Genomic DNA, 1,153,433 nt, shown 5'->3' with positions numbered 1-1,153,433 from the left:
TTCATGGTCAATCCTTAAAAATTAAACAAAATCTTTCCTGAACCAGGTGTTATACTAGATACCTATATGCATCGTCTCGTTTGATCCTCAGAACAACTCAGTGAGGTAGGTACTGCTGTTTCCCCTATTTTACAGATGAGGAAATTAAGGCTCAGGAAAATGAAGTAATGTACTCAAGATCCCATAGCTGGTAAGTGGTGAATCTGGATTTGAACTCAGATCATTCATCGCTCACAGTCCACAGTCCCCGTGGAAGAAGGTCCAGCTCTTCTCTTCTCTCTGTAAGTCCTCAGCTGCTCATCCTTTACTTCTAGAGCAGGCATTGGCAAACTATAGCCCCCTGGGTCAAATCGAGGGCGGGGCTTGTTATTTTAAGTGAGGTGAAGTTCATAAAATGAGCCATTTTAACCATTGCCTGTTTTTAAATTCTTTTTCATGTTTATTTACTTATTTTGAGAGAGAGAGAGTGTGAGCGTGTGCACAGGAGAGGCAGAGAGAGAATCCCAAGGGGACTCAATCTCAGGAACCACCCAGGCACCCCTCGAAATAAGGTTTTATTGCAGTTCTACCCATTCAGTCACATATTGTCTGTGACTGCTTATGCACTACTGTAGCAGAGGTGAGCAGTTGTGACAGAGAACATATGGCCCACACGCCTAAAATATTGACTGTCTGGCCCTTTATGGAAACAGTTTCCTGGCCTTTGCTTTAGAGAGTATTGACCTGGATCCAGGCCCTTGGGAATGAGTTTTCTCAGACATCTGTGTCCCCATGAAGAAACACCCATCCTTCCTAAAGGTAAATTCCCCTCTTTTGTTGTATGCCATGCTTTTGTACCTCATGGACCTAGCTCCTCAGCAACCCCTGTTTCCTCCTAATTCCTCCTGTTTCCACCACCCACGGGTCAGTCCTGGCAAATATACACCTTTGCCTGATCTGCTGTGTCCCATCCCATTTTTCTTTCTTTTGTGTCCAAATGACTGGTATAGAGAGGGTTTACACCTGGATATTTCACCTTCTCTCCTTACTTTCCCTCCTTACCTTCTACAATCCAGCTTCCAGCTTCTGCCCTTCAGTTAACCTTTTGAACGCATCTCCATGTGGATGTCTTGGAGTTCGGTGAAATTCATATAATCTACCTGGTGTCCCATCTTTGCAAAGGCCATGGTATCGTGTTGTCCTGCTGTCCAAAATTAGTTTGTCTTTGTCTCTCTCTTTCTCCTTACATCTGTTCTGCTACCAAATTCTGCTGCCCCCCCCCCTTTTTTTTTAAATTTTTTAATATTTATTTATTTATTTATTTATTTTATTTTTTGTAATTATTTTTTTTTTCAACGTTTATTTATTTTCGGGACAGAGAGAGACAGAGCATGAACGGGGGAGGGTCAGAGAGAGAGGGAAGCACAGAATCGGAAACAGGCTCCAGGCTCTGAGCCATCAGCCCAGAGCCCGACGCGGGGCTCGAACTCACAGACCGCGAGATCGTGACCTGGCTGAAGTTGGACGCTTAACCGACTGCGCCACCCAGGCGCCCCTAATATTTATTTATTTTTGAGAGAGAGAAAGACAGAGTGCGAGTAGGGGAGGAGGAGGAGAGAGAGAGGGAGACACAGAATCTGAAACAGGCTCCAGGCTCTGAGCTGTCAGCACAGAGCCCAATGTGGGGCTAGAACTCAGGACCAGCGAGATCATGAGTTAGGCCAAAGTCGGATGCCCAACCAACTGAGCCGCCCTGGTGTCCCTCTGCTGCCCCTTTTGGAAATGTCTCTTGGGTTGCACTCTTCTTCATTCCTGCCATCAATTCTTTGGTCCAGGCCTCCATCACTTCCTGTCTGAATCACTGCTGAGGCTCCTCACTGGTGTCCCTACCTCCCCCTTCCTGAGCTCATCTCTCAGATACTGAGAGCTCAAGTAGAATCAGGGCCTTGGTGTTTGCTTTCACCATTCTTTCCAGAGTCTTGTCCCTGCTGTAGTCCTCAGCACCCATGTCATATACTCTCTCTTGCACTGAAAATGTTCTCTTTTGTTTTCTTTGCTCGACAAACTCCTTCAGGAAAAAATTCTGATATTACCTCTCTAAGAAAGCTTTCTCCAGAAAATCCTCAATGTTCTTAGAGGACTTGCTTCATACTTTTGTAAAATAACTTCTTCTACTTACTTGTAGGTCTGTACTTTCTCCTAATCTGCTGGCCAGTCGAGGGCAGAGACTATATCTATCTTCCTCATCTCTGTGTACCCAGAGCCTAGCATGGTGCCTGTTGGTAGGGAGTAGGTGCTCACTAGATGCTTCTTGAGCAACCACTTTGATGACATCCCTCTACTGCTGTAAGCTTACACTGAGTCTCTCCTGCCCACTGCACTAAGTTTAAGGCAGTGGTTTTCAACCTTGGATGCACATTAGAATCACCTGGGAGCTTTTGAAGACTACTGATGCCCCAGCCCCATAGCCAGAGATTTGGATTACGTAGGTGGGTTCTAAGCACTGGCATTGTGTAAAAACTCACTTGGCAATTGTAATACCCAGCCAGGATTGAGAATCACTGGTCTGTCTGATGCCTAGTTTTCATACTCTCATTCATTTCTCCATCTCCGCAGGAGATCCTGCTCAGAACCCTTCTCACACATGTGGCCTCTTCCCAAATTGCTCTCTCTCATTCAGACCACCCTTCTCTCCCCACTCAGACAAGGGCAGGGACCCTGTAGGTTTGCCTCCCCAGAGCACCAAGCACAGGGCTGCAAGTGTTGGGAGAGGTCCCTGCAGAGTGTGAGCCTGAGAGCACAGGTTTTGTTTTTTTCTTTTTTTAAATCTTTCTTTATTTTTGAGAGAGAGAGAGAGACAGAGTGCGAGCAGGGGAGGAACAGAGAGACAGGGAGACACAGAATCCGAAGCAGGCTCTAGGCTCTGAGCTGTCAGCACTGAGCCTGACGTGGGGCTCCAACTCATGAACCACGAGTTCATGACCTGAGCGGAAATCAGATGTTTAACTGACTGAGCCACCCAGGCAGGCGCCCCTGAGAGCACAGGATCTATTTGGGTTGGGTGGGGAGGAAGAACTGGGTGTGTTCCTAGCCTGCCTCCACACCAGCGTGTGGACAGCACCCGTTTCCCTACACGAGTAAATGACCCCCTGTTGGCAGAGAGCACAGAGCACCCAGCCTTAGATTTGCTCCGCCAGCAGGCATGCAGCCCTGTTTCCTGTCCCACACTCTTTGCCAATCCTCTCCTTACAAAGTGGCGATGGTTCAAGGTAGAGGAGAGGGCACTGGGCTGGTGTCCGAAGATGAGTTCGGGTTTGGCCTTCTGTGTGTCTTCTGCAGGCACATCCCTCCTCTTGCAGGTCCTGGGCCTATCGCTCAGGTCCCTGCAGCTCAGTCGGTGGAGTTTTTACTGCTGTCTTGACGAGGAGCCCCCAACCCCCGAGGCCACTCGGAAGGAGCAAAGGATGTCACAGGCCCGATGTTTCCGCTCGCTCATGTGAAACAAAGACTTTTGGAAACAGGACATTTTGAGACATTTATTATCTTTTTTTTTATTATTTATTATCTTTGAGAGATTTACTTATCTTTTCTTGTCCACAGTGGGTCAGAGATTAGAGGGATCTTTTGTGTAATGAAAGCCACAGCTTCAAATATTCCTCTTTTCCAAATTTTAAAAACAGATAAATCATGAGACTCATAATGTAACTGTTATTTAGTTTAACCCATGCTGAAAGAACTCGGGATGGCAGTGACCCGTGGGGGTGGAGAGTGGAAGGGAACATGGGTATCTCTCCCTTTGAGCGCTAACCACACAAACGCTCTGTTCATTGAGCTCCGCATGGCATATTTATGGCACAGGTGTACTTTTCTCTCTGCTTATTTTTTTGCAGTTTAATTTATTTTGAGGGGGAGAGGGGCAGAGGGAGAGGGAGAATCCCAAGCAGGCTCTGTACTGTCAGCGCAGAGCCCGACACGGGGCTCGAACTCACAAACTGTGAGATCATGACCTGAGCCAAAATCAAGAGTCGGATGCTCAACCAACTGAGTCACACAGGCACCCCTCTATGTATATAATATTTTATTAAAAACATTTTTTTAATGTTTATTTATTTTTGAGAGAGAGAGAGACAGATTGTGAGCTGGGGAGGGGCAGAGAGAGAGGGAGACACAGAATCCGAAGCAGGCTCCAGGCTCCGAGCTGTCAGCACAGAGCCCAACACGGGGCTGGAGCTCATGAACTGTGAGATCATGACCTAAGCCGAAGTCAGATGCTTAACTGACAGCCACCCAGGTGCCCCTGTAGATCATATTTTAATAAAAAGTTTCAAATAGTTGCTCACGCCCTTGTGAGAAATTCAGACAACACAGAGAAGTACACCTGGTCTTCCAATGACTTTAAAAATAAAACCCAGCGAATGTAAAAGTTGATAACACAAATATTTTTTTTAAACACCTTTAGTTCTAAGTAACGGTGTGTTAAAGAGAAGAAACAGAAAAGAGAAGGACAGAAAGATCAGGCATGAGGTAGGTGATTGGCAGAAAACCATACAAAGAGAGAGAGAGAGAGAAAAAAAAGAGCCTGATGGAGAAGTAGGGATACGGATGACCAAGGAGGCACTCACTGATGCAGAGTGAGATGTGAAGAAAAGTAGAGATGGAAGTAAGCAGAAACAGCCCCATGGAGGAGACACCTTTGAACAGAAAGCAAAAGAGAAAGGCCAAAAGAATGGCAGGGGGCAAGGGGGGAGCCCAAGGAGCCACAGAGGAAGGTGAAACCCCCCAGACTCACAGCACAAGGCAAAGAGGAGCGGCAAGGGGACAGGGGGAATCCAGCTGAGAGATAAAGGTGTGGGTCTTGCACCTGATCCCCACTGGATTGCCGCTGCTTGTTGAAAGGCAGGGGAGCTTTGCAATCACATGAAGACATTGGCTCCCCAGTGACTCTGGATCAGGGCCCGGCACTTGGGAGGCACTCATCAAATAGGTATCGACTTATTGACTGAATGAAATGATGCCTGAAACCCCAGGCCCCTCTGCCCGCAGTGGGAAGTTCACCTCTGAGTGTTCTGCTCTTTCCCTAGGGCCCTGGCCACTTTGCCCAGTGTCCTGGCATCCTAGGAATTTCCCTGCCTGCTCCGGGGAGGATTTTTCATGCTGGAAGATTTTGCAAAATAAGACCACTTTATCAAAATCCTGTTGCGTCGGAGAATGTTCCTGGCTCATTGACGTTTCCAGTGTGTAACCGATTTTATCGGAGGAATGTTATTTGGAATGCAATGGTCCTTTCAGATGGGCAGACAAGAAACGGAAGGTCATTCGAGGACCCACCCCAAGCTGTCTAAGTTAGAACTCAGGGTTGCCGTACATGATGCTTGGGAGCCTGGCCAAGCCATGAGCAAGCCTTCCTCCCTGGAGGAGGTCCCAGCGGTTTGCGGTGGAATTGTGGTGTTTATATCTCACCTTGGCCCTCAAGGCAAATACACCAGCTGGTGGAGATGCAGCGAGGGCTCCCGAGGCCTGGGGTCCAGCAAGCAGCTCAGCTGGACCTGGGCAAAATGAAACCATTCCTGACATTTCAGAAAGGGGACAGTAGGCTTCTTCTGTTTCTGGGTCTCTGAACAAAATTGTGCTGGGGTAGTAAGTGTGCCAGGGGGGCTTAAATCCTCCCTCCTCTGTTGTAAGCCACGTGCTTCCAGGGTCGGTTGCTTCTGTTTGCAGAGGTTCTTATACTGAGTGGGATGGAGAGACTGAGACAGGAGGGGAGGGGATGTCAAGGGGGGTCAGAAGTCTTTGTTCCTGGTGGGAGGGAATCTACCCCGAAGTGGGACAGGCTAAGGTGCTCCAGCTCAGGCCAGGGATGCTGGACACTGGTCAGTAACGAGGGGCAAGTTGGGAACAGCTAGTGCTGCTAGACGCTCTCCACTAACATCCGTGAACCCTTGACAGAGCTGGGTATTCTAGCACGTTTCTCTCACTCTACAACTATTTCTAAACGTCTTCATCGTCCTGGGTAGACTGGGGTCCCCAAAAAGATATATTCAAGTCCTAACCCCTGGTACCTGTGAATGTGACTTTACTTGAAAAGGTCTTTGCAGATGTAATCAAGTGAAAAGGAGACAATCCCGGATTAGGCTGGGCCCTAAATCCAATGACTGTTGTCCTTCTAAGAAGGCTATGTGAAGACACAGACACGAAGGGAGAAGGCCATGTGACTACAGTGATGTGTGCACAAGCCAAGGAATACCAAGGATCACTGGCAACCACCAGAAATTAGGATGAAGCGAGTGCCTAGGTGGCTAAGTCGGTTAAACATCTGACTCTTGATTTCGGCTCAGGCTGTGACCTCACAGCTGGTGACCTCGGGCCCCACACCAGGCTCTGCACTATGAGCACACAGACTGCTTGGGATTCTCTCTCTCCCTCTCTCTCTCTATCCCTTTACCATTCTCTGTCTCAAAATCAATAAACTTAAAAAAAAAAAAAAGAAAGAAATTAGGACGAAGCAAGGAAGAATTCTCCCCTAGAGCCTTCAGGGGGAGCCTGGCCCTGCTGACTCCTTGATTTTGAACGTCCAGCCTCCAGGTCTGTGAGAGAATAAACTTCTGTTGTTTTAAGCCACCAGGTTTGTGGTACTTTGTGATAGCAACCGCAGGAAGTGAATGAATATATTTGTGTTCCTCAGAATTTCAAATCTCTCAGCTCCCTGCTCCTGCTTCAGTCCCTTCACACTTAGCAGATATCTTATATTTGCTATTTAATAAAGAAAATGGAAGTCCTCAGCCAGAAATCCAGACCCCTTCGCTGTGCCCCCTCTCCTCTTTTCCTCCTTCCAAGGCCAGTCCCTCTGCCTGTGCTAGGACTTCTATCTCCTCCTGCTTCTCAGAAACATTATCCTGACCACCATCTTTTCTCTTCCGTAGAGCTCTGATTTTCTCTCTCCCACATAGACCCTTTCCATGTTCAAATTCTTCCCCTAAAAGTAAGGAAAACTTCCCTACTCCTTCATTCTTCCCCTTCAAAGCCAGGCTCTCTTGATACATCATCTTACCAGTGTGGTTTCTTCATTTCCCGCCCCTCCCTACTCTGTTGCTGCCTCTGCTCCAATTGCTACATTCATACCTTCCTTATTATGGTCAGAGGGGACTTCCATGCTGCTAAAGCCAATGGGTATTTTTGGTCTTCACCTTACTTGACCCTTCATCAGGGTCACATACTGTTAATCAACATCTCCTTCCCTTTGCTCCAGTGACGTGACTTTCTCCTGGGTCTCCTCCCACATCTGTGTGGCTCCTTCCCCATCTCCTCCTGGCTCAGTCTCCTCTCCCCAGCCATTTCATCTTGTGGCCCCAGGGCTCATTTTTAGGTTCTCTTCACTTACCATAGTGCTCTCTTTGCTAGGTGATCTCATTCCCTTGTGTGCAGACCTGGACCTCAGACTTGGACCTCTCCTTTCAGCTCCACATCTGCACATCTAAATGCACACTTGACATTGCTACTCAGATATCTCAGAGTCACCCAGACCCAAGTCCAAAACAAAGTTCATGATCTTAACCTCAAAGATCTAGTTGTCCCACGCTGTTTCCTCTCCTTGTGAATGGTACTACCATCCAGCCAGTCGTGAAGGCTAAAAACTCAGGAAATCTTTGACCTCTTCCCCCTCATCCTCCACATCCATCAACATATCTTATGGATTTTGCCTCGTACAATCTCAGATCTCTTCTATGGACTGATTTCTATCATCCTTATCCAAGAATTATAATTTCTCACTTGGACTCCAAGAGTTCAGACATCAGCTCTTGTTTCTAAGTCATTCATTCCCCTTATCATAGCCAGAATAATGATTTATTATTCTGTTGCAAATCATGTCACTCCTCACCCCCTTTCTCTTTTCCACTCCCACCTCACCCTACCTCCCCAACTTAAAGCCTTAAAATGACTTCCCTAAATTCTTAATGTAAAGCGAAAACCTTTGAAATTAGCTGTTAGGGTCTGTCTGATCTGGTTGCTATCAAGATCTCAAACCTCACTTCCCTCCCTCTTCCTCACTCTGTGCTCCAGCCACATTAGTTTTCTTTTGGTGTTTTACATTTATCCCAGTTCTTCCTGCCTCAGGACCTTTGCACATAGTATCCCTGCTCTCCTTTGCCTGATGAACAGCCTATTAATTGCCTATTCAGCTTTCAGAGGGTGGCTCAATCTCAGGTTTACAGGAAAACTGAAGACCCCTCCCAAGTGTTCTCCTTCCGGGCACTTTCCACAATGACAAATTTACATTTATGTTCTTTTGATTACTGTCTGTCTTCTCCAAACCTTTAAGGCCTATGAAGTCTGAGACTCACCCAGCACCCAGCACAATGCTAGGCACAAAGTAGCCACTTAGTAAATATTTGTTGAATGACTAAATAAAAGAAAGAAGGTACTGTGTTGGAGTCTGGGGATACAGAGATGAGTGAGGCATGGAGCTTCTCAGAAAGCAGCTCATAAATTGGGGGATGGGGGCAGGGGACAACCCAATGAGAGGATGACTAAACAGACTCAGGGTATAATGGGGTGATGAGGACATAGAAGAGGAGCACGCCAGAGGAGACGGTGCTGTCTGGGCCCCGCTCACCACCCCCGGATGAAGCTCAATCCAGGTGTCTGCTGGCTGATCTCAGCCCTCAGGGATCCTGGTCCTGTGATGTGACGGTCATGCAGCCACCACTGTATCCCATCCATGGCAATGCCACCCCACACTGCCACGAATCCTACAGGCGCCGTCCTAAGGATCTGGGCACACGTCAGGCCTGAGCAGAGTACAGTTTATTAAAGGCTCTGGTTACAATTAGAGCATCTTGTGGAGTGCTTCAGTTGGAAGAGCTCTGTGCCTTCTGGACAGTGATCTCATCACATCCTCAGACCAACCCGGGGATGCAGCAAAGGGTAATGATTTCTCTCCCCACTCTACAGGTGGGGAGACTGAGGCCAATGGAGACCACTGGACTTGGCCAAGGAGTGAGAACAGTTTGGGAACGGAACTTGGAGAGAACCCAAAGCCCTCTCTACGGGGTAGCACCAGCCACACCAGTTGGAAGAGGACAGCTCCTTAGGCCAAGGATAAGCCGCAGCAGGAGTCTGTAGGCTTGTTTACTTTGGTGCAGAAGGACATTTCATCAGCTCTTGGAACCACAGAATGCTAAAGCAGATGGGCCCTCAGAGATCATCTGACTCAGCACCCTTGTTTTGAGGGAGGAAACTGAGGCCAGAGCAATGAAAATCCTTTACCCTTCCGTTCCTTCCCCTGCCCTTCTGATAGGAAGTGGTAGGTCACAGACTGCTAGCTGTCTACCCACATCCCTTCTCCCCTTCTTTGCCCATATGGCTAGACTGTATTTCCCAGACCCCTTTGCAGTTTGGTGAGCCATGTGACCATGTTCTCTCCAGTCGGGTGTAAGAGGAAGTGAAGGATGCCACTTCCAGGCCTGGCCCTTTAAAACCTCCCATGCTCACACCTCCATGTTCTTTTCACCTCTGGCTGATTGGGATGTCACTTCCAAGGGTGACCTTGGAAGCCATACATTGAGAATGGTAGAGCTGCCATGGTGTGGATCCTTGGAAGGCTGTGTGGAAAAGAGCAAGCCGCTGACCTGAACGTCAGTGCCTAAGGATGTTAGGAGAACCAGAAGAAAACATCTGTGATGTGAGGCTGTAGCACTTGGGGGCCTGTAGTCCTGCAGTCTGGCCTAAACCTCATCTAACCAACGCAGGCAGAGACAGAAAGCCCCTGCAGAAACTCTGACCACATGCAGTATTGGGTGGTAGAGACACCTGGCTTACTGCTGAGTTCACTGTCAACCACTTCGGACTGTCCCCATTCCCACCCATGGAGAGGTTAGGAATGCCTGACTCCTAACTCACTCCATCTGGGAACCAGGTCCAAGCTGGCTTCCCGACTGTTTCATTTTAGATCAGTAGATTCCTAGGGCTGGGAGACATCTGAAAGGTCATCTGATTTGTCCCCTGGCTCCAGATAGGGCCTCTTCGAAGCCATCTAGGGTGACCAAAAATCTTATTTGGATTTTTATATCCCTGGGAAGGAAGCACCACAAATGTCTGTTTCATACCTCCTTGCTAACTGTGTCAGAGGTCTTTACTGAACCCTAAAACACCAGAGCTGGAGCACTCCTTAGCAATCATCTCAGACAGTCTTTGTTTCACAGATGAGGAAACAGAGGCTGAGATCACACGGTTAAACAATGGTAAAGTCAGGACAAGAAGCCAGGGCTCCAAGACCAAGCTGACTACTCTTTCTAAGGTTCTATCTGCCTCCAAGTCTCTCCTGCTGTTTTCTCTTATTCTGTTCTAGAAGGAGACGAAAAAGTGCCAGGGTCCATGTCACCGTGTTCAGTCTTTCCAGGTTCTCCTGCATTTTCCCCTCCTCCTCCACAGGTTAAGCCCTTCCCAGCTGACATGACGCGTGCTTGGTTATTTCTCTTAGAAGGCAGAGAGGAGATTAGAGAGAGAGAGAGAGAGAGAGATCTGTGGTGCCCAAAAGGGAGGGACATGTCCCACGTGCATGTTTGCTCCTTGGGCTTTGGTAATGAATTGCAGACTCTCTAGTGGGATCTCTGAATCCACATGAGAAGCCATTAAACCCTTAAATGTTGTTACTGGTTGCCTGGGAGGGCGCCCATCCTATGTGAAATGTACTCCGAGGAAGGGAGGGGGTGGTGGTGACCAGAACCTCTGAGTGCAGTGTCTTGGCTTGTTGGGGCTTGTCTGGCTGCGTCTGGACAGCTGGGTAGTTCTGCCTGTTAATATGAGAACAGGATCCTGAGAAGTTGAGCTGGGGCCACGAGAGCAAATCAATTTACTTACAGGGGATCATTGTATGGTACTTTCTTGGAAAGACCTGGAAACTCCATGTGAGAGCCCTGGCAAGTTGGGTTTGTCTTGTGGTTGTTCAAAACAAAATAAAACAAAACCAAATCGTTACTCCCCACTCCCCCTTTTAAGGTGAGGTTGTTTATACACAGTATCCTTTATGTTTTCTGCCAAGTGACTCACTTGGACTGAATCACTAGAAAGTGGGCCTAGATCCATCTGCAGCTGTCCTGGACACCATGATCTGCTCATGGCCCTGGAGGTGGGGGTCATGGAGCTCTGGAGACAGCAGAGAGGAGCGGAGAAATGGGGTGGAGAGCCAGGCCTCAAAGGGAAGTCCATACTCATAGTTTTCTGAGCATCTGGTGGTCAGATAGGAGCCCCCAGTGGGACTGAAGAGATTCCCCAAGGAACTCCAGTGTTCATTTCAGTTGAGACATCGTCTAGATTATTGCAAATTCTGTATTATGGGACCAGAATTAATAATGCCACACAGTCCTTTACAGGTAAACCTCTTAATCTTTGGGTCTAGCTTCAGAATTTTGAGTCAATTATTTTCCCATTTTGAGCCCCTCTTTCTTCACCTAGAAGTAAAGACTCTTTCAGTCCCTAAAATTTAGGCATTTATTTACTGGGAAGGGAAGGGATATGGACACAAATGGAACTTCATTTGCCAGGAAATGTTGTTTTCATTAAATCTTTGAATTTCTCCCCTGAAAGTTTTCATTTAAAATTCATTGATCCCTGTGTGTCCTTCTGTTTCATTTTTTGATCTGCGGCCCTTTTTCTGATTACGAGTTTGCCTAGCCGTGCCTGAATTCACAGTTTTCTTTTCCCTGCGGCCTGTTTGGGTGTCAGGGAGGTGACATTTCTGCCGAACTCTCGGTGCGAGCCAAAGTTCACATCGGAGCAGTGGTCCGATGGGGTTGGAGTCCGGGCTTGAGAAGGCGCTGGGGGATAGGATGACTCTCGGGTTGGCCACAGGGCGAGGCGTTAGGCTTGGCAACAGCGAACCCAGCACCAGCCCAGAGGAGTAGTGGTGGTGGCGGGAACGGGGGTGGGGGTGGGGAGGGCAGTTCAAATGACCAAGGGGCAATGACCGCGCGCTGTGAGGAGCAGGGGAACAGGTTCCACTTCTCTCACATATCAAAGCACTTTGTACAATCCAGTTAGTGCAAATCACATCACCCAGTACCTGCTTTTTACCCATTTACTGTGCATTTAAGGAGTTGGGAAATTCGGAGGACTCGGTTTTTCTGATTTTTTCTCCCAGTGGCAAAGTAGCAGTGATGGGGGTGGGGAGGGCGTGTGTGAGTGTGACCGAAGTTGGCCGGCAGCGTGGCCCTCACCCCGCGGTCCCCGGCCGGCCCCCGCCCCCTTCCTGCCCTCTCCCCGCCCCCGGGCCCGGCCGCGCTCGGCCGGTGATGTCAACCCGAGGAGGAGCCGCCCGCCCGCCCGCCCGCGGCCCGCCCGGGCTAATTAGCATGTAGCGGCGCCGGGGCCGCCTCCGCCTCCGCCGCGCCCGCCCGGCCCCGGCCGCCCTCCCGCGGCTCCCCACAACTTTTGAGGCGGGGACTGCGCTCGCAGCCTCACTTCGCTCACTTCCCCGGCCCCGCGCGGCGCCCGCCGCCCGCTTCCCTCGCACCCGCGGCCGCCCCGCGCCCGCCCCGCGCGCCGGGCATGTGAGCGCGGGCGGGCGCCGCCACCATGGCCTCGCCGCCGCTCCCGCTCCCGCTCCCACTGCTGCTGCTGCCGCTGCTGCTGCTGCTGCCGCCGCCGGCCGCCCCCGGGACGTGGGGGCAGCCGCCCTCCCCGGCCCGCCGCGCGCCGAGCCGGGTGCCCCTCGCAGGAGCGGGGCTGGCGCGGCCGCCCGAGCCCGGCCCCGAGCGCGAGCCGACGCCGCCCACGCCGCCCCGGGAGCGCCGCGGGCCCGCGCCCCCCGGCCCCAGCCGCACGGCCCTCGGGCCGGCCGCCGCCACACGCCGGGGACGCTCGCGCCGGGCCCCCCAAGGCGGGAGCGCGGGTGAGTGAGAGCCGCGGCCGGGCGCCGGGAAGCCTGGGGCGGGGGGCGTGGGCGCGCTTCGGGGCCGCATCCCCAGCCCTAGGCCCCTCCGCGCGCTCGGTCCCGGCCGCGCCCCCCCCCCCCCCCGCCCCGCTTACCTGGGCCGCTGGGGACCCCGGGGGTGGGCCGCGAGGGAGGGTGGCGAGCGGGGAGAGTGCTGTCCTGGACTCCATCGCTGGTGGCGGGACTGGGGGGTGTGACCGTCCTGTTCTCCCCCCACCCATGGAAGAAAACTTGTCTTCCGTGGCGTACCCTGGACCTCTTCCCCGACACCTCCCTTTAACAAAAAGAAAAGAACCTCCGCCCCACAAACCTTCCAAAGGCGCTTCTCCCACCTCGGAGGTGGTAACATCTTCCCGTCAATTCCCCAATCCCAGTCTTTTCCTATAGATACAGAAATGGCCTCTCCAGATACAGAGCGTAACTTTCGAAGATAAATAACTGATATTTAAGGGTTCTAGCCTTGAGAATATTGTAAAGGACAAAGGATGTAGTTGGAAACACAACACTCTACTGGTTCTCTCTAAAAGCAGAGGAGGGACGGGGGCGGGGGGGGGGGGGACAGTGTGGAGGTGGGGAGTTACAAGGGCAAACCCTTGCGAGGCAAACGGTGACACAGGACTGCCCCTGAGCCTCCCCTTACTTTCCCAATGGGCTGCTGCTCCATACATAGCCCCTGCCTATCCTGCTCAGAAAGGGACCTGCCCCCTCTGCTCTGGACTTTTATCCAGTTCCTTCTTTAGATCTGGAAGAAATGCCAACGACCTAGAAATTCTGACTGTGACACCATTGTGACCTTGAGAATGTCACCTCTTTTGATCTCAGTTTCTCCATCTGTGAAATGGAAGTAATGATCCCTGTTTCTCCTAGCCTTCTAGTGATGGTGTGACAAAATGAAAGTAAAAATAAATGAAAGTGCTTTGACTAGTCAGCAATGTGGTGGTGTTAGCCACTGCCTTCCTGTGAGTGACACCAGGCACATGCTCTCTCTCAGGGTTACCTGGAAAAGCAAGGTTGCTTGCAACACTAGGCATTGATTTGAAGTTCACGTGAAGGTTGAGAAGATTTCATCTAACTAATTGGCACTTTAAGTTTCTCATATCACACACACTATCTCGCGTGGGAATTAGCTTGCTTCATTGAACCTAGGGATGCTTCCTGTAAATAAGAAAAATGTTTTTAAAAAAAATACACCTCCCAGGAAAAAGTCAACTCCCATCATTGCAGAATGCCTTGTCCTTGTGAATGTCTAAGGCACTGGCACAAGACTGAGAAACTAACAGTGAGGGAAGAGAGGGGAGAGAGAAGCTATAAAAGACCTATCAGAGACCTACCCACTGTGTAACTTCAGATAAGTTACAGCATATATTGTTCTAAGTTCCACGAGAAAGAATCAAGAACATAAAAGAGAACATTCCCTGACTTTCTCACACTAGAAAAGTAACTAAGGAACACCGCATAGTATTTTGTAAATTTTCTAAACGGAGAGCGGGTGTAGGGGATTGAGGCCATTTTGGAGGAGACACCCAGGAGCTGAAGGCAGGTGTCTCTGGCTGGGGGTCAGGCATTCTTAGCTGTGGGGCCCCAGCCTTGTTAGGGGTGGGTGGAAGGGATGCTAACTTGCAGGGACATGACTGGATAAGGCTGGCACTTGAGTCTCGTTCCTTCTCATGGCTGGGACTCCTCACACATCACAGAGAGCTGGGTGTTACACAGGGAGAGGAACAGTGGAGGGAATTAGCCTAGGGGACTCAGCAGGTAAGAATTGGGGCTGATCTCCTTTGCTAGTTGGGACATCCTCCCCTCCCGCCCTAAGTGACCCACACTTCTTCATAGATGTGGCAGGTAACACTGCTAGTCCTGGCTTTGCAACCTTCCCGTTGGATGCATTTTGGGAGCAGAGAGCAGTGGAGGCTTCGGGTGCATGAGGCTCTGGAAGAATGCATGTGGGAGTCCCAAGAGCAGGTAGCAGGAGCCAGAGTAGTCCAAAATTTCTCTTACCTGAGCAGGTCTCTCCTGGCACCCGACAAAGCCCACCCAAGATGCACCTGCTCTTCAGCCGATCTAAGGCTGGGCCTCAGGTGGGATGTTAGAACGGTGAGAGTAAGAAAGGAAATCGATTGCCTGTTAAAAACTGCTAGACACTAGTAACATGGCTGAGGATGCGAGCATGTCCTGTGCTTGTTTTCTGGTGGTGGCTCAAACAATGTCACTTAGAGGGAAAAGGAAACAACGAACAAGAAATCCAGCAATAAGTGATTTCAGTGAGTCCGAGTTTCCTAATAACCTCTCAGGATTTTCTTTGGACCCTTTTTGATTGGCCACCATGTATCACAAAGTGCAATCAGTCACTTCCCAAGGCAGCATAGTCTCAACACTGAGAGAACCTCCAGAGGCCCTCTGGTCTGCACTGAGTCCCATGTGGGTATCTGCCCTCTCAGCACCCCTGACAGATGGCCATCCAGGCTCTGCAGTAACATTTTTGTGTTTGGGGAGGTGCTCGCTCCTGCTGGTAGTAAGCCCCAAGTCTTACAAATGATGTGCTTCCTTTGATTGTCAGGGAAATTGCTGCAGCCCCTTCTGCTGTGGGGATACAGGTGGTCGGTGCCTGGCATTCATGGCTTGGGCTTCTGGATACACAGGCATCAATGGCAGGGGCCAGAGATGTCCTTTTTTCCCTTGGGGGCCATTTCTAGCCCTTTTCCTCTTGGCAGAGTCCGGGGGTCTCATTGCTGAGTAACCTTGCTTGTGTTCCGTCGGTGGGTTGTTTGCCAGCATTAGGCCGCACGTCCTCCATTTGCATACCCACCTATCATCCTGCTGGCTGTTCAGATCCATCGCTGGTGTTTGAGCTGGTAGAGATGGAGACGATGCCATGCCAAGTCCTAGAGATTTTCTTTTTCTTGGTGTGTGTATTAACAGCTTAGGGCTTCTGAGCCACAGTTCTGAGCGCTTAAGTTTATATGCCTTGATTTTTGTGCTCCATAGGCCATGCTTTAATTGTGAGACCTGCAGATGAAAGGGGAAGCGAAAGGCTTAAGTCCTAATGAAAATCAATGCAGATGGGAAGAACTTTCCCACCCAAAGGGGAAATGACGCTGAGTAGCTGAGCAGCTGGCCCAAGGAATAATAATCTTAGAAAAATGCAGCTCCCTGGAGTAAAGGAAGCGCTGTGAACCCAGCCCCTCCTGGACTGCTCCATCGCTGTCCCCTGAAGTGCTGTAACTTTTCAGGCCAACTAGCTTTAGCTGCTGGGAGAACCACCACACAGTGCAGCGAAGACGAAGGCCGGGCAGGAGGCAGCCCCGTAGGGAAGGGAGTGTGTGTGTGTGGCTGTGTCTCCCCTGGCTGAGGCTGGGAGTGGTGCTGGTAGGGATTTCTGAGGAGCCCGCTTGCTTTGATGGAGACTGCTCCAAATAGAAGGAAGGGTGTGGGGAAAGCGATTCTCTGTGGCGTGCGTGTGTTTAAAAGCCACATCCTTTTAACCTGGCAAGAACCCTCTTATTGCTTCCCTCGATGGGCTTGCAAATGCTGAACTGGTATTTTCTGCCCAAGACCTGACTGGTGCAGATAGAGGCAGAACAAAAGATATTTGGTGCCCAGCTGGGCAGTGACTGCATACCTAGTCCTGGGAGGCTGGGGAAGGAGTCTGTGCCCTCCCGGTGGTCCTGGTGTCTCCCAGCAGCCCTGCCCAGCTGGCTGGAAGCAGTGCTCTTGGAGTTGACTTGTTGCTCTCTCAGAGACTCTCACAAAGCGAGCGAAGAACAGGTGGCGGTTGTGGTTTCGTTAGCCACTTACTGCCGTCTTCCGTGGCTTCCCTCTGCCCGCCCTGCTTTTGTGGGAGTGGGAAATACCAGGGACGGAGATCAGTTTGGGTCTGTCTTTGGACTTGAAGCCTTTGAGCACCTATGCGGTCTGGTTGGCGCTTTCGCATTTAACCCTCAAAACAGTCCCGTGAGGGATATAGCACTGCTCTTTTACAGCTGTGGGAACTGAATCCTGGTGAGCTTGGATCACACAGTAAATGGAGGAGCCAACATTCAGACTGATTTGACCAGATTCACCTGTTGTTTCCATGGTATCGTGCAGCCCCGGTTTTCTCAGCGGCCCGATGGTTCTGGATCTCTAAGACCAGTGCAGTGTTCTGCTTCTTCTCTTCTCCGTCCCTTGCTCTTGCCCCTTGTTTTCGTTTTCGTTTTCGTTTTTGTTTTTTTGAGATCAGGGATGAGAGGCAGGATGTGGATATGACAGCAGTGATGGGAACAACCTGCTGAGTAGAGATCCAAACAAAAATTTTCTTTTGGAAATTGCTCAACACAAGAGCATAAGTCTGTATATATGTATAAAAATGGCATTTTATATAGACATTGTGAATTACACTTCATCTATATGCCAATCCGTATGTTACTGATACCAGAGGTAGCTCTGTTAATTATCACCCAAACTGAAATGAGTTGATGACATTCTTAATGGACTCTGCTGGGAACGTGGCCGGTGTTATGGGGCAGTTGGTATGAACACCCCCTCAACAGGAGGAGAGGTTGGATGGTACCCCATTCTGATGCTCTAGACTTGTTTTGTTTCTAACGTCTGTGCATGCCCTCTTCCACCCGTTCCCTGTTCATCTGGTACAGACAGAACAAAGATGTTTCTATCCTGGCTTCTCCCTCTTCCTTTGTGGGAGTGTGGCAGATGTGTCAGTCTGTGTCAGTTTAGCTAATCTGTAGACCCGAAAACACGGCCAAGAGCCCTTTCTACACATGAGGGGCTCTGCAGCTCTCCACCTTGGAGAGCTGCAGAGCAAGTCGGTGGTGCCCCTCAACCCCGTCACCAGGGAGACTGTGGTGTGTTAGTGAACCAGAAGTGAAGAAATGTCACAAGCAGATCATGCCGACCCAAGGAATGGTGTGCAGAGGTGAAGAGGCTGCTGGGCGCCGGTAGTCCAGGCAGGAGGAAGGTGTGGGCTGGGATATGGATAGCACAGAGGGGGTAGGGTTTTGGCATCAGCAAAACCCCAAATACTGAAAAGCTTAAGACTTTTCAAATGGAGGTGATCAGTAGCCGGGAAGTCCGGGGAAGAGGACTTGGGAGACCTGCTAGGGTCCAGAGTCACTGGAGTGAAGACCACACCGGAAAGGAGGATTCGTACCGATGGTGAAGGGCTCGAGAGACCTGCCTGAGGCATTTGTGTTTGTCACATCTGCACTGAGGAGCCCTGAGAGCCCTTGAGGAAGGAGCAGTATTGTGTGCTTGGTCGGTGTTCCTTTGTGCTTGACGCTGGGACTCGGGGATGAACCACGTGTGGGTCTCTGCCCTTCCTACAGTCCAGGACTTAGTTCAGAAGTCTGGGAATGCTGGCAGGCGTTGTACGGGTATGTTGGGAGGAAAACACTGAAAGCAAGGCATGGGCTAGAATGGGAGCGGTGGAAATTGAGAGGGAGCGTTGCAAGGGCCATTTAAAAGAGGAAGGTGGGAGGGCCTGGGGACTGCCTGGCTGTGGGGATGACGAGGACAATGGCAAAGAGCTGGCTGGCCCTGCAAGAGGCTGCCTCCGCTGGAGGTGCTTTCACTGTAAAGCCTGCAGCCTGTCCCAGCGGAAGTATTGTGCAGTCACGGACGTGGAACTGAACTAGGGGGAAGCCAGGGCCAGAGTCAGCCTGGAAGGGCGAACCTCAACAGCAGCTGAAGCCAGTGGAGAAGAAGAGGCAGACTCAGACTCAGTGGGTCAAGAGCATCCAGTGTAGATGGTGAGCCAGGAAGTGGCCTGAAGGTGCAGCTGAGAGGGGGGCAGTCTGGAAGCTGGCCATGCATGGGCAGAGGAAGTTACAGATAGGTTGACATGAACCTGCCTGAACTTGCTTTCTCATCCAGGTATATCCAGGTTAAAGGGGAGAGGGAGCCAGGAAGAATGAGGCCTGAGGAAAGACCACTGGATTAATTCTGAGAAGTGCAGGGGAGACTTTAAGAACACAGGAAGAGTTTGTTTACCTTAAGGGAGACAGCAAACGCCCACCACCCCTGATGAAGTTTAACAGGGACAAGAACTCTGAATTCTCACCCCACTCTGCCATCAGGAATTGGCAACAGGACCCTCTTGTTACTTGAATGAGAAACTTAGAAGCACTCGATATCCAGCTCCTTCCCTCACCCTCTGCATCTTTGTTTTGGTGGGGAAGGGGGACTCTTGATTCTGTTTTTCGATAGATATATCAGGGATCTGCCCTCACCATCTCCACTGTTCTGTTTTGCTCTCCCTGCTTCCACGCACGCTCTCCCGCTGATCTGTGTTCACAGAGCCCAGAGCGATCTTCTTAAATGTAATTCAGGTCACCTTACTCTCAGGCTGAAAACCCTCCAAGGGCTTTGCATTGTACTTAGAATAAAATAAAGTAAAATAAAAATCCAGCCTCCCTGCTGGAATACCAGGACCTGACCCGCTGACTCTCTGGCCTCTTCTTTCTCTGACCCCCTTCTAACTACACCAGATAGTTGTGTACACATGCCAGACTCCTTCCTGTCCTGGAGACTAGGCACACGGTGCCCCATGCCTATAGCGGAACAGCTCTCCAGGCAGAGGGAGGGAACAACCAGTGCAAAGGCCCGAAGGCCAGAACAAGGTTGTGTTTTCGGGATTGGAAAGAAGGAAGGCCATGGTGGCCAGATCGTGTGGGGCCATGAGAACCACAGTAGAAAGGTCAGAGTTTCTGCTAAGCGCCATGAGGGGTTTTAGCAGAGGAGTGATGCGGAGAGTAGACTAGGAAGGCAAGACAGGAAGTGAAGGTGGGAAGCCACGGCTAGTTTGTGCCTGACACACAGTAAGCATGCATAGTACTTGTTGAATAAATGATTCCTAAAATAGAAGCTAGGCCCAAACACAAAAGTTGGAGGTAGAAAGAACCACGCTTGTGGTAATATTTCTCTGACTGAGCAGCCCTCATGTTCTTGGATCATCAAACATGGGACGGGCAATACCTTCCTCACACTTTACCTCCCAAAGTGTTAGGACAGTGCACTGGACAGTCTTCCCCAGGTGAGGGAGGGGGCACAGGGACTATCATCAGAGCAGAGTGGCCCGTGTCACTGCTGTGGTGCAGTGCAGGGTGCCTGGGCTGGGGTGCTGCTGTGGTAGGGGGATCTCTGGAGTTAGGGGTTTTGATGTATGTCTCTGCTGTGTTTGTCTTTTGCTTGCCTCCCTGCCTCTCTTGTTGCATTCCTGCCTGGGAGTTGTCAGAGGACAAGGACGCATCTCCCTGACATTTGCTTCCTTTGGAAGCCTGCCTTGCTGTCAGTCAACAGTGAGGCCATGAGGTGACATTTCTGACTTAGGATCAGGATGAAGTACAAGCATTATGGTATTTCCAAGGTGCATGATCATCTTTGCCTTTTAAAAATCAGAACTTTTTTTTTTTCTGATTATGTTCATTTTGTGTATTTATCATATACAATTTGGAAGGTGTAGAAAAGTGAAAGCGCCAAATAAAATACCACCTATATGCCAACTACCAGAAATATATTAAAACATTAGCAGTTGTTATATTTCTCATTTACAAGGAATACAAAATTGTGTATGTACTTAAAAAAATTTTTTTAATGTTTATTTTTTGAGAAAGAGACAGAATGTGAGCAGAGAGGAGCAGAGAGAGAGGGAGACACAGAATCCAAAGCAGGCTCCAGGCTCTGAGCTGTCAGCACAGACCCCAATGTGGAGCTCAAACTCATGAACTCTGAGATCATGACCTGAGCTGAAATCGGGGATTAACTCACTGAGTTACCCAGGTGCCCCTAAAACTATATATTTTTAAAATAGGATACACAGGGGTGCCTGGCTGGCTCAGTCGGTAGAGCATGCGACTCCTGATCTTGGGGTTGTGAGTTTGAGCCCCACATCGGGGCTGACTTTTAAAAAATAGGGCGCACACACACACACACACACACACACACATACACACATATAATACATGTGTATTTCCATATGGTATCCAGATGGATACTGTTCTAGTATATTGTAACTTTTTTAAAGCTATGTCTTTATTGGATATATAACTGTTTCCAGTTTTTCACTATCATAAATAATGTGATGAACGTCTTTGTGAATCAGCTTTTGTATTTGTCTCTGATTATTTGCTTAGTGTTAATTCCTGGATGTGGAAAATTTTAAGATCCCTGACAATACTACCAAATGGTACCAAATTATTTCAACAGCATTGTGTGATCTCACAATGCAGATCTCACCACACTCTGTGTATCACCAGGGATTTTGATTAAAACACGGTACCCTTCTCCTGTCTTTCTTTTTCACCCAGATGTCTTCAGATAGTGGTGTGTCTGTGTGTGTGTATGTTGGGTGTGGTCAATCACAGCATCTCTCTACTAACCCTATATCCGGAAGCTGCTGGGGCTCCACCTTATCCTCTGGTCTGAAGCAAGTTGAAGAGAGGATGTTTCAGTGGGTGACTGATTCTGCAGGGTATCTGACCGGCAGGAAGTGTGGTGGATGCTGCCGGTGGAGGTGGGTTCCTCCAGAGCAGGCAGCAAGCTCTCCACCGTGTTGTGTCAGCGTGGCTACATCTGGGCAGGGAGGCATCCGAGCCAAGTGCTTTGGGCAAAGTGGCCAGGCAGAAGGGCAACACGAGTATTTTAGAAGGAACTGTCATGCAAAATTTGGGATGGAGCAAGAGAACACCACAGGGACCTTGTAAATGAGAGCCATTGCATTGGCAATATTGATCCTTTAAATTTTGGCATACTGGGCAAAATTAGATTTCAGTTTGGGGTCTATAAGAACATCTTGAGAATTCTCTTTATGTTCAGAGAATCCTAGACTCTCCAGGTTTGAAGGGAACTTTAAAAAGCTGTCTTCATTCATTAAATGGCAGGCTTGTTTCCAAAATAAGTAGGGAAAGGGGCTGTCACTCTTTTGCCTCATTTACCCTGGTTGATTTCCAGTCAGAGTCAGTAAATTTCACTTTGCTCTCAGAAACTTTTGGTCTCTTTGTTCAGGACATGATGCAAGATCCGAGGTCACCTTAGATTAGGAGATATGTGACAAATCCAGACACTTCCAATTGAGTGATATGACTGGCTGCATTTCACAGACGTGGTTTTTCCCGGAAAGGTTCTGGAAACCAGTGAAACAATTAGACAACCATGATAGTGACAGAGCTCTAGTTAGGGCTGAAAATGGTGCTCTAGCAATGTGGAGTGGCCAGAGGTGGGGGCTGGTCCAGAACGTTCAGGATCAAGTTTTGGCTGTGCCACTTAGACACGGGGTAACTTTGGGCATATTACTTCCTTCTCTGGGCCTCCATTTCTTTATCTGTGAAATGACAGATTGGCCATCTGATGCCAAAAGCTTCATTCCTGAGGGTCCCAGCTTTATCCTGTGAATACCTCCTGACTTCCCTGATGTTGAGCTGAAGTGTGAGGAGACTCTACATCTGGCTTCTTAGCTCAGGGTCGGGAGCTGTGGAGCCTATGTGAGGGACGAGGAAGGGTACCTCACAGTGGGTCTTCATGTGCACCTGTGGGCCTGTTAGACCTCTAGCTCCTTGAGAGGAGGCACAGGTCATATTCATCTTTGGCCTTGGCCCAGGGAGCATCTATCCAACTTGTGGCTGCCACCCACTGCCTAGGTGGTGTTACAGCAGCACCTGCACCACCATGTGACCTAGGGCTCCTGTCATAAGATCTCTTAAGGAGCTAGAAAGGCCATCTCTGAAGTCTACAGAGACTGTTAAAAATGGACACATTCCTTTTCCTTTATACCTTGGTTCTGGGATACTTGAGCTTTGCAGTATTATGCAGGCTTTCCTGTCACGTAGGAATGTTTGAGGAAAGCTAACAGGTCTGGTGGTATGGCAGGCAGGCTCTGTGCTCCCAGTTCCTGTGGTTGTGGGGGCCTCAGGGGAGGCTCTGATCTCACTGGAGACCCTGAATAACAGCAGCCTCCGTGTCTCTTCTGGGAAGGAGCTCAGCTACTGGAAGTGAGGAGATGGATGTGATACCTTTGACAGACTTCTGCTCAATGTCTTTGATAAGTTGGGATAAGAAGTCCAGGGAGGAAGACAGGTGACAAGAAGAAGGTGGAGGCCAAGGTCAAGCTCTCTAGCTGACCCTGTGCCATGCTGGGCCATGTGCATTGAAGCAGTCATATTGGAGGAGGGAAGAGTGAACATATAGGAGAGAGACGCCCGGTTGGAATCTGGTAGGATGTTGTTCTTTGTGCAAGGTCATGATTGGTGATTATCACGAATCAGGCTAGTAATGAAAACTACTCTATTTTCCTTCCCTGGGTGGTAGGGGGAGATGGAAACAACTTCAACGTGGGGATGAATTTCACTCCTGAGCCTCTGGGGCCACCAGGACTTTCGTTGTGCCATGCAGTGAGACTTTTTCTGGGGTCATCTGTTGCAGGATATGTATAAGAGCCCTCTGGCTTTGCAGTCACAGACCTGGGGAGGTCCTGGCTTGGGTGTCAGACAGCCTCAGTTTAAACTCCCGACAGTACCACTTGCAAGCTGTGGGACCTTGGTAGGTTACTCAGTCTCTCTGTGCCTTCAGTTTCCCATCTGTCAGATGGGCTATTAATGGGCCCTACTCAGGAATGTAAGGGTCATATAGCCTCTGTAAAACAGACTGCTTGTTGCTGGCCAGGAGAGCTCTGTAAATACTGGCCACGATGATGCTCCTGAAACCATTGCCTGTTTATACTGACCTTTGGACTGATGACAACACCCTCTTCACCTCCAGGTTCAGTGGATGGGGGACAAGTTCTGAATGCAAAGGGGTCAGGTCTACCTTCCAAGGATATTTGCTACTTGGTCCCCCTCCCCTTCCCCGGGCCCCCCGAACCTCACTTCTTGGTATTCCTAGAACTTTCTCTCCATCCTTAGCTTCCAATGCAGGGAGGAAAGAGCACAATTTGAAGATTTTAAGTCAGAACAACTAAGTGCCACCTATCCAGCCCTCACCTGCAGTTATCTGCGGAGACCAGATTAATGCACGTGAAGCAGTAAGGATTCAGTAAAAATGGTATGTGAGGTGTGACTCCAAAGTAATAAACCTTTAAAATCAGTCATGCTAGGACTTCTGTTGTCAAAGGGTACTCTCCTTCAGGTCAGAATTTTTGGAGGTTATTGACACATACCTCAAACAGCATTCGAAGGAGCTGGGAGCCCCCTTTAGAGCCAGTGCCTGGGCCACAAGCAACTCATTGGTGTTTCTTTGTACTTCTCCATCATCCTGGATCCAAAATGGGGTCACCTATCTTGATCCCCTGCATCAGTCACTAAATTGGGCTTGGAATTTTTGTGTGTTTCCAGAATAATCCAAATCTATTATCAAGGGATGAAAATGTGTCCTTATTCAGTAAACTCAAAAATACTCCTCAGGCGCTGTTGAAGATTGTAGAGAATTTTAGGAAACAGTCTGAGGAGTAACAGTGTTGTTGGATTAAATAAGATCTTAATGGGGTTTCTTTGAAGAAGACCATATTCATTGGTAGGTGAATTCCTGTGGTTGGTTAGGAATTATTTATAGTATAGCTGTGCCTTCTGGTAACGGAGTGCTGCTGTCTGTAGCCACAGGCGGAGGTCGGGCAGAGAGATGCCAGTGGTGGCTCAAGAACTCTGACAGGGTCTTAACCCCTTTGCTTTCTAGCTGTGTGGCAGGGGGCAGCTGCCTAATGTCCCTGGGTCTTATTTTCCCTATGTTAGAAATGGGGCTAATGCTATCTATCCTGCTTCCTAGACAAGGCTTCCGAAGAGGAGCAAATATAATTATGACCACAAAGGCATGTTTAAATGTAGACACAGCGAGTAATTTGAGTCAGAATACAATGAACTTACTGTGCCCTGGGCCAGGCATCCCATCTCTGGGCCTGTTTGCATATCTGTAAAATGGCAAGGATACTCCCAGCTCCATCCACCTCACAGTGCTATCATAGGGGTGAGATGGAAACTCATCCTCGTGGACAGGCTTTGTGAACACGCATGTGCTGTGTATTTGGGAATGCCTCCGGCATTATTATTACTCTAAGTGAGGTGGCCTTTGTGGAGCAGGTAGGTGCAGGGGGATGTGTAGAAAGTAGGAGAGGAAGGGGAGAGAGGGACAGCATTCTGGGATGTCTCACTGGCCTGTTGTCAGTCCTCCATCTCTGTCCTCTCAGCTGCCTCTGGTCTTGGTGGCTAGCTCTTTCTCATCCTCTGTCCCACCCAACCAGTAGGATGTTCTTCACAGGCCTGCCCTTGGCCTTCTACCTGCAGCTCGGTTCAGTGAGTGTTTACTGAGTCCTCCCAGGAGCCACGGTCTCTCCTAAGGGACATAGAAATATGATCGAATATGTTATAATTGTACAACAAGTTAAAACAGTAGTCAAGAGGGAGCGAGTTCTCTCTGGAAAAAGCTTCTTGGGAGTGGTGTTCCCTGAGCCAGTTGTGAGAAAGCAGTCAGATTTTGCCAAGGCCCAAGGGAAAGGGAGCAGGGCACTTAGGTAGGGAGGTCCACAAAACAGAGGCACAGAGGGAAGACATAGCATGGCTTCACCTGTTTTCTCTGAGGAGGTGATTCCCACAACTCTCTTTCTTCTCTTCAGATACCCAGTCCGATTTCTTCAGCCACCTGCCAAACATTTGCACAGTTGTGCTTCACTTTCAACACAACAGATAATGGTTATAAATGCAGACATGTCATCTCCCCGCTCCTCCCACCCCCGAGAACCTGTCCTTCCTTTGCTTGTTTATGGTCCCGTTAATTTCTCAGTCACACATTCAGAACCTCAGCCGTCTTTGTCTTGCGGCTTTTTCTTACGCACATGGGATCACCACTGACTCTTCCCTTTGTCACTTTCTTTCTTCTTCTGAATCCTGTCCCTACTCTTAATTCCTTTCGGACAGTGGGCAGCGTGGGCTGCCGGGATGTAACGTCCCCATTCGGGTCCTGAAACTGCAGTTTGGATCCAGGGGTCCTGGGAGACACCCTGGAAGCCTGCCTGAGGAGCCCTGCCTGTGTCTTTCTGGCTCTCCCTCTCAGAGTATGTTGCCATGCCTCTGTAGCTCTGTCTTCATCTTGTGCTTGCCATTCTTATCCTTCATTCTTTTTCTATTTCTGTATTATTATTATTATTATTTTAGATATTTTATATTGAAGGCCTTTGGAGTCAGACAGACCTGGGCTGGGATCCCAGTGTATTATTTGTGGGATCCTTGAGCATCTGTTTGATCTCTCGACACCTCAGTTTCCTTATCAAAAAAATGGGGACAATAATGGTGCCCACCTGCCAGGGTTGTGGTGAGGATTAACTGGGACAGTCCATGTGCAATGCCTGGCATGGTGCCTGCAGCGTGTATCTGGGCTGCTGTCATTATCCTCATCCTCGTCTTCGTCGTAAGGAGCCTACTCTGGCATTCTCCCTAGCTTTACTCTCTCCTCCTCTCTCTGTAAGTTTCTCCCTTTCTTTCTACTCCCTCTATTTTATATCTTTTTCTTAACTGGCTATAGCATACAACTGACTTTAAAAATATTGGTTATATTTGAGGGGCGCCTGGGTGGCACAGTTAAGCGTGGTTTCGGCCCAGGTCATGACCTCACATGTGTGTGTGTGTGTTGGAACCCCACATCAGGCCTTGCGCTGACAGCCATCGGCAGAGCCTGCTTGGGATTCTCAATCTCTCTCTCTCTCTCTCTCTCTCCTTTTCTCTCTGTGTCTCCCCCACTCACACTTGTCTCTGTCTCTCTCAAAATAAATAAATAAACTTAAAAAATCTAAAATCTAAAAAATGTATATATTACATATATATATATATATACATACATATTGCTTGTATTTGAATCGAGTGTCAAGTTTCCCAACTTAGTTGTAAAGGCCTATTGATAAACCTTTCATTTATGTCTCTAAATAGGTTTTATGTATGCACCCCCACAGGCTCCCAGTGGCCCATGGTGAGAGCACCCCTTTCTGGGGCTGGTGGTGACAGCCGCGGCCTCCTCCCTTCCCTTCCCCCACCTGGCCCCGCGGGCCCTTTGTGCTGCAGCATCGTTCCACTGTGTACATTTTCTAACACTGTAAGCCTTCCAGACAAATGATGTTTCTATGATTTCCTTAGAGTCCTGGGCCCCTTCACACAGGTCTACGGAACAAATTATGGCAGAACTTAACAAAAGTCAGGTGGCCGCATTTCATGTCATTCGACCTTCCCGCCTCCCTCCCACCTCCCCTCTTCCTCCTCGGAACCAGGATGTTTTTCCTTGCCTTTTTATTGTTTCATCAAGCTGGCAGGCCTCCTTTGGTGGGGCTCTGCCACCGGGCTTCCTCTCTGGGTGTGAGTGAATGTTAGGGTGACAATACAGGAGACAGGCCCGCTTCCCTGCCCACCCCCCCAACTTCGTCTTCAGGTGCCACAGGGAGCTGCCCCTTAGACCCCCTTCTCAAAACCACCTCTGCTGAGCCACCTCTCAGCCCCTCCACGGGCTGTTTATCTTTCAAAGAATGAGAGGGCCAAAGAAAACTGAGGCACCAGATAGATAAATGCCCACAGGGACAAGATAGCCTTCCCACCCCCCTCAAACAGCCTTTTTGTTTACCAATTTAATTGACTGGGAATCTTCTGACATGACCCTTGGGCTATTTTTCAAAGCCTCCTTTTTTTTTTTTTTAATCCTATGGAATTATTTTTAAAGCAAGGAACTTGAGGTCACATCAGAGTCCTTCACCTTCTTCTCCTGCCTGGGGTTAGGCTGCTTCCCTCCTTAGCACCCTCAGGCCACCTCAGAGGTGATTCTGTTTCTGGAAGCCTGTGGGACTCCGGACTTTGGGGAGGGGGCGAGGGGGAGGGTCCTGGCCAGCCCCACCCTGGGTCATGGGTCACGGCTCAGTCCCACAAGCCTGCCTTTCTCCCCAGAGGATACTCAGCTAGACAAAAGCAGACTCTCACAAGGAGGAGAGGATAATATGCCTTGTAAATTTTATACTTTTCATTACTAGACGCTGTTCCTGGGGGACCTGTTTTTAAAAATCAGATCATTGGAGGGGCGCCTGGGTGGCTCAGTGGGTTAAGGGTCCCACTTCGGCCCAGGTCATGATTTCACAGTTCGTGGGTTCGAGCCCCGCATTGGGCTCTGTGCTGATGGCTCAGAGCCTGGAGCCTGCTTCGGATTCTGTGTCTCCCTCTCTCTCTGCCCCTACCCCGCTCACGTTCTTTCTCTCTCTCCTTCAAAAATAAACGTTAAAAAAAATCAGACCACTGGGTCTCAGGTCCAAACACTTCTTAATGTCTATGGTTTTTCTTAGGGCTGCTCCTTTCAGGGCAAGAACAAGGAAGGAAATGAAACTCCCCGAGAGCCCTGGACAGTCCAGATCGAGGGCTGCCTTTTGTTCACACAAACTCATTTGGCTCCTAAACGTCCTCCACCCAGAATCATTACATCCGCTGTAGTGTTTCAAAACACAGCCCTGAGCAGCCGCACTGAGTAGGCGGCTGCCCTCTGGTGAGGTCGCAGCCACCTTCCCTCCATGTCCCCAAGGTTCCTGCCTACCCCCAGATATCCCACCTGCTGGCCATCCGGCAGGAAATCCCCCTGGTTTGTTGGATTCCTGGGGTGGAGGCCGTGATCTGGAGAGAGAGTGCAACCCTGAAAGCGAGGATGGGATTCTTGTCCCAAACCTGCACCCAGGATACCTTCTCTGCCCAGCTCCCTAGCTTCTCTGCCTAGCTTCTCTGCCTACCAAACTTCCAGGATACCTTCTCTGCCTAGCTGGGCCTCTTCTCACACACCCATGGCACTGGCATCCGCATCACAGGAATTTATTAACCCCATTCAGCTCTCTTGGAAGCGATAGGCCCCTTGAGGCAGAATCCACAGTGTCTTGTGTGTGGTTGATGCCCAGTAAATATATTTTTTATCTATTTTTAAGGGTACAAGTTATTGGCATTGAGCACATTCACAGCGTTGTACTACCATCACCACCATGAATTTCCAGAACTGTTTCATTATCCCAAATGGGAACTCATTAGGTAATGACTCCTCATTCCTCCCTCTCCCCAGCCTCTGCTAATCTCTATTCTCCTTTTTGTCTCTATGACTTTACCTATTACAGGTACCTCATGTAAGTGGAATCATATAATATTTGTTCTTTTGTGACTGGCTTTTTTCACCTAGCATGACGTCTTCAAGGTTCATTCATGTAGTGTATGTCAGATTTCCTTCCTTTTTAAGGCCAAGTGACATTCTCTTGCATGTATGTAGCACATTTTGCTCATCTAGTCATCCATCAATGGGCATTTGGGTTGCTTCAACCTTTTGGCTATTGTGAATAATACTGCTGTCAACACGGGTGTACAAATATCTCTTTGATTCTCTGCCTTTAGTTCTTTTGTGTATGTCCCTAGCAGTGGAATTGCTGGATCATATGGCAATTCTATGTTTAAGTTTCTGAGGAATGACCAAACTGTTTCCTACAGTGGCTGTGCCAGTTTATATTCCTACCAGCAATGCACGGAAGTTCCGATTTCTCTTAAGTTCTCGTCAACACCTACTTTCCTTTCTTTTTCTTTTCCTTTTTTTTTTTCCTTGATAATAGCTGGCCAAATGAGTATGAAAGTAAACAGTCTTTTGAATTTATAAATGCCACCCACTGGACGTATTATGGACCTGGAGCGATTATTGTCCCTCTTGGACCCCGGTCCTGTCTGAGGGTCAGATTAGTTCGTTGCTATGGTCCCTAAGGGCAGGGGTCACTTTCAGAGAGGGATGGGGGCACCAAGGACAACCCAGGCAATTTCCCAACTTTGACCAGAATGCATGATGCAAAGCACTGGATGTTAGCTAGCGAAGCAGGCTACATGCCATAAATTAGTTTGGGAAGAGTTGGCTGAGCTCCTGTCTTCTCAGTCCTCACTGGCTTCATTTGGGTGTGGTTAACTAGGAAAGACACCAGAAAGAAAGGGCTGGGCTCTGGTCTCCATCCTGCCACTTAGTTCTGGGTTATTCTAGGCATGTGACCTTAGTACTGAGTCTTAGCCTTCTGTTCCTAAAATGGGGTAAGAATTCCTATCTTGCTTGCCATGCAGAATGTCAGGACCCAACAGGATAATTTAGCCCCCTGAAATTATCAAGTAAAGAAGCGCTTTGCAGATTGTAAACATGTGGGATTTCTTCATTTGATCTCTGAGAATAGGGGCAAAATTCCATCCTCCTATAAAGTTCCAGTGGACAATGTCCTGCTCCTCTTGTGGTTTACAGCCATCTACCATACCAAAAGGGGGATTAAAAAGGGAGTTTTTTCATTTCAGTTCTAGTCCTGTGTGAGCAATTGAATCTGAGGAAAATCTCTAAAAATTATAAAGAAATTCACTATCATTGGTATGAGAACCCATGCTAGCACATGCAGTCATGTGGCTAGAAAGCACCCAGCTCTCCCATGTGTTCCCCAAGTTGAGGGATCCCAGGAAAGCTCTGAGGGGGAGCCAGAAACAGGGAATTCACAGCTGGGGGAGGGGGGGAGTCAGTGTCTTACTTTTCCAGAACGTTCTCTCATGAGCCTTAACCCCTAACAATCTGAGTTTCATCTTCTCTTTGCCACGTGACACTCTGGAAAGTCCCGGGGACTCTGGTTGACTATTCTCTGGCCTTTCCACAGGCCTGGCCCCTCCCTCTCTGTGGTGTCTCGGCACTCATTGCCTTGTTGGCTCCTACTTCGATTCATCCTATCCTTCCCTGGTCCTCTGTGTCTCCTTCACTGACTCTTCCTCTCCCTCTGATTCAAGGCTCCTCTTAATTCAGTCCTCGACCATCACTTTTCTCTTCATACTCCATCTCCTCATCCCTCTTCCTAATTGACAGTCCCAAATTTTTAACGGCCTGTCAGACATTTCCAGTGGGAAGTTATAATGTCACCCCCTCACTTCATATTTTGAAAACAGGCTTTTCTTGTCTCTCAAACTCATTCTCCATTCTGCCTCCACTTTTTATTATTATTCTTTTCATTACTCATTAAAATTATCTCTGAGAAGCTGCTTTAGAGGTCTTCTTGCTCAGTGTTCCTGCTAATAAGTGCAGCTATCATCAAACCAAATCCGTCTGATTCCAAAGCCCCTGTGCCACAGGCTAGGTCGCTCCTCTTAGGGAGGAGCAGGACATTGCTAATGGATTTGAGACCGGGGTTTGAAGACCAGGGGGACGTTGTTCCCTGACCAATGCCTTAAAGCTCCATGTCACAGAATAAGCTGGGATGTGAGGGAACAAGAGCTGGGTTCAGATTGTGAATCTGCCGTTTAGTGCATGACCTTGAACAACCACTTAATCTTTCTGCCCTTCTTCCCGGGTGCCATGATACCCACTTGACCAGCTGTCATTCTCATTAAATGAGATAAATGCCCTTGAAAACACTTAGCACGTGGTAAGCACTGAGTAGCTATTTGTGAAATCTGATTCTAAATGGAGGGAAATGAAAATAAAGGGATCCTGCTTTAACTCTGTGACATAGGGCCCACAGGAGTGGTTGACAGTGCAATGTGGGGGCGGGCTGGGCCCTCTGGGAGGAAATTGCCTCTTTGGATGACACAGCATACTCCCTGTACACGCCCACTCCACTGCTCAGAAACAATGCATGTTGAAAAACCCCAAATCATGGGGTGGGTGGTGAGGAGTTGACTCTATAGCAGCTGCTAATTAGGAAATCCTACTCCCAGGCTGGGCTAGCATCCCTGATGTTGGTTCACAAACAGATGTTTTAGAACATGAAGACACTACAGAAGTGGAAGTTGTCAACTTGGGGGAAAAACAGGCAAAGCAATGAAACTGTCTTGACACAGGGGGCTGAGTGCAGAGGGAAGGACGGTATTTCCAGCTCAAATATACCTGGGAGGTTGGGACATCTCAACTCCAGTATGAGGCTGGTTGGTGCGGCTCAGTTGCCGTGGGATGTGAGTGAGGTTGAGCAAGTACCTCTGACTATCTGGGGAGAGGGATGGGTGAGTGAGGAGAGCCAGCCTCAGAGGCTGCCCCTGAGTGTCCAGTAGGGCACAGTGTCTTCATCCTCCTTCTCCGGCCCAGACTCCGAAGCCTGAGGTGTACCTTCTTTCCATTTCTCCAAGGCCATTTCTCTTCTCTGCCAAGAGTCAGAGCAGGTTCTGGATTCTCCCCCTGCAAGTGTTAGGTCCCTGCTGACTCCTAGCCGCTTTACTCTAAATTTCTCTCCCACTCGGGGTTTACCCCTGTGCTGAACAGGGAGCTACACCAAAACCAAAATTCAACCACAGTACTCCTAAACAACTCAGGGCTTCTGAAGGGATTCATCCTTGGACCTCAATAAATATTTTAGCACTGGACTCATTGTTCCTCCCCCCCCCCCCACCAAGATACAGCATGGAATCATGTCAAGCACTTGCATGTTCACAATCAAAAGATTGCGAATGGGTGGCAAAGTGGGTGGGCTGGGGTGCTGCATGGTTAGTTAATCCCCTTCTGAAGAGTAGTTCATAGGCAATAAGGAAGTAGAGGGACATCCAGAGTTCAACAGCAGGCAGTGGAATACTATTCTTTTGGAACCCTGGGCCAGTGACATCAGGGGCTTATGCCAGAGGTGGGCCTCGCTCTCACCCTGTGCCCTCCTAGTTCTCCCTGCATCTGCTGGCAGAGTGTCCTGGAGCAAAGCCAGAGCGAGGCCCCAGCTCACAGAGCCCACCTCAGTCCTTTCAGGGGGTGCACCCCTAGCGTCCAGCAGAGCTTGTACCTCTGCAACTAGCTCTGCTCTGCTGCCTGGAGAGGGGTTGGTTAGCAGTGCCTGCCAAAGTCATGTCCAAATCTGTCCGTTCACATTGAGAGACCTAGACCCCTTGAACAGCTGAATGGGTGTAGCACTCACTACGGACCAGATAGTCTTTGACACTCTCACATGTGTGTGTACTGTGTCACAGCCCAGTGAGGTCGGTGCTGTCATTATCCCCCTGTTACAGACGAAGAAGCCAAGGCAGAGAAATTACGTATGTCATCCAAGGTCATACGGCATGTACATGGTAGAACCAGAAGTCTAACACAGACAGCCTGACTTTAGCCAGTTTGTATGTTACCCACTGCTTCTCTTGTTAAGTAAGTACTGAATTTCTATATCCAGACAGGGAGCTGGAGGCAGGCTCTTTTCCTTTTAGATGAGAGAGTCTCCACATAGAGAACACAGATTCTCAAGGTGGGGTAAGCAGGTGACTTTCCCCGTCGTGTGTTCCGGGGGGAAGAAAGGGAAACATCCCCAGAAGAAGAGAGATGGTAAAGGTAAGAATTTCTGATCAATCCAGGTGTCTATGGCACCTGCAATTGAGGGAAAGAGGGTAGAGGTGGCATCATAAGCCCACAGGTCCCTAACGCCCACAGGGCCCAGCAGTGGCAGTACTGACCAGGGGTGTGTTCAGTCTCTAGTTGCTGTGGACAGATGGTCATCCCCTTGATCAGGACACCAGCTATGGCCACAGCTGGTGCTGAGTGGTTAGGTACCCAGAGGCTGGTTGTCCAGACACAGATAAACTCATCAGTCCTTCAGCTGGGTGCTCAAGGCCACTCACAATGTTTATGTTTCAGAAATAGCTGTATTATGAGCAAGTTGCATGAGCCACCTTTATATCGAAAGTCTACAGGCTTTACCTACCTTAGGGAGCAGTCTAGGGACCAAAGAAGGCCCCTTATAAGAAGGCTTCCAGACCTAGAGTCCTTTTACCAAGATACCAACTTTTTTGTTCTTTTTCTTAGGAGATGCTTTTTTTTTTTTTTTTAAAGTTTATTTTTAGGAATCTCTACACCCAATATGGGGCTTGAACTCACAGCCCTGAGATCAAGAGTCGCATGCTCTTCCAAGTGAGCCAAGCCAGGCACCCCAGGAGATGCAGGTTTTTAAACAGATATATATGTATATATATGTTTATGTTTATATATATATATGCACATATATGCATATTTATTTATGTTTATATATATATATATATATATATATATTTAATGTTTATTTTCTTTTTGAGTGAGAGAGCATGAGTAGGAGAGGCAGAGAGAGGGAGAGAGAATCCCAAGCAGGCTTCATGCTGTCAGTGCAGAGCCAAATGCAGGGCTCAGACTCACAAACTGTAAGATCATGACCTGAGCCGAAATCAAGAGTTGCATGCTTAACCACCTGAGCCACCCAGGTGCCCCTAAACACATCTATTTTTAATAACATAAGGTCATATGGTACATGCCATTTTTTAACTTATATTTTTAATTAACTGTACATGGTGAACATAGTACATATCTAAAACTGTATCAATAATATATTTTGGTCAGCCCTTTAAAATCTTGTTGTCTTATAATTACTTACAAGTTCCTATTGCAGAGATTTAGGTTGTTTCCAATTTTCATTATTACAAACGATGCTGTGGTAAACTTCCCTGTGCCTGAATCTGTGCACATCCTTAAGAATTTCCTTGACATTAATTTCCAGAAATGGAATTCCTGGGTCGAAATATATGCCTATTTTTAAGACTTTTGCAATGGATTGCGGAATTTCTCACCAGAATGTGCCAGTTACATTGTTACTGGTGTTGTGTGGAGGTGCCAGTCTGCTATGCCCGCAGTGACACTGCATCTTATCATTTTTTGAGTCTTTGCCAATTGATAGGCAAACATAAATTTATATAAAAAGTTGAAAAAAAGGCTTTTCTAGTTTACATTTGTGTTTTATTTCTTTCCAACAATACTGTCATGTATTTATTCTCAAATTATACATTTTCTTCTGTGAATCACATATTCATGTTCTTTGTGAGATGTACATCTTAGGAATTTTTTTAAGCTTATTTACTTTGAGAGAAAGAGGGGGGAGAGGGGTCAGAGAGAGAGGGAGAGAGAGAACCGCAAGCGGGCTTCGTGCTGTCAGGGCAGAGCCCAGTGTGGGGCTCAAACTCATAACCGTGAGATCATGACCTGAGCCAAAATCTAGTCGGACCCTTAACCTTAGACTGAGCCACCCAGGTGCCCCGTACATCTTAGGACTTTGAAAAACTTCACGTGTTAGGAATGCTAAACTTTTATCGTCTGCTGTAGGCATTTACCCTGGCTCGTTATCTAACTTCTTTGAATTTAAATTCTTATTTTTTATCAAACTCATACATAGTTTAAAGATCAAATATGTTTTATAAGGCTATTATAAAAAACCCTGACCACTCCTACCACCAATCATTTTCCACTTCCCAGAATCAACCACTTTCGACCCTTTTAACAAGCTCTTTTAGTAATCCTGTCCATACCTCTCAGTAACATGCTTAAATTGCTATTTGTTGATTCATTGTTTTGGTTTTAGGCAATATTAATTAGTTTCTCTCAATGGAAATTTCATATTACTGCAAGCTCTACCAGTTGGAAGTGATACACTCTCTATTCTTCAGGGTCAGCTTGAGGAACTTGAAAATGCATTTTTTACACAGCTTAAAGTCACCCTTCAACACAACATGATTCTGGTTATGCCCTCCTGACTTCTGCGCTACTGTTATCCATGGTTTGCTCTATCTTGTTTTATTAATCCCACAAATGAGAAATTATTTTATAAATTCAACGTTGCTTTAGATTTATGCACATATTTACCATTTTCTTTGCTCATTATATCTTCTTGCCTCTTCTAGCTTTTATCTAGCATTGTTTTTCTTGCTTGACATAAAATTCTCCCTAATTTCCTTTTGTGGAGGTGGTTGATAAACTGAAATTTGACTGAAAATGTTTCTTTTTTGAAAGAGAGTCTCAGGATATTTTTCAAAGATAGTTTTACTGAATGTACAATATTTACCCACTGGTTTTGGACTTCCATTGTTGCTGTTGAGAAATCAGCTGTTAGTCTAATTGTCATCTTCTATACATGATTTGTCATTTTCCCTGTTCTGGTTGTCTGTTTTTTGTTTTTTTTTTGTTTTTTTTTTCCAACGTTTATTTATTTTTGGGACAGAGAGAGACAGAGCATGAAAGGGGGAGGGGCAGAGAGAGAGGGAGACACAGAATCGGAAACAGGCTCCAGGCTCTGAGCCATCAGCCCAGAGCCCGACGCGGGGCTCGAACTCACGGACTGCGAGATCGTGACCTGGCTGAAGTCGGACGCTCAACCGACTGCGCCACCCAGGCGCCCCTGTTCTGGTTGTTTTTAAGATGTACCTTGTCTGTGGTTTTCTGCAGTTTGACTATGATGTGAGTTTATATTTCTGTACTATTTTGTTTTCTAAGGATTTGTTGGGCTTCCTTAGTTTGAGGGAAATTCTCAGCCATTACCTTTTTGAATATCGCCATTTCTCCCTTTTCTCTCTTCTCCGCCCAGAACTCCAGTTATATATATATTGGACTTTCTCACTCCTATCTTCCTTGTCTCTTCCTCTCTTTTTCATATTTTCTATCTTTTTATATCATCTGGGTGTTCTCTCATCATCTGTCTTGTAATTATTAGTTCTTTTTTCAGTCGTATCTAAATCTGTCAAGTTTCCTAGTTTCAATCATTATATTTTATTCATTTTTAGAATTTCCATTTAGAGTTCTTTCACTTCTTTTGGCCATTATTTATAGTCTCTCTTTCTCTCATTTTTAGTTTCTTATTTCTTTTTATCTATTTTATATACTTACATTCTTTGACTGATATTTCCAGCATTTGAAGGCTTTGCCTATCTAGGTTGCTGATTTTTACCCACTGATGCCTTTTTTCCTTTTATATTTTGTGCTTTTTGACAGTGATCTCTTATTCCTTAGAATTTTATCAATGAATGATAAAATCGGATTGAAGGTATGTTCATTTAGAGAGCATTCACATTTATTTCTGCAAAGCAAGAGGCACTGTGTATCCGAACCACTTTTCCTTCACACTAATGGGGTATATGTGGGTGCACATATGTGCATGTGTATTTGAGATATGATTTACATACCATAAAATGCACCTTCTTAAAGTATATAATTTAGTGGTTTTCGTATATTCACAAAGTTCAAGACCACTTTTAAAATATATCCTTGGCTTGAGGTTTAGACCATACAAGTATTGTGAGTTTGTGCTGCATACCCACATGAGGACTACCTTTCTGGTTACAAATTCTTGAGTGAGATTTATTTTCCTTCATCTAAAACCAAGATCAAAGGCCACTTTTCCCTGCTGGCCCCCTTCTGCAGGGCAGATTTTTTTTCCCCTATGTGTCTGACACCCATAGTATAGCCCTAGTCCCAGCTTTCTACAGTCTGAGTTTCCTCTCAGACTCTCTCCTTAAGAGTTTTGTCTCCTATCTCCTACATCCTCCTAATAATCAGACCAGAAGTTCAAGCTCACAAAAGTTGAGCAGGTGCCCCAGGGCAGCTTCTAACTGCCGAGAATTAGCTCACTTCTCTGTATTCCAGCTCTTGGTTCATGTTTGGCCTTAGAAGATGTGATTCTTTACTTACTTGCCAACTCAGCAATGCATTTAGAAATATTTTGTAAAACATATTTTATTTAGTATATTTCGTTTATAGTGGTAGGATGATTTGGGACAATGCAAGACTACGGTCTGCCTTTTTTGTTTTGTTTATAGGGTACATTTTCTTTTTCCTTCTTCCATCTTTTGTCACCCCTCCAGGGAGAGAGCATGGTTCAGTGCGACTCATGTCTTGTCTTTATGTGGCCATTCCGTACCTTCTAAAGACTGCAGTGGAACTCCTAGGGACATTCCCAGTTCTGTGAAGAAGGGCATGTTGCTGCTTCCTCAGCCATGGGCTTCCTCAGAGGCTCAACAATAGCCAAGTGTCACACTCATCTTAAGGCTATAATAGAGCAAAATTCATTTTCTTCCTTTGCTCATGGCTTACCAGCTTCCAGGCATTGGTTTTGGGTCGCCTCTACCTCCCCACAATCACTTTTTTTCTGGCTTCTTTTAAGAACAGTTCTCTTCATTGTGCCCAAATGACCAGGAGGATAGAGAGAGCATCCTCAGACCCTTTCACCTTATGTGGAGAGGCCAATTTGCCTTGCAGCTCAAATAGAAAGAACAAAGGGAACATGTTGTGTGGGTCTCTGGTCTCAAGTTGAAATTGTGGACTTGGTGGCTGCCCCTGGAAACACCCCTCCAAATCCCATTTTCAGGTGAATGTGGTCCTTGCCTGTCTGGGGCTGGACCCCAGAGGAACCCAGATGCTTGGCAACGTCCCTCTCCTCTCCAGGAAGTTTCTGTTAATTATCAATTACGGGAAACAGAATAGGAAGCACGAAAGCAGCGATTTTCAAGGGATTTGGGGAGGAAAGGGTTCCTTTAGGAAAGTTTGTCAGAATCTCTTATGGAAGATTTAAAAATCACTACCCCTCCAACCCCAATAAATGAGCCATACTTCTGGTGGGAGTGGACCAGAGTGGAGGAAATGTGGAGAACCATTGACCTAGAACTGCATTGTCCAGTGTTGTAGCCACTAGCCACATGTGGCTGTTGTGCTCTTGAAGTACAGCTAGTATCATACTCTGGAATTTACAGGTGTAATACCAAAAGAAGAATGCAAAGTATCTCAATTTTTATATCAATTACATATTGAAATGCTACTATTTTGAATGTGTCAGAGTATGTAAAGTATTTATTAAAATTAATTTCCTCTGTTACTTTTAAGTCTATTTATTTATTTTGAGAGAGAGAGAGAGAGAGAGAGAGAGAGAGAATGAGTAGGGGGAGGGGAGAGAGACAGGGAGAGAGAGAATCAGAATCCCAAGCAGGCTCCAAGCTGTCAATGCAGAGCCCAGCGTGGGGCTTGAAGTCATGAACTGTAAGATCACATGACCTGAGCCGAAATGAAGTCAGTCGCCCAACTGACTGAGCCACCCAGGCGCCCCTCATCTGTTAATTTTTAAAGTAAACTTACATATGTGGTTTGCATTTGTGTCTTACTTTATACATCTCTTAGTGCTGATCTAGAAGATAACTCGTTCCTTTTGGGAAAGTGTGATATTTTGAGCTGAACCATAGGTTCTGCCTGCAGCCGCTACTAGTCAGATGGCTGGCCATGTTTTGCCTGACTCATACAGATAGAAGTGACTTCATTCATTCCCACCGAGGTCTCTCAGCAGTGCTCACAGCCCCTGGTCCTAAGCAGAACGAAAAATATCCTTCCCAAATGAGGAAAATAAAAACAGGTTTTTAAGGGACCCATGTAATCAGCAATAACTTTAAATGGTCCTTGTCCTCATTGCTTTCTCTAGAAACTCATTAAACTCTGTGCCCTCCAATTAGCACATGTATTTCATATTCACTTCCACATTAGCTTGGATATCCAGGGAAGTGGCTCTTAAAATGTGGTCTGTGTTTTAGTCTTGGTTTCAGGAGCTGACACCCCAGCAGTGGTGGGGCTCCCTCTTCCAAGCCGTGGCTGCGTCGTGTGCACACATCTTCAGAGTAACAAGGCACCCTCCTTGGGTTGGACTTGGGCGTCCCACCAACCTGCCCTGACTCTGAACCCCCTGCCTTGATAAATGATACCTAATTCCACAGATGGTTGCTTCTGCACCCGGTTTCCCCTCAACTTTCACCTGATCGTGATGCTTGTAACTCATGCCCTCTCTGCCATCATGTTGGGCAATATGGCAGAAAATGATCACTTCAGTATATTTCCCAACTAATCTAAATCCATCCCCTAATTTATAAATGTCAAATAACAGTCCGTACTAATAAGCAATCTTTCCTCAACACCCCTGCGCCGGAAGCGAGGGGGAACAGGAGGATTTGTTACCACGCGCTTTGTCCTGAGCACTGGGCACAGCTGAATGCTCAGGGGCTTGGGCGGGGAGCAGGCTGTCTGGTGACTTGGGCAAGGAATATGAGCCTCCGCCCCACACCTCCTCTGCCTCCCGGGCAGAGTTGGAGAAGAGCACCTACCTCGACATTGCACAAGGATTGAACAAATGAGGACATGTCGAGAACATATATCCGTGGTTGGCATGCACACACATACATGATTGCTGTTACTTTTTTTTTTTTAACAAAATGAGACTATAGTCTCAATTCTATTTTGAAACTTTAAAAAAATTTTTTTAATGTTTTATTTTTGAGAGAGAGTGACAGCAGGGAAGGGGCAGAGAAAGGGAGACAGAGGCTCCAAAGTGGGCTCCACACTGACAGTAGAGAGCCCAATGTGGGGCTTGAATCCACAAATTGCGAGATCATGACCTGAGCTGAAGTCGGGCAGTTAACCAACCCAGCCACCCAGGGGCCCCTGAAACCTGTTGTTTTAACTCAATAATACCTGTAAAACGTCTTTATTTTTATAACATTTTAATACCTCATCATGTCCTTTCATATGGACATAATGCAACTGGTTTAATTGATCTGCGGCTGTAGGGTTTTCAGTTTTGTTTGTTCCTTCCTTCCTTCTATTCTTCCTTCCTTTCTTTTTTGCTATTATAAACAATGACATCATGACTATCAGTGCAGCTAAATTTTTGTCCACATTCTTGAGTATTTCCTTAGGATAAATTCAAAGAAAACAAAAGCACTGCATCAAACCTATTTACATTACGAAGGTTTTGGTAATATTGCCAAATCCTTCACATGTTTTTCCAGAATTAGGCATGTCCCACCTCCCACCCCCTGCCTGCAAGAGTAGGTGTCAGGATCGAGAGCTGCCAGCTTTTACCCTCCTACCATGCAGAAGACACAATTCACAACCTTGATGCATGCGAGTGCTTCCTTCCCCCTGCTCACACCTGACCTGCGTCCCCTGCGCCCCTCCAGGAGCCTGCCTGGATCCCAGAGCTTCAGGTCCTCTCCCCTGAGCCCTGTCTTGGTCTCTTTCTGTCCGTTTTCATCATTTATTCCACTTACTGTAAAATTCAATACTACATAGTATTGTTGCTACATAATTTCTCCCACTGCATTGTGAGAATAATTACTGTGCGGAAAAAAGAAAGGTGAAATTATTCTACCTGAATCCACTTCTTTACTGAGTATCTGCTCATGGCAGACAGAGAACCAGCAGGCTCTTACTGATCCATTTTCTTATTGTTTCAGCTGTGGTAAGGAACCACTGGCCAGAAAGTAGCACCAAACCCCACATAGAAAACATCACCATTGATCAGAACCAAATGGACTTTTCAACGGTGGTCTCCAAGGAGGACGTGATGACTCAGACCCCCAGAAAGAGCCACACTTCTTCAGATGCTCCAGAAAACTTCATTCCACAAACTGAAGCAGCAGATGCTAGAGGAAGAAATGACTCTTCCAGGAAAACAAATTTCACCATTTCCCCTGTTGGGTCTGACACAGCAACAGCTCTGACTTCCCAGAGCCTCACCAGAGGTGAGTTTGTGCCAACGATGCTCATTTCATTCATGTATGTCCGGTCCTGGAAGATGAAGTTTCTGCCAGTCTCCCTCTTCCCCATCCTGAGTGCCCATCCAAGGGTCCTGGGCTGGGGTAGCTCACCCCTGTGGCTCAGGCTCCATCTGTGGCATGCTGTGATTAAGTGAGTTATCAGCATAGACCAGCTGAGGCTACAGATTTGCCTACAGCCCCGAGCAGTCCTGGGAATTGACATTCCATGGCCAGATTGAGTCCAAAGGACTGATCACGCCCCACACCACAGCCTCAGAGATACCAGATCTGGTCTGGTAGGCTGCGTGGCTGCCCAAATGGCGGTTCCTGCTTGAATCTGCACAGCTCGGTGGCTTGCCACTTCTAGCAAAAAGTTTCAAGAAATGGCTAGGGCTGGATGTGTAAGATTTGACTGAGGAAGGGAAGACACAGAAAACTGGCACCGCTTAGGTACCTACTGTATACCAACATATCTATTCTCTCAATTCTCACCGCAAGCCAATGAGGTCACGTTATTCTCATTTTAGGAATTTGGAAACTGAAGGTAGAGATGGTAATTAATCAGAGGTGTATAGGTCAAACAGCTAATAGGTTTTAAAGCTGGGATTTGAGCCTAAGTCTGTATGTCTGAGCACGGTGGGAGGGATAGCTTAGGAGTGGGATGCACAGACCATGTGAGGAAAAGGACAGAAGTGTGGTCTTTTTGTGGAGTGGGAAGGCTGGCAGCTTCCCATGGGGGAGGATGTAAGTCACACATGGAGGAGAGGATAGTTGTGTGCATGGGGTGAGGAGGAGTCACAGAGGACTTAGAAAACCAGGCAGTTTAGATTTGGTGTTGTAGGAAGAGTCACCGAAGGTTTTTGAACAAGACAGTGACATGATTAAAGCGAATTTGGGGAGGATTCACCTGGCAGGCAGGTATAAGATGTCTGGGGTGGGAGATAGGGCAGAGTGAACCTGGCGTCAGGGGGACCACCCAGGCGGACATTGAAGTCCAGATGCCTGGTGCTGAGATCCATGGCCTGGTGGCCTCAGGGGTAGAGAGGAAGCAATTGGTAAAGACTCTTCACAAAGGAAAATTGATACGAACTTGATAACAGCCTAAAAGTAGAAGATGACGCCATCAAAGATGGCCCCCTGCTTTCATGAGCTTGTTGCAGGGGGTCGGGTTGAGGGACTCAATTCTATAAAGAGTACGAATGACAGTATTTTATGTTCCCTTCATGACATGATGGACACAGAGCTTAGACCTGCGCCTGATGCTGCCTGAGTTCGTTGGTCATCCAGGTTTTGGAAATTTTGTTTATGTTGAACTCAAGTAAATAATTCTGGGGCCAGCGTTATGGAATGTGAGTGATGAATCATGGTGATCAGAGTCCTATCTTTGATCCCATATCATCTGATACTTAGCTTCATTGTGCCCCTTTTACAGTAACTTCACCACAAAATGCAGCCTTTGTTTGTGAGATCTGAAAACAGTCTTTGTCTTGGTTTGTGATCTCTCACTCAGGAGTTAATTTTTCATAGAATGAATAATTGCTCTTAATTTGTTTTCATGGAGGTCAGAGGTGAGCCCACTCAAACATTATTCAGACATTTTGAAGTCTGCTGGTGGAATTTTAATTGTTGGTGTCTGCTTTCAGCATTGGGGACACTTCGCTTGCCATCCAGTTCAGGGTCAGAAGGAAGAACTGCCCCTTCTCACACTGAGAGCGGAACATCCCAAGGGTCCCTGGCAAGAGGAAAGCGGCTCCCCGAAGACGTGACCGTGCACACCCAACTGGCTGCCACTTGGGTTTTCAGCCAGGACCCTCTTCCTGCTTTAGAGATGGAAGAGGAGACCACGCTCTCTAGGAAGAGAAATTTTTCAGGACCAGCGCTCTCCAGGACACCGGCTCATTCCCCTCCCTCAGACCACCCCGGATGTGAGTGCTCCTATCCCAGTCTCACCTGCTGAAATCATTCAAAATAGAAGTAATAGATGCGTACAGCTTGCTAGTAACATACCTGTCACAGGGGCCGAGGCAAGGAGACATTAAAGACAAACGCAAAGTATTTGGGGGAAAAGTACCATCTGCACAATTTACCTTCATACTGAAGTTTGTCTTTAAATTTTTGTTAACGTTTATTCATATTTGAGAGGGAGAGAGCGAGGAAGGGGCAGAGAGAGAGGGAGACACAGAATCCGAAGCAGGCTCCAGGCTTTGAGCTGTCAGCACAGAGCCCGATGCAGGGCTTAAACTTATAAACTGTGAGATCATGACCCGATCCAAAGTCGGACACTTAACTGACTGGGTGGACTGAGCTACCCAGGTGCCCCTGAAGTTCGTCTTTAAAATATGTTCTCTTTAACTGCATAGGAAGGAAAATAGGAGTTGGTCAGGTGGCTGCTCTGGGCCTTTGTGTCCACCAACCCCTGCTTGTCCCCTCACCCCCTGCACACACGCACGTACACGCATCCAACAGGGACTAAGTGTTGTTGGTGTGTATCCTTTGCACCAGAGGCCACGCTCTGGGGTGAGTGGACTGGTGAGCACTGAGTCATTTGATTAGGAGTTAGATTTGTGTTGCTTCGTTACGGCCAACTTGTTTCTTGCAATGGCAAAGATAACACAGATAAACATTTTGCTAGGCGTCATAGGAAAGAAACCCAGACAGTGCAGGTGTTTGCAAAGCTGCAGCGGTGGAGAACACGCCTCCTTGCCTTTTCAGCTCCTAGTCATCGTAAGGCCCCTCTCTGGCAGTTCCGTGTCTAGCCTGGAACTGTTTTCAACCTTCTCATCCTCCACGCTATCCACCTTGTCGCATTAGTTCTCCAATACCTATCTGGTACTCAGTGTGTAACCCTCTTGAGGACACAGGCTATGTTGGTTACTTCTCTTGGGTTCCCTGCCATCCCAGGACAAGGTACAGTTGGTGAGTAATGGCGATTAGCATGTGCCCCAGTATCACAGGGCTCATCCAGCTACCGACCAAAGAGAATGCTGGAAACTCTGCCTGCCTTTTCTCTTCTCTTCTCTGAGGTTTTATTCAGAGTCTGTGCATGCCTTAGGAAGCAGCACAGAGAGGGCTGGAAATATTCTTGGAAATAGAGGTTAGACTGCCTTCAAAGTTGCCATTTCAAAATTGTTGTAGGTCACAGGTTTTTTAGAGGTACTAGGGGGTTTGGGTTTATGTCACCAGAGCAAAAACGGAACCTGGAGGTCCTTTCTGTAATGCCTATTTAAAGCAGCCAATTCCTCCTCTATATACTCTGTATACAGTTTCTGCTGACTAGGTATGTATATAATTTATGATTCATGTTTTTGGGAGATTCCTTTTAAGATTATTCTTAAACATTGGTCAGATTGGATAAAAGCTACAAGCCTTTCCAGCTGCAAAGGTCTGTGGTTCAGTGATTTACAACCAACTTTACTAAATGGTGGAAAGGAAGCATTTTCTAGGAAGCTACACTTTGATTCTGGTCAAGGTCATTTAATATTTATAATTTAAATTCAACCCACTATTGTGGTTTATTTGAAAATCAGCCTGTTTCCAATTTTACCGGACTTGACCCTGTAGTCACCTGGATTTTTCAACATTAAAAAATAGTTGGCCTTCAAATTCCTTGAGCATTCATCCTTTTAGAACCTTATGCTTTTAGGGGCGCCTGGCTGGTTCAGTCAGTAAAGCATGTGACTCTTGATCTCAGCATATAAATTTGAGCCCCACGTTGAGTGTACAGATTACCTAAAAATAAAATCTTAAAAAAAAAAAGAACGTCTTACTTTTAATTGTTGAAGAGTTCCACCGTATCTTTCCTACTCCTTGAGTCTCTCACTGAGCATTTCTCTTCCTTTTTACTGAACTGGGTGTTCTGTGCTAGGTAGAAGCCCACCTCCCTCTGAGATGCTAGACGCTAGGGCCCTAAGTGCTGTTAAATGAGGGAATAGCCAGGCACCCAGGACTGTCTAGATCTAGCCTGCCAGCCTCCCCTCCTCCCTGCGGGGAAGCCGAGTGGGGGACGTGCACAGAGACCTGAAGCCATATGGGAAGCAAAATTCTGCTTTTACTTTCCAATCTGGGCTACTAGCTGCTAACCCCCTAACCAGCACTCCGGTATACCTCCTCCCTCCACCCCTTAAATCTGAATTCTGACACTTTACTATCCCTGCCTAACTACAGGATTGAGGGGCTCTAGGCACACATGTAGGAGCACTGAGGGAGCGGGTAGGACTTGCCAGAGGCAGGCTCAGAGGGGACCCAGCTGGCACTCTGTAGAAGGGAAGTGAAGAGAGAGGGAGGTGGGGGCGTGTGTCTGTTGACACTTGGCTGCTCCATCCACCAGTAAACGTGACCCAGTGAAAGTCCTGGCACTTAGGCCGGTCAGATGAGCCGTGCTCCTCTGGAGGTGAACATTAGCGCGGCCACCAGGAGCCTGGCCTGGGGAGATGGGGCTCCCTATTAGAAACATGACGGGATTCGACCAGATGATCCTAAACATCCTTTCTAGCTCCAGCATCTGTTATTCCAAACACATTCAGGCTTTGTGTTCTGTGCCTCCTTTCTCTCCTCGCTCTGCTACACAGAAACGTGCGTGTAGCACCGCCTCGTCTGAGGCCTGGCTAGCCAGGAGTTCCCTGCCTCCGAAAATAAATTGTATGCCAGGGATGGATGCATGAAAGCAGGAATAGGCCCAGACAGCTACATCAGATTTTTAAAAAGCGATCAGAAGCCATTTGAAATTATTTTTCTTGCTGCTTTATATCTTCCTGTACTTTCCATATGTTCTGTAATGAACATATACTATTTGATCATTGGGGGAGAAGTACAGCAGCTCACAGGGGGAAAAGTTCTCTTTTGAAGGCAGAAAGATATCTGTGTATATTGAATTGTGTGAGAATGGCTATAGTTGAGCACTAAATTTAGTACTGAGCTTCCTGGAAACGAGGGCACAAAGGGAAACCGGGTGGGGCATGTGATCATTGCCAGATAAAGTAAGCATACAATTTCATCCACAGGCATGAGTGTTTTGAGGGCAGTGAATTCTTTTTTTTTTTTTTTTTTTTTTTTAATTTTTTAAACTTTACATCCAAATTAGTTAGCATATAGTGCAACAATGATTTCAGGAGTAGGTTCATTAATGCCCCTTCCCCATTTAGCCCATCCCCCCTCCCACAACCCCTCCAGCAACCCTCAGTTTGTTCTCCATATTTATGAGTCTCTTCTGTTTTGTCCTCCTCCCTGTTTTTATATTATTTTTGTTTCCCTTGCCTTATGTGCATCTGTTTTTTCTCTTAAAGTCCTCATATAAGTGAAGCCATATGATTTTTGTCTTTCTCTGACTGACTAATTTCACTTAGCATAATACCCTCCAGTTCCATCCACGTCATTGCAAATGGCAAGATTTCATTCCTTTTGATTGCCGAGTAATATTCCATTGTGTGTGTGTGTGTATATATATATATATATTCCATTGTGTGTGTGTGTATATATATATATATATATATATATATACACACACACACACACACACACACCACATCTTCTTTATCCATTCATCCATCGATGGACATTTGGGCTCTTTCCATACTTTGGCTATTGTTGATAGTGCTGCTGTAAACATGGGGTGCATGTGCCCCTTCAAAACAGCACACCTATATCCCGTGGATAAATGCCTAGTAGTGCAATTGCTAGGTTGTAGGGTAGTTCTATTTTTAGTTTTAGTTTTTAGTTTGAGGAACCTCCATACTGTTTTCCAGAGTGGCTGCACCAGCTTGCATTCCGATGGGGGCAGTGAATTCTAAGAGGACTATTTATATAAGGAATGTTGAGACTCGTAATAGAAAAATGCCATCAGTTGCTGTTCTGAGGAAATTGTGCTAATGTTCTTTAAAAGGTGATATTTTATATAGATTCTCAGTACGAGCTGAGGGTGTAATAATGGATCTCAACTCATGAAAGTACTTCTGTGGGTAGCTGAGCTAATGTGGTCCAGGTAAATTGCTTTGTGGTGATTTCACTTTGTAAAGGAAGAGAGCATAAATAACTCAGAAGATTGTAGACTTAGTGTATCTTTCTCAACTATCAGCCGCTTCAGCTGGATTTTTGGCAGGTTCTGGACAGCAGTCAAGCCAAGGTTGAGCACTTGCTACGTGCCTGAGGTTCCAGCATTTTCTGTTGTGGTTGGAGAGTGATGTACATACTTTTACCAGATGAGCGGGCATTCTTTCCACCTCCTGTTATAAAGATTAGGGAACTTGGCTTGTTTCTGCTCCCAAATGGACGGTCTTCCCATTTTTGAATGGGTGCTTCAAGAGTAGAAATGAGCAAGGAAGGACAGTTATTAAATAGCCAATATTGCTGGCCTGTCGATTGGAAACATGGCAGATTTCCCCCAGATGTGTTCAGCAGGTGCTCATTGAATAGTAAAAGTGGTGGTTATAGATGAACTTTTAACTTTTTCTCCTTTTCACCACTTGTATAGAAGCATTCGTACTGCTCCATAGCTTTACCATGAGGATTAAATGAGATTATGTAAATCAAGTACTTAGCACAACGTACAAAGGTATATATAAAATACGGGCGCATTGTACTTGGTGGGTAAATGGCAGCTTTTAATAATGCTGATGAGATGGTGAAGCAGCATTCCACGGGACCCCAGTCAGGGAGAGAGAACGCAGCCATTTTCCTTTTGTGGTTTTCAGCATTTGTGACTTCTGTAATTGCGTCTCTGTGGCCATCGATTTGCTATACAGGTCTGGAGGCTGAGTCCAATATAGCTGCCACTGTACCGTGAATCAATGAAATAATGCAATTGACTGGGGATGAGAGTGATTTGAAAGAGCACCCAGCAACCGAGGAGGGTGAAAACGGGCAGATTTAGACGATGATTCTAATGATGTTAGGTCCTAAGAGGCTAAGTGGCTAGTGAGGATTTGGGGCATACATATATGATGGGTTCCTTTTTTTTTTATACTAATGCGTTTTTATTTGGTTGTTTATGTTTTTCAGCGAGGGGGATGGTTAGGTCATCCGCTTTGGGGTCCCGTCTATTTGTGTGGCTTGCTTACCTCTTCATTTCGCTTTCATTGTGGCCCAGTGTCCAGAACTGCCTGCTGTGTTCTAGGTATATATAGTACAGGTTCCATGGTTTGTACAAGAGTAAGAGGAGCCTTTATTTCCTGGCTCTCTTGCTCTCTCTCTAATTATATTTAATATTTATCTGTGCTTTTGGTCACAACTACACACAGGACTGGTCTTCAAGGGACCATTTATAATGACAAGTTAATTCTGCCCTTTCGGGGTCAAAAATAACAGCTTGAAACCTTTCATTATAAAGGTATAGAGTTATTTTTTATTATTTTTGGCTTGAAAAGAAAAATGTTTTTTCTTGCCTTTGGATCTTGCCTGCCATGTTTCTTCCCACTCACCAAGCTTTCCTGCAGTTTATTCCTGTTTGGAATGAGCACGTCAGTGTGCCCTTCCGGAGGCCAGTTCTCAGGGTATCCTTTGGAAAGTTCTTTGTGGAAGGGAGACATGAGCAAGCCACCTGTACTCCTGTGGAACAGGCTGCGCATTTTGACCAAAATGGCCTATCAATCCATTTTTGAGGTTCTTGGCAAATTAATCCAGTGTCTGCCATCCTGCCATCCTTTTCATCAGAAAAACTGTTCCCAGCCTGGAGTCTTCGACTTGCTAGTGGTCCACTGGGGTAGTATGTAAGCTTGAGAGTCGGTGTCCAAAGCCTAATGAGGCTAACTATAATAATGAAGCTTGTTTGCTTTTGGATGGAATTAAATCAAATCAGTGGGGTAACACTGAGTATCTCCTGCTGATCAGAAGCTCTGTTACTTCTTAAATGCAGTTCAGTTTATAGTCTTTCAGAACATAAGGGTTACGGTGGCCATGAGGTAGGAAATAATAAAGAACCCTTAATGGTGACAAGGCCAGATATTATTGCTCTAGGCTAGTATTGTTCCCACTCTGGTCTGTGGAGCCCTGGCCTCCCCAATGGTGACCTGGGGGCTGGGCTCCTACCACCGCCTTACTTTTATTCATTTTTTACGTACGGGTTTTAATCTATAATAGCATTTGAACAAAAGGGTTACATTGCTAAAATAAAACAAAACAAAAACCTGTACCTTATCACAATGGCCTGTCCCTACATGATCTATAAGGTGGAATTCAAGAGTACAAGTTTTTACCTTCCTCTATAAAAGCCAAGGCAAAGAATGTCTAGAGGCTTTGTTCCATTTTCCTTTCAGCCAGAGCCGAAGCTTTTCATTGTGCTTGAAGGACCTCACTGCTTCTTCACTGAACTCTGAGAATCAGAGCCTGTGAAGAGAGAGTGTCAAATGTGTTTATCTATATTAGGTCTACATTATCTAGATTTATCCAACAAAATGTAATAAACATTATTTGTATCTAGATACATCCCTGATTTTCTTAAACCCTTGAGTAATATTTTTTTAAGTGTTTTTTTTATGTTTGTTTACTTTTTTTTTTTTAATTTTTTTTTTCAATGTTTATTTATTTTTGGGACAGAGAGAGACAGAGCATGAACGGGGGAGGGGCAGAGAGAGGGAGACACAGAATCGGAAACAGGCTCCAGGCTCTGAGCCATCAGCCCAGAGCCTGACGCGGGGCTCGAACCCCCGGACCGCGAGATCGTGACCTGGCTGAAGTCGGACGCTTAACCGACTGCGCCACCCAGGCACCCCATATGTTTGTTTACTTTTGAGAGAGAGAGAGAGAGACAGCATGAGTGAGGGAGGGGCAGAGAGAAAGAGGGAGACACAGAATCCAAAGCAGGCTCCAGGCTCTGAGCTCTCCGCACAGAGCCCAACGCAGGGCTCAAACTCACAGACCACAAAATCATGACCTGAGCCAAAGTCGGAAGCTTAACTGATTGAGCCACCCAGGCGCCCCCAACTCTTGAGTAGTCTTAAAGCATATTTTCTTCTGTTTTAGCTTCTGGAAGCACTGAGATGCTTAACAACTCCATTACTCTCCGAAGCACCTTGCTGAATGGGACACAGAGTGTGCGTGTTACCACCACGCTCCCCAGTGGTGTCCCAGGGATGCTCCAGTCTTTAACCGGCAGTCCACGACCTCTAAATGAGACGGAGCATTCCCCCAAGGACCCAGAAATTGCCATGACTTCAGTATCAGCCCGTTCTTCACCCTTTGAGGCAGAGCTGAGAAGAGGCAGTGGAGTAATCAGGAATCCAGGGGATGGGGAATTCACTGAGCCATCCACAGAAAATGGATTTGGCCTCACATCTTCTGGGGTCTCAGGGGAATTCTGGCAAAATGATTCCCCAAGTAAGTATTTAATTTTTACTTGATCTATCATGGACTTTTAAAAACTATTGGATTGCCTTAAAAGATCACTTCAAGACCATTTGAAATCTCAAAAAATAAATAAAGTGTGTTCTTAGCTAACACCATCTCCTTTATCTGGTATACCACATTATCACATTTTGATTTTTGTCCTTATGCGAACATTGTGAAGTTCATCAGACAGGCATCATTCCTCCTGCTCTTTTATAGACGAGGAAACTAAGGCCCAGAGGGTTTAAGAAATGAGGGCACGGGCATGTAGCTTGTTCATAGCAGAGCTGAGAGCTTGGCCTTGGAGCGGTCACTGTCAATCGCATGTTATCGCTCTGTGGGATTGTCTTCAAGGTGAGGGCTGGCCTGCTCTTTCAGACTAGCTGGAGCTATTTTATGTACAGATCATTCTTCCAAATAAAATGTGCAGGCATAAATATATTCCTCCAAACTCATGGCTTCAGTTTATGCCATATAGTTTATTTTTTGTTTGCTATACTTGAAAATTAGAATAATCTTTATTAATAATGGAACTGTTTTGGAAAGATGCATGTGACTAAGCACTGTAGGTAGGCACGTCATATTTGTTGTTGGACATAACATATTCCTTTCCTTGACCACTTTTGGGGAAAGGGAGTAAAACACCACAGCCTAGAAGTTGCCCTGCTACTTTGCACTTGTTCTTTAAAGGCTCCCTTCTTCACCAGTGCTTATTTTCAGTATTGCTATCTTATTGACACTGAAGAGTTTTGAAATAATTATTTAGAACATGAAAATGCATGTCAGGTTGCACGTAAAATAAATACCATACAAGATCCTTGCAAAGGGAACCTTTCCCTAGAGAAGACTCACGTCTCAGCTGTTGGGGAATCTCTTTCACATCCATGTCATGACATTTGTTTCCTTGACATCTTACAGCCTTGGGAGGAGAGCAGCTTGCCAGCAGCTCCGACGCAGAGGATGGAAGTCCCATGTCTCAAACTGAGACTGTGTCTAGGTCGGTCCTGTCGGGCAGAAGTGGAGCCAGCACAGCACGCTGGTTCTTGACCAACAGCAAGACATTCGCAGATGCGACAGGAAGCTCCACTTCCTATCCTGAAGTTGTGAATGCCTCAGTGCTGACCCGGTTCTCAGCCTCCGTGTCCCAGTCTAGAGGAAGTGACGCAGCACTGGGCGACAGGAGCTACTCTGAGCCGGCCACCGAGTCTTTGTCGTCATCCTCCTCAGAAAGCCTGGATTCCTCAGCAGCACGTGGTGAGTGCTCAAGTGAGTTTCCACTTCACAGAACTGCACCACTCAGAGGGCAAAGGGCTTACGAGGCTCATGCTCTTCTGTGGCACAGTAAGGCCGTGCATTAATGGACCATTCCAGAGGCCCCTCTGCTGTCACTATTCCCAGGCCATTCTTCTAGCTGTATATCTCCGGTTTTTTTCTGGTACATCTCCCCGGAGCTGCTGTTGCCACCCGCCCCTGTCACACACAGCTCAGGGACTTCTCTGTCCATGTCCTTCCTCGCCCTGTAGCCTACCCCACACCCCCATGCCTGCCTCAATCACACAGCTTCTGGAAGGTGAAAATATCACCTTCTCATGGGTGGTTGTTCACCCCAAGTCCGGGCATTCGTCAAGAGCAACTCTCCCTCTTGTCTAATCAGCTTTTATGAAGATATAATCCCCATGCTATGCAATTTGCCCATGTAAAGTATACAATTCAGTGTATTTTAGTGTATTTACAAAGTTGCGCGGCCACCACTACTGTCTAATTCTGAGAAGGGAACCCGGTGCTCATCAGTAGTCACTCTGTGTTCTCTCCTCCTCCCAGCCTCTGACAGCCACTAACTTAACTTTCTGTCTCTGTGGTTGTGCCTATTCTAGACAATTTATGGAGGAAATCATACAATAGGTGGCCTATTGTGGTTTTCACTTAGCATAGTGCATTGGAGGTTTGTCCATGTTGTAGCGTGTGACAGTACCTCGTTCCTTTGTGTGGCTGAGTACTGGTTCCATCGCACGGATGTGCCACATTCGTTTATCCTTTTGTTAACGATTGCACATGTGGGTTTTTCCCACCTTTCGTCTATTGTGAGTAGTATCGTGGTGAACATTCCAGTACAAGTTTTTGTGTGGACGTGTGTTTTATTTTTTTTAATTTTGTTTTTTATTTTTTGAATATGTGTTTTAAATTCTCTTGGAATGGCTGGCTTCTATGGTAGCCCTGTTTCTTGAGGAATTGTCGAACTGTTTTCCAAAGCAGCTGCACTGCTTTATATCTTTATACCGCCACCAGGAAGGACGGGGGATCCTAGTTTCTCGGCTTCTTCACCTCCTGTTGTTCATCTTTTTTTTGATTCTAGTCATCCTGGGGGGTGTGAAGTGGTGTCACGAGTGGTTCTGATTTGCATTTTCTGGCTGACTAATGACGTTGTGTATCTTTTCACTTTTGGGAAAGTCTTTTCTGATCTTTTGACCATTTTAAAAGTAGTTAGGGTTCGGGGCGCCTGGGTGGCTCAGTCGGTTGGGCGTCCGACTTCGGCTCAGGTCACGATCTCGCGGTCCGTGAGTTCGAGCCCCGCGTCGGGCTCTGTGCTGACGGCTCAGAGCCTGGAGCCTGCTTCGGATTCTGTGTCTCCCTCTCTCTCTCTGCCCTTTCCCTACTTGCACCCTGTCTCTCTCTCTTTCAAAAATAAATAAACGTTAAAAAAAATTTAAAAAAAAAAAAAAAAAGTAGTTAGGAATTCTTTCTGTAGTCTGGACACTGTTCCTTTATCAGATATACCATTTGCAGACATTTCCCCCCATTCTGTGCGTTTTCTTTTCACTTTCTTGACAATATCATTTGCAGCACAAAGGTTTTTAATTTTGATGAAGTCCAGTTTATCAATTTGAGAAAACTTTTTCTTGGATGGTCCTTTTTAATAACATTTTTGGGCAATTTCATAAACCATTCTCAGCAACCTTGTCAATGCAAAGCATGTACTGACTAAAGCAAAAATGCAATAATTGATCATTTAAGGTTATAACAGGTTTAAATTCTTACCTTTCCACCACTGCTAATAATAGCAGCTCCCTTTCCCCCATATGAGCATCCTAATTGGTGAGGAAAACTCGCGTTTATTACTACTGATGTGACGTGGAAAAGCATATGCTTGTCATGAAAGAATACCACATGCATGGGTGGAGAATATTTATGTTCTTTCGTGTGTGTCCATGGAAAATGCATTATCTGTCTCCTAAACAAAAGGAGTCATTTGCCACCCTCACAATGTGGGGCTCAACGTTTCTCCTCCTCAGACCAGGAGCTCAGGTGCCTTTCCCGCGTGCATCTCTTCAGTACTAGGACCCTTTGCTCCGTAATGCGTGCTCCCTTGGTTTGTATGGAAATTGTGATGTCAGTGTGAGCAGGTCTCAGCGTTCAGTTATAAAGAGCTACATAAGGAATAGCCTCCTTTCTGAAACCAACTCGCTGTCAGTTAGCCATATGCCTTATCTCATTTGCTCTGAATCACTCAGAGTGAACTGATTCTGCCATCCAGCCCCTCAGAGTTCGTGGTCTGTTCCTTTTTCTGGGTTTGGATGCAGCCCCTCCATCTCAGGTCATGATTCTCCACTTTCTAAACCCTGGAAGCCTGACGTGGTGGTTCGCCTAAATTCCATTTAAGAGTCTTACAATCCTCCCCAGGCCTTGTTCTCTCTGCCTGGGGAACTTGTGCTCAGATACACACAGCCCTCAAGCCTCTCCTGGTGTACTTCCCATGAGTTTCTTAGGCCCTTCAGCCTGGTCAAGTCACATCTCACCTGCCTCCTGGCTGTCTCCGTGCTGCTCCAGCTCACTGTGTATCCCTGTCCGCACACTCATTCCTGTCTGTCAGTTCATGCAAACGTATCATGAGGTGAACTTACCTAACATGCAGCTCTACCTCTGTTTTCCATTGGGGTGTGTCCATCAAGAGCTAGTCTGGGGGCACCTGACTGGCACAGAGGAGTGTGCGACTCTTAATCTCGAGGTCGTGAGTTCGAGCCCCACATTGCGTGTAGAGATTACTTAAATAAATAAATAAACTTGAGATAAAAAAAAAAGAGCTAGTCTGGTATGAGAATAGGAATAAGAACCAGGGAAATAACTTGTTTTCTTATAGATCCAGATTAGGAAGTATTTAGGCCAAGAAGAGTTAGACCTCCTTTCCATAATTTCTGAGAAGAAGAGTTTATTTGATAATCTAATATTAGATTCTTTGAGCTTATAGTATAAAACATACACTCAAGAAAGGAGGAAAAGGATGTTTTCATGTGCCACCTGCCCCTATTCCATCCCCACCAAGAAAATAAACAAATGCATTAAAAAAAAAATAACACAAAACAGAAAATAAGCCCATCTTTACCTCCAACCACCATGCATTAAGGGGAAAAACCAAAACTCTAAAAGAATGGCAAACCCCATTCAGTTCAGGTATCACTGGTCCTACCAGAAAGTAAAAAGCCTTCGGAGTCCTGGGGATCTCCCTCCTGTGACTTGTCAGAAAGTATAAAGCCCCAAAGGGGTTGTTAGCCTTTTGCTGAGCATTCACCTCCCCTGCCACCACCACCAATTTCCCTGATGTAAACTCTATTTGTTATGTATCATGGAGCAGAAATACAATATTGATCCTGTTTGCTGAAGTGGGAAACCTTCCCATAAATCCAGGTCACCTGAACAGATATGCTGGTCGGCAGTGCCTCTTGAGGTTGCGGTTGTGATCCGGGGGGGGGGGGGGGGGGGGGACAACGCATCTCGTTTTCCCACGTGTGAGTTTCACATAAAGACCAGGGAAAGCACAGGGAAGCACTTTGGCTAACTTAGTGCACGAAGGGAGGCTCATTCCTGAGGCTTCTGACAGTGCTGCTGCACCCCTGTACTGACTGGCCATCCCCTTTCAATCTCCTTGTAGCCACCGAGGAGGGTCCTGAGCCTGGAGGAAGTTCTGCCGAGGCTCCCCACCCGCACACTGCAGCTACTTTCCCGGGGACTGCAGAGCGCACGTCGCGGTCTCTCACCAACACGAGCACAACTTCTGCAGAAGCGGGGCACTCTGTGGTGCCCAGAGAAACCGAGAGTGCCACCCAGCACGGGAACGTGACGGTGACTGCTGACGCCCACCTGGTCTCCGGTTCCCTGGCGGCCTCACCAGCCCTGGGAGGTGAGGAGCGGGGTCTCTTCCCACATTCCTTCAGCTCACCTGTCAGCGTACTCACAGTCCTAGAAGGATTACGTTTGCTGTCAACGCAGAAAGTACCTTACAAGCTCTGTCTGAAGAGAACTTTCTAGGTTCTCTCACCCTCCCCCCCCCCCCCCCCCCCCACCTATCCCCACACGCACTTGCCTAAGGCACTTACGGTGTTGTCCACCAGGATACTTGGAATAAAGGAGACCAACCAGTTGTGGCCAAGGCCAGTCTCCTGGGAAAGAAATATCTCATTATCATTACACAGAATGGAAAATGGGGAGGGTTTTCCTTTTTCCATTTAGACAGAACAATTGTTCTGTTGGGGTCTTAAGAGCTTTTCAGATACCAGTTTGCTTTTATCAAAAAAGGCATGTGGAAGGAATTTGGACCTATTCCCTGTTCTTCAGCCCCTGGCCCCACTTCTCTTTTATTACCATTTCCATTGCTGCCACCCATACTCCTCCCAGGAGGGTAAATATACTCTGTGCAGACCCTGCCCGTTCCTGCCTTCCCACACTGCGCATCCAGAGGGCTCGCCGTTGAAAACCACCTCTCCAAAGAAAGCGTTTAGTATGTGTTTGGGACATTTCTTGTATGTCTAGTTGACCTAACTTTGGTGTTTCCATTTACAGTCACTGGAATTAGCTACAGTCAAGTGAGTGGCACGGACTTTGAACAGAAGGCTTCCAGCAACTACGCAGACCACACCTATGTCTCCTCTACTTTTACCAAAGGAGAACAGGCATTGCTGTCCATTGTAGACAACAGTTCAACCCCGGACATAAGGGAGAGTTCGACCTCTTCTGCTAAGATCTCAAACTCTTCACATTCAGACTATTCTTCCTCTTCTCAGGCTCAGACTGAAAGAAGTAATATGTCATCCTATGAAGAGGAGTACGCCCAGCCTTCCACCGAGTCTCTGGCTCTGCGCACAGCCAACCTTCCGTCCTACACATCCACCATTAACGTGCCAAACACGTTGGTTCTTCTGGACGCTGATGCTGGATCGATTGGCAACTCTTCTTCCTCTTCTTCTCCTTCTTCTTCTTCTTCTTCTTTTTCTTCTTCTTCTTCTTCTTCTTCTTCTTCTTCTTCTTCTTCTTCTGGAACCCCTTTGCCCCTGCCCTCAGTATCCCAGTCCCACCAGTCATTCTCCTCAATCTTACCATCAACCGGGGCCTCTACTCTTCCACTGCAGTCCACTCCCCATGCACCCACACCTGTGTCTTCCTCACCAGCGTCCCTGACAGCATCTACCCCTGCCTCGCCGTCCACCTCCCAAACAACGCTGGCACCTTCACCTTCTACTCTGGTCCTGCCTGTGACTCCAGTTCAGACGGCGACAATGGCGTTGTCTGTGGCAATGCTCCCCAGCAGTCAAACGGCAAATCCTAAGAACCAGAGTAACCCATACCATGAGAAAGTCATTACAGAGTCAAAGCTACCGAGCCTGGAGTCTCTGCCCACAGAGGCCACCGAAGCTGTAACAGTGAGGTCTACCTCAGGGATCCCTATGCCCTCAGCCTTAACAGAGTCCTCCACTGAGCAAACCCTTCCAGCCGTAAGCACCAGCATAGCCCAAACGTCTCCAGCTTTGACAACCACCATTCTTGAGACCTCTCATCCCCCCAGCCCGGCGTCAACCACAGCAGCCCTGATGGCTGACCCCACAACAGTACAGACTACGGCTGGAAAGCAGCTCTTGCCAACCAGCCCTGAAATTCCATTACCACGAATCTCAACAGAAAGTGCTATCACCACAGAAAGGAGCCAAGCCCACGTAGATGCTACCACCCAGTTAGTGCCCCTGACCAGTGTACCCACGTCGGTGAAAGGACCGACCACGGGGCTCGGTGTGACGGAAGAGAACAGCCCGGCTTCACACTTCCTCGGAACATCTCCTTCTCCCCAGACCATAGGCGTTTCCACAGACGAAGTACTGACTCCTAGATCTACTACCTTCGCTGCTCGGGGCAGCACACCGTCACCGACAGCACTGTCATCGGCAGCTCCAGGTAGAAGGCGGAGCCGCACAGGCTCGGGATGCCTGTGAATGTGTGGCAGATTTGCAATAGTTCCGTGTCTGTGTTGTCCTCTTATAACACAATGTCATGGATGACCTAATTTTCTCACCTCTGGGTTACCTAACTCTCCCTAAAGGAAGAGGTGAGGATGCCATTGGCCGTGTATGGCATCAGTAGGTAGCACCGTTGTGGCTTGTAATTCCCAGAAATGCAAGAGCCTTTCAGGCATGCCTTTAAGTCTTGTGAGGCCAGAGCAGGTCAGTGCTGTGGGATGGGACGGTGGAAGAACTGCATCGAGAAGCTTTAGGTGGCCTTTCTGAGACAGGGAATGAGTAGGCTCTGTCCGCCGGTCAGAGCCCTGAGCCTCTCAGTCAGCCAGCCTCTCAGTCACCGGGAAGGCTTCTCTTGATTCAAGGGAAGCTGGGCTCCTTGGTCTTCCTAAGAACGTGTTGCCAGTAGACAAATGCGGGCAAAGGGATGATGAACTAACCTTTTCTGATAGTGACAGGGCGACCTGAGCTTCTTGACATTACTCTTGAGGTTATCTTTATATTCATGTTGAAGTGGCTGGTATGAGGGAAATAAAACCATTCACATGATTCTTCATAGTTTAAGGAAAGGCAGAAGGAATTAGAATGGTATATCTTTCGATGTCGTGTTCAAATTTGTACATTCGGCTTGTCCAGATCCAGAAAAGGAAAACTGCGAAGGGCTTACATAAGCCTGACATCTTTTTTTATTTTCGTTTTTTTAAATTAATTTTTTAAATCTTTATTTATCTTTGACAGAGAGAGCGCGCGCACACACACAAGTGGGGGAGGGGCAGAGAGAGAGGGAGACACAGAATCTGAAGTAGGCTCCAGGCTCTGAGTTGTCAGCACAGAGCCTGATGCAGGGCTCAAACTCATGAACTGTGAAATCATGACCTGAGCCGAAGTCGGATGCTTAACTGACTGAGCCACCCAGGCACCCCTGGAGCTTGATGTCTTAAGGAAGGAGGAAAGAAGAGAAGTACTTTGTAGTGACTAGAGCAAGGGAGCTCAGTTAGTGTCTAAGTTCCAGCCAATCAGCCACGGTCAGCCTGGGGGCTGACCCTGCCACCAGCCCCCCATGTCAGGGGAATCAGTGTCTCTTTTGTGCCAGTGATTTGAACACCTCTGGGAAATGAAAGGTGGATCCTTCTTCAGGGAAGCTGGGAGCCCTGCTTCAGGACTCACAGGGCTTCATTTCCAGCCAAATCTATTCCAATACCAGATGGAACCTAATTCACAAATCTCCCTTAAAGCCGATTGTAGTCATTACAATGATAACTGTAGGCGAGAATAAGTAACATCGTTACTTCCTGTTAATATATTTTTTATGACAGTATCCATGGTACGGTGTTTGGTTATGCAGGTCCTGTGCCTCTGTGGGTAGTTTTAGGTATATTTAAAGTAGGCTTGCAAAATAGGAACACCATTGTTTGGTTTAGCTCATTTGTTCTCAGGATTATTTTTTTGGCATTACAACTCTTGACTCCTGCCGTCCTTTTCTCATTCTTCCAGCAATTTTTCTGCTTGGAAATGATGCAGTTATGTTGTGGGTTTCAGCTTCTCTGAGCATGTGTCAGAAGGCTTTATTACGCAGTTATTACATAACTGGAGCATGACAATGCTAGTTATAGATACCAAAACAGAGAGTTGTGGTCTCCGCCCCGGGAGTCTAAGATGATGCTGAAGCCTGGGCACTGTGAGGGCCTCGATGAATTAGATAGGGTTCATAGTCACATTACGTAAAGAGAGGGCACTGTAGTGCACAACTTGGATTGTTTTTCCAAATGATTGCACCATATGTGGAGGCCCAGTTATATTTTAAGATTTTTTTGGAACGGGGGAATCCTGGAGCAGGGAGGATGGTTAATCAGGGACCTCTTCTCCCCCGATGTGTGTTTTAAATTGGCAGAGATTCAAGTAGAATTTTCTGAGTGTCAAAGGCGATATAATCATCAGCCTTGAACTGAGTGATCTGTAAGCAGCATTAGGATTGGAACCAATTCTTGCGTTCAAGGATCCAATTGTCTAACACACGTGCACGTACACAAACTACTGCCAGGATCTGGTCCCTCAGCGTCTCTTCTGTACCTCCCGGGAACCCGTTCTATTTTAGTAGTGCGACCTCTCAGGGCAAGTAAACAGAAATAAGCAAAAATCAAATATTAGCCAGGAGAATTAAATATTTACCTAGAGCTGCTTTTACATTTCCTATGTGATTAACTGCTTTATTCCTGGAATGTGTTTTTAGTTAACAGCTGTGCCACTAACCCTTGTCTTCATGATGGGAAATGCTCTGTGGACTCCAGCAGCCGTGGGTATCGATGCATGTGCTCACCTTCCTGGCAAGGGGATGACTGCAGTATGGGTAAGAGGAAAAGTAGTCTCCAGTGGTCTGTACTACAGTGTGCCCTTGAGATAGGCAATAATGCTGTTTTCCTTCAAAATGTAGGAAAGCAAGATTTTTCATAAAGTAAAAACCCTACTTATTTGAGAGTTGGCATACTTATGTGTTGTCTGCAGAATAACATCAGACGATAATGTTGACGCGTCTCCATGATCCGGCTCCATTTGGTGGGCTGCCTCCGCCCCTACTGCACTGGATCATCTATAGCTCCCTAAAGACCCCTATGCTTTCCTGCCTGTGGCCTTCGCTGCTGGTGCCTCAGGCTGCAACCCCGCCCCCATCTGCTTGTTAAAGTCCTTCCAGTCCCAGTTGAGATGTTATCTGAAATAGTCCTTAATCTCCCTTCCATCAGGATCTCCTACTCTCTGTACTTTCAAAGCCTGATTTGTTTCTAGTTGGTCATATACACGACTGCCTCCAACCCCTGTAGATAGACAGCCCCTTGAGGACAAGGGCAACATCCTACTCATCTCTGGGACCCCACTGCACCCAGTGCCATTTGGCCCTTCGGAAGTGCTCACTGCACTGGATAATGATTCTGCTGTCTGCCGCAGGTTCAGTGTGGCCCCGTTTTCTCTCCTCTGTAGATGTGAATGAATGCCTCTTGAACCCCTGCCCACCCCTGGCCATGTGCAACAATACTCAGGGATCCTATACCTGCAAATGCCCTGTTGGGTACCAGTTGGAAAAAGGAATATGCAATCTGGGTAAGAGAATTAATCTATCTTGGAATTTTTTTCTGTACCACAAAATATTTTTAAAAATAACATTTATTGTTTTCCTCCCTAAACAATCAGGATCTTTCCAAGGTATAAACTTAAGGAATATAGAAAGAAGTAAAGATGCTACTATTTTTCAACCACTCAGAGATACAGCACCTTATTTGCAATCTTTTTTTACTCTGCATTATATTTTTATACAATTGCAACCATGTAGTATTTGTACAAACTTTATATCTTAAACATTTTTCCATGTTATTAAAAATATTTTACAAACTTCCTAATGAGTACATGGATAGGCCATTATTTGTGCATAACACTATTTGCTTAACCGTGCACCCTACAGTTAGGAAAAATATATATATCAAAAGGATATTCTAACTACATAATAAAAAATATATTTTTAAGGAGAAAAAAGAGAGAATAAAACCCTGATTATCCTACCACATTCACACATCCTTTTCATTTTTAAAAAATGATCTTCATGGTCCTGTTCATAGGCAGATACATTTTTCCAAAGCTGCCATAATTGTACCATACAGATTGTCCTACTTCATTCCCTAATTTGATAGTTCTGAAGCTGGTTGATTTTAAATATAATCTGCAGCTTACATGTTAAAAAGCAAACAACCCATGTGAAAACTAAGGTCCTGACCAGGTGCTAAGTGGCCAAGTATCTACGCTTGTTTGATGAGAGGCCACATTTCAGCCCACAGCTCCCATCACATAATAATGTGTTCATCATAAAAGCTTTCTTCCACACAGGGTATAACCTTGCGTTAGAGTGTTCAGTTCAACATGGAACTTGTTGAAGAAATTAGAAGTGAAGGGCATAGAGTTATCTAGTCTGGATAAGGAAACTGGTAGGTAAAGTGACTCACCTTTGATTGACCGGTGTGATACTTAACACACAAAAAGTGCTCAGTAAATATTTTTTTGAGAGAATGAATGTCTGTGACCTCTGAAAAGTGATATTTGCGTGAATTAACAGGCTGAGGGGAATCATCAGATTTTTAAAAAAGATTGTGTCAAATGACAAAACTAGAAGGGCTAGGTAATGAGTTTGATGTCCTTTCTTTAAAGGGGAACAGTCGTGGACTGGGGGAGTACAGAGCCTCACAAACAGTGGAGCTCTCTCCCTGAGGGGTTTTGGGCAAGCAGGAGTTTTATAGAGTGTTAGAAGCGGCATCACTTCTGAAACAGGGCATGATGGGCTAGGCTTGCATATCTGCCCTTATTTAGAAAGGTCAAGGACAAGGGAGTAAGTATAGAGCCAATAGTTGACTTGGCGTTGGGGAATTGACCGACTGAATATGCTGCAATTTTAGGCACGGGGGGTGGGGGGGGGCATTTACAGAACTCGAAAGTTCGGTTGGCTGACGTGGCACCTTGGGCAGGAGGAGCTCCATCTTGGGCCTAGAAATGTATTTCAAACAGTTGATACCCTACTAAAATAATGGTAGGATTTTGGAAATTGTTTAAAATACAAGGATCAAGTCAAAGCATTATTTAAAGGAAAAAAAAAATCTAGGCATATAGACATCACTCGAAATCAAGAGTTCCTCTTACTCTAATAGTTTATTTGTTTTGGGGGTAACCGATTCCATTTAGCTACCCCCTGGAAGAAATAGGCCAGGAGTCTTTGGTTTAAGGATGCAGAAGATGGAATGATTTTGTTTTGAAGCAGTGTGGAAAATGCTCTTGCCAGGAGCTCAGCTGCCTGGCTTCCAGCTCTGGAGCTACCACCTACGGCCCATGACCCCTGAGCCTCCATTTTCTCATCTGTAAAATCAGATTACCACCTGCTCTGCTTCCCACTCAAGGTTATTGTGAAGAGCAAATAAAATGAAGTATCTGAGCAAGCTTTGAAAATGGGGGCGTTCTCCAGATGGGAGGTATCATTTAACACTAGCCCCCAACCTCTTGGACCAGAATTGACAGCAATGAAAACACTAAGTCCTCTGAATACAAAGTAATACTTATGGATCTTTTAAAAATTCATTTCTATAAAAAGAGAGAGGAAAACCAAAACACAGACCCTTAACTATAGAGAACAAACTGATGGTTACCAGAGGGAGGCGGGCAGGGGATGAGGGTTAAGGAGGGCGCTTGTCAGGATGAGCACATGGTGATGCATGGAAGTGTATAGTGGACATCTGGAATGAATATATCACTATGTTAACTATGCTGGAATTGAAATGAAAAACTTAGTAAATAAAAATAAATAAATAATGAAAAAAATCATTTATATAACCCATATAAGTCAGCAGTTAGTTGCATGTGAAGTAAAAAATTGCCTTAAAGCCAGATGTCGAAAGGCAGGCATGAAGACGTCAGTGTGCTGGGCAGAGTGCAGGGGCCGCAGGACGCTGCGTGATGCTGTCTTCAGAGCTGCTCTTAAAGCAGAGGCCACATTTACTGTCATGATTCGGAAGAGATCTGTGTACGTAACAGTTACAATATGTATATTTCCGTCCAGAGAGTCTGGGTATCAGCCTGGATGGGTGAGAAAGGAAGATGAAGGAGTGGGGTGGGAGTTGTGGAAGCCTGTGTGCAGTGTCCCACAGGCACCTCAGATCAGGAGGAGAGCCGTTCTTTTGTGTTAACAATCATCTTTCCCTTTTCAAGTCATTTAGCTTCATTGTTCATAAACATCAGAGGAACATGCAAATTAGAGCATGCTGAAATGCTTTCATTTGGCCAAGAATGTTTTCAAAGAGCTCCCTGCTGCTCAGAAAGAGTCCTAAGCAGCTGGCTTCAGTGAACTGTAGAACAAGCAAAAAGATGTTAAATAAGGATTAAGGGCTTTAGACAGTAAGTATAAGATGTTAAATGTGTTCCCTGGCTCATTTGTGGGCCTTTTTCTTAATTCAGCAGGCAAGCTTTCTGTGAAAGAGCAGCTTCGTGGGTTCCTGGGTTTTGAGTCTTTTTTTTCCCTCCCTGTCCAGAGGGAAAGATAAGAATTTAATATAAAGGAAGATAAGAGGCAGATAGAAAGCATGCTATGCTAATTTTTGGTCGCCTGCCCATTTGTAAGTCCCATTCTCCTCAGGCCCAGTCAGCACAAAGTGATGAGTACGATTTTATTTTATGAGTGAAATGGGCCTTGAAAACAGGGCTGCTTTCTTTCAGGTCTGAACTCAAACAATATCTTGAATATGGGTCGTTTGCATTGCCTGGCTTGTGACCATGGGGCCTGGCAGTCCCCGCAGCTTGGGCCCACTACAGATGTTTGGCACCTTCCTCCACAGCCTCTCTGTCGTCCTGAATCCGTTGTCCGATTTCTGGAAGTCTCTTTCATCAGCGACAAAATGGGCATTTCCTCTATGCGAGAGGGATGGCGGCTGGTGGGGTAACTCTGATGAGAAGAGGAAACCAAAGCCTGCCCTTGAAGCTGAGGGCTTTGCAGTGTAGGCTAGAGAACAACAGCATTCCTCTATCGAAAGCTTTCTCAGGCCTGACGAGCATGTTTTGTGCTTGACCCCACATCCCCTCCCCCTCCTCCTGGGATTATGTCATTTAGGCCAGCTGGTCTTTCCTCCTTGTCCCAGCTTCACTGAGCATCTACTGTGTAGGAGGCGACTGGCAAGGTGGCAGGATGGCTCCTCACAGCAGCCCACACACACGTGCAAAAGGAGTTTTTGACCCAAAGGTTTACTGAGTCTGAGCCTTGTGCTCAGTGGAAGCCCACCTTCCTAGAGGGGAGCTAGAAGAGGGAGAGGTGTTCTCTATCCTCAAGGAGAAGGACAGGCACCACGGTTGTCCTGCGAGGTGGAGTTAAGAGTGATATGCTAGAGATTTATAAACACACAGCTATGTATCGGTCGGCCAGTTGCGTGGTCTCACGGGTTATGTTCTCATTTTCAGTTAGGACCTTCGTGACAGAGTTTAAATTAAAGAAAACGTTTCTCAATACCACCATGGAGAAACACTCAGACCTACGTGAAGTTGAAAATGAGATCACCAGAACAGTAAGTTTCCTGAAAAGCATCTTTCGTTGAGTCCTTTGTTTTCTAGAACAAATTTCATTCAGAACTGGGAACCTCGTGAGGACCAGCTATATTTCCTGGGCTATTGTTCATTTCCATTACATTTGGGAGGTAAACTTCATGGTAAAATTAAAAGCCTCTTGGAAGTTGAAAGGAGGTGCTGAGATCCGGTGACACCCAGGAGAAGCTCTTCTTCGGTGTGCTCTCACATGCAGCCTTTATCAGTGCCTTGGCGTTTCTTTTCCCTGTGCAGATTCATAGTCACGGACGGTTAGATGGTATGCACCAATAAGAACTATTGGCAAAGAGGAAAGATCCAGAAAATCCTACTCTCCCATCTGCAGCTGACATGCTGTGTGACTTTCGCTCTGTGTTTCCAAACTTGGGGAGAATGATGCTCTTTTTCCTCAGGAGAATGCCAAAGACATAACAGTTAATCCTGATTTTCCAGGGTTGAGAACTCACTGCACAGATTATCTAGGGGCCTTTGGGGGGCCTCAGTGTTCAGTTGGTTAAGCATCAGACTTGCGACTCAGGTCACGATCTCATGGTTCATGACTTCGAGCCCTGCGTTGGGCTCTGTGCTGATAGCTTGGAACCTGGAGTCTGCTTTGAATTCTGTGTCTCCCTCTCTCTCTGACCCTCCCCTGCTCACACTCTGTCTCTCTCTCAAAAATAAATAAACATTAAAAAAATTTTTTAAAGATTATCGAGAGGCCTTTGATTCCTCTTCTTTCCCTCTTTGCCTACTTTTTGTCAGGTGGAAAAAGTAAGGAAAAATTAAAAAGAAGGAAAACGAGATAAAAATGAAGCTCAGGGGCACCTGGGTGGCTCAGACAGTTAAGCATCCAACTTTGGCCCAGGGCATGATTTCACGGTTCATGAGTTCAAGCCCCACATCAGGCTCTGTGCTGTCAGCATAGAGCCCGCCTCGGATCCTCTATCCTCCATTCTCTGTGCCCTTTCCCCGCTTGCACTCTTGGTCTTTCTTTAAAAAAAAAGAAGCCTAAATAGTAAATTTTACCTCTCAACTGCTACCTGAGTCTAAGATTCGGTGTTCAGAACATTGAAAATTGCCATTAATATAAGTTTTAGAGATTAATTGATTTCTGATTTCAGTTTTACTTGTTTTTTATAGGTAAGAGTATATTAGCCAAAACCTATAGGATTTTATAGGACTGTAGATTTTATTTGCATACCATTTAGATTCCAATTCTGTCTCTGTACCTATTGAGCATCTAGTCTATGACAGGCACTTTGCCAGATGCCTCACTCCTGTAAGAGGTATTGCCAACACAGTTACAGCTAGAATTTGGGGAGGCCCTGAAGGTTAATGACATTGCCTGAGTTCACACAGAGCAGATGCAAAGTTAAGGAACAGCCCACTAGACCATCCTCACTTCTGACACCATTTGCAAGCTTGGGGATCCCCAAGACCACCCTCAGATTTGATAGTCACTGTAAGGACTTCAGATCTCAGTGAAAGCTCTTAAACTCATGGTTATGGTTTATTACGGTGAAAAGGTCCCTGTTACAATCAGCTATGGGAGAGACACATAGGGCAGAGTCAAGGAGGATTCCAGATTTGATGCATCCAGTTGTCCTATCCCCATGGAGCCATGCACTGTGTTAACTCCTCTTGGCAATGATGTATACAGTATTCATGGAGTATTGCTAAGCTCACTTGAACCTTGGTGTCTAGAGCAAATATATGGACGTATTCAACCGCTCACTTGGCTGACCTCAGTCTCTAGCCCCTCTCGAGGTTAGGCTGATACCATATAACCCCAAGCCCCTGCATAAATCACGTTGTTAGATATTTGGAGTGACCCAGGGCCTCCAGGTAGACAAAGGATATTCTAAAAGCTTATTGATTAGCTTCTGGGAGCCAAGGGCCAGACCTCTGTTTGAGCAAGATTAAATTCTTTACTATACAGCAGGATTTTATGTCTACCAGCCCTATACCTGGTGTTCTTGTCACTTCACCACAGCTGCCTCTTGGGTGTGCTATAGGTCAATATTTCCTTTGAAGGGAGTACAGGGGCTTAGAATCCTGTGCAGAGGTGCTGTCCCTCCCAGTATACGGTGCTCAGTGACTTACTTAACTTGTTCATTTTCACCAGGTATGAGTGTATAATTTACTAGTGATGTGACATCCCCACTCCCATAGACTAGACTAGACTAGAGAAGCCACTTCAAGTGGACTTTCCCAAGATACCATTCTGTTCTGAAATGTGCCTTTTCTGTTTTTACCTGGGGAAAAACGTTTAAGTAATTATACTACTAATAAATCATTGCCTATTAGGATAGAAAGCAATGTCATACAAAGCCAAATGTTTGATAACATCCTATGTTTCATTCCATCTCATGAACAGTAAATGTGTCTGACACACAGGCTTTGAAGACAGGCGTGTCTGCATAGGTCAAGGTGTTACAACCTTCCGCTGCATAGAAGGAATCTCCAGCCTCCACTGTTGGGGGAGCAGAAAAACAGGCATGGAACTTGATGCCCTAGAGGGATTTTCTGCTCTCTCTGAGGGCACAAGGCAAACACAGGGAGAGTCACTCTTAATTTGCTCTCGACAAAGGGGCTCTTGACCCATGTAATGTAATTTCCCATGGAGAGCCTTTTTGAAGAGGACCTATCTTTGAGTTAGGTCAACTCACTGCAGATTATGAGGGGTTTGTGTCGGGCCTGCCAGACCGGGGGTAGCTGAAGTCTTTTCAGTGAGCCTCGTTCACTCTGCAAAGTCCAAATAAACAGTTGCCTCTGAGTTTTTTGAAACCCTGGGTCTTAGAAGAGATCTGTTCCTTTGAAGATGTTTTGCATCCAAGGGTGCTGTTCTGAACATCATTTCCTGCCAAGATTTCCCCACTGATTTACTATCTGCCTCTTTCCCTTTGTACTCAGGGAACAACAGAACAAGAGCAGAGAGGCATTTAAGAAGGGAATAAAAAAAGGACACCACTCCTCTGTAAAGCTGCCTGCTGATAACTTGATAGCTAGAAAATGCCTATTTTATCCCGAAAATAGGAAATTGGTTCTAGGTCTAGGGCTTTTATCTATCTCACAGTTAACGACCAACCTGTTCTTCCTTTCAGTTAAATGTGTGTTTTTCAATGTTTCCTGGTTATACCCGATCCACAGTTCATGCTTCTAGGTAAGTAACAGAATTACTCTCACTTGTGAACCAGTTTTCATAAAGGGGAGGCTATTCTAACATAGGTGACCGCAACTAAACTGGGCTCTGTTTTGACCAAGCCACAGAGTGACCAGGGGGGCCAAAGCCACTGGGCCTCCATGCTCTCCCATTCCCTTCCTGGAGAATGGAGATGGATTCATTTTCCAAAAGCCCTGGGCCCACATGTCATTTTAGGACAGTTAAAACCCTACACATTTTGTCTACAGGGAGTCCAGTGCAGTGGTCATGTCCCTGCAAACCACGTTCTCCTTGGCCTCCAATGTGACACTGTTTGACTTGGCTGACGGGATGCAGAAATGTGTCAACTCCTGTAGGTCCTCTGCTGAGGTCTGCCAGCTCTTGGGATCTCAGAGGCGGATCTTCAGAGGTAAGAGAATGGCCCTCTGGGAGAACCCCGCCTATACAGTTAGGCACAGACCTAGGATAGATATGTAAGGCACTCGGGGCTCAGATTCAAGAAGTTCATCACAGAGCCAGTCTATCTTTGAAATGGGTGCTGGGGCTCCTGGGTGGCTCAGTTTGCTAAGGGTCTGACTTTGGTGCAGGTCATGATCTCACAGTTCATGGGTTTGAGCCCCGCATCAGGCTCCCCGCTGACAGTGTGGAGCCTGCTTGGGGTTCTCACTCTGTCTTCCTCTGCCCCTTCCCTGCTCGCACTTTCTCTCTCTCTCTCTCAAAAATAAATAAAAACTTAAAAAAAGAAATGGGTGTTAAGCGAAAGGCCTTTGTGTGTCTGTATCTTTGTACATGTGTGTGTGCACACACACATAGCCTTGAAGTCCTGGGGTTCTTGGCATGTTGCCTCTTTTTTGTCTCCTCTTCTTCACTGGTGTATAAGAGATGATGGGATACAGGAGCTGATGCGATGAAATCATTCCTCTTTACCTTAAAAAGTTCCAGCTCTCTCTGAGAGAAACAGAAATTCCTGCACAGAATATACATGCTTATCAATACCCCAAACCTTCATCGTGATAGTCCACTAAGTAAAAAAAAAAAAAGCATGGGCAGTATTACCCATCTTGTTCGTGTGTTTGCAAATCACCAATGCACAGAAACAAGACTGGAACGATGTAGGCCAGACTACTCGCTGGTTTGCCTTTTCTTGTTCTCGCTTTATCTGCTTTGTCAAAACTTCTGCAGTACATCTACTGTGAAGTAGATACAGAGAGGGATTATAGACAACGAGTTCAGAAGGCAGACTTGGATCTTGGAGAGGAAGTTTTGCCTCTGGGTTGGGAAAACTTTGCTAGAATTAAAATTGCTTCTTCACAAAGGAGGCTTATTCCTGCTGCTGTCTCATAAGTGATCAGAGTGAGCTCTGGTTAGCTCCCTGTGCTAGACAGTTAGGACTAGCAAAGGATGCAGACTCTTTGAGCCTCTCCATCTGGTGTCCAGACGCTGGATGTAAGTTGTAGGGAGCAGGTTTGGGGCTGTATCTGCTGGAAGATCCAGGGCATTCCCAGGGGCTCAGGGCTTTCTGAGCACTGATCCACAGGGCTCTTCTCACAGGCCTGTGCATGGCAGAGCTGGGGAGCTGGGAGCATAACCTTGTGAATGCTGTAGCTTTAGCTCCTTTCAAGGCTAGTTATTCATATGGGGGAAGAAAGGAGCTGAACTTTCTGGAATTGAAGTTGCTGTCATTTAACATCATTGGGGAATTAACTAAAAAGTTTACGCCCCATTATACTGTGTCTAAACTTTGAGGCAAGAGCTCTTCTTTGTTTCTCTTGCCAGTGATTCAAAGGTCCCAATTTTTCATCTCTAGTTAGCAGGAAGGGGACCTTTTCATTCACTAAACACTTAAAAAGTGCGTCCTAGGGGCCCCCCGGGTAGCTCAGTCAGTTAAGTGTCCGACTTCAGCTCAGGTCATGATCTCGTGGTTCATGAGTTCGAGACCCGCGTTAGTCTCTGTGCTGACAACTCAGAGCCTGGAGCCTGGAGCCTGCTTTGGATTCTGTGTCTCCCGCTCTCTCTCTGCCCCTCCCCTGCTTGTGTGCGTGTGCTCTCTCTCTCTCCCTCTCTCTCCCCCCAAAATAAATAAAAACGTTAAAAAAAAAAAATGTTCATCCTATATGGTCAGCATAGTACCAGGTTAGTTTTATGTCCCCAGTAAATGTGTTTCATGTCTTGCAAATCAAGTGGCCACATACTTGGATTTGTAAGATCCTGCTCATGGCAGGCCTGCCCACTCTGACCCCATTTTTTTCTCTTATTTGGATGTGGCCTATGGGAAAGCCCCTAGCTTCCTAGCTTCCTTGCTGAGGTCCCATTCTTTGTTGTGTTTTTTTAGATTTTATTTATTTATTTTCTTAGAGCAGCGTTAGGGTCACAGCAAAACTGAGAGGATTTCTCACATGGCCTCTTGCCCCTATATGTGCTTCTGGTCCCCATTCTGTACCTCTCCTTTCAGAGCCCTCGAAAACAAAGACAGCCATGCCTCTTGGCTGAAAACAGGCTCACTTCTCTGGTTTTCCTCGGAGTTCTTCTCCTGGCTTTGCCAACATACCCAACTCTGTCTCTTTGCTCCCTTTCTGAGTGCTGGAGAGGTAGCCTTGACAGGCAGGAGCTGTCAGGTTCTGATATTTGGGTGTTTCCAACACATGAGTATGCTGGGCTACTCTGGACGCTGCCCTTGCAAAGGCAGGTTTTCACCCTGCAGTTGGCAAAATGTCCACTTCCTCAACTTCCAAACAGCTGCAGCTCTAATGCCTCCAGAGGTTTAGAGTCTTTGGAAATCCCCCAAGGAGTGTCTCAGCCTCAGATTTACATAAGTTCTCATTGTCTGTCAGGCGGATGTTATGCCCAGGAAAGACCATGGGAATTGTGGATATAGAAAAATCACATCGCCAGGCTTAAAATGAAAATGGGATTATATGTGGTTGCATTTGATGGATTTAGGGCAGAATGTTCTTTAAGGATTTTTAGGATAGCAACTCCACTGTTGCAGAGGCAAGGCCTGGCTTCTTCGCTTCGTTGTAGGGAAGGGTTGCTTCAGCAGGGCGAGTAGTATTTGTCAGCAGGCTGGATTGATGGGCAGGATGGAAGGAAAATGTGACACTGACTTCCAGAAAATATCTAATCAGGCCAGGCAACTCAGTCTGGCTACTGGACAAGGCTAGCGCCAGCCTTTTACCCCAGAAGTATTCCTTTATATTAAAGCTTGAGGACTGGCAAAGCTTTCCAAAAGTTTAGATGACGAATTGTGGGCGTTTGGTACCTCTCTGATGCCAGCTTTATAGTTTGTCTGGTGAGATTTTCCATTTTTTTATTTTTCTCTTTTAAATACCAACTTTCACAATAAACAAAGGAAATTCTATCGCACACACAAGCTGAGTTTTGATTTAGCACACCAGCTTCCAATGATAAAGACAGGAAATGCAGTGTTGAAAACTAAAGGCTGTGTCCTAAGCTCGCCTCCCTGTGACCAGGCTGTCCCCTAGGTCCCAAGCTCTCGGGACTCAGAAAAGGAGGCGGCTGTGGGGACCCTGTGTGGGTGTCAGCTCACATCACCACGGTCGGGGCAGTTTTGCCATGGTAAGAACCAGTACCTGGTTTCTGAATAGGTTGGTGTCTTCCTTAAGATGGGAAAGGGGAAACCAGGCCTCACTGCACGGTGTACACATCATCCTTCGGCAGCTCTCCCGGTCGTGAACTTGCTCTTACCTCCCTGCAGCAAGAGCAGATGTCAGTCCTGCCTTGCTCTATACCTGGCTGTGAAGAAGTTACTGTCCACTCTCCAGTTAGTTGTGCGTTTTTGTTCTACTGTGTGCCCCCATTTACCTGTGCCTTTTCGTCAGGCGTGTCTTAGTGAACGTGCCCTCATTATGTGTCTCGTGTATACAGAGAGGGTCTACTGTGTGCAGCCTCAGAGAGGGCCACATGCCCAACAATGAGTGCTTTTTGACAACAAGGAGATACTTCTTTGTCATCCATGAAATGAGCATGGCCCACATGCCCAGAGCTGGACAAGCCAAGTAGATACACATGTAGAAAATAAGGCCCTAAAGGGAAGGAGGTAGCAAGCCAGAGAGGCACATTCCTCTACCCAGCTCTGTCTCCTGTGGTGATGGCCTGGTGACTGGTGACCTGAAGCACTTCAGCATGCATGTATTGAGCACTATGTGTGACCATCCCTGTGCAAGGTGCTGAAGCCCCAGAGATGAGTAAGCCCCAAGAAATGGCCAGTGTAGTGGGGACACAGGAAACATAATGACACCACAGTGCCGGGGCAGCAGATTGTCCTCCACACCGACCCTTGGAATAGGTCTGTGGGCAGCAAGCTGTCCTGCCAGAGGAGTGCACAGCCTCCTGTTAGGTCATGTAGACACAGAGCAGACCCAGAGCTGCCTCCGTTGAGACAGGTCTGAGCCTCACGGCTTCCTAAGAAGGACACGATCATGTTTCCTGGCTCAGTGCTGGCTCTCCCCCGCAGTCTGTTAGGACGCAGGCACGGAAGACACCACGGCACCGAGGGTCGTATTTACGGTGGCTGCCGGTGTCGGAGACAGCACCCTGTTTCTTCTGTCTGGGTCCTCTGTCCCATAGCATGCGGTGTGACCTGGAGTACAGAGGCTTGGGGCTGACACAGGGAAGGAGTGGCCAAGGCAGCTAAAAGCGGGCCCCTGAAAGGAGACTTGTACCAGGCACTTTTCAGAAACTGTTCTCAGAGCCTCTTTAAATAGAAAGTTGATGTATCTTGAGGTTTGCAGTGGAGGAGGTCTTGTTTTGTTTCACTGTCTTGTTTTTTCATCTTAGCGGGCAGCTTGTGCAAGCGGAAGACTCCGGAATGTGACAAGGAGACCTCCATCTGCACTGACCTGGACGGTGTCGCCCTGTGCCAGTGCAAGTCAGGCTACTTCCAATTCAACAAGATGGATCACTCCTGCCGAGGTACCAGCAAGTTCCCAAGGGTTCTGTGGCCCGTGCAGGGACAGGGAAGATGTTTTTCTCTGCTCTAGGTGTGACTGTTCTAAACTAGGGGTAACTAGTTCTTGTTATTTTGCTCACAGCAGGATTGAATGCGTTATCTCCTTAGAATAATAGCGTTATCTCTGACCTGCGCAAACGGGTCTGGCCAATCAAATTCAAAGGAAAAGAAGAGAGAATGGAATGCCTATGGCAGTATCTTTTTTTTTTTTTTTTTAGAGGAAGTTAGGAAAATTGTTGTTTTAATTCCCAAAGCTTTATTCTATTGTCTGCTAATCTTTGAAAATGGAAACACAGGCATGGAGTCGGGCCTGTCTCTTTTAGAGGCAGCTGTGGCCTAGTAGACAAAGTACTGCTGAGGCTCAAGAGAATCAGAGCCCGACTCTGCCTCATGGATCATGTATCATCTTGAGCAAGACACTTTGCTTTGCTGCGCCTTGGTTTCCTCTTCTGCAAAATGGGTATGCTGATGCTTCATTGGATATTCTGGGGATTGAAGAAAGCAATGTATATGGAGGTACTTTGAAAGCCATCAGCATTTGCCCTTGTTTTTTACCCAGGATGTGGCTGAATTAATGAGTTCCAGTTTTAAAGGTTTCATGAAGGGTGTGAGGGCAGAAACCTAATCCTGCTAGCCTTGTAGGTGAGACTTAAATCCATTCAGTTTGAACTAAAATGCTCAGTAAATGCATGGCAAGAATACTACTTTAAAGTAAAATTAATTCAAGTCCAGAGCACTGTGTCCCTGACTTACAAACGACTGCTAGAATTTGTAATCACCAGGAAAACTAGCAATATAAAGGCCATGATGTGGCTTTAAGCGTTGTACCACATTAGAATGTGTATGACACAGTTTTCCTGCTTGGCCAACACCCACTGGTGACAGATGTACTGGAATCTGAGTGAAAGTCACATACTGGGGAAAGGTGACCTTGTCATTTATTTCTATCAGGACTTCCCAGTAGAGGGCTCGTTCCATCAGGAGAGGATAAAAATACATTCGGGGCAGTGCTGTCGTCCTGAGCTTCAGACCCTCTGACTTAGGTTTACACACACTGGCTTTGAAAGTGCACCCCCTCTGCTCCACACGCAAGCCCTGCGGTGGGCTTTGAAGGGGAGGCTGACCCCGTGTGCCGGCCAGCAGTCCCGAGGCACGACGGCCTTGCAGTGCTTTCCAGCACATGTCCGTCTGCCCCTGTGATACAAAGAGATGATGCTTCCTAGTTCCCTCTTACCTGGTTTCATGCCATGTGTTCCTGGCCCTTCTTGGAAACTGGGGCATTGAGTCCCGCGGCACGTGGGAAGGTGACCTCTGCTAAAATCCATGTGCTGGGGCGCTGTGTAGCTGGCAGGAGGGAAGGCAAAGTGGGCAGAAGTGGAGCGCACGGGAGTGGTGGCACCGGCGTGTGGAGTCTCTGGAGTTTCCCACAGCCTCAAGGACAGCCAGCCCTGCCACCTCTGCTTCTCGCTGGCCCCAGCCACTTGCCTTTGTTTCCAAGTCAGCAATTTAATCGTGTCGCTTACAGAGTAGCATTAGCAATAGCAAGGCTGTCAGAGACTTTCCAAATGCAGGGATACAGGCTTCAGCAACCTTATGTTTATGAGGTAATGACCTAAGATGCAGCATAAAGAAACCTTGGTCAGCTTTCGGGCTTTTTGCCAAGGCCCCACAAAGCCTCGGTTTCTGCAGTATCCTTGTCGCTTAGATTTTCATCCGTCAGATGAAAGCCTCTGATGAATGGCTTCGGCAGCTCCTTGGGCACAGCCCCGTTGGCCGGGTTCTGATGGATTGTAGTGACATCTTCTGGCCATTAGTGCTGGAGCACTGGGGTATTTAAAATAAGTCCCTGGGGAGCATGGCTGGCTCAGTCCAACTGACACTTAATTTCAGCTACAGTCATGATCTTCCAGTTCCTGAGATCCAGCCGCTTTGGGCTCTGTGTTGACAGCTCAGAGCCTGCCTGGGATCCTCTCTCTGCTTTTCCCCCACTCGTGCTCTCTCTCTCTATCTCTCTCAAAATAAATAAACACATTTTTTTCTTTAAAAAAGTCCCCTTTTGGTCACTTCACATCCAAGGTCAGTCCCCAGATAAATAGGGAAGAGAGGTATGTAGGTGAGTTTTCTAAATCTGTACATTAGCAGGACTCTATTGTTCTCTGTTGTACATACGTATGCACTTCTTAATGTCTCCCATGAAATATCTTCACAGTGTCTTTACCATACGTTCAAAGCATCATACAAAATTGAAGTAGGTGTCCTTCCCATAGGTGTCTTAGCTTCCTTCTGCCATGCAGGCCTCTTTCTCTCACCAGGCAGCAGGTGCCTTGAGAGCCAGAACTGTGTTTGGAATATGCTTAGCACATTGTGGGGTTTAACAAGTGTCTGTTGAATTAACAACTGGATGACAGGGTAGCAAATATGATAGAACACAAATGGCAGAGCTTGGGAACAAGAGAGTCTTGAAGACTCCACCACTTGCTTATTTTATCAAGGGCCAGGAGGCTTGAATTGGCTTATGTTCCATGTCAATAGGGGAAACCCAATCTGGGCATACACACTAGCAGTTGCCACATTTCCATTGTCTCCAGTGCTCCACGGGTCAGTCCTACTAGGGTGTGGAGATGACGATCTGGGTCCCAAGGCGCACTGGAGCTTTCTTTCTAAGAACCCCTAGAACAGCACCAGGCCCACAGTGGCACTCTGTTGTTGGTGAATGACCAAAGGAGCCCATTCGAAGTAAAGAAAAAATATCGTTACACCAGGAAGTCAGGCCACTTCTGAGGCTGAGTGAAAACAGCCCAACCCATCAGCTCACAGCCTGGGCAACAGATGGACGTTACGTCTGGCAGGATGACAGCCACAGGATGGAAAGCTCCCACCCAGCAGAGGAGGGCTGGGTGGGTAGATTTGATGTAAAAACATTTCCGGGAAGAAGTGTTCAGAATAGAACAGACTGCTGTGACATCAGCCTGCCTCAGTGCTGAGATGGATGGGGATGAATCACAGGGAGGCCAGCGGTCCCCGTGGAGCTGCCCTGGAGAAAGAGCCGTGGAGTACCCAGGAGTGGCTTCCCAGCTCCCACAAACCACTGTAGCATGAAGACTGCCAGGGATGGTGCTTTCCGCGCCCAGGGAAGCAGGAGTTCTCAGCTTGTTCCTTAAGAAGGCCCCACCTGAGTAAGGCCAGCAGCGAACTCAGAGGTGTCCCAAGATGTGGTGAAGGGGCTCGTTCCTCCTCCCCTAAATGGAATATGATCATGCCCTACTTTGTTGCAAAAAAGATCGGAAGCACCTACTAAAAAGCCTAAACTTAAACTAAATAAGGTTTAATTTAAAAGATAAATTAGGTTGATGTGGAAATAAAGCTACTACTTTGCTGAAGCTAGAGGAAAGTGAATATGCAGAAAGATATGCTATGAAGTCCTGCATGTTTGCTAAAGGTAGGCCACTCGTTCAAGTTCTGAGCTTTCTGGACACTGAGGCAAAGAGAGAAATACAGTTTTAGAGAGAGTCAGGGTTCATAAAACAAAGTACAGTCGTTCAGAAGCATCCCCATCTTTGTAGGCCCCAAGGCCCAAGAGAAATTTCTTTGGGGCGTCCTCATCAAGAGGTTACTGTGTGGTGTTGTGGCAGTGTGGCCCGTGACATCCTGCAGTAGATACTGGGGGCCTTCCCAGGGCTGCTGCTTATAATAGCCCTTACTACAAGAGGATGGAGCTCAGGAAAAGTGGTTCTGTGGAGCCAAAACAGCACAGTTCAGGGTGACAACTCTAATGATCTGCTATAGAAGAATTGCGGATTATTTAGAGCAGTGTTTTCTGAACCATTCTATGAAACTCTAGTGGTATCTCAATAATCTAGGACAACAAAATAGATGCTAGAAGCATTTAGCGTCTAACATTAAAAACAGAAGGAAGCGGGCACCTGGGTGGCTCAGTCGGTTGACATCCAACTCTTGATTTCGGCTCAGGTCATGATCCCAGGGTCATGGGATCGAGCCCCGTGTCCAGCTCTGCACTGAGCATGGAACTTGCCTAAGATTCTTTCTCTCTCTCCCTCTGCCCCCTCTCCCCTGCTCACACAGTCTCTCTCTCTAAAAATAAAAAATTAAATTAAAAATTAAACAGAAGGAAGAACAGCATTGGGCACATCTACGTAAGTTAATATTATTACACACTAATTATTACACGTAACAGAGGATGCAGGACGCCTGTGAGAGACCTCCTGTCCCAGCCCACAGGGCATGCATCCCCTGATCCGTGCATGCTGCCGACACTCACATCTTACCATTAGCGTGTGTGCTGTCTGTCCAGGGATTGCTGCTCTATGCTGTGTACCTTTTCTTATCTGTCATCTTTTATGCAGTATATCGTACATTATTCATGAATCAAATTCCTATCACTTCTTGCAGCAATGAATTTGACTATGAGGCCATTTTTTATTGTCTGCTTCCATCCAAGCATGCGTTATAGCTCATGCTGTTCTGTCAGCTTATTGTAGTATTCCATGATCAAATAAATTCAGGAACTGCTGATCCCCAGGAATGGCTGGGCCACAGCCCTTCAGTCCATGAACAGCAGCACCAGAGGGTTCAAAGTTATGTTCTTGGATGATGTGCTGATTAGCACTCATCTAGATACGTCTAAAATCCCCTGCACAGACGGTAGGGTGAGCTCCACCCTGATCATGTCCCAGAGGATGTCACAGCTCCTACTTCCTCTTGGAAGGGGTCAGTGAGGGCAGCAGCAGGTTAAAGGTTTGACTTACATTAAAGAAACCAAAGCATTTGTCTGTGTGTATGTGGAAGAATGTAACACAGGGACCACAGAAAGCTTCCAAAAATAATTACATTTGTTGGATAATAATTATAACTACAAACATTTATTTGGTGATGACTATGTGCCAGGCACTGTGCTAAACCATTCACATGCCTTATTTTATTTATTTAATTCCTTCCAAGAAACTACAAGGTAGATACTACTATTGCTGTTATTATCCCCTTTTTTTATAGATGGGAAAGTGAGAGCCACTAAAAGGTTAAGAAAATTCTGTGGTAAAATAAAAGGTTGAGTTGGCAGGTACTAGATAATTCTAAAGCTATTTGTAGGCTTCTGGTTCTAGAATATTCTTGGAGACTTAAAGGGACTGGTGTCTACTAACTGTCAGTTTGGGCCAAAGGAAGTCAAGGGACATATTCATGGATTTCCCTTTTCTCTTTCAGCATGTGAAGATGGATATAGGCTTGAAAATGAAACCTGTATGAGGTAGGCTCTGTGCTCATATATTCTGATGCATTTGTGACAGGCCTTATTTAGAAGTTACTTGGGTAGATTGTCTCCCATTACTTCTTTTGATTTTTGAAAGTAATTCTTGTTCTTTTTCTTTGTTGACTTGCAGTTGCCCATTTGGGCTCGGTGGTCTCAACTGTGGAAACCGTGAGTATGCAATGGTCTGGATTTTCGTGTGGGCAGGGCCAACGTTGTTGTCCTGCACAGGGTGTATGTCTTCCCCTTCCCTTGGTTCCTCTCAGCCCCTATGCTGGGAGGTGTGGGGAAAGTGGAGGGCTCTCCAGGGGCTTCAGGTCTGGCAGAGGAGATGAATACATTCCTGAACAGCCCTGACGGTGGAGTGTTAATACAAGAAGCTAGGGGGCGCCTGGGTGGCGCAGTCGGTTAAGCGTCCAACTTCAGCTCAGGTCACGATCTCGTAGTCCGTGAGTTCGAGCCCCACGTTGGGCTCTGGGCTGGTGGCTCAGAGCCTGGAGCCTGCTTCCGATTCTGTGTCTCCCTCTCTCTCTGCCCCTCCCCCATTCATGCTCTGTCTCTCTCTGTCTCAAAAATAAATAAACGTTAAAAAAATTAAAAAAAAAAAAAAAAAAGCGAGGTGGGAGGCAGGACAGAGCACGCCCAGGAGAATAGAAGAGCTTCCTCAGTATTTCTTGGAGGGGATGGAATTAGACATTTTGGGAGACTTCAACTGGCAGAAGGAGAAGGAGAAGGAATCCAGGCAGAGGGAACAACTTGAAGGTCTTGGGGCAGCCTGGGCTGGTGGTGTTCCAGGGACCATGTGTGTGATGTGGCTGAGGACAGAAGGAGAGGAAGGCAGAGTGGAGGATTAGTTTGGCAGAGGAAAAAGGGACCATGCTGTTCTGGTGTTTGATGGCCAGCCTGAGACTTTCGACTCTAATCAGTATCCATGGTGGAAGCAAGAGTCCAAGAGAAGATAGCAGTTGATCGAGAAAATCGGGTCAGGCTTCAGTAAGGAGGGTGGGTTCTGTTCTTTGAGAAAAGCAGTTGCGACTTATTTAAGGTCACTTTCACTGACATTTTGTGATCCGGAGAGCTGAGAAATGATTGAAGGAAATTCTGGATATGTGATACAATAGGAATAATAACATTCAGTACTTTATTTTAGGATAGCTTTGTCCCTCATTCTATAGATGAATATACCAACAGTCGAAGTTTATTAGACCAAAAGTAGACATGACCTTATTTAATATGTGTAAAAGTGCCCAGTTCCTGTTCCCCAGTAGTATACCTGACATTTTATGTCTTCACTGGTATTTTCTTTGCATATAAAGCTTTCTATTAGAAAGTTTCATTATTGCACTTTCTTTGAGCATAAATAAATAAATAAACTAAAATAATAAAGTAAAACAAATTCAATACTTAACTGACATAAAGCTATGTTGGTGTGCCCAGCGTGGAGCCACTTTCAAGGCCAGAGTCTAGAGACTTAGAATTACATATCCATCTAGGATTACTGGTGATTTGGGGGCATTGGCTTTATCCTGACTGCAAACTAGCAAGAGGTTACAGTAAATAGCCTAAGAGAAAGACTGGGGAAGTATTGCTAAAAGCCAAGATGTATAGAGTCATATAGAACAAAGGGAGGAGTTCACAGAATTAATGTGATTTGGGGTTGTGTGTGTGTGTGTGTGTGTGTGTGTGTGTGTGTTTTAAGTAGTAAGCTGAGGCCATGGAGAGGTAGACAACCCTATCTTATTTAGTAATCCCTAAGGACACCATCATGCCGTAAAACCACTTAAGTACAGATATTCATCATGATGGACCCAAGTCATCACACACCAAATGGTGTTCCATGTTATTATGAACTGTTTTTTACTTACAAAGCTTCTGACACTAAATGTGTCAGGGTTTTCCTCACACCAAGCAATTCTGACATTATCCAGAGTTAGTGTCAGACACTGTCTCTGTGTCCCAGGACTGCCCCTACTTCAGACACCAATCCCAAGTCCAGGCCTCTGGGACTTCTGACCAGCCAACTATAAATCAGAGGTTCCCACGACCCCTTCCTCAGGTTCAGTAATTTGCTAGAACAGCTTACAGAATTTATAGGTACGGTAGAGTTGTATCATGTATGCAAGAAACTTATTTAATGTTACCAGTTTATTATAAAGGATGCAACTCAGGAACAGCCAAACAAAGAGATGCAGAGGCAGGTATAGGGGCAGGTGCTGGAAGCTTCCATGCCCTCCTGGACACACCACCTTCCCCACTCCTTTAAGTGTTCACCACCGCAGAATTTCTCAAAACTTCCTTGTTTAGGGTTTTGGGGGGAGTTCCAGTACGTAGTATCAATAAATGATATCACTGGTCATGGGCCATTGGAGGTTGGAGGTGGGATTTAAGTTCCTCCAGCAACCAGCCCCATCCTTGGAGGGTTACTTCATTAGCATAAACCGAGGTGTGGTTGAGGAAGGCTCCGAATGAATAACAAAAGGTGTGACTCTCACCCCTTTCATCCAGAAATTCCAAGGGTTTTAGAAGCTCTTAGGCTAAGAACCAGGAGTGTAGACCAAATAAAAATTTCTTAGTATATCGCAGTATCACAGGTGTACTCAGTTTAACAAGAGGAGGGAGTTATCATACATTATGCTTTTTAAAAATTATAAAATAGTAAAAATTATTTTTAAATATCAGTGCTTGAAAAAGTGGGCTTCTGAACTCCTCTCTACTTCCTACATGGGATTGGATGCTGTCTGACTCATGAACCACTTAATAAAGCCAATTAGATCTTCAGGAAAAAAAAAAAAGTAGACTTTAGTTTTTTGTTTTTGTTTTTTAATTGAAGTACAGTCAACACGCAATGTCTCAGGTGCACAACATAACGATTCTACAAGTCTATACATAATGCTGTGCTCACCACAAGTGTAGCGACCATCTGTCACCATCCATCACTATTACAATACCATTGATTATATTCCCTATGCTGGACCTTTTATTCCTGTGACCTATCCATTCCGTAACTGGGGGCTTCAGGGTTTTTTTGTTTTTTGTTTTTTGTGGGTTTTTTTGTTTTGTTGTTGTGTTTTGGTTTGGTTTTTTTTTTTTTTTTTTTTTGGTTTTGTTTGTTTTGGTTTTTTGTTTTGTTTTGTTTTCTGGGTTTGTTTTTGTTTTTTTTGTCTTTGTTTTTTGTTTTTTCTGAGGTTTGTTGGCCTATGTAAAACTGTGGATAGCAGTATATGTCCCTTTATAAAAATCGCTATTTAGACGAGCTTTGTCAACTGGGTTCAGGATCTTTATGCTTGTGTTCAGGAAGGTATCTGTGCTTTACAGGGGCTGCCTGGGGTGCAGAATTATCTTTGTTCACTTTCTAGTGTGAATCTCACTCCTCACTTAAAACCAGAACCAAGCCATAGAACACTCTTAAATTGATCAGAGAATGGAGTAGCCTGCACACGAAAATAGACAGAAGAAAGCCTAGAACTTTCAGCGTAGAAAGAGGAGGCTAAATAGTCAGACAAAACATTTACGATAATTTGAGACGTGTTCACCAAATGCTAGAATACTAGAACTAAAGAGTACATATAGTTCTTTAGAAGAGATGGTTTAGAGCTAACAGTGGCGATTGCACCACGAGCCTGTAAACCTTATTCTAAGACACTGTAAGTATTAGAAAAGGAGAAGCTTTAGATAATGTCATAGAGGGTGGTTTTAGAATAATTTGAGGGAAGGAGGAAGGCTCAAGATACAGTAGAGTTGTATCACATGTGCAAGAAACTTATTTGAATAGAACCCCATCAGATGGCAAAGGGAGAATGAGGAAAGCAGGTGAGGAGTGTGGAGATGTGGCTGGCTCTGGGGTTAAGCCAGGGAGCAGGAAGTAGGAGACGCCATCTGCCACATCCTTCTGGCGTCTCCTGGCCCTGACAGGCCTCTCAGGAGCCAGTACTTCAAACCCCGTTTGCTCAAACAGCTCCCTAAATAGGCTTTACCAGAAAATGCTTTGATTTCTCAGTGAGTGGAAGAGTGATCCAAGGAGGGAAAATGGATATAGGGGAAAGCCCCATAAAGGGTTGGGGAAAGGGATGTAAACTGTAGGGCATTGTTCTGAGTGGCATTCAGTGATTTTTTTCTTCAGAGATCATTAAAGACTATACAGGTCTGGAGATGATATACCCGTATATCCATTGATTGTTCTGTAAGTTCCTGTGTCTCTCCCTTATGTCTGTGGGGTCTTGGAAGTAGCCAGGATATTTCTCTCTGATCCTGAGACTTCTTTTCCTTCCGCTTTCATCCAAGTTGTTATCATTATGTCCAGCAGAGGGCAGGCTTCTGTCTGGATGACCCGCTTCCAGCCACCTTGTGTTAGTGACTTGTTAACTCCTTGATGGTGTGTGAATATCACTGTACGATTTTGATATCTATTTTAGTGTTGCAAAGCAGTCAATAGTGGCTGATAATAAATAGCACCTCCCACCTATCCCTTTGTTTGAGATCTCAGGTCGGCCCTCAGTGTTGGTTAAGGAATGGGAACACCTGAATTTCATCCCCATTTGTGGTGATGGCACCTTGTGGAATCTGGCTCGTCACTCAATGTTTTGTGCCAAATAACAGCACTCTGACCACTCACTGCTGTCACTTCTGCTCTCACCACCAATGACAGTGAGTGCCTTCTTGGGGCTGGGGTTTAGGCTGGATTCTTTGCAGGCAAGAAATGCTTCTCTATGCAGACTTCTTGGGGCCCATGATCTAGCCAAGCTCAATGAGATGGAGAGCTCAGCTTTGTTTAGCCAAGTCTTGAGATTCCCTCACTCCTACGTTTCTGAAAGTCATCCCACGCCACTACATTCTGGGTTTAGGCATAACCTATGACCTGCCTTTCTGAAAGTTTCTGTTAGCTTCTGAGTTATGTGCAGATTCCACTTCTTGCTCCTCACAGAGAATATTCTTCAAGCTGGAGAGGTCAGGACAAGACTTTCTTGCAAACCCCGTTCGTCTCAGAGGTAGCACGGGCCCAGCAGCACCTGGTAGGGCCACCTGCACCCCCTGCATTCACCCTTCAGCTCAAGTCTGCACCTGTCACTGTACTTCTTTTTATTTTCTTCCGTGTCCAATAAACAGACACCTGTTCACACCACAGATCCTAACAATTCTGCCTTCTAGCTCTTATACTGGCCTCAGAATGATCTTACAAACTGTCAACAGAGATGCCCCTGCTTCCCCTTCTGCTCCACCTTTTCTCAGGTGCCCTCATTTCCTCCTTTGCTTGGATTTTACACGGGCTCCTCCCATGCCATCTTGGTTTGCTTCACCTCTTTTCTCTTTTTAAGATAAATTAATTTTGTTTTTTCGTAATATAAAATAACACATACCCGTTAATTTTCATTTTTTAACTCAAGTTAATTAGAAAATAGAAGTTGAGGGAAGAAGGAAACTACAATAACCACTCTCATCACCTACTAAACTGCACTGTCAATACCCTGGCATCTACCCTTGCTACTAAGCATGGCTCACAGGACCTGCAGTGCCAGCCTCCCCCAGGAGCTTGTTGGAAATGTAGAATTTCAGGCCTCTCCACTCCAGACCTATGGAATCAGAATCTGAATTTTAACCAGACCCCTCAATGTGATTAATATGCAGATTTATACACATATTAAAGTTTGAGAAGCACTGGTATTATGTATCTTTCCAGAAGTACATATGTGTGCATCTTTCTAACAGAATATACTGTTTTGTAACCTGTTTTTAAGCCTAGTAAGCTGTGCAGTGTTTTCATTTACATCATTTTATAAGGTCACTTTCGATAACTATGATTCTACTCTGCAGATACACCATTCCCCTCTTACTACCTCTTTAATGTCTTTTTTTATATTCCCATCCTCTAAGCCATTTTTCTATTTTGTGGTTCTTGTCACTTTGCGATTATAGAACTCGCATAATTTTCCTAGATTACCTTTGTCTGGCTGCAGACGTTTTTACCCATCCCTCTTATATGTTCACAACGTGCCTTAAAAAAATTTTTTTTAGGGGCGCCTGGGTGGCTCAGTCGGTTGAGCGTCTGACTTCGGCTCAGGTCATGATCTTGCGGTTCGTGAGTTCAAGCCCCGCGTCGGGCTCTGTGCTGATGGCTCAGAGCCTGGAGCCTGTTTCGGATTCTGTGTCTCCCTCTCTCTGACCCTCCCCCGTTCATGCTCTCTTTCTGTCTCAAAAATAAATAAACATCAAAAAAAAATTTTTTTTTAATTTTTTTTTAATGTTTATTTATTTTTGAGAGAGAGAGAGAGAGAGAAAGACAGGGCGTGAGTGGGGGAGGGGCAGAGAGAGAGGGAGACACAGAATCAGAAGCAGGCCCCAGGCTCTGAGCTGTCAGCACAGAGCCCAACGCGGGGCTCGAACCCATGAGCCATGAGATCATGACCTGAGCCAAAGTTGGACACTTAACAGACTGAGCTCACCAAGTGCCCCTCACAACATGCCTTTTTGTAGGGCATTCTTTCTGTTCAAAGGTCCTGTGTTCCTTCAGCAGAGACTCCTTCCCCACCAACCTCCTAGCATGGCCAGCAAGGATTTAGAGCCTGTTTTCCCCACATATGAACCTCTTTCTCTGCTTCCAGTGAAACCAGAACATTCAACTTAAAGATCTACATGGTCTTCCCACCCATCCCACCATCTGGTGACCAATGTATAAAGTATCTTGTAGTGCATTCACTGTATTATTACACTAGGCTTTAAAAAGATTCACACCAGTGGAAATGCTGTGTGTTGGCAGGAGTCAGTTACTCATAACAAACATCCAGGATGACAGCACTAAACTGCTTAGGAACGAAAAAAGATAATTAATTGTCCAGAAGTCATCTGGAAATTTCATTCTCCTTGAAGCCAACATCTCACGCAATCTTGACTGACCTCACTCAGTGTCAGAACAGAAAGGAAGCAGGGCTTGGGAGAGGGGAATATTGCTCTGTATCTCCTCTTGGGTGTGGCCACATACAGCCTATAGATGTGAGAAAGACACATTTTACAAGCTACAGACAAGAAAAAGAATGCTGTGAACAGAGATTCTGAAGGCAAGAGGAATGGAAAGATTTAAAAGGCAAAATTTTAACCATGCATTACTAATGAGCTCAGTGAGGGGGAACATGGGGATAGCTGAAGGAATTTTTAAATACAACAATGTGGCCACCTAGAAAAGTCTGTAATGGACTCAAGAGTTTTAAAAGAAGGTGTACTGGTTGGTTCAATTCTGACACTATTTGTGACGTGTGTGTTTTTTCCATGCCACCAAGCACTTAACTCACTTCTGACATGATCTACCTGGAGACAGCATCAGATCCCACATGTTAAAGGCTCGATCCCATAAGACCGTCTCCCCTTCCTCATCAGATGCCAACTGCAAGTCTGAGTGCCTGTTACCTACACTTCTGACCAACCAGCTGTGGATCAGTGTTCCCACAATACCCTCCGTGGGTTGCATTAATTTGCTAGAGTGGCTCACAGAACTCAAATAGTGTACTCACTAGATCACCAGTTTATTATAAAAGGATGTAAGTCATGAACAGCCAGATGGAAGAGGCACACAGAGCAAGGCCCAAGGGAAGGTTGGGGAGTTTTTCTATGTTCTCTCCCAGGGAGCCACTCTCCCCAGCTCTCTGCATGTTCATCTGCCCAGAAGCTCTGTGAACTCTGTCTTTTTGGATTGATATGGAGGCTTCATTACATCAGCATGATTGACTAAGTCATTGGCCATTGATGAATTCAACCTCCAGCCCCTCTCCCCTCCCCGGAGGTCAGGGGACGGGAACCGAAAATTCCAACCCTCTAATCACATGGTTGATTCTCCTGGCAACCAGCCCTCCATCCTCAGGCACTTTCCAAAAGTTACCTCTTTAATATAACAAAAGACACCTTTCTGTTCTCTTCACTTAGGAAATTCCAAGGGTTTTAAAAACTTTGTGTCAGGAAGGGGTAAGACCAAATATATACTTCTTGTTATAAATCACAGTATCACAGTTGGCTAAGGTTCTTCTGGAGTAAATCAGCCTCACTAGCTTAAGCAACAAAAGACAGCTTAGTGGAAGGATCCTGGGGTGTGTCATGGAATTCCAGGGTCAGAAGGAGTAAGAAGCAGGGAATTGTGGGGAACCACAGCAGCTGGAGCTTAGGGGCTTGCTTTTCAGACTACACATTAACAAGATTCCATCTTTATCTCTCACCTTCACTCTTTGCTGTGTGTGTCCATGTGCAGGCTTTCCCTCCTTCCCAGACAACATGACTGAAAATAGACTCAGCAGGCAGCTTCAAGTACATGTCACCGTTCAGCCATTTTTAAAGAGAAGGCTTGTGTGTGCGCTCTCTCTCTCTCTCTCTCTCTGTCTCTCTCCCTCTCTCTCTCTCTTCACCAAATTGCAAATCCTGGGAAGGAACTGACTGATCCACTTGGATCATGTGTTTACTCCTGGACCAGTCAGCTGTGGCCAGGGATGGTGCTATAAACACAAACGTAACCCACTCTAACCACCCCCGGTGTAACCTGCACATGAGGGGTGTGAACGTTCCCAGAGAAGGGCTGCCTAAACAGTCCTGTAGTAGTTTTCATCCAAATGAGCATATAAACAAGGAGCTACTGATGTAGCTTATAGGAAAGACCAAGCCCACAATGGGCTCCCAACAACGACTGCAGCATCAACCTATGATCAAATTACAAAAAGAATAAAGAAAAGATAGGCTGTAAAATACCAACAAATGTCAAGGAGAAAGTAGAACTAAGAATTCCAAGTTCATCATTCTGGAGAATCTCTTCAAATAGAAAGGATAGGATGGACAAGCCTAAGACGGCACTCATTGCCTTCTGTCTCACCGCAATAAATAAACAGAACACCCACAAAACTGTAAATGTTATATTTGGTGTTTATTCAAACCCCATGCTCTTGTACATCATTATGTGGCCTCATCATAAATCCAAGGTCAGTCTTAAGTTCAAAAGATCTGTTTTAGTTCATGAACTCACTTGATAGCACATATGAGGGAAAAAATTATGGGTTATCTTGTCCATAAGCTCATTACAAGTTCCTGGTAATAAGACCTAACTGCCAAAGAGCATTGAACATATGCTTTAAAAAAGAGGAGGTTGTGTGTGTGTGTGTGAGTGTGTGTGTGTGTGTGTGTGTGTGTGTGTGTGTGTTTGTGTGAATAACATTTGGGAAGTATAGAAAAGCACAAAGAAAGAAGTAGAAGTTTAGCCATGATTTCCCAAGGCATCGATCGCCAACTTCTATGAATGTTTTGGTGGATCCCCTTCCAGCCATTTATGCTCATGTGTGTGAGGTCCTCTGCTTTCAGTACAGTGTTCTTTTCTCTACTGTGCAGTTGAAGCCAGTGCCACCCCACGTCTGGTGTGCAGTCTGGCAGCACCACCATGCCCCGGAATCTTGCCAGAGATCATCTCTCTTCTTGGCCGTACTCCAGACCTACAGAATTCAATCTCTCAGGCTGGGGACCAGGCATCTGTGTTCCCACAAGCCCTCTGGGTGACTCAGATGCACAGGAAAGCTTGAGAAATGCTGGTCTGTACCTTTGCTATTCAAAATGTGCTCTGTGGACCGTTCCTGGACTAGGACAGGAGTAATACGAAACTGGAGAGGGAGCACCTGGGAACGTTTATGTTAATTCGATATGACTGTGACATCCAAGCATGAAAGTTTTATTTTATTTTATACAACCAGTCCACAGGACTCCTTAAAAAATGGAGAAAGGGAAGTTCATGATTGGTGCCTGTAGGGAAAGGCAGGAATTGTCAATGAGGCTGTATTTTTTTATTTGAAAACAATACCCAAAATCACCAACAAAGAAGAACTGGTCTTTGGCAGCAGATAGTTTGAGAAGCACTGGTCTACTCCATCTGTGTGTGTGTGTGTTTGTTTGTTTCTTTCTTTCTTAACATTTATTTCTTTATTTTGAGAGAGAGAGAGAGAGAGTGAGCAGGAGAAGGCCAGAGAGAGAGGGAGAGAGAGAATCCAAAGCAAGCTCCACACTGTCAGCGCAGAGCCCAAAAAGCAGGGCTCGATCTCACCATGAGATCGTGACCTGAGCCTAAATCGAGAGTCAGACGCTTAACCAACTGAGCCACCCCGGCACCCCCATCTGTGTTTCTTTTTAGACAAAACTTTTGTTCCAAGGAGGACTCTGCCACAACTGGCAGCCAGTTGCAAGGGTGGCTTCTAAAATGAGTGCCTGCTCGTTTTGCTGGAAGTGGGAAAATTTGAACTTGGTGTGGAGGGTGAAGCAGGAGTAGACTTCGGCCTTTCATTAGGAACAAAGGAAGCCACTGTAGGATTTTAAAGCAGAGAAACAGCTTGATCAGACTTGTTCTTTGAAATGAATGAGCAGGACTGGGCACCGGAAAGTGAGTTGGGAGGTGGTTGCCGTTGCCTGGTCAAAAGTTGATGGCAGTTTAGGGTGGTGTTGGTGGGGACAAAGAAAAGTCAACAGATTCAAGAGATTTTGTTGAAAGTGAAACTTGAATACAGGTGTCAGGAGATGTGGGAGAGGATTAGCTCATTCCGTGGTTTGCCTTTGCTTCCTATATGCCTTAATACTGATGGTTTTTCAAGATAATCAGGTTTCTGTGCTATTTATTTAAATAAATGATAGGTAAGTGGTTGGATAGCTTCTGTTTGCTTTTATCACACAGTCTGCTTGCTGTCAGCTCTGCACATTACTTTGACTTTACCTGAATACCAAGAGAACATGTTTCCAGTCTTAATCTACTATAGAAAGTCTGGTTATTGGCCCTTTTTAAAATTTTTTTTTTTCAACGTTTATTTATTTTCGGGACAGAGAGAGACAGAGCATGAACGGGGGAGGGGCAGAGAGAGAGGGAGACACAGAATCGGAAACAGGTTTCAGGCTCTGAGCCATCAGCCCAGAGCCCGACGCGGGGCTCGAACTCACGGACCGCGAGATCGTGACCTGGCTGAAGTCGGATGCTTAACCGACTGCGCCACCCAGGCGCCCCAATTTGGCCCTTTTTAAACATCCTACACCTTACAACCTGGGAACACAATTTTAATTATATTTCCAAAACAACAAAAAACCAATCCGAATACTGAATAGACTTTTTCTTTTAAATGTTTATTTATTTTTACGAGAGAGCGAGAGACAGAGAGCTGGCAGGGGTAGGGCGTAGAGAGAGGGAGACACAGAATCTGAGGCAGGCTCCAGACTCTGAGCTGTCAGCACAGAGCCTGACATGGGCCTCAAACTCGCGAACCATGCAATCCTGACCTGAGGTGACGTCAGGCGCTTCACTGAGCCACCCAGGTGCCTCTGAATACTTTATTGAAAATGTAATTTTGCCAGAAATATGCAGGTATAAAATCAATTAATTAAAATGTTAATATTGTTTATTACATATGATATGTGTGCTTACATACATGACTGCTAGTATCTGGTAGTTAAATCCAGTTTGTATGTATTCAGTGAACAACTCAGTGCCTAGCATGGTTCATGCAGTGATTCCCGGACTCTAGACTTAGTTGACCAGTAATATTTCTTATAATATAGGGTTGCCTACTTTTTATCTTATCAAGTAAGAACCTAAAACCAAATAAAGAATTTTTATATCTACTTTATCATCATCGATTAAAAAACTTTAAAAACAATTAATATCAAAGTGTGGGAAGTAGTCAAGAAATGTTTCTCTATTTTCTCCATTACTTTTTTTAAAAAACAACTTTACTGGAGGCCTAATTTACACATAATAAAATGCACCCATCTTAAGTGAGAAAAAAAAAAGTAGGAAGGATAAAATCTTAGAACAGTTGTAAAACCAACAGATTCAGTTTTTGAAGACTTCATGCATCTCCTTTAGTTTTCTGTTAGTGAAAATGACATCGGGGCTGGTCTACAGGTAGAATTTGGGATCCATGCACCATTCTAGGAGTGGCTGAGAAAGGATAAATCTTCTCAAAACAGTGCAGGTAGGGAAAGAAAAAAATTTCCCCCTCTATCCTTCTAGAACCGTACCTCCCTCCCCTCAGTAAAAGATTAACTGGAGAAAAATAAAACCATTTTAATTATATAGCACACACAGGAACCCCACAAAGATATGAGGCTCAAAGGCAGCCAGATATTTGATGCTTATATACCCTTCTTAGTTAAAGAAAGGGCTAGGTGTCAGGGACTGCAAAGGCAAGCCGGTGAAGGTAAGAGGAGGAAATGTTAGGTCAACAAAGGCTGCCTGGCGGGGAAGACCAGTTCTCTTTGTTGAAAAAATGATCTTTGGTCACAGCAGCCTTCCCGGCATAGGCCCCTTTTCTAATGTAAATCTCCCTTACAAAAGGGTTACTCCTCTTTTTTTTTTTAATTGTTTTTAATGTTTATTTAAAAATTTTTTTTAATGTTTATTCATTATTGAGAGATAGAGAGAAACTGAGCATGAACAGGGGAGGGGCAGAGAGAGGGGAAGACACAGAATCTGAAGCAGGCACCGGGCTCTGAGCTGTCAGCACAGAGCCCGACACGGGGCTCAAACTCACCAACCGTGAGATCATGACCTGAGCAGAAGTCGGCCGCCCAACCGACTGAGCCACCCAGGCGCCCCTTTAATGTTTATTTTATTTTTGAGAGAGGGAGACAGACAGAGGTAGAGGCAGAGGCAGAGGCAGAGGCAGAGGCAGAGGCAGAGGTAGACAGAGCATGAGCGGGGGAGGGGCAGAGGGGGAAGCCGACAAAATCTGAAGCAGGCCCCAGGCTCTGACCTGTCAGACCCTTAACCAACCGAACCACCCAGGCGACCCGAGGATTACTCCTGCTCTTTTCAGAGCTTCTCCTGTGTTGCAGTTTCTCAAAAATAATCAGCTCAAAATAAGCATGCCAACAAGGAATATTTGGGGTAGTATACTGTACTATTCTCCAACAGAGAAAATGCAGTGCTGGCCTTGAGGAGCCCTTCCTAGGGGCCCAGGAATGAAAGGTGAGGTCCCCAGCTAAGGCCTGATGATAGCTATGGGCTGGGGAGGGAATCACTCCTTCGTATGCATTTATTTATTTATTACCTCTTACCTGTCCACTTTTATCCTTTTTTAACCTGTTTAGCCTATCAGCTGATCACCGTGGTGATTGCAGCAGCAGGAGGCGGGCTTCTCCTTATTCTAGGCATTGCGCTGATTGTTACCTGCTGCCGGTGAGTGATGGGGGTTCACATTCTATTTCTCTTTGCCTCTGCTAAGCACAGGTCAGTTTTTACTCTTTTAAAGAATGGTTGGGGTGGTTCGCAGTATTAAATCATAATGTATGACTGAACCATTAAAAAAAGGAGAAAGGGAAATTCCTGATAGGTAGTGCCATTGAACAAAGAAAAGGATACCACATGGGACTTTATTTCCTTTACTAAAAGAGAATACCCAAAAGCACAAGCAACAAAAAAGTGATAGATTGGACTTCATCAAAAGTAAAAACTTCTGTGCTTCAAAGAACATTATCAAGAAAATGAAAACACAGCCCACTGAACAGGAGAAAGTGTGTGAAAGTCCTATGTCTAATAAGGGACTGTATCTAGAATATATTAAGAATTCTACAACTCAATAATAAAGATGCAACCTAATTTAAAAATGGGCAAAGAACTTGAATAGACATTTCGCCAAAGGGGATAAACATATGGCCAGGAGGCACATGAAAGAATGCTCAGTATCATTAGCCATTAGGGAAATGCAAATGAAATTGCCATTAGATACCACTTCGCACCCACTAAAATGGCTATTTAAAAAAAAAAAAAAGAAAAAGAAAATAGCAAATGTTGGTGAGGATGTGGAGAGATTAGAATGCTCACACTCTGCTGGTGGAAACACAAAATGGTGCAGCGGCTTTCAAAAAGTCTGGCAGTTCCTCAGAAAGTGAAACATAGTGTTGCCATTCGACCCAGCACCTCTGCTCTGAGGTAGCTACGGAGAGAACTGAATATGTGTGTCTACACGTGTCTACACAGAAACATGTACATGAGTGTTCATAGCAACATTATTCATAGGAGCCAAAAGGTGAAAATAACCCCAATATCTACCAACTGATGAATAGATAGACAAGATGGGATATATCCACCCAATGGAATATTATTCAACCATCAAAAGGAGCATAGTACTGACACAAGCTATAGAGTTTATGAACTTTGAAAATATTATACTAAGTGAAAGAAGTCAGTCACAAAAGACCACCTACTATATGATTCCATTTATATGAAATGTTCAAAATAGGCAAATCTAATAGAGGTCGAAAGTAGATTAATGGTTGTCTAGGGCTGGGGTGGGGGGGGAGTGGGGACTGGGGAGTAATGGCCTAGGAGTAAGGGGTTTCTTTTTGGGGTGATGGAAGTGTAAAATTGATTGTGATGATGGTTGCACAAGTCTGAATATACTACAACCACTGGTGTGTACACTTTGGGCACATTTAGAAGCAAAGATGAAGAAGGTTACCTGAGATAATTTAGCAGTAAACAATTTGTAGCAGGCACATGGGGTGAGCAGGTGCTCAGCACAAGGCTTGGCTCTGGGCCTCCTGGAAGCCAGTGTGATTGAGTTTCTACTGGAAAAGGAAGAGAAAGGAAGGAGTTGGATTCTCAGTGATTATCTGTTCAGATAAGGGAAAATTATGACCTCTGATTTAGATGATTATAAATGGCAGGAATTTCTCTGACGCAACAGATGGATGGCACTTCCCAAAATAGCAAGTTATCTTTTCGACCGTTGGCATGAATGACATTTTAAGATATCCTTCACCTCTAGGAAGGCTGCAGAGAGCAGTGTGCCCTAACTGCCCATTCGGGAACATGGTCCTTTGCCTGTCATTTACAAAGTTACCACCAAATCATCAAAGACAAACTATGAGTGGAAATAAAATCCTGGGTATGAGACTAGAAGCTAGAGGGATTAAACCTCAAGGAGACGTAAGTCTCATATTTGCCAAGGGTGCAGTACCAGGTAGTATAACCGCCTGAAGAAGGAGCCTGTGACCATGGGCTGCAAAGGGAAGGTGACTGTGAATTAGTAAGTCATTGTTGGAAACCGGATGCCCTGCCCTCCAGGGAGCAACACAGTGGCAGGTCTGTTCTTAACGTGCAAGGAAAGACAACGCCTAAGCCACATGCTGGACATTTGGTTTTATGACCCTGAGTCATTTCATGCCTTCCCAGAAAGTTTATTTATAGGAAAGTGAGATAAAAAGGAAGACACTTCAGAATATCTTACCCAGGGCAAATGTAACTAAAAATGTCTGATCCTAGGCCCATTCGATAAGTGAATCACACATATTTCTTTTTTTTTTTTTTTAACGTTTATTTATTTTAAAAGAAAGAGAGAAGAGGAGGGGCAGAGAGAGAGGGAGAGAAGATCCCAAGCAGGTCCTGTACTGTTAGCACAGAGCCTGATGCGGGGCTTGATCCCATGAACTGTGAGATCATGACCTGAGCTGAAACCAAGACTCTGACACTTAAGCAACTGAGCCACCCAGGCACCCGGAATCACACATATTTCAACCATTTCTAGCTAGTGAACCCTCACAGGTAGGGAACTTATCCTGGGCTTTCCCTAACCTGCTGAAAGGAGAATATGTGTGGGAACTATAAACAGGTGGGCATTTTTGCAGGTGAAATATCCTGTTTTTATGGTCTGTGAAGTAGCCTCATGTGGTAAAAGGGCACTGGCTGGTGAAGCGGGAGGCCTGAACTCTAGTCCCACTTTGCTAGTAGCAAAATGTGACCTGGGGAACAAGTCTCATCTCTTTGCAAAGCCAGAACTGTCTCATCCCCAGAGCTCCTCTTTTTAGTAAATCTTGGTGTGATCTAGAAGCTTCCATGTACATTCTCGTGCTCAGGCAGGTTTGGAACCACTGGACTGAAGAATCCTAAAGGCCCTTTGGTGCCAGCATTCTGGGAATTTATGACCCTGATTTCCCTGGCTCCACCGTGAGGCAGCAACCTCTGTCCCCAGAAGAGACTGTCTGCCTCACTGCAGCTGTGTTTGTCCTCTCTGTTCCTGGTAACCTGTCCCTTCGAGTTGGAAGACTTTTTTGTTTTGCATTTTTTTTTTTTTTTGCATCTAATTGCATTTTCACTTGTTTTAGGCAAACACTAAAAATAATAATAATGCCATTTTTCAGGGGACATCTACAGAAGAATATAATGGTAGCTTTCAGTCTAATGTACCTTCTAAAATAATAGAACGTGCTTTCACAGATATCATTTCTTTACAGAACTTATTCATTTAAATTTCCAAATGTTTTTCATTCCACAGAAAGAGTAAAAATGACATAAGCAAACTCATCTTCAAAAGTGGGGATTTCCAAATGTCTCCCTATGCTGAGTACCCCAAGAACCCTCGCTCACAAGACTGGGGCCGAGAAGCTATTGAAATGCATGAGAATGGAAGTACCAAAAACCTCCTCCAGATGACGGATGTGTATTATTCGGTGCGTATCCCTTTGCCTGGTGCAGCTCAGGCTCCAGTTCCCTCTGACGATTCCCTCTGGACTGTGTTTGGTGGTAAAGACGCTACAGTCAGTTGAGGGTTAAAGAGAATGGTGGCATGAGCCTCTTATTTACATAATTTAATATTCAGTTTACTTGCGATCTATTTGCATGGTGTCTATTAGTTTTGACATCAAGATATAAAGGATATTTCCACAGAACACATTACTTTCATGGGGTCGTAGCAGTAACCCTTCTTGTTACGGAATTTGCTGTTAAGTTGTAAGATTGGAAACTGAGAGAAAAATTCAGTGACATTTAGCCTGTGGCCCTTGCACATGCTTTACCTCCTGTGGTTTGGGTAGTTAAAACTGGGGGATTAGAAACAGGTATAAAGAGAACAATTCAATGTCATCCTCAACAAGCACTTCTCAGAGGCTTAGAAGAGTATTCACTCAGTAGGTCTTCAATAATTGACTGCACCCAGCCCTGGACTGCATCATTTGGAAAGATGGTAGACTACCTTGAACCCTTGCTCCTTCTGTCCCGCATTGAATAACCCCTGTCTTATTCCCATGTGCTGCCTGGTTCATTTCACCATCGCGCTGCCTCAGCCCTCCAGCAAACACAACCCTGAGCTGAAAAGTAAACAGACATAGGTGACCTCTCATCCCATGTAGACCCGTTTGAGGTAGCAATAAACATGAAACCTTGCCCTGTGGGGACTTAATAGCACCAGGCAATCCTGTGACAGAAGTCACAACACCTCTGGTTACTATGGGGACTAACCGTGAGGGTTCAGACTTTGGATGGGAGGGGTTCACGCTAAGGATGCTGTTGTTGACAGTGGACCCTTTGAAGAACTTGAAACTGGAGGAAGAACAAGGGGAAAAATACAGACACAAACAGCACTAGTTGAAATGTTCCCACTGATGTTTCTGCATAAGTGCTTTGCTTCCTTCTCAGTCTGGGAACTCCTTTTACTCTAATAACTGCAGCCATGTATCTGCAGATATCTGCCAACCAAGCAGGGGGCTTACCCAAGTGTGCCCGCACACTTGCACATTTTACTAGGGACTCTTCACCCCAGCGTGGTGAGATCACACAGGGACAAACAGACCCGTGGTGTTGTAGGACCAACTCCTCTTCGTTTCCATGGAGTTAGCTAAAGAGTTGCCTTAAATAGATATCATCAGGAACTTAGACCAGCCCCATCTGCACATCGGAAATAGGCTGAGCAGTGTGTAGAAGCAGGGCCTACGCTTATGGCGTGAAGCAGCTTGTCACCTGAGAAGGCTGTCCCTCACAGTGGTCTCAGGTGTACTTTGGGCACCCCTAGGATTCATGTTCATTATATGCCGTATCCAGTGTTTTCTTTCTGCCAGGCAAGCATTTCTCCTGGTGGTCCTCAGTGAGGGTCTCCTCAAAGTAGCCATGTCATTCCTTGGGGGCTTCTTTTGCACATCAGCTAGGTAGTCATGATGCTCTCAGCTAGGATCTGGTCAGAGACACCTGAGAATCACTGTTGGCCTCCCGCTCTGAGGTCCTCACTCCACCTTTGACAGCTGGTCCTATGACCTTGCAAAAATCAACTCCCCATTCATGGCAGAGACAGTAGTGTTCTGCTAAATGCCAGGGAGGATTTAAAGCCATTGTGGTCCACCGAGACAGACACACCTGGTAATAATCAGGTAATAATCTTGATAATTAGCCCAGGTCTTTTCCTATGTTGGTCTAAAATCGCTGGGCTCCCCTTGATAGTTTTTTTAATCTCCTTTTAAAATATAGGCAGGGGCACCTGGGTGGCACAGTCAGCTAAGTGTCCAACTCTTGATCTCAGCTCAGGTCTTGATCTCAGGGTCATGAGTTCAAGCCTGCACTGAGTTCCATGCTGGGCATGAAGCCTACTAAGAAAAAGGAGAGGTGGGGCGCCTGGGTGGCGCAGTCGGTTAAGCGTCCGACTTCAGCCAGGTCACGATCTCGCGGTCCGTGAGTTCGAGCCCCGCGTCGGGCTCTGGGCTGATGGCTCAGAGCCTGGAGCCTGTTTCCGATTCTGTGTCTCCCTTTCTCTCTGCCCCTCCCCCGTTCATGCTCTGTCTCTCTCTGTCCCAAAAATAAATAAACGCTGAAAAAAAAAAATTAAAAAAAAAAAGAAAAAGGAGGGGAGGGGAGGGGAGGGGAAGGGAAAGAAGGAAGAAAAGAAAGAAAGAAAGAAAGAAAGAAAGAAAGAAAGAAAAGGAAGGAAAGAAAGGAAAGGGAGGGAGGGAGGGAAGGAAGAAAGAAAGAGAGGGAGGAAGGAAGGGAGAGAGAGAAAGAGAAAGAAAGAGAAAGAGAAAGAGGAGGGAGGGAGGGAGGGAGGGAGAAAAAGAAAGAGAGAGAGGAAGGAAGGAAAGAGGGAGGGAGGAAGGAAGGAAGGAGAGAAAGAAAAGAAAGCAAGAAAGAAAAGAAAGAAAAAATGAAATATAGGCAAAAGTATCCCAGGGTTCACGAAAGGAGGGCCTGAAAGGTTCTGACTTCTGGGTCGGGCCCTGCTCTGCTGTGTTTAGCTGCCTCCATCGTAGGTTTGTTAAAACATAGCATTATTCTTAAAGAAACAAAACCACACACACATTAAATTAGATCCATGAATAATAAATTGACTTTTCTCCTTTTCTTTCTGACCACCAGCCCACAGGTGTAAGGAATCCTGAACTTGAACGAAATGGACTCTACCCGGCCTACACTGGACTGCCGGGGTCACGGCACTCGTGCATCTTCCCTGGACAGTATAACCCATCTTTCATCAGTGATGAGAGCAGGAGAAGAGACTATTTCTAAGTGCGGAAGAGAGAGGGAGGGCCCACTGCTCTGAGCAACTTGCGGGATCTCGGCTGCTCAGAGTACTGTACCAGGGGGGCCCGCGAATACTGGCTGCTCCCAGGACTCGCGGAGCCACATGTGAATGGCAAGCAGGAAGCGGGACAGGCGTGAGGGGCGTAACCACAGTGGAAGGAGACAGATGGATGCGGGGACGTGGAACTGAGGGCTGCTTGTTAGGCACCTTCACTGTTACTGTGAACGTGAACGTGGGCCGGTACCAGGAGTCTCTGAGTTCAGCAGCCGCCACCGGCCGAGGGCTGACTGTTAGCCAGGCACATGGTCAGGCACCTTCACCAGGACCTAGTCTTTCCTCAGTTTGCACTTTAGTAAATTGGAAAGGGAGGTCTCCTTTCGGATTTGTTTCAAGACTGTTCCAGAAAGAAGGCCTCTCTTCCTCAGACACTTCCATAGGCCTCAGTTGGGTGGTGGTGAATTTACGGCAGAGCACTGGCTCTTTTGTTGTGTTCCTGCCCAGTATCTGCGTGCTCAACGACAGATGACGATGATCAACATACCGCTAAGGTTTGGAGATGCTGTAGGGGAACATACGGTATTTTCGTGGGCTTCTAGGTCTCCTGCAGTTTCCAAGCCCACCCTCAAAATGAGGAATTGAAATTTATGAGGCACAGCACACACTCCACTTTGTTTTTTAATCAAGGTGACACGTTTATTTAGGAGTATTTTTCCCTCTGCAGTTACATCCCACTTTTTCAAATAAGTCTGGATCCGGGCAAAACAAGCTCCACGTGGGTTTCAGTAGAGGCGCCCCCCTGCCTGTGGTGAGGCCCAGCAGGCAGCAGTGGGCACAGGTGCTGGGCGAGGGCCCTGGTGGGGGACTCTCAGAGCTGGAGGCGGTGGGGTGCTTCTCGTCCCTGAGCGCCTCGCCCCCCACCTTTGAGGCCCAAGTACTATGTGTATGCAGTAGAAATGGAGAGCAGAATGCAGATTGGGTCTGAGGGGCATTCCACCACTAATGGAAAAGCAGCCTGATGGAGTCCCCGCAGCTGAATGTGGTGAAAGGAGCAGGCTGATGGGGCACGTTCAGTTTCCTGAAACCCAGTGCTTTGGGAAGCCATGTGGGTTCCTGAGGAAGCCTAGGGAGCTGGGATAGAGCCACACGTCCCGTCTGTGAGTCTGCTTCCTTACTAGTGCAGCCTTCTTTGATTGTATCCCAGATCTTGTCCACTGACTCAGTGCAAACTTTCAACCAACTGCTCAAAGCTGTTTATTCACTGAATAACTTATTTTCACTCATGCAGTAATTTGTACCTCTTTATACTACTGCATGGTTCCCTCCAGAAACATCATTTAAGTCAGCATTGGAGAGCTAAAGACTTGTGGCCAGTTAAGGAGTTGAGAGTTTGCCTTTGGGAAGGAAATTCCACCTGTCTTATTTATTATGCCTGCGAGATGGGTCCTGGGAGGAGGGGGCATACCCTGTACTCAGCGTCTTTAACTGCTGCTTGGGGAACTGCAATTGTTCTCATCATCTGCTTTTGAAACATCCTGTTTTGGGATGAGAACACAGTGGCAAAAGAATTGTTCCCATCCTGAAGCTTGGAGCTCCGTGGCACCTGCATTTATGGAAGCAGTGTAGCCTTCGGGGACAGTTCAGTCTTAGGTGTGGTTGTTTTCTCAGAGTTCTCTTTTTAGAATGTATCTCATCCTTATTCTTATGTAATCCTCGTCCTAACAGTCTTAAGTGTCAACTCCTGTGTCCCGGGGTCTCCACGAGCCAGCAATACCCTGCTGCAGCAGGAACACAAATCAGGTGTGATGCTTCTTAGTCGTTAGATTGCACTCATCTCCCGAGAAACGCAAAGAATTCTGTTTTTGTCAGTGGATGCCGACTTAAAATTTCAGAGCATCACCTTTCAGAATCCTTGGGTCTTGGATCTCTCTGGGGAAGCAAACAGCCCTTTGTGCCTCCTGGTCTTGCATCTAACTGGAGAGCTCTGAGCCCCTGCACTCTGGCTCACCGTAGCCGACAGGCTTGGCTGTCTCGCCAGTAGCCTAGCTTCCTGGCTCTTGATATTGATCCTTGCTCCTCCCAGGGACCCAGAGCCATGGCGGGGAGCTATTCCCAGGCTTACTCAGCTAAGGGTGTTGGATGACATCACAGCTGACAAATCATCTCCTGTGTCAGGACTAGAAGCTAGAAGTTACATAAAATGAAGTGTTCTGTCTCAAAAGCATTCTTGGGAAGAATCCCAAAGTCCAGAAAACAGTGTCCTGTGAGTTCCAAGAATGCTTTCCTGTGAGTACGTTTTGTGCACATGAAATGGATTAAGAATATTGTTTTTCATTTACTGTGAAAAAAGGAGGACCCGTACAATGTTAAGTTCATATGTATCTCATTTCTAGGAGGCTGTGGGGTTGGAGAAAGTGTATCTCAAAAGCGTGAGGGTCTAAGAAGGTATGCAAACAGCATGATTGTTATCCGGTGCCAGCTGCCACCCTGAGTGAGGAAGGGAGAGGCTGGCTTTGCCCCGGCCTGGGGTTAATACCTCCTAAAGGACCCTGCCTGGGCCTAGGGCAAACAACCAATAGGACAGCAGCAGCTGCTGGATTGAAGGGACAGGGCTGGGGGCACCCCTGGCAAGCAGAAGCTCTCAGCTCCCATATAGGTGCTCGGTATCAGCCCCTGTACCTGGAATGTGTGATCTGTGCTCATAGAAATACCATGGTCCTGCCTCCCTGGGGCCCCACAGCTAGGGGAAGGTGGAAGGGAAAAGTGACACTTAACTGCTCTTGAGAGGCTTAAACTTCTGCAGGGAGAGCTGACTGAATAGAAACCATGCATCCTGTAGCAAGCGGAAGCACTTTGCTGGGACTCTCAGAGCAGGGTGGGACTCACCTGCCAGCCACCTGGCAACTGTGGGTTTTGTTTAAACTCCAGGGGCTCTTATTTCTCCTGTCTTTTCCTCTCTGCCCCATGAGTCAGCCCAGGACACTGGAGACAACTTACGAAGTCTACCTGTCACAGCCAGAATCTCTGGTGGTTCCCACTATGGCCAGGCTCTGTGCAACGTCCCTGGCCTCACTCACCACACCCTTGTGAAGTATGCATGAGAGTGTCCGTTTCTTGTACGTGTGAACTTCCAGAGAGGAAAAATATCTTGCCTTGGAGAGCCAGGATTCAAACCCTTCTCCCTGCCTTGCCATCATGGTGAATGCCTCGCCGTCTAAGTGTACCTTAAATGTCAAAGAGGGCATGAGAGACTGGGCGTAAAATATACTTAAGAAAAAATAAATAACCTTAATATTATTAAGCATTAACTAAACTAATGAGATGAAATGCAAAAAAAAAAAAAAAAAGTTTAATCCTTTTGGAAAAAGTCCTTTCGGGTTTGTTATTGCATATATTTCTTGGACACTTGAGGTCATCATTAATAGCGACTGGCTTGTGCTTAGCAAGAAGCATACTGGTGCATGGCTTTGAGTGTAGGAAGGGTAAGGTGATGACCCAGGTTTCTGACAAACACAGCCAGACTTAGATGTCCATCTCAGGGCTGTTTGGCCTTGTTCCCATGGTAAGGCTATGGCTCCCACATACTGGAAGCACATTTTTGTGAACGTTATCAGAAATTGGGAACATATTCAGTTGAATGTCTTAAATGCTGACAAATCTTCCTTCTTTGACGAAATTTTATTTTCAGTAGCAGCTAAGTCATTTAGAGCCAAAATTGTTGAATGGGTAGTGTAATCAAGCTGGCTGATAGCATTTGAAATTATAAGCAAAGATGTGAGTATTAAGCTCTTCAAGAGGTAATTCTTAAGAAGTTGGCCCAAACAGAAGGGCAGCATCTTTGCAAGACAAGGCAGGATGGCTGCCAGAGAAAATGTTTTTGAAGGACGATATTTTTCAGGTGTCAAAGTTCCCAGAGCAGGCACATTAGGGTCAGCCCTCACACGTGGCTTTGTGGGGCCTCCATGAAGCCATCTTGCCCACTGGCGAAGTGCCCAGGTGCGCAGTAACTCTGGGAACTTTGCCTGAAGAAGCCAAAGCTGAGCATTCTAGTTGCTCCTGGCTTAGGTCAGCCCAGTGTACCCCAAAGTAGGGTTGAGACCCATAGTTCTAAGATACTTACACTGATTTCAAAGCAAGAGTACTTCTTTGGAGACAGAAAGAATACAAAGTTCAGTATTTTCTATCTTTAAAACTGCCCTTAACATCAAAGATATTTTTCTATGTGAAGACTTGTGTGGAGTTAAAAGGGACCTGTCCTTTCCTCCTTCTTGACAAAGCATCATTCTGAGGCTCTCATGTGCCTTTTTGGAAGAGAGACATGGTTTTGTAGAATTGTCTTTTGAGTATGTGTTCTGTTTTTCTTTTTTTTTTTTTTTTTTTTTTTTTCTTAAATCCCCAGAGAAGGAAACTGGTTAAAATACTAGAAACATCAAAGTATTAAATGTCAGTGAAGTTGTTGTGCGAAAATATCTTTTCAATAGTGTTATAATCCATCCTAGTTGGTGTCAACTGCTCACAGAAAAGCCTGTGAAGCCAAAGGGGACAATTAAGGTTTACAAAGAGACAGGTCTTAGACCAGCTTTGTCCCCTCTGCATTTTTCGAGAGGCTTTCAAAGGATCTGCATATTAGATTCTGGTTTTATATGTATTTTTGGACATGCACTGCAGGTGCAAAATTCTTGTGTAGGAAGGATGGGACCGGACAGAAGTGGGATGGAACCAGGTCTGCCTGGGAAACTAACACAGATTTCTGTATTACGTTGGCCTGTTTCTTTAAAAAAAAAAAAAAAAGTCTTTCATCCTGGGTTGCTGTGAGTTTTGTTACTGTTTGTGTCGCTGGATTTATGGTTAAATGAAGCATGTAGCTGGGATATGAACTTCTTGAGTTTTCACATTGTCCCGAGTTTCTTTTTGCAAACCTTTAAACCTTAGCCCCTGGTTGATTGTGTTAAAACCATTATGAGAATGTTATTTAAAGTTGTATTATAATTGCAACCTCCACTAATTATTCAGTACTGTAGCAGCAAAGTATTATTTGTAAGAATTTGGTTATTTTTATACTTATACCTACTTTAAGTCTGGCGTTCTAGTCAGTAAATGATGCAATAAAATGAGTATCATTTTCCTTGTGTGTTTTTCTCATACTAACAAACTAATTAGACCAGAGTACAGCGAGTTACCCTTCACAAGTTAACAGTGGGACTGTGCAGTGAACTCTTGCATGGCAAATCTAGGGATTGAGTCATTTCTGTATCCTCAGTGCCCAGCACAGTGAGGAAAGACACTTTTGATGATGGGTGGATGGACAGTCACACTGACCTAAATGATAAAAAGCCTAATTCAGGTATAACACCTGCTTTTGTTTACCTTACTTTTCTTTCTGTGGATTGGAGAGTTTAGGTAACCAATTCAGATGTTAAACATTTCCTCCTGAATGGCCCCCTCCACCACCCCAGGCCAACTCTTCCCATCTTGGAGGGGGAAGGGCTATAAGCATATCTGTGCTCTGTGGCAGGGAGAATTCGTGGAACTTGAAGAGATGGGCCATGAGCCTGAGCCTTACCCTTACGCTGGCCAGTGAATGTGGCTGCCTGGCTAGATGTATGTTCATTAATTATTTGCTTCCTTCAGTGCCTTTCATGGCAGGGATGGATGAACCTCTTGGATGCTTTATGACAGAAACGTTGGGCACTAGGAGAGGCTAATAATGGCAGCTTGGTGCATGATGGTGAACTTCGGGCAGACTAGATCAGGGTTGCAGTCCCTCAAACATCTCAGAATGGAGATGACCAGCAGCACTCTCCTGTCCTGACCCGGCTCCCCCCAACTCCGCTTTCCCAGGCCACCCCAACCGAGATCTTCACAGGAGCCCAGGACTGACCCCTCTCTTTTTCCTACCCAGCTCAGCCAGATGTGATAAACATCACGGCGTTTTCAGACCCACTCACCCCTGGTATCTGTTTGGGACCTAAAACGGGTCCAACGCTGTCCACTGACAAGCTGGCCGGACTGCTTGCCCTTCTTGTGCATCTGACCTGGGAATGTTGTGCCTCCACCTCAGGCATCGATTCGCCAGTAAGTAAAGACCTAAAAAATATCTGTAAAAGGACTTCACCAATGTACACGGAGTTGTTCCAGATGCTTGGGAAGTGACGAAAGGTAAGGGGCATAATCTATAGATTAGATAGGCCAGAGTCCTTCTGTACGGGGTACTAGATGGCCAAGATATCTCTGACATCCCCAGAACTGGGTTGTGGCATCATGCAACCATCTCACGCAGCAAGCATGAACTCCAGAAAGAAGAGAGATGCCAGGAATAAAGACACTTGTTGATTTTTATTGCCCTCATAAAAACTTAAAGTACCATCAGAAGGCCTGGGCTCTGACCACTGGTAAAGACATTCTCTAAATGTCATGGCTGTTTGTCCCAGATCATGATGTCAGACCGAAGTTGATTCATTAGTAACTGGTCCCAAAGACCTTGGACTTGCTGCCAAAGTATTGATAATTCCCTTCCCCGTCGCTCCACCTGCTCCCCATATCATGAAGGGATTAATGAGTGCAAAATTGGAAACTCTAGGGGTGGGAATGGAGCCTGTCCTATTGAATATTATATGTTCAGTGCCTGGCGCCTAACAGGCATTTGCTAAAACACAGTGAGTGAATAAGTGGGAAGTTGAAACATTGCAACAGGAGAAATACACTGAAGTTGGAGGTCCTGGAGACTTAGTCGCTCCAGTAGCTGCAGGCTGGAGGCTCCATGATAGCAAGTATGCACACGGCTGTGACACACACTGAACAGGAACCCTTAGCAAAGATCTCTTGTAGCAAAGCCCAAGCAGGGCTTTAAAGATGCGCCAGGAAGCCCTTTGCCTGGTGGATTGTGGAACCATGGTACGATGAAATACTACTCAGCAAAGAAAAGGAACCAACTATCGCAGCAGGCAGTACCCCTTGCGAGAGTCTCACAACCATTGTGCTAAGTGAAAAGAGCCAGACATAAAAGCCTTCATACTGTATAATTCCATCTATATTACATTCCGGAAAAGACAAAACTGTGGGGACAGGAAAACAGATGAGTGGTTGCTTGGAGGTAGGGAGGGGCATTTCTCCTGTTCTCTAAACATTTCCAGCTTTCCTCCTTCCAGGCACATGGTAGGATGCACTTCCCTCCTCTTTTCAAGTAGGGCCACGTGACTTGGTTTGACCAAAGAAATGTGAGTGGAAGTGAAATGTAACACTTCTGGGAAGACCCTTTAAGAGCCAGTGTGTAAGGTTCACTCCTCTTGTCTCAGCAGTCATGGAAATACATGTTGAAGTGCAGCCACTACTGTTGGCCTGGGACCCTGGCTCATCGGGCTTAGAGATATCCTTTTGCTTTGTTACGTACTGAGATTTAGGAGTCATTTACTGCAGCATTACCTGGTCCGTCCTGACCAGCACAGCGCTCTAAAATTAACACTAGTGACTGATGTTTACATGAATTGCTTGGTCACTAGTTCGATGCCATGGAACGTTTATGATTATCATTGAAATTGTCCAACTAAGTGATTTTAGGTTTGTGTGATTGTTTTTTTGTCTTGTTTTTTAGCAGGTCACATTAGAGACCTTCAATAGTGGCTAATATTTTTTAAGCCTGATGCTTGAAACTTTGTGATATGGATGAGCTTTTGAACCAGAATGACCTAGGTTTGAAACAGTTTATTAGCTGTGAGATCTTGATGAATTTTTTGACTATTCGGATCATTACTTTCCTCCTCTATGATATTAGAAATAATGACATCCTAATTCAGAGGTATGTTGAGAGATTAAATGATAGGATGTCTCTAAAGTGTATCTGAATGGGGTGCCTGGGTGGCTCAGTTGGTTGAACCTCTGACTTCAGCTCAGGTCATGATCTCACAGTTCATGAGTTCAAGCCCCATGTTGGGCTCTCAGCTGTCAGTGTGGAACCCACTTCACATCCTCTGTCCCCCCCCCCACTCTCTCTTCTTCCCCTGCTTCAAAAATAAAAACATTTCAAAAAGTTGCCAGAAAAATAATAAAGTGTATCTGAACAATAGGATGCATCGTTTACCTCTGGGCCTGGGACAAAACTGGCATTGAGTAGATGTGTTTCACAGGCTCCACGGTAGGTGTGCTTGAAGCAGCTGTCTTGTTCAGATAAAGCTAGAATATTAGTTTCTCTGCCTTTTCCTCCTGCTTACCTCACAGCTGCCAAATCCCATTGTCAGGCATTATCACTATGATGTCAATAAGACAAAAGTTGTTTTGCACAATACAGTACGTTATTCTCCACGGGGAACTTGATCTATATTTAGCCCAGCCATGACTCGAGAAATTGAGGAACAAAGTCCATCTTAATTGTCACTCCACACCCAGCATCCCAACCATAGATTCTCAGCTTCCTTACTTCCTTATTGGTTGATTCACCTTTCAATTGAAACTCATTCCTTTCTAAAGACCAAGGGATTGGAATATAGCCATCCAAACCTGGGAAAGCAAGAATGGGGTCATCTTTGCTCACAGAATCTTTGAATATGAGACCTGGAGAGCATTTCAGTGAGGTCTAGGCCAGTGGTGTACAAAACCTGCCCTTGGAGAGGAGCTGGGCCAGGAAGAAGTCATCAGTGGGATGAGGCCAATGCATGAAATAAGTAGTGAGTTTTTCAAAAAGCTAAATTTGTTCAATTTAAACGTGTTATCTTTGGGGCATCAGGGTGGTTCATTTGGATAAGCGTCCGACTCTTGATTTCAGCTCAGATTATGATCTCACAGTCTTGAGATCAAGCCCTGCGTCAGGCTCTGCACTGAGTGTGGAGCGTGCTTGGGATCCTCTCTCTCTCTCTCTCTCTCTCTCTCTGCCCTTCTCCTGTGTGTGCATGCACATGCGCACTCTCTCTGAAAATAAACATTAAAAAAAAATTTTAATAAATATATTTTTAGGAGATAATATCCTTTCTACTTTTTTAGTTATAAAATGACCTTTATTTTATGAAACAATGGTGATAGCAAATGGTAGTTCGTTCGTTCTTTCTTTCTTTCTTTCTTTCTTTCTTTCTTCTTTCCATTTTTGTGCCCACACTTAGTTAGCAAGCACCTCTGTATCCATTTCCTCCGCATCACTAGTTTGGGACATAGCACTAGTTTTTTTGTTTTGTTTTGTTTTGTTTTTTTACACGTTTGAATCTGAGAACCACTGACATGTTCCAGCTAGGCCATTTTATGAAAGAAGAAATGAAAGCCCTATGAGCCTGAGTTACTTTTCCCAAAGTTTCCTATTGTCCCTGGTTGTTGTCCAAGAAAGAAGCATCATCACACAGTGCTTAAAAGAGTACAGGCTTCAGAGACAGATCTGGATACAAATCCTGGGTCCCGATGAGCCACTCACTAGGATAGGGTCTTGACAAAGCTGTGGCATTCCTCACATCTTAGTCGTCATTGGGTATTTTTTCCATTTTTAAAACTAGGTTAGTGTCAAGTATAAAAACGAAGTCTTTTTCAAAAGGACAGAATCAAGCTGGTCTCAGACTTCACAGCAACACACAAAGCTTGAGGACAATGAAGCAATATCTACAAAGTTATTTATTTCATCATGAAAGCAATAGGGAGGGGTTGTATAAAAGAAAATATTTCAGGGAACCCAGCACCCAAAAAATTATTCCATGGTGAAGTCCAGCCAACCAGGAGAAAAATCAAATCCTGAATTTAGGAATGGAGAAGCCATGAGGGTAAGTATTGAAACTGTTTAACTATAGACCTAAGAGTGAAGAAAAATAATTAAAATTTAGGAGTAGAATATGAAGCTTACAAAACCCCGGCAAAGTAAAAATACAATGTAAGTAACAAAAACACGAAGTATACAAGAATGAGATGCTCTTTCCCTTACTTTTCAGAGCAGGTGGATCAATCCATACTGTCTGAAGTTAAATAATAAGTTTTTAAAAACTATGTCTTACAGGTTTTCACAGTACAGACATATCTCATTTTATTGCACTTTGCTTTATGGTGCATTGCAGACATTACATTTGTTACAAATTGAAGGTTTGTGACAGTCCTGTATTGAGCAAGTCTACAGGCCCCATTTTTCCAATAGCATTTGCTTGTTTCATGTCTTCCTCACATTTTGGTAATTCTCGCAATATCTCAAACTTGTTCATTATTATGTGGGTTATGGTGATCTGTGATCAGTGACCTTTGATGTTACTATTGTAATTGGGGGCGCCATGAACTGAGCCCATATAAGACAGCCAATTTGATAGAAAAATGTGTGTATTCTGACTGCTCCACCAACCAGCCATTCCCCCAACTCTCTCCCTCTCCTTGGGCCACCTGATTCCCTGAGACACAGCAGTATTGAAATCAGGCCAGTTAATAATCCTACAGTGGCCTGTAAGTGTTCAAGTGAAAGGAAGACTCACGTGTCTGTCACTAAAGCAAAAGCTAAAAATGATTTAGCTTAGTGAGGAAGACCCGTCGAAAGCTGAGACACGCCAAAAGCTACGCCTCTTGCACCAGACAGTTAGCCAAGTTGTGAAGGAAAGTTCTTGAAGAAAAGAAAAAGTACTACTCTAGTAAACACACAAATGATGACAAAGCCTTGTTGCTGATAGGGAGGAAGTGTTAGTGATCTGGATAGAAGGTCAAACCAGACACAACATTTCCTTAAGCCAAAGCCTAATCCAGAGCAAGACTCTAACTCTCTTCAATTCTGTGAAGGCGGAGGAGGTGAGGAAGCTGCAGGGGAAAAGTTGGAAGCTAGCAGAGGTTGGTTCATGAGGCTTAAGGAGAGAAGCCATCTTCATAACAGAAAAGTGCAAAGCAAAGCAACAGGTGCTGATGCAGAAGCTGCAGCAAGTTATCCAGAAGATCTAGTTCAGGTAATTAATGGATGTGGCTACACCAAACAGATTTTCACTGTGATCAGAACAGCCTTCTGTTGAAAGAAGATGCCATCTAGGACTTTCATAGCCAGAGAGAAGTCAATGCCTGGCTTCAAAGTTTCAAAGGACAGGCTGATTCTCTTATTAGGGGCTAATGCAGCTGGTGACCTAAAGCTGAAGCCAGTGCTCATTTGCCATTCCTGAAATCCTAGGGCCCTTAGGAATTGTACTAAATCTATTCTGTCTGTTTCTATAAATGGAACAACAAAGTGTGGATGACTGCACATCTGTTTACAATGTGGGTCAGTGCATATTTTAAGCATACCATTGAGATCTACCGCTCAGAAAAAAAAAGATTCCTTTCAAAATATGACTGCTCATTGTCCATGCACAGTGTCACCCGAGAGCTCTGATGGAGGTCTCCAATGAGATTCGTGGGTTTTTTTTTTTCTTGTCTGCTAACACAACCTCCATTCTGAACCCATAGATCAAGGAGTAATTTCCGTTTCCAAGTGTTATTATTTATTATAGCTGCCAGAGGTATATCAACCACCATTCTGATCAGTCAGCAGCCATCAACATCAAGGCAAGACCCTCTGGTTGCAGAAAGATTATGCCTCGCTGAAAGCTCAGGTGATGGCCGGTATTTGTTAACCATACTGTATTTTTAAATTAAGGTATGTGCATTTTTTAGATATAATGCTATTGCTCACTTTACAGATTACAGTACAGTGTAAGCATAACTTTATGTGAGCTGGGAAGCCAAAATATCCATTTGAATCGCTTGATTGTGATACTGGCTTTATCAGAGTGGTCGGGAACTGAACCTGCAATACCTTCAAGGTGTGCCTGACTTTTCATCTTTATCTCGAAGGAGTGTTTTGGGAAATAGTATCTCTTGTAGTAAAGAAACATTTTTTAAGTTTAGAAATTATTTCATCTTCGCCTCAGTTGATTTTTTGTCTGTTAATTCAAATCAAAAACTAAATGTCTTGTTCCATTTGAAAAAAGGAATCTATATTATGAGCCCATGCTTATAAAATTATACCAATCCATCTATGTACTTCCACCCATTCTCTCTCTCCAGTCTACATGCATGGACAGGGGTATCTCACGTGGCATCCACAAAATGTTAACGCTGGTCATCAGACTGTGGGTGGCTTTTCCCTTCGTCCTCATGCTCTCCTATGTTGCTTGAATTTATTTTAACAAAGATGAGGCATTTTCATAAAAAAATTATTAATTTAAAAAATAAGATGAGGACAGGGGCACCTGGTGGCTAAGTCGATTAAGTGTCCGACTCTTAATTTTGGCCCGGGTCATGATCTCACAGTTCATGAGTTCAACCCCTGCGTCAGGCTCTGTGCTGACAGGGCAGAGCCTGCTTGGAATTCTCTCTCTCCCTCTCTCTCTGCTTCCCCCCGCACTGGCATGCACGGCGTGCTCTCTCTCTCTCACAAATAAAATAAATAAACTTAAAAAAAATAAGATGAAGACAATATATAATTTACAGAATTGTTGAAAGAATATATGTACATATACCATATATAGTGATGTGTGCGCTTATATGTACACATATACATACACACACAAACACAGACACAAACCTATATGGCCTAGCACACGTCCTGGCATGTTGTAGGTACTCAATGCCAGGTGCTGTTATTATTGCTTTCTTGGAGAGAAGAAGAGACTTGCATTCTGACTATAATAATTTCCTGTATTAGCTGGGATTCTTAGTTGCAGAGGTGGGCATCCATTCTGTTTGGCTTTTTAAAGGACAGCAGGTGGCTCACAGAACTCCAGGAGGAACTCAGAAGATCTGCAGACAGGAACGATGGCCATGTCACCCTGCAGGAGTGCTCCAGTAAGGACAAGCCCACTGCCACCGCTGCTCTGCACAGACCCCACACCTCTGACCACGGAACTGAGGCAGGATGCTGGCGCCTCAGTTTCTGCTGACCCCGAAAGCCAGAAAGTGGACTCATCTGGTGCTACTTCCTTTCGTTTCTCTCTTCCAAATACAAGTCCTGTGCAGACGCCTCTGGTTTACGGCAAAAAGTCGGAGGCCTGCATCCTAGAGATAGGAGAAGCTGCAAAAGCAAGGTGTTGGCTTCTATCTTGGAAACACAGGACTCGTGATGGAGGAGACCCTCACATACACGAAGGTGATCAGAGATGGATAGCCTGAATCAGGGCCATCACTATAGGCAATGCCTCCTAAGTTTCTCTTACAAAGCTTGGCGATCCGAAGACCACAAGGATCCCAAAAATACTTGAATATTTTGGTAAATTGGTTCCTTACTTATCCAAGGGTTCTGCTAATTCACTGAAATATATTTACATAAAATTCTAAAATCTCAGAGAAGGGACTCCTTATCTGATGTAAACAGTGGTACAGAGGCCCCTCGATTCTTAGCTGAAAGAGGGACAGAGTTATAAAAAATGTAAACTTTGCATAAAGAAAAATATTAAAAGCAAGTGATAAACTAAGGATTTACAGCAGATATGATGGAAGGAAGGTTAATGTATCTTGATGCTCCAAACCTCCTACAAATTACTTAACAAAAAAAATGGGCACCTGGCTGGCTCAGTCGATTGGGCATGTGACTCTTGATCTTGGGGGCATGAGTCCAAGCCCCACATTAGTTGTAGACCTTACTTAAAAAACAAACAAAAAAACAAAAAAACCCACTAAGAACCCAACAGGTACATGGACAAAAGACATGCACAGATGATTCACAAGAAAGTGCAAGAAGACACATGGTATAAAAAATATTAATTCTCACATACTGCTGAAGGTGAAGGGAGGCTGGCACTGTTTGGGGACCAATCATCTTGCATTGGTTTTTATTTCATCCTCACAACCATGAGCATGTTAAATATCATACCTCACATGTTATAAGCAAGGAAACTTAACGTTCAGAAGGGTTGGGTATCTTGTTGACCAATATCACTTGGCAAAGCTGGAAATGAACTCATACGTCTCTCAGGCTCCAAAGACCAAGGTGTTTTCATTCATCAAGCTATGTCTCTAGTGACTGGTATGATTCAAATCAAACTCTTTTCACCTATTAAATGAGCAAAATCTAATGCTCACGAGAATAAGGTGAAAAAGTCCTTCTCATTAAGAGTCTATGGGTGGGTGAGTAAATTAAAAAATCCTTTGAAATCTGTCAATACTTACTAAAAGCCATAAAAATTTGATTTCCATCGACCCAGAAATTCCACTTGGGGAGAATCTTCTTTTAGGGAATAATTCAATATACGGAAAGAGTTAGGTGCAAAAGATGTTCATCAAGGATTTATAAAAGTGAGCAATTGGAAACAACCTAAATGTCTAGAATTATCTAACTAAATTAGTAAATGTTTACTTTCCTCCTGACAGAATATTATATTGCCATTATAAACATGCTACAAATATTTTGAAGTAAAAGGAAAATATTATTCATATGGTTTCTTTTTTAAACCTTGCTGCCCTCCCCCTTTCTAAAAAATTAAAGTAGGGACACCTGGGTGGTTCAGTCGGTTGAGCATCAAACTCTTGATTTCAGCTCAGGTCATGATCCCAGGGTCATGAGATTGAGCCCCTCATTGGGCTCCACACTGAGAGTGGAGCCTGCTTGGGATTCTCTCTCTCTCCCTCTGTCCCTCTTCTCTCTCTTTCTCTCTCTCTCTTAAAAAAAAAAAAGTGGAAACACCATTCTTCATTTTGTTTAAAAAAATTAAAGTATAGTCGGCATATAATACTACATTAGTTTCAGGTATATAACATAAATGTCAACATTTATATACATTATGAAATACCATAAGTATGGTTACTATCTGTCACCAAACAAAGTTATTACAATACCTTTGACTATTTTCCCTATACTGTACTTTTTATTCCCTTGACTTATTTCTTTTATAACTGGAAGTCTGTACCTCTTAATCCCTTTTAACTATTTTGCCCATCCCTCCCCCTCTATCCTCTCTGCCAACCACCAATTCTCCTTGTATTTATGAGTCTGTTTCTTTTGTTTGTTTATTCATTTGTTTTGTTTTTGAGATTCCACATATAAGTGAAGTCGTATGGTATTTGTCTTTCTTTGTCTGACTTATTTCACTTAGCATAATACCTTCTACTGTGGTCCATTCATGTCATCACAAATGGCAAGATTGCTTTCTTTTTTAGGGCTGAGTAATATTCTATTGTGTATATATACCACATCTTCTTTTTCCATTCATGTATCAATGGGCACTTACATCACTGCCATATCTTGGCTATGGTAAATAATGGTGCAATAAACATAAGGGTGCCTACATCTTTTTTAATTCATGTGTTCATTTTATTTAGATAAATGCCCAGAAGTGGATTTGCTGGATCATATGGTGTTTCTATTTTTAATTTTTTGAGGAACCTCCATACTGTTTTCCATAGCATCTGCACCAATTTACATTCCCACCAACAGTGCACAAGTCCCTTTTCTTTAAAGCCTCATCAGCATTTGTTGTTTCTTATCTTTTTGATACTAGCCATTCTGACTGGTGTGAGGTGATATCTTATTGCATTTTCAATTTGCATTTCCTTGATGAATAGTGATATTGAGCATTTTTCATGTGTCTGTCAGCCACGTATATGTCTTCTGTGAAAAAATGTGGCAGGTCCTCTGTCCAACTTTTAATCCGGTTGCTTATTTTGTTTTTGCTGTTGAGTTGCATGACTTCTTTATATAGTTTGGATATTACCCCCATCAGATATATCATTTGCAAATGCCTTCTCTTATTCAGTAGGTTACCCCTTCATTTTGATGACGGTTTCCTTCACTGCGCACAAGTTTTTTAATTTTATGTACTCTCATTTGTTTATTTTTGTTTTTGCTGCCCTTGCTTGAGGAAACAAAGCCAATATGTATATATAGATAGATATAGATATAGATATAGATATAGATATAGATATAGATATAGGTATAGATATAGATATAGATATAGATATAGATATAGATATAGATATAGATATTGATATTACCAAGGCTGATGTCTAAGAGTTTACTGCCAATGTTTTCTTTTAGGAGTTCTATGGTTTCAGGTCTTACATTGAGGTCTTTAATCCATTTTGAGTTTATTTTTGTGTATGGTGTAAGAAACTGGTCCCATTTTCTTTCTTTCACATGTAGCTGTCCAGTTTTCCCAACACAATTTGTTGAATTTGTTTGAATTTGTCTTTTCCCCATTGTATATTCTTGCCTCCTTTGTCCTAGACTAAATGGCTATATAAGCATGGATTTATTTCTGGGTTCTCTGTTCTGCTCCACTGATCTGTGTGTCTTTTTGTGCCAGTACCATACTGCTTTTGATTACTACATCTTTGTAGGATAGTTTGAAATCTGGGATTGAGATACCTCTAGCTGAGTTCTTTCCCAAGGTTGCTTTGGCTATTCGGGGTCTTTTGTGGTTCCATACAAATTTTAGAATTATTTGTTCTATTTGTGTTTGAAAATACTATTGGTAATTTGATAAGGATTGCAGTGAATCTGTAGATTGCTTTGGGTAGTAAGGACATTTAACAACATTAATCTCTCCAGTCTATCTTTCCATTTATTTGTGTCCTCTTTAATTTCTTTCATCACCATCTTCTAGTTTTCAGAGTGTAGGTCTTTTACTTCCTTGGTTAAGTTTATTCCTAGGTATTTTATTCTTTTTAATGTAGTTATAAATGGAATTGTTTTCTTAATTTCTTTTCTCTTTTGTAATTAGTGTATAGAAACAACAGATTTCTGTATATTAATTTTGTATCCTGCAACTTACTAATTCATTATTAGTTATATTCCTGAGAAATTCCTAAACCACAAAACAAGTTGAGAATCACCTTATAACAAGAGAGACATCGTCATGAACATTGCTAAGAGAGTAGATCTTAAAAGTTCTCATCCCAAGAAAAAAATTTTTTCATAACTAGGGATAGATGTGAACTAAATTTATTGTAGTATTCATTTCACAGTATAAACCCACATCAAATGATTATGTTGTATGCCTAAAACAAGTACAATGTTATATGTCAATCATACTTCAGTTGAAAAAGAAGACAAGGTCTCCTCCTGAAAGAGAAGGCAAGGGGGTGGAGGGGCTGAAAGGAGGGGAGGAGAGAACATATGGAGAAGCCATTTAGGAATGTGGGGGGAAGCTGACTCAGGACATGGAGCTGGTATTGGACAGAGGTTGATGACAGTGAACTTGCAGTGGTAGCAATCTCCACATAAAATAATTTTCCTGTAGGAGAATTCAGCAGTGGGTTTTGGAGCAAGAAGGGGGGCAATGTTGCCCTGGAATTAAGGGTTTTTTTGGCAGGTAGCATCAGAATGGGAAGTTACCACTAGAGGACTTCTCTTTGAGTTATAACCTGTGGGTCTGAACTCAGAAGCAGGAAAGCCTGGGTGACAATGAAGGGCCGACCACGGTTAATAGCTTTAATCCATAAGATATATAAAAAGCTCATACACTGTAATTAGAACACTATGAATAGCCCTTCTCTTAAAACAATAGACAAAAATCATGAACAGGAATTACAAATAACAAATGTGTGGTGTGTTCACCTTCCTAGTGGTCGAATCAGTGAAAATTTAAATACTAAGGTATCACTTTTCACCTACCGTGGTAGGAAAGAAGGCCCACTTTTTAAAAATGAAAGTGCTTCATGCTAATGAATGAGAGGAAAACCTCAAGGGTGTAAGTTAATATAAATTTTTAAGAAGATAATTTGGCAACCGTTTCTAAAAGCTTTAAACTTTTTATCTCTTGAATTAGTAATTTTACTCCCTGGAATTTGTACTAAGGAAATAATACAAAAGAAAAAAAACATTGAGAGGGACGTCTTTCTTACTCCTTTGCCAGCCAACACTACACTTGTACCCAAAGAACTAAGTCAGGTTAACCTTCAGGAAAAATGAAACTCTGAGGCTGTTAGTGTCCCCCAAGGCTCTCTGTTCCCTGATAGACCTCACAATAAAATAAGCTTTCTCAGCCTATTTCTCTACAGAAGCAGGTCAGTCAAAAGGCTCCCTAACTTGATTGTGATTACTCCTACATTCCTATTCTTCCTCAGTTTCTATTATTAGCTCTTTGGTTACCACCCACTAGACTGTGAACTCCTCAAGGGCAAGGACGTCAGTCTTATTTATCTCTTTGTCTTCTATCCAATACACACATGATAGATGCTTGATAGAGATGGGCAGCAGTGGCTGTCACTTCAGCTGCCCTCACTCCTTTATTCCCCATCCTCTACCCTCTTTAGTTTGTGCATTTGGCCAAAGATCAAGTTGGTCTCTTTGTTCAGTTAATTTGTTCTGAAGTATCCTTGTTGTGCATGTGCCAACCAGTTGGCATTTCAGAGGTGCCATGATTATTAATAGACTCTTGCGTCACATACCTTAAAGCAAGGTTCAGGGTCCTTGCCTCTCTGGGTTTATCAGCATAGTAACTTTCTATAACGCTCACTATAAAGGGATGTGGCAACATGTGGGTAATAAAACAAGGCAGGGAGTCAGCTGACTCATGAAAAGTTAAAACTGATGAAGAGCTCAGGAAATGATGGTATTGATCCACCCTCCTCCCCCCACTCCAATTTTTCAGATAAGGAAACTGAAGATCAGAGAAGGGCAGATTTCCAAAGTTTGCATAACTGGTCCATGGGACGGTTGAGATAAGAGTCCAGGGTCTAGACATCCAATATATTATGATTTCTAGGGCACATGTCATGAAAACATGTGAGCTCCATGAGCATATGGGAGAGGGCAAGGCCAGCAAGCCCACCTATGCTGAGTGACATGGCAGAACTCCATAAAGGAGGCAGAAGTTTTCAGTGATTCTGTGAGATGGCCTGGTTGGAGAACAGGGGCAGGATGAAACAGAAACAGTGGGGCATGGGGAGTAGAGCATGGCCTTTGAAAGCTGGAACATGGTCCCAGGTCTGGCACACATCCCCTTGTTACTTAACTTCTCTAAGACCTAGGTTTTTAGTCTGTAAAAACTTGTCCATCGAACTGACTTCTCAGGGTTGAGGTAAAGGAGACAATGGATGTGTTGTATTATTCAACTCAGAGTCCCTGCAGAGAGCTCTGGAAGATGGTGGTTTGTGACATTCTCATGGAGGGCAAGGCTTGTGGTCCTTCAGAGAGGTTAAAAACACCAATGCCTCTGTCGATCTTCCAAAAGCTTTTAGACAGGGATGAGCTCCTTCCCTGATGAGGCAGGCCCTATTGGGCTGATTGCACTCTGGAGTGGGGTCAGCAAACTACATCCTGTGTGCCAAATTCAGCCAGCTGCCTGTTTTTGCAGGATCGACAAGCTACGATTGATTTTTATATTTTGTTAATCACTTTAAAAAAATCATACTTTATAAAATGTGAAAATTAGATAGAATCTAAATTTCAGTGTCCGCAAGTGAAATCTTCTTGGAACACAGCCACACACATGGGCCTGCATATTGTCTCTAGCTGCTTTCACGCTACAATGGCAGAGTCCAGTAGTCAAGACAGAGATTATGTGTGATACTCTCTCTATTTCACACTGCTCCTCAGAGCTCCCCACACATTGCAGTGATGTAGTCGTAACTCAACAGTGTTTCAAATGCCACGTGTATGGCCTTAACAGGACATTTTTTTCTTCTTAAAATTACCAAGGCGTACTCATCACATCAAAACAAGAAGAGAAAAATGGACTTTAAATATCATGCTTTTAAATCACAGCATGGATTATTTTGTTACCAAATTAGATGGCAAACATTATTTATTATGCAGTGAATCTATACGTGGGCTTAAATAGATTATGTCATGTTACCGTACTAAAAGCATATCACAATATTCCCAACTCACAGGAAAGTAACCATCGGAAAGCCAGAAAATTTTAGGTGGAATATTTCATTGCAGCAGAATTTCTTCATCCAATTAAGTAATGAAAGTGAGGCCCACAATCAAAGCAAGTTTCCAAGAGGCTCACTTGTTGCCTAAGCAAGGAAAGTCATTTAGGGATGAGTTAATTAAATTGTGTTTGATCGCATCAGCCAAAGAAATGTGTCCAGAGGAAAGAAATTTGTTTCAGATTGTTTTGGCAAGAACAAACGGTCTTTCAGAGAGTTGAGAACACTGAGAAAGTACCAATAGTCAATTAACAAATAGCTCTGAGTGGATTTCCCTGGCTCTTGACGAGTTGATAAATGTTACCAGTACTATTCAGTGGTGGTTTATTCAAGGAGTCAGTGACAAGTTGGAAGTGACTGAGGAATTAGCCTCCATGGTACGTCTCTGCGGAACAACTATAGGAAAGAATATTTTCAAAATGTAATTACACACTTTAAATGGGTGAATTGTATGATGTGTGAATTAAGTCTCAATAAAGCTGTGTGTTTTTTTAAGAATATTTTCAAAGAAATTGAGAAACCACCGTTTCACTATAAACTGAAGTAGAATCTGCTAAGATGTGTTACAAATGAGGGTAGCAGAAACACACGGAGCAGAAAAAGCTATGATCGGATTCATTCAGAAAGCTTATGGTAATAAGGGATGCCTGGCTGGCTCAGTCAGTAGAGCATGTGACTCTCAATTTTGGGGTTGTGAGTTGAGCCCCACGTTGGGGTAGAGGTTAGTTAAAAAAGAAAACAGGGGCGCCTGGGTGGCTCAGTGAGTTAAGTGTCTGACTTCGGCTCAGGTCATAATCTCACAGTTTGAGCCCCACATCGGGCTCTGTGCTGACAGCTCGGAGACTGGAGCCTGCTTCGGATTCTGTGTCTCCCTCTCTCTCTGTTCTCCCCTCCCCCCCCCCCACTCTGTGTGTGTCTCTCTCTCTCAAAAATAAAAAAAAAAGATTTAAAAAGCTTTTAAAAAAATAAATAAAGCTTACGATAATTCATCACATTATTCATGAGTATTCTGTGGAAAATATTGAAATATGTGTTACAAAACCAGTAGCGTCAGTGGTGAACTTCATTTCACTGTCAGTTGACTTAATCATCATTGGTTCTGTGAATTTACTTTCTTAAAGCTTTTTTTTTTTTTTTAATTTTTAAGTAATGTCTACACCCAACGTAGGGCTCGAATTCACAGCCCTGAGATCAAGAGTAGCATATGCTCTACCGACTGAGCCAGCTCGGCACCACGGTTCTGTACATTTTATCAGATATAGAAGCTGGCTAGTATCCTGACTTATCCTACCGTAAAGCAATTTGATGGCTTAGCAGTTGTAAAGTTTTATTGCAAGTTTTTGAGCACAGGGCTGAGATTAAAATCCTTCTGAGTGAGATGAACCACTCAACCACTGTTAATCAAAGGAGAATGGCTTTTGAAGTTCTCTTTTGCTGAAAACCTAATAATGGTTCCTGATGAATTCAGCTTAAAATTACAAGGCAAAACAGCACTAACACGCAAATTTTATATGGTGGTAAAGTCCTTTTAACAACTAATGTTGTGTAATTCCCAAGGAATGTCAAGCTGCTTTCTATACTTTCCACGTGTGGTCAAAAATTAAAATGAGAAGCAAGATCTTCCTTCCCATACAGATCTGCGGCTGACATAGTTTTTGAACTTAAACTACAGTTCCAGCAGTGTTTTTCATACTTCAGCGCAAGTGTGAAGAAAATTTCCATATCCCAAAATCTGTTTTACTATGTAATCAAGGAGAGCATTTACTTAAATTTCAGTTGGAAATGATTAATTTGCAATATAATGACATGCTAAAAGGCAACCACCAAAAGAAGAATTTAATAACCATAACTGCCTGGGGCGCCTGGGTAGCTCCGTTGGTTAAGCAGCCAACTTCAGCTCAGGTCATGATCTTGCGGTTCAGGTTCAAGCCTCATGTCAGGCTCTGTGCTGACAGCTTGGAGCCTGCTTCAGATTCTGTGTCTCCCTCTCTCTCTCTGCCCCTGCCCCGCTTGCACTCTCTCAAAATAAATAAATAAGCATTAAAAAAAAAAAAAAGAATTCTATAACTGCCTTTCAAGCAACAAATATACATAATTAAAATTACATGTTCATGGACTGATACCAGCATTTGGCAGAACTATCTATGTGGACAGACATTTTAAAAATGAAATACATGAATTTCATTATAAATCAGCATGAACAGTTGAACATTTGTGATGATTTTTGATGATTGGGAACCTAGTTTTGAACCTCAATTAAGCAAAATATTATCCCCATTAAAGAGTTCCATTCTTGGAATGGCTTGAAGATGGCAGCATAGGAGGATGCTGGGCTCATGGCATCCTGCGGATCACTTAGATTCCACCCACACCTGCATAAATAACCCAGAAAACTTCCAGAAGACTAGCAGAATGGATTCTCTGGAGCCAAGCGTAGATGAGAGGCCCACGGAAGAGGGTAGGAAGGGAGGGGAGGCGGTGTGCACTACGCGGACTGGCGGGAGGGAGCCGGGGTGGAGGGACAGCCGCCGGCAAAGCAAAGCCCCCGAGTCTGGCTTGCAAAAGTGGAGGGGCCAGATGGACTGTGTTTGGACAGCAAGTGGGACTTAACATCTGGAATATTATAAGCTAACAGCTCTGCTCGGAGAGCGGGAGGGCTGGAGAACAACAGGAGGGAGAGTTGTTGAGCCCCAGATGACAGAACGCAGCTTGGCGGGGAACAAAGGTGCTCGCCAGCACCATCTCCCTCGCCCATCCCCCAGCCAAAATCCCAAAGGGAACCAGTTCCTGTCAGGGAACTTGCTTGCATCACGCAAACACCCAATGCTGTGCTTCTGTGGATCCGTCCCTCTGGTGGCAGGTCTGACTCCCTCCCGGTGCCACAGGGCCCCTCCCAAAGCGGATCACCAAAGGAAAAGCAAGTTGAGCCTGCCCCTCCCACCCCCGTGCACCTTGCTGATCCACCCCAGCTAATACGCCAGATCCCCAGCACCACAAGCCTGGCAGTGTGCAAGTAGCCCAGACGGGCCATGCCACCCCACAGTGAATCCCACCCCCAGGAGAGGGGAAGAGAAGGCACACACCAGTCTGACTGTGGCCCCAGCGGTGGGCTGGCGGCAGACATCAGGTCTGACTGCGACCCCGCACACCAACACAAGTTATTCAAGACAGCGCAGGGGAAGTGCCCTGCAGGTCCACACCACTCCAGGGACCATCCAAAATGACCAACAGAAGAATTCCCCTCAAAAGAATCTCCAGGAAATAATGACAGCTAACGAACTGATCAAAAAGGATTTAAACAATATAACAGAAAGTGAATTTAGAATAATAGTCATAAAATTAAGCACTGGGCTTGAAAACAGTATAGAGGACAGCAGACAATCTATTGCTACAGAGATCAAGGGACTCAGGAACAGCCAGGAGGAGCTTAAAAATGCTATGAATGAGCTGCAAAATAAAATGGAGACGACCACAGCTCAGATTGAAGAGGCAGAGGAGAGAATAGGTGAACTAGAAGATAAAATTATGGAAAAAGAAGAAGCTGAGAAAAAGAGAGATAAAAAAATCCAGGAGTATGAGGGGAAAATTAGAGGACTAAGTGATGCACTAAAGAGAAATAATCTACGCATAATTGGTATTCCGGAGGAGGAAGAGAGAGGGAAAGGTGCTGAAGGTGTACTTGAAGAAATAATAGCTGAGAACTTCCCTGATCTGGGGAAGGAAAAAAGCATTGAAATCCAAGCACAGAGAACTCCCTTCAGACGTAACTTGAATCAATCTTCTTCATGACATATCATAGTGAAACTGGCAAAATACAAGGATAAAGAGAAAATTCTGAAAGCAGCTAGGGATAAACGTGCTCTAACATATAAAGGGAGACCGATAAGACTAGTGACAGATCTCTCTACTGAAACTTGGCAGGCCAGAAAGGAATGGCAGGAAATCTTCAATGTGATCAACAGAAAAAATAAGCAGCTGAGAATCCTCTATCCAGCAAATCTGTCATTTAGAATAGAAGGAGAGATAAAGGTCTTCCCAAACAAACAAAAACTGAAGGAATTCATCACCACTAAACCAGCCCTACAAGAGATCCTAAGGGGGATTCTGTGAGACAAAGTACCAGAGACATGGCTACAAGTATGAAACCTACAGACATCACAATGACTCTAAACCCGTATCTTTCTATAACACTGAATGTAAATGTAAATGGACTAAATGTGCCAACCAAAAGACGTAGGGTATCAGAATGGATAAAAAAACAAGACCCATCTATTTGCTGTCTACAAGAGACTCATTTTAGACCTGAGGACACCTTCAGATTGAAAGTGAGGGGATGGAGAACTATTTATCATGCTACTGGAAGTCAAAAGAAAGCTGGGGTAGCCATACTTATATCAGACAAACTAGACTTTAAATTAAAGGCTGTAACAAGAGATGAAGAAGGGCATTATATAATAATTACAGGGTCTATCCATCAAGAAGAACTAACAATTATAAATGTCTATGTGCCGAATATGGGAGCCTCCAAATATATAAAACAATTACTCACAAACATAAGCAACCTTATTGACAAGAATGTGGTAATTGCAGGGGACTTTAATACCCCACTTACAACAATGGATAGATCATCTAGACACACGGTCAATAAAGAAACAAGGGCCCTGAATGAAACATTGGATCAGATGGACTTGACAGATATATTTAGAACTCTGCATCCCAAAGCAACAGAATATACTTTCTTCTCGAGTGCACGTGGAACATTCTCCAACATAGATCACATGCTGGGTCACAAAACAGCCCTTCATAAGTATACAAGAATTGAGATCATACCATGCATACTTTCAGACCACAATGCTATGAAGCTTGAAATCAACCACAGGAAAAAGTCTGGAAAACCTCCAAAAGCATGGAAGTTAAAGAACATCCTAGTAAATATGAATGGGTCAACCAGGCAGTTAGAGAAGAAATTAAAAAATATATGGAAACATGGGGCGCCTGGGTGGCGCAGTCGGTTAAGCGTCCGACTTCAGCCAGGTCACGATCTCGCGGTCCGTGAGTTCGAGCCCCGCGTCGGGCTCTGGGCTGATGGCTCAGAGCCTGGAGCCTGTTTCCGATTCTGTGTCTCCCTCTCTCTCTGCCCCTCCCCCGTTCATGCTCTGTCTCTCTCTGTCCCAAAAATAAATAAACGTTGAAAAAAAAAAAATATATGGAAACAAACGAAAATGAAAAGACAACAATCCAAACGCTTTGGGATGCAGCAAAGGCAGTCCTGAGAGGAAAATACACTGCAATCCAGGCCTATCTCAAGAAACAAGAAAAATCCCAAATACAAAATCTAACAGCACACCTAAAGGAAGTAGAAGCAGAGCAGCAAAGACACCCAAAACCCAGCAGAAGAAGGGAAATAATAAAGATCAGAGCAGAAATAAACAATATAGAATCTAAAAAAACTGTAGAGCAGATCAATGAAACCAAGAGTTGGTTTTTTTGAAAAAATAAACAAAATTGATAAACCTCTAGCCAAGCTTCTCAAAAAGAAAAGGGAGATGACCCAAATAGATAAAATAATGAATGAAAATGGAGTTATTACAACCAATCCCTCAGAAATACAAGCAATTATCAGGGAATACTATGAAAAATTATATGCCAACAAACTGGAAAACCTGGAAGAAATGGACAAATTCCTAAATACCCACACACTTCCAAAACTCAATCAGGAGGAAATAGAAAGCTTGAACAGACCTATAACCAGCAAAGAAATTGAATCAGTTATCAAAAATCTCCCAACAAATAAGAGTCCAGGACCAGATGGCTTCCCTGGGGAATTCTACCAGACATTTAAAGCAGAGATAATACCTATCCTTCTCAAGCTATCCCAAAAAATAGAAAGAGAAGGAAAACTTCCAGACTCATTCTTTGAAGCCAGTATTACTTTGATTCCTAAACCAGACAGAGACCCAGTAAAAAAGGAGAACTATAGGCCAATATCCCTGATGAATATGGATGCAAATATTCTCAATAAGATACTAGCAAATCGAATTCAACAGCTTTTAAAAAGAATTATTCACCATGATCAAGTGGGATTCATTCCTGGGCTGCAGGGCTGGTTCAACATTCACAAATCAATCAACGTGATACGTCACATTAATGAAAGAAAAGATAAGAACCATATGATCCTGTCAATCAATGCAGAAAAAAGCATTTGACAAAATTCAGCATTCTTTCTTAATAAAAACCCTCGAGAAAGTCGGGATAGAAGGAACATACTTAAACATCATAAAAGCCATTTATGAAAAGCCCACAGCTAATATCATCCTCAATGGGGAAAAACTGAGAACTTTCCCCCTGAGATCAGGAACACAACAGGGATGTCCACTCTCACGGCTGTTGTTTAACATAGTGTTGGAAGTGCTAGCATCAGCAATCAGACAACAAAAGGAAATCAAAGGCATCAAAATGGCAAAGATGAAGTCCAGCTTTCACTTTTTTGCAGATGACATGATATTATACATGGAAAATCAGATAGACTCCACCAAAAGTCTGCTAGAACTGATACATGAATTCAGCAAAGTCGCAGGATACAAAATCAATGTATAGAAATCAGTTGCATTCTTATACACTAATAATGAAGCAACAGAAAGACAAATAAAGAAACTGATCCCATTCACAATTGCACCAAGAAGCATAAAATACCTAGGAATAAATCTAACCAAAGATGTAAAAGATCTGTATGCTGAAAGCTATAGAAAGCTTATGAAGGAAATTGAAAAAGATATAAAGAAATGAAAAAACATTCCATGCTCATGGGTTGGAAGAATAAATATTGTTAAAATGTCAATACTACCCAAAGCTATCTACACATTCAATGCAATCCCAATCAAAATTGCACCAGCATTCTTCTCAAAGCTAGAACAAGCAATCCTAAAATTCATATGGAACCACAAAAGGCCCCGAATAGCCAAAGTAATTTTGAAGAAGACCAAAGCAGGAGGCATCACAATCCCAGACTTTAGCCTCTACTACAAAGCTGTAATCATCAAGACAGCATGGTATTGGCACAAAAACAGACACATAGACCAATGGAATAGAATAAAAACCCTGGAACTAGATCCACAAAAGTACGGCCAACTAATCTTTGACAAAGCAGGAAAGAACATCCAATGGAAAAAAGACAGCCTCTTTAACAAATGGTGCTGGAAGAACTGGACAGCAACATGCAGAAGGATGAAACTAGACCACTTTCTCACACCATTCACAAAAATAAACTCAAAATGGATAAAGGACCTGAATGTGAGACAGGAAACCATCAAAACCCTAGAGAAGAAAGCAGGAAAAGACCTCTCTGACCTCAGCCACAGCAATTTCTTACTTGACACATCCCCAAAAGCAAGGGAATTAAAAGCAAAAATGAACTATTGGGACCTCATGAAGATAAAAAGCTTCTGCACAGCAAAGGAAACAATCAACAAAACTAAAAGGCAACCAACAGAATGGGAAAAGATATTTGCAAATGACATATCGGATAAAGGGCTAGTATCCAAAATCTATAATGAGCTCACCAAACTCCACACCCGAAAAACAAATAACCCAGTGAAGAAATGGGCAGAAAACATGAATAGACACTTCTCTAAAGAAGACATCCAGATGGCCAACAGGAACATGAAAAGATGCTCAATGTCCCTCCTCCTCAGGGAAATACAAATCAAAACCACACTCAGATATCACCTCACGCCAGTCAGAGTGGCCAAAATGAACAAATCAGGAGCCTATAGATGCTGGAGAGGATGTGGAGAAACGGGAACCCTCTTGCACTGTTGGTGGGAATGCAAACTGGTGCAGCCACTCTGGGAAACTTGTGGAGGTTCCTCTAAAAATTAAAAATAGACCTACCCTATGACCCAGCAGTAGCACTGCTAGGAATTTACCCAAGGGATACAGGAGTACTGGTGCATAGGGGCACTTGTACCCCAATGTTTATAGCAACACTCTCAACAATAGCCAAGTTGTGGAAAGAGCCTAAATGTCCATCAACTGATGAATGGATAAAGAAATTGTGGTTTATATACACAATGGAGTACTACGTGGCAGTGAGAAAGAATGAAATATGGCCCTTTGTAGCAATGTGGACGGAACTGGAGAGTGTGATGCTAAGTGAAATAAGCCATACAGAGAAAGACAGATACCATATGTTTTCACTCTTATGTGGATCCTGAGAAACTTAATAGAAACCCATGGAGGAGGGGAGGGAAAAAAAAAAAAGGTTAGAGTGGGAGAGAGCCAAAGCATAAAAGACTCTTAAAAACTGAGAACAAACTGAGGGTTGATGGGGAGTGGGAGGGAGAGGAGGGTAGGTGATGGGTATTGAAGAGGGCATCTTTTGGGATGAGCACTGGGTGTTGTATGGAAACCAATTTGACAATAAATTTCATATATTAAAAAAAAAAACAAATTGGAAATTGATTGCTAAAAAAAAATTCCATTCTTCTATTAGTAAACCAGTATTACCAAAAATTGTGCTCAATTATTATTATATTTTACATTTTATCAATAAAATTTATTTTGGAAATTTGTTTTCTTTCCTCTACAAATGTCTACATAATATCCTCAATCTTACCTCTTGGCCCGCAAAGCCTATATTACTTACTATCTAGCTCTTTATAGAAAGTATTTGCTAAGCTTGATCTCAGTCACAGTCCTACCTATGCTATGATAGTAAATCTACTTCATGGTTTCGAGTTAATAAGTGTAAAGTGTGTAGAATGGTGGCATGTGGTAGGTGCTTTTTTAATGCAAGTTATTAACATTAATAGCTATATTTCTATAGCTCTTCTGAACTCTATAGAATTGTGGTCATTACAAAAAAGGCTATCTGTCAGTGAGTAAAAATGTCCTTTAAGACAGTCCTCTCTAAAAGTGTCCTAAAGTGGTTTCTACCTAATCCATCCCAGCTCACTTTTTTTTTAAATGTTTGTTTGTTTTACATTTATTTATTTTTGACAGACACAGTGAGACAGAGCGTGAGCAGGGGAGGGGCAGAGAGAGAAGGAGACACAGAATCCGAAGCAGGTTCCAGGCTCTGAGCAAGTGTTCAGCACAGAGCCCGACATGGGGCTTGAACCCACAAACTGTGAGATCATGATCTAAGCCGAAGTCCGATGATCCACCGACTGAGCTACCCAGGTGTCCTGGTTTATTTATTATCTTTGAGAGAGAGCACACACACAAGAGGGGGAGGGGCAGAGAGGGAGGGAAACAGTATCTGAAGCAGGCTCCAGGCTCCAACCTGTCAGCACAGAGCCCAACATGGGATTCGACCCACCAACCGTGAATCATGACCTGAGCCCAGTGTTTAACTAACTGAGCCACTCCCCCCCACTCACCTCCCTATCCCTGCTCACTTCCCCTTCCTCTACCCCTCCTCCTCCTCTTTCATTTTTTTAGTAGCAGCTTTATTGAGATATAAATCACATACTCTACAATTCACTCATTTCATTCAATGCATCGCTACAACCAATTTTAGAACATTTCCATCAACCCAGAAGGAAACCTGCACTTTCTCAGCTGTCATCTCCCAATCCTCTCACCTCCCCCACAGCCCTAGGCTGCAACTAATCCACTTTGAGTCTCCATAGATTTACCCGTTCTGGACATTTAACATAAGTGGAAGCATCTGAAATGTGGTCTTTTGTGACTGGCTTGCTTTTCTTGGCAAACTATTTTCAAGCTTCATCCACACTGTAGCAAGTATCAGTACTTCTTTTTTTTATGGCAGAATAATAGTCCATTGTATGGAAATACCAATTTTGTTCATTAGCTGATAGACATTGGGTTCTTTCTATCTTTTGGCTATTATGAATAATGGACACTCATGTATATGTTTTTTTTTTTTAACGTTTATTTATTTTTGAGACAGAGAGAGAGACAGAGCATGAACGGGGGAGGAGCAGAGAGAGAGGGAGACACAGAATGGGAAGCAGGCTCCAGGCTCTGAGCCATCAGCCCAGAGCCCGACGCGGGGCTCGAACTCATGGACCGCGAGATCGAGAGATCGTGACCTGAGCTGAAGTCGGACGCTTAACCGACTGAGCCACCCAGGTGCCCCTCATGTATATGTTTTTATGTAGACATATTTTCATTTCTCTTAGGAAGACACCTAGAAGTAGAATCACTGGGTCACATGATAACTCTATGTCTAATTTTGAAGAATCACCAAACTGTTTTCCAAAGTGGCTACACCAAGTTTGCATTTCCACCAGCAGTATGAGGGCTCTGATTTCACATCTTCACCAACACTTGCAATTAATCTGCTTATTATTATTATTATTATTATAGCATTCCTAGTGACTGTAAAGTAACATCCAGTTCATTTTTAATTCTCTGACATAGGGTGTTGGAAAACTACCTTCCTCACCACTCTAGGTTGGGTCCATGTGGGGACACCACCCTGGGAGCCCAGCTCTAAGAGCACATCGGGGTATTTCCACCAAAAGTAAAGTTTTTCTCATAGGAGAAAAGGATCCCAGAGATTATGCCCCGCTGGTAGCTTTCCAGTTCACAAAACTACACATTTACTTAACCCTCTAAGAAGCATTATTGGGAAATGTGGAAATGTTTTTCAAAGAACTACAAATACTTACAGGCAGATTATTACTAGGGAGCTTGACTCAGCCAGACAAGATTGCTTCCAGAAAGAAGTTCTGCAGAGATTACTGCGCACCACCCCCCCCCTCCCCCCATCCCTATGATTTACAGAGACTTAAATCTCTCCTCTCTCTTCTGGGGAGAGGAAGCAGGGGCACTGGGAAAGAAGTCTCCATACAGGAAGGAGTGCTCCTGGAGAGGCAGGCCCCACACCGGGACAGAAGGTCAGAGGGGACACTGGTTTCTGGTCCTGCCCTGAGAGGCAGCAGCTCCCCCGGGGTGGAGCAGAAATGGGGATATTTGTAACTGTCAACCTTAAAAATAAAATAGCCAATTAATTTACCAGCAAAAAAGTTTATGGGAGAATAACAGAAGAATTGGAAACTATGGTGGATGACAGACAAGTCCAGAGATAAAGGGAAGGGAAGGTCAGCTTCTATTAACTTTTAGGAGGAAATCAGGGAGGGTTGTTTTGAATACAAGTTCGCTGGCGCAGAACAAGAGTTGGAGTTTGTGACGGTTTCTTACTGGCTGCAAGCGGTAATTAGTGCTCATAGGCCCGGAAGGATCTTCCTTCTTTTTCTTAAAAGCAGGCAGTGACATTGTGATGTGAAAAATGTCCTCTCCTGTCAAGATAAGAATGGTCTTCCTTCTTCCTGCTGGTTATACAGGCTGCAAGGAGCGGTACCTGCATGAGAGATTCCCTTCAGAGCTCCCCAACTTGGTTTTGAGTGAGGTTTCATTTATTTTCACACCCGTGAACAATGTCAGCCAGTCAAAGGCTATCGCACGCCTACTGCGTGCTGGCTTCTGTGGGGTGTCCTGCTTCCTGGGTGCACTTTGCTGAGTGTTCCAAGGTGAGCTCGTCCCCTTACACATCCTCCCACCACATCCTGAATGTGTCCCTCGTAGCACTTTGTACAGAGTTATCTCAGAAATGCTCATTTCAATTCATCGCTATAACCTCAGAGCCTGGGACGGTGTCTGGTGCTTGTAAGATGCTCTAACGTACTTGGTGAATAAAGGAAATGGTCTAAACTCAATAATGGGTGGCGGACCCCAAGTCCAATGCCTCCCTATGTAGATTATTTGATAGTTTAGTCACACTTAGTAAAAATACAGTTCTGTTGAAAATTTCCTTTGTTATGATGACTGCTTAATATTCTTCTCAAGAAGTCACCAAATTTGTCTTGACCTAGCTCAGCTTTTGGACATTTATATAGTTTTATGTTTTTTTCTTTGAAAAATAATAGTAATGCATCCTTGTACAAGCATCTTTGAGTACATGTCTGGTTATGTCCTTTGGGCAAATTCCTAGAATGAAATCGCTGGTCAAGGGATATGTCTATTTTCTTTGCTTTCTTTTTTTATTGAGGTGTAATTAACATACAATGTTGTATTACTTTCACGTGTAGAATATGGTGAACAAACACTTCCATGCAACACCTGATACTCATCACAAGCGCTCTCCTTAATCCCCACCACGTATTTTTTTTAATGTTTATTTATTTTTGAGAGAGAAAGAGTGAGCGAGGGAGGGGCAGAGAGAGAGAGACAGAAGATCTGAAGCAGGCTCTGTGCTGACAGTAGAGAGCCTGCTGTAGGGCTCGAACTCACCAACCTAGAGATCATGACCTGAGCTGAAGTCAAGGTGCTTAACTGACTGAGCCACCCAGATGCCCCCCAACACCTATTTCACCCATCCTCCCATCTACCTCCTCTCTGGTAACCATCAGTTTGTTCTCTATAGTTAAGAGTCTGTTTTGGTATTTGTCTCTTTTTTAATTTGTTTGTTTCTCAAATTCCACATATTAATGAAATCATATTGCATTTGTCTGTCTCTGGCTTATTTCACTTAGCATTATACCCTCTAGATACATCCATGTTGTTGCAAATGGCAAGATCTCATCCTTTTTTGTGGCTGAGTAATATTCCATTGCATATCTATACCATATCTTCTTTATCCATCTATCAATGGGCCCTTGGGTCTATGTTGCTTCCATAATTTGGCTATTGTAAAGAATGCTGCAATAAACATAGGGGTGCAAATATCTTTTCAAATTAGTGTTTTTATTTTCTTTAGGTAAATACCCAGCAATGGAATTACTGAATCATACAGTAATTCTATTTTTAATTTTTGATTTCCTCTTTGATTTCTTTGTTGGCCTATGCATTGTTTAGTAGCATTTTACTTACCCTCCACGTATTTGTGTTCTTTCCACAGTTTTTCTTGTGATTGACTTCTAGTTTCATGCCGCTGTGGTCAGAAAGATGCATGATCTGGTATCAATCTTTTTTAATGTATTGAGAGTTGTTTTGTGGCCTGCGAGTTTGGCTGCTGGGACCACAGGTGCACCAGAGCGTGTGGTTGTCTTCCCCTCCCTGGGGCAGGAGCGCCTTGGAGAGACTCCCGCTGCCGAGTGGGACAAGCTGGATGGGGTGGTTCTGCAGGAGAACGTGGGTGGGGCGCACGGTGCTAGGTGTTGGAGAGCCTGGTGGAGAGTGTTCCTGCTGGTTCTGAAAGTGTCCTGATATCTCGGCTGGGTGGTGGAGAGGGGGGAGGTGTTTACCAGCCCTTCTGTTCTTGGACAAGCCTTCCAGCGCACATTCTGAGGTTAGTAAATAAATCTTCACATATACCCCAGGTGCTTTTCAAACAGCTGGCTCTATGCTATTTCTCAGTGGGGTTGTTATGTGGGCTCTTTAAGGGCGGGGTGTCAGTTTCCTCCTGCCTTCCAGCTCTCCCAGAGTTAAGTCTGGATGGTTTTTAAAGTACCCAGAGTTAAGCCCTGATTATTGTAAAAACTCAAAAAGTTAAGCCTCACTGGTTTTCGAAGCCAGATGTTATGAGAACCTGTCTTCCCAATGCAGGTCACCCATGCCTAGGGTGGCGTCTGATCCTCTCTCAGTGCTAACTTCTCTGGCTTGTGGTATCTTTCCTGTTTGTGGTTAGTCCTGCTGGGGGGTGTTGGTTCTCAGCCATGTCTCTGCCCCTCCTACCCGTTTTGATGTGGCCTCCTCTCTACACTTATCTGTGGAAAGTCTGTTCTGCCAGTCGTCAGGTTGTTTTCAGAGTTCCTTGCACTAATCTGCCTGTTGTCTCAATGTGTCTATTGGAATAGATGATAGGATCTAGTAGGATCCTTTTACTCCGCCATCCTCCCAGAAGTTGTCCATTTTTTTTTTTAATGTTTATTTAGTTTTGAGAGAGAGAAAGACAGAGTGCAAGTGGGGAGGGGCAGAGAGAGAGGGAGACACAGAATCCGAAGCAGGCTCCAAGCTCTGAGCTGTCAGCACAGAGCCCCAAATGGGGCTCGAACTCACGGACCGTGAGATCATGACCTGAGCAAAGTCGGACACTTAACTGACTCAGCCACCCAGGTGCCCCAGAAGTTGTCCATTTTTAAAGGTCTGTAATACATGTTGCAATTTCTGTAATGGCATGTTGGTCACACACCATTGCCAACAGCAGATCTTATCATTCTTTCAATCTTTCAATCTTCAAGATCTATCAATCTTTCAATCTTTCAAAATAGGCCCACAGCCATAGTATCTAATTGGTTCCTGGTGCTGAGCAACCTCTCAGGTAATTGCTTGTGAACATGTGCTGACATTTTATTTCAAATTTGTCATAAAGAAAACAGTTCCTTAGAAAGCCAAATCAAAAATTCCTTCTTAGAAGAGATATTTCATAGGTAACTTGAACAACAATTCAAAAGAATGTCTGGTTAAAGATTATGGAGTTGAGTTGAGTTCAAGCCTTGAATGTCAAATGAAATGTTATGGCCCTCCCCCTCCCCAGACTGACAGCCAGCTGGGGGGTATAGGAGCCAAATTCCCAAGAATAGGCACTTATCTGATTAAATTCCATTCGAAAATAACTCAGAGTTCAGCTTCAAATGAGGCTTAGTTTAGTTTTCTCTTTTCCTCGTGCAAAGTGACACTTTTCATGGTGTTGATATTTGTTATTTCTTTTATTTATATTTTAGCTAACTTACTTTGTTTGCTTCCCCACCCCCACACTCTGAAGGGTCTTTTCTTCAACTCACCCAAGGATGTGTCCCAGCATGGTGTCCTCTGAATGTCAGGCAGTTTTGTCCCACCCTCAGGATTCTTGACAAACCACATGCCGTCTTTACTCTTTCCTCTAGAATATCATTTGGAAATTGACTTAAGACCTAAATGAATTTACTTTTAAAATAAACTTTACATCATCACCTTAAATAAAAAACTAGTTTCCTTTCTCATAAATAGAAAGTCATCATAAAATAAACACAACAAAAATTAAGTGTTAGTGGGTTCTAGGTGCATATCTCTGCCAAAGGCTCTGTGCCTGGGGCTGCTCTGTCTTCCTTGTAAAGGAAATATGCAAGTATCAGAACACAGATACATTGGCAGTCAGCGTGATTTTCTCCCTGTGTAATCAGAGTGTCTGAAATGCGTTTGAAAAGGCAATTACTTTCCTCCTCCAAGTAAATCAATGTTTTCTAACAGTGACCACAGACCACTTAAAATCAACTTTGTGCCATGGGCACAGTGATTGTCACACCTGAGCACACAGCAAAATTACCTGGAGTCTTGTTAAAACACAGATGGCTGATGCAGTAAGCCTGGGCTGGGGATTGAAATGTGCATTTCTAAAAAGTTCCCGAGTTGTGGGCATGCTGCTGGTGCGGGGAACACTTTGAGGGCCACTGCCCTCATTGCTCGTTGCGTTGTCTCCCATTTTAGGAGCAACTGGACTGGGGACGCTGGCAGGTGCAAACCAGAAACCACTGCGATCCCTTAACAGGTGCTAATGTACTCCCCTCTGTTGTTGGCAATTTTCCTCTCCAAGAGCAAAGAGCCCAGGCCCAGTGCTAGCACCCTAACAGCAGCGTTATAATCTCTTGAACCACTCACCTCTCCAGGAGGAAATCTTAATTACAGTTGGTGGAGGCGATAGGGACCTTCCTCCCCTACATGGAATCTCCCGTCATCCCATTCGGGGAGTTGGGTGTGTGAAAGGTGAAGCCGCTTCCTGGGAAAGCCCCTCCATATAACTTCCCTAAGAGCTTAATTCCAGAAGATAGATAATGGAATCGTGATGTCAGAGAAGTGTGGCCTGATGCCACAGGGAGTGTAAATTTTAGTCTAAGTGCAACAACAGGAAGGTTCTTGGTGGTCTCATCTAAAGGAGCCCCTCTCCCCACCTGACTACAGTCCCCCAGTTCATTTTGCATGACCATCCTCACAATGTGAACTTCCGTGGTCTCTCTGTTGGTTTGGTTGTCTGTTGCTCCTCTTCCATGAGAGCCTCCCTGCTTTGTTCACTCCTCTGTCCCCAGCATCCAGAGCAGCTGGCACAAAGCGGGTGCTTCCTAAATATTTATGGAATAAAGGAAAGGATGGCCGAATGCCATTCAGTCTGTTCTAGATTCAGGGAGCAAGGAATGCAAAGTAAATGAGATATAGTCATGGGTCTTCAGGCTCACAGATATTTGGATAACTTATTTTCCAAAAGCTGGTTGCCATTATCAAATTATTCATAAAAAGAGAAAATAAAATTCATAAAGAAATGTGAGGGAAATGCCCTTCACTCATTTTACAGGTATGCTACTAGCAAAACAAAATAACATTTTACATCTTTAAAAATGTTTGCAGTCAATTCAGGTGAGGGTGCAGATACTTTAATAAGCTTACAAAGGTTATATTCCCTTCAAAAGGAAATGCGGCAACAGATATCAGGAGCCATAGAAAATGGTTTTTTGACTGAGACATGACATAAAAAATGACCCACTTGCTGAGAAATTCGCTTCTGGGACTTTATCCTAAGGAAAGATTTCCAAATGAATGGAAAATCATACGTACAAGCTATTAATACACACACGACACGAATGAATCTCAAAATAATTATCCTGAGTAAAAGAAGCCGGACCAAAAAATAAAAGCCCCCAGACCCAGTACATCTGTTTGATTCCATTTCTATAAAATTCTAGGAAATGCAAATTAATCTATAGTGACAGAAAACAGAGGAGTGGTTACCTCAGACTGGGGGCATGGGGAAGGATGGGCACAAAACTTTTGGGGATTGTGAGAATGTTTGGTATCTTGATCACGATCATCGTTTCATGGGTATAAACCTATATCAAAACGTTAAATATGTGCATTCATATTACATAAATTATACCTCAGTAAAGTTGTAAAAGAAAAGAAAAAGAAAGGGCTGATAGACACAGTAATCTGGATGAATTGTGAAATCATTGTACTAAGGGGGAAAACCAGACATAGAATAAGTAATACATGCTGTATGACTCCATTTATATACAATTCTAGAAAAAGCAAACTAATCTCTAGTGACAAAAGCAGGTCAGTGGTTGCCTGGGGTGGGGGGTGGAGGGAGGAACACACTGCCAAGGGGAAAGAGGAAACTTTGGGGCGCGATAGAAATGTTCCATGTCGTGATTATAACGGTGGTTTCACATGTATACACATCTATCAAAACTCACCAAAATTTGCCCTTTAAATGGATCCGCTTATTGATGTAAATTAGACCTAACTCAATAAAGTGAATTTAAAAAGAAAACAGAAGAGACGAAAAAGAGGCCTTAGTTTAACTTCTGGTGCCAGGAATGCTTCAAGCCTAGAATAACAGCACAGGCGTTTTGCCTGGGAAAAATATTTAAATGGGCCTCTCAGCTATATAAGAGCAAACCCGAAATTCTATTCCTGAATGGAGACCTTGGGGACAACAAGGAATTAACCTTCTGTGTAATAACAAAAAATTTTGCCTTCACTAAGGTCAGAGGTAAAACTGCCTAATATTCACAAGGAGCGACTGTTTTCACCCCTCTGTCCGGGGCTAGACCCAGGGGGAATTGGGGTTCTGAGCTGTAGGGAGGGAGGCCTGAGTTAAGAAGACCCTACTCTAAGTGATGGGCTGGTTCCTGAAATGTAGTGAGAAGTCAGGGGCTCAGGGGTTCGGGGACAAGAGGTAAGTAGAGGAGCTGGGAGAGGGAGGCCAGGACAGCGAACGAACAACCAGGAGTGAAGAGATATGGTCATCCATTTTAAGTTTTTCCCCTTTCTCTACTGTATTTCCCCTCCCTGAGCTGTCACCCACAAGCCTTCGATAAAGTTAGGCTAAATGCTACAGTTCAATACTAACTGTGTTTGCGGGTATTTATGGGGCGCAGCGTCCAGGTAAAGTGATCTGTGGAGGGCCATGGAAGCCTGGAGATAGGATTACAAAGTTGCTAGAAGTGACCATCAGGGAGGCCCCTGAAAAGCTAAACAGCAAACGGTTTGGGGAAAACATGGAAGAGCCCCTCAGGGATTCTTGGAACTACCGTCCCCACGCTCATATGGCAGGAAGTGGAGCACAGACACTACATGCGGTGTTTGTTCGAAGGAATGGTGAGCTCCTAAAGCGTGGTAGCCCGGGGACATTTGGGATGTTTAACGACTCACCCCCCCCCCGCCCCCTCCCCCCACACACCTCGCAACCTCCCAAGGAGGTTTGGGCTGTTTTGAGCTATTTTGAACTAGAATACTTTGGATTGAATATTTTGGACAGAAAAGTACTAAGTCCAGGTTACCTCTTTTATCTCAAAAGCTCGGAAGAGACCTATGGTATATGACCAAACCCCAAGGAGTAATTGCCTCTGGCTGATTGACGTCAGTTAATGACTGGACTTTGTACCCAAAAGAGGGTTAAAACTGAAGACAGTTGGAGGGAAGTCATTTCCTCCTTGGATTGCCCGGCAAGAACATCTAAAATGAAAGCCTTCCCTCACCTCGCTCTTCTCATCCTCCTTTTCGGAGCCTCAGGTAAGGAACATTTTGCAATTTTTATTCTTTTAATCATGTTTGCTGTCTCTGAGATAGAACCAGCGGGCTTAAGCTACTAGCTCCAAGGTCCAACAAAGCAGACTATTTCATGGCTGAAGTTTCCTCTCCCATTCTGCTCAAAGACGTAGGGCATTTCAGTGCGATGAAGGAAGACAGAGCACAAGTAAAGGGGGCTCTGGGCTAAGGTGTGGGGTTCAGCAAGCCAGAGATTTGTCCTCCAGAGTTCCTCAGGCCAGACAAGAACAACTCAGTAGGTTCCGAGGCCTGATGCCCTTCAGTAGCCTTTTCTTTGGCCCCCAAATGTCATTTGGACCCTAATGCAGTGCAGGGATCTGGTTTAGTCCCTGATTCCAGCATCAGGAGTCTTTTGTCTCCTTCTACATGGGAATTACGGTTTATCTCTGGGCAAATCCCTAAACCCATCTGGGTATTGGCCGGCTCTTCTATCAAAGATGGATGCGCGAATCAATCTCACAGTAACTCTCTGACTCAGGGTGAGCCCTTGTTAAATGAGAAGAGTAGCAGGGATAGGAGGAGCAGCAGTGAAGATGGCCAGCTGGTGGGGCACCCAGGCTGGCTCAGTCAGTGGAGCTCACCACTCTGTCTCAGGATTGAGCCCCGCGTTGGGTGTAGAGATTACCTAAAAATACACTCTTAAAAAAAAAAAAAAGGTGGTCAGTTGGTGAACGATTTTCTTGCTCCTGGCAGAGCAATGGTTTATCTCTTCAACACTTAATGACTATTTAAGCCAGGCCCTGTTGAAGGTGGAGAGCCAGATTCTGCCATCCAGGGGCTCACAGCCTTGTGGGGGAATCAGTGGTCTTTCTATATCAGAGGGGTTAGGAATTGCTTCCTCACTTACACTTTTTTTTCTTTTTTCTTTTTCTCACGAAACCTTCTAATATTTGTTTTTAAACTGGTTGTCAGTGTCAGCGTTCTTTGAGACAAGGGTTCTAAAAGAGTAATCACTGGGTCACTAAGAGTTTACTACTGTTCCATGTGTCCAGGGGTTTCTAAGAGTTGGAAAAAAGGCAACTCTGATGATCACCGTAGCCCTTAGGGCAAAAATCATCTCTACTCATCCTGCTCTTTAAAAAATTAATGTGTCTAAAATTATTAATGCGTAAACATCCCTAGGAAACAATTTTTGGAGAAAGTTTAATACACACGTAATGAGGTATTTTTATTTCATCTCTCTTTAAATAAACCCCCTCCCCCGCCCTCCCTAAAATGGGGACTATTGCCTTAAACTATAAAAAGACAAAGACAAAGACTGCCACTTTCAGGTAGTAACAGCGCCACCTGCTGGCATTGTCAATTGTCCTCAGAAGACTACTAGAGAATATTAAACCCGGATTAATAGTCCAACAACTACAGGCCTAAATGATGTTACTTCTTGGTCCTTGTCTTCATACATATTAACTTTTTGTAATATATTTCAGTAACATTTTTCCAGTTTCTTTCTCTTTAATTTTAGCTATTGTGAGGGTTTTGTGTGTGTGTGACCGAAGTAGTCATGTATTTTCTTTACTTTTTTTTTAAAAGAGAGAGAGCGAGAGAGAGAGCGTGCATGAGTGGGGGAGAGGGGCAAAGAGAAATAGAGAGAATCCTAAGCAGGGCTCATGCTCTGTACGGAGCCCAATGCAGGGCTCGATCTCACAACCCTGGGATTGTTACCTGTACCAAAATCAAAAGTTGGACTCTCAACCAACTGAGCCACCCAGGTGTCCCCATGTATATCGTTTTTAATGTAGTCAACTATATTTATTTTTCAAGAAAGAATGATTGGGTACTAATTAGTATTAAAGAGTAAGTAACTGCCGTTATATATCGAATGTTCTTTCTTCTGAAACTTGGTATCTTTGTTCCTCTAGCCATTGGGCAAAATACAACTCCTTCAAGTAGCACTACCATGAATGACGTAATTACTGCTGCCACAACACCTGCCACAACTGCCACAACACCTACCACAACAACTGCCACAACACCTGCCACAACAACTGCCACAACACCTACCACAACAACTGCCACAACACCTACCACAACAACTGCCACAACTGCCACAACAACTGTCACAACTGCCACGAAAACTCCACCTACTTCCTCTGTGGCCTCTGTTTCTATATCGAGTTCAGTTACAGACGCCACTGTCACGTCTACAACAAGTAAATCAAGCACAGATGAAAACACAACAACTGCACCTACCCCTGGCTGCGTTTCTTCTGGGAGCAATGAGCCAACCACAGTGGTTACTTCTCCAGAAACACAAACGACAGAGACGGACACTGGATCATCCCTCATCACAGTCCCCCAAAGTAATTCCTCAGAGGCTGTTCCTTCAGTGACTTCTGGCAATGTCACTTCGCCTGAGATCAGCACCCCAAACCCTGGTCCCCCAGGTAAGAGCAATTTCCTTAAAGACTGCTCCTTTGCAGAGTCCTAGCATTGTGGAGGATGGTAGGTAAGTGTGTTCTGTGGGGGGAGGAAAGTGGGTATAGAGAGACCCAAGGTTTCCTTGAATATGAACCCCTGGAATTACAAACTCTGAGTCAAGGGGCACCTGGGTGGCTCAGTCGGTTAAGCATCCGACTTTGGCCATGGTCTCACGGTTTGTGAGTTCGAGCCCCACATCAGGCTCTCTGCTGTCAGCACAGAGCCTGCTTCTGATTCTCTGACCCCTCTCTCTCTGCTCCTCCCACACTCTCTATCTCAAAAATGAATAAATATTAAAAAATTAAAAAAAAACAAACCCTGAGTTACAAAGGCTAGTAGTCATGGCAGAGACCCTAAAAGATAACCCACGGTTTCATTCTGTTCTCCTTTGCCCTCCACCTATCCTACTTCAAGTTAGTTATGGAATATTTTTTTTTAATTTTTTTTAATGTTTATTTATTTTTGAGACAGGGAGAGACACAGCATGAACAGGGGAGGGTCAGAGAGAGGGAGACACAGAATCTGAAACAGGCTCCAGGCTCTGAGCTGTCAGCACAGAGCCCGACACAGGGCTAGAACTCACGGACCGCGAGATCATGACCTAAGCCGAAGTCGGCCGCTTAACCGACTGAGCCACCCAGGCGCCCCAGTTATGGAATATTTTTATGGACTTGGGCATCATGAAAGCTACTTTTCTAGCTTCCATCTCCCTAGGAAATTTTAAGAAATAATTTCAGCTTCTCTGAGAAGGCAAGGTCCAAATAAGCACCGTCTCTCCAGCCCCACTGGTCTGTCTCCCTGATCTACGCAAGGAAGGAGTCAGTGCTATCCTGACTCAATGTCAGGGGAAAGTATGACATTGCAATGGTGGCTGTTCACAGTTTGGAGTTTGAGTTAATTCATGGAATGTGAGTCTGAGGAATAAAAAGCCAAACAACGGCAGTGCTCAAACGGTCCTAGACATGGGGCCATTGTCCAAAGGACAGATGTTTCAGGAATACTGTCCTGAAGAGTTGGCAGTTGACCTCAAGTCAAAATTATTGAAACAGAAACCACTTGCCTCATTTCCCAAAGTTTGGTCTTATTAGAATAAGGGTCAGCAAACTTTATCAGCAAAAGCCAGCTAGTAAATATTTTCGGTTTTGTGGGCCACAATAGGGTTTCTGTTGCAGCTACTCCAGCCTGCCATTTTAACACGAAAACGGTCACAGTCCATACACAAATGAACGAGCCTGGCTGCACACCAGTAAAACTTTATTTACAAAAACTGAAGACGGGCCAGATCTGTCTCATGAGTCATAGTTTACCAACCCCTGGTCTAAAAGAATCCTCAAACCTAGGCTTGAAGGGTCTAGATAGATCTAAGAACTGGCTGGTTAAGCAAGGGGAGACAGAACCTGTATCTAAGACCTGGGTCCCTGTCTGCCTTCATGTTTGGAGGGACCACTCTGAAGACTAGGTCACCTGGGTCACAGCTGCACAATAGGCTCTACTGAAGTCAGGAAAGGGAACTTTTCTAAGCAATTTCTGCTTCCCCGGACATTGCCTCAGAGTAAAACCCCTCCACTAGCTACCTGGGGAGGGGGCAAGTCACTTCTCTCCTGGCTTCAACTTACCCATCTGTAATAAGGTGTGACTGAACCAAATAGCCATCAAAATCCCTTCTGGCTGCAACATCCTGTGACTTTATTCCTGTCGCACAGAACAGGCTGACAAGTCTGTCCTTTATTGCCGGAGAGAAAGCATTCCAGGACTTGTCTGCCTGGTGTATCCTGAGTGGGGTTGTGCTCAGTTCCTTTCCTAGGATTTTCCAAATCATCCTTGCAATGTGGGGATTTTTGAAAACACCTTTTATTTTACTTAGAATATTAGTTCATACCGAGGTGCCTGAGTAGCTCAGTCAGTTAAGCATCTGACTTTGGCTCAGGTCGTGATCTCCCGGTTTGTGGGTTTGAGCCCTGCGTCGGGCTCTGTGCTGACAGTGCAGAGTCTGCTTGGGGTTTTCTGTCCCCTTTTCCCTCTGCCCCTTCCCCACTTGTACTCTTTCTCTCAAAAATAAATAAACATTAAAAAAAAAAAAAGATTCCTTCATGTCTTTTCAGGGCTTCAAAGCTCCTTTCTTTTTAACTCTGAATAATATTCCACTGTCTGAATGCAGCACAGTTTTATCCATTCACCTACTGAAGAATATCTTGGTTGCTTCCAAATTTTGGCAATTATGAATAAAGCTGCCATAAATATGCCTGTGCAGGTTTTTGAGTGGGCATGTTTCCAACTCCTTTGGGTAAATACCAAGGAGTGTGCTTGCTGGATTATATGGTATGTTCAGTTTTGTAAGAAACTACCAAACTGTCTTCCAAAGAAGCTATACCATCTTGCTTTCCCACCAATGAGAGTTCCCATTGCTCCAAATCCTCATCAGCGCTATCTCTCTATCTATTTATTTTGAGAGAGAGGAGAGAGTGTGCAAGCAGCGGAGGGGCAGAGAGAGAGGAGAGAGAGAATCCTAAGCAGGCTTCGTGCTGTCAGTGCAGAGCCTGATGTGGGGGCTCGATCTCACAAACCGAGATCATGACCTGAGCCCAAATCGAGAGTTGGATACTTAACTTACTGAGCCACCCAGGCGCCCCTAATTTCTATTTTTTTAAATAAAAGTAGGGGTGCCTGGGTGGCTCAGTTGGTTGAGCATCCGACTTCCGCTCAGGTCATGATCTCTCAGTTCCTGGGTTTGAGCCCCACATCGGGCTCTGTGTTGACAGCTCAGAGCCTGGAGCCTGCTTCGGATTCTGTGTCTCCCTCTCTCTCTGCCCCTACCCCGCTCATGCTCTGTCTCTCTCTCAAAAATACATAAACATTAAAAAAAAATTTTTTTTAAAGTGAATTAGGCCCAAAGTTATGGAAGAAAAGAAGCTTAAACAGGGCAAAAGTATATTCAGTAAAAACTAAATCTCCCTCCTATCCTAAGCTCCTAGGACCCAGACCCCAGTTTCCTTCCTCAGAGGCAACTTCTGTGGCCAGCTTCTCATATCTTTCTCCAGAGGAATTTGTGCAAATACGAGCATACACATTTGTGTGTTTGTGCATGTTCCTCTCTTTTTATCACAAAAGAGAGCATGTTGTACCCATTGCACCTTATATATAGCTTTTTAAAAAAAAATCAACAATTTCTACCTATAAGTTTGTAAGAATATTAACACCTTTTGATCAGTCACTTGACTGTTTCTGAAATCAAAGCTCAGAATCATTTCATTCGACAGAGGTGGAGAAAATGGCCAGCCAAGACAACCATTTGGCCTCTGACCTAACTCCACTCCCCGATCCCACCACTTCTCCAGAGAGAGGAAGAGGCTGTACCCTGCCTGGTCTGGGAGCACCACCCAATGGTGTGGACACCATTGCAATATAATTCTCACCAACTATTCAAGTCATCCACTCAGAAAGCCAGGGGAGAGAGTGTGCCATCATCACTTCCTCTGAGAATTTTCACTGAGTTAATCTGCAGGGGCCCCTTCCTGTCCCTTTTTCTTTCTTCATGCACCTGTGTGCTATGTTTGTTAACTCAAATAGAACACCTAGTTTCTTGGTGGGGGGGGGGGTGCTTCTTGCCTCTACCTCCCTATAAGACAGTTATTCATACTTTCCTAGAAAATAGGATTCTCTCTCTCAAATGGTGTTAAGGAGCCCTACCTAGTGTCAGAGGCACAGACATCAAGGTTCTGAAGGATCCTTGCAATCCAAAGATTCCAACAATGGAATTAGAAGACTGCTGTCTCTATAAGTACACTCTTGCCCACCAGCCCCTGCCCTTTACCATTGACAAGCCTCTGGCTCCAGAATTTCAGCAACAAACTCCCTTGAGACGTAAGGGAATATGTATTTGCTTCTAGCTCTTCTAAGGGTGTGCTGTCGAGTAACATAATCAAGGAATGGAAAGTGCCCAGAGAGAGGCAAGAAGATTTTGAAGTATGTTTCCGGGTGTAATTTGTTGTCATTCTGTGGATTTTTAATCTCTTTCTCCTCCCTCTCAGATTCCAGCAGTCCTTGCCAAGGAGCTCCCTGTAAAGGCGGTTCTGCATGTGTTAGCCTGAATGATACCTATTTTTGCCTGTGTTCGTTAGGATATTACTATAACTCTTCCACATGCAAAGAAGGTGAGTTACAAGGGATGAACCGGGCAGAGCTGCATTTCAGACCTAAAGTGGAATGGGAAATGTAAAATAATGTCAAAAGAGCCTCCAGAATAGTAGAGGTAAAGGATGATTTATAGGTAACAAAGGCCTGCTGAGTAGAGAAAAAGCTCCTGCTTTTATTTCAGTGGAAACTAGAGGGATGGGAGATGGACCAAATCAGAGGTGTGCATGAGCTTGTCCTAAAGGTCTGGGAGTGGATGTGTCCCTTCACTGTACTGGTTAAAGGGAACGGTGCCATAAGGACAAAACGATGAGTGTTGCAGCCCCTGGAAAATTCTGACAACTGCATAAATACAAAGTCGTGCTGTTACATGGGGACACCGATGCAGGATAAGGTGCCATACTTAAGACAAACCTGAGAGCCTGCTCTCTGACCTCGATTCAGTTCTCTGTCATAGAATTTGCTTGCTCCCAACAGAAAGCTCCATTGTTAGAGACTTAAGAGCCTCTTGGCTCCTGAAATGGACTTTAGGAGCAAATCAATACACCCCTGGAATAACCCTTTTTTGGTTAGTTCAGCTGGGTGCTCTGCAGGTCCAAGGCTGTTTCCTGAGTTAGAAATTGTTCTCTGTTTCATGAATGAAAAATATCTCCCCCTGCCAGTGCAGACCAATTATACAGGAAATGAATGTACCGTGTTGGCCACAGGGATTAGAGATACCCCAAAAGCCAAACGGACGTTCATATTTCGGCACTAATAATCTCATTTCCGGGCATCCACTCTAAGTAAGGGACCCCAAATATAGAAAGGTTTGTGCATAAAGATGTTTGCTGCAAACTTTATTTTTCCTTTTAAATAGTCAGTAGCATTAAAACAAATAAAGACTATTAATGAAGATAATGTATATTTCACAGAGTATTATGCAGTCTTTAAAAATAATAGTTATCGGAAAAAAACCAATAGTTATGGGGGGGCGCCTGGTTGGCTCAGTTGGGAGAGCATGCAACTTGATCTCAGGGTCACGAGTTCAAGTCCCATATTGGGCGTGGAGCCTACTTTAATGAATAAGCATACAAGTAAATGAAATAGTTATGAAGACTAGGTAATTATTTGGAAAAGTGCTTATTATGTGACAATAGGTAAAGAAGACTCACAATGTAAACATGGAATTGTAACGATGCAAACTATGCACGGAAAACAAAAGCTGGGCGAACTGTACCAAAGCAAACATGGTTGCGTTAGGCTGGGTGAGATTTGGGGCAACATTTTTCATACTTCCAGACTTCCCATAATAATCATCATATAATGTTTAGAATTTTAGAGAATAATCTATGTTTTAAACACAATGGAAATTAACCCTTTTTATGTTAAATATTACAAAAAAGATTCTGCTTAAATTTCAGGAAAGCTATTCCCTGGAACAATTAGAGTAAAAGTATCAGAAACGTCTGGTTTGGAAGATGAAAATTCTATGGCCTATCAAAAATTACATATTAAAGTTACTGAAGTTGTAAGTATTTTCCTACCTTTCTTCCTGCATAAGTGTCCTTTATTCTAACAATGACTTACGGATGTAGGACTGGTATTCAGTCCGTACACACTGGTGCAGCTGTATTAGTCCGTGAAATAGTGAAATGCACCCTTACTGGTTGGTAAATAGCAACTGTCCTGAGCCCCTGGCACCTGGTTGCCCGGGCTCCTCCGCTAGGACGCTTAGGCCTCCCCATGATCCTGCACCTAGATGACTAACACTAAGCACGGCAGAGGGCCCTTCGAGGCTTGTTCCAACGATGCCATACTCTTTGATACAGAAGCTATGAGAATATTTTTAAAAGGAGGGGTGTCTGGGTGGCTCAGTCAGTTAAGCGGCAGACTTCGCCTCGGGTCATGGTCTCGAAATTCGTGAGTTCCAGCCCCACATTGGGCTCTCTGCTTTCAGTCCAAAGACTGTTTCAGATCCTCTGTCTCTTTCTCTCTCTGCCCCTCCCCCACTTGCATCCTCTCTCTCTCTCCCAAAAATAAACATTAAGAGAAAAGAATATTTTAAAATGGACACATAAATATAATGATGTTTTAAAATACTTTCGTAGAAAAAAAAATAAAATATTTTCGTAGGATTGAAGAGAAAAAAATCAAGGTTTCTTTTTTTCCTTTCTACCCTCAAATTTGCTTATACTTCTATCCTAGTCGGGCTTTTTTTTTAATGCCTGGAAAAGGAACTCTGTTCAGATTAGTATCTGTTACTTTTTCTCCCCCCACTGTCGAAAATGTCAAAATGAACCTTAGCTTCATTTCATTTTGATGATTGTGAGTGAATGTGCCAGCGTGAAAAGGGGTGGAAATCTCCATTCTGGATCTATGTTAGACCAGTGTTTCTGAAAGTTTAGTTTTAAAGAAAAAAAAAAACAAAAAAACAAGGAGCCAGTAAATATGTCTTAGAACCCTAGGTGGGGAAACACTTTTAAAAGCTAAAAAGCCATGGAAGACCATACCTTTCAATTCTGAATTATTTCATCACAGAAGAGTTTTGCTAGTAGAACGGTAAAACATAAAACATTATTGTCCAGCTGATTTACAGATTGTACAGAGACAGCTAGTGCTCACGACCAAACAGCCGGTGCCTGGCACTGCGAGGGTGAAACCTGACGGCAGCCTCCTGGCCTTGGCCTTGCACATACCGCCTGTGCACAACGGGCCAGCTGGCCATGACCTATCGTCTTATCCTAGATCTACATTCCAGTTCTCCCACTTGGATGATTTTCCGGTGCATTGAGGACAGCAACATCCATGTGTTCCTATTTCCAGGGAACCCCTCTACTGTCTCAGATGGCTTTACTGAGCAGTGGCCCCTGTGGCCACCACGTTCCCCAAACTTGCTTTGGGTATGAGTGTCCGCAAGCGCCCTCCTGCTACAGGCCTATGCCCTGGTCTTCAGAGACCGATTTTGAGACTTGGTCTCAGTCAGGTCTTGATGGTTTCAGAGGGACCATGAAGGGGAGAGAGCATTCTTATAATTTTCAGGAAGTTTTTTTTTCTGAAGAGGATATGCCAGAACTCATTTGCGGCTCTTACAGACAAGAAAAGAGAGATAATTGACTTTCTTCAAGGTCCTCTTAGCAGACTTTGTAGCCAGGGCAGTCCCAGCTCAGGCCCCAAGATGTCTCCCAGGGCCCATTTTCTATCCAGCTGGATCCAGATGGACAGTCTGCAAAGGGATGTGGAGTTTCCCTGTTGCATACGTGCCTGGCATTTTATGTGTAATGTTTCTAATTCCCAAAACAACCTAATGGGGAAGGTGGTACAATGGTGCTAGTTTGCTGATGAGGCTGTTAAGGATCAGGAAGGTTAATTAACTGACTGAAGGTCACCCAGCTGATGAGTGAGGAGGTAGGGACTTGAACTCAGACCTGCCTGACCACAAAACTGCTTCTTCTCCTTCTCATCTGCTGGCCGTGTCGTGCAGTAGAGGGCCAGCAGGCCTGTTTGGGTAGCTACTGCCTTCTTGTCCAGACTTACAGCCCTTCAGTTTGCTATGTGTATATCCGGACAGCCTCAAAGGGTGACCTGGAAGATTTGAAAAAAACAAAAAACGAAAACAAAAAAACAGAGACACTTTCTCCTATGCCAGATGCTAATTTTGTAATCTCTTCTATAGGCATAAGAAAATTAAGTGGGCAATGGTCAGTAGGGGAATGAGAGGGCCCTCGGAGGATGACCAATGAACTTGTTGCTAAGTGAACTCCCAGGCCCCTGATGGTTTACATAAATGCCAGCTATTCCTCGTATTTAAAAGAACTAAAAGGCGTATGGATGTATTCTGGATGTAAGGCTACCCAGACTCACTAGAGCATCAGATTTGTTTGAATGTGACTAGAATAAAAGAGAAATGATTTAACATCTTTTTAAACGACATTGGTTACCAGGATCTTTTAAAGCATTGGGTCACCATGAGGAGAAAAATAGTAAAAAGTCATTGGATTATAAAAAGGTTGCACCAACCCAGTGGAACACTCATATAATAAAATATGGAGACTGGGGCCCACAGGAGGGAAGACATGTTCAAGGTCATGTCTTTCACATTTAATTTATTCAGTCATCAGTCAGCCAGTGTTTGTTGAACATTTCCTGGGGATTGACCTGTGTTGAGTGCTATGGGGTGGGGGTGGGGGAGGTTATGAGAAAGAGAAAACTTACATTCTAATTGGGACCCTCTCACACCCCCCTCCACTTCACCCCTGCCTGAGGTCACACGACACAATTCTGCCTAGTGACATGTACTTGTGCTGGAGCCCCTTCCAGCTCACAAAGTCATGTATCAATTCCATCTCATTTTATACCAATAATAGCCCTGTTGGTAGGAATTGCTGCTACAGCAAGGGTTCCCATGAGAAGAATGAGGTCCAAAGAAGTTCTACAAAAGCTGACACATGGAGAACTGTGACCTTAGGTGTTCTTCCCAGTCCAGCCTGCTCTTTTCTGAGCCACACTGCTTCTGAACATTAGTGTGTGGGCTCCTTCCCCCTCTCTGTGTCCCAGCACTGCCTCTGAAATGCTTTAAGGCTTGTCTGCTTTAGGAAGCCCTCTCTGGTTCTCTGCAACTGGAAGAGAGTATTTCTGGATTTCTATGGTAGATCGTATTGCTCCGTGGTGCTTACCTGTCTCAACTTCATGGTGTAGTCCCCTGTCCGATCTCAGGGCACAGCCTGCCGTCTTTGTAACCTCTGTGTCTGGCATCCTGCCTCAGCAAGGTGGGAAATTAAATAAGCGTTCCTTGGGTAGGCTGATGAGTGTGTGAAGCATGCTTTATAGATAAGTCTAACAAATATGCAAAACTTCACAGTGACTTTGAAAATACAAACTTAACAAGTTAGTCTCCTTAGTTTTAAAAGTATGATCATTGATTTGGCTGGGTGCTTTAGGTGTCTGTCTTTTTTCCTGGAGAACTCTGACTTTACATCAGAATCTTACTATTTTGGAACAAAAATTATCAAAATGTGTTAGAGCACATGCAAGGAGCAAACTGCTGTGATTAACCACGTATATTTACACCAAGGAAGTTAGAAATGTGTTTATGTGAACACCTAGATATAGTATCACATTTCCCCCCCTCTTCGTGGTTATTACTAAATCTGTTCTTCCCCTTCACAGTTTGTGAATGCATTTAACAGTTTTGATTATGGACAGACTATAATTCGTGAAGTAAGGTAAGTGGATCGATGGGGGACTTTGGAGGCAGGTAATATGCCACGTTGTTTTGTCACTAAATATACAGCAGTTCCATTTTTTCTCTTCATTGTAATATTTTGCCTCCTGAATTGGAGGGTGTGCTAGTAGGTTCTTTGAGTGAATGAATTGTGGATAGCCTTTCCTTCCTAGCCCTACTGCAAAATTATTCTATAGATTTCTGGTCATTTTTCACCTGATAAAGGACTTGTATCAAATACCCCTTTCTCACTGTCCTGTCTGTTCCATCGTCACCTCCAAATCCTATCATGAATTAATCACGGGAGGGAATTTTAAATTAGAATCTGAATCCCACTTTGCTTTTTGGACTCCCTTTTGCGGTGACCATTTGAGTTTGGATTTTCTCAATTGTTCTGAGGAATTAATATGGCTGTAAACATTTCCTAAGTAGGTTGGCTATGTTTTCAAGCTTCTGATATTTATTCAGAAGTCAAAATGGAGTCTAGAAGAAAAAAAGAACAGGAAAAATATAGCATGATTCTTAAAAAACACATAGCCAATGGTGCACCTGCGTGGCTCTGTCGGTTGAGTGTCTGACTCCTGACCTCAGCTCAGGTCTTGATGTGAGAGTTGTGAGTTCAAGCCCCATGTTGGGCCCTGTGCTTGGGTGTGAAGCCTGCTTAAAACACACACACACACACACACACACACACACACAGCCACAGGCTGGAGAGGGAAGGACTTTTTGAAAGTCCTTTCCCCCACCCCTCTCTTTTAGTGATTGTATCACTCGATTCCTCTTGGACAGTGGAAGAATTAGAATTTGACACAGAGGTTCTTGGGGCTCCAAACTGCAGCGCCCAGTGGAGAGAGACCATGCAATGTCTTGCTCACAGCAGGCACTCACAATCAGGGGATCTGATGTGGTGTTCTGTGCTCATGTTCCCTGTAGCCCCACCCTCCTTCGTTCAGTGTCTGAGCTGAATCTGCCTGCTGAGCCCCCTGGCCCTCTGGGGAATGCCCCAGACTCAGTGTGGTTGATTACTGCTCTCTCTGTGCAAGAGAGGAATGCACATTCACACCCTTCTGTCTCCCTTAAAGTATAAGTGAGGTTTGCCAGCTCAGCAAGAAACCTACTCTTTTTTTTTTTTTTTTAATTTTTTTTTTTAAAGTTTATTTATTTTTGAGACAGAGAGAGACAGAGCATGAACGGGGGAGGAGCAGAGAGAGAGGGAGACACAGAATCGGAAGCAGGCTCCAGGCTCTGGGCCATCAGCCCAGAGCCCGACGCGGGGCTCGAACTCACGGACCGTGAGATCGTGACCTGAGCTGAAGTCGGACGCTTAACCGACTGAGCCACCCAGGCGCCCCAAACCTACTCTTTTTTTTAATTTGTTTTTTTTTAATGTTTATTTATTTTTGAGAGAGAGAGAGAGCACGCGAGCGAGCATGGGAGAGAGGCAGAGAGAGTGAGACTGGACCCACAGTGGGTTCCATGCTGACAGCAGAGAGCCCGATGTGGGGCTCAAACTCAGGAATCAGGAGATCATGACCTGAGCCAAAGTCAGATGCTTAACCGACTGAGCCACACAGGTGCCCTAAGACCTAATCTTGATTTTCTACAGAAAGTGACAACTTACTATTTCAGATGTTACTTGTTCTTGTTCTGGTTAGTTTCAGGCTTTTAGCACCTAAAACGGACTGTCCACAATTTTTCTCAATATCCTCCAATGGGGCATCGTTTTAGCCATAGATTTCCTCTGAGTGCACATGGAAGAGAGATAGAGCTCCAGGCCTGTAAATTGCTAGCATACTACAAGGCCAGGCCTTCATGTTTGGGCCCCAGTTGTGGATATAAGACAGCGGCTCAGGGCTGGAGCTGAGAGACTGGGGAGTCCAGGAGGTTTGAAGATCAATCTGTCAATTCTTCAGTTCAGTTCATCAAGTGATGGATTCACATCATTTTTAGCACCTCTCCTTCAGCAAGATCGGAAACACGTGCTGGTGATAAGGATGTCTCTGTAGAAGTCGTAAACATTTTCACACAAACTACAAAAGAAGATGAGGTGACCGTGTCTAAATCCATTCAGAAAGCAATTGAAAACAACAAGGATGGCATTACAGGATATATTAGTAAGTATTCAGTAATTTTATTCGAAGTTTACCTAAAGACCTCCCTTTTTGAAAACATTTCCATTACATGTGAGAAGAGGGCAAGAAAAGCAGGAGAATTGAATCCACTGATGGGCCCAATGCCTGTTAATTAGTCATTCTTCTTCCCTCTCCTCCCTCACTGGCTCTACTTATCACTCTGACCACTTTGCTCCTCTCTTTGGAAGGCAGTCGTGAACAGATGGTCTCTGGACAGGAAAAGATAAAGAAAGGAGAAACAAGAAGGCTTTATACCAACTTGTAGCTTCCAAATGATCCTAGAAAGCCTTCCTTACTCTGTTTCCCCTTTAGGCTGACACGCAAGCCCCTAGCACAGCTGGAACAATTCACTTTTGCTGTGTCACAAACCACCCCAACCTTAGCGGCCTGAAACAGCAACCATTTATTTGTTGTAAGGCCATAATTCCCCTCCTGGCCTCTCTCATCCTTCTTTTTGCTCCTGCTGAAACTTCTCCTTGAGTCTCTTAAATTTTTGCTTTTTAATGCATGTAACCTTTGTGGCCTAGTTTGCAAAACTGTTTTCTCTTTTTGGAAATACACAAATCTTGTTCGTGTATAGCTTTCCAGCACCTTTCCACTTTCTTCGAGATTTCACCCAGATTCTCACTGTTCTCTCAGGATCTGGAATGTAAATGCTCTGGGGTAAAGCACTTAACCTTCTACCTGAAACAATGGAGGCCCCTCTGCACCATACCTTCTCCTTGGGCTGCTGCCTCTTGGCAACGTGCATTCAACTCTTCACTGAGTGTTCCTTCCTGGCAGAAGAGACTGGAGAAGACTAGTTGTGTTTCTCTCATGTCACCCATCAACATGACAGCCGCCAGGCCTGGCCTTTCTGTGGGCTCCATAGCATGAAATACACACATGACCCTCCATTTGTTCACCTATTTTTCTATTTTACCCGTTTGCTCTTTGTTGTTGGTTTTCCTGTTTGTTGTTTGGGTTTTGTCTGTGGCAAGCTTGATCTCATTTGGGGCTCTAGACTTTATTACACTATTAATACTCTGTCTTTGGTTATGGGACCTTCTTTCTGTATTTTGTTTATAAATCTCATCTGAGAATTTCCTGTGCAAACCATATGTCCATTTCTTTTTATTTTTTATTTATTTATTTTTTAAGTTTATTTATTTTGAGAGAAAGAGTGGAGGAGGGATAAAGAGAGAGGGAGAGAGAGAATCCCGGGCAGGCTCTGTGCTGTCAGTGCAGAACCTGATGCGGGGCTCAAACTCACAAACCATGAGATCATGACCTGAGCTGAAATCAAGAGTTGGATGCTTAATTGACTGAGCCATGCAGGTGCCCCTAGTCAGCTTTTTCAAACGGCAGGAGATGAAGGAAGGTTAGTTACAGGTGTGGGATGTTTAGCAGAGAATAACTACTTTCTGTTTTACCTGCTCCTATGTTTGCCCCTTACTCTATTCTCAGATTCATTTTTTTTTATCCCTAATGTCTTTCAACATGCTTCTAGACTAACATTCTTAAAAGAATGCATTCCCATGCCATGCTTCTGCTCAGAATCTACCAATGGACTCCCAGGCTTGTAGGATAAAAGTCAACATCCTTAGCCTGGCATTCAAACTCTGCTGTACATGTGACTGAACAAAAGCATGATTATTTGTTGAGGTTCCTGGTGTGGCACTTGCATTGACATCATTCAATTCTCACACTAATCATGTGAAACAAGAATTATTAGCCCCGTTTTATAGATAGGGGACTCCTGGATCCACCAAAAATCAAAAAACCGGACAGACAGCTCATAGCCAGTATATGGCAGGGCCAAGAATTCTCATCTCTCTCCCACCTCGACACACCACCTCTCCCCTGCCCAAGGACAACTTCACTACTCTCTGACAAGAGTCCTTTGCTGGTTTTCATGCCTACTTTTCTCCACTTGACAGACTGCCTCTCCTTTGACTGCTCAAATCTTCCCTATCCTTCAAGACTTAGCCCACCTCCTAGAACCTTCATAAGGTTGTCTTGAGCTAGTTGAGCCTCTGAATTCCCATTGTACTTAAAGTCTGGACCGTGAGTTGACTGGGGGGACTTTCTGTGGGCTCGGACATGTAACTCCACAAAGATGGGGCCCAAAAGTTATATAACTACTATGTCCCTTGTGGATCCCAGCATAGAACTAAGTGAAAAAGAGATCTTGCCCTTGAACATAATTGTACTACCTTCTATTGAATTAATTTGAATTGAATACTATAAGGACATGGTCATAGAAGGGAAAATTAGGGAGTTGGATTTCAATATCCCAGATTTCCTTTTGTTAAATCCCAAACTGTATAGAAAGGTGTGTATGACAATGGCGTAAAATGCTTTCACAAGTTACTTTATTCATATTGTCTTTCTGACTGTATTCTTGAATTGCTTGTCCCTCTCAGTGCAAAGCCTGTGTGATTATTATGGTTGTGAAAAGGAAAACCAGCAAGACAAATGTGACAATGGTTTGCTGTGTAAATGCAAGCCGGGGATGGAGAGACCTAACCCCCAGATCCCTGTGTGTGTTGGTGAGTGTTCTACCTGCTTGTGAAATTTCTTCACAACCCCCACCTTCTCTCCTTTTGCATTTGCAAAATACAAGCTTTACTGCTCAAGGGTCCATGTGTCTCAGGGGTGTGCATTTGGGCTTTAGCCACATGGGCCTGGACTGAGGCCTTGGCTCCGAGCTGGTGAGGAAGCCCATGTGCAGCTTCACAGGGAGCGTGTCATGTGCACAGCCAGGGAGCACCTCACCTGACCCAGAAAAAGCAATGTGAAAAATTGTGTTCTGTGACATATCACTTGGGGGTTGAAGGCGTTGTTTCTGAAAATCACCCAGAAATTCTGTTTTGAAGCCTCTGCTCCAAAGTGTCCTGACACCTGCAATGCAGACCATAATAAGCAATGCTTACTGAACAAGAACAGTGGGAGCCCCGAATGCGTGTGCCTCTCAGGCTACGAGGAAGATGATCATGGGATCTGTCGAGAGTAAGAGAAACCACTCTTTTTCGTCTTGCCATAGCTCGAACTAACCAAAAAGGATAGAACTTGTAGACATATGCATGGGTTTAGGATCAGGATGTTGGAATGCTTCCATAAGTTGGTAAGATAAGAGCATGATCCTATCACCGTCATCATCATCAATGGTTTTTGAACATTCTCTGTGCGCTGGGAACCATGCTAGGTAATATGTCTCCCAAAACAATGCTGTCGGGAATGGATTTGTTCCCCATTTGCAGGTGAGGAAAGTGAAGCTCAGAGAATGTAAGTAACAAGCCCCAGCTCACAGGGCAGCAGATAAGTGGCAGGGACATGTGGCCTCGCAGCCAAGGGGAACCCACAATGCTCCATGCCTCTAGGGTTCAGCGTAGCCTGAATTGCCGAATCTTTCTGGAGCCCAGAGGATGGAGTGTTCAGTCAGTAGGAAATGGGGCCACTGGGAATTGTGTACCCTCTTCAGCCTTCCAGAGCTCCATGGAAGGTGCTCACCCAGAAGAATGGAAGCGTAAGGCAGAAAAGAGGAAGAGGAGAAGGAGGGGGGAGAATGAAAGGAAGATGGAAAGGAAGACTGGAGGCTGGGTGGGAGGTCTGACATGCTCCCCGTGGAGACTCTGTACCATGGTTTCCGTTATTGTATTTTAGGTGTGCCTTTGGCTACAACGGAGTCAACTGTAAAGACCGTGAGTATAAAAGTTTTGCTTTGTTAGTAATCATCTGAGAAATATGGAGCACATTCAAAATTCTGCCCAGGACTCCAAAGTCTCTGGCTCCCTTCACAAAGAGTGAGAAACTCTGCCTCCAGTTGGTCTTCTGGGTCATGCCATCCCATTCCTGCCCTTCGGTCATGAGCAGCAGCACCTCAGCTGTAGGAAATAACAGAACCCAGCCCACGAGGGAGGCTGGCGCCTCTGCACTTGGCCGGACCAGAGGAGGGCATCCAAACATTCTGTTCATTCTGCACATCGGCTGAAATATGCATTTTCTGTTACTAGTAAGGGTAAAAGACCAGTATGTTCCAAAAATGTCTGTGATCGTGGGAGAGCAGAACTAAAACCCAGACATTGAGATACTCAAATCTTTTTGTTCCAGAGCCATTTACTAGCTTGCGGTGTGTTGTTGCAAGTTCAGATGCTTTGTTCTCTCTTACATTCCACTGCCACCAGTCTAGGACAATACAAACTTTATATTTTTAATTATATTTTAAATCTTACCTAACAAACTAAAGACCAATGATCCAAGATGAAGGAAACATGACTGTGGCCTCCCAGTGAGCCACAAAATTCATGATGAAAAATGCTCTCAATTTCTACTATATTTGGTTGCAAGGCTGTATTTGCTAAGTCATTTCTTCCTTCTGGGCTTTTAGCATCTGCACCTACAAAATGAGAGTTTTGGACCAAATGACCTCTGAGGTCGTTTCCAGAGTGGTCTGTGCCCCCATGAATCCAAGTTGGAGGTGGCATATATGGCAGTCACAAAGCAGACAGAGAGAAAGGGTTCTAGAATAGCACTGTCCAATAGGAATGTAATGTGAGCTCCATATTTAACTTCAAATTTAAAAAATTCTAAGTAAATTAAAAAAACTTTTAATATCTTATTTATATTTGAGAGAGAAAGAAGCAGAAAGTGAGTGGGGGAGGAACAGAGAGAGAGGGAGATGCAGAATCTGAACCAGGCTCCAGGTTCTGAGCTGTCAGCACAGAGCCTGATGCGGGGCTCGAACCTACCAACCATGAGATCCTGACCTGAGCTGAAGTCAGACACTTAACCAACTGAGCCACCTGGGTGCCCCAAGTCAATTTTTAAAAGATACATAAATAAAATTATTTTAATAACATTTTATTTCACAAATATCATTTTTTAACATGTGATCAATATAAGTGTTATTAATGAGAAATTTTACTTGTTTTCATACCGTGTATTTGAGATCTGCTGTGGGTGTTATACTCACAGGCCACCTCGTAGCCACATTTGTAGTGCTCGATGGTGCTAGCCAGAGCAGCTCTAGAGGAAGAGAATGGGCTGTAATGAACTCTCCCCTCACTGATTGTAGTAAGCCTCTATTAGTGAGAAATTTAAGTCCGGTCTAGTTCTCCCTGCTTATCAACAAGGCCAGATACGGTGGGCAGGAAAAGGCAGCAGAGGTGAGGCCAGGATGTGGACCTCAGGTGAGATCTCAACTCCTACAAAGTCCAGGAAGGCCCTGCCACTGACCATGGCCTCCTTTATGTTTTTGGTCTTCTTTTATCTGGAAAGGCAGCCTCTCCTGATTGGGTTCGGAAAACACAGTTGTGGGGGAGGTGCTAAAGGAGATGAGTCTCCCACCCAACCTGCCACCCAAGCTGCCCCTGGTGGGGTCAGGGACCAGAGCCTGATTGTCTTCACAGTCAGGGACCACTGGGAACACATGTACCTTTGCAGTAGACAGTGGGGGGCTGCTCATGGGAGGTTGTGCCTACTCTTTGCTCTTCCTTTTCAGAATTTCAGCTGATCCTAACTATTGTGGGCAGCATCGCTGGCATCCTCGTTCTTGGCCTGGTGATTGCATTGATCTTCTCAGTGAGGTACGGAGTGGACGGGTCCCTTTGCCTAGGGCACAGCACCACCAGCATCATGCTCGAGGTTCTAAACATACCAGCCTTCCTGCAGCAAGAGAAGGGAAATAAGGCGAGGCATCTTTAATACTGTGGGCGTGTTGGCTTTTTTTCTTACCTTAATTTTCTTTGGCTTATATAAGCCATACGTGATCACTGAAGAAAACAGAAAAATGCGTAAAGGAGCACAATTAAAAAAATCATTCACAAAATTGACCACCCTGAGGCAACTGACATTTTGGCATATATCTTTCCAGATTGTTTTTCTTTTTCAATGATATTATAGACATAATTTTGTATCTTTTGTGGGTTTTTTTTTTATTCCTTTTTAAAATTTTTATTTATTTATTTTTGAGAGAGGGAAAAGGAGAGAGAGCAAGTGGAGGCAGGGGCAGAGAGAGAATCCCAAGCAGGCTCCCCACTGTCAGTGCAGAGTCGGACGTGGAGTTCAAACTCCACGAACCATGAGACCATGACCTGAGCTGAAATCAAGAGTTGGACACTCAGCAGACTGAGCTACCCAGGCCCCCTGTATCCTTTGTGTTTTAAAACATATATGGTTAAGGTTTATTATTATTTTTTTTTAGCACGTAATGTGACATAGCAACTATTTTCTGGTGTCACCGAAACCCTTTGTTAGCAGTTTTCAATCCCACTGATGTTGTCAAGTGCTGTTCTCAGCAAGGACTTGCCCAGAACCCTGCAGCAGCGGTTCTCACATCAACGTCAGTAGAGCCACTTGGCAGCCTGGTGCCCTAAGTGCCCTTCCTAAGAACATGGGTCGAGTCGTTTCATTTATTCGACAAATATTTCGATAAAGTTCCCTCCATTAACAGGGAGAGAGAACACTATTATCTCCGTTCCCCTTCTAAATGTGCCAAGTGCGGGTGCACTTTGGCAAAAACAAAGCTACTTGTTTGTAACATTTAGCTCATATCTTATATTTTGGCAAAATAGGTATTTTTGCACTATAATGTGAGAGGATAAATAGATTTTGTTTCTTCTTCTCTCTCTCTCTTTTTTTTTTTTTATTCCAGTTTGATATTAACTCTTTCCTCCAGAACCTTTATCATAAGGATGCAAAGCTGGGAAATGGGAATGTGAATTTCCCTTTTCTAGGAAGATGGCTAGAACATTCTGTTCTGGACCAAGGCTGTCTCCTCCTTTCCTAGGAGGATGGCTAACTGTCTTGGGTGTCCAGTGTCCTCAGGCCTGTTTGTGGAAACTTGTGACCCCGTGACAGCTATGTTTCTCAGTTCCTCCTTCCTGCTACAGAGCCAGGTTTGCTCTTAGTTCAGCCTCACATTCATGATTCTTGGGAACACATCAAGAATTATAATTTCTTGCCCATTTCAAAGGGAAGGAAGTCTCTCCTCAGGTACCTTAGACAGGAGTGCTCTCAAAGGGAGGCAATTCTGTCGTAGGCTGGGATGGCCACCAGGGTCCACAGGGTGAGTGGGTCTTCCCCTATGACATTTCCGGTGGATGACTGTCACCCCGGGAGAGTCCCGTGGGCATCAGAGATGCAACAAATGCACTCCGCACTGTGGCATCCGGGCACTGCAGGGGCAGGTCTGTGTGTGGGAAACAGAGTTCATCCGGGGCAGGTACCTCCCTCACCTGCAAGTGTGTATCCTTGACTTTGAATGCTTCCACTTGAGGTCCTTGAGGGGTCACAGCAGAACCTGGGAAACGCCTTTTTCTCCTTGTAAGACCTTTAGACCTCGAACTTCTTTTGTTCACCTAGGTGCTTCCACACACATCGACTTTGCTTGAATGAAAAATGGTGCCACCAATCAGCTTTTCCCTTTGACCTCTATGATTGTTTCCATATATGATTCAAAAGCACCTTAAGAATAGTAACATTATTAGCAAGATTTCCATGAGACCAACCGAATTACATGACACTGTTGGACCAGTGTTAATGTTCTGGTTTTGATGGTTACAGAGAGTTTACGAGGAGATTGTCCTAAAACTTAGGGAGTAATGAGGTATCATGGGTCCTGGGCACCTAAGAACTTATTCTTAAATGGTTCAGACATGTTAACAAATTGGGGAATCTGGGTAATGGGCATATGGAAGCTGCATGTATTTTTTGTTTTGTACCTTATATGTAAATTGGAAATTATTTCAAAATATTTTTAAAAAAGGATATTAATGTCTGCTTCAAGGAACTTTCTGCCATTGTCAGATCCTACTAATTCTTGTTACCATTTATAGGTCAAAGAACAAAAACAAGAATATTGAAGAACAGAACTTGATTGAGAACGACTTTCAAAATTTGAGACTGAAGCAGACTACAGGCTTCAGCAATCTAGGAGCAGACGGGAGTATCTTCCCTAAAATCAGGACGAACGTCCCCAGTCAGCTACACAATCCCTATGCAAACCAGAGAAGTATGCCTCGCCCCGACTACTAGGTGAGTCAGCTGGCTTTTGAGTAAAATGCCCAGGACAGAGCAGGCACTGGGCTATTGTATCTTCAAGTCCTGGCTGCCTTGCCGTCTTTTTTGTGTTTATTTTCTAATCAAAAGAGAAAGGTTAGAGGATGTTCCCTCCTATTGCTAAACAGTCACCACTTGGTCCCTAACACTGACCATCTATGTAACTTTAGACACATCACTTAATTTCCCTGACCTTCTATTTCCTCAGCTATAAAAACAATTTAGATGTCCTCAAGGTCCCTTTAAATTACAAACTTCTACAGATATGACTCCAGTCGGTGATGAAAATTCCTAGGCTGTTTAAGGGCCTAGGACCGAGGTCAGGCCTGGGAAGAAGTGTTGGATGAAAACATGGTTCTGTGGATTCCTTCCAGCCTGCCCATATAAAGGCAAATTTCTCCTTTCCTCTCCCCAGACTTCAAGGCATAACCCAATCAATTTCTAGAGAGATAAGGCAAGTTAGGCTGGTGATGCTTTATTTCCCTTGGGAGGATTTTCAAGGAGCATAGCTTGTATTCATTAGATTTGTTTTGGATAAGCATGCTGGCATTGTTTAGTGTGATCTGAAGAAAACTGTAAGAGGCCACTTTTATGGGGAAAGGGGACTAGGGGCCTGAGCTGGAAGGAAGGAAGGAAGGAAGGAAGGAAGGAAGGAAGGAAGGAAGGAAGGAAGAGGAAAAGGGGGCCAGAGAAGAGAGAGGTAAGGAAGAGCAGCAAGGAGAGAAATGAGTTCTTAAAAGACGAAGAATAGGGGAGGAAGGGAAAGAGGGAGGGGTGTGAGTGAGGCCTACCCAGAAGAGTAGATTATAAAGAGGATAAAGGAAGAGGAGGACACGGGAGGTTGGCAGAGGGGGCTGAGGAAGGGGAGCATAGGCTCCGCATTCTCTGTGCACATTACACTTCTACAGACTGCCCAGGTGGGCACACTGCCTCCAAGGATCTTAGTGTTCTAGGGACATTCTGTGAAAACTTGGCTTATCTCTATTTTGAAATCCCATGATTTGTTTTGCACATAAAGTTTTCTTTAGTCATGGAAGTCTGAACGGTAAATGTATGTGCAAGCAGTTGACTTGTACAAGAAGGTGCCATGTTGGGTCAGACACGTGGTCTAGCCAAGAACGAGCATCCTATGGGAGTGTCTGCTGCCCTCCCACCAAGGTGAACCCTAACCAGCAAACTCAGTAAAACCTCCTTTCCTCCTTATGCAGGGAGCCTTTACTTTTTTTTTTTTTTTTCAACGTTTATTTATTTTTGGGACAGAGAGAGACGAGCATGAACGGGGGAGGGGCAGAGAGAGAGGGAGACACAGAATTCGAAACAGGCTCCAGGCTCCAAGCCATCAGCCCAGAGCCCGACGCGGGGCTCGAACTCATGGACCGCGAGATCATGACCTGGGAGCCTTTACTTTAAGCATAATCTCTAAAGAGAATCCTTTAGAGGTAGAATAAGCATAGGATTTAGAGTCAGACCTGAGTTTGATGCCTTGCATCTTTTGTTACTAGTACTAGCTGTGTGATCTTTGACAAGTTATTTGACTTCTCTAGGTTTGTTTTCTCAGCTATGAAATGGACAAAATAAAGCCTATCTCATAGGATAAAAAACAAGCTAATATGTATAAAAACCTAGCCCAGTGACTATTCTAACTTGAATAATACTGTTCAAGTAATGTTAAAGTAATGTTAATAATTTATTGATCTAAATTTTCTCATATGTTGCTGTTGCAATAGTTCCTTTCTAAGAGTTTCCCTCCCCCTCTCCCTTTCTCTCTTTTTGTCTAGAATGGCAAAAACTGGAGACCATTCATGGCCTCAACCCAGTGTACGAGCTTTTACTTTGAGTGTCTGAAAGACTAATGGACAAGTGAGCAGCCACAAAGATCTGGCCTTTGGTATTTCTCTGCCACCCAGCACCTAGCCTCTCTCAGTGGAAGCTGTGACTGTAGTGAATGCTTGTTTGCTAAGTACCTATGAAATTAAATGCACATAGATGCGATTCGCACTTGTAAGGCAGTCGATTTTGTCCAATCAGTACAATGGTTAGGTTTCTGTTTTTGTTTTTCCTGGCAACAATAACCATGTCCAACCTAGAGAAAAGCTCCCCAGGATTGTTTGCACCTGGGAGAATGTTTCTGTGATAGCCTACCGATCAGTGACCTAATTCTGAGAGACTCTTACACATCAGGTATGGAGATCCCAGGGAGGGGTGGGAAGAACTACCATCTTTTAAGGTTCTCGGGCTTATTCTCTCACAAGTTAAAATAGGATGCTACTTCTAGCCCTCAAATACGGGATTTCATCACTTTTGACCTGCCAGGATCTTGTGACCTGGTCTCATACCAAGAAGACAGAAAGAAGACCTGTCTCTCAGCTTTTTGGAGGAGAAGTGACTGGGAATCCAGGATCTTTTTGATGTTAATTAGAAGGCCCAGACTAGAAATGTGCACCATGGAGTACATTCTAAAGTTGTCGAAATGCCAGGAGTGGGTAGAGGCAGGGAGAAAGAAAAATGTAACCAGGAGTGGAAGGAACAGAGGCAGGAGTCTGGGCCTGGAGGATGAGTATGAAGGCAGGCATGCATGATCACCTTCGTCCTCAGATCCCCTCCTCAATGAGTGAACGGACATTTCCTCCCACTTACGTCCTACCCGAGACCCAGAGCCTACGTACAAGAGTGAAGACAAAACCCCAGGAGCAAGAGCTGGAAGTCACTTTGAAATTGCAGACATTCTGTTCTGCTGCTGATGAAAGAGAGAGCTTGTGACCCGATCCAGGTGTCCAGCCTTGTAATACAGAGTCCAGAGATGCTTCGTGGAGGCCTCAGCCTTCCCTGGGGACAGAGGCTCAGCAGCGGCCGCCCGCCCACACAGAGCCACGCCCAGCACAGGCTTTCTTTACTGTTAATAGTGTCCTTGTTTATGTCTGATGTCTGGTCCCCTTTCAAGTTATTTTTATTTGTTGTTATTATTATTTGTTCTTGACTATTAACTGTAAAGGTAACAAATAAAGTGTGTTTGGTAGGCGGTGTCCCTCCTTGTGTATGGGCGTTTGGGGATGCACACAGCGGTGAGTCTCACTTTCAATAGCAAACGTGACACATGACAAACAAGACTGATATCTTCTGTCCTTGTTAGGGGCTGTTAGACTACCCAGGGCAATTTTTAATCATGCGATAGACATTTTCAGCTGCTTCCCCATGCACATCTTAACTTGTCTCACATTATGAAGCAGCCAAGCATTTTGGATAGGACCGATCTGACCCCCGGCTCCAAGGGCGGGTCTTGGTTTGCCCAAGCCCATCAGTGGAACCCCATCCCCCTTGCCAGTGATTGATTTGGTGAGCACATGGCATAAGTGGGTGCAATTAGAAAAAAGCCCCAGTTTTGGTAGGAAGCTTGGAGGAAGAGAAATCCTTTGTTCCCTTGACAAAGAGGGCTTAAAGGTATGAAGCCTCGGGCTGCTTCGGTTTTGCTGAGCCGACATGTAGAGGAGGGCAGAGCTAAGAGAACCAAGGAAGAGTGGAGCTGGAGCTCTGATCAGACCATGCCTGAAGCATCTGGACTTGACTGTTAGTCCACTGTGAATAGTTATTTCTGTTTTTGAAGTTGAAAGCATCCTCACGGATATCACTTTGTTTATTCTCGTGTTCTCAAGGCTGGGTGGTAAACGGTATAAAGGAAACACTCTTATGAACTCTTAACACCTATAAAGACATCAGCCAACAGTTCACAGCAGAAGAATTTATGTAGATGTAACTTAAAACTGGCTGACCTTGTAACTTGTCATCACAGATGATCTGTGTGTTACCTCCTTTACATTTGAAGATGATTCTGGATTCAGTACCAGAAGTAGGCTATTTGAACATCTTTTCTAAACAGACCCCCCCCCCCCCTGCCCTGTCCTTGTGCCCCCATCACCATACGCCAGTCTCCATCACTTCTCAAACATCCTGGGCCATATAACTCTGGGCTTCATGGACTGGACTATCATCAATTTTTCAGAGACTTTCATTGCTATTGTTTAAATAAAAAATTGTTCTAAATATGTATACGTGTAATGTTTACATTACATTACATTACAAAAATGGCTTTCACATACAAAGATGCTTTTGATTCTTACATAATATGACTTACGATTCATTTGTTTCTGCTCACTGGGAACTTTGCAAGGGTTTCCCATGTTGGTTGTCCTGCAACCTCGGAGGGCTATCAGAATGAACTTTCTAAGATGCAAATTAGATCATGATGCCCCCTGCTTCAGGCTTTTGGGGGTTCTCCCCTGAGAGAATAAAGCTCACGGAATTGAGGCAAACTCTTGTGGCCCATCACACCACCAACTGCTCCAGCTTTGCCTAATGCCCAGGGCACTGACACTCTGGCCCCAGCTGTCGCTCTGCAAACACACCTCCTCTCCGTACCTCCAATTCTCTATTCACGCTGTTCCCTGCGCTTAGAACGCCCCTTTCCTTCAACTGTTAACAATCCTCTCCATCTGTCTTCATTGGCTAAACCATCAATCCCCTCTGACCAGCTTCCCCGAATCCTGTGTTCCCCCACCAGTGCTCTCAGGTAGAGGCATGCCTCCTTCACATCCCAGGTATGCCCCGAAGCCAGCTCCCCCAGGAAAGGGGTGGTGCATGGCGAGTCCGTGTTTCCTTCTCCCCAGCACAACGCCTGGCACGGAATATTAAATGACTGTGAAGCAGCAGTGTGAAACAGACTCTCCCAGCTCAGTCTTGAAGAATGTGTTCATTATGTGGTGACGGTTCATTGTGGTGATGGTTTCACGGCTATATCAAAACTTGTCCAGTTGCACACGTGACATATTTCCAGTTTATTGTATGTCAGTTATACCTCAACAAAGTTATTTTTGTAAGTGGGGGGCGGACTCTCACACAGGGTGCTCTCAGACCTTCAGGGAGGCATTCTCTGATCACAACCCTAAGATAGGGCAGGAACAGGTATGTGTTATTCTGCTGTTCTTCACGCCAAAGTTTCTCTGGGGTCAGCACTGGGGGGGGAACCAACTGGAGATGGGACACTGGCTGTCAACAGCAGGTCTCAGCTGTCCGTTGGAGTCACCTGAGGAGATTGAAAACTCACTGATGCCTGGGGCCCTTCCCAGAGCACTTCACTGGTCTAGGGCACCCTATCAGGATCGTTAAGGCCCCCAGGTGACTCGAATGTGCGGCAGATTTTGAGAACCACTGTTTTAGTTCAGTGAGTGGTTTGGCCAGAACCCAGATCGCATCATTTCCAATTCCTTCCCGAGAGTCCGTTGTGCCCAAGAAGCAACCACCAGTTGCACCAAACTGGCTTGAGATTCAAATCTCTGGGGCAGTTTTGCCCCTGAACCAAAGTCCCCCCGACCCTTCCTAGCAGCTGGGCAAATCCCATGGCCAGTAGGTGGCGCTGTATCCTCTGACTTGCAAAAAACCCCACCTCTGGTAGGGCGGCGCTTTCAAAAGACTCCTTTGAAATTGTTAAGTTTGAATGCGCTAATACTGAATAATTTCCCCTTGACTTCTTGGCCTCTTCAATCCTCACTCTTGTGCCAGAGAAACATGAATATGACTCTTGTAATCTCACTCTAGTAATATTTGCATCATTTTCCCTGGGTCATTAGAGATCGTACGTGGTTCCCTTCATTGGCTCTAAGATAACTGAGTATTGAAGTCATGTTAACATCGTTGTGCATAAAATTTGATACAACTGTTCAGATAACCGATTTTTTATTTCATGGTAATTTTCCAAAATAGAAAAAGGAAATTCATTTTCACTGAAAAATTCTTCAGTTAAGGTAAAAGTACAAAATGCCACCAATAGGAAGTCTTTTTCATCAGCTTTCATGAGGTGAGAAGGTCTGGCTGTTTTTTTAAGGGAATGAGGTTGAGGAAAGGCCTGGGGCACAGCATAGGGGCCTTCCCCTCAACCTCCAGTCTATGAAATGTGTGTTCTTTTACTCAAAGAAGCCTGGGACAAATCATCAAAGGCTTAATAATTCCTGCAGACCTGATTTTCTGAGCCCACAGTCATGACATATGGTCCAATAGAAGAATTTTCTTCTGCCTTCAGGTGAGAGAAGGAAAACATTCTGCACAGGTCAGTTCTGGAAAGTTTGGACTAAGTATCGAGGGATGAGTCAGAGTTGACTAGTCGGAAGAGAGAAGGGATAAGGCCTTCTGCGAGGAAGAAACACGAACATGCAAAGGTGAGAGTGTGTTTACGAGGCAGAAACGCTGGGTGGGGGGTCGAAGGGCCTTGCGTGTCACATAATCACCGGATTCCTGGTCTTTCAGTTATACCAAGTATGTATCCCATCTTCTTTTTCTAAAGAGCAGGCTAAACACCTACAATTAGTGAGGCATTGACCACATCTTCTGATGTAGATAACTTGCAAGCCCTCCGTGGTCTCTTTGGAAGGCAGGAGCCCAGCTTGCTCAAGTTAAGGCCTGTGAGTATTCTGCCTCGGGTCTGACTTGGCTCTGTCCTTCTGCGCCACTTGGAAAACAGTGATTTGGGTGACCTCGTCTAAGAGCCACACACCCCTCAGCTAATTACATTTTGGCCTGTTGATCTGAGAGGGTGAAAGGCCCTGTGTTTGCTGTCAGTGAAGATTTAATTGTGGTTGGGGACGAGTGCTGGAAGGACAGCTATACAGCATAGAGCTCTTGTGACCAAAGGCGTGCTGTAACCCTGGAGGGGCCATCTGTTTAACATGACTTAGACTTGTAGGTCAAAGCTATTGCCCGTAGAAGTCATTCAGGGATCTCCCAAATTGAGGAAGTATTCAATTAATAATTACTGAATGCCTACCATGTACCAGGAATTTTCAGATGTATTTACTAATTTAACCTGCATACAAATATTTTCTAAAATAATCATAAGACTACCTATTGCACTTTAGAAAATATTACAATATTACTGTGTATTTCTTTAAAATACACTCAAATTATGTTAAGACTATGTTGTAGTCACACTGAAGATCAGAAATTCCAAATGAGGCAGCTGTGATGTAGTAGAAAGAAGAATGGTCCCTGGAGTCAGGAGATCTTGGCTCTCTCACTTATCACTTCTCTAAGCCCCAGTCCAAAAGGGGAGAATACGGCATGTTTTACAGTGATGATTTGTATGAACTATACATACCTGGCTGGGCGCCATCCTTTGGGCCTGAGCATGGCAACTTTTTGAACTGTGTCTTTGTGAGGAAGCTGGAAAGCCAGCAAATCTCCTACAGTGCAACAAGGCCCTTCTTTCCTACCTGAGCTGACCGCGATGCTAGGCTAACACCAGAACTCCATGTGATGAACTGTGGATAGTGCCAGGCTGGTCAGCTAGGATTCCTAGCCACATTTTCTGACTAAAGTCAAGTGTGGCCTCTGGAAGGCTTGTGGTCTGAATGTTTAGTTGAACCCAGAAGGGACCTCAGGTGGCCACTGCAGGCATCGTGGCTTATTTCATGATCTCTGAAATGTTAGAACAGACAGTGACTTATCTCTACTGAAGCCAGGGAAAAGGAAACTGTCAAAGAAGGAGCTTGGGTTTACATGGCATGAAGAATTTGCTGTGATTAATGATTAAACAATCAGAGTATCTTAGCTAGGGGGCTTATGGAAGATCCTGCGACATCATTTAAAGAGGTGCATCAGGGGAGCCTGGGTGGCTCAGTCGGTCAAGCGTCTGACTTCAGCTCAGGGCATAATTTCATGGTTCATGGGTTCAAGCCTCACATCAGGCTCTCTGCTGTTAACCTGAATTCTGCTTTGGATCCTCTGTCTCCCCCTCTCTCCGCCCCTCCTCCATGCTCCTCCCTGACTCTACTGTCTCAAAAATAAACAAACATCTAAAAAAATTGTTTAAGAGGTGGGGTGACCATCTTCAGAGTCCATTCTCAAGACAGATCTTCACTGTCTTCCCACAGGCCTTGCACCCTCTGTTAAAGGGCAGTGGTTTTTTGAAGGACAACTTTCAGTTGGTACAACAGGTTATGTAAAGCAGAGCCTGCTGCCAAGTGCCAAACACATTTGACTTCACAAGTAGTAATTACAGAACCAGGTCTGGCATGGACTAGAGTCTTCTCTTTCCACGTGAGCAGACTGTGGTCCAAAGAGGGGCAGGCCATTGCACGGCTGCTCAGCTAGGTTATGGCATTGAGACTGGAACTCAGTTCTTCTGATTTGGAGCCCAGATTGCTAGTTTTCCTCCACTAGCAATTATATATGAAGAGCTATATTCCACAGAAGGGCAGCAGGCCCTGCACACAGGCCAAAGTTGGATCCCAGGCGGTAGCCTGATGCTTGTTGCAGTGCTATTGGCCCTTGGCTTCCTGTAGACCCTGTCCCCAAGCAGTTACTCATCTCCATGCCCCCACCCCACCCCGACCTGGTCCCCCAGAAAGACATAGGGGGTCAGAAGCTTGTCCTACCTTTTGAAAAGGTGATCTTCTAGCTAAGCATTGTCTTAAGGACCGCTGATAGCGCTAACGCAAGGCAGGAGAGAGAGACAGGAAGAAAGTGGGAGGTGACAAGTAAGGGAATGGAGTGTAGGTGAAAAGGAGGATAAAAAGAAGGTGGTTCTCAGGTGGCCAACGCAGCTTCCAGGAGCATTCCCAAGTTACTGGCTTCTTCCCTCCTGTCTTCAGATGTCTCCGTCCCTGCCTGTGTTCACTGCCTTCTGTCCCATCCTCCTACTCTGTGGCATTTCCCCCAGGCCACATCTGCATGGACCACACCTGCTCTGTGCCCCTTCCCCCCCATCCCCTGCTATCTCCTTTTTTCTTGCCACTTACTCTTCAGGTCTCTAGACGTGATTAATTTAAAAGGTGTGGGGTGTGTGTGTGTGTGTGTGTGTGTGTGCTTGTATTCATTCATTGTAATTTTATTGAAACTGGAAAAGAATCCATGCCTTTAGGTGGTGAGAAGTAACTTCTAGAAAGAAAGAAACATATCGTGATGGCTTTGCTGGCGTGGAGAAGGCACATTTAGGGAAGGACTCCAGCAGTCTCCTCGGGGTCCAAGCCCTACGGATAATTTTAAAGAAAAGTTTTCTGAAAAGAAAACACACATGCCAAAATTAGTTGAAAAACATAACAACTTTCACTGTAATTTAATTTATGGATATTGTTTTTAAATGTTTCAGTTCATGAAAGCCAGAAAACAGATATTCCCTCTGGAATAGATAATCTTAAAAATATTTTCAAAACTAACCTTTGAAAAATTGCTCTCAGAAAGATATAATAATGAGTGTTTTCAGAATTGATAATTATATGAACAGGGCGAGGGCTGAAAACATGCAGCTTATTTAGCAAGAGCATGCTAGCTACTTCATAAATGAGTTTAAACTGCTTGTATATGCTTCTTAGCCTCAGAGAAATGACATTTCTATGACTTACGGCTACATTTTTACATTAAGAGCAACAACAAACAGAAAGTCCATTCCTTATTGTTGAAAATTTCTGTCAAGACCTGTTTTGTATTCCATTTCTTCTTGTGAAATTCTATCCACCTCAGGCTTGGCATAACCCCAATGTGAGTGCTTAACCCCAAAACAAACAAAAAATAACAGGGATCTACTATAGGCCAGTTAACATCGTAGGCTATTTTCACCAAAATGGAACCTGGTGTGCTCACCACGGCTTGTCATGTGCCCATCTCCCGTGTGTACCCATTACCTCGACATTGCCTCTAGCTGTGTCCTTGGTGGTCCCCTAGTGCCTGTAAACTCTGAGAGCCAGTATAGGGGTTATATTTTCCTAACCCCAGGACCATGGTGCACAGGAGGAGAAAAACCTATAAAGAACATTTTCCTATAAAAAGAAATCGAATTCGGGGAGGCACCTGGGTGGCTCAGTTGGTTGAGCATCTGACTTCAGCTCAGATCATGATCTCGCAATTTGTGGGTTTGACCCCACATTGGGCCCGCTGCTGTCAGCCTATCAGCCCCCTTCAGATCCTCTGTTCCCCTCTCTTTGCTCGTCCCCCCATTTGTGCTCTCCCAAAAACTAATAAATATTTTTTTAAAGAAATATAATTTGGTATTTTTTTAAAATTTTCAATATTTACTTTATTTCTGAGAGAGAGAGAGAGACAGTGCGAGTTGGGGGAGGGACAGAGAGAGAGGGAGAGACAGAATCTGAAGCAGGCTCCAGGTTCTGACCTGTCAGCACAGAGCCTGACGCAGGGTCCAGCTCGTGAACTGTGAGATCATGCCTGAGCCGAAGTTGAACACCCAACCGACTGAGCCACCCAGCCACCCCTAGAATTTGGTATTTTTAAAATAAAAAGTTAATATTAACTTTAAAGAAAATGTTGTACATGCTTCATAGCCCTGTTAATTGCTGCAAAGGAATTTTGTAACATTCTGTCACCAGGGTCATTCATTTCTTGCACCGTGACAAATCCTAAGCAGGACTGTTAAAAGCAGAGGAAATGAAGCCTATTATCTAAACTAAGGTGAACACCCCAGTGTTGTTGTCGTCTCCTCTCATCTTGAATAATGACCTGCATATTAAATTACAACTATGTATCGGCAAAAATTTTTTGATCTGGATTATAGATTGAATTTCACAATGTGCCAACTCACTATGGGAATGAGTTGGCATGTAAATCTGAATTGTGAACCAGAAAAGTTTTAACTAATCTGATTTTTTAACTATTTTTTTTAAATTATGGCAAAATATACATTACATAAAATTTACCATTTTAGCCATTTTAAAGTGCACAGTTCAGTGGCATTAAGTACGCTCACAGTGTTGTGCAGCCATCACTACGATCCATTCATTCCCAGAACTTTTCCATTACCCCAAACTGGAAATTTATAGCCATTAATTAATAATTCCCCATCCCTCCCCGCTCTATGAATTGGCCTACTCTCGATACCTCAAATATGTAGAATCGTATAATATTTGTCCTTTGTGTCTTATTTCACTCGGCATGTTGTCACAGTTTATCTGTGTGTTTTTTTTTTTTTTTTTTTACATTTATTTATTTTTGAGAAACAGAGTGAGACAAAGCGTGAGTGGGGGAGGGGCAGAGAGAGAAGGAGACACAGAATCTGAAGCAGCCTCCAGGCTCTGAGCAAGCGGTCAGCACAGAGCCTGATGCGGAGCTCGAACCCACAAACTGTGACATCATGACCTGAGCTGAAGTGTGACGCTCAACAGACTGACCCACCCAGATGCCCCACAGTTTATCTGTGTTATAGCACGTGTCAGAATTGAATTCCTTTCTAAGGCTAAATAATGGTCCAGTGTATGTAGATACTACATTTTGTTTATCCACTCATCTGTCCATGGACATCTGAGTTGTTTCCACCTTTTGGCTATTTTGAATACTGCTGCCTTGAACATGGGTATACAACTGTTTGAGTCCCTTTTTTTTTTTTTCAATTACTCTGGGTATATCCCCAGAACAGCAGTTGCTGGATCATATGGGTAATTCTGTTTAACTTTTTTAAATGTTTGTTTATTTTTGACACAGAGAGAGAGAGAGAGAGAGAGACAGAGCATGAGTGGGGGAGGGGCAGAGGGAGAGGGAGATACAGAATCCGAAGGAGGTGCCAGGCTCTGAGCTGTCAGCACAGAGTTGGACTCGGGGCTCGAACTCACAGACCGTGAGATCATGACCTGAGCCCAAGTCGGATGCTCAACCGACTGAGCCACCGAGGCGCCCTTCTGTGTTTAACTTTTTGAAGAACTAATCTTGTTTTAACACTAGAAGACACATAACATTTCTCTGGGTTATCCTTGCTCAAACCTTGAGAGTGAACCCCAAGCCAACCAGGGGTCTCCTTTGGGCCCGGCAGCTCAGCAGTGATCGGCAATGGGATGTGCTCCCAGCAGCTACAAGGGAAGCCGTTCCAGACGCCTTGGGCACTGCTGCGGGTCTCCCTTTCTGAGCAGGTGCATCTGTACACCCTGACTCTGCCCCTTAGAGGAAGGCAAAGCATTTGAAGGGCACTTCCACCCCCCAGCATAATGAAATGAAGAGTTCTAGGACAGGGTAAAAGGCGCAAACTAGAAACAAAAAGCTTCAGAGGAATTAGAAAAGGCATTTGCAAAATAGTTCTAAGATAATGGAGCATGGAAGAATGTTGTCATCATTTGGGACTCGGCTTATGGCAGGTCTGGGCAGGTTGGGAACTACCAGGTGGGATGCAATAGGGGCAGACTTGATTGCAGCACTTTCCAGGTGCAGTCCTGGTAAACAGGGGTCTGTGTTAGGCCTGTACCCATTAATAACTCCCCATTCCCCCCTCTCTCCAGCCCCTAGTAACTGCTATTATACGTTCTGACTCTAAGAATTGGCCTATTTTAGGTTTCTTATATCAGCAGAATCACACAATATTTTTCCTTTTGTGTCTAGCTTATTTCACGTAAGCAAATAAGGGTCTGAACTGGGAAACACTGTGTCGGGGGTGGGGGAAGTGATGCACAGAAGATCGGACATCAAAAGGCCTAAAGTCAGAGAATGCTTGATACATACAAATTACTGTACTTATCAATGCAATATTTACCCAGTTTTTGACACTTAACTTTACTTCCATCTAATCCATCTTTCCATCTCTGCCAGACAAATCTGAAATCACCACTTGGCACATGACAGCTCCCGGTTCAAACTGTCTTCTCTAGCTTCCCATTATTTATGACCATTGCCTCCCAAGGTTGGATAAGAGTAGCTCCCAAGGCCATTCACCTGAGAGGCAGGAAGACACTAGATAGACCTCGAAGGGGGCTGGAGGGGCGGGGGGGGGGGCGCTCTGCAGCACCAATTCTCTTGGAAAATATTTGGGGATAAGTACGATTTTTACATCAGAACAAACATGGGGATATTGTAGAATCCAATGTTTGCATGCAGTTTAAGGACAAAATCCTGGCCTTCAGTGAAATTTGGAGCTTTTCATCTAGGCCCAGTATACTCCAAGAGGAAGTTTACATCCTTGGGCATCAGGGCACCACCCTGGCAGAGTCTGGGAGGGGAAAGGGGCATGCATATTAAATTGCAAACTCCTTAATCTGGGCAGTCAGAACTATCTCCTGCCTGGCCTCTGGGAGCTGCCACTTTGCTCTTTACTCCTTAACTGCTTCTGTTTTTAGTAAAGGCATTCTGAACCTTTGGACAGGCATCCCAGGTCTGTCACTTCTTCTGGCAAGTTAACACCTCTGTGCGTCAGTTTTCTCATCCGGATAACAGTAGGGTTTTGGGGACAATTAAGTGAGTTAACAAGGTAATTTAGTGCCGTGCCTTGCTAGCACTGTTCTCTGTCCGCGTTAGACATGCTCTTTCTATTGCCTTTTACATGAAGACCGCCTCTCCTCCTCTTGCCTATAAACCATTCCAGTCTTAATCCATTCATCGTGGCCCAGCTCAAGGCCACCTGTCCCTTCTCACGCGCTGTCAGGGGAAGCTCCCCAGTTGCTACTGGTAAATTCAGAACCAGCTCTGCTGAAGGATAAGGTGAAAGCCTGAGCACCTGTTTCTGAGTTTATCAGTTTAACTTCACGGAAACCGCCAGGGATGAGGAAGGCTAGCGGCATATCGTCCAGGCTCGAATCCTCGAAAACGGCAAAGTGCTTGCGAGGGAAAAGTGGGCTTTACATGTGCCTCCACGCCCCACATGCCCTCCCTTCGAGATCCAGCGCGTCTCCTCTTACTACACCCGCAGGCGCCTCCGTCTCTCCTCGGGGCGATCGCGCTGCTGGAGGTGCGACTTTGGGAGAGCCAGACGGCCAAGGCAGGATCTCACCATACCTGCTCTCCGTCTCGAAGTCTAGCAATTCAAAGTAATCACGGTTCGCCCCTTGGAGCGTGCCCGTCTTTCCCCCTGGCGCCAGGCTGCTAAGAAAGCAGAGCGAGACCCTCCTTAGCGACTTCGCTCCCCCGGGGCCCCCAGTAAGCGCGGCGTAAGGGACTTGCACCTGGGCGCCCCGGGCTCCGCGTCCCCGGGCGGGTCCCCGCTCGGGGCGGAGCTGGCCCGGCCCGGAGCTCGCCCCGCCCCGCCGTAAACTGACCGTGTGGCAGCCGGGCGGGGGCTTAGAGGGGGGAGAAGGGGAGGAGAGAGGAGGGAGGAAAGTGGAGCCTGGCGGGCCGGAGGGAGGAAGGGAAGGGGCGGAGGCGGAGGGCAGAGTGTGGCGGCGCGTCCCGGAGCCCAAGTCGCGGCCCCAGCGCGCAGCCCGCCCCTCCCCGGCCCAGAGCCGCCCGCCGGGGCCGTCCCGAGCCGCGATCCCCCGGCAGCCCCGGGACTCGGCTGCGAGCACTGCGGGAGGGATGGTGGTGGCGGGGCGCCGGCCAGCGCAGCCGCCAGCTCCTCCTGCCCGGCCAGGGGGGCTGTGAGCCGGGCATGCGGCTGCGGCCCCCGGCCCTCGCCCCCCGCGCTCCGGCCTCGGCCCCGGGCCCCCGCGGAGCCCGCCGTCCGCGCCGCCGCTGAGGCCGGGCGCCCCCACCATGCCGCGGGCCCCGGCGCCCCTGTACGCCTGCCTGCTCGGGCTCTGCGCGCTGGTGCCCAGCCTCCCAGGTAAGTCGCGTCGCCCGCGGCGCAGAGAAACTTTGTCCCGCTCGGAGCCTCCCGCCGGCGGCGTGGAGGGCGGGGCGAGGGGCGCTGTCTGGGTGGGGGAGCGTCTTCCGGGCTCCCCACCCCCCAGGGGGCGAGCGGCGGGGTGCCGCCCGGTGGGGGGCTCGCGAGGTGCGTGCGCCACCCCGCGCGCAGCCAGCAGCCGCCCCGGCGCGCTGTCGTCGGCCGCCGGTCAGTCCCGGGCCGAGGAGGAGTCTCCCCTTCCTGTGTAAACAGCCTTGCCCGGCTGCTGACCGGCCCGCGTGCGCCCGCGCCCTCTGCCCGGGGAGGGCCGCCGCCAGCCCTGCGTGGGGGCCGGGGCGCCGCGCTCCCGGGCACAAAGCGGCCCTTGTGGCCGGCCGGGGGCGGGCGGGCTGCGGGGAGGCGCCGAGGGATGCCGCCAGTGCCCTGGTCCCCAGAAGGCGAAGGGCAGCGAGGGGGCGCGAGAGCCGGAGTCCTTGCTGGAGCCACGGCTACTCCGGAGGGCTTGTCTCTTCGAACTGCGGGTGCTCGGGGCCCCTAAGCGCATCCTAGAGTTTCACAGCACCCAGTTTAACGGCCTTCTTTTAAAGTGTAATCCCCTTGCTTCCTCCCGAAGCCACCGCCAAACCCTTGGGACACCGGCGTCCCAAGTCACAGCCCCACCTGGGACTTACCGACCTGACTCCTGCCTGGGTTTATCCCGAGATACACGAAACACTCGCCCTGGAACATTCCCCTAACTCTGGAGGATTCTGGGGCGGAGGGCAGGAGGTGTGCTATTGCTTTGGCGCGATACTGCCAGGGGCTGGAGGCTGTGTGAGGAGCCCTCACTTACCTGCTTTAAGTTTTCCGAGTTGGGACGAGAGTGGATGTGGCAGTTAGGAGGCCCCAGAGGAAGGATGCTCCGTTTTTGCGCAGGGGCTGACAGACAGATAAGCCACCCCGAGCCCCTACCAAAAAATCAGGAAGCTCTAGCTTTTCTCCTTTCCCGGAGGAAATAATTGTGCCCTTTATTGCTTCATTCTCTAGCAGGCCCACGATACTGGATTGCTCTTGTGCCTGGCTGCCAAGGGAGAGGGCACTAGTCCCCTACGGGGCCTTATTTACATGAAGACCTGGAGGTTTACCTCTGAGCAGGAGGAGGGTTCTGGGCAAACAAAAACTTCTTTAGGCCCTAATGCAAACTTAATACTGGAGCAAGATATCTTTTATGGGAAAATAATCACTGTAGAACGTGGAGTAGATCAGTGGTTTCCAAACACCCATCTGGCAAGCAGTGCCCATCGCTGATGTTTTCATGGGTCCTCAGGGAAATGCAGCTCAGAGAAGGATGGCAGCTTGTGGCACACACAGGAGTTTATCTTTGTCAGTGGTCCCCTGCCTCACAGGACTGCCCTTTAATTTGAAATGATGTCTTTTTTATTTTTGGTTGGTATAGTTGGTTTCATTTATTTTTTTAGTGATTTATAGTGATGACAGAGGATAGTTTTCTTTTTGGCAAAATAAAAAATCTAGCAATCCTGTATAAATTTCCCCTCCTCTTTTTCTGTTTCTTCTGTTTTTTTTTTGTTTTTTGTTTTTAAAGTTTATTTATTTTGGGAGTGAGAGGGAGAGAGAGAGAGCTCATGAGCACACAAGTAGGGGGAGGGCAGAGAGAGAGAATCCCAAGCAGGCTCTGAACTGTCAGTGCGAACCCGATGCGGGGCTCAGACCCACAAACTGTGAGTCATGACCTGAGTCAAAGTGAGACGCTTAACTGACTGAGCCACCCAGGCGCCCCTGTTTTGTTCGTAATGTTCTGTGAAATCCCAATGTTTGGCAACTGCTAAAGGAGATGATTTCTAAGTTACCTTACAGCTGACCTTCTGTGATTCTAATAAAAACTCAAATGTTTCCATTTGTGAAGAGTTCTTTTAATATATTGCTTTCCATTTGTGTTGTGATTTCCGTTTTTCACAGTTCATATGCATCTTCACAGTGATGTCCATTTTCCGAATGGGCCCAAAAGGGCAAAGTGACTTGCCCACTCTTCCTTGTCCACTGATGGATCTCAAAAGCTTTTTGGTCTAGTGCCCTTTGTCCTACATGATGCAGTTTAGGTAGGGAGAAAAGCATTGAGTCTTGGTGGTTTATTTCCAACTCCTTCTGAATTCCCTTTTCTTCTGCTGCTGCCTGCTAGAGTTCAGCCAGCCTGCTGTGGGTCAGCAGGGCCATGATGGAGCAAGCTCATCACTGGCCTCCAGACCGGTCACCTCCCTCTTAGCCCCGGAGCCTCTCAAGGTTAGAAGAGACTGACACATATTTGTGTGATTTCTCCTAGTGCCCCAGGGTTGCTGAGCCGGCTTCACACAGACTTTGAAACAGTTTTTCTTTTCCTTCCCTTTTCTTCTTTTTTTCTTGAGGCCCCACAGGTACTTTTCCCAGAGCTTGTTTCTGTCTCGCTCCTAGGAACATGACTGGAAAGAAAAACCTTCATTGCCCAGTGAAAGAAAGAGGTGACCTACGGGGCCATGCCTGCCTGGGTGTCCCTACACCAGTGGCCAAGTTGCACGTCAGTTGCTTTCACTACACTTCCATCCCTGTGCTTAATCCAGCAGGAAGCAGACTTTTAATTTAAGAGGACTCATTTCAAACAAGTCTCTGGCAGGTTGACCAGCTCTCTCCTAGTCAGAGTTATCTTCTGCTCTCCTTATCCCATGGCCAAGAGCCTCTGGACAGGACTTGAGGACATGGTCTTCCCACAAAACCAGAGAAGGGCTTCTCTGGGGTGAGGCCTTTGCTCCCTGAGAGGGAAGGGGAGGAGTGTGGTATTGATCCTGCTGCAGGACTGGAGTCATGTTTACTATCATAGTTTATTAAAAAAAAAAAAAAAAAAAAAATCATACGTTCCTTTAGTGAATGCCCTGCCAGTTAGAATGCTCTGAATCCTAGGAGAGCCCTGTACTCTATTTAGTGGGCTCCTGCTGACAGTGCTCTCCCCTCCACCACATGTTTCATGGCCTGTGAGGGGGCTGCTGGAGTTCGGCCTTGGGTTTGTAGCTCTCTTCAGGTAACCAGGCCTGGGTCTAGCAAGAACGGGGCAGTGAAATGCAAACAGTGGGCTTGGTCTGGAGACTGCTGTTTACCCTGGGTATTTACATTTTAGCTCCATCATCCTTGAGTCGGGGGGGGGGGGGGGGGGGGGGGGGGGGGGCTTTTTATAAAGGGGATTGAGGCAGAAGAGGGCAGGGTCTAATTAGCTCTAATTAGTATTCTCCTCCTGCTTGTTCTCCATGCTTATTTAGCTACTGAGGCAACGGAGAATTAAAATACCTAAATACTTGGCAAAAGGCTTTTTGTGCCTGCCTACCCTGGTAACTAGTTTCTCGTCTTGAGCCGGCTCATGGAAATACTCTGAAAAGTTTTCACGATATCAGTAATGTGGAACAATTACTGCCTAAATAATAGTGTCCTTTTCATGTGGCAGTGTGCAGCTGGGTTCGTGGGGGGGCGGGGGTGGGGGCGGACATCTCTTTTCACAGGTATTTTCTGTTGGCTGGGGGTGAAGCTTCAAAAAGCCCACTGCTATAGTTTGTTTGCTTTCCACTTGGAATGGGATTAATGGCCTTTATAAATGTAAAGGAACACGTTATTTATAGGCCCCATTTGTTTGTGAGGCTTCTTCTTGCTTCTGTTGAATGCAGGGTTTGATTCCTAGGCCACCTGGTGAAAAGTTTGCTCATAGACAGGCCTTGACACATCCCCTGTGGTGGATGCTGGAGGGGCAGGTAGTGTGGCCTACCCTCCTTACTGGATTCCCTCCCTCACTCGCCCTCCTCCCCTAACACCACCAGAGTTTCTGAGATGCTTGCTTGTCTCGTATAGCTGGGGCCTGCTCCTGCTCTTGTCCCCTTTACCTATCCTCAGCTCTCACTCAGAGTGATTCTGTTAAAACTCAAGTCAGATCATGCACTCTGCTTAAAACCCTCCAGTGGCTTCCAGAAGTCCTGACAGTGGCCTGCCAGGCCTCTCTGGGAACTCTGACTTCCCCAACTTTATTTTTCTCACCACTCCCGCTGGCGCACTTGGCTCTCCCTTTTCTTCCAGCACGCCACCCATGCTGCACGGCGGGCCCCTCTCTGGGCCTGGGGTACTGTCTCCCCAGATATCCGTAGGGCATGCTGCCTCCACCCTGCAGCCCTTTCTTGGGGGTCTCCTGCTCAGCAAGTTGTCCCTGGCCACTCGCAACTAAACCTCCTGCCCCACATCCCTCCTGTCTCTTTTCTTTCCTTAATTTTTCTCCTCAGCCCTCATCGTCATCTCGTGTACTTACTGGTCTTGTTCACTGTCAGTGCCCTCTTCCCCAATGAGGATTCTCCCCCAACCGGAAGCACCGTGAGGGCAGAGGGTTCTGTCGATTTTGTTTATCACTGTGGCCTCTGCCTAGGATATTGCCTGGGTCATATTTGTTGAATGGATGGATGAGCTTGAGTCTTGGCAAGATTTTTTGAGCTGGAATATATGATAGAGGCCGTGTATTGCACCCCCTGAATTGTTTGCATGAGAATGCTGAGGCCTGGAAAGAGTAAGTGGCTTGCCCAAGGTCATGTAGCCAGTAAGTGGCCGAACAAGTACTTGGATCTTTTGTGTCCAGGATAGCCTCTTCCCATAATTCCAGCCCAATATCCCCTCCTCTGTGAAGCCTACTCTGCCCCCTCCGGGTAGGTGGAATTGGCCTGTCCTTCCCTTGCTCCCACAGCACATTCTGTTACACTAGGGGCCGGGTGTCCCCCTCACATACTGTGTGGCAAATTACCCAGGCCTTATTTACCTTTAGGTTCCTAATACAGCCACAATGGATCCCCCCTCCCATCCCCACTCCACTACCCCATGGTTTCAGTGGTCTTTAAAAAACCCCTCAATTTTCTAAAAACGTAAATCAGTTTTAGATATACAGGAAAATTGAGAAGATAGTACAGAGAGTTCCTGTATACCCCATACCCAGTTTGCCTATTATTAGCATCTTACCTTAGTACCGTATGTTTTTTACAATTAATCAGCCACATTGATACATTATTATTAACTACAGTTCACACTGTAGTTATTTTTTGTAATTATTTTTGTAATAATTTTTTTAACGTTTATTTATTATTGAGAGATAGACACAGAGCATGAGCAGGGGAGGGGAAGAGAGAGGGGGAGACACAGAATCTGAGGCAGGCTCCAGGGGCTGAGCTGTCAGCACAGAGCCCGACGCAGGGCTCGAACTCATAAACTGAGAGATCATGACCGGAGCCAAAGTCGGATGCTTATCAACTGAGCCTCCCAGGCGCCCCAGTTCATACTTTATTTTATTTAATTTTTTAAAAAAATAAGCCCCAGGGGGCGCCTGGGTGGCTCAGTTGGTTAAGCATCTGACTTTGGCTCAGGTCATGATCTCACGGTTCGTGAGTTTGAGCCCTGCGTCGGGCTCTGTGCTGACAGCTCAGAGCCTGGAGCCTGTTTCAGATTCTGTGTCTCCTTCTCTCTCTCTGACCCTCCCACATTCATGCCCTGTCTCTCTCTGTCTCAAAAGTAAATAAAAACGTTAAAAAAAAATTTAAAAAAAATAAAATAAAAATAAGCCCCAGGCCCTCTTAAAAAAAAGAAAACTTGAACTCACAACCCTGAGGTTGTGAGTCACATACTCTACTCACGGAGCTAGCCAGGTACCGCTGAGGTTCATACTTTAGTCTGATTTCTTTAGTTTTTACCCAATGCCCCTTTTCTGTTCTAGGATCCCATTCAGAATGCCACATAAATTGAGTTGCCTTGTCTCAGTCTCCTTTGGACTGTGACAGTTTCTCAGTCTTTTCTTGTTTTTGATGACCTTGACAGTTTAAAAAAATTTTTTTTAATGTGTATTCATTTTTTAGAGACAGAGACAGAGCACGAGTCGGGGAGGGGTAGAGAGAGAGGAAAAGAGAGAATCTAAAGCAGGCTCCAGGCTCTGAGCTGTCAGCACAGAGCCCGATGTGGGGCTCAAACTCACATGTGGTGAGATCATGACTTGAGCTGAGGTCGGACACTCATCCACTGAGCCACCCAGGCACCCTGATGACTTTGACAGTTTTGAGGAGATATTTTGTAGATTGTCTGATGTTTTTCCTCATGATTAGGCTGGAGTTATGGTGTTTGGAGAAGGCCATAGAGGTAATCAGTTGCCTTTTTAAAAATTATTATTTGAACAGGTAATATAGTCACATGATTTTTTTTTTTATAGTATAACAATTGTACAGTGAGAAATCTGTTTTCCATTCTCAGTGCCCATCAGTCTATCATCTTGCCCTGACCCCTTCCCTCACACATTACCCCTGTTAGGTTTCTTATGTATCTAGAGTGATTTCTACATGTATGTTACAGATATCCCTCCCCTGGGGTACTTGGTTGACTGAGTAGGTTAAGCCTCCGGCTCTTGATTTTGACTCAGGTCATGATCTTGTGGTTTGTGAGTTCAAGTCCTACATCAGGCTCTGCCCTGACAGTGCTGCTTGGGATTCTCTGTCTCGCTCTCTCGCCGCCCCTCCCTTGCTCTCTCACTCTCTCTCTCTCTCTCTCAAAATGGATACATAAACTTAAATTAAAAAGCAAATATTCCTCCCCTATGTTTGTTGAAAGCACTATACACACTGTTGTATGTCTTGCCTTTTATTTGCAACTTAACAATATATCGAGGTAAGGTTCGTATCAGTATATAGGGAGCATGCGCATTCTTTTTTAAAACTGCATATTATATGCAAATATATGAATTTGTTTTAAAAATACAAGTCATATCTGTCAAGCGGGGTGTTCTACAGATGTGTGATGTTCAGAAAGGTAGTCTAAGATGGGAACTGGCCTTCCTGGGGCATATATTTACAGTTCATGGTAACATCTTTGGACCAACGACTAGTTGCTAGATTTTGTACCAGAAACATTTCATCTATTGTGTGAGAAGTATGGGGGGCGTGGTTCAGGATATGAGGAGAGGCACTCCATCGTTGCCACTTTTTAAAAAAGAAAACAACAATAATGAAATGTCTTTATTTTCTGTTGTCTTGACAACAGTGACTAAAATGTAATTTAGGATCATGAGAAACCCCGCTTCTCGCTTGAATCATGAAGATGACACGCACATGAACCGTTCTGAATGTTATGATCTGTTACTGTTAATGTGCTTTCTAGGGTGAGAACACACCGTATATACTCATGATGCTTTTCCCACTCTCCCGGCTGAATAGTGTCATGTCCCCTCTCTCCCTGCCAGTATAGGGTTATTCTAGCTCGGCACTCATTTCTGTTAACCCACTGAATGTTTTGGATCAGGAAATTCCACCTGCTGGATGTGTGCTGTAGCAGGTGTTGTCTGACCTTGGACATGTGGGGTGGACAGAGATGGGGAGAGACTGCATGGAGGGAGGCTGGCAGGAAGCCACTGCAGGAATCTAGACTCAGTGCAGAGGGCCTGGCTTGGGCATTGTGGGGCCAGAGAGGGCAGGCAGGAAGGGCTGGATTAAAAGCAACATTTCATGCATCTTGAAGGAATGATCGACCGGACGTGGTAGCTGCCTGGATATGATTGATGAAAGAGAGGGGTGAGTCAATGAGTTTCGGAAGGAGAGCGTATTTTTAGATTATGGTTTGCACTAAACCCCGGCTTCGGGGGTGTTAAGGGCTGTAGGCAGTTGCAGTTGGACTGGAAATAGTCACAGTGCAAACCAAGAAAAGATGTGGCCATCGTCTGGGCCACTAGTGCCTATTTCCATGACCTAGACACGACACTCTGACATTTGGGAACTCTAGCTGTTTAGCTTTTTATTCATTGCTTCCGTCCTTTCAAAATGCTGTTGGTGCCGAGTGACTCATCCAGCCAAATCCAAACTCTGAAATATTAATAGGTGGAGAGAGGAGAAATGCCAAGGGAAGAGCTCTGGTGCTGTGGTGGGTGTCAGCACACAACCTATGCTTTTGGTTCCTGGAGTGCCTGTCTGGTCCCTGTTACCTGGTACCCTGAGCTCCCGGGGAGCAAGGCTCATTCATCTCTGTATTTCTAGCATCCCCTAGTGCAGAGCTTGGCATTTAGTACATGCTTCGTGCAGGCTTTCTTGAATTTGAATTTGTCCCAGGAGCCTAATTTTAGAGGAATCATTTCGAGTGCAACACAACTACTTTACTGTTGCTTGTCAATATGTAATAATAGAATCAATTAGGAAATCAGGACAACACGTATTTTACAGTTGTTCAGTATGTTTTCATAGCAGATGTCTGTCCCATCCTTTGAGCCTCCTCAGTATTACCTCCAAGCTCTTGTAGGCTGACAAAACAGAAGACCAGAGCCCAGTCTGTCTGGGTCCGCACTGAGGAGCCTTATTGCCTTGAGCTCGAGACCCTCCCCCCAAGTTCCTAAAGCTCAGTGATGAATGAGGCCCTGGTATTTAGAAAGTGGTCTTTGTGAATTTCTGTGCATCTAAGCAGAGACACGAATAAGACAGCTGACCTCAAATTCCTTTCTGATTGAGAGCCTGTTATAGATCTCCTCAAGGAGATCCCAGAGCTCACTGGTCACACTGCCCTGAGCCTGGGCTGGGTCAGGGATTGCCAGGCAGGTCCCCGATTTGGGCACTTGCTAACCAGCACCCCTTCTGACCTCTTTCTGGCAGACGGGGCTCCTTGTTTCAAGTCACTGACTCCTGTTTTCTCATGTTTTCATCTCTAAAATGAGCTGACTTGGCCAGCTCATTTTAAAACAGTTCTAGCTCTGAGGGTCCGCAACTCCCATGATTTTATGGAAATGATTTTGGGTGTCAAAGGAGATGGTGTGCCACAAGGACCTGAATTTTTTTGTTAATTTTTTAACACTTATTTCTTTTTGAGAGAGGGGGAGGGGCAGAGATAGGGACACAGAGGATCCCAAGCAGGCCTCGTGCTCTGACAGAGCCGTATGAACCATGAACCCATGAACCATGAGATCATGACCTGAGCCGAAATCAAGAGTCACCTCTTAACCGGCTGAGCCACCCCAGGTGCCTCAAGGGCCTGAATTTGTACTTGATAAGGAGAGCAGGGGGAAAGTCACTTTCGTTCTGGATTTGATCCCTCCACCCCCATTTGAGTTTCTGACACGTAAGGAGATTTGACCACAAAGTGGAACTGGCATTTTGAAACTCTTCCTGCCTACATATTTTTTTTAAGCCTATTTAAACGTCATCCAGTGAGTGGATTCGCTTTAAAATGAGAAAGGAACTTGTCAGTGCAAGCAGGAGGCAGGCAGGCCCGAATTCCCAGTGGGCTGGATTCAAAGACCTTCCTGGTTAGTGTTTGGACCTGGGAAGGGCTCTTCTGCTGAAATGAGGTTATGCATGCTATCCCAGCTTGTTTCTCCAGCGAAATGTGTTCTGAGTCCAGGGCTCGCACCCAGGAGGTCCTGTTGCAGGCCTGGCAGTGAGATTGGAGTCCCCCAGCTCTGTGGGTGTGGCAGGGGCTCAGCAAGGCGGCTGGTGGTGCCCAGGAGCCCAGAGTGCAGCATCGAGCTGGGGGAAAGCATCTGACTTTACTCTCTCGGGGCCTCCAAAGCCCTTCCTCCTTTCTTCCCAGCATCTCTGGTCCTGCTAGGGTCTCCTCCCTTCCACCCCGGTGGCCATTCTAATCCCAGATGGTATTTGTTCCCTTTAGTGTCCCTCGTGGTGACTAAGTGCAGCTCCCTGTGTCGATTTCTGTTGTTTTACTGCTAGTGGCAAAGGAGAAGCAGGGAGTTAAAACTAGCAAATTGGGGAAATGCTAGGGTTTCAAGAGGTCTTACAATAGTTGTTTTTATGGTATTTCATGGAGTTCCTTTTATTTTCCCCCTCCACTCTCCCTTTTAATCTTTTCCGGCTGTTTTTCCCCTTACAGTTTGGACCCTTCTTTCTAGGGCTGGTGGCCCTGGGTTTCTCTTTTTTCCATCAGTTCAGTGGACATTCTCTCTTCTTGGAATTCAGGGCAATGACCAGAAGAGACTAGTGGGTCCTTAGTGCTATGAGGGCTGAACAGAGAGCCATGTTCCTTCAGAGAAATACCAACATCCTCTCCTCTCGGTCAAAAGAACTGTGTCCTTGATGTTTCTGAGAAGAAGGAAAAGAAAAGAATGATAAGTTTCAAAGTTCGCAAGGTTGAAGAAGGGTGGGTGCAGGTGTGGGGTAGGGAGTTGAGGGGGCAGCGAATTTAACTTCACCACTGCAGTTTAGCATCCCCCTCAGGAGACCCCTCCCCAGATTAATGGGAGAGAAGGGACTGGTCTTGGTTTGAAATAAGTAAGCTTTACGATGATAAAGAAATCTCCTTCTAATCTTAGTTTCTGATTTTTTTTTTTTTTTTTTTTTAAATCAGGATGGGTTTTGAATTTGGTCAAATGCCTTTTTATTACCCAGTGAGGTGATGATATGGTTTTTCTCATTTGACCTACTAGTAGGTATACTGAATTAGTGGATTTTATCTTAACCCATTAATTAATTAATTTCAGAGAGAGAGTAAGAGTGAGTGGGGGAAGGGCAGAGAAAGAGAGGGTGAGAGAGAATCCTAAGCAGGCTCCCCACTGCCAGCGCAGAGCCGGATGTAAGGCTCGAACTCGTGAATCATGAAATCATGACCTGAGCTGAAACCAAGAGTCAGATGCTTAACTGACTGAGCCACCCAGGTGCCCCTCTTTTTTCTTTTTAATAAGGATTTTATAGGGGCGCCTGGGTGGCGCAGTCGGTTAAGCGTCCGACTTCAGCCAGGTCACTATCTCGCGGTCCGTGAGTTCGAGCCCCGCGTCGGGCTCTGGGCTGATGGCTCAGAGCCTGGAGCCTGTTTCCGATTCTGTGTCTCCCTCTCTCTCTGCCCCTCCCCCGTTCACGCTCTGTCTCTCTCTGTCCCAAAAATAAATAAATGTTGAAAAAAAAAAATAAGGATTTTATTTTTAAGTCCTCTCTCTGGTCAACGTGAGGCTCGAACTTACAGCCCTGAGATCAAGAGTTAGAAGCGGTTCCCACCGAGCCAGCCAGTACAATTTCTTTTTGTCATTTTGGGTGGACTGAGTGTAGTGAGCCCTTCGGTGAGGGAGGCCCTCCTGTGTGATGGGGCTGGAAATCCATGGGGATCCAGCAGAGGTAATGGGAGTTGCTCATGCTAGTGGGCATGCTCGGTGAGCGCTTCAAAAACTGTCACAGCGTTTAGGACGCGGCCAATGAGCCTTAACCTGCGATTAGCACTGGGGCCTGTACCCTTCAGCCTTACCCAGGCTCCCTGTTAAAAAAGGAAGTGACCCCTTCCCCCACCCCATACAAAAGCCTCGTCAATCAGGTTTATGGCCTGGAACTAATTGGTGCATCTTTATCTTTCTTTGAAGGTCTTAACATATGCACTAGTGGAAGTGCCACCTCGTGTGAAGAATGTCTGTTAATCCACCCGAAATGTGCCTGGTGCTTCAAAGAGGTATGTGGCCGGGGTGGGGGTGGGGAAGAAGGGGCAGGCTACCCCACGGCTCGCAAGTTGACTGTGCAGAAAATTCTGCAGACTGCGTCTTCCTCTTTTTTTTCTAGGGCATTTATAACATGGGTCTTCAGATCGTGTTGAGTGTTTTCACCCTATTTTAGGAAAACAGGGCCTTCCTTCCCCTTGTGGGCAAGCCAGTTATGACCCTCGTATGGTTTTCTGCTCTTTGGTAAGAGATGTGAGCATGTGAAGTGAGTTGTTGTGTGACAGTTCAGAACCTGCAGGGGTGGGTGGCATGTTGGTGGAGGCCAGTCATCTTCATGGGGCTCGTCTGAAGATGAGTATTATGAGTCAGCCTTTATGGAATAGTTACAAATAATGGTTGCTGTTTCTTCCCACCCTGTAAGAAGGGTTATAAGTTCAGAAAGATGTCAGGCATACCGCTTTCCCAAAGCGATGCAAATACCAGAGCTTGGTGCGCTCATCAGCAAATGATCCATTTCTAAAATTCCTCTCTTGAAGGACATTTCTGGATCACTTGTCAAAGCTATTGTCAGAAGCACAGGGCACAGACCCTCTTTGCACAAGCACCCTGTTAAGGTTATTTTTTGAAGAAGCTAAGACTTGCTATCTCGCACTGGCTAAGTGTCTGCAATTCAGTGCATGGGGCCTGTCGGGGGGACAAGAGAGGGCTCCTGGGAGGCCATGCTTCTTCACCACGATGCAGCCTTGGAGCCTAGGGATTGGTTTCCTCTTCGATGGCTACAGATGGTCGTGTGGGGAGCCCCGCTAGATACCGCACACCTTTTACATGGCATCTCCAACCCTCACCACAGCTCCGTCAGGTAGGTGGGAATAACAACCATTTTATTGATGAGAATTGAAGGCTCAGAGAGGTGAAGTGACTTTTTCAAGACTATGCATTGTGCCAAAGCTGAGTTTCAGTCTGCCTTCTTGGACTTCTGAGTCCAAGCTCTTTCCTCGAGGCCACTCGGCCTCTCAAGTGTGACCTCTCTAGATTTTTTTTTAGTAGAGAGTAAGATTACTAAATAAATGATTCCAATCCCAATAAATTTATCCCAAGAAATCTTCTCAATGTATGAACCTTCATTGTGTTTGTGCTTAATTGTGGTGTGTTTCTTATGAAATTTCCTTAAAACCTTTCACTGGTACCCTATGACTTGCATGACAAATCCAAGTTCCTTGGCCCCCACCTGCCTCCCCACCATCATCACTTGCCTGCCCCCAGCACTTTGGTCAGAGGGAACTACCCAAAGATCCCTAGAGAGCCCCGCCTGATGAATACCCTCATGGTTTTTCCTGTGCGTGCTTCTGTGCTTCCCCCCTTTTCCTGACCAACATTTGTCTTCCCCCGTTTTCAAGAATCAGTTCAGGACTCATCTCCTCTATGAAGACTTTTATGGTTTTCCCAGACACATCTATCCACCTATCCATCCCTCAGTCCATCCACGCCATTTGGCAAGGAAATGTTATCTCTCTCTTCCCGAATGTTGGGGCAGGGGTTTTATCTGTTTTCTGCATTGCTGGATCCCCAGTACCCAGAGCGTTAACCTGGCACACAGTAGTTGCTCAATAAATACTGGCTGAAGGCTTTCACTGGATTGCTATTGATTATCTGCACGTGCAGGCCATGACCACCTCTTTGTCTCCCCATATTCTGTACTTCATTGGTAGCACTTATAACCTTTTATTGTTATTAATTTGTTTTCAGGCCGGTTACTGACTAAATCATCTTCTTGAAAATCTAAACTATGTCTTACTCATCTTGGCCTCTCCAGATTCAGCCAAGAATCTGGCAGAAATTCATGTTGGATAAAAGAGGTGGGCTTAAACAACATGTCGTTAGAAAACCAAAGTTTAAATCTCAGTTTTGCCATATTTCCTCCCAGTTTCTTGATATGTAAAATGAAGGTGACAGCTCCCACCCTCCAGCATAACTGGGAGTGTAGAATGAGATCAGGCCGTGAGAGGGTTTGTGAATGGGACTGCTAATTAACAGAATGAGTTTTATCCAGCAAACTGCTTCTGTTGTCGGTGACATTTTCTAGTAAATGTAGGCAGTGGGATCTGGAAGCCAGGGTCAGTGGTCTACTTTGGTTTTCTTCCTTTTCTTGTGCTAGTACCTCCGCGAGTCTGATGTCCTAATATTGATAGTGCATGACATTATCTCAAGGAACGTGTCACTGTCCCAGGCCACACTTGGGTTCCCTCTCTAGCCCATCTGGTTCCCTGTGCTTCAGCGGAGCCTCAGTCTTGGCTGAAGAACTCCTCATTTTCTTGGGGCGAACTTCCCCTAGGGCCTGAGTGTATTTCAGGGAGCTGAGTTTGGAGAGTTCAGGAATAGTTTTTGATCAGTCTCTGCCCTTTAGCAAGACAGAGTAAGTGTGGCCGAGTGCCTTCTTAACCATGTATCCTGGGACGTCATCAGAGAGGTAATGCATGGCCAAGAGTGTATGATGTGTATGTACATTGAGGGCTGGTGCCTAATGGACAGCCAGGGAGGGCCAGGTCCCACTCAGTGTGTTTGTGTGGATTCTGATCCACCCACCTGCCTTGTCGTTGCACACCAGCACAGATTAATCTCAGAACATATTCCATCAAGACTCCCCTGCTCTTGAACTCACCGTGCTTTCTTATTTTACTTGAGGTGGGTGGGGATCCTCACTCTGCATTTAACATTCCTTGTAACCTAATTCCACATCTTCTACCCAGTCTGCCCTCCCATCACTGTATTCTCCCACAGGTATCGAGTTTGAGTCTGCCCTTGGTCAGCTCCTGCTCAGCACCTCACTCTGGTTCTCTACAGAGTTCTGCTGCGTTGCCTCTCTCTCTCTCTCTCTCCTTTTTTAAGATTTTATTTTATTTAAAAAAAAAAAATTTTTTTTTTCAATGTTTATTTATTTTTGGGACAGAGAGAGACAGAGCATGAACAGGGGAGGGGCAGAGAGAGAGGGAGACACAGAATCGGAAACAGGCTCCAGGCTCTGAGCCATCAGCCCAGAGCCCGACGTGGGGCTCGAACTCCCGGACCGCGAGATCGTGACCTGGCTGAAGTCGGACGCTTAACCGACTGCGCCACCCAGGCGCCCCAAGATTTTATTTTTAAGTAATCGCTATGCCCAACGTGGGGCTCGAACTCACAACCCCAAGATCAAGAGTCACATGCTTTACTGACTGAGACAGCCAGGTGCCCCCTGAATGGCCTTGTCAACCTGACTCTTTTGCTCTCTTGTCTTTGCTTGCTTGCTTGCTTGCTTTCTTAATTTTTAAAGTTTATTTATTTATTTTGAGAGAGAGAGAGGGAGAGAGAGAATCCCAAGCAGGTGCTATCAGCACAGAGTCTGACACAGGGCTCGAACTCACGAACTGTGAGAGCATGACCGGAACTGAAATCAAGAGTGGGACACTCAACCAACTGATGCCAACCAGACATCCCTCTTTGTCTTTGTTTCCTGATGTAGTTTACTGGTGGCTTCAGACTCACCCTCTGGCTTCAAGACCAGAATTGCCAGGCTTTTTCGTACTCTGAGACCAGGAGTGTAGGAGGCTGCCTGTCCTCACCTGTTCCCATTGCACACCTCAGCCCCTGCCCCTAATACTTTGTGATACCCCCATGGCCCCTGCTTCTCAACCAGCACGAACACTTATGGGGCTCTTTGTACTGCACAGGATGAAACACACAACAAACCAGCAGCTTATTATCCATTTTGTCTGTCATTTTTTTTTTTTAGTGGAAAATTTCCCCTGATCTAAGATTATAAGTTTCACAACCCAGTTAGCTGTGAAGAGGAATTTGCAGGGCATGGTATGTGTGTGTGTGCGCGCGCACGCGCGCGCTTTCGGAGGCCCCGGGCAGCCTGCATTGTTTCTACACACACTTTCTTGCCTATGACCCAGTCACATCACTTTGCCTACGTGCAGTGAGAACTGGGAGACCGGACCTAGCTGTGTGCCCAGGGAGACCCTGTGCATGAGCAGAATGTGCTCGAAGCAGGGAAGCCAGTGTGGCTTGTAGGAGGACGGTGGTTTGGGAGAAGTGGACAGGGCTGAAGCACCCAGGCTCCCTATGAGGATAGAGAGAGCAGAGTTTGTGCGAGTGGAGACAAAGATAGGCTAGGGGATTGCATACAGGACTGGGGAAGTGGGGAGCCTGTTGGGCATGACAGTGAGGCACCTTGTGTCCACGGCAGCGCAGGCTGCTGAGAAGCCAGAAGGAGAAGAACCAGGGAGGCAAGGCCGCTGGCCTGTGGTGTTTCGATAGGAGGAAATGGGGATGGACGTGGAAGAAGACTGGGGAAGCCTGGGCCAGGGTGAGGGGTCTTTGCCGGGGAGGTAGACATGGAGAGACAGAAATGAAGGGTCAATAGGGCCGGGTGCAGGAAAATGAGGAAGGGGACTTTTTAGAAGCTGGGAAACAAGACAGGCCAAGCGGACCTTCTGGGGAAATGATGGTGGCTGGGGCATAAATGAGACGTTGCCTGTATTTTCCTTTGAGCTAGGAGGAAATGAAGAAAAAAAAAATGAGCATTCACTCCAGCTCACAATAAAATATAGATTCTTTGAGAGCATCTCTTTGTGGTCATGAAAGGAATAATCTTGGCCTATTGTGGATGCTTCATAAATATTTGTTCAGTGAATTAAATGAGCTGCCTGAAAGCTGCCGGAGGGATTTCTCCATCCCCGGGGCAGAGGGTACATGTGGGAGGGTGTTGCTCATGCACAGATTTCGGTTTGGATCGCTTACCCTCACTGCCCCCACATCCACTCGGGCTCTGAGGGGCTGGCCTGGCCCTGCCATATCCCAGGGAAGAGGCCAGCCTCAGATGGTGGTCAGCTCCCCACCTGCGCCCACTTCTCTGCCAGGCTCTCTGCCCATTCACAAGTTTGTTTCTTCCCTTCTCATCCCAGAAATTGGGACTGTCTGCCTCTTTCCTGCCTAGGTTCCTCTTCTCCCAGGGCCTACAAGTTTCTCAGCTCACCCACCCCTGCTGTTTCAGAGACAAACAAAAATCCACCCTTTCCCCCAAACCACCACCCACATCTTCTTAGAGTTTCAACCTTCAGCCAGAGTAGGCAGGATGGGGTGCAGATAATGTAATGACTGCTATGACACAATCACTAGAACCTGAATGAACCTGATCGCACTCAGGCACAGGCCTTCACTGCAGGGAGAGAGATTTTGGTGAGCCAAACGTTCAGGGAGTTAGGTGTTACAATGTTACAAACAGTGGAGCTCACTGTATCTTCTACATGGTAGGTGATGGAGGGAGCGAAAGGGAGCAAGTTAAAACAACTTGCAAAGGCCAATGTGGTAGCAAATTAAAAGGGATCTAAATTTGGAACACTTCCCTTTTCTTTTTTATATCACCGCATAGTGACTAAAAGCCATAAAAGATGTTTCAAGTTCCTGTTCCCATTCTGTTGCTTCTTTTGGAAGTTTGCCTGTAATGCAGTTTCCTTTTATGAGTCCTTGGAGGGTTGATGGATGCGTTTCTGGAGACCACGGACAGATGCTTCCTCCACGAAGTGAAACTTTTAGCATCGAGCATCGAGAGCACCTGCAACGGTTGAGCTGTGCCCAATTAGAAGCTCTTCCTGAAACTAGTTTCCATTTTTCCAAGTTGAGATGAAGTCCCCACTCTCCTTCCGTACCTGTTTTTCTGTATAAGAGAGAATATTTATCCTCCAAGTTTGATAGATGGCAGGAAGATCTCTGCCTTGGGGGCAGCAAGGAAGTATTAAATTCAGAGGGATGGAATCCGGGGACCCAGAGTTAGTTTCTTGCTGCAGAATTCAGCCATGGCCTTGTTTGAGATGGAAGGTAGGTGATGCAAAGAGCACTGCGGTCCAGGCAGCTGAGGCCGGATGAACTTGAATTTCTTGGGTGAAGTTTGGCATGAACTTTGGCATGTGGGCCTCTGATTACTCATGCATAGAGAGGAGGGGCTGACACCAGGTGGTGCATCTGAAGTCCATTCCCCTTGGAACTCACTCTATTCTGACACCTGGAGAGGTTCCAAATATCCGGCCTCTGGGATCTGAAGACTCTTAACACATCAGATAGCAGGATGTCATTCATGTGAGGAAGATTTTTCTCAATCATGAGACTTTCTTTCCTCCAGGGGTTTATAGTTTGGGGCATCTGCATTCACAGAATTGAAGCCTAAAATGGAGATATTGAGACATTTCCTTTTATTTATAATGCTTGCATATCTGGAAGGTTATAACCACTACAGTGTATGCCCCTGATCTCTGTGGTTTTAGGTCCCTGTGTTTATTTTGTTTTTTAAATTAATTAACTAATTTGATTGTTTATTTTGAGAGAGCGCACATGAGCAAGGGAGGGGCAGAGAGAGAGGGAGAGAGAGAATCCCAAGCAGGCTCTGCTCTGCCATTGTGGATACCAATGCAGGGGCTCGATCCCATGAACCGTGAGATCATGACCTGAGCAGAAATCAAGAGTTGGATGCTTAACTGACTGAGCCACCCAGGCGCCCCTAGGTCCTTGTCTTTAAATATGCGTCTGTTTTCATTCAAAATTAAACTATCTAGAAAGGAGTTCAGGAATAGAGGAGACTCACCTGGGCTTGTGGGGTCAGCACTCCTGTTGGGCCTGCAGCACTCTGTCCTTTGCTTGACCAGCAAGAACCTATGACTGGAAATTAGTCTTGGCTATTTTCGGAAGACTGTGCCAGATGAACCTTCAACTACTGTGGGAATCCCACCACTGAGGGAGCTGCCTTACTCTTAAAAGGTGCTTCAGACCTGCTAAGCTCAGAGGTGCCTCAGGTGGTGTCCTTGAGGCCTTAGAGCCCTGGGACAATGACAAGGCTCAAATAATAGGTAAAGATGTCTCAAAGGCTGTTGAACACACCAGTGAAACCATTGGACCTGCCCCAAATAACGAGACACTGAACTTTGTGAAATAGGAGAAGGTTGACAAACTGATGATAGAGGTGGAGGTTGCTGAGACTAAGTCTAAATTTGGTGTAGGTGCCGTTGTAGGGTGTCCCTGGCTGTGTGCTGAGAAGGGGGCTCTCTGTAGTGTCCCCTTTCTGACTTGGTTGGCACTACTGAAGTCACCTTGAGAGTTTTGTTTTGTTTTGTTTTTATAGTAAGCTCTATGTCCAATGTGGGGCTTGAACTCACGATCCCTAGATCAAGAGTCACATGTTCCGCCAGCTGAGCCAGCCAGCTGCCCCACGAGTTGCGGTTTTAATATGGTCATTGGTGGTTCTCATACTGGCAACCAGGTGACAATACAAAGGTCAGTGGCCCTCCCTTGGCTGCACAGCAAACTTCTGGGAAGCCACGTGCATTGTAGTGAAGGTTTACCACAACCTCGAAGAATATTATTAAGGAGACATAAGCTGCTACCAGTGAGGGGAATGAAGAGAGCGTTGCCCCTAACATCCTAGAGATTAAAGAGGCCTCAGAGCCGCTAGAGTACCGTTGGGAAAGCCAGACACACAGAGAAGGCTGTACTTGGCACGGGTGTGGCCGTCAGGTCTAGGAAGGATGACCTGGACTCTAATTAAGTCGGCTGATGATCCTAGCAGGTGCATCTCCGCTGGCCAGCAGGTGGCCCTGTACAAGTTCTCCATCAAGGACCGGTAGTGTCTGTCAAAAATCTTTTGAGCAGGATGACTAGGAAGCTTGGGTGAAGTTCACTGCTAATGCTGGTGTCTGGGCTGTAGGGCATGATCTCGATGGCCAAGCTGAAATGAATCGCCAAGGCTATGGATTAGGAATCATGCAACCACCTCCTGCAGGAAGCACGTTGGCTCTGTAACCTAGTCTGTTTTAGAATGCAAGCTGCTCCAGACCAATGGGAGGGATGTCAGGGCTCCCTGCCACTCTGGGGACACCAAAGATGCTTTCATTGCCAACCTGATGGCAGAGTTTTCCCCTGGACAGCTCAAGACGGTGTACCTTGACAATCAGAACTGGGCCAAGCACAACCAGCTCGTCAGAATTGGAGGAGCTGGCGGCAAGGCCTAGTATGTCAGCAAGAAGTTCAGAAATTCTCGCCAAGTAGGCTCTGAGCAGGCGAGCCCCTGAGCCCTTCCAGCTCTGGACAGCCAATTAGACCTCCGCTGCAGACAGCTCAGGACTGCAGACCTCTCCCTTCCCCCATCCCTGTGCTTTTGTACTGCTTCATTAGAATGTCTACATCAGAGCCGAGCTTGGCCATGTGGAACCCAGTTTGGAAAGCCTAGCTTTGAAATCCTGTATAATTTCAAGGATAATTAGTTTTAGCTGGAATCATTATTTTTCTCACCTGTTCCACAAGTGTCTGGAGCCACTTATACTTACAGTACCAGCCCTGAGGTTGACAGGCAAGATCCCAGGGGTTCAATATACAAAAAAAAAAAAAAAAAAAAAAAAAAAAATCAATTATGAAACAAAAAACACCAACAAAATCACAGAGGCCCAGAACAACACATCTGGTTTTACTTGTATAAAAACACTGCAAATTGTTCTTGACTTCTTGTTCTTGACTATTGAACCTTGTGAAGGCTCTAATAGGCATTGGCTAGTGCTGGGGCATCCTGGACCATGATGAACGGCGAGTCGTCCGAGTGTCTGTGCTTCTCCCGGCAGTCTGGCTCCTAACACAGCAGTCAGGACGCTTGAATCATCTGAGGCTCTCTGACAAAATGTTATAGAGGGGAGGGGAAGAGATCAGCATTGTAACTCCTCTAGCTATTACAAGGATTATCTAATCGAGTACTGGCATTCAGCCAGCTGGTGGAGGTGATCTTATTTTCTACATCCATCAGTGAAAGGATGTTCAGAGAGAATCTTGGGTTTACTTTGCTGTTGAAAATCCCCTTACTGCAAAATGATGAATACTTATAAGTACCATATTTTATAACAGAGTATATTATTTCATTTTAAAGTGAGTGGCCTCGGGGCGCCTGGGTGGCGCAGTCGGTTAAGCGTCCGACTTCAGCCAGGTCACGATCTCGCGGTCCGTGAGTTCGAGCCCCGCGTCGGGCTGGGCTGATGGCTCAGAGCCTGGAGCCTGTTTCCGATTCTGTGTCTCCCTCTCTCTCTGCCCCTCCCCCGTTCATGCTCTGTCTCTCTCTGTCCCAAAAATAAATAAACGTTGAAAAAAAAAAATTAAAAAAAAATAAAAATAAAAATAAAGTGAGTGGCCTAAACTCCTGATGCCCAGATAAGGTTGGGTCAATCTGATACACAACCTTCTCCTAAATCCAGCTTAAGAAAAGAAAGTGTCGGGGCGCCTGGGTGGCTCAGTCAGTTAAGCGTCTGTCTTCAGCTCAGGTCATGATCTCATGGTTCATGAGCTCGAGCCCTGCATCGGACTCTGTGTTGACAGCTCAGAGCCTGGAGCCTGCTTCGGATTCTGTGTCCCCTTCTCTTTCTATCCCTTGCCCGCTCACTCTCTCTCTCTCTCTCTCTCAAAAATAAACAAACATTAAAAAAATTAAAAAAAAAAAAGAAAGTACCTTTCTTATTTATTATTCAAATAACAGTAAAGATAATATAAAATATAATTTTAGTCACTCTAATGCCTCAACTATCCTTAATTAAAACTTTAGTTTTGAATCCTAATGCAGATATGATTTTATTTTCTGATTTAGTCTTCATAGTTTTGTTTTGTTTTTTAACGTTTATTTATTTTTGGGACAGAGAGAGACAGAGCATGAACGGGGGAGGGGCAGAGAGAGAGGAAGACACAGAATCGGAAGCAGGCTCCAGGCTCTGAGCCATCAGCCCAGAGCCTGACGCGGGGCTCGAACTCACGGACCGCGAGATCGTGACCTGAGCTGAAGTCGGACGCTTAACCGACTGAGCCACCCAGGCGCCCCTAGTCTTCATAGTTTTGAATGACTGTGTTTGGAGATCATATACCATGTTTTTCTTATCATTTGGGGATTTAGGTTTATAAGATCATGCTATTCTAAATAACGCTGCAGTATATATCTTCTTATAGAGTTTCCCCTTCTGATTGACTTCTTGTGATAAATTCCTAGGAGTGGACCGCTGGGTCAAAGGGCACTGTGTTCGTTGCCATGTTGTCTAACAGAACGACTGTGCAGAATGTACAGGTCCTGCACAGTAGATGAGTGGATGGCTCAAAAGTTAACTCTTCATTGCCTGAATGACTACTTGTCCACTTATATAGCATCTTTCAAAATTTTTCAGTTGTGTAACTGACCAGTTACTTCCCTCCCCCCTGCTAATCATGTAGACACATGCATTTTTTTCAGGTGAATTTTGACCATTAAAGGAACAGTGAAATGAAACAGTTTCATTATGCGTTTACAGTTTACAAAGTGCGGTCATATCCAGTACTTTAATTAACTCTTGTAATCCTCGGTGAGGCATATGGGGGTCTATGCTATCACTTTTACCGCTTTCAGACGATAAAAATGGAGTGCAGAGGGTTTCAGGTCCACGAGATGGTGATGGGTCTGCCACCTGAGGTGCCCTGGAAAGACAGCCTGACCACCGTGTGCTCTCTCCTCCTCTGTCTCTGCACCTAGGACTTCGGCAGCCTGCGCTCAGTCACCTCCCGGTGTGACTTGGAGGCAAACCTGGTCAAAAACGGCTGCGGAGGCGAGTTTGAGAGCCCAGCCAGCAGCACCCGGGTCCTGCGAAGCCTGCCTCTCAGCAGCAAGGGCTCCAGTCCCACGAGTTCGGATGTCATTCAGATGACGCCCCAGCAGGTTGCCCTGAGCCTGCGGCCCGGTGAGTGCCCTCGGATGGGATGTGTTAATAATGAGAAACCCAGCCTGGGCAGGCTGAGAGCAGAGCTGATAGAGGGAAATGGCAAGGTGTGGCCCAGACCCCAGGAAGCGGAGTCCAAGGCCCCCGTGGACAGATGGGTAGCTTTGCTGTTTTTTTAATTGCAGAAAATTTAGCATTTTAGCCATTTTACAGTATATAGTTCAGTGGCATTAAGTACATTCATGCACCAAGTTGTATAAGTAGCACCACCGTCCGTTTCCAGAACTTCTCATTACCCCAGCCTGAAACTCTGTGCCCATTAAACACGAATTCTCAATTGTACCCTCACTCTCGCCCCTGGAAGCCACCACTGTAGGTGCTCGTCTAGGTGCCCCATATGAGTAGACTCATACGGTAGTTTTCCTTCTGTGTCAGGCTTGTTTTACCCAGAAAATGTCTTCAGGGTTCATCCATGTCGTAGCAGGTGTCAGAATCTGCTTCCTTTTTAAGGCCAGTTGAAACTCCCTCATACATGTATGCTGCATTGTTTGTTCATCCATCCGTGGACACTCGAGTTGCTTCCACTTTTCAGCTATTATAAATAGCGTTATTGCATTTTATGGGAGGATACTGGCCGGTTTACTCCCTAGTGAATGCAAGTTTCTCAGGAAAGTGCTGCTTCCAGGAAAAAGTATGTTTTCTTGTCAGCAAATTCCATTTGAGTCCATGGCATTCTGAAGGGACAGACTTTCAGAGTAGAGGTGTTTTGTCTTACGACCCTAGAGCCCCTGCAAGCCCTAGAATTGATGGTGATGTGAAGAAACTAACAGATTTTGCATACCTGCTGTGTGCTGAATACCTGGCCGACTCTAAGGTAGCTAATACCATTTTACACACGAAGAGTGACCCACTCAAGGTCTCCCACTTAGAAATGGTCTCTGAGTCAGCTCCAGGTCTTTGTGACTGTAAAACTGCTGTTTTTTTCTAGTTCATCACTTTTGTTATATATTATTCTACATATTAGAATTGTTATGATGTCAAAGACTAGATATGCATGTGTCTAAATTAGGAAATACCACATTATCAAGAGAAGATAGCTTATTTCCAAATTCCTTTGAGTTTTGCCCTTTTCTTCTATGTCATTGCCTAAAAAACCATTGGTAATAACTATTTCCAGAGGGTTTATATAGACCTCAGAGTTGCTTGGAGCCAGTGGCAAGAATCATGGATGTGGTTGGCCGTCCCGGGTTCCAGCTCTGGTTCTGTCCGTAGCTCAGAGGGCATGGACAGGTTAGCCCTTCCCTTAGCATCTCAAGGTCTTTGTCACAAATGAGACTTTTTGTGTAGACACACCTAAAAAAATTTTTTTGTGTTTATTTATTTTTGAGGGGGGCGGCACAAGTGGGGCAGGGGCAGAGAGAGAGGGAGATACAGAATCTGAAGCGGGCTCCAGGCTCTGAGCTGTCAGCACAGAGCCCAACGCGGGGCTCAAACCCACAAACCATGAGATCATGACTTGAACGGCTGTTGGATGCTTAACCGACTGAGCCACCCAGGCGCCCCTAAATACACTTAAAAATTTTTTTTTTATGTTTATTTATTTTTGAGACAGAGAGAGACAGAGCATGAATGGGGGAGGGTCAGAGAGAGAGGGAGACACAGAATCTGAAACAGGCTGCAGGCTCTGAGCACAGAGCCCGATGCGGGGCTCGAACTCACGGACCGCAAGATCATGACCTGAGCCGAAGTCGGATGCCCAACCGACTGAGCCAACCAGGTGCCCCCCCAAAAAAATTTTTTTAATGTTTATTTCTGAGACAGAGACAGAGCATGAGTGGGGGAGGGGCAGAGAGAGAGGGAGACACAGAATCAGAAGCAGGCTCCAGGCTCTGAGCTGTCACAGCATAGAGCCCGACGCGGGGCTTGAACCCACACACTGTGAGATCATGACCTGAGCCGAAGTCAGTCCCTCAGCCGACTGAGCCACCTAGGCGCCCCTTAAAAATTTTTTTTTGATGTTTGTTTATTTTTGAAGGAGAGAGAGACAGAGTGTGAGGGGGGGAGGGGCAGAGAGAGAAGGAGACATAGAATCTGAAGCAGGCTCCAGGCTCCGAGCTGTCAGCACAGAGCCTGACACGGGGCTCGAACCCGTAAAGCATGAGATCATGACCTGAGCCGAAGTCGGAGGCTTAACCAACTGAGCCACCCCGCCGCCCCTAAAATTAGCATTATTTTCAAAGAGTAGTGGCCAGAGGTGTCAATTCTGGAGTCGGTCAGGTCTGGGTTTGAATAGTGACTCTCCGTGTCTCAGAATTGGTTTTAGCCCAGCACCACCATCATAAGCACTTAGTTATGCTTGCTCTTGTTGCTGACATCCTATGGTTAAGAATTGTTTTGTTCTGCCTCTTGAATGGTCTTGGAAATACGAAACAAAATAAGGGTGTATGTGGCCCTGCTACTTAGAGAGGCACACACTACCAGATCACAGGAATTAGTGTGGGGATTAGTTGAGGTTGCTATTTTTATGAGTCCACTGTAAGTGACACTTAGGCTTTTTGTTTGGTGAGATACCATGCTGAGAGAGAGAAGGAAGGGAGCTCTGGCAGAGCTGTGTGCCAGCGTAGAGAAGAGTCAGCTGAGCCTTTATGTGGGTAGCTATTTGGTGATGTGCTCTGGGTTAAAATAACTCATCTCCTTATGTGAAGACAGGCTCAGGGTCAGGGGCTGTGACCCAGAAGGGGATGTAGGAATTGTGGTAGACTATTAAGATATTAGAACATTGTGTAGGGTAAAGTGGCTGGCCGTTAATGTGAATGATGTGTCTTCCTTTTTATTTAATTATAGTATAACAGTAACTTAAAGGAAATTCTTGAAAAATCTACTTTAATGCAATATTATTTTTCATTTTTACTAGATCCTGTCTCTATTCTTGTGTTCATATTTTTCATATACTTATAATGTATTTATAATCATGTACTGTCTTCAATAATTAACAAAGAACAAAATTCATACCTCCAAACCAGTTTATAGTTTCAGGGTCACCAACAAGGGAGGTTTTTAGCTTATATTTTTGCAACTTGTCATTTAGAATTGCTCTCAGAGCCCATGGTTTTCTAAGAAATATTTTCCTTCAAGGTGGCAAATCCTTATTCTTCAGGGTAGATTTAGTTTAGGAAGGAGTTGGAAGTCACACAAAGCCAGAGATGTTATAGTTTTAATTCTCCTTCTTAAAATCAGAGTTAAGGTATGACTGTGAGGCAGAGAAACTGTTGTTTGACTTGACTTACCGACTGGCTTTTCAACAGCTCTCAAAGAGGAGTTAAAGAAGTGATTTGACTGAAGGTAGCCTCCTTGGGCAAAGTTTTCTTGGCAGTATATTTATGCACAGCACTGATTTATGCACAAAGCACAATGTATGCTCAGTTAAAGAAGAAAGAAGTCAGTCTTATTCTAATATGCTTGTTGTTAGAATTCCAAGTCATCACATATTTAAGAAATGCATTATTTTGCCTACTGAACTGTCTCAGAAACGAACAAAAAAAGAATGTATGGGGTCCTGCTGGATTGCCAGGGATTAGTGCTGGGGTTAGTTGAGGTTACTGATGTTAGCAGTCTGGGTAGAGTCTCATCTCATGCTAAGCATTGTGATACAGTTTCTGGTGTTGGAAATAAAATGGAAAGCGTGATCCTTTTCTATTTTTTTGTTTATTTTTATTTTTTAATTTTTTTAAACTTTATTTTTTTATTTAAAAAATTGTTTTTACATTTATTTATTTTTGAGAGAGAGAGAGAGAGACAGCACAAGTGGGGGAGGGGCAGAGAGGGAAGGAGACACAGAATTTGAAGCAGGCTCCAGGCCCTGAGCTGTCATTACAGAGCTCGATGCAGGCTCGAAGTCACAAACTGCGAGATTATGATCTGAGCTGAAGTCGGACACTTAAATGACTGAGCCACCCAGGGGCCCCAAACTTTATTTATTTTGAGAGAGACACAGAGAGCAAGCAAGGGAGGGACAGAGACAGACAGAATACCAAACAGGCTCCATGCACTGTCAGCACAGAGCCCACCATGGGGCTTGAACCCACGAACCATGAGATCATGACCCAAGCCGAAACCAAGAGTTGGACGCTCAACTGACTGAGCCATCCAGGTGCCCCGATCCTTTTTTCAAGACAAAATCATATTGTGGGTGCTGTGGATGGGCTCTGATTGTGTATGTGGTGATGGAGAGCCCATTTCTGGGAGGTCAAGGTGATGGAGGGACTGGCTGCCCAGTTAAGGTATACCCAAACTGTGAGGATGTTTGTCTATAGAGATGAACACTTGGAGGAGATTTGATGAAAATATGAATTCCTAAAGGTCTAGAACCTTGTAAATATATTTATGAAATGTAGAAACACATGAAGCCAATGAAGCCTCTTAAAATCTTGAACATTTTAATATTTTTAAAGAGAAGGACAGGCAGGCCCCAGATATTTATTTATTTGGGGGAGGTAGGGAATGCTATGTTGTAGTCAGCAACATTCAGTTTACCAAGTGCATAGTTAACCTAAGTTAATCACCCCCTGACTCTGGAGAAGCCCTTGAGATATAGTGATTTTTTCCATTATTTATTTTTAGAAATGCTTTTTTGTCTCCTCCCTCACATAGATATTTGCTGAGTGAAGTGTAACCCTTTGCCAGCCTTATACCAGACTAATCGAAGGCAAGCCTTGGTATAGTATGAGTGAGTTGTTGTTCCAGGGGAAGCCTGGGGAAAAGAAAGGAAAATTTCCCTCTATACAGAACTTTTTGTTTTGCTTTTCTTTCTTTCTTTCTTTCTTTCTTTCTTTCTTTCTTTCTTTCTTTCTTTCTTTCTTTCTTTCATTAAAACGTGATTCCCATAGTGTAGAAGTCACAATTTTATTATCTTATTTTTATGTTTTTAAATAATTTTTTAAGCGTATTTGGTTTTTAAATAATCTGTACACCTAACAGGGGGCTTGAACTCACAACCCTGGTATCAAGAGTTGCATGCTTTTCTGAGTGAACCAGCTGGGTGCCCAAGTCACCATTTTAAAGTATACAATTCAGGAGTGCCTAGGTGTCTCAATCGGTTAAGTGTCTGACTTCGGCTCAGGTCATGATCTCATGGTTTGTGGATTCGAGCCTGCGTCGGGCTCTGTGCTGACAGCTCAGAGCCTGGAGCCTACTTCAGATTCTGTGTCTCCCTCTCTCTCTACCCCTCCCCGGCTCATGCTCTGTCTCTCTTTCAAAAATAAAAAACATTAAAAAACATTTTTTTAAGTGTATAATTCAGTGGTTTGTAGTATATATGCAACATTGTGCAACCATCACCACTGTCTCATTCCAGAATACTTTCCTTACCTCAAAAAGAAACCCTATATGCATTAACATACCCTTCTTATCTTTTCCCTCCCTGCCACGTAGGTCCTGGCAGCCTCCAATCTACTTCCTATTTCTGTTTTTGCTTATTCTGGACATTGTTCTCTTTCATTCATTCTTTCTTTCTTTTTTTTTTTTTTAATTTGGAGAGAGAGGAAGAGCATGAGTTGGGGACAGAGGGCAAAGGGAGAGAGAGAGAATCCTAAGTAGGCTCCACGCTCAGCACTGAGTCTGATGCAGGGCTGAATCCCATGACCCTGGAATCATGACCTGAGCTGAAATCAAGAGTGGGACACTCAACCAACAGAGTCACCCAGGTGTCCCTATTCTGGACATTATATATAAATCATATGGTATATGGCATTTTATGTCTGGCTTCTTTCACTTTGCAAAATATCTTCAAGATTCATCGATTTTGTAGCATTTATCACTTCCTTCCTTTTCATGGCCAGATAATATTCCATTGGGTCTGTATAGATATACCACATTTTAGCTGATGAATACTGGGGCTGTTTTCACTTTGGGGCAGTCATGACTAATGCTACTGTAAAAATTCATGCACAAGTTTTTGTTTGGACATGTGTTTTCAGTAATCTTGAGTACATTGCTAGGAGAAGAATTTCTGGGTCATATGCTAATTCTGTGTTTAACTTTTTGAGGAACTGCCAACTTTAAGCAAGAGTTTGTGTGAACACAGGATCATGTTTGCCATTTTGTTTTGAGTCCTGGAAACTGTATGTGAGGATAACAACCTTAAAAAATTCTTAACAAAGGATGTGAACTTTGGAATAAAGGTTATTGAAATGGTGAATAAAAGGCCATAGGTAGGTTGAAGCACTGGGGCAGTTAGAAAGGATTTACTTAAGTCATTATTTGCCTCGATCCTTTAGCTCATTGGCCAGTAGTTTGTTTTTTCGTGTGCTTTATTTTGAAATAATTTTAGGTTCACAAGAAGTTGCAAAAGTAAGAGAGTTTTTTATACCCTTCCTAGTGTTCCCTGATAACATGTTACATAACCAAAGTACATTACTGAAACTAGGAAACTGACATTGGTACAGCACTATTAACTAAACTACAGGTGATTGGTTGCTTTTGAGATGGGTTTCCTGCCAGTCCGTATCTGTGCTTTTTTTCCCGCTCCTCCCAGGTTCTACTTTGGGGATGCCAGTTACCTGGCTTACAGATTGCTTCTGCCACCCAGGATGACAGAGTATATACTTTATTAAAAAGACTAAGAAAGACTTCATGGTGGGTAGATAAGAGGTTGGCTATAGATGGAATGTTTGTGGCCTCCCTCCAAAGTTTATTTATTTATTTTTATTTTTAAGTTTATTCATTTTGAGAGAGAGAGAGAGACAGAGACAGAGACAGAGAACACAAACAGGGGAGGGGCAGAGAGAGAATCCCAACCAGGTTCTGTGCTGTCTGCACAGAGCCCGATGGCGGGGCTTAAACTCATGAATCATGAGATCATGACCTGAGCCGAAACCAAAAGTCAGACTCTTAACCGACTGAGCTACCCAGGCGCCCTGCCCCCAACATTTATAAATTGAAATCTAACCCCCAGTGTGATTGTATCAGGAGGTGTTAGGGCCTTGGGAAGTGATTAAGGCATGAGGACAGAGCCCTCGTGATTGGTATTACTGCTTTGAATTTATAAAAGACCACAGAGGGCTCCCTGTCCCTTCTGCCATGTGAGGACACAGCAAGAAGTCAGCAGTCTGCATCCCAGAAGAGGATTCTCACCAGAACTCAACCGTGCTGGCATGTTGATCTTGGACTTGAAGGCTTCAGGACTGTGAGAGAGAAATTTCTGTTGTTTAAAAGCCATCCAGTCTATGGTACTTGTAAGCCCAAATGGACCAAGACAAGGTTATTTTCAAGGACACTAGGGATGCCAAGCCCTAGTGCTCAGGGGTGGACACTGTAGAGGCCAACTGTGTCTTCATGTGGTGCCTTCCTGGGTTCCATCTGTCAAGAGTCAGAATTCTGGGCTGAGGAGTGGGGTGGGTTGCAGCACACCAGCCTTGTCCTTGACCAGGGAAGCAATTCTTTGGCTCCATGTCTGGATTTAATTCTTGGATGCTAATTACCTTCGGCTACAGTAAACAGAAGAGCTAGATGAGAGTCCTGAGGTATGCACCTGGGCCCTAATTCCCTGTAGGTCCTGTTTGCAATATACCTGATTTTAAGGTGTCCCTTCTTTCTTTCAATTTTTGGCACAGAAGGGTATTTCTGGGGAATCAAAAACTACTTACATTCATTTGGGGATGGCATGCATCTCTGTCGGTTGGAATACTGCTTTGTCTGAATGTTTGAACAAAAATCTATCTTAAACACACCAGGGATTCTTGGTGGAATCCCTACCTTCACTGTCTCCACTTCTTATTGAAGGGGTGGCAGAGAGAAAACACACTGTGAAAGTACATTTCAAGCAGATGGTTGATACATGACTACAGTGGGGGAACCTGAGCAAGAGGCAGGCATTTTGTGCAAAGCACCCCCAGAGCTGGGAGCTTTGGAAATGGGAAAAACCAGGACATGAGAGGGCCTGCTTGCAGGGCAGGTGTGAGGTGCTTGGCTGTTTTGGGGGGTGTGCTTTGTCCCATTTGTTTGATCCTGCTGCTGGTGAAATGGGGGTCCTGTGGAATGGCCCCAGAGAGGAGGGGTAAAGCCACAGGGGATCACGAGCCTGTAGTGGTCTGACCTGGAGTGGGGCAGGGGAGCATGTGGGCTGGGATGGTGTCGCCAGAAGCGGGCACTGATGGAGCGCTCATGGTGAAGTTGATAAGGGCTCTACTGGATGCATGGAAGTGACAGGTCTCCGGTGGTGCAGAGCTGTGTGGTTGGATGTATTGCCAGAGTGTATCTAAGTTTGCATGGTTCTGGAAATGTGCCCAAAGATGGAAAATGGGTCCCAGACTTTCTCTCTGCACGCGGCAGTGGCCTCTCCTTCAGTCGGCTGACCTCTGAGGCCTTGCTTGTAGGGGAGCTAGTGCATGGCTGCTTAACTCCCACACTTAGCACTCACGCTGAGAATTGGTCCAGGAATGTCCTTCCTTCCAAAATCTGCTGATGGGACATCCCAATATTGCCAAGGCCCTCTCAGGAGTTTGTGGCATTTAAAATCAGGTATAGTGGGGCTCAGTAGGTTAAACTTCCGACTTCAGCTCAGGTCATGATCTTATAGTTCGTGAGTTCGAGCCCCGTGTCGGGCTCTGTGCCGACAGCTCAGAGCCTGGAGCCTGCTTTGGATTGTGTCTCCCTCTCTCTCTCTCTCCTCCCACCTCCTGCTTGCTCTCTGTCTCTCTCTCTCTCTCTCTCTCTCTGTCTCTCAAAAATGAATAAACATTAAAATAAATAAATAAATTAATTAATTAATTAATTTAAAAAAATCAGGTGGAGTTGACATAGCAGTAAACCCTCATTCTGAACCCTAATCATACTACCCTCTTTCTTATACCCTTCAGTTTTTGGAAAACTGGGAAAAACACTTCTTTTTAATATTTGCAGCCCCCCATGTGTGCTTTTTAAAGTAATCAGTTTCCCTCAGAATATGATGCCAAAGAGATTTCTGACTTCAGAGTAGATACCACCTTAACGCACACAAACGTGTATATCATACCTTGTTTGTCTTTTTGCTTTCATGCCTGAAAAATGTGGAGTTAAAATTTAATACCCAAGGCTAGAGCCGTTCACAATTAAGTTCCTGGCAGAATTTTCTATCTCCCTTTTTGTCATTAGGGGAAATTGCTTTATTTTATTTATTTATTTGTTTTTTTAGCGTTTATTTATTTTTGAGACAGAGAGAGACAGAGCATGAACGGGGGAGGGGCAGAGAGAGAGGGAGACACAGAATCCAAAGCAGGTTCCAGGCCCTGAGCCATCAGCCCAGAGCCCGATGTGGGGCTCGAACTCACAGACCGCGAGATCATGACCTGAGCTGAAGTCGGATGCTTAACCGACTGAGCCACCCAGGCGCCGTGGAAATTGCTTTAATAACTGACTTTTGGGGGAACCCAGGGGAGGTTTTCCTTGTGTACAAGCATTTGTGTGGTGTTAGGATACATTGTGTCCTTTGATCCCCACAGTAATTAACATCCTCTCATTTTACTGATCAGAAACTGAGGAGCAAATTTAGAGGAGCCTGAAGTCTTCCAGGTTCTGGGTGACAAGGTCTGGATTTTAACCCAGCTCTCGCTCTCCAAATCTGGTGCCCTCTTCCCTCCCAGGGGTGCCTCCCAAGTCCAAGCCTGTTCTCTGCTCTCTGGTCTTAAAGTCCTCATCTGTTCATTACTCATAATCCACAAAAAGGTAGAAGTGGATTCTGGATAAAAGAAGATGTAGTTGGGAAGTTGGGGGGAAGGGCACAGGTGGACAGAAAATGTAGAAGACTCTGCCAAGAGGTCATGGGATTGGACAGAGCAGACATGATTATAGGCTCTGCCCATTTGGGGTCTGTGGTCTGCCCACACAAAGACCACGGAGGTTCTCCCTTCCCCCAAGTTCTTTTCCCTCCTGCCCCTCCCCCACTGTGATGTGGCATCCAGGGCTGGGAGGGGCTCAGAGCAGGGACCTGCTTTGTCTGCCTGATGGGAGCCAGAGGCAGACATTACAGCAGTCTAGAATTCATTCTGGAAGAAATCTCCAACATTCCTCAGCTTGAGTCAGACTCTGATGGTTTTTAAAAATAGGCTCCTATGAACAGACAACCCAAACTGCATCAGTCTTGAGGAGGCGAGGACAGGACACGCAAAGACAAGTCCCAGGAAGCAGGCTCAGTGCTGTCACTCAGGCAAAAGATAGTAATTATAATAATTATACTTCATTTGTGCAGGCATTACTGCTTACCAAACACTGCTCTTCAAATGAGCGCTTCATAGGCTTAATCAGTGCTGTGCTGTTATTATTTCCATTGTTGATCTAAGGACACAGGCTCAGGTTGCTCCCCTAGTTGAGGGACCGAGCTGGAACTTGGATTGAAATCTTTCGGTCATCTGAATCTGCATGGTCTAGTTAATATAATGCGACTTGTCTGGGGTGAGAGAAGGAGAAGGAGCACATGGGATTGGGGTCCCTATCCTCCAAGTTCAAGAAGGCTTCAGCTTGCTGGTTGTCAGCTCGAGATGGGAGACCAGCTTCTCTCCCATCCAAGTACTAACCAGGCCCGACCCTGCTTAGCTTCTGAGATCAGACGAGATTGGGCGCGTTCAGGAAGACCAGCTTCTCTGAGAGGTGACTGCCACCCAGGTGTGGACTCTGTGGGCAGGAGAGGCCAGCCTCACTGTGCTCTTCTGAATACACGAGTATGTCCAGATTTCAAATGTGTGTGTGCAGCAATCCTACCTAGAGAGTTCAAGGACATCTTGGTGCCTCTGAAAAACTAATAAGCTCAAGGACAGATAGAATTACTTGGTATGATTGCCTCTTGAAGTCAGTTCTAAATGATGTGTTTTTAGAGCCTATGAAATGATGTAGGATAATTATCCTGGCATGGGTCCCCTGGTTGCTGCACTGACTTGGGTCTTTCTGTAAACCCTGGGAGGTGACATTGCAGAGGGCCACGCCTCCCAGACACTGGCTTTTCTCTTTGTTCATTTTCTCTGAATTAATTCCTCTTTCCTCTGTCTCTGACTCTTATTTTACAACCAAGAATTATTTTCTTTTTCTTGTAGCTGGTAGACAAATCTAGTAGTGTTTTCTTTCTTTCTTTCTTTCTTTCCTTCCCCCCCTTTGTTTTGATGGTGCTAAAATTTAGAATCTGTCTTCCTGTATTTTTATACATATAACTTCTTATTTTTTTTTCTTTTTACTTTAGAGACAGTGAGTGCAAGAGAGCACATGAACAGGGGAGAGGGGCAGAGGGAGAGACAGAGACTCTCAAGCAGGCTCTGTGCCCAGAATGGAGCCTGGCGCAAGGGGCTTGATCCCATGACCCTGGGATCATGACCTGAGCCAAAGTCAAGAGTTGGATGCTCAACTAACTGAGCCACCCAGGCACCCCTGTACATATAATTTCTAATGATAATAATTTGTGTCTATGATATCCCAAAATGTCAAATATGCCCAAGAACTAAATACTGTTGCCTATAAATGCCTAGGAAAGTAGAAATAGGAGACATATGGCACAAGCAAAAAATGTTTTTGCCCTTTGGGTGTATTTTAAGTGACAGTGTGTCCCCGCTCTTGCTTGCCTTATACCTCTCTCCCTTCGCCCTCAGTTCTTACTCGTTCCCATACCTCCTTTTGTTTATTTCTTCCCTGTTTTCTGTTTCATACACACCTTGGCAGTCTCCTCCTGGCCACATTCCCACCTTGGCTTCTCCTTTCCCTGAAGTTGGTGCGGGTTGGTGGGTTAACTCTCATCTAATCTGTGTCCATGGAATTGTCTGGTCCATTATCCACCAACTGCCCAAGAGTCCTTTTGTTGACAAAACAGAACACCACTGGGGAGACTTGTTGTTAAGGAGTTTCCTCAAAAATGCCAAGCGAAGTATTTGGAAGGAGAACCTAGAACTTCACCCTCAACACCATATTCCCTTCAGTTACTCGTCTTCCAAGAAAAATATTTCTTCTTTTTTTTTTTTAAGAACAATATTTCTTTGAGAGGCATGTGGTCACTAAAGAAAAGTAAGAGGGGGACCAGCTTTGAGAGTGAAATCCATCCCTTCAGCCCCCAGCGAGTTGGATGACCTCTAATTGCATGGCCTCTCTGTTGGCACAGGCGATAAGACTACCTTCCAGCTGCAGGTTCGACAGGTGGAGGATTACCCTGTGGACTTGTACTACCTGATGGACCTCTCCCTGTCCATGAAGGATGACTTGGACAGCATCCGAAACCTGGGCACCAAGCTGGCTGAGGAGATGAGGAAGCTCACCAGCAACTTCCGGTTGGGGTTCGGGTCTTTTGTAGACAAGAACATCTCCCCTTTCTCCTACACAGCACCGAGGTACCAGACCAATCCATGCATTGGGTGAGTGACCAGTCATCCTTCTGCTGGGTATTTAAGTGTAGGGGGAATGGAGTAGCAGGAAAACTTAGCCCAAAGAAAGGACTAGGGAAGGCATATTGGGGGATGGGGCAGGCTTCAGTGTTTAATCTGATCAGTGATGACCTAGTCCTGTCTCCCCAACTGTGTGTGAAGATGTGAACTGTTGCAAGGCTGTGGGAAGGCATAATGATCATAGGTCATTTGTTTTCCTGCCTAATGTAGCACTGTTTTCTACATTGAGAGGTTTTATGTATGTATGTATGTCTGTATTTTTAATTTATTTATTTTTAATTTACATCCAAGTTAGCATATAGTGCAACAATGATTTCAGGAGTAGATTCCTTAATGCCTCTTACCCATTTAGCCCATTCCCCCTCCCACAACCCCTCCAGTAACCCTCTGTTTGTTCTCTATATTTAAGAGTCTCTTATGTTTTGTCCCCCTCTCTGTTTATATATAATTTTTGCTTCCCTTCCCTTATGTTCATCTGTTTTGTATCTTAAATTCCACATATGAGTGAAGTCATATGATATTTGTCTTTCTCTGATGAATTTCACTTAGTATAATACTTCTAGTTCCATCCACGTAGTTGCAAATGGCAAGATTTCCATTTTGCTGTTTGCCGACTAATACTCCATTTTATGTATGTGTGTGTGTATGTGTATGTATGTGTGTATATATATGTATATATATGTGTATATGTATATATATATGTATGCATATACATATGTGTATATGTATATATATACATATGTATGTATATATATGACATCTTCTTTATCCATTCATTCATCGATGGACATTTGGGCTCTTTCCATACTTTGGCTATTGTCAATAGCGCTGCTGTAAACTTTGGGCTACATGTGCCCCTTCAAAACAGCACACCTGTATCCCTTGGATAGATACCTAGTAGTACAATTGCTAGGTCATAGGGTAGTTCTAGTTTTAATTTTTTGAGGAACCTCCGTACTGTTTTCCAGAGTGGCTGCACCAGTTTGCATTCCCACCGGCAGTGCAAAAGAGATCCTCTCTCTCCCCGCATCCTTGCCAACATCTGTTGTTGCCTGAGTTGTTAATGTTAGCCATTCTGACAGGTGTGAGGTAGTATCTCATTGTGGTTTTGATTTGCATTTCCCAGATGATGAGTGATGTTGAGCATTTTTTCACATGTCTGTTAGCCATCTGGATGTCTCCTTTGGAGAAGTGTGTATTCATGTCTTTTGCCCATTTCTTCACTGGATTCTTTGTTTTTTGGGTGTTGAGTTTGATAAATTCTTTATAGATTTTGGATACTAAACCTTTGCAAATATCTTCTGCCATTCCGTCGGTTGCCTTTTAGTTTTGCTGATTGTTTCCTTCACTGTGCAGAAGTGAAGGATGAGGTCCCAAGAGTTCATTTTTGCTTTTGTTTCCCTTGCCTCCGGAGACATGCTGAGTAAGAAGTTGCTGCGGCTGAGGTCATAGAGGTTTTTGCCTGCCTTCTCCTCGAGGATTTTGATGGCTTCCTGTCTTAAGTTTAGGTCTTCCATCCATTTTGAGTTTATTTTTGTGTATGGGGTAAGAAAGTGGTCCAGGTTCATTTTTCTGCATGTCGCTATCCAATTTTCCCAGCACCACTTGCTGAAGAGACTGTCTTTATTCCATTGGATATTCTTTGCTGCTTTGTCAAAGATTAGTTGGCCATACATTTGTGGGTCCATTTCTGGGTTCTCTGTTCTGTTCCATTGATCTGAGTGTCTGTTTTTGTGCCATATTTATTTATTTTTAAGCTTATTTATTCATTTTGAGAGAGACATAGACAGTGTGAGTGGGGGAGGGGCAGAGAAAGAGGGAGAGAGACAGAATCCCAAGCAGGCTCCATGCTGCCAGCGCAGAGCCCAGAGTGGGGCTTGAACTCACAAAACTGTGAGATCATGACCTGAGCCGAAACCAAGAGTCAAACGCTAATCCAACAGAACCTCCCAGGCGTCCCTCTACATTGAGTGATTTTAGACAATGTTTTCAGTAAGTGGACACCCAGGTTCAGGGAGGGAGCAGGCAGAACAGTGTAACCTTTCCTCTTGCTTGGGGTGAACTGAGGTGCTTGGGGATAAGTGAATTCAAAATCTGTCCCTGTTGTTATGTAAATATAACTTACCTTGACAAAATGAAATGGAAGTCCTGGGTTTTAAAGGTATGATTTTGTTTTTTCCAACATAAGTCAAGTGCTTGAATTGGAAAATATTTGACAGATTATCAGAGAGCAGGAATTTCTAACTTCTCCAACAAATAAATCCAAAAGTGTGTCGTGATAGAAGTTTATTTCCTGCTTACCTAAATCCAGTGGACACCTCCCTTCCACGCGGTGACTCAGGGACCCTTGCTCTGCCCACCCTGTACTCCTCCATCTTCTACATGTGGCTTTTAGGGTCGTTGTGCCTGGGCGGACGCTCATAGGAGGAGCTTATGGGCCACGAGTGAATAGTCTTTGCCACTTCTGCACTTTATCAGACACGATGGAATTCTAGCAATGAAGCTGGAAACCAGTTCAGTTGTGCTCAGGAAGAAGAGGAAACAGGATTGGTGGACAGGACTCTGCCATGGTGTGTTTGTGTGGGGGGTGGAGGGTCACAGCCGCCAACTCCCCCAAGGCAACCTCCACAAGGTTGGTTTGTTTCCTTTCTAGTCTTACGAGTGTTCCTGTAAATGTCAGGATGATGTGGACAGGATTACAATGAGTGGTAACTTCCAAGTTTTTCTTTCTCATCCCCACATACAACTTTAGTTAGGCTTTGGGATGTAAGACCCCAGAATACTTATTAGATAAGAAGCTGCTAAGACTGAGATTCTTACCAAGCATCAGGCACTGTACTACATGCCTTGCACCATGTGGGTTATCTCGTTCAAGTCTGATGGCAATCTTTTGAGGTCTCTAAGATTTAGGTGAGCCAACCAAGGCTTAGAATAAACCACTTACCTAAGATTACACAATTTGTAAGGGGTAGATTTGGGGTAAGAGTCCAGACAAACTGGTTTTAGAGTCTGCATTCCCATTAATATGGTGCTTGCTTTTTCCCCATTCAAATCACATGACCGCACAGAGGCTTTACCTGAGTCTGAGGACAAACGCCCATCCCCAAACGACCTGACCTTCAAGGCGCTTGCCTAAGGGTAATGTTAGGTGATGCAACAGTAACATAGCCCCCCAAATCTCGGTGGCTCAGCACCATCAGAGTGTCTTTCTTGCTTGTACAAACTCTGATGAGGCCTGAACTGGTTTCCACGGCAGCTCTCCTTTCAGCGGTGACTCGGATCCAGGACCTTCCACCTGTGGTGGCATTTTCAGTTCTTGGGTTACTTGGCTGTCCCTGGGGGGAAGAGAGCTGTTCCTAAGCCCCTGAGCCTGCCCAGCTCCCCAGCTAATCTTCCACAACCTCAACAGCTCCCAGGCCTGGGTTGGGCTGGGTGCTCAGGATGCAGTGGTGTTTATGCTGGTAATGTATGTTTTCCGGAATCTTTCCTAATTTTCTGTAAATCTCCTAGAAGCTCCCTTAGGGGTTGGGAACTGACACAATGGTGGGGAAGACAATAGATAAGAAAAAGGTTTAAATACAAAAGCAATTCTAAGTTCCTTAACTGTGAAGAGGCCTAGGTGTCATCATTTGCTGGGTTTAGCTTCCTCCTGGCCACAGGTGGCCTCTGGCATTATTATTACTTTGGTCCTGTCTCCAAGGCCTTTTCAGCTGAGTCTCAGTGCCATGACCTGTTGTTGGAGTTTTGCTTCTTACCAGGTACAACAGCAGCTTAACCAAAGCCTTTTTCAGTTCATCCCCAAGAGTGATTCTGTCTGCTTCTTTTCACCTCTGCCTTCTGATTGGGCCCTGTTTCTGGACAGACAGGGTATATCTCCACGGTCACTTCCCCAGGACCATCCACTCACTGTAAGATGTGCTAGATTGGCAGCCCAGAGAGGATGGAGGGGACTATCTCTGGAGACTCAGCATTCAGATATTCAGGGTTATCACGCACAATTTATCCAGAGTCCCTCTTGAAGGCCTGGAAGGCAGAACCAATTGTAGACGTAAAAGTCTTCTCAGTGAGCACAGGCACACTGAAAGACTCGCAAGGCAGGAAATCTAGTGAAGAACGGGAGTTCTGAAGGAAACAGCAGGGCCGAGTCATGCAAATCTCTCTTCTGTAAGCTGGGCACCGCATTGGGGAGTCACTCTGGCTCAGTGAGCAGGCTGAGGTTTTTCTCCGCACGGGCAGGCAGTGGAATGCATATGGTGTCCTGGGTCCCAGAGATTCCCGCTGTTCCTGGGGAGAACAGCGAACGGTGGCTGTCCCTATACCTGATCCAGCCTGTGTGTGCTTTGTTAGAAGATTTGACCAAGAATAACCAGGATTTCCAGGTTTTCTAGAACAGTGGGCAGGTCTGTTGGAGCTGGGTTTGTACCACATGCTCGGCCGCTGCTGTCCTTACCACTCTTCATGTCGCACAGCTGGCCCGCCTCCCTTGTCTGCCTTTCATCCCTGGCCCGGTGCACACTGCCTGCGATCCTCGTCTATTCTTTTCCTTCAGCTAGTGCGCAGAGGAGAGTCATGGGGTTCTCCTCAAGCTCCGATGGCCCCTTCAGTTGGATTTTTCTCCCCTGAGGGAGTGGGAACAGCAAGAGCCCCCAGGAAGTTTTGCGAAGATAGAGTCAGGAGTGACTTAATCACCTATACAGGACACCTCAGAGAAAAGAGAGCTGGTTTTTCATGGGTCTTTCCTGAGGTTTGTCCCTCCTCCTGCTCCAGACATTTTTGCCAAAAGATCAAAATCCTAGATTCATCCCTTCCTATCTTAGAATGTGCTAGAAATGCCAGGACTGGAGTAAGTAGTAGTAACAGGGCTGCCATAATCGGAAAAAAGGCACAGTATCATTTAATCACCAGATTAAAGATCTGTTTACTTGCTATTTTGAGTAACAGGAAGAGTGTCACTGGGAAAAGTCATGTGGGATTTACTGATAGAGGATTTGAAGGATTAATGCAGCCTGTTATCCCCGGCCCTGAAGACATTTCCTTTTGCTCGAGGTATCGGGCTGTTGTTGAAATACATGTCATGTCTCATTTATAGGTGGGGCCTAACAAAGCCAAACTCACGGAAACAGAGTAGACTGGTAATTGCTGGGAGGTGGGGGGAACATGGAGATGTTGGTCAAGAGGTACAGACTTCCAGTTATAAGATGAGTATGTCCTGGGGATGTAGCGTATGGCACAGTGATGCTAGTTAACGGTATTATACTTGGAACATACACTTGTATACTTGGAAGAGAGTGAGTAGATCTTGAACGTTCTCACCACACAACAAAAATGGAAATACACATGCAAAAATCTGGGCAAGTAAACTGACATATTTCATCCTTCATCATTTATGTTTTCCCTTACCCTTCCTGTGTTTCTTCCAAGGGTCATAGTATTCCTTCATCACCTTGATGGTGTTATTTCATTGTCTTCTGGCATGTCCTGTGGCTGATGAGAAGGTGGCTGTCCATCTAATGGTTTTCCTTCTCTCTGGTGGCTTTTAATATTTTCCTGTGCTTTTCATATTCTATAATGATACACATTTGAATGTGTCTAGATTGGATTTGCTTTTATTTACATTGCTCAGAATCTGGTCTGCTTGTTTAATCGGAGAATACGTCTTTATCCTTGAAAATTCTCAGACATTTTCTCTTTGATTCCTCTATCTTCTTAATTTTCTTTCTTTTTTAAAAAGATGTTTATTATTTATTTCTGAGAGAATATGCACACGTGCACACGAGTTGGGGAAGGGAAAGAGTGGGGGAGAGAGGATCCCAAGCAGGCAAGCAGACTCCGCACTGTCGGTGCTGAGCCCCGACCTGGGGCTTGAACCCATGAACCTGTAAGATCATGACCTGAGCCAAGATCAAGAGTCAGACACTTAACTGACTGAGCCACTGAGGGGCTCCTCTCCTCTTCATTTTCTAACGCTAATTTCCCTAGTAAGAAGTTTCTTCTAGTTTACCATTTTGGTTTTTAGTTGGTTAGTCCATACACTGACGTTTCATATTTGAATTTCACTGACTATAGTTTTTATTTGGTTCTTTTTCCAAACTTCTGTTTTTTATATTGTTTTGTTTTCACAGCCTTGTTTTTTTTCTTCTAATAATATTCTGTTCTGGCTTTTGGTATGTATTCTTTCCTCTCCTTTAATGTTTTAAATATCCTTGCATTTACAGTGCTTCAAATCATTCTGTTATCTCTGTTTCTTGAACGGCACATCATTCAGTTTGTTGCATTTGTGGACATTCCTTCATGGTGGTTTGTTTCTCATGGGATCCATAAGTTTGTCATAAGCTCCTCTTCATCCGAGGTGGTTTTCTGGGCGAGGATCACAGCCCCATCCTTGTAGGGCAATTATGTGTTTGCCTGGATCCTCCGGGTTTCAATGGGACTAGTTTTCCTGTTTATTGTTCCTTTGGGGGTTCCTTCACCATAAAGTAGTGAATCCTGACTTGCTCGAGCCTGGAGTTAACAATTTTTATGGGTGATTCATCTTGCTCTCAGCCCAGAATGGCTTTTCCTTGCTTCTTTCCCAGGCTAGTGGCTGGAATTTGTGTCTTTCATTTTGGTGACAGGGCAGCTCTTTGTAGAGCTTAGCTTTATGAAGAGAGCCCTGTTCCAGTGCTTCATCCGTCCCCGTTAGAATCGTGCCCCCAACCCTTAGGACCTCCGTCGGGTCCTGGCACATCCGGGAGATCTTTGGCATGAGCTCTTACTCCAGGCCCACCTCATCTTGTAACTGTACTCATTTGTTGAATGGTTTTTTTTTTTTTTTTTCCTTCATCTCCGGCAGCTGGGATTTCCCTGCTAAGCTTCCATATTAACATTTACATATGAGCATTTTGAAAAATTATATGTTATCTGGCAGTTCTGTATTTAGACTAAGACGGAGCTGTTTCCAGTCAGCTTGTCCCACAATATTGTCCTGAAGCCATAGATTGTTTTCTGGATTTGCCTGGGTCTAGCGTCTTCAAATTGGAATCACTTTTCATACGTACATGCTCCCCCAGGCAACTTAAGCATATATATTTTACTTACCGTCTTGGTTATAATCCTTGATGGAATAACTCCCTATACATGGCCCCAAACAGGGCTCTACAGACAGACACAGGGTGGGGGTTGGAGCATTTCCTGGAGTTAGACCCCCAAGTGCCCAGACCTTCAGTTCACTCAGTTCTGCCAGAGGTTAAATTAAATAGTCACAGGGGGTATCGTATTTTAGTGACTATGGGACATGAGGCAGGATCTGTGTGACAAAGCTGTTTTCCTCGAAGAGATGACTGATTTGGTTGTAGTAAATTCTCTGCCATGAAGGCTTCTCTCTGGCAAACACATTTTCTATTTCCTGATTACTTAATAGTAATTCTCCAAGTAAAAATATATCTACTTAATGTTGTTAGCACGAATAAAAGGGGAAAGGTAAAAAATGCCAAGCTAATTTTGGTGAGCTTTTCACAGCTTCCCTGGCTTTCTCGCTGAACAGCAGTTATCATTCTTTTCCTCTCCTTTCTCTCCTCAACCCACTCGGTCAACTGTGACAACAATCACATTCCCAAAGTCCTGCATAGTAGACCAGAACCACACAGAGAGGAGGAGTGGCCTGAAGGAAGGGAAAATTTGTGTGTGTTTGCTTCCTCCTGCACCTGTCCATTTGTCAAATAACTACCAATAGGACCTCAGCTCATTTCCTTCTTCTCTCCGGGAATATAATTTCCATGACCTTTTCTTCATGGAAAAATGAGATGGGAATAAAAAATTTGATGGTCCAGATCATATATAGAAAAGTCTGTCCTGTCCAAGCACAAGGTACAAGTGAAGTCTGAGGAAGAAGGAGGGAGTGAAGCCAAGGGAAGGCAGATGGATGAAGCCTGTAGCTCCCGCCCCCATCCAGAGAGAGTCGTGGCCAGAATGGCAGTGGGGTTGACTCTGTCCAGAGCCGGTTTGCTGCGGTGGCTGGTGGATGGAGCAGGCACTGTAGGTCCTGAAGGAGAGTGGAATGGCCTCTTAGAAAGCCAAAGTTTGCCTCTTGTTTGGAGGAAGGGAACCTGTCCAGACCTGCCCTGGCTGCTGCTTCTTGGCTGCAGTTAGGCAGGATTCCCTAGCAGTTGCTAAGCCTGTTTCCCTCTCCATGCACAAGGTTTAAGTTGGATTATAACCAGCCCCCCCCCACCCCCACCCCCCCCCCCCCCGTCCATGCCTCTCTGTTAGTGTTGTTTTTTTTTTTTTTTTTTTTTTTTCCATCTTTTGTTCTAAAAGAGAGGCTTTCTTAACGTGGCCACAAACTTGCACAGTCTCTTTCAGTCTGCCTTCTCAGCCTCCCCTTGGCCCATCCTCACCTTGTCTGCCCCCGCTGCAGCTTCACTGGCCTTCCTTGTTCTTGGGCTCCCTGTGTTCTCTCCTGCCACGGGGCTTTTGCATGTGTCTTCTCTCTGGCCAGGACCCTCTTCCCTTTCCCCTCGAGAATCCACTGGTGAAACAATGGAAGGCCTCTCTTCCTGTGTCAGCGACTGCATGTCAAGCTGAGACTCCTAGATCTGTAATTGGAATCTAATTTCCTCCAGGGATGGAACCACTCAGGATCTCTACTGCAGACTGAAGATGAGATCGCCCAGTATTGCAGGAGAAAGATGTGGCATTAACTTACTATTGAGATGCAATACTTGCCTCTTCCCAAATTGCCACATCTAATTTTCCATCTGAGGACAGTTAGCTTCTGAATGATCTCTGTTGCATTTAGGAGAGCTGGTCACTTATCATCACAATATTTATAAATGAATGAAGTAGCAGATAGAATGTCTTCGTTCCTGTTCCACTAGCTTTTGCTCATGTGCCAGGATGTCCTGCACGTCTCTGAGTGGATTCACTCAAGGGGATTCTATGTGATCTTTTAACATGTGGCAGCAGCAGAGTTGATGTGGGAAGCTGCTTTCATACAGTACCTCTGTTCAGGCTGCTCTCACTCGACACTGCCCACCTTTCTTAGCCCAAAAGATCCTTCTCTGCTGTGCTACCCAGGCCATGGTGCCCATGCCACTGGTCCCTCCCATCTTTCAAGGCCCATGGCAGGGCATCTCTGTGACGTATTCCTCTGACAGCAGTAGTCTGCTATTATCTCCTTTTTTCGAACCATTTGTCCATTCCATTCACATACAACCTGGATATGCTGACTTGCCTGTAGTGTAGGGCTTGGCCTTTGTACAGTAAGAACCATGTTGTCTCTCTCTTTGTGTGTCCCAGGGGCACACAGTAGGTGCTGGGTAAATATTCATTACTGCTGCTCAAGGCACTCAGTGAACACACAGAGTACTTGGTTGCTTAAGATTTACCTACAGTGATGGAAAGTGACTCTTCTCTTCTTTCTCTCTAGTTACAAATTATTCCCAAACTGCGTCCCATCCTTTGGGTTCCGCCATCTGCTGCCCCTTACAGATAGAGTTGACAGCTTCAATGAGGAGGTTCGGAAACAGAGAGTGTCCCGGAACCGCGATGCTCCCGAAGGAGGCTTTGATGCAATACTCCAGGCGGCTGTCTGCAAGGTAACTTTTCTTTCTGTTTCATCTCTACATGTGGGTGGGCGTTGGCCCTGCCGGTAGGAGATGGCAGATTTTGAGCCACCCCAGCCTGTGGTTTGTGTCCATTCTTACATCCGAGGGTGAGCTCAGGGACCTTTGGGGAAACCTACAGCAGTCAAGTCAGCTGGAGCTCAGTGATGGGTTGGGGCGGGTGTATGTCTCTGTTTCAGGGTGTGGCCATGTGTGTGTGACGGGACGCTGTCTTTGCCAGAAGACAGCTGTTCTGCATTTATGCATTAGACTCTTGCTTCTTTTGGGAGGAAAAGGTAAAGTTCAAGCCCTATGCATGAGGCCTGTTGAGCCTTCTGGCCCAGTTTTGGCCAACCTTAAAGATTGCTGGATTAGCGAATCTGGCTGAAAAAGAGAACTGCATGTCATCTCAGGTTGCATTTCTATTTGGTTTTCTCCAGCTTTTCTGTGGTATATGAATCCAGAGGGAGGACACAGACCTAGGTCAGAAATGAACCCATGCTCTGAGAGGTTCCAGTCCCAGTGAAATAGATAAATGGAACGTTGGTGATAGCTTTTTGTTTTAATTGAAGTATAGTTGACACATGGTGCATTAATTTCAGGTGTACAACATAGCGATATGATAAGCATATGTATTATGGTGTGTTCATCACAAGAGTAGCTACCCTCTGCCATCATAGTACGTGTTATAATACCACTGACTACGTTCCCTATGCTGTGCCTTTGATCTCCGTACATTATTCTTCCCAGAACTGGAAACCCATACCTCCCACGACCCTTCACTCATTTGGCCCATTCTCCCACTGCCCTCCTCTCTGGCAATCATCAGCTTGTTCTCTGGGTCTATTTCTGTTTTTTTGTTTATTTGTTTGTTCATTTGATTTGTTTTTTGAATTCCACATGTAAGTGACATCATATGGTATGTGTCTTTCTCTGTCCGACTTCTTTCATTTAGCGTTATACCCTCGAGGCCCATCCATGTTGTTGCAAATGTCAAGATCTCATTCTTTTTGTGTAGCTGAATAATATTCCATTATATGTGTATGTGTGTGTGCACACACCATTTCCTCTTTATCCATTCATCTCTCAGTGGACCCTTGGGGTGTCCCCATATCTTGGCACTGTAAATAATGCTGCATTAAACATAGAACACATAGATCTTTTCAAGTGTTTTCATTTTCTTTGGTCAATACAGTAGTAGAATTACTGGAAGATAAGGTATTTATATTTTTCACTTTTTAAGGAACTTCCCTATGATTTTCCAGTGGCTCTACCAATTTCTATTCTCACCAACAGTACATGAAGAGTTCCTTTTTCTCCACATCCGCCCTGACACTTGTTAGGTAATAACTTATTCCTAAACTAGTTTTCTACTATCAAAACAACTCACTAACAGCAAGATTTTGTAAAAAAATCACTCTTGAATTTGCCATTCCAACACATACTTTCACAATTTTTTCAGAGTGCTCATCACTGAGCATGCCCTCTTGAAAATTTCGGTGGCTCAGCAGTAGGGCGATCGCTGGGACCCCCATGTTTGGGGGAGGGGCTAAAACTCAGTTTGGAGAGGCTGCTGTTCATTTGCCAAGTGGTAAGCACTTAATTAACCACTTACATAGTTTCTGACCTCAGCACGTGTCCAGTGTGTCACAGACCCACTTTTTCTCCACTCCATCCTTGACTTGGTGATAAGAGAGCCACAGTTGTCCTTTCTGAAATAAAAGATTGAAATGGTAGACAGGGAGGGATAAGGGGAAGGAAAAAATGGGAAGAAAGCGTAGTCATCTGCGGTTCCCTTCTTGGTCCCCCTGCAGCTCTGTCGTCATTCACTGTGTCCTCGGGGCCACCCCTAGAGGTGATGGCCTTGCGGTGGCTGCACCGCCCTTCCCAGCTGCTGGGCCAGAGCCAAACAGTTTGGTTCAGAGGCCTCTGGTGGTTTGTAGCAGCCCAGGAAAGCCAGACGGAACATGACCGGAATGTGTTCAGCTCTCAGTCTTTACAGTGTGTCACAATATAGGCCATTTATGGATTTGCTTCAGAAAGAAAAATTACATTTTTGACTGGCATTCAGACATTGATCATATGAGGCGTTGTCTTCGCAGATATTCTGCCGAATCTCCTTCTTGGCAGGGACAAATAGTGCAGGGAAAACAGGATCCCTCTCATCTATCTCCCCAGCTCGAGGATTTTGTGGATTTTCTTTTTATGGGGGAGGAAATCATCCTTAGGGCTTGAGGGAAAGAACTCAGTGACAGAACAAAGCCATGTCCAGTTATGTTAATTCTGATAGAGTGATCGGAAAGGCCACGGTTGAATGCCTGAGGCACAGTGGTCTCCGAGAAGCCGAGAAGCCGCAGGATCTACTCTTGTGTTTACAGAACCTTCCCATACCACCCCAAGCCCGTGCAAATCTTCTTCCCTTTGAAAACTCAGTATATCAACACTCCAGCATTTCAGAGATGCTGGCAGATTTCTTAAACCACTGTGTGAATGTACTGTGTGAATTATTGCTCACTTTATGAGCGTATTTCAGTTTTAGGTGTTGACATTTTCCTCTTCTTCCCACCATGGCCTTAGCAATGGTGAGTACCTGGAAGGTTCCTAACTGCTGGGAATTAAGTAGTCTATGAGCCAGCAGTGGCTCTCTTAGTATTTCTTTTCATGTGTACTGTCAGTTTCTGCTTGGGGACATTTCATGCAGTTTTTCTTACTTGGAATCACCTATTTATAACAAATGTCATCCTTCTAGTTCACCACACCCTTACTTATAGAAGCCATATATTGGAAGTAGATTTTGGCTTACCTTTTGATAAAAGACCATGTAGCAATCATACCCTTAAAGGACATTTAAAAATCTGAATAATTCTTTTTTTTTTATTTTTTTAATTTTATTTTTTTAAATTTACATCCAAATTACTTAGCATATAGTTCAACAATGATTGCAGGAGTAGATGCCTTAATGCCCCTTTTACCCATTTAGCCCATCCCCCCCCAACCCCTCCAGTAACCCTCTGTTTGTTTTCCATATTTATGAGTCTCTTCTGTTTTGTCCCCCTCCCTGTTTTTATATTATTTTTGCTTCCCTTCCCTTATGTTCATCTGTTTTGTCTCTTAAAGTCCTCATATGAGTGAAGTCATATGATATTTGTCTTTCTCTGACTAATTTCACTTAGCATAATACCCTCCAGGTCCATCCACGTAGTTGCAAATGGCAAGATTTTATTCTTTCTGATTGCCAAGTAATACTCCATTGTACATATATACCACATCTTCTTTATCCATTCATCCATCGATGGACATTTGGGCTCTTTCCATACTTTGGCTATTGTTGATAGTGCTGCTATAAACATTGGAGTGCATGTGTTCCTTAGAAATAGCACTCCTGTATCCCATGGATAAATGCCTAGTAGTGCAATTGCTGGGTCGTAGGGTAGTTCTATTTTTAGTTTTTTGAGGAACCTCCATACTGTTTTCCAGAGTGGCTGCCCCAGCTTGCATTCCCAAGGATTTGAATAATTCTTGATAAAGTAAGAGAGGAAGGGAAAGCAAGTAATAAAACAGCATAAACATATGATCCTACTTGACAAACAAAAGAGAGAAGAATGTGGAAAAGATTGGAAGTATATAGACTGAAGTGTTAAGAGTGGTTGTCTCTGGTGATAGGATTATGTGTGGTTTTTGTTTTCTCTGTTTTTTTTTAAATTTTATATTTACCTACATTTTCACAATGATTTGGTATGATGTTTTTACCTTTTTTTTTTTTTTTTCTAATTTATTTAGAGAGAGAGAGAGCAAGAGAGAGCACTTGAGTATGGAAGGGCAGAGAGAGAATCCCAAGCAGGCTCCACACTGTCAGTGCAGAGCCCGACGTGGGGCTCAAGTCTCACAAACCTTGAGATCATGACCTAAGCCAAAATCAAGAGTGGATGCTTCACCAACTGAGCCACCCCAGTGCCCCTGTTTTATAATGAAACAGCTCAAACATATGGAAGTAAAACAGTGAAATTAAACCCACGTACCTGTTGTCCGTCTTTGCCAGTTACCAACTCCTAGACGATCTGATTTGTGTGCCTAACCACTCTCTCGCATTATTTGAAGTAAATCCCAGGTACCATTTATTTCAATGATATTTAGATTTGTAATAATAATTAGATTTTGAGAGTTGTTTTTTTAAGAGTCCTAAGCATTTCTTACTTTGTTTACTGAGTTTTCTGCTGCCTCCTGATTTGGGCAGATTAAAGGTGCTTCCGCTGAATCCTGCAAACTGACTGTGACAGAGCCCACAGGCCTGTGAGCTCTGGCTGGAGAGTGGTGTCAGGAAGGCTGGAGCTGGCTGGGCAGCGCGTGTGTGCCCCCCCCCCCCCCACCTCTCCCCGTGCCCCTACCTCCCCTGAAGGGAGCGACCCTGAGCCCTTGGAGATGAGCTGATAGCAGGCCTGTGTCGCAGCTCACAGGGGGCTCTTTGTTCTGGTTTTCTTCTTGCTCTGGTTTTCCTGGGATAGACTGTTAGTTATCAACTTGTGTGATTTAGGAGTATGTTCATATGACTGGCCCTAAATCCCACCTCTGTGGCCCACTTTATATTTCTTGAAAAGCTGTTCTTTGCAAAAAGAAGGAAACTGTTTCTATGTAGGATTCCATTTAGGACAAGGATCCTGATTCTACAAGTGGAAGTCTTTATCCCGCTCAGGTCACATTGCTGTGAGAGGTCATTTAACAGTGTCCACAGCTAAGGGATGCTTCTGTCATCAATGCAGGCATTTTTTTCCCAATACATTGTATCTGGCTAGGCCAGATGAGGGAATGCTCCTGCTCTTAATTTCTTATCTTTACCTAGAAATCTATTCTTGAGCCTTCCTTGGTCAAAATAATAATTTCCCTTTACTACTTTTCTTGTTCTTCCAGAACTTTCTAGAAGTTGACTGTAAGTTGTTTATTCTGAAATTGTGTGGATAAAAATGTGATGAGTGGTTCAGACTGGAACAAGGACTGCTTTCCTGCTCTCCCTAAACTGGGCCTGTCCCTGGTCTCGGGTGACAGGGGAGGGGTGGCCGAGGACTTCTGCCTTCCCGGTTGCCAGTCACCACTCTGCTGTTGTTCGTGCTTAAAGAAGTGACCTGCCAGTTTGAGCTTGGCTGGGTGCATCCTGGCCGCACAGGGTTCTATGGGCTGCTTTCAACAGTTAGACAAGAAAATAAGATCTTTGCCACCCAGTACATTCCCCTTTTTGTTTCAGCATCTAGAACCTCCACATCCTTCAGGCAGACTTCCTGTTTGAACCTTGATTCTCTAATTTTGTATTGTATGTTAGATTTTTAAACCATTGTATATCCTCTCAGAAATAGGTGGATGAGTGAGTCTCAAAGCAAACAAAGGAAGTTTACATGCTGAGTAAAAAGTCTGCAGCATGATCTGAGTCCTTTATTCCTTCTCTGGTGAGAGCATTCTGATCTAAAATGGAGACCTGGCTGCAGAATTGCTGGGGGGGGGGGGGGGGGGACAGCTTTACTCTGGCAAGACTTTCTGTAGGAATGCAAATTCTGTGGACCTCGAGAAACAGAATAATTGCTGCCCTTGCTCACCCCTCATCCATGCTCCAGATGTTTTACATACATTATGTCTGATGCTCACAACAGCCCTTCAGTGTATTGGCAGTGGGGGCTGTCCCCTGCTTATGGAGAAGGAAACGGAGTAGGACAAGGATTCATGAAACTTACTGTTAATAAGGAGTAGAGCCATAATTTGAACCAGATCTGATTGATTCTGAGGCCCATGCTCTGTTACCTGGTACCTGGTGCTTTGGGAAGTAGTGACAGTACCCTGCAGAGCAGGGAGGCTCAACTTAGAGTCATATTGTCCTAATCAAGCTAAGCCTGCTGCTAACTGACTCTGTGGAGGCCAGCTGACCTCTCTGGGCCACAGAGCATCTGGAAAATGCAAGGAGGTGGGAATGGAGGGGAGATCTCTAGGATGCCCTCCATTGGGCTGGTCCGTGCTATTTTTCATAAAGGACTCCTCCCCTTTTGCTCAGAGCCCTTGATTTTGCCTTTTTGGTCACTCCCTGTTCAGTCTTGAGCCTCAGGCCAGGGAGGGGCTGCCACAGGTACCTGTAGAGGTTGGAAAATTCCCCATCCCTGGAATCAGGCACTGCTAGAAGTTTCTACTCTGCCCCCTCCCCTGTCCCAGCCTCCCACAGAGTTAATTTGAGGTTTTTTTGTTTGTTTTTGTTTTTACTTGTTGCCTGATTTCTTTTATTTATTTATGTATTTATTAGGAACTTTTTTTTTTCAAGTTTATTCATTTTGAGAGAGAGAGGATGAGCAGGGGAGGGACAGAGAAAGAGAGGGAGAGAGAGAGAGAGAGAGAGAGAGAGAATGAGAGAATGAGAGAATGAGAATTCCAAGCAGGCTCCACACTGTCAGCGCAGAGCCTGACATGGGGCTCAGTCAGGAACTGTTGAGATCATGACCTGAGTTGTAATCAAGAGTCAGACGCTTAACCTTAACTGACTGAGCCACCCAGGCACCCCGCCTGATTTCTTTTAGACCTCAGACTTGCGTTGTTTTTCCAAGCGTGAGTTGAGAAGTGTATGGAATTCCTTGAAGAAGGCAGCCATCCCTGACACTTCACGTCACCTGAAAAGGAGTCCCTAACGTGTTCTGTTTTCTCACCATCTGGGTTATCTGTCAGCATGCGTGAACTGCTTCTGCTAGCAGATTGCACCAAGTTTGGGGGGCTTGTTCCAGCCCCAACCTGCTTGCTCTTCCTCTGGCTCAGTGTCTTGGTGAAACACCATGAAAGTATTGAACTTCCTGTGACCCAGTGAAGCTTTAGGGGCCATGTGTGCAGGTATGCACGTCTTCTGCCCATGCCCATGCAGCTTTTTTGCCAGAGGTGGTGAAAGTTTCTCTTGGCTTTCTATTTTGCAGATGTTTGTGGTTTAGTGTGCATTTTTTAATCACTTGACTGTGTCCAGCCCTGAAGTGACGTTTCCTTGTTCTGCCTCGTGCCCATGAACTGTGTTTGGGTATTACTACCCTGCTGACAGCTGCTTATTGACACAAGGGATGGGAACTGACTGAGTTACAATTCAGAATTGTCACCAGGGCACGGATGAGAGTTTTTGTCTCTTGGTCCTCCAGCATAAGCCTGTGTTCCTTGTGTTGAGGGTGTTTTACACCCCTTGGCTCACTTGACTAATGATATGGCAGGAAAGAAACACCCTGCAGAAAGGTTAGAAGGCCCCTTCAACGACTGAGGCAATATTTCCAAATCTGGTTAGAATGTCAGTTTTGATTTCAAGCGATGGGCTCCTCTGTGCTTTACATGTCCATTTGGCAAAGAGGCAAAGAGACAAAGATTTATTCTCGGGCTCTTCTGGAACTGCTCCCTCCCCAAACCTCTCACCCCTGGCCTCTGCATTCCAGCCAAATGACCCTGAATCAGTTACTCTGACTATGGGGCCCTTTGCACATGCTATTTCCTCTCTTTGGAATACTCCTCCCCTGTATTCCTGCTTGCTTGCTTGCTTGCTTGCTTTCTTTTCCTTTTTTATTAATAAACTTTATTTCATTTCAGAGCAGATTTAGGTTCACAGCCAAATAGAGCAGAAAGTACAGTGTTTCATATAATTCCTGTCCCTGAACCCCCCATTCCAGCCCCATGGCCCCCCCACCATCAACATCCCTCACCAGAGTGGTGTATTTATTATAGTCCATGAACATCATTGTCAGCCAGAGTCCATAGTTAACTTCTGGGTTCACTCTTGGTATTGCATGTTCCGTGGGTTTGGACAAATGTACAATGACATGTATCCACTACTGTTCTATCCTACAGAACAGTTTCACTGCCCTAAAAATCTTTCCTCCTCTTCCTCCTTCCTTCCTTCCTGTCCCCAAACCTGCTTTTCTTGGAATGTGTAGTCTCTGCCTACTTCTGTTTTGGACCTCTGCTTGTCTATGTGTCAGGGAAGCCTTCCCTGATTGAGCCTTCTGATGAGGTCAGAGCACAAAGCCCTTGGTCACAGCTACTTCAGTAGCCATTTTGTTTTTATTTGGGCCACTCCTTGAGTGATGTCTGCCTCCGCTCTGAGACAGTAAGCCCCCTGAAGGCAGGGACCCCATCTCTTTTCTCACTGCTGTATTTCCCTAGCACCCAGCACATTGCCTGGCACATAACAGGCCCTCCTTAAACATTTGGTGAATAAACAGATGCTTTGTTCTCACAGATTCCTTTATGCTTCTGAGTTCAGGAACCCACAGGTCACCTGGCTCCAAGCCCGTCCACCCGCCTGTTGTACCAGGCTGCCTCCATGGCATTTACAGTGCTTCGTGGACATCCACTGAAGAGAACCAGATGCCATTAGCTGGCAGGACTTTCCAACTCAGCCTAGTCAGTGTATACTGGCAGGTATGGTGGGGAAAGCTAAAGAAAGATGGGGAAAAGTCCCTATGGCTTCTGATTTGAACTTGCAGGGGTTTGATTTGAGCTTGTAGATCCACCGGAAGGTTATAAACAACCGGTTTGTAAACATTAGAGGGAACCACATGAAGTTACTGATATTTGACAATCAATGATATTTGATACTTGACTACTAATAATTTCTCCTGCAAAAATAAGAACCTCATATGGTTCAGCCATGCCAACATTCCAAATGTTTCTCTTCCATTCAGACTGGACTCTTTCATGGAGTCCACATCAGACATGCTGTATTGTGTGTTGTTGGGGCTTGGGCTCAAAGTAAATGTCTGAATCCTGACTCACAGGCCAAGAAATCTTTTCCCCAAGGAAAGAATTACTGCACTTTTGTCCTCCTTGTGTTTAACCACAGAAAAGATTTTTTTTTTTTTAACTTTTCATTTGAAAAGTATGCATGGAAGCAGGAAAAACAACTAATGGGAACACGATTATTTTATAAAGTGCCCGAAATAGACTTGAATGTCAGCCTGGTAGAGGAAGCCAATCTCAGAACTAACCTCGGTTTTCCTTATGTGCCATGTTCGAATTCAGACTCGGTCCCTGTGTTCAGATCTTCTTTGGGGTCTGCCTGCTGGCTGGTCAGGTCAGTCCTTTTTCCTTCTTCATTTCCTCCCCACAACTTGTTCTCTCCCCGAGTGCTTGCCCGAAAGGGTAATGTACAGTGTTCTATCATTACTTTTGAAGATCTGTGGAGTACTTACTGCGTGCAGGACACTGTGTTAGGTGCTGCGGGGATGCATAGATGAATGAGCCACGGCTCCTGTCCCTGTGCTCATGACTCTGGTTGGATGACAGGTGCTTGTCCAACAACCTGAGATACCAGTGGAGCACACAGCAGAATGCACAGAGACGGCACCTTAGGAGCCGCTGACTGAATCACAGCATCTTCTCCTTCAGTGTCTCCCTTGGTCTCCCTGCCTCTTGGTTTCCAATGCTGATGATGTTATTGATTACCATTGGTTCAGTGCTTTCTGAGAGCCAGGCCTTATGCCATGTACTTCCCAGGGCTGATTTTACTTAATCCTTTGAGTGTGGTTTTATTGTCCCCTTTTGATGAAGAAACAAGCCTAGAAAGGCAGAGTAATTTCTCAAGGTTGTTATAGCTAGAAATGACAGAGCCAGAGATGGAAACTGTACCCAGCCCCCTTGCTCTAAGGCCAGAGTTCTTAACTTTGACGTTAGAGTGCCTGCAGACTGTTGTGTTCACACCGGAGCAGAGCAGTGGGAGGCGTGTGCTTCCAAAGACAGCAAGTCCTCCTCTAAGGAACCATTACAATTTCCCAGGTAAGGAGGACTGGTACAGTCCCGGGAGAACACAGTTGCATATGCAACTGTTCTCTGGAACTAAGAGTTTCCTGTTTATCAGGAAGCACTTATAACATGGCTCTGGCAGCCCTAAGCACTTTCCAGAGGGACCACTTGCACCGTCCCAAGGTCAGAATTCTGTTGGAGCCCAGCCCTTTGAGCAAGCATGCTTATCTTTGACGGTGGCTTTATTATCTGTAAAATGGGGACTCTGATAATCTGCCTTCTCATTCATAATTCAGTGGTTCTGCTGTGGCAAGACACTTTTTCAGATGGTGGGTCTTTTCCAGCAATAAGGGGGCATGTGGCTGGTGACTCTTCAGTGACAACTGAGGCCCATGTGTTGTATTAATACCTTTCTGTTGGGTGAGCATTCACTTTAATGAGATTGCCCTTGAGATCAGAACACTCAGTCATTTAAAGCTAGCGCTTCCATCTTCACTGAAAATGCCCCTGGAATGATATATTGACTTCAGGCCACCTTGGGGTTTGAACACCATTTACCAGAGAGTGTTGTGAGTATCGCCTCTGAACAAGCAGGCCAGCCCACATTCAGGCAGGCATCCATCAATGTTTCCTAAGGCAGCCGAGCAGGGACATCAGCTTTTCCACATTCCCACGAACCAGCATTTCAGGCCCTTCCTGACACTTTCCCGTACGGGCGTCATTGAGGCTACCCTCATCGCTTCACATGCCCTGCTGTGGTCCCTGTGTGTAAGCGGGTCACTGTGAAATGGATCTGGGGAACGACATGCTTAATTTGAGCTAGTCAGAAGATTCAGCTGCCAAATGCAACACCCGAGTCCCAGCCCTGCTTTCCTCTGTAAGCTCAGATCACATCCCAGGAACTGCATAGGCCCCGGGGGCTGTGTTTAAGACGGACATTGACTGTGAGAGAGTGGAAGAGGGTGAGTAAGGGGATGGTGCTGGGCTTGGAAGCCATATCTTAGAGGGAGTGGTTAAAGGTTACCCAGGAAGAGAGATACCTGGAGAAAAGCATAGGTGACCTCAGACATCGTCATAGAAGGGGGAATAGACTCCCCTGGCTATTCAGGGGTGGGGAGGTGCTAGGATAGCTGCAGGGAAGCAGGTTTGAGTTCAAGGCAAGGAAGAATTCTCTAACAAAGATCTCTGCTCTGCAGTGGAGCAGGCTGCCAGATGCCAGATGGGGCAGTGACTGTGTGTGTGTGGGCCCCCTGTCCACGTAGTGGGGGCACCAGAGGAAAGCTCCATGTACTGGACAGGAGCGAGGACAAGATAACCTCTGGGTTCCTTCCAAACTGCAGGTGCTATATATTTCCTCTGAGTCAGTTTTTGGGCCCAGTAGCCCCTGGTGTGTTTGTTCTGGAGTAGCCCCTTCTAGCTTGTTTTCTGTTACTCTCAGCAGTGTACCCTCTCAGCTGCCTTTGTATTTGGCTGCCATGACCGTGAACCCTATCATGCACACTCACTTGTGTGCCAGGCACAGCTTACTTTGACCTGGTGCCTAAAAAAGCTTTCCCTGCTCCCAGTGGCTTTGCCACGGAGCCACCTTGCCATTACGTAAAAGTCTAGGTACAGTGGGGGAGCTGTTAAGAGGGACCCAGGGACAGACTGGAAGTGGACAAGGGAGATGGAAGACTATTTTTGATCCCTTGAGTGACCTTCCTCCTTTGTCAGACCTTGCAGTCCCGGATTACGACAGAGAAACCACATCCTCTACTGCCCAGTTCCCGTGCTGTCCTGGGCCAGATGTTAGAGGTAAACAAACCGAGTTTGTCTTCACTCTGGGGAGGAGCCAATTTTTATTTATTTTCTCAAAGCTGGGAAGACCTGGTCTAGCACCTCCGTTCCTGCTTCCCCATTTCTTGGACTCCGGCCTCCTCTTCACCATTGCACAGAGCCCCAGGTCCCCCTGGCTGACTTCCAGGCCTGGCTGCCTGGGGCCGTCCCAGGAACCATCCCCAGTGACTGCCTGGCCTCGCCCCTCTCCTGCTCTTGCAGCTCCTAGCAGACGGCAAGCGATTGGATAGCTCTTAACTCTTCCCATATTTGGGGGTTTCAGATAAGGTGTTTGCTAGATTGGAAAGCGTACGAGGAGCTGGTGGCATCGTGAGTGTCATGATCGAAGACTTCTAACCTGGCCAGGGAGGGTGTTGGTACCCAGCTCTGATTCTGTCTGTGTGTTCGTTTGCTCTTTTTTCACTGAGTGCTGAGCCTGTGCTGGGCACAGTGCTCTTGTGATTCTGGGGCTTGGGTCCTGCACCCCTTTCTCTTTTCCCTCAGCCCCAGATCTTTGCTGCTTTCTGAGGACAAATTTCCCCACCCACTGAGCTTTCCACCCTGGGAAAGAGTTCTTTGGCCCCAGCCCTGGTCAGGCTGGTTGGTCCCCATAGAACTAGAAGGTCTGCCTCCTGGGACGTGGATGGAGTCAGAGATTTGGGGCTTGGTGACGGTTCTCCCAGCCACAGTCTGTGGATGGCTGTGTGTCACATAGTATGGTCACCTACCCATGTGTGTTGCCTGCCTGGAACAGGTGGAATACACGGGGTGACAGTCATACCTCCCTGGCAGAGTGCAGGTGGGTGGCCAGGAGGAAGGCGAGCCTCAGGCTATGCCTGCTAACCTGGTGTGTTAGGAAGTGAAGAGAAAACTCTGGAAATTGTATGTAGCATTGTCCAGGGGCTCTGGTTCAACACAGGAATGGCCTATAAGAGAGAATTGACAGTTTGGGACAGGCCTGGTGCTGTCATAGAACCAGAGAAAGAAGATAAAAAAGATAATTCCAAGGTTTCTAAAGAAGGCATGTGATCGCCCCATTGTCAGAAATGGGGACGCCTGGAGGGGCGGTTGATCTGGGGGTAAATGTGGTGCCGCGTCTTCTGATTAGTTGAGTTCCAGGTCACAGCAGACACTTTGGTTTTCGGTGCAGAGCTGGGAGTAAAGCTCAGGAGAAAGGTCAAGGGCGGGCTGTGATTGTGAGTCATCCAAATAAATCTCCACAAAGGGAGATGGAGGGGTGGGGAATGTTATCTCTGACCTCATCCACCTGCTGGGAGAGCAGCCAGAGGGGCAGGGGTAGAACAGTGCAGGGGGCTCACAGGAGTTCCCAGTCAGTGCAGAGGCCACAAGAGTGAGGCCCACGGCCATGGGATTAATTCTTATCCTCGGCTGCACGTTAGGCTCATCCAGGGAGCCTAAAAACCCTAAGGGCAGGGTGGCAGATCGGCCCAGTTAGGTCAGGACCCCTGGGCATTAGTATTGGTGAGGCTCCCTAGAGGGCCCTAAAGTGCAGCCAGGGCAGAGAACCCTGTGTGCATGAGGGAGGAAGACAGGATCCAAGAACTGCTGTCTAGGGGTCATGTGGAGAAGTCCGATTATAAGGAATTGAGGAGAGGAAATAGAGGCCATAAATCTGCCCGCCTTACAAAAGAGAAAGAAGCAAGTGAGATCGGCAGAGTAGCCGGGTCGCAAGAAGGGTTATTTTAATTGGCTCACGAGCATGTGTTTTAGGCACATGGATGGGAACCAGAAGAGAAACTGAGAGAACAAATTCTCCAAAGAGGGCGGGCTGTATGAGCTGTGTTTCCTTGGGGTGGAAGAAGCACTTCTTCTTTGGGGGCAGACAGATCAGAGATGCCAGGAGGATGCCCCTGTGACTGGAAGCCATCCTCAGGCTGTGGGACCAGACACTCTGAGCCACTGGGAGTAGACGAGGAGGCAAGTCCCGTTATCTGTTTCTTTCGGTGATGAAAAAGGCAAGGTCACCTCCTGAGCGAGTGTGGGAACTAGGGGTTTGAAGGCTGAAACAGACCTTGTGGTGAATTTGATGCAGGTCTGAGCATCAAACAAAGAGAAGTTAAGTGAATCGTGACCTTGGCCAGATGCCGGGTTTCTTGCTTCTGAGTCTGGTACATATCCGTCCTGCCCAGCCCCTGACATTTTCATCTAAGGGCTGACTTCAGTGACATTTAATGAAATTGGCTTTTTTTAGAAAAATGTTTATTTATTTTTCAGAGGGAGAAAGTACGCAAGCAAGCAGATGAGGGACAGAGAGAGAGGGAGACAGAGGATCTGACATGGGCTGTGCACTGACAGCAGAGAGCCTGGTGCAGGGCTCAAACCCACAAACCATGAGATCATGACCTCAGCCAAAGTTGGACACTTAATTGACTGAGCCACCCAGTGCCCCAAATGAAATTGGCTTTTAAATTTTTGTTTTTACTCTGAGACATGGAGAAAATTTAGCTAAATAAATAGGTTTGGTTTCACTTAAAGTAATTTTTTTCTTAAGAGAAAATATATTCAATCTAAAAATATAGAAAATGCAGATAAGCAGAAAGGAAAGTAAACATCACCCATAAACCTACAGTCCAAAGATAAGATTGTATGCTTCTGAATTATGGACGTAAGTCACAGATTCTCAAGTCCAGGGAAATACTGATGATGATCACTGTCAGTTTGTAGTTGCCTACCACATACAGTCACGGAGCTGGGTGTTCCTCCTCTGTTTAATCTTCTCGTCACCCTATTTTATTGCTATTCTTATTATCATCTCCATTTTATAGAAGAGAAGCTGGCCTGGGAAGGATTGAGTAACTTGCCTGAGGCCAGAAGGACAAGCTGAGGCAGGTGTAGGGCTAACCCGAGACTGGCCAGACCAGCCCCTAACTGCTACGCGATAGTGTCACCAAACAAAAGAACGTGTGTAAGTGGTATTCCCAGCACATTACTGATATCAGTCTATTCGTGTAGATTCTTGTATTAAGAGACTTTATGAGCAAACCAAGTCTTCTTTAAATGAAAGAGCTTCAATGAGGTATACTTGATGTATAATACACTACACGTATTGAAAGTGTACAGTTTGAGAAGTTTTGACATGTTTACACCTGTGAGAGATACGTACATACATATATATACACACACACACACACACACATATACCATGATCAAGATAATGAACATATCCTTTCCCTCACAGTGAGCGTTTATGCTTCTTTGTCATTTGCTCCCTCCTGTGCTTCCTATTCCTCAGCCCAGGCAGCTACTAATTTGCTTTCTCTCACTATACGTTAGTTTGCATTTGCAAAAATTGTATATATCCAGTATAAATACTTATTTAGCCTGGTTTATTTCACTGAGCACAATTATTTTGAGATTTATCTGTGCTGTCAAGTGTCTCCATCCTTTCCTTTTGTCACTGAGTAGAATTCCTTTGCGTGGATGGACCACTTTTGTCTATCTGTTCTGTCCTGTTGGTAGATGTTTGGGTTGTTTTGGATGGCTGGTAGTTTTTGCTTATTACAAATAGAGCTGCTATAAGTGTGTTCGAGTGTTTGTATAGATGTTTGCTTTTATTTCTTTTATCTCTAGACTTGGGAGTGGATTTACTGGGTCATCTGGTAGGTGTTTAACTTTTCAAGAAACTCCCAGACTGTTTTCCAAAGTACACATAGCATTTTACATTCCTAACGGCAGTGTGTGACTCCACATCTACATCAACATTTGGTGTGGTTGGTCTTTTCACTTTCAGCCATTCTATCAGGTGTGTGGTAGGTAGAATCTCATTGTGGTATTAATTCAAGGCTTTAAAGTTTTTTTCCATGTTTATTTATTTCTTGTGAGAGAGAAAGAGCATGAGTGGGGGAGGAGCAGAGAGAGGTAGAGACAGAATCCCAAGTAAGTCTTCACGACGCCAGCACAGAGCCTGATGTGGGCTTGATCTCACAAACCCACGAGGTCGTGACCTGAACTGAAATCAAGAGACAGACACCGAACTGATGGAGCCACCCAAGCACCCCAATTCGAGGCTTTTAAAAACTTTTCAGTATGCAATACTTCATAGTCCCTACAATGATTGTGGAGCCTCCCACATCAAGTAGTGAAAGGTGAAGAGAAGAAATGTAGAAATTATTACCAGTCTTAAGAGTAATAATTATAGGGGCGCCTTGGGTGGCTCAGTCGGTTAAACGTCTAACTTCGGCTCAGGTCATGATCTCACTGTTTGGGAGTTTGAGCCCCCCACTGGGCTCTGTGCTGACAGCTCAGAGCCTGGAGCCTACTTTGGATTCTGGGTCTCCCTCTCTCTCTGCCCCTCCCCAACTCACACTCTGTCTCTCTCGCTCTCAAAAATAAATAAACATTAAACTTTTTTTAAAAAGTAATAATTACAGATCCTTTTTGTAGCCTCTCATGTGCTGAGGGCTTTTTAATACAATTATGTCTAAACCTAGCATCAACCCTGCAAAATAGGATTTTTTCCATGTTACAGATTAAGAAAGCAAGGCTGAGAGAGGTGTCCCAGTTAGTGCAAAGCATATTTGAATTTAGCCTCATCTGTTCGAAAGCTCATGTACTCTGGCTCCCCACACCATACTGCATTTTGTAGTTATTCTTTCTTTAAAAAACAAAACAAAACATAATCTATTTTCCCACTGTTGCCTTCTGCTCCAAACATGGAATACAGAACTTAAGCCTTCAAGATAGTCCAGGCGGACAGTAGGAAAATTCTTTCTAATGTAAATTCTCTGTGGAGTCACTGCTTAAAAAATCTCTGAGTCCAAAAGCCTGGGTTACTGAATGAGGAGGTTCTGACTCGTGCTCTGCAGCCCAGCCTCTGGGCCATCACTTACATAACAGGAGTCCACTTCAGGGAAAAACAGAATTATTATTATTATGCTGTGCCATTCTTCATCTGTAGAGCTATTTCTGTGTCAGATGCCACCTTTCAACTTGACAGACATTTATCTTGGACCCAACAATCATTAGTGGAGAGCCTACTAAGTACTTGAATGAATTCTCTCATTGGTCACGCACACGCGTGCACGCACACACACATGCACGCACACCCTGCACCATCCTCTCCTGTATGATTGGGTAGTTTCGCTTTGTGAGTAAGAAGCAGATCATCTGAATCTGGCTTCTCTGGCCCTTACTAGTGCAGTGACCTTGGACTGGTTGCTTAATGCCTCTGACCACCAGTTACCTCATCTGCACGAGGGCAGTATTTTACCTGCTTTACAGAGGTTGTGGTGGAGATGAAGTGGCATGGTGGAGGTGGAGTAAGTATTAAGTATTAGTATTCCTGGTTTCCTATCAAGAAAAAAGCTTTTGAAGTGTTAACTCATTAGGTCAAAGCTACGTGAGTAATTAGGGGTGGCAACAACATTACAGTGCCTGTCCTGGGGCACCTGGGTTCCACGTTGTTCTGTGTCCTTGTTGCCAGCTTCCATTATGTTCCTGCAAGTCCTCTGGGAAGCTGTGGTGGAGCAAAAGGAGACTGAAACAGTTGAACAGCAGACCAGCAGCATTCAAAACCCGGTCTTGTGAAAGTAATACTTGCTTCTGAAAGATAGTTGGGGGGAAAAATGGGAAAAAAGAGAAAGATGTTGCCTGTCATCTCTACCCCAACCACATGATGGTGTATTTTGTTTCAATCTCTCTCTCTCTCTTTTTTTTTTTTTTTTATATGAAATTTACTGTCAGATTGGTTTCCATACAACACCCAGTGCTCATCCCTACAGGTGCCCTCCTCAGTGGCCATCACCCACCCTCCCGTCCCTCCCACCCCCCATCAACCCTGAGTTTGTTTTCAGTTTTTAATAGTCTCTTATGGTTTGGCTCCCTCCCTCACTAACTTTTTTTTTCCCTTCCCCTCCCCCATGGTCTTCTGTTAAGTTTCTCAGGATCCACGTAAGAGTGAAAACATATGGTATCTTTCTCTGCCTGACTTATTTCACTTAGCATAACATTCTCCAGTTCCATCCATGTTACTACAAAAGGCCATATTGCCACACCCGAAAAACAAATAATCCAGTGAAGAAATTGGGCAGAAGACATGAATAGACACTTCTCTAAAGAAGACATCTAGATGGCCAACAGGCACACGAAAAGATGCTCAATGTCACTCCTCATCAGGGAAATACAAATCAAAACCACACTGAGATATCACCTCACGCCAGTCAGAGTGGCTAAAATGAACAAATCAGGAAACTATAGATGCTGGAGAGGATGTGGAGAAAGGGAACCCTCTTGCACTGTTGGTGGGAACGCAAACTGGTGCAGCCACTCTGGAAAACAGTGTGGAGGTTCCTTAAAAAATTAAAAATAGATCTACCCTATGACCCAGCAATAGCACTACTAGGAATTTACCCAAGGGATAGAGGAGTGCTGATGCATAGGGGCACTTGTACCCCAATGTTTATAGCAGCACTTTCAACAATAGCCCAATTATGGAAAGAGCCTAAATGTCCATCAACTGATGAATGGATCTTACTCTCTTTTTAATAGAAAGTAATGCTCATCTCTTACATGGTTTGTAATCACACTGCCATTAAAGTATTGTATACTTCGTCTTCCAGCTAACATTACACCTGTTGACCATAAGGTTATACTTTTTATGAACATAATTTCTGCTGGCCAGAGAGAAGATACCTCCATTTACTTAACCATTCCTAAACAAGATCCCTTTTTATCACTACTAGTGAAAATATTGCTGTGCATGTTTCAGAATACTTCTTGCAGAGAGAGTTCTTGAAGTAGAATAATGGAGTCAAAAGATGTATACTTCTTTAAGGGAATTTTTGGTTATGGAGGGATAGTTTACACAGAGGGTCCCTCTGGGTTATGGAGGGATAGTTTACACAGAGTAAAATTCACCTTTTTAGGCTAAAGTCTTCTAGCCACCCCCACAATGAAGATAGAGATTATTCCTAGAACCCTTGAAAGTTTCCTAGCATCCCTTTGTTGCTGACCCCTCCCTTTACTCTCAGCCTTTGGCAACTACCAATTTGTTTCTGTCCCTATATTTTTGTCTTTTCCCAAGTATCACATGGATGGAGTTAGACAGTAAGTTGCCTTTGGAGTCAGGCTTTTTTCACTTAACATAATGTTTTGGAGATTCATCCAAGTTGTGTGTGTCAGTAGTTTGTTCTTTTTTTTTTTTTTTTTTTTTCCCAGAACAGTATTGTGTAGATGTACTACATTGTGTCTCTCTGTAAACCACTTGATGCACATTGTTTCTGGTTTTTGATGATTATGAATAACTGCTATAATAAGTATTTACATTGAGGGGTGCCTGGGTGGCTCAGTCAGTAGAGTATGCAACTCTTTTTTCTTTTTTATAAATTGATTTTTTAAATTTATTTATTTTGAGAGAGAGAGAAAGAACGAATCCCAGAATCCCAAGTAGGCTTTCCATCAGCAGCATGGAGCCTGATGCAGGGCTCAAACCCACAACTGTGAGATCATGACCTGAGCCGAAACCAAGAGTCAGACTCTTAACTGACTGAGCCACCCAGGCACCCTGAGTATGTGACTTTTAATTCAAAAGGGTTTAAGCCCCACGTTGGATATAGAGATAACTTAAAAATAAAATCTTTAAAAATATAGAGCTGAGTAGAAATTTTCATGTAAGCATAAATTTTCATTTCTCTTGGGTAAATACCAAAGAGTGGGATTGCTGGGCTAATGGTAAGTGTATGTGTAACTTTATAAGAATCTGTCAAACTGTTTCCAAAGTTGCTGGGACTTTTGTACTCTCATTAGCAATTATGAGAGTTCCAATTTTTCCACACCATTACTGCCACTTGGTATTATTAGGGTTGGTGTGTTTGCCATTGGAAGAGCTATCTAATAGCTATCTTGTTGTGGTTTTAATGTGCATTTCCTCAGTGACTACCAATGTTGAGACTCCATTCTTGTGCTTATCTTCATTCCTCTCTCTTCTTTGGTGAAATGTTTGTTCAAGTCTCTATCTTTTTAAATTCAATTTATTTTCTGATTCACTTATGAACATTCTTTATGTATTCCGGATATCGGTTCTATCAGATTTTTATTTCTTTGCAAATATTTTCTCCCAGTCCACACCTTGTCATTTCATTTTCTTATTGGTATCTTTCAAAGAGCAGATGTTTTTAATTTTGATGAAGTCCAATTCATCAATTTTTATTCCATAAATCATGATATGTAAGAAATCTTTGCCTATACGAAAGTCACAAGGGCTTTCTCCTGTTTCCTTCAGGAACTTTACTGTCTTAGTCCTAATCAATTTTTGTATATATAGGGAGCTTTGGCTTGAGCTTCATTTCTTTCCATATGGGTGTCTAATTGTTCTAGTACCTTCTGTTGAATTGACCATATATGTGTGGGTCTCTTTATCTCTATCTCGCTCCATTGGTCTTTATGTTTAATGCACTATCTTAATTATGGTAGCTTTATGGTAAGCCTTGACCTTAGATAACGAGTCCCTCAACTTGGTTGTTCTTTTTAGAAAATTGTTTCTGGTCTCCATTGTTTGACTTTCCATATAAATTTTAGACTAAGCTTACATTTTCTCAAAAAGGCCTTCTGGGCATTTGATTGGGATTGTGTCGAGTTTATAGATCAGTCTGGGGGCAGATGACCTCTCAGTGGCATTGACACTTCTGATCCATGGAAACTATCTTTCTGTCCATTTTTTTAGGTCTCTGATTTCCTTTAAGGTTCTTAATACACATTGTCAAATTAAAGATTGTTCTACTTTCTTGTCAGGGTGTTTAGCACATTGTTGTGTCCTTGTGAATAACAGATCCACATTTTTCCTACAAAAAGCACTGTTGGTTTACACCCTCTTGATTATGCCTTATCTCCAAAGCATCGTGCCCTCCCTTCCACGGCTTATAATGTACTGCTTTAACTACTTCACAGTTTGAAACTCTTTATCAAAGTCTAACATACCTGCAGAAAACTGTACAAAGAGTGCAGCATCTCGGTCAATTTTCACAAGGTAGAAATACCAGGTCAATAGACAGAACATTACCAGCAACCCAGAAGCCTCCTTGTGACCCTTTTCAGTTATTAACTACCCCCATTCATGCTGTCAAGGGGAACCACTGTCTTCACTTCTAACATCACAGATCAGTTTTGTCATGGCTTAGATGTCATTGCTGTCAGGGACCTTCTAGGTTTCTTATTCCAGGTCCCAAAAATGTGCTTGGCTTCCTCTTTGTGCCTTTGCTAGTGCTTACAACGCCCACCCCTCTTCTGCCTTCTCGGGCATTTCTTCCTCCAGCTTCCTTGAAGAGCCCTTCCTATTCTTCCAGCTCAGCTTAAGTTTCATGTGCCCTGAGAAGGCTTTCAAGCCTCCTCCTCTCTGGTTTCCACTGACATTGTATTTACCTTCATTAGCACCTTAATGGGGATGTGTTGGAGTCCTGTTTCCATTTGACTGTAAACTCTTTGGGATCTGGGACAAAACGTTCCCCCCCCACCCCCCCACATTAGTCTGACTTTTTGTCATTTATTATTATTGTTTTATTTCCACGCCGCTTTTGGAGCAAGTGAGAAAATATTATGGCTCTTAAAGGCTGTTAAATTCATCAATATGGTGGTAAGAAAGAGGGTGATGCCTTCAACTTCTCATCTGCTGGAAGAACAACAGCTTTTAACTTGTAAAGTCTGTGAATGCAGTCTTTGGCTTCTGTATCAAGCGTGCATGTGTAGATAACTCTCGGCATGTATTCACTCTGCCACCAACATATTTAGGGATGCCTTTTCACTGTTAGTAAGAAAGTGGCCATGTCTCAGTTTCTGTTGCTCTGTATCAGGGTCCAGCTGTTCCTAATAATAATGGCTGGGGTGTTTGTAGCATTGGGGCCACAGTGGCTGCATGTGAGAAATAGAGTCTTTCTCTTGCAATACAGACTGTCTGTAGCTGTGCCTTTTGCTGGAGTGGATACATGAAGCAGTAAAGGGAGAACAGAGCTAATCTTACTGACCTTAAACACTGAGGTATTTCAGTTAATGATTGGAGTGGTTTCCACCTATCAGAATAGATGGCAGATTTTACCAAATCCTCCGAAGGCAAGATCCATTGACCATTGGAACACTCCATTCTGGGTGATTTGTGTCTCACTGGGGACTGAAATGTTCCCTTACTGGTCATCTTAGATAAGGCCAGCTAACCCGAGTGCATTGTCAGGGGTTGGGTTGAGGTGGGTTAAAGACTTTTCCAGGGATGGAATAATACATGAGGCTCAGAGGGGAAACGTCCAGAAGGGGTAGCCCTCAGGTATAACCAAAAGGAACAGAGAAGCATATGGTGGTTGGGAGGGAGGTTCCGGGTGCCTGGGCCTGCACGGGCCCAGCTGTGCAGCTGTGTCTCTGCATTTAGGCTTCCCCAGTTCAGGCTGTGTCTCTTCTGAGTTCTGTGGATCATTCTTGAGTGGTTTCTATGAGTGCTCCCCGGATACGCACGTAGAAGAATGCCTCTGATTCAGACCACGACCCTGGGAGATGGGCCAGTGCGCTTTCTGATGTCCTGGGGCAGGCCTGGGCAGCAGTCAGAAGCTCCTGGCCTCCCTCAAACTTCTGTCCCTTAGGAGAAGATCGGCTGGAGAAAGGATGCTCTGCATTTGCTGGTGTTCACTACAGACGACGTGCCCCACATTGCGCTGGATGGAAAACTGGGGGGCCTGGTGCAGCCACACGATGGCCAGTGCCACCTGAATGAGGCCAACGAGTACACAGTGTCCAATCAGATGGTGAGGACCAGGGGTCCCAGCCCCGCTCCCATGATCCTGCCCGTGGGCCAGGTGCTCACCTGGCCTTCTACTCATGGACTTTCCAGTCCGTTCTGGGAATTGGGTTTCTAGTCCATCTTCTCCAGCTAGGCTTTCAGAACTCATTAACTCAGAACATTTCTTACAGATTTCTGCAGCTGGTTCATCTTCTGCCATCGTGCACCTAAATGGAAGCACTTAGTTAAGGAAGAAGTGACTTGGGGAGACCAGATAGATCTCAGAGGGGAGAGGTGAACTTACAGGAGGCCAGGGACTGTGCTCCTGCAGAGATCAAAACTTGCATAGAAGTTTATAGGGCAAAATAAATGAGGATAAGACATTGTGACTTCTAGAAAGGGGCTCCCTGAGGCACTGAGTCCTGTCACCTTCAGTGTCCTGCACAGAATGGGAGGCCCCAAGAACCTTCCACTGTCAACAGTCTATGACCATCACCATGTCATTGAAAAGAATTTATGCAGAATTTCAAACATATATCATAAAAATAGATCATTGGAATGAACCTCTATATGCCTATTGCCCAGATGCAATAGTTACCAAGATCTTGCCACATTTACTGTGCAAACAGGCAAACAAACAAAAACCTGTACCCTCTTCCTTCCCAAATCCATTCTGGGAATACTTTGTAACTTTCTTTGCTTGGCAAGCCCATTTTCTCCAGTTTCAAGCCTTCCATATTATCCCAAGAATAATGGAGTCTGGAAAAAGGACTCCTAACTATAGAACTTGATAACTTTAGAGCTAATGAGGACCCTTCTACCCATCATTAGCCCTTAAAATCCTTCAGGACATTATTAGACTGCCTCTCAGCCTCCACCCTCCCCTCCTGCTTGGACCCCTCCTGCACCATAGCCCAACATTTAAGCGAGAGGTCAACAGCCTCTTCTGCCCATTCTGAGTAGTGAGCAGGACCCATGAGAGACATTGGGGGGCCTAGTTGTTGGGCTTAGGAGAAGGAAAGTAGGGCAAGGAGTTAGGGAGGAGAAGTCCTAAGGAAGATAAAGATAATGGTTGCTGATGGTAGATGATAGGGTATGGTGGCTGGACTTTGGGGGGCCTCTCCTCTCTGCCCCATCCTTCCTAAAAGGATGGAGGCACAGACCAGCTGTGGGAATCTTCCACTCATTATGTCTCCATTCTGGCTTGGGAGGGGTGAGGGGAATGCATCTAGTTTGGGAGGTGCCAAAAGGCCCTTACCTGGACATCCTTTCTGCATATTTCCCCAATTTGGAGCTGCCAGTGGGGCTTGGTTATTAAGGATGGCCAGGGGAAGATGCTTTTCCTAGCAAGTGTGGGTTCCTGAATGCATGTTGGAGCTGGGGATGGTATCTCAGCCTGTTAGAAATGTTACAGCCTTGGGGCGCCTGGGTGGCTCAGTCAGCTAAGTGACTTCAGCTCAGGTCATGATGTCACAGTTCGTGAGTTTGAGCCCACGTTGGGCCCTGTGCTGACAGCTCAGAGCCTGGAGCCTGCTTCAGATTCTGTGTCTCCCTCTCTAGCTGCCCCTCCTCCGCTCACATTCTATCTTTCTCTCTCTCAAAAGTAAATAAACATTAAAAAAAAAAAAAGGAAACATTACAGCCTTGACCTTTTGCCTTGGCGCTAGGACTATCCATCTCTCGCCTTGCTTGGAGAGAAATTGGCAGAGAACAACATCAACCTCATCTTTGCAGTGACAAAAAGCCACTATATGCTCTACAAGGTAAGCCTCGAGGGAATGAGGGGAGCCAATGGCCTGATTCTGGGGCCCATGATGACCCAAAGGTGAATAGGAGATTAGGATGTGGGGTGAGGCAAAGTGTGAGGTAGTGGTCTGAGGAGTGTTACCAGCCTTCCTCTATGTGGGAGATCCAAGGGAGAAGTGAAATATAGCCCTGCCTTGATCTAGTGGGAAATAATAGTATTGATGAAGCTATTCAACATTCACTTAGCAGCACCTGCCTTTATAAGCAATTTAAACATAGGGCATCTGATGTGATCCTGAGAAAAACTTTGGAGACAGTAGGAGCTCCCATTTTTCAGATGATGAAATGGATATACAATGTAATCCATAGGGAAGGACAATATAAAATAAAAGTGTACAGAAAGAAAACTAAGGCATTGAAGCAGGTTACATTACTAATTCCAGCATTCCCAGAGTTTTATGCCTTACTCACAGAGTAGGGCAGACCAAGGGGTCAGTCTGAGATAGGATTTCCCAAAGAAAACAATAAATGTCTTGGGCGAATAGAGCAGTCTGTGTATGAACCTATTTTGTCTCAGAGACTTTTCCTGGGCAATCCTCTGGGCCATCGTTATAAAATCCTCTCGTGAATGTGTTCTTCCTCACAACCACAGGCAAGTCACATTTTGAACTAGAACTATCTGAGTTGCTCAAGGAGTGTTCATGTAAGCTAAATGTAAAACTCGACTCACCTCTGACTTCCTTTGACTTGAGAGGTTATGAGAACTGAGTCAGCAATCCCTCCCCAACCCTGTCCACCCCTCAGACTGCCTCTGAGAGAGGCCCTCTCTGGGCTGCTCTTAAATATCCACAGAAGAACCTCTGTCTGATCGTGTCTTTCTATTGCTCCTGCCTGAGATGATCACTGATAAAATTCCACTTAAAACTTTAGTTCTTTCTCTTCTGTTAGTCTGAATCAATTTTAGAAGATGAAAACAAAGGAAGAGGATTGTTGGTTTTATTTTTTTGTTGTTCAGTGGAAGATAGCAGGATAAAACCCAGCCATTTACACGTAACTTCTTTAGAGGGATCGATTGCACCGACTAGACTGGGTATGCTTCCAGATACTTCAAGATGGAATTGATCCACTTTGGCCTAAGCCATCCTTGTTCAGAATCAAGGACACCTTGCTCAGGGAGTAGGTCCACATAGTCCAAGGCAGGCTGAGGGCAGTGTGTGTTTCTAGAGGTCTAGAAACTTTAATAAGTGACATAGTCACTAGGACAAATGAAAGAGGAAAGGCAACCACTTCAAGGCTGCCTGCTGTGCCACAGGATTTCACCCAGAGATACCCAGATGTCCTTGGGAGGCCATCATTCACATGTCAGTTCCCTATTCAGGAAAGAGGCCATATTTGAGAGATTTAGAAGAGATTCCCCTTTTACTCCTGCTGAAAAGATTGTGAGCATCCTTGAGCTGAAGCTGGGAATATGGATCTAGGTAGACTTGAGGAAAGATGGCAAGAATATCAAGAGTATGTTGTCCATAGAGGATGAAATTTCAGAGAGTTGTCTGTTACATGCCAGACGGGAGCAGCCTCCCAGAAGGAGCAGGACATTCTACTTTGGGAACAGATCTTGCCAGACCCCTTTGCACTTAGACCTTCGAAGGTTGATGTTCCACAGCCTGCTGCATAGCTCTGTCCCCCAGGGCCCGTGCTCGGCTTTCCTTGTGACACCTTCTCCAGTTTATGGTGTGCGAGACTGGCAGAGTGTGGTGCTGGGGGGCCCTTACTGGTCTAGCTCAGGAGACCAGTGTTTACTCTGACGGTATAGAAGGACAAAATTGGCTTATATCTCTTCTTTCTTTTTTTTTTTTTTTTTCCCTTCAAGAATTTTACAGCCCTGATACCTGGAACAACAGTGGAGATTTTACATGGAGACTCCAAAAATATCATTCAGCTGATCATCAATGCGTACAACGTAAGTCACCAGTTTCTTCCCCACTGTCACCTCCCGCCCTCTCCCGCTGAGGCTCCAGGAGCTGCTGTGGACGCAGGTGGGCAGTGAATGCGTACATGGGCAGCCTGCGTACATGGCTCTGCTTCCTGCCGCCTGCCTCTTGAGTTTGGTGCCTTCCTCCTTCACTCCGGTTTGTGGTGGAGAAGGCCCCCATCCTACTTGATGCATCCTCTCCCCTCACCTCTGTTCTCTTGACTCTCATCAAAATTTGAACCCAGTGAGCAGCAAATGGCTCAGTCAGACTCCGACCAGTGGCCCCTGGACATGCTCAGGTTCTGACTCCGTGACAGCCTGGGCCCCCCACTGGAGCATCACAGTTGGGTGGGCACAGGTTCTCCCTCCTGTCCTCCTTTCCCTCAGTTCCAGATACCCGAGGAGTACTTGACTCAGACCTACTTTTCTCAGGAAAATGGCAAGCACAGGTTCTCATGCTGGCAAGTTTATACCCTCAGCTCTCCCCTCCCTGCTAAGCCCCGCTAAGGTTATAGCTTCCAGTGTCCACTCAGTCCTTCACGGGGCCAGGTAATTCGCAAGTTGGGATTCAGGGTACATCTTCCTGTTAAATCAAAGTTCTACATAAAGCAAATATCGTTGAAGTAGCACCGCTAGTCCTAAACTCACGTAAAATAGACATTTGTGGTCAGACCTGGGAACCTGATTATCCACTATGGCATCACATGTGTGGTAGAGAAGCCATCTTACTTTCCCAACCATGACTGATGTACAAATGAGTGTGTGGAACTCTGCCTTTCCAGGGTTGACTTTGTCAACCTGCTGGTGCAGCCCTCTTTTGAGTTACAAAATACTGCTCAGTTAGACCAGGAGTCGGAGGTAATGTCCTCACCACTGGGGAACCCCAGAGCCCTCACTCGTCCTGGCGTGAGCTGAGTGGCAGTGAGGATTTGTGGATGGTTTTCTGTCCTCTGCCCTCCCCATCTTCTATTGCACACAAGGATCCTCTTCCTCTCACAAGTGCTCTGATTCCCCCTCACTCCTAGAACTTCCTGTTGAGAGAAACCAGACTTCCTTCCCCTCTTCCTACCCTGTTCCCTACATACTGACATCCTCTTTTCTGTTCCCTGACATTTAAGTCTTCACCAGACTCAGTGGGCCAGGGTTTCTAGGTTCACCTTTGGTGGTTTTCACATTTCCACGGTGAGTGGAAACGTGACCTACCGAGAGAGTGTCTGGGAAGAGAGTGTGTGTGTGTGAGGGAGGGGGCCCAGGCCTGCCAAATGTCACCCCCTTTCTGAGGGCGTCTCTTTTTGTGAACTTCTTTGGCCTCAAGCTCTGGATGCTGGACCAAAGGAATTAAAGTAGGAGCTAGGACTGCTGCCTCTGGGGGCACCGTGGCTGAGAGACCCCTGGGTAAGGAGAGGGGCTACTGCTAGGCCTGCTGTCACTGGGGGTGGGGGTGACCATAGCTTGTCTCCTGCCAAGCCCACACCTTTGGGGCATAAGTGGCTGAAGAGCAAGCCCATCTTGGGCTCTAGGGTGGGTGAGAATTTCTCCTGGGTTTCTAGGGCGGATTTTCATCCTCAGTCAGCTCCTGAGTTCAGATCCTGCTGGGAGGCTCCCCAGGAGCCTCTGGGGCTACCTCTGGGGCTCGCCTAAGAGTGCTACCTGCTGAAGGCCTAGGCCCTCTGCTCCTCATGACTTTTTTTTTTTTTTTTAATTTTTTTTTTCAACGTTTATTTATTTATTTTTGGGACAGAGAGAGAGACAGAACATGAACAGGGGAGGGGCAGAGAGAGAGGGAGACACAGAATCGGAAACAGGCTCCAGGCTCTGAGCCATCAGCCCAGAGCCTGACGCGGGGCTCGAACTCACGGACTGCGAGATCGTGACCTGGCTGAAGTCGGACGCTTAACCGACTGCGCCACCCAGGCGCCCCTGCTCCTCATGACTTTAAGAAAGGAGAGCATAATGACTCTGAGTTGCACAGAACTGACTGGGTGGTATTTGCCAGAAATGGAAAAAACACTGCTCTGTCGGTGCTTTGTGTGGCCGGGTGGTTCTGTACTTTGATACCTGTGTGTGGGACCACTGAAAACCAGGGCGCACAGGGCATTGTAGGTTTTCTGTGTGGGAGCTTGTAAATAACTGGGGGAGTTCTTTCCCTGAGATGTGTTACAGTGGCTCTGAGCAGGTTTATTACATATAAATTCATCTTTTTTTGTAATGTTTATTTATCTATTTGAGAGAGAGAGAGAGCGCATAAGCAGGGGAGGGGCAGAGAGGGAGGAAGAGATTGAGGATCCCAAGCAGGCCCTGCGCTGTCAGCCCAGAGCCGGATGTGGGGCTCAATCTCATGAACCATGATATCATGACCTGAGCCGATACCAACAGTCAGACACTTAACTGACTGAGCCACCCAGGTACCCCTAAATTCATTTTCCTAATTAAAATCCAGGGACCTGGGGAATATACTTCGTGTGGTTGGTGGAGGTTAGGAGAGGAGCCGAGAGCCCTGTCTGCTGTTAAGGAGTCAGGATTGGGATGAGCATAGAAAATGATCTTTTCTAGGCAGGAGCTACATTTAACCTGGGATGAAACCCCTGAAGAAGTCTGGGAATCCAGGACTGTAGCTTAGCTCTGAGTTCATCTGGTTCCTATGAAAGAATGCGTTAGGAAATGAGACACACAACTTATGAATGAACATTTGAAACTCAACTATTTTTTTTTTAATTTTTTTAATGTTTATTCATTTTTGAAAGACAGAGAGAGACAGAGCACAAGCAGGGGTGGGGCGGAGAGAGAGGGGGACACAGAATCCGAAGCAGGTTCCAGGCTCCGAGCTGTCAGCGCAGAGCCCGACGTGGGGCTCGAACTCACGAGCCGCAAGATCATGACCTGAGCCGAAGTCGGATGCTCAACCGACTGAGCCACCCAGGCGCCCCGAAACTCAACTTTTAACATGGGTGATTCTGGAATGCTATCAACAGTTCACTGGAAAAATTTAAAGCAGCGTTATTGAGATGGGGAACAAATAAACTGTACAGATTGAAAGTGTAAAACTTGTTAAGTTTTGACACGTGTACACATCTTTGAAACCATCACCACCACCACCACGGTATTGAACGTGTGTGTCAACCCAAAAAGTTAGGATCGTCGGTAATTCCCTGCTTCTGCCTCTTTCCCTCAGTGGGGATTTGAAAGCTATTAAATATACGAATGTGAGACAGCAAGGTATTTGGAGCCAAGTCCAGCGGGTGGAAGCCTTGTTGGTGCCCAACAGTGATTAGGACCTGCTTCACTGGCTGTGGTCATTTCTGACAGAGGGGAGGGCCCAGGCTGGGCCTTGAGTGTGCGTGTGTGCGTGTGCGTGTGTGTGGGGGAGCTTAGCGGTGGTTATCCTTTCACCTGCTCCTCTCCTTGGCCTGGATCTAAGCCCAACTCTAACCAGACTGTTTGCTTTTCTCTGTGTCACCTTACCACCTCGGCAGTTTGTGGCGGATCCCATATGAGTCATGCAACACATGACTAAGTATGGGTGTTGACTTTGACCTCCCCTAGAGAGCTGGCAAACCGTCTGTGGGGACATTCTGAAAAGATTTTGGTTGAAGCACATGTAACAGATGAAATAGCTGTGGTTTTTAGCTAGGCTGCGGAGGGAGCAGAATGGGAAGGGCATGTTTAATGTCTTGTAGACTCAAGTCTGTTGTATGCAGCTTTCATAATGTGAAACTTCAACTCTGGGCTTTGATTTATATATCTTTTCTTGCTCTGCCAAATTCTTCATTGCGAGAGATCACCAAGTCCTCCCAAGGGGGTTTAGCTTGGCTAAACTGGAGCTTGGCTGTACTGGAGGTGCTAAGGAGAGCCCCGAGCCCAGAGAGAGGCCCTGGGTGCACACATACAGAACACAAGCACTGTGTCACATTGAGAAAGGGGACAAGGACTCAGAGAATCACTGGGGGCTCTTTTCAGAATGGGAAAGAACAGAAGGAGCTGGAAACCGCTAGAATTGCATGTGGAGGGTGGTATCGGAGGCTGTGGTGTATGTGTCTCCTAGTGGAGCACATGTTTCTCTTTTTGTTGTTGCCACAAAGTCTGCGCCCACCCATTCCACAGCTGGCCTGACTTAAAGCAATTGCAGATGTGACCTAGGCTGACCGGGTATTTTAATAGCCTTTAAACTTCTGACATTCTTGACATTGTCTCCTTGTCCCAGGATGAGGAGTAAGGAAATGTCTTCAGGGGCAGGGCTGGTAGGAGTTAACTGAATTTCAGGAGTCATCTGTAAGTCTTCATGTATTGCCTGTAGCTTTGCTTCTTTGTTATATTTTATGCTCCATTCCATTCATTCATTCATTTGTCCAGCAAATATATAATAATGGCCTAATGTGTGGCAGATACCGTCTACATCTTGAGAAACAAAACAAAACAAAAACAGCAAGCAGAATACAGTCCTGCCCTCTGGGAGGCCATAGTCTTTTATAGGAGATAGACCTTTATGATCAGAATACAACCTGATTGTCCATATTCTCCAAGGTCAGAGCACTGCAGGGAGATCAAGAAGGCCTGGTTCTGTCCTGCCTGCCTCTAGGCGCTGAATGACCCTGGGCAATGCCTTTTCTTTGACCTCAGTTCCCACTTCAGTAAACTGATAGGTTTAAACTGAATAATCTTCATGATTCCTATCCGCCCCCCCCCCCCCCCCCCCCCCCCCGGTTAACATCTTAAGAGTTTCTGATTCCTATGGGGGCCAGGAGTAATAAAAACTTCAGATCACAACATAAGGCTTTGGGGGTCTAGACTAGAGCATAGATTTAATTTCTATCCATTATAGTTACCAATTCATTCAGTAGGAGTCCCAGTCGCCAGTGTTCTTTCTCCCCCTGCCAAACTCCCCATTAACCCTTCTGGGTGGCAGCTCCAGCAGACCTTCATGGGGAGGGAGGATTGGTATTTCCTCCTAATGTCTTGTTGGTGAGCTACAGGGCCCTCATGTTTTATGTGACTGATCCCAAGTAATTTTTAATGTAGCTCCAGTCTACCTAGCCCTTTTATGATACATTGATTTGCCTTATTCTCATAGTTATTTGCAATTCAAAAATATATATATCAAAAAGAAAGTTAATGTTTGTTCATTTTTTGAGAGAGAGAGAGAGAGAGAGAGAGCAAGCACAAGCAGGAGCAGGGTAGAGAGAGAGGGAGACACAGAATCTGAAGCGGGTTCCAGGCTCCGAGCTATCAGCAGGGCTCGATGCAGGGCCCGAACCCATGAGCTGTGACCTGAGCCAAAGTCAGACGCTAAACCGAATGAGCCATCCAGGCACCCCCAAACATATATATTTTTTAAATTGACCTTGTCTTAGATATAATATAAATCTATAGTAATCAAAATAGTATGGTACTGGTACAAAAATAGACACATAGATCAATGGAACAGAATAGAGACTCCAGAAATAAATCCACAATTGTATGTCAGTTAACCTATGTGAAAGTAGGCAAAAATATACAATGAAACAAAGAAAGTCTCTTCAGTAAGTGGTGCTGGGAAAACTGGACAGCTACATGAAAAAGAATTAAGCTGGACCACTTTCTAACATGTATATAAAAATAAATAAAATGGATTAAAGACCTAAATGTGATATCTGAAACCATACAAATCCTAGAGGAGAGCACAGGTAGGAAATTCTCTGACATCAGTTATAGCAACATTTTTCTGCACGTCCTCTAAGGTAAAGGTAAGGAAAGCAAAAATAAACTATTGAGACTACATCAAAATAAAAAGTTTTTGCACACTTGAAGGAAACATCAACAAAACAAAAAGACAGTCTACTAACTGGGAAAATTTATTTTCAAGTGACATATCCAATTACAGGGCTAATATTCAAAGTCTGTAAAGAATTTATAGGAGTGTCTGGGGGCTTAGTTGGTTAAGCGTCCGATTCTTGATTTTGGCTCAGGTCGTGATCTCATGGGTTCAAGCCCTACATCACGTTCTATGCTGATGGCACAGAGTCTGCTTGGGATTCTGTCTCTCTCTCTGTCCCTCCCCTGCTTGCTATCTCTCTCTCAAATCAATCAATCAATACATACATACATACATACATACATATACATAAATACATAAATATTAAAATAAAAAGAATTTATATAACTCAGAGTGCCTGGCTGGCTCAGTTGGTAAAGCATATGACTCTTGATCTTGGGGTTATGAGTTTGAACCCCATGTTGGGTGTAGAGATTACTTAAAAATAAAATCTTAAAAAAAAATTATACCACTCAGTACCAAAAAATGATCATTAAAAAATGGACAGAGGACCCAAATAGACACTTTTCCAAAGAAGATATACAGATAGCCAATGGACACATGAAAAGATGCTTGAAATCATCAGGGAATTGCAAATCAAAGCCACAATGAGATAGTACCTTACACCAGTCAGAATGGCTAACATGAAAACGACAAGAAGAAATAGCAAGTGTTGGCGAAAGATGTGGAGAAAATGGAACCCTTATGCACTGTTGTTGGGATGCAAATTGGTACAACCACTGTGGAACATAGTATGGAGTTTCCTGAAAAAATTAAAAATAGAGTACCATATGATCCAATAATTCCATTACTGGGTATTTACCCAAAGAAAGTGAAAACACTAATTTGAAAAGATATATGCACCCATATGTTTACATATTTACAAGAGTCAAGATATGAAAACAGCTTAAGTGTCTGTCATGGACAAATGGGTAAAGAAGGCGTTGTATATATACGCAATGGAATATTATGCAACCATAAAAGGATGGTATTGTGCCATTTGTGACATGAATGGACCTAGAGGGTATTATGCAAGTGAAGTAAGTCAGACTGAGAAAGACAAATACCAATGATTCTACTCATAAGTGGAATCTTAAAAAAAAAGAAACAAACAAAAATCAGAATCAGACCTACACATAAAGAGAACAAACTGATGGTTGCCAGAGGGGAGGGGAAGTAGGGGATTGGGCAAAATGGGTGAACAGGAGAGATACAGGCTTCCACTTATGAGATGAATAAGTCACAGGAATAAAAGACACAGTAAAAGGGATAAACTTTTTGACTTTTCAGAAATAACTTCTAAGTTTCTTCCACTCGGTCTGAGCCCGTTAGCATAGCTGCCATTAGGACATCCATCCATTCATTCAACAGAAGCTGTGTTCAGTCCTAAGGAGAAATAGGGTATGGCTCTGGGAACTCACAGCTCAGTGGGGAAGGCAGCCTTGGAAATAACTGATTGTGTTTAGCAGGAGAGTGCTGTTGAGTGCTGTATGTTGAGAGGTGCTCACCAAACTCTCTGCCAGTTGAGGGTGGCACAAGAGGAAATGGATTGAAGAAAGAGTATTTTTAGAGGTGTGGAAGCACTTGAACAATTTGTCGCAAAGGAGGAGACTATTTTTTGCAGAGAGTATTTTCAACAAGCTATTAATTTGTTGGGAAAACTGCATATGTAACATATTCAAGTTTAGCACTATAGGCTCAGCAAAAAAGAAAAGAAAGAAAAGAACCCCATGTGAGCAAGAGGAAGTTCTGCCTGCCATCTGTTCAATGCCATGTTCCCCAAAGTGCACCTGAGAAGGGGAGTGGGAGCCTGGAGGATCATCAGTTGATCTTGGGGTCCACGTGTGCTTTCGTCTCTTAGAATGTGTGCATCCTGTCATACTGAATGTATTTAGTGTATAAACAGATGTTTTTTTTGTAAGATGTGGCCCCTAGACACAAGCTGGTTCATTTGGCTTCAGTCTCCAAAGGCATGTCCTTAGAGATTTGGCAAGTTTTTTTTTTTTTTCAACGTTTATTTATTTTTGGGACAGAGAGAGACAGAGCATGAATGGGGGAGGGGCAGAGAGAGAGGGAGACACAGAATCGGAAACAGGCTCCAGGCTCTGAGCCATCAGCCCAGAGCCTGACACGGGGCTCGAACTCCCGGACCGCGAGATCGTGACCTGGCTGAAGTCGGACGCTTAACCGACTGTGCCACCCAGGCACCCCGAGATTTGGCAAGTTTTTAAACTTGCAGGCATGCAGAAAATTGCACAAACTTGTCACAAACTAAATACACCTGAGTATCCAGGACCCAGGTCAAAATCCAGAATATTACTAACGCCCCGAAGCACCCGTTGTGCCCTATTCTTTTGCCATCCCCCAAGGGTAACCAATAATTTTTGCCTACTTTTAAATTTCATATAAATAGAACCGTGCAAGTATGTATGCTTTTTGTGTCTGGCTTCTTTCAGGCAGTGTCCTACGATTCATCTATGTCATGGAATGTAGTCATGTTTCATTAATTGTTAGTGTATGGTGTTCTATACGAACACACCATAACTTGGTTTGCTAAAAGTCTGTTCTGCTGTTGATAGGCATTTGGGTAGTTCTGTTTTCTAACTATTATGAGACAGTGTTGCTATAAACATTCTCATACATATCTCTGGTCACTACATATCTCTGTTGGGTATAATCCCACAATGAATTGGTAGATCTAAGGTTGGTCCAAACAGCAGTAGATACTGCCTAATGGCTTTCTAAAGGTTTTTATACCAATTCACACTCAACACCAGCAGGGTGAGGGCTCCTATTGCTCTGCATTCTTTTCAACACTTGATATTTTTGGTCTTTTATTTTTTCTATTCTGATGGGTAATTCTGGTCTTTTATTTTTTCTATTCTGATGGGTAATTCTGGCTTGATGTTGATTTCAGTCACCATCTTGAGAACGTCACCCACATGTAAGATATGACTCTTTCAGAATGCAGTTCAAAACTCAGCACATGTAGCCCTCATCTACTGGAGGTGGGGTGTGAGCATGAGGATTGGCAGGGTGGTTCCAGGAGAAGGTGCCTACTGAACTGGTGTTAAAGGTTGACAAGATGCTAGCCAGGGAAAAAGAAGAGAGAAGGGCCACTGACCAGGGGAACACTCTCCCAGGCTCATGGAAAGGCCCACAGTCTAGAGAGCACATGGCAAGATTTGAGGAGCTGCATGTGCGAAGCTGAGTGGGGATGACAAGTGACTCTGGAATGGTGAGTAGGGACAGAGCATCACCCCTGTGAAGTAGATAAAGTTACCATATGGCGGGTGGACCATTATCGACCTCTCTGAGCTCATGCAGGGAGATTTTGGGCCAGGTCTAGCAAGATGGCATACGTGTGGAGAGAAGGGAAAGGATGTCGGACCGGCAGTGAACCAAGCCCAACTTTCCTTGGCCTGAGACTCCTGAGTTAGAGATAGTCAAGTGGGCCTCAGAGAACCAGTATGGAGAACTGCAGCCTTTACTAACTGGTTCTCGTTCCATTTTCTCTCTCTGTTCAGAGCATCCGGTCTAAAGTGGAGCTGTCTGTCTGGGATCAGCCTGAGGATCTTAATCTCTTCTTTACTGCTACCTGCCAGGATGGTATGTCCTACCCTGGCCAGAGGAAGTGTGAAGGCCTGAAGATTGGGGACACGGTAAGTTCTAACCCCCATTTATAACTGTTAGCATTGGTCATCATTCTTTGACTTCTGGTAACTTTTATGACTTATTAGAGTCCTTTAGGGGTTTATATTCTGTCTTCCAACTCAGCATAACATGCTGGGGGACCTTCCTAGGCATGCTCTGTGTTGTGTGTTTAAGGTGCCGGGTGGATCTGGTCAGTTGACAGTGTTCAGTGCACCGCCACCTAAGGCTTCCTCAAGTTGACATTGTGCCCTTGGTGTTTTCAACCATTATTATTGTTTTCATTTGACAGGGATGAAATCAGGTGGGCGAGTATGGGTGGGAATCTAAGAGAACTGCCCTTCCTTCCTAGTCCTCTGCAGCCTGCTCTGTGTCTCGGATAATCTGAGCCTCCCTTTTCTCTTCTGCAAAATATGAAGACAGCCATCCATTTCTTCTGATTTGGTCACATGGAATGGATAACTCCACAGCAATGGAGGGCCTAGAAGCTCTGTGTGGGTTAAGTGGGTATAATTAAGAAATGTTGTATGTAAAGATATGTACTTATGTGCCAAGCCAAGGTCTTAAGGGAGGGGGAGAATATATGGGTGATGAGAACAAAGAACAAACCCAGGCACAGAGGCAGGCAGAGTGGTGATGGAGAGCTGTCCACACGTCTTCCAGAGCTTCCTGCTGCTTAGAAGCAGACCGTGGATCCTTTCCTTGCTATGTTGATAGTTTCATTGCTCAGAAAACAGAAAGGCAGTGAGAGAGTTCTCTTCCACACATAAAAGAATCTGACTAAAGCCAAAAAAAATGGATAGGGACCTTGAAAATAGATGACCATATCTTTGGGGAGCACTAAGCACTAATGAAGGCCAAAGTGGATACACACACACTTATACCCAGGGCTCTAGGGGAAAGAGCCTAAAAGTAGGTGTAGCCATGTGTCTGGTTGAGCCTCCATATGGTCTTCTGGGCCTTTCCCGCATGCCGTGCCTGATCCTCTCCTTCCTTCCCCTTCACAGCAGCCCTCATTTATGACACACAGGCGGATGTCTCGCCTGTTCTAAGTCTTACAGTGGTGCCTCGCCCTGTCAAAGGGAAACTTCAGAACATGGCATCAGTGTTGAGAAAGTGAAGGACTCTAAGTAACAACTCTTTTTCTAAAGCATGTTTTTTTTCAAGTTTATTTACAAAAAAAAAAGTGAAAGAGGTCCTAATCAGTTGTCAGATGATAAATCATTAAAAATTAAAAATGATTGTGGCATTTAACTCGGAAGGCACTCATAGAATAAGGTAACATTGCCGTACAAAAATCCTTCCATTCCCATCTTCCTAATTAAATGAATAAGTTTGTTTGGAGGTTGTGCTTTAATCTAGACCAATACAAAATTGGAATAGAATTGATCCCTGTCTTATTTAGCAATAAGTAATAATATATACATGGACTGTTTAGGTGGGGAAAGCATCATCTCATTAAAGAGGCACTTCCAAGAAAATTTTGTTTTTTAATACTTGTCAAATTTTGCAACCTATTTATGTTGTTTTGATCAATCCAGATGATTTTTTGAAAACCACAACGCCTAATTGTCACAGGGTTTAGAGAGACAGTTATGAAAAACAGAAGGAGGTAGAGATAACCAGAGAAAATGACATGTAAGTGAGTTCTGTGGATCTGTGGCTGGAATGCCTGGGGCAGTGTCAGGAAGGCGCAAGAATAACACATGAAAAACACCCAGGAAGGAGCCCTTACTTGAAGAAATAGGTGCAGTGGGACAGAAGTGAGAGAGAGGACCCACAGCACACACACAAGACACCTGGGGTTCAGGAAGGCTCTTGGCAATGTCTCATGACATCCTTATGGATAAGATAAATGATGTGAGTTGATGACAGCACAGTTAGGCAGATTTGTAGCTGAGTAAACTTGCTTCTGAGGAGTGTTCATAATGTCAGCTGGAGGGAAGACTTGAATGAGGTTCCAAATGTCTCTTATCTACTTGTGTCTTCTACTGGCTTGAGTGGAACTCACGAAAGACTGCTTATCAAGTATGAAAAGGTCACAGAACTAGAGAACACAGATTATCTTTGCCCTAGGAAAACCAAGACTTAAAATCATTTTCAAAATTCAGCAGTATTGAAATCACAGGACTGATATCTTGCATTTAGTTCAGACTATTAACAGGGTAGAGGAAACTTAGTTTGCTAGTAGTTTTTAAGATAAGGACCTGGCAGATTCTGATTCTCAAAGGCTTAATGTGAATACACAATGCTGCTTAAAAAAAAAAAAAAAGCCGTTGAGGTCATATTAATGGAAGTATTTTGAAACCCCAGAGATAATGGTTCCACTCTTCTTCGTGTGGGTAAGACTACATCTGGAGTTCTGTGCTCAGTTCTCTTTTTTTCAAAGAGCAAATGACAAGCAACTATCACGATGAATTGTCTAGAAACCAGGAAGGTCAAAGGAACTGGTGTTTTTTGATAATGACAGCATAAAGTTAGATTTCCTTTGGGATATGCAAGAAACTCAGGCAATTTCCGCTGCCTTAAGCAAAAATGAGAAAATTGTTATGAGAATATTGGGGCCCCTCATGGACCCAAGAGGGACATGCAGTTAGCCTTAGGAAAGACCAGGAACAAATTAGACTGTGAGTTAGCTCTGTGTTCCTCACCACTTCCCTGTGAGGAAGATACCATTATTTATATTGACAGATGAGAAAGACTCAGGCACAAAGAATTGAATTGCCCAGATTCCACTACCATAAGTAGCAAAGTGAAAATTCAAAGCTGGGGCTTTCTGGCTCTGATGCTGGTACCCTAGACCACCTTTCCCTGGCCTTTTAGTGCCTATGATTCTGTTCTGTCCTATCTGTTTCAAAGGGTTCATTTCGAAGCAAAGTACGATAACAAAGAATGGGGGCCCTCACACAGGGAACACAGTTTATCGAGTGCCTTTAGGCACCCAGTGCACACACCCCCTGGCTCAGGTGGGGGATGGGACGCTGCACCCATTGCTGCTAGACTGAGATTTGGGAGTGTGACAGCATGCCCGAGATCCCCCAGCTAGCAAGCAGTGGACTTGCCACTCAAACCAAGGTCATCTGACTAGTCCTCCTTATCATGGAGGGGATAACATGAGTACCACTCCGGGGGTTTATAATGGGCCCCGTTCTGCCGCAGGGATTTACTGCTGCTTCCTCTGCTTCTTGCAGCGCCTGTAAGGTTGACATTACTTCCCCACTTCATGTGAGAAAGACTGAGGCTCCAAGGGGGACCTGAGAAACTTGCCGGAAATCCTGCTGCTGTTGAACCCCAAACACCAGCAGTCGAAACTGAAGCTGCTGGGACCAAAGCCTGTAGTATACCTCATGCACTTTGGAAGAAAAAGCTTTCAAGGAAGCTCAAGGTGCTATCATTACCACTTACATACAGACACCGTGCTGTACAGATTTTGTTTTTTTTTGCCAGGATAGCTCAGAAACAGTAAGGACATTGTCCAGAGGACCAAAAAAAAAAAAAAAAAAAAAAAAAAAGATTTTTAAATGGCATTTTCTCACAAACACAAAAAATCTCAGCTGTCTTGGGATGATTGGTAGAGCATCTGCGATAGAGAAAGAAGGGCGCTGCCTCCACACGGATGCCCTCGACGGCTCTTCCGCATGCGTGTGCCGGGAGCGTCCCCTTGACTCAGACGGAAGCCTGCCGTGGCAGCTCACCGCGCAGTGTTGTCTTCCGGTCCGGGAGGCCATGGTCACATGGCCCCTGGCTCTGCTGCAAGGGAGGTAGAGTTTTCATTTTCTGGGGGTGAAGATGGACTGGCACTGAGCGGCAGCCACTCACCCGTCACAGCTGAACATGCTGCTGCCCGCGAGGGCCACGCCAGCCCATGAGAGGCTAGCTCTTTGAGGGCCCCGGAAGCAGTGGGGGCAGAGCTGGCGGCATAAGGTGCAGGGCCCAGTGCAAAATCAAAGCATGGGGTCCTTGTTCAAAAATGCAGAGTCTGAAGGTGACAACAGCAGAGGATTAAACGGCACAGGGCCCTTCGGAGTGTGGGGCCCTGGGAGTGCACAGACACAGGCCCGTGGAGCCGGCCCTGGCAGGGAATGAGGGGGCGCTCCCTCAGCCACCTTTTTGCTGAAAGAGAGATACATTTCTGCACTTCTGGCTAGGCCAATCTGATTCTCTTAGCCCTGGGCCAGGAAGGCAAACTTCTGCCCCTCCTCCCAGACTGAGCTTTCTCTAGGGGGCTCACAGTTGGGCTTCAGCAACCAGGCCGGCTACTGAGTATGTGGGCACTTCCCTGCTCTAACATCTGTCTCAAGGACAAATCTGGCAGAGGAAATACACGTGCAGATGAGGCAGCCCCATAGAGGGTGATGGGTGCAGCTATAAAAGCTCAGCAAGGTGTCACTGCAGCCCCAAGGAAGAAGGACCATATCACAGGGGTGCTGTTCGAGCTAAGAAGCATGAGTAGGGGTTTTCCAGGCATGGAGGGGGAGGAGTGGGCATGGCATGGTGAGCAGCAGGTGAGGCCCTGAGGCTGTGAACAAGCATGGCCCTTTTGTAGGAGGAAGCAGCTGAGGGGAGTGTTGGGGCCTGAGGAGAGGGTGGCTGGAGTGGAGGCTGCAGAGGCAGGCCCGGGCCATACGGGTAGGACAGATGTGCCAAGGTGTCTGGTGTTATTTGGCAGCCGGGTGTTTTTCTTCAGTGCCATGATTTGGGAGCCCCATGGACAAGGTGGCGAATGGCAGGAGGTAGGCAGGAGTGTAGAGCGAGCAGAAGGGCTCGGGGACTTACCCTAGGGAAGCGGGATTAGGGAAAGCACACAGGGAATAACTGTCACGGGGTACCTCTGGGTCTGGTCTATGGATGAGGATGTGCCCCATGGGGTGCGTGTGTGGGGTGCAGCCTTGGGATAGCTGGGTTCAGGTGGCAGCCAGATGGGTCTCACCCCTGTAGCTAAAGCTTCCACAGGCAGGGACTCTGTGGTCACTTCCAACCAGAGGCCACGGTTTTGTGACTGTCCTGTGTTCTCTGGGTTAAGAGAGCTCTTCTGGGCAAGAAGCAGGAAAGATGGCAGGGGGTAAGGGACAAGGTCATCCTCAACGAGAAACACTCCTCAAATAAAATGTTGAAAGTGTCATCTCCAATAAGGTTCTCTTCTCCAGTGATTTCCGTGTTTTCTCTAATTTTCCTCCTCTGGCCCCAACACCAGCCAGTGCTGATGGAGTGGGCCCGGCCGCTGGGAGTTGATTTTCTCATGAACCGGCTTTGACAAATCAGTATGCAAGTGGCCAGCCGTGCAGCAAGCACTAACGCCCAGTACAAAGGACGCAGTGAGCCCATCACGGGCTTCCCACAGCATCCCCCTCTCCTGTCACCTCCTGTGGGGCTCTGTACCCCATGCCCGTGCCCAGCGCTTTGTTTCAGTGAGTTCCTGGTGGACTTGGCGTCTGTACAGCCCTGGGTTTGGTGGGTTTGGGGTGGGGGCTGGGCAGCCCTTTTGAAAGCGAGGGTCAGGCCAAGAGCCCTGTGGGGAAACCAGGAGCATCCCAATGAGGCTTCAATAACAAGACTGGATGGGAGGGAGGGCTGCTGTGTCCATGACCTTTCTCTGGAATCTCCGAGTGGGAGATGGAAAGTCTCAAGGAACTGGGGAGCTTTCAGTATCAGTTGAAGTCTGCGGTAATCAGGGAAAAGTCTCATTCCAGCTGCCTGACAGACTCTGGATTCCTTCCTGATCCCTCAGGGAATGGACTCTGAAAGGAGGTTAGCAGAACAGATTTACTTGTTCCTGAAGTGCTTTTTATAGCCTTCCTGTGCCCGGCAGGACATGAGACCCCATGGCTGAGTTAGAGTCATTCTCTGGTGATCAGGTGGCTGGCTGCACGGGCCTGACAGCTAGGACCTCGGTTAGACCACAATTTTGGCTGAGGAAGGCCACCGGGACCGCTTAAAGCCAGTCGTCCTTGTGCTGCTGGCCAGACGGACGGCATGTGAGCCTTTCTAAGTCCTGGGTGACTGGCTCCCTGCACTGATGCAGGGGCTCCCCTAGCTTCTGCACTTAGGCCCTGGAGAACACAGACACACTGGTAAGACTGGGGAGATTTAATCCTCTCGTTACTTTGTCCCTTAATGCAGGCACGTTTCCCTGGGGGAAGGTTATGCTCACAGACGGACACTCCTCACCATCTTTCAGTAATTAAATCCCTTTGGCTTTTGGTCTGGGTTATTCCTCTGTGGCTTATTCCACTTCTGACCCACAGATGCCTTTGGGAGGCAAGGGCGTTTCACTTCATAGGTCCCACACAATTGTAGCCCTCAGAAGTAGTAGCCTTGAGCAAGCCATGGCTTCTCTCTGAACGGAGGGATGCTCACCTGTGCATTCTCGATGGCCCCGTGGGTGGCTTCGGTCAAGTACCCCCTCCCCCCACTTCCTATCTGTAGGCTAGCACAAGGCAGGATGATTTGGAGACGCCTCTGGTCACCACCTTGGGGATCACCATCTAGTGGTCCCTGCGGTGAGCTGGGCCACCTCTCCCTCTGTCCCCAGATAAGGACACTGAACATCTGGCGCATTCCCCACTTCCAGGAAGTGATGTGCCAAGGAGAGCACAGGCCCGGTCCCACCCCCGCCAGCTGTGTGACCAGCATTAAGCTCCCTGACCCACCAACCCTGTTTCCTCTCTGGAAAGGGGATGGGTTAGTCCCTACTGTCTGCTGCTGGTTTGGCTCTCCCAGAACCCTGTGATTCTGGCTAGTGGTCACCATCCTCAGCTCACCTGTGATACCTCTTGGCTAACACTGATTCCTGGATGTCTGTTGTTGAGTCCCCTTGGAGCCGTGAGTGCCACCAAGTAGGACCTCTCTCTGGCGCCTGAGTGCTGGGTCTGTCCTCCTGCTCAGTCTCACCTACCCCTACACTGGGGTGGCCCCACAGGTCCTAGAATCCGAGGGGAAGCCTTTTAGAATTATTAAAGACCCCAAAGTGATAGGGATCTGTAGAACATTTAGAAAAAAACATGTTTTCGATGTTCTCTAAAAATATGCATTGTTACCTAAATAACAGTAAAACAAGTTATAGATGATTATTTATTTATTTATTTAACTTTAAATGTGTACTTACTCATCTTTGAGGCGGGGGGAAATGAGTGGGGAAGGGCAGAGAGAGAGGGAGAGAGAGAATCCCAAGCAGACTCTGCACTACCAGCACAGAGCCTGACGCAGGGCTCGAAGTCATGAACCGTGAGATCATAACCTGAATTGAAATCAGAGTCGATGCATAACCAACTAAGCCTAGATGACTTTTTAAAAATCAGTTTTAATCCAGCCCAAATAATAGAATTAAGAATAACAACAGCTAAAACTGGTTCCAACCCATTCTGAGCTTCAGAATGAACTGAGGAACCTTTTCAAAAATAGGGGCGCCTGGGTGGCTCAGACGGTTAAGCGTCGGACTTCAGTTCAGGTCATGATGTCTCAGTCCATGAGTTTAAGCCCCGTGTCGGACTCTGTGCTGACGGCTCAGAGCCTGGAGCCTGCTTTGGATTCCGTGTCTCCCTCTCTGTCTGCCCCTCCCCTGCTCATGCTTTGTCTCTGTCTCTGTCTCAAAAATAAACATGAAATGAGATGAAATAAAATAAAATAAAGACATTTGGCCAGATGCAGTGAGTCAGTTTCTGGAGTGGGCACAGGCCTCTGTCTGGTCAGAGAGTGCCACCGTTGACAGGAGCGTTTCAGAGTAGTGTTTGGTCAGGGGGTGCCAGCTACCTGTCTGCGGACCCCACCTGTGCTGGGCTCTGAGCCAAGTGTTGGATGACTACCGCACATGGCTCCGTTCTCGGTGGGAGGTGGGGGGCGGGGTGCGGGGAGCCAGGCTCCGCCCCCTGGGAAAGCCAGGCTGCTGTGTCCTTGCCGTCCTCACACTGCAGCCCTGTGGGCAGCCAACAGGCATCTTTCCTGCACCGCCGTCTGCCACCTAGGACCACCTTGCTGCCTGTTTCCAGGGCAACCCATGAGAAGCTCAGGAGGTAGTGGCACTTCTCTTCATGCTTTGTTTAAAAAGAGAAATATTGTCCGTGTGTGTGGAGCGTTTCATCTGTGATGACTCTTGTTTACGACCTTGGGGCCGTGATCGTGAAAGACGCAGCTACGAGGACCAGCCAGAGGAGGAACCTGGGTCGAGCGTGAGCGAGGCTTCAGGTGTTACCTGTGGGAAGACAGATACCCTGGAAGGGACCCAGGGTCATCCCGTCCCCTCTCCAGCAGGAGAGGAAACCTTTCTGCAGAGGGGCAGGCAATCGGCCAGGGTCCATGGACCTCCGTGCCCTGTGAGGTCAGGGAGCACTTCTAGCTCAGTGCCCGGCCTGAGTGCCCTTCCATGCCTCAGAACTTCCCGGCATGGAAGATGTGCTTAGCAAGTACTTGTTGACTGAGTGACTTCCACAATGGCCAGGGGAGAGGATAGGATACAAGTGAAATGCAGGAAGAACCGTGTGACCTGGAGTGAGTCTCTACCTTTCTGTGGAAGCCTGAAGTTTTCTCAGGGTCGTGCAGATTAAAAGATAACATGCCTGTCGGGGCGCCTGGGTGGCGCAGTCGGTTAAGCGTCCGACTTCAGCCAGGTCACGATCTCGCGGTCCGTGAGTTCGAGCCCCGCGTCGGGCTCTGGGCTGATGGCTCAGAGCCTGGAGCCTGTTTCCGATTCTGTGTCTCCCTCTCTCTCTCTGCCCCTCCCCCGTTCATGCTCTGTCTCTCTCTGTCCCAAAAATAAATAAACGTTGAAAAAAAAAATTAAAAAATAAATAAATAAATAAATAAAAGATAACGTGCCTGTCGAACATGGGCGCGCCTGAGTGTTCTCATCCTCGGTACAGTGAGGGCGCTTGGTGGCCTGGGGCCTCTTCCTCCTTGGGGCTCAGTGGCAGCTCTGCATCAGGGACCTCGGGACAGGGGTGGGGGGAAGTTTCCTGGGTCCCCGGGGGGGTTAGGAGGCTGGTACAGATACCCCAGAGCTCTTGACTAGCCATGCCACGTCCCCTCTCTTTTTTCTGCCCAGGCGTCCTTCGAGGTGTCGGCGGAGGCCCGGAGCTGTCCAGGCAAGCACGCGGAGCACACGTTCACGCTGCGGCCAGTGGGGTTCCGGGACAGCCTGGAGGTGGGGGTCACCTACAGCTGCAGGTGCGGCTGCAGCACAGGGCTGGAGCCCGACAGCGCCAGATGCAGTGGGAACGGGACTTATGTCTGTGGCCTGTGCGACTGCAACCCCAGCTACCTGGGCACCAGGTGTGAGTGCCAGGAAGGGGAGAGCCAGAGTGGATACCAGAACCTGTGCCGGGAAGCAGAGGGCAAGCCCCTGTGCAGCGGGCGTGGGGAGTGCAGCTGCAACCAGTGCTCCTGCTTCGAGAGCGAGTTCGGCAAGATCTACGGGGCTTTCTGCCAGTGTGACAACTTTTCCTGTGCCAGAAACAGAGGGGTCCTCTGCTCAGGTAGGCACCCCGCAAGCACTGTAGTGCTGAGCCAGGCCCGGGCACCACTGGGACATCCCCCACCCAAAGTGTGCCTTTTACTAACTGCTGCTGTCCTCCTGGGAGAAGGCTAGGGCAAGCCTTGCCTGCCACCAGGCTGGGGTGGAGACCAGTGTGTTGAACACAATGGCAGGAGAAGGACCAGCCAGGTGCATGTGGACTCTCAGGGTCACAGTGTGTGCTGTGAGTCATCCAGGACTTCTTGCACAGCATTCCTGATGGGTAGGTGTTCAGTCTCTTCTGGATTGCCTTCTGAGACAGGGAGCTCACTGGGGCCGGTAGTGGTTATTCCCTTGTTAGACATGGCATTCATCGCCTGTTGCTGCTCTGACAAATTTCTACAGACTTAGTGGCTTAAAACAACACACATGCATTCTGTTACTGTTCTGAAAGTCCGAAGTCCACAGTGGATACTAGTTAGCTAAAATTCAGGTGTCCGTGGGGCTGCATTCCTTTTAGCAGCTCCAGGGGAGAATTGGTTCCGTTGTGGTTCCCCACCCTGTTCCAGCTTCTAGAAGCTGTCTGCATTCCTTAGCTTGTAGCCCCTTCCTCCACTTTCAAAACCAGCAGTGTGGCACCCAGATCTTTCTCTGAGTCTGACCTCTGCTTTGTTGTCGCATCTCTTTCTCTGACATTCCTGCCTCCCTCTTATAAGAAGCCTTGTGATTACAAGGCTAATCCTGGAGTCTCCCCATCTTAAGATCCTTGACTTCATCAAACTTGCAAAGTCCCTTTACAACTTAAGGTAACACAGACACGGGTTCTGGGATTGGGCCGTGGGCATCTTTGGGGGCCGTCATTCTGCCTCCCACAGACACAGTTTGCAAGTTTCTTTTGATTGAACAGAACATTGTTTCTCAGTAATTTCTACTCACCGGTTCATGTTCTAGACCCCCTCTTCCATATGTCAGCCTGTCAAACATCTGAAGATTTCTTTACATTTCTCTGTGCTCTTTTCTTACCACAAAGACACCAAGGCTCTTCCTCCTCTGAGGACTCTAGCAGTTTGTTAAGTGCACTTCTCAGCATCGAGCGTGTTGTCATTTTGGATAACGAGGGCTCGGCCCAGAGTTCAGCTGAACATTTCTGTGATCTGGACATTCCACTTCCATTAGCATATCCTAACAATATGTCCACTTTTTATTTTCTGTTAAACAATCACATGATACTGTTGAGGTGCTTTTTAACATTACTACCAAAAGTTGAAGGTTTTTAATTTTTTAAATGAACTATGGCCAAGCCAAGTGTTTGTTGTCTCCTGTTTGAGTGCTTGAAGTTTTCAATCTAAGAATAAGACTTTCCATGGATTCCAGTGAAATTACAATTGGCAGCTCCCATTCTGGAAGTTGCATTCTTATGAGATACTGTAGAATCATGTCTCAGAGGGGTCACTCCATCCAAAACCATGCTGCCTGCAAATACAGTAAGTGGAACAATTTTAGGCAGGATCTTAGTTTCTTCTGCAGTGTATTCTGTTGTTTCTGTGATTCCTCCTTGCAAATGGTCTTACAGTTGGGAAGTACTGATTTGAAAGGAACTTTGAGTATAGTAGGGCAGAGAAAGCAGAAACATAGGAAGCAAACCAGAGCATATAAATGACCTGTCACTGTGGAAGAATGACCATCCCTCTGTGGAAGGAGCAGGTGCTGAGGGTGGCCTGGACATGGGTTAGCAGGTGAGGCCTCCTGGGATTTGATTTGGATCCCTGCTGCACGGTCAACACATCAAATCCTAATTCTTCCACCCGTGACATTTCTCTAGGACATTTCTCACATGCCCTGTACCTTCTGGAGCAATTCAAGTTGTGAACAGGATTAGGATTTGATGTGCTGATCGTGCAGCAGGGATCCACTCTTCCTCTGTCAAAGAGATGAGGGTCTGGGATTCACGACATGGTTCTATCTGTGTTAGCAGGAAAAGTGCTTAGGATCAGGCTGTCCTGGGTCTGAATCCAATAACACCACCTGCTGCTTGTGTCACTCTGGGCATAGAGCTCTTGCAAACGAGAGAGAATGTGAATAAAGCACCCAGTGCACAGCCTGGAACAAAAGGAGGGCTCAGTGACCACTGGCTGCTTTATGAGTCAGTGCCACCACCTCTGGTCGCTGCAGCCGCTGCCCAATGTGCAGAAGGGGCCGGCCTCCCCCTGTGAATCACCAGGCTTTGCCTAAGGAGTGCCGGCATGGCAGAATGGACCTTGCTTCCCTTTAGCAGCACCATAAAAGCCCCAAGGAGCCTGGCAGTGTCCGTAACTGGCTTTTAGCAGCATTTTTTCTTTTTTCAAACTTTCACAACCATTCTCATGAAACTGTCCCTCCTTCAGGAGCCAGAAACAATCCCCTGATATGTCTTTACGCAGAAGGCTGCTTGTGTCCACATTGCCTAGGAGCAAGGGCTTCTAAGCCAGATGACACGTGCCAATTCCATCCCCGTAGTTTCTCAGCCTACTGATGGGTTGTCTTGTACTTCTGGTTTCCTGTCTTAAAATAGCTCACAACCCCTTGTTTCTACATTATTTTGAACTTTGAAGGAGAAGACATAGAGGAAGGACCTGGCCTGGTGCTAGTTAGGAGAGGGGCCCAGCATGCAGTAGATGCCTCCTCTCCCCCCACCCCCCGACAGATGTTAACATTTCTTTGCATACAGTGCAGAGTCTGGGTGTGCAGGGTGGGTGTGGGTGAGGTGTGAGTGGCCTCAGCATGGAAATCTTGTCATTTTGGAAGCAGGAGTATTATGTAGTTGAGAGAGTACGCAGCTGTTTTGTCCAACCACCGGAATGCACAGTTCTGAGTTAAGCTTGCATTTCAGAATTCTGCCCGGGTGCTGTTTCTCTCTGCCTCCCTTCACCCCATACAATCCTACAGTATTGAGAGACTCTCCCTGGGTAGAGAAGAGGCAGATTCTTGAAGCTCTCAAGGCTCCCACATGCATGATGTCTCAGGCCACTAACTTCTTAGGATGTTTTCCACCCCCGTTGGAAAAGCCATACACATTCATTAAAGAGAATGTGAAAAATAATTCTGTCGATAGATGTGCTGGCTGTCCTTGCTATCTGAATCCGTCTTGGTCACTGGGATTAATTTGGAACATCTGGTGACCCAGACAAGGAACTCCTTCCTCCCGTACTGGTTAACGTACATCCTTTGTGAAACTGTGTGCTTGGTCAGATAGCTGGAGAATTCTTAGGTTTAGAAGAGTAGAAAAAAATTAAATAAATTGTTTATAATTCCTTCACTTATACTTGGAGAGGTCAGTCAGTATCTTTCCTTCTAAACTTTTTTTCTAAGTTAGTATGTGTGTGTCTGTGTACAATTTTGTGTTGTGCTTTTCTCGGGTAATACATCCTGAGACGTACTTAAAGTTGCATGACTTTCATACCTCATTGATTAGAACATTTTGAGTCTCTTTCCATTGCATCCCCAATTACCCTCTATACCCGTTCACTTTAAAAGCAACAACTAAGTTGAAACGTGAAGCCATCCAAGTCTTCCTGGGGAAAACAGTTTCTGGAATGAGGTCATTGTTGTGTTTGGTTATTTGGTAAGGACTTAAAACTGAGCCCAGCTCCAGGCAGGACTCACTCCTGCACATCCATGTAGCACCCCACTCGTCTTTCCTTGTCTCTCGAACACTGCTGCTGTCTCGGGAAGGCAGCCATGACTGGGTGGGTGATGGGTTCCGTTCCCCAGTTCCTTGGCACCCATGATCAGCTTGGAACTCGCGCCTGGAACTGTGTCCATTGGTTTCAAGCTCTTAGACTGCTGTTATATTTGGGGTTTTTGTGGGAGAGAAGTCTGTTTCCCAGCAGCCACTCTGGTCTTGAAGGTGCTGACTCAGAGGCTCATGAGCAGCTGACTTCAGCGTTCTCCCACAGTCCTTCCCGCCCCTTTCCCTGCAGCCTGCCCGCAAGGGGCCGTGTGGTTGTGGTCTGTCTTCAGACGGTGGGGGGGGCTCAGGCAGGGAGCCAGGACCAGGCTTGGTGGGGACATCCTAGAGAAGCTCCTTCCACTTCTCTCTGGCCTTTTTGTCTATCCTTGTCTCGTTGTCTGCCCTACCCCCAGAGAGGACCGAGGGGGGAATGCAAGACAGTACAAGTTTGTAATGTGTCATTCAGCATAAAAGTTGGTAGTGAAGCAAATCAGACTAAGGTTTGGAAGCGGTGACTTTTGGGACCATTGTCATGGGAATGCCATATGTGCGTGTTGTGTTTCTCTCTGGTTTCTAGAGGCAACATAACCTAGGGAATGGTTCTGTCCACAGACGGTCCCTGTGTGTGCAAAGGGAGCTTTATGGAGCCACTGTGAGGTTTCTATTCTTCTGAGTCTCGTAAAGTGTTGACCCTTCAGAGTCCCTCCCCCAGTGGAACATAAGAAGTAGGACGTGGTCTGTTTAGTTTTGCTTTTGTGTTTTTTTTTTTTTTTAATGTTTATTTATTTTTGAGAGAGAGACAGACAGACAGACAAAGCATGAGCAGGGGAGGAGCAGAAAGAGAGACCTAGAATCCCAAGCAGGCATCAGGCTCCAAGCTGTCAACACAGAGCCCGATGCGGGGCTTGAACTCACAAACCACGAGATCATGACCTGAGCTGAAGTCAGATGCTTAACCGACTGAGCCACTCAGGCGCCCCTGTTTAGTTGTTTTTAATGTAGTAAAAGATTATTGCTCAAACTTTGTTGTTCTTTGTTGGTTTCTATACCCAAACAGTGCATGTCCTGGGACTTGAGTTACTTCTTTGTGGTAAACTGCTGAAATCAGTCTCCACATGGAAGATTTCAGCACTCTCTGTGCCTTGGATGACTGCCCTGGGGTGCAGTGAATAGCTTGCTAATTAATGGTCAGCCTACTTCTTGGGTTTCATATATTGAGAAAATTTAAATAGGATAGGGAATTTTGAACAGAGCCCTTTAGGTCTTCTGACTGTGAGATCCCAAAAGTACCTCTAAGTAAGGTCTCAAATATTTTACTTCCTCTAATAGGCTTTTTGGCCAGGTTATACATACATATATACATATATTTATGTTTTTCTTTTCCATACAGATTTTTATATAGATATAAAAATTCTTTAACGTGTGGCAGGCAGTTAGAGATTAAGGGACATCTGCGGTTCTCTCTCAAACATAAAAAAAATGGGAGAGTGACAATGGTGGCATCATTTTAGTGGTCAGAGCCAGCATCTAAACGCTGGGGTTGGGGCTGGGCTGATGGCTTCCAGAAGGCTTCACAAGGCTGTGTGAAACCTCTCCAGTTAAAAACACCTCTGACATTAAGGCCTGGTTCTAGACTTCTTGATTCTTGCCAAATGAAACACCTCCTTTGGCAACAATTATCCAGCTATGTTCATAACAATATTTCTCACCGTATTTATGCTGTTTTCTTCAGAAATGTAATTTTCACACTCATGGTAAGTATCCCAGTGCCGTTCCTGGGTCTGTGGTCACGGTACTTTCTGCCACTGCATTGCAATTTGCATAAATCATAAATGGCTTGTTATAAAACCAAATTGAATGTGGCTGCACAACAGAGGCCTCAAAAAGTACCTTTTGAATGAACCATGATTTGACATCTTGAATTTTCCAAGAAAGGGGCCTCTTGGTGGGATTGCTACCCCTATAGAGCCTCAGGTGAGAGAGCCTAGAAAATTCTTCAGGTTTTTGCATGTATATTAATCTCTTCTTAGTTTGTTGATGGTTATGTGGGTACTACTTGCAAATATAAAAATGCAAAATATATACATTTTCTAGAGAAAGGGCCTCTTGTCCCCCACAGGAATGTCCTGCATAGCAGTTTCCCTTATTTGCTATTACATAAATCCTAATTATGCACATGACAGCAGAAGTTAAGAGGGTCCTATTCCATTGTGGAACACTCAGAATATGGTGGCTCTAAGAGCAGAATTTGTTACAGGATTCTTCAATAATTATGATCATAAGGAATGACATACCCCTAATTAGTAAAGACACTTCCATTTACCGGTCCATGTTCAAATCTGGATTCTAAACCCGGCCCTGCCCCTTTCTACTTCTGTGACCTTGGACTCTTCACTTACCCTCCCTGACAGATTTTCTTTCTTTCTTTTTCTTTCTTTCTTTTTTTTTTTTTTTTGTAAGTTTTTACTTAAACTCCAATTAGATGTTACCATCTAATTACAGTGTAATATTAGTTTCAGGTGTACAATACAGCAATTCAACAATTCTAAACATCATCCGGTGCTCATCACAACAAGTGCCCTCCTTAATCCCCATCGCCTATTTCCCCCATCTCCCCACCCCCCTACTTCTGGTAACCAACAGCTTTTGACAGGTTTTCTTATCTGTCAAATACCCCAGAGGGTTGTGAGCATCAAATAGAACAATGTCCGTAAATCTCCTTGAACACTGCCTCGCATTGGGGGTTTGAGTAAATGTCACTACCTAGCCTCCCCCGTGCACCCCTTCTTGGAGGCACGCCTTCTTGCATAGAGACAAGCATCAGAGACATTCATAGCATCAGAACAGGTCGGTTTCAGAAGTTCATTTCATGATCAAGAATTTAGTAAGAATTCCATCTGTATCCAGATACTGCCCAAGTTCACTTGAAAGACACAAAGGGACCCACATTTAGGGCCTAGTCCTATCACGAAACAGTGCATGAACCAGGTGCACTGAGCTGCTCTCCCCAGGGTCAGCCAGCTTCTTGCAGCTTGTGATTGGAGAGAGTTCTTTGGGAAAACCAGAGTGTAGCAAGTACCCGATGTTAGTGCAGCTGCAGATGCAGAAACCGTGATCTCTGCCTGAGGGTCGTCTTGTTTTAGGTGAGTGGCTGATTCCGTCTCCTGCAGTAAGAGCTCACTGAGCACTGTTCACCTGCCAGGGCTGTGCTTTGAGCCAGGGTCACAGCTGGGGCTGCTTGCAGTCTTGAATTAATATCTAAATGTTTGTTGCCCCTAGACTTTTCCACTTCTCAGAAACTTTCTGAGACTGAGGAATGAGGATATGAGTCATTCGCACTTCTACCTTGACCATCCGACTTTATGAGATCTTGAAAGACAAAGGGAGAGAGTATTGGGAGACTGGGTTGAGAACCTGCCTTGTTCCATGCTCTGAGCTCAGCTCTGGGTGGAGTTTTCTTGCTGCCCTTGCTCCCTGCTCAGATCCTGTTTCTGCAAAGATCTTAAGCATCAGTCCACCAGTGATTCTGAAAAATGGACCATCCTAAGCATTGGATCTTACCTCACTGCCCTTCTCTTGCTAGTTAGAAAGGGAAATGTGCAAGCATAGCCCCTGTGGTGAAGAACCCATACATGCCTTTGAACTTCAGGACTGATCCTTAAGGGCATGACACTTGGCTTGTGAAAGAGATCATGAAACTTAAAAAGCAAAGGAAAAGCCTAGAAAGGCCATGAGAATGCCCAAGATAAGATCTTAGTCATGTATAGGTTTGGGTGGCATTAGTTTTTTGATATTATAGGATAACACATTAGGCAATTTTCCATTCTTAGTTAAATTGAGAACTATACGATCTCCAGTATTGGTTTCATTTCTTCAATGTTGAGCCCTGGCTTTGAGTTTGATCTCGACTTGGAAACTGTGACATACTGATTATAGGCCTCTGCTGCTCAGTGCCTCTGGTGGGGTGGGGTGGAATTGGAAGGAGTAGCCCTGGTTTCCTTTGGGATGAGCGTCCATGACTCTATGAAAACTGACCTAAGAGCCCCACCCAGATTCTAATACTCCCTGGCGTCTGGAAGCTGCTCTGAGTGAGTCTGACCTGTTGCACCTTTGGCTTCCCCTGTCTGGGACACCTGCCGGTCACCCTGGGACCCAGAAGAGGGGACCTCCGATCACTCCAGCCCACAACCACCATGTCTTGATCAGGTGACCCCACCATTCCTAAGCTAAAGGAATATCCTTCCCATGTTGGTATGTTATTTGACACAACATTGGTCTTTAGTAATAGGCAAATGTAATAATATAAGGAACATCTATTTTAATGCCCTTTTCACTATATTGAGGTGGTTTCCTTGGAAACAAACTGAGGCTCATTTGTTAGTATTTTGCGCTCATAATGAGCAAGCACTTAATAGTAGGATTATTTGTGTCTTGTGCCTTTGCTAATAGCATCTGTCACACACAGTGGGTTGACATTTTACTACCTGCTTGACTGTGTACATTTGGGGAAACAGACTCAGAACCTGGACTAAAGCTTGCTGGGATTCTTGGTTATAGATTCAGACCAGGAGAACCTTGCAAGTAAATAGTTACCTCATTTCTACCAAATTTTACTTATTTTGATTAGCTTGAGGCCCTTCCCAAATCTCTGAATTACCAATCCAGTTTTCTCTGCCACCACCCAAGCATTGAGCCTGCATTTTCCAAGTCTTACCTAATAAGTGCTCTTTATTTCGGTCAAAATTTTAGGAAACATTTAGTGTCTGTTTTCCTAAGTGAGTGTTTGTCTGGGTTACGTAAGGACATATCAGATACAGCAGACCAGGCTGAAGGACACACGTGGACCAGGGGATAGGCTGAGGTAGCTGTCCTTTTCTGACTATTATTTGATGGAAGGCAGAGTGTTCCTCTTCATATTCAGTGGGTGTCTGGCTGTTGTTATTGGTTATGCTAAACCCACTTTCCTTAAATGAACCTTTGTGGGCCTGTTCTAATTTATAAAATGCTTTTGACATGAGTGATGTCATTAAGTTGTTGTTACTCTACCAGGCGATTGATGTGGCTGTTACTCACCTGACCCAAGTGGAGGAGGCTGTGGCCGAGAAGATTGGCACGTTGGCCACACTCCCCACCAATGGTTGGCCTGAAGCCTTGACCCAATAAAAGCCCACCTTTCCTAACTCTAGGGGAGCGCTCTTCTCTTCTCTGGGCAGCTGCTTCCTGCCATCTTGTGGCTTAGCTGGGCTCCTGGCAGCCAAGCTTCAACGTGGCCCACTCATGTGACATTCCAAACCAGCTCTGTCCATTAAGAGTGCTGCACCCAGCTCTGAACAGTGGCCAGCTGAGGGTGGAACATGGCAGCTGTTAACCAACCACAACAACACGATGGTTTTCCAGGTTGAAAATAGTAACTCTCCCATCCTGTTGCAGTGACCAAGGGTAGTGAACTTCTATCTCTCCGGATGTGGTTGGCATTCCCCCAGAAGTGCCTGCCAGGTGGATTGGGCAGGTTAAGCCAAACTGAAGATGTTGATCTGAGAAACCTCGGTTTCTTTTGGCCACAGGCCCTCTGTTTTTCTTTCTGAGTCAGCATTCCTTAGGGTCCTGTGAGGACTGTGGTTCATCTCACTTAGCTGTTTATAGATTTTTTTGAGACTGGAAAGATGAGTTCCTTAAAGAACACAGATTTTGCCCTCTTGTGTCCATTGCTTTAATCTCCTGTGATCGATAGACTTGGGCCAGAGACCAAGTCCTTTCTTTGCTGCCCTCATGTGAAATGCAATAGTAATTTGAGGGGCTCGGCAGCAGGGCCTCAGCATTGAGAAATCAGGTGTGAGGACAAGAAAGGCAAAGGCATCCTTTGGGAGGACTGTTCCCTTTGACAGTGGAGTCTTAGCTTTCTAGCCAGTGCTGTCATCTCCGAAAGGAATGTTGAGGTTTGGAGAAGCTTAGCTTAAAGCAACATCACCTTATTTGTTTAGTGGTCATCATATTTTGCTGCTCAGATACAACATGAATGCAACATATGGTTCGGCAGATGAAGGCAAAGGGCGAGAGGCTTGTTGGAGCATTGACTTTTGGGAAGCACCATCAGTTGACCTTGTCAGGGCTGGTTCATTAGCACTAAGCCAAAGACAGGAGCGGTTGGCCTTGAGACTGATGATGCATCATTGTTCACATGTCTGAAGGACATTTTTTGGCTGGAGAAATCTGAACAATACGCAAGAGCAATAGTGGGGTGCAAAGCTTGTGCTGCTGGACTATAGCCTTGACCTGCCAAAGGAAAGAGAATTCTTAACCATTTTTTCCTCATGGTATTTTAAGTCTCTGGATTTCTTGGGCACGTGTTAAGAATTTGAAATACCTCAGGAATCCTATTTAAGTTCATAAGCCTCAATAATGCTTCTGTTCCCTTTCTAATTTACGGCTTTGGATATCTTCCTCCAGAGCTTCAGGTTTGTGCTGATGATATTCTCAGCCTCCAGCCCATGTTCTGAGCATCCACTGTGGGCCTGACGATTCTAGGCATTGGACAAAGAAAAATAAAATGCCATCTTTGATTTTGTTTGGGTTTGCTAATGGGTTGAAGCAAACGAGTAAACAAATAGATATATCCGTGTGATAATTGATTTTATATTTAAGCTTTCCTCTTAACTAAGCCTCCCATCAGCTTTTGAGCATGCTCAGGTCTCTGCGTTCTAGAAAAAAATAGAGAAAGAGAAACCCTCAGCCTCCTACCCATTCACTGTCCCCTTCTTTCCTCTGTATTCACAGCTATATTTCTGACATTTGTCTCCACCCAGTCAGCCTTAACCTCAGTCCATAGGTCTTCCCAGATCCTTAATGGCCTTGTGCTGCTACATCTCATAGACTTTTTTTTAGCTCTTGACTTTTCTGGAACAGTTGACACTGTTGACCACCCCTACCTTGAAATCCTCTCTCTCTCCACGTTCAGCCTTTGGCCGTCTCCTTTGGCGTCTCCTTTGCGGGATCCTTCACCTCTAGCAACCCACTCAATGCTGGCTTGTCCACTTGTCCAAGGCATGGCCTGGATGTCCCTTCCCAACACTCTCTCTTGGGAATCTCATCACACCCACACCTTCCATTGCTCAGACCTGCTGCTGAGCTCCCTCCACCACTTGCCTTCTTGACATCTCCAGTGGGTGTCTTCAGTGCACCTCAGTCTCAAGATGGCTCAAACTGATCTCATGATCTTCCTCCCAGCCGTGGTTCTCTTCTGACTCTTCTTATCTCTCCTTTGATCTGTTTGCATAAGCCAAAAACCTAGGAATCATCCTTTTCCCACCTTCTCCTCAACGCCTACATCCCATATGCTACCAGGTTGTCCACTGACCTCTTATTTCTTTGAAATTCAACTCCTTGACCACCATCCTGGTCTATCTGTTCTCCACACCACAAGGCGATTGTTGCAAAACCCAAACATGCTGATGTTCATCACCTCATAGAGGCTGCACGTATGTGGGGATGGCCAGAACCTGGGGTGCCTTGGAAAGCAGGAACGGCTGAAGAGACTCACGGGGTAGCCTGGGATGTTGCACCACAAAGTAGAGACGTAGAAGCTATGCTGTAGGTGATGAGAAGCCATGGAAGGGCTTTATGCAAGAGCATCATCACGTAGTTTATATTTTAGAGAAATGCTGTGGAGCCCAGGTGGAAACTGACATGGGGGGGAGACAGACCGTAGAATGGGAAGGCAGCCAGGAGGATGCTGCGGCATCCAGGTGAGGCTTGTGGCTTACCTCAAGTGATAGGAGTCTATTGTCAGGCCATTTAGGGCCTAAGGGATAAATTCAAACTCCTCAGTCTAACGCTCAGGCCTCCTTCCTCCATAGTCTCCTTCCTTCCCTCCCTTTTACCGTCTACTTGTCCATTCATTCATATATATGTACATGCAATAGGCCTGTATCTATTTCTACACCCTCGCTTCCCATCCTAGTAGACCTCTCCTTTTTTCTTTTTTTTTTTTTAATCTTTATTTATTTTTGAGAGAGACAGAACATGAGCAGAGGAGGAGCAGAGAGAGAGAGAGAGAGGGAGAGAGGGAGACACAGAACCCAAAATAGGCTCCAGGCTCTGAGCTATCAGCACAGAGCCCAACGGAGGGCTCAAACTCGGGAACAGCAAGATCATGACCTGAGCTAAAGTCTTGATGCTCAACCGACTGAGCCACCCAGGCTCCCCAAAACCTCTCCTCTTCATTTTTTTAAAAAATTTTTTCTTAACATTTTATTTATTTTTGAGACAGGGAGAGACAGAGCATGAACAGGGGAGGGTCAGAGAGAGGGAGACACAGAATCTGAAACAGTCTCCAGGCTCTGAGCTGTCATCACAGAGCCCGACGCGGGGCTCGAACTCACGGACCACGAGATCATGACCTGAGCCGAAGTCGGCCGCTCAACCGACTGAGCCACCCAGGCTCCCCAAAACCTCTCCTCTTCAAATACTTCCCTTCCCAGCTGCCCACCCTATTCATCGTCACGTGTGAGCTTGTGCTGCTTTATTGCATCCCAAATGCCTTCTCTCCTCTACTATTCTGAAACCCACAGCTGAGCCTGAAGCCCACGTCGGGCTCTCCACATTTCTCTGTGCCCTGACCTTAAGCAGCGTTATGATGGTTGTGGAGGAACTGGAGAGCCCACCTGATCTACCACCCTTGCTTTACAGAAGAGGCCAAGAGTGCTTGAAGGATCAGTGGTTAAAAGAGCGAGTCTTGTGGATGGCTGTGTTGCACATTTTTAACTGTACCACATCCTGGGCTCTTTGAACATTTATCCCATATGTTATTTTTTAAAATTTTTAAAAAATGTTTTCGAGAGACAGAGAGAGACAGCATGAGCCAGGAAGGGGCAGAGAGAGAGGGAGACACAGAATCCGAAGCTCAGGCTCCAGGCTCTGAGCTGTCAGCACAGAGCCCAACACGGAGCTCAAACGCACGAACTATGAGATCATGACCTGAGCCAAAGTAGGACGCTTAAACTACTGAGCCACCCAGGCTCCCCATATCCCATATGCTATTTTAATTGTTATCACGTAATCATGACTGGATGATACTGCAGAAGCAGTGTGTGCAGTGGTTAGGAATATGGGCTCCAGAGTCAAACAAATGTGGTTTAGATCCTTGCCCTGACACCTGCTTGTTGTGCAGCTTTGGATAAATTACTTGGCCTTGTTTGGCCTCTCTGTGCCTCATTTGCCAGCTCTGGGAAAATTAGGGTGGTGCTTGTACCGTGGTACAGGGTTATCGGCATGGTGGGGAGGGGGCGGGGGGACTAATGAAATAATCCATGTAAAGGGCTTCGAACAATGCCTAGTCTGTTGTAAGTATTCCATGAAGTTTCTCTAGGTGAAGAGATTTTAAAAGTGGCTTGATGTCCCAGTGAAATTAAAAATCTCTTGGAGGCAGTACACCACACATTCTCTATTGCACATTACAAAGAATTTTCCCAATCCTGTACGGGGGACAAGGCAGTATCCCTCTTTCATTGACGAGAAAACCGGACCACTGCCCCGAGATAGCAGGTAGGTAGCTGAGATTGCACAGCAGCACCGCTGAAAAAGGATGTCCCCAAACTGAGCTTTTCTGAGGCATTTCAAGTAGAGTGACAAGGATAGGACAGAGGGAGCTGAGGTCCAGGCTTGGCGTGGGGCGAGGCAGCGCTATGCTTCTTTGTTGGGGAGCCACCCTTGCAGAGCGAGTTCTCCAGTCAGTGACGGTCCTTGGCAGGAGAATGCTGTGTTTACAGCCTCAGAAAGCCTGTGGAGCAAAGGTACACTTGTCAAGAACGACATCTCTCTTGCCCCTGGAGGTTTATTTAGTTGTTGCTAAAGTGCCTGGAGCCAGGCTAAGATCCCAAATCTCCTTTCTTTACTTTTTCTAGAACCAAGTCAGTGTACAGAAGGGAAAGATAAGATACGGGAGGGGCACATTCCCATGGGACCAGGCTCAGAGACACCCTGAGGATAGCAGGCAGCACAGGCGGAGCAGGGCCTGTGAGGACACGAGGGCCTGTTATGTAACGCTAACCTGCTTGTCAGCAGCGAACCAGGAAGAGTACTTCCTATGAGGGATTTCCCCTTCCTGCCCAGGAGCCCCACACAGAGAGGCCATGCCCTTTGGAAGCCTGCATATGTGTTTGGCCACAGAGAGGTGGGCCCGTGTCTGGTTTTGTTCTCCTCGATTTGTGTTTGTGCCAGGACGTGTGCCAAGGGCCCTCTGCTGTGTGTCCACAGGCTCCGAACGGGGACTCCAGACACCCCCCCTGATGTTAAAGGAGGCAGAACGGTGGCCTCTGACCCCGGTTGCCCTGGTGCCCTGGCTTGGCAGCCCTCGGGGCCGCGAGTCTCACAGACAGGGGTGACTGGAGGCACGTAATGTTCTGAGTTGGCCTCCTGCTCTTTTTAAGCCAGTTGTTGGAGAATTCAAGACCCGACTTTGGTGACACAGTAGCCACCCGAATGAGCAGAGATTTTCAGAACACGCCCCTTCTTTTTCTTTCCTCTTCACCACTTCCTATTTACAGGGCTGCCTCTTCTGAGAGGAGGGGAGACTGGGGAGCAGACGCAGAGCCCTGAGAGAAGGGGTGCAGGGTCTGTGAGGAGAGGAAACTAGGAAGGCGAGAGGAAAGGAACTGCTTGTGTGAGGGAGGGACACTGACTGTGGAGAGAGGGAGGGAGGGAGGCAGGACCGTGAGAAAGAGGAGGGAAGCGCCCTTCCTGTCTCAGGAACTGGGCTTAGTCCTCCCTCCCCTCCCGGGCCTTCTGGGAGCTAGGACCAGACTTGGGACTCCTGAAGGGGCCTGAAGCCGCTGCTGAAGGAAGCCACAATGTGTTCCGGAGCTGGATGGAAACTATTTGGGGACCAGCTGTGGAGAGTTGGCTTGTGCCCTAAGGGTCTGATGTCTGCCTGGTTGTGACCCCTTGCTCCTGTGCTGGGTGAGAATGGGGAGAAGAGAATCACTTCTCGGTTCTGCCCATCTCAGGCCTGCCCCACCGCCTTCAGGCATCTCCTCCGAGGTCACCCCATGGCCATCTGGGTCCTCTGCAGGCCCTGAGTCCAAGTCCAGCTTGGGGGTGAGGGGGAGCGGTGGCTTCCCTCCTGGACGGCTTATGTGCTGCCTGACATGCCTCAGGGAGCGTCCCCACAGGGCCTCGGGCGCCTTTGTGGTATCAGCCTTCCCACCGAGGCTCTGGAGGCCTCAGAACAGCTGCACCAGGTCCTGGGTGTGCTCGCTTCGGGCTGGACATGGATACATAACCTCATGGGAGATTTTAACCCCGGCGGCTTTTGACCCAACCTCGCAGAAAGTACTTCTCTTCCGATCCTCCGAGATCTACTCTGAGCTTCCTCAACAGTGAGGGAGCACTTACTATATGCCGAACACTGAGTGAGTGCTTTATTCAGGTTAAGTGATTAACTCCTACAGCAAACCGATGACGGGGGCATTTATATCAGCCCCATTTAAAAAAAACAATTTTTAAAAAAATTTTTTAAAAAAAACATTTATTCATTTTTGAGAGACAGAGAGACATAGAGAGGGAAAGACAGAATCCGAAGCAGGCTCCAGGCTCCAGGCTCCGAGCTGTCAGCACAGAGCCTGATGCGGGGCTCGAACTCACAGACTGCGAGATCATGACTTGAGCCAAAGTCGGATGCTTAACCGACTGAGCCGCCCAGGTGTCCCGTATCAGCCCCATTTAAAAATGAAGAAACTGGGGTGCCTGGGTGGTTCAGTCGGTTGAGCGTCCGACTTCGGCTCAGGTCATGATCTCACAGCTCGTGAGTTGGAGCCCCGCGTCAGGCTCTGTGCTGACAGCTGGGAGCCTGGAGCCTGCTTCGGAGTCTGTGACCCCTTCTCTCTCTGCTCCTAACCCACTCGCATTGTGTGTCTGTCTCTCTCAAAAGTAAATAAACATTAAAAAAAAAAAAATGAAGAAACCAAGATACAGATGGGTTAGACGTTAGTAACTGCTGGTAAGTGGCAGATTGAGGAGGCCAGCTCAGGCACTGTGATTCTGGAAGCCACATGTTCACCACACACCACTGCCTCATTTTCCCAATGTTTCCTTGTGTCCCCACCCCATTCTCCACCACCCATGTTCCGTGGTAAACAGGCTGCTCTTCACCCTGGGCCTGTGCAGAAATCCCCCCCTCCCTTCTCTTTCCTGGTGGTCCCTGAGGGAAGTTGGGGGAGCCTGGGAGTCTGGCCCCTCCTGGTCGGCACTCTCCCAGCTCCTCAGGACCCCCTTGGATGTTTGCTTTCCACCTACTCCCACACCCTCCCCTCCTTTGAGTTGTGCACCTTGACTTTTCTCCCCTCCCTCCCCCCCTTACTGACATCCTGGCCATCCCTGCATTCCTCAAAGACCTTGGGACCCGCCTCATGCTCCCCCCCTCCCTCAGGCCCCACCATCCCTGCATCTCCCTGAGACAGTTGTCCAACGCATCGGTCTCCAAGCGCCTTGTTGCTCAGCTCCAGTGGCGGTTCATAGCAATTCTAGCCCGTTTCCTGGGCGCCCCCACGCACCAGATGCTGAGTGAGGGCTTTACCTGCAATAGCACCGTATTTCTTGACAACATTTCTATGAGGAGGGCATTGTCCTCGTTGACAGATGAGGAAACAGATCATCAGACAGGTTTAGGGACTTGCCCATGGTGACATAGTGAATGGTGGAGGACATACGTGAACTTGGCTCCGTGCAGCCTCTCAGCCTCTCTCAACATGGCTGGAGCTGGAAACTTGCACATCGCACTCTGGCCACAGTCCTCACCCCTCAGCGTGTCCCCTCTCTTTCTCTCTGCCTCTTTCTCTGCTGTAATCTCTTCTCTTTAGAGCGTGCCATTCCCTCCATCTCTCCGTTTCCTCCCAAACCATTTCTCTTCTGAATCTTTGTCTGCAGTCAGAAGAAGGCACAAATATACCCCATCTTCAGAATATCCTGTCTGCCTTCCTCCCCATCTCTTCCCACACTTCCAGACCACTTGTGGGAGCTGCCTGCTTGCAGCCATCTCAATGCCCCCTGGATTCTGCCCTCACCCTTCCAGATTGTGGCAAATCCACAGTAGCCACCTGGGATTTGCACTTCCTGATCTCTTTTTGCGCTTGCTTGGGCTTCCGATCATGTCTCTTTGGGCTTCCAAACCACTGGTTCTCCCCCGCTTGTCCCTGGCATCTCCTTCCCAGCCTGCTTTAAGGGCTCCCCTCCCCCTAAATCGCCGATATTCTATTTTATAAAGGGAGGCATGGGGCCACGTCTTGGCCCACAGCCCACACAAGCACTGTTTTGCTGATGGAAAGCTGTTGAATTCTGTAGAGCTGAAATTCTGTATAAATAGACACATTTACAACTTCCTGTCCATTTAGCTATCAATCATTCTAACAAAGGTAGTACTATTAATAACTTGCACATGTAGCAAGTCACAGCTTACAAAGTGCTTTCGCCTGCCTTTCAGTATCCCTACCTATGTGCAATGAAAATATTTTTATGTGTGCACGGTATTAAACAGGCATCATTAAATTCGACTTACTCTGCCAAGGTGTTGGGGGTAGCATTATAAAGGAGCTGTGTTTTGCCGCAGAGTCCTTGCTTAAGGCCCCCTGGGTGTTGTTAACCGGGATAATGTCCCCAGTTCCCCATTTAGTTTTACTGGTGATTGGTAGGTTATTGATCCTTGGGACAGGGCCAAATGACCCTTGTTATTTTAATAACGTGTTCCTGCTAGGGCATTGGGAGAGACTAAGGGCCGACCACAAGATGTGGGGAACCTCCATGCATACAGGTTGAGGCCCAATTACAGGATCTGAGACATTTGGATCAGGGTAAAGTGTAACCATACTGACCCAGTTTTTGAAAACCTGTGTGGGTCATGCTTTCTAAAGGAGGCTTGAAAGCTTTAAACCAAGATGGCAAATGGTTGTATCTTCTGTGCCAGTCCCCCTAGTTGGTAGAACCTGCTTGGAGTACTGTGTTGAGGGGGATCCTGAGACCAAGCCAAGGCTCCTGTGATCAGATGGTGTGATGTGCCATGGATGGGGAGGAGGACATGAGAGCACAGGCCACATCTTTGCCGTAGCTGCTTCAAGCTGTCTTTGACAGTGGAAGAACCGCCAGACAAACTGGGGCCAGCAAGGGAGCCAGGGAACCAGTGAGGGCAAGCCTTTGAGAGGTCGCCGCCATTTCACCAGGCCCGGAGGCTGCCCTGCTTTGACTTGCTGGGACTTGACCTTGGAGTTGTCAAATTTCTGAGGCCAAAAGCCACATGGATAAGGATTTCCTGATGTCCCACAGCCCCTCAGCACCCAGCTGCTTGCTCACCCCACTTAAGTGGGCAGGGGCTGTCCGTGCTCTGTCTGCTTTATCTCACACATTGTTTCTTGTCATGTCCTCACTGCTCAGGTGTCGTGGGAGGCTTTCTGGAATGGCTCATGTCTCTGGTGGGGAGTCCTGTCCCTCTCCTGCCCTTGACCCCTAACTTTCTCTGCCTGAGCCCTAGATCTGGGACACACTCAACTCCTTTGACCTCTGGCTGGGTTTGGGGGCTCTCGGGCCTATGTGGTGTCAGATGTATCCAACATAGCCAGACTCGTTGCTGATCTGGCGTCATGGTGGAGAGCATAGAGCAGCAGGTGCCTTCGCCAGCATTCTCAGCAAGCAGGTTCTGTCACTTCGACGCCCGGTCACCATGGGGAGCAAGTTCTTCCTTCAGCACACACACACTTCACCTGAAACCCAAGTCTTCAACCAAATGATATGCTGCCTCTTCTCCAGAATGTTGGCACATTGGAATACGGTGTCAGGTTGTTATTGGCTAATGTTATGTTGCTGCCACACACAATTAGAACAGGGAGAAAAACAGCACCCGCTGTCTCCAGCAAAGCAGTCCCTCTGACCCAGGTACCATCGTGCTGCTTGTAAATACGGCACTGACCATGCTTTATGGGAAGTGTGGCATACAAGCTGCTGGGGAGTGCCAGAGCTATGTTAGAAACCTTCCCCAGAAGTGCACTCATATCTGCAGCTCGCTTGGAAATGCGTTTTGGAAACTGCACTGACCGGTGGAGGGGGTGGGGTGGATGTGTGATAGAGCAGCAGGTAACACGCTAACGGTGGAGTGTGGGTGGCAAGCATATGGATGTTCACTGTACAATCCTTTCAACTTGGCTGCAGGTTTGGAAACTTTCATAATAAAATGGTTGGGGGGGGGGGAGGAATTACCCTCGACAGTGACCCATTTTTAATTTGAAACAGGCTCTTGACCAGTGTGGCCCCTGAAGCTGGAGAGTGAAGGGGTTGTGCAGATTGGATCCATTTCATTCGGGAAGGCTTCCTGTGGGGGGTGGCTTCCTGCCTGCCAAGCCTTGAAACCTGCACTGTTCACAGACCGGGCTAGAGGAGGGGTCTGCAGCCGCCCTCCCGTGGGAGCCGTGCACTCTGCTGCCAGTGCCCTCCAGCCCCTTGCCCCCACCTTGTGTAACCCTTGAGTAGGTGTGCTGCCCTCTCCTGTGCCTCACCTTCACATGCCAGCTCCTAGGCAGTTAGACTGCACCCAGCCTCCTGCTGGCTTTCCTCACCTTTCCCAGAGGGTTGCCATATGCCTCGGCACTGCCCGGGCAATGGGAGGGGGCTCTCGCCCGGCGCAGTATCTGCTGAGGCTCTGAGCCACGGTGTAAAAGCAGAGAGGCTGTCTGGCCCCGGGAAGGTTGGGAGACTTGGTCGCTCCAGATGGCCTCCCTCCTGCCTGCAGATTCTAGGCACCGCGGAGCCAACAGAGCACGAGAGGGGGGGTGGGCAGGAAGTAAGTGGCCGGTGAAGAAGCTCTCTGGAGTTAGGTCCTGAACTAAATTGTGGGTCACATTCATTGGCGGTCTCACAGAAGGTGCTGGGATCCAGCTACTGGGATAACTGGCTCAGGTGTGGGAGTAAAATGCAAGGCCTCCACCTGTCTGATGCCCATCCCCCACTGCTGCAGTCTCCTGCTAGTATGTAACTGGCTGCACAATGATACAGATTCTTGGTTCTTTTTTGTAAATTTACTTTTAATGTTTGTTTATTTTTGAGAGAGAGAGAGAGAGGCAGAGCGTGAGCGGGGGAGGGGCAGAGAGAGAGAGAGAGAGAGAGAGAGAGAGAGAGAGAGAGAGAGATACAGAATCTGAAGCAGGCTCCAGGCTCTGAGCTGTCAGCACAGAGCCCAACACGGGGCTCAAACCCGCAAACTATGAGATCATGATCTGAGCCAAAGTAGGACGCTTAACCTACTGAGCCACCCAGGCGCCCCAGTTCTTGGTTCTTTTAGTCTTAGCAAAATGTCATCAGGAAGGAAAGCATGCTGTCATAATAGTTAGTGTAAGGGAAATTTTGTAAAGTTAAGTGCCGTAGCGCTGCTTTCTGCCTCTGTTAGCGCAGAGGATCGAGAATCCATTGTCAGGCTCTTGGCGCTCTTGGAAGATGGCGCTCTCCATGCTTTTTTTTTCCCTGAGCGACACATTTGCTCACGCTGACACTTGTCCTCTGAGCCCAGTGAGCCTCTGCCCTTGACGCCTGCAAGGGGCATGCCCAGCCCCTTGCCCTCCTACAAAGGAGAGCAGGGCAACCTTCCACTGGTTGTCCACCTGGTTAGGGCCTATTCTGCTGTCTTTCCTCCAGAGAGGCAGTAGGTGCTGGGGTTCAGACTCCCTGGTGTGAGTCCTGACTCCACCACAGGCAGGTGATCTTCAACAAGCAGCTTCATCTCTGTGTCTCATCTGCGGCAGCTGTGACGTGAGGGAGGGAACAGTCCCTGCCACATGGCCCCGTTGTAGAAACTGCTCAAGTTTATGCTGCAAAGCCTGATGTGTATATAGTGAGTGCTGTTCAATTAGCCACTGCTGATCTTGGCATCTGTGCCCGAATCATCCCACTCGGGGCTACGGCTCTGAGGCCGGAGCCAGAATTCAGCATCACGGCATGCCGTGGCTGTAATAAATTACCACAAAGTTAGTGGCCTTTAACAACATGGATTTATTCTCTTGAATTCTGGAGGTCTGGGCTAAAGTCACCGGGCTGACCGGGCCATACTCCCTCCAAGGCTCTTGGGAGGATCCATGTCCTTGTCGTCTCCAGCTTCTAGAGCTGCATTCCTCACATTCTTTGGCTCTGTGGCCTCTTCCTCCATCTTCAAAGGCAGGAGCTAGCATCTTGCTTCTGTTGTCCCATCACCACTGTGGTCCAGTCTCCCTCTGTCTTTGTCCTCTAGGGACCCTTGTGATGGCATTGGGGCCCACCTGGAGAACCCAGGAGAACCTCCCATTTCAAAATCCTTCACCTAGTCATATCTGCAGGAGGTTAACATTTACTCTGGGGATTTGGAAGCAGACATATTTGGTGGCCATTCTTCACATGACAACTGAGACAGGAAGAAACTCTCTGGGGTCATGGTCCTGTGGTGTTGCTTGGTCAAATTCTGGACCAACTTAGAGCACTGCCCCAGACCTAGCTGGGCCACACAAGCTGCCCGGCCCCCTGCTATGCAAGCATGTGGGCTCTAGGCCCTCTCTGTCTGCCCAAACAGAGTTGGAGGGCACAGTCAGTATCTCGCTGTATTGGCTCCCCATTGTCTTGGTGCAAGGCAGACGCTGGGTGGTTGGTTATGTGTTCATGCAGGCAGGCGCTGATGTGCTGTGTATGTCCCTTTAGGCCACGGCGAGTGTCACTGTGGAGAATGCAAGTGCCACGCAGGTTACATTGGGGACAACTGTAACTGCTCAACAGACATCAGCACGTGCTTGGCCAAGGATGGCCAGATCTGCAGCGACCGTGGGCACTGTGTCTGTGGGCAGTGCCAGTGCACAGAGCCAGGAGCTTTTGGGGAGACGTGTGAGAAATGCCCGACTTGCCCAGATGCCTGCAGCACCAAGAGGTAATGGCACCCTCACTCCCGCTTCTCACCCCAGACCAGGCCCGTCTTTCAGCCCGTCAGCCCTTGGAGCCGGCCCACCTCTTAGTCCCCTCTCCCGCATTTTCCACTGTCCAGCCTTTTCTGGGGAGCAAAACTCATACGAACATTAACTAGACTTTAACTGTATATTAAAATAGTGTCTTTGAAACACTGGTTCCTTGGGGATTTTATAAGAAAATAAAAACAGAACAACAACAAAAAAGACTGTTATTCTATTCCCCAACTTAGAAGTTACCAGATCACTGAATTAAATTCAACTGGTTTGGGTACCAAAATTGTGGCTTCTCAGAGCCTTTTGAGTGCTATTGAGTATTTCACAGGGGGATGTAGTATGCTTCTGTTTTTCAAACAAGTTGGATCCCCTCCCCGACATTAACATTTCCCAAATAATGTTTCACAGGACACCGTATGGCAAATGTTGCTTGGAACAAAACATAATCAGAACGTGGATCGGATAGGAGGGCATTCGACCTAGATAAGGCATGCCAGAAACAAACCACAATGGCTTTTGAATTTTCTGCTCCATTTATACAGATAATAGAACGCTGGCCCTGCACTGCAGCTGAATGCAGAGATTGTCTGGACAGTGGGCACCGCGCCTCCACTGACTCAGCCACGGGGTCACGTTCTCCATGCTGACCTCCCCGCAGCTCTGCCCTTCCCCCTCTGCCAGAGTGCGAATGGGCAGGAATTAAAGGGATCCAGGAGCTATGCCATCAGGAAGGCATGAGTGACCGTTTCTCTTGAATTTTGCTAAAGGAACAGCTGTGTCATCATCATCCACGCTAGGGGGCCCGGCGTGAGGGAAACAGGCACAGATAATCAGAAACAAATAATAGTACAGACGTCGTTTCTCTTGGGCTGGGGAACGCAACTGTGCAATTTTCTTTTGGCAGATTTCCCCTCCACATGTCTGGCTTGGGCTGATAAAGAAAGGAGTTCATGCTCTCCGAGCCTGCCTTGGCTGCTGGTCGGTCCTTGCTCAGAAATGTTCTGGGTGGCACAACCCCTACTTGGCTGTTTGCCTCAAATAATCCAGGCGTGGGTAATTGAAAGCTGGCTGTAGATCGAGAGACAAGATAGACAGGACCAGATTTTATTTTGTGTAATTGGAGAAGAGCCGGGGAAAGGGAGGGAGAAGAAAAGCAGACCCACTTTAGACCTGCTAAGAGTGGAGAAATAACAGAAATCCAAATAGCAACGTCCCAGGGGAGGAGGGTAGGATCCTGGATCTGGAGCCCAAGTAGCTGGGGCCGTGTGAGCGTGGAATCACAGCCATCACCCACGTTTTATGACGGAGCGGGGCACGCTCCCCCAGCTCCTCTCGCAGAACTGTTTCGGGCTGTCCTTGGGACAAACGAGGTTACTGGAGGGAGGGGGGCAAGCTAGGACAACACACATGGAATCAATAAAAGTAGATCAAGCCCATTTCTTCCATTCCCTTCGAGCAGCAAGGCAATGCAGTTTTGGCGTCGGTCAGTTAAAAGGCCCGACAACCTTAGCTTTAGGTCAAAAGGGCACAACAACTGTAGCTTTAAATGTTTAAAGCATTCATTTCCGAGAAGAAACAGTATCTGATAATTTGTTATCCATTAAGCAATACTAAAGACACAAGGAGAGCAAAGAGATGCCATAAGGAAACCTCACTATTCCTTTTTCTTTATCTTTGGGCCACACTGATGCTCTCTGTTTCTTTCAAAGCCTAGTTGCAACTTCTTTTTTTTTTTTTTAACAAATTCCCTTTGAAAGTGACTTATGTGATGTTTGTCTACTTGTTGGTTTGCCAAGAACCACCAGGTTTTGAATGCCTTGTCTTCCCCACCCTCCCCACTTGGGGTTTCAGAGCAGCCAGTCTCCACTTTCTAGAACTAACCAAACATACCCTTCACCTTGGGTGAGTTCACACTCAGGCTCAGCTGATTTCAATTAACAGGCTCTCTGAGTAAAGTCTCTCTCAGCAACTTGTTTGTTTAAAAGGCCAGACTTATTTTAACACATGACTACAATATATCACAAGTTTCAACCCAGTATGTGGAGCACACAAGTTAGACTGATAAATCCACATGGATAATTAGGGAACGTTTCCTGGAAGTGGCCCTGTGGTTTAATGTGGTTTAATAACAACGGTTGCAGTTGGAAGGCTGGCGAATCCTCGCTGAGAGGAGGGTCAGCTTGGGGGTCACTTGCGGTGTGCTAATCCCAGAGGCCGGAGAAAGGGCCAGAGCTAAACCGCCCCTTCCTGGCCTGCAGCCAAGTCTCAGTTGTCTGCGCTCTGGGACTCTGGCCTCAGGGGAAATGCAAACATTACCAACTTGTTTGTAACTCCAGAATGTTTCTATGGAGTGTTCCAGGAGAGTGGGATGTTATGGCCAATTCTGGGGTAGCTGCATTCCTTTTTTTTTTCCCTTGTTTATTTTGAGAGAGAGCGAGAGAGCGCAAGCCGGGGAGGGGCAGAGAGAGAGAGAGAGAGTGAGAGAGAGAGTCCCAAGCAGGCTCCAAGCTGTCAGCGCATGAGCCTGATGTGGGGCTGGATCTCATGAATCATGAGATCATGACCTGAGCCAAAATCCAAAGTCCAACGCTCAACTAACTGAGCCACCTAGGCACCCCTGAATTCCTAAGAAAGTCCTGCCTGCTTTCCTCCCCAACGTTCAGAAAGGGAAGTGAGGACTTGGGAGGGGCTTACCGAGAGGCAGGGCACTGGGTGCTGAAGCAGCGGCCACAGCGTCTCATGGCCCTGCTGTCTCCCCTGGCCTCAAAGGGGGGCTCCTGAAGTGCTCTCCAGCTCCCTTCCAGTTCTGCTGCTCCCCTGAAGTTTCTCCCCTGGAAATCTAGTAACTGGCCTCAATCTCAAGGAATTAAAAAAACAGATGATGGTAATTCAGGCCGTGCATCGTGGTTGTACATCCCTCTACATTTTTGCCAGAGAGCTTTCCAGACACATAACCTCACTGGTCCCCATGGGCCTATGGGTGAGCGGAGTGGCCATCCCCCGGGTCACTGTGGCTCTGTGGTATCAGCACCTGTGTTCCACAGATTTGGCCCTTGGGCCCTAACCCAGTCTCAAGGAAGCCCCTGCTTCTGGGGCAGCCACCCCCATCGCCACCGGGCACCATCACCCCACTAAGTCCCTGAGAATTCACTGTCAGCCAGTTGTCTTGCCCAGCTCGCTCCTCCCTGGGGTTCTGTTTGTACTCCCCCATCCCACAGTCCCCCAGAGGGGTCGGGCCCCTCTCCCACCACTGCAGGTGTCACAGACCTTTTGTGAAAGCTTTGCTTCTCTGGCCCCACAGCCTCGGGATTCTGTTCTCACTGATGTAAAGTGAAGGTAGATGGGGACTGTCTGGAACTGAGTTTGACTATGGGAAGTAGAGTACTGATCCTTAATTGAGCATTTTACGTAAGCATTTTTACACAATAACAATATCTGACTTAAACTGTGCACCTGAGGTGGGAGGAGAAGGGGCTCAAAACGAGACTTTTTGGCTCCTAACCCAATTTCTCCAGAAGGCCCCTGTTGAAATGTGGGTTTCCTGGAAGGAGACTGCCACCCTGTAGCCTCTACCAGAGTCTAGTGTAGACCAACTCATAGAGGGTAGAACCCTCCAGGCAGGCTCCATCTGGGAGGGCTCCAGGACAATGGTTCACAACCCTCACTGTGTGAATCTGAATCCAGAAGCCCAGGCTCTGCCCCAGAGGTGTGGATCCCATTGGTGTGGTCAGGCCCTGGAGATGGTATTTTCTAGAAAGCCTCCTGGAGAGTCTAATATGTGGGAGGGTTAAGGGCCCTGCCCTGGCAGTGATCCCCTAGTAGGAATCCTGGGAAATGGGGCAATTTGGCAGCATTAAGCACTGGCCAGGGGGGTGTGAGGACCCCTCTATGAGGCCAGGAACCCCATTTTTTTAATCACTCCAAAGTTTCCTGCTTGGAGCAGACTCTTCACAGGCATGTGATACAGCTGAGTGAAGATGGGTTTGGCTCCTGGTATCAGAAATTGAATGGTTTCTGGGGCACCAGTCAGTTAAGTGGATGACTCTTGATCTCAGCTCAGGTCTTGATCTCAGAATCATGAGTTCAAGACCCAGCGTGGAACCTACTTTTAAAAAAAATGGGAAAGTCTCTAACCTGCAACTTGATGTGTAGACCAGGCATGCCTCTAAACTCACATGTTTCTCCAAGAACCCTTGGGCAACCAGAGGCCAGCAGAAACACTGACTGAGGCCAAAAATCTGAAGATAGGGTAAAGTAGAACCTTCAAGGGCCCAGGCCCAGCAGAAGAGTGGGCAGTGCACCCCTGGGAGCTCAGTTACCTATGGGGAACCACCGCACAGCATCTAACACCCTCATTTATTGCCTCTTTTCCAAAGAGACTGTGTTGAGTGCTTGCTACTTCACGTGGGGGACCCGGCCGACAACCAGACCTGCCAAAACCTGTGCAAGGATGAGGTGATCACGTGGGTGGACACCATCGGTGAGTGTGTCCAAGCGGCCCTGGGTAACTGTTCCCTTTTGTATTGTGGTAGACACCTCGAGGCTTCCTCCTCCGTGGAGACCATCGATTCTCAGGGCCACCTGGTAGGGAGCAGGGTGGTTCTAGTCTGGAGTTGAGAAGCATAATGTCAGTGTCCTGGATACTACTGTTGGGTCCCTGGGCTCTCTGGGGTGTAAGACTTCTTGTTCATAACTTTCTGCACCATCACTGGAGCCCCATCTTAGTCACATCTCCCAGGCTCTTGGAGAAGTTGGTATATTAGTTAGGACAAGTCATGTTAGCTGCTATAACAAATCCGAAACCTCAGTGACTTAACTAAATATAAGTCACTCACTGCGAGTCCATTGAAGACCTTTTTGGTTGATAAGACCTTCCATGAGGTCATTCAGGAAACCAGGCTCCCTCTACCTGAAGGTTCTATTCTCCTCAAGGTCCCTGGAATCCTCTCCACTCAGTCAGCAAATGGGGAAGACAGTGAGGGATCACGTGAGATGCTGTTATCGGCCAGGCCTGGAAATGGTGCTCACGACTCCAACTCAGTTGTTTGGACACATTTAGATGTAAGGGTCACTGGGAAATGTAGTCAAGTCGTGTGCCCAGGAGGCAGGGAAACCCTGTTTGATGAATGGCTGCCTAGTTTTTACCACATTGGCCTCAGCCTGGTGTGGCTCTCATGATGCTGCAAGGCATCAGAAGGGGCAGGGGTCTCGTGTGGCCTAGATTGCACAGTGATCCCAGCACTGGGATTGAGTGCTGTCCCAACTGTCCCCCCGGCAACAGGCACCTGCTCCTGCAGCTGTCGCTCACTCCTTGTTCTGTTATCTTTTGTGGCAGATCACATTTTAGGGTTCTTCTCATTCTGACCACTCCAGTTTGACTTCATCCATCCAACCCTTTGCTTTACCTCTGAACAAATGGCTATAAGTCCATTCTGAGTGGGAGCCCACAGGGTGGCTCAGACAGAGGTGCATAGACCTTTGCGTTTCATCCTTTCTGGGCTGCCTCCATCCCTTTACTAGTACAGCCATTTCTGTCCAGGCTGAGGAGTTTCTAAATGCAAATCACATATCTTAGCCCCGTATGCACAAGACCAGCTTTGGAAGTGGTCTGGAGCACTATAATTATACTGAATCAAAGTGGCCCTATGTCAGAACCCTCATACAGTGTGGTGGTAGTGCAGATTTGTGCATCTACTTTGGAAAATGGTCTGGCAGTTCCCCGCAAATTAAACAGAGTTACTGCACAATTCAGTAACATCACTCCCGGGTATATACACAAGAGAACTGAAAACACGTTAACACAAAAACTTGTGCACAAATGTTCACAGCAGCGTTATTCATTAGAGTGAAAAATGAGAACCAACCCAAACGTACATGAACTGATGAATGGAAAAATAAAATGTGGTACATCCATACAGTGGAAAAAGGAATGGCGTCCTGATGCACACTGCAAGAGAGATGACTCTTGAAAGTACTATGCTATGTGTGAGAAGCCAGACAGAAAAGGATATATATCATAGGATTCCATTTATGTGAAATGTCCAAAATAGGCAAAAGCACAGAGACAGAAAATAGATTGGTGGTTGTCAGGGCTAGGGAGAGAAGGGAACTGGGGCTGAGTGCTAACAAAGATGGTGTCTGTTTGGGGTGACGGACATGTTCTGGAATTGGACGGAATAGTTACACAACATTGTAAATATACTAAAGCCACTGAATTATACATTTAAAATGGTGAGGCAGGGCAGGAGGGGAACAAGACTGTGTACCATGAAAGGGATTCTGCCTCTGAGGCTCCCTCGCTGGCAGCCTTGCCCTCTACCTTGACCTCAGCTGCTGCAGGCTCCCAGCCCCTGCCTTCTCTCTTGGTCCTGACTCACCCCCTCTGTAGACGTCCCTGGTTCTGACCGACTGCTGTGGCCACATGAGGCTCCCGAGTATGTTGAGTCATGCATTCAGCCTGCACTTGTTCGTTGAGCATCTCCTGCATGCCGGGGCTTGTGTTAGACCAGGGGAGCCGGTTGGGAGCCTACCAAGTCTTGTCTCGTGGCCATTTTCCTGCCGCCGTGTCTGCTTGGTGCTTCAGGACTGGCTTACAGCAAGTTCTGCCCGCAGACCTGGGGCAGTGCCCACCACTCCCCCGCCCCAACCGCCTGGGCGCACACAGTCGGAAGGAGATGCTGCCTTCCTGTGGCCCCCTGACTGAGGCCCTTGCTCTGAGCTGTTATGCACAGCTGCCTCTCAGTGTAATCCTCAGTGAGAAGCTTTCTGTTCAGATTCACTGTTTATCCTCCCTCCTTCCTTCTCTGGGCTTTCTTCATACACATACACTCACCCAGGCCAGGCTTATGGTTGGGGCCTAGGAGAAAAAGTCCAGGATTTCCCATCTGATAACCACACTAATTTGTCTGGTTCCAGGTTAAAACTCCTTTGAGCAGGGGCGCCTGGGTGGCTCAGTTGGCTGAGCCTCTGACTTCGGCTCAGGTCACGATCTCACAGTTCATGAGTTTGAACCCCACATTGGGCTCTCTGCTGTCATGCAGAGCCCGCTTCAGATTCTCTGTCCCCCTCTCTCTCTGCCTCTCCTCTGCTCACGCTCGCTCTCAAAACAAAACAAAACAGAACAAAAACAACCAAAAAAACCCTCCTTTGAGCAACAGGGTCACAAAGGCAAGAGCTAAAAAGCATTTCACACCACAACATCAATCCACAGCTGTTTTTCAGGACCGATTGGCCATTGCTGAACAATGTCCCCTTTGCTTTCCTCTTCCCTGCTCCTTTTTCCTCCTAGAGATCAGTCTAACCCTTCCCCAGAGAAGCCTTGGAGTGCAGGTGACATCTGGACAGGGGGTTATGAGTCCATCATGTTGGGTTAATGGCATGTGGGGACAGGTGGGCACTGCTCCCTAGAAGAGTGGAGCGGGTGGTCTGGGCTCGGCCCTAGCCTTGGGCGCTGGCCTGTGGCATCTGTGGGTGAGGCACCACGGCAGGTGCCCAACTCTTGTCCAGACGTCCTCGTCATCCTTGGGTCCTTTTGGTTTTACACCCTACCAAAGAGCTGCTGATGCTTGGCCACTACAGCTGGCTCTCAGCCAAGTGGACTCAACTGTGAACTCTCAGGCCCCAAAGGGCATCGGAGTGGCTCCTTCTTTTCTGTGTCCCTTTAATGTCTAGGGCACTTCCACTTACCAACCTCACCTCCAAGCATAATGCCTTCTTCTGTTTCACATCGCTCCCAGCAAACACTCTGGGGGGCTCTTGCATTCCCCAGGGATTCCTCACCATTCAGGGGATTCGTGTTCCCAGAGCAATTCAGATTCCATGCTGGGCCCACGTTCTTCACGTGAGAAACCCAAACTCACTTGTGAAGGCCCAGCCTCCACTTCATGCCTCCCTTCACCCACTTTCCTAACTGAGGTACTTGACTCCCCACCCTGTCCATCAGCACACTGGGTTGTTCCGAGAGGACACTTGTACCTGGTTTTCTTCCAGTGAAAGATGACCAAGAGGCTGCGCTTTGTTTCTACAAAACTGCCAAGGACTGTGTCATGATGTTCGCCTACACAGAGCTCCCCAGCGGGAGGGCCAACCTGACAGTCCTCAGGGAGCCAGGTAGGTGAGGGCCGGCTCTGCTCCCCCTGGGAGCTCGGCTTCTGATACCTTTCCCTGCTCTAGGCTTGTTGCCCTTCCGTGCTCACTGCCTTTCCAAACTCCAGAGAGACAAGGGTCACAATTCCTTATAAAGACCGGGATCTAAGGCCACCCCTACCCAGTTCCTGGAGTTTGGAAGAAAGATGATGTATACCTGGGGACCCACTGCCGGGCAGAGCTCTGGAGGTCACGGCGTGGAGGCACGGGAGTTATAGTGTCTCATCTTGGAGAGATGGAGCACAGGGGTAGAAGTGGCCATAGCACACATTTCACCTGCACAGCTGACGCTGATGGCCGTGAGCAGCTACAGGCTCTGAAGGGGGTGTGCGGGGGTGGGGGGGGGGTGGCATGGACCGTCAAGGCTGGGCAGGCCATCTGGGTGTACACACACACACACACACACACACACAGCCCTGGAGGGGCAGCTGCACTTGCCACCGTGAAGTCCAAGAAGGGCAGACGGGGCTCTGGGTTAAACTGCCACGCTCAGCTCCTGGGCCACTGAGGAGGCCAAGCCTTAGTGCAGACATTGATAATTCTGCCTCATGCTTTGGACCCTGGGACTAATGGCCTTTTGCTTTGGAGTAATTAGGGTTTCTAGTATGACCCCTTTTATGCTTCCCTGGAGGGGGACAGGGGCGAGGAGAAAAGGTTTTGCTCCCTTCAATTTACAGCCTTGCAAACTGTTTTTCCAAATTGAGCCAGACCACATAATACGCCTTCTCTGGGCCAGTGGCAGAGGAAGTGCTGTGGTACCAGCCCAAGATGCATGCCTGTAAGAATGAGGCTTTGTTTCCAAGCGCTGTCTTTGTGGTTCTTTGAAAATAAGCACATTCGCTCCAAAGGGCCACACTCTGGGGTTACAAACGTTGGCTGGCCTCCAGCCCAGCCCTTGTGGATACGGCTTCATGAAACCTCCTGCCTGCCCAGTCTGCCTCTGAAACCGTTTACATGGAGGCTGAGACACATCCAGTCTGGAGAGCGGAGAATGGGCCAGGCCGGCACACGTACACTCATGTAAGGGGAGGTGCTGCTGAGCACACAGTGCACCATGGCGTCTGGGAGAAAGGGGTGTGGCCACCAAGGGTCTCTTCTACGTGTGGCCTTGGAACAGTCACCATCCCTCTTTGACTCTTCCCCTTTGTGTGCATTGGAGAAAACTTCCAGCACCCCCAGGTCTCCCAAAAACAGCATGGGGATCTAAGAGAGAAGAGAGGGAAGGTGTTTGGTAGAAGGTGGAAGGAAGAGAGGTGCACCTGTCGTTCCAGATAGGCCTGACGTTGTGGGGGAGGGGGTAGGGATGCTATCCTAGTGGCTTTGCTCATGGTTTCTCCTGGTCCCCTCCAGAGTGTGGAACTGCCCCCAACGCCACGACCATCCTCCTAGCCGTGGTTGGCAGTATCCTCCTGATTGGGATTGCGCTCCTGGCCATCTGGAAGCTGCTCGTCACCATCCATGACCGGAGAGAGTTTGCAAAGTTCCAGAGTGAGAGGTCCAGGGCCCGCTATGAAATGGTAAGCCAGTGGGGAGCCGGAAGTAAGAAAAAAAAGTCAAGCTTAGAGATCTGGTTGAAGTCAGACAAGCTTTAAGGCCCACTAACATCTTTGGCATTGAAATCAAAGAGAGGTGGTGTGCACCCCATTCTGGAAGGTGAGAATGCATGGTCCAAAAGCACAGGGGGCTCTGTGTAGAGCCTCACACCAGACCTAGCTCAGGACTCTTCTAGGGAAGAGGCACTTGGTGTAGCCCAGAGAAAGAGTCTGGACAGTCCTAGAGCGACTGCAGACTCAGTAAATGAACTCAAGTTGTTAGAGTCTATGATAGCATCCATTTGTGCGAGTCTTGTCTCCCCAAGCAAATTGCATGCTCCTGAAGGACTGAGCAGCACAGGGAGCAGTACCCCTGAATCCCCACTTAGTTTCTGTTAAAGTTGGAGGGAACTTCACAGACCATCTGGCCAAGCCCGTCTGAGAGAGAAAGAGGGAATCTTAGAGACAGGGAGGGTCCTTCCCAGGGCATGACAGGTGGAGGCAGGGATGGTCCTGCAGGGTGGGGCTGCCACTGCCTGCCTGCTCCACCTTCCGGGGTGACTGACTGAGGAAGGGCCTCTGACCCAAGAGTGTGTGTTCAAATGAATGGACGCACACGTGTCCTCTTGCCTTCTGTGTTCTGCAGGCTTCCAACCCTCTGTACAGAAAGCCCATCTCCACACACACTGTGGATTTCACCTTTAACAAGTTCAACAAACCCTACAATGGCACAGTGGACTGACAGCTCCTCCGAGGAGGGCCAGAGGGGGCTGACGATAAGTCAGAGACTGATACGCCCTGGACAGCTGCTCGACTGGATCACAGCTCCCTAGAGGGACAAGCAAAGACACCTTCCCGTGAGCCTGGGCCAGGAGCCCATTGCCTGCACGGGAAGGCAGCCAGAGTTCCACCTGGCTTCTGGGCCACAGCCACACCAGGCCGCCACCCCTCCAAGCCCAGGAAAGGCCTGGGACTTTGACACTCTCAGCTTTCCACACCACATCCAGCTTGCTGACTCGGGTGAGCTGCTGGGGGTCTAGGTTGTCTCTCCCTTCCAGGAAGGCTGAGCCTCCAGCCTGGCCAGAGGAGAAGGATCTTGGGAGTATCAGAGTGTGCAAAACCAACACGCGCTCTGGCTTTTGTTGTGTTGATCATTTTTATACAAAATAAAAAGATCATGCATTTATGGTATAGTTCTGATTACTGCGAATTATCTGCCTGATGTCTGTCCTTGCACAGGGGTGTTGGTGATGGGATTATTGAGATGCCTGCCGAAGGCACATAGTTGCAGATGTCAGTTTTCCAATTCTGTCTGTATTTGTTTAGTACTTTTGTAATGAAAGGGGAAAAGATTGGGAGTGAAAGTAAAGATTAAACAAGACTTTGTGTTTGCCTGACACTCTGTCACGCGGCGCGTATTCCTATCCTGACGTGGTTTTAAGTGGTGCCCCAGTGGGGGGTTGAAAAGGCTGTGTACTTCCTCCAGGGACCCAACAAGAGCCAATTCCCTATTCCAGACCAGGGCTCTTCAAACAGGGCCTCATGGGATGCCCGAGGGAGACCTAAGCCTATGCCTTTGGACCCTCCCAATTTTGGTTAAAAGGAAGACTTCCAAGCTAGAAATTGTGAAAACCACACTGGCCTGCCTCCCCTGTTTCAAGATGCTGAGGCTGGAAATGGATTGTGCACGTAAAGAAAGGTCAAGATGTGATTTCCACAAATAGTCACTCTCTACACCTTATTAAGAATAGGAAGCATCTGGGTGGCTCAGTAGGTTGGGCGTCCGACTTCGGCTCAGGTCATGATCTCGTTGTGCGTGGGTTCAAGCCCTGCGTCGGGATCTGTGCTGACAGCCTGGAGCCTGCTTGGATTTTGTGTCTCCCTCTCTCTCTGCCCCTCTCCTGCTCACGCTCTCAAAAATGAATAAATGTTAAAAGAAAAAAAAAGAACAGTGCCTTCCCCGCTCAATTCCTATGTCCCAACCAGGCCTAAAGCACAAAACCCATTTCAGCTTTTTTTTTTTCCCTGTAGACCCCTGAAGTTCCCTTAGGTTCCCATATCTGAGATAGAAGGGACCTGACAAATTATCTGATCCTATCCCCTATTTATGTAAGAGGAAGCTGTGAGAGAGGGGCAGTTGCTTGCCCAGACACGTGTCAGGAGGTCAGCTGATGACAGCCAGAGTGTTGGCCTCCTAATACCTGCTCTTTCTTGTAGGATGTCTTTCACTGACCAGTTTTTTTTGCTCTTGGCATCACTTCAGGGCTATTAGGCTTTCATTCCAAATTCATCTGTTCTCAGCCTTGAACCAAATTCCCCTTCCTTCATTTTTAAAAAATGTTTATTATTTATTTTTGAGAGAGAGAGTGCACACGCATGCGAGCTAGGGAGGGGCAGAGAGAGAGAGGGGGACAGAGGATCGGAAGGGGGGTCTGCTCTGACAGCGGCCAGCCGGATGTGGGGCTCGAACTCATCAACTGTGAGATCATGACCTGAGCTGAAGTTGGACACTCAATCGACTGAGTCACCAGGGCGCCCTGTACCATTCTTTCATTTTGGCAAACACTAAGACAAGCGTCTGTCAGTAAATAGGGCCTATCACCTGGGGAAAATATGGACGGATTCTGAGTTTCCTTTGTTCTGTGTAGTTAGGATGAAACAGAGGCCTCGTGACTTGGTGAAGCTGCCTTTTTGTAGTAAATCCAAGTGTAAATAAATATATAAAATAGATAAATAAAATGGTGACTTTGAGATTCTAAATTGAGAAAAATATGATTTTGGAAGAAATTGGGTTTCTCTTCTGTTCAATTGTGGTTTCCTGGCGACAATCATCAACTTATTGAAAGTCTTATTTTCTATCAGGCAGTTCTGTAAGGGCACTCAGTTCCTGAGCCACACACTCTAAAGGATTACTTGTTCCTGGCGTCCACCTGACAGAGAAGTTAGGTCTATTTCATCTGTGACACCCACCGCTAGTGTGGGAGCCAGCTGCTCACAGCGCCCTGCTGCCCCCTGCCGGAAGCTCCTGGGACTAGCTATTTGGAGACCTAACTACTGACATTCTGACCCACTCCATGATTCTTTTTTTTTTTTTTTTTTGTAATGTTTATTTATTTTTGAGAGAGAGAGCATGAGCAGGGGAGGGGCAGAGAGAGAGCAAGACACAGAATCAGAAGCAGGCTCCAGGTTCTGAGCTTGCAGCACAGAGCCTGACGTGGGGCTTGAACCCACAAACTGTGAGAACATGACCTGAGCCGAAGTTGGAGGCTCTACTGACTGGGCCACCCAGGCGCCCCCCAATTTGTGATTCTTATTCCTTTCCTTAGGCGGTGTGTCCATGCTGGTACCCTGCCCCGCCCCCACACATAGGCGTCACCACCAGCACTCCTCGATTAATACAAATAATGGAGCAGGAGCTGGGGGTGGGCAGATGGTCACTGCCCTTTTGCCATTGCTGCGAAAGCACACAGATGCGAGTTCTCATGATTGCAGAGGGACCTGCAAAGAGCACCTGGCAGTCTCTGGAAAAGCTTCTCCTGGTATCTGGTTGGAAAGATGGTCAGGGATGCACTTGTTGGAAAGGAGGGGTGGGGGCTATTTGCCTTTGTAATTAATCTATACTGACTTAATATAGGTTTTTAAATGGTGCTTATCTTTATTGACTGATTTTAAACAACTTTTTATAATCACAAAGTAATGCATGGAAAAGATGGAAAAATATAAAGATATCATAGAGAATCTTTTATAATTATACCAAGCAGGGGTAACTACTCCAGCTTTTTGTGTATGACTTCAGTCTTTTTCTGTGTGTGTGTGTGTGTGTGTGTGTAAAATTTTCACCAAATTAGGATTCAACTATTGCCCTCTTTAATGTTTGTTTATTTATTTGGGGGAGAGAGAGAGGATCTGAAGAAGTTCTGTGCTGACAGCAGAGAGCCTGATGCTGGTCTCAAACCCATGAACCATAAGATCATGCCCTGAGCTGCAGCTGGACACTTAACCGACTGAGCCACCCAGGTGCCCCAACTATTACCCTCTTTAAAAGAACCAGGGATCCTCATTCCACTTGTTTGACTAGTTCTTAAAGTAACTAACAGCCACCTCTTTGGGGGAAGAGAGATGTTTTTTTTTTTTAATTTGTTTAATTAGGACCAAAGCTTGAGGTTCATTATCATTAAACTGTTGGGCTGGGTTACAGGTAACAACAAACAGATGGGGAAATGGGAAGGGGGAAGGGGTCTTTTATCTCTGCTCCAGTAGCACCTATTAACTGGCTGGCTCCTCCCTCTCTTGAGAGGGCTTCTAGTGTGTTGGCTCCTGCCTGCTTCAGAGAAGGGCCATCCTGGGGCACTAGGCCGCTGGTGGGTGCTTTGTGACTGGCTGAGAGGGGCAGTGGTGAAGAGGAGGAAGCTGGCAGTGCTCAGATGAAACTCAGGAGGAGGTAAGTGTTGGACCTGTGTCTGAGGCACCAAGGAATGCTGGGTGGTGCGTGTTGGGCCAGCACTGAAAATGCAGACCGGGAGCAAGGGCCGAGCAGTTTCTCTGCTTAGGCTTGTCTCGTAGCTGCACTCCAACAGCTGTGGCTTTTAGCATGGCTGGGAATGAGACCTTCTGGTCCCTCTCATTCGGGGCAGTGGGCTGAGGCCTTCGGTTTCTCCCACCTGGCTTCTGTCCTCCCCCCACTCAGGGTTCCCGACGTCTTAGGACCTGGCTCCATTCAGGCCTTAGCCCCTCCAGGGAGGATGGGAAGTGGAGGGGGAGGAGAGATGGGGAGACATGGTGGTGTTGGCAGGGAGAGCCGTGTCTGTAGAGCCCCCCTTCTCAGCTCCCAAGGCCCCTCCTGGTGAGGTCGCGTTTGTGCGAGGAACTCTTGGATGGTCACCGCCCATCAGCCTGTCTGACAGCAGCCTCTGAGATGGTTGGGTGATGTGTCCCAGTGAGAAGGTCTTCATATCCAATTTATTTCTCTTAAGAGTTCAATGCCAGGAAGTTCTGATGCTTCATTTTGTCATATGATGGGACCTGGTCTGTCTGGATATCTTGATTGTCAGGAAGCTGGAAACTAAATGCAACAAAATATAACCTGCCTCTGGTTCTTATTGAGATCCTTGACCTCTTCCCTGAACTGTCTTCTCTGCTGCCCCCTCCTCACACCTTTCCTCCCTCCACACACACTTTTGGATCCTTCTGACCATGTCCCTCTGTGTCATTTCTTCATCTGAAGAGCCTCACACCTTGGTGCATAAATGCAAGATCTAACCTGTAAGTAACCATAAGCCCTAACTTTCTAGGATAGGAGGATACTTTACTTTTTTGTTCTGGTGACTACTACTGACCCCTTGTCAGAATAATGCATATAAAATATATAAATAGGTAACATATAAAGAAGTCTGGACCTACTTCTCAGGGCAACTGGTTACCATTTACCATCTTCGTTTGACTCCAGAAACACCCTGGAAGGCTCACCAATTAAAACTTCATTGGTCTTAACCTGCTTCAGATAGCAAACCCCTGAGACTAACAGCAGCCTCTCCTCATTTGATACTCACAATAGGCCCACATGGTGTTCAGGGAAGGCATTTCCTCATTTTACAAAAGAGGAAATTGAGGTCAGTCACCCCTGGGGCGAGTGTTAGACCCCAGCTCAGGGACCCCTTCTCTGGTTTGATGATTTTCCATCCATACTGCACCTTCTGGAAAATGTGTGACTGGCTTCTTATCCTAGAGCTCACATATAAGTGAAATCATATGGTATTTGTCTTTTTTTACTTATTTCACTTAGCACGATACCCTCTAGATCCATCCATGTTGTCACAAATGGCAAGATCTCATTCTTTTTAATGGCTGAGTAATATCCCACTGTATATATGTGTGTGTGTGTGTGTGTGTGCGCGCGCACACCATATCTTCTTTATCCATTCATCTATCAATGGATTCTTGGGCTGCTTCCATAACATGGCTATTGTAAATGCTGCAGCAAACATAGAGATCCATATATATTTTTAAATTAATGTTGTCATTTTCTTTACATAGATTTCCAGAAGTGGAATTACTGGATTATATGATATTTCCTTTTTTTCTTTTTTTTTTTTTTTTTTTTTTTGAGGAATCACCATTCAGTTTTCCATAGTGGCTGCACTAGTTTGCATTCCCACCAACAGTGCACAAAGTTTCACTTTTCTCCCCATTCTCACCAACACTTGTTATTTCTCATCTTTTTGATACTAACCACTCTTATAGGTATGAAGTGACACCTCATTGTGGTTTTTATTTGCATTTCCCTGATGTTTAGTGATGTTGAGCATCTTTTCATGTGTCTGTTAGCCATCTGTGTGTCTTCTTTGGAAAATGTCTATTCAGGGCTTCTGTCCATTTTTTAATCAAGTGTTTTTTTCTTGGTATTTAGTTGTATGAGTTCTTAATATATTTTGTATATTAACCCCTTATCAGATATATCATTTGCAAATACTTTCTCTTATTCAGTAGGTTGCCTTTTCGTTTTGTTGATGGTTTCCTTTGCCATGCAAAATCTTTTTATTTTGGTGTAGTCCCAATAGTTCATATTTGCGTTTCTTTCCCTTGCCAGAGGAGACCTCGATGAATAGGTTGCTAAAGGCAGTGTCCAAGAGATTACTGCCTATGTTTTCTTTTAGAAGTTGTATGGTTTCAGATGTCACGTTTGGGTTTTTAACCCTTCTTGAGTTCATTTTTGGGTATGGTGGAAGAATGTGGTCCAGTATCATTCATTTGCATGGAGCTGTTTTCCCAACACCACCTATTGAAAAGACTCCTTTCCCCATCATATACTCTTGTCTCCTTTGTTGTAGATTAATTGATAATATAGGTGTGGGTTTATTTCTGGGCTCTCTATCCTCACATATCCATTGATCTATGTGTCTGCATTTGTGGCAGAGCCCTACCATTTTGATTACTACAGTGCTGTAGTATGTCTTGAAATCTGAGATTGTGATACCTCCAACTTTGTCCTTTTTCAAGATTGCTTTGGCTATTCAGGGTCTTTGGTTTCACAAAAATTTTAGGATTTTGATAAAATTTGGTATTTTGATAGAGATTGCTTTGGGTGGTATGAACATTATAATGATATTAATTGTCCCAAACCATGATCATATAATAGTTTTTCATTGGTTTGTGTCAAAATCTTTAATTTCTTTCATCAGTGTCTTACAGTTTTCAGAATACAGGCCTTTCACTTCCTTAAATTTATTCCTAGGTATTTAATTTGTTTTGGTGTAATTGTAAATTTTCCTTAATTTCTCTTTCTGCTACTTCATTATTAGTGTATACAAATGCAACAGATTTCTGTGCCTTAATTTTGTATCCTTCAACCTTACTGAATTCATTTATCAATTCTAGTAGTTTTTTTGGTGGAGTCTTTAGGGTTTTCTACATTTAAGTATTGTGTCATCTGCAAAGAGTGAGGTTTACTTCTTCCTTACCATCTTGGATGCCTTTTATTTCTTGTCTGATTGTTGTGGCTAGGACTTCCAGTACTATGTCGAATAAAAGTGGTGAGAGTGGACATCCTTGTCTTCTTCCTGACCTTAGAGGAAAAGCTTTCCATTTTTCAACATTGAGTGTGATGTTAGCTGTATGTTTTTCATATAGAGCCTTTGTTATGTTTAAGTATGTTCCCACTAAACCTACTTTGTTGAAAATTTTATGAATGGATGTATTTTGTCAAATGCTTTTTCCGTATCTACTAAGATGATCATATGTTTTTTATCTTTCCTCTTGTTAATGTGATATATCATGTTGGTAGATTTGTGAATATTGAACAACTCTTGCATCCTTGGACTGAATTCCACTTGATCATGGTGAATGGTATATTTTAAGAATTGTTGAATTCATTTTGCTAATATTTTGTTGAGAATTTTGCATCTATTTTCATTTAAGATATTGGCCTGTGGGTGTTTTTGTTTTTGTTTTGGATTAGGGCACTGTCTTTGTCTGGTTTGGGTATCTGGGTAATGCTGACTCACAGAATGAATTTGGAATTTTTCTTCCTTTTCTATTTTTTGAAATACTTTGAGAAGAGTAAATATTAACTCTTTAAATGTTTGGTAGAATTCACCTGTGAAGCCACATCTCGTCCTGGGCTTTTGTTTGTTGGAAAAGTTTTGATTACTGATTGAATTCATTACTACCAGTAAGTCTATTTAAATGTTTTATTTTTTATTGATTCAGTTTTAGAACATTGTATGTTTCTAGGAATTTATCCATTTCTTCTAGGTGGTCCAATTTGTGGCATATAATTTTTTGTAGTGGTCTCTTACAATCCTTTGTATTTCTGTGTTGTCACACGGTTATTATTTCTCTTCCTTCATTTCTGATTTTGAGTCCTCTCTTGTTTTTCCTTGGTGAGTCTGGATAAAGGTTTATCAATTTTGTTCATCTTTTCAAAGAACCAGCTCTTGGTTTCATTGGGGTTTGTGGGTGTGTGTGTGTGGGTGTGTGTGTGTGTGTGTGTGTGTGTGTGTGTGTGTATGTGTGTGTGTGTTTTATCTCTATTTCATATATTTCTGCTCTAATCTTTATTATTGCCTTGCTTTTACTATCTTTGGGCTTTGTTCTTATTTTTCTAGATCCTTTAGGTATAAGGTTAGGTTGTTTGAGATTTCTCTTGTTTCTTGAGGTAGGCCTATAACACTTTAAACTTCCCCCTTAGAACTTCTTTTGCTGTGTCCCAAAGATTTTGGACTACTGTGTTTTGTTTCCATGTATTTTTAAATTTCCTTTTTGCTTTCTTCCTTGACACATTCATTGTTTAGTAGCATGTTGTTTAGCCTCCCTGTGTGTTTTTCCAGATTTTTTTCTTGTAATGGATTTCTAGTTTCATATTGTTGTGGTCAGAGAAGATGCTTGATATGACCTAAACCTTCTTAAATTTGTTGAGACTTGCTTTGGGCTTAACATGTGATCTATTATCCTAGAGAATGTTCCATGTGCACTTGAATGTGTATTCTGTTCTTGGATGGAATGTTTTGTATATATGTTAGGTCCATCTGGTCTAATGTATTGTTCAAAGCCATTGCAGCCTTGTTGATTTTCTAGCTGGATGATCTATCCATTGATGTAAGTAAGGTGTTAAACTCCCCTACTATTATTGTACTGGTGTCAGTTTCTCCCTTTATGTTTGCTAATAAAGCAAACTAATGTTTGCTTCAGGTATTAGGTGCTCCTAGGTTGTATGCATAGATATTTACAATTACTATATCCTCCTCTTGTTGGGTTAATCCCTTTACCATTATGTAGTGTCCTTCTTTGTCTCTTGTTACAGTCCGTTTTAGACAAGATCAGGCACGTTCAAGGTGGTATAGCTGTAGACTGTTACAGTCTGTTTTAAAGTCTATTTTGTCTGATAGAAGTATCGCTACCCTGCGCCACCCCCCACCTTCCATTTGCATATGTTTTTTCCATCCCTTCACTTTCAGTCTGCATGTGTCTTTAGGTCTGCAATAAGTCTCTTGTAGGCAGCAAATAGATTATTATTATTTTTTTATCCACTCAATTATCCTTTGTCTTTTGATTGGAACATTTAGTCCACTTACATTTAAAGTAATTATTGGTAGGTTTATACTTATTGCTGTTTTGTTAATTTGTCTTCTGATTGTTTTTGTAACTTCTCCGTTTCTTTCTTTATTTCTTGCTCTCTTCCCTGTGGTTTGATGGTTTGTGTTGATGTTTTGCTTGCATTCCCTTCTTTTTACTTTTGTGTGTCTATTACAGGTTTTTGATTTGTGGTTACCATTGGGTTCATGTACAACATCTTAGTCTTTATTCAGTTGATGGTCATTTAAATTCTAACACATTCTAAAATCACCAAATTTCTACTTCCCCCACCTCCATGTTCTATGTATGTCATCTTTAACATTTTATCTTGTGCATCTCTTGACTAATTTTTGTGGGTATAATTGATTTTATCACTTTGATGTTTTAACCTCCATACTGCGTTTATAAGTGATTAATCTACCTTTACTATAGGTTTGCTTTTATCTATGAATTTCTTTCATAATTTTCCTCTATTTACAGCCTCTTCCTTCCACTTAAATATCTCCTTTAATGTTTCTTTTAAGGCTAGTTTAGCGTTGATGAGCTCTTTTAGCTTTTGTTTGTTTGGGAAACTCTTAATCTTTCCTTCTAATATGAATGATAAACTTGCTGGGTAGAGTATTGGTTGTTGAGTTTTTGTTTTTTTCTTTTCAGTATTTTGAATATATCATGCCACTCCCTTCTGGCCTGCAAAATTTCTGCTTTAAAGTCAGCTGATACCCTTATGGGGTTTCTCTTATATGTAACTCTTTTCTCTTGCTGCTCTTGAAAATTTCTTTATCACTATTTTTTTTGCCATATAAATTATTACGTGTCTTGAAGTGGACCTCCTTGGGTTAATTTTGCTGGGAGCTCTCTGTGATTCCTTGATCTGGATGTTTGTTCCCGTCCCCAGATTAGAGAAGTTTTCAGCTATTATTTCTTAAAATAAATTTTCTGTGTCCTTATCTCTCTCTCTCCTGGGATCCCTATAATTCAAATGTTATTATACTTGATGGTGTTGCTGAGTTCCCTTACCCTATTCTAATTTTTTTTTTTTTTATTTTTAGTTTTGCTGTTCAGACTGGTTGTTTTCCTTATACTGTTTCCCAGATCGCTGATCCATTTTTCTGTATCCTCTAATCTGCTATTGATTCCCTCTAGTTTATTTTTTAATTTCAGTTATTGAATTCTTCAGCTCTGACTTGTTTTTTAAATCTTCTATTTCTTTGTTGAAGTTATGAGCTCATATACTCTTTTCTCAAGTCCATTGAGTATCTTTATGACCATTGCTTTGAGTTATCGGGCATGTTGTTTACCTCCATTTTATTTAGCTCTTTTACTATGATTCTTGTCTTGTTCTTTCATTTGAGACATATTCCTGTATCTCCTCATTTTATCTAATTCTGTGTTTGTTTCTATGTATTCAGTAAGTCAGCTACAGCTCCTGGTCTTAAAAGTAGTATCTTTTTTGTAGAAGTCCTGTGTCATCTTGTAGTGCAATCCCCGCTGGTCACCAGAACCAGGTGCTCCTGGGGTATCCCCTGTGTGGGCTGCATGTGCCCTACTGTGTGTGGCTGAGCCATGGTGGCCTTCAGCCCAGCCAGCTGCAATGACCTGCTTTGTCTGCTGTGGGTGCACTGCACAGGGTTTGATCTCCATGCTGTTGAGAAGCCTGTTTGAGGCCACCACTTTGGGCTCATTAGCAGGTAGGGCTAACAGTCAGACTTGTTGTCTGCAATTAGCTTTTCTGTCACACCTGGGGCAGGTCTTGCTCCCTTCCTGTTTAACTGAAAGGCTCTTGTTGGTGGGCAGAGCTAGCCATCAGACTCACTGTCTGCAGTTAGCATGTCTGCCACAGTCAGGCAGCCATTTCTTTTAGAGAGATTACTGAAAGCACCCAGAGGGGAGGACTGGGAAGGCTGATTCTTGGTGGAATAAAATTTTTGTCTTCCTGGTAACCAGGGGTAGGTCTTGGAGAGCTGCAGCAGGTCGTTAAGCTACCGTTGCATAACAAACCACCTCAGAATTCCATGGCATACAATAATAAGCATTTATTATTATGCTTATAAATCAGCTGGGTCTCCTGTGGAAGGTTGGTGTGGGCTCCACTCTACTTTTTTCTTACTCAATATCCACACTAGCAAGTGAGATGCACTGAGCCTGTGCCTTTTAAAGGGCCCATCAGGTGGAAGCTGGTGGCGCAGAGGTAGAGTGGGTATATCTAGCCAATAGAACTGGGATCTGCTAGTAGCTGAAGTGGTGACTTGGAATCTTAGGAAATCTCAGAATCTTAGGGAACTGAAATTGGAAACCCCTTAGAGATCATCTAATCCAATCACCCCATTTCACAGATGAAGAAATTGAGGACCAATGAGAAATGATTTGCACAAGGCTGCAGAAGAGCTAATTACAAGCAGAGTTTAGGATGAGAATCCCTGTCTCTTGACTAACAATTTGGTATTTTTGTTATACTCTTTACCCCCTTTCTATAGAGGTAGATACATTCAGCTTTTTTACCCCTTTATGTCTATATGTAGATTTGCAGCTATATGTATATTCTTTCATCATTTAATCAACCAAGTATTTCTTGCATACAGGAAGTGCACCAGACTATCACTGTCCTGGTCATCATGGAACTTAGTTTTTAGACTTTGAAAAGGACTTCCATACCATCATAAGAGACATCAGCCAGATTTTCCTTCCTATCAGCCTCAAGAGACATGTTCTTCCAGGAAGATACTGAATCTTCTCAGGATTGAATAGAAAGTACCAAACTAAAGTGGCGATTGTATTGTATTCTATTGCAATTCTATTCTAATATCTAGATGTAGATATTGAGTCTGAGTCCTAAAGTACCCCGTGAACAAGAAGCCTAAGAAACACTTACAACTGGCTGCTACCACCTGACAGGGGATCATATGGCTGGGCTCAGATTATTGGTTATGGCCGTCTTCTCCTCTTGGGGCCCGCATGTGTCACTACCTGTCTCCAGGCTTCCAGTGTTAAAGGTGACAGTCTGCTACTGGTCTGATTTTTTTTTTTTTTTTTTTTTTTTTTTTTTTTAGTCATCTTTATCCTAGAAATTCAATAATTTTCATAGGATATGCCTAAGTTTATGCCTTTGTCCATAACTCCTGCCTCGAACTTAGTGGGCTCTTTTAATCTGCAAACTCAAGTATTTTTTCAAACTAGAGAGGTCAGTTATTTCTTTTTTTTTTTTAACGTTTATTTATTTTTGAGACAGAGACAGAGCATGAACGGGGGAGGGGCAGAGAGAGAGGGAGACACAGAATCGGAAGCAGGCTCCAGGCTCCGAGCCATCAGCCCAGAGCCCGACGCAGGGCTCGAACTCACGGACCACGAGATCGTGACCTGAGTCGAATTCAGACGCTTAACCGACTGAGCCACCCAGGCACCCCCAAGAGAGGTCAGTTATTTCTAAAATGATTGCCTCTCCTCCCAGAATGTCTTTTATTGCTGCATCTGTCTTCTAAAGCTGTCATCTACTCCCTTACTACTTCCATTTTTTTGTCTCCTTGTTCTGAATTTTAATGGCTTCTTCCACTTGCTCTTCCAGCCCATGAATGTAGTTCTCAACATTATCATACCATCTTTAAAATTTTCCATCCCACTTTCAAATTCAAAACTAAAATTATTTAAGTTCTCCCAAAACTCAGGTCTCGTTTTTGGTACTTTGGTCTCTGAAGTGTGGTGTTTCCTGGGGCAGCTCACTCTTACCAGAAGCCTTGTGTGAACATTCAGAAAGTTTGCTGGGCCCCATCCCAAGTACAGAGAATATTGCAATGAATCCAAGATTGAATCCCTGCTCTCTTGGAGCTACTATGGGTGGTTTTTTTTGCTTTCCTCCCCAGGTTGCTGGATTTCCTCAGACACTTTGTCTACCCTTGGCTCTGTACACCTTGAGAGGTGGGGCAGATGCTCCTAGAACAGCAAACCTGTGGCTAGTAGGAGGCCTACAGACTTCTAAGGGCCAGCATTACAGTAATAGGATAATCTCTGTCAGAAACCTCAGTTCCTCCCTAACCAAGGAAAATCCAGTTGACCCGCTGGGGTGTACATACACACACACACACACACACACACACACACTCCTCCACAAGTCCTGAGCCTCCTATTGTTCCTTCTTCTACCTTAACGGAGACAATACCTGGCACCTGCTCTCTTCTTTGGAGATATTGGCAGAGCCTGTAATCATGCTTCTAGGCCTTACCTGAATGAACCCAGCAGCCATTTTCTTCAGAGAGATGGGTGAATGGGAGTTGAGAGGAAGTAACATTGAAGGTGCCTTCTGTCAGTCCCTAGGGGCTATGTTAGGGGGCTTTTCCTAGAGGTAACTACAATCAATGATTAAGGTTGAGTTGGGACTGAGACTCCGGGACTGTGTTAGCCACAAGCTGCAGTGAGTGGATCTCGTTACCATCCTGGGTCTATACTCCTGTAGCTGAACAGTAAGGGAGCCAGACCAGATTTCTTAGGTCCTTCCAGCACTACAAAGCAATTGGCTTATGCATTACTAAATGCCTAGAATACTGGAAGAGGCCAGGGGATAGAATTCTCCACTCCATTAGTCTTACACGTGTTCTGGGTGCCCTGTGAAGGCTGTTCCCTTTTGTTACTAGGACAGGTTATAATGCTCAGTGCTTATGCTCTGTAAATATGCCTTGACTAAGAAAGGGCTGCACGATCTAATGTCTCCAAAATACTTCCAAGCTGAAAAGTACTCTCATAGTTCCTGAGATAGCCAAGTTATTTATCTGAATCAGTTTGTGTTCCAAAGTTTTATGAGTCCAGGTGGGGTTTTTGCTTAGATAAAAGGCCTGCAAAAGCGCTGGGCTTATTCTCAAACATCAGAATCACAGGAAGCACTTGTTAGAAATGCCTTACCCCAAATCTGAGGCAGCATCTCTGGTGGGGCCCAGAATTTGCATTTTAAATGCATGGTCGGGGCCTCTGATTTCATTACCTAGTGGGTCTTGGTTGAGCTTCAGTAGAAGAGGCAGTGCTAGTATACTGATGTGGCCAGAGCTTACACCTGTGAAGGCCAGGTGTAGGTGACCCAGCGGGAATGGGACACCCCAAGATGTCTCATTGTATCTGAAAAACATGTCTTACCAGTTCAGTAGTTCTTAGCATGCTTCTCAACACGCTGATGGATTAAGGACGGAGAGCCTTCAGCTGCAATTGCCACACTGACCCTCCTAAACAAGACCTTGAACATACAGGGTGGGGCCACCTGTTTCAAAATGGGCATCTGAGCTCGTACCCTTTACTCCCAAGACTGTTCCTGAAAAGATGAAAAGAAATATGTAGAATGGGGGCAAATCTCTGTCACTACTGGAAAAGAGGGATCGTGCAGAAACTCAGAAGAACTGGTGGGAAAAATAGTGTATTTGGGACCAGAGAGGGGCTGCTCAACTGGTTATGGCACATGCGTGCAGGTGGGGCCTGTGAAGGTGCATGTCCCTGGCCCTACCTCAGTGGAAACCCAGAAATGTTGGTAACAGCGTCAGCTCTGTTGCTGGGCTCCTTTCTATTTCTGGTGAAGGCAGACTTCCTTGTCCAGGGTAGTTGGGATAATTGTGCAGGATCTGAGCAAACCTTCAAATGGAACCTTAGATGTCTTGACTATTGTCTTTAAACAAATGAAAGAGCAGCTTGTCCACTTGTAATCCAATAAAGCATGAGGAAGCTCTGCCTGCTTCAGCACAGGTCCATAACTGCTGCCTGTGATCGAAATGAAAGCCAGATATTGGCTTCAGGGTTGCAGCTACCATCACCTTCCCCACTGCCTATTTCCCTATGGATACCTCGACTATCACTTTTAAACAGAAAAGGAGAACAGCAAATATTTAAATATTATTTGGGCATCACATAAGGCACATGAAATACTACAACGGTTTGGGCCTTTTGAGGTCTTAAAATTTCTGTGTCACAACAATTAAAGTCTGATCTTTCAAATATGAAAGACCCCAACACAAGCAGGACTGTGACTGCCTAACCAACATCAATCTCAATTAAAAAAAAGCTTGAAAATAAATTTATTATAGTAACAACGCAGTGATTACTCATCATTCAGTATTTCCTAAAGACTGTTAGAAATCCAGAAGTCACTCCAACACAGAACCCATGAAAGAATCCAATCCATTAAATGCTGCTTATTATTTCAAGCCACGCTTCTCAGGAGACCATGTATCTTCAAGGTCTTCACAAACATGTATCCAAGACACTCAAATTCCAAGTCTACTCAAATAAGCTTCCCAAGCAGCTTTTCGGTACAACTCAGCTGCTTCCAGACGATTAGATGACATTATTATGCCCCGGCCTACAATGATGATATCAGATCCTCGTTTGCCAATAACTTCTTGTGGGCTATTATACTGTTGGCCAAGATTATCCCCTGCAAAAACACCAAAGTCACTGTTAATAACACAATATTAAAAAAAAAAAAAAATCAAGAAACTGATCATGACTTTTCTGAAAAAGTACCTAACCAATTTTTTTTTTAATATGAAATTTGTCAAGTACCTAGCCAATTTTAAATCAGTATGTGCCATTGCTTTCCATGCCCCTGCTGGACAGCAAGTGAGTAAAAGCAAGTCAGTAAAAGCAAAAAGTCTCTTTGGATAGGCCAGAGACCCCCATGGCAGAGAGCGATGCTAGCCAACTCCTCTTCAATGTCTAATTTTAGAGCATTTATAGGTTAACAGTATCAAAAAACCATAAATCTTCTATGTTGCCAAAAAAGGTTCGTTACCAAAATAGCAAACCCAATAAAAACTGACCTTGCAATCAGACATTTATACTATACATCTTAGAATCACTGTGACACTGTTGAAAAATTCCTCACAAACCTCTAATCTGACCACAGCCAAAGTGAGCCTTTCTGCACCCATTAAGTACCAGATTATGTACAAATCCTAATTCTTAATTTTGACTACTGCCTTTCTTACTCTATCACAATTTGTTTTAACTTGGTTTTTTTTCATGTTTGTTTATTTATTTTGAGAGAGAAAAAAGAATGAGTGGGGGAGGGGCATAGAGGGAAAGAGAGAATCTCAAGCAGGCTCCAGACTGTCAGCAGAACTTGATGTGGAGCTTGATCTCATGAATTATGAGATCATGACCTTAGCAGAAATCAGGAGTTGGAGGCTTAAGCAACTGAGCCACCCAGGTGCCCCAATAATTTGTTTCTTAATTAAGTATAATTATACAGAATATCCTAGTATTCAGGTGTACATCATAGTGCTTTGATATTTTTATACATTAGGAACTGATCCCCAAAATAAGTCGTTACTATCAGTCACCATAGTTATTACGATATTGACTATATCTATACATTACATCTCCGTGGTTTATTTTATATCTAGAAGTTTACCTCTTAATCCCCCCTTCACCTATTTCATCCATTCCCCAACTGTCCCTCAACTAGTAACTAACACTTTGTTTCTTGTATCTATGAGTTTGTTTCTGCTTTGTTTGGTTTGATTTTTCAAGATTCTAATATAAGTGAAGTCATCAGGTACTGGTCTTTGACCTATTTCACTTGGCATAATACCCTCAGTATGTCACAAATAGCAAGACTTCACCTTTTTTCCCATTATACATATATATCACACCTTTCTCCATTCATCTATTGATGGATACTTAGGTTGCTTCCTTATCTTGGCTATTGTAAATAATGCAGCAATGAATATATGGGTGCATATATCTCTTCAAACTCGGATTTTTTTCCTTCTGATAAATACCCAGAACTAGAATTGCTGGATTGTATGACAGCTTTATTTTTAATTTTTTGAGAAACCAGTACTGTTTTCCACCATGGCTGTACCAATTTACATTCCTACTAACACTAGTGGACTAGGGTTCCCTTTTCTCCAAACCTGGTGAACACTTGTTATTTCTTGTCTTTCTGATATTAGCTACTCTGACTGGCATGAGGTATTATCTCATATGGTTTTGATTTGTATTTTCCCTGATGATTAGTGATGCTGCTATCTTTTCATCTACCTGCTGACCACTATCTACCTGTCTCCTTTGGGAAAATGTCTATTCAAGTAGTTTGCCCATTTTTTAATAAAATGTTTAAGTTCTTTATATATTTTGGATATTAACCTTTTATTCTTATCAGATACATGACTACTTGCAAATTCCTTCTCCCATTCAATGGGTACCTTTTATTTGATGGTTTCCTTCACTGTCCAAAAACTTTTTAGTTGCATGCAATCCCATTTATTTTAGTTTTTGTTGCCCTTGCCTAAGGAGACCTGTCAAAAATATAGTGCTAAAAGAGCTTACTGCCTATGTTTTCTTCTACGAGTTTTATAACTTCAGGTCTCACATTCAAGTTTAATACGTTTTCAATTTATTTTTGTATGATTTAAGAAGTGGTCCAGTTTCATTCTTTTCCATGTAGCTGTACAGTTTTCTCAGCACCACTTATTAAAAAGACTATTGGGGCACCTGGGTGTCTCGGTCAGTTAGGCATCTGACTTTGGCTCAGGTCATGATCTCACAGTTCATGGGTTCGAGCCCCGCACTGGGCTCTGTGCTGACAGCTCAGAGCCTGGAGCCTGCTTCAGATTCTGTGTCCTCCTCTCTCTTGGCCCATTCCCCAGCTCACACTCTGTCTCTCTCTCTCTCTCTCTCTCAAAAACAAACATTAAAAAATAAACATTTAAAAAAATAATAAAAAGACTATCTTTTCCCCATTGTGAATCTTGTCTCCTTTGTCATAGGTTGACCAGGTAAGAGTGGCTTTATCTTTGGGCTCTCCCTTCTGTTCCATTCATCTATGTGTCTGTTTCTATGCCAATAACATACTACTTCAATTACTATAGCTTTGTAATCAGGAAGCATAAGACTTCCAGCTTTGTTCCTCTTCCTCAAGACTGCTTTGGCTATTCAAAGTCTTTTGTGGTTCTATACAAATTTTAGGATTCTTTGTTCTAGTTCTGTAAAAAATACCATTGGTATTGATGGAGATTGTACCGAATCTGTACATTGCTTTGGGTAGTATGGACATTTTATAATTCTTTAAATCCATGAGCACATAATACTTTACATTTGTATCATCTTCAAATCTTTCACCAATGTCTTAACAGTTTTCAGAGTACAGGTCTTTGAGTTCCTTGGTTAAATTTATTCCTAGGTATTTTATTTCTTTGGATGCAATTGTAAATGGGTTTTCTTCTCTTTCTGATAGCTTATTATTAGTACATAGAAACACAACTCATTTCTGCATGTTAATTTTGTATCCTGCAACTCTACTGAATTCATTTATTCTAGTAATTTTTTGGTGGACTCTCAGATTTTCTGTAGAGACATACCTTGTTTTACTGCATTTCACTTTACTGTGCTTTGCACATACTGTTTTTTGTTTTGTTTTTTTTTTGTTTTTACAAATTGAAGGTTTGAGGCAACCTTGTATTCAACAAGTCTATTGACCTGGTTTTTCCAATAGCCTGTGCTTACTTTGTATCTCTATCACATGTTTGTACTTGTCACAATATTTCAAACTTTTTCATCATTGTTATAGTAATCTGTGATCAGCGATCTTTGATGTTACTAACATAACTGTTGTGGGGCACAACAGACTGCCCATATATGATGGTGAAATTAATAAATGTGTGTTCTGACTGCTCCACCAGCATCTCTCTCCCTCTTCTTGTGCCTCCCTATTCTCTGAGACACAGCAATATTGAAATCAGGCCAGTTAATAACCCTACATGGCCTCTTAAGTGTTCAAGTGAAAGGATGAGTTGCATGTCTCTCATTTTGAATCAAAAGCTAGAAATGACTAAGAACAGCAAGGAAGTCATGTCAGAAGTCAAGGCAGGCTGAAAACTAGTCCTCTTGCACCAAACAGCAAAGCTGTGAATGCAAAGGAAAAATTCTTGAAGTAAAAGTGCTACTCTACTGAACACATGAAAGATAAGCAACACCACCTTATTGCTGATATGGAGAAAGTTTTTGTGATTTGGATCAAAGACTGAACCAGCCTTATCCAGGGCAAGCCTGGATAAACCAAAGCCTTATCCAGGGCAAGGCCCTAACTCTCTTCAATTCTATGAAGGCTGAGAGAGGTGAGGAACCTTCAGAAGAAAAGCTGGAAGCTAGCAGAGGTTGGCCCATGAGGTTTTAAGAAAGAAGCCGTCTCCATAGCATAAAGTACAAGGTGAAGAGGCAGGTGCTGATGTAGAAGCTGCAACAAGTTATCCAGAAGATCTAGCTCAGGTAATCAATAATTCATTAATTAGTGAAGATGGCTACACTAAGCAACAGATTTTCAATGTAGATGGAACAGCTTTCTTTTGGAAGAGGATGCCATTTAGGACTTTCATAGTTAGAAGTTAATACCTGGCTTCAAAGTTTCAAAGCCTGATCCTCTTTTGTTGGGTGCTGATGTAGTCTGTGACTTTAACCTGAAGACCATGCTTATTTACCATTCTGAAAAATCCTAGGGTCCTTAAGAATTATGCTAAATCTTCTCTGCCTGTGCTCTATAATGGGACAAAGACTGGATGACTGCACATTTGTTTACAACATGGTTCACTGAGTATTTTAAGCCCACTGTTAAGACGTACTGCTCAGAAAAAAAGATTCCTTTCCAAAAATTACTGCTTACTGACAATGTACTTGATTTCCTAAGAGCTCTGTTGGAGAGGTACAATGACATCAATGTCGTCATGCCTGCTAATACAATATCCATTCTAAACCCATAAATCAAGTGGTAATTTCAAATTTCAAGTCTTATTATTTAAGAAATAGGTCTTATAAAGCTATAGCTGCTACAGACAGTGATTCCTCTGATGGAAAGTACACTGAAAATCTTCTGGAAAGGATTCACTATTCTAGCTGCCATTAAGAACATTTGTGATTCATGGAAAGAGGTCAAAATACCAGCATTCACAGGCTCTAACCCTGATGGATGACCTTGTGGGCTCAACACTCCAGTGGAGGAAATAACTATAGATGCAGTAGAAACACCAAGAGATCTAGAATTAGAAGTGGAGCCTGAAGGGGCGCCTGGGTGGCGCAGTCGGTTAAGCGTCCGACTTCAGCCAGGTCACGATCTCGCGGTCCGTGAGTTTGAGCCCCGCGTCGGGCTCTGGGCTGATGGCTCAGAGCCTGGAGCCTGTTTCGGATTCTGTGTCTCCCTCTCTCTCTGCCCCTCCCCCGTTCATGCTCTGTCTCTCTCTGTCCCAAAAAAAAAATAAATAAACGTTGAAAAAAAAAAAAAAAAAAAAAAAAGAAGTGGAGCCTGAAGAGGCAACTGAATTGCTGCAGTTTCCGGATAAAACTATAACACATGACGCTTCTAAGAAAAATTTTTTAAATGTATGTTTATTTTTGAGAGAGAGAGGGGGGCGGGCAGAAAGAGAGGGAGACACAGAATCTGAAGCAGGCTCCAGGCTCTGAGCTGTCAGCACAGAGCCCGACACGGGGCTCGAACTCACGAACTGTGAAATCATGACCTGGGACGAAGTCGGAGGCTTAACTGACTGAACCACCCAGGCGCTCCTGCGATAAAATATTTTTCGGGGTGCCCAGGTGGTTCAGTCAGTTAAGCCTCTGACTTCGGCTCAGGTCATATCTCGTGGTCTGTGAGTTTGAGCCCCGCGTCAGGCTCTGTGCTGACAGCTCAGAGCCTGGAGCCTGTTTCGGATTTTCTCTCTCTGACCCTCCCCCATTCATGCTCTGTCTCTCTCAAAAATAAACGTTAAAAAAATTAAAAGTATTTTTAAAGTATGTATTTTGTTGTTTTAGACATAAAGCTACTGCACACTTAATACTCTACAGTATAAACACAACTTTTATATGCACTGCGAAACCAAAAGTTTCACTTGGCTTGCTTTATTGGCAATATTTACTTTATTGGCACTATTTATTGCACTGGTTTGGAACTGAAGCCACAATATCTCTGAAGTATTCCTGTGTACAGTATCATGTCATCTGCAACTACTGAGTTTTACTTTCTTTCCTTTTCAATTTAGATGACTTTTATTTTTCTTGCCTAAATGCTGTCAGCAGGACTTCCAATGCTATGATGAATTTTTTTTTTTATTGAGGTATAACTGACATATAACATTAGTTTCAGGTGTACAACATTAATGATTTGGTATTTGTATACACTGCCAAGTCATCACATTGACTACCTGACAATTATCACCTTAATTACAAAAAAATTTTTTTTCTGTGCTAAGAATTAAGACTCTCTTAGCAACTTTCCAGTATGAAATACAGTATTACTAATTATAGTCACCATGCTGTACATTACATCCCTGTGACTTATTTTATAACTGGAAGTATGTACCTTCGACACCCTTCACCCATTTCACCTACTTCCTACCCCAGCCTCTGGCAACCACTAATCTATTCTTTTTATCTATGAAACTTGTTCTAGTATTATACTCCACATACAAGTGAGATCATATGGTATCTGTCATTCTCTTATTTCATTCCGCATAATGCCCTCAAGGTCCATCCATGTTGTCACAAATGGCAAAATTTCATTATTTTTATGTCATAATATTTCATTGTGTGTATATATATTCCATGGTACACATACACACGTATACATCTCTATTCATCCATTGACACTTAGGTTATTTCCATATCTTGGCTATTATAAAGAGTGCTGCAATAATATGGGGGTACACATATCATTTTGAGTTAGTGTTTTGTTTTCCTTGGATTAATAGAAGTAGAATTAATGGGTCAGATAGTTCTTTTTTTAATTTTTTAAAATTTTTATTTTTTTAATTTATATCCAAGTTTAGTTAGCATATAGTGCAACAATTTCAGGAGTAGATTCCTTAATGTCCCTTATCCTTTTAGCCCACTCCCCTTCCCACAACCCCTCCACTAACCTGTTTGTTTTCCATATTTAAGAGTCTTTTATGGTTTGTCCCCCTCCCTGTTTTTATATTGTTTTTGTTTCTCTTCCCTTATGTTCATCTGTTTTGTCTCTTAAAGTCCTCATATGAGTGAAGTCATATGATTTTTGTCTTTCTCTGACTAATTTCACTTAGCACAATACCCTCCAGTTCCATACGTCGTTGCAAATGGCAAGATTTCGTTCTTTTTCATTGCCGAGTAACACTCCGTATACACCACATCTTCTTTATCCATTCATCCATTGATGGACATTTGGGCTCTTTCCATACTTTGGCTATTGTTGATAGTGCTGCTATAAACACTGGGGTGCATGTACCCCTTCAAAACAACACACCTGTATCCCTTGGATAAATACCTACTAGTGCAACTGCTGGGTCATAGGGTAGTTCTATTTTTAATTTTTTGAGGAACCTCCATACTGTTTTCCAGAGTGGCTGCACCAGTTTGCGTTCCCAACAGTGCAAAAGAGATCCTCCTTCTCCACATCCTCACCAATATCTGTTGTTGCCTGAGTTAATGTTAGCCATTCTGATAGGTGTAAGGTGGTATCTCATTGTGGTTTTGATTTGTATTTCCAATGATGAGTGATGTTGAGCATTTTTTCATGTGTCGGTTGGCCATCTGGAGGTCTTCTTTGGAGAAGTGTCTATTCATGTCTTTTGCCCATTTCTTCACTGAATTGTTTATTTTTTGGGTGTTGAGTTTGAGAAGTTCTTTATAGACTTTGGATACTAACCCTTTATCTGATATGTCATTTGCAAATATCTTCTCCCATTCTCTCGGTTGCCTTTTAGTTTTGCTGACTGTTCCCTTTGCTGTGCAGAAGTTTTTTACTTTGATGAGGTCCCAATAGTTCATTTTTGCTTTTGTTTCCCTTGCCTCTGGAGACATGTTGAATAAGAAGTTGCAGCGGCCAAGGTCAAAGAGGTTTCTGCCTGCTTTCTCCTTGAGGATTTTGGTGGCTTCCAGTCTTACATTGAGGTCTTTGATCCATTTTGAGTTTATTTTTGTGTATGGTGTAAGAAAGTGGTCCAGGTTCATTCTTCCACATGTCGTGTCCAGTTTTCCCAGTACCACTTGCTAAAGAGACTGTTTTTATTCCATTGAATATTCTCTCCTGCTTTGTCAAAGATTAGTTGGCCATATGTTTGTGGGTCCATTTCTGGGTTCTCTATTCTGTTCCACTGATCTCAGTGTCTATTCTTCTGCCAGTACCATACTGTCTTGATGATTACAGCTTTGTAATACAGCTTGAAGTCTGGGATTGTGATGCCTCCTGCTTTGGTTTTCTTTTTCAAGATTGCTTTGGCTATTTGGGGTCTTCTCTGGTTCCATACAAATTTTAGGATTGTTTGTTCTAGCTCTGTGAAGAATGCTGGTGTTATTTTGATAGGTATTGCATTGAATATATAGATTGCCTTGGGTAGTATTGACATATATTTTTAACTTTTTGTGGAAGTTTCACATGGTTTTCCATGTTGGCTATACCAATTTACATACCACCAATAGCGCACAAGGGTTCCCTTTTCTCCACAGCCTTACCAACACTTCTTGTCTTTTTGATAGTAGCCAATCTGACAGGTGTGAGGTGATATCTCACTGTGGTTTTGATTTGCATTTCCCTGATTAGTGATGTTAAGCATCTGTTCATGTTGGCCATCTGTATGTCATCTGTGTAAAATGCCTTTTCCGATCTGCTGCCTATTTTTTAATTGGATTATTTTTTTTGGCTATTGATGTACATGATGAGTTTAATACATGTTTTGGGTGTTAACACTTTATCAGATATATGATTAGCGAATATTTCCTCCCATTTAGTAAGTTGCTTTTTAACTTTGTTGACGATTTCCTTTGCTGTACAGAATATTTTAGTTTAATATTGTTCCACTTATTTTTGCTTTTCTTGCTTTTAGTTTTGGTGTCAGATTAGAAAAATCACTGCCAACACTGATGTCAAGGAGCTTATCACCTATGTTTTCTTCCAGGAATTTTATGGTTTCAAACCTTATTTCAAGTCTTTAATCCATTTTGTATTAATTTCTGTGTATAGTATAAGACAGTGACACAGTTACATCCTTTTGCCTGTCCAGTTTTCTCAACGCCATTTTATTTTTTTTAATTTAATTTTTTAAAATTTACATCCAAATTAATTGGCATATAGGGAAACAATGATTTCAGGAGTAGATTCCTTAATGCCCCTTACCCACTTAGCCAATCCCCCCTCCCACAACCCCTCCAGTAACCCTCAGTTTGTTCTCCATATTTATGAGTCTCATCTGTTTTGTCCCCCTCCCTGTTTTTATATTATTTTTGCTTCCCTTATGTTCATCTGTTTTGTCTGAAGTCTTCATATGAGTGAAGTCATATGATTTTTGTCTTTCTCTAATTTCACTTAGCATAATACCCTCCAGTTACATCCATGTAGTTGCAAATGGCAAGATTTCATTCTTTTTGATTGCCGAGTAATACTCCATTGTATATATATATACCACATCTTCTTTATCCATTCATCCATCGATGGACACTTGGGTTCTTTCCATACTTTGGCTATTGTTGATAGTGCTACTATATAAACATGGGGGTGTATGTGTCCCTTTGAAACAGCACACCTGTATCCCGTGGATAAATGCCTAGTGCAATTGCTAGGTCATAGGGTAGTTCTATTTTTAATTTTTTGAGGAACCTCCATACTGTTTTCCAGAGTGGCTGCACCAGCTTGCATTCCCACCAACAATGCAAAAGAGATCCTCTTTCTCTGCATCCTAGCCAACATCTGTTTCTCAACACCATTTTACTGAAGAGACTGTCCTTTCCCCATTGTATATTCTTAGCTCCTTTGTCATAAATCAACTGATCATATTTGCATGGGTTTATTTCTGGGCTCTCTTCTGTATTCCACTGATCATTGTGTCTGTTTTTAAACCACTACCATACTGTTTTGATTACTATAGCTTTGTAATTATAGTTTGAAATCAGGGAGTGTGAAACCTCTAATTTTGTTCTTTTTTCTCTAGATTGCTTTGGCTATTTGGGATCTTTTTTGACTCTATACAAGTACTAGGGTAGTTTATTTTACTTTAGTGAAAAATCTCACTGGAATTTTGATAGGGAGTGCACTGAATCTGTTGATATATTTTGAGTAGTATGGACATTTTAACAATATTAATTCTTTCAATTCATGAGCATGAGTATCCTTCCATTTATTTGTATCTTCTTCAGTTCTTTCATCAATGTCTTACATTTTTCAGTATACAGGCCTTCAACTTCTTTGGTTAAATTTATTCCTAGGTATTTTATTCTTTTTAATGCCATTGTAAATGCGATGGTCTTAATTTCCCTGACAGTAGGATATTAAGTGCAGAGAACGCAAGATTTTTGTATCCTGCAACTTGACTGAATTCGTTTATTAGTTCTAACCTGTTTTTGGTGGTCTTTCAGGGTTTTCTATATAATAATATCATATAATCTGCAAATAGTGACTGACAGCTTCACATCTTCATTTCCAATTTGGATGACTTTTGTTTCTTTTTTCTGACTAATTTCTGTGGCTAGGACTTCTATCTAGTACTATGTCCAATAAGAGTGGTAAGAGTGGGCATCCAGGTCTTGTTCCTGATTTAAGAGGGCAAGTTTTTATCTTTCCACTGCTGAATACAATGTTAGCTGTAGGCCTGTCATCCGTGGCCTTTATTATGTTGAGGTATGTTCCCTCTATAGCCACCTTAGGCCTTTATCATAAATGGATACTGAATTTTGTCAAATGCTCTTTCTGCATGTGTTGAGATGATCATATGATTTTTACCCTTCATTTTGTTAATGTAGTATATCACACTGATTTGCAGAAGCTGAACCATCCCTGTGTCCTTAGAATTCCAGCTGACCATGGTGCATAATCCATTTAAGATATCACTGAATTCAGTTTGCTCTTTTGTCGAGGATTTTTGCATCTATGTTCATCAGGAATATATTGGCTTTTAATTTTCTGTTCTTGTGGCATTCTTATCTGGTTTTGGTGTTTAAGACTTATTATGTGGCCTACCATGCTATCTACCCTGAAGAATGTTCCATGTGCACTTGAGAAAAACCTCTATTCTACTGCTTTTGGACAGAATGTTCTGTATATATCTGTTAAGTCCATCTCATCTAATGTGTTGTTTTAAGCTGATGTTCCTTTACTGGCTTTCTGTTTGGATGGTCTATCTACTGATGTGAGATATTAAAATTCCCTACTATTCTTGTATTACTATTTCTCCCTCTAGGCCTATTGATATTTGCTTTATATATTTAGGTGCTCCTATGCCAGATGCAAAAAAATTTACAAATGTTACATCCTCTTGTTGGAATGACTCCTTTATCATGTAATGCCTTAGTCTGTCTCTCATTAGTCATTGTTTGAAAGTCTATTTGGTCTGATAAGGGTCTATTTCTTTTGGTTTCCATTTGCATGGAATATCTTCCCCATCTCTTTATTTTCAGTCTATGTATGAAGTGAGTTCTTATACTTTGCTTCTACCTGAATGGAGTCTTTTATAGCCAGCACATGGATAGGTCTGGTTTTTAAAACCCATTCAGCCACTCTGTCTTTTGACTGGAAAATTTAGTCCATTTAAAGTAATTATTGTTAAGGGGAGCCTTGGTGGTTCAGTCACTTGAGCATCCAACTCTTGATTTTGGCTCAGGTCACAATCCCAGAGTCGTGGGATCGAGCCCTGCATAAGGCTCTGTGCAGAGTATGGATTCTCTCTTCCTCTCCCCCACACTCTAATACATACATACATACATAAAATAATTCTTGTTAGGTATATACTTTTTGCCATTTTGTTAAATTGTTTTCTGTCTGCTCTCTGTTCTTCTCTTGCTCTCTTCCTTTGTAATTTGATGACTTTCTTAAGTGGTATGCTTGGATTTCTTTATCCTGTGCATCTAATTAAGGATGTGTTTTGTTGTTACAATAAGGCTTACATTTAACAACTTACATCTATTTTAACAAATTACATTTGATAGCATTCTAAAGGTCTACATTTTTTGGGGGTGTCTGGGTGGCTCAGTCAGTTGAATGTCTGACTCTGGATTTTGGCTCAGGTCATGATCTCACGGTTTGTGAGTTCAAGCCCCACATCAGGCTCTGCCCTAACAGTGTGGAACCTGCTTGGGATTCTCTCTTTTTCCCTCTCTCTGCCCCTCCCCTGCTTGTGCTCTCTCTCAAAATATACTCAAAAATAATAATAATAAAGCTCTACATTTTTATTCCCCCTTTTACATTTTCAATATCACATTTTATAATTGTAACTACAAGAATTAAAGGATATTTTTTTATTACATTTGTCTTTTAACTTAAAAGGGATTAATCTAGGGGCACCTGGGTAGCTCAGTCGGTTAAGCATCTGACTCCTGATTTTGGCTCAGGTCACAATCTCACAGTTTGTGAGTTCGAGCCCTGCATCGGGCTCTGTACTGTGTCAGCATGGAGACTGCTTGGAATTCTCTCTTACCCCCACCTCACTCATGCTCACTCTCTCTCTCAAAATAAGTAAATAATTCCTTTTAATAAGTTCATTTAATCTACTTCTATTTGCCTTTCCAGTGAGATTTATTCTTTCATATGTTTTCTTGTTACCAATTAGCATCCTTTTGTTTCAGCTTAAAAAACCCCCTTTAATAATTTCTTATAAGGCTGGTTTAGGGATGATGAACTTCTCCGTTAGCTTTTGCTGTTCTGGAAAACTCTCTTATACTTCAATTCCAAACTTTGCTGAGGAGAGTTCTTTGTTGGAAGATTTTTTTTCTTCAAGCACTTTGAATCTATCTCACCACTCTTCTGGCCTGCAGTTTCTGCTGAAAAATCTACAGATAATCTTTAATCTTATGGGGCTTCCCTTGTATACATACAAGGGAGTTGTTTTGCTCTTGCTGCTTTTAAGAGTCCTCTTGGTCTTTAACTTTTTTTTTTTACTTTTTTCCTCCAAGTTTTTATTTAAATTCCAATTTAAAATCAAATATATATAGTGAATCCGAGTAAATAAGGGGAATGCCTTGGCAGCAGATGTAAAAATCAGGACACCAGGTATGTGTAAAAACTCCCTTCTGGGAGATACAGGTACTGTGGAGTGTGCTCGGGGGAAGAGCATGAAGATGGCGCTCACCAGTCTCTGTCCCCGACAAGTGTTGTAGTAGGCTCTCAAACGTATGTGTTAAATTAGGTGTCTGCCCCCTAGGGCAGCACGTTAACAGTAGCAAATGAGCCTTTTTTACTTAAAGTCTGGGCACCATCAGCTATCTCTGAGCCCTTTAAGAGACATTTCTAAGATTACTAAAGTAGGCTTCACCCCCAGTGCAGACCCTAATGCAGGGCCTGAACTTAAGACCCTGAGATCAAAACCTGAACTGAGATGAAGAGTTGGACGCTTAACCGACTAAGCCACCCACTAGCCTTACGGATATAAGCCCTGTTGGTTTACAAAACTGTGTCTCTTGAGTATAGGTCTTAAAAGTTGGGAGTACCTGATGTGCAATTCAACTCCTTCACTCTTCAGGGAGATGCTCCAAGTTTTGACTTCCCTCCTAAGTTTGCTTTATGGTGAGACTGAGTCCCAGCATCTCCTACCCACTTTGATGTGGTTTTCTTCTCATTTGCCAGATACACAGTTCTTGCTCAGCCAGACACTAGGATTTTTTTCAGAGAAAAACGTTCCATGCACAGCTGTAGACTCCGTGTGTTCATGGGAGAAGAGGAGTTCAGGATCTTCCTACATCACCATCTTGAACCAGAGTCCCACATTTTTCTTTTTAAATTTTGTTGTTCTTGAACTCTTCTGCTAAATGGCTTATCTTTCAAATCCAAGATGCTTTAAATGTTCCTAAAAGCCTAGATCCTTTTTAGTCAAAGAATTAGGGTGGCTTACAATGAACATTAACAGTTGACAAGCATAGCACTGTGTGAAGTGCATTCTATACATCACTATCTCACATAAGCCTCTCAACTGTAAGAGGTCAACGCTGTTATTATTCCCATTTTACACCTGACAATGAGACCGGAAGAAGTGAAGTGACTTGTCCAAATATACATGGCTGCTAAATGGAAGGGCCAGAAACCCAAATCTGACTCAAAACATTTAGTGCAAAATTAAAATGTCAAAGTTGTCCAGCACTAAGGCAGCTGTCGCAAACTTGGGTGAGTCATTCTGCTGCAGCCTGCTCTGTGGCAAATACAATCTGTAAAACCCCCAATACTTGTTAACCCCACGGATTCAGCCGCCATTCATTCACTTACCTGAATTTTCATTAGCCTATGAGTTTCTTCCTGGTTAACTTTCTATAATGTTTTCTGCTTAAAGTACACAATTAAAAACAAACCACCAAACCCCCAAAAGGTGGTACCTTCCTTAAGTATGGTGGTATTATATAAAATAATTAACCTTGAAGGACCTAACAGGAATCCACTAGTCCTAGTATGTCGGGGTTTAAAAAGAAAACCAAGGTTTCCCAAACTCATACCTTCAATCATCACGTTCTCATATTATCGTCTCAGTCACACCAACCCTTTCAACTGTTCTTATACAGCGTATTGTTCACTCCTTCAACATTTATACGAGTATTTACAGACCATTTATGAAGCACAGGAGCATTGTGCTGGAGGATATGCAATCTTCAGAAAGAGTTCTCATCCTCAAGGAGTTTTTAGCCTAGAAGAATATTCCAGAAATACTCCACATGTGCAAAAATATATACAAGAATGTTCACTGTTTGTATAACAGTCCAAATCTATCAACAGGGGAAATGGTTAAACAATTTTAGCCCAGTTATAAGTAGGAAACACTATGTAGTTGTTAAAAGGTTAACTCTGGATGTAAAAATGTAATATAGCCACATATACAGAAAACATTCTCCTAAACTTTACCTGCATATGTGAGTATATAAAGCCAAAGGTTTCGAAGGATATGTGACACACCAATTGGAGGGGAAAGCTAGACTGGGGAATGCAGGGTGCAATGGAAAGATGAGCATGATATATACAAGAATGACTAATACAAAACCTACTTTGCTCACAGTATTTTCACAGGTACCTTTTGAACACCTGACAAATTGCACTGAGGGGAGACAAGCACAGCTGTTGTCATTTTTTCCAACTCCAACTTCTTAAGCCTAACCCATAAAGAAGGAAAGAGAGAGAAAACGGGATAGAATGAACTCCCCTACCTGTGATAAGCAATCTTTCTTGGACAAAAATCAATTCGGGAAAAATGTTTCTAGGTCATTTCTTCCCCCATTCAAAACCAAAGCCATTTTACTGAGTCCCACAGGACATTTAAAAATGCATATTTTTATAACCCAGATCACTCCCTTCACTACAGTGTTTGTCCTGTTTTTCCACTATAACTACTTTTCTCAGACTGCTAAGTGTTTTATGTTTGGGAGACGTGAAAGAACCATCTATCTCCACACTCAGAAGGCACAATACGCATTAACATGTCAACAGTTCTGCAAGGTCCTCTAACAAAGAAATAAATGTTGGATTTTGTTAGCTTAGAGCATTCTTCCTTGATCATAGAATACCTTTTATGGCAGCATATTCAGAACATTAGTTGGGATAGACTAAACTAAAATTATCAGTTTCTAGGCATATTTCAACAAAAAGTAACTCTAAACTTTCACCCTAAAATTAGCCTGCAAATTATTTTGCACATCTAGGTCAGGATTACCAAGCCAAAGGGCTCATTTGCTACTGTTCTGGGCGAACAAGCTTTCTCTTTAGTAACTTTGTAATAACAAAATTTTATTGTGGGTAAAGAAGCATTTTGGAAAAACCATGACCAATAAACAGATTTACCTCCTGCTTCTAACTGAACTCCTGGAGTCAAGTGAAGAAATTCTGGTTTCATGCTTACTCGGGAGCCAGAGATAAAACCAACCACAAACTCAGAATGCTCTTCAGCCATTTTAACCTATAAGGAACGTAATATAGATTACAAGAAAGTAGTTAATTACACAGAGTAACAGCTCTACAAGTAAAAACTTGATTCTATTAACTAATAAGAAACTTCTACTTTATATCACTGATATTAAACTCATTTTATCTAAAACAAGTAATTTATGACTCTATATATTTTATCTAATAAGACCCTGAGATAACCCTTTCTCCCAATTAATCATACCTTAAAAACATTACAGAATGCTATACCATGTGCATCTAAAATTGAGATGCTGCATGATCATGCTTGAGAACCCACCTACCTCTAAAAAGGGTATGTGGAAAGTACTCTAGAATACATTTATGATGATACGAAACCAAACTGAAGACTAATTCCTACCCACACAGGGTACTACTCCATATCCAGATACCTACCATATTGTCAAGGGCTAAAGAAATCTCATCTACGTTCGCCAATAACTGATCTCCACAATTTCTGTAGCATTTCCTCACATTTATAGAAGGCTCTTCCACGAGGCTCATACTGTTCCACTCGTGCCACCAAGTATTCTCACCCATCAAGCCATGTCTTGTACTTGAGGCAGACCCAGAACCCCAGTGCCAAATATTAGCACTGATTCATGGACCCTCCACTATGAGATCTGGGAAATCACATTTATGTTCAATATAGGGGTGAGGTTAAAACCTGGCCCGAGGGCCATGTGATTTCTTCAGAGTTCCAGTCTTTGAAATAATATAATAAATTCCCGCTTAAAAATTAACATTTTACTAAAATTTTATTACTTTTAAAAGTAATAGTCTTTAACATATCTATAAAGGAAGTTTGTTTTTTTTAATGATTACTTATTTTTTGAGAGAGAGAGAGAGAGACGGAGCACAAACAGGGAGAAACAGAGAGAGAGGGACATGCAGAATCTGAAGCAGGCTCCAGGCTCTAAGCTGTCAGCACAGAGCCTGATGCGGGACTCGAACTCAAGGAATGGGAGATCATGATCTGAGCCAAAGCCAGACACTTAACTGACTGAGCTACCCAGGCGCCCCTGTAAAGAAACTTTTTAACTAAATAATTATCCGTTCAATTTCATTCTGGTGTGTAGATGTAGGGGTTGGGTATTAACATGTAGTGTTATAAGAACTTTCAAAAATGGGGGAGTTACTGGAGTAAACAGTATGTCTGAACTCTAGTTTACAGCTTTCCCACCCAATACCAATCAATAGCAAAGACTGAAAAAGATAAAAGTACTTCATTTGGGCTGCTGTCATGAGAATGTGCATCTCTGTGGGACTTAGGGGATTCTGAGAAACTGCAAGTCTGGCAAGAAGCCCTTCAACTTCAACTCATGGCAAAATGAAAAAAACAAAACAAACAAAAAAAAAACAATTGTACCTTAAAGACCAAGTAAGAATAGGTAGATATTTAACCAAATATTTATATTTCAGTGTTTATATCTCTAAGTGTCCACTACAAGATAGAAAATGCTATTATCAGGAAACTCTAGCCACCTAGCATTACTGTCACCCTAACAACACTTGATTTTTTTTTTTTTTTTAATTTGGCAGAGGTTCCGTAAATCTTAAATGTCAAATGTTTTCTTCCCCTGTACCTTCTGGCACAACAGCCTGGGCCCCCTGTCACCCCAGCCATTTTGTCACTTACCGCTGCTGATGTGTAGTTGCCTGTAGCCAAGGAGCCAGCAGAGCTCATTTCTGCAATGAGCAGGCACCCCCGGTGCAAAGGCAGGCCTACTTCTCTCAGGCCTCTCACGACCCCCGAACCAGGCACCACGTGAGCATTGACCAGATCTGCCCAAGAAGCTATTTTAAAGATACCACCTAAGAAGGTTAAAAAAAAAAAAAAAAAAAAAAGAGAAAAAGAAAAAAAGTTTTCAAATAAAAACCACTAACTTTTTGCCCAACCAACTACAGTAAGAAATAATCTCAAAGTAACATGCTAATGTCATAGTGAAGCACTTCAAAAATTTTAGTGCTCATCAGTGGACCTATGGTTCCATCTATGAAAAACTATTCACCTGGTAGCTGGCTAAAAGATCATAATGAGAAAAATGTCTTACAATTTCTGCACTTAGTTTATCAATAACACTGATTAAGACTGGTTTTCCTTGCAGGCTGACTTCTGACCACCAATAAAACCTATGTAATTAGAAATGGGACTCCAGGGGCACCTGGGCGGCTCAGACAGTTAAGCGTCAAATGCGTGATTTTGGCTCAGGTCATGATCTCATGGTTCGTGAGATAGACCCCTGCGTTGAGCTCAGTGCTGGCAGAGCAGACCTTGCCTAGGATTGTCTGCCCCTCCCCCATTCGCTTTCTCTCTCTCTCTCACTCACACACACACACACACTAAATAAACTTAAAAAGAAAAAAGAAATGGGACTCCAGTGAAGATGGGCATTTGAGGCCAACATTCTGAAATTCCCCTGAAGATGACAAATTTTCATTCTGCAGGAATCTCTCAGCAACTTTACTATCTCTCAAAAGTTCTACTTGTTCCTTAGGTCTCTTAATTTCAGCAGGCAATTGTATTCATTTTAAAAACTGACAGCAATACCCCTAATTGATTTCTGAAAAAACAGTATGTAAACGTGTAGTTTGTATAACTCTTACATTAGTCAAAACTAAGCAATGTGATGATAGAACATCTTTTTTTTTTATTTCATGTATGTATGAGAGAGAGCGAGAGAGAGCGAGAGCGAGCGAGCATGTGCACACAAGCGCACAAGTGGGGAGGGGTTAAGAGGGAGAGTAAGAATCCCAAGCAGGATCCACACTGTCAGCAGAGAGCCCGATGTGTGGCTCAACCACAAATACTGAGCTCATGACCTGAGGTGAAATCAACAGTCAGACACTTAACCCACTGAGCCACCCAGGCAGCCTTTTAAATTTTTTCAATGTTTATTATTTTTGAGAGAGACACACTGAGTGTGAGTGGGGAAGGGGCAGAGAGAAAGGGAGACACAGAATCCAAAGCAGGCTCCAGGCTCTGAGCTGTCAGCACACAGCCCGATGCAGGGCTCAAACCCATGAACCGGGAGATCATAACCTGAGCTGAGGTCGGACACTTGGACGCTAAACGGACTGGGCCACCCAGGCGCCCCAGTAGAACACCTTAAAGCACAGGAAGAAAGTCATACACAAATCTATCCTGAAGAAACAGCTTAAGCACATACATGTTATTACTTTAAGAAAAATTATCTATAAAGATGCTGATAAGCATTAACCTTTTAATAGACATTTTATCCTATTATTTAAACAAAAAAAGCTGTCATATACAATGACAGAAACTTGCATAAAATAATGGGTAGAAATAGTTTTTCTTTCTCAACCAATATACCTGGTCCTATTTAACCAAAAAAGCACACCAACAGATCTTTTTTTGGCCAAAGGCAAATGTTAAAACTTTACACTTCTATGTGTTTCCTATACCTGCAATTTTCATTTTTCAAATATTTAGAACTAGGTGTGTTCTGCCAGGGCCAACATCTGTCATTTTTGTCTGCCTAGGACCTGCAGCCCCTTCTTCTGGCATCAGCACACCCATTTTCTCTGGGGAAACTACCTTTGACCACACTCTGGTTCAAAAAATTTATAGTTAACAACCTCACATCACCAGAAGTGGGGCATATATTACCAAGCTAATAAAGGTATTCTATAACCCAGGCCTGAGTGATTACTTTGGGGTAGGAATGAGGAGTGTTGTCTACCTGAGAAAGAAGTCAAGAGAGAAGAAAGCAGAGCTAAAAAATGGCAAGAAGTCAAGTCCAAAGACTTGCACTTGAGCTCCTAGATCTAACCACGCTTAACAGACCGTTCTATGGCCGGACTCTGTGATGTGAGCCAGTGCATTTCCTTTAGTTCTTCAGACAGTTGGAGCTAAATTTGTATTTTTGTAGATTCCTAAATAATACTTACCTTCATACTGTTTTTTTACTGTATTTCCTATATCTGCAAACTTCCGGTCTTCAAATATTAAGAACTCGTGGCGTTTTGCCAGAGTTGTTAACTCCTTCATCACATCCAGAGTAAAATCATTCAAAATATCTACATGAGTCTTGAGCATGCAGATGCTGGGTCCTAAAGCATCAGCTAGCTGCAACAGCTCTCTAGACTCTGAAATATCCGCAGACAGACACAGATTAGTCTCTTTCTTTTGCATAAGCTTGAGAAGCTTCGCTGCAACTGGGTGGACCCTGGGCAGCTCTGCACGTGCACCAAAGCTGAGTTCTCCGGGAGCGGGAGCTTTGTTTACAGAACAGAGAGAACCATTATGACTAGCTGCTACAAAAACATTCTCCTGAATAAATCTCTTCACTCTCTCGACCATCTCAGCATCAATTTTTTTCTGTCGCTCGAGAATCTCCAGCATTTTGGACAATGTACACACTGAGTGAAGATGGATCCCATGTGCCTGCAACTTGTCTTTGCCTCCTTGCTCTCTGTCCAGCAGCACTATGGCATCGGTGACCTTCAAACCCTCCTTCTGAAGAACTTCAACAGTTTCCAGAACACTAGATCCACTGGTAACGACATCTTCAATGATCAAACAGGTTTCTCCTGGATTAACAGCCCCTTCTACAAGACGCTTAGTACCTAGGGAAAAAAAAACAATTATTTCAATTTAAAATTATATATTTCAGCCAACTAAGAGACATATCTTACATTATAAATTTGGCATGTATTTATGAAGAGGTGGATGATCTAAATCTTATTTTCTGATAATCTACTTCAGAGCTACTTTAACTTTATTCCTGACAAAACTTCAATGAGCCATGACACCATTTTGTTCAGTGTCCCTGTATCTGAAAATTGCCAAAGTTACATACATAGAATATTTTCAGTAAAACTAGCAAATTACTTTATAGTGTAAATAGAACACCACTTAACATGTTCATGATCAAAATTTCAAATATGGGGTTTCTTAATGCAAGATAACCTACCTAGATCAAGAAGTTATGAAACAATAACCCAGTACCATCAATGAAATCATTCCTTTTTCTTCCGTCAAAAAACAAGTTCATTACTCAAGATCAACTAACTAGCCTTTTGAGAAATAAATTCAGGAAAAAAAATATTCAGCAACCATTTAGATCACTACAACTTTACGAATATACAATGCAATGTGAGTGAATGTACCTCCCCACTCCAACCCCTACTATAGACTACTTTCAGATAATCTACAAAATGTTACGTATCTAAGGCTATAGACTTTATAGACTCATTTTATAGTTGCTACTACCAAATCTGTCTTACTTTGAAACCTAAGAATTGGTGAGCAATTTGCCCAATGTTTGAGCTTTATCACAGGTACCATCCTTGCCCTTCCCCATTCCTTTCCTCCCCTTGAAAGAGCAAGTTGAACTGAATCAGCTTAGACTAGTACATAAGCCTATGATACTTATATACATATTTAACAATTGCTGATCTTATTCTAAGAAATATTTTTAAAAACATAATAAAGACAAAAAACAGTTTCCTAATGAGCAGGACTCATACAGACAGGCTTTTTTAAATGGAGAATTTCAAACAATACTAGAAAAAAAGTATAACAAACACCCATAAATACTTCGCCACTTAACTCATGGTCAATCTTGTTTCAGCTACATCCCCACCCCCCCTTCCCTCCCTCCACAATTTTTAGAAGCAAACTCCAGATATCATATGATTTTCATCATAAAAAATTTTTAAATGCAGCTTGTAAAAGGTAAGGACTCTATTAAAAACACTATCACACCAACATAAAACAAAAAGACCTATTAATTCCTTAATGTCATCAAATAAGAAAAAATATGAAGTCAGTTCCAATATTTTTAGATTGATTTATTTTCTTTAGTAATCTCTATACCCAACAATGGGGCTCAAACTCAAGACCCCAAGATCAAGAGTCTCATGCTCTCCCAAATGAGCCAGCCAGGCATCCCTAGATTGTTTTGTCTTTAAAGCAAGCTCATATGTATAAAACACACACCTGATAACCTCCTGCCAAGGACTCATGAAAAAAATATCTTCATTTAGAGAATTTTATGTGGCATTTCTCTTTATGCAGTTTAAATTATAAACAAACATATTAGGAAAGTACAATCTCTTAGAACATTCTGCTGGTAAGGGAAGGACTGGTTAAAAATGTTGGGTTTCATACATGTGGGGCAAAACAAGCATTTTTTTTTTTAAATTGTTAAGTCAATACAAAACATTTCACCCCTAGAATCTAAAGGAAAGGAAGGTGATTTACAGTAATAGTTAGCCAATTCTAAAGGACCTTCATATGAAGAATATTCAAGGTGACTTTGGTAAAACATCAGTGCCCAGAAGATGAAAAAATTCCATTATCAGGTTACATATCAACTTAAAGTTTATACTACTTTTATTTTACCATAATCCTTTGATTCTTTCCTTCTAATAAGCATTGGAATTTGGTTGGTTGAACAGATAACTGTAGCCAATGGTAAAGCTGTATAAGGTACTCCACACACAGTGTCAAAATTGATTCCCGCATTTTGGGCAGTTTGGAATAAAACTTCTGCAACCTGTAAGAAAATGAACACGTAAACTATATATTATTGTTATCTTGAATGGTATATAAATCATGTTAACAGAACATTAAAGACAGTAATAACCCCATAGGGGATATCCTCAAACTTGATCAGAAAAATATGCATGCCTTTTTGTTAAATGGTACCCTCTCTATAAATCCCAGTTTACAAATATGAAAACACAAGAATGAACCCACTTGTCTAGACGACTCAGGGTCTACTCTGAGGGCAACATGGTATGTGTTAGGGAAGGCTATGATGTTGACCCCAAAGACCAAGAAGGGTTCCCAGTCCTCCCAGTTTCCCTTAGTAATCCATTATGAGTTGATTATCTAAACCTTTCTATAACCTGCTAGCTACATTTTCTGCCTGAAAGAAGTTTTCAGTGAAAAGTTTCATAAAAGAAATTAAGGGAACAATACTGTTTAATTTGCATCAAAAAGAATGAAATACCCAGGAATAAATTTAACCAAGATCAAAGACCTGTAAACTGAAAACTGTAAGACAGTGGTGCAAGAAAGTGAAGACAGAAATAAATGCAATAGTATTCCTTACTTATGAATTGTCAATGTCCATACTACCCAAAGCAGATATAATGCAATCCCTATTAAAATTCCAATGGCATTTTTTATAGAAATAGAACAAACGATACTAAAATGTGTATGGAACCCCAAAAGCACCAAACAATCAAAGCAATCTTAAGAAAGATGAAGCTGAAAACATCATACTCCCTGACTTCAGACTATACTACAAAGCTGCTAGAGTAATCAAGAATGTGGTACTGGCATAAAAACAGACACATAGATCATTGGAACAGAACAGAGCCCAGAAATAAACCTATAGTTATGTGGTCAATTAATTTAGGGCAAAGGAGCCAAGAATATACAATGGGAAAAGGACGATCTCTTCAAAAAATGGTGTTGGGAAAGCTGGACAGCCACATGCAAAAGAATGAAACTGGACCACTATCTTACACCATACACAAAAATAACACAAAATGGATTAGACTTGAATGTAAGACCTGAAACCATAAAAACTCCTAGAAAAAAATGGGCAGTAAGTTCCCTGACATAGGTCTTGGCAATGATTTTTTTGGATTTGACACCAAAAGCAAAGGCAACAAAAGCAAAAGTAAACAAGTGGGACTACATCTAACTAAAAAGCTTCTGCACAGCAAAGGAAACCACCAACAAAATGAAGAACCTACTAGATGGGAGAAAGTATTTGCAGATCATTTATCTGCTATGGGGCTAATATCCAAAATATATAAAGAACTCACATACCTCAGTAGCAAAAAAACAATTAATCCAATTAAAACATGGGCAGAGGACTCAAACACACTTCTCTCTAGAGAACACAAATGGCCAACTCATACATGAAAAGATGCTCAACATTACTAAGCCACAAGGAAACGCAAATCCAAACCACAGTGAGGTACACTTCACACCTGTTACAATGGCTTGTCACCAAAAGGACAAGAATAAAAAGTGTCAGCAAGGATGTGAAGAAAAGGGAACCCTTGTGTCCTGGCGGTGGGAACGTAAACTGGTACAAACACTATGGAAAACAGTATGGACATTCCTCAAAAAATTAAAAATAGAACTACCATATGATCTAGCAATTTCACTTTGGAGTATTTATTAAAAAAAAAAAAAACCAAAACGCTAATTTGAAAAGATATATGCACCCTTATATTTACGGCAACATTATTTACAATAGCCAAGATACGGAAGCAGCTCAAGTGTCCATCAATAGATGGATGGATAAAGAAGATTTGGTATACACATGGAATATTACTCAGACATAAAAAAAAAGAATAAAATCTTGCCATTCGTGATAATACAGATGGACCTAGAAGGTATGATGCTAAATGAAGTAAGTCAAAGACAAATACCATAGGATTTCACTTATATGTGGAATGTAAAAAAATAAAAGAACAAAAAAGCAAAAACAGACCCACAAAAACAGAGAAGGAACTGGTTGTTGCCAGAGGGGAGGAGGGCAGAGAGATGAGCAAAGTGGGTGAAGGGGGGGTGGGAAATACGGGTTTCCAGTTATGGACTGAAATAAATTATGGGAATTAAAGGTACAGGTAGGGAACAGTGACAGATAGTAGCTACACTTGTGGTGAGCACAGCAGAAAGTAGAGTTGTTCAATCACTGTGGTGTACACCTGAAACTATAGTTGTGTGACAACTATATTTCAATTAAAAAAAAAGAAAAGAAAAGAAAAAGACTCATAAATATAGATAACTGGTGGTTACCAGAGCAGAGTGGGGTGGGGGGGGTAGGAGAAATAGCTGAAGGGAATTGAGGGTTTAAAATAAATGTCACTGGGAAGAAAATTACAGCACAGAGAATATAATGAATAATATCATAAGAACTTTGTGCAGTGACAGATGGTAACTACACTTACTGTGGTGTACATTTCACAATGCATATAACTGTCAAATCACTATGCTGTATACCTGAAACTAATATGTCAACCATACTTCAACTAAAAATTTTTAAAAAAGGAAAAAAACCTAAGGACTCCACCAAAAAAACTATTAGAATAAGTGAATTCAGTAAAGTTGAAGGATACAAAAGCAATATATAGATAGCTGTGGTGTTTCTACACACAAGAGAAATCAAGAAAACAATCCCACTTACAATCGCATCAAAAAGAATTAAATACCTAGGAATAAATTTAACCAAGAAGGTGAAAGGTGTACACTGAAAACCTTAAGACTCTGATGAAAAGAAATTGAAGATGACACAAATAAATGAAAAGATATATTATGTTCATGGATTAGCAATATTAATTCTTGCTAAAAGGTCCATACTCCTCAAAGGGAACTGTAGATTCAGTGAAATCGCTACCAAAATCCCAACAGCATTTTTCACAGAACTAGAATAAATAATCCTAAAATATGTATGGAACCACAAAAGACTCCCACATAGCCAGAGAAATCTTGAGAAAGGAGAACAAAGCTAGAGACATCACAATCCCAGACTTCAAACTATCCTACAAAGCTAAAGTAACCAAAACAGTAAGGTACTGGCCCAAAAGTGGATACACAGATCAGTGGAATTGAGAGCCTGGAAATAAACCCACTCATATATGATCAATTAATCTACAACAAAGGAGGAAAGAAGAGACAGTCTCTTCAATATATGCTGTTGGGAACACTGGACAGCTACAGGCAAAAGAACTAAACTAGACTGCTTTCTCACACCATACATAAACTCAAAATGAATTAAAGACCTAAATGTAAGACCTGAAACCATAAAACTCCTAAAACAAAACAGTAGCAATAAGCTCTTGGACAAGAGTTTTAGCAATGTCTTTTTTTTTTTTTTTTTTTTTTTTTAAGATTTTAAGCAATTTGTACACCCAACATGGGGCTCAAACTCAAGATCAAGAGTCACATGCTCTATGGAATGAGCAAGCCAGGACCCCCCCTCCTTTTTTTCTTTTTAAAGATTTAATTTTTATGCAATATTTTTTTGATCTGTCTCTTCAGGCAAAGGCAACAAAAACAAAAATAAACAATTGGGAATACATCAAAATAAAAAGCTTTTTGCACAGCAAATAAAACCATCAACAAAGCAAAAAGGAAACCTACTGATCAGAGAGGATAACTGCAAATGATATATCCAATAAAGGGTTAATATCCAAACTGTATAAAGAACTCCTATAACACAACACCAACAAAACAAACAATCCAATTAGAAAATGGGCAGGGGACCCAAATACACCTTTCTTCAAGGAAGACATACAGATGGCTGATAGGCAAGTGAAAAGATCCTCAACATCATTAGTCAAGGAAATACAAATCAAAACCACAATGAGAAGATCACCTCACACCTGTCAGAATGCCTCTATCAAAGAGACAAAAAAACAGCAGCTGGAGACAATGGGGAGAAAAAGGGAACCCTCGTGCAATGTCGTGCAATGCCGTGCAATGCAATGTTGGTAGGAATGTAAACTGCGGCAACCACTCGGAAAACAGTATGGAAGTTCATCAAAAAATTATAGGGGCGCCTGGGTGGCGCAGTCGGTTGAGCGTCCGACTTCAGCCAGGTCACGATCTCGCGGTCCGTGAGTTCGAGCCCCGCGTCAGGCTCTGGGCTGATGGCTTGGAGCCTGTTTCCGATTCTATGTCTCCCTCTCTCTCTGCCCCTCCCCCATTCATGCTCTGTCTCTCTCTGTCCCCAAAAAAATAAATAAACGTTGAAAAAAAATTAAAAAAAAAAATTATAAACAGAAATGCTATACAATCCAGTAATTCCACGTCTGGGTATTTACCTGAAGAAAATGAAAACACTAATTTGAAAAGAAAATGCACCCCAACATTATTTACAATAAATAAGATATAGAAGCAACCTAAGTGTCCACTGATAGATGGATAAAGATGTTGTATATATGCACAACAGAATATTACTCAGCCCTAAAAAAAGAATGAAATCTTGCCATCTGTGATAACATGGATGGACCTAGAGCGTGTTATGCAAAGTGAGGCTAGACAGAGAAAGACAAAACCCCTATGATTTCACTTATATATGGAATCTAAAAAGCAAAACAAAACAGACTCATAAATACAGAATGTGAACTGTTGGTTGCCAGAGAAGGGGATAGGGTGAAGGAAATTAAGTGATACAAACTTCCAGTTAGAACATAAATAAGTCATGGGGGTGTAAAGTACAGCATAGAGAATATAATAAATGATATTTCATTAATTTTGTAAGGCAACAGTTGGTAACTACACTTACCATGGTAAGCTATTCATAATGTATTTAAATGTGGAATTAGTATGTTGTTCACCTGATACTAATCTTTCAACTTCAATTAGGAAGAAAATTGTGTGTGGTGAAAGACACTAATTAGGCTTACTGTGATCATTTAACAATACATGCAAATATCCAATAATTATGTTGAACACCTGAACCTAATATAATGTATGTCAATTACACTTCAAAATCAATTAAGCTCTTTAACACTGGCTTTACTAATGTATTTTAATGTGTATTTATTTTGGGAGAGAGTGAGCAGGAAAGGGGCAGAGGAAGGCAGAGGGAGCTGGAGGGAGAGGCAGGGAGGGAGAGGGAGAGGTAGGGAGAGGGAGAGGCAGGGAGAGGGAGGGAGGGAGGGGGGGGAAGAGGGAGAGAGGGAGAGGGGGAGAGAGAGAGGGAAGGGGGGAGGGGGGGAAGAGGGAGAGAGGGAGAGAGAGAGAGGGAAGGGGGAGGGGGGGGGAGAGAGAGAGAGAGAGAGAGAGACAGAGAGAGACAGAGAGAGACAGAGAATCCCAAGCAGGCTCCGCACTGTAAGTGCAGAGCCCAAGATAATGACCTGAGCAGATATCAAGAGTCGGATACTTAACCAACGGAGCCACCCAGGTGCCCCTAGTAATCGGACCAGTCTCCTCAGGCCAAGGCCAAGAAAAGCTAAAATAAGCAAATGGGACTACATCAAGCTAAAAAGCTTTTGTGCAGTGAAGGAAATTATCAACAAAATGAAAAGGGAATCTACTTAGTGTGAGAAGATATTTGCAAATCATATATCCAATATGGGGTTAATGTCCAAAATATATAAAGAACTTACACAATATAAAAACATTTTTTAAAGAGGCACAAACTTGAAAAGACATTTTTCCAAAAACATACAGATGGCCAACAGGCACATGAAAAGAGGGAAAGGCAAATGAAAACTACAATGAAGTATCACCTCATACATGTCAGGTTGGCTGTTATCAAAAACACAAGAAATAACAAGTGTCCTTAAGGATATGGAGAAAAGGGAACCCTCATACACTGTTGGTGGGAATGCAAAATGGTACAGGCAGTATGGAAAACTGTATGGGGATTCTTAAAAAATTAAAAATAGAAGTATCATATGATCCAGCAATTCCGCTTTTAGGTAATTATGTGAAGAAAACAAAAACTTCAATTCGAAGAGATACATGCACCCCTATGTTCACCGCAGCATTACTTACAATAACCAAGATGTGGAAGCAGCCTTCGTGTCCATCAGTAGATAAATGGATAAAGATGTGGTGTATGTGTATACACACACATACATATACAATACACACATATACACAATGGAATATCGTTCAACCATAAAAAAAGAATGAAATCTTGCATTTACAACAACATGGATGGACCTAGACGGTATTTACTATGCTAAGTTAAACAAGACAGAGAGAGCAATACCATATGATTTCATCTACATGTGGAATCTAAAAAACAAAATGAATAAACAAAACAAACAATTATTGACACAGATAACAAACTAAGTAACTATCAGTTATTAGTTGGGAGGGGTTGGGGGGAGCGGGTGAAATACATGAAGGGGATTAAATGATAAAAACTTCCAGTTATAAATAAGTCACAGAGATGTAATGAACAGCATAGAGTTTATAGTCAATAATACTGAAAAAAAAAAAAAAAAAACAGGAAGCTTACATACCAAAATGTTAAAAAAAGAAAAAGTTTCCTAAGTACAGTGCCTATTGTGTGAAGTACTATAATATCCTTTGCCACATAAATCATCGCATTTTAATGCTAGAATGCACACTCTCATCCACCTATTTTTTAAAAAAAGGAAAGCAAACAATCACTCACGAATTGCTTAGTGAACTAGATCAGGTCTTCAAAATTTTTTGCACCTATACTTCTAAAGATTTGAAAATTCCGTGAATATTTTTAAGTTGCAAAAGATATAATTTCTAGAGTATTAAAAAATTACATTTTCCTAGAACTGTTATGTCACTCTTTTAAAAGTGAACACAATAGGATGCAAATGCTGTAGTGATTTGATACTGAACATCTTTTTAAAAAATATGAAAATGCTGCAGTAAGAAAGGTGGAAAATTTTACATTTTTGGAATTCCTTTTCATTCCACTGTGCACAGAATTTTATTCTAATGTAATTAAGTTTATACTTGGAAAACTTTTAGTGATCACTCTATCATATTTCTCCACGACAAAAATGTATAGAAATTCAAATTTAAAACTGTAAATTAAAACAATTCCTATGACCATAAATCTCTTAAGTGTTGAAAACTGTTATGTATTATTACAATTACTACAAACATGAAATTAATTAAAACATAAAAATTTGCAAATTTTGATAGAAGCAGAAGAATGGATTATTTTGGAAATACTTCTCTTAGTGAGAGGAATGGTACCCCCTCATCTGTTTATGTATTTACTTACGCTAAGTATTACAACCAGGAAGTCAGAGTTCAGTGTAAATTCAATCGGGTTTTTGGGGGGTATAAATATTGAGACATACTGTTCGCATAAATAAGTAGATACAAAAGGAGTTCCATTACAGCCAGGTTTCTCAACGTTTTCAATTTCTGAGTTAACTACCAAAAATTACACACGCACACTAAGATCTAGTATCTAAAAGCAATTTTTAGTCATCAACTAATTGACTTGATAAAACCTAAGCCAAATTTTCATTAGAAGATTCCCTAGTCATTTACCTTCTCAGGACTGAGACAGATGTACCATAGTATGATTCTGGATGGTGAGAATAGCCCAACCCACTTCAACTAGTGCTTCAATCCTTTGTATAATAAATAACCTCACAAAATAGGGTTCCCAAAGGATGAGAATAAACCCTTAGGCGGTGGAGGAAATAATATGTGTCTTCTTGACTGAACTGCCGTGAGGACCAAAATGTTCTACATCTGCACTGTCCAATGGGACACTAGCCACATGTGACTATTTCAACTTTAAAATTCGTAATGTTCAGTATTCAGATGAGGCTAGTAGCAACTCTAACGGACAGGACATTCAAACCCTTCTACTCAGTGTGGTCAGCAGCTTTGGCCGACAGCTTGTTAGAAAGACATAACCTCAGGCCCTGCCTTAGATCTACTGAATCAGATTACACAGTTTAACAAAATTCCCAGGTGATTCAAATATACTCAGAGATTGAGAAGCACTGTGCTAGAAACCTCTAATTTGTACAGTTTTTCCTTATACTGACCAAAAAAGTGCTTCCACGAAACGCCATCCTTTGGCCTTCATTCTCCCTCCTGGCCACAAAGTGCAAAATCAAATCCTCCTTTCTAAGCAACAGTCCTTCCAAATATTTAAGCCCTTCCAAAAATTCTTCCCCCACCCATCTTTTCCTCTATCCCCACATCTAGTTTTCTCAGGGCTACATATGGACAGTGCCCCAAATTGGGCTTCCTGACTCTCTTGCAAAGCACGTGTCAAAGCAGGCGTGTCAAGGAGCAGGCTGCATTCTACATCCTGATAAAATAAAGGAAACAATTTTTCCTGTTTGTGGGCCCTGCTTCTGGGCTCCCAGGGAAGCAAATCCTCACCGCATGGGCCCTATTTCTGCCCAAAGCACACCTTGTACATCTGCTTCATGGGAGGGGGGAAGCTTACAAACCTCCCTGGTTCCTAGGTTCCTATAAGATTAAAGTCATACAACCTTCTACATACTAAAAACCTAAGATAAAATCTGTAACTTTCTGAAATGCCTTTGGCCATGGTAATTCCTAACTCTTTATGTAAAAAAGAAAAAATGTATAACCCTGCACCAAATGTTCCTGCCCTGGAGCTCTCTCTTTGTGAAGACTGTGTATACAGAGCGGCTAACTTGGGTCCGAATAAAACTCTTTTCCTTTAAAATTTAAGAAAGGTTTGCTCATTTTGCATCAACATTCCGCAAAAGCCTAACAGTGCCTGGCCTCTGGGCTTCTCAAATCGACTCCCCACGCCGACAGTAAGTAGGGTCGGCTGCCTGTTCGGCTTTCTTGCTCTCATCCACAGTCCAACTCCTTCACCCTCTCCACCTCCAGGTCCCCATTCCCACCACCCAGCCCCGTTCTTCCCCTTTCCCCGGCTGGCACCTGACTGAGAAGACGTGGTCGAGACACGATGCCGCGCAGATCGATGTAAACGGGGGAAGAGAGCCCGCTCTTCAGTACGAAGTTCCCAAATTTAAAAGCCTGCACGTCGTACAAACCCGTTACCAACGACTCCAAATCCGCTTCTTGGGCTGCCATGGCCACGCGCTCCCGGTCCCGTTCTAAACTCCAAAGCGCGCCAGGCCTGCGGCGCCCCGATACCGTCACCCGAGAAAGCCCCGCCTCTTCCTCCCTGACTTCCGGCGGTCACGGCGCATCTCTGCCAGTCTAAAAGCAGCGCGGGCTGTCTGGTGGTGGAAGCGAGGTGGATGCAGTCGTTTGTGCTTCTGCTGGCTGCCTCTGGATCGGGTCGCTGGAGTTCAAAGTTCCGAATACCTAGATTGACTCCCGAGTCATAAAGCCAAGGCTCTCTGGAGAGTTTGTGTAAATCCTGCCCACTTTGTAGCGCAATGGCCCCTTAATTAATCTACTTCCTGGCTGAGCCTGTCGTTAATCGCCAATGTTGCCATGATTCCCGCCTCCCTCCCTCCGCGTACCCATCCCTGCCTCGACCCTGGTTTCTCCAAATAGACTGAAAGCTCTCGAAGACAGGGATATGTCTTAATTCTTGTTAACTTCATGGCATCTGGCACATGACAATGCCATAGCAATTCGTACATGGGACCATAAAGCGCTTAGGTAATTGTTTATGACCTCTTCTGTCGGAACTGTGTCCTGGAGGAGGACTTGTGTTAATTCCTGTTAGAATAGCTCAGCTGCTTGGCGCGTTGTAAGTGTACAGCAGATGTGGAAGGGAGGGAGGAGAAGAGAGGAGGATAAATTGCTCCATATCAAGGTTATCCAGGAGGATAATCTTGCCAATCTGAAAATGCAAGCGTATTTGGTCCTTACAAATAAATCTCTTAATGTGGGGGAATTCCCATTATGTGTAGAAGGCAGTACTTTAAGGGAAATAACCCTTAAAACCATAGGGCTCATGATGGTCACTCATTAAAGTGATTCTGATTTCATTTCTATATTTCGATATTTCTAATGTCTGTATGTTCTCTGAAGAGATTGTGCTGACCAGCCAGTATGAAGAACCCATGCTTTTGAGAGTTGTTTCTCATTTCAAATAAATACAGTAAAATTTTGATGAAAAAGAAGCCAAATGTTTGTAACAGTTTTGTTCTTATTGGCAAAGTAAGCTAATCAAAACACTTGATCTGTAATACTCTAGCTAGCCTCGCTTACGCTTGGGTGGCTCACCCAGACCTGTTCATGTCTGTATAGGCTAATCCAGATTCTGAGAGCAGACCATGATTCAGCAGCACAAATTTCTGAGATCCAGCTCAGAAGGCCTGACAATTTTCTAAGAAAGTTGGCATTTGGAACACAAGGCTGAAGTTAACAACACACACCTGAGATTTACTTGACTTTTTTTCTTTTTTCCTTTTTTTTTTTTTTTTTGGATAGGGAAATGCCTTAGGATACTTCTCCAGGCTGCAAAATTGTTGCTTTCTTTCCAAAATGCTGGGCAAAAAGTGTTGTAATAATAATGTGATATTTTCATCTTGTCAAAGGCTTTCATATATTTGGGAAAGAGAAAAAAAATTACTCTTTCCTTTGAACAATGGTTTTAATTAGAAAGAAAAGAAAAAGACCACTAGAAATAATACCTTTAGTATAGTGTATTTATAGGAATGCATAACTTGTGAGATGTACATTTTGAAGTTTCATCCATGACTTATAACATTTACTGTAGTAATAACAAGACAGAAGGTCATCACTTTACAACATTACACATGAGTGATTTTGACTTACAAATAAAATATTTACAACCTACCTTTACAAAACGACATTGTGTGCATACAAAATGAACTGCAGAAAATTTTAAAAATAATAAGACAACCAAAAACCCAGAAGATACACTTAAGGCAGACCAGCAAGACACTGAAATAATTAAGGCTGTGGAAGTCTTCTGCACCTTGAAAATATAGAGCTATTTATCAATACTGTGGAGTGGTTTTAAATCAATTGTTACAAGCCTGATGGAAGTATGTACTTATATGTATATGTGTAATGGTCCCTATGGGGAAACCTATCCACTTATGGATAAGGCCCTTGATCTCAAGGGCCAGAGAAGCCACCCCAAACTCTCAAAAGACTTGGTGGGGATGGGTCACTCAAAACCAAGAGGTGCCAATGCAGTTTGCAAACCAACTATTAATAATTCAAATATAAAGATACTCCTGACCCCAGGTAAACAGATAACCTAAATGATGGCCCCATTATGTTTCAGGCTTTGTTCACTTGGCTCTGTGGACTTTAAAGGACAGCAAGTAATTCCCAGATGAGTAGACCCTAACTCCACCCATCAGCCCTAATGGTTTTGAATGGCTCTAAGTGGTTTTCCAGTAGAAAAACTGACCGACCTGGGCTGTCTTCAACTGGATAGATTTCTGCATGTGAGCAATAACATATACATACATATTATACACTATATACATGTACAGATGTACATATATCCATATATTCCAACAGTTTGCACTTTGATCACTACTGTTTTCTGACTAGGATCTCATTCTGACGGGTATGTTTAGTGTTTTTCACAGTCTTCACATTGGTCCTAACTACTGGTTTTACTCACCTTCCCCATAGAGCAGGCTGCAGTTTGGCAGAAACAGAAGTAAAAGCACCAGGGTCAAAAAAATCAGACACAGAGATGACAGATATGGCTTAAGTTAGTAAGAGGAGATATATGTTTTGTTAACTTCATAACCACAGTCTCTGAGAGCATGGTAACCGTCCCCATAATACTCCACGATGTGGATTCATCTCTTGATAGAAGTCAGGCATTGATGGAACTCTTAATGCTAGCTATCCCTGGGCTAGCAAATTAGCTTGTTAAATTTTATTTGCACTGTTTTCCCACTACCCACCTTTCTCTCAGCTATCCTCACCCTCTGAAATAACAGGCATCTGAATAAACAATTAATCTCAATCATTTGAATAAAACTAAAGCTGACCACATTTTAGAATCTCCCAACAGACAGGCTGACAAAACACAATAGCCTATGAGTATTTCAGGCTTTCACGAGTATTAATTTCAAGCTTCCCCAAAATGACCCTTAAAGATGAAAATTTGTCTTAAGAGTAATTGATTTCTCCTCTCCTCTAACTTCTACACATATGAAAAATGCAGAAATGCCTTTCATAGAAGATACAGCCTATGATATTTCTGTGTTCTATTTCTATATAGATTTCTCACATAATATTTCCTATCAAAATGTCTAGGGCTATGGACAAATTTCAGCTCTTTCCAATCCTCTAGAATTAATGAAACAACTGAGAGCCTTATAGTTTTTAGAAAATAAATATTAATATTAACACAGTAGCTTCCCTTTTCTTAGTGGAGTATGTATGAACTTTATCTTTTCTAAACCTGCCCCAGGTTTAATTGTTAATTTCCAAATGACCCCTAGACTTTAAATAGTTAAGAACAATCATAATGCGAATAAATCCACTGGAAGCCCACAGACAGTGTTAGCCTAACCCAGACTCCACAGACACGCTACACGGGAGAAAAAGGAATAAAGCCCACATTCCTCAAAACCAAACAGAGGAGTGGTGAGTTTGCACTTTTGCCCTACTGCAGAGACCCCTTATGTTTGCAATATTTCCTCCTCTATCAAATTTGTGGGACCAAGTTTTAGTTAATACACAGAAATGACCACCACCTAGTTTATAAGGTATTTGCTCCCTCATGTTCTCACAAATCTAAATTTCCATGCTTTTTCACATAGGCAAGCAAACAGGAATGACTAACTCCTGGGCACTAAATCATGGAGACTATAAGAAAGCAAATATGCTACTCCAGAAACTCTTAAGTATCTTAAAAAAGAGAGAGAGAGAAAGAGAGAGAGGGAGAGAGAAATCCAAGGTTTCCCCTCTAAAATCCAACAGTTCTATTCATTTCTACACCTGTACATGTAATTTGCTTCTTACGGTGGATGCCAGTGAGATTCTGAAGAAATGAGCTGTGATATCAGACAATATTTTATTCTTACTTCTGCCCTCCCAGTGAGGAAAGTGGCTGTTTGGGTTCTTCTCTGTCAATGTTTCCCAAGCATATAGCTTGAGAAGAGAGAGCAGCAGCTGCTTTGGAGGGCACCCTAATCTGTGTCTGCCATCAGAAATACTGGAGAAAACAGTTTATTCACATAAGACCATCAGGTCTCCTAACCTTTTTCTGTAGACATGCTTTTTAAATGATTGAAATTACAGGCTAAGACCAAATAACATTTAGACAAAGAGCACCTGGTACTTCCAATTAAAATCAAATTACAGAATTTAATCTTACGAGTTTGCAAATGGTATCCTAAAACATGAGTATTGAAAACCTGGAATGTTCAAAGTTACTATCAATAAAATTCTTAGCACTGGCAGTGTGTAGCACTTTAAAAAAATCAAAGTGTTTTTTTTAGGCATCCCAACTATGCTATTTTCCCAACATTCCTATGAGATTAAAGTCCCTCCTCTCCACCCCCCCCCCCAACCCATTTCAACAATGGGGACATTTGGGACAGAAAAAAACAAAGACTTTCTGTAAGAAAGGACGAATCAGGAATAGCTGAGGTTGAAACTCAAGCATTCCTGGCCTCACCCTATATTCAGATGTTTTCATTTAAAAGATATTTTAACATAAAGAAAAAAAATGCTGCAGTATCAGTCAGTCTAAATACAATGAACTTCTTTATCTCCCCACCTCCCCTCTGAAAGGCACTACTATTTATAAAGGCTTTGTGAACAACAAAGCGGTGAAGCCAGCTTTTCCTCTGCTTCCTCTACTCACCCACGAGTGTTTATGGCTGTGAGAGTCCTGAAGGACACCTCCACATTACAATTTTTCTCTTAAAAATTTTCCCACATTCAGCTGTAAGTGGATATAAATCTATTTAATCTGAAACAAATGTAGAAGATGCAGTAAATCATGGTATCTTTAAAAAATTATTACGGGTTGTCCCTGATCTTTTCTTCTTTCTGCATCCCACCCTTACAAAACAAACCTCAAAACTCTATGCAATGAAAAACAACAAGCAAGAAACTTAGGACTTTCACCAACATTAATTTTTCCCATTTCAACTAGAAGCTCACTTTCACTAATTCCCAGTTAAGTTTTGATTTTAAGAACTGCGGTCGAAGTGGACCATTTTCTCTTCTTCCCCTCTCTACCAGAAAGTCATATCTGCTAAAACAGGTACAAGAAAGCGGTTACTAATCCTTTGTCCCTCACCATGGTTGCCCACAGCGCCACCTCAAGTGCGTTTCCCAGCCCCACCTTCTGGGCTTCCTTGTTAAAGCCTTCCTTGTTATTTCCAACGCCCTGTGGAGAAATCTTGAACCAGACTGCTCTCTTACTTGGGATAACAGGGGAGTGAGCAGGGGCTTTGCAGACAGGGAACCTCTCTGTTAGTTTTCTTCCGTTATCAAACTATATAAAATACACACCCTTTCTCTTGGGGCCTCTATTAAATGAATTCTACTCTAATGATTGTACTTTGGCTCCAGTTAACAGAATCATCCTACTTTTCATTTCTATGTCCTGCTTGTCCTGTCTCCTCACTTCCCCAGCATGTGTACTTGCAGGGAGGGGAAATTTCACGCAACCCCACACCTGGGCTGTCCCAACTCTGATGTAAAAGCTGATATAAAACCTTTGGCTATAACGTTCTGTCAGCTGCCTTCCCACAACATGATTTCATGAATGCTCTCCTGTGCCCTCAGTGCACCACTGTCCAAGGCCCAAATCTTCTCCAGCAGAAACTCAACCCATCTCTTACATGGTCATACACACTCAAAAGGACTCGGCAGAGAGTTCTTTAGTTGCTGTGCACAGTGGATGAAACAGACCTTGCCAAGCCACATTTTATGGGTATTTGGAATCCTCAGCACCTGCCCTCCATCCCGTGACTAGCCCTAGGGACCAGGCTTTCTTCTTTTAGGCTAGATCTCACAATGAAGACATGTTTACTAAAAGGTTTTTTAGTAAATATGTTTTAAATTTTAAAATATTATATCAGATAGTATTTGTATATACATGTAGGTTTAAATGAAGACTAGAGAGGGTTGGTCAAGGGCAGGGTCTGAGGGAGGGCACCTCGGTGACCCAGGGCCGTTCGAAACTAGGAACCAAATAACAGTCGGAATCAGTTTCCACGTATTTGGTTAATCCTAAAAATACGAAATGCTATCTAGTCTTATTGCTTGTACTTTCTACTAATTGATTAATCTATAATCTTGGATGGGATGAGGTGGAGGGTGGATGACGAAGTTGGCTCTGAGACCAATGGAAAAGACAGATGAGTATTTTTAATTCTATATTTCCGCTGTGGGAATAAGTGTTTTAATATATTAAAGTTCAGGCTTCATTTCCACCATTCTTTTTCATTTAGACAGATTTGTAATTCTATTTATCCTTCTTAAACTCTCTGCTTGCACTTTTGTGCAGCTCGATTTTAATTTTCTCAATCCTATCATAGGAGAGAAGCAACGCCATTAAACCTGATTGGAGGATAAACACTTGAGTTATAGTTTTAAAATATTATTTGCATAATAGCAACTTTTAAAACACATCCTAGAAAACAAAGGGTGGGTCATGTACCAACACAAAAAACCCAAAATTGTTCCTCAAAAACAAAGAAAGAAAAACAACCATGAAATGCCCAGGTTGAAGTTTTTTGTTTTTTTTTTTTCCCCACTAGCAGGGGAAAGGGCAGTTCAGAATCACTGTGTGTGGAGAATACATGCCAGAAAGCAGCATTGGCCTCAAAGTGCAATGAGTCCTTTTGGTCCAGGGAAATATCAGCGGCTGAGTGGTGACAGGTATTGCAATCACAGTTGAAACTCAATGCTCTGTTAGAGTGATATATCAGATTTTTTTCCATGGCTTCAAAAAGGACTTGGGACCAGGCCTTTAAAAGGCCTATATGGCTGCCTCCTTTTGGTAAGCACCCCTTAGCTTCCAGAAGGGGTTAGAAATAAAGCAAGCCAACTTTCTGAGGACTGCCTTCTACAGCTGTAGAAGAAGTCAGAAAGTGTCGTTACATTGTTCTTAGGAACCGTAGGAAAGGTTTCTACTTGCCCTTTTGTATGAACCTGTTATATTCATTACCTAGTTCAAACCGAGTGTAGACATAAAAATAACCCCAGAACTCTTATTGTATTTGGACTTCTTTTCTGGCAGGCTTTCCTGCCAGATGAACTCTGAGCTGCCAGTGAATTTGGGGGTAGCATTTCATATACAGAACCTATGTTAATCAAATACTTGTGACTGAGAGAAAAATCTTCTCATTCACGGACTGCAAAAGGGTAACATTGCTTTCTCTTAATGCACGGGTTCTGGTAAAAGATTTCTATACAAGATTTATAAAATGCTCTAAAAAACTTGTCATCTAATTGTGCTTAGTCAAAACAACGTAATGCTTCGGTAAATAAATTACTGTCTTAACTGGAGCACTCAAAGTTACTTATGATTGATTTCATATATACCTCTATATTATAAAACTCTGAAACCTGAATGGGATATATTTTACTGTATGTGTATATGTATCCTATTAAGAAACTATATCTAAGTAATCTAAACCAGAATAGTTGGCATACATGATGTCTCTGTTAAATAGAACTTTTTGCTTAAAATTTCAGCAGAGTTAGAAACCTTTTATACTCACTACAGTGAGCTTTGGGTTTGCCCAGTTAACCACTCATTTTGGAACACTCTATTAAAATTGTCTAACAGCTAGTATTCTTGTCCTCCTTGGCCCTCTCTTTAATGCTTTGGGTGACTCTTTGCATCTTTACCTCTTCCAAATGACCTTCTGAAATGTCCCTGGGTTTAGGGTAATTTTACGGCTGCCCAGACCCTGAATAACCACTGACGAGGTTTAAGAGGTACATCGCTCGATCCAGAGAACTGCATGGAGTGAACTAACAGAATTATTTACAGACATTCAGTCTTGCTTTGGTTCACACTGCACTTCCATGTGAAACCCCAAGGGCCAGGAGATGGCTATGTCCCTTGGTTTACTCGGTTGACGATGTAGCTCTTGACATTGGGGATAGGCCGCACGTCGTTCTGATGCTTGCGGCGTTCTATGAAGCACGCCAGGCGGGAGGTGTCCAGGGGGATCTTGGAGTAGCTGCCATTGTGGGGCTGCAGCCAGGGATGCTGCAGGCAGGTGGCTGCCGTGGGCCTCCTCCGAAAGTCTTCCTGTAGGATCACATTGATGAAGTCTCTGGCGGCATTGCTCACACCACAGAAGTATTCGTGCGGGAAGCTGAAGTCCACCCTGCACACATTGATACATGTCTCCTCTTTACTCTCATCCAAGAAGGGGGACACCCCACTCAGCATGACATATGTCAGCACCCCGATGCTCCAGATATCTGTGCCCAGGGAGACGGGGATGCCTTGGATCACTTCTGGGGCAGCAAACTCGGGGTTCCCCAGCAGGTGGTGGATGTGGAAGTGGCCCGAGATCTGGACGGCATCCTCCAGGTCGATGAGCTTCACTCGAGGTACTGGAATGCGAAGGTCGATGAGCAGGTTTTCCGGCTGAGGAGACCCAGGCGTGAGGGAGAAGAGAAGGCAAGTTCAGCTCTCTGACTTGTCTTGACTACCAGTACGACTCTGGTGGTTCAAACACGGTTCTGCTATTCTTTGAAAAAGCCTATAGAGCATGAGCAATTGCCCATGCAAAGTGCACAGGGGGCTCCAAACTAGACTAAATTCGGAGTTTGGGTGGCAGTTCAGAGAAGCTGTTTGACATTGAAAATCATGTCTTCTCAACCACCCCTTACTTCTGCACTGATTCAGAAAAAAAGAATGAATTATTCATTTTGGAAAACAGAGCCTTCTTTGGGAGCACCGTCAAAAAACTGACATTTACTGGCTTCCTTCTAAAATGTTAGACGAAGTGGTAAAAGCTTCCCTACCTTCTCTCACCCCAGATGTCACTGTGACTCTGGTGAGTTCTCATAATTCACGAGAAACACACTCAAATTGTGTGACAACCCAGTTTCTGTTTAATATTCCTAAGGATTCTAATCTAAGGAAATGAAATGAATTAGAGTGTACATCTCTCAAGGGTAATGATGAACAGGCCATCTCCCTGCAAGGGTAACTATTTCTTATTACCTTGATGTCCAAATGGGCCACCCTGCAGTTGTGAAGATACTGCAGAGCTTCTATGATGTCTCGGATATAGAAAGCTACTTTCTCTTCCATCAGCTCATCGTGATGCATAAGGTAGTCTAAGAGCCGGCCATCATCCATCCTGGAAGCAGGGAGGAAGGAAAAGGCAGAGGAGATACGTTTGGAAAGAAATGGAAAAGTAACACAATACAAATCCTCAAGAGCTCTAAAATCTCTCCTATCCCCCTTAGAAATGAAGATCTATTTGCCACATGTGCATATTTTAGTTAGAGCCCAAAGTTACTCTAAGGCTCAGAACTAAAATTAATTAATTAAACATATTATAGATGTGATGTGCCCCACGGAAGAAATCTGTGTAACCTTAAGACACATTTTATGTTGCTAAAAATCGCTCACGAGGAAAAAGGTCTGACACTCTTAAGAGATTAGATTGCAAAAGAAAGTCTTGAGAAAGAAAGAGAGCGTTGCTTTCCCTCAATATTCCAATTAACTGGAACCTGGTGGCTGCAGGCCGCCCCAAATATGTTTTGCAAATTGCTTTTATTTGTCCATGTTTAATTGGGGAAAATGGAAAGTGAACAAAGTTTGTCCTTGGCATTCTTGACCCCTTTTTGGATCCTTTGCCTTTGGAGCAAGTTTCCAATCTTAAAAACTGTTGACTAAGGACATGGTGGGGGGCGCCAGTCTGATCCAGATTTGAATCCTGATTCTGCCACCTACAGGCTGGGGGCTTGGGACCAGACATTTAAACTCCGTGTTTGAGTTTCTTCATCTTTCAAGTGGGAATGACAACAACAGCAATAACACCTACTTCATTATGAGCGTTGTGCAAGAATCAAGTGAGGCAATGTGGCATTTAAACATAATTGGTAGAAATAGTAAATGCTCAATAAATAGTAAGTATCTTCAAGGTACCCTGTGCCCTCTTTAGCAAGGAGTGACCAGATGTCAGACTGACATTCTAATGTGCACTGGGCTGTCAAAGGCACATCCCCAGGAAATACTCAGGCAGAGGAGCTTGAACCAGAGGCAGAAACAACCTTTGAGCACAGCTGAGCCTCACCCCCAGCCATGCTTCCATTCTCCTCTCTAGCTTGTTCCTTCCCACTGGTCTCTCCTGCTCTGCTGGATGGGGGTAAAGCCTAGGGCCTTGCCAGGGGTGGGGTGGGAGTGATTAGCGTGGAGTGGAGTGGAGTGGAGTAGGACTGGGTTTGTTAGATGCACCCCACCCCTGAACTTCTTGCAGCACTGCTCTGAGACCTGAAAGCCTCAGCATTAAGTTCACTCTCAGAACTTTTGGGTCATGCAGACATCCAGGCTCCACCCTAGACTAGGGGATCAGAACCCCAGTTGCCCAGCAGAGAAAAGCTCTACCAGAGATTTGGATAGTCACCAAGGGGGGACCTCTGGTCAGAGCATTACCAAGCTTTAGCACAGGGTTTAGCTCAGACACTGCCTCTCCACTCATCTCCTAAACCTCAAGTCCAACAAACACCCTTCCATGGTCTCACAACAACCCTCCCCAAAATGTGTGTTTTTTTCTCAACATTTGCCACATGAAACTGAAATCATTTACTCAGTGACTGGTCTTCCTCATCAGACTTTGAGCTCCTCAAGGGCAAGAACCACACCTTTCCATCTTTGTTCCTTCCACTCTGGCCCAAGTTCACACGGCAGTTGGCACATGGGAGTACTCATAAATATTTGCTAAACAAGCTCAATCCACTATTCATCTCATTTAATCCCTGTAACAAGTCTGAGAAGTGGAAATAAATCTTCACAGATTTCAGACTTATTTCAGACTTCAGATTATTTCAGACTTCACAGATGAAGATGTGAGGACCAGAAATCTAAAGATCTTGCCCCAAATCACAGAGAGGGGATTAGAGCCCAGGCTCTTTACTCCAAGAATGGCTTCCTTCCATTGCACTGTGGCAGCCTGGTAAACAGCACCTTCCCTTGGAATGACAGTTAGTGAATCTGAAGAGGCCAAGTTTCTGAGTCAGTCGTACTACTTTGATATGCGAGTGATAATATCTTTTATTGGAACTTGGGCATAACACATTGTCACCTGCAAATGAAAATAGTTCACTGCCAACAGAATACACCTTTTGAGTTAGGAAGCTGTCCCAACAAAACGTTAGGTTCCAGAAGGCTGTTTGTAAGTATCATTTGTTAAGTCCAAAGTGACAATTGACCAGTGACTACACAGCTATATAAAGTATCAAACAAGAATTACAAGTATTAATAGAGTTGGTTTTGTCTTCTCTTGTTTCTTGGCAACCAATTAAAAAGTGTAGCCAAAGAGGTTTGTCTTTTGGCTCTCTTTTTTTCATAAATAAATTTATAAGTTATTGCTTCTAAAGGCCTTCATACACAAACACCTAGACGAACAAGCACATAAGAGCAACACTAAAATGGCACCTGAAAAGCTGTAAGTGAAGACACTTCTCTTCTGAACACACGCTCATGTGGAGCCATACGCAGCACTGGTGTTGGGTGCCAGGTCATCAGCACCCATCTGATAACATTGCTAGGAGGGCTCAATACTTCTGAAAGGACTTTGTTCTCTTTAGCCTCTGTTAGATCTCTGTAAACCACAGAGCGTGATCTCCATCCTTAGCTTGGGGTAGCAGTGGGGAGAATGTGCTTTATTTGATGTATTCTGGAGCTAAGTATATGGTTGCCTGAATTCCTAGAAAATCTGGAATGAGTAGACTATTTTCAGGGCAAGTGTCCACGTTATAAGAATTTCTTGGGTGGTAGACCATGCCGTGGCAGTAAATTGATGCACAAACCCCTCTTTCATCTCAGCTCCGCCCCCTATTGTCAAGAAGCTTTTCCTCAACTCCTGCCCAGCCCCAGAGTCCATAATAGAAAGCACATCAGAATCAGAGTGGGAGAGATATGGGTTCAAGTCCCAGTTTCTCCATCCCCTAGTTGTAAGGACCTTCCTTATCCTTGATTTTCTCTAATCTATAAATGGGAACCGCATTTTTATAAATGGATGGGAGAATGCATGTTACATACAACACTTTGTACACTATAAAACGTTGCATAAAATGAAACTGCTGTTTCCAGTGAACAATAAATGACCCAGACCCCAGACAGCCGGGGGCCACTAAGAGACACCTGTACTTACAGTTCCAAAATCAGGATGTAGGATGTGGGGGACTCATAAGTGTCATGGAGAGTGATGTACTGGGGGTGCTGCAGGTGCTGAAGTAGGGCAGCCTCGTGGGCGGCCTGCTCTTTTTTCTTCATTTTTTTGCTAACAAATTTCACAGCGACATCCTTGCGGGTAGCTTTGTGAATGCATTTCTTTACAATGGAGAAACGGCCTCTGGAAAGCGAAAGGGAGAACGCGTTTTGCCAAGCTTCATTGATCGATTAGGTATTATTTTATTCAAGGGTGTGTAAATTTTTATCTGAAGTGGTTAGACAGTAGCATCTTATTAGGAATCCTACCTTTTCTATATTTTAATATTTTTTAAAGTTTATTTATTTATTTTGAGAGAGAGAGCACAAGCAGGGGAGGGGCAGAGGGAGAGGGAGTGGGAGTGAGAGAATCCCAAGCAGGCTCCTCACTGTCAGTGTGGAGGCCTGTGCGGGGCTCTATCTCACAACACTGGGGTCATGACCTGAGCTGAAATCAAGAGTTGGACGTTCTATCGACTGAGCCACTCAGATGTCCCACAGGTTCAATTTTCCAAGCAGAGTATATTTATATAAAATACAACAATAGTAATGTTAAAGAAGGAGGAATTCTAGTCTATGATAATTTCAAAAACATTTTTAAAGAGTCATTTTTGGGGGGGATGGCTGGCTCAGTCAGTTAAGCGTCCAACTTTGGCTCAGGTCATGGTCTCACGGTTCACGGGAGTGTGTGTGCTCTCTCTCACTCTCTCACTAATAAATGAATAAAAGCACTAAAAAAATAAAGAGTCAATTTTTAAATTTAATTTTATTTTTATTATCTTGGTGTTATGGAAACTTTCTAATACACACACAAGTAGAAAGAATAGTATAACAGATCTGTGCACCCAGAAGCCAGCTTCATTAATTGTCAACATTTTGCCAACCTCATTTCATCTATTCCTTTCCCACCTCTTGCCTTTTTTTCTGTAGTATTTTAAGCAAAATCCAGATATCATATTATTTAATTCAGTAATTCTTGAGTTTGCATCTCTGATTGACAAGAATACTTAAAAATGTATAACCACCAGGGCCCCGGGGGGCTCAGTAGGTTGAGCTTCTGGCTTCAGCTCAGGTCATGATCTCACAATTCCTGGGTTTGAGCCCCACATCGGGCTCACTGTGTCAGCACAGAGACTGCTTCAGATACTCTGTTCTCCTCTCTCTGTCCCTCCTCTGCTTGTGCTCTCTCAAAAATAAATAAACATAAAAAAATGTATAACCACCATGCCATTTTCACATCTAACAAAATTTGCCACATCTAAAATAGAATGGTTTCCAGACTCAGCAGTAGCCTAATAGGATGTAGTAAGAACAGGAAGTAGAAGAGGGAACTTACCAACAACTGGTCAGAGAAAGGGAGAGTCAAAGAGGTGACAAGACAGTGCCATCCTAGGCCTGTCCCTGAGGCACCCTAACCCACGAGTAGAGAAGTCAATGGCCCAAAGAGCAGTCCATTCCTCTAGAGGAAATGTATGTATCCGACACCACCATGAAGATTGTCCAACTGACTCCTTGACCTGACTCTGTGCTCACCAAGTGACTTTCTGACAATAAGTGTTTTTCCACCATAGATTTTCACAAAAGAAATAATGTGCTAATAAATAAAGCACATATTAGGTAAATATTAATTGAATGCCTATTATATAGCAGACATTATTCTTCTTGCATAGTAAGCAAATATTTGGTCAAACTGGCAGCTCTATTCTACATCATAAATTAATAAATTGCCATTCTAAAAAAAAATTGCCATTCTCGTATTTTTTAAAGTAGTCTCTATGCCTAACATGAGGCTTGAAGTCATGAGCCCCAGATCAAGAGTTGCATAATATACCAACTGAGCCAGCCAAGTGTGTGCCCCTCCATTCTGGTTTTTAACAGCACTCTTTTGTTTGATTATTAGAGGTCACTCCTTCCAGAGGACTTCAGATGCATGAGAACAATTGAATATTGGGGAGAACTCTCCTGAACTAAGTGGTCATGTTGAGGTACTGCTGTACCTTAAATTTTTAAATTAATTTATTTTGAGTGGGGAGGGGCACAGAGAGAGAGGGAGAGAGAGGATCCCAAAGAGTCTGATGGGACGGGGTGGGGGTGGGGGCAATCCCATGAACCATTAGATCATGAACTGAGCTGTGATCAAGAATTGGACACTTAAAAAAAAAGTTTATTTATTTATTTTGAGGTGGGGAGGGGCAGACAGGGAGAGGAGAGAGAGAATCCCAAGCAGGTGCAGAACCCAACGTGGGGCTCGCACAAACCATGAGATCGTGACCTAAGCCGAAATCAAGAATCAGATGCTTAACTGACTGAGCCACCCAAGTGCTGCCCCCGCTACACCTTAATTTAAAAAAAAACAAAAAACATGTGTGTTTATCTGAGTTATGCATTCCCATGATTTAAAAAGTCAATTAGCTTTAACAAGGTTTCTTATTAAAACTAATAGTATCCCATTCTCCTACCCCCACCCCCATTTTCCCTTACACTAGAGGCAGTTTAATACAGCAGTTAGTTATATTTAGCTGATTATTCAGGTAGTCTATGTTTGTGTGGCTACTTCTTAGTGTTTCAGTCTTCATTGTAATCTGCTGATACCTACCATGGAGAGTGAGATATTAGTCTCTCTCCCTCCCTGTCCCCAGCACGTGACCACTTTTCCCATCCTCTGTCCTCTCAACAGAATATCAAAAAAAAATTTTTTTAATGTTTATTTATTTTTGAGAGAGAGACACACACAGTGTGAGTAGGGGAGGGGCAGAGAGAGAGAGGAGGAGACACAGACTCTGAAGCAGGTTCCAGGCTCCTAGCTGTCAGCACTGAGCCTGACATGGGGCTTGAATGTGCTAACCATCAGATCATGACCTGAGCCAAAGCCAGATGCTCAACCAACTGAGCCACCCAGGCACCCCCAACAGAATGACACCTTAATTAATATTCAGTGTTTCCATTCTTGCGACTAGATCAGGGCTATTCACGGATGCAGCTCCAGTAAACTATGAATATTTTCCCTGTGATAGAATTCAATCATCATTTCTCACAAAGTGTGTCCCTTATGAGCACCACTCAAAGATTAGTCTGGGACTAAGAAGTCACCGCAGTGTGTCTGAGTGGTGGTTTTTATCACGGTTCCATTCTCAGAGCCTTGCTCTGCTTCTGTGGATATGTTCTATCCGTGCACAGCTTGAACATGGCCTGGGATTTGTGTTGTTGCATGCACAGAATTAGGGGATCTCCTTCTTTAGCTATCTCTTCACTGAGATTTCCCACTCATTCTTTGGCTCCCAAGGGCCCATTTTTGTGGATGGGATTCCCTCAGAGTTTTAGCCTCTGGCTTGGAGTAACGTAGTGAGAGAAAGAAGGGAGGGAGGGAAAAGCATTTTCCTGCTCTCTTCAGCTCAGAGGGACCTCTTTTCCTGTCTTTTGGCCAGAAAGATGGGTTTCTTTTGGAGTTGCTCCCTGTGCATGCTGCCCAGTTCCCTGCTTTGACCCACGCTTGGGCTAAAGCCCGACAAACAAACCAGAGAACTCACTGCTACCATCCTTGACTTTCTTCAAGTTTTAACTTGGTTCCCCATTCTCCATGTTATTGACTTACAGAATCCTGAGGTAGTTGCTATTTTGGATTTTGTCCAGGGCTTCTGGTCGTCATCAGTGGGATAGGCTACCCCGGGCTTACTCTGTCCTGGCCGGCACTGGGGGGTTGGCTCATTCTAAAAGTTGGGAACTAAACAGCTGTTTGCAAGCTTTGATCAGGGGCGTGGTGTCTGTAAACTCGACCTTCACAGTAGGGCGATCTGAGTGGACTGTTTGGTTGGGAAAGCTCCGAAGCCGGTATCTTTAAGACTTTCCTCTTGGGCTGGTCAGATTTCCCAGAGAAAGATCCTCCTCCTCCCTGCCTAGTGGTGAAGCCCCGGTTATCCACTTCTGGAGCCCGCTGGCTAAGAGAGCTGGGGTCCTGAGTTATCCAAGCAAGGATTTGGCCTCATAACTGGTCCACTTGCAGTCAGGTTCTGCTGCCCCCAGCTGTGCCGGTGTCCCTGAGAACAGACACTTTCTTTTACCCTGTCTAGAGAATGAGCGTCCGGCGTTTTCCTGGATGGGGAAGGACAATTTGGAGATCTGGAGCCGCAGCCTCTCACACAGAGTTTCAGCCAACCCTCCAGTTTCAGCATCCTCTTTACACCGATTTGCAGAAGTACTTGCGCTGCCAGTACCCGAGCCTTTGGGGGAATTCTGCAAAAGTTGCACAGCCTCTCACTTGACCCCACGACTGACTTGGATTGAGTGCTAGGTCATTTGTCACTCTGTCACTTGTTTTCTGCCTCTAACCTGTTATTATTGTTGTCTCTTCGTCCCGTGTCTTCATCCTCATGTGCCTGATTCGAAAAAGTCCTTTAGTGCAGATTCGGTGAAGTCTCGGGAGGGAGGGAAAACTGATGGCTCTGTTCAACTTGCCTTCCTTACCTGGAGGCCTGGCCCTGCTACCTTTTTGGATCCTGTGCAGGTAACCAGTCAGCATTCCCAGGGATAAATCTCTGACTTCTTTATATTATAGAGGTGCCCATCTAGTTTATTTCCAGCTAACCGTGCTATGCTCAAGTGCTCTTTCCTTCAGATGGACTTTAGCAGAGAAGATATTTCTTTCTGCACCATGGTTTTTATAATATCTTATTACCAGAGAACTAGTTTTTAAATGTTTATTCATTTTTGAGAGACAGAGAGAGAGACAGACAGAATGTGAGTGGGGGAGGGCAGAGAGAGAGGGGGACACAGAATCCCAAGCAGGCCTCTGAGCTGTCAGCACAGAGCTCGATGCGGGGCTCAAACTCACGAACCATGAGATCACGACCTGAGCTGAAGTCGAATGCTTAATCGACTGAGACACCCAGGCACCCCACCAGAGAATTATTTTTAACAAGATAGTCATAGAGGCCTAGAATTCTAGGTTTAGGTGTGATGGAGAAAGTTGACTCACTTCTATGGCCCACGAATAACTTTCATGTGTTTCATGTAAGTGTCTACATGTTTTATTTCCTTTCTGTTAACATACAGCATTTTTAAAGGATCTCCTGAAACTATGAGGACTATACTTGGAAGAGAGGCAAAACTGCAGATTGTTGGAGATGAGATTTTTTTTTTTCATAAAACATTGATTGCTTTGAACAAATCAGAAACTTGATCTCCCCTTCAGGAAATATGAAAGCACCCATCTCTTCCAGGTAAAACATGCCTTAGCCCGTGGCTATCAATAGTAAATGCATATCTCAGGAAGGAATTCACTGGTACATCCAGGTGATGCCACCAGTTTCATTTAGAACCAGGTGGGGAGGGGCACCTGGGTGGCTCAGTCTGTTAAGTGTCTGACTTCAGCTCAGGTCATGATCTCACCGTTCATGAGTTTGAGCCCTGCATCAGGTTCTCTACTGTCAGCGCAGAGCCTGCTTCAGATCCTCTGTCTCCCTTTCTCTCTGCCTCTCCCCTGCTTGTGAGCATTCTCTCTCTCTCTCTCTCAACAAACAAACAAAAATTGAAAAAAAAAAAAAAAAAAAAGAACCAGGTGGGGATTCACTACTGGAGTCATGCCTAGCTTCACAAACTTCAGTATAATGTGGCAAACTAGATTTCAATCGCTAGAGCTTATTTTTGACAAAAATTTCTACAATGAGAAACCACATATGCTAGTAAAACAAACACAGGCTTAAGAATTGGGTAGCCCAGGGCTGGAATCCTGGCTCTCTACTTCCTAGTTGTAGGACCTTGAAAAAGTTACTTACCTCCCGAAGCCTGAGTTCCTTTCCTGGAAATCTACTCAAACACTACACCTCACGTGTTATAAGGATTAGATTTAATACCTTTTGTATAATACCTGCATAGTATTTGGAACACTACAGAAACTCAATAAGCACCATCATTATCACCTTGGAAATTTCCATTGGCCCTTCCCTGCCCCTCTGGCCATACAAAGAAGAGAGAAAGCTGAGCTAAAGTTGTTGTTGTTTTTTGTTTGCTTGTTTGTGTTTTTTTTTTTAGAGAAAGAGAGGGAATTTCAAGCAGGCTCCGCGCTCAGCACAGAACTTGATGTGGGGCTCAATCCCACCACACTGGCATTATGACCTGAGCCCCTTATCAAGTCAGACGTTCAACCGACTGAGCCACCCAGGCGCCCAGAGATAAAGTTGGTTTTTGACGAAAAGCGCTGTAATGAAAGGCAGTGAATTACATTTAAATCCTGTCTAAGAAATGGGAATAATAAGCATTTTGGCTCTCTCCACAACCTCTGTCGCAACCACCTCACTTAGGAAATTTTATGCTTCGTTGAGAGACGTCAATCAGAGATGGAGAAGATGCTAATGGTCCATTGTTTGTGGGTGCTCTTTTATTTACACATTCAGGGAGTGGGAGACTTGCCAGCGCTACCTACCCTCTCACCTAGACCACGAGCAAACTGATGCACATCTAGAGACGAGCCCCCTTTTCGTTTCGGCCCATCAACTATTTTGTGGGCCAGGTGATAGAGTTTTTTCATTATTTTGTTAAAAGTTATATTTTTATCTTTTCTACTTTTGGGGACATACTTTTCTAACCAAAAGAAAGAGACAGAAACAGAGAGAGAGAGAGACGGAGACAGAGAGAAAGAGACAGAGACAGAGGTGTGTGTGTGTGTGTGTGTGTGTGCGTGTGTGTGTAGGGGGCACTGGATTGAAAACATCCATGAAACAATGCACTTGTACTTGAAACATGGACAAGAATGGAAATCTGTACCAAAAATTAGTGATTATACCTTCTTTCCAGGAACACATGGAACTTTTAACAAAAATTGACCATGTACTGCTTATAAATGAAGTCCCAACAAAAATCAGCATCGGTATCATATAAATCAAGTTCTTCAACCACAGTGTAATTAAGTTAGAAATCAGTGACAAGTAGATAGTTTGTAAAACTCTCATACAGTTGAAAAATTTACTTTTTAAAGGATATTTATTTATTTATTTATTTATTTTTGAGAGAGAGAGAGAGAGAGAGAGAGAGCATGAGCAGGAGAGGAGCAGAGAGAGAGGGAGACACAGAATCCGAAGCAGGCCCCAGGCTGTGAGCTGTCAGCACAGAGCATGACGTGGGGCTCGAACTCATGGACCTTGAGATCACGACCTAAGCTGAAGTCGGAAGCTTAACCGATAGAGCCCCTACAGTTGAAAAACTTAAAATATTTCTATTATGATTAGGTCAAAGAAAATAATCATGGTTGAACTGAATGATAATGAAACTGCCATATACCAGAACTCAGGGGAGGTAGCTAAAATTGTACCTTAAAGAAAAGGCTGAGCTTTAAATTCTTATATTAGAACAGAAGAAAGGCTGATAGTTGATGGGTGAGGCCTCCAACGTAAAAAGTTAAAAAAAGAGCAATAAAAGTACACATAAATATTCTAGCGTTTTCTTACTATAGAGAGAGTACACGGAGGAAAAGAAACAAACGGTAAAAGCAAGTCATTATTCGGATGTGATGTTGTTAAGTGCTCATGAAGGAATAGAAAATGGGGTCATTACCTTCCAATTTCATTCAGCTCAGTATAAGCTGAATCAAAATTATCCTTCCAAGAAATGGTGGCACCATCAGCAGCAGCATCTTTGGAAGAGAGAGAATCCATTTATGACACTGAGGAAGTCATGTAAGAATAAAGAAAAGGTTGACAGAAAAGCTCCCGCCTTGCCCCAAAGCAATTCTCATGACCAAATACGGCGTCTAGCTCAGTGGGAAAAGGCCAGGATTCTCTGAAATGTTATTTTTAAAAATATCATCCCAGGGGAAACTGACATGACAGAGGCAGACTCCCCCTCCCTGTGCCATCTACATAAACAAAAGAAAACTTGGGACAATCAGAGACACAACCTCTGGATATTTTAAAAATAGAAATTTGGTAGAAAAAATTAAAAGAGAGAGAGAGAAACACATGGAAGGCCTAGAAAAGCCAGTGAGAATCAGGGCTGAGGGTGAAGGCAGCAGAGGAGAAGGGAAGAGTTACAAGGCCCAGAGGAGGAAAGGAGAGGAATGTGCTGGCAATACCCTAACCACTGCTCTCTCTCACCCTGCTGTCCTCAGACATTAACGAGCCTATCTGGTATACTGAATGCCGAATGATTTAGCTTAACCCAAAATACGTGCCTGAGCAGAATGTGGCAGTATTACCTTAAGAGGTGTTCATTCTCTGGCAATAATTTAAACACACACACGCACACATGCACACATGCACACATGCATGCACACATGCACACCAGTATGTATTTGTGTTGTCCCTGGGGAACAAGGCTCACAAGAAGCAAAACATGTGACAGAATTTAGTTAGTAGCTCCAGAGGAGAGGACCACCCCCGCAGTGTGGGTCTTCTGACCACAGCTGGGCTGAGGTTCAGGTGCCTTACCTACATTGAATTCTGACACAATAGAGACCCAGGGCCCAAGTTTCCCAGTGAGTCATGGGTCTTAGGGAGCAGGGTGACTGGGAGGGAGCTTAGCCCCTGAGGACGCACTGGGGAACACTTCCAGACTCAGCTGGGGGCTGGGCTATAGCCAAGGGCCCTAGAGGGTTTCTGAAGCCCCCTGGGAACTCTGGGATTCCCTGACCCTGGAGAGACATGGGTCTCTCCTTCTCAGTGTGGTGGCCTCCTCCTCCATCCCAACACACTCCCCACCCCCTTGCACCACGGAATACCTCACCACTTGGAGATTTCTTTGGGCTAGCAAGTGTCCTCTTTCAAATGTTCTTGGGACCAAAGCGGCTTGGTGAGACAGTGAATGGGGGGCCAAAACGAGAACCACATTTGTGAAATACTCATGTGTAGCTATAGATACATCTTCATCATCCAACACATCCACATAAAAATGTGTCCACTTTGAAGTAAGACATTGTGGGAAGGCTAGGGGTGGGGCAACTATCGAATAGTCATTCTGATTCCAATCCTTCAACCAGGTTGCTTTCCTCTCCCCAGTTTAAACTGGTGAGTGGGGCTGTGTCTGATGCTGGGAGGCACACTTAGGCCTGGCAGGGGTTCCCAGGGAGAGGAGGGCTGGTGTTCCCATCCAGGAAAAGGGGCAGACAGCATCCATACGACTCATGACTTCTTCTCACCCCTCTCTGTTCCTGGAGACACATGCGGGTGTCCAGGGACCCTGGCAGGCCCAGGGCAGACACTGGTGGCAGACCAAACTTTTGCTCCAAAATGGTTGAAATCACACATTTCCTCAGGTCTCTGAAATGTTACTTGACTGAAGACACTGGACAATCCAGGTTACCTCCCGCAGGGTGGCCGGCACCAGTGAGTGTGTGACAGCTGGCCAGGTGCCTTGCCTCCACCAGGGCTGCTGGGCATGGCTGGGACTCACCGTACTCTGGGAGTCGCACAAACTCCGAGGGCTCGCTGGGAAGGCTGATCCCCCAGGGGTTACTGGCGCTGACTCTGAACTGATAAGGACTCCCAGGGCTGAGGTCTTCGATGACGAGGTAAGTGTCCAAGGTCGAAGCTACAGACTGCTGCCAGGCCTGGGAACCTAGCACACAATTTCCAAGGAGAGGGAAAGAAGAAAACGCCAGAGGGACATTGTTTCAAAGACCTTCAGCAAACAAAGAAAGGAAAGCTGACACATTCTGTTCCATTCAAGGTGTTACAACGTGGGCTCTGAAAGCCTGTGGGCCAACGGTGGCAGGTTTGGGCTCAGTTTCCTAAATGACTGCGTATATCATGAGGGGTGTGGAAGCAGCTGGCCTAGGGGTTCTGGTCATTTCCAAATGTGTATGTGCGAGAAGGAAAAGACGTAGATCATACAGAATTGACAGAAGGACGTGTGGCAAATTCTTAATAAGGCATAAAAATATATTATAAATAGCAAAATGAGAGAAAATACACATTTGGAAATGGAAACAAAATAGAAGTGAACATGCATTGAGCACGCCATATGTGTAAAATACCGCAGAAGGCGTCTTCCCAGAATTCTCTCATTTAACTTTCGCACTTAAATCTCCAGAAACCGGTGAGGTTGGGAACACAGATCTCACTTTATATGTGAAGAAATAGAGGCTCAGAAAGAGGAAGTGATTTTCTCAAGAGAACTGTGTTAATAGGATGAACTATGAACCGAACAGCGCGGAACTAAGTGCAAGCTTTTGTGAGACATGTCTCCCAGCTCAGCACGAACACCTCTCTGCTGAGTGGGGAGACCCAAGAGTGAACAGCTTCAGAAAGATGCAGAAATGAATAGCTCTGTAACTGCACAGGGCCTGTTTGGTAGAAGAAAGAAGAGTTAAAAAACTACGAGTAATGGTGAGTAACACAAATGAGTCAGGCTCTGGCCACAACAAGCAGTGGTTTGAAATTCAGTTCTGTAATTCATTATGTGGTTCAGAGATGTGTTAACAACTAGAGCTACCTGGCAGCTTCTTATTTAACTAATTCTTCTTGATAATAGGTGACAGGTTCAGGTGTTTCTAACTGCTAAACTAATGCACGCATCCTTAGCATGTAAATGCAACAAAATTAAAAAATGAACAGTTTTTAAAAAATCATTATACATGTGTATATATATATATAATTTAAAGATCACACAAAATATATGATATATATATAACATATGCTATATATATACATATATATGCTATATATATATACACACATATACATATGCTATATGTATATATACATGTATATATTTTATATATATAAAATCTCTAAATTTTATCTGGGGATGGGGGTAAAGCTCTGCTCATGCTACCCTAGTTATTACTCTGGGAGAAAGGTCACAAATTCGCAAACTTGATACCTGGGTTTAATGCCAGGCCTGTCTCTTACTAACTCCTGCCTCCGTGTTCCTCAACTTTCTTCAGGCCTTAGCCTCCTCATGTGTAAAATGGGCCTGACTGCTCCTGTCTGGGTGATTAGGCTTGTTAAGGACAAAAGTGCACGCGAAGGCGCTTTGAAACTTGCCAAGAGTCATCAGCCCTTGGGTGAAGTTGGAGAGCAGGAGGCGGCTGTGGCCTGCAGCTGAGGTCCTTGTGCTGAGTTGGAAGACACAAGAAGGGACAGCTAATGAAAGGCATGAAGGCAAGTAGTTCATGACTCTGAAGGATCTCCTTTCGAGGAAGAGAAGGAAGAAACAGAAGGGCAGGGGAGCGAGCGTACCTTCCTCCCGGTACTCCACGGTGTAACCAGAAATAGTGCAGTTCCCAGTGCTGGAGGGAGGCAGCCAGCGGAGAATCACAGAAGTGCAGCTTCTCTCCTGGGCAATGGGGCGGTTAGGGGCTGCTGGAACACCTTTGGGGACAGAAATTACGGTCAAGTGCTATTTCTGCAGAACTTGGCACTTTACACCAAGGTTGAAAGTTACCTAGAAAACATTACCTTCCCCGTGTCTCAAATTTTTCCTAGGGTCTTTTCTACCAAGTGGCACACCTCTCTCCAGGCTCTGGGGAAGCCTGGGAGATACACTTTGGGGTTAGAACTTCTTCCTTGGGCTAAAGACTGCACACTGGAGTTAGAGCTTGGCCAGGGAACGATACGGGAAGTTATGGGGGACCACAGATAGCTCTTAGCGAAGACGCCTTCTCTTCCATTTGCTAGACCTTTACTTTGGAATTTCACAATGGACCTCTGCTTCCCCAGGTTGTAGGGAACCCTTGTAATGTCCACTTAAAATATTCGGTTAACACAAACTCAGAGAGAGAAAAAGTAGAATGGTGGTTGCCAGGGGCGGTGGGGAGGGGGGTTGGGGAGCTGTTGCTTAATGGATATAGACCTTAGTTTTGCAAGATGAAAAGAGTTCTAGAGATAGGTTGCACAACAATATGAATGTACTTAACATTACAGAATGTACAGTTAACGTTGGTGCAGACGATAGATTTTATGTTATATGTATTTCACCATAATAAAAAATATCCTAAAAGTATAAAAAGGGTTTGACTAACAAAGACCCTGTACCTTGCACTTTAACTGTAGCAGACGTAGATGTGGTGCCATGGTCGTTCGTTGCTATGCAGGTATAAATCCCACTGTCTTGGGGCATCAGATTGCAGATCTTCAGGGTAATTTCCCCAGAATCACTAGAGACACCAAAAGGATGCTCTTCAGACTCCAATAATGAGTCAATTGACTGATGGGTAAAATCCCCAGGGTGGGCACAAGGTGTGCTGAGCTGAATCCTCAGGCTCAAGGTCTCATCCCAGCTCTGTTATTTTCCTACACACCTTGGGTGATCACCTTATTTTTCTATATTCCCATTTCCTTATGGGGGGGGGGATTCTTGTCACCCCCAACTCTCATGTTTGTTGTATATGGGGTGTAGGGATAGAAAAGAAGTAAAATGAGATAAGAATTAGAGCAGGGTTTGAAATATATAAAGCCCTATACAATATTGCTAGTCTTATTACTATGAGCAACTCTGTCCTAAAATATTCTCAGTGTCACACATCAATAATAAGTCATACAAGAAAATAGACTGAAGAATGAAAATGTTTAAGTATTTCAAATTCTATATATGGGACCCTCAAAACAATTAAGTGAATTAGGTAAAGGGCAAATTCCTCTACTAAATGCTAACTTCCCTAGTAGTCCCAGTCACAAGGGATAGCACTGCTCAGGAAGAGTGAAATGCAGCAGTCATGGTCAATCCCGCTCCCTCCCTCCAGCTGAGACATACGGAGCCTGCTGGTCTTCAGGATCCTCACCAAGCACTGGCTCTTACACTAAATTCCTTGGGCCCCCTAATCTTAGGGCTTGGCCAGCCCTTGCCATCTTTGCTGGAAATACCATTTCATATGCACAAAAATTAAGTTAATGGATAGGAGTTTGATTCTAAATGATTCTTTGATAGATGTTTAAGCACTTAGGGCTTGTTACTGCGTGTCCACTGTAAAGGGTAGTGCACAATAAAGTTCATCATTAGTAGCAATAAATGCTAACACAATGATTGGGAGGCAGTCAACTAGGTTTTGTTAAACAGCCTTTCTGTGTGGAAGCATGTTTATGGCTAGATTTTCTGTTTAGCATTGCATATTTTGGAGCCAGTCTTTTTTTTTTTTTTATTCTTCTAAGAAAATTATTCTTAGGTTATTGAAGGAATTAAATAGATCACTGTTTCACAGGATCCTGAGGGGCACAAAGAACACTGGGATGTTGGGATGGGAGACCCACATTGCTTCCACAAGTCTGGGGCCTTTGCCATTTCCACTAACATAGAGATTCTCTTGGGGATCCTTTTGGGAAAGATCAACTGGGTGAATGTAAGTCAGTGACTGCCAGAGCTCTTTGAAGGTATGGTTTATGGTTGACCCGACATATAAAGTTTTACGTTTTAATTTATTGAATGTGGGTCCAGAATGCAGTCTTTCCAACCTGTTCTCATTTGTTAAGCCATGTCTACGTGATGTTGAGCAGCATGCGGCTATGTGCTGGCCATCAGCCAGATGTTTGACAGGCTCCATGGCAGGTTGTAGTGAGCGGTGGAGGCCGTGCCTAAACCTCCCAGCCCTGGGTACACTGTCGACTCAATTTCTCTCCTAATCAATGCCAAGTATTTGTGCTAGAATAGGACCCAGGGCAGCTGTTCTCTTGGAGAGACTAAGTAACCAGCATGGGAGCTGCACCAAGGAGCTGGGAGTGTCGATGCAGGGCGATCAGCTTACCAGGAGGAGACGGTGTATGTGGCCGAGCTGTTGTCAGTGTCAAGGATGTTCTGGTCTGGACCCTTCCAGGTGATGGTGGGCTTCGGCCGCCCACAGACTTTGCACTGCAATGTCACTGTGTCCCCAAGCAAGCAGGTCACATCCACTAAGGGCACAAGGAATTCTGGGGCCACTGTGGTCAAATTGACATAAATTCACATCATTTAGAATAAACAGAATACACAGCCATTTTACAACACAACCCTCTCATTCCCTACCCACGTGTAATGATTCAAATATCCTTCAGCTTATGTTGCTCAATCATCCATGTCCCATTAACAAGTATTTAAAAGTAATAAATGTTTATTGTAGAAAATTAGGAAGTACAGATAAATAGAAAGAATGAAAAGCTCCATGATGTCCTGATACACCGACATTAACAACCGTGAGCATCTTGGTGTATGTCTTTTTGGCTTTTATCAACACACTTTTTATTACACGAATTATACATATGGCAAATTGTAGTCTTTTCCACCCCAACAGTTTATTCTAAACACCTTTTCTTGTCCATAGCACAGAATGACATCACCAATATTTATAGCTTCTACCTCACTGCTGGATTTGCCACAATTTATTTAGCCAATCCTCGTGTTCTCAGTTCTACTTTTTAACTCACCTTCTTGGATGAAATTTGGATTTAAGATCTGAAAAACACAAAGAGACAGAAAACTGCTTAAATCCTAAACTACTGAAAGAGAGCAGGAGACTTTGACCCTATTGAGTAAAAAGGAAGCACCATTTAGGGAGATGAAGCCAGGAGCCCAGCCTCTGTTGTTTGTGACCGTATCACTATTGCAGTAACCGCCCAGGGCACCTGCTTTACTTTCCTCTCTGCTTCTTCACGTGCCTCTGGGTGACCCAGGGTCCCAAGCAGGTGTATCATGAGCGCAAAAGCTCTTCTAGCTGCAGCTGGCCTCTCTTGCCTGCATTTTACTTCCTTCTTGCTCTTCCTCTCTGTCACATGCATAAAAGTCATTCTCCCTGCCTGCCCCCCCTTCAATATGCACTCAAGCAATGTGTTGGCACTGATTCCTCCCAGTGTCACACATTTTCAAAAACAGAGCACCTGACATTTATCGAACTGGAATGGTCATTGACATTAACCACTAACCATTAGCCTAATGGTTTCCTTCCAAATGTACCCCCTTCCCCCAAACAGGAGAGAGTACTCTCCAAGCAGTTAAATGCAGAGCTTGTCTGGTTGAAGGGGAAAGAGAGGTCATACCTGTCCATTCTGTCCCCAGCATGGCCTCCTATAGCCCAAGCTTCCATAGGCCAAATTGAAAAGCACCGACCTGGAGGTTCTGGCCCTTTTTTTGCTGCTTAGGTGAGAAAACCAGACTTAGGCCAACTAAGTGACTTGTCTGGTCATATGGCTGGTTGGCAGAGGCACTGCGGGGTGAGGGGATTCTTTACACGCACCGTAAAGGCTGCCTCGTGACCCCATGCATCTTCACAAAAGATCGACTTCCAGCTGACTAGCCATGCTGAAAAGTCATCCCTTCTTGATTTTTCTGCCATCTTTTGTTTTACCTCTAATCATGTGGGTCCAGGTTATAAAGCTTGGTGGAGTGAACGAAACATGGGTTTTGGAGTCAGAGAGGCTGGGGCTCACCTCTTTTGTTTCATGTGATTTTATGATAATCACTTAAGATTTATGACATCAATTTCCTTCCCTATAAAATGGGGATAAATAATACCTATTGCAAAGTGTTATTGCAAAGATTAGATGAGCAACATATGTCAAGTGCTTAGCACAGTGCTTGACCAATAACAAGTATTCAATGACTACTTAAGTAAAGAACGATTATCTAATTCTAAACATCTCCCTTCTGCAAAGCAGCCTACTGTTACAGTGGCTTTTCTCTTAAGAGTTTGTTGTAAAAGTCTTCTTTCCTTCCTAATGAAGCCAGAAAGCTCACGTGTCTTACAAACGGCTCCCTGGGGAATTCATACTTATCTCCCTGTATTTATGTGAACACGTGTCATAAGTGAACACAGTTTCTGTCCTTCCCTTATACAGGATCCATATGGGCCCTTTGGAACAAAGATGCTACTCCCCCCTTTGGATTTCCGTTTGCAAACCAATTGCCCACATATACCACCCAGCTTTTTCATGAAGTGAGCTGCAGAAAACTCTTGCAATGCCACGTCCTGGGGCTGTGTGTCTTGAGACTGGCCACTGCAGTGTCCTCTGCTAGTCTCAAGAGGCCACTATACCACCGCCTGGCCTTCCTTTAAATCAGTGGTTCGCAGTCCTTAACCCTGGCAGCTTTAGCAGCACGAAAAAGCCTCAGGCCTGGACCAGCCATCCGGAGTTTTGAAAGCTGTGGCAGGTGAATCAACATGCAGCCTGGCTGGAGGAAAGTTGCTGTATCCAAGGGAACTGGGCTCAGGTAAACCAACTCCCTGCCTCTGAGGCTTTTCTGGGGTGGGGCAGGGGTAGGTGAGGGCATTTGGTGGAGCTGCTTTTCCCATACCTTGAGAGACCCCCACTTTGTGAGGAGACACGGGACCATGGCTTGGGGGGGGGGCGGGGTGCAGCCAGGGAACGTGGGAGGGTGGCAGCATATCACTTGCAGAAGGCTAAGGAGGCCTCGGAGGCCACCTGGCTTAGGGGATGCAAAGAATGATGCCTGCACTAGTCACTTCACAAAGAAAAGGAGATGAGGACTATTTTCTAAATATTATCCATGTTTATCACAAGGTGTTGAGATCAAGGGTGGCTTTTCCCCGTTCAGAAAACATGGCCTCCTCCTCCAGGCTGGTGCCAGGTTTTATGGATACAGATATGCAGGATGGAGGCCCTACCCTCGGGAGTCAGGAAGTGTTTGAATTTGTAGTGAGTTTTTTCTTTGTCTTCTTACCTGGGCTTTCCAAATATTCTGCAATTAGTATCTTTCGCTTTTGTAATTTTTTCTTAAGGACAAAAAAGGGCACAGTCAGATCCACTAGACTGTAGGTTCTTCAAGGACAGGGGCACGTCCTCAGGACCCTAGCCTGGGTTCTGCTGCAAAATGGGAATTTAATACATGCTGCTTGAATGAATATTTGACCTGTGTCCTCATTTCAGTTCTTCCAAGAATTGAGGACTGGTTGCAAGAATTGAGGCACTAGGTCCTTAAGATCTATAAAATAATTACTTCAGGGTATATTACTAATAATATTTGACTAGGGCCTGTTTTCAAACACAGATGGGTTGCAAGCTTTTTGGAAAATTTTAAAAACAATAAAAACCATTGCCTCTGTGAGAGGAGGATCTTAGCGGCGTTCCATGCAGGACGGAATATAAACTCCAGGAGCTGACGGAGCACAGAGAATCCAGACCCCAAGCCAGACGTGCTCTCTTGCCTTGGACAACATTCTTAAGAAGCTTAGGCCTCAGTTTTAGCTGTAAATTGGGGATAATGGTGCCCCCCTGGAAGCTTGTTTGACACAAGGACTCATTTGTTTGATGAAGATTTATTGAGCAGCTCCTTGGTTGTGGCCAGCAGGGAGTGAAGCAGATATGCTCACCACCCTCGTTAGGCCAAAAGTCTGGTGGGGAAGATGCAATTAAGAGACCTCTGCACAGCGTCCAGGATGGTGCCTGGCTGCTGTTAACGCCCAGCCTGCAGCAGACACGGAGCACAGCCTTCTCACTAGTCCCGCCTCCCCTGTCAGTTAGGGTAGAAACGATACGGGAATGCGGCCAGGTTTGTCCAGTGGCCTGTATTTCCCATCCTGATGGGAATCCACAAGGGAGTAAGGCAGTGATTGCATGCCAGGAGTGCCAGCGAGGAGACAAATGACACTTGGAAGGGGCAAATGGCACTTTCCCACATCATAACATTTTAAGTGGGGTTTCATAAACCTGCACTGTGGCAGTACGTTTATAAAAAAGCACCCCAAATCACTGCTTAGGGAATTTCCTGCCTTATTCCTCTCTCTCATCAATACCAACTGCGGTTAGTATATTGTTAAACACAGGCACTATTTAAAAAGCAAATCTTCCGAGTTTGGAGGTAAACTTTGGTGGGGAAGTTGGAGAGAAAGCTTGCCAACAAGGCTTCCTTGCAGGTTCTCTATCTGGAAGGGGCTTGTGGAAGGCATCAGTCTTCATTCCTCTGCCTCTTGGGCAGCCCAAGTGTTGCTCATAATGGTAATAACATCAGTGATTTGTGTAGTATTATATAATTGGCATAAACTATTCACAAACTCCTTCATTTGCTCACCCAAAACTCTGGGGGGATGTGCCAAGCAGGTGTTATTTGTTCCCATTTCCAGATGAGACAGAGAAGTGCCTGTAAGGTCACAGAAGGCTCCTTCCACCTTAGCATTCCATGTACAAGCAAGGTCTTGGGGAAAGCATTGTGACACTTTGTCGTTGATGTCAAAGGCCTGCTTCCCTTTGCTCCCTAACCTGGCTCTCCATCCCATTTCTACCTAGTCCTCCCATTTAAACTCCTCCGGCAAGGACCAAGAGCTTGGCTGAAATCCATGCTAATGTTTTTTCTAACTTTGACCCTGGATTATGCCCATCAAAGATTCCTCCCTCCTTTTTCCTCTTTCTGCTTTTAAGTGATGTGCAGCATGGACTGGTACAGTATGGAGGGTCATGACAGCCTTCTCACACGGTAATGGAACAGTCTATGTATTTGTCTGTGGCTCCCTATGGACTGCAAGATCCATGTAGGCAAGAGCCTTGTTCACTGTTGTTGCCTCAGAGCCTAGCACAATATCTGGCACATAAGAGCTCCGTTGATATTTGTCAAATCTAAAATACATACATACATACATACGTACATAAACAAACAAATAAATAATAAAGTGGTGGGATCCTAATTTGGGGGGGGGCAGGGAGTTGAGAAAATGTCTTGCCATGAACTTGGAGTGTTTTCCTATTTCCATCAATTGGAATGTGACTTGCTCTACAATCTCATCAGTCAGTCCTTGCCTGAAATTTAGGCAACAGTGATCTTTTCCTCCTCCCCGCTCTTCCAGAGGCTGGTACGTATGGTCACATGCTTCTGTCTATCACATCTTCCCTGCATGCTATTATCCTACCAGACTCATGAACCCTTTGAAGACAGTAGCACATAGCATCTTGCACATAGTGGAAGACCAAGTATTTGCTGAATCAAATTAACTCACCCAATTAATAGACTAGAATTTAGGCCTCCTGACCACCTTGTCTAAGGTGTCAGAGACGTGAGGTATCAGCCCCTGGGGCCAGAAGAGTTCATCATAAGCTGCACATATTTCTTGAAACCTCACGTTTTCCTTCCTTAGAAACAGTTTGAGAGTTCATGGATAGTGGTAGATGGGAAAGAGGAGAGAATGGAAATCGAGACGGATGTGGTAGCGGAGGAAGATGACCCGGTTGCATACACTGCACATGTTCTCTCTCTGGGAGACCCAAATCCAAGAGGGCAAGGCTGGTATTGACAGCATGGCAAAGAGCTGCTTGGGAATCTGGTTTTATTTGAACAGCAGAGGGCGGCAGGCGGTAGCGCTTCCTCCTCAGGGAGAAAAGAACCACCACAATGTGGTCCACCGGCAACCTAGTTTCTTCCTTCTGGGGAGAATTCCAATGTCTTCTTGATTGTCTTCAAAATGGGAAGGCAGCAAGATTATGGGAAAGAGTTATAGGTAAAATCAACCAGCAGTGAATAAGAAGCTGAGCTCTGAAAAAATCTTGAGCCTATTTTTCTTGCCAGTCAATGTCCAAGATTCTGACCCCATGTCCTGAGAGTGAGGACAAAATCCTTGTCTAGATAACCAGGTGTCAACGGACTCCAGAAGGAAAGCACACCCACCCCATTCTTTCTCAATCCCTCAACATCAGTCACAAAGCACAGTTCAAAACCATGTATTTAGGAACCAAAATGGCCCAAAGAAACTCAAACCAGATGTTCTAAGCTCAACTCAACTACCTTGAATGAACTCAGAATTTGTATAGCCTGCCTCATTTTTCTATACCTTTTGTGCTTGTTTCATGGGAAATTCTGTTCAAAAGAGGAAGGGAAGGGATTTTAGATGATTTTAGGCAAGGACATTTGGAATAGATATAAGAAAACCAATTTTTAAAAATTTAGGTATGAGTTCTGGTTTGGAGGTTTAACAGGTTCTTGTTTCTAATTTTTTTAATTAAATTTTTTTTTTAAGTTTTAGAGAGAGAGAGAGAGTGCAAGCAGGGGAGAGGGGCAGAGGGAGAAAGAGAGAGAACCTTAAGCAGGCTCTCTGCACTCAATGTGGAGTCCAACACGGGGCTCAATCCCACACCGTGGGATCTTGACCTAAGCTGAAGTCAAGAGTCAGACACTCAACCGAGTCGCCTAGGCACCTCATAACCCTTCCTATTTTCGATCTGGTCAAACCAGACATAATTTTTTTGAATGTTTAGGAAATATCCCTACCTCTGCTTATTTCTAAGTGGACATTAAGCAAGCTGCAATACAAAAAGTTTGTGAATGCAACACAATTCCAAACAGCAATGGGAGTTCTGAAAGCTACATGAATCAACATGTAGCCTGGTTCAAGGAAAGCTGCTCTATCCAAGGGAACTGGGCTCAGGCAAACCAACTTCCCCCACCCCCCCTGGCTTTTCTGGGGTGGGGCAGGGATGGGTGGGGCATTTCTTACCCCCGAGTATTTTCATTACTGTCTAGTTCTAAGTATTTTTTTTTCAACTTTGACTTTTCTTCCCCCTTTGACCTGGCTGTAATAAAATGTTTTAAAATTTCCAAATTGTGAGTTTTACAAATTATTTTTGTGACTGATTTCTAACTTAATGGCATTGTGGTTGGAGGACTTGCTCTATAGGATACTAATTCCTTGATTTTTGATGAGACCTGCTTTATCAGTACATGGTTGATTTTTTTTTTTTTATTAAAAAAATTTTTTTTTCCAACGTTTATTTATTTTTTTGGGACAGAGAGAGACAGAGCATGAACGGGGGAGGGGCAGAGAGAGAGGGAGACACAGAATCGGAAACAGGCTCCAGGCTCTGAGCCATCAGCCCAGAGCCCGACACGGGGCTCAAACTCACGGACCGCGAGATCGTGACCTGGCTGAAGTCGGACGCTTAACCGACTGCGCCACCCAGGCGCCCCACTACATGGTTGATTTTTGTAAAAAGTTGTGTTCTTGACAAGAATGTATAAGCACTAGCTGTTGGATATAGGTCTCTATGAATGTTCACATGTCAAACACATTCGCTGTTTTATGGGGATTGCTAGTCTGACTCTTCTTTCCACCCCTTCTCAGTATTTTGGTTAGAGAACATTTGGCATGTCCTTGAAAATAAAAAGGATAAAAATTTGACTTTTAACAGAATAATGAAAAAAAAAATCAACAGCCCATCCCACAAAATAGTTAAAGCAGAAGGTGGTTTATTACTGTGCATGCATGGGTCTCCCGTGCTCTCAGCAGCCTGCGGTTCTGCTCAGAGGGGACTGGGGGTAAGGGGGGTTGCTAGGACTGCCTTTTCATATGGCACATGTCCCCCCTGGAAGTTAAGATCTTGACCTTGGATAAAAGTTTTATGGATGAATGTTCTGAGGTCTCATCCCTTAATGATTTGACCATCCTTACATTCCTATCCCCAAAACTTCTTTTGCTTTTTACTTTTTTTATCTTTACTCTTTTTTCACCTACCACTAGGTCTACTGCAACAGCTCTCTAATAGGTCTGCACCTGTTGTTTACTCAGGTGCCAGCTATCTCCCTAAAGTGCAGAATGAAACACACAGACTCTGCTTAAAAACCTACTTTTGTTCTTGTCGACCACTGGGTCAAGTCCAGGCTTCCTAGCAAATTCCTCGAGGCCCTCATAATTTGGTCCCAACTCATCTGTTAGGCTTTATTTCCTACAGCTCTTCTCATGTATCTGAACTCCAGCTACAGACCATATGTTTTTCTCAAAATGTGCCAGGCACTTTCATACCTCAGGCCCTTTGCTTATGCTCTTTCCTCCCACTTTACCCTTCTCCAAAACTGTTTACATTCTAGTAGTCCACCCAACCCAAACACTACCATCATGTGAAGCCAATGATTGTTCTCACAGCCTTCCTAGGAGACAGGCTGTGAATATACAACCTTGGGGAAGATACTTAACCTCTCTCTCTGTGCTCCAGTTTTCTCATCTGTAAAACAGAAACAATGATAATAGTACCTATGTATTGACACTGTTGGGAGGAAAGGACTCAGCAGAGCCAGGTACACAGGGAACACTGATAAACAGTAGCTGCTATTATTATTATCCCAGTGCCTGAGTGGGTGTGTAAATTCCCACTGAATGAATAATGGCCTCATGACTCTTAATAGAGCACGTAAAGTTTGCTGTGTAACGTGAACATTAATCAAAACTGCCTCTCTCTACGTGACTGCATGCTTCTTAAGCATGGGGCCTAATCTTATGTAATTTGTTGGCTTTCCATAGTACTTACTGCAGTGCTTTGTGTTATTAACTTTTGATAAATTGAATTGACTAGGATATCATGTTGAGTGAGCCTGTAGGTGAACCTTGACAGCGCTGGGTTAGGGAGGGAGGTGGTGGCCTTCTCTAACAGTTGGCTCTTACAGCAATTTCTCCTGGATCAATGGCACCTCATAATCTCATTAATGTACAACACAAATGAGGTGGTTAAGGCCTCTAGACAAGGGTGACAATACCACAGGACACACATGACTGGGGGTTGCTGGGTGACTGTATTGGCCTGAGAAACCGATTCAGACATTTCCAACCAGTGCGATTGGGTCTCCTTTCTTGGCTTCTGTGGTTGAACTCCTGAGTCACTGGGGTAGGGTGTGGGTGAGGCCACATCAAGGGATTAAAAAGGTTGTTGAGGAAGAAATTCTCCTCCAACAAGCAGATGTGCAACAAGGGAGGGCCTGAACCTTCTTAAGAAAGTACCTGAGCTTCAGTGAGCAGATTTCCTCCATATCACATGCCAGGTTTGGTCTCTCACCTCACCATACTCAAGACCTGCTCTCCCTCTCTCTCTCTTAAGTATTCTCTACACCCAACATGGGGCTCCAACTCATGACCCTGAGATCAAGAGTCACATGCTCTTCTGACTGAGCCAGACAGGCACCTCAGACCTGTTCTTTTTGTTGGTTGTGTGACCATGACCTCTCTGACACTGTTTCCTCTAGGAGGGTAAGAAAACCCCATCTTCACAGGATCGTTGGAAGGAACAGAAAACATAACAGAAATGAATATGCAGTGGAAGATTTTCTTGTAATTCTCCTAGGAGAGAGAAAATGCCAGCTCTGGCAAGCAAAGTGCCCTTTCCTCAGTGGTAGAATATAAATCAGTCTACACGTAGAGTCAGAACAAAGCTAGGCAACACGAGTGAGTGTCCAGGCCAAACCTATCAGATATATTACAAAGAAAATATTATGTAAAAATAAAGAGAGGAATGTGATGCTCCACTCTCTTTTCTCCAGAGTTCTTTCCATAAAAAAATTCTTTTTATATAATGCATTACCAGGCATGGGTGGAAACACACTGGTGATGCCAGGAGGCCAGTCACTTGACTAGGGGTGTAAAAGTTTTCTTCAATCTGTGTGGCCAGGTTACGTTCAAGGCATGAGTCTGGGACAAGGAGCACAAGCAGCTGAGGTGGGAGCAGCAGGCTGACTCTTCCAGGATGTGGAAGCAGGGGCTGGGGAACTGTGGGTAGGGGCAAGGGCTGAACGGTCAGTGCTGGCCACCCAGACCCTTCCCAGGGCTGGTGGTGGACGTTCCAGTCCGGTCTCAGGAGGAAATGTACCCAGGCCATTTCTGGCATGCCCGCTTCAAAGCAAGTTCCAGGGTCAAGGCACAGAATCTTGACTTCTTCTGTTGAAGGGTCTCAGTGTTTTCAGTTAGTTCAGGAAAGCGAAGGGTCTCAGAGTCCACTGACATCACGCCTTGGACCTGCATGGTGCTCATTCCACACCACAGACATAAACACCTGGACCCTCAGAGCTATGTGACCTCTCACAGAAACCCGAGACTCAGAAAGGCTAAGTGGCCAAGGCCTCACAGCTGACAGCATGCAGACTGCGATCCAGGCTTTCTGACTCCTGTTAAAGTGTTCTTTCCATGTGGTGCTGCCTTTGTGTGATTTTTTTTTAAGTAATCTCTACACCCAATGTGGGGTTTGAAGTCACGACCCCAAGATCAAGAGTCGGATGCTCTAGTGACTGAGCCAGCCAGGCACCCCACCTTTCTGTGATTTTTATTTAAGTCATACTTTTGCCCTGGAACGCTGGGCAGAAATGATATTCCTCTTTGTTGAGCTGGAAAGTTGAATAAGTTGAAATCCACATAGAAAAACTGGCACTGGAAGGCAGGTCTTCTCATCTGCCAGGATCTGTGTTTTAGATTAAAAACAACCTGGAGATGGGAGATTCTAAGAAGGGAGCAGGATGGTGTAGGTGGGGGGACAATGGCTAGGAGAAGCCAGAATCTGCCCTCAGGGCAGCTTCTCATTTTCAAACTGAAAGTTACAACTTCTCTGCCTCAGTTTCCCCTTCTAAAAGTCTCTGAAGAGCCCAGGGGTGGGGAGGATGTGGGTGGAAAGGAATCGGGGAGTTATTGTTCAGTGGGTACTGTTTCCATTTGGGATGAAGAGAAAGTTCTGGAAATGAATAGCGGTGACAGTGGTACAACATTGTGAAGGTATTTAATGCCACTTAAAAATGGTTACAATGGTAAATTTTATGTCATGGATGTTTTACCACAATAAAAAATAAGAAAATTAAGGGGATAGGGTTAACTGAAGGTTTCTAAGTTTCTGTCAACTCTCCAAGTCTAGGGTTCTTACCCTGACTGGAAATTTCCTTCCAAAGTATATTTGCCTTTCCAGGTACTTTCTCCCCCTTGTCTCTCAGAACCCTCTCGCACAAGAGCCCAACGCTGTTCTTATGCAGAAAGTAACCCCCCCCACCCAAGCTAACTGTCTCGCAGCTGGTATAATGACTGAGGGTAATGTCTACATTTAGACTGTGTCGTGGATGAGGATGAGGTTGGCTCCTTGTTAAATGGCTGGGACAGAGATGGAACATTTTTGGAATTGAGACGGCCTCAATTTGACAGATTGATGCTAAAAGTGGCATTGGGCTTTTTTTTTTTTTTTTTAAATTAAGATGCATTTATTTAATTGGGCTTGACATAAAAACTGGACAGAGAAACTTCATCCCTGAAGATGAAGGCCCAAGTCTAGGAGGCTGGTTCAGGCCTTTCTACTCCAGCACATGATGTAGGCAAGTGGCAGTTCTGGGGCTGGAGGGCAGGTGCAAAACCTCAAGTCTCAACATGGTCCTCGGATGATTTTCTGAGCTGCATGGGTGTGGGGACCTGCCTAGCCTGGGTCCTAAGGGAAACTGGTACAGCTCAGGGAGGATCCAGCTTTCTCCGAGGTGGGCATTGGCTCAGAGGGTGGGTGCAGATCCTTGACCCTTGCACCCTGGCTCTAACCTGGGCATCAGTGCAGATACTGAGGCAGAGGCAGGACTGGGAAGCTGGCAGGTGGGGATATGATGCTCAGCCCACCATCACATCTGCAGAGTCCTCATCAATAAGAGGCAGTCAGCAGTGTAAGCTGTACTGGAAATAAATGAATATTAACTTGTTCCTCAAACAGTCTAGTGTCTGATTTTCAGCCTGATTGGATTCTTCTTCCACGTAGAAACATTTCTCTCATATATAATCTCCTCTAGCCCCCAAAGTGTAATCAATACAAGATAAAGTAAGGTGAACTATGGGCAGACCTTTGCCATTTCTAGAATAGTTATCGCTAAGGTGTGGTCACAGATCAGCAGGAGAGAGGGGGGGTGCCAGACCACCAGAGGATCATGTAGACTGGGAGCCAATCTTGCAGTGAATGGTGGTGTGGCTTGTGTGCTGGGAGTGGGAAGTGGGGGCTGTACCTGAGAATATTCACAAGTGTTTCTCTATAGGGGAAGAAAAAGGATGGATACATTAGAGCAGAATTGCCTCTTTTTACATAACTATATGTTCTGGAAAGCTTTGTAAGCCAGATTCTTAGGATTCAAGGTGCTTCATTTTCCTCTTAATTAGCATTCAAGGATGTGCCTATAAACCTCCATAAAACAATATGGTGGGACATATGCAAAGACCCAAAGAAACTGCTCCTTAAGAGAACCCTTCAATCCACCAATTGAGAAAAACAGTAAAGGAAACAATTTGATAGTCATATACGTGTGGAAGCAGGGGAAAAGAGCCTAAATACAGCTGGGATTGCAATCAACATGCTGGCATCAGGTCAAGGGGTAGGCAGTCAAGAGGGCAGGATTTAGCATTCAGACACCTAGCACAGAGCAGTGCACAGGGTGAATAGGTCGGCATGTCAGCTGGGGTTCCAGGCACAGGGGCTCAGAGCATAAGCCACGGGAGTTGTAGTTCAGCTCAAGGGCACAGGACACACTCTCAATCAGACAACACATATTAGAGTAATCAGGTTCAGGAATTAGGAGTGAGGTTGGGGGCCAGGATGGGCCTGCTAATGATGCCCCAAATTATTAATTTAGCAGCCAGCGGCCTTCAGGAGGCCACCTGTTTCTCAAGCTGAGTCGTTGAAGAATAGCTCTCTTTAGCATACAGCCCTGGCCATCGTTTTCCCTCTGCAATGAACACTGCAATAAAGTTCTCCTTACCTATCCTGTGGGGAAATTCTCAACTCATGCTGAACAGGTTGACTTTCTATACCATATTTGCTATTTGTGTCTGAAAATTTTAAGCTAGCAATGCCGAGATGCCTGCTTTCCCGCAGCACCTGCTTATGTGCTCAGTTAAATTTAACATGGCAATACAGCGCACAAGAGCTCACTGATGCTTAAGAGGATCTGTATGCAGGGAATGTGCAAGGGCAGCATACATACCTATGACAGAAAACTTGGATTAACCAGAATATTTGGTTGGTTTCTAACAGCATGCCTCTCAACAGTGCCAGTTAATTGAAATGTCTGCCTCGAGCACTGTATTTGAAAACTTTTCAGACATACATCAACAAAATTCAAGGCTTTCTTCCCTTCAGCACTAACATCCTAATGCCTTTGCTTACACATCCCAAAGCACCTCCCTGGGACCCATCTTATTTAGTCTATGCAAAGGGCTGCAAGCCTTGGATGAATCAGAACCTCAGAAATGTGTTCAACTCAAAAAGCAGGGCTGACATATGTGTATGTGCGCATTTACATAGTTTTGCTTCCCTAAACGTAGAATGGAGCGTCTGAACACATCAGTTAACTTTCTCCGTTTGCATTGCTCCCCTGGCCCCGCATCGCTCTGTGCCCACTTCTTACACTGAAGAGTGGGAAAGCCACTCTTCTCTCCCTGGTCCACCTGAGCTGAAAAAAGGTCCCAAATTGCCCTCTGGATCACAAATACCTGGCTGTCCCCCTCCTTCTGCCTGGACTTCCTCTACTTGCGGATGACATCCCTGACACAGGCCAGCAACACTTAGACTGGGGATGCAGGTGTCACAAGGGGGCTACAAGCTGACAGGTGTGGGGTCCATGGGAGCGGGTGTCTATCCCATGGGATGCAAGGAAAGCAGAGCCAGAAATCTCCCCTGGCTGCCTCATTCTCCAAGATACATTTAGGCTATGAGTGCCGTACCCACTTCCTCCCATGGGGGAGCACTGCATTGACCTACACATGCCGAATTTAGGCCTGTGGCAATACCCACAGCCACAGGTGACCACTGTATCCTGGCAGAACTCTTGCTTTCAACCACTTGTCTCTGGCTTCATTCAACACAATTGGCATCTTCCACAGCTCATTTACCCCTTCTTGGGAAGAATGGTCTTTCTTGGGTTTTTGGTGGATTTCTTTGGGATCAGGTCAAATTAGAATAAGAATAATAAAAGTCCATCCAGTTAAGTGAAAACTTTAGGTCTATACAAAGGAAAAGAATTTTAAAAAATACTATTTTGTACTTAGAGGAAACCTTTAAACTTTTGCCTATTCCTGGTGATGGGAACACAGATTTGGAGAAAAACATTTCAATTTCCTCTAAAAGACAAAATGGCAGGGAAAGCCAGCTCCATATTTGCTCTAATTGTCTAGGGTTTGCAAATTCATGAGGGTTGTCACTCAGTGGCAAGCCATGTAGGAGTCCTGTTTCTCTAACCCAAGATAGTTTCTAGCCAGGAAGGGGTCGGAAGTTGATTTGATTTGGTGTTCCTGTTGGTGGAGGTGTTAATTCCACTCCCATACCCCCGGAATCCTCCAAGGTAAGAGAGGCCCCTGACAACGTTCTAGTCTCTCAATCTTTAGAGAGACCTCTGCTAAGGCTACAGAAGGAGGCCATTCCAGGGCCGCTTTTACTTCCTGGTGGGACAGCCACCACCCAGGATCCCTAGGGCCAGGCAGAGGCTGCAAGCACTCACTTGCTCTCAGCCAGCGATATACTACAGTGACTAGGGGCCAGGTCATCCACCAGGCCATACTTAGTCCATAATTTTGCTGGGGCCTCAAGGGAGGAATAGGTTCTAGTAGAAGAACCAGATGAAGAGGATAAAGGGGAAAGAAAAAGAGGGAAAAGGGAGGAAGGAGAAACAAATGAAGGAGAAACTATAACTAAAAGGGTTCTTGTGTTTCAACTGGGAACCAGCCACTCTTTATAATGCCACTTTCCACAGGGGGAAAATGTGCTCTAAGTTTCCAGTAATGAAGTTGGATATCTTCTAAACAAAGCCATACCCGCCAAGGAAGGAAATACTAAGTAAGCATTCAAGAGAACCAGAAGTTTTAGTCTTTTTTTTTTTTTTTTAAATAATCTACGTCAAGTTTTCTATCAGAATTGAGCTGAATTTTCTTTTTTGTTTTTAAATTGGGATGGGGCACCCAGATATGCCCTAAGATCACAATTTATCCTTGACTGGCTGATCACTTCAGGAAGGTCACTGTTATAGAACACATTTAAAAAGACAATCATTATAGGAAATAGGACAACAATAGCTGCTTCTACCTCCATGCTAGTATTAGGGTCAAGATCATCACACTCTGACTCCTCGGAACTGTTCGTCTCCTTGAAGGGCAGCATGAGGAGGGGGAAGAAAGAGAAAACAGTTAGAACCACAGGCAGCTTTTGCTGGGAAGTGAGGAGAACTTCAGAAAGGCATGAGCAATGGGAAGTTGGGCAGAGAAAAAAACCCAGGTGCTTCTAAGGAGGGGGTGCTGATCACCAAGGGTGGCAGCATGCTCTTTCCAGGGGGAGGAGGCTGGGATTGTGTGCGGCCGAGCATCTCACAGGAAATAGCAGTGGAAGCAACCACATGAAGCATGAATGCTGGATAATTTAAACTCTTGTCTTCTGTGAGGCTGGACTTCCCAGATGAGAGTGAAGGAGGGAACGCAATTTCTTTTCCCCAAGAAGGACGTTAGAATGGGCTTCGGTTGTTCTTTTTTTTGCTCAGGAAGGGGGAAAAGTGCCAGGTAGATAATCACACGCTATAACAATGTTAAACATGAGCAGTCTAACTCCCATGGTCCAGAGTCAGATCTTTCCAGAAGGCCCAATGTAAGAAAAACAGATCCCATCATTCCAAGATGGGGGACAACAAGGGTCTGCCAAAGCTTAGAATCAGTGGGTTCACAGTAAGATGGTGGATTATTACAAGACAGTAACTTGGGCTTCGCCAGCGTGCCTCCCTTTCCTGCCCACGTGTAGGCCTGAAAATATCATCGTCTGAATTCTGGGGAAAAGAAATGAAACTTTACCAAGGCCACAGTGGCCCTTAAATTCCAAACCTCAGACTTCACATGGTTGAAGGTTTGGCAGGCACTCCTAATCTCCTTACCCTGCGTGTATTTTCAAACCTAGGATACTGAACGGGCAGCTTTGGGAACTTTAGTATGAATCAAGCATCTTGCATTTTTACAAAAAGAATGCTGCAGATAATTTTGTTATAAAACATGTGCACAGTATAAAGAGAAAGGTATAAAAGAAAATAAAAGATACTTACGTATTTGAATTGAAGTTGCCAGGAGAAACAAAACATAAAAAATAAATTGATCTTGCATGCAAAATCCTGCTAAACTACTTCCCCTCTGGTCCCCACACTGGGAAAAAAAAATCCCCATCCACCCAAATTGCCTCGTGAGAATGCTGCAGGGTGGGAGTAGATGAGAGGTGGGGCACGGCTCTGGAATACCTTACTCACTTTAACAGAGACTTTGTTGCCCAGAATATCCTTGGGTTTACGAGGCCCTGTGGCTTCATTTTTACCCGTGTTCTCCACTTCCGCCCGCTTTCTCATTCGTAGGGTATGCCATGAACATGACTTCCTGTTGTACCAAAAAATGCACCAATCAAAATGGCAGGTCAGGGCAGAGTGAGGCGGTGGGTGGGCTCACCACCCTTGGGTGAGTCAGTAGGTGAGGTGCTCCAGTCAAGCCCCAGCTTCAGAGGCCCCAAATCTGTGTGCCAGCTCATGTGGTGGCTGGTGGTAGCTAGTTGATCTCACCTCCAGTAAGTGAGTGAGGATGAGCTCTGACCCCTCTTGAGAGATGTACCAGGTTGGCTACAGCATTTGAGGAAAATATGAGTACTGGATTATTAAAATCTACCAAGGAAAGTTTTTATATCGTACTGATGATGAATCCCTCGAGGACTGAGGAAGTCCCTTCCTGAACAGTATGGTGGGTGGTGGAAAAACAGGGTCGGGGGGAGGGGGGAGTAAAACAGAAAAGATAAGTGTGTTTTATAGTGTATAAGCTACTGGCACTTTCCCAGGACCAGATATAAAGACCCAAAAGGATGATTTTGAGGCTTTCATCCCATTATTTGTATTTGGGCTGTGGCCACTTCCACACACTGCAGTACAGATAGGACTTTTTTCTGGGGCATTTGACTTGATACATGGTTGAGCACCACTCATTTTTCTGGATATTTTAGGATGAAGTGCTTCTTCGTCTATGTCCTCCACATCTCTCAGTGTGTGTGAATGAAAAGCTCTGTCGACCACTAAGAAGTCCTAGAGTTTTCCTGCTGGGAGAAGACCCAATGTGTGCTCTCAAGGAGGTGAGGGCAGCAATCCCCTTTCACACTACCCTTAACTTCTTCCTTCCCACAAGGGGGTTGGAAGCTACTTCACAGACCTGTAAAGAAAAACTCAGAGCAGAGCTCTTGAGTTGCATATATGTCAGGACTCAAAAGACAAAGAGAGCAAAAGCCAAGTCACAAAGAACATTAGTGACCCTGGGCAGGCATCCTCAATTTCAGGTGTGGTCACAGAATTTGGATGAAGTTCTATCATTGCCTGGAATAAGTGAGGTTGGCTTTCCTTCAGTGTGTCCTTGTCAAATTTGGTCCTTTGCAGACAGAGCTTGATGAAAAGAGCCTTCAGTAAGGGAGGGAGGAGAGAAGGAGGAGAGAGAGAGAGGCATATGAGATTTAGGAGAAAGGAGAATGTTTCAAAATGCATAGCATCTCCTCCATAAAACTCCATATCTGTCAGGAATTTTAGGACGTCCTGACGGTGTTCCCAAAATATTTATCACTAACACACATGCTCAGTGATCACCCTTCTGAATAGGAAAGGGCAAGAACAGTCATGTTCTCAATTTGGGGGTCAAGTGGCCTCCACCAGAAAGCAAGAATCTCTTGGCCAGAATTTCTCTTGTATCTCCCGAACAGGCAGGCTCTCTAAGCACACCAGCAACTCGCTTCAGTTGTTGTACCTGAGCAAGAACCAGTCACGGAAACTAACCTTAGATAATATCACTGTTAACTTCCAACACTCACTTCATATCTTTACCCCCCAAATCCACATCCCTGACCCAGTTTGAGAACATCTTGAGTCAGGGAGGCCCATGCTGAAAAGATTCCCAGGGCGAACAGCACGGTGAGTGCGTGTGTGAGTGTGGGGGTGTGTTCCTGCATTTATCACAACCCTCTGGGTCATTCAGTGTGCTTGGTGAGAGACTAGAAATGTGACAAATAATGTTCAGAAGGAAGACTCAGTAGTATCAGTGGTAGGACAGGGTCAATTTCATATTCTTCTTTCCAGAAGAAGTCGTCATCATGGTTTGGGGAGCTTCCATCTCTTGGCCACAAGCCCAGGAACTGATGTGGAGACAGGGTTTCAGTGACATTTATGCTGTGGGCATCACAACCAACTCTGCCCCTTGTGGTCACAGCAGTCCCTGGGGAGGGTGCGATGAGTGTCCTTCCCTGATAAATACTGACAGCCACTTTGAGTCAGACGCTCTGTTCCATCCCCACCAACCCCTGCACAAGAGAGGCTGACAAGGAACCAGAATGACCCAATTGTATTTGGATCTGTTCTCTTTCACCCAGACTCACATCCCTCCCATGGAAGGCAGGAAAAAGGTGCAAAAGTGAGGAGGAAGTGCTGGGTGCCTGGATAATTAGATTACAAATCGTGGTAAGTGAGCTCTAGAAGGCCGTTGACTAATAAGAACTTCAATGCTTTGAGGGCCTTTATTTCCAAGCCTTCTTAAATGGTACCAAAACAAACGTCTTAAAAGTAAACTCGATTGGGTCTATGGTGCCTTAGAGACCCCCACTGATTTCCAGCTGGGCCTGTGGTTACCTAGAAAGGCCAGGGTGAGGCTGGTAGCCTCTATCCTCCAAACTAGAGAAATGCCAAAGAAGCACTGTGTCCTGTTGTGCCCCTGCCCAGCTATGTCATGGGGAGTCCCTTCTACCTGTGCCATGGATGACCACTGAGCTTGGAGAGTGGTGGGGGATGCAATCTAAACACTGTCTTGTGCTCAAGTCACCACTTCATGTCAGCACCTCGAAGGCGCCCAGCGGGACAGCATCCAATCGGAATCATTCCACATCTCGGAGGTTAGAGAAAAACAATAGGGGCTGTTTAGAAGGGAAGCCTAGTATTGGAGCTTGGGTGACAAAAGCACTTTTTGTGTAGGGAAAAACTGCCAATGCATTCAACCAATTCCTAAAATACAGAAAGGAAAAAAAAAAAAAAAAAAAGAATTGTTTGCACATTTATAACTCCCAGAATAGTGAAACAGGGGAAAAAGGGTCAACTAGTCTTTAACCTCATTAAAACATGCTCATGGTGAAAATTTATTTTACATATTTAAAATAGTACATTTAAAATTATTAGTTACATTACAGGTACAATGATGAACATTGTGGCTCTCCATTTATATTGCACAACCTGACTTCATCCATATGGGGTTCTTTAAATAGTGCAAAATACTTTATACAGGAATGTGTTCGAAAGGGTCTTCGCAACCAAACTAAGGAAAAGAAATATCTTACAAATTACCATGAACATATATTAAAGTGACAGGGGAGGGGAGAAGTTAAAAAAAAAAAAAAAAAGTTACAATCTGTACAGAGGAATTGCCATAGACAACCAAAAAGTTCCCTCTCTCCTGAGAGAAGCAGCAGGCCTCTGACCTACACAGGTCTGGCATTGGTGCTAAGGTCATTTTTTGGTGTCAATCAAAAAAAAAAAAAAATATATATATATATATATATCAGTAACTTAATACAATATAAATAAAGTCCAGTCCAGTGAATCCTGTGGTGGGTCAAATGGAGCAACGGAAGGCATGCCTTTTGTCATCTAGGGTTTCAGTAGGGTTCTTTTCTTAATGGGGGAGGGGGAGAAAAAAAATTAACAGAAAATTATAACCCAAAAGGAAAAAAACCCACAGCCACTACCGTCAACAACCACAAAAAAAGCCCGGAACAATCCAGCCTGGATGCCCCATGCTGCGTGCGGTTCCAGCACTCAAATATTGGTTCCGGTGGCACTGTCGAGAATAAGCAGCGGTCATTCCCTAGCGTGTGTTTGCATTTTTGTGTTCATTGTTTGGTTTTGATTTTCTAATCCACACACTCCTCTCCCGGGGAAGCCAACGAGGCACTTACTTGATGCTTCCGTCACTACTTTCTGCTGCCGCGGTGGCTTTGGTGAGGGGTGCCAGGACGCTGCCCGGGACCCAGCCCTCGGCCGCAGGGGAACAGTCGCTGGCCGGCTGGTACACCAGGCACATGTTCTGCTGGTTGACGGCGAGGACCTGGACCACCTCACCTTGGCTCACACAGATTTCGTTCTCCTTCAGTGCATAGTAATCTTTGATCACGGCCATGGAGGAGGTCCCATTGCAGCCCCCCAGGTCGCCCTGCTAGGAGACAAGGGCAAGGGGGGACATGGACACAGGAAGGCTGGTTCACACAGGTAGCCTTATATCCCACTGCATGCTTAAAGGCCAAATCCTACTGCGTGCTTAAAGGCCAAATTTCCCACCAGCAGGGTAAATAGCAGGCAGAAGATTATCTTGAGCAATAAAATTACATGTACAAATGTGCTCTGAAAATCTATTTGTTATAGCAATGTTGTATATAATATCATAATCAGGGGTGAATGGGTAGAGAACTGTCCAGCCTAGGGAAAAGCATAAACACACCTTCCACCTGGAAGCCCCTCACTAGCATGCAACCTTCCTGCCAGCATCCTCTAATGTAAGGAAGAGGGTGGCACAGGGATACACAAGCAGTTGGGCAGAGTGAGGTCAGGGCAAAGGTCAGGTCAGGGTCACACCCCCCTAACGGAAAGAAGACAGACCTTCTGAAACATTTTTTCTTCTTTGTGAAAAAGCATCAGTTTCCTGCTACATTCTGATCTCCTTTGAGACAGAAGTAACAATGAGATATTTGCCCCGTTCAATGGCAAGACCATGACCTACCCTGACCCAACTCTAGTGGGAACAAAACTCCTCTGGTCCTGCCTGTGTTCATTAAAACAAGAGGTCATACCTCTGTGGCTTTAAAGCTACTTCTAGACCTGTACCTCCCATGGAGGCCTGGCTACCTCACAGAGCACGATGAGAGCCAGAAATTCTTCAATAAATTTGACAAAAGGCCGTTATGACTTTACCTAATTCACAAGGAGTTTTTAAGGTAGAAAATCATTTCCAGGTAATATGATGAAATAGGTCAGTACAGTTAGTCTAATACAGAATTGAACTTGGATATTAATAGTTGATTTTTTAAAAATATTTTCATTAATAATTAAAAAATCAATATCATCCAATTTGGATAAAACAAATAAAAGTATAAAATCAGAACATGTAAGTAAAAAAAAATGTAGACGTTCCTGTTCACAGACCCATTGAGTTCTAGAGGCAACTGAGGCCTAATGAGATTAATGAACTGCCTGAGGTTCTAGGGCAAGTGAGTTACAGAATTTGGGTTGGAACCCAGATTGCCTGAATTCCTAATCTAGCACTTTTCCCATTTATTCCCATGCCTACCACTTTGTAGGGTCCTACACAGCTGTGTGGACGGGTCTACAGTTAGTTCTATGCTGTCCTCACAGTGATGTTTAAATTGTGGATTATCTGTGATAAAATGTCTAATCCAAACCTGCTTTTCCCATTCACACACAGATGACCCATTTCCCCACACTGCATCCGTCAGTGGAGGGCAAAGGACTGTGAGCTCACTTCAGCAGCTCATCATGAGAAAGCATGATCTCTTTCAGACGTCAAACACTAGAGTTGTGACTTTTACATGATCCAAAGCACGACTACTCTGGTATAAGTCATCATTGCCGCTACAATATTACCTTATATCTGCAGGGTTTCTGCAGATGACAATAGCTCTTTAACACAGAATGTCTGAGCACAGGGAGCTGGTCTAACTCATTCAATTTGTAGGGGAAGAAAGAGAAATAATTGAGACTAGGCTGTATTCAGTGGGTTGTTCTGGTAAATGAGCAGCATAAAAAGAAGCTACTTCTTTTTTCTAAAGTGAGCACAGAGGCTGTGCCCTCAGAGTGGTGAGGCTGGAGTAATAGGCTGTCACTTACCTTGGTGGCCTCAAACTTGTCCCCAGGCTGGTGATAGTCAAACCCTGGACTGCCATTGGAGGTAGATATCTTCAGGGGTGGCAGAGGCGGGTTATAGCTGGAGCCCTTTGGGGGCTTGTCAGAGCCCCCGGGGACAGAGGAGTAGGGCCTGGGGCTGGCTTGGGGAACTCTAGATGGCTGGGACCTCATCACAGCTGTGTTCCTTTCTTTCCGCTGGTACTCAATGGGCGACTGTAGTGCTACAGGGTAAGAGCAGACAGTTACTCTGAGGTCTAGGAATCTCACAAGGATTTGGAAGCTTAGTACACACAGGCTTTATGCCAGGCATAATGGTAATACACGAGGGAGACACTATTCTTTTTTTTTTTTTTAATTTTTTTTTTCAACGTTTATTTATTTTTGGGACAGAGAGAGACAGAGCATGAACGGGGGAGGGGCAGAGAGAGAGGGAGACACAGAATCGGAAGCAGGCTCCAGGCTCTGAGCCAACAGCCCAGAGCCCGTCGCGGGGCTCGAACTCACGGACCGCGAGATCGTGACCTGAGCTGAAGTCGGACACTTAACCGACTGAGCCACCCAGGCGCCCCCACTATTCTTGTTTTTAAGGAACTTATGATCTACCGTGAGGACTAAGAAACCTACCTTAATGATGGAAATGCAAAAACGAAATGGTGCCATATATGAGGTACAAAGTGCTGTGCAAAAGGATGGAGAGAAGTGTGTGCATGCGTGTGGGTGGACACTTCTATGGGGGTGGTGGTGGTACAAGCTTCAGACTGTGCAGGAGGTAGGCAAGTGTGAAGTGTGTCTGGGCAACAGGATGGAGTCAGATCACCTGCAGCAGAAGACCATCGGTGGAGGAAGAGATGAGACATAAGGGAGGTTGTTGGCACCATGACTGAAAAATCTGCAAAGCCCTGCTAACGAGGCTGGGTTTAATTCCAAAGATCTTGAGAAGTGATTGGATTAAATGAACTTGAACATTTGAAATTCTCTCGCCAGAGCCACATTTTGAGGAATATATTAGCCTTGGAGCAGCAGTTGGGAGGAGGGCTGGAGAGGCCGGTTCAGAAACCATGAGACAGTGGCAAGCCAGCGACACAAGCGGAGCAGAGCCAATGAAAATGTAGAATGGATATGACGTGGCAGGTGTTCAGAGGGAGATTAGACTCTGCCACAGCCTGGATGGGAGAAGAAGCCAAGAACTGATGGTCACTCGGGTTTGGGGTCTGGCAGAATGGTCGTCAGTGGAACTCAGGAGACACAGGAAACACATGAGCTTTGTTTTACAGAGTTTAAAATAAGAAAGTTCAAAGGCTTGAGTGCTAAAGAGGTATAGCCAGGCAAAAGTCATACAGGTCAAATTCTGTAATAATGACTTCCACAGCTGGCCCAATTTTGTCATTTTTATCAGTATTTTCTGCAACAAATATTTAAGTAGGTTAACAGCTGGGGCCCAGAGAACTTTCAATTATAGGGATATTTCTATAGCAATAAGTGTGTGCTTCAGTAGGACTCAACATAGGGTTCACACTTCTCTTTGAGGTCTCAGGAGGGAAAGATTGGCCCTGAGATGCCTGCATATGCCTCTGTAAGTAAAAGGCTAGCCCTACTCTATCATCACATCCTTGTCTCCTGAGTGTGTCAAAGGATAAAACAGGCTCTTGCCAGAGCTCAGCCTTTCTCCCTGGTGTTCTGTAGGCATTAAATATTTAGGTATTGGTAATCGAGTTCAGTAATATCTCCATAATTCACTATAATTAAGAGAAAGATCTCTTGGAACCATGTAAAAGTCTGAATCACTGATTATGCCCAAAGAAATGCAGTTCTAAGTTTTAGGTAGATAGCAGGGAGTTTGGAAGCAGGCCTTATTGAACTAACTTCATGAATCAGTACCCATCACATGGAATTGGGGTATTACTTGATTAGGTGTAATAACTGTGCTAAAGTGTTTCAAAGTAATATGGCTTTTTAAATGAATGACACAGCGAGCCTCTGTTCTTCTGCTAGTCAGTCTCAGTTTGTATAGCTCAGGTCTTAGGATCTGGGAAGCTAATCCCTCCTGAGAGGGTTTGTTTCTGGCTGATATACAGCATCTTATGCCTGATCCTGTTTCTTTCTTTGCTTTGTTTGCTAGGGAGTTCATAGATACATGTGTGCCCTACCATTAGCAACTATCTGTAGTTTGTGGTTAAAAGCCTAATTTTAAGTTATACGGTTCTGGGTTCAAGTCCTTTTTCTATCACCTACTGTTTTTGTGATCTTGGACAAGTTTACTAACCTCCGTGACTCCTTTTCCTCACCTGAAAACGACAGGGTGATAGGACTTACCTTTCCACGTTGACATGAGGATTAAATGTGATGATACATGTGAATACTTGCTTAGCATCGTGTCTGGCACAGAGAAAGGACTCAACATGTGTGAGCCATTATTGTTACTTCAATTATTTCTAGTTTCAATTTTTTTCTTATTTGTCTTTTGTACTGACTTGATAAACTTAAACATCTCATTGTGGCTTAGAATCAGAAATGCTTAACTAACAGAATGCAATATAATGACATATTTTATATACGTGCTCTTTTTTGCACAAAACTGTTTTATCAACAAAGGTATTAATTCAAAGTTCTAGGAGTAAGACTGACGCTATAGGGAGCTGGCCGTGTCTGCCTGCTCCCAGTACCGCTGGCAGGTGCATACAGTATGTGCAGCGTGGGCAGAGTAGATCGTCCCTCTTTTTCACACAATGAGCCAACAGAGGCCCAGAGAAATGTCGTGACCTGCCCACAGTCCTAAATGGCATGTCACCTTTCATCTTTCCCCCATAGCATTCAGGTCCATGCCGGACACCCAGCAAGTGCTGTTTGCGCCATTGGAAAGAGTCCAGATTCCAGTACTGGCAAGAGGTGACACATCTGATAGTGGATCTGTGTGTGTGTGTGTGTGTGTGTGTGTGTGTGTGTGTGTATGGGCATATATGCTTGCTCAGTTTGTGCATGTGTGTGCATGTGTGTGTACATGCAGGCATATGTGCTCACTGAGTCTGTGTGTGTGTGTGCACGTGTGTGTGTACATACAGGCATATGTGCTCACTGAGTGTGTGTGTGTGTGTGTGTGTGTGTGTGCACGTGTGTGTGTACATACAGTCATACGTGCTTGCTGAGTCTCTGGGGTAACTTCATTACTGGTTATATTCTGCCTTCAACTTCAAGCTCTGTTTCTGCTCAGAGAAACTTCTGAGCTCATCAGCTTGAGAGGTGAGTGCTAGTTTAACACCCTATACTTCCTCTCACATGCCAAGCTCAACATGAAGACAATCCCAGCAGTGAAAAATATATAGAAATGCAAACAAGGTAGCAATGCCATTTCTGGTTAGGGGGCTCCTGCAGGGTCCGTAGCGAGCTATATTCTGTGTGTAGTCATCTGTTCTGAAAAGTTTCAAAGTATTACCGAAATTCAGTGATCACCTCTCATTTGAAAGGGCTCAGGTTGGCCACCAAGAGGACTCATCTAGGCTCTCGCACTGATCTGTCAAACTCCCAGTATTTGCTAGGTAACACCAGAGAACCTGAGAAAGTACCAGCCGTTAGCCACCAAATGGGAAAACATAGGTCACTGATCGTTGATGTGCCCAACTCAGCCTTTTGCCACAATTAATACAAACTGGCAGCTGGCCACAAAGCATACACCCTATGTCTAGGCTCTAGAGAATAGCTCTTCTTTTGGAAAGTTGGGGTTTCTTTATCATGTTCCATCTGTTCCACTGGTGTATTCAGGTTTAGAAAAAAATCTAAACAAAGTGTTCCTGAAAACTACAAGTTTGTCATCCACATAAAATGTCATCTGGGCTCATGAAGTCACCATGAGCCCAGACACAAGGAAGCTCAGAGGCATGGGGTTCCCTGAAAATGGCTGCTGGAAGCCAGGCCCACTGATACCTACCATTTAGGAAGTCTCGCTGTGTTTCTAAGACTTGATTGATGTCCTGCACCCAGGCCTGCTGGATGTCCGCGTTGGCAGCTTGCAGAATGACCCTCTCTGAAGTCTCCCTGTTCATGAGTGCAAACTTGCAGGGGTCATTGTCCACGTTCTCCTCCAGGACCAAGTAATTCATCTGGAAGAACCCAAGTCGATTCTTTTGGTATTTAAGTGGTTTGAAAAACCAAGAGCACCCTGTATACACTGTATGTTAGCCATCTTGACAATAAATTATATTAAAAAAAATCAACAACATATTATACTTCCTCAAAGTTTTTATTTCAGGAGACATTTCCACAACTTTGTCCTGGATCTAATAGCTAAATACTTTGGTTTCTGTCTTTGATGAGTGACACGGTACTGGAGAGCCTGCAGGATCTGTAGGACCTGCACTCAGCCAGTCTTTTTCTTTCAAAATATTTAACCTTCATGCCCCCTGCATGTTGGGCTGAAAGACTGTCAAGGTTGTGAATTGGTACTCACGCCAGGTCTCTGTCTCAGGGAAGCAGCTCCCTGGGTTTGGTTCTTCCTTGCTCTTTGTCATCCCCACTGGGAGCCTTACCTTGATGCTCCTTTTGAACATGTAGCCCGGGGTGAGGGATCCCTTCCTTAGCAGTTCACTGAAGATGACGATTTGCTCAAAGAGGAACACGCGCCTCTCCTTGGTCCGGGACTGCATGCCTGCGTCCAGCTCAATCACATAGAACGTGTCCTGCTGCAGCAGCTTCCCCTGAGCGGTCAGGGTGCCCTGATGGAAGGAGGTGCTGGGGTGAAGGAAGTGAAAACCTGGCAGGGGGCCACAGCCCTGTGGGTCCACAGGACCTGCCCCACTGAGGACACAGACAACAGACCTGGCACTAAAAGCCCCAGGACTCTAGTAAGAGACTGAATTAAGACCCATCCATTCAGCTAGGGCAGATACAGAGCTCTGGGGAAAAAGGGAAAGAAATCACTAAGAAGCAGCTCTGAGAAAATGCCAGAAGGAAGAAAGGTAAAATTATTAGCTAAAACGATGTTCAGGAATTATCCTGGCTCTTCTTATTTTTTATTAAAAGGAGAGCAGAAAGTAGGGGACACCTGTAGCCTTTCTGCCCCTAGGGCTCTGAGAACTGTTGCCTTCCTGGCTCCCTTGCAGCATGGGCCAAGGACCTCGGCTACCCTTATGGCCACAAACCAACCTGTGGCCAAGGGAAGTGATACAGGCAGGACCACAGGTAATCTGAATTGGGCCGCTCTCCTCTCCATCTGTTATTTCAGGATGAAGTCTTAGAATTAGTCTAATTCTGAGGTCTTAGTCTCCTGCTACCGATCAACAGGTGAAGTTGGAGTACCATACACAGGTGCCCATGTTTTATAAGCTGATAGATACTTCTTTGGGTCCTGTGATCCTTCCTAAAATGCTTCCAGCTAGCAGGTCACTTGCCAGCCTAGGTAGTGGAGCTTATTTGGTTTGCCAGTTTCTAACCTGATTTTCAGAGACATCTTCACATCTTCAAAGGGAATATGGCCCAGCCCAGCAGGTCTTCAGAGATGCTATTGGAGACCCCTGCTTTCTCTACTGTTCTTCAGCAAGAACACACCGACACCTGAGATAGCAGCCAGAGGGCCACCTCTGAACCATACTCTCTCAGGTGACGACTTTCACCCTTCAGTAAAAATGTGGGCCATTTGCTGCACATGATGCCTTATTTCAAATAGTACCCGGCACATGGGTCGTATTTCTTCCCTATTCCTGAGAAATGCCTGCCCTCTGCTTGGATCATGGCTCCTTATTGCCAAGGTCGGCAGCCAAACAGGCTTATCTCTCTCCTGGTCCAGAGTTACTATTAAGCCAGTGACCAGCTAGCCAGGAAAGCTCTAAAAGCCCTATTAATATTACATAAGAACCTGACCCATGAATGATAGCCCTGCTGATGCTGAAGGGAAAGCTAGAGGATTTAAAAGACAGAGAGTCTCTAAGTGGGGAGGCTAACTTCTCCCTGGTCTAAAGCCCTGGGCTTCAGAAAGGACGTAGGGGCATTCATGGCCCTTCTTAATTAGCTGAAGGAATGCAAAGAAGATTCCCTGCAACTGGATGGAAAAAGGAGATGGTGGTGTTTGACTAAAGAGAGAAGGTAATTTTGTAGTCTGTGTGTGGCCTTCTGTGGACATACACGTGCATGCACGACACAGCTCCTGTGGAGTCTAACTTGAGCCAACACAGTCAGATGCTCTTCCCCTGTTAGTGGTCAGCACCTCCAAAGACTCAGAGAAGGTCAAGCCAGACTCCTCCTCAGAAACACGGGGACATCAAGGCTTAAGACCAAAAGGGATTACTTGGTTTGTTCAGAATAGCCTCAGACCTAGCATAGCCCCAAGGGAAAAAGTGTAAAAGTTCATCCAGTATGACTAGTGGAAAACCATGTAAGAACGCAGAGTAGATTTCTGCTGCAAACCCCTGCTTACTCTAATGCCACAGGTGTACCGTGGAGAATCAGGAATCTATGAAAAATAAACAGCAAAGAAAAACTCCACATAGTTCCTGGTCATAACAAAGCAGTGGCAGACAGGGACACCAGAAAGGCCTTGGAGGGCAAGGAGGACAAGAGAATTTGGCTCAAGAATATCATGAATCCAACTAATTAACCCAAGCCTGAATGTAGCATCTCCTAAATTTACTTATAGACAAGTCTGCTGCTTTTTTCTTTTCTTTTCTTTTCTCTTTTCTTTTCTTTTCTTTCTTTTCTATTTTAATTTAGCCAAGGAAAAAAAGCTTTTACTTTCTTTATTATCTCAACTTCTAGGAACCCCTTTTCTCTAGAAAGTAATAAAGTCTTAGGTTGCAGGATTATCAGAAAACAGGATTAGAAGATCCCCACCTTTCTCTAAATCGTTCAACAATTATTAAATACCAGTCAATAATTGTGTCAGTTCCAATTTTATCACATTAATTCTCAGATTATATGTAGTTAGCATATGAGGTTTGGATATAAACTAACAGCAGCCACTTAGCAAGCTTAAAGTAGGAAAGTCAATTTTTTCTTCAAAGGTTCACCTTTATTGGCTGAATTACTCCCCCTGTCCAATCCATATGTTGAAGTCCTAACCCCCCAGTATCTCAGAATGTGACCATATTGGGACATAAAGTCTTTACAGAGGGAATGAAGTTAAAGTGAGGTCATTATGGTAAGTGCTACTCGAACGTCACTGGTATCCTTATAAAAAGGGAAGAGTTGGACACAGAAAAATGTGCAGAGGGAGGACAATGTGAAGACACAAGAAGAATGTCATGTGAACATGAAGACAGCAATCTACAACCCAAGGAGGGAGGCCTGGTCAGATCCATCTCTTACAGCCTTCAGAAGGAACCACCGCTGCCTATCCTTGATCTCAGACTCCTAGCCTCCGGAAAAATGAGACGATAAATTCTGTTGTTTAAGCCACCCGGTGGGACTTTGTTATAGCAGCCCTAGCAAACTAGTTCATTCACAGAAGCCAAAATTTTGGGGACTTCTAGCTGTTTCTCTTAAGACTTGGTTCTCTTCTTCAAAGAATAGAAATGTGCACATGATGTGTTAAAGCTTTAAATGTTCATTTAACTGAAAAGCCAGCCAATATGTGCATCTCTTTATTAGAAGCATCCTCTCTAAGAAAAAAAATGTGTTCCAATTTTCCTCAGGTGTACTGCCATCCCATAGTTGTGTGCTCCCTCAAACTCCCAGCACTCACTCCTCAAGCAAGCAAGAAAGGAAAGAGGTTGCTGCCAGGTCCACAGTTACAAGGAACTTTGGGTCTTTCCAGCCCCATTGGAATTGTGACTCCAGCTTTGTGGACAGCTCTGTAACTTTCTCTCACTGCCCTATCACTGCATATCCTAATTAGATAAATCTTCTGGGCCCGTGAGCCAGAGGGACCTGGAACAAAGGCACAGATGGTAAGTGGAGGCGGCAGCGGAGGCGGGCACAGGGCTTCAAAGGGAAACTGCCTCACAGCCCAGGCTCCTGCTGTCCAGAAGAGAGAGGCTCGGAAGCATTCTTAAGGGCTCACCTCAAAGCCCTGCAGGCGTCCCAGATTCATCATGTCATTGCAGCGTTTTGGAACAAGGCACATTAACTCCACTGCTTTCTGTGGGAAAGAAAAACAGTGGCTCAGGAAGGGGATGAACACTCATGCAGGAAGCTTAAGGCAATTCCGTGCTGGAAGTCAGGGACCTCCTAGCGGCTCCTTCATTCTAGGAAAGGACACTGGTCCCTGCCACCCACTCCTAGAAAAGGGCAGGGGTTTCTGTTCTAGCTTGGGTGTTGGTCATCAGTATAGGGCTCCAAATGAACCAGTGACCACCTGTGGGGGGCACGCTACCCAGTCTGCCTTTTCCTCCTTCCCACTTTCCTTTAGCAATTCTCTTTCCTTCTCATATTTTCTTTCTTCTTTGTTGCTTCTTGGCTGCCTAAGCAACAGCTTAGCCTGGTTTGCGAAACACTAGAGGTTTGAACCTAAAATAACATGCCAGAATGGTCTATAACCTCTCTGGCTTAAAATAATCCCCATGGCGACATTGTCTCAAAGGACTTCACTTAGGGAATAATCCTTGGGGGTAGAAGAGGGAGTGAAAATGGGATATGTTATATTTTGAACTCCAATAGTACCTGGACTCATGGATAAAACTGCACACTGAAACACTCAATCTCTGGGGCGCCTGGGTGGCTCAGTCGGTTAAGCACCCGACTTCGGCTCAGGTCATGATCTCGCGGTCCGTGAGTTCGAGCTCCGCATCAGGCTCTGTGCTGACAGCTCAGAGCCTGGAGCCTGTTTCAAATTCTGTGTCTCCCTCTCTCTCTGACCCTCCCCCATTCCTGCTGTCTCTCCCTGTCTCAAAAATAAATACACGTTAAAAAAAGAAACAATCTCTGAAGAATGTCAGGGGACTCAAATACCCCCCTTTCTTATCCTATGTCACTAGAGCCACATAGAGAACAGGAGTGGGGTGAAACTCTGCTCTGTCCCAGGACAGAATTCTTGGGTTCCAGAAAAAGACTCAATGTGTTCATTATTACTTGCCATTTCTCACCTTGTGGAGCACTTGTTTGCAAGGGGCTCTCACTGAGAGGAGTTAGCCTGGACCGCTGGTCCTCTAGAGCCAGCTCTTCCCCGTTAGAGACAGATATCCAACACTGGCTTCCAGAGCAGCCAGCGTTGTGAGCAGAAGACTCACCTCGATATCTGAACACTCCAAACCAGCCTTCTCGCTGTATCTCAGGAAGTCCTAGCAAGTGGGGGAAGCGGGGATGGGTGCGGGAGGGTGACATCAGTTAGGAAAACAGAGCACTATAAAAAAAAAACCCAGCATCATAAAACCTGTGATGATACCCAGGCTACTTTCCTCCCTAACAGACATGACAGTGCATTATAGAAGCTGAGATATGAACTTATGAGTCATATTGGAAACGACAACATGGAGAAAAACCCCAAATACTCAGAGATTAAAAGTTATGGGAAAAAGGAGGTGGGGAGGGAGGGAAGAAGGGAGAGGGAGACTGTGAGCAGGAAGAGGGGGTGGGGGGGAGTTATGTCCAGAAAGGCTGGGAGAAAGGAAAGCTCAACCTCTCTCTTCCATTTACTTCATATTCTGTAAGACAAATGAAATTAAACCATTGTAAAAAGTAAAATATGATCAAATTGTAGGTATTACTCATCTAAGCTTTTGAGGGAGGGTCTTGCCTTTGCTTTTCTTTCTCCTTGTGGTTGCTCTATTTTTATGCTCTTACTACTTTTTTATTTTTTAAAAGTCCCAAGTCAGTGATGGTGACAAAGGAAGAAAGTGAATTGAAAGAAAGACAGTGAACGAAAAACCAACCTTAAAGGCAGGAATGGCTTGTGTGCAATTTATTTGGAGGCGGAGCTGACACAAGAAACCAACAGGCAAGGTAAGAGCCCACAGATGCCCCCGTTAGTTCACGGGGAAAGTGTGGTGGAGACTGAGCCTCACGCTGACCTGCTCACCGGCTCAGAGCCGGAGAAGACCCTTCTCCGGCTCTGACCCGGGCTCGCAGCTCTCTTACCTTGAGGAGCAACTGGTATTTTGTGATTCTCTGAATGGGCTTGATAAGGAAGTCACTAAGTGTCAGCCTTTGATTTATCTCCTGTTTCACCTCCTGGAACGCGAGGGAGATATGTTAGGGGAAAAAAGAGCCAAAGAACTGGGGTCCTGGGGATTAGGGTTCGAGGTGAGACAGACAGGACTTCGCTTTTGCCAATAAAGTTTTAGAATCCTCAACCCACGCGAGAGGTGGAGTTGCCCACACAACTGCCAATGTGTTATTAACAACACGCAGCACACATTGCCACACCATCCTGCACGTCTAGCACTTTCCCACCCTGTGTCCTCACCCCAGCCCTGGGGACAAGCTGGGATGGGTATTCTGTTCTCTCTGCTGCTCCAGGGTCCACATCAGGAATGAAGGGCTTCTCCTGGGACATAGGCCTCATGGGCTGGGCCCTCAATGCAGATCTGCAAACACTCAGCTGAGAGCTCTTTCCAAGGGACAGCCTTGCCTCTCCTCCAGCAAAATAAGCATTTCCAGGTTGGGGCAAAACAAACACTTTATGGTGCTTGACAGAACCTCTGGGAACGAGAGCAGAGAGCATGGGGTGACTTGGACCATGGGGACAAGGAGGAGGGGCCTCTGCACACAGGGTCCAGGGACTGGCAGGAAGTGTGTGGGCACGGTCTGAGCTGGGGTCACCGAAGGGGGACAGAGCTTCTGAAGCAGTGTCTGGCTGACAGTCATTCCGCAGACAGAGGCTTCTGAGAGCTGTCCACACCCTGGGTGCCTCAGCTCCTCTCGAGGAAAGGTGGTCATCGGGAATCTAGCTAATCTGACGGCCCTGTCGAGCCAGCTCTCCCTGTCCTGAAGGGGTCGCGGCACTGGATGGGGGGGTCTGGGGATAGATAAGGCTGGCATTTCTGAATGTGGTTGCCTTGGCCTGACTTTCTTCCCCCACCCAGCCCAGCAAAGCCCGAGCAGCTTACTTCAAAGTAAGCGTCGTACTCCGCGACGATGTACTCTGAGCGTGGCTTGTTCTGGCAGTACCACACGTAGATGTGCAGCTTCCGCTCCTGCAGAGGCAGGGAAGAAGGCACTCAGGCACCCTGTGCCTGGGGCTCCCGGGGTGCTGGTCTGCTCACCCCGAGAACAACAGACACGCTCCACACTTCGGGGACACGCCAAGGCACTTAAATATCGACGGTAGGAGAGTATGTGCGCTAGGCAAGAGCACAATCTTTCAAATTGCCAAGGAGGTTACAAAAAAGACAACAACTCAGAGCGGGACAGGAGGGAAGGCAAGTCGAAGAAGAGCAGGAGAGAGAAGGAATTTTCAGAGGCAAGCACAGGAGCAGGTGGGGGTTGGGGGGGTGAGGAGGGTGGGCGGAGGGGGTGGGCAGAGAGGGGGAAAGAAGAACTCACGTGTTTGATGAAGAGCTGTGCCAGCCTGTCTTGCTCCTGGATACATTTTTCCAGTTCAGCCAGGAAAAAACTAAAAGGAGGGAAGGGGTAAGGGAAGGAAGCCACGTCCTTCAGAACTGCATTATTTCTCGGTGAGGAGATAAACAACACCAGAGACTCCCCAAACCCTACCCTACCCCTAAGGCCAGATGCAGGGGGAGGGTGGGAGGGTCCTGGATTCCTAGGATGTCCCCTGGTCCTCAGGACAACGTAGCACTTACTCCTTATGCCAGTCGTAAATCTGGTGAATATTTCCAAACACGATTTTATCCTTTCCTCGCATGTCCTCAGGGACACCCTTTTCTTCTATTCTCTTCATGAAACCCTGTAAGGCAGAGGCAGCGGTCAGCAGGGCATTTTCAGGAGACAGCTTTCTTGACAAGCCCCATACCGCAGCCCCGCGTAAGTGCCCACTCTCCGTGGTTTCTCAGTGTACAGCCAGGACTTTACCCCGCGCAGAGTGACAGACACAACTCTGACAGAGCTCTGGGTTCCTTTTGTTGTCTCCAGCCCCTTAAGAGAAAGTCTTTCTCACCCAAGTATCTAAATGCCCCTAAAGTAAATCCCTGAGGAGAGAGAGCTGTTTTATATACTACCAAGTTGACCCCTAACTATGGACTTGTCCAAGGTCTTGTCTTACGCGTGGACTTTTGCTTGTCCTCTGGGTAGCCAAAACATCCTTCTTAAAATCTAAGGAGACTCTAAGCCTCAAGCTCTCACTAGGAGTGTCCTGCTTAGTGCCCATGGGGACCGGTAGTTCTGAAGAATATATGTCCACATGGTTAAATGCCAAAGAAGAACTCTTAAGTTAGAAAGTTGGTCACCAAAAACAAGGTGAAAGGACTCAACTCTAACCAAGAGGCTCCCATAAATGCTGCAACATCTGGGACCCCATCTCTCTGAATGTCTCATGATATTTCAAAGAGAAAAGGAAAAACACCCTACATAGTTCATTTGATCTATTATCATTTTTCGTTTAATTTCTGCAAATACCCAGAGAGAGTAAACAACACTAAGTTAAAAACATGTAACCTTCAAGTTACAAACCCCTCGGCCCAGGTAGGGTCCAAAATGCCCCTGGTTGGGTGACCGCAGACCCACCCCAAGCCACATACTCACCTCCACCACAATCCCCAGATCTTTGACATAGTCTTTTTCTGTCTGTACCAGCTCATTCAAGACAAACCTGAGCAGGAGATTAAGAACAATGAGGGCCCTCTTCACTGTGAAGCAAGAAACCTTCGCACAAAAGTTGACAGGAAAGTTACTTTGGCACCTTTATGAGAAGACCACCCCAAACCTCACACTTGGGAGCCCTTGGAAGGCGCTTACTTAAGTTGCTCTCCCTGTGACAGGGTCCTGCTGAAGAGCGGAGGGCACCGAGCTGAGAGGGGCTTTCCCAGGTGGCACACAATAGCCAGAGGGACACCAATGGTCAGGACTCCTCCTTTTCCTTCCCGTTCTTTTTAAAAATGTATTTATTTATTTTGAGGGGGGAGGGGCAGGGAGAGAGGGAGAGAGAGAATCCCAAGCAGGCTCTGCACTGTCAGCACAGAGCCCAACACGGGGCTCTATCCCACGAACAGGGAGATGGTGACCTGAGCTAAAATCAGGAGTCAGATGCTCAACTGACTGAGCCATCCAGGTGCCACCCCCCCACCCCCCCGCTTTTTTTCTGTTCTTAATGGTCTTTCCTCCCTCACCTATAACTGAACAGTCGAGTTGACACAAGACAGGAGGAATAATAGGCACTTTGGCAAAACTGAGTTATGAAAGCTTTGTGGCTAAGGAATCAATGTGAGGCTTTTCTTCCTTTCTTTCAACTCCATTCTTTGCTTATCAAGAGGAGAAAGACATTTGCTTGATAAACAACCTTTGAGGCCTCAGAGATACCAATACCAAGTGAGGCTTCTGAGATACAGAAGTTACAATTACTCAGAGAGGTGTCCCTGGTAACTGGCCTGCAAAACCCCCAGTCAAGGCCAGAAAGATGGACTGCCGACACCTCATAATCACAACTTTCCATGCAGCAGCCTCCCCTCACCCACCAGATGGGGGGGTTAACCACTACAAGGACACTTGCTTTCGTGGTTTCTTTCTTGTTAATGATTTCCTCCTCTTGGAGCATTTACTTTGTGCTAGTGCTTTATCTAGGTTTTCTCATGCTTATATCAAGGTAGGTACTATAAGCCCCATTTCATATGGATGAAAATTACTGAGGCCATATTACCCATGGTGACAAAGTCTGTACCAGAGTTGGGATTTGAACCTATTGTACCAGAGTCCAAAGACTCTGCTCTTTCATTGTCACCTGCTGCCTGGCAAACTATTCAGACTGGCTCTCTGGAGTCCCCAAGGCCTCAAAACCAAGCACTTCTCTTTCTGTCCAGAGAGTAAAGAGCTGGACATAAAACACTCAGGGCCATGTACTGGAGCAGGCTAGGTGCTGTGCAGCTTACTGGAGTCTGACTCGTCCTAGCGAAGTTTGAAAGAGTTTCACCTGGAGCCACGCAACTGCATTTTGGGCCCAAATGGCAGAAGGGAAAAAGTTCTGGGATGTCCAGAGGGGACCCCCGGCATAAGGGTTATAACCGTCCTGAACCCAGGAAGCAATTCATCTGAAATTCTTGGTCTATACCACGCAGAAAAGCCAACGAATCCTCAGGTCTGGGCCTCAGGGTGACAGGGAGAAAGCAAAAGGAACATGCGCTTCTTTATCAGCATGCCCAGTACTTCCAACCAGTTTCCTCTCTCTAACACACACAATCCACAATCATGCGTTTATAGGCCACAGGAAGGAACCGGCAAGGCCAAATAAAAGCATTTAAATATATCTTTAGCATGGCCCATGTTACTGCTTGGAAGAAAGTGGTAAAAGAAAACCCACAGGAAAGTGGGAGTCGGAATTTGGGGCTGGGAGGGCCCTCTGGAGATGAAGTCCAGCTCTCTGTCCCCAGGGGATATTTTTATCCTATGCTATCTGCTGACAGATTGAGGGCTGTCTTCGGCTTTCCAGCCTCGAGGGAAGGGAAGGGGACTGATTAAACTGGGTGCTGCTAGTGGACCTGGCATCACTTCCCTTGAAGGGCTGATGAAACACTTGAGGAGATAATGACACATTACCAGACAGTCTGAAGAGGTACATAAAAGATTTAAGTTACAGGCATCACAAGACCATGCATGATCAATTGCCAAAAAAACTGAACTGATAATCATGCAATTTTAGAAAATGTTCAGTTCTTATTAGTATGGATTCTTTATGAGGTAAATGTTATCCTTTGGTCCAACAAAACTTCTACCAGCTACAGCTCAGACCTCCTTCTAACCTCTGTGTTTCACAACGGTGGGGAAGAGCTGGTCTTGCACGGAAAATCTCTCAGAGCCTTTGCACTGGCTGTTGCCTCAGCCAAGAACACTTTTCCTCCATGGCTAATGGCTAATTCCTTACCTCCTTTTGGTCTTCGTGCAAATGTCAGAACCATCTAAAAGTGCAGCATGGCCCCAACCATGTTCTGAATCTCCCTCACTACTTTTTCTTTTCCCAGCTTCTAATATATTAAATAGTTTATTTTTATTCTGCTTATTGTATTATTTCTCCCTTTATGGTGCAAACTTGCCATGAGAACAAGGACTTTTCTTTTGTTGTTATTGTTTATTTTATTCACTGATATATCCTATGCCTTAGTGCATAATAGGCATTCAACACCTATTTTTTTTAGTTTTTAATTTTAGAGGGGCTCAATCCGATGACCTGGGATGATGACCTGAGCTGAAATCAAGAGTATATCCTCTCTTTCATTGTGGCCATAAGTTACAGCAAGAGCAATGAGATACTCTAATACTTGGATTTTCAGGATAGCTCGGGATGTGGAGAGCTGTAGATTCACACAAGAGAATAAGAAGATGGAGAAGAAATGGGTAAAGTGAGTTAAAGAGGCAACAGAATTTTGCCTGTTGGAGCAAAATCAGATAATATCACATCTGGAAGCAGGGCAATGGCTGCCATGACTGCTCGTGGGCCCTTCCAACTGAAGTGACAAGAGCAGTGACAGGCTTTGCCAAGGACCAACTGCTACCCCAAAGGTCTCCTCCCTGACCTGAGTTTTACTTTGGCTTGGCAAAGGATTGGAACATTGGCTCCAGCTCTCATCTATGTAAAAACAACCCTAGAAGTGAAAGAGAACAAGCTTTGTGTAAGTCCTAGGAAATTTCCATTTGCAGATGGTATTTTTCTATCTCTATTCCATTCTTGAGGTTCCCCTGAGTACCCATAAAGTTGAGGGGTAAATATGGAACTGAAGAGACACTTGCTCAGCTCCACTGTGAGGTGACAGCCCTGCTCTGAGGCCAGGCCTTGGCTATGACATTTCTACTTCAGTTTCCTAGGAAAGAAAGTTATAAATGTTCACTTGGCCTGTTTCCAGGCAACAGAAGGACCTGGGCTCGCTCACTTTTGCTAATCCTCATGTCTGTGACCAGGTTAAAGGGATGAGGAGTCTGAGGGAGAAAACAGACTAATTAGCAACAGGGAGGGACCAGTTCTCTGTGCTTACTATCTCACACACACCAGGCAATGTCCAAAACTCATGAAGCTCTGCTTTCAACATGGAGTCAAACCTTAAATAAGAAAACTAAAGTTTTGGAGGAACTGTGGTTTTGCATTCATGGTATCGATATCTTCTTGATCAGCCCAAGTAATAGAAGATTGACTTCACATCAGGGTGGATAACTCAAACCTTGCATAATATATGGGTTTTTGTGAAATGGACTGCAATGTGAATTGTATTTGCCCCCCCCCCCCCCAACTATTAAAAAAAGTGAAAAGATTCTCTTGGAGCTAAGTCCACAAATGGATGCAAAACTAAACCTTTAGAGAAGGAGTGGAGCTAGGCCCTGTCTGGCTGGCACAATGGCTCCCTTTTCCTATATACTATGTCCCTTCGTTTTGAGAAATGTTTCCTCAGATGAAACTCTTCCAACTTTCTGCCATGGATTCTCTAATATGGGAGCATAGTAATAGTCCCAGAGTTTCCTAAACTTTGTTGGTTTCCTTTTATCAGTATGTTTTAAATTTCTAACAGACCTTGGTTATAACCACACTTGGTCAGCCATAGCTGCTATCTCCCAGAAAATACCTCAGCCTAAAATTCTTAAAGTCGGTGCCACTACAGTGCCTTGTTCACAATGCTACACTGCACAGATCTAGGTCACCTTTACTTAGAATGAATGATATCAATGGAAACATAGTGTAATTCTCCCCAAAATTTCTCCGACCTTAGCCCATTGTTCGCCATACACATGTGCACCAGGATAGAATCTGGAGGAGTCACTTACATCCTGCCCCTCAGGGCCTTGGCTTTCTGTTCTTCTTCCAGGTTTCTAGGAGGTGTGGGTGGGGTCATTCCCTCATTCAGGCAGCCTACAGGGTCTTTCAGGCTTCCCCGGTATGAGCCTCCTTCTAGACTCTGGAAAGAGGAGAAAAATAGCCTTAGAGAACTGTACATTGAAAAGTCATCTGGAAGCCCTTGTGTCCCCCTCCAGCCTAGCAGCAGCTGACTTGGTCGGTCAGTGGCCAAGGCTGTGTTCACTGAATGTCAGTGAGGTACCAGGAGGCTAGGTACTCCCCTCTTCCAGCAGCAGACAGCCCAAAACTGCCGCCTTCTTGGGCAATCAGGAGGAACTTGGCGTCATGGGCTACCAATTTCCTGCCATAATGAAAATTGTCAAAAGTGACATCTCTGGGTAAGAGCACCAGAGGTAATGCTAATCAGTTGTAGGACCATCAATTGATGGTCCTTAGCCAATTGATAAGGAGAGGGTAGTCATAGGAGAGCTAGTTGGCTAAATCCACGTGTGTTAAATTAGCTACATTTTTCCCCCAAGAGCCGATGAGATGTAGACAAGAAGAGAGCAACAGATTTAGCCTTTCCTAAAAATATCTTTGCTAAGGTTATTTACCAAGGGTTTTCTTTCATTTATGAATCCCTTTAATTTCTTTTAATTAAGGTGCTGCAGGACTGAGAAACAAGGTAAAGGGATTACTACAGTTCTCTAGCAAGAGTTAAGGGCAAAGGATTCTAACCCCAGATCTCCTAGTCACTGGACGATCTTGAGTGAGACAGCTACAGTTATCCCATGTATGCTTTAGTTTTTTTCAATTTTCAGATCAGATCTCTCCTTTCTACAGACTTCTACAGAATAGACAGAGATAAAAGTTGTAGATCCCTTGAAAAATTAAAAATGTTCACCCTCGTCCTTGGATGGAACTGTTAACAAGAAGGATACTCAAAAATGGGGCCGATCTTAGCATTTTTACAGGTGTCCTTGAAGAAAGATCACACAGTGACGCTTAGCATTTCATTATGGAAACTGGCAGAAGCAATGTGGATAAACAGTAAGACTGGAGATGAAGGTCAAGGTGAGCAACTCCAAAACAAATATGGGAGTCTAGTCCAAACTATCCATACAAGGGGCCTATTTACAACAGCCTCTGAGGCTCAAAGGGAAGGCTTCACTTTGGTAGTCTTTGAAAACATCAGCCCTAAGGTTAAAATCACAAAAATCAAAAAGTGTCCAAAAACGTAGGAGAAACAAAAGGCTTCAGCATGGTCTTAAACAACCTGCACTTAGAGTATCTGTCCAAATTCTCTCAGCTGCTCTATTTCAATAGGCCAAAGAAAAGTAGGAGAAGTCCAGGGGAATGAAACAAAAAGCAAATGAGGTGCCCAATGGGCCAGTCATTATATGAGAACAGGTGGGGAATATTAAGACTTAAAGCTGAAAATTTTAAATATTTATTTTTATTTTTGAGAGAGAGAGAGCATATGTGTGAGCAGAAGAGGAGCAGAGAGAGAGAGGGAGAGAGAGAATCCCAAGCAGGTTCTCTGCTGTAAGTGCAGAGCCCGACGTGGGGCTCTATCTCATGAACCGTGAGATCATGACCTGAACTGAAATCAAGAGTCGGATGCTTAACTGACTGAGCCACCCAGGTGCCCCTAAAGGTGAAAATTTTAAAGCTGAGAAGAGACGTCAACCTTCTTGCCCCTCACCCCACCCCGAAACCAACAAAGTGTACCAAGGGCCAAGCATGAATTTGTTAACAACAGTAGAAACCAGAATTAAGAAGATAGTGTCTTCAGGTTTGAGAGAGAGAGAGAGAGTTTCTTTTAACTTGACAAGTTATTTTACAGGACAAGTAATCAACCATGGAGGTTATCCCTAGAAGCAGCATAGGCTAAAAATACAGAAAGGTCAAGGAGAGTTTAGAAAAATTTATAGATTCAGGATCTGTAACCAGTTATTAAGGAAATGAGAATGTCTGGTGCTGAGGTCTGACAAACCAGTGGACAGGCAGGCTTTTCGAGACATGTGACATGTCTGCTGGTGCCATCACCAGAGACAGGCTCCCCAGGCAGATGGACCCAGGTGGTGATTGATCTGATTACATGCCTTTTACTTCCCCTCCTCCTTGGCCCATTGTCCTATTACAACCTTTGTTCTGCAGCCTGTTGGCTGGCAGGATGCTGACTGCAAGGCCCGGGGAGACAGGCTTACATCTCTGCCTGCAAGGTTCTCCTGTGCAACATCCCGCTTGGTGTGGGCCATTTTCAACCTTCTGGAATGAAGGACATCTGTGGAGTCCAAAGTGTCACACAGGGAAATATGTTCCATATCCTCCTGCCTGACCTGTTCTATGAGCAAAGAAGCCCAAATTATCTCTGGGGAAAGTCTCTCTGCGAGAGGGTGAGCAGAGCAGAGGCAGTGAGAAAGGAAGAGAGAAATAAAGGGTCTGGCCAAGCTTTGGTCTGGGTAATCTGCCTCAAATAATGGTGTTAGCTATCAGTGCTTATAATTCGAATACGATTCCCTCTGAGACCTGGCTACCTGTGCTACAGTGGGGATTCTGGGTCCCCGGCAAGGGCAGCTGCGGGCGACCTGCAAGTGCCTGTGCTGCTTCTGGTGGGAAGCAGGCACAGGTCTGATGAGTAGTGGGCTGTGTAGCCACAGGGAAGACTTCTGCCTTGTCCGGGGCTCAGCCCACAACAGTCTCAGGAGGCAAAGGAGAAAGTATACAAGGAAGAGAACAACAGAAGTTCCTCTAGCTGGTCCAAGGTCAGGGAACAGAAATGCAAATAGGATTCAAAGCAGTAGATTAAGAAGAGAGGAGAGCTGTCACCACAATAAAAATGAACACATTTCCTGTCTGCTGGACCGTGGATCACACACCCATAAAACCCCCCTCGTCTGGGCTCCTCTAAGCACCCTTTACACATCCCCTGCACAGCATTCGTTACACAGAACTGCAATCGATCATTTGTACTCAAATAAATATTTATTGAACAGCTACTACATGCTGAATATTTGCCAAGCAACTGCAGAAATGAAAATGAGTAAGATTTGGCTTCCTACCTTACCTATCCTGGGTGCTGTTCTAGATGGAAAAGGTATCAAGGAGGATGAAAAGGGGGGTGGGCAGCTCTATGGTGGGGTGGAGAGGGAAGGGAAAGGCTTAATGGAAGAGGCAATGCTTGAAGTGAGTATTGAGAAATAAATACACTGATGGGAGAGCATCCCAGGTGGGAGCAGCACTCTGAGTAAAGGATCAAGCTGTGAACCTTCCCAGGGCAGCCTGGGAAGCTGGAAGCAGCCTGACACAGATGGGGTATGGGGTATGAAAGGGCGAGATGTGGGGGCTGGTGGCAAGTGATTGTGTGTTGTGTGAGTTGGGGTGAGTGAGTGCTAGGGAAGGAAGAGGTAAAGGGTGAGGTAGATAACCCTGGGGAAGTGCACAGGGATAAATCATATGTGTAAAGCCTTATGTGTAGCATTAATAAGTAGAGACTGTACTTTCTAAAATGAACGACAAAAGGGTTTTTAATTTTTTTTAAATGTTTATTCAAACAATTTTGAGAGAAGAGAGAGATAGAGTGTGAGCAGGGAGGGGCAGAGAGACAGGGAGACAGAGGATCCCAAGCAGGCTCTGTGCTGACAGCACAGAGCCCAGTGCAGGACCGGAACCTAGGAACTGTGAAATCATGACCTAAGCCGAAGTCAAGAGTCTGATGCTTAACAGATTGAGCCACCCAGGCGCTCCAGGAAGATCACTCTTAATATTCCTAAGGGCTTTTCATCTCTTGGGAAAATGTCCCTGATATGACAGTAAGGCAAAAAAGGATTTGTCTGTATTCTGATTAACTACATTATTTTTCAAAGGGTCTAGGAGAAAATGTATCAATATTTAGCACTGAATATGTCTAGATGATAATTATCAGAGATATAATTTGTGTTTATATTCTTGTTATTATTCCAATTTTTCTTGAATAAGCATATTCTTATTTTATTAGTAAAAAAAAAAAAAGAACTATTAAAAAGTTCTTTTACATGTATTTTTTTTTTTCCAACGTTTATTTATTTTTGGGACAGAGAGAGACAGAGCATGAATGGGGGAGGGGCAGAGAGAGAGGGAGACACAGAATCGGAAACAGGCCCCAGGCTCTGAGCCATCAGCCCAGAGCCCGACGCGGGGCTCGAACTCACGGACCGCGAGATCGTGACCTGGTTGAAGTCGGACGCTTAACCGACTGCGCCACCCAGGCGCCCTAAAAAGTTCTTTTAAAAAAAGAAAGAAAGAAAATCTGTCTGATAGTCATGTAGACAGATGTCATACTGAAATCAGGGAGGAAAATATTCTAATAGTCCAGGCAGGAGAGCATTGTGAGCACTAACCGTAGACTGTGAGCTTCATTATGGAAGATTCTATGCTTGATCTCAGAACTGGCACACAGTAGGACTCTGAGAATTTATTGAATGTACTGTGGGACTCTTGGGGAGTGATCAAAGGTCATCTGATAAAACAGGAAAAGGGTGCTGGTCCAGCACCCGGCAGCACACCAACCTCTTATCAGCCCCACCCTTTTCTAAAAATTTGTATAACATTCTCTGGACAAAAAGTATTAGATCATAGTCATTTCCAGACAAATTAAGGGTGGGGGTGGGGAAGATAACTGTATAGTAGAAAAACTAAAGTCTGGGCTTTTCAGGCAAATGACATTTCAGGTTTGTGACGGCCTTAAAATTTTTTTTTGGTGGAAATTGAAACTTTTCCATCGAGGGATGCCGGAGGAACTCAGTTCCTGAAAACACACACCTCCACCATGGGTGTGATGCAGCCATTATTTCCTCTTCTCTGGGCTCTGAACTTGGCTAACTAGATTGCCACTGAGAAAGCAGGCTGATTCACCTAATAGAATGCAAAGCACACACACAGATGCGGCCTGGCCCTAGACATGTTTCTCGGCCCACATGGCTGGCCTCGGGAGGTGAATGCTATCAAAGTAGGAGAATCAGAGGGCAGGAAGTCTTGCGGAAGCAGGTAGACACATTCTAGGATGCCAGGCTACCAGGTAGACTGAACAGGAGCTCAATCCCGGGCAGCCCCTCCCCCAAAGGCAGGGGATTATCAGTCAAGGGGCCATTGGTACTTTCCCAAGCCCGATAAACTATTGTGACATGCCACCTGAGGACAAGGGTTCAGGGAGGAGGCTTGATCTTTCATCTCAGGCAGGCTGTGAAATCCTGTGGCTGTTTAGAGACACAAGTTCAAAGACACATTTTCACATGGCCAGGAAGCTCTTTTTCCTCAAGCTTGAGGGATAAAACCAAGTCATATAGATTGTTAAGCTATCACGCTGCAACTTTCATCCAACCAGCAATCTATTGGCTGACACATTCTATGTTCCCATGACTCGAACAGGGCTGTGGGAGATAAGGGATGACGCTGTTCCCTTTCCCTGCCATTCAGAGTACAGATGAGGTGGCTAAGAGCTAACATTTGTAGGATGCTTACTTATCATTTTACAAAGCGCATTCACACCTACTCAATCATCATGGTATCTCTTTTGAGCTAAGATTCAGGTGGACAGAATCCTCACTGCTGATAAAGGAGATAAAGAGAGGCCCCAGTAGACTAAGTAACTTGCCCAAGGCTACACAGTAAAGTAGCAGAGGCAGGACTACCAGCTAGATCTCTGATTCCTTACACACCCACCACTGCCACCACCAGTCCACACATCTAGGAAAAGCTTTATTAAAAATCACACAGGGAGGGGCACCTGGCTGGCTCAGTCAGTAGAGCATGTATGTGACTCTTGGTCTCAGGGTCGTCAGTTTGAGCCCTATGTTAGGGGTATAGGTTACTTAAAAAAGTAAAAACAAAGATCATACAGGGAAAGAAGGGGGGAGTCCTTGTACCTGGCTTGGAGTTAGAGACTATACCTTAATACAAAATGTGGAAAAAAATGTGTTAGCTCTATTTGGGGAGAGGTGGGTGGGCGTCTTCTCCTGGTAAATAAAAGCAGTGATTAAAGACTAGGGCTGGCAGAGAAGAACTCCATTGTCCATTAATGTCCAGAGGGACTTGCCAAAGGAGGTTGTGGGGGAGCTTCAAGGGCTTTATCTGCATTGCAGGTGAGCTAGAGAACACCTACCCTTGCTTCCTACCAGCCGCTCAGCGGAGATGGTACCTCTGGGGCAGCCGCCTCAGTGCAGCCATGACCATGTGACCATAAAGCACCAAGGATGGCTCTGGGACTCAGAGACACAAGGGATCTCAGGACTTTTGGGTGGAGCAGAGTTTGGTGCTACCTCTGGAGCAACCAAAAAAGAAAGCAGAAAGAATCCAAGCCCTAGATATAAAAGTCCAAGTATACTAGATGTTCCTGTAAAATTTCCAGCCTGTACACTGGAAAGGAACTTACTAGCTCATGTTATACTGAACTAAGATAACTTCTACCCACAGGTCTAGGCTCCACCCTCTGGAGCAATAAAGAGTGACACCAATTCTTCTTTCCCACAGCAGTCCTCGATTATGTGAGGATAGCTCTCATGAGCCTTCTCTCTCCTAACTTCTCCCCATACTTAACCCAGTGTCTTCAACTTTCCTTCAAAGGATACGGACCACATGGTACTGGTTACCTCCTCTGGGGCCCTTTCACTGAGTTCAAGAACACTTCAGAATGCAGCATTCAGAGCCTGATACATGACTCCCACACTACTCATGACTGGTATGGGCTAAAGAACTTTGACTACAATGGAGCTATTACTTTCCTTGATTGTACACTGTACTTTCATTAACCTAGCCTATGACCACACGAGCTATTTTGGTAGCAGTCACACGTTGAACTTACAGTCAAATAAAAACTCCAGAACTTTCATAGGTTCTGGATCCTACCCTCTTTTTAAAAAATTTTAAATATTAACTCATTTTTTGAGAGAGACAGAGCACAGGTGGGGGGAGGGCCAGAGAGAGAGAGAGAGAGAGAGAGACCCAGAATCTGAAGCAGGCTCCAGGTTCCAAGCTGTCATCACAGAGCTTGATGTGGGGCTCAAATTCACCAACTGCAAAATCATGACCTGAGCCGAAGTCAGACCCTTAACCTGCTGAGCCACCCAGGTGCTCCTAGATCCTACCCTCTTTTAAGCTAAAGAGCTAATGACGAATAAAAATACAAGTCTCAGAAGTAAGAATGCAACTCAGGATTTCCAAATGTGGCAGGGGAAACAACCACCCACCGTTGCTTCACTGCTATCCCACAGTGGATGCGTACTAGGATGGGAAGAAAGAGAAAGCAGAGGAGAGGGCAAAGGAGAGGGCAAAATTTTGGTGAGAAGATTCTGAGAAACCAAATTACCGTTTCCTCATTCCTCTCCATGATATGGGCTTGGTTTCACATGTTTGGCCAAAGAAATCTCTCTAATTCTGGGTTCACCGCAGGTCCTCAAGAAGTAATTATTGGTGGAGGAGGAAGTTAAAGTTCTTCTTATGGGAAACGCACCACAAAAAAACCACTCGTCTCACAGACATTTGCTGAAAGCCTGTTACGGGGCTGATTGACTCCATCCTATGCCCCCTCTCTTCTGGGAGACTTGCTCTTATGGGGCTTCTCAATATCTGCACTTACCTGTTTAACACCAGACACGGCAACTACATAACCAGAGGTCTGCAGGGATTCCCAACAGTGCTAAGGTGAGCACAAAGAGCAGGATACAGGTAATCCAAAATATAGGAAAATATAACCTTTTGGAAACAAGTGTGTACTGATGACAGTGTGAGTGTGAAAGATTCCTGTGTGTTAATGGAGGAGAAGAAAATGTCCTAAATGACCGATCATCTAGTTGGGTATGGAAGCTGTGAAGATGAAGGCAATGAAGAGATTAAGACATTTCAACAAATAACCCAATGGAACTATCTAAGAGCTGTCCCCGGCAGCAGGTGGCTTACATAGTAATTGCCATGGGGCTGCAGAGGAAATCTGGCCTGGGCTGGTCAGGGAAGCCCTTTTGGAGAGATGAGATTCCAGTGGGGCCTTGAAGGACTGTTATGCTTTAGAAAGCAAGAACGAGTGGGGGAACATTCCAGAGAAGTAGGGTGGTGGTATGAACAGAAACTTGGAGAGAGGAAAGCCAAGTGTATGTTTGGGGACAGTGAGGGAAACAATTCGGTTGGAGCAGAGTTCATCAACCAGAATAGATAAGTGGGTGTAGGCTGGCTACCAAACATTAGACTACAGGATAAGTGTGAACTTTATCTATATTTATCTTTTATCTTTGATTGCATACGTCTATCAATAGACACAGTTTTGGTCATGCGTTGCCAAAACATGTAACCTATTTATAAATTACATTTCTGGACTGCTGTGTTATCCTTATGTATGTAATAAAATATACCCCAAATAATTTTTCAATGAGATGAAGAGATTCTGAAATTGTCTTCCTGTATACCTCAGTAAAGTGTCTCGTGTACCTAAAGGCACTTCTCCCATTGGAGAGGACTGCTCATGTAGGCAAGAGGGAGGCAGTGAGCCTTCACTGAGGAGGGGGGGTAATTGCAGTAGAAGACCCACCAGGAGACTGAGGCCCCAGGGGTGGGGGGAGGCTGACTGGGGCAGGGGAAGATCAAACAAGTACTGCAATAGTCCAGGCATGAGGTCAGGGATCAGGCTCAGGTGGTAAAAGGGGAAAAAAATTTAATGGTATTTGGAGAACGAGGAGGGTGTGTGAGGAAAGGAGAGCAAGTGGGCAGTGGGCAGAGAGGCGAGCTTTAAGAAGCCAATGCAGTGCCCACGAGAGTGCTGAAATCCCACCAGCGAGGCAGGGAGGGTGGTGGGGAAAATGGACAACTTTCAAGAGCTGGACACAGCTACTAAAGACATCAGCTGAACTACTCTAAGTTAGGAAGGACAACTTAGAAGGAGAAGAAGAAAGTCATGTGTTGAATTTCATGGGTACTCTCTAAGCTGCGAGATTTGAAAAGCGAGATACTATAATCAATTATTATCAAGCAGTGTCATCGGCACAGCATCTATCATTTTCCTCTAATTCCTGGGCCAAGGGGAGAAGGGTGCAAATGGTGCCGATTAGCAGGACTGCCTGACAGAAGTCAGTCATTATCCTAATGAGAGTTGCAGGAAACACCAAACCTGGATGAGAGTGAAGACAATGAAAATGCTTCAAATTGTCATCCTTTAGGGGTACGGGTCAGTGTACCAACATGGAGTAGAGGAACAGCATTATCCAAACACGAGCTCTTTCACCATCGTGGTGCCAAAACCTACAGCAGCCAGACCCAGAACCCTTCCCTGCAGTGGTCCGATTGGCCCTTGAGACAGTCACAAGCTAGGCTAGTGTTCAGTGGCAGAAGTTTGGTTTGCCCCCATGAATGGAGTATGCACCAACACCCCTGATCTCTTGTGCCCAGGCATCCATACCCTTTTGCCCATTCCCCTTTATAATTAGCAATCTTGCAGACTCTGCAAGCTAGAAAATTGTCTGGGGTCCCCGAATAAAATTACCTGGTGCTTTCAAAGATCCAATCCATGTTCTGTGTCTCAGCAGCCAAGTTAGCTTCAGGGCTAACCAGACATACATCAGTCACTGTCCAAATGCCGAGTCCCTGTAGGCCAGTGGACTGGTCTCACAGGAAGGCTATTTTGTCTTGGATACTTTTTTCCTTTCATCAATGCCACAATCCCCAAAGGGCCTGTTAATTGCCTATGCCCATTCCAAAACCAAAAACCAAAAAACAAAAAACAAAAACAGGCTTTGGGGCAAAGGTTTTTAGAAACAATCATCAGCCAGAAACAATCCTATAGGAGGAATGGGGATAGGCGCAAAGGAGGACACGGCACATAGACGCCAGGCCCTGGGAGCCGCATGGAGGTAACACACACGCAGAACTGCCTCCAGGACCCCCACTTACCAGCTTGCTTTTGACCAATTGTTCTATTGCACTGACAAGGTCTGCAGCAGAAGGTACTTCAGTGGAAGCCTGCCGGGCTGCTAGCAAAGAGGAAGACTGCAAGACATTGAGCAGCAAAGGAAAAGCAGATTAGCAAGGAATGAGGAATAGCAATTAAGAAGCAAAACAGCAAGTCCAAAGCTCAAGGCAGGCAAGGGAAGCAAAGCTTTATGTTTAGAGGGAAGAGATCACAGAGGGAGATAGAAGGCAGTGTGGGTATGGGGACAGGCCCGCCTGTCCCCTTGTCAGGAGTTCTGGCCAGCAGCAAAGCAGGCATGGGACTAGGCTCTCCTTAGGCAGGCTTCTGGAGCAGCTGAGGGCAGGGTTTGCTGACTTCCTGGGGGGCCAAATGTAAGGGCTGCACCCACTGTCAGCAACAGGAGAGAGGGACAGACAGAATTTTGGCTGTTAAAGGGCTGCCCATTGCCGTTCCAGGGTATGAAAGGAGTCCATAAACCTAGCCTCAAATGTATCCAAAGAAATTGTTTTTGCTTTAGCCAAATACAGATTTAAAATATAGATCTTCAGTGTGTATCAAACAAAAATTCAAGGGCAGAGCACTTAAAGACCAGGAAGCTAGAAACCCCCTCCCCACTCACATGTGTGCACATGCATTCACACACACACACACACACACACACACACACACACACACACACAGCTGCTTCTGGTAAGGCCCCTAACTGGAACACCAGGATGTAATAAACAATTTTACCAAGGAGTTCTGTGTGTCTTGCTGAAGTGACCAAGGACTATCCTGTTCACAGTAAAGGAGGTTCAAGCCAAGGGCCTGCTGCCCATCCCCCTGTATCAGCAATAGGGACTGGTCTATGTGGCTGTTTCGTCATTGGTTTGGGGAATCCTGCTCATGGAGGGACAGTGGTTTTTGTCTTTCTTCTCCCACTTGAGAAGAAACTGGGGAGAAATGGTTAACCCTGCATGCATGTATGAGCTTTCCCCTCTGGCAGAGCAAAGCAGAAGGCAAAACAGAGGGCCCGGGACACATGCTCCTTCAGCGTCTGACACTGATCACTGCAAGGGTAAAAAGCTGACTGTTCTGGCCACGGTCTGGCTTCAAGTTTGTCCCTTAAGTTAGGGGGAAGAGTTTCAAAAAGGAAGCTACTTGTTGTCTAATTTAAAAGTTAGTTTAGGTCTTTGCTTCGCAGATGGGGTAAAAAGAAAAAAGCCAAATAAATGTAATTAAGGAGATAGAACAACACTCTTTTTCCTCTTCTGGAGAATGCAGGAAAGGAGGTTAAGTTTGTTTGGAAATCCAAGCTATCAAATTTTTGATTTAGTAATCCTACCCCTGGGAACTTATTCCAAGGACAGACGTCAAAAGAACAAATGCTGTATGTACAAAATGATCTGTAGCAGTGTTATCTAGGAGAGCAAAAACTGAAAACACCCCAGGATATCCCAAAACAGGCTGGTCAAGGAAATTATGGCACATCAAATAAGTGACACTGTCCCCAGCTATTAAAATCACACTTACGAAAGTAAAATCAACACAATTTTAGAAAAATACTAAGGAAAGCATTGAACATAAGATGTGCATATTAAAATGATAAAAATAAAACACACATGCATATGAACAGTTATTAGAAGGAAACATGGAGAATCAAGGTGATCAGATAACATTACAATAGGTAGACTTAAAAATTCCTCATAGACTGTTGTAAAAATTACTTAGTAAGTTCAACTCCATTTGCTAGAAGTTCTGAGGCTTAGCAAATATTTCAGAGAAACAAATTTCTGGGAATCAAACAAGCAGGACTGAGGAGGGCTAATGTGTCTGCCCTCTTTCCGGATAACAAAAAGCCTACACGAATGTTTGGGGTAAGTCTGCATTTTCAGTTAAAGATTATCCAGAAACAACATAACATCCTCTTTCCCAAAACAAGCTGTGTTTGAGGGAATTTGAGGGAGAGGGTTCGTGACCTTTACTTATCTTACGCAAGCTGGCACCTCCGAGTGGAGGGCTGTGCTGTGTGGGGTGGCAGATACAGTCACATGAGCTCCCCACTCCCCACATATGCTGTCACTGTTTGTGGAACATTTTACAAGGATAGGCCTCTGGGAACGCAGCAGGTTGGTTCTCATTCTGATCTCAGTGTGAAGCACGGGCATTTCTGCCCCTGGGAATCTAGGATGGGCATCACGCCATGCTTCCTGACACTTTTCCTTCCAAAAGTTAAGAGTCAGGGCCACCAACGCCACCTTAGGAGGGGCCACACAACTGTGCACCTCTCATGATTGAGTCCACAGAGGGGGGCATCTCAGTCATCTCAGTCATCATCCTGTCCCTAGAATCTGTCCCTCTAGTGTGGCACCCAGGAAGACCTCAATTAATGTCTGTGGGTTAATAATGACCCAAATGCAAAGCAGAGGGAATTAAAACAAGAATGGGGACATCACCAGAAATGCTGAAGCATCGGCAAACAGTACTTTCTGAATTGTATCCCAGGTGATGTTGTGAAGATGTGTTCCCTGCCCAGGCTGGGCTCACCACCTTAGGGGAGGCTGTGCTACTACAAGGCAGGGCAGTAGACAATACAAGGAGACCCCGGAGGGATGGCTAGGCCACCACCACCACCACCACCACGACCACAAACCACTCTGAAAAGAAAATGTAAAGCACCATTGAAACCTGAAACCACCACTCCAACCTGTCAAACCCAACAGGATAGCAACACTAAGAGAAGGCAGAAAAAACCCAGTGAGGTGAAAGCATGGTTTGCAAGCAAGACGAGTGACAGAGCACGCAGTTAGAGCAGCCCACGTCTCGGCCAGCATGCTTGGAAGCACATCCAAGCCGAGCCTCTGCTCTAGAGCCATCGGGGCGATCGCTCTGCGATTAGAGCCCTTGGAGACATCCACACTTCGGACACCTGTGAGCCTATGCATGCTGGTGACTCAGGGAATTCTGTAACACCAAGAATGTGGCAGCCTGCACCTTAGGCTCTCCCGCCTTTGCCGGCAGCCTCCCCTCAGCAGCGCCTCCATCCCTCACGTGGTACTTGCGGAATTTTCATACCACCGGGGCTGACTGGAAGTTACCATTATTTGGACTTTAGAGTTGAGTATAGGGAAAAACAATCAACCAAAACAGAGGTCGGAAGTCAGGTGCAACAAAGTGATCACGGCCTGGAACCACCTCAGATTCCTTTTGAGACAGTTTCTTTTGGGATCTATAGCTTCCAAAGACAGAGTCATTACCCTTCATCAACAGGAGGAGAGACCAGACAGATTCCCACTTCTGCATGCCCCTACCCTGCCCAGAATGAAATCAGACCTCCGGGGCTGGGGGCGAGGACACCTATCAAATACAGAGGGAACCTACATCAGCATGGATTCGGAGAGATAACAAGGAAGAGAGAGTATTACTACCCCCACCGCACACACACAACAAAATCGCATGTATTACACATTGTTCTTTCAGATCAGAAAGTAAGGAAATCCTACCATCTCGTCCTGTGTAGGGTCATTGTCAAAGATCTTCATAGGTGGAGGGAGGGGGGTGTGTGACTCTTCATCTGGCTCATCTTCACCCCATCCTTTCTTGTTCTTCTAGAACAAAAGAGCAGTATTAGTCATACAGTCATATGTATTATACAGTTAAAAATATCAATGGTTCAAAACTTAGAATTTTTAAAAAAGCAACATGTAAGATCTCCTTTCTCAATACATCCCTATTTTTTCAGCCTCACTGCCCTCCTCTGTGGAATGGGTACACCTTCTTATCTCAAAGGACAGTGAGTTTCGGGGGCACCTGGGTGGCGCAGTCGGTTAAGCGTCTGACTTCAGCCAGGTCACGATCTCGCGGTCCGTGAGTTCGAGCCCCGCGTCAGGCTCTGGGCTGATGGCTCAGAGCCTGGAGCCTGTTTCCGATTCTGTGTCTCCCTCTCTCTCTGCCCCTCCCCCATTCATGCTCTGTCTCTCTCTGTCCCAAAAATAAATAAAAAATAAACGTTGAAAAAAAGAAAAAAAAAAAAGGGACAGTGAGGTTCAAATAGGGACACACACACACACACACACACACACACACACACACACACGAGAAACATCTACCTCATTGATTAGCCAGGAAAAGAAAAAGCTGAGACTGGTCAGAGAGAGCCTAACTTTTTAAGCTTTTGAAGGACTATTAAACCACAATCTGAATATCACCAGGCTCTACTGTCATTCTCAGAAGGAGAAATGGCAGATAGCATGAAATTACAAAGAGAGTCTGGTTACACAGCAGGAAGAATTGCTTAGCCACATCAGGGACTAGAGTGGGTTTGCCAGAAAAAAAAAAATAGCTCTCATTCTCCCAACTAAAACATACCCACTGTATTTTAATTACAGAATCTCAGCTCTGAAAGGGACTTCAGAGGTCACCTGGTCTGACCTCTGGACTAACACAGGGACCTCTCCGACTGCTTTGTGAGGTCATGTGGTATCCCCACCCCTTCTAGCACAGGTGTCCATTCGCTTTCACGACAGCCTACCTCATCACTGGTTGACCCCCATTAAAATCACTCTTTGAGCTGAAACCTTGCCTTCTGTAAACCTTCACCTGTTACTCATAATTCTCCCGTCTGGAGCAACATGGAGTTGTCCACTCCCTTTCATATGTGGCACTGCTCTAGATACTTGAAAACAGCTATAATCTCTCAGCTTTTATTCTTATTCTCAACTAGCAGGTTTTGATGTAGTCCTTAGTAGAGGTAGGGGACTAGGTGACCAGATGACTCCCTTTAGGCCCACACCCCTATCTCCAAATCTGGCAAGATGTTGGCTATCTGCTGGAAATTCTATGTGCCAGTCTCTGAATTGGTCACACATCAGACTGGCAAGGTCTTGTTAGTACAAAAGCTCAGATCACTTGGGTTCAAGAACACAAACTCCTGGGGACTAGAGACTAGCTGGTTTACAGAACCCACGGAAGGATGCCTCACAAGGTTCCAGGAAGGATGTATGTCAGAAGCCCCCTCCTGAGGGAGGCTCCAGGGCCACGTGGAAGTACCTCATCTGCACTGTCTCCCTGAGGGGTCGTCTCATCCCCAGGCTTGGGAGATCCCAGGTCGAAGCTCTTCCGGCCATCTCGTACTTTCTTCTGCTTCTTGATATTTCCATCTGCTTTCCCGCTGTTGAGCCGGCGCACGGGGCTCGTCAGCCACTTCTTAAGGGTGTTAGTGGAACGCTTGGGACCGGGGGAGCTGTGGATGGAGTTCAGGGAGGGCTGAGACTGCAGGTTGGCCACTGACTCAGACTTGCCTCCGTTTTCACTTGAGGAATGGGAGTATGCATCTGAGGAGAAAGAACAGACAGACATGGCCATGTCAGAGGCAGTTAAGGGAGGTGGCTGGCCTGGGAGTAAGACAACTCCATCCTCAGGAAGCTAGGATACAAGGCAGAATGTCAAGGCCAGCTGCAGACCCTGGTCAAGGCAACCCTCTCTAGAGGGTAGTAACAGCTGACAATCAATTTTTAATGTGCAAGGCACTGCTCCAGGTTCTGTGGATATAGGAGTGAAGAGAAGACAAAGAATCCTACCTTCATTGAAACAAAATTAAAATCCTAAGCAAGAATCACCAACCAAAAACAATGTCATGGAGCACCTATTAGGTAGTGTGTTTTAAAGACGTATAAGACGTAGGTTTTATTTTCAAAGACCTCTTATCTAGCTACACACACACACACACACACACACACACACAGAGTGTGTGAAAGAAGAGTGAAAGAGCAAGACGGAGCATGTAAAATAAAGACAAATTCACAAAGTGGTGGTATGTGATTAATTGCCACAGGGCTGGTATGGACTTCAGACGATAAGCTAGCAGAGTTCAGAGGAAGGTCAGATCAGTGTAGGCGGGATTGGTCTGAATTGGCTTAACGAAGGGGGGAAGGAATTTCAAAAGGGGGAGTCAGCAGGAACAAAAGCACAGAGGTACGAATATTGAAAAGTAAGTGAACACAGCCCAAATAAGTAGATCCTCTGAATGAAATAAAGATTTGATGGAGAAGGAGAAACTGGATAGAAAGTATTAGTGAGGTCATTTAATAATCAAATAGTGTGTGACCCTTACTATGAGACACAATAAAAGGGTTTATAAAGGACACACTAAAAAGGGTTTTTTTTGTTTGTTAATTCATCTGGTAACTATAGACAGCATAGCCCTGGGAAGGAGGAGTCAGAGTCCAGACGGCCACACTGGGGCTGTGCACAGGGGTGCAGAGGAATGAATGTGAGGCACTCCAAAGCAAGAAGTGTCTGGATGACAAATCAAAGACAACTCACCTCTCTGCATGCTGCTGCTTCTCACTGCAAAAATGGTCTTGGGAGAATACCTGACCCGCTCTGCCTTGACCCCTGATGGGCCCACTGCCCCGGTGCCAGTTCGCATACTGATATTTAAACCAAACACATGACTAGGTATAGAAACAAATGACTGAAGTGTTTTTTTATACCTACTCCTCTCAAAGACGGAATCATCTTTTCCTATAGCGACTTCATCCTAGACCCAGCCTGGAGGACTAATCTGGCTTTAGAGGCCTTCTGGCCTAGACGTAGCCGACAGAGAAGAAACAAAATCCCATAAGAAGGTGAATGAATCATTTTTGCCAATAGAAAGCTGCCTCCAGCTTCTACAACTGGCTGACCTTGAGGGCTGCAAGCTCAGGACCTTGACCCTGTGGGGATCTTCTTCAACGCTGCTAGAGTTTTGTGTGTACTTTGGAAAGCAACACCTGAGCATTTGCATCTAGTAGCACAAAAATTGAGGTCCTAAAGTCCCCTGGTATAAAGGATAATATACAGGATTGCTCTGCTCAGGGAACATTTGGGATCCGCTGATTTGGTTGGTGTCCCTTTAAGGACGAAGTTGTAATCTTATCTCAGGGAATTCCTTGCTGGCTGTGGTCCTGGATATGTTGACATTATTTCTGAAGTGTTTGGTATGGCTCAAACTCCTGTTCTCAGAAGCCTGAGTGATAAACATCTCCCCAGGGCTGGTAGTGGAACCAGGCCTTTCTGTTATCTTTCTGCTGATAAGCTGCAAAAGCTTTTCATTCACCAGACCCCTGTGATAGCACATGGCTCTATGAAACCAAGCCTTCAAAAACTTAATCAGCACATACTGTGTCAGCAGAACTAGAGGCCCAATCACATTAACCGTGCCTTGTGTTACTAGGCAGGGCAGGCAGCTCTCCGGGTTCCCTGTTCCATTGCAAAGCATAGCGTGACTTCGAGATTCATAAATGCAAATCTTGATGGACTGTCCTTCCCCACTGTCCTGTGGCTCTGCCTTGGTGCATTCTGTACAAATGATCACAAGAGTCCAGGTTAACAATCAAGTGTACTCTCACTTTTGTTGTTTCAAGTTTACTCTGTGTAAACAATTAGGGCCATTCAATCACAGCCCACATACAAGAGAAGTCACATGTCGGAAGCAATCCATAATTCACTGTTAGGGTCCTAAATGGAGACAGGACCGTTTCTAAATTACTTTGTTTCTTGTTTGTTCCTGTTTTTATTTTCTGGTTTTGATATCATTGACATATAACATGGTATTAGTCCAAAGCGTACATCAATGACTTGATACTTGTATCTGTTGTGAAATGATCACAGTAAGTCTAGTTAACATCCACCATCTCATATACTTACCTTTGTGTGTGTGTGTGTGTGTGTGTGTGTGTGTGTGTGTGTGTGATGAGAATTTTTACTAAATGACTTTGAATGCATGATTATAAAGAATGTGGCACGGGCGCCTGGGTGGCTCAGTTGGTTAAGTATGAGACTTCAGCTCAGGTCATGATCTCATAGCTCCTGACTTCAAGTCCTACATTGTGTTCTCTGCTGACAGCTCAGAGCCTGGAACCTATTTCGGATCCTGTGTCTCCCTCTCTCTCTGCCCCTCCCCCGTTCACTTTCTGTCTCTCTCTTTCGCTCTCAAAAATAAATAAACATGTTAAAAAAAATTAAAAAAGAATGTGGCACGATTTAGAAAATTTGTACTTACTTTATTACGGCTTTAAAGAATAATTGGCATGCTATGTTCACCCCATCTTTGGAAGATGTCTACAATTAGCAGACAATGGAGATTTTATTCTAGTACCTTTCCAGGCACAAAAGTTAAGTGACTGATTTGTAACAGCTGCAACAACAAGACTGTTATTGAACCATTCCAAGCTAAGGGAGGTGCTATTTATTAGGATTCTGGTCATAGGAAACAGAAAATCAGAGTTTTTCAGGAAACCAAGGCTCATAGTTGGTTAAGTGGCAGACAGGCAAGACTTAAATCCTGATCTGACTCCACTGCACGTATATTCATCTTATTCCTACATCTGTATTCACTCCATGTATCCCTTTAGCCTCTATAATGATTGTAAAAGGAACATCAAGCTGCTATGTCTATTTAACATTTCAAATATACATTTATACATGATTTATACAAGTTATACAATTGCAATGCTGAAAACTAATTTTACAGATAAAGCAATGAAGGTTTAAATATGAGAAATCCACGGTCGCAAATGAGTTGATCACAAAGCTAGGACCAGAAGTCAGGCATCTCTACATCTGCCCCAGGACTCTGAACCAGTGCTTCCTCTCCGGCCCTGCGGCATAGAAGGGGTCTGTAAGGCTAATATCTGGTTTTAAGTCACAAGGAAAACAAATGTGTCCCTGGGCATTGTATGTAATCAAGTTCCCCAGATGTTCCAGTATGTTCAACTTAGCTTTCTGGATCAGAAAAAAGTCACATTCTGAGGCTGATTTTACTATGAGACATTTTTAAGATAGATAAAAATGTAGAAAAAATGTAACATCCAGGTACCCACCATCTAGGTATGATAAATGTAAATATGTTTTGCCATATTTCCTTCAGCTTTTTAAAAAAAGAAATAAAATACTGTGTATACAGTTGAAGCTTTTAAATTTTTTTCCACCCATTCACAGTTACACCCACCACTTTCCCTTCCCTTCTCAAGTTGGTGTGCATCTTTCCCGTCCATGTAGTTAGCCATTTACTTTGTATGGGAATCCAGTGTTCTTTATATCATTATCCTAATATGTCATTTTTCAACATACTCATTAATTCAAAATTATCTGAGATTTATCCATGTTCAGTCATGTAGATCTAGTTCATTGATTTTAATTGTTGAATAATATTCTTTCACAGGACATATTGTGGAGCTTGTAACACATTTTCCTAACGATGGATACTGAGGATGTTCACACACACACACTCATTTTAAGCAGTCTGGTACAGGTCTCTGTAGATTTGTGAGAATTCCTCCAGGGCAGTGCTTTCCAAACTACTCGTGGTCAGGGAGTCAAGGATCTACTTTTCTTATTTCCAATCTGTTTCAGACCAATACTTTTATAAAATACAAAATCATACTCTTCGATGTGGTGGAAGTGTCAGATTGCTATAAAGGCCTCTAAATGCTTATTCCCATTTTCTGTACTTACCTTCCTGTGGACTGGAAACAAAGGGCTGACAAACCTTTACCACGTACAGATCATACACTGAGGAGAACACACCTTGCTCTCAACTTCACAGCATCCAGAGCATGTATGTCAAGGTGGACTGGCTGGGCTTTAGAGAAGACACCTCACCACCTTCACTAGGTACTGCCAGATTGCACCCTGATTTACTCCCACCAACACTGCACGGAACCTCTCATCTTCTGGAAATCATCAACAAAATGAAAAGGCAATCTACCAAGTGGGAGAAAAATTTACTAATCGTGTATCTGATGAGAGGTTAATATCCAAAATATATAAAGGACTCATAGAACTCAATGATTAAACAATCTGATCAAACAATAATCAAACAATCTGATTAAAAAATGGGCAGAGGATCTGAATAGACCTTTTTCCAAACAGGACCTACAGATGGTCGGCAGGTACATGAAAAGATGCTCAACATCACTCATTATCAGAGAAATGCAAATCAAAACCACAATGAGATGCTACCTCACACCTGTTATAATGGTTATTACCAAAAAGATAAGAGATAATGAGTGTTGGGTGAGAATGTGGAGAAAGGAAACTCTTGTGCACTGTTGGTGGGAATGCAAACTAGTGCAGCCACTCTGGAAAACAGTATGGAGGTTCTTCAAAAAATTAAAAACAGAACTACCCTATGACCCAGAAATTCCACTTCTGGGTATTTATCTGAAAGAAATGAAAATACTCACAAAGATATTAAAACTCCTGTATTAATTGCAGCAGTATTCATAATACCCAAGACATAGAGGCAAACTAAGTGTCCATCAGAGGATGAATAGATTAAAAAAAAAATGTGTAAATGTACAGGGCTCCTGGGTGGCTCAGTCGGTTGAGCATCCAACTCTTGATTTCAGCTCAGGTCATGATCCCAGGGTTGTGGGATTGAGCCCCGTATTGGGCTCCGTGCTGAGCATGAAGCCTGCTTGGGATTCCCTCCTTCCCTCCCTCTCCCTCTCTCCCCACCCCCCTTCGCCCCTCCCCCACTCTCTCTTAAATAAATAAATAAATAAATAAATAAATAAATAAATAACAAGAAAATGTGGTAAATGTATATACATTGCAATATTATTTAGCCACAAAAAGTAAGGTGGATGAACCTTGAGGGCATTATGCTAAATGAAATAAGTCAGAGAGAGAAAGACAAAGACCATATGACCTCACTTAATATGAGGAATCTAAGTAAAAAACCAAACAAACTTCAAACTCACAGATACAGAGAACATATTGTTGGTTGCTAGAGCTGGGGAAGGAGGGTACACAAAATGGGTGAAGGTTCAAAAGATAGAAACTTCCAGTATAAAATAAATAAGTCATGGGGATATAATGTACAGCATGGTGACCATACTGAATAATGCTGTATTATATATTTGCAAGTTGCTGAGAGAATAAATCTTAAAAGTTCTCATCACAGGGAAAGAAAAAAAACCCTTTTATGTGTGATGATGGATGCTAGGTAGACTGATTGTGGTGATCATTTCACGATACAAATACTGAATCATGATGTTGTACACCTGCAACTAATATAATGTTATATGTCAATTAGATCTTGATTTTTTTTAAAAAAAAAGAAAGGAAAAAAAGAAAAGAATTCTTATCTTCCTGCATTCCCCTTGATGCTTCATTATGTACACTAGCATACAATTTTCCTCTGGAAAAATTAAATGTTTCCTTCCTACCCAAAAGCACATAGTTTAAGGAAACAAATTGAGATTAAAGTAGAATGTCTCAAGAAGTAATGAAAAGGTAAAAACCAGTGACTCTAGGTTGGTAGGAAATGCATCTTATAATTGGTATCTTAGCCACAAACTGGGGAAATAGAAAACTTGTCAGGGCAATCCCTGAGGTTGAAGGTCCAACTTTTCACAGGCTCTGAGTGGGATAGCTTAGCTGATTGGTCATGGGAATATAAAGATACTAATGAAATCAAGAGAATCTAAATGAATAAACCAACAACCGATGCTTATCCTTCAGACTTGCACACTATTTGTTATCCCTACTTCCTTCAAATCCCAAGCCACCTCTCTGAACCATCTGATTTCCTCCTTAACACCTGACAGAAGACAGGCTGCATGGTCATACAACACATTCCAAAGCTTAGCCGATGACTAGAGAATTCTTGACCTCAACACTCATCTCCTAATGATCTTTTGTTGAAGTTGATGAAAAGAGAAACTCTGCTCGTATAATGTTCCTGCCTTGCTTGTATGACCTAAGAACAATCCACTGGTGCCTCGTCATTGGATTGCAACAAAGAGATGAGTTGGCTTCTGGCCCTTCTATGCCACTAACTAGGGGGAAGACACTGGGACAGATTAGACAGGATGCACTCAAAGCCTGGCTCCACCACTGGCCAGCTGTGTGACTCTGTTCCATTTACTTAACCTCTCTGTATCTCAGTTTCCTCATCAGTGACTGAAGATAATATTAGTATCTACCCTATAGGGTTGCCATTAAGATTAAGGAGTTAACGTTTGTAAAGTGTTTAGAACACTTTAAACCCATAGAAGCACGATAGAAGTTAAATAAAAATTAATAAAACCATAAAAAGTTCCCCTAAGTCCATGACTGTGAGTTTATTCTCTATGTTCCTTCATTCTATCTCATGGTCTTCTAAAGCTTAGACTAGATGATTTAAGGCCATTTTTACCCTTAAAGATTCATGCCTCCTGAAAGCAAAGAAACACTTAATGCTACCAGCTGCCATTCTGTGTCATTTTCCCCTCTTCACTTCAGGGAACCACTCTTGTCTGAGAATAAGGTGGCCATATCCTTGGGCTATGTGGCCATAGTTGTCCCCCTTTCCCACTATTTGGAAGTTTAAGCAGCACAGGTTATTATTTCCTGGAAGTGACATATGCCTCCTTTTATAGGGTGTCTCTTAGAATGGGAGCTTCAGATAGATTTTAGGGCCAATTGAACAACTCTTGAGATTAGGGTCTCAAATACCATCGTGGGGTTAGAATAAACATGTTAGTGTTATCGGTTTAAGCCTTTGGACAAGGACTCCACTATTTCATCACAGCAGCATGTTTCTAAGCGGTACAGGAGATGAGGGCTGTCTGCTTGATGTGAAGAGGAAAAGTGGAACGAAACCCATGAAAGCAGGCACAACTGAACACGTCCTAACAAATCCATTGTCTAGTCAAACATGGTCCTTCCTTACTTGGATAGACCTTCATTAGCTGCTAAAATAGAAGATAATTGTGTACAAATGGATAGTAACTGAATATACTAGAAATGTGGTGGGGCACCTGGATGGCTCAGTTGGTTAGACGTCTGGCTCTTGATTTCAGCTCAGGTCATAAGCTCATGGTTCGTGAGTTCGGGGCCCATGTTGGGCTCTGTGCTGCCTGCTTGGGCTTCTCTCTCTCCCTCTCTCCCTGCCCCTCCCTCCCCTCAAAATAAATAAATAAGCTTAAAAAAAAAGAAATGTGCTATATTTAATACAGCCATTTATAAATTCAGTTTCCTTTTTAAAAAGTTTCAACTCATATTTATTTCACTTTTATGTTACACCTTAAAAAAAAAGCTTCTTCTACTGTTTATGGTCTGGTATAAAATTTGTAAAACTATTCTGAAAGCAGAATACATTTTGAACAAGCCATCACAGAATGCAAATGTAAGACATGTCAAAGGACTATGGCTGCCTCCATAGTACTGCATCCACTATTTCATTATTTTATGATTTTCTTCAATCATAAAATACTGATTCATCAGCCTTCTTCGCACTGACCTCAAAGTAAGCTGAAAATAAAGGATTGAACCTCCTAGACAAAATGAGAAGAGAGTCCTATTACTTTTGAGGGGTTAGTATCCCCAAAGTCCAGGAACACTGTCCTCTAAAGGCCTAGGGTAGGCCTGCAGAGAGCATACACATGTGTAAGGTCACCAAACCTTTCAGTGGACTGTGAGCACCCTGGGTGTGTAACCAACCCACTAAGCTGGCCAGCTGTTTTCTATACTGGCTTGAGGGATGCAAATGAAGAATCAACAACTCATTTTCAGTCCATTCTGCTGCAGTTCAGTGATGGTACTCAACCATATCCCAAAGGCTGGCTTTTTTTTTTTTTTAACATATTGTATTATGCAATTGCTAAAAGATAGGAAGTCTAGTTGTTCTATATCAATCATACCTGTTTTATCTAGATGGTCAATGAGTCTACAAATGTCCCTCTGGCATTTATAATACTCTACTGGAAGCTTTGATTCCAATGGCTGAAATCAGAAGAAAACGCAGACTCCTAAAATCCACCAGATATTTACAGAAGAGCCCTTTAACCCCCTGCTCTTCTGTCTTACTTGATTTCCAATGATACAGGAATAATTATAAACTCATCCTTATTGCCTTCTGTGGCTTGAGCTATATAAGGCAAATGCATTTCATTACATCTGTTTGCAGTGATTAGATACCCAAACACTCCTGTTTTCTTTGGCTTTGTTATAAATAATTTACTTAATATAAAAATTATAGAAGTATTATATATACATTTTTCTCACACTGGAAATTGCACATCTAGAGAAGGGGATGATGGGAAGGTCAAGGATAAAAATTCTTTGGGTAATAAATACATAAATCCAATTGTCTGTAAGCATGGAAACACAAAATCTACAGTAAATAGTAATATATCCCTCATGGCATAAGATGATGGCTCTGACAGGTCTTTTAGTGGAATGCTTATGAAAGCCAAACTCCTGGGTGCATATTTAGCTGAGGTCCTAAGGCTATGCATCACCAGTTCCTGGAATGGCTGGCTTCCCAGCAAACCATTGCTTGGCCATTTGGTTGGCCATTTGGTTGGACTACTTGGTGCTAGAGGATGAAGAAAGCTACAGGCTACAGTGACAATAACAGGACATGGGAAAGGGGGAGAATCAGTCTGGTCCACAAACATTGTTTTGTTTTTTTAATGTTTATTTATTTAGAGATAGAGTGTGCACACATGAGAGAGAGAGACAAGAGACAGAGAGAGAGAAAGAGAGGGAGAATGAGAGAGTGCCCACGCAGGGGGAGAGGCAGAGAGAGAGGAGAGAGACAATCCCAAGCAGGCTCTGTGCTGTCAGCACAGAGCCCAACTTGGGGCTTGATCTCATGTATTGTGAGATCATGACCTGAGCCCAAATCAATGGATGGATGCTTAACAAGACTGAGCCACCCAGGAGCACTCACAAGCATTGTTTCTTAACACTAGAAAACTTGTAGCCCTTGCAATTTGCCCCTACCACAACTTGCGACTAAACTTGGCAAACACTTTTTGGCTCCAGATACTCCTTCTCCCATCTCTGCCACAATAGTCAAGTCTCAAATGCACAGTGCAAGCCCCTGCCTCCTGCTTGTTACACTGCTTTTATACTTAGTTCAGGAATGTCTTTTCCAATGAGCCCTTTGCCAACCCACCGTTCTTTATCTCACTACTCTATCTCACTCATAGACTTCACGTGTTTTCTCTAATTTTTTTTTATATCTAAATCCCTATGGATTTGGAACTCCTGATTTTTCCCATTAAACAAAGAGTACAAAATGAAGGATCACTCTGAGCCTCAACGGCACATTGTATTGAGCTACAGTTTAGTTCATTTCTACTTCCTTGTCCCCTTCTCTTCCCTGTAGTGCTGATCCTACCTGGTAGAATGTGCAGAGATCTGAGAATTCCAAATCCAGTGGCTGGCTCCACATAGGGCAGAAATTCTTTTCATCTTCAGAGCTCATTGGGACACTAGCTCTTAGTATCAGGGTCTTCTCCAACAGACTAAACAATCTCCACAGGGGTGAAAAGCCAGTACCTCTGGCTTCAATTGAGATGAACTCTTTCGAATTCTATTATAATTCGGTCCAGATCTCACTCAATCACTGCTGGCTCCTTCAGTGCCTCCCCTGCCACCTTGATTCCCATCAGGTTGCCATGGGACACAGTGGGTAAAGTGACTATTTCCAACTGCTTGTTCTCACTGTCTCCTTGGCCTTAGTTTCCCTTGTATAATATTCTCTCCAACAGACACAGAGTGAGGAGAGCCCTCAAAGGGCGATGAGTCAGTGCCTTCCTCCCATCCCAGATATGCATGTTCTAAACACGCAGTCCATTGCTGTGACATGTTGCTACAATGACTCACTTGATTCACTACCTTTTTGGTGGCCTTTGGAAGTCAAGGGTTAAAAATCCTCTCTATATTCCAAGGGGTGGATTCTGAAACTTGACATATCAGATTGTCAAAAGTCAGTGAAAACATATCTGCTGCTCTTTCAAGAGTAAACATTGCAGACATTTCCATTTATATGCCCATTTCATTCCCCCAGACTTGTCCACAGCTTCTAGAGAGGGAATGTACCTTTTTTTCTACAGTATAGTGTAGGAAATCCTCCTAAAAGGCTTCTGAACTGCTCAAAACATAACCAAGAGAACATGGTGAAACTTCACAAATCTAGACCGAGAAAAGGACATTGCCACATTCATATAAAACCTAAACACAGAAATTTATTTTAGAAATGGTTTCTACTTATGGTAAGGCAACAAGAATCAGTGGCTCCACCGGAACCAAGGTCATCTGAGATCAGCTTTCATCTACAAAGATTTTGATGAGCACAAGGGGGTTCTCAAATCATGACCCATGGCACCTGCCAAGTTCCAAGCCTGGGGTAGACATCTTCTTGCAGCTTAATTTTCAGCCCTCCTAACCTCCATATATGGCAGGTAAGCCACAATTCTCTGGTTAAAAAGGGCCACTCTGGAGTCCAGGATGTATTTATACCCCAGTTTTCTCCTAGGCCTTTAAATAAGACTTCCAGTAGGTTAAGTGAGCTCCATAAAAAGTTTAGGCTGTTCACTTAAATAGCAGCATTTTGCACTTTTCTTTTCAGGTTGAGGGAACATAAACCAGTTCAACCTTAATAAAACCCCCAAGCCTCAAACTAACATTACACAAATTACTGCATGTAACTGAAGATTCTCTCAGATGATAACCAAGGCTGTCTTTCAGGTTTATTCAACTGGAAGCAGATTCTTCCTTCACAAAGACCTTCTGCATGGATATTTTTCTTTCTGTACCTATTGTCATTGCCCTAATTCAGATCTTTTAACCTATGTAACAGTCTCAAATGGATTCCTCTGCATCTAATCTCTTTCTCTTATCCATTTGACATATCTCTGCTTCCAGAACAATGACATTGGTCTACAGAAACCACTTGATCAATAAAATCTAGAGGCCCCTGGGTGGCTTAGTCAGTTGAGTGTTTGGCTCTTGATTTTGGCTCAGGTCATGATCTCACGGTTTGTGAGATCAAGTCCAAGGTCAGGCTCTGTGCTGACAGAGTGGAGCCTGCTTGGGATTCTCTAGCTCTCCCTCTTTCTCTGCTCCTCCTCCTCTGCATGTGCTCTCTTTCTCAAAAAAAAAATACATATGTATATATGTATGTGTGTATGTATATATATGTATATACATACATATATATGTGTGTGTGTGTGTGTGTGTGTATATATATATATATATATATATATATATATATATATATATATATAAAACTTGTCAGCCTGCTACTTAAACTAAACTACTCTATGGTCAGGCCTGCTCACCTTTCCAGCTCTACGAGCTTTCTTTCTTTGATAATCTGAGGTTCCCAAACTGTGGTCCTCAGACCAACAGTGGAAGCATCATCTGGGAATTTGCTGGAAATACAAACTCCTGGGTCCCATTCTGGAGCTACTGAATTAGAATCTATGGGGGTGACCCAGCACTGTGTTTTAACAAGCCCTCCAAGTAATTCTGATGTATGCTCAAGTTTCAAGATGATGATTTAAAAGTTTTTATTTTATTTTTTAAAATTTACATTCAAATTAGTTAGCATATAGTGCAGCAATGATTTCAGGAGTAGATTCCTTACCCATTTAGTAAGTAGATCCCTTACCCATTTAGCCCATCCCCCCTCCCACAACCCCTCCAGCAACCCTCAGTTTGTTCTCCATATTTATGAGTCTCTTCTGTTTTGTCCCCCTCCCTGTTTTTATATTATTTTTGTTTCCCTTCCCTTATGTTCATCTGTTTTGTCTCTTTAAGTCCTCATATGAGTGAAGTCATATGATTTTTGTCTTTCTCTGACTAATTTCACTTAGCATAATACCCTCCAGTTCCGTCCACATAGTTGCAAATGGCAAGATTTCATTCTTTTTGATTGCCGAGTAATACTCCACTGTGTGTGTGTGTGTGTGTATATATATATATATATATATATATATATATATATATATATATATTTATGTGTGTGTGTGTGTATATGTATACATGTATATGTGAATATATACATATATATATACACATATACACACACACACACACACACACACACACACACACCACATTTTCTTTATCCATTCATCCATCGATGGACATTTGGGCTCTTTCCATACTTTGGCTATTGTTGATAGTGCTGCTATAAAAATAGGGGTGCATGTGTCCCTTCAAAACAGCACACCTGTATCCCGTGGATAAACGCCTAGTAGTGCAATTGCTGGGTCGTAAGGTAGTTCTATTTCTAGTTTTTTGAGGAACCTCCATACTGTTTTCCAGAGTGGCTACACCAGCTTGCATTCCCACCAACAATGCAAAAGAGATCCTCTTTCTCTGCATCCTTGCCAGCATCTGTTGTTGCCTGAGTTGTTAATGTTAGCCATTCTGACAGGTGTGAGGTGGTATCTCATTTTGGTTTTGATTTGTATTTCCCTGATGATGAGTGATGTTGAGGATTTTTTCATGTGTCGGTTGGCCATCTGGATGTCTTCCTTGGAGAAGTGTCCATTCATGTCTTTTGCCCATTTCTTCACTGGATTCTTTGTTTTTTGGGTGTTGAGTTTGATAAGTTCTTTATAGATTTTGGACAGTAACCCTTTATCTGATATGTCATTTGCAAATATCTTCTCCCATTCCATCGGTTGCCTTTTAGTTTTGCTGATTGTTTCCTTTGCTGTGCATAAGTTTTTATTTTGATGAGGTTCCAGTAGTTCATTTTTGCTTTTGTTTCTCTTGCCTCCAGAGATGTGTTGAGTAAGAAGTTGCTGTGGGCAAGATCAAAGAGGTTTTTCCTGCTTTCTCCTCGAGGATTTTGATGGCTTCCTGTCTTACATTGAGGTCTTTGATCCATTTTGAGTTTATTTTTGTGTATGTTGTAAGAAAGTGGCCCAGGTTCATTCTTCTGCGTGTCATTGTCCAGTTTTCCCAGCATCACTTGCTGAAGAGACTGTCTTTATTCCATTCGATATTCTTTTCTGCTTTGTCAAAGATTAGTTGGCCATACATTTGTGGGTCCATTTCTGCGTTATCTATTCTGTTTCATTGGTCTGAGTGTCTGTTCTTGCGTCAGTACCAAACTGTCTTGATGATTACAGCTTTGTAGTATAGCTTGAAGTCTGGGATTGTGATGCCTCCTGCTTTGGTTTTCTTTTTCAAGATTGCTTTGGCTGTTTGGGGTCTTTTTTGGTTCCATACAAATTTTAGGATTGTTTGTTCTAGCTCTGTGAAGAATGCTGGTGTTATTTTGATAGGGATTGCATTGAATATGTAGGTTGCTTTGGGTAATATGGACATTTTAACAATATTTGTTCTTCCTATCCAGGAGCATGGAATCTTTTCCCATTTTTTTTGTGTCTTCTTCAATTTCTTTCATAAGCTTTCTATAGTTTTCAGTGTATAGATTTTTGACCTCTTTGGTTAGATTTATTCCTAGGTATTGTATAGTTTTTTTGTGCAACTGTAAATGGGATCGATTCCTTGATTTCTCTTTCTGTCACTTCATTGTTGGTATATAGGAATGCAACCGATTTCTGTGCATTGATTTTATATCCCGCAACTTTGCTGAATTCATGAATCAGTTCTAGCAGTTTTTTGGTGGAATCTTTTGGGTTTTCCATATAGAGTATCATGTCATCTGCGAAGAGTGAAGGTTTGACCTCCTCCTGGCCAATTTGGATGCCTTTTATTTCTTTGTGTTGTCTGATTGCAGAGGCTAAGACTTCCAATACTATGTTGAATAACAGTGGCGAGAGTGGACATCCCTGTCTTGCTCCCAACCTTAGGGGGAAAGCTCTCAGTTTTTCTCCATTGAGGATGATATTAGCATTGGGTCGTTAGTTTTTTGTTTTAGTATATATTTGTTTTTGAGGAAGAGAGAGACAGAGCAGGGGAGGGGAAGAGAGAGAGGGAGACACAGAATCTGAAGCAGGCTCCAGGATCTGAGCTGTCAGTACAGAGCCTGACATGGGGCTCGACTCAGGGACTGCGAGATCATGACCTGAGCTGAAGTCAGACGCTTAACTGACTGAGCCACCCATGCTCCCCTAAAGATGATGATTTTAATTTTTTATTTTTTAAAAAATTTTTAATATTTATTTATTTTTGAGAGAGAGAGAGTAAGGGGTAGGGAAAGAGAGAGAGTGTGTGAGCCAAGGAGGGGCAGAGATGACGATTAAAAAATTTTTTTTCATATATATTTATTTTTGAGAGGGAGAGAGAGCACGAGCAGGGAAGCAGCAGAGAGAGAGGGAGACACAGAATACAAAGCGGGCTCCAGGCTCTGAGCTGTCAGCATAGAGCCCGATATGGGGCACAAACCCACGAACTGTGAGATCATGACCTCAGCTGAAGTCAGATGCTTAATGGACTAAGCCACCCGGATGCCCCTGAAGATGATGATTTTAGATGAACCCCCCACTTTAGTCTAATAATTCATTTAGTCAGTTTGCTGCAGCAGCCATGGTGTGGTCCTCATTTCTCATATCACCCTGCAGCCTCTCGGCTCATCTAAAGCCTACCTACCACTTCTTGGATGACCAAGCCCAGCATGTTCTCCTTTTTCTCTGAGAATACCTCTCGTACCATTCATTTGGCACTGACAGATGCTTGTTTATGTGCCTTCACCTCCCTAACTCTGAGGAAAGTCCTTGGGGACAGAGATGTCCTTCATCTTTGTATCCCCAGCCCAAACTCTTTGGGCACAGAGGAGCTCATTAAATGGTCAGTGATGACTGGCTAAGGACAAAGAATGATAAATCATTGGAGCCTGAGTATTTTTAGGCCCAGAGACCTCTAAGAAAAAGTCAATGTTGGCGAGGTGCTCATCCCTTAAACTTAGCAAGGTGACTATCAACATAGGCTAGTGCATCCTTTTCCTTAAGATGTTCTGTGTTGCTCAGCCAATTAAAGATGGGTTAAACAAAGTTACCTGTTTCTTTACTGCAAGACTTCTTGGAATCTTTACTATGCTAATTAACATGCCATATAGATGATGACTCCACAAGGGGAACATACAACATTTACAGAATTCTATTAATATGTTGTAGAAAGCAAGGTGGTTAGCATTGATCTTGGCTATTATTCCACTCAGTCTAGAACACAAAAGGTGAATCACACTCTGAGGAGGCTATCCTGACAGCAGGGTTGCCAGTCAGACTTAAAACATCTTATGAACTCCAAAGTAGGAGGTAAGTTACAGTCCAGTTATTTTCGACTTACGTGCTATCTCAGAGTCTCCCAGAAGTCAGCAGGAAGCCTGTCCTGGATTCAACTTACAATGCCCTTCAATAGTAACCTAAACCAAAGTTAGCCATGCCAGGCTTAATTATAGAGGCGGAGTGAAAGAGTTAAGCAGGGTGATGCTGGAAAGTTTAAGACTGTAATTAAGCGCTACTTAACTAAAAATGTTGCAATGGAAACTCTCCTAGGGAACCCAAGGGAAGAAGAGGGGAAGCTGCATACCTGGAGGAAGAAATAAGTGGCTGGTGGTCAATGGCTATGTTTTCAGTGTCCTTTTTTGGGAAAACTACATTTTGTGTGCTGGGGGCGGGGGTGGGTGGAGGGTGGGAAAGAAAGTATTAGGGTACAGAGTGTCCTGGGCTTAATGTAGTTTGAGACCCTGCAGGCTTAACAGGGCCCTGCTTCCCCCAAGCACCTGTGCCAAGTGAGTCTTTCTCTGGGTCCTTGCTACCTGGCTTGGAAAAAAAGCAACAAACAAGCTGAGTTCAGTCTAAGCTTCCCAACCAAGAGCAACGTCTCATTCTACATTTCTCTCCTCTGTTCTTCACACAACAGTGCCCTCATGGCCATCCTCCCTTGCCTTCTCAGATCCAGAGCTCAGATTCAACACTAAGAGTGCACATGGCCAGGAAAACCCACTGCCTGGCCTACAAGGGGATGAGATTCCCAAGTACGATCCCATGGCTTCTTTAAAACTTTTTATTTTGACATAATTTCAGATTTAGAGAAAAGTTGCACAATTAGTACAAAGAATTTCTATATATCCTTCACCCAGAATTCCCAAATATTAATAGTTTACCACTTGCTTTTTCTTTTCTCTTTTTCTCAATTACCTTCTCTCTCTTTTTCTGAGCTGAGAATAAGTTAAAGATTCCTCTTGATCCCTAAATACTTGTGTATGTTTCCTAAAAACATGGGTGTTCTCTTACATAGCCACAGTACAATTAGCCAAATCAGGAACTTACCATTGATATTCTCTTCAAATATTGCCAATTGTTCAAATAATGTCCTTTATAGAAAAAGGTCATGTCTTTGATGACTTGGATATCTTTATGAATACAGGGTAGTTATTTTGTAAAACATCTGTCAGTTTGGGTTTGCTGGATGTTGCCTTATGATTAGATTTAGTGTGCATTTTTAGTAGGAATATCCCTGAAAATGATGTACCATGTGAGGAAACATGTAATATTGATTTGATCCAATTCTAGCGATGTTAAGTTTGATCTCTCAGTTAAGGTTTCTGGTACAATTTTCTAATTCATCAAGTTGAATTGCATACTTGCTCAGTACTGATGTTTTAAAATTCTGGTACAAATCAACTGTAAGTCATGTTTGAATGCAATTCCTACATATAATACCCAATTCCATTCATGAAATAATCTCCTGATCATGAGTATGAGAGGAGAGTAATTTTCCACTCCACTGAAAACAGATTTAACAATGAAAATGGTGGCTATGCAAAAGGCTAGACCTAGATTGTTAAAACTGTACAACTTGTGCTTTGACTTGCTGCTGAAGGTTGACTTTGGCCTTGTGGGAGTACACTATTAGTCAACATGAAGTTTACACACTGAAACCCATACTCCTAAATGGGAATTCTGAAAGCTAGTCTGGGGTCAGGTTTGTACTTGACCTATGAGTCCCTTCAATAGATCTTGAAATTGTCATTAAAATGGTGATGTGGGTTTGAGGGAGTCATAAAAGGCTGGTTGGCTCTGTTAATTACATATGATATTTTACTAATAAATACAGAGAGATCAACATGACAAAGAATGCTGGTTGCTACAGTCTTCAGTATGGGACCTGACCAGCTGAAAAGGTTAGAGGTTGAAGAAGGTTAGAGGTAAGACAAGCTGAAACCTACTCTTCTAAACATGAGCTAGTTCCTGAGATTTATCAGTAGTATTTCAACTTCCCTTCAATCAGGAAAAACATCCAGACTACCCAATGGACTCCTAGGGAACAGGGCACTTATTTACCTAGGTCAAGGGTCTAGGTCCGAAGTCTTCATTGGTAAGGCAAACATGACAAGACTTTGGATACAGGACAGTTAGAAGAGGCATATGTGGCAAGACAGTGCTAGGTCAGCCAAAGACATTCATATTCATATTCATATTTTTTTAAAAAAATCCAAGTATTCTGCCACCAAATACTACACATTGGGACCAAAGGCACAAGGGCTGCTACTTTGCCATGCCTGCTCAAGGATGACAGACCACCTCCTCTTTTCTAGAGCTGGAACCCCCAGCTTCATGGTCAGCAATGATTGGGATGGGGTATCATCCAGCACCACAGATATCTCTGGAGATAACCTTCACAGGAAAGATACACAATTAGACTATTTCCATAAGAGTGCTTCCTTCCTAGAAGACTGCCTAGATCCTGCCCCATTATGATGGCTCTAAACTCCTAGGTCCTAATAGGCTCAATTATATAACATTTATATATGAAGATATTATGTTATTATTCATTCATTCAACAGATGCTTGTTGTGTGTTATCTATGTGCCAGGTGCCACTCTTGACGCTGGGCTATAGCAGTGAAGGAGAAAAAGTCAACTTGAAGTTCTAGTTGGGGTAGGAGTGAGGTCAGATAATAAACGAATACATGAGTTTTTAAAATTTCCAATACTGTTGAACAATTTTTAGAGAATTAAACTGGTTAATGAGCTGTAGAGGGCCTGGATAATAACATCTTTAAAGGGAGAAGCTGGTGACAGTCTCTCTGAGAAGCTGAGACCCAAATGACAAGAAGGAACCAGCCATGTAAAGACGGGACTAAGGCCTTCTGCCAAGAATACAGCCTGTTCAGAAATCCTAAGGCAGAAAAAAGTTTGGGACGTCCAAGTTATTATGGAAGTTCTTGTGGCTGGAGTATAGGTGATGGGTGGAGGGATATGAAATGAAGTTGGGAAGGTGGCAGCTAGACCCAGAGCCTTGCAGGCCATAGCAGCGAGTTAGAACTTTATCCTAAATGGAATGGGAAACCACTGGAGGGTTTTCAAAAAAGCCTGGGGTGAGGGACATGTGATGAGATACAATTTTACTTTAATCGACAAGCATTAATTTCTGATTGGTCTGTGTTGTGTAGCCAGATAAATTTCTTCTGAACTGGAGTCACTTTTCCATCAAGAATCACCTCTTCTGGGGCGCCTGGGTGGCTCAGTCGGTTAAGCGTCTGACTTCAGCTCAGGTCATGATCTCACACTCTGTGAGTTTGAGCCCCGCGTCAGGCTCTGTGCTGACAGCTCAGAGCCTGGAGCCTGCTTCAGATTCTGTGTCTCCCTCTCTCTCTGCCCCTCCCCTGCTCATGCTCTGTCTCTGTCTCAAAAAAAAAAAAAAAAAAAAAAAAAAATTAAAAAAAAATTGAAAAGAAAAAGAATCACCTCTTCTTTAAGGATCTGGGGAGAAACATCGTACCAAATATGGATGAATGGGAAATATCAGGATATTCAAATTTGGTCTCCGGACAAAATACTCCATATACAGGTCAAAATACTCATACATGTATAAGGCCACCTCATTCCTTCCTACTATCAGCTTGTGTTTCCAACCCCTATGTATGACCTGAGCTCTCAACTATATGTCTCCTGCTATGGTCTAATATGCTATGCATATTGATATAACTTCAGGTGGCATTATCAATGAGATACGCTTGCACCTCTGATCTTGCTAATCTCCCTGTTTAGAAAGTTCTCCCCCCAGATCCCATGTAGCTCATTTCCTCTCTGCCTTCAGGTCTTTATTGAAATACTACCTTCCCAGTACAGTCTCCCCTGACTACTCTATTTAAAACTGCAACATCTCACCCCTCCACCCTGATAGTCCCTATTCCCTTCCCCTTTTATTTTTCCTGTACCATTTGCTGCCATTTAGCTTATTGTATTAACCATGTCTTTTTATTTTCTGCATTCTGATGTGTTGCTATGCGGAGGGACAGTCCTTCCCAGGGCTACCTAATTCCTAGAGATAGCAAACAACTCAACTGTGACTGTGCCTTTCAGCCTTTCATACACAAACCCACCAATTCAGAGCCCACACTCCAACCATCTTCTTCATTGAGCTCTGCATTTGGGGCCACCATCCACCTGCCCTAAGCATCCCAGAGCCAGGAACTGACTGCTGGGGAGAGCCCCTACATGCCAGAGCCTGCGGAAATTATTCAAACTAGCCAACCCAAAGCCTGATTTCCCTGGCTAGCCTCTTAAAAGCCTCAGCCCCCTGGTTCCTTTCCTCTCTCTGCCTGCAAACAAGCTCCGTGTCTTCTCCTGTGGCCCTGCATGGTGGCAATGAGAAGAGCAGGCTGTCTTTTCAGAGGCAAGCATCCCCTCATCTGTTGGCCTTGGCGAACCACAAATTTTTCCTGTTAAAAAATACCTACTATAGAATTGACTTTTATTATTTCTCTCTTTTACTTTCCTCGCTAAAATATGAGCTCCACGAGGGCAGGGAATTTTTGTCTCCTTTTGTTCACTATTGTGTTCCCAGCACCTAGAAGAGCCCCTGACATGAGAATTAAAACATTCAGTAGACACTGGTTGGAAAAAAAGATTTCAGAGAAAATGCTCAACGAATATGTTTTAAATATTAAATGAATAATAAAAAAAGCCAAGGTGCTTGCCTGTGTGTGCATGGGTAAATACAGGAGGGGTGTGGTAGAGTGGGGTGACCTCAGGATTTGAGTTCCAGCTCTGCCTCTTCACCCTTCTGAACTTGGGTTTCCTCATCTATAAACTGGGGAGAAGCGACACCTCCCCGTGACATAATGATGCACCCTTAAAGTAACAGGGAAAGGTTATTACATGATGATAAACAGCAATGATAATAATGACAGCCGGATGACAATAAGCAATATTGTGTTGTAATACAGCCGTGCCTACAGGGCCTGGGAGATGGACAGCCCTGATCCTGAGCCATCAGACCGCTGTGTCTGAGTCACCTGCTCCACAAATTCTTGCTCACTTTCCTTCACCGACAGCAGCGAAGGGAGAATGCACTTACTCCTATGCCCTTCTGTAGCCTGCTGCTTCTCATCAGTCACAGAGTCAGAAGCAGATCCCAGCAAGTGCAAACACACGCACACACTCTCTCACACACACACTCACAGATGTGCATGACAAGTGCCAACAGGTTCATGGCACGACACAGGGCGTTCATGAACTCAGGTCCGAGACCCCACAATCATCTGACTCACATTAGAAGAGAAGATTTATCTGGTTCACAAAATGGGTTGCACCCATTTCTTACTCTAAAGTTAGGAAGTACTTCATGACTTTGAAAATTAAAAATATTTAAATGAACAGGAAGACTTTTAAAAAAGTGAAGCTTGGGGCGCCTGGGTGGCTTGGTCGGTTAAGCATCCGACTTCAGCTCAGGTCATGATCTCACGGTCCATGAGTTCAAGCCCCGCGTCGGGCTATGTGCTGACAGCTCAGAGCCTGGAGCTTGTTTCAGATTCTGTGTCTCCCTCTCTCTCTGACCCTACCCCATTCATGCTCTGTCTCTCTCTGTCTCAAAAATAAATAAACGTTAAAAAAATATATATAAAAAAAATAAATAAATAAAAAAGTGAAGCTTTCAAATGTAATATATGGCCGTTATAGGAAAAAACAAAGTTTCAGTAAACCTACCACCATGTAATACCATGTAATAGCTACATCTATACTACTTTGGAACATTTACTTCATCTTTGTGTGTGTGTGTGTGTGTGTGTGTGTGTGTGTAGAGCAGGATATTTGCTGAATGAATGAACTAAAACTGAAGCCCCAGTGAACCTTCTTCAGCCCATGGTGCCGTTGCCTAAGTCTCAGGGCTCCAGGCAGCCTGAATGGTGCTTAGATACCTTTCACAGTAGAGTAAAAAGAGCACTGGGCCACACCAAGAATCCCAGTAGAGGATTCTAGCTTTACTGCTGACTTGCTGCATGGTTTTAGGCAAATCTCAATCTTGCTGGGTTTCAGTTTACCAATCTACCAAATGGAAGAACAACTCTAGATTATCGGCACTAATCCTTTCCTTTGACCTTTCTAACTCAGAGAGACTGAAGCCTATGTTCCAAGCTGCCTTTCAGATGCCATCACTCCAGGGGAGGGCCAAAATTTCAAATCTTGCCCTTTGGCCTCAATTCTCAGACAGGCCCAGAGCAGAGAAAGCAGCTCCCAGAAGTCAGAGTTCGAGCCTGAGCTGGGGAGAAAGAAAAACAGAAGGTCCACTGATAACCAGAGAAGGTGAAAGGGGAGAGAGGATGCTACATGGTTTCCTCAGATCTCCAGCATGTAGTCCTCATGCCTGACCTAGCTGCCCCCACCATTGACCACCCCTGGGCAGGCAGGGCAGGTGCTCAGTCTCCAGGTACCTGTTCCTCATGGCCATAAGGAATGAATATATACTGACCATTCAAAGGTGGTACCAGAGACTAAGTTGGAAAACTATGGGGAAATGCTTAAACATTAAGTGAAAGAAACAGAATACAACGTTGAGTATAAAACTGAACACCCGCCTCCCCCCCCCCACACACACACATAACGTACACATAGAAAAGACTGAGGGGTAAGTAACTAAAGTCAAGCTGTCTAGAATTATAGGTGATATATTTTCCTTAATTTTTCCTATGTTTTCCAAATTATCTTCTATATTACACTTTAGGGGCTCAGCCAGTCAGTTGATCTTGGCTCGGGTCATGATCTCACGGTTCATGGGTTCAAGCCCCACATGGGGCTCTGCACTGGCAGCATGGAGCCTGCTTGGGATTTTCAGTCTTCCTCCCTCTCTGCCCCTGCCCCTCTTGCATGTGCTTTCTCACTCTCTCTCTCTCAAAATAAATAAACATTTAAAAGTATATCATATGTAAATATATGTACATGAAATTTTAAACAACATCTTAGAAAATTACAGGCTAATCTTTCCAATTCCTTCCCAGGTATTCCCTTGTATCCCAGTCCCACTCTCCTACCTAGAGGTAACCATGGCTGATATAGGACTCTCAGAGCATTTTCATGCATTCACACACACACACACACACACACACACACACACACACACACGTACACATGCATAGTTCCTGCACAAAGCAATTCACACTATATAGTTAAAGGTTTCTATACATTTTTTTCATTTAACAAGATTTTCCTGCCTATATTTTCTTTTTTGCTTGTTTTAGATGGCTACATAGTATTGCACAGTAAAATGGTACCATTCTTCTATTGGAAATAATGCTACTGCCCATCTCCTTGTCAGCTATTACAAAAATTACCACATGGACATCCTGGGATAAATGGAGATAAATGGAGAACTTCTTTAGGCCATGCTCCTAGAAGGAGATCAAAAAACATAATATCTTTTCAATTGCAAGGATTCTGCCAAATGGCCCTCCAGAAAGACTGCATCAATTTATTTTCCCATGAGTATACAATGGTCTACTTCTCTACCCCCTTACCTATAATTTTGCTAATCTGAAAGGTGAAAGTTATCCTATTTTTACTTGTGTTTTCTGATTAGTTCTGATAATTATCTTTTCTTTTTTTTTTTTTTTTTTTAAATTTTTTTTTTTTTCAACGTTTATTTTTATTTTTGGGACAGAGAGAGACAGAGCGTGAACGGGGGAGGGGCAGAGAGAGAGGGAGACACAGAATCGGAAACAGGCTCCAGGCTCTGAGCCATCAGCCCAGAGCCCGACGCGGGGCTCGAACTCACGGACCGCGAGATCGTGACCTGGCTGAAGTCGGACGCTCAACCGACTGCGCCACCCAGGCGCCCCGATAATTATCTTTTCAAAGGTTATTGCTTTTTTAAAAATCCTGCCTGTTTATAACTTTTGCCCATTTTTCTATTGGGTTGTTGTCTTTTTTTCTTATTGATTTATAAAACTCTTGATGTATTTTGAATATTACTCTCTGTCTATTATGTAGGGTGTAAGTATTTTCCCCTGGTCTTATTATTTGTCCTAACTTCTTTTATAGTGTCTATTTGTCTGAAATCCATTTATAGTTTATTTCTATTTATAATGTTATTTGTGGACATAATTTACCTTACTTTAATGTCAGGGAAAATATTTTAAAGGAGAAACTTCAGGAGCGCCTGGGTGGCTCAGTCAGTTAAGCGTCTGACTTCGGCTCAGGTCATGATCTTGCAGTTTGTGAGTTCGAGCCCCACGTCGGGCTCTGTGCTGACAGCTCAGAGCCTGGAGCCTGCTTCAGATTCTGTGTCTCCCTCTCTCTCTGCCCCTCCCTTGCTCATGCTCTGTCTCTCTTCTGTCTCAAAAATAAATAAAACATTGAAAAAAATTTAAAAAAAAGTAAATGAGAAACTTCTTTCTTATGTTTTGTCATGTTATATAACAAATATAACATTTCTCATGTTATATTTGTCTGATAAACTCCCCGTATTTTATAAATCAAAGTTATGGAATTTTTAAGGAGACAGGACTATAAGAAAGGATTAAGAAGCTTTGTCATACATCTCATAGCCTGGGTATTTTCATAGCTCAGTGTATGCAGCGTGCTGTGGGAGCACTGAGCTCGCCAGATGTGTAAGAAGCAGGTAGATCTCTCAGGCTCTGGCTCTTGAGGGCAGTTCCTATGCTCCTCTGGGCCACATGTCACCATTGTGGGTCCCCATATAAGAGAGGATATCACTGAACACCAAAGTTTAAGGACCTAAAATGTCCCATATGAGGACTACAGAATAATTACTACAAAGCATAAATCCCTTCATGAAAAAACTACAATAAATGTGATTTTATTTTTCTCTGTTTTAAGTTTCAGTATATTTAGGTTCAATAAATGCTGGATAAATACATCATTATTTTTAAATCATTCATGCTGGAGATAATCAGAAGGAGTTGGCTGGGCATTGGGATGATAAGGGGGATAAAGTTAACAAGTAGATTTTCCAATGAAGTCTCAGGACAGGTTAGAGGCTCTAATGTCAAGAATACCATTCTAGTGTATGTGTTTGGAAGAAGGGAATTCTCAGTCATGTGCAATGGGAAGGGGTGAGTAGTGTAGGTAGGGGCAGTTGCCGCCCTGCTCTTGGGTGTTCTGACACATCGCAATGCCACAGATCAAGCACAGGGACTGAAAAACACCTCTGGGTGCACATGCATCTTTACGAAATACATGACACCAAAAAACCCCAAGGTACAGAAACTCTGTAGACGGGAGTCAAAACTGATGTGGCACCTATAGTCACCGCAGCTCAGAGGGGTGGGTCACAAGGAACCATCTATACTGTCCCACTCAATTCCTCCCCTGACTGTGGCCATGGATATGGTAGACAGCTGACTAGGGCAGAGGGCAGTGCAGGAGGAGGACAGGGAGAGACTGCACTTGTGACCCTGCCCCCACCAGCTCCAAGAATGACAGGGCAGGTGGAGAGCAAAGAGTCCTGGCACCTGCTTGACAGTGTGGGTGGCCTGCCATTGTTTTGTTTATGCATCTGTCCATTTAGGCTTTTCTTGTAACTTAATATTTTCTAGTCGCAGAAGTAAGTAATGTTATTGTAGGAATTTAGAAAAATTAAAACTTAAGGAAGAGGATAAAAAAGTCATCCAGAATCCTTCCATATAACATGTTTTGGTGAGTTTCCTTCTAGTTTCTTATAAATTAATAAAATGCTCTCTTTCACACATACACTTAGCGTTTTGGGGGGTATAATTTTAAAATTCTTTTTATCTTGATAGAATTTATACAACACAAAAGTGACCACTTTAACCCCTTGTACATGTACAACCATGTTTTACAATCATCGTCTGTACGTTTATATGCTATTCTTTAAGAGAACTTACAACATGACAGAAATGCTAAGCATTTCAATGCCATTCTCAGTAACACTTGTACACTTCATGCACCTAGGCGCTATTATGTCCATTTTGCTGCCCATGAGAATGTGGCCCAGAGAGTTAAATCCCTATAGCAGGTGACACAGCTGGTAAATGATGGAGTGAGTATTCAGGGCAGGTCTGCTGGACTCTAAAGCCTATATTCTTCTAAAGTTTTGAGTCCCATCTGGATGAGGAACCACAGTGGGGATGGGGTTGAAAGTGTCTTAACACACCCATTATCTACACCCAAAAATGAATTGAAAAGTATCTAGTTCAAATTTTGCATTAGGAAACTTTGAAATACTTCTACTCCAACAGAATGGAAATTGCATGGTACTCCTTCTCCTTATATTTAGTGGGATAATTTATTTTAAGGATCATAAAAATATTTATAGGGCTTTCATGAGCTCATCTGTAATCTTCATCTCCCAAACCTATTTTCCACAATTAGGCACCTCAACTTTCAATTCTACTTTTACAAGGTTATGCAGAAAGAACCTTTGTGGTTCAGGGAGAGCAATATAGTCCAACAGTGGCACCAAGAGTAGCTCTTACCAGAGCTCAGCGGGTGACCTCCACGTGCCCGCTCTGGAGAACACACTGTTCAAATCACAGAGCAAGCCTGAAATATGGGAAAGCAATCCTGACAATCTATATTTTCACCGTTCTTACTCTGTTGGCTTTTGTGTTTGCCACCCACATGTCGCCCCAATTGTTCAGAAAAAGGATTCCTTAGTGAAAGGATCCAAGCCCAGAGCACACAACCCAGAATCACGTATGTAAGTTGATGTTCATTCCCTTGATCCTGGTGATGGTTTGAGAAAGATCACTAGACTCTTTCAGGTAGTGGTTTCCCCTAGCTTGGTATGATGTATTATTCTAAGGGGTGGAGGAGGGCGGGACAGGGTGATGCAAAGGTAGAAACTATAAGGTAAAAATACCTTCTTCATTCTCTCCTTTTACTCTCATCAAGGTCAAAGTCAAAATCAGGCTTTTACTTTAAAGCAAAAGAACCCAGGGCTAGCATAGGGGGATATTGAGTTTCTGGGAGGCAGAACCCGAAGCAAGGACAAATTTTTAATATCCATGCTGGGGGGCAGCCTTTCCAAAATTGGCCAGATCCATCCCACAGATCAGACATAGCCTGACCTTTTTGGGCTGCTCTCCTCTGGGGAAGTGGGAAGTCGAGCCCTGCATACTGACATGGCCTGAGGGCAGAGCCAGGAGTAGGAAGGAAAAAAGGCCAATGGACATGGCAGGGAGAGCTATACGTGAGTCAAGAGGTGGGCTCTGGGACCACCTGGAGAGGTCTGTGAATCCTAAGGAAGAATTCTGGAGGGTCACCATAAGGGAGCAGTGAAAGTAATCACAGTAAATCATGGGCTGTCGAGGCTACCAGGAGAAGGCAGGTGGAACAGTTCTGGGAGCACTGTGACAACCAGAAACAGCCTCCTTGGGAGAGTCAGTGCTATTTTAAGAGACAAACAGTGTGACTGTGGTTAAAGATAATCACAGTCAGATGTTGGCAAAAGCAGACAAACATTTCTAGGCCTCTGCTATTTAGGGTATAAACGTGTGTGTGTGTATGCCAGGCAATGCTTATGTTAAGACCTTTGGCGGCACAGGGTTTATATATGCAAATAAAAGTAATACCCCACAAGAAAGGCTGCTTGTGGAACTGCTAAGCCATCCTACAGTTTCAAGGACATAATATGGAACTGTACCAGATTCCAGGATGGTAAATAAAAAAACAGAACTTGATACAAGGAGCAGAATCTAGTTTGCAGCAGGGTAAGCAGGAGAAAAAGTAGAACTTGGAGAGGAAAACCAGGATTCAACTTATTACCCACATGCTCTTGGGAGAACGGTTTAGTCTCTCTGAGCCTCAGTCCTCTCATCTGTGAAATGTGCAGGCTGACTCCCAGAAGCTGGAGACCAAAGGAGATACTAGAGTCACACGGTAGATCACTATCTGTTCCTCATTTCCATAACACTCCATTCGCACCCAGGACTTTATGTCCTTCCTCGTGCTATTTCCTTTGCCTAACTTCTTAGATGAAGAATATCCCCCTTCTCCCTCCCCTTCAAGACCCAGTCCCTGCATTACTTCCTCACAAGGCCTCACCTGCACACGTCTCCTTACTCTCCTCTAGAGGGGCCAGTCACCCTGTCCTCTGAGCATGTACAACATGAGAGGCACTGGGACTTCAGCTGGGCTTAACCTCACTGCAGTTTCTCAGCAGACGAAGATGCACACTGGTCAAGAGAGGACACATGCTGGCCCCCTCCCCAGTACCCACTTCTCTTTCCCCTTCACAAGAGCATCCCAGATTACCCAGCTTTGTATGTAGAAATCCTGTTTCCTGCTCAATTTCCACCTCCAACCCCACCGCCAGAGGCAGGGTCAAAAAGAACATGAGTATTTTATTTCCTGGGACATGGGGAGCAATTCAAGGATGGGCACATGACAGGACTCAGTGTAGACAGGCCTAATGGGAGTCAATTTGAGGGACTTTTGACCCTCTTCCCACTGAACCTGAAGATCTATAAGTGAGTTTCACTATTGCAGAAAGTAATCTAAATCCAACCAACAACACGTTTAACCAAAATGTCAAGTTTTTTTTTTTTTTTTTTGGTCTAAAAGTGATAAATGTGGTTACTAAATACAAGAAGTCCTGATTGGTTACTGATGACAGAACAGAAATTTCTGACCCATAAATGGCAGATCAGATATTTACCAGAACACAGCTGATAACTTTACTAATTAAAGAAACACATCTAAGATGATTCGCTTTAGACATGAACAAAGGATAATGGCATACACTAAGAAATAAATATAAACTAATAAATAAAGATCTTTAGCAGGACATGCTGAAGAATTGCTTAAGAACCCAACATACTGGCCTCCAGATGTAGGGAGGAGATCTTTTATCTCTTTCTTTTTAGAGAGAGAGAGCGCATGCATGAGTGGGGGTGAGGGGCAGAGGGAGAGAGAGAGAATCCTAAGCAGGCTGCATGCTCAGCATGGAGCCCAACTTGGTGCTTGATCCCACGACCCTGGGATCATGACCTGAGCCTAAATCAAGAGTTGGATGAGTTACCCAGGTGCCCCAACCTTTTATCTCTTTCTTAATAAAAACTGTCACCCTGAATCAGCCCTATGATCCACCAGATCAGCAACTTGTTTTCAACAGGGACACTCCTAGGGACCAAAAATTGAGCAAAAGGCCAGTAATTACAAGTGTAAGTTATATGTCTGTTTTCCCATAGAGTTTTGAAAAATATTCACTAATCCCCACCCCACTTAATGGCTCACCTAAAACTACTGCCCTGTAAGTCAGAGAAATGTCTAATAATAAGAAAAAATATCATTTTTCATAAACTAGCAATTATCAAGTATATTCTATGGGCCAGGAAGCCAGGAACTATATACTAAATGTCACACACAGTCCACATCTTTTTTTATTTGAATCCTTACAAATACCTTAGGCATAGATAAGTATATTTTCCCAAGTATACAGATGAATAAACTGGCATAAAGAAGTTCAGTAACTAGAATAACGCAATGCGCTTAGTAAGTGCTGCCTGATGGAACCAGTCTGACCCTCCCTAATGTGGGCCCTTCCCTTGGAGACTAGAGCTAAATAGAAAATTGCCTGTAGAACTCCTCTAAATTACCTACAGAAAATGACAGATGAGCGCAAGAGAGCCAACTGGCCCATGCTCCCTTCTTAGACACATCCCTGTTGTGATGGGCACATTCAGAGATTGCTAGAACCCCAGTTCCAGAAGCTCTGTAGTTTGGTTCTTCTCTTAGCTGTGAGCCAAGGCATTTCAGAAAGACATAGATTCAAGGCAGCATCTCCAAACCTGCCTCTACATTACTTCCAATCTGTTGTTAGGGATCAAACAGAAAATAAAGATTGTCCTATTTGCGGGGTGCCTGACAGGCTCAGTCAGTAAAGCATGTGAGTCTTGATCTCAGGGTCATGAGTTCAAGCCCCCACATTGGGTGTGGAGCCTACTTAAAAAAAGATTGTCCTATTTGAGTCCTAAGCTGATGCCATTCTAAAAATGTCATATATATATATATATATATATATATATATATATATATATATATATATTGATGTCACATAATATGCCTATAAATTTTATGGTATAGGATGTTAATTATGACTATAAATACAAATTGAAGGTGTGACAAAATTATAATGAGCTAAATTTAAATTTTATGAACTACACCACTTTCGGTGCTTTGCATTCATACGTATTTGGTATAAAAATGTGTAAGACCATTCCACCAATAGAATTACAGCACTGCCCTTGACCTGTGTCTGAGATACGTACCCACTGATACAGAAAAAGATGCAAGCCAGACAAGTAAACAAGAGCTGAAATCTTGTTTCAGCCCCTCATTGTCTATACAAGACAATGTGCAGATTGTATCTCACAAACCTGGGATCAGTAATTGTGGAATAAGAAAAAAGAGTGAGCACTTAAGTGTGGCAAAACGCTTGGCAGGCAGCCATGGTAATTACAAATCCAGGTGAATTACGTCACAGATACTTTATATGGGAGGAAACCGAGACAGTGGAGAATTTGGCTGATTTTCTCCACAAGACCTGGCCAAGCTGGCATAAACTCCCATAGTCACTTGGGATGACTATACTCTCCCTGCCCTGAACATCTTCTCTTCCCCCAGGACTCATCTGGCCTTTTGGGAAGCTTTGCTTACCTTCTCTTTTAACTCCTACACACACACACACACCCCTGAGAACAGTCCAGCTCTGATTTTGCTCTTGCAGCCCTAGCTTGCGTATGCTGGCAGAAGGTCATGGTTAAATTTAGACCTGACCACCTCACTGGGAATGGGCTGGGAAACCGGCTGTTTGGAGAGATCCACAGACACTCTGGTAGAGTTGGCTGCTGCCACTCTAAAATGGAAGCACTATTTGGTGGTTAGGATAGAAGTTAAATTGAGAAGGGGGTAGAACTTCCTAACCATAGTGCACACACATAAAAAGGCACCTACAAATTAGAAAGGCTGAAAAAAACCTCAAAAGGTTATTGAGGTCTTCCCCTGCTTTCATGCAGAATCCAAGTAAACATATTTTTTAAATCCCCTTTTGAAATGGGAATTGGGAAAGATCTCAAGGTACTCTGAGGACAGTGTCCCACATGTTGTAGAGTTGTCTATAACATTGCCAAAAGAGGGTCACTTAGCCTCAGTGGGACCTGCCAGCGTGCATGATCAGTGGCGTATCACTGTGGGAGACAGCAGCGGTGGATGACAACGCCTTAGAGCAGAAACTAAGCCAGATGGGAAGGCCCAAAGTGCAGAATGGTGAATGGGAATCTGGCCCCTTTAACTGGATTCCAGGGACAAAATATGTAGGAAGGGGAGCTCCGATCACAAGATGACAGTTCCCCATGTCATGAGTTAGCAAGTGAGGGCCTCAGCAATGATCCCTTATGGACACAGTACAGGTTCCTCTGGTGCCTGGGGACTTAAGAATGGTACATGAGCCCTTGAAGCAAGCCAGCTTTGAACAAGGTACCAAAAAAAATGAATTTTAGAAAACTGTCTGGCTTTATGCTTCTTTTATTCTACTTCCCTTGTGTTTTCCCATAATATTTAGCAAAACCTTTTGGAAGGACTCTTTAGCTTGGTCCAGAATGCAAATAATACTCATTTGGGGACCAGAAGAGTGGTAGTAACTAGACTTTAGGTACTTTGTTAGTTCTTCAGGCAGGGTTCCCATTGCCCCAATCTAAATTCCACCCTGACTCCTACTACCAACAGATATTCTCACAGCATCCTCTGAAAACACTTAGAAAAAAGTATGTGATATCTGTTGTCCCCTCTAAACTGTAAGTTTTTGAGGGAAGTGCCATGTCTATTTTGTTCCCTGGCTATGATTTCTGATTATCCCCCAGTCTTGGAGGAGTCAGAAATGACCAGTGCAAGAGACCTTGGGTAACATCCCTGGAATATTGTGGCAGCCACAGATATCCTGAGTTCTCCAGGAAGACCTCATGGGAACCTGATTAGATTGGAGCACATTGGCTATCAAGGCCTGGCTTCAGATCAACCTGACCTTCCATTTTGCTTGGAAGGTCACAGAAAGGCCCTTTGAGATATCCCAAGAAGGTCCCCTGAATTGGCTAGTCTTGCTTGGAGACTCCAGGCCAATGGTGCAGACCCTGATTTCATCAGAGCCAGTGGGACCCAGCCCTCAGTTCTAAATTCGGGGAGTCCAGCTGCGATTTCAGAGCAGGTAAGTTCCCCCAGAATCCCTCTAGACATTTAGAAACACCAGATGTAAGTGGACACCATGGGGCAGGTTTCTACAGGAGCAAATCTAGAGCAGGTAGCTAGGATACAGTTCCAGGAAGCTAAGAGTGATTTCTGATTCACTAAGATCCCCAGCCCTTAGATTCCTTCCAAAGAGCTGGGTCTCCTCTCAGACTTGATCCAGCACCTCTACCCTTTCCATCCCCCCAAACAAAATGACAGGACTAGTCTACCTTTCATCATCTTCTCTAAAAAACACAAGCAATATGCTACAGACAGAATGATCTCATTTCATGAATTACCAGTTGACACCTCGGATAAGTCATTTCTTTTTTCTTAAGTGTTCTTCTCATGTATAAAACTCAGAAGTTTATGATCTGACATGCTGTAAAATTCTAGTGTTCTATGATGTATAATCAAGACAGGCTACATGTACAGCTTTCTCTAGACAAATAGGGAAATGACCCCAATACCCTGGATAGCACTGTGCTCAGCGAGACACCTGGCGATGCTGCATGAGGACAAAAATAAAGATAAAAAAATGCTGCTCAGAATGATACATTTGAACACTCACACATCATTTAGTTAAAGGACAAAATGAAACTTGCCCGAGTTCAGCCTGGGGCTCCACGGACCCACCTAGTCACATCTCTCCATCTCCGTTCTGCCCTGCCATACCAGCCATCTTCTCCCTCAGACCCTGGGGACATGCCAGCCAGCAATGCTGTTTTTGTTACATAAAGGAGCAGGACCGGAGGGTTTTGGTTGAGGGGTTACGGGGTTGGGAGATGGTAGCATGTTGTCACTCTTCCTGTTTTTAGCACTGTTTTCAGGATCTTCCCTCATTATATTCCTAAAAGCTGGCTTGTCTGAGCTTTGTGGGAGAACTTGCAACTTAAGCCCTGTTTCCTCACAAACTGTGTTGCTCAGAAATGAAAATAGGTAACTGCCTCTCTTAAAAGTTTAGGTTGAGAAGGCCCGTGGGCATCTTTCAGCATCAGAGAGATTGCATCCTCCTACAATCATGGAGATGGCTGGGAAGAGGGCCTAGGATTGGCCCTGGGATGGGATGGAAACTTTCTACTCTGGCACATCACTGTATCATGGACTATAAGCTCTCAGAAGACAGCTCTGTCCAACAGAAATAAATTGCAAGCCATAAATGTGACCCACACATATGATTTTATTTTTTACGTAATATAAAATAATGTTATATAAGTTTTATATAATTAAAATTTTTCTAGTGTCATGATAAAAAGTAAAAATATACAGGTGCAATTAATTTTAATATACTGTATTTAACCCCAAATCTCCAAAATATTGTCATTTCAATTGCAATCAATCAATACCTAAATTATTGAGATTCTCAATGTGGTTTTTTTGTACTAAATCTTTGAAATTTGATATGTAATTCATACTTACAGCACATCTCAGTTTGAACTAGCTTCATTTCAAGTCTTCAATAGCCGCATACAGATAATGGCCACCGAACTGGACAGTGTACTTCTAGAAGGCAGGTCTGACCTGATTTCCTCTGGGGTCCCCTGCATATACCCGCTGCTCTGCTCTCACCATATATTCAGCCCTTTAAAAACCCCATCTTGCCCTTTAGGGCCCAGAGACAACTTTGTATCTCCTGAGAAGTCCTCCCAGACCAGCCCAGGCCACTGTGCTTCCAGCAGATTTTGCATAATTATTTTAGTCAGCAATCAGGTAGGACCCTGGAGTATCTCTCCCCTTATTGTCTTCAGCAACTATTCCCCATTGTTTTTTGTTATTATATACTGTTTCATATTTATGGAACAGCTCTCAAGTTGGACTGTAAGATCCTCAAGGGGATGAAAACATTTTAAGTTCTCTACTGTCGCTAGTTCAATACCTGCCACGTGGTACTCAAATATTTGGGGGTTGATACAAGAAATGCTCAGCTCAATTTCCCATATGATGAAGGAGCTAATGAAATAATCTGAATGTGAAAGTTGGCACAGTTCCACGGAGACTTCTATATACTTGTTAATGTTAATAATAACCTAACAGTTACCTAGAACTTACCATGTGCCGGTTCTAAGTGGTTTACCTATGTCAACTCATCTAAGCCTTGTAGAAACCCCAAGACTAGATTCCTTCATCATCTCCGTTTTCCAGATGAGGAAAATGAGCCAAAGAGTTTGTATAATTTGCACAAGGTCACACAGATAAGTAGCAGAGCTGGGATTCAAACTCATTCTGGCTCCAGAGTCTAAGCTCTTAATCATCATGATATATTGCCTCTCAACCCAGCACAAGCACAAAACATATTTTTTACAACTTGCATATCAGTATGTAGCCTAAGAATCAAAGGCTCTTAGCCAGGGCGTTTCCTTATATAAAAAGAATTAAGTTAATTCAGAAAATGTAAACAGAAGCAAACAACAGGAGAGAGATGAAATTCCTTGTCCCAGAGGTTTCTCATAAATCCTCTTAAAACAAAAAGCAGTACACTCTTCCTTTCACAGGGTGTGAAAGGGGAAGGGGTTTGGGGTTTAACTGGCAACAAAGGAGTTGTGAAATTCTGAATGTTCTTTGATGGAGGAACCCCACTTCTAGGGATTTATCCTAAGGAAGTAATGATGGGTGTATGCTAAGACTTAACTATAAGACTGACCATTACAACATTGCTTATAATAGCAAAAAGTAGAAACAAGCAAAAACAGATTGAAAATTTAAAAAAACATATTCACACAAGGTAAAATGTGCATCTAGTGGTATGCTGAGAAACCAGCTCTTTGAAAAAAACAAAAAAAAAACCTCGATTTGTGGTATCTCACGACATCCTGCCATGGATGATCTCAAGCTACCAATGGTTTAACAATCCACCCTCAAAACCCTAAATATTTAATGATCTCAACCTGGCTCCAGCATTTCACTGAATGAATACAGAAAAAGCATCATAGAAGTTGTTCAATATGTTATGTGAAGGAAGTTTATAATACTACTATGTTGTATTTTTGGAAAAAAAAATAGATACATGGGAAAAAAGATTAAAAGGCTTATTCAAAGTGTTACTTATGGCTATCTCTAGGTAATGAGATTTTATTTTCATTTATTTGTATTTCCAAATGCTTTCCCAACATTTATATATGATTTTTCTAGGAAAAAATTAATCAAGGCTCTTTCCCAGTTACAATAATTTAAAAATGACCTATTTTCAAAGGTATGTCTTAAAATAATTAAAGAAAGAAAAGAAAAATTCCTAGGCCTGCTCAGTGCCTAAGGAGCGAGAAGACTCCTAACACCACTTAAGAAGAGAAGGATGAGTGGGGGAAACCTATGTCCTTGTTACAGTGCATGCTGATCTCCTGAGTAAGAAATCATACCTCTCTGGTGGGGTAAATCATACATCCCAAGGAAAGGAAAGGTGGAATATAGGGAGTGGAAATGTGTAAACCACAGGACAAGGATCAGTCTGGTGTAGAATCTGATTCTGGAAAGATCTATTTCTCCACCCAGGGCTCTTCCTCATCCCTCTTCGCTAAACTTTTACCCATTATATTAAATCAATACTGACAATGGTCAATCAAGTCTTGTCTGCAGTGAAACACTGTGCAGCCGTTAAAAATGTCTTGGAAATGCCTCTACCTGGGAGGACGTTCAGAAGATTAAGGGAAATCAAGTTATAAAGCACTATGTAAGATATGAACCCATTTATTAAGGGGGGGAAACATATAGAAAAGAACCTATTAAGTAGTTAAGTAGTTGTTTCTAAGTGGTTAGGATTATGCTATAATCCTAAAAGTTATGCTTTTATATGGTCTTCTGTTTGCCTAACTTGACTTTTTCTGCAGCGAGCATAGTTAGCTTTAAGAGTAATGAAATAAAAGAAGATAATAAAATCAAAACAAAAGCAAAGGAGTTCATGAAAAATGTAGGGGATTCCTAGCTCACTAGTCGCACAAGTGAAAAGTGAGTCTCACAGGGGCCTCCTCCACTTCTCAAAGCAGGAATCCCCAGGGAAGCAGGACATCTTCAGTTATAGAATGCTTTTGCTGGGGCTGGGAGAAGGGGGGAGGTAGGAGGCGGGAGGGGGTCAAGTGGAGAGTAGAAAGAAAAAGAGCAAACAGACAAACAAAAAAACCAAGCCACCTGGAGGGCTTGTTAAAACACAGACTGCAGGGTCTGAGTCAATGGATCCAAGAATCTGCATTTCTATCATGTTCCCCAGTGACCATTCTTCAAGAATTTCTGCTCCAAGCAGAGAGAGAAGAGAAAGAGGCACTGCACAGGTGTGGGACTGAGGTTCAAAATTTGCAGAAGTGGAGTGTTTGCCATTCTTTCTAACACGAGGCTTGGTTCCCTTTTGGATGGGGAAAGGTAACATCCCTTTTTCCATGGGAGCAATATGGAGGTTCTAACGACAGGAGGGCAGATATTGGGAATGTCCTGAGAGCCTGTTACACACCAGGTGCTGCAGGAGAACAAACACGTGCTTTCAACTAATCCTGCCCCACGGAAAGCAAACACCTGGAAACAGAAATGTTTTATGAAGTACTGTTTCAATCTAGTGGTAGAAGGGATTTCCCTTCCTTTCAATTGGACAGTTTCCTCACTGTGGTCACCAGGAAAGCAAGAAGAATGTGGAACAACCTGTTCTGTAACTGTGATCTTTGCTCTTTTACCTGGCTGAAGCCAACCTGGAAGCCTTCTTGCTGTCTCACAGGTGGGACCAGGGCTTCCCCTCCTTCCACGAGGTATAACACAGAAGGTTACTTGTCAACCAGGAAAGATATCCTCCACTAGTCACTGAACAGACCCAGTGGGGGAGCCAAACTACCCATGTCTGCCATCTGCAAGAAATACACAAGATACTGGCCAGAACCGTGGGGGCTGCTGTGGGCAGCAGGCGATGATTTTTATCTAGGCAAAAACAGTCTAAAGAAGACTAGCAAAGAGGTGCCTGGGTGGCTCAGTCGGTTAAGCATCCGACTTCGGCTTAGGCCATGATCTCACAGTTCATGGGTTCGAGCCCCACCTTGGGCTCTGTGCTGACAGCTCGGAGCCTGGAGCCTGTTTCAGATTCTGTCTCCCTCTCTCTCTGCCCCTCCCCCACTCACCCTCTGTCTCTGTCTCTCTCTTAAAAATAAATAAACATTGAAAAAAAGAAGACTAGCAAAGCTTTGCATATGACGCATGTGCAAAAAATGTTAGCTGAAGTAAATAGAAAAATGTGTGTCATTAGATTGTTAGCCAAAGTCAAAGGGCAGGAAAGAAGAAGTGATGTGTTTTTATATCAGGTGGGTCCTCAGGATGTGAATTTTAATATTAGTGTAGTTATGCTCCAATTCTTGTACCTTGTGCTCTCGCTCAGAGAAGAACAACTCAGGGATGCTTAGTGTTCTTGCCAGTATCCTTTTTGGAATGTTCTTCCATGTAACACACAGAGATTGTAACACTAGGAGAGTTATGTGTTTCTTTTTAAAATTGGTTTAATAGAAGGAAGGAGGAGATCCCTATCATACTTCTACATCACAAACTTTCTTTCCCACGGCGATGATGCCACAGCATTGAGGCACAGCTGACAGTGGTTTGAACCAAGAGCGTGAAATTGCTTAGGAACGTAGACTTATAGTATTACCACCCAGAGGACTCACAAATATTTAGGTGGGAGTCCCATCGGGATAGGGTCTATGTCTAGCAATGAAATTACTGTTACCATTAGTAGCTACCTTTTTTAAACCACTTTATATGCCTGGTGTGATGCTAAGCCCTTTACATACATTTTCTTAACTCATCCTCACAACACCCAAATGGGGCCAGCACCATTATGATTCCCATCTATTCTCCCCCAGTACCTAGTGCAGGGTTGGCAGGCAGTCAGCACATAAACATCTGTCAAATGAATTGAAACGTTGTGTGTTACATAAAAACCAGAGGCACTGAAAGATAGAATGATAGGAATGCATTTCATTGGTTCATTTCCACCTGAAAGGGTACATTTCGAGAAAAGGGATAAGAAAGGAGAAAAGGGACCTTCTGAAAAAAATTGAACCAGAGGGAAAAACACGAACAGATATTTATCAAGAACATGCACACAAGCTGGTTCGGGTCAGGGATGTGACAGCCTTTGCCTTCTGTGGTCAGGATAGCCCTTCAAATAGCCCTTCCAAGCTGACCAGACAGGTCTAGTTCCAAATGGCTCCAGGCAATGAAGTCATCCCACAGAACTACGGATAATCCACAGTCAACACCTTAGTTCCAGTTTAGGGACTGCCTCTACCCTTCTCAGCTGTCTCGACCTCACCTGTGTCCACAGTATGAGAAGTCCACACCCGTGAAGTCAGTAACAGAGTTGAGGAAAGAGCGCAGGAAAAGGGCTCTAGTTCTGACCTGTTAGTAAGTGGCTGTATCTCAGCTTCCTCCTCTATAAAAGATCTATTCAGTGATCTCCAACTTTCCATGATTTAGACCCTTCTGTTCAAGAAGCCCTCCCTCTGGTTTCAGATCCATGCTTTTTGTAGGGCCCTCCTTCAGGAAAAATCTGGGGTTTGGTCTGAAGGAGAGGGCAGCCACTCACTCACTGAAAGAGGAGAAGCACTTCAAAGGATAAGGAATATTTCTAGGGCAGAAGAGCACAACGGCGTCAAGATTCTTGAGGGGAATGATCATGAAGTAGAATATCAGTAACCCTTCTCCAGTATAAGATATGCCTATAGTATGGGGCTCAAAAGTGAACCTCCAATGTTCACTTTTATTTGTTAACTTGAAATTTTTTTTTAATGGTCATTTATTTTTTGAGAGAGAGAGACAGAGAGAGAGACAGAGTGTGAGTGGGAAAGGGGCAGAGAGAGAGGGAGACACAGAATCTGAAGCAGGCTCCAGGCTCTGAGCTGTCAGCACAGAGCATGATGTGGGGCTTAAACCCTCAAACCATGAGATCATGACCTGAGCAGAAGTTGGACATTTAACCAGCTGAGCCACCCAGGTGCCCCTTAATTTTTTTAACTTTAAAATAATTTTTCATAAAAACATAGTTACAGAGTCTGAATTTTTGCTTTTTTATCTCATGTTAGGACTTAACCAACTTGTAGCACATGGAACTATGGGGGTGATGCCTATGGCATTATGGGTGATTACGGGACCCACAGCTGTACCAGGGGAGAGATATTTGGCTTCCATTTCCAATTTCCACCTCATCCTACCAAACCCATACACTACCATTTCTACTAGGCACATTACAACTGGCACTAAGTACTGTTATCCAGGTAACCATGGATGTCCTTCTTCCTAGACCTTAGAGAATCAGATAGAGGAAGGGACATAGGAAGGATTTGGGTTGGGGAGAGTAGGTATGTGTGGGAACTCTCCTTACATTAGGAAATCTCCTCAGGAGGCAGAAAACCTGAAAGATACACTGGAAAAACGTACATGCTAAATGGTTGATGCAGTTTTCTTTGTGATACAGGCACTTCCTGGAAGATGAAGAAATGAAAGGGTATGTGCATTAAGGCCCCAAGTATTTTGTGCCTTGAGTGGTGAGTTAAACCTGTAATAGTGAATGTTACAAGGGCTGCTCTTTGAGGTTACTAGCACCTTTCTAAAGGAACTTGATGTCATGCTTTCACACATTAAATTCAGTTTATAAAATGAGCTATATTAATTTATGGGCCATAGAAAAGACAGTCACATCAAGTCATAAGGTCCCTGTCTAGTGATTCTGAGAAAAGGTAGGGGAAAAAGAGAGCTAACAGATGATGATGACGTGGGATGCCCTGTGGAGCCTCATAGCCCTTACCCAGGCCCCATGACGTCACAGTCAAGCTGGAACCCAACTGCCCACGTGGTGAAAAAGCCATGGGAATGTGATCCCAGCATCTCCCCTGTAAGCTGATTCAGTCTGCTTAAGTCACCACTCCTCTCTCTCTTTACCTCTGAGATAGTTAGACTCCTAAACCTGGCACTTGCAGCATGAATGGGGACACACAATGGCAGGAGGGTTTGAGATGCAAGGACAGTGATACAGTAATAAATATAAATAAATCCTGCACACACTGTGGAGCAGCAGAAGAGGACAGCCATCAGGAAGGGTTTCCAAGAAGGGCACTTTTGTCCACATACTCAAAGTTAATTACAAGTGGACTAGAAAATTAAAGGCTCTAAAACTGGCTTCCACCTAGCAAGGTCAGAAAGAATTTCTAGGCTCCATGATCTAAGAAGTCACAAATTTCAGTCTGCAACACAGAACTTAGCAACTTCCCGGTGATTTGAATTCCTTTTTGTCTCTGAAACAAGGTGCTTTTTAAAAATTTAAGATAACTGAAGGAGAATCCAGAAGTGACCCACTTCTTCAGGCTTAAAGGAAAGTCTAAATAGCCTTTCAGCAATCCTGAAACTTCTCACAAAGTGTGACATCAATGATTAATCAGCTTTCGGACGCACACATGCTATTATCTCACGTGTGGCTATTTTTCACTTTCAAAAAGGCAGTTATAAATGTATTTGCTGTCTTTCTTCCTTTGCACCTGATGTCTATTTCCAGCCTATCCCTGGTCTTCAGTTTTTCTGCTCTTCAACACCAGTTTCAGGGTAGGGAAGAAAGATCACCTCGCATCAAACCCCTTTACCGTACTCATGCTCAGTAGAGCCAAAAACCGGAAGAGAAAACAGATAGTTGATTTCCTCACTTTTCCAAGTCAAAAGACAAGCTCAACTAATTTCACTCATGTTTTTCTCAACATTTAAAAACCACACAGGTTTATCACTAAAACCTCGACTCGCCCTTGTGCTAACAAGTATAGCCACTTAGGATCCACCCAGGGAAAGTCCAGGATGCCTCACTTAGCTTTGGGTCGATCAAAAATAACCAGAACCTTCCAATTCCTCTTTTCTTCGGACTTTAGAAGGACTTGGCTTAGACTTTCCTCAGCCCTTTGAATTCTGAGTGACTGGCAGCCAGTTGGGAAGGCCCCTTGACTTGGGAACCTTGGTAGTGGTTCTGACCCACTAGCTTCAGAGTGCAGCTACGGGAACAGCAGGAGCCAAGTTCTCTGAGGAGAGAGAGAGGCCAAATAGCCAGCTGCCTTTATTTAAAAGGGAAGCTACCTTTCAATTGTATGAAGTCTGTACAACCAGAGAAACTGGTTCGGCTGAAAAGAGAAGCAACCGTCCTAGGCTGTGCTGCCCTCCACTCCAGTCAGCCTCTCAGATTTCCCTCGGTCCTGCTCCGTGTTGCAACTGGGCGAGCTTTCTCCCACAGCGTTCGGGGCTCTGTTCAGGCTCAGTACAAGACTTATCTTTGCAATCTGCTTCCGAATAGATGCCTCCAGTCTGGGTGGAGACGCAGATCTCTCTTTTCTGTTGGAGCCGACCTAGGGAGCCTCGGGGTAGTGCCCCATACCTCAGATATAACCACCCTGCCACTGAGGCCAGGAGTCCTTTAAAGGGTGGATATCTCAGCTCCCCCTCCCATCTTCCTCATGTCTCCCATCTAGGAAAGAGTAAGGAGTAAAGTGGAAGAAAGTGACGAGGCACCCACTTCTGTTACCCTCCTTTCTCCTTTTATGCTGCTTTCACTGCTTGGGTCTTTGGCTTCCCTCCACCTTCAGCTGAGGGTCAGTGGTGTCCTGGAGCTCTGGCTTGGCTCCTGCAACACCCCCCTTCCCTCTCACGCCCCCTCTGCCAGCCACAGAGCCTGCAGCCACAGCTTTCCCAGTCCGGCAGGCAGGAGGTGGGCTCCCCGCCCCACCCCTACTTCCTGGGCCTGGGAGCTGGAGGGGAAGCCGGGGCAATACACAAAGCAAAGGGTTGAGAGACCCCCAGGAGAATTCCTCTGCAGGGAAGCTGGGGCTCCCACACATCTGGATTCAAGCAGGCAGCTGCAGGAGCTTTAGAAAAGCACTGCCCAAGTTCCCGAATTCTGCCTTTTGACAGGAAATGGGCTCCCAAGAAATCCTGCTTGGAAACCCTTCCCCATGAAAGCAGCCCAGACTGCAGAGCAATCCCACCCACTCAGATTCCCTTTGGTCATTTCCTGCTTCCTCTCCTTTCTAATGTCCCTTTCCTTCAATTCCCAGCCTTGGTTTTGAATGTTTCTGAACTAGGCTTGGATGCTGGTGAGGGTCCCCGGCCCTCGAAGATTCCTTCTCCGTCTGAATTCTGGCTTTTAGAGCTCGCTACCACACAGTTTCAGCCTGTTCTAATTAAATGCAGAGACTGAGAACCTAATGCTGGCATTATGAACCTTAATGACTTGGGAAAAGGTCCTTCAGATTTCATTAGTTTTTGTAGCCTTGTATCAGCTCAGGATGAGGACTGTGTCAGGTCTCTGTTGTATGTGGCGTAGATGATGATGAATGAAGTTTATTTATCAGTAACTCAGAGAGAAAGCTGCATCCGGACTTTGTCAGATGAGGATGGTGACGGAGACTGGGGCACTGTAAATTGGGGTGGAGGCAAGAGGTCCAATAGGCGAAATTTAAAAATGCAAATGTTCAGTGAGAGGCTATATTCTCACTTCTAACCACACAGAAACAAAATCTCTCTTCCTCCAGCCTCCAAGCTGAACTGTTAAAGTGTCAGGGACAGTTTTAGGAACATATGTCAACTCTGTCTAGGAAACGCCCGATTCCTTTTTCAGGTGAGGCTCCACAACTGATAGACCTCTCCGTGAACCTTCTCACCATTTTGCTTTGCAGGCTGATTTTGGGGGAAATTAGTTGCTTCCCGCAATCTCCTCAACAACATTAAAATTAGCAGAATAGTTAAATACAGCCCTAATTGGGTACATAGAGAGTTCTTGGTTAATTAATGAGCGAACCTCGGCCCAGAGTTGCACACCCAGCTGGCCTGCGAAAGCCCAGGCAAAGAAAAGCCCGCTCCAGTCCCCAAAGAAAATTGTCACTTGGCAAAAATAGTTCCTAGTGTAGAGACAAGTGTCAAATACATTCCTATAGCTAGGAGTCACTCGTTAATCCTTCCGCTGAGATCCATATGTAAATGAGATGAGGGAAGTGCGACTCGGCCACTACTGGGACGCACAGCCCCAGAGGGCCTCCTCCCCATCCCCCCGCATCCCCCCTCCCCCCCGGCAGGCTGGAGTCCTGACATCCAAAGTCGCTGACAAGTAAGTAACTGAGTTGCCAAACTGCAGCTCTGCCTCCGAGTCCGAACTTCCCCGCGAGCGAGCCCGCTTTCTGCTAGGGAAACTGACGCGACCCTCCTGGCCGGCCCTCCCATCCCCTCCCTCACGCCCGCCCACCCCACCGCCTCGCGGTCCCGGGCTTTGCTAAAAGAAGGCGAGAACGCCAACAGCTACTCACCTCTGCACGGGAGGCAACAGCAGCACTTGGCAGCAAAGAGCCACCCCCAAGAGGGACCTCGGGTGTAAGCGCGGTCGCCGCCCTTCATGCTGCCGCTCTACCCCAGCGCTCCGGCATGGCCCGGGCCGCCAGCAGAGGGTGGGAGCGCGGCGGGCAGGAAACTTCAGCGCCGCGGCCGCGAGCCAGCTCTCTCCCTCCTCCCGGCCGGCCCGCCCGCTGTCCTCTCCCCGCAGCGCGGCCGCCGCTGTTTCTGGGAGCTACAGCCACCTTGGGGAGGAGGGGCGGGGTGCCGGCCTGGAGGGAGGGCCTAAGGGGGCGGAGTTCCAAAGTCCAGCTGTTGGCCGGAGTCTCCGCCAGCGCTCTGCTGTGACCCTGGGCGAACACTGGGGGGGGGGGGGGGGGGGGGGGCGGTCTGGGGTATACCCCCGCCTCCGGCACACAACAGGTGTTTCTCCTCGTGTGCAGCTTCCTCTCCTCAGCTTCGGTTTAACATATACAACCAGATGAGGCCAAGGAGGTGGGGCAGGAGCAGATTTAGAAGGCTCAAGACCCAATAATGCCTTTTCTCTAACAGATTCACCCTCTCCTTCCCCTCAGCCTGGGAAGGAGGACGTCCCCTCCGCATTGAAAACACCTTCACTTAACCCTCCCCTTTCCCTCCTTTCAATAGTGAATGCTAATAATGATAATAGCGCCGGAATTTTTTCTAGGCTCCGCGCCCGTAATGATGAAACCCAAAATTCAAAGCTGTTTTGTCGCCTGCTAACCGTTTGACTTTAGGCAAGTCCCTTCACTTTTTTCATAATCAAATTCCTCATTTAAAAAATAAAAGGAGAAAGAATTCTTATGTTACAGGATTGCCAGTAGAATTTTAAAAGACATGTCCACGCAAATGCCTGTTAGATGTTTAAGAGTCCCATCCCTCCAACCACACCTAATAGGTCTACCATTTCTTTACTTATTTCCCTAAGCTTTTCCTTTAAAAATATTTTTCATATTTAAGGACATATATCCCTCACTCGCTCCGCGAAATCCACCTGGATCACATCCACTGGACCTTCCTATGAACCACTGTGTTTATCACTCACGGGTCATCTCTCCCATCCCCTTGTGTCCAGATTTAGGAAAAAGGAATTTCTGGAAACATACAACACTCAGAGAGAGGGCCCATTGATCAGAAAAAAGGGAGATCTGTGAGAGGAATCAAAAACAGAAGGTGATCACTCAGGTAACCAATTCCCACCTGCAAGAAAGACAGCCAGGGGACAAGCCTTTTAGAAGTGACTGGGATCTGGGGCTTCATTTCTCAGTTTGAACCATGTTTAGATCCAATGTTGCAGCACCTGTCACATGGTTGGAACCCAGTAGATGCCCAGTAAATAACAGCAGCACCACTTAATGAGTAACAGTGGCTACCATGTATTGAGCATTTATTTGTGCCAAGCACTCTCCTAATTGCTTTGTACGCATTAACTCCTTTATACACACACACACACACACACACACACACACACACACACACCCCTTAAAAGGAAGGGTCCTCTTTTATAACTGAGGAAGCTGAATGAACTATGATAAGGCTTTGATGGTTTGGGCCTAAAGAGAAACTCTAAAGAGCTTCACCCCATAGAAACAGTAGAACCTAGAGTCAGAATCTAACTTCTAGTTTTGCCACTGCCATTTCCTTGATAGCCTCTCCTGGCAAGGGTTATATAAGAATCTCATCGTTGAGCAGGAAATATGCCCCTGGTAATCCACATACAAAACAGAGAAATAAAAGTTCAAATTGCTCATGCAGCCTGCAACCTAGATTCCTGATTCACTGATCATCCTATTGGTCAGTCTCATCTTGCCAGCCTGAATGACTTCAGGATCATAGTTATCCTGGATTCCAGTTCTGACCTGTGGCAACCAACACATACTGTTGTCTAGTTCTCTCTTAAGACAAAACCCACTTTGCTGTCCTTTCCAGTGCAGAGCAGATAATTGGCCAGGACCTCAGCCCTTCTAATAAAGTGAGCTTTATTTGCTTGTGATCCACTGCATGGGGCTATGATACAATAGTCTATATTTGGTCTATCTACCTAATCCACCTCTCTGGATACTTCTCAGGCATTCTGACAGAAATTGAAAGATGTTTCAAAATTGCTTGGTAAACACTTTTTCAGTTAAATCTTCCTTCTGGGCCTTTGTGTTCAGGTTACCTTGATCACTTTTCTGTCATAATCCTTTGCAAGAGGCTGATGACATCATCTTGCAGAAACTGGCTTGAGTTAGATGTTTGTGGGAGACCCAGCCTTTACTTCAGAAATCAGAGCATGAGTAGGCCCTAAAGTAGTCTTAGTCTCCAAGAAAAGAATCCATCAGGCATATTTCTACTGGTCCTTATAACCCAGGATCCATCCTATTATCAACATAAAGATGTAAAACCATTAGGAACACCAACCCATCTTAAGTTGATAAAGTCAACACATCCAATGGAGATTCATTCTGGAGTTAGGCACCAATAACTCAGTAACCAGTAACTGCCAGCCTCAGTACACCAGTGATGTCTACAACCTGACAAGAAAGTCTTGAACACAACTGAGACAGACTGATTGCAGACCTATTCAATGATTCAGCAAGTACTTACTGAATGCCTACTATGTGCCAGGCTCTGCTAGGTAGTGGGTCTACATTGGTGAACAAAACCAATCCCAGCCCTGTGGAGCTAGCTGTTAAAACAGACTCACCAAGAATGTGAAAGAAAAGGGAATCAACATCAGATACCTAAGTTTTAAAAAAAATTTTTTTTTAATGTTTATTTTTTAGAGAGAGAGAGGCAGACTGCAAGCAGAGGGAGGGGCAGAGAGAGAGAGGAAAACACAGAATCAGAAGCAGGCTCCAGGCTCTGAGCTGTCAGCACAGAGCCCAATGGGGGGCTCAACCCCACGAACCATGAGATCATGACCTGAGCTGAAGTTGGTTGCTTAACCGACTGAGCCACCCAGGTGCCCCTCTGACCAAGTTATGAGTTGAGGGATTTAAGAAAATAGATGCCTGCTTCTTCTAAACTTCATCTATATGTTTTATGACAATGTCCTCAGGACAATTTAAAGGGGATGGTAGGGAAATGGTTATTAAACACTGGTGCCTATAGAATCATCAGAGAAGCTTTCAAAAATTCTAGGCATTCATATATGAAAAGCTCACAGCTAACATCATACTCAATGGTGAAAAACTAGAAGCTTTCCCCCTAATATCAAGAACAAGACAAAGATGTCCTCTCTCATCACTTTTATTCAACATAGTACCAGAAATCCTAGCCACAGCAATCAGACAAGAAAAAGAAATAAAATGCATCCAAATTGGTAAGGAAGAAGTAAAAGTTTCATTATTTGCAGATGACATGATACTGTATGTAGAAAACCCTGGAGACTCCACAAAAAAACTGCTAGAATTGACAAATGAATTTGGTAAGGTTGCAGGATACAAAATCAATATACAGATATCTGTTGCATTTCTATACACTAATAATAAAGTAGCAGGGAGAGAATTAAGAAAACAGTGTGATTTAGAATTATTCCAAAAATACTGAAATACCTAGGAATAAACTTAAACAAAGAGGTAAAAAGGCCTGTGCTCTGAAAACTATAAAACATTAATAAAAGAAATGGAAGATGACACAAACAAATGGAAAGATATTCCATGCTCATGGATTGGGAAAACAAATATTGTTAAAATGTCCAAACTATCCAAAGCAATCCAGATTTAATATAATCCCTATCAAAATACCACTGGCATTTTTCACAGAACTGGAACAAATAATCCTAAAATTTTTAAGGAACCACAAAAGACCATGAATAGCCAAAGCAATCTTGAAAAAGAACAAAAAAAACTGGAAGTATCACAACCCCAGATTTTAAGACCTACTACAAAGCTGTAGTAATCAAAACAATATGGTAGTGACACAAAAATAGATATATAGATCAGTGGAACAGAATAGAAGCCCAGAAATAAACCTATGACTATATGGTCAATTAATCTTCAACAAAATAGGCAAGAATATACAATGGGAAAAAGACAGTCTCTTCAACAAATGATGAAATGGGAAAACTGGACAGTTACATGCAAAAATAATAAAATTGAACCACTTTCTTACACTATACACAAGAATAAACTCAAAATGGATTAAAGACCTAAATGTGAGACTTGAAACCATGCAAATCCTAGAGGAGAGCATAGGCAATAATTTCTTTGACATTGGCTGTAGCTACATTTTTCTAGATATGTCTCCTGAGGCAAGGGAAGCAAAAGCAAAAATCATCTATTGGGACTACATCAAAATAAAAAGCTTCTGGGGCAGCTGGGTGGTTCAGTCAGTTAAGCCTCTGACTCTCAGTTTTGGCTCAGGTCATGATCTCACCATTTGTGGGACTGAGCCTCACATTGGGCTCTGTGCTGACAATTTGGGGCCTGCTTGGGATTCTTTCTCTCTGCCCTTCCCCTGCTTGCATCCTCTCTCAAAACAAATAAATAAACTTAAAAAAAAAAAGTTTCTGCACAGCAAAGGAAACAATCAACAAAATAAAGACAACCTACTGAATGGGTGAAGATATTTGCAAACAATATAACCAATAAGGGGTCAGTATCCAAAATATATAAAGAACTTCTATAACTCAACATCAAAAACCCCACAAATAATCCAATTAAAAATGGGCGGAAGTCACAAACAAACATTTCTCCAAAGGAGACAGATGCCAACAGACACATGAAAAGATGTTCAACATCACTTATCATCAAGGAAATGTGAATCAAAAACATAATGAGATATCACCTCACAGCTGTCAGAATGGCTAAAAAGAAAAACACAAGAGGGGCTCCTGGGTGGCTTAGTCAGTTAAGTGTCCAACTCTTGATTTTGGCTCAGGTCATGATCTCACAGTTCATGGGTTCAAGTCCCACATATGCCTCACTGCTGTCAGTGTGGAGCCTGCTGGAGATTCTCTCTCTCTCCCTCTCTTTCTGCCTCTCCCCACTCACACTCTTTCTCTTAAAATAGATACATGAACTTAAAAAAAAGAAAAGAAAAGAAAAACACAAGAAACAACATGTATTGGAGAAAATGTGGAGAAAAAGGAACGCTGGTGCCTTGCTAGTGGGAATGCAAATTGGTGCAGCCAATGTGGAAAACAGTAAGGAGATTCCTCAAAAAATTAAAAAGTAAAAATACTGAGTAATTCCACCACTGGGTATTTACCCAAAGAATGCAAAAACACTAATTCAAAAAAGATATATGCATCCCTATGTTTATAGCGGCATTATTTACAATAGCCAAATTATGGAAGCAGTCCAAGTGTCCCTCGATAGATGGATGAATACAGAAGATGTGGTATCTGTGTATAGTGGAATATTACTCGGCCATAAGAAAGAATGAAATCTTGCCATTTGCAACAACATGAATGGATCTAGAGAGTAAAATGCTAAGTGAAATAAGTCAGAGAATGACACCATATGATTTCACTCATGTCGAATTTAAGAAACAAATGAACAAACAGCAAAATGAGGCAAACAAACAAAAAAACCCAGACTCTTAGCTGTAGAGGACAAAGGGATGATTACCAGAAGGGAGGTGGGGGGATGGGTGAAATAGGTGATGGTGATTAAAGAGTTCACTTGCCATGATGAGCACTGGGTGTTGTAATAGAGTGCTGAATCACTATATTGTACACCTGAAACTAATATAATGCTGTATGTTAATTATACTGGAATTAAGATAAAAAAATTCTAGGCATTAGTTTTTTTTGTTTTTGTTCTTTGTTTTTAAGTCTCCACAGGTGATTCCAGGGCAGAACAAAATTTAAGAATTGATGCCCTAGGTCTTCCTCCCCCACCCCCTGGAGATTCGGATTGATTCACTCTTTTCACTTTTTTTTTTTTTTTCTAAAGAAGGGCAGACGGCCACATGCAGCGCCCCCTTTGGATGTGTCTGGAGTCTCAGAAGATTGACTGCCCTATGTTCTTCTACAATGGACTTGAGAGCTTCTTTAGAGATTCTAGCAGGGGGGCACAGCTACTCATATACCCTTGACTGAAGAACAGGTCCTCCTCTATCAGGAAGGTCGTCCACTTCGACCAAGCACTCAGCTGTGGGAGGGATGCATGTGGAATGGTGAGGAAGGAAGGGGACACTGGCCTAGCCAGCCAGAACAGCCAAGAATCAACCCTGGTGATCAATGGGGTGACCGCAGCCAGATCGTCCTCACATCCTCAGATTAATTCACTTTGGGTGCATCTAGGCATCAGTATTTTTTTTTAATTATTATTTTAGAGAAAGAGAGAGAGCAAGCAGGGTAGAGGGGCAGAGGGAGAGAGAGAGAGAGAGAGAGAGAGAGAGAGAGAGAGAGAGAGAGAGAGAGAATCTTAAGCAGGCTCCACGCTCAGCATGGAGCCCAATTCAGAGCTTGATCCCACGACCCTAGGATCATGACCTGAGCCGAAATTAAGAATCAGACACTCAACCTATTGAGCCATGCTGGTGCCCCTAAAGTTTTTGGGTTTTTTTTTTTTTAATTTTGAGAGACAGAGTGAGAGAGCACAAGCAGAGGAGGGCAGAGAGAGACAGAGAGAGAGAGAGAGAGAGAGAGAGAGAGAGAGAGAATCCTAAGCAGGCCCCACACTATCAGCATAGAAGCCCAATGAGGGGCTCAAACCCATGAACCTGAGATCATGACCTGAGCCGAAATCAAGAGTTGGACACTTCGGCGACTGAGCCACCCAGGTGCCCCTCGGCATCAGTATTTTTAACAGTTCCCCAGGTGTTTGTAACATGCAGCATAGTTTGAGAACCAGTAATGTAGTAGTTTCCAGACTTGAGTGTGCCTCAGAATTACCTGGAGGGTGAGTTAAAACACGGATGATCTGGCTCCACTCCCAGAGTTTCTGATTCAGTAGGTCTGGAGTGGGGCCTGAGGATCTGCATTTCTACAGGTTCCCAGGGGATGCTGATGTTGGTACAGGGGCCACACTTTGAGAATTAATAGCATAGAGAATTTCCCCCAATGTGTTTGCAACCTGTGCTCCCTTCTTTTTGTAATAGCATCTTGATTTTTCTTAGAGGAAGCAGCCCTCGTCCCTTCTCAGACCATATTTTTGGGTAGAGCTGACATCATTCCCCGTCCACCCTCCACTTCAAGGATGGCCCTATGACCTGGGCTTTGCCAGTCAGTCAGTCAGTCACAGGGATTGGTTCAAATTTAACACATGACCCAATTTTAGCCAAGGAGCATAAACGGTGAGCACCTAGCAAGAAGTACAAGGAAGGCAGCAATCTCTTCTCACAAGATTTCTAAGTTGGTGGAATATTATTATTTTTTTATTATTTTATTTATGTATTTTATAATATAATTTATTGTCAAGTTGGTTTCCATACAACACCCAGTGCTCAGACCAACAAGTGTCCTCCTAAGTTGATGGAATATTGACCTAAAGCAGTTGGAGACCATCTGCCCATAACCACATAGGAAGAAGCTGCCTGAGTCAACATGGAGGAGAGATATAACAGAGCTAGAGACAGAGATAGAGAGGAGAGACAGAGAGAAAGACAGACAAGTTGGGGAGGCTTGATGATATTACCTGAATAACTGGATACACTTTTTCCCACAGGCTTGCTGAGCCCTGGACTTTGCACATCCAGATAAACTCCTTTTTGCAGAAGACAGGTGAACATCTCTAATCTCTGGGTTTTCAAACACCTGTCCATCCACTCCCAAGGTGCAGGCTAAGAATCCCTGAGCTATAGCAATATCTTTAGATTGTTCTTATTTCCAAACAGATGGCTGAGCCTCATTCTTATTTGGCAGAGTTTATTTGGTAGAGTTTATTTATTCTTATTTGGCAGCCTCTATCGTGAGGCCTCCTCCAAAGTCCATTTTGCACGAATTAGCCTTTCTACCTGTGTGTCCGCTTTATGTCTCGTCTCCACTCTGCCCCCAGTGAACCCCAAAGAATTCCTGCTGGTCTCAACCTGCAGACATACTGGGCCCAGTACACCATAATGGGGGCCTGATACTGGAGACTGAAGGGACTGCCCTCTCCCCCATGTCAGCCACAGGCTGACACTGGACCATGACCTCAGGCATCTGCCTTTTCCACCAACAGACATATGTCCAATTTTCTCCTTTAGGCTTCTTTTCTTCAGATTTACAGGCATAGAGGTTTTCAAATTCATAGCACTTCCCCACATTTCTTAGTGAGAGCTCAGCGCAGAGACATAGGGAATAGCAACTGTGCCCCACCTCAGGCCTAGAGACCCCTGTGACAAGCACATGCACAACTTCTAGAAAACATGCCTGAACAGGCTCGGAGAGGGCTGCACCGGGGCTCCGGGTGAATGTGGAAACAGGCCCTGCTTTCCTCCCGCCCCCACCCCCAGAGAGTCCTGTGCCTGCCTTTTCCTCCCCCAGCAGTGACACTTCTAGCACCCATTCCGATGGATTCTGGAACTTCTGGATTCCGATCCAGATTCAGATCGATAGTTTTTTAAAGCTCCGAAGAAGATGTCAGTGTCCAGTCAGGGCTAAGAACCACTGACCTTGGGGCTCAAGGCCACCTACACCCTGGGACTACTTCCTCAACGGTTGATACAGAGTTTAGGGAGCAACGGGACTCAGATGTTTTCACTTTCTCAAACTCTGACAACTGGCATCTTCACTCATTCTTCTGTGGTCTGTTACTTTCTCCAGTTGCTAGTTGCAGGTCCCTATCCTCATCTTCCCTCTGTGGACTTCTGACCTGTGAACTGCCTGATTGCTGATGCCAGGGTGGCTCATAATTTTTCCCAAATTACCCATTCCTGGCTTCAGTGGATGACTGTGGCTTAAAACTCTAAGATTCTTACTGTTTATTTAACAAATGGTTGGTTTTTGAACATCTACTGTCTATGAGTCACTTAGCTAAACTGTATACAGGAATTTGGGAAATTTACGAGAAATACAAATTGAATAAGACATGTGCCTTGAGCAAATATGGAAAAAAAAAAAAAAAAACAAAAACTGGGTGAGTTCTGGGAGAATCAGTTTGTTTAATTGTTTTGTGGCAGAAAAAGGAAACTGGAGACAGACCAGGACTGAGAATAGGTAGAGGTTTTGTCTTTAGGTGAAAAAGAGGAACTGAGATAATCATCATCAGTAACCAGAAACACTTCAGATTAGAGAATGGGGGTGGAAGGTGTGCTTTACTATATTTAATTTGAACTCCAGATATATCTTACAAAACTATACAGTGTCTACATGGGTAACTATTCCCTGGCAATATGTGCTATTTTAATAGTAGTGTCTACAGAAAAGGCATGACTGCCAGCCTTATATGCAGTACCCTCTTCCCCATTTAGTGTGGTCTAACCCCCCCCCCCCACCTGGTGAAAGCTCCGAGACTCCAGTGATGAAACCATCACTGAGCTCGTCTTATACGTGTAAATGGGTTCCTCCGTGCTTGCCCACCTGACACATGTCTGCCTCTTTCTTCTGACTCACTTACACTCAAGAACCTTAAGCCCCAGCATATCCCATCAATCATCCTCTTTGTTTTCCCAGGAAGGAAGTCTCACCCATCACTCTCCCGTCTGAACCAGTCCCCAGGTGGGGGAGAGGTCTAAGCAGTATTGAGGAAGTCAGTGGCATTTCACTGAGGACCCAGGTGTCTCCCTAGAACAACCAATGCTTCCTGTTCCATGGGGACAGGGAGGTAGAGCGGCGGGCAGCCAGGCCGGCTTCCTGAAGATCTGTGCTGAGCGGCTGCCTGTGCTCTGGAGGAGACAAGCTATTTATCAAAGCGAAAGATGCCTGATGCTGGAGTTGCTAAAAACAAACCCTTCCAGGTTTTATCTGCATCCAGAAATGCTTACTTGTAAGTAGGTCAAAGTGTTCCTGAAGTAGGGCAGTAACAAGTGCCAGTCTATCGCTGTGGCTGAGTTCCAGTTCAGGAAGGCTCACCATTGCCTTCACGGGACACTTCACAGGACGGCACTGGCACTTCGACGCGGTCCTCCCACCTCCCTGCCCCCGATGCAGGAGCAGCTGCTTGTAGACTCATGGCAGCCATGCAGAGGTTTCTCAGGCATCAAATGCAAAGTGGATTTTGCCTTGATGTAGCTCAGGTCAGTTTATTTATTTAAAAAAGTTGTTTAATGTTTATCTATTTTTGAGAGACAGAGCATCAGCAGGGGAGGGGCAGAGAGAAAGGGAGACACAGAATCCAAAGCAGGCTCCAGGCTCTGAGCTGTCGGCACAGAGCCCAACACGGGGCTTGAACTCACAAACTGTGAGACCATGACCTGAGCCTAAGTCGGACACTTAACCGACTGAGCCACCCAGGTGCCCCTCGGGTCAGTCTATGAAAGATTTGAATAATAAGAGGAATGCGGGAGACTCTGCCCATCCTTATATTTCTGAGTTTTCAACCATTCCAAATAAATGAGATGTACTTGGCCCATGTGTCCCCAGAGAAGACTTCCCAGGAAACAGGAATGCGAAGACTTCTTCGGTCAAAACTCCTAACATTAGAACATTACTCCTTGTTCCCATCCTTGGGCTCCTGCTAAAGCTTACACCAGTTTCCACTACAGTTTTTAGGGGATGGGGAACACAATGAACCTGGGGCCTACATCTCACCAAGAACCAAGTAGGCCTTGCTCTCTTTTACTCTTTTAAAAGAAAGTGGGGGGTGGGGAGTGGGACTGGATGGCCCCTACATCTCCCTCTTCCTGCAATTGCATCCTTTGAGGGCTCCCAGATTGTTGATCAATAACCACTGAGACATTTCTGGCCCATCCCATTGAGGAATGATACACCCACACCCACCCTGACACTCAAAGTCTCGCACTGCCCTCCACGCAGGTCGGCCCATCTCTACAGTGTGATCCGAATGCCTCCTTCAATGACCCGAGTTAATCATTGAAAGAGAATAGGTCACTGGCAGGTGCAAGCCAGGGAATAACTTTAATTTTCAGTTCAATTATTATCAAATATGATCTCAACTCTCTGGGTCGAAGGTAAAAGAAAGAAGACAGGAATAAACCATTATTTGGGGGGAAATCATAGAGCCAGACAGACCTACTGTTAGTAGCTTGCGGAAAGGGCCTGGGATAGGCCAGGAATAGAAACTGAGGGAAAGGGGATACAGACTAGAGACAGTGTGGGGGCCTCTGCAGAACCTGTGGATGAAACTAGAAACAAAACCTTGTCCTTGTGAATAGCCCTGGCATGGATTCAGGCTGGAAAAGCCCTAGAGTCACCGCTATGGGGTTATCAGCATTGGGACAAAGGGCAGGCAGGGAGATGAACATTAATTGACCTCTAGTGAGGTGTACCTAGGCGGGGAAGTCTAATTCAAGGGAAGCAAGTACTGTTGCTCCTTTTTATTGACTTTCGGGATCTGGCCTAAGGTCATGAGCTAGTCAGGGGCTAAGCTGGGATTCAGACCCAGGTCTTTCACGTCAAGACTTGCAGTCTCTCCGCACCTGTCATCATTCACCTTATGGCCTGCTACATTATGCTGCAAAGCCTCATGGTAGCCAAGCCATCCATGTTTCGTTCTAAACCACCTATGTACACAACTGTATCACCAACTTTACAGTTTCTTTTATTTACTCGTTTATTTTTTAATGTTTTTAATGTTTACTTTTGAGAGAGCCGGAGCATAAGTGGGGAGGGGAAGAGAGCAAGGGAGACAGAGAATCTGAAGCAGGCTCTGCACAGTGTGGGGCTTGAACCCTCGGACCGTGAGATCATGACCTGAGCCAAAGTCAGATGCTCAACTGACTGAGCCACCCAGGTGTCCCTCAACTTTACAGTTAAAACCACTCTTGGCATCTGGCTCGTTCAGTCGGTAGAGACTGCGACTCTTGATTTCGGGGCCATGGGTTTGAGGCCCAGGTTGGGTGTAGAGATTACTTTTAAAAAATCTAAAATAAAAAAGTACTCTTACTTAATAACACTGCCACCTTTGAGTCTTCCAGCAACTCTGTAAGATAGGTATTTTTTTGTCAGCTTCCCTTTGCATAGATATGGAAACTAAGATAAAGTGACTCTCCCTAATTCTACACCCTGTCCTCTTCCTGGCCTGTCTCCCCGAGAGCCAAACCCTCGCCTGTTTCCTCAAAGATGTGCGAGTACATTTCTGAGAAAAATATGGGATGATTGCCTTAGGTTATCAAAGATGATTACGCGATAGGGAAAGAAAAAACCAGACATCTTTAGAACTGGAGGGGATCCTACAGATAATTCAGATAGGGATGAAGGTATGAATGACGGTAGGGAATAACCAGGAAAAAAGACAAGCCAGCAGAGAGCCTCAGAGTGCAATTCAGTTGCCTCTGAGCTGTGCCCAGAGAGCAGGGGACCAGGTCTCCCAAGCATGAGGGGCTTTGGGGCACCTGACGTAAAGCTGGATGGCTGGATGTTCCTAAATCCAAGGATGGTGAGGAGGATTTAAAACCACACACACAAATAATCACTGTAAACAAATGAAGGTTGTTGAAGTTAATCCAAGATGTTTTGTGCTGCCCCACGGATTCAGTAAAAGAGTACAGAAAAGTTACTAGGCTTTTACTAAACTGTACCTTAGGAAAGAAGCGTCTAACATTTTATATGCAAATTAAATTAGTCTGTTCTAGATAAGAATCAGGAGATGGAGCATGAGAGTTAGGACTGGTAGGTTTCAAGTGGGGGACTGGAGGAAGGAGACTAGCAGGAGGGATGGGCAGGAAGCATCTGGGTTTCAGCACTAAGTAAGAGGAATTTCTCACCATTAGAACTGTACTAAAATGCAGTAGGCTTCTTCTAGAAGTAATGAGCTCCCAGTCCTGGGGAGCACTTAAGTAATGCTTGGCTGAGTATCAGAGGCATGTAGAATGGGGTCCCTATATTAGGGAAAGAGTGACTCAGAGGACTTTTATTGTGCTTTTCAATTCTAAGATTCTGAGAATCCATAAAAGCCTATGTTCTGAAGCGAAATGAAATCTAATCAAGGACTTTTATTCAATTATAAAAAGAAAACATTTTAATTCTAATTTTTTATAATTCTGAAAAATGACTAGGACCTCCTTTTCGAATCTCTCCCAATGCATCTCCACCTGTCTTAAAACACACTTTTCTTCAAGAAGTATCAGCACTCAAGTTAGTTACATTTCTCATGCAAATGCATTATTTTTTGGTTTCGGTTAATAAAAACAACCTCGCCATCATTTTTCACTGCAGACATACTATATTCAACTCTGTCACTCTTTTTTCATAAGTTTATTTCTTTATTTTGAGAGAGAGAGGGAGGGGAGGGGCAGAGAGTGAGGCAAAGAGAGGGAATCCCACGAAGGCACCATGCTGTCAGCACAGGGCCTGATGTGGGGCTCGACCCCACACACCGAACCATGAGATCATGACCTGAGCCGAAACCATGAGTCATATGCTTACCCGCCTGAGCCACCCAGGTGCCCCTCAGCTATGTTACTCTTAAATACAATTTTGTGGGCTATAGTATGGAAAACTCTTCCCACTGCCATTCATCCTTCTCCGGGGTATAATTTTGCTCTAGAAGAAAATGAGTTCTGAATTCCAGGGTGGCTCCCTCACAGCAGGTCAGTTACAGACACTCAAACAGAGTAGGAGTGTAGACCAGAGACTATAGTTTTAATATGTCACTTCATACCCGAAGGGAAATGTCTGGGGACAATTATTTTTTAGCTTCCCATGGTGAATCCCCGTGGTAGGCATTATGGAGTCAACTAAAACCTGAAGTAGCTTCTCCTAATGCAGAATTACACTGAAAACTAAGAGAGAGACTTTTAGTGGACTCTCTAGTCCGCAGGCAGAAGGAAGCTTTTAGTCTCTGACAGCAGAGGGGATAGGAAAGGCTCATTTTGGTTCCTGGCAGCAGAAAGTGCAGGAAGTTCCCATCCCTGCAGAAAATCTGTTGGACAGCCTGGACCAGCTCCAGGGTTAGGCCAGCCCCTATCAGGTCCCTAACTGGACCCAGTTCCGCCTACGATCCACAGGGCTGGTGAGAGTTTTTCTGCTCTAGCCAGGGACACCAAGATCTTTCTAGCGGGCAAAGCACCCACAGGACAAAATCTGTCTGTTGCTACTACCTCTAGGGAAGGGAGCACATGAGGCCAGAGGCGAAGGGAGAGTGAGAGAGCAGTATGCATGGCCATCTCTCTCCAAATTCTCATCCAGCTAGATTGGTTGCATAAAGGGGAGCCTTGTCAGATGCAAGCTCAGTGAATTTGAGTACCTGTCACAAATGCCTTCAGACCTGGGAGGGTATAGAGCATACTTAAAGAGTGAGACCTTGGGAAATTGACAGACCTGCCTTCAAATCAAGGTCCTCCACTTGTGAGCTATGTGATTTCGGGCAAGTCACCTAATCTTTCTAAGACTGACCTTCCTTGTCTATAAAGTGAGAAAATATTATTGTTACTCGTGTTAAAGCAATAACCTAGAAACCTGTCCCATAGGAAGGCTCAATAAATGTCAGGTATTTTTATGACTTGACTACAAACTTAATGTAAGTCAATAGTATCACAGACCTGCTCAGCATCTTCAGGCTGCTGGTGAGGTGTGTCTCCAGAGCCCAGGTTTTCTCCACTGTTCTAGACCTGCACACCACAGCCTGGGTAAGCTGTTCCTGAGGGCAGCTGGGTGATGATAGCAGAAATCATCAGGAGACCCTACGGGAGAGCACTCCCTGTGATTAAGCGATGGCCACTTTGGGCCCCTGCCCCTTTCCTCCAGGACATCTGCTCGTAGGGCTCACCTCCTGGTCTAGGTTTTGCTAAGCAAAGAGGTGTTTCCTTATAGCTTCTCCAGGCACTCAGCTGGAGCCAGGAAGAAACTGGGTAGGAAAGGAAAAGGGACACAGAAGTCTTACATAGCTGGGTAGAGAAAAGCCTAGACAGGTTTTGGGTCCAAAGGCAGAAGCACCCAGGACCAACGCTTGTTTTTGTTTTTTTTTTTAAAACACCATTTTAACCATTTTTAAGTATACAGTTCAGTAGCATTAAGTAACAACACTCCCTTGGTTGTGCAACCACCACCACCATCCATCTCCAGGACTTTTCTCATCTTGCAAAACTGAAACTCTGTACCCATTAAACACTAACTCCCCATTCCTCCTCTCCTTCCAGCTGCTCATAACCACTATTCTTTCTGTCTCAGTGAATTTGACTCTTCTAGGTACCTCCTATAACTGGAACCATCCAGTATTTGCTCTTTTGTGACTAGTTGAGTTCACACAACATAATGTCTCCAAAGTTTATTCATGTTGTATCATGTGTTGGATTTTCTTTCTTTTTATATATTTTTAATTTTTTTTAACATTTATTTATTTTTGAGAGACAGAGAATGACAGAGAGTGAGTGGGGTAAGGGGCAGGGAGAGAGAGAGAGAGAGAGAGAGAGAGAGAGAGAGAGAGAGAGAATCTGAAGCAGGCTTCAGGCTCTGAGCTGTCAGCACAGAGCCCAATGTGGGGCTCGAATTCCCAAACCGTGAGACCATGACCTGAGCTGAAGTCGGACACTGAACCAACTGAACCATGCAGGTGCTCCCAGATTTTCCTTCTTTTTAAAGACTGGACAATACTCCATTCAATGTGTATGGAACATTTTATTTATGCATCCACTGATGGACACCAGAGCTTCCATCTTTTGACATTTGTGAATAGTGCTTCTCTGAATATGGGTGCGCAAGTAGCTCCTTGAGTCCCTGCTTTTGATTCTTTTGAGTGTATACCTGGATGTGGAATTCCTGGATCATATGGTAATTCTATGTTTAAGCTTTGAAGGGACCCCATACTGTTTTCCATAGCAGTTCACTATTTTACTTTCCCATGAGCAGTGCAGAAGGGTCCAATTTCTCCACATCCTCACAAATGCCTGTTATTTCCTATGCTTTTAAAAAAGATAATAGCCACCCTAATGGATATAAACCGGTATCTCATTGTAGTATTAATTTGCAGATCCCTAATTGTTAGTGATGTTGCCCATCTTTTCATCTTATTGGCCATTTATATACCTTCTATGGAGAAATGTCTTTTCGAGTCCTTTGCCTATTTTTAAATCAAATTGTTTTTTGTAGTTGTTGTGTTGTAGGAGTTCTTTATATAACTTGCGTATTAATCCCTCCCAATTCATCTTTAAAATCTCCTATGCCTGATAATTGGGAGTTGCTAAACCCATAAGGCAGTGACTCTCAATGCTCATGGAACAACAGAATTACCAAGGAACCAAAAAAAAATACTGATGCCCAGGTAGTTATGAATTAATTGGTATAGAGAGAGGTGTGAGGCATCAGTAGACTTTAAAAGTCTCCTCTGAGTGGTTCTAAAATGTACCCAGAGTTGAAACTGTTGCTACAAAGTCTTTGTCCCTTGGGAGGTGCTGCCCTCCACCACTTGCTGCTAAGAAAGTGAGAGGGGATAGATTAGGAAGAGGAATGATGAGGCCCCACAGGGCCCAACCCCAGTGAGAGTGTCAGGTGGTAGCAAAGAAATAAGAAAGGCAGGCTCCCCACTTTGTCATGCAGCCCTATCACCAGTCCTGCCACAGATATATCGGGGGAAACAACCAACCGCTGTCTCCTGAGAAGGCACAGGAAGGAAAGACAAGAGAGGAGCCCAGAGCTACCTGGAAGCACCATAGGCAGTGTGGTGGAGAGCACTGGGCACTGGGGTTGGAGCTTGGCTCTACTCCAGCTTTGCCATCAACTTCCCTGTGGCTTCTGAAAAGTCATCTTGCTTTCCTGTGCCCAAGAGTGGCCCTAGAGGAAAGGAAACTGGACTAGTGCACTGTTTCTCAGACTTGGCTGTACCTTGGATTCACCCAAGGAGCATTTAAAAACATGGACCCTCAGGTCCCATTCCAGAGATTCTGAATCCAGTTGTTTTGGGTGAGGATTGGGCATTGTCATTCAGTAAAGCTTCCAGGGGATTCCATGCAGCCAGGGTTGAGAGCCTGGTCCGGTGGTTCTCCAAGTTCCCTTCTTGGTGTTAACATTCCAAGATTCTTCCACCTGCATATCTGGGGGAGTGACAGTCATGGCCTGAGCACTCATCTGGCACTTAGCACATCATACAAACACTGCATTTTTTCTCACAGTCCACAGAAGCACTGACCTGATGCTCTCTACAAAGGTTAAGAGGACCAGTTCCCTCCTAAGAGTTGAAAAAGGAACAGATTTTGACCTCCAGTGATATTGGGTGAGGCCACCCTGTACTAGTCCACAACCCCCAGAGGAATGCTTCATTCTCAGTCCTGCTGTGCATAACTTGTAAGGTGAAGCGCCTGCTGGAGACACATCAGCTGGGAGGGGAAAAGGCCAGGGGGCCAGCAGGCAGCCCTCAGAATGGGGAAAAGGAACAGTTTATGGAGTTTCTGCTAAGAGGCCCTGGAGTGGGAGATGGCTTTCCAAACTGGGGTGTGTGCATGAGAGCACACGCTTTCAAATGAGGCTGTGTTAGGGCTGCTCCATGGAGGCCTGACTGTCAGGAATTGGGCACCTGTGTATTCTGAGCCCACACAGGTGAGAGGGCAGTAAGAGCTCACAGGTGGCCATCTGAAGGCCCACATACTTGGCCTATGCTTGGAGAGAGAGGAACCAGCCTACAAACCAACAGAGCCAAGGAAATGGGTGACAGGCACTGGTAGGATACTGCCTTTAAGAAGCCATGCCTGCCGGTGGAGTACACCAGAAAGTTCCATGCTGGTCTCCCTCTCCACTTTCTCTCTTGCCTCTATATTCCATCCCTCCTCCTTAGTGTCCATTTCGCAGTTGACCCTCCACTAATCCCTCTTCCTCTAGAGTTCTCACCCTGAATGCCTCTGGATCACAGATCCCCTCTGACTGCTCTCTGCCTCTCCACTGTGGGTTTGCTCCTGCCACAAGCGGTAGGGTCCCAGATGGGCAGGGGCAAGGAAGGCATGCATATCCTACGCAGCCACAGGCTGGAGAGGCTGGGCCTTCGTCAGGAAGTCTCAGCTCCTCTCTGCAAGGTAAGTCCTTCTTGATGAACAACGCACACCAGAGATCTATGACGAGTTAGCCCTCCCCAGCAAAGGAAGTGCCATCCTTGGTTTTGTCTCCAAAGATGGGGGTCTCTAGACTGGATGTGTGGGAGTTGGTAGCTATTTTGCTGAAGAATCGATGGCAAATAATGGAATAACTATCACTTATCATGACAACTACCACGCATGGCGTGCCAGGCACTGTTCTAAGTGTTTTGTGTATATTGCATCATTCACCCTCACACTTCTAGCCCCTTTGGGTCCCAGTTTCCCTTTGGTTAGACTTCAAACAGAACCACATTCCTGAGTTTCACCCATCTCTTCCCGGTACCACGAGTTTCTCCAGTGGACACTTCAAAGGACTGGGGAGCTGTATCTGCAATTACAAATTCCACACAATTTCCTGACACAGTTCCTCCTGTGTTCAGAGAAAAGGAGGGGGAGAAGCAAGCAATGGATGAACAGAGGGAACGGGGCACGAGGGTGTGTGCGTGTGGAGGGAAGAGGGTCTTAGTTTCCAGTTTTCTTCTGATGGAAAAAAACCCAGGGACGCCCCTTGGGAGAGTTGGACAGCTCCAATAATGCAACCTGCTACTACCATCTGGTGGGTGAAAGGAGGATGGCAGGTTTTAGAGGTGGACCAGATACAATTCCAGCAGAATTAGCAACTTTTCAGAAATTTAATTAGCCTGCAGTACCTACCAAGAAGTCTGTAGCAGGTCTCTGTGGTGACCCTGGTGTCCCTGTCTCCCCAAAGGCCCCTACCCTCTTCCCATTTCACAAATACTCAGCATGGGTCTGCACAGAGGGCGCCCCCGATGGAGGTCATGTGACCAGTTAAGAAAAGAAGCTCAGAACCCCAGGAGAGCTCAGTGTCGCCTTCTGCGCCTCAGTTTACTCAATGTAAAATGAGTAACTCCAAAGCCCCTGCCAGCCTTGACTGTCAAAGTTAGAGGGTCTCATTTGAGAGTGAGCATGAAAGTCACAGGGGAGCTTGCTAAAACAGACTGCTGGCCCCCACCCCAGCTATTCAGACCCAGTGGGTCTGGAGCGGAGTCTGAGTTTGCATTTCTAAAAGTTCCGGAGGGATGTTGACCTTGTCAATCCTGAGACACCCCCCACCCCCGCCCCCCTTGGAGAATCACTGTTCTAAGTAGTTCAGTCTCCTTGGTGGGAGGGGAAAAATGAATAAATAAGCAGAGAACTTATATAAAATGAGTAACACAGAACTTGTGTAAAACAGAAGCCTGGGCTCAAAGAACGTATCCATTAAGGCCCCATAAATGAGTGTCCTGTGCCATGGCAGGGCTGAGGGGAGGGTCAAACCTAACTCAGCTATGCTAGCACTTGGGTGGGGGTGGGGGGCCAGGGAGCCCCAAGCAGCTCTGGAGCCTTCAGTGCAGAAGGGAGAAGTCTAGGCTTGGTCACAGGTAGAAGACTTTTCTGAATGTAGTGGGAGAGCTAGAAGAGGTCTTAGAGGCCATCTAATTCAGCTTTCATTTTAGGCTGAAATGGACTCACAAAGGTTAAATGACTTTTCCAAAGTCACATGGCCACTCGGTAGCTCTTTCTCTTCAAGTCCCCAACCCACTCCTTTCACAAGCAGGTCAAGAGAAATCCCACAAGGTCAGAATAGGTTGACGAGACAGGTTAGCTCAGTGGTGCTCTTCGGTTAGGGTGGGCCCGTGCCCAGCGCCTTCTGCACGTGCCCACCCCCCCTCAGTCCCCCTACCTTTCACCAGGGGGAAGAAGCAGTCCATCTCCACGCTGCTTCGGGAATGGGAGATGCACAGGGCGCTGCTGGGAACCAGGCCCTCCTGCGGGGGGCTCCTTTCCGTGGTGCGGACCAGACACCAGCCCGGCCGCTCGCTGGGCCGCTCCAGCAGCTCCACCGTCTGTCCCACCTGGATGGTCAGCTCGCTGCTGTGGCCTGCATTGAAGTCCTGGAGGACCACGGTCAACTCACATCCGCCAGAGAGCTTGGGGTGGGGCGTGGAGTGGAACGTGAGGGGTTGGGGGAGGAGGGGGTGGGTGAGAGGGGGAGGGAGAAAGGATGCGTGCAGAGGAAAAGAGGAGGAGGAGGAAGAAAGGGGGGGAAAGATGGGGTCCGGAGTGGAAAGAAGGCAGAAGAGGGAGTTGGGAACAGGAAAGAAAACAAGAAAATAAAGTAATTGACACAGTGCCATTCAATCATTCCGCTGCTCTAGCTCCAGCCACAATCTGGAGCCTGCCCAGAACCGAGCTTAATTCTAATTCTTTCTTGTTCACTTGGAGTTATTTTCATTTTCCTTTGCAAGCTTCCAGCTAGCTGTGCTTTCTACCCCCTTTCCCAGTATGTCTCTTTATGTCTTCCCAGGGCACTACCCTGCACCCCTCCTTGCCTCTATGACCACCCTCAGACTCTTACAGGGCACCATTTCTAACTCACTCCCTCTTACCTGCTTCTCGCTGAATTCTTATTTGGGAATAATGGAAGAGACAACCTCCCTCCTTCTAACTTTTGCAACCTTCCCTACCCCACCCCCAGCTGGAGCCATCAGCTTAAAACAGATGTTGCCAGTGACACAAAAAAGAATGAGGTGTGAACACAAAGGAGAAGCAGAAGAGAAGGGAATAGAATTGGTTTACCTTAGCCCAACCACTGGGGACCAGGAGAAAGAATGGGAAGGGAGGAAGAGGGGTCACATCTTACTTAGGAGCCATCCTCAGTACCCCAGCCTACCCTCCCTCTGGGCCTGGCACTTCCCCACTGCACTGGTTCTGGGGCAGAACCAGTAAAACTGGGTAGAGCGACCTCAGGATAAGAGCAACCTCTTCTAGCTGAACACTGAGACTTTCACTTATCATGAGAAACCACTAGTTATTAGTTTGTCTCACAGAGCTAAGCACAAAGCCTCTCTCTTAAAAAAAATATTTTTAAATGTCTTATTTATTTTTGAGAAAGAGACAGAGCGTGAGTGGGGCAGGGTGGGGGGGGGGGCAGAGGGAGAGGGAGAGAGAGAGAGAGAGAGAGAGAGAAAGAGGAAGACACAGAATCCAAAGCAGGTTCCAGGCTCCAAGCTATCAGCTCAGAGCTGGGGCTTGAACCCATACCACGAGATCATGACCTGAGCCGAGCCAGACCCTTAATCAACTGAGCCACCCAAGCGCCCCTGCAAAGCTTCTCTCTTGAAATAGCAGCTGCACTTAGGGGCAGAGGGGAAATAAGGGAAGGAGTGGGAGACCCACAGGCCCACAGGGGCAGCCTATTCTCCCCAAGGTTCAGCCCAGACAGCGGCTCAGTGGGAAAGTCCCGCTACCACCTCCAAGGAACTTGGCCTCAGTCTGTGCATCTCTAATTGAAGCCTTCAGGGCCTGCATTGCCTGCACCAGCAGTCATACTAATGCACCAGTCCAAGTACATTGTGTAGCTATATGTCCCGGGAAGCTTCTGCTGAATGGTAAATACAGCAAGCAGCCCAGTATGCAGAGAAACAACAGTCCCACCAGGACCAAGAGCTCAGCATTCAGGACTGTGAGATTTCCTGTTAAAGGAACTTGAATGTCACAGTGGGCTTGAGAAGGTTACACGATGCATTGAAATGATGGTTGCAAAATGTATGGCTCCCAACCACAGAGTAAGGAGCCTGCTCTAAACACGTGTCCGGGGATGGGCAGGGCGCAGCCATTGAGATTGGATCAGGAAGAGAAATTCGTAGGACAGAGGTTGGAAGAGGGAAAGAGACAGAAGAAGGAGAAAACATGCTTGTTGGCTCATTTTTCCATTTAACTTTCCTAGTCCCATTAAATGCACAGACTCTACGTCTGTGCCCTTCTGGTGCCATCTTCCCAAAGCATCATTTTGAGAGGGATGTTGTGAGATGGTAATACCTCAGGTCTGTAGGGTGCTTTCACCCTCACGTGAACTATCCACTTGATTCTCACAACAACCAGGCGATGCTACCATCCATCAAGAACTTTAAGCTCAGAAACATCAAGATCATTGTTTGGGACAATGAGTGCACATAAAAATTGCCTCAGGAGTTTATTGAACGTGCAGATGCCTTTGCTGGTCTTTCACTTGCCCTAGCCTCCAATCACAGGTTCTGATTCAGGGGACCCAGGGATGTGTATTTTTAACAAGACTCCCCCAACTCATGATTCTAAATGGAGGGTCCCTGAGATACTGTCTGAGAAACACTGGCCAGATGGTTTCCCACAGTCACCCAGCTGGACTCGAATCCAGCCTTCCACCACAAATCCCATGTTCCTTAAACCACATACCAGAGCAAATTATGTACAAGTTTTAGGTATGTATGTGGTTGGAGGGGGTGGGAGACAGGTGGCGAGAAGACAACACTGGCCTGAGCTACTGGTCCTCTGAGGGTTTGCTTGGCCTACAACAAGTTGCTTAAACTTTCCGGACTGCAGTTTATAATCTTAACCAGTCTGCACTAACATATGAACAGCTACATCACTGAAACACAAATTTCACTGAAACACAAGTTTCGCTGAGTTAATTTCACTGATACTCTATTTCATTTTTTTTCTCACTTGCTGGTGGCATCCCACTAAATTGATTCCACTTTAGACTAATGGAAATTTGTAGAATTTGCAAATTCCATTTGTAGAATGTTGGACTAGATGACCACAACATTTCCTGCTAACTCTGAGAATTTCTGTCACCGAGCTTCTATGCTTCAGTGGAGTCACTCCTCTGTGCCAACCTCAGGATTCTTTCCCAAGGTCAAGCGCGCACATGGCCTGAGATGCAATTTACAGCCCTTTTAGGGATGGGTATGGCCCTTTTGCAGACTTTTGCAAAGCAGAGGATGCCTAAGGCTCTGGTTGCAAACAGCCTAGCATGTCACCAGATACAAGGCCCACTGCCCCTCAGGACAAGTTACAGCCAGACCCACCCATGGGCAGGCAGGGAGCTACGGTGGGGGGCAGGAGAGGATTAACAGCCAGTGTGCTTCTACAATTCAAAGATCAAGAGAAGGCTGGAAAACACCATTAGATGGCGATTTTTGCTTGCTTTAGGCTGCCCAGGCCAGACAAAAGATGATGAAAGATGATCAACAGTCAGTTTCGCTGGTGCTCAGAGACCCAGCCCCAAAACATTACGGTTCAAATAGAGGATGAATGTCCTGGTTTTGCCTCACCTCAATGGCGTGATCAAACAGATTTATCATACTCCGTCCCCACTCCAGGGCAACAAGGGAATTCTCAACAGTGGCAGTGAGGGAGTTAGGAGAAATGGATGAGTCAGAGGCCAGACAGAGCCGCCCGTGTAACAATTCCTTCCCAGAGCAACAAGGGAGCTTCAGGTGCCCAGGGGACTCGGAGTTCACACTTGACAAACTGTGCTTCAGAGAACCCAGGACTAGAATTAGCCCTGGAAAGTTCCAAGAGCCCTTGCCAGTAGGGGAGGGGGCAAGGGCAGAGGGGCCAAAAGACCTTTGAGGAATCTGAACACACTTAAAGCATTTTTAATTACAACCCTCAAAATAATTCATTCATGCTGCATGCTCTAAGACTTCTCCTGGACTGTGATGAGCCATACCACCTACTGAACATTAATTACAGAGTGTTCCCCTCATTAACCAATAAAACCAAATTCCCTCACAGACACTAGATTATCAGTTTCTTAGGAAAGTAGGTGTGTATTTTTCTTTCTGACCAGTTCTGCTGGGTGCCAGCAGGTCTACTGTCTCACAGAGCCCCAGGGTCATTACTTTTTCTTCTTCCTCCTCCCATCTGGACAGGCCCAGTGACCATGTCCCCACTCTCACTGTCCCTTCTTCTCTGCAGGGCTGTACTCCTCTACAGTGGCACATTCAGGAGTCCACACTCCTCTCTCTGAGCTGAATCTCTGTCCCAGAAATTTAAATAGGTCTTATCCAACAGCGTGCTGCACAGAATGTTGCAAACATCTGTCTTCACCTCGCTCTTCTCCTCCCCAAAGCCTTTTAAGAACGGTTTCAACATCCTCCTTGGAAATCTTTAAGGTATTGTTTCAGGGAACCATGTTCCAATTTGACAGACACCCTCTTGCTGAAATCAGGGGTGTGGAGGGAGGGAGCCCAACCTCTCCCCACCACAGAGGTCCTGGTGATTCAACGGTGTCAGGAAGGGGCTATCACCCCCTGCTCAAAAGTCCAAGGCTGCATATTATCTGTCCTGTTTATTTTCCAACTGTCGGCTATGGATGCTTGACTTTCAATCTACCAGTTTGATCCCACTCCAGATTCTAAGACCAAACTCATTCCTAGGAGGGAAATGTTGGGAGTCATGAGTTGATAACACAGACTCTCAGCATGAAGTCGGGTGTTCCTGAGTCTTCTCTGACCGTGTACCGCAGTTTCTATAATTTTCTCTTGCCTATTTCCTTCACGGTGCCCCCCCCCCCCCCCCCCCCCCCCCCCCCCACATCTCAGCAGTCTCTGAGGTGGCCCCTTCCTGGGAGTGTCTCAGCTGTTTTCTTTGCTTAGCTCCTTAGGACCTTGCCCAGGGCTTGCTAAACCTTTCTGATGCTAATGGCTAGTTGGATTTCTGCCCTCCCCCTCAGGGTGCTCCCCACCCTGGTGAATCACTGTCTGATTCTTTTCCCCTTACTTTCCCAGCCTCTCTCCTTCCTGGGTCCTGGCCATTTCCCAAGGAAACTTGTTCCTATGTTGTCCAGTCCCTGGACTTTGTCTTTCCCACTCCAAGATGCATCCTGAGGGGCGGAAGGAGCTCCTCACACCCTCACTTTCCTCCTGCTTCTCAGCCATAGCCCGGTTGTCTTCTTTCTAGCTGGTACCACTACACATGCAGAGGAGACATCATAACCTCCCTCGTTCTTACTAGTATTTGCCAGAAACTATTGCTTTCATTGAGGTCCATGTTTGCTTGGTAACTATTTGGAGATTGACTGCACCTCCTCTGTGTATAAACAGTGTGAGCCAGATTACCCCTAAGAATTTCCTCATTTTATGGAAAAAGGTAAGATTATTCCCTGTGGGGTTTCCAGTGACATTAGGAGAGGTAGCACATCACCCCGTCCAGGATTCTACTGTTGTCATTTTAGGGCCTCAGCTTCAGCCTGCATCTGTCTCCACCAGATTCTCCTGAGGTGACTCTGGAGCCCCTCACCGGTTGTGCGACCAGGGGCAAGTTACTTAACCTCCTGGTTTCAGTTTCCTCATCTGTGGAATGGGGACATAATGGTATCTGCTTCAGAGATTGCTATGAAGATTAAATGAAATAATTTTGTTTTGAAGTAGGCTCCATGCCCAATGTGGGGCTTGAACTCATGATCCTGAGATTGACAGTCACATGCTCTCCCAACTGAGCCAGCCATGCACCCCAATGAGATAATATTTTTAAAGGACTTAGGACAGTGGCTCCAACAGAGTTAGCTCTCCAAGTGCTTGTTTACAAATAAATTCTAGAGGAATTAATTAATTATCATTATTACTTAAATATGAGAGGAAAGTTACCAAGTAGAGAAGAAGTAGAAAAAAGGAGTTAATTTGATGGCCCACTGTCCTTGGATAGACTGCACCAGATGTACACAGGTATGAAAATTATTATGTAAGTAAACCAGATCTTTTCCCTCTTTAATAATCTTAATGGAGTCTTACCCTAAACCAGTGCAATGAAAAGAACTGGCCTGAAAGGTTTTAGGGAAGGTAACTCACATGCCTTTAAGGGTCCCCAGGTCAGCATAAACTTTTTCTGCAAAAAACAAGAGGATGGTGGGACCCTGGATCCCTTTATGGAAAATGAAGATTCATTCTTCATTGCTTGCCGTGTACCACCCATCTGATGACCACCTCCCCTACCCATGAGCCTAACAATGGCACACAACACCTGCCACCTGAGCCTGCTGACACTGTGGACATCAGCTCCTGCCATCGCTTCGTCCATCAGATAAGCCAGACCTCCTCCTCCTCTCCTGGCTGCCTGCCCTCTGATTCACTCTGGTTAAAGTCCTTCACGGTGTTCGGCCAGCGGGAGGCACAGTTCTCTGAAGTAACGTCTGCATGTGAATAGCAACAAGGGAGGCCAGAGCCGGCCTTAGAAAAATGTGAAGTGAGAGGGTGTCTACTTGGTGAGGTTTCAGGGGCACTGAGAGGGCCTGCCAGCTCCTGTTCAAAACAGTCCTTCTCTCCCCCAGCGGTCCCTGTGCCTGCTGCCGATGCCTCTGTTCCCACAGTCACAGATTAATTTCATTAGATAACATTCCTTACCATGAAACATCTCAAAGCAGAGTATGTATACGACCCCCTTCCAATTGCAAAGGGATGAGAAGTAGCATACAGGTGACAGGCAGGTGTACTCATATGGCTTTGAGCATGAGTATGTTCATAACAGCATTTTAAAGTGCGAGAAACAATAGCTATAACAAAAAGAAAAACCTAATACTAAAATACAAAAATCTAACAGGAAGGGAATAGTTAAGTAATTATGATATATAAAGTGACTGTTTAATTAAGCGGTCATTAGATATTCATAAAGCTTTATAACAGTTACAAATTGCTGAACTCATACAAAGTTTAAGGAAAAGGACAGAATGTAAAGTTGCATATATAACTAGGTGGAGAACATCACTAACAACAACCCTATATGTCGGAAATTCACAGGAAGGAAATTCATCAAAATGTTATGACTGGCTTTACTGGGTGGAAAACTCTGCGTGATCCCCCCCCCCCCTTCTATTTCCAGAGTTATTTCATAATGAAAGTAACAATAACAACATGTACAGCAGATCAACAATATCATGGCGGCGGGGGTGGGGGTTGCAATATTTGAAGGAGGCATAATACTTTGAGGGAAAAAACGTCAGTGGACAGATGGAAAGTTCCCAGTTCTGCTCCAGGATCACCATGTGAGCCTCAGAAAAGCCCTGAGTTGCCCATGATGCCTCAGTTTAGTGGCTTCAAAATCCATCCCTATAAACCTCTGTCCTTGCACTCCTGTGAAATCCAGATGAGCTCTCCAGAAAGCTGGACTCTTGACAGGAGTTTAGTGCTCCGTTTCTACCTTGACTGAGATTTGAAACAGGCGTAATGCAATGTGTGGGCAGTGAGGGGCCACCTTCAGTCTGCAGGTAGACAGCCCGTGTTGCTGCCAAGTCCAATTAAGACTCTAAAACTGGTGGCACCTGGGTGGCTCAGTCGGTTGAGCGTCTGACTTCGGCTCAGGTCATGAACTCACAGTTTGTGGGTTCGAACCCCGCATCAGGCTCTGTGCTGACAGCTTGCTCAGAGCCTGGAGGCTGCTTCAGACTCTGTGTCTCTTTCTCTCTCTGCCCCTCCCCCGCTCACGCTTTGTCTCACTCTGTTTCTCAAAAATAAATAAATGTTAAAAAAAAAAAAAAAAAAGACTCTAAAGCTGATGATTTGCTTCATCTTTGTTCACTGGAGCTGGGGCTTCCTTGACCTCAGCTGAAGGAGCTATTTAGCTTGGTTGTTTTCCACAGTGCGGAGATGGAAGGCGGAGCCACAGAGAGGTCAAGGGTGTGGTCTGCAGTCAGCAGAGGTCTCAAGAACCGCGTAGAAATTAATAGCACAAAGAACGCAGGAGTGGGAATCAGGAGGCCTCCTCAGTACTGGTGCAGGTCCTAACTGTGTGTGACATTGGGAAAGTCCCTTCCCTTCTCAGTACCTGAACTTCCTCGTTCTTAGGATGAGGAAACTGGATTTCAGGGGCCCTTCCATTCAAGTAGTTCCTATGGTCACTCATTAACACACAACCGTGTTTAATTTTCTTGAGCACTTATCATTAACAGGTTGCCTTGTTTATTTGTTATTTGTGGCCTTATTGCACGTGAAAATATAAGGTCCCAAAGAGCAGAAGCCTTCTCTGTCTCGCTCACAGTCACATCTGCCGAGTCTGGCACATAGCAGGTGATCAACAGATACTCACTGAATGCTGGAGTGAATGAGGTCCTCAAGCTATTTCCTGCTACACAACTGCATACCTGCAATGTGGACCCACAGTGCCTGAGCCGTCTCTCGCACTGGCTGCCCACCTATTCTTGTCAGTGTCTTCTAGACCCCAGTTTATTTGTTCTGAATCCCCTTTTGAAAAATTATCTTACTCTTCGATCATTTGGCTATATCGTCATTAATTCCTAAATCTGCAAAAAATGACACAAGAGGGCAAAGATAAACCAACAAGAATAAAGAGAAAGAGAAGTAATAGACAAGTCAACATTTTTTTGAGTAACAGAAAGTAGCTGCAAGAGTGGATTCTGACTTGGCAGAATGCAGAAAATGAGATGCATGTTCCTGCCATTAGCCCTGCACAACCTCGGAGAGACTGAGGAAGTGGAAGCACCAGGCTGCACTGAGGGAAGGGGTATGGGTGGGGCTAAAAAAGGGAAGAGGGGTTGAAAGTCTGTAAAGGGAGTAGACCCCTAGGTCCCTCTTGTATGTGATGTGCACTTTCCTGAGAACTTGGAATTCACTGAAGGTCCATATACAGAAGAGGGAGATGGCCACCATCCTTGATCTTATTGGCTCCCAGGATACTGGCAGCCAAATATAAACATTTTAGGCGGATTTGAGGATCTTTCATTGGAGAAACCAAAAAAGATGTACAGGTGGTCAAATACTGACATTTGGAGATCCCGCCCCCAAATCTCCAGTGTCTTGCTGGATCACTGCAGAGTGAAACCTTCCAGTAAATACACTCCATCCATTAAACAGAGTATCCACTCAGCTTTTTTGGTGCCCCATTCATAAATATGAATACAATTCAGTCAAAGATCACCAGACTTTGCAGAAAAGCCTCTCTGATAGAAACCAAACTAAACAAACAAAAAGGATCAGGCATTCAGAGGAAACAAGATACAGGCAAAACAATAAATCTTCAACACTACTATAGTCCTTGGAGAGGTGAGAAAGGTATTATGTCCATAAAAAAAGAACAAGCTGCTACAGAAAGGGGGGGAAATTACAGAATAGAAAGAGCTCTCAGAAGTTAAAAATATGGGGCACCTGGGTGGCTCAGTCAGTTAAGCATCTGACTTCAGCTCAGGTCATGAACTCACGGTTTGTGCTGACAGCTCAGAGCCTGGAGCCTGCTTTAGATTCTGTGTTTCCCTCTCTCTCTGCCCCTCCCCCATTTGCGCTCTTTCTCTCTCTCAAAAATAAATAAACATTAAAAAATAAAAAAAATTAAAAACATGGTTGAAATGAAACATTTCATACATGGATTGGAAGATAAAATGAAAGAAATTTTCCTGAGACTAGAACAAGACCAGTGAGAGAGGAAAGTAAGAGAGAAAATATAAGAAAATTAAAGAATCAATCTAACAAGTATAAGACAGACAGAATGAAAAGGAATAAATTGTAAAGAAAAATTTCCAGGACTAAAGGGCACAAAGTGCCAAATTGATACCATGTTCCAAGTGCCTGCTGTGATTAATTTAAAAAGACCTCCTCTAAATCACAGCATCAGGACACATAGGCAGTAAAAAGGGCATTCTAAAAGCTTTCAGAGAGAGAAGGAGGGGAAAAAGTCAGGTAAAATCCAACAAATCAAGAATCATAATGACAGTGTTTTTCAACAACAGCCTTAGAATGTTAAAGAAAATAGAGTACTTCCTTCAAAATTCTGCGTGGGAATTATTACCAACCTAGAATTGTGTGTCCAAACAAACTGTCAGTCAAGATGAGGGCACACTAAAGACATTTTTACACTTTCAAAGTCTCAGAAATTTGCACCAATAAACATTCCGTGAGTGGCAACAATTATGATTAGTATGTCGGTCTCCCAATTTTTCTCTTTTATTCTCTTTATTTATTTTTTTTGTTTCTCTTAATGTGATGTGCCTTTGATAGATGCAAATTAAAATTAATCCCTTCATTTCCTTTTTAAAAAATGAGGGGCACCTGGGTGGCTCAGTCGGTTAAGTGGCCGACTTCAGCTCAGGTCATGATCTCATGGTCCGTGAGTTCGAGCCCCACGTTGGGCTCTGTGCTGACAGCTCAGAGCCTGGAGCCTGTTTCAGATTCTGTGTCTCCCTCTCTCTGACCCTCCCCCATTCATGCTCTGTCTCTCTCTGTCTCAAAAATAAATAAACGTTAAAAAAAAATTAAAAAAAAATGAGTTAATAGACATATTTGAGGAGTGCCTGAACCACATAATGTTTTTTTTTATTTAGCAAAGATTTCATCCAGGCCTTATGTGACAATCTTTTAGCCAAAGCTATGAAATGTGAACTGAGGTGGATTCATGGCCTAGCTAAGGTGCAAGGGTTCATCCAAAATCCAATACCCCTATTTTACAGAAGAGGAAAATTAATCCCCCAAAGAAGAAGGACTTACCTAAGGAAGATCATGTCTAAAAGATGGTAAATACTCAATAAACATTAGTTGAATGAATGAGTATGTTAGTGGGTAAGTCAATGAGTTAAGCCAGAGATGATTCAATACTTTTAACTCATAAGTAGAAAAACTGAGGACCCCAAGATAGTTGGGAGCAGAGCTAAGACTAGACTCAGGTTTTCAAATTCTGGATTCAGAACACTTCTCACTAGATCTTGCTCAGTTGATGATGGCTACCACTTGAGGAGAGTGTCATAAGGCTCTAGGTTCACACCTGCACCTCATGTATTGATATATGGATTGGCGTCACTGTGGGAAGTGGATTTTCAAATTCATGCCTGACAAAGCTGCAGAGGACACGAGGCTGAGAAAGGCAGCTGAGATTACAGATCACAGACCCCAGGACCCTCATGAGCTTCCACCCCAACCCCCCACTCAAGGCAGGACCCTTTGAACAACATCTAGCTCTTTGTGTTATGACACTGTTCCCTCCTGGTGGAAAGCTGCAATTTTCAGAACATTTTCTTTGTTTTTGTAATTTCCATCCACGGTTCTTAGTTGCCCTCTAGGGTAATACAGAAGAAATCTTCCTTTCTTCTATGGAGCTCCACATATGTGAAGACCAGATTGATAATTCCTTAAGTCTTCTCTTTTTCGAACATTCCTTCAAATGGATCTCAAATGTGTAGTTCAATATTTTCATCATATGCTTCTGGATGAACATCGGCATGTACTGTCCCTCTGATAGAGACACCCAGAACTGAACTGAATCCTTTAGACTTATTGTGCCCAGCACAGGCTAAGCAAAGCACTCACTTCTAGGTCTAGACACTGTACTTCCATCGATATGGTCTCAGAGTCTTTTAATTAAGTCAAGCCATTGGCTTCTAGTGAGCATGTCGCCTACTGAAGACCCCAATCTGACTCACAGGGTCCTTTCAAGCTAGCTTCTTCCCTTTTTCTATGTGAGGCTTTAACTCAGAGAAATTTATATTTATCTGTTAACTTTAAATTTCTAGCTAAAGAGTTGTGTTCTTGACTCTTTCATCTATCAGATTAGTGATTCCTTCCAGCTCTGTGTCATCTGCAAACCTGAAATGTATGTTTCAATGTGTTCATCCAAGTGAGAGACAAACATGGAGAACAAAGTAGGAACAAGGACAGAGCTCGTAGCAGACAGACACCATCTACACAGTGGAGGAACTAGATTTGCCTTGGGCATAATTAACACCAGGGGTGGAAGTTATAGGGTCTCAGATCTGGCTTAACTTAATGTTTATTCATTTGTTCATCCAACAAGAACTTGCCAAATGCTGATTAGAGGGTCAGAGCTCTCCAGCAAACAAGGGAGGAATTGCAAACGGATTGTGAATTCTGTCTGCGCCTCACCTCTGTATTCACTGCCCAGGCTTCAGAGACCATCTAGACTGGGCACAAGCTGTCAGCAGACAGGGCTGAGAGGATGCATAGCCTGTCCATGAACACAGGCCTCTGCAACACTGACCCCCTAGTCTGGAGACAATGGTCCTGATGGGAGCGCAGGGCATCTCCTGGCTCTTCTGTGCTTCCCTATCCTTACTGATGTTCTGACTGTACCTGGGCAGGAAGGCACTTTCCTGCAACACACACCATAACTTGGGAAAGGGGAAAAGAGCCAGGGCACCAGCTCTCAAAACCCAAGTTTACCTGCAGCAGAAGCCTGAGAGAGGTGGTTGGGAGAAGCAGGGATTACAAACAGCCATTCTCCAGGAACAGAGAGATAAGAAGTTGTGGGCTGCCCTCAGGCATTCTTGCAAATCAGGCATTCTTGCAAATTGTCCTCTGTGCAGGTCAGGCAGCACTGAAAAGTTGAGCTCCAGGGAAAATCTGGCCAAAGACCAGGCAGGATTTCACAAAAGTACACAAAGTTATCCAACCTCAGTTATTCAGATGTGGGTCACCATTTTCCGTGTTGTGGGTCACTGGGTCTGGAGTCAGACTGCTGGGTTTGCACCTGTCTCCATCGTTACTGTCTGTATAACCTTAAGTAAGTTAATCAGCCTCTCTTTGGCTAATCTTCCTTAACTATAAAATAGGGGAAATATGAATTCCTACCATACAGAGTCATTGCAAGGATTCCATGAGTTCACACAGGTACCATGCCACGCGTCACGTGCTCAATAAATGCTACCTACTGTTTACCCAGCAATCATAACTCGGCACATATCCAAGGCATATTTTCTGTACCGATATCATGTGCGTAGGGTATAGAAACCCATTGCTAAAGCATCCTTAATGACACATATTGAGGGAAAACTGGCAGTTGGGTTTAGGGTATGATTTAAGTTACAACTGCTCTTTGTAGGGCCATGGATAGGAACTTTTCTTCTTTTTCCACACTAGGCCTCCTAGAGAGACAACAGACTACATCAGGTTGGGAGAGATTTCTTGGAACTATTTGCCAGATCAGGTGAATAACAATGTATAATGAATAACAACAATAACAAATATCCACTCACATAGAGATACCTGGCAAAATAATCCCTGGAAAGAGGCCATACTCTCCCAGGATTGACCAGAGAACAATATTCAGTCAGCCTGAATATTGTTATGTAATCTGAGCACAGGGAGCTAGTCTGCCAGGACCAGAATTGGGTAGAGGGCACAGGTGAAGTGCAGGGGTGTGCTGCTCAATGCCCGGGGGGGGGGGGGGGGGGGGGAGGGGAGAACCTGTCTCAGAAACACGGCCAGCCAGGTGATGGCAGCCCGGGGTGGGGCAGGGGATGGGGAATTCAAATGCACATTCAGAAGAAGCACGCTCTAAATGCTTTGGCTCAGAAAGCCAATATCCAGAGTCACTGTTTACCAGGCCCAAAGAGATGCCGGTGGACATCTGGTTACTTTCCCATTTTCAAGCAGAATAAGAGAACACTGCACACTTGTGTGACCCTTTACAAAACTCTCTCACAGACATCAATCTGATCTTCACGGATTCTGTAAGTTAGCATTATGATCTTATTTTACAGATGAGGCAACGGAGACTCAGAGAGGTGAACTGTCTTGCTCAGGATCACAGAGCAGTACATCGATCACAAAGGCAGGTCCCCAAGTCTTATAAATCCAGTTATGTCACCCATCACTTATTTGCTTACTCACCAGCCAGACCTTATGCTGCACACAGGGCACAGAGGGCTGAAGCAGATAGTCAGGATGGCCCTGCCCTCACTGAGCTTACTGTCTGATGAGGAATAGCTTACAAACACCCCATGTATGACAACAGGGGTTCCTCAGAAAGTGATTAACTCTTCCCACTACTGCCTAACCCAACTGCGCACTGGATACTGCCATGGCTGTGTCTTCTCAGACACGATACTGAAAGGAACAATCCAAATGACAGCCCTACCTTAGTTTAAAGCTAGGTTCTCTTTTCTGCTTATTATGGATCTTTGATAAGAAATACAATTGCTGAGAAGTCTGTTTTGCTTGCTGTTTGCTATGAGCATTGTGAGACCTTTCCTGAATGTAACCCTCTGTGTAGTAGAATGGGTTGTAAACCTTCCTAAATGTAGTCTGATATGTAATGGAATGAGTGATTGTACATAAACTAACCGGCGTTTCTCGCTTCTGTAATCTTGCTTGCTTAACACATTCCTCCCCTTCCCCCTTCCCCCTTCCCCCTTCCCCTTTTTCTCTCCCGCCACAAGTAACGGACAAAGCCTTCCCGCCAAAGGACAGACAAAGGACGCCCAATCAGAAAACAACAAATGTCCTTACTTTAAAATCGACTAATCAGGCCCCTCATAATTTGAAACCTCCCCTGTGTTATTTGTCTGTCTATAAAAACGTTGTACCAACCCTGATCGGGGCCTCTTGCGTCACCGGCGACGAGTGCGCAGAGGACCAGGTTCGAGCCTGCAATAAACGACCCTTGCCGCTTGGCTTTGACTTACGACTCTGGTGGACTTTTGTGGGAGGTTTCGGAACTTCGGGCATTACATTTGGAGGTTCCACCGAGATCTCCCCCGAGCCCACCAGACTTCTGGTCAATGGGTCGTATCTGATTCCGATCGGTAAGTAAGCCGGCTCTAACGTTCTTCCTTTTCTCTCTGATCTGTGTTTCTTCTCTGGAGAACCGGTTCTGTCTGGAAGCTGGTGTGACCCTGGCGGACGCGCTATAGGGCACCCGGCCGGAGTCAGTTGGAGACGTCCACTGACATCTGGGGGCCTTCTTGGCCCATCTGGGGGCCTTCTTGGCCCATCAGGGGACCTTCTTGGTCCATCAGGGGACCTTCTTGGTCCATCGGGGGGCCTTTTTGGCCCATCAGGATTCTTTTCTGTGGGCTGCTTACGTCCAACGCGCCTGCGAACTACTTTCATTTTCTCTATGAACTTCCAGAGTGCTAAGAAATATCTCTAGGCGTCTAAAAAGAAAAAAACCATCTAGGCATGCCAATTGTTACCCGTATTTTGATGTGATGGGTGTCTGTGTGTCTGTCTGTTAAATCAACTGGAATGATTGTTGGGAGTCAGGGGCACGTGCCTGACTTACCCTATGTGTAGTCCCACGGCATAAGCTACGGGATTCGAGTGGGCTCTAACCCGACTTCCGCGGTGATCCTCATACGGCTTAAGGCGGTCAAAATTTATTTTGATCCAAGCAGGGGGTTTATACCTGCCCGCTCATGCTAAGAGGCACCTAAGTTCCCGCGAGGGACGCGGACGGGCGAGTACGCGAGTGCTTCTATGTCAGTCTAAATGTATTGTCACCCCTGGGCCCTTGTAATTACCGCCGTCCTAGCCATAACCCTTTCTGTTGGGCTGGCGGAGACGGCACCAGAAAGTTGTTGGAACCGCTGCGAAAGATTCTTGTTAGTTCTTGTTTTTCTTTCATGGGTTGGATGTTTTATTGGAATTAAGTGTTTTCTCGGCTGATCAGAATTAATTATTCCATCCTTTGTTCCTCTCTCCTCCTTCCTCAGCTCCCTGCGGCTTTCCTTCCCGCCCCCTGGCCAGCGGTGCCCACCCCCCTCCCCACGTCCATGCGGCCCGCGCCCCCTTCTCTTCTCCTCTTCCTCAGAATCATAACATGGGCCAAACGCAGAGCACCCCTCTCTCCCTCCTTCTCGCCAACTTCAGGGACGTAAAAGCTAGAGGACACAGCTTAAGCCTAGACATTCGCAAAAGGAAGTTGATCACCTATTGCCGCTCTGAATGGCCCACCTTTGGGGTCAATTGGCCTACAGAGGGAACCTTCTGCCTCCCTGTGGTCCTTAAAGTAAAATCAAAAATTTTCCTACCAGGGAAAGAAGGTCACTCGGATCAGATTCCCTATATTCTGGTGTGGCAAGATTTAGTAGAAAACCCACCTCCTTGGATGGCCTCTTCCTTAATAGCAGAGTCATGCCAAATCCTAGCGGCTAAACCTATCAACCCTCCCAAGCCGCCAACTCCAGCTGCACCCCCTGTTCTCCCCGACAGCCAAGATTTACCTTCCCTTGACCCTCCCCCTTACCAGGTTCCTCCTCTTATTCCGCAAGCTGCCCCTATCCCTGCTGCGCTGGCAGAGCCTCCCGTAGCCCAGCACATAGGAGAACTGGAGAATAGGGAGGCTCAACCCGCGCCCATGCCTAGTGGGGGCGAAGTCCAAGGGCCGGCCGGACATACCCGTAGGCGGGCCCCACGTGAGCCAGGACTCCGCCTTCCTGACTCCACCGTAGCTTTACCCTTACGGGAAATAGGGCCTCCTGATGATACGGGGAACCCCCGACTTCAATACTGGCCCTTCTCTACTAGTGACCTATATAACTGGAAAACCCAGAATGCCCGATTTTCTGACAACCCTAAAGATTTAATAAGTCTCTTAGACAGCGTTATGTTTACTCACCAACCCACCTGGGATGATTGTCAGCAGCTCCTCTGAATCCTGTTCACCACCGAGGAGCGAGAAAGAATTCAATTGGAAGCAAGAAAGCTGGTTCCTGGAGATGACGGCCAACCCACTGCTAACCTTGATCTCATTAATGCAGCTTTTCCCTTGACCCGACCCCCACAGGATGGCTGGGACTACAACACGGCAGAAGGTAGGGGACGGCTGCGCATTTATCGCCAGACTCCAATGGCGGGTCTCCGGGCTGCTGCACGCAAGCCCACTAATTTGGCAAAAGTGTATTCAGTAATACAAGGTAAGACAGAGAGCTCTGCCACTTATTTAGAAAGATTAATGGAAACCTTCAGACAGTATACCCCTCTCCATGACTGCGCTGAGATATTGGCACAGGTTCATGGAGTTCGGGAAGATTTACAGGATCATCCGCTACCAGACGCCGAAGTTACCTGGTTCACTGACAGCAGCAGCTTTGTACATCAGGGTCAAAGGTACGCGGGGGCCGCAGTCACAACTGAAACTGAGACTGTTTGGGCAGAGCCTTTGCCAGCTGGCACCTCTGCCCAACGGGCTGAACTTGTGGCCTTAACCAAGGCACTGACTTTGGGAAAAGACAAGAGACTAAACGTGTATACCGATAGCAGATATGCTTTTGCTATGGCCCACATACATGGAGCTATATACAGAGAGAGGGGACTATTAACTGCAGAAGGGAAAACCATCAAAAACAAAGAAGAAATATTGGCTCTCTTAAAGGCACTCTGGCTGCCTAAACGACTAGCCATCGTACATTGCCCAGGCCACCAAAAACCGATCACACCGGTGGCCAGAGGAAATAATTTGGCTGACCAGGTGGCCCGAGAGGTGGCCTTACAGGTGGACTGTGCTTTAATGACCACCCTACCAGACCCCGGTTCAGCTAGTTTACCAGAAAGTCCCACCTACACTAAAAAAGACCTAAACTGGATCCAAAAATTGCCTATGACTCAGTGCCTTAACGGATGGTGGAGAGCAGCAGACTGTAGCATAATCCTCCCAGAAGAAATGGGAAATAAAGTCTTATCCAAGATGCACCGAGCCACTCATATGGGCACAAGAAAAATGCAAGACTTAATAAGACATGCTAGGATCACCATTAAAGACTCTAGGACAAAAATTGAACAGATAGTTACTGGCTGTAAAGCTTGCCAACTAACTAACGCCACCAACCACGGGAAAAACCCTGGCTCCAGAACTCGCGGAACCAGGCCGGGAGCCTATTGGGAAGTAGACTTCACCGAGGTAAAGCCTGGAAAATATGGATACAAATATTTGCTAGTGTTTATAGATACCTTTTCAGGATGGACAGAGGCCTTCCCCACCAAGCATGAGACTGCGCAGGTAGTAGCAAAGAAAATGTTGGAAGACATCATGCCCAGGTACGGATTCCCTACCCTAATAGGATCAGACAACGGACCAGCATTCATTTCAAAGGTAATACAAGGGATAGCACAGTTTATTGGGGCCGATTGGAAACTACATTGTGCATATAGACCCCAAAGCTCAGGACAGGTAGAAAGAATGAATAGAACCCTAAAAGAGACCCTAACCAAATTGACCATGGAGACTGGCGCTAACTGGGTAGTCTTACTCCCCTACGCTCTGTTCAGGGTGCGGAACTCCCCTTACAAACTTGGATTAACCCCCTTTGAAATCATGTATGGAGTGCCCCCCCCCCTATAATTCCCAACCTACAGTCTAATGTGTTAACTGAATTTGATGATCATAAACTTCTTATTTCCCTGACGGAACTCCAGCACACCCACCAGGAAGTTTGGCCCAGATTGAGAGCCATTTATGAGAACGGGCCCCCTCCTGAGCCGCATCACTACCGACCCGGAGATTGGGTATATGTGCGGAGACACAAGCAAGAGACCCTCCAACCACGGTGGAAGGGACCCTACATTGTGATCCTAACCACACCCACTGCTCTCAAAGTCGACGGGATTGCTACCTGGATCCATTACACCCACGCCCGACCAGCTGATCCCTCGGTTCCCACCTGATCCCAGCTGGTCCCACCTGATCCCAGGTTCGAGAAGACTTCGTGCCGGAAGCCAACACCGCCTGGATGGTTGACCAGAGTAAGGCCCATCCTTTAAAATTGACTCTGCGTCGAAAACCTGACCCCGAAAACCGGCTGAGACCAAAGGCCTGGGTGTCCCATACCAAGACTGTTGCTGCAGCTCTGGACCCACAATGATCGGAGGAACACTCATTAGCGTGCTCCTGTTCACCTCCTATGGACTGATAAGTATTGCAGGCAACCCCCATATACCCTATACTTTAACTTGGGAGGTTTCTAATTTAGAAACCCAGGAAGTCTATAATATTACCCTGCTCTCCGCTTTATTCAGGCCTCTGGCCATTCTACTTCTCGCTCTCACATTAGGCCTCTGCATCATAAACAAAATTATTAATTTTGTCCAAGACAGGTTCAATGCTGTACAATTAATGGTCTTACGAACTCAGTACCAACCGCTCGAGACATTACAAATAGAAAACTGAAGATCCAAGATTGGCTCTTTAGGCACAAGAGAAAGGGGGGAATGAAAGGAACAATCCAAATGACAGCCCTACCTTAGTTTAAAGCTAGGTTCTCTTTTCTGCTTATTATGGATCTTTGATAAGAAATACAATTGCTGAGAAGTCTGTTTTGCTTGCTGTTTGCTATGAGCATTGTGAGACCTTTCCTGAATGTAACCCGCTGTGTAGTAGAATGGGTTGTAAACCTTCCTAAATGTAGTCTGATATGTAATGGAATGAGTGATTGTACATAAACTAACCGGCGTTTCTCGCTTCTGTAATCTTGCTTGCTTAACACATTCCTCCCCTTCCCCCTTCCCCCTTCCCCTTTTTCTCTCCCGCCACAAGTAACGGACAAAGCCTTCCCGCCAAAGGACAGACAAAGGACGCCCAATCAGAAAACAACAAATGTCCTTACTTTAAAATCGACTAATCAGGCCCCTCATAATTTGAAACCTCCCCTGTGTTATTTGTCTGTCTATAAAAACGCTGTACCAACCCTGATCGGGGCCTCTTGCGTCACCGGCGACGAGTGCGCAGAGGACCAGGTTCGAACCTGCAATAAACGACCCTTGCCGCTTGGCTTTGACTTACGACTCTGGTGGACTTTTGTGGGAGGTTTCGGAACTTCGGGCATTACAATACAGACATGTCTATGTCACTTGCCCTTGGCTGTGACACTTGATAACAACTCTTCTCCTGCTTACCCATCAGCCAGTGGGATCCCGGAGCATCTACCCTGTCCTATGCCAGCCTGCTCAGCTTCATCACCATCCAGCCATCCCCAGCTGTGGGGCACCACCCTGGTGGTGGGAGCTAGAGGAGATGCCAGTTGTCCAGATGAATGATCCAGAACATGTGCCCAGCAAGGAAGAGAACAGCAGCAGCAAATGAAGGGGTTCCTAGAGTCTTAACAGTGTCTTCCTCAAAAGTTGTCAAGTTTAGGGGCACCTGGGTGGCTCAGTCAGTTGGGTGTCCGACCTCAGCTTGGGTCATGATCTCACAGTTTGTGGATTCGAGTCCTGCATCGGGCTCTGCACTGACAGCTCAGAGACTGGAGCCTGCTTCAGATACTGTGTCTCCCTCTCTCTCTGCCCCTCTCCCGCTCATGCTCTGTCTCTCTCTCAAAAATAAATAAATATTAAAAATTAAAAAAAAAAAAGTTGTCAAGTTTATGTTCTCAGTGAATTACAGACTTTTCCTTATCCCTGGTCCTATCCTTGCCCCTTCAGCGTGAAGAAAGGGCCTTTATCTGTGACCCAACACTTCTTCCTTGTCCAGCCTTGCCCATTTATTGAGTGGGATTTTCTGCTTCTGTCTGCTGCTCTTGGCTAGTTTTGCTCTGGGCTTGACTGTCACCTGCATCTCATGTCTGGTTAATGACAGTGGATCTTTCCTACCACCACCTTCCTTCCTGGTTACCAACTATCAGGACGTGCCCTTTGGACACCGCTTACAACCTGTTCCCTTGTCTATGCGCATGATCTATGACTCAGCTCCATCTTAGAGACTTCTTGACTTTCCATTCAGATCAGCATTCTAGGAACAAAAGAGCAAAAGTGGCACTAAGTGGCCACTAGAGGGAAGCAGAAGCTAGGGTTTACTAAAGGAACCGGCAACACACAGGTTACTTGCTGGGGCACATCACTGCCCACCTAAGTGGGAAACACACAGACAATTGCATAGTGCCTGGTGCAGGGTGAGTGCTCAATAAATGTTTCCTGGATGAAATTCCTGGTTTTAGAAATGAGAAAGCAAGTGGTGTGATCAGGAAATTAGCTGGAGTCAGGGTCTGGTCTCGTCCTCAGGCCAGTGTGCCTTTCCATCACACAGTCCATCAGCCCTGCTCCTCCTGTGTGGTTCAACCCAGGTAAACCACCTGCTCACCCCAGTCCATTTTTGAAACATTTTTGGATAAACAGTAGTCACTTGAGACTCTTTTCTCTGTCCCTTACATCGAATTTGTCACCGAGTCCTGCCAGGTTATTAAAAATCTTTCTTTTGTTTTCTGGGCAGCTCCCTTGTTAATCCAGGCCACCTCACTGTCTCCTCATTGTCTCCTCTCTCCCATGCTGCACCCTCATGAACTTTATTATTTCAGAATTTATATAGACTTTGCCTTTCAAATTCTACCAGCCTCCTCCAGGCACTCACAGCTCTTCATAATCCTCCCCAGCCACCTGTTCAACTACTCACCCATAGATTTTCTCTGTTTTGTGTCTTGATGGTTCCCTGAATATGTCCTGGTCATTTCTGCCTCTGGACTTCTATTGATGGGTGACGTTCCAACTGAAAGTTTCCCTTTTCCTCTCCAGACCTCATGTTCCCCACTGTCAAAGGTCACGTACAGTGCTGGCTTCCCCAGTATCTCATATTTCACATGTTCTTTGGGCAGTGATCTCCACCAAGGGCTTTCCTCTTCCTAGGATTAATCTTATTTGTCTCATCCATTCAGATACATGAGTAGTCAGAAGGACAGATCCCTTGGGGCAGCTGGGTGGCTCAATCGGTTGAGTGTCTGACTCTTGATTTTGGTTCAGGTCATGCATGATCTCACAGTTCCTGGGTTTGAATCCTGCATTGGGCTCTGCGCTGGCAGGGCAAAGCCTGCTTGGGATTCTTTCTCTCTCTCTGTCCCTCCTGTATGCATGCACATGTGTGCACTCTCTCCCTATCAGAATAAATAAACATCAAAAAAATTAAAAAAAAAAAAAACAACAGATCCCTCACTTTGGATGGCTTGTGTATGTGCGTATACTACAAAACATTATATTGTCTGGCTATTGGCTTAGTGACTGAATATTCAGATTGCCTTCTTAGTTTTATCAATTTTCTCCTATTCTATGGCACCGTATTGACAATGGGACATCCTAGAGCTCCATGTTTGATTTAGAAAAAATTACTGCATTTTTCTTCATAATTTTTATTTTCTTGAATTTTTTTCCTACCAAAAATATGCCAATATTTCTAACTTAGAATCTGTGTCTCAGTTAGTAGTGGTGGCAATGGTGTAGGGGGCAACTGAGGGAACTGGTAAGTCTAGGAGTTCACTGCATGACAGCATGGTGGTTCAGAGTCTGGATTCTGAACTCAGTATCCCTGACTGAATCCAAGTTCCACCGATGACTGGCAATTACCTTGGAAGTGTTAAAAATACAAGGTCCGATAGTGTTTTAGTTCTTCACCAAAAGTATCAAGGTACTAGTGATAACAGAACACGCTATTTTTTTTCAATTTTTAAAATTTATTTATTTATTTTTGAAGGAGAGAGAGACAGGGCATGAGTGAGGGAGAGGCAGAGAGAGAGAGAGGGACAGGGAGAAACAGAATCCGAAGCAGGCTCCAGGCTCTGAGCTGTCAGCACAGGGCCCGACATGGGGCTCGAACTCACAAACTATGAGATCATAATGTGAGCTGAAGTCAGACACTCAACTGACTGAGCCACCCAGGCGCCCCAGAATATGCTATTTTGATTAAAGACTGTAACATATGTGACGTACTTACTGTCTAGTTAATGGCTATTGTCATTGTTGTTGCTATTTTCATTATTATTTGGTGTGATTGGTTGAGTCATGAAGTCCCCTTTTTTATAGAGAGAGCAATTACTCATTTTATTTTTAAATTTTTTTATAACATACACACAGAGAAGTGCATCTATCAGCTCAATGAATTTTCTCAAACTGAACACATCTGTGTAATGAGCTCCCAGATCATGGAAGAGAACAGGAGCCTCATTCACACTCCTGGGCACTACTCCCCCATAATCCACTATTCTTAGCATTTTTTTATTATCATAGCGAAAACACTCAGCATGAGATCTGCCCGCTCAACAAATGTTTCAGTGCGCAATAGAGCACTGTTGACTACGGGCACAATGTTGTATAGCAGATCCCTAGAACTTGGCATACTCCATTCTGTCACTTTTGTCCCACTGCCTTCCTGACTCAGTGGCTCTGAGCAGTGGGGTTTCAGCAGAATTAGACAATTTTGACTTTCTCTGATAGCTGCAGGAGCTGGGGCTAGAATACTATAGAAGAATATTAAACTGTAGGTCCAATTGGAACGTCTTGGCTAGAATAATATTTAACAGCTATAGCAGAATGCAAAGCCAAGATCACAGACCCTCCATGGACTAGGGAGACATGAGGGTTTTATTCTCCTTTAAATACAAAGCAACTACGCCAAACGTGGGTCACGAGTAGCCATCCACACAATTTCAGCGAAAGAGAGGAAACACCTATTTAGATATCTTTAAAATGTTACAGTTCTTTCTTCCTGGTGCCCCTTTGCCTGTGATTGGGAGTTTGGCCTCTAGGCAGGGCCCACTTGACCAGATGGAATAAAAAGGGAGTGGGGAGAGAGGACTTGGTAAAGAAAGCTGACAGCCCGATCACACACCAGCCTGGCTAGGAGCCCCTGGTGGTAGCATGTAGGTGGACAGCAGATGTCTTTATATCTTTAGGAAAAGGCAGGAATTTGGGCGGCACTTGGGCAAGTTAAAGAAAACTTGGGGCCTGCACTCATGGGAAGGCTCCTTCCTAGGCCCTAAATTTTAGCACTTAAGGACAAGAATGAGCTTAATTATAGAGATGGTTAGTAGTGCCAACCTTGGGATGTATTTGGTATATTTCAGAACCACCCCCCCCAAAAAAAAATCCACAAAAAACCAAAAAAGGGAGTCTCCTGCTTGAGCTGAAAACTTCGGTATACAAGTGGGAAATCACACTCACCCTCAGCACCACAACAGGGGAGGGAGCCCACTCTGCATATCCCCACTTTCCTGCGTCTTCAGCTACTGGTAATACATTGAATTCTGAATGAGAGGTGGTCACCTCTCATCCCAGGTACAAAGCTGTACTCCTCTTCCAGCATTTACATCACCCCTTCTGGAAGGTCTGGTCAACTTCAAACCAACTTGGTTTCTGAAGGTGAGAGACTGCTTAGGTAATCTAAGGTAGACATAAAGATAGAAATTCTCCTTTTAAGGCTGACCTCAAGTTTACATTCATTCATTCATTCATTCATTCATTCATACATACATACATAACATACATACATACATACGTACAACAAATATGTATTGAGTACCCTTGCCTTTGGACTAACAGCCAGGAAAGAATGCAACCCCCTGGGCAGAGGGCACTGGGGACCCAGTCCCAGCTCTGCTCCTCTCCTGGAAAAGGGCAGGAAGCAGAGGTCCCTCACTTGCTGAGCCTCCAGGAACATCCCTGTGTCTCTATGTGGATGCCCACACTTCAGCACAGGTGCTGCTAGCAGCTGCCACAGGGATTTCTTTTTATCTCAGAAAATGAAGTTTGAGAAAACAAAGACACCCTACACATCAGGGAATTCAAAAATTATAGCAAGAACGACATGATTCATTCATTCTCTAGGCATAAAGCCACTGTGTCACAGGTGCCACAGATGCCACCAAGTCTCCCAGGGTCGAATGTTGACCTCAGGCTCACTGGCAAAGGAGGGAGAACCTAAAAGACGCCAGCATTTAGAGAGTTTTACCCTTCCTTTGGCAGAAAGAGAAAATGAAGAATGAAATGCTGTTTGCTACGGTAGAAGAGTCCGAATTTCTGGCCAATGTGCAACAAATCAAATGTTAGGTAACGTAGGAATTGTAGGGGTCTTCCTAGTGTTGTGTGTTCTTAAATACAGCCAGACCATAAGGAAACAGCACAGGTGTCCCTTCTGGCCTTAAAACTTAAGTGGATCCCCTTTGTACATAATAAAATCTTAACCTTTTTACAAGTATCCTCTGCCACCCGCCTCTCAGTCTTAACTTCAACCACAGCAACGTACAGTCCACAGTTGTAGCCATAGACGTCCAGGACCTGAACATCCAAGCACCTTTGGTCAACTGTCCTGTCCGCCTGGAACATCCTCCCTCTGCTCCCCTCCTGCCAGTTTCCCTCTCCTTTATGGTCGAGCTCGATTTCCTTAGGTCCTGATTAATTACCTGGTTTTCTCATTCAACAAATATTTGTTGAGTAGTTACTATGTGCCAAGTACTCCTTTAGGTGCTGGGGTTCAGCACTAGCCACCCCCCCCCATACTTTTACCCTCATGGAGTCCGCATTCTTATAGGGGAGGCAGGCAGTACACAAGATAAACAGGCCAAGTAGGCAGAACCTTAGGAAGACAGTGGCAAGCACTGAAACGAAAACCAGAGAATGGAAAGGGAATAGGGAGTGTGGTGTGTGGGTGGTGGTGGTGGTGGTGAGGTGGTATCCTCAAGCATTCCTAATGTACATTGTAGGTACCTCTGTTACGGTATCAGCATAAGCTTCTTTGTATTTACATAGGGGCTATTTATATATGTGGGTGGTGCTCTGCAACTGGAACTGGAGCCCCTAGGGCTCTGTATCTCCAAACTCCAGCCCTAGACACTCTTTACTCAGCATCTGTTCACGCGGTGTTTCCTGAATTGAGAGAGAACTGTCCATAGAAGTCAGAATCTAATGCACCTGGTTGTGTCTCTGCCCCTTGGTGCTTTTTTCCTACAGCTTCTTCTCCTTGTTTTACTCTCCTGTTTGCAACTGAGGTTTTCTTAATACTCTCCTGAGAAAATATCCTCATAGATTAATTTCCCTCCCGCTACTGATTTCTGAATGAGAACAGCCTCTCATCAAATAACTGGGGGAAACAAACATGATCTTTTTATGGAAACTCGTTTGCAGAGAAAATAATTTCATGAAAGAAATGTGTGGTATTTCAAAAATATGTCCACAAATTCTTTGATAACTCCACCCTTTGGTTTCCTCTACTCGAGCATGGGCTGGACTTTGTGGCTTGCTTCTAATGAGTGGAATAGGCTGGAAGTAATAATGGGCACCTTATGAAGTGAGGACATAGGAAACATCAGAGCTTCCTCCTTGCTCTTCGTGGGATCATGGGCTGTGGGGGAAGCCAGCTGCCATGTCATGAGGACACAGTGTCATGAGGACCCTTAGGCAGTCAGGTGAGAGAGCTGTCTTGGAAGCAGGTCTTCCAGCAGACCTTCAGAGACTACAGGTGTGGCTGGCATCCTGCAACCTCATGAGAAACTTGGAGCCAGACCCACCGGCCAACCCACTCTTGGATTCCTGACCCACAGGAACTATTAGATAATAAGTGCTTGTTGTTTGAAGTCTCTAAGCTTTGAGGTAATTTGTTCTACAGCAATAAATAATTGAGTTCTGTTCTGGTTCTATCACCGACATTGAGGAAGTCAATTAATCTCACTAAGCCTTAGTTTCTCAGCTGTTAGCAAAGGGGGTCAGAAGACTCTAAGGAGTGCCCGCTCTTACACCCTATATTCCCTGAACAACAACAACAACAACAACACTCCAGGAATAATGTAGTTTGGGTCAGCTATGTGTAAAATGTGACATCTTGATCTCTCTGGGGTATTTCTGGAGATTCAGATAGCAAGGTGGTCATTACCTGAACTCACAGATGCAAGCTGTGTTCTGGGATGTGATATTCAACTTGGAGAAACAAAAATTGCACACATGGAAGGCTTCATGCTTAGGAGGGGCCTAGAGAAGGCAGTATGCTTTACATGGAAGTGGTCTTCAGAGTTAATGTGTTTCCATGAATATTATCTCACTTAGGGCTCACAAATCTCCATTCTACAGATGGAAGGTTGGGGCTCAGAAAGTTTTGGTAACTTGCTCAAAGCCACACAGTTATAAAGTTCCAGAGCTGAAACGGAACCACAGACTCTTTGTTGCTGCATTCTGCTTTCTTTTACTCTCAGCTGCCTCCCTGATGACTGGACCGTGTGCTACACCGGGCAGGTTGAGGACATTGCCTGGCATGGCCATGGTTGTTCTGTAAGAAGCTGCATTCCTTAAGGCTACTGACAGTGCCACATGCCCTATCACACAGCTCCATTCTGCCTCGTGCCTGTAGGCGGCTGCCCCGGACTGGGCATCTGTCCTTGGGAAGCTGCCCTAAAGGCTGCCAGTGACAAATGACATGGCCTGGGGCAAAAAGATGAGCGTGGCTAATTAGATTCCATCTTTCAAGAACACTTACCCAAGGGCAGTAAAGGTTTTTAGGAGGGGGAGAAAGGTCACACAGGCCATAATGGGCCACAGGCAAGCCAAGATTATGAGGGAACAGCAGCTCAGAGCAAGTGGTGGCAATAAAGTGAAGAAAAGGTACATATCATGTGGGACTTGGGGAGAGGGGCTTAAACTAGAGCCAGAAGTGAGGTCCCTATAGCCCTCCAGATCCAGGACCATCCTATGGGCTCAGGCTCACGAGGTACAAATCAACCGTGGCCACTTATATTTGATTCCTATGTGATTCATCTCATCAATTCTCTTCCTTGAGCTGTCTGCAGAGTGCTCTTACCTGTAACTAAATGAATTTAATTAGGGCTGCCAAGGCTGCTTTAAAATTTAAAACATAAAACTGTGTGATTATAAAGTTCCAATAATCATAAGGGTTTTCTAAAACAGAACACACATACATAAACACCTCCATGGATTCTGACAACAGAAACACCTATGACACCAAAAGCTGTATTTCATGGCACCAGGACACAGAACATGGGCTCTACTCCCTTACAGGATGAGCTGTGACTAGGAACCAACCAACTGTTTTCCAGTTTTTAAGAAATTGCTCCAAACCTTGTAAAAGAGGACTAGTCAGCCCACAGTAATACAAAGACCAATTATGATACATGTGGGGTTTGACTGGCAAACAATTAGGGAACAGGCTTGTGACCCTCTCAAAGTCACTTGTGATGGACTCGTACTTCATAAAAGACTGCATTTTGTTAAACAGTGCCCTCTGAGTAGCCTTGACCTGCCAAAAAGTTGACATTTGTAGCAGCATGATAGACTGATACAGTGTAGAGTTCCGACTGACAATGAAGGTCCTGGATAGGCCCCCAGCTGTCACTTAGTAGCTATGTGGCTTGGATTAGCGACTTCCTCCATTTCTAAAACAAAAAAAAACATGGGCTAAAAGATTATCAAGGTCTATTCCCACTCTGAAAGTGTGTAAGTGTGATGTAAGATTTTCAACAACACAGTGTATAGCTGGCTATTCAAGTAGTCACTCACCGTACCCGGATGGGGACCACATGTCCATAGTATGTCTGGAAAAGTCCAAACAAAAAAACAGGACGCATGGTCTGGCCACAGGACAACTTCTTTAAAATCAGAATTGTTCCATAAACTACTTTATGTATACACCTGGGCCATGGCTCCCAGGCCCACTCTTCTCCTAGAAGAGCCTGAACGGGTGACTAAAAATAAAAAGGACTTATTTGCATAGTTCATTTCTTACCTCATTTTTTTTTAAAGTAAGCTCCACACCCAACATGGGGCTCGAACTCACAACCCCAGGATCAAGAGTCTCATGCTCCACCAACTGAGTCAGCCAGGCACCCCTCTTATTTCATTTACATTTAAAATAACTCACGGCCAAGAGCACTGAATATATACAACTCCGACCTCTTGCCCCTTTTCCCTCTCTTACTCCTTTCTAAAAGAATCTGGAAAACCTAAGTTTGTCTGGCTCTTTTCTCTCAGGTTTTCTTATAAAAACACCAGTGGCCACACCCTGTTCTTTATTTGACATCTCATTAAACCCCTAGGCAAAGTATTTACATTCCCCTCCAATTTTGCTTTGCACTAAGCCCTAAAGTATCCACCTGCTGGAGGAGCGCAGGGTGCATCTGGTCCTGGGCCTCAGTGAGGGAGACCACTAGCTGGTGGAAAAGTGATTCGTACAACTATTGTCATGCTCATCATTTCTAATGGAACAACATTCAGTGCTTTAAAGCTTCCAGCCTCTTGTCTCTGGGTTGGGAAAGGATTTGGAACTTGGACAGCAGGCTCTTTCCCTCAGAGGATCAATGTACTTTAGAAAGAAAATCTATCAGTTCCCAGAAGGCCCAGGGAGCCTAAATGCAGGAGGGTGGTTCGTACAGCATTTTAATATCCCTGAAACATGGTGGTAAGTAGATTTTTTCCTAAAACCCTCTAAAACCATTTTAGGATATCCTGAAATCTCCATCTGACTGCCTCCCTCAGCACCTCTTCATCTGCAGGCTACAGCTCACCCCCCGCCCATCCTCCTTCTCTGGGAGTGACAAGCTCAGCCATTAGGCCCGGCACAGAGCGTGGCTCTCTCATAGTGGACTCCACTAGCCCTTATGACGCCATGCGACAGCATGGTAGACATGGTGGTGGTGCCCTAGGCCAGGAGTTAAGGAGTCTGGGTGGCCACTGGTTCTTCTGCTAAATGGCTGGTGATCCTGAGCAGGCCTGTGAATCTCTCTGGACCTATTCACTCATTTATCAATGAGATCACTGGGTACATAAACAAACTACATATAAAGGCATCCTAAGGCTCTAGCTTTGTGTTCTGATTCACAGCTTGACCTTCCCCGAGTCACTGGGGCCAATGCCAAGGACTGAGTGCAAGTGTGGTTGGTGAGTAGCTACAGCCACTGAGCTCTGTGGCCTCCTGGGGACCCATGATTTGCTCTGCTGTAGGGTTGTCATTCTGAAAGACACTCCGTTTAAATCTCCATATTTACCATTGCCATTTTGACATTACGATACTCTTCTGAAAGAAATAAGGGAGAAGTCTGTCTCTTTCCTGCTCTAGAGACAATAATTCAGTTCCCATTTAAAAATTTCTCTTGCTGAAAGTTTCCTCATGGAAAATTGTGTTCTCTTCTTTTAGTGTCACTTTGTCCTGGAATATCCAGCACTGCTTTAAGAACTTACTCCAAATGTCAGCCAGCTTATCCACAGTGTATACATGTCTTATACCTTTGACCACAAGCTACTGCCAGTGACCACTTACCCTTAACTAGTTAGAACGGAAAGTAGCAAATACCACTCTTCTTTGTCTCTGTCTGGCACCACTCAATGTGACTCCCTGGTTCCTAGATCAAGGTCAGTCAAAATCATCCCACGGTCTGAAAGTAGGTAAGCGAGAGAAGGTACATCTTGCATTGTCAATCCATGTGGTTTAAGAAAAACACACCATGGTATAGTTGTGCTTGTCAAAAACCAAAATGTTACTTAACCTAACACGTTTGCCTTTTTGTTCTTGCTGTCAGAAAACTTCAAGACGAGTTCACTTCCATCACTGCAGTGGGGACTCAGATTGCTCACAACCCTTTGTTCATTCCTGTTCTGAGTTCTCACATATTACCTTCTAAACCTTTTCCATTCTTCATAAGCTAACAAACTTGTCACCCACAGTAAGTAGTCCTGCTCATGACCTTCTGAGGAACAAGAGGTCATAAACCGTGAACACGCTCGACCTTCTTCTTCACCTACTCCTCTATTGCCTAGAGAACCAGGTCCACGTCCCTGAGCATATAATTTAAGGCTTCTCACATGCAATTCCTCCTTTCCAACTCATCTGCTACCAAGACTGATCCTCTGCTTCAAGTCACAGCGACACTTGTTGATTCCCAAACATACCAACATTTTGTCAACCCCCTGATTCATATGTAAGGTGTTTTCTGTCCAGAGTGGGTTCTAACTCCCTCTCGCAAGCCACACCCCTCTCACCTTCTGGAAATCCTTTCCCGCCTTCACACCTAGCTCAGATGTAGCCCCATCCGTGAACCCGTCCACAACCAGTTTCAAATAATTTCCTCCCTACCTTTCTAGCAGAGTGCTATTTATATACATTATAGAACATCTTTGCCTTGGATATTTGTACATTCCTGTATCTTCCACAGGATTGAAAGTGCCTTAACAGTACAGCCTGGGTGGTTTTTAAATTTTTCTTATATAGAAAGGATTTTCAATTATTGTTGCTTTAAATTTGCTGAAATAGATGGGAATTGCTGTGCTCTGAGACCTCACAGTTTTGAAACTTCTACAGCCCCTGCTTCCTCCATCTGGACTCTCTTACGTTTACTTTTGAAATTCTTCATCTTTTTTAGTGTTTTAATTAAACTTCCAAGTACTTCTGGAAATAGGTGGAGTATATAGTTTAAATGCTCTTTATTGGTTTACAATTTTGGGCTTTTCATTGGACCATAATTAATTTTGAGGAATTTCCTCATAATTCTTTAAAACTTAATCTGTTTATTTATTTTTTAATGTTTATTAATTTTTGAGAGAGAGAGAGAGAGAGAGAGAGAGACAAAGTGTGAGCAGGGGAGGGGCAGAGAGAGAGGGAGACACAGAATCCGAAGCAGGCTCCAGGCTCTGAGCTGTCAACACAGAGCCTGATGTGGGGCTTGAACTTGTGAACCATAAGATCATGACCTGAGCCAAAGTCGGACGCCCAACCTACTGAGCCACCCAGGCACCCCTAAAACTTAATCTGTTTAAAAACCTATTTTATATTTTAAGATGGGGAAACAATGATCCTTTACAATATATGGAAAGAGGAGTTATGAGTCTCAAAGATCTTTTTACTATACTTAATACTCTTCTGTACAAAATACACACAAGATGTGGAGGAGGGAATTAACTAGGGAGATATATGATAGATTGCCACTATTTTTCTGATAATAAGAGATAGTCTGGCAAAGAATTCTAGGTGTCTCCCAAGTCCATTCTGCCCTGATTTCTTAGTAATACTCATTTTTTTGAGGGGCTTATACATTGTCACCTAGTAAAAGAGTACATTCCCCCAGGTCCCCTTGCAGCTAAAGTAGCCATGTCACCAGACTTTGGCGAGTGAGATGAAAGCCTGAGTGCTAGTTGTGACTAGTCTCCTTAATGTGGTGGGGGGCGGGGGGGGGGGGTGTGTGGCTCTTCTTCCCTTTTGCCCAGCATGCTCCCTGGAACACTTGCCCTCTTGCACTATGAGTCAGACCACACTCTATGAATAGTGGAGGAATAAGCTAGAAGGAGCCTGGGTACTGATGATGTTGTGGGTCTTCTCCACCAGTCCTAGACTGCTTATCCTCAGGGGTCTACTATGTGAAAGAAAAACGAACTTCTAGTTTATTTAAGCCAGTGTCATTTGGAGCTTTTTTATGTAGCTAAGCCTTTTAATCCTAATTGATATAGATGAGAGGGTTTTATGAAGGTAGAAAGGGGAGTTTTGGAAATGTTTTTTAATCTCCATAATTTTCTATTCTGATCGGGAGAGAAAAGCAAATTCAAAAGCAGGTTGGATCAGAGGACCACATCTTTGACAAAAGAAGACAGTGAGGCGATGCCACAGAACCAATTATGAGAGCTCAGCTGACGGCAATGCCAGCAACACGGCTTCTCTGAAACTCCAGTGACCAGAACAGATTGGAACAGACTGAAGGGACAAGTATTCACACAGGTCAGGCTGCAGCATTCTTAGAAAACTCAAGGGCTACTGGTACAAGCTGAGCCCAGAAAGTCTCGTCTAAAAGAAAAGAAACAAGCTGTGAATCAGTATAAGAAGTAAATATAGGGCAACCTAGAGTGGTTGACCATGACTGAGGTTTTGTGAGAATATTTATATATAATAAAAATTCTTTTCAAAGTTTCTTTATTTTATATATTTTAATGTTCACAAGCTTAATATATACAAGAATGTTCACAAGTTTACAGTCTTAAAAAAAATCTTTACATGAAATATTCCCTAGTGCCTGGGTGACTCAGTTGGTTAAGCATCTGACTCTAGATTTCAGCTCAGGTCATGATCTCACAGTTAATGGGATCGAATCTCGCGTTGGGCTCTGTGCTGACAGTAGGGAGCCTGCTTGGGATTCTCTCTCTCTCTTTCTCTCTCTCTCTCTCTTTCTCTCTCTCTCTCTCTCCATCTCTGCCCCTCCCTGCCCCCTGAATAAATAAATAAATAAACACTGGGGGAAGAAAAGAGTGGCGCCTGGGTAGCTCGGCTGGTTGAGCATCTGACTCTTGGTTTCAGCTCACATCATGATCTCACAACTCATGAGTTTGAGCCTTGCACTAGGCTCTGTGCTGACAGCGTGGAGCCTGTTTGGGGTTCTCTGTCTCCCTCTCTCTCTGCCCATCCTCTGCTCCCTCTCTCTCTGTCTCTCTTTCTCCAAAATAAATAAACAATAAAAGAAATATCCCCTTACCTGCCTACTTGTACAGTCATGTACTTTTTTCTTTCTTTCTTTCTTTTTTTTAAACTTACATTCCTGGGGAGACTCTGATGTTCTCCCACTTGTTAAAAAACCCACTTAGTCTCCTGGTAGCAGCTAAAAAAATTGCAGGACAAGTGAGGGCAATGGGATAATTAGCCTCTAGAGGGTTAGTCTTGAATTTCTAAACCTATTAAGCAGTGATGAATATTAATTAACTTCACTTTAACCCCAAATTGGCCGTCTAGTATTTTCACCAGGCTCTCCTTTACTCTGGTTGTCCTGTGTTCTTCCACGACGAACTTCAGTCCTGCCGCCTTCAGTTCTTCCCCCGTGAATGTAGCCCTCTGCAGATGTCAGGCCTCAGAGACTCTCCAGTACTGTAAGTATTAACTCCCCACACCTTTCCCAACCTGCATTCATCTGATTTGTCCTAGTGTCCAGGCTTTCAACTTCCAACCATGAGAGCCTTTTCATCATTTATTTCTTTAAGCTCTTCTGTTCCTGTTTCTGAACCTTTGCTCAGGCCATGCTGGATGCATGAAAAATACCTTTTCTATTCATTCACTCTGCCAACCAACCCTCTCCCATGCTAAATTCACAGGCTCATCTCCTCCAGGAGTCCTCCTGAACGATTATGAACTAGGTTTCCACACACACACACATCCAGTTTTCAACCATGGTCATTTCCTTAAAATTTCTGACATTTAATAAAGTGAATATACATTTTCTCCTGTCATTAACATGCCTTTTCCATCTAAGAGAATCTTGTCCCAAACACAACCATTTGCCCATCCTTTCTTGAAAATTTCGCGACATGTAGGGAGTCTCCTCCTCACAACAGCTTTCTTTCTCCCTCATCCTCTATTCTCTTGTATGAAGTTTTTCCTGGCTAACTAAAAATTTCCAAGATTCAATTTAACCATCTCCTCACTACATCCTCAATGCACTTGGCACCCCCATAAATGAAATGTGTCCTTCTAAACGCATGGCTTTGTTAAATTAGCATTATTCCACACTCTTGTAGACTATGTGTTTCCTTTATGCCTGAGTGGACTGCAAGTCAGGAGACATAAAACTGGCCCTGGTTCTACTAGTTATATGAGTTCAGGACTAGTTATTTCACCTTTATGTGCTTTAGATTCTTTATCTACAAAATGATAATCCTTAAGGATTCTTCTAAATCTAAGATTCTGCTCTTCTGTATCTGTGAGTGAATTTCCTCCTGGGGCTACTTCAACAACATGGCACTATCTACCCAACCCCACACATCTCCACTCCTCACTCCAAGGGCAGGTGATGGTTCATATAACTTATTTTTTATTGTGTTTTAGCATATGGCCAACAGTTTTGAGACAATATCGAAAGAGAGCTAACTATACTCAAATTATTGAACAAATCTGCAAATTTCAAGGATAGGGAATCCAGGAGGAGTGTGTCCTGTGGACTTCATAGTTGTTCTAGATCCTCAGAAGACACATGGCGAGGAACAATGGGTCCTGTCCCCATCTTCTCTTGAGGAAATTGCTATGTGAAATCAAACCCTTTCATCAGGAGAAGCTGCATTTCACTTTCTGGAAGCCTTATAATCATGGTGAATGGGATAGGATTAGGGAGGCAGTGGAAGGGGTCAGTAACTGCAACCACCTGAATGCTCAACTGGGTGGAGCTCCAGATTCTGGTTTTCCACCCAGCGAACCTGTTTCCTGGCCTCACCATCTGGTTACAACAAAGAAGTCTGTTTCTCAGGCCTAACTGTAACTGTGACAACGGAAGCCAGCCTCTTTTATTTTTTTAAATTTAAATTTTAGTTAGTTAGCATACAATGCAATACTGGTTTCAGGAGTACAATTGAGTGATTCATCACTTACATTTAACATCCAGGGCTCATCCCAACAAGTGTCTTCCCTAATACCCATCATCCATCTAGCCAATCTCCTGCTCACCTTCCTTCCAGCAACCCTCACTTTGTTTTCTCTTGATGCTGTGAAGATTCAGGAGAATTTCTCTTTAGAGAGTCCATACAGAGTCAATTACTGTCCGTACAGTTTAATCCTCTCTGGACTGTCCATAGTAACTGGAGGATACTGCTGCCTAGCTCCAGATGCCATTTTAGAGACGATGTTGTTTATAGGCATAAATCAGGGAATGCCAGGGTTTCAATGGAACCTAAGGGATTATGTGTTCATTTATCATTTAATGCCTAGCCATTTCCCAAAAGAGTATCTGGAGAGGCTTGTGGAAGAAACATATATTAAGACATTTAAAATACAAAAGTAACAGAGAGGGGGGATTTATAACTCCCTTGTTTACACATAAGGAACAGAGACTCAGAGAGACAAAGTGTTTTGCAACGACAAGGGGCTGGGACCATAAATTCTTCCTTTATTGGTTACTTTGGCTCCAGGCTGATACTTTCCCTCCCCACCTTGAGTTCTGCCATCATCTTGAGTGACTTCATCTCCCTATGGGCAGCCTCTCCAGCACCTTGGCCTCTCAGTTCTTTGACCTCCTCATCTCCCTCGAGCTCCTCCTTCATTCTACTTCAGAAGCCCCCTCCCATGGCCACCTTTTGATCTCATGGTCACCATTTTTTACTGTTCTGACTGCCACATCATTAAATTAAACATCTGACTTTGATAACAACATTCTACACATTTTGGTATGTTGTATTTTTATTTTCATTTAATTCTACTTATTTCCCTTTTGCTTTCCACTTTGACCCATGGATTATTTAGACGTGTATTATTTAGCTCCCAAATACTTGGAAAACTTCCAGAGATCTTTCTGCTATTTATTTCTAATTCTATTGTAGCAGAGAACATACTTTGTATGACTTGAATCCCTTTCAATGTATTGAGACTTATTTTATGGTCCACAGAATGGCCCCTTTTGGTAAATACTTTGTGTGAATTTGAAAAGGATGTATATTCTGCTATTGTTGGGTAGAGTGTTCTAAAAATGTCAATGAGGTCAAGTTGGTTGGTTGTGTTCAAGTCTGCTACATCCTTACTGATTTTCTATTGATCCTGTCAATTATTGAAAGAGGGATATTAAAACCCCCAAAGGTAACTGTTGATTTGTCTACTTCTCCTTGCAGTTCTATCAGTTTTTGTTTCCTGTATTTTGAGGTTCTGTTATTGCATGCTTAAAAGTTTAGAGTTGTTAGGTCTTCCTAACAAAAGATGTGAAATATCCAACTTTATCCTTGGTAATATATATAGCTCTGAAACCTACTTCGGAAAATATTAATGTAGCCACTCAAGATTTTTTTTGGAAGAAAGTTAGGATGGTATACTTTTTTTTAAAAAAGTCTTATTTGTATATTTATATTTAAAGTTCATTTCCTGTAGGTAGCATATAGTTTGGCCTTGTTTTTTCTTTTAATGTTTATTTATTTTATTTTGAGAGAGAGAGAAAGAAGGAGAGAGAGAATCCCAAGCAGGTCTGCCTTTTCAGCACCGAGCCTGATGCAAGGCTCAAAGTCACAAACCATGAGATCATGACTTGAGCCGAGATCGAGAGTCAGACACTTAACCAACTGAGCCACTCAGGCACCCCAGATGTATATTTTTCTAACAAACTTTAAGTTAATTCCTACTTCTATCCTTCTGTAAAGTCAGACAAAGATCTGAGCTTGTTTAAGCCTTCCTCAGATCACTGCATTTTGTTTTAAGAGGTTAGTATTTTATTCTTATTTTTTGTACTCAACATTAAATTATAATTACCACAATGTTTTAACGTTTTCTTTAACTTACCACAATGTTTTAATGTATCTTTTTGCATTTAATCCTTCCCTATTGGGTTCATTTTTCTTTTTGCAAAAAGTGATAAGTTATGAGTAGTGAAATCTCTATGTTCTTTTACATCTGAAAATATCCTTATTTCACATTCTGAAATTATCATTTTGCTGGGCATGGAATTCTAGGTCACAAGGATTTTCTATGAGAACATTGGAGCTCTTACTCTGTTCTCTTAGTCTCTGTGGTAGTGGATGAGAAGACTGCTAACAAACTGTTTTTCCTTTTGGGTAACTGGTTCTTTCTCTTATTGTTAAGATTTGTTATTATTCTTGATTTTCTCTAGTTTCAGGACTGTGTTTTTATATTTCCTTATTTCTGGAAAATTCTTAGCCATTTTCTATTTGAAAAATGTCTTCTTGCCATCCTCCTCACTTTATTACAGAATTCTTATTAAAATGATTTTTCATTCCATCTTTTTTATCTTTTATTTTAACTCCAATTACTGAATATTAGGCTGCTTGAGTTGTTACACAGCTCACTGATTCTTCTTTTTAAAAAATTATTTCCATGTGTTTCCTTTTGGATAGTTTCTATTACTGTGCTTTCCAGTACACTTAGGTTTTCTCCTGCACCATCTAATGTACTGTTAATTGCATCCTGGTATTTTTCACCTCAGCCATTGTAGTTTTCACTGAGAAGTTCAACGTGCATTTTTCTTTATGTTTTCCATGTGTCTACTTAACTTTTGAATGTATGGAATACTTTTTCTTTTTGAATACCTTTAATACCTACTTTTATGTCTATCTCTGCTAATTCTAACCTCTGTGTCAATTCTGCCTAAGTTTCAGTTGATCTCTCCCTCCCCCCACCCCTCCAATTATGGGTCAGTTTTCCTTCTTCTTTGCATGCCTGGTAATTTTTTATTGGATGACATCACAGATTTTATCTTATTGGATGCTCAGTATTTTTGTATTCCTATTATTTTGTATCCTAATGTTTTGTGTCCCCAACTATTCATGAGCTTTGTCCTGGCATGCTGGACAATTACTTTGACAGATTGATCCTTTTAAGATTTTGTTAGGTGAAACCAGAACCTAGTTGGCCAAGGGTTTACTATTCACCACTATGAAGGCAAGACCCTTCTGAATCTCTACCTGATATCCTATGAATTTCAGGTGTTCTAATCTGGCTGGTAGGAACAGGCACTGTTCCCCCTTTGTGGGCACTGGGGACCTCTTCACTCTAATTATTCAGGTAATTCTTTCCCAACCTAGGGAAGTTTCTTCATATGCATGTGCTTATCAATAATTGAGGAATACTTAAGGGAGACCCTCTGAAGATCTCCAGAGTTCTCTTTCTGTGCAGTTTTCTTCTCTCCACTCTTCTGTCCCATGAAGTCTAGCTGCCTTGGTCTCACTGGACACTCAGCTCCATCTTATAACTCAGAGAGACTGCTGTGTTATGTCTCCTGCACTAAACCTGGAAATGCAAGGTGGCAAGCTAGGGTATTCATAGGGCTCACTTTGTTTGTTTCCTATCTCTCAGTGATCACTGTCCTTTGTTGTCTGATGTCCAGGGTCTTGAAAATGGTTGCTTCTTATATTGTGTCTGGTTTTCTGGTTGTTTCACGTGGGGAGTGTATATCTGGTCCTTGCTTCTCTATGTTGATCAGAAGCAGAAGTCTCACATCTTCCTTCCTGACCATAACTTATTCTCCTTCCAACTTTCTTGTTTACTTACACTTATTATGACCTTTCTTTAACTTCACTGGGACCTCTAGTTCATGGAGCCTCTCTTTTGCCCAATCCATTAATACTCTTCCTTCATCACTTTCCTTCTTATGCACCTTGGATTTCATGATCCATTGTTTTAGTAATGCTCTTGCTAATGTCTTCAATTTCCTCACTCCTCTCTGCTCATTTAGCCCAGCTGTTTACATAGTGGAAATACAATATATTTAAAAATGAATGGATAAATACATGAGAAAACAGAGCATAGGTGTTAATTTCTGACAACCCCTTTGCCTATAATTCAAAGCTAAACAATTTTTAAATATCATTGCTTTATAGTACTATATATCTTTTATCCATATAAATAACAATTATATATAAAATTGGATTATCCCTTACATATAACTGTCATTTCCTCAATTCTACATTACTTATGATGTGTGCTTATTTATTTTTCTAGCCAAAAGCCATAGACTTCAGGTTAATAATTAAGTCAGTAATGGAAAAGCAGAATGTTTAAGCATGAATGAAATTTAGAAATAATTTCCTATTACTTTCCATTTTTATAGATGACAAAACTTAGGTTTTTAGAATATAGATAATTTGGCTAAAATGTTTTTCAAAGCTCTTACAGCTGCTTAACAACAACATTAGGACCCAAACCAAACCTCTTGATTCCAACCTAAGGTTCTTTCCATCCCACAGCAGTACTGTATTTTCTTACCCAGGTCTGCTTGTATCCAATACTTGGTGTTTGTAGACAATTTAAATGTGGTTTACAGTACAGCTTGCCCTGGCTTCCCAGTGATACCATGAACTACTTAATGTTGGGTTGACCACAAGATTTCTAGAATAAGGTCATGCAATCTTAAAGCACTACTTACAATAGGAGCAATGCGGTGCATATGTCATGTTCTTACACTTGGGTAAAACATCCTTTTGAACATTAGTCGGTGACTCTGCCACAGGGGATTTAATAAATTCACATCCCGACTGTGTAATACCTACTGTGTAGAGTCCAAAGCCAGAAGCCAATAGAGGACTCTACAGGCTAATGTATAAATAGTGTAATAAATTAAGCCCTAAGATACATGTCTTAGCCCTCTTGGCCCATCAGGACATTGCACCCTCAAAAACTGGTTCCCTAAGTCTGGAAAAAGTCTCAAGAAGAACAAGAAGCCTTCTCATCTCTATACTCTGACTAGACATTAACTTTAACACTTATCCAATACACATAGGGACTAACAGTCATGGACAGAGCCTGGTGGAAGTTAGGCAGTGAGAGTAACAGGAAAAAACCCCCAGCTTACATGAATAATATTATTTCAACATACAGGCACACCTTGTTTTATTGTGCTTTGCTTTATTCTGCATTGCAGATACTGTGCTTTTTATAAATTGAAGGTATGTGGCAACCCTACATCGAGCAAGTCAATTGGTATCATTTTCCAACAGCATTTGCTTACTTTGCGTCTCTGTGTCACATTTTAGTAATTCTCACAGTATTTCAAATTTTTCATTATTATTATGCTTGTTATGTTGATCTGTGATGTTACTATTGTCATTGTTTGCCATGAACTATGTCCATGTAAGACAATGAACTTAATCAATGTGGTATGTTCTGACTGCTCCATTGATGAACTATTCCCGCATATCTCCCCTTACCCTTGGGCCTCCTTATTCCCTAAGACACAATACTGAAATTAGGCCAACTAATAATCCTACAAAGGTCTCTAAGTGTTCAAGTGAAATAAAGAGCCTGTATATCTTTTAATTTAAATCACAAGCTAGAAATAGTTAAGCTTTATGAGAAGGTATGTTGAAAGCCAACATAGGCCAAAAGCTAGGCCTCTTGCACCAAACAGTTAGCCAAGTTGCGAATGCAAAGGAAAAGTTCTTGAATGAAATTAAAATTGCTACTCTAGTTAACACACAAATGACAAGAAAGTGAAACAGCCTTATTGCTGATATGGAGAAAGTTTGAGTGATCTAGATGGAAGATCAAACTAGACACAACACTCCCTTAAGCCAAAGCCTAATCTAGAAGAAGGTCCTAACTCTCTTCAATTCTGTGAAGGCTGAGAGAGGTGAGGATGCTGCAAAATAAAAGTTGGCAACTAGCAGAGGTTGGCTCATGACGTTTAAAGGAGAGAAGCTGTCTCCATAGCATAAAGTGCAAGGTGAAGAGCAGGTGCTGATGTAGAAGCAGCAGCGAGTTATCCGGAAGATCTAGCTAAGATAGCTCATGAAGGTGGCTACACTAAGCAATAAATTCTCAGTGTGGACAACACAGCCTTTTATTGAAAGCAGATGCTATCTAAGACTTTCATAGCTGGAGAGGAGAAGTCAATGCTTCAAACCTTCAAAGGACAGGCTAACTCTCTTCTTAGGGGCTAATGCAGCTGCTGACTTTAATTTGAAGCCAATGCTCATTTACCATTCTGAAAATCCTAGGGCCCTTAGGAATTATGCTCTCAAGAATTATGCTAAATCTACTCTACTTGTGCTCTATGAATGGAATGACAAAGCCTGGATGACAGCATATCTGTTTACAACATGGTTTACTTAAGATTTATTTTAAGCGCACTGTTGAGACCTACTGCTCAGAAAAAAGACTCCTTTTAAAACATTACTCATCACTGACAATGCACCTGGACCCACAAGAACTTTGATGGAGATGTACAAGATTAATGTTGTTTTCAACACTGTTGTTAACACAACATCCATTCTGCAGCCCATGGGTCAAGAAATAAACTCAACTTTTGAGTTTTATTATTTAAGAAATACATTTTGTAAGGCTATAGCTGTGATAGACAGTGATTCCACTGATGCATCTGGGCAAAGTACACTGAAAACCTTCTGGAAAGCTTTCACCATTCTAAATGCCAATAAGAACATTTGTGATTCATGGGAAGAAGTCAAAATAGCAACATTAACAGGAGTTTGAAAGAAGTTGGTTAGAACTTGTGAAGGTCAAGATTCCAGCAGAGGAAGTAACTACAGATGTGGTGGAAACAGCACGAGAACTAGAATTAGAAGTGGAGCCTAGGGGCGCCTGGGTGGCGCAGTTGGTTAAGCGTCCCACTTCAGCCAGGTCACGATCTTGCGGTCCGTGAGTTCGAGCCCCGCGTCAGGCTCTGGGCTGAAGGCTCAGAGCCTGGAGCCTGTTTCCAATTCTGTGTCTCCCTCTCTCTCTGCCCCTCCCCCGTTCATGCTCTGTCTCTCTCTGTCCCAAAAATAAAATAAACGTTGAAAAAAAAAATTAAAAAAAAAAAGAAGTGGAGCCTAAAGATGTGACAGACTGCTGCCATCTCAAGATAAAATCTTAAAGGATGAACAGTTGTTTCTTACGGATGAACAAAGAAACTGGTTTCTGGAGCTGGAAACTACTCTTGGGCAAGATGCTGTGAAGACTGTTGAAATGACAACAAAGGATTTAGAATATTATACAAACTGAGTTGATAAAGCAGCAGCAGGCTTTAAGAGGATTGACTCCAATTTTGAAAGAAGTTCTACTGTTGGTAAAATACTACCAAACAGCATTGCATGCTACAGATAAATTGTGAACAGAGGACTTAATCTGTGCATAGACCTCATTGTTGTTTTATTTGAGAACCTTAACAGAAGATCATGGGGAAGGGGAAAAAATATTACAAACTGAGAGGGAGAGAGGCAAACCATAAGAGACTATTAAATACAGAGAACAAACTGAGCGTTGATAGGGGGGTGGGGGAAAGGGGAAAATCGGTGATGGACACTTGTCGGGATGAGCACTGGGAGTTGTATGTAAGCGATGAATCATGGGAATCTACTCCCAAAACCAAGAGCACACTGAACACACTGTATGTTAGCCAATTTGACAATAAATTATATTTAAAAAAATTAATTAAAAAAAAAAAAGAATTGCTGCAGCCATCCAACCTTTAGCAGCCATGACCCTGACCTGTCAGCAGCCAATAACTTAGAGGCAAGACCCTCCACCAGTAAAACGATTACAATTTGCTGAAAGCTCTGATTATGGTCAGCATTTTTTAACAATAAAGTATTTTTTAACTAAGTTATACACAGTGTTTTTTAGAAATAATGTTAATGTATACTTAATAGACTACAGTATAGTGCCAACCTAACTTTTATATGCACTGGAAAACAAAAAGTTCATTTGACTTGCTTTAAATTTATTGTAGTATTTGCTTTATTTTGCAGTAGTCTGGAACTGAACCTACAATATCTTCAAGGTATGCCTACATACATTTGAAATTCATACACATACACACACACACACACACACACACACACACTCATCTGTTGAGCAGACCCAAAATTTGAGAATCTGAGTTAGAGCCAAAATCCAAATAATCGAGTTAAGAGCCAAAATGTAAATTATTTGCAAATACCACTTGATGTTAACTGCTAATGTAGTTATTCTGATGTTCACCAAATATTTTTAGCCCTCTGCCTTCTGGACACATAGCTCAGCTGTTTTTTCTGGCTCCTGTTGGTTTTGTAGGGCCTAAGACTAGTTCTGGCCATTGATGCTGAGTCATTTCCACACTGGGTCATTTAATTGTGGGTTAAGATCCTGAAGAATTCTCTTTTTGTCTAGGATGGTAATTGACAACTTTAGAAGCTGGTCTATCAGCCAGAACCCCTGATTCCCTATGATGAACAGAGCCCCTTGCCAACCCATTATGAACATAATAGTGTCAGCAAGAAATAAATCCTTGTTGTTTTAAGCCCACCAATATTTTCAGAGTTGTTGACACACTATAACCTAGTTTATCCTGATAAATACATCTACTTTAATTCTCTTCTTTGGATGGAACAGTCTTAGGGAAGGATACTGGTAGGACTCCAGGAACATTGAGAGAGTGGTAGGAAAGATAAAGTTAAGAAAGGGAGAGAGTTGCAATGGGGCCATTCTGAGACAAATATGGACATATACAAATTGAATGCAATTTGTGTAAACCTACTGGATTTTATTATTGTTGCTGCTGTTACTATTGCTACCATGATTATTATTATTAGTTCTATTATTATTTTTTTTAACAACCTGAAGATTACTGTTATTACATGATATGACTCATCCTTGGTGTTGGATAAAGACACAGAGGGAGGACAGATCATCCTAGTTTTTGGATCCCTCAGGCTAATGCAAAAGCTATTCATTATACATAGTGTGAATTTTGTTCTTTGAGTATTTGTATTTCCTCACACAATTGGACTACATAATTCTTCTAGTTAAGGACCATATTTTATATTCCTTGTGTATACTTTGGAATGGTCTTAAAACTCAATAAAATCAAGCTGAAGGCCAGCTTCACTTGCTATTAGGGAATTTGCATCAGATACCATTGTTGGCCTTCTCTTAGGCTGACTCACAACAAGGGCATTAATTCTCGCATTGTCATTTCCTGGAGTCTTAGGAATGCTTAATAAGAGTCAAGGGCATGGGGGTGGGGCAGGGCAGAGGAGAAGTGCATTTTCAATCAACATTATTTTTACTTTTATTTATTTATTTTCATGTTTATTTTTGAGAGAAAAAGAGAGAGAAAGAGAGAGCGTGCATGTGTGTGCACATGTGTGGGGGAGGGGCAGAGAGAGAGGGAGACACAGAACTCAGCAGGCTCCAGGCTCTGAGCTGTCAGCATAGAGCACAAGTGGGGCTCAAACTTACTAACCGTGAGATCACGAGCTGAGCCGAAGTTGGACGCTCAACTGACTGAGCCACCCAGGTGTCCCCAATCGACACTATTTTTAGAACTTTATTCCTCATTGGTGACCAACTCAGTAAAGAAAATCAAGTGAGAGACATTTTTCACATTGACTTCTTAGAGCAAGTGTTTCATTTTTCTTGAACATATGTTTTGCTGGGTTTATTCTCTCTGTAGCTCCTGGCCCTTGGTGCTTTTCCTTTTTTAATCTTCCCATTTGCCATTCTTAATTAAAAATGCTCTACAGAGCTCCAAAGGCCAAGTGATTCATTTAAAGTTTCATGACTGGTAATACAATAAAAACTGTTGAGAAAGGAGTTGGCATTTATCAGAATCCTTTGAATTGTCAGCGACCAACTTCATGGTAGTTTCCCACACTTGGCTGTGCAGCCAGGTTCCCCTTTGCTCCTTGGATTATGACCTTGCAATTTCTTTGCTAAATTTTCAATTGGTTTCCTTGGCTTTCAGTCTTACATTTGAACTTTGCCTGTACAATCACACACCAGACCTGTCTTCTACTCTTGCATTATCTGGATGGAACTCAAGCATCATGATCCTGTTTTTGCCAAGAATGACATTGTTCTGTGGAATGCCTTCCTACTCCCTGGTGGTGCAATGCAGGTATTTGGCTGCCAGTCTGGTTGCATTAAAGATGTAGAATATTTCTCTCTGTCTTTCTGCACACTAATGCTCTACATTATGCAATTGGACTTGCAGTCCGTACTATGTGTCTGGCACTGGTATAGGCAGTGGAGATACAACAGTGAAAAAGTCAGACAAGAATACTTGCCCTCACAGAACTTACCCTGCAGCAATGACAAGTCCAATTCCTAGTATGATCTGACATGGATCCTATAAAACTGTCCTGATTCCTTGTCTAGATAATGATCTATATCTGCATGTAAGTTCAAACTTACATCCATTTGCATCTTTTTTTTTTTTTTTTTTTTTTTTTTTTTTAGTTTTAGTTTACAACTAAATTTTCATCAAAACCGGCCAAAAGACAGTTGACCCATATCAGGTATGGTCAGAAGTCCCCTGCCACACAGGCAACACATGTTGCTCCAGGAAAATAGAAAGTAACTAAGTGCCACATTTGATTTCTCACAGCCACACAGAAAATGTGATTTTGTTTGTCACTTTATTTGCCACCAATTGGCTCCTGGACCAAAAGCTGAGCTGCAAGGAACTTGTCCCATGCGGCCCTTTTCCAGAGGGCCTAACCAATGCCATTTGAGACTAATCTTTCTAAATAGCTCTGGGAGACAACTCTCTGGACTTGATTGAACAGTGTATCTCTCTGGAGATAAGGCTTAGCATTAGATAGAAGCTATCACACAATGAACGTGTGCGTGTGCACATGCGCACGGTAGTATCTGAGCTCCTCTCTCATTCGGCTTCAACCTCAAAAGCTTGTCTCTCAAGGGCAAACCCATAAGTGGGAGGAGACAGCCAGCTTCTCCTTAACCCCCAAGTTTGCTGCCTACATTTAATGAGTCCTCAATAAGGTCTGGGGAGAGGAAATCGGGAAACTCCATTTATACCACAACTGTAACTGAGCCATCTTCCTGTTGGCAAGGACTCAGATAGAGGTTGAACATATCTATTATTTGCACCCAAGAAACAGATTCCTATCTCAAGACTTTAACAGGAATTTCCGGACCTCTTCAATGGGTCTCCTGGGGCCCTGTGCTGTTTGTGATAAAGAGAACCAGGACTCTCTCTGCCTTAGTACTGGTGACTGAGGTTTGTCTCTAAACAGGCATAGTTGGAAACTATTCTTCCTGCTGCTGCTAAACCTTTATCAAGCTACACTTAAGGCACCCTGCAGTCTACTGGGAACTGGGGGAGGTAATGAAAGGGAATTGATATTTTCAATCTATTAAGGATAAAAATACTGTGACACTTCTCATGATCTGCAATGCCCCTTGGAGCTTCCAGACATTTATGCATACTGTATTCCATGAACTCTTGGTTCCTAGATTCATTTTATATTTGGACCATATATGGGTTTACGTTCAAGGATCTTATCATGTGAACTTTGAGGGATGTTTGGAAATAGTACAGGTGAGGTCCTTATCAGTCTGAATGGAATATAGGTTCCTCTGACCCAGCCTAATACCACATCAGAAAGGCTCCCTTGGACTGGTAGAGACCGAGGGAGTAGTCTGGGGACCCATGTGAATTCTAGGGCACACTCTTGGGCATCCTCTTGGTTCCAGTGGAGGCATGAAGGCTGGGGAAGAAGCCATCTTACTTGAGAGCTGCTATCTGTTCCTAGGTAAGACCACTCCTCCCCACATCTTCATGTTTGACTGGAGAGTAATGGAGAGAGATTTCTAAAACCTTGTGTGTCCTCCTACTAGAACCCTCACCACCACCACCTCCTCCAACACTCACAGCCTCATCACCACTATGTGACTTGGGAGTGAGTATAATTTCATTATACTCTATATCCCTGTTCATGTCAGTCACTAGAACTCAGACCCTCCTCTCACTTCTTCCCTCACCCCCTCCACTCCTCACCTCCCTCTGAAGTTATATTTTTCTGTATGGCATATATCATCAGCTTTATATATTTTACTTATTTGTCTGTATTCCCACCAGAATGTCAGCTCCATGAGGGTAGGAAATTTCTGTTTTGTTGTTGTTGTTGCTGTTGTCTAAAATAGTGCCTGGCAGAGTAGGTATTCAATAAATATTTGTTGAATGAATAAATTATGTGATGGATATCTAAGTATTTGTTGAGAGTCACCAATTACTGACAACATCCATTTTCTTGTTTTTTTTTTTTTTTGATGAATGACCCCCACATTGACCCCTTGGATGTATTAGTCTTTCCCAAGTCTCTGATAGTTGAGGGGACCATCTAGAACCCAAATCATCACATTACTTTGGGCATAATCCTTGACATGCCTCCCCCACGTCAAGCATTTGCCAAAGAGACCAATATGTCCAATGTAACTATTGATGCTATCCCATCCCAACTCTCTACATTCTCCACCTCTACTTGTATATGCATTCTTATATAAGACATTTAATCCAGGAGAAAACAAGCCAGGTTTCTGACTATTATGGCCAAATATGGGGCCAATAGCATGATGGGAAATGGGCATGTGGGATGATCTAAGCAATTGTACTTGTTACACCATCAGACACAGTGGGCTAATTACCTTCTCACTTTAATTTTTGAGTCATTCATTCCTCAGAAGCTAGGAATGCTGAGTTGATGGCCTCTCCTAGAAGCCTAGGTACCTGCTGGCCCTATCAACAATCTTGGACTGTGCCATGAAGCTGAAATGTCACCACTTATATTCTGCAACATTAAGCAATCAATTGTGCCCTACAAGGGGCCCCCTCTTTAATGACCTATTCCATCTCTAAGCCTGAGAGTACTTAGATTGTTTGTGATGGCTGGGCTTGGAGGTCTACATCTATGGCTCTCCAACAAATCTGTTGGTTGGATAGTCCCAGAAATACCAAAAAATAAAGCAATATGTAACACATTCAACACCAAATGAGAATGTAGGAAGAGTCTGGAAAGTACAAAGCCTCCTATTTCCATCTTAACTTCCATCTGGTCTTGGAGGAACTGAACTATGTAAATCAATTTTATCACTGACTTGCTCCTCTCAGGGCCAAGAAGCCCGCGCAAGTCCTCATGAGTCTATGTGACACCGGAGCAATACTTGGAGTGCCATACTTTGGGTCACTCTCTGAGTAAGTGTGCCAAACCAATGCAATCTAAATCCTGCTTTTACATCAACTGTGTTTCAGTTCCCACTCCCACCCTAGTACTTCTTTTTACCCTGATTGGTGCCATAACAACTGGGCAAAACTTGGCAATACCAAATCTAAAAACTCTAGGTTATGCTTGGGTGTAAGGCCCATTAAAAGGCCACCACTAATAGACAACAGAGTCCTTGGATATTCTTACAAACAGAATGACACTCCTTATTCCATCATCCCAGAAACTCGAAGGCAGATACATAGAGACCCCATCCCCCATCTCTGCTATTTCTGAATCCTCTAAATTCTCTGTGTCTACCACTATCCATGACCACACCCGCCCACAGTATGCCTGGTTACTTTATCATGCCACTAGCACGCTTGATAGTCACTGTTAAGACTGGATATAGCACCTGTGCTGTGAAAACCCCCTCTAGGGCCAGGAGAGGCTTGCAGAGCTGGCAGAAATAGAGTTCACGAGACAGATATGAGATTTAGCTGCATATCTGCCCCAACCCCCTCTCTTGGGATTCTACTATCTACAAAGCCCAGAGGGGGGTCAGAGCCTGAGCAGCTACTTTAAGGTGCTGCATATTCAGGTGGCCCAATAAACAGGGGGAAGGGTGTTAGTGGTATTCTTTGAGTCACTTGGTCAGCAGAACTACAATTTTATCCTTATCTTTCAGCTGTACTTTTGGTTTTCTAAACTCATCTTCTTTTTTGGATTATGAATTTAGAATTTAGGGGTGCCTGGGTGGCTCAGTCAGTTAAGCGGCCAACTTCAGCTCAGGTCATGATCTCGCGGTCCCTGAGTTCGAACCCCGCGTTGGGCCCTGTGCTGACAGCTTGGGGCCTGGAGCCTGCTTCGGATTCTGTGTCTCCTTCTCTCTGACCCTCCCCCATTCATGCTCTCTCTCTGTCTCAAAAATAAATAAACGTTAAAAAAAATTAAAAAAAAAAACTATTTAAGGGCTCACATTCTTACAAAATCCTTTTTACTGGCCTTCAACACCTTTCTATGTATAGGTAATTGTGTATATATCCACACACAAACATGCACATACACATACATTGTTGGATTGTGGTCTGAATCTCTTCTTCTCATGGACTCTCTAACACTGACCCAACTAATAGAATCTTCTGCATCTCACCCCATCTCTCCCAGATCCACCTGTTTTCTTATTTGCTCAGTCCCTGTGTTGTAGTGGGCATGGACTTTTTCTTAAGGAATAGTCATTTTTATATCATACTTTGGACTCTAAAATTCAGTAAAAACACATTCACACTGGATCTTTCATCAATATGGAATTTCTAATCATATAAGCTTTATGACCCTTATATAGTCAGTTTGTGACAGTCCATGTGTGGAAATCAACAGCAGATTGTAGATCCTATACTGTCCCCTGTTACCATGCTTTTGGGCTGCTGATGCAGATCTCCATGCGAGCTCAGAATAGAGAGCAGTGCTCCTTCTCCATCCCACTCTTTTCCTTCCCAGGTACATCTTTTTTCCTAATGATGCCTATTTTATGTTGAAGCTAAAATAACTCATCAGTTAGTTTTAATTAAGCATACAGTGAGTAAAGAGAATGAAAATGGGAGAAACTTACATGGGTTTATAATTTGCATCCAGAATAGACTTGAATGTTAATTATTCTATATAATTTATAGAGTGATTCTATTATATGCCATGTTCTTTGAGGACAGGATTAGTCCTAACCCAATTTTATAGCCTGTTCAGTGGCTCTTACAAGGTCTGGTCACAATAAGTGCTTAATAAATGCTTATTGAACCAATGAGTGGTCCCAATGGCAGTACTAAAGGAAGATGTCAGAATGTCAGTGGATTGAGGGACAGATGAGGGCAGTTTTAGAAATAAAACTTTTAAAACCTTGGGCTCTTGGTTGGTCAAAAACAGTATGGAAGTTGAAAAGAGACAGCTCTTTGAAACCCAGTGTCTGTGAGATTCAATGAGAGACTTCACTCTCTCACTGTGAGGAATCAGTGCAGGACTGGAGAAAATCACCAGAAGAGCAAATACTGGAAGGGAGAATTTTACCTTTCATGCCCATGTTTTGTTTTGTTTTGTTTTAAATATATATTTGAATACCTGGGAAAGTGATTCACCAGCCATCAGATTTAACAAAACCCACTCTCATTTTGCTGTGTGCTTTAGTGATACAGAAAATTTTCAATTATCTCTGCTAATGGAAAGGAAGCAATGGTACATATAATCAAAATGCCATTTCTATTTGCCTTTGGAAGTATTATGTGTGCTTTTCCCCCAGCAGGTTTGCTTTCATAATGATTAGTTCTAGCTTAGGCTAATATTAAAATGAGTTAGCATTTTCTATGCACAATAGCTGGTAGAAGAGATGTGTTTATGGCAGAGGAAACTCATGCAAGGCTTAGTATTTGCCACAGTTAATCGCCCACATGGATGATCCACTTGCAGAGAGTGGGATTTTAAACAGAGCAAAAGGCAAAGAGTGACTAGATGTCCTGGATTTCAATGACCAACGGGTAGATGGCCAAGGAGGAAACCATAGCTAGCATTATGAGAAGTGTTAAAAGAGAAAGAACACTGGACTAGTCATAAGGCCACTAGGGTTCCTTGATGCCCAAGGGAGGTCATATAACTTCTTTGTGTCTCAAGTTTCCAAAAAATGTGATAATGACACCTATTCTGTCTACCTCACAAGTTAACTGTGCCAAAAGAGGATAGTGGGCTAAAGGACTTGTAGAAGTATTAAATGCTATGAAAATGCAAAGCACTATTCGATAAGCAATGAAATATTATTGTTGCCACCTTTCCAGGAACTGTCCCTTGCCCTACCTCCTCAGTGCTTGGGGCCTCAGGCAGGGGTTTCTGAAGCTTACCCCAATTAAAAATAGTCCCCTTTCTTGATAGACCCCTGCTCTTCAAGGATAGCTACTCTGATAATATCCATGCACCCTAGTGAATGGATGCATCCTTTTTTGGGTAACAGGGACCTTCCATCTATAATAGATTAACTTGGTGGCTTTAAAAGTGTGGTCCCTGGATGAGAAGCCTTAGTATTACTTGGGAATTTGTTAGAAATGCAAATTCTTGGATCTACCCCCACCTACTGAATCACAAACTCTGGGAGTGGGGCCCAGCAATCTGTTTTAACAAGTCCTCCGGATGAGTCTGATACATGCTCAAATTTAAGAACAAAAAAAGCAAGCTAGGAATCAGACTCTGGGACATTCCACTGACAAACTTATTTTTCTGCAGGAGGTAGGGGAAGGCTTACGGGACTCTTCACAGCGCACAGTGTGAGTATGTGGGTATGTGCGTGTGCGTGTGCGTGTGTGTGTGTGTGTAAATGATGATCTGGAACATCATTTTCTCAGGTAGGTGTCTATCCCAACCACCCTAAAAATGCATCCCCACCTCAGAGACTGCCTACCCCCTTTCTTGATTTACTTTTCTTTGTAACACTTATCACTTTCTAATTTGCTGTGTTATTTACTTCTTTACTTGGTGGATTGTCTGTCTCCCTCTAAGCTAGAAAGTATGCTCCACAAGGGCAGTCCATTTTGTTCACTGCTGTGTCCCCAGCTCTGAGAACTGTGCCTAGTGGACTAGCGGACACTCAGTAAATATCTGTTGAATTAATGAGTGAATGAATATCTGCTGAACCTGGGAGATGAGGAAATACTGGGGTCAGACCAAAACACCGAGACACCTGCGAGCATCCTTATTAGGCCAGGTTGCTACAACATGAGAGCCTTGCCTCTCTGCTCCTGCTTTGGGCTCTGAAATAAGTCTATAAATATGGCTTGAGTATATGCCATCCTTGGGGATTTGGTTCACTATACTCTTTGATTATCATTACAAAATGTGCTAGCTGGATTCTCCTAGATGGGCTAGCGTACTGATTGATCAACATGTTTATCTGGCTGTTTGGGGCTGGGGGCAGTCTATGTTTGTAGCAGACTAGAGTGTGATGTGGCAGGGAAAACAGTAGTCTAAGAGTGAAAAACAGGAGTTCTGAGTTCTAGTCCTCTGCCCCTAACTCGCTGTGTGGTCTTAGGCAAACTGGGTAGCTATTCTGGGTCTCATTTCATTTGTTGATGTCAGTGATCTTCAAGGTCCCTTTCAGTGGTTATTATAGATCCATTGATGAGTTACTTGATTAATGTATGTCTCCTCTACTGGTAAGCTCCCTGAGAACGGGGTGAGTCTATATTTGTCCACCTAGTTTATAATGCCCAGTACTTGCAGGTACTAGGTATTTGCTGAGTGAGCAAATCCCTGTGAAAGCCAGATGGTGATCTTAGCCTCATCAGCCTGTGCTCTGCATAAGTCACAGGGACATGGATGTGGCCACAAAGACCTGGCCTGGAAGAGACCTCCAATCACACAAGGAAGAGCAGGATACTGGCTGTGCTCGCCCCCTACCCCCAGGGCATACAGAAGGTGCACAATTCATTAAGGTGAAGACCGTGACAGTACACAGGGGAGAGCCCAAGCTGGCACTGGGCCATCAGGCCTGTGGTTTGAAAAAGCATGGATCTGGAGATCAGAGACCTACATTTGAATCGCAGAGCTGCTATTTTCTAGCTTTATGACTTATCGTGTAAGTTATTTACTTCTCTTAGCTTCAGCCTCTTCAGCTGGAAAATGAAGACAGAACTGCCTGCCTCTCAGGATGACTGTGAAGATTAGAGGAGATGATGTATATCGGGTGCCTTCCCAGCATCTGTATGAGAAACGTGCTCAGTAAATGGAAGCCTCTTTGTCTGGTTCTGCCCTCCTGACCCGCCCCCCGCCCCATGAGGTTTCTAACAATGCCTGCTTCCCCAGAGAACCAGACTAAGTTTGTTACCAGCTCATGGCAGTGCCCTGGCCAGCCTGGCTGAGGGGAATAAAGATTGGGATAAAAAGTGTTTCTCAAAATATCTACCTTCAGAAATATAGATTTTCTTCTTTTGCTTCCAGTTTGCTTAATGAGATTTGGAGATTTCTGACTTGCTATGGCTAGAGAGCAAAAGGTGCTATTTTGTAAATAAAATTTAACAACACAATCTTTTGAATGTGCTGAGATTTATCACTGAACAAGTTTGAACTTTGTTTGTCTCTCTTTTTGGCTGCCTTTGTCTCTCCTTCCACCTTGCTCCCCCCCACCCCTCCCTGGTAGAGTGAATTCTACTCCTGTTCTTGCCCTGCCTCCTCCGCTCTCCCCACCATACTAATCTACTACATATGGCCATCTTTCTTCTGGAAAACAAATTCTGCTGCTAGGCAACCAGAACACAAAATTGCTGTGGTTGACATGATTCTTATTAGTGATAGCAACTGCAGAAGTGCCGCCATGACGGCATGCCACATGTATGCTCACTGCGTCTGTCCCCAGCTAGACAGACCTTTCCAGAAAGTGGGATGGGGTGGATTCTTGGTAGAAAATTAATGGCCTCAGCACTCAAAGAGAGTATTTATAAATCACTGTATATCAACAGCCTGCTTTAGAATCATTTTATTAGAACACATTCATGAAAGTGACATACGGAAAAAAGACAGCAGCAATTCTCAGTCATGCAAATGCCCGTGTTAAGGTTCTCCATTGGATTAAGTTCAAGTACAAAGACAGTCCTTTCCTGAGCCAGGTGCAATTCCAGGGAGTGACACTGTGAATTGGGCGCGTGTTTCCTCCACAAAGTTCAGAACACTGAACAAGTCCCATCCTCACAACAAGATTGCGAGGTACATGGAAGTGTAAACTTTCAGGATTTTAAAGACCCCTTTACCCAGCCCTCCCCCATAACCCAGCTGGAGGAAGTAAGCCCAACGTGGGGCCCTCTTAGAAATATGGTTTAGTCTATTGAAAATAAAGCAGTGGGCCTTAAAAAATTAGAAAATGAGTATATATATATACATATATATATATATATGTAGGTAATGGAATCCTCTTTGCCTCTTTCTTGCCTTGGTGTGGGGTTTCCAGGAAACTCTGTTAGGGGATGGGGCTCTCTTGAGTGTCTTGGAAGCTGGAGGGCTTTTTAAACTTTTAACTTTTTATTATGAAAAATTGCAAACACATACAAAAGTGGAGAGATGGTATAATGAATGCCCATGAACTGACCATCTAGTCTCAACAGTTACCAACATGCAGCCAGTTTGTTTCATTTATTTCTTCTCCCTCTTCCCATCCCCCACCCCCGACAGGATAATTTGGGAGTCAGGAGGGTGGTCTTTGAACCAGAGTGAGGTTAGAGGAGCCAGGAAATTCCGACGAAACCTGGGCAGGCTGACACAGAGAGAACACTGGTTGGGGACATGGTTGGGCCAATGTTCAGGAACCGCTAGAGTTAACCCTCCTCTTCTCTACCATAAACTACCCCTTATTCCTCCTCCCTCTTTCTCATGATGTGGGGGAGGAGGGCTAGATTAGAATGATGGGTTTTCCAGGTCAGGAGCCACTGACAATAGAAATGTTCAATCTGGACAAAAACTCCAGAGATAAGTATGTCCCTTGGATGAGCATGCCCACTCACGTGGCAGACGCCCGGGGCGAAGAGGACCTGGGGTGCCTGGTGTTTGGATTGGGAGTCAGGGGGAGTGGCTTGGGTCATGGGGCCTCTCACAGATCCCTACCGTCCCACCATTTTCAGCTTTGGAGAGAAGCTCAGCAACCTCGAATCGCACCTGGTAGAGAAGCAGGGAGCCCGAGGGGCAAGCCCATGGCCCAGGGGGGCAGATTTTGCCTGGAACATGTTGCCCTCTGAGCAAAGGCTGTACCCCACACCAGCCCTGCCAGAGCAGTCTCAAGAGAGGTGGGTGATGGGAGTCCAGGTGGGAGGTCCCAACGGCGGCACGGCTAACCCGGTGAGCTGCAGGGACAAGTCCCAGGCTGCGCGCTAAACGTAAGTGGAGAAAGGATCTCCAGGTCCCAGGTGCCACCGAGGAGCAAGGTTGCCATCCTGTTAAGAAAAGGGCCGGGGCTCTGTGATTTGCATATGACTTTGCAAAAATCTGCACGAGATCCCGTAGCCCTTTATAGAAAACAGAGTTAAATCATCAGTGCAACCTACTGTATTTCTAGCAACCCAATGCACAGAGTGCAACCTGGCAGATACACCATCATTTTTTTAGAAGAGGAAATGGAGGGAACACAGTGCTGTGTAGGACATTCCTTGGTCTGAAGGTTCAGAAGAAGCCAACCAAGTCCAGGATCCAGATGAGGATCGCTGACTGGCCACTTTCACTAACTCTGGCAGGGCTCAAATCCATACACTTTTCCTCGCATTAGATGCTCGTTGAGCAGTCCTGTGGTTTCCCAACATCCCACACATAAAAGCAGGAGGAGAGCCAGGAAGAATATAAAGAGAGATGCGTTATATATGAAGTCCTAGTGACAGCGATCATTAGTGTTTATTTCATACCCTTCTGTTTTGTTTCTTTGTTTCAACTCTTTTAGGATCCCTGTGCCCTGCCAGCAAGTCTCACTATGACATTCATTTGGGGGGAAAGAAACTGAGAAAGGTTTAACCATTTATGTAGCACGTCTTTGGCAGTAAGTGACCTAAAATTCCCGATTTCAAGTATCTCCAGGGTTCGTGACATGTGGTAATCTGTGATTTTTCCAAGGCATGTGGTTGGTTTGTGAGGCCACATGGCTGGCTGAAGGAGTGGATCAATGAGTGAATGAGGGAGCCTTCCAGAGACCCAGCTTCCATATTCCAGTGTGGCCACACCTACTCTACTCAGACACCAGAAGCAATGGAATCGTTTCTTTAATAAAGGCCCCTCAAAGAAAGTCAACTTCTAGTGCTATTGGAGGTGTGAAATATTCTAAAAAGCAATGGCTCGGCCAAGAGAAAAGTCCAAGGTAAATTAAAGAGTATGATCTCATATTTGACTGTGGCTCAGACTATGATGCTAAAGGTTCCATCATACTTGCCATATAGAAATGAGAAAACAATCTCAAACTCCCTTAGTAAGAACTCCAGCCAGCCAAAAACTGTTCGTTAGGGAAAGAAAACACTTCAGCATCAAGGTAAAATGGCAGTTACTCTGAGCTGTGAGGAAGATAGGGGATACTTAGAATTCAGAAAGGAGAGGAGATTCTGAAGAAAGCCAGGAGCTGTACACATGCATTTGTGAAGTAACTCATAGAAGGTGCTGGTGACCACAGAGTTCATCTTTACTAAGGCAAAGGGTCTTAGGAATTTTATATACATTACATTAATAAGGAGGTGGGGCAGAGGGGTGGTATCTGCTGTCCTGATTAGTTAGTTCCCCACACTATAAGTTACTGTCATTACCAGTTTAATGAATAGATGTGCTATAAGATCTGGAGAATTTAGTGGCAGAATTTAATGGTTTTATAGATGCTGACTTTGACATTTTAGTCTTTACACAGTTCTTAAAATTCTGAAGGGAGAGACAGTTTTTAAAAATATTTTTATTGTCATTATTATTAATAGCTAATATTTGTTGAGTGTTTAGCACATGCTAGGCAAAGAGCTGAGTGTCTGGCTTGCATCATTTCATGTATTTTGCACCACAACGTTATGGGGTAGGTAATACCATTACCTCCATTTTGCAGACTGAAGCCCTGAGAGGCCCTGCCCAGGATCATACAACTGGCAAGTGAAGGGGGTGAGATCTGTACTGTGGTTGGTTTGATTCCAAGGCTGTCCTTAACCATTGTGCTATGGTGGCTCCTGCAAAGGAGAATTGATCTTCCTAAGTGATGTCTGGATGTTTGTGGATTCCCAAGGTCTTGGAAAGCATCTCACGTATTTTGTGGATCGATCTTATCCTCAAGGACCTATCTAGAAGAGGTTTGGGTCACTTCATTTTATATATATATATATATATATATATATATATATATATATATATATCTCCATTTGGTCTTGCAGAAGAATTTTTACCCACTTTTAAACCTCAAGTTATAATTGTCTCTGTGCACCTGCACATCTGTCTGCTGGTTTGATGTGTGAGACATCTAAGAAATAAATGCATGTAGGCAAACTGAATGCTTGTTCTCTAAAACCCTGAGAAAATACAGACACATTCATATAGGAGGCTATTATTTTACATAGCCCAGTTGGTAACTTCATGAAAGAGTAGTGAACACCAATGCATAGCTCTTAACTTCAAAAATGACAGCCATTCATAATCTCTTTGAGATGATTTTCTAAGAATCATCATTAAAAAGGACTAATAAGAAAAGTTTAAATGAAAGTGTGGGGGCAGGGGGAAAGGCCATTAAATTTGTTTGAGATGATAATTATTTCTATTATTTAGAAAATATCTCTCAGCTTGGAATTCATATATATGTTCCACATCCAATCACCCTATACCTTGGCATTTCAATTCAGTAGGCCAGGGTAGGGCCTGTAGTTAGCTTTTAGATAGATTTCCCTCATAATTCTGTGGGATGCCTGGTTTGGAATCCTCGGCACACTCCATCGCTGGAAAACCTGAGTTTTGTAGTGTTTGAACTGCATTTTCACATCCGACAGCACACACTGTCCAGAAGTACTTGTCTTTGGCATTTTCCATGAGGGGCAAGAATCAGTGAGACCCACTTCAGTAGAGCAGTGGCTTTTATTAACCAGACCTCCTCATTATTCTTTTATCTTTAAGGAGGGTCCTATGTTGATATTTTCCCTATCTCCCACTATTCAGGTATAGACACCTTTTTATAAATACTTTATATAATACAATGTAGGCTCCATTCAAATACTAGACACTCATGACATGAGCTTTCTGAACTACCGGAGATGTTCTGCAGACCCTGGGTGCATAAGAGACATCATTGGACATCCAGTGGTATAATAATAGCCACAAATGGGGAACATATTTATATATTATAGATTTAAACCCTTTCTTGGTCCATAAAGAATTTGAGACAACTATTTGGCAATATGTTTTTAAGTGCATCTTCAGTTGGCTGTATCTTCTGATGTTTCTCTCTGATGGACTGGGAAGCCAGTGAGTCAGAAGTATGCCTGAATTACTACTCCCATGGTTAAGACATAATAAAGAGCCTCTTCCACATTCCTGACTCATGCCTTGTTCTGCTACCCAGTGAGCAATTGACACATGGGATATAGGGAACATGGAATGTTCTTGGTATTTTAATGCAGGTGTGTTTTACTCAGATGATCAAGGGGGAAATGATAGGACTTAGACCATTTGGGTAAAATGTTACTTTGTGTGCTTTGGCTTGAATTATCCAATTGTTTCCTTTAGTGAGCTTGTCCAGTGGAAGGCAGTGTGCATAGTGGACACCAGCAAGACTTGGGTTCATATCTATGTTCTGCCACGTTCTGGTTGTGTGACCTTGGGCAAGTTATTGAACCTCTTAGAGTGACATGTTCCTCATCTGCAAAATGAGGATAATGATACTTACCTTGAAGAATTGTTGTGAGGACCAAATGAGAGATTATACATAAAATGCCAGGCTCATATTAAGAGTTCAGCAAGACAGGCAGTTGTCATTGTGAGCTGTTTATGCTCTGAATGGCTTCCTTAGCAGGCAGCCTCTGTGCTTTCCCTGGCCTTCCCAATTATAGCAGGGACTTCTTAGAGAGGGACTATATCTCCCCCATTAGATGGGGCAGCAGGGGGCGGGGGTATTATCCTTGATGGGGACTTTATGTGCCCTCTGGTTTCCATTATACACAGGGAACTCTGCAAATACTATGTTAACAGGTTTAAAAGGGCCTTCTCTACCCCCAAATTTCAATGTAGAGCCCAGACTGGAAATTTTCCTTGATGTAGCCATCAGAATCACAAACTGCGATACACAGTAGTAAAAATATTGAATCGTGCATACAGGAAAGATATAAACACCAGAAAGTATATTTTTACTTTAGCTCTTTTTTTAAGGATTGATTTTGTGACTTTCTTATGTGTTCTTTCTTGCTTTCTACTCTGCCTGAAGGGTCTCCTTTTGGCTTCTAGATGTCTGCTGCTCATGCGGACCCCAGGGTTCCTTATCTAGGATGCTGTTAGGAGCTACTGAGAAGGACCAACTGGCCTGGAAGGTGGCACAGAGTTACGCCCTGTTGTGCTCCCTCCCAAGTGACAGGCCAGGCTCTCCCCACCTCAGGAAGGCCACCCCGGTGAAAGAAATCAGTCACAGGAAGGAAGAGTTCATCTCCCTGTTTTTCTTCTTTCTGCTTTTCCCTCTGCTCAGGGAACCCTCTGAGAGCACCATGGAACCAGGAAGTGTGGGAGAAACATCCTTGAAAATATTGGTTTCATGTAATTATTTTTTTTGTTTCAAGTTCAGAAAGTTTAGAAATTGCCTCTTTCCCAAGAATTCTTATCAGAAAACATTCCCTCTACACTTAGACTGTGGGAGTTGAAGGGAGAGAGGGAGGTGAGGGGCCGGGGAAGAGCTGGGGCTTGACCTAATGATGAATCTTGTGTTCGAAACCTTGCTGCCCACGCAGGGTAACTAGTTTCCTTCCTGGAGGCTCTCTGTGTCTTCCTAACCTGGGTCCCAATATCCCCACACTCAGTCACTCTGAAACCCCTCTGGAATTACAGGGGCTTAAAATCCAACTTGAAACATGACTGCTTTCTGTCTCTCACACTGTGTATCTCTTCATAGAATCTCCTCATGAACTTGAAAGTGTAATTTCAGCTCTTCCTTACCTTTTCCATGCTTCACTAAATAGCTGCATTCGGGGGGAAACCCACCCTGATGAACTCATTCCCTCGTCACCCCCAACTGCCCACCCCCTGAATTTTCCTTCTCTTTCCTTTCACTGTCCAAGGTTCCCGTCCTTTACAACCAAAGTTTCCAGCTCCTCAGCTCGCAACCTTGGCCCATCCTACACATCAGCCCAAATTCACTCTCTGGTCACTTTCCCTCCTCTCAAGATACTGAGACGTCGATCACCCTGTTTCCTACCAGGCACCTGCTTGTCCCTTGTCTTAGGTTCATGCTGAGGGTGGACCTAAGCAACCATTTAATAATCATGTTCTTTCCTGTCCTTTAAAAATAACATCTAGTAGGGTTTTCTTTGTTAATAAAAGTAATTTTCTTATAGAAAATTTGGAAAAAGCCACCATCCAGAAATAACCACTATTTACGTTTTGGTGTATTTCCTTCATATATACATACATGCACACATATATGTATATACATATATATGTACATATGCATACATAAGCACAATACACACATATATACATGTACACATTTGTTTTTTATGTTTAACACAGAAAAATTAGTCTCTCATGTTTAGAAGGAAAAGGAAGACTCCCAAGCAGGTGGGAAGAAAAGGAATTACATGCTGCAGCTCAGGTAGGCTCTTCACCTGTGCCCCCCACAGCCATGAGTTTTTGGAGCCCATGACATAATGGTTTACAATGGCCTGATGGCCAGAAAATATGTTCAAGATATCCCTGCCTCCCAGACCACGTCGATGAATATTTCCTAGAGAGTGTATGGGAAACACATTCAGAGACACACAATTCATCAATATACAAAAACAGAAGTTATACACATAAAACATATTATTCAAACAAGTATTTCTGAGCATGTCTATGAATGTCTAACTGTGTGGCAGTGCACTGAACACAGCAGAAGGTATCCCACGTGAAACTTGTTTTTATGGATCTCGGGACTCAGTTGCTGACATAAAAACCAGCCAAAGGAAACAAAAGGGAACCGGAAGAAGATGCTGTCTCACAAAGTGCTAAGGGAAGGGACTCCAGAAATCATTCCAATAATGAAGAAAACTTGTTTCAACAACACTTTTCCTGTATCCACCAGTACAGAGAAATAGTTTTGGAAACATAGTGATGTCTGTGATAGGTTGGTAGACGAAGGCGATTATTATTTACAAGGTCATTATATTTTAGTGAAGAGAATCACACAGATAATCTACCAGAAAACATATAAACATATATTAGAGGAGAGGTTTGCAGACAGTAAGGAACCCAGAAAAGGGGCAGGGCTAGGGGGTAAGGGGCCTGTGTATCAGGAGGCTGTAAGGCCTAGAGAATGTTCTTGTGGTTTGGGAGACATGTGTCTCCTCTTAAAGCTGCCAGGGATAGACTTTATATATCCCAGGAAAATCTAGAGTCAGGATGAAGACTATGCAATCACCGCGATGATTCACTGCAACATGATTTCAGGAAAAGGATCAAGAATTAAGGAGAGCCAAGATGCCTTAAAGGTACAGTTGTAGATGGGGGTTAAGAAAAGATTGTCTGGGAGATGGTAGGAGATGCGTTCAGTTTCAGGTCTGCCAAAGAGAGCGCGTGAGTCACCCAAGTGCAGTTCGGCCGCAGACAGTTGGAAACATCGCACTATCGACCCGAGTGTGAGAGACAAGGGCTAGAAACGGAGATTTCTCAACTCATTGTTAAGGGTGCAACTTTATGCTAAACAACATGGCAAATACTATGTAAAACACCTAACATATGACCTGGATGTTAAACAATGATATTTGACTTGTTTGAGGTGGGGGAGGGGACAGGAGAGGGGGCAATGCTTGTGCTCAGAGGTGTGGTGGGAGAAGTAGTGAGCATTAGCATGAAGGAGGCATGAGTCAGGCTGGCAGTGACGGGTGGGCCAGATGTGATTACGCAAGTCAGTAAGCATTACTGGTGGACACAGCAGGAGCAAAGCATGACATGGCTGGGGGCATTCGACTGCCATTATTTATTATGTGCTAGATGCTGTCACAGACAGTAGAGATGGGAGCATCATTAGCACCGAGACATGATTGTCAAGGAACTCACAATGTAACATGGGAGAAAGACACATAGGCAACCCATTATGTGATAAGTGTAATTAGGCTGAAACATATAAATTGCCAGGATTCACCCATTTTGGATACACAAAAATGGCAGTTTCATATGATTTAATCGGAAGCAGATGCATTATAGCATATATGACAGCAAAGGTCTCTAAAGGATGCGTTGGAGGGAAAACTTTATAAACATCTGTACTTGATCCTTAGTGAATGTGCTACTGAGGCTTTTAGCTGACAAGTGACACATTGAAGGAAAATTTGAGGAGGATGAATCTGGTATCAGGAGAAAAGATAAGACACAGGAGCAAAATCCCAGAAAGCAGGGAGGTTTCTGAAAGAAGAATTCCAGCAAAGGGTAACCAAGGCCCAGCAGAGTGGTGTGACAGATATTTTGAGGGACTCGTTCTCAGGACTTAGCAACAGACTGGCTGTCAGGGAATATGACGAGAATGGACCCAAAGATAAAACATGGGTATTTGGGAAAATCATATTGTTCTGCCCCAAATGGGGAAGCCAAACCACATTACTAGTTTGAGAGAAAAAGAAATAATTTTCTGAGACTGAGACTGAGGAAAAGTCGGACATCAAACTGGAAACACACAGGTGACCAGTTATAATAACGGTGCCCGGCACTAACAGTGTTCATTATGTGGCCACTCAGTCTCGAATTTGCTTATTGGTTTTCTGGTTCCTCAGTAGAACTTCAGATGGGTGGGGATTGGCCTGTTTTGTTTCAGTGCTGCATCTCCATTCTGGAACAGTGCCCGGCACGTGGTGGGTGAGTAAATTAACGTGAAAACTGCCATTAGGAGTAAAGTCACTTCAGAGCTATAATGTTGGCATTTTTGTCATGGACGTCAGAATCGAAGCAACAAAAACCATGGCTGGAGGTGGCGGGGTGATATAGAGAAAGAAGAATCACGAGCAGAAGTTCAAATGTGGCTCTCACTGGAGCATGAGAGGACAACATGTGGTAGATGGCAGCATGGCAGGCAGTGGTTGACGACATGTGGGAGAGGAGGTGTTGAAGTGATATACTCCAATGGGTATAAAGGATGAGATTTAGAGGGTTGTGGATGGGTGGGTTAGCATTAGACTCTTTCTGAGACTAGAGAAAGAATGACAGAGTAAAATGACAGTGATGCATCTAGGTGAGGATGAAAGTCACCGTCATGCAAACAAACAAACAAACAAAACCCCCAAACCAACAGTGTTTCTTGGATGTTAATGAATAACGTCTAAATTCCTTTGAATGGTGTCCAGTGTCTTCCATGATCTGAGCCAAGCAATCCTTCTGGTCTTAATCTCCCACAGCTCACCTCACAGACCCAGAACTTCAACCAGACATGTATCTCCCCTGCAAGCCCCAAACCCATCCTATTTTCCACTTTCTCCCTTACCTGCTCTTACTGTTTCATCCATGTAGTATGACCTTTCTCTGCGCCCCACCCCTGCCTCCACAGTGCTGCCTGGATAAATTCTACCCACTTAGTAAAGTCTAATGCTAAAACTTCTCTGATCCTCCCAAACTAGGATTTTTAGTTTCTTAATTACATTTGGTCTCAGTTTCCAGATCTCTCTCTTACCCACAATGCCAAACATGTTACCTTGTGTTTATTTGTTATTCAGTTATTCCTTGAACAAATATTTACTGAGCACCTTCTAGGAGTCAGTACTTTGCTGGATTCGGTGATGCAATGGGGGTATAAAACAGACATCCCTCCATTCTCATGGAGTGAAAGTCCAGCATAGGAGGCAGTCATATAACCACACAAACTCTTATGGCCACAGCGGCAGGTACTGAGAAATAACAGTACAGAGTGTTGTGAGAGATGTGGCTTGGGGAGGGGACTTGGGCAGTGGATTAGGACAGGATAAAATCGGAAAGAAAAGAGGGCAAAAGGGGTGGACTGTGGCATGGGAGGAGAGATGATCTTCCAGACAGAGAAAACACAGGCCCTGTCTACAGGTCTCAGGATGGGAAGAAACCTGGGACATTCAAGGAAGGCCAGGTACAGGCTGCAAGGCAGAATACAGGAGGAAAAGAGTGGTTCTCATGAGGCCAGAGAAGTGGGCCGAGGCCAGATCATGCAGCCACATAGGTCATGGTGAAGATTTTGACATTCAGCCTCAGAACAAGGAGACACTATTGAAGGGCTTAAGGCCATAAAGTGATGTGGACAGCTTGTCCACTGGGGGCGCCTGGGTGGCTCAGTTAGTTGAGCGTCCAACTTTGGCTCAGGTCATGTTCTTGCAGTCTGTGAGTTCAAGCCTTGTGTCAGGCTCTGTGCTGACAGCTCAGAGCCTGGAGCCTGCTTCAGATTCTGTGTCTCCCTCTCTCTCTGCCCTTCCCCCACTCATGCTCTGTCTCTCTCTCTCAAAAATAAATAAATATAAAAAAAAATTAAAACAAACAAAAAGAAAAACAGATCACACTGCCTGCAGAGTGGAGAAGGGAGCAGAGGGAGGTAAGCGTGAAGGCCCGGGGAACAGTGGGGAGGCCCTGCCCATAGGCCACATGTGGTAGGACACCGGCTCACACTACAGTGAATGATGCAGATAAGAAGTGTAGCCCTCAGTCTTTTTGCGGTCAATCCCCAGGACTGAGAAAAGTTGAGTCTCACCAATCATTCCGCTAATGTAAACCCCTGTCAGCATCACCTCAGGTCCCCAGAACCCCTGGGAAATGTGCCTGGTGGGATAATCAAGTTTTCTGAATAGCTAAACACCAGCACTTTATCTCCCCGATTTAGCCATCTTTATGGATATCTTTATATCTCTAACTTCTGAAACAGAATACAGTGAGCATAATTTTCCCTTCTGTTTACAATACAAATACCACCATGATGAATAATTACGGTGTAGTGCAGAATATAAGGGGGTCCTCAGATATGCTCAGTCATGATGAAATCTTGGTACCCTCACTGAAGAGAACCAAACTGTTGGGAGTTTTAATGCACCCATCAGCTTTTGCTCTCAGAGCTTTTCTGCTTCCTCTCTTGCTGACAGTAGCTCAGCCTTTGTGGCTATTGGTGGGTCTAGACAGAAGGAACTTTCTCCTCTTCTGATTTTCTAAGTAATATCTAAGTAACTAGACGGCCGAGATGGTAAGAATTACATACCAAATCAGGATTCAAGAGGCTTTCCTATGAGCGTACGTGTTTAGTTTTGCTACGTGAAGACTTCCTATGTCTTGGATCTGTTTGTTGGACAGCTGAGTTCCAAATCCAATGTATTTATTACCTTTTATCCTAACACACTTCATTGTTTTAGCTGTGTTACCTGTCATATAATGTAGGACAACAGACAGATACCTTCAAAAGTCAAGCAGTTCTTATTCTTTCATTAAAATAGAGGAGGGATGCTTAGGGATTGACAGAAACCCGCATTAAAAATAAAGTTTCTGTGTTGCTATACTATTCTGAGGAGAAATAAATGGTGAATTATATTTGAAAATACTAAATGTAGGAAACGTCTCGTATGACATCACATGAACCTCTAACTTACAAATATATTGACTTCAAAATGTCAAATTTTATGTTTATCAAGACAGAATAAAGAGAGTAGAAAGATGAGCCATAGAGTGAGAACAGACATTTACAACATATATAACCAATAAGGGACTAATATCTAGAATGTATGAAGAACTCTTAAAAATGCAGACAAGAAACCCCTAGACAACTCACTAGATACATGGATGGGCAGGAGGCTTGAACAGGGCATCAGGAAAAAAAAAAAAAAAAAAAAAGAAAACCCAAAGCCCCATTAAAGACATGAAAAAGTATCCAACCTCATTAATGCTTAGGGAAATGCAAATTAAAACCATAAGCAGATACTACCATATACCCACCAGACGTGCAAAAATTTTGAAGTCTGACAGTGTCAGGTATAGGCTAGTGTACAGAGCAATCGAAACTCTCATATATACTGGTAGGAGTGTCCATTTGGCACCAGCATTTTGAAATCACATCATTTATGTTGAAGGTATAGACAGAGATATACCCTATCACTCAGTAAGTCCTTTTTTGTTCACCTAGAAATTCCACGCCTTGCTTTACACTGTAGGGAAGCTCAAGCAAGTGTGCCCAAGCATACAGATACAAGAATATTTATAGCAGTATTGCTCCAGCAGCCCCAAATATCCCATGCACAGAATGGATAAATTGTGGTATAGTCATATAATGGAATACTACACAACAACGAAATGAATGAATGATACACATCAGCATGGATGAATTCCATAAAAATCACACACACACACACACACACACACACACATGCACACAAACATGCAATATAATTCCAGTCATATGAAATTTAAGAACAGCCGCATTGAAACTATATTGCTTAGGGACACATACAAAGGAGGTAAAAATATAAATAAAAGTAAGGATAGTATTATCACGAATGTTACGAGAATGATTACCTCTAAGGGAGAAGAACAGGGTTGTGACCAGGAAGGGACACACAGGGGGCTTCTGGAAAGCTGGCAATGTCCTGCCTTTCTGACCAGCATGGTTATTTCCTGTATGTTCACTTTGTAATTGTCCATTCAATTGTCTAGGAGTTTGTATGCATTTCTAGCATATGTATTTTACTTTAAAAAAAAAAAGTTTACTTATTTATTTATTTTGAGAGAGAGTACAAGTGGGGGAGGGGCAGAGAGAGAGAGAACAGGAGACAGAGAATCCGAAGCAGGCTCCAGGCTCCAAGCTGTCAGCACAGAGCCTGATGTGGGGCTCTAATTCATGAAGTGTGAGATCATGACCTGAGCTGAAGTCAGACGCTTAACTCACTGAGCCACCCAGGTACCCCTGTATTTTACTTTAAAAAATTTTTTTAAAAATTTAATGTAAACCAAATACTTTTAATTAGGAATGTATTTTATCCATAGAAACGAAAGTATAATTAACATTAATGAGACAAACCCACAAGTCTCATTTGGGTAACAGTATAAACACTGGACATTTCAATAAAAATAAAAGAAACTAATATTATCAGTTAAACAAAACACACAGGGCAATAATGAATAAGGATTATTTTTACAGTATCTGATATCAGCTCGGAAAAGATTAAAATATCGATGCTACACTAAATTGCAAGATTGTGAGGACTCTTAAATTCAACTGATGGGAGTATGGACTGGTACAACATCCACACAGAGCAATCTGACAATGGCTATCAAAATTTTAAATGTAAATCCTTTTAATGTAGTAGTTGTACTTCTAGAAGTTACCCTATTAATATACTCATAATTCACAAGTGTGAGAAACTATATCTATACAAAGCTACCAATTACAGCCTTGTTTGTAATGGCAAAAGATCGGAAACATCTCATTTACCCATCAACAGAGAACTAGTTAAATAACCTATGGTACCATAAGTAATGGAATACTGCATAATCATCAAAAAGAATGAAGCAGCATTACATGACTCACTGTATAATTACCCAAATTTGTTACATGGAAAAAGTGAAAAATGGTACTTATTGTATGCAACTACTTGTTTAAACTTTTTAAAAGATATTTATTCATTTTTGAGAGAAAGAGAGAGAGAGAGAAATGGAGTGTGAGCGGGGGAAAAGCAGAAAGGGAGGAAGACACAGAATCTGAAGCAGGCTCCAGGCTCTGAGCTATCAGCACAGAGCCCGACGCAGGGCTCGAGCTCACAGACTGCAAGATCATGACCTGAGCCAAAGTCACATGATTCACCAACTGAGCCACCCATGTACCCTTAAACATTTTTAAGAAGAATAAATAAATATGAGCCTTCATGTTTTTAAAGAACCTCTCTAGGATACCCACATTTTGAAACATGTGGGTTTAAAAGTTCACTACTTTAAAAGTTCATCTTAAGAATCTTGAATGCATATCTTTAAGGAAAATCAGGTTTGATTGAATTATTATGAGGAAGTGTAAGAAGATTTTGGTAAAGATTCTAACTATTTTTCTGAACAGTTCCTATCAGAGCTAATAGCCCATTAAAAAAAAAAAAGCCAAATTCCACATCAAAACCAAGTAATTCTTTTGATACAGATGTATCAGTAGTACTTCTCTTCTACATATTGTCCCTGATTAGAATAACTTATTTGTGTATCAAAACTGATACAAAGGAGGAGAAACAGATAGAAAGATGAAATTTACGGTGAAGCTCAAATTTCACTTTTGGTGTAGAAGCCATCCCCTTCCCAGGGGTAAGTTTGTTGCACAAAGTGGGTATGCTTCTGTTACAAAACCTAGCATACAGTATGGTAAGTCTTTCTAATTTCTCAGCTAATTTGCAAAGCAACTGGCATAAAGGAAGTGCTAAGTACAATGGTCCCTTTTATAAATACATGAAACATGCCCATAGTCACCGTGTTTGGCATCACATATAAGACACCTGGGGTGTGAAAGGACAGAGGTTGTTGTTAGGTATCGGGAATCTCCATGGTATCTTGTCAACAGTGGACACTCAGTAGCATTCCATTGAATAAAAGAGTGAAATCAGTATACCAATATATTTGAAATAATTTTCTATTCTACCTCTAGCTAATTTCATTCTTCTCTGTTAACAGATCTTTTTTACTTGGTCATGTGTTAATGGTTGTGCCAACTAGTTTGCTCTTTAAATAACACAACCAACCTAGTGGTTTGGACTTCACGTTCCTGTTAGAAGCACTGTCTTGAGTTAAATTTTTTTTTTTTTTAACATTTATTCATGTTCGAGACAGAGATAGAGAGCAAGCAGGCGAGGAGCAGAAAGAAAGGGAGACACAGAATCTGAAGCAGGTTCCAGGCTCTGAGCTGTCAACACAGAGCCCCACATGAGGCTCGAACCCACAAACCGTGAAGTCATGACCTGAGCCAAAGTTGGAGGCTTAACCTAGTGAGACACCCAGATGCCTCAGAAGCACTGTCTTGAGTTTAAATGTTAGAGAACATATCCTAAAAATCTCCCTCTTTGGGGATTTTCCAAAAATGTTTTCATGAATGCCATAAAGTTTCATGTGGAAAAGGCATAAAAATTGTGACTTTTTCGGGGTTACATGTAGGTGCAGTGGGGCAGAGTGGGGAGCTGGACTCTGCATTACGCATTTCAAATTCCACAATTTGAAGCACCTCCTTTAAACAAACCTTTTCCCACTCCTCATACCCTCACATTCTTTTTTTAAAAATTAGAATACTTTTCTTTTACGAACAACTTCCTTCCAATATTCCTAACTGTTTCATGAGATACACAAAATTTAAAAGTATTTGGGAGTTAGGTTGAATACTTCCTCCTCTTTTCTCTTTGTCTAGAATGTCTGCCTTCCTGCCTTGAGTGTAACCTTCTCTAATCAGGAGTGTGTCGAACGCAATCAGGGCCAAAAGATAATAGTGTTGTTTGTGCGTGTGTGTGTGTGTGTGGGGGGGGGGGGGGGGGTGTAATCTGGCATTCTGATCTGCAATGGCTATGAATCAGAGAACTGAAAATTGCAGGGCTACCTCCAAGTGTTCCCAAGTGATCTTTTTAAAAGGATTGCTGAGTTCTTTTTAGATAAAAGCCCCAAAGGTGTCAATCATAGATACACATACAGAGATAGAGGTTAAAACAAAAGTCAGTTCCGATGCATTATAAATGCCTTAAAATTGAGCATATTTAGGCTGCCAATCAGCAGGAAAGAGAGACAGGTCGAAGCAAGAAACCAAGGTATTTTCTTTTGTTCACTGCCATATCCTCTGTGTCTAGAACAGTGCCTGCCATATAGTGGAGCTCAAGAAGTGGTCGATGAATCCGTGACATAAAAAGGTGGCATCCATCAAAATCCCAAGGAAAAGAAGATAGTGAATTTTTAATCTCCCTGGTGCTCACTAAAATCAAGTCTTCCATGTGCATTACAAGTCAGTAATAGCAAGTAGCAAATGACACTTGTTAAACCCCATTCCTGCAGCTGAAATGACACCATTTGGCAGGAGACCAGAGACAGACATAGTAAAAGGTGGAGGCTTTCTTTCCCTTCGGTGCATCATGAAGTTCAGAGGGGATATAAGCCCTTGCCATTGGTACGGGGTGAGAGCACTGTGTACGGGACACTCACTAAGCAGTCCACAGCCAGCATCAGCAGGGGCCAGGCAGAACAGAGGCTCTCTCCCGAGCTTGTCGTGAGTGCATACATCTCTCTGCAATTACCAATTTCAAACAGAACCAAGTAGAGCATTAAAAAAGGCTGGTAGGTGAACCTTTCTGAACTCAGAAGACTCAATTTTAAGCCCTTGTGTATGGGGAGGCTGAAAACTGACCACTGGCCCTGAGACACAGAAGTGGCTTCTCCAGCACAGCCAGGGCCCGTTCTGCACAGCACGTGGTGGGGGAAGAATGGAAAGACCGACTGCTGGGGGCAAGAGTCTGCCTGCAATGAGGGAAAGGACATCTATCCTGGGTCCCGTGTGCACAGTTCTGCATCTTCTTCTAGCAGGTTTCTCTCAACAGGCAGAGGTATCGGGGCAGAAACAGGCTGCTCCCATCAGAAGGCAACTGCTGCTCACTGCCCCTGGGAGAGGCCCTGAGCCAAAGTCACGTCCTCACTGTTGCTCCTTGTAGAGAGCCATCACGGAGGACATTCAAACTTACTTCTCTTGACACGGACCTGCTTTTTGGCCTCACCTCACCCCAGTGCCACAAATCCCAAGACCCATGCACACGCGTTATGCAGACAGGTGGGCAGTAGCTGTCGAGCAGCGAGGAAGTGACGCTGAGCTTCCAGGCGGGTAAACTCTGAGCAAGCATGTCCCATCTAAGCTCAAGATCAAGAAACAGGGTAACACTGATGCACTTGCTATCCAACAGGCTTTTCCCAAGAATCCTACGTTGTGGCCACAGGTAACCGGTGTCCAGCTTTACAGCATAGTGAGCATAGACAGAGGCAGCTCCAGCTGAGGCACAAACACCACTCGAAGCCCCCTTCACCTGCCCCATCCATTCTAGTCTCACTGCTGTGGCTGCAGATGTTCATTTCAGCAACATTTCTGCCTGAATTTTCTGAAAGAGTTCACTTTCATACCCACCAGGATTGCTTACCCCCAGACACCATACTCCTGGTGTCACTTCTAGTCCTCCGGGAGCTCAACTTTTTAAGAACAATACTTCTCACAGCCTGTTTCCCCTACCGTTCACTTTAATAAGGCATTCAGTCTTCTTGCTTTGTACTAAAAGAACCTTTTAACCGACACAGAAGAAAAAAATGGTAAGTGATACGCCAAGAGAGAGTTCTGTGCAGAACTCTCCAGTAAAATCCTTGCCCTGAGAGCTGCCACTTCTCTCTCTGTCCCCAGCCCCCCAAGCGGGGTGCCATCCCCCCACTCATGCCTCTCCTCCCGAGCACAATATGTCCGGCGGGAGACATACTCACTTGGGCCTTGTTTGCCTTGGACTGTCGCCAGCTAATCCACTTTAACATTTTGGCTTGCTCTCAAATTTGCTTTCTCTTTCCACCAAAATTTTTAAAAACAGAGTTCATATTTGTGCCAAGCCACAGCAGGACTCACTGTTCCCGGGCAGCTTGGAGGCAGGGATCAGTCACATCTCCGCGCTCACTGCCAAGCTCTCAGAGCCCAACCAAGTATTTGCCTTGAGAGGCCTGAAGACTCTGCCTGGGGCAGAATCACTCCCCGACCAAGGCCACTACAGGAGTCACAAGTTCTTGGTATCAAAGAGTCTGTGATAGGCATTCGTACTTGGGAAGTTCTCTTTCCCCACTTTGCCACATGCCAGCCCTGGAGGCACTGGACTGGGCTGGAGAATCACTTTGTAATTTACTTGGGCCAGCACAGATGGGCATGGCCAGCCAGGGCAGGGTGTTGGAGAAGGGGGTAACAATACTGTTTGGTTTTTGCTTACAAGGTTCTACAAGTTGAGGAATCAGGGTTACTCTAAAAGTACTGTTTTTAACCCAATTTATTTATTTATTTATTTATTTATTTAATTTAAAAAAAATTTTTAACGTTTATTTATTTTTGAGAGACAGAGACAGAGCATGAGTGGGGAGGGGCAGAGAGAGAGGGAGACACAGAATCCAAAGCAGGATCCAGACTCTGAGCTGTCAGCACAGAGCTCGATGTGGGGCTTGAACCCATGAACCTTGAGATCATGACCTGAGCCGAAGTCGGACACTTAACTGACTGAGCCACCCAGGCACCCCTAACCCAATTTATTTAATAGGCAGGAGATTGAGTTGGATTTCAGTGTTAGGTGTGTCATTAACTGGTTTTGTGACTCTGAGCAAGTCACTTCGTTTCTTTTAAACACGTCCGTGAAGGCAGAGGGACAGATGGTCTCTAAAGTTCCTTTCTTCCCTAAGCTTCTATTTCCAAGTTCCAAACTCACCTGGATCAGATCTGGCCTCTGGCCACCCCTGCAGCTATCACACATAGACCTGATCTACCGGCAAATCACCTTTTGCAGTTTCCCTATTTCTGTAACAGATGCTCGGGCACTGCTGCCTCTAGAACCAAAAAGATTCCTCGTGGCTGCCGAGCCATGAACATCATGAGGGCACTTCCGGGCGTTCCTGCAATTTGCCTGGGTGCAGCAAGCTACTCAGGTGCTGGAGCTTCTGGAACTTACTTGCTTTTTCAGATGATTGGCAATTTTAAGAAGTAGGTCTCTTGAGGGAAGTTTTTAAGTTATGGAGTATAAATTAAAATATTAAGTAAGATAACGTCATCATGAGAGATTCTGCCCCATGAACCTAGGTTGCATTTTTCAGCAAAGTGTATTTCACACCCATTGGTAGTATGCAACAGCTGGCAGCCAGTCATTTATTTGAGGAACCTTTTATTTAGAGAAAAACCTGTGACCTCAACTCCTCACACTTTATCAGTTTGCTCTGAAAAGGCAGCACATTTGTACCATGTTGAACGTGGCTCAGGAGAGAACTGAGCAGTGTTTCTGGGGAGGTGACAGCAGCACAGGAGGAGGGAGCTTCTGGCTTCCTGGGAAGCAGGAAATCCTCAGCTTCTTCTTCTGCCCACAGCCACCTGACCCCTCCCCCAGGGCCGCGCCCACCACAGGACCTGTACTAGGAACAAAAGCCATCTTCAAACCTAGTCCAGGACTTAGGTTATTCAGAACCTCTGGCGGGGGGGGGGGGGGGGGGGGGGGGGGGGGTGTCACGATTTGCACTTAAAATTGGAAGAGACTTTGGAGTGACTAGCAAGTCCTCCAGAAAAACCAGAATTCCTCCATCTAGGATTCACATGGCAATTCTGACCCATAGTGTTGTGGAGGTGAGATGTGACCGACTGGCTTATAAAGTCAAGTTTGGGTTTCTCCAAGCCCTGGTAACTGGAAGTACAATTATATACTCTTCTCATTTATTCTGGGGTTAGAACGTGTTTGGTTACTAGGTAGGATGTAACATAAATCTCTCCCTAGAAGGAAATATCTTAGGGCCCTCAGGCGCCACTGAGATCAAGGGCAGAGTAGCAGAAGTACAGAGGGATCTCCCCATCACATTTTCTTCAGTTTCTGGTAGAGTGCATTTAATGGGCTAGATCTCCAGTGGATGGTTCACCTGCTCTGGCACCACAGCTAAATGGAACAAGCTGTCACAATCACATTCTGAAGACTCAACCTTGGATGGACCAACCTGATGGTTTTTAAGAACTTGCCAAGCAAAGATTATTACCTTGTATGAACTGATAGGATGTTTATTAGTCCTTACACTGTTGAGTCTCCACATTTCTAGGTGTCTGGTTTTCTCTTCAGTGGCAAAACCCAGTGATTTGTGGGTTCTTAAAACTCCAGGAAGCATATTGTCCATTTTCTAGGAAGCATGTTGTCCATTTTCACGGGAGTGCCGGGCAGTAACCCAGAGAGGGACCTATCACATGTCTCCTCTGCACACAGACACTCTTTCATGCAGTGTCTATGCTCCACGGCATGGGCTACACTGTCACCAATGCACCAATTCAAGGGTTGGACCTTCTCTGACTACAGCCTTTGCACCCAGTGGCTTGCTAAGTACTCCCAAAGTGTAGGCATCAGGATTACCAAATTCTGATAAACCAGGTGAGGCTCTAAGGAAGTCTATTCTCAGAACGCTCCTGCAGCCAGGCTTCCCCGCCTCTTGTTATAGGTATCATGTTACTGCAGTGAGTGACACTGTAGGAATCCTTTGACTTTCCCCTTAGCTGAGCCTTCACTGTCTCTAAACTGAGACTTCCCTACCAGTGAAACAAAATTTTGTCCATGACCCACTAAACTGATATGACAGTCCAGTTTAAAAACTATTAAGTTAGATCCTGAAATCTCCAGGCTTCTTCACGAGTTTTCCTGTCCCCCTTCAGCACATTGCCATTATCAGCCCATCTTGTATGTTAACTTAGATCACATTAGCTTGTACTTGAAATTTCTCACTTGAATCACAATCAGCTCTGGGATGTTCTGACAGTGTTCTTGCCCTTAGAATTTTTATGGAGAATAACATCTGCAACTCCATTTCACTTCCACTTCCCTGTATTCAGCCAGCCTAGACATGTCTACAAATTTATAGTGATTTTTAGTTGGAGAGTATCTCAACCAGGATGAGTTTGTAATGTTCAACGGAGTAAGCAGTTACTGAACATGTGCAGCATGCCTACCCCACACAGTAAATATATGCACAGGGGCCATCACTGTGCAGGTGGCTGCTTCTGGGCCATTAGCTGGAAATTATTCAGCAGACATCCATCATGTTGAACAAGCTACTTCTTCACTGCCACTTCATTCCGAGCCTTACCTCCCTGGAATTCTATAATTCTGTATTTCTTTGAAGTGTGGTTGCAAAGTCCCATCACTTCATAATACACACACATACAGAACAGTCTTAACAGTGGAACGCCCAGAGTAGCATGAGCATGTTTTGGGTGGAACAGAAAAGGGCTCAGAGCACAACAGAACCAAGTAAGCACACCCATTTGCCTTCATAAAATAACACTTTTGCATGGGACAGGTGTAAGGTAGAACTTAATTATGCAGACCCATCTGTGGGTGAAACAAAAGCAACTTGGGGGAAAGCGATCAATGCTATTTACTGAAGCCCCCATGCTGGTTTTATTAGCACTTAATGAAGAATAAAGAATACCAGACTGATTCCTCATCATAGGGAGATTCATAACACAAGTAAGCAACCCCAGATCCTCTGCTACACAGAAAAGGGGCTGGGCATTAGTCTTCTATCCTCAAGCTTGTCTTTTTATCAAGTATTTGGATGAAGCCACAGATGGTATATTTATCTAATAATGCTGGGAGATGTGGCTAATGTACTGGACGAAATTTATATTCCAAATATAAATTCACACTCAAAATGTACTAGAATACTGGGATGGAACTGAAAAGGAGAAAATCTGATAAAGTGTTCCCACCCTCAGGTTACTAAGTCACCTGTGCAATGAGGGGGGGGGGGGTGGTCCACGAAAACAGGCATGGAGATTTGATAAGCCAACCACTGCACACCACTCCTAGACACATGTACCACCTTAGGGAGGAGACTAGGCATAGCAGCCCTAGAACAAGAAGCTGAATTTGTATTAGTTAGATCACATCGGCCATATTAAGTACCATTCTTGTATGCCCCACTTTATACAGATCGTTACACACTGAAGGAAATCCAGAGGAAGGCAACCAGGGTACGGGAGGGTATGAAAATACACTGATACAAGGAACAGTTGGAGAAACTGAGGACTTATAGACAGAAGATTAGAAGACAAGACAACCGTCTTCAAATATCTAAAGTCCAGGGGTTGCCAATGGCCCACGATGCTACAATTTGATGATTAAAATGAATACCTGACAGTAATGAGTTATAATCCATCAGCTACTCAAATAACCCATGAGCCAATGCTAACAACAAGTATCTAAGCCTTAGATGCTAAGGGCTAACAAATGGAAAGAGGAGTAAAGTTGCTCTGTTTACACACAAGTAAGTTGAAGCTACATCTGTTCAGCTATAGTATAGAAAAGAACCTGCTGATAGTCAATGAACAAAGAGGGCAGAATTCTACTCAAGAAGTAGATCCTCACAGCCTGTTAAATAATTGTGTACTCATATTCATAGTGCCTAAACTTTTGTTTTCCCTCAAATAATGGTGGAAAATTAACCCTTACTAAATGTCTTATAGGTGCCAAGTAAATGTATTTTACTTAATCTTCCCAAGGACTCAGTGAGATGGGTATTACTTGTCTTATAGATAGGGAAATTAAGGGACAGCAACTCACACAACATGACACAGAGGGCAACCACCAGAGCTGGGATTTGAACCCAGATGTGTCTAAACTCCTTCCACCCCACCACAGCACACAAAATACACACAAGGTGATTGGAGAGGTCCTAGGGCCCCACAGCTCCTCAAGTTGGTCTGTCATGACTCTTTAATGGTTATGTTTTCCTCATCTACCCAATATAGCGGGGCTGTGCTCTAATTCCTCTGGATTAAAAAAGGAAGACTGGGGCCTTTTCTAGAAACCCATTGTTAAAATGACCCTGGTCCCTGTGGGGTGAGTCACAGCTGCCCTGTTGAATATGATTCAGTTTAGCTGAATCAGTCCATTTGGTTACCTTGTTCTTCTTCAGAGTCCGTTCACCTGACTATTTGGAAACCAACAAGACCAGTTTCTGGGTCTTCTGGTACAGTTAGGGGAAGGCTTAACACTGTTAACATCTATGAAATCAAAGATCCCACGTAATGGTTTGCCTGATGAAAGGGAGTGTAGGAGGACATATAACTGTCCTGTTATCACTGTTCTGTGTTAGAAGAGTAAGAACATCCTAAATTACAGTGCATGGTCACAGACAGGCCCTCTATTTTATTCTGAGAGTGTGACTATTTCTAGGTGATTTTTCAGGTTTCAGGTGCAGAACACAGAATCTCTCAAGATCTCCAGACCTGCTGCCCATGTTTCCCAGGGTCTGAGAAGGGATTTGGGGGTTGCTGTTCCCAACAGGCCAGGTTCTCCAGCTGACTAATGCTTTCTGCTTGGAGGTAAGGGAACTTCTAGATTTCTTTAGCACATTTAAAAATACAATGTTTATATATCTGGCTGCTTTCAGACCAGCTGTTTTAGCTGCCCCTCAATGCTGGAATTTTCTGAGATCAGGGACTATGCTCCTTCTGTTCATTCATTCCACAAGTCTTTCCCAAGCATCCATGTGTGCTGTGGGCCCAGGACATCAGTGAAGCAGACAGACAACCTTGCCCTCATCAGGGCTTAATGGCCTGGCTATAGAGACACACATCAAACGAAAATTACACAAAGAAGGATTCACATTCAACAAATAGTCCACATCACTCTATAGTATCCAGCACAGAGCTCGGCACGTGGTGGGTGCTTTTTCACGAATATGTGACTAATGTTTTTATGGAATGTGTAGAAAGACCGACCAGCCAAGTTAGTCTTAGCATTGGGAGTACAATGCCTTGGCTTTGAGAGTCAGGGAAAAACGTGACAGTGAAGCAGAATGATCTGGGTTCTAGTTCCTGCTTTTCCACTAATGACTAGAACCTTCTTGGTTGAGTCACTCAATCTTTCTGGGCCTCAGTTTCCTTATTCATAGAATAACATGTAAGTAACCAAGATTCTTTGTTAACAGTGATGTGCCTGCCATCAGAAGTGTTCTAATCTAGCCTCACTTACCTTGCCAGAAGACAAGGAATGGCTGGAGCTGAAGACAAGACAAATGCCCTGCATCTAGGTCAGGGCTGTGGGAGGATGGAGTAGCAGCTGGAAGGGATGGATCCCCTTGGCTAACAGGCTCTCTCTGAACATGGGAAGCATTGCATTTTGCTTCCCACCCACTGACTGTTTAAAAAGAAACACTCGTTTGTGGGATATTCTAGGTTACATTTCTAAACAACACATCAAAGGAGAAAGGGAGGTACAAGAATAGTTTTCTTTGTATGTTTTTACAAGTGGAAAAAAACAATTTTCCATCCACTTTGATAGTCAAAAATGGCTTAGAAACTTGAAGGCAGGACATCAGACAGAATTAGCTTGAATGTCCTTGAATACTAGTCTAGAGTGTGATTTAGCACCATGATCTTGGAAACCATGGGCACAGTCTTTTTTTTCCCCCAGTAAGAAAAAAAATTTAGGAAAAATCCTAATGAATGTAGATCATCTTTAAAAAAACATAACTTAGAAAACAAAAATGAAGCAAGGACACAGCCTGTTGCCTGAGGCTGAAGGACTAGGCCAACATATTGGGTCTTGATAGACTAGGGCCAAATAGTCTTTGGAAATCCATACCTTCATTCATAAAATCACTAATATGCTGCAAAAGATCATTTCATACCCTAACACCCTGAGGTAAGCAAATGATTGTAGGGTTAGAGACAAAAATCTTCCTGTCTCTGCTGCAAATTTAGACAGCTGAATTCTTCCCCTCGCTTGAACAAATACATAGGGTCTCTGCTACAGTCTCCTTTCTTTCACTGCCTCCAGAGCTACTAACTTCTTGCTTATTTGCTCCAAAATATAAGAGACCAAGCGACCAGGCTTTCTTGCAAGACTATTACATCCCTCCAAGCTGCTTCACGCACCACCACTTCTTGGTCCTCTGTGCCTCAGGAACTGAGCCCTGATACTCTGGCCCAAGGAAGGCATCATTTCCACTGGAGCCCCTTCGGAAAGAAGGCCCTTACCAAACAGCATCTCTGTGGCCATTTGCCAAATCACTGGTCTTGGTCTAATTTTAGATGATTCCATTCAACCATTATAAATAGGAGCCAATCATAGCCACTAAGGTCTCAGGAAACTATCCCAGCCTCAGCGCCCTGAGGTCCAGCCTCCCACGAGGCAGAGCCACCCAAGCCGCCCAATGGGACATCTCTAGAGGACGGGAGACCCAGACCCTCTCACCCTTCAACTTTGCTCCTTCTGCTAAACTCTCACAACAGGAGAGGTCTGGCTGATCACCTGGTCTTTTGTCCCCTCAGACGACATCTCCACACTATGACATAGCTCCTCCAGCCCTGCTCTTTCCACTTTGGCTGGCACAAAGAAACAACCGGTTCCTGAGGCTGGGCTCCATAGTGGGAGAAATTCCTCTGAGGGTAACCCTCCAGGGGTGGTTAAGCCAACAAGAAGTCTTGGGGGAAGGAAGGTTGGGACACTGTCCTACCTTGTCACTGTCCACTGTATTCTGAGAGGTCCTAGAGGCGATAGAGATGGTGTCTGGCTGGCTGCTTCCATCCCCCTGGCTGTCAACATCCTCCACTCCATCCCTGCAGGAAGAAGAGAAAAAAAAAAAAAAAACAGGGGTGGGGGTGGGGGGAACCACTGTGGGTTTAGAGCACACTAGGATTTCCAGCTGTGCTGGCAGAGCAGAGTCTCAGCACTTTCGAACAGGGATTTGTCTAAAATTATCCCACTAAAAGGAGCAGCCCTATGTGATTTTCGAAGATGTCACCTTTGCACTTAAGCACACAATCCCTGTGCTGATAACTGAACACAGAATGATCCCCTCCACACCATAACTCCTCTGGCCCATGGTATAGAGGAGGCAGTTATTTATTTATTTATTACTGGGAATGGGTCTATAATAGGCAGTAGGAATATCCTACTTAGAACCAAGGCTTCTATCCAGCTGACTGGGTGATCTCTGACAACCCCAGAGTTTAAAGTGTTCAAATAGTTTTTCTGCATGCTGTAAGAGGATGGGGGTTAGTTTATAGCTGGCTTATAAAGAAAACAGAGCTGATAAGATATTTTGACTTATATTTCTTCTGCTTAAGAAAACGACGTGAGATATTCCTCCAGAGGAGATAATCTTTGGGGAGTTCCTGATGCTGGATGCTCAACTCCTGTGTATGGAGGAAGAGATTATTTCCTTCAACTTGGTGGGTCCTGTTGATCTCATGCCTATTTATGATGACTTCTTATCAACACGAAGGCATCATCTCAAAGATCACAGATTCCACAGTAGCTTTTTGAGTCAGCTTGCTCCCGAGCATCCGGTAAGGTAATCTCTTGAGTGTACTCCCGGCATATGCCCTTCCTGGGCCACTGGACCATTTAGCTGTCCCACTTACATATCCCTTCAATTCTCCAGCTTAAGAATTACGTCTCAGTCCTGCACTGAATGCATAGCCTGGGCAAAGGGGATTAGATGCCTGGGAACTGGTGAGGCTGGGTGGTCAATGTCAGGAAAAACTGAAGGAGGTGTGGGCCAGGGACATGGACATGGAAAAATTAGCACAAAAATTGACAGTTCTTCCCAGCTTATGAAGGTTACTCCCCTGATGCTACTTATGGAGAAGTAATGGCATCAGGAAATTGCTGCATAAGGATGACACCACATGGACAAAATTCCCCATATACTGAAGCCGCCTCACAGAGTCTAGACAATTATGATCTGGTGTACATGGACGTTAGTGTGCATGCGGGTACAGTATCTTCTAGTCATCAAAAAGTGCCTTCTCCTGCTCAGAACACTTCTAGGTCAACTGCTTTCTCACTGCCACTTATGGCCTGGGAAATGCCAACTTATTTTAATAATGTAAGCCACACATTCATAGGAAGGAAATTCTGCTGTAAAATGAAATTACATGATGCATTTCAAGACCAGGAATAAAGGACTTGTAGATCATCTGCTGTTTTAGATATCTGGGCCGTTGCTCCCTGCCATGTGCACAGAGTTGAGAGTTGGCTGTACTTTGCACTTCCCACCATTCTGGCCCATCGTGGGCCCTTCTGGTCCATTGCAGATGAAGCCAGTTCTGAGGGAGGTGGGGAGCCCATCCAGGAGTGTGGGTAGTGTTCTCCAAGCCAATTCACTCCTCCGTAAACTCTGTCCCCATATCTTGGGAGCCAAACTAATGAAATTACAGACAGCCTGACTGTTCTCTGCAGAATCTGCCAAGGCTTTTCACCCTCCTATTTCAGGACAATGACAGAGAAAAGGTGGGAGGCATTTCCAAGATATGTCCACCTTATGTTCTATAGATGCTCAAACACTGCTACGTAGGAAAAAGGGGCACTTTCACAGGGAAACTTGAGCCAACCTCACCTGAATATCCTTTCCTGCATGCTCCTGGACATTGAGTTCATAACATTTCCACTCTACCTTCTATATTAAAGTAGAGGCCTCCTACAGCAGGGTCTGCCTCTAGTGCTAAAGTAAGTCTATTCCATCCCTGGATCCTGGATGCAGGTAACTGAAATGCAAACAATTCCTCCTCCAACACATTCATAATTTGTCCTTCCAGCACTGAGAGGTGACTTTATTCTGGCCATGCAGGTTTGGGGGCTTCTGTCCTGTGGTGGTATCTCTCCCTACCTTAGTCACACCCTTCTTTGGGCTACCACCTCCCTTTGTACTAATGCTATCCACAGGTCCTCAGTTAATGCATCCTTGTTGGCACCAAAAGGTCAACTAAATCCTTGTGATTTACCCTGTTCATGAATAGGGGAGGAAAGGAGAGCCTGTTGCTGTCAATGACTATCACCCCAGAACTCTGTTTTGTTTCAAAGTTAACATGATGGTTTTGAATGCTTTCTTTTGAAGTGCCCTCTAAGAGAGTCATTGTGAGTGACTGTCACATGGAGACTTGTGAAAGGAACACCTAGGAAGTCTTCCACCAGTTTAGGGCAACTGGGATTCAGGAGGGCCCAGAGAGATAAAGATACAAAAAAATCAGTCCCCCTGCTTATCTCAGATAAATGAAGGTGAGGACTCGAGGGTTACAGAAGAGCTGCAGTGATAACCCCATCATACCATCCCCTACCCATTACAGTATGCAAAACTCATTTACTGTCTTACATAGTCCACTTAGGGCCCCCCTCCCTCCCAAAGCCTTCCCCGGACACTCCTCTCAAGTGCTCATCTAAAATCCCCTCTGAATGAATTTTTACAGCATTTACTGTCCCCATCAGCAGCACTGGTTCTTCTAGTCTAACCATTCTGCGTGGGAGATACAACTGTTAGATAGTTCTCGAGGGAAGGGACTCATCATGCATCTTCCCCTTCTCTTCTCAGAGCACCCAGCAGAGTGTCTATGAAATAAGAGGTGCCCAATGAATTCAATTGACAGTTGCTGGTGAGATGCTTAAAGAGAAGATTGCTCATCTTAGATGGGACTTCACAGAGAATGGTGCCAACTGCACAGCACACCCCTTCTGGGGAAGCAGAGGGCGACCCCACTCCCGCTCCCGGAGCATGTGAGGCAGTGCTGAGAGGAGAGACGCTGGTTACCTCTTACTATTGTTCCTCTGTTTGGCTGGTGTTTTGGGGAGTTGAATTGGCTCCTTTAAAGCTCCTTTCAGGTGAATGATCCTCTCTTGAATCACCTCTCGAATGTTCTTGATCCACTCCTGCTTGGTTTCTATGTTGGAGGCCTGGAGTGCCACAGAGAGAAACAGTAAACACCCCATCTTCCTTTGTTCTCAAGCCTCCTCCTGCAGGCTTAACCACTACTTTTAAGGACACCAAATGTTTGAGGAATTCATTTCTATTTTACGCATATGACTCTTCAATTCTTCTGCAACTCCTAGAATGGGGCTATAACCTCAAGACTCAATGGACACTTGTACGGGGGTGATTTTCAAAGTATTTAATACTCCACATGGCACTGATCAATACTGACATCTGTCCTGGTGTGCGAGCATATGTGGAGGTCCCCCGCCGGGCCAGGGATGAACACATCAGTTACCAGATGCTGGGAGTTCTGGGGAACACTGGAGATGTAGCAAGGGGCATTTGAAGGCAGTGGCTATTCACCAAGTGGTATGGATCTATATCAGCACATTCAACTCCCAGCATGGCTACATAGGCTTAGGCTGACTGAAAGTCAATGCTGGGTTTTTAGCCTGGTAAACATGTTAATTGAAGGCACTTCTACCATCTCATAAGTATCCCATTTGTCTTTGTGGAATTTTTTTCAGGTAATTCTGTCTGATGGCAGGTGGCGGCTAGGCAGGCAATTCCTAGTGAACAAGTGTGAAGCATTTGTCAGGGTTGGACCATCTTTTCCTTGGTGATAGCCACCCACTGATAAGCAACTGACTGATGGGTGCCCCATCCGCAGGACCCCTTCTTGGTTAGATGTACGTTACCACGAGCATATTCCCAGGCTGTGTGCGCTCTGGAAAGTTAGAATGACTCCTTAAGGCCCTCATCTGGAGAAAGGCCCTTTCTTAGTACTCCTTTCAATCAACATAATTCCCTTGCTAGTGTGATTTATGAGAGCTTCTAGAATGTAAGTTTCCAGAGGACAAGGTCCATCTCTCATTTGTAGTTACAAGCAGCACTGAGCAGAATACCTTCTATGTAGGTGTTCAGGAAAAAGTATTGAACGAACGTGGATCAAATCAAGGTACCTTTTGTCAAATGGTCAGTTGTCCTTGCCCTTGAAGGGGACACGTGGACAGAACATATCTAAGTGGGCCCTGCTGAGGAAGCGCAGCAGCTACTCCCTGCATCCCTCCCTCTTCATGCGCTTGAGGGGATCGACTTAGGGGACCACGGATCTTTGAGATTTCAAGTCTATGTCCATGATAGAACTTGCTTTTTGATACCCATGTGATACTGCCCTTCCCGGTGGAGTCTCCAGGCCCCACCTTTCAGGAATCATGTGCCCCAGCCCCCTGCCTTTCTCCTGCCACCCTCAACCCTCAACTAGCACCCAGCCCCAGTGGAGAGCAGTACTTACTTTCAGCACTGTTTTATTGTCTGAGGAAGGGGTGCGCCCAGACCACAAGGCGAATTTGCAGGGATCACCTTCTACGTGCTCCGTCACACCCAGCTCTGAGGTCTGTAGACAGGAAATGCCTGTGAGAGGCGGGGAAGGGGAGGGCAGTGGGAAACTTAGGGCTGGGGTGGGAAGGGAAAGGTGACAAAGAGGAGAGGACCGAGGGAGGGGCTTCTGTCAATCAAACTTCAACAGACTGGAAGCTTTGTTCCTCTACCCAGGCTGAAAGGATCTACAAGCACCTGCCTGATTAGCAGGTTGCAGGGAGGGAAGGTGAAGAGGGAGGCGCTAAAAGCAGACATCAAGAAGAACGATGGACTCTAAAATGCAGAAGGGGGAGTCGAGGGGGCAGCTTTCCAAATAGGAGGCATTTTCATTTGTCCAGGATGGTTTTGGTGTGACACCAGGGGAGAGATGAGCTGAGTGTTCAAGAGCCCTTCCTGCCCAAAGGCTCTATGACAACAGGGAGACTTGTCTTGCCCCACCTGCCCCACCTACCAGTAGCTTGTTCTTGTAAACATATTTCGTGTGTCCTGAAGAGTCTTTGATCTCCTTGCTAAAAACCAAGGAGATCTCAAAGAGGAACAAGTGCCGCTCTCGCCCCTTCCGGATCAGTGACTTTGGGTCCCACACTTGAAAGGCATCCTGGAGAATCAGCTCCCCCTGCACATCCAGGTTCTCGTCGAACCCTGAAAGACACCCGTTTCCACCCTGTGGAGTTTCTGTAGCACCCCGTCTGGGTGCCATGGTCCACTCCCCTCTTGGAAAGGTCTCCCTGACTGTGAGCATTCCGTTCCCACATCGCTTTCTCTCTCTGATTCCTGACACTCCTAAATACTTGAGTAGATAGCTCTAGGGAACTGTAATCAGATCTCCCTTTCTGCACCGGTCTCCTACACATAACCAGTATCAGTGGTATCTTCTCAAAAGCCTGGGACCTCCTGCAAGGGCAAACCCCATATCATCTTCTTCCTCTACAGCTCCCCACAGACTTGGGTTCCGAGCTTTGACTGGAGTTGAGGACTGTCTGATGGAGTGCCCTCGACTCCACTTTATTTGTCATTGCTGTATTTCTTACAGTCCATTCCCAGGACTCTTCCCTTTGATGGCTCCTGTCCAATGTGGTGTGCAAGCCTTTAACAGCTACATTTATTCCACTTTAAATTTGAACAGGGGTTCTGAAACTTAGTGTGCTTGAGAATCACCTGCAGAGCTTGTCGAAACACAGATTCCTGCCCACTCCTGCCCCTAGAATACTGGGATTCGGTAGCTGTGGGGTGGAGCCCAGGAATTTGCTCTTTTGACAAGCTCCCAGGTGTTGCTGCGACTGTTCCACATACTTGGAGTAACTGGATCCAGAATACAGGTCAGGGACAGGCTGGAGGAGAAGGGTGCTAACAGATGAGGACACCCAGGGCTGGGGATGGGGATGGAGTGCAAACAGAAAAGGGGGCAGAGAACTGTGGCAACAGGAATATGTTCAGATGGTTAGTGCTCAGTCTGGAGAAGGTAACCAGGGCTCCGCTATATGAAGAATTATAGCTTCCTATATTCAGAGTGGCCCAGGAAGTAGTGAGACCAGACCAAGATTAGAGGTGGGGGAGGTGGGAGGGAAGGTGATGGTGAGAGATGGAGTCCAGAGGAGAAAAAACAGCCCACAGCTCTGCATATTTACAACGGAGCACACTGATCCCCCTTAACATCTGTTTTCCAGGCCAGACTGGAATGTGGAGTCTGAACGCATCCGACAACTTCCGCCCAGTGCAACTGCTCTGCTCCTCTGTTCTGTGGTGTTAAGGGCATTTTATTGGAGTCTCACTCTACCAGGTTTCTGGGTCCCAAGACCATGGTTCCAGTGGACTAAATGTACATTGGTAAAGTCCTATCAGGTCTGTCTGGCTGGACTTTTCTCACCTGCTAGGAAGGCCATAAGGATGGTTGCTTACCAATGTGAACATACCCAATGCCACTGAACTGTGTGCTTAAAAATAGTTAGAATGGTAAATTTTATGTTATGTATATTTTATTACAATAGAAGAAAAAGAAGAACATAAGGCTGGAGACCTTGGATGTATGTCCACATGCATGCAGGACTTCTACTCATTCTGATGACAAATGCGATGCAAATGCTATTGCAGATGAACAGGACTGCTGCGGGTCAGGGTTCTAGCACATTTATAGTAAGGATGATGGCCTGTCCTGGACTACCTCCCATGCAGTGAGTTATCCACATATCCAAAACAGCTGAGGTCTGATTCTACCTGGAGGCAGGTATTGATCGAGTTGGCCCCTGTGGAGCTCCTCTCACACCTCCTGAGGACCTATGTAACAACTTGCCATTTCTCCTCTCTTCCAGCCTTGCCTGTTGCCTGACGTCATGCCACTTCCTTCCCACAACACAAGCTCCCTAGTCTTAGGAAAGAAGGAGGCCCCCCAGGGAGGCTGGGAAGACAGCTACCTTCCAGCATGCTGACATGCATGGCATCATTGGCTTTCTTTGGGACACTGAGCATCACCTCCAGGCCATCCTTGAGCTCTCCCTTCCCTTCTTCGCAGCAAGTTAAAAGTTCCTGGGGAAAAAGTCCAGACACAATTAGAGCCATTTGCCCCAGCTTTCCCACCCTCCCACCACCTAACCCATCAAGGTGATTACAGACCAACTTCGTTCTCCGTAATGGTTTCCTCTAAGCTATAAGAAAAGTGGGGTGGGATGGAGAGTTATCTCCAAAGGATTCTACCACTATATTTTTTCCCTAGACTTAGCAACAGACATCTACTTCTGGCACCACATTTATTTATGTACCTCTTCTCCCTAAATGCTGACTTCCCACCATACTGGGAGCAACCTGGGCTCATAGACATTATAAGTTTATAGCATTTCAGAGTTATAACATATTTTTAGATCATATAAATCAGGAGTTCATACCTTGGGACCAGTATATGGGATTCTGGACTAGTTCTTTTTAAATCTTAAATCTAGAATCTACCCACCATGCCAACCCTATCTCCCCCATGACGTCCACCATGCTGAGGCTTCTCAGAGCATGCCCTCTCTTACTTCCTCATTGAAGACTAGGTCAGTATTCTCTCCACAAAGACATATAGTATCTGGCTGATGGAGAAAAAATAATCTTCAACTATCTTAAAAATTCTAAGGGCCATTTGGAGTGATTTTGCCCAAGCCAGAGGAATATTGGCATTCATTTTTCCTATGAGGGTTATTGTATTTTGTTCGTTTTGACACTGGAAACAAAACAGTTAAGCAACAGATCTGCATATCCATACCCTCTCCTTCTTAGGGGCTGGTGAAGGCAGAGGATGGGTGGATGGGGTAGAGATGCACTTCCAGGAAAGAAAGAAGTTGACCAGATCAAACCCTGTAAACGTGTCAGACTTCCTGGCTAATGGTAGTACCTAGCAGGAGAGTCCTTATCTATGGAATGCTTTTAGTAGGATATATCTGGTTTGTCTAGGACTTCTTACGGTAAACAAACCTGGAATCTATGGCTTTAGGGGCATGGCTCCCTGTAAGATATCACATATGCTATGCAACTATCTAAGTAAATAGTATGTTTCATAAACAAAATGGCTCTCTTCAGGGTAAATGATATTATACAAGATATACCATTTAGAAAGTCTGTGTGTTAGTCTGGGCCACAGCATATCCTAATGCTCCAAGAAAGGGCTTAGAGCTGTTGATGGTTCTGGACTTCTCTCTGCGTTATCTCTTCCTTGGGATTATTTGTATTTGAAATTATTAGTAAAAGCTTTATACTTGGTAAGATATCTGATTAGTGAGCATCTGACACGAAAGTACAATCCTTTGTGTCATCTTGGATACAATCCCATATGAAGAAGGGAGCTTTGAGTGCCCAAAGGAGAGGTGAACTGCCTCGAGCATGTTGGGGAGGCAGAAGTGATCAGTTCTCAGCTCTGTCCTTGGTTCCAGTCGGTATAATGGCATCACTGTTCAGAAAGCTGCACTTACTTCTGCCAACCTGAAGTTCTCTGACTCTCCCCAACCCTTTCCTAATTTTAACTTTCCTGACCTTGTTTCCCATACATCCTCAAAGGAATTTCCAGGCAGAAGCACAAGAGACAAATAAGAAATATATGCTTCAGTGTGCAATAGAAAATTCCAAATGGTTTAACCCCCCAAAGCAGTGTGGCAAGTCCATCAATCAACCACCAAAGCCCATAAATTCTCCTTGGATCCTTGCTATACTTGTTATTAAAGAGAAAGCTCCAATTTAATTTAGACTTCAAAGGACATCTGTAGCAGATTTACATGGAGAATATTGAACACTAACTGACAGATAGTTTTGACTTTCATGCAACACCCAAAGTGAGGAATCCCAGAGGATACTGATAATTAAATATCAGTTTATTTGGAATAAAACTGTCTTTAATGAGAAAATAAATCCCATATTGTTTATTTATAGTAAGAGCTCAGCAAACTGAGCTTTTACTCCGCAGTACTCTGCTACCAATGCATTTATAAGAGGTCAAAATTACCTTGGTAAATCTTTTTTACAAATTTTCCACAAATTCCCACTACTTCATTTTTTTTTTCCTTCTCAATTACCTGCACAGTCATCTCTTCCTAAAACATCCAGTTACAGAGTGAAGGGCCCAGAGCCCACCCACCCATCACCTAAAGCAAAACACAGGGCAGCCTGTCCGTCCTCCACTTTCCTCTCTTATTTGTGTCACATAATTATCCGGGGAACTTCAGCCCTGTGGGATTAAAAGGGAGAGCTGAAAAGCTATATTTCTTTTAGAACTGGATCTTACGTTTAAAAAAAATTTTTTTTAATTATTTATTTTTTGAAGGAGAGGGACAGAGCACGAGTGGAGGAGGGGCAGAGAGGGAGACACAGAATCTGAAGCAGGCTCCAGGCTCTGAGCTGTCAGCACAAAGCCGGACATGGGGCTCAAACTCATGAGGCAGGCAAGCCGTGAGATCATGACCTAAGCCGAAGCCAGACGCTTAACTGCTTAACTGACTGAGCCACCCAGGAGCCCTGAACTGGATCTTACTTGATTTAAGGCATTGGCAAGTGTGGATGGGCAAGTTTCTGTTTTGTTTTGTTTTACTTTTTAATTCACAACCCCACCAATTCCTGAAAAGCTTTGAGATGCTTAAATTTAATAACCACAAACATGAATTTTAAAAAATCTTCCAGTACAAGAAAAATCATTTTAAAGGGTCAAGCGTTAAATGGGATAGGGAAGGAGAGGATCATTACACACAGAAATCTGGGCTAAGGAGAAACCAGTAACAATACAGTAGTCGTAATAGGACTCAATGCTAATTGTCTGATAGTCAAAGGCAAAGAAGGAGCTAAAAGCTCTTGTGATTTAAAGGTAGAGAGTACACCAATTATTTAGGAGAGAACCCCCACACCCTACTCTGAGATCTTATGAGAATTTCTGTGAGCCTTTATATAAAGAACTTTAAAAAACAAAGATGACATCTTCAAAAGCAATTCTGCCAAAACAGCCAAGATGTTCTGCACGTTGTTACTTCTCACATGAGTTCTCAACAAAGGCCAAGGGCATGATGCCGTGTTGTAACTCTCTAAGCCATTTCTGCAGGGCTGGATGACTTGAGTGCCTAGAAGCAGAAGCCCAAAATGTCTCTTCTTGGAGATGAGGAAAGAGAAGGTTTGAAGGCGGAGGCAGGAGGGAAAGGGTGGTGCTAGTCCCTGACCTGACCCTCAGTGGGGAAGAGGTCCAGGGCATGGGCTCATGGGGCCCCATGGGGGCTCATGCTCTTCTCATCATGGAATCACATGTGCTAAGCAGGGAGACCCTAGTGGCTGTCCGCAGGCACCTCCAGTGTGACCAGAAACCTAGATGTGAAACTAGACTGGTTTTCAGGTTTAGTGAAGCTAGAATATCTGGGATTCTGCAAGCATCTCTAAACATGAGTTGAATTTCAGCAGATTTTCTCTGGAGCTATACTACTTACAACATGCCTCTCACTATCCCTTTATTCTTTGCATTTGAGGAGCAACCAGCCAAATATTCACTCAGGGAAAACTCTACCCTTACACCTTGAGAATTAATATACATAGGGGTTATATAACTGCTTATAATATCGATTTCCCAGGCTTTCTGTGGGGGAAATATCACATCTTCAGACTGTCAGTGTATCCTTCTCTGAAGAAGCAGCCCACATTACTTACTATTTTACATAATTTGATTATTTGAATTTTAAAGAAAATATTTTGGAGAAAATCCAAATCTGTTTGCTAGGCTCCAAAAGAACCCCTACCTAACATATGGGATCCTCCAGACACAAGAGTGTCATTGTGTTTTAATATGTACTCTTTGAGCGTTTTCTCTCAAAAACCTCATAGTCTTGATAAACACAGAGATTAAGGCAATGGTAGATGCCACCCTGGGCCTCCACTGTCTACGTTGACTGGCAGTGTCCCCTTGACCCCTGACAGTAGGAGGGACCACCAGGAGGAATCTGTCCCAGGAGGGAAGAGCAAGTGAGGCCCTAAGTGTCAGCCATAACTGCTCCAAACTGTGCAGTGGTGGGCAGGTATGAAAGCAGTCAAAACGTGTTCCTGCTCTCATTTCTCCTCTGTCCCCCAGCAAATAAACACCTAGAGTTTCACAGGCTAGGTCATGCAGTCTGGAAGCCAGCAAAGCCAATGGGGGTTCACCTCTGGAGTTTTGCTCTAGATGGAGGAAAGGTCTTGAGATGGAAGCTTTCCCATCCTGGGCAAAGCTGGGGCTCCCTGGACCTGATCAGTAGTGCAGGAGGAGGTGCCCAGAGGGGAGGGGAAGTACCTTCAGGAGCAGCTGGTACTTGGTGATCCTCTGGACGGGCTTGATTAGGTAGGAAGAGATGGAGTTGGCCAGACCGTGCCGCTGCTGTATCTCCTACAGGGGTGAAAACAGGCACCATGACATACAAAAGGGTGTGTATATGCATGTGTCTTGGGAGGAAGTCAGTGGCGTGAGAAGACAGCAAAAGGAAAAAGGGTAGAAAATTATGAGGAACCGTTCTTTGATGGGGAGAGAACCAAGAGAGACCAAGACGAACACACAGAGAAAAGGAGAGGTGGTGAAAGGGGAGGAGCTTTAGGGAGAGAAAGCAGATTTGTGTGTCAGAAATGAAACTTATAAAGAAATGGGGAAGGATAAAAGTGGAAAACGAGAGTGAGGAGGTAACAGCAGACAGAAGGGTAAAGGAGAGGTGGTGAAGCAGAAAATGAAAGGAAAAATCAACCCAGAGCGGAGGTGATCACAAGGGGCTAGCGGGACGATGAGAATAAGGGCATGGGGCTCGGATTTCTATGCCGATGGCTCTTGAGTCTTTCTCTCCCCCAGTCTCCTTAAAACAGCACGAGGGCATATCTCCTTTACCATCCCTTCTCTCTTCAACTTAGACCCATCCCAACCCAGAATCACCACTGTATTCTTTACAACTTCTTCATTGTGATCAATGGCATCTCCCTCATTCAGGTCTCTTGAGCTGATAGCCATGGAGTCATTTTTAGCTGTTCTCCTTGTGTTATCCCCAGTGACAAGTCTTTCCTCTCCACGCCATTCATGCCCAGGCTACACCCATGACCTCCAGCTGCTGTTTGGGCCTCTAGCTTCTCATTTTACACCATTCTCTATCCTGCCTCCAAAATGACCTTCCACGCCCCAAAGTGTAGGTGCTGTGAAGGTTAGTGAAGGGTCCATGTAGTCCCCTTGCCTCAAGAACCTTACACACCAGGTGGCTGAGAATACTCACACACACAAATAGCAACAAAGGAGATGGAAGGTATTCCCAGCGAGAACAGAGAGCAATGGCTGGGCCCAGGAGTGGTGGATGGCTTAGTAGAGATAAAGCCTTCAGCTGAGGTTTAGAGGATAAGTGGGGGTGGGGAAGTGCAAAGCTGGACGAGTGGCATTCTATAAATGGAAAGCATATAAAAAATGCACAGGAAATAATCATTGGGTATTTATATGATAATGAGGACCATACAGAATGGTATAGAGGATGTACACCTGGAGTCCAGGAAAAAATGAAAAATACAGTCAGATAAGCAAGATATATTTAGGCCATTGATAGGGTTGAGCTAGATTAAAAAAACATTAGGATTTGGTGGTGAGCTTCTCAATGGAAAAGTACTGTAGATTTTAAATAGGAGAAAAACATGGTGAAAGCGATGTCTCAGAGAGAGCAATGTTTAGCCTAATAACAACATACAGGGCGGAGGTTGGGATATAGAGATGGAGAAACCAGTTAGGAGGTTGTTGAAAAATCCCAAGCGCGTAAACACAGAGTTACCGTGCCATCCAGCAATTCTACTCCTAGGTATATACCTGAGAGAAATGAAAACATATGCCCACACAAAAACATATATACACTGTTTACAGCAGTATTATTAATAATAGTGAAAAAGTGGATACAACCCAAATGTCCATCGATTAACGAATGGAGATATACAATGTGAGATATCCATGCAATGGGATATTATTTGGCCATGAGGAGGAATGCAGTCCTGATATATGCTATAACATAGATGGACCCTTGAAAGCATTATGTGAAGTGAAAAAAGTCAGTCGCAAAAGAATACATATTATATGATTCCATTTTTATGAAATGTCCAGAATAGGTGAATCTGTAGAGACAGAAAATGTATCATTGGTTGTTTAGCACTAAGGACAGGTGGGAGGATAAGGTGGGGTGATGGCTAAAGGGTGTGGGGCTGCTTTTTGAGGTGATGAAAATGTTCTAAAATTGACTGTGGAGATGGTTGCACATATCTGTGAATATACTAAAACCATTAAAGTGTTCACTTTAAATATACATATAATGCATAGCTCTATCTATGTATCTATCTATCTATCTATCTATCTATCTATCTATCTATATCTGTAGGTGTGTACCACGGGCTTGTCCTAGGCTAGGGTCAGTAAGAACAAAGCACTGGGAGGAATAGAAGAAACATTTAATTAATTAATCAATTAGTTAATTAATTTAATGTTATTCATTTTTGAGAGAGGGAGAGTTTGAGCAGGGGAGAGGCAGAGAGAGGGGGACAGAGGATCTGAAGCAGGCTCTTCTCTGATAGCAGAGAGCCTGCTGTGGGGCTTGAACTCATGAACCGTGAGATCATGACCTGAAGCAAAGTTGGATGCTTACCCAACTGAGCCACCCAGGCGCCCAAGAAACATTTTAAAGTTATGTGAGAGAGGACTTGTCATGTGGCCATGGAGGAAGGGGAAGAAGAGGGACTAAAAAACAATTTTTGCATTCCTGCCAGCTATCCCAGAAAGTAGCAACTTTCTCACCCGTGTGCCTCTTCCCTAGAGGTGTGGAGTTCTAGCTGGACTTGTCCGAGGGTGATGGGCAAAAGAGCTGGCAGCCTGACTCTCTGGGCAAAGGAACATCCTCTGTTTACTTGGCAGCTCTGGCAAGAGAGCACCGGCAATAGGGCACCTTTGAGAGCTGTCCATCTCTGCCAGCTCTGGGAAGGCTGCATGTGGGGCAGCGAGGAAGGGAGGAAGGCGTTGCCTCCGGGGGCTAGGTCCGCCGAACCATGCTTGCTAACCAGCTTAGCATCAAACATCACAGCCTCACAGCTCTCACATCCGAAGTAGAAAATTCTGGATCGTGTGAAGGTGTGCCCCTTTCTGGAACTTCAATGTTCTGTGCACTCTTTACGATAATGGATACTAAAAGACAGTCTTTCTTAAGGGCTTATCTCTTAAGAATGAGGGCCTAAAGCAGATATTTTCTAAGTGAAGAACTTAGGGAACCCTTTCTGATGAAACGGAAAAAAAGCTACAAATATTACGGGTTCTGGAAAGCTCTGGGAACAATCAGGAGAGGTTACTGAGAGGTTACTGTTCTCCCTCTCCACCTCTATGCCAAGATCCAGGGACTCCTACCTAGTGGACGGTTTTCCTGGCTTCCAGTGGCCTTCCCAACTAAAGTAGAGGCTCATCAGGCACTATGTTGGGAATGGAGGGTGGGGGAAGGGTGTAAAATTTGGAGGTTATCTAACTTACTAGTCAAAGTCTAGAAATTGGCTAGAAACAGGAATATGATGACCATGGGACTAAAGGAAAAGGCCAATTAGCACCGCACACTATGATGTGTACAAAATAAACCAAGCAAATCATCAGTCAACCTCAAGGGGCTCATAAGTGGGAGGAGGTGTGTGTAATAGAAAGGTACATTGATAACACCCATAAGGGAAATTGTTATAAACACTATAAGAGAGATACAAAGTATAACACATGCATAGGGAAAGGGAAGGATTCCTGCAGGACACATTTGACTTTTAAAGGATAGAAAGAATTCTGAAGAGTGACAGTGTGTGCGTGCGTGTGTGTGTGTGTGTGTGTGTGTGTGTGTGTGTGTGTCTGTGCAGGTGCATTTTACACACAGAGTGGTAAGGCAGAGAGCGCACTGTGAGCAAAGATGAGGAAGCGGGGGAGTCTGAGGCATGCTCAGAGCACAGGACATGGATGTTCAGAAAAATGCTACGTGGAAGACAGGACACAATGCATTTAAAACTTCACAAACACCCTTCTGCATACTATTGATGAGTAATCGACCAGAAACATGTTAAAGAAAATACATTATTAACAGAGGTAATAGTGGTAGAGAACATCCAGTATGATATCCAATAAATTCAGATACCAAGTTAAAGAAGTACTTTTCTTGAATTTTCTGTTTTATCAAATCTAACCTTAAAATTCCAGTTTGGGACACTCAGGACCATTTGCATATCAACGCTTCATTTAAAAAAGTCATGTATGTTTTTTCTTGCCTGGCTTTCTCCCATTCAAGGGTCATTCTTTTACAGAGCAATGAGACACTTGTGGAATCATTTCTGTTTTGGCAGCATCAGTCTAGAAAGATGCTCAGAGGTTCATTTTGTAAACTTGAATATGGGAATGATGTTTAAATGTCTGTATTCCTGAAGGTGCCTAGAACACCATCTTCTCTATAGTAAATACTCAAATATTCATGGGAGAAATGAAAGTGGGTAGGCAGAAACACAGACTAACAAACATTAAAAAGTTCTGTATTTCAAGTTGTTGTCATTTCTGATGGGACTACCATAATGGCCATCACTGCTACAGTCTCTTTCTCAGTGAACTTCCCTCCCCCAATTTCTTCACACCTCGTTCTTCCCTTACATCCTACATTGACCCATTTGATGCTGTTCACTTTATAGCCAACAGGTCACTCTTTTGGGCCCAGCAATATGTAGACTTATGCCATCATTCACTAGCAGGGATGGATCCTTGTTCTAAAGCAAGGGACCAGACAAAAGGTACATCAGTGCCATCTTTGCTTGGCTTCCATTACAGCCCAAGTGATCAGCACTGGCTGTGCTATAACTCTCAAAGTCCAGGCCAAACCCAAGCCAATCATACCAGAATCACAAGGGTGGGACCCAGGAATCAGTATTTTCAAAACTTCCCAGGTGATTCAAATGTGTAGTCAAGGTTGAAATAATTGCATGTGAGTAGTGTCTCTCAAACTTGAGTGGCTTCTTAAAACTCAGATTGTTGGGCTTCAGCCCTGGAGACTCTGACTCAACAGATCTGGGGAGGTGGTCCAAAATATGCCTTTCTAACAAGTTCTCAGGTGATGTTGATGTGGCTGCTCTGAGGACCACACTTTGAGAAGCCCTGCACTTAAGGGAGCTGTGTATGAAGAAGTGAAACATCTTAACGTGTGGGTTATACTGCCGGTCTCTCTGCGCACAAGATGGTGGCCAGCCCAGTTTGGTGCTGAGGCATGAAGGACCAATGTTCCTTGTCTAAAACCACACCACTTGAGATGGGATGGGGTAAAACAAAAGACAAGCACTGCTTTGGCTTTTCTCCATGTTTTACTCCTGAGATAGAGGTTTGGGTGGCCAAATTAAAAAGAGGACTAAAGGATAAAAACCCACTATCCCAAAGTAGAGAAACATTTCCACCCACCCACTCATCAATGACTCAAGAATGGAAAATCATGGCTTACATCAAAGAAGGTGCCTGCATGCTCCAGGATCAGCTGGTTGGAATCAGGCTTGTTTTTACAGTAGGTGACGTACATCTGAAATTTGTCTGCCTGAAAAGAACAAAGGCAATGACAGGTAAGCGTCCGTTAGCTGCTCCCTTCTGTTGACTGTGCCTGAAGGACCCAGCAGGGGTTGTGTAGTTAAGCTCTCAGATATTGTGTGGCAGAGGATTATCTGTGGCAAATGTTCTGGGCTTATCTGCCTGTGTTCCCCTAACAAACTTGGGGATACTTTTCTCCTTTCTGCAGGTGGAGAAAGCTTGCTGAAAGTGAGCTTATTTTAATACTAGACTGTACTAGAAAGACTTTGAAAACCCAATTCACGTAATGTATTTTGAAGTTGGATAGAATTTGTTTAGACGTCATCCCTTTTCTGGATTACCTACAATTGTGCTTCCCATCTTGAAAAATGATAGCATTTTCTCTAAAAACAAAACTCAAAGAATGAAAATAAAGTGTGATCTCAGAGGAAGACCTGATTGTATCCCAAATGTCTCCATTGGGGGTAGTTTGTAGGCCATGCCAAGTGTCTATGCCATCATCTCCAATTTTCCAGAAGCAATGATGGGGGAAAGGAAAACAAGGGGACCCTCTGGGGACAGGGATGAACAATGGGTCCTAACCCAATTGTAACTTCAAGCCAACAACCTTGTAGCTTGGCAAAAAAATAATTTCTTGTTTCTCTTAGTACCCTCTGGGTTAGTACTCCATGTCCCTGCTACTGGGAAAGGTGTGCATATGTTGGCCACTAAGTAGTTTTCCCATTTGTGAAATGCTGCCAGTGTTGGTGTCTATAGAACACCTGGGATATCCTCTTCTGAGACAGCAGCCCAGATAGATATGTGTTAAGTATAGCAGGTCTCATTCATGCCAGCACTATTCTCAGAGCTTCTCTTATATATTAACTCATCTGATCCTCCTGAGAACACTATGCAGCATCCCCATTTTACAGATGTGAAAACTGCGGCACTGGTTGGTTAAGTAACTTTCAATTCCCACAGTTAGAAAGTGGTAGAGCCCAGGCAAGCTGACTTCGTGCTTCTTGGTCATAACCACTGCCTTCCAGTATACTGAAACAATTCTTTCTAGCCTCATATGTGAAGATTATGAGACTTAACAAAGTCACCTTGGGATAATTCTGGGAAAAATGTGCCTATTTTATGCAATCATCAAAGGTTTTCTGAGACCAATTTTAGGGCTTATATACTACCTGGGAGGCATTTATCAGCCCTAGGACATAATGATAAATCCTACTTATGGCTGATTGTTAGGCAGATCCACAAATTGTATGAAACAAGATGTGAAAAAAAATCCCTTCACTTATTTTTTTCCTCTACATTGGCTGTGCAAGGGATCATAAATTGTTGATCAGCATTAATGTGAACTGTGCACAGGCTCATGTATTTAGAGGTAGAAAATGTATTAACACAAAGTCTGAGACTTCCTTAAGAAATGAGAGTATGCCAGGAAGCAAACAGTAAGGTTTCATGTAAAGAAAACAACTCGGGTCTTGAGCTGTGGAATTGGCTGTGCTATTTATTACATGTCAGTGGACTAGTCAACCTCCTAGGTCATCTAAATTGTTTCCATCTATAAAATATAAGGCATAACTATAGCCCTACCTATTCCATAGGTTGTTGAGAGCATAAAATCTCTGAATCATGAATACATTTTGAAAAGTAGCCGATTTTGAGTGGATTATAATGAGATAATTATAAAATAGAACTCCTGACCCCAGGGAAGGACTTCCATGTTTAGTTGCACTTAGTATGACAGGTGGATTTCCCTGGAGATGTTTGCATTCCCGTCATGAACCTGAGCTCAGAATAACATGGTGTGGATGCTAATGGAGACTAATGTTCCCATTTATATAATTAGAACCTGGTACATTTAGCCCATTTACTTGGCCCGTGACAATAGCACCAGGAAAGAAAATGACTAGACACTAATTTTGTAGGTCAGAACTGGGATGGATACCTATGGAATCTGTTTTTCTCTATGAAGGAAGAAAATGTAACCAATGGTTTGATGGATTCCTGAAGGCCTAATTTTGCCCTAATCCTAATCCTGTAAAAACAAAACAAAACAAAACAAAACAAAACAAAACAAAACCAATGGTTAGAACTGGAGTGGCTCCTCTATCATGGGTGGTGATCCTGTTCCACTCTCCTGATGTCTCAGTTTTTGAAAGTTCCTGGAGAACTCAATGTGGAGCTTGGACACAATGTCTAAAGACTTTTCCCAAGGAGGACTCTGCTCCTTGGGGATGGTCTGCTCCTCTCAGATATACTTGTGCCCCCTCCCTAGAGTCCCTGGCACTGTGTTAGAATGTCAGTGACACTAGCCCTCAGGTCAGGCAGCAAACAGTATGCCATCTGACACCATGTACCCTCCTGGAAAGGATGGCACAGTGGGAGAAGAAGCATTTCAGGTCAGTTACCCAGGTAACAAAGCAGTGTCCCACATCCTCAGGCAGCTGCTCATACTTCTCCAGCTCTTTGAGGAAGATGCTGCAAGGGGAGAGAAAGGCTGGATCAGACATCTCTGTACTGCCTCCCTCCCCACCCAGATGATTACGCTGCGGCCATCACAACCCCGTAAGCTCTCCGTTATTTACACTTGGCTTCTGCATTCTTGAAGTGATACATGGTGAGGAGTAGTTTTAAATATATTAGAACTGTTTTCATTATAATTTACATTCATTGATTAATTAGTGCTACTTAAAATTATATTGTTTCTCTTACGGATTTACATTTCTCAGGTTGAAAAGAAATTAAATATTATACTTGTGTTGGGACTTTCATTTTAACTGCCACCATGAATCTATTTTTTATACAAGTAATCTGAATACATGGTAACATTAAAAAAATTCGTAAATACAGATATCAAAAACAATGAAATAAATATCATCTATGATCCCAGAGATGTAGTGGAAACATTTTGAATCCTACAGTAATTTCTTTCCAGTTCTTGGCTTTCTTCTTCTACCAGCAGGCACTTTGTGCTAAAAGTTATGAGTTAATGTTTCCTAATGCAGACATCATTAGGAAAGAAAATTCAATATGGAAAAAGTCACAATATATTTCAAAGCTGAATTGAATTACCAGGGAATTATCTGCCTCTGTGGATATCTATGCCATGGTTCCTTTATGTGTGAATAAATAATGAAGGGCTGACTATACCAATTTCAAGTTCATATATTAAACAATTGGATTGGGCTCAGAGAATATAAGCTCTAATGAGCCAGCATCACCAGAATGGAATTTGTTTTTTTTTAAATCACACAGAAAGTTTTAGGGTGCCCGAGTAGCTCAGTCGGTTAAGCATCCGACTCTTGATTTCTGCTCAGGTCATGATCATGGTTTGTGAGTTTGTTCAAGCCCTGCATTAGGCTCTGCACTGACAGCGTGGAGCCTGCTTGGGATTCTGTCTCTCTCTACCCCTCCCCTGCTCTCTCTCTCTCTCTCTCTCTGAATAAATAAACATTAAAAACTAGAAATCACACAGAGGTTTTAAAATAAAAAATAATTATGATGCTGTGGGGAAACTCACTGATGGAAATGGAAGATATAATCTTTTCAAAGGGCAATTTGACAATACCTACCAAAAAAAAAAATGTATACTTATCTTTTGTTTCTGCAACTTTAATCCTGGAAAATTTCGTATATATTTTAATCGACTTACGTAGAGGATGATGTAAACATGTGTATTCAATGTGTTACTGTTCATAATATTAAAAGGTGGACTGTAGGTGACAAAATAACCCGTACAGCCACAGAACCGGATAGTACACAGTTATAACAAAAATGACAAGGCTTCCTATGTTTTCACATGAAAGATCTCCAAGGCAGGCTGTTAAGTAAAAAAAGCAAGGTGTGGAAGAAAGTATACAACATGCCGCCTTTTGTATAAGTAGGGAATATGTACTCTTATTTCCAACCCAAGAAATTAATGGTCAAAGGGTACAAGGTCAGTTATGAGAGGTAAATCGTGAGAGCCACTATAAGCATAGTACCTACAGCTAACAATATTGTATTGTACACTTAAAGTTTGCTAAGTGTACGCTTACATTAAGTGTTCTTTCATCATCATCGTCATCACGATCATCATCATCATCATCATCATAGAGGGAGGACGCTTTGGGAGGTGATGGATATGTTCATGGCCTTGATTATTGTGATAGCTTCATGCGTGTACACTTATCTCTAAACTCATCAAATTGTATATATTATACATGTACAGCTTTTTACATGTCAATCAAAATTTGCTATGGTGGTTTCTTTAAAAAAAGGTCATCAAACATGAACTATTGGGACTTAATCAAGATAAAAAGCTTCTGCACAGCAAAGGAAACAATCAACAAAACTAAAAGGCAGCCTGTGGAATGGGAGAAGCTATTTGCCAACAACATATCTGATAAAGGGATAGTATCCAAAATCTATAAAGAACTTATCAAACTCAGTACCCCCAAAAATAAATAACACAGTGAAGAAATGGGCAGAAGACATGAATAGACACTTTTTCAGACATCCAGATGGCTAACAGACACACGAAAAGATGCTCAACAGCATTCATCATCAGGGAAATACAAATCAAAGCCATGATGAGATGTCACCTTACATCTATCAGAATGGCTAAAATTAACACAGGAAACAACAAGTATTGACAAGGATGTGGAGAAAGGGGAACCCTCTTGCACTGCTGGTTGGAATGCAAACTGGTGCAGCTGGTCTGGAGAATAGTATGGAGGTTCCTCAAGAAACTAAAAATAGAACTACCCTACAATCTAGCAATAGCACTATTAGGTATTTATCCAAAGAATACAAAAATGCAGATTCGAAGTGGTACATGCAACTCAATGTTTATAGCAGCATTATCAACAATACAATATACGTTGTATATATATAATGTATATATACACACACATGCACACACATACACACGTATATATATATACGTGTATATATATATATACACACAAATACACACACATACACATATACACATATATACATATACACATGTATATATATACACACATACACATATACATACAATGAAATATTACTCAGCCATCAAAAAGAATTAAATCTTGCCATTTGCAATGACGTGGATGGAGCCTGAATGTATTATGCTAAGCAAAATAAGTCAATCAGAGAAAGATAAATACCGTATGCTTTCACTCATATGTGGAACTTAAGAAACAAACAGATGAACATATGGTAAGTAGGGGGGAAGAGAAGAGAGGGAAACAAACCACAAAAGACTCTTAACAAACTAAGGTTGCTGGAGGGGAGGTGGGTGGGAGATGGGCTAGATGGATGATGGGTACTAAGGGAGGCACTAGTTGTGATGAGCACTGGGTGTTGTATGGAAGTGAATCACTCCTGAAACTAATGTTGCACTGTATGTTAACTAAAATTTAAATAAAATAAATTTAAAAATTAAAAAAAAGTCATTACCATAGGAAACCAGCTAAAGGAATAGGGTAAAGATAGTGGTGAGTTGGAAATCCCAATCTATATTTTTTAATTTAATTTTGAATTTTAAAATTAATTCAAAATTAAATTAAAAGATATAAAGCAGTTCTGAATCATTCCACTACTTACTTCCAGCATTGGAAAAAATAAATTGTATTGATTTGACCTACTCTGGCTCCTATTGCCCAAGCATTCTGGCAGTATCTGCTACTTGTGTTTCCCCTTCAACAACATAAAAAGATGTTGTTTTTAGTTTTAGTCATATTTGGAAGGCCAAAATGCTAATAATGATTGGTGGGATCACATATAATTTTTTTGTCCACCTGCAATGCAAGTTTTTCTATAATAAATGAGCATTGTTGTAATAATAAAGAAAAGTCACTTAAAAATTTTGGGGGACTCTTAGCAATACCCATTTGAAGATAATCATCCTCCCCTAACGTGAATTTTAGAGCATCCTGATTTGACTCATGGAACAGAAGTAATTATAATGCAATTTGGGCTTTCAAAATACAAATATGCAGTGCTCAAAAATCAATAAAGTATCGTATTTACTGACATGGTTTTTAATGTTTATTTATTTATTTTTAGAGAGAGAGAGTGAGCAAGGGAGGGGCAGAGAGAGAGGGAGACAGAGAATCTCAAGCAGGCTCTGCACTGCTAGTACGGAGCTCGACGTGGGGCTCGAACTCATGAACCGTGAGATCATGACCTGAGTGGAAATCAAGAGTCAGACGCTTAACCAACTGAACCACCCAGGTGTCTCAAGTGATACTTTTAGAAGAACTGCAGGTGACATACATGTACTTAATATGACTTCTAAAACATAAATAGGAAAAAATATTATATAATGCTGTAATTGAGGCTCAAACTTCTTTCCAGGCCAAAAAGGAAACATCCTTTTTTGCTGCAAGAGAAGCAGTCTGGCTCCCCACCATATCACGTCATCACTGAATTCTAAAAGACACCGAGGAGGGCACCTGTTGGGATGAACACTGGGTGTTGTATGGAAACCAATTTGACAATAAATTTCATAAAAAAATAAATAAAAATAAATAAAAGACATTTATCATGTGGTCCTTCTCTGTGAGGAACACTAAATAATATAATGTACAACATCTTCATAAGTACTCTTTCAGAAGGTGTTGAGCTATTCTTTACGTGGACATTTCTCATATAAATCTTTACTATAAATCTCAGTGAAGACAATGATTAGAACGTCAGCTCTGTCCCATGATGGACTGAACAGAGCCTGGGGTGTGGACTGGAATGGCTTGGTGACGAGGGAGGAAATCTGATGGGCTGTTCTAGGATAAGGACTGGTGAAAGAAAATGAGTTACTTTAAAGAAAGAAGGACCCAAAAGGAGAGAGGTCCTGGAAGAAGAGAGAGAGGGAAAAAATGGGTAATCCAAAGGTCCCTGGCAATTGGGATAAACTCTCTCAGCTTGTGGAAAACCTCTTCCTCCCCACTCTTGGGATGCCTAAGCTCTGACTCCCACGGTATTTAGGCCTTTCTACGTTAGGGTGATCAAATAAACAAAACAGCCAGATCATGACATTCCACACAGGATACAACTCAGGGAGACTTTCCTTCTTTCCTTGACTTTTGACCCAAGGTCAGTGACCTGGTCACTTAAGGTTAAATTTAAGCAAACAGTGGTAATTATACCAACAGAACTGATCCTTGATCTAGATGCTAAAGACAGTGCTAGGAATTTTCTTTAAAATCCTGATATACTAATCATGACTTTTTGTGATAGCAGCTATCAAAAACCTATGAGAGAATGCTCAGTTTGAAAATTCTGAAGAAATGAAAGCCCTGTAAAATGAATCATATGCCTAGAATACTACTTGTATAATTAATGCCTTTCTGGAAAATGAAAGTTTTAGCAGCAACGACCACTAGCCCACCCATCTGCTGATCCTGTCCCTCATTTTCCTTTCCTCCCAGAGCCAAGCACAAGTTAAAGAGCCAGAGTTCACACTTACTCACAGTTGTGTGTGGGGGAGTGTCTTCCGACGCCTCATTTTTTGCATCTTTGAACCACAACCTCGTGGGGTTGTTGTGAGGATTTAATAAATCCACGTAGGTAAAGAGACCAACCCAGGGCCTAGCATACAGTAGACATTAAATAACTACTAGTTTTTTAGGACCAGTGCTTCCTAATCTTAATAAAGTCATCATCTGATAAACATACATTTGCACCCTCTTCCCCATTCCTGGAGACTCATTCCTAGGGAACTCTCCCCTAGGGAAGACTGTGTTGGAAAATTGATACTAGATTACCTTTCCCTAGAAAATATCCTGGGAAAATTGTGATTGCGTGTTATAAAAATTGGATTCCAAGGTCACATATCATTTAAGTTTGGGAAATATTGCTAAGCTGGTTTCTTTACTGGAGGGCTTCCAAAATCCTATAAAATGATGAGGTACGTTATAAGTCTCTGAAGTAAATAATGTGCAGTGCTTCCCAAACTTCTTTGCAAGTGGAACTCTTTTGGGGGCAGTATCAGACCTTGTCTCAAGGAACACTCCTGGAAACCCCTAGTTAATGGCCCCTGTACCTGGCTGTGCACTGCCCTCTGGGGTTAGGATCTGAGCTGCTGTATTATTCATAAAAGCTCCCTGGGTAATTCCACTGTATCCAATCCATAGACCAGCATTTGATGGCAGCTACCCCAGATTCCAGTTGGCAGATTCCATATTGACTCCGTATGACTTAATTTTTTAATTAAAAAATCTAAGAATTAGAAAAACTACTTTGTGCTGGGCATATCAATTCATAACTTTGAGTAAGACATTCACTACCATCTTAATGTGATTGTTGAAGGCAAGTGGCAATATTAAACTTTATTTTGCTTTTTAATTTAAAGCTTATGAAGATGATAGATTATGTAACTCTGATCAATATCATTCTGTCTGCTTCAAGTGGACATGATGAGTTTAAATTAAAGCATAAGAGGTCACAACACTCTTCACAAATGATAGAATGTTCCACCTCAGCTCTTCTATAGCCACATTTGTCCTCACCATTTCAATAATTATACATAGTAGATCATGAGGGAACAAGCAAAGCAAGTAGTTTAAGTGTTTGTGTGAATGTCTGGGGTTCTTTCTGAAATGAATACAACTTTTAAAGGAATGTCACAATCTAAACAAAGTCATTACTCTATTAAATTACCATGATGCAATATATTGTACGCTTTCTGAGGAAAATGCTTCCCTCTGGCTTTGTACGGAATCTTGGGAAATGAAACCTCTAGCGATTATTGATGGAAAAACTTTTAGATGGTCTGTGATGAAGTACTGTGGAAACAGCACCATTCCAAATGTACATTGAGTCATTTTGATTTTGTTATTTTCTCCAAAGGTAAATTTGTTCAATGGTCTCACTGATTCTAGAGAAGTGCATCCGTCAGTGTGGTCCAGCAGACAGACCTTTATATCAAGGGGGCGGTCCGCATTTAAAGGGTTATATATTTGATGATGATGTGTGTACATACGTGTGTGTGTATGAATGACTCTCACGCATGTGCACTTGTTAGAATGATAGAGGTAGTGAGAAGGGGAATGACGGTAGAGGCCATGGCAAGGAGGAGAAGAACAATGAGGAGGATATATATATAAATAAAGCTGGAGGTAGGGTACGGAGAAAGCTCTTAGGTTCACTTCTTTGCAGGAAGTCCAGGATGTTGCCTCCTTATCAAAGCCAGGCTGGTTACTGTTTTCATATAAGTGGAGCTAGACATCATTTCTAAAGAATCCATTAGTGGCCAGACAGATTCAGAGGCTCCGGATTGCAGGGGCTAGGACAGCTGATTAGCATACCGGGACAGCTATTAAACCAATGAGGAGTCGTGTGCAGTCCAGGGAAGGTGTGGGATTATTCAGGGGGGTGTTTCAGTCAAGTCTGATCACCTGGGCTGAGCCATGTGAGTCACCCCTCTCTGTCCCTTGATTACACACCAGGAATTTCAGCCTAGATTAGAGATGAAGGGGAGAGGTGTCCAGGGCTGGGCTTCTCCTCAGCACATTTCTGCCCTCAGGCTCCAACCTCAAGAAGAATTTACCTTGCTGCACTGCTACCTGTTGAATATGTTTCGCTAATGCTTTCTAATCTTGTTTAACTTGTGTGATCAGATGAGCCAAAAAGCATTTGCCTAGACCTATAGCTTATTTTAATGTTAAAATAAGCATAAAAAATCTCACATTTAATGTCATTCATACCCATGAATGTGCTGTTCGGCAACTAGGTACAGAAGCTCAATAGTTAGTGTGCACAACTAAAATTAACATGACTTTGATGCATCCACATAAATGGCTACACTTTGTCTTGCTTTGGGTGTGCCCCAGTATCCACAACCAACACCAATGTCCACAGCTCACTGAGAAAACAAACCCCAACAACAAAACCACAGGTGAATTTCTATGGGCTCTCCTGATGGCTTGTGTAGGGCTTGCAGTTAGCTATGCCTTAGGGTATGGGTTTAGGGCCCAAGAAAAACCACAGCAGGCCTTCCCCTTCCTTTTTCTCTGACACTTGAATGTTAAGAAAATGACAGTGTGATTTAATAGGGAGTTATCCAGACCTGAAATCTTCGCTCTGCTACCAATAGGCTTGGGCAGGTCACAGACCTTTGTAAGCTCCAGTTTCCATAAAACAAGGGAGGAGAACAGAACTAGATTGTCTTTAAAGGTTTTTCCCAGACTTTTATATTTTGTAATTCTGTGATTTCTATAAATAAGATAAAACTAATACCAAGGGCACTAGGAGGGGAGATGCAGCATAGAAGGCATAGAATGGGCATATTTTAAGCAAGGGTTTGTGTCGGGAAGGGATAGGAGAGGCAAAGCAGGAAGCGGCCTGGTGGCCCAGCGGACACTGCTGTAGGCTGCACATCCTCTCTCTCACCACTGGGTGGAGCCAGCTCCTCGCCTTGTAGCTGCAGATGGACCCACTGCGTTGCAGGTTTAGTGGGTGGAAACCAGCATTAAATAAGGAGAAGGAGAAAGTGAAACAGAACCTAACCCCAAATATCAGAAGGCATCAGACACAGGGTGTTATTTTGACAAATTTAGTTTCCCTATTACGTATAAGAATGTGCATATCAGGACATAATGTTATAAACTTTTTCTTTGGTTCGTGATCAAACATGTTTGATAAATACCTTGCTGATGTTCCCTTCCAAAATAGAATTGTAGCCCTAGGGAGGTCTAGGTCTTTATCTACCTAGGTCTCCATCTCTCCTCCCCCCACACCCCCATAACTTCCCTTCTGCCTCCCCTCTCTAACCTCCCTGACTACTGCTTCCCTCCCCTCTCTCCCTCCTTTCCCTCTTCTTCCTCTTGTTACCCACTCACTTTACTGCTCTCTCTAGCTTCTCCTCTATCTAGGTATTTAATCCCTCTCTATCCACCACCTTTCTTTGTGCCCCCCAACCCTGGTCAACGTCATTTCTGCCCGGAACTACTTCCCTCTTCCACCTCTCCTTTCCTCCACCTCAAAGCACAAGACACAGTGGAACTGGGAGCCTGACACCGGGACCTTGCCCCACTCCTCCCCCAGGGTTGAGACTGACTCACAAACTTCTCCCTGTTGCCTCTCTCAGCCTCCTTGCTAGACTTCACCACTCTCCTCCCTTGGCAGGCCTTTTTTCAAGGTTTCCTCCATCATTAAGGGAGCCATCCCTGGTTGTAGAAATACTACCAGCTACTTAAAACCAATCTCAAATGCCCTTCCCTCTCTGAAACCTTTCCTATTTTTCCAACGGAAGCTATTTTCTTTGCTCCTTTTAACTGCATTTGTGCTTCCCTCCACCCTGATTACAAGGACCTAAATAATTCCCAGAACTCAGGGGGCAGAGCCTGCGTTTGATTCATCACTGGGTACTAGCTCCAACTAGCACAGGGCTGGCCCAAGAAGGAACTCTGGGAAGATAATGGAACTGTGGGCTGGGCCACTGGTTCACTGCTATTTCCCATCACTTCCCCCAGCTCCTCCCCCACTGCTGCACACCATCCTCTGCTGCTGGCTGACCTTGCCCACCTGGTACCCTGGTGGGCTGACTTTGGCCCGGCCAGTGTTCCCAACTTAGCCGCACATAGCTCAGGTCCTTCTCCCTCAGCCTTGAGCCCAGAAACAGTAGGCTGGGACTGCATTGGGTAGAGGCCAGGGCCAAATCTAAGCTTCCAGCCAAGCCAGCAGGGAAGAAGTGTACCAGAGGGATATGTGGCTCTGGTTGTCAGTCTTCCACTTGCCTTTCCAACCCTTGTTGAAAAATTACATCTTTCAGGTAATTATTGTAAGACTGTGGGACCTTGGTGACATACCTGTGGAAGAACTGGGTTGAAGTGTTCCTCAAATGTGGGGATCCACCTAGAAGCTGGTTAGATATGAATCAAATTAACCAGCTTTTGCAGTCCCAGTTGGTGGTCTATGGAGTGGGGGAAGGGGAGAGAGCACTGACATGGGAAACCAAACTCCTGGGATCTATGCCTGATCTTTAAAGGGGGAGAGGGTGTCCCACACTGGGTAAGTCACTGGCTCCTTTCTGGGTCTCAATGTCCTTATCTGTAAATGGAGATAGTTGTACTTGATGGTGAGGAAGACCGTCAGAGCCCTGACAGCAGAGATTTTATAAAAATGTTATTACTCTGGGGCGTGTGGGTGGCTCAGTAGATTAAATGTCCGACTTCAGCTCAGGTCATGATCTCGCCATTTGTGAGTTCCAGCCCCACATAGGGCTCTGTACTGACAGCTCAGAGCCTGGAGCCTGTTTTGGATTCTGTGTCTCCCTCTCTCTCTGCCCCTCCCCTATTCGCACTCTGTCTCTCTCTCTCTCTCTCTCAAAAATAAATAAACATTAAAAAAATTTTTTTAAATGTTATTACTCAGACTCACATACAAATAACATAAAAATAACTGGAAAGCAAAAAAGTAAAGTTCAGATTTAACTGAAGGTGATAAGCATTTTAAACCGTTGTCCTTACTTACAGAAGCTGAAAATCTAATAAAGGCAAATTGAAAATAAATAATTTTTTTGAATTACAAATTGCAAGTTGGTTAAAAAAAAAAACAACCATTACTTGGGGGGGTGCCTGGGTGGCTCAGTCAATTAAGTGCCGGACTCTTGGTTTCAGCTCAGCTCATGATCTCACAGTTCATAAGTTCAAGCCCCATGCCAGGCTGACGACTAATAGTGCGGAGCCTGCTTGGGATTCTTTTTCTCCCTTTCTCTCTCTTCCCCTCCCCTGCTCATGTTCTCTCTCTTTCTCTCTCTCAGAATAAACAAATAAACTTAAAAAAAAAACCATTACTGTTTGGGGGCTCTATTTATGGAATATACTATCTTACCTGAGTGCTCCTGCAATGCTTAGCAAAATACAATAGAAATGGATTTAGTTCTTGTGTATATAAGTTTCATTATCTTTATGATTTTATAAAAAGGAGGTATAGTATGAAAATGGGGAGAACAGAGGGTAAAAACTAAGTATCATTCCACTTATACCTCCAGTTTCTCTAAAACCATTACTTACATTGTATTGTTCTTCTTCACAGAAATTTTGGTGCTTGAGAATTTCTCTGTTCAATATTTATATAGACAAAGGTCCTTGAGAATGATAACACACACATACACACACTAATCTTGGTTGTCATTTTTCAAAGTGACACCATTTAAAAGATCAACACTAACAAACTGAGAAATTTAACATATTCTTCATATCAGCCTTGGTCTAGGTAATAATTTCCTAGTGGCTCAGCTAACTGTATCATTCAGGTAGTATGAGCTACCTCATTCAGGAGCTCAATCTCTCCACTTCCCAATATTCTTTTCTCCCTCCCTCCCTCCCTCCCTCCCTCCTTCCCTCACTCTCTGGAGCATAGGCAGATAACCTAAACTGTGCACTAGTAACGAGAGGAATGTGTCTGTTAGTGGCACTTAACCATAACTTTGTAAAGATGCAAACAACTGGGGTTAAAAAGAACCTTTGGATATTTTCAGGTTAAAAAGTAACTATTTCATAAGTATTCCTGAAAAGCAAACAGGTGTTTGGACCATTCTATGGTCCTCCCATTAAGAAGTTCCCAGGAAGTTAGTATCCAAAATATATGAAGAATTTATACAACTCAACACCAAAAAGCCCCCAAACAATACAATAAAAAAATAAACAGAGGACCCGAATAGACATTTTCCAAAGAAGACATACAGATGGCTAACACACAACATGAAAATGTGATCAACATCACCGATCATCAGGGAAATGCAAATCAAAACCACACTGAGATACCACCTTACTCTTCTCAAAATGGCTAAAATAAAAAGACAAGAGATAACAAGCACTGCAGAGGATGTGGAGAAAAAGGGACCCTTATGCACTGTTGATGGAAATGTAAATTGGCGCAGTCAATACGGAAAACTGTATGGAAGCTCCTCAAAAAATTAAAAATAGAAATACCACATGATCCAATAATTCTACTACATTTTTACCCAAAGGAAGCAAAAACACTAATTTGAAAATATACATGCACTCTATGTTTATTGTAGCATTACTTACAATAGCCAAGATAAGGAAATGACCTAAGAACCCATCAACAGATGAATGGACAAGGAAGATGTGGTGTAAACACACACACACACACACACACACACACACACACACACACACACACTGAAATATTACACAGCCGTAAAAAGGATGAGAACTTGCCAGGTGCAACAACATGGATGGACCTAGAGGGTATTATGCTAAATGAAATAAGTCAGACTGAGAAAGCCAAATGCTATATGGTTTTACTCATATGTGGAGTCTTAAAAAACCCAAATGACTAAACAAACAAAAAGCAAAATCAACCTATAAATATAGAGAACAAACTGATGGCTGCCAGACAGAGGGGCATGGGGAAGATGGGCAAAATCAGTAAAAGGAAGTGGGAGATACAGGCCTCCAGCTGTGGAATGATTACGTCACAGGAATGAAAGGCACAGCATAGGAAATACAGTTGATGACCTTGTAATCATGTTGTATGGTGACAGATGGCAGCTATGCTTGTGGGGAGCACAGCGTAATACACAAACTCATCAAGTCACCATGTTGTGCACCTGAAACTAATGTGTCAACTACACACAAATAAAAAAACTAAAAATTAAAAAAAGAAGCCTCCAGGAAACTCCTTCATTCAGATATTCAATCAATGTGCTATGAAGGCTATAATTGTTAAGATTCTGGTAGTGATGAGGAAAAAAAAAACATACCTAATGGTTTTCCCTATCTTGAGACTTTCACAAACAAAAGACTGAATTATGACTTAAGTGGCATTAGCCATTAGTCTGCAAACTGTAATTCTATTTTTAGTCTGTGAGCCCATCCATCCATCCATCCATCCATCCAACAAATATTTACTTAAAGTGTACTGTGTGCCAGGGTATGCAGTAAAAGACATGGTCTTTTATGGAGTTCACATTTCCTGCATTTTCAAAGTTGCCTTAATTGCCATTTTCTCTCTTATTTATTAGAGATCTTAGAGGTGTTATGCTTTTTTCAATTTATCAACATGTGTATGGCATAAAGGGAAAGCCCACAATATGAGAAAAGCCTTAGCCTCCAGATACTGTAGAGAATTAATACACAGCTTGATTTTCTTGGATGTTCCCTAAACTGTGAATAATTTAAAACATTAATTTTTTTTGGTGGAGGGCTTACTATATGCAGAATTCTTTTCTTTTTAATGTAGATTATACTAATGACTCAGCATTAGTACTAATATCAGTAATTATGCTATACTATAATACAGTGGCTGTTCTGGGCTCTGTATTGGGATAGAGAATCAATACTGAGTAGACCTTGACCACCATGATTTCAGGGGTTCTTTTTCCTTTTTTTTTTTTTTTTTTTTTGCAGTTTATCTATCTTCTTTTACTTTACGCTAGTAATATCAAATTACTTGCTCAAGTTCTTGAGTCTTATTTACTGCTTCTAAGTTGCTATGGTCTTGGAAATGACCTAACCATCTAACAAGATTGTTAAATAATCTAACAAGAGGTAAAGTGGTTGTTGGGACAGATAGAAAGGTGCTTCTATGAAAAGATAAGAGCTGTATCTTTGTGATATCTCTTTTGGTTGCTCAGAGGTTGGTTTTTATTTTCTTCTGGTTTCTTAATAACATTATAAATAGGTAACATTTGCTGAATAGCTGTGTTCTTGATAATTAAATTTATGCCTATACAGAATGTAGTATTCCATGTGGTTTAACTTGAGGGTTTCTTAGAACTATATTTTGTTTTTGTTTTTGTTTTTTTTAATGTTTATTTATTTCTGAGGCAGAGAGAGACAGAGCATGAGTGGGGAAGGGTCAGAGAGAGAGGGAGACACAGAATCAGAAGCAGGCTCCAGGCTCTGAGCTGGCAGCACACAGCCCGACGCGGGGCTCGACCTCACAAACCGTGAGATCATGACCTGAGCCGAAGTCAGTCGCTCAACCGACTGAGCCACCCAGGCTCCCTTAGAACTATATTTTGTAACTGGTAGCTGTTTCAGCTACTTAAAAATTACCAAACTGCTTACTATGGCTTACTAGAGTGATATCACAAAACAAGAGTAAGAGGTTGTTACTTTGAAATGAATATTCTTTTCCCTTATACATTGATTTGGCAAAAGCAGGGCTCACAGGAAGTGCATGTTGTGATCTCTAGACTTCTATATCTAATCGGTTTGGTAAGAAAATGGGGAAAGTGAGACTTGTTGACTAAATTCCAGAGATCATAAATCAAAAAAGTGAAAGTAATACGCCTTACTGCTTACCAGTCCAATGTCTTCTCAGATATCCTGAGGGAGGTGGGATAATGCTGAGCAGGACTCAGAGGACAGAATTGGGGATCAGTGGTCAAGAATGGCTTTACTGGGATCTTATTAAAGAGACAGGAGGAAGAATATTTCTACGTCTGGAGACTTCCAGACAAACCAAATGGAAAGTGCTGAAATTTGTGATAAAAAAAAAAAAAGAAAGAAGGAAAGAAGGAAAGAAAGAAAGGAAGGAAGGAAGGAAGGAAGGAAGGAAGGAAGGAAGGAAGGAAGGAAAAGAAAGACTGGGAACTTCTATTAAGTACTCCAGGAAGTTTTCCCTTAGAGCTTACTGGTTTCATAGTCTGACAAGGTTATCATGTCATGGGAACTACACATTTTCTGTTCTTTTAAAACTGATGCCATTTGATGACATAACAGGGTATTAATCATCAGGAGTTGATAAGAGAAGAGTGGTTCTCCACATCCTATTCAGACCTTTTAGAGCTCTGGATCATTTTACATCCAACTCTTGCTTGCTCTTAGTTATTCTTAGCAAAGGGCCATACTGAGGTCTTATTTTCTAGAGCTGGGCTGTCCAGTGTGATAGCCACTTGCCATCTAAATTTGTTAAATTGAATAAAATGAAAAACTCTGTTCTCAGTAGCACAGATCACACTTCAAGTGTTCAACTGCCATGCAAGTTTGGTGGCTATAGTATTAAACAGCAAGGACACAGAACATTTCCAGAAACATTGAAGAAAGCTTTATTGGATAGTACTGTTCTACAGTCTTGCCTCACCTGTTCATAGGGTCTCATCAGGAACTCTTGGGGCTGGTAGTTTTATCTCCAGCATGGCTACTTAACTTGGTAAATGCCTTGATAAGCCTGACCATAGGACTTCCTCCTGAATTGTATCCTACAACATTCAACCTCGACCTTTAGCCCCTTTCTTCAATAGAGTTCCGAGACAGCATTAGGACTTTATACCAACACTATTCTTGCGTCTTGAGATTCCCTTTCTTTGTTATGTTTTGGAAACTGAGTTATTTCCATTTGTTGGCTATGTAATTAACCAACCAATGTTCTTGCTGACTCAGTTAACAATGGAACGTGTTTAGTATGCTGTAGAGAAGATACTTAAATTGGGAGTTGGACAAAATGAACTATGAGGCTTTAGGGCCCTATGGTTCTATTTTAACAAAACATAGAGGGTTGACTGATATTCCCTATAAGCTGTCAAAAAATGTGTTCCATTAGGTATTCTGATTATCTATATATTTATTTACATATGTTTTTGTTTTGGTTGAAGGTGGGGATTATCAGGTAGTTGGGGACAGAGGAGGAATTTAACTTGAAAAAAAAAAAACTTCAATGGAATTTGATACGTATGGCCCACAAGGTAAAATAATTAGCCTTAGATGAATTCTAGTGTCAGAATTCCCCACAGTTTTGCTGAGGGGAAGCTACTTTCAGTTCCTCAAAGCCTGGTTATCATTCTGATTGGATATGAAGATGCTGCCCTAAGGAGAACTGGGGAGGGACATTGCCGAATTCTTGACTTCACTCTCCATGAGCAATTTTGGACAATTGTGGAAAAATAGGGGTGAGTGAGAAAAAAGTCTACAGCAACTGACTTAGAAAACTTAACAGGTAGGGGCGCGTAGGTGGCTCGGTCAGTTGAGCGTCTGACTTCGGCTCAGGTCACGATCTCATGGTTCGTGAGTTCGAGCCCCAGCATCTGGCTCTCTGCAGTTGGCCCAAAGCCTACTTTGGATCCTGTGTCCCCCTCTCGGTGCCCCTCCCCCACTCATGCTCTCTCTCAAAAATAAACAAACATGAAAAAAAAAAAAAAAAAGAAAATTTAACAGGTAATATCACCAGGCAGTAGCAGGTAATATTACCAGGCAACATTTGCCAATCAGCTTTGATCCACTCATTGAGAGGCCCTGATGATGAGTATTTATGGCCCTAAGTATGCTCTGGGGAAACCCTCCACCAACCTACTTGTTATGAAAATCGTAGATCTCCTGGATGTTGCCAAAGATGATATGCTCTTTATTAAGGATCCCAGGGGGGATCTCCTCCACGCCACTGGTCATTTCCCACAGGTAGGTCTGTAAGATAGCAACATCTTCATCACTGGCAAGTACTACAAAATGCAGACAAAATAAACAGGTCTTCACATGGGAGGGCTAAGACTCAGACTGGGCTTGCATATGGAGTGTAAAAAGTGAGATGGTAAATAAACAGAACGGGAAGAAAGAAAACCCAAATGTTCCATTACCTTCAACTGTTGCTAGGGAAACTCACATTCTGGACTCTAGCAAAGTACAAACTCCACATTCCTCTTATTAAACGCGTGTGTGTTTGAGTGTGTCTGGGGGAAGGTGTAAATTGCAGACTCAACTTAAGTTCACTGAGTATGTCATGGTTTTTATTTTGAATTCAAGTCTTGTCTATGCTAGCTGGGGCTAGCTCCAATCTGAGAAGAGTTTCTTTTCAAAAGCATTTTAAAATCCCCTGCAATTACTACTGACTCTGGGAGAAAGATTTCCTTTGTTGGCTTTTATGTGTTAAGCTCCGGGAGAAGACAAGGAGCACTGAGCTCTTCTCAAGGACTTGATGCTGGCAAGGCTGTCATTTTTCCAATACAGCTGTGAACTGATTACTGCAAGACTTACCTCTAAGCACTCATGTAAGTCCCTTACATACGCCTTCTCTGTCTGCAGTAATTCAGCCATAATGAATCTAGAAGAAAACAAATGGGCTTTTAGTTGGTTCAGGGTAGAATACCTCCCCTCCTTCAAACTTCCCTTCCCCACCCCAGCATTTATGACATTCCTGAATGACCCCATTTTTCTGCTTTACCAACATGTCTCTTCCTTTCTTCAAAATTCCTTGCCTCTGAGTATTATCATTGGTTCTCTATCCCTCCAGCATGTTTGTGTTCAGCTAGCTCCATATTCATTCCCTTTCCTGCCTCAGTCTCGCCACTCTGTGATGCTTTGCTGACACGCGTGTGTCCTCCATTACACGTGTGTGCTCACATGTATGCACAAACATGCAGCAACACTCATACTCATTCTCACCAGCTAGAGAGCTCCACTCTCACCTTCCTGCATGGAAGTCTCACAGCTCCCAGAATGAGGATTTCTGTTTCCTGTTCAATAGAACTGTTGACTTTTACCAAAATGGTAGCAGTACTAGAAGTCAAACCAGGTTTAAAAGCCAGGCACAGATGCCCAAGACGCTGCCACTGAGACTGGGGGGGGGGGGGGGGGGGGGTAGCACACTTTTTCTGTAAAGAGCCTGATAGTCAATATTTGTGGGCAACTTTGCTGTTGTAATGTGAAAGGAGCCACAGACAATATGAAAAGAAAAAGTGTGGTTGTGTTCCAATAAAACTTTATTTATGGACACAAAAAGAATTTTATCCAATTTTCACATCATAAAATATTTTTCTTTTGATATTTTTTCAACCACTTAAAAATATTTTAAAAATAACTTTATGCTTACAGACTATGCGAAACAGACGAGGGGTCAGATTTGGCCCGCAGGCCATAGTTTGCTGACCTCTGGCCTAGATTATCCTGTACACGTTGATGCTATTTCTAACGGGGCTTGTTTGCAGCACAGACTGGTGTGAGTGAAGCTGAGCAAGCAAATCCAGGCACAGCACAAGTTAACAATGTTGTGACTGCTCTTCGGTCTCCCGTAAAGCAAAGCTTGTGCTTCACATCTGTAAGGAGAGAGCTCCCTTCCACTTGGGCCCCAAAACAACACAATGCTCTCTGGCAGTTATTAAACTTATGATGTGTGGCTTCACTGAAGTATACCTACTTCATTTTCTTTCTTTTACAGATTTTTAGTAAAAAATGGTGCTTCCTAGCTGACATGTGATATGCAGTAATGTCTAATTTGCCAAAGTATATGCTTACACATTTATCTTATAGGCTTTCTATGTCAGTTTTTCATGGTAGTTCATAACGAAAGCCCCAATTTGAAGGTGCTCCATCACATGAAAGTTTTGAGAATGACTATCCCTAAAGTGTCCCCTGTGGGGAATTTCACAAGAAATATGAAAATGAGCAGCATCTTTTCCTGGACCTTTACCTTTGTGGGATTTTCCTTAAAGCAATACACTGTTCTAGCAGTGGTCTTTCTATTAATATTAAAGTATTAATTAAAAAAAAATTTCCTTTTGCAGGAGTTAAGTAGCCACTCTCTTAATATTCTTACTCTATTGGTAGAGTGGAAAGGGCATGAGCTTTAAAGTCAGACAAATAGAAGCTGAGTTATGATTTTGTCATTTACTAGAGGTAGGACTTGCTTCTCCAAACCTCAGACTCCTTACTTATATAACAGCTGATAGCACAGGGTTGCTGAAAGGATTAAGTAAGATCACATAAGCAAAGTTTCTTATACACTGCAGGTACTTGGTAGACAAGGAAAGACGGAAAATCAGGAGGAACATAATCTGAGATGCTTTGAAAAGTTATCTTTGATTTTACTGCCTTGGTTTCTGGTATTCTTCCACCCTCTCCCTTTTCCTCCATCTGCTTCCTGCAGTCTTGACCGTCTTTCTTCATAATTTAGCTCCACTACCCTCCATCTCATTTTGTTCTCTTTTCCACCTGCCCTTTAACATCCTCTGGCTATTTGGTGACCCTGAGAGAGTCCAGCAGGAAGATTTGGCCAAGTATGATCTCTTTATTATCCTCCTTGTTACAGGCTGAATTATGTTCCCCCAAAATTCATATGTTAAAGTCCCAACTCCTAGTACCTCAGAATGCAACTTTCTTTAGAGATAGCCATTACAAATGTAAATAGTTAAGACTGGGTCATACTGGAGAAAGGTAGGGCCCTATTCCAAAGTGACTGGTGTCATTAAAAAAGGGAGAAATAGGGGCGCCTGGGTGGCTCGGTCGGTTAAGCGTCCGACTTCAGCTCAGGTCATGATCTCACGGTCTGTGAGTTCGAGCCCCGCGTCAGGCTCTGTGCTGACAACTCAGAGCCTGGAGCCTGTTTCAGATTCTGTGTCTCTCTCTTTCTCTGCCCCTCCCCTGTTCATGCTCTGTCTCTCTCTGTCTCAAAAATAAATAAACATTAAAAAAAAATTTTTTTTAAAGAAGAGAGAAATATGTATATATTTTGGGAGAATGCCATGTGCACCTGAAGCCAGCCATCCGGAAGGTAAGGAGAAAGGCCTGGAACAAATCCTTCCTTCCAAGCCCTCAGAAGGAATCAACTCTGCCAACACTTTGATCTCAGATTTCCAGTCTCTAGAACTGTGAAACAATATATTTCTGCTGTTGAAACTACCTAATTCATCATACTTTGTTACAGCAGCCCAAACAAATACACTTCCCAGATAAAACACAAGCTCTGGCTTTGCAGACTGGCTTCAGTTTCTTCAGCTCCAAGGGACCTGTGGTCCTACTCTATTTTGATAAAATCAACTACATTGGGCTTCTTAATTTTAGGACACACTATTTTTTTCCAGCACTACCCAAAAATGAATCTGTCAAAACGTTTTCCATAAAGCCCTTGCAAGATCTCTGGGTATGTATAATTCCCCAGCACCAATATAAAGAAAGCAGAGTGATCAAGAAATGTTTTATATGGTGGGCATGGTTCCTTGTTTCCACTATCCAATGCTCTATAATTCTTGATTTGTGTGAAGTGTGGCTAGAAGCATCATGTCTGTCCATTCCACCCTTCTGTGGGTGGTCATGAGGACACATTAAGCTGTCAAAAGGGTCATGTAGCAGAGAAAAACAAGAGGAGCTTGCTAATTGGGTGAAAGCTCTCCAAAACATACTCTTTCTTCCGGGCTGACTTCCGCTTCTCTTCATTGACTTCATGGTTGGCATCCCGTAGCTTGACCTCACGATCTGAAAGGCTTGCTGGGATGATGTCCAGCTCCAAGTCCTTATTGTCCTACACAGAGAGAGATGGCAGAGGTCATCTGAGAGATGCTTCGGGAGAGCAACTCACCAAAGTTAGGGGAGGAGGTAGAAGGCAAAACGGGAGAAAGATATAATGGAGCAAGTTCAGAAGATGGGGAATCCCTCAAATGGCCACCTACGAGTGCTCTTCTTTAAGGAATATACATTTTTTTCCAAATAAGAAATATATAAAATGTTCAAGTCAAATGGTCAGGGCTAATATCCTAGCAAGGAAAAACAATAAGTATATTTAATAATTAGAGTCATATTTCCCCAAGGATTTCAGTCCTTATTAAATCAATTAATCTATCTATCTATATGCACACACACATATAAATTAGTCTAAGATTGGTTATTAAACATTAAAACAGTGTGAAACCGAAATACATAAAGATATAAGAAAACTTTCATTTGTCAAGGGAAAATAATAAAAGCCAATATTTTTATTTAAATGAACAACTTCCCTTGTAAATAGAAAGCGAAATGATAGAACAATTACAAAATTTTCTAGCTGCCCATCCCTGCTTATTTCAACCACTGTTTTGTATGTATACAGGGTGGGAGCCTTTAGAAAAAAATCTCACAGTTTAAAGCATGGGGGATATGTTATTATTTCCCTCAATTTTAGCGGTTTAACTAGTGCACTCTCTAGTCTGCTCTGCTTCAGAGCATGAGCCTATTTAAAGATTTAAGAATTAGAAATCCTAGGATTAAATTGCCAGCCTATATTTAGCTCTTAATTCATAGGTTACTGACCTCTATTACAAAGAAGAGATTAACAGTCAGTCTTTCCTTGATTCATGGCAAATAGTATCTCTTTTCAGCTGAAATGTCAAATAGCCTTTGTACAATTGCATCCCTTATTCTTGAAAGAGCACTATTGTGCATACTGGGGACCCTAACATTTGCTGATTAACATAATTGGTTGGAAGATGGTACTGATGAACCCAAGGTAAAGGGTTTAATCGTCAAAGGCAACAGTTAACTCTACACATAGAAAAACTGTTCTGTAGCCATGGGTCCCACCCCTGGCCAGCCAATTTTGCTGTATAGTACTAATCATGAGGGGCTGGAGGCCAACGGCTTACCAAGATCCATCCCCTCCACTAGAAAAACCACACAAGGCAGGTGTTCTAGGGGTCAATAGCTCAGAAAGATTGCTCTGGACAGCCCACTTCCTTCCATGGTAATGAGATCAGTGGCATGGAGAGGGAGAGAAGGGAGGATGTCCCAGCTAAGCAGCCCCCATGCCTACCTCTGTGTTGACGCCGAGGGCTTTCTCCAGGGAGTACCGGTACTTTCCCATCCTCAAGGAGAAGTCTCTGTAATGCTTGTCCACTGTGGTCACCCATTTCCTGATCTCTGTGGCATGAATGTGGCCTTTTTCCACAAAGCTATCGGCCAGTTGAATCAGAAGCTTCACCTTCTCCTTTGTTTGCTGTCCCAAAAGATGGTCTTAAATTACTAGATTACATTTACTCTCATGGCCCTTCAGTCCCGTCCCTCTTTTCTTCACAGCAGCCACAGATACCTCACTGCCTGCCTGGGTTTATAGCCCAGCTCTCACTTACTAGCTGGGAGATCTTGAATAAATTAGTTAAATCCTCAGTGCCTCAGTTCCTTTACCTGCAAAATAGGGATCATAATAATCCTACATCATAGGTTGTTGTGAACATTTCATGAAATGACAATGTAGAATGCTCAGAACAGTGCCTGGAACATAGTGCTGATATTAAGAGCTCAGGAAGCAATACATGTTAGCCATCATGACTACTGTAAGAATCTTACACATTAATATATTTATCAGTTCACAGAATAGGTTAAAGTCACATCTGAGATCCATTTGAGTCTTAAAGTATCTCTAAAAGGTGGATGGAAGGAGGTGGTGTGGGGTCTTTTTGAGCCAAGATGAAAAAAGCTGAGGCTTAGAGAGGCTTAGGGCTTGTTCAAATTCATACCACCTGTGAGCGACACAGCCTGTTTGCCTCTGGACCAAAGTGCCTAGTTCTCTTCCCTTCACTGTATTGGCCTTAAGTGGGCTTGTCAACAGGTAAGCTGACATAGGCCAGGATCTAAAGAAATCCAATTAACATATTTAAGAGTGAAGTCTGCCCCTTTCACTACCAGGATCTTGTCTGAGAGAAGGAGAAGGAGGGAGGGAGAGGAGGTGGGGGAAGGAGGGAGGGAGGGAGAGAGAGAGGGAAGAAGGGAGGGAGGGGGAGAGAGAGAGAGAGAGAGAGAATGGAGTTAATGAAGCTAGTATCTACTACAGGGCTAAGGTAGAGTTTTGATGTGTATTGGATTAATTTCACTTCTAGCAAGAGGTTGTTCAACATCTACTCTGTCCATACCACTGTACCAAACCACTGTGCGGAAGGCTGTGGGGACAGGCTCGGGGGGTAAACAAAAACAGAGAAAAAGATACTCATTTTCCCTAAGCAGTCTATATCTCTAGAGGGGATAAGATAGTCATGTAGAGTGGTGAAATAACTTGGGGCATTACATAACTGAACGTCAACATGAGAAGTATGTAGAGCTAACACTGCAGGAATTTTAAAACAGGAAAAAATGAAGGTGGGCTGGCATGGGCAGGAAAGGTCTCGTGGGGAAGCAGGACTATGTCAGTAAGATACGGAAACAGAAGAAATGTTCAAAGAAGTAAACACTTGCTTATCTTTTATCCTAAGGTTGGGTTTTGAAACTCCAAAATCAGGGAAGCTTGATTAATTTTATGAAACAGTAAAAAATACTGGAATAATATTCTGAGAAGTAAAATTATCTTTTGGATTGGAAGAGAGTAGGTCCAAGATTTAGATCATGCTAAAATCTAGATAACCGAGGCAAAAAATTTCTGGAGCAAAAGTAGAACGGACAGAAGAGCCTTTCTTCTTCTTCTTTTTTTTTTAATGTTTATTTTGAGAGAGAGAGAGACAGAGCATGAGCAGAAGAGGGGCAGAGAGAGAGAGAGAGAGAGAGGGAGACACAGAATCTGAAGCAGGCTCCAGGCTCTGAGCTCTCAGCACAGAGCCCTATGTGGGGCCTGAATCGACGAACCATGAGATCATGACCTGAGCCAAATTTGGATGCTTAACCAACTGAGTCACCCAGGTGCTCCAGAAGAGCCTTCCTTTATTCCACCCTCCTCCCTCACTTTTCCAGGCCCATCTCCCACAATAGACTAACCCTCTCAAGAAATGCCAGAAAGGGACTCCTTCTGGCCAGAAAGACAAGCAAGGCCAGAAAGATGTGGAATCCAGCTCTTCAGCAACACACATGTCTGAGCCTCTCCTGTCTCAGGACAATGAGCTGGTACCCAGGCTGGGAAACGAGGGCCCCAAAAAACTTTGGTGTGAAGGAAAGAAGGTGGGTATGGGGACAGGAGAAGCATCTCCTTAGCCATGATAAGGCAAAGAATAATAGCATTGGGAATCGGTTAAGAAAAGATCCCTGGTATCCTAAGGACTTCTACCTCACTACATTTAGGGGTTTTTTTTCCCCTCTGAAAACAATTGTTATAAGGTTTGCTATTTATTTAAAACAGAGATTAATTTTTTGCAGGTATAATCAAGAAATCTTTATGTAAAACTCTTGAAAGCACTTATTTATTTTTATTTACTCTCTCAGTAAGATGTCATCATGAAATGGGAGTTTCATGGCCAGCTGGTGGCAGCAGCCCTACAGGCAGCTCCATCACAGGAAATGGCATCCTGAAACCTGGAAACTGTGATTCAGATGCAACAGAGAGAATGGCTTGTGACCAAGAGGGTCCCAGGTATGTATGGACCTGGGGGAACAAATGGACAGTAAATTGGGCAGTGTAGACAAACCCTCCTCATGTGGTCTCACCTACCTTAGTGACTGCCTCCAGGATCTCCATGGCCCCTAAGCACCAGTCATGCTGACCTCACATGTCCCTCCTGTTGTCATGGGTGGTACCTACTCATCCCTGCTTTCCATCCAGTGGCCCTCTTCCCCACCAGCTGATGGGGGATGCTCTTTCCCCTGTCCCTAAAGCACTATATGTGTACCTCTACTTCAGCACATATCAGTCTGAGTCACTTATGTGTCTCCTTCATTAGACCGTGCACATCTCAAAGGTAAGTGTTACATCTGATTCATTTGTATCTCCAGGGTCTAGAAAATAGTGGGCATACCATAAATGTTGAATAAATGAATTAGTGAGTAATATTGTGTTTGGAGGTAAGTAAAGCTGGACCAGCAAAAGTTGAGGGTTTATACTGGGGAGAATTAGATGAAAAATTTGACCCATACACTGGACTGCAACCATGCAGCTACTTAGAGTAGTCTGAAATGAATTCTCACATACGAGTGACTATGGTGGCACCATGTGACCTGCCAAATGCTTGGCCACAGCTGATGGTATCAGAGGCAAACACCTGTATTACTGGGGTGGCCCACCAATATGAAGCCACTGACTTCTTGTGTGGTGTCCTGGCCCCAGTTGTTTTTCTGGGGATTTGGACTGCATGGAAAACTGGGTAGGTGGTTGCAGAGTAGAACTGAAAACAGACAGCAGACATGAGAAGGGAAAGACAAGCTGAATCACAGTAGCGGTGATAATGTATTCCTGATCCCCCTGTCATGAGATGACGAGACAGTGTGATTGCTAGGATGGCCCCTGGTGTAGGGTGACAGCCCAGTGTTCACATCCAGAGGTGAGACTATGCCACATTTCTTGTTCTTCCCATAAGGCTGAGTCATTCAGATTTTCTTGGACTCCTGGGAGGTGTAGCCATGGCTTCTATATTCATTTCCATATACAGCCATACAATATCTTTTCCCTTTCATAATTCAAGCCAGTTTGAATCTCAAGTCTTGCCACCAAAACAGAGTAACTTATATAGACTGATAAAATGGGGGTCAGATTGCAGAGGCTCTTGAATGGTAGGGTCAGGTGTATGGGCCATGAAGCCTTTAGGAAATGTAATTCATTTGAGCCTGGAAATTTAGAATGGATAAATATCTCACTTATCCTGGGCTTCATGGTTCCTCTAATGTATGTTTTGCTCTATTTTGAATTCTATGTAATCTGCTAGAAAAGTCAGAGGTAAAAATAAAGGGGTCAGTAGTTCTATTTTTCTTCCTCCCCCCCCCCTCCTTTTTCTTCTTTCCCTTCTTTGATCAGTTAATATTATGCCATCTTTCCCTGATCAGTGAGCCTTACTCTGAATATAGTTTTCAAAAAGCCCTTTTGGTATCTTTTGCACATTTGATAAGTTATTAAAGTTATTTAGCCTTCTGATATTATTGTCATAATCTCATTATAATCTTCCAATTTGCCTTTCATTGCTGATATTCCTTGTATTTATTGATACATTCTTTGTAGATATGAATTTATCGAGCTCCCTGTGTGGGTAAAAAGTTCTCTTGAGATACATCTTCATATTAATTCCACAGGGGAGAGTTTGTCACTATATGTGAGAAACTAAAACTTTCAAAAATGTCTATTGCATGTAAACTATATCCTCTTACGAGTCTCAGAAACAAAATCAGGCCCATCTTTTATCTGAACTGTTCAGATCCTACTTTTCTCAGTGTAAAGCACCTGCAAACAAGCCCAGTGTCCCCTTTCCACACAGCCTTCATTTCTCAATTAGCTAATTTAGTTCAGCTAAGGCACAAGGCACTTTTGTTATCATTTAATTCTCTTTTGTTAAGAATTAAGTCTGACTTATCTCATAGCTTCTTTCACTTTTGGAGATAAAATTACCAGTTTAAAGAAGTGTCTCCTCAACATCAGTTCTCTTTGGGAGATGTAAATAAAATCCCCATGCCCTCCAGAATGGCTATATTAAAAAGACGAATGATAACAAGTGTTGGAGGGGATGTGGAGAAGTCAGAACTCTTATACACCACTGGTGGGGATGTAAAATGGCACAGCCACAGTTGGGCAGCTCCTCAAAAAGTTAAACATACAGTCACCATAGGCCTCAGCCATTCCACTCCTAGGTATATACCTAAGAGAACTGAAAAGAGATGTTTACACAAAGGCTTGTATACAAATATTCATTATTCATAGTAGCCTCAAACAGAAAACAACCCAAATGTCCATCAACTGGTGAATGGATAGAAAGTGTGGCATATCTCTATAATGGAGTATTATTCAGTCAGACAAAGCGATGAAGTAATGATGCATGCCACAACATGAATGAACCTAGAAAACATTATACATGAAAAAAGCCAGACACAAAAGGCCACGTATTACAGGATTCCCGGATTCTGTTTATATGAAATTTCCAGCATAGGCAAATTCATAAAGACAGAAAATAGAATAGTGGTTCCAGGGGCTGAGGAGAGGAAGGAATGGGGAGTCACTGCTAATGGGTACAGGGTTTCTTTTGAGGGTAATGAAAATGTTCTGGAGATACATAGTGGCAATGGTTGTATGACCTTGTGAATATACAAAATCCACCAAATTGTAAAAAATGAAAAACCAGAGAATCTTCAAACAAAATTTTGCTATTAGAAGAAATAGATTTCTTCCAGCTGCCAAAATGATTAAGCTTTCCTATCATCACATGCTTTGACTCCTTATAAATTTGGAAGCCCACAATAGGAAAATATCTCGTGTATTCTTCTAACTGGATTTTCTACAGCCTACCACAATAAGAAAAATTTTGTTATTCTCTTATCCCCACCCGATTCTCTTTATCTTATTTTTCTCTTTACACTTGTGGCTTGCTATATAGAAAGTATATTTTCATATTTAGTGTTTCTTCTATTTGATCTGTTCCTCTGGAGCAGAGAATAATAATTCAATATACTCAATATGCTCTATTGCCCTGTTTAGTTGTGAGGGCCACCCTATTTTCTCCCTGTGTTGAGGTCAATTTGGTTTCCGTTTCCAATTCACTTTACTGGTTATAAAGATTAAAATCAAAGGTAGCTAGTTAAAGGAGGCTTGCCTCTGGGAAGTGCAGCTGGAGAGGAACAGGAGGCAACTGTTGCCTTTAATCAGAAGCTCTTCAGCTGGATTCGTTACCCTGTAGATATCCCAATAATAAATATTCTTGAGACTTAGAACATGATACATGGGAAAATGAAACCCCATTATGGAAAGAGTTAAGTTAGGAGGGAGAGAGAACAGAGAGAGCCAAAGGAATAGAATCACATTAAATATAGATTTGGTGTAGGGAGTCATTGAATCTACCCAAACTTCTTTTTTCCCCTATGTTCACAAATATTTGCAGCCTCCCTTTGATGCATGATTCAGTCAGGCAAGTAAACAAAGTGTGGTTCTTATCCTTTGGGATCTTGCTGGCTCAGACATGAGATGACACTTCGCACAGATTACTGGAGAACAGGATGGTTCATGGCAGGTCCCTTAAGGGTTATACGGACAACAGTGGCCGGAATGCAGGGATGGGCCAGATCACATCCCAGCATGCCTGCATGATCACAGAGGAGGAGGCACTCCAGTGGAAAGGCAGGCTCTTTTTTAAAAGTACAAACCAGAAGGAAGAAAATAATATTCTAGGCAGAAAAAACAGTATGGAAAAGGTACAGAGGCAAGAAAGCATATGATGTATCTCTCAGAGGGTAAGAAAATACATCCATTCAGCTGGAGCATAAAATTTGCACGAAAGAATAATGAAGATAAAACTGGGGAGGTGAGGTGGTGCTATTGTGGAGGTTGTTAATCTGAAGACACTGGCGAATCACTGAAGTTCTTGGACTGGGTGGAAACAGGACCCACCCAGTGTTTTCAAGATGAACCTCAATGATGAGCAGGATGGATGGGAAGGAAGGAGAGGCTGAAAGCATGGAATCCAGTTAGGGTGGTTACGAATATGAATGGAAAAGAGGAGAAAGACAGCAAGAAGATTTTAAGGAAGAGGAAGTTAAGTTGACTAGACAATTCTCTACATTTCCTCTTAGGTTATGAACAGATTCCGATCCTAACAAGTTCTGGGTATCTACCACAATCCATCTGATGGGGTTGGAACACCAGTGGATCTGATACCATTCTGCTTGTTAATGGTTCATTATTTGGAGGGGGGCAGATAGACACAAAGTATAGGTCATTCAAAAGCTATTTTCATTTGGATTTGAAAAGAGAGCTGGGCATCTGTCACCTTCCTAGTGCTGTCTGCTCTGGTTGGTACTGAAATGAGTCTCTTATCTGAACTGACAGCTTTTCACATTGGATGCAAAGGCCCCGCAGCTCACAGGGTTGCAGGGGAAAGTTTGCCACTATCAGAAGTTCATAGTGTAGAATTCATAAAGTGAATACCCACTCGTAAAGTATCAGTTCCAGAAAGAGGCCAAGGGCCTAATTTTGTGACAGGAAACTAGAGGAAATGTGCTTTAGCAGGGATCTTTGGGGCGGGGGGGTGGGCATCAGTATGTTCCCCCCCACTGTGACCCCCACAAAAGCAGCTCTCATCCTGATTAGAGCACCTGCCATGTGAGGAAGTGGTGCCAAGACAGGCTCCTCGATGGCAGGGAGCCCAGTGTGAGGCGCGAGGATGCCACAAAGAGGGAACTGAGACAGGAGATTTTCATTCAGACCCAAGGGTCCTCAGACCAAACCCTGGCTGTGAAAACAGATTTCCTCCTACGACAGCATTTCCTGCCTCAGTGTGAATGGGGGTGTGACGGTGTGTGCTGTGTGCACCAGTGCACATTTTGCTCCCCAGAGACCCCGGCCTGGCTCGTTTGCAGGTCTGAGGCCAGATGGAAACCGTCGGTTCAGGAAATAAGAAACTCACCTGTTTTGTGAACCCATCCACAGTCACTGGCCTATACGGGTAGACTTCCCAAACCATTCAAACGTCAAGAACGTGTGGATAGGTGCAGATGTTCACAGTGCAGTGTGCATTTCACATGAGTGTGCCCCTCCGCCTTATTTGGTCTAAAAGAATACAGCAGAGTCTACACCTGTAGCATGGAGGTGAGTATTTGGGAGCACAGTGTATAGGAGCTGACTTCTCTCATACAGATGCTCCATCCAGCAGCTGCAATTCTTTGGGTATTCAGGTTTCAATGGAGATCATCCTACCCATGCTCCCCGCCACCCCACCCCTTGCCCCTGTGGTCAACATTTCTGTGCACTGAGGCTGTTCTCCCTTTCATAATGTAAAACTGGCCAGACTGGGGAGTGCCGGGTGTGTGTGGGGAGGGCTCCAGATTGCTTCCTACCTTGGCGGGCACCCTGAATTCCCCATACTCTTTCAGCAGTTCCTGAGTCTCCTCTGTGGTCTCTCCGGGGGAGGTATGTGTTGAGAGGTAATATTCACCTGTTTCTTGGATCCAGTCCAGCGCCTGTGGGAGGAAACAACCCACCCAGTCCCCCAAAAGTCAGCTGTCAATTGGAAAACATGCATTGTTACACTGTTTGGGACAGTGTGACGGACCCAGGAAATGCTGGCACCATTTGGTCAGTATGGAGCTTGGAAGCTAATTTTAGGACTGAGCCCTCTCCCGTTAGACTTGGAGCATCCTACCAGTAAAGAGAATGTCTCATCCTCGTCTAGGCCAGGCCCAGGATCATCCATGAGCTCTTAGAGGCAATCTGACCCCAGCACCTTCTCCCAACTCCTGGTACAAAGTACGGGTAAAGGCTGAAGGACTGCTAAGTGACAGTCTGTTCTCCTTCCTTGTGTCGGCACCACCTCCCATCTCTACTATGCCTGCTGCTGTGACCCTCCTCTGTGTCCCATGCTGTGGTCATCTGGGTGTCTACACAGTCCCCAGAACTGAGGCAAAGCCAGGGCAACATACCTGCTTAGCACTGCGTTCAAACACCACATATTGCTGACACTGGTCTAACCGTCGCTTCTTCAAGGTCCAGAAGTGCAGGACGCGATTCTCCCTCTGTAAGAGCTCACTCAAGATGGCTGTGGGGCAGAGGAGAGGAGCGTTGCTTCTGGGGGGCCCTGAGCAAATCTGCACACCCCAGGGGCCAGATAACTGTGACTTGCAAATCTCCCCATGGGACTAATCCAGGCACCAGATGTGGGGAACCAAAAGCTTGGTCCACAGAGAACTTCCCAGAGGGGAGCAAGATCGGGGGCGTGAGGCCTGTTGATGAAGTTCCATCAGTTAAGGGAGGAAGAGGATGCACCCAGGGTAAGTTAAAAGTGACCCTGATTCTCTTCATCCCAAAGCCAGTGCTTGATGGTAAGAGACCTTGGGAGGTGTCAGATGTTAAAATAACAGCTAACTCAGTTGGCCTCTGGAGCCTATGGAGAGCAAGGGGACTTGATAAGAATCCCAGCCACTCTGGAGTGCTAGGAGAGGGTGGGAGAGGAACAACAGTATGAGGGACAGTATAACTGCATAGATAACCCATGTCCTGAGCCACACTCTCTGCCCTGTACAAGCGGCTATGCACACACAGCACAGCCTTGAAATCATGGGCGTAGGGAAGCTGTGTTAGGATCATGTCTACCTGGAATCACGTCTCTAGGTCCAAATTTCCATGCTAAGAAAAGGTGAATGCTATTCTCGTTACCTCTAACGATATCAGGTGAGAGGACATGCACCAGGCATGTGGCACCACGATGGGCCACGGCAGGTGTTCATCCATGTCATGTCCCTCTCTCCTCCTGTCATTCCAGCAGCAGCTGGCTACATGCCTAAATTTCCTATGTGTTTTAATAGTGTGCTCTATGCTTGAAGCACTCCTATTTAGTTTGTATTGTGTCTGCCTCCTGCTTCCTGCTAATTCTGTTAGATACTAATAAAATACACAATGATATGAAAAATTAATATTTATTAAGCACTTGCTAGGTAGCAAGCACATATTCTCATAATACTCTGTGATGCACATACCACTAATACCTCCATTTAGAGATGAAGACAGGGAGGTTCAGAGAGGCTAGGTAACTTGCCCAGGGTCATTCAGATAGAAACGTTTGACCTCAGAGCCTGAGTCCTTAGCTACCTTGGTCCTCTGGGTTAGAGGGGCTGAGAAGCACAGACTACCACTACAGAAGCTTTATAAAAAAGGGCACAATCAAATCACAGTACTTGTACTTCGAACTTTTAGTGCATCCTCCCGGAAGGACAAAAATCTGCCTCTCTTCCTTTAAGGCTGAGAACTTTCATAGGTCTCAATTAGTCACCAATCCCTATATGTATGCCTTTATCATGTAACTTTTTAGTTGCTCCACAAAGAGACAAATTGCCCTGCTTTAAGGCTCAGCCGTGTGACCTGATCTGGCAAATGTGTTGTTAACAGATATTATACAAGCAGGAACTTAGTGTGCTTGCGCACATGACCTTGCCATCACCACTATAAGGAGTTTTCCCGGGTAATTTCTCCTTCAACTGGGGTCCCAGAATTAATACATGTGGAACAGGCAAGAACCCAACCTTCAGTGAAGGCACCAAGCCAGCCAGACTTGCAGCATGAAACAAAGCCACATTGCTAAGCCCAGCCAAGACCGCTGGTCCCCAGCCAATGCAGTCACTTGAACAATAAATGCTTACAGTTGAATGTCACTGAATTTTTGCTTGTTATGCCATAATAATTGCACCTGTAATACAAACTTAAAATAAGTGGTCCTGGCCTTGGGTCCAGGCAGCAGGTGGAAAGGAAATAGGTATTGGAGAAATTGTAGGTCCCTGCTTAGGTGGAAGCTTCAATTGGGCAAAGACAAGTAAGAACCTGTGTTTACTATAATCTTTTGGCCTCCTAATCCTTGTTTTGCTCACTGCAGAATCTTCTGCGGTGGTTAAGAGAATCAACCCTGATCAGGCAAAAATCCTAGAGTTTCAGATTTCATTTCTCCCCTTTCCGGAAAGCTTTCCTATGGACACAACAACCTGCCCTCACCCTTATGAAGGTGCAGCATACTCTGGTCTTTCTGGGTGCCTGCCACTCCTGGTACAGTGAGGTGTAGGGGGAGGCACATGCTCTCTCAACAGGTAGTTGGCCTCACCCGGACTGCTGCCAGCACTGCAATGTGCACGAAGGACAGAGTGACATAATGCCAGCCACCCACGGGTCCCCTGACCTCAAACAGGGAGCATATCTGGAAAAGGAACCCTGCTTCCTTCTTCTCTGCAGCAAATTTTATTCCTAAGTGTAATTCTTCCCAGTGGCCTCTGATCTTCCCACCTCTCGAGCTCTCTGAGCAGGGAGGGAGGCTCTTCCTATGGCAGATCAGTGCCACCCACTTCTCAGCCCTCAGCCTGTCCCCACCCCTCACTCCAGGTCAGTTTCAGCTCCCTCCCTAGCCTGGGTCTCCAGACTTGCAGTCCTCTGCTGTGTCAAGATGAGATGACACTTGTTAAATCCTTCACTCGAAGGCCAATTTCCGCATGGCCCAGCATCAGTGATACCAATGATAATCATTTAAGCTGAAAGTGGTCACCTGATTAGCAATTATTGAAGGTTACTGATTTGTTCATACAATTGTAGATTTTATAGACTTCAGAGAGATATTAAAGATTATCTAGACCAGCAGTTATCTAAATTTTATGTGCACACAAATCATCTGCTTGGTTTGGGTGGAAGAGCTCTTGTCAAAACGCAGCTTCTCACTCAGCAGGTCTAGGCAGGGCCTGAGAGTCTGTGCTTGTCACATGTCTCCAGGTGATACCAGTGCTGCTGGTCTGGGGACCACAATTTGAGGAACCAGAATTCAGACACCTTCCATTTTAAAGTATGAAAACGGGGCTCTGGGGTGGCTCAGTCGGTCAAGCATCCAACTTCGGCTCAGGTCATGGTCTCACGTTTGGTGAGTTCAAGCCCTGCATCGGGTGAGCTTGAGCCCCACTTTGGGATTCTCTCTCTCTCTCTGCCCTGAGCTCACTCGCATTCTCTCTCAAAATTAAAAATATAAATAAATAAATAAATAAATAAATAAAATAAGAAACTGAAATTATAAAAGCTTACATGGTAAGTCATAAAGCCAGGATTAGAATTTGGTTTTATGCTTCTCAGTCTGTGTCTTGTTTCTGGGCTGTAAGATACCCTAGTCTTGTGCTTTTCAATATATGTTAGCCACATCTGGATATTTACATTTAAGTTAATTAATATTCAATAAAAGGAAAAATTTAGTTCCTCAGTTGCATTCGCCACATTTCAAGTGCTCAGTAGCCCATGTGACTAGTGGCTACTATACAAACGGTGTAGATACAGACCATTTCTTTTACTTCATAAAATTAAGTGTTGCTCTAGATCAAGATAACTGAAAAAGTCCCGGGGAAATTACAGCTTCATTTTTCCATTCCAAATCCTGATGCATGTTTAAAAATTGCCCAGGAATCACCACTGCCCATGCCATCTCACATCAACATTTTTCTTATCCAAGGAGAAGAATCAGGAAATCTGAGATTGCATAAAGACCAGGTACACAGCCTCCGGTCAGTGCTGCCGATGTGGCTCACGGCTGGAAGCCCCCACACTGACCTTTCACTTGCTGCTCAGGTCCCCGCGTGTGGCTGGCGGCACTGGGCATGCTGACGTTGTTCCTGTGGATGTACTTGAGAAACACTTCAGCGTTCCGCCGCGCCAGGGTACAGGCCTGAGAGAGACAAAGGTGTGAGGACCCCAGCAGGTGCATGGGGTCTAAGACACTGGAAAAGGGGTGCTGGTGGTGAGGTTTCTGGAGCTCTGGGTAAGCAGAGCCCTGGAGGCCACTTCTGGTTCACAGATACTCCAATCCCAATGCAGGAGGCTCACCCTTTTGTGGAAGAAAGAATCACTCCCTGGGCTTCTCTCCTTTCCATCCCAGCTCAAAATCAGAAATCAGCCATCCCTTGACTCCCTATATGTTGATTCAGTGTTAATAATGTCATAGTTACTGCCTCAGGCTGGTTTTCCTCTGCCACCAGAATGCCTCTTATATGACCACTGGGGTAAGTCACTTTAACATTAGTTTAGACTTGAGAAAGCAAATTTGGTAAACAAACCTATTAACCATACATTCGATATCCAAATGGAAATTACATTAAACAAAACTTATTTGTCCATAAAATCCATGCCCACCTCAGTGACACTAATATCCTACTGCTGGGAAATATGGATCTACACACAGGACTAAGAGCCATTACACCACCCTCTTGACAATTCATGCTAGCTGTGCATGGCAGAGGACAGGTCACGTTCTCCTTGTCCCCATGGAAGAGACCCAGGCCCCAAGTGGGCAGGAATCATGAAGCATGTCAGGGCTAGAATCTAGGACTACTGACAGATTATTCCTAGTTTCTCTCAAGGCCAAAGAACTTCTGAATTTCTTTGAGGTTTTCTTTTGTTGCAGAAGTAATGCAGCAGGGCCCCTTATCCACAGTTTCCATCTCTGCAGTGTCAGTTACCCGCAGTCAACTGCGGTCCAGAAGCAGGTGGTCCTCCTCCTGATGTGATGTAGCCTATCGCTACTTCACAGTGCCGACGTCATCCACCTCACTTCATCTCATCTTGCAGGCATTTTATCATCTCACAGCATCACAAGAAGGATGAGTACCTCAGTCCAATGAGGTATTTTGAAAGACCACACTCACATAACTTTTATTATTGCATATTGTTACAGTTCTATTTATTATCAGTTATCGTTGTTGAACTCTTACTGTGCCTAATTTATAAACTAAACGTTATCATAGGTATACACACATAGGAAAAAGCATAGTATATATAAGTTCAGGCATCCACTGGGAGTCTTGGAACATATCCCCCATGGATAAGGGGGATTATGATACATGCTAGTCCACTAATTTTTAATCTACAGTTTTCAATATTATCTCTAAACAAAACTGTCAAATTTTGACACCTTTTTACATTTAGCAACTGATTCCACAAATTATGCTGTAAAAAATTATTTTAAATTTTGCATTAGTAACAACTGTTTCTGGGAGCTCTGGGAAAAGACTGTTGGTGAGTCTATCCACCATGAAGTCCATGAATTTAACAGCTGGATGGTGGTCCAAAGCTAAAGTATCCAACATAGATGAACTAATACACATAAATGGAGAACTCAGTGTCTGCCATTGGGCATTTGATTCCCACAGCAATAGGGAGTTTCTCACCTATGATTTTAGGCACATATGGAAAACATTTTTTTCTTTCATGCTTCAAAAGAAACATGTAATTTTATGAAGTAATATCTTTATGCCTCTTTTAAAATTCCTTAATATGCTCCACTTAAATTATTGTTTTAAACTTTGTTTTATACTAGAAAAGACTTTTAAAATCTCTTAGGCCTGGTATAGAAGACTTTTTATTTAATCTTATTAGTAAGAGCTGATTACTAAGGGTTCTGATTGAGTGCAGGTGCAAGTGCCTGAAAGGAGGAGTGCAGGGAGAAGCTATCTTAAAAAGAGAGAAAGAGTGGGGCGCCTGGGTGGCTCAGTCGGTTAAGCGTCCGACTTCAGCTCGGGTCACGATCTCGCGGTCCGTGAGTTCGAGCCCCATGTCAGGCTCTGGGCTGATGGCTCAGAGCCTGGAGCCTGCTTCCGATTCTGTGTCTCCCTCTCTCTCTGCCCCTCCCCCGTTCATGCTCTGTCTCTCTCTGTCCCCAAAATAAATAAACATTAAAAAAAAAAAATTAAAAAAAAAAGAGAGAAAAAAAGTAAAACTCAAAGAGGTGGTCAAGTATAGAAAATCCCTAATAAAAGAAAGTCAGTTAATTATAGAATTATAGAAAAGCAGTAGCAACATGTCAGAGTATAAAAATTCTCTTTGTACTTTCAGAAACCTGAAAGGAAGCAGAACATGAAAGCAAGAAATCTGAGAGTAAACAGAGCCTTTAGATAATTTTTAACACAGATGACTCTGGCAGAGAGAAGATCAAAGGCTAGAGGAAAGAGGCTTACTAGGACTTTCCACACCAGCTGAAAGCCTGCTCAGAGCAGGACTGTGCTTCCTCCCTGAGAAACCAGGGCTCTATTAAAAACCAAAACAAACAAACTGAGGTATTTCTCTCTTCACGCAACAGAATAAATAAGTGGTGTTATATCCATTGGTTACTGATAATTGTTCGATTGATAAATAAGGTGTCTAAATTCATTTAATTCTTGCCCTAAATTTTGCATCATCCATTTATAAAATATTTATTTTAATACTGATTTCATCTGGGCTTATATATTTCTTTCTTTTTAAAATTTTTTTAAGTAATCTCTGTGCTCAATGTGGGGGCTCAAACTCACGACCCCAAAAGCGAGAGTCGCATGCTCTACTGACTGAGACGACCAGGTGCCCTTGGGCTTATATATTTCAATTAAAAATATTTTTATAAACCAAACATCACTGGGTGAAACTATGTATTTTTCTCAATTAACAACATCAACGGGATATCATGATATTCGAACATGGCACCTGTACTAGTGGTATATAATAACTGCCTAGTCATCTAGAAAGTGCTGAGAGAAATAATATTTGAAGTGTAACTTTTCAACCTTTCAGGGTAACCAGCCAGTATCTTCTTTTATCTTCTCTACAAATACCTCCCTTTAGATAAGAAGTGAGGAAAACGGGGGGATGGAAAACTCATATGATGATGCCTGCGTGTGTGTGACAGAGTCAGAGAGAACGGAGACCAAGGAGCAAGGCTAATGTCTTACACTGTGGGTGACAATGTGCTCTCACCTTAAGAAAAGCCTCCTTTTGTTCCAAATGTTTACTGATGAGTGGGATGACGTGGTCCATCTCTGCTGCTGGTCCCAGTTTGTCTCGTCCACCACACCAGTCCTCATCTCTCCGGTATTCTTGCTCTAAACTCTCCAGGACACTACAGACCTAATGAACCAAGGAGGAAAGGCTCTGTAGATTACTCGGTCAGGAAGGATTTTCTGAGCAGCTTCAGCTGACAGAACCCTGCACGGGTGACGTGTTCCTTTTGAAGTTCAGTTTGTAGATTTAGAACATGCAGTGCCCCTGGGACATCTAAGAGGAGTCCAGGATGCAGTGGAGTTTGGGAGACTTGGAGTCATCTTCTGACAGTCGTTGGCTGAAGGCTGAAGCTATGGGGTTGAAGACATCACTTAGGGAGAGTATACAGAGTAAGAAAGGAAGAAAGACTAGTAATTTGTGGGGGAGGGGGGTTCAAAGTGTTTTGTGTATGTTCATTCTATCGCTGGAACCTCTTGAGGACTCTGTGAATGTGGCAGAGCAGGAAAACGAAGTTTAGAGAAGATACTAGGATTGCCCACCCATCTGTACTTGCCCTACAGGAAGTAGCCCCAAACAGAAATAAAGGAGGAAGTGGCCGTGTTGAGGGATTTATGGGTCCTAAGTGAATGATTTCTTTCCTCCTCCTTGGCAAACATGTCCCAGCAAAAATGTCTTGAGCTACCATCATAAGGCAATGACAACTTCAGGTCTTCTATTAGAAAATGTGCATTTCCTTCAGAGGATAACCAATCTAGGTTAACTTAAAAGATACTGGTTCTCAAAGTGCTAAGAGGCCATACTCTAAAAGCAAAAGTGTTGCAAATGGCACTTGGATGGAAGTCAGGTTGGGTGCAGCAGAAGGGGACCTAGGGCAGCCTTGTGTCAGGGCCTAGGGAAGGGTGCAGGAAATAGAAACCTGTATTCCTATACTTTCTTTTACTAGGCTTTGAAAGCTTGGCTATGGTAGCAGGGAGAACAGCTACAACTATCCTGGGTCCCCTTTGCCTGAGAGGCCATCCCTTTTGATGAAGAGTGTGGTACTAGACAGGATGTTCACTGAGTGATGAACTGAGCTGAAAATGTTCCAGGCAAATCACCCTCATGGCCAACATGCTCCCCATGTCATGAGAAGGCCTGTCCCTGAATCCTGCCTCCTCTGGCACCACACACCTCTCCTCATGCAAGGCGCGAATATGTGTAGGAAGGCCCATGTCTTGAGAGAAAACGGATTACAGACATGCAAAAAACTTTGAGTACTTAAGGCCTGTCCCATGATAATACTGAACTAAAAATCAATTTGGGAGCTAGAGGAAATGAAAAGATTAGCAAGCATAAGTCCTTTAATTTAACAGGTAAAGAAACAAATCCAGAGCGGTAAGGTAACCTTTGGCAAGGTCAGTTCAGGGACAAATTGACTAACTCCTTAATGTAGAGCTTTGTCCCCTTCAGCATCGTGGTCCATTAAAAACTAAAAGTGGTGTATGATACTAGACAGGGATTAAACCTCATTAAAAAAAAAATCTGGGTACAGGTATTTCCTGCTTTTCACAAGCTCACAACACCACTTCACGTTCGTGAAAGACCTATGTTAGTACCTGTTTTTGCTAACTGAAAGAAATACGAGGAGGATTTTCGGTTTTATGAAAAAAGGTAAAAAATAAAACACGGTGTTCAGCATTTGTTCTGCGGGAAGCTGTCACAGAGGCAGCATGCACCCAAGTAGTGACGGTGGTCCCCAGCCTCCTTCTCCAGGAACTATACTCAGCCTCTCAGCATCCAGCTGCCACAGCTCTGAACTGTGTCTGTGAGCATCTGTGCTTTATCTTGACTTATTCTGTGCGTCCATTAGCAAGATGTGTCCCTAAGGTTTCAAAAGGGCCTACAAGAGGTTACTTTTGGGTCTGGGAATGTTCAAAATTTTTTCCCATGTAAATTAATGGTCATTGCTTTTTTGCTTTACATCTGATTTCAGCTTACACAAGTTTTCATAGGAACGCTCTACATTCAGATAGCAGGGGAAACCTATATTTAGTTGCCCAGCATCATTCTTTCCTTTGCTTTTGAATTGTTTTGTCAAAATCAACTGACTGTATATTTGGGGTCTCCTTCTGGAATCTCCATTCTGTTTCATTGTGTCTATTCTTATGCCAACATCATTCTGTCTTGATCATTGTGGCTTTAGAGTAAGTCTTAAAATCAAGTAGTGTAACTCCTCCAACTTTTTTTTTTTCTTTTCAAGATTGTTTGGCTATTCTTGATTCTTTGTATTTCCACATAAATCTTACAATCAGCATATCTTTTTTTTTTTTTTTACAAAAAAAGCCTGGGATTTGATTGGGATTGTGTTGCATCTATAAACCATCCTACTCAGCTGCTCCCAATTCTGTGACCATCAAAGGCATCATTACTCCAACAGAAAGGAGAAGTGAGAAAAGGTGTGGAGACTGGAACACTGGCTACTGGGCCCTCTGACAGGCATGTCATATTTGCTTCAAGACAGACTTTCTCATGGTCCCTGTAAGAGATCATGGTTCACCCAGAGGAGAACATTTCTGATTGATTTCTACCAGGGAGCAATTCAAATGAGGAAAGTATTTTACATTAAATAAAATTACTTCTGTTTTTTTTAAATTATTATTGAGAGAGAGAGAAAAAGAATGAGTGAGGGAGGGGCAGAGAGAGATGGAGAGAGAGAATCCCAAGCAGGCTCCAGACTCAGCACAGAGCCTGATGTGAGGCTCGATCCCACAGCACCTGGGATCATGACCTGAGCCCAAATCACGAGTTGGATACTCAAATGACTAAGCCACCCAGGTGTCCCAAAATTACTGTGTTTTAAACCTCTATTTCATGAAAAGAATTCCCTTAAAAGCACCTGAATCATTTAAAAATCCTCTCGGCCCTGTGCATATTGCTGTACAGATGGGACAGTAAAGGGTCCACATCTTTAATGTCCTGCTGTATGTATCTCCTGCCTTTTCTCCCATGGCAGAACCATCCTACCAGTTAGGCTCATGGTCCACCAGTGACAGAGAACTGTTTCCTCCATCAGACTGGGAGCCCCATAGGTGAAAGTGCTGACTGTTTTTCAGGCATAGTGCCTGACTGTGGCAGATTAGATCATGGTCACTCTACTTTCCTGACCTTCATAGGAGGCATATACTTCCCTGCCTCACTGATGTTGGCTTGGCCCCGTGACTTGTTTCGGCCAAAAGGATGTTAGAGCGTGTAACACAAGCAGAGACTTGAGATGCACCTGCACAGTAGATTTTGGGCTCTTGCACTCTTGCTTTTCACCATAAATGTGCCTCAAATAGCTGCCGGTCAAGGAGGATGACAGACATGAGAGCAGATCCAGACCAAATCTACAGCCGGGAGCCCAGTCCAGCAAGCTTAGGCAAGATCAGCTGAACTCAAATACTTAAAAACAAAATGCTTATTGTTTTATGCCACTGAGTTGTGGGGTAGCATTATTGTGGCAATAGCTGACCCATACACCCCTCAAATCTAGTATTCAGTGCACACCCAATTTGTCCCTTAACATCTACGTCTGATGAGTTTGAGAAATTCATAAGAAGCAAGTCACATGGCTCACTTCTCTAAAGAAAATGTTATAAGGAAGCTAACTGTAGTATTTCCACATCATTTTTCTACTCTCAAAGGTTAGTGCTGAGAAGACTAGCTTCTTGTTAAGGGAGATACTGCAGATTTGCAGTACGAGGGGGAAAAAAAAAGCCCTCCATCAACATCAGTCCCTCACACCCTGCAGCCCTTCCCTCACCTGTTCAGAAGTTTTATAAAATGCCACAGAGGCATTGACTAGTTTTAGCCGGTCTTCCATCTTCAGCATGAGCTGCTGCCAGTGGAGGGCCACCTTCTCGGCACATTCCCGGATGGCATCGGCATCATAGTGGCCGGCCTGGAGCAGAGCCTCAGCTTTCTGCTGTACCTGCAGGGCGCTCTGGTGCGTCTTCTGCAAGGAAGTGGCATGAAAGAGGGACTGGGCACAAGGGGAGGAGAGAGAGGTCCGTGGGAACGACCCAGGCGTGGTACAGGAGGGGGTGGAGTGAGGCGTGAGTGGAAAGATGCAGAAAAGTTAAAGAGCTTTAAATGGTAGATTCAAACATTTTGTCATGATGATTAATATATCACTGTTTTTAAAGCGTATTAAAAAAAAAAAAGAACATCATGCATTTTCATTAACTGAACGCTCAGGACCCTGGCTCCTGCCCACCCCCCACCCCCACTCTCCTACTTGGATCACTGGTTCTAAAAACATCTCAGTTTCTGTGGTAGAAAAATAACAGTTGTGTATATATCTGCTCCCTGATTGGTTCATACACTAGTGAATTTTTCTTTTCAAATCTCATCATAAAATTGTTCACTGTAGTGAGTTTTCAAAGGAAGTTACTGCTGTAGTCCCATTTTACAGATCAAATAAACATAGCACATAAGAAAAAAAATCTCCATATAATACAAAGCTCAGCCAACAATGCAATTATTTTAAACATTAATAATTAGTTGAAAAGGACTCCAGGAGAAGGAATAAATTTGGCAGGTTAATAAAGCCTAAGAGTAGCATCTCACCATCACCTCGCTACCTCACCAAGGGAACAGAGCAGTGTAGTAGATAATTTAGCTCAATGTGTAATCCTTACATTATTACATTACTTATGTTTGCATTTAGGATGATATATATATCATGGAAGGTTTATTTTCTTATTCAGGCTAAATGTGGTCTGCATTCTCTGATTCATATTAACTGTAGGAGGTACGGAGACCAGGCTGGAGGACAGGGTGGCAGAGAGAGCCAAAAGGATTAAAACTTACTAAAATAAAGTACGGATGTGGATGAAACAGGACTTCAAAGAGCTAATATTATTGCAACCTCAGCCATTGGGATGATTTCAACTCAATGGCATAGTGGTAATTTGGCTTCTGCATGTTTAAGAAAGTATAGCTCAGCTTCCAGTAAAAAAGGGACAGCTAGCAGCCCAGAAACGTACTCCAGAACTACTTCTGCCCTTCTTCTTGGGCAGCTGTGCAAGGACAGTCCCCAAGAGCTGATCCATTCAGCACTCCCTGTGTGAGTACAACCTCCCTCCTTTTCTCCTCTACACCACTGCTTCCCCTTCACCCTCATCCCAGAGGGCAGTTTGCATAGTCCTGTTGATTTTCCCTAGTCTGTCAACCATCTCCTGGCTTCCCTTCCCTGTTCTGAAATCTATACTCAGTGTGAGCTATGTTAGCACGACAGCCTCCAGCAACCTAGACTCCTTTATTCCCTTGCTTTGCCACTAAATCAGCCCTCAGTCATGATGACCACATCAGAATTTGAGTTCCTAAATGCTGAACATGGCTAGAAAGAGTAAACTAAGGGGCAGAAATGATCCTTTATAAATCCCCGACTTCTTTCTCTGTTTTACTTATCGGCACCATTTTCTTTTCCTGTCTCCTAAATAGAGGGGTATCCCAAAGTGCATTCTCGGTTTTCCTTCACTTCTGCAGAGCTCTTATTTATTCCCATGGCTGCTATTATTTCCTCTTTGTAGATGACTCTCAGTATCCATCTCTCGCCCTACATCTGACCCTCATCTTTAATTGTCTTGAGCTTCCTGTCACGCTTCTCACTCCAGGTCAGCAGCACTGGTTCAGTTGATTTAGCTGCCTGCCCCATGTTAGCCACTTACAAAGATGCATTCTTAGTAAAAGAAATGAATGGTCTTCCTGGAGAGAGGAGGAATGCTTGCCAGTGAATGCAAACGGCTTGACTGCCCTGCCAGAGCCACCACCTTCCTCCTAGAGATCTTCTCAAGTTCCGCATCTAAAATGAAACTCCTTCCTCTGAAAGCATCTTCCAACAGCAGTCTACCATCTGCCCTCCTTGTTGTCACCTGGGGTTCCAATAGTGACATCATCCTTGACTTGTTCCTCAAGGAACAACATCCTTGACTGGTCTAGCCCACGTCATGCCTAGACTGCTGTGGTGGTTCTAGTGCTAGTCTCCTTGCCTTCCATTTCTAATCCATCAAACCCATCCTTCACATTTCATACAGATAAATTTGATTTCCTGTAATAGGAAGTTCTTGGATGAAGTGACTTCTAATGTTCTTCCGGCTCTGAAACTCTAATTTGATGCTATAATATCATTCCCTTCTCTCAACTCAAAAGCCTTCAGTGGTTCCCCTACTGCTGTGAAATTAAGTCCAAACTTAAAAGATGTCATTAAAGTCTCCTCCCAATGTAGTCTGTAACACTATCATCTACTACCTCCTTACAAAAACTCTCTGAAAACACACTATGCACTTTTTAATTTTCGCTACCTTCATTCTTCCTGCCTTTTAATGAACATCCCTTATTCTCTCCCACTTATGGTCCAGTAGTACTTCGAGACTCAGCTCAAATCTGAGCTGTTTTTGGGGGGGGAGGGGGTGTGCCTGGATGGCTCATGGTTTGTGAGTTCGAGCCCTGCATCTGGCTCTGTGCTGACAGTGCAGAACCTGCTTGGGATTCTCTCTCTCTCCCTCTCTCTCTGCTCCTCCTCCACTCTCACTCTCTCTCACTCTCAAAATAAATGAGTAAACTTAAAAAAATGTCTTTTGGGGACTTCTGGGGAAGATGGTTGGATAGGAAGATCCTAACCACAGGGGAGGTCAGTGGGGAATGGGTAAAATAGGTGATGGGGATTAAGAGTACACTTATCATCATGAACACTGGGTAATGTTTAGAACTGTTGAATCACTATATTGTACATCTGAAACTAATATAACACTGTATGTTAACTATATTAAAATTAATTTTTTTTAACTGAATACAAAAATCTTTTTGGACAGCTGGACTCACTAAAAACTACTCTCTTCTGAATCATCTAATATTTGGCTGATTCTCCTTACTTAGACTGTGAAACTCTCAAAGCAATGACTGCTTTAAAAATCACTTTAATAACTGTCATTTATCCAAGGGTATATGCTGTACCAAGCACTGTGCTTATGTATATTTGTTCTTTCTTATGACACCACTATAAGGTGGGTATTATTATTCCTATTTTACAAATAAAAAAAAAAAATGAGGCTCAGGCCAGTTGAATGACTTTCCCAAAAATGTACAGCCAAGGAAGTGATGAGACCAGGAATAAGATTCAGGTTTGACTATTCCTATGTTCATTCCCACCATATCACACCAGACTGTTTTATCTCTAGCAATTAGAATGGCATCTACAGTGCTTCACTCGGAGGAAGGGTTCACCAAATGAACATTAGTGATTATGATAATTAACTGGCTTCTCAATATATGAAATCAGCATGTAATTGTCTCAAAATCCCATCATTATGTCTTTTTCTCTGAGAGTGAAGGAATAACTCTAATTGTCCTATAATTTAGGCTATGTAATAAATCCTCTTCCTTATTATGAAACTCATTATATCTGATAGTCCTTGGAACTCCATCCCCTTTAATTTCCAAAATGACAAACTCTTATGCACACGACATAATCTTGCTTTGATACGCCTGAGTCATTATTTTGCATGTACTTCTAGTCTCTACTATGTAATCCTATTGAGTATTATATCTTTAAGACATGGATTACCAAGGATGTTAATATATGATGTAAAATAGGAGTACATGGAAGAAAATTGAACCAAATCAATTGAATTTATTACCCAGTTTTAACTACTTTTTCTGCCATAATGCTCATACTTAAAATGCATAAGAGGATTTCAAATAAAATAGATTTCAAAATCGAGCTTATCTCTATGATATTCACAGCTCTTGAAACCCCATCAGCCATAACACTTTGCATACTAACAAACAATAACTTGGGTCTGTTGATAAATCTATACTTTGGGTGCTTTGTTCTGGTCTCTGTTCTTAACTGTTCTGTTTTCCTGAAACCCAGGTACTTCCAGTAAAAACTCTGACCTTCTTCAGGGAGACCAAAACCTTAAAACCCATAAATCCACCCAAGCTATGGTAAGCAGACATTCTAGTCTGCCCATGATAGTGTTAGTATATGCCTATTTTTTCTAGCTTAATTACTAATAATTCCCTTCTTCCCTCTCAGAAGTGTTTCAGTTTTAACAATAAGTTATATGATCATCCTACCCACACTTATTTTGTTTTCCCTTCTGGAACATAGGATTTTTTCTCAGGGTCCAAGAAGTCAAATTATGTTCTCTATCAGCCATTACTTGGAAAGGCCTCAGTAATACTATCAAAGTGGGCCAAGCCAAACCAGGCTAGTCAGATCCCCTTTCAAACTGCTTCAATCTTCCTTGGCATATTTTCCCCTTGATGCAGAACATGGTCTAAACCAACACGTTTAGGGAGAAGCACAGTCTCCCTGGAGAAGGAGCAAATTGGAAGTTCATTATGTTAACTATGTGACAGACCCTGCCTACCCTCCACTCCCATGATCTTCCAGAAATCCTATCTGCTCTGCTATCTCCTCTTCAGACCATAGACATATACTCCACAGGGGCCTATATCTCAATATCAATTCCAAGAATATTTGATCAAGTTGCACCCATGTAATTAAGAAACCTACATGCTTAGTGAGCTTCTATTCTGTAAGGGTGCGACAGCACCATTGCAAATTAATACATACTGCATATGCAGGTCGTGGGATTTAGTCACTTCACTAGCAGAGCTGATGCATTTACCCAGTTTTCCACTAGCTCACAGAAATGCTCAAGTACATCATGACACTTGGTTTTACTTGCCCAACATTTGTTTATGGAACAGGGAATTTAATTACCTGATAGGGCAGGTAAACCTTCACAGCTGAGATAAACAAGGAGGAGGTGTGGCCAACAATGGTCTTCTCTCTGTCTAGCACTCTCACAGCTCCATGCCATGCCCCTAGTCTGCCCAACCTCTGTTCCCTTCATGCTGACTCTCTATGGGGCTTTGACCACTGTGTGCCTGATTTTCAATTGTAACCCCAATCCTGATTTTTCCTTGACAGTGAATAGGTCTTAACAACTATCATATTTGGGCATGCCAGTAAAAGGGAAAGAGGCAGCTGATGATAATAAAACCTCTCTTCTCTTCTTAGTTCCTCCTTAGAAAATTATTTGCCCACACTGTGTGTGCAATATATAGCCTATTTTAAAATCTCAAATCCCAGACAGTAAACTACAACTAGTACTGGTTCCTACGAAGATAGCAGGCTATCTATGATTACTGTATTAAAGATATAAGTATGGGCATGAACAGCTAAAATTTTATCATTATTGTGTAAAATTCTCATTAACAATCATTTTTTTTTTAGTAAAAGATAACACCTTTGCATTTCTTATTCACTCAAAAGTGGGTTGACGTTTATACTGAACTACAAGTAATGGATGTCTTTCAAGGTTTCTCTCTGTTCCCGTTGGTGCTGAACTTATTTTTAATATAGTTCCCATGTCCCATTTCCTACTCTTTCCCCCACACCACTCTAAGGCAATCAGCTCAAGTCTCTTTGGGAAGGAGAATGTTCTAGCAGAAAGGATAATTAAAGGTATTATTTAAAGCAAGATGAAAAAATTTATATCAGATTGTTGTAAGAGGAAATTTTATTTTAAAATAGTCTTTAAGACAAGTCTTGGCTGGTGAACTTCTGTTTTCAGTTTATTCTTGAAACGTGACTTATCAAACAGCTACTCTCAGTGAAGCAAACTATCTGGTGCAACCTGCTCCAGTGCTCATTGTTCTTGGTAAGAGGCAGAATCTGACAAGAAAATCTAAATACTACCTAGGAATCAAAGGTTTTAAAATGGAATACTAATGTACAAATGACTTTTGTACTTGTCTATCTTCAATTCTGAGTGATCTTCAAACGGACTTCTAACCTTTTGGCTTTACCAGTCTCACATGGTGTATAGTCCATGATGTACAAAAAGCTCAGTGTACCCGGGGCCTTAAGGTGAAAGGTACCAATGGGTAACCAAGATGCACATTTGTGGTGTGAATACTTGTCTTCTCATACTAGGACTCCTTGGGGGTGATGAACCCTTGCATTTGCTTCTCCATCAATTCCTGCATAATAGGGAGCTACCTGGACCATTTAACCAGAAAGAGTTAAGGCTTCACTACCTAAAGAAATGCCCACATCTTGAGGAATCATCTTGCCTGAAGTGCAGAGCAGAATGGGGAAGGGAGGACAGCGTAGTCAGATTTGGGTGTTACCTCGATTGCCAGTTGGAACTGCTCGTGTTCCCTCTGCAGCTGCTCTGCTTCAGACAAAGAGCTGGCATTGACCAGGCTGGCATTGAGCATTGACTCCCCATTGCGGATCCATCCCAGGACCTAGGGAGTCAGGACAAGAGCACAGGTGAATGGCCTTTGCAACGTCCCCAGAGCTCTTGCTTTCTCTGGTCCTTCAGTCAGACCCTGCTATTTTCTGATCACACTTGGAGAGAGGACAGGAAGGCTCTGGATAATGCTCATCTCTGCAATCTTACCTGGCGCCATGTGCCATAAGGTTCTTATTGTAAGTATCAACCTCATTCTTAGATACATTTATTCTACTCTACCATTATTACCCCTCTGTCCCAATTTCCTCACCCACTTAATTTAAACATTATCTGCTTGTATTGTATGTACACTTCTGAAGTTCAACATCCCACCATACTCTGTCCCCCCAAATGTAAACTAGGGCAATATATGTGTCATGCTTTGTCTCACACAGTGCCTAGCACAGTGCCTTGCAGGTGGTGAGTATGCAGTAATGTTTTTGAAAAAGGGAATAATTATCTATTGTATAGACAATACCCAAATCACACCTGAACAAGTGGGTCCAACCTCTTATGCCTTGCAAAATAGTTAAAAGTAGACAAGTCTGAGCTTTGACAGGTCAATGACCCAAAGGAAAGAGGAGGGAGAAAGAAAACAAGTAAAACAGCATAAATAATCCATACACTGGATCATTAAAAAAAAAAAAAAAGGCAAGGGGAGAGGAAGTTATAATTGATTTATATTATCTAGAGGCAATGGCTAGGCTAAGTAAAATTTCTAGGTGACCTTAATTAGTACTGGAGAAAGAGAATTCAGTTATGGAATATTAGAATAGAAGGAGAAAAAGCTGACACTGTCTAGACAGTCCTAGGTGAAATGGACATGTGGCAATTCTCCAGCTAAGATCGAGTCAAGCAAATCATCACACTGGAAGAATCAGGCCTTAAAAATCTACCTTGCGTCTTGTCACCAGAAAATTGCCAAATACTTTCTTTATTAGGGAGTCTAAGAGCCTGCTTGGAGAGGAAATAAAAATTCTTCTGAAATTTCAAGATCAGTACATATCATCCATCTGTTACTTTAAGGCAAAGGAGAAGATACCACAATCTGTTTCAGATTTTTGCAGACTTTTTTCCCCCTTTCAACTTCTTCATGCTCAACAGTTAGAAAAATACTAAGCCTGGGCTCTCCTATTCCACAATCCTCATAGGCAGTTCTCAAATTTCCTCCTTGGGCAGAAAATGACTGGTGACATATTGTACATGGGTAACACTAGGGCAAAAATCCTGTGGAAGCTGGGCTATTTTGATTGAGATGCTAACTCATGGCCAGTCTGGCAGATTGTGGATGAGATGCCAAATCTGTAAAGCAATTAGTCGCAGGAATACTGCTCAGAGTGTGTATGTGGGAAATGTCTGATGCCAGTGGGGTACTGTGGCTGGCTGGCTAGAGGTGCTAATGATTTCCTAAAGCCGCCTGTGAGTTTGGGTACATGTATACATGGATTGCATGGCCAAAAGCTTCAGTTCTTTGGAAAATGGAACTCACAATATATACTTTTGAACTATGCAAGTCCTTCTGCCATGCTTCATTGCATTTTGCTTAGTTCAAGATTCATTGGAGGGTGTCAGAGAAACATTTACTCTGTGTGCATCACAAATCAACGTTTGAGGGGCAATTTGACTCCCTCTGGGCCTCCTGAGTCTTGCTGGCATATGTTACCTTCTAGTTTCAGCCAACTGGAAACATCAGTTATAGCTGTGGTGATGGGGATCTCCATTTACTAGGTTTCCATTTAGATATTATAGGCTCCAGTCTCTGCGTCGTTCATTAAGTCATGCCATATCCTTGATATTCTTACTCATTTTGATCTTCCAAATGCTGTTTATAAAGGCATGTCAGGTCACCAGAGTGGGAATTTTGATTTTAGGAAGATAAAAATGCATGTTTATATCCATGGCTTAGGTTCAGGGGTGGGACTGATTCTTATACCCGAGTCAGTCCTCGAAGTAGGACTGGGATAGTGAAGAAAAAACACAAAGTCTGCAGTCAGAACACCTGGCTTTTTTTACTACCGGGAAAAACCACAAAACCCTCAGTTTTCTCATCTACAAAATTAACATAATAATACCTTTCCTTTCTACATCAGGGCTGATAAGATGTAAAACCTGCCTATGGTAGAGGTGGTGATGTTTAGTTTTGGAGCAAAGCGAGGTAATGCTATGATTCTTCATTTACCCCTCTCACAATGAGAAGGAAAAAAAAAGGCTAGGACTATTAATTTTTGTTCCAGTATTTGTAGAGCTTACTGGCAAATTCTGATGTGATGTGGGACCCTTGGCTGTTTTGTTACCACCATTCTTTGTAGTCTGATCAGTGACAACTCTTGTTGGTATAATTTTCTATTACTGTAGTCCTTTATTTTCTTGTCTCATAAAATTGGTTATTTATTCTATGAGCATCCAAATGAGTGCAAGGGAATAGAAGAAATACTGTCAGAAAAAATGAGAAAATGTTTTTCTAATCCTGTGTAATTTCAGAAACCTCATTTAATCTCTCTGAATCTCGGTTTTCTCATCTGCAAAATGGTAACACTTTGGTTGCTTAAGTCACAAAGAAAGACTAAATGAAGTAACCTAAAAGTGTTCTGCAAACCATAAAATGTAGTGCAAAACACGAGCATTTTATGTTGATCAATTATCTGAGGCAACGATTTACCTATAGGTTAGATGATCTTTGAGGGTCACTTTGAATCCTAACATTCCATACTTCTTTCAAAATTCAGAGGCCCTGCAAACCACAGGATACCAGAGAGAGTCAGGTGGGTAAGAATGAGGGACCAGAGGCATATCACTGCTCAGGGACTCAGGAGCTGGCCAAGAATTCAGCTCAGTCAGAGCTGAGATGGCAAACTGAAAATGGGGATTTACTGCTTCCTCAGGCTAAAAAAGCTCAGGTAAACCCCAGTGAGAAGACTGGATTTGGTTAACTGGACGTGGATGTCCACAAATGATGATGCCATCTCAGTGGGGCAAGCTGTACCCTGTAACCACACAGGCTGGGAAGTTGTTTGTATACGGTTCTCTAGGTCACATTCACAATGAAGCTATGAAGATGCCCTCAAGGCCTCTGACTCTAAGACCAGCTGTTGCTGATGACTTATCACAAGGCACAGTCATTTCTGAAAGTCTGGCTGCAGGAAAAATTGCCCACCTCTCAGATGGTAACTCAGAGCCTGTCATATTTCCAGCATTTCTTAGTTCTAGAAATTCACAATTTAAGAGATTGTATGTGATCATCCTTCCTGGTTTTATAGACTGTGACCATGTCTTCTTAATTATCTCCATTTTGAAACAAATGGACAGTACTTGTCCCTTTGGTCTACCCCAACTCTTGTCTACCCCAACTGTTTTCTACCTTTATGTGTGGTGAACAGAATTGAACACAGTATTCTTGACAGGATCATATTTTCTCCTTTGTTTTCAATGTCCCTTTTGTTCATAAGCAAGTTTTGGGCAGTATTTGGTCCACAGGAGTAATGAAAGTCAATGCCTTTAGTAGACAAGTATGATTTATTTCCCCATAGCTTAGAGCCCCAATATCTTACAAATCCATTTTGGCCTAGTTTCTGTTAAATGCACTGTTCTGGGGTAATACATATGGAAATTCACTTAGTTTTATGCCCATTGAGTAGGTTTTTCAAATCTTCTTGGATTATCTAATAAATGTGAGGTCATCTTTATCAGTGTAGTAATTTTCCTGGAAAGCAATCAGAGAATGCTGTGGGACTACAGAGTAATCTGAACCACTTTTCTAGAAGAAAGGGGGCATCTGAGTGGTCTAGGGCCCTGGACCATGGGCTATAATCAGGGGAGTGGTTTTCCTTAAGCAGTCAACATTTCTCCAGAGGTGTTTATCTAAGTTGTTTATCTTAGTTGTTTATCTAAGATACAGAGTCCTATGTAATCCCTCAGAAAGAACACAGGTTGCATTAAACAACTTCATTTGTTCTCAATACTCGAAAATAATTTTCAGTCTAACATCCGTAGCATCATCTCTCCTCAAAGCTTACGTTTAATATAATTGTGGTGTAACTACATAACCATAGGTTATGATGGCCAAATCTAAACTTTTCATCTATGAGCTCTAACGACAGAGCTGTGTAACAGCACATTGTGGGTCTCTCCCTTTCCGTCCCCATTAATGGCATTTCAGTTAAGGTGTCCTTTTTCTTTTTTTCTTTCTTTCCTTTTTTTTTCTTTTAGTATTTTCAAAAGAGAAACTCTCAAGCTGGTGTCTAAATTTAGCTCCACTGATCAATACTGACATCTAAATTAACTCCCTCTTTCCAAGTGTCAACAGCTTTCAAATCAATATTTCCTGCTCCACCAACTTCCATCAAACACAAATGCCTTCTCTGAAACTGGATCAGACGACTCCCAAAAGAAAGAGCCCTACGCTGACAAGGAAAACAAGTCTGCCTAATGAGGCATGGTGGCTTAACTAAGCAGCAATCCCTTGGCGCCTCCCAGGACCTCTGTCCTTCCCGAAGGCCTTCGTGGGTTTCTTGCAGTCTGACTTAAGCAATCCAGTATGGTTTTGAACTACAATCCCATATGTGTCATCCTCACCATGGTGGGGAGAAGCCATTTGCTGCTGCGGAAGAATTTTTTGTCTTCCAACTCACGAAATACTGAATGGGAATGTATCCAGATATTAGTCAAGCCTGGATTATTCATATAGACATCCCACTTCCCCATTTGATAAAGTACCTATCATCATCCCAACTCCCCATTCTACACAGAATGTATACTTAGAGGATGAAAATTCATTTCCATTTCCATACCAGTCAAGAAAAACGTAATTAGGGTGTGAGCTCTATTAGTAATGTTGGAGCAAACAATAAAATTAAAAACCAGGAACAAAACAAAAGTATATATTTCATTTCACAGTCAAGTAGGAATGATTTTCCTGTTACTCTGTTTGGATGATCTCTCCCGCCACCTTTGGCTGATGGGAACAACTATGCATGAACGACGGAGGACTCCCATGACCTGTTGGAGTGTGTTGATTGATGAGGCAGGCGCCTTGTGCCAGGCACAGGCCGTGCCTGCCTGTGCTCTAATATGTAGTGCTGTGAAGGCCAGGAAGACCCCCAGGCTGTGTTCTGCTGGAGGGCTGCTTCCTATTTCTCCCGGAGCCCGAGGGCAAGAGTGAGGCCCAGGAGAGGCAAACTGTGGGACTGTGGATAAAGGAAGCTGGGCTGAAGTTTCAGCTAAGCAGTCAACAGGCCCTGGCAGCACTAACCCAATGCCGCCTCAGTTTCCCCATCTGTGAAATAAACAGACACTCCTTTTTCACCATGGGTCTCTTCTCTTAAAATGAGATTATAGGGGCACCTGGGTGGCTCAGTTGGTTAAGCGTCCGACTTCGACTCAGGTCACGATCTCACGGCTTGTGAGTTCAAGCCCCGCGTTGGACTCTGTGCTGATAGCTCGGAGCCTGGAGCCTGCTTTGGATTCTGTGTCTCCTCCTCTCTCTGCCCCTCCCATGTTCATGCTGTGTCTCTCTCTGTCTCTCAATAATAAATAAACGTTTAAAAAATTTATTTTAAAAAATGAGATTATAAATGAGGAAGTATTTCTCATATGAAGAGTAAGTACTATCATTACTACCAAAAGCTTCAGAACTTGTATACTCATCACTGCTCTGGGTCTGCTAGGATTTCCACCACGTTCCTGTGAATAACACATCTCTCCAGAGATTTAGGAGTGGTCCCAGTGTAATTACACAGAAAACAGCCTGGATGGCAGCCCTGTGATTCTGCCTTACTTGGCACTCAGTGATCTCATCTGCACGGAGGACAGATCTTTAGCACAGCGTATGCAGGCTCTCGCTGAGCACTGATCGGGAGAAGCAGAGCACAGAAGACAATTTTGGTGCATTATAATAAATAACAATATAATAGCTAAGACCTAGGCATTAACAAGAAATACTCTGGATATAAAAGAACAGTAATGATTAAATTAAAAAGGTGTCTTTGTCCCCTATACTGAATTAATAGAGTTAAATACGACAGTGTAGCAGCCACACTACATAAGAAAAAATGTTTGGCAGGAAGATGTTTCTCTGCTTAGGATACGTTGGGCGGGGCTCTGCCTACAGGGTGCAGGGGTCAGGATTGCTTGAAAGAGGGTGGAGCACAGGGAACAACCACAAAAGTGCCATGGAGCCCACCCTGCCAGGAAGCCCTCGTGGAGCAGTGGAGGGTAGTAACATTCTCTTCCATCAGTGTGACCACTGTTTGGTGACCTCTCTAGGCTTCTGGGGCCTCATCTGTAAAATGGAAATGATATCTGCTTCGGAGAACGGTTGGAGGATTGATGGAGAGACAGATGTAAATGGTACACAGCACTCAACAAATTGAACTATTATATTTGTATTTCTTCAATCCCACTTTGTCTCAATAAAAAAATCTCCATTCATTATGCTAATAATTAAAATTTAGTCTGTTCATAATATAAATATGTAATATTTTTGTTTAATTCTTTAAAATTTTACTATTTTTTAATGTTTATTTTTTTATTTTGAGACAGAGAGAGACAGAGAGACAGAGCACAAGTGGGGGAAGGGCAGAGAAAGAAGAAGACAGAATCTGAAGCAGGCTCCAGGCTCTGAGCTGTCAGCACAGAGCCCGATGCAGGGGCTCGAACTCACAAACTGTGAGATCATGACCTGAGCTGAAGGTGGACACTTAACCGACTGAGCCACCCAGGTGCCCCAACATGTAATATTTTTAAAATGTGTCATTGGTTACTATGTTTTCCTAGGGGTTCCTAGAGGTCTGGGTACGTCCTTTGGTAAAATGTTTAGTATAATGTCTCATACAGATAAAAAATCTTTTTTTTTTTTTTCTAAATTGACTTTAATATGGCAAAAAAGTTTCTTATAAGAACCACACACGTGTTGAAAAGAACAATGGGTGGGGCGTCTGGGTGGCTCAGTCAGTTAAGCAGCCGACTTCGGCTCAGGTCATGATCTTGCGGTCCGTGAGTTCGAGCCCCGAGTCGGGCTCTGTGCTGAAAGCTCAGAGCCTGGAGCCTGCTTCAGATTCTGTGTCTCCCTCTCTCTGACCCTCCCCTGTTCATGCTCTGTCTCTCCCTGTCTCAAAAATAAATAAACGTTGAAAAAAAAAATTAGAAAAAAAAAAGAAAAGAACAATGGGAACTGCTACCACTCAGTGACTCTCAACTCTGCGTCAGGTGTTGCAGTAGGCACGCAGGTGCCCCAAGGTAACCAACCTGGCTCGAAAGCCTGACTATGTTTATTGATGAAGGATTTGTATTTCACATGAGCTGTGTGTCAGGCTTGAGGATAGAAAGGAAGAGAACAGGTTCAGTGACTGAGGTCGACTTGGGAAAGCTCCGGAAGTCTCAGGAGACTGTTGGAGAGAAAACTAACACATCTGTAGTTTGAGGCTTGCACCATCAGATCTAGTCGTTAGATCCAGTAGATAGATAGCAGCGTCACTTTCAAAACCAAATGACCACTCCTTAACTCACCTGTTTTCTGCATTTGGGTTACACCAGTGGCTCTGCATGCCTCACCCCGTACCAGGAGCAGCGCCCGGCCAGATGGGCAGCCCAGACCAAGGGAGGAAGGTGTTGGGGCCAGGCTCACCTGTTTGACCTCGGCCTGCAGGTGCCGCAGCTGAAGGCACTGCTCTAACCGCTTATGGGTCTGCTCTGCGTTGAGCTCCAGTTCGTGCTGCTTCTCATGGAGAAACTCCAGTAGCTCTTGTACCTGGGCTGCCAGATCGATGTCTTTCTCACAGATTAACTCAATTCCTGATTTAAAACACACGTAAAAACAAATAAAAATAGTACTATAAAGACGACATTTCCTTCAATAAGCAGAGGAGAGCTGAATGTGGAAACAGCCGCGAGCAGGACCCTCCCAGCCTTCACACATCCCTCTGTGAAACCAGACAGTGTCATATTGAACCTTTGTTTGGGATGTTCAAACCATGCAACCTCTTTTGGATTATCTGATCCTTTGTCTGGGAATTTCATCAGCTGCTTATTATCAGCCAGAGTTACAGAGAGATGGTTCTCAGGGTGTCCATCCCCAGAGAAGAAAGCACTAGTAGGAACTGTTGGGGGTTTGCTAACACCTACAATATTCACAAGCAAGGCTCTCAATCATATTGGGAAATACAATACAAAACCAAAAAAAAAACCAAAAACCAAAACCAAAACCTCTCTCCATAACTTCTGCCAAAGGCAGAGTCTTTTAGCCGGTCAGACGCAATTTATAATTAGATGGCAAGTTTGTTCTGACGAGTCTCTGGGCAGTGGCGATTTTATTAGTCAACAGCTTAGGTCCCCTAAAAAGGCAACTCTTAGAAATGCACATGCTAGCTGTCATATACCGTTTCTCAAACACAGGAAAATACACCTGATAAACATACCCCAGAAGTACCACATGGGTCCTGACTGCTTATCCATTTACAAAAACCATGTTAAAGTTGTGCCTACACAAGGAGAGTTTGCTCACCATCCTTCCGCTTATTCAAAGCAATGAGTAAGCCCAGGCAGCCACTGACAAGCATTCCCAACATTTATGTATATGTCACCCAGCATTAATAAACGGCCAACCATCTGACCTGTGATGGGGCCTCCAGTCAATACTCACTACGCAGAAGCTGTGGCTCATTCCTTGTCCATCCACCTCTCCACCTTCCTTACTTTTTCCATATACCTCTCCCAACACACAGGTGTGGACACACACACTCTTTCTCTCCACCAAGCCAGTGCTCCTATTTATACGTCAGCAGCAGACAGACTAGAGGAGCCTTCCTCAAACAGATCTGTGTTTCAGGATGGATTATTAAAACTCTGACAGAATGAGGGGACTGCCTTAGTTATCACAGGCCTACTTGTCTGCCAGTGGCTTGAATGTGATTCCTTCCTTAGCTCTTGAAGACCACATGAAAAGTGTGCTAGCTTTGGAGCCAGTCCTGAGTCAGGATTGTGAACATAGGCAAATTATCTAAGCTGTCAGAAGCTTCACTCTTCTCACATGTAAAATAGGACTTTACATACGTACTTGTCTCATAAGCTACCTGCTCAGGGGCTCCTTGGGAGGATTAAATGAGATAATGCACGTAGAGCATCCATCATGTAACATAATAAACATAGACCTCGCTCCTTAGTCCCATGGCTTTCCTGATTCCTGACTCTTAAACTCTCAACTCTCTGCCTTCTTATATTCATCCCCTCTTGGTTGCTGTCTAACTCCAACTTGATGAAAATTATAACCTGTATTGTTTCTTGGTTCCAATTGTCCACCTAGTTCTAATTTTGAACCTTGCTCAGACCCACAGCTTTAGAAAAATCCTTTTTAGGGGCGCCTGGGTGGCGCAGTCGGTTAAGCGTCCGACTTCAGCCAGGTCACGATCTCGCGGTCCGTGAGTTCGAGCCCCGCGTCGGGCTCTGGGCTGATGGCTCAGAGCCTGGAGCCTGCTTCTGATTCTGTGTCTCCCTCTCTCTCTGGCCCTCCCCCGTTCATGCTCTGTCTCTCTCTGTCCCCAAAAAAATAAATAAACGTTGAAAAAAAAATTTAAAAAAAAAAAAAAAGAAAAATCCTTTTTATTTTTAATTAAAAACAATTTTTAAAATTTATTTCCTTCAAGAGAGAGCAAGTGGGGAGGGACAGAGAGAGGGAGAGAGAGAATTCCAAGCAGGCTCCATACTGTCAGTGAGGAGCCCAACGTGGGGCTCAAACTCATGATCCCTGAGATGAAGACCTGAGCTGAAATCCAGAGTTGGATCCTCAACTGACTGAGCCACCCAGGTGCACCAGCTTTAGAAAATCCTAACTCAGGATTGCTTGCCTCCTTCTGATCCCTAACACCACTTGGCCCTGCAACTTCTCAGTTCCATCCAGATCCTTTCCCCAGCTCCTCATCCTCGAGTTTATGACCCAGTGAAGCTCACAAATAGGGAGTCACCCATCAATGGGGTTGGGACTAAAATTCCCAGCAGATAAGTCACAAAAGGCTAATGTACTTCCATGGGGATCACAACCCAAGCAGCCTGCCAATCCCAATGTACAGTCACATGAAAACAAGTCCCCTTTGGGAGACATCCCCATCACTCTGACTCACATCTTCAGAAATTCATTACCATCACCACCAACACACCTGCCGGATACGGGGAGGAGGAGTATAAAGAGAGTGTACACGTGCTAAAGGAACTTCATTTCTAGAGGCAAAAAATAGGGTTTTATATAAGGACAATATGGAAGAGTGGGAAAAATTTCTTTTCTGGTGTTACATGGTAATAATTTCAGTATCTTTTCATGTTTATTTTTTTCTACCAGTTTCATAATTCCAAATCCCAGCTCCTGAAATATCTGTAGGAGACAGAAAAGAACGGCTTGTTCTTTTGGCAGTCAAGTCCCTGAAGTTACTATTTTCATTTACCAAGGGGACAAGGTAGAGCATCTCCTTGACTGAAAGGAAAAATAAGAACACAAAAATTCCTATCTCTGCAGTGCTCAGCATAGTGCAATGACCCTTGGCCTCCATATTTACTTTCTGGAAATGTAATTTAAGATCCATCTGCAGAAGCAGAAACTCTTCCCTGGTTCCAGCCACAATGCAGGTTTTTTCCAGCTTGTTTTCATTCCACATGCATCTGTGGTGTTTAGTATGCTAGGCTTGGACAAAGTGTCTTTCTCTGGGAAGCCCATGGCTCACCTCTGCCACATCGCATGTAAATGGGCCCTCTAAACTGGTAACTCATCAAAGGGGCCAGCACCTGCTTAGGATACCATCCAGAGCCGGCTCCCAGCCTGCCCCGAGACCCAAGCCCTTCACCTGCACCTACCTCCCTTGATATTATTTTATGAGAGATGAACACAGGAAATAAAACGGGTGAAGACCATGCTTACTGCACTTCTGTGCTCCACAACACATCGTGTTGTAGATGAAGTGAATGGGAGGCACATCAAGTGGCACCTAGAAGGATAGAAGCTCACCCCTCCCTCCCAGTGCCTCCAAATGCATCGGCATGAGTCCCAGTCAGAACTCATCAACTGGTAAATATCCATCAATCAACAGCAAATGGAGTTTGCTTGTGTTCACATTACTGTTCTCAATTTAGTCACAGTCCTGTTTTCCTAGGGGCTCTCCGAAATGCAGCAAGACACATTTGTCCTTTCCATCAAGCAGTGAAACCTATCTGTAATGAAACAGTTTGTCAGTCTCTTTAGGGCAAGTTGTGTTGACGTGTCCCACAATATTTTCTTTTTTCTTTTCTTTTTACCGTTTATTCATTTTTTTGATAGAGACAGCATGAGTGGGGGAGGGGCAGAGAGAGAGGGAGACACAAAATCCGAAGCAAGCCCCAGGCTCTGAACTGACAGCACAGAGCCCGACGTGGGGCTCGAACTCACAGACCGTGAGATCACGACCTGAGCTGAAGTCGGACACTTAACTAACTGGGACACCCAGGCGCCCCATGATGTGTCCCATGGTATTTTCTACTGATCCTTCCACTAGAACACTGTTGGGGGTGTTCCCTCATGAATTTGTCCATGTTCTCACAGGAATGCAGGCTCCCTGGTGCTACGGCCACATGTCTTATATATCTATGCATCTTTAGCACCTAGCACAGTGCTTGACTCATAACACCCAATAAATACGTCTTCAGTGAATGTATGGGCCTCTTCAGGAAAGGGCTCAGGTCATGTCCTACTGTGGAAAGCATCTGCGAACTCTGGGAAAGGACAAACTTAGGTTTGAATCTATGCTCTGTCCCCTATTAACAGTGGATTTCCAGGCTCCAAATCCTCTCTGAGCTTGGGTAAAAACAATCCCAACAATGTCTTCTAGGGGTGTCATAGGACTAAGTAAGTTTAGGGATATACAGTGCCTGGCATTTAGTAGGCTCAAAATATCTGTGTTCCCACTTTTTCCTTTCCCTTGAGTTAATTACAACATATTCATTGTTGATTACCAATGGAACCATTGAACGGCTTGTAAAAATGTAAATATAAAATCTTATTGTGAGGTATTTATGGACTTGCTCAGTGCACATCATTAGAAACTGTGATGGTCTAAATGCTATTAGACCACTGCTCTCAATTTTGACTCACTTCAGATCTGGAGAATTTTAAAAATTGCCATGCCCTGGCCACACCCAGGAGACTGTCTTGGTGGGGGACCTGGTCACCAGGAAGTCTTAATCTCCTGTGGTGATCTAAACACACAACCAAGATGGGAAACCACTGGATAAGAGGGTATAGTGGCCAGCAATCCAGGGACAGAGATATTCTTTATGCTACACTCAGTCAGCAGAATGATCCACACTGTGTTTGTTTAGAGCCTGAGGCCACAACTAATAATGTCACTATACTTACCTTCGCTGCCAGGTTGAGGGTACCACTTAAACTTCCTCCAGGAGAGAGGTGCTTGTGGTCTAGGGTAAGGTATAGGTATTCTTGGCTATGCTACTCAGAGATATGTCTTTCAACTCTTTGTGTGTTCTTTAAACATCAGCCTGCCTCCAATAGAGAATATACTTTCTCTTTTCTCCTCCCCTCCTCATTCCTCTTTCTGTGCAATTCCCTCAATGTAACACCCAGTTCAGCAATTACAAAATCTTTTAATCGGGTTTTTAGAACAGCACTCTCAACCCTGGCCATATATTAGAATCACCTGGGAAGTTAAAAAAAAAAAATCTGGGCCCACTCCAGACCAATTAAGCAAGAATCCCTGAGGAATGGGGCCCAGACCTTGGTACTTTTAAGTTCTGAAGGTGATTCTAAATATGCAGCTAGGCTAAGAACCATTGTTTTACATCTAAGTTCTCTTCCCCTCCACTCAGCCCCCATCAGATCCACATTTCCATTAACCCCAGAGTAGCTCCTCTTTTGGAAAAAACACAAGGCTTTTCTTTCCTTTTATAATGCAAGTGAAATTATTTATGGCCCGTTATTTTTACACATCTCTTCCACTGCATTGATGTTCACTCCATTAACTAAGCAAATACTGTTATTGAGAACTTGCTGTGAGTACAAGACATAACCACTCTGCTGGGAATGGAAAGAGAAGGAAGAAACAGTCCTGCCCTCAGTCTGCTGGAGAAGCTGCAGGAACACATAACTGCAACAGAACACAGTATGTGCTAGAACACAAGTGCAATATGTCATAGTTATCAAACTTTCTTGAACCCTTACCATGCTCACATATTATCACACTGCATCTTCACGATGACCCTACGTGGTCGGTATTCTTATGATTGCCATTTTCCAGGGAAGGTGAGGCTTGGAGAGATGGGGCAGCATGTTCAAGCACACCCAGGCAGGGAAGGGTACGGCTGGATGCCAACCCAGGCACTCTTCCTGTCCCACCTGTACTCTAAGCTCTATGCTCAAGGAGGAGAAGAGTGATCCCCACCAAACTTATTTTTATTGATATTCAAATTCCAGGGGTGGGTTCTTCCCAAGCACAGTAAATTTTAAGTATCATTGCCACAGATCCCCAAAAGTTTTCACTTTAAAAACCTCACATAAAGAAAGAGCTTGAGGGGTACTTGGGTGGTTCAGTCGGTTAAGTGTCCGACTTTGGCTCAGGTCATGATCTCATGGTTCGTGAGTTCAAGCCCCCCATCTGGCTCTGTGCTGAGGGTGCGGAGCCTGCTTCAGATTCTCTGTCTCCCTCTCTCTCTGCCCTCCCCCACTCATGCTTGTGCACTCTCTCTCTCTTAAAAATAAACATAAAAAAAAAGAGCTTGATGCTTTGATTAAACCACAAAAGCAACATATCCACTGGGCATGCAGCTCTTCTTATTCTCTTCTTATAAGGTCACATGTAATAGCCACATGGTCAGATTTCATTGGAGAGAGCTGTGGCATGGCCAACGGGGGTGCTTAGGCTGAATCATCATGGCAAGTAAGAGCTGGAGAGGACTTTAGGAATCCAGGCCCACCTCCCACACTAGACAGAAAAAGAAAGGTCTAAAAGGAAAGAACAGGAGCTTCCAAAGGCAGACTGTTTGCTGATAGTGGATTTGGACCTTGACTTCACCTAGCATGTTTTCTCTAACTTGACTCTTTCCAGCAAAACCTGGCACCTCCCAACTTGAGGCTGAAATAGATAATGCTAGAGTGAGGGAAGAACCATGAGCAAGTGAAGAAAGTCTTCAGGATTCGCCTTTTAGTCCTAAGGCTAATGCTGACTTAAGCAACGGCTTTTGCTTTGGTTACAGCTGTGGGCACACCAGAGGGATTTAATGGAACCTGCCTCAACGTTACAGATTTCACACCTGAAAATAAATATATGGAGATTCCCTACTTCCATTTATTCCTATAAAATCTAAGCATAAGCCCTTAACTAATTTAGCATGGAGGGCTAAACACCAAATGCTTAATTTTGTTAACTGTCCTTTTTCTACGACAACAGTTTATTTACCCTTTGCTTCAAATATAGTTTATTAAACACACATTATAAATGACTAAGACATTTATTGCCTCAGTCCTGTGTCTCTGAAGTCATGCATTCTTCAACCACCTGGGGGGCAAGACCCACCCTGAGTTCACCCCAACCTTCACCCCACCCCCCCAGCCCTGGTGCAACTCTGATCTCCCTTCTTCCACGCCGGAGAGGAGGTAGATGCATTCTCTGCAGGACCAGGCATTCAGCAGCAGACAGGAAGTGAGCTTGCATGAAACCCTTGGATTCATTCCCTTTGAAGCCTCATGGACTATGCCAGACTGATTAGCTAGCTGTGGTAGGAACGAGGGAACAGCCAGTCCCAGCAGAGAGGGCTGAAGAGGCCAATCAAGCCTCTTTTGACAAAGCTCATTTCTGGATCAGGATACTGTGGGTGTGGGCAGCGCATCTGCCTGGGGTGTTTTCACTTACTTAGCCCTCAAGGTTAAGGAAGCCACCAAGCACAGCTGACCCTCAGTCACAAGCAGCTTCAGGGACTGCCAGCCCCTAGTAGTCTTTCTGTTACCATGGATACCTGGCTCTTGGGACAGAGATGGGCTTGCCCAGGTCATGTCAGCCCCCTGCTATAAAGTGCTGCGGTTTGTAGGCAGACAAGCTTTCCTCCTGCCAGATGCGTCAATACCGAGGGACGAAGGGTGAGCATCCCTGCCAGGCTTTTCTATCCCAGCTTCTCTCCTATGTACTAGGTGTACATTCTCTCCTGGTTCCCAGCCTGAGCTGGATAGCCAGCTATTGTGAGCACCCTGAGGGCAAGCTCTAAGGTGAAACCCTGAGTCCAGATAAGGCTCTCAATCACAGAGAAAGGATCATTGTTCCCCCCTCCTTCCCTAATAAGACCTTAAAGATGTACAAGCCATTACCAACCATGCATCTCAAATTTTAACGTGCACATGATAGACTTGGAGATTTTGTTAACGTACAGATTGAGATTTGTAAGTCGGTGATAAGCGCTGGGATTCTATGTTTCTAATCAGCTCTCAAGTGATGCTGGTGCTGCTGGTCCAGGGCCCACGCTCTGAGTAGATCCTAGATCAGTGGTGCATTCAAACCACCTAGAGGGCTTGTTGAAACACAGATTGTCGGGCCCCACCCCAAGATTCTGATGTGGCAGGTTGTATAGGCCCTCAAACTTGCATTTTTTACAAGTTCTCTGGGGATGCTGATGCTGCCAATATGGGGACCACATCTGAAAGTTCCTGTCCCAGGGCACGCCAGACATCAGCTCTTGTGATTTAATCATGATAAAAGCAGTGGTTCTCAGCTCTGGCTGCACAGTGGAGTCACCTGAGGAGATTTTGCTGACGCACAAGACCCATTCAGAGGTAGTTAAATCAGAATATTTGCACTTGGGGCCTGGCACTGCCATTTTTAAACGAGTGCCCAGAAAGACTGCAATGTGAATGGCCCTTCTTGGGGCTATGCGGGGCACAGTCTACACCCTGGAAACAAGCCTGGGCAGCCGCAGCTGTTCACAACACAAATGAAAATTCATGGCAAGATTATGCTGAGCAAAGTGAACAGAATTTACCAGATTGTCTCTCCTCTGGTTAGAAGTGAAGTTTCTTTGAATGTTGTTATTTATTCCTTCAGGTCATTCAAACACAGTAGCCTACAGTCAAGTTTGCTTGCAGGCTAACGTCTGCCTGACACTCTCATGATTCTAAACATCCTTCACGGTCAACAGGGACATGGACCAACTGTGTTTTAAAGAGCTGATGGTCTGAGCCCCTGTCTGCTTCTTCCTGGAGGGTGAGAAACCTGAGCCAATAAGGACCCAGTGGTGAAAGCAATGAGTGGGTCTAGGTGGAGAGACTGTGTTCCAGCACTCTACTGTTCATGTGCCCCCATGAGTGACTTCTTGTCTTCTGGACTAGCTGGACCATGGGACAGCTATGGCTCTCTCCAGTTCTAACACCAAAGGCCATTTTGGAGAGTGTCAGGTGTAACAGGAAGGGTTCATGTATTTGTTGGGTAAATAGTGAATAAATCTTGAACACGAAAAGAAGTGAAATCTGGGTAACTCAGCCTTGTTTTTTTGAGAAGTTATAAAATTATACGACCTTGCCATAAATTTTTATCATCACTTCTTACACTGATGCACAGACCAGTGATAAAGAAAACAGGTCTCTGAGAGGCCTGAACCAGAGACCTGGAGCCGGCGCTGGGGTTGGAGGATAGAGCAGAAGAGGGAGGCTGGGGAGTAGAAGTGCCATGTCTACACATTTGAATACAATTCGCATGGCTGGCTGGCTGGTTTTGGAGCCCCTTTGGTTTGTCCCTGCAGGCCGCCATTTGTTTTTTAATCTGCGCTAATTTCCATGATTTGTGTTCCCCATTCTCTACACAGCACCAGGAGACTGTGGCCCCAACCTTATCTTCTTTTTTTAATGTTTATTTTTGAGAGAGAGACAGAGACAGAGAGACAGAGACAGAGTGCGAGTGGGGAAGGGGCAGAGAGACAGGGGGACTGAGGATCTGAAGCAGGCTCTGCACTGACAGCAGTGAGTCCGACTGGGGCTCGAACTCACGAACCATGAGATCATGACCTGAGCCGAAGTCAGACGCTCAACCGACTGAGCCACCCAGGCGCCCCAAACCTATCCTCATCTTTACTGGTGCCTAACGGGGCAATCTCAGACATGTTATTTCAGCTCTCATGCTTTAATTTTCTTTTCTTTAAAATGGCAAAAATCTCTGTTCCTGTGTCGGAGGGTATAGAATGAATGCGCAGAGTACGAGTGCTGGTTGGAGTCAAGCTGGCATTCTTGTTTTCATCACCTCCCTGCCAGAAGAAGGAGGATGGGAGAGGTCACTTGCCTGAGGCCTGGACCTCCATGATGTACTGGTGCAGATCCTGACCCTGCTGGATGACCTCGAAGGTCATGTTGTTCATGGCCAGCTTCCGCTCCGTGTGTCGTTGCAGCCGCTGCTCCGCGAGCGTCAGATCCTCTGTATTGAAGTCATTCATCTGCCGGAGTAAGTCTTCATTCCAGGCGTCTAGCTCTGCTGTCACCTGTTAGGGAACAACCGTCAGTATAGGCTCTCAGGTCCGTGAGAGCCTGCTGAGCTGAAGCTCACCCATTCCAAGCCCATGCATGGACCCATCCCTGCTTTGCATCTGTCTGACTCCTAAACTACACTTAAGCACCAGCGCCACACCCCCACATATGCACACCTGTAATTGTGTTTCATGCCTCCGTGTGTTTCGATGTCGATAGCAGCACAGGAACAACAGCAAATGTTGGATGGTAAGTTACCGTTTATAAAATCTTTGCCTACCCCATTCTATTCCACCCCCACAATGACCCAGACGGGCACACGGGGTGGAGATCTCCAGGTCCATCGTACTGAAAAGGAAGCTGGTGTTCACTCAGACAGATGGAATCTGCCCAGAGTTCACCCTGCTAGTGAGGAACATACCTATGGATATAACTCAATTCTTTTTCTTTGTCCAACATACCACGGTGTTACTCAAAAAATCTCATCACTGGAGAGGACCTCAGAAATTAAATATCTAAGTCTCACTGTTTCTGAGAAACAGAAACTGAGGGCTGGAGAAACCCGTGAATGGCCCCAGGTTACACAATCAGAGCTGGTATACATCAAACCCAGGGGCCCCATGTGGTTCCCTTGTTCTGTTGTGCAGGACTCTCTGCCTGCAAAGGCTAATCCCTGGAGATGGTGACTAAAGGTGGAAACAAGAGCAGACTTCTAGAAATCCAAGCAGATATATATGCTATAAAAAGGCATGATTCTAATGAAGACTGAAGCATGTAATGAATGAAAACCCTGCCCTAAGACAAACTTGCCAACTGGTTACTGCTCTGTACCTTCACCCATGTGACTTCCCCTGGCTCACCCTCGAACACACGACTGCACAGAGAGACTGAATCCTACACTTCCTCTACACTAGCTGCCGTCATTCACAGACGGGAACTCGGCAGTACTGAACAAAAGCAATTCCACCTGATCTGTGAATCAAAGAACTCTTCTGACATGGTTTTCAGGGTCGCTGTCTCATGCTCATACCCCCAGGTGGCCCTGTGAAGGAAATGGCACAGGAACCATCACCTTCTTTTCTGAGAAGAGGGAATGAAAGCCTCACCCCACATCAGACAGTTGCAGTATGGCCCAGGCAGCCTAGGCATGAATCCTAGACACTCCCCCCTGCTGTCCCCTTCAGTGATTTCCATTATTATGCATCTCCCCCCCCCCACCCGCCCCCACAACCACTGACCTGTGGCTGACAACTACTACTGCTCCAGGAACATCCGGGGACAGAGGGAGGGAGAAGACCAGCTTGAGGCAGCTGGGAGTTGGCACACTTCTATCCTGTGCTGGGGCCATGCAGACTGGAATGGGATAGACAAGTGGTCTGGCACAAGGGGCTGACATCTGGGGCACACAGGACTTCATTTTTTGTCTAACAGTAAGACCTTTCTTCATGGAAAGGGTAGTTGCTGTCTTGGAAGCAAAGATGGGGGAATTGTAAAAATACCACCTTTCCTGTCCTAGGTTCCCACCTCATTGCCCCACATCTTTTCAGGTCAACTAAGGGATCCATTGAGCTCAGCAGGAAAACCTAGTATCTACTTATCTTGGGGAGTTCTTGGGGATCTGGGAACCAGCAGGTTGACAGACAAAACAGGATTTTGTTGTATTCCATCTTTTAAAAGTACTTCTCTAACTAGAGTAAGGAATTAAAATGAGAATAAGAGAGATAATTGATTTATAATTTATAGGATGAATAGGCCTGTATATAGACTAGGCCCATATATGTTTTTCCTTCATGTATTTAAGAAAGTTTAAGTATAATTTACATAACAATAAAATGCACATATTTAACTAATATTCAGTTCTATGAGTTTTGACAATTTTATACACCCATGTGGCCGTTACCAAAAAACAAAATATGGACCTTTCCATCACCCTAGGGAGTGTGCTTGTGGCCTTTTCCAGTCAATTCCTGCCAACCTCCACTCCTTGACATACCTCAGGTACCATATTCTGATTTTTATCACCATGGATGTAGTTTTGCCTATTCTTGGATTTCATACTAATGAAATAGTACAGTATGCATTCTTTCAGGTCTGGCTTCTTGTATTCAACATGCTATATTTATTTATTTTTAATGTTTATTTATTTGAGAGAGAGATAGAGAGCAGGCAGGGGAGGGGAAGAGAGAGGGAGACAAAATCCCAAGCACGCTCCATGCCTCTAGTGCAGAGTCTGATGTGGAGCTTGAACTCACGAACCATGAAATCACGACCTGAGCTGAAACCAAGAGTTGGACGCTTAACCAACTGAGCCACCCAGGTACCCCAACATGCTATATTTAATATTCATCCATATTGTCATGTGTATGAGTAGTTCATTCTTTGCTACTGCTAAATAGTATTCCATTATATAGATGTATCACAATTTATTTATCCATTCTCTGGCTGATGAACGTTTGGGTTATTTCTCGGTTGTTTCCAGTGTTTGCCTATTATAAGTATAGCTGATGTGAAAGTTCTTATACCAGTTCTTCTGTGGACATATGTTTTCATTTCTCTTGAGAGTTGCCTGGGAATGAAGTCATAGGGTTACAAGGTAGGTGCATGTTAAACATTCCCAACAGCAATTTTACATTCCAGTAGGAATGTGTGAAAGTTCCAGTTGCTCTGTATCATCACCATCATTTTGTATCATCAGTCTATTTAAATTTAGTCATCCTGGGGGGCATGAAGTGATATCTCATTATGGTTTTAGGATACTAATGATGGTGAGCACACTTTTCATATGCTTATTGGCCATTCTTATCCACTTTTGCAAAGTGTCTTTTCACATCTTTTGGCCAGTTCTCAAAAACTAGGTTAATTATCTTTTGCTCATAGATTTGTAAGAGTTCTTTTTTTAAAAATTTATTTAAATTTTAGTTAGTAAGCATACAGCACAAGATTGGTTTCAGGAGTAGATTTCAGTGATTCATCACTTACATACAACACCCAGTGCTCACCATAACACGTGCCCATAAGAGTTCTTAATATATCCTGGATAAGTCCTTTATCAGATATTGTACTGACAACAGCCAAATAAATTTTTTAGCCTATTTCCTGACCTATAAACTAAAGAAAATTAGAACAAAACAAAGACAACAAGCATGAAAGAAGAGCCTGTTTTTTCTTTCAACTTTAAGTTTTGTTTTGTTTCCATGAAACTGAGTTTATGCAGGGTCTGTTTGCTTCAGGAAGACTCCACAGGGGTCCAAAGGCAGGAGTATGTGGAGAAGAACGTGTTGAGGCTCCTGGTAAGGAGCAGGACACAGTTGAAGTTCTTTAGTTGGGAGAGTGAGCCTCAGAAATCTGGGATCTTGGGAATCTGAATCTAAAACAAATGTGATACATGTCCAGCATTCTGAAGCTGGTGTTTCTAAATTCTTTCCCTCTCCCTTTCCCTATCCTCCTCTACCCTAACCACCTTGACATCATTAGGTTGAGGGCCCAAAGGATGAGAATTCCAAGAGGCTACTCAACACATCAGCCTGACTTCTAAGGCTGTCCTGCTGGGGTCTGCTCTCTTTTCTCTCTTGTTTGGCTCTTCTAATTACCCCCAAGCAGTGATGCCCAGATCCTTGAAAAAGTCTGATTTGTGTATTTCTAGTAGTTGCTGGAGTTCATTTTCTTTCCTGCACATTTTATGTTTTGTCAAAAGATGTTCTTCCATTGCGTTCTTCCTTCTTACCCTTTTTCTGAGGTGCAAGACTTGTACACAGCAGGGGGACCTTTTTTTTTTTTAAGAAAAAGCTGTTTTCAAACCTAAAGCTTACCTACTGTTAATGAACAAACCTAGCTTTCCAGTCTTATCTCATGCTCTTCTGTTACATAAACCAGTCAGCTGGTTACTCGCTGACCCTGAGAGTTGGCTCCTGCCCTCTCCAGCTTCCTTCCCTGGTCCCATTGCCCTGAAATGCCCTTGTTTCTTCTCCTAGTCTGCTCAAGTCCTTACCACTCTTCAAAGTAAACCCTCTGACGTGAAGAGCTTCACGACCACCCCCAGACCCAGATGTTTTTCTCTGGCTTATTTTGTAATATCAAACATGGACTTGTTTGCTGATACAGAGACCATGAAAAGAAAATCCCGCACTAGGGAATTAATTTGGCCATTTAACTCCATTTGGAAAAGAAACCTGAAAGAATTTGTTTAGGGCAAAAAGTAGGGCCTGAACCAAATGAATGAAAGATAGAACACAAGTTGCCCACAGGGCATTCAGCTTTCAATCACCCTATTTTGCTTTCTCCTTCCACTCAATTAGGTCCATCTCAGCTCTGGCCCACTCAGTTCCCCTCTTGGCTCCAGTGGCTCCTATCTCCCTCTCTCTCCTGAATTAATTGGAGTGTTAGGATACAATGACCTCTTTGAGAGATACACTGGCAATATTTCTAATCTAACAATTGTCTACTAGAGCCATAGCCATAAGGGAAATCAGAGAAGGAGCAAAACAGAAAGAAAGGATAAGAGGCAGTGGGAAGTGGGAAGGCTCACTTCCAAATGAAGCCCAAGACTTTCCTGCCAGATGGGATTAACTGAATCCAGCATTCTGCTGACACAGACTACCCAAAGGACTTGGTTTAGTAGCTGCCTTGGGCTTTGTTCTCAGGGTGCCCACTGCACTGGATCCTCCCATTTTCTGGGTCTTCCCCAGTATTTACGTATAGAGCACACTTCAGCCCCTCCCCTCCCAATGTTTTATCCTGTACTTACCCAAGTCAAAATTCACCTGCTGCTTCTCTTCCCTCTTCCTCTGGTCTATTCCCATCTACTTATCTCTTTACTATCACCTGCAAATTTAGAAATCTCACTGTGAGGTCCTTTTCTCCAAATCATTTGAAGATGCTGGTAATCCTGATGAAGATGATGGCCATGGGTTGAAGAAGGTATCTACCTTGTATAGGCATACCTTGTTTTATTGCACTTTTCAGATACTATGCTTTTTACAAATTGAAGGTTTGTGGCAACCCCGTGTTGAGCAAATCTATTGGCACCATTTTGCCTACAGCATTTGTTCATTCCATGTCTGTGTCACATTCGGGTAATTCTCACAATATTACAAACTTTTTCATTATTATTATATTTGTTATGGTGATCTGCGATCAGTGATCTTTGATGTTACTACTGTAATTACCTTGGAACACCATAAACCACACCCAGGTAAGATGGTGAACTTAATACTATGTGCGTTCTGACTGCTCCACCAACCAGCCATTCCCCCATCTCTCTCCTTCTCCTTGGGCCTCTCTTTTTCCTGAGACACAACAACATTGAAATCAGGCCGGTTAATAACCCTGAAATGGCCTTTAAGTGTTCCAGTAAAAGGAAGAGTCTGTATGTCTCTCACTTCAAATAAAAAAATAGAAGTGATTAAGCTCTATGAGGAAGGCAGGCATGTTGAAAGCTGAGACAGGCTGAAAGCTAGGCCTCTTCTACCAGTTAGACAAGTTGTGAATGCAAAGGAAGAGTTCTTGAAGGAAATTAAAAGTGCTACTCTAGTGAACACTCAGATGATAAGAAAGCAAATAGTCTTATTGCTGATATGGAGGAAGTGTTAGTTGTCTGGATAGAAGAATAAACCAGCCACAACATTCCCTTAAGCCAAAGCCTAATCTAAAACAAGTCCTAACTCTCTTGAATTCCGTGAAGGCGGAGGAGGTGGGGAAGCTGCAGGTGAAAAGTTGGATGCTAGCAGAGGTTGATTCATGAGGCTTAAGGACAGAAGCCATCTCCATAACATAAAAGTGCAAGGCAACGCAGCAGGTGCTGATGTAGAAGCTACAGCAAGTTATCCAGAAGATCTAGTTCAGGTAATTAAGGAAGGTGGCGTGGCTACATGAAGCAATGGATTTTCAATACAGACAACACAGCCTTCTATTGGAAGAAGATCCCATCTAGGACTTTCATAGCTAGAGAGAAGTCAATGCCTGGCTTCAAAGCTTCAAAGGACAGGCTTTCTTGTTAGCAGCTGATGAAGCTGGTGACCTGAAGTTGAATGGTGACTGAAGTGCTCATTTGCCATTCTGAAAATCTTAGGGCCCTTAGGAATTGTGCCAAACCTATTCTGCCTGTGCTTCATAAATGGAACAACAAAGCCTGGATGACAGCACATCTGTTTACAACATGGTTTATGAAATATTCTAAGCCCCCTGTTGAGACGTACCACTCAGAAAAAAATATTCTTTTCAAAATATCACTCCTCACTGACAATGCACCTGGTCACCCTAGAGCTCTGATGGAGACATATGATGAGATTAATGTTGTTTTCATGCCTGCTAAAACAACATCTATTCTGCAATCCATGGATCAAGGAGTATTTTCAACTTTCAAGTTTTATTATTTAACAAGTACATTTTGTAAGGCTATAGCTGCCACAGATAGTGATTCCTCTGATGGATCTGGACAAAGTACATTAAAAACCTTCTGGAAAGGATTCACCATTCTAGGTGGCATTAAGAACATTCATAATTCACAGGGAGAGATAAAAATATCAACATTAACAGGAGTCTAGAGGAAGCTGACTCTAGCCCTCACAGATGACTCTGAGGGCTCAAGACTCCAGGGGAGGAAGTAACTGCAGATGTGGGGGAAACAGCAAGAGAATTAGAATCAGAAGTGGAGCCTTAAGATGGGACTGAATTGCTGCAGTCTCACGGTAAAACCTGAGTGGATGAAGAGTTGCTTCTTAGGGATGAGCAAAGAAAGTGGTTTCTTGATATGAAAACTACTTCTAGTGAAGACGCTGTGAACATTGTCAAAATGACAACAAAGGATTCAGAATATTACTTCAACTTAGCTGATAAAGCAGCAGCAGGGTTTGGGAGGCTTGACTCAATCCTCTTCTTCTTGAAGGAAGCTCTACTGTGGGTAAAATGCTATCAAACAGCATTGCAGGCCACAGAGAAATTGTTCAAGTACACATTGTGTACATTAAGGTCCAATCCTGTTCCAACTAACAGTGGGAAGGAAGGATCCAAAGCACTTCATTATGGTGAGATGCTCTGAAACACAAGGGCTGTCAACTGCAAAATGAGCATCTTTCTGTTTTATGATGCCATTATTTTTATTAAGATGAGAAGAGTGAAAGCTAAATAGTTTCCACTGACCTACAAGTGCCAGATTATAGGGAAAGACATGCTGCAGCTAAAGAGACAGTCTTATTGCATGGGAAGAGCTATTTTTATCTCTAACAGGTTTTGCATATTGATATAGGTTACCACTGTGAAACCAAAATTCACCAAATTACCAGAGTCATTTATTCTTCTTGTCTAGTCTAGTATTCTCTTTTCTGAGAGTTCTTTTTGTTTGTAAAATCAATTTATAAAATGTTGAGATTAGTGAATTCTAATATACATTATTTTAAAGGTTTATTAGAGCATTTTCTTCTGTTTTATTAGGAAATACATATATATATGACTTGTCTAATGAGTTAAAATATTTATTTATATAGCTACATAAAGACCTCTAGGGATATAGCAAGAACTTTTGGGAAAAGCAGAAGGGTTTGGCAATAAATAAATCCACTGAACCATTTTTAATTTTTGGCAAAATAGTGTCAGTTTATATTTAAACATGCTATAATTGTTGAGCTACAATGTTCAGTTACCTGATTTCTATTCCAGTAGATAATCTGGATAACTGGATAATTTTTATGAACAATTTCATGTTCTTTTCTTCATTAACATCATGGTAAAACAGAGATCTTTGATATAATCATGACTGATCTTGAGGGGGTCTTGACTGGATCTTGAGTGGGTATTTTGTCCCTATCTTTGTCTCTTAAGGAGTTTGAGACCTGTGGGAATCTATTCTGTTTTTGAAAGATCTCTCCTTTGTTGAAGAGCTCCTACAACATATATTGTCCTCTCATTCATACTTCTCAATGCTTGAATGTCAGAGTGATTTTCTTCCTGTGTAAGTGAAATACTTAGTCCTGGAGCTTACATCTGCTTCCTTATACTGAATCCCCAGCATCCTCACCAGAAATAAGCATATAGAATTTGCACTTTGATATTACACACTGAGTTTAGGCCCACAGTGCCAGACATATCCCATTACAGAGTGATCTGAAAAAATTTCCTTCAGGGATCTTTGATAATTTACCAAAAACAAGTGACTTGCCAGAATACAAAAGCTGTATGAATAATCATTTTTTTATTTTGTTTGTTTTTTAGGAAGGAAGATGGTAGGAGTAGCACCCCCAACCCCCTACCCTAATGATCCTGAAATCAATTTAACAAAAGTCTAGAAGAGACTATCAAATTAATATTTTGTGTAGACTTTGGTTTACTTTATATAATTTATTCTGCATTTCCTTCTCAAAGGAACTGGTGCATATTTAGAGAATGCTACAGTGATCCCTGGGAGCAATCCACAAAGACAGTTCTCAAACAGAGCTTTTCTTTCTTGTTATAGTTACAATGTTGGCGGATTTGAGGCATGTTCCAAACATGGAGTACCACATGGCTTTGCAGAGTCTGACGCTGTATCTGTAGAAGAAGAGGTTATGAAAGTGGACCAGATGATGTGGTCCTCAGATGATCCCAGGCAATAGAATGACTGTGCAGCCTGATGGCCCTGCATCACCAAAGGAAAACTTCCAGTAAAGCGCCACAGGGCCCTGCCTGACCTGGCAAATATTTCAAATAGCTACAATGTTGAAGCAATAATAAATTTACCTTGATAGGCTGAAGAACTGGGCCAAGAAGAAAAAAGTACAATTTGAGAGGGAAAATGTATAAAAGCTTCTATTTAAGTTTGTTTTTTAAAAGTCAAGTGCATTGGAAGCACTTTGAAAAAAACACCCAGGGGCTTTTAAGGGAGCACAAGCCTAGCCAAAGCAGGGGTCTATGTCACTGAAAAGGCTCCTCACTCCTGGCCTGCTCTGGGAGAGCACCAGGGTCCTGGACACACTGCACCCAGGAGTATGTAGGAAGGCATGGCCCTTGCCTTCAGCAGAGGGCACCCAGGTCTCCATGGTGTCTTGAGACCATGTCATATCCGGAAGGACATGAATAAGTTGGGTATATGTGCCACAGAGAAGGGCTGATGATGAAGAGAAATAGTTACCAAATTTTTAAAGTCAAGGGGACTGTAGAAATAACTATATAATCTCAACATTTCTCAGATAAAGGAAAAGAAGGCTATGATGACCATTTTCAAATATCTTTAAGGCCGTCAAATAAAAGAGGGAACAGATTTATTGTTTTGCCGGAGAACATAATTAGGACTAAAGGGCAGGAGGGTGGAGATTCTGGTTCAACACAGTGATGAAATCCTGAGCTCCCTCGTCTGCCCTCTTCTCCATTCCCCCCAAACCCCACATCTAGGCTTTGGAGATACCCCAGTAGAGAAGTGGTGGCATCCCCTGGAGATGTCAAAACCTGGCCACCAAATTTTACCTGTCTTCTAGATGTAATCTCACCAAGAAACCTTCCATGGACAGCCCGGCTAAACTAAATATTCCTGCCTCAGTGATCTCATCCAACCATGAGTCTTCTCTCAACAGAATCATCACATTGTATGATGATTCTATTTTTCTGTTTCTCCCTAGCTAGCCCTCTAATGGCAAGGATGGTTTGTATCTTCAATGCCCAACATAGTTTTTGATTCATATTAGGTGCTCACTAAATGTTTAATTGAGCTGGATCAGGCAAGAGGCTGACGGAGCAGTCTCTTTCAAATACAAGACACTAAACGCCCTTGCATACAACCAATTGAAGAGTTGAGACCACCAGTAAATTTCCATCAACTGCCCCTCCTGAAGGCAGAACTTTCTTCCTTGAAGGCTATATTTTCCCCAGCCCCAGCCTAACCACAACCAGTCCTAATGTGACCTCTATAGATTAACAGTTGGCTGTTTCATTCCTTACTCAGGTTAACTACACAGATTAATTTTCAGGTACATTGAACAAACTTTGATTGTAATTATAGAGTCAGAGATTTAAAAGAAAAACTGTAACTGTGGCCCATTTTTCATAAAGTTTCCTATTTAGAGTATCTTTCCTGGTGTCATTTCTAGTACTCTCTAATGTGAGTATGACCACCCCAGGGGATGTCCCAGATTATCCACTGATAACATAAAAATTTTCACCATATAAATATGCTTATGTATGTGCATATTTATTACATGCACACATATTTGATTAAACCATAAGAAAGATGCAAAGTTTCCCTAGACTTTTACTAGCAGACTGATGCTGGAGTCTCACTGCAACCACTGGCAGATGGTGGGGTAGGAGAGGGCTCTTCCAGGAGGGCGGGAGTGCACAGAGCAGAGGGGCTGGCTGTGGCTTGTTTGTTGGGTTGCTTTTAGCATATTTTAAATTATTGCTCTTTTCATGAACCCAGTTAAAAAGATTTATCTATTATCTAGTTTTAACTAATCTTCACAGAAAGACACATGGCCTATCAAGTTTCCTGCAAAGAAACTGCAGTTTGAAGATAATAATAAGCATGAAAGCACAAGAGAACTTTGAACTCTGTCAGCCACCTTATGGGGTAAAGAAAGAGTGATAATCTAATCAGAACTGTCAAGAAACCAGGCCAAAAAAAAAAAAATGATTAGAAATTATTGAGAAGGTGATTTGAAATATGAACCACAACTTCTAATGAAAAAGCTACACTTCACCCTAAGGGCACACTGAGTTCTGAGATTACTAGTCAGTGATAGCAGAACATGTGTACCATTCATAAACTAATATATGCACAGATAGGGAATTGCAAGTTCAAAAACATTTTAAGAGAGTGAACAATCAAAAGAGTTTGGAGACCACTGGCCTAGTCTTGCTTCTAAACATATTTTTTATTTCTTTCTGATCATTCTCATCAATTGTAGAAAACTTCGAAATGCATGGAAGCTTCAAAAACAAGAGAAAATCACCCACATTCTTATCGCCACAAAATAAACACTATTGGCCTCTGCTATTATAACCTTTTGATATAAAATGTCTTTCATTGAGGGAAGCTGAATGTACAGGAAAAATGTTACAGAACATTATGTTCTGATATGGGTCACTCTGTCCAGTCTCCGTGGAGGCTAAGAAGGTATGTCAGGAATGCAGTTACAGTCCTAGTTTTAAGCATTTACCTAATACATTTAAGTTTCACTCTTACTGGGGGTGCCCTATGACTTCACCCCAGGTTATACTGTGGGCGCCATATACACCATTCTCACTGAGGAAAAGGTGACTGGTAGAGCAACCCCAGTACTACCTTAATTAATTAATTAGCCCATCTCAGGCATCAGTGACATGGTTAAGGAGTCATGCTTAGATTTCCAGATGTCAGGGGAGCAGGCCTGCTCTGCTTTTCAGTAATCCCCAGGAATTCCAAGCATGTCCATCAAATGCCTTCCTCTAGGAAGGCTTCCTCTAGGAAGCCATAGCTGAAAGTCCCTGCAGTAACAGCCCTGCCCTGGCTAATGTCAGCTCCAACATGTCTCTCGTTAAAGAAACCACCCTCAGTTTCACACTCTGACTCTTCTCTAGACGTACTCTTCATGCCCATGGTGAAACACTAGATGGTATTTGAAATAATTTCATCACCCTCAAAACTAACTTCTGACAATTGAGTTGGGGCACAACTTCTCCATAGGTTTGGCAGGATTTCCATTTCGATCTGAGATGAAATGCAGCATTTCCCAAGCTTTGGGCCATATCCCAAGTGGGGAACAAGACCCCTTCTAAAACCTGGATGCCACTGCCTAAACCAGAGGGTGCCACCAAATCATGATTTTTATCTCCCTCATACTATGTCCCCACTTTGCTCTATTGCATACCAAGTATCCAGGTTGTTGTATAGTATGGGGTGGGGGTGGGGAGAGGGAAGTTTTATATAATGCAAAGGCTGAAGAATTCAAATCCTATAATTGAAATAAGCTTCTCTAGTGCAACAGTTAAATAGGATCCACTTTTAAAGTATTTGATTTATAGTTCACTTTGTTTTTTAAAGGGTAATTTTGGCATATATTGTGGATTGTTTTTCAGGAATGGAAATGGATTTTCCCAGAATCACTGCAGGCAGACATACCCTGGTGATGCCTCCCGCCCCCTCTGGCTCATGTCAGGGGTGTAGTTCATGGCAAACTGAAGCTATCTGTCCCATTCTAGAACTAAACCAGCAACCCTGACCTCAAAACCATGCCCTCTAATGAAATAAAACTTAAACAGCCAAACCCTCAGATTGTCTCCTTCCTCTTAAGCATTTTTGGATGTGGACCCAGAATGACAGAAGAGTAAAGAAAGACTACAATTGCAATATCACCACACCAGCTAACATCATCTCCCAATGGCTATATTCACTCTCGGTAGGTGAAGTGGAGCCAAGGAGGGAAGATAGGAGTCCTGGAATCAAATGTGACTGCTTATTTCTGAGAGTCTGACTCCCAATTACCAAAGATTAACAGCTCACACCCCCTCTTTTCCTTCTTTGTTACCTTTGTTACTCAGCTTCATGAAGTTCACCATGTTCTCTCTGCTGCATGCCCAAATCTCTAACTTTCCACTAGTATTCCTACTAGTCTTTCAACATATTTTCTTAAGTATACATTTATTTTTCTTAAAGTTTATTTGTTTTAAGTAATCTCTACACCCAGCATGGGGCTTGAACTCATGACCCCAAGAACGAGTTGCATGCACCTCTGGCTGAGCCAGCCAAGTGGCCTACAACATATGTTTGAATACTAGTAGCCACCTGAAATCCTTTTGAGTGTAGATTCAAAATAAATTAAGTAAAGGGTACACAAAAAATCACCTAAAGTTATAGAACAAGTTGTAAGGATAATTGAGATCCAGATTTAAAGACTTCTCTTTTCCTTTGTTCCAGAAATTGTCCAGAATGCCCTTTTTAGAACATGAAGTCTTTAAGCAAGAAACTGTAGTGGCTTCCAGGGAGGCAAGGGGAGAGGTATGTTTTTGAGAAGAGAATAATCATAGGACAATAAGGGATAGGAGGGATTGCTTTAGGACTCCTTTTCTTTTATATTTCTGATTCTCAATATAAACATTTTTGGTCACAGAATTGAAGAAAAGAGCATCTTTTGCCAGGGCAGTTTTCTGGTCCTGCCTGGGACTGTTTTGGGGATGTTGGAATATCAACATTTAAAAACAAAGTAATTTCCTTCCAAATCAGTTTCATGAAGCTTCCACAGATATTGTTGGGAAGATCGTTCCCAGACACCCAGAAGCCCCAACTGTGAGGAGAGGGTTGGAATGCAAAACAAAATGTAAAAGAATGATGGGTGGAGAAGTAGCTTTCCCTAATACCATACCAGCAGGGAGCAAAGAGAAGACAGTGGATCTTTCATTTAACCCTTTGCCACCCCTGAAAAGGACAAAGTGCCTTGGGTGTTAGATACTCTCCACACCCCAGGAGCCCTCCTGGCCTGGTTTTAGTTACTGTTTCAATGCAGAAAATAATAAAAGGTGGATATTATGTGGAGCAGACATTATTAATAGGCATCACAAAGAGGATATAAATATACTATAACATCTGATCCTGACCTTGCCAGAAGGAACTGAGGAGTCCATGAGATGAATCAAGATGGCCTTAGCACAGACTTACCTTCTTAGTGAGCACAAAGCAAACTGAAGAAAAGGTCTTCTTCCCTGTGGCGCCTGACTTCCCGGCTGCTCTGTGATTTCATCTAGTTCCTGACCAAGGTCACCAACTGAGGAGGCCTCCAAATTTTAACATCTACCTCCTCCTCCTGATGCTAAAGGATCCAATCACTAACTCAAATAGACAACTCCATGGTCTTTCAGGAACCAAAGTACCAAGGGTCCACATAATCCCAACCAAAAGCCTTCTTAGTGAAGTCATCCCAGACAGAGAGTGAAACAGAGAGGCTCTTCTTGGCTGAGCAGGTGAGAAGGACAGAGGAATGGAACATGGTAGAATGTGAACTGTGAATCTGTTGATTATAAAAATGTATCCTTGATGCACAATCCCCTCTGATTCCCTTAGGGTACTGCCTGATGCTCCATTCCCAGCCTTTGATGCAGCGCCCTTGACCAGGAAGTAGCCCATTCTGCAGCCCACCCCACCAGAACTCTCCATGACTCCCTCCCTCTCCTTTCCCAGTGCCCCCCTCCGCCACCTCTACCTCAATGGTATATTGCTCGAAGATGCGCAGCTGCAGGAAGATGTCTAGCTTGATCTTCCGCTCGTGGAACAGCTCCTCCATCTGTACCTGGGCATCATCCAGCTGCTGAAGGACTGACTCGATGTGGCTGATGGAGCTGCTGTGGGGTGTCTTGTTGTTGGACACAGCCGAGTCCCTGTGGCAGAGTGGGGGAGAAGGGAGGGGCCTTTCCATGTTAAAAGTGATATAGGGGCAGGGGGCCTTCCTCATTTGAGCAAGGTGGATATAAATCAACAGGATCATTCAAGATGTTTATCAAACTCCTACTGTGACCCTGGCACTATCTCCTTAGTAGGTGAACCAATGATACTTGTATCCTCTTTGGGGTTCATAGCACTGTAGCTCGAGACTAGCTGCTCTCCTCTTTATTCCTCAGAACTCTGAAAGCCATCAGACAAAGGAATGCATGGAAAGGGCTCTACAAAGCATAATATATTAAGGAAATGGAATGGTTCCATACATATATGTAGCCTAATATGCAGAGTTTTAATACACACACATACACATGCATATGAGTAGACACATTAATCACAATGAGTAAGAGTAGACAAATTAAAGGCATATGAAAAAAATCACCCTTCCTAGTTTTATCTCACAGGATTGCTATTAAAATAAAATGAGATCATGGCTACCAAAATTATTCATCTACTTTATAACGCTATGCCAAAGTTATGGGCTGGTGTTATTCCACAAGCTCCAAGCTGTAGTTAGGAAAACACAGGATCTGGAAGCCACAAGCCCAGATTGTCCCCACTCTGCACACATGGGCTTGTGGCCTTGGGAAATCACCTCCTGGAGACCCCGCTGCCTCCTGAAAAGTGAACTTAATAATCCCTGCTCACTTCTTGGTTTGCTGTTAAATAAGACAGTGAATGGAAATGTGCTCTGTGAGCAGAAACATGCTGTGTTAATAATGGCTGTTAATCTGAAAGGACACAAAAGAAGGGTCAAGTCCTGACTGGGGCACGGGCCCAGCTGGGGAGAGTAGAGGACAGGGCACAAAAGGCTGGGACAACAGCAAAGTTTCAAAGAGGATGAGTTCCGATTTGGATTTGGGCGTTAAAAGAAAAGGACGACTCCAGCCAAGCAGGTAGGAGGGGTGCACTTTCTGAGCAGGAGCGTCTATACAAAAGTGGGAGGGGAAGGTGGCATGTCATAGAGGGGAACAAAAAGTAAACAAATTGAGCTGCTCAGAGAAGTAAAGGGTGGTGAGGCCTCCTAAGAGATCATTATAATAGGAAAATTACAGGAGTTCAGAAGTTTAGATTCTATATGGCCCTAAAGCTTGAAATAGATGGGCACATTCATTATCTTGTGGCATCCTGGTTTCTTGTACAGTGTAAGAGGTTGGAGGACAAACCATCAGCAGGTTTTCTGAAAACCAGTCCTTTTAGCCTGTGTTTGTTTCAGAAGCAGCAGGATCTGAGCTCATCCTATATTTCTGAAGGGGGCATAAGGCCAGTTGTCAGGAGCCCCTCCTTCTGTCATTCTGAGAGCTCCCGATTCCACCTGCAACTCTGGCCTATTTGGGCACAAAACTCCACCATTGCACAGACACCTCAATCATGAAAAGAATATAAGGCATGCACTTGATATGCTGAATTATGCATTTGTTGAGGACTTTGCTGTTGGAAGGATATGCTTGTTCTTTCTGACTGATCCTCTCAGACTTTTTTCCATCACAAAGCTTCCAAAAGAAAGAGAATGATTTCTGACCATTTTGTACAGTACCTATGTCAGCATCTCACTCACTGGGAATCACAGAAATGATGCAAAAACCACCTTAGGTGCATCAGTAATGATTGCCAGAAAAGTCATGGAGACCTAGGGAAGATGTGTTGAGGCATCCTGCCCATTTCCACTAGGCACCATTCACTTCTTTTCTTCTTTGACTGGTCTTGAAATTAGGGAGGGGATCCTAGGCTAGAGTCAGGCTAATGAGGGAATACATGGTCACCAGTGGTTCTTGATCACACACCTATGGTCCTCTCTGACATCCATGGAATTTAAACCTGTAGAACGGCCATCAGCCATGTCACTACCTTCACCATTACAGAGTAGCCTTCAGCCCTTAGGTATCATGCAAGGTTGGCAGTTGAGAGAAAATGTCATCCCCACAGACCCAACTCACACAGAACGGAACTGACCAAGCTTGTGAAAAGTTATTTGGAGAGAAAACACTAAGCATCACAAAATTCTAGAGCTGACAGGGCTCCAAGAAGAACCTCCTTAATTACGCAGACAAAACAGCTGAGGGCCAGAGAGATTAAGTGACTGCCCGTTATTTGGAATTTTTTTCAGAAGCAAATAACAGTAGGGTTTCCTAGGTAGGCAGACAAAACTCATGTATGATATATTTGTAAAGATGAGCTGGAGGAAGAAGGGAAAGAGGCTGTCTTGTTAGTATGCAACAGGAGGATTCAAAACATCTCATGTGCATGTTTGGAATAGACATGATTAATTTCCAACAGAAAAACATGCCAGGGCTATCGCCAGGTAAGTTTTTCATTGTTTAATTGGACAACTGGTATAGGGTGGGGGAAGCCCTCTCCAACTGAAGTAATTCCCTCAGGGCCCAGCGCTGGCCTGGGATTTGCTGATGAGATTATTCCTGTCCAGAGCTGGCAGAGGTCCCAGCACTGGGTGATTTTAGGATAGAACAAGTCCCTGCAGGCAGACATCATTAGCAACGTCAAGTCCTATTTATACAGCACCTGGGCATAGGGGTGGTGCTGAGGGCTTGCTCAAGGCCTCATGACACTTTATCTGAGGAGCCAGCGCCCTTGACAGGGATAGGAACCTGGATATTGATGCCAACAGAAAGGAGGCAATGGCGTGGATGATTCTAAATGAATATAAGGTTTTAGACAGGATTTTCTTTCTTAGTTATGTTTGTTTAGGTTGATACAGAAGGAGCTGTATTTTCTGGGCAGCAAGGAATGGTGGAAGGTTCATACGTGGGTAATGGAGAACAGAGTGGGATGAGAATACAAACTCTCTATATCCTCATGGAGGATGGCTTTGGATCCCCAAAGCCAACCATTTTTGCCAGCTGGGGCACTAGAGTTCAGAGTTCAGCCTGAGATCAGATACCTAATAACACTATACTCCATAATGGCTATTTCTCCACCTGACCAAATATGCCATAACTCTTTTTTGTTTTTTAAGTTTTATTTATTTATTTTGAGAGAGACAGAGAGAGACAGCATGAGCAGAGGAGGGGCAGAGAGAGAGAGGAAGAGAGAATCCCAAGCAGACTCCATGATACCTGTGCAGAGCCTGAAGTGGGGCTCGAACTCACAAACTGCGAGATCATGACCTGAGCCAAAACCAAGAGTCAGATGTTTAACTGAGTGAGCCACCCCGGTGCCCCGAATATGCCATAATTCTTAATGAAGATGTTATTATTTTCTGTTGAATGTTGTTAACTTTTGTACTTATGTTACTTATTGATTGCTAAATAATAGCATGAATGATAAATAATTCCTTGAAACATCAGAGCTTTTCCATTTACTCTCATTCTAAACTCCAGTTGGGTATGGCACAGGCATTTTCATATCTGACAGATGGAGAAACTGAAGCTCACACAAGACCACAAAGCTGGTGGCGGCTGAGCCAAGACTGGGACATGACTTATCTCACATCTAGTTGAGGGCATTTCCCACTGGAAAGCACTGCCCATGCTGACCTGGCCTCGCTGGGCTCCCCCAGGGAGGGAGGCGCTGACCTGAGCTGCTGGATAAGGTCTTCGCCTTCCTTGATGACATTGAGCGTGGCGTCCAGAGTGGCAGTCTGCTGCTGCTGGAACTGCTTGATCAGTTCCTGGACCGCATCCACTGAGTCTGCACAGACGTCCTCCAGCATCTCCTTCTGAAGGTCTTCCATCCATGTCCACAACTGTGGGAGAGAGAGCAGAGACCCCACTCAGAGCAGACAGGAGAGGCCAGGGGTGGAACAAGGACAAGATAGTTGGGACAGGGGTCACCCAACCTACCCTCAACCAGTCAGTGCAATGTCAGACTATCATTCTCATCAGCACACCTATATTTATAGTCATTACTCATCTCTGCTAAGTTTACTCCATTAATGGTTCCATTCCCTAAGGATGATCACCACCTCTGGCTTAACCTCCCTGTGGTTCAGGGAAACTTATAATCTTAGAGCAAGGTTGATTGCTCATCTTTGAGAAAGTAGGAAGAACAGAGGGCTGGTGATAGACATATATTATTTCATCTTTCAGAAAGGAGGATTCTGCACACCTCAGGCAGCTAGATGCTGATTCCTAGAAATGTATCATGATTTTGGAAATACGCAAAAAAGAATGTGATGCTCCATAAGAACCAAATGAAGATTAATTTTAAAAATATGTGCTATGCTAAATTATTTGTTTCTTTTCAGGACTACTAGGTTGGTTAGAAGGTTGAATGCTAAAAATGTAGCTTATCTTAATTTCAATATAAGTATGAGACATTTCCCCCATGATATTCAAAGCACTGAAATGTAGTCAGGGTGATATGACTGGTCAGACAACTTTAAAAGAGCTAAGTGTAATGTTTTGAGCAGAATAAGGACTAGAAATGACAAAGAGTTGAACTGAATTCTGAAAACTCGTGTAATGATAGCTCTTCCTCATACAGAAACTAGGTCTCCAGTGGCCTGCCACAGTGCTCTATTGCTAATTACTCCTCTGGAGCATGCTCATAAAATGATGGAGGGAAAGACCAGTCTGATGCTTGCTTAAAAATAAGGAATCTTCATGTGGCTATCCAGAAAGATCAGCTCAGGGCTCTACCAGGGGCGGGGGGTGGGGGGAGGGAAACAGTATATATATAGAGAAAATTAATAGAATCAGAAGATGTGGATTTTGGCTTCTGTTCTTCCTATAACTCGTGGTGCCTTTTTTTTTTTTTTTAAATGTTTCCAACGTTTATTTATTTTTGGGACAGAGACAGAGCATGAACAGGGGAGGGGCAGAGAGAGAGGGAGACACAGAATCGGAAACAGGCTCCAGACTCTGAGCCATCAGCCCAGAGCCCGACGCAGGGCTCGAACTCACAGACCACGAGATCGTGACCTGGCTGAAGTCGGACGCTTAACCGACTGCGCCACCCAGGCGCCCCTCGTGGTGCCTTTGGGTAAATCACTTCACCCTTGCCTATCTATGACCTCGTGTGTAAAAAGGAAAGCATTAAATAAAATGGCTAATTGCCTTCTGGTTCTAACATTTATGTATGTCTTCCATGTTAAGAACACGGATAAACATCCATCTCAAGAATATTATCTCATCTAGTTAGTTCTCAGGATGGTAAATCATGGTATGGCCTTTGTAACTAGAGATAAGAAAAGAATCAATAAAGAGAGACAAAAATAGTCTTCAAGTTTCAGACAAGTTATTCTTTGTTCTTCAGATAGGAGAGGCTCTGGATGTGACAGAAGAGGGTGAGTTAACAAGAACACTAAGCCCTCGAGGTAGCATGTAAGAAGGTATAAAGAATGTCCTTCTTTGACAGGTGAGAAACTCTCTGAGCCTTAGTTTTCTAATCTACAAAATGGGAGTAACATCTGCCTTGCTCATCAAAGACTATGGATATTAAATTATTTAATTATTATTAATGCTTTAAGTAAACATATAGCATTATTAATAAGCTCATAGTGTTGTGATGATAGCTGCAAGGAATACAAATTATTATTATTCAGTGTTCCTGTCATTTAGCAGTTAATAATCTGGTTGTAATTCAGTTTATTTCCTTTAAAAATAACCTTTTCTATTATAAAAACATAAAACAAGTTTTCCAGACCATATAAGCTGGATTCATATTTCTATAAGTATGAATGTATTTATTACAAATCAGTATGAAATCAGGAAGTTCAGGATATTGGTCACTGTTGCTTCTTGTTATTTCATACTTTACGGCTGCCATTTTGCCTGGAGACCAAAACCATTTTCTAAAGGTGCTGAAGTCCCTGGGTAAAAGATAATGGGTTCTCTGAAAAACTACTGGATACAGAGGCAATATAGCATGTAGCATGGTTAAGAATTTCAAACCCCCGTGGTTCCTGGATGACTCAGTTTGTTAAGCATCCGACTCTTGATCTCAGCTCAGTCTTGATCTTATAGTCATGAGTTCAGGCCCCACATTAAAAAAAAAAAAAAAAAAAGAGAGAGTTTCAAACCACAGTTCTACCATGTATCAGCTATATAAGCTTGGGCAAATAACCTACCCTGTCTGCACCTCAGTTCCTCAGTATTCCTTATCAGTAAAATGGGGATAATAGTAGTGTTTATCCCCACAGAATCATAAATATTACTAATTTGATATATATGTGTGTGCATGCATGTCTGTGTGTATATATACACAAATAAGTGAGATATATCTATATCTATCTATATAGATATCTGTATCTATATATATATATCATTTAGAAACAGTACTTGGTATGTAGCAAATGCTAGATACTATATTTAAAAGATATTTTTGAGGGCACTTGGGTGGCTCAGTCAGTTAAGCATCCGACTCTTGATTTCAGCTCAGGTCATGATCTCATGGTCATGAGATCAAGCCCCGAATCAGGCTCTGTGCTAGGCATGGAACCTGCTTAAGATTCTCCCTCTCTCTCTCTCTCCCTCTGCCCCTCCCTGCTCTCTCTCTCTAAAAAAAAATAAAAAATAAAAAATGTATTAAAAAAATTTTTTTAAATGCTTGTTTATTTTGTGTGTTTGTGAGATAGAGAGTGCAAGCAAGGGAGGGGCAAAAAGAGAGGGAGAGAGAAAATCCCAAGCAGGCTCCTTGCTCAGCACAGAGGCTCACACAAGGCTTGATCACATGACCATGAGATCATGACCTAAACCAAAATCAAGAGTCAGGCACTTAACTGACTAAGCCACCCAGGCACCTCAAAAATAAAAGATATTTTTGATGCAAGCCACCCCTAGGTCCAACTAGAAGGCAGAGTGGAAAGTGTGAAATACTTCTTCCATTTTTAACTGGTAAAAGATCAACACTGGATTTGGTCCTTCAGAATGCTAGGCTGAGCTGGGCCTCTCTTTGCTGTTTTTGCTGCTTTGTCCTGGGATGTCTAAGGAAAGCCTAGAGACTGGAAAACCTAGATATTTCTGAAGGTAAGAAAGAAGGGGGGGAGAGGAGGGGAGAGGAGAGGAGAGAAGAGGAGAGGAGAGGAGAGGAGAGGAGAGGAGAGGAGAGGAAGAAAAGATGTGAAGAGAGAGAGATAAAACTTAGACACCAAGCCTGTCATGTAAGAGAAGGAAAAGAAACTCAATGTCTCAAGGGAGGACAGGCATTGAGATAGAAGACTGATCAGGGTAAGGTTGGCACTCATTGTTACAGGAATAAGAGAGAAAAGAGGCATATATGAATCTTGAGAATTTTATTTGAATTAAGATAATTTTGTTCTCAGTACCATCCCTAAGCTATTTTAATGGCTTCATAGCCTCCCCCCCCCTTTATTTATCCTTAATAAAACTTGAACACCTCTGGTGTAGATGTACAGAAGAAAGCATCATTCTTTCTGAGGACATCCACCATGATTCATGGCACTCCCTCCTCCTGATGGTCATGCAGTTAAAGAGCAGGGACAAAGACAGAACTTTCCAGATAAAAATGAGGTGTCAGTGTTACAAACAAGGGGACCAGGAAAAAACTAGGAACATATGAGGATACACTCTGGCCTCTGAAGTCAATATTATTAAAACAACATGTCCTCCCCCCAAATATTCTTTGACCACTAAACTGAAACTGATTTCTCACACTTCTGTTCCCATATTCTATTGTATTATAAACAAACTCTTGTCTAAGGCAGAGTGAAAACCTACTTCCTACTAAGGAAAATCAGCTAAGAGATAAATAGTAAGATACAATACTCAGTGCAGCTCAGCCCAGTGGTTAGCAGCTTGATAAGAAAAGGAAGCAGTCTACATTCAAGAGTTTAATTTTTTTTTTTCAACGTTTATTTATTTTTTGGGACAGAGAGAGAGAGACAGAGAATGAACGGGGGAGGGACAGAGAGAGAGGGAGACACAGAATCGGAAACAGGCTCCAGGCTCTGAGCCATCAGCCCAGAGCCTGACGCGGGGCTCGAACTCACGGACCGTGAGATCGGACCACGAGATCGTGACCTGGCTGAAGTCGGACGCTTAACCGACTGCGCCACCCAGGTGCCCCTACATTCAAGAGTTTAAAATGTCAAATAAAATTGTTAGTGATTAAAGACAATTTGACTTGGAGATAGTGAAGGGAACTTCAACACCAAATACAAAGGGTTAGTGACATCTTTCTCTGTTTTTCCTTCTGTTAAAAGAACAAAACAGAAGGAAAGGAACTCTTGAATGGAATTGATATTTACTAGCGGTAATTCTTGATTCTGCCGTTGTAGGGCTATTCTGTGAGCATGGGAAAACTACTTTACTTCAACTACTTCATATTTAACATGGTGTGTGCACGTGTACACATGTATATGTGTGGTCTCTCCAGCTTGTCTCTAAAATCCCTTCCAGCTCTAACATGCTATGGTGTCTCTTAAGGCTGATGTCAAGGAGAGGGTAGAAAAGAAATGCTTAATGTGTATTGAAAGATCGAGGAAGTAAACATATTGTATACAATGGGATTAAGGTTTCTTATTGCCAGGGGAAAGGGAGAAGGTTGGAATAAACTTTTTTGTGTTGAATCAGAATTTTAACTATACGTATGGGTATTTTATATTATAGATATATAGATATAGACAGATAAACACAGATGTGTGTGTGTGTGTGTGTGTGTATGTGTTTAAAAAAAAAAAGAAAGAAAGAAATGCCTCTCTAAACTGCAACTCTGCAGTCACAACTTAGACACTGAGACATCCGAAGTCCAAAAAGTTTAACACTAGTTTGAGGATAATTGTGATACCAAGTTAAGACACTATTTACAACCTAGAAAGCTTGAGTAGTGAGTCACTTGCAATCCCATGAGGCCACATGTACACAGTCACCTCCTGGTGGCAGCAAATTTAAATTGCAGGCTCATAATTCTGAATAAGCACCTCCGAGGCATAAAGTGGACAGAACTGAACATTAGTGTCACTAAACTATGAGTAAGGATCAATATTCCTTTCCTAGGCTGCAATTTTCCTATCCTGTGGGTTTCCTTCTGTGTATGTGTCCATCTGACTTATCCCTAAAGAGCATGCCTAGGTTGCTTCGAAAGGAATTCACATCAGAGAGCTGCTTCTGTTACTAATTTACTAATTATCAGGCAGCACCAGTGAGACCTAGTCAGAATGGTCTCTCTCTCTCTCACTTCAAGCTACAAGAAGCAACGACTGCCAGAACTGGGTAAAATCATGGAGTGCGTGAGGTAATCAGTAACAGCAACCATGTATTTTTTTTCCCTATTGTTCTCCATTTTGCTTTCTCTCCCCTAGGGTAATTCTCTTTATCTTCTGCTTATTGAGAGTCTCACACATTAGCACTGCGCTTTGTCCATTAATCCAGTGCTCCAGAATGACTCTCACATTTCAGCCATTTCCAGCTGTTCTTCTTGATCAAACATACCTGTACTGTGACCCACCCCTTTAGGGGTCTGCTCTTTGGTTGGCAATGAATACTTGGTCCATGTTGATATACATACTTAGAGGCTTTATGTGTTCTTTCTCTCAGAGAACACATGTGGTTGTGGCCCCAAATACCTATACCCAAAGAATGGGCCTAACTTGAGAAGTTTGAGAACCTTCGCAGGGGTAAAGTTAAGGAAGACTTAAAGTTAGTTAGAAGCCTACATAAAGTTAGTCCTAATAGTGAATCAGTGAATTTAGGAGGGGCCAGCCCATGGAGCCTATCCTGCCTGCAAAGTGGGACAGCCTGAGAAAGAGGCAATGGAAAAAGGCAGTCAGGAAGGGACAAGGAAGGGAGATACTAGGAGGTTTGTAGAAATAATGAGGCTTATGGATAAGTGGTTAAGCAAAGAGGTATTTTACTCTATCACTTTCACCTGCTGATTGGCTAGTCCATCTGCACAGCCCTGGCCACCACTGTGATGATACAATCGACTGCCCCAAGATGTCTAATGGACACTAGTTCCACAGGGTAAACTGCCCCTCCCTCATTTTGAAGAGATCATTTTTCTTTGGCATCAACTATCAGCTTTTATTTCTTCGATAAGCACCATGACAGTTTGGCAATTGAAATAGAGGATGAAGCGGTCTTGATCTTGAGAGTATCATCCCTTTTGAAGACTGATTTAGTTTTGGTTCTATGGTGGGTGGTGGGTAGAGGAACATGTGTACACGTGAGGGTCTTTAGAAGTGTGTGTGTGTGTGTGTGTGTGTGTGTGTGAGTGCGCGCGCCTGTTTGAGCAGGAAATAGCATGGAAGAATGATTTCACAAGGTTGGAAACAAATAGAAATGGGCATTTAGTTAAGCTGTGTAATAAAGAGGTTGATTATCTTGGCCACATTCTTCAGTTAATTTGACTCTCATATTATTACTACAAAAATACCTAAAAAGGGATATTTTGAAAGCCCAGAAACTGCAGTATTTCCATGGAAACACAGCAAGGAAGGAGAATTCTGTCTGGACAATCTCTGCAGAGCAGATGACACCTGCTACAAATGCCTTCTCCCTGGACAAAGAAAATGAGGACCTGGGTAAATTCTCCTTACATACTTCCTCACTCTCCAGACCAGCAAAATGCCAGCTGCCCTCCTGTCCCCAGGCAAAAAGAAGCTATTTGAAAGTTGAGCACAATATATACTAATAACTGAGGCTTTGCAAGCATAGGAAGGTCCCAGGCACATGTTTGTCACCTCTCTTTATAGTGTAACTTTTCTCTCCAAGTAGGGATGACAAATTTTGTTTTTGTAAAATAACATTATTGGGATTGTTATTGATTTTCAGCTGAAAATATCATTGAAGAAAAGTTATAAAACCAAAAAAAAAAAAATGCAAAAGAAAATTAAATCAGCCATAACATTTAACTTCTTTGTATATTTCTTTCTAGTCTTTATTCTATGTGCATATCAAAATTGTGGTCATGCTGGATATACAGTTTTTTATGTATTATACTACAAGCCCTTTCTCATGCTATTAATGAACTTTTACAATGTGATTTATAATGACTGTATAATATTTCACTAGCTAGATGCACTCTGATATGTTTAATGGATTACTCAACACGGAATATTCAAATAGTTTCTAATTATTCAAATTATGAATAACACTGCAATAAAATGGTTAGAAGATTTTAACCTTCCAGACTCATATGGCCACCAAGAATTCATAAAGCAGGACCAGTAGGATTAAACAGAGTCTTCAAATCTGCAGAAGAAATGGGCCTGGAGCATATCTTTTTCATATTTTCCTCCTGTTTCCTCTCTGAGTCTAAGTAGAACAAATCTTTTGATGTAGGAAGCAGGCAAAAGTAAAATTATGAACTTCAGCCTGGGGAGTCACAGGAAGTCTAGGTTAAATCACTTAGGAAGATGGATGCTCAGTTCCTGCTCAGAAATCTCCTGTACAGGAGGCTCTAATTCCTTCAAATTTATATCCCACAATGCCATTCTATTACACGCTGGCATTAATGCAAAAACTTAGAAAATGATTGTATGGAGGCAGAAATGAAGAGAGAAAAGGAAGGAGGAAAGGAAAGAAGAAGAAATTAGCCGTAACTAGGCAGGAAGGATCTCTGACAGTACTTATCAGCATCTGTCTCCCACACCCACAACCTGGCAACACTTTACATTTCTCCGCTAAGATCCACCCTCCCCCTCAAGGCCTGCTTTGGAGATTGGAAATGTAAAGAGAAAAAAGAAGAGTCAGGAGAAGGAAGAAGAGCAGACGAGGAAAGGAGATGCAGGAGGAAAACAGAAGTGTGTGGAGAGGCAGGGGCAAGTGTGAACAGTCTTCAGGAAGCCAGGTAAAATCTCCGCTGTATGACTTAGAAGCTCCGTAACTTAGACAGACTCTTTTGTGAGCCTGAGTTTTCCCACTTGAAAGTATGTTTAATGAAATCTAGATCATAAGATCGTCATGAGGATTCCATGTGCCTGGCACGTAGTAGGTACCCAATTAAAAAAATGCTACCTACTACACGTTGAGTGCTCACAATGAGCCATATCTTAGGTCAGGTCTGTCACTTCGGTGTATTACTTCAGACTGAATTACTATTATTTATTATTATTGTTATCAACATCAAATAAAGAAGAGGAGAAGAAGAAAAAGAAAGGAATTTTGAATTCACTTTAGAACCATCAGGGATCTCAGGGCCACTGAATCCAACAGCATGATTTTATAGATGAGGCAGCCCAGGGCCAGAGGCACGGTGATCTGCACAAGCTCACCTGGTTCTACAGCAGCAGAATCTGGACTAGGATCCCAGCCTTCTAGCTCCATGTACAGAAGGTGGGAGATATAGCTAAACTGACCTCATCCTCCACCTCCCTAGGCAGCTAGCACCCCCACAGCCCTCACGAGGAATATGACTCCTGTTCATTCATGCTCCATTCCATCACCCACAGGCTCATAATTAGAGGAGAATACACATGACTTTGGTTTCTGAAACCATTATTAAGAATCGGGTGAGCCACAAGCGAGCAGACAACCAGGCAGGAAACCTGGATTAAAGCTAATCCCCTTGCTTTACAGACACTCATCAGAGAGGGGCTGTGGATCCCACAGAGAGGAAGCAGAGCCATCTTCTGGGAGCTCACAGCCCCTTCATCTGCCTGGGGAATCTCAGTTTAGAAAACATTATCTTTTCATGTTTTTCTCTGATAGGCACTGCAACAATTTGCATTCATTCCCACCAAGTGTCAGAAAAGCCTGTGAAGTAGTAACAACCAGGCTTCTTAATGCATTTCAAATATCACAAATCAACTTAATTAAGTAGGGTTAATTTTTTTTTTCCTGAGAAGCAATCACACTTTAATTAATACTCCATTAAAATGAATTCCTGGGGGAACAGAAGCATGCATACACCTAATGAGTTCATCTGCCAAGGGTGTTATTATAGAAGATGCTAAATGTGCCTCCTTACTGGCCACTTACTCAATTTCAAATGCCCCCATGTTAATCAGAAATGAAAAGCAATTGCAGGTTTGCAACCCAACTCCTTTCTGGGAGCCTCTCTGCCCTGCCAATGGTGGAACATAATCCGTTCTCCCCTTTCCCGTCTCTGCTTTGTGAATGATTCAGGACCAGATTTTAGCCCAGCTGGCTTCCTCCTGCATGGAGGGTATCTCAGTCTCCCTTCCTTCACTGGCCACCACTCCACAATCAGACAAGTTGAGAAGCAACTCACATTAACATCACCACCCTGGAGCAGACCTCATTAAGAAGATTTAATTCTCTGTTTTAAAAAAATAAAAGAAAAGCATAGAACACATTTGCAAACTCCGTACGTTTCTTGCTGGTAGCAAAGATGATCAAAGTTTTGCGGGACTGATTTCTGATAGGAAACAGCAACCATAAGAAACTGGGTATGGGGGGGGAAGGGAGTCTCTGCTATTTTACGTTTCCTCTTGCAGTGACTATTTCTATACTAGGGATCCCCCAGTTTCTCTAGCTGCAGACTGAATGCTCTAGCAGACTCCCTAAACTACCTGCCTGGGTGGCTCCCTCCTCACTAGAGATGAGAAGGAAATGTTTCATTTTGGTTGAGACCTAAATACAGGTAATCAGGAGCATATTGTTAGTATCATCACTGTCAGGAGGTTAGTAACCTCAAGACCACCCAGGCCCCTGGGCATACCTTGGAGGCCGTTTTTTCCTGGGAAACTGCCCTGACCCTTGCCAGAACAAATCAACCCAGCCAACGCCCCCTTTCCATCGACTCGCCTTACCTCTTTGGTGTGCGTGTGGAAGGAGACAGACATGTCCAGGAGAAGCTTCCGCTGTTCCACCCTGCGCACAAAGTCCTGGATGCGCACCTCCAGGTGTCGAGCTGCCTTGTAGATCTCCTCGGGGTCACATTCCCCCGTCTGAGCCAGCTGCTCTGCAGCCTCTAGGAGCTTGTCCGCGTTGGTGTAGGTATTCTGCCAGCAGCAACAGTGAGGGAGAGTCAACTTGCAGCCACTGACTGAGAGCTTCGCGCTTTCCCCCAGCCCACCCAGGGCTGCCCAGAGCTGGAGCCTAGGGTGTAGGCGCTAAGCACACAGCTCCCTGATCTGGCAGCAGAGGAGCTGAGTGCCAGGCTTGCCCGCCGCCTCTCAGCAAGCTAGCAGCCTTCCTGGCAGCTCAGCATAAATGGGCACTAGCTAGGTGCCTCCTCCGTTCCTGGGATTTCTCAGAGGTTGGGTGTCCCTGGAAAGAAGCGAGGAGACAAGGCGAGAACCCCCTCTCCCATGTGCTCTGATTCCCCACCCTTGTGAAGATCCATCATTGCCTTCACATCTCAGGCTGTAACTGCCAGAGTCAGAAATACCTCATCCACAAAGATCGTCTGTGTTTCTACGTGAGAACACCAGGGAAACAATAACTGGAAGGCTTGTTCGACTTTCTCCCCCAAGTTCCCCGTAACTACTGGTGTTTATCTTTTGGAACAGAGCTATCTCTTTATAGGGGAAGAGGTCAAGCAATTCCAGGGATCTGACAGAAGGAAGCAAGCGGCCACAGTCAGAGTGAGGAGATGCAGGCTATTCCCTGTGCACCCAGTGAAGGCTTAATGTTTGCAGGAAGACTGGGGAGGAGCCTGGTGATTTCATCATAAACTACTCCATGCACATGCACACGCACGCACGCACACATGCACACACTCTCTCAATCCATGTCTGTACACACCATGCTATTCTCTAGAGCATTTAAAAAGGCAACCAGCTTGTAATTATTATTCATCAGGATGGGAGTCACTGCCTTTATAATAGTTATGCCATGGGTTCAACTTTTCCTCAGCAGGCTTCCCTTAAAAAAGATCTGATATACCCTGATTTAGAACTGGTGAGTCAAGTGTATATTATATTTCTTAATATCCCTGCAGTCATACAATGCCCTATAGAGTGCTAAATAAGTGGATGCTGGTAACCATGCAAATCTTGTAGCAGAAATAGTATCAAATGCAAAGTGAGTAGAGAATGGAAATGGATTTATGAGCAATGACGGTGGAGAAGTGGCCTTTAGTGTCCACAGAATTTTGTTTTTATTTTATTTTTTTAACTTACCTGAAGATCTGGGCATTAAAGACTGAATTGTACTTCCTCCCCAACCCTGGAAATTGACATGTTGAAGCCTTAAGCCCCAGAACCTCAGAATGTGACCTTATTTGGAAAGGGTCATTGCAGATGTAATTAGTTAAGATCAAGTCACACTGGAGTAGAGCGGGTTCTTAATCCAATATGACTGCTGTCCTTACAAAAAGAATGCCATGTGAAGATGAAGCAGAGATTGGGAGATGTATCTACCTGCCAAGGAATGATAAACATTGCCAGTAAACCACCAGAGTTAGGAGAGGCATGGAACACATTCTCCCACATATCCTCAGAAAGAACCAGTCCTGTTGACACCTTTGACCCTGGACTTCTAGGCTCCAGAACTGAGAGAGAATAAATTTCTGTTATTTAAGACCCAGGAAACTAACACACTGGGGTACAAACTTGCAGAGACTGTTGACACAGACCCTTGATTGTACTGGAGAAGATTGGCCGGGCTTCTGCAAACACTTGTCATGGTTTTAAGAAAAAAAAAAAAGAGGTTAGAGTGGGAGAGAGCCAAAGCATAAGAGACTCTTAAAAACTGAGAATAAACTGAAGGTTGATGGGGGGTGGGAGGGAGGGGAAGGTGGGTGATGGGTATTGAGGAGGGCACCTTTTGGGATGAGCACTGGGTGTTGTATGGAAAACAATTTGACAATAAATTTCATATATTGAAAAAAATAAAAATAAAATAAATAAATAAATAAATAAATAATAAAAAAAAGAAATACTTAAAGAGGCCACAGTGGATCCTTAAGGAATGCTATCTGAAAAACAATGGCCTAGGGCAAATGCTGTCCCAGTGCAGGTTGAAGTAGGGTGGTAGTGGTACACAAAAAAGAGGAAAAATCCTTTGGCCCCACTTGGGGAATTCATGGAAAAAACATGATCCTTGTGTGAAGAAAGAGGCTTTGCCACTGAGTCAACTAAGGGTATGTTGATTCTGGAAAGCAAATGAAGGAGGTACTCAAAATCATGATGGAGGGGCGCCTGGGTGGCGCAGTCGGTTAAGCGTCCGACTTCAGCCAGGTCACGATCTCGCGGTCCGTGAGTTCGAGCCCCGCGTCGGGCTCTGGGCTGATGGCTCAGAGCCTGGAGCCTGTTTCCGATTCTGTGTCTCCCTCTCTCTCTGCCCCTCCCCCGTTCATGCTCTGTCTCTCTCTGTCCCAAAAATAAATAAACGTTGAAAAAAAAAATTTTTTTAAAAAATAAAAAAATAAAAAAATAAAAAAAAAAAATCATGATGGAAACACCAAGAGAGATGGGAAATGATGGGCAGGAGAGACTTCCTAGGCTTTGGGCCAGGTTGAAGAAGGCTCCTACAGGGCTGTTCACAATTTGTAGTAAATACACCCAGAGCTGATGGGACAGAGTGTTTTTCAGGAATGTCTCAGATTTTCTACTTTAAACCCTAGGGAATTTCAGGAAACCCCAAAGAAACCCAGAGGTTGTGACTTTATATTTTCTAGGCAATAAATAAATATTTGTGGCAAAGTGAAAGCAAGTTTACTTGAAAGTTAAGTTTGGGACCAATAAGAGATATATAAAAAGCAAAACTGAAGTGCCTACTGTATATATAAAGTAGACAACTTGTCCCAGTTTGTCTGGTACTTTCCTGATTTTAACACTAAAAGTCCTATCAATTCTAAGCAAGTTGGGATGGCTCATTACCCTAATACATATCTAATGCTGTGAGTCTTTCAGGAGTACAGATACATATGCAATGTATGCTGCCTCAATAGATTATTGTGTAGTCATCCGTGACATAATATGGCAACACAGAAAACTGAGCAAGTAACACAATAATAATTAAAGGTTAAAGTTCTTTGACATCATGATATAGATGCTGAAAAAATGGAAAAAACTGAAAATAAAAATAGCCAATAATTATTGAATAATTTTCACATGCCAAGGACAATCTAAAGATTTATATGCATATTAACTCACTTCATCTTCATAATAATGCTATGAAGTCAGTACAGCCATCAGCTCCATTTTACACATGAAGAAACTGAGGCACAAATAATTTCTGGCCAAGGTCACATGTTTCATATGATAGAACCAAGATTAAAATCTTTCCTGGTTTCAGAGCCCAAGCTCAAACCATTACACTATTCTGTCAGATGAAGAAGGGCCTTGGCTTGCCACACTGAGATGTTTTACCCCAAAGGCAGTAGGAAGCCACTGAACAGTTTTAAGCAGAAGACAGATGTGATGGGTGTATAGTGTATAGAGACATTACCCCGCCTCTATACAGAGTGAAGGCAGAAGCCTAAGGACGGGCAGGACTCAGTAGAGAAGGAAGAGGACTTCTCATTGACAGGACCCACTTTTCTTTATGCCCATGGTACTCTATGTTTATCCCATTCCATAGCCATTTTCAGGCTCACATGTAACAATGTGCTTCCATGGGTATCTTCCTACTGGTCTGTGAGCTCCTTAAATGTAGGTTCCATGTTTCATTCATCTTTGGTTCTTCATGCCAGGAGCTGTGGCTGGTATACTATAGGCACTTATTAAATGTTTGCTGAGGGGCGCCTGGGTGGCGCAGTCAGTTAAGCGTCCGACTTCAGCCGGGTCACGATCTTGCGGTCCGTGAGTTCGAGCCCCGCGTCGGGCTCTGGGCTGATGGCTCAGAGCCTGGAGCCTGTTTCCGATTCTGTGTCTCCCTCTCTCTCTGCCCCTCCCCCGTTCATGCTCTGTCTCTCTCTGTCCCAAAAATAAATAAACGTTGAAAAAAAAAATTTAAATGTTTGCTGAATAAACAAGGCACAAAGATGGGAATGAGCATGGTATGTTTGATAAGTTGAGTCAACCTGAACAAATTAGACAATGGTAGGAAATCATACTGGATAGGCTGAGAAGAGCTACAGAACACATTTATAAAGAGAAAGGGATAATAAAGACATGTGGGAGGGCAATGGGGTCAATGCTAAAAGCTGCGCTCTTTGCTTTACCTGCTGCTCAGCCTTCCTCCCTGTCGCTACCAGAAAGAGGTTCTAAAATTCAGATCCAGTCACACCTCTCTTCTTAAAACTGTTCAGTGGCCTCCCATTGCCTTTGGGGTAAAATGCCTTAGCATGGCATGCAAGGCCCTTCTTCATATGATGCTTGCTTTTTCTCTTCAGCTTCAACTCACATTTCTCCCCCTACAGCCTATGAAATAAATTGTTTACACTTCCAGAACTCATTGCACGGAATCCTGCCCCTATACTTATGGTTGGGATGTTTTCCTCCTTTCTTTTTTACATGATCAACTCTTACCCTTTAAGACCCAGACCAGGCACCACTTCTTCCAGGAAGCCCACCCTCACCTCCACTTCTCACCCAAGGTTGGCTTAGATGTGCTCCTCTGAGCTCCCAGAGTGATCTGTGCCAACCTGCCATACTCTAATGCAAATGTTTGCCTTTCTCGTCTGCTTAGGGGCAAATAATGTCTTTTATCTCTTTCCCTTAGTGCCTGGCACCAAGTAAATACTCCATAAATATTTAATGAATTAATTAATATATTAAAGAGTACATCACTCCTCATTAACCCTAATATTCAATCCTTGGCTCTCATCAACTACTTGGTATAAGACCTTACATGCTATAATTCATATTCAATGTTCAACACCATTTGGTTTATCCTACCTCTTGGCACAGTCTTGAAGCAGAAATGTGCTTAGAGAATATCAACTGGAGTATTACCAAAGCACTGTATTGATGCCTATCATCACCCCAAATTGAAGCATGGATCACGACAGGCTTCTGTTCACCTTCTGACCAAATAAACAGCAGTTTCTGCCCCAAGGCCAGAGTTGGACTTCACTGTGAGTACAGTTCCTGGGCATTCTTTGGTTTCCCAGCTGCATAGCCTCTGCCTTGTACTTGACCCCTTATCAACATTACCCAACTGATATGCCAAAAATGGGTTCTAAGAGCTGGGTTATTAATCCTTCAGCCTTTGGGGCTTCCAAGCAAGGCCTGTGATAGTCCTGAGTCAGACATTTGGGACACAGATATAGCTGCAGTTTCTGTCCTTCTCTCCCCAGTCCCTATGTCAACCAGGTAAAATACCCTAGATAATTCAGGCCTTCAGTCTACCTTCTACTCCCTCTGCTGCAGGCCTGGCCCATTATTTTTTTTTTTTGCTTTCTCCTCATGGAAGAAACAGAACCTTCTAGGATAACTTGTCTCTGAAAACAGAGACATCCCCAAAACACAGGTACGGTTTCAGTTTCCCTGGGCTGAAGCAGAAGGGAAAGTGGCAGGGAGTGGAAGAGACAGTGAAAATAAACACCTATAGCATCAAGAGTTCATTTCCTTGGTAACATGAAGTTAGCACTCTTGGCTGTATGCTCTGGGGATGAGAAGGATGAGGCCCAGGAAGCACCTTCACTATTCAAAAGAGGCGGTATGGACTGGAGAATGTGACTACCAGAAGACCAGGAGAGAATTTCTTTCCTGATGATTATTTTTCCAGGCTGGTATAGCTGGAACGCATGGGCAGTTAGAGGAAAGGAGCAAATGAGGGAAAGAGAGACATGCAAGTATAGGCATTGGGGAAGATACAGACTTAACTCTAGTTTTGACAATAGTGAATGGCAGACAAATCAAGGTGATGCCTAAAATTTTACATTTGAATACTACTTTAAGGTTGACAATAAATTTCTTTCACCTTCTTTCCTTACACAGTCTGGGGGCAGGTATGCAGGGAATGCATCTGGGGGTAAAGAACCACCTGAAAGAATGAAAGGTAAGGGCACCCAGTATTGACACAGGGCTGCAATGGTACCCCTCTCCACCAGTCACACTGGAAAACCTCATGAGTCACAGGATATTAGGTAGAGTACTCAGAAGAGTCTTGCCTCAGCAGGGGTAAATAGTTAGCCTTAGACCAAGCACTGCTCTGGTCCTGCCTAACAAATTTTATAAGAAAGACCTAAAAAGACCAAACTTTTTTCAAGTAACTTAACTGTGTCCCAAGACAAAGCTTAAGAATATTTATAGGGGGGCACCTGGATGGTTCAGTCAGTTAAGGGTCCAACTTTGGCTCAGGTCATGATCTAACGGTTCATGAGTCCGAGCCCCGCATTGGGCTCTCTACTGTCTGCAGGGAGCCTGCTTTGGATCCTCTGTTTTCCTCTTCCTCTGCCCTTCCCCTGCTTGCTCTCTCTCTCAAAAATAAATAAAAATTAAAAAAAAATTTTAAGCATACTTATAGGAGTATAGAAATATTCAGCAACCAGCAAGGTAAAATTCACAGTGTCTGGTATCTAATAAAAAACTACCAGATATACAAAGGATCAGGAAAATATAACCTATGATGAAGACAAAAAGCAATCAAAACTGACCCATAACTGACATAGATGTTAAAAATAGTAGACAAGGTTTTTTTAAATGGCTATTGTAACTGTATTTCATATGTTCAAAAGTTAAGTAGAGAAACATAAGACATAAAGAAAAAAAAGGATCTTGCACTTCAAGAGATGAAAAATATACTGGGTTGTATCAAAAGTAGGTTAAACACTGCAGAAGAAAAGATTACTGAACTCAAAAACACAGCAATATAGAAACTGTTCAAATTGAAATGCTGAGAGAAAAATGATTTTTTAAAATGAAGCCTCAGTGAGCTGTTGGGACAACTTTAATAAAGCTAATACCCATGTAATTGAAATCCCTAAAGGAGAGTATGGGGAGTAGAAAAGATATAAAAGATTTAAAGAAATAATGACCAAAAAATTTCCAAACATCCACAGATACAAGAAACTAAACTCAACCCAAGAAACCCAAAGAAAATTACACCAAGGTACATAAAAGTTGAATCAAACCAAGTGGGGAAAAAACAGAGAAAAGGAAATCTTAAAAGGGGCCAGAGGAAAAAAAAGACGTGCTACACACACACACACCAAATATAAAGATTGACAGCAGACTCCTCATCAGAAGAATACAAGCCAGAAAATAGCAGAGCAATATCTTTAAAGTACTGAAAGAGAAAAATTTTGTCAACTTAGAATTCTTATGCCCAGTACAAATATTTGTCCAAAAAAAGTGAAAATAAAGACACATTAAGACATACAAATCTGAAAAAATTCTTCACCAGCAGACTGATATGACAAAAAAATGTTAAAGGAAGTCCCTCAGGAAGAAGGAAAATTGTACCGGATGGAAATACAGATCCACACACAGGAATGAAGAACGTTAGAAATGTTAACTGTATGGGGAAAAAATGTAAGTTTTTCTTATTATTTAAATCTCTTTAAAAGATAACAATTTGGGGCGCCTGGGTGGCTCAGTCGGTTGGGCGGCCGACTTCGGCTCAGGTCACGATCTCGCGGTCCGTGAGTTCAAGCCCTGCGTTGGGCTCTGGGCTGATGGCTCAGAGCCTGGAGCCTGCTTCCAATTCTGTGTCTCCCTCTCTCTCTGCCCCTCCCCCGTTCATGCTCTGTCTCTCTCTGTCTCAAAAATAAATAAAACGTTAAAAAAAAAAATTAAAAAAAAAAAAGATAACAATTTAGGGGTGCCTGGGTGGCTCAGTTGGTTAAGTGTCCGACTCTTGGTTTCAGCTCAGGTCATGATCACACAGTTTGTGGGTTCCAGTCCCGTGTCGGGATCTGTGCTGCTGGTGTGGAGCCTACTATTCTCCCATTCTCTCTCTCTCTCTCTCTCTCTCTCTCTCTCTCTCTCTGCCCCTCCCCCACTCACGCGCATGCGTGCATGCTCTCTCTCTCTCTCTCTCTCTCTCTCTCCCTCTCTCTCTCAAAATAAATAAATAAAACTTAAAAAAATAATAATACAAACATAACAATAGTGTAGCATGGGTTTTACAGCACATGCATAAGTAAAACATATGACAACAATAGCACAAAGGTCACAAAGGGAGAAATGGAAGTGTACTATACTATTGTAAGGTCCTTATACTATATGTAAAGTGGCAAAACATCATTTGAAGGTGAACTGTAATAATTGAAGTCACATATTACAAACAACCCTAAAGCCACCATTAAAGTAACAAAATAAAGAGTTATAGCTAACAAGCCAACAAAGAGATAAAATGGAATCATAAAAAATTATTCACTTCTCATCATGATAAGTGTACTCTTTAATCCCCCTCATCTATTTTCCCCATCCCCCCACCCACCTCCCCTCTGGTAACAGTTTGTTCTCTACAGTTAAAAGTCTGTTTTTTTGGTTTCTCTACCTCTTTATTTCTTTTTTTTTTCTTTCCTTGTTTGTTTTGTTTCTTAAATTCCACATATGTGTGAAATCATATGGTATTTGTCTTTCTCTGACTGGCTTATTTCACTTAGCATTATACTCTCTAGTTCTACACTAAAAGGATGTTACTGCTTTCCAGGAGATACTGAGGTTGGAGTGACTGCTAATGGGCACAGAGTTTCTTTTGGGGGTGATGAAATTGTTCCAAAATTAACTGTGGTGATATTTGCATAACTCTGTGAATACACTTGCAACCATGGAATTGTATACTTTAAAAGGGTGAATTGTGGGGCACATCGGTGGCTCAGTTGGTTAAGCGTCCAACTCTTGATTTTGGCTCAAGTCATGATCTCATGGTTCATGAGATCGAGCTCTGTGATGGGCTCTATGCTGACAGCACAGAGTCTGCTTGGGATTTTCTCTCTCCCTCTGTCTCTGCCCCTCCTCTACGTATGGTCTCTCTCTCTGAAAATAAATAAATGCACTTAAAAATAAATAAAAGGGTGAATGGTATGTATGTGGATTATATCTCAATAAATCTGGGGTTTTTTTTAAGGAAAAAAATATTCAATTAACCCAAAACAGGAAGAAAAAGGAAGAGAGAAATAATTGAGAATAGATGAAACAAAATGGAAAAAATATAACAAGATGATAGACAAACATATCAATAGTCACATTAAATATAAGTTATCTAAACACTACAATCAAAAGGCAGAGATTGTCAGGTTGGATAAAAAGGCAAGCCCCAACTATATGTTGTCTACAAGGAATGCACTTCAAATGTAAAGACACAAATAAGTTAAAAGTAAAAGGGTGGAAAAAATATAGCATATTAACACTAATCGAAAGAAACTGGGGTGACTTTATTAATATCAGACATAGTAGATTTCATTGCAAATCATATTACTGGGGAAAAAGAAATTCATTTCATAATGATAAAGGGGTCAATTCATCAAGAGGACATCATAATCCCAAACATATATGCACCTACTAACAAAGCTTTAAAATACATGAAGCAAAAACTGATACACTTTCAAGGAGAAGCAGACAAATCCACAATTACAATCAGACATTTAATGTCCCTCTCCCAATAATTAAACAGAACAAGTAGAAAGGAAATTAGTAAGGATATAGGAGATTTGAAGACTTGATCTAACTGATCTGACATTTATTAACACTCCACCCAACAAGAAAAAAATGCATATTCTTTTCAAGTGCTCACAGAACATTTACCAAGATAAACCATATTCTGGGCTAATAAGCAAGTCTCAAAAAATTCAAAAGGATATAGTCATACAAAATATCTTCTCTGATCATAACACAATTAAATTATAAATCAATGATAGAAATATCACTGGAAAATCCCCAAAGAGTTGGAAACTAAAGAACATACTTTTAAATAATTTATGGGTCAAAGAAGGCAGTATAAGTTTATCAGGTACCTACAGGTGTTCTAGGCATTGTATTAGTCTCTTAATATACATTAGCTCTAAGCTTTAGGATATTGTAAGATGGGCATTATTAATTACATTTTTTAAATGAGAAAACTGAGGCTCAGAAAGATAAAGTAACATGTTTGAAGTATGTTACATAGCTAGACAATGGCAAGTCATGTCTCTGAATATAACCTCCAGGACTTTTCATGAAACCATGTACCTCTCTAAGACTCAGTGTAAAACTCTACTTCTTCTGCTTCTCTGCTACTTTGCATTATATTTGTTCTTGTGCCTTTGATTTTTAAAATATGATGTTGTAATTATTCTTTTGCAACTACTATTTTTTGTTTTGTTTTTTGTTTTGTTTTATTTTATTTTGTTTTGTTTTGTAATATACTTTCAAAGTGTACATGGTGACTTCCAGAGAGAATTACATTCTCCTTGAAGGAAAGAGTCCTATATAACTCATTTTTTCTATTCCAACTACTCATAAATGTTCCTCTTAGGCACAGTGCTCTCCTTTAAACAGGTACTAAACCCCAAAGCTGTGCGGCCCAGCTCTTGTCAGTAGTAATGGTTGGAAGTGGACATTTACCATATCTCCTAATGTAGGTAGTCCCCAGTTTAAAAATGAGTAATGACCTAAAAGTTTCTTTGTAAACCTCTTATTTAGTACAGAGAATATATTTTCCATGTAAATGGGAGTTAGATTCCCAGGATAAAAATAAAGAAATTCAGTTGTGCACATAATGTGCTTAAAATTTGATACTAACATTGTACATCATGTACAATTAGTCAACATTTATAACTAGGGTGATACAGGAAAATGCTTTTTAGTTTTCATCCTGGAGCACCAGGCACATATTTCTTCTCCACTTGCTGGTACTCACAGGGAGGAATGGGATGGACTCTGGCAATGGCAAAGTGGTCTTTGGCTGGAAGCAGTAGGAAAAAAGAAGGAAACTACTTCTTGGAACCAGTGATGGGTTAGCCCACCACATTACACCTGCTAGAAAGACATCTTCCTATGGCTTCCCAAATAAGGCAACAAACACTAGTTGCCTTCATTAAGGCAATTTGAATGTCCAAACAAGGAATGTCTAATGAACATTCCTAATCAGATGCTCCTTAAAGTGGAGACTATCTGTACAAATACTCAGTCTAATAATTGGGACTAATACCAGAATAACTACTATAGATGCCAATATCTCCCAACACAATAGTTTGGGTGTTGAGATTATCTCTGACTGTATCACACTTATGTACACAGTCACCACCATGTCCCATTCTCATGTGCATCACTACTTGCTAAAGAACATGTTCCTCTCTATATCTGGAACGCTTTAGGACCTTTTCCTATTAACAATAAATGGTATATTTTCAGAACTCCATATTTTTTAAGTAAATTTTTTAAGTAAAGTGTTATTTTTCTAGAGTCTAATTTTTATGTGTTTAAGAATGTACCTAGGTCTAGGAATTCCGAGAAAAGAATATCAGCTATTTTTCACTAGGGTGTTTGTTCTCTCTTACTGATTCCTTCTCTGTCCTTCTATTCTGCACCAGCTGTATTCATTTACATGTTATACTTTAAAGAAACTTTGATGTATTTCCTCTCAGCTGTAGGTTGGAAGCTGAATATCTAGTTACTTGCACGCAAGAGAGCAAAAGAAGCAATGAAAATTAACTGTTAGCAAATTATCTATTTAATAGAATAACAACAACAACAACAACAACAACACAAAACAACTTGTTTCTGGACCAAAAGGCAGGGCAATCCTAGAGGCTGCCAATACAGGTTGGACAGAAAACATCAGGTCCAGCTTGTAAGAAAGGACTGGTCAAGATTTCAGAAAATGTGGCCACACCTACTAGGCTGAGACAGAAAGCAAGAAAGGACTTTGTCTCTGCCCCTCCCCACCTATGCCTCCAACACAGGGAGAATAGTTGAAGGTAGAGACAGGACTGTAGGCAGGCCTGGGAGAGCCAAGACTGGTACTTAGCCTGAACACAAAGAAGAGCAAATATGAAGGGGAGTCGAGGCCAGAAATTGTCCCAGAACTCCAGCCTGGGGCAAAGTAGAGGGTCCCAGGGAATTTAGCAATCAGAAGATCAAAACCAGGAGAATGCCCTAAAGACACAAAGCTCTGAAGACAGAGAAGGGAAGCATTTAATCCTCTTCCTGCTAACAGGCCCCAGATGCAGTTAGCTGGCATCCACATTGCTGCTGGTAAGCAACCCACCACTCCCAGAATTTGATAACACTGTCTCCACCCTGGCCACACTTCCCCCACCCCCTTTCCCTTCACTCTACTCAAACTGGCAAAATAATGAAGGGGAGCGTGTAAGCACAACAGGAGAATGTGGACAAAAATATTTGAAAAATGAACAAGGTAGACCTAAGTGTTCAGAAGTGGATACATGGATTGCCCAGCCACCCTAGCCCTGTAAAAGTTCATTCTCATGTGGACATCTTACAGCCAAGGAAACAAGCAGTTGGTGAGATAGCATCCCCACAGAACGAAGATGAATAGGGCCACCTGCTGCAGGGTTTGGCAGCTAAAGACATCTTGGGGGGGGGGGTGTACCCAAAGTAATGTTCTCTCTCAGAAAATATAACTTTGCAGTGTTGCTGTTTTTCCTGTTTTTCATGTTCTATGTTTGGCTGCCAGTGGGAGGCAGTGGGTGTGAGAGGGAGAAGGCAGGGCTCTGAGAAGACAAGACAGTTGGCTTGAAAATACTGCTGAAAACCTGTGGGCTTGGGGATTTACTTTTTTCTTCTGTCCCCATCCTGAAGGGGATAGACAGGGAAAGGCTGGGCCTGACCCAGGGAAATGGGGGTCAGATAATGGGTTAACAAAACAGAGGCTCTGACCCACCTACACTTCTGCTTCAGCCCAGTTAGTATAGTGCCCCTTCATGTCCTTCCTTCCTCTTGGTCACATACAGCCCTGTGGATCGCAGCTGCCCATGTCTGTACAGATCTACAAGAGGCCCACAGCCTCTGATGCAAGAGCAGAAGTCACTGACCCTCTTGACTGATGGTGTTCCTGTTCACTTTCCATCTTTGTAGATCCTGGACCACTCCTACCTGCCCTGTTCTTACCTTGACCTACCTCCTTGGGTTTGATCTACAGATTATATGGAAAGTGTTTCTCAACAGTAGCACTATTAACATTTTGGGCCAGATAATTCTTTGTTTGGGAGGCTGTCACAGGTTGAATTCTGTTCCTCCAAAAAGATTATGTCGAAGGCTTAATCTCTAGTACCTGAGAATGTGACCATCTTTTGGAAATAGTGACATTGCAGATGTAATTTGTTAAGATGAGGTCATATTGAAACTGGGTGGGCTTTAATCCAATATGACTGGTAGCCTTATAAAAAATGGTCTGTGGCCTTGGAAACCGTTTTTATTAAGATGGTCCAAAAGTGAAGGAAGAGGCCCCTGCCCCCAAGCCAAAGCCAAAGCAAAGGCTTTGAAACCTAAGAAAGCAGTGCTGAAAGGTATCCATTGTCACACAAAAAAAGATCTGCATGTCACCTACCTTCTGAAGACCAAGACACTGTCTCCAAAAGCAGCCCATATAACCTTGAAAGAAGGTCCTCAGGAGAAACAAGCTTGACCACTATGCCATCAAGTTCCCTCTAACTACCCACTCAGCCATGAAGAAAACAGAAAACAACAGCACACTTGTGTTCACCTGGATGTCAAGGTCAACCAGCACCAGATCAAACAGGCTATGAGGAAGTTCTATGACATTGAGGTGACCAAGGTCAACACCCTGATCAGGTCTGATGGAAAGAAGAAGGCATATGTTTGGCTCCTGACTATGATGTTTGGATGTTGCCAACAAAATTGGGATCATCTAAGTTGAGTCCAGCTGGCTAATTCTAAATATAAATTTTTTCACCATAGGAAAAAAAAAAAAAAAGATGGCCATGTGAAGATACAGACACAGAGAGAACACCATGTGACATGAAGGCCAAGACTGGAGCGATACAGCTACAAGCCAAGGAACACCAAAGATAGCCAGTAAAGCATCAAACTCTAGGAGGGAGGCCTGGAACAGATTCTCCCTCCCAGCCCTCAGAAGGAACCAGCCCTGCTGATACCTTGATCTCAGACTTCCAGCTTCCAGAACTATGAGACCATTCATTTCTATTATTTGTAGCCACCCAGCTTGTGGTACTTTATTACAGTAGCCCTAGGAAACTAATACAGGGGCTATTCTTTGTACTATAGAACATTTAGCAGCATCCTTGGCCTGTACCCAGATGTAACAGCAATCCCTTCCCTAGATGTAATAAACAAAAAATGTCCCAGACATCACATATGTCCCCTGGGGGGCAAAATTGCCTTCTAGTTGAGAACCACTGTTTTAGGTCATAAGACCACAGAGGAAGCCCTAGTGAGGAAGACCATACAATGTCCTCAGCTTACAGTGCTTTCCTGATAATCTGCAGATGGCAGAAGGTTTAAGAAATCATCTAGTACTGTGGTTCTTATAGGACGGGGTGAGGAGGTAGATAAAGGAGATTGCAGGAGAAAAGCAAGACATAGGCCCTACCTCATGTTACTCAAATTAGAATGGGGTTGGGGGGGTGGCATCTGGCAGCATATTTTTTAAAAGCTATAATGGCAGCCACGATCTAAAGTTAAAACCACTCATCTAAGGGCAGGGTTCAAAGCTTGGGCTGAAATTTCGAGCTGAAATAAATCTCATCTTTTGCCGACGTGTAGACATAACCAAAATGTTCAATAATAGGAGATTGGTTCACCACATTATGGTACAGCCACATGATGCAGTCATTACAATTATGTCTTGAAGACTATTCGGTGATCTGAGCAAGTGTTCCTAACGTAAGATTAAATGAAGAAGGAAGGTAAACCAACATATGGTCTGTCTGTCTGTCTGTCTATCTATCTATCAAAAAAACTACCACTGATCATGATGGCTGCTAGTTTTGGATCCACTTACAAACATTATTACATGTGGTAGATTACATCATTATCTTAAATTACAGATAAGAAAAGTGAGCTTTGGAAAGAAAAAAAGAAAAAAACTTGAGCAAGCTCCCACAGCTGGTGAATGGCAGATACTGGTCTGGAATTTGCATTTGTTTCACCCCAAGCAAAATGCTCTTTGCACTCTGCTGTGCTAAATAGAAATTTGCCAATAAACATTAATAGTTTATATATAATTATCTCTAAGTGATATTAGGAATGATTTTTCTTTTCCACTATTTTCTTGTTTTCCACATCCTATGATGAACATGTGTTAATTTCATAAACAAAAAAAAAATGGAAGAGCCAAAGTATAAAAATAATATATGCATTCTTTAGAAATTACAACAAAAAATAAACAAATTTTTATATCTATATACATTTGCTCATTTTTGTATGTGTAAGAAGAAAGATGTGCAAGATAACTGTGATTACCTTGGAAGGGAGGAATTGGGAAGTAGGAGTAAAGAGATAATTAGCATTTCTATTTATATATATCTTTGCAATATTTTACTTGTTATTACAACAAACAGGAATCTCTTTCAAAATATGAAAAATACCAAATAAAAGAAATTTTAAGGAAAAGATAAGGATCTAATATATTTTTGTGAACCAACTATATTTAGAAATATAAATAGATTCAATTACAATATATTTGTAATTTAAAGTTTATTTATTTATTTTGAGAGAGACAGAGTAAGCACAGAGAAGGGGCAGAGAGACAGGGAGAATCTCAGGCAGGCTCCACGCCTGATGCAGGGCTCAAACCAATGAAACTGTGAGATCACGACCTGAGCTAAAATCAAGAGTCAGAGGCTCAACTGACTGAGCCACCCAGGCGCCCCCTCATTACCCATGTATTTAGCTTAGAGATGGGTGCATTTCCTAGCTCTGGATCCTGAAGACACTAATGTTAGACCAACCACAGTGAAATATATAATTACAAAAAATGTAAAATCTCTCTGCAACCCTAGTCAGAGATGTCATCTTTCTCAGTTTGGTCTTTATGACATTGCTTATCATAGCTTAGAAGTAACATGATTTTGGCATGGCATACATATGCAAAAAAGATCCAGTTAAAAATAATCACCTATGAAGTCCTAGAAATTATTCTCCCTGGGCACAATGCCAGCATCAACTACCCATGACCCTGAGTTGTTTTCCTCAGCAGTCAGAAGTAAGAGACATGTCAAATTTGAAAATACTTAAAAGTGAAACAGGCTTTTGGACAATACCCCCAAGAGCCTCTGTCTGGAATAGGGCCGTATGGTTTGGTTGAAAGACTTCCCCATCACCGTCATATAAATATCAAAGCCATTTAATGCCCGTGGCATGAGCTGACAGCTGCACACTGACAGGCAGGAGTCAGTCTTTGGATGCTGCTGTCTATGAAACTGACAAGCTGGTGTGGATTGAAATGCTTGGAGCCCTTTAAATAAAAATCATCAAAATAAAGATAGTATGACGCATAAGTGAAAGCAGTAACAGGAGAGATCCAGTTCTAGAATCATCTTCCCTCTTCCAGTCTCACTAGTCCATTCTAGGACTGGGATTTTGGTGACTTTAGAAAGCCTAAGTTGCTTGCATCTCACCTTCTGCAGGTGTACCATTAAAATCATCATCATCATCATCAGGGCACCTGGGTGGCTTAGTCGGTTGAGTGTCTGACCATGGCTCAGGTCATGATCTCACAGCTTGTTGGGCTCTATGCTGACAGCTCTGGAGCCTGATTCAGATTCTGTGTCTCCCTCTCCCTCTGACCTTCTACCACTCACACACACACACACACATACACACACACACACATACACACACACACACACACAATCTCTCTCTCTCTCAAAATAAATAAACATAATAATAAAAAATTAAAAAAAATCATCATAATCATCTTCATTCAGGAGAAATATGACTGTTAGCCACAGGACTGCTCCAGGGCCCACAGGGAGTGACACATACTGCTTGAGGGGCCAAATTCCCTGATCATACCCCCCTGCCCCCGGAAGGTTACTGCAGTGTTGGGAAAAACCCTCAGTGAGGAGGGAAAGGAAAACCTTAGCCTCTGCATGGCCCTGGGGGTGTCTCTACTCATGACTGGAATTAGTGAACATTGCCATGTCCCTAAAGCATCCAAAAAAAAAAAAAGTGAATTATATTCAGAATGCTTTATATACAAGGAAGGAAGAGTTTATACTATATTTCAGAAAGTTTACCATCAATAAATGTGAAATGTAAAGTTGTAGCACAAAGCACTTAGGGTTAAGCCTTGGTTCTCTATGAAATTAAATTATGTAGAAGAGTTCATTGTCCAAGGACACAAAAGAAATGAGGTGTGACAGAGGTACAAAGTAGTGATATAATGCTGAGGGCACACTAGTAACAACATGATTGGGTAAGATGGATAAGCCTGGAGAAGTTTTCAGAAGGAGGTCAATTTTGGAGCCAGTTTTAAAGTCTAAAGTGTGAAGGCAAAGGAGAGGAATCTACCAGGCATGGGAATGGCTTGGGCAAATGTCCAGATTAGGAGGTCAGGATGACATGAGGGGCTTTGGCAGGGAGCAAAGAGAGTCCTGAGGGTTTCTCCTTTGAGTCACGGTTGAATATTGAAAGCTCGCTGGGGGTACATAGCAGGGGTGGCTAAGGGCTCTCCAGGAGGAAAAGTCATCTGTCTTTGGAGAAGCACAGTTCAGGAGTCAGAGAACTCAGTTCCCTGGTCTCTGTGGGACAAGCCGCAGACCGTTACCTTGTGGTGTGGGAGAGGTGTGAAGGTGGCAGGAGGGACAAAGGAAGGAGACCTACACTAGGATTGGGGCTGCCTGCATCCCCTTCTGAAACAGGGCTGTATTCGGAGACTTATTCGAGGTCAGAAGAGACACCATCTATCCACCAAGGACTGTCCACCGCAGTCTGTGGGCCAAGACCCAGGCCTACTTTCAAAGAGAAAACAACATGTTCTTCCCATTTCCTAGCCTGAGGAATTTACGTGAAGAGGCTCACCCATTGGAGCATTTCCTCAGTTGGTTGAGAGAGGCTGTGGGAGGTCAACGTTTCCCCGCACAGGACTGTCAAAGGAAAGCGCAGAATCCAAGTAGCTGCAGACGGGACTGTGAGACAGGGATCATGAGGTTCAGGTTCACCCCCCATCATTCACTGCATCATCTGGAGCTCTTGAATGGTCCCAACTTTCACAGGCCAAGAGCTATCTTCTATGACCCTAGCCTGTGCCCATAATCCTCAGAGTTATGAAAGCCTCAGCAAGAAATTCCATGCAAACTCACCCTCAGTGCTACAAGGGGCAAGTTAGGCAATGGGGTTATGTGGATAGTGACACAATGAAGAGCAGCAAGCCAGCTAGGAGATGAGGTCTAGCAGGTCACAAATAATCTCACCGAGTCCCAAAAAGGTGGGTGCTAGAGCCACAGTAGACCTACAGGGCTCTCTGGGAGGGATGGGCATGCATTGGGGGCAGTACTGCTCGCTGCTGAACAGGTCACTGGGAGCAGGGCTTCTCTGTTCTCTCTGGTTAGAAGGGCAGGTAAGATAAGTCGCCAGAGTACACTATATACAAAGCATCATGCTGTTTCCATTTTCACTTCCAAAATCCACTTTTGACCCCAAAGTCTCACAGATCAACACTTATATAAACATCAGAACAAAGCTCATTAAATCAACAGCTTTAGCTTTAGGATGTGGAAAGTCTCCCCTGCTAACCCTGCTCTGCATGGGATCCTGGCCCTTAAACAGTGTAAGAAGCCTGGGGCATGAAGAGTTCAGTTAAACTCAGAGACTAGTCAGCACATTCTGTCTCTTGGGAGACACCCAGTATGGGGCAATATCATCAATCTTTTCTATATCTTTAGTTCCTCTTTTCTAAGTGTGTTCCAGACATGATCTCATCTACTGTCACTATATCCCCCAAATAATAATGATGATAATTTACATCTGCTCTCTGCTCTAGACTTAACGTGCTTTTAAGTACGTTATTTCATTTAATGCCTACTTTGACTATGATGGAATAAATATTGTTCCCATTTTATGGATGTAGATATGAGGTTTGGCAAGGTTAAGTGACCTACCTGTGCACCTGGAGTAGGTCTAGGCCTTCTAACCCAGGTGTTTCAATCCCTGAACGCTTCTCACTGGATCTTTTGCCTCCCATAAGGAAGAAGGGAGGAAGAATCTGTAACTCCTATTTAACTGATGGGGAGATAATGGTACTTATTATTAACTGGCCTTCATGTAAGGCATTGACTAAGGAAAGAGAATCTAGGAAATTAACCTGTGTCAGCATCATGCAGCCAAATCATCTGGCCACCTGAAGCCATGATGGAATGTAATTTCTTGGAAAAAGAACCTCAAACCCTTCTAACTTCATAAACTTGTAAAACTTTTATCAGAGTGACAACTATGGTGGGTGGGTTAGACCCAAGATTTGCATCTAAATAACCCTCTCTTTTATAGCTGTATTTTAACAAGCAAATCAGACTGACCTTGTGAATTCCCAAGAAACTAAAGAGTCCATAATTTTAGGCAGAGTCCAAGCCTCATAAAGAAGAAAACTGAAACATGTCTATCACATGGAATTGGAGTTCTCTTTTTAGCCTCACTGCCCCCTTCCCTCGATGTTATTTTCAAATTCTAAGCATATGACGGACTAACGTCCACTAGAGTTATTTCGAGCCATACTTGGCATTGTTGAAACTCAGATATATTGTACAAAATAGCCCACAGTGTGAAACACCATGGAGATATGTAATTAAAGCTGAGGTTGCCAGTGTTTAGGGTTGTCAGCATCTAGAATGTAGTGGGACAGCTGCACTAGTCTCTGAAACCCAAAGGGCATGCCCTGGGCTGGCTGGGCATTTGCCTGTGTATCCCAAGACAAACAAAGCCGATCCCAATGAGGCTTGTATGTCCCCTGATACTATAGGATACCACAAGAGTTCAGCTCCCTCTGTCCCAAACCTGCCTTTATTTCCAGGTGGAATAACTCAGATGTAATGCTTTGTTCCTGCTAGAACTTGGCAGTGGACTTTTCTCCTTTTAAAAATGTATTCCAAATAAAATTAGTTCATGAAAATGCCTCCAGTTGCTCAGTGGCAGAGGGAAAAAAAAAAAGATTTATCTGCTTGGTGGGTTATTCTTGTTGGTGATATGTGTTTTATTCTTTGGTTTGTGTAACATACAGCCTGAAGCCCCTCAGAGGCTCTTAGGTACTGGTTCCTGGTACTTGTTACTTGCCCCAGCTGCCCCATCTACCAGCAAGTTCTCAGAAGCCCTTACCCTTCAGCCCAGACACTTCTGATTTGCTCCAACACCCCAAATGCCGCAGCAAAGGAGTGTTTACCTCACGGAGCTCTCAGGGGTCCTGGAAAACACTGCCTACCTGAAAGTACTCTTGGACCAGGCCACACGCTGTATCCTGGACCCTGACTAGAGTCCCTATTTCAGGAAAGTGTGTCCCAGGAGAAGATGGGACAGACATGAAGGGGAAACAAAGAGGAGGAGGGAGGAGCAAAGGAGAAGGAAAGAGGAGGGGGAAAGAGGCTACAAAGGCTACTGTTTTGAAGTGCCCCCCCCCATGCCTCCATACCCCACACCACAGTCACCACCCTCTACCACAGCCAGATTTTAAGGACTCAGAAAGTCCTCAAGGAGGACACCTGGGTGGCTCAGTCGGTTGAGTGTCTGACTTTAGCTCAGGTCATGATCTCCTGGTTCGTGAGGTCAAGCCCCACTTTGGGCTCTGAGCTGTCAGCTCAGAGCCTGGAGCCTGCTCCAGATTCTATGTCTCCCTCTCTCTCTGTGCCTCCCCTGCTTGCACTCTGTCTGTCTGTCTGTCTCTCTCTCTCTCTCAAAAATAAACATTTAAAAAAAAGAAAAAAGAAAGTCCTCAAGGCATTGTAATGTATAGGCATCTACTGTGGGGAACAGGAAAGGCTTGGAGGGCATTCATAAATTGCCATTTTCTGAAGGTTTTTCTTGGGAGAAGATTCTGAATCCTTGGCTTAAACCCAGCCCTCCCTTTTCAGTGCTTATTTTGCTTCTCTTTACATATGTATATGTGTACCTGGTTTAAATAGTCTATAATTATAAATTATTTGAATCTGGGGAAGAGTAAGAAGTCTTAATATTAGAGACTTCACCAGAAAAAAAAATAACATTGTAGACTACCATGGTAATCTGCAATACCATAGCGATAGCTAGCATTGATCAACATACCCACATACTCTATATAGAGAAAAATATCTGGAAGAATAAACACCAATGTATTAGCAACTGTTAGACAACTGAGTGGGTAGACTATTTTTGTTCCTACTTGTTTGTCTGCTTTTCTATATTGAATATGTGTGATTTTGTAATTAAAAATAAAGAATATAGGGGCGCCTGGGTGGCTCAGTCAGTTGAGTGTCCGACTTTGGCTCAGGTCATGATCTCGGGGTTCGTGAGTTCGAGCCCTGCATTGGGCTCTGTGCTGACAGCTCAGAGCCTGGAGCCTGCTTCAGATTCTGTATCTCCCTCACTCTCTGCCCCTCCCCCACTCACACTCTGTCTCTCTCCTTCAAAAATAAACATTAAAAATTTTTTAAACAAAAATAAAGAATATAAATAAATTCCCAAAAGGATCATTAAATCAGCTCAGTTTTTCCCATACTCCAATGGGGGATAAGTGTGGGCTTTGGGGTGAGCCTGCCTGGGTTCAAATCTTGCCTCCTGCACTTGAATGGTCTTCTTTGGGCCTGATTCTTCATCAGGAAAATGAGGATGAATTAACATCTACTCTGTAGAGTGATTTCAAAGATTAAATGAAATATTCCTTGTAAAGTCATGTGTTACATAAATGGCATTTATTATTATTACTCATTCTTTGATGCTTCCAGATACGTTTCAAAATATTTTTATCCCCTGTATGCAAATCCATCAGCACTCCCTCTAACTTTCAGCCCTGCCAGCGCTGGCTTCTAGGGCGGCAAGCACGCTTCTGAGGCCCACTCTGCTCAGGATGTCACAGAAATGGAAAGAAGAGGGAAGAGAAAGGAAATCAATTTGGTTTCTCTTCACCTGGGCAGGTTGACCTGTGCTGAAATTAATTATTGGAAGACATGATAATAAATGGTTTGCTTTCAGAATCAATACTGGGCAGACAGAAGAGCTTTCCTCTGGAACAGCCTTCCCTGTTTCCTTTCTAAACCATGTCAGTTCTTTCTGAGAGACAGTAACTTTATTCTTCTCTTCCCTGTGTTGTTCTTACTGTGCATGGTAAATATGTTGTCACATTGTGAAACTCTACTCTTGGTACCCTTGTAAGGAGGGCACTGAGTCGGAGAATTCATTAGAGTAGAGAATGCTCTCACTTGGTGCTCAGTCTTTCTTTTCCTCCTTCTCCCTTTTCTGGGGCCCCATGGCAAGCTCAGCTCCAGCCCAGTTACAGAAATAAAATGGAATCACACATCTCACCAAAAGACCTACAAATCAGGTCCTCTTGGCAACCATCTAGCCCTGCCCTGGTGCCCCGTTTTGATAACTAGACTTTGTCCTGTTCCTAGGAGTCAGCCCTTCCTTACTGGTGTCCCAGTAACCTTGCCTCCAACTTGCAGCCTAGTGGCTAGAGCCTTGCAAACTGTCCATTCTCCTCTTTGGATCTCTGAACACATTCACTCCTGGATGCCCAGTGCTGGGTACCCAGTATCTATCAACCACAGGCAGAATGCACGTTTATGCCATTTGCTACCTTGGTTCTGACTGGTCATATTAGATGGCCATTTCTTCCATAATGTTTAACCTGAGGGTCAGACTTCTCAGTACCCATAGCTGATCTGTCCCCTTGCATCTGGCCACTTCAAAGGATAGACCTACGCTTTCCAACATAGTTAAGTAGACCCCACCAAGCTGAGTCTTGAGAGATGACAGCAGGGTACTTGATAACCTAGGGAAGGGATGAAGCTTAGATGTATCCTATCACCCACACTACCATGGTGACCACTGCTGCCACAAAGGCCACTATTCATCAAGCACCTCCTATGAACCAAATTCTCTATTACATACTTGCCATAGGTCCTTTCTTTTTTTTTTTTTTTTTTAAGCTATTCATTTATTTTGAGAGGGGTGGGGAGGGGCAGAGAGAGGGAGAGACAGAATCCCAAGCAGGCTCCATACTGTCAGGACAGAGCACGATGAGGGGTTCAAACCCACAAACAGTGAGATCATGACTTGAGCTGAGATCAAGAGGTGGATGCTTAACTGACTGAGCCACCCAGGTGCCCTCCATATGTTATTTCTAACTGTCATATCACTCTTCAGGGTAGGTGTCACTATCTCCATTTTAGAGAAGGTTACTGAGGCTCAGAAAAATTAAGTGCAAAGCCAATAAAAGGAAAGAACAGATTGATTCCAAATGCTACGCTTCTCTTCACTATACCATACATCCCAATAGATAGGAAATCACAGCTGAGAGGGAACTCTCAAATGGGCTTGGGTAGCTATCAAGGGGAGTTGATTTGGGAAACTAAAACATTTAGATAGTGATAGTCTGACCTGAGCAAAAGGTGTAAGTAAAGAGACAAAAGTGTAGTCCACCAGTCTGTGCTAGAAAATGGAAATGAAGGGGTGCATGGGTAGCCCAGTCAGTTAAGCATCTGACTTTGGCTCAGGTCATGATCTCATAGTTTGCGAGTTTGCGTCCCACATCGGGTGAACTCGTGCCCTGCTTCAGGTGAACATGAGCCCCACTTCAGGTGAATATATAAAGGGAAAAAACAGTCTTTTCAACAACTGGTTCTGGGAAAACTGGACAGCTACATGCAAAAGAATGACACTGGGCCACTTCCTTATACCACATATAAAAATAAATTCGAAATGGATTATATGTGAGAACTGAAACCATAAAACTCTTAGAAGAAATCATAGGCAGTAATTCTTTTGACATTGGCTATAGAAACATTTTTCTAAACATGTTTCCTCAGGTAAGGGAAACAAAAGCAAAATTCAACTACTGGTACCACACCAAATTAAAAGCTTTGCACAGTGAAGGAAAACGTCAACAAAACAAACAAGCAACCTACTGAATGAGAGAGGATATTTGCAAATAAATATCTAATGAGGAATTAATATGCAAAATATATAAAAAGTTATACAACTCAACACCCCCCCCCAAAAAAACCCCAAATAATCCAGTTAAAAAATGAGCAGAGGACCTGAATAGATATTTTTCCAAAGAAAACATACAAATGGCCAACAGATACATGAAAAGATGCTCAACATCACTAATCAACAGGGAAATACAAATTAAAACCACAATGACCACAAAAACCACTTTATACCTGTCAAAATGGCTAAAATAAAAAACATAAGAAACAAGAAGTGTTGGCGAGGATGTGGAGAAAAAAGAACTCTCGTGCACTGTTGGGGGGAATGCAGACTGGTGTATCCATTATGAAAAATAGTGTGGAGGATCCTTAAAAAATCAAAAGTAGAATTACCATATGATCCAGTAATTTCACTACTGGGTATTTATCCGAATAAAATAGAAACACTAATTCAAAAAGATATATGCACCCCTATATTTATTGCAGCATTATTTACACTAGCAAAGATACGGAAGTAACCCAAACCCATATTATTATATGGAATATTAATATATATTAAAATATATTTTAAAGACTCTTAATGGAATTTTAATATATAATATTAATATATATAATGGAATATTACTTGGCCCTAAAAAAGAACGAAATCTTGCCATTTACAACACATAGATGAACCTAGAAGGTATAATGCTAAATGAGAGAAGTCAGTCTGGAACAAATACCGTATGATTCTACTCACATGTGGAATTTAAGAAGCAAAATAAATGAAAAAAAGGAAAAAAAAGAGACAAAAGAATGGACTCTTAAATACAGAGACTAAACTGATGGTTGCTGGAAGGGAGGTGGGTGGGGAGATTGGTGGAATAGATAAAGGAGACTAATAGAAACTTATATTTATGAGCACTGAAAAATGTACAGAATTGCTGAATTATTACATTGTACACCTAAAACTAAAATAAGACTGCATGTGAATTATACTTGAATAAAAAATATTGAAAAAGAAAGAAATACCTAACTCACTGAAGTTATGAGGATTATAAGAAAAAATAATTAGAACAATGTCCAGCACACAGAGAGGACTCAGTAAGTGTTATGCTACTGTCATGATTGTTGTTGGTATTAGGGTCTCTTCAACAGGAAGCAGCAAAAAATGTCTATCAATGAACATGATACACTGAATGAAAATAAGTATGACTAGATGACTTGTTTTGAACTTAAAATTAATATACTGAACACAAAATCAGTAGTCAGTATACTTCTTTTGTCTAATTTACTTTTTGTTGCCTTTAAAATCCTTCTGAAAAAGGCCAATATCATTCATCTCTCAAAAAGGAGAATTTTTGCAAGAGGAAAAGAACTTCACTACATATAAACTAGCAGAGGAAGAGGGTTAAAGGTATGGTGTGATGGTAGCTATCCCAGCTGGAAAAATCATGGAAACTTAGTGGGGCTGGGGAAATACACATAGTAAGGATTACCATATCCTCTTGTCAAGATTGGTTCATCTGAAATAATTTTTTAGTTTTTTTTTTCAATTAAAAAAAAACACATTAGAGTCTAAAAAACTCACTCAAAATTTGACTCAAAAAATGCTACTTCCCAAGTGTCAGATCCTGGGCTAGGGCTGTCCAGGTTGATCCTAGCTTGGAATAGTCTCAGTAATTCTAACAGGGTGGCTCTCAGGCCCCAGGCTATATGGGTCTTGGGTTTATCTTCTTATGAATGTTCATCTAATCCACTTCTCTTCCATTTGTCATTCTTATAATTGGAAGGGATCTCAGGGATATCCTGACTTGGATATCCTAAAAAGTAATCCTCTCTGTACCATTCATTTACTTTTTCAAGTGCCAATTGCATGTTAGGCCCACTGTGATGGGCACTGAGATAAAAAGACTAATGAGACAAAATTCCTTTTCTAAGGAAGGTCACAGTCCAGCTGAGGAATGAGGCTGGCATAAAATTAATTATGACACTATGTGATAACCACCATGACAGGGATGTGACCAGAATAAGTGGATCCTAGCAAAGGGGCATTCAACACAAACAATGGAGGCCACCTCTTCCTAGAAGAGATGATACTTGAGAGGAGTGTTTAAAGATGAATAGAAGTTTATCAGGGGACGTCCGACTTAAATAAATGGGAGTGATGAAAGGGCAAATAGCACTGAAACTTGGGAGCATGGCATATTCAGGTTCATAACAGGACAGCAGAAGTATAGGGTGGGGTAGAGGGAACCCATGAAGGGTAAAAGATAAAGCCAGAGAGGCAGTAGCCAGATCATAAAAGGTTTATGATACTGATAGTTTGAACTTTATCCTAATGGGAAGCCATCTATGAGTTCCATAACTGATGGAGTAGCATGATGAGATGTGCATTTTAGGAAAACCACTCTTGTGGCAGTGAGGGAAAGGATTTAAGGCGACAACGACTGGAGTCAGGGAAAGGAGGATAATGCGATAAACCAAGCAAGAGATAATGAGATTCTGATCTCAGGCAGTGGCAATGGAGATGAAAGGGAAGGGACACATAAAGAGGTAGTGGCATCAGTAGGACCTTGCAACAGACTCATGAGGGTGAGAGCAAAGGAGGAGTCAAGAATGACTCCCAAGTTTTTGGCTTGAGAAACTGAGCAGTTGGTACCCTTTACTGGTATGGGGAACACAGAAGCAAGAGTGTACCTAGAAGGGACAGGAGATGATAAAATAAATTTGGGATACAGTGGGTTTGAGAACCATCTGAGAAATCAAAGCGGAGGTGTCCAGAGAGTATGAGTTTATGAATAGGTTGTTCAAGGGTGAGGTCAGAGACAAGACAAGGATTTGGAGCCATCAGACTAGGGGTGACAGCTGAGGCTAGGAAAGAGTATAAAATCATGCATGGAGTGTACAGTGAGAAGAGCCAGTCTGAGGAAATCCTGGGGGAAAGGAAGATGAGTCTAAGAAGGACCAACCAGAATGACATAAGGAAACCAAGAGAGCATGATGTCATGGAAAAGATGGGAGAAGAGAATTTAAAAAGGAGGAGGTAGTCAACATGGTCAAATGCTTCATGAAGACCAATTAATATTTGAAAAGTGTCCTTTAGATTTAGCAACAAAAAAGGAAGACTTTGGTAAAAGTAACCTCAGTTGCCCAGAGGAAACAGAAGTCCAATGGCAGGGGTCAAAGGGCATCTAGGAGGTGAGGAAGTAGAGATGGCAAATATAGACTCTTCTCTCAAAGTCTAAGTTTCTTTTTATTCTTTTGTTGTTGTTTTTAAGGTAGAAAGGACTTGAGGATGTTTATATCCTAAGGGAATAAAGGGTCACCTCTCCTGGAAAACCTCCAGTGATATGAAGCACACAGCATCATTCTGATTTTGGACAGCTCATAAAAAAGCAACCATGGGTTAGAAGTTACACCTGAATTAAGCTAAAATTGGCTTCACTATCCCTTCCACCCTTATGTCTTCTAACAGGAAGACTTCAAACCCCCTGCCTTCCATAAAACATTATTTACTCAAGACTGAATATATACAGTTACTTCAACTTCACTATCCTAGCAATCTTCTGACAATCACAGTATGGTTTTTCAATATCCTTTTGAATATATATTTTCTCAAATTAGGCACAATAATACATATGATTTAAATAATCAGTGGATAGAGAAATCTTTATTTCTCTGGTTTAGAGATTATACAGTTAACCATTGATTAACATGAACTTAAACTGTGTGGGTCCATTTACATGTTTAAATAAATACAGTACAGTACTGCAAATGTATTTTCTTTTCTTTATGGTTTTATTAACATTTTCTTTTCCTCAGCTTACTTTATTGTAAGAGTACAGCATGTAATACACAAAACAGAAAAATATGTATTAATTAACTGTAAAGCTTCTTTTCAACAACAGGCTATTAGCAGTTAAGTTTGGGGGGAGTAAAAAAGTTATGTGCAGATTTTTGACTATGCAGGTGCTGGTGTCTAACCTACTGAATTGTTCAAAAGTCAACTATATTTTAATTTATATCATTACTCAAAAGACATTAATATTTCTCTCTGTTCTAAGAGCAAAGTCTAGACCTTTTCATCTAAAGGTCAAAGTTCTTGAGACTAGACACAACCTACACTCCTTTGAGCTTTTCTACAATGATCCACTCTCTCCCATGTAGAATCCTCCACTCTCAACAACGTATAGATCTCAAAAAATTTATGGGAGATGCCAGGAAATTTGAGGGCTCTCCTCACTACCATAGTTTTCCTTGAACCAGAATTGAAATCATATCAGACCCGCATTTCCATATCCCCCATACGATGGAGCAGACCATGGTCCTCTCTAGCAGCAGTCAGGGATTTCCGCCCACCCCTTCTCATATGTCTACTACTTCTCCATATTGTTTACTACCCTCAGGTTTGTAGATTTCATATAGATGTGATCCTTTCTCATATACCTTCATGAGAATTAGAATGAGTCTTTAAAAAAAAAATCTTCTTCTGTCACCATCTGATTTTGGACAGATCATAAAAAAGCAACCATGGGTTAAAATACCCTAAAGTCTCAGCAATGTTTGATATATTTATATTCTTGTATTAAAATTTAAGTATACTGTTTGTTACATATGACTTTTCTTGATATATGTATATACATTTTGCAGGCAAAATATTTGTATTGTATTTTCCTACTAAGGTGACCTAAGGGCATTTCCTTCACAAGATGCTTCTCTGTCACCTTTGTGGTGCCCCACATATCTGGTTTGGGCTTTACTGGGATAATTTTCTCCTTCCACTGCAAAGTTCACTTAATTCTTTATAGATATATCAACAAAGCTTTCTGCCCAATCTTTCCAAGATGCACTCACCTCTTGCCAGAAGTCCATCATCCTGGCTGTGTAGGATATATTCCAGAACACTTTTTAAAACACCATCTACATAGGCAGCCATTTGTTTTTCAATGCCTCCCTTCTTTTCTATAGTCACTTCCATCACATGGAACAAAAGATAAAAACACCACCTGCGCTTTTGAGTCTTTCAGTTTGCTACCCAGAACTTCAAGTCATGGGGAATGCAGTCTCACTTTCTTCTGAATGTGCCATTTGTTCCATACAGGAAGCAGCAGAAGTGGGGGACAATTCATGGTCTTGATAAGAGGTTCCTGGCAGGCTCGCTATACTACCTTAGATATTGCCTCCCACCCCCTCTCAATTTCCACATAAAGTGACCTTCAAAAACCAATGGTTGGGAGTTACCCACAATATAACATATCTTTCTTCTTCCTGAGAGCGGTCATGAGAGCCCTCCCATCAGCTCATGCTACTTTTCCCTGGTGCTTCATGGAGGGAATGTCCTGAATATACTCAAGTGGGACAAATGTCATGCAAGGCCCAAAGGGGGAGATTGTATTTTATTTGTCTGCTTTTTCACATTCTTCCACTTGCCCACTTCATGACATTAATTTCTCTGCATTTTCTTGGCTTTCTTCCTCACTATTTTTTTATTCTACCAAAGAAACTTTTATCTTATCTAAGAAGCTAGAGTGTGAAAAAGCATCTATTGAAGTTTTGCCACCTTCTCTTCCTGCTTGTATTTGCAGTTGCTATAATTGGTCACCATCTCAGGCATGAAAAGAAAGATGGAACGTACTCCAAAGATCACTACACCATCTCCTAGGCAGGACTATTTACTGGATCACCAAACAAACTAATGGTTTCACTAGAAATGCCCCTTTAAAGCCCTAGAAGAATAAAGATTATGCCTCCTTTCAGACTATGAGACTTCTTAGAGAGTTAGAATATGTTTCCTGCCGATTGGGGCACCTGGCTGGCTCAGTTGGTAGAGCATGCAACTCTATAGCTCAGGGTCGTGAATTTGAGCCCCACGATGGGTGTGGAGCCTACTTAAAATTAAAAATTAAAAATAAAGGATATGTTTCCTGCATGTTTTTCTTTGGATCATGAGTCCTTCAAGACAGAAACTATTATATCTCTTTCATTTATCATGGTGACCAACACAGACTTGATTAGGCTTGGGAACTGATAAGTACCACTGTCTGACTCTGAGGGCATGGGCTTTCTATCTCTAGGAATTGCCTATTCTACTTGCCCTTAGAGCTCCAGTAGGTTAGCTGTTTACTTTGAATATCTTTTATGGGTAAGGTCACTGATAGGGCTATTAAAATGTTTTCTTTCCATTTTTGCCTATTTTGACCCCAAGATTCAGAATGATTTTTTTTTTAATTTTTAAAAATTTTTATTTCATTTTCAAGAGGGAAAGAGACAGAGCATGAGCAGGGGAGGGCAGAGAAAGAGGGAGACACAGAATCTGAAGCAGGCTCCAGGCTCTGTGCCACACAGAGCCCAATGCGGGGCTTGAACTCATGAGCCACGAGTTCACAACCTGAGCCAAAGTCAGACACTCAACTGACTGAGCCACCCAGGTGCCCCCAGAATGAATTTTTTAAAGTGTTTTCTATTCAAATGTGAGAATAAAGCAAGAGTCAGATAAACAACTAACCAGAGATTATTGAATGAAGTACTTAATTGTGCCTATGTTTTTATATTCCTTTAAATCTTTCTTTAAATGGTCTGTTCTTTCAAAAATGTTACACTAATACTATTTAATATGGTTAGCTGCTTAAATGTGATTTGGTGCTTTGAGATTTTGGATAATATATATTTGAATGTAAATGATTGCTAATTTTTTTACTAAGCTAGCTTACAGAAAGTCTGGCATTTCATATAATGAGGTCATAAAGCAGACCACTCACAGAGCAGGCACAGCTGCTATCTAAACCACAGGCACTTGAGTACTTTCCTACTGAGTGATAGCAAATATCTCAGGACAAAATAACAGTACCAAACCCCATACAACCTCCTGGAAAGATATGGATACATCTACCCCCTGACAGTTATGCTGTGATTGGCAGAAACTCCATCCTATGCTTGTTTATTTTTTTTTTTCTGTTATTTAGTGTTTATTTATTTTTGAAAGAGAAAGAGAGAGACAGAGCATGAGTGGGGAAAGGGCAGAAAGAGACAGCGATACTGAATCTGAAGCAGGCTCCAGGCTCTGAGCTGTCAGCACAGAGCCCAATGTGGGCCACAGACCACGAAATCATGACCTGAGGCAAAGTTGGACTTTTAAATGACTGAGTCACCCAGGTGCCCCTATGCTTGTTTTAGACTTCTGATAATGACTACTGTGCCACAGTAGTATATTTATTTATATATATAAATATAATAAGTGTCTTTTGAAATCTGATTTACTCTACGGACTGATTTATTCTTCATGTGATGAGTTTATCAGCAACTTGAGTCAAGTACATACCAGGACCAGAGGGTTTCCCGCTAGTGCCCAGGTCTTCTATTTGGGCATGGAAAATCTTAGTATCTTGGACTAGAAAGATCTATAGAGACAGATCCCTGGTACATCCTTGGCCCCAGACTCTCACCACCTGCCTGTCAGGAGCCTCCCCGGCCAGGTGGTCAGGACTGTGGCTCCTTTCCTCATTCAGCTCAGCTTCTATGTAGACTATTCAAAGAGTGCCATCTGCAGGATGAACTGAGGACCATAACTACTTCATTCATTTCCTTCAAATAAAGTTAAAGAATTTGTTTAAAACTTGTTCAAGCTCTAATAAACACAAAATTTAAGTTAAATGCTACTGACAGGTAATAGTTTTCTACATTAATTTTTCACAGCTATAATTTATATTTATTATTGCCTTAAATGTCTTTACACTATCTACAGAATAGAAACATATTTGTTCTAGGACTTTACACTGCCCTTTGACCTTTCCCTGTGGGTAACCATTTTCTCCACTTGCGTGCTTGGTCTTCACTGTAGAAGGGCAGTTTCCCAGGAGCTGTAACAGATGCAACAGCTCTCTTTCTGCTTTGATTCAAGATAATTTTTTAATTAATTCTTTAATTTTTAGAGAATCAGTGCTTGAAATTCTGTTTCAAGTCAGCCTTAGTCAAAGAATCATAAAAATACAAAATTTAAAATAGTACTGGTTAAAAACGACCCCCCCACCCAGCCTCCTACACCACACTATTTGTGATGCCCTTCCTGACTAAATCTCATAATCAGCAATCCAAAAAACAAGAAACAAGAATTTCCATGCTTTGGCTTGATCTCTGACTCAAGAATTGTCCAATTTCTGGTTAAGTCCACTCCTCCCCTCCCAATGGCCCTCACTTGATTGAGAACAGAAGCAAGAGAGAGAGAGAGAGAGAGAGAGAGAGAGAGAGAACGAACACTCCCTTTCCTGTCTGGATCACCCCCTTTCCTGTCTGGATCACCCCCTTTCTCAGCACTTGCGTGTGATGATCATGTTGCACAGAACAAAGCAGGTCTGAGGCTCCTGACAGTCCATCTGCCTTTGCCATGGTCAAGTTGGTTTTCCTACGTGGACTACCAATTCCAGGATACTAGGCAGTTCCACTGCCCACTCCTTTCCTCAGAGTAGGGATGAAAAAACAAAATAGGATTTATTACAAGGCTATGAGATGCATCTCTAGAGACCTATTTACAGGGCAATAAGGCAACCTCATGGCCCCTTGCTTACATGCTCTCTTTGTTGTCTACATCTGTCCCCTTTCCAGAGGAAACATTTCTAAAAGCATGAGCCTTTTAGAAGGTATAACTCAGGACACATGAGTTGGTTAGCTGGTTAACCACATTAGTTGGTTAACTGTCTGACTCTTGGTATTGGCTCAGGTCATGATATCATGGTTCATGGGATGGAGCCCCATGTGCGGCTCTGCACTGACAGCATGGAACCTGCTTGGGATTCTCTCTATCCTTCTCTCTCTCTGGTTCTCTCTCTCTCTCTCTCTCTCTCTCTCTCTCTCTCTCAAAATAAATAGACCTTTTAAAAAAAGAGATATAACTCTCTCTCCTAAGAAAGACACAGTCTTATCTGAAAACAAGGACAGGGAGAAGTGGATTGAGCCTAGGAAAGGCTGTAATGTACTACATCAAATGGAATGACCACTGCAGCATCTCCTTCCCACTCCCCTTACTCTTGCTATTTGTCCTGTACTTTTCACGAGCAAACTGGCACTTGGAAATGATTTTTACCCTCAGTTCCTATACTTCAATAAGGAAGGAAAGCAGTGAGTTAGGGTGAAAACATGACTCTGGAGTCAGACGTTTTAAATGCCAGCAGAGCCACTGACAAGCCAGATGACTTGGGGACACTGAGGAATTTTCTGAGCTTTAGTGTTGTCTTCTATAAAACAAGGCTAATCCTATGCATCATTCAGGATTGGTGAGAGCTAAAACATATAATGGAAGTGTAAGCTCTCAAAAATGTGTCCATTCTTTCTTTAGTATGAATTTAAGTGAGTGCGTCTCTACTAGTAATTGAAAGGCACTGTCCTTGTGAAAGGCTTATTATCAGGTATCAGCGAGAAGCTAGAGGAGCAATTGGTAGAAATGTTAGAGTTTCAGTGGCAGCCAGTTGTAACAATGCACAAAAACAACACTTCCCTCAAGGGCCTATAACCAAGGCTGGCATTGCCTTTGAGGCTGCAGCAGAAAAAGGGCAAGGGGTGGGGGATGGCTGGGCCAGGGCTGTGGGTGGCTCTGGGGATATCCTTTCTAAGTGAGGAAGGGCTGAGCCAAAGGACAGACAAAAGGCAGGAACACCACACAACTATAGGATGGCTCTATTTCAATAGTTTGTCTCAGATACCACACTCCCCACTCAGCATACAGGGAGACCATGTGGCCCTCTCCCATCCTTTGCCCGCTAACAGACAGCAGAGGCACCCAGGATGCCTGGCTACTCAGATGTTTTGGGAATGTGCTACATCCAGAGGAATATTTGGCTTGTGTCTATACTACATTGGCATAATCCAGCCCATTCTGCAGAAGGTCCTTGTATGGATGAAGCTTAGTTTTTTGCTTTTGTAGTGGTGGCAAAATAAATATAACATAAAGTTTTTAAGTTCAGTGGCATTAAATAGATTCACATTGCTGTACAACCACCATCCATCTCTAGAACTCTTTATCTTGTAAAACTGAAACTTGATACTCATTAAATAATAACTCTCCATTCCTCCCTACCCCGCTCTAGCCCTGGCAACCATCATTCTACTTTCTCTGTGAATGTGTCTACTCCAGGTAATTCATATAAGTGGGCTCATACAGTATTGGTCCTTTGTGACTGACTTACTTCACCTAGCATAATGTCTTCAAGAGTCATTCATGTTGTAGCATGTATCAATTTCTTTCCTTTTTAAGGCTGAATAATATTCCATTGTGTATGGACCACATTTTGTTTATCCTTTCATCTGGATACTTGGGTTGCTTCTATCTTTTGGCTATTGTACATGATGCTGCTATGAACACTGGTGTACAAGAATCTTTTCATATCCCTGCTCTTAATTCTTTTGAGTATAAATGCAGAAGTAGGATTACTGAATCATATGGTGACTTTATGCTTAATTTTTTGAGGAATTGCCATACAGAGACTATACCACTTTACATTCCCACCAACCGTGCACAAAGATGCTATCTGAGGCTTTCTTTATTGGATAGGTTGGCTCTAATCCATCTGTATTTCTGGCTTGAGGTCACTAGTGACTCAGTCTTTCTGGCACCTGCCAGGCCTCTCACTTTCCAGCATATACTTGCCGCTTCCCCAGAGATGTGGCGCGCTCCCACCATTTTCCTGTCCTTTAGAAGATTCTTTCAGTTCTTGGCAGGGTCTCACCTTCCCCACCCACAGCTCACATCTGTCTGGGGCTGGTGGCCTCCTTGGGTGAGCGGTAGCACTCTGCACAATGCCCAGTGTGACACCCACACTGAGGACTGTCCGCATGGTGGGATCAGAGCCAGCCCTGGTTAAAGCTGTCACGTGGCAAACCCTAGCTTTGTCATCCTCCCTTCTGCCCCATACGGATTCTCGTCAGATGCCCCTTCCCTGCTTTAGTCCTCAGTCTTAGTTTCCACTGCAACTGATCACACTTGACAATATAAGTGGACAAGGTAGTATTTCATCTTGAAGATGAAGATGTTCAGAATCCATCGGAGATTCCCCAAAAGAGGAATATAAGAGTTAGGATAAAATTTGGGGGCTGGAGGCTCAGAACAAAAAACCCTCCTGTATAACTATCATGAACTCAAATGGTCAAGACCTCTCACAGCATCTTTGTGTAATTAGATAAAAATGCCCTTTTGGGATTACATGTGCAACTCAGCTAAAAGACTGAATATTACACCATGTTCTCTGGGCACATTCAGCCTTGTGACTACATGATGTGGTGAACAGGTGCCATCTCTTCCTCCAGGTCCTGGAAGACGCACAGCTTTGCAAGCAGAGCTAATGCTGATTTTCAGCTCCCACTTGCCTACAGGGATAACCATAAGCAGTAGTTCTGGGCTGTTGCTGTTTCTAATGTCAGTTCCTTCCACCATTACCACCTTGTGACAAGGCATTTACATATCATGCTGGCAGGAAATTTGCTTTGAAGATCATAAACTAAGGGTCTATTTATCGCTCACCTAGTGATCCAAAAACAGACAAGGGTCTCCTTGCATCAGGCAGGAAGGCAGCCCAGAAGCCATTGGGCTATCACCCCGACATGCCCCACCAAATACCAAAGCCATAGCCCTGGTCTCCCTTACCCAGCTCCACACACACACGACCAAACAGCATCTCACCTGAGCCACCTCTTCAAAGTCATCATGCCTCTTCTGCAGGGCCCGGGCTCGATGCAGGGACTTCCCAACCCCGGTGTGTTTGCTGAGAAAGGCCTCACCATGGTTTTCAATCCAATCCAACACCTGGTCAGAGAAGGAAGACAGAAGGAAAAACCTGAGACTACATGTGCTACCACAAGAGTCCTACAGTTCCCATCCCAATCGGAAAGCAGCAGTCCAGCTGGAAATGTTCAATCCACTGTCCATCCAGGGGTTTCATTGCTGTCATTGGCAATGTAACAGTCCCACCCTTCACTAAATTCAACTCATCTTTCGTGTCCAGAATATTCCCTCATTACTCTTTCTGTTTTCCCAGGTTTTATTAGTCCATTATTTTAAATAAGCTACACAGACTATCGGGCACAGTTTAAACCTCTTACTACCTTTACTCCAACCACATAAATTCAGGGATGCTGGCAGGAAATTAGGCAGCATCAGGTCAGGGCAGTTCCCTGGCCCTCATGGCTTACTCCTCCCCTACTGCACCGTAACAACGCTCACAGCAGAGGCAACTAGTCATGGGAACCCTGCCTCCTCGGGCTTCTGGGACTCCCTTCCTAATCTTGAGAGTAAAGTCTATACTGGTTAGACCCTGCCTAGCTGCTCCAGATAGTGATCACTAGGAAAACTGTCCTTTCAGTCTTTTTTCCAGCCCTGTCTTCCAACCAGCACTGACCAACTAACAGTTAACAAATAGATAATTTAAGGTCTCTGCATCCTAAGGCCTGTAGTATCTATGATTCTCTGCCAGGAAGCAATGGAGACCCCGTGTTATTTCTAGGCTCAAGATCTAGTGATTTGGCCTCAGGACATTTTCCTTGGTATTGAGAGAAGCTGGAGAAGTAGAGGGACAAGGGAGGGGATGCTGAGAAGGTGAGAAAATATGTTGTCCTGGGGAACACTGGACAGGAGGAGTAGAAACCCCTTAGCAGGAGCCTTGAAATGTACGGGGGGTGGGGGGGTGGGGCGGGGCCTAAAGCCTTTAACACCTGTTTCGCTTTCACATTGATGGCCTAACAAAACTGTGTGCCTCTCAGGGAGAGGGAAGCAGTTCATCTCCTGGTGCTTCAGTTCATCTCTGAAGAGCTAATGCTCAGTGAAGCAGGTGGCTGCAATTAAATCAGTTAGAGTGCACAGACACACCTGTTAGAGACCCTGCCAAGACAACTAAGCCCACTCCATTCCTGTTACTCTGGACTTGACCTGAACATTTGATTAACGATGTACTAGCCTTCCTAGGTTCTAGAATGACTTTCTGGAAAATGATTTAGATGAACTGAGCCTGTTTAAAAGGATGCTTTAGTCCATTCCTCTGTTTCTTCTACAGATTGCCCAGTGGCAAGCAGACAGACCAGATCATTCCATGGACTACAGGCATGGGAGTTCTGGCTCCACAGAACCTTGCCTTTGGCTTCACTTCCTTTAACATTTGAGATAAATTATACTTGCAATTGTGCAAAGTATAGAAGCCTTCAAAGTCTCCATCGACACTATCATAAAGCCCACAATAGGATTGGTATTAGGTCAGAGAAATGTATGTATGAATATAAAAATGAGGTTTGACAAACATTCACTTAACGAAACTGGAATGTCCATTAAAAAGGAGAAAAGAAAGGCTTTTTAGGAAATGACTATATAAACATTGGGTGTAGAGACTTAAATACCTTATATAACAAATTCTGGCAATATATGCTTTTCATATTCCAGAAGCATGTCTGTGAAAATAAACTGCAGTCATAAGTGAACTGGATTTTTACCTTTTGCAAACACTGAAAGGCAGCACTGAAAGGAACTCGAAAGGTTCCTTTCTTAGAGGAAAGAAGAGCCCACGTCTCTCCAGAATTATGTATGGTGAAATTTCAACACACAGAAAATCAGGAGAGTGCATTTTTACTTGACTTGACACAATCTGATCCCACAATTCTCTGTTGTAACGAGGATGATGGGCATCAGCCTGCATGGCCCACAAAGTTTCCCATATATTGTGTACCACAGACAGTGCGGTTTTATTTTTATGCATATTTAAACTTGCATTAATCCCTTTTTGAGAATGAATTGAAATTCATGGATAATTTTGATAATTTTTATATACAAAAGAGCTGTCTTTTGGTTTTTCACAAAGGCTTTGGAATTTATGACAGATTTTCAGATTACAATTATTATTTTTTTATTTAGTTTTGAGCAGTTAAGTATGACTTGCTTGTCTGGCGATGTTTCAGTGAATTTATTTTGTTTCATTTTGTTGTTTCTCTCTCGCTTTAATAGGGTTTGTTATGCTAAAACAAATTGGTTTAACAGGAAAGCTTTTCACCCACTGGTTCACAAATGGTTAGCTTTTATACTCCCTATGGGTGATTTCACAACTTATAAACTGTTTTTTAAAGAGCAATTTGCATCCTATTTAAGTTCTTTTGCTTTCTTTAAAATGTCAGTTCATTATCAGTTAACGACACCAAGGTTACTTAATTAGCTCTACCTTAACCTCTTAAAAATGTATTTATTTCATATTTGATAGGCTTTTATCAGTTCAAACATAATTTTGATTGCTCTGTGTTGTTATATTGTCTCCATTTAGCCTAACTTCTGCCATTGGGACTGAAGCTGGGGAAACACGTGTGATTTCAGCAAAGATGCAGGGACTGCATGGAAATCAGTTTAACAAATAAAAAAGCAAATGATTTAGGATATGGACAAAATTCCTTTAGTAATACCTAGAGACTGCAAACGTACCTGGGAATAGAGAAACATAATCACTATAGGAAGTACTGTTTAAAACGCTGATTTCTGACTATTTCATTTCAGACAGTTCATTTAGAGCCAGCGTTGCCTGACATGCATTTAGACCACATGCTCTCTTGACCCTGATCCCATGTCCCACAATCCTGAGAGTACCGCCCAGCTTCCCACTAGACTGCACAACACAGAAATGTGCTTTCTGAGCAGACACCAGCAGTGCCTGACAATTACATTACACTCTGTCAATGAACGTGCAGCATTGGAAGTCTGGATATCCCTCAGTTTCTGGTGAGTCCCAGACTCTGAGCATCACTGGCTAAAGAATAAATTGCATTTCTAGCCAAATCCCTGAACCCCTACCAAAGTGTGTATACCCATCAAGGTACCCCTTATTAGCTATCCCTGTTTAATTCTCATCTTACGGAATTTTACTTAAAATAATCATTGATGAATTTCAGTCAAGATAGTACAGGTTGATAGTTAATATCTATTAATGGCTTTGAATTGGTATTCAAGTGTTTCCAACATAGGTGGCTTTATTTATTTATTTATTTATTTACTTATTTATTTATTTATTTCAAGTTAGTTAACATACAGTGTAGTATTGGTTTCAGGAGTAGAACCCAGTGATTCATCACTTACATATAACACCCACTGTTCCCAACAAGTGCCCTCCTTAATGCCCATCACCCATTTAGACCATTCCCCCCATCTACCTCCCTTCCAGCAACACTCAGTTCTCTGTATTTAAGTCTCTTATGATTTGCCTCCTTCTCTATTTTTATCTTATTTTTCCTTCTCTTCCCCTATGTTCAACTGTTGTGTTTCTTAAATTCCACATGAGTGAAATTATATGATATTTGTCTTTCTCTGATGACTTATTTCACTTAGCATTTCATCTACATTGTTGCAAATGGCAAGATTTCATTCTTTTTGATTGCCAAGTACTATTCCATTTTGTGTGTGTATATATAAACATATATATACATACCACATCTTCTTTATCCATTCACCAGGTGATAGACATTTGGGTTCTTTCCATAATTTGGCTATTGTTGGTGGCAACTGCACTACTCAGTATTTATCCAAAAGATACAAAAATGCTGATTCGAAGGGGCACATATACCCTAAGATGGTTTTATTTTTTAGTTTTTGTGTTCAGGTTCTTCGGGGATCAAAGAAGCACATGTGGGATGTGAATATCACATATTCAAACAGATACTTACTAGTCTTACTGTGCCCCAGTGCCGGGCACTAGAATAGCCCAGAGTGCAGTATGAAACAAGGCAGGTACCACCCTGACTCCGGGAGCTCAGTCTATGGGGGGAACAGGCACCAGGCATGAGATCACACAATTGGTCACTTATTGCAATGGTGAAAAGTGCCAACAGTCAGGGAAGGCCTCTCTGAAGAAGTGAGGTTTAGCTGAGACCTGAGAGAGAGTAGGACTTAACCAAGCAAGGAATGAAAACCATCAGCACGGCTTGAATAGGGGTAAGCAGGAAATGAGCTGGGAGAAGGCAGGAACCAGACCTGCCGAGCCCCAGTGTGCCCAGTCAGATTCCAGGGTTCATCCTAAGAGCCACCAAAGGGCTACAAGGAGGAGAAAGACCTGCATTTAAAAGCTATTGCTCTGACTGCTTTGTGGAGATTCCAAGGAAAACAAGAGTAGAGGTGAGAAAACAGGACGTTATTGTAGAAATCCTGACAAGAGGTGCTGGTGGCTCAGGCAAGTCTGATGGCGGTGTCCGTGGAGACACAGGTCTGAGTAATATTTGGGAGAGAGAATGGCCAGGACTTGGTGGTTGGGTATGGGGGCAATGGAGAGGCAGGTGGAGGCTGACCCCCTGAGGCATGGCTTGGAATACAGCATGGAAGAAAGGTCCGGTCACCGGTGTAGAAGCAAATGAGTTACGAGGGATGGCACAGAGATAACAGATTTTTGTTTTCTTTCCATTTTCATATGCTCTGGTTTTGACAAATGACAGTTATGCCTGTGAACTTGAGTGGGAAGCAGTACCCAGTGATAGTTGTCAATCTGATTCTGGCAAGATGTGCCCTTAGTTTCAAAGGAGCAATTTTTATACACTCAGGTTTAAAAATAAGTTATAAATTGTTAATATAGTTGGATGCTAATAATAAAAAAAATAGGGGCACCAATCCATTTGAAAAACACAAATTTAGGCTTAAATGGAATTAACCTGTGCATTCTTGAGTGACATTTCACTAGAACATAGTTTTTGAGGGGCTCCTTAACCTGACGTGCAAAGTCCTCTGTGGTCACCCCACCCCCTCTCAACCCACCTCCAGTGAGTCCCTGCCTCACCCCTAAATGCCCCAAAACCTGCTTCTTGCCTCCTGAGTTTTACTATTTTTAACTTTACTTGAAATGTCCATGGCCCTTTTTTCTCCCTACATCCACTTCCCAGCTTCCTTCCTACTCATCCTTGAAGCACCATCTCAGAATTACTAGTTCTGGAAAGACTATTATAAAGACTTCTCTTCAATAAACCGCCCAGGCTGGGGGGTGGGATGCCACTCTTCCCTGATTCTTTTCAAACCACAATTACTGCCGCCAGGCCTGTCTCTCCCACTAGACTCTGACATCCTTGTGAGACACAGAACAGCCTGGTTTGCTCAGGACGTGTTGAACTGCACTCGGCTCACACTCATCCCCAGCACAAGACTTTGGGGTGAATGTGTCAGCTCCATGCTCCCCTCCCTCACTCTGTCATAGACCCTCTCTCAGTCTGCACCCAGAGTTCTCTCCTGGTGTGCCTCCACCCTCCCCACTGCCCCACCTGACAGGTGGTTAATTCCTGAGGAGTGTGGGATTTTCACCACTGTATATCCTACCCTTCCACCACCTCCCCCTGCCCCCAGCATCCCTGCCGGCCCTGCACATGCAGGAGATACTGGAGAACATTTCTATCTGGGAGCTGTCAAGGGCAGACTGGCTGAGCATCCTGCCCTACTGTCAAGGGCAGTCTGGCTGAGCCTCCTGCCCTACCATCTTGAGAGAGGCTGTGCCATCTTATTCTGGAGGCCTGATCTGTGCCCTTTCTTTGGGAACAAACACCCAGGACTCCTGGCCACTCCAGCAGGCAGGCTGTCTTAAAAACAACTTGTAAAGCTCTTCTTCCTTTCTTGTGCCCCAACTGTTCAACCAGAAATTAGTCCTTTCCCAGAACAGTCTTTTCCAAGAGAGATACTCACATCCTGAACCGGATACTGGAGCCAATCTAACAGCCATTACACATAATTCCCTAATTGCCCCCTTTCTTCCTCATCTAATTGTGTTTATTCCAATGAGCACACAAAAGGCAGGGTGCTTTTCAGGGCAGGAGACAGGCCTTTCTAGCTGCTAAGGGAAAGAAAAGAAGTCATTTTGAAGAGAACTATTGATATTTTTCTAAATGGTGGCCATGAATGCAAATGAATTAATGGGAGAAAATCAAGGGCCTAGCTGCTTGCTGTTATGGGACTGATTTTTTGAATTCTTCTAATGTGATGGAATCTTAGTTTTAGAGGCAAACCAGAGATATCCACCTTAGAAATTTTAAGTTTGTATCTCAGCTCTACTTACATATAAAAGTATTTTAGGTTCCTAAAGCATCATTAAAATGTGGCAACACCATGGTCAGCATGATTTGTAGACACCATCCTTGGGATTAAGAGGAACCTAGATTCTGGTCCCAGCTCTGCTCCTAACCAGCTGTGATCCAGCTGGGTGTGCACCTTCTCATCTCTGGACCTCACTGCCTCAAATGAAAACGCTGGATCAGACCATCTCCCTAAGTCTTCTTCCAACTCAAATATTTCTTTATTTATATGGAGGTCTTTTATTATACGGAGGGTACAGCAACTCCCCTCCTCAGAAGAAGAGACTACTGTCTGTGGAGGGTTCACTCTTTGTCAAGCACTAGGCCAGGGGATGTGGCTCATCACCTCATCTGTGCTATCTCACCACAGCACTGGGAAGTGAGAGTTATTATCCCCATGTTTGGATGAAGCAAATAAGTCTCAGAGAGGTTAATTAACTTGGCTGAGCTTGTGCACCTCTCAAATAGTGGAGTCAGGATTCCCTCCTCAGGGGTTCCAAGACCACTTCCTAATAAATTTCCCCTGGTTACCTCCCTGTGTGGACACCTCTTTACCCTGTTTGGACTCAGATTCTCTAAGTGGGGTTGCCCTCTCTGCATGGATGCCCTCCTCACTCAGCCCGGGCCGTGACACTGCACACCGTAGTGCCTGTCCCTTGTGGATGGTCTCCTTACCCTGCTCAGTCTGCACCTACCCCAGGCCACCCTCTCTTACAGGTGCTCTAACACCCTGCACCAGGATGCCCCTGTAGAGGGACTCTCTCTTCACTCCGCTCTGGACCACACTTCCTTGGGGACTTCTGGTGCTGAGCTGCCCTCCCACACAAAGATAATCTCAGCCCACTTGGGCGCTGACCTTCCTGAGCCACTGCAGCCCTCTCACCCTGTGGAGATGCCCACCTTGCTCAGGCCCACTTAAGAGGAAGAACCTGCCCTCTTTCAGAAACATTTCTGTATTAGCTCCTTGGACACTGTCCTCAATAGGAATTGCTCTTGACTCACTTACCTTCACTGTGGTCTTCTTTTCTGAACTGTCTTAGTCTTCCCAGCCTCTAAATTTTGGAATACCCAAAGGTTTGGGTTCTGGATCTCTTCCCTCTCTTGTCTTACTCCCTGCATTATCTCACCCAGTTCCATGGCTTTAAGTATCATTGATAAGCTAGTCATTTCCATAGTCACAGCTCCAACCTGAATTTCTCTCCTGAGATTGACTCATACCCAATGGCCTCCTTTCCATCTCCAATTTGGCATATAATGGGCACCACAGACTTAACATATCTAAAACAGAGCTCTTGATTCTCTTCTGGCCTCCTTTCCTGGTGTTCTGCACTTCAACAAAAGATACCAGAATTTGCCCCACTGCTTAGCTGCAAGCCTGAGATTCTTTCTTATTAACCCTTTCTTATACACAGTTTCTTACACAACCACTACCAATCCAAGCCACCAGCATTCCTCCCTCACCCCCCAGCCCTCTAAGTGGTCTTCCTCCTTTTTTTTTCAATATTTTTTTTTAACATTTATTCATTTTTTGGGAGATAGAAACACAGCACGAACAGGGGAGGGGCAGGAAGAGAGGGAGACACAGAATCTGAAGCAGGCTTCAGGCTCTGAGCTGTCAGCACAGAGCCTGACACGGGGCTCAAACTCATGAACCGCAAGACCATGACCTGAGCCGAAGTTGGCTGCCTAACTGACTGAGCCATCCATGCTCCCCTAGTCTTCCTCTTTTTACTCATGACACCCACAATCACTCAGGAGCTGGACCTATTTCTTTAAACATAAATCAATTCACAACATTCCCTTTACTAAAGACTCTACAATTGTTTCTGACCATACTTAGAAAATCCAAATGGTCTTTCTAGCTTATAAGTCTGATTTGACTTGGACCATTTTCTCAAACTTCTCACCCTTTTGTCCCACTGTCTATTCAACAGCCACCCTGGCCATTCTCCCATCTTCGGGAATGCACCCAGCTCATTCTGGTATCAAGGACTTCTTAGATCCCATTCCACATGCCTGGAACCTCTTCTTTTTTTTAAATTTTTTTTTTCAACGTTTATTTATTTTTGGGACAGAGAGAGACAGAGCATGAACGGGGGAGGGGCAGAGAGAGAGGGAGACACAGAATCGGAAACAGGCTCCAGGCTCTGAGCCATCAGCCCAGAGCCCGACGCGGGGCTCGAACTCACGGACCGCGAGATCGTGACCTGGCTGAAGTCGGACGCTTAACCGACTGCGCCACCCAGGCGCCCCACCCTGGAACCTCTTCTTAAACACATCCCCATGGCTTATTCATTCAGCTTTCTCTCCATACATCGCTGACTATCACTATACGAAATATTATATATCCATTTGTTAGTGGTGGTATTTTCTCTCTTTGTCCTGAATGTATGCTCCATGTGAGCAGGGGCTTTGTTAGTTCGCGGCTGGGTTCTCAGAGAGCATTTGCTAAATAAATGACTGAATGAACTCATCCCATCTGATTTGAGAACTTCCTTCCTGTATGATTAAAGGAAATGGAGACAACTGACAAACACATGAGGAATCAGAATTCCAGCTCTCTGATTTCCTCATCTGGCTCCCCCTGATCAATCATCTTATTCGACACAGGTTATTAAGCCTGCGTCATAATCTGATTCACAGTAAAATAAGCAGGAAGTTTTTCTTGTTTTAAGTAAACTGAAGAACTCCTCCCTCTCAGCAACTACCCCTTCCCCCCCTTCCCCAGGCCCTAGGCTCCTACTCTTCAGAAAACCATATTCTGAGGCCAGTAAAAAAGAGCAAACACAAATCAGCTGTCTACAACATATTTTGTTCTGTTAAAGGTTCCAGTACACACGATGTATAAGAGCACCCAGGGCAGTCTATCATGTCATTATTTCTTTCTCCTGGCAGAGCACAGTGAATGTGAGTCCTGAAGGGGAGTGGCTCACACAGTGCCAGTACCACTCAGTTCCCATCACCTGAGCCCGGAGAGCAGTAGGTGCTATTGAAATGCCCACTTACCAGCAAGTCATTTTCTGTCCCTTCTTTGGAACAAGTATGATCAAAATAAATGTCTTGGCACTTCTCCAAAGAAGACATTCAGATGGCCAGCCGACACATGAAAAAATCCTCAACATCACTCATCATCAGGGAAATACAAATCAAAACCACAATGAGATACCACCTCACACCTGTCAGAATGGCTAACATTAACAACTCAGGCAACAACAGATGTTGGCGAGGATGTGGAGAAAGAGGATCTCTTTTGTATTGTTGGTGGCAATGCAAGCTGGTGCAGCCACTCTGGAAAACAGTATGGAGGTTCCTCAAAAAATTAAAAATAGAACTACCGTATGACCCAGCAATTGCACTAGTAGGTATTTATCCAAAGGATACAGGTATGCTGTTTTGAAGGGACACATGCATCTAATGTTTATAGCAGCTCTATCAACAATAGCCAAAGTATGGAAAGAGCCCAAATGTCCATCGATGGAGGAATGGATAAAGAAGATGTGGTATATATATACAATGGAGTATTACTCAGCAATCAAAAAGAATGAAATCTTGCCATTTGCAACTACGTGGATGGAACTGAAGGGTATTATGATAAGTGAAATTAATCAGTCAGAGAAAGACAAAAAGCATATGACTTCACTCATATGAGGACTTTAAGAGACAATACAGATGAACATAAAGGAAGGGAAACAAAAATAATATAAAAACAGGGAGGGGGGCAAAACAGAAGAGACTCATAAATATGGAGAACAAACAGAGGGTTACTGGAGGGGTTGGGGGGGAGGATGGGCTAAATGGGTAGAGGCACTAAGGAATCTACTCCTGAAATCATTGTTGCACTATATGCTAATTTGGATGTAAATTTTTAAAAATTAAAATTAAAATAAATAAATATTTAAAAAGTAAATAAATAAAAATGTCTTGGTATGGCAGGAGAAGCTATCATTTTTCTGAGAAATCTCAGCTGAAACTCATTAGCAGGTGTCTACTCTTTTTCCCCTGAGAAATGTGGTCTCTTGGCCTGACAGACAAATGCTGGGCAGAAGCTGGTCAACAGATATGAAGCCCTAGAGTTTCAGCTGCTTCCACCCTGCAGCCCTCTACTCCCAGCCAGCCCACACCTGTCCCTTCTCAATGAGGCCAAGGCTGGGGTGACGGGAACTTGTCTTTGTCCTCGGCATCTCCCTGAATCTCTTCACCCTGGTGCCTTGATGCCTGTACTTCTCATCACTAAGGCCTGGATGTCTTAAGTCAGAGGTTCTCAAACTTCAGAATACTTAAGAGTCACCTGGTGTTCATTTTAAAACTTAGGGCAGGGTGTCCAGGGCAGCTCCCCCCCCACCCCCCCAAAATGTGCCACTTTGGCATGTGGATTATTTTGAGCTGAAGGCACTTGAGACCCTGTGGTCTCCCTTAACTACACAGAAGAATCTAAATTGGGTTTAGAATAAGGGTTATTAGCAGAGACAAATTTTATCTGAGTGACCCATAGGGTAAACATCTAATTACCAAACATCTCTGCTCTTCTTAATGCCCTGTGACACGCATTCCTTTCCTCTGCAATGTCGGACCCCCCACCCCATTCTCCTTAGTTCAGAATGACGTATATACCTCATTTTGCCTGTCTTTGGAATTTTCATGTTTATGTGGATTCCCCATACATATACCTATTAAATTTTATTTAATCAAACTCTATTAATCTTTCTCATATCAATTTGATTCTTAGCCCAGCTAGAAGGACCTTTGAAGGGATAGGAATCCTTGGTCCCCAAGAATGGGACAGGCCATTCTTGCTCACTGACAACAGACCCCACATTATCCACAGATTCTGAATCAAAAAATACAGAACAGGGCTAGATAATCTGCGTTTGTAACAAGTTCTCCACTCTGAGCAGATGATTTTAATGCCAGGAGTCTAAGGACCACACTCTGAAAACATAGTTCCGCATTTGCACTTGACATCTTGCTTGTTTTCCATTAACAAAAGGTCCTAGTGATCTTTTCACAGGTGCTCTCAAATCTACCCTTGCCCCATTCCCTAGTTCATGCTTTATGGCCACATGATGATTGTGGCTCCCAGAAGCCTCGCACTCCAACTCAGCTTTCCACTGGTACCAAGTCACCTCAGACTCACTCCGATAGCATGTTTCCTCTGCTCAAATCTCTGAATAGCTCTCCACTGGTTATAAAGTGCTAGTCTTTTTATTCTTTAGCCTTGTATTCAAGGTTTCAGAAATAGCTTGTTGGGTCAAGGACACGGTGAGAATAGGGGTTATCAGAAAAACAGGACCCTGGAAGATAACAGGCTTCTCAATAATTAACATAATAATAAAAAGGAATTAAGGACATTAAATGAACTTAAAATTTCCATGCATCAAGGAAGCCCTGAGGCTCAGTAACTCCCGGGAAGGGACTTCTCTCACCATCTCCCAGGTGCCACCAGCCTCCTAGCCCTGCCAGTTGGAGGCACCTAGGTCCTTCCTTAGAAAGTGCTCACCATGGAATGACTACTCTTCAATCAGAGAAGAGTTTACATACCGAAAATCAAAGTAAGCACCAAGAGAGAGACCGTGACAGGGAAGGGGAGAGAGGAAGGCAGAAAGTAGGGCCAAGAGGAAGGGGCCCCAGGTGGCATGGGGAGGGATTGGAGGATTAGAGTATAGAGTGTGAGGGGTACTAGAAATCCAAGCAATTCCCAGGCAGGAGGGTCTGAGCATGTCTGAGGCAAGCCTCTAGAGCTCACTCCCCAACCTTGCCAATTCTAGGTAGGGAACACTTGGAGAAGGCTGGATGGACAGAGGGTTAGAATGCTTCCTCTAAGATCAGGGACACCAGAGAGGTTAAAGTTTAGGATGTTTCCCTATCTTCTCTCCAATCAGAAGGCAAACCTAATGAGGAGAACCCTCCCTCGATTCCCTCCCTATCTTCCCCACTGCAGCTGAGCCTCAACCCTGGTTTCTTTTGGGGTGTTCACCCTCCCCAAAGAGTCACCTATCATCTTCTTGAATGTATTTCAGTGATTGGATTATGACCATCAAATAACTTAATTGGAAACTTTAATACTGCTAAGTACTCGCATGGGCAAATGGATATTATTCAAGATACATGTCACAAAGAAGAGCATCAGCAATGCTGAGAACACGAGTGTGAAAAACATGAGAATGGGTAGTGTCTGTTCTAGGGAAATTTGTATCAGAGATAAATGACTGTAGAAGGCAATTTTATAATGACACAGTAGATGGGGAAGAGTGTTTGGGTATGAGTATGACTTGTCTGTGTGAGACTTATGGACAGGGGGTTTGAGGATGAATCTCAGCTATCAGGCTACATGACCTTGGGCAAGTCCCATCCTTTGGGACCAAGTTGTCCACCAGGGCCCTTTGAGCAATGGCATTCCAGCAATAATTTACAAACATCTCAAGGGGAGAGCCTGGATCTCTCTGCATTCCCGTCAGGTAGCATAGTGCCTGTGGCATAGCAGAGAGGCTAAGAGCAAGACCTGATGTCAGACAGACTTGGATTTGAATCCTTATTCTCCTACTAACTGTGTCACCTCAGGCAGATTTATTAAACCTTTCTAAGGCTCAATTTCCTTACCAGGAAGATGGGAGCCAAACTATCACCTGCTTCATAGGGTTGGCAGATTAAATAAGAAAAGGCAAGTGAAGAGATTAGATGCTTAATCATAGGTACCCAGAAAGATGATGAATCCTGAGCTTTAAACAATACAACTTTTATAGGCACATTGAATCCCAGTAACAAAATCTCAGGGTTGGAACCCAACCATCTCTCTGAGGTTTGAATACTCTCCACAACATATTCAACAAGTAACCAGTTCACATTTCAAATTTTGCAGATGGTTCTCCCTTGTGTGTTCCCTCATCTACCTGGGACTGCACCCTGAGCATTTTCCTTCTTAGATACTTTCATCCTTTCCTAGAAGAAGAGTTCATTTCCAGACCCATCATCATTCTGGTCACTCTTTTCTAACTAATCATTCTATGTGCAACCCAAAGTGCTCATCTTTTATTATGCAAAATTTCAGTTGGATCATACAATGTCCAAACTGGTTTAGTATGATTAAGGGGCTGTAGTCACTACTGCTAGTAAGAGATTGAATATCTAGAGTTTTAAAAAAATCACTCTCAAATCCTTTTTACATATTCTTTGGCAGGCAGGAACTGACATCATAAAACCTATAATTTTCCATGTGAGGCTCCAAAAAACTGATAGAAACAGGTGAGATTCACATGTACTACAAGAACTATGGACTTTAATATTAACACAGTCATTCAGAAGGGAAAATCACCGAGCCTGATAAATTCTGCCATCACTGCCCTTCACCAGCTCACCCAACTGGACTGTTTAACAACAAAAGACATTGTTTTTAAGGGAATGCATTGGAGCTTCAAACCTCACTGTCCCACCCACACCACTGAGACCACCCCTAACCCTTCCTGCCTTACCTCCCACCTTCTCTGACAAGGGTGGGCACCCAGTTAGACTTCCTCTTCTCTGTCCCCTGGCTATACTTAGCTCTGCTTCCTGGCCTTCTCCAGGAACACCATCTCCATCTCCTCTGCCTGAGCTCTAAGGACCACTGCAATCCCACCCCAAGCACAGGGAACTTTCCCTGCTCTGACTCCACTAGCCCATGGTTATTTTGCTTCTTTCGCTCTGAACCCAGACAGCTGTGTGCCATTCATACATCCTTCAGTGCATATGTCTTCTCTCAGGCGAGGGACCGGACTCCCAGCACAGGGTCTCGCACACAGCAGGTGTTCTAAAACATTTCATCAATTCATTCTTGCAAAAAAACAGAGGGAGAAGAAAAAGAAGGGGAGGCAAAATAAGATGATCTGCAGACAGTGTTCAAAACCAGTTGCTCTGGCTGTGGAAAACAACAGAACAGAGTTTGCATCTACCAGAAAGATCAAGAATCTAGCTACTCTTTGTTCTTGTCAGCACAAAGTCCGGCCTCTCTGGGCTGGGAAGTAGTCCCTTACACCCCTGGAAAGCCGCAGAAGTTAGGGGGAAATAGAAGGTGGAGATAGGCTGATGTTGTCATGGACTGCCCTTTCTGGCTCTTGCTCAGTGCTGTCCTACTCTAAACAGGAAAAACAATAGTACTGAAAATTATTCTGCTGGCGATACTACAGCAGGGTCTGGCTTATCTGCACCTTTCTGCAGCTTAATGAACCCCAATTCCAGTTTGGTCCTTAGAGATTTATTTCCATTGCCCTCAGGCCCAGCAGGGAAGAGAAACCTGAGCACATCTGTTGGGACTCAAGGGAGGGCAACCACCAGGGTGATGTGCCTGGTTTCAGAGGTTTCAATGAAATCCTTTTTCACTGGTGCCTACCCTTGGTCTTCATCTTTTTGCTTTACTCTGCTTTGGGCCCTTAATGGGCAGAATATTCCTACTTGGGCAAAGACCATGCCCAGTAATGGCAATGGGGCAACAAGTCAGGCAGGCAGAGGCTGGCTCGCTCTTCTGACCTCTCTTCTCCACCAGCAGGAGACTCTGTCTCTCCTTTTTTGTGCCTCCCTCCCTCACTTTCCTCTTTATGTTTCTCCTCCCATCCATGGGTGTCTGTTTCTCTGCCCTCTGTCTTCAAACCTTTCTCCCTTTCTTCCTTTGCCACATGGGCTGTCTCTGTCTCTCCCTCTTCTGTTTTGGGATATGTGCATGTGTCTGTCTGTCTTTCCCCTCCCTATGTTAAGTATGCATGTGTGCTTCTTGTCTCTCTCCCTGGTCTCCTTCTCCATCTGCCTGGCTCCTCTCTTGTGCGGCTTTTCTGTAGGATATGTGGACAGGGAGCCAGGACACTTAGCTTCTGGTCCTGGTACTACATTAACTAGCTGTGTGGTTACAGCCAAGTTATTTCACATCTCTGGACCTCAAGTGCCTCAATCATAATGTAGGTTAGACTAGATGGTCTTTCAGGTCCTTGACAGCTCTGAAATTCTATCACTGAATGAAAAGAACTCAGAAGATCCCAGAAGCAGTCGCTATTGTTAGAAACAAAAGGCTCATGTGTGGTAGGGGGGTGGGGGCAGGGAGGGGGGGGGTCCCTAACAGCACAAGCACCAGGTGGCGCTGGAGTACCACTCAGAGGATGTGACTAACAACCCAGAACACACTGATGGAGGCTTTACCACATGCAGGGCAGCCAGGGTGCTAAGCCTTGCACTTGTATCTCATTCAGTCCAATGAGATAGGTACGATGATCGTTCCTATTTTAGAGATCAGGAAACGGAAGCACCAGAGGTGAAACGCCTTGCCCAGTCATACAGCCAAGACCTGTAGAACAGGATTGGCCCTCAGGGTGTCTGGTTCCAGAGCCTGTGTTCCTAGGCACAATCTGTATTGTTCCAGCCACTGATGCTCACTCACAAGCTCTCCACTTAGGCTGCCAAGTAAACATCTTAGACCCCAAATGTGCTGAAGAGTCTTGGATACAGACTATAGCGTTCAGTCAATCCTCTCCTCCCTCAAGACACCAACTCTGACTTCTCATGCCTCTGCCTATAACTGTTCCATCACTACTCTACTGCACTGCACACTGATTGGCATGTTCTGGTAGAACTGTTCTTTATATTTTCAAATGGGTATGTCTTGAGCCATTCTAACTAACTAGGCATCCTGCCAGAATCTAATGCAGTACAGTTCTAGGCCCATTGCAGAAGCCCGAATTTCTGAATTACTGATGAACACTGGGATACTTTGTGAGCACTGAGGGTATGCCCCCATATCTTCCACCTTGGCTGTAAATACTTGGGACCCTCAAGACTTTCACATCACTATTTCACACCACATCACAGGCAGACTCCAGCTACTCCCTGCAACTACCAAATGGGCTGAGCTACCCCACAGAAACAGAAACTGGGGGTCCTCTAATGATAATGTCAGCTCAAGTCAGCAAATATAGAGAACCCCAGCTTCATGTCAGATACAGCTAAGAGTTGTAAGCTGTACAGAGAGGAAGAAGTCATGCTTTCTACTCTCAAGGAGATATAGAAAAGATGACATAAAACATGCAAAATAAAGACAACAAATATATTAAGTTTCTGGGAGTCAGGAGACCAAAGTCGAAGTCTCTCATGCTACCCATTGAGTGTGTTATGTCCAGAATCCTTTTTTATTTTTATTTTTTTAATTTTTATTTTGAGAGACAGAGTACAAGTAGGAGAGGGGCAGAGAGAGAGGCAGACAGAATCCGAAGGAGGCTCCAGGCTCCGAGCTGTCAGCACAGAACCCGATGTGGGGCTTGAACCCATGAACTGTGAGATTATGACCTGAGCTGAAGATGGATGTTCCACCGACTGAGCCACCCAGGTGCCCCTGTGCAGAAGCCTTTTGAAGCACCAGCTCCACCACCTGCTAGGTACTGATGATTAACTGGGTATAACGTAAACACCGGGGACCCATCACAAGATTTGGTAGCCCTTGTTTTTCTGCACTCTTCTTTGTACAACTGTCCCAGTGTCACTGACATGGAGAGTGAAGGCCTGAGTGAGACAATGGGTCAATGAAGTTATGCTCCAGAAGTGATAGTCACGTATCCTGAAAACAACAATGGAATTACCATCCTAGGGGATTTAGTTCTCATGGAAGATCCGAGCCCATCACATCCACCTCCTAACGTTCTACTTACTCTTGCTCAGTGCCAACAGTGTGATTGTACAATAGACATGATAGCATCTCAATTCCAGAAATACTCTCATTTTTAAGACCATGGTGTAGAATGGCCATAGGTGTAGTTTTACTATACTTTTTTTTTTTTTTTTCTAGATTTAGTGTTGATGTCAAGGTGGCCACAGAAAAGTCTGGGGACGGCAGTTCCCAGATAGTCCAAGTTTGAATGCCACCTTCATGTTGGGGAGGCCTTTTGCCTCTCCCTCTCACAGCCCCTCTGTTCCTATCTATGGCCCATCCCAGTACCACAGCCATGAAACAGCAGGAGGACGGAGAGCTCACCAAGGACACTGCACAACCCGCAGCCTGGGTTGCCTCTGTGAGTCACTCAAAGTTCACTGAAATAGTAACACCCTGTCTGCATGCCTCTGGAGGCTGGCACCTCACTCTGTCTCAATCACAGATGGACTCTGTGCTCTCCTGTGCTCAGGGATGATATATTTATCTGGACAGTTCCAGATGGCAAGAGTAGGCAACTGATTCATTTGCTTCTCCTTTCCCAGCAGGCCCCACAAGGGTTTCAGAGCTGGGGCCAGCATATAAGTGTCCATCTCTCTTGAGGCTGAGGTGTCTGTCGCCTCTGATGACTCAATCACTGCTCCAGCCTGGGGTGGTGGAGTAGGGCTGCCTTCAACAAAGCTAGGGTAGCTCGAGAATTGGAAACACTCCTGAAGGTCTGCCTACTCCCAGGCTTGGTTGCATAGTGAACCCCTTCCCAGAGAGTGTCCCAGCCAGTGACAGGATGTCCTGCTCACCCTCCATCCCCTGTCTTGGGGCACCTGGCACTGGGGACCCTCCCACAGCAGCGGAGAAGGGGTTCAATACTCCAAAGACATGTCCAATTGGCTCTCAGTGTTTCATGTAAATTTTGATACACTTTTAGATTACAACTGGCCAGTACCACAGAGAGTATAGAAGGAGTGTGAAATGTTATTTTATATGTATAAGCTTGAAGTTATGTGCTGGCCACAGACACTGATAGCATGAGTGCCCCCACCTTTGCCTCTCACAGCAGGGAGATGATGTGAAGCCCCAGCTTCAGTCTCAAGCTCCCAACCAGCTCTCCATCCCCCAGAATATCCACACTAGAGCAAAGCCCCCTGGGGTCCCCAAGGAGACAGACAGAGAAAGCATGAGAGGAAACAAATGGGTCATTTCATTCAAAAGGGCATTTGTGGCAAGACTGTTCTTTCATCATCAAAACATAACTATTTATTGTTTGTGGTGAAAGAAAAAGCTATGACTGGTATAATAATGCAAAAAGGCAGAATAAGCCATAAATAACCCCTTATCATGAATAGCCCATGTTTTAACTCTGGTTTGCCAAAGAATACCACCATCACACCCCAACTTTAGCAGACCACCTGCGTCCCTGATTGAGAAGTGAGCTCACTGTGTGTGGTCCAACCCTGACAGTGCTCAAATAACCTCCAGGCGCTGGAGCCATCTAGAAAGCTCCTGAGTGAGGGTCAAGTTCTCTGCCATCTAAACGCAAGGAACCACGCTGTGACGGAGTCTCCTGCCCCACACCAAAGAGTGAGAAGGCCCATCTATAAAGTTGCTTAGGCAAGAAGCATGCAACTAGTAAGTCCATATGGTGAAAGGGGTGGGGGCAGCTGGGGCTGATTTGCCCTCTTCTCTCCGTAAATCAGGTGTTCCCAGGCCTGGTCACCTGGGTCAGGGACTTGGGCCACCTGCCTGCCTGAGATGGATGCCTCGTGCTGGAAGCGGCCTGTTTGTTACCTGTTGCACGTCTTGCTGGAATACACAGAGCTGCAGCCGCTGGTGGAGCCGCACCTTGCGGTGCTGCCAGATGCTCTCGAGCCGCCGCTGGTGGTGCAGCACCTCGTGCACCACGTCCAGCACCTGGTGCACCGCCTTGGAGTAGTTGGCAGTGGCCGTGAGGGACTCAGAGTTCCCAGGACTCAGGGGACGCTGCAGCACATCCAGCAGTGCTTTGCCATCTTGGCTGACCTGCAAGAAGGAAAGGTTAGACCAAGGGAGCCAAGGAGCAGGCATGGACAGAGAGGTGAGGAGAGTCTGCCCCTGGGATCCCTGGTTAGGACTGAGAATCCCAGCCCTACCCAGACCCCATGACACCCTAGGAATGTACCAGCCAGAGCTGTCCTGGTGCTCAGCCTGTGGTCTGGGGGACAGCACAGTATCCTGAATCCTGAGGGAGGAGAGGTACTCAATCAGTGTCCCTCTCAGCCTTGAGTTTTAGCTTCACAAGGGCAGGGACTCTGCCTCATTCATCTCTCTCCAGCACTTAGAACAGTGCCTGGTCCATCATACTTGATAGATATTTCGACTGATTCTTTGGTTATGTCAAGCAGCAGAGTTTCATTTCAGAAATGAAGCTGAATATAAATTGACACCATAAACCTCTCCCCCTCTTTTTTCTTCACTGCTTCTACCTAGCTCTAAACTTCTAGATGTGTGACCAGAGGCAAGTTACTTAACCTCTTTGGGCCTCAGTTTCCTTGTCTGTAAAACAGGGACAGTAACGGGGCAACCTCCCACAGTAGTGGTGAGGATCGAGTGAGTTAACATGTGTGAAGTGCTTAGAATGGGGGCCAGCAGGTACTACTGGTTCCTAATTCTATTTCCACCACCATCATCACTTCTCTCTCTCATCTTCCTTACTTCCTCTTCATTTTCTTTCTTTTTTTAATATTTATCCTTCTTTTGCTCTCCTTCTGTACAACTTCCTTTTTTTTTCCCTCCTGAGCATGGTAACACCCCCATCTTTCCAGAACATGTAGAGTAAGGGAGGGACCTTTATTTATTTATTTTTTAATTTTTAATGTTTAATTACTTTTAAGAGAGAGAGAGACAGAGTGCGAGGGGGGAAAGGCAGAGAGAAAGACATAGAATCTGAAGCAGGCTCCAGGCTCTGAACTGTCAGCACAGAGCCCAATGCAGGGCTCAAACCCACAGAACATGAGATCACGATCTGAAATGAAGTTGGACGCTTAACTGACTGAGCCACCCAGGCACCCCAGGGAGGGACCTTTAGCTTGTAGACACAATATCTATGTTCTTATGTTCCCCAACATTCGCCCTCAGCGCTGAGACCAGCGGGGGTGACACTCCCTGTCATTCCTATTGGAATCGTGGTACAATTGCAGGCACCAGTATTTCTGGAAAGTGGCATCATCTGATTGACACCTGTGGCTCTCCAAAGCTGGCAGAGGACCCAGTAGAGCATGTATCTTCTCAATTTAAAACAGTGGTAACTAGGGAATTCAGGGATTTTAAGGCCCTAAATTAATTTGGTTAAAGATTAAATCAAAGTTGGTTTGGAGTTGAATGCTCTTCTTTTTCTTCCATCAAGGTGGGAAAGGAAGCGTGTTCCCACCTCCAGCCTTACGATGGTGAATGAGGTGCTGTTGCTGGGCCCAGGCCTCCCCTTATCCCACCTTTGTGTCCTAAAAATAGCTTATTAGGGTTCAGGAACACAAAGGCAGCTGTTATTCACCCTGTTCATGGGGCAACAGAAACAGTGTGAGGCCAGGGGGTTGGTGGTTCAGAGGAATACTGGGTGGAGAATCTGTGGCTAAGACAGGAGAGGAAGCCTGGCTGGAGGAATACAGCCAATCTAGGTGACTACCTCTACCTACCCCATCCACTATTCCTGCCTCCAATGCATTGCCAGGGGTAACACCCTCCAGAGATGTGAATAAGACAAATATCCTGTGGCCAAACCCAGGAGAGCTCTCCTCAGGGAACTCTGAGCAGATGCTGTCTTTGGCACTGTGCTATGTCAAGGGCAGGGTGGTTAGAGTTGGAGGGCCAAGTCCTAACATCCTAACATCCTAACAGAGCTCCAGTCCTCTGCCTCAGTCCACATCTGCAGGAGGCAGGGACGGCCCACTCAACTCTGAGGTGGGTTTGGAGGGAATGTCTATGTCCAACAATGCTAGGGCCTGACAAAAATTTGGGAGAAATATTGTGTCTCTCTATATAATAATACACACACCCCACAAGTGTGAAACATGTTAAGTATAATATCAATCTCATTGGTACGCTCTATTTTTGTATCTTACAAGGAGTAAATTTAGAGATTCTTGACCCATGGATGGGGGCACAGTTCTGTTAAAAGAGAAGCCTTGGGCCATTTGGATCAGAGCTGATGAGATCAGATTTGGCTCAAAAGCCCTCCTCTCTGCCTCCTATAATAACAAAACCTGTTACCATTTTTTTAGCACTTATTACTGTCAGGCACTGGGCCAAGTGCATTACATGCACTATCTTTGTAACCCTTCAAACTACAGGCAAGTGTTATCACCTTCACTTCACAGAAGAAACTGAGGTTTAGAGTAGTTAAGTAACGTGCCTCAAGTCACTCCCCTATAAGCAGGGGAGCCAAGAGTCAAACTCAGCTTTGACTGTGGCAAAAACCTTGACTCTTACCAGGAAGCCACTGGTTCTTTGATTTCAGCATGCATCAAACGCATCTGGCGTAATATTTATTAAAATGTAGGTTCCAGGCCCCAGTTTTCGACATTCTGATTCAGTCGGAGGTGGAACCCAGGAAGATGCACCTTTAACAAGTACTGCAGGGGAGTATGAGACAGAGGGTCCCAGAACTGGCTTGGAGAAACACTGTTCCAAATGTCCCTGCCCCATGGCCAGATGTGAATTCACTTTCCCCTCCTCATGCAGCTTCCTTAATTAGTCAACCTCTTATGCCCTCCAGCCTCTCTCTCAGAATTCACGCCCTTTAGTTAACTCACTTACTTGAGTACCTCCACACAGATAAGGCCTGTATGCCCCTTTCCATTCCCTTGGAAAGCAAAGGCAAGAAACTTCCCCCACTTCTCAACTTGTACCATGTGCCTGCCCTTTGGTTTTTCAGCGAAAGAGTCTTTTAATTTGTCCTTAACTTCCATGACAGCTTCTTACTCCTGCAAACACTTATCTCCACTCCATGGTGAGTTTTCCTCCAGACTTTCTAGTGAGAAAATTGGTATTTGTTGATGGGCTGCTTCATAAAAGGGGTGGCAGGGCTAGTGTGTACACAACCATTCACCAGGCAGAAAGCAAACGGACGAACACGGCCTTGCTTTGTTATACTCCTCTTCCAGGGGAGAGAGCCCGATCTTCACACACAGGGTGAAGGGTGTGTGTGTGGGGGGGGGGGGGGGGGGGGCATGCGTGCACACATGAGCACATGTGCGACAAGGTGGTGCCTGCTGATGGCCACACTTCTTTTGCTTCCTAGCCGGCGATCTATGAATGGAGATCATTCATAGATCAAGGATCTTAAAGATGTCTCCAAAGGGAGAAAAATGATCTTTCTCTTCTTCTTAGTCCACCCAGACTATTTCACAGCATGCAGGCCAGTGCTCTGGCCACTCACCCACATACATACACACCCAGGAGCCCTGGGTGTCCGGCTTGGTTCTCACCTCCGTGTAGGCCTGGGTCACCTGCTCATACAAGGACTGATGATGGTGGATTGCCAGCTCCAGGTCCTGCATCTCGGATGGCAGGCCACCCTCACTGCACATCTTGCACCAGGCATCCACTCCTGACAGGAACTGGAAGGAGATAGCAGCTGGGTCGGTGCGGGAGCACTGGGGGTGGCCAATGGGCAGATCTTTGTAGAGGTGGTCAGATGCCTTTGGAAGGAACATCTGGCACCTCTGGGAGCCTCAGAGACCACTGCAGAGAATGGAGTTTTCTCTCTAATTCTACAAACACCAACCCGACGAAAGAAGTACCTGTACCTGTTCAGAAAGTGCAGTTTCCACCTGTACAGAAGACCCAGTACCTGTTCAGGAAGTGAAGTTTCCACAAGCAAAGATGATTGTTATGAAACCACTGACGGGGGGAGCCGTCTACGTGTTCAACAGGCTATATGCACACATTGGCTACAAAATACAGGTGTGGGAAGAGCTCACTCACTACATTATAATACACCTTAGAGCTTCTTGTCCTAGGCACACTCACAGGTGCATGTGAGAGGCTGCATATAATGGCACGGGAGATTTCCACACACGTGTAATGAGTTGTGCAGAGGCACAAAAAAACACCTCACACAAGACCATCGGGCACCCCAGGGAACTTGCAAAGGCCATTCCCACAGGGGGTGAAGATTAAGCTCAACAAGATCTCCACTGTTGGGTCAGTATCCTCAGGGATAGGAGAGAGGAAGGGCAGCTTAGGGGGACAAATTGCACTGGGCCTATAATGGCACTGGCTCCTGGGATGTGATATATAGATATAGATCTCGACAGACATAAAATTATTTAAAAATTAAAATTAACAACTGTGGAAGACTATGGGTCTCCATGCACAAAAGGTGAGCTAACTGAAATCACTCAGATTTATTGGGTGGAAAAATACACCTCTAAAATGCAAATAATTCTTCATCCAATAGTCTGGAATGGTTCTGTCTGTGATTCCTCTCGCCTGGGTGCACAGCTCCATTTAAATTAATTGCCTAAATACCTTTTTATCTCATTGCCTAGAACAGCCCATATGAGGACAATAAAGAGCTGCCTAAATAAATGCATAATAGCTTTGAAAAAATAGCCTTGAATCTGCTGTTTGGAGCATGTTTGTTTTTTGTTTTTTTCTCCTAGCTAAAAAGAAGCATGGTTTATGAGTTTCCCTGAAGGACTGGTAATACCTGAGGAAATTGCATTAAAAAATAGATACAAATAAAATTGCTTCTGATCCAAATCCAAGTCAGGAAACATCAACTAGAAGTCACTCTCAGTTCTGGCACTGTACTTTCTGCAGCTGCGTGAGTTCTAGTCTGGGTAGTCTGGGTGTGTGTCAGCCTGCAGCCGCTGGCCTGTGGCTACTGTGGTTGACTTTTCATTCTGAATGTTTTTATCGCATTAGGCCATCTCTTAACAATTCCAGATGTGTGCAGGGTGCCATCAAGTATCAGACTGCACACACTTGCTAACATCTCAGAAGCTTCTTTACTCCACCAATAACCATTTCACAGAGGACCCTGAAAGCAACCTGACATTCGTGTGTCAGCCAGGGCGGGGGGGGGGGGGGCATCTCTTCAAGGCCCCTGGGATTTCCCTGTAATACTTTAACAAGAGCCCTAGAGCAGACCCCACAAAATGGTCACCTCAAGGAGAGAAAGGCAGAGAGACAGAAAGGGAGGCATGGAGTCTCCCTTGCCAATCTGGACACACCTTGAACAAAATGTGCAAGTGGTAGGGTTGAGGAGAGAACAGGAGGTTTGACATGAATATTCTCCTGGTCCTTGGAATGAACTAACGAGTCATTATCAGTCACTACCACCATCATCCTTTAATGAAAGGCCTAGACCCCTTTCAATGTGTCGGGTTGTCCTTGGCTTATGATACAAGTATTTCAGTCTTTGGGAAGGTCTCAGGTGGAAACAGACACAAATGAAGGAAATACAAAGATACCAGGATAGTATGTTAAACAAATACAGTTGTGATGTCTAGCATTTAAAAAGGACATGAGGCACATTACATGTTCCATCTCTAATTCTTATAATAGTGCTGTGAGGTTTATGATTATCCTTGCATTAGAGATGAGGAAACAGGCTCCGATTGGTGAGGTGACTAGCCTAAGAGCTAACTATTAGAACCTACATGTGCCTGGCCTTGAAGCCTACACTCTTGCAATTATCCCATGCTGCCTTCCACGCTAGGTGAGTAACAGAGGGAGATATTTAAGGTATGACCTCATCTAGGACTCCCCACAATCTGCAAGCTACCCAAATGTCATACAAAGAAAGGAATTTAGAGGTTAAAACCACAAGCTTTAATGTTAGACACATCTCGGTTGAAATCCCAGCTGTTCACAGATTGTGTGATTTTCTCAGTGGTATGTTGGTAAATGTTTAATAAACAGCATGTGTGTGTGTGTGTGTGTGTACACACACAAGAGTATTGTAAACTTTACTGATATAAAGAATGTGTAGCACATAATCTACAAAGAATGACAACATATATATATAATGTTCCTTACTGTAAATTCCATATAGCCGACCAATTCTCACAGGATGCTTTTGTTTGCAAACAACAAACTTATATGAAAGTTAGCTAATATTTTTGCTGATATTAAGGTGAAAGACAAAAGTGAAAAATACCTCAAGACTTATGTCAGAGCATTATTCCTTCATCAGTGATGTGAGTGACTTCTGTGCTAAATGCAGTAATAGTTTTTGAATATCAGAAGAGTATTTCTTCAACCTGGTGTGCTACTATTCACAATGTAACAGCTATAGTCAGGACACATCTTTAATCAAGTTTAGTCTGCATCTTTAAATATTTTTCCCTTATTTTCTTAAGACTCCAGGCAATCAACAAAACAATAAATCAAGCCCTGGTTGTAGCATTTGATGATTCCCATGGTTTAAAACGTCTACCTTGGTCTATTTCAAGCTACCAATGTGACATCACAGAATGTGGAGTTGGGAAGAACTCATCAGGAGCACACAACCATATAGTATTTTCACCACAGAGACAAATAGATATAATTTAAGGAGCACAGGTAATAATAAAATGTGGTAAAATAAATAGGAGTGATGAGTTTTGAGTACCTATTACCTTTGTTTTTAGTATATTTACTGTAAATGTATATAATTTAGTTTTAAATAATGGCTATGTTTAATAACCAGCTCATGAATTTGCTGAAAATTTGACCTTTGGCTCTTCATAGGCTGCTTAGAGCTAGCTCCAACACAACACTGGGTCTTAGGCAGGTCACTCAGTCTCTCCGAGCTGCAGTGTTCCTCTCTGTAAAATGGCTTGGTAATGTCACTGACCAAAGCCAGTAAATAAGTAGCAACAAAGAATTATTATATCTATTCATTGTGTAATTACTACATTATTATTATCCATAGCCAGTGCTTCACGTAAGATTAGTATCCCCCTGATTTCAGCACTCAGTGGTCAGTATTTAGTTTCCCCCATTTCATGTGTTCTGAGAATGTAGTCAACACACACACACACACACACACACACACACACACACATACACACACACACACACGCACACACACACACACACACACACACCAGTAATAATAAACTACCAAGCCGACTGTAAACAGGCTCTATGTTCCTTGTTTGGATGTTAAGCAAAACCATCCAGAGTTACCGATATTTCCTTATATGCGCAGGGGCCATGAAAGCAGTAGAACATGGGTTACTATTGCAATTACTCAGCAGGGCCTTGAGTGTTTCAAAGAGAGAGACAGTATATATACTCCCATCTTTCTGACCAACAGTGGCTATAGCAGACCCCTTGGCCTCACCTGCTCAGCCTTCTGGTGGAATACTGCCGACATGGCAAGGATGGTGCTGCGTTCATCCAGAGCAGCAGCGAAGCTCTTCCACTCCTGGTCCAGCTGTGTGGAAATCTGCTTGATTTGCTGTGAGGCATAATGGCCGGCCTCAGAGAGGCGGGAAGCCACGGACATGATGCGGTTGATATTGACATAAGCATTCTGGGAAGTAGAGGAGACAGAGTATTTAGTGGGGCAAGCTGGAAAAGCATCCACTGAGCACTTTTGGGGTGGGGTATTTGGGGAAGGAGGCTACTCAAAACAAAAAGTTTGAGAGAGGCTAGTACAGGCCACATGAGTGTATCCATTTTTGGCCCAAGAGAAGTCTGTCTACAACATAAAATTTCAACTGATAGCCGGTACAGTAACCAAGATGTTTCATTCTGGGGACCAACATAGTTTTTGTGCCAACTATTAATGCACATGAATGGAATCACTTTTCACGGACAGTCTTAGTCATCCCCACAATCATCTAATGAAGTCATGCCACAGGAACAGCATAGCATGGTGCTTCCAAGAGTGACTCTCTGGAAGTAGAGGCTCAGACCAGGGCAAAAGACACCTCTCTTGCTCAGAAGAGAGTTATATCCAGGGCATTGTTGCCACCTACAACAGGGTGGTGGTGTTCATCAAAAGCAGCAAAGAACACAAGTCTTGCAATAACTACGCTTCTTCCTATCACCAAGCAAAGACTTTGCTAAACCTCTGCCCCTCTCCCTACTGAAAGAGCTGGGACACTAGCCATCAGTCAAGATTTAAATAAAAAGACCATTTGAAGCAACAATATTCTTCCATGCTAAAAATAAGATATGTGGGATTCTTTCTTATCCTTTAGACTTAGGGTTATTTCCCTACTTAACCCTCAAAAAGCATCTGTGCGTTATCCCCGAAAAGCATCTGTAGGCCTCTTCTGGACCCGCTGACTTCTTTCATCACGTGTTTTGTTTACATTCATTCCCATCTTTGATTTCCAATTAAAAATTCACGGCATGTGTGTTATTTCCTACTAGGCCAACAGAAAACCCTCCAGGAACAAGGCAAAAGAAAAACCGCACAAACATAAGCCAGTAGCAAGCATGAATATTTTTAGCTGCTACCTCCTATTAATTGTTTGAGGTGTCAAAACAACCAAGTAATATTGTGGCATCCACAAGGAGCCTTTCTGAATCACACAATGTCTTCCTGAAGAAGGACCATGGCAGCAAGTTGCTTGTGCACCTTCGTTCTTTGTTACAAATCTTCTCAAATGACAATAAATATTCTTCAGCAATGGCATTTTCTCCTGGCTCTATTATTAGTGCAGGAGTAGTTCATTAGTATTGGCTAAGTGAAGGTTTCTGGTTTTCCTTTCCCCCTTCCCTCATGGTCCCTATTTATCTTAGCTGTCCCTGACCTCAAGCACTCCATCCCAAACCTGAGCCAGGTTGATAAGGTCTCTCTTCATTTAAAAGGTCCCTGTGGAAGTTTAAAAGGTTAAGTGAAATACTCAAACACAAATCCATCCTGATGTCTAATGACCCCCATGTGTAATCTCTTTCTTTAGTCTGGCCTAAGACCTTTCTGATGCAGTGCATTTCCTTAATAGAGCTAGAATATTACTGACTCTTGTTATTTGAAATAACTATCCTTCAAAGATTTAGGAGTCATTCTCAGCCTTGTTTTCTGAGTTAGGACACAGATTCTGCCTAAAATTAAACTCTATTTATAGAACTAACAGAAAAACCAACTCTGTACTTGGAAAGAAAAGAGAAAGAGAAAAAAAGGCATGCACTGATTTTAATAGTTCTGTCTTCTAAGGGATTAACATTTGGATTCCCTCAAATTTCCTGCTTGTGTCACGGTCTCAGTTTGGGTTGCCCCCAAAGCAGATCTTGCAACAAGTATTTGGGTCGCATGCTTTATTTGGACATGATTCCAAAAAGCAAGGTGAGGGACTGGGGAAGTCAAAGAAACAACGAAAATGAACAAAGCATGTGTTTAGGAGTGGGTTAGTGCTATGAGCAATTGGAGGTCATCCCTCCTGAAGCCTTTTAAGAGACTGCGTAGAATCTGGGCTGTCTCACTGGGAGGTGAGGAATCTGGGGTATTCATGCATTAAAGTGCCATTGCTCATGGTGGAGGGTCCCTCCTGGAGTCACTCCCTGGCAATTCCAGCCTGCCCTACACACAGGTCAAGCACACTTCCCAGGTCAGAAAGTGACCATAGGCAGAGAAACTCAGGAAGTTATCAGGGTATATGGGAGCCCTCTGCATTTATCCTTCAGGGCTGGCTGAAAGGATACAGGAGGGACATTGACAGCATCTGATAGAGCTGTCCTTCCAAACTGGATTCAAATCCTGAAGACCCTCTCTCCCACCCCACATTTATCTGGATTTATCTAGGATTATTGGGTTTTAAAGACCTCATGAGCTTTGGCCAGATGGGAAGCAGGAAAAACAATAAGAGCAGGCACTAGCCTCTTTCCAGCGTCCTTCAGGTACATCTTATGGATGCCTGGCCCTCGGTCATCACTGCCTGTTTACATTCTCTCCCCACGGGGAACATAGGGAGGCATAGTTCTGCTCACTTTTAGGAAGAACTTTCTAGCTCTTAGAGATGTCTAACCGTGGTTGCCTCTGGAGGCTGTTAACACTTTGTCACTCATTCAAATATTTATGGAGAGTTGGCCAGGCTCTGTGTTGGGGACTGTGGGAGATCAAGGAGAAACGAGACAGGATTCCTGCCCTCAGGGGCTCACAGCTGAGACTTAAGAAAAGTCCTCAAATAACTGCAATTTAGAGCAAAATGAAGTGTTTCTACAGAGGCGGAGGCAACTCGCTGTGGGGGTGCAGAGGAAAGGGATCAGAACCACTGGCAGAGATGTTGGGAAGGGGCTTCCTGCACAGAGGGGGTGGTAAGGCTGGCAGTCCTCCAAGGCCCTCTTCAACCCTGAAGCCTGTGATCATAAATGAAAGCTAAAAACAAACAAACAAACAAAAGACCACAGCTTACATTTCACATTCTAGAGACTAGCACAGTAAATGCCTTTTTTGTTTCCTTATCAGTGGGCAGAGAAATGTCTTACTAAAACTAACAAGTGATTATGCTTCACAAAAGAAGGAGAGGGAGTATTCCTCACAATAGAGGGATAAATATAATGTTGACTCATGAATTTGCGCATTCTTCTTCTCTACAGTCCCCTTTCAAAACAGCAAAACACCGTGGGGCGAGTCACATTGCCCAGGTTCATCACCGTCAGCTCCGTTTTCCTTCAGCTAGAACCTGAGACAAATGGGCACCTAGATTCTAAACAGCAGCCGGAAATCAAAGGAAAAGATAAGAATGGTAGAGAAGGTCTCCCATGACTTAAAAGGAAAGAGCAAGGTCAAAGAGCTGGGTTAAGAGTCTGAATAAACAGGGGTGCTTAGTCATTATGCAAAAATGACATGTCATGGCCTTTGGGCCATCTAGCCATGCGGTTCTCCTGTGTCACTGTTTATGCCTCTGTTAAGGAGCATTTGGGGGTCACGCTTGACCTGGGGATATGGCCAACAAGAAGAGATATTTTCATTCTTTATAGCCTTTCCATTCCCTACCAGGGGTCTCCTCCACTCCCTGCAGTCTGGCACTGCCGTTCTTCTTTGCCAGCCTAAAATGCCCTTCCATCCAAGTCACTGGCCCAGGAGTCAGGAGACATGAGTTCTGGTCCAGCTCTAACACTCACCTAAGAGGTCACTTGTCTCTTCTGTGCCTTAGTTTCTCTATCCTTAAAATGAAGGGGCTGAACTGAATAATCTCAGACATTCTACGTCTGAGTATGCAGTGTCAGTTCCAGATGGAATGTAGAGAGAACTTAGGAGGTCACAGTTTTCTCCTGTCTTATCTTCAGTGCTTAGGGGAATACCGACTAAATCTATTCCCCTCCCCAAACCCTCTTCTCTGCAGGAGGTAAGGCATAACATGAGGAAACAGGAGTAACTCAAAGCTTTCAAGTGTCCGTGTGCAACAGGAATGTTTTAAGTAAGAGATGTGATCTCATTTACGCTTTTAAAAGACTGCTCTGTGAGCTCAAGGGTCAGCAAGGAGAAGCTTGCATGGAGTGAGACAGCAAGAATATTGCTGCCTACCCTGGAGGGGACATAGCCCAGCCTTGACTGTCTACGTGTCTCAGCCCTTCATCCTGGTTCTGCTCTCTGGCCTGTCACGAGAGGGCCACGGCCGGAGCTGGGCCCCTTGAGTTCTTCAGCCTCCAGGTGACCAATGACCAGACGCTTCCCTCCTCCTCTCCTCTCCTGCCCCTTCCCCTGAGCTGAGCTGCCTAGACTAACCAGCTTCCCTGGCCAGAAGTCAGTAATATGACCAACAATTCTGGCTTAATGAGTATTTTCTTAAACCCTTACCTCAAAACAGCTTTATTAATTTAAATCCCTTATATATATGCAGTGCTATTATTATCATCATATTCAAAGTACTGCATAGCCCAAGATGTAAACAGAATCTGTTCTGTAAAATGCAATGCACCTGCAGCACAGTCTGTTTTATTACCCACCTCATCCTACCTGCCCCCCTGACAAGGCCTCTCCCTCCATCACTTTGGTCACAATGGAAAATATAATTAAATTCCAGCATAATCTTGCTAACTCAAAAACCCTCTATACTTACACCTTGCCTCCACTTTTGTTGCCTAAACTCTGTTTTCCTGTTTCATTCTTGCAGTCATTAACTGGAGATCATAGGATGGACAGCCCTTCTCCCAAGGCCCTATCTTGCGGTGATTAACTGAAACCAGTGAAGCAAGCAGTCACTCTCCTGAAATAATTACTTGGCAGAATCTTGATGAAAGTTTTCAGCCTTGCCAAAAGGTTCTCACTTTGAACCTGGTTCCCGGTTGCTCTGGCTAGCTACAAAAGCATGCAAAGTTAGCTTGCAAGATAATCACAACTTTCCATTAAAAAATCCAGCTAAATTTTCTCTCTAAATGAAGTTACTTATGTAGTACACTCTGAAAGAGATACTGGTTCTTCTAGAAATAATCAATTGATAGAAGCTATCATTTTGGTAATGCTAAACTCTGTGTCAGGGGCTAATGGTAGGAGCAGATCATTGGCAAATGTGTGTATTACGTGAATCCCATTGACTTCACTCTTAAAAGTAGGGGTACATTATACACCTTTGTCATAGGTCCCCACTCTGAATCAGAAACTCTCTCCTGTGGGTTACATGAGGTAACATAAAGTATTTAGTTAGTTGTCTGACATATAACTGTTAACTCGATGAATGACCTATCTTTTCTCTCATCCAGTTCCAGGAGACTGGCATTAATTCACCAAATCAAGTACAGACCAAATCAAAGTATCAGTAAAAAGCATAACAAAAAGAGAAACCTATCAAGGGGTTCCTGGGTGGCTCTGTTCATTAAGCATCCTCCTCTTGATTTTGACTCAGGTCATGATCTCACGGTTGTGAGACTGAGCCCCGTGTCAGGCTCTGCACTGAGTGTGGAGCCTGCTTGAGGTTCTCTCTCTCCCTCTCTCTCTCTCTCTCTCTCTCTCTCTCTGCCCTTCCCCTGCTCTCCCTCTCTCTCCCTCTCAAAAATAAATAAATACTTTTAAAAAAGAAAAATTAATGATTCCAACAAGACTTAAATACTTCAACAATCCAAATTCCCATTGTATTTCCCAGAAAACATGCTGCAATGTCCCCTATTATTCCTGAGCGGGAGTCCCTTTCCACAGAAGCCTGCCACATGTGCACAGCCCTGCAGCCGGGGAAGCTGCTCTAGTTGGTTGTCAGGCCACTGCCCCGCACAGCACACCTCCTCTGCTGGCAGATACCATTTTCTTAGGATTTAAGGGCCTGGGGCCCTGAATTGTCCACAGCTCTTTCCTTGACCCAGAGAGATCAGAGAATCTGGAATCAGCAAGTGACTTATTCTATGAACCATGCCCTTGCAACATGGTGTCCTTTCATACCTTAAGCTGGAAAAACAGAGGCCTTTGTCTCTTGGGATAGCCTTCTTAAGGCATCTCCACTACTTTGGCATACCCAGAGCACCCAGAACGGGGGATGTCTTGTCCTCACACAAGGGGACAGATAAGGACACAAGGGGCCTTATCACTGACTCTAATGCAAAAGGTGGCAGAAGTCTCCTCCCCAGGCCTGGCCTGGGGCCCTCCACCTTGTTGCTCAGGGGCAATGTTTCTCATGCTCACCTCCAGAGAGGCAGAGGGGAGTCAGTGAAGAGCTGTCTCATCTCTGGGAAGAATGCGTTCTGTGCACAGGGTTCCAAATTCCATCCCAGTTAATGGGGCCACAGCTTCTAAATTATCATTACGAAAATGGAAGATGTGATCCATTAAGGCCACCACAGGAGGAAAGGCACAACTGTCACAGAGAGGCCGTTCTCCTGAAAGGGGCTCGTGCTCAGTGCAGACAAGCCCTGGACACCTTGACTCTCCAAATCCAAAAACCAAGGGAGGGAAGCCAGGCAAGCACCTGGTCAAGGGCCAAGGCACTCAGTAAAATCACTTGGGTCAAATGAAAAACGGATGTTAAATCAAAATGCTAAATATGAAACACACACACACACACATACACATACACACACACACACACACACACACACACACACACACACACACACACACGGCCTCAGCTGAGAAGAACATTACATGAACCAGGGAAGCACACCCAAATGTCATTAGTTATTGAATGCTTACTTTGTACAGATAGGCGTGGTGGTAGAAACTTTCCTCTAGGCTCTTTTTCTCATCTCAATTCTTTTGTGTATAGAGAAACGTTTAAAAAAATAATTTTGGTATATACATATTTTTAGTATTTGGGGGGAAATGTTCTAAAACTGTGCAGAGAAAATACACCGTATCTTATCGCCCAGCTCTTCCTCTCACACTGATGTTCATATATCAAAGCATCAGATATCTATGGGTGTTGGGGCTAAAGGGGAATTTATATTCAATCTTTTACTTTTATCAAACTCATTCATTTTATTCAGACACAAAGGTTGTTTCTAGTTTGGGTTTGTTTCCTCTACAAATAATGCTTGAGGTTTTGGAGTATTTTTAATTTTAACAGATTTGGTGTGTTAAATACTTTTTAGATTCATGAATTATTTTAATGTATCTTTCATGAATTTGGTCAGGTTGCACATTCCATGAAAGCTGTAATTACTCAGATTCCTCCATCTCTTTCTACTTTAATAAAGTTTTTTTTGGTGGGAGAGGGGGGCCTGGGTGGCTCAGTTGGTTAAGTGTCTGACCTCAGCTCAGGTCAGGATCTCACAGTTCATGGGTTCAAGCCCCGCATCAGGCTCTGTGCTGACAGCTCAGAGCCTGGAGCCTGCTTCAGATTCTGTGTCTCCCTCTCTCTGCCCCTCCCCTGCTCACTCTCTGTCTCTTTCTCTCTCTCTCTCAAAAAATAAAATAAAAAAAATAAAGCCTTTTTTTTTTTTCAAAGTAAGGCACAATGTACTACCCTGCAGCTTATATTAATTTAAGATTTTGTTTTGTCATAGTCAGAGACAGCCATAAGGAAAAATACTTGGAGATTTTCCCATACAGCTTTCAGAGGCTTCGTGAGTAGCGTTCAATATCAGTAAGAAAATAGATTGTGCCAGAGCAATGGAAAAAGCTGAACCTCACCTCCTCTTTCCAGCTTAATAATACCATATGTATTGCTAACATCTTTGCTAGTACCAAACCCATGTTGCTATTACCAAACCCACTTTGGGTCCTGATGCTGTTAAAGCATCAGTTTATGATTAATTAGTTTAACATTACCATGTAAACCTGCTGATCCCACCTCGAAACATATGGACACTGGGATAGTAACATCTGGAATAAGAACTGTCCATGCTTGAAACTCTACTACAATAGCTAAGAGATGTGATGAGCTCTAAATGAAACCTCCAACTTCTGCCTCCCACAAACCACAGGGTGCCCTCGAGGGGGCCAAATAGGGCAGTTGATGGATGACTATCTGGTCAGGTCTGGCCAGACAGTAGGTCAGACCATGTGGAAGCCATCTGTCACTGTTGGGTGGAGGGAGGAAAGAAGCTGGAGCAGCCCTGGTGCTCGGCAAAGATAACATTGGCCCGTGAATCCCTCTGTCCCTCTGGCTGGCTTGCTGTAGCAATGTTTCCTCCAGCAATTGCTTTACAAACCATTAAGCAGCCATGAAAACAAGTGCCTTGGCCATATGTCCTAGGGCCAGGGAAACCCAGGAGCAGATTTCAGTAAAAGGGAAACTGGTCTCTCTCTCCTTTCTCAGCTCGAGCAAAACTTCCTTAGAGGGGTGAGTGTCTTTATAGGAGGCAGTGCTACAGGATTTAAATGTTAGGGAGGGATGGGTATGGCTGGAATCAGATTAGTGGACACCAATGGGGAAAGAGGTTGGGAATAATGGAGCTCTTCTAGATTAAGATATAGTAATTTCAGGCCACCTTTAAGACTAAGTTCAGAGGCTATAAAACTTCATGGAAACATATTTACCAGTATCTTCTCCCCCCGCCCTTTCTCACGTAGGCCTGGTTATTCAGAGTTTGGTCTGTGCATTGGCACAACCTGGGAGCTGAAGAGAAATGCAAAATCTCAAGCTCCTTCCCAACTTTCTGATTAGAATCTGCATTTCAACAAGATTGTCCCAAGTGATATGCATGTACATTAAGGTTTGAGAAGTTCTGTAGATGGGAACTCTGAGAACAAGGAGAACTGTTTCTTCTAGCACTCCTGACCCTGACAATAATACCTGAACATTTGCCAAGCACAACATTGTGCCAAGTGTGCTTAAAATGCATGATCACATCTCATCCTTACAACAGCCGTGGCAAAGATACTACTATTATCCCCCCATTTAGAGACCCAGTGGTAAGGCTCTGAGAAATTGAAACAACTTGCCTATGATCACACAACCAAGCAGGAAACACAGAACCACAGTAAACACCTAGTGCCCATGCTCTTTATACCATGCTATTTTATTTTGCCACAGATGTGAAAGCCGTTGGGCTGGCCAAGGATGTCCCTAAAGGGAGAGGAGAGATGATGAAGAGAAATTTCTCTCAAAGATTCAAAGACTTGCACCTCAGAGAAGTAAGGGCTCCTGGAGAGAGAATTCAGTAAAAATATCTGAATGTCTGAAGTCTCCCAGCTGGGGACCTTAACTTGCCCTTAAAATTCCCAGAACAGTCCAACTCTAGAATGGGCAGGAGTCTTTTGTCCTCTCCCTCCTTGAACCAATAATCTTCACCTGCAAACCTAAGGCCAGTCACCTTGAAGAACAGGTCCCTGTCTCCACAGAACCTTGGGAGAGCCCAAGACTAAGGCAACTTTTTGCCCCTTTAATCAATATCTTGCTGTATTTCTGGAGTTTAAATCTGCTGTCTTATTTAACTTTCATTCAACAATGCAAGACACTGTGCCAGCAGGAAACAAGACAAATAAAACCCCTATGCAGGTGGAGCTTACATTTTGGTAGAAGAGTCAGACAAAAAATTAATAAATATTTACTGTACCTTTCTTATTTCAGCTCTGTATAAAATATAGCTGAGAAAAGTATAGTACATGATGGGGTTGGGAAACACTACTTAAAATAGAGAAGTCCGGGCAGGCTGACCCTGGAAGTCAGGGATGACACCCGAGCTCATCCCTGAATTAAGTGAGAGAGTGAACATGTGGCTGTGGGAAGGAAGAAGCTCCAGGTAGAGGGGACAACAGGGGCGAAGACCACAAGGCAGGAATGGCCTTGGTAGGTTCAAGAAACGGCAAGAAGCCGAGGATGACTGGAGCAGATGAGTAGGTGTAGAGGCTGAGATCTGAGAGGTAACTGGGGTCCAAACCATGAAAAGCCTTGTAAGCCATGGTAGGGGACTTCAGCTTTTATCCTGAGAAAGACAGGAAGACATTAAAGCATTTTTGAGTGGAAGAGTGACACAATACGACGTATCTTACTCTTGGCAGGAACGTTCAGGCAGTTGTGTTGAGAATACACCATAAGGGAACAAAGCTAGGAGCAGGAAGACCAGGTAGGAGCTACTATAATGGTCCGGGAAGAAGCTGATGGCAGCTTGGACCAGGGTGGTGGCTGTGGAGGTGGTGACAAGTGACCAGATTCGGGATATATTTTTGATGGTAGAGCCAAAAGGACCTACTGATGGAAATTCTTTAGCTCTTACTCATTTGTAGGCCTCTGGCTGTGTCAGGCCCTCTGACCTCCACCTTTTGTAATGCTCCCTTCCCATATGCCTACCTGGTCCTGGCCTCTCAGTTCTCAAACTCACCTGTATGTCCTCGATCAGTCTCTGTCCCTTATCTAGGATATATGCAATGGCATATGCAGCATTACTGCTGCTTATTGTTATCAATGTTTTATATTTGTGTCATGCTTTGCTGTTGAAGCCCTTTTGTGTATATTATCTCATCTGGCGTGCTGGGTTTCATAGACTATTTCATGCTTTTCATTTGGCTCCAGGAGACGTCAAAGAAGAGGCATGAGTCAGCTTTGGCTGAATTTCAGGCAAATTAACTCCTTGGCAGCTGCAGATCTGTCAGAGAGCAGGCACTGGCTGCATGCGAACATGTAAGAGTGTGCGGGTAAACTGAGCCACAAGGCACGAGGGATACACACCAAGAGGGCCTAGCAAATAGCCTGAGGGCAAGGAACATGCTGACAGAAGGCCCCAGAGAACAGAAAAGAGGTACGAGGGCTGTGGGCAGAGAATCAGGAGTGAGGCGGAAGAGCAAAGTCTGGGGCCTGGAGGGGGGCGTATGATCAAAAGAGAAGGTTGAACCAGGCCAGTGCCAGCCACAAATCAGATATCAGAGTGGTCAGCCAATCCCTGGGGATCAGCTCACAGCAGGCTTTCAGAAGGGACCCAGTCAGCACTGTGCATCAGGACAAGGCTGAGAAAGCCTCAGCCTCAGCTAAGGAGCTTCCCTACGTTTTTCTATTAAATCAAAGCCAATTCCCCAAACAAGCCAATTAGAGACCAGTGGGCAAAGGTAAATGGGGCACTTAGAAAGGCTGGGGTGGGGAGCAAGGAGCAGGGGATAAAGACAGATACTCCTCTCCGGATGCTTCTGACTTTGAAGGGAAATCCTCACCTCTAATTCCACAGGCTAATTACTCAGTAGCTTCAGGGTTTGACCCCAGGGCTATTATCAGTTGCTAGTTCTCTTCTCCCTGAGATTCTCAATCTGCTTCTCAGATTTGTACAGATTTCCCGGGCTCCACCCAGCACAGTTAAATCAGAGTCTAGGGCAGTAGGGGCCAGATGTGGTGTTTTTTCAAAGTTTCCCAGGGGACTCCAGTGGGCAGCCGGCGTGACGACTGCTGCCTTAGCCATGTGCACCGTTTCCCCAGGCTCCATCCAAAGCACACTCCTCTCTCCTTAGGACAAGTTTAATGCTGTCAGTGGTGCCAAGAACGAGGATTCATAAATGGATACTGAGCCGATCAGAAAATAAAATCTAATCCTCCCACTAAGTTGGAAGAAAAGCGAAATTCCACCCACATGGCTGTTTGTGGAGATACAAACACTGCATTCTGTTCAGCTTGATTCGTAAGAATAGGTCTGGCTGGTGATATGTGCAATATTTTACAAGCATAGGTTTCCTTAGAAGGCCTGCCTTAGGAATCCCAGTGTTAACAGCAAACACAGGATCACATTGATTCTTGTCAGGGAGGGTCACATTTTAGTTGCTTTGTCTCCACCTTTAGGATTAGAACCTCAGAAACAAAGATGCTCAAGGGCAGGCAGAATGTGAAAGATCTTCCAGTCCAATAGTTTCTGGAATTTAGTATGTATCACCTAGGAACCTTGTAAGCAGCCCGGCTCCCAAGCCCACTCCTGATGGAAACCACTGCTCTCATTCACCTGCTTTCCAGTGGTTCTTCAGCTTCTGCTAGAGTCACATCCTATAGAGCTTCTGCAGAAGTCAAGGCCCTGCCTTACCAGTTCTGCATCCTTGCTGCCCAATCTCTGTCCCTGGTTGGCAACAGATGCTGTGGCATGCTTTATGGCCCCATTTACCCAACAAGTAATTATTAGGCACCTTCTAGATACCAGGCATCGTCATGGGTATAGGGGCTACAGGGGTGAATGAAACAGACAAAGGTGCCCTTAGTAGCTTATATCCTAGTGGGCAAAATTCTCTTTGCAGTAGGGACATGAATTTGAGTATGGCTAAACTGCAAGATCGGTGAAGACTGCTTTGCGTCTTGTGAACCTCGCTGTCCTCAGGGTCTAGCAAAAAATACAGAGAATACAAACAGCCAAAGTTTGCTGAATATACCAATGAATGGATGCCAAGTGGTGCGCCCCCGCCTCCTACCTCAGCCTTATAATACCACCAGGGTTGGTGTTCAAGCTCTGTCATGGTCACTCTCTTTTACTATTAATAAGGTTATATCCTAAAGCTAGTGGGAACCCACTTATGAAACACCCACATTTCAGGTGTCTTTTTCTTATTTTTTAAAACAGTTTTATTGAGATATAATTCACATACTATACAATTCACCCATTTAAAGTGTATATGATTTGGGGCGCCTGGGTGGCTCAGTCAGTTGAGCGTCCAACCTTGGCTCAGGTCATGATCCCACATTCGTGAGTTCAAGCCCTGCATTGAGCTGTGTGCTGACAGCTCAGAGCCTGGAGCCTGCTTCAGATTCTGTGTCTCCCTCTCTCTCTGCCCCTTCCCTGATCATGCTCTGTCTCTCTCTCAGAAATAAACATTAAAAACATTTTTACAACTTATTTTAAAAAATAAAGTGTGTATGCTTCAATGGTTTTGAGTTTAATAGTATTTAGTCTACAGATATGCACAACCAGCACCACAATCAATTTTAGAACATTTTCATCATGTCAAAAAGAAACTATGTTCCCTTCAGCTATTTTCTCCCATCCCCATCTCCCATCATCCAACTCTAAGCAACAACTAATCTACTTTCTTTCTCTATAGGTTTACCTATTCTGGACTTTTTATATAAATGGAATCATATAAATATGTGGCCTTTGGTGACTGGCTTCTTTCACTTAGTAAATTGTTTTCAAGGCTTATCCATGTTATAACATATATCAGCACTCCATTCCTTTTTATGGGCAAATAATATTCCATTATACCTATATACCATATTTCATTTATCCATTCATTGGTTGATGGAAATCTGGGCTCTTTCCACCTTTTGGTTATTATGAATAATGTTTCTATAAACATTTGTGTACAATGTATGAACATTTTGTGTGAACATATGCTTTCATTCCTCTTAGGTTTATACATAGAAGTTGAATCACTGAGACATATGGTAACTCTATGTTTAACTATTTGAAGGACTGCCAGACTATCTTCCAAAGTGGCCATATCATGTTACACTCCCTTAAGCAGTATATGTAGGTTTTAATGTCTCACTGTCCTTGCCAACATTTATTATTACCTGACTTTTTGACTATGGCCATCCTAATGAGTATAAAATGATTTCTCATTATGGTTTTGATTTGCATTTCCCTGATGACTAGCAATGTCAAGCATCTTTTCATGTACTTATTGACCATCTATATATCTTCTTTGAAGAAATATTCTGATCTTTGTCCAATTTTTAAAAAAGCTCTACACCAGTAAGGGACTTGAACTCATGACCCCAAGATCAATAGTCACATACTCTAATGAATGAGCCAGCCAGGTGCCCCTCCTTTGTTCATTTTTTAAATTAGGTTATTTGTTTTTTGTTATTAAGTTGTAAGAATTCCTTATATATTCTACATTCAAGTCCCTTATCAGATAAATGACTTGCAAATATTTTCTCCATTATGTGAGTTATCTTTTCACTTTCTTGATTATATCTTTTTGAGAACAAAGGTTTTTGATTTTGATGAAGTCCAAATTACTTATTTTTAATTTAATGTGAGGAAAGTGTCCAACTTTATCCTTTTGCACAGGGCTATCCAGTTGTCCCAGCACCATTTGTTAAAAAGACTATTCTTTACAAACTGAGTGGTCTTGGTACCGTTATCAAAACTCAGTTGACCACAAACATATGGGTTTATTTATGAAGTCTCAATTCTGTTCCATTGATCTATATGTCTGTCCCATGCTGGTACTGCACTATCTTGATTACTACTACTTTGTGCAAAGTTCTGAAGTCAGGAAATATGAATCCTCCAACTTTTTCAAGATTGTTTGGTTATTCTGGGTCCCACGTAATTCCATGTGAATTTTAGAATCGGCTTCTACAAGCCAGCTGGGAATTGGATAAAAATGTGCTGAATCTGTAGGTTCATTGCCATCTTAATAAAAAGTCTGTTAATCCATGAATATGAGATGTTTTTCCGTTTATTTAGTTCTTTAGTTTCTTTTAACAATGTTTTGTAGTTTTCAGAGTACAAGTTGTGCACCTCTTTTGTTCAAAGTTTCCCAAGTATTTTGTTGTTCTTCCTGCTACTGTAAATAGAATGGTTTTCTTAATTTCATATTCAGATTATTCATTATAAGTATGTAGAAATACAAATGGTTTTTGTAAATTGGTTGTAGATCCTGCAACCTTGCTGAACTAATTTACTACTTTTAATACTTTTTTGGTGGATGTTTCAGGATTTTCCATATATAGATCATATTATCTACAGGCACCAGGGTGGCTGTCAGTTGACTCTTGACTTTGACTCAGGTCATGATCTCATGGATTATAAAATCGAGCCCTGCATTGGGCTCCACCCTAAGAGTATGGAGCCTGCTTGGGATTCTCTCTCCCCTGCACCCCCTGTCCCCTCTCCTGCTAGCACATGTGCACTCTCTCTCTCTCAAAATAAATAATAAAATATTTTAAAAAGATCATGATATCTGAGAATAGAGATAGTTTTAGTTCTTCCTTTCCAATGTGGATGCCTTTTCTTTTTCCTCAATAATTACCCTGGCTAGAACTTCCAATATTGAATAGAAAGTGGCAAGACCAAACATCCTTGTCTTGTTCCCAATCTTAGGTGGAAAGTGTCCAGTCTTTAATCAGTAAGTATGATATTAGCTGTGGGTTTTTCATAGATGCTCTTCATCAGGTTGAGAAAGTTTTCTTATATTCCTAGTTACTTGAATGTTTTTATTATGAAAAGATGTTGCATTTTGTCAAGTGCTTTTTCTAAGTCTACTGAGAGTATCGTGCAGTTTTTGTTTTTTATTCTATTGATGTTAAACTAACCTCACAATCCTGGAATAATTCCTAATTGGTGATGACATATAATTCTTCCTATATGTTGCTGTATTTAGTTTGCCGGTATTTTGGTGAAAATTTTTCCATCCATATTCATAAGCAATATTGCTCTGTAGCTTTCTTGAGTGAGGTCTTTGGTTTTGGCATCAAGGTATTACTGGAATAATAGAATGAACTGGAAAATGTATTCTTCTATTTTTTGGAAAAGCTTCTGAAAAATTGGTATTAATTTTTCTTTAAATGTTTCACAGAATTCAGTGGTGAAGGCATCTGGGCCTGGGCTTTCATACATTTCATCTATTTGTAATATTCCTTTATAATCCTTTTTATTTCTGTAAGGTTGGTAGTAATGTCTCCTTTTCCACTTCAGATCTAGTAATTGTGTTTTTCTTGGCCTAGAATCTAGCTAAAGTTTTGTTAATTTTCAAAGAACCAGCTTTTGGTTTCACTGATTTTTCTATGTTGTTTTCTATTCTCTAATTCATTAATTTCAACTCTAATTTTATTATTTCCTTATTCCTGCTTGCTTTAGGTTTACTTTGTTCTTTTTCCAGTGCCTTAAGGTGGAAGATTAGATTATTAATTTAAGAATTTTTTTAACACAGGTATTTACATCTCTAAATTTATCTCTAAGCACTGTTAGTTGCATCCTGTAGGTTTTAATAAGTTATGTCTCACTTTCATTCATTTCAAGTATCTTCCAATTTCTTTTTTATTTCTTCTTAGACCCATTGTATACTTAGGAGTATGTTATTTAATTTCCACATGTTTGCAAAATTTCCCAAATTTCTTTGTTTTTGATTTAGAATTTTATTCCATTGTGGCCAGAGAACGTTGTATTATTTTTATCCTTTTTATTTCTTGAGGTTTGTTTTATGACCTAGCATATGATCTATCCTGGACAATTTTCATGTACCCTTGAAAAGAATGTGTGGTCTGCTGTTGTTGGATAGAGTATGCTATGATGTCTGTTAGGTCAATTGGTTTATAGCCTCTATTTCCTTGTTCAAGTTTTCTATTTTCTTGCTGATCGTCTGCTTAGTTGTTCTGTCCATTATTAAAAGTGAGAGTGTTGAAGTCTCCAGCTATTATTGTTGAACTGTGTTCTCCCTTCATTTCATGTTTTGTTTCATGTATTTTGATGCTGTATTGCTAGGTAAATATATGTTCAGATAAGTGTTATAGGAGTAACCCTTTTATCATTACAAAATGTCCCTCTGTATCTCTAGTAAAACTTTTTTGTTTGCTTGTTTCAAAGTCTATTTAAAAGTCTGTTATTAGTGGAACCACTCTGGCTTTCTCGTGGTTGTTGTTTGCATAATATATCCTTTTCCACCCTTTTACTTTCAATGCATTATAATTTTCGAATCTGAAGTGTGTCTCCTATAGACAATCTGTAGTTGGATCTTGTACTTTTTTAAAAATTCAGTCAGACAATCTCTACGTTTGATTAGAGTGGTTACCCTTTTCACAGTTAATGCCATTATTGATATAGGTGGATTTATGTCTGCCATTTTACTTTTAATCTATGTCACACTTTTTATACCTTTATTTTTCCTGTACTGCTTTCTTTTGCATTAGGTAATCATTTTATAATGTAGCATTTTAATATTTTTACTGATTTTTTTCACTATATTCTCTGAGTTATTTTCTTAGCCACTGTTCTAGAGCTTACCATATATATCTTCCATTATCAGAATCAGCTTCAGATGTATACTGACTTAATTCCAGTGAGATATAAAAATCTTATTCCTATATTGTTTTATTCCCTTCCTTCTTTTTTTGTGCTATTATTACTATATACATTACATCTATAAATGCTATACATTTAAGGTTAAATTGTTATAGTGTCAATTTTTATATATGTCTTTTTTTAAATATATTTTTTAATGTTTATTTTTATTTATTTATTTTTTTAAATTTTTTTTTCAATGTTTATTTATTTTTGGGACAGAGAGAGACAGAGCATGAACGGGGGAGGGGCAGAGAGAGAGGGAGACACAGAATCGGAAACAGGCTCCAGGCTCTGAGCCATCAACCCAGAGCCCGACGCGGGGCTCGAACTCACGGACCGCGAGATCGTGACCTGGCTGAAGTCGGACGCCCAACTGACTGCGCCACCCAGGCACCCCAATGTTTATTTTTCAGAGAGACAGAGAGACAGAGTACAAGCAGGGGAGGGGCAGAGAGAGAGGGAGACACAGAATATGAAGCAGGCTCCAGGCTCTGAGCTATCAGCACCGAGTCCAATGCAGGGCTCGAACCCTAACTGTGAGATCATGACCTGAGCCGAAGGTGGACGCTTAACCTACTAAGCCACCCAGGCACCCCTTTATATATGTCTTTTAAAGAAACAGAAACAAAAAAAGAAAATAAGTATATATTTATAGCTCGTGTTATATTAACTTCCTTATTTATCATTTCTGCGTCTTTTCATTTGCATCTGTGGATTCAAGTTACCATATGAAGTAATTTCCTTAGTCCAATACAGCTTTGTTCTCATTCACCAACTTGTGCTGTTACTGGAAAATATATTTCTATATGTTACAGGCCCAATAGCACATTTTATAATTATTATTTTATACAATTAATTTGTAAATCAATTAAGAGAAAAAGAAGGTATATGCATTTATGTTGTCTTTTATAATTACATAATTACCTTTACTGGTACTTTTTGTCTTTTTGTGTGGATTCAAATTACTGTTTAGGGTCTTCTTTTACTATTTATCATAAAGTTTGTTTGTTGACAACAAATTTTCTCAATCTTTGTTTATCTGGGAATATCTTTATTTCACCTTCATTTATGAAAGCTTTGCTGGATATAGGATTCTTGGTTGACAGTGTTTTCCTTTGAGCACTTAACATATTCTCTCACTTCCTTCTGGCTTCCATTGTTTCTGATGAGAAATCAGCTATTAATCTTATTTGTGTTCCCTTGTAACAGTTACTTTTTTCATGCTGCTTTCAAGATTTTCTCTTTGTCTTTGCTTTCAGTATTTTTACTATGGTGTACCTGTTTGTAGATGTCTTTGCAGTTATCTTACTTACAGCTTCGTAAACTTCCTTGGCTGTGTAATATTTTTCAGTGAATTTGGGAAGATTTCGGCCATTATTTCTTCTAATATTTTTTTCTGTTCCTTTCTTTCTCTCCTCTTCTTTTAGTACTCCCATTATGCATATGTTGGTGTGCTTAATGGTAGCCCACATTTTTCTGAGCCTCTGTGTTTTTTCTATCTATTCTTCAGATTGTATAATTTATACTGATCTATTTTAAAGGTCGCTAATTCTTTCTTCTGACAGTTCAAACCTACTGTTGAGCTTCTCTAGTGAATTTTTCATTTCAGTAATTGTATTTTTCAAATCCAGAATTTCTTTTTGGTTCATTTTTATAATTTCCATCTCTTTAGTGATATTCTCTGTTTATGGAGACATTATGATCAAAACTTCCTTTACTTCTTTAATCATTGTTTCCTTTATTTTTATTTTTTTTTAAAATTTTTTTTAACGTTTTTATTTATTTTTGAGACAGAGAGAGACAGAGCATGAATGGGGGAGGGTCAGAGAGAGAGGGAGACACAGAATCGGAAGCAGGCTCCAGGCTCTGAGCCATCAGCCCAGAGCCCGACGTGGGGCTCAAACTCACAGACCGCGAGATCATGACCTGAGCTGAAGTCAGACGCTTAACCGACTGAGCCACCCAGGCGCCCCTAGTTTCATTTTTTTTAAATAAAAAGTTATGGGGCGCCTGGGTGGCTCACTCAGTTGAGTATCCGACTTCAGCTCAGGTCATGAATTTATGGCTTGTGGGTTCAAGCCCTGCGTCATGCTCTGTGCTGACAGCTCAGATTCTGTGTCTCCCTGTCTCTCTGTACCTCCCCAATCATGCTCTGTTTGTCTCTCTCTCTCTCTCTCTCTCTGTCTCAAAAATAAATGAACATTAAAATATAAAATAAATTAAAAAAACATAGTTATATGTTTGAAATTTTTATCAAATCTGACATCTGCTCACTCTCATAGGCAGTTTCTGTTGCCTGCTATTTCCAATGTATGCTTTTTATCTGTTTTTTCCTTTTTTCCTGGCCATATTTGTCTGTTCCTTTGTGTGTCTTAATTTTTTTTTTGGAAACTGGACATTTTAGATAATATATTATAGCAACTCAGGGTTCCAGTCCCCCACTCCTGGGGCTTGTTATTGTTATTTGCTTGCTTACTTGTTTTGTGACTGGCTGGACTATTTTAGTGAAGACTATTTCCACCTCAGCTCCCATAGTGAGTGACCTCTGATGTTGTTCCCTAGGGGGTGCAGCCTTGTGTATTCCCATGGACATCCTGGGATGACAGTGGTCTTAGTAGTACTCTCTTAAATTTTCTTGCTCTGACCACATGTTGCTATGAAATTCCACTAATTTCCAGGTGAGTATTCTCTTATTTTCAACAATGTCCTGGGGGCATAAAAATGCTCCACAGACTTATCCAACCAAATTTAGTCTCCTTTGAAGGGATAGTCTGTGAGGTCAGTGTTTGAGATCTGTTCTGGCTCCAGGAAGTCTCTTTCCCCAGTTCTCTCCAGCACACTAGCCTGCTTACTGTTTATCCCATATCTCCAATGACTCTACCAATATCCCAATTGCTTTCCACCAGAATCTCCCTAAGGTATTGTTGGCTTAAACTTCTCCACTCTGTTGCAAATGAGGTCAGTTCCTTTGGGAAAAGACTTAAAGCTCTTAGTTTTAGTTTGTTTCTACTCCCAGGCAAAATCTCTGAGCCATGGCTCTGTAGCTGGGGTTAGGGATAAAAGTGTAGTTCCTGACTGACACCCCTACTTTAGTAGCTGAACATTCAGTGAATGGGATGAGTAGCCTCAGGCCTCCGTTTGCCTTTCCCAGCCTGGAATCTCTGTCTTACAAGCTGGGGCAAGGGAGACTGGAGCCCGAGAATTCTCAGCAGTGTTACACCTATGGCAGAGCCTCTGTTCCCTGAGTAGGAGCTAGGCAGAAGAAGGAGTCCTCCTTGCTTGGCCACATTCACTGGAATTTGGCTTCAGCAACAGGTAACTTTAAATAGGATAAGAAATGTCCTGTAATGACAGTCTTCAACTGGGAGCCAGGGGCCCTGTGTTCTTGGTTGTACCAGTTTGGAGGACAATTTCATCTTATTGAACTGGGAGGGGAAAGGGAGAGAGTGGATCTTGGTTCAGATACCATAGGTTCAACGTTCTTATTGAGTTTTAGTAGTTTTCTTGAATATGCATCTCTTCATTTGTTGAATGCACTTAGGACCATTTCCAGAGACTTAATATGGTTCTTTCAAAATAATTTTCACCACTTGGGGCGCCTGGGTGTCTCAGTTGGTTAGGCAGCCGACTTTGGCTCAGATCATGATCTCGCGGTCTGTGAGTTCGAGCCCCGCGTCGGGCTCTGTGCTGACAGCTCAGAGCCTGGAGCCTGTTTCAGATTCTGTGTCTCCCTCTTTCTGACCCTCCCCCATTCATGCTCTGTCTCTCTCTGTCTCAAAAATAAATAAACGTTTAAAAAAAATTTAAAATAAAATAAAATAAAATAAAATAAAATAAAATAAAATAAATTAATTTTCACCAGTTTCACTGAAGACTGGATCTGTGGAGTTTCTCATGCTGTTATGCTGGAAGTGCACTATCTTTCAGAATTTGCAGTGCTTCATTTTAGAGGGTGACTATTTCATACATATAGATTCCACAGAACAACAGTTCTCTAGCTTTAATGTACATATAAATCACGTGGGGAATCTTGTTAAAAATGCAGGTTCCTGGGGCCCCATCCTCCAGAGATTATTATTTTCTTTGACTAGGGTGCAAGCCAAAAGAAACTGAGTTTTTAGCAAGCTTACTATGTGAATCTTTGAAAAAAAAATTGTACTATAAAGACTAATGCAGGGGTGCCTGGGTGGCTCAGTCGGTTGAGCGTCCAACTTCAGCTCAGGTCATGATCTCACAGTCTGTGAGTTCAAGCCCCGTGTCAGGTTCTGTGCTGACAGCTCAGAGCCTGGACCCTGCTTCGGATTCTATGTCTCCCTCTCTCTCTGCCCCTCCCCTGCTCATGCTCTGTCTCTCTCTGTCTCAAAGATAAATAAAAATATTTAAAAAAAAAAGACTAATGCATAACAGATAAGATTTATCTCTTCCTTCTCCTCCTTTTCATCTTTTTCTTCTTCTTTAAGCAGGTTCTTTATCTACCAAGGGGCTTTGCAGCTATGGTAGGATCAAACACTGGCTACTTAAACATCACAACAGAGTGTGTGTGTGTGTGTGTGTATTTACACTGAAATCTAGAAATACTGTCATTATAGGAAGTGCTCCCTATTTGGGGTTGGGGACTTGCTGCAGCATCATGGCTTGGGGATGCCAAGCATCAAAGATCACAGATAATCCCAGAACAAGGCTTTTCAAATTGGGGGCAGGAGACCCACTTCAGAATCTTTATTTCTTTTGCACCAGATTTGACTTCTCCTTGGTGCTACCATTTGTAATTTCTCCTCAAAACAAAGAGAAAGAACACCAAGGCTTGGCTACAATTGGTCTGATTTACACACGGTCAAATGGGAATATGTGCCTCTAGTGAACAAATTAATAGCATTAAAGCAGCTATCAAACATGCTCTAGCAAAAAGGATTCCTACCACCCAGCTGCACATGGTTATCATTAATGTGAATCCTCACAGTCATAATAATAGAAAATGAACATCATTCCATATTTTAAAACTCTAGACAGAAACCATTAGCAATTTACTTTTTCCCAAAGAACCTGCTAATTAAAATTGTAAATAAGGCTGCATTATGTTTGGATTTACTCCTGTCAGTGTTTTTCATGAAGAAATAGAACATGGATGGCTATGGGATTGTTCTATTCCATATTACAGCTCAACCCTACTTCCATCTGTCCACACTTGCATCAGAGGAAAAGCCCACACTCAGAGGAAAGAGAATTTGTGAGAAAGGCTCCCACAGCAGCAGGCAAAATTAAGCAAGAAGAGTGCCCCCGAGAGCTTAAGAAACCTGGTTTTCTGAGGCACTGTAAGAAACCAGAGAATATTTTCTTACTAGGTTATGTAGGTGGGATATTTTTATTATTATTATTATCATTGTTATTTTGAAATTCAAAAAAACTAGGATTCCCCAGTGGGAACTGTAAAAGAACATGTTGTGGCAAAAATTCAAAGATCAACCAATTTTAATCTTTTTTCTTTTAGAGTTGCTCATGTACCTTATGCAGTAGGGTATCACTCCCACACTCTTGGTGTGTTAATAATTCATGGCCTTTATTGGTACCAATTCATTGACAGAACTTGGGAAATTTCTGGCTTTTCTTCCATGATTTAATGATATGTAGTTACTTCTCAGTAGTAGTCATCTCAGCTGGAGTTGGGTCTTTAGCCAGTATATAAAATTAGACACAAACAAAACTTAAAAAACAGATAAAGTTGATTACTTTTGTTTATAAAACAACATACTTGGGGCTTCTTTAATTGTAAGTTCTTCAATCCATTGTAGAACTTTAATTGTAAGTTCTTCGATCCATTGTAGAACTAATTCACAGAACGTTAATTACCATCAGTAAAAAAAAAAAAAAAAATGAGCTTTAAGTCGGGGTTGATTGTCAATTTAAAAATGTACATGAGGGGCGCCTGGGTGGCTCAGTCGGTTAAACATCCGACTTTGGTTCAGGTCATGATCTCATGGTTTGTGGGCGAGCCCCACGTCGGGCTCTGTGCTGACAGCTCAGAGTCTGGAGCCTCCTTCAGATTCTGTGTCTCCTTCTCTCTCTGCCCCTCCCCAACTTGTGCTCTGTCTCTCTATGTCTCTCAAAAAATAAATAAATGTAAAAAAAATTTTTTTAAATGTACATGACTCCCCCATTTAAATAGAGATCCTTTTATTACACTCTATCATAGCATAACTACTCTTCCAATCTAAGACTTATTAGTTTATAATTATATATTTATTGGTGAGATTATTTATTAAACATTTGTCTCTATACTGGAACCTCCACAGAACAGACCATCTCTCTTTTGTTCACTATTATCTGCCCAATATCCAGCACAGTATCTGATTCTTAATTATTTGTGGAATGAATGAATGAATGAATGAGGAAGTCATGATGTTAAGATCTTAAACTGGGAAGGTTGACTGAAAAGTTTTAGGATACTCTTGAATCCCCTAAAATTATCTTTTAAAAATGTGTTCATATACACATTACTCTGGGGAAAGGACCCACAACCCTTATTAGATTTCAAGGGGGTCTGTGACTTTCCCGAAAGGTATGGAATCACTGACCTATTTCAGCAGTAAAAGAGGATTCAATACCAAAGAACTTACCTATAACCTGAATCAAAGTATGCTACATGTACCTTTACACGGACAGATTTGTGGGCATATGTATAGGTGGGTGTATAATTTCCAAGAACAGTAACAGAAATGCCTCAGTAAATTTACAGAACAATCCACATTCACACCTCCCCTGAGTAGCTGATCATTCTATGGTCACTGGGCTCCAGGAGTGGCTGCTTGCATTCATCTGTTTCTTGGCAGCAACATCCATCACTCAGGCCAGAGAAAAGGAGTCTATAATTCTCTCCTTTCACCTGTTTGGGATGCTGACATCCCTCTTTGTGGGAGTTGTTTTTAATAACAAACCTGTAAACCTACTGGTTAACAAAGGCACAAAGCCACATTTATAAAGCACTGGTGCCCGGGCAGTTTGATCAAACAACCCTGGGATTTCCCTTCCCTTGCCCTGCAGCCAGAGAGGAAAGCCAACCTAATCAGTCCAAGGAGGCCTCTGAGTGTGGCATGCCTTCACAGCCAGCCGTTGGAGACTATGAGATGGGCTGAGCATGCTAATTGGCTGTTGTATATTAAATCTCTTCTCTCTCTCCCAGCTCCACAAGAGGCTTCCCTTCAGTAAATTTCCTCCCTTGTTTTTGTCCTGAAAATGGAGACTTCCAAAGTAAATTTGTCATGAGAAAGGTTTCTGTTGTGCCATTAACTCTCAGTGATCCGTATTAACAGAGAAGAGCAGTGGTGCAGATAATTCAAAGCCAAAGGCTCTATTTAGCTTTGTAGTTCATTGTTTTGAGGGGCTTGGTAGCAGAGTTACCTCCCTAATTATGTTTGTCTTTGCTTCTTATTAAAATGAGTTTGTCTGCCTCAGGGCCAAGCAGTTGGGTGACATGAAGATTCTGGCACAGAATTTGTAAAATTCACCAGGGGACGTCCACAAGGCACCCAGATAATCAAACTTGACTAGATTTGAGTTCACATTCTTAATCACCTGTGATCAATTGCTTTGCTCCTCTGTGACTAAAGTGAGCCAGGGATGAGACATAATTATAGGAGACTAGTTAGAAGGAAATGAGTCTTTACATTTAGATGAAGACACAAGTCTATTGTAGACAAAACTGATAACAAAATCAGTGTTGATGTTTTCCTTGCCTGGTCCTACAACCTCCTATTCTGTAGCCACAGTTCTCTTGCTATGCTAATTTCATGATGATCATCTCTGACTTACACCTTGCTATGGTTCCCTGTGCTAGTCATTAGGGCTATTCACAAATACCCCGCTCTCTTCTCCCGAACACATGGTAGGACATACATCTCCACCCAGCAGGTTAGATGTGGCCGTATGCCTGATGTCAGCTAATGAGATGTGATCAAAAGTGGCATGTGACACTTCTAGGCAGAAGGCTTCAGAGCCAGCAAGTGCGGGGCTACCAGCAGCATGTGAGACGGCGGCTGCTCTGCCAGCCTGAGTCCCCAGTGACCTTGATGAGCAGAACTCCTACCGGCCAGTGATGGGCATATGGTAGGACCAAGAAATAAATCCCTATTGTTTTAAACCACTGAGATATTAGAGTTCTTGTTAACTCAGCATATCTCTATCACTGCATATATCAAGCTACATCATGATTGGGTTATTTCCCCAACTAGACACTGAACAACTTAAGGCCAAAATGGTTTCTTCTTCAGGACATGAAATTTAGTACATAGTGTATTTTTTTTTTTCCAACGTTTATTTATTTTTGGGACAGAGAGAGACAGAGCATGAACGGGGGAGGGGCAGAGAGAGAGGGAGACACAGAATCGGAAACAGGCTCCAGGCTCTGAGCCATCAGCCCAGAGCCTGACGCGGGGCTCGAACTCACGGACCGCGAGATCGTGACCTGGCCGAAGTCGGACGCTTAACCGACTGCGCCACCCAGGCGCCCCTAGTACATAGTGTATTTAAAACAACCTGGTAGAAAATGAAACTCCCTTTCTTCCTGGCCTCTGTGATCCTCCATGTTTTATGTTTTCCTAACACTTGCCGCCCCCTCCCAGCACCACTGGCTGAAATAAGAAGGTGTCTTTGGTGTTCAGATATATGGTGGGGTTGGTGTTTGTGTGTGTGTGTGTGGGGCGCGGGGGGGGGGGGGGCAGTGGAGCTATTCTTTTTGACCAGGAGCACAAGTAGGAAGAGCTGGCAGAAGAACAGAGGGAGGTAAGTCAGAGAAAAATTAGGCTACAGGCATTTTGAGTAAAGTAGGTTCAAAGGGCAGACAAGATTTTGAAATAAAGTCTTGGGGCAACCACACAGAAAAAACAGTATCCCAAAGTGTTAGGTTTACAAAGGATCATAGGTTTTATCTGGACTAGACCTCTACTACATCATCATCATCATCATCATCATCATCATCATCATCATCATCATCATTATAACACCAATATTAACTGATAACTTACTATGAACCAGGCGCAACTCTAACCGCTTTACAATTAACTAATTGAACCCTCACAACAACCTTATAAGGTAGTTATTACTGCCATTTTACAAATGAAGAAACTGAAGCCCAGAGAAATAAATTCCATATGGCCACACAGCTAGCAAATATCTCTCTGTGAATTCAGCATCTGCTTGAACACTCTTCAACCTGGGGAGTTTGCTAGCTCCTAGGGCCTCCCACCCGCCTGAGCTACATCCTGCCTCCGCTTCCAACTCCACTCCCCCACAGTTCTGCCTTCTAGACCAACACAAAGCAATTCTACCCTCCTTTCTCCAAGGTAAACCTTCATATATCTGAAGGCAGCAATTACGTATCCCTTAAGGCTGCCCTTCTCCAGTCTAAACAGCCCCAATTCACTCAACTGTTTCCAATGAGCCTGCGGTCCCACACCATCCCAGTTCAGTCACTCACATATGATAAGGACCCAAAAATGTTGGTTAAATCAGCAGAGTGGAACTGGTGACTTTCCCTTATAGTCCTGTGCCGAGCAAATGCCTTCTACAATCCCAGCACCTTTCTTTCACCAAGTAAAGCAGAGTCTAGAGGCAGAAATGGAGCCATAATCTGCGATAGGAACAGCAGGCTGGCCATGTGTCTTGCACACATCCCCACGGAATGCTACAGAATCTGCATGTTTAGAGTTCCTCCTTTTCACTCAGGTCTCAAGTCTATTTCTACCCCTCCCTCCTTCTTCTCCTCCCCCCGCCCCAGGTCCTCCCACCCCCACTGCCCAGCCCCCAGAGGCAGTACAGAGAGCAGGCCCTCTACTCACCATGGAGTTCATGGCAAAGTGATTGTGCTGTGTCTGGAGGTCTAGAGCATGCTGGTAGCTCACGCCAATCTCCGTATGGCTCTGGAGGAATAACTCCTTGTTGTGGCTTATCCAGTCGAACATCTAGAGGTGACAAGAAGGTACAGAGTAGTCAGAAGGGTCATGGGTCCAACAGCGCAAAACTTTGAGCTACTGGAGAAAAAAAAAAAAAGAGTCCTCCTGCCGGAGCCCAGTGAGAACCAGTCATCATTCTCAGAGTGGGGGTGGCCCACAGCCTGGTCTCCCAGGAAAGCCCTCACTTTTAGCATAAGGATGCATCAGCCTCTGTGCTACTCTATAGAGCCTAGGGGAAGAAGAGAAAATGAACAAGAGAATCAGGGAGATGGGGGAAAAAGCCATTGTTATTACCCCTATCTACTACTCCTTTGGAAAAACATTTACAAAGCCTCAAAAGGACACCATGCTTGTTTTAGGGACAGGTACTGAGGGCACAACATGGAGGCTTAATCCACTCCCTACTGCACTAGCAGAAGAGAAGCAACAGGGCACCCTAACATGCCACTGATCCATATCATGTCACCCAACCACACACATTGTTGAAGTGACTCTGGACTATACCACCTTTTCTCATGACTCCACAGCCCCCCAATTCCAAGGTTTCTGCTATAACCTATCAGGAACCAGAAGAGGAGGGATTTGGGGGGTAGGGGGTGAGCACTGTCTGGCGCAGTGGGCACTGAGCCATTTTCCTCCCCTTAGCTCTCTACCCTGGTTTTTGTTTCGGCTTCCACCTCTCTCCCAGGCAGCCCACACACATTAAGGGGAGCTGACCAGAACCCCAGTTCCAAGGGAGGGATCACTCTAAAGGTTATCCATCCTCAGGACACCACATCTAAGCCAGTCAGTGTAGGACATTTCCCAGCCAAAGGGATTGTCTCAGAAAAGGAATGTTATCCAATTCAGTACAATAAGACACTGGTCTGGGAAAATAGAACCTAGTTCTTCAGATATAATTTCTGGTCCTCTGATACTGTCATTGTGACCCTGAGCCTCAAATTGTTACAGCCATTCTGCTGGCAGCCTAAGGGTGAAGCTGATGAGCAGAGAAAGGGTATAGCCAAAACACTGACAGGAGGCAGGCAGATCCCTGATTGAGCTTTGCCTGATCTCTGGCTTGTTTCTGGACTTCCCTAGTACCTAAGCCAAGAAATCCTCTTTATTATCCAAGTGCAGTCAAGTGATGTAACAGGAAAGGTGTGAAGCCTTTGAAAAGACGACTCCTATACTTGGAACTAAAGCCCCATAGTTTGGGACGGGCTCCGCTGCAGAGCAGAGCGTGGAGAAGCCGAGCACAGGTGCAGGCGGAGAAGCTACAAAGATGGCTCCAGCCTTCCTAGAGGCAGAACCTCAGACTCATTTATTATTCCCCTTTGAACAGCGAAGTGAATTTGCTGTTTCAGTTATATTCAACCTTTTACATTTACAAGACACTTGCTATGTGCCAGGTACAGTCCAAGGCAATGGGAAACAAGAGTGACTAAAATATGGTTCTTAGGTTTAAGTGGTTTAAAGGCCAGTATGGAAAACAGACAGGGACTCAGATATAATGCTAGTACAACTTGGCACAGGACTTGATTAAAATCATGACTTGAAAAAAATCTATCAAGATAAAGTCCCATATGTTCTTCCATGCTAGCTCCCACCCTTAACGGAGTGGGGACAAGGAAGAGCAGAGAAGGCTTCCCATAGGAGGTGCCACCTGGAATTAGCCAGGGTTGGGTGAGGGAGATGGGAGCTCCAGGCAATGGGAAGACCTAAGAGGCAGAACTTGGGGCAGCCAGTATGTGCAGCTTCTGGAAGCATCCCAGCTGTGCTTCCGGAGCCTGACGTGAGGAGAAGATGTGGCTGGAGAGGCAGATGAGGCAGCTGACTATGGAGAGCCCTGGACACAGGCTTTAAGAAACCTGGACTACATTCTGTGGGCAACAAGCAGCAGTGGAAGGTTTTAAGCCGAGCAGTGAAGTGTGATATGAGCTTTGATCGCACTGAGGGATGTGGACTGGAGGGGTGAGGCAGGGCAGAGAGAAGGGTTAGGAAGCTGTCACAGTAATCCTGGTGACGAGGGGTGGGTGGGGATTAGAATCTGGAAGCCTGGGTTAGGGGCATGGTAGCGGAGTCTGCCATGGGCAGGAGTGGGCAGGCTTGAGAGCTCCTGGGAACGGGACTGAGAACTCACAGTTATTCTGGGAGGGAGGGTGAGGAAGAGGTAGGGAATAGCCAGGTGTCTGGCACAGCACCCTGGGTCCTCATAGGAAAGGTGCTACCATGAGTGCCACATAAAGAGGAGGATAAGAAGCTGGGGTGGGGATCAGGAGATAGTAGGTTCTGTCTTAGACGTGCCAAGTTTGAGAGGCTGATGAGAATTTCAAGCAGAGGTGCACTGTGGGCAGTTAGACTTCTGTGTCGGGAGGTCAGGAGAGAGACATCAAGGCTGTGGTAACTCACAGTTAAGTATAAACACATCACCTTCCAAATGCAATCATGCATGGTTTGGAAGTGATTCTCCCTTTTGAATTACCCAGATCACTCTCAGCTATCTCTCTGGGATAATAAAGGAAGAAGGAAAGTATCACTCCTCACTTTCGAGTATCAGAGGATGTTTCAGGCTGGGGGCTCCTGCAGAGTCTGGGTCAACATCTGCTGTGTGCACTATCCTGGGTCTGCCAGCAGTAGTCATCTCCAGGGCGCTGGCACAGGTCAGGGCTCTCCCTCCCCCCGCAATTATTCTTAAGGACAAAGGGAAAAAGAAGACAAGTGCCCCAGGAGTATAGAGGAATCTTATTCTGTAATTTTAGATCTTTAAAATTCCGCCTCTCAACCCCATTTTAAAATAATTTCTCATCTCTGTTCCTTATTGACAAAAGAATCAATAAAGTTAATGAAAATCTGAAATGCCTTAAGTCCTTAGAACTTGTGATGAAAAGCACTCACTCCATATGCTTTCTTGGATATCCCAGTGGCCGAGAAGTGACCTTCCCTGTATTTTCTGTTAAATGACTATTTAGATACGCAAATAAGCAGTGAAGTTACATGCTAGCACCAGAATGATTAGATTGCCTGGTGCCAAGTCCCTGCTGGACTACAGAGCAGGGCTTGCTGGATAGGGGCCAGTCAGGCTGGAAAGCAAGAAGAGAAGGGAATGAAAAGACAGGCAAGAGTAGGGTGCGCAGAAGAAACTATGCACTTCTCTGAATGGGCTTCTCACACAATGTCCACACCCAGGCCATTCCTCAATTCTGCCTCCACTGTGGAGCACACCAGCAGCTCTCTGGTGGCTGGGGGTTCTGGCAAGATCACTGGTGCCGGAGGCAGAGCTCCAAAGAGGTGATACATACCTCAGGGAGAAAGAAAAAAAGACCTACTCTGGGGACCAGATGGTCCCACATGACATCAGAAACCAGAATCTCTCCAAGGTGGCTATTTCCTAAGAGACAGTCTCAAGTCTTCTCTGGGCCCACATCTACTGCCTTATAGTATATAACTTGCACCCTTGCAAACCTGGCTATCTGCAAGGGTCACCATCATTTCTTCTGCATTCAATACAACTGGTTGTGGAGAGAATGTGGTCATATGTGCACATGTGCATGTGTGTGTGCACTCATGTGCATGTGTGCACTGAGTAGGATGAGGACTGGGCTGGCTCTAAGCCTGGTTCTGTCACTAAGTACCCATGAGACTGGGCAAGTCTCATTTCTGGGTTTTTCCTCATTTGCAAGGGATAAGTGGCTCCCTGAAAGGAGGTAAGCTCCTGGTTTTACGTTCAGCCCAGTTCGGAAATTTATGGAATGCATTTTTTTTTTCATTCAGAAGAAAATAGTTTTAATGAGTCTCCTGGATCAGAAGGTATATTCATTGCTGCAATTTACATTTCTAACATTTGAAGAAAAGAATGACAGTGAGAAAACTGGTGTTATTTGGTAGCCAGAGAAAGGCTTAGTCTCAGCCCCGACATTTGTCTGGTGTGTTAGAGTCCAAAATGTCTGTCAGTGCAAAAACCGTGTCTCAGCTCTTGGCACCAATGCAATAAAGAATTAAGGATTCGTGCCCAAAGTAAAAGCAGAAAACAGTCTTATTAGAGCAACAGTATACCATCTAGGGAGAGCAGGCAGGTTCCGAGAGGTGGAACTGGCCCCTAGGTTGTTTGGGATTGGATATTCAGTGGGTCCTTCTGGGCTAGAAGGAGTGGTGATGCACAGCGGGGTGGTCTCTAACGGATGCTGCTTCCCATCATTTGGGGTACTCCTTTCACAGGTTGGGAGGGGGAGTTTTTGAGCCCACAGGGTTAGTACCAGACTCTTCATGGCAGCCCTTTTCCATGGGGGCGGGGCTGTACCCACAATACAAATGCATTGTAATGAGTCTAGGGTTACCCTGGGGCAGAGGTGGAAGAGGAGAGCAAGCTCTGCTCCTGTGGCTCTTGATCAGTCAGGCCCAAGCTCTTGGAAGACCCAAGGTCAGGATGCTGTGCCCCCAGGCTTCTCATGTGCAATCTATTTATCACTGTTCTTGCCATGAGCTCAGGTCTAACTGCCCATTTTATCACTTGGGATAAAATCTTTGGGACTCTGAAATCTTTGAGGTCAAGGGATGAAGGTTCCTCAGGGCATGCCTTTGACTTCTCATATCTAGCTTCTACCTAACATGTCCATTCAAACACTTCATCTCACTGCGTCCATTAGGGCTGTTTTATAGACTGGGAAACAGGCTCAGAGAAGCAAAGGCCGGGGTCTAGAATTCATTCACTACACCCAGTGCACATTCACTGAGTGCCTGTTGAGCCAGGCTCTTGGGACATTGCCCTGCCTCCTGCACATAGCTGTAGGACCTCTTGTGCCTGGTCTCCCCAGGGGAGTTACTACACAAAAAGCAGCCACCAGGGCCCTGTGAGGTTCTAGATAAGGTAAGGTGCTATCCCTCACATGAAGCCATTCACTCTCCAATACCCAGCCTGCTTCTCTCCCCTCACGTCTGCCCCACTAGGGCCTGGGGATGGCTGATTCAAACAGCTCCACTTACTCTCAGTGAATACTTGCCAAGTGAATGAATGCATGCGTGAGGTGGCTCTGGGGTTGCTAATTCCCAGACAAGCTGGCCCTTTCTAAGCTCCATTCCAGCCAGGTCATTTTATGATTTGATCTATTGGAATTGGGCTCTCTGGAAGACACTTGAACTAGACTGACCCAAAAAAGCTAAAGGAAAACAAACAAACAAAAAAACCTAAAGACAATATCTCCACAGTAGTTTCAAACATTTTGATCTTTTTTTTTTTTTTTGAGAAGCTACAAATGGTAGGTTTAACAAAATTTAATACGACACCAAAATTCTTCTAAGAGGAAAGTTCATGTCTAAATAATGAAATTTCATCTCTTTGTTTGAAAACTAACATAGTTTCGTCTCATTAAGAAGATAGATGTTACATGTAAGCTACTTGGATTTTTGTTGTTGTTTTTTTTTCTTTTTCATGTTTTGCTTTTAACTAAACTATGTAATTTTTTTTTCATGCTGGCTACAATTTTGCCGAAAGATAAAAATCTAGTTCTTAGTATATAATAAATGACAAAAAGAATCTATTTAAATGCAAATTAGGGAAATAAACAGAAACCTTTTTCTCCTTTTCTTATGAAGATAGGGATAGCAAAAAGGTTACTATTGTTCTGTTCTGTTTTTAATGAAGCATAAACTATTTCATGGAGCAAAGAAATTAAATAAGGATCTTGGGCTTATTTTCCTTCATTTGCCAAATTTAGCAATGGTATCTGATTTAGAGTTTTAACTTTCAAACCACCTTACCACCTACTGTTAATATTTTATATTGTCTGTAATTATAGATTATATTGTTTTTCAAGTTGCTTATATTCAGCTTTGATAAGTTGATTAAGAGGATAGAAGGCAAGCAATGGATTTTCTTTGCCTAAATACATACATTGCGGTATCACCTGTGTCTCCTGGACCCTGCTTGTACACAGGAGTGACCCCCAAAAAGCTTATGCCCTAAACAGTGCTAACAACTCCTTGCCGGTGAACCTGGCTACATCTTGGACACACGTGGTCCGTTCCACAACAAAGTTTTATGTGTATTAGAGTGCAAAGAACAGAGCCTCCAAATCTTGGGTTTGAATATAGATTCTGCTATATAAACTTTGGTAAGCTAGGTTATTGGTCTGAGCATCTGTTTCTTTATCTGCAAAATGAGATAACAATTTATACTATCTTAACCTTTGGGTAATAGTGAGATTTAAATAAGGTAATGGTTTTATTCTTTAAGTGCTGCATACCTGATAGATTTTTAAACCTATTTAGTGAACATATTCTAGTGTACATATTACGCTAACATTTTCATTTAGAGCACAAAACAGATGAAAAGTATGGATTTAAAATTGCAGTAGGTTCACATTACTGCAAAATCACCGTGGGCTAATAGGAATCATACCGCACCTCATATACAAACATGTCCCCTGCCCACCCCTCCCCAAGAAGTACCCCACAGTGACCACAGGGTGCTGCACAGACACAGCCCAGAGACACCTGTGCATCTTCCCATTGCCTCCACTTTCACATACACAAAGGGGCACTGTGGGTGCCCTTGCCCACACAGGATTCAGAGACCTGTACACCCCTCTAAGGGTTAAGCTTGAGGGCACTGGTGCCCTCCTGGCCTAATGGTGTGGCCGGACCAGGACCTTGCTCTCTCCTGCCTTGCTTCCAGACCTTCCCTTCCTTATCCTCTCTGCCTTCCCCAACTTTTTCACTATTAGTCTCAGTCCCTTAGGCTCTTCACAGCTTTTCACTCAGGACAGACTCCTATTAAAATGTATCATTCCCACAGCCCCCCTGAAATCAGTTTATTCTGGATATAGAAACAGCTCAATGAGAAAGTAAGGCCCTTTGTGATCATGACCCACAGGTGAGATCCAAACTGTGGTGGCAGAGGAGCACTGGATAAGAGAGGTGGAAAGGAACAAGGAATGAAAAGTGCATGGGAACCAAAGACTAATCTCCCCATCTTACAATTCTGTGTTCATGTGAACTCTAACTCATGCTGGGGCATATATTCTCAAGCAAACAGGGCAACACGTAGACTCCGTAACCCTTAAGACCCTTCAACTCTGGTTTGTAATTATCTACTCTCCTAGGATTGCAAGCTCTCCTGATAAAGGAAAAAAAGGAACAAAAGGAGAAAAAATAAAGGACCCCAAATGTGGACCTAGTTTCTAGGTTCCCAGAATTCCTCACTGGAGAGACTTTGACATGTCACCTCATGCATATCCACAAGGCTTGCAGGCCATGGGCACTCAGGGCTCTGAAAGGCCATCTTTATACTGGGAAAGGGCAGGCAGTTAGGACTTGTGCCTGATGCACTCTAGGTGTCAATAAATATCCACTGAGGGAGAGGAGGTGCTCTGGGTTCTGCCTGTTTCCCTTTAGGCTTTCGGTGTGTCGATGGTACACTTCTATATGTTGTATAGAAGACAAGCCATTTTTCGTCTTCCACCATAATCCCAGCTGCTCTAGGGAGGATGGCTCAGCATGGTTACCTGGGAGACCCTCTCAATGACTCAACCAGGACACCAAATAGTTTCACTGACCAGGCTCTGTCTCTGACCTATAGATATCCTATCAATCCCCTAGCACATTTCTTACACTTTCCCTATTCAAATTCCCTAATTCCCAAATCTCAGATCTAACATTCTAACTGTTGCTCACCTCTAGAATGGTCCCAGTTTCTCTACAAAAAAAGGCCAATATCCCACTGTGAGCAGTGGGTTAACAAAATCTTTCCCCTTCTGCATGATAATCTGACCTTCATTTAATATCCCAATTCTGTTTCCCTGGAAACAGGTGAAGACAGTATGTGACAACATGTTACATGTTGCCTGTGGTAAGAATACCCACCATGACTGGTAAACTATCTGGATTGGAAGGACAATCAATGAACTGTAAATACCCGATGGGGACACCATAACCTGGGCTTCCCTGAGTTTGACAACTCATGTTAACGGCACGCCCATTACAGGGACTCTGGAAGCTGTGCCAATGATGTTATAAGAGCTACTGGCTCCCATGGGGCATGGAGTTTTTAAGCCATGACATCTTCTGTAGCTGCCCACCATGAATCTTGTCTTCTTGCACCTGAGCTGGACTGCTACAAAGATTGTCCTGTTGGTAAGCCATGGTTGCCATATTATATCATCTTGAGTAGATCAGTGCGAAATGTGACCCATGATGGTCTTGCAGTCAGTGTTCGGTAGAGTCCAAGGAGACTCCCTGGTAGGTGTTGTCTCCAAATTTCAGAGCCAAACTATAAGAACAACAGTACCGTGCCTCTTCTCATCTTGCCTTCTTTCCCCATCTTGCGCTCTCATTCTCAATTTCTCTCGGTGACAGAGTAATGATAGTGGTAACAATAACAGCATCTAACATTTGTTGAATGCTCCCTATATGCTAGGCACTATTCTAACCACTTACATGTTAACTCATTTAATCCTCTTCATCTCATAATTATCTCCCCAATATTAGCCCCCAATATTATCATTTCAATTTGACAGACTAGGAAGCTAAAGCACAGAGAGGTTAGCTGAGATTCAAACCCAGGTGCTGATGCTCTTAACACTGTTGTTAACACTTCCAATGTGCTCAGAGCTTCACTCCGGCTACCCTTCCTGTTATCATCAAACTTCTAGAAGTACATTCTGCCTCTGTTGCCTCCATTTTCTCTCCACCCACTTCCTCCCTAACTCCTTGTAACAGGGGCTACCTGTCCTACTTCTGTAAGTCTGCACCCACAGTGAAAACCAACCATCTCCTCCATTCTGAGCCCTTGGTTCTGCCACTCCTCCTTCCCTTTGGTCTCACCTCACAATCCAGCGCGGGCCTTTCTGAAACTCCCTCTCTCTGGCCACATGCCCAGATTCCTCTCCTGCTTTCACAGGCCTCCACCCCAGGCAAAATTCTCCCTGAGGCACCAGCAAGTCTACACGCACACTCTTCCCTGACACCTCGTGTCTCCACACAACCAACAATAGAAACACTCTCATTGTGAAAACTGACCGATTGTCCAGTCCTACGCTGATCCAAACTTGCCTCCCACTTCTCTCACTGCTCCTTCATGACCTCCTTTCATGTCCTTCACACCCTTACTGAGACGGTCTCAAGACTTGGCCCTCTGACTTGTATTCACCAGGCTCTGCCCACCTAAACATCCATCTAAGCTCACATCTTCAACAACACGAGTGGTGTTTCCTATTTCATGTGCCAAGCTATACTTGAGGTTCCACACCAAGAACTTCAATAGATGACTTCATGCAGTCCTTATAATAATGGTACGAAGAAAGTATTGTTCAATCCATCTTAAATATGCTGAAAACTCAGTGTGAAGAGTTGAAGCAAATTGTCAAAGATCCCGCAGCTTGTAAGTGATGAGTATCAATTTAGAATCTCATGTCCATCTAAACCTAAAACCCACACAATTTCCTGGTTCTGGCGTGCCCTCTAACCATAACTTCCCAGATAACTGACAAGAATAAATACACGCCAGGCTCTGCACAATGAACGTTGTGCATAAACACTGTCTCAATCCTCAACCCTGGGAGCTAGGGGATCATCACCACCTTTTTTGTAGCTGAAGAAACAGATTCAAAGAGATTTAATGACTTGGCTGAAGTCACATAATGAAAACTCAAATGGCATATTGAAGACTCATTAGGTCTGCATGACTCCAAAGTCCATGCTTTTAAATCACTACCAAACTGTCTCCCAAATAAACACTTAAATTTCAGACTATTCCTAGTGACTCAACTCAATATGAATATCCCAAGACAGCATCTTCAATTACTGTGTCTTTTCTATGAAAACTATTACCTTCTTCTGACTTCCCACATCTTCACCCCATCTCCCAGATCCCATTTGTTCTTCCTTCCCTCAAATAACTCTGATATATGCCCTTTATTTTTCATTACTGCTACTAATTGCCACACAGCCCCTCCTGCCTGTATTACTACAGTCACTTCCATACTGGTCTCCCTGGACTCCATTTTCTCCCTTATACCAAGCCATCTGCCCCTACCAGGTTCATTGCTCTAATATACTGCTTTCGACATGTCAAAACACGCATGTGTATGCACACATGCGCACACACATGTGCGCACACACACACACACACACACACATTCACACAATTACTGCTGCTGTCATCTACAATACAAACAAAATCCAGTCTCCTTGTTCTGGCATTCAAGACACTCCCCCCCTCCTCAACTGGTCCAAATCTGCCTTTCCCTATTATTTCATACCACTGTCCTATACCAAGCATCCTTTCAAGCCATATACTATTCACTGCCATGGAAATACATCATACCATGCTCACTGCCACCCCCATATTTGTGCTACATCTTTCCCCCTATGAAATGCTCCACACCCAAATACCCAAATTATTCCCATCCTTTGAAATGCAATTAAAGTGTCATCTCCTCATCATGCCTTCTTTGACCAAGTGAACCCATACTGATTTTTCTTTTCTCCAAACTCTCTGCTCTGGAATCTACTGCAGGAGTTCACAAACCTAGCCTTAATTCAGAACTATCTGAAGTGTTTTTGTAAAAAATATAGCTTCCTAAACTTTGCCCTTAAGATTCTGATTTAGTAGGAGCTCTCTAGATGATTCTGTTGCACTTGCATTTTTTATTTAAATGGTGCATGTGGAGACTCATCATCTGTCCACTATAGGGTAGCTGGTATCACACTTAACCCTACCATCTATAAACTATTTAAAAGCACAAGTCAACAACCAACATAGACCAATGACCCGTGAAGGAAGAGAAGCACATAATGTAAGCCCTCTGTGAAGCAGAGAACTACAAGCTGAGTAGCGAGCAGCAGTTTTGATGGGTATAAAAAAAACAGAGTTCAGAGCTGGTAAGGTGGTTGGAATTTTGGTGATAGAATATTAGGGAAGAGGGAACTAAGAGAAGGAGCCCTAAAAATCTTCATTAAAATTTCCTTCAGGTCTTTGGCCAAATCCTAAGCTGTGCACCTGCAAGGCAAGACTCCAGAAAGTCTAGCAGAGAATAGCTGCGGGAGGTAGAACATATTGAGAGCTGAACAGAAATTTTAGGTTATGCAGTACTGGGGAAATGTTGAGAGGTCTAAATCAAACCGTGTGAAGAGACTTTGGTAAACATTCTGGGCGCTGAGTTGGGTCCCCAGAAAGAACCAGGATATAGGAGTAGGAACTACAACCTAAAAATAAGGGCTCTACCCTCGGATTAATGAAAAGATGGAAGTAGATCTGTCATAGCAAAGCCTAAACCAAGGCTCAATAGGATCAAGATCTGCTAGTAATTTAACTGCATCCCAGAACGAAATTTAAAGGTTAGAAGGAGATAACCTAATCCAGAGTCTCTACAATGTGTCATCTGCAATATCCAGTATAAAATTACAAGCCATGTGAGGACACAGTGAAAAGTGATTGACAAGCAGAGAACAAAAGGCAATGAAAACAGACTCAGAGATGACCAGGCTATGAATTGGCAGGTAACATTTTCAAGATAATCATGATTAACATAAAGAGAATAGGAAGGAAAGGGACAAAATGAATTAAAAGATGGAACCTGAAACAGAGTTTCCAGTTTTCTGTTTCTTGTAGCCCAAAGCATCCTGATACAGTCACATGCTCATGATGCTTAGCACAATATTTTATTTACTTAGTGAGTATTCACTGTATTCTGGACATTGGATAAGAGACTAATGATAAACAGCAATGTCAGAGGCTAGCGAGGGAGACAAATGTAATCAATAGTCTGTCAACTTTAAGTGTGAAAAGTACTATGAAAAGTATATACCAGGAGCTGACAACAGAGGAGCATTGGTCCCATTTGGCGGAGGTAGAGGTATGGAAAAACATGAATGGCTTCCAGAGAGTGGCAACAGCTGAACAACACTTGAAAGACAAAAGGATTTGGTCAGGTGAAGCTGTGGATGGAAACACCTTAATGAGATGACATAACTTGAGCAAAGGCCTGGAGGCTTAAAATATGGAATAGAGAGGAGGTACACAGAGTTCCAGAAGTGAGAGGTGGTGAGAAAAGATGACAAAAGATGAGGGAGGGGCTGGGTCTCAGAGGGGCAAAGATTGAAAGGCAGAGAAACTGGCCTTTATTCAGTGTGCAGCAGGGAACCAGTAAAGGGCAGTAAAACGGTCAAATCTGTTTTTAACCCTGACTGGGTGTCTACCCTGAGGTCCCCAGATAAGACAGTGATTTATCTCATTGCAAAGGGGAGTCCGAGCCAGTCCTGATCTCACAGAACAAAACCAATTAGCACATTACAGACTTCTCGCCGACTGAGGGTTCTCCATGCCCACTCCCTCCTTGTTTTCCCCTCACACTCCTTGTTCTTACAACCCCTTCAATGTCTGGGCCAAATATGAAGGAGGAGGTAAAGATAATGTATTAAAGGTGCCCAGCACAGAATATAACACATAATAGATGCTGAATGCATGTTAATCCCGTTCTATTTCCCCTGGGTTCAGCAGGATAAGCTGGCAGTCACAAAAAGTAGTTGCTTTCTGATTAGAGAAACTCAGGCTGCAAAACTTCCTGCTCAAATCACACCCTGCCCTTGAAAATGAGCTGTAGCTCAGCCTAGAGAAGCACATGATCACGTTAGGCCTTAAAAGGCCATGGTCCTCACTCATGCCTTCCTCATGCTAAGTGATGGAGTGAAAAGTCTCACCAAGTCCACAATTAATGTAAATGCTTTCAGACTTTAAATAAGGTTTTTTTTTGTGTTTTTCATTTCCAGTCTGTTTGCCTGGATGGACCAAATTCCCTGCAGCACTGGCAATATGCACAGTACCCTCCTTCTGGGGAAGGAACGGTCATCCAGGAGCCAGCAAGTCAAGCAGAGGAGAAACAGGACCAACCAAGCCAGGAGTCAGCCTAGGCAGCCCCGGGATATTGACTCTGAGTGGCCAAATTCCTTCCATCTGAACCACAGATGCTGATAAAATATTCTCAGCAACCGAGTGAGAAAATGTGCTTCACTTACTTCCCAAAATGTAGAATTGAAGAGGTCAAACTCTATTTAATCCAAGCTGAGAAAAGAGTGCCCAACTTTATCCCAAAGCTAAATTTAGACATAAACTGAGATCTGGCCCTTGGCAAGTTAATTTAGATGAGCTAATGCTTGTTCCTGGCATACAGGATGCACTCAGTAAATGGTAACTATTATTGTTACTGCAAAAATGGAGCGTCTGCTGGATGTTCTCATCCAGTCCTCCCACGCATCCTAAAATCGGCTGTGCCAATCACTTGCACATCTGGGGAAAAAATTCCACATGGGCTAAGGAGGAGGTGGCCCTCCCTCTGAGGGAAGAGGGTGGCTGCTGTGCTGCAGGGGTGTGTGCTAGGTGGGCTTGAGCTCCAGCTGAGGAAGGAACCTGGCACTCCCCCTTTTCTCTTTGCCCTCTTCCCACAGCTTCGGCAGTGGGGTCTGAGCAGGCAAGGTGCAGCACGGGAGCCAGGCTCAGGCACATCTAGGAAGAGAGGCTTGGTCATGCTTCCTGCTTCCAGACCCCACGGGGCAGAGCACACCCTGCAGATGCTCAGGAAGAACTTAGGGAATGAAGAGCCTAACCACTCCTCAAAACCCTTCATTTCTTTCTTTTTTTTTCCTGTATTTATTTATTTTTATATTAAACATAATTTATTGTCAAACTAGTTTCCATACAACACCCAGTGCTCATCCCAAAAGGTGCCCTCCTCAATGCCCATCAGCCACTTTCCCCTCTCCCTCAACCCCCATCAACCCTCAGTTTGTTCTCAGTATTTAAGAGTCTCTTATGAAAACCCTCCATTTCTTTAACAATCTTATGCAGAGGCCTGCGGAGAACTCCTGGGTTCAGTTAGTGCCCTTGTCCCTGTGAGCAGGGCAGAAATGTAGTAATGGGACCATTCACGGCATAATGCTTTTAGCAGCCTGATCACCACTCCTGTCACACTTCTGTGCCTTCAAAGAAATTTAAATTTAATTTAGTCACCCATCCTTCTCCCAAAATGCTTTTGGGATTTCTTTCCACCCCCAGCCCCCAATCCTACTGTCGTGAGGTGAAGGCCTGGTCATTACCTTAGCTCCCTTTCCTCCCCAGCATCCAGTAGGTCACCTCGTCCCACTTCCTTTCCTTTCGAGTGTCTCCAGAGTTTGCCCCTCTCTTTTCCACTCCCACTGCCACCTCATCTGCTCACCCTTGGATTAGTATAAAAAGACCAGAAGTGGGGATCCTGCCTCCCAATCTCTCTCTGCACTGCAAGATGAAAGTTACTAAAACCCCAGTTTTTAAGTGGCATCCTTTGAAACCACTCAGCAGTAGGTGGTGCTCTTGTGCCAGCTCAGAATGCTCACAAAAGTTTTGCTCCATCAGGCAGCCCAGTGAGCATGGACTGTGCCACAGTCCACTCTTGATTTGGTACTGACTGTGTGCCTCAGGGGGACACAGAAGTATCTTAAGACACCGGGCCTGACCTCCAGGAATTTGCAATATATTGGGAGGAATGAGGCCTCTGAGCATAAAATCACAATACAGGTTGGAATAGTCCAGTTTGAGGGGAATGGATAATGGCTACAGGAAGATGCCCAGAGGAGAGAAAGACCACTTCCAAGAGGGAAGAATGAGTAAAGCAGTGTTTGAGCAGACCTTCAGCTAGGGTAGGGTTTCAATAGGCAGAGTGGGAGGGAGGTTGGTATAAAGGCAGGAGACGGTAGGGCTGTGCAAAGCACAGAGAAGGATGTCCTGAAGGTGTGGCCCAAATGCCCAAGTCCAGTCTCATTCCCCATTGTAGTCCCTTCCGGTTTGCACCTCCTCTTGACACCTCATGACAAGGGTCAGCTTCCCAGGGAAACCTCCTAGGGCAAGACAAGCACCACTCTAAGGTAGGACCAGTTGGTCTACCTGATCTGCATGGAGAAAACCAAACATCCCTTTTTCTCTATACCAAGAAAGGGCATGTCTTCTCTCACCACATCAGCAACCATCCCCATAGCAGGGACTTTCTTGTCCTAGAAAAGGCTCTCTGAGAAGGGCTGGAGGTGAGCCAAAGAGTAAGAGACTGGGGTTTCTTGGTGAAATGGGGAACATGGGGAAGAGCCTTCTGGGATTTCAGGAGAGGCAGGTTTCCTCCAAGGGAATTAATGTTCCTTTGGGTGTTTTACCATGAGTTTTCTGACTCTCCAAGATAAAACCACAAAGCTTTGGCTCTGCTTAGGAATGACCTCAGAGAACGCCAGGGGACACACGAATGAACATCCCTGATCTGGGCACACCTAACTCAGGGCACCAGAATCCTGTCAACTCAATATTTCCATACTAGAAAAGCCTCTCTATGCATACGTGTGAAAAGACATCATCTTCTACTCATATACGAGATAGTGCCTCATTCAGTTTGAATGAGAGGATGTAATTCTCTGGGTGGGCATACCTTGGAGTTTCAGACTGGCTAACCTGAACTACAAGAAACAAGTGCACCACCCCCCCCCCTCCCCAAAACACACACACAAAATCTCTCACTTGTAGAAGTGGGATCAAGAGCTGCAGACCCCTCCCCATCCCTTTTCACATTTGAAAAACTGGTCCCAGGAATGCCACACTGAAGAGCTTAGAGCCCATATCAAGTGAAAATAGGCCAGAAGAAGTGATGGGAGCTCACCTGGAGCAAAAAAGACTGGGAAGGTCCATGAGGATTGTCTTCAAGTCATCAGAGGGCTGCTGTCCAGGAGACGGAAGGAACTAGTTCTGGGGGGTTCTAGGGCAGAGCTGAGACCACAAGGTGGAAGCTCCAGAAAGACAGATGCTGGTCTGGTGGCAGGAGGCCTTTCTAACAAACAGTGGTGTGTAATGATGAAACAAACAGGCTGCTTCACAAAGCTGTGGCTTCCTCCACCCAGGAAATGCTCAGCAGAGAGTCTAGAGGATGCGTGTCAGAGAAGCCCTGAGTAAAGGATTAGACCCGCTGATTCAAAGATTCTAGCATTCTAAGATGATCCCAGCAGGGCCTGAACTATTCACCAAATTCCAGCTTTCCCCATGGCCCCTGGTTCCTCAGGAAGTGGACCCCCAGTTGTAACTCCTGGGGAGCCATGCCGCAGGGACACTGTCCTAGAGCCTGAGCTCCAGCCTCTCTGGGAAGGGGTGCTCCCAGAACCCACCCTGTACTTTGGGGCTGCCATGCCTTTGCTCATGCTCCTCCCTCTTTCTGCACCCCAAGTTCAGCTGAACATTTCCCCATCTGCGTTGTTTACATAGCCAGAATAGGCACCTCGGTAGACTTTCCCTATGCAGCAGCTAACTGTTTGCCAGTGCCCCCTGCTCCAACGTGGTAAGGTCTGACCATAGCCCATCTGCCGGTGGCCTGCCCCAGCACAATATCTGGCAGTTATTTAATTGGCTTACCTTCATCAACAGTGTTCTAAGATCTTGCCATCCTGGTCACATGCTTCCACTTCCTTTCCTTTCTACTAGCAGTAGATCTAGTAGCTATTATTCACTGACCAGTTCCTCCTCAAGACCCCTTCCTGGTCTCTCCACGCACCTGGTACCTACCTCGCCTACACACTCTGCTGTCGCATGCTGCCCACTGTCTGCTCCAGCGCCCTTGCTGTGAATGAGGATATACTCTCTGCCCTCCTTCCCCAGGCCCCAGCAGGCCTCCCCATGCCTCTCTTCCATTCCTGATCCCATCTATGCACATGGTCCACCTTGAGTCTACCTCCACAAACTGGCCATCTGCCGAGCACCTACTGGGCTCTGGGCATGTTAGATGCTGTATACACATTTTCTTTACCAATCCTAAGGTGTTTATTAAAATCTACATTTTACTGATAAAGAGACAGCTCACACAGCGTAACCCAGTCACAGAAAGCCATTCAGCTAGCAAGAGGCTGGGCTGGGATTCAAATCCAGGTCTCTGTGACTGCAAAGCCAGTGCTCCTTCTATAAGGGTTGCTGGGTCTTCTGGCCTTTGCTCTCTCTGCCCTCCAGAGGAGGTCTGCAGCACACACGGAGCTCTGCCTTAGCTCCACCTACAGAAGGAAGCAGGACCACAAAAGGGAAGAGAAGCAACAGGTTCAGAGAGAATGGAAGCAAAAAGAGTGGCATGAGTGCAGGCTGGAGGGGTGTGAGGGCACGGGGGAGAAAGGTCACAGATGGGAAAGGAAGGAGAGGGGTGCAGGGAAGTAGGCTAGAAGAAAAAGGGAAGGAAGGTGTTTTGGTCCCTGCTGTAGAGACTCAGTTTGTTCTTTCACTTAACAAATTATACCTGAATTTCTTTTTGTTCTTCAAAAACAGTACTTAAGGCATTCCTTCCACTTCCCCTACTGGGGCAGAGCTGACCTGTTACCTTTATTCCTTGGGCTACCACCCACTGTCTTCCCCAAAACACTCTAGGCACCCCAGCCCTAATTCCTGCCTAGAAAGCAACACAGACCTAGATACTGAACCAGGCTCTAACCACCAGAGTAGGTATTATTTCTGTGCCATCCTTTTCTCATAAGGTATCAGGAATCACATCAATGCCGAACCTGATGTTCCCTATGCTTCTCTACCCAGTGCTTGGGTGGGAGACAGGGTCCCCAGCACCTAGCAGAGGACCTGGCATATAGTAGACATGTAATGTCAGCTGACAGGGGAGTGAATCAGTGAGTGTTTCTCAGTTACTTTCCTGTGCCTCACACAACTTCTGTCTCTGATCAGGACCTTCTGTTTCTAGCTCACCTAAATTGCTACAGACAGAATCAGTGTGGCAACCTGGATTCTGGAAACATTTTTAACGTAGGGGCCACTATGGGGTCCACAGTTCTGTAGGGTCCACTTATAAGTAGAGGCCACATATGCAGGCTATTTACATATGGCTGTCTGGTCTCACCCCTTGGGAGATCTGAGAGGGAGCTCCACCCCTCCGCCCCGTGCCTAGACTTCCTCCCAGTCCTGCCTCCAATCTGCTCTCCACACCCACAGGCCTCCTGCAGACCTGTGACCTCTGTATACACTGGGGCTGAAAATGCAGAAGAGGCAGAAAGGATGGAAGGAGGAGAAAAACAGCTTTGAGAGAAAACACTTGCACATGCACTCTGCAGAACACTGTGACTTGGATTATTTTTGGACTCTAATGTTTCTAATGTTCAAGAGGAGGAAATGAGAAAAGTAAGTAGAGATTCCCAGGACCAGCAGGCTGGAAATAATACAGGACACTGTGTCCTGTCTTGGGGCAGGATACGGACACACTTCCTCACCCTGAGCCCAGGCAGTGGGGGGTGCAGAGGGTGGTGGTTTAGGCTCCCATAGGAGGAGGGAGGGCAGGAACAAGAGGGCATGAAGCTTTTCTCCAAAAAAAGCAGGAAATTACAAACTGCCAAGTAAAGACCTTGCCCTCTGGCTGCCCCAAGGTTGCAGCTTTTTGAAGCCATCCTCCCAACAAGAAGGGCTCAGGCAAGTGAACCACAGAGACTTGGCCACATGTACCCTGGAGACCTGTCCAGCGCCTTCCCTTTCACTAGAGCAGTGATGAGGACCCCCACCCTCCATTCCTCCCCAGCCCCTGCAGCCACCTCCTAGGTTGCTAGCTGGCCCGTGCACCCCTTCTCCTGCAGGGCAAGGTCAGCATGTGTGTGTGTGTGTGAATGTGTGTGTGAGTGTGTGTGTGTGTGTGTGTGTGTGTGTGTGTGTGTGTGTCTGTGTTGGAGGAGGGGAGTAGCCCCAGCCTCAGAGCAGAGGGCCACCTTCCTACACTGCCCACCCAACTCTTTCCCAGGCATACTTCCCAACCTCACCAAGCCTCAGCTCTTCCACCCACAAAACGATGCCCATATTCATGCCTGCCTGGCCTGCTACACAAAGCAGATGGGAGACCAAATGATGAACCACCAACTGGATGACTTTGGGTGGGTCTCTACTCTGGGTCAAAGATTTTTATGTAAAAGGAAGGGCTGGACCACAAAACCTCTAAGGTCAGGAGTGTGAGAAGACTTTAAAAACTGACATTTAAAAAAATATTATGTATTATAATTGCTACAATGGCACTTCAGTTTGACAAATGACTATGGAGTCATGCTCGCTGCTGACTTGAGGGGGTGTGGGGCTTGGACGTGTGGCAAAGAGAAACGGCCAGTGTCTGGCAGGGAGGAGAGGCAGAGGAATTTCTCCACAAGTGGCCTTACTGGTTCTCATTGCTCCAGGCAGGATAAGACTTTGGGTCTTGCTTTGGGCCCTGGGGAATGATCAGAAATGTTTATACCTTGGAGGGAGAGGACAGGAAACAGCAGTGGATACTTTGCCCAGTGACAGGGCATCCTGGGGATGTCCTAAATTGCTAATGTGGTTAACAGACATACAAACAGCAAAACACAATAAGCATGTAACCCTTAGCACAGTGCCCTGATGCCTGCTGCGATGTCCTTCCCCCAGCGGGCCCCATAAATATTTTCTCATAGTAACATGAAAGTAACATTTTTTTTTTTTTTTTTGCACCGATCTCCAAGAAAATCAAAATACATAGATGTGTTTCTTGGATGGACTGTAGGAAGTGTTTCTGGCCCCAAGTTTGCAGGAGAATAAGACAAATACACTTTTAGCTATAATGCAAAGCAGAAGGTGACAAGTATCTCAGATACATAAGGTACATGGGGAGGGGGCAATCCCATCCCCCTGGGAGAATCACTTTCCTCTGTGGCTCCTTCAGGGACAGACTGTTTTCCAAGAGACCTTTCCTGTGGCAACTTCCCAAATCTGGACCCATCACATATGACCCCCATTTGACCTAGGTGCTCCTCTCTGTGCCTCGGGCCAGGGCACCACACAACCTAGTGATCTTTGGGGACCCCTATGAACCTACATCCTAATTGCCAATTTCTCTCACAACTCAATCCTCAATTTTGTTTCATTTAGGGATTACCGAAAATTATCTGGAGCAAGTCCATTGGGAAGATAGCTTGGATGACACTCTGTGTGGTCTTGGCAGGCACCCAGTGACTGAAGAGGAAGCCATGACTGAACCATCACAAGAAGAAGGAAGGGAAATCTGGTGCCAGGCACCTCCACACATCACCCCACTCGATTTTCATAACAGGCCCGGGCAGCTCAGGCCCCCCCTTTTTTTTTTTTAAAGCAAGAACAGAACTCAACAGATGATGGTTTTAGTTGCTGAGAAAGACTTATTTTCCATCACCAGCCAAGGTGATAACTCTGAAGAGAGAAGAGCCTACTGTAGATATATAGGGAAGAATGAATAACAAAAAGGCAAAAATGTTTACAGAATTGCTGAGCTACAAAGAGGCTTAGATATCATTAGTAGGGCAAGTCTGAAAGGAAGAGGAATGACAGGCACTATTGACTGAGGTGGGTGAGGGTCTTTATCAAACTACTTTGGAGATTCTGATATGTTCCCTTACAAACCTATTCTCTACCACAATGCCACCACTACGACAGCCACACACATGCCTCACCACCATACTTCTCCCGTTGAAAGGCACTTTCACAAAGAGAGAGTATTAGTAGTGAGAATAGTGTGGTGTAGAAGCAGAAAAGTTAAAAGAAACTGAGTTAGCCCAAATTCTTCATCTTTGTTTTGTTTTGGGAGCATAATTGGCAGTCAGAGATTAAAGACGTGTGTAAGGTCTCCCAACTGACAAAGTGGCACCTCAGAACCAATCTGAATTCCCACTCACACAGCTCCATTTCAGCCCAGACATGGCACCCTTGGGTGTAAACAGAATTCCACCATGCAAGGATGAAGACGCAGGCAAGTATTTAGAATTAGGTTCTGCAAAGGGAGCTTTCCCATAGGCAGCATCGTGAGGGTAGGCTCAGGTGACCACTGAGGCCAGTCTCATCAAAGCAAATGCAAAGGTCTCGTCTGAGCAGATGCCTGGGTCACAGAGGAGGTGGACACCTAAATACCACTCCAACTGTGGTCTTGAGCATGTCCCAAGCATTGTTTTACCCATGAAACAAACACACTATGCTGCATAAACCAATAATAAGCATAATTCCAGTACTGGAAGCCCTGCGGAGTGGCTTAGTCCTCCCTCTTTTGGGAATTCTCCCACAAGCTAGTGGGAGTATACTCCTTTCTAGAATGGCTTTGGGAAAGACTAGAGCATGGGCCTCCTGGGTAGGCATCAGTTTTTATTCAGAAGAGGAGTAGATGAAGGTTTCTCTATCAGTTAAGTCCCTTATACACTGGAGCCCTTTGAGGCTCTTGTTTCCTGCAAAGACTGGAAGATTGTGGGCCTTCCGCAGACTGGAAAGTTGGATGGTGCAGCAGCTCCAGTATTTTCTTTTTCTTTTTTTTTTAAGGTTGTATTTATTTTTGAGAGAGAGAGACACAGTACAAGCAGGGGAGGGGCAGAGAGAGAGGGAGACACAGAATCCAAAGCAGGCTCCAGGCTCTGAGCTGTCAGCACAGAGCCCGATACGGGGCTCAAACCCATGAGCCATGAGATCATGACCTGAGCCGAAGTCAGACTCCTAACCAACTGAGCCACCCAGGAGCCCCAGCTCCAGTAGTTTCTGATATATGTGACTGGCATCAGTACATTGGTGGGCATCATGAGGTCACAATGGCTGTCATCATGGTGACAAGGCTGGGTTCCCCACAGTGTGTGAGAGGTAGACTTTCTGATCTCAAGGTCTTTTCCAGTTCTGCCGTTCTAAGATGTGCCCTAGGCACCCAGGAAAGGGAGGGGGGCAGCTAGGAAGGATCCTCCACTGAGGAGCAAGAGGACATGGAATGAGGCTACTTAATGACATTAATACCACAAACCACCCCCTACTGGGGAAGAGCCCTCCCTTCTCTCTGGTAATGGGATATGACTGCAGGGCAGACACCTCCATCATACAAGGTCCACTGCAGATGTGGGGGCAATCAGCTGTGAGACAGGTCTGCGAAGAGTGTTGTAATCTGCACCTGGCTAACGAGGACAGCCCCCCTGTGTTCTGTGAGCACAGTGGAGGACAGGCCCATTAGTTACAGGCTAGAGAGCACAGGACCAAGGCAGTGCTGCTCATCTTCCAACAAGACGCATTGTGCACTACTTGTATCACCTCTGAATTGCTCAGCCCTCCCACAAATTGCTCATTAAGGTTTTCCTAACATTTCCAAGCTGCAATATTCCCTCTTCTCTAAAAACCCCCAATCATGGAGGTTGTGCCTAGGGCATGGGGTGCACACAGCAGACATAAGTAATAATGAATAGCAGTTTGTGACAGCTTGCTGTTCCAGGACAGAAATTCTAGCCTACTCATCTTTATCCAAGTGCCTTGTTTGGGGATCATGACAACTGCTCACAGAAGTTCATTAAATGAATAGCGGCCTACTTTACGAGTTATCGTGGAACAGAGTCCTTCCTCCCTAAGTGTTTAATTGGCAGAGAAAATGGCTCCCTCCTCACCACCCCCAAGATGAGGAAGGATCATTTCAGGGGTCAGAGGAAAGTGATGAGAAATGGCTTCACTCCCCAAGACCAGCTGGTAAATGGGGAGTACCACGTATTATTCAAGCCCTAGGAAACAGCTGTCACCCCACAGAGCCAGAGGTGACAGACCCAGCACTCACCTCTTTACAAAAGTAGGAGCTGGGTGATCACCAGACTCCTCGATTTGCTAAGAGTTTCCCAGATCTGGAATTATAGGCCTCCGACAAGACTCCCACCAGAAGGGAGGCTAGGACATGGCTCATGCAGTAACTATTTCCTCCCACCCTTGTTTAGATGTGGATCCACGCAGACAACCCTTACCCCAAACCACCACCCTCTTCATCCCCTTTCAAAAACACCAAATAAGTCAAGGGCTGAGCACTTGATTCTGCACAGATATTTTAAATTAATCTTGAAGCAACTTAAAAGGACTGTTTTCTCTCCTACCCCACACTGAGCACATTTTCTGTGGCAGCTGGGTCAAGCCTGAGCAACATTTTCACCACTGACTCAATATCAAAATATTCCTGAGCTGCCCTCTTCCCATCATTCCTTTCACTCCATGTTTCATTTTTTATATTCTCTCCCCTCCCCCTCTACACACACCAAGCACACCACACACATGCCACACACACATACTTCTTTCTATGGTATGAATACACCACAGAACATGGATCCTAAACTTAGAGTCTCTGCAGAGAACTCAGGGCTTGTGTACTTGGACAGGAAAAAAATATGCCCTATTGTCACTAACATGTAACTGAAATATAGCATTCCTTTCCGTTATGAATGTAGGCAGCAAACTACATTAATGTTAGCAATACATGTGCCTCTGACATCAACAGAAACACACACTCAGATCACATCAGGTTTTGCCCTGAAATGTCACTTATGCTCATCACTACTTCAAAATTATGGTAGGTAGAAGACTTCAAATAGAACTTGTTATTTAACAATGTTCCTAAAGAAGTATTCAAGTTATGGCTATTTTAAAAAAATGTAATAACTGTACTTCAATAATTATTTTTCAAGGCCATATGTGTGTGTATAATACATACACATACATATATTATATATATGTATGATATGTATATATATGTGTGTGTGTATATACACATATATGTGTGTGTACATGTACATATATATTATTTTGTACATTTACAAATGTTACTCTGAGAAGGGTCCACAGGCTTCCCCAGAACAAAGAGGTCCATAGCACAGAAAGGTTAAGAGCACCTGCTGTTGAGTGTGCCTTTGAAGGTGGGATTTGAGGTCGTCCCCAGAATCATCAGGGCATGGGCCAGATGGCTAAGGGGCTAACAGGCAGTGTTCAGTGGTAGCAAGAGGCAGGTCCTGGGAGTGAGAGATAGCAGGGCTATTGGGTTAAAAGTTAGGTTGGGCTTTGGAGACAGACCAAATACTAGCTCTGTCTAACCAAGAGTGTGATCTTGAGAAAATCACACTCTGGGTTAGAGAAAGAATCAAGCATGAATTGAGAAGATACATGTGTGGCCGAAATTACTGCCTGGCTGACTGGTGCTTGGCTGACTCTAGAAGGTCAGCCTTCCCTACCTGGGGACTTCTGAGGTTAAGGTATTTTGTTTTGTGTGTTTTGTTTGTGAGACAGGCGCTATCTGTGCCCTATGCAGGCTTCCCATATCCTTGAGCTTCACGGGTGCAGGGAAGTGCCTAAAACAAAACACTTCTCGGCAGACCTGAGTCCTCCGCCTCCCCTTATGACCCTGGCTCACTGAAACAGGCACCCAGGCCAGGCTGTAAAGCAGATTCCTTGCCCTAGAGCAGAAGAGACTGCAAGTAAAAAGGAGATGTCCAGATCTTTCCACTATTGGTTACAGGAGCCAAAGTACCTGCCTCTGGCTTCACAGAGCATCTGGCTTCTGACCTGGTGTCTCTCGTCATTTGGTGAGCAGTGACAGTGACTCTGTAGTCCAAGTGGCCCTTCCTAGAGGGGAGTAGGCCAGGGCTGGAACCAGGCACTGGGCCACTGGGCAAGGAGCCCTCAGGAAGGCTAGGGAGACCTCACAGCTCCTAAGGTTGTGCAAGAAACTCTCCTACATATCTCTTCCAAAAACTGGCTTAAATGAGATTCAAAATTCCTTTTGTAGAAAGGGGCTATGCAATCTTTAAAAATTACACATATTGGTTTTCATCTGATTATGAACCATAAAAGATTAGAAAGCACAGAATAATTATACAGAGAGGGGCTCCTGGGTGGCTCAGCCAGCTGAGCATCTGACTTTGGCTCAGGTCATGATCTCACAGTTCATGGGTTCAAGCCCTACGTCGGGCTCTGTGCTGACAGGCCAGAGCTTGGAGCCTGCTTCAGGTTCTGTGTCTCCTTCTCTCTCTGCCCCTCCCCTGCTCACACTCTGTGTCTCTCTCCCTCTCTCTCTGTCCAAAACAAATAAAAATGAAAAAAAATTATATAAAAAAAGAATATTTATACAGAAATTAAATCAACCATAACCATAAATGCTTGAAATCAAAACTATTAGCACTGTGATGAATTTTGTCCATTTATACCTATGTTGGCACTCTCACATAAATTGGGATCATAATTATATATAGTTTTATATCCCGATTTCATTACTTACAAACACATAAGGACATTTTCAATATAGGATCTTAAAAGACACAAAACCATTGCATCAGATGCTGTCTATAAAACTCACAGGTTACCACAATGTCACGGTATGCCTAAGAGTGGTATTATGCATTTGAATAGAAGTTATCCCCAGAACACTGATAGGAGGAAAACCTATTTCACTCTTCTTAAAGTGCATATAATAGTAAACTCTCTTCTTTAGCCTGGAGAGAATCTAGAGAAGATACTTCTGTATCCCTGGCAAAGAAGCACTATATGATATTTTTCTTTTTCACTTTCTCACATGTCCCCTGATAAGGGGAAAGCTTTGAAAATTCACTGCTGGAAAAGTGGGGTCTTGCTTGAGAAAGTACACAGCAGCTGAGGAAAATCCTCCAGAAAGCAGTGGTATGGAAGGAAGAACCTTGTACTTCAAACAGAAGAAAGCTGGATTCATACGTCAAGTCTGCCATTATAGCCCCAGGATCAAAGAGCACCCGTTTCCCTGTATATCAGCAGAAACACCACCACCCACCTCAAAGGATCAAAGGGCTGCACAGATTAAATAAGACTCTGTATGTGAAAGTGCTTTGTCAACAGTAAAGGACACTGCAGGACAATAATCACTAAGTCGTGTTATTGTGACTGGTAACAGTATTGCTATTCTTGTGGCTTAGCTGGCTTTAACCACTCACTGCATGTCCTGAGAGGGGCAGCATCCAACAGTGCAAAAGTGTGGACTTCACAATCACATCACACTTCTCAGTCTGGCCAAGTTATTTGCCTTCCCAGTTTCTTCATCTATAAAATGGGATAACCGTCATATACCTACCCCTTACAACTCTTGAGATGATTAAAATAAGTTAATTTACACATGGTGCTTACAACAGTATCTGGCACATAATAAACACTACATAAAGGGAGATTTAAAGAGTCAACGATCAGGGCCTGGGTGGCTCAGTCAGTTAAGTGTCTGACTCTTGGTTTCTGCTCAGGTCATGATCTCATGATTTGTGACTTCGAGCCCCGCATCGGACTCTGTGCTGACAGTGTGGAGGCTGCTTGGGATTCTCTCTCTCTCTCTCTCTCTCTGCCCCTCCCCTGCTCACTCGCGTGCTCGCTCTCTCTCTCTCTCAAAAATAAATAAATAAACACTTTTTTAAAAAAAGTCAGTGATCAATGACCAAATAAATCATCCCAAACCAGTAGGCACATTTTTAAAGCTTTCCACAAAACTATTATTAATCAGGAAGTTGGACCAGCAGCCTCTGTAAGTTCCCCTAAAAAGCTAAGCAGCAACCCCCAACACACACAAGCCCCACTTCAGTCTGGCCGGCTCCCCTCCTACCTTCTCGGCATCCTGCTCAAAAAGCCGTAGCTGGAAGCACTGGTCCAACTTGAGCTTGCGCACATGCCACATCTGGTGCAGGTGCTGCCGGGTGGAGTGCAGCTTGTCCAGGAGGCTGGTGATCTTGGGCACCAGGCTCTGGAAGTCGGCGCTGCCCGGGATGCAGTTGCGCCCTGAGAAGCCGTCACTGCAGCGGATACACTGCAGCAGCCGCTGCCCCTCCCGGTCCAGCTCCTCCACAGGGGCCTTCAGCACCTTCTTCTTGAGCTGCGTGTGCTCGTCGATGAGCCGCCGTGAGCCTTCCACGTCCACGGGGAACTCCTTCCGGGCCAGCATCTCCTGTAGGTCCTCGAGGCGTGACAGCAGGTGCACAGCACTGTTGAAGAACTCCTCCAGGGAGAGCCGCAGCTCGATCCACTCTTCGTGGTTGTAGTCCAGGGAGCCATCAAACTCCTCGGTCAGCTGGGAGGGGTCCACCAGCTTCGTGAGGCCCTCCACGGACACCATGCTTGTCTGAGAGGGGCAGACACAGAGAGGGGGACTCAGTGATGTGGAGTGCGCAGGGGGAAGACCCCAGGGCAGCCCCAGGCAGAAGACAGAAAGTCAAGGGGACAGGCTTGACATAAATCTGCACGTTAATGACCACAGCCTGCCTCAGAAAGGGCGAGTGGGAGAGCATGCAGCCCATGGGTCAGGAGCCACAAATCAGCCGGGGTCAGCAGTTTCAACAGACTGGCTGACAGCCCGGGACAATCTCTTGGGCTTTTATTCCTTCCAAGACTTACTGGTAAGGCCACAGTAGCCGACAAATCCTGAAATATCAGCCCCTGCCATCCTGCATATCGTAGGGTAAGTGGAGAAGTAGAAGTGAGAAATGTGTGGGTAGCAGAAGAGAAGGGAAAGGGGGTGCTAAGAGAGAGGTCTGGCTCACCTCAAAGATGAATTTGGAGCTGCCAAAGTTGGTCTTCTGTTTCTGCCAGAAGTTGTCGGGTTTGATGATGAGGGCCACATGGATCTCAGCTGGAAAGGCTTCCTGTAGTGTCTTGAGGAGGGGCTTGATGAGGTCCCACTTGGAGCCCCGCATGTCGATGATGACGGTGAAGCCACGTTTGCACACGTCCTCACTGTGGGGAGGTCAGAGGTCAGGCATGGTCACTCTGGGTGGCTAAGACTTTGGGGAATGCAGTCAGAAAGCATCCAGAAAGCTGCTTTCCTTTTCACCTGGACCCCTCCAGCTTCACACCATGTTTCCTGGCTGCCTTCTAACCCAACTCAAAATGCACTGCCTCAGAAAACCTTTAGATTAACCCCATCTGACCTAGGGCATTCTGGCTTCTTCCAGCACTTAGCACGTAACTCAGCCCTCCCTATAGTCAGTCGTACTTGTTGGGATGTTTATGTGCAAGCATTCAGAGTTGTATTTGATTTTCTTTTAATTTTTGTCTCCTTTTCTTGCTCCTGGCATGAATCATGATTTCCCCATTTGAATACAAGCTCTTCAAAGACAAGGACCCTACTGCCCTTAAACATGACATGAAAAGCTTTTGGTATGAGTTCTGACCTTCCCTGTGCCTACCTCAATACAGACACTGGTATGCTTTGCCACTGAACTCAAAGTGGGCCAAAACATCTTTTTCCTCAGTGGGCTCTAAGCTGATTTGACCAGTGGATTAGCAATGGTACACAGAGCATTGATAACATATATTTGCCACCACTGTATTTAAAATGTATTACTTGTAAAGGCACCTGGGTGACTCAGTTGGCTGAGGGTCCAACTCTTGATTTCAGCTCAGGTCAGATTCACACAATTGTGAGATTGAGCCCTGCATAGAGCTCTGCGCTGACAGTGTGGAGCCTGCTTGGGATTCTCTCTCTCCCTCTCTCTATGCCTTTCTGTCTGTCTGTCTGTCTCTCTCTCTCTCAAAATAAATAAATAAAATAAACATTAAAAAATGTATTACTTGTAGTTTAAAATGTGTATTGGCTTCTAAAAAATCATGTTGCTGAGTCATGCTGATTACTCTTAGATGGCCAAGGGTGGGGCTGGTTGGGATGTGGTCCAGTTGTCTCACATCCTTCCATTACACCAGTCAGGATGTAAAAAGACATGTTTCAGGAAGTTAAGAGAGGGGAAACTACTCTTGAAATCAAGGCCAGATGAAGTGACAGTGACCATCTTGAACACCAAAAAGTAATTAGGCTAAGTGAATCAAGATGTTGCTATATAGCTTATTAAGTAGCAAAATTTATTTAAGCACTTGGACTTTAAGTATAACTCCTAAGAAATCAAAGAAAAAAATGAAAGCAAAAATAGTTATAACATGTCAGTTTGGAAGCAATTCTATGTTTTGGTAGTTAGGGGTCTTTCCTTCCATCCGTCTTGGTTTGCTTAACGTATGTATCTATTTTATAACTCAAAATCGATTTTGGTTAGTTCACATTAAAAAATTTTTTTAATGTTTATTTATTTTTGAGAGAGAGAGACAGAGTGCAAGCAGGGGAGGGGCAGAGAGAGAGGGAGATGCAGAATCCAAAGCAGGCTCCAGGCTCTGAGCTGTCAGCACAGAGCCCGATGCAGGGCTCGAACTCACAAACCATGACATCATGACCTAAGGTGAAGTTGGACACTTAACCAACTGAGCCACCCTGGTGCCCCAATTCACATTTTTATATACATACTGGTGTAGCATTGCTTTAGGGTGTTTTGCTTAATTTCCTATTACCCAGATAGCACTTGCTTAAACCACTGTGCCTGTTGTGTGACCCACAGAGGAGTAACACCGCCTATTAATCACTTACAGCTACTGGAGGTAAGGCCACAATTGGAGGATTTAGGCCACAAAAGGAATCAAAGCCCCCTCTTAGGCTTCAATCTTAAATCTCAACCAGCGTTGAGAATGTCACAGACTGGTGAAGAGACCACAGCTCCTGTGACCTTGTGACTGTCTCAAGCATAAGGCAGCTCACTTAGGCTTCCCAGTTTGAGAGGAAACTCCCCAGGCAAGTTGTTGCTACAAATGACTAGACTCAACAAGAGAGGAAGCCTGAGTCTTTTATTTCTCCCCAAAGCGTGTATCCCAAAGGAAAGGAGTTGCCTCTTCTTTGACGCGTACTGAGTCGACAAGTCGCCAGAGTCGTCCATAAAACATTCTCTCTGCCCTATTGTCTGAAAGCAATGTGACTTTTCTTAATGTATGGGATTTCTTTCCCATTATAAGAGAAACACCTGCTAATTTATAGAAAAGTTAAAATAGTCAAAGACCTATATAAGAGAAGCTCACGATAAGAAGTTACAATACTCTGGTCTATTTCCTTCCAGTCTTTTTTGTGCATGAGGTTTTCACACTGTATAGTGTTCTATTTTTCACTGCAACGGAGGTTTTTTCCTCATATCTAAAATGTCTTAAAACTATTACATTTAATGACACATGGGCCATCTTATACCTATATCCTAACTTATTTAATCATTCTCATTATTTCTTTACAGAAAGGCAAATCAACTTTGCTGTGCACACTAGCAATGCATGAGAGTAGCCCCCCCCCCCCCCCTTACTGTCTCATTAGCACTGGCCACTGAATTTTTTTTATTTATTTTTTTAATTTTTTAAAGTTTATTTATTTTGAGAGTGTGTGCATGCGCGCATGCACACGCAATGGGGGAGGGGCAGAGTGAAAGAAAAAGAGACAGAAAATCCCGAGCAGGCTCTGTACTGTCAGTGCACAGTGTCTACTGTTAGAGTTTGTGGGGCACAAACTCACAAACCTGTGAGATCATGACCTGAGCCAAAATCAAGAGTCAGACACTTAACCAACCGAGCCACCCAAGTGCTCCTGGCCATTGAACTTTTTTACATCTTTGCCCATCTTCTAGGAAAAATACTGCACTACATTTAAATACACATTTCTTTGATTACCAGGTATAGCTTATTGTTCCATAAGTATTTCCCTGTGATTACCTGAAGAGTTCTCTTATCTATTTTTCTATTAGAGTTTACTGGCTTCTCTCACTGTTCTTAGCTTCGTTTGTCTTGACTTCCACTTGTTACATGCCCACTATGTCAGGCACTGCGAGCTGATCGTGGGTCTTGCCTTTCCTTCAAGATGCCCAGCTTCCTTGTTTCCCTGCCCCTCAGGTTCCACTGCTGTAACTGTCCTTTTGCTCACATCCCTAACAACAAATAGTGACTATCCCAGTATGTAAATATGGTGAGCAGCAGCAGCCTATACACTATGAACTAATAATCCCTGACAACTAAAAGTAGAAATCAGGTACTAATATTCTCTAGGAAATTCTCCCTAGCTCAGGAGATGGGGATAGATGCCCAGGGGCTGAGTGCTGAGAGCTAATCTAATTGGCATCTTTCTATGAAAATAGTCTTATCTCCTAAGGTGCTCTGTATGTTTCGTTTCAAGTAAGAAGCATAGTTGGGGGAGGGAAAAGAACTTTTTACCAATCCTTATTCTATGCCAGAGCCTACGCTTAGGCACTTGATATCCATTATTTCATTTTATCCTCACAATAACTTATAAACTTGGTATGGTTATCTCCATGTAAGGAATAATGAAACAGAGGCATGGAATTTGCCTAAGGTCACATGACCACTAAGAGGCTAAACAGAGGATCAAAACCAGGACTTTAAAGCCCACGCTCAGGTCACTATATCATACTACACCCTACCGTATTGCTGCTACATGTGGTGTTCCTGTGATCGGGGGTGGGGGTTAAGAGTTCATGATGGGGGATTGGATTAGGATGCTCACTGGAGATGAGGGCAATTAGCACAAGGACCCTAAGTGTATGCCCTTCCATTCTGTAGTCTGTGCAAAATCACAAAATCACAGAAACAAGAGAGCATGCATATTGAAAAGTTCCAGCAATTCACTTTGGTTTTGGCACATGAGTAAGAGTCAGAGAGCTATGAGGGGGTGCTGCTCTGAGTGCTTTAGAGAGCCCTGTTCTGTGCTCTGACCCTCCTCTTGCACATTTTCTCCCCCAGGGAACAAGGCAACTTGCCCCATAGAGTCCGTGTTGCCCTCACCCACCTTCTAGACTAAGCTCCTACCACCTAAAACCCTAAAATTCTCTGCCCAAAGGGCCCTTAGCCTACTCCCTGGGCCCACGTGTACTTCTTTCCTAGGTTCAGTTCCCCCAAGGACAAGAAATACCAGCAGTACAGACACAAGAATGTGGCTAGAACATGGATATGTGAGCTGAGGTGTCCACACGCATGCAGAAAGAGCTGGGCAGTGGGCAGAGAAGGGAGGCAGACCATGGGCTGGGGGTCAGTCTCCCTGGACTGTTAAGTTCTAGCATGGAACTCAGAGCAGTCCAACAAATATAAAAGTTAAGTTGGCCTCCTAAGTTGCTATGAAAATGCATTTGTCAAAGTAGAGGGTAGACTCTTTAACAGTTCGTTAGCTTGCTATATTAATTTTCAATATTTACACATAGGGTATGTGGGTTTCTATTTGTACTCTTGCCCTGGGTATCACAGTTAGAAGCAGGCCTTCTTAGAAGAGACAGGAGTGGAAGCAGACCTCAAATCAGGATGCATCTCATACCATGGCAGGAGCGCTGGATTTATCCTAAGGGCAATGAAGAACCACTGAAGGGTGTCATTTAGGGAAGGAACATGATCAGGTGATTCGGAAGGCTTGCCCTGAAGCTGTGCAGAGGGAGAGTAAATCAGGGTCAGCCAGAGGGAGTGGCAGAAGGAGAAGCAGAGAACCCTCTTCCTTTGGATCTTTGCTAAAATGCCTCCTAAATTAAGTCTCCCTTGGGCCACCCTATTCAAGGCTATGGCTCTCACCTGGTACTGCCTACTTCCCTGCCCTTATTTTTCTCCTTAGCACTTACTACCATCTGGATCATATATTTTATTTATTTACTTATTGTCCCACTTCCTTCACTGGAAAGTAACCTCAGTGAGGGCAGGGAGTTTTTTATTGATTCCACTGCTGGATCCCCAATGCCTAATACAGTGCCTGGTGCTTGTTAAGACTCAATACACTGAGGTGGCACTTAAGGCAATGGAATCTAGAACCAGCCTTCTTTGGTCTGAATCCTGGCTCCATCATTCAATTATTGAGGCACTTTAGGCAAGTTACTTTTAACCTCTATGCCTTAGCCCCTTTACTGCAAAACATGTATGAACAGGAATACTAACAGCCTATACTACAGGGCTACTTAAAGGTTAAGTTTGTTAATGCCCATAAAGTGCTTACCATGGTGCTAGACACATAATCTGTACTACGTAAGTCTTAGCTGCTATAAGAGATGTGGTGAGTATCCCACCAGGGACACTTTATTGACCACTGTGCCCAGCCTCCAGCTCTAAAAGTGCTGTAGCTATCAGCTTACACTTGAGACCATCTCTGGAGATTTCCCTGCCGCTGATAGATGACACTTCTCCAAGAGACACGTGGGCAGTGACAACCTCACACCAGGTGGGTGTGTGGGGGGGGTGCCTTTCTATTACAAAGGTGCCAAAGCTCAGACCCTCTACCACAAGGTGGAGTAGCTCTGAAGTGTGACTTACATTGCACAGCCTTCTCATTCTCCAAGTCGGTCTCCGGCTAGACTTTATCTGAGACCACATCCTTGCTTAGCCCTTCCTCTTCCCTACTCTGCTTCTCCAACTCCCTTAAAGGTTTTCTTGAAGAAAATGCCCTTAATGAATAATTTATACCTGAATCCCCATCTGAAGAAACATAGCCTAAAACATACATCCACCAATTTCCTACATACATGAAATTCTGAAGGCAATTTGATATATGGCCTGGAAATTAAAAGAAATCCAGGTTGCAAATTTTGACTCGGGGATCGTACAGTGACTGGCACAGAGTAGGCATTCAATAATATTTGCTGAATGAATACATTCATGAACTATGGTAGTAGATATGCACAGAAGTGAGTAAGCACCCAGTGAAAATGAGTAAGACGAAGAGAAACTTCCGGAGTCAAAGACAGAATTTATGGGAATATCAGTGTTTCAGAGATGGGAGAAGAAAGTAGATGAGCCTGAGGAAAAAATGCAGAGAGGTTAGAGAAAACCAAGAAAGGAAGAAATCAGGGAAGGGAGGATTTCAAGGAGGAACTGCAGTGTCAAATGCTGCAAAGAGGTAAGTCATTAACTGAGGTCAGAACTTCTCCATTTAGCAACTAAGAGGCATCAGTCCCATCGGTCAGGGCAATTTCAGTGGGGTGTTAGCACGGAGATTGGGTGGAGCAGGGAAGCAGTCTTCTTATTTGATCTCTGAGATGATTATAGGAAATGTCAAAGTCATCTGAGGTTGCTTTTGGCGCACTCCCATCCCTGGCCCTGTCTTCCCAACTCTGGAAACAGCCAGGGTCTGCACCCTGCTCTTTGGCTGCCCAAGCCGCAGGTGGCTCCCCAGCCTGCCTCTGCCCCAAGCCTACATGCCCCCAGACCTCTTTTACTCTCAGCATGCTCGATGGAGAGCAATTTGAGTAAACCAATTTACCCTGGAATAAAACAGGTAGCCTTCCTTTTCCCTTTAGGCTATTTACCTTTTAAATAATATTTATTAGCCCAAGTTAAATGATCAGCAGCACATACGGCCACGTTGTATATGGGGAGGAGGGAGTGTAGAAAGGTGAAGCTTGGAGAAATAGGCCTTTAAATCCACTAAAGAGAGGAAAGGAGAGTGAGTGACCCTGCCCATCTGCCACACCCCTTCCTTTAGACAGAGAACACAGCCACTGCTCACTACCCCTCTGCCCCATTTGTTTCCCATCTGGGGCTTGAGACCTGGACCCCCTGGGCCAGCTTCTTGCCCTTTGTGCGTGGTAAACTGTGTGGTAAACTGCGTGGTAAACTGTTTCATGGACTCTCGGAGCCCTCAGGCCCAGGACATAAATGTATACTTTATGATTGATTGGATATTTCTTGTACTCAGTTCTAGACCATTTAGTCTTTTGTTCATTACACGTTACTGGAGCTGTTTTCACTCGTGAGAGTTTGTACCATCTCAAAAAAGCATTTGTGCTGCTTTATGCCAATGCTTCTCAAACTTTAGTGACTTTCATTATCACCTAGGACACTTATTTTAAAATGCTGATTTGGGGAAACCTTTCAGATATTATGATGAAAATCAGTCTGGGATGAGACCCAGGAGTCTCTCCAGGTCATCCAAGGACAATACCTAGACTCTTTTAGGTGTGGCTTTAGTGATACTCACGTTGTCTAAATCAGACTAGGATATGCTTTCATAAACAGGTAGCACACAGCTATACCATCAGGGCAATGTTTGCAAGGTCAACCAGCAGCTATGCTCTATGGGAGCCTGCCAAAAATGCTAGCATGTTTCTCTCTCTATCCTCATGTTCTCTCAAATGGAATCATTTATTGGAAGCACAGGCATGGGAGGATTTCTGTGCTCACTTCTCTGCCTTCTTTTTGCAAAACCGAGCTCCTCCTCTCTTGGCCTGGAGAGGCTTTCCCTGAAAGGCCTGGTGGCTGCCTTCCCCAACACAGCAATTCTGTGTTCAAACCAGACACCTGCTGGAGACCTGCCTTCCCAGGCTTCCTCTCTAAAGGAACTTCTAAATTGCCATTAAATCATTATGAAGCTTCTTATCATGCACCTGACCTGGCAGGCTTATCTAAAATATCTGGGCAAGTCCTGGGTTATCTCTGTGTCCTCCAGGCCCTGCACACATCTGATGCCCCAGAGTTGTCTCTTGACCCATTAGACTGTGAATGGTGTAAGGGCTTTCCCAGGTTTGATTGGTACAGGTGTGGAGGGTCTCAGTGGTGGGCAGTGAAGAACCAATGAATAAGTATGTTACCACTGACCTTTTTTTTTACTCCTGGTGGCCCCCAACAGCAAACAGAAATCACAATTTAGCATCACACTATTGAACCCAGTCCTCCAAAATGGTTTTATTAGGCAAGGCTATTACTATTGCTTGTAATGCATTCAAGTGTCTTTGGAGGAGGCTTAAACTCTCCATTCTTTAAACCACTTCCAGCTCATTCACACACTCACTTGATCTGTCTGCTTGTTGGCCTTTGGATTTGCCTCCTCTATCTTAGTTGCTATTATCATCCCAACGCTGTTTCATACTCTGAAGACTCAATGCCTTTAGCCTGGGGGGAGGCGGCAGGGATTGAGATACCAGCGCCTCAAGCTAAGGGTTACTCTGGGACCTGAAGAGCAGGGCAAAATGCCTGCCAGGCCAGGTCTTCACCCTGGGTTACAGGTTTGGCTTCAGGAAGCCAAATGCCACTTCTTCCCAATCACTGCTCCCTCAACTCCTCCCTAGGTCCCTGGCCAAGGGAAGCCCAGACCATCCCTCTGGATTCCATTTGGGCCACATCAGTGAACCACCCTGGATAGCATCCATGGTCATCTGGCTAAGGGGTCAGATTTAAATGCCACCTTCTCCCTTGGGCTTTCCCCTGACTTCCTTGTCAGAGGGATTTCCCCCTTGTCAAAATTGACATGTTATCCATGTCTCTCTAAACTGACTTATTAGTTTCAATCTTATATTAGACTTTGGCCTCTCCCACCTCTATGCCTTTGTGCTTGCCCATACTAACCCCATCTTTGCCTAGATAACTCCTACTCCCATTTCAAAGCTCAACTCACATGCTTCCTCCTCCAAGAAGTCTTCCCATATTTTTATTTTATTTATTTATTTATTTTTTTTATTTTCCAACATTTATTTATTTTGGGGACAGAGAGAGACAGAGCATGAACGGGGGAGGGGCAGAGAGAGAGGGAGACACAGAATCGGAAACAGGCTCCAGGCTCTGAGCCATCAGCCCAGAGCCTGACGCGGGGCTCGAACTCCCAGACTGCGAGATCGTGACCTGGCTAAAGTCGGACGCTTAACCGACTGCGCCACCCAGGCGCCCCGAAGTCTTCCCATATTGATACATTTCCTCCCATCCCACTGGGATGAAGGTTCTTCCCACACATTGCCATAACCTTGTCCTTACTCTGCATGGCAGCTGTCATATGTGGGGTAACTACAGCCAGGGTCTGGCTAATCAATTTCTTTATCCCTCACAGAGATTTATATGGCTTCACAATGAGAGCCTAGTTATGAAGGTGCTTCATAAATAATATGGTGTCATGTAAATATGTCATATTATTCATTAACTTATTCATCCAACAAATATATACTGAGCCCTTACTTTGTGGCTGGCCTAGTGCTAGACACTAGCAATATAAATGTGAACAAGAGAGCAACATGAAGGTTACATTCTATGGAAAGAGAAGGACACAAGATAGTAGATAGATAAAAAGAATAAATGCAAATTATGATAAGTCTTAAGAACTTATCAGGTGGTCAGGACAGGCCACTATGAAGAGCTGAAGTTTAAGCAGAGAACAAAACTCTAAGAAGAAGCTAGTTAAGGAAATACTGTAGAAAGAATAATGCAGGGAGCAGCAACGGCCTGTGCAAAGGCCCTGAGGTAGAAAAGAGCCTGTGTTGCTGGCTGCTCCTCCATTACAGGGAGGAATCAGGGATAGCAAAGTTCAGTAAGCAAACAGGGGACCAACAGCGAGACCTAGGCTGGAGCTCTAAATCTTGAGGAGCTCAAAAATCAAGCTGGGGAGAGATATAAAATGAGAGTACAACTAATGAAATGGAGCAGTTATCTTTGATAAAAATGGGACATACACATATTAATGATAAAAGCTGATTCTATTGAGCATATGAGAATCCAATGTATGCTAAGCATTTTATTCCTCACATAAGACTTACAAGTAGCTGCTATTATTATCCCACTCCATAGCTAAGGAAACTGAGGCTCAAAGAGGTTGAGTAACTTGCTTAAAGTCACCAGGAAGAGTCAAAATCAGTATTTGAATCTGGTCTGTTCAATTCCAGTATCTGTCATGCTACCTTGTCTGAGAGACAAAGACAGCTTAAGCTTGAAGCAACTTTAATGCTTACTCCTGCTAATCCTTCATTTTAGAGTTGAGGGCAGCAAGTTCCTGAGCAAGAAAGTGATTTGCTCAGGGTCACACAGGTGGGTGGACATTTTGGCCATGTGGGCCAGACCTCCAGCTGTCAATCTCCCTGCTTCAGGTCTTCTATTAAGCCATGAGAACTCTGGAAATGAGAAGGGAAATTCTCCCCAACCTCAGATAATCTGGCTTGGAGGTTCAGGGTAACCTCTGTTGAGTACTAATGCCCCTTCCCCAGGAATGAGGGCCATCCTGCTGATGGTTTCCACTGTGCTCTGGCAGCAGAGGGATGGCCTGACCTCGTTTGCCCTAGCTTTTGTGGTGCCACCTGAGATTTATCCCACGTCTATGAATGTCCAGCAGTTTCTCACTTGAAACAGCTCCTGGAAAAAATACAACATCGAACCATCTTGATGGCAGGTGTAAGAGCAGAGATCCACAATGAAAATGCCCCAGCAGACCAGGCAAGGGGGCAACAAGGGTTTCTGCTTTGTGTGTTCTGCTGCAGGCTGTTCAGTTGGTGCAAACTGTGGGGTACAGGGTGTCAGCAGTATAGGGTATCAGAATCCTAGTGCTGGCGCCCAGGAAGGTCCAGTGCTTGGGCTGTGATGAAATAATTTTCAAATCAGACCTACTCACCAAGTTGTCTAGGGAAGGTAAGAAATTAAACACTGTGGTAGAGAGCTAGACTGGTCACTGAGCAGTGGATGACAAAGAGGAAGGACAAGGTAAGTGACGGACTCCCTGTTTAATGAGGGCAATACTGGCCCTGCAGGTGCAAGCCAATCAGCAATGCAGGATGATTTGGAAGGATGACTGGAGAAGTCTTACCCATCCTGCATGACAGCCTTTAATACCTGGAGACAGTTCTCCGTGAGCAGACAGAAACCAGCAAAGGGAGGAAGGGAGAGGAGCCCCAATGAATCACCTGCTGTGTCCTTTTCCCTAGAACTTTGCTGTACCCCTGTCTCCCTGAAATCATTTCATGAGCTGACTTCTCCATTCAGAATTCAAGCAAAAGAAAGGTCTCTGGAGCTTTGAGAAGGAAAAGATCCCCCTGACCCATGTGTTGGAGTTCACATGCCATTCTCAGGCCTTGAAGAGTCCCTGGCTGTAGGATCTAGATTTCCTTTCAGTTTTTCATCCATCCCTCTGATCTGGGTTAACCCTTTTCTACTCCTTATTGCTACTCTCACAGCAGCCCTCTGCAGATTGCCCCAAACCACACCACACCCATTTTCTTAAACAACCAGAAATCAGCAGGTGTTAAAGAAAAGTGTTAAAGACACATTAGCACCTGCGTTAAGCTTTCTAATTGGTATAATCAGAAGCAGTAAAAAGAACACATGGAGGAGACAGTGCCTTACTGAGAAAAGAGCCACTCTCCAGGGAACATTGTGCGGTGAATGAGCATTTGCTGGCACAGATAGTTCTCAAACTCACCCTTCAAAACGTGGAGGGCTCCTGGATGGCTGGGTGGCTGACAGGTGGGAGAGAGGAGCTCTGAGAAGTGGCAGGACTCCCTGGCCTGTTGTGGACCTCTCTTGCCTGGCTCACAGGTGATGGTCCACCATCAGGTGGCTTTCTGTCACAATGGGAGGTTCATCTACCATCAAGGTCTCCTCAGAATCCATGTCAATCCATCCAGAGGTTTTTTTTCTTTGTTTCTTGTTTTTTGTTTGTTTTATTGGAAGACACTGTCTACTTTCCCAGGTCATGATTATTCCACAGAATTTGTGTCTTTTCTACCCATTGAACAAGACATTTTTTGCCTCTGGGCCTCTGACCTGTGATGCCAGGGCTGGGGGACAAAGGTCAAAATAATGCTTTGTTCTAAACCAAAGCCTCAATTCCTCCTCTGTAAAGTGAGGAGACTCTGACTAATTGGTCAGAGATTGGACTTAGTGGTGTTTAAAAGTTCCCTGGTAATTCAAAGGTACATCCATGGTTAAGTCACTACTATGGTAAAGATTCTGCAGATTTCCTTGCCCATTTCCAGGTCTAGGAGCTCCCTCTTTGTCAGTTCCCTGGGCCCAACTTTCCCCAAAACAAACCCAACTCCTGCCCAAGTCAGAGTCCCAGAGAAGCCTTACAACGGAGAACAAAAGAAGAAGGCCAACATTTTCCAAGTCTTTAAAGTCTATTCCCTAATTCCACTCAAATGAAGCTGTTTAAACAAACAAACAAACAAACAATGCCGACTGCAACTGTGCCCAAAGCAAGGATGTGGCTGATTGTCTTTCTTCCCCTCTCCCACCTGCCACCCCTCCCCCACCTCCACCCAGGGTATAGTAAAATATTAAATAGCACAGACTCAGCTTCCAAGATTACTTACTCCAAGTATCCCCAGATGTGGCCATACAATGATACGTCTAGTGGCCTAAAAAACACAGCAGGACCTCACATTTGCATTATTGACTTGTCCTAGATGCTGCCTTTAAACAAAACACTTTCTAAAAAGTCAAATCTGCTCAGAGTCAAAAGAGAATGACACAGGCTGAAGGGAGCTCCCAAAGAGAGTTCTGGAAATGGCATGGGTGACAGCAGTACCGAGGTGAAAGTACACAGCCTTCCAAAGGATGGCTACCTCAGAGGGGCCAGCCCGGGTTAGCTGCACAAACCCTGGTGTCCTGACTAACCAGCCAGGTCACCTGACAGTCTCAAACACACGTTCCATTCACCAAAGGAAGAGGCCTTGCTTTCTAAATCTAACTGGCCTGTGAGCAGGACACTTGGAAGGGGGAAGAAGAGCTTAGAAGGTCTTAGAGAAGGACCAGAACTGTTGCTTGTAGAAGTATGGAGCTGGCTGGCAGAGAGGGACAGTGGCAGACATTCAGGGAGGCTGGGATAGAAACTGATGTGACTATTTCCCGACAGCAGTCTCCTGTCCCATTTCCCACGGTGCCCACAGAGATGTTCATCCTTTCCTTCTGGGGCATTCAGAACATGAGGCAGAAACAAAACAGAAACCAAAGCAAGCAGAGGAAAAGAAATAGCGGACTGAAAACGGAAACCACAACCTCTCCACACAGCCCTCCCCTTTCCCTGTCCTCTCCAGACAGACTCCAGGGCCAAGCTCCCCGGGCCTTTTCCACTCTCCCATCTTTCTCCCATAGTCAGGCCGGGTGAACAACAGTATCTTTTAATGTTAAAAAATGTCATTATGATCACTGATCAAAAATCTGTGGGTAGTAAACCAAAGATGAAGCCCCTGTTCCTGTCTAACCACAGTGCCCTCAGTCACCCCAACAAAGATGAAGGAAACTCTTCCAAAACAGGGAGAAAGAAAAGAGAGAAGAGAGGGGGCCCAAGAGAGGCTGCAAAGGTGGGGCCAGTGCTGCCAGCCTTCCTTGCTCACCCCAATCCCTGTTGCCCTCACCACTCCTTCTCCTCCGCCTGCTGCACCGTCACCTCTCCCCACCCTTGCAAGGGACCCTCCACACTCTCCAGCTGGGCTCTGGTTTCCTGGCAGGGCAGGCAGAATCCTCATTAATAAACCACACGTTTCCTCTGGGAAACCGTCTTTGGTCAAATCGTGCCTGTGCACACCTCCACTCCTTCCCCTCCTCCTTCTCAAGGAATGGTACTTTCTTGAAAGCCCGGTGCTATTTACCTACAGCACATGCAGACACATGCCCAAACAAACCTACCAACACAGACACCCTCGGCTACCCCTCACACAGCTACTCCTGCATGCCCACCACGTTCTACCAACGCAGGAGACCTCCTTCCCATGGGGCGGGAAGCCCTTGTACTGCAGCCAGCCTTCCTTCCCTCAGACACCCAGACGGAGGTGCCCTGGCCAAGGGCACTGATGAGATCCCTGTGATGTATATGGAAGAAAAACCCTGTAATGGCTTAGGCACGAGGGGGAGCCTGACAGCAGCAAGGGAGGTCAGAGAGCCAGACAGAGAAAACCTGAGGGAGGGGGACATGTTTGGAACTTGACACTAAATAGGCAGGGCTCCAACAGGTCTTTGTTCCCACCTGCAGCTAGCTCAGAACCTTAGAAAGCTCACCTGTGAGTGGAAAATCCTCTGCTTATGACACAGGGGAGGTCCTGACCTCCAGTGCATGCCACTCTGGGGGTCACCTGCTGTCCCACAGGTTCTGCCCATGTCAGGGGGCAGTGTAAGGTTGCAGCAACTGGTCCCAGCAACACCACTGGCCAACTGGGAAGACCTGGGCATGTCAGAGCACTCTCTGGACAGCACTTTACCCTTTTAAAGTGAAGAAATTGGCCTGGCTGACCTCTATAGCCGCTCCTGCCTCAAGCTCCAGGATTTGAATCCACCTACTTCTTTTAAAAACCTAGGTCAAATTTCATGTCCAATAAATCTTCTCTGGTTAAGTCCATTTAACTGGTATGCCTGTTTAACCATTGCCTTGAAATGGTTAATTTTGTCTTCTCCAGTGGATCTTAGAACCTCAAACACACTGTGAGTTGTCCCAAGGGCAAGAACTGGGTGTCCCCTCATTAGCCCATAAGTTCAGGGGCAACCTGAAAAAGCCAGAGGATTATCGGACCATTCTGAGTTGGTACATATATAAGAACTAAACAATCATCCTGTGTATGCACAGAATGAAATCTCGACCAATTGGCAGGTGTCCTAGTAGAACACCACACCATGGTCAAGGCTGGTAAAGGGTAGGAGTGATTCTTGCCTTCCTCCAAGTCCAAAACAGGGAGTTTTCTTTCAGGAAATGGGTTCAAGGCCTGAGTTTCTTGCAGAGGAAAACAGCTTACTGTTGGGAGATAAGAGCACATTACCTTCCTGGGCAGAGAATCAGGGGAGAGGGGCAAGTCACAGCACTAGGTTGAGACCTGCCCTCAGGTACCAGGCCAAGAGGAGTTTCTGTGCAAGGCCTGGCCCATGAATTACTAGGGATGACAACAGATGAACTTCCAGCTCAAGATGGCACAGAAGAGTCTAGGAGATGAGAGGGAGAAAAACATTGGTTTGGGGGGTTTTGAGTAGCTCTCAAAATGAAGTCTGGTCCTTGTCTGACCTAGAATCAGATTGGGTAGGGAGACGGGAGGCTCTGAGACGAAAGAAAAGACAAAGCAGGGCCATCAGGACACACATGTGGATATGTCAGTAAATTCTCCAGAAAAGCATTTGTCCTAGCTGAGTTACCACAGCTCTGACAAAGTGCTCCTATCTGGGTTTCGGGAGAAGTGGGGCTGGCTGTTACACTTGCTCAACTTGGAAACAGGAATACTCCTCCTTGGTGAGACAGAGTCCACTCCCAGGTCCCTCGCATGCTCCCCCATGCTTCATCCTCTGGCAAAGGGCCCTGCCTTCTTTCTGCCATAGAGCCAGTCTACACACGCCCTGTGGGTACAGTCCGTTACACGGGAAAGATGACATCCCAAAGGAAACCTGGGTCTGGCCTCACTGACTCCATGTCTGGAAGACAGAAGCTGGTGAGGGCCCCAAGGGTTCCAGGCACAAGACACTGCCCTTTCCTCTGGGGGAGCTCCCAGTCTAATGGAACTCTGTCAACTTGCTAGGTACTGCTCTACAAACTCACTAAACAAGACTCACCATTTCTGCCCTCAAGAAGCTCACTATTCATCAAGGAGAAAGGTTTGTGGACAGTCAGAACTTATAGAAGAGACAGGGACCATCACAGCTTTATGATGAGTTCTCTAGATTCAAAAGTCTTTTTCAAATTTTGTTCAAATTATTTGTTCTGTTTAAGTTATTGATGCTGAACTTTTAAGAATTTCTTAAGTGGTTTTATTTATTTATTTATTTATTTTTTTAATTTTTTTTTTCAACGTTTATTTATTTTTTGGGGGACAGAGAGAGACAGAGCATGAACGGGGGAGGGGCAGAGAGAGAGGGAGACACAGAATCAGAAGCAGGCTCCAGGCTCTGAGCCATCAGCCCAGAGCCCGACGCGGGGCTCGAACTCACGGACCGCAAGATCGTGACCTGGCTGAAGTCGGACGCTTAACCGACTGCGCCACCCAGGCGCCCCCTAAGTGGTTTTATTTAAAGCAATCCAAGAAGAGAAGAGATGAAGTGGAACAGGCAAGGGGGAGACATTCTTCTTTTAGTAAAAGCTACAGTGGCAAACTGGTACAGAAATTTTTTGCAACTAGTGAGTATAGTCACCAGGGTTATACTTTCAGCAACAAAAGGCCCTAGGTTGTGGCGTTTTTCTTATTCTCGTCTTTTGTGTTCAGAGAAAGAAAACAGTGTCTAAAAGGTAAGGCTTGAAAAGACAAATGAAGACTTTTATCTTCAATGTTTGTGGCTGATGAAAATAGCAAGGGAGATAGTAGAAGTTCCAAGTACTTCTATGCTTGGGGCACTGTGACTTCAATCTACCTTAGACTGAAGACAAACCAATGGGAAGGATTTTTTTTTTAATTTGAAAAAATTATAAAAAGGAAGCTTTTTAAAAGAAAGTTAAGAATTGGTATAGATATATCACATTATTTATGCATTTTCCCTAAAAAATACCACTATAAAATTCCCAGTTTCAAATGGCAATTAGTATATACCCAAGTTAATATTTCCACAAACATAACTTTATTGAATATGCACTAACATTATCAGAAAGATTATATTAAACCCATTTTGTAGTTGGAAAAAAAATTATTACTTAGTGCTTACTTAATTTTCAGTGTTTTAATAAAAATGTAAAGCCTTGAAAACCCAAGCAGAACACTATCATTTAGAGCCTCTGATAAAACCAATCTGTGTCCTTGCGTAGCTGAGCAGAGGTAGTCCACCACTTGGTGGCAGCATGCCTAACTTGTCAGCTTGTATATAATAAGGACAATCTCTCTACAAAATTAGTTTTATAACATAAAATGTCATATATACCTAAAAATATACACAACCCCAAACACCAGTAAAGGGCACATGATAATACCTAACCAATGATAGGTGAAGCAAGAAATACAAAACATGTAAAAAAAAATAATCATATGGTAGAGAAGGGAAAAACAGCCTCAAATCTAGAATCCGCTAAGTGAAAAATACATCCTTCTTCCCCAGCGCTAGGCTGTCTCTCCAGCATCTATATTCAGGTCCATCTATATTCAGGTCTATATTATTTCCAGCATTGACAAATAAATCAGAACTAAATTTAAATCATCCTGATTCCCTAGCATGAATTCCAGAAAAACCTGAATGTAGTGGGACTTATTTCACCTGACATGTTAAAATGTACCTAATCAAGGCAGCACCAGAAATGTCAGCTTCCCAATCAGCCTGCTGTTGGTGAGCCATAACCTTCAGCAGCCTAAAGCAGAAAATGTAGGGCTACACCTGAGTTTTAGAGGCTCATTCACCATTGCTGCCCAGAGACAAACTCCAAGGAGACCTAACTTAGAAGGCAGATAAGGACCTCAGTTCAGATGAGCACAGAGGAGGTTAACAACCACTTTAGGCCAAGCCAAGAACTGACTGTACAACCAGCCAAGGAGCTGAAACACATCCAAAGGCAAAACTAAAAACTCACCGTGGGCAAAAAGCAATTAAGTCCTTCTAGATTTCATATCAGATCCCAACTTTAACGTATGGTCCCCATTAAGAGGCCTATTAGTTCAGGAAAATAAAAAGACCTGACAGACCCCCAAAGGGCAGGCCCTGTGACCGACTCCTTTAGTCTTTTCAAATCCGGGATCAGACTTAAGTCTGTAACACATGGAACTACATTAGGCTTTCTTGATGATAGTGATAACAATGTTTGCACAGTGGGGCCTGGTTATTGATGAGCAAACAAACAAATCTGGAGAAATGTCAAGACTTGGAAGTCTAAGGCAAGGCATACTGGAAATATAAATTGGGAAATTTGGAAAGCAATGTGGCAATGTGAATCACTAGCCTTTAAAAAATGTCTGATTGCCATAAATCTATCCCAAAGAAACTATCTAAAAAGTAGACAACAGTTTACACACAAAGGTGTTTACTGGGAGTTTATATAGCAATGAAATTTTGAAAATAACTTAGATGCCTAATGATAGGGTCAATTAAAATATGGTACATTTCAATACACACTACTATGCATAAAAAGTCTTGAATGTTAGGAAAATATTCTTCTGGTATAATGTCGAGTGGAATAAAACAAGAAGGAAATTAAATAAGCAATAATTCAATTCTGTTTTTTTAAAAGCTCTAAATAAAAAAAGACAGGAAGGAAATATTTCAATATATTAATTGTCCTTATTTCTATATGATACAGTACATGATTAAAGTATTTTCTTTAATTCTTTATATTTTTCTGCACTTATTTTCTATAATAAAGAAATGGTTTTCTAACTAATAGAAGAGGTTGACTTTATCAAAGTACTTGGTATATCTATTAACATATTCAGTGTTGCTTATAAGCTTGCTAGATGGTTCTGATCTCACTGCTATCACTGCTTTTAGCTCTAATCCTAACCTTAGCCATCTCCCTAATCCTGACTTTGAAAAATCAGTGCTAGGGTCAATGAAGGACAGGTGGCAAAACAAGGTCCCTACTTTTTTTTTTTAATTTTTTTAAGTTTATTTGTTTTGAGAGAGAGAGAGTGCACAAGCAGGGGAGGAAGAGATAGAAAGGGAGAATGAGAGAGTCCCAAGCAGGCTCCACACTGTCAGTGCAGAGTCCAATGTAGGGCTTGAACTCACAAACTGTGAGATCATGACCTGAGCCAAAATCGACAGTCAGCGGCTTAACTGACAGAGCCACCCAGGAGTCCCCAATGTCACCACCTTCGAGCAAAAAGAGGGAAAGACCTGCCATTTGCTGTCAGCCCCTTCTGAGTACCAAGTTCTGGGCTAGGTTCTATCTACATGTTCTACCACCGCTGTGTTTCATAATCCCTTTATGCCTGCCTGTTCTACAAGGTGAGAAAATTTGTCAGCAAGCAGACACATTTCTCCTTCTAGAGCAGAAGTTGCTGGGTTCATTCTTCTTGGGCTGGAACCCCTTGCCTCATTTCCAGAATCAGTACTTTCCCTTTAGCCCACTCATCCTTCTCTGCTAGTCCACTACTGTTAACTCCACTCTCACCAAGTTCAGGTACCTTCCAAGGGTCACACTGAAGATGCATATACAGACAAACAACGCTCCTCTCTCCATCAGGAATGCTTATCCAATGCTGGGTCCTTGATTTATCACCTAAAGACATTCACTGGTTCCTGGCATAACCAGGCCTACTTCCCATAGTTACTTCATGACCACATGGTTTTTGCCTCTGATCATCCAGACTATTGTTCTCCAGGGAATCACAAATGCATGCCTCTACATTTGAAGTATCACCACTAGCTCTCCCTCCACCACACAGCTGCATTTCTCAGGGTTTCCATGAGCCCCTTCTGGCCCCTCAGCCCCATTAGGGCTGTGCCAGCCACATCTGCCAAGTCCAGCAATGGCATGGCCAAGGAAGTAAACCAGCTTCAAAATGTGTATCAGCATAATGCTAGTGCCAGAAATGTGCTTCTGCCACCAGAGCAGTGAAGATGAACCAAACAGGTGGCCGAGTGAAAGAAGACTCAGACCCAAGAAACTGAATAGAACTACCATCCTTAGAGTACAATAGAGACCAGGCTTTACATGCAGGGTCCCTGCTACTCACAGTTTTTTACTTATCTCTTTAAATAGTGTCCATGGTCTTAAGTGTTTCTGCTTTTTCACTACATCTCTTGGTATTATGTGGTCACTAAAGCATAGTTGACGATCATCCACAGATGAGCATAAATAAGGAGCATTTACACATCTGCTCCTGGGGGAGAAATTCTGAGGCACTCCCCACAACCACCACCATTGTCCAGCACATCCACAGTCACCATGGCTGCCTTAACCAGTAGAAACCAGGTGTGAGGCAATCGCCATCTGCATTCCACACCTGCAGCAACCTTCACACTTAGAATCCAAAGAGAACCTTAGAGAAAGCAGGTTTGATGCATAGACCATTGCTGCCCACCATCATTACACCTGTAGGCCCCCTCATCTCCTTACCACCCTCTTCCATTGTCCTGTTCCAATCCAATCTTTAGCCCATCCTACTCTCTCCAGATGTGTCCCCTGCACTCCATCACCATGGCCTCCCTTACTCTGGCTCCTCATCCCTTCAGTGGATAAAAGTTCAAGCTCTGGTGCTAAAGCACCTAGCTTCTTGTTATACTGGCTCTGTGTCCCTAGGCAAGTTACCTAACCTCTCGGAGCCACAGTCCCCTCATATGTAAAAGAGGAAATAAACATACTCACCTCGAAGTTATGCATATCAAATACTTATAACAGCACAATAATGTAGGTTAAAAATAATAATTGCTAGAATTTATTTATTACTTAATAGATCAATTCCAGGGGTTGGACACATTGTCTTTTCCCCCTTAAAATCACATCTGAAAATTCATCCATGTTGTTGAATACCACAGTAGTTAAAAAAGCTAGTCAAAGAAAACTACATATGGTATGATACCCTTTGTATAAAACTCAAAAACAAGCAAAACTAGGGGTGCCTGAGTGGTTCAGTTGCTTAAGTGTACAACTTCGGCTCAGATCATGATCTCCCAGTTTGTGGGTTCAAGCCCCACATCAGGCTCTGTGCTGACAGCTTAGAGCCTGGAGCCTGCTTTGGATTCTGTGTCTCCCTCTCTCTCTGTTCTTCCCCTGCTCACACACTCTCTCTTTCTCTCTCTCTCTCAAAAATGAATAAATGTAAAAATAAATTTAAAAAAAAAACAAGCAAAACTAAACAACATATTGTTTATGAAAACATGTGGTAAACTATACCAAAAAAGCAAGAGGATAAACACAAAACTCAGAGTAATGGTTGTTTCTGGGGGGGGGGGGGGGGGGTTCATGGTGGGGAGGAGCCACAGGTAGCTTCAGGTAGCCACAGGTAGCCTCAAATGTCACTACAGGTGACATTCTACTTTTAAAGTTGAGGGGTGGGCTCTCAGATGTTCATTTTATTATTATGCTTCATAACTTACATATACATTATATCTATTCCTTAATAGGTAATAAATATTACTATATGTGCATGTGTATATACAGGATAATAATAATAATAATTATTATTATTATTATTATATAATTATATATATAAAGTATAATAATTATTATTATTATACTTTAGGAGACAGACTAAGAAGTACTGAGTGCCTGGGTGCTACAGAGAGATTGCTAGATAATTCTTCACCACACACTTGTGGGATGGGCATTCTTTTCCTAAATTAAAAATCAGAACATTAGACTCAGAAATACTGAATAATATGCCCCAGGTCTCACCCCATGCCAAATACCTTCCATTTGCCCCTCCAAATCCATTCTCCATCCTCTCCCCTCAAGCCGACGCCCTAGGAGGCTGACCCACATGGACTGCATCAATGGGCTTACCTGGCTTTGGTTGCATTCAGTCAATGACAAACGATGACAGGAGGTCAGAGAATGAAAGGACAGTGAAGTTAAGAGTCTGGATTCCCCTTGCCCCCCCATCATGGAATCACCCATAGCCACAGCTCCTATCAGGTGGCCCTCTCACACAGCCGTCTCTCTCCAGATTCTAAGAACTGTTGATCATCTTGCCCTTCAGGGCTAGAAGTAGTAACATCTCCCCTCCCTATTGTTTCTAGCCCTGGTATAACTTGGGAATCCAAACCTTGCTGGTTTCCCTGTGCCCTGCCTGCATGACTATAAATTGTACCTTCCTTAATCTTTTCTCAGATTACCCAGGTTGAGTGGCCATTAGCTTCCTTACTGAGTAGTGATAGAGCTGGGATCTGAACCTCAGTATCTTCTGCCATCCTAGGACGCTTCTCTTTCCTTTGTTGGAAGGTCTGCACAGCTCCAAGGAGAGTGATCACTAATGAGGGTAGTTACTGTTGTGATTTTACACTCCTTAGCAGCAGAGTAGAACACTATTTGCTCTTCAGGACTTGTGTTACACACAGCTTAACAATAGGGACACTTAACTGTTATTGCTCAATTTGTGTAGAATCTGGGAACTGTAATAAAAATTATAAGCCCTCTATACATAAGCAACAAAATAAATTTAAAATGAGTGTGAAAAGGCATACGTTTTGGACAATGCTCTCATTGGTCCTATTTTCTGGACCTCCCGTCACTACTCCCTCCCTCCTCCTTTAATTGATAATCTCAGAACAAAGGACAGAATGCCAACAACACATCTCAACAGGCCCGTGCAATAAGACGCACTCAGTGATTATAGTTTGGATAGCTTGGGCTCTCTCAGGCTGAATATAGTGGGAGGAAACCCTTGCAGTTTTTACCTCCTCATCTTTTAACTGTCTTTCTGGCTCATTCTGCATATTTCTACTTTCTGGTGATGCTGTACAAAGACAGTGCTGGCTATAAGCCCAATTTATCTCTTGCTGAAGTCAGTAGAACAAGAGCAACTGTTATCAAATAATAAGCTGTGAATATTGGCACTTTGGTTTGATTGGCATTACAGAATATCCCATCTTAATTTCTTGTCATCTCTCCTCACCAGTATGATATCTGCAATTCTTGCCAGAACACTTAACATCTCAGCTGCCCTGCTAAGAGCAGAATTAAGTGGCAGACACATCAAGGGGCTAACAATCAGTGCCCTTAGAAGTAGCAGAAAGATGGTCATGACAAAGCAGGATAACAAGGATGATGAAGAGGAGAAATTCAATGCAATAAAATAATCCAGGTTTTTTTTTTTTTTTTTTTTACTAGATACTTAGAATTTCCTATTTCAAGCATTTGTTCAACTCTCAATAATCACGGTGAGTAGATTATCCACACTGTGAGCTCTGCCTGGGCAATTATTTACTCTCAGGCTACATTTTCTATCCTGTCCCTCAATTTCTAGGAAAATTCATCAGTTGATTGTATCTGAGTATTTGCCTTCTGTTCCTTTCATGTACAAGTAGCTGCAAACAGATAGCAGAGCAGGATAAAAAAGCTAGCTAAGTATAGCATGGATGACAGTCAGAAAAGATAACACGAGAACCCACCAAGATGCCTATCCAGGCCCTGGCTTATAGTAGGCACTCAGTAAACATTGTTGAATTCAGTAAGTGGACTTATTAGCAAGTTGAACTAGAAGACTTTTCAGGCCCCTTCCCACACTGCTAGTCTGTGATTCCTCAAAACAAGATGACAGAAAGCATGGAGAAGATCCTGGAGATGGGTGCTCAAAGCCATCAGAGGCACAAAAGGGAAGTTGGAAAAAACTTAATTCCTGCCAAGATGGATCCCAAAAGAGTAAGCAGGACTGTTCCAAACTGTCACACTCCAGGATGATCCTTGGTCCCACGTGATGCCCCCAAATTCCCACAGAGTCCAAAGGAACTAGAAAGCAGTTCTCTCAGGATTTCAGATGTAGACATCATCTGAAGTGAAATCCCAGGCCCTAACTTATTTAGGGAGCCTGAGAAATGACGTGTATGTTAGTGGGGGTAATAGTACTCTGTTTTGAGGTCCTAGATTTTATGATGCATTTTCCCCCCAATATCATAGAAACACAAAATTCGGGGCAAGAAATCTTAGAAATGATCTAATCCAGCCTCCAGCCCAATGGAGGAATTCTTCCTACAGTATCCCTAACAGAAGGTCACCCAGTCTCCAGCTGACAGAAAGCCCACCTACTTCCTCCAGGGGCAGCAGCATTACTGCTGGACAGCTCCCAGGTGGGCAGGTTCTTTCTTCACTTCTACCCTTTGATGCAGCAGGGACCATGCCTGCTCCCTTCTCTTTGGGACAGCTCTCCTGACACCTGAAGTCAGGAATCACTGTTCTTCCATTTTCATCCCTGCCAGAAAACATCCTTCAATCCTTCAACTACAGAGACACCCAGTTTGTGGATTCTTCAATACGCTGCTCCCCTGACAATACTGTAAGTGGTCAACAGCATTCTTAAAACGAACTGGCAGAGGTGCACCTGGGTGGCTCAACCAGTTAAGCGTCCGACTTCAGCTTAGGTCATGATCTTACAACTCATGAGTTCGAGCCCCGTGCTGGCTCTGTGCTGCCAGGTCACAGCCTAGAACCTGCTTTAGATTCTGTGTCTCCCTGTTTCTCTGCCCCTCCCCCACTCACTCTCTCTCTCTCTCTCTCTCTCTCTCTCCCTCCCTCCCTCCCTCTCTCTCTCTCTCTCTCTCAGAAATAAATAAACATTTTAAAAAAATTTAAAAGGGGCGCCTGGGTGGCTCAGTCGGTTAAGCATCCGACTTCGGCTCAGGTCATGATCTCACGGTCTGTGAGTTCGAGCCCTGTGTTGGGCTCTGTGCTGACAGCTCGGAGCCTGGAGCCTGGAGCCTGGAGCCTGCTTCAGATTCTGTGTCTCCCTCTCTCTCTGACCCTCCCCCGTTCATGCTCTGTCTCTCTCTGTCTCAAAAATAAAATAAACATTTAAAAAAATTTTTAAAAATTGAAAAATGGACTGGCAGAGTTCAGTGTTGCAGAGTTGAACGCAGTGGTCCAGATGTGGCCTGGCCTTCACAGAGGATGGTGGGACTATTTCTTCCCATTCATTTATAAATTACCACAACCATCTGTTTAATCATCTTTTCTAGAATAGTGCCAGAAATGGCCGTCAAGATGACTCATTCCTTAGATTTCAGGATCTTCTTTCATCACTTACTGGTCCTTATTTGCCTGCCTTCTTTTAGCCAGCTCATCTCTTATGCTACCAGCACAGTCATATATTGCACTGCCCTTTATTCTTACTGGTTTGTACAAGGTAGGGAAATATCCAGGTTTTACCTAACTTTATCAAAATATCTTTTCCTGCTCACCATGAACACTCAGTCAGCCTGGCATACAGAGCCTCTAAATATTTGTTAAATAAATAAAGAATGAATGAATGCATGAATAAATAAATGTCAAATGTCACCTACAGATGATTACACCAGTTTGTAGAGCACACTCCACCCCAAAAGGAGCCTGTCTTTTAGCTTCCTGGGCCATGACCCAGAATAGATCATTTCTTCTCATCAGTATCATTGACCTCGTCTAACTATTCATTTTCACAGTTTCCCTTCTTTCCCAAACCTGTGGTTAGCAGAAGAGTAGCAAATATTATCTGACCCACTAAGTTCTTCAGTTTCCCTCCCTAGACTTCAGTGTCTTTAGAACAATTCTGTTCCAGGTTTTGCTTCCAACAGTAGTCATATGTGAACTTGGAGACATGAGTGGCATGACTAGTTGGTAAACTCTGCAGCCTGCCAGGTACTCACACTCCTCCTGAACAAGAGCCCTTGGGGCAGAGGTGGCAGAACTCCAAGGAAAATCCTTCCCACTGAAGGCAGCAACAGGAGTCCTGCCCCCCACCTGCCAGAACCTGTGAAGAACCTCTTCTGTTCTCAGGAGCAATGCCTGAGACCACCCTCTGAGAGGCAAAGAGCTACCATCTAGTATATTCCTTCAATGATAATGTATTGTTTCTCCTTATCTGTGACCTTCCTTTCAGCCCCTCTTGGATTTCATTCCCCTTCACCCAGCAGAAATCTTTCCTTTTAACTGCTTCCAATCTATTCTGTCCTATCTTTGCTTAACAAATCAGAATGAAGAAAAGTGTTCTTCAAACTCTTTTACCTTCTATTCTGTAGAAGGTAAGTGTATATTAGCTGCAGGGATGTGATAAACATACCAGAAAGGAAAAAAATATACCTTTCGTATCTCCTGGGACCCCAATTTCTTCTGGCTCTGAAAGAACTAAGAGTTCATCATGGGTCTCCGTGAAAACTTTTCTTGTAAATTGCTTTAGAAAATGCCTGGTTTTATGCCTGATAGTAGTATACTTGGGAAAGGTGCTTTTAAAACTGCTTAGCCCCTAGATGACTAAATTGCTAAATTACCTACATCAATCATGGGTTATTTAGTCCATCTCCTTGCCTCTGAGACAGATGGGAATATTTCTTCTCTCCAAAGACCTCCAAGAAAAAAAAAAGTATTCTATTCTATTCCTCATCCAAAGACTCTTGCACTCCAAGTTTAGAAGTTCTTTGCATAGAACCCAAGTCCCTTTTGTTGGAACTTAAGACCTTTCATCTTTTTTTTCCAGTCTCCAGCGGATATCATAAAGAAAAAAAATAGACACTATTCAACATCTATTTGTTCACAGCCTTCTGCCTGGGGCTCTTCAGGGTTCCCCATTCTATTCAATATCCTCCCAAGCACTTGATGGCTGCTCTTAAAACTCCTTTACCACCTGCCCATCACCATCCACCAATCCCTTTATATTTGTCTCCCTCATAGCACTTTGAGACCTAGCGCTTGCCTCATTTGACACCTGCTTCAAGAACTAATCAGCGCTTGTAACAATTATCCAAGGTCTCCTAGCAGAGGCGGAGCTGAATATGGAGCTCCTGTCTATAATTTACTAATTCTCCTATAAAATGCACAGAGACAAGAAGATTTTGAAGGCCCAAAGTACCACTTCTCATTTGTCACAAGAAACACTTGACAGGCTCCAGCTCCATTAAGTGGCAGAGAACAGAAATCTCTCTGGCAAAGTGCAAGGACAGGAGAGCCCTGGATCAGGAGTCAGGAAGGCAGAGTTCTAGGCCAGCCACTGACACTGATGCCCGGTGAGCAGCTCTCATCCCTACTGACCCTAATTCCTAAGCAGAGCACAACATGTAGTTGCCTAGACAGCTTCTCAGGGCTCTTCCAGCATTCACATTCTGTGATTCTCTGAGTCTACAAAAGCCTTTATTCTCCCTTCTTAAAAGATACAGACCATGGCCTCAACACGTCTCTCTCCACCACCTCCATGGCCAGCACCACCAGGAAACACTTGGAAACCAATGTTTCTCAACCTGTTAAAATGATCATCGTTCCCTGTCCCAAAAGAACTTTTCTATGCTTCCTTCCTCAATTGTCACAGTCAATGAAAATTTAATGCCGTGAATATATTGTATACCTTTCTAGGTACCGTATATATACCTGTGCTTAATACATAAAAGGACAGGTTTTTGCTACCCCCCACGCCAAGAACCAATTTTCATCCTCCTTAGAGACAATATTAACCCTGCTGAAAATGTGTGATCTAGATTGGACTGAGGGCTGAGTCTAACTGTATGATTCAAGTGGGGTTATTTGTCCCAAACTCCAAAAGCCATAAACCATATTCACAAGCCGTAAGTTTTGAAAACAATCCATTGCACAAGCCAAGGTGGACTCAGCTAACTTCCTACTTCCCTAAGGAAAACAGCAGCTTCCCACCCTCTTCCCCAGGCCACAGAGTCTCCACTCCAGGGCCTGTCCTGGTCTTCACCTCTGCCCAGGGCTCCTACTCCATTCATATGGATCCCAGCAGTAACAATGGGCATGATGAGAACAAGGTGAACAATGGGTGACATTGTTCCAGGAATAATTAGAATCCACTCCAAGGGCAGAAACAACTGCCCGGGCTGGGATGCAGGCTCATTCCAGCTCACTCACACGAGCCCAGCTCTCCACTCCCAGGCAGGATATTTCCCCTTCACCTTACCTTGGCACGCTGGCCAAATAGGTCACGAGTTTCCGCAGGTCTTCCTGTCTTATTCTGTCATGATTGCTGCGAGCAGGGAAGGTCAGAATGGGTCCACCTCGCTTATCACGGCCCCCTGTAGGGAGGAAGAGGAGGGCGGTTAAGAAAACCAGCTGGAAAGCATGCTGCACAGAAAAAAGAATTCCATCTGAGTGCTGGATGAAACAGGCAGAAATACGGTGCCCGGAGAAATGCAGTCACTGGTTAGGTGAAGGGTATGGAGTTTGGATGTAGCTAACATGTGTAACCTTGGGCAAGACTTTTTGACTTCTCTGACACCTCATTTGCAAAGTGCACCTGAAAATAATGATGAGCATCTTACGGGGTTGCCACAAGGACTGATGGGGAAGCACTTTAAAACATAAAGCTCTCCACAACTGTGAGATGATAATGAAGGTGGTGGTGACTGCTCTCATTGAGAAAACAAGCTATCGAATGTGTTATGGTCTTTGAAAATTTAACCTTCAATTCACTTCTCTTTGCAGACCTCTGTGAGGTAGAAGTGCTCAAGATGAACTGACTACTGTAGTGAGAAACCCTTAAAGCATCCATCCAGTACATCACTGCTGGGAGATTTTCAGATTCATAGAAAAGATGTTAAGTGCTTTCTACACAGTCAAGATTCCACCCCTGCCTGTCTGCCTGCCTGAGGTACCACCTGTCACTCCTGCTAGAGGAGTACAGATCTCGATCAGAAACAAGGATGCTCAAGGTCTTAATCATGGCAAATGCATATGTACACACTATGATTATAAATGTTTTCTAAATATCACATTAAAACAAGCAGGAAGGAGTATAGTGAAATGATGATCATTGTTGCTATTAGACAGCTGGGATTTTACATGGTTGCTTTTTCTTCTTTTTTCTAAACTTTCTTTTCACTATTTATTATAGGATTTAAAGATTTATTCTTTAATGGGTGCTATGATTAGGAAGCAGGGCCAAGTTTCTCAGGAGGGTCACAGAGGACAAAGCTAAGGTACATCCTTACAGGCACTGGTTATTATGCACAGAAAACCCCTGTCATGATCACAGACTCTTGCACACATCCCAGGCAGCTGCCTGACATCCTCCAGAGTGGGGACCACAAGGGGATACAATTCAAGAAGGGGGAGGAAGTGGCATGGCCATCACCAATACTAGAAAAGAAGCTTAAAGCTCAGCCCTCTGAATAAGGAGCTCTTCAAGGTAAGGCAGAGCCTCCCAGGGTCCCCACCCAAGTGTGAGTTCATGAATAATGTTTCCCTCTGATTGTGGGGTCCAGAAGCCATACAGACAGAAGGGAAGCTCGACAAACAAAACCTAAACCACTCCAGGATACTCCTGAGGAGGAAATAGGAAGACTGCAAAGAGAAAAGGATCAAACAAGATCAGGCCAGTGAGGGACGTGCCCTGATGAGAAAACATTTCAGCAGTACCACCCCCACTTCCAGCCCCACAGCAGGGCGATTTGTGTAGACACACCACAGCATGGGACCTGGGCCCCTAGCTCCAGACCTTCCATACCATGGGCCCTGGTTCTTTGTATGAAAAACCACCCCAACTCATCTACCTTGGAAATGATCCCCATTTCCCATCTGCCTTCCACATGAGGAAAAGGAAGCAGAAGGATTAAATGGAAGGTTTACCTGTGGGACCCAAGGAATTTAACAAAAATCCCCTACCCCTGGACAAGCAGAGCAAGACTAACTCCATTTTGTGCTACACCCACCATCTCATGTATAACCTCCACATGACCTACTTATTGCTTAAGACACTCCCCCACCCTAGTCAAGCCGCTGAGCACACCCTTACTGGAAACCGGCTTATTTAGGAATGCAGAACCCCTAACCGCCAAAGAATGTAAACCCCGCCTTTTGCTCGCCAAACTTGCACGTAAATTCTGACCAGAGTGATAGGCTAGTTGAAACAATTACTATAGGGTAAATTGTAATTCAATTGGCCACCTGCGTGTGGACTGACATAAATGTGCAACTTTCTGTGTGTGTTACAATCTCATTGGCCACTGGCCCCTATAAAACTGCTACGCCTCTTAACCTAGGGGTCCAAGTCCCTGCTCCGCTGTGTCGGGTATACTTGGGCCCAAGCTCGAGCTTGCAAATAAACCCTCATGCGTTTGCATCGGTATCGGCTCCTTGGTGGTCTCTTGGATTCGAAATCGGGGGCATTACATCCCAAAAGCTGGGAGCATCTCTTGTACCCACAACCTTCCTCTCTAGCCATGAACCATCCTAAGGATTTTCACTCTTGGGTGGTTTTAACTGCAGTTGTTGCCTTTATTCCTGACTTTCCGTAGACACAGTAGAGCCATAAGAACATGGAGTGCCAAGACTGGCTTATTTGGCAAAGACTCACTACAGACTTTGTAGGACTGTTGGAACTGTCCTTCCTGAGCTAGAGCTAGTTCTGCCCTTGGAAATAAGAGTTTCATAAATATGGCTGGGGAAGGTTCCAGATGGCAGAGGAGAGGGAGGGAAAGGAGAAAGCCTGGGTCAGGGCAGCCCGGTCCCTTCAGTAAGCATGGAGAAGGATTCAAGAGGGGGCAGCAGGATCAGCCAGGTGTTTCTCAGAAAGGAGATGACCTTGCAAGTGTGTAGGAAGCAGAGGAGGAAGGGGCATAGTGAAAGAGAATCACTGTGCTGGAAAGAGTGGACAATGGGTAGAACAAGGCCTCAGAGCCGGTGCAAGAAGAGGGGTCCTGTGCCCTTCTCTGAGGCAGGCTGATACAACTCAGAGAGCGAGGAGGAAACAAATAAATGAAGGAGTGGGAGAAATTCAGCCTGCCTGGGGGACACTGCTCTTTAGGTAAAATAGCAAATGAGGTCACCTGTCAAGGATCAGGATAGGTTCGAGGTGCTGGGAGAAAGGGGAGAAGACCATCACTGATCAGCGTCCCAAGAGAATGAACAGCAGGACTGTGTATGAGGTAGGCTAAAAGGAATGAGGCAGGGAACTGGGGCACAGTGAGAGGTCTAGCCATCGTATCTATGTTAGGTTCTAACCTGAGTGAAGGCAGAATAAAGCTAATGCATGCATAAGTGGAGAGGGCCCAGTGCAGGTAGGAAATGTCCTACTGGATCATGAGTTCCCAGAGAAGAGGGGACAGATGTTTTGCTCATCTGAAATCCATCCTTTCCCAACTTATAGGAGAACACCAGAAAGGGTCAAAGGTAAGAGGCTAAGTCCATGGACGCACATATCAAGGGTTAAGGTCGTAGATATTTATGGCCTAAATAAGGAGGTGGAAAACTTTGGTGCCAAGGAGGCTGAGAAGCCATGAAGGTGTAGGATTGGATGGATAGTTGATATGGTGCTGACATTACAGAGCGTGATACACAGGGATGAAGAATGAGAATCCTCCCTGCTGAAGTCAGTGTACTTTATGGAGGTGGATCCCAGAGGGTATGAGACACAAGTAGCCAAGTTTTGAAAAGGTGCTGGTAATTCCTTTACTCATCACATTCCTGCTGTGGGCCTGCACATGTGAGGCTTTGTTGCCAGGAGCTACAGGACAGGTATAAAGAGGATAAAGAGGGAGGGGACAGTCTGATGTTCTAGAAGTAGCACTGATCCCCTTCCAGAGAGGCAGGGCAGGGTAGGGTTGGGGAAGAGGCAAGACCAAAAGCAGGGACCATTAGGGCTTCCCTGACTGAGCCAGAGGAACAATGGTGCTCAAAAATTTTCAGGGGGTATCAGGCTCCAGTTAGGGCAAGTGGGGAAGGTGGGGGGTGGTGGGAGAAGAAAAATACATTGAGAGCATCATACCAAAATTCTGGTCCATGTAACAATAGTTAGCAAGATGTTAATGGATACACATGATTTCCTTAAGGGAATGAAGTTATTCTGTAGTTTGGGAGATGCTTTCATGTGTTTAATGGGCATGTGCTTTAACGGACACAGCAAATCTCCATGAGGTGGCTATAATATGCATTTCCCAAACTTATTTAAGCATAGGACCCCTTTTCCTTTTTTTGAGGACCATCTTGTGGGACTGCTGTTTTATGGAACATACTTTGAGAGACACAGGTCCAGGATACAAGACTGTACCACGGCAGCATGAAATTTCCCTGGGAACATAGAGAACATTGCTCGTGGGAGATCAGGAGGCAGAGAGACATCAGGGGGTGGCCAAAAGGAGGGTGTGAGTGTACAAAATGATAATAGGGGTGAAATAAGCCCTGTACAAGCAGATTGGATAAAAGGCACAAATGGGTGCTTGTGAGTGGGAGGCATATGCACTCAGAGGAAGCCAGAGAGGGCAAAGGGGGAGCCCACAGGTTGTGAGTATAGAGCAGGACCACCAGGCTGGAATGACAGAGGCTCCCTAAGGCACAGCCACAGAACCTGTCTCACACACACATGCACACGCCCACACACAGAAGCTGTTGGGCTGCACTGGATTATTCCAAATGTGCGTTCCCATGGCAGCACGCTTTCCTTTGCCCTGGCCATGCTGGGGGCAGGAGGAGAGGAGGAAAGGAACAAGAGACAGTTCGTTTCTCTGGTCACCACCTTCCTTCTCAGAAAGAAATACAGCTGCTACACTGTATTATTTAATTCTGGTTTCTTTGTTTTGTTTTATTCTTGTGTTTTGTCTTTTAAAAGCTCAGTATATAAGAGGCTTTATTGGTTTGTTTCTGGTTTCTGGGTTTTTTTGTTTTGTTTTTGTTTTTGTTTTTGTTTTTAATGCAGCCAGCTGTCTCCCTAGCATCCTCAGCATCTTCTCAGGCATGGGAAGACAATGTCCCCTAAGCCCAAAACTCCTGGAACCACGTGCAGATAAGTAAGACCCACCCCAGGCTGGTCAGCCCACATCAGTTCAAGGGAGCGAGCTGCACAGCCCCAGCCCCCTCGCTCCTGCTCTGGGAAGCATCTACCTGCCTCATGCTGGACTGTCTTCCTGGCACATTGTTTCTATGTTCTCCCTTAGGACAATTCTATCTAGTTGGGAAGGTTTTTTCTAGGGCTGGCTGAGCTCTGCCTCAGGGCTCCAACTGAATTCACATGGGAAAAAATAAGCCATGAACAATGAAACAAGGGTCCCCATGTCAGAGTCTACTGTATCTGCACTCATATGTCCTGAACTGATGCAGAACAGGATGGTGTTCAGAGGCTCTACACTAAAGCAAGGCAGGCCTCCTGGAGGAGGCAAAGTGGGCACTTACTTGGGAAAAACAGAGGCTCAAAATGGCAGAAAGTGTGGGTAAAGCATTGCAGGTAGAGGAAGTTTGGGCACAAGAGAAATGGGAGGATTAGCAGGAGACCCAGGGGACAGGAGGGACATCAGGTTAGATGAAGCTCCGGGCCCTAAAGAAGAAAAGATCTGATTGAACTCTACTTGGGAGTAGAAAGTAAACAATAGAGGCTGTGGGCCATGTCCTACAGCCAGGCTCTGGGCAGCAGCAGAAGTCAGGGGCCTAGCACTGCCCAGCAGCCCTCAGGACCTCCACACAAGGTCCTCCCACATGTTCAGCAAACACTCAGATCCAAGCTTACAAAGACTTTGGAGGTTGTCTTACCAACCCCTCTACCCGTAATCGCTGCCACATGATCCTACCAAGGGCTGTTCAGCCTGTGCTTCAACATCTGCAGTGACAGGGGTTCACTACCTGACAAGGTAGACAAGCCCCTAACGCTAATGGAGAAAGGCAGCTTCTTGGTCAATCTCACCTAGCAGCAACAACAATAAAACGCTGGTATCACTATTACTACTGCGTACATCTAGTACCTTACATACTCCCATCTCATACTTTGCTCTCACATCCCATCTCCACATTCTGAATCATCAGTCTCTCACCTTCCCTCTCAGCAGGTGGGAGACACCTGCCGCTAGGTTTCGCCTCCCTCTAAACCCCTCCTCACTCTCCCTTCTCTTCATTGTGTCTGTTGCCCCATCATCCAGGCCAGTAGCACCTATGATGTGCAGCCATGCCCTGTGGGACTGTGCTCACTTCTTCCCTGTGATTCTACCACCACACCTTGTGGACAATCAGGATCATCCAGAAACAAATGCTCAGTCCACAAGGCATGAATGCTTGTGATCCTTGGTGGGGCACTGCCATCATACCAGCCCCTGCTGGAGATTCTACAAGGGAAGTCTACAGAACTCAAGAACTGGCACCCAGAGTGATGCTGGTGCACCTGTAGCTTGCCTTCAATTACATCACAGGCCACCAAACTTTTCTTAAAGGTCCAGATAGTAAATATTTTAACCTTATGACTATCTGGACTCTGATAAAATTACTCAACTCTGCGATTGTAGTTAGAAAGCAGCCATTGGGGCATCTGGGTGGCTCAGTTGGTTAAACTTCTGACTCTTGATTTCATTTCCGGTCATGATCTTACAGTCCATGAGTTGGAGCCCTGTGCAGCACTCTGTGCTGACAGTTCAGACCCTGCTTAGGATTCTCTCTCTCCCTCTCTCTCTGCTCTTCCCCCCACTCATGTTCTCTCTCTCTCTCTCTCTCTCTCTCTCTCTTTAAAATAAACAAAAAAGCTAAAGGAAGAAAGCATCCATTCACACTACCTATAGCAGACTGAATAGTAGCCCCCCCCCCCAAAAAAAATATCAGGTCTTAATCCCTGGAACCTGTAAATGTCACCTTATTTGGAAAAAGCACCTACAGATGTGACCGAGTCAAGGATCTTGATATGGGAAGATGAGCCCGGCTTAAATGACTGGGCCCTAAATGCAGTTAAAGGTATCCTGTAAGAGGGAGGCAGAGGAAGATGTGCCACAGACAGAAGAGGAGAATAAGTGTGACCACAGAGACAGAGATGGGAGTGAATGCTGGCAGCCACCAGAAGCCGGAAGAGGCAAGAAGTGAGTTCTCCCATAAGAGCTTCTGGAAGTAGCACAGCCTTGCTGACAGCTTGATTTCAGACTCAGTAAACTGACTTCATGGCCTTCAGAACCATGAGACAATGAATTTCTGTTGCTGTGTGCTACCAAATTTGCGGTAACTTCTTACAGCAGCAATAGGAGACTAATACTGCCTGAACAAATGCGCATGGCTGTGTTCCAGTAAAATTTTACTTACAAAAACAGGTGGCTGGCCCACCAGCTATAGTTTGCTGACCCCTGAATCAGACAGTAAAAGATGCAGGTGCACAAGATGGGTTGGAGAGGAAAGTTGGAAATAAATATTTGGAAGTCATTACTCAGAAAAGTAAATGAATGGATATAAACATTCACTTGAGTTCCCTTTGCCAGGAAGGAGAGATAAAGAGGAACCAAAAAAAAAATGTTAATGTCCTTTCTGTGATCCAGTCAGAGATGAACCCAAATGAAACCTCTGGGAATGTGTGAGGTGAACAGACTCCTCCAACTGGACCATCTCCCACAAGGACCTTAGTGACCCATGAGGGACCTCACAGGCCTGGGATGGTGCGGTGAGGTAAGGTGTATGTGTGGGGGCTGTGAGGTGAGAGGCACCCACCTGTGGTGATGAATGTCATCCAGAGCACCCAGCTAGGATCAGAGCTCTCCCTCCTCTTTCTGCCTGCCTCTGGAGCAAGGATGCAGCCAGGGGCTCCTGAGTGCCACCCCACCCCCCACTTCTCTCTCACACACCAAGAAGTGACTGCCAGCATGCACACGTACACACACTCCTCCAGGTCTCTTATAGAGCAAAGTTCCACAAACACTCACCAGACACGAAGGCCACTTTTTCCTTTAGGATGGGAAGGACATCAGAAGCTTTCAAACCATCATTCCGAAAAGATCCTGTGGGATGACAAAACAGAGGAATCAGGGTGAAAGAGGCCAACTGGCTGAATCCCCGGGTGCCCCCCTCCGCGGCCCAACGCTATCATGCGCCAAAAAGTTGTGCCTTGTTCAGGTGCTACAGCCCAGCCCAGTGGAGCAGGAGAGGGTCCACAACAGGAAGGACACTTCCACATGATGCCAGGCCACGCAGGTGTCCCTTCCAGGGAAAGGATGGTCCAAGTTGCCCCCACCACATATACAAAGCTCCGTGCCTGGCAGGCAACAACCACAAGCCCTGCTGCTGTGAGCAACTTGACGATGGGGCTTTTTAAAAGCCACTTTTGTACCTCTTTGCCTAGCATGGTGTCTGGTACACAGTAAGCACTCAGTAAACATCTATGGAACAGGTTTATTAATATCAAGATGGACTACAATGCCCTAAATAAGTGTTTATTGCTTTTCCTCTACCTGGCACAGTGACTCTTAGTCTTCATTGTACAAATGGGAAAAGTAAACCACAATATCCCCAAGTGGGAAGCTAAGTTGAATGCAACAGCCTTCTTCCTCCTCCCCCTCAATGTCACCCTCACCAGTCCACAACAGACAGGAGGTGGGGAGACACCAATCTCCTGGGAAGGAAACACACTCCCTTCTCCAGCAACACATTCTCTGCCTAAATTTCACTTCTCAGCTGCAAAGTCCCTTCTGGGGTCCAGCTGACTTCCTCTTAGGGGGTGGGAGGCAGAGGCCTGGGGCTCACATAGAATGGAATATAATGATGTGCCTGGAGAAACAGCCTCAAAGGCAACCCAGCCCAGTGTGAGTGCAAGGTGTGTGGGAAGACAAGCCTCAGCACTCAGGCACAAAACCCCAGGCCAGCCCACTGTGCCCCCACATTTAACCTGACCACCCACAAAGACTCTCAGGGAGAGCCAGCTCACACTCTGTGAGCTATAACTGGAGCCTCTGCTGTGTATTGCACACATGGACCCCAGACGAGAAGAGGTTCTGCGTTGGCTCAGTGAAACAGAACCAGAGCCCATGGACACCTGCTCCAGTGCCTTTCTCCACTTGGCTTACTCCCATGTGGTCCCAATCTGACAGTCCAAAGAGAAACGTACTGGGGAGGATGGTCCCACTCAGGACTGTCTCAACCTCTAAACATTGACTGTTTCAAGAGACGCACCTGGGAATTCTGGCAACAGCCCAGGATTAAGATCACTGGCCTAGGGAAGGGAAAATGAGCCAGTTGTACACTCAACCAGAGAGGAGGAGAGATGTGTCCTCAGAATGCCAGTTTCCACGGTCAGGGGTTATATCCTAACTCCCAACAAATTTCCAACATGTCTTTGACCATTTCACCTATTTCTTCTTCATTTTTCACTAAATGAAGACAGTGAGCCTCTTTATTCATCATTTGCTTCTCTTCATAAGCTGGCCCAGAGTGCCTGATTCTGGAATAACCAGCCACAAGGCTCACTTTGAGACGGATGTGAGCAACAGAAGAAAGAAAACACCATAAAAAAGAAAGCTCTAACTATAAGCATTGTTTTATACTTATTATCCTTAGTTTGTACAGATATTTACGCTCTGACCTTATGTCCAACACAGAAAAACTATGAAATCTCACTAGTAGAAACTGCTTAGGATCAATATAAATGATTACAAAATTTACAAATAGATACATAGGGTTTTTTCATCTTCACACAATAAGATGTTTTGGCTTCCTTGGTGGAAAAAAGTCCAATCAGTCTTAACAACTAGACAAGGATCATATTGAGTTAATGCATGAATTGTTTGTGTAGAACAATGCCTTTGCATTAAAATAGCTATTTTCTTTTTTAAAATTAATTTATTATTTCTTTAAGTTTATTTATTTTGAGAGAGAGAGAGAGATCAATCAAGGGGGGGAGGAGCAGAGAGAGAGAGAGAGAGAGAGAGAGAGAGAGGGAGAGAATCAAGCAGGCTCCACACTAAGTGGAGCTTGATCCCATGACCACAAGATCATGACCTGAGCCGGAGCCAAGAGTTGAATACTCAACCAACTGAGCCACCCAGGTGCCCCTAAAATAGCCTATTTTTATATGTGAAATACACCTTTGTATCCATCAATTTTAAAACATTCTCCCCCATATTACTACATTTACTATTAATTTCTGTAGGAAAAAAATTTAATAAGAAAAGTTAAACTTCAGTCTTTCAAGTTATTTACAAGTTCAAAACGAGCAAGGCCCAAACGAATGAGATTTCACTGTATGATGAGAATCCACATAACCCTCTTTTCTCCTAAACTCCTGTCTTGTTTTTCCCACTGCTTTTCCTCTCCCTTAATTCCCTTTAAGTGTACAGATGGCTCTAATTCCACACAGTCCTCAGGCATTAAGGAAGAGCGTGGAATTTGCTACAATGGAAGCAAAAGGTTCCCTATACTAACCTCTCAACGCTCCCATGCATGAAGTGAGAGCAAGAGGGAGCTCTGAATTCCATCCCTCACACCCCATTCATCATGCCCCATCTCTTCCTTCTCCCCTCCAGACTCCAGGGCCTAAGAGAAAGGCTGGGGCTTGTCCATGCAGCTTGCAACCACTGGCCAGAGTAAATGTCTGTATCTTGGGTTGGGCTGGTTGGTCTAAGATTCCTAGGGCTTCCTTTTCCCAGGCTAGTCTTCCCTGATTTGGTTCAGAGACAGCTGAGTTATCTCCCAGGTTGTGAGCCTACCATAAGAAAACCTGAAGTGTCTGGATTTATAAAATCCTTAAGTAGGAAATAATCGTTTGCAACAACAACAAGATTTTTCACATTATAAAAGGATTTGCTCCAGGGTCTCTTTAAATAAAACTTGCCTTAATGGTCTGAATTAGTTTTTCACTTGCTAAAAATTGAATTACAAACAACTTTTCAACAATATATGCATTATGTAAAGCCAAGTAGAGCTAAACTAATTAGCTCAGCAGCTCAGAAGTTGGTGACCTTGAGTAGAAAACCTATTTGCACCAACTGAGGGTCCTATGTATCAATTCTCCCAGGCCCTTGTGAAACCAGCTGTCAGCATCTATAATAAAGGGGAAGTCCATTGAAAACTAACTCAAACAGGACCAATGAAATAGAAACATGTTTTCACTATCAGGTACATGTCTGGGCAGACTCATAGAAAATGTTTAATAAATATTTGATGAAAGGATAAAGAAATGAATGAAATGGTAACCCTTTCTCAAGTGACATGCACAAGGTCACAGGCCTCATCTGTCACGCGAAGTGCTGGTGATCTGCGTAGAGGACCTCTAGGGTCCCACTCAGCTCTGATAGTCTGAGATGTTTTAAACTTTTCTTCATATTTATTGGCCTTTAAGATCCTCAGATTATCAGATCAATATGCTTTGAGAGAAAGCACTGGGAACAAAGTCCCTAACAAGGTTCAGTGTGTTTTGGGGAAGATAAAACAACTCTTCCCTGACATCCCAGCATATTCTTTTCTAGGAGTCAGCTTAGGGATTGGGATGCCTAGGATGCATCACCCCATCCTGTGGACGGCCTAAGTTACCAAAGTGGAAGGCTAGTGATGGAAGAACGTCTGTGAAGCACACATACCTTGAAAGAGGCAAGTTATTTGTATCTCTGAAGTTGCTGTCTCTTATACAAGGTATATTTGATAATAGCACTATTAGACTACAAACTCTAGACCAACTGTAGATTAGCTTTCCCCTTTAAAAGAAAAGCCTGTTGAAACAGTAGGTCCCTTGCCAACTCTAAAGAAAGCCTGAGAAGCAATGAAAGTCCCTGTGCCCTTTGGAGTTACTGCAGGGAAAAAAGAATCCGAGGGCACCCTCATGGACCTGACCCAACGTCAGTTTCATGTTTTCTCTTAAGGACAAAGGCATGCTTCGATGGCATTCAGCACGCATCCCACCCCATTTGTGTCCTGCTGCTGTCAGAATTACAAGCCTGCTGTTTGGTTAATTAGCAAAGTTGAAATGCTCTGCATCTATTAGGGAAGTAAAAATTACCACTGCCATCTCCCCAGGATCTCCAGCATGGGAATTCTCCAAGCCCCACTTTTGCCTCCTCCTCCTTCCAAATGTGTTAGGCTGACATCGCTGCTGCCTGTTCCTCTTCACCTCTTCCTAGTCAGGCTTCCCCATGTGGGAAAGTGCCCATCTCCTTCACTCTGGGCCCCAGCCTCTGCAGGGCCCCACATGGCAACAGGAGGACTGGCCCTTGGGTCACAGTCCCAACCCCCACACCACTCCCATCTGTCATTTCATGGCTCCAGGATGGCAGTGAGCACCCTAGGGCAGCTGGGTGCCTTGTGCTCCATGCTAGCCTCCCCTGGCAACCCTGATTTCAACAAGTGAAGACACAAACAGCTAACTGTTGAGCATTTGGAGGTGCAAGCTGCCAGGGTACCCATGGATTGCTCTCTATTTCCTTTTGGTTCTCAGCCATACCCCCTTAATGTGCACTTACTTAGAAGTTACTGTTAAGTTTTCTAATATTGTCTCATTGCCTCGAGTGGGCCTGAACCTGTTTCATCAATGCTCAGGTAGGCCTCCACTTCCTCTTTCCAGTCCATGCCTGTATGTCCAGCACAGGAGCCTCGATCAAAGTGGCCCTGAATCACTGACTGATCTGCTGCACAGAAGACATTTGGTTTGCAATTGAGAGTTCCAAGAGCTCTTGGGACCAAGCCTTACTTTGGGTATAATTTGGACTGCTTCCTATTCCCAGAGTCATTCTTTCATCAATTCTTTATTGAGCACCTATTATGTGTGAGGCCTTATGTGAGGCATGGAGGTACTTAGATAAATAGGCAATGGACCCTGCTCTCCAGGTGGCTTGCAGGCAGAGACAGACAGATATGTAGACAGGACAATGAACTGTTATTAGAGGCAGGACATCATCTGTATAGAATATAAGGGGCCTCAAAGGAAAGGTCTCCTAAAGGTGAGTCCTAAAGCCCTGCTACTCAAAGTAACAAGCATCACTTACCAGCTAGAACCTTGCTAGAGATGGAAAATCTAGGTCCCACCCCAGCCCTACAGAATCAGAACCTGCATTTTAACAAGAAACCCCAGTGATTCATATGCATGTTGCATTTACAGAAATCTATACACTAAAGTATGTCTTTCTATTCCAGAATTGCCTCAGAGGCATAGATCCATAAAAACATCCTTCTAGTCTAAATAGAACTTCTAAAATATAATCTAGTGCTACCCACCACCCCTCCTACCTCCACTGTGAGAAGACCTCTCACCATCGCCCAACAATTCCAAAAAGTCAGCCACTATCCTGGAATCCATCACCCAGACTCAGTTCTGCAACAAAAAAAAACATTGAGGAGATAGATAACTTTCCCCTCCAGGGCACCAAGACTGGACCATGTCTTGTGTTTTTTGGCACTAGGAGTGGTTATGAATAACACCTGTCCAAACTGCTCAGAATTTTGGTAGCTTAAACCACTCTCTCAGGCATCAGATAGTTTAATTTCACAACAAATCTTCCTCACTAACCCAATCCTCAGATCCCTGCCTTCTCTAACTGCTGTCAGTACTATACATACATTTATAGACCAAGACGCCATCTCCGAGATGACCCTGGAGAGCAGAGGAGCCAGTCGGTTTATGCCTCTTCAATGCACCTGCACTCCCACCCACAAGGTACAAAGCCCTGAACACTGGGCAATACTGGATGAGAAGCAGAGGAAAGAAAGGTGCCTGCACCCTAGGGAGCTCCATGTCTAATGAGAACACAGTGCAATTCTCTCCCTTGGAGGGGAGACCCAATTTTTGCCCTCTGAGAGTTTCCAGCCTAATAAAATACCTAGTGCCCAATTCCCCTGAGACCAGGATGCTACCAGACTTTGTATGAAAAATGATTTAAGATTCTGAGGTTCTGACAAAGACCCTCCCATGCTCCCCCAGCCTGGCTGCCCTATATCTCCTGTATCCTAATTATTTGTGCCATTACCTACGACCTTACCCAAACAGAAACCTGGGAGGCCTTCTAGACTCCTCCCACTCCTACATCCCAAATATCAGTTCAGTGCTTGGTTCTGCTGATTCTACCCATTCAATCTTTCTTGAATCCATCATTTCCTCTGTGCAGTTTCTCTGACCTTCTCCTCAAGTGGAACCATCCCTGACTGTGCCTCCTCCTCTCTCTCTCCTGAAAGTCATTTCTATGTTTTCATTCTTTTACCATTAACAGATTCTGAAACCCTGGAGGCAGGGACCATGTCTTACTCTTTGCCTTACCTTAGCACTCAGCACACAGTGCCTGTCATGCAAAAAAGGCTCCAGATATACTGGACAAAACCAAGCATACACAGGTGCTAGAGGACTGAGAGCAAGAGTGGGGAGTAGGAGGTGATTCATCAGGGGGATGGCTCCCCTGAGGAGGTGATCTTTGAACCAGGGTTTGAGTAAGGGTAGGGCCACAGAACAGTGTCCTGGTGGCAAGCAGCAAATGCCACAGCAGAGAGGAGGGGTGAACTGACCCTGTGCCAAAGATGGAGAGAGCTTACGGGGTGAACAGAAAAGTAGGATGAGGGAGTGATGGAAAAGAGGGCATGGAGGTGGTGGCTGAGCTCCATGATCACACTCCGAACTGATATCTCAGTAGGGTGGGCTCCTAGGAAGGCATGAGCAGAGAAGTGGCTGCAAGTGCCATTGGAAGCTCAGAGAGCTGGGACTGCAACAACACAGCACAGGCCAGAGCTAGGTGGAACCTGGCTGGTCCTGAAGGAAGGCTGTGGTTCCAGAACAGAGCTGGAGCCAGGAGGCTCTGACCCCAAACCCCATATCACATTCTGCTGTGCAAAAGGTGGGGGAGGATGGGACATGTGGCTCTTGCTGAGGTCGGTGCTGGAATATGAGGACGGGGGCCACTAGAACTTTGTCTCTTTTTATCTTCTGAAGTTCCAAGAGAGGCAGGAAGAATGCTTATCTGTGAGGTACCTGATGTGAGCTGCCAGGCCAGTAGGAGGCTGGGAGTTTGAGTAAGACCATAATAAGATGCAATGTGGCACTGAATCATAAAAGGAAGAGACTTAAGGATATGATCCCTTATGTGTAGGACTAGATGGGCAAAGCCCTAGGAGAAGACACTGTCAGTACAGCTGTGGATGGGAAGGAAGGGATTGGTGGGTGGGAGCGATTATCTTCATTCCCCTCACTATCCCTTCTCTCCCTCACCTCTTTCCTTTATTAACACAAGAGAAAGAGAGAGGGGTGGCAAGAATGAGAGGAAATGGGTAAGAGCAAGAGAGAAAGAGCTGTTGAGAAACACACACACACACACACACACACACACACACACACACACAGATGGAGGTGAATGTCTTGTCTCCTCTTTACAGATGCTAACAAGCTATTGAGGAAACTGGCTGTTGGAAAACTCTTCCAGAGACTATAAATATATTCCTTAGATCTCTAGTTAAAACAACTGCCACTGAGGCAGGAAGTGTGTGCTAAGAGGAAGGAATAAATCTGGTAAAGAAAGAGACTGGGCAGCTTTGTGTCAGCAACAGAACACACTGTGCAGTGTGGAGCTCCACATGCCTTGCCCCACCTGAGAACCCATCTGCCCACAGCACAGCCTCGGTCCTTCAACACTGACACCTGCAAATGTCAAACCAGCCTCAGCAGCAACCTCCCTCACTTTTATGGAAGGAAGGACAGTGTAGCAGAGCTCTCCTCCTCCCAGGCACTTCTAAGAGAAGTACATTCACAAGACTCAGCTAATCTGATTTCAACACAGAAAGGAGAAGGGAAAAAACAAAGACAAGGGCTCCTCTTTTGGCAAATGCTAAATACTAAGCTTTTCCAAGCAAACTGACTAGGTTTCATGCAGCGGTCAGGAACTGGAGATGATAGTAGCCAGACTGGGTAGTCATTACACCAGGGAGAAGCAACGTTTACCTTCTCTGAAGTCTGATTTGCATTTGTTCATCACTCCCCACAATGACCATTTCCTGCCCTGTGCTATGATGAGCTGGGTATCTTGCCCAGGGTGCCTTCCCTACACCTCCTCTGCCCAGGCTATGCTGGCTCCTCCTTCTCTGTATGTCACATGGCAGACCCCTCACTGTTGTGTCATCTCCACTGCAGCATCTGGATCCCTTTCGAGACCCTAAGCTCCAGAGGTCTGGGCTGGGTGTTTATATCTGTATCTCCAATTCCCAGTACACAGCTTGTGCTCAGGAATGCCCCAGGACAGATTCTTATTCACCCACAGTGCCATGATGCCCTCCACACAAATGATGCTTACTGACTGCTGTGCCTCTTCCTCCCCCAGGCCTTCTCCCCTGCCTATTTCTACCCCATCTTTATCTTTTTTCTCTCTCTGGCTTCTGCATGAACTCTAATTGTGGCCAATTTCAATATTAACTTTCTAAAGTCAATATTAGATATAAAGGCCTGGTTAATGGGCTACTTTTGAAGAGCAAAATTTTGTAACACCATTGCTAAATTAGCTGCATTAGAGATCACTATTAATTAGCACTTTAAACATGTGGGTAACACCTCTGTAAGCCCAGCTAATGAGCAAACCGTTTCTGTTTATTCTTCACAAGATTTAATATTAGCTGAGTTGAGACCTCAACAGCAATGCACACAGGCTCACTTGCCCTCTCTCCCTCCCTCCCCAGAAAACTTGACAACATTTGGTGTTCTCTAGACACGAGAAAATGGCCACTTCAGAAGTGATTATATCTGCCCATCACTTCTTAAAAACAGATTCTTTGCTAACTGACTAGGTTATTTAAAGTGCTCATACCTCATGGAGGGTTGTGACGGTTGTAGATTTATTGTCTTTTTGTTACAGTGAGTATTACTCTTGCATGAGTTCTCAAAGTAACACAGAACATTAGCTAGTGATGAATTAGTCAGTGATGAACATGAATCAGCTGTTGAACATTAGCAGTATATTTGCTTATATAATATATTTAGAGAGAGTTACAGAGATACTTAGAGGTGGAGGCGGAAGGTATGTGCTGTGGTTCAGACATATAAAAGGCTCACTCCTTGGGACCCTCACTCTCAGTCCCCCTCCCTCTTCCCCAGGTGCATATCAGTAGTATTTGAATTTGAATTAATTTAATTTAATCAGGACATGACATTAGGTTAAAGATGAAATTGTTGATTTGAAAATGCATCTTTGGCCCCTGTCACTATGGAACAGCAGGCATGCAAACATGAATGGCCCTGTACTTCCCCTCACTCTGCCCTGCTCCCCATAGCTGGAAGTTCAGATGTGGGTAGCAGTAAAGCAGCAAAGGATGACTGCAGAGCTCAGAGCAAGAGACCCTCATGGGGAGCTCCTAAACCAGTCCCCCTCACCCAAGTCCAGAGCTTCTCCCTACCCCTACCTCCATATTTTCTGACTCCGTAGCTGTGCCACTCCTGCCCTAGTCTCACTACCCATCAGTGGAAGCAATGCCACAAGGACATAGTGGGCACAGACTGGACACACATCCACTGCAGACATGGGTCAAACACAAGCAATGACCAAATAAGCAAAGAGTAATAACCAGGATTGCAGAATTGCAAATGCAGCCTGACAGGTGAGAAGAGCTATGCCCAAAGGTCATATTATTGAACAAATTTTAGCAAACAAAAGCACCTTCTCTCACTTCAAGGACATGTATGCTGCTGTCCTTGGTCCTGAGCTAGTTGCATAGTTGCTACTCAGAGTGACTGCTGTCCAGCCTGTACGAGGATATATGAACCAAGTGAGAAAGAGGCAGAGATGAAAGAGACCTTCAGATATATTAGGGAGATAAACAAATATGAAGAAATGTTGAAGGGACATAGACATGGAAAGATTACAGAAGATAATACAAAGATTTGTTCTGGTATTGTTTTTAAATAATTGCAGGGGTGTCTGGGTGGCTCAGTTGATTAAGTGTCCAACTCTTGATTTCAGCTCAGGTCATGATCTCAAAGTTCTCGTGAGATCGAGCCCCCCTTGGGATTTTCTCTCTCCTTCTCTCTCTGCCTCTCCCCCACTCTCTCTCCCTCTCAAAATAAACATTTTTAAAAATAATTAATAAATAATAATTGTAGTAACCCAGAAAAAAGTCTATGCATATCTCTCTCACACACACACACACACACACACACACACACACCTCTCCCAGGGAAATGAGACAGCATGAACTACTTATGGATCCCAGTACTATGTTTTTCTGGCTGGTAATCTCTGAAGTAGATGGATTGGCCATGGAAATATTTCTAGAGTTTTAAGCAATTTTTAAAACTTTCCTTAAGTTATTGCCTTGGGTATCTAAACACTGCCCACTTCAGTTCAACAAATATATATTTAGCATATATATGTTTCAGATAAAATTCCAGTCACTATGGGTACAATGATAAAAAAAAAATGTAGAGTTCTGACCCCGCTAAGGGACTTTGAGTATAGGAGGCAAATCAGACACATCAACATGTAATTTTAATATTGTATAAGAAATACAATGATAGAGGTACATATGAGAGATAAATATTCAGAAGAGGCCTAATAAAACTCAAGCTCTAAGAAATTGTCTAAAAAGTGAAAAAGCAGTATCTAGAGAAGAGGCAAAGGGTTATAGGATCCTCAGCAAGGTTCTGGACCAGATAGGATACTGGTGAGAACCATGATCTCTCTGGTAGTTTTAGGGGAACAGGGAGAAGAGTAGCTAAGACATGTGGTTTTTCCACCATGACCTAAACCTTCTCCAGAGTAACAGAAGGATGAGTTAATGTTTGCCAGAGATAAGCAACAAAGCTTCCTCTGTGAGATAGTAAGTTTTCCTAGGGCAGGCACATCCTGAGAGGCAGCTTATGGCCCTGAGTAAAGCACAGCTCTGCATTTAGACAGAACTAAGCTTCCTCTGTGAACCTGGCATAACCAGGAGCCAGCATAAGCTAGGAAAGGACCAATTTCAAGAGAGAGTCTGACTCGTGATGTCTGCTATTTCTTTAGAAAGAAGCATAATGATGTCAAGTGCTAAATAGGAAATCAAAGTAATCCAAATACCTCACAAAGCTAGAATCCTTCTCCAGAATTCTGGAAAAAACAAGAAGCTTGGCGGGGGGGATGCACAAAGGGTTGCCTAGGTGACCCTCAACTGTGCTTACCAGTGCACATACTAAGCCATACATTCCAGGACTACCTAATAAACCAAAGCAAGATTCCTAACCCTGCCTCAAGATGTGTGTGGTTGGGGAGGACCATAAAGCTCGTGAAACTGCATGCAAATTATTGCATATGTGTCCATAAGTGCCCATGTTTTTGAGAAGAGAATCTGTATAATTCCAATTTTCATCTGATTTTCAAAGGGGTCAATGACTCCCTAAATGGCTGAGAACCATTTGTCTAAAACAAAGTAAAAAAAAAAAAAATGCTATAATCTCTCTTGAGTTCTAACCACTTCATCCTATAATCCAGCATCTGCCTCACTCATGGCACACTTTCTAACACTCATGACCTAGATGGGACCCAATCCTGTGCTTAGGCTGGCAGAAAAATTAACCAAAAAGAAATTATTTAGATTCCATACCTTGAATAAAAGGCAGCTGAGGCAGATGGTAGGAAGTCAAGGCTGGGTACAGGACCAGGACCCTATGCTCTAAGGATGAGCTCAACCAGAGGTGGTTCTCCCTCACTGTGGAGTTACTGAGAGCCAGAAGAAGTGAAGTTAAACATGAAAGGAGTTTTACAGATGCCTAGGCATTGCCTTTCCTGGAAGCCTTCCTAATAGAAGATTGCCCAGCCTCTAACCCCTGCTAGCAGAGGGATAACAACTTGACTCAAGACCCTTCCTGACTCCGTGAGGGGTTCTGAAAAAAGTTAGAGCCAGCAGAAGGGGTCTGCAAATTTATTTAACAAGATCCCTTGGAGGCTGGATCATGGTGGGATAAGAAGGGGGTTCTCAAGTGTTCCTACTCAGGTAGCCACAGAAGAGCATGCCTGGCCACTATTTGCTCAACAAGCTATTTTTTGTATGAGATAGTAAGCTTTCCTAGGGCAGGCACATCCTGAGAGGCACTCATGGCCCTGAGTAAAGCACAGCTCTGCATTCAGACAGAACTAAGTCTGACTCCCAGCTCTAGCACTTATTAGCTGTGTGCCCTTAGACAACTTACTTAACTTCTCTGAGTCTCTGTTTCCTCATCAGAGATAAGAATACCTACTTCACAGGCTGTGGTGATAATTAAAGGACAAAATGTACTTGAAGGCATCAGACATATACTGATGGCTAAGTAAACATAACACTCCTTCCTTCTTCCCTGTTCATCTTAGCAGCATTAACATGGGGCTTAGTAAATAATACGTGCTTATTAATAAGTGTTGATTGTGTCAATAAACAAATGTAAGTGTACACGTTAAGTGAATAAAGTAAATTCAGAAAATGGCAGCTAAAAACTGCCTCCTCACCTTCCCACTACATACCTGTAAGCCATGATGCTCACATTCATCTGTGTGGTTCCTGTGAATTTTTATTATTTTTCACCCCTATCCAATCTAAGCTTTTTGGTGAGCTGGTGAGCACTCCAACCATTCCTTCTCCCCTAGCCAGTTTCCTCAGATGCAAAGGAAAGCCTCCTGTGCCCAAAGGAAGATCAGCTGCTGATTGAGCTGAATAAGCACTTGCCCCTTCCTCCTGTGTCCAAAGGGCTATGGCCATGGGCATCCCTCCACTCTGATTCCTATGTGTTGGAGACTATAGCTGGCCAGTCTTATTCCTTCTTCCCCAGCTCCTCTCCCCCACTGCCTTTATGAAGCTGGGTTCCAGACAAAGGTGTATGGGTCCAGGTGGCATTTCTGAGAAGTACCTCCATTGCAAATGCATACCACTGTTGGTAGCCCCAACATCTACCCATAGGTTAAACCTTCAGAGCCCCATTAAGGAGTCCCAGCTGCCTGCAGGGAAAAAGAGTAAGAGTCCCAAAGAGTCCATGCCCTGTGGGCCTTTTCCTTGGCTGGCCTTGAGCTGTCAGGCCATTGTGAATGGGGAATTCACAGAAGAAGAAAAGCTAGAGGTTGCGGAGCTAGGTGTGGATGCACAGGAAAGTGGCAAATACAAACTCAGGTAAGCCAGACCTTCAAATCCACCTGCTAATTAGAACAAATGGTCCAAAGCTGCTAAAATTCTCTGTACTATGCTCTCTGAAGCTATTTTCTCCATCAATTCTCCAACACTTTGAATTTTTTCCCCAGTAATCTGGGCAGATTACCTCCTGAGGCTGGGAAACCTGGTCCTCTTTGTTCTTTTCCAGCTTCTCATAGAATGGGAGCCCCTGCCATGACAGGGAGCCATGAGTTTGCTTTATCCATGAATGAATATGCACATGTACTCAATACACAGATGACATGCTAAAGACTAGAAGAATGTTAAAGTAGAGTGTAAAGATGCTTATTATGGCTTTATACTATTGGAAAATCACACAAAATCTAAATGTTCATCCAGACAGGATTGGTAAAGTAATCCATGGGATATCCACTGTGTGTAGCCATTAAATATGACACTGTGCAAGAGTAATTAATGCCATGGGAAATTTCATGGCCTACTGTTAAGTAGGAAAAATAGATTATAAAACAGCATGTACAAACTTATCCCAATTGTAATATATTAGTATGTGTCTGTGTATAAAAACTGCATACATACCTATACATACTGGTTATCTCTGGAAAATGGGATTATGGCTGATGTGAATTTTAGTGTTTCTTTAATGTTTTTTTTTTGTTGTCCAATTTTTCTTATTTATTCTTGAAATAATGCAAGAAGAGCAAATTCCCCCCTTTGTGTATTAGTCTTTCATATACAGGATCTTTGTATAATATTCATGCACTTAAAAAGTTTAATAATTAGGTTGTGGTTATGATACCATCTGCAAACAGCATTTTAAAAGTGAACTTATTTTAAGTTTAGGATAACCATGTTCCGCAGCTGTTTACTCTATGATATGATTCCATGACAAATAAAAAAGGCTACCATTCATCACAGATAGTTTTCTTACAACCGAAAGAATGAAGTCCAAATAAGCTGTAACAAGAAAATTAATTTTTTGTTAAATGTCATTTAAAGATTTGCTGTGCATGCAAATAGAGTTTATCTCAGGAATGCAAGACATTCAAGAAGACTCAAGTAAAATTAAATTCAAATAAAATCAACATGTTTTTGGATTAAAAAGCTAAATATTATAGCAGATATCTATTGAATGAATCTCTAAGTACCTATTATGTGCCAAAGGGATTTTTTACTAGACTTCCATTTGGAGGAATAAATGGGTGAAAGTAATTAAACATTTTTTAGAAAAAAAAAAAGATGAATAATGGGCTGGGCTTGCCCCACTAGATATTAAAATATACTTTTTTAAACTACATTATTAAAAGGTGGAGCAGACACAAGAATTAACATACAAATGAATGGAGTCTGATTCATAGACCTAATACAGATCTGGCATATTTAAGAACCTAATATATGATAAGAAAAGAATCTAAAGCAATGAGGAAAAGACAAATTATTCAATAAATGGCACTGGAAAAAAGGACTACTTGGGGTAAAATAGTCAAGCTCATCCTCACAACCTAATACCATACACCAAAATAAATCGTAGACAGATTAGAAACCCAAATCTTAAAAACGACATATATGAAACATTTTAAGAAGAAATATGGGTGAGTAAATGTAACTGATCCCTGAGTGAAAAAAGAGTTCTCGAGGCATAAAAGCACTAAAAGAAATCAGAAAGGAAAATATTGACGATTTTTGTGTATGGAAAATTTTAAACTACACGTCAGAGTATAAACAAAATTTAGAATGCAAAGGACAAGCTGGGGAACATATTTACAACAAATTTCACAGAATAAGGATTAATACTACTCCCTATTTGAAAAGCAAGCGAAGAACAGACATTTCAAAAAAGGAGAAATGGCTAATAAACATAAGAAAAAGCAGTCAACCTAATTACTAATCAAGGAAATGCAAACTAAACAATGAGATGTTTTAAAATCCATTAAATCTGCAAAGATTTTGAAAAGGCAATAATCCTCAACGCTGGCATGAGTCCAGTGTTAGCCCTCCCTGCCCATATTTCTGCCAGTGTAACCTTTCCAGAAAGCAATTTGGCAAAATGAATCGTGAATAATAACACCATGCATAGCCAATGACTTAGTAATTCCCCTTCTGGATGTCTATCCTGAGGAACTGAGGAACACTGAGGACAAATACTTGAGGACAAGGAGTTTTAAGCAGCACGTTTTATTGTGGTCTCAAACTGCAAACAACTTAAACGTCCAACAGAAAGGGATGAGTTAACCAAAGTTGAGATAGCTATAAATGGTTTGAATAATTTATAATTTCATAGAAGAATGCTCACAACATGTAGAGTAAAATATTGTATTTTCTAAATATCTAAGTATTTTCTAAAATATCTAATGATACATGTACTACATATGTTAGGTTGAATCATAGAAATTTGAGACGTAACTTTTTTAACCATCAGAAATAGCAATTTGGTATGATCCCAAATATGGATATAATGTATTTCTGGGTTGTGGGATTACGGGGATATTTCATTTTCCTCTTTATACTTTTCTATAGTTTTCAAATTTTCTACAATGAGTATGTATTAAAATGTTAAAGTTGTATAATTACATGAAGATCATATAAAGAAACACCCAAAACTCAAATCTATATTAAACTATCTCTTTTTCTCTTGCCTAGAGTTTGCTGTCCTCTGCCTCTTTGATCTTTTTATCTCCATGCTCTTCATCTTTGTCTCTCCTTTGATTTATTTCCATGTTCTATAATTGGTTCTCGGGTTAATCCCTAGAATAAGAAGCAGGGTCCTAGAAAGAGTCTGACCTGGGCTGTCAGTTCCCTTTCCTGTAGGAAGCATTCTCAGACCACGCACAAGATTCATGAGGTTTCTACTGCTCCAATGTAGCCAGTAGAAGGACCATAATTAGTAGAAGGACCACAGAAGAAGGCAGGCAGCCTCCTCATGGGGAATCCTATCCACTCATGTCACTGCCACTCCTTTAGGGCTGAGACTAAGGTCCCTGCCCCTGTTCTATGGGAGGCTTGGAAGAGGGTATTGCACAGCTTCCCTCCAACAGCATGTTGGGAAGAATTAATCCCAGTGCCCCCCCCCCCCAAGCCTGACATCTTATTGTGCTCTATATTCTTGCCAGATGTCTGTTGGGAGTTCTCACCCACTACATGATGAAGACTCATACTTCTTGCTGACACATCCTCTCCCAGTTCCTCTTGACTTGCCACTCACGAAGCTCTTGACCCCATGGAGTGACAGAAAGACTTATAGTGAGATGATCAGTTTCAACTCATATCAACTTAGCAATGTGGGGGAGGCTGCTCCTTCTCCTTTGATTTCCTCAAGTGGATATTTCACAACTACCCCAGTTAAGATTAAATAAATTCAAGGTAAAGCAGTTGCCAAACTGCAGAGCCCCATACAAAAGCCAGGTATTAGTTATCATGTCTGTATGGTAGCCTTTCTGTGGAAGCAATTACAGGTTTTATGCCTTTCTGATCTTGAAGTCTGCCTGTGCTTTTAGGCTCTAGTTAACCTTCCCACCACTAACACCATCACCACCAACTTCGGAAGAGAGACAGCCCCCTGTATTGGTGACACAATCAGAGAAAGCCTGGGTCATCCCATGCCTACCTACCCTGCTCTGGTGTCTCAGCTCTCAGGATAAATGTGCTCATGGTAACCTTGAACTCTTGGCAGGCATTAATCTGTAGGACAAGTATGGGGCCAGAAGTTGAGTAACTGTGTGGCTATATCCCCTTTCCCACTTGGGGAACACAGGGGACATGGTTCCCAATGTGGGGTGAGGTCTGTATCAAAGTAACTAAAGGCACTTCCTTGAATTCCTACATGTGTAATTGTCTCAGCACTTGCACTAGGTCACTCAGATGAACCAAACCTAGAAAGACACTCTCAGCTATTCATGAAATGCCACCCTTGTAGAGTCCTGTTCTAACCACTTTCTCTTCTGACAAATGAATATAGCTTTGAAACCCCTGTTATGCGTAAAGACTGCCATCCCAGGAGTGGGGCCAGGGTTTCCATCCTCAACATCTTCACCAGCCTCCCAGAGTAAAGCATCACTTCCTCTCACCTCATCTTCCTACTAACTTCATCCAGAAAGAACTCCTAAATGTGTCCAGTGGCTTTACAAACAGTGCATGCCAGTGAGTTGAGCAGAAACAATAACCTTCCTTCTCCTCAGAGCACTGACAAAACATACCCCTTCCTAGAGGGGCCATCAGATGCCAGAACCGAGCAGAACCAAATGGAATGCTAGATCTAAAAGTCCTTACAGAGCTGCTAGCCCTTCATTTACAGTAAGGAAAACTAAAATCCAGTGAGGGGAAGGCACTCAAAGTCAGATGGTAAGTCTATAAACCCAAATTTAGTCAAGCATTTTCTGCTTCACACCATATGGCCTGAAGAGTATTCCCACTGTAGATGCATTCATATTAAAATGCAAGGATGGGTAGATGATAGTTTAGATCTTTGCTACCTAACACAGTAGCCACTAGCTATATGAGGCAATTTAAATTTTCATTAATTAAATAAAATTTAAAATTCAGTTCCTCTGTCATATTGGTCATATTTGAAGTAGCTAATGGCTATCACACTGGAGAACATTTCTATCGTTGCAGAAAAGTTCTATTGACAGTGTCAGTCATTTAGATGATAGATACCCAACAAATGGTTAAGTCCTTGAGTACTGGGTCTGTGTCAAGAGCTCTCTTGGAATGTACTGAGAATGTTCTCCATATCCTATAACCAATAACTGAATGAGTAAAAAACAGTCCATGATACAGCCAGTGGGGGGCTGTATGGACCAAGGGTCCATAAACATGGATTTGCCATCTAGGAGAGCTACAGAGATGGCCATCCTTGGTTTAAGCACATGAATCTAGGGAAGAAGCAAGTGGCTTCTGTCTCCACTTCTTTTTTTAAAAAAGTTTTCTGGGTTTTTTTTTTTTTAGTGTTTATTTATTTTTGAGACAGAGAGAAACAGAGCATGAGCAGGGGAGTGGCAGAGAGAGAGGGAGACACAGAATCTGAAGCAGGCTCTAGGCGTTCAGAGCCCAACGCGGGGCTTGAACTCACAAACCATGAGATCATGACCTGAGCTGAAGTCAGACACTTAACCAACTGAGCCACACAGGCGCCCTCGTCTCCACTTCTTTTTTTAAAAAGTGTTATTGTTAACTTTTGAAACTTGATCAAATTTCCCAGTGGAAACCAAAGCTTTCAGCTATTAACTGCCAACTTTCATGTAGATGCCTTTGAGCTTCAGCCACTTTGGGAGGTAGTTATGCCAGAAAACCAAGAATTCTAAATGAGAAGGTTCCTAATGGGAAAAAGTCTTCACAAAGCTAGAGCATTTTCAAGAGACAATTTGAAACTTACATGTGTACTCACTTTGTAATGTCCAATTACCCTCTATTAAGCCAACAAAAAGCTGAATGGTCACACTGGAAATCAGGCCATCAGGCTATCATGCTATGGTGAGAAGCCAACCTGCCCAATGGCTTCTGAATCCCACAGTTCAACACAAGGTAGGGTGAGAAGTCATTCAAAGGACTGGATGAACATTCTGTCAAAGAAAAAGCCCCTTTGCAAACAGATTTGACTTGTTCTGTTCTACTCAAAATTTTGAGTAATAGATTAAGAAAACTTCTGCCAGGGGTACCTAGGTGGCTGAGTCAGTTATGTATCGGACTCTTGATTTCGGCTCAGGTCATGATCAGTTGTGAGATTGAGCCCTACATCAGGCTCCACGTTGACTGTGGAACCTGCTTGGAATTCTCTCTCTCCCTCTTTCTCTGCCCCTCCCCTGCTCGCACACACAAATGCATTCTCTCTCTCTCAAAAATAAATAAACTTTAAAAAGAAAATGTCTGCCAATAAAAACTTTACAGATGTAAAAAATCCAGTAAAGACATCCTTTTTAATATATAGAATCATTCATTAAAATGGGACCAAAGGAGAGAGAAATTAGCTGCTTACAGAGATTAGAAAAACACAAGGCCCCCAAGATATTTTTAACACCTGAAGTTCTAACTATACACAAGACAAAGAAGGGAACTACTCTGAGGCCCAGTGGCTCAATTAAGAGTGATTTATACAATTAATGCTTAGAGCTAGTAAGATACTCAATGAACAACTGATTTCTTTCTATAGGCTATGGGTGTATTTTTGTATTTGTTCACATCTTGCAGTGTAAAATAATTCCTGTTGCTATTTCGATTTTAAGACATTTTTTATAACAATAAGGTTCTTTCTTGTTCTAGAATACCCTAGCCCTATTTTCTACACGGAAGTTTCATCAGTGTCCAACACACACAAAAAATATGACTGTTCCTCAGTTTTCCCATTTGCAAAATGTAAGTAACACCAATCTCATAAGGCTATTGTGAGAATTAACTGAGATTATGTTCATACCTTGTGACTGGTAGACTGCAGGTGTCTGGTAAGTGCTAGGTGATTGTGTGAATGAATGAATTAATGAAGTGTCTGGACTGTGTGACTGACTTGTCACTGGGATCAGCTGTACAAACCTGGAAGCAGTCAAATTGCAGAAAACCATTCACAATTTAAGACACAACCATCCACATGCTGTCAGCTCCTGAAATTGAAGATACAATAACTAGGAGGAAATAAGCTCCCTCCAGAGAGCATGCCTTGCAAATTCAGACTACTGCAAAGGTAAGGACATTACAGTTCCCATGGAAAATAATCTTCCCTTCAACTCTAAATGTATCTGATTCTGTGTTTGTGCAGATGGCAAGAGTAGTCAACAATCTAATCATGCTAGCTTTGGGGCTCCATGACTAAAATCCTTCCGTCAAAATCCATATGTATATTTGGAAATGTTCGCCATCCAACTGGGGCCCAGGCATGCAAAGAGCAACTCAGTGATAGTTCTGGTACTGTTCCAGACAAATAATGTTCCTGACCCAGGAAAGAACACTACACTAGGAATCTAAAGACCCAAGCTCTCTGCGAGCTTTTTCAAAGTCTCTTCCCTTTCTGGCCTTCATTTTCAACACCAGTAAAATGAACAAGCCAGACAAGCTGATGATTGAGACTGTCTGCTCCCTGGCTATTCCATTCCCTAATTCTGCTTTGCTGTAGAAGAGATCGTGGCTGGCAAGAAGTTAGAGAAGGGGGCAACCCAGAAAGAAATTGAGAACCTCAGGGGTGAGAATCATGCTGGGGAGATACCATATTTAATTAATTGTAAAATGCATCATTAGTTTATGTACCATCAAGAAAGAAAAAACTATTGTAATTAAACTACTACACACCATAAACTGTAAGATGCAGAGACAGTAAAAATGTGGAGAGGAAAAGGGCATCTTAGAATCAATGAAATATGAGAACTAACTGGGCACTTGTTATACTCTAGGCATGGAGCTAAGTGTTTTACACATATTGTTTCATTTAACCCCAAAATAACCCTGTGACATAGAAATGTGCGAAAGATCAGCACTTTACAAGGGGAAAAAAAATGAGGTACAAGAGGTTTACAAAATTTGCTTAAGGTCATCTAGCTGGTCAGTAGAAGAGGTGAGATTTGAACCTACAACTATTTCACTCCAAACTCTGTCTTCTTAACCCTTTACCCTTTGAAGAAAGGCTGGAGCATTTGATACAAAGTGAAAATGAGTTGTCTGATGGATATAGGACTAAAACACTAAAACTATCAGTCTACATTAACAGAATTCACTAGGATAAAATACTTAGAACTGGAAGGGACCTTAGAAATAATGTAATATAAGCACATACTCTACAGGCAAAGAAACTAAAAAGCCCAGAGGAGTTATGTCATTTGCCCAAAGTTACACAGCCAATTGTGCCAAAGCTAGGATTCTAGAATTTTGCCCAGTAATAAGATCAAGATCGCAAGTCTATATAGTTTCCTGAACCCACCCATTCCTGTCTTTTCAAGTTCTGGGCATTTTCCCATCTCCACTCAATGACTTCTTCGTGACTTCCCTGTGATTACACAGGCAAGTTCCTTCAGCACTCCAGAATGCAGTTCCCTCAGGCCTGAGCTATGGAGCCATTCCCAAAGCAGTGTGTGGGGGTGGACAGAACAGCTGGGCTGGGTTCTAACACCCCTAGCTCCAGGAACACAGCATGCTTAATTCCTCCATGTCTTGTAGATGCATATGTAAATTGAGCCTGATACCACCAAACTCACACAGAGACCATGTATATAACGTCCCAGTGGCACACAGTAAGTAGACAATGCATGACAGTTATTATGGCTACGACGGTTGAAGTAGGTTGGTGCTTTTACAATCTCCTCACCTTTCTTGACCATTGGTTCATATATGATCATCTGCTTTGCATTTTCCAATTTGAAGCACATTCTCTTAGATGGAAACAGCAGGAGCAGAACCACAGGCCTGTATCCTTGTCTTCATCTCCCTTTACAATGAAACAGCTTCTCCAAACAGAAGTTCAAACCCTCCTCTACCACTACTGTTCACAAGTTTGCCTCCTGTGGCTTTAATCCAGTTCTCTGACCTTCCTTTAAATGTTTGTACAAGGCCTTTAAAAATCAAGCTTCTTGAGGAAGTCCTTTTCCTTTTATGATTTATCCTACTTGTCTTAAAGTGAAAGCCAACCCCTTTCCAAGGTGTGGTCAGCCCTCAAGATATCATAGCCACTTGAAGCTCAAGGTCAAATCACTTTATGTTCAATCTTCCAACCATTGCAGGTTGACTGCCAGTACAGTAACAGCCCTACCTTTTTAGGGATCTTTGTGCTTCTCATTACATACATGATAGAAGACAATATGTAATAATTATGTTGCAGGCTGCCTGGAGAAAGGGCAGGCCCTCAAGCTGGGAAGGGGAAAATGCTAAAGAAGCTAAGTAGCCAGGATGTGGGCTGACTTAATAGTCCTACTTTCCCTTCTAAAGACACCTAACTGGAGGAAAGCCTGTGCCCAGCCTCACTAGTTAACCACCCAAAAAAGCCCAGCTGCTGAAACCAGCAGGCATAACCAAGACACCCCCCTACCAATCCCCAACCCCAGTGACAGCTTAGTTCACAAAACAGAGGCTTTGTAAATCACACATCACAGGAGCCCAAATTTTAGCTGCTCTGCCTGGCTGTTGTTTTGTTCTTGCTGCTTTTGTGGGACTTTGCAGTAGATGTTTGCTACTGTGATTAAAGGTTACTACCTAGGTGCAGGCTCCCTGAGTGCCTTAACATATCTTATGTTGATTAATTCTCGCAACTACCCAATGGGATATATATTATTTTCCACATTTTATAGGTGAAAACTAAAGATTCAAGAAATCAAATAATTTACCCAAAGTCACAGAGCTAGGAAAGGATGAAGACAGAATTTGAACTCAGGTCTGTCTTAAGCCTGTGCACAAAACCTCATACCATGTGGATCTGTCTCATCTAGTACCCAAGTCACTCTGAGTCAAGGCACATCCAGAGCTTCAATCCCTATAGGATTGGGATGTAGCCATGTTTGGTACAGCCCCAGACACAGAATTTGATGTGTCTGAGATGAGTCTCCAGCTCCTAAGTTTCTGTGGAGTCACAGGTTGGTCAGACTTGGTGAGTGCCTCAGTTTCCTGATTAGTTAGTACCCTGCTGTTAGCATTCTGCTCTGAAACCCCACCTGAGCCATTAGGGCCTCCTTCATCCCTTGCTGTGCCCCTCTCCTGGCACTCCCTTAGGGGAAGGAAGTAGGTCTGAGTCCCTGCAATCCCAAGTTACTGTCTGGGGGCCTGACAGGAATGGATGGATGGCCTCATGGTGTAGGAACACAGACTCACCAGACCCTGAGTGTCTCTTGCCACTTGTGAACTCTGGGACACCTCCCTCCTAGAACTGCCCAAATCTCCCTCCCCCACCTTGGATGGTGGTGCTGGCCTGAAGGAAACTTGCTTTTGTGATGTTCCATTGGATCCACTGTATTTCACTGCTGACTGTTTGCCTCTTTCAGACCAGCCCACAGTCCCTGAGCTCTCAGACATTCTGTCAACCCTTTCAAAAGTGCCAATGCCAATCTTGTTTTGAAGTACGAAGTCAGTTTTCTTCATATAAGCAAGCAGCTAAAACAACCCATAAAAGACTGTCTGAGGCATTTCAGATAACAACTACAATTGGCTAAATTAAAATGAAAAGTCCCATGAAACTTCCACCTCACTGACTGTTAATGACATGGTAATTATAAACATGACGGCAAATATTATTACCAACTTCAAGTGTTAACTTGAAACCAGCTAGTACAGTCAGCAAAATGCTCCAGTCCTAGAAAGTTTGGAGAACTCATATAACACAGTAAATCCAACAACTGCAAATCTAACTTAAAATGAAATTTCTGACTGTGGGAGTGCAGATGTATTTCTCAAGGTGCCACGTTACCCAGGACACACCTAGGGGCCAAGCTCAAGAAGTCTTCTGAGGTGACCTAGATTGGCCCATATACATTGTGGCAACTGTTTCCACCAAGTCATGTAAGGATGGGCCAGAGATTGGCCAGGTGCTCACCAAGCCCATTTGTCCTTTTGAAGGACACAACTCTGACATTTCCTAGCCTCCCTTGCAGTTAGGAGTACCATGTGACTGAGCTCTAGCCAATGGAATATGGGAAGAAGTATTCTCTGCCACTCCCATGACTGGCCCACAAAATCATCCCATGCTCTCTCTGTCCTCTACTGGCTGGATGAGGTTCCAGGAGAGGGCTGTAAGGGATGGCAGAGTCACTGAATGGAAGGAGCTTGGGTCCCGGGTTGTCATCCAGCTGGGAACACCTGTAGTGGACTGCAATGTGAGAAAGAAATAAGCTTCTATTATATTACCCCTGATAATTGCAGATTATTACAGTAGTCAACCTATGTGGACCAATTTGCAGAGAACACTGACATTGCTGACATAATTTTTAGAGAAAATATCAGTGTGGTAAACTGGAAGAAATTACTTATGATCTCCATTCCAAAATCTTCTGTCTGGTGTTCATATGTTCTGCAAGGGGTGAACATGGTCTCTTTTTAAAGAAACAAGTATATCTCAGTGATCTGGGTACAAAAACTGCAGGAGAACTTCAAAGAGGAGAACAATAAACACAGGAAAAAGGGAAACTTGGGAGGACTTGGCTGTAAGTTGCCAGTAGTCATCCAGCTCTCTACTCTTCTCTCTAAAAGAAACCACCCATGCCTCTGACAAACACATGTGAAAGTACCAGGCAAATTTTAGAGAGGAATATTAACACAAGGTACTGATCCTGAATCTAAATCCTTGGCCTTGTCTCTTACCCAGCCTAGTTCCGGTTGCATCACCAGCCACCATGAGGTGTTTCCATTTAGATGGCACCCAAAGTCCAAAATCTTCCAAGTTTTCAACTTTGTGTCTCCATCATGTTGGAGAGGGGTTTGAGCGCTTGCTTCACACCTAACATATGCCAGACCCATATATAATAATTATAATTATATAGTATTATATGTATTATGATTATAGTAATTACCTCACTAAATCCTCTCATATTCTTTCTTGAGATAGGTATCATTTCTAGACATCTATCTTTATGTCTATGTAGATATACAGACACATAAAGACAGATAGAGACATTATTTCCACAAATGTGGAAGCTAAGACTCAAAGAAGTCAAATGATTTGCCCAAGGTCACATAACTGGTAACTAGGACTAAAAGAATAATTTTCTTTTATGTAAACACCAAAACCGATGAGACTGCTCCCTTAAACAACTATTTACACCTGGTGGTGTGCTGGAGCCTGCTGTTCTGGCTCCCAAGAGCCAATTGTAATTTTCAGGATTTTTGCCAACTGGTTGTTAAATACGTTGGTAGCTTGAAAAATCTGCCACAAATGGGAGTATTTACACAATGGAAATCAGCAAATGCTGCAAATGGTACCGTCAGGGCTGTCATTCCCCCTTGGAAACATTTACCAGCACATCAGTAACTACACCTTTCTATTTGGACCAATATGGCAAGGCAACATGGTCGTTTTATCGAGATTTCAGGAATAAGAAGTAGAATGAAATAGGCCTGGATTGCAGACTTGCAAGCAAAAACTTGTAAAAGTAAAGGCAAATGTTACAAAGACATAAAGGAATAAGGCAGAAATAAGTGTCCCTTAATATGGCTCAAACTTCTGACAGTTCCACAAAGAGCTCTCCTAAGAAGCTGGTAAGAAACAATTAGGGAGAATGATTACTAACTATAGGTGGGGAGTTAAATTCCGGGGTAATGTGGAAAGATCTCAGAAGTTTAGTTTTAAACTAAGGAATGAGGGAGGCATCACAAGCCTCCTGAGGTAAATCCTAAAACGGGGACATTTTTTTTAATGAACATAAAATTAGCATATTAATGCAGTAGCACAGATAATCCACAGCAGAAAATAAAATCGCATGATGCATTCCAAAGCTAAAGGTAAATGACTGGAATATTATCTTTGATCAACTGCACAGGATTTACCTTCTGCAATCAAAGTGCATCTTAATTAGCTACCTAATATTTGGAGGAAGGAGCATAGTAGCTTACAGAGTGTTTAGGAGCAATCAGCTTGCATCCACTTTTTTCTTCTCGAGTAAACATTCCACGTGTGGAAAATAATCTCCATGAAAAAAAAAAAAAAGAAAAAGAAAGAAATTGTGTTTTTATTTGTGGCTTACAGCAGTTGTTCCCAAACATGCCTGATCATCAGCTTTGGTTGAGAATTAAAAAAAAAAAAAAAAAAAAAAAAAAAAAAAATACAGGCTCTGGCATCTATATTTAAATATAGATTCAGTGAGTCTAAGAAACTGTATGTTTGCTAGAACTGAGCTGAAAAGACTCATAAAAGCATAACACCAAAACAATAATTAGGACAATTAAAGGATCCCAAGAAGAAACCTAAGTAAGGTTGACCACCAGACCCAAGAACAGCCGGGGAAGGGAAAACAGTTTGGAGAGAGGGTGTGAAGGGGATTCCAGTTTTTGAAGAGGTTGCACTAGGATCTAGCAGGACTCTGAGTGTAAGGAAGGAAGATTAATTGCCACTTATTAGTAACGTTTGGAGAGCAAGTGACTTAACATCCCTAAGCCTCAGAATCCTCATCTATAAAATGAGGAGATTCACACCTAAATTGCTAGGCTGTTAGAGACTGGAAAGTACCTGTCACAGTCCCTGGCACAGAGGAGGTCACTGTTAGGTACTGCCTCATTATCATTTATGTCTTTTGTACCTTTTGGGAACATAATAACATGCTAAAGCATATAAAGCTACAGAAGCTGCTACGTGGGTGCGTCCAACCACTGTCCTCTCACAGAAGCCTACAGCAACAGACTCATGGCAGTCTTCAGTGGACAACAGAGGAGGCTAATCACTGCACTCATGACCAGAAAGCAAGAGAGCAGCTTTCACTTGGCTCTGCCCTCAATATGACCTTGAACAAGCCTCCTGTTTCCCTAGGTCTTCATTTCTAGCCCTGTCAAATGGACACAATCAAATAGAACCTGTCTTGGCCAGAAGCTCTAATGAAGAGCCCAGGAGAAGGGGTTAATGTGAAGGCTCACACATTCCAGGGATAACGAGCTAGCCTGTCACTGTCCCCAGGAGCTTTCCCTCCCCAGTCAGGAAGATCCGTTGGCATCCCCAAACTGCTGCACTGAGCTTCAGCTAATTGGAGGCTTGATGACAGATGACACCAAGTTTCTGGGAAACAAAATGATCTCTCCAGCCCCAGAGCTCTGCAGTGAGGAGGGAGGATAGGAAACTTCCCCAGGGTAATTCAACCAAGGTTCCTGGGGGCAGTGTATAAAACATTAATGGAACTTGAGCTACCTCCAGAACATGTCGGAGAAAAGGAAACAAGCAAAGCCAAGCATGGAGAGTGCTGCTGGCCCCGCCTGCCAGCTGGCACAACACACTAGAAATGAGATGTGGCCAGCCGGACAAGCAGCAGGATGGCCATGGAAGACCACTTCGGCACCCACCAAGAGTTCGAAAGCTGGAGAGAATCTGGACAATTCTCAGGGATTAAGGGAAGAGCACTTTGTTTTCTGCCAGACAGGAGAGGAGGTATGTCTTGAAGAAAAGGTGACAAAGCAAAGTTACTGAGGAAGGACCCCTGTTGCATTGTTCTAAGAGATAATCACAAGAGAGACCAAAAAATGCCACCAGAGGAGGAGGCAGGCTTGTGAAGAGGGGAAGGGGAGAAGAGTCTGTAAAAATGCAGCCTGAAGAAAGGTAAAAGAAAAGAAAGATCAAGAGGAGGAGGGAGGGTTCAAAGGAAGTTAGTTCAAGCTCTATTTAAAGGAGTAGGGTAGATAGAGCAGCTGCCACTTCACACAGAGAGAAAATCCTAGGCCTTCGTGCCTTCGTGCTGACTTTTTTCTAATTTAAATTTTCTAAGTCACTTCCATGTAAATGAAGTATACCGAGCACAGGAGGTGTTCCACACTTCCTACTTGAGCCAGCTCTGAAGCCCTTATTTTCTGCTGCAAGTGAAGGTTAGTGGGAGATGGGAGCAGGTGAAAAGGACAAGATTTAGCAAGAAGGGCTCACCTGGCCCTAGCCTGCTGATCAGATGAGCCCCACTTCCCACAGCTCCAGGTCACAGCCCCAAGACCCGAGTCTGAGATGAGGATATAGCCCAGGGTAGAAGCCACTTCTTCCCAAATGGGAACCACATCCTTGGAGCAACTCTCTTGGTTGCCTTTATGGATATAATTCATACCAAATTGATTAACATGTCCTTAAAAGTTAAACATTCTCAAAAAGTAAACATTCCCAAGTCCATCACTTGTTGAGGTTCAGTGTCCTCTATCAGATCCAGAGCTCCCACAGGCAGCTCTACGCTTCTCCCTTCCCATCAGGAGCTTTGTGGGGACAGAAATCACATCCATCAACCTGTACAGACCCCAGCAGAGCTTCCATACACCAGGACTTTGTAAATGCTTTTTGTTGAGAATGGCATTATAAATCCCTATTTTCCCCAAGGATTCTTCTCCAGAAAGAGGAAAGTTCTGAAAACTAGCAATATCTGTTAAAAAAGAAAACATACACAAGGCTCCAGTCTTCCACGGGGAGTGCCAAGACACTGCAGTGACCAGGAGCTTAGCCAGCCGGAGTCAAGGGAAGCCATTGTTCTTCCTGCTATGAAGGATAGCCTGTACCACACAGTGTCTCCACCACCCTCTGAGCCTAAGTTCAGCTGGGACTTCCCAGACCTTATAATTCTGCATTGGTTTTGACTGTGTTTGGCTAAGAGTAACAGAAAACCCTACTCTAATGGTTTAAATAAGTAAGGTGCTTCCTTGTCTCAAGCAATAAAAAGTCTGCAGCTGACAGTCCAAGCTGCCTCAGTGGTGATTATCTTCTTGATCCACTATCCTTGTACATGGCTTTTGTCTTTTGGTCACAAGATGGCTGCAACACCTTCTGGCACCATGTCCCCATTCTAGGGATGAAGAAGGGTGAAGAGCAAACAGCTTTCTCTTTGTATGGCTTTATCTTTACTTAAGGAGAGTAGACCTTCCCGTTGACTTACATCTACATATCAATAGTCAGAATTGTGTCACATGGTCTTCCTTCATGGCAAGGAAAACTGGAAGTTTCGATATGTCACCCTCCACCCTTTATAATAAAGGAAGAAAAGGGATGAGGTCATTGGAATGGATGTTAAGTATACCAACCTGCAGTATCAGTGCCACATACACAGGTTCACAAATCAAAAGGACACTCAGACCCTCCCAAGAAGGATGGTGTAGGATGCATTTTATAACCTGTTCTCCCAAATGTGATAAAAAAATATGCCCCACACACCTTTCATTCAGAAAAGCCTCTCAGGCTCTGGAATGTGTCCCCTCCTATTGAACACAAAGAGTTACTTTTACAAGCATTCTCTCATATATTCTTTACCACTATTAGGCATGGGTAATCCATCCCACTTTTATTAGATAAGAAGAAAGAGGCTTAAAGAGGTTAAGTTACTTGACAAATGTCCCATGGCTTATAGGTGGTAGAATCAAGTTCTGAACTCAGATGTCTAGCCTCAAACCAGTGCTTTTTTTTTTATGGTCATTCTCATCATGCTGCATGCCTGACTGTTCCTGCTACTGCTGCAGCCCGCTTTCTTCCTTACGATGATCCTTTCCCATTTTAAGATTTAAATTAAAAAAAAATTTTTTTAAAGATTTAAATTAATGCAGAAAGAGCAGAGAGGTCATGGGGAATCTGGCAAATGCCCACAGAAGGCTGAAAAAGATCAGGAAACTCTCACTCTTGCCAACAGAATGTGCTGCTTGGTAGGATGCTCTCCCAAAGCCCATCAAAAAGAGGTCCTAAAAAACCAAATCCACAAACAGAAGGTGTGTTCCAGGGATCATCCCCTCCACGTCCTTCACTCCACCATCCTCAAACAGCATGGACAGAATTTGAAGTTCTTTGGCATGTCTATGACTACCTGCCTACTGCATGTTGCCTGCCACACAGGCTCATCATTGCTCAGGCTGGCTGTGTTTTCCTCCAATAGAGCACTTTTATCACTGCCTGGTAATTTCCTGGCCACTGTTGTGACTTTCACACTAGACCCTTCATCCCTTAAGATAAAAGGATGGTGTCTAATATTGTTTCCCCAGCATCTACATGATGCCTGGCACATGGTAAGTTCTCAATAAAAAATATTCAAATATATGAGCGTAAAACACCAATCTTTCTTATTACAGTGGCTGTACATTTCTTTTTGTACAGCTGGTCACTCCTGTGTGTGCCCAGTTAGAACTCCACAGATCCCAGGGAGGGTAGAATTTCAGCCATTTGGCACAAATCCAGAACCCTCTTAGGCTGTTAGAGCCCAATGAGGCTGAGGTCTATGGCATTGGAGGTGATCTTGCTGCATTTCTGGGGTGAGTGGGATGTGTGAGAAAGAGAGGAAAATGGGCTCTGAACTTCTGGCAGGCAGGTTTCTTGATGCAAGGAAACCAGAAGAGAAGGGAAATGGGGAGATGTCAGGCCTAGGAGCTTCAAGAGTGAATGCCAGGCCTGCACTGGTGCCGACACTCCACCTGGGCCCCCCAGGCAGGTTTTTCAGTGCCGCAGTCACACAGGCAGCCCAGACTTAGTTTCAGAGCCCCTCTGTCTCTGGCCAATCAGGCCTTTCCTTAAGCTTCTTTAAGTGTGCCCCACTGCCTTGCCTTGACTGCTGGTACCTGTCCCATCCTTGCCACTCTTTCCTAGCACTGATCCATCATGCTTCCATGTACTTCCTGAGTCCAGCTGAGGCTCCATGATTCATTCCTAGGCCCTACCCACTGCATCCCACAACCACTGCTGATAGAGGAAGAGGATGCAGAAGCCAAACAAGCCTCTAAAGCAACATTTCCTAGCGTTTCTGAAGTGATCCCTTTGAGAATCTGGTGAAAGTCCCAGACTTTGGTCCTAGTCAACTACACATAAACATACCATCACAAAATGTCTATACAATTATAGGAGCTGGATAGACCTCCCAAAAGGCCCACTCACAGACCTAGAATAACAACTCCTGATCCAGAGGGGGTCATGCACAACTCTTGTTTTAGGGCTGCTCCCTCCCTGGGAGAACCCCAGTAGCTCAGTCAGGCACTTCTCAGCTTGTCCTCCCCACAGGGAAGCACACAAATTGTCTCTTTGATCCCTTCCACCTCACAAGTTTTTGATGAAAAAACTGCTGAACCCCTACTGTGTGGTAAGCAGTGGGAAGCTGAATGACTTGACATGTATTTTCTAGAAATCTAATCTTTACAATAAACTTGCAAAGTAGGTATTATCCCATTTAAGAAGAGGAAATTGGGCTCCTTAAGGAATTGACTATGTTCACACAAACAGTGAGTTATGCAGTGCAGAACGAGACCCAGGCCTTTCCAGGTCCATTTCTGCTCTTACGAGCACTGTACTCTGGAGATGTCCCAAGGCTAGGTTACCTTCAGGAGGAAGCAAAGGCAGTCTCCCTGGACCGTCCAAAACCAACCCCCTTCCCTCCATGTTGCTCAAAGCCTTTGATTCCACAGTCAGAAATCTAGCTAAAAAGAGAAGTGATATCTCATGGTTATGTGTCCACTTCTCTAAATAAATGTGGTATTGTTTTTTGGACAGTGCATGGAACTATCACCTGAGTCAGTGAGTGTGAACCAGAAGTGAGGTGAAAGTAACATTTCAGGAGGAAACAGCAGAAAACAGCTGAAGTTGCAGAGAGAAGAATATGCAGGGGAGCATCTTTGAAGATATAATGAGGAAAATTAGCTGGCAGATGGAAGCAGCTTTCCTAGATAAACTGTGTAGCAAGAAAAAAAGATAAGACAACTCCTAATAAATTCCTTCCTGTGCACAACACTGCAGGGGCCTGGGGTCAGGGCAGAGGAGAAGCCTTTCCTGCCAGGTACCTGCTGACGGGCTGGAGCAGGGTAGGGGTTGAAAACGGCATTCAGAATGAACTGCCTTTACATGCTGGCCACGAGAGATGCTGAAGCTAGGCTGGAGGGTGAGCCAGGCAGAGAACATCCAGAAAAGATGGTGCCCACAGCTATTAGAGTACATGGCCAGGAGGGTCAGGGGTGGGGACAATGCAGAAGAAAGGTTTAGCAGAGTCTGGAATCAATGAGGCAAGATGGAATGAAAGCAGGTTGGGAGCAAATGAGAGGACAGGAGAAGACTGCACTCTGGATGTCTGTTTACAGCCAGCACCCAGAGCTTGCTCTTAAAGCCCAAATGCAAGGGCTTGCTCAATCAGAGAGCTGGGCTTGACTGAAGTGCCTGGAGAAGGTGGGCACCTCTTCCTAGTATCATGGATGTTCAGGAAACCAAACAAAAAAAATTTTAACACAGAATGCAAATAAAAGGCTTAACATGTTATGAATCTGCAGGATCCCATGTTCTTCAAAAATAGTAGAATGAGATAAAGCAAATCTAGTTAACAATGTCATCATGGATGCAAAGATTAAAAAAGGATTTATAATTTTTTTAATTAAAAAACCTAAACGTCGAACAATAAGAGAGCAGTTAAATCATGGTTGCATAGTGTAATTGGTGTTTAGGGTCTGCAATCAGACTGCTTAGATTAAATCCTGGCTTTGCAACACAAGAACTGTGTGACCTTTTGAAAATTACTTAAATTCCTTATGCTTCCATTTCCTTGCCTGCGAATGGGCTTAATTACAGTACCTGCCTCCTTGTATTGTTACTTGGCACAGTGCTTGATATATTCCTAGATAACTGCATAGCAAGAAATCGTTCAGGATATGTTAGCTAGTAGTATTGTTGTCATTAGCAAGATGCATTCATAAGATAGCCTACCCTTGAGCCATTAAAAATAATATGTAGCAATATAATTTTTTAAGTTTATTTATTTATTTTGAAAGAGTGTATGTGTGCAAGTAGGGGAGGGGCAGAAAGAGAGGGCGAGAGAGAGAAAATCCCAAGCAGGCACTGCCAGCACAGAGCCTGACATGGGGCTCGATCTCATGACTGTGAGATCATGACCTGAGCCAAAATCAAGAGTTGGACACTTAACTGACTGAGCCATCCAGGCGCCCATAGAAATATCATATTAAAACATGTTTACAAACAATGTGTTTTAGGTTTTAGAAAGCAGATTATGAACACAATGTATCCTTTATTTTTGTTCTTCATATATTTATATATTTATGCTTATATATATCTATAACACACACACATATACGTGTGTGTGTTTTATATATTTAGATGATGAAGAAAATGAGATGAAGATTCAGAAATAAATGGCCAAGAAGAACAGGAAATTACTTTCGCCCTCAGAAATGAAGAAAAGACCAACTTCAATACAGCCAAAAAAAAGCTCTAAGGGAATGTGCTCCTGAGGAATTTCTTTGATGTGAGCTTATAGAAAATTCCTGGCTGTCATTCTGCCCCTCTCCCATCCTGCCCTTCTCTCTCATCTTCAGTCCGTGAACAGGGATTTAGGTCTCTCCAATCTCTGAAACAGGCAGCAACAGTCTCCATTATTACCGGTATTATTATCAATAATAACAGTAGCATTACCTCTCATGGGAAGAGTACCTCATCTTTATTCAGAGCCCTTCACATACACAAATGGCCTTTAAAACAACCTTCACCTGAGCGTTGACCTTGAGTAGGACCCCACCTGCAGCTTGTCTCAGTCTGAGAGGCAAAACCTCCTTGGACCAGGAATCAAATGAGTAAATCAAGGACGCTCACTAGGATCACACAAACTAGGAGAAGACCACATATACTATGCAGCCATCGCTGAGGGGCAATTCTAGGGGCTCTCGAGTTAAGACCAGCAGAGGCATGGGGGCACCTGGGTGGCTCAGTTGGTTGAGCATCCAACTTCAGCTCAGGTCATGATCTCACGGTTTGTGAGTTCGAGCCCCACATTGGGCTCTGTGCTGACAGCTTGGAGCCCGGAGCCTGCTTTGGATTCCGTCTCCTTCTCTCTCTGCCCCTCTCCACTTGTGCTCTGTCTCTCAAAAATAAATAAATGTAAAAAATTAAAAAAAAAAAAAAAAGACCAGCAGAGTCATGGAAAATATGAGAACTCTTTCCCATTCATGCCCATTATTCAGAGTGGACATTATTCAGCTGGGGAAAGAGTTCCCAGCTTTAAGGACAAAGCTAGCCATGAAAGAAGGGTCCCTGGTTCCCTCTGCTTGGCTCTATGGAGGTTGGCCTCCTCCCAAAGCAAAAGAGCACTTTTGACAAGAATGAAAACAATTACAGGAGTGCACTACAGTGCAGGTGGGTCTGATGCAAGTGTCTGAAATTAGATTTCTGGCAGGTCAGCAGGCCTTCGCAAGGCTTCTGCAGCTGTCCTTTTGTGCAGAAGCATGGACAAAACACCCCATGCTCACTGCTAAACTCGGCTCCTCATTGTTACCCAAACAATACAGTGAAGAGGTAGATGCTGCAGAGGAAAGACAGGGCCTCGTGTGGAACTGATTCCGGGCCTAGAAATGCGCACCCACAAGCTGTGCTTCACTGGTGCTCTGTATTTTAAGAACTTCCCCTCTCACGGCAGCTTGGACAAGATGGTGGCTCTCTAAGCAACTTGGAGAGGGGGAAGAAAAGATTTCTTCCACTCCCCCACCCTGCCCACACAGGGGAGCCTCAGGAGGAGGTACTGGAAACGTCGACATGCTCTATTACAGCTCTTAGAAAATCAGGGCCTGCGCCCCAGGAGCCCCTGCCCCACCACTGACAAAGCACTTCTACATGCACCGTGGGTTTGATCCTTACAGCACAGGAAATGGGCAGCCGATGGGCTTACAGCAGGCAGCATCCTAAGGAGCATGTCCCGCAGGAGGTCTTGAGTAAGGAGACTGACAGTGTGGGGGGAGGAATGAGGCCCAGCGAAGTCTGGTAAGACTTTATCTGCTGAGCTAAACTCCAAGAGAGAACTTGGTTAATGTGGGGCTACAGTGAATGTTTGTCATACCTTCTGAGTGTATATGGTTTCTCTCTCAGTTTTAACCTCCCCACTAATTCTTCTCCCCAGGTCTCCCCTAGTAGTATTAACAAGCCATCTTTGCAAACAAATTCTTTTTTTTTCTTTGCTTTTTTCATCATTAACATTTTTTTTGAGAGAGAGAGAGAGAGGGTGCAAGTGAACGAGAGGCAGAGAGAGAGAGAGGGGAGGGAGAGAAGCAGGGCTCACCCAGGGGCTCATGTTTTACCCCAAGTGGGGTTCACCCTGAAGTGGGGCTTGAGCTCACCCAACTTGGGGCTCAAGCTTATCCTATGTGGGACTTGAACTCATGAACTGTGAGATCATGACCTGAGCCAAAGTCAGATGCTTAACGACTAAGCCACCCAGGAGCTCAACATTTTTTTCTTTAATTCAAGTCAGTTAATATACAATGTAGTCTTGGCTTCAGGAGTAGAACCCAATGATTCATCTCTTACATATGACACCCAGTGCTCATCCCAACAAGTGCCCTCCTCAATGCCCATCACCCATTTAGCTCATCCCCCACTCACTTCCCCTCCAGCAATCCTCAGTTTGTTCTCTGTATCTAAGGATCTCTTATGTTTTGCCTCCCTCTGTGGTTTTATCTTATTTTTCCTTCCCTTCCCCTATGTTCATCTGTTGTGTTTCTCAAATTCCACATATGTGTGAAATCACATGATATCTTTCTCTGACTTATTTTGCTTAGCATAATACCCTCTAGTTCCATCCACGTTGTTTCTCAAACAAATTCTTAAGGTATTTTGGGCCCACAGACATCTGCATCAGTCTGCAATATGCACAACAACCACATACACATGTTCTCATGCTTGTCATCCACCCCCAATTCTCCCACCCTGACCATTACTACCTTCTCTCCTTGACACTCAGGTCTATCATTTCAGGGTCCTCGAATACATAGCCTTAGCGAACATACTCTCAACACACAACACTCTTCCCATGGAGCTGCAGATAAGGGCCCACCCAGAAAGGGAATAGGACAAGGCTGAATTCTGAGAAGCCACGCTGACCCATAGGCTCTGATAGTATCTGGCATGTAAGGGGCACTGGGAGAAGGCTCAGTATCCCTTGGGTTCAGGTACACCAAGAGATACATCTCCAAACTCAACTCAGACACCAACTTTTCTGTTCTTGTAGGGCAGGCCATCCACAGTTTTAGTAATATGGACACTGAGTTTTAACCACAAATGATAACCCACAGCAAGTGCTCACATGAAGATTATTCATTTCCATGCTCACCTAGAGGAAAGTTTTAATCCTGGAGGATTAAAGAAATAAGGGTATAAATCTTTTGAATACTGCATTTCACTCCAAGAAGTAGACAGTACTATCATTACCACCCAGGGCCTAGGGAGGCCTCCTAACTTGTCTCTCATACAGCTAGTAGAGATGATAGAGCCAGGATTAGACCTAGGTCTGCCTGACTCCAAGGCCTCAATCTGTACCTTCCTTCCCCTAGAGCTCCTCTAGACTTACCTAAATCCTGCCCATGGTTGATTCACTATTCAGATAGCATCACAGAAAGAGACTTTTGGGGACCAGTCCAGCTCATATTGATCTTTCCCTCCTATGCTCTTTTATCACACTTATAGTCTCGAGTATTCCACCTAGCAATTGATTTTTTTTTTAATCCTCTAATTGCTTCATACATGTCCTCTTGACTTCCTGACCAGTCCCTCCTCCTGCATCATTTCTTCTCTTACTTCTCCCACAATGCCATGGCCACTGCAAACACTCAATGAATATCTGTTGAACAACTAGTTTGAGAGACACAGATGCAATGCTTAGTTAGAACTCTCCTTTTAGAGTATATAATTTCAAAAGTCAGAATTCTCCCTAATTCTACCTTTTTGGTCCCCTTTCACAAGCTTAAAGTGGTGTCTATGAAGAGTTCCACTTAAAGAAATGGGAACATGCTTATGACAAAATGTCAAGCTAAGAGATAGGATGTAAAAATAGATACACTGTGTGAGCTCAACTATGGAAAAACATGCATAAAAATATTGGAGAAAATATATTAAAGAAAAAGGAAAAATGAAGGTTGGAAGAAAATATACCAAAGATTAAAGAGGGGTTATTTCTGACAAGTGGGACTCCGAAAGACTGTTATTTTTCCATTTAGTTTTCTTTCTTTTGGAAATGGCAGAAATTGCAACTTTAAGGAAATTCCAGAGTGATGTTAAATTGGATGCTATGTGTACAGGAATTAGTGGGAGTAAGCTTAGAGGTGGAGAGGTGTACACAGTTCATTAAATTAGGAAAAAATATTAAAAGAATATATCATTCAGGGTCCAACCAGGTAAACAAAAATCACTCCAGAAACTATAAACAGAGAGAATTCAATGCAAGAAGTTGGTTATCCAAGTGATAGGAAAGCTAAGAAGCCTAACAGGATGGAGGGGAAACTCAGAGATTACCAGGAGCTGGGGTCACCCATGGAAACACCAGGAGAGCCGAGACCATTTCCCTCACCCAGAAAATGTGGGAATCAAGAGAGGGGGTAAGATACTCCCACTTCCCCTTTTCCCCTGCTTTTCAATCTCTTGTCAGTGCCTGAGCAAACAGCCATGAGCCAGTGCTCATGGAGCCTGGGAAATGCAGTAAGCAGAGGTTGGCATCTACAAAACAGGACAGGGCAGGAGACTTTGGGCAGTAAGGGAGATGTGAAGGCAAACTGTCCCAGGACCAGCATGAAAGGGGTAAAAATTAGATCAACTATCAAATAGATTCTATGTGAGGTCATTAAGGAATAAAAACACAGATGCTGACAGTTTTCTGGGGAACATAAATTTATACACTTTATAATTAAATCTAGGCAAACAGAACTTCTAGTTTAACAGCAACACTCAATAACTCCTAATGACAAAAGTCCCCTTGGGTCACTTGTTGAACACACACACAAGTTCCCAGGCCCCTCTCCTGGAGATACAGATTTGACCTGCCCAGGCCCAGTGTGGTAGACAGAAGATGGTAACAAACTATTTGCTGTCCTCCCATTTAAAGACAGAGTTCAATTCCCCTTCCTTTGAATCTTAGGGCTTTGTGACTTACTTGACCAATAGATGCAGTGAGAGAGATATACTGGGACTTTTGAGGCCTTGTAGCTTATGCCCAGGACCCTTCAAATATTCAAATTGGGAAAATCAACTCCTACATAGGAAAGCTGACAATCCTGAGATCACTGTGCTGTGAAGAAGCCCAGGCTAACCATGTGGAGAGACCACAAAAAGATAGTAAAAGAGGCTGACCAGCCCAGCTGTTCCCCCAGGCATCAGGCATAGTATAAAGAAAACATCTTAGATATTTTAGCCCCAGCAGACACAATGGGGGGATATAGTGGGGTAGGAATCTAGCTACAGGCAAAATTGAAACCCCAAACATATGGCCCTAGTGCACTGGTCCCAGCTGTCTCTAACTATTGGAGCCACCCTTGAGGCCCCCAAGTATTATGGAGTAAAGATAAGCTAGCCCCACTGTGCTCTGCCTGAATTCTTGACCCACAAAATCGTGAGAATAAATTGGTTGTTGTCTCACATCATTATGTGTTGGGGTCAGCAGTAGATAAATGGAACACGTGGCCGGTGGTTTGGCAGTCTTCAGAGGTGATCTGGTCTACCCCCAGGACTGTGATCCAAGTAACCTGCCCACAGATGAAATCAGGGTTAGCAATAAAGGGAAGGGGGAGAGGTAGTGTCTTAAAGAGAAATGACAGTGCTCAGTCATATAACTTCACTGGAGAGAGTCAGAGGCCTCAGAAGGGTTCAGAAGAGGAGTGCCAACCACTCCCAAGATTCCTGTTTGTTTTAGCTTTTGGGCTTTCACACAAGCTCTTTGTCTATATAACCTACATATAATCTATAATTTTAGAGAGAGAAGTATTTACTACCTCCTGCCTCTTGTGCCTCTTTCAAAACTCCTAGAATTCTTTGCCTGCTCTGAGGGTATGTATGAGCTAACATCACATACGATATCAACACCTTCAGACTTAAACACTATGGGTACTTGGTTTAGAGTCTCAGAACACTCTCCACTCCATACGAAGGCAAACCTGTGTGCCCAGCCTTCCCTGAACTTATAATGTATAGTGACGTGACCAAGATAGTCTCATTACAACACCTACTCACCGGGAGACCTTAGGTGTTAGGTGTTGGGAAACAAGACTCCGCAGCCTCTCACATTTCTGCACATCTTATGAGTAGAGGCCCTGATAGCTTTTGTTCCAAACTTCCTTTTTGAGGATGTTCATATAGTGTGTATAGTCTTGGAAGACAGAGAAATTGGCTCCCTCTGAGGCAGACAGCAGATTTGTTTGCTGACCAGAATAAAGACATCTCCCTCTAGGATAAAGGTGGGCAGATTTGCCTGTAGCCCCTTTAAAGACTGATGTTAGCTAAGGTCAGGGTTCCTCAGGGTTCCTCAACTGGATGCAAACCCACCACATACGTAGCATCCCCTGAGCCCCTGTGCATTGCCCCTGTGCCATGCTGGGGTAAGGGGTGCCAACACAAATATGCTAAGCCATGCTGCCTGTTTTGCCATGAGAAATGAAGTCCTATGTTTTCTGACCCAGGAGTCTCATGTCTTCTGTCAGCATCCAAGACACTGTGGCAGGCTCACTTGTTAGCTGGCAAGTAGGTAACACCTCAAACCCTTCCTGGTTCTTGACACTAGGTAATAGAGTACACACACCTCCCCTCTGAAACACCTGCTGCAGCTCTCTCACTCTCCCTGTCCAAAGTGTTTCCTTCTGCCATACCCTTGACTACAAAACCCACTGTCTGTGCCGGCACAAGACAAGAGAAACTGAAGGTAAATGTAATTAAGTGACTAATTCGAGTGCTAGACACCAATTTCTGTCAGAAGCAGCCACACTGAGGGGATAATGACACTAACTAAAGCAGCTTTTGCTCTGAAGGGAAATCTGTTTAGAAACATCTTTTTCCCTACAGAACTCTTCTCCTGACCCCTCATGACTGTTTTCTTATTGTCTTAAATGCCCACATCCTCCAGTCCTATATCTGTACTTTAGAATTGGAGTTACTTAAGGACACAGTAAAACATGCAGATGCCTGCTCCACCCCAGACCAACTGAATCAGTCTCTGGAGGTGGGGCCCTGGCACCTGCATTTGAAACAAGTGCCCCAGGTGATTCCGAAGTATGCTAAAATTTGTTCTAAACACTGTGGGCTCAACCCTGCCTGCACATGAAAACATGATGTCTGGGCTCCAGCCCACAGACTGTCAATAATATCTCTGGAGTGAGGCTAGGCATGGGATTTTTTTCATGATTCCCTAAGAGATTCCATTTGCAGTCAGGGTTGAGAACCTTCTATCTATCTACCCTACTGGGAACAGAAACCAGGTAAAAATGCATATAATGGAGACGTTTGTTCCCAATATTCCTCCATTCCAATATGTTAATAGCCTTTCAGCAAATGTGTTTAGTTCTTCCCCCTTTCAATATAAATCTTTTTTTTAAATGTTTATTTACTTATTTTTGAGAGTGAGAGACAGAGCATGAGCAGGGGAAGGGCAGAGAGAGAGGGAGACACAAAGTAGGCTCCAGGCTCTGAGCTGTCAGCACAGAACCTGACACGGGGCTTGAACTCACAAACTGGAAGGTCATGACCTGAGCCAAAGTCAGACGCTTAAGTGACCGAGCCACCCAGAAGCCTCTCAAATATAAATCTTAAGACCTGCCCTAACTTTGGAATTCTTTAAAAAGCACCTACAATAGCAATCTACCCCCATAATGTAAATTTAATAGGTCCATTCCCTTTCTTTTACTCTACCTTGGCACTCCAAATAACCATTTACACTTCATCTACCCATCAATCCTTATGCACCTTGCTAAGATATCTACAGAAACAGAAACCTAGCTTATTTCCCTGCCATTCATGGTCAGTTCCTCGTGCTTCCCTCCTCTCTGCACGCATCCCTCAGCACCCAGATCTTCAAAGGGAACAGAAGCCGGGTTGAAGACAGTCTTTCTCACCAGAGGCTTAGGAGCTTTTACTAATAAAGTGGAGTCTGAACAGCTGTAGAAGATCTGTCCCTCCTTCTCTACACATCCCTGTGTCTGGATGAGTGGCCAGGATTCCATGAATCCTCTATGTAGACATTAAACTCACCAGGTCTGATATGGAAAACCTGCCTCTCTCTCACTCTGCTCTTGAGGGTACCGCTTAATAGAAAGGCTCCTAGGTATCTCTAATGTAACACATTTAATTCTTTATGGGATGGAGAAAGGAGAATGATACAGAGCATCTATTCCACATCCTGGAAGCAGGAATCGGTCTTTAAAGATAGCACAATCCACATGCACCACGTTCTAATTGCTGTGCCTTTCAGAAAGATACTACCACGGGGAGCTCTGTCTGGGCAGTGCTGCCAAGTCATCAAGGTCTATCTATATAATAAATCACTAGCCATTTCTTCCAGCAATATCCCCCTCTTCTACCATGCCTGTCCCCGCATTCTCTCTACAGTCTCCTCTGTCAAAACCATCACCGAGGAGGGATCTGATAGCACTCAGTCTTAAAACACCACACGGGCATCATGAGGGAAACATCTTACATAAACGGAATGTTACTTAAAGGCTGAAATTTGGGCTCTGTTAAACTGGCTGGAGAGATTCTCTAAGGGAAAAAACAGGGAAAAAGTTTTTATTCCTAAGGAAAAAAGAACAAGTTTATTAGTCTTAGCCCCTGCCTAATGAATATATAACATGCAGGAAGTTATCAGAGTTCTTAGCATTTCATTCAGTAAATATTTGCACCTACTTGCAACAGGCTGTGGCTGGGTACTGTGTGGATTCAGTGATGTTTAAGACAAGGCCCCTCCCTTCAGAGCCTACCACAAAGGCAATTACACATTAAGAAGACTGTTAGAAGATAAATAAAATATTGGGACTACATCAAAATAAAAAGGTTCTGCATAGCAGAGGAAACAATCAACAAAACTAAAAGGCAACCTACTGAATGGGAGAAGATATTTGCAAATGACATATCTGATAAAAAGTATCCAAAATATATGAAGAACTTATAAGACTCAACACTCAAAAAACAAATAATCCAATTTAAAAATGGGCAGAAGACATGAATAGACATTTCTCCACAGAAGACATCCAGGGGCCAACAAACACATAAAAAGATGTTCATCCTCACTTACCATCAGGGAAACGCAAACCAAAACTCAATGAGATATCACTTTAGACCTATCAGAATGGCTAAAATCAAAAACACAGGAAACAAGTGTTGGCAAGGATGTGGAGAAAAGGCCACAGTCCTGTACTGTGGGTGGGAATGCAAATTGGTACAGCCACTGTGGAAAACAGTTCGGAGGTTCCTCAAAAAGTTAACAATAGGGGCGCCTGGGTGACTCAGTCGGTTAAGCAGCCGACTTCGGCTCAGGTCATGATCTCACGGTCCATGAGTTCGAGCCCCGCATCGGGCTCTGTGCTGACAGCTCAGAGCCTGGAGCCTGTTTCAGATTCTGTGTCTCCCTCTCTTTGACCCTCCCCTGTTCATGCTCTGTCTCTCCCTGTCTCAAAAATAAATTAAAAAACGTTAAAAAAAATTTTTTTTTAAAGTTAACATTAGAACTACTCTATGATGCAGCAATCACACTACTAGGTATTTACTCAAAGAATATGAAAACACTAATTCAAAGGGATACATGCACCCCTATGTTTACAGCAGCATTATTTACAATAGGCAAATTATGGAAGCAGCCTAAGTATGTGTGTGTGTGTGTGTATATATACATATATATACACACACACAATGGAATATTATTTATCCATAAAAGGAATGAAATATTGCCATCTGCAACAACATGGATGGAGCTAGAAAGTATTATGCTAAGCAAAATAAGTCAGTCAGAGAAAGACAAATACCATGATCTCATTCATATATGGAATGAACAAAGGGTATAAAGAGACAGAAATCAAGGAATAGACTCTTAATTAGAGAGAACTATGTTTACCAGAAGTGAGGGGGGGTGGGGGGCTGGGAGAAATAGGGGATGGGGATTAAGGAGTGCACTTGTGGTTATGAGCCCCATGTTGTAAGAAATTGTCGAATCACTATACTGCACACCTGAAACAAATATAATACCATATGTCAACTAACGCAAATTTAAAAAAACGAAAAATAAAATTTACTGGATCGTAGAAAAAGAAGACTTTTAGAAGATACATGAATGGCGAGTAAGCACATGAAAGATGCTCAACATCACTAATCACTAGGGAATTACTAAGCAAAACTATAATGAGGTATCCCTTCACACTCATTAGGATGACTACTATTAAAAACAAAACCCAGAAACTAACAAATGTTGGTGAGGATATACAGAAATTGAGAACTTTGTGCCACATTGTGGGAAGGTAAAATGGTGTGTCTGCTGTGGAAAATAGTATGGCAGTTCCTCAAAAAATTAAAAATAGAAGTGCCACATGATCCAGCAATTCCACTTCTGGGTATATACCCAAAATAATTGAAAGAAGGGTCTCAGGGGTGCCTGGGTGGCTCAGTCGGTTAAGCATATGACTCTTGATTTCTCCTGAGTTTGTAAGTTCAAGTCACCCAGTGTCGGGCTCCATACTGAAAGTGTGGAGCCTGCTTGGCATTCTCTGTCTGGCCCTCCCCTCTTGCTCGTTCTCTCTTTCTCAAAATAAATAAATAAACACTTGTTAAAAAAAAAAAAAAAAAAGAAAGAAAGAAGGGTCTCAAAGAGAATGGTATATCCAGGTTCATAGTAGCATTATTTACTATAGCTGAAATGTGGAAGCAACCCAAGTGTCCACTGACAGATGAATAGATAAGCAAAATGTGGTACATACATACTGGAATATCATTGGTCCTAAAAAGGGAGGAAATTTTGACATGCGCTACAACACAAATTAGCTTTAAGAACACCATGCTAAGTGAGGTGCCTGGGTGACTCAGTCAGCTAAGCGTCCGACTTCGGCTCAGGTCATGATCTAGCAGTTTGTGGGTTTGAGCCCCGCATTGGGCTCTATGCTGACAGCTCAGAGCCTGGAGCCTGCTTCGGATTCTGTGTCTCCCTCTCTCTCTGCCCCTCCCCCCTCGCACTCTGTCTCTGTCTCTCTCAAAAATAAAATAAATATTAAAAAAAAAAGAACACTATGCTAAGTAAAATAAACCAGTAATGAAAAGACAAATACTGTATGTTATGTACCTCTTATATGAGGTACTTAGAGTAGTCAAAATCCTAGAGACAGAAGTAGGATGGTGGTTGCCAGGGGCTGGGGGCAGGGGAATGAGGAGTTAATGTTTAATGGGTACAGAGTTTCAGCTTTTATAAGAAGAAGAGTTAGAGATGGATGGAGATGATGGTTGCACATTATGAATCTATTTAATACCACTGAACTGTACACTTAAAGTAGTTAAGATGCTAAATTTGATATGTATTTTACCACAATAAAAATAATTGGAAAAAAAAGACTTTTAAAGTAACATCTATTACTTTTGCAAGGCATGCTTCTAATCACCTTTAAAATATTAACTCATTTAGTGGCTAAAATGAACAAATCAGAAGACTATAGATGCTGGAGAGGATGTGGAGAAATGGGAACACTCTTGCACTGTTGGTGGGAATGCAAACTGGTGCAGCCGTTCTGGAAAACAGTGTGGAGCTTCCTCAAAAAATTAAAAATAGACCTACCCTATGACCCAGCAATAGCACTGCTAGGAATTTACCCAAGGGATACAGGAGTGCTGATGCATAGGGGCACTTGTACCCCAATGTTTATAGCAGCACTTGAGAGTGTGCCAATTTGGCCAATAGCCAAATTATGGAAAGAGCCTAAATGTCCATCAACTGACGAATGGATAAAGAAATTGTGGTTTATATACACAATGGAATACTATGTGGCAATGAGAAAGAATGAGATATGGCCTTTTGTAGCAACGTAGATGGAACTGGAGATTGTTATGTTAAGTGAAATAAGTCATGTGTTTTCACGCTTATGTGGATCCTGAGAAACTTAAAGGAAGACCATGGGGATGGGGAAGGAAAAAAAAAAAGTTAGAGAGGGAGGGAGCCAAAACATAAGAGACTCTTAAAAACTGAGAACAAACTGAGGGTTGATGGGAGGTGGGACGGCGGGAGGGTGTGTGATGGGTATTGAGGAGGACACCTTTTGGGATAAGCACTGGGTGTTGTATGGAAACCAATTTGACAATAAATTTCATACTAAAAATAAAATAAAAATAAAAATAAAAATAAAAATAAAATAAAATAAAATAAAATATTAAGTCATTTAATCCTCACTTAAATCCTATGGAGTTTGCCACTGCTATTATCCCCATTTTACAATTGGGCACAATGGGGAATGGAGAAGAAAGTAGAACAAGGATTTTAACCCAGGAAATCTGGCTCCAGAATCCACATATCTGACCAACGCGGTGAATGTGTTTAAGACACCAGGGGCACCAAATATCCATGAGTGGTGTACTCCTCAAGGGCAATCCCAAAGAAGGCAACATTATTCTAATAGTATTACTATTGCTCAAAGATGTCCTATGTCTTTTCTTTAGGAATTGTCCCGCAGGGTCTTGTGAATATCCTCCACTGAACACATCTTTTTCCTCTGATGAGGCAACCGACGCCAACAAACTATACCCTCAAGCTGAGTTACTCCATTCTAGGTCACCACTCAAGTGAGACTAACCATTTGAGACTTTGTCTCTGCCCTCCTAACCTGGCTCAAAGGGCAGTTACGTTGGCCCAGGGGCAGACCCCATAGGTCTGTCCCCAACTCACTGCTGAACATGCTTACAAACCAGGTCAAAATGAACACCCAGTGGCCTTGAAAATGAAAGGCAGAAGGGCAGCTGGAAGCAGGAGACGGGCACTACCACCATCTGAGTGCTGGAGGTGAGATGAGTTGTTCTTTGCTGACACATGACCCTTGGGTTGCTTTGGGTATTCCTCTCACCCTTTTCTCCTCGTCCCTGACTGCTTTGTGAGTTTATGAGGCAGCTTCTTCCCAGGGCATGACAGAAGGCAGTTGGCACTGTGTGCCAGATTTGCCCAGGCCAGAGCATCCTATGGTGAGATGCTAATGAGAGAACAGAAAGGAACAGTGTAGCAACTACTAGTCACCCAAAAGTCCGAGCCAGACAGACCTTCCAAGGAGGGCAGACCCTCACCCTAGGATCTAGGAGGATCACAGGGTATAGGGCCCAATGAAGAAGCCCCATAACTAGCAGCTTTACTTAGAGCTTTGAGAGAAATACAAAGCTTCTGATAGAGAAGGGAGAGAAACTCAAGGAGTCTAGAGTAAGCAGGGGACCCTAGGATAAACTTTGGCCTTAGGCATGAGACAAAGTCCTGGCAGGGTTGATTTCTTCTGAGGCTTCTCTCTTTGCTCGCAGATGGCCTCCCTTCTGCTGCATCTTCACATGGTTGCCCCTGTGTACACACTCGCTCTTGGTGTCTGTGTGTCCTAATCTCCTCTTCTTATAAGGACACCAGTCCTTTTGGATTAGGGCCTACCCTGATGGCTTCATTTTAACTCAATCAGTTTTTTTTTAATATGAAATTTATTGTCAAATTGGTTTCCATACAACACCCAGTGCTCATCCCAACAGGTGCCGTCCTCAGTACCCATCACCCACCCTCCACTCCCTCCCACCCCCCCAACAACCCTCAGTTCTTTAAAGGTCCTATCTCCAAATACAGTCACATTCTGAGGTATTAGGGGTTAAGGCTTCAACATGTGAAAGGTGGAAACACATCAGTCCATAAAATCCTGTATATATAAATATATATTCAATATTTTTAACATTTCTGCCCCTCTTCCCCATCCCTTTATGTTTCTTCTTATGAGTTTTTTCATTCAGTATGAAAATCTTTAATGAGGAAGAACATCGGTAAAGATGCTGTTTTGGTCATCATGGCAGAGCAGCACAAGGAACCCAGGCAGAAAGCATATCCCTCAGGACTGGAGGCCAATACTGAGATGGCTAAAGAGCCACTAGATGGAACCACATGGGATTGGGACACCAGATCCTTCAATCTCCCAGTCCTTGTCTTGGTTAATGCTCCCTACCTGTGGCAAGCAGACTCTAAGACTGTGCCCAGTGATCCTCACCTTCTAGTTTCCATACTCTGATGAAATTCCCTTTCCTTGAGTATACACTGGCCTAAAGGACTTGCTCCTTAACCAAGAGAATATGGAAGAGGTGATGAGATGTCACTTCTGTGATTAGGTTACATACAGCTGTGACTTCCAACTCCTGGAATACTCTCTTTCCTCTTGACTTTGATGAAATAAGCTGCCGTGTCAGAAAGACCCACATGGCAAGGAACTGAGATCAGCCAACAGCCAACTAGAAACTAAGGTCCTCAATCAAGTAACTCTTGAGTAACTGCCTATAACCATTAATTGAATTTGGAAGTGGATTGTTCTCAAGTCTTCACATGAGACCCCAGCCCTGGATAATACCTTGACTGCAGCTTCATGAGAGACTATGAGGACCCAATAAGCAATTCCTGAACCCCTGACCCACAAAACCTTTAAGAGAATAAACGTGTGTTATTTTAAGCCATTAAGTTTTGGAGTAACTAGCTACATAGCAATAGGTAACTGATACATTGCCCTAAAGTCTTCTCTCTAGCCCCCAAATATTTGCCACCCTATTGTTTTGACTTCTGACCAGTTAATATCTTCTAGTATCCACAATTGTATCTAATTCCCTTAGGATAATTTTACCTTGTATATGATTTTCACCAGATTGACTTTTCCTATGCAAAAGGATGCAGTCACTATAAAGCCACTCCTGGCATACTGAAAGCTAATACAGAAACATCCAAACTTAGCTTGGTGACAAGATTCTTACCACAATCTGTTATAGGGTCACTATACTCTGTTCCTATAAAACTTGGCACTCACTCTTCCACTTGACTTGGTTTCTCTTTTCTATTTCCTCCTTTCTTCCCCATCAGAGGATAGATACTATGCTCCTGTATCCCTCAGAGTAATCACTCTCCACCACAAACTATATTTTCATAGCACATACATACCCATTCTAGGTCTGTCTCTCTCCTTTATTTCCAACTCTTTTCAAACTACCTCAGGAAAATATTTCTTTCTCCTTGCCCTGTACCTTCTCCTCCCTGCTTTGTTCCATTTTTGAACCAAAAATAATCCAAATCATGGCTGATAAGTGCAAGCTCTATGCCAGGGATTTACACCTGCATCAGGAAAAAAGGCAGAACCATGCATTTTGAAGTAAATTAAAGCTAATAAAGAACCAAAACCAACAACTCTAAAGCCCTTGAAAGCACCCCGAAAACAACATCAGAGCTGCTACAAAAGCTTCAACTATCCAACTCCTCATCATCTAATTTAATTTAACCTGCTTTTGATCATAAGCAGGTTTTCAAAAAAATAAAATAGGACTTCCCTTTGCTGAGTTTGTTTTTAAGTTTATTTATTTATTTTGAGAAAAAGGGGGAGGAGGGAAGGGCAGCGAGAGGGGGAGAAAGAGAAAGAATCCCAAGCAGGCTCTGCACTGTCGTGTGGAGTCTGATGCAGGCTCTGCACTGTCGTGTGGAGTCTGATGCGGGGCTTGAACCCACGAACTGTGAGATCATGACGTGAGCTGAAACTAAGAGTTGGACGCTTAAATGACTGAGCCACCCACGTGCCCCACTTTGCTGAGGTTTTTTCTATGCTTATTATTAAAACAATGTTGTGCTCTTTTTTTTTCATTGCAAATGTATGATATTTGGTGAGTTATTTTGGGTCTAGCCTGGGAATATTTAACCATTATACACAAATGTGTTGTTGTTGTTGTTGTTTTTCCAAAAGCACAAGACAAGTTTTGGCCCTTGACTTACTGATGAATTTTTAGAAATAACCCACTTATAAGATGGGGGTTATAAATACATGTAGAGTGAGGATGGTGTTATTCATTGGAATGAGAGGGGGGAATGTGTATACATGATCAAGGAGCCAAGTGGAGCTGAGAGAAAGAACAGAGAGTGAAGCTGGCTATGGGAAGAGCCAGAGGGAGGAGAGTGGAAGGAAGGATGATGGTATTCAGAGAGTAACTGATACGTGAGGGGTACAGACCTAGAGCCCTGTTACTGTACTGTTACTGTACTGAATCTTCACATCAGTCCTGCGAGGTAGGTCATCTTCTCCTACCACTTTTCAGATGAGAAGACTCATTCTTAGAGTGTTTATATAACCCACTGAAGGTCACACAGCTCATAAGTGTTGGGGTCAAGATTCCACTTGGGTCTTTTTGAAGAGCCAACAAGACCTTCTTGCCATTTCCCTGTGTAGCCATCCCTTCTTTTTCTAGGTTAACAAAAAAGAGAGGGTGGATTTGTTCCACTTTTTCTGATGAAAGGTAAGGAAATACTAAAGCACAAAAGTAAACTGGCGGAGACAGTCTGGGAAACCAGAGTTTGTATTTCCCAAAACACAGAAAACCCTGTGGCCTTCAGGGTAGAAGCTAGAGGGCAGGAGAGGCTGGGTCTGCAACCACTTAGGGGCACTAGAAAGAGAATGCCAGGGCACTCTTTCCAAAAGCCACTACACAGCTTCTCCCACAGGTGAACACAGAACAGCCCTCGCAGAGAAGGACAAAGGCAAGATCAGCAGCTGAAAAGCCAAAACTATGAAACCAAGAAAGGACAAACACCCTCCCCCCCAGACTCAAACTCAGCATCATTTGGATCAATGTTGGGATGTATGATGATAGGGGAAAACAGAGGAAAGGGAAGCTATGGCTTAATAAGTAAGACACAGCTGTGCACCCTGGGCATTCGTTTCTTTAAAATGTTTGCTCTGAAAGGATTATCTTCCTTTTACTGCTTGCTTAGTGTTGTTTAAACATCACCCTTTTAATAAAGAAGTATACTGTGAACCCAAGAGAGATATAAAACCTGTGTTCTTCTTTCATCTCAGGCAAACACCGGAATGCCACTACTTGGACCTGCACATTCAGGTGGAGCCCAGATCTGTCTTTTGAAAGAGCCCTCCACCCCCAGTGGAGCTGATGCAAGTAGTCCACACTACACTTCTGAAAACACTGTCTTAGATCGAGTAGCTGTGGGAAAGTGCACTTATTACACAGCAATGTACTGAATAGATTGTGACAGCTCTGCAAGACATGAGGCTTGGGAAACTGTGGGAAAACTGCAGAGGATAAGAAGAAACTTCTGGGCTACCGGCCACTAAAATACAATTACCTTCAACAGACTTCAAAACCCACTCCTTTACTAGTACTTCACATGTATCTTCTGATTCCTTATGACCCCTTTCCTAGCTTCTGACTCATTGGGGACACTCATCTCCCTAAGTTGCCCCCAAATAACTATCCCTCCTGATATTTTTACTAGACTACGGGCTGTAGTCAAGGTTACCAGAATATTGACTGTGTTTAAAATGCTGCAGAGAGGCAACCGAGGGCTTTGCCTGAGTCCACACTCACCAAGCAACAGCCTTGCCCTGAGTGCATGGGAGGTGACTCACCTTCCCCTGGAGAGGACATGCACAAAGGTCTCCATCTGCACGGAACAGAGTGCCCAGATTCCCAGGTCCCATGGAAGGGAAAGAAGAGAGAACAAAGAAATCCAGCTAGCTTATCTCCTCCTGTAATGTTTCCCACCTGGGCATTCTGTCCCCCCTCTAACAAGAGAAATCACCTCCATCCCTTCTCAGGGATGGTCAAGTGATCTTTACTAAGTGCTCTGAGCCCTCGGATCCAGTGGGCCTCTCTGCCCCAGGAATCTGATAGAAAATCAATCTGTTGTCTCCTTTGCTTTCTGAATACCACAGATATCCATCAGGTAGGAGTTTGAATCAGATGATCTGCAAAGTCCCTCCTGATACCAACACTCTATAATTCCTCTTAGCCAAGGCCTGAGGATGCTATTTTGGCATGAGGTAAGGAGACAATTGACGTAAAGTCAGAAAATATAATTCCCTCCCCAAATCCCTTGAAAATAGAGGAAAGCTGTAGTATGATTAATCCAGAATTGGACTTTGTTTTGCATTTGAGGAAACTGAGGCCAGACTGGGGAAATAATGCACACACAGGTGATATTATTGATGGTTGAACTGGGTTGGACCCAGGACTCCTGGATTCTCATGCTTGTCCCCTTCCACCATTTAGGTCTACCACCTCTGGCTTAACACTATATGCCCTGACTTTTGGCATCAGCAGCTGGTTTACCATCTTAGGGGTACTTGGTTCCAGCTAATATCCCAAAGAGTCAACATCCTGAGCACACACATCCTGAGACACATCTTGAGTCAGATGGTTTAGGACAGGTGCCATGGCCACCTATTGAATGGCAGAAAAAAACCAGCCCTGGATTTTACAAGTCACCATAAATGCACCACAATGTGGGTAATCTATGTGCAGAATCCCGGGTAATAAAAATGATCACTTCACCAAATGCTATTGGGGGTTTCCCTAGGATGGATTCCCTGGTAACCCCAATTATCCCACTTGATCTTCTCCCAGGCAATCCTGATACAGTCCCAGTACTCTCGGAGGTGGAAGGCGACTGCATTAGAAGATGGATCTAGGTAAGCTAAATAGAAGCAAGGCAGGACCAAAAAGGCTGGCCAGGAGGCTTTGGAAGCACCTAAGCATAAGGTAAAAGGTGATGATAAGGAAAAAGGGATGTAGCCAAGTGGTTACAACTGGCTACTAGATCTACTTGGCGATGAAAAAAGAATGAAATCCGGCCATTTGCAACAATATGGATGGAACTGGAGGGTATTATGCTAAGTGAAATAAGTCAGTCAGAAAAAGACATATCATGTTTTCACTCATATGATAAATTTGAGAAACTTAATAGAAGACCATAGGGGAAGGGAAGGAAAAATAAGTTACAAACAGAGAGGGAGGCAAACCATAAGAGACTCTTAAATACAGAGAACAAATGGAGGGTTAATGGAGGTAGGGGTTTGGGGGAGGGCAGGAAAAATGGGCGATGGGCCCTGAGGAGGGTACTTGTCGGGATGAGCACTGGGTGTTTTATATAAGTGATGAATCATGAGAATCTACTCCTAAAGCCAAGACTACACTGTATGTTAGTTAACTTGACAATAAATCATAAATTAATTAAAAAATGAAAAAAAAATGGCTACTGGATTTGAAGACTGAGATGAGGCAGCCATGGGAGAGAGAAAAGCACAAAGAAACTCAAGGTGTTAAGTCTTGAGGAATAAAGGCAACTGTACCTTGGGAGAAGAGGCTGAATTTAATTTTAGACATGTTAAACAGGATATTCACAGGGTCACAGAGCTGAGAGCTAGAGAGAGAGCCAGAAATCTAAAGATGGGAGCAGGGTGGCCACATCCATGATAGTCCTGGACACTCAGCTGTGCAAACTGCGCTGGGGGTTCAGTGCCTCTAAGTGTATGTGTCTTCTGTTCCTAACATTTTCTAAGCATCTTGAGGGCAGAGAACTTGGCATGTTGTTATTCCATGTGCATTACCATACACAGCACAGGGAACAGAGAAGCACAGAACTGAAACCCCCTCTGACTACACACACAAGCTGGGCAGTGCATGTCAGGTACAGGGCTCCACAAACTGTCTCACCTGCCACATCATTTTTCAAGACAACAAAAGTCAGCTGGCCCAGGGCCATGGGGCATTGGTCCTACCAGCTTCCCCCGTCTCTTGGGAGGACAATACCAGGTATCCACAGAGACTAACCGGGCAAAAAAAGGAGTCTCTTCTGTGAATTAAATCCTGCCACTGTTTTCTCAATTCTGAAGATGATGACTAGATCACAGGACCCAAGCCATCCTCCAAATATCTTCCCTGCCAAGGATAATAAGAGTTGAAATCAAGAAAGAAAGAGTGGCTCTGGCCAACAAGGGAAGCTCCAGGCCTTTTGGGTGAGTCCTTGGCTACAAAGCCTTCTACCTTCAACTGAGGCCACACACACAGGTTTATCCTGGGCCAATGTCCAACTCTGGTTCCCAACCATGTAACCTTCCTATCCCTCCCTAGACTCTGGTGCAAAGTCCCACCATATGTCTTTCTATACCTACCCCCACAATGAGAATAGCAGGGCTCACATAGCTCTTTCAAGTCATGTGGTAAGGGCTAAGCAGACAAGTTGACAGCTATATGCTGATATATTCCTCAAACAGGTGTATTCAACTTCTACAGAGTTACTGTCACTTAGGAACATATTTAAGGTAAGGTCTATCTCTTTCCTTTTTGTCTGAGGCAGAAGCCAGCAAGGATGACTAGAGTCAGGGAATGCCTAAGAAACGTACAGGCATCCATTCTCCAGAGGGTACTATACAGCTCCCCACTAACAGATGAATGGGGTCCCAGTGTGGTTCACCCTCCCCTTCTTCATGTGATCAGGGATCAAAAATCGAGAGCTTGAGCTCTGAAATAGACCTCAGCAACAACAACCTGCATTCACACTCAGGACTCTATACCTAGAACATACCCACTGGAAACCTCCAGCATGCCTATAGATTTCTTCCTTCCTCTCTCTTGTAGGAAAGCTCCTCTCTGGATATACTCCATTGACTATGGGTCTGAACAGGTCAGGCCTGCTCTGCAGGGGGAGGGGAACTAGCAGAAACCCAGTACCAGGACCTGAGGGGAATCATCTACTTGCACCCTTCTCCAGGGAGACAGCTATGATTCTGGACTTCTGTGCACTTTGCCCAATGGTCTGGCACCCTGAGGGTGAAAGAGGGGCCCTTCTGGCTCCAAGAAAGGAGTCCGATGCAGGAGTTTCTGGTAGAGGGGTCCAGGAGAGACAACCCAAACCTACGAGGAGATTGGTAGCAACTGACAAGAATGTAAACCTTGTCCTAAAATGGACAAATGCTGTACTCTTTTTTAAAAAATTTTTAACACTTATTTATTATTGAGAGACAGAGCATGAGCATGGGAGGGGCAGAGAAGAGGAGACACAGAACAAGAAACAGGCTCCAGGCTCTGAGCTGTCAGCACAGAACCCAATGTGGGGCTTGAACCCACAAACCACGAGATCATGACCTGAATCGAAGTCAGACACTTAACCGACTAAGCCACCCAGGCAACCCTACAAATGCTGTACTCTTAAGAGTTCCCACCTGACTGTTACAGCAAGTCTGCTGGAACATCAAGATGCCCTTGGCAATAATGAAAAGTGGGGCATTTTGTACTTCACAGAATCAATAAAAATATGTTTTATATATTTTCTTCTAAAGTTCCTAGAGAACTTTTATCTCTGTCTGGCTGGGGATTTCTGAGGCCTTGCCCCACTCTTTCCAGTTGGCCCTGAGATGTGGCCACTCAAAACAATAGGAACTTGGCCCCTTCCTTCCTACTCTCCCTTCCCCTAATCATTAGGCCACGAGGCCAAGAAAAAGTCAAATGAAGCAGAGGAAGCTTTGGTGCAATGGTTTATTAACTCCGACATGCCCCTCATCACCCCAAAACTTCAAATCATCCTAAGTACCACCTCCACAAAGTAGTTCCATCCTCAAAGCCTAAGAGAAGGTTAGCATCTACTCCTGATGCTGTGTGCCCTTTGACCAATACATTCCCTTCCCATCTGGAACACCCATCTGCAATCCAAACATTGGCCACCACTTAAGCTCTGTTTTCCCAAAATTTCTCCTTCTAAATTTCCTTTTTCTTCTTTATCAAATGTATTTTGGTCATTACAAAAGCAATGCATGTTCATCATAGGAATTTTTAAAAATAGAGGAAATAAAATGACCTAATGTCTCAATCCCATTCTTCATAAATTAACAGCATAAATAATATTTTTATGTGTTTCCTTCTAGTCAAGTTGCTGTGCATTTTTCCTTTTTTTTCCCATCTGGATCAGACAGCCTTTTCCCCCAGGTACATCACTTACTACTTGTATGACCTTGGATGAGTTATTTACTTAATCTCCTGAAGCCAAATTTCCTGGCTAAAATGAGGATGGGGGTGGAAGCTGGTTGTGGCAGCTGTGGTCATTCCTATTACATCTGCTTTTCAATAAACTTTCACTGAAATCAATTATCAGATCAGTCAATAAGGAAATAGGATTCAACTTATAAAATTCACATGACACACAACTTTTCGGAAACATTTGTCACATCCCAGGAGGCAGGTCATTCAAAGCATGGAATGGTTTTATTCTATCACTTCCTGTGGATATCACAGGCCCAGTACACGGGAGCAATGATGCACAGTATTGACAGGGTTGAAAATTATCACAAAGCTATCACTTACTGCATTCCTGCTATATTCTAGGAACTCTACTAGACTCTTAGCAATTTTTTCCCTCCTGTTCTAAACAAACTTGCAAAACAAACTTCTGATCCCCATCCTACAGATAACTAGAGTAAAATGCTCACTCAAGACTTCAGAACTAGAAGGCTCAGGATCCCAATCTTCTGCGCCCAAATCCCACAATATTTCCCTAAGCAGTGACCTGGCTTTCTGTGCATAATTTCTCGTTGTTCCATTCAGTACTCAAGCAGAATTTCTTGTTGTATAAGATAGATTTTCTAGCTATTATTCTTAAACTTCCTCCTCGCCTTTCTGCAGGGGACCAGGATTAGGTAGGTGGGCCCATTCTGACCTACCCTGCTCACAGCAATCATGACAGAATAAAATAGGAAGACCTGGGGAAACTTGTGATCTTTTGGCCAGTATGCCAAAGTAAGGAGAAGAGGTAGGGGGATAGGGGTGAGACTGGATTGATTCAGGAACTCTGAATGAGGAACTTGGCTCATTCTTTCCATGGAATAGATTCTAAGTATTCCTAGAACATCATTACCCATTGTTGAATGAATGACACCTCACATCAATCATATAAAATATATATACACAAATTATAGATGAGGAAGATAAGATTCAGAGAAGTCAAATAACCTACTCAAAGCCATATGGCCAGTCACTACTAAAGCTGGATTGGCTAAACCCAGGTCTGCCCAACTCCCAAACCCATGCTTTTCCACTCCACCAAGATTCCCTCCTTACTAAGTGTCTGAAAATGTATGGAGATAGAGTAAGGTTTTATGGGGAGGATTCTTATGACATCCATCAGAACCTTCCTCAGAATCTCCAGAAAGATTATTTTATTTGGGAACCTGATGGCAAACACTTGCAATTATTAAACCATCTTCCTGAGAATCCAAATTTTAATTGGATCTCCACAGCCAAAAATTCCTCAGGGAACATGCAGTTCAAACCTAAGGGGGAGTCAGAAAAACAGAAGGCTTTCTATGATAGACTGTTTACCAGTACTGGCCCCATCAATCCTCCCATTCATTTGTGCATGCTCCTTTGCAATATGACTTTGCCTCTCCTTCCATAAAGAGGTGGAGTTAATCGTCCTATCCCCTGAATCTGAGCTAGTCTGAGACTTGTCTAAATCAAAAGAATACAGCAGAAGAGACACTATGTGACTTCTATGCCTCAACTTCTAAAGGTGTTACAGCTACTGCTTTCATCTCTTGGAACATTTCTACAATGATGTAAGGAGCCTTAGTCTGATCTTCTGGTGGATGAGATGTTACAAGATGAACAGAGAGAGTTTCCCAGCTGTTGGGAGCACCAACTGCCAGACATGTGAATGAAGCCATCTTAACTATCCAGACCTACCCAAGCTGTCAAATGACTAGAGCTACATAAGTGATTTCAGGTAAGACCAACAGAAGAACCACCCAGATGATCCCAACCCAAATGACAGATGCTTAGAATTATAAGCACATAAGAAGTTGTTTTAAGCCACCAAAGTTTGGGTATTTTGTTATGCAGCAAAAGATAACTGACACATCTTCCCTTTGCCTCTGGGAATACCTCCTTTACCTACCCTTCTCAGCAACCCCTTTGGTTCTAAGCAACCACTGTGTAGGACTTCTCTCAGAAGTTTCTTTCCAACAAACACTTGCATTCTGTATATATTTATGCAAATATCCTACAAGCCCAGCATTGTGCTGGCAGGCATAGGGCATTCATAGATGTGTAAGTTGAGGACTCTTTCCTCAGTGAACTTATTACGTATGTCAACAACCCAAGCCCCCAAACAATAGCAACACAAAACAAAATGTGAAGTGTACAGTTGAGCTGGGCACCACAGCATGTGCCCATGGTGGGCAGACATGTGAATAAATGGGAAACATGCAGAAAAGTAGCTCAGGGTCCAATTTTCCAAATCACCTTACAAAGGATTACTCCAGTGCACAAATCCATCACCTCTGAGAGCAGGGATGGCATAAGAACTGTGGGAACTGAAAAAGATTGTCAACTATATTTCAGATAAGGAAGATGATGTGGCTCATGGCCCAAAACTCTGCAGGCTCCAAGAACCCCAAGACTGGAGCCAGACAGCACATATAGTTCTAACTGCATAAAGAAGAACCAAGCCCAAGGGTTTCACAAGGGCTCATAAAAATGATAAAGGTTTAGAGACTGCTTTTCTTGATGTACAACTTCTCTGTGTGCACTCAAAAGGAAATGTCTTCTCTCATATATCAAGCTGTTGGTCATAGTCAACCAATCATTGTTGCCTTCTAAAAGAATTCCAAATTCCTTAAGTTGACATTTAGGGGCTCTCCATGATCTGGGGCTAAAGATCTGGAGTTCTAATCCTAGCACTGCCATTTATTCACCCTGGCAATCTGTTTCTTAATCTGTAAAACTGTGATTTTACATGCATAGATCACAGGGAAGTTATGAAAAGTAACACATAACAAAGTGTCCAGTATTGCCCCTGGTACACAGTGGATGTTGTCTAAATGTAAACTTCCTTTCCAATGGTTTAACACCCTCCATCAAACTCAGAGAAGACAGATCCCTTCAGAAAAGTTTGTTAGATGCCAGGGAAGAGGTACAGTTATCTTGAAGTTGGATATGGTTGAAAAGGGACCAGAGTGATGGACTAGGTCCCTGTGTCCTTTGTTTGTTTGTTTTTACTGCACATCCCAAGTACATCTACACAGCAATCAGGCATCTAACTAAGGCTTTGCTAAAGTATTTTCTGAGAAGGGAACTTAGAAATGCTCTCGGTTGAGTTTTACCCAAGCCAACCCTACTTTTTTTTTTTTTTTTAATTTTTTTAATGTCTATTTATTTTCGAGAGAGACAGAGCCTGAGTGGAGGAGGATGGGCAGAGAGAGTGGAAGACACAAAACCCAAAGCAAGCTCCAGGCTCTGAGCTGTCAGCACAGAGCCTGATGCAGGGCTTGAACCCATGAACTATGAGAACATGACCTGAGCTGAAGTCAGACTCTCAACCGACAGTCATCCAGGCGCCCCAAGCCAACCCTACTCTTAACCCTACACTTCCTACCCGACAATGGGCATTTGCCTCTTGTACTCAGAACACTGGTCCCACATTGAGATTGTTCTCACCCCCTTCTCCCATTTCTTCAGTGGAAGAAGCTCTCTAGCCCTCATTTTCTTAGTGCCACTCCAGCAAGACACCACTCTCACATCCAGGCCAAGTGAAAGTACCAGAGATAATCGCCCCTCACCTTTCCCCCTACCTGCTCCCCTATTGACAGGAAAGTCAGTCCACTGTTGGTAATAACTCTTTCCCTGTCTTTCTACAAATACATAGTCATATTCTATAGTAAAATGGGAAGCCAAACAGAACGAAATTTCCATCAGAGATCAATCAATACCATTGATTGAAGCAGCATTTCACTGAACAAGAGGTGCCAGGGAGTCATCGAAATCGTCCTCCCCTTCCCCTAAATGTACACATGCTGCCCCTCTGTCAACCTCTGGAATTTCACTGAATGAGTAGTTGTACATTGTCTATGAGTATCAGCCCCTGTCTAACCATAGCCTATAGTTAGGGAGAACCTATAGTTCTAAAACATCAACCACTAACTCAGGATTGGAGAGAAATAAATTCCTATATACCTCATCCTATAGCGGGGTCCTCCCTGACCCAGTAAGCCAAACCCACCCCTATCCATACCCTATCATTTGTAAAGTGTGGTGGCTCCCAATCTCCAAACATGGATCCCCATAATTGCTCCATCACTCCCATCCAAATGATAGTCCTAACCCCTAAAGGGAAGGAAAATAATTTGTTAAGTGGCTCAATGTGTCAAGCCTTCTGCCTGATTCTTTAAACATCATTCATTCCGACAACATCTCTGTGGGTAAGGCATTATTATTTCCACTTTACATATGAGTAAACTGAGGCTAATACAGCCCAAAGGTAACACAGTCAATAAATAAGAGCTGCATCAAGGCCCATGTAGCTCAAAGCCATGACTTTACACCCAGGAGTCAACATTTAGAGTTGCACTCTCTTAGCATGTATTCTAACTATACCTGCCTTTGTTTAGGAGTTCGTGCCTTTGCCGCTGGTTTCCTACAGCTCCAGCACAGTGTCATGTGCTTGGAGGTAGTGTTCACAATGGCAACAAAGTTACTTTCCAAATCCTTCCCAGAGTCCTCTTCATCAGAGGCCCACTGAAACCTAACCCAAAACAAAAGGGCAAGTGAATGTAGTTGCCACATTCATCAAAAGCAATGCCCCTTCTACAATATTTAACACACTATGTTGTCATGATAGGATTCCATGAGTTAAAACCATAATGAAAAGACATGAGAGGGAAAGCCCAACAAGGAGACATGCACAGAGGGTAGACAAAGAGTCACCTTTCATTTTAAAAAAATCTTTTAGCATTTATTCATTTTTGAGAGACAGAGAGAGAGACAGAGTACAAGCAAGGGAGGGGCAGAGAGAGAGGGAGACACAGAATCTGAAGCAGACTCCAGGCTCTGAGCTGTCAGCACAGAGTGTAGTGTGGGGCTGAAACCCGTGAACTGTGAGATCATGACATGAACTGAAGTCAGACGCTTAACTGACTGAGCCATCCAGATGCCCCAAAGAGTCACCTTTTCTATGAGCTCCCTCTTCATCTGGGAAAGAAGATAACACCACTCCCTCTCCCTAGGGAGCTTTCTCTAGATTTTGAACCCAGCTGGGCCCTGATCCAGGCCCACCACATGACCACTCATAAAGGGAGGTCACCACCACCTGGGGGCTCCCTTAAAGCCAAGGCAAACACAACTCTCCCTAGCAGAAGTCACCTCTCCATGCTATTTCCTGAACTCTTCCACATTCTCTAATTGACATTCCCAGAGCTTGGACAAGAGAATCAGTTGCCAATGGCAATCAAGCCCTACTGCTGCAAATCCAACTTCACCTTGATTGGCTTAGAGGTACAGACATCGAGGAGGAGCCAGGACCAAGCTGCCTTTGTGTCTAATACATTCACTTCACAATCATCATGCCTTATACTCATGTAACTCTTCAACTTTTTAAAGGGCTTTCCAGTATCATCTCATCATCTCTTAATCTCACCGCAGTTCTTGGGGTGAATAACAATGTCCTCAGGCAGACAGGAACTCCTTACAGTTGTTTTGTCCCTCTCCACCAGCCTCAGCACCTTCAGAGACCAAAAGACTTTCAACAGAGGAGAAGCAGGAATATGATCTTCTCAATACAAAGCCACAAAATCACTCAACCTTACAGATGGATAGGGCCTCAGCATCTCTCTAACTAGATTTCTCTTATCCTCAGCAGGGGTGCCCTGTAAAACAGCACTGTCCAGGAAACTTTCTATGATGATGGAAATGAATATATTTGCTCTGTCCAATACAGACCCCATTCACTAGTCACATGTAGCTACTGATCATTTGAAATGTGGCTAATGCAACAGAGAAGCTAAATTTTTAATTTTATTTTAATTTTAACTTTAATAGCCACATGTGGGTAGTGGCTACTATACGGGACAATGTGGTTCTGCAGCATCCCAACCAGACCTCATGGGCAATGGTAATTTATGACCTCAGTTTGCTATATGGTATTCCGCAGACCAAAGAACATTATGGAATTTTACACAGAGAATACCTAACATATGTGCTAAAAGAACCACAAGATGAAAAGGCTAACTGGATTACCCTTTGCCTACAGTTTGGATATTGATCACTTCAATAACAAAATGCTTACATTCTTACAGACTGAGCAGGTTAGAAACAGAGGAGATGCTAAAGACTATCTAGCTCAACCCCCTCATTTTATACATGGGAAAACAGACATGCTATATCTTTCTCCTCAGACTGTACCTGACAGACCTCATGTGTTCTAGGAATTCCTGTGTAGTTCCGTACTTGCTCATAAAGATTCTGACAACTTGCCCAGTTACTCTGTTTCTCTGTGTTTACCAGGGTAAGAGCTAAGCTGGGGAGGAGATTACAATCACCACCATCACCATCAGCAACCAGGATCTCCTCCTCAATGATTTACAAGGGCCCAGAGGTCAGACCCTTGTAAACTGCAGGCAAAGAGCTAAGCCAGCGTGGAGGGTGGGGTAAGGGTGGGGGGATGGAGAGGGGGGTTGCTGGGGCCAGACTCCTGATGCAGAGCCCAGCAGTTCCTCTCTGGTTCCTGCCCACTGTCCATCTTCACTTGTCCAGTCACCTATTTGGAAAGCCCCTGATTTGATATTCAGAAAAAAATCTGTTTTCCTCTCATATGAGCTCAGACCAGTGGTCTCAGTTTAAACTGGAGGCTTCTAGGCAAAACTGGCTCCCAGAGCAATTTCTTTCCCTTTGTTATTTGCTGAATGGGTCCCTGAAGAAAGGGGGTCCCCATTGGTGTGGGTCCTAGAAATGAAGATTTTAAAGTTATGGAGAGGAAAAAAATCTAATTTTCTTATAAAAAGAAAATATCTTTTTCTCTGATTTTTTTTAAATTGGAAATTCAGAAAAACACAGATGCATGTAGGCCAATTTTTTTTAGTGTTATTTAGAGATCTTTGGTCATACTGTTAAGGAGAAATGACTATGACATAAAAACATTATTCATCAAAAACTTATGAATACCTTCTTTAGAGTCACTATACTAGGCATAGAGCATCTTATATCTTATAGAAGAGACAAGTAACATTCATCCATTTAGTATTTATTGAGCCCCTACTAGATAAAGTTCCTATCTTCATAGAACTTATATTCCAGTAATGGGAGGCTTTCAATAATCATGTGTACAAAATAAAACTATTATTTCAGATAGCGTAAGTCCTAAAAGAAAATAAAAACAGTAGGATAGAGCATGATGGGTGGGGTGGGGGATGTGCTACTTTTGCTACGGTGGTCAGGAAAGGCCACTTTAAGAAAGTGACATTCGAGCTAAAGTCTGAATGTTGGGAAGGAGGCAAATGAGAGGATGAGAGAAAATGCCCCAGGTAGAAGGAACACTAGGTACAAAGGCCCTGAGATGAGAACAAGATTGGTAAGGCCAGAGTGAAGTGAACAAGTGGGTAGTGGTTCAGAGAAGAGGTCTGAGGAAGAGGTAGGTGCAGATTACATAGGGCATTATAGGCAAGTAAAAGGTGTGGATGCTATTTCTAGACAATGGGAAGGCACTAGGGAGTTTTAAACGTGAGAGACAGAGATGATCAGATCTATAACACAAATACATACAATTATGGATAAAATATTTATAATAGGAAAATGACTACAAAGCAAGCCATCACAAAGTATTACAGGAACTATGTTAATAAGGAAACCTGCATCACTCATGGTGTGATAGCATTCCAGGCTATAACAGCAGGTGCAAACTTGTGTATATGTGAAACAACACTGTGAACATGATGGCACACTGGAGAGGACCACAGGTGGTCAGTCAGCATGGAGCCCAAGTAGGTATGAGCCATGCCTGGGAGACCTTAGACATCAGAAATTGCAGTTATTTTGCAGGCCACTGATTCTTAACTTGACCTTAAAATACTGGTATAAAGCCCTACTCAAGACCAATTAGATCAGAACTTCTGAGGTGGGAGGGCAGGCACCATTATATTTAAAAGTTCTCTGGGTGATGCTAATGTACAGTCAGGGCTGAGAACCACAGTAGGTGATGATTAAGGGGCCCTACATGGTTTGAGACAAGCAGTAACAATTATTTATTTTCCATTACAAATTTGTTTTTCCAAAGATTATATTTTAGAATACAGTATTTTTAGGGGCGCCTGGGTGGCGCAGTCGGTTGAGCGTCCGACTTCAGCCAGGTCACGATCTCGCGGTCCGTGAGTTCGAGCCCCGCGTCGGGCTCTGGGCTGATGGCTCAGAGCCTGGAGCCTGTTTCCGATTCTGTGTCTCCCTCTCTCTCTGCCCCTCCCCCGTTCATGCTCTGTCTCTCTCTGTCCCAAAAATAAATAAACGTTGAAAAAAAAAAATGTTAGAATACAGTATTTTTAAAGTATAATATATTCAAGTGATGATGACAAATAAATTACTCTACATTTACATCTAAAAGTGCTGAACATTATCACAAATGGAATCACAAGTTTCCATTCCTCCTGAACTCTGGCCCTTATGACAGTTTATGAGAAACCCAGAAACTTTTCAACAGAAGAAACCATCAACAGTACAGAACTGGTAGATTTTAGAACCAGAAGAGTACTCCAGAGAGCTCCTTTATTTTATAGACATAAAAAGAGAGGCTCACTAAATGTCCATCAACCGACAAATGGATAAAGAAGATGTGGTTTATATATACAATGGAATACTACTTGGCAATGAGAAAGAATGAAATCTGGCCATTTGTAGCAACGTGGATGGAACTGGAGAGTATTATGTTAAGTGAAATAAGTCAGGCAGAGAAAGACAGAAGCCATATGTTTTCACTCATATGTGGATCCTGAGAAACTTAACAGAAGACCATGGGGGAGGGGAAGGGGGAACAAAAAGTTACCGAGAGGGAAGGAGGCAAACCATTAGAGACTCTTAAATACTGAAAACAAACTGAGGGTTGATGAGGGGTGGGGGAAGGGGGAAAGTGGGTGATGGGCATTGAGGAGGGCTCCTGTTGGGATGAGCACTGGATATTGTATGGAAACCAATTTGATAATAAGTTATATAAAAAAATAAAAGTAAATAAAAATAAAAACACCCTTGGAAATATTTTGAGAGAGAGAGAGAGAGAGAGAGAGAGAGAGAGAGAGAGAGAGGCAGGCAGGCTTAGAGAGGTATCATGACAAGGCCAAGGTTACCCAGGGTTAGCAGCAAGGACAGAAGTGGAGACCAAGCTTTTTCTACCACACCATGCTGCATGTTTATTACTCAAGAAAAGCCATCCTAATTTCTGGACTTGGCATCTTTCACAATATTAAGTAGATCATGAAAGAGCACTTAATTGTAGAAGAGAAATATAAAATTGGAAAAGGATGGGGGGGAAAAAAACTAAACTAAATACAGTTTGGTGTACATACAACTTTATTTTTCAGGTTATCCCCTTAGTTTATGACTGCTAAAGTTACTGCTTCTTCTCATGCTTTCTTCTGCTATTTCCATAGGCTTCTGCAAACTGAGAATTTATTCAAAGTAATACAAGTTTTCTACAGGTTAGCAATTCTTGTTCAAGGCACATATTTCAAGATGCAGACCCACATCTTTCTCCAGCCTCTGGAAGATAGAAGTATTTGAAGCAAGAGACATAGAAGACTGGGTCCTTTCCCCACGCAGCAGGATGCATTTCATAGCAGAATCCCTGGCTCTATGTTAGAATCAAACACCTGAACATGTTTTGAGTCTATAGTTGAAATACCATCCCAGCACTGAAAGCTGAAATATGCTGTACATTTTAAATGTATGTCAGGCAAATGGAGCAGCAGTGCCATCTGCATTTATACTGACTGCCACCTTTGAGTTCCAGACCCAATATTCGCAGAGCAGCAATGACCAACCATGTAGTTCTTCTCCATTTCTTGATAAAGTCGTTCATTTTACTTTCCTCTGGACAAGGTGGAGGAAGTGCACTGAGATTTTAAATGCCAGCTGAGTTTATCTGAAAACAGAGGTAAAGGATGTCTCAGCCAAGGTCGCTGTCCAATCTGGATGCAGCAATACCCATCCATAGAAACTGACTTTGTACATTTAAGTGTGTGAGTTCTGCAGTGAATCCAAGAGATGGTGCTTTTTGCTACCACAATGACCAAAGAAGAGACTGGGTTCAAGCTAGACTGTGTGTCAGCTCTGAAAGCTATGACCATCCCCAGCAGAGGTAGATAATGCTACTGTGTCAACAGAAACAGTGGCTTGACCAAGGCTTGGTCATGCAAAGATGGAAGCAAATCTGCAGGCATTAAAAATCAGTCAGGTAGCCCAAGAGCAAGACTACATAGAGATAAACTCAGAAGGAGGAGCACAGAGCTTGAAGGTTAGCTCGGAGCAAGCCTAGAGGTGAAATATGTGAAGTCCTCAGTAAAGGGCTTCCCAGCCCGAGTGGTCACTTCTGACTTCAGGACAGTCATCAGTATGCTTTCTTCAGCCAGAAATCCTCTGAAATTGTCTCTGAATCTTCTCAGGATATACTCAGAACTCTACAACTGTCTAGAATAGAGGTTAGGATTCCCAGAACTGGGTAATCTTTCTGAGCTCTAAAACCATACTTTATAGTCCTTTAAGATCCTTATTTTCATGAATAACTTAGGTATTTTGTTTTAAACTGCCAGAAGGACATCACTACTCTACATTATCTAGTTTTTTCTACAGACTCGCAGAGGCTTTTGTAGACTTATCCAATGTTTTTAAACCCTGAGTAAAGATCCTAAAATAGTTCCATGTCCTGTTGCAATATTTATACATTTATTCTACTTCTATATTGTTTCTTTTTACTTCTTATGCAGCTCCAATTCTAGAGCCTATTATGTGTTTTACAAACTATTTTTCTTTTCTATCCATTTTCTGGAGTGCATTCAGCTTGTAAACACCTATAAGGAACACGAACAAAGAAATCTATTTTAATGTCATGAACAGATTCAGGCTATAGAATGCACACTCTAATGTAGCATCAGATGAGGACATTTTTCTCCATACTGCTTTTATATCACTTGCAAGGTGATTTGTCAAAACAAATACTTTACCACTCTTCTCAATAAGACTTCATATATTCCATGCATGGTGGTTCCCTTCTATTTTTAATGCATCTGGAAACAAAAGATGGTTCAAGTGTCACTATCATGGAATTCACGGTTCCTTCTCCTCTGTGTAAGTGATCAACCACCCATCAGCAGTCCTGCAGGAGCCACTTGTCTTCATGGATGCTTCCATTGCCTGTTCATGTCCTCACTCTGAAGAGGTTTGCCAGGAATGCCTTCTGGAGCCAGAACTGATGTACACATGTAACCTTCCGGCCAATATCCACTTTCAGGGACTCATACCAACATGCCAGGAAAACACAGAGCTCTTTTTTAATTTTTATATTTTTATTTATTTATTTTTGTCCCTCTCATCTTTGAACATCATCTTTTTCTGTGCCATGTCTTGAACAGAGCTAAGGGGACTATGGGTAGCTTCCATTTGTTCCCTGTATGGTCCTGGTGAGGATACTATGGTTTCGGACAGAGCAGCAGCAGGAAGTAGAGATGTGGAGTGCTAGAAGAAGGTTACCCCTTCTCACTCATGAAGAACTGCTTAATACAGCAGATTCATCCCACACATGAGATGCACTCAGTCATCCCTGTCTCCTTCAGACACCCTTATTTCCAGTGATGGTATTTGGAAGTCAAGCTTCTTCTCCTTTGGAATAACCTGTAGTGAGGAAGGTCTTCAGGTGCAGGAAGGAAGTTCCATTTTGCTAAGGAGAAAAAGGACAAAACTGTAGTTGGTGCTTCTCTAGTTTCCAGGCAATCTTCTCCATCATATATAACTCTAATAATCGCCCCTTCAGAGGGCACTAGGCAGTATTCCGCCTCTGAAGGCTCCACCTCAGGAGTAAGACTGGGTGTTTGACTTTGCCTTAGAGCACGGATTCACAAGAATTCAAATATAATTTACATACATTATGGAAATATTCCACTAGAGCTAAAACAGATTATAATGAGTTCAGATGAATTTAAACTCTTACCTTTCAGAGAGGAGACATCCCTTTTTTCTTTGTGAATCTCAAAGTGAAGGGCCACAAGGGGCTGATTTCCAACTTCCTTCCAACTCCTACACTTCACACTGGCTCTTACTCCTGCCACGCAAGGCAGTGAGCTTCTTGTTTTATAATCTCCACAGGTTCCAGCGAGAGTCCACTCCACCCAGACTTTTAAGGCCTAGTTAGGAGGACAGGAACTTGTCCTCCAACCTGTGGAGCAAAATTCAACAAGAAGAAGCCCACAAGGAAGGCACTGATTTTCCCTATCCCCAGCCCCCTCTCAGGAAAGTGGCTGCCTGCCTTGAAGGCAGAAGCACATGTAGCTGTTGCATCTGAGAGCTGTGCCTGGCTCTGTGCATGACTCAAAATCATCTGGCACCACGGGCATTCTACATTAAACAGTGTTGTGTCATTTTCGGAGATGACTTAGAGGAGGCACCATACAGGTTTCAATATTTGAACATGAAAATGTAAACATTTTATTTTGTGCTAAAATGAAACAACTTCTCAATCCAAAACATGTCCATCTTTCAGCCACTTTCTGAGTTATTCTTTAGGCCTCCCATAGGCTATGGGAGACTCCTCCGAAACTGAGAGGCTATCAGACAATATTTATGCCTGTGGTTCTGATCTTCAGAAGCAGCTCAGAGCTAGGAGAGGAGAAAATTGGAAGGTAATCCTATAAGGCTTTGATGTGGAAGCCCATAGGCCTGCAGAATGAAATGCTCTGGGAGGTGTGCAAATAGCTCTGGCTTCTGGGAGCAAAGTCTGGGCCAAAGGACTGGGGTCTGTGATAGCATGAGACACTTTTGGTCAAGTGCCTGAAGCCACATGGGACCCCCATGTTTCTGTGCTGTAGATGTAAATCCATTTGCACCCTGACATCTTGGGATGAAAAGTAAATAGGGTACCAAAGGGAAGAAGAAAGAGGAAAGAATAGTGCTGAGGATTGGACATAACCTTGGGGCAGAGTCAGAGCCAGAAAGGTGACCTCAGATCACATGTTATTAAGTACAGTTTACAGTTCATCTCAATTCCAATTATTGTGATCTAATTTATCCACTCCCAAGGGAATTTCTAAAGCCATCCAAAAGTAATAACAATAATCCACTGTGTTAATGGAGTCCGGGTAAACAGGGCTAATTCCTCACACTGACCGTAAATATGAGCATTCACCACAAAGTGCAATAATTGTCCTGTACTAACACCCGAATGTCAAATTTGCTTGAACGTCATCTGCATTTCTTGTGGGGGAGGTGCTTGTGGTTTTTTTGTGTGTGTGGTAAAATATACATAACATAAAATTTAGCATTTTAACTATTATTTTTAAGTGTACATACAGTGCCATTAAGTACATTTACATTGCTGTATAACCATCACCACCATCCATGTCCAGAACCTCTTTATCACCCCAAACTGAAAACTGTATTATTTTTCACACAGTCTGTGAGCTACCCCAGACCCCAAAGCACAAGGAATCTGCCTGTGCTTCACATTCAGCCCTGGGGAGAATTCTAAGATACAACATGATATGGCATTTTAAGATTTACAAAGTGTTCTTCTTTAATGCACACACGACTTATATGCCTCCTGCAAAAGGGAGAAGAGCAAGGCTCAGAGAGGAGGACAGACTTGCTCCAACACAACAGTGACAATAGATGGGAAACGAGCTAGGCTTCCAGTGCACATCCCACTGCACCTCATCACCGCTAACACTGAGGAGGAAGAAGAGAAGGCCCCGCCTAAGTGGTGCTTGACAAGATCCTCCAAGGGCAGAGCTGTGTCTTGCCCCACCCTCTACTTTATGGGTTCTCACTGCTTTGAGGACAAAGAGCCAGAGCTGTCTGGGGACCCAGAAAAAAAAAGGGGGGGGGGGGAGTTCTCATTCACATCATTCATTACAAAAGCCAATTGGGGTAGTTTAGTACTTTCTCTCCTCTCCTTCCCTTGCATCAAAGCAAACCCACACCCCATCCACTTTTTTTACAAGATCACCATAATAACACCCTCTTCCAGCCCTCTTTCCAGCACACACCTCCTCTATTCCTGATGATCATTTTAACCAAGTTTCTTCTGCATAAAAATGGAAGCAACCAACAGACTCCACCTGGTGTGATCTCTCCTTCCTGCACCTCATAGGGGTGGCACTGGTCATGACCTGACCCCACTGTGTTGGTTTACTAGGGCTGCCACAACAAATTACCACAAACTAGATGGCTTAAAACGACAGAAATGTATTCTCCCACAGTTCAAGCCAGAAGTCCAAAATCAAGGTGTCAGCAGTGCCATGTCAGCCTTCCCACCTTAGGCTCTAGGGAAGATCCTTCATTGCCTACTGTTTCTAGTAGGTCCTGACAATCCCTGGCATTCCTGGACTTGAAGCTACATCACTCATCTCTGTCTCCACCTTCACATGACCCTCTTCTATATGTGTCCTCTGCTCTTCTTATAAGAACATCATTGGATTTAGAGTCCACCCTAATCCAGTATGACCCCACCCTACCTTAACTAACCACATCTGCAAGGACTCTATTTCCAAATAAGGTCATATTCTGAGGTTTCAGATAGACATGAACTTTCAGAGGACACTTTTTCAACCCCCATTAACCTATCTTTCATCTTTAAGATGTGTTAAATCCAATTTCTTGTTTTCTTTGGAGTTTTTTTGGGTTTTCCCTTTAGTACCTGTTTCATTTAAATCCTACTCTTGACCACTTTGTTGAAAACCAGTCTGAGGCATCTGCCTCCATTCCCCCTACCCCATTAAACATCTCCAGACCTCACTTTAAAATGGGTGCCTGGACACCAGGTCAAGAAGGAAATAATAGTAAGTTGCCCAGGAGGGTTCATTATTTCATCTCTCCCCATTCACCCAAGAAGCAATGTGTGCTCACCTCACATTCAGTATTGCGCTGGGGGCTAAGGCATTCCTGCCCTCAAAGGGCTTAGTGCATGTAAGAGAAGTGAACTACTGCATAGCTAGATGACCCAAGAAAGTGAAAGAATCAAATACTGAAGGATAGAGTAGATGACACAGATGGAGCAGCAAATGACACGGGACAACCTGGGGAAAGGCACGAAGATACAAATAACCCTGGAGTCTTCTGGGGACTGTGAACAGAACACATCTGACTACACAATGGGCTTTGCTGCAGAGAGTAGGCTGGATCAATGACACGGCTGTGAAGATTACTGTGGGTGGATATGTACCTGATCCTATAGGGCCTTCAGTCCAGGCCAAGAGGACCCATTAACGGTTTCAAAGCAATTGGGAAGTTTGACTAAGTGGTGTTCAGGGAAGCCAGATCTAGCTGGGTGTGGATGATGGACTGGGAGGAGTAGAAAGTTGGCAAGAAAGCCCTGGCTGGGAGCCCAGTTAAGAAGACAGGCTCCAGGGCCAGAGCTTTATTCCTCCACTAGCAGTGAATCCCCATCCATTGCAGTAACCTTCCGTCAGACTCTGCAATCAATACAGCCATCCTGACATGGCTGGGGGCAGGGCACCTGGCTGGCCTCCAGCCCTCCCTTCCCATTAACATGATGAGTTGCAGAGGGCATGTCAGGCAGAGCTTTCAGTGAATTCCAGGAATGGAGATCCCCTTCAGGCAAAATCCCTGAAGAGAAGCTCAGGAGTGCTTTGCAAATCAACACACGAACACCTCTTATGTACAATGGTCTGTCCAGAGAGGACAGAATCACCATCTCAGCTCAGATTCTGTTTCTTCCCACTGTTGCACTTCCCTAGGACTGGTGCTAGCATTTATGAGGTAACAAAGTGACCTGAGCTCAGGTACTATTTTGCAGCAGAGGACACCATATAGGTGATTGGGATCTTCCCAAGAAGGTGGACTGTCTTCCCCATAAGGCTCCCTCTATCAGGGCCCTTCCTGTCACCAGAAACAAAGCCTAGGGGAAGCTGTAACACACCCCATATTCTCTGTCCTCCTCATTCACCCACAAACTCCCCTGCTTAACACCTTAAGGAGCAGAGGGAGAAGTGGAGGTGACATGGAGGGGGCAGGAGCAAACCAGAATATGGTGGGCAGAATAATTTCTTAGGTCCACAAGGTACATCTCTGATCCATCTGCCTTAGGCCTTCCTGGAGAAATACAAGCAGAAGAAGGGAGATCCAAGGATCAGGAGGATGGTTGACTCCTTTGGCTTCCCTTCTCCTTAAGAAAAGCTTTGTATACCATCACGGGAAGCTTCCACTGGCCCCATACCACCGCCATCCTTGCAGGCTGTAGACTAGCCCAGAGCAACAGGCGTCAGGAAAGAGCTGTAGAGGGTGGTTGCAGGGGAAAGGGGCAGGCATGGGAATTTCCTGAATGCAGCTAAGGCACTAGGGGAGAAAAGGCACACTCTCCACTTCCACCTGCTATTAAACTGGAAGTTCGAGCTTTGCTAGAAATAGATGGTACACAGGACAGGAGTCCAAAGGAAAATAACCATCCTCCAGATTGTTTTCCCTTTTTTAGCAATCAATCTAATTTGAAAGACATAACAACTTCCACCCCCTTTATTTCTGAAGAGAGATGCAAACAGGTGATCTATTTGTACTAAAATTAACTCCCTCTATGTGTAACTTCTTGATGATATTCATATATTGAATCTGACTCACACTTTTGATGTGGAAAGGTTTTATTAACATAACTACTTATCCCAGCCCACTCCCATTGGGATTCGTGGCTCTTGCCCAAAGTACATTTTGGCTATTTCTATGTTACCTTAAATTCTGGCACAGATTAATGTTTCATGACAAGCACATTCACAGATTCTATGAGAAATTCCTGGCTGTCCCTAGGTAACAATAATGAAGCAAAAATGAAAGTAAGAAGCAGCTTTGTCTACACAAGCAAGGACGCCTAGATTGCGGAGTCTGGAGACCCGGGATATTATCACAGCACTGTGATCCAGTCACTTGTGTCCTCAGAGTCTCAGGCTCCTCATCCGTAGAATGAGCTTGCTGGCCTCACACAGTTCTCAGTTCTCTTCCAGCTCTGACTTCCTGTGATTGTAAAAGACATTTAAAAATATCTCCAGGGAAAGAAATCTCACAATATTATTTAGTCGTGAGAAGATTGAACTAATGATATCTAATATCTCTGGGTTCTAAAAGTCTGTTATTCTATTATATACAATGGTTTTTTAATGTATAAAGATTAGTAAAAAAATTTTTTTATTTAAACAAACAGAAGACTCCTTTTTTAATGCCCAGTTTAAAGGACAGAGTTAAAGAGCCTAAAATAAAATCTCCAGCCATTCTGTGTTCACACAGAGAAAGTGGGTGGATGACATCAAATCTATACAACATCTGGAGTGGCAAAGACTACTGGTAACTGGGTTGTCTGCTGACTGAAACAAGACATGACAATTATGGGACATTATACAACAGTCCTAACTCCATGTCACTGCTAGACCTTTTGCCATTAGGCAGAGCAGGAAGCCAAGATCCCAACATATGGATGGCATTATGTGAAAAAAAATCCATTGTCTCTTGACAAAGGCACAGCTAAGTGGCAGACCCTGGAGCATCAGAACAGCATCTCAAGATACTTAAGAACTTGGGTGAGGCAACCAGGGCTTCAGCAGGTGGCCAGTTTGGATGTTACTATGCAAAAACTGCTCTCCAGGTTGAAGTCATCCTAGTTAACAGGCCCTAGATTAGTTCAAGTAACAATGGAGATAAAGAGGGGTGTACAATATAGGGACAGACAGGTGAGATTCATCCATATACTCAGCTAAATCTGGCCATGGCAGGGAAAGAGAGATGGATGAGAGGTGAGGTTAAGCAATCAAGCATCAGAAAGGTTTTGTCAGGCCCCAAATTTAACAGAGACTGTCACTTAACACAGTGGGAAATAAACTAAGTCCTCAAGAGCTGGGAAAAGATCTTCAGTGCTAGTATACAGAAGATGCTCAACTGTACATGTTGACCAAATGGAAACTTACAAAAGAAGCTACTGCTTCATTGTTCACTGAACAATACTTCCCATTCATGGCAGCTCAGACTGCCAGGTCAGCTGCAAGAGAGGGAAATGGGAATGAATGAGGGGTAGCTATCTAAGCTTAAAGGTGCCTGGACTAGGTTCATGTCCCCTGGAAGGAGAAATGAACTTCATCAACTACCCTGGGTACCACTGATGGAAAGGAGCTGTGGGCTGGGGATCTATCACAGAACCAATGTCCTCCATAGTCTAAGTCGGAAAAGGGGTACTCATCTATCTGAAGAAATACCCCTTACCCAGCTGCCTTAACATCTTAGAAAACCTAAAGATTTCAGGTTGCTGGAAGTAGTCGGACACAAACCAAAGGCCCTCCACAGAGTCATTAAATTAAGTAAGCAATTAAAGGGTCTGGGGGTCTAATTCCTGAGCACTAAGACCAGGCAGATGTGATGAACCCCAAGAATAGGCACCAGCTAAGCCTGTTTTCAAAGAAAGCATTCCCATATTATGAGAACTAGCATTAGATAAAATAATGATTGTTTTCAGTTCAATCTTGTGAGAATTTATACATAATTTGAAAGTAGGTATTACATTCCTTTAAACTCCATTTCTTATGGCATATCCATCTTCTAATACTGTCCAATAGAGAGGACAGTATTCTGTTATTTTATTTGGAGCAGCATATCTAAATACAGTCTGAGTCAGTGGGTTTTATATCTGGATAATTTCTGGATCCCTGATCTGCCCTGGCCTCTCTTAGTCATCCACGCCTGTGTCAAGGGTTGAGCTAGCCACTTAATGCAATCAAACTCAAGGTAGTACCAATTTCTTGGCAGCACCTCCAAATTTTAATGCTTGAAAATACACTCACACATATATGGTCACTTGGTTTATGACAGGGTGACACTACAGTGCTGTGGGGGTAGGATGGTCTTTTAAACAAATGACTCTAAGCCAACTAGATGGCAAAACAGGAAGAAAAAAGAAAAGAGTCTTTCCCTCACCGTACAGGAAAAGCACTTTCAAATGGATTATCAATCTAAATGTGAAAAGTAAAACAGCAAAGTTTTTTCAGTACAAAATTTAGAGTAGACAAAGATTTCTTAAACAGGTCACCAAAATAAAGCACTAAGTTTACATAAAAGAAAATATTTTATAGACTGGAATACATTAAAAGTATTAATATACCATTAATACACAACAAAATACACCATGAAGAGCATGAAGAGGCAAGCCATAGACTGGAAGGAGATATTAACAATATACATATTCAAAGGATTCATACCCAGAATATATAAAGAACTCCTACAAGTTAATAAGAAAAATGCAGATAATTTAATAGCAAAGATAAGGCAGAACAACTAAAGGTTCACTTTACAAAAGGACAGACATCCAAATGGTCAATAAAGATATGAAAATGTTCTTGACTTCATTCACCATCTAAGAAATACAAATACAAAACAAAACCCACCCATAAAGTGGCATCACCACATACCTACCAGAAGAGCTGAAATGGAAAAGACAAATAATACCAACTATTAGCAAAAATGTGGAGCAACTGGAAGTATCCTCCTTGCTAGTGGAGATATAAATTGTTACACTACTTTGGAAAACTATTTGGCAGTATTTAATGAAAGCTAAACATATTCTTACCCTAGTGTTTGCTAATTACCCTCTTAGATATATACTCTACAATACTGGATGCAAGTAGTCATCAACAGATCTACACAGAGCAGCTTTATTCATAATAGCCCCAAACTGGAAACAACTCAAACACTCAAATACCTTATACAGTAAAATGAGTGAATAAATAAATAGCAGCATAAAATCAGTACACTATTACATAGCAATGAAAGTGACATATATTTGTTACAGTCAACATGGATTAATCTCACACAGGTAATGTTGGAAAAAAGAAGACAGTATATACTTGACAAAATAGTACATACATGAAGATTCCATTTCTATAAAGTTTCAAAACAGGCAAACTAATCTTAAGATGCTGGAAGTCACCCTAGAGATTGCCCTTGATGGGAGGGCCTGGTAAATGGAAGGGGACACTGGGGGGCCAGTGTTCTGGAATAATGTTCTATTTCTTGATCTGTACACTAGTTATTCAAGTGTGTTCACTAGGTAAAAATTCACTGAGCTTAGGATTTATGTACTTTTCTTACGTATGTTATACTTCAGTAAAAAGTTTACAATATGAAAATATAAATGCAAATTAGATTTAAGACAGAAAGTCTTTGTGGGGGAAAAAATCCATGAAAACTGACTTGCAAATCCAAACCTATTAAATGGCAGCAAGATTAAGACTTTCTAATTGTTCAGATTTTTCTGTTCTAAAATGAAAATTTGCTTTTTAATTTAACATCTATGCCCCACTCTCAAAAAGAATTGGAAGCCACAGCCTTATTTACTGAATAAATACACACTAGAGGCCTTTTAGTCTTCACTGGAAGCTTCTAGGACATCAAAATTGTTCAATTTTGCTTGGTTTACTTTTACTTTTTTCCCATGTTAATATATGGGTTTTTAAAAATGCAATTTTTCTTGGCTAACACCCTCTAATAAAGATTAACAACCCTAATATTTACATAGCCAGCAAGCAAACTCAACTGAGCCAAACACAGTCTATCCAATCAGTCTTCGGAAGGCTTCAGCCAGTGGCTATCGTTCGGGTCTAACAGGCTCGTGCTCACTGGAAAGGGAAGATTGGGAGCAATTATCTCAGTAATCCAGGCCAAGAAACACAGCCATGCTATTCAGGAGAAACGGGGTGGGGGGGGGGGGGTGGCAGGGGGTGGGGGGGTGGCATTGTGCACAGAGTCCAAACCTGCTCCAGTGAAACAGAGCCTGGCCAGCCAGAAGGAGCTCGTGGTTTCCTACCTAGATGTGTGCACTGGCTTCCACCCCTTATGGAGGAAAGCTTTTCCAGGAGGTGGGGTTGTTCTCTTTCACTCACTGAACTTATATTTGTGCAATGCCTATGGTTTACAAAGTTTCCTAGATACAAATATGAGTCTCTCGCTCATCCTAAAGAGAGAGGAGTTATTACAATCCCCTTTTTGCTTGTGAAAGAACTGAGACTCAGACAGCTGAGGGATTCCTTACAGCCCCAGCAACGGTAAGTCCACAGCAAGAACAAAGCACATTCAGGCACCATGCTCTGACTCCTGTACCATGAGGTCTCCTGGCTCCCCTCTAAGCCTGCTTATGACAATGAGAACACAATCCTAAGGCCTAAAAAAAAGGTTAGTCTAGGATTATTAGACACTGGGCTGCAGGCAAGCTGGAAACTGTACCCCAGCCCATGGATAGTGTTCACACCTTCAGGACCATACATTCAGAGGCACTGAGAGAAGAAAGCAGGCATGGGTAGGAGCCAGGACCAGGGGCAATTAGCTATTGAATGTGACAATGGTCAGAATGCCTCAGTCTGACTCTATTATAGAAAAGTCATCAGCAATGGTAGAAACGTGTCATCTGGGCGGGCTTTTCTGCAGATCGAGAACTGACACCTGTGGGTTTGAAACATACAAGATATAGTTCTGAAATCTATCCATGAATATGATAGGTTTCGGTTCTGCTAGAGATGGTATATTGTGAGTACCAAACAGCATAAAGAGCAGTAACTTTAGAGTCCAGTAGATTTGGCTTTGAATTCCATCTCTCTTTTTCATTTGATATGCATTCCAGAACAAGTTACTCTGCTCTGATGAGCTTCAGTTTCCTTGACCATAAAATAGCAATGATAATACCTGTGCATCAGAATCATTGTGAAAATTAATGAAATAATATATGTAAAGTTCCTGTATGTAGTGAGCAATAAATATTACTTCCTTTCCCTACTCCATACATTAAAAAAAATAAGTTTTCTTTTTGTTTTTTAAAATATATGCTACAGGGGCACCTGGGTGGCACAGTCGGTTAAGCGTCCGACTTCAGCCAGGTCACGATCTCACGGTCCGTGAGTTCGAGCCCCGCATCAGGCTCTGGGCTGATGGCTCAGAGCCTGGAGCCTGTTTCCGATTCTGTGTCTCCCTCTCTCTCTGCCCCTCCCCCGTTCATGCTCTGTCTCTCTCTGTCCCCAAAAAAATAAATAAACGTTGAAAAAAAAATTTTAAATATATGCTACAAACAGTTTGCATCTTCCTTGGCAGCTAGAATAAAATAAAAACATAAATCATCTAAATTCATACCTTACAGGATAATCATATATGAACAGATAATAACCTAAGATGGCCCAATTTAAGAACCTTGACCTATTTTTTTTTTCTTTTTCACCTGGAAGCTATCTGATTAACTCAGTGCCTGCTTCATTCCTGCTTCATTTCCTGGAATAGAAATTGCAATAATCTTCTCCTTAATTCCAATCTAAGTGATTAACATGACAAAAACATGTCAGCTGTAGTCAGAATCCAGTCCCATGATTTTCTCTAGGACTGATGTTGCCAAATTCTGCCTGGAAGAAAAGATGAGTGTCTGATTGCCAGGTTAAGTCCAGATGTTGCTCTGGACAAATTCCACAGGTTACACAGAGAAGCTGAGAGAGTCTTACATCTGACTACCTACGACTTTCCTCTTAAAAAGCAAAAACAATCTTTTCAAAATCTGCAGGTGTTCTTCCACAAAAATCTTTTGCTGTGACTTCAAACTCTATGAATACCCTCTACCCATAAACTGATCTTCCCACCCAACTGTCCTATTTCTATCCATGCCTGCATGTTTTCAGAATCAAGAAACTGGAAGGACTTCCATTAAAGCCATTATTCCCAATGTCAAATACACACACACACACACACACACACACACACACACACACACACACACGAATCATTTCTACTGCATCATGATGGTCTTCTAGTATAGAGGAGCTGACTACTTCCCTGCTGCATTATTCCCATTCTCGGTCAAGTTCTTCCATAAATCCAGCTGGGATGTTTCCCCTTATGTCTTCATCCCATCCACTAATTCTAGTTCTGTCCTCAAGAGCAATGCAAATAGCAATGGGACATAGATCAATCTTGCTTTTCTTCCACATTGGAGGCCCAGCAATATGGAAGACAGCTATTATGTTTATATGCACATTTTCTGCTCTAAATCAACAGTCAATTCAAAAAACATCTGTTGAAGGTCAACTATGTGCCTCACATAGTTTAGGTGCTAAGACAGGAGAACTAAATAACATATGGCATCTTCATACAAGATGGTCACACTTGTCCCTAAGAACTCTGGATGTGACCTGGCTTCCAGACTACTCACCCTCTCGCTCCTCCAGATACACTATGGCTTGTTGATGCCTTTCTTCAAGCTTGGTACCCGGAATGTGGGAGAAAATATAGATGGGAGCATTGTGCTCCTTGGTGTTTACCCAAAGGAGCTAAAACCTATGTCTCCCCAAAAACTTGCACATGAATGTTTATAGCTTTATTCAAAATTGCCAAAACTTGTAAGCAACCAATCTTTTAGTTGGTGAGCAGATAAACAAATTTATCCAGACAATGGAATATTATTCAGTGCTAAAAAGAAATGAGCTATTAAGCCATGAAAATATATGGAGGAATCCTAAAAGCATATTGCTAAGTGAAAGAAGTCAACCTGAAAAGACTACATACTGTATGATTCCAACTATGTGACATTCTGGAAAAGGTTAAACCATGGAGACAATAAAAAGATCACTAGTTACCAGGTGTTAGCAGGAGGGAGGGATAAAAAGGCAGAACACAGGGGATTTTTAGGGCAGTGAAACTACTGTGTATAATACCATAATGGTGGATACATATCATACCTTTGTCCAACCCATGGAATGTACAACAGTGAACCCTAATGTAAACTATGGACTTTGGGTGATTATGACACGTCAATGCAGGTTCATCAATTATCACAAATGTACCACTCTGGTCTGGGATGCTGACAATGGGGGAGGCTGTGTATTGTATGTGGGGGAGCGGGGCTGGGTATAAAAGGGAAATCTCTGTATCCTTCTCTCCATTTTTTAGTCAATCTAAAACTGCTCTAAAAAAAGTCTTTTAAAGAAATTAATAGAAAAAAGTGGATGAGTGAGTCTGTAGATTACACCAACGTCAATTTCCTGGGTTTGATACTGTACTAATAGTGGGAGATGCTGGGCAAAGGGTGCACAGGAGTTCCCTGTATGTTTCTTTGCACTCTCCTATGAATCTCTATTTCAAAATTAAAAGTTTAGAAATAAGTAGATGGATGAGCTCCCACTGGCAAAAGCTGCTAATGGGACAGTTCAAAGACTAATAAAAGGCCCAAACCAGGGTGGATCCATCTACTGAAATACCTCTGGAAATGAGCACCAAGGAGAAGAGAGAAGACTGTCAGATAAAGGTCCACACCTTGCCCTCCCTAGGAGGTAGGGCATCCTTCTGGAAGGACAACCCTGACCTCTGAGATTGGAATCTGCAGGGCCTTCTCATTCCTATTCTTGGGACATCTGGATGGGCAGAGTCTGTGATCCATGCTCCTTGGCATGTGGAGGGGCTATGTGGAGTGAGGGTGGGGGTCATGAATCATCAGGCTCCAGAGTCAAACACACCTTTCTTTAAAATGCAGTCCTATCACTCACCAGCAGCGGTGGCCTGAGCATATTATTTTCCTTCTTCAGCCCTCCACAAAACAGAGACAGAGAAGAGCACTATTATCACATAGGATTATGAGAGGAGGCAATAAAATAATTCATACGAAGCACATATAAAGCTCCAGCAGCTACCAAAAACTTAAAACATTCATGGTCTGAGAGTCTTCTGCATGAGTAAGGTCTAGTTTTCAGGACACACTCACTCCCTTTGTAACATCAGATAGAACTTCTCCCTTGTCCCACTTGCTGGTACCTCTCTAGTTTGCCATGACATCTCAGATGTCCAGCTACCCCAACCAGTGCTTTTTAAATCTTCTTCAGTAAAGAACTAGTTTGGTTTTTGTTTTTTCTTTCATTTCTTATTCCAATCTGTCACAGACTGGTACTTTCATAAGATACAATAAAAATGAATTACTAGAGAAACATAATTTTATTTTATTATTTTTTATTTTTAAAATTTATTTATTTATTTTGAAAGAGACAGACACAGTGTGAATGGAGAAAGGGCAGAGAGAGAGGGATGGAGAGAATCCCAAGCATGCTCTGTGCTGTCAGTGTAGAGCCCGATGTGGGGTTTGAACTCACAAAACTGTGAGATCATAACCTGAGCTCAAATGGAGAGCTGGATGCTTTACTGACCAAGCCACCCAGGTGCCCCTCACATACTATACTTTTAGATTTATCAGTCTGGTATGTATCATTAATTCCTTTAACTTGCTGAGTAATATTCCATTGTGATTTTAAAAACAAAATATAAGTCCCTTTAAAAATTTTTTAGATTCAGACAAAATTACTCTGGGAAATTGCTATAAAAGTTTATAAATGCTTCCTTTCAATTTCTTTACTTCTCATTACTGACTATATAACAAACAGTTGACAGAGCTGGGCCATGGACTGCACCTCAGGTAGCACCTGTCTGGCACCTCCTTTCTCCAAGCTCCTTAATGGCTTTAGTCACAAGTGAGTACTTTAAAATCTCTATTTTTTATATCAATTTAGATTCCCAAGCTATATTGCATGCTCTCTGTGTCGTGTCCACTATGCCAAGGGTAGGACAGGTAGTTCACAGGGGCTCAAATCCTTGCTGATAAGCCAAATATTAAACAGGCATATTAGTTACTTTTACTTTTTCATGATTTAGACAACCTGATTGCACATTTGTGAAAACTTGCCTAATGAACACATTTTGTGCCTTTAGCATCCTTCCCTATTTGCCTGCCTTCCATCTATTTCTGTTTATGTCATTTTCACCACCTGCTTTAACTCCATTTAACTGAAATGCACCAGATATAGTCACTGTTTCTCTTCCACCAAGGGACAAGACAGGATAAATCACATAAAATCCCATTCATCAGAAAATCTGGCTCTGGCTCACCAAATAAACATTCAAGGAAATGGAGTGCTTATACTAATTTACTTCCAGGGGATACTGTTAATCTCACCTCTGTGTCTCTCTAATGCCAGGCATGTGATAGCTGCTCAATAAGCATTCGTGTAAACTGGCCATAGAGTGCTGGCTGTATCTCAGTGACCGCAGGTCATATTTTCAGTCACGTCACTCAGAAGGCAAGGGTAGCCATGACCAGAAAAGAGCAATGAGTGGCAGTGTTACAGGAAGGAGCCTCGGGCTCATTTAGTCCAGTGACTTTCTATTCAGTGGAATCACCTGGGAACTTAAATACCCAGGCTTGCCTCCCAGACCCAGAAATGTTTTTTTATGTAATTTTTCTGGGGTGAAACCTGAGCATCACCATTTTTCAGATTCTATAGGTAATTCCAATGTGCGGCTAGGACGAAAAAGCACTGGTTTGGAATGCCCTCACATCCACACTGGTGTTTAGCAGATGTTCCTTACATGTTGACTGAGTGAATGGTTCAACCAATGGATCAATCCATTGATCAATCTAATTTGATCCAATTGGATCTAAATCCATTGATCTATCCAATTATCAGAATGAGTCTGCAGTAAATGTAGACACTTTTGACTCCTGTCTCCTCAGACCCCTCACCTCTGGTGTACATCTTCTCCCAAGGTCCAGCCTCAAACTCCAGCCAGAAAACACCCCTCTTCCATTCTCTTACTGGTTGGGCGGGGGGGGGGGGGGGGGGGGGGCTTTTTCTGGATCACTGGACTTAAGAGAGCTCATCCTCACCTTTTTCAAGCAGGAAACTCCCAAGCTTTCTCAAATACACACCCAGAAGGCCCCCACGAATACCACTGGTCTCAACTCATACAGGATGGGAACATGTTATCTCATCTATTTTGTGTTTATTTAATGGTTGTTCTTCGATTGTTTTTCTGGCAGTCCATGGGTCCAGGATGCTATCTCAGACAACAGACTTCCAGAGTACAGAGGCCTGAGAACACTTAGTACAAAGTGACTGGTTTGTAAAACGTCTAGTAAATGGATGTTGCTGTTGTACTGCTATAGAAAGGCAAGGTAGGGGGGCAGCATGTGAAGTGACTAGTAAGAGGAGGAAGCAATGTGGTGTGCACATGTGGTGTGGTCTGGAAGGGAAGATGAGATGCTGGCTGCTCACTGTGGGCAGGCACAGGTGACACACGTGATTAGGCACTGCCCACCACCCCATCTCAAGGGGCAGGGAACAGCTAGCCATACCAAGTTCTTCGCCAGGAATGTGTGCCTGGGGCTGCCACAGCTTCTGACCTCTGGTTGCTCCCTAAGCAGCTGCCACTGCTGACACTATTTTTAGCTGAACAGCAGCCTCTTCCCAGCCTCCTCTTCTCTAGCTTATTTCCATGACCCCAGAGAAGCCCCTGAACTTTCATTCTGCCTCTGGACCCTGAACCTCCCACTCCCCCTTGAGGCTTACACTAGGTCATTTTGCGATGTTGTTTTGTGGGGATGTTTGGAAGGAAATGAATACAGGGCAACTGGGAAGTCAGTTGTGAAATCCGACACTTATCTTTTAAACCAGGAAAAATAAAAAAGGAAATGCATTAGGCCCAGGGAGAGCATTCCCTCTGGCCCCCGAAAGCAGATAGCTCCTGGGTCCCACTTTCTCTACAGGGTCTGCATATTGATGGCATCCCATCACTAGCACTGACAACAAGCATTTTCTGGTATGTTTCTGTCTTCTCACTAAAAATGGGAAAGAAAATTTGCACTAATATGGGCACCCCTGTTTCCTGACACTCTATTAGACTCTATTCATGGTTTTTCTCATATAAATCTTACAATCCATGAGCTAAGTGAAAGGACCCACCCAGGGTCACACAACTTGTAGTTAGCAGAGCTGGGATTCAAACCTAGTACTTTGTGACTTAAAAACTTACCCCTGAAAATAAGAGTGATCTATCCCCAGCCCTTTAGACTGTGAGCTTTCCAAGTCAGGAAGCCCCATTACACTGGTACCTCCCACTGGGCTCCTTAAATCCTGTGGATTGACTGAACCACCAGCTTCCAGAAAACAAAGAGGAAAACATACTTGCCATCCACATGCCAGTAAAATATGAAGAAATACATGCCTTCTTGCCCTCCACCACCTTCTTAGTTGACTGGAGGAAAAAAAAAAAAAAAAAGGAGATAGGTGTCCAGCCAAAAGTGGTCAGACCATTCCAGAGTCAGTGATAACCTTTCCCAGTCCCAGAAGCACCTCTCAACTTTAGGGATTCTGAGAAAACAATTCATTCACTCATCACCCAGCAGATATTTACTGAACACCTACTATATGCCAAGAACCATACTAGCTGTTGGGGATAGCAAACAAAGGAGTCATTTTCTGTCCTCATAAAGCTAGTAGTATAGGAGCAACAATGCTGGGTTTCAGAGGCATTTGTGGGGTAGTGACATCTCCCGACGCACTACCTTAAATTTAGAGCTCAGGCAGTTTTGTGGGAGGAGGAGAAGTAAAGGAAACCAAACTCGTTGCTATGCAACCAGGATGATATATTCTTAGCCAGAGCAGGCAGAGCAGCAGCATGGTGCAGGGAGTGGGTGGGGGGAGGAGAAGTGGGGGAGGAGGAGGCCCAGGAGTACTGAATGGGAGGCTCGTTGTGCACCACCGCTGCACACACAGGCTTCCTCCCTGGAGCAGGTAACAACTGGACACTGCACAGAATCATGCTCACCAGAGGTAACCAGAATATTGTGGGGACAGCCCCAGGAACCACAGAGAGAAGGCCTCCTGCCCAGCTGCAAAAATCCTCGTTCTTGGGCCTGAAATTAACCTACCATTATTAAATCCAGGTCTGTACTGAATACCAAAAAGGGACAAAGAACAGCATAAAGCTGGGCGTGCTTCTGGCCTGGGGAAACATACAGTTCATCAGGGGAGTAAGACATACATGCATAAACACAGCATCAACAAGTATTTATTAAGTACCTCCTCCATGTTCCTTCTGCAAAGTGCAGGACACTGTGGTGCTGAGGAAGGGCTCATGCTGGTGGGTCAGAGCATGCAGACGACAGATAGCATGGTGCTGACAGACAACTAGGGGGACTCAGGCCTGAGAGCTAGACCTGGCTGGGCCACACATGGGCTCAGCACAACCTGTGGCAAGGCTCTCTGGGCCTCAGTGTCTGGATCTCTGAAATGAGCAGTTTTTATACACCTGAGTCCCTGACACTATAAATGCTACAGGACTGCAGAGATAGCAGAATTGAGTATCAAAAGGAATACTCAGGAAATGCCATATGGAAGAGGGAGAAATTGAGGATGTAGTGGGGGAAGGAGTCTAATCTTTTTGGAAGGTCTATTGTGTACCTCTACCTGAGGATAAAGAATAGTTTCCCCGGGGCACATGGGTGGCTCAGTCCCTTAAGTGTCCCACCCTTAATTTCAGCTTAGGCCATCATTTCAAGGTCGTGAGATCAAGCCCGGAGTTGGGCTCAGCACTACCTGAGGTTGCTTAAGATCCTCTCTCTCTCCCTAGCCCTCTACCCCTCCCACAAGAGCTCTCTCTCAAAAAAAAAAAAAAAAAAAAAAAAATAGTTCCCCCATTTTCAGAGTTGAAGACGCCTAGCCTCAAGGAGGTTAAGTAACTTACTCATAACCACACAGCTGGTAAATAGTAGATGCAAGATTCAAACCCAGGCCCACCTGGCTCCATGGTCTGTGCACTTTGCACTGGATCACACTGCTTCTCTAAGACAGTAAGACTTGGATCAGAATTGGGTATAAGAAGGACTGCAGGAAGTAACAGGGGCAAAGACACTGATAGGCTGAAAAATTGCTAGGGTTAATAAGGGAAGGTTCCTGGGGATAAGAACAGAGCTGTGAGTGTGAGGAGGGTGCAGTGAATAGAAAGAATGAGAACCTGGCAGTCCCTGGCCAACACCCTGCATTGCGCTAAATGCTATGGAAAAGAAAACGGTATGTTAAACAGTCCTTGCCCTGAATTAATTTGCAACCAGGGTGATAAAATGTGAAAATTAACAATTAGTGAAATGTTACAAAAATTGTCAAAGAAGGCATACAAAAATAAATCATAGCACAGTTTAAATGCGGGAAGTGTTGCTTCTGATTTTGGTGGGCACAGGAGATTCTGTGTAGGAAGGGGACTAGAGGCAGGCCTTAAAGGATTCAGGGGGAGGATTGGGGAGGGGGGTGGAAAGGAGACAGTGAGGGCATGTGGGGCAGGAAAAATCTCATCCATAGGAGAAAAAGCAGGAAACATGCTTTGTGGAAGACCATTTCACTTAGAAGAGCTGGTGGGAAACACTATAGACCAGTTGGGTTGTGTGAGACAATAGGGGCCAGGCTAAGGGAATGAAGGGTCCAATCCTTGACCAGAAGGCTATGAGAAACCACTGGCTGTGCTTGGGCAGGGGAGTTTAAGAAAAGGAAAGCAGCAGTGCTCAGAGAGCCAGAGAAGGGGACTGATAGGCATGGGACGAGAAGGGTCCCAACTAGGGGATGCTGAGGATGGCAAGCAAGGACTAGTCTCCCAATTATTTCAAGGATGAACATGAAAGTCCTTGTGACTGGGGAACAGGAGAAGGGGGAATCAAAAGTAATCTAACTTCAAACCAAGAGAATCAGAGTCCCATATTCAGAACTAGAGAAGCCTAGCAAAAAATAAAATTGGGGGAAAGGGTGATGATCAGGTTGATCAGTTCCACATTAGACATTCTGCCTAAGGTTCCTCTAAGAATTCAAGTGAAAAAATGATGAATCACAAACTCAGGAAAAGGAAACCTGAAGCTGGGGGGAGGGCATGAGGGGTCACCATTCACCCAGGGTGAGACAGCCCTCGGCTGCTCCCTAAGCCCCCAGGGAAGGCAACTCAGCTTCTCAGTGAGTTAGGAACTGTATGTCCTGATAAGAGAAGAGAATGGAAACAGAATCCCTGAGCCAACATTTAATTATTCCCATCAATAGAGCAAGAGAGGCCCCCAAACAGGGTCAAGCCCAGAAGAATCTAGTACACTTCCCTCCCCACGAAGGACTTCTTTCTGTGCTCTAGTGAGGGATCACAGCCTTGCCAGGAACAGAAGATCACAAGGAACCTTGTCCAGCATTTTGGTATACAGACACGGGATAAGACTCTGGAGTCAGAACAATGTGGGGACAAATGACAGTTGCTCCACCTAAGTGTACATGGGCTGGCTGTCCACCCTGTCTGAAAAGTAAATAAGACAAGTGTCTTAGTGTCAGGTACCTGGCATAATGTAGGGCATACAGATGGCATGAGTTAAATGTTAGTTCCCTTCAGCTCCACCTGAGAGCAGGCCTTTTCATTCCCATCCAGTTGTCAATGATATAGTTTTTCCATTAATACTACTCAGAAGACCCAGTTAGTTATACACTCTGAGATAGCACAAAAAAATGTCAATTTCCTCTTCCACCTGCCAAATGTTGCATGTTTCCCCTGGAGCTGGGTTTGGGGAACCATGAACTAAATTCCATCCTCATGATAAAATCTGACAGACTTAAAGCGGGGGGGGGGGGGGGGGGGGGCGGATATAACTGCTTTTCTGTAAATACAGCTCAGGGTTCCCAAAATATCAACTCCACCTGATTGTCAATGGCAATTGAAATTCTACCATTAGAGATCTACTTCCTCAGTTTAACATTCTTCTTTTATTTATTTTTTTTTTTCAACGTTTATTTATTTTTGGGACAGAGAGAGACACAGCATGAACGGGGGAGGGGCAGAGAGAGAGGGAGACACAGAATCGGAAACAGGCTCCAGGCTCTGAGCCACCAGCCCAGAGCCCGACGCGGGGCTCGAACTCACGGACCGCGAGATCGTGACCTGGCTGAAGTCGGACGCTTAACCGACTGCGCCACCCAGGCGCCCCGAACATTCTTCTTTTAAATATCAAATTCTCCCATGAGGAAAGCCCATTGAGCTATTACCAGTCCATCATAAGTTGCAAAACATACATTAATTTATTAGCTGCCTGAGAGAGCAAGAATTCTGATGCTTTGGAGAGGAGGAAGGGGTCATTTTGGAGCTGGATCACTGATCCTATTTGGGGAGACTGAAGTGAGCTAGAAACCAGAGGGCAAAGGGACCTAAAAGAGCAAGCTCACAGCTTCACCAGGATCTACCTTGATCACTGAATGAGAGGGGTCATAAAAGAGGTAACCTGCTGGCTGGAAGTACCAGGTGACAATGTGGGACCCTGAGGGTATAAAATGAGAGTCAGCAAGACAGTACCTCCCTGCACTTCCCAGTAGCAGAAAGGCAGCAAAGCACCATAGAAAAGCCATCTCCACTGCCCACAGAACCAAAATAAAAGGGATCACGGGACACCAGGAGAGAATGAGGTTGGAGCCAGGAAGCACTCCCAGATAATGCAAAAATTCTCAGCTATGCTTTCCTTGCCCCCACTACTCTCCTGAAACTGTTCCTTCAAAGATGACCCCTGATGTCCTAACATTCAAACCCCAGGGTTCTACCCACCTACCTCCTCAGCAGATTAAAAGCCAATGCCCACACCTTCCTTGAAACCCCTGTGTGAGGGAATCCCAGGCACCTTGGTGTGACCACTCTCACTTTCCTTCTCACTGAGACCCAGGCTCTGCCTTGCTCCTCTCTGCACTCACTCCCTTGTTCCTAACAAGTCAGAGGAGCCATAGCCCAGCAGTTCTCAGCAAAGCAGGAAAGAGTCACTCCAAAGAGTCTCTACCATACAGAGCCTAGCATATGGCTGGTACATAATAAATTACAGATGTAATAGAGACAATTATGCATTTCAAATGCTGGCCAAAGTATGGGTGAGAAGGATCCCATCATAGGAAGCCACAGAAGGTACAGCTCTTGGTTGTATTTCTGAGGAAGCTCCACTTATTCAACATTGACACCTGGACTTAGACACACAAACACCTATTCAGCATATTTTCTCCAAAGAACAACCTAAAAGGGTGCTATCAACCTCATGGCCCTTTGCCTCCTCAGTATTCTGGTCTCCTATATCTAAGGAGGCGTTCTTATAGAGGACTGCATAATCACAGGAAAAGGTCCCGTGGATGGAATCTGAGAGGAGAAAGCTTCTCTGATACACAGGGACTCTCCTCGTCAGAGCCAGCTTCCCCAGACCCTCCTACTGCAGGCCCTCTAGCATCCTCCCTGACCCTGGCCTTGCCCAAGATGCACCAACTATCTCTGCAATGAACTATTTCTGCCATCCCACATCTGATTATATGTACCATGACACAAACATCAGAGAACAACATCAGAGAACACCACACTCCTAAACTTTGGGCCTCATCACCCCACTGTCTTCCCTTTCCTTCCAGCAGAAATGCCATGGCAACAATGCCATGCTCTCCCTCACCAAGTGGGAGCTCTCTAAGGACCAAAGCAATGGTGAAAAGCCACACATTGGACCTTGATTCTTCCTCCCTCTGTACCTACCACTTCCCTTCAGCACCCAGCAGGACACTCTGCCCATGAGGGCACCCCCTGTTCATGCCAGTGACTGAATGATACATAGAACTAAGAGACCCCAGGGGCATCACCGAAGGGAGAAATGTAACTACAGGGGAAAAGGTGGAAGGAGAGATGGCAGACAGGGAGGAACTGGAGGATACCTCTGTGACCTCAGCAGTTTCTGACATATGCTATCTTAGCCACCCTTTATATCTTTGGCCCTGGCCCTGATCACTGAGATTCACCCTTTCATCTGCTCCTCCATCTCTGCCCATTGAGTGTGAAACACTGAGATTTGTCAGATATTCTGAGCACCAGAGCCCATGCAAGAAAGTTGCCAAGGCAACAGAACACTCCTCTCTGGTATAAATACTCACGGGTGATACCCCTGGTGGAGTAGAGCACAAACACCTCCCCCTCCTCCTTTAGTCAGATCTGGCAGACTTCAAAGTTAGGGGAGCCATGACTGGTTTTAGCAGGGGGAGTGGCACAAGGGGGTTCCTCCAGACCAGCTAAGTCACTGTCTAATGGACAATCCAGCAGGGAGAGAGGACGTTGCAGTTCTGATTAAATGTTTAGCTCTCACTGGGCCCAGAGGTGGGCATGGAGGCCCAGGGAAGGCTGGAAGGGTGGAAGCAGCATGAACTTTGGTTGGGGGAGGGCACTCCTGAAACCACAGTACCAGGACAGGCCCTGCGAACCCTGAGATGCCAGCCTGCTGGGGCCACTAAGAGATGTTGGAAATGTATGCTCTGCCTGGGGCTGCTCTGACCTCCCCTCTCTTCTTTTTCCTTCTTTTTTCCCCCTACATCTTAATGTTTATGCCTCTTTCAGATGGCTAGTGGTTGGCCCAAGGTCTAAGGGTACCTGTGTGCACACAAACACATCACAGACACCCAGGAAAAGAGTTTGTTTCCACACATGGGCATTCAGGTCACAACAGGGCAAATTACCTCTGGGCCTGTGTAGGGCAATTCTTACTCCGAAAGCAGACACAGGTGGGCTGGGAGAGAAATAGGCGAGACAGCAGGCATAAGCACTCTGGTTACTTTTCCTGAGCCAGAATCAGTTGAGAGCACACACTAGGGCCAGCAGAAGAGGGTTCGCCACACAAAAAGATACATGTTTGCTGATGTTTTCATAGCTTCTTTCATATACACAGATGGAGGCTTGGTCACCCTTGTCCCCACTGCTCACAGACCACAGCCCAGGCAATGGGAGAGAGGACCGGGAGCACAAAGCAGGATCCAGAAAGATGATCTACTGTTGCCCAAACTTTCACGACCAACTCTGACTTCAGGCATAAACTCTACTAAGTTCACGGTTCCCAGGGTCACTAACAGCCATAGCCAACACCCTTTAGAGTCCAGAGGAAAAGAAAGAAAAGGCAAATGCCCCTGCCCAGGCTTGGCAGTGCCATTCTCCTCAGGCAGAGGTCACTGAAGGGCTGGTCATGGGCAGGGCTTGGTTCAATGTCTTCTGCTGGGGTCAAAGGCCAGGCTGATCAGGCCCTGGGAGCTACCAGAGCATGTTTGGGAATCAGCAGGGTAATGCTGCATTTAGAAAGACAGAGGCTGAGCCACTGAGACTGAGAAAGCCCAAGGGCTTATCTTCTTTGGGAAGACAAGACTCCTCCATTCCTGGAGAAGTGTCTATGGCTCTCACACCATGAACACCACCTCTCCCAGCAATAAGTGAAGCACATCTGGGCGGAGAAAGGAAGGATGGCCTTGGTGCAGCCAGCAGTGGAGGGTCCTCACTCAATGAGCTCCAGAGTAGGCAGGAAATATGCAAAGTGGCTATCTGGTCCAAAGCCATGCTACCAGCGCTCAATGATCACCTCAATGCCCATGATGAGGTTCTCAGGGTTGAAGGAGATCTCAGTGTCCTTGGCTGCCTGGTAGTCATATAGGGTCTGAGCACAGAGCCTTTTTCCATTCAGCCCCATGGTCCACAGGCTCAGAGCCACCATCTTAGTGCTGCAGCATTGGGGCATCTTCCGTCTGTACCAGACACAGCAGAGTGCTAGGTACTGACTCCTAATGGAGATCTACCCTGGGCCTTGATGAGGCTTGGGTCAGCCCTTTGCCAAGGTGGGTCTCTGGTTGGGTGAGCTGCTTCTACAGGAAGGGACTCCTCAGTTCACCTGGCTGGGGGCTAGAGACAGACGTGGTGGACATGGCCTTTTCCTTCTGCTTGAAAATCCTCCATGCATGTGCTGGCTGCTTACACACAGGCTCCTGTTCCTCTCTATTCCTTGAAACTACTTCCTGCTGCTCACATTTCCCCTGGGGTCCAGCCTCACTGCCTTGTTCCTCCCGATAGCACTGCTCCTGGAGGGAGGCCTCACACAGCTCCTGCTCCTGGTGCTCCTACTCCAGTGGCTGCCACTTCTCCTCTTCCCGCCACTTCTCCAGCCTGTGACTTGTCTCCTCCTCCTCCTCCTCCTCCTCTTCCTCCTCCTCCTCCTCTTCCTCCTCCTCCTCCTCTTCCTCCTTCTCCTCCTCTTCCTCCTCCTCTTCCTCCTCTGCTTTGGCCCAGAAGCTGTCTTTGCTGGCTCAGATATAAGACATGGCATTGATCTTCTGGTACACAGAGCCCACAGGGGCCTGGGGGCCCATGTCCTGGAAATGGCAACTCTCCCCATGGAAGGTGCAGTTGGCACCTGAGGCCCTGGCTATCTTGTGTATTATGCACTCAGGCTCCATGTCCTCCTTGGCCCTCACATTGACTGTCACATGGGCCCCCTTCAGAAAGCTGGCCACAGTGCTGACATGGTTGGCGCATGCTCCTGCACAACATTCACACCCTCGCCTGTTCAGTTGATGAGGACAAATTTGGGCAAGCCAGAGTTGGGGTCCTTCACCCTGCAGAAGGCATATATCACCTTCCCGCTGTTGAGCTCCTCCACCATCTCCTCCAGGCCCCCCTTGCCAGTGCCAGCCACATGGATGTCATTGCTGTTACCCTCATAGGTAAAGACAGCCCAGTCAGTCAGGAACTTCTTGGTGACCACTCACATGTAGGCCTCCTGCATCACCAGCCCGCTCTGGCTCAGGTTTGTAGCCATGGCCGGCCCCATGGTCCCCACATCACCGCCATTCTGACCTCTCTTATTTTCCATACTTCTTCCCAGACCCACTAAAATACAAATTGCATAAGAAACAATGTTAGAATCAAGCGTCCGTGTCCCAGTGCTGTTCCAGGAAGACTGTGCCCTTCACCCCTGCCCTAAGCTAACAGCATTCCATTCACATGTCCATCTCATCCATCCCCTGCATCCAACCCACACCCAGAGCATCATATTTTTGCCCATTCCCTTCCCTAGATCCCAGTCCTCCCAACTGTAAAAAGTAGTAGAGGGGAGCTTTCCTGTCCTCCCTCCAACTCCAAAATTTCTGGAAAACCAAAAAGATGAAATTTTGTGTGTGAGGACTCCTTGGAGAAACTCTTCTAAGAAGTAATCAGTACCAGCAGCCCTACTGTCAAAGTTAGGGGGCCCCGGGAGGGTCCCCAAGCATCCCAGTTCTCATGCTTTGAGGGCGGGATAGAACAACAATCCAGAACAAGGATCTTACATTCATTTCCCCTTGCCATCCACATCCTCACCATCACTCCCCACAAATCTCCATTATACCTAGCCTAAGCTACTCATACATTAGGAACCACACCCCAACGTCACTCTGTCTATTATCACTGCCCATCTCACACTCACTCAGCCTGCAGGACCAGTGGACTCAGCCTTCCCAAAGCTTTCCACAGGCGCACAGCCCAAAGGACTCCTCCCCCAATTCTTGAAGACCCATCTGCACCAATTATATGACATATCACACTCCGCATTTTGTTATTTATTTTTTGGAGGCCCCACACAGCATTTAGAACAATGTTGTGCACCTAGCAAGCACTAAATGAAGATTTGTTTTAGGGTGGATTTTTAAAAATCATTCATTGTTCAACAAAACCTGGTAACGTAAGTCTCGAGGTGTCCAAGACATCCCTCCAGAAGGAGAAGGGAACTCCCCACATCTTCTGCTGCATTTGCCGACATACCTCTCCTCCCCCTCTTCTAAACACCATATTCCTACTCTGGCCTGAAACATCCTTTCCAGTTCCAGTTACCCAGACTGTCACAGCTGCTCTACCCCAACAAACCTTTCCCCTACTCAGGATGGCTCAGGACCCCACTCCTCAACCTCTGACATTACTAAACCATCTTCTGAATTTCCAGTGGAGCACAAACAAGGTGGAATTTGTTAAAGCAGATTCAACAAGCCCTGTATAACAAACACTCTGGGATGTGCACATCCGTGACCATCGTTTGTCAGGTCACACCTTGCATCAGCAATGTGTCCTGGCTTAGGACTCTAGGACCTCTTAGTTGCCTCGAACCTCCACTCAGAATTTCTGAACATGCAACAGCCACTAGGCTTTCTGGCAAGAAACTGGTATTGTCTCTCCCTGTGAGGAGACTCTAAAGACTGCTGCATTCTACCCTCCTCTCAGAGGTAAAGCAGACACCAGGGCCACCTCATTTGTCCTTCCAGGTTCCCTGATGGTAGGCCTAGAATCATAGTAAGAGGGCAGGCTTTGCTACCAATCAAGCCAGGGTTCAAATCCTTGGACAACTTGGTGTGTACCCAATTCAATCAGCATCCACTGAGTGCATACACTTGTTCCAAGGGATCAGGGGCTCTTACAGAATTAGTCCTTAGACGACCACTATCAGCAGCAGCAGCAGCAGTGCCTGGAAACTTGTTAGAAATGCACATTCTTGGGTCAACCTCAGACCTGCTGAATCAGAAACTCTGAGAATGGGGCCAGCAACCTGTGTTTTAACAAAATCTCCAACTCATTCTGAAACACACTCAAATTTGATCTTGATCCTGGGGATACATAAAAATGAAAAATCTATGATCTAGACCAGCAGTTCTCATCCCTGGCTGCACATGAAAATCACCTGGAGAGCTTTTAAAATAATACCAAAGCCTGGCCCCACCCTAAACCAATTCCATTAGAATCGCTGTGAGTGGAAAAATAATCATAATGCAACATGCAGAACACTTAGATTGAACAAGAGTGCAATGAGAAGGGAGAAGGCAGTGAGGAGATCATAGGAAGTGGCTTCACTATATGTAGCTCTGTTTCCTCATCTGTAATTGGGGATCATAATGTCCAGCTTACCTGAGATGATGTATATAAATACCTGGTACACAGTAGATGATCCATCTGCATCAGCTCTACCCCCTACCCCAGAATAGACCCCTTGCTGACTCTGAGCTCAGCAACTGGATAGATGTATTTAGAATGTCCTCGACATCAGTTCACCATCGAGGACCCCACCCACGAAAGAAAAACCTGGTTGTTCACAGCTTTGGGCGAGAGTTCTCTCCAGCAGCCATCTCAACTTCCCCCATGTCTTCGGTCACTGTTTTGAAAAACAGCCTGAGTCACTGGGAACGAGACTGTCTGGTCATAGCCCAGACCCTGGCTCTAACAGTCCCAACTCTTTCAAAGAACAGCTCTTTAAGACAGCTTGACAAAGGCCACTTGAATTACATAAGGAACACATTGACCTATTCCCACTTCTCTCAAGCTTTTTTTGCCTGTGGTTCTATGCAGGTCCACTGGCTTGGGGTGAGCTTTGTCCACATCAGGCGGTCCTCTCTGACACAGATCCTCTCATTCAGTCTCCCTCCCCAGCAACATCTGAATTCGGATTTATAAGGGACTTGGCAGTAGCCCCAAATTAGTCCACTCCTCCCCCCCGCCCCTCCACAAGGCACAAGAGTGTGTCTGCAGTCACAGAGAGTGCCCTGGCCTCGTATGATGCTGCAGACCCATAAGCAACCCCCGACCCAAACTGAACAGAAAAATGGGGACTTCCTTGTAGTTGCCCCCCTGGGCTCTATGCTTATCCCAGTAGATGCTGAAAACATTTTTTGGTCTCTTCTTGAGAGTAACCTTCACTGTCATTTTTAAATAAACAATAAGTAAATTGCATCATTACTTCACAGGCAAACCTTGTTTTTTTGTTTTTTTTTTGTTTTTTTGTTTTTTTAATACTAAAACCACTATCACTCAGCTTGCCCAGATTTGGTTTCCTATTCCTCTAGATTTCCCCAAATGAAGCTGGGCTGTTTCCAAAAATCAAATTAACATTCAAAAACAAGGTTTTGTCACTGTTATGGATAATTTAGAAAAAAAGAAATCTGCACCACCACATTGCAAAACAGTTCCCAGAATGCAGAACCCAAAGGATTTGGTCATAGGTGGAATCAGTGGCCTTAGTCCCCACTGGGGGCCTGCTTTGAAGTGAGTACCACTTCAGCTGGGAGTGGGCAGGGAAGTGTCAGTATGCCATCATCTAGGAGGGGCTTCAGAAAGCAAACTCTCACACCAAATAAGGGAGTGGTGGAGGCAACACAGAGAAAAGAAGGCACAAAACTTCAGAGAAAAGGGCTTAGACACCCCAAGAGCAGGAATCAGGACTATTCTCCAAAGAGGGGGGTGCTGCCAGGGAAAAAACAGTGTCTTCAGAGGCCAAGGCCTGGCCTAGTTTCCTGCCCCTGACCCACAGAACCCCCACAGAAGAATCTGGAACATGAGAGACAGGAAGAAAAATCCCTGCAGAAACGGTCATGAAGGAACAGGAAAAATAAAGGTGCCACGCAGCTTTTCTCCAGTTCCCTGAGCAATAATACTAGGGCCTGATTCCTTCCCACACACTGCCAAGTCACCCTCTCCTGGCCCCATCACCCCTCCTCTTCCTTCCCCAGGTCCTGCCATGTGCAGAATAAGACCTCTGCCCAGCCTGGCCTGGGGAGAATGAGAGATTTTCTCCTTGGTTCTGCATTTTCATTCAGCCTTAAAAAGCTCAGGCTGGGCAAGAAGCCCATAAGCATGTCGTGCTACACCTCAGTGCTCACCTCCCCAGCACTGGCAGGTCTCTCCTCCCTGGCTTCATCTTCCTCACACCAGTACTGTCACTGGCTCAGGTGCCAGACCTCAGGCCCTGGAAGCACTGACGGAGCTGCCCTCACGATCCTTAGGAAAACGTGGCCAAACCCAGAACATTACCAATGCTCAGCTTTGCTCATCAAGGCATGCCAGGCTAGGAATCCAATGGAGCAGAGGGAAGCAGGAAGGACAGGGACAGAGTGGTGTCATTCAGCAGCACTTAGTCACCTGCACTAATGGTAGAAAGATACTGGGTGATCAAAATGATGGATAATCAATAATCCAGAATAACTGGTAGGAGACAACATGATTGTTCACAGCTGAGTTATGAAAGATCTATTTGTTCAAAAATGAATCTGCCTTTCCTGAACACAAAGACTAGGATAGACAGAAAACAGCCACATGAAAAGAGAAAGTCAGTTCAGGATTTAAAGTTGACCACATAATACATATACAGAAATAACTGAGAGTTAGCTGTATGAGGAAGACACACAGGAAGTTAAAGCTCTAGAACCTAAGACATCTAGTGCCCCATTTTATATATAAGAAAACTAAGGCCCAGGGAAGTGAAGGGACTGCCTCTGTCACACAGCCATTTGGTAGAATAGCCAGAACTAGAGTGGATTGTCTGAGTAGAGCACTGTTCACCTAGCTACATTGGTCCAAAGCCTTCACTTTGAAAAGAACATCATCCTGAACCCCTGATGCTGACCAGTGTGTTGCCTGGAGGACCCCCAGTCCTCATGGCAATAGCTGCTTCTGTAATCACCGCATTTCCCTACACACAAGTCACCCTCGTGTGCAACTGACTGCCTTGGGCTGAGTACCAAAATGATTCATAAATCACTGCCCAATTGTCTGAAGTCACAACATGGTCTTTAATGGCAGCATTTCATATGATTAAAATCAGTAGCTGCTATCAACTTCATCAAGTTCAAGTATAATAATCATCTTGGTATTTGGGTGACGCTTTTGATTTTTGATTTTTCCTAAAACTCTTTAACATGTTGTACCTAACATGATTTCACCAAACTCTGTGGGTTATAGGTGAAGGAGGCATTGAGATGCCTCTTTCATAGACTTCCCTGGTGATCCTACCCATAAGTAAACAGCTGGCAGGAGGGGTAGAGAGACTGTAGCAGAAGCCTCCTGACTCCCAGACCTGAACTCTTTCCAGAGCAAGTTGAGAACAGGAGTAAGAAGCTAAACTTCACCAGAAGCTTCAGAGGCAAGAGCCATAAGGACACTGATAACCTGCCAATAAATAAAGATACAGAGGTCTGGGGCAAACTACTCAGTGTCATACTTTAGTAACAGCTCCTTTTTCTTTCTCCCTTTTCTTTTTCTTTTATTAAAGTATAACTTGAACACAGCAAAGTGTACAAATCTTAAGAGCTGGGTAAATCTTTGTATATGTATGCACTGATGTCACCACCATCCAGACAATAATTTACAACATTTACAACTACCCAAATGTTCCCTCACTCCCCCTTCCAATCAAGACTAATCTTTATCTGACCTCTACCCCACACAACAGGTTTGCTTGTTCTTAAACTTAATATAAATGAGTAGAGTATGTATACTTTTATATCTGGCTTGTTTGCTCAACATTCTGTTTGTAAGATTCCTTCATGCTGTTAGTATGCCAATAGAGTGCTCTTTCTGGTTGCTGTATAACATTCTGTTGCATCAATACACAACAATGTATTTAGCCATTCTACTGCATATAGAAACATTATGGTTGTTTACAGTTTGGGGCTGTTATGAATAAAGCTGATAATGAATATTCTTGTACATATTATAATGAAGAGAAACCCTCATACCTGTTGAGCATATCCAGGCACACAATTGTAGGGTCATGGGGAGATACATAATAGATACCACCTAAATTTTTTCCAAGTTATTGCACCAATATACACTCTACCAGCAAAGAGAGTTCCAGGAGCTCCACATCCTCACCAACACTTGGTATTATCGGTAAAGACTTTTCTTTAAAGTCTCACTGGGAAACCAGGTATCCCAGGTAGATTTCCTGACTTTATTCTTCAAGCAGTTTTTTTGAATATTCTAACAATTTTACTTCTTGAACAGAGTAAACCACCTAACCCTTGTCAGACCATACTGAGATGTACAGAGAGATGTCTGCTCCCATATTAAATATCTAGGAATTTCACTGTCTCCTCCTTCCTGAGTAGACATCACTAACATACCAGCAGGTCATAGCACCTCCCTTTAGTTTCTGTTCTAAGAAATATTGAAGATGGCTCAATCAGGAACTTTAATTTACACAGTCATAAGTCAATAAGTTCTGGTCTCAATGTGCATGGGCTTCTTTTCTGCTATAAGGCTATTTCTATCTTCTGAATGGTGAAAGTTGCCCCATAAATAAATGAGTTATTATTCATTTCATTAGTTTTATGTAGCTTGGCAAATGTTACTCAAACAATCAACACATACTTACAAAGCACATATTTTATGTCACTGAGCTAGACATTCTGGAAGTCACAAAGAAAACCAACAAGGCTTCCTTTGATGGGGCAGGGCTCTAGAGTAAATCATATGGAATGGTGTCACCTGCCTTCTTCCTCTCACTTTATGCAGCCAATCTCTTTCACAGATAAATGAGGTTAAAACAAACATCAGTAATGGCCTTGGCCCTGCAGGGGAAAGCAAGTCTTAAGGGAACGAAAATGAAGAGGGGAATAGTCCTGCCCACAGGGCCATGGTGATAGAGTAAATGGGTGATTGAAGGTGATGACTGCAATGTCTACTTTTCTCTTGGGACTAGGTCAAGTTATACCTTATCCCTTCCTCCCCTGACCTCAGCCCACCACCACTTTCCTTCTCTCCAGCTACTTTCTCTTGATGCCATTACCCAAATGATTGAAGCAGAGCATGCTACCCATGCCACACTTTACCACCAGGTATAGTGGCCAAGACAAGACATATTCCCTAACAGTACAGAATATGCCAAACTTAAAGAACGTATCTGTGGTGACCACTAAATCTAAGAAGGAGTAGCTATGGACTGGCATGTGCAGGCAGAGTGGATGAGTTTTCAGCTGGTCCTTAGAGCAGGTAAGACTTCAGGCAGAACAGTGGAACAGTGATGGAGAGTGTTTTGACCTCTAACAGAACAAAGGACATGAGCAGGAAGAAACATGGGACCTTTAGAGTCTATAAACAGGGCCAGCGGCTTTCCACACCACTATGATGCTGGGACATGATTCAGCTATTGCTCCTGAGTATGGCTGGACTCTCTCACTCAAACAAAAGCTGTCTGAGTGACAGAGACTTTAGGGACTTTCTTAGAAACACTCTCACATAAGCAGACAGATAAGGCTGTGCACAATTTTGCTCCTCAGCATTCTACAGCCCTCAATTTCTCAATTCATAGTTTCTGGCTTGGCTCTCTAGATCTCAAGTGCAAGTGACCAAGAACACCTTCATGGCTTTTCTGGATTGGAAAGCTGATTGTGTTGCTGTGTAGAGGTGTAACCATGTTGACAGGGCAGCTAGCATTGGGGAGTAGGGTAAGGGACAAGGAACAGGCACAGGAGGGTCAGGCCCATGAGGTGACTCTAGACCCCAGAACCCTTCAGGGCCAGTTGAAGAGGGCAGAGACAGCATCTGAGTAGGGGCACAATACCAGGGTTCTTGGATCATAATGTTCCCCTCTGTCAAGCTGTTTATCCAGGTATCTTTTGGGGACCCAAATCAATATTTGTCAGGAATCTATAGACTTATTCAATCCTGAGGGACCAATGACATCTCATCACTTGGTTTAAATTTTCATTTATTTTTCCTTATATTGTCAACTCATAAGGAATACCTTTCTTCTGGATGGAGCAAAAGTAAAACTACCACTTTTAAATGGCCAATCAGAAACAGGATTGGGCTGAGACTTCATTCTCAGCCCAAAAGTTCATTTCACCACAGGCTTCTGTCCTCAATAGTGTCTGATAACTAAATAACCTTTGTAAGGAACACATCTTTTTCAGAGACAAATATCTTTTTTAAAAAATCTATTTTCTTAAATGTTTATGTCTTTATTTTAACAGGGAGAGAGAGAGGGAGAGGGAGAGGGAGAGAGAGAGCGAGCGAGCAGGGGGGGGGCAGAGAGACAGGGAGACAGAGAATCCCAAGCAGGCTCCACACTGTCAGCACAGAGCCTGATGCAGGGCTCAAACTCACCATCTATGAGATCATGACTTGAGCTGAAATCAAGAGTCAGACGCTTAACAGACTGAGCCACCCAGGCACCCCCAAGACAAACATCTTTTAACATACAAAAAGTAGGGGCACCTGGGTGGCTCTAGTCAGTTAAGCTCTGACTTTGGCTCAGGTCATGATCTCACAGTTTGTGAGTTTGAGCCCCGCATCAGGCTCTGTGCTGACAGCTCAGAGCCTGGAGCCTGCTTTGGATTCTGTGCCTCCCTCTCTCTCTGCTCTTCTCCCGCTCATGCTCTGTTTCTGTCTCCTTCAAAAATAAATAAACATTTTTTAAAAAAATTAAAAAAAAAATAAAGTAACTAGTGGAAAGAGGGGCAAAGAGTAGTCATCAGTTAAACAAATGTAACATTAGTTGAAAGCATGTATGTGTCAACATTCCAGTCTTGTGGTTTTCTCTTTTCATTAATTGATTTTATTCCACTGATCATTTTGACTATAGGTATAATGAAGACCTTGACAAAAGTCAGAATGAGACACATCAATAAGCACTTCTTGATGGCATGGAGTTGGCCTTAGTCATTGCTGTCTTCCTAGCACTTACCATAGACCTGCACATACAGAAAAATACTTAAATATTAATGGACGGAATACATGAATGATGAAAAGAATTGAGTAATTTAAAACACTGTATACATCAAAGGCATAAATTCTTTTTTTAAGTTTTTATTTAAATTCCAGGTAGTTAGCGTACAGTGTAATATTAGTTTCAGGGGTACAATATAGTGACTCAACACTTCCATACAACACCCAGCGCTCATCACAACAAGTGCACTCGTTAATCCCCATCACCTATTTAACCCATCCTCCTACCCACCTCCTCTCTGGTAACCATCAGTTTATTCTCTATAGTTAGCAGTCTGTTTCTTGGGTTGCCTCTCTCTCTTTTTCTTCCCCTTTGCTTGTTTATTTTGTTTCTTAAATTCCACATATTAGTGAAATCATATGGTATTTGTCTTTCTCTGACTGACTTATTTCACTTAGCATAATACTCTCTAGCTCCATCCATGTCATTGCAAATGGCAAGATTTCATCCTTTTGATGAGTGAGTAATATTCCATTGCGTATATATACCACATCTTCTTTATCTATTTATCAGTCAGTAGATACTTGGACGGTTTCCATAGTTTGGCTATTGTAGATAATGCTGCTATAAATATCAGGGTGCATGTGTCCCTTTGAACTAGTATTTTTGTATCCTTTGGGTAAATACCTAGTAATGCAATTGCTGGACCATAGGGTAGTTCTATTTTTAACTTTTTGAGGAACCACCATACTGTTTTCCAGAGTAGCTGCACCAGTTTGCATTCCCACCAATAGTGCACGAGTGTTCCCCTTTCTCCACATCCTCACCCAAAGGCATAAATTCTTTAGGGACACAAAATAATGTAGAATAAGAATAATAAGTGAAGAATAAGAGAAAGAAAACAAAATTAAGGACACAAGGATGAATCAAAAACTATAAAGCATCGTCAAATAGACTGTGTGGTAATAATAACTGCTGTCCTCAATTACCTGAATGACTTCAAGTAAAAATGAAATTACATAGCTCTGTATTACTCTAGAGGGCTGAACTAAGATCAACATGCCTAAATTAGACAAAGTCAGATTTCAATTACATAAAATAATTTACTAACAATTAGATCTGTCCAATAATAAAATGAGTCATCTTGTGGAGTCATGAGCACCTTGTCACAGAAGATATGGATCATCATCAGTCAGGGATTGTCCAAAGATAATTTCTGCTTCAAGTGGAAGTTAGACTCAATGGACTCTAAGATCTCATCAATAACTAAGATTCTATTAGTCTAGAACTTACGATCACAAGTAAATAGAGTCAAGCAAAGTAGACTTCCTGGAAGATGAAATTAGGAAGGAGGTGACACAGAATGGCAAGTTAGTCTAATTACTACAATGAATATTGGAGTGTAAGACCCAAAAACCTCACTAAGGGGAAGAGGATACGAAAAATCACCCAGAATAATTGTGTCAGGAATGCTTTAGGATCCATGCATATTATTCTCAGAACCATCTGTTTAGAGTAAATTGAGACCTTCCTATATTGGCAAATAATCCTAAACTAGATCAAACTGCAATGTGAAAATCTTACCAGATATTTAACAAGTTGATGCAATGTGGAGAGGCCATAGAGTTTGAAATTAAAGGAAGCCAACAACAAGGCAAGTCTATCCCACAAATCTGTAACCAATTTGAAACTTGTGAATGATGGTCTCTGAGCTGCTGCCATAAAAGCACCCATCCTGGCAGCCTTGGACTTTGTCATTATCGAACCAGGGGTCATTATTTTATGAATCCTATATTGTAGCTGAGCCAGATAGACAACAGCACCTTCTTTCATTCTGCTTGGATAATGGCCAAATACAAGTCACTTTACTATGACTTAAAGAGTATTGTGCCCATCTGTTCACAATCGATGGGAATAATTGAGGGGTGAAATGTGCCAGGCGCTCTTGGACAATCCTGTGGAAGTGGGTCAGGGGCGTTCTTGGCCATTTGCCATGTGACAACACTTCCTTCATCTGTGAACATATGGACTTGATGAAACTGTCACTTGGAGAGCATGGTACAGCAGGGCCTGGGCCATTCCATTTCCATGAGAAACTTTCCCAAAGTTATAGCGAGGGAATATCCTTTACATTCTGTGTTACATCATGAGAAATTCTTGCAAGCATTTAACTTTGTGTTATGTCTCTTAGGAGAATCTGGCTTTGGTGCCCTCAAATTAGAAAGGGGAAGTTGTGACTGGATGTCATTCCTGTCCACCATCTTCAGTTTAAACCAGGGAGGTAAATCACCACAAAGGAGAAGAGTGGCCAGTTGCTGTCATGAGACCACAGACAAACCTCCATTGTCTACTTCTCCTAAGATGGAACAGTGGTGGGAAGTGGAAAGGGCTCTCAAGCATTTGCTCAGATATTTGAAACAGTCCAATGGTTGAGTGAGAAAAGACTCATAAACAGGGGCTGAAAAAAGTTTGAGTAATACTGGATTATTTTTAAACATAATTCTGAATAAAAAATAAGGGCACCTTGCTGAAAAATCCTTCTGATGTCTGTCTTTTCAAGTGGAGAAATTTTCACTTATGATTTATTTAAAAGGAGAGAACATAATCATTTGAGGCCCGGCAAAAGTAAGGCAGTTTCTCTTAACTCTCAGCCACAAACTCCCTCTTTTATTCAATGTTTCTATAGTGAACATGAAAGCAAGCCATGAAGGCAGAAGAGATGTTGCTAAAGGGTGTGCCAGAGTCAACAGGGAGCACTGGCAGATGAGATGTGATGTTTCTTGGTACAAGCTGGTGGGTTATCTCCTTTTTCTCCATACCTATGCTACATAGTCAGGGCCCAAACCAAGATGGGGCCACTAACTCACGGAGCCACCATTGCTTCAAGTATAAATACTTGATCAGCACAGCCTGGTCCTAATCAAACAGAGGGGCTGATGGCCTAACTGCAGGTCATCCAGATTCTTGACATCTCTTTTCCCCTCCTAAGTATTTCTCTGCTCACAGGGGAATCAAGGACAAGGTGTGGAAGAAATCCATTCCAAGGCATTTTTCTATTTGTGAGCAGTATGTTGAAAGCATTTCTAGGAAAAGAGGATTATGTTGTAAGTTAAAAAGAGATGTTTGTGTTTCCTCTGATTTCAATTATTCAGACCCTCAGTGCCCTCGACTCCCCCCAGCCTCCCTTGCGTGCCCAGGAATAATGAAGAGTGGGCCTGAACGCTGATGCCTATCAGCATTGCCAGGAAGACAGCATACAACCCTCTGCCATCATAATCATGGCTTCTTCTCCTTCGCATCACAGCTCAAGGTCACCTGCTCCTGGAATCCATGCTTACTCACCACACTGGCTCTAACCTTGTGCCTCCCTCTTCACAATATTAGCATCTTTGAGTCATGCCATGCATATTTGTCTATTCTCATGACTAGGAACTGACAACATGAAATAACAGAACAAAGCAAGAGGCACTGAATTCAAGGCGTGGCTCCTTCTTGCTAGCTGGGCAACCTTAGGCAAAATTTCTTCACTTGCTTGAGTTTCAGTTACCTCATCCGGACAAGGATAATAATCATTGTCCCACCTATCTCAGAAGGCTGTTGTGGATTTCAAATCAGATAACACATGTGAAAACTTTTTATAAATTGTAAAGTAGCTGTTTCTGTTGGTGGTGGTGCAAAGACTTTGTTTCTTATACTCCAGCATCTGAAATAGGGTTGTGCCCCCTCTGCAGGCTCAGCACAGATTTGGCTTAACTGCCACTGAATGCCTTCCTTGTCCCTAGAGTGCTAACTAGAGATCCTCTCCCCAGCTTTACCATGTATGCCCACTGAGAAGGATCCTACAGCCTGGCCTCATGTATTCCCAGACATGAGACAGGATAGTGGATCCACCCCTCAGAGCCTGCTCAAGGACACAATAGCAGTAACAAAGTGGTGGCAAGCCTCCTCCAGCAGCATAGGCCACACTGAGACATCCAGTCCCACTTCCCAGGAGGTAAGTCGTCCCCATGACACCAGGAATTTTCCCTCCTTCTCCTTAGCACCACCACCTGCAGAACATCCACTACAACCACTGCAACCAAACTCCCTGGCACCACTCACCTCACCATTTGGCAAGCTTAACGGCCCATAATCTCTCATGGGCACTTGTTTTTAGAGTCATAACTAAAATCTCTGATCGCCCAACAGAAAACAGCTGGGAGACCAAAGAGAGAAGGCTGCTATGTGACATCTAAAGCCACTAATGGCCCATCTTCCCCGCAGCAGTGAGCTGACAGTGTCCGGTCTTTTTCCCTGCACGTCTGCTACCAGGTCTGCCTGTGACTGGGAGCGCTTACGGTGATACCAACTCGCTCTGCACCTTCAACAGCTGACACCTATAAACATCTCCTTTGTTTTACAACAGACACAACTCAATAACTAATGGCCTTCTGGAGAATTCCAATCCATAGCCTCATTCAACAGGGCTTGGAAGGCATCTCCAAACTGTAAAAATGTTTCAAGTAAAAATAAATCACTATTCTTTACACTTTATCATACAATCAGGTTCATGGGCCCCAGAGTCAACCCTTCTCTAACAGTCTGATAAAGAAGGTAAGAAATGGCTGAGTGCTCATAAGTGATTTGTACAATACTTTATAAACATGAAAGAGAAATCAGTATCAGAGTGCAGTGGTGGTGGCAATGATTTCCCCTGAAAAATCTAAAATGCCCTCCCCAGTACTACCCAAATTCTATCACGTTTTAAATGGCTCACTCAAGCTGGACTTCTTCCACAAGACTTTCTCCGATCACTCCAGCCTAGCAAAATTCATTCATTCGTTCAATATTTATTTATTTAAGCATTCTATGTACCAGATACTAGCTCCTGGGGGTAGAACAATCTAAAAATTTTTTTTAATTTTTTTAATGTTTATTTATTTTTGAGATAGAAAGAGACAGAGAGTGAGTGGGAGAGGGCCAGAGAGAGAGGGAGACACAGAATTTGAAGCAGGCTCCAGGCTCAGAGCTCTGAGCTGTCAGCACAGATCCCGATGCAGGGCTTAAACTCACAAACCACGACATCACAACCTGAGCCGAAGTCAGATGCTCAACCAACTGAACCACCCAGGTGCCCCTGGGGGTAGAACAATCTAAACAGTCAAAATCTCTGTCTGGTGGCTCCAGCCTCTCATCTACTAATAAACGCTTATACCTCTGCATTAAATACAGCCCTTCACAATGAGCATTTTCCTGAAACTCGTATTACTCTTTACTTTATAATTATGAACCTGTTTTCTTAAGTACCTTGAGCTTAAGCATTTCTGATTTCTTCATGGTCTGTTAAAAGAAGCTGCTGAGTAAATAAACACTGAATGAATACTTACCTAACTATGTGATATATATAAACATCTACATACTTATATATAAATACATAAAAGTTATATGTATAATTAATATAAAAATTACATATAAATGAGTGTATATATTTATATATAAATATACGTATATATAATTAAACAGATGTGTATGTACGTGTGTGTGTATAATTTTCTCATCTAGCTGCTAAGTTTCTTCAAAGACAAGAATCTCTCTGTTAACATTTCTATCTTCGAGCGCATTCAACCCAGTGCTGGGACATGGCTCATTCTCAGTACATACTTACTTGAATTCAGTAGTTCTGCTAGCAGTGGGGGTTCCCCTTCCAATGCAATCCTGTTAATCATATCCTAGATTTAGAAAATGGGAAGCCTAAGGCCAAGTAAAACAATATAGTCAGTCCTAAGTCACCTACAATCCTCTAACATTCCGGCTGAGCCTTCTCCAAGACTAGAGCACTGTTTGTGAGGAAGGAATAAAGTCATCTTTCATCCAGGAGGGCTGACATAAGCCACTTGTGCGTTCCAAGAAGAAAACCAGAATGAAACTGGAGCAGCAAGCCTTGACTTTGGACAGCACGACCACCCATGGAAAACATCCATCATGCGACCCACACAAGATCTGCCTGGCAAAAGATCATGAATCCAGGAGTTAGGGCCACCCACCCTGTCAGGGGGACAGTTGCAGCCAAAACCAGTCCCGTGAGACCAGAGCCCTTGGGTATCCTCTTGCCCCAGGTACCCATAATTGCTATCTTTTGGCTCCGTCTCTTGAAATCCACCTCCTAGAATAGCCAACTCTGCTGTGAGCACCCTTAGGGATGCGACAGCTAAGCAATGTCAGGGGCTGGAGTTGATCTCTGTGGGGAGATGAACCAATATCCTTTACTAGCCTAGGTGAGATCAGGTGAGGTGATGATGCCCTCTCAATCCCCACAGGCGGCCATTGGTCCTACCACCTATACTGCCAATGACTACATGATTTAGCATTGGCAGAGCACGCCACGCCAGCCAGCCACAGATTAGGACATCTGTGTATCACCCACAAGGGCATTAATCCAAATCAGAGAGGTTTTTTTCCCACCAAATCAAAGAGTTCTAAGTTCCAGACATAGTCATAGGATGTCTCAGGATTTAACATCTCAAACTTCAAAGCATTTACCCTAAAGCCGATCCTTCCCATTTGCCAAATTACAAAGTACCCCGGGACCTTCAAAACCAACATTAAATAACCAAATGACCAATCAAAATTGAATTCCCTTTTCTATCCCAGACACAATGCTAGACTTTGCTTCAGTCTTTCCAGATCTGAGTAGTCTGACCTCTGCTCATGTTAGGTCAGCCTTTACATATTCCTGCCTCCTTCCCCATCCTCATGATCCCAATGGATCCTGAGTAAGCCGCTCTTGAAAGTCAGCAATGACATTTAGTCATGCAAAGCAGTGAGCTCACTTCATTTTCCTCAATAAATATTTCATTGAGATTCAGAGAAATAAGAGAAACCTTATTCATGAGATTTATGTTTGTCTTAATGATTCACAGCATAATTTGTTCCAATTAAATATTTATTTTAATATCTTCTTGGGTCTGAAAACTTCTGCCCATTCATCAGTGAGTCTTTGTATCATCAGTCCCCCCACAGATAAGGAGACTTTGAGAATAGCCTCGTTCTTCCCCAAAGTGGAAGTTTTTCCTGTCCAGCTCCCTCTGAAGGGGGTGCCTGAGCCATGCTTGCACTGACACATCCCCCCCTGACACATCCCCCAGGGCCCTGCCCGTCAGTCTCTATTCCGCCCTCCCCCTTACCTTGCTCTCATTACCTGGTGAGCCCCTTACCTGGAAGCTCACCCTGCTCAGATACCTCTCTCAGACACAGAATCCCAAGAAACTCTTTGTAGAACAAGGTAGGGGGCAAAGAAAAGCCCCGGGCACCGCAGTATGGTAAAAAGGAGGCTGGAATTGCAGTAAAGAGCTCTGAGTTCCAATTCCAATGGCACCACTTCTGCCCCTTTCCTACCCATATAATGGGCAAATACATACTGTTGGGAGAATCAAATGAGATGATGGAGGTGTTTTATAAACTATAAAGAATTTTAGCCACCTCCCAGTGCTGTCATGACATGTGAAAAGATACATTTCTAGTATTTAGGACAAACCTGGTATATAGTAAATGCTCAAATAAGACATAGTTATAAAAAATATGAGAAATGAAATTTGTTTACTTTTATTAGAGCTCAGTGACTATTTAGGCCTCACTGCCTAACTTGTCTACATGTGGCCTAAGTAAATGTTTCTATTACTCCCATATACAGATGTACAGAATTCTTAGGAATATCCAGAATCCATGTCAGAGGCAGAGACTTTCTGTGTATGTATGTGTGTGCTACAGCTTTAAACTGTTCATATTTATACATGTCTTCACAGTCTCAAGTAAGTCTCCCACAGAGACAGCATAATCCCCACTCTGTTGCTGAAACTTCCCTAGATCTGAAGAAAAGCTTCCCCTGTGTCCTTCACAGGGAGCAGTCGACGCCACTCATACCCCCTTAGCCCCAAGAACAGCCCCCGTCAGGTGGCAGCCAGAGCCGTCTGCCATCTGTGGTCCCTCTGTCCTGACCCCAGCTGAGAGCTCACTACTCGGCCTCCCTGAAATCTGGCTCCTGGCACAGATGGAAGTGTCTCCCACAACCCCATGGAATGTTTCTTTAGTCCAGAAAGTACAGCAGTCGCTCTCAGGGAAGGTGCTCTTCTCTGCCTCCCTCCATGCCACCCTCAGGGAGGCTTCCTGGATGACACCTGAGAGGAGGCAGTAAGGCGCTGGTGGGGGCAGAATGAGTAAAATCCCAAGGCAGCTTGAAATCCAAAGAGATTGTACCTTTTACATTAATTAAATGTCATTTCTAAAAATTTTAAATCCCTGGCACTGTGAAAAAGATTTACTATGCCAAAGCAGAAAGGGCTTCCAAAAAGCAATTATAAAAGCTTAGAAGTTAATAACAGCTTTGTACCTTGTACTATTAGAGCTAATTCCATTATCTGAGAAACTAAAAACTGATGTTTGGTAACTTCCATGGCTCCTGAAAGAACAGTCTTCTACCACCACACCATGTTAAGTATTTCTCTCCTCCAGGAAGCCATCCCAGAACACTCCCACCACATCCGACTCATTCCATTCACTCTAGACACCACCCACCCTACTCCACACACCCCCACACACACAGCCTAATGTTCCTCTACTTCTTCCGGAGCCAAGGAATCTTAAATTAACAGCAGGGTGCATTATTTTTGCACTCATTAAAGGATTAGCTGAGGTTTATTAGCCCAAAAGAATGAATGAACTGTTCTGAGTGCCAAGCATTGCCAGGGTAAGAGAGGCTCTGGGCAGACAGCACTTTCCTAGCACCTTTCCAATCACACCAATTCTGCCTTTCCAAGACCTAATGTTTAATAAATATTTTATTTATAAAGATAATCAAATAATTTGCTGTTTCTTTCCCCCACCACATGCCTAAGGAAAAAACACCACTGTTTTTTTCTTTTTCATAAAAGAAATTCCCAGTGTGGACCCCCAACTCAGGGTAGCAGCTCAACTTGTCCACACACTGGCCAGTACCCCTCCTTTCCCTCTGAGCTGGTTGCAGGTCAGAACGAAGCCTCCATGTCTGAAATATGATCTTCTTCCATCTGTCACTTCCCCAATTCGTCATGGAGCTGGGGACTAGAAGATAAAGGTCTCCAGAGGTCCACATGGCAATGAGCAGATGTTAACTTGGACATCAAACGGGACAGAGGTGACTCTGCTTCAAAGCAAGAAGAGGCCTAAGGTCATAGCCAAATGTACTTTCATAGCCAGAGGAGACCCCAAGATGTCACTGAATGGTCCAACATCTGATTCTTCCTTCAGGCATCTAGGGTATTCTCATCACAGTTCCCAGATGAAGGAGTGGAAAGAACACGAGGTTTAGAATAAGAAAACCTAGGTTAGAATCCATTATATATGTTGAATGACTTGGGCAAGTCACCTAACTTCTCAGAGCCTCAGTTTTCTCATCTGTAAAACAGGGATAGCACTATTGTGAAGTTCGAGATAAGCACCTAGGACAGTTCCTGGCACATAGGAAATACACAATTAATGTCCAAAAACTAAATTACAACACAACCATAATCAACAGGCCATTTTCCCTGAATTCTTTTTCCAGTAGGAAGACTAGATCTTTGTTGTCTGTCTATGCTATTTTTGCTGGTCCTTGCATGACTAATCAAAAGCTACTGAGAGACTACCAGCTGGAATGAAAGAAAGATGCAGTCTTTAACCATGGCCAGAGAGAAGTTATCTGTCCAACAAAGGGATGAGAGCTGAGCCACAGCTTTCCCCTCATGAATAAAGTGTCCAGGCCATATCCATAAGGATATTTTTAAACATCACAGTCACTGAAAGTTAAATCTGCTCCATACCCTTTATTTGGATACAGCAGGGTTTTAAGCCACCAAATTTGTTTCTCTGTAGACCATGTCCTGGCAAATAGATTTTTATCTTTAAAAATGCATCCCCATCTTTGTTGACAATCCTGTCTTCTACACTGAGAAATATTCCTGGAACCAGGGTCTGTTTCTGGAAACCAATTTAAATTTATGAAGCTGCTTGTATTTATGATAAAATGGAAGTAAATCTGGCTGAAGCAAAGACCTACATTCCAGAGATAACTGGCCATTCATTTATTAGTTGCTGCCCCTAGCTAACACCCAAACCATAAACTGCCCCTTGCTCAATCTCCCTGCAGGAACCCTGGGTCATTCAGGAGCACAGGGAAGGAGCTGAAAAAGTAGGGGAAGCAAACAACATTAAATCAAGGAACACACCCTCTACAGTCAAGGTCAACACCCAGGAGGGGCAGTAGGCCTTGGACAGTGGCGGAAGGACTCCACCCACACAGCACTTTGAACAGAAGCTCTCTTCCAACTGGAGGCATAGAGCTGCTAATCTGACGCATACCCAAAACATAGATGTGGGTAAAAATAAAATTACGACTGCTCCCGTGAGAAAGCCAGGAAGAGAACATATTGAAACAATCATGGCCTGAAGCCCTGCCCAGCACCAGTGCTACTAAGTGACCTCAACCAGGGACAGGAAAAGATTGATCAAGTTACTTTCCTTGCTCTAAATCTCCCAATAGCTGCCCATAAACTACTAAATAAAATCCTAAATCTCTAGTGTGGAACATAAAGCCCACTTACCCAACCTTTCCCCGTTTGTCTCTTATTATCCCAAATCCCCTACACGTGCACTTGCAATGAACATACACACACAACCCCCACATAAAGACTATTTTCCAAACTCACCAAACCCTCCCACTCTGTACCTTTCCTCTGTAGCTCTTCTCCATCTCCACAAGTGCAGCTTCTAGCCATCCTTCAAGGCCTTTCAAGGCCAAATCCACAGCTGGAATTCTCTTCTCTGCTCCATGGCACTTTCCAACTAAATAATCCTTTCCCTTCACTGTAATTTCCATGAAGACAAAGACTGCCTGTCTTGTTCACTATCATAATAGTACCTTTGAAGAATAGGTATCCAATAAATATTTGCCAATTTAATAACTACCTCAATGCCAAGATAATTCTTCTGTAACTTGAGCTTTCTAGTCCTCATCAGACAAAAAGTTCCCCTGAGCAGAGACAATTCTGCTATTGGCCTGATTTCATTTCTCATGTGGTATCTCAGTCCCTGGAAAGTCTGATCCCATGATGTCCAGGAGCCTGTGCTCACCTGTGCTCATTGAGCATTCCACTGGCCACATCTGCCATGTTTTTCCTCTTCTGCTCTGGCTGCCCACTGCTGCTAAAAGATGCATAAGGTGCTATTCTCTGAGGGTACCAGCTTCTGACCCAAAGTGCTGTTCCAGAGCTCTCAAATCCTCAGCACTCCAAGTGCCAAACCACCTGAGCACCCCCAGAGTCGCCACTACCCCAGGATTAAGCCCTGATGGAAGCTAAGCCCTTCTTCCCCACTCTGTGTTCACAAGGTGGCATCCTCTGTACCTGTATGCCACACAGAGTCCTCATGAGAAGAGTTCCTTCAACTTCTGCACAGCACTCCTTTCCTGAGGGTTCAGATGCCATCCCACAGGCTTGGGGTTGGCTGGAGATGAACATCTGGGAAAGAGAACACCTGGTCTCTCCAAAACCCATTTTCCCCTTCCTCCCATTCAAAGCCATCATACAAACAGGACCAACAGGCTGCTTGACTCTGATGAAATGGCCAGGACATGTGCAGCGCCAACAGTGGCCACAGTATGTTCACTAAACTGAAGTTTAGTAAACTGAAGCTATGTTCCTTTGCCTCTGACATAACCTCACTCCCAATCTGCTGCTTCAGGCCTCATCCCTCACAGCCTCTGTTTGAGGTCCTCAAAAAGTGCTAATTACTACTACCTTTCCTAGTTAAAAAGCAAAGCCCTTCCTCTGCCTTCCTCTTTCTTTCAATGCCTCTGCCCACGGCCTACTCTACCCATCCAGCACCTCTGAAGACCAGTTGCTTCAGCCCCTCCCTCTTAGCATCTAGACAGGCATTTATTTGCCCTGGCTCTTGAATCCTTCTCTCCTGAAGTGGTGGATAAAAATGGATTTCAGCAGATACTGCCCAGGGCCTGAAGATTTATCAATGCTGAGGACCTCTAATGACTGCCAATTAGTGTGTCCGTTATTCTGGGCTGGGTCATTCCAACCCTTAATCTACTTTATGGAGAAGGAACTCCAGCAAAGCATGAAGCACCTTGAGCTGGTGGACTGAGCCAGCAGGAGGCAGCATGGTGAAGGCCCCCATGGAGGTAGCCCAACTCAGAGGCCTGGCACGTAGCCTCCAGGTAAGGGAGAAGGCCTTAAAAGGAGCTACTGATGGATGACTCTGCTCCTTCTGGAAACACATCCCAGTCAAAGGTGCAGAGGGCAGCCTGAGGCTGAAGTTTCTTCCCAAGGCCTGGGGCCAAACTTCAAGGCAAGTGGAGGTTGGTCTTTGGTTCCCTCCTTCACATCCAACTTTTGGTCGCCTCCTCTCAAAGCCCCAGTACCCAGCACTTATGGCACATTCTGTCTTTCTCAGCTTATTGAAACCTGCCCCCCTAAGCTTCCAGGCCTTAGACCGCCCCCCAACCCTGACCATTCCACCATGGTCTCCTCATCCAAAAGTTAGATTTCAGTCAATAATTAACAGCTAACATTTATTGGGCTTTTTACATGCTTGACACCACTTCACCCATACAATAACCCTATGAGGTAAATATTGATATTGTCAGCATCTTACAAATGAGGAAATGGAGGCTTACAGAGGTGCCTAACATTACACAGCGATGAGTGGTGTGAGGTAACCCTGGCCATTTTGATTTCAAAGCCTCATCACGCTGCCTAAAAAGTAAGTTAGTCAGCAAAATAAGCCTACCATTGTGCTTGAAACTTCCAAGCTTTATTAAGTTTTAGGTTTGCTTTGGTTTTTAAAGGAGCCTCATCAGGCAAATCAATAGCTTTAACTGATAGAGTTTAAGGATAAATAGTGTGGAGGTGATAAAAGGGGACAGAAGCTACATGTAGGTATACTTTCAACTTAATTTCACCCCACATGAAACCACCTCCCCAAACTAGCTGTATTCATCTCCCCATGACCAAAAATATCACTCCATGCACACTTTCAACCTACTTGGCACATCTTCGAGTATCTTCTTTGAGGGATTTCCAAGAGCTAGCAACCTTCAGCAAGTGATGGACTGGTAAGGGGAACATCTAACACGAGGTCAAAGCTATAGACATGGCATATGGAAAAGAGAGAAAGGAGAGATGGATCCTGAACCTGTAGAAGGTATTGATTCAGAAACTGGACCTCCTCTTCTCAGGTGGAAACTATGGAGGGTCCAGTTGGGAGCAGGGGAATAAATGTCCCTCCCTCTGGAGCCTCTTATAACTAAAGAGAGGATGTAGAGACATCTGGTTTTTCAAATACAGAGAGCAAGCCAGCCTTCAGGAAAGGCTATCTTTGGTACCCTAATACCTCACACCTGTGCCCTCCAACCCTGTTCCTAGGTAACAAGGGCATGTATTATAGCAAGGACAGCCTTCCAGCCCTGCTGGGGAAGTGATGCTCATGTTCCCAAGGTCTGTGAGGATTCTTAAACCTTAATATGATCCTTCTTCTTCCAGGAATATTTGCAAGGACCCAGCTCACCCAGTGGAGCCATATGAGTCCATCAGATATATTAGTTTTTATGCAATAAGGCCATTCTTTCTACTATAGAATTTGATTTTTTAATATTTTTCATTAAATAAATTTATTACATTTTGATCACAGGCTATCTCAATTTTTTTTCTTAAGTTACAAAATGTGTTTTTATGGGACATGCCCCCAGTACTTCTGAATCCTTTTCATTAGAATTTGGCTCTGCATTTTTCTGCATCATTCAGAGCATGTAGGCCCCCAATTAGGGCAAGAAACATGTCTAAATGTCTTAATCCTTAACTCTAGCTGAGCACAGAGTGTGATTGATACAGTTGGTTGCCTACTGAGTAGGAATTTACCCTTTTCTTCCTTGCTTACAGAACCTAGATTTTGTTCAAGAATCAGCATCCAAGAGCCTTAGGAGAAAAAGAGATGCTCCCAGCCCCACAGGGTAAATGTTAATTAAGTTATACCAATCATGAAAATTATATCCCCTTTCCAGTGACTTGTTTAGGAATTGGTGGGGAAATTATGTCCTTTGAGCCATGAGAAAAGGTCTCCCAAGGGATATCTGGGATAGGTTTTCTTGCTCTTAAAAAAGACCTATGTGCATACATGAATGAAAACTAGGCTTTTTCAGTTGTCACTTCTCCATGTGACACATGGCATTTTGGCAGCCATCTTGGGACTATAAGGAATGGAACGATGAAAAAAATTGGGGTCCTGGGGATCTCCATTCTTTTAATGGCAGGCAAGGCAATTAGGATCAACCCTCCCACTAATGGCAATTGTGGACTTTTTCAATCTTCTTAAAGGCATTAAAGAACTAAGAAAAATAACAAAGAAGTACTAGACCAAAACCTAGGAGAAGGGGAGAATCCAGAGATTGGTCCAAAACACAAAGGAGCTTTTGCTCTCAGAATATTTGCCAATCTGCGAGAAACTGTGGCAAAACTAAACTGTTCCTTTGACAGCCAGGATGGGCAGGGGGAGCAAAAATCAAAATTCTAGGCCTTCTCAAGGAAGGGACTCTGATAAATAACATTCCACTCTAAGCTGGGCTTTTACCCAGAGAAAAGGCTTCACCGTTAAGGGAAAGGTAACCTAGAAACACACCAGCTTTCGTGGAAACTTGAAACACAGCTACCTATAATCTGGGTCCAAGGATCCCCAAGCATTCAAAGATTGGATTAAGGTAGAATTGCACTGATAGTATCTATAGATGTCTGGCAAAAGAAAAATTATCATTATAGGAGGAAATTACAATTCTAGGCTTCAAATTATTACCATAAAATATTTTTCAAAAATAATGACCAGGACACAATCAAAGATAATACAAGGAAAAAAGACACCAGGAGCAAGAACCATCACAAACAGCAAGACTACAGAAACAGACCACAAAGACTCCAGATATTGGAATTATCCAACTAGAGACTGTAAAGCAAATATGTTTGCTATGTTCAGGGAAACAAAAGACAAGATTTTAAAGGTTTTTCATTGAACTGAAAACTTAAAAAAAAGTTATTTGAAAAATAATTAAATAGGGATTCTAGCACTGAAAAATACAATACTTGAAATTAAGAAGTCAAAAAACAAATTTAATTACAGATTAGACTTAGTTGGCTAGAGAATTAATAAACTGGAAAAGAAACCAGAGGAAACTATCTAGGATGCACCAAGGTGAGATAAAAAACGAAAAATATAGAAGTAACAATAATAAATATAGAAGATATAGTGAGAAATTTCAACTTCAATCAATTTCAAAATTGATTCAAATTCAAGAAAATTCTATTTTAATCAATTGGTATCCCAAAAAGAGAGAAGAGAAAGAACAGAGATAATCACTGAGAATTTTCCCAAAAGTGATGAAATGCAACAATCTACAGATTTCCTGTAAGAAATCTAATGAACCCAAGCTGACTAAATAAGAGAGAATCTGGTGATGATACTGAGCCTTTTTTTTTTTAACGTTTATTTATTTTTGAGACACAGAGAGACAGAGCATGAACGGGGGAGGGTCAGAGAGAGGGAGACACAGAATCTGAAACAGGCTCCAGGCTCTGAGCTGTCAGCACAGAGCCCGACGCAGGGCTCGAACTCATGGACCGCGAGATCATGACCTGAGCCGAAGTCGGCAGCCCAACCGACTGAGCCACCCAGGCGCCCCACTGAGCCTTTTATTTAACAGCCCACCTTCTGAACTTCTTGTTAATCAGGAGAAGAAGCAAGAAGAGAGGGGCAGACGTATTTATTGTTTAGGCTATTTTGAGTTTGGGTTCAATTCCCTGAAGCCAAAAGCATCCTAAATGATATTCATAGTGAGAATAATGTATCCACCATTTACTGAATACTGACCGTGTGGCAAGCATTGCATATAGATTTCTATTTTCTGTAATTCCTCACAAAGCCTTACAAGGCAGTATGTATCAGTCAATACAGGCATGGTAGACTATGGATACAAACCACTGTGAAATCTCAGTAGCTTAGCAGAAAAGATGATTATTTCTTGTTTGTACTACAAGTTCAACATGGTTCAACAGAGGGCTATGCTCATAGTCATTCACAGTCCCAGGATGTTAGAGACTTTATCCTAGCTAGCTTCTACAATCAGTGAAGTAGAATGAAGTAAATAGTAAGGGGCTTTTAAAACTTCCATTTGGAAATGAAACACCTGATTGCTCACGTTTCATTGGCTAAAAAAAAAACCACATGGCCGAAGCTATAGGGAAGTGCAATCTTACTGTGTGCTCACAAGGTGGAAAACTGTAAATATTAGTGAATACTTGTGACTACCACAGATAGGTATTACCCTAATTCTTCAAATGAGGAAGGTAAGGCTCAGAGAAGTATTTAATACTTGTTAAATAGATGAGTTGACAATGCCCTCATTTAATGCATCTTCCTGAAGGTGATATTATGGACATAACTACTTGCCTTTTTGTGATGAGGTTAGTGAGAAGAGAAATGAAGCAGTGATATGACCTCTAAGGAACCAAGCAGAGTATCTAGCTGGGTCTCATCATGATCTATCCTAGAGTCACTACCTTCAAGGGCAGAGTATGGGACCAAGGCAGCCAGTGGTGGGGAGATGCGGGAGGCAAATATTCTAGTCCTTTCCTTATTCCTTATGTTAACTAGATCCTTCCCTGTGTGGATAAGACTGGACTCAAATTGGCCAGAGAAAGAACTTATATACATGCACTAAGGGTTCCCACTATCTTATATATTCCAGGTGTTCAAGATGTGGTTAAGAGAGGGGGAAAATAAGCCCACATAATCGAGTTAGCCATGCCAAGTTTCTTAACTTTGATCTCTGCAAATTCAGAAAGTTGGTCAAGGCAAAGGATATGCAAACAAAGACAGCTCTTAACCCATCATGTCCAAACATAGAAGGGACGGCCTCGTTCTCTCAGTTCCTCAAGACCTTCCTATGAGGTATATTTTCCAGCCTGTACTGTGCAGAACATTCTCCACCTCCTCCCATACCTACTCATGACACATGCACCTCCCTCTTTCCGGTACCCCACATCTACTGGCAGGGTCCCCCAGCTGCCCTTCCTGCTACACATGGACTGCCTCTGCCAGTCCTGTCCAGCCTTCTACAAACACAGCAGCAGCTGTCTGAGATTCTCTCCCTGTGGCAGGGAAAGAGTCAATACCAGTGTTCTTATTTATTTATGTGTTGGTTTATTCCTTCCCAGGGATGAGGCAGCGGTTAAGGGGGAAAGGAGGGGGGAGGAACAGAGAGGGAAGGCCCAGAAAAGAAGCTGTGGTGGGCTAGAGATTGGCAGAAGAAATGTCTCTATAATTTCCACTGCTTTCAAACCACACTGTCTCTAACTGAGCCCCCTGGGGTGAAAGGTCTGTGTTTTACCGGGGATGAGAGTTTATAACCTTAATTATGCCTTGAAGCATTTGGCTGTGTTCATCCTGAAACTTCCAGCAGAAAAAAAGAATGTGGTTTCCATTACAGTGTCACTGAGGGACTTGTACTGGGGTTGGGATCATTAAAATGAAAACACTGATGAGTAAGCCATGGCATTTTGTCTCCAAGACTTACGTCCTTCCTCCACCCCTAGTCCTGTACTTTATTTTGAGACAGGCTTAAAATAGTCCATAAAATATGGAGCTCATTATCCCATCTAACAGATTTCATTTGGCATGAATGTAGATTAAAAGCCCCATGCCAATTCTTCCTCCTAGCCTGACTTTATAAGAAAGACACTCCTCTGCCTTTGCTCTGGGCTGGGTTCTTTAGAACTCAATACTGCAATAGACCAGGAGAGCCAGGAGGTGCCACTTCCAACTCCACTTGGCTTATTTTTCATGATAATAACAAGGGAGGATGGAGAAAGAAATACAACCTGTTTGAGGGCTCTTAGAAATTTTGCCTGGAGTCTTAAGATGCTGGATCCAATCTAGACACCCCTCAAACCCATGAATTCTCCATCCTGCCCATTCTTCCACATACAATGACTACATCAGGGATGCTGAACTTATTAAAGGGGGCAGGATTGGAGGTTGAAACCACAGGGAATATAATGAAAAGAGGCCTCTCTAGGAGTTTTTGTGTCCTGCTTTCATATGCAGGCTCAGCCAATAACTAACTGCATGGCTTCAGGAACTGAAATCCTCTCTTCAGGCTCAGTTTCCTCATCTCTTAAATGAGAGGTCTCTTCCAACTCTGTCTGTTCTTTTGCTGAGGGTACAATTATGGAGGTAAAGAGAGTGAGAAACCAAAACCTCTTCTCACCACTGATCTTGTTTGGCCCAATACCACCTCTTGAACCAGTAAATTCACTTTTTATCTGATAAAGCTCCAGCCTTCTCTGATTACACCTTTCCTCTGAATCACTAGAGCGTTTGCACTGCATTTTCTCTTACCCGGAATGCCCTTTTCCCTTGCTGTACCCAAATCTTTAAAAATCCAAATACTCATAAATACATGCTGATGGCTTGATTTATGTCTTTAATGCATTCCATGCACAGGTGTCATCTCCTCTCCAAGAGTTTCCCACAGGGCCCAGCATAGGGTTTTGTATCAGAGGAGGGAGGAGGGACTGATCTCTCAATTTCACTGGCAGGCTTATGATTCTCCACTCATTTATCGTTTCCCCTAAACCATTCAATGGCAGAATTTACAGGTGATAGACCTCCCCACCACCTCACCCCTGTACTTTCTAATTATAGATCCTCTCTGAGTCCCCTCAGCTATCTCATCGATACAATGAGAATAACACCGCCTACATCACAGGGTTGTTGGAGGACTGAATGAAGCAGGTGAGAGCCTATCCAAGGTCTTGACCTAGCCCACCTCTCCAGTCTCAGCCCATAACATTTCTTACTCTTCTGCTAAGAATATCAAGGCCACCTGAACTGCATTTCCTCTTTTTTTTTTTCTTCTTTCTACTTAAAAATAGCTTTCTAAGCACCTCCTTCTACCCTCTTTCCAACAGAGGAAGCATTCCCCTCCTCCGGTCTACCACTTCCATCTGTACTCTTGCTTCAGCCCATTCCTACCTCCTCCAGGTCACTGCTGCACTTTACAGCACTTATCACAAGCTCTTATTATAAATTCAACTGTTGCTGGACTTGTGTATTATCCGTCTCACTCACTAGAATGTAAACTTCATGAAGACTTCATGCCTTATTCATGCTGTATCCCCAGAAAATAGCACAGGCCCAGAACATAGGCAGTACTCAATGAATATTTATTGAATGGATTAATAAATCCATTTCTGTATATCATTTTCAAACCTCTCTCTGTCATTGGCCCCACCCCATCCTCAAATACAGTCAGGCCTCCCTTCCTTAACAAAACCATCATTTGACCTTAATGTCTCACCAACCTATTTTTTACCTTGCATTTTCTGACATGGTTCTCAAATAAACAATATGTGCCGGCTGCTGCCTCATCTTTACCATCTCCTCCCACTGCAATCTGGTTTCTCCTCACCAAGGCTGCTGAAACAAAGCTGTGAGTAGTCACCAAAGCCTTCTGTCACCAAACCCCTCAAAGTTGCCCAACTTCCCTGCAAATGGGGATCCCTAACTGTCCCTTCTCCTCTACTCCCATGAATTTATTGTGTCCTGGCTCTCCTCCTACCCTTGGGAATATTCTCCTCACTTGGATCCTGTCTCCCCATGTCCACACTTTCCAAGATCAGTGGACACTAATCACATTTCCCCCTATACTGTCTTCCCTGAGCTAATATCAATTTCATGATCACTTTTAGGCCAATAAATCAAAATCATGCATCTGCTACCCTAACTGTTCTCTAGAAACATAAACCTGAAGACGCTGGGCATTATGTTATACTTCTTCATATTTCCAGCACCTGGCACTGGTACCATATTCCCAGTACCTACATTCCCTACTGCCTGGTATGCAGAAATTGTTCAGCGCATTTTTAAATTAAATGCTACTACCCTGCCATCATCTGCCTTTAACTTGACATGCAAGCAAGAATCTTCACAAGGCAGCCCCAACCTATCTCTCTAAACTTAACTCTTACCACACACACAATCCAGGAAGTCTGTACTCTCTGATTTCCATCCTCTTAGTTAAGTACCACTGAAGCTTAACTCAGTGTTGTCCTATTAATCCTACCTGCCACTGTAGTATTTGTTACTGTCTACTTCCCCCACTAGACTATAAAGTCTTATGAATACAAGAATACTGTCTTCTTCAGCACTGTATTCCCAGAGCCTTAATTGGGCACAGCATATAGTAGGCCCTCAGAAGACATTCATTGAATGAGCAAACATTTCTTCATTCATTCAGACTATTTCTCCCTCTTATGAAATAATACCTGACAGCACCATGTAGATATATTTAGGTACTGCAGGTATATTATTTTTCAGGTATTGCAAGTACTGTCCACATAGAAGCATGGAACCTTACGACTAGAAGGTATCTACCTTCTAGTAATCCATCATCTGATAGAGGGGTCAACAGAGACTCGCAGAAATTACTGATAGATCGTGGTCTTTCAGGAGTTTGAATTGTAAGCTCTCTGAGGGCAGGAAGCCTACTTATTATCCCCAAATGCTCCCTGCTATGTGTAGACCCTTAGTAGATATGATTACTATTGCCAGCAATAACACCAACAGTATTTATTGCTTTGGCCATTTCTTTGATAACAAACTGCCTCCATCTGCAAGGTGAAGGGTAAACTCTTCACTTATGTTGAGAATCCAGCTGGCGTTCTGACCATCCAGGGACACAGCAACCTCACAACCCCTTGGCTATCAGCAATCACTGAATATGTCACAAGAGAAGAACAGGCCCTGGGAGGCCATGCCACACCCAGAAAAGTGCTGCTTTGCTGTTCTCACATCACAGTAACCTCCACCTCACTGGATGGAAACACCACACCTGCACCTCACAGGACAGCTATCGGTGTCCTTCCCCCAGGACTTGGCCTAGATATATCTTGTCTAGTGATCTCACACCACAGACAAGACATCCCAGTGATATACTCTATATGTGCTGACAAGGGAGGTGGACAGGATCCCCAGTTTAACATGTGTGCTGGAGGAAAAGTGAGTGTCTCCCCACCCACCTGTACCATAGCACATATAGAGAGAACTCAGCCCAGATGGGAGCCAGGGGTCCTGGATAGCAGCTCTGTGGCTTTAACAAGGACCTAACCTCTGTAAACCTATTTTCTATCTGGGAAATGGGGACTAAAGTAATCTATCTCAAAGATACATAATGAGGACCCACAGATATAAGACATTAGAATTGTCAAATCATTACAGTTCTCTTTTTTTCTCCTTAACAATGCCATGATAATCAGTATCTTTTCTTTGTTCGATGGAGAGTTCAGATACTCTGTTAGCCAAAGTGATTTATTGGAAACAACCCTGAACTAGGTGTCTGGGTGAGAATACAAAGGGATAGTGGGACAAGGACCTAAAGTCAGAGAACATCCACTCTCAGGGAGGGGAAAGGACCCCCCACAAATGCACTCACTCAGAAGTAACTAAGCTCATAACAGCAGCAGAAATCTGGGAGGACAGCATGCACCTACCAAGCACTTCTTCAGCTCAGGCACTGCCACACATATTAACTCCTTCAGCGCTCACAACAACCCCGTGAGACATGTCCTGTTACTACCCACAGGAGCCCATTGTGTATCACGGAACGCCTAATCATGGACACCTAAGTGCCCACCTGCCTCCAAACAGAACCAGGTATGACTAATTAGGGGAGCCTTTTCGGAAGACATGTGAGTTTCAAGGTTTAGAAGGGGAAGGGTGTGAATTAACTATAAGAAGGAGACGCTTGGGGCATTTCTAGTGGAAGCACAGGAAAATACGGAGCTTTCTGGGCAGATTCTGGAGCGGAGCAACAAAGAAATGTCTGGGATGGTGTTTCTAGTGGTGCTGTGCTCAAACTATTTATTGGACAAGACACTTGGTCCCTTTAGAAAAGTGATCTTATGCCAAAAGCCAATTAAATAACTATAAGAGAGGGGCACCTGGATGGCTCAGTCAGTTGAATGTCCAACTTCGGCTCAGGTCATGTCTCACGGTTCGTGAGTTCGAGCCCCGCGTCAGGCTCTGTGCTGACAGCTCAGAGCCTGGAGCCTGCTTCGGATTCTGTGTCTTGCTCTCTCTCTGCCCCTCCCCTGCTCATGCTCTGTCTCTCTGTGTCTCAAAAATAAATAAAACATTAAAAAATAAATAAATAACTATAAGAGATACATATTTGTAACTTAAAAAGCTAAGCTAAAGTAACTTCTTTATGTACATATAGGAATATTCAGCTCAAACGGGAAGGTGATTACAACCTAAATTCCTCTAATTGGAAAATCCCTAGTGCAGGAAGCCATCTAACACTTTTCATACACATGCTGTGTGCTTTTCTCCTTTTCCCACAGACCATAGGAGGGAAGGAACAAGTCATAAAGGTTGGCACAAAGAAGACATACGTCAAGCTGGGCACACATATGCAACAGCTAACAAAAGCAGGACAAGCCAAAACAAAATGGGTATCCATTTGTCCAGGATCATCTGGGTATCCTACTATCCATGGCAATAGGGACTGGCCACAAGCAGATGGACTAAGCAGAGACACCCAGCCTGACCCAGTCAGGGACCAGAGCTGGGCAGATTACTGAGCAGCAAGCAGACCACAGACAGGCCATCTTCAGTGATGGGAAACCAAGGGCCAGGAAGAGGGCTGCAGGCATGGGAAGGATGAGATCTACAATCAGGATGCCTGAGAGACACAGCCATTAGAGCTAGCTGCCTCTTGACCCTGTACTGACTGCACCTGGGCAGAGTCAATCCTTGGATTAGGACATTTAGGAGATGTGAAGGTTGAGGCAAGAGAGAACAGCTGCACAGGAAGAGGTGAACTTTGGTGAGAAACACAGATTCCTGGCTGAACTACAGCCCAACACTGTGAAGGCTTAAGGAAAGTTACTCTCCTCACTGCCCATCTACCAGAAAGGAGAAAGGGATTTTTGTTTCTCGAATTCTGGGCAGGGCCCAGCTGTTGGGGGCTATACTAAGAAGGAATGAAAGGGGCTTGACATCTGCAGTGATAAACTGCCATCCCAATCTCCAAAGCCTTAGGCAGCCAGAACAGACAGCAAAAACCCCAAAGCAAGCTGGGGCCAGACAACATCCTGCACACAAGAAAAATTTTGTTCCTAGAAATAAGGAAAGTCAAGGTTTAGCTAGGTAGTGATAGAAAATGGCTGCAGTTGCAGTTTTTGAAGAAAATTGCATGAATTATACCCAAAAGATTATGTTCTTTTAAATTTTACTCCTTAGTGCATTCCTATGCTTACTCCTGTGTTTACTATTCTCATATAGTGGCTGATTTTCTCATTTATTTTGTTATTTTGCTAAAGAGGCATTTTTGCCTTTCCTCTCTGGCATCCATGTTACAGGATGGCAATGAGCAGTCCTCAAGCCTGGCTACCATCAGAATCACCTGCAGAGCCCTTAAAAATGCCAATATCCAGCTCCAGCAAGTCTCACTTAATTGGCTGCGGGTGGTGGTGGGAAGAAAGGAACTGGACACTGCACTCTCTAACAGCTCCTGGGTGATTCTCATGTATATCCAGGGGTAAGAATCAGTTGGTTTCTGGTCCAGAAGCCAAAGTACTGTGTGGTACCTACAAGAATATGGACAAAACACCAAGAAGAAATTAGCAGTCTAAAAACTATGTTGTAAATTCAATATATCACTTAAGTTTTCCACAGATCAGTCATTTATGTACTTCTGACATCATTTAACCATATCCATTACCTCCTACAGTTATTTCCTCAATAGTATTTTAAATCAATTCCATTTTACTTAAATTTATTTTAAAAAGAAACTACTGTACTGAGGATAATGGCAAGGTGACATAAAAAGGCAGGGGCAAAAGAAGAAAAGACAGTTGCTCCTGAGAGGGAAAAGCACTCAAGTTAGGAGGCAGGGAAAGACAGAAGACCCAGGATGCGGGGCAAAGCTGGCACAGGCATGGGGTGAGGAAAATAGGAAGCTTGGAGATAGGCTGGAGACTAACAGAAGAAGAATGCCAGAGAATGGGGTTACAGGTAGCAAGTGCCTATAGGAGGCCGTGCCCTTAAAGAAGCCCTAGGGAGAGAGGTGCCTGGGTGGCTCAGTTGGTTAAGTGTCCAACTTCAGCTCAGGTCATGATCTCATGGCTCGTGAGTTTGAGCCCTGTGTCAGGCTCTGTGCTGAAGCTCAGAGCCTGGAGCCTGCTTCAGATTCTGTGTCTCCCTCTCTCTCTGCCCCTCCCCGGCTCGTACTCTGTCTCTCTCTCTCTTTCTCAAAAATAAATAAACATTAAAAAAAGAAAAAAGAAAAAAAGAAGAAGCCCTAAGGAGAGAGAGAGGCTGTGGAAGCAGAGAAGCTGGGGTCAGAGATGAAGGCAGGGCAGAGTATGAGACCCAAGCGGAGCTGCTGGAAGTGAGGGGCGATCTGAGAGATGAGTGGGGCTGAAGAGGGCCTGCGTTGGATGAAGTGGGGGTGGGGACAGGGGACAGCACAACAGAAACAGACACCAGGCAGAACAGAATGTCTGCTGGACAGCACCAGGCAGTGACCAGCAAAAGACCCTCCAGCGACATCTGTAAATCACCTAAAATCATCTCACGACAACCAGTGGTAGACATTCCATACAGTGGAAACACTGCCCAATGCCCTATGAAGAAGGAGCCACCAGTCTTCCCTCTCTTCCTCTTTCACTCCAACATGATTACGCGTAAACAAAGAAATGTAAACCCCCGCTTCGCATGTCAGGTCCCCAAGGACATGCCAAAACTCAACAACCACAAAAAGTGATGTTATTTCTCTTCTCTTATACACTACTCGTGTTTCTTATCTGCATGAGCTCCTTCCTTTCCATGAGCCGCCCTACCTACTACAGGAACCATCTCCTCAGTCACTGTCTGTAAGCACAGAACAGTCAGAAGAATTGACCAACACCCAGTAACAAACACCATAAAACCTGCGTCTGCTATTAACAAAATAAATCATCAAAATAACCATGTCTGAGCAAGTTGGTAGTTCACTATCATATACGTCCTTACATATAGACTAAAAATATCCTTACACATAGTTAACTACAAGTCCTAAAAAACAATCCCTTTTATTATTCAAAATCCTCACCCTTAACTTTTTTTAAATGATGGGGGAGACAAAAGGTTCATCTGCAATCACCAAGCAATCACTGTCATTTCTCAGTAAAGTTTATTTCCGCTCCACGATGTGTTCTGTTTCCTCCCCTTTCCTAGATGTGTCAAATCACAGATTCCTGTATCCCCCAGTCACAGCCAAGAGAATGACTCAGGCGGCACACAGCTTGTCGATTATTTCAATTTCCTGGGCTAAGCTCATCATTTCCCCCCTTCTTCTCATTTCTTATCCTCTCCTCACTTTCTTGAGGCCTGTTACTTTCAAGATGACATGAGGCATGACAATAATGAGGGTGAAATGACATGAAATCCTAAAACAGATGAAGGGAGCTAAATTCTGATACACTAAGAAGAGATCTAAGAGAACTTCGTTCACCGCCCGGGAGGACGGGGTTCATCATTCATCCATCCATCCATTCAACAAATATTTACTGAGAATTTCCCATGAGTTATCTCAATCTAGCACGCCACTTGAAATCATGCCATTGTCTAGACAATGTTAGGTAACATTAGCTGCTAGAGAGGTGCTCTCTATCCAAAACTTCTGCTTGAATACAGATGTGAGAGTGCACACATGTACACGTATAGTACTAGGACACCCACTAACCAGAACTGGGCAACTTAACATTCAACCCCAGAAGCCTAGAAATAAAATAGCCTTCACAGGAAGGGCTAATTTAAAGCCTCATAGTAAAGAAAACCCTAGAGACACTGTTTATGAAAGACCATAAACTTTCATCTACAGCCATACATGATGACAAAACATTCATGGAAGAACACACAATTCTGGCAACCAACTTTTGCTATCCAGGGGCACAGGTTAATCCACAAATCCATAAATGTATTAACCTGGCATTTCAAGAATGTTTGACACTTTTTTCTTTTTTTTAATGTTTACTTATTTATTTATTTTGAGAGAGAGTGAGCATGCACGAGAGAAGAGGAGAGGCGCAGAGACAGAAAGAGAGAATCTCAAGCAGGCTCCATGCTCAGCATAGATCCCAATGTGGGGCTTGATCCCACAGCTATGAGATCATGACCTGACCCCAAATCAAGAGCCACCCAGACACCCCGAATGACTGATACTTTTACATGCACTAACAATGAATTTCCCCCAAATTCTATAATATAAGTAATGGTATAATATTCCCAGTTTTCAAATTAACAAACTGAGGTTCCATTTGAGAGTAAACCATTTATTCAAGGGCACTTGGAAAGTAATGAAGCCAGAACTTGAATCTAAGTTTGCAATTCATGGATTCAAGCATTTTCAAAAAAGAAAATAAATAAATTATTATTATACCTTATACACTAACATCTAATCTCTTCTTCTAATTAGTATCATGTGTTAGTTTGAATTTGTTTTAATTTACATAAGTATAAATTGTCTCCAAGCTTCTAATAATTCTTAATTAGACTTTTCTCAGCTCCTGGTTATTCCATACCACCTGCTCCTGTTTTTCCCAGGATGTTTGTAGGAGAGTGAGAATTAACTGTCCTGGTAATAAAAACTAACATTTACGGGTCACTTTCTTCATGCCAAGCACTGGGGTAAAGTATTTCACTTGTGGTTTCTCACTCAACCCTTACAGCAACACTCTAGGTCAGTGCTATTATTACCATCATCACCCTGTTTATAAGGAAGGAAAGGAGGCACAGAGAGTTTAAGTAACTTGCCTGAGATCACACAGGTAAGGGGGATTCACACTTATGATCTTCTTCCCTGTCCCCCAGTCTATGACCTCCACCTGTATGAAGTTCTGGCTCTCCTAACACTCTCATCTCCTCTCCAGTCTGGGCTCCCACTGGCCTGTTTCTCAGTGCCAGTGAGAGACTGCTTTTCACATGTGTCCTCCATCTTTGATTTCTCCCTGATAAGAGCCCTGGTTCACCTGCTCTGTGCAGCTTTCTGCTTCTACCTTATACTGACCTCCTGGCATACCTAAGAATGTTCCCAATGGAGATGAATACACCTTGGGTATACAGCAGGGCTTCCCCAGGACCATCTTTTCCATCAGGGGTTTGATCTCATTCTTGCCAAAACCTCTTAAAGGAGCCAAAGCTTTTAAAAATAGCACTCAATATTTTTAAAATTACTCAACCAAGTTAGTAGTGGCTTTCCCTTACAGCAGAGTATCTGAATTTGCATCACATTATCAAGAGATTTAAAACACATTAATATGTGAGGGTGAAATGTATTAAGGTCAGATTAACCTGAGGAATAAAACTGACTTTCCCTTCTCGTTCCACTGACTGCAAATTCTGAACCGACTCTATCTACAGATAATCCACAAAAGGAGCTGTCCTCAGCACAGGTGCTATATAGCTCCATGATGCTGAAAGGCACGTAAAGAGGAAATGAACACTTACAAAGCACCTATTGTGCACCAGACATTATGTTATGTGTTTTATAGGTATAAATTGAATAATAATTCCCCAACAACCCTAGCAAATAGGTCTTTACCAAGCCCATTTTACAGATGGGGAAACAAGCTGAGAAAAGTCACATGAATCAGCCTAAGGTCACAGAGCTGGTAAGTGGCAGAGCTGAGATCTGAGCCTACATCTGTTTGTTTCCAGCTTCTTGATGCAGGGACCATTCTCCTTGTTACATGGCTTCTCAAAGTGATCTATCAAAAGCCCTGCAACACTTGTCTTTGACTATAGTATGGAGCTTGATTTAAAAAAAAAAAAAAAAAAAAAACAGCAAGAAATGAGATGCTGATATACAGATGCTCCCCAAATGGCACTGTGATCCCAATTCCCAGCTGGGTCACAAATGTCCCAAGAAAAACAGCCTGTCTTTACTTTCCATGGGTTGGCTACTCCCCTGTTTCATTCCCTGTTCTCTCTTTTTGCTCCCTGCTCCCCGCACTCTGTGTCTTTCCATGTGCATGTTTCTGCCTCTCTCTTTCGTGCGCGCGCACACACACACACACACACACACACACTCAGGAATACCTCGATCCAGCAGCCGGAGCAGGCGGAGATACCAGAGATACCACTGGTCCCAGAAGCGGTCCGTCATCCCACCCTGAACTCATCCTTCACAGCCAGTCCCTCAGCAGAGCCTCATCCCACCACCTCCGACTCGAGGAGGCCGGAATTACTTGATGCTGGGCTCACACGCAGCCTGCTCTGAGCAAATGCCTGCCTGTGAAGACAGCCACCAGTCCTCCCACACAGAGGCTGACTGTGCCGGAGCCGTTTCACAGCAACAAAGGAACAAGTGCAGAACACCGCCGCCTTGTGCAGACCTAGTCTGCAGGGGCCCAAGAGGAGGTCAGAGATGTGGGGGGCGGGGCGGGGGGGAGGCAGGGAGAGCTGTCACAATAAGGCAAGGTTAGAGGTGGTCTTGGGAATGAAAATCCACATTCTAGGTCATGTCTTAAATTTCATTCCAGAATACCTCAACATTCTGGCTTTCCCTGCCTCTCACGACAGAGGCCAGTGGCTCCCTTAATAGGACTGGGGTGGGAAGCCAGGAGCTCAGCCATCCAGGATTCCAAGGCCTGCCCAGAAGACCCAGAGTCTCACTGCCTCACTCCACAGGGACCAGAGACACTCCTGTCCAAGAATGCTAGACCCACATGAGCAGAAAAAGGCCACAGCCCCTTACTCCCTATGTCCATTTGTGGATCCTTTTATCATGGAGATAGCACAGGCTCTGGAGTCACACAGTCATGGGTTCAAATCCTGCTACCACTTAATAGTTGCCTGGCTTCAACCAAGTTTCTTCAACTCCCTTAGCCCCAGCTCCCTCCTTGTAAACTGGAGAGAAAAGCATCTGCCCCACAGAAACATTGTGAAGTTCCCAGGAAAGGAAGAATGTGCCATTTCTGGTATAGCACTCAATGGAGAGCAGTGCTCAAGCATTCATCCTCCTGACCTCTCAACCCCTCTCCTTCGCACCCACATGTCCATACATCCCACGGTTTCCTACCTCCCTGCCTTTGCTTCTGCTCTTCCTGCCAACAGCATGGCTTCCTCTGATTTTCCCAATGTCTAACTCAACTACCGCATACTGGGCAGCCGTCTCTGGTCTTCCCCTTTATATTCCATTTCACGTTCTCCTTGTCTAGGACTCTGCTGCCTTACTTGATCATAAACTCCATGAACATAGGAACTGCTTCGTAATCATCGTTGTGTCCCCCAATGTACTTCACATAGTGCCTTGAACTTTACAAGTGCTCGAGTATTTACTTACTGAATAAATGAACAGGCAAGTGAGTCTGGGAATGCCACACAATTTCATTCTCATGGCAAGGAGAGGAATGCACTATGGCACCTCAGTTCGTGGGCACTGCCTAAAGCCCGTAGGAAGATGATGGGGCTCCCCATGCCTGCCCTGCTGGGAGCCCATTTTATAGTGGACTGGCCACCCATGCAGTGAGGCTGCACCCCTAGTGACTGGGAGTCCTGCTCACAGAAGTGAAACCCAAGAGGACTCTAGCTTCTGGGACCACTCTGTCCTCTAAGCCTAAAAAGTACCTGGCAGCCCTGTGCACACCCATCACAGCTTTTGTGTCAGCTTCGGCCAAACCAGCAATGCCTTCTCACTGTCCTAACAGAAATGTTAGCTTCCCAGGCCTCCTGTTCTTCATTGGGCAGCCGGTGGGAGCAATCCTCCCTCAGTCCTCCCTTCCTGGGAGCTTTAGGCCCCTGAGCTGAGACAGGCCAAAGATCCTGACAGAACTCAGACTGAGGCGGAGGCTGGGGGAGGGTGGGGATAAGAGCTAGGAGGGAGATGAGAAAGTGAGCGCAGACATAACCTCCCCACCCCCTGGCCCCTGCACCAGCACCACCCTGCATCGTGGTTCCTTCTGAAAGGGCAGTAGTGGGACTGAGCAGACAGACTGCCTGGAAGCCACCTCTCTGGCTCCAATAGTATTATTTTGTTATTACCTTAAATGGACAAGACTCCAGCCTGTAGTTAACACAAGAATGCAAGCCCCTCCTCTCTCCAGACAGCAGTGCACTGACCCCGGAGGCTCCCCCTTCCTTCCCAAACAATAAAATCCATCATTCAGGTGTAGCCAGTACTTTTTTGGCTCACAAAGTACTTTCATATCCATCATCTACTTTGGGTCTCTGAACAGCCCCACAAGGTCTGTAGGACAGGGATCATTTTCCCCGGTCTACTGAAGAGAAAACCCACATTCCAAGAGGTTAAATAACTTGCTTAGAGTCAAATGCCTAGTAGGTAGCTGGGCTGAGAAAGAGATATATGTACCATCTGTGTCCTCCCAAAGAGAGTTTCTGGGGCTCTGGAATGGTCCCCGAGGAACTGTGACATCTTTCCCAGAGCCATGGAAGTCCTCACAGTAGGGCAGGGACTGGGGAAACATGGCTACTTCCCAACAGGATGTCCCTTCGGGATACAGCTGACATACCATGGGCACAGGCTGAGGTAAGCAGGCCTCATTAATGGTCTTTCACCTTTCTCTTTAGCTCCTGGCTATGGCTGCCAAGGGAGAGCGTCTCCTAAGAAGAATGCCAAAGGGGGCTTTCCAGAACACAACTTGGGAGAAATCCGAAATGGAGGGTGGGAGGTGGGAGAGGGGCACACATGGCTCTCCCACCATGCAGGAGACCTAGACAGAGATGGGCTGTGGCAAGACAGTTCCAGTGACTGTGTGGAACGGTGTGAACAAGAGTACTCTATTCCATGTCCCACTTGGGCTAGAAGAAAGCAGCTGGCCCTGTTCCCCTCCCTCTAGTAATCAAGGGCAATTCCACACAGCCTCAAAAAAGAGAAAAGAATAAAAAAAGACAAAGGGAATAAATAAAGCCTCAAAAAGAGGAAAGGAATAAATCTGTTAAAGAACAATATGGGTGTAAACACCTCCCCACACAACTATGAACCTAGAAACATAAGCATCACCTGTTGGGTTAGGCCCAGGATGAACCCATTCAGCCAGGAATTTTACTAAAATCAGCTCTAACCTATCAAGCTGGGCTCCTTAGAGCTCGCTGGCCCACCACTGCTCATTTCTCCAACCCCCACAGAGCCCCATAAGCCTTAGTGTAAATGCAGCACCTCCAGAAGTTGAATAAAATGTTCCAAGAAACTCTGAGAGTTTCCATTTAGCTGCAGTGCAATTAGAAAGGACAGGGTATTGGCCAGGACAGAGCTTTATTAACTTTTGTTGCTGTTGTTTTGTCTTAAACAATGCTTCCTCAGTGGCTCCTTCTTTCCTCATGATCAAAACAAGCATGGCCATTCCCATTGGCATGGGCCCTCCGGCCCACCTACCTGGCTACAGGGACATATTCTCCAGGGACAAGTAGCATCTTCAGTCCAGCAAACAGCCTGTCCATTCCAGAGGACTGATGCCCATCTGGAGGATCACTGGTTACTCAATGTCACATCATAGATATGATGCCTTCTCTTCACTGATCCTTCTTCTTAACTTGGCACTGTTCTTTCTCCCTCTCTCCACCCGCCCCAACATGAAAACACTGTGTTCCCGATCAGATAAAGCCAGCACAGTGTATGGAGCAGAAGGCAAACAGCACAGAGGGAGGAGAGAACCAATCATGTCCCAAATCTTTCCCACTCATCTCCTGGGACAATGACCACCAATCCCACAGCAGCACTGGCCAGCTCCTTGGACACACGGGGTTCTCAGACAAGTGGAGGCCACACAAGAGGTCATATGGTAGCATGCCAGAGTGGAGACAATCCGTCAACATGGTGTTCTTCCCCCCACCATGCCCCAGGAAGTGAGCTCCATCAGGCTGCCATTTTGCCCTGCAAGCTGTGCTTCAGTTGCAACATGAATCAAACACTCCAGCAGACACCATCCCCAGCCACCTCCCACACCACTTCTGTCCCCTTGGCGATTAGCACCCAAGTGTTGAAGTGAGCCTGTGGCAGCACATTCTCAGCAACACCATCTATGGGATGGGAAGGACCCCACACCGCCACCCCAGTCTCTCCTGTGAGAGCCTGGTGTCCCCAGGTGAACAGGCTCCTTAGGTCCGCACCTGAAGACAGCACCTATGACAAGTATCACCTATCACACTGAAATTCAAGTCCGCCTCTCCCAAGAGGCCTTTTCCAGCTAACCCCACTCATTCTCTACCTCAGAGGTTCTCAAAGTTTAATGGGCAGCAGAATCACCTTAGAGGGTTTGTTATCCATGCAGATAACTAGGCCTCACTCCCAGAGGCCTGCATATTTAACAAGCTCCCCAGATGATTCTGTCCCCAGCTCTCCTCTCTTACACAAGGCACTGACTTCATTTAACTCTTCTGGTTGAATTCTAGAGTGTACCCACCTTCCCATATACCCTAAGAGTCCAGTAGGCAGGGAGTTTCTGAGTCTCAAAGCAGACTAGAGTGTCCTGGATGGTAAAGGGATGTCCTACCTCCCAAGGTCCATTAGAGGGACCCAAACGGAGGTGTTGAGATGCTGCTAGCCAGAAGGCTGGGAAATCATCAGTCTCATCTCTCTCCGCAGGCTCCAGAAAGCATTCCTTCTGCCTTGGCTCCACCGCACATCTGTACAATAACTTTAAATGTCACCTCAAATATCAGGCCAGGCAGCAGGAGGGAAAGGCAGAAGCTAATTAGCCTGCTTGCCCTGGCTTTTGTGTCGCTTTCATCCTCGCTCACCTCCAACCTCTGCTGAGATCTTTAAGTATCCGTTGGCTGGGGAGCCCCCAGCTCATGAAGACTGCACACAACATTTCACCACACGAGGTTCTAAACCAAACTGTTTAATGGAGGAACTCCCTTACCTTGCTCTGAGTATTTATACTTCCCCTACCCCCACCAGTCAACAGAACCCCACGTTGCCCTGAATATCCAACCACAGCACACCATCCCCAAACCCCTCCCCCCGCCCCATTCCCCAAGAGCCAGACTCATCCCATCTTTCTCTACCTCTTCAAAGCTTTCCCATCCCGGGTATGTGAAGAGTATCATGATAATCTCATCCCCTGTAAGGTCTTTATGATGAGATCTTTACATTTAGGCCCTTGGGAAGTATTTACATTTTGGCAAAAGATATTGCTTCAAAGGAAGGGGTGGGGGGGATGCAAGCTCATAGATACAGAGAACAGACTGGTGTTTGTCAGAAAGTAGGGGAGAGGGCAAATGGGTGAAGGCGGTCAAAAGGTACAAATTTCTAGTAATAAAATAAATAAGTCACAGGGATGTAATGTACAGCACAGTGACTATAGTTAATAATACTGTATTGCATATTATGAAAGTTGTTAAGAGTGGATCTTAAAAGTTCTCATCACAAGAAAAAAAATGTAACTATATATGGTGAATGATGTTAACTAGATTTATCATGGTGATCATTTTGCAATATATACAAATATTGAATCCCTATGTTATATACCTAAAACCAATATAATGTTATATGCCAATCATATCTTAATTTTTAAAAAGGAAATGGAAAAAAATAACATGGTGTATTTCTACCATCATGGGAGATGCTAAATTAACATTTTATTTTGGGGGTTTTTGTATATGTACATGTTCTGATGACAAAGAGCTTAATTTGTACCAATTATGATCTGGAATGACAAGTAAATTTATTCCATTGTTAACGTTTTTTTAATGTTTATTTATTTGAAAGAGAGAAAGTGGGGGAGGGGCAGGGAGAGAGGAAGACAGAGAATCTGAAGTGGGCTCTGTACTGACAGCAGAGAGCCCGATGCAGGGCTCAAACTCACAAACCATGAGATCATGTCCTGAGCTGAAGACAGCCTCTCAACTGACTGAGCCACCCAGGTGCCCAAAATTTATTCCATTGTTAAAGAAAAAAAAAGGAAGGGCATGGAAGTCCAGGCCTTAGATAAGCAGAAGTGGGGATGCACACTGGAGGCAAGGAGGAGGATCCAAGACTATCTTCCCTAAGTCTCATAGATATTAGCCTGTTAGGCCATCTTGATGAAGACAACTCACAGGAGCTGGTGCCTCCACTGCTCTCCTTAACTCACTCCCATGACCTCCCATTTCCTACTCAGAACATGACTACCTGGTAGGTTGCCTTCTCTACAGCACCTACATTATAAAGTAGTTTTCCTTGAAGACAAAAAAGAAAAGCTAATCAATAGTTGGAGAGAACACCTCAGAACCCAACCCAAGAGGCCTAGGTAATCAATCCAGAGGGTTCTTTATTATCTCCTGTTTCCCACAGCCAATAATGGTGGTGCCTCCATCTTACCTCCACTAAGAACAGTTTCTTCACCCATCAAGAGAGGTGGTATGACTCAAAAAACTAAAGGCCACCTCAAGCTTGGGGTCCATTCACCCTGGTGAGGTTTTTCTTAACCATTTCTCTCGTCTCTTAATTCTCACAGTTCATCAACACAGAATCAGGAAAACCTAAGTTGTCAGTCACCACAGCAGAAACCTCACACCTCACCCAGCCCACAGGGAGCCCCACTGAGGAGAATTCTCTCCCTTCTCTCTCCTGTTTTCATCCCATGCCTTCACCATCTCCTACACGAATTTTTCCAAATAGTCCCCCTCCCCTCAACCCCCCAATAAAATCAGGCTAAATAGGCACCAGGCTATAATGACTGGGGTTGATAATAATGAATGTGAAGTTAAACAGGATCAAAAAGAGCCCATTGTCCCATTAAAGAAATATTAAATTTTGGTTAGCATGTATCTAGAACTAAACATTTTTTTCTATTTTCTAATGGGTTTTTTTCTGTGAGTGTTTCATAGGGTAATCCACTATCACATCAGAATATTTGACTCACATGAATACCCTTACCACCCCCCCCAACACACACACCCCAAGGATGGATAACCATAGGAGCTACACACTTCCTTGGCTTTTATTTTCAAAAAGAAAAGAATCAGTTGCCATCATCACTTTACTTTTTAGCAAATGAATTCTGCTTATGGTTCTCAAAAATAACTAATTCCTGTAAATCTATAAATAATCTCTTTCTAATCTGCTTATACTGCTAATTTGAAACCTTCTAGTGTTGGGAAAGGACCTGAGCTTTGCATTCAAATCCCAAATTTCAAATCCCTTTTTCTAGCTGAGTAATTTGAGACAAATAACTTCTGTATATCTATGTTTCTTCATCTTTTGGATGAAGATAAGGATGATGTTATAAAATTGGAATGACCTTCATGAGGAAAAAACAAAATAACATTCAAAATATGAAGCACTATACCTAATATATGGTAGGTGCTTAATACAGTTAGTGCATTCTCTACAATAGAAAAAAACTCATATCCGTGTATGAAATTCTCACTACATACAGCCTAAGTGGACAGATAAACCAGTAAAAAACAGTGTCAGTTTTGCCATTGAGGACAACTCTAAGCCAAATGTCCCTTATGAAGTCCTGAGTTAGGACTTCATAAGTCACAACACCAAATCCCCCAGCTTCTCTACCTGCCAGGCAGAGGCAGATTCCTAGAGCTTACTTGCCCAACTGCCCAATTCATCTGGCTTTTTCCCCCTGCTCTAAGACAGGTTAGAAAGTTCCAAGAAAGCGGCACCTGGGTGGCTCAGTCAGTTGGGCATCTGAGTTCCGCTTAGGTCATGATCTTGTGGTTCACGAGTTTGAGCCCCGCATTGGGCTCTGCGCTGACAGCTCAGAGCCTGGAGCCTGCTTCAGATTCTATGTCTCCCTCTCTCTCTCCCCCTGCCCCCACCTCATGCTCTGTCTCTTTCTCTCTCAAAAATAAACATTTAAAAACAATTTTAAAAAAAGAAAGTTCCAAGAAAGATTCAATTATCAAAAATCCTTTGACTATGCCCACATGAATCGTGTGGGTGACCCTCAGCACTGAGGAGGTGAGAAACTTTATGAAGCTCCCTGCTGGAGTTTCCAGGTCCTTCAACCATGTGGCTTCCCTAAAAGCCCATCAGTCTGGTCTTATAGCATGTACACAGGAAAGCCTACTTAAAAATGCCCATGAAGAAGAACAAACTATACAACTTCAAGAAGAAAAGGTTTTAGGGTTACCTGAGTGGCTCAGTCGGTTGAGTGTCCGACTTTAGCCTGTGTCATGATATCATGGTTTATGAGTTCGAGCCTCTTATCGGGCTCAGTGCCGTCAGCGTGGAGCCAACTTTGGATACTCTGTCCCCCTCTCTCCCTGTCTCCCCATACTCGCAAGCTCTCTCTCAAAAATAAATAAACCTTTAAAAAAGAGGAAGAAAAGTTTTTATAGCCTTAGGGTGGGAAGGTTTTCCTAAGCAAGACACAAAACTCAATATGTTGGCTTATATAGGCATTTTTTTAAATCTCTGTATTTATATACAAATCAATTAAGAAAAATAAGGGCTGGAAAATACCAGTGAAAGGAATACTTTTCACTGTATATCTTTCCGCAACTTTTGAATTTTGACCTTTGGACTATATCACCTAACTTTTTAAAAGACCTCTTAAGATGATGGAGTCAAAAATAAATAAAACTGTTCTTGGAGTCCAGCTGCCACATGGTGAGAAGCACAAGCCACATGGAAAGGCCACGTGAAAGAGAAGCAAAGACCTGGGACGAGAACTGCAGCTGGTCCCAGCAGAACCCACACCGACTGCCGCTGTGTGAGTGTGGCCAGCCGGGGAGCTTCCAGCCCTCGGAGCACCCAGGCAGACACTACGTAAAACAGAAGAACTGCATCATCAACCCTCATAATCATGAGAAACAACAAATTGTTGTCCTAAGCCACTAAGACTGGGGGTGGCCTGTCAGAGTGTAATAGATAAAATGAAAATGAAGTCATTGGTGAATGGAGAACAATTGAAGCCACAAGATTGGATGAAATCACCAAGGAAGCACTGAAAAGGATTGTACCTTATTTCATCTACAAGACAAGAGTATGGCTAGTCTCAGGACTGTATCTTTTTTATCTAACTATCTACCTATCTTGGAATTAGAATCCTGAAGACAGGGTTGTCACAGAGGGTGTCTAATTAACATGCTTGCTTCCATTTTTAAAAAGAAGTCAGATTTCTTCACTCATATGAGGACTTAAAGAGACAAAACAGATGAACATAAGGGAAGGGAAGCAAAAATAATATAAAAACAGGGAGGGGGACAAAACATAAGACACTCTTAAATATGGAGAACAGAGAGTTACTGGAGGGGTTGAGGGAGGGGGATGGGCTAAATGGGTAAGGGGCATTAAGAAATCTACTCCTGAAATCATTATTGCACTATATGGTAACTTGGATCTAAATTTTAAAAAACAAATTAAATAAAATGGTGAAAAAAATAAATAAAAATAAAAAATTTTTAATTAAAAAAAAGAAAAAGAAAAAGAAAAAAAATAAAAAGAAGTCAGATTTTCTCTGACAGGAAGTAAATATGTCTGATTTAGTTGCACGCTTTGACAAAAAGAGCTGCCTTTTCTAATCCTTAAATTTGCAGCTCCAAAAGTTTGAATAAAATATATTAAAAGCCCACTGAGGAGGGCACCTGTTGGGATGAGCACTGGGTGTTGTATGGAAACCAATTTGACAATAAATTTCATATTAAATATATACATATGTATGTGTGTGTACATATATATATATATATATATATATATATATATATATATTAAAAGCCTATATACAATATGCTAGAAAATACATGATTTGCAACCATTTAAATGTATGGTTAAAAAATGTTTAATGTCATCTTAAATGTGTGTGGGGTGGTATATAGTTTTCAATATTCTTTTAGGCAGGCAGAAGCAAAAAAATCTTAAAAGCTCAATGAACTATGTGTGGTATACCCACACAATGGAATACTACGCAGCCATTGGTAAACAATGACAAGGCTTTCTGTAAATTGATATGAAAAGATCTTCCAGAAGTATTTTTTAGGTTCAAAATGCAAAGCATAGAACAATATAGTTAGTATTCCCTTGCTTTTGATTAAAAAAAAGGGGGTAAAATAAGTATGGATTCCGATTTGCTTATATTTACAAAAAGAAACACTGGGAAGTTTAGCAAGAAACTAACACTGACAGTTACCTATGGGGGGAGGGGACTGGGTAGACAAGCATAGGATCATATAAAGACCTTTTTATATTGTATTAATTTTTGAACAATGTGAATTGTGAGGTTTTTTTTTAAGTCTTCACAGGAAAAAAAAAGGAATAGATAAAATTGCAAAAACATGAATAATGTTAACAGATAATCTAGGAGACAAATATCCACTACATTGCAACAATACATCATACAAAGGATTAGAATCTCTTAACGTACAAAGAGCTCAAAAACCTTAAGAAAAAGTTAAACAACTCAGTATAAAAATGGGTCAAGAATACGAACAGGCAATTCACAGAGGAGGAAAAACAAATGACTGCTAAAAAGCAAACAAAAGGTGCTAATGTTATTAATAATCAGAGAAATGCAAATTAAAGCAATAACATCATGCCACATTTGATCTATCACACTGGATGGAAATATATATATATATATAAATATAAAATCTGGTAAGAGAACAAATTGATATAATGTTTCAGAACTCAGTATGACAGTACCTATCAACACTTCTAAAGTGGATAGCCTCCAAGCCAGCAATCCTATTTCTAAGACTCTCACCTACTGCACTTAGACACACAATGCAGTGTGTTCTGTAACAGCCAAAAACAGGAGGTAATCCCAATGCCCAACAATAAGGGACTAGTTAAAATAAATTACAATACAGTTACAATACAATATTTTATACTTTGAAACCATTAAAAAGGACAAGCATGAATTTCATTTGTAGTGACATGAAAGAATGCCCATAATACATCGTTGGGTAGGAGAACACAATTTGCAAAATCATTTGAAATAATTCTTATTATCCTATTCTTGTGTGAACATAGATATGGGTATATAAATACACATACACAGCAGGAAAATGGATTTCAACACACAGAGTTCTGGTAGGATATAACCAAATCATTAACAGTGGCTATCCCTGGAGAATGGGGAAGGATGGCTAGAGAATTGTATTTTATAAAATTTTATGTTGTTATAATTTTTTGCCACAGCATTCTTACCTTTGGTAATTTTCAAGGCATTTAATTAATCAGGCTGACTAAAAGAGCAGCTCAGGCCTTTTCTGGAAAATGAGTGCTCCTCAGGACCAGGACTGCCAGTTCCTTCTTCACTCCCCACTCACAGGATCTGGAATGTGAGTCTCCAGAGAACCCACTGCTCATAACGACCAGCTCCCTGGACTTAACGTACCTGTCCACCGGCTGGCAGATGCTGTTCGTCCCCCATTTGCTCCATACCCCAGCTTACCACAAGTCTGGATGGTGGCTCCATGAACTTCCCCAGCATTCAGTAAAACCCCAACTCTTCTCAGCCCATTCACTTAGTGGCCACTTAGAGAGCTTATGGGATTTTGGTCAGAGATGGCAACTATGTTTCGTGCCAAGTCCCAGTTCTAACCAAGGGGCAGTGATTGTCCAGAGCTTCTGTGTTAAATAAAATCACTATCTTTCCCTTTGCATTAACAAATATCTTCGAGACAAAGAAGAAAAGAAAATTTCTGAGGCCATACCCAGGACAGATGAGGAAAGAGTGGTGCCATCAATTAGTGATATCTGCCAGGACAAGGCAGGAAGAGCCGTAAGTATGCAAGCTATCCAGCCTGTCACCCCTGCCCTTGTACTCTGACTCACAGTCTCTGACCCTTGCAAATCTACTCTCTCTACATAGAGTATTAGACTTTGGTTGTGGGGAGCTGATGGTGGTGGGAGGTGGCTGGGGGGGGGGGACAGCTGAGTGTGACTGTGTCATTAAGTGCCATGTCTGTCAGAAGACAGGGTCAAGGTGTGGAGAGTCTGAGGAAGGGGAAGGAGCCCCCAACAACAGGTGGAGATGTGGCCCCAAACAGATGCAGCTGGAAGGCTCTGAACATCTGGGTACAATGCAGGCCTGAAGAAAGCCCTGAGTCTGGGTTCCATCTGTCAGGTCTTATTCAGAGTTCCTTATTCCGAGGACTCAGCAATTATGCCCACATAAGAACCGGCCTCTCACCATTTTGCAACATCCAAGTGCCCTATTAACTGGGAATTCACTCATCTTTCCTATCCCTGCAAGCAAAAATAGGAAGAGGAAAAAAAACTCAAACCAAAAAAATCTCAAAACTTCACATGTTGTAACTAAAAACACTCAATAAACAAAGCCAGTCTTTGGGCTCCCTTAGGGAGTAATTGTCTAAGAATGCTTCTTTTCTTTCAGCTGCTGAGAGAGAGAGAGAGAGAGAAGGAGAGAGAGAGAGACGTGCTAAGACTGTGTGAAGCTCATCTTGAAAGCATTAATTTTTCCAAACACCAATGTGCATTTCGAGTGCTGTTCCTGTGCAAGTGGCAGCAGGCAGTGAGGGAGTTGCTAAGGACGCCTCTCCATGCAGGGTCTGCCTGTGGGGCTCCAGAGGAAGTGGTTGTGGTGAAGTCTTCGGGGAAGGATGCAAGTTTTAGAAGCAGGGACCCAGGCAACATGACTTGCCTCCAGGAGGGGCTGCACAAGGCCCCATGGTGCTGACGACTTGGGGTGGGTTACCCATCTCTACACTTGGAAGAAAAAAGCAGAGCCAATACCTCCACGCCTCTTCAGAACCATTCTCTAGAGGCTGAGCTGGCCATTAACCAAATATCCTTCTTCCTCACCCATCCCTCACAATTAGAACTCCGACAATCACACACTGGCCTAGCCCCAGGACACAGGTAGAGGTCTTTAAACCACTCTGCCTTCTTCTCCCCATTTATAGATAAAAATGGAGAATGCAATTTGCTCATCCATGGTTAAACTGTTCTTTGTTGCCCACGTCTATCCTCTCCAGGTAGTTGAGGACATTCTCCTCTGCAGTCTCTCTGCAGAGGACAAGACACAACAAAACCATCCACTGAGGCAAAGGAAAGTCTCATCATCTGCCTGATGAAAGCAGATTCAACAATTAGGATTCCCCAGAAGCCCAGTCAACCTTAACTACACATTCTCCAAGCAGATTACCACCCGGGACCTAGGCACATGCAACAGCATTCCAGGATTCCCACCAGAACTCAATGCTGCCCACACACAGACTTCAATGCTTTATCACCACCAAGATATCATGCGCCAATTCTACCACTTACGAGTTGTATAAAATTGATTGAGTTACTTAACCTAAATGAGGATGAAAATAATAGCTTTTAAATAAGAAATGTAAAGGGCTTAGAAAAGTACCCGGCACACAACAAATATTATATGTGTGTTTACGACTATGATTATGATTATGTGCCTGGCCTTCACTCTCCACGCTCTCTCTTCCCTTTGGAACGTTGCATAGATTCCTCCCATGCTTTGGGACATTGTTTCCCACTCTGTCTTCACCTGGCTTTCTGGACTAATTCTCCCAGTCTGTAGGAAGGCTTTCTTGATATGGGCTACATGTCCTGCATATGCACCCATTATCTGTACACCCTCAGTATCATATCCTATTCCAATCGCCTATATGTCTACCTCCTCAGCGAGGTCCTGCATCCCTAGTGCCTGGCATAGAGAAGACGCTCAATAAATATGTGTTCAGTGAATGGATAAATGAATAAGACACAGGTGAAGAGCAGCTTTCATTCATTCAACAAGTATTTACTAAGTGCCTACTCTGTGCATTTCCCTGGACTATGCTTGGAAATACAGAAGGACAGAACACCCAGGCTGCTCTCCAAAAACTCACAGTCTGAGGGGCAGTTTCTGCCTTCTAGCAGTAATTCAATGAAAAAGATGGGGTGGGTGTAGCCCAGTCCAAGAAGGAAAGGATGGTTCTTGGAGGGAAACACAGGATGGCCTAGAATGGATCTGTTTAACTTGAACCAAGCAACAAAAGCCTTGAACCTAAGATTCTGTTTATCATCCCTACGTGTGAAGAATAAATGTGGCTTTGCATGACCTAAGAAAAACAAAAGGTAGACCCTTCTTTATAAAAATGCTTTATTTATCTGAGTATCAATCTAACTCTTTCAAGAGAAACACTGGTCAATCATCACATCCATGCTGTCTGAGAACTATCCTCACTAGACTATAAACTCCTACAGACAGAGGTCTTAGTTTATTTTATTATCATGTATTTTTATATCCCATCCCACTCCTCCTGTCTGCCATGGGCACCAAGGGCCTAGCATGGTGCCTTGCCCAGGGTAAAGGAATATTGCAGGATACAAACAGGGAAAAGTTTACTCATTCTGTATCATTTCTATCATTCTGCATTTCTCACTATGGTTTTTTTTTTTTTTTTTATGTTTTGTTTATCAGCTTAAGGGAAAAGAAAAAAGAAACATCAGGAGTTAAAGGAATATTTTTTGTTCCTTCCACTTTTCTCTAGTGAAGCAGAACAAGAACCACCACCACCGCACCCGCAAAATAAAGCCTGCTCTAGGATCAGAGCAAGAGATCTACTTGGCTATAACTTTTCCAGAAGCCTTTGATGGTTCAAGCCCACTAAAGCAAAAAAAAAAAAAAAAAAAAAAAAAAAAAAAAAAAAAAAAAAAAAAAAAAAAAAAAAGGAAACAATTTCTACTTATAGTAAGAAAAAGCCTAGGCAACTTTTCCCTTTGAGATTACATCATAGATACTTGAGGTTATGTCTTCCATCCTGAGTGCCCTAAAAATGAGGCAACAAGAGATCTTTTCCTCAATGAAAAATCCAAAGCCACCTGCCTCCAGAAGGACAATGGTGTTCTCAATCCCCAGCCCTGGGAGCAGGGAACTCCAGAGCACTGTCACCCAATGCAGCTGTAGCAGTGTGACTGGGCACCTATCCTGGAGGGTTTTTGGAGACTTAGGCTACCTCCGTCTTCCTTCATCCATGCCAGGACTCTGGTCCCACCACCACTACCATTTTGAGGGTTATCTGTGGCATGTCATATAATGAATTTCAAAGCCAGATGAAAGTGAATTGGAAATTGGTCTACCCCATCATTTCCATCCTTCTCATGGATAATGCAGAGTAAGCTAGTAAGGACTGTGACTCAGAGAATGACCTTTTACCATGAGCACTAGAGAGAGAAAACATGCATGGACGGCTGTGTATCAGTTGGTGCACATACATATGCACGTCAGCCTGTGGTGTGCCCATGTGAATACACCTCCATATACTGTGTCAGGGCAGACAAAGGAGCCTGAATAATATTGGGAATATAACCCTAGGCACTGAGTTTGTCACCAAGGCCCTTGTGTCTCTGCCACCAGATACAGTCTCCCTAAGAGACCAACTGGTTTGGAAACATGTAGGTAAGAAGGGCAATCTGGAGACAGATAGTTTATTTTGTCCCGATATCTTTGAGACTGAATGCACTCCTACATGGAAGTACATAAAAACACTGCTCATTAAAGTGTTACTGAGACTTCTTCTAAATGACACCTGCCTTGGAGCAATGAGTGCCATCCTTACTCTCCTCCATGACAAGCCCATGGAATGAGGAGTCAGGAGAACGTCACGCAGCGTCTGTCTGGATATCTGCTAACCCTTTGACAAATGTCCTCCACAATATCCTTGTAGATAAGATAATGAAAAATGAACAGGATAAGAGTATCATTGGTGGATTGCTGCAGATAAACTACAGGGCCCAAAGAGTGTTTATTAGGGGAATACAGTGAGCATTAGGTGGGATGCTGGTCTCTGGTGATGGCCACAAAGCTCTTCCTTTGACTGTCGTGTTTAACTTTGTATTAAAAAAAAAAGTTTTAATGTTTATTTATTTTTGAGACAGTGAGAGACAGATCGTGAGCAGGGGAGGAGCAGAGAGAGAGAGAGAGAGACAGAATCTGACACAGGCTCCAAGCTCCAAGCCATCAGTACAGACCCAGACGTGGGGCTCAAACTCACAAACCATGAGATCGTGAACTGAGCTGAAGCTGGACACTTAACCAACTGAGCCACCCAGGCACCCCTGTGTTTAACTTTTTTAAAAAATTATTTCCCAAGATGACAAGATGAAAAATATGTTTATAGTATAGGCAGATGATACAAAACTGGTATAGTGGACTTAATACTATAAGAGATGACCAAAATCAATATGTAAGTTTATCTCAGCAGATTTGAATACTAGGTCAAAATTAACAAGAGCACATTTTATGTCTGAGAACATTTTAAAATAGAAAGGTACATATCCCTCACCTAGCAATTCCAGTTCTTTATATCTACCCTAGAGAAACGTGTGTGTGTGTGCATGCATGTTCAGTAACATTCACTGTTGCATTGTTGATAATGATAAAAAAAATAAACAAAAGTAGAAAGCAGGAATAGAAGAATTGCTAAGACAACTATGGAATATCCACAATGAGAAATACTATGCAGAAGATGTTCAAGACATGTCACTGCATGAAGAAAAGTTGATGATATAAAAGAAAAAGAATGATATAAAAAGCATGATATGTTACCCACAGACATACAGACAGAAATTTAAAAATTTCTATGCATCTATCTAGATAGATAGATAGACATGTAAATGCATAGAAAGATCTAGAAGGGTCCCTAAAAACTGATACCAGGATCTACTTCTAGGGAACAATTAAGTTGTTACAGAGTCAAAAAGGGTACCTACAGCATCTGAAATTCAGAATGTATCATATGAAACTGTGTAATTTAGCTTTCTTTTTATTTTTTTAAAGTCTATTTATTTTGGGTGGCAGGCAGGGAGGGGGGGTAGAGAGAGAAGGAGAGAGAGAATCCCAAGCAGGCTCTGCGCTGTCAGCACAGAGCCTGATGTGAAGCTAGATTTCACTAATGGTGAGATCATGACCTGAGCCAAAATCAAGAGTTGTATGCTTAACCAACTGAGAGCCACCCGGGTGCCCCTAGCTTCCTTTTTAAAGTAAAGTCTTGCTTTTAGCTTTTAAAAAAAGTACAAAAATATGGAAAGGCCACAAATTCTTGGGTTTTCCTTACAACCTAATAGGGGTCAGCACTGTGGAAAGACTGCAAAAATCTATTTCATACTACACAGAGTGCATTCAAATCTTGGTGCCCACACAGCCTGCAAGTACCAGGGATCACTAAGCTGGTCATGTCTGCAGCACTGGGTTGGATCCAATCCTGACAACACAATTAGGCAGGGACACTGGCAAAGTCAAATGCAACCAGAAAAAAGAAATGCCTATGCAGAGTTTGAAAAAGCATGACTTAAGAATAATGACTGAAGAAATCACAACTGTTTAACCTCAAGATTATGGGGATAGACAGATTCCTTCTAATATCTGGAGGATTATTACACAGATGATGCAGTAAACATTTATTTGGGTTTTTTTCAGAGGTAAATACTAGAACAAATAAATACAAGTTATTATTCCTATTAAAAATAAATTTGAAAAAGAAACATTCTAACTAATAAGAATGAATGACAATAGAATAGTCTGTCAGGCATGATCATGAGCTCCCTGTCATTAGAAGCATTCAAGTAAGAGATTCTATAGGGAGAGATACTGGATTACATTAGAAGCAAAACTATATAAACTTTAACATCTCTAATAACTCCAATAGTCTGTGATTCCATATTTTGACTATAGAATCAATTTTCAATCAGTATGTACCCTCATCAACTCCAAATCCCACAGGTGGTGTACTTTGCCACCAGGTGGCAGTAGATGCCTTGGACTCTGGGTCCTACGTACTAGATGTGAAAAATTCAAGTTTGCAGTTTTCCAACACTTTTTAAATTAAACAAATAATAATAAAGGAACAGATGCAAGCACTAAGCCCATAAGCAGCCCTTCTCAAGGATACATGTAAGTATAATTCATAATTTGTCTGATGATTCCATCACAATGATTCTTAATCACTTGCTTTCCTCTTACGCATCTCTTTTGTACATGGTCTACAAAGAAACCCTTAACTTCTGTGGCCTCCTCTCTCTGGTGTCAAGTTTCCTGACTTGTACACAGTTCCAGATCCCTGTGTCCTCTTAATGCAAAAATTCCCTCTGCCTCCTCCACAGCTGCAGACCATGTCTGCTACTACAGTCTTTCTTCCCAGCCCAAGGAGAGGGACCAATGGGAGAATCAGAGAAACACCCCAGCCATTTCCTGCTTCTATCTTTTCTGCCCCTATATCCACACAGCTGAAGCCACAAAACAAGCAAGCAATAAACACAGAATAAGCCAAGTAGCTGAATCGCCACCCTGACAGCATGAAGGTATATGATTATCTTTTCTCAATTAGAAGAGAATAATCTCCCACCCAGCTCTTAGAGAAAAGAGAAACTCTCCTTCTGTAGCCACAGCTGTAGACTTGAGTGTTGCCTAAAATTTGAATACAATCAACAACCTTTGTCCCAGTCCCTAGCAACCCAGAACTCTATTAACACTGCCTTGGTTACAGATCACTTCAGAAACCCTAATTTTCAGGGAGTATTCTGGTAAGAGCTTGTGAATTAATGCCAATGATACAAGATTTTTTTTTTAACTTAGATTTAAAGCAGGTTCATCACGATAAACCATATGCTTGAGCCAAGGTCCTACTCTTCTTTCAGGTCTCAGGTGAAACACCTCTTCTTCCAGGAAGACTTCAGAAGCCTAAGACTACGTTGTTGCTCCTGATATGTGCCCTGCCCTGTCACAGCCCTGCACTTGCCCCACTACAGTCCTGCACCTGCCCCACCATAGCCCTGCACCTTCCCTACTACAGCCCTGTAATTTCCCTACCATAGCTGGGTATCTACCCTTACCATAGCCCTGCACGTACCCTACCAGAGCCCTGCACCTGCCCCACCACAGCCCTGTACCTGCCCCACCACAGCCCTACACCTACCCCACCATAGTCCTGCACCTGCCCTACCACAGCTCCATACCTGCCTTGTCACAGCCCAGAACCTATGCTACTACAATCCTGAACCTGCCCTGCCACAGCCCCACAACTGCCTTGTCACAGCCATGCACCTACCTGGTCACAGCCCTCCACTTGCCCCCCACAGCTCTGCACCTGGTCCATCACAGCCCTGCACCTGGTCCATCACAGCCCCACACCTGTCCTACCACAACCTGAAATCTGCCCCATCACAGCCTTCCACCTGCTCTATCACAGCCCCACACCCGCCCCATTACAGCCCTGCACCTGCCCCATCATAGCCCTGCACCTGCCCTTACCCTATCCTGCACCTGCCCCATAACAGCCCTGTACCTGCCCTACCACAGCTTGACACCTGCCCCATCACAGCCCTGCACCTGCCCTACCACAGCCTGATACCTGCCCCCATCACAGCCCTGCACCTGCCCCAACATAGCCCTGCACCTGCCCCAACATAGCCCTGCACCTGCCCTTACCCTACCCTATAACTGCCCCAGAACAGCCCTGTACCTGCCCTACCATAGCCTAGCACCTGCCCTGTCACAGCCCTGCACTTGCCCTACCACCATCCTAACTACATGCACTTCAACGGCCTCTGTACCAGCCCATTTCCCTGTTATACTGTAGGATCCATGAAGACCTAGACTGTATCTGTTTCTTTTACAACTGAATCCCCTAAACAGTAGGACTCAATAAATATTCATGAGACTATCATAAACATACACATTATAAATTAACTAATTAATGTGAAGCCCAAGTCCAGGCAGCTGTTCCATTGAGGATAATATTTATCCCTTCTACAAACATTTCCTGAGTGTCCCTTGTGCTGGTATGATACAGGATGAGTCAAACCCAGGCCCAGTCCTCAACATGCAGTGGAGGAAGGAAGCCAAAACAAATACATAAATACCTACTATGCAAAGTGGGTACAGCAACACCAAAAAGGATAGATATTAGGAAGTGGAGAACCAGTGGCCAAGGCACAGGGATCACCAAGAAATTCAAAGCAGCTTGAACTAAGGCTATAGGACAGGTAATACTGGGGCCAGAGCCTGAAGGTTCTTCAACGATACCTTTAATTCAATAGTATGTTCCAGGCTAAGTGCTTTACATTTCTTGAAATAATTCTATGTAAGGCATTTCTACTACAGAGAAGGAAATAAGCTCAGAGAAGTCAAGAAAACTGCCCAAGTTAGAACAGCCAGTAGCAGCAGAGCTGGAATCCACACCTATGCCAGCCTGATCACTATAGCAGCAAATGTCATCCACAGCACTTTGAAACCTGAGATGCCAAGTTACAGAGTTATTACTTTATCCAGTGGACAATGGGGAACCACTCTGAGTAGGAACATGCCAAGGTCAAAGCTTGTGCTTGGTGGGGTGCCTGGGGGGCTCAGTCGGTTAAGGATCCAGCTCTTGGTTTCAACTCAGATCATGATCTCTCAGTTTCATGAGTTCAAGCCCTGCATTGGGCTCTGTGGACTCTGCACTGGTGGCATAGAGCCTGCTTGGGATTCTCCCTCTCTCTGCCCTTCCCCCACTCAGGCTGTCTCTGCCTCTCTTAAAAGAACTAAAAAACTTAAAGACAAAACAAAACAAAAAAAGCTTGTGCTTAGGAAGATTTATCAGAAAATAATGGAGAGAATGAACTGGGCAGTTAGATTTGAAGCTAACTGCAATGGGCCGATGTTGTATCATGAAATTCCTGCTCTGGGAGAACAGCAGCAAGACTGGAAAGGTGATTCAGAGCTGAGGCATTTCCAGAGGAAGAGTGGACACAGTCAAGGATGATCCCAAGGTATACACCTGAGTAACCGAGAGGATGGGGACTTGGAAGTGTCATGTGCATGCTTCTCCAGTACCTCTGCATGTGTGCATGTGTGTGTGGTGTCTGTGGAAGGAGCGGGAGTGGCTACAGGTTTATGGGTGGGAATATGACAGCTGTAAGTCCTCAGAAACTCCTAAACAGGAGGTAGCCTAAAACCTCCCCACACCCCACCTCTCCCTAGGCATTGCTGCTACTTGCAAAAACTTCCAGAATTCCCTTGGCCATCCCACCACTCAGGGCATCCAAGCCCCCAAGAGGAGTCATAACAAGGCATAAGGCCTCACACAACCATGTCCACCCAGGTATACTCTCCTCTGGACAGCCTGCCCTGGCACAGAGAATGCCTGGCCTCAAACCAGCACCAAGAAACAGAAGGGTGCCAGATAGGAGCTACAGGCCCCAGGAAGGAATTCTGATTCCCTGTAACTGTGAGCCAGAAGCTTCATGTCTCTGGATCTGTTTCTTCATCTGTAAGACAAGCAGTTTGGACCAGAATCAGAAGTTGCAAACTGGAGTCCAGCAGGCCAAACTCATCCTGCAAATGGATTTTGACCAATACAATGTCTTTTCATTGAAAACTTAATTTAAAAACCAAGCTATCTCACAAAGAAAAGGCACGTTTGAATCCTCTGAAATAAGAAAATCTGGCAACAAGGAGCTTACATTGCCACATGGCATCAATCAGCTGGAGCTGAGGAGCTGCTGTCACCCTCGATGAGGCACCACTCTCCAGTCTGCCACAGTCCCCTGCCACCCCTACTGCTCCCTGCTAGTCTCCACTCATCATCTATGCTTGGCCCACTTCGATCCTTCCTACTAATAGTCTGGCTCCTCTAGGAACCTAAGAAGTGATCTAAAATGTCATCAGTGTAAGGCTCAGGAACTGGGGACAGTAAACAGGGGTACTGAGAAACTGGCAATCAGCACCTCACAATGGCAGGTGCAGACTTCTCAGAGCATCAGAGCCTTGCTGCAGCTGATGAAGGTTCATTAACACGTGTGTCAGGCCCGCCCACCATCCTCCCAGCCCCACCCCACCAAGGAGTAACAAGGCGGATGACATCAGCTTTGGACACAGTCGGAGAAACTCCATCATGAAGCAATTTGCTTCCCCAGCCACTCTAATTTAACAATTAGCTTAACAACCCTGGTCAGGCACTTGCTGCTGGAGCAGAGAAGTGATCTGGATCAGCAGCAGCTTCAACCTAGAAGCTTCGGGAAGCCCGCTCCCCAACTGCCCTCCCTTCAGATGGGTCTGCATCTGCCACTCACACGGATAGATCTTCTAAATGTCTCCAAAGAGGCTCCACATTCTCTTTGAACCTCCCAGTTGGACTTCTTGGAAACTCCCCTTTGTGTCCAAAATCAGCTTCTCCTGCCACAACTTTAGCCCATCCTCTCAGTCTGTCCTGTAGAGATTCTGGTCCCATCACAGGAAGCAAAGCAAACCAGGCCAGTGTGCTCTAGTCAATCACTTCTCTGGCCCTTGGGGAGTTGGGGTGTGGAAAGGAAGCCTGCACAGAGGCCACACTTCAGGGAGGCGAGTAAATCCACAAGGCTGGCACGCTTGGGACATTCTGGGCACAGATCCTGACTCAGAGAACAAGTCTCAGGGCTGGTCTGCCCTGACTCAGCAAGCTCAGCTCCCCATCATCAGAGGGCCTCTCAGTAGAATGCACAATACTTCTCTCACCCAGCTTGTCCTGCTCCTGCTCCAAGTCCTTGCTCAAGCTTCACCCTCAACCCTAAATGCCAAATCTTAGAGAGAGACACATGCACTGGTATGGGAAGACTGAAACAAAGAGTCTAAAAAGCCACAAGTCCACAGAAACTTGGAGTCTATTTTAAAATACAGTACTAGAATTCCAGGATAGATGGGGGGAGGCTAGAGCCCAAATTACCAGACCCTCAGACAAGAAAGCGTCCTTGCATGACTAGGTAAAAATTTCAAAGAGGCCATGGGAAAAGAAATGGCACATAAACACATAACAACATCCCAGGAACTTAAGCCAAAAATAAAACTGACGGATGCCAGTGCCAAGGTCAATCACAGAGGTTTTGTTCCACCAAAGGGAGATGAGATGGAGAATTAGGGGGACCAGTTGGTGATATTCCTGGTACAAAAGGTATCCTCAAAAATAGAAGTCCTTCCCAGCTTGCTCTCCTCAATGGACAGGAGTGAGGTCAGGGTTGAAACTGCAGTAAATGCTCAGGAACCTGACTGACAAATGAGGTGTAAATAAATCACGAGGACCATATGGCATCCACCTGGGAGCCCTAAAGGAATTCAAGGGTGAAAGTGTGGAGCTGCTAGCCAAAATGTGTAACCTCTTATTACAAAGTCACTGGTGCCCTAGAACTGCCAGATTACTCATGTAGCCTCCATTCATAAGAAAGGATCCAGGGAGCATCCTCATTTTCACAGCAGGAAAGTCAGCAGAAAATATATGAAGAACAAGAACACTGAGCATGTAAGCATGACCTATCACAGGAAAAGACAGGATGGGTCTTAAAAGAGCAGAGAACATATATAAGAGTTTTTGAAAGAGTTAGATATGAATGCAAATGAAAGAGAATCTATGGGTATAATTTACATAAATTTCCAAGAAACTATTAGCAAATTATTATAGTAAAAAAAAATTTTAATTGAGGTATAGTTGACACACATTGTTACATTAGTTTCAGGTGTACAACATAGTGATTCCACAAATCTATACTTTTAAGTGTAGCTACCACCTGTCACCATACAACACTACAACACCACTGACTATACTCCCTATGCTGTACCTTTTCAAAAGTAAAAACTTTTTTTAATTGAATAATGATACACTAAGAAAAACATTTTTTTCATGGAAGTGAGTCGGAGATCAGAAACGTAAGGAAAAAGTAAACCGACACTTCTTCAAGTTAATAAATAAAAAAAATTAAGATGTTAAGGCATCAACACTAGAACTAGTCTTAAATAACATTCTTATAAATAATCCGTTAGAGGGTGTTGGTGGTGAGCTACTTTACAGGTCTACACTCTTCCAGGCAAGAAAAAGAACTGCTGATCAAGAGGAATGATAGGAAGGTCTTTTCAGGTTCTCAGAGCTGATGTAAAAGAGGCAACTGAATTTCAGTGTAATGGGATCTCTCTGCCCCATGACATTTCCTTAGTCTCCTTTCTCCAGATAAGATGAATTCTGGGATCCATTCCCCAGACCTCATGATTATGAGCTCCAGAACCTACATTTTCCTGGAAGAGTGGAACCAATTCAGATTTAACTCAAAGAAGACGCTTCTGGCTAGACTAAGAGAGAGACTGTTCGTTGCATTTGGTTAAACCCTGACCAGTCAGGCCCACCATGGATCAGCTCTTCTTCCCTCATCTGCAATACACAGAAAGAACTTCAGGTTTATAAACCCAAGGCAGACATTCACAGAAAAGCCAATGTGACGCTATGAACCAAGAATTCTAAAACAAACAATAGAGTATGATTGGATTTACCTATTCTTTTGAATTAATTTTTGTTATGGCACCTCTGTCTTGAGCGTATAGCAGGAGGTGACGACAGAAATGCAAACCTAAGCAAGCTCAGCATCCCTTTCTGGGCCCACATTTCCCCATGACCTATCCCATCTGCCTATTATGCCTCTCCTGCTGCTTCTCACATGAATGAATGCCACATGGTAAGAATCCATGCTACACTTTCTCAGTATCCATCTCCACTTATCCAAGTCAGAACTAGGGCCCAACTTCTCCCCACAGGCATACCCCAGCATCATGGACCCTGAAACTTCCTCTATCATTCTGTGCTTGAAGCCAGTGTCTTGTTGAAGAAGGTAGAAGCAAAAGATTTCTATATTGTGTCATCTGCAAAAGTTTGTTCTAATAATATAGGGGATATATGCATAGGTGCAAATTCTGCTTCTACTAATTACTGGTTGAGTGAACTCAGAGATCAATATCCTCATTGGTCAAATGGGTATAATAATGTTTACCAACTTCAAAGGGCAATTCTGGGGATCAATTGGGGTCATGATTATAAACAGCGTAATACAGTATCTGGCACAAAATAAGTACTCGATAAATATTAGTTAGTACTAACAATGTCTTCCCAAGAAGATCTATTTATTCCTTTCTTGATGTTCTTACTTGTTTTCTCAATCTAAATGTAACTTTCAAGAGGCTCCTTTTTCAAAAGGTGAGTGATTCTAGCTGCCTCTGTTCTACAACTCCTCAGTTCTCAGTTGTCTCTTTATTATCTTCTGTGCAACATTTGCTTAGACCCGTCTGTACGTTGCTTTATAAACTGGTAAGTCCCTTCCATATGCCAATGTCATTGCTGTCTGCTCTTGGGAAAGCCTGCATGGGAACAGGCAGCAAGCCTGGTTTCTACCAGTAGTAGACAACTAATTGCTTCTAAAAGAGTCAACAAATAACATCGTCCTCAGTGAAGCTGTAGAGGTAAAGAGGGTGCACTCTGAAACCAAACTTTGACAGCACTTTGAGAGCAGTTCCCTTGTTGGATAACATTCATCAACCAAGTTCACAAAGCTGATATATAAACCAGAAGCTCCATTTATTGGAGGTCCCAAAACAGCAAAATACAACTGTCATAGGACCTGGAGTGCTCAAGTCAGTGCAGGCTGATAGACTGTGTAGGCTGATGGACTAGGAAAACCAAACCATCATCCAAAAGTTGCTTAGTGAGCATGTAAGCAAGGTTACGGGAGTCTGCAGAATAATTCATGGCTCAGTAGCAGAAGACCATAATGGGCTGATGTGTCTACCCCAAGATTAGGAACAGACCTGCCAGAGAAACAAAGTTCCCTCATCTGTGGACAGAGCCAAAATGGGCACTATCAGTTTCTGCCTCTTTAACTTGCCTTTCAGAAGTACTTCAGCTGACCAGTACCTTCTACACACAGTCCTCCCCAAACTGCACTCAATGCAATTAAGTAGGTTTAGCGTTACTAAATTACAGTAACATTTCAGCCCAGCAACCCTTTGATTATCCCCAGGTCACAATGACGGCATCTTTTCTCTTCCTTCACTCATCTGCACATCTCCCAGGCCAAAGCTGTACATGACACATCACATCCACCCATGCAGGAGACATGGATGCATCTAATTTAACTCTCAGAGGCAGCTTCCTTCCTGTTGTTTCCATGTTCCTAGGACACTCCACTGTTACCTCCATGAAACCTCTATGGGCAAAACTCCCCTAGACCAGGATCCTCATCTTCTATTTTATTTCATGGTTCTTCAGTGAGAAGAGGAATTCATTAGCAACAGACACCTCATCAATAGCATTGACTGACTTGGTTAGTGAAGGTGCAGACATTTGCTTTCATACAGGAAAAGACCACTTTTAAGCATGGGGGGAGGGGAGAGGACTCAAGGAGCAGAGCAGAACAGAACAAGACCAGGAAGAAGGGTGCACTGAGCTGCTGTCTCTGTTTCCTTTACAAGGACTTGAAGAAGGATTAGAGAAGGAAATGTGCCATGTGCCTGGATTGTATTTAGAAAATTGATACCCACTACTTGAAAAGAAATAGCTCCTCTTCCACTGCATTTACCCTGGCTAATATCTTCTTTTCCTTCCCTGGTACCTTAACAGCCTGTGGAAGAACATTCAGCTTTAGTTTAGAAAAAAGAAATTTGGAGCCTGGGATAGAAATATGTCTTATTCCACAAACCACAGGCTCCTTAGGCTAAAGAGGATCTTCAAGAGGTCTTTCAGGAATCCCTCTGGCTCAAGGACTAATGTGCCTGAAGGAAATTCTAACAGAGAAGACACCTTACCAGTTGGGGGATTCTCATCTTCCTATGTGGTTGCAGCATGGATGTCTTCTGCTCCCTTCTTCCGGGTTTAATTGAGTTGCAAGGCAATATCTCTGGGCTCATGCTTAGACCCAGAGAGCCTTAGGTAAGAACCTGGTTTTGACAATTATCTAACAAATCACTTAACCTCTCTGAACCTATTCTCTCAGCTATAAATGGAAGTAACCACTACCTTTCAGCATTTGGAGAGGACTAGCAATAACATCTGCAAAGGGCTTAATCAATGGCCGCTCTTATTACTAGGGACTTTCAGCTAACTTGACACCCATAAGGGATGCTACTTGGAGAATTCACCACCAGGTAACACCTGGCTGGGCTCAGACCACCAAGCATCCCAGCACACCTAAAGACACAGGAACATCATGGCCCCATGCCATCCAACCAGACAAAGGCTGCCTCCCTCTCCTTCCTGGGGGTCCTTCATGTGGAAATGCTTCTTCCTGAGCCCAGGAAGTATACACTTGGCTGCTTCCTAGCCCTCTTACCATAGAACATGGAGCTTGGTGCTCCAAGCAGAGACCTTGAAGATTCCAACTTTCTCACAAAATGGATAGATTTAAATGTGCATAGAAATCCTTCAAGGACAGACATTAGCATGGAACAGGCGAAGAAAAGTCGTGCAGAGAGCAAGACAAAGCAGAAAATAACAAGAATTAAGGTGATTTCAATCACATAATTATATTGTAGAAGGGACTCTAGCAATCATTTAGTGCAACCCTGTGATTTTACAGGTGGGAAAACTGAGACCTAGAAAGGAGAAGGGACAGATCCAAGGCAAGGACAGATCGATCCTAAAACCAAGACCTCCTGACCGAGTGGAGGGCTTTATTCACAATCCTGCACTACACAGAATGCCTGAAGCTGACACATGAGACAAGATACCAGAGGAAGGGACTGGCAAGCTTTATTTAGCTTCTACTGTATAAACAACACTAGCATAAGAACACTAAGACTTACAAAAACATCCCCAGCTGTCCTCTAGGAGTTTAACATCTGTCTAGCTGGGAAGAAAACACCTGGCATATGAAATAACAATAATGAAAGAAGGTTTGTGATGACAAGTCCTGGGATGCATTCAAGGAGATCAGAGATGGGAACAGAGTGATATCACAGCAGACTTCTTTCCCACCTGGAGTGGGATACTGCTGCAACCTCACAAAATGGATAGATTACCCACAGCATGGCTAGGATAGAAGGGACATTCAAACAAAGGTTCCAGCAGGAGCGAAGTCTTGGAGTCTAACCTCAGCATGGTTATGTTTTCAAGCCAGTAATGAGAGAGCTCCAGCGGGTTCTCCAAGAACCTGGTAACTACATACTTGGCTGCTTCCTAGCCCTCTTACCATAAAGCATGGAGCTTGGTGCTCCAAGCAGAGACCTTGAAGATTCCAACTTTCTCAGCAATCACTGTGGCACTGAGGTCACACATGTACACAAGCACACACACACACACAAACACACACAACATGGCAATGGAGTCAGATGCTCAGATTTCTCTCTTCCTACATGCTCTCTGACCCCAGAGAATTCTCATCTGGGCTCCACCAGGCTCTGACCACTCTGTCACTGAATCAGCCTTCATCCCTGCTCTCCACAAAGGTTTGTCCAGCTATTCTTGGTGCTGCTGTCTCTGTCTTCGCTGCACATATGCTCTGTCGTTTATAGCAGTCTCTGTCCTACATCTTGGAGGGCATGTTCCCAGAAAATAGGGATCGAATCCTACCTTCCTTTCACTTTTCCTACCTTACTTTTTCTCCTGCTATTTCATCACCTCATTTTACCCTATTGTAGTGCATATTTTATATAAGCTGCTGTAACTCCTTTTACAAGCAAGGTGGTCTCTAAATGCATGCATGCTAGTCAGCCCATTTGCACAGCCACCTGACAAGAGGTTCTACAGTCTCTCCTCTAGGGATAGTATTTCTCTCCCATCATTTCAGGCCTAAGCCAAATGTCACCTTTCCTACAGACCATTCCCTAACTCACCTCTACCTTCATGAGGTTCAATTGCATGTGCCATCACCTCCTTATAGCACATACCCTATTCCATGCCATAATCCACTCTAAACACTAAAAAGATAATAATAATTTTTTTTAATTTTTTTTAATGTTTATTTATTTTTGAGACAGAGAGAGACAGAGCATGAACGGGGGAGGGGCAGAGAGAGAGGGAGACGCAGAATTGGAAGCAGGCCCCAGGCTCTGAGCTATCAGCCCAGAGCCCGACGCGGGGCTCGAACTCATGGACCTAGAGATCGTGACCTGAGCTGAAGTCGGATGCTTAACCGACTGAGCCACTCAGGCGCCCCGATAATAATAATTTTGTTACAGCAAAGTAGCTCTACCATGTCATTCCCTCACGCAAAAACACTCAATGGCTCTCACACTGCACGGTAAACAAATCTCCCACTTTACCACCAATTTACCCTAGTTTGATTTCCTATTTTCATCCTACACACTAATGTGTGTGGATGTGTACATGTTCTGGGGACATGTTTGGTTTGGTAATCCAAACTGCCTGCTTCTCGTCAAGCATGTCCTATTCTATGCTACAAGTAAAAGGGGAGCAGAAGATTTGTGTGTATCTCTCCAGCACTATCCCCAGGCTGAGCACTGGCTAGAGGGACACACATGTAGACACAGCTCTGGGAGATCCCCAGTCCCTTAGACATTTTAATTTTGTTCCTTCAGCACTTCCTCCTCCTCTTCCTCCTAGATCTCTAAGAATTTATTTCCCCTAGGGCAGTGCAACAGAAAGAACATGGACCATGAAAGTAGACATGTAGACAATTTCCAGGTTCAAATTCTAGCTCTGCCATTTAATAGCTGTGAGATTTTAGGCAAGTTCCTGACCTTTCTGTTTCTTTACCTTTAAAATAGGGACCACAAATGTTATTTTAAAAATTAGATTAGATATTTGTGGAAATGCTCAGCCTTGTCCCAAACACTGGAAGGTACTCAATAAATACTAGGTATGATGACTGATGGCTAGTGACCTTATTATTCATGCTTCCTTGTCATAAAAGACAAGAGCAGAAAGTCAGACTCCCACATCATGGCCATGGTCTCCAGTCTCAACACAGGCACTGCTCAGAGCCTGGAGGTCCTTCCCCAATCACTATTGCGTTGCTTCCTTATACATCAAGTGGAAAATGCCACACTAGTCCTCCCTTAGACCATCATTCAGTAGGGGAACCTCTTCACCCCTCCCAATCCTCCAAGCTCTATGATTTTTTTTTCTTTTGTAAAAATGATATATTCCAAATGCTTCTGTCAATAAGCATTATTCAACTGTTGGGGAAAAGGGTCTGAATCAGTAAAAACCTAAACTCCATCAGTTTCTCTATCATCTCCAGACATGGCAGGGAGCAGGAGGTCTCGATGTCCAAATGAAAAATTAACTGTTAGTTTGTGATACAGGCAGGCAGGGAAAGGGGTTTTATTCTAGCTGCCTCATATTTGTATCTCTGGGCTAAATAGAAGTACTGAGTGTGTTCCATGGAAAAGGCAGGGGAATGGTTAGTACTAGATGAACTCTAAGGGCTAAATCTCACTCCATAGCACACTCAGCAAAAGAGCCTCTCCCAGGAACACAGAAAGTAAGTGCTGTTTGGGGCTATCATCAGTGTCACTGGACCAACCATCCTTTTTAATTTTAGTCCCAATTTCACTGGACTCTTCAGTGTCACAATCAGAATGTCACTGAGGCAGCCACATATGGAAAAGCAATGTTACACTAAGTGGAGGCTGACAAAGGCCTTGAGTTCCATGGATGGAGATGCAGTGGTTTCCTTCATGAAGGAAGACCACGCCCCATCCCCAACTTCTAGTTGATCCTAGAGCTGAGATCTGGTTGAATGAAGTTATCCAAATTTTGTCATACTGCCCCCTTCACAAAGGGATTGTCAGAATAGCTGCCCAGGGTTAAAAGGAGGCACCATCTGTGGAAGGGAAGCCATGTCTTCCTTGGTGCAACATGAGTTGGGCCCTATGGGGATCAGATCCATGGTCTGGCCTCCTGGTTGCCACTGCTAACCAGCTGAGCTAACAACACAGGTCCTGAGGAGACACGTGTAAGACATCAAGAAGCAGGTAGACAGTCAGCAGACCATGTGAGGAGCCTCTTGACTGTGTCTTCACATCTTATAGTTGGAGATAATCTAATGATCCAATTCTGAGACTTATGAAGATGAGCAGGTGGAAGTAATTTTAGTGAAGAAAAGTCACTTGAGGGCCCTCTAGCTCTTTTTATCTTTAGAAGTTAAAGAATTTTTTTTTATCTCCAAAGCCTAGAAACTAAGGTACAAAATATAAACATTCAGCCTGAATACTCAGAGAATGTAATGTGTATTTGCTCTGTTATTTAAGAATGTTCAATTCTTCTCTACAGAAAACAAACAAAAACAAAATAAAGATGATAAAACTAAGCAACTCTAACATGCTTTGTGAGCTACTTGCTTAGCTATTTAGAAAAAACAGAGTGTACATCTGTTGAAGAGAAGCTAGGAAGGGAGGGAAGGACCAAGTAGATACCTAACATTCGTGTCAGACATCAACCGCTCATTGGTGGCATTCACTGAGGCCTCATGGATCTTCTGCCTAAACCATGTACACAAGATCCATAGCTATTCACTGAAATTGTTCCGGCCAGGCTTACCTCCCTAGAATCTCTCCAAAAAAGCAAGTATGTACTTGCCACAGGCAACTTTTGCCTTCTGTGCCCTCTTGTTCACCTCTCAATTCTGGTTTCCAGAACCACAGCAGCAGCAGGAAGGCTGATATGGCAGCGAGACAAACAGGACCTATGACCCTGTAGAATACAGAAGTCAGGGATGTGGTCCTTCCACCCACAGGTAACCCATCCTAAGTGCATAAACCTATCCCATGACTTTGGCCATGAGCCTTCAGTTCCATGACCCATTCTGTGTAGAGCACACTTAGAGGACACGATTGAATAAAGGCAATTTCTTATCATAACAGGAGTGGGTGGGATGACCTTAAAGAGTCAAGGTCAGGTTGGAGCACCTGGGTGGCTCAGTTAGTTAAGTATCAGACTTCAGCTCAGGTCATGATCTTACAGTTGGTGGGTTTGATCCTCCTATCGGGCTCTGTGCTGACAGCTCAGAGCCTGAAGCCTGCTTCGGATTCTGAGTCTCCCTCTCTCTCTGCCCCTCCCCTGCGCTCGCTCTCTCTCTCTCTCTCTCTCTCTCTCTCTCTCTCAAAAATAAATAAAAATGTTTTTAAAAATTTTAAAAAAAGAATCAAGGTCAGGCAATGTAGAAAAGGAGGAAAAGTGCCAATTTCATGTCTGAAGTCAGAGTAGAATTAGGGCCTCAAGGAAAGATCATTTCACTGAGAGACCTCTTTCCAGCTCTGCCACTAAGAAGCTGTGGACATATCACTTTAGGTCTTGAGAATTCAGTTTTCTTATCTGTAGAAGTGAGACAGTTAGGCTAAATTATCTCTTCTGGATCTCCCATTTGGGAATATATACTCTGCTTCCAGCTTATACTCCATAGCTAACATTGCATCCTTTGAAATGGTGTTTGCATAAAGCTGCTGGTGCTTGTGTAGAGTAAAGAGACCTTTTGGCTCCTATATTAGCAATGGGGAAGTAACTAAGAGTAAGGTCAGGGGAAAAAATGTTTTTCCTAAAAGTTTCATATTCTCCTAGTGGACTAGAGGTCTCCTGTTTGCCCCTCCAGATCCACCCTCCATCGCTCTCCAGCAAGTGTTATGTACACCCTCCACCCTTCTCCAGCTTGTTCCACACCCTGGGAGACCGACATGTTTGGATTGCATCAAGGCTCCTTTGCTGTCTGGTGCCCTGCTGAGTTCAGACACTGGAAAGCCCTAGCAAGAGATCAGGAGAAGCAAGGAGAATGAGCCTGGGATAATTCCTAGCTCTCCACAAGCTCTCTATGGGGTTCTGATGTGCTAACTGTGTCCCTAGACCAAAAGTCATGGCTCCTTTTGAGGTAGCCCTCTCACACAGACTCTCTGTCCCCAGGGTCTAGTAACTACTCCTTCCCTCATTCAAGTATGTCTAGAGAAACTAACTCTCCCCCCCACCCCATTATTCGTCCCTGTCCACACCTATGTAAAGAGCCCCTTCATAACCTTCTCCAGATTGCCCAACATGCCTGAGCCACCTATTTCCTGCTGGGGCTCTGACTGGTACACCTAATGAATCCATTTCCTCCCTAGTCCCATCTTTCAATGATAGATTCATTCTGAAAATTTATGCACTAGGCAACTCACATTCCAGACTTTCTCTGGTGCAACTGAATCCTCAGACAGAAGCTTTTCTCTGTAGCCCTCTTCATGCCTACCTGCAAAATTTCCTGTTCTACAGAAAACAAAAAGCATCACAATGGCTTAAAAACCTCAGTTCCACGTGTGGATAAGCACCATAACATTCATGTCATTGTCTACTAAGCTCTTCCACCCAACCTGGTGACTCAACGTCTCTCCTTGGAGGTAGGCTTGTCACCCCTCACAGCAACGTCTTCCTACTTACAAGCCTCTCCCTGACAACACCCCACACATCCTATAGCGAAAAGGGTGTCAGCTGGGATCCTAGACCCCATCAAGCCCAGATCCACCTCTGCCCCCCTAGACACAATGCAAACTTAAAGGTGACCCACATTGGATGCTTTTGTCTGGCCTTTAGAGAAAAAAAATTTAATTTCATCTTTATTGAGGTATAATTGACATATAAGATATTTAAAGTATACATCATGGCGATTTGATACACATATACATTGTGAAAAGATTCCTGTCTATCTAGTTGATTAACACATCCATCACCTCACATACGTATCTTTTTTTGTGTGTGAGAGAACTTTTAAGTTCTACTCCCTTAGCAAATTTCAATCATATAATACAGTATTGCCAACTGTAGTCACCATGTTATACATTAGCTCCTCACACCTTATTCATCTTAACAGCTGAAAGTTTGTACCCTTCTACCAAACTCTCCCTATTTCCCTGAGCCTCTGGCAACCACTTTCCTACTCTATTTCTAAGCGTTTGGCTTTTTCTTTTTTTTAGATTCCACAGGTAAGTGATACCATGTAGCATTTGTCTTTCTCTGCCTGGCTTATTTTGCTCAGCATAAAGCCCTCTAGGCCCATCTGAGCTGTCACTGATGGTAGGATGTCCCTCAGCCTCTGGATAGATGACCCTCTCTCAGTCTCAGTCTGTGCTTCATATCTCAACTTCTTGTGATGGTTTCTTCTTTTTTTTTTATGTTTATTTTTAACAGAGAGAGAGAGAGAGAGAGAGAGAGAGAGAATGAGCAGAGGAGGGACAGAGAGAGGGAGACACAGAATCTGAAGCAGGCTCCAGGCTCTGAGCTATCAGCACAGAGCCCAGTGCAGGCCTCGAACTCATGAACCGCAAGATCATGACCTGAGCTGAAGTCAGACACTTAACCAACTGAGCCACCCAGGTGCCCCAAGATGGTTTCTTTTCAATAATAATAGTAATAATAATAAAAGTTATTATTTGTTTGCCAGACACTGATCTAAATATTTGATGTGCTACACAATTCAATCTTCACACAGTCCTCTGCAGTCGGTACCTTTATCATCCCACCCCATCTTAAAGAAAAGAAAGTGGCACAAAGAGTTCAATCCATGCGCCAGGATTCAGGCCAGGAAGTCTGGCTCCAGAGACTTCACTCTTTTTTTTTTTTTTCTTGGTAATGTTTTATTATGAAACATTTTAATCATATAGAAAAGTAGAAAGAATAGTATAGCTAGTTCCCATATACTAATAACCTAAATTTAACAATTATTAACTCATCGCCACATTTGCTTCATCATTTTTACAGTATTTTGAAGGAAATTACAGACAGCATGACATTTTATCCATAAATACTACAACGTGAATCTCTTAAATATGAGGGTATTTTCTTATCCACAATACCATTATCACACCTGCCAAACAATAATTTAATAATTCCTGGGGTACCTCAGTGGCTCAGTCGGTTACGCATCCGACTTCGGCTTGGGTCATGATCTCACACAGTTCGTGAAGTAAGAGGCCCGCGTCAGCCTCTGTGCTGACAGGCCGAAAGCATGGAGCCCGGCTTCGAATCCTCTGTCTCCCTCTTTCTCTGCCCCTTCCCCAACACAGGCATGCATGAGTGTGCTCTTTCTCTCTCTCAAAAATAAACATTTAAAAAATAATTATAATAATTCCTTCATATCATCTAATAACTAGTCTATATTCAAGTCTATTTCCCCAACTGTCCCCACAACACGTGGGGCTTTTTATGAGTTTGTGTGGGCCAGGTTGACCTTGTCTGAATTGTTCCAGTTTTAGTTCACATGCTGCACATACCCCCATCGCCACTATGCTATCTGCTGCTTGCTGGGCTTTTTCCTTCTTAAATAGTCTTTTAAAATGAAAAACCTTCTCTCTTATTCCAGTTCTCCTTCCACACAGTTCTGTATAAATTTAGTGCAAAGCAGTCTTTCATGACTGGAAAAGACCAACTTTCCCAATGTAGCTACTGCCCAACTGCAGACACGACCATGTAACAGACACAGAAACAAGCATGAGACACAGCACTGCTTCTGTCTGCTGGGACTCAAGGAAGTCCAGACAGGTGGGGAGGCTCCTGAAGGGAAGGAGGGGGGTCTCTCTGAGGTGAGGAGTCTCACCCAGAGGGGAGGAAATTGTTACAATCTGCTTCATGGCTTCAAGGGGCACTCTTGCTCTGAAAACAATGTGTGTGTCAGGTAGAAGGGAAATACTGGGTCATTCACAGGTACAGAGAGGCACCTTTGATATTCTAGACCCAAACCCAAAGCAGTCCTAATGTACACACCACGATCTTTTCCTCATTTCCCAGCTAAGCACCGCATTCGTTGGTCAGATATCATCTTTGGGCACCCTCCCAAAAACCTTTAGACATCCTCCCCAGCCTCAGGTAGACTGTGTGTGGTGGGGGGTTGACAAGCAGAAGGGGTCATCATTACTGCTGCTTCAGACCTCTCTGAGGAAGGAGGAACATAATGAAGGGAGAAATGGAGGGGAAAGAGTACAGAAGCACAAGAGTACAGAAGCAAGAGCATCACCGAAGTCCCCCCGCTTACAATCAGGAGCTGGAAGTCCCCAACAAAACTCTAAATACCTAAATGTATGCCCTGCTGCTAAAGGGCTGCCAGAGGAATCACATCATTTCATTCACTGATTCACAAAAGAAAAAAAAAGTTTCTTACCATCTCTCAGCCCTTTAAACCCCTCCTAGTTCTTTAAGGCTTAACCAAAATCACCTCCTGAGTTTGGTGCTCCCATCTCTGCTTGCTTAGCATCCAGTGATGACCCACTTGCGGGATGTGTCAGAATGAGCTGTAATTATCTGTTTCCTTGGTTGTCTCCCTGCTAGACTCTGAGCTCCTAAGGCCAAAAGCATGTCTTATGTATCGCTGTGCCCTCAATCCTTAACACAGGGCCTGTCAGATATCAGTCATTTGGTTGGCCAAAATGAACCGAATTCCAGCACTCCTCCCAAAACCACCTTCTGTGTCTTGCTAATGGCACTAGAGTGTTTCTTTCTCCTACTTCCTCTTACTTAAAAAAAAAAAAAAAAATCCCAATTGCTCCTCAGTAGCTTACTTGATAATCAAAGCAACTGGAAAACAGCACACATCTAAAAAAACTTGTGTCTGTGTAGAAAGAGTGTAAGTCTGCCTCTTTGTTGTTGTCGTTATTATTATTATTACTATTATTAGAGTTGTGGACATCAATCCCTTTATACGAAGACTCCTGAAGAGTTGGCCCAGACTTTTTCGATCCTCACTCCACCAAAGTCAGTGCTTTACATAGAGCACCCCCTCAAGAAATCCTTGTTGAATTGACCTCATGGTGTCCGAGCTCCCCAGAGAAGCTGGCTATCTGCCAAATATAGCTACAGTGTGTTGGAATTATGTTTAAGTAGCTGACAAAGTTCAAGGGAAGAAGAAAATTACCAATCCTTCCTGGAAGTGAGTGAAGAGAAGGGCTCTCTTGCTTCCAAAATGTCCAAACATCTTGTTCTAAATACTGACATCTGTTTGCCTCCAGCTTGCTGCTCCCAATGTTTGCCAACTGGCCAAGAATATTTGCATCTTTACCAACCATCTTCCCCCATCACTTCCTTCCCAAGCTGGCAACTTCTCAGGCATTACCGGGTAAGCACTAAGTGGGCACCAAGGGCAAATACCCAACCCCACTGAGGAGGCCAAGCCACCAGCTCTGCTTCCTGGAAAAGCCCACCATCACAGTGTCCCAGTGGGTCTCCTACCCTGCACAAGTGCTAGCCGTGCCATCACCCCACTCTCAGGCCTGTTGCCTTCCTCAGCTTCTTTTACCACTACCATCTTAAATCACATATAATCTAGTTGCCATGGTGCTATTAGGCCCTCAATCACAAATGCATGAGTCCTGGAGATAGACTGGTCTCCAGTGTTGGACTGTTGACCACTCTACACTCTTCTCTCCTGGTGTCCTCACCTTGAGCTGTCCTGGCTCTCCTTCTGCCCCTCCAATGCAGCTTGGACATTCATGGACCCCTTTCTACCCACAAACTCTAACTCTGAGCCATTCTCAGAGCTGAGTCATGGAGCCACCTGCAACCTCTCTCCTCCCACTGCCCATGCACTCCCACTCCTGGAAAGGCTCTGCTGCCTTGTGCAAAAATATCTTCTCACACTTGAACGAACTGCATTCTTCTTCCTTTACATCTCTCAGTGCCCTACTGTTTCCTAATCCTAGCTCAGACACTGCCAAATCCAGAGCTCAACCCTCTTCTCTTCTATATGCTTAGTACCACAGCCTCAAGTGTTTTCTAGACAACTGCATTGGAGTCACCTGCTATCACCACGCACTCAGTGTCAAATCTCTCCAAATTAGCTCCCTTTCCCAACGTCCTCCTTTCTTCCATTGTGCTCCATTTTTCTAAGGCACCAAGGAAGTGTGGGATGTTAAAAAAGCAAGAGAAAATAATCATAGACATCCAGTAGAGATTTTTGTACTTAGAAAGTAACAGAAAAGTGTTAACACTCACTCTGGAACACAGAGGTTAAAGATCTGGATTCCTAGGTCCCACCCCCAGAGACTCCAATTCAGGAAGTCTGGGCTGAGGCCCAGGAATCTGCATTTTAACAATGGCCCCTCCCCCTCCGGCTCCTGCCAAGTGATTCTGGTGCAAATAGTCACACAAGTCATATTCTGGAAAGACTGGGTTTTAGTAGTTGTGTACAAGATAAAGTAGACAAGGCTAAAAATGCAAAAATGCCCAAAGGTAGCTTTAAATAGAAACAATAAACTGTTACAAAGTTCTGTTGCATAGGGATTTCTACTAAAACCATAGAACCAGGATAAGACCACAGAAATTATCTGGTCTCACTTCTACATTTCACAAAGGAAAACTGAATCTCAGAGGAGGTTTGCTACCTACCCAAAGCCACACAAGTCCAAGGCAGAGTGTTTAACATAAATGACAAAGGAGGTCTTTTTCCAAAATTAGCACACACACACACACACACACACACACACACACTTAAAACAGTACATCTCAAATTTCAATGTGCAAATGAATTACATGAAGCTCTTTTTAATATGCAGAACTGATTTAGCAAGTCTGGGAGGGCCTGAGATCCTGCATTCCTAACAAGCGCCCAGGTGATGATGCTGCGGCTGGTTTGTGACCCACCCGTTGAGTAGTAAGGTCTCAGAAAGTAAAATAACTATTCTTGTCTTGTTCTAAATCAACAATCTATTTCTTTACAGTGAGCGCTTGTGCTGCAGAAAGCAGCATAGCCTTGTTTCCTCTGCCACACTGTGTGGAGTGGACTGGCTGCATCGCTGCCTCAGATTAGACCACTAAACACTGACTGCCAGCCTGCAGGGATGGAGCCCAGAACAAAATGGGGCTAACACACCTCAAGCCTAGGCCCTGCCACAGAAACATCCATGTTGGAAGTGCAATGGGATGATGGAAACTGGGGACTTAAAAACAATGTAGCCACATGCTGTTCTTAACACATTTTAGGGTGCCTGGGTGGCTTAGTCAGTTGAGCATCAGACTTCGGCTCCGGTCATGATCTCACAGTTCATGAGTTTGAGCCCCGCGTCAGGCTCTGTGCTGACAGCTCAGGGCCTGGACTGGAGCCTGCTTCAGATTCTGTGTCTCCCTCTCTCTCTGCTCTCTCTCAAAAATAAATAAAAACAATATAAAAAAATTTAAACACATTTAGTAAATTAGGAGATTATTTCATTTTGAAAAAAAACTTTCAAGTTAAAAATAAATGTCCTTGTATGGAAATACGTCTACAATCAAAGGAAAGATTTTGTTTGGGATCAGGAAATAGAGATGAACGTAGCACTATCACTGTGAACAAAAGCTGAATTATACCCAGAAGAGAATGGCATGCAGGCTCGTAGGTGGGCTCTGAGACCATCCTGTCTGCTTTCAAAACTTGGCTCTGCCACTTACAGACCACGGGATTTGGAGCAAGTCACTTAACCTCAGCTTTCTCATCTGTAAAATGGGGTTATTATAGAAGCAAATGAGGATTCCGCATGATTCCTGACACATGGTGAGATTCAATACAAACTGGTTACATCTGCAGAGATGTGAGCACAGCCAATGAACCACAGGTTAGTGAATTCCTCAACCCCTGGGAGCTCAACGTGCTCAGACACAAGGCAGCATTGTCTGCTAAACCTGGCTCTCAAAGGCTTATAGGCCTTTGCTTGTAGGACAAAACACAGAGAAAGGCAACTGGTTCAGTCTTTTCTATTTTCTTGGGGCAACTCCCTGATAGGCAACGTGGCCTATGACAGGGACACATGTGCACTGTTGGCCATGTCTGGGTACTTGCTACTGTCCTTAGCAGCCCTCACTATTGGCTTCATGGGTGTGTAGCCACACAGGATCCTGCATCCAGAAGGCCCTGTGCTTGGGATTTAATGCTCTGTGGTCACTCTCTTGAAATTCTTAACAATTTAATCTCTGAATCTGTGTTTTGTAAGTGAAATCTGATGGGAAATGAAGCACGTGCCAGAGGATTGGGGCCTAATCGTATACAAAGACCACCTTCCAGGGACAGGTTTTCAGCCATTCATTCTCCTATACCCTGGGGCCCTGGGCTTTGCCTGGCCTCTCCATTCCTGGGCTCTCACAGGGACCTGAGCACAAACACAGAGGGTGGGGGAATCAACGTCACACACACACACCCACAGTGACAAAACAAGGCATGGTGGCAGCCATTTCTCCTCCAAGCTGGCCATACCACAGCATGCTCAATAGGCAACATCAGGAGTAGGCCTCTCACTCACCTGCTATCTAGGTAGCTAGCATGTCCCTGTGCTTGCAGTATCCTTGGGGGTGGACTGTCCATTCTAGGTTGAGGCATGGGCCCATGGGAAAGGGAGATGCCTGGCTCACCCTCTCTGGCCCTGGCCAGGGGGTCAGTCCTGCAGCTGACAGGACCCAGCAATCCAAAAGACAAGAAAGAAGGGACCAGGCACCTGTGAGAGTCTGCACTGGCTAATGGACCACAACATTTAAAAAACACATGGCAGGTCAAGAGAGAGACCGTGGGAGAAAGGAAAGGCTTTATATTTTGACACCTTTAATGGCACTTTTTCCTGTTTTTGAACAAGAGGCTTTGCATTCTCATTTTGTACTGGGCCCTGTAAACTATGTTGCTCATCCTGAATATGAGCCTCCATCCCCACCCCACCCAGCTCCCCTACTTAATGCTGCTTTTATCTCCCCTTCCTCTCTTTAAGGGGAACAAGATGTAGCCCTTTCTCATGAAAGAGACCTCTGATATAGGCCTCTTATATCAGAGGTGCAAATCAGTCTCAAGAATGGTCAGCAGAGCAGATGGAGGGTGGAGAGAAAGCATTCCTTAAGAATCATGGCCACTTGGGGCACCTGGGTGGCTGTCGATTGAGCACCCGACTTTGGCTCAGGTCATGATATCACGGTTCGTGAGTTCAAGCCCCACACTGGGCTTGCTGCTGTCAGCACAAAGCCAGCTCTGAATCCTCTCTGTCTCTGCCCCTCCTCCTCTCTCTCTCTCTCTCTCTCTCTCTCTCCCCCCCCTCTCTCTCTCCCTCTCTCTCTCTCTCAAACATAAATAAACATTAAACAAATTTTTTTTAATTAAAAAAATAATCACAGCCACCTGGAATCTAAGGGATTCTCAGGAGATATATGGCAAGCTAGAGAACGGCAACTATGCTGAGGAGATAAAAAGCACTAAAATCACCCCAGAAAAGATTCCCCAACACTTATGCCACTATCCCCATGGTTCCAAAACTATGACCAAGGCACCCAGGCACTGCAGAAAATTCATCAGTTCTCTGTGGAATGTTTAAATGTTTGAGGGAAATATATCAATGTTTGATGTCTGTCAGACACCACACGGCTACTAGCAAAAGACAGTTGTCAGCTTCGACGTTAAATTGTACTTCATTCCTTTCAATGACATCAGATCTTTGCAAAACTGGAGTTGGGGCAGTTGCTATGATAAAAAAACAAACATAACACAATAATCAATAGACAGCAGGAAATGAAAGGAGTAATATCTAATCTGATTCCAAGGTCTGAGAAGTTGTGCAGTGCCCAACAGACACATATGTCTCAGTAGTAAGTAACCGTGGTTATTAAGGAATGAAATAAAAATACTTTTCTCTCAATTTATGTGTACTACTTTTTCAAATGGTTACTACATTGTTAGTAAAGTACATAAGTACTCGTTAAGGTTTGGGGATCTAACTACTTTATGAACAGATCTATTAAGTGTCTTGTTTGGCCTAATGGTGCCATGGGAAAATTAGTGAGGCATGAAGGTACCATGAGCCGAGAAAGTTTGGGAACCTCTGCCCTACCCAATCCCTTCTTTTCAAATAAAGAAAGTCTCTGCAAGGAGAGGACAAGGAAGAGGATTATGAGGAGCATATCTCCAATGGAACAAGAGCTGGACTCAACCAGGTATTAACCAATAAGTGATGCCCAGTGACGTTTCTCACATTACATTTTAAAAAGCAACTTCCAAAACTCAAACCTAGATGCTAAAAAAAAAAAAAATTATAAATCGAGACACTTTCATCTTCAGCCTGGAGGATGGAAGGGCCAATTTGGAAAAGGTTGAAGAAGACATTAAATCCATTGATAAAGGATGCAAAGACAGATATTACAGGGAAGTTCACGATTTCATTGGGCTGGATCAATTCTAGTAGGAAATCCCAGAAAAATCCAACTGCAGGTCAGGACTACAGAGCCTGCAGTGCTGAGGCAGGCCACAGATGAGGCTGATGCTCTCTGGCACCACAGGGAGGTGTATAACTTCCAAACTTGCAAGCTCGAGAGGGAAGAACTCAGAGGAGAGTTTGGATTAAAAAATAGTAAGGGCCACCCGTGTTTACAGAATAAAAGGACAAAGATAAATGGGCCGCTTCGGGGTACAATCTGTTTTATCTGTGGCCAGAAAGAGCACCTGGCCCACCCATCAGAGTGAGTTAACTGCACCCAAGGACTCAACGCAAAGATGTGGCATCAGAGAAAGACAGGTAGTAGCTCCATTATCATGAACTGAAGGGGAAAGTTACATATATGAAGACCCTCTAGGACTAAATGATAATGTCCTGTGTGGAATGTGGATGCCCAGTGTCTCACTTTCTTAACAGTAAGATAGTTTGAACCTTCAAATTGTAACTCCAAGCTTAGAGAATAGCCTGGATACAGGCAGGCTCACTAAATGGAGAAAACAGAAGGCCCATGAGCAGCAGAAATGGCAAAGCCTCATGGAATGACTTGATCCAGAGGGAGGTATGGGGATAGCAGCTAATGACAGCAAGAACCATGCCCAACCAGGTGCTGTCACCGGGCTCCTCCTATTTGGGAGCTGTACATGCAGGGGACAGGGACAAAGTGAAGAGATTCCTCAATCAATAAGACTTCTATAGCTGGAACTCCCATCCATCTCTCCCTCTCCTGCAGCCCCTTCACTTCTGCAGATGCCCCAGATGCTGAGTGGATCCTTTACTGCTTTCCCTGACTGACCCTCTACCATTTCATCTTCTTGGCCTTTATCTATCTTCCTCCTCCCTAGCCTCTTGCTGTCCTGAATCTGGGTTTGGGGTGCACTCTGACCTTGCTATGCTCTCTGGTCTGACTGATGGCCATTCTATAAACTTAAGAGAATTTCTTGGCCTTTAAACCTTTCTTCTGTTTCCTCAGTCCCAGTTTCTCACCCTCTGCCCAGCTTTCAGAATAATACTTGTATCTGAAGACAGAGTGGCAGAAGATGGGATGTGGTGGGGGAGGTTCTAAGAAAAAGAACAGGAGGCACCTAGGTGGCTCAGTCAGTTAAGCATCTGGCTCTAGATTTTGGCTCAGGTCATGATCTCACAGATTGAGCCCCACATCATGCTCTCTCGAAAGAAAGAAAGAAAGAAAGAAAGAAAGAAAGAAAGAAAGAAAGAAAGAAAGAAAGAAAGGGAAGAGGAGGAGAAGGAGAAAAAGAAAGAAGGACGACAACAACAACAACAGGATATGGTCCTGGAGGTATAATGTCCAGAGGAAGGAGCACTCTGACAACTGCTCTCCCCACCAACTCTTGACCAAGCCAAATGTGGTAAAGGATAAATCAATGGAAGTTAAAACTCCCTCTAATAGGGAGGGAAAATATCTGGCAGGGCCAGCCAAGACGAGTATCTCCGGGGAAAGAGATTTGCCAAATATCCAATTTAAAGAAGTTGGAGCCTCTGAGAAAATTCAAACAATTTTTTTTTCCTTTAAAAATCTTCTTTACAGACCAGGAGAGGAAACAAACCATGTTTAAGGATAGTTGTTATAAATAGATTATAGCTACCCTAAAATTGTTGACTGTACTTTCTTAGGAAACCCATAAATATCTGGCAGGTCCTATAAAAGTATGAACTAAGGATACTATAACTGTCTCAGAATTTATTCATACAACTCACCCAGAGATTGGCAAGCTAGTTCATTATTGTTGGATTTTTAATGGCTAGGAACAGATCAGCCGGTGGTAATTTATTCTGAATGTTGTGTGTCATATGCAAACATAAGGACCCACCCCCACCCAAGTCCATCTTTATAGGCCAGCATTTTCTCAGAGCTGAGATAAGCAAAGGAGGACCTTCTCCTAAGTAGACTCTCAAAATGACCTAAAAATGACTTAGAGACTTAGGGAACCTCAGTAACAATCCCTTTTAGCACCTTCACTTTATAGTGATGAAACTCAAGCCCAGGGAGGTGAGGTGGCCTGTCCAAGAACACACAGAAGGCCAGCACAGAGCTAAGAGCAGCACACAGGGCTCTCCTGACTGGGGACATGTGCCTTTGTACCATACTGCAGCCACAGTCTGTGCTACAAGCCAGCCAGCAAACTTGAGAAGATCTCTACTGACATCCAAAACAGAACAGCCTTCCACTGCTCATATTTTGGGGTAAGTCCCTCTCCAAAAAAAATAAAACAATCATATGCAAATTTCCTTTCAAGGGCTGAGAAGTATCTGGAAAGCACAGCCCCAACTACAACTAACATAGGGTTAAAAGCTCTGACACTTGAAGAGATAAATTACCTCCTTTGTTCTTAACCTCCACAAAGACTCTCCAGGAATTTGCAAGGTTCTCACCATAAGCTGATGTATGGGGAGATAAAATTGAATCCAACAGCCCAGAAATGGAAAAGTCCCAGAGAACAAAGCCCCACAAGTGCACATATCAAGAGTCCCAGAAGGAATGAATAAAGCATTTACCTGGATACAGAACTATTTAAATGCATAAGAATTTAAAATCTTGACATGGAAAAAAAATGGCACCCACCAGAGTATTTGACAGAGTCCTAAAGGAATTGTCCTTCTGTTCTACATTAAAGAGATTCAGGGTTGGATTTCATGGTGCCACTTTTGGCATCAGGTCCTGCCAGATCTAGAGTTCTACAGTCCTAGGGCCTCTGGGAAACCTAAGGGAGCACATGATTACATACTTGGCTCTGGGTCTGACATAAAGGACCTCATCTGAGTAGCTAACTTGGTCTTTCTCACGAGGAAAACTAAAAACCAAAGGGAAAGTCACAAATATGCTTATTCCACGACTAGCATAATGCTAGATAAAATAATTAGGATGGTCTGAAAAAAGTCTCAGTCAGAGAATTACCCTTGTGGATAACAAATCAAATAAATACATCAAAACAAACTAGGTAGAATATACTGAATGGCTCTAAGAGTTTAGAAACTGGGTAAAGGGAAGAAATTAGATGACCTCCTTTTGGATTCAAGAGACATGTTGGGTGTCATGAGAGGTGGGGAGGAGGAAACACTCTGGAAACAGTTTAGCAGACTTCTGTGAACTCAGTACCCCTCCAGCAATCCAATTGTCCTGGCTCAAAAACCAGACATTACAATCGGATTCTATAAGAATTATAGAGAATTAAATTGTATAACCAAGTCTGATGTGTGCCCTCCACTAGAAATGATACATTACAGAATCTGTTGGGAAATGCTAAAAATCATTTCTGTTATTGATTTATGTAAAAGTTCTTGGCAAATGGAATCCAAATCCCACATACACGCACCAAAAGAAGTAACTGTTACACGAGATAATGTGGAAGTTAAGCGTTTTACTCTTTGGGATGAGGAATTCATCAGACTTCTTCAAGTTCCAAAGGTTCTGAAGGCTAGTGGTTAACTGAATGAGCTAAGATACTTGCCATAATCCCACTAATTAAAGAGCTATATTCAACTAGACTATAGACAATAAACTGCTAAAGAAACTTTGGTTAGAACTACTGGCAGCTATTAGCCACAAAGCTGAACTTAAAGTAAATGAATGCTAATCAGGACTTTCAGAATTTCAGGTTATAGGAAAAGAACACATAACCATCCTCAGGGTAACTTTACCATACATCTCACAAAGCTTCAACTGCTGAGATACAAATTAGTTCATCATAGCCTAGACCACCCTGGTGTACACAGGTCAGTTGACCAATGGTTCCAACTGTGGGAAAGGCCCCTGGTCTGGTGTCTGGAGTCAGGCATAATATGATAAGACTGCTGGCTGAGCACCATGCAACTAAAGGCTACCTGCTAGGGAAAGGCCTAGGAGGTCCATTCTGAGTATCCACCAAAACCTGCAGGGAAGCATCAGGATTGGGGCCGAAAGGAAAACTACCCCAGAGCTTCTCTCCAAAGTTTGTCCAGCAAACTGACTGCCCAGCAGTCAGGTGAAAGACAGTCAGCATTTTCTCCATTTGCTTCCAGAGGCTTTTGCAACCTTTATATAAATCAGTAACAGGAAAATGGAGCAGAGATCAGGAAGTGGTACCACAGCTAATACTACAAAGACCCAAGCCTCTCATCTGCAGCCATCTCTACCCAGCCTCAAGTTTCCTGTTGCCTAGGAACAGACACAAAGCATGCTGGGAAAAGTGTCTTAAGTATACAGGTGCAGCCTCTGTGGGCATCTAAGCCAATTCTTGACCCAAGCCTGACTTTACTCGTCTATCTGAACTTGCATTTGGCTAGAGGCCCAGGGATTTCCCCATTTTGCACATGGCAGACACTCCCTGGGAAGGGAAAAAATTAATTTGACACAAGCAATGAATCCCACTGGAATGTTTGTGCACACTGAGCCAAGCAGAAATGGATCCTAAAGGGAGCACTTCTGGGAGGTGATGGGAATTATAATACTGAAAAATGATACTGTGTCGAGAACCCAGTATGATGGAAGCAGCACACACATATGCATCCAGAGCATGAGCAACAACACACACATGCACACAAGCACATATATGCACATACACAGGCATGCACACTTGCCATCCTCAGGGAATAAGATATCTGGGTGTGTAATTGTCCAGCCTTCAGTCATTTTGTTTATGTTTTGTATTCAAAATGTTGAAAGAAGTGCAAGAATACAGCAGTGCTAAACCCTTTCACAGTAAAAAGTTCTGGTAGCTTATGAAATTCTCCTAGGATTCCAGTGTGATTTCTGTGGTGCCAGTCTTGGTGAAAGCACACTCACCCTTTATCCACAACCAAAGCCAAAACCCTGTTGATTATCTGACACTTTACCACCCCTTCAACCTTACATCAACCAGACATGAAATCCACCACCATTACATCCCTTGTATCATCAACTATCTTTCAGTAGTTTCCTAACTAGAATTTTCATCTCCAATTGTGTCCCTTCCAACACTGTACTGGCCTAAGTTATAATTTTTATTCCATCACTTCAATCCCTTATGATTCCCCACTGCTTACAGGATAAAATCCAAATCCTGGAATATGAAAATCCAAAATCTCACATGTATCTCCAGTCTCTCTCACCCTATAACCTCTAACTCCGTGACCTTGTACAACTCTCTGCCTTTGCCCACCCTTCTCCCTCTGCCAGGAATGCCCCTCTCCACCATGTCACACTGGATAATAAGCTCATCTTCCAACTGCCATTGAAGCACATTTACTCTATGACCACCATACCACCACAGTTGTCTAAATAGGCTTCCCCACTCCCTGGTTTGTGTCCCTGTATTCCATTGCATAGTCATACCATGTACCTGGAATGTTTTAGTGTACTTTTCAAAATTGGGATGTTTCTCTCTGTCAAAATGTGAGTTCTCTGAAGGTCTACAGAATGTGCAGGAAAGGATAAGGAGTTCTGGGTGGAAGGAAACCTAGAAGAAAGCCAAGACAGCTGCTTAATTACCTCATGCCTCCTTTTGAGATGATGTGGCTGGGTTTGCACATGCCCTAGGAAATGAAGATTTTGGGTAGCTTTCACTATCTTCTCTATCTGACCCAAAAGAAGAAAAGTTCAAGGACATGAGCTGGCAGGAAGATCAATAAGTTAGTCCTCCCTGTGCCTTGGCAGAGAAGCTCTGATGGAGCCTTGATAAAGGCATTATCTAGGGTATTGAGGTATATCTCTAATTATAGGTTTGGGATCCAAAGGAACAAGCTGAGAAAGTATAGCCTTTTCAACACAGGCCCAGAAATCCCAGAGCTTGGTCCTTATTTCAAAAGATTCTAAGGGCCAAAATAGTTTGAGGCCACTTGCTAACCACCAGGATGATTCTCCCCAAGGAAATTAGAGCCCTTCTTCCCCAAGCAAGAATGCTGGGTCACCTACTAGCTCTGGCACCAGGTGGACTGACTAAGCAGTCTCAAGCTGCAGAGACAGAAAGCCTCAGAAGGATGGAAAGTCTTCACAGAACCAGGGCATAAATGTCCTGAGACTATTTACCACCTGGTTTCTATCCCTGTTGACTTTTCTGGTGTCCAGTTGGCTCAGAATGTTGTAGATGCATTCAAGGCCACTTAGCTCAATACTCTCAGCAGTGTCAGAGAGGGAAAGGGATTTACCAAGTTTATCAATAATAATGCTGTTCTCCTGGCACCTAGCCCACTACTCTTTCCTCTTGGACCCAACCATCTGGCACCATATTTACCTGCTTTTTTATTTCTGCTCTGTACTTTCCTGGCCCATCTGACTTGCCAGTCTCCCAGTTTCTGCCACCTTCACAAAGACCAAAGCTCCCATCTTCCCTGGTCAAAATAGAAACACTGCCCATAGCCACTAGGACTATTTGAGCCCCAGAGCCTTGGAGTGGAAACACCCTATAAAACACAGAAGTTTTCCTGTGCTGAAAGTGATGAAAGAATTTTAGTTATAAACAACAAACAACTCCATCACAGAAGAAGCAGAGCAACAGCCCTGAGTTGGACTTCATTTCTCTATGTATTTATTATCGATTTAAATTGATCTTGTTTACCATGGCCTTTCTATAGAATATATGCTCGTGGAAACTTAGACCGATGCTAAAGGAATTAGCTTTTTTTGGAAAAAGCAAAACTAACCAGAACTGGCCATTTTAGGGGACTGAAAAGCAGATCCAAGCAAAGTAAGGGGACACCAGTCCCATTAAGACTTCTAACTCAAACATCAGTCACGTTACCAGACTGAAACACCAACCTCTCGAAAAGCAGGATTCAGTAGTGCAGCTCTGTATATAATCCATTGCCACTCTTTCACCTTCTGAAGACTGGGAGCCCCTTGAAGACAGAGGCTGTACCATACTCCCCTCTCTAGCACAGTGCAAGGGATATCAGGAGTGCTCACTAAAGGCCTGCAGAAAGAATCAACATCATCATACCCTGGCATGTTTACGTGCACACAGAAAGACATGTGTGTGTGGATGGAATCCTAAAGAAGACAGCTTTAGAAGCTCCACTTCTAAACCTTTTCTTCCCAAAGTTATTGCTTTAACTAGGATAATACTCTTTAAAATATAATGTATTTTTCTCTTTTGTATGTCATTACATATATTTATCCTCCCTTTACGCTGCCAGAAGCATCTATTTGTCTCATGGAAGTTTAGGTTAGTTACAGTAGCAGACAAAGAGAAAGCATCAATGTTCAGCTACTAACGTCCAGGATAGGAGTTTTTTTAGTATGCAGCTTGAATTCTCAACTCCCATTAACATATCAAGATCCACACTGGGTGGACTTAACCATTAAGATCACTTTAAATGAGAGGTAAAGAGTATTCAGGGGGCACCTGGGTGGCTCAGTCAGTTAAACATCCAACTCTTGGATGGTTTTCAGCTCAGGTCATGATCTCAAAGTTCATGAATTTGAGCCCTGTGTAGGGCTTTGAGCTGTCAGCACAGAGCCTGCATGAAATTCTCTCTCTCTGCCCCTCCCTCTCTCATGCATGTGTGCATGCATGTGTTCTCTCTCTCTCCCTCCCTCCCTCTCTCTCTCTCTCTCTCAGAATAAATAAATAAAGTTTAAAGAAAGTGACAGAGAGATTCTTGCCATAAGGGAAGGATCAAACATCAGGGGAACACAGGAAAATTCAGCCTAGGAAATCAGACACCAGGGTCTTGGTTTCCTCCTATATGAGCAACTGAACACCTGATAGGTTTTAGGGAGGCAGTTTTAGAAAAGAAGATCTCAATGGGTGTGATGACACTGGACAACCCTAAGGCCACCCCTGAGGAAGCAGTGGGCCTGTAGAATGCCTACCAATCAATCACATACCATGATCCACATGGTGTGGAAGAGGCTATGATAATGGTACTCAGAGGTACTCAGAGAGTAAGTGACCAAAGGCTTGGGGTCAGAACACTGAGGCTGTCATGTACAGGGACTTCGACTCCATAGGCAAATAGTTAGAATATGAATGTTAGTGCTGAGTATCAACAAAATACCCCAAAAAGCAAGACAGGTCTAGCCACACCTTTGCAAATACCAGTGCAAGCATCAGACCAGACCAGTCATTACACAGTAGCTCCAAGCACCCTTCTCTCCCTTCCCCCACCTCTACACACCCAGACGCCATGCTGAAGAGAAGTGGGAGAATGGGAGAAAATCTGAGCGATTGAGCAATTTATCTGAAAAAAACAATCATCCAAAAAAACTAATCCAGAAGAGAACAGGAAAAAAAAAGGAAAAAAAAAAAAACAAAAAAAAACCTTGGTATACTATAAACTAGTTAAGGTGGGTTAGGGTCTCATGAGAAAGATTAGCTCCACATTAGAAAATTTAAAAGCTACATTTTCTTTGCATGTTTGGGTAATAAGGAGAAAGTTTGCAGCTGAGCCACACTGCCACCCATCAGAAAGAAAACCTCCCCTGTTCTGGGCAGTTAGACCAGCCACTCTTCATTCCTATACACACGTGTCTCTTCCAAAAGCAAATGGAACATATCATGAAACGTTTCACTCCATCTCTAGTGCTGCCAATTTCCTACCAGACATGAAAAAATGTACAGTCCTCAAACACAGTATGGGCTGTCACTCCCATCCAAGTCCCCTAGCTCAGCTTTCAACCACACTCAGAACCAAGGGAGAGCTCAGAGAAAGGCAGCTGACGAAAATTCTTTCATTTAGTCAGCAATTTTGTTTGCCCAAAGTGATCTTCTATTATCCCACTTTCTCTCATACTCTTCTTATGAGGTATGGCAGGACAAGTATGTTTACCACTTTCTCCAGATGAGGAAAGAGAGGCCCCATCTGTAAAAACAGACATGTTAACTGGCCTGGCCAAGTCACAGAGCTAATTAATGGTGGGGAGCATTGGAAACCAAGGTCTCTCAAATCACATCCTTGGATTCTTCTAGTCAAATGCAGACTATGGCTTTTGCACACACAACCTAAAACACAACACTTCCATACCTGTGGTATTGGAATTAACTTTCACTCAAGCCCACAGAACACATGTGGGTTTTTTTGTTTTGTTTTGGTTTGGGTTTTTTTGGCTAATTATGACTGCAAATCTGGCTCCTAAATCATTTAAAGACACACAGCAAAAGAGGCTAATGGCCTAGACCACTTATTTAAATGTCACTAACAAAAGCATCCTTAAATATTACATAGAGTGGTACCCTTCAGAAAACAGGGACTAGCTGTCCTCACGCTCTTCTGAGGATAAAAGCAGAGAACATCCCGAACCTATGATTAGTCGTCCTACAGTCACCTTTGAAAAAGATCAAATAATGGGTGACCCTTCTTGCTACTCTTTGGACAAAATAATGTCCCAGATCAAACACTGGTCCACAGAAAAGCCAGGTTATAAATGTCCATCATTAGGAGAACGGTTAAATAAAACACGGCGCATCCATACAACAGAAAGTAGCACAACTCTAAAACAAATGAGGTAGAGTTATATGCACTGACATGGAAAAATGTCCATGATTATAAAGTGATAAGAACAAGTCACAGAATAACAGGTATAGCACGATTCTCTTTTTGTTAAGTACAATAAAAAAGAAAGCTATGCATTTGTATAAACATGCACTTGTATATTCAACAGGCATGTATGTCTGTTGAATTTATCTTAACATCAGGGAGGAGAAAGGAGAAATAGTATTTGCTTTTGACTTTAGATTCGGCACTTTTGTTTTGCATAACTATTGTTTTAACAATAAGCATCAATGCCTTTACCCCTCCAAAAAACCAACATATCCTCTGTCTTCCTACATTATCCCCATATAAAGGCTAATTGGCTTATGAATGTCTTACTTTGCTGAACAGATATGTGTATACTGTACACAAAAAAACGTACATCATATATTTATATTAACTGGGAAAAATGGCCTCACTTAGGAAAAAGTCTATCACCCGTCAATTTGTCTTTCACCTTAATCTGATGATCAAAAAACAAACCATAGATCAAGGGAGAGAATGCACATAGGAAACAAGACCACAAGGAAGTATCTCAAATTAACATAGGGGCTCTCTCTGGGCGAGAAGGTTACAGTGGCTTTTCCATCCGTTACACTCCATCACATTTTCTAAATACTCTACAGTAAGTCAGCATTGCTTTTATAATAGAAAAATAACTGTAGAATAAAAAATAAATGTTCTATGAAGGTATACCAAAAATCAAATCTCTCTAAATGCGACCTTGTTTACCACTTATTTAAATTAAATGATCTTTTAGCTTATTGGCAATAAACACATATTAAATGAATCAATGAGTGAGTGAAACTCCCTTTCTGATTGATCTCCAATTAGCCATTTTTTCCTATTTCAGTCCCCTAAACTCAACAAGACCATAAACTCTTCAGAAATAGGGACCATTTGTTGCCGATCTTTAGAAGCACCCTTAATATCTAGCATAATATTTGGCACATAGCAGACACTCATTCAATATTGATTAGCTAATCCATTTGTGTGTTTGAACTTTCTACATGGGTTTTTCTGAAGAAAGAGTGAAGTTTCAGTTTTCCCGTGGCTATGAAATATATGAATATTATAAGCAAGCAATAAAAGGGATCCCCTCTAATTAATCCAGAAGCAACAAGAGCTATGGGATATATTTCATAGTCAATATTGATTTCATAAGTCTATTTGTTTAAGGTAGAACTGCCTGTCCATGCACCAAAAAATGATTTATTTTCTTAGTAGAGTGTTTTATTATGAAACTCCCAAATGACCTACACACCAATAAATAGCTCTTAAAAAAAAAAAAAAAAAAACTCAAGACAACAAATACTAAACAAGCAAGTATTAACCACAAGGCACTGATCTGGGTGTTGAGAAGAATACAAACAAGTCCAAAGCAAAAGGTATGTACAGCCTACATGGGGAAACTAGACATGACCATTTTCCAAGGTAGGGCCTCCTAGAGGCGTTAGGGTCATCAATGTTCAGTAAGGTTCAGGGAAGAGGCTAGTTTCCAAACAAGTCTGTTGCACATCTCATCCCTACCCCGGACATCTTGTCCAAGTCACCACCTAAGAACTCAAGAGTCCACTGGTGTCACATCCACTCCAGAGTCTCCAGGGCTGAGCAAGATGCAGAAGCCTGCACACCCAGCCCACTCTGAACTCCAATGGACAGATCATTTTTCATGCAATTCTCACTCATTCTCCAGCAAATAGATCCATTTCATCTCCTCTCTTCTCAGGCTCTCAGTATCCCTCAGTCTGTCAGATAACCTTGGCTATCTGAAGATGCAGGTCAGTTTAATAAAAGCTCTAGCATTTGACCTATAACCACCTGGTCTTTTCCCATGGCCACAGAAGAAGAAGTGTCCCTCCATTCCGGAGATAACCTCTTAACTGGGAATCTCATGCTTGACATGAGGCTCTATCTCAAGACTGTGAGATCCTGACCTAAGCTGAAATCAAGAGTCAGATGCTCAACTGACTGAGCTACTCAGGCACCCCTAAAGATTTTTATTGAAGCACAATGTGTATGCATAAAATTGTACACATAAGTTTATGGGTCTCTGAAATTTCACAAACAGATCACATCTGTGATCAAGAAACAGAACACTACTGTACTCCCAAAATGTCCTTTCAATTACTGTTTTCGTTTTCTCCTTACTTTTACTGCCAAACTTCTTGAACAGTGGTCTGTCTTCATTTTCACCACCTCCTCATCTATTTCAGCCTAGGCACCCCCTCTTCATTGAATCCCACACCCATCCAGGTGAGGCTGTTGATCTTCCCTCTATACATTCAATGTACAACACCCAATCCTCTTTATGGCACTTACTATGCTACAACACAATTGTTTGGTTATGCATCAGTCAATCCCACTAGACTGTTACCCTCCCGTGGAAAAGATTATTTCCAACTCGTTTGTGTATTCCCAGTGCCTGGCACTTAGTAGGTGTACAGCTGGTGTTTGACACTTAAATGAATGAGTGCAAGAATGAATGAAGAGATCCACTCACTGAAATCTGATATTCTGCTAAAATTAATCAGTTCTTTGTCCAGTTCTTATCAAAAGTAATAATGATATTTGGTTGTCAAAACTCAGTTGTTGGGATCAGAAAGAATAGCTAGAAAATTGTTCCAATATTTGGTTAAGTATTCTCTTTATATCTAAGTATCTGAGCGTGTTATGTGCCAATGCACTGGGGTACAGACAAGAGACTTAATATCTTGCACCCATCCTCCAAATTAAAGCTGTGACATTACTCCCAATGGCACTCTGTCCTTCCATGGCCACATACCCAACATGGAGTCCTGCCAACCTTTTTCCTCAACTGTTTCTGGAGCCACTCCTCTCTCTCCTCACATCATTTCTAGGACAGTAAGAAGTCAGAGACTGGAATCCCCCAGGAGACCCCAGACTCCTCCTCCCAGCCCCCTTTTGTCACATCCAATTAACCATCTGCCAGTCTCCTGGGCCTCTTCCTAGGCCCACTGTCCAGCTGCCAACTCAATACTGTTTCCCCACCCCCACCCCCCAATAGATACGGCCATTGTCCCTCACTGCAGGGTAAGAGTGTAAAAGGCAGGGATTTTAGCTACATTCCCAGTCCCTGACTGCCATGCCCTGGAATAACTGTAGTTTCAAGCTCAAAAATTTCATCCTCATCTATCTCTGCACTGTTAGGGAAGGAAGGAAGGAAGGAAGGAAGGAAGGAAGGAAGGAAGGAAGGAAGGAAGGAAGGAAGAAAGGAAGGAAGGAAGGAAGGAAGGAAGGAAGGAAGGAAGGAAGGAAGGAAGGAAGGAAGGAAGGAAAGAAGGAAGGAAGAGGGAGGGAGGGAGAGAGGGAAAGAAATTATTGAAGCATCATAATTTTCATCATTTGGACAATGTAAAGATTTATCTAACTAATAATATGATCGTAATATATGTGTAAAATAGTCATATACATACAATTACACTATATTATAATGCCCTTTCTATTACTGTTTATAGCCATACCTAAGGAAACTCCCACTTCTTCTAAGTCTAGGGATTCTAAACCCAGTCCCACACAGCCCAACTTATAGTAATAGCAGCCCCTGGATTCCTACTTCCACTTACTCTGGAGGGCCACCTAAGACCCCTCACTTGATGACAGCTCTTGGATTTGCCCCTAAAATGAGAGCCAGAGGGAGTGCTTTGGGGCCAAAGAAATGGGTGTGCTTACTGGCATCTTCCCTCTTGTGTGAAGGGTTCCCACTCATGGAGAAGAATGTGCAAGAGGCTCTCCCATAATCCCTACTCTGCTTCCTCTTTGTTCTGAGACTTCTAGAAATTCTAAGGAAATTCTAGAAATTCAAGAGCAGGTCCCATCCTTGACAGACATACTGCCTCATTACCAGGCCTGTACCCCTCCTCAGGAAGCCATGTGACACCTTCTTGCATGGGTCTACCTCCCTCTCTCCTCTACTCACTTACCCTCCAGCCCAGGGACTTGCCTCTCTGCCTAATACTCTGCAGGAGATAATTATGCAGACCCCACCATTGGCTGAAGCAAATCCCACCTCAGTCTACAAAAAGAAGCCACCAGCACTTCGAAAAGGATTGCTAATTTGGGATCTCCCAGCCGGCTCCCCATCTTCTCTGCCCAAGGGCCTCCTAGGGCCATGCCAACCCAGCCTGTCCACTTCACAGCTGCCCTCAGCTTGTGCTACCCTCTCAAGCACACCACCAGTAGCCCCCAGACCTCCAACCAGCTGATATTCCCTCTAGTGGGGCTGTTGATCAGGCACATTGAGCCCTCAGCCAAGGTCCTTTCTGGCCAGCTACTTTACTAAGGTCTGCCTACCCCACCCCCTTCTCTGGCCCAAGGCTCATCCCTAAGCTGACCTTGAGATCCACCTCTCCAAACCCATCCAGGACCTTCCTCCATCCACCACTTCTCTCTTTCCTAAATATTCATTCTCTTCCCCATGCCTGCCTTCTTCTTCCTCCCCACCCCTAGGTATTCATGTATCTTCCCTACCTAAAAAAAGCCTCCCCTCAACTGCTACCCATCTCCAACTACCTCACTATTTTTAACCTTCCTTTCACAGCCAAACCTTTCCAAAGAGTCATCTCTATGCACTCCCACCACTTCCTCCCATCCACTCACTCCCCATTCCCCTTGCAATTTGAATTCCACCTCCCCTACATGATTGAAACTGTTCTTGCAAAGGTTACCGCTGATCCCCCAATTTCCAGAACCAAGTCTGTATGCTTAGTCCTCATCTCCCTCAACCCATCTGCAGCATTTTTCTCCAAGCACTGCTCTCCCCTAGTTCTCCTCCAGCCCTGTCCTTGGCCCTCTGCCCTTAAGTCTATATATGCTTTTCATTTATTATCTCATCTACTCTGATAGCTCCAGCCACAACTTCTTACGAATATCTCCCAAACCTATATTTCTGGCTCTGGCCTCCTTCCAAAGCTCCAGATTCCCTTCCTTACCCGCCTACAGAACCAACACCTCCCCTAGCTATTTCACTGACACCTGAAATGCAACATGTCCCAAAGTAAACTCCCAAATCCTCCCTCTCCTCCTGCCTCCCTATAGCTGCTCCTCCTCTTCCTAACTCCTGATTTTCATTTAGGGTGCCTCCATCCCTCCAGTCACCCAGGCTCTAAGATTTGGCATCATCCTTGATTACTCCCTCTTCCTTGACACCTCTACATTCAAGTTGTCAAGTCCCATAGACCCTACGTCCACAAGGTCCCTCACAGCCACCCCCTCCTCTCCATTTCCACTGTGGCATCTCAAGTTCAGACCTATCACAGTGGCCTCCTAATCCGGCACTGGCCAAAAGTTCCTCCTCCATTCCATTTGACCCTCCGTGGGGCTGCCAGATTTATCTTCCTGATCATGCCTCCATCCCATCCAGAAATTTTTAGCAGCTCCCAAAAGGAAACTGCAGATAAAGACCAAACTCCTTGGCCTGCCATTTAAAGCCCTGTAGGCTCTGGGAGCCCAGTAAATGTTTGATAAATGTAGCAATCAATCAACCTCGTCCCGACCCCCTTCTGAGTTTTATCTCCCATTGACCCTCCACCTGCATCCCCTGAGTCACATTAACTGGACCACTTACTGGCCCAAACATGCCATGGGCCCTTGTACCTCCTTCTAACACTGTCCCAACATGGGAACACATCACTTTCTGTCCTCCCTATCTAAATCCCACCCATCTTTCAAGCCTCAACTCAATAAGTAATCACTTCCTTGACAGCACAGCTCATCAGCCACTTTTCATTTTCCCACCTGTTTATCCCATGTATCCATATTTTCTAGCTAGTCTCCAGTTCCCTTCTAATAACGCAGAAGGGGAGGAGACAAAGCTAATTCCCCAACAGTTTCTTTACTTCCTTAAATTAATTCCTCTGTCCTCCCAGCTTATTCTTTCTGTTCCCTCACTCCTCAGTAGACACGATTTCAAGCAGCTCTATTGATCCAACAGCCCTGTGGCCGTCAATCATTTCCTAGTTATTTTGCTGCCAGTCATTCACACACAAAGGAGTGGCGGGAGGAGTCTGAACTGCATGCAGACGGAGAAGGAGCAGGAAAGGACTGATTCACTGCACCCACCTGAGGCTTGGCAGAAGCAAGCACTCCATTCTCACTGGGCTCCTCCAGAAAGCACGGGGCCATGTACCAGGGTCTGGAGGGCTGGGGGGCTGGCATCTTTATACTTTTGTGGAGGGAGAGAGAACAGGAGTGTCCTGACCTGTTGTAAGAAGGGTGCCCCATCCAGTCCCTTTGGGAAACCAAATTGAAAAGGACTGCTTTCTTCCTGGACTGGAAAGATCTCATAGAGGTCAGATTAAATAAAATAATATTTGTCAGGAGAGGCACTTAGAGTAATAGAATGTTCGATTTAGAAGGAACTATCTACATATATGTGGATAGAACTGTACAACTTATAAAGACCCTTCACATACAGTATCTTATTTGAGTGTCTCAGCAGCCCTATACAGGAAAGGGGAGAGAGGGCTATTATCCTCATCCTACACAGATATTAAAGTCACTTGCCCAAGTCATTCAGAGAAGTAGAGCTCAAAGGGGAGTGTTCATCTCCTGCTCTCTTGTCTGACCTTCTCAGCCTCCTTCACAGGCTTTTCCTTCCTTTCCCACCTCTTATATCCAAGTGCTCCCTGAAGGGGTATATTTATATCCATTCCCCTTCCTGCTCTATATTCTTTGTTATAATGATTTTATACACTCCCATAGAACAGTACATGGCTGCAGTAGGTACGCCATAAATATCTGTCAAACAAATGACTGAATGAATGAATAAAAGACAGCTGAAGCCCAAACCCTAAACACACAGGCTCCCTGTACTTCATCATGTACCTCTCTGGCACCCTCTCCCACCTCCTGGAAAAAGCCCTACACAACACCTCTTCTGGAGATCCCCCAGCCTGTGTGTAAGCATATTCACCTAATAATTGAAACAGGAACAACAGGGGCAGCTAGGATGTCTTGTGCTACCACTGTGTATCAGAAATGGCTAGATGCTGCTTACACGTTTTTCCTATTTAGTCCTCCGAACCTGTGAAATAAGCATTCTTAGTTCCAGTTTGCAAAAGACTGAAAATGAGAGAGATTAAATAATTTACCCAAGATTCTACCCCTGGTTAGTGTCAGGCCTATCTGATCCAAAGCCCATGATCTTCAGGCTATTCCAGGGTTTCTCAACCTCAACACAATTGACATCTGGGGGCTAGAAAATTCTTTGTTGTCCTGTACATTATAAGATGTTAGTAGAACACTTGACCTCTACCCACTAGATGCCAAGGTGTGCCAATCAAAAAACTCTCCAGATATTACCAAATGTTCCCTGGGGGACAAAATTGTCACCACCTGAGAACCACTGGACTATACCATACTGCCTACCTCTGGAAGCAGAAAGAAGTCTGTAAAGTAAAAGTGTTAATTCTCTAACATCTGAGAAGGACTCCTAATTCACCAGTTCTAGTGTTTTACTGATATTTAGAGCCACAGAGATTTTTATTACTTCTCACCTAATTTTGTTCTACAGCTTCAGTTTGTTCCAACACTTCTTCCATTCCCCCAAAGGATTTTCAAATACAACTGAACAGAATGTGTCAATAATCAAGCTATTTATGATTGGTGGCACAGGATAAAGCAAAACCTCCCAAATCTTATAGTGTGCTTGGCTGTCGTTGATATGTTCTAAAATATATTAGTGTAGAAACAGCCTGCATAAATACAATATTAGAAATATTAACAACATTCCATCTCCAGAAAAAAAAAGTCCTCTCCATACTCCCCAAGAAATTCCTGGAAAGTGATGTGACCTAAAGCCCAATTCATGGTGGGCAGAAGTAGAAGAGAATCAAAAAGGAAAACAAACATGAATTAAGCATGATTCTGGAGCATCGCATCAAGCCCGGTGTCAAAAAGAGATGTTTTCCTTTGCTGCAGAAGAAACCACTCCCCTTCAGTGCCTGGCACTGCACAGATGGAAAGGTGATATTTACTCAAAGAATTGCACAAAATAGGTGTTACTCCAAAATAACATCTTCTTGATGATCTGGACATGATGTTGTCCAGTTCCTCTGTCCAGGAAGAATGAGGTTGTCATCTGAGACAAAAGTTTAAAGAATCATATAGTGAATATCAATATACCACCACCTAGATTTAACAATTGCATATACTTTACCATGTTTGTTTTATCTATATTAGGAGGAGGTGATTTGCTTTTGTTTTTGATGAATTTCAAGGTTTTTAAAATATCTTTTTCCTTACCTGCAAAGAACAAGTAACTTCAATGGGGGAGACAAGCCTTATGCATATGAAAGGGCTAAAAACAATATAATACCACCAATACAGTGAGAATATGAGTATAGATAAGTGAGTGTTTTAGGAATTCAGAGGAGACAGTTGGTCCTGTGAGCTGTGAAGACTCCCAGAAGAAGGTAGGACACAAGTCTTTGAAGAATGAACTGGATTTGGAGAGTGGGGGTGCAAAGGTAGATGATGCCCTTGGGAAGTGAGAAAAGCAGCCTGGCTGGAGCTGAGATATGAAGTACAGACTTGACCCTGAAGACACTAGGAAGTCACTGTAGGTTCATAAACCAGGCAGCAATGTGATGAAATTAGTGCCATCTTGCCTGCAGGTGCCAATTTGGAGTGGAGGTGAGAGAGCAGATTCCAAGGGACAAGAAAGGAGGTCACAGACAGCATAACAGGTCCTGGACTAGGGCAGAGGCTGTCGATGAACAGGAAGGGCTGATGATGACAGATAATTCAATAGGATTTGTTAGAGGAAAGAAACTCCTCACAGACAAAACCAAGGTTTTAACTATCATGACTGGGAGAGGGGCAATGTCACTTACAGAACTAAGAAGACAAGAGAAGAAGTTAATGTGGGGAGTTGGAAAGACACACAGAGTTGAGTTTGAAGCTGGCTGAAGTCCAAGTAGCAGCAAACACTTCAGTTGAAAATGTCTGGACTCACAGGACCAAAGCTCAACAGAAAGATATAGGTAGAAGATATTTCCATATCAATCTCTTTTCACTTATAACTTTTAACTTTTTTCCTTTTAGTCTCAAAAAAAAAAAAAAAAAAGAATTTTCTCCTCTGCTCACCAAAGCTAAGCTCTTATTTTTGTTAGGGAACCTACTTTTGTCTCAGGTTCCAGGTATCTAAGTCAACAATTAATGTAGCATCTGCAGTGTTCCCTGTCCACAAGCTTTCTCCCTTCCACCTGCAAACCTCTTCTGACTCCCTGGCAAAAAAAAATGAAACTCCTTTTCTTCATACTAACACTCCTTCTGACTGGCACCCAATCTCTTTTTCCTTTCACTGATCAACTGTGCAAGTAATGGGTTCCTATCCACCACCCCAAATCCTTACTCTGACTGCCTCTTCTAATACTGCGCTCCTGAGAGCTCACAGTGGCCTTGTTTTTATCACATCTGGTGACACTTACCCAGCACTCCTCTTGCTCAACCTGTCTGCAGCCTGTCTTCACCTCAGAACCCACGCTGACTCCCTGGGGTCTCCAAGATCAAGTCTCCTTTGCTGCCATGTTATAAATAAGTGTTTATCCCCCAAATTCTAACTTTAGTTCTTCCCCTCTTTCCTCCAGTCCCTCCCTCTGACAAATGGTGTATTCACAAAGCTTCAGCTGCATCCAACCTTGACCCAGAAGCTTTCCAAGTCCACGTCGCCAGCCCTAATCTTCTGCCTATGCTCCTGTATTGAGTCCCATTTTCCCCACACACACATAAAAAAACTCCACCTGGATGTCCATCAGTCATCTCCAGTTCACTAGTTCCAAAGCCAATATCATTACCTGCCTTGCAAATCGGTTCCTGTCCCAATCAGACCATGTCAATGGCACACTGTTAGTCCTCTACACTCTCAACCCAGCTACTTCTGTTTCCTCATGGGCTTACTTTTCTTTTCCCCCTATAGCCAGTTTGTCAACAAATCCTCACTTTTCTGCCTTTGAAAATGTCTCTCAGAGCTGTCCCTGACTCCTCATCCTTTTTGCCACCAACCTAGAGCAAGCCCCCTCCCCCTCAGCTCTGAATCACTTTTCCATCTCCCTGGATTCTTTCTCTCCCTTTTCCACTTCATCAGTCATATTACCCCCAGATTAACCTTTCCAAATACCACTTTCTTCATGATATGCCCTTGCTCAAGAACCTAAAATGACTCCCTACTAACTCTTAATCAAATCCAAATCCTTTCTTGGATTTCCCAGACTCTCCCTATCTGTCCTGCCCCACTTACCTATCCCTGTTTCCTATTTCTCCCTAACCTACCTCTTCTATTTGGTCAGCCCAGAAACCTCAATGTCCATGCCCCAAACTCCTATGTGCCTTTTGCCCATGGCATTCCTCCCTCTCCACCCCCTTTAAGAACTACCTTTGGTTCTACCTCATCTATAGTTCTGTCAACTTCTTATCTTATAGAGCCATGTTTACCAATTAATTAATTCCAATTGAGCAATAATTGTCAAACTCCTTTTAAAAGTTCTTTGAGATCAAAGACCACTCTGAATATTTCTTTTGTATTCCACAGCACCCTGGACAGCAGAAGACTCCCAGTAGGAGTTGAAAAGTCCTTGTTGGTTTTCTTTTTAAAAAAAAATCTTTTTACATTTATTTATTTTTGAGAGACAGAGAGAGACAGCATGAGTAGGGGAGGGTTAGAGAGAGAGGGAGACACAGAATCAGAAGCAGGCTCCAGGCTCCGAGCTGTCAGCACAGAGCCAAATGCAGGGCTCGATCCCACGAACTGTGAGATCATGACCTGAGCCAAAGTCGGACACTTAACTGACTGAGCCACCCAGGCGCCCCGAGTCCTTGTTGGTTTTCTATTCCAATTGGTTTCTATTCCCAGTTTTGAGTTCCCATATTTCCCCTCCTCTACCTAATAAAAATGATAAATAAAACTATTGTGACACACTCCCAGGCTTGGAACAGAGAATTCCTAAGAAGACAATATGGAATCCACCAATAAGAATAGTGGGCTGGTGTGTGTACCTGTGTGTATGTGTGTGTGTTTGCGTGTGTGCATATGCATATGTGTGCAGGGAGTTGAAATGTAGGGAATTTAGCTTAATCAAATGGTCAGGAGACTTGAGATACCAAAATAATCACAAGAGGACTAGTAAGGGACCAAAATGACAGAATTACTTGAAACATTCCTAATTAGAAGCACAGTATGCCAGGGTTTGACAAAGCAATTGCCAGTCTCATCCTTGTGCATGCAAAATTTTCCACCAGAAAGTAGGGGGTAACTTTGGTGCTAGGGACTTTGAAAATGTGTTTGAAGTTTTCTCAGTTCAACTGAATAAATTTATAATCTGTCTAGCTACCAGGTACAGTGCTATGGTCCATAATGATGGAGAATCAGAAGGGAGAAGGTTACAAAATGTGGCCTTATCCCAGGCTTAAGAATCTTCAGTAAGAGCCCAGGCTAGAGACTAGTGGGGGTAAAATCAGGAAGCAAAGCACAGAGGACCATGTTGGGGGGCTGGGAGGGAAGCAGTCCTAGACCTAGCGACCGGCAGTGTGCATCCCCACTTGCAACTTGTTACAGGTCATCAGTCATTTCCAGCCTTCTTCATTGCAGATTTAACCTTTCTCTGATTCTAAGTGCACATCAGATCTAACCCCCCCCCCAAAAAAAAGGCTCCCCAAGGAGGAAGGGGAATATCCTCAACAGGAATCCCACAGGAGACAGACCCTAGTCTGCTATTTATTCTGTGATTTGAGCCATACATAAGCCACACATTGTATTTGGAAAGGGCCTGGGAAAAGTAACACATTGGACCATTATAGGCCATTAACACCATTAACACTGTGTGAATTTGTCAAAATTATCAAACCTCCAGAAACTGAACTCAGCCCAAGGGCCTGGGACAAGGAATGGACAGGACAAGGTAATAAGAAAGGTGAAGGAGGAGTGGTTGTCAAAAGATGAAAGTGGGATCCAGAAAAGGAAGGTGGGAAAGGTCACACTCCAAGAGTTTTTTTTTTTTCTTTTTTTTTTTTTTCCTAGAGCTAAGAAAAGGCAGACTTTGTCCACAGATGGGAGGACAGAGAGGGTGGGGGGGTGGGGCAGCAGGGGGTGTCAGGGGAGACCTCCTGATGAGTATTTCTGGTTATCACTCAGGTCCCAGAACCTTATAACCTAGATGTCAAGTTATAAACTTAGGTCAGGCACCTCTTTAGAATCCATGCTTTGGGTCCTGGGCAGTGTGTGTGAGTATGTGTGAGTGCAAGAGATAGAGACTGATTGGGGTGGGGGGGGGGGGGGGAATAAGAGACTGATGGGGGGGGGTGCTGAGCCCTGGGAAGCAGTAGCGTATAACAGAGGCTTCCTCTGCTTTCTCCAGGCCCTGGCATGAGCTCCTGCCCTCCAGCTCTTTCCTCTTCAGACCAACCAGAAAATGAACATATGGGCCAATCAAGTCTTGACTTCTAAAGCCACAAGTCTCCCCAACAAAGCACCCCACCCTCTTCCCTAGAGATGACCTCTAGGGCAAGGCAATGAGATTAGGAAACAGATGGGTGTGCAGAGAGCCTTCAGAGCTAACCTGATCCTTGACCCCACCAGTTCATGTCCTCTAATCCAACTTATGGAAGGACAGGGCAGATGTGCAGGGTCCCCATAACTTATTGGACTCCTTGGGACAAAGATTCCAGACAAAATGGTTCCAGACACGGGAGATGAGGAACTGGCGGAAGCCACAGGTAAACGGGAGATGGGGAATCCCTGGCTGCCAGAGAAATAGGGCCACAGGTGGTGGGAGACGAGGGTGGTCGGTGTCTGTTTTGGAGAACGGGCTGTGGAGCCCGGGAGCAAGAGCTATAGACCTGGGGGATGGGAGGTGGCAGGGGCAACAAACAGCTGTAAAGACAGATCTGGGGGCTCTTATACCACAGGCAAGCAAAAGATTCAGTGGGTGTGTATGAGGAGGACGCTAACTCACACTTCCAGGAATGAGTGATTCCTAAGAAAAGCTCATCCGTTCCCAGAACTGGAGAAGAGGAGGACACGGAGGAGGTCCAAGGCGCCCACCGCCCTCCCAGCCCGGTCTGCCTCTTAAGTCCGAGACGCCGACTCCCCACACGCACCAGGCATGACCGTCCTTGGTCCGCCCGGCTCCTGACTGTCAGTCTGCAGCGTGCGCGACTCCCGGTCCCCTCTTGCCCCTCTCCACACGTCAGGACCCCGGGCCCCTGGCCCCAGATGGGGTGCCAGCCCAGGGCGGCCGGAGGCTGGCTGACAGGCGCTGGGGGAGGGGGGAGACGAGGGAGGGGCCGGGGACGCCGGTAGCTGAGCCGCGCGCTGCAAAGTGATCCAACATCGCCCCATCCCCGCGCTCCAGGAGAAGGCGGCCGAGGGGACCGCCTCCCGCCTCCCCAACACCGACTCTCGCAAGTGGGGTGAACGCCGAGGGGTGCCGGGCTCCCAGCCCCCACCCCTCCCCAAAACGCAAGCAGCATTGCCATAACAACAAGAATCTCGGCAACTCCAGTCCGACGACACGGAGGACTGCCCCCCGACACGCACACCCCAGCAACAGCCCTCCTTCCCCAAACTTGTCCGAGACGCCGCGTCCCGAGCAGCAGCCCTCCCCCGGGCCCCCCGCGCCCTGCCCAGCTTACCTGTCCGGAAAAAGGCATCTACGTCCGAGTCGGCTGCTCCTCCTTCCTCCGCTGCCCCCTCCGGGGGGTTCATGACTGGGGGAGGCGTCCGCGGGCAGCCGGGGCCGGCCGAGCCCGGGGCCGAGGGCTGCGGGGCGCCCGCTGGGCGGAGGGCGCGGGGCGCAGCGGCCGCGGCCGCAGACCAGGAGGACTCGCGGCTTCGAGGGCGGGCGGCTCGGGCGGCTGGGACGGCGGGGCTGGGGCAGAGGACGCCCAGCCTCCCTCAGGCGGAGGCGCGCGGCGGGCTGGGGGCGCCTGCCGCCGGCTCCCCCATGGTACCCCTTCCTCGCGGGCGCTGGCCGCCCTGCTGTCTGGCCAGAGCCGGACCGGGCCGGGGCCGGGGTCCGCGCTGCCTGGGCGCCCGCTCTTCCCCAGCAGCGGCAGCTGGCTCTTCTCCTCGCCCGTCCGCCTGTCTCTATTGTTCAGCCCTGCTCGGCTCTCCTCTTTATTTTTCCTCCTCCCTCCCACCCTCCCTGTCTCTCTACCTCCTCCCTCCCGCGCTCGCTCGCTCGCTCTCTGGCTCCCCCTCTGGCTCCCGCCGCCGCCGCCGCCGCCGCCTCTCCAGCTCCTCCCCCGGCTCCCGCTCCCTCAGTCCCGGCCAACAATGACCCGGACGGCGCGGAGCCGAACTGAAGCTCCGGCCCGGGCCGGCCGCTCACCGCGGGCCCCCAGCGGCGCGGACGCCTCCCTCCCCCGCGGCCGCGCGCCGGCCTCTCCCGGAGCCGAGCCCGAGCAGCGAGCTATTGTTCGTGGCGGCACTAGGCCGGCTTCCTGAGCCCCGCAGGAAAAGCCCCGGCGAAGGAGGCGGCTGAGGAGGGGGCGGGGCCGCCGGGCTAGTGCGGGGCCGCCGGGCTCGCCCAGGGGCCCTGCCGCCGCGGTCCCGCGCGCTCAGCTCTCGGCTCGCGCTGCGATGCTCCCGGCCCGGCGGCGGTCCTCCGCCCTACCCGGCGCCCAGGTATGCGAGGGGAACCCCACGCTGCCTGCCCGCCTCCTCTTCAGACCGGTACCCAAGCTGCACTGACCTGTCCTCAGAGACCGGACTTTTCCCTCTCCTTCCTGACAAAGCTCTCTCCTGTCTCCCTCCCCTCCTGAGCCTCTCGCATTTTCCTCCGTCTCGCCTTAGTTCCTCTCGTTTTTAGCCTTTCGTTTCCTTTTTCCCCTTTTCAGCGCCCCTTTAAACATCTCTGCCTGTCTCTGTGACTCTTTGTCCCACTCATTCCTCTTGCCATGTCTCCCTGCCCATCTCTCCCTCCCTCTGTCACTCTCTTCTGTCTCTCATTTGTCTCTGTCCTGCCTCTGTACTTGGCCCGTATCTCTGAGCTCCTCTTGGACAGCTGTCAAAACTCCCTAATCCCCGGGGGCCTTCTCTGTTTTGTTCCTCTCCCTCGTGTGAATGGAGAGATCCAGTTGGCCTGGAGAAAGGAGGTGTTACGGCAAGCTGAATTTCAATTAAAGTGGGGAGAGGGGCTGGGGAGGAATGGGGATGACGGCAAAAAAGAAAGCAGATGCTGTATGGGGTAATTAATGCAGTGATTGTATTGTGCCAATTGGTTTTTTAAGCAATAATTAAACAATAATTAGCCAGTATTCTGTTTATAGTTCTAGTGACTGCAGAGACTACAAAACAGAGGCTCTTTAGACCTAAGTACTTAATGTGGTGTGTTGGGAGGTGTTGCTGCTGCCTCATCCAGGCAGATGGAGAGGCTGTGGCCTGACCTAATGTGTTAAAACACACGGAATAGGAAAACCAGGTCCTCGTCTAAATTTGATGGCCCACTCCTGGATGTATTTATCTCTAACAACGTCTTTGGTTCCACCTCTCTCCGGTTCAAAGCACCTGGGACCTTTCCAGATCTATTAACTGGGTAACTCTAACAGCAAATAGAATGAATTAAATAAGATTTTAGTGAACCCTTTCTAGCTCCCAGTACTCATCACTTTCTTTACTGAATGTCACACATTTTTTTTCACCCACTAAAAATATAAGTACTGTTGCCTGTCTCCAGTCTTGGGTACATCTATCAGGCTCCATTTCTTAAAAATTATTAATAGTGACGCTGAGATCACAAGTTCACTGCCATGAGATCTAATTCATCTGATACCTTAAATTGCCTTAAAGCATCCAGATGCCCCCCTACCTACCACCTTTTCTGACAATGAAAGTACTTCTCATTTGTCTTTTCTAACTTTTGCCTCCGCTTAACCCCATGCCTAAACCCTTTCCTGTACTCCCCCACACACATGATGGCAGAGCTGTTAACAGCTACTTGTGCAGATAGAGAACCAGAAGTCTGGCAAGAGTATTAGCTCATCCCAAATTCAGAAGAAACATTACATGTTTAGAAGAAGTTTCATATCAAAGTCTCAATAAATGTGAACCAGAATGGGGGAAAACCTTATACAACACCAGTTTTTGAGAGGAAATTTGGCAATTTGTATTAAAATCTTAAATGTATGTGGCTATATCATTATCAGACAAAGAAGATTTCAGAGCAAAGAATATTACCAGAGATCAAGAGGGACATTTCAATTCATCAGATACATGTAACAATTCAAAGAGTTTTTGCATTTAATAAGGGAGTTTCAAAATATATGAAGCAAAACCGATAGGACTATAAGGAGAAGCAGACAAATTGATAATTATGGTCAGACATTTTAATATCTGTCTCAATAATTGATAGAATAAGGAGACAGATCATCAGTAAGAATATGAACAGTGCAATTTAACCCAACTGATGTTTATAGAATACTCCACTCAACAACAGCAGGTACACATTTTTTTCAAGTGCACAGGTAACATGTAACAAGATAAATCATGTGCTAAGCCATAAAACAAGTCTCTAACAAATTTAAAAGGATTAACCCCATGCAGACTAGTAGGTAAATTATACCTCAGTTGTTTGGGTTTGTTTGGTTTTTTTTTAATGTTTTTATTTATTTTTGAGACAGAGAGAGACAGAGCATGAGCAGGGGAGGGGCAGAGAGAGAGGGAGACACAGAATCTGAAGCAGGCTCCAGGCTCTGAGCTGTCAGCACAGAGCCCGACGCGGGGCTCGAACTCACAGACTGTGAGATCATGACCTGAGCTGAAGTCGGAGGCTTAACTGACTGAGCCACCCAGGTGCCCCTGTTTGGGGTTTTTTTAAATCATATAAAGTATATTTTCTGAGCACAATAGAGTTAAATTAGAAATCAATGACGTTGACTGATGAATGGACAAAGAAAATGTGGCATATATATACAGTGGAATACCAGTCAGCAAAAATGAAATCTTGCCATTTACAAGAATGTGCATGGAACCAGAGTATATTATGCTAAGTGAAATAAGTCAGTCAGAGAAAGATAAATATCATGTGATTTCACTCAAATGTGAAATTTGAGAAACATAACAGATAGAGGAAGGGAAGGAAAAGTAAGATAACAGAGGGAGGCAACCCATAAGAGACTCTTAAAGACAGAGAACAAACAGAGTTGCTTGAGGGGAGGTGAGTAGAGGGTTAGACTGAATGAGTGATGGCATTATTAAGGAGGGCACTTGCTGGGATGAGCACTGGGTGTTGTATGTAAGTGGTAAATCATTGGGCTGTACTCCTGAAATCAATACTATATTGTGTACTAACTAACTTGAATTTAAATAAATAAATTTTTAAAATAAAAAGTCATATTTCAAAAGAAAAATAAAAACAAATCAATGACAAATATATGGGAAATCCCCCAAATATTTGGAAACTTAATAACATATTTCTGAATAATCCATGCTCAACTAAGAACTTGAAAGGAATATTAGAAAGAATTTTAAAGTGAATTAAAATGAATATGTCATATAAGAATCTGTGGGATACAGTTAAAGCAGTATTTAGAGGGGAATTTAGAGTACTAAAATACCTATTTTGAAATGAAATATCTCGCACCAGGGATCTCCTGTTCTACCTTAAGAGTAAATGAAACCCAAAGCATAAGAACAGCATTTTAAAAAGGCAGAAATCAATGAAATAGATAACTGAAAAAAAAGAGAAAAATCAATGAAACCAAAACTGTGTTCTTTGAAAAGATCAATAAAATTGATAAATCTCTAGCCAAACTGAAATAAGGAAACAAGAGAGAAGAATCAAATTACTATTAGCAGGAATGAGAGAGGTGACATCACTACAAATAATGGAGATGTAAAAACAACAAAAGGAAATATTATGAGCTATTTATGCCAATAAATTCAACAACTTACATAAAATGGACACATTTCTTGAAAGGCACAAACTACTAAAGTTTACTCAAGAAGAAACAGATAACTTAAATAGCCATATATCTATTAAAGAAATTAAATTTGTAGCTTAAAATTTTCCATAAAGAAAATTCAAGACCCATGTGGCTTTACTGGTGAATTCTATGAAACATTTAAAGGAAAAGTAATACCAATCCACACACACATTTCCAGAAAAGGGAAGAAGAGGAAATAATTCCCAGCTATTTGCATGAAGCCAACATTACTCTTTTTTTTTTTTTAATTTTTTTAATGTCTATTCATTTTTGAGAGACAGAACATGAGTGGGGGAGGTGCAGAGAGAGAGAGAGACACGGAATCTGAAGCAGGCTCCAGGTTCTGAGCTAACAGCACAGAGCCCAATGCAGGGCTCAAACTCATGAACCACGAGATCCTGACCTCAGCCACTTAACACACTCAGCCACCCAGGCACCCCAATGCCAACATTACTCTTATGCTAAAACTAAACAAAGACCAATGAAGAGGAGAAAAGAAAAAACAAAAACAAAACTGTTGTCCACTCTCCTTTGTGAACATAGATGCAAAATTCTTAATGAAACTTTAGCAAATCAAATCCACTAATATATAAAAAGGATAATACATTATAATAAAGTGCATTTTTGCAAGGATGAAAGGTTGGTTTGACATTTGAAAATTTACCAATGTAATTTACCATATGTCATGGGTTGAATTGTGTCCCCCCAAAAGATAAGTTAAAATCTTAATCCCCAGTACCTGTGAATATAACCTACTTTGGAAATAAGGTCTTTACAGATGTAATGACTTATGGATGGGGTCATTATGGTAGGTCCTAGTCCAATATGACTGGTGTTCTTATGATAGAAAAACGTGTTGTGAAGAAGAGGCATACAGGGAAAACACCATGTGACAATAGAGGCAGAGACTGGAATGGTGCAGCTACAAGCCAAGGAACGCCAAAAATTAATGGTCACCACCAGAAGCTAGGAAGAAGCAAGGAAGGATTCCACCCAGTTTCAGAGGGAGGACAGTCCTGCTGACACCTTGATTTTGGACCCCTAGCCTCCAGAGCTCTGACAAAATAAATTTTTGTTCTTCTAAACCAACCAGTTGTGATACTTTGTTACAGCAGCCCTAGAAAATTAATATACCATATTAAAAAAGAAAAACCATACAATCATCTCAATAGATGTAGGAAAAGCATTTGACAAAATACAATATTCGTTTTTGATCAAGACTCTCAGCAAACTAGGAATAGAAGGAACTTCCTCAACTTAATAAAGAGCATCTATTAAAAAAAAAAAAAAAGAAAGCCAGGGCACCTGGTTGGCTTAGTCAGTTGAGCATCTGACTTCGGCTCAGATTCTGATCTCATGGTTTGTGAATTCAAGCCCCACGTCGGGCTCACCTACTGTCAGTGCAGAGCCTCTGCCCTCTCTGTCCCTGCCCCTACCCCCCAAAAATAAATAAAAACATTTTTAAAAAACTTATGGCTAATACTAAAATAATGGTAGAAGACTGCTTTTCCCCTAAGATGAGAACAAAGCAAGTATGTCCACTCTGACTCCTATTCAACATTGTATTGGATGTTCTAACAAGTATGATAAGGCAAGAAAAGGAAGTTAAAGGCATCCAAATTAGAGAGTAGGGGGTAGAACTTTATTCACAGACAAGATGATTGGTTATTTAGAAAATTCCATGAAATCTATCCAAATGCCTCTAGAACTAATAATGTGTTTAGCAAGATTTCAGGATGTAAGACCAACATAAAAATACATTGTATTTCTCTACACTAGCAATGAAGGTTTAGAAATTGAAATTTTAAAAATCACTATTTACATTTGCATGGAAAAATATAAAGATGAAGACTAACTCTGATTAAAGATATGCAAGACCCACACATTGCAAACTACAATACGCTGCTGAAAGAAATTAAAGAAGACTTAAATAAATGAAAAGATACTGTGTCATGGGTCAGAAGACTCAAAATGCTTAAGACATCAATTTTCTCCAAATTGATCTGTGGATTCAATGCAATACCAACTAAGATCCCAGAGGATTGTTTTGTAGGGTTTTTTCATTTTTTGTTTTTATTTTTTCTGTAGATATTGACAAGCTGGTTCAATCCAAATAAACTAGAAAAGTCAAAAATCTGAGAAAGAATAAAGTAGGAGGACTTACCCTATCCAACTTCAAGACTCACTATAAGGTTAGAGTTATCAAGACAATGTGATTTTGGCATTAAGATAGAAAAATAGATGAATGGAATAGAATGGAGTCCAGAAACAAACCCACACATTTATGAAAAGTGATTTTCAACAAAGATCAAAGGAAATTTGGTATAATAAGGATAGTCTTTACAATGGTGCCTGAAAAACTGAAAACCTGTATTAGTTTCTATGACTTAAATAGCAAATTACCACAAACTTAGTGGCTTAAAACAACACACATTTTATTATCTTATAGTTGTGGAAGTCAAAGGTCCATAACAGGTCTCACTGGGCTAAAATTGAGGTATTAAAAGGGATTCCTATTCTTTCTAGAGGTTCTAGGGGAGAACTGTTTCCTTGCTTTCGCCATTTCTCTGGTTCTCTTTCAGTCCCCCTCTCCCACTCTTAAAGACCCTTGTGATTACATAGGGCCCGCCCAGATAAATCTAAGATAATCTCCCTATTTTAAGGTCATCTGATTACAATCTTAATTGCATCTGAAACCTTAATTCCCATTTGCAATGTAACATAACATATCCACAGGTTCTGGGGGCCAGGACATAGACATCTTTGGGGAAAGGCATTATTCTGCCTACATAATATCCATATGCAAAAAGAAAATAAACTTAGATCAATATCTCACACAAATTAACTCAAAGTGGATCATAGACCTAAATGTAAAGTCTAACACTATAAAATTTCTTGAAGACACTGAAGAAAATCTTTGTGACCTTAAGAGTAGGCAAAGATTTCTCAGATATGACACCTAAGGCATAATCTCTAAAAGAAAAAATTATAAACTTGTAATTATGAAATTTCAACAAAATTAAGAAGTTCTACTCTTTAAAAGATATTAAGATAATGAAAAGACAAGCCATCAGAGAAAATATTTGAAAATCACATATCTGATGAAGGACTATCTCTGGAATACATAAAGAACCCTCAAATTTTTTAAATAAGAAAACAACCCAATTTTTAAAAATTGGGCAAAAGATTTGAATAGAAACCCATATTCGCAGATACATGGATGGCAAATAAACACTTGAGAAAATATTCAACATCATTCGTCATTAGGGATATACAAATTTCCAAACCACAATGAGATACCACAATCTATTAAAATGTCGCAAATTAAAAAGACTTGCTCATCTCCAGTGTTGGTGAAAATGTGAAACAACTGGAGCTCTCCTGCACTTCTGGTGGAATGTAAAAGGGTGCAACCACTTCAGAAAACAGTTTGACAGTTTATTAAATAGTTAAACATGCACCTGCTGTATGACTCAATCATTCTTGGTATTTACCCAAGAGAAATAAAAGCATATATCATGCAAAGACTTGTACACAAATGCTCATAACTGCTTTATTTATAATAGCCAAAATCTGGAAGCAATCCAAAAATCCATTAACAAGTGATAGGATAAACGAATTACCATATATACACACGATGGACTACTACTCGGTAATAAAAAGAAATGAATTATTGCTATACCAATAATATGTGGATGAAATTCAAACTAATTATGCTGAGTGAAAGAAGTCAGACCAAAAAAAAAAGCACATACTAAATTATTCCATTTATATAAAGTTCTAGGAAATGCGAAGTGATCTATGCTGGCAGAAAGCAGATCAGTGGTTGTCTAGAGATGACCAGCAGGGCAGAGACTGGGAGGGGAGGCGCAGGAAGTTGGGACAATGAAGAGGAACACTGAAACTTTTGGAGGTGAAGGGTATGTTCTTGATTGTGTCAATTGTTGTGTAGGTGTATGCTTATGTCAAAACTGATCAAATTGTGCAGTTTAAATACATTCAATTTATCAAATATCAATCATGCCTCAATAAAGCTATTTTTTAAAATAATTTTTGTTAGAAAGAATGTGATAGGGGCACCTGGGTGGCTCAGTTGGTTAAGCATCCAACTTCAAATCAGGTCATGGTCTCACGGTTCATGGGTTCAAGCCCCACATCAGGCTCCATGCTGGCAGTGTGGAGCCTGCTTGGAATTCTCTCTCTCTCCCTCTCTCTGCCCCTCTCCAGCTTGCTCTCTCTTTCTCCCTCTCAAAGTACATAAATAAACTTTTAAAATTAATTAATTAATTTAAAAATGTGGGGGGAAATGTGGTAAAGCTCCATGTACTTACAAGGAAATAGCAGTTATCATGTGAGGAATATATGGGATTTTCATGGTCTCAAAATTTTAACATTATATTTAAATATTTAAAACTTCATGATTCTTTACAATGAGGAGAAAGAGAGAGAATCATCCTCTGGGGAGTCTTTCTTACATGGAGCACAAGAATGTCAGGGTGGAGGAAGGAGGAGAGATATTAAGGTACAAGTATTTTGGGAAAAAAAACTCTCAGTCTTGACAGACACTGCCTTTTCTCCACTCCTCTTTGAAGATTTAAGGAGGAATGGATCAGAATAGGACAGGATGGAAGAAATGCTTAGGAAGGTAGACATGCCCAGGAGAATGGAGGGGGCAATCCAGAGTCCATAGCAACAGTCTAAGAGCAGGTGGTAAACAATTCAAGGAGGGTATGGCTGTGAGACTGAAGCAGAAGGTTGTGGAAGTCAATAAGAAGGACAGAGCAATAGCATGTGTTGAAAGCGTATATGTGGAGGAGAGAAGATGTGGGCAGGAAAGAGGGAATGGTGGTAAACAGTAGTTCGGGATACCTCTGGGCACTAGGCAACTGAAAAAATGGCGGCACCACTAACAGAAGAAAAAACGATCTAGGTGAGAAACCAAACTGGGGAAATACAGAAAAGTGATTAAATATTACTTACTTTTAGGGGTGCCTGGGTGGCTCAGCCAGTTAAGCATCCTACTCTTGATTTCAGCTCAGGTCATGATCTCATGGTTCGTGTGATTGAGACCCACATCAGGCCTGCTTGGGATTCTCTCCCCCTCTCTCTCTGTCCCTACCCCATTCTCTTTCCCTCCCTCTCTCTTTCAAAATAAATAAGTAAACATTTTTAAAAGATGTTATTTAGTTTTACCCCTCAGTTCACTGATGAGAAAACTATAAACTGGAGAGTAAAGTGACCTGCCCCAAGTCACACAGCCAACCGCAGAACTCATGACTCCTAGGCCAGTTTTCCAGGTTGCTTCCCTATAACAACACATCTCCCACTTGAGGAGTCTGAAGGATGATAGGCATCCAGGTGGTAGTGTCCTTCCAGCAATTAGAACAGTCAGTGCAGAGCCTGGGACAGCTTGGGAGCTGGAAATATTGATTAAGAAGCCAGAAGTTGGCTGAAGCAGCAACAGCAAATGAGATAAAAGGTTTTCTATCCATTTCCATTAACTTTCCCTCTTTAGACGTATTATCCACTTCTATGTCCTGCTTTCTACTCAAATCAAATCTGCCTTGGAACCAGCACCTCTTCCTGACTTTACTGACTTCATTATCCCAGTGTCAAAGACTAGAACCCTAGGAGACTTGCCTGGCTCCTCTGCCCTCTCTACTTCCTGCCTTCATGCTCTCATTAAGCCAAAGTTTTCCTTTGAAATGGCATCCATTGCCTCCTTTCCCACCAACACCATCCAAACCAGGCTTTGACTCCATAATCTTGAATTTCTACAATAGCTTGCCTACTGGCTTTCCCAGGCAAGGTGTGGAAATAAAGCCAAAACATGAAAGAAACAGAGACAGACAAGTCACAGGAGCATGTTGGCCATGGAGATAGGAGACAAGCAGTGTCGGCAGGCAGACAGATCCAAAATGTCAGATGTCACAGAGAAGTGAGGGGCAGCAAGGACTGGGGCATGGAGACAGGATTTGGTCAGTGCAGGTTACAAGTGGCCTGGAGAGAGAAAGCAGAGGGCGGAACCTGGCTGCAGACAGGACAGGGGCCAATGTGTCCTGAGGGGAATGGAAGCAGCAGACCTGAATCATCTGTCCCTGAAGTTTGGGCAGTGAAGGCAGACAGACAGACAGACAGTCGTTCCACAGTACGATCAAGTTTCCAAATGTTTGTTTCTATCTGGTTTTCAAAATGGAGCTAGCTGTGCAGACTTGAGAGACAAATGAAAGAATAAGAGGGAGTTAGAAAATTCTGAAGCTGGAAAACTATCAGAGTCACTCAGAAACTGGAAGGGTGGGTGGCTCTCCCTGTTGCAGTGATCAGCCAGCATCCTGAGGGTTGGTCTGCATAGAGGAAGCTGGTAGAAGATATTTGGGCCTCAAATCGTGATTCCCAGCCCTCAGCCCATACCGCACAGGAAATTTCTAACACAAAGCTGCTTCCTTTGTCACACTATTTTCTGTTTAGAGTAAGCATAGGAAGTAATCTGTCCTGTTCTTTTAACAATTCCAAGGGAACACCAAAACATCCCCTGGTCTTGGCCTTGTTCAATATACAGTTGTGACAGAACCAAAGTTCTTCCTGACCTCTACTCTTAATCTTTCCTGCTCCAACTGAAGCAAATTCCCTCTCATCCTGTCTTCGGGGGAAGCCTGTGATGGCCAAAAAGCCTGCCTGGATGAGGAAATCTGCAGCAGGTAAAGTAACATGGATTTCCTCCAGATCCTAAGGAAGTTGTCATTGACTGTACACCCATGTTACCTGCCAGCCTTGCCTATCCTAAAAAGATAGGGGCACTCAAAAAGATTAAAGAACATTCAAATACATGCCAATTTCCACTGACATTGTAAGAGAAAGACCTCTTTAGTCATCTCAAAGATTCAGGTCCAAGGAAGCCAGAAGGAATTCTGCAGCTAATAAACTAAAGCATATCTTAAGCTAGCCAAGAAGAGTCACATATGCTTAAGAAGTCACCAGACAGGGGCGCCTGGGTGGCGCAGTCGGTTAAGCGTCCGACTTCAGCCAGATCACGATCTCGCGGTCCGTGAGTTCGAGCCCCGCGTCAGGCTTTGGGCTGATGGCTCAGAGCCTGGAGCCTGTTTCTGATTCTGTGTCTCCCTCTCTCTCTGCCCCTCCCCCGTTCATGCTCTGTCTCTCTCTGTCCCAAAAGTAAATAAACGTTGAAAAAAAAAAAAAAAAAAGAAGTCACCAGACATATAATCCAATCAGCCCCAGGAGCCTCTCTGTGTCACCAAGTGGACTCAAGGAAGAGTAAAGTTTCCTCTCTGATGCCATCTCAAGAGGCTAAGGAGGATCTGCCAAGCATCCCTTGGGGATATGTCTTGTAGCAAGTGACAAGAAGGAAATCAAGATGTGGAAAAGAAAGCAAGAAACAGGTTGGGATGAAGAAGGAATAAAAACAAAAATGGAAGAAAGATGGTGATAAAAAGACAACAAAAAAGGAGAGAGAAAGAGATGGAGAGAGATGGAGAGCAAGGGAGAGAATCTCTGCTGTTCACTTAAAGCAGAGGTCTGATGAATAAAGTTTTATTCCAACACAGCCATGCCCATTCATATAATTAGTGTCTATGGCTGCTTTTGTGTTATAGCAGCAGAGCTGAGGAGTTGTGACAGACACCATATGGTCTGCAAAGTTGGAAATATTTACTATCTGGCCTTTTACAATAAAAGTTTTGCTGACTCCTGACTTAGAGTAATAAAGAATGTCATAATTTCCTCTAATACTAGTAAACTCTTTGTGGTTCTTCAACTGTTCTTAATGCTTAAAGTTATCTTCAGAAACTATTATCCTGGAAGAAAAAAAGGTCTGGAGCCAAGCAATGGGAAAATTATTCAGAATTGTAGCTTAGAGAGTGACCAAAGCAAATTACATTATGGTACAAAAGAAATTGCAAAGCTGAAGAACAAATCTGACTCTCAAAAGACAGTTATGGATGGGAAATGTGTGTGTGTGTGTGTGTGTGTGTGTGTGTGTGTGTGTGCATGAGTGTGTGTGTGAGAGAGCAAGAGAGAGATACAATTTTAGTACTGCTAAATACTAATTAGAAATCTATATACAGAAATATATGTGTGTATATTTCTAAGTATAATGTTTCTGTATATACATTTTTTTGCAATTAGTATTTAGCAGTACACAACTCACAACTGTTTCATGGTGTAAAAGTTGGTATAGTATGGTGCCCAAGGGAATTAAAGGAGTTTATCAATAGAATACAGGAATAATAATAATATAAAATTAAAATATGGATAACAGGTGAATTTAGGGAAAGAAAATGGTTTAAATGTTTCCCTTATCATCTTTTTATATGACATGAGGGGACAAGTGTGAAAGTGGTGTTTTTTATATCTCTACCCAAGATGCTTGATAACATGAGGCTGAGGAAGACGAAGGCAGCGAGTAAAGGATGAAAGCCACCTCACAGAATGTGAAACAGGATCATCTAGGCTGTGCTGGACCTTCTGCAGAGAAATTAAAGAGCCAAATAAAAACCCCATGTCTCCTCCATTTGGTGTATATTTTTCCAATCTTATCCTCAAATTACTCCTTTCCATACCCTCCAAAGTCATCCTATTCTATCTTGTCCTGCCTACATACACTCACACTCCATCTCATGTACAAGATTCTACTTTTCTTTCTCTACCCAGCAATCCCTGCCCTGTCCCCATCCCTAGCTTTCTACTCAAAGGCACAGACACTGCTGGTTATCTACCCCAAAGTCATGCCTCCTTACTAAGAGAATTGCCATATTATTCAGAAGAGCAATGTGCCCAGCTAAAATGCCCCCTGCCCCAACTCCTTTATACCTGGGGCACCATGTAACCCATTTCTTGTTATGAGACATGACTCTGAGAGTCAGGTTGGGAGTTGGGGAAAATGTTTTCCCTCTTCATATGGACCCTGCCTTTCCCTCACACATGCCTCTCCTTTCTCTCTTCTCCTTTTGTTCCTTCATTCTTTTCTTCTTTCTCCTGCCTGGTCCACAAACAGGAGGCTGGAAGTAGAGTAACCATCTTGGGAGCAGAAGACAACAAAGCCACAAGCTAAGGATGATGGAGCAGAAGGAGGAAAGGAGCCTAGGACGCTGATGCCACCTTGGAGCTCCTGCAAAGACTTGGACTTCTTGGTATGTGAGAGTATTATGCCTCCATTTAGTTAAAGCCCTACAGGTTCAGGTGATGAGTAGCCTAATGCAACTCTTTGTCACACCCATACTACTCCTTCCGCCTGGAAAGTTGCTTTCTCCTTACTGCATAGCCAGTATTTGATGTCCTGTTGCTTTCTTCAAAGACCACCCTAAATCCCACCTCCTTTTGGAAGGCATTCTATGACATCTCAAAATTGATCTCCCATTCTCTCACAGTCACGTAGGGCACAACTGAAATCATTAAAATAGCATGCATGTGTCAAGCCTGCTTCATGTCATAAATACATATATATGTTTATTCACACACACCCCTGCTAGGTTGAGAGCTGCTAAGGGCAAAGATCCTATGTCACTAATTCTGAATGCCCTGCAGCACCCAGCACATTGCCCAGAGCAGTTACTCAATAAAGGGTTGTTTACTTTGATTGGAGAAATGCTCCTTCCTTCCCAAGTGTATATTATGGATCAGTTTAAAACACCTGGTTTCCATGTAGATGGGGCGAGAAAGTTGCCAAATGGGAAAAGACTTTAGAAATCTTAGTCATATTTTCACCATGTTTTGACAGTTTTGAAACTGTGCAGCCTATTGCTGACTGATGGCCCAGATGTATTAAAAAAAGGTAAAAGGAGGGACAGAAATGAGATGATATTTAAAGCAAGACTGGACCTATATACAATCAAAATAGTATGCTGGTTTCACCAAACTCAACTTCAAACCAGCATCTGCTGAAGGTAGACTCCTATCCAATGTATTGCATTATAATTCCAGCTACACTTCTGCTTATTTATTTAATTTCTTTTGTTTGACTAAATTTTTTTAAACATCTACTATGTGCCAAGCCTGGAATAACTAGTCATCCTAGTTTGCCTGTGAAATAGGGGTTTCCTGAGATGCAGGATTTTTTAGTGCTAAAACCAGAGTCCCAGGCAAACCAAGATGGTCAGTTTCCCCCAAAGATCTGTGTTTGATATTGGATATAAAGCAGTGAGGAAGACAGATATAGTCCCTGCTCATAAGGGTCTCTACAATCTAGTGGGCTTTTCTTTGGTAAGGGCCTGGGGGGGAGGGGTCCCCAGTAATTACAGATAGGTTTTCATCCTTTAACTATACTTTCAAGTCATTCATGTTAGATTCTATTACACAGTAATCAAGTCCATCCAACACTTTCAGGTGCTAACACACAAATCTCTCAGCACAGTTGGCTGTCCATGTGGAAGGAAGACGAAGAACTTTGGAATAGGAGAGTAAGCAGAAGTTCAGTTCATGAATGTGTCCATTGTTCTGACGGCTGTGAATTCCAACCAACTTTAATCACAGCCTGAGCCAGTTGTCTGTTGTTCTTGGATCAGCAGGCATACTCTATCTTCGGGTTCTCAGCCCTCTTTGTGACACTAATTTTGACCTGTTGGGTGGAACAGTGCTCTCTTTGGAAAGGGCCAGGAGATCTGAACCTTTCCTAAGAGAATATGGAAGTATCTGACTGTTGTGTCTGCTGACGTGGCCATCACAGCTAGCTGGGCATGACTTTTTTTCCATCATTGTTCCATATGCATTCCTCCTATAGCTGGATACTGGGTTAAAGAGAAAAACTCTTCCATTCTTGAGTCAAGGGCATATGGATGACTTAATTTACCTCATAAAAAAGTAAACCCTTCTTCCAGATTGGGGGTATGAGCTTCACAACCTGATGGTCCTATCCCCCATAGTTACCACCCACTCAATAAGGCTCAAAGTCCTGGTTCCTCCATTCCAAGAATCAATGGACTACTTCTATCTCTGTAGGGGATTATTTTCCCCTTCAATCCCCAGACTTTATTTCTGCTTGGCTTTAATAACAACCATAAATTGGTTTTCTACAATTGCTAGACATTTTACATGCTAGATATTTTTATATCTATTATCCTATTTAAACTGCACAACAACTGGGGCGCCTGGGTGGCTCAGTCGGTTGAGCGTCCGACTTCAGCTCAGGTCACGATCTCGCGGTCCGCGAGTTCGAGCCCCGCGTCGGGCTCTGGGCTGATGGCTCAGAGCCTGGAGCCTGCTTCCGATTCTGTGTCTCCCTCTCTCTCTGCCCCTCCCCCATTCATGCTGTGTCTCTCTCTGTCTCAAAAATAAATAAACGTTAAAAAAAAAAATTTTAAACTGCACAACAACGCAAAGTAGATATTGTTATTCCCACTTCGAGATGAGGCACAGAAAGTTTAGGGAACTTTCCCTGGGTCACATATTATACAGTTGAATTTGAGTCCTACTCTGTCAGACTCTTCTGAAAGTTGGTTTGATGACCTGAAAAGGAACAGAATCTGTATACTTGAAGATAAGTGTGAGAAGAACTTCAGGAAGAGAAGCAATTTTGTGTCTGTTGACTTCTAAATCTTGCTTGGAGAGGGGGTGGGTAGGACAGGGGATGCGGCAAATCAGGGGAAGGCTAGACAAAAGCCTTGGTCTACTGCTCTGCATGAGTTCAAACATAAACTTAGTTTATAACTATATATGAGTTTGTGCTTCGAAGCAGTGAGGAATTAATTTAAAAACTGCCTAAGAAGGTTTTTTAAGGGCATTTTTTCAACAAACAAAACTAAAATGCTTAATTTCATTTCCATGGAACTTTTTATGCCAAAGATGCTTTAAGTGGCCTAGAATTATCCTTTGGAAAGATACAGATCAGAGAAGTTAGGAGTCCGATTTTTGTTATACCTCCTAGTCAGCTTTATCATTGAGGCACAGCCCTGAGGGTCTCAGAGCCTGACTACATCACTACCCATACTATCCATGGACACAGTGGGGGGATGGTGCAGGGATCCCAGAATGAACATTTACAAATGAGGAAAGTTATGCCTAGAGCCATGTATCCCCAGTGTCTTGCAAAACACCTGATTAATAGCAGGTGCTCCATAATTTTATTGAATAAATGAATCAGTGAGCAAATAAATAAGTTAAGTAATTTTTCAGAAGGTCACACAGCAGGGACAAAACTCCAATGTCCTAAATCTTAACTCCATCCTTGATTTATTTACATCATCCTTTGGGTGAGCCTGGCCAACTTTAAAGTGGATATTTGGAGTCAAAATGAATAGGGCACTGTGCCTGACTTAAGCAATATCAAAGATGTAATTAGAGATGTGGAAAAGATGAAGTTGGTGAAGATCTCCTGTAATCTAAATGCCAGGACCGTTCAGTGTGGTTGGTTTGATTTCTAATGAGCATCTGCTCCCCCTCACCAATCCCTTTACACTTTCATACAATGCACAGTTCATATTACAAAGTCAACAGTTCTTTATCATCTGTGTGGTCATTCACCCTGTTCTTGTCTCTCCCTGGTAATTGTTTAATCTGGCTTCCCCACCACATTTCTTGGCTGCCTGCTCCCTTCTGCCCTTGTCAGTCAGGTTGTACTCAGGGAAAGTAAAGGCATAGAAAGCATTTCAAAGTCAATTAAAACTGATGAGGTGTTTATCTACTGCTTTGGATTATCTCCATGCTCTGTGTAGACAGATAGCATAGGCTGGGTAAACAACCAGCCACAGATTAGGGAACCTTCTAAGATTTGTACTCAGCTTTCCCCTATCTATCATAAGAGAGGGGTGAGGAGTATGGATGCCCATAGGATACATTTTTAAAAACCAAGGTATAGGGGAGTCCAGGTGGCTCAGTCAGTTAAGTATCTGACTTTGGCTCAAGTCATGATCTCGCGGTTCATGAGTTGGAACCCCGCATTGGGCTCTGTGCTGACAGCTCAGAGCCTAGAGCCTACTTCGGATTCTGTGTCTCCCTCTCTCTGCCCCTCCTCCACTTGTACTCTGTCTCTTTCTCAGTCTCTCTCTCCCTCTCAAAAATAAACATTAATTTTTTTTTTAAATCAAGGTATAACTTATACGTGTTCTAACTGTACACTTTAATGAGTTTTAAGGTGTGCAAACATTGCCATAATCAAGACAAAGAACATTTCCAGCATCCCAAAACATTTTCATGTGTCCCATCTCAGTTAATCTTCCCCTACCTTCGCCCAGGCAACCACCAATCTGCTTTCTGTCACTATAGATTAGATTTGTCTCTTCTAGGGTTTTCATATAAATGGAATCATAGAGTATGTACTCACTAAAGTTATTTTTACTAGACTTTGGAATAGCTTTTCTGATTTCCTTCCCAAGTGATGTCTGGTTCAGGCTGATATTAAAATGAGTTCATGTTCCCTACACCCACAGTGATTTGACAGGGTGGGCAGAGCTAGGATGTGGAAGAAATCTGAGAGGTAAGTGGAGGCTGATGAGAAAATACTTGGCAATGAGAAAAACGTTGGCTTTTCACAGCATTGGTAGAAAATGACAAAGAGCGTGTGCCCACTTTGTGCCCTGAACCTATTTTCAATGTCACACAATACAACTTGTCTTAAACCTAACTGCCTAGGAATTTTGTGTTCTTTGCCTTGAATGGGCACTTTATTTGGAAACTCCAGACTCCAGCCACCCCTCTCAGCAACGGAGTCATTGCACCCTCTGGTGTAAACCTGGGGATCTGTCACCCCTGTGGCATAATGCATTCCCACCTACACAGCCATATATCTATCACCCACTGCAGCCCTCCCCTGCCTTCAGGTTTCCCTGACCCCCTCAAGCAGGGAAGTATCAGACTCCCTCCCAGCTGCTGTTAGGTTCATGGGTCAGAGGCGGAGCTTGTGAACACGTGAACATAGAGGAATACCAAGAGACTGCTTGAGAGAAGACAGGGACAGAGAGAAGAAAGGAAACCCCAGAGAAGACAGAGCAAGCTAGACTTGAAAGATGAAGAGGTAAAGGGCAGAGGCACAACCCATACAACAGAGCAGGAAGCAATAGACGGATGGATTTTTTTTTTTTCCACCTAAGAGAAATCCTAAAAATTCATTCCTCTGTCCAAAATACATAGATTCAGACCCAGGCTATGAGAATCCTTGAAAAGTGGATTTTAACATGGAAATACTGATAAATCTTTCAAACAACCTGTACACCCCCCAGGTACTGCTGGACCTGCTTAATCCCTTTAAACCTCCAATAACTCCAAGTATGGTGTTTAAAGTCTCATAAATCTGCACTAGCTTAAAATAGGGAAATATAAATCATGTTCAGGAGCTTAGGGGTAGGGACAGAAGATGGGCACCCTAATGCCATTTAAAACCACAGCATAGGCTTTTCATCAAATTATTCCAAGAAAAGCTGAAATGGAAAACGCTCAGGTTTCTGAGTTGTGGTTCCATACATTCTCAATTTGTTCTTTTTCCTTCTTTTCAGGGGGCAGGGTGGAGTGTGAGGGAGTGTAGATGGGCTGTGTAACTGGAGGGGAAAAAAACTGCAAAGACCTGTCTCGCTTAGTCCTATTTTTACACAAAATAAAACCCAAAACAAACAACAACAATTTTTTAAAACTACTGCCAGAAATCATTAGAAAACAGCACTATTTCTAGTAAGGCACCAACAAAAATGATGTCTGGTTTTTGTTAAATGGATTAATTCATGCCAGAAAGTAAAAATTGTGGATACTATTCTACTAGTAAGAGCTGATTTTTCTTTTTCATTTTATTATATGCCAGGCACCTTCTGTGTGAAGAAATTTGGGTATACTATCTGATTTCATCCTCACAGCAGCCCCATGAAAAATATTATTCTCTCTGCTTCAGAGATGAGGAAACTGAGATTCAGATTGTTTAAGTACCTTGCCCAAAGCCACACTGCTGCTAAATGATAGAGCAAAAATTCAAACCCAAGGTTCGCTTTGGAAACTCCGTCTTCTTCAGGATGCCACCTCCTTCGGTGGTGTCATGGACCCAGCCCACAGACCACCTGGAGGAATCCCAAATGTCATCCTCTGAGAACTGATGTGCTTTCATCTCTCTCTGGACCTGGTCCAATGACCTTTTCAAACCCCGAAGTCTTAGAAAAGTCTGCTCTGTTAACTGAATCTTTACCCAAAGTTCAGACCATCTAGAGAAAATCACAGTCCCTTGCTTGTGTTGCTTTCTTCAAATCCCAGTTTTCCTGCACTGAGATACTACCAAGAGATCCTGGGAAAACCTCTGAACTCTAGACTCCTCACTATTAAATAAGGATCTAGGGGCACCTGGGTGGCTCTGTCCGTTAAGCATCTGACTTTGGCTCAGGTCACAATCTCACGGTTTGTGGGTTCGAGCCCTACATCAGCCTCTGTGCTAATAGTTCAGAGCCTGGAGCCTGCTTTGAATTCTGTGTCTCCTTCTCTCTCTGCCTGTCCCCTGCTCATTCTCTCTCTCTCTCTCTCTCTCTCTCAAAAATAAATACACATTAAAAAAATAAAAGATTAAATAAGGATCTAGAAGACTACCTCCTGGGATGTTGTGAGGATTAATGTATAGGAACACAGTCTGGAGACTGCAAAAGCCAGGAAATTTCTGGGTCTTATGATGATTATGGTACTTTACATATATACTAAGGAGTAACAGCCCCACCAAAGTCTAGCTTCACAGGGAGAGAGAAGACATAAGACATTTCAACCACTGGGATGGAAGCCAGAACTCATTTCAAAACACTCATGATTGAAAGACATGAGTTTGGAAGAAGGAAAATACGTGTCTCTCTACCATTACTTCCCAAAATGTTTTCAGTGGGGTATTAATAGATGTTTCCTCAAAAGGTCTATGGTCAGAGAGATTTGGAAAACACCATCTCTCAGAGATCACAATGCACCTTGTCTTATTAAACATCCTGAGAAGTCTTACCATAAAATAGTCTCTGCTTAACTCAGCAATTCCTAAACATGTGACCTCAGGAACTTGATTTTTGGGTCTCCTGTTAAGCATCTCCCAAAACACCAGGGAACACAGTTCAAGAGATGCCACTGTCAATAAAGATGGCTCGCCTCATCCCGCATCAGTACAGCATCTCAGTCACTCTTTCCATGGTGATCACCTTCCACTTAACAGTGAGGAAATTGAGAAGATCACAATGAGAGATTCCTCAATGCCTGTGAACATGTTTGCACAATACCAGGCCTGCACAGATGACAGTACATACAACACACCCATAGGTCTCTGGGTGCCAGCCCCACTCCCTTAGATGAGAAGAGAGGAATAAGAGGAAGGGTGTCTCTCATTTAGCAGCTCTCTGGCAATGTGTGTGCCATGATGCTAACTTATCATGGAGAATTGTCTTAGTTTGGGATCCTCCAGAAGCTGACCTTGAAACAAAGATTTGACAGCAAGTAGTTTATTTGGGATTTAATCCAAGGAAATACCAGCAAGAGCGTGAGGAAATGAGTCAGGGAGGGGAAGACAGCCAATAAAAAGTGAATTATTAAGCCAACTATACAGTGGACAACCACAGCTTAATCCTGCTGGGGAACAATGCAAAACATATACCTCGGAATTATCCCACCCAAGGGATGAGTTTGCTGGGATATTTATACATCATCTCCCATCACTTATTGGTTGAAAGATGCTCTAGGGGACAGGGGACAGTTAATCTCTCAGAATGTCTGAACTGCCATGTACCTCAGGACTAGTGACCTTCCAGGTTTCCATATGAAGTCCTCAAGCACCAAGATGCAGATACTGGCAGTAGGAAGAAGGAACACACTGAAATGGTAAGGCCTGAGGGATATGGGTCTGCTTCTGTGTCTCTTATGAGCTTGAGTCCATAGTGCCAGGCCAAGAAAATACCTTCTCTTTCCTATGATTCAGTGTCTCTCAGACTTTTTTTCTGGCTCCACATCACTAATATTTCTCATTACAAGCAGTGACTCTCAAAAGCCAAGGTAGAAGGAAGCTGCATTCCCTTAGAGGTGGTACATGAGAATCTGTCTTGTTACTGGCAATAACCCTCTACTCCTGCATTTTTTAGAGTTCCCAAGGGAAATCTCTTGTGCACTCAAAAGGTTTTCTCTTGTTTTTCATCTCCCTCCCCACTTATTTTTTCTGTGACCACACTGATGTCTGTGTCTGGGCCAATGCTGGTGGTTCTAGGAGCTCCTAGAGCCACAAACTCCCACAGAACCAGTGGCCATATACTACCCAGAGTCTTCCCGGGTTAAAACCTTACTGAGTCTATGTGAAGTGGGGAAAAGGGTCTTTTGTAACTGCATAGAACACTCTCCCCCATTGGTACCACTGTAGCACCTCTATTTATGTTCCTCTGCTCACAACATCAATTGTGAGATCATATTCATCAGATACTTCTTGAGTTGCTAGAACGTGACTCATCATAAATACCCAGGAGAGACACTATGCTCCCTCCTGATTCCCCCCTTTTTCCCCAGGTACTTGAACAAAAACACCTTCCCTCTTCCTTTAGCTAAATCAGCCCCTGTCATACCTGCTCGCTTTTCTTTGGGGAGATATGAATCTCCTTTGGGTTCCATAACAGACAACTAGTCATATTCTACATGTGTGGTACTTAAGTGAGAGAACCACTCACTGGAAATTAAAATTTTTCTTCTATCTTTTGTTATACCTGTGAGCCCAAATGGATGATGATGTATTTATGAGACTTCAGCTAGGTCTTAAAGTTTATTCCCATTATAGATAAAAAGAGATACTGACCCTTCTAGGAAAACCTAATGGATCCAAGGATCTCAGAGATCAAAGGAGGAAGTTAAGTTTATGCACAAGTGGTATAAAATCTAAAACACAATTTCTAGAATGAAACATAGGAGAAAAATTTTTGCAACCTTAGGGTAGGCAAAGATGTCTTAGTATACAGAAAACATGAACAATAGAAAAGTGAGTTGATAGATTTTATCTAAGCAAAAAAACATTTTTTAAATGTTTATTTATTTTTATCCTGTTGTAATTTTCTTTTTTTTATATGAAATTTATTGTCAAATTGGCTTCTATACAACACCCAGTGCTCATCCCAACAGGTGCCCTCCTCAATGCCCATCACCCACTTTCCCCTCCCCCCCATCAACCCTCAGTTTATTCTTAGTATTTAAGAGTCCCTTACGGTTTGTCTCCTTCCCTCTCTGTAACTTTTTTTTCCCCCTTCTCCTCCCCCCGGTCTTGTGTTGAGTTTCTCAGGATCCAGATATGAGTGAAAACATATAGTATCTGTCTTTCTCTGCCTGACTTATTTCACTTAGCATAATACTCTTCAGTTCCATTCACATTGCTACAAATGGCCAGATTTCATTCTTTTTCATTGCCAAGTAGTATTCCATTGTATATATAAACCACATCTTCTTTATCCATTCGTCAGTTGATGGACATTTAGGCTCTTTCCATAATTTGGCTCTTGTCGAAAGTGCTGCTATAAACATTGGGGTACAAGTGCCCCTATGCATCAGCACTCCTGTATCCCTTGGGTAAATTCCTAGCAGTGCTATTGCTGGGTCATAGGGTAGATCGATTTTTAATTTTTTAAGGAACCTCCACACTGTTTCCCAGAGTGGTGGCACCAGTTTGCATTCCCACCCATTTCTCCACATCCTCGCCAGCATCTATAGTCTCCTGATTTGTTCATTTTAGCCGCTCTGACCGGCGTGAGGTGGTATCTCAGTATGGTTTTGATTTGTATTTCCCTGATGAGGAGTGACATTGAGCATCTTTTAATATGCCTGTTGGCCATCTGGATGTCTTCTTTAGAAAAGTGTCTATTCATGTCTTCTGCCCATTTCTTCACTGGGTTATTTGTTTTTCAGGTGTGGAGTTTGGTGAGTACTTTATAGATTTTGGATACTAGCCCCTTATCCAATATGTCATTTGCAAATATATTTTCCCATTCCATCGGTTGCCTTTTATTTTTGTTGATTATTTCCTTTGCAGTGCAGAAGCTTTTTATCTTGATGAGGTCCCAATAGTTCAATTTTGCTTTTAATTCCCTTGCCTTTGGAAATTTCAAGTAAGAAATTGCTGTGGCTGAGGTCAGAGAAGTTTTTTCCTGCTTTCTCCTCTAGGATTTTGATGGTTTCCTGTCTCACATTTAGGTCCTTCAACCATTTTGAGTTTATTCCAAAAAACATTTTTAATGTTTATTTTTGAGAGAGTGCACACGCGCGAGAGAGAGCACACAAGTCAGGGAGGGGTAGAAGAGAGAGAGACACAGAATCCTAAGCAGGCCCTAGGCTCTGAGCTCTCAGCTGCTGGCACAGAGCCCAATGCGGGGCTCGAACTCACAGAGTACAAGATCATGGCCTGAGCCGAGGTCAGACAATAACCAACTGAGACACCCAGGAGCCCCGTAGCCAAAATTTTTAAATGTTGCTCTTTGAAAGACATTGTTAAAAAAAAAAATGAAAAGTTATGCCACAGAATGGGAGAAATTATTTGCAATACACAAATCTGCCAAAGGACTTATATCCAGAATAAATAAAGAACTCTTACAACTCAATAATAAAAATACAAACAAAACAATTTTACTAGGGGCAAAAATTCAAAGCGACAGTTCACCAAGGAAGATGTATGAATGGCCAACAAGCACCAAAGAAATCCTTAACATCATTACTTGGTATTGTGCACTGGTCATTGTACTAGTTAAAACCACAATGGAATACCATTCAAATGGTAAAAATTTAAAAAGACTGACTGTATAAACTGTTGGCAAGAATGTGGACCAGCTGGAACTCTCCTACAGTGCTGTTAAGAGTGAAAATTGTACAACCCCTTTGAAAAAGAGAGTGTCGGTTTTTAAAATGTGAAACATACCTGTCATTTGATCCAGCCATTGAACTCCTATTTATCCCAAAGAGTTAAAACAAACACAAAAGTTTATACATGAATATTCACAGCAGCTTTAATCATCACAGCCCCAAATAGAAAATAGTTTAAATATTTCTCAACAAGTGAATAAAGAAAATGTCATACATTCACACGAGGGAATACCATTCAGAAAAAAAAAAAAATTATTGATATGCCACTAAGATGAACGAATCTCAAAATAATTATACTCAGTGGGGGGAAAAAAAGCCAGACACAAAAGAGTACTTACTGTAAATCCAATTTACACAGAATTCTGGAAAATGCAAACTTCCCTATAGTAACAAAAGGCAGATCAGTGGATCCATGGGGCTAGGGGCAGAGGGAAAGGTGGACTGCAAACATGTACAAGGAAGGTTTGGGAGATGATGGAAATGTTCTATATGTTGATTGTGCTGGTCATGTCCCAGGGCTACGTATCTGTCAAAACGCATCAATTTTATACATTTTGTCAAACTGTATAAATTTACAAAGTGACAAAGAGAAGAGTTAAAGAGAGGGAGTTAGAACCTGAGAGCCCTCATATCCTCAGGGAAGTTCAGAGAAGACCTGTTTCCTTGGGTGGGAAGGTGAGTAGGAGTCTGCAAACAGAGTGGACTGACCGTTCAGAAGAAGGGAGATCTCCTCTGACCTTAAGGACCACTCACTGGTGATCAGTCCGAGCCCTGTGTGCCCTGAACACATCCTCTGTGCCTGAAAGGCTTTCCCCTTCCTAGCCACATGTCGCTTCTTGCAAGACTCTCTCCTCTTCCAAGAATTATTTTCTAACTTATCCCTGCCCATTGTGCATTCACAGCATGATTTCCACCAAATCATCTATACTTCCTTTCGCAGCTAGTTTTTGCCTACAGCTATTTGTGCTTTTTAGGTTAGAGATTACCAAGCATTGGCAAGGACATGGGGGAAACCAGACCTTCACTCACTGCTAGTGCAGATTCTGCAGGGCAATCAAGTACCTTAAAATCCAGCAAGCTGACCTATGGGTACCCATCTAGGGAATTCTTCCTAGGAACACAAGAAGATGTATCTAAGGAAGTTTACTGTCACACTGTTGGGGGTAACCTAGGTGTCCATCTTTAAGAAATGTACAAGTAAAATGTACAATATGTACACACAAGGATAATGAACTAGATTTCCATATAGCAATCTGGATTGATCTCAAGAACAGAGTTGAGAGGAAAAAAGTAAAGACAGAATGAGATATATAGAACAATTCCATTTATATATTACACACCCACATAAAACAGCCTTGTGTATTTTTGTAAGTGTCCTCTTATAGCTAAATAAACATCTGTCAGATGGATTGGAAAGACTATATTAAATCTATTCAAGTGGATGCCTATGGGAGGAGGGCATGGGATTAGGAATGGTGGATGAAGGGGAAAAAAACAATAAAATAAACATTTTCTTATGAAAAGAGAGAACCCTTCCATGGATAGATGATGATATTCTGTGAAATGAGAAGAGGATTAATGCAAGCATGTGCATCTGACTTCCAAAGTATATAAGAAAGAAGAAAATTAGGGGGCACCTGGGTGGTTCAGTTGGTTAAGTGACTGATTCTTGATTTCAGCTCAAGCCATGATCTCATTGTTCATGATATTGAGCCCAGTATCAGGTTCTGCACTGACAGTGGGAGCCTACTTGGGATTCTCTCTCCTCTCTCTGCTCATCCCCAACTTTCTCTCTCTCTCTAAAAATAAATAAATAAACTTAAAAAAATTAAAAAAGAAAAAAGTTAGACATAGACAGATGATTGGTACATACATACAAACACATACACATAGACACATATATACACATATACATTACACATATACACACACACACAAATACACAAACACACACACAAATACACACACATATACATATATACACACACATACACATGCTGCTTCTGTGTTTGTTTTCATATTCAAAATGAACAAACTTTTCTAGTGTGATGTATCACTTTCCTATTGATGCTACAAAGTACCACAAATTTAGTGGCTTAAAACAACATAAACTCAGTGTCAGACAGTTCTCTGTTGGTAAGAAGTCCAATAATCCAACACAGGTGTCCCTGGGCAAAAAACAAAGTGTCAGAAGGACTGCCTTCCTTTCTGGAGGCTCCATGGAAGAATCTGCTTCCTTGCTTTTTCCTGCTTCTAGAGATCGCCCACATCCCTTGACTCATGGCTCCCTTCCTCTGTCTTCAAAGCCACCAAAAGCAAGTCTTCTCACATTCCTTCCCTGACTCTGACCTTCTCTCCGGTCTCCCTCTTCCACTTTTCAGAACCATTGTAATTACATGGGGTTTACCTGGGTAATCCAGGATAATCTTCCTATCTTAAGATCAGCTGATTAATCCCCCTTTGCACATAAGGTAACAGATTCACAGGTTTGAGGGATTAGGACATTGACATTTTGAGATCCAGTATTCTGCCTACTACATATGGCAAACAGTGAAACCACAAAACCACATATTCTTTCCTGTTGTGAATCAATTATTCGGCCAAATAAAATCTCCTGAGTCCTACTATGTGCCAGATCTCTGTGGTGAGAGCTAAGGTTACAGTAGGGGTTAGGGATTGGGAGTTTGGTAGTTTTTCCTTCTCTTTCAAACAAAATTCCCACCCTGGCTTATTTTAGCTAAGGAATAAATGAGAAGTAATCTGATTAAACTGTCCTCATTACATTAAATGACTAGCCAGTAGTAACCTTCTAGAAGAGACACTTATATTTGTTTTAAAGGAGCACCCTAACCCAGCTCTTAAACTTTAATGGGCATACAAGTTACCTGGGAATCTTGTCACTTGCAATTTTGATCCAGTAGGCCTGGCATGAGGCCTGAGATTCTGCTTCTCTGACAAGCCTCCAGGCCATGCTGACACTGCCCATCCAGGATAGCAGGTGGAGGAACAAGGCCCTAACTCAAAAGAAGTTCTAATCCCAAACAATATTCAGTCTGACTCTACCTTCATACTTATGAAGGTTTGCCTCCCAAGAGGTAATGGTACTCAACATGTTAACCATAACACCACACTTTGTCACTATGATCAAACACCTGTAGCAGAGGGGACACTCTGCCTACTGATAATGGTTTCCCACAAGGATGGTTTCTGACCCAAACTCACATTCATCCCGATGGGGGGGGGGGTACATTTTACAATCCTTAATATAATAATGAGTCTCCTGTCTCCTAGGCCAGGATTTGTAGGCCAACATCCAAGGCTTATGTCCCCTGGCAGTGACTGAGAGAGCCAGTCCCCAGACTGATACCTATTATTGAAAATTTGTAAGGTTTGAACTGTTTGAGGATTCCCCTACCAGACAAGGTAATAAATGGCTGATAAGATTCAACCTTATCTCTCTAATGAGGATTTGATTTATATACTAGGTCCTTTGGGGACTGAAGGGGTGAGATGGGCAGGAGGGCAGAGCAGAAGCAAGAGAATCCCTATAGATAATGTAGATAATCTTTATAGGGCCCATGAAACCTTAATAGAGCACATGGACCAATGGGAGGACACATTATGTGTGTCATACTATCAAGTGAATTGTTAATGTAATTTGTAAGGTTAAAGGAGGCAAGTTTCTATATATACACGTGGCCGTTCTTGATTAATGAGTTTGGGCAAAACCACTTCATAGCACCCTTCTGAATATTAATGTACTTGAGTATACTCTGACCTATGACTTCTCCAAATCCTTGTTTTGACCTCAGAAAGAGATCACTTAGGGCAATGAAACGGAACCATACCTACAGTTCCATACCTTCTATTTGCAAGACAACTAGGTATGTCTCATCTTCTTGGCAGAGTGCTTCTTTACTGTTTCCCTCAATGGCTCTGTGAGGACCCTCCATTTTGTGTTATCTATAGACGTCCTTCTCACCTTATCTTGGATGGATAGCTGCTAGAAACTCTCTTGTATGTTCTAACATTGCTGGGCCTCCCTGTTTCAAGCAGCACAGATCCAGACTTGGCATCTGTGCAAGAGAGAGATGGCAAAAGGCATGACTGTCTGTAATATCAAAAGGGGGCACACTCTGGCTAGAATAGGACTTAAGGCTATCCATTCTTCTAGCACCTAAGCTGGATGTTGTCTTTGAGAGCTGTTCCCTATTATAGAATAGATTAAGGGTTACTATTCTCTCCCACCCTAAGTATTCATCCAATTTTATACATGGCAGCAGCTTTAAGGCACAATCTACTACATATCACTATATGGAAAAAGAAAAGGAAGTTTATAAGAGAGGAAAATCATTCAAGATCAAACAGTTCATAGCAGAGTCTATATTCAAACCCAGCTCACAGAGGTCAGGTAAATTGTTTGAGGCCATATGTCTGGTTGATGGCAACAGCAAGACTAGAACTGCCTCCAATTCCAAGACTTTTTTCCACTCCAGTCTCCCTTAACCATAGCTGGGATACCCTTTCCCCACTCGGATTATAGATTCACTAATGCCTTTGAAGAAATCCAGTTTAAGAGCTGAGGGAGAAGGGTAAATGGAGCTACCTGGGAATGCTACTGATCAGGCCTGGTCTTCTTTCCCACAGTCATATTCACCTTGTCACCTAATTCCATCTTTATGGCTTAAGCTTTTTAATTCTTTTCCTACCTAATCCCTCTCTCTGGCCATGTGTGATTACTATCTTGCTATTTCAGGTTTCTGTCCAGCTGGGTAAAATCTTCACACACTGTTTTAGCACTGAGTTTTTCTCTTTGATGTCATCTCACCTTCCGGCTCACCTTTCCACCCCTCTGCTGGCACCTCACTGGGTTCTTCCCCATCCCTGCTTTCACCACCATACTTTCCACTTCCTCTCTCCCTTCCACTTCTCTTGGAAGGATGGCTCCTGAATTTTTTGCCCCCAGCAGAACTGGATGGCTTTTCTCCCTCTGCTTAAGGGAGTGGGGGGATGAGCCGTGAAAGCCCCAAATGCCATCTTTCATCTTATTTCCTATTTCCAGCACATATCCTATTTATAATTCTGCCTCCCTCTTAGCAGATTGACACAGCACTCTGCTTGGTTCCCAGAATAAATGCAATTCAAGAATAAGAGACAAGTCCAGGCTCCCAGGATTCTTCTACAGTCAGGCATTGGTTAGGAGTTTTTTTGCCAGCATTTGAGAAATGTCTCTGATGGCAGCTGTGTTTCTCTGAGCCCATCTTCCGCTGTCCTGGAAACTCCTTCCATATAGGATTTTCTTCCTGGCAGATTTCCCTTCCTGATTATGTCTAGACCAAGCTTATATTAAAGGTAGGTGCTATTCCCTAACATACATTGGCTACACCATAAAAGATATTTAAGAAATATCTGTTGGGTGAATAAATGTTGGCATGTTAATAACAGGTCATAACTGAGTTTGTGGGAAGCCAATTTAGAATTATAGCTGATCCGCAAAGTCAACATTACATATAAAAATTCACATTAAAAAAAAAAAAACAGTTTCTTATTACACCCAACGTCTCTGATGTCCCCATCACTGAATCATTATAAAACCTAAAGGAAGGAGCAACATTTACAAGGTGTCTTCCACTATTAGGAATGGTGCTTTGCTTAAATTATTTCATTTATTCTACAATCTCTGAAATAAGATTTTGATCCCCATTTGTAGGTAACAAAACTAAGACTCAGGTAGGTGAGCAGCTTGCCCTAGAAAGAGTAAGTGGATTCACCCCAAATCTATCTGCCTTCAAAGCTCACTTCAAAAACCTAAAGAGGATTTGGGGCCTTTGAACACAGCATCCAAGGTAGCACATGCTAATGACCTCTGGTTCAATCTGTGTCCCCCTGCCTATTTCTTTTCTGTTTGGCACATAGTAGCTACTCAAATATTTTAATTAAATTATCAGATATATCATTTCAGCTTAGTTTCTTAGCATGACATTCTAACATTCTGGGCTTGATATAGACACTTTAGAGGAAATCCACCATCAAGCTTTAGAAGATTATCAGATGCGGACACACAGGCCAATGTTCTCTGTCTTCATCAAGGAAAACAGACACAGGATGAAAGCTCAGCAGGCAGGATCTAGGTTAGAACTAAGGGAAACATAAGACACTGGACCAGACCAACAAGAAAGACAAAGTATTTTGCCTGCAGGTCCCATCTCTCTGGGATGAGCCAGATTCCTGCCTGCTGGGAAGGCTTTGCCTCCGAGGGTCTGCAGAGGCACCAGGAGCCGTTCTTCTGCATTTGTGGTAAGAGAAGCTGTCGCAGAAACTGTCCTCACTCAATGGCATCCTTTTCACAGTAATGCGAAGTTGTTAGTTCCCTTGATTGCTCTCTGATGCATAGCTTTAATTGCATCCTTGCTTTTATGTACAGAATAGATTCATGTTCCCAAGAGGATAGCTAGGAAACCCCATTGCCAGCCTTGGAATACAAATGGGAGCCTGCTGAAACTGCTGCTTCATGGGTGGGCACAGGGAAAAGGACATCAGGGAGGACAGCTACCTCTAAAAGTTTGGGGTTTATGCATGGAGGTGTCACTGTCCCTAGTGAACTCTTCTGGGAGTAGAAACGGCAGCAATGTTATTCATAGGAAACTGCTTGAAAATTGCATAGGAAATTTCCCATGCACAGGAAATTGCCTGTGAGGTGAGTGTATGTGGTGCTAAAAAGCTGCCATCCCCCCAGAAAGCTGTTCCTCACCCATACAGGAGCCTCTATGGACTAGTCCCTCTGTTGACATAATTATATTGACTTGCTCAATTTTTTATGCATGGTCCTATATTATTGAGATCATATTATATATAAATTTTATAATCTATCTCCTTTAGTTAACATTGTAGCTTATAAGCCTTGGGGGCGGGCGGTAAGGGGTGCAGTAAAATCTAGCCATCTTACAATTGAGGATGACACCAGGCAGAATTGGCAGCAATGACCAGCACTGCTGGGTTGGCTCCTGGCAACTTGAGTAGTCCTATCCCAAGGGTTTGGTTCACCTATTTATACAATTTCATGGGGCAGTGGGCAGTAGTTGGTCTAAGAGGTAGGATTAAAAGAGTTTGGTTTTTTAATCTTCTCTTGATTTCTTTTATTTTCCAAATTTCTTAATAAACCAGTATGACTCTTATAGTCAGAAAAAAATTATTTTAAGTGTTTCCTCTTTTGGCTGCCAAGAAAGCAGCAAAGCATTGGAATCTGAATCAGCTACAGTGAAGAGGCCACTCAAGCTCATCTTATCATGCCTTAGGCTCTCCATCTGTGAAATGGGACAGTCGCCCTGGACCCTCCGTAGTAGAGACTGTTAACACCATCTCTAACCTTTATAGATGTCACACCGTCCTTGGACAAGATGAAGAGATAACCAGCCCATATCTGGGAGGTGGCTGAGCTGCATGATTCACCTCTCCTCACCCCTCCAAAGACCCCATGCTTGTCAAAGGAAGATGATTCATTCACCTTATTTGTGATCAAAATCTCCCAATTTAGGCACTGTTGAGAACAGACTGGCATCTAGGTATCTTTAGTTCTTGAAAAAGGGGAGTCAAGCTACCTTCTTTTCCCATGGCCCATTTATAGGGCTAACATTCATTAGGCATAAGAGACACGGTACCTAGGGACCATAGTGCTTTTATACGTCCACAACGTTTTAATAGATAACATATTTGTCCTTATCTTATATTTGCCAACATGGTTGTACAATATAAGCTTTCATATTTTTTGCCCATGAAGGCAAAAGTGCCTAAGGCCCATGAAAGTCATAATATGCCCCTGCTCAGACCATATCAGCCCCATATTTTCCAAGCCCTTCCATGAAATAAAGGTGGACTGTGGACAAGCATGCCTACCACTCCCCTCTATTCATCTTTGTCATCTTTCTGGTACAAAAGAAACAGAACTTGGGTGTGGATTTTTGGCATGAAAATAACTAACCATTCGGTCAAACTGAAACCCCACAGCAGAATTAGGCAGATGAAGATCTATTTAGCAGACAGAAGAAGAAATAGCTTTTTTAATTGCCCACACAAACAACCATTACAACACAGGAAAGATAAGAAGCAATAACTCTAAGAAATGACTTGGCATTTCCCCTTTTTCTTAAGAATGATTATCCCTCATTCCTTAGGGTAAGGTGTCTGTGAAATGCGAACATCCTCTTTAATAACCCTGGTCCTTCTTTTCAAATTAGAGTTATAAATAAGTAAGTACAATTTGCAAACCATTTGATTACATCCCTGTACTTTCCCAAGATTCCCTAAGGAGGCACTTACACCAATTTTTGCATCATTAAATATTTAAATAAAAACTCGAAGTGAATTGTGGGACAAAAAGGCATTTATGAAGCACATGTTTGGGCACAATGCAGCGCCAAGTCTTAGGCTCAGGGAGCACGTAGAACATTTGGTCCCTGCAGACCAGCAATAGAATGAGCACATCAAAGAGATCTGAAGGGAGAGAATGTTGGTTTCAAGGGAGGGAGCCAATACAGAAAGCCCCGATTTTACTCCAAGTCCTTTATTCAGCAGCCACAAACACACAGAATGCCACCAGGAACCAAGAAGGAAGCACACACAGCAGCTGAAGAGCCACTCTCAAGTCTTAAACCCCATGCCTCCGTTGGTTTTTAAATGTTGTGTAAAAGTTGAGTTCAAATCACCCCCAAATACCAATGGTACGAATGAAAATAAGTAATTTAAATTCAGAACACTTTGTTCATGAAATCAGGTGATTTTTTTCAATACATTTTATCACAATTTTCCTTGGTAAATGTTCATTGAGCATGGCTCTATGCCAAGAGCTTATACATGATATATTAAACAGCCTCCACCCACAGGAGTTTGCAATGTGTTTGGGAAATAGATGTTTAAATGGTGTATACAATGAATGACATGGGACCAGTCCCGACTATAAGTTCTGTGTGGGAACCAAGAGAAAGGCGAATCCTCAAGTGACTGCCAAGGCCCTGAGGATCCAGCAGGAAGCAGATGGCACACTCAAAGGATTTAACTAGAGAGAGTTTAACTAAGGAAATACTGACTGAGATGTGGGGAGACTTAAGACAACTAATCACAGTGGTGAACTCCTGGACTAGCAACAGTGGGGAGCCATCGCCACTCTTGGCCTGAGGCAAGGCAAGGTTGGTGTCACTGGAGCCCCACAAGAGTTGGTGCGATGGAAGAGGGGATGCCCCACGCAAGCTGAGACTGTAGAGGGGCAGGACACTCAGGCTGGGATTGGGGAGTAAAGACCCAGCCTGCGATCCTCTGCTGATACCTCCCATAAGCCAAACCTACCCAGAAACTAGAGGGAAAGGGAGCCAGAAGACACAGTCCTAGGGCACAGATAAGGAGAGAGAAGAGCAGAGAGTGGATCCAGAGGGACAAATGGACTAGCTCAGCACCCGGGCTACACACCTTGCTATGAGCCTTAAGAGAAAGACGAGATTTCTTGGCATAAAAATGAAGGAGGAGGATAGGGGCGCCTAGGTGGCTCAGTCGGTTAAGTGTCTGACTTCAGCTCAGGTCATGATCTCACCGTCTGTGGGTTCAAGCTCCACATTAGGCTCTGTGCTGACGGCTCAGAGCCTGGAGCCTGCTTTGGATTCTGTGTCTCCCTCTCTCTCTGCCCCTCCCCGACTCACCCTCTGTCTCTCTCTCAAAAATAAATAGATGTTAAAAAACTTATTTAAAAAAATGAAGGGGGAGGGCATCTGAGGCAGAGAAAGACAAGCATATATATATAAGAAGTAAGGAATTTTTTTTTTTTTCTGTCAGGAGGTAATGTACACAAAGTGCTTTTTTTTTTTTTTTTTTTTTTTTTTTTTTGTACAGAAAAGTCAGGCTATAACATTCAGGAAGCTTGGAGGAAAAGACACTAAGCAAGGTTTCTTGATCTCAGCACTATTGACATCTGGGGATAGATGATTCTTTTTGGGGACTGTTCTGTGTACTGTAGGGTGTTTAGCAACATCCCTGGCCACTACCCACTAGATGCTAGCATGCACTCCTAGTGGTGGTAACTGAAGGTATCTTCAAACATTGACAGATATCTTTTGGGGGGCACAAAATTGCCCCCGATTGAGAACCACTGGGAGAGGAAAGGAAAGAGACCAAAGAAGGCAGATAACTGTTGAAATACAGTGCAGACGGGTGACACTAAGGGCTTAGTCCAGTGTGGCACGGTGACACTGACAAGGACCAATGTCGCAGTCTCTGTGAAGGAGGAGGAAGCAGGCTACATGAGGAGGGGTAGAGGGAGTGGTGGAGGGTGATTTCAGTTTGTAGATTGGATAACAGGGAGAATGACATCTCTAACTGAAGAGGTAGAAATGTGTGGGGCTGGCCTTGGGGAAGGATGATGTGTCTTCTGTGAATCTGTTTGAAGGAAGCCTGGGATATTTAGATAAGAGACTGACTTGAGGAGGGAGACTGGGACTGGAGGTGTGAATTTGAGTCATCCACAGAGAGACAGGCTTCTAAACCTCCTATGGATAGAAGTTCTCCCGGAGGAAGGTGGAGAAGCCAAGCACTGAAGTTTTCTCTCTCTTACTCTTTTTTTTTTTTTTTTTTTTTGGCGGGGGGGTGGGGTGGGTGGGCAGGGTGATGTGCATATTTAGAAGAATAATGTGAGATAGAAATAGAAAGTGCCAGAGGCAAGAAAACCAGGCAGTTTTCTGAGAGGGAAGTCGTGAAGCCCAGCCCCAGACCCTCTCACCAGTCCATATGCCCCAGGGGCTATGTCTACCACAAGAAACTACCTTTTATAATATATACAAAGGTGCCGCTGGGCTAGGAGCAGTCCTGAAGAGAATCAAAGATGTCACGGGAGCCACAAGTGTCAAGGCAGGAGAGGAGCCTTGTCCACCCCCCACGCACACGTAGTTAACAGACCTCTATTTTTTAAAATCACTCAAATCCTGAAAGAAGGAGACTTTGATTAGGTGGACATTTTCACTTATGTGGAATAAACAGCTCTTCATCAGGGAGGGAGCAGTTATAGGAAGTGTCATCCCCCTAGAGTTCTGAAGGAGAGGTGGCACACAAATGTAGTAGGAAGACCTGAGGATCCAGATCCACAAAGGTAGCCTGCTTGTCTGTCTCCATCCTTCTAAGTGAAGAAAAATGGTGGATCTTCTTGGGGTATTTTTTTTCCCTCTCACAAAGATGTATTTGTGGTAGGCAGAATTCTAAGATGCCCCCCAAGATTCCAGGCCCTGCTGTACATGCCTTGTGTAATCTCATCCCTTTGATTGTGGGTGGAACCTGTGGATGTGACAGGGTGATGATTAACATTCATGATTAACATTATGGGGCAAAAAGGAATTTTCAGATGTAACTAAGGTCCCTAATTAGTTGACTTTGGGTTCCTCAAAAAGGATATTGTCTTGGGTGAGCTTGACCTAATCAGGTGAGCCTTTAAAACATAAAGAGAAAGCAGCCATGTTGTGAACTGCCGTGAAAAGACCACATCACTGGGACCAGAGGGAGGCTTCTAGGAGCTGAGAGTGATTCCTGGCCAACAGTGAGCAAGCAAATATGGACTTCAGTCCTATAACAACAAGGAACTGAATTCTACCTATAATCAGTGATCATGAAAAACGACCCTGAGCTTCATATAAGCTCAGAGCCCCAACCAGCCCTTATATTTTAGCCTGATGAGACCCTTAGCAGAGGGTCCTGTCCTGGAAACATTGAGTTCATAAATTTGTGTTGTTTTTAGGTACATTTGTGGTAATTTGTTATGCAGCAAAAGAAAACTAAGGCATATATGAAGAGAGACTGTGTCCATAGGGTGGGTTGGCTCCATGAAGAGACTGACAACCACAACCCACAGCTGAGCCTCACAAGTATGCAGGGACTGGGCAGGCTGAGATGGTGTGACCCTTGCTGCTTCTCAGACCCAGCTTCACCAGGACCCAAGCAGCCCACAGCCTATAGGGCCATAACTCATCTCCTCCTATGAGAGGGCAAACTTCAGACCTGAGAAATTGAAACACAATAGAAGCCACACAGAACAGGCAGAACTTATTTTCTGAACTGAGATCGTCATGGCACTAAGTCTGCTCAGGATTCCTACTCCTGGTGCCAGATCTGTCCCTTCCTTGGCCAAGTATAACTTTAGCCCTTCAGATACTGAGCTAGCGAAGCTGAATGGGCACTGATGTATCGCTTCTCAGGAGGGCCTCTTCAAAGCAGGAAGGATATGGAAGAAAGGTGGAAGGAGAAGAAAAAAAGGAGAATTTTATTCAGCAAACAAATATTTATGGTGCTCATTACATGGGCAGCCCTGTTCTAGGCCCCAGCAACACACAGTGAATAAAACAAAAATCCATACACTCCAGTGAAAGAAGAGAGGCCAGTTAATAAAACAAAAATCTAAAAATATAGTGTGGAGTGACAGTAAAGCAAAAGAGGAGCTTGAAGGGAAAGGGTTTGGAAAAGGATATCAGGAGTGCAGTTTGGGACATGTTAAGTTTGAGGAGCCTATTGGACACCCATTGGTGCTATCATGTAGACAGTGGGATATTCCAGTGTGGAGTTTGGGGAAGCATTGGGACTGGAGATATAAATTTAGTATCTAAAACACGAGATCAGCTGAGATTAAAAGGGAGTATATGTGGATCAAGAAGTATGAGGGTAAATCCTGGGAGCCTCTGACATTAAGGTATCACAGAGAAAAGAAAGAACCAGTGTCTGAGTCCAGGCTTCCATAGCAAAATACCACAGACTGGGGGGACTTAAAACAACAGACATTTATTTCTCCCAGTTCTAGAGGCTGGTAGTCCAAGATCAAAGTGCTGGCAGACGTGGTTCCTGGGAGGCCCTAATCAAGGTTTGCAGATAGCCACCTTCTTGCTGTATCCTCACATGTCACAGAGAGCAAGCAATGGTCTCTCTCTCATAAGGACACTAAGCACATCGTAGGGACTCCACCCTAATGACCTCATCTAAACCTAATTAACTCCCAAAGGTCCTACCACCAAATACCATCTCACTGGGGTTTAGGGCTCCAACATAAGAATTTGGGAGAGGGGGCTCTGTGCTGACAGCTCAGAGCCTGGAGTCTGCTTTGGATTCTGTGTCTCCCTCGCTCTCTGCCCCTCCCCCACTCACGTTCTGTTTCTCCCTCTTTCTCTCAAAAATACATAAACATTAAAAAAAAAAAAAGAATTTGGAAGAGGGGGACAAAAACATTTGAGTCCACAGCAACTAGCAAAAGTGATGAGAAGGAAGAGGCAGTAAAGAAGGAGAAAAAGCAAGAGAGTGTAATGTTCTGGAAGCCAAGGCAAGAGTTTCAAGGATGAGAGACTGGTCATCAGGGTCAAATGTTGCTGACAGGTTGAGTTGAGGCTAAGAACCTTCAATTTAGCATCATGTCATTTGGGATCTTGACAAGAATAGTTTTGATGGAGTGATGAGGATGAAAGCCCAATTCAGTTAGCATCAAGAGAGACTGGACGGAGAGAAATTAGAGGCAGCAAGTACAGACAACTCTTTTAATGAGCTGTGCAGTAAAGGAGTAGAGCAGTGGGGCCGAGCTGCACGGGACTATGATGGGAGAAATTAGAGCGTATCTGTATGTTGATGGGAGCAAAGGGATAATGACAAAATGTGTATAGTCAATTCTCCGTTACACAAGAAAATAGAAACAGTGTGGCCCATTTGATGAGTTTACTTAGATTGTATGTAATAGCTGACATATATAAAAGAGAATATGTAAATTCTGAAACACAACCAACACCCACAAAACCACCATCCACACCAACAGCTGGACCACCACCAATCACATCTATATGTGTGTTCCTCCCCTTTCGAGCCCTCTGCCTCTCAGAAGAAAACAAGTTCCCTGAATTTTGCAGTTATCATTTCCTTGTAAAGTCATATCTCTTCACTATAATCTGTTGTATTTATTGACTGATAGATCAAGGAAGACCTCTTCTCTGCCCCTCAACCTACCTTCTGCAGACAGACATCAGACCACCTTGGTCCGTCTCATGAAATTCCTTTCTTACACTGAACCTGCACAAGAAAAGTCCATTTTTCATCTTCCATCTCCAGCTGGCTACTGCTTTACCAGAAACACCCCTTCTTTGACATGAGGATCATATTAGTCATTCCTCTCTGTTATCACGTCCTCCACATGAAAGCAGGAAGAGACAAGCACATCTTCTTCACTCATGTGCACACAGAACAGACCCCATTGGCCATAGCACCCTTTTTCTCCTGCAAGTCCTCAAACCTCAAGCCTCCCCCTCTGTCCTAAGGCACACCCTGAGGGGCAGGCGTCAATTCCTGGTGGCCCCTCCACAGAGAGCTCAGGAAGGCGGTAGTCAGGTTTCTTTGATCCCCAATCACCCATGGGCAAGTGGCCATCCTCAGATCATCCAGGACTCTCGGGGTATGCAGGGATCTGCAAAACTTTGACAAATGCCAAAAGACTGGGCCCTTTACAAATGGATGACAGCAGGTTCTGAGAAGCCTTCTGCATACATAATCCAAACACCCAGCCCCCGCGCTTACTCACTGATGCTTGAAATTGCTTTAAGGAGAGACAACAGGCTTTCATCTCACAACTGGAGAAAGCTTTGAAGGCCCTGGATGAACTAACTCAATGATTTAGACTAGCGCACGCTAGCCGTGTAAAAGGACTGAAAAGACTGGATGATGCAACAGACATCTTTAAAAACGAGTGAGAAGGGACAAGAGGTAAAGCAGAGAAAGATGGGTCTTTTCTTGTCTCCTTGGGAGCTTAAAAAAAAAAAAATCTTGAAATCAGAAGACATGGAATCAAATTTGTCCCTATCGTCAGCTGTTTGACCACAGGCCAGTTACTCGAAGTTTTGAACTTATTTCTTATTTCTAAAACAAAGGTAAGTACGTAACTTCAGAGTTACTGTGAGACTTTAATGCCATGCTACACGGTGAATATTTTTCTTCTTTCCCTGTTGCCTCAGGCATCTCGAGCTCTGCTCATTTCCATACTAACAAGGGCTCCCTCTCTTAGCATTATAGAGATTAAGAATGAGGAATCTGGAACCAGGCAACATGGTTCAAATCCTAACTATCACTTTCTGTGATCTTGGGCAAGTTACTTGACTGCTCTGTGCTGTTTCCTCACCTGTGAAAATGGGAGGTAATAACAGTACTTGCCTTGTGGGGAGATTGTAAGGATTAATATGTGTCATGCATTTAGGGATCGTTTTGGCACACAAAAAAAGCACTGCAAGAAGTGCTCTCAACTATTATTCCCAAGGGCTTCACCTGTCCACTTTCCACAAGGTGAAACATCATTTTAAGCTCCTCCACTTCCGCTCTTTAATATACAAAGCCCACTGTAAATTGCCACACATTCCTCTAGGTTTCCTAACGCCCCCAGCCCTAATCTTAAACAGCCAAGCCATCTGGTCCTCCCACCACAAGCTAACCCTAAGCAGTTCTCAACTCTCCGGGCCCTGCAGGTTCTGAACTTCCGCCACCCAGACTTTGCTGGATGGTGGCGGGCGCGGGGGCGGGGCGCCGCCGGAGGCAGGCGGGAGGGCGGCGGGAGGTCAGCTCTGTGACGTCACGCCAGGGCTCCTCCCCCCGTGGTTGCCAGGCAACGCAGCGCGGCGTCGGGGTTGCCAGGGGAAGGCGAAGCGCTAACAAAGCCTGGTCCCGCCCCACCTCTCCTGTCCCTTGAGGCCAAAGCTGGTACCGCCTTTCCCCGCCCAAGTTCTGCGGCTTTCCCCAGCCCCCGCCCAGGGTGTGTGGGACTCCATCTGTCCTCACATCTCCTTCCGCCTGAGGCCAGGTGCGAGGTGAGGCCTCGTCCCCGACAGCCCGTTTGAGAACTAGCCTCAGGTAGCAACCCCTAGGGGAAGAAGAGGGAGGGAAGCGCCCCAAGCGCCCGAGGGCCGTGCGGGTCTTGGGGAAGAGTCCTGCCCTTGGACTCACCTGGATTCTGAATCCCTCCTTGTTCACCGAGCAAGAGGAGGGGGCTGTGATCTTTAAGAGAATATGATCTTGGGAGATTACTGCTCTGTACCCAAGCTATGTGTATATTTTGTACCCAGGGCTACTATTTTATGATTTCTTACACAGACGATGGTGATTTGAAAACCAAACGGAATCTAGGATCAGAGACCCCTACTGACTAGCCAAACCACTTTTTTTTTTTCCTACCTGTGGGGGGATTGTCATGAGGATTAGTGGACATGAGTAGCACTATAAAAACTGCTATCAATCATTCATGTTCCTAATGTCTATTGATCAGTGACTATATTCTAGGCTAGGCTATTCCTATAGTGAGCAGAAACTGTCCCTACCTTCAAGTATATAGTCTAATGGGGGTGGCAGGTGTTCATTAAAAATCGCACAAATAATGTAATTAGAGCTGAGACAAGTGCTGCCCAGGAGAGAGGCAGGTAAGTGGTGCTCTGAGAAGGTGTAATGGAACTGACCTGAGATCTAAGAACCTGTGAAAAAGTGAGGAGTTAATTCCGAGCAAGGGGAACCATGTGTCCCAAACCCACTACCTTCTATTCCAAACCCTGACTAGTGTATACGATTGCCTGGTCCTTGTTTCCAAGAGCTGTTCGTAGAAACTGTCTCTGAGATTCTGGTGTCTGGAGCCTTTCATTCATGTAACTGTGGCCTTTCGTTAATAGAACTGAAGCTGTACTTAGCCCACACCAATAAAACCAAATGAGCAATTCCAAAAACAAATCTATATTCCACGTTTGATAAGTCCTATATTCTTCAGCACCCAGCACATATGTGTTGACCTGCCATTCCACACTGGGTGGCATGTATGCTTCAGAAAAAAAAGGAAACCCATTGAATTTTAGAGTGTGGGGCCTGGAATAAATAATTGAGGAAGGTCTACCATACTGAGAGCTTTAGGAGTGGAAAAGAACTTTGTAAAACATTAGAATCATGGAACATTAAGATAGAATGGACCTTTCCTCACTTATCTGATGTGAACAAATGGTCTCTATTGCTCAAAGGCAGAAACGTTGGGCTTTGGTGCCTCTTCAACCTGAGGAGACTATGATTCTAAGTCTCTGTGGCTCAAAAGTACATGGAACTCCTGAGAGTCAAATGAAACATGGAAGGAGAATTTGACCTGCCCCTCCTTCCGTGTCCTCCATTTCTACTACCATCTACCCAGTCACGCACACTTGAAAAGTGGGGTCACCCTGTACTCTTCTCTCCTCCTCCTCCTACACTGGTTCCCAAGTCCTTAACTTCTGCCTCTCTTATCCCTCCCCATTGTAACTGCTAAAAGGCAATGATGCTCTCAAGAGTTGTTGCTAAATGTGCCACCATACTCTTTTAACCAACCTCCCTGCCTGGAGCTTCACTCCACTTCCTTCAGCCCATCTACACAGCTGTTGATCCTTCAGTATGTGTTTCAGAGTCCAAGAAAGAGTAAGAAATCATATACAAATTTAACAGCGTTCAACATTAAGAGTTTTTAGCTATAATGGGATTGGACTAATGGAAGATTGGCTAGTTAAGATGTAAGGAGAGATCTGAAGTATACAGTAATCACAAATGTAAGGAGCAACCACTACCCTCGAGATAGATTGCCCGAGAAAGAGCTGACCTCCCAAGAGCTTGTCAAAGAGAGTGTGGCCACAACTCACTGAATGGTAGAAAAATTGCTGAGGTGCCAGACAGGCAAAAATCCACAGTCTAGGACACTGAAGAAGTCATGTACGAAAAGAATATGACCATGAGTGAATATTGTTCTCTGCCCAAACTTAGTGGGAGCACTCTACTACAAAGCTTCCCAAGAGAGGTGCCAGGGGGAGCTGCTAGACATTGGGCCCTGCTAGCTGCCATGCATTGTGGCAGTCAGACATGCATGAGATCACATCCTGTAGGAACCAGAGGCTGGAGAAGCTGTGCACTACAGGATTGCATCACTGGAGAAACTTCATGCTCCTGACGCCTAGCAAGTGGAGCATATGGAACCTGCAAGAGAAACCCTTTCTTCCTCCAGTATCCCTCCAGTGTCAAACTCTACCAACAGAGTTTAACACGGCAGATAACAAAGGAGAAATATTTAAAGAACCTTGTTCAATTTTTGCTGAGAAGGCAATGCAGGGTGAATTTGGAGCTGAGAGGCAATAAATTGGTAACAGGCATATCAAACTAACACCCAAATCTGATTGTGTGACCCTAGTGCTTAAATCCTCTAGTGTCTCTCTATTGCCTTCAAGATAAAGTTCTAAAGCCTTAGCAAAGCTTACCAGGCCTTTTATATTCTGGACTTGGTCTATAGTTCCAGGCCTAGACCCAACCACTCCACCTCTGCCCACCCTAATCCTCCATAATTACTCACAGTTCCCTTAATTCACTACATTCTCTGATACTTCCATACCTTTGTCTAAGGAGTCCTAGCCATTAAAAAAAAAAAAAAAAAAAATCCTTCCTTGCTCTTATCAGTAAATAGATGCTTACTGAGTATCTACTCTGTACCTGGCACTATTGTGGGAATTGACAATACAACAATGAACAAACCAGGCTTCCGAAGTCTCTGTTCAAATACCATCACTCTTTGGGAAGAATTTTCTGATGACTTTCTCCTACCTGTAAATGTTAGATGTCTTACCTAGAAGATTCTGTTCTCCTATATCTAGTGCAGACTTTTTAACACTTATCATACCCTATTTTAGTCACTTATTTTCCTATCAATCTCTTCTACTACCCATGAGCTCTCTGAGGGCAGGGTGTACGACTCATTTATTTCTGTATCACAGTATTCAGCACTAGTCCTGATCCATAGAGTTTTATTGGATTATTAGCTCAGGATCACATAATCAGTCAAATACAGGCCTAGGACAAGAATCCTGGTCTCCTGTCTAATAGCCAAGAATGCCTCTTCACTAGAGCTTTCTCTGCTCTATGGGTGTTATACCTCACCCTGCTGTGAAGGACAGTGTTTTTCTGTTGGAAAAGACAAGTGCAATGTTGAACATCATCATGAATAACAAAAGAAACAGAAAAAAAATAGATCCCTATCTTATATGGAAAACTGTGGTGCATTCCCTCAGAGCTGTCACATATTTTGAGTTTCTAAATCATAGTAATGCTATAATGAAATGGGAGGTAGGGAAGACAAGAAAAAGTATGAACGTGATGTTGGGGGTATTCTGACAACTTCATTCTGAAAAAAATGAAGGCTGATAAACTTATGACAGACGGTGTTAAAGTGACCCCAGTTTTGTACACTGATCTCCAAATTAGAAGACGTGTCATGCAACTTTAGAGAGCACAGTTAATGTAGCAGTCTGTAGAGGGTGTCCTGGGCTTGTGGACCTTGATATGAACCTGAGGGATTTAGAATATTAGCATGGCTAGTTTAAGATAAATCAAAAGAGATACCTGTTCACCTGTTAAATGATAAATATGTGCAACTCATAACTTCCAAGAGGTGGTATTAGCATGATATATAAGCAATTCTGATAAATTTGCTGATAACAAAGCCAAAAACTACTGCTCAAAAAAAGGACAAGGTCGGGTAGGACAGCTCTTAGCAATATTGCTGTTGGCATCCAAATGCTAAATTGGCTTGACCGTGGATCAAGCCCAGGATGGAAAAAGATTCAGATTTCTGTCAAATAAAGTTGGAGAGGCAAAGCTAATTAATATGAATAAGTTGAATTGTGGAGAACTTGGAAGTCAGACATGGCATCATTTTGACAAGAAAAGAAATGAAGATCCACTAAAGATTTTTGAGAGTGATGTGATGAGTGGTTAAGACATTTTATGTGGGAAAACTAAGCCTGAGTTTCCTGCCATTGGGAAAATGATTATAATATTAGAAATTACCTACAAATAGGGTGTTGTAAAGATTAAATGAGATCATGAATGAGCAATGACTGCTCTTAGGCCCTTCTTATGCTGGGCATCCTTTCATTCTTTGCAACTGGGTGTAATGTAGTTAGACAATTACCATATCACCAGGACAAAAAAATTAGGACATACTCTGACAAATAATTTTTGTTCCACTTCAACGTTCTAAAAATGTACTTTTCATGATACAAATGGGAATATCTTGGATATTTCAGTGATTTAGGGGGACAGCAGGACATGACGTTTGAGACTAGGTTTGTCCTAGAGAAAATCCATAATGTGTAAGTGCATTATTTAGAGAGAGGGAGGGAATATAGTATGGAAAGAGCAGTGACGTAGCCCCAGATTCTTGCTTCAGCTCCAACATAAAACTGTTACCTTGCGCCAATGCACTCCACCTTTTTGTACGTCAGTTCTCTCATCTGTAAACGGAAAATAGTGTAAGTCAAATTGAACTCCTTACTTTTTTTTAAAGGTGCTCCTTTTTGTTTTCTTGACAGTTTTCTAAAACTCATCAGGGACTGAAGTAGGGAATGAAAGAGAAGGAGGAAAAATAAAAAATGGCCATAATGGGGGCACCTGGGTGGTTTAGTTGGTTAAGCGTCAGACTTCAGCTTAGGTCATGATCTCATGGTTCCTGAGTTAGAGCCCCATGTAAGGCTCTGCACTGACAGCACGAGCCTCCTTCGGATTCTCTGTTGTCCCCTGCCTCTCTGCCCCTCCCCCACTAGTTCTCTCCCTCTTTCTCTCTCAAAAATAAACATTTTTTTAAAAATGGCCATGATGTATTAGATAAGGCAACTGAGAAAGTAAAAGAAGTATGTTTCAGGTGCTTTTATGGGAAAGAGGAACTGATAGGAAAGGGTAGCTGGTAGATAGGACTGCAGCGTGGTTGAGAGTCTACAATTGGAGATTTGGGAAGCATTGGGGTAGAGCTCTGGTTGCAGCCACAAAAATCAGCCTGACCTCCAGCTAGAATACAGGAAGGTGCAGCAGCTCAAGATTCCAACTGCGACAACTTTAAAAAATCTAGAGAAAATAGTTTTGAAAACATTGTAAAGACAGCAGAGGGCTTTAGAAGCAATGAGGACTAGATTGATTAAAATTCCAGGAGGGTGTGGAGCCCTTCCAAGGTGAGCTGAAGATCACAAGCCATTTTTTCCCCTGGAGCTATTTGCCAACTCTGGCTGTGGACTGAGGATTGTGCTTGACTCTTTGCAGAGAGACTATCCTGGGGGGTGGGGGGGGGGGAGTGAAACTGACAAGGCTTTTGTTAGTCAAACACCAGTGGCACAACAGATTAGAAACTTTAGTTTTTACATGTCTGGTATATAATTTAAAAAGTACTGGGTATGCAAAGAAGCATGAAAATGTGTTTAGATACACTGAGGTAGGCAAAGGATGGCTGTGTGAATTCATTCTGACATCTCACTCAGGTAGGTAATGACTTCATGTACTGAGAGTAGGGACAGTAATAGTTGGGTGGGATGCAGCCTTGAGGGGAAAGTCGTCCACTGGAAATTAAACAAAAAATAGAATTATAGTGATGGAGAACGCACAAATCAAGCAAGGTGGAAGCAGGAGTGAAGCAGTTCCAGAGTAGAAGTGAGGCATGGTTGGAGTGTAATGCACTCGCTGATATTGTAAAGATTATTATGCTGTTACTGCTTTATAAAATAAGAATAGATTAGTAATAGATTAGAACTTTTCTGTTCTTTCAAATGCACTCAGCTGATCTCAATCTTAGAATCACATGGCCATCTTAAAATTTGTTCGTGCTATGGTGTTTTATAAGTGTCAGAAATCTTAAAGACCCCTCCTCTAACAACCCAGCAAGCAACGTCAATTCTCATGAGGGAATCCCAGCTCCTATTTATAAAACTAGTGTAAGGTTACACTGTTAGAATGCTTCCTCAGTAAGAGAGGTTCTGCCAGTGATTAACCAGATGTTCCTACTTTCTTCCCTTGGCTCCTGTTTTCTTTAGAAAGTCCCAGGTGTCTTTGGCCCATGGAATATTCTGTGAATTCTATTTCCCTGCAATCAAAAGAAATCTATCCACTTTGCTAATTTGTCCCAAACTTTCTTGCTGGCTTCTAATACTCTAGGTGAGTATTTTAAACTAGAAGCTAATTTTTCCTTTAACAACCACTATTTTTACAGTTTGTTTTCTAATGGACATTCTTTTTAAGTTATAGAAATCTCAGGTTTTACTAGAAATCAATCGCAATAGTTACCAGAATTTCTTCTGTAACACACAATCTTAAAACATTGAAACTTAAACATTGAAAGAAAACTTGAAAGTTTTTCTACAGAAGTGCTTGCACTTCCTCAACCTTTTTCGAGTGACGGCACACAAAGAAATAAATGGAAGGCACACACTGAGGTAAACTGGAGGGTACTGGGAGGTTTTTATGGAGCTTATACAAAAATTCAGTGCATTTTTATTACATAACTATAATAAAAAGTAAAATACAAAGTAACAGTAAAGATATAACTGTTTAATTTGAATAAAACTCCCAAATAAACATTTGAAAACTTTATATAGAGAAGTCAAGTTTGTTTTCTTATCATGAGTTTGCTTTATATCAAGTTTTGTGTTGAAATGAATACATGAGGTTCCTGACAAAAATCTTTTAATGATGTTTTCTTCGAATTCTTACAGTTAACATCAGTGGAAAAGTTTGCCTCACATATGGCTTTTAGCAAATAGTAGAAGGGTATTTATTGATTTTTCTGCAGTTGACAGAAACTCCTTTCTCACTCTTAACCAGAACCTGGATCGTTTAACTTCTTTCTTTTTTTCATTGAAATTCTCATGATAACATGAATAGATTTCTAATGCACTTGAACTTTTTCATATCATGTATTTCCAAATAATGTGACACTTAACAGATGTTTTGCTGCTAGTCTCTTTAGGATTGAAGCTAGAGTATTAGTATCATGTAACTTCACATTTCCTTTCAATCTGCAAGGATTGTTAGTATACTTATTTTCAAACACTCCTTGAGATTTTGATTAAATTCATTCTGGTGCTCAAAAATGTCAAGCAGGCCAATTTTCTGAAGACAATAATCTCTCTTCAACAACTCTGCAGCAAAGATCATTGACTTTTTTTTTTTTTTTTTTTTTTCCAATTTTTCTTTTCGCTCCTAATCTCCAGAGAAAAAGCTTTTCCTTTGATAGTTACCTTGGTAGGAAACAGCAGTTTCTTCACATAAGCTGAAAACAGACGGAACCAGAATGGCTTGGATTTTATTAGTAACATACTTTAATGTGGAATTCACATTTACAGGGGAAGTATAGACAAGAGCTCATTGTGAACAAAATAATGTCTTACTTGCATCACAGGCATGGAGAACATGGAGAGCAGATAGAGTGTAAAGCCTTCCCACCTTCCTGTCATCACAGATTTCCCACCGGTATAGGAACAGCTGTGCTTGCATAATCTAGAACATCTGATTTGTTTTAAAGTACTTAGTTACTACTCCATGTACATCGCCCTGAGTAGTTTTGGGTACTTTTTGGCAAAACAATACTTTTCCAAGCATTCCTCTCCAGGGATTCTAACTAGTGCTATTAACTGAATGCAGTTACTTAACAACTGCAGATTCACCACTCTGCAAGGAAATGCTTTGATTCATTAGTCTTGTACAGAATGTCATCAATGAATCTTCTAATAGTATTATTCCAGAATAGCATTTATATCTTTCCTTGGCTTCGTTTGATCCCAAACATGTGGTCATTTCCCAGGCAGGTTGGTAAAATGAGTAATTCTACAACTGTGAGAGACATGTTGGCTTTATTTCTTAATTATGGGATCTTTTACTTAGCATCTTGGATCCAATCTGATGTAAACTACTATTGTAAATACTGTTGTAAAGTTTCCTAAAAATAGTGGTTTTCGAAGTGTGATTTCAGGGACTTCAGAGGAGCCTGGAGACTTTGGGGAGTAGGAGTCCATGAAATTAAAACTTTTTGTAATAATATTAATACACGATATGCTTTCTTCACTCTTTTTCTTAAGAGTGTACAGTGTTTTCCAGAAGCTACATGATATGTGATACTATAACAGATTGAGTACAAAGCAGATATGAGAATCTGGCTATCGTCCATTAAGCCAGACATGAAGAGATTTGCAAAAAACGTAAAACAATGCCACTCTTCTCACTATGGGGTTTTTGGTTTGTGGAAGGTATAGTTATTTTTCATTAAAATGTTACTTATGTTGATATGTAAAGGGTTTATTTTTATTTTAAAACTAATATTTAAATTTTTTGTTTTAATTTCTAAAATGATAAATATTGACAGATAAAACCCATATTAACAAAAGCTCTTTGGGGTCCTCAGTAACTTTTAAGGGGTCCTGAGACCAGAGACTTTAAGAATTGGTCTCTTAAGAAATTGTCTGTGTACTGTATTTTCTGCTAAGTCCCTGGCATAATTTGTCTGGCACCATTTTCTTCATTTGATAACTTTTCCATGAAAATAAGATACTTAGATAGACAAAAAATGATCAGGGTAAAACAAATCTAAATTTTAAATAACACTAAAAATAGTAGATATTAGGGGCTCCTGAGTGGCTCAGTCAGTTGCGCATCACACTCTTGATTTTGGCTCAGGTCATGATCCCAGGGTCGTGGAATCCAGCCCCGTGTTGGGCTCTGCACTGGGTGTGGAGCCAGCTTAAGAGTCTCTCTCTCTTCCTCTACCCCTCTCCCCTGCTCATGCTCTCTCTCTCTAAAATAAAAAAAAAAAAAAATAGTAATAAGTATAAATTAAAATGATTAATATTTAATTTTAAATTTTACTTTATGGTAGGAAAATAAAAAATATATTTCAAGTATTAAGGCGACTACAAGTCTTTTGACCATAACAAATCAATTTGCAAAGAAAATAAGGTCCATTTTCTTATAAGTATTTTTAAATAAATCACAAAATTTTTGAAAACTGAGCATTTGATAAGTAAAGTGGGAATTTTGAAAATACTATTATTTAATAATCAGAGTGTTAGATTTCTAAAAATATAAACGATTACTTATAATCAAATGGAGTTAAAATAGTTTGAAAACTATTTTTTGTAAGATATTAAAAAGGTTCAAACCCCTCAACTAACCAATTATTTTCCATTATTATTTGTTTTTAGAAATATTGCTTTTTATTTCTATAACAAACGTCATTATAAAATTTCATTATCAGATTTTGAATATTTCACATCAAAAGCCAAGAATAAATAATTATACAAATCAAGTCAAAATTTCAAAAAATGAATAAGTGATGATGATAATGATGAGGCATATGTGCCTTCTTTGTTGGGGAAAAAAATGTGAAAAATAAGAGCAAATTAAATCAAAGGAAGACCTAAGTATTTGAAACATATGCACAAACGATTATCACTAATAACAAATACATTACAATTAAGCAATGTTTATCAGACTTATGGAGATGGTTCTAACATGATGGTTAAAGTGGAAAACCCTATACAATCATCTCCTCTGGCAGGTGCTGCACATAAAACCTTAAGCACAAAAACAATAATTACTGGAATATGGAAGTTTACTGACTGAGCCAAACAGTATCCACATATAATTTCAACCGTTATAAGTAGGTGAATGGTTGTAAAATGGTTGTAAATTTTGTATCACTATAAAAAGTTTACAACCATCGATCTCTCCTGGAGACACCTGTAGCCCATTCTGCTTTGGCCACTTGTGGAAAACTCAGCTATAGAGATCTGTAAAAGATAGAATGGGGTGAAATGGTAAAATGTGTATTACAATACTATCTGATGATTCTCAAGTTTTCTAAGAAGGCCTATGGCATAGTAGGATGCAAGATGAACCTTAGGGGTGTGTAGAGTTTGAATAGATGGAAAAAAAGAGACCACTTCAAGTAAGCCAGCCAGAATTAGCAAAATACTGAGGAAAATAGAAAAGCAAGATAGAGTTCTACTAACAATGGATGAACAAGTGCTAACCTTCAGATATATAATCTCTTGGAAATATGCCAGAGTAGACTACGTGTTGGAAATTTGTGTTGGTAAACATTAGTAGAAAAATTCTAGTTTAAAATTGTGTATAAATCATAGAGAACCTTGAAAGTCAGGATATGATTGCCATTTTGTGAGCAGGGCTCTCTGACCTATTAACAGCAGCGTAGAATATAGATGTGGACATGCTGGACACACAGACTAGACCAGAGAATGACCTGAGACAGGGATGCCAGTTAGGAAGTGCACAGCGGGTGGTGAGGGGCTGAACCAGAATAAAAGGAGTAGAAATAGAGAGGAAGGGAAGATTTGGAGATTTAGCATCAATGGGATTTAGTGAGAGATTTTTGAAAAATCTGGTCTGATAATTTCTGTATTTTAATGGCTACACTTAAGACCATTTCTTTTTATTGTGATTACGGATATATTGTATATGGATTCTTTGCTACCATGTCGTTTATCCTTTATCCATTTTTCCTATGCTCTCTCCATTCCATTCTTGCCTTCTTGTGGGTTGATGAAGCTTCTCCCCAGGGCTTGGAGGTCAAATGACTGAGAAAATAGTGGCATGATGTTCAGAAATGAATTTAGGAATGGGACTTAGTTGGGAGATGGAGAGTGAGTTTTAGTAGAGATGTGTCCTAGAGATAGTAGGAAGTGAGGTCAGGGATGGACAGACAAGTATAATCAATGCCATTTTTTGGTAGATGGAGCCATGAGAGGATGTGAGCTCTCCAAGAAGGACAGAAAGACAGGAGCTCAGGGTGCTGAAGACTGAGTTTTGGGAAGATTGAAAACTCGTCTGTCACCAGGAAGGAGGAAAAAAGTTATGGTGACAGAGGAGGAGTGCTGACAAAAATAGAAAGACAAGAATGGTATACGCCATCAAAGGAAGAGAAAACCTCAAGAAGGAAAGGACAGTCATGTTTAACAGGCATCTCCCACATCAGACTGTGTGTGTTCAAATCCTGCTTCTGTCTCTTAAGAGCTACATGTCCTTTCAAAAGTTTTATTTCTCCTTAGTTTCATCATCTGTGGAATGGTGATAATATAATCTACCTCATACGGATATTTTGAGGATTAAGTGAGAATATGTATACAGAATACTTAACATAGTATCTGGCATAGACCAGAAGTTAATAGGTATAATTGATGACTTTTAAGGGAAAAATGGGGTGGTGAGAGCAGAAAGAATTGCAAGAGGTTATAAAAGGAGTAAGCATTCCAAAAAAGACTGTAGATATGGAGAATTCACTAGAGATTGGCCAAAAATGGAGAGAGATCTCGGAATATTCTTAGAAGAGGCAATGGGGTAAAGGCTTTGCTTAAATTTACTCTGTAATGACCAAGGGCTGTCATTCTTACTGTTATCATGGAAGCCTGGTTAATTAGGGTTCGACCATCTTTTCATTTACATGATGCCATTTTAACCTTTAGAATAGAAATCAAACAATTGCACAACTAAAATATCCTGTCAAAATAAATACAAATAGGCAAAAGTACAGCCTCTTTGAAGGAACAGTATGGCACTGCCTGAGAAAATCAAAAATTGAATTTCCATCTGATCCAGCGACCCCACTTCTGGGTATATACCAAAAGAATTGAAAGCAGGGACTTGAACAGGTGTTTGTATACCTAGTTCATCGCAGCATTACTCACAATAGCCAAAAGACAAAAACAACCCAAATGTTCAACAACAGGTTGAACACACACACACACACACACACACTCACAATGGAATATTAACACTCTACAACATGGATGAAACTTGAGGACATTATGCTAAGTGAAACAAGCCAAATACAAAAGAACAAATATTGTGTAATTCTACTTATATGAAGTACCTAGGGTAGTCAAATTCATAAATAAAGAAAGCAGAGTGGTGGTTTCCAGGTGTTAAGGGGAGAGGGAAATGGAGAATTATTGTATAATGGGTACAGAGTTTTAAGTTTTGGAAGATGAAAAAATCCTGGAGATGGATGGTGGTGATTGTTGCACAACAGTGCAAATGCATTTCATGCCTCTGAACCATACGCTCAAAAATGGTTACAGTGGTAAATTTTGTCATGTGTGCTTAACCACAATTTTATACATATATTCAGACAATATGAGAAAATAAGGCACTGCCCTTTCCTAGATAAAATGGATTGAAAAGTTATCAGAAACAAATGTAATGGTAACTTTTAAATTACGAAATATTTCATACATATAAAATAAAATGCATGACATAAATATAGGATTAAAGCTAATGAAACAAATATCTATGCAGCCACCATCCAATTTAAAATATAGACTATCATTAATGGTGTTGGTATCTCTGTTGCATCGCCCTGACGACCTTCTCTCCCTCCCCAAAAGAGGAAACTCAAAGTTGGAATCTGTGTTTGTCATCCCTTGCTATTTGTTGTAATATTATGACATATATATGTAACCCTAAACAACAGATTTCCTTTCCATCCAGCATTCACCCCTGATGGTATCTGTAGCAATACTCACTGAGAACTGTGCTATCTTCTCAATGAATTGAAGCTTTTATCATTATGAGCTGACCCTCCTTGTTCCTAATAATGCATTTTGCCTTTAAGTTTCCTGTCTGGTATGAACATTTCTTTTGGTTTTATTTGCCCACTTATCCATGTAGCCTCTCACCTTCAGTTGTTTTGTGTCTTTATGTCTTTTCAGATATGCCCAAATTTGGATTTTTGAAAAGTCTGGTCTGATAATTTTAATGGCCACACTTAAGACCATTTTTTTTGTTTTGATTATGGATATACTGTATATGGGTTCTTTTCTATCATGTTGTTTACCCATTTTTCCTATGCTTTCCCCACTCCTTTCTCGGCTTCTTGTGGGTTGATCAAGTTGTTTTGTTGCTATTGTTTTTTTTTTTTTTTAATTTTTTTAATGTTTATTTATTCTTGAGAGACAGACAGAGACAGAGTACAAGTGGGGGAGGGGCAGAGAGAGAGGGAGACACAGAATCCGAAGCAGGCTCCAGGCTCTGAACTGTCAGTGCAGAGCCTGATGCGGGGCTGGAACTCACAAACTGTGAGGTCATGACCTGAGCTGAAGTCTGATGCTCAACCTACTAAGCCACCCAGGCGCCCCATTGTTGCTATTGTTTTTAATTCCTTTTCTCCTTTCTACTAGTTTGGTGTTTATATTATTTTCATAGTAATTACTCTTGAAATGTTGCTATGCATACTTGAGTTTTTACAAAGTCTAAAATTAATCAAATCTTTCTACTCTTCCAAATAAAAGAACATACAGTGAATGATAATGGAGTACTATCAACCTGAGGCCACTTTAGTTTCTTGTCTTGGGACTTCCCAACAGGGTCAGAGGTATAAATCTACAACTAATGAAACAGGGCGCTGTCGAAAAAAACCACCGGACGCCGAATAGAAGCGAGGCAAGATTTTATTCACAGCCGGGCCAAACCTGATCTCCTGATCTTAAGGAGAAAAGTGCAGAGAATGGCCCTGAACAAAGGTAGCAGTGAGCTTATATGGATTTTAGCAAGTCAGAATACGTCATTATTTAGCTAACCAATTACAATTTACAACATTTCATGGTAACCAATTATATTGTGACACACAGACATTAGTTTTGGCGGGAACCTATCAATTTAAAGTTCTTTGTCCTAAGAGGGTTTAAAATGACCAATCATAGTTAGACACCTAAGATACCGTGGGGCAGTGAGTTTGTGACTTTTTACATGTTGGTCTTCCCTAGGCCATATCTTGGTAGAAGGGGTGGGGGAGAGTTTTGCAACCTAAGTTAACTATTTAGCAAGCCGGTGAAGTTACAGAAGCGAGATAGGGTGGTTAGTAATTTCTGATAACCCTAATAGGGAACTACATAAGCTTTTATCTCAATTATTCATGCATGAAAGGTGAGGTTAAGCCGAACTTATATACAATAAGCTTTCTGCTATCTTATAAGTTGACCTATTACACTAAGACCTAGTTTGTGGCAACAAACTGGTGGGAGACTAGCTTGCCCCCAACAAGAAGCAACAATGGAGACACATTTCAGTGTTTCCCCCCCCTGCCAGCCGGCAGAGTATTTCCACCGTTTATGTTGAGGGTGTGTGAACTTGGGAGGGTATCAGGTTTGTGGGGTGGGCGTAAGAGAGTCCTTTGGTTCAGTTGTTCACTCTTTGTGGGCCTAAGACCTGATTTGTTTGCAACTTGCCTGGTCATTTGTCTGAGAGTTTCAAGTTTTGGGCATCTACATTTGCATCTTACCTTCTTCATTTGCTTACCAGTTTGGTTTCTGCTTTACTCATTTTATTTGGCACTTGAGGATATCCCTCGCTTTCTTCCATGTCAGCAAGGCAATCTGAAAGGTGTGTTTTCTGGGATTTGTCCAACATGTATGTGTTTTGAAGGGGTGGGGGGCTTTGTTTTGCTTTTTCTTTTTAAAGGTTTATGTAAGTAATCTTTATACCCAACGTGGGGCTCAAACTCACCACCCTGAGATCATGAGTTGCAAGTTCCTCCAACTGAGCCAGCCAGGCACCCAATGTGGGACTTTTTGGATTATCTTGTCTCTTTTTCTCTGCTAACAGCAGACAAAATCTTTTAATCTGCTGTTTGTGTACCATCTATGGATTTTTATGTTTTGTTTCAATTTGTCCTGGAACTTTTTGAATGAAATGTACAAGTTTTGTCTTTTACAATTAGAAAAGATAAATACATGCAGATGTAGGGAGAGATGTTCACCAGATAGCTGTTTAATGATTATTTTTATTTGGAAATAGCCTAGTATCAAATAATATTCACAGAGTAAATTTTGCTACAACTTATCCTGCCATAAGAGTTGTGTTTGTGTGACATGGAAGATGTTCATGATATGCTGTTGTGCACGACCCCATTTTTATTTATACAAACATACATGTATTTATATTGAAAACATTCTGGAAGATGTCCAATATTTTGGGGTGACATCATTAGGGGATATTTTTGCTTACTTCTTGCTGACCTTTCTTTTTAAATGAAGACGAATTGTGCGGTTTTTAAGTAGAGGACGTAATTATTTACAAGAACACAAAGCAGCGGTTAGTAACCCATTTTCTAACTTCGGAGTTGTGTAACAATGGAATGTATATACCTTGTGGGGTAATGAACTCCCCAGGATGGAGAAGATCAAACAGAAGCTGGGTGACCTCTGGTCCAGGATTCCTGTCATTTTATGATTCAAAGATTCTCAATTAATTTATCTTTCCCCTGCCATTAGGTCAACCAATCAATGCCTCAGACAAATAAGCAAATATGCATCCCCCCGGAGCTGCCGGAATTGCTGAAGCAATTCACCAAAGCCGCCATTCGGACCCAGCCACAGGATCTCATCCAGTGGGCAGCTGAGTACGTACTCCTTCTCACCTCAGCCCCAGGTTCCCATTGGAGGTGGAGGAGGGGTGGTCGTCCGGAAAACTGAGGAGGGTGTCAGGACTGCAGACTGGGAATCAGGACTGATTAACATAATCTTTGTGATGTTCAGCTCTCGAATTGCTTTGATGCTTTAAAATCCACACCGCAAGAAAACACACCGGGCCAGGGTGGGTTGCCCTCCCCTAAGCGACCCAGACTGAGCGACAGGCCGCCAGAGCACTCGGCCAAGTGTCCTGGGGCGATCAGCAGGAGTGGAGTCCCACAGTTTGGCGGCACACGTCCCAGGGCGGTCCCTGCACCCCTCCCCCGTCCCAGAGGACACAGGCGCCTGGAGCCCCGCAGCAGCCGCGCCTGCAGTCAGTCCCTGGTCTAAACCAGGGCCGGGTCTCTGGTCTCACCACTAGAGAGCAGCAACGCGCCTCGGGGAGCGAGGCGATGTGGCCGCAGGCCCGGCAGCGCGCGCTCAGTCCACGCTGGTCCACCTCTGCGGTTGCGTTTTCTTGAGACCCGTTCCTCTGCGGCCGTTCAGCCCCGTTCTTGCCCCAGCCAGACATTCTGTACCTTGTCTTCGGGGAAATCGTTATTTTCTTTAGTGTTTCTCGGAGCTAATTTGTTCCCTCAACATGAAGATGTCCACCCAGTGCACGCTGCACTGAGGAGCAAGGAGGCAAAACGGGGTGCCGAGGGCCGGAGGAGCGCGGGCCTGGCTGAAAACACCGTGCCTCTAGCTCAGGGCCCGTTTTCGGGAGCGACCCCCGGAGGCTGCTGGGTGGAAGGAGCTCACGCCGCGGTAGCCAGCCGCTGGCCCGGATTGCAACAGCTTTGCGCAGAAAGCCTTTCAGCTGTGGAATTGCTGCTTAGACAGACATGCCCTCTCGAAACTGGGGATCTGGGGCTTGAGGCAGGGGGTGGGAGCTTACCAGACCTCCTGGACCATTTTCAGGCTAGTTTTACTGCTTAATGCTGACCTCCTCAGCAGCGTTTCAGGGGTAAAAGGGGAGTCAGAGAGGCTTGTGGAGCCTCGCCGGTCGGCTGGGGGAAGAGAGAAAGTCTTCAGCATGAGGAGTACTGCGCAGGTGGGAAGATGTGGGCACCTCGAGAAGGCGCACAGTGTTATCTGAGTGGAGCCTCAGTCTCTGAGTCGGTGCACTCCCGCTCCGGATTTGGGTCAGGATGAAGCTTTCACAGATGGAAGGAAAATAAGCCAGTGGTGCTCGTAAAAGGGAACATAATGGGGTTGCTTTGCTAGTAACGAACACTGTTTCGTTTTCCATTCTAAATTTTATATATTCTCTCTCAGACTGAACTTTGGCATCAGAAGACTAATTTCTTTTGGCATACTCAGACAGACTTTGTTTTATACCATACAATAGTTTAAAGCCCCATTTTATTATGCTGCTGCTTTGTAACAAGGAAAATGACATTTCTTGCGATTGTCCCTGACATTTATGGGAGAAAACATTCCACTGTTGTAGCCAGCTTGCTCCCATTTTGTATCGTGTGCTATAAATTTTTTAAGTATCCGTGAAGAATCAGTTTGTAGTTTAACTGCAGTGAAAAAGGAAAGCGTGACCTGAGAGCACTCTCCATCTATTCAGACCTGAAAAGCACTTATCAGATGGTTTTATGTGACTTACAAACCCATGGCACTTTAGGAACCCCATAAAGTATTTCCAAGACAAAATATGTCTTAATTTTGTGCTTAATTCATCACAAGCAAGCATCTCCCTACATAGGTGCTCTCAGTTAAGAAATCAGCTCCTGGACGTCAGCAGGACATAAACTTGTCTCATGGTATGTGTGACCACACGAATTGGTCATAGATGCGAATAACCCTGCAACTGTTGGTTGCAAATGAAGCTAAATGACCCACAGGGTACTAAATCCGGGAGTACAGCCTCATTTCCACATTCTCTAAATAACTTGGCCAGAAAGTCCAAAGACACTGCTGCTGAGTCTCACTCTCTATCTGCACAGTCACTTCTGTCAAATGAGGTGCCCTGTTTCTGTCTCTCCCATTTATGCCACCCAAGTTTCTCTAGTCCACTCCTGTTGTCAGTCTGAACCCACGTGTACCCCAACACTGCACACTGTAAAAGGCGTCCAGACAGTATTTCTTCTGCCCTCTCTGCTGCTGACATCTGAGGGGTACCTGGAAGGTATTGTTTTAGGCCTTGTAGCTTTAGCTCTGCATTGGTCTGTGGCATAGGGACAGGCAGTGGTTCATCCCCATCATTGTATGGCTTGACCCTAAAATGGGCTTCTACAAAATTCCCTCTGCATTATTTTTATACTACCCGGATTTGGGGAAAAAATAGTGAAAATATTTATTCATGAAAACTAAACCAGAGAGAGGCAGAGGCATGTGATCCAGGGATAATTACTAACAAGGCTTTTGAAGGAGACAGTCCCTTCCCGACAGCATTGGTGACCCGTGTGTCAACTGCTTATGTCCATGCCTGCTGCAGGCAGCCCTTTTTATCTGAAGCCAGTTTTGAAACAGGACTCAGCATTTTTTTCACCTTGCATCAAAACAAAGTCCACGCCACAAAACATCTATGAGCAGGCAAGTTTTTATGAAAATTTTTGAGGGAAGGTAGAGAACAGTTTTACTTCACACACCCCACATAAGGTGGTCTCGACCCTCTGTGGCTTGTCTTCTCACCTGAGCCTTCCTTAGTGCCCTGCCAACCTTCTCTCCCTTCCTCCTTTAAGCCCAAGCCTCACCACCTCCAGCTGGAGACCTTTCCTGGATCACCCCTAGAGCGGCTTCCTCTCCTCCTCTTTCTTATACAGGTCACTTTAGTGCTCTTCCAGCTTTTTTCCAAGAGCGCATATCCCTACCCCCTACCTAATATCACCTTTTAGTATGTCAATAGCCATTTTATTGAAAATAAAGATTTTATGTTTGAAAGACAGTCCTCTAGGTAACTAGGATTCTTCCTCCATGAAAGAGAGAGGTGGATTTAAAATAACAGTGACCTTTTCCTCTCTATTATATATATATGTGTGTGTGTGTGGTGTTATATATACATATATATAATGTGTATAATACGTATAGTCTATGTACATATGTATGTATATGTGCATATGTGTATATACATATCATATATAATTATATGTAGTATGTGTAATGTATATGATAAGAGAGAGAAACAAATTACTGTTATATATTATATTACATATATATTATATGCATATCTATTGTATAGAACACATATATATATCTCCTATTATATATGTGTGTGTGTGTGTATGTATATGTGTGTGCGCACACACACGTGTATATAAAACACTTAGGAGGGGTGACTGGGGAAAAAACCCAGGCTCAAGATGCTTCAGGGAATTCCATACCAAAATTTTTATTGATCATTCCTCATCCTTAGAGAGAAGCAAATCTTTTTACTCCCTAAGTGTTCTTTATACCTTGAGGGGAAAGTAACATATTCAGGCTTTTCCTGTACATTGATGTAATGAAACAAAGTGTCTGGCATATAGAAGCCCCTAACAAATGCTCTTTCTCCATCCCCTCCCCTCAAGAAAAGGGGAAGGGGATTCTCAAAGCAGCCAGAGGCCACTGGCATATAGGATGTTCTCCCCACCCACCTAACTTTTTCTCTTGTAGTTATTTTGGGGCTATGTCTCGTGGAGAGATTCCTCCAGTGAGAGAGCGGTCTGAGCGAGTGGCTTTGTCTAACTGGGCAGAGCTTACACCTGAGCTGCTAAAGATCCTGCATTCTCGGGTAAGGGCTGCACCCCAGCATCAAGGGGGAGGATGGGCAATGCTGAGTCCAGGTGGATAAAAACAAAAGCTCACCATCCTCTGTCCAGTCAGCTGGCCACTCAGTATCATGAAATTCACTAAAGATGCCTTGGAAGTAAATCTTCTCTTGGGGAAATAGGAATGATAATGAAATAGACCGTAAGCTGAGTTATCAGTGGAGTCATCCCAGGTTTTCCTGAAGCTGGCAGAATATCCAGGGGCTCAATTCAATACTAATCCCTTCACCCCGGAGGAGTGCAGATCCAGAGTCCCTTGACAATGTCTGCCTTACTCATCAAGATCATAATATGATGCCGGTCACAGTTTGGAGAGGAGTGTGATTTAGTTCCCCAGTTATCTCAGGTGCAGACATAACCTAGCTTTTGGAGAAAATCCTGGCTCTCTTCACAGCCACATAATTCTGGGAACTTCCCAGTGAGTGGATGAGGAAGGTCTGACTTGACAAAGCTGCAGCTTGGCCAGTTCTCAGGCAATAATGTTTAGCACCACCAAACTCCACTTTAAAATCCAGGACAGAGATGATTGCGGTGATTCAGGACTGACAGCCAACTGCCTTGCTCCCAGAGGCTTAGCATTTCACTAGAGTGAGAGGGGCAGGGAAGGTGCAGTAGCACTTTGTTGGGGCATCTGTAGCCTTCTTACATCGTTGGCCAACAACTGGCCATTTGTTCCCTTCCTCTTAACCATCAAGCACCTTATGCAACAGATGTGACAGAGATCTGACATGCCTGGGACCAAGTAATATTAGGCATCCAGACCACAGACCCCATAATATTCTTGGGAAAGTGTGAGGGTTGCATGGGAAGTCTAGTGCAAAGATGTCCATAGACCCTAGGAGCAAGAGACTTAATATCTAATTTTTATTTCCTCACTGATCAGTGGTCTCAGACAAGTCTTCTGCCCCTTGGTGTTTCATTTTCAGGCTATCCTATCTGCCAAACTAGGGACAAACTAGGGATGAAACGGCAGACAATAAAAGCATCAGAAAAAAACGAAAATGTAATAAGTGTATTATTTCCCTATGATTTTCACATCTAGAGTTAAAATGATTGAATTATACCTCAGCATGCTTTCCACTCCACTGAATGTTTCTCTACCCTACAAAGAGAACTGCCAGGGTCCACCCCTGACCACCACCCCCTACCAAACCCTTTGCTGTGTGCTGGGAGAACATGGGCTTTGCTGTGCATTGTCCCTCGGGGCATCCTCTCATCCTGTCCCTCATTCTCTATCTTGCGTCTGTGCCCTGGCCTGCAGGTTGCTGGCAGACTGATCATCCATGTAGATGAGCTGGCCCAGATATGGAAGGTGCTGAGTCTCCCAACAGATCTGTTTAACAGTGTGATGAACGTGGGCCGCTTCACGGAGGAGATTGAGTGGCTGAAGTTTTTAGCCCTTGCTTGCAGTTCTCTTGGAGTTGTAAGTGAGCTTTACTGCTTTTTTGTTCCTTACGGGAAAAGCTCTGTCTGAGCCTGGCAGAGCAGTGGCTCTGCACACAGGGTCAGTCTCCTGGGCTGAGGATGAGCATGCCTCTTTTGTCTACTTCTCCTCCTCTCTGAGTTAGGTCTTTCCTCTGCTCATCAGCCAGAAGCAGGGGGAAGGAGGAGAGAGGGGAAAACTGTCATCAGACCCTGGGGAGAGTTTACTAGAATGTGGATTTTGGATTATTTGTGAATTTCAGACATTGCACTCAGATTTATTTCTGTCACCACTCCACCCATATTCCTAAAGATAACCAAGAGCCAGCTGTAGATTTGCTTATACTTGGGTTTCAGATACCTAGAAGATATACCAATAGAGACTTTTAAAAAGATGTACAGCCTTATAGAAACTACTATTTGATAAGCTTAACTGTATATAAAAATCAGAGATGAGAGAGCAGGAAAGGAGATATGAGGCTATTTCCAGACTTATAGTCTTGACATCATCATGGATGCAGGATGCCCATACAAATTCATGCCTTTTCCAAATTTGACTTGGTTTACAATTGGAAAAGGAATGTTTCTGTTTTAAAGAAAAAGATACTGCACACAGTTCATATATATATATATATATATATATATATATATATATATATATATTTAGGTATCCTCTTAGATGTGGACTCACTCTTGTTAAACACTGTTATAATAGCTTAAATGAAAATGAATCTGGGGGCACCTCGGTGGCTCACTCGGTTAAGCGTCTGACTTTGGCTCAGGTCATGATCTCGTGGTTCATGTGTTCCAGCCCTGCATCAGGCTCTGTGCTGACAGCTCAGAGCCTGGAGCCTGCTTCAGATTCTGTGTCTCCCTTTTTCTCTGCTCCTCCCCCATTTGCACTCTATCTCTGTCTCTCAAAAACGAATAAATGTTAAAAAAAATAATAAAAATAAAACGAATCAGAAACATGGCTTTTTAAAAATCCCTGGAATACATGCAAGTTTGAAAGTTAATGAGAAAATCATTGCCTCCACCAAAAGCAAATGGTACACAGAGGTAGTTTGAATCAGTCAACAAATCTAAACACCATCTTATTCTTTGTTCTTGAATATGCTTGGGATATGTATCTGACAAAAGTTATGAGAAATACTACATAGTTCAACTTTTCCTATGGGTTTCCCCTGCAACTTTCATTACAATCATTTCTTTTTTATAATTTTTTTTAATGTGTATTTTTGAGAGAGACTGAGAGACAGAGTGTAAGTGGGGGAGGAGTAGAGAGAGAGGGAGACACAGAATCTGAAGCAGGCTCCAGGCTCTGAGCTGTCAGCACAGAGCCTGACCTGGGGCTCAAACCCACAGACTGCGAGATCATGACATGAACTGAAGTTGGACACTTAACCGACTGAGCAACCTAGGTGCCCCATCATTATAACCATTTCTTCAGAGACAAGGTGAGGAGAGGCCATTCATTCATGGTTTTTTGTCTCATTGTCCTAATAATAACATTATATAATGAATAAATTGCTCTCCTCCAAAGAGGAGAGGAAAATGCAGCCAGAGTAGATGTTTTGCCTGTCATCACTATCACACTTCTGTGGAAATAGCCCCAAAGATTGGGGGAAATCCAGAAGGGAAAATTAAAAATTGACACATTTTATTAAATTCTCATAGGGTCACAAATGTATTCATACTACTTGCAGAGGTGTTTGGGGTGAGGAGAGGGGAACATACTGTATTTTATCTGTAGTTCGTTATTTTTTCAATGTTTATTTATTTGTTTTGAGAGAGAGAGACAGAGAGGGGGGAGAGGCAGAGAGAGAAACCCAAGCAGGCCCCATACTGTCACTGTAGAGCCCAATTCGGGACTGGATCTCATGAACTGAGGGATCATGACTTGAGCCAAAATCAAGAGTTGGCCGCTTAACCGACTGAGCCACCTGGGTACCCCTGTCTGTAGTTAATTCTGATTTTCCTGGTCTACCCTACCCACAAAGGGTTGAGTAAGAAAATAAGTAGATTCGATCTAGTCCAGGAATTTTAGTCTGATGCAGTAACTGAAACAGCTTTGAGGTAAAGGCCCAGCCTCTCAGATTTCTTCACACCACCCCACTCTTCAAGATGGTAGCAAAGTGCATAATAGGGAAAGAGTGACTTCAGGACTGCAAAGCCACCAAAGAAAGGGGTTCCCACATCCCTTGGTGAAGTGTGTGAGTCCTTTCCTTGTCCACATACCTCACAGGAACCAAGAGTAACTATGGAAAGCTAAATTCCATTCCTCCCTCTGCTTAGCTCACAGCGCAGCTGCTTAGATTTACTTTGATATGTCTGCCTCCAAGCTGGGGAGGGGAAACCATGAGGGGAATTGTATCTTTCTACCTCCTTCTAAAATGAGGAGGTTGAATTAGATGTTCCATGAAGTTCTTTCATCTCTAACATTCTGTGATTCTATTCCCCCTTCTCTGCTTCCACTGAGATACCCTCAGGCCTGGCTTTGGATAACAGTGGGCTCCTCCAATACTGAGAGGTCCTGAGGTATCTGTGCCCCTCCTCATCCCAAGATCATAGAACACCTAGAGGTGAAGTCAGCCTAAAGGGCTAATCTGTAAATAAAAGGTGCTCTGTGAATCCAGGAATAGGCCCATTTTACCCATTTTTTTCATGCTGGACTATTGCTAGGAACTTAAAAGTGGAGGTAGGAGCCATCAGTCTGGTGGAGGCTTTGCATTCTAGTTAAGTCATAAATCCTTAGAGGCAAGCCCAGGAATTTCCTCCTTCCTTTGCCAATTCACCAGCCAGCCATGATCTTGGTGCCATTTAGAAAAACCACTTCCCTCCTTACAGTCTACTGGCAGGAATTTTAGATAGCAGGTACTTTCTTGAGCTCTCTGGCTCTACACTCATGATTCAAAAGACTGTGGCACGCAGACTTGTATTCCTCTTCTCTCTCAGCACTCCTTCCGTTAGACTAGCATATATTACCTCCTGTTCCACTGAGACTGGTTATAGAAAAGGAAGATCATGTAATTGTGTTCACTGGAAGGAAGGACATATTTTGTTAGCAAATGATTCACTTTCTAAGCCTTTCACCTCTGGGTTTGAAAATGAGTCTCAGAAGATGCTTATAAAGGCTCTCTTTATGAAGTAGAGCCCCACATGACCAAAAAAAATCTTGTGCAACAGAAGGCAGATCCCTGTTTATGTTAGATTTATTTAAGTTTTCCAAAAAGCTCTTGTCCAGAGAATTCTTTACCCATTCATCCATGTATTAAATCTTTTAAAGTATTTTAAAATCTTATGAAGACAATAGAGCTTAAAGGTTTGTGTTTGAGTGATCAGCAAAAGATACTATTTAGAGTAGAAAGCACCTGCATTAGCTTGTAGAGCTGCCAGAACGAAGTACCACAGACTGGGCAGCTTAAACACCAGGAATTTATTGTCTCACAGTCCTGGAGGCTGGAAGTCTGAGATCAAGGTGTCTGAGGCCACTCCCCTTGGCTTGTAAATAGCCCTTGTCTCCCTGTTTCTTCATATGGCTGTCCCTCTGGGTATGCATATATCTGGTGTCTCTATGTCCTAATCTCCTCTTCTTAGAAGGACAGCAGTCCTATTGGGTTAGGGCCCACTCTGATGACTTAATTTTACCTTAATTATCTCTTTAAAGGCCCCATCTCCAAATATAGTCACATTCTGAGGTCCTGGGGTTGGGGCTTCAATATATGAATTTTGGATGAACACAGTTCAGCCCTTAACAGCACCCCCACCTGGATGAGTCTGCAGAACAAAGGCAGTAGGGGATTCTTTTTTTAATTTTATTTATTTAAAGAGAAGCAGAGAGGATGAGCCCTGAATGCAGATCATAAGAGTCCCCAAACCCCTTTGACGTCATGTCACGTACATGCCCCTCCCTCTCCCTGACAGCCTCTTACCCAGCCTTTTGTCTGCCTGCCTCTCACCCTCCTTCCTGGAAGTGCCTGGCCCTCTGCCACATACAGCACTTCACAGGATTTCCAGGTGAGGACTCCCGAGGGCAGGGGAGAGTCAATGAAAATGGCCTACTGCAAACCAAAATTTCTTTGACATAATGTGGCTTATCATTTTAAAATTCATGTGCATTGATGCTTCTGTTTCATAAAATGGCAATATTTAATATTTAAATGCAGAGAAACAAAATGTAAATATTAAATCAATTAAAATTAATAGTTAATGCAAAAAATGTTTAAATCACTTGTCACTTTTAGGAAGATGGCCAAGTTTACTCAGCATCCTCATATACCTCCTGACATAACCATTTACACCCCTGGGTAACACACACCAGTTAAAGAACCATTATTGAGACTTCCATTATATTCAGGGGGAGGAAGGGAACAGAACAGCTAATAGCAATTGCAAAGAAAGAACTGTGCTGGCCAGCCTTTGGGGAGATAGTGCAGCTGCCTTTTCTTTCACCCAGTCACACCCAGTTCACCACTCCAGACTCATTTTTCACTGATCCCTGGAAGGTTTTTAAGGATAATCTGCACATCATCTGTTTTGGTAAACCATCAAGACATTTTTGCTGACCTATCTTTGCTAATTCAGAACTAAACAATCCTTTCTTTGAATCACTTCTTTCCTTTATCCCATAATTTCACAACTTTTTCACTTGTGAAATTTATATAAACAGTAGGTTTATTTAAAGACATAGGTGAGTAAAACCTCAGTTCTGAACATGATCTTCTAAATGTTCAAGTTTCATTGTAAGCAGTGTTTGTTTCTGTACCATAAACCTTCTGGAATCCATCATCTACTTAATTTTTTCCCAGCAACAACAAGGTGAATGTTATGTCATATAAAATACTAGGTGTTTTGGGGCACCTGGTGGCTCAGTCAGTTAAGTGCTCGACTCTTGATTATGGCGCAGGTCATGATCCCAGGGTTGTGGGATCGAGCCCTGTGTCAGGCATCATGCAGAGCGTGGAGCCTGCTTGGGATTCTCTCCCTTCCTCTCCTTCTGTCCCTACCCTGCTTGCATGCATGCATACTCTCTCTCACTCTTTCTCAAAAAATAAAAAAAATAAAAAAAAATACTAGGTGTTCTGGGGCACCTGGGTGGCTCAGTCGGTTGAGCATCCGACTTCGGCTCAGGTCATGATCTCACAGTTCATGGTTCGAGCCCCGCATCGGGCTCTGTGCTGACAGCTTGGAGGCTGGAGCCTGCTTCAGATTCTGTGTCTCCCTCTCTCTCTCCGCCTCCCCTGCTCACGCTGTCTCTCTCTCTCTCAAACATAAATAAATGTAAAAAAAAAATACTAGGTGTTCTGATTAGATGGATCTACATGTTTTAGAAGAAGTGGTTTTAATGTTCAGTGTCACTTTTTCTGTATCCGGGACTCCTATCTTCCCAGGGACTCACCTTCTCCTCCCTTCTTGCCCCTACTGTGGCATTGTTCCACAGACTGCTGGAGCATATAAACTAGACTAATTATCTCAGCTCTTTAGAGGTAAGATTGGAAAGCAATAAGAATAATTTTAATTTTTTATAATATAAAAATTGTGAGGTTATTCTGATTAAAGTAATAAATATCGTAAAGTATTGAGCAGTTCATAAACTTAGTCCCTTGAGCGTATCCCTCCAACAAAGAAAGGAAAGGAAAAAAAGAAAGACACCCAGGATATCAATATTTTTTAGATCGAATTAAATGACATTTGGGGGTAAAAAATATTTAAGCTTTCCAGAGTATTACATCATTCCCATTTCATTTTATGAGAGCAATATTTTTGTTTTCTTTCTGGCTTCTAAACTCATCTTAGGAATTTAATTTGGAACAGTGACTTTTTTCTCATTTTATCTTATGGCTTTATAGACCATTGCCAAAACTCTCAAGATAGTGTGCGAAGTGTTATCATCTGACCATGACTGTGGACCTCCCCGGATCCCATTTAGCACCTTCCAGTTTCTGTACACATATATTGCCGAAGTGGATGGGGAGATCTCTGCCTCACATGTCAGCCGAATGCTGAACTACATTGAACAGGAAGTGTAAGTAAACTGTTACACATGGAAGGGGAAAGAATACCAATAAAACATAGCAGGCCAAGATATAGGGAAGTTACTACATTATACTGCCCTGGGAACAGAGAAATGTTGTGAAGAACAAGAAATAAGGACCCAAAAGCAAAGGGGAAAGGGCAAAAAGAATGGCATAGGACAGTGATTCTGGTGAGGGGTTGGAAATGCTACTTCTCAGGCTGTTGCCTAAAATACCCAGTCACAAACTCAGGGGCAGGGCCCAGGCATCTGTGTCTTAGCAAGCCCCCGATGATTCTGGCTCACACTCAGGTTTGACGAGTAGGGTAGGAGGGAGGAGGAGGAGGAGCAGGGGGCCAAGAAGTCAGAGAAAAAGAGGGTGATAAGGGCAGAAGCCACAGCAGAATTCACTTGGAGTAAGAGAGTTAATATATTGTCTTTCTTAAGATTGATTGTTAAACGAACTAACCCCAGATATATATTTTTCCCAAACAGAATTGGTCCTGATGGTTTAATCAAGGTCAACGACTTTACCCAAAACCCCAGGGTTCGGCTGGAGTAAAAGCACAGTTTTGGCAATTTTAAAGGAAGATACAGAGATGATTGAGCTTCAGAATGACTGAATCCCACGTGCCATCCAATGTCAATTTTCTTGTACAACTGGTACACACTAATAAACAATTAGGCAAACATGCGAAACCAGAAATGTGTGGAATTAAGATGTAAAATTGTTGGAACAAAACACCTACATTAACAGAAGATTAGTATTCTTCCCATATGGACACTGAATGAAAGTGGCTAACAAAGCGTGGATAGAAAATGTATCTCAAGTCAAAGCCAGGCTGGCAGATTTTCAAAGGTAGAACGTTAACCAGACACAGTTTTGATGTTTTGTGACTATTAGGCATAACTTAGATAAGTATCTCTCACATGGTCAACCCACATTTTTACCAGTTTAGTTCTCCATTTGTAGGTGTGATGCTCGTCATTCATTCATTCACTCACTCACTCTCCAATATTTATTGAGAGGATTAGATGGATCTACGTGTTTTATGTGAGGAATAGGACTGACAGACAAAATACAGGACACCCAGTTTAGTTTAAATTTTGGATAAACAGATAACTTTTCAGTATTTTTGCTTTGTTTTGTTTTGTATTCTTGCTAAACCTGGCAACCCAGCTAGGAAATATGCTGGCTTCTGGGCATATACAAATAAATCATATCTGAATTCTGCCCTCATGAACTTAAATCACTTTAATGTAAGTCACCCTGAGATGTACTATAACATGTTTCAGAGGTCAGTATTAAAGTGTCAACGTCAGCAGATTTCTCTGACACCAGATACAGATATAATGGGTCCCTCTTGGGAATTGCCCTGCATGAGTTTAAGACCTCTGACATGGTCACTAAAAGATTTTTCTTTCTTCCAGGAAGCAGACGAGATGAACAGGCTATAGGGTCATTGTTCTTAAGACCAGGTGAGCCAAGGTTGCTGGATTCCTTCCTTCTGTAATACTCTTCTCTCATAAAAGTTGTTTTTGTGTAACAATCAGGTTAGCATGCCTTTTCATATACACATATCTTCCTACTGAATTGGGGAGAAATGTGTCTATTTAGTAAAAGTAAAATAAGTAAAGATAAATAAGAGAAGATCGTGAAGGGACGTCACCGCAGGTCTTTTATTTTGGCCTAGAGTAAAAGAATAAAGAGCTGAAACACATTCTCCCCCCACGGTCATGGAGCTGCACCTGCAGGGGGTGGGCAACAAGCAATTTGTCCCTGCTGTTTGCCATCTTAGCCAAAGTGGCCTATCATGTCTATCCACTCCTGGACCCGAGGCTGCTGGAAAAGGCTGAAGCCCTGCAGGTGAGACCTGGCACCCTGATAAACTGGGATTAGGGAATGAGTGTGAAGTCCTCTAACCTGCCTCAGTCTCTCCATTTCTCTTTCACTGTGACCAAAGAGTTCAAATAGGATCTTGCCTGGGAGTGGGGAGTGAAGGGGAGCAGAGGGAATAGCCCCAATTTAAAAGGACCTAAGACAAGTTAAGGTCGTAGACGAAAGCAGAAGGGGCCTTTGTATGTCTGAGAAAACGGACTGAAATTAGAAACTAAACCTCAGAAGCCCTGAGCATAAAACCTCAAGAGTGAGGCAATGCGACCCCAGCCATCAAAGTGAATACTGGACCCATGTATGAAGTCACTGATGGTACTGTAGCCATCCACTGAAACTGAGCACAGTCGGCAGTGCCACTAGTTCATCTTCTAAACTTGATGTCTGCCATTTTCCTCCTCTCCTGCTCTGGCTCACTGCGGCGATGCTTCCTCTAAGCCACTGATACCGCTAAGCCACAGATGCTCATTAGAGACAGCCTTTATAGCACGTCAGCCAAATCAACCTACTTCAGCAGTCACCCCAAAGGTGAAAAACAGCTGGCCTCGGCCCGTGCTGTGCTGTAGTAACAATATTATAAATACTATATCAGTGATAATTGCCAACATGTATTAAGCACTTACTATGGGTAGCCACTATGCACAACACTTTATATAAATTTTCTTTACAGCCTGACCTTGTAAAGTCAGTACTATTCTCCCCATTCTATAAATGAAGAAACAGCCTTAGAGAAATTAAGTTGTTCACTGCCACTGGTGAGAAGGAATTTGCATCCAGGCCTTTCTGACTCCAACCTTGTGCTGTCTTGTTTGCTCAATGCTTTTAGTAGTATCTCCCCAGAAACAGCCTCTGAGATAAGAATTTAAGTGCAAATAAAAAAAATAAAAAATAAATAAAAAGAATTTAAGTGCAAATAGCTTATTTGGGAGGCGATTTCAGGAACAGTGGAAAGGGAGTAGAAAAAGTAATATAGTGAAGGAAAGAAAGCCAATAGACAGTGTGTTACCAGGCAGTTATCCCTAAAGTCCAGTTGTGCTGGAGGACTCTGGGAGACAGGGTGGAACACATGTAAGAATTATCCCAATCTGAGGGACGAGGAAGCTCTTCATCGTTGGCTACAGGCTACTTCCTCACCCAGTTTTCCTCTGTCATTGAGGGCTGTTTCCAGGGGCATCAAATTACTTGCCTGGCTTAAGGCCTGAGCTCGCTCCTTTTGCTGCAGAAAAAAAAAAATGCTCTCAGGTGGGAAGTCCTAGGTGTTTACAATAAGCAGCTTTTGAAGGCATTTGCATGGGGTACCACCAACAACTGCTGCAATACCTTACAGAGATTTCAGTAAAGAAAAATTTTTAGCATTTTAATCGCTATTGTTTCTCTCCTTGGGTTAGGCACAAGTCCGTAGGGGCAGCAGGGCAGTAAGTGACTGACTGTGTTAAAATCACACTTGACCCTCAAACCTGGCACATGGTCCCAAACCAATGGTTTCTTCCTTGTGATGAGATCATTCCAAGGGGGTTTTCTTGGTCCTTGATGCCAACAGACCCTTGTCAGATCCTTTCCATTAACCTTCCTATTATAACCAGAAATAACTGAATCCTAGCATGACCTCAGCCAAGCTGTCAAACTGAGACCCCTATAACATATGGTTTATATTTCTCCTTAAAAAGAAAAACATTCAGGAAGCAATAAAATCAGGATTTTATAAAGAAAAAGAAGTGGGCTCTTTCCTTCCTAAATTAAGCTATTTTGATTAAAGTGAAGACTGCAGATACATTTAAAGCTTCAGTGGGAAATGCAAAGATGATGGCTCAATTCCATTTTCTCTGTGCTTCATGCCCTCTTTCCCCTTGACACTGTTTAATCAGACACCTCACCATCCCTAGTTAACCAACATCCAAGATCACCAGGGTCCTACAATAGAAGGAGCTGGACACTCACATGTGGAAAGTTGATTTTGAATTAGGTATGAATAGGATTCTTAACCTAAAATCCTTGGAGAGGCTCCTGAATGTTTCTGATAACTATATATATATATATACATATATATATATATATACATATATATATATGTGTATATATATATATATGTATATATATATACATATATATATATGAAATGTGCACATTATATATATATATGAGTACTATATATGTATATATATATATATGTGTGTATATATATATATATATATATATATATATATATATATGAAATGTGCACATTAGCATTTTTCTGGGGAAAAAATACAAAGCTTTTAGCAAAATTTCAAAATTGTATATGATCAAAAAAGGTTAAGAACCTTTGGGTAACAAATAATTCCACAAGGCACTAAATGGCTTGAGGAAAAGCAACAGGGTAGTCTCAGATTTTTCTAAGCAGAACCGAGCTCATACTTCCAACATGTAATTTATAATCCAGTCCACAGCTTCTTACTTTTTGATTCTTATATCCTGGCTATAAATCATAACTGTGTTTTTAGATTTTCACATATTTTGCAACTTTGCTTGTTTTCTATAAACTGAAATTGGGTTGACATGAACAGACACTTTCACACTTCAAAAGTGAGCCAATTGGAAAAGCCATTGATCCAGTGCTGTAAATTATAACACTGCCTAGACTAAGCAGTCACTAACCATGACACTAGAGGGACCTAAAGTTCCACAACAGGCTCAAAGGGCTGAGTCCTGAATAATCCTAATAACAGACCATCAAAATAGATAAAGCAAAACTGACAGAATGAAAGGAGAAATAAACAGCCATATAATAATAGTTGGAGACATGAATACTACCCTTTCAATAATGGATACAACAGCTAGACAGAAGATAAGGAAATACAGGACTTAAGTAACACAATAAACCAAGTAAATCTAACAGACATACATTGAACATTCCATCCAACGACAGCATACACATTCTTTTCAAATGCACATGGGACATTTTCTGAATAGACCAGATGTTAGACCACAAATTAGGTCTCAATAGATTTAAAAAGATAGATTATCATGCAAAGTCTCTTCTCCAATTATAACAGGATGAAGTTAGATATCAAAAATAAAACTGAGAAGGTCACAAATTTGTGGAAATTAAACAACATACTCTTAACCAATGGATCAAAAAAGAAATCACAAGAGAAATTAGAAAGTACTTTGAGCTCAATGAAAAAAACAGAACATGGCAAAACTTACAGGATACAATAAAAGTAGTGCTAAGGGAAAAATTTACAAATGCTTACATTAAAAAACAAGAAAGATCACAAATCAACTGCCTAACTTTACAACTTAAGGAGCCAAAAAAGAAAAACAAAAAAAACCTGAACCTGAAGCTAGCTGAAGGTAAGAATAATGATTAAAGCAGAGATAGAGAACAGAAAAACATTAGAAAAAATCCATGAAACCAAAAGTTGATTTTTCAAAAGATCAACAAAATCGACAAAACATTAGCTAGATGGACTAAGAAAAAAAGAGAAAAGACTGAAATTACTAAAATCAGAAATGAAGTAGTGACATTACTACTGATTCTACAGAAATAAATATAAGAGAGTACTTTGAACATATTGGATAACCTACACTAAATGGGACAAATTCCAGAAATCAAACCTACCAAGACTACCAATCATGAAGAAATTGAAAATCTGAATAGACCTGTAATAAAGAGATTGAAGCTGCAATCAAAAATCTCCTGACAGGGGCGCCTGAGTGGCTCAGTTGGTTGAGCGGCCAACTTCAGCTCAGGTCATGATCTTGTGGTCAGTGAGTTCAAGCCCTGTGTCCAGCTCTGTGCTGACAGCTTGGAACATGGTGCCTGCTTCGGATTCTGTGTCTCCCTCTCTCTCTGCCCCTCCCCTGCTTGCTCTCTGTCTGTCTGTCTCTCAAAAATAATAAACATTAAAAATTATTTTTCTAATCTCCTAATAATGAAAAGTCCTGGACCTGAGGGCTTCCCTAGTGAATATTACCAAACACTTAAATAGGAATTAATATTAATCATTCTTAAGCTTTTCGAAAAACTGAAGAGGAGGGAACCCTTCAAAACACATTTCATAAAACCAGCATTATTCTCATATGAAAGCCAAAGACACTATAAGAAAACTACAGACCAATATCCCTTATGAATACTGATGTAAAAATCCTCAACAAAATACTTGCAAACTGATTTCATCACCATATTTAAAAAAGTATTATACACCATGATCAAGTGGGATTTATTCTTGGGATGCAAGGATGGCTCAACACATGAAAAATGATCAGTATAATTTATCACATTAATAGAATGGAGGGGGAAAAACACATGATCATCTCAACTGATGCTGAAAAGCATTTGACAAAACTCAACATCCTTTTATGATAAATACATTCAACAAAATAGAAATAGAAGGAAACTACTTCAACATAATAAAAGCCATATATGAAAACCTCACAGTGAACATTTAATGGTAAGACAAAGATTTTCCTCTAAGATCAGGAACATGACAAGATGCCCATTTTCACCACTTCTATTCAACATAGTACTGGAAGTTCAAGCCAGAGCAATTGAGCAAGAAAAAGAAATAAAACACATTCAAATTGGAAAGGAAGAAGTAAAATAATTGTTGTCCACAGAGTATGTGATCTTACATGTAGAACACCCTAAAGTTTCTACCAAAAAACTGTTAGAACTAATAAATGAATTCAATAAAGTAACAGAATACAAAGTCAACACACAAAAATTGGTTGCACTTAAATTTTTTTTTTTTCCAACGTTTATTTATTTTTGGGACAGAGAGAGACAGAGCATGAACGGGGGAGGGGCAGAGAGAGAGAGGGAGACACAGAATCGGAAACAGGCTCCAGGCTCTGAGCCAACAGCCCAGAGCCCGACGCGGGGCCCGAACTCGCAGACTGCGAGATCGTGACCTGGCTGAAGTCGGACGCTTAACCGACTGCGCCACCCAGGCGCCCCAAATTGGTTGCACTTATATACAACTAATGAACAATCTGAAAAGGAAGTTAAGAACACAATTACATTTACAATTGTCTTCAAAAAAGAATAACATATCCAGGAATTAACTTAATCAAGGAGGTAAAAGACTTGTACAATAAAAACTTTAAAATTATGCTCAAAGAAATTTAAAAAATGCAAACACATCCTATGTTCATGGATTGAAATACCTAATATTGTTAAGATGTCAGTATTACCCAAAGAGATTTACAGCTTAATCCCTATCATAATCCCAGTGACAGTTTTAGCAGAAATAAAAAAAAACTCTTCCTAAAACTCATAGAGAATCTCAAGAGACCCTGAATAACCAATACAATTTTGAAACAGAACAAAAAGCTGGAGGATTCACACTTCCTGATTTCAAACTTGTTACAAAACTGTAATAAAAACAGTGTGGTACAGGGGTAATGGCAGATATACAGACCAATGAGTAGATAGTCCAGAAATAACCCCTTACATACATTGTCAAAAGACCATTCAATGAAAAACGCATAATTTTCTGAACAAAGGATGCCAGGAAAAGTGGATAGCTACATGTAAGAATGAAGTTGGACCCTTAGCTGATACTGTACACAAAAATTAACTAAAACTAGATCAAAGACCTACAAATAAGACTTTAAACTATAGAAATCTTAGAAAAAACATAAGGCGAATTTCATGATATTGGCTTTGCCATGGATATCTTGGATATGACACTAAAGACACAGGCAACAAAAGAAAAATGGATGAATTGAAAACTTCATGAAAATAGTTTGTACATCAAAAGACAATATCAAGAGAGTAAAAAGGCAACCCACAGAATAAGAGAAAATGGGCAAAGGACTTGAACAGATATTTGTCCAAAGAAGATACACAAATAACCAATAATCACAAGAAAAGATGTTCAACATTACTAATCATTATGGAAATGCAAATCAAAATTACAATGAAATACCTCCTCACCCTCATTAGGGTGGCTACTACCAAAACCAAAAAATAAACAACAAAATAAATGGAAAACAAGTGGTGGGGAGAATGTGGAGAAATTAGAACCCTTATCACTGTTGGCGGGGATATAAAATGGTACAGCCATATAGAAAACAGTATAGCAGTTCCTCAAAAAGTTAAAAATAGAATTACCATATGATCCAGCAATTCTGAATATATACCCCCCAAAATTGAAAGCAGGGTCCAGCAGAGATATTGGTACACACATGTTCAGAGCAACAATATTTATGATAGCTAAAATATGGAAGCAACCCAAGTGTCCATCAACGGATAACTAAACAAAATGTGTTATATATACATAATGAAATATTATTTAGCCTTAAAAAGGAACGGAATTTTGATATATGCTATAACATGGACAAACTTTTAAAGATAAGTGAAATAAGCCAGTTACAAAAGGATCAATATCGTATAATCTTGTTTATATGAGGTACTTAGTCAAAATCATAGAGACAGAAAGTACAATGGTGGTTTCCAGCGGCTTTTGGGGAGAGTAGAATGGGGTGTCGTTTAATGCATATAGAATTTCACTTTCACAAGATGAAAAAAGTTCTGGAGATGATGGTGGTGATGGTTGTACAATATTATAAATGTATTTAGTACCACTGAATTGTGCGCTTAAAGATGGCTAAGATGGTATATTTTATTATTTGTGTATTTTGCCACAATAAAAAAACATTTGAGAAAATAAAAACAAAAAACCCTGGAAGCGATTACCTCAAAATTTAAAAAGGGAGAAAAAAAGAAAAACTCAAAAAAACACAGACAAACAAAAAGGAGGGGAGAAGCATAAAATTCCAAACAGTAGAAAAATGATACACCAGGCAGCCATTTTGTAATTGTAAATTACTGAGAAGCGATGTTGATGAGATATTAAAACACTCACAGTAATATGCATCATATCCTATTGTTGTAATATATTTATACATATATACACAGTTGGGAAAAGTCTAGAAGGGAATGTACCAAACTGCTAACAGTGGTACTCTTTGGGATTATGGGTGATTTTTTATTTCTTATTTATATTTTCTAAAATAAGCATGTATTAAGAAAAATCCATGTAAGCTTGTGAAAAAATCAAGTCAGCTTAAGGAAAAAACCCTGTAATCTCAAGTAAATATGTTAAACACTTATAGAAGGATGAAGACGGGAGAGGTTTTCAAGTCTAATTCAATACAAAGCTAAATTTATTAAATACCCAGTTTCCCCAAATCAGTATGATTTTAGTTTGTGAGTTTTTATTTTCATTGTAATTAAGATTTTCAAAATCTAGCCCTTCTTATTAAAAAATGTAATTAGTTGGCTTATTTAATTTCTCCCCATATGATTTAAAACATTAACCCCAAACTCAATGTCTTAAACACCAAAGACTAATTTCCATTAAAAATCGTGAAGCATGCTAACGTAAGAATACGGAGTCATTCTTCATTAAAAGTAATTACCTCGACTGAAGAGTAAACTATGCATGGAAGTAAAACAAAATCCCAACTAATGAGCACCATTCTGCGATCAAGGGCCACAGTGAATAATTCTGAAATTACAATCAAAATTACACAAAGCTAACCAGACCAAGGATTGACTTTTATTGACTATCAAAACCAAAACCATTCAAAATGACACACAAAACACCGAACCGAGCCAATTCTTTTTGAAACCTGTTGGTCCTCTCCCTCAGTCCCTTCCTCTGGCCCTTGAGAGTCCTTGTCGCCTCTTCCCTCGGCTCATTCAGGGTAGCGGTTCTTCAGAAGTTCTTTCAAGTGTTCAGGAGCCCGGCTTCTTTCGGCCCCGCCCCTCCCGGCTGACCCCGCCCCCTCCTGCCAACCTCGCCCCCACTACCCTGGACCCTCCCCGCCCCGCCCCGCCCGGCCTGCGGCGTTCTGTGGACTTCTCCCACTTTCTTTGCCAGTGTGTGACGAGCAAGGCGCCGGGAGGGGTCTATTACGCAAGCTCAGGGTGCTGCGCTAGGAGTACTGGAGACGACCCGGCAGCACTCACGAGACTATGAGGCGCGACATTCGGCGGGCTCCTTCCCGGAAGCGGAAGCTCGGGGGGCGGGCCAAGGGGATCCGGGAGTCCACGGCGGTTAATTTCTTTTATCGTTTGGCTTTACTTCCCTCCGTCTGGGCTTTTCTGAGGCTGCGAGAGATGGTCAGGTCCGGATCTCGATCAGGCCAGGTGAGGGCTGCGGACCTGAGGCGTCCACTATGGGGGTATAGAGGGACTGAGGGGGCAAGGGCCAGGAGAAGTGCAAAACTCTGAAAAAAATAAAAGCAAAGACAATGTGGAGGCGTTAAAAATGCTGGGAGAGGGGAGTTGGGGGGACACCCAATGTTAACATCCTAACACAGCCGCACTGTCCATAGATGTATGTTCTGTTTTAATTGTAGTCTTCCAGAGCGTTGGCTTTGGTGTAGGGCGCCGGTTCGAGGCCAGCCTCCGTCCTGGGTAGGGTGACTTAACCTCTCCAACGCTCAGTATATTGTTGCATCAAATACAGTTTCTTGGCTTTTCCACCAAGTGTTGCTATTAGTTGGTCTTCCGTCACAATTACTGGTATTTTACAACTACTTGTAAAAACTAAAGTCTCCCAGTTAGAGCCTCCACCGACAGCCTTACCCTTTCCAAAAGCACCCCCTCGTTGTCACTAAATGATTTATTTTCTGCTTTAAAATCTACACGAATCCTCTTTCAAGGTAAAATCTCACTTCTTTGGCCTGTCAACACAGCTATTTTTTGATTCCCCTAGTGCATTCCTTACCAGACCCGTCCCCACTCCAAGTGTATCCAGAACTGTTCACTGATATGTTCTTCAGTGTCCTGGATGCCCCATGCCCTCTCATGCTTCCATGTCTTTGCACTTTCCTTTCTGTACTGCCTGGAATGCACCTCTGTTCCTGGTACCTCCACTTTCTATCTTTTCCCTTAGCTCAGGAGCCACTCAAGAGCCTTCCCTACCCCTCTCACTTTCCCATTGTTTGGGTGCTCCTTGCTTCCCCCTTTTGTGCTTTGTGCTGACCATTATTAAACTGCTTTTCATACTAGGGACCTTCCTAATCTATATACCTCCCTTACTGCACAATTTATCTCTATATCCTCAAGGCCTGGGATAGCACATAGCATATAGTAGATTTCTAGGTAATGAATCAACTATTTCTCACACAGACTCACTACCTGGAGTGATCTTATCCTCTTTAATATATCCACATCTCTCATTCTCTCACTTGATATCAACTCACCTATGATACTGTCTTCCCCATTAATATTAATCTTAATGCTTTTTAAAAAAATACCTGGCTCAGACTTTCTTCGTGAGTACTTCCTGAGCATCCTCACCCTTATAGATCTTTCTCTTACATTGAATGAACTCAGAATATGTGCAGTCAGCAAGGGGGAAAACGTGGTTTTTGTAATCATGGTCACCTTCAAGATTCACATACCAATTCTGCCATTACTATGGTAGTGATATTAAGCAAAGTGCATTCTACTCTGAGCCTCCTTTCCCTTAGCCATAAAGTAGTTGTAAATAGGTGTAAAATCCTGCCTCAAAGAATTGGGGAGAATTACATGAGAGAACCTGGTAAAACATCTATCTCACTCTTGGCATAAATGTGCAACAAAATTTGGTCCCCTTAAAAACAGTTTACGACCATCTTAATGGTAAGAATAGCTAACACTGGGGTACCTGGGTGGCTCAGTCGTTAAGTGTCCGACTTTGGCTCAGGTCATGAACTCGTGGTCTGTGAGTTCAAGCCCCACATTGGCTCTGTGCTGACAGCTGAGTGTGGAGACTGCTTCGAATTCTGTGTGTGTTTCTCTCTCTGCCCCTCCCCTGCTCATGCTGTATCTCTCTCTGTCTCTCAAAAATAAATAAACGTTAAAAAAAAAAAAGAAAAATGGGGCACCTGGGTGGCTCAGTCGGTTGGGCCTCCGACTTCAGCTTAGGTCATGATCTCTCAGTCTGTGGGTTCAAGCCCCGCATCGGGCTCTGTGCTGACCGCTCAGAGCCTGGAGCCTGCTTCAGATTCTGTGTCTCCCTCTCTCTGTCCCTCCCATGCTCACACCTCTGTCTCTCTCATTCTTTCTCTCAAAAGTAAATAAACATTTTAAAAAATTAAAAAAAAAATAGCTAACACTGAGGTAGCACTTGTGTGGTAGATGTTACTCTTAAGTGTTTTTACACAGTACTTCTAATTCATTTAATATTCATAATAGCCTTATGAAGTAGATACTATTATCATCTCCATTTTATAGATGAGGAAATTGAGGGATGAAGACTTCGAATAATTTTCCTACAGTTACAAAACTGGTTAGCAGTGGAGCAGGATTCAGACCCACATAGTTGGTCCCAGAGTCCCTTCTTTTAAACATTATACTATAATTAGATGTATGACTTTGAACAAGCCTCCTTTCTGTAATTTAGGTTCCTAGCTCACAGAAATGATAAATCATAGGGTGTGGATTAAATTATTCTACAAATGTAATCTTACTTTGCACCTGTTAGTAGGAGATACAACTTGTAAGAAATGCATATATTTTTCTCAAATAGCAAAGAAAAAAAGTTTAATGATAATACCCAGTAGAAGTAAATGTGAGATAAAGAAAAATTATGGTCTCATGCATTGTGGTTTGGGGCACTCCTTTTTGAGAGTGTTTTTGTAAATTGTATCAAGAGCTATTAAATGAATTGTAGCCTTTCACCAAATAAATAAGCTTTTAATCCTGAGTATGAAAACGCTTTTTTCTGTACATGGAAATGTTTATTTCAGGCTTGTTTTTCAGTTGTGAAAAATAGAAGCAAACCAAGGATGTGTTATATTACTTCCACTCAAGAAAATATTATACAACCATTAAAAAATTTTGTGAAGTTATGTTAATATGGAAAAATATTTAAAAATAAAATCATAAGATTTACTTTTTTGCAACTAGCTAGTCATTATGACTAAGAAAATCCATATGGGAAAAGATTGGAAGACCCAGTAGCAAAATCTAGTGTCTAGATCTGGTTTCTAAATATAATTTGCTAAAAGGAACCATGACTTCTAGGAGGAATGGTCAACTCCACAGCTGGAACAGGAAAATTATAAGATGAGCCTGGATACATCAAAATAAAAAGCATCTGCAGAGTAAAGGAAACAACAGAGTGAAAAGGCAACTTATGGAATGGGAAAAAAGATTTGTAAACCCTCTGCCTACTAAAGGGTTAACACCTAAAATATATAAGGAACTCCTACAACCTAATAGCAAAAAACCAAATAATCTGATTAAAAAATGAGCAAAGGGCCTGAATAGACATTTCTCCAAAGAAGATACATAAAAGGCACATGAAAAAGCACATGAAAAGGTGCTCAACGTTACGAGTCATTAGGGAAATACAAATCAAAACCATAGTGAGATAACACCTTACACCTCTTTAGATGGCTATTCTCATTGGTGAGAATGTGGAGAAATTGGAATACTTGTACACTTTTTGCAGAAATGAAAAATGGTGCAGCTGCTATGGAAAACAGTATGACGGTTCCTCAAAAAATTAAAAATAGAGCTCTTGTATGGTCCAGAAGTTCTACCCCAGATTTTTTTTCCAAAAGAATTGAAAACATGATCTCAAAGAGATATTTGCACTTCTCTGTTCATTGCAGCATTATTCACATTAGTCAAGATGTGGAAACAATCTAAATGTCTATTGATAGTTAAATGGGTAAAGAAAATATGCTATATACACACAATAGAATATTTTTCAGCCTTAAAAAAAAAATCCTGCCATGTGCAACGTGGATGAACCTTGAGGATATTATGCTAAGTGAAATAAGCCAGTCAAAAGGACAGACAGTGCATTATTCCACTTCCATAAGGGACCTAAGATAGTCACACTCAGAAGCAGAGAGCGGAATGGTAGATGCCAGGGGCTGGTCTGGAGGGAGGGAGAATCGGGGAGTTGCTATCCACTGGGTATAAAGTTTCAGTTATACAAGGTAAATAAGTTCTAGAGATCTGCTGTACAATATCATACAAGTAATCACCTGTATAGTATTGTGCACTTAAAAATTTAAGAAAGTAGATTTCATGTTATGTATTCTTACTACAATGAAAACAACAACAAAAGATGAGCCCAGAGCACCTTGCTGCAGAAAGTAAGGAATTGCTCAAAAAATAATGGGGCCATGTTAAAATGATACAGGAGCTAGTTTGAAGAGACTACCACTGATAGAATCTGGGACAATTGGAGCATCAAAGTATTTTAAATAATGATGATGATGGATCATAACCCATGGCATAACAGGAATCGCTGATCCATACTAACAAACAACAAAGGAAAAGTGCTTACCTACAGTTGAATGCCAACTAATAACCATAGAAGGAAGATGGAAGTTACACAAATCACCATTTCACAAACAGTTGGGATTAAGGCGATCATCAAGGGATGCTACAACTACTGGGTGAATCTGATGAATAGAAGTCTGCATAATCTCAAAGTATCTCCCCATTAATTACTTAATACAATGTTAAAAATACTAACCTTAATACTAACAGTGAAAAACCTGGCAGATGCCATCTTAAATGATCAAAGTTTACATTACCAGTAATGGGACAAACTGGTACCATATGCCTACTTACATTAAGAAGGACAAAATTTCCCTTTTGTGGTATTCCTGCCAAAAATGCACAACCTGAATCTAATCATGGGGGAACATTAGACAAGTCTAAATGTCAAGAGGGACATTCTACAATGTAAGTGGCTTGTACTCTTTAAATATGTGAAGGTTATAGAAGACAATGAGCGATAATCCAAGGAACTGTTCCAGATTAAAGGAGACTAATGAGGTATGACAATTAAATGCAACATATGATCCTGCATTGGGTATGGACCAGAATATTTTTTTTAATAAAGGACATTATGGGAATAATTGGGAAAATGTAAATAAAATCTGTAGTTTATAATACAGTGTCAATATTAATTTCCTGATTTTGATAATTATATCATAGTTATATAAGTGACCTCGTTCTTAGAAAATATTTAGGAGTAAGTATTTAATATAAAGGGGTATCATATCTGTAACTTAGCCTGAAATAGTTCAGGAAAACCACTAATACTTAGTATTTCTCTATGTTTTTATTGTATATATTTTGTTTTTGCATATATTTTGAGAGAACATGGCAGATGTAGTAAAATGTCAACAGTTGGGGAATCTGGGTAAAGTGTATATAGAAATTCTTTGTACTGTTAGAATGAAAATTACAAAAGAGAGTTTTGATGAAAATGTGCCAATATGATAGTTACTTTTTTAGGGTGCTTTTATCCTGGGTAATTTTCATTACCTGACTTTCTGTTATATAAGCTCATGCATGTTTTTTGGAGAAAGATCACGTGTAATCTTACAATTATGCCATACATTTACCTCTGTATACTTTTTGTTTTTAATTTTGAAAGATAATAATTGCGGTAGCTGTTTTTGGACTTGGTCCAGTGTATTGGAATACCATGGTTTGGAATTTTATTATGGTTTTGGCCAGGACACCAACATATGTATATATAAAAGGGAAGGATCCTGAAGGTGTCATGCAGGGACCAGTGGAGCAGTACTATGTAGGATCTTATTTCCTATAAGGTTGGTTCTCTTTACTGGCTTCATGACTCTATCATATCCCAAGTTATCTCAAGAAGAAATATAACTCCATTAACCCAATTTTTAAAATGTATTCTCAGTAGCATATAATTCCAGATTAGTTTAATAGTTACTGCTCAAAGCTATCTTGGGATGAAATATGTCAACATGTAAAGAAAAACCATAAATGTAACTGCCAACAGTGACTACTTGTGAAGGGTGAAATGTGAAGGGGGTGAGTAGGGAATTTAACTCATGTCTTTAAAAAAAAATTTTTTTTAACATTTATTCAATTTTGAGAAATAGAGCGTGAGTGGGAGAGGAGCAGAGTGAGGGGGAGAGACAGAATCTGAAGCAGCCTCCAGGCTCTGAGCTGTCAGTACAGAGCCCAATGCAGGGCTTGAATCCACTGACCATGAGATTATGACCTGAACTGAAGTTGGACGCTCAACCGACTGAGCCACCCAGGCACCCCATTATGTCTTTTAAAAATTGTATTTTAATTAAAATTTTTTGAATGTTTATTTTTGAGAGAGAGAGCGCGCGTGCAAGCTGGGGAAGGGCAGAGAGAGGGAGACACAAAATTCGAAGCAGTCTCTGGGCTCTGAGCTGTCAGCACAGAGCCCAACTTGTGGCTCAGATTCACGTGTGAAATCATGACCTGAACTGAAGTCAGATGCTTAACCGACTGAGCCACCTAGGCACCCCTAAAAATTACATTTTAAATAGAGATTATATTTATTGATATAAGTTATTAAGATATAAAGAGGCATACCTTGGAAAATCTCCCTTGCTCTGTCCTCTAGATTCTCAGTTTCCCTCCCCAGAGGCAAACACAACGAACTGTTTGTTGCCTAACTTTCAAGATAACATGGATGCATGTTAAAGCAAGTGCATTTTTTTTCTTCTACACAAAAATTAGCCCATTTATTTTACTTTTAAAATAAAATTGTTTTTTCAAAAACAATATTGTTATATGAGTTTGAAAAGAAAAAGTGAGGGAATGAGCTGTAGGTAAAGAAGAATGGTAGAGTTTCCATGGGCTGGTCTTGTCAGGCATTCTAAATAATGTGAATAACTATTGTTTAACACACTGTTGGAAGTCCTAGCCTCAGCAGTCAAACAACAAAATGAAATAAAAGGCATCCACATTGGCAAAGAAGAAGTTAAACTTTCACTTTTCACAGATGACATGATACTTTACATGGAAAACCTGAAAGACCACCAAAAAGCTGCTAGAGCTGATACATGAATTCAGCAAAGTTGCAGGATACAAAATCAATGTACAGAAATTGGTTGCACTTCTGTACACCAATAATGAAGCGACAGAAAGAGAAATCAAGAAATGGATCCCATTTACAATTGCCCCAAGAACCATAAAATACCTAGGAATAAGCCTAATCAAATATGTAAAAGATATGTATGCTGAAAACTATAGAAAACTTATGAAGGAAATTGAAGAAGACACAAAGAAATGGAAAAACATTCCATGCTCATGGGTTGGAAGAATAATTATTGTTAAAATGTCAATACTACGCAAAGCAATCTACATATTTAATGCAATCCCAATCAAAATTGTGCCAGCATTTTTCTCAAAGCTAGAACAAACAATCCTAAAATTTGTATGGAACCACAAAAGACCCTGAATAGCCAAAATAATATTGAGAAAGAAAACCAAAGTGGAAGGCATCACAATCCCAGACTTTAGCCTCTACTACAAAGCTGTAATCATCAAGACTGTATGGTATTGGCACCATACACCAATGGACACATACACCAATGGAATAGAATAGAGAACCCAGGGTTGGACCCACAAATGTATGGCCAACTAATTTTTGACAAAGCAGGAAAGAGTATTCAATGGAAAAAAAGTCTTTTTAGCAAATGGTGCTGGGAGAACTGGACAGCAACATACAGAAGAATGAAACTAGACCACTTTCTTACACCATACACAAAAACGAACTCAAAATGCATGAAAAACCTAGGTCCCTTGTTGGGACCTCATCAAGATAAAAAGCTTCTGCACTGCAGAGGAAACAACAAAACTAAAAGGTAACCAACAGAAAGAGAAAAGATATTTGCAAATGACAAATTAGATAAAGGGTTAGTATCCAAAATCTATATGGAACTTACCAAACTCAACACCCAAAAAACAAGTAACCCAATGAAGAAATGGGCAGAAGATATGAATAGACACTTTTCTGAAGAAGACATCCAGATGACCAATAGACACATGAAAAGATGCTCAGTGTCACTCATCATCAGGGAAATACAAATCAAAACCACACAGAGTGGCTAAAATGAACAACTCAGGAGACTACAGATGCTGGCGGGAATGTGGAGAAATGGAAACCCTCTTGCACTGTTGGTGGGAATGCAAACTGGTGCAGCCATTCTGGAAAACAGTGTGGAGGCTCTTCAAAAAATTAAAAATAGAACTACCCTACAACCCAGCAATAGCACTACTAGGAATTTATCCAAAGATACAGGAATGCTGATGCATAGGGACACATGTCCCTATGCATGTGCTTATAGCAGTGCTTTTCAATAATAGCCAAATTATGAAAGAGCCTAAATGTCCATCAACTGATGAATGGATAAAGAAGATGTGGTTTATGTATACAATGGGATACTACCTGGCAATGAGAAAGAATGAAATCCTGCCGTTTGTAGCAACGTGGATGGAACTGGAGGGTATTATGCTAAGTGAAATAAGTCAGTCAGAGAGAGACAGATATAATATGTTTTCACTCATAGGTGCAACTTGAGAAACTTAACTGAAGAACATGGGGGAAGGGAAGGGGAAAAAATAGTTATAAACAGAGAGGGAGGGAGGCAAACATAAGAAACTCTTAAATACAGAGAACAAACTGAAGGTTGATGCGGGGATGGGGGTGGAGAGAGGGGAAAATGGGTGATGGGCATTGAGGAGGGCACTTGTTGGGATGAGCACTGGGTATTGTATATAAGCAATGAATCACGGGAATCTACCCCCAAAACCAAGAGCACACTGTATACTCTGTATGGTAGCCAACTTGACAATAAATTTTCTAAATAAATAAATAAATGAATGAATGAATGAATGAATGTAGATAAGTAGAATCAGAGTTATGAACTCTGCGCTCTATCTTTAACTTACGTGTTTTGAAGACTGGGGAATATAGAACATGTTCAGAGATTGAGTTTAGTCCAAATTTACTGTAGTAGGTACTTCTGGTTAAAATAATATCTCAACCTTATTTTCAGCTTAAACTTAAGGAACAAATATGTCTTGTTTGCTTGACATTTTACTTAGAACAAATAATTTATTGATTTCAATTGTAATTGTGGATTTGTATGATATATCACCTTTAAAAAAATTAATAACATGATATATACATCAAATGGAATATTATTCAGCCTTAAAAAGGAAGGGAATTTTGACACTTACTACAAGACATTAGATTAAGTGAAATAAGCCAGTCACAAAAGGACAAACAAACACTGTGTGATTCCACTTATATGAGCTTCCTAGAGTAGTCAGATTCATGGAGACTCTAAGTAGAAGCGTGGTTGCCAGGGGCTGAGGGAAGGAGTGGATGGGAAGTTAATGTGTAATGGATACAGAATTTCATTTTGGCAAGATGAGAAGGTTCTGGAGATGGATGTTAGGTACAGCAGTGTGAATATATTTAATGTCACTGAATATATTTAATGCCACAGAACTGTGCAATAAAAAGTGGCCACACTGGCAAATTTCATGTTACATTTTTATCACAAAAAGAAAGGAAGCAACATTTCAGGTTTTGTCAAGACAGCCTACTGAGAATATAATAGAAAAATATGTGTATATTTACTATAATTTAATGCATTATACCATAGGTGATATCGTCAGTGAAACACACTGGGCCTGCTAAATTAACAAATGGAAAGAAAGGGTAAGTACTTAAAGAAGTTCACCACTTGAGAAAATGTCAAGAGAGTTTTTCTTGAGTCTTTGGGCTGGACTAAATTTTGCCTATCCCAGAAAACTAGATAGGTATCTACCTTCACAGACTCTCGGGAGGAACCTTCCATATCTACCCATGTTGATCATCTTAGTGTTTAATAATCTTTATAATCATTATAAAATCTTATATAAATCCCATCTTATGGACAAGCTTCCTTATTCAACCTTTACTGGGAAGAAAATGACTACTTATATTTTAGAAACAAATTTTGTAGTATGTGAAAATATTAATGAACTTGTTTTCTAGGACACATTTAAGAAAGATATCACGTTTTAATGCAGATTCTGGCTATCCTATCCATTCTGACTCAGAAAGTCAGGTAAGATTAAACTGAATAGATAAAATATATACTATCTTTTTTAAAATGTTTATTTATTTTTGAGGGAGGAAGAAAGAGCAAGAGTGGGAGAGGGACAGAGAGAGAGGGAAAGAGAGAATCTCAAGGAGACTCCGTGCTATCAGTGTAGAGCCTGATGTGGGGCTCCATCTCACCAACTATGAGTTCGTGACCTGAGCCAAAATCAAGAGTCAGAGGAATGACTGACTGAGCCACCCAGATGCCCCTACAATACGCAGTATCTTAATTAGTCTTCAGGTAAAAGCTAAAAAGTAGGAATAAAAGTGCAGAGGTTAAGTATTAATTGCCTTAAGGACATGAAGGCTTTTTGCTTTAAAACATGTTTTCTACCAGTAATAAATTGCTTCTAAAAATTTTTTTAAAACTATATAATTTGTTGTTGTTTTCTGTGCTAAAATTTTATATATGAATTTCTAAATGAGTTTCTCCTTACAGACTGAAACTGTGCAAGGGCTTGATGGTTGTGCTTCTTTGCTGCGGGACATTTTAAGAAATGAAGATTCAGGTTTTTTAATTTTTTAAATGCCCTTTGCTAACCACCTTTTCTAAATTAATAATTCTCTTAATACAAATGAAGTTTTGTTTTAATTATTAATAGGTTCAGAAATAGCATATTCAGAAAATAGATATAATCCCAGATCTTTAGAAGGCAAAAGATTTGGATCCAAAAAGAAAGGACATGAAAAACATGTTCCTTCAGGAGTCCGGAAAGAAATTTGTAAGTATTTTCTCTGGTTTTTTTTTTTTTTTTTTTTTTTTTTATGTTTATTTATTTATTTTGAGACCGAGAACGTGCACATGAGCGCACATAAGTCGGGGAGGGGCAGAAGGAGAGAATCCCAAGCAGGCTCCACACTTTCAGTGCAGAGCCCAACTCAGGACTTGATCCCACAAACTATGAGATTATGACCCAAGCCCAAATCAAGAATCAGATACTTAACTGACTGAGCCACCCAGGCGCCCCTTTTTTTGTTTAAATATAAGCTTTGGGGTACCTGGCTGGCTCAGTCAGTGGAATATGAGACTCTTGATCGTGGGGTTGAATGTTTGACCCCCAGGTTGGATACAGAGATTACTTAAAGAATAAATAAAATCTTTAATATATATATAATCTTTAATTATGAGGGTTTTGATAAACTATTGGGATTATGCAGTTGGTCTTTCACTTTAATAATATGTGGTTATTAAGGTGTATGTGTGTGCTTATGCTTCTTTTTCTCTATTCAGCTTCTAATTACTGGGTAGTTACTTTGTTTACTATCACTTTCCCAAGAAGAAAAGTAGAAAAAGTGACTGACTGGGTTTTGTAGAAGAAAAGGTTCAAACTCAGAATGACATTTGGGAGGTATATAGAATTACCTTTGTTCTCCTTACCACTTCTTTCTATAGATAACCACAAATTGGTTTTGTTTCATGTGCATACTTACAGATACTAATTGATTTAAAATCATTTTATGTGTATATATCCTAAGTAGGTTTAGCAACTCAACTTGTTGAGCTGCACAGTTAGAATACATGGTACCTAAGAAGGTAAAATTCCAAGTTGGGTAGGTAAGTAAGGAAAGACAGCCTTCCACTGCTTGATGGTGAATGTAGCCAAGAATATTTTACATCCTCCCTGTTAACTTTGCTCACTTTATAAAGTGTAATAATTCAGCAAACAGTTTAGAACAAACAAGTTTTGATTATGTTGCCCCTGGAGGCCTGTAGAACAACATAGCCCAAAATGGAGATGAAAATACCCACAATGGGAATTCAGATAGACAAGAATGAGACTAGCTAGTTCTGTGGTTCAGGCAGGCCAAAAATATCAGCGCAGCAGTGCATGATTAGAATCAGCTTAGGCAAGAGGTAAAGTCTAGAAAGTTATCCACAGCAACAGCCCTGAATATTAAGAGATCTGGATCCAGGCAAACAGGCTGAGAAAATGAGAGTAGAGCATTTATAGGAGTAGAGGTTGATGTTCAGAATGTCATGAGTTGGAGAATAAGACAGAGAACTGAACAACTTACTAATCCATCTTGGAGGGTAGTCATTTTTAGCTTCATATTATCTTGACTTGCACTGTTCAAGAAGGTATTTGGGTGCATGTGGCCATTGAGCACTTGAAGTATGGCTAATACAACCAAGGAGCTGAATTGCAAATGTTATTTACTTTAATTAACTTAAATTTGAAAACAGATACTTGACCCAGTTATTAGAAAACTTTTCAGCATGTTTGGAATAACTTGGATATATGAATCTACTTTTTCAACTATCAATTTTATTAAATCTAAATTCAGATCAGATATTTCTGATGAAAATTTTGCATCCAAGTTGAGAGGTGCTTTGTGTAAAGTACACACTAGGTTTAAAAGATTTAATACAAAAATATCTAAAAATTTTACATTAATTACATATTGAAATGTTAATGTTTCAGATATATTGGTTTAAATAAAATGTTGAAATTTTACCTATTTTTACTTTTTTAATATAGCTACTGGAAAATTTTTAATTGCATACATGGTTTACATTATATTTCTTTTGGGCAACACTGATCTAAACTAGGGACAAGCATAGTATAGCCTGGTTTATTTATAAGTAATGTTTTGTTATTTATTTTATAAATAAAGGTTTATTGGAGTGCAGCCATGCTAGTTCATTTATGTATTTTCTATGACTACTTTTGTGCTGCAACAATAGAGTTGAGTGTTGTGACAGAGACCATCTGGTCTGCTAAGCCTGAAATATTTATTCTCTAGCTTTTTAAGGAAAAGTGTGCTAACCCCTGGTCCAAATTCTTAAAGCCAAGGTCTATTTACTGGGGCCCAATGGACAGATAAAGGAATGGTAGCACCAATTGCTCATTCCTCTAATCTCCTCTTTTTTTTCTCAAGGCAGGCTATTTCTTGTCCAGGGCATTCCTCTTTAGGGAACTCTCATTTGGAATGTATGTGGCTAACAATGGTGCCATGGTAGCAACTTTCGGGATCCCAGCTTAACTGCTTACTAGTCAGAGTTGCAACAGAAAAGAGATGGCAACACTCTAAGATAATTCAAGGAGGGTTTATTTACAGAGGAACTCATTACAAAGGAGTGAGTGGGGTATAGGGAAACCACAAGGGATTATGCTAGCCCAGTGCAAGCAGCAGCAGCAGAGGCCTTAAGAGATGAGGTTAGGGAGAGGTTGCTAGGACCCAGACACTGTTATTTAGAGTAGACTGCCATGAGAAGAGTGGTGAGCTTCATTTAAGGAATAAAGCTGACCCAAGTTTCTTCAAAGAGAGGGGTTTGGGAATAAATACTCTGACTTCATGCTTCTTCTTTCTTTGGTACTTGCAAGACTCCCAGTGGGTCAGACCCAATTGGACCCGTTTTGATGTATATCAAGTCTGGGAGTTGATTTTTATTCTTACAGGCTGATAAGTTAGCCTTACTGTGTCATGGATGCTGGCAGGAGACACAAGATTCCTGGGTCAGAGACAAAGGACTTTATTACTCACACAGTAAATAAAGTAAGCAACATGTATGTTAGCGTATTTCCCCCTCACTCCCAATTCCTGTGGGGGTAATGTGATGGACCCAGATGGATGCTGCTCATCCTATAGGTTTCTTTCAGCTGAGGAACACTGAGCTTGGGAAATCCATTGTGTTGGTAGTGAGCACTTGTCTCAGGGAAACATTACCTTATCCTTTGAGGTTATTCACTACAAACACAACCCTGAGAAATGGCCCAGATAAAGAGCTTAGGTCAAGGCCTTACTTTCTTAGTATACTGAGCAAGACACGTAGGAGCACAAGAGGCCCATGAGGACTGTCTCTTAACAGTGTAATCCATATGGATTAGCATCCCAGGAAGAGCAGTGTGGAGACAAGTAGAGGATGGATTTAGAGGAGCAGATGAGAGATACCTGGCTTTCTAGATCCTCAGACTCTAGAATTTTAAGGAATTTATTACAGCATGTTAACTAGTATCTTATGTATTATTTCAGTTTTAAGATACATTATCTTACTATTTTATGTTAACCGTCTCCTGGGGTGTGATCTTATGTATTTTCTGTCTGGAACCTGCCTGATCATTGAGTGTCTGTGGGGTCAAGCTCACCCACCTTATGCAGACTGGGAGTAAGGAGGCAGAAAGGCAGTTCCAGAAATGCATGGAGCTTCTTGAGAGTGCTCCTGACATTTAAAGAAAAAACATTTTTTTTTTTTTAATTTTTTTTTTTCAATGTTTATTTATTTTTGGGACAGAGAGAGACAGAGCATGAACGGGGGAGGGGCAGAGAGAGAGGGAGACACAGAATCGGAAACAGGCTCCAGGCTCTGAGCCATCAGCCCAGAGCCTGACGCGGGGCTCGAACTCCCGGACCGCGAGATCGTGACCTGGCTGAAGTCGGACGCCTAACCGACTGCGCCACCCAGGCGCCCCGAAAAAACATTTTTTTAATAAGCAACTTTTTACATTTGATAGCTGTTGAATGCTATAGGCACATGGCTCTGCTTTCAGTAACATACATCTATTGCTGCCCTCACCTTGGGGAAATAAACTGCTACAGGGAGAGCATTGATTGCCCCCTTCAAGGCTAGGTGTTCTTTTACATATTTCAAATTATAATAGGCATCCAGCAGCTCTTATCTGTAGTGGTTATTTGTTCTATATGAGTGGCAGAAAGTATCTTACCACTGGACAATACTTGTACATCCAAGCAGTAGTGCTTGTATAGAAGCTAGGATTCAAGGACTAAAGTTTTGTGGACTGAATAATGAGTACATTCCTTTCATGAGTTCTAGTTATCAACTGACACCAATTAGACATATCATCATCCTAATGTGTTAGGTAACATTTTCATGTAGGGTGGTTTGGTGTAATGAACAAGAGCAAGAAAATATATCTTATTTGTGTTTGTGTATTAACAGGCTCATTTTGTTGGTGGTGGTTTGGCTGTTTTTTGTTTTGTTTTGTTTTTTTAAATTTAAAATTAGTAGTAATTTAATTGCAGTCTTTATTTATTTAAAAAAATTTTAAGTTTATTTTGGGGGGGGTGGGTCAGGGGAGGGGCAGAGAGAGAGGGAAAGAGAGAGTATCCCAAGCTGGATCCACACTGTCAGCAAGGAGCCCGAAGGGGGCTTAAACTCACAAACCATGATATCATGACTTGAGCTGAAATCAAAAGTTGACCACTTAACCAACAGAGCCACCCAGGTGCCCCTAAATGCAATCTTTTATATGAATTTATGGTTTTTACCTTGTCTTGAATAATTTGCTTTAAGATTTGCCTCTTAAATACAAATCTGTAGCATTATCAGTAGAGTTTTGTATAGACTAAGTTAATAAAGGAATAAATTGAGTCATTTTAATTCTAAGGCTTTGATTTTTTAAGAGATTTTTTAAGAGATAAATTAATAAACTTATGTTGGATGATGACATCTTCTAGCAGATGCAGAGGCATAATAGTGTAGCTCAGCTTTATCAGAGATTGTGAAAACTACTCCTTGAAAAGAAGGTGAATGAGAGCCAATGCTTGGGACCCCTAACTGTAAAATCTAGATTCATCAAACCAGGCAATTCTGTCTTATGGGACCAAAGAAAATTCAAGTGCAGAAGAGAGACCAGGAATCAGGAGGAAAGGAAGACCAGTGTGCAGGATGGCCATGGGCTGCCTGTGATCTCATCCTCCACCATTTTAGGTTTCAAAGCTAAAAATATTTTAGAGATACTTTTCCACTTGATTCATTATAAAATTGTATTTCCAATAAGAAATAATTTTTTTGCAGAAATGTTCATTAACCAGTTTGTTGCTCATCTATTCAGATAATGAAGAATAACTTCTTTTTCGTTTTAATCACCTCAGAGGGCACATGTTTAGAGGTATAGTGTTGATATCGGATGGGAATATTTGTGAATATGAAATATTTACTTGTCTGAGTTAAGACTTTGTGGCAATTTGGTAATAGATCTAACATTAAGTTCTTACTGTGTGCTAGAAGTAGGTGATACTTTTATTATTATCATTTTTATGATGAGGAAGAAGAGGCCAAGAGAGGTTAAGTAATTTGCCAAAAGTTACTCAGCTAGTAACTGTTAGAACTTGTACTCAAGTCTGGGAAATATGTTCACAGGAATAGATCATCTCAAAAGGAAGCATGCCCCAAATCTAAATAGAAGCATCTACTATCTCATCCATTTTCATAGTCAAATAATAATTTAGTAGTTTTTTTCTTTAGATTTTTTTCAATCTTCATTGGTTATATTAATCTGCCTTTAACTTTTTGCTTTTACATGTAAGTTATATGCTTTGGCAATGTTTTTATTTTTAGTAAGCTATATATATTTGGAGAATTCCATACCATTTTTTAAAACTTCACTTTTTAAACAATGAGTAACTTGCATAAATCAGTTGCACAAATTGACAAATTTTTGCGTATGTATACACTCATGTAGCTTCCACCCAGATGAAGATACAGAACGTTTTTAGCACCCTACCATGCTTCCTCCCCATCATCATCCTCACCACCTACCCTCATCCTTAAGTAACTAGTTTTCTGACTTCTATCTGCACTGGAGAATTTTACCTATTCTGCATTGGAGAATTTTACCTATATTTGAACTTCATATAAATATACTTATATACTATTTAGTCTGTGTCTGACATCTTTCATACATTATGTCTGTCAGATTCATAGAGGCAGTTGAAAAATGAGTAATTTGTTCTTTTCCATTGCTGCATAGTGTTCCATTGTATGAGTATACCACAGTTTATCCATTTCTACTATTCATGGCTATTTGGATGTTAACATTTTTGGCTACTGCAAATAAAGCTGTTGTGAATATCCTTGTACAGATCTTTTGGTAACCATGAACACTCACACCTGGGAATACATTTGCTGTATCTAGAATATATATTTAGCTACTACCAAAAGCTAGATATTTTCTGAATTTATTTTGCACCCTGATAACCAATGATCTACCAAGAACACTCTCATTTCTATTAATAATCTTATAGAAAAAGTTTGTGAAGGGGATCTCATTAGGGAAATAGATCTTGATACTTTTCTCTCTAGATCTCTTGAGTAGTGCTATGTAGAAAACATTGCTTTTCATGTATTAGTTTATTAATTCCAGGTTTCTCTCTTGTACTACTTTGTAGGTAGACTAATAATGAGACTCTATGGGGACAAATAATGAAGCACAAGATACAGCCCTGCCTAAAGAAGCTTACAGTTTAGTCAGATAGACAAGAGAATGAAAGATAAGCAATATAGTGTAATGTGCAGGTGACATATAACTCATATAGACACTATGTGCTTTGGGATGGTGAAGAGCGGTCATTGGAGTAGAATGATTGGAAAAGGCTTCATGGAAGAGGGAAGCCTTCAGATGAGCCTTGGTGCGTGGGTAGAATTGAGTTGGAAGAATGGTTCATCACAAGTAATGTTATAGGAAGGTGAGAGAAGCTTTTTGGGTGTCTAAATTGACTTGACTGGAATGAAAACTTGAGTTGGAAAAAGTTGGTGGGAAAAGTTGGTTGTGGTCAGGCTTTGGAAACTTTAAATGCCAGGTTAAGATTTTCTTTGAGGGCCCATTGTCTAGATTAAGTACACTTTTATTCTTGGTCTTGGAGCTCTGATTTTTTAAAAAAATGATCCAAGCATTCAAATTTTTACAGACTATTCTGTCTCTCCTATTCTGTTTTCCCCTGAGAGCATGAACTGGACAAGGAACAAGGTGAAAGAGTTTTACTGGATTTTTAAAATAACACCCTTAAAGAGGGGTCTTATAATTGAAGGAGAGATTTCACAAATACCATTTAATAGAGACTTTAAAGATGTAGTGTAGATAATTTTTGACTGGAGAGCTTACACAATTCATTAACTACTTTTAAAAGAGAATTTGAGGTGATTTTCTTCAGGGGGTGATAGTGGTAAAGCCCTTCTGTAAAGTATATGGTGAATTGAGCTATTTCTGAGAGTGTTTTTCTTTCCTTGTATTTTATGATAAAAGTTTTTGAAGAATCCTATTTCAAGAATTTTTTTTTTCCTTCTTCCACATTAGTATCTTCAGATAATAAGAAATATGTACCTAATGAAACTTCTGCTGGAAGTGAGAGAGACTCATCAGATATACCACAGAATTGGTCATTTCAAGATCATTATAGAATGTATTCACCGATAATATACCAAGCCCTCTGTGAGCATGTGCAGACCCAAATGTCACTGATGAATAACTTGGCTTCAAAGAACAACCCTGATGGAATTCCTGCTATACCCTACCATACCATGTCTGGTTCTGGTTAGTATGAATGATGTTTTAAAATGCATGAATATAAACTCTAATTAAGTTTCCTACTTTTTGTAAAAGCAGTATGAGATGTTATAACTTTTCCCCCTTTTACCTTTTAGAGTCTCAGGCAACTCCACATTCTAGTTATGGCTTATCAACCTCCACCCCAGTCCAGTTACTTCAGCCTCCATCCTGCCCTCCTATGGTTCATTCTGTGGGTACATTTTATACATTCTACAAGTAATTATTTGCCTTTAGAAATTGTCACCTTAAGAGAGAAATTTGAATTTACTGATTGTAGTAATGCCCTAGGATGTAAATACTAATTATTCAAATTACTTTTTACTAGAAATATTTTACCCATTCATTAAGGACAATGTGGGAGAGGGAGGGAAAGAGATCAGTAGAAAAAAGAAATCATCCATACCTACCACTTAAGCACAATTGCTGTTAACATACTGATAGAGCACTTTCTAATCACTTAATTCTCTGATTTTGTTTTCTGGTTTTTATTTAAGTTTACTTTCTTTTAAGAATATGGTCATAATTAAATTTTATAAGTTTTATATACTACTTTTTTAATTTAGCATTTTACTGTGAATGTGTTTCTGTATTAATATATACCTTTTGTAAATTTTTAATAAGTGAATGAATAGTTAGTGGATATACTGTGGTCTATGTAATTGCTCCCCTATGGTTAGACATTTAAGTAATAGCTTTTTACTACCATAACAGTTCTGTAAACATGTTTGTGCAAAAGCTTTTTGTATGTTTGAGCTTATTTTCTTGCAATGCAATTTCCCAAAGTGGAAGTTTGTTTCAGTCCCAAGGTGGACTGATTTTTGATGCCTTTAAACCATATGTGATATTTGTAAACAATTTATTGTAGTCATGGCTTTATAATGTTCCCATATTGCAGGGGGAACTAATTAATAAGCTTGAAAAAACTAGAATATTGTGCTGAGGGGAAATCTGGCTTCCTCACTGGTAATCTATAACTCCATTCTGCAGAAGTCATTTTCTAATATTTCTGGTTTGAGTTGATTATAGTTAATGCCTACAAGTCAGTGCTCACATTTTTGAAGGCTTACCTTGTTTTTTTCTGTCTTTAGGAAGTTCAGACTGATGGTGACAACCAGTTTGCATCACAAGGTAAAACTGCTTCTATGAACTGTACAAACGTTCTACAGAATTCCTTCAGTACTGGTCTTGGAGTTCCACGCAGCCTGCCCAAAAGTGACAGGCCACCTCTTCCACCATTCCAGCAGCTGGGTCTTGTAAGTGGGATTCTGCCACAACACGAAGTTCCTAAGGAACCAGACCTACTAAAATGTTTTCAAACATATATGAATCTATTGCATTCTCGTCAGCACAGTCAGACACACCAAAGCCCCACTCTGTTTCCACCAGCTTTCCTGTCCAGTAATGAAGATAGATGTGCCAAAGAACACATTGGAGAAGTCCCAAGTGAAAGAAAGGATTTAAACATACACGTGCAAGATTCAAGAATAAAGGATGTGCAGAAAGCAAAAAATGTGAACCAGAGTGCTGAAAAAGTCAGAACTATAAAGTATTTGTTGGGAGAGCTCAAGGCCCTGGTAGCAGAGCAAGGTATATGAGCAGTTTTAAAATGAATTTCTGTGGTGGTAATGCTAAATAGCAGTATCATATTATTTAGTCATCATTTAAATTTAGAAAAATCAACAGAGTTTGTGATATTTTCCATAGGAATATGTCTTGAGCTAATAAGGAAGTGAGTTCTGCCTATTTTATTGTTTAGATTTTGATCCCTCATGTTTCCTATGGGTTTGAAATGTACAAGAAAGAATCAAAACAGTCTTTTACTTGCAAGCATGTATTCATTCTACTTGATTCCGAAGGACCTTGGAAAGATTCAATCAAAGAGAATTTGTAGCCATAAACTTTTAGGGGTTAGAAGACCCCTAAAGATGATTAACTCCCTAGCATAGACTGGTAATTTTTCCTATTTTAAAAAGATGCAGAGATTTTCTTCCTATAATTTCTTTAATAACCAACTGTTGCAGAGGTTTAACAAATCTGACTCAGAGAAGTAATCCAAACTTTTTAATGCCCTTTACAATTTACTTTTGGGTTTTTTAATTAAATCAAGACAAATGTCTCAGATGGAATTATGAGATATTTGAGCCAAGTTGTATTCATTTGTTTTCATTGTGTGTATATGCTAAATAATGGCTTTCACTTGGAGTGAGTTACAGTTTTGGCATCTTAGAAAACACAGTAATTGATTGTGGAAGCACTGACTGAATACCTAATATTTTCAGACAAAAAGAAATTCCAAATCTTAAAATGTCTTATAGGAAGAACATAGCACTATTAATTTGAAGACTCAATATATTAAAATCTCTGTGTTTTCAGACTTTCAATTTATCACTATTCTCTTGACCAAATACTGAATCATGATAACAGTAATAATAAGAGTAATAATGTTAGGTATCATTTATTGGATACTTACATGTGCCTGGCACTGTGCTATTTTATATGCATTATCTCATTTAATCCTCACAGCAATCCTATGAGGTATTGTTGTTATCTCCAGGTAACTATGGAGAAGAAATCTAGGCTCAAGAGTTAAGAAGTTTGACTAAAACTCTATTGCTAGAAAATGGCAGAGCTCAGGTCTCTGCCTCTAATGCTTATGATCAAAACCATTCTACAAAGGATTGGTAGGGAACTTCTCAGTAATTGTTTACTATGTGCTCAGATGTTTACTATGTACATATACTTTACATTAGGGGGCTAAAATACCCATGGGATTGGGGCGCCTGGGTGGCTCAGTGGTTAAGTGTCCGACTTCAGCTCAGGTCATGATCTCACAGTTTGTGAGTTCAAGCCCCGAGTTGGGCCCTGTGCTGACAGCTCAGATCTTGGAACCTGCTGTGGATTCTGGGTCTCCCTCTCGCTGCCCCTCCTCCACTCACACTGTGTCTCTCTCTGTCTCTCAAGAATAAATAATAAAACATTAAAACACCCGTGGGATTGAGTCACATTTTATAATTTAAAATATACTTTCTACTTCTTTAGGGTATAAGAGAGTTAATATTATAATTATTAAATGTTTTCAGTCGACAGAAAATTTGAATGGAAATGAAGGGGCAAATATAAAAGGACAAAGGTCTAAAATCCACCTACCTGTCTGTTTGCCACCTCTAACCATGCACTCTCCACAATTAATAGCAGAAATGGTACTGCTTTTGATGCAACACCAAATAAGATGTGACTGGTTGTTTTAAATCTACTTTATAATATTAAATACTAAAACCTTATCAGAGAAGATCCTCCCTCAATATTTTGCCAAATTGAATCACCTAAAGAGAATTATTTGCTTATGCCAGGATCAAAGGTTGTGTTGTAAACGTTAATACTGTAATCGATTCTAGGAATCCCTTCAGCAATGATAAGGAATCCAGTAGTCCTTTGGGAATATGAATATGAACTGGGAGACATAGTTATCTTCTTACTAGACTCTTTAACTGGAAAAAAAACCAAAACACTAATAATCCTGTGATTGAAGATTAATCTTTAGTTTACTGAATTTCTTTAGAATTCTTTTGAGTAAGCAAATTCAGGCAGCAGAAAAGAGGAAAATAAAGTTTATATATCAAATTTATAAGTAATCAAGTTGTTTGTTTATAGCAAGTATGTACATATCTGGGAAATTTTCTTTTTTAGTTATATACATAAATAATCTTATCCAAAAGCAATTAATGGTATTGTTTTTATTATTTCTTTGCCCGTACATAGAGGATTCAGAAATTCAGAGATTGATTACAGAATTGGAGATGTGTATATCTCTGCTTCCAGCAATAAGTGGAAACACAAATATTCAAGTTGAAATAGCACTGGCTATGCAACCACTAAGAAGTGAAAATGCCCAGTTACGCAGGTAAGCATTGTTCTTTGCATATTTTTGTCATTTGCAGAGATGTCCCATGGCCAGAACAAAGGTGCGAAATGAGATATCTAGGACTCTGTGTGAAAAATAGATTTAGTATTTTATTGTGTTTCTACTTTTACCTCTCCATTTCTAAACATTGCCAGCGTTCTCTAACTTCTGTTGCTTCTGCTCACTGGTACGTCTTTCCTCCCACCTTCTTTACCTCCATCGTCACTCGATCATAGGGTACAGAGGAAAAATGAAGTTCCTCAAGGTATTTGTCAGGCTAGTCTAGGCTCTGCTGCAATATGAAACTTAAGAATCTCAGTGGTATAGCACGGTGAAAGTTTCTTTCTCCCTCATGCCGAGACCAGCATGGGCCGTCATCCTAGGACGCAGGATTTAGATTCCCTCTATTTTCTGAGGCCACTGTCTCATAAGATAATGTTTTTCAGGGAAAAGAGAACATGGATCTGGCACACCGTCTCTGTACCTCCCAGCCCAGAAGTGACAGTCTCACTTCCACTTCTATTTTGTGGGCTAAAATGGGGCAATGACACATATGGTCGTGCCTAATGTAAAGGTCTGGGACATAACATTTTCCCATACTGCCCGTGCACCCCGGAAGGAAAGGAGAACCTGATGGGGTGAGCACCAGTAGCTCCACCACACTCAGTCACAGAAAAAACTCACTTAAATTCTTAGATATTTTGTCTTTTGGCTATCATAACTTATGTTGGAAACCATTTGCATATGATTAGCAATATCCTAACTTCGCGTGTTTCAGCGATGACCACCAAGGCCACTACTCCAGGGTTTATACTTTGCAGAGAATTAGAATCCATTTTCAGTGCTTCTGCAGCACTGCAGTGTGAGTGCGTCCTGAGAAGGTATTAAGAGTTGTATGAGCTGTAGACATTGTATTGGGTAGGACCTGCAAGGACCTGCACAAACATTTTTAAGAAATCAGAAAGCAGTAAAATAGGATTCCTAGTTGGGAGAGCAGCTTAAATTTATAGATCTGGAGCCTGCAAAGGCATGACACCTAGTGAGATTTACTTGCTTAGGATTATTTCTCTAATGGTCATTAGTCTCTAAGATACTATGATATAAGATGAGGTTGCTGGTTTTAAATTTTAATAATAACGTCTTCAGTTCTGACCTAAGCGATAGCATTAATTTTTCAAAATAAAAAGTATGAATAATAGTAATAGTAATGGCCAGTAGTACTACTAACATTTATTGAATGTTTCTGATGTGCCAGGTTATGTCCTTTATATATGTCATCTCTTTAAATTCTCAGAATGGCTCTGTTGTGTTATTCTCATTTACACATGAGGAAACCAATGCACAGAGAAGTTATATAATTTATCCAATGTCATGTATATAAGAAGATTCAAACCAGGCAGTTTGCTTTTAGAGGCCAAATTATCTTAATTTGTACATTTCTGCATTGCTTTTGCTAGGAAGTAGAATCTAACTTACTTATACTTCAGTACTTCAATATTTAAGTGTATTTTGTGGAACAAAACTGTACTGTAAGCTGTTGGAAAGAAATATGTTTTTAAAGGTATGACTGTCAGGTAATTTTTTTTTCTTAAATAAACATACCAGAACTTAGTCTCAGACTATTGTCTGTTTTAACGTGTGCCGATGGGAAGTATCAGGAGTTCTTATTTATTTTCCTTCTTTAGAACATTTTAGAATTGTTTTAGGAGCTAATTTACAAGCCACTCAGGAAAGTGAGACATACTACTTTATTGGTCACTGCTTGTGTTTAATTTTTTAAAAAGGTATTAGTTTGATGTTCAACCACTTTCTTCAGACATGGCACCAGATCTTTTTGGTTCTGTGTCCTTAGAGGACAAAGATTATATAGCATACTATTCCCACTGTTTACTTGACCTTCTAAAAATGAAATTATTGAAAAATAAAGAATTTGTCTGCTTATCTTTTTAGTGGAATGAGGTTTCCAGCAGAGGTATAGGAAGTTTTGTGCCTCTTTGGTAGCTTTATTTGGAAAGAGTCATCTGTAATTTCCATTATACATAGGTTTATTAGAAAGTGTTTTTCAGCATTTTCAATCAAAAACATTTTTTTTTCTGTCCGGACATTTAGAAACTACATGTTTCTATTTAGCCAGAAAAGTGATCTTTCAGGACTTCTCTTGGAGTTTATTGCCATCTTGTGGCTTAAAAAAAATAGCCAGGTGCAATGATTCTATGGTATTTGGGCATGGCAATTTGGGCTGCACAATTTTTATTTGGAACTTCTGATAAAATGCTCAACATTTAGCCTTCCTTGTCCCTTCCCATGAAATATCTATAGTGCCCAATTCATTGTGACCCCCAAAAGCCCTGGCACATTCCCAGATTTCCTGTATGAGGTTTTGCAGGGGTACTACTTCCAGTTAAGAACCATTGAGCTAGAGAGTTCCTTAATATTTATAGGGTAGGTTAGAATTCATGACCACTTCCTGACTTTAGACTCAAATCTGAGACCACTGTGTACTCACAATAGAACAACAACAACAACAAAAATGAAATAGAAGTGAGTGGGAGGAGACATGGGTGGCATTTGGTCTTAGACATGGGCTTAGTCATTTGACAGATGGTAACATAATTCTCTCAGATGGAAGCCACTGGAGGAAGAATCTATTGTTTGTTTGTTTATTCATGTTATTTTTGAGTTCGAAGATAGGGGAAAGCCTGTGAGTTAAGATGTAGATATGCAGAGTTTGTCATTTAGACCATCTGGAGATCTATATGGTAATAAGTAGAGCACAGGAACAAGATCCAGGATAGAAATGCAGACTTGGGAGTTACTCCCTGAACACATTTTTGTTGAGTTATAGATTTGGCACTGTTGTAGGCACTGGAGAAAACGGTGATTAAGAACAAGTGATTTGTTTAAAAAACGAACAAAAAAACCCTAAGTGATTTGTGAAGTGATGTGACCTAGGATGGAACTAGAGTGTTTGATGCTAAGCAAAATTAGTCAGGGAAAGACAGGTACAATATAATTTCACTCACGTAGAATTTGAGAAACATAACAGATAACATAGGGGAAGGGAAAGAAAAATAAGATAAAAACACAGAGGGAGGCAAACCAGGAGACTCTTAAATACAAAGAACAAACTGAAGGTTGATGGAGGGGAAGTGAATGGGCTAAATGCGTGATGGGTGTTAAGGAGGCTACTCCTTGGGATGAGCACTGGGTGTTACATTGTAAGTGATGAATCACTGGATTCAACTCCTGAAACTTATACTAAACTGTATGTTAACTAACTTAAATTTAAATAAATTAATTAAAAAAAAAAAGAACAAGTGATTTGTTATCAGGGTGTAAGTGGTAAATTCATCAGGAAGGTATAGAGTGCAAAGGTAGGCAAGGGTGAATTGGTGGGAATAACAGCTTTTTAGGGAAAGAACATAGGAGGAGGAGACTATGAGAGAAACCCAAGAAGGAGCAAGTCAGGATATGGCAGGAAAGCTGGGAGAGGGATGTCACAAAATCCATGGGAGGAAAGACTTTATAGGAAAGATCTTTGCATAGCATTCAGACTAAACAGACTGACAAAAGAGATGAAAGAGGGTCGAGAATAAATGTCACCAGATGAATTGCTCAAAGAAAACCCAAGAAAACTTGAAACAGTATTCCATTGTTTTAAGGAAATTAAGGATAATAGAATCCTTCTTAAAGGCAGGAAAAGAGAGAATGTTTAAAGGAGAAAAGACAGGAAAAGGAGAAGAAAAGTGAATTAGATGAGGTCAGGAAAATGAAGCAAAAAATCTCACAAAAATGAAAACAAAATAAACAAATATGAAGTCAGGGATCTTATATTCCATTAGGATATTTATTATATTCCATTAGAACCTAAGTAATATGAACGCTCATTTTTGTTGTTTTTTAGGTTTTGCTCTTTTCCCCCCAAATCTTTTGGTTTCAATTACTACTAAATTCATAGATCAGTGGCTCCAACCAGCCTTCACTTATTCTTCTTCCCAAACCCCTTTTCAAAAAGAGTATTGATATATACATATATACATATAATTGATATATACATATATATATAATTGATATATATATATATGATTTTGTGGTAAGCAAACATATATATATAATTTTGTGGTAAAATATATATGACATAATATTTCTTTTTAACCATTTTGTAAGCATACATTTCAGGGTCATTAAATACATTCACAATGCTGTGTTCCCACAGCCACTATCTGTTTCCCCCAATTTTTTCATCCCCAACATAAACTTTGTACCCATTAAACAGTAATTGCCTTTCTTCCTTCCCCTTAGCCTCTGGTAATGTCTGTTCTCTTTTCCATGTGAATTTGAGAAGGCTGAATGTTTGTCCCTTTTATTTGCTGTTGTATTTCTAGTGCTGAGAATTGTGCCTAACACTGATAAATGTTTGTTAAATGACTGAAGGCATGGTGGATAAGCTTGAAGAAACAAAACAAAATAGAAAGAGAATAATTAAAAATTATTGTAAAGAGGATACATATGGAGGAGAAACAAAGAATGCAAAATTTGGCATAATTAGCGTTCCTGATAAAGAGAACAGAACAAATGTATTAAAAATAAAAGATATGTAGGGGTGCCTGGATGGCTCAGTCGGTTGAGCGTCCGACTTTGGCCATGATCTTGCAATCCGTGAGTTCGGGCCCCGCATCAGGCTCTGTGCTGACAGCTCAGAACCTGGAACCTGTTTCAAATTCTGGGTCTCCCTCTCTCTTTGCCCCTCCCCCACTCATGCTCTGCCTCTCTCTCTCTCTCTCTCTCTCTGTCAAAAATAAATAAACATTTATAAAAAAAAAATTTTAAAAGATAAGTAAATAATGGGAAATTTAGTAATCTAAAGATCTGTGTCAGAGGATCAGCAGGGCATTCAGGATCCCAGGAAAACTATTATAATGATCCACACCAACACATAAGTTAATAAAGTCACTATATCATAAGGATAAAATAAAATTAACTTTTATAGACACTCAAAATAAAAGCAAATATATAAAAAGAAAAATATCAGGCTGGCCTCACACTTTTCACAGGAATATTCATTGCCTGAAGATCTTAGAACATTATTTACAAAGAGCTAAGGGAAAGTAAGGATGCCCCAAGAATCCCATATGTGACCCAGCAGTCCTTTCCATGTAGTCAGCAGTCATAATCTCAGGAGTGCAAGAACTTAGAAAATACAGCACTCTTGGACTCCTTTAAAATGAACAAAAAAATTATTGAATGGCAAATTCCAGTCAACCAAGAAATGAATTCAAATAAAGCAGTGGATTAGAGATGAACATTGAATCTATACATAGAACTAAGACAACTATGGGAATTAAGGTTACAGAGTAGAATGTGTTAGTAATCTTCACAATATAGATTCCAAAATTAATGTTTTTATATCCTATTCCTTTATTTAAAGTTATCTAGGAATAATATTTCATGAGGTAGAGAAATATTTGTCTAAAGTTCATTAGTTTTAATTTCACTTGTTACTTTTTCCTTCAGATAAAATCATGTAATCCTAAATTCAATACATAATATTTTAAAATAGTATTTTTTTAATGTTTATTTTTGAGAGAGAAGAGAAACAGAGTGCAAGTAGGAGAGGGACAGAGAGAGAGACAGAGACACAGAATCTGAAGCAGGCTCCAGGCTCTGAGCTGTCAACACAGAGCCCGACACGGGGCTTGAACTCACAAACCGTGAGATCCTGACCTGGACTGAAGTCGCCCACTTAACTGACTGAGCCACCCAGGCACCCTATAAGATAGTACTTGTAATATTATCCTATTATTTAAAAATTCTGTTTGGCTAATTTTTTCCTCTTTTATAGGCTTAAAAAATGTCTAAATGATATCCAACAAATAGTGATTATTATTTCTGCTTAGAATTGTGCTAGAGGTTCTAACTAGTAAAATAAGGCAAAAAAAAAAGGAAATAAAAGTCCTTTATTTATTTTATTTTTTTAATGTTTTTGTAATGTTTATTTATTTTTGAGAGAGAGAGAGAGAGAGAGAGACAAAGCATGAGTGGGGGAGGGGCAGAGAGAGATGGAAACACAGAATTCGAAGTAGACTCCAGGATCTGAGCCGTCCACAACAGAGTCTGATGCGAGGCTCAAACTCATGAGCTGTGATATCCTGACCTGACTCAAGGATCCTCAAGTCCAACACTTACCCAACTGGGCTACCCAGGCGCCCCTATAAAAGCCTTTTAAAGTACAGGCTGTATTATTCACAGATGACATGATAGTCTTTGTAGAAAATACTACAGAACCTACAAAAAAGAACTAAAATTAATAAATGAGCCTAGCAAGGTTGTAGGATATGAGATCGATATACCATAGGCAATTATATTTCTATATACTGGCAATGAAAAATTTGAAATGAAATTTAAAAACAGTACATTTAATAGTATTGTCAAAAAATATGATCAATTTAGGGGTAAGTTTGATTAAAAACGTGTGAGACCTGTGTACTGAACATTATAAAACATTGCTGAGAGAAATTAAAGAAGACCTATATAAGTGAGAAATAAACCAGATGCATAGATTAAAAGATTTATTATTGTTAAGATGTTAGTTCTCCCCAAATTGATCTATAGATTCTATGTAATTGTTGTGGTCAAAATCCCAAGAGGTTTTTCTGTAGAAAGATGATTCGAAAATTTATATGGAAATTCAAAGAATCTAAAATAACCAAACCAAAACAACTTAAGGAAAGGAGAATAAAATTGGTACTATACTATTTCAAGACATAAAGTTATAGTTATCAAGACAGTGTGGCATTGGTGTAAGGAGAGACATGTATAATTGAAACAGAATGGAGTCCAGAAATAAACTCACACACAAAGATAACCAATTCTTGACAAAGATGCTGGGGAAACTCAATGGGGAAAGAAAGAATAACCTTTTCAATAAACAGTGCTGGAACAATTGGAGAGCCATATACAAAACAAAAACAAAAAAAAAAAAAAAGGAAAGAAAAAAAACGACTTCAAACTTTACCTTCCACCACGTATAAAAATTAACTTGAAATAAATCACAAGTCTAAATGTATAACTAAAATATATAGAACTTATAGAAAAGATAAAAAAATCTTAGTCATTCTGGGTTGGAAAAGATTTCTTAAATATAACGAAAAATATAAGTAGAAAAAATTTATAAGTTGGACTTCATCAAAATATAAAATTTGCTCTTCAAAAGACACTATTACTAAAAGTGAAGAGGCAAACAACAGAGAATATTTGCAATACATTTAATGAAGGTCTTATAGGACATATGAAGAACTGTTACAACTCAAAAAACTGGCAAAGTATTATAATGGACACTACATCAAAGAAGATAGATGGATATCAAATAAGCATATGAAAGTATCTCATCATTAATCATTAGGAAAATGCAAACTAAAACCATGAAGAGATAACACTACATATCCATTAGAATGGCTAAAAATTCAAAAGACTATACCAGATGTGAGTAAGGATGTGGAGGAACTGGTACTTGCATAATTTACTGGTGGGAATATAAAATGGTACAAATACTTTGGAAAATAGTTTGGTAGTTTCTTAGAAATTAAACATAAACCATATGATCCAGTCATTTCGTTCTTAGGTATGTATTCAGAGAAGTAAAAGCGTATGTCCACATAAACGCTTACTTGTGAATGTCCATAAGGAAACAAGCTAAATGTCTGTTAGCAGGTGAATGGATAAACAGATGGTGGTATGTTCACACAATAGAATACCATTCAGTAGTGGAAAGGAAAGAACTATTGATATGTGCAACAGCATGGATGAGTCTCAAAATCATTATGCTGAATGAAAGAAGGCGGGATAAGTATGTATCATATGATTCCATTTACAATATAATTGTAGGGGTGCCTGGGCTTAGTTGGTTAAGCATCCAACTCGATGTCAGTTCAGGTCATGATCTCACAGTCATGGGATCGAGCCCCATATGGGGCTCCATGCTGGGCATGGAGCCTGCTTGAGATCCTTTCTCTCCCTGTTTCTCTGTTCCTCCTCTGCTCATGCTCTTTCTCTCTCAAAAAAAAACCAAAAAACAAAAAAAAAAAAACTAATATAATTGTATACTATATAAATATATAGTATAAAATTCCAGAAAATGCAAACTAATTTATAAATCAGTGGTTGTTTGGGAAGGGGATATTATGAAATGGAGCATGTGGAAATTTTGGGGTGTGATGAATATAGTAATTGTGGTGATGGTTCCACCACATCATATGTTAAAACTAATCAAATTATATACTTCAAATATGTGCAGTTTAATATGTTTTATTTTAATAAAGCTATATTTAAAAACAATGAGTACACTGAAAAAAGAAATATTTGCCTAAATGTCAGCAGTTCTTTTCCTTTGTTTAAATCAAGTATATGAAAATATAATAATATTTGCTAAAAACATGTGCAACTATTTTAAAAAGATTATTTTTTGTCATATCATTTTTTATAGAATAATCATGTTTTATTTTTTTAATGTTTGTTTATTTTTGAGAGAGACAGAGTGTGAGCGGGGGAGGGGAGGAGATAGATGGAGACAGAATCCGAAGCAGGCTCCAGGCTCTGAGCTGTTAGCACAGAGCCCGATGTAGGGCTTGAACTCACGAACTGTGAGATCATGACCTGAGCTGAAGTCGGACACCCAACCGAGTGAGCCACTCCAGGTGCCCCTAGATCAATTATGTTTTAAAAGTCTGGCTTTTACAGAGAAAGACAGATACCAAATGGTTTCACTCTTATGTGGATCCTGAGAAACTTAACAGAAACTCATGGGGGAGGGGAAGGACAAAAAAAAAAGAGGTTAGATTGGGAGAGAGCCAAAGCATAAGAGACTCTTAAAAACTGAGAACAAACTGAGGGTTGATGGGGGGTGGGAGGGAGGGGAGAATGGGTGATGGGTATTGAGGAGGGCACCTTTTGGGATGAGCACTGGGTGTTGTATGGAAACCAATATGACAATAAACTTCATATACTGAAAAAAAAAAGTCTGGCTTTGAAAGCTGAGAATGAGAGGGAAGGAGAATAGGTAATTGTACACTTGGGTTGGAGGGAATATCTTCTCAAATATGGGGGCTGTTTTGTTAATCTTCTCAGCTGAGGCACATGAGCCAGTAAAGAGTGAGAAGCTGTAGGTGCAGAAGAGAAAAGGTGTAGAATAGGAGCAGAGTCCTTTAAGGTAGAGGAAGAAATGGGATCGAGGAAGTTGATGAGGTCCACCTTCTCTAAGACTAGAAGAAAGAGGTGAAGATTAGTGTATATATATGGATACATTTGTACACCCTGGGCAGAAGGATAACAGTTTGTCCCCAAGCCATATTATTTTTAGTGAAAACAGGAAAGTATCCTACTGAGAGTTGGAGGATAGGAATGACAGGCTTACAGTGAGGGATGAGAGTTTAGGCTGGCCATATAGGGGAAGAAGAGAAGAAATTGACCATGGATGTACAAAAAGATTGTCAAGCAAACCTTCTGTCACATACTTGGTGTGTAAGAGGACCTCAGTACCTTCTGTTTTCCTAGAAAATTCCAAAAGCAGCATTCTAGTTGGAGTTGCAGATTGCCAGTCTCTGTTGCCTTTTCTAGATTCTCACTCTTTGTTATAAAGGGGAAATTTCAGAAAAGTAGAATTGTATTGAAACAAACATGGGATTGTATTATACTGTTGTTCTTCTGTAGCTTGCTTTTTTTCATTTTATAATGTGTCTGGAAGATGTTTCCATGTCAGTACATGTAGATATCTCTTTTAAAAACAACACCTGTGTATTAGTATTTCTTATTATGGATGTACCATAATTTATGTGGCATTTTAAGTTATTTCTAACTTCTCGCTATTAAATATTGCTATTGTGAACATCTTTGTATATATCTAAAGATTGTAGATGCTTTTGCACATGTACTACCGTTGACCCTTGAGCAATGCAAGAGTTAGGGGTCCTTACACCCTACAAGTAAAAAATCTGTGTGTAACTTTTGATTCCCCCAAAACTTAACTACTAATAGCCTACTATTGACCAGAAGCCTTATCAATAACATTGAATGTATTGTTGACTAACATATATTTTGTATGTTATATGTATTATGTACTATATTTTTGCAATAAAGTAAGCTAGAAAAAAGAAAATATTAAGAAAATCATAAGAAAAAATACATTAACAGTACTGCACTGTGTTTATCAAAAATCTGTGGATAAGTAGACCTGCACAGTTGAAACCCATGTTATTCAAGGCTCAATTATATTTCTAGGCTAGATAACTTAGAGTTAGAATTATTTTGTTAAAGATAATAAACATTTCACATTTCACATTAACATTTCACATTAAAGATAATACATTTTCACAGTATCACATTGGATACTGTCAAATTGCCGTTCAATTGGTTATATCAGTAGGCTCTCACCAGTCGGAAGAATTAATTTGCCTCACCAACAAATAATGTTATTTCTTTTCATTTTTGTCAATCCTGTGGCCATAAAATATCTCCTGTTTTAAATTTGCATTTCTTCATATTAGTGACGCTGAGCATTTTTCATATGCTTATAAGCCATTTCTATTTCTTATGTGAATTGCCCGTTTTTATTGCCTTTCTTACCGATTTGCAGGAGCTCTTTAAGTGTTATGGATCTTTTGTCTTTTATATATGTGGCAGGTATTGTCTTCCAGAATGTTAATTCTAGAACAAGTTTTAAATTTTGATACTGTTAAATCTTTTATTCTTTTCCTTGATGGTTGCTGGGTTTCAAATCTTGCTTAGAAATGCCTTCCCCACTTCAAGATTATGTAGATTTCTACCTAAAGCTTGTATAGTTGCTCTTGTTTGTTTGTATATTTTCTGTATACCTCTTTCATCTATCTGGAATTAATACATGCAAGTGATGGGAGATAGAGCACTATAATTTTAGATTCAGTAACAAAAATAAATATTTTAGTACAGAATACGTTCAGGTAATTAATTTTGGAAAGATAATAGAGACAACTTTTTTTCAGCATTAACTTCCTAGAAGTAAACATTTTTGTAGTTCCTTTTGTATGTTCCTATTTGTGAGGGGACTACACATTGTGAAGTTCACTGTAGGGCAAAGTTGCTGCTTCTTAGCATTCTTTTAAAATAAGGCCATTACATTTTCCATCTAATAAAGAAATTATTAGAAACATAGATTTGCATTTCCCAATTTTTTCAATGTATGACAGACCAAGCAAATACATGTCTGATAACAGTCAGTCCCTGTAGGTGTTCTAGTTCATACTTAGATCTTTTAAAGAGTACATTGTTACTACAGTAATGAAAATACAGAGAAGGAAGACAGAAGAAGAAAATAGCAAGAGGAGATAGGAAACGGAAAAAAAAAAGACAAAGAAATCATTCAGAGAACAAAAAAAGGAAAAAAGAAGAATAAGAGAAAAGTCAGCCTTTTTCTTGTGAGGGGAGAGTTTAATGTTGTCCCAGGCAATCTTTTCAAAAATATCACATTTAAAAAAAAAAAAAAAAAGCTCTATACATAGTTGCAGTGATGTGGTTTTGTTGTTTTGTTTATTTGGTTTTTGTCTTTTGTTCTGGGGATGAGATGGACTTCTGCTATCCTAAGTGGGTACTGTCTTTCATGCTCTTTTTTATTTTTTATTGTTTTAATCTTTTTTTTTCAACATCAGTGTACTCTTTAATCCCCACCCCTGAGTGAAATAAGTCAGTCAGAGGAAGACAAATACCATATGATCTCACTCATGTGGAATTTAAGAAACAAATGAGCAAAGAGAAAAAGAGACAAATCAAAAAACAGACTCTCAATTACAGAGAAGAAACTGATGGTTAGGAGAGGGGAGGTGTTATCCTTTTTAACAGGCTGTTAGATGTACACTGTTAAATGAGTTTGGGAATCATGTTTCTTTATTATTTCGTTTAGGCAACTGAGAATTTTAAACCGACAACTTAGAGAACAAGAAAAAACTCAAAAGGCACCTGGTTCTCTGGAATGCAACCTTGAATGTAGGTAAAAGAACTTTAAGAACTGATGATAAATTCTTTGTGGTTCTGGAAATACTGATAAAGAATTGAGCTTTCTTAATTATTTTGTCATAAGCGGACTTTCTTTTAATCTACATTTGAAAAAATAGGAATAATACCCTTATTAAAAATTAAAATAGCACAGAAACAAAAATAAAAGATCTGTGCTATTATGTCCCAATAATACACCCCTGTTTCTTTTTTAAAAGGCTGTACTTCCTTTCACATGTCTTCTGTTCATATGGAATTAATGTGTTTCATAAATACTGAGTTCCTACTGTATGCCAGGCACTAATAGAACTATATATGTATTTTATTTTTTCTTTTTTAAAAATGAGATTACACTCGATATGCTCTTCTGTAGCTTGCATTTATTCACTTAACATGTAGGGAGCATTTTTCTTTTTTTTCCTTTCTTGTTCAGGTTTTTATTTAAATTCCAGTTTGTTAGTGTACAGTGTATTGTTAGTTTCAGATATAAAATTTAGTGATTCATCACTTACATACAATACCCAGTGCTCATCACAACAAGTGCCCTCCTGAATACCCATCACCAATTTAACCCATTCTCCCACCTGCCTCTCCTCCAGTAACCCTTAGTTTGTTCTCTATTGTTAAGAGTCTGTTTCCTGGTTTGCCTCCCTTTTTTTCCTATGTTCATCTGTTTTGTTTATTAAATTCCACATATGAGTGAAATCATATGGTATTTTCTCTCTCTGACCGATTTACTTTGTTTATCATTGATACTCTCTGGCTCCATCCACGTCATTGCAAATGCAAGATTTTATTCTTTTTTATGGCTGAGTAATATTCCATTGTGTATACATACACACACACCGCATCTTCTTTATCCATTCATCAGTAGATGGCCATTTGGGCTTTTTCCATAATTTGGCTGTTGTTGATAAGGCTGCTGTAAACAACAGAGTGCATGTATCTCTTTGAATCGGTATTTTTGTATCTTTTGGGTTAATACATAGTAGTGCAGTTGCTGGATCATAGGATAGTTTTATTTTATTTATTTATATATTTTTTAATGTTTATTTTTTTTTTTGAGAGGAAGAGAGAGAAACAGAGTGCAAGTGGGGGAGGGGCAAAGAAAGAGGGAGACACAGAATCGGAAGCAGGCTCCAGGCTCCGAACTGTCAGCACAGAGCCTGATGTGGGGTTCAAACCCATGAACCGTGAGATCATGACCTGAGCCAAAGTGGGTGCTTAACGAACTGAGCCACCCAGGCACTCCTGGCTTTATTTTTAACTCGTTGAAGAACCTCCATACTGTTTTCCAGATAGGCTGCACCTGTTTGCATTCCCACCAACAGTGTAAGAGTGTTCCCCTTTCTCTGCAACCTCACCAACACCTGTTTCCTGTGTGGTTCATTTTAGCCATTCTGACAGGTGTGAGGTGATACCTCATTGGGTTTTTTAAATTTATTTTGAGAGAGAGAAAGAGAGTGTGCATGTGTGAGCAGGGGAGGGGCAGAGAAAGAGGGAGAGAGAGAGAATCCCAAACAGACTCTGCACTCTCAGCATGGGGCCCCATGTGGGGCTCGAACTCCCAAAACATTGAGAGAACAACCTGAGCTGAAATCAAGAGTCAGAAGCTTAACTGACCAGGCACCCCTCTCATTATAGTTTTGATTTGTATTTTCCTGATGATGAGTGATGTTGAGCATCTTTTCTGTTAGCCATCTTTTTGGAAAAATGTCTACTCATTTCTTCTGCCCATTTTTTAAGTGGATTATTTGTTTTTTGGGTGTTCAATTTTGTGAGTTCTTTATGTATTTTGGATATTAATCCTTTAACCAATATGTCATTTGCAGATATCTTCTCCCACTGTGTAAGTTGCTTTTTAGTTTTGTTGATTGTTCCTTCCCTGTACAGAAGCTTTTTATTTTGAAGTAGTCCCGATAGTTTATTTTTGCTTTTGTTTCACTTGCCTCAGAAGACATATATAGTAAGAAATTGCCATGGCTGATGTTAAAGAGGTTACTGCCTATGTTCTCCTCTAGGATTTTGATGGTTTCCTGTCTCACATTTAGGTCTTTCATCCATTTTGAATTTATTTTTGTGTATGATGTAAGAAAGCAGTCCAGTTCCATTCTTTTGCATGTTGCTGTCCAGTTTTGCCAACACCATTTGTTGAAGAGACTTTTTTTCATTGGATATTCTTTCCTGCTTTGTTGAAGATTAGTTGACCATACAGTTGTGGGTTTATTCCTGGGTTTTTTATTCTGTTCCATCGATCTTTGTGTTGTTTTTCTGCCAGTATCATACTGTTTTGATCACTACAGCTTTGTAATATAACTTGAAGTCTGAAGTTGTGATGCCTCCTCTTTGCTTTGCTTTGCTTTGCTTTGGCTATTCGGGGTCTTTTGTGGTTCCATACAAATTTTAGGATTTTTTGTTCTAGCTCTGTGAAAAATGCTGGTGGTATTTTGATAGGCATTGCATTAAATGTGTAGATTGCTTTGGGTAGTATAGACATTTTAACATATTTATTCTTCCAATCCATGAACATGGAATGTTTTTCCATTGCTTTGTGTTGTCTTGAATTTCCTTCGTTAGTGTTTTATAGTTTTCAGAATACAAATCTTTAACCTCTTTGGTTAGGTTTATTCCTAGGTATCTTATGGTTTTTGGTGCAATTATAAATGGGATCGAGTCCTTGATTTCTCTTTTGGCTGTTTCATTGTTGGTGTATAGAAGTACAACAGATTACTGTACATTGATTTTGTATCCTGAGACTTTACTGAATTCATGTATCAGTTCTAGCAATTTTTTTGGTGGTCTTTTGGGTTTTCTACATAGAGTATCACGTCATCTACAAATAGTGAGAGTTTGACTTCTTCCTTGCTGATTTGGATGCCTTTATTTTTTTGTGTTGTCTGATTGCTGAGGCTAGGACTTATAGTATTATGTTAAATAACAGGGTGAGAGTGGACTTGTTCCTGTCTTGTTCCTGACTATATAGAGGAAAAGCTTGCAGTTTTTCCCCATTGAGGATGATAGCAGCTGTGGGTTTTTTTGTATATGGCCTTTATTATGTTGAGGTATGTTCCCTCCATCTATACTTTGTTGAGGGTTTTTATTATGAATGGATATTGTACTTTGTCTAATGCTTTCTCTGCATCTATTGAGGATCATATGGTTCTTATCCTTTCTCTTCTTAATGTGATGTATCACATTGGTTGATTTGCAAATATTGAGCCATTATTGCATCTCAGGAATAAATCCCACTTGATGATGGTGAATGATTCTTTTAATGTACTGTTGGATTTGATTTGCTAGCAATGTGTTGAGAATTTTTGCAGCCATCTTCATCAGGGATACTGGCCTGTAGTTCTTTGTTTTAGTGGAGTCTTTGTCTGGTTTTGGAATCAGGGTAATGCTGGCCCCATAGAATGAGTTTGGAAGTTTTCTTTCCTTTTCTATTTTTTAGAATAGTTTAAGAAGAATAGGTATTAACTCTTTTTATAAATTTAAATTTATATTTATAGTTATATTATATATATTTATATTATAACTATTAAATTTATAACTTTAAATGTTTGCTAGAATTTGCCTGTGAAGCCATCTTGCCCTGGACTTTTGCTTTTTGGGAGACTTTTGATTACTGATCCAGTTTCTTTGCTGGTATCGGTCTGTTCTAGTTTTCTATTTCTTCCTGTTTCAGTTTTGGTAGTTTATATGTTTCTAGGAACTTATCATTTCTTCCAGATTGTCTAATTTGTTGGCATATAGTTTTTCATAATATTCTTTTATAATTATTTGTATTTCTGTGATATTGGTTGTTATTTCTCTTCTCTCATTTATGATTTTGTTTATTTGGGCCCTTTCTCTTTTGTTTTGATAAGTCTGGCTAGGGATTTATCAAGTTTATTAATTTTTTCAAAGAACTAGCTCCTGGTTTCATTGATTTGTTCTGGTTTTGGGTTTTTTTTTTCCAGTTTCTTTATCACTTACTTCTACTCTATTCTTTATTATTTCCCTTCTTTTGCTGGCTTTAGGATTCATTTGTTGTTGTTGTTGTTGTTGTTGTTGTTGTTGTTGTTGTTTTTAGCTCCTTTAGGTGTAAGGTTAGGTTGTTTATTTGAGAATTTTCTTGCTTCTTGAGGTAGGCCTGTATTGCTATATACTTCCCTCTTATGACCACTTTTGCTGCATCCCAAAGGTTTTAGACCATCATGTTTTCATTTTCATTTGTTTCCATGTATTTTTTTATTTCTTCTTTAATTTCCTGCTTGACCCATTCATTCCTTAGTAGCATGTTGTTTAACCTCCTTATATTTGTGGTCTTCCCAAATTTTTTCTTGTGGTTGACTTCAAGTTTCATAGCATTGTGGTCAGAAAATATGCATGGTATGATCTCAATCTTTTTGTACTTGTTGAAGCCTGATTTGTGACCTAGTATGTGATCTATTCTGGAGACTGTCCCATGTGCACTCAAAAAGAATGTGTATTCTGCTGCTTTAGGATGAAATATTCTGAATATATCTGTTACATCAGTCTGGTCTGGTGTCTTTCAAAGCCTTTGTTTCCTTGTTGATTTTCTTCTTAGATGGTCTGTTCATTGGTGTAAGTGGGGTGTTAAAGTCCCTTACTATTATTGTGTTACTATCAATGAGTTCCTTTATGTTTGTTATTAATTGTTTTGTATGTTTGGGTTCTCTCAATTTGGGGGCATAAATATTTATAATTGTTAGATCTTGTTGGATAGTCCCCTTTATCATGATATAGTGCCCTTCTTCATCTCTTGTTACAGTCTTTGTTTTAAAATCTAGTTGGTCTGGTAGAAGTATTGCTACTCCAGCTTATTTTAATGTTCATTTGCATGATAGATCTTTCTCCATCCCCTCACTTTCAATCTGCTGGTGTCTTTAGGTCTAAAATGAGTCTCTTGTAGGCAGCATATAGATGTGTCTTTTTTTTTTTTTTTTAGTCCATTCTGACACTATATGTCTTGATTAGAACATTTAGTCCATTTACATTCAGAGTAATTATTGATAGATACGTATTTAGTGCCATTTTATTACTTGTTTTATCATTGTTTCTAGAGATTTTCTGTTCCTTTCTAGTCTTTGTCACTTTTGATCTGTCCTTCCCACTCAAAGAAGCCCCTCCAATATTTTTGCAGGACTGGTTTAGTGTTCATGAACTCCTTTAGTTTTTGTTTGTCTGGGAAACTCATTCTATTCTGAATGACAACCTTGCTGGATAGAGTATTCTTGGCTGCAGATTTTTCCCATTCAGCATGTAGAATATATCATGCCACTCCCTTCTGGCTTGCCAAAGGAGTGATCTGTGGAGAGATCTACAGCTAACCTTATGGGTCTTCCCTTGTAAGTTAGGGACTTTTTTGTCTTACTGGTTTTAGATTTTTTTCTTTATCACTATTTTTGCAAATTTAAATATAATATGTCTTGGTGTTGGCCTGCTTTTGTTGATTTTGATAGCAGTTCTCTCTAACTCCTGGATTTGGATGTCTGTTCCCTTCCTCAGATTAGGGAAGTTTTCAGCTATTATTTCCTCAAATAAACTTTCTTTCCCCTTTTCTCTCTCTTTTTCTTCTGGGACTCCTATGATGCAAATGTTACTACATTTAATGGAGTCACTGAGTTCCCCAAGTCTACTCTCATGATTCATCATTCTTCGTTCTTTTGTTCAGCTTCATTGTTTTTCATAATTCTTTTTTTTTTTTAAGTTTTTATTTATTTATTTTGAGGGAGAATGTGGGTGTGCAAGCAGGAGAGGGGCAGAGAAAGGAAGAGACAGAATCCCAAGCTGACAGCATGGAGCCTGATGTGGGGCTCAAACTCACGAACCATGAGATTGTGACCTGAGCCCAGATCAAGAGTCGGATGCTTAACTGACTGAGCCACCCAGGCAGCCCAATTATTTTCCATAATTCTATCTTCTGTATCACTTATTCATCCTTCCATCCTTGTGGTCATTACATCCAGGTTGTTTCCAATCTCAGTTATTGCATTTTTCATATCTGTCTGATTGTTTTTTAACTCTTATTTCTGTAGTAAAGGTTTCCCTGATATCTTCCATGCTATTCTCAAGCCCAGGGAGTATCCCTATGACTGTTATTTTAAAATCTCCATCAGTCTTATTACTTATATCTGTTTCAATTAGATTTCTAGCCATGACCATTTCTTGTTATTTCTTTTGGGATGAATTCCTCCATCTTGGCATTTTGTCTAGGTCTCTGTCTTCTTCTGTGTGTTAGAAAAGCCTGCTGTGTTTCCTGCTCCTGAGAGTAATGACTTTATGAAGAGGTTATATAGTATGTAGGGCCTGGTGCTTCAGGGAGTGTCTCTGGTGTGTGCTACATGCACTCCACTAATGTGTTTTGGCTGCTCTATCCCTTAGGTCAGTCCTCTGCAGATGTTCTCCTTACCTGCAGTGGGCAGTGCTTAGACCTTGGCTAGAGTGTGGTCAGTTTTATCTAGGTGTCTGGCCTCCTTCTTAAATGAGACTTGATTCTACTTCCACTAGAACTGATGCTTTGCAGAACTCTATGGTCAGTAGACCTGATGTGTGCAGGGGTTTGTGCTGGTGTTCTTGGGGAAGGGCCTACTGCACTGGTCCTTAAACTTGCCTGAGAAAAGCAGTACAAACAGAGCACAGGAGGACAGGTCTTCGTGTAAGCAGATTAAACAGCCAGTGTTGGTGCTGTGCTTTTTTTTTTTTTTTTTGAAGTTGGTTTATGCCTATGGGTAGAGGAAGGAAATGGCTCCAGCCAGATCCTTTGTCCTGGAGAGGGTACTCGGTGCTTGGTGCTCTCAGAGAAGCACTCCCAGAAGAGTGAGTGATTTCCCCTTGTACCTCTCAGGTGTTTTTCAGATCGCTGTTTTCACACTGCTTGTCTGTAGTTTGCTTGCCTGTCTGGGGCAGCACAGTGCACTTTGGTCTCTATCCCAGCCAAACCTGCTGACTTTTAAAATTCCAAACTTCAAGGAAGTGCTTTGGAGGGGGGCCTGCACTGGTCTTCAGGGTGAGAGTCTTGCCTCGCTGGGGGTGATGCAGATTTGACTGAGAAGGGCATTTGTGCCAGAGCTCAGGGGCATGGGATTTGGAGCAGGCTAAACAGCCGGTATCCAGGTTAGCTTCCCTCAGCAGGTGTCTGTACCTATGCTGAGGGCAAGGGAGAGAAATGGCACCCACCAGCTCTTTTGTCCTGGGAGAAGCAACGTCACCTCTCACAGATGTGCTCCAAGAAGTAGGAACCGTCTCTCCCAATGTGCCTTAGGCGATCCCCAGATCATGCCATTTGCCCCGGGGTTGCTTGCCTGCCTTCTTTCCAGGAGTAGGGCAGCCCCCTCAGGTCTGTCTTCCCAGCCAAGCTGGTAGACCTCTAAAACTCCAGTCTTTGTGCCCCACTGATTGCAAAAACTCATGAAAATCAGCCCGTCTCGTTTTCCCAGCCAATGGCTTTGTGAAAGTGTTCTCCTTGTATGTAAGGGCTCCTTTGCTTCCATAGCACCCGTGATCTGTTTCTCCCCCAAACCATGTCTCTGCACTTCTTACCTTCCTCCATGTGGCCTCTTTTCTCCCTCCAGTTGTACAGTTTGTTCTGTCAGTCCTCAGGTCAATTTCTTGTGTATTCAGAATGATTTGATAGTTACTCAGCTATGTTCGAGGGATAAGGCAGGCCTAGGGTCCTCCTGCCATGCTGCCATCTTAGCTCCCCCTTCCAGTAAAACCTGTAGTGCGCATTTTTCTGTATCAAAATACATAGATTCTGTTTAAGAACTATTTGAATATTCTGCTTATGTTGCTTCTAGCATTATGCATTTGAAGTCCTCTGATGATAGCTATCTAGGTATTTTCCCAGTGCAAACAGTGGTACAGTGAAAATCTTGTACATGTGTCTTTGTGCACATGTGTGAGCATTTTGTAGATAATGGCTGTAGAATTAATGAGTCAGTCAAATTTTGACAGATATTGCCAAATTGTGCTTATGGATCCTAAAGCTTAAAATATTAGGAAAAAGAAAAAAACTACTATTAACAAGGAAAAGATTAGAACAATTTGTTTCTTTGTTTTTTTATTCTTGGGATCTTTTCCTAAACTTGACAAAACTCAGATGACACAAAGGAAAAGACTGATAAGATTTGTTCTCAGAATTTTTTGTCATTTTCTGCATGGCAAAATTGTAAACACATTCAAAGTGCATTAATAAAATGGAGACAATTGTTTCATAATACATGATATAACAAAGGCTTAATTTTCTTAGTATATAAATAGCTCTTACAAAGCAATAAGAAAAATACGAGTACCCAACAGAACACACACTTCATAAAAGTGTTCATCTTTACCAGAGTAATCTTGGAAAAAGTCACTCTGATTCCACTATGAATAAACAGTGGGGGTGGAGATATGTGGGAGAGAGGGGCAAAGAGGGAAATGAGGAGATTGGTAGTTGCCATTCTAAATAGCTTATATCTTTTTAGTCTCTGACCATTTGCCTTATTGTTTTCTTGAAAGCATTTATCGCTATTTATGATTACTTGTTTGTTATCAGCTCTTTGAGAGCACCAGCTATGTCTCTGCTATTCACTACTGTATGTCCAAGTTCTAATTCCGTGCCTCACACATAGTAAGTCTTCACTCAAGGCTGTATTTATTAAATGAATGGTGCCGTATACTTTTACAGACATTAAAAAGAATGTGATAGATCTATATGCTAATTACATATTAATCTTATGAGAGAAAAAGTGTTATTCATCTCTGTTTAAATATATATGTTATATGCACAAGTGTTTTTCCAGAAAGATACCAAAGTTAATTGTGGTTGCCTTTAGGAGGAGAGTGGAGGTGGGGTGGGAAGGGAGATTCTTCACTGAGAATAATTTGGTAATTGGTATTTCGTCGTGTTTGAATTCTTTTTACTTTGTACATGTATTATTCTTTCATTAACAAAGGTAAAAAAAAAAATCTTAATGTCCAAAATATCAGTTGGAGAGGAAAGGTATGATCTCTGCATCAAATTTTAGAAATATATTTAATATTTACGTGGAACTGCTCAAACATATAATGGTTAAACAAATCAATAAGTTCCAGATCTTTTCCTTTTTATACACAGATCTTTTTTAGGTTTGTGCTTTTTAAATTAGGGAAACAATGATTTGATCTGTTTTGTCTTGCAGTGTTTTCTCTTCAGTCATTGAACAAGTCCCTGCAAAACCAATTACAGGAGTCACTGAAGAGCCAGGAATTACTACAGAATAAAAATGAAGAACTTTTAAAAGTGATTGAAAATCAGAAAGATGAAAACAAAAAATTTGCTGGTATATTTAAAGAGAAAGAGCAAACTTTACTTGAAAATAAACAGCAATTTGACATTGAGACAACAAGAATAAAAATTGGTATGTATTTCAACTATAGTTGTGGTCACATTTTTTGAAAAGGAAAAGGAAACTGAAATTTTATTGTGGTTTCAGAATTGGAGGAAGCCTTAGTCAATGTGAAAAGCTCCCGGTTTAAGTTAGAAGCTGCTGAAAAGGAAAATCAAATATTGGGAATAACATTACGTCAGCGTGACGCTGAGGTGACCCGACTGAGAGAATTAACAAGGTAATGTTGATTTCATTTGAATAACATGCCTCTTGTCAGATTACTTATGACTTCAAAAATGATTTTAGGTCTGCTCTCTTTCCCCTTTCTCTCTTGTCGATGTTTTTGCTAATTTCTAATGATGTTTTCTTCTGCTCCAATTAGGTTTAGAAATGCCAAACCTGGCTCAATGCTTTTCTAAACCATGTGATTCCAAGAAAAGGGCTCTTGTAAAGAGCTTCAGCTTATTATATGTACATAAGCTGAAGACTCACTTAGCAAATTGTTAAGAGCCCTCTGGTTCTGACGCCAGAGAGAGCTGAATGGAATCCCATTTCTACCCTGTGCTAGCTGTATGGCTTTAACCAAGTTATTTAACCTCTATAAACCTCAGCTTTAACGTGGAGCATGATTAGGGTTGATGGGAACACTAAGAAATAACTCACATGAAGCATTGAGCACAGTAAGCCCTCATGCCAGATGATCTTGGGAAAGTCATGTAGCCTCTGTGAGCCTCAGTTATTTCATCAGTGAAGTGAGGGAGTCAGCAGCAACCCCTAAGAGCCCTTTGTTCCCTAATATGTCTTTTCTCAAATCAATAAAATCACTGCACTCAATTTTTACCTGATATGTACTTTAAAAGTACAATTTTCTCTTGAGACATTTGTTAAGAATTGGATTTCCAACTACTTACTTAAATTCTAGAGAAGTCTGTTATTTTAGGCCTGAATATCATTAGATCTGACCATACACTTGAATGATACTGGAAGTTCATAGTTCAGATATAAAATAATTTTGAATATAAAATAATCTCCTTCATATTTCAAATGAGAAGATCCATTTTGAATGACACACTTAGGAAAATAGATGAAATAGTAATGTATCTATAATACTTAATCTATTAATTTAATTTTATAAATATATTTGAAATGATTCTATATAAGCTATATGAACATAGAAATACTGTTTTTTTTCCACATTCATATTTCATTCAAATATTTATTGAACAATAGGGAAAAACAAGACACTTGTGTATCCATGTAGTGTTATAATTAATTAGGCTCTAGTCAGAGTATCTAAAATGTTGGCTTATACCACTCTTATTCAAAGTAAAAGTGAGAGAATGTCCCCCTTATGAAAGCCTTTATAAAGTCTCCAAAGAAAAGCATCTCCTCTTTTTTGAGGACTACTTTTGGGATGAAAACTCTGTTATTATCAAGTATTTATGGTAAAAGAAGCCAGTCACAAAAAACCACATATTGTATTATTCCACTTAATATGAAGTGTTCAGAATAGGCAAACCCATGGAGACAAAAAATAGATTGATGGTTGCCAAGGGCTGAGAGAAAAGGGGAAGAAGGAGGAGTGAGTGCTGATGGGTACAGAGTGTCTTTTTAGGGTAATGAAAATGTTCTGAAATTGGATAGAGGTAATGATTATATAACTGTATGAATATATTAAAAACAACTCAGTTGCACACTTTAAAGGGGTGAATTTTATAGTAAATTATGTAACAAAATTTATTTTTAATTTTTGTAATGTTTATTTTTATTTATTTATTTATTTATTTATTTATTTATTTATTTATTTTTGAGAGAGAGAGAGATCAAGCTGGGGAGGAAGAGAGAGAGAAATCCCAAGTAGGCTCCGCACTGTCAGCACAAGGCCCAACTCAGGGCTCAAACTCAGGAACTGTGAGATCATGACCTGAGCCAAAACCAAGAGTCGGACGCTTAACTGACTGAACCACCCAGATGCCCCTCAATAAATGTTTTTTAAAACATACCTATGGCATATAATCCATTTGGAAGAGAAAAATAGGATAGCCACTCAGCATGGTCAGGTTCCATGAGCAGTTGCTTAGGTGTCCCTGGCAGCATCTCCTCATTTAAGGGGCGTGGTGTTCAGCCTCTCGCAGAAAGTGCAGCAGAGGATTTAGTTGCCTGAGAAATTGCATTTCTTCTCAAAATGTTTTTTTTTTCATACTACTAAATCTAGCTCCTTTATGAGCATGAAATTAGAAGCTGGTTTATCTTTTATTAATAGTATACTTTGATTTTTTTTCCCCAAAGTCTTCTCTCTCTCATATCTATTATTTTGTCTCCTCATCTATGATGGAAAGATTTTAATAAATGCATTTTCATAGATGGGGAAACTGGGACCATACAAGTTAAATATTAATAGAAAGTTAATAAGCAAGGACTAGAACTCACATCTCTTAATTCCTAGCCAGGTTTTCTCTCTTGCACATGGTATGTCCTTAGCTAAAATAGTTTATTCCTGGTAACACTTCCTCGTAACTGCTAGTCTGAGTGAACCTTAGATGTTTGTTTTGTTTTGTTTTGTTTTGTTTTGTTTTGTTTTACCTGAGAGATGTAGGGATGAGTGGATGGATTCATTTACTTACTCATTTATTCATCAAACATTTATTGTATATTATATTCCAAATATATATGTGTGAAATACAAAAATATGTAATCATTTTAGTTGCTAAATATCCATGTCAGCAAGCTAAAAGCTTATTCTAGTGCTTTGATGATGTATATAGGAAGATGCAGCCTTTTTTCAATTAAAAAAATTTTTTTTAATGTTTTATTTATTTTTGACTGAGAGAGAGAGACAGAGCATGAGCGGAGGAGGGGCAGAGAGAGAGGGAGACACAGAATCTGAAGCAGGCTCCAGGCTTTGAGCTGACAGCACAGAGTCTGATGCGGGGCTCGAACTCACAGACCGCAAGATCATGACCTGAACCGAAGTCGGACACTCAACCGAGTGAGCCACCCAGGCGTCCCATATACAGCCTTTTTTAAGAATAAACTTGACTGAAGAGGCGCCTGGGTGGCTCAGTCGGTAAAGCGTCCCACCTCAGCTCAGGTCATGATCTCTCAGTTCAGGAGTTCGAGCCCCGCGTCGGGCTGTGTGCTGACAGCTTGGAGCCTGGAGCCTGCTTTGGATTCTGTGTCTCCCTCTCTCTCTGCCTGCCTCTCTCTCTCTCTCTCTCTCTCTCTCAAAAATAAACATTAAAAAAAATTTTTTTTAACTTGACTGACTACTATTTAATTTTTTTTAATTTTTACATTTATTTATTTTTGAGAGACAGAGCACAAGTGGGGAAGGGGCAGAGAGAGAGGGAGACACAGAATCAGAAGCAGGCTCCAGGCTCCAAGCTGTCAGCACAGAGCCGATATGGGGCTCGAACCCACGAGAACTGTGAGATCATGACCTGAGCCGAAGTCGGACGCTTAACTGACTGAGCTACCCAGGCGCCCTGACTGAATACTATTTAACATAGTGGTCCATTTGTGGAGAAAATTGATAAAAAAGATGTAAGGGCAATTTTTAGAGTAAGCAATAGTTTAATTATTAGAGAAATTAGCATAAATGGAAGCGCAAAGAAATGAAAGGACTTGCCTGCCTTTCACAGCTAGTTGGGGCCCAAGCTGGGACCCGAGCCAAGATTTTAGTTTCCCTCTTGAGTCTTGCTTTCTCTTTTGGAAAGGACAGCTTCTCTCTGAGAAAAGAGGATGTGTTTTTGAGAGATTCTTCTAACTTTGTACCTGCTCATTCTTTCAAAATAACACAGTCTGCCTTTTCACTAGGAATGAAAAAGGATTTGTTTGCAAGTGGAGCCTTTTCTTAACACTCACCCTAACATAGAAGCATAGGAAATGAAAAAGCTTATTACTTCTTGTATATTATCTGCTTTTAGAAGACTGTGTCTGAAATATTAGGTGTAAATGTTTTACACTCTTAAGACTCCAAGCTTTTTCCTGTCAGTTTTTTCCATTGTTGTCAAGGACGTTTTCTTCTTACGCTGGACATAAATCCTGTGTCTTGACTACTAGCTCACCTGTTAGATTAGCGGGTCTCTTTAAATGATTATAGAAACACGGTGGGCAAGCTTAAATTAGCACAATGTCTTACAGAGTTTAGTACTACCCCTACATTTTCTGAAGATTCAGTAAGAACTTCAAAATGCCAAGTATACCCATGGATGGTAATTTTTGTTTTGTCAAAACAAAACAAAAAGTTGGTAGTTGAGCTTAATTATATCAAAATTCACCCACGTTGGTGATTTACACTGTGTTTGGTGATACCCTGTGCAATTCAGTTAATTAGGAACATCTCCAATACTATAGCTGGGCTACTGTGACCACTTTAGTTTTACTTTTGCCAGAGGGTAAAGCGGCACCATCTGACAGCACAGCTAAATCTTCACGTTCAGCTCCCCTCCGTCTTCCCTTTAGTCGTACACTGCAGTAAGAAGGATGGATGTTTTTTTGCACATGTTTTAAGTAACCTCTTAAAGATTTCAAAAAATTTCTAAATGCCTTTTCCAGAATGTTGGGGAAGGATAGTGGGACTAGAAGGTACACATAGGAGTTTTAAACAAACACCCTAAACCGTCGCTCTCTCTCCTTTCTGAAACCTTGAATAATTTTGAAATATATCCTTATCACTTTTTCAAAAATTCACTACAACACATGTTACAAAACCATTAAAATGTGAGGAAATTAATAGATTTTCAGTAAATAAGTAGTAAATATTCTAATAGCTTCTAAGAGCACTCTTAGTGCTGATAGTTATTTAAGTTAGTATATTTTTATAAGTAGCTGAGAACCTTGAATTTCTTGTAAAAATGTGTCCATTTTCTAAGCATTAAAAATCAGTGTTTTTAAATAGTGTATCCCATATAATAGAAACAGAAATATATCTACTTTGTAGCTATTCAGGTGCTCGTATTGCTTCCTTTAAATTTTTGACATACTGTCATTTCTTTACTTACAGAGATTTTTCTTTTAGTTTCAGAGATAATGGTGAGTCACATTTTGTTTATAAATCGGATGCTTAATGATTGCTATTAATTTCCAGAGATTAAACTCTTATAAATGTCATTGTCCCTTTCTCCCTTTCTTCATCACTGATTTTGTTCACAGTGAAGATAACACTTTTATTTAAGTCTGGAAAGAAACCTCAACATAAGCATTCCTTTTCTAAAAACAAATAAAAATGAAAGCTCCAGTATGTAGTCTGATCGAATTAATTAGTGGATCATTTCAGAATTTTTTTAAAGATATGTTCATACAACATATTTTTTCTTTTTTTTTTTTTTTTTTTTAATTTTTTTTTTTTTTTCAACGTTTATTTTATTTATTTTTGGGACAGAGAGAGACAGAGCATGAACAGGGGAGGGGCAGAGAGAGAGGGAGACACAGAATCGGAAACAGGCTCCAGGCTCTGAGCCATCAGCCCAGAGCCCGACGCGGGGCTCGAACTCACGGACCGCGAGATCGTGACCTGGCTGAAGTCGGAGGCTTAACCGACTGCGCCACCCAGGCGCCCCCATATTTTTTCTTTTAATAATAGCTCATTGACTTTTTGAAAAGGCATGAGGAAAAGTGGTAAGAACCATAACCATTTGAAGAGCAGTCAGAACTCAAAGTATGTTTAAGATGACAGTGTAATAAGTAAGCCAGGTTAGAAAAAAATTTATTTTTCCTTCTGTAGGAAAAAACCCACTCATTCTATATCCAGAGATATAATCACTGCTGTTTAATATAGATTTCCTCTTAGTATTTTATTTGGCCGTGTGTGACTGTTTTTACAAAAAAATAGTATTGTATCCATGTTATTTATGGACTGCTCTTTTAAATTTAACCTTATATAATGGACCCAACAAATATTCCTTACAACACAACTATAAATACCTATGGTACAATTAGAGCATAATTTACCTAAATCATTCTACTCTATTTGAAGATAAAGATACTAAATTCACCTATTTTCTATTACAAATTATATCTTTGCAAGTGTATCTTGGGTACAGCCTCTTGGTATATATATATAGGATGAATTCCTAGAAGTGCAAATTAGTGGATCCAAAAATGTGAGATATACAAATATTTAAGTCTTCTGATGGATTGCCAGTTTGCTCTCGGGAAGGGTTATACCAGTGTACGTGTCCCACTGATAGTACCTGCTTCTTCAAGCTTCTCTGACAGTGGGTATTATTCTTATTTTACTATGTTAATTTGATAGGCCTCCTCCAAAATAATCACATTTTCAAAATTTGAATTTCTCTACTTAAAACTTGAACTTTTAAGATATGCTTAGTGGCTACTTTTAATCTTTCAAAATTTCCTGTTAATGTCCTTTGTATCTTTTAAAAAATTGATGTATTTCTTTTCTTATCGATACGTAAGAATATATATATGATTCAATTCAAAAAGTCCAAAAGCTTGATAGAAAATGGCTTTAATAGGTCTGCTAATAAAAGCTGCCATCAAATGAACACCCATATAGCCTGAAGCTGTGCTAATGATAATAAGCACATTACCCTCATATTTTATCTTATTTGATGTTCGTTGTAATTCTGAAGTAGATACCTTCACTTTGCAATTGAGGAACTTGAGATTCAGAAAGGTTGAGTGACTTACCCAAGATCACAGCTAGCGATGATAGTATGTGACCCTGAGTGGTTTTTCGTATGCCACACTTCTGGTACCTAGCTGCTGGTCATACCTAATTATACCAGAATTTATCTCTAACTATCCTTTTTTCCCAGTATTGTTCCAGTGTCCTTTGCATATATCTTTTGAATGGAGAGAAATAGCTTAATTACTAACAGAATTCACACCATTTTACAATGTTGCTCAAAAATAAAGCATTTTATACCCTAAGAGAAAAAAATACTGAGCCTCTATTTCTAAATATCATAATATTAGATTTGATACAGACTGAGATCTTTGATTGATTTTATTGTAATGTACTCATTCCAGAGTTCATTCCTTGAATTTTGCTTTTAGTTACTTTTTTTCAATGTTATGAACCAGGTGCTTGCCTCAGATCCTTTCTTTTAAAGAAGCTGTATAAACAAATAAATGAAAGAAACCGGTAAAAAGAATAATTAGTGTACTGAATTCTTCTTAACAGAACTTTACAGAGCAGTATGGCAAAGCTTCTCTCAGATCTTAGTATGGACAGTGCTCGCTGCAAGTCTGGAAATAATCTTACCAAATCACTTTTGAACATTTATGAAAAACAACCCAAGTGTGACCCAATCCCAGCTCACACTTCCATAATGAGCTACCTAAATAAGTTAGAAACAGATCACGCTTTCATACATTCACAGCCACTTTCTACATTTAACAATGAGGAGAACATAGAACCAGGTAGACCTTACGAAAATGTTCTGCCCTCCAAAAGCCCTCAGCATGGTAACACAAGGAACAAGGAGGAAGTATCAGCCCCTGGGATCATTCCTACCCTTTCAAAACAGGATTCTGATGAGAGTGAAGTCACAACTTTAATAGACGATGAGTGTAATTTGGATAATACAATTTACATTCCATTTGCTAGAAGCACTTCTAAAAAGAAATCACCATTATCTAAGAGATTATCCCCCCAGCCACAGATCACTGTGGCTTCACCGCAGCTGGTCAGCAACAGTGGACTTGTCTCTGAAAAAGAAAATAAATTGTGTGCATCCGGAGTTGGTTCCTCTTCCAAAAAGGAAGCAGAAGATACCCCTGAGAAACTTTCCAGAACACCTGATATGGAAGACAAGCAGCTCCTCAAGAAAATAAAGGAAGCCATCTGCAAGATACCTGCCGCCCCTGAGGAGCCACCAGAACTGGCGGCGTGTCATGGCCCCTCTACTTGTCAGAGCGGCAGCATTCAAGTGAAAAGTAGTGCTGTCTCCGATGGTAGCTTTTTTAATTCTGACTTGACGTCTGACTGGAGCATCTCCTCTTTTTCAACGTTCACTTCTCGAGATGAACAAGACTTCCGAAATGGCCTTGCAGCGCTGGATGCCAATATCGCTCGACTCCAGAAGTCCTTAAGGACTGGTCTTCTGGAGAAATGAACTCAGAAGAAAAGGGATTGAGTACCTCTTTTTAAGACTAGAACTTGGCTACAATCGAATGTATATTTTAAATTTCTTTAGCGAAATGGATATTAATTATGTATTATAATTAATTGTATGAATAATAAATTTATTGTTAGAATATATTGACAGTCTGGAGCTTATACAAACAAGTCATCTTAAGAAATTGACATTTGTTAAGAGAAGACAATTACAGGTAATTGGGAAAGTATCACAAGTAATATTTTTAGTACTTAGCAGTTTGAGGTCTTTTCTTACCCAGCTGGGCTAAGGGTCCAGGTCAGGATTCTCTGGTTGTCCTAAAGAATAATGGGAAGGGAGTCTCTGGGTACAATTTATTGTATTCAAACTAGGCTTTCTTTTCTCTTTCAGGATTCCTGTTTGTTTTTTAATGGCATCGTGTTTTTCTGTGGGATGCTCTGTGCTACAGGCTAGTGTTACGTATAAACATTTCTTTTAAGAGAAAAATGCCAATATCTCCACCTCTTAAAAAACATTGATTGGGCCAAGAAAATATAGATAACATCCTCAGTTAGCGTATGGTTTCTTAAAACTTTGGCACTTTTATTTGTTTTATTCTGAATAGGTGTTTAAGACCTTTTAAAAATAAAGTCAGACTGATAAATGCTAATAGATAAGTCATAGCTTGGGAAATTTGTGTTTTTAAATAAATGAGAAATGTTTATTTGGGTTTTTTTGTCCTTATTATATTTGAACATAAAGGAGTTTTTAAATCTTTCACTGGTTATAGTTCTGCGTTTCTGCACTAATAACTTTTTCAGCCCATTAGCTGAGAACATTCTCTATTTGTAAATAATATGAATTAAGTTAGTTTCTGCTTCTCTCTACTAGCAGTTCTTAACTATTCAGTATCACCACCATCTGTGTGAGCAGCACATTTGAGCAATTAGAAGGCTGAGGGTTGTCCTATCACTAATACTTCCTACAGGTCCACTGCCTGGTACCTTTCTGCAGAGTGCTTGGGCAGGCTTTAGCATTAAAGTGTTCTGCTGACTGCAGGATCTCTCCCTATTAGTTTTTAAGTGTTGGTGCTGCATCTTCTGGTGGACCCAGATATAATCTCTTTGGCATGTCCAGATTTTATAGAGATTTAAGTCTAAAAATATTAAATGAATCTTCAGTTATTTTCACAGGATTGTCCATGACTATTTTTAACTTTTCTTCCAGTATTCATAAATTAATCAATTGATGTATTTGGAGGCAATAGGCCACAACTCTTTAACATATAAGTTCAGAAGTACAGTTCAGAAACATAAAATACAGGAAGGAGGAAAATTGTGTCATCTGCCCACGCCCAAATATTCAATTGTTATTCATATGCAGAAGTAAATTCTTAAGATTATTATATGATAATACAAGAAGAGCATCGAATTTTCCCCTTAAAACAGGATGGGCATTCTTATGTGCAAAGAAAATTATTAAATGCTTCCATAAGTTTCACTTAATTAGGGTTAGCAATGTGATTGAAAAAGAAGAGACTGGAAAATCCTCTAGAAGCCTTACCAGGAGCTTACTCTTTATTCAATATAAGACACACATATGGCACAGAAACATGAAAAATTGGGTTAAATTTCAAGGTGGAATAAGATTCTAGCAAAAAGGATGAGATAGACAGCTTCATAGAAGTTTAGAATACAAGGAAGCCAACAAATGGTCGAGGAAGGCCTAGAAGAAAAGAAACTTCACTTGGATGTTTAAGAACATATAGGATCTGAATAATCATGTGGGTATCCTCAAAATGTTTACCCATAAAGTACCATCAAAACATGGAGTTGAGTAGTATATTAAAAACATGATAGGTATACCAACCTGACTATAAAATAGAGGGACTAAGATTACTACAGTTAACTCTTGAACAACACAAGGGTTAGGGGCACCAACCCCCCTCTGCAGTCAAAAATCCATGTATAACTTAGACTCCTCAAAAACTCTACTACTTATAGCCTGCTGTTAGCCAGAAGCCTTACTGATAACATAAGTAATCGATTAACATATTTTTTGTATGTTATCATGTATTAATATACTGTATCTTTAGAATAAGCTAGAAAAAATGTTAAAATCACAAGGAAGAGAAAATACATTCACAGTGCTATATTTATCGGAAAAAAAAAAATCCATGTGTAAGGTGACCTGCATAGTTCAAACCTGTGTTCAAGGGTCAAATGTATATGATAATGGTAACAGAAGATGATGATAGCACAATTAGAATAGTTAGGGTCAGACTAGAATGTCTTGAGCTCCAGGCTGAGGAGTGATCACTAACCATGAAGTCATTGGATATTTGGGAATATTTGGTGGTGGTGGTTTTTATGTTGTTGTTAATTGAGGATCACCAGATAAAACTGGGTGTTCTCAAAATTGCATTGAGTGGTCATACACAAAGATTAGAGGAAAGGGAGGCTGGAAACCACCTAGAAAGCTGTGGCAGTAGTCCAGACAAATCAACAAACAGAAATAAAAGTGAAAAAGGAGAGAGAAATTGAAAAATTTTCAGTTGGCTTGGTGATTTGATAGAAAATGAAAGAGAAATCAAAGATGACTCCCAAATTTTCCGGTTTGATCAGTTTGAGTCCACTGAGCAATGTCTCAAGTGAAAAATAAAATTCTTGGTCAAGTTCTAAATTAAGTCTTGATAACAATACTGATAATGGAGAGTGGGATAAAAAGGAGAGACAGCATGCCTGTTCTCAGTAGTCCTCTTTAGAAATCTTCACATGAGAAGTCAGTGTAAGTCTCAGAAGGGTCAGTCTGGCCCCAAACCCCAGTACCCCCTCACACAGCCTTTTCATATGTCCCAGAATGTGAAAAGCAGATTAGTGAGGTTTCTCCCAGCCTCTGAGAAGGTGAACTCAGTGTAGAATGGGAAAGAACCATCCTCCAACATTTTGTCACTGTTCTGTCCTGTCTTGGATCTGTGGAGATAATGTGCAAATGTCAACATGGATTTAGTATTTGTGAATACCACTGAAGAGCATCTGATTCTGTCTGACCAAGTGTAGAGATCCTAAGGGCCAAAGAAGCCAAAGAAGTACTTTGTACACATTCTTCCTTTATTCCTGCTGCTCTTGGAGTTTAGCAAGTCTTGCAAAAATCTTTTCTTTTCACTAATGGTGGCATTTATGTCAAGTGCCTTAAAAGTTATAAAGGCCTGCTTCAACCACATGGAGAGGAGGGCAGAATTGCAAAGTGTAATTAGAGAGAAAGGGCATCAGCCAAATCACAACTTAGTATTTACTGCTCACATCGTGGGGTGTGATCTCTTCAGCTAAGGATTCCTTCATTAAATGAATACATGAAATGAAAGCTCTAATATTTGCCAGCGACTATTCTGGGCTCTGAGAATACAATAAATGAGACATATTCTCTGCCCTCAAGGAGGTTACATGACAGTGGGGCACAAGCAAAGGAACAGAAGTTATAAGTGCTCGAAGAAAAATGGGAAGGGGACAAAGATGATAGAATTGGTTTAATTTTCCATTATTAGGGTAAGAAGCCCTTCTCAAAACTTCTGTTTAGGAATCTAGAATTTAAGCATACCACCAGATAGAGCTGGATTTGATTTGTGAGCTAACACTCCCTTAATCATTTTTTTTTTTCTTATGTTTATTTCTGAGACAGAGACAGAGCATGGGTGGGGGAGGGGCACGGAATCAGAGATTGAGGGTGACACGGAATCTGAAACAGGTTCCAGGCTCTGAGCTGTCAGCACAGAGCCCGACGCGGGGCTCGAACTCACAAACCGTGAGATCATGACCTGAGCCGAAGTCAGTCACTCAACTGACTGAGCCACCCAGGTGCCCCCTTAATCATTTTTTAGATCTGTTAATTTTTGGTTTCCTCCTGCTCACAATTGCTTGAATGTGCCTCATATTTTGACGTTTTAGTACAACATGTGTAGAGAATTTGGCACTCTTATTTAAAGCAGTTGGCCTGAGTAGGACCTCCCTGAGAATTATAATCAGAGTGAGCAAGATGTTAAGGACTTCTGAGGGGCTTAAAGATGGGTTTTTGAAAGAACTTTAAAAGTCCTCTATATCACACTTACACCCAAAGAAGGAATCTTTTCTACAGGGATACCTGCTACTGGTAAGATCCCAAGCACACCACATATATTCCTTTTGCCTGGACCACCCTTTTGTCCAGGCTCCTCCTGACAAATTTTCCTCATTCTTCAAACCCCTGGTACTACGACTGTACTTTGTATATGCCTCCAATGATGCATGTATCAGTTTACATATCAACCTTTCCTACCCTGCATGCTTCTCAAGGGTAGGGACCAGGATTTATTCATTTTTGACACCCCTCATGGCACTTGGTGCCTGTCATATAGTAGGCAGTTCATAACAATTGTTGGACTTAACTAAATCCCTGACAAATGGTCATCTCGGCTTCACTTGATTTTCTCTTGATGTCAGCAAGTTCATGCAACAGTTGATAGCTTTATTAGACACATCTAAGCCCCTGGCATTAACCTCCCTGTATTTTTTATTCTTTATTCCCTTTATTCACTTCTGAAGCAAAATTCATTTGTTTAGCAAACATCTGCACACTGCTTGTGCTGTGGAGAAGCCACAGATTTTTTTAATGTTTAGAAGGGGAGATAGGGTGAAACGTTTATTTAACTCTGTCACCATTGCAGGGATAATTTATCCTACCAGCCTACTTTACCACCTTGTGGGAGGGATAAATGTAGGCAAAGCACTTTGAAAACTGGAGGGCGCTGTATAACCTGATTTACAACAACATTTAGAGAGCCCTCGCCGTCCTGCTTGCCTTGTCTTGATGTCCTCTAGTTTGTCAATGTCTTAAAACTTAAATCCAGCAATGAGCAGATGAACTCCAGATGTGATGTTATCAAGCAGAATGCAATTAGATTATCACTTCCCAAAATCTTGTTAAAGTTGTTTTAGCCATTATATTCTACTATAGATCATATTAGGGCTATAGTTCATTTCCAAATAGTATTCACATGGTTGTTCTTGGTGTTGAGTAGCATCGTATTAGGACAGGTCAGGGGGACCCAGCTCCTGTCCAGCTGGTGAGCAGTTCTTCAAAGCTGAGGTTCTGACCAACCAAGTGGTCTCAGCTGCCCCACAGTTCACATTTACCACAAACTCACCTGTCCTTGAAGCCAGGACTGTTCATAGAGGCCGTAAAGGACCATGAAAAGAGGCAGACTGGGCATCAGGAGACCTAGATTCAGGTTCTGTTACTGTTTCTCTGTGTGAACTTTGTTCTCCAGTTATAAAATGTGAGGATTTGACTAAAAGTTCTTTGGTCATTCCATGATTTGACGTTCTTTTTAATATTGTATTCTAGCATTTTGACTAGACATCTTTCAATTAGTCAGCTGTGGAGGTTATGCTCAGGGTATGTAGAACTTCAGATGAAGTGAAAAGGCCATTTCCCTATCAATGGGATGGCCCTGTTAACTCTAGAGAAGATTTATAGAAAGGAGGTCATTATTTGTCACCTATGATTCAAAAATTCTGATATTACTGTTCTCTCTATTAATAATTCTATCACAAGACTAATTTTTGAACATCACCATTTCTATTAGCATTCTATACTTAGAAGTTTGAAATACTCCTGGTATAAAAAAGATTGTGGATAATTTTTGCTTTATTTTTTACAGTGACTTTTATAGATAAAAGGGACCTTATGATTCTCTATTCCAATCTCATTTTTAGAAATATGGAAACTGAAACCAAAAAAATATTTTAAAGACCCTTGCTCAAAGCCACACAACTAAATCCTTGAACAGATATTGCGATTTTCAGTCTACTTTTGTCAAAATTTCCCTGATATCAGCTAACTCTCATGACCATTTGAGTCCCAGGGCCCCAAATCATCTGTCACCAGAATCTAGCTATATGGCATTCTTTCTCTACTAGTATGGTCTAATATGGAATGAATGAATGAATGAATGAATGAATAAATAAATAAATAAATAAATAAATAAATAAACATTCCTCCTGGAATTTATCATAAGGATTAAGTAAAAACCACTTTGTGAATTATGAACACTAAATAGATGATAATGATCACTATATATAGTTGATCTATGTACCTGTGTATATACTGTACTAGATACTTAAGGTTTTACTTTTGCTTTCTGAAAGGCACACAATGTTTTTAAAATCTCTGTTTTGCATTTGGCATAATACTAGTAAGACAATCCTCCAACCAATCACTTGGCTAATTTCATCAGAAGTTACCATTTAAACTTGTTTTTAAAGTAGGTGGAGAAAGTTACGTGAGTTTTTCTCCCATCAACACTGGCATTCACAGTGAATTCTGACATTTCCAGGACACCAGTACTACCATCTACTCAGCCTAAAGGATTAAAGTGTTCATTTCTCCCTGAACACTTCAAAAAGACATGCAGAGGCATCACAAACTATCCGGGAGGAAATTTTGGTGCCCTTTAGAGCTGTAGGAGTACACATTTGTTAAGATCTACAGCAAGAAATGTCCACTGCTCAGTAGGGAACACACAGCCAAGGTACATATTTACCCCACCATCCTTTCCAGATTATTCTGTACTTGGCTGTGAGCTCCAGGCCTAGAATGGGGTAGGCTAGGAGAGTCAAATATTTCAAACTAAGCAGCTCCAAAACAAGCAGAACAGACCTTCTCAGAGGGTAGTCGTTTGTTTGTGGTTTGATGATAAGAAAGAAGTAAAGGGAAAATAAAGTTTCAAATCCAGAGACTAACTGGATGGAGAGAAAATTAATCTTTTTTTTTTTTAGGTCAGTATCATCAGACTTGCTGTCTTAGGGTAGGGAGATTGGTGGAAGATGAGACACTACTAGAACAAGTTAATACATAAATATGTGAGTAAGTAGGTCTTCACTATTTAGAGCAGTGACCTATATGCCACCTCTCCATTCTTCCCACACCACAATGCTAATGATCATTTTTTCACCAGAGAACTGAGCCCTCTGTCATCATCTCTTCCCTCTCCCCATCCCAACTGTATTAAAATCCATCTGATCAGATTTCTGTAATAATGGATGACTAATGCATAAAGCAACTCCTTCAACCCCTAACTTACCCAGAAAGCATATGAGAATTTAAATTGTAGTTTTGTATCTTTGGCCAAAGATTGAGGAAAGGTCAGGAGAGATCATTGATGAATATAAGATACTTAGCAGTGATATTTCACTGGATAACACGGATATTTCAGTGGATAAGGTCATTTTAATAACAATGCATTAGAAGAGCAAGAATTCTGCATCATGAGTCAGATGATCAAGTGACTCTTCATATTCTATGTGACCTTCATTTATTTATAACTTATTATATCTCTACTGTGCTCTACACACTGAGCACAAAGTGCACACAAAGTGTGCCTCTGAGGAACCTTGGGCCCCAGAAACTGCCAAATGAGGAGATGGGATCTTGAAGACTCTCCAGCTCAAAATGCTGTATTTTCCAAGGAGAGGGCTCCCAGTACCAAAGGAATTTCCAAGTAAGTAGTCATGTAGCTCTGATAGACACTCAAACCATGTTGGCGTCATATAGAAGTTTAGCTTTGTATTGCTGTCCTATATTTATTTTTCTTCTGGATGATGTCACTTTCAAAGAGTATCTTTGTGTGGTGACTTTCTAATGACTGAATATCTTAATTTCACCCTCACATTTAAACAATAGTTTTCATTGGATTTCAATGTGAAGATGGTAGTGTAAAGTTGTCCTTTTCCCTTCTTTTGTAGAAATCAAAATGAACAAGAGGAGTACAAATGCCATTTGTGGGGAGAAACAGGAGACAGATCTAAAACCAGGCCACAGATTAGAAGAGTTGCCAAAAGTAATAGTCTTCAAGCAGGGTTCATATGAGAGGGAATAGAGGGAAGATGCTATGACTCCAGATAGAAGAAGAAAGAGCTAGTAAAGCACACTTCTCAGCGATGAACAACTCACCCAAAAGAGAGAAATTTTAAATCCTTAGTTTATGACACAAGAAGAAGATTCATAGGCTTTATGTTAGGGGAAAACACACAGATGCCTATTAACGATGTAGAGAAGAAACACTTAACAAATTACTGCACAGAACTCTGAACATTAAGGAAAATTCTAACCCTTCTTACACACAAGCATTCTGCAGATAGCTGATCCAGGGAAAACTTCCTTATGTGCTTCAAAAAATGAGTCATCAAAAAGGACCAGCAGAGAATCTATACTAAAATATTTTGAGAGAAGAAAATGAAAGAAATAGGAAAATCAAATTATAAACTAAAAACGACCAGAAAAATGTTGCCATAGAATAGATACAAGTTGTGACTAAATATTTGACCATGAATTCTTAAAACTGACTTAATAGCTATTAAGTTATTATATTATATAGTATTATATAAGCTATTATATTATATAGTAAATAACTACTCAAATCAAGAGCATTGAGCAGAGATGCAAGAGTTTAAGGACAAGATGAGACAATAGCTGATGAAGGAGATGCTAGCAGAGCTTAGGAAAGAAATGAGAGACAAAAATTAAGCCATCTCAGAAATGAAGGGAAAATCAATAAAATTAAAACATGATAGTTTTGTTATAAAATCCTAGGTTCAAATTTGTTTTCCTTCAGCACTTTGCATATTACACTGCACCGTTGTCTTCTGGCTCCCAGTGTGGCTAGCAAGAAGCCTGTCATAGATCCTTATTGCTTTGAAGGTGATATAATTTGTCTCTCTGGAAGCCTTTAGAATTTTCTCTGGATTTGATCTTCAATTTCACTCTAATGAATATGACAGTATTGTGTTTGTGTCTGTGTGGGTTTTTTAATTTTTTAAAAATGTTTATTTATTTTTGAGAGAGCATGCACACTTGCGTGAGTGGGGGAGGGGCAGAGAGAAGGGGGTGGGTGTGGGGAGAGAGAGAGAGAGACAGAATCTGAAGCAGGCTCCAGGCTCTGAGCTGTCAGCACAGAGCCTGACTCGGGGCTTAAATCTACGAACTATGAGATCATGACCTGAGCTGAAGTCGGAAGCTTAACCCAGCTACCCAGGTGCCCCTGTGTCTGTGTGTTTTTAAGTGTCTCCTATTAGTGCTCTATGAACTCTTTAAATCAATAATTTTACCTTTTTCTAATTCTGGAAAATTCTCAGTATTTCTTCTGGTATTTCCTTATAATTTGTTTTCCTGTCTCCTGCTGTGATCTGTATTAAGTTTTTACTTCAAACCTTCATGTCTCTTAACTTTTCTCTTATTTTTGCCATCTTTTTGTCTA

The 1,153,433-nt window shown here is 43.4% G+C and overlaps 8 protein-coding genes and 2 long non-coding RNA genes across 55 annotated transcripts; 7 read left to right on the top strand and 3 right to left on the bottom strand.

Annotated features, from left to right (window-relative positions):
* The first annotated feature begins 12,529 nt into the window (after positions 1–12,529).
* On the top strand, positions 12,530–102,662 carry HEG1 (heart development protein with EGF like domains 1). 2 transcript variants are annotated; one of them, XM_045502352.1, is made up of 18 exons: positions 12,530–12,865; positions 40,894–41,181; positions 42,840–43,121; positions 50,149–50,502; positions 51,430–51,777; positions 55,436–55,684; positions 56,344–57,726; positions 60,016–60,132; positions 60,759–60,878; positions 64,758–64,861; positions 67,982–68,040; positions 68,289–68,449; positions 72,838–72,972; positions 78,230–78,272; positions 78,406–78,443; positions 91,350–91,437; positions 94,535–94,709; positions 97,375–102,662. In XM_045502352.1, exons 1-18 carry the CDS (start codon positions 12,550–12,552, stop codon positions 97,522–97,524), a joined length of 4,410 nt encoding a protein of 1,469 aa, XP_045358308.1. In that variant the 5' UTR covers positions 12,530–12,549; the 3' UTR covers positions 97,525–102,662. The 2 variants fall into 2 exon arrangements, with proteins under 2 accessions (XP_045358308.1, XP_045358309.1); XM_045502353.1 differs by having other exon boundaries at positions 12,531–12,865; positions 51,430–51,765.
* A 32,906-nt stretch (positions 102,663–135,568) lies between these two features.
* On the top strand, positions 135,569–160,739 carry MUC13 (mucin 13, cell surface associated). Its single transcript, XM_045502351.1, has 12 exons — positions 135,569–135,763; positions 137,659–138,183; positions 142,246–142,368; positions 143,752–143,858; positions 147,497–147,552; positions 149,502–149,665; positions 152,089–152,214; positions 152,542–152,674; positions 153,329–153,366; positions 155,166–155,250; positions 157,501–157,699; positions 159,502–160,739. The coding sequence occupies exons 1-11, from the start codon at positions 135,619–135,621 to the stop codon at positions 157,697–157,699; spliced, it is 1,701 nt and encodes a 566-aa protein (XP_045358307.1). The 5' UTR covers positions 135,569–135,618; the 3' UTR covers positions 159,502–160,739.
* Positions 160,740–169,317: 8,578 nt separating this feature from the next.
* Positions 169,318–172,161, bottom strand: LOC123610341 (collagen alpha-1(I) chain-like). The gene is made up of 2 exons (XM_045500982.1): positions 171,467–172,161; positions 169,318–169,914 (listed from the first exon to the last, which is right to left on the bottom strand). Exons 1-2 carry the CDS (start codon positions 172,159–172,161, stop codon positions 169,815–169,817), a joined length of 795 nt encoding a protein of 264 aa, XP_045356938.1. The 3' UTR covers positions 169,318–169,814.
* On the top strand, positions 172,108–293,959 carry ITGB5 (integrin subunit beta 5). Of its 3 annotated transcripts, none has more exons than XM_045502348.1 (15): positions 172,108–172,229; positions 183,610–183,695; positions 194,234–194,438; positions 206,527–206,776; positions 216,213–216,381; positions 238,509–238,670; positions 240,313–240,408; positions 242,262–242,351; positions 251,679–251,813; positions 260,840–261,269; positions 282,648–282,870; positions 287,278–287,381; positions 290,891–291,010; positions 292,397–292,563; positions 293,225–293,959. In XM_045502348.1, exons 1-15 carry the CDS (start codon positions 172,160–172,162, stop codon positions 293,318–293,320), a joined length of 2,403 nt encoding a protein of 800 aa, XP_045358304.1. In that variant the 5' UTR covers positions 172,108–172,159; the 3' UTR covers positions 293,321–293,959. The 3 variants fall into 3 exon arrangements, with proteins under 3 accessions (XP_045358304.1, XP_045358305.1, XP_045358306.1); XM_045502349.1 differs by lacking the exon at positions 293,225–293,959 and adding an exon at positions 292,194–292,299; XM_045502350.1 differs by lacking the exon at positions 238,509–238,670.
* A 2,733-nt stretch (positions 293,960–296,692) lies between these two features.
* On the bottom strand, positions 296,693–339,632 carry UMPS (uridine monophosphate synthetase). Of its 3 annotated transcripts, XR_006718375.1 has the most exons (7): positions 339,387–339,626; positions 330,366–330,519; positions 327,908–328,585; positions 325,635–325,810; positions 323,876–323,990; positions 321,550–322,730; positions 308,438–308,548 (listed from the first exon to the last, which is right to left on the bottom strand). XR_006718375.1 is itself a non-coding variant. In XM_045502347.1 (6 exons), the coding sequence occupies exons 1-6, from the start codon at positions 339,540–339,542 to the stop codon at positions 297,579–297,581; spliced, it is 1,341 nt and encodes a 446-aa protein (XP_045358303.1). In that variant the 5' UTR covers positions 339,543–339,627; the 3' UTR covers positions 296,693–297,578. The 3 variants fall into 3 exon arrangements, 2 of the variants coding, with proteins under 2 accessions (XP_045358303.1, XP_045358302.1); XM_045502347.1 differs by lacking the exons at positions 308,438–308,548; positions 321,550–322,730 and adding an exon at positions 296,693–297,640 and having other exon boundaries at positions 339,387–339,627; XM_045502346.1 differs by lacking the exon at positions 321,550–322,730 and having other exon boundaries at positions 308,173–308,548; positions 339,387–339,632.
* Positions 339,633–341,056: 1,424 nt separating this feature from the next.
* Positions 341,057–1,016,617, bottom strand: KALRN (kalirin RhoGEF kinase). 30 transcript variants are annotated; one of them, XM_045502312.1, is made up of 60 exons: positions 1,016,174–1,016,617; positions 823,593–823,667; positions 815,903–816,017; positions 788,447–788,639; positions 787,516–788,028; positions 761,045–761,167; positions 734,263–734,454; positions 730,412–730,543; positions 726,741–726,971; positions 707,922–708,044; positions 672,207–672,398; positions 662,068–662,276; positions 658,341–658,515; positions 644,024–644,219; positions 634,366–634,532; positions 626,638–626,757; positions 620,252–620,470; positions 616,447–616,596; positions 613,276–613,390; positions 609,636–609,751; positions 609,054–609,176; positions 601,147–601,329; positions 599,765–599,883; positions 596,625–596,691; positions 595,948–596,057; positions 580,119–580,188; positions 577,640–577,729; positions 572,443–572,535; positions 568,094–568,205; positions 566,134–566,324; positions 565,597–565,698; positions 564,141–564,283; positions 561,069–561,171; positions 482,255–482,501; positions 419,079–419,362; positions 417,533–417,637; positions 414,029–414,124; positions 404,107–404,237; positions 399,892–399,958; positions 398,994–399,097; positions 398,734–398,803; positions 398,298–398,384; positions 397,327–397,419; positions 396,480–396,530; positions 395,315–395,392; positions 391,851–392,036; positions 391,253–391,424; positions 387,313–387,551; positions 385,371–385,627; positions 381,661–381,784; positions 380,466–380,525; positions 366,117–366,144; positions 365,462–365,633; positions 363,759–363,880; positions 362,964–363,095; positions 361,174–361,338; positions 359,341–359,419; positions 351,740–351,940; positions 348,580–348,718; positions 341,057–347,997 (listed from the first exon to the last, which is right to left on the bottom strand). In XM_045502312.1, the coding sequence occupies exons 1-60, from the start codon at positions 1,016,244–1,016,246 to the stop codon at positions 347,452–347,454; spliced, it is 8,970 nt and encodes a 2,989-aa protein (XP_045358268.1). In that variant the 5' UTR covers positions 1,016,247–1,016,617; the 3' UTR covers positions 341,057–347,451. The 30 variants fall into 30 exon arrangements, with proteins under 30 accessions (XP_045358268.1, XP_045358270.1, XP_045358269.1 ...); XM_045502314.1 differs by having other exon boundaries at positions 385,371–385,624; XM_045502313.1 differs by having other exon boundaries at positions 417,533–417,634.
* Positions 688,823–695,925, top strand: LOC123610993. Of its 2 annotated transcripts, none has more exons than XR_006718373.1 (2): positions 688,823–688,843; positions 695,817–695,925. It is a non-coding gene; the product is annotated as an uncharacterized LOC123610993 (long non-coding RNA). The 2 variants fall into 2 exon arrangements; XR_006718374.1 differs by lacking the exon at positions 688,823–688,843 and adding an exon at positions 693,553–693,591.
* A 121-nt stretch (positions 1,016,618–1,016,738) lies between the features above and the next one.
* Positions 1,016,739–1,035,805, top strand: LOC123610992. 2 transcript variants are annotated; one of them, XR_006718371.1, is made up of 3 exons: positions 1,016,739–1,017,167; positions 1,029,477–1,029,612; positions 1,035,204–1,035,805. It is a non-coding gene; the product is annotated as an uncharacterized LOC123610992 (long non-coding RNA). The 2 variants fall into 2 exon arrangements; XR_006718372.1 differs by lacking the exon at positions 1,016,739–1,017,167 and adding an exon at positions 1,026,960–1,027,164.
* A 20,084-nt stretch (positions 1,035,806–1,055,889) lies between these two features.
* ROPN1 (rhophilin associated tail protein 1) lies at positions 1,055,890–1,083,414 on the top strand. 8 transcript variants are annotated; one of them, XM_045502307.1, is made up of 7 exons: positions 1,055,892–1,056,062; positions 1,062,100–1,062,220; positions 1,071,343–1,071,470; positions 1,075,123–1,075,240; positions 1,076,539–1,076,700; positions 1,082,549–1,082,724; positions 1,083,208–1,083,414. In XM_045502307.1, exons 3-7 carry the CDS (start codon positions 1,071,355–1,071,357, stop codon positions 1,083,272–1,083,274), a joined length of 639 nt encoding a protein of 212 aa, XP_045358263.1. In that variant the 5' UTR covers positions 1,055,892–1,056,062; positions 1,062,100–1,062,220; positions 1,071,343–1,071,354; the 3' UTR covers positions 1,083,275–1,083,414. The 8 variants fall into 8 exon arrangements, with proteins under 8 accessions (XP_045358267.1, XP_045358265.1, XP_045358260.1 ...); XM_045502306.1 differs by having other exon boundaries at positions 1,055,892–1,056,069; XM_045502303.1 differs by having other exon boundaries at positions 1,055,892–1,056,112.
* Positions 1,083,415–1,092,498: 9,084 nt separating this feature from the next.
* CCDC14 (coiled-coil domain containing 14) lies at positions 1,092,499–1,144,868 on the top strand. 3 transcript variants are annotated; one of them, XM_045502302.1, is made up of 14 exons: positions 1,092,499–1,092,746; positions 1,102,034–1,102,089; positions 1,102,408–1,102,480; positions 1,102,955–1,103,024; positions 1,103,118–1,103,237; positions 1,110,552–1,110,788; positions 1,110,899–1,110,993; positions 1,111,892–1,111,931; positions 1,112,190–1,112,390; positions 1,114,563–1,114,704; positions 1,126,631–1,126,713; positions 1,135,890–1,136,108; positions 1,136,184–1,136,316; positions 1,143,229–1,144,868. In XM_045502302.1, exons 1-14 carry the CDS (start codon positions 1,092,573–1,092,575, stop codon positions 1,144,160–1,144,162), a joined length of 2,577 nt encoding a protein of 858 aa, XP_045358258.1. In that variant the 5' UTR covers positions 1,092,499–1,092,572; the 3' UTR covers positions 1,144,163–1,144,868. The 3 variants fall into 3 exon arrangements, 2 of the variants coding, with proteins under 2 accessions (XP_045358258.1, XP_045358257.1); XR_006718370.1 differs by having other exon boundaries at positions 1,092,502–1,092,746; positions 1,111,892–1,112,390; positions 1,143,229–1,144,379; positions 1,144,556–1,144,868; XM_045502301.1 differs by having other exon boundaries at positions 1,092,502–1,092,746; positions 1,111,892–1,112,390.
* The last annotated feature ends 8,565 nt before the right edge of the window (positions 1,144,869–1,153,433 follow it).

This window comes from Leopardus geoffroyi, chromosome C2 (assembly GCF_018350155.1).
Source record: "Leopardus geoffroyi isolate Oge1 chromosome C2, O.geoffroyi_Oge1_pat1.0, whole genome shotgun sequence".
Lineage (NCBI taxonomy): Eukaryota > Metazoa > Chordata > Mammalia > Carnivora > Felidae > Leopardus > Leopardus geoffroyi.
The sequence above is the reverse complement of the archived record's forward strand: the minus strand, read 5'-3'. Positions and strand labels throughout refer to the sequence as shown.

Coding starts and splice junctions, on each gene's coding strand:
- HEG1 (XM_045502352.1), top strand. CDS start 12,550: ATGGCCTCGCCGCCGCTCCCGCTCCCGCTCCCACTGCTGCTGCTGCCG. Junction 55,685..56,343: donor GGCCTCACCAGCCCTGGGAG/GTGAGGAGCGGG, acceptor TTCCATTTACAG/TCACTGGAATTAGCTACAGT. Junction 64,862..67,981: donor AAAATGAGATCACCAGAACA/GTAAGTTTCCTG, acceptor TCTTCCTTTCAG/TTAAATGTGTGTTTTTCAAT.
- MUC13 (XM_045502351.1), top strand. CDS start 135,619: ATGACTGGACTTTGTACCCAAAAGAGGGTTAAAACTGAAGACAGTTGG. Junction 138,184..142,245: donor CCCAAACCCTGGTCCCCCAG/GTAAGAGCAATT, acceptor CCTCCCTCTCAG/ATTCCAGCAGTCCTTGCCAA. Junction 153,367..155,165: donor CGGAGTCAACTGTAAAGACC/GTGAGTATAAAA, acceptor CTTCCTTTTCAG/AATTTCAGCTGATCCTAACT.
- ITGB5 (XM_045502348.1), top strand. CDS start 172,160: ATGCCGCGGGCCCCGGCGCCCCTGTACGCCTGCCTGCTCGGGCTCTGC. Junction 194,439..206,526: donor TGCCCTGAGCCTGCGGCCCG/GTGAGTGCCCTC, acceptor CTGTTGGCACAG/GCGATAAGACTACCTTCCAG. Junction 261,270..282,647: donor CAGAGGGGTCCTCTGCTCAG/GTAGGCACCCCG, acceptor ATGTCCCTTTAG/GCCACGGCGAGTGTCACTGT.
- LOC123610341 (XM_045500982.1), bottom strand. CDS start 172,161: ATGGTGGGGGCGCCCGGCCTCAGCGGCGGCGCGGACGGCGGGCTCCGC. Junction 169,915..171,466: donor GACTTCGAGACGGAGAGCAG/GTATGGTGAGAT, acceptor CCTGTTTACCAG/GACTGCACCTGGAAAGTGCT.
- UMPS (XM_045502346.1), bottom strand. CDS start 339,542: ATGGCAGCCCAAGAAGCGGATTTGGAGTCGTTGGTAACGGGTTTGTAC. Junction 330,520..339,386: donor GACCACGTCTTCTCAGTCAG/GTGCCAGCCGGG, acceptor ATTTTCTTACAG/GTTGCAGAAGTTTTATTCCA. Junction 323,991..325,634: donor GCAACTACACATCAGCAGCG/GTAAGTGACAAA, acceptor CGTTCCTTATAG/GTTAAAATGGCTGAAGAGCA.
- KALRN (XM_045502312.1), bottom strand. CDS start 1,016,246: ATGAACCCCCCGGAGGGGGCAGCGGAGGAAGGAGGAGCAGCCGACTCG. Junction 620,471..626,637: donor AGTTCCAACTGGCAATCGAG/GTAACACCCAAA, acceptor CCTTGTGCCCAG/TCCCTCTTTCATGCCACTTC. Junction 398,385..398,733: donor CACAGCTCTTCATCAAACAC/GTGAGTTCTTCT, acceptor CTGCCTCTGCAG/GAGCGGAAGCTGCACATCTA.
- ROPN1 (XM_045502311.1), top strand. CDS start 1,071,355: ATGCCTCAGACAAATAAGCAAATATGCATCCCCCCGGAGCTGCCGGAA. Junction 1,071,471..1,075,122: donor CTCATCCAGTGGGCAGCTGA/GTACGTACTCCT, acceptor TTTCTCTTGTAG/TTATTTTGGGGCTATGTCTC. Junction 1,076,701..1,082,548: donor CTTGCAGTTCTCTTGGAGTT/GTAAGTGAGCTT, acceptor ATGGCTTTATAG/ACCATTGCCAAAACTCTCAA.
- CCDC14 (XM_045502301.1), top strand. CDS start 1,092,573: ATGAGGCGCGACATTCGGCGGGCTCCTTCCCGGAAGCGGAAGCTCGGG. Junction 1,110,789..1,110,898: donor CCATACCATGTCTGGTTCTG/GTTAGTATGAAT, acceptor TTTACCTTTTAG/AGTCTCAGGCAACTCCACAT. Junction 1,112,391..1,114,562: donor GGCCCTGGTAGCAGAGCAAG/GTATATGAGCAG, acceptor GCCCGTACATAG/AGGATTCAGAAATTCAGAGA.